Source organism: Giraffa tippelskirchi, chromosome 2 (genome assembly GCF_054371585.1).
Source record: "Giraffa tippelskirchi isolate mGirTip1 chromosome 2, T2T-mGirTip1v1.2.pri, whole genome shotgun sequence".
Taxonomy (NCBI): Eukaryota; Metazoa; Chordata; class Mammalia; order Artiodactyla; family Giraffidae; genus Giraffa; species Giraffa tippelskirchi.
The window spans coordinates 156,066,877-156,970,591 of record NC_137276.1 but is presented as its reverse complement, the minus strand read 5'-3'; the positions used below and the strand labels follow the sequence as shown (position 1 = coordinate 156,970,591).

General features: G+C 40.6%; 1 protein-coding gene, 9 long non-coding RNA genes and 1 pseudogene across 31 annotated transcripts; 6 read left to right on the top strand and 5 right to left on the bottom strand.

Annotated features, from left to right (window-relative positions):
• Positions 1–63,914: 63,914 nt before the first annotated feature.
• LPP (LIM domain containing preferred translocation partner in lipoma) lies at positions 63,915–792,213 on the bottom strand. 22 transcript variants are annotated; one of them, XM_081536682.1, is made up of 14 exons: positions 792,056–792,213; positions 735,281–735,533; positions 723,943–724,059; positions 678,480–678,613; positions 616,230–616,293; positions 557,572–557,772; positions 488,301–488,413; positions 444,248–444,370; positions 349,506–350,195; positions 256,825–256,951; positions 195,371–195,540; positions 88,165–88,343; positions 82,042–82,166; positions 63,915–79,436 (listed from the first exon to the last, which is right to left on the bottom strand). In XM_081536682.1, coding segments are annotated over exons 6-14 (1,722 nt in total). In that variant the 5' UTR covers positions 557,765–557,772; positions 616,230–616,293; positions 678,480–678,613; positions 723,943–724,059; positions 735,281–735,533; positions 792,056–792,213; the 3' UTR covers positions 63,915–79,434. The 22 variants fall into 22 exon arrangements, 21 of the variants coding, with proteins under 21 accessions (XP_081392808.1, XP_081392721.1, XP_081392739.1 ...); XM_081536595.1 differs by having other exon boundaries at positions 82,046–82,166; XM_081536613.1 differs by lacking the exon at positions 792,056–792,213 and adding an exon at positions 735,647–736,949 and having other exon boundaries at positions 82,046–82,166.
• On the bottom strand, positions 155,691–183,006 carry LOC145524458 (uncharacterized). The gene is made up of 2 exons (XR_014067549.1): positions 181,967–183,006; positions 155,691–180,488 (listed from the first exon to the last, which is right to left on the bottom strand). It is a non-coding gene; the product is annotated as an uncharacterized LOC145524458 (long non-coding RNA).
• On the top strand, positions 211,615–237,078 carry LOC145524457 (uncharacterized). The gene is made up of 2 exons (XR_014067548.1): positions 211,615–225,172; positions 230,436–237,078. It is a non-coding gene; the product is annotated as an uncharacterized LOC145524457 (long non-coding RNA).
• Positions 309,337–310,832, bottom strand: LOC145524467 (uncharacterized). The gene is made up of 2 exons (XR_014067554.1): positions 310,769–310,832; positions 309,337–310,503 (listed from the first exon to the last, which is right to left on the bottom strand). It is a non-coding gene; the product is annotated as an uncharacterized LOC145524467 (long non-coding RNA).
• Positions 395,670–401,915, bottom strand: LOC145524471 (uncharacterized). The gene is made up of 2 exons (XR_014067560.1): positions 399,290–401,915; positions 395,670–397,588 (listed from the first exon to the last, which is right to left on the bottom strand). It is a non-coding gene; the product is annotated as an uncharacterized LOC145524471 (long non-coding RNA).
• LOC145524482 (uncharacterized) lies at positions 401,983–415,406 on the top strand. The gene is made up of 2 exons (XR_014067568.1): positions 401,983–407,303; positions 408,082–415,406. It is a non-coding gene; the product is annotated as an uncharacterized LOC145524482 (long non-coding RNA).
• LOC145524476 (uncharacterized) lies at positions 421,754–444,207 on the bottom strand. Its single transcript, XR_014067564.1, has 2 exons — positions 429,361–444,207; positions 421,754–426,681 (listed from the first exon to the last, which is right to left on the bottom strand). It is a non-coding gene; the product is annotated as an uncharacterized LOC145524476 (long non-coding RNA).
• LOC145524477 (uncharacterized) lies at positions 600,042–614,617 on the top strand. Its single transcript, XR_014067567.1, has 2 exons — positions 600,042–607,795; positions 608,988–614,617. It is a non-coding gene; the product is annotated as an uncharacterized LOC145524477 (long non-coding RNA).
• LOC145524463 (uncharacterized) lies at positions 668,121–678,873 on the top strand. The gene is made up of 2 exons (XR_014067552.1): positions 668,121–672,485; positions 674,667–678,873. It is a non-coding gene; the product is annotated as an uncharacterized LOC145524463 (long non-coding RNA).
• On the top strand, positions 783,822–784,306 carry LOC145539609 (large ribosomal subunit protein eL28 pseudogene; annotated as a pseudogene).
• On the top strand, positions 791,741–793,187 carry LOC145524461 (uncharacterized). The gene is made up of 2 exons (XR_014067550.1): positions 791,741–792,801; positions 792,871–793,187. It is a non-coding gene; the product is annotated as an uncharacterized LOC145524461 (long non-coding RNA).
• The last annotated feature ends 110,528 nt before the right edge of the window (positions 793,188–903,715 follow it).

The window sequence follows — 903,715 nt, the reverse complement described above, 5'->3', positions numbered from 1 at the left end:
CATTGGAAGGACTGATGTTGAAGCTAAAACTACAATACTTTGGCCACCTCATGTGAAGAGTTGACTCATTGGAAAAGACCCTAATGCTGGGAAGGATTGAGGGCAGGAGGATAAGGGGACGACAGAGGATGAGATGGCTGGATGGCATCACTGACTCGATGGACATGGGTTTGGGTAAACTCTGGGAGTTGGTGATGGACAGGGAGACCTGGCGTGCTGCAATTCATGGGATCACAAAGAGTCGGACACGACTGAGAGACTGAACTAAACTGAGTAGAGTGTCAGCACCCAGTAGTAATAATAATTATTGTTATATCCTCATTTATAATGTGAGACTGATGGCTCCTCTTACACAGGGTTGTTTTGTGAATTAACTTAGATAATATATATGAACACTCTTTGTGAAACTATAGGACTGTTCATATGCCTTATTATTAACTTTATTATTGGGGCACTGATTCAACCCTTATATTGTGTTAACTGCACCTCGTATTTGAGATTCTGAGGTAAATTCTATCCATGTGTTCAAAATGCAGATAAGTAGGTAAGGCCAAGAGTGGGTATAACTAATGTAACTATCTCACAGCAGGCAGGAGGTGATGAGCACTCTGATTAGCACTATAAAGCAAATGCCATGAGGCATCAGGGAAGCCGGCAGCAGGTAAGCAGATACCTTGAGGCAGAAAAAGGAGTTTAGGAATGGCTGCAGCAAGGATATAGTAGCATAAGAACCTGGATGAATAGTGAGGATAGTGAGAGAAAGACATTTCTGGTAAAGGGATCAGAAAGAGCAAAGGCCCCAAAGCAGGAAGAGAAGGGGGTAAGTGGAGAACTGCAACCACATCAGTGTTCAGAGAACACAGTCTGACAGAATATGGCTGGGGAGGTGACCTAGGAGGCCAGGCAGCAGAGTCCCAGGCAGCCCAAGAGGACCCTGAGCTCTTCACTGATGACATGGAGGGACGATGTGCTGGGGACAGTCTAGGGATGATGATTCGTGGTCAAACTGAAGAATCTCATGTAGCAGAAGTGCAGACAGAGTAGAGGAATTCTTTTCTAAGGCCAAAGCTGAAACAGCAGGAACTGGGGTGGTTTCATAGTTCCTTCGTAGAACCTCTCAGATTTCACAATTGTATATTGACTTTTGTGTTTTGTTCTTTACTCTGACATATAAGGCTCCCTGAGAGATGAGAATAAAGAGTCTTTCTTATTTATCCCCAGTGTCTGCCACAGTGACTGACACATATTAGAAGCTCAATAAAGACTCACTGAGCAAATTAATGCTCCCTTGATTCCAAGGTCAAAAGGACCTCTCAAGTATTTCAAAAGTGGTCAAAGGATTCTCCAAGCTTTACCTTTTGCTTCAGCAAACAGGTGTCCCCCGGGTGAAAGAGAAGAGTTAAAAATTCACTGGACAGGAGAGCAGGACTTTATGATGATCCTTCTGATAATGTCTATTTTCAGAAAATAAAATCAAAAAGAACTGAAAAAAGGAACAAGGATAAACCGGGAACTGGATCTGGAATAAAATTTCTTCTTCCTTTCTTACTTAGTTGCCTTAATTAGCCATCTTCTATTTTTAGTCCACAATCTCTAAAAACATAAAAAAAGACGAGAAGGAAGGGGAGGAAGAAAGAGAGAAGAAAAGAAATTACCCAAAAATGTGATGTATGAGCAACGGGTTTTGTTGTTTTCTAAAACCCTCTGTGACCTGGATCCCTTCCCAGCTCAAGTTAGAAGCAGAAAAGAAATCCAACTGGTTTTATTTGCTAAGGATTTGGGACAAGCATCTGGCTGATAGAAGCTTTGCCTACTCTCTCATCTTAGTCTTCTTTTAAATATCAACGTCAGTACCTTTCTTCCTCTCTCTTGGGATGGCAATTTGGTGCTATGATTCCTAATCAGGGGCTATAGAAGGCCAGAGGTGGAACAAACAGAACCTAGAGTTTATTTGGTTCAACTCCTTTATGTTATAAATGAGAAAACTAATAAAAAGATTGAGGCAATGAATTGTCCAAGGTCATCCAACTCATTTGTGATGGAGAGCAAGACCCAAGAATTCTGATTTCAAGTTGAGTACTCTTTCCAAACTCCATGACACCCCCTTTAATGAAGTAGCATTCGCATAATAACATATAACATTCACACTTCTCTGAAAAATGAAAAAAAAATAACATTGGAAAAGTAGATCTGGGTTTGAATACCAGCATATAGTAGAATTGGGAACAAGTTCTACTATACACTAGCTGTATAACCTTAGGCAAGAAGCCGGATATTCTATAATAACAATAGCCATCATTGCTAAGCATCTATTAATATATTGTGTCAAACTCAGAAAAGTTAAGAAATTGGCCAAAGGCAGTATGAGTTTGAATCCAACTTAGTCTGTCTTATTCTAAATCCCATAATTTTTTCCACTGTAGTTTTCACTGCTTCTCTATGCTTCAGATTTCTCATCTGTAAAATATGAGATATTTTAAATAATAAATGAGATTAAAAGTGCCTAGTACAGTACTTGATGTAGGTGCTCTGTAAACAGCACCTATTGTTTTGACAACACATCTTTAACACTTGTTACACCTGAGGTGTTACCATTTTGATTATAGTATGTTACTCAAGAATGTTAGCTATTATCAATCATCATCACCATATTCGCCAGCCTCTACCCTCCCAGTCTCAGCTTTCCCCTGATGTGTTCTCTCAAAGGGTTGGGTTCCAAACATGGAAGATCTAAGCAGAACAGGTAAGGCAGGGTGGGACCTGAACCCGCCTACTGGTGCTGGAATGCTGAGCAGACAGGTCAGGTCTGGCAAGAGAGCTACATTTATTCACAGACCAGGCAACCGAGTATCGAAGCACAGATGTTCTGGGGGCCAGAGTACAAGGATTTGAGATGGTCAAAGCCAAAGGCAAATGGACCACTGTTTCAGAAAGGCCAAACCAAGGATAAAGGTCCACGTTACCATTTCTGTCAAAAGCCAGACAAGACATTAGCTAGTAGGAAATAGCTGGGTAGGAAGATCGCCAGAAAAAGAGCATAAAAATCAGGCTTAAAGCAAAATCCAGTTGGAAAAAATAAAGATTAAAATGGACCTGAAGCTTCTGAACATGACAGATGAGTCTTTTTTATCCCTCTGATTATCAGTCAGTTCAGTAGCTCGGTCATGTCTGACTCTTTGCGACCCCATGAATCATAGCACGCCAGGCCTCCCTGTCCATCACCAACTCCCGAAGTTTACCCAAACTCATGTCCTTCGAGTTGGTGATGCCATCCAGCCATCTCATCCTCTCTTGTCCCCTTCTCCTCCTGCCCTCAATCCTTCCAGGCATCAGGGTCTTTTCCAATGAGTCAATTCTTCAAATGAGGTGGCCAAAGTATCGAGTTTCACTTTCAACATCAGTCCTTCCAATGAACACCCAGGACTGGTCTCCTTTAGAATGGACTGGTTGGATCTCCTTGCAGTCCAAGGGACTCTCAAGAGTCTTCTCCAACACCACAGTTCAAAAGCATCAATTCTTCGGCACTCAGCTTTCTTCACCGTCCAACTCTCACATCCATACATGACCACTGGAAAAACCATAGCCTTGACTAGATGGACCTTTGCTGACAAAGTAATGTCTCTGCTTTTTAATATACTCTCGGTTGGTCATAACGTTCCTTCCAAGGAGTAAGCGTCTTTTAATTTCATGGCTGCAATCACCATCTGCAGTGATTTTGGAGCCCCCAAAAATAAAATCTGACACTGTTTCCACTGTTTCCCCATCTATTTCCCATGAAGTGATGGGACCAGATGCCATGATCTTAGTTTTCTGAATGTTGAGCTTTAAGCCAACTTTTTCACTCTCCTCTCTCACTTTCATCAAGAGGCTTTTTAGTTCCTCTTCACTTTCTGCCATGAGGATGGTGTCATCTGCATATCTGAGGTTATTGATAGTTCTCCTGGCAATCGTGATTCCAGCTTGGGCTTCCATCCCAGCGTTTCTCATGATGTACTCTGCATATACGTTAAATGAACAGGGTGACAATATACAGCCTTGACGTACTCCTTTTCCTATTTGGAACCAGTCTGTTGTTCCATGTCCAGTTCTAATTGTTGCTTCCTAACCTACATACCAGTTTCTCAAGAGACAAGACAGGTGGTCTGGTATTCCCATCTCTTTAAGAATTTTCCACAGTTTATTGGGATCCACACAGTCAACGGCTTTGGCATAGTCAATAAAGCAGAAATAGATGTTTTTCTGGAACTCTCTTGCTTCTTCAAAGATGCAGCGGATGTTAGCAATTTGATCTCTGGTTCCTCTGCCTTTTCTAAAACCAGCTTCAACATCTGGAAGTTCACGGTTCATGCATTGCTGAAGCCTGGCTTGGAGAAGTTTGAGCATTACTTTACTAGCGTGTGAGATGAGTGCAATTGTGCGGTAGTTTGAGCATTCTTTGGCATTGCCTTTCTTTGGGATTGGAACGAAAACTGACCTTTTCCAGTCCTGTGGCCACTGCTGAGTTTTCCAGATTTGCTGGCATATTGAGTGCAGCACTTTCACACCATCATCTTTGAGGATTTGAAATAGCTCAACTGGAATTCCATCACCTCCACTAGCTTTGTTCATAGTGATGCTTTCGAAGGCCCACTTGACTTCACATTCCAGGATGTCTGGCTCTAGGTGAGTGATCACACCATCGTGATTATCTGGGTCATGAAGATCTTTTTTGCACAGCTCTTCTGTGTATTCTTGCCACCTCTTCTTAATATCTTCTGCTTCTGTTAGGTCCATACCATTTCTGTCCTTTATTGAGCCCATATTTGCATGAAATGTTCCCTTGGTATCTCTAATTTTCTTGAAGAGATCTCTAGTCTTTCCCATTCTGTTGTTTTCCTCTATTTCTTTGCATTAATCACTGAGGAAGGCTTTCTTGTCTCTCCTTGCTATTCTTCGGAACTCTGCATTCACATAGGAATATCTTTCCTTTTCTCCTTGCTTTTCACTTCTCTTCTTTTCCCAGCTATTTGTAAGGCCTCCTCAGACAGCCATTTTGCTTTTTTGCATTTCTTTTCCATGGGAATGGTCATGATTCCTGTCTCCCGTACAATGTCATGAACCTCTGTCCATAGTTCATCAGGCACTCTGTCTATCTGATCTAGCCCCTTAAATCTATTTCTCACTTCCACTGTATTATCATAAGGGATTTAATTTAGGTCATACCTGAATGGTCTAGTGATTTTCCCTACTTTCTTCAGTTAAAGTCTGAATTTGGCAATTAGGAGTTCATGATCTGAGCCACAGTCAGCTCTTGGTCTTGTTTTTGCTGACTGTATAGAGCTTCTCCATCTTTGGCTGCAAAGAATATAAACTAGTAAATAAGCATGAAAGTATCTTGGTTATATAAATAACTATGATATTATTTGTGGATACATTCTCTTGTAGTGAAAGTACTAAAACATTCATGGGAATGATACCTACCAAATTCAGATGGTATTTTCCTTGATAGAGAGTAGGTGGGAAAGAAGGAGGGAGGAAAAGGAAATAGAAGGTGGGGGCTTTAACTATGTGTATTACATTTAATGTCTTTTAAGAAAAAAGAGATTTGAAGCAAATATGGCAAAATGTTAGCAGCTGTTAATTCTGATGGTGAGTACATGACATCTGTTGTATCTTTTTGGTATAGTTATGTATTTCATAAATTAACATAAAAATATAAAACAATAAATATATTTAAAAGCTAATAAATTGTATTAATATTAGCATGTAATCATTGTAGAAAATCTGGAGATTTTATGAAATAATAACACAGGTAGATAATGTGTTCTAAAAGTTATGATGTTGGCCAGGTGATATGATATTTCTCAGGTAAGACAATAGGTCTTAATCCAATGCGATTCATAGAAATTCATAGAAGTTTAGGTTTGTACCTTGACAGTCCATATGTGTTTGTTAAGAGGAAGATTTTAGAATTCTCCAAATCATACTATCTGGCCAATCATTCCAAAAATGCCCAACTGTTGATCCCTAACCTGACTGGACAGAAAGTCCCATTTTATCATAAGAACCAAGGTCTTACACTCTCATATAGAAAGAAAATCTACAAAGACTTCTGGATGATCAAAGCTAAGGTTACAAACTTCACAAATTAGAATTCATGGGTGGAAACCCAGTAAGTATGAAGACAAGAACAACCCCATCAAGTACTAGATATGATTGACATTTATATAGAGCACTCTGCCAAACGAGAGCAGAATACACCTTCTTTTCAAGAGCATTTGGAACATTCACCAAGATGGACTACCTCTGGGTCAACCTTCTAGATGTCTCCCATAAAGCAAGGACCTTCAGACCCTCACTCAGAAGCGAGTCTCATTTTACAAACAATTGATAGGCCATCTGGAGTCTCTCTGACCACAACATGACAGAAGATGAACCATAATTGCTTCCCAATGGGCAATATTCATCAGTAATAGCTGGCTGCCAAGCCATTTGGGAGGAGACAAAAGAGCTATAAAATACAGACACAAGGGCCCAGAACATAGCAGTCTAGGGCCATCTAGTTCAGGGGCAAAGCATAACAGGCCCAGAAATCCATCAGGCACTCCTGCATTGGTACATTCAGTAGTTTAGTAGAAAGAGCATGGGAGTCAGCTGAAGAGGGTTTGGGCCTGGCTCCACCACGAACCCACAAGAGGCAGTGAGCTGGTCCCTCTCACTTCTCCTTTCTGGGAACTGGCTTCCTCTTGGGCAAAATGGAGTCACTAGAATCTAGTGGCTAGGTCTCCAAGATGATTTCTACTTCTACCACTCTGTGATGATTTTTGTGTTCATTCAAATACCCTCTGGGTCTTCAAATACATGATGAATAATTACTGGTGATGTTTGGATTCGAAGACAGGGGGCCGTGTGAGACCTCAGAAGGCCTGTTTGCTTTTGTGTGCTGGCTTGTTCCCCTCCACAGTCATGGGTATGCTCAGAAGTGTCCTAAAGGGTCCCACAAGGACATATTTACAAACAGCTTCCCCAAAGCAGTAAAATGGCAAAAACAAGCCTTGCAAGAGAAATTCTGTATACCAGACAATTTAATTCTGAACAATGGACCACATGAGGATGTATAAATAACTAATTACGCTGGACAACATGAACAGCTTTAGGGGATGATTGCAAAATTGGAGAGGAAGGAAATGTGATGGGTATTTATATATTTGGGCTTCAGTCAAGGATTTCATATTCACTCTTAAGCAATTTGACTTGCAAAATTAGCTCAGACCAGAACACAGTCAAACGACTTGAAACTGGCAACAAGTCTGCTTGTCCAAGGGGGATGTTTATTCCAAAGCCTCCAGGAGACTGGAGTAGAAGGCTGGGTCCATACCCCTGCTGTATCTGCAGAATGTTCCATGAGAGATGCTTTGGTCTCCACAGTGACCCTGAGGTGAAAAGACTGTTACAGGCATTTGTATTAAATAGTTTCAATGGGAAGTCATGCTCATCTTGTTGTAACACAAGCACATATTCCTGGATACTCAGTTCCACATTTTTCCTGAATTTGTACTGTGTGACCAGTACTCTGCCAAGTCCTGGAGTTACAGAGACTGGATTTCTGCATCTAGAATGCCTCATTCACCACTGTATGTCTGGTGTCTACCTCTGCCTCTGGTACTCATATCCCAGGCATGCATAAATAAGTTGGGCAACCAGTGAATTATTGAATGAAATAAGTAACACACAGTCCTTACCCAAACAGAATCCTCAGTCTGATGGATAACATAAAATTGGGTGGTAGTAGTAGTGGTGGTGAAAGTTGCTCAGTTGTGTCTGACTCTTGGATTGTATGGACTGTGCATAAACTGTAGCATGACTGTAGCATTCCATGTAGCATGGAACCCTTCAGAACACTTCTGAGCATACCCACAACTGTGAAGGGGAACAAGCCAATGCATGACCCCATGGACTGTAGCCTGCCAGGCTCCTCTGACCATGGAATTCTCCAGGCAAGAATGCTGGAGTGGATAGCTGTTCCCTTCTCCAAGGGATCTTCCTGGCCCAAGGATTGAACCCAGGTCTCCTGCATTGCAGGCAGATTCTTTACCATGTGAGCCAACAAGCCTTATTGGTTCTCTCTAATATACAGTGGGTGTCAATACGTACGATTACCAAGGTGCTAATGCTCTGTGAACACAGAGGAGACAGAGCAATCAATTCCAACCTTAGGGCTTGGCAGGGCTCTTTCCTTCCTGTTGCAGGGTCCTCACACAACCATTTCCCCATTGATACTCTCTGCTAAGTCCTGTTCATTGTCATAATATCACTTCCAGATTTGAGCAGAACCTTGAAAAAGATTCTAACAAAGAGGGATTTAGGAGAAAAATACTCCAGGAGGATAGAGCAGCATGACCAGAAGCAAGGACAGGGAAAAATGCAGATAAGAGGAACTGAAATGGTCCCCAGGAGCAGACCAGTGTTCCCCACAAATGACACATTGAGGAACCATTAACAATTTTTGAAAAGAAAGAAAGGTACTAGAGCTGGAACTTCAAAAAGAGGCTCAAGAAGCTTTCTGAAGGATTGATTGTTGGAAAGAGAAAACTGGAGAGAAAAAGATAATTAGAAGGCAGTTCAAGTGATCTGTGGGAAAAGGGATGGATGGGGGTCTGACCAGGGCGGCTCTAGTAGGAATGAAAAAATCAAAGACAAGGATACAGAATGATTGAAAGGAATTATGTGAGACAGGAGAAGGAGAACACCGCAAGAACTCTCAAGTTTCCACCTGGGAGACTGGCTGTAGGGAGAGGAGCTGTGAGCAGAAATCACAAAGGCAGCAAAAGGTTGAGAAGTTTGGGAATGCAGTAAGAAAGTTCAACAGGGACATCTGGTGTTGAAGGTCCTGAGGAGCCATGAATGGTTCACCTCCAGACAGAGGAGGTCAGGACTAAGGTGTGGATTTAGGCAGCACCTGCCCAGAGTGGGTTTGGGTTCTCTTGTGGCTTAGATGGTAAAGATTCTGCTTGCAATGAGGAGACCTGGCTTCAGTCCCTTGGTTAGGAAGATCCCAAAGAGAAGGAAATGGCAATCCACTCCAGTATTCTTGCATGGAGAATTCCATGGACAGAGGAGCCTGATGGGCTATAGTTAATGGGATTGCAAAGAGTTGGACACAACTGAGCAACTAACACTGCCCAGAGTGGGTACCAGAGTTGATGACTTAGATGAGAATCTCTTGGGACATACCCCCTCCATTTTCCCAGCAAACAGCTCAGTCTGAGCCTTAGAGGGTGACCCCAATCCACCTGGATTCTATAATCCTCTTTCTGTCTCGTTTGCTGGCAAGAGCAGAGGCACATCCTGCTCATCATTCGGTTGTTGGCACAAATGTAAGTTCTGTTCATGGTTCCTGGAAAATCACCTCTCTGACTTGAAGAACTTTTTGACAGTCTCTCCTTCCAACCAGTGCATATAACCTGGGCTCTCCCATGCCACATTTCTAGTAGATAGGATGGGGGCAGGGCACAACCAGTAAAAGAATGACACAACCACTAATAACAGGATATGACATAAACTGGTTACAGCCAACGAGGTCCAAGATGGCAGAAGATTCAACTTCCAGTGGACCTTCAGCCTCATTATTCACTCATTGTAATACATGCTAAATGACACATTCACAGGCACTATGACAGTTCCAAGGCTGACTTTAAAAAGCCAAAAAATAGGTGATTCCCCAATTCCCAGAAATTCTTGCCCATTCCCCAAGGTTGTTAGAAATTTTCTCCCACTTCTTAGCCTATTAAATTACCCAGCCTGCAAAAATCAACCATTCCGTATTCTGGGCCCGCCTCTTGTCTTCTGTGATGGCCCATTCTCTGCCTGTGGAATATGTATCTCTCTGAATAAACCTGCTTTCATTTTACCATGGCTCACTCTTGAATTTTTTCTTGCACAAAGACAAGGACCCTCTCTTGGCAGCCTGTCTCAAGGACTCACCCCAGACCTGGGACATGACCATCTTCTCACTCCCTAACTTTTCTGCAACACAAGTAGCCAAAGCTAAATTCCCCCTCATCACATTGATCCCTGTGTCCTGATCAAGGAAGAGATGGACTTGGGAGAAAAAAAAAACACAAGCAAAATCCCCAAACAGCGCTAGAAAAGATTATCTCCCAAGTAGAAACTTCAGCTCTGATTGAGGAAAGATTATACTCCTTAGTGATTCCAAACCTAAATAAAGAGAAAACGCAGCCGATGTGCTCGATAGGTGTAAAGGAATTGCCCAAGGTGAGGGGCACAACAGAGAGAACACTTTATCACCAGTCATGCAGGATCAGGCACGGGGGGCTGGGGGGACGGACTGATGCAGACACACTCAGCTCTCAAGGAGTTTTTCCTTGAAAGAGAACAACAAAGGCAGGATGAGAACTCCCCAAGCTGCTTCCTCCTGGAGACCTGCTGTGGCAAAAGTCACCCCTCACAGATCTGCCAAGAAGGAAGCTTTGAAATTACTGACAAGGACACAGGGTCAGAAGTTCCTAGAATTACTTCCTACATGAATCAAAGAAGCACAGGGAGTGGAGAGGGTCCTCCATCAGATGTGAGTGATCTTGAACCTGAGCACAGACTCCGATCTCCTTCATTCCCTCCTTCCCTCTGGAGTGAAGGGGGAATCCTGCCTTGTGGCTGACAATTGACCCAAGTCATTTGCTTCTTTTAAGGCCCTGAAGCATTTAGTTTGAAACTTCTTGTGGCAACAAGGACATTCCTGCCCTAGAGTAAGACCGCAGCACCCTCCTCCTGCTCCCAAGGGATACCCATTATTTTTGTCTTAATTTCAAAAGTATTTCTCTTGTCTTTGATGTTGGTATTTGCCTTACCATGGGAGGCAGCAAATTTGGGTTTGGAAAAGGGCCGAGATTAAAGTCTGCTCTGCCCTTGGACGACCTCTGGGTCTCCCTGCTGAGCATTCTCAGATTGAGGTTCTGAGGAAGAGACTATGCACGCACATGGGAGAGGACTTCGTGCGCTGACGCTCTCCACACATCAGAGATCTTAATCCCGCACTAGCTAAACCTGTTGGGTGGATTTTTTTCTCCCTCAGTCACTGTTCCGTTTCCCTTGAGGATCATGCAGCATGGTAAGAGGCCATCCATCACCTGCCTTCTTGGGCAGCTTTCTCTCTGCCTCTGTCTCCAGTGGAACTGACAGATCTATGGAGCATGAGGCTACTCAGCATCTCCAGTCTGTGAGAGCTGTTTACATGGCTGACGTTAGATCAAATAAGACAGGAAAAGAAAGCAGACTGATTCCCACCATTAATGTAATCCATGACAAAGCACAGACACCTAAGCAGAGAATCCTGGATCAACCAACCTGTCCTAGAACATTCTCAGATAAAGGAGTTCATTCTGATGGATGGGGACTTGGAACCCAGTCGTCCTCAGACGACTTGGTGGTTCTGGCTTGGTGGTTCTGACCAGGGTACCTGACTTCTCACAATGTCCTTGTTGATATATTGTGGTTCTTCTCTGGTAGCCCAGACAGTAAACAATCTGTCTGCAATGTGGGAGACCTGGGTTCACCCCCTGGGTTGGGAAGATCCCCTGGTGAAGGAAATGGCAACCCACTTCCAGTATTCTTGCCTGGAGAAACCCATGGACAGAGGAGCCTGTTGGACTACAATCCATAGGGTCCCAAAGAGTCAGACGCAACTAAGTAACTGAGCACATGGTTCTAGGAGCCTTATTTGTGTGGAGTTAGTCTTCACAACTGTTTCCATCCTCATATGATGAATGGGTAAACTCAATGAGATTAAGCATATATTTGAGGCCAAGTAGCTCACGGGGCAGAATCAGGCTTTGCTGCAGGCAGCCTGGTACTCAAGCAGCATGCTCCGCATCAGGCTCTATTGCTCCCCTTGACTATGGATCGTAACGCCCAAGACCCTTTCTGCTTTGTTCTGAGATTTGATACAGAGGCTTTTTCCTTCTCCTTAATATGGAAAGGCTTTCTAGAAAATACATATTCTAATTAGCTTTTTAATATTGCAAATGCGTTTTCCTGTCATGTATAATGACTCAGCTTCTGACAAGCTTGTTAATTGAATGTTATTTTTCCCCCCACCTAAACCTCCTTGGCAAAGTTCACATGCATCGTGCAGTTATTTATGGTTCAAGGAAGAACAGCCTATATGTAAACTCAAGTATGTTTATTAAAGTTAGAATTAACAGTGATTGATTTGATTTCACTGATTAGGTGATTGGGGAAATGAACAGGTAATTTGGTATTTACAGAAGAAGGTCAGGTGTGGTTTCTGGGAGAGGCCAACAGATCCCTTCTAGAAGCCACTGTTCAGCCTTATCTTCCCCCAAAAACCACCCCACTGGAGAGCAGGAGTGGAAAGACTATCTCTACATTTGCTTCTGGGTCATTCACTTTTGTCACTGTGATGGGATCTACTCTGTCACCTCCAAAGGCGCTGTTGTCTGCAGAATAAAACCAAACCTCAGATGGGCCTCAAGTGTCCTCCATACTTGTCCACTATTCCAGACTCCTTCTCCAAAACTCTCTTCTCCCACACTTCAGACCCTGTTCTTCCCCTGTCACTCACTGAGCCCTCCTTCCCCTGGGCCTTTGCACAGGCAGGTCCTGCGAACTTCCACCCTGCCAAAAGGTCTCGTACAATTTCAACACTGTTTATTCTATGCTTTCCCCAAATGTATGTCCCAGATAACTGCAAATCAAAATTAGTTTTTCTTGTTTGAGTTTTCCACTGCATAAAACTTTGCTACCATTTTAGAATTGGTCATCTTGAATTAAATTTGTGTGTGTGTGTGTGTGTCTGCTCCTTCCACTAGTGTGAATCCCTAACTGGCAGGATGAAGATCACATTCATCTCTAATCACCCTCACAGTCCTTCATCAACACAATTCTTAGTGAAAGGAAGCTTTCAATAAATTTGAGTTTACCTGGGTTGAGTTTCTCACCCAGTAGAGTGAAACCACTTCATGCCCATGCTTGAGCTGAGAGCCCAGCCCCAGAGGCTAAACCAGCCAAGGAACTTTTTCCACAGTCTCACAGTCACATCAATCTCGCAGAGCCAGAAACAAAACTCTTCTTCAAGCATCTGGAGATTTATTTAACTAAAGGAATCATTCCACCAGAATGTATGATTGTGATTTCTCTTATTATCCAGAGTATTAATGAGTCATTATCATGATAAATTAGTGGCAGGAGTCATTGATTTATAAAAAGGAAAATTAATAATGCACCATGAAATTGTATTTATAGAATCTTATTCAGGCATTCTTTGTACTTACTCTCTAAAGATAAGAATTCACTTTATATTACTTTACATCAATGTATGATTGTACAATTGGTACATTAGTGTATGATTTCATCCACATACCAAACCAGAGAACCTGGAGGCCGTATCAATTTACAGATAAGCAAATCAAAGTCCAGGCAGACAAAGAGACTAAGAATTATTTAGTGCTAGAATTGGGCCTCAAACTCAGGACCTGTGACTACATACTGGGTTCCCTTCTGGGCATTGTGCTGTAGATGGAATGGGCTTGCTCCCCCTACAAAATTTGTATGTTGAAATCTAATCCCCAATGTGATGGGAGGTGGGGCTTTGGGGAGGTGATTGGGTAATGAGAGTGGAACCCTTATGAATGGGATGAGTGCCCTTATAAAAGGGACCCCAGAGAAACCCCCTTACCTCTTCTTCCAGGGAGAAGACAGCCACCTACAAACCAAGAAGCGCCCCTCACTGGACACTAAATCTGCCATTGCCTTGTTCTTGGACTTCTAGCCCCCAAAACTGAGACATAAATGTCTTGCTGATAAGCCAGCCAGTCCACGGTTTGTTTGTTAAAGCAGCCTAAACAGACTAAGTCACAGTGCCAAGGGTCCCAGGTACCTCCCAAAGGTACATTTGTCAGGTGAGCAGCTTCCTCTCCAGACATGGAGGTCCTTATCCAAGGCCTGTATGTCTTATATCATTTGTGTCACCCCAACCACACTCGGACAAGTGCCCTAGGAGTCTTGATGCTGTGAGATTGCTCACCCTGGGGTGTTTCACTATCTATGGTTCTCCAGGCTTCTGATAACATCTCAGGGACTTACTTTCCAGTTTTGTATCCAAATCCCCTACGTTGAAATAACATTATGACTTTACTCTCTAAACCGTAACTTTTCCCTATCACCTTCACCCCTCACAATAAACTGCCTTCTTCTTTCAAATATCTTCTTTCCAAATGAAATTGGAACATAACTGTACCCAGAGGAGGGGCTGTTCTAAGTGAGCTAAATCCACATCTAATTTGATAGAACATTAGTTCACAATATAAGCTCTCCAGTTACCTAGGCGAGAACTTGGCACAGAGAAAGCCCTTGGTACATATCACTGCTGAAGAAAGTTAAACAAACAAGAAATAATAATATTAATAAGCATGTTATTTAGATTTGTGGAGGTAATCCAATCAAAATTGAAGCCAAGATTGTGAACAGTCCTCGATTTTGCGTTAAATGGCTCATGGTGGGAAGGACATAAATCAGGAGCTTACTGCCTTTATTATGTGCCTGCCAGAGTATTTAACTTCTGGGAGGAGTCAGCGTAATCCCCACAGAAGTCTTTTCTTTGGGCTTTCTACCTGTTAACTGCACCTTCCCCACCTGAAAATTGAAAACTCCCCACTGGGAACCCGATGTCTGCACCTGTTTTAACCATGTGTGGTTCTATCAACTTGAACAAAAATTCAAGCGTTCAATCTATGTTACAAATCAGTCCATTTATATGCTTTGTGTTTGTGGTTTCTACATTGCATAAACAAAAGAACAAAAAGAAATCATCCCCCCTCCAACCCTCAACCAGTCCTGGGCAACCCTTACCCTGCACAGGGCACAGTGAGGGTCCCTCCAGGGTGGTCTCACAGAAGGAGCTCAGGACACATGCATGGGACTTCTGATATAGCCTGATGTTGAGGTTCCATGAGGATGGCATGCCATATTGGGAATGACACAATCTAAGAAAAAGCCCCAGATAAATATTTAAGTTTGAAATTAAACAAGAGAGACAAAGAGCAGTGGGTAGAAGGAAGTTGTATGTTCTGGGCCTGCCTCTGCTGCTCAGTGGCTGTGGGTCTCTGAACAAGACACTTCTCTGGACCTCAGGCAGCTACTCCTCACTAAATGAGGACGAAACCTTGCCTTGCCAGTCTCATAGAGTAGCTGTGATCCTCAGAGAAGATCCAGGGTGTTTAAAAGTTTGGGGAGCTATACAAGCATGCGTGCTAAGTCGTGTCCGACTCTGTGACCCTATAGACTGTAGCCCGCCAGGCTCCTCTGTCCATAGGATTCTGCAGGCAAGAATACCAGAGTGCATTGCCATGTCCTCCTCCAGGGGATCTTCCTGATCCAGGGATTGAACCTTCGTCTCTTATGTCTCCTGCATTGGCAGGCAGGTTCTTTACCACTAGTGCCACCTGGGAAACCCCCTTTGAGGAGCTATAAGTTTCTGGTATATTTTGAAAGCTTTCTGTTATCATACATTGGGCTGGAAAGAGAAGAAATTATTTTACTTTTCCCTGGTCTAAAAAGCTTCGGATCACAAAGCAGCTAACCTAAGCAGCTTTGGGGCATATCTAGGGGAGGAATTCTGGCCTCCTGCCTCCTGTCCTAGTTGCTAAAATCCAGCAAATTGCTTGAGAACAGAATATATCATATAGACATCAGCTTTAAAAGCAAACTCAGAGGGGCCAAGGGCTGCTCTCCAGGCCTCCCCACAGGACCCCAGAGAACAGTCACACTCTCTGAAACCCGTGCTTTCTCCCCAGGCTTAACCTTTCAGAGCCAGGTTCAGAAAATTGGCATTGAGGGCCTCCTGTTCTGGGGAAGGTTCATGGCATTTAGCTGAATCCCAACAACCATGTGAGGCAGGTGCAATTATCACCCGCTTTTCAAGATGAGGGCTGAGGTTGAAAAAAGATGAAGTGAGTTACTCAAGCCTGGAATTCCAGGCCCAGATCTCCTTCACCTGAGCTCCTGGGCTTTATGGTGTTTGGACATGGGGCCAGGAAACCACGTATGTGTATCAGAACCCAGCTATAGGCTAGGCTGGGCCAGAGTGAAGCGCTCACTCTTGAGATGTTCTAGAGGCTTCTGGGAGGAGCTTCTCTAGCCAGACAATAATAGTGCTGCCATCCTGGTGGAGACGTCAAGAGGACCTGTCCATTCCTGGTTTCTCCGCTCGAGGGGGTCCCTGCAAAGGGAAGGTTACACTTGGGACAAATCTCCAGGGTCTCTGTCTGGCAGAGGACCCTCTCTGGTGACCCACTCACATAGCACACTCAGGTTCAGCAGGCATGCCCTGCTCTGGTTCCCAGCCAACCATAGCCTTGTTTGAGAACATCCCTGTTCTGTGTAAGTGTGTTCATTTGCTCAGTCATGTCCAACTCTTTGTGACCCCATGGACTGTAGCCCACCAGGCTCCTCTGTCCTTAGGATTCTTCAGTATAATACTGGAGTACGTTGCCATTTCCTACTCCAGGGGAATCTTACTGACCCGGGGATTGTACCCACGTCTCTTGCATCTCCTGCACTGGCAGATGGATTCTTTCACACTGTACCACCCATTTCTCTGTGTATTAACCTGGGACAATTACAGTAGGTTCTGGGAGGGGTCCCTTGATCTCTAGCCAAGACAGGACTCAAGAGAGAGGTCTGTAACCCTGAAGGTGAAGCAATCATTATATTCTCTAAAGATCTCTGGAAGCCATACAATTTTTGTTTCAGGGTTTATTCTGTCCAGCTCAGGCTTAGGGATATGTTCCAGCTCAGGATGAGGGATAGTGATTCCAGGATATCCTTAAGCTAAGAATTTCTTTAAATGGGGACAAGAATTGAGCAGAGATTCAAGTAGTGATGTGGGTTGGAGGAACCTGGAAGCAGATACATGTTCCCACACATGAGCCAGATTTGTGGGGCAGGGGGGCAGGCCAGGTCCTGCTAGGATGGGAAATGGGAAAAGTCAAGGATATCTGCCAGATGGTAGGATTCCATTAAAGAGTTTACAAAGGCAGGGTCTCATACTGAGGAGGAGCAAGATGGGCCCCGGGAACTAAATATAGGCAGAGGAATCACAGCACCAGGGCCAAGGTGTGGACTCACCATGCTGACCTGGTACTTATTTCCTGGAGTTACTGAGCCAGGGCTTCTTCAATTCTAATTGATTTTTCCCTTAATGAAAATAAGATTTATGACAACACTGTAAAGTGATTATCTTCCAATTAAAAATTAAAAAAATAGAAATATAAAAAATTTTATTTATTTATTTTTATTTTTTTAAATAAATTTATTTATTTTAGTTGGGGGCTAATTACTTTACAATATTGTAATAGTTTTTGCCATACATTGACATGAATCAAAAGATCCCACATGTCACAACTAAGACCTGGTATGGTCAGATATCTAAATATTAAAAAACAATATTTATGCACTAGGGAACCTAGGGCCAGGCTATGCCTTTACAGGGTCTACATGAAATCTGATACAAGTTACGGGAAAGAGGCTGGAGAGCTCAAATTCATCACTAAATCTTGGACCTTTCATAAACCCCATCACCTCCTTAGGCCTTAGTGACTTGCAGTGTAAAATGCGGGTGTTGGACCACAACAGAGGTTTCCACACTGTTGTCTGTAAAGCCCAGCGATTTGGGGTCAGATAAGAGGGAAGCTAGAAAGGGAGGCCAGATGCCCCATAACCTCAATTGCCTAGAGCACATCCATTTTTAAGTTTAATATGCTAGATTTCTGTTTAAGATTTTTTTTTTTAATGTGGACCATTTTTATAATCCTTATTGAATTTGTTACAATACTGTTTCTGTCTTATGTTTTCTTTTTTGTTTTCCTTTTTTGGCCACAAGGCATGTGGCATCTTAGCTCCCAGACCAGTGATCCAACTGGCACCCTCTGCCTTGGAAGGCAAAGTGCTAACCACTGGACAACCAGGGAAGTCCCTGTTGGGAGTTCCAAACTGATCATTCTTATTTTTGCCTTGTGCTACAAGCAGACAGATAGCCTGGGTTAGAATTCATGGAATTGCTGCATTGCATTATGCAATCTGGATGGTGCCTGATGGATAATCTCTAAATAGAACAACTGTTACAGTTTGCTGGTTGAAAGGAATTTGAAAAGAAGGGCACAGATAAATGATGGGTACTCCATTAACCAAAAATCAGCCACAGAGGCAGAGGACTATGATTCCAGCCAGTCTACCACCTTTTGGGTAGTTGGAATTTCTCTTCACAAATTGTTTTAGCTGTTGTCATTCAGGTTTCTACCACACAGTTTACTTATCCTATATTAAACTGTAAAGTTCCCAAGGACAGAGGGTTGTTTTTATATTTTGTAACCTTGAAGAAACTACTAAAAAAATTCCACACACAATAAAATCATGAGATAGAAACAAACAAAAAAAAAAAGATTTTACGTAGACACCACAACAAGAAAAGGAATGAAAGGGAAAGGAAGGGGACAATTACAGACTAGCAAAAGAAACAAAGGAGGAGAGACAAGAGTTCTCAGCTGGGTGATCTCCACTCTCTTTCCATCTTCTCCTTCTCTGACTCACCATCATGCTCTCCTGCTCACAGTTTCAAGAACCACTTCTGTTCCTTTCCGCCATCCTCTCAGAGAAGCATCCATTCATAAGCCCAGAAAAAGTCACTGGTGAGATCTCGTTTCCCAGCTCAGAGGAGTGCTGGCCCGCAGAGGAGGAAATTGGGGGGTTTATGTGGGCGGGGAGTGAGGAGATTTGAGGCCCTGAGCTTTAAATCAGGCTCAGAGGTTTGGATTCCCCACAGCGTGACCTTCAGATGCCCCCTCCACTCCAGAAACTGGCCCGCTAACACCCAGGCCAAGGGAAGCGTGCCCAGCTCCCGGGCTGCCCCTGGAATCTGGGCCCACTCTCAGGAGTTGTTTTGATTTTTCAGGAAAAACTACTCCAAGCCAAATCTTCCCTCCCAAGAACAACACAGGCATGGATTTTCGACGTGCTCTGGAGATGAAGGCTTTGGGTGGCTCTAAACCATCGCCCAGCCAGTGAGACCCACAGACAACATCCTCACCTGAGTCAGTACGTACGGCTCCTAATTGCTATCTCTTTTTATTCCAAACACCTCCTGCCCCTACTGAGTCTCGGGATGTCCTATTTTAAATACCTTTGCTCTCCCATTTGCCAACCTGACTGTGTGGTTGCACATCCCTCAATACCCAGCCCACAAGCCCAGGAATGCCACAGCTGACTGGAGATGTGGCAAGTCCCTCTTGAACAGGGGACCTCCTTTGTGTACTCACAAGCCACCAAGTCAGGGAACTCTGCTGCCCTCTCACACAAGAAGAGGGTTTGTTGAAACTATCTGAATGTATAGGGTGGTGGGATAAGATACAGGAATCAAGAGAAAAATTCTCTGGAGCCATCACAGCTAGACCCTCTCTCTGTGTGAGCTCTAGTGGGTCACCTCCCCTTTCCAGCCCTGTTCCTTCCTCTGTGAAATGAGGGGGACCCCTCACTCACTCAGTCAATACTTACCACCTGCCTGCTTTCCAGTGAAGTGGGTCTACTTGACCAAGGTCAGAGCCCAGGGAAAGGCATGGAAGCCACATAGGTCAAGTTAACTCTGCAGTTCAGGAGGGTATCTGATGTTAGGGCAGTTCTGCTTCTGTAAAAGAAATGAATTAGATGTATTCTTATCCCTGGGAAAGCTCACAGTGTAAGGAAGGAGAGTGTGACATCAAAGGATAATCACCTAACAGGGCAGTAAATGCTCTGAGAGGCTGGTACCTACAGTGTGTCCCAGGCAACATGACGACTAAGTTGAATTTTAAAGGCTGAGCAACAAGCTGGGGAAAGGAGATGAGGAGAAGAATAGGGAAAGAAAGAGGCGAGTTTTGAGAATTTCAAGTAATTAACCAAGGACGAGCCCTTGTGGAGTGAAAAGGCAGAGGATGTAAGAGATGGCGTCAACCATATCCCCAGGGGCCTGTCTCCATCAGGCTTTGTATATTTCAGGTTATTGGTGTTTCCTGAAGGCAGTGGGGAAACACTAAAATGCAGGGGAATGAGATAATCAATTTGTAGTTTAGAAATCTCACTCTAGTTCTTTTGTAGGACATGGTTTGGAGAGGAGGAGAAAATGGAAGGCAAGGAGATCATCAGAAAGCAAGAGCAGGAGGCAATGGCCTCACAACCCATGTCAGGCAGGGTGGGAGTAAAGAAGGAAGCAAAATCTAAGACGAGAGTAAGGACTGTGACTAGATGTGCATCCTCCATTTCTGACTTTCTAGGACTCGACAGCTAAAGAAATCTCTCGACACACATTCCACCTCCCATTTTTATCCTTCCCTGCTCCCACCACCCACACACCCTGAAGTCTGGCCGGACCCTCCCACTCCCGGGCTTAGATAATAGGCGTGGCACTGGGCCCAGGAGTTCCCGCCATCCCCTCCACCAGCATGTTCCGCTGCCTGAGCAGTTGGCTGCTGCCATGAGTGTTAATTGGAGAGACATCTGAAGTGACCAGACTGGTGACGCCGCCGCCATGATAGACGTACTCCATCTGCTGCAACAAGGCGCGTCTCCTGCACACAGGAGGCCGCCCCACTCTTTGCCCGGGACTCGTTAGAAGTGAGACTCATGTTAGATTCACTGGCTTTTAAACTGAAAACTGCCTCTGAGAACATTGAATCCCAGCCCCTTGGTTGATGAAGAGGAAACTAAGGCTCAGAGTCATCCAGGGTTAGTCTCTGAGCTCAGGCCCAGGGGGTCTGCTGCCCTTCCTTCCTAGGTGGATAAAGTAGGAAGCCAGGGACTGAGCTTCTAAAATCACAAACTGATCAGTATGGTTCCCTCCACAGATCTGCTCAAACTATTCATAAACTGCTAAGTGTTATGACGTGACTTAAAGGTGAAATTTTCATTGCACCTATCAATTTCTTGGAAAATTTTTTACTAAAGCTTATTCTATGATCTGACTGGAAGGGCTTTAGAAATAATCCAATCCAGTGGTTTTCGTACTGGTGTTCATGTATTTGGACTTTGTTCTCTTTTGTCTTAGTAGTAGAGCCTTTTTCAGATAACGAAACTGAGGCTCAGAAAAGACAGCACTTGGGCAAAATGACATAAGTATAAGTGAAGAAGTTATAAAATGTGGCTGGAACCAAGCTCTTGGAGCCCCAAGCACATGGTTCACATCCATTTCCTTATTTGGTCTTCACAACTCCCACTGCTGCCCACTCCCAGTTCCACCACTGATGGGGACAGAGAGGAGGAAAGTTTCATGATGAATAAGTGTCTGTCTTATTTTAAGCATGAAAATCTTCCAGAACAGACTATTTTAGTATTACCTGATTGTCATATGGCATTTTCTAATTAAATATTCACATCCACATATATAACCCCATGTTCACTGTGAAGACTGTTGTGTATGCCCATTTTACAGAAGGCACAGAAAATAGACGAATGAATTACCACATAGTCAATAAGAGGAAGGGCCAGGATGCTGCTGTCTCAGTGTTCGGGCCCCCATGCAGTGATCCCCATACTCAGGAGTTACCGTCATCCTGAGAGTACCCACGCCCTCCACAGTTGTCTTTTGTGGATTGAACTCCAGGGTGTAGGAAGAGAACTGCTGTTGCTAAGATTCAGCATTACAAATAACACTGCAACATCCTTGATCATGGTTCATCTACAGGGAGATAGAAGTCATTAAAGAGACCAGTCTGGGATCTATAATTAACTAGGAGCCAAAGTGTCTTGAGGAACCAGCAGCGACTGGAGGTCTCAGTAAAGAGAAGAAGGATGTTTCTTTCTGAGGGTCAGGCAACACCAGGAAGCCCAAGCTCAGCCTCCACTGCTGTCCAGGTGCTGAGGGGATAACTATGCTGGCCCACCAGAAGGACAAAAGCGAAGCTGGGTGGCAGGCCCTCACATCCGCAAGATGGGCAGTGCAGATAAGATTGTGTGCCAGGGGACCAAGAAGGTGATCCTAGGAGATCCTACTCATCTATTGGCCCAAGGCATATCCTCCATCTGGGTGGGGGACCAAAGACCGTGCCTAAGAGAGAGGGTCAGGACTAGGTCATCCCCTCTCCACAGACATTTTCAGAGTAGGTTAAATCTGTCTATGGTGACCCTGAGAGGGAGAGAAATGCAGTAGAAAATGCAGCTCTAAGCAGGGCCATGGTTTTTTATGGAAGGGGGGCTTCAAAGACATTCTAATTTCGCCTATTTTTGGTCATGCAGTGATTGAGTCACTTGGCAATGACAGCTGCCTGATTCTTGGAAGCAGCTAACAACTCTTCCACGACGATAATAGTGATAAAAATAACAAGAATAGCAGTGGTAATTATTAGTATAAATATATATTAAAATAACTACTATTACTTTAAGGACAGTTAACAGGACATAAACAGTTTTTAGTCCTCAATAGTCTTTACTGTTCATTATTACATTTGCTTTTCACAAAACCCACAGGTGGTAGGCAAGTCAGGAATGGTAACCACACCCATTTTGCAGAGGAAGAAACTGAGGCCCAGTGACTAGGAGTGGGTTGCTGAAATCACACAGTAAACTAGTGGCAGAGCTGCCAGGATTTGGAAGTGGGAGAAGAGAGGGGAAAGTTTGACTAATCTGCGCCTGCTAAGTCTCAGTGAAGAGGATGCAGGTTTCCCTTTGGAAGGGATGCAGAGTTTTCATCATCCTCGGCACAGTGGCCTTGGGAGGATACACTGTTGAATGGGAAGACAAGACTCCCAGAGATCCAGCTGTGTGTGTGGAATGTGTTTTCAGAGGAAGACTTGAAAAGGGGAGATTCCCAGAACTCCCCTGGTGGTCCAGTGGTTAAGACTCTGTGCTTACACTGCAGGGAGCACAGGTTCGATCCCTGGTCGGGGACCTAAGATCCCGCATACCACGCAGCACAGCTAATAAATAAATAAAAGAGATTCCCATCTCAAGGCCTTGAGCACAGATTGCACAACACTCACAGTTATCTGACTTCACTTACATGACAGATGCCACAGAACAATGGAATAGAATGAATAAGCTGCATATACACACCTCCGGCATTGCTCTTAAAGATCTTGCTTACTCCCTGCCCTGTCTTTCAGCTCCTGATACTCTGATGTGAGGAGCTTCAAAAAGTCCAAGACTTTTTTCTTCTTTGTCCTCGGAGCCTATTATATTGCCAGGCACATAGCTGTGATCAGTACGTGTTGAATTCACATGTGTGTAGAGGAATAGATGGATACATCAAAAGGCAACTGACTTGGGAGCTGCGGAGACATGAAAGGCAACTCTTAACTGAGATAACCTGCTTCTTGGGACCAAGAATTTGGTTTCTGTGTGTCTTCCCCTCTGAGACCACTAATATTTACTCTCTTGAAAAGTTCAATGAGAACAAAAACAACGTGGAATCTGAAAAGACAAAAGGTTAAATAGTGGCAGAAACCCCAAAGCATCACTGACAGGCTCTGCTTAATAAATACCACACAGATGCACCCACCACCACATTAGGCCTGGCATCATTTCTAATCTGATGAAAACCCAACCACCTGAAATGATGCCTGTGTAGCAGTTCCAGCCCACCTGGCTTTTCATGTACAAATTTTAATCTAGTTCTGGGACTTCACCCAAAAGACTACTTGATTTAAATTCAATTCTCCGAAGAGGGCATTTGATTTAAATTCACAGACAGAGTAGGTATCTACATGTGCAGAGATCTGTGTTAGGTACCCAAGGGATAAGACCATTAATCTGATTGGTCCTTGCTCTCAAGGATTTTACAATATTATGAAGGACAAGATAGACAAAGCAAATAATACATAAATGCTAAGTACAGAATATTAGTTTCTTCTTGCAGCTTTAAAAAAAAGCACCACATAATTACCACACTTAATGGCTTCAAATAATACAAGTTCATTATCATATGGTTCTGGATGTCAGAAATTTGAAATGGGTTCACTGGGCTTTATTCCTTCTGGATGCTCCAGGAGAGAATCTCTCTCCTTACCTTTTCTAGCCTAGAGAGGCCACCTGCATCCCTTGGCTCCTGGCCTACTTCCTCTATCTTCAAAGCCAGGAAGGTAGTAGCTTCTCCCCTTGCTGACCTCCTTCTGCCCTTGTGTAAGGACTATTGTGATTACACTGGATAATCTAGGATAATTTTCCCATATCAAGATCTTAACTGTGTCTGCAAATTTCCTTTTGCCATATGAAGTGACATGGTCACAGTTTCTGGGAATTAGGACATGGGCATTCTAGGAGGTCATAATTTCGTTGAGCATATAAAGGAACAGTTAGGAGCTTTGGGGTTACAAGGAAAGCCAGGGTGAATTCCAACAAGAAGCTTGGGGATCAGAAGGGTGTCATGACGGAGGTGACTTTTGAACTGGTCTTGAAGAATAGGTAAGATTTTACAGGGAGAGAGGACAGAAGAAACCATGATGCATAATCTGGTGAGAGTGGAATAGAATATCTATGGGAGGGAAGCATCAGGAGAAGAGGCTGACGGTATTGTTTACACCAAACTGAGGAGCACCGCCAGTGCCATAGGAAACCATTTGTGTTCTGTATGCAGGAAGACCTCAAACATATTTTATGTCCTGTCCTTCTGAAAGATCATTCTAGCAACAGCATGGAGGACATACAAGAGAGGGAGAATATACGAGAGAGGGTAAGGTGACCAGTGTGAAGCTGTTGTAGTAGCCAAAGCAATAAATGATGACCTTGGCAGTGGTCTGAAAAGAGGGGAAGATGTAGAGACACTGAAGAAGTAAATCTGTGAGGACTTGGTGATTAAGTGTACGTAGACGGTGAGGAATCTGGAAGAGATAGAGCTATAAATGCAATAACTTGAACTGATACCCTTGTATTGATTGTTAATTAGATGAACCATTAGCTGAAATATATATGGGAAAAGAAGCAGGTTTGGGGAAGGAAAGGGATGGGTTCAAGTTTAGGACACACTGCCGAATCCAAAGTGCCTGTGGGGCTTCTAGGTGGAGATGCCGACAGGTCAGTGGAGTTTCAGAACTAGACAGTGACTGAGAGATCAAGACCCCTAACATCTGGCTGCCACCTATTTGTCCGGTGCAAGGGTCATAGCTAACATAAGTTTTTGAAGTGAATTGTTGAGAGCTGTCATCACATGGCAGAAATTCCAGCTCTCAAGATTGAAGGAAGCATGACAAGAAGATCCACCACCCTTCCCAGGCTAGTTATTCTCAGACATGAGATTTCCATAAGTCGCCATGAGGGAGCAACTGTGGGTACTGTCCTCAGAGAAACAGGAACAGAGCCTCTGTGTACCCATGATCAAAGCCAGCCTGGGTGGGGGGCGGCGGAGGCGCACAGTCAGGCTATGAGCAGAGGCAGAGAAGAGTAGTGGGTGAGAAGACGGAGCTCTCTACAGTGGCTTACTCTCCTCCGTTTATATGTGTTCCGCTCAACTCTCCTTCTACTTTCCTGTCTCCATGATTTCTCACGTCTGTTTCCGCTTAGAGCTGCTTTTTCACCTTCCCATCAAGGTTCAGCTCAAATACCACTTCCTCTGGGAAGCCTTCCATGGTATACCTCCAAGGACATAATACTTTTCCCTACCATGGGTTGTATATTTTTTATGATTTTTCTGCTTATAGTGTCTATTACAGTCATCTATATTATAAGCATTACAATTATTATAATAATCTGTAGATTTAAGGCTTTCTTCCTCACCCAACTCAGAATTTCCTGAGAGTGCAGATTTTGCCTGATCTATTTTTGTGAGCATGCTAGCACCTTACATAATGCCCTGTATACTGCCAGTGCTCCATAAATGCAGGATAAATAGGCAAAAATTGTTTGGGGGCATTTATGTTATTCCCTCCTCTCTCTCTCCCACTCTTTGATAAATAGATTTTGAGTGACATCATTATGGGCAAGGGTCAGTTTTTACTCAACTCCCAAAGCATCTCTTATGGATACCTTTCAAATGACTGGAAATCCATCAAACATTGTTGAACTCAGTTATGTTGATGACTTATTGCTTTAGCAAAGAGACATAGAATAATGAGGCCTGGGAAACACTTATTGAAAGAATATGCCATGAGACATATTTAGGGCAGGAACTCTGCCTGTCTGATTCTTATCACTAGCCTCATATTTTGTGTTTGTTGTATTCTAGGTATTCAATATTTGTTGAGTGTTAGACTACCTATGAAATGGAAAAAGGTTGGGGAGTAAGAAGAGATGATTTCTAAGAAAATTCTGTCTCTCCAACGTGTACAATTGTACATTTCATTCTGTATACCTCTGGTATTCTTATAAATTCTGCAGTGAAATATAAATTGATGTCTCCATAATTATTCCAATGACATGCCCTTTGGCATATAGTTGGTGGTCCAATTCTTTTTCAAGCCTCTGGAAAATTCTACCAATAACATCCTTCATTTTTGTTGAGGACTGTAATTTAAAGTGCATTTTCTCACTTGATCCTACAACCACCTATGAGGAAAAGTATTATTATCCTCTTTTACAAGTGAGAAAACTCCGAGCTCAGCAGGGTGAAGTGATTAGCCCAGGGTCACACAGCTTGGCTGTTGCTGAGGCTCCCAAATTCTATGTTTGATTTCTAGTTCTCTGGTCTCTTGATCCCAGGTTCTATGCTTTCTTCCTAGACCTCACTGCATTTTAGCCATCAATAAGGTAAAGCTCTATACTGTGTGAAAAACAGTATACATAAGATAAATTCTCCAGTTTGCAGTTGCTCCCTCTCCTGTGATGGCATAATCAGGTAGGTTCACTGGGCTATTTAATTCTTCTCTCTTTCAATGAAAGATCAGTCCAACAGTGTCAATATTCTGGGCTGTGAGGCCTAGACACTAATTACAGAAGTAGAGAATGTTATGGTGAAAAATAGAACAGTACCTAGATATCACCAACCTTTACCTTTTTGCAAAGAAGTGGAGAAACTGAAGCACAATGGAGAAGTGACATCCAAGTTCTCCTGAGTCCAGATCTTTAAGTCATTATACCGTAACTTCTCAGTGTCTCATGAAGACACAGGGCAATCAAAACTGGATTTTCTGCTTTAGGAAAAAAGTGAGCCTGGCCCGCGTTTGCTCAGACCTGGTGGGGAAAGCCTGAATTAATGAGGTGACAAGGAATAAGAGCCCCTTCTTTCCAGGAATAAAGGAGAGTGCAACCTTAGTTCCTTCAGAGCAAATCTCACAGCTAAGATGCTCTGAGGAGCTTGGGGGACTGGAACCCCTGTCCCTTGAGGAATGTGACAATCTGAGAGTCTCGGCTCCAAGCTACAAGCTGTTACTGCCTGTGAGGTGGGCTGGAAATGGTCCACCTGAGTGGTGCCCCCAGGAGAGGACTTGCCTCAAGAACCCTAGATCTAGATGGTCTCCAGGGGACACAAGATACAGGACTTGATTTGCCCCTAAACTCGCTGAGAAAGACAAGCTCATTTCCTCCATTTTCTCCTCTGCAGAGCATGGCAAAACAGCCAAGGGAATTCAAAGTGATTTACTCATTGACAGATCCTAGCCTATTGGAACATTATTGTTTTATCTTTATTTCTAAAAACAACAGACCACTCAACCAACAAACAAGGCAAGAGAAAGGTGTTTTCTGATTTGGGGCATTCCACAGGATTTTCTCCATCAGTGCTTAAAGTACTCTGTACACAGTTGAAGTGAAAGTGACAGTCGCTTAGTTATGTCCAACTCTTTGCAACCCCATGGACTATACAGTCCATAGAATTCTCCAGGCCAAATACTGAAGTGGGTAGCCTATTCCTTCTCCAGGGGATCTTCCCGACCCAGGAATTGAATCAGGGTCTCCTGCATTGCAGGCGGATTATTTACCAACTGAGCTATGGCTTGTTGTAATTTATTAAATGTTTTCCTATTCATTATGTCACTCCACCCTGCTTTATCACTCCACTTCCTCTGTGGGGGAGACAAATAGGTACTCACTCATTCACTGGGGAGTTAGCAGGTAATGATAAGACTTTGTGTCAGCAGCTGTGTTTGATGCTGGAAACATTGTGCATAAAAGGTGACAGGGGGGGAAACCAAGGCTCAGGAAGATGATGTGATATTTCTTAGGAGTACAGAGTTACCCTGAGGGGAACTTGATCCCAGAGCCAGCTTTGCCATGTGGCTTTTTCCTTGTCTACACACACCTCACCGCCCGTTTCTGCACACAGAAATTCAAAAGGATGATATCTCTCCTGCTTCCTTTCTTCTCCTAATTTACATATTGCTAAATGATGAAATTATACAGTACATAATTCCACAGCAACTCTGCTGCTTAAAAAAAATTGGGAATGGAGTAATTAGGCAGAAAGGATTCTCAATTAGGCAGTGGATTCTGTTTCTAAAGCAGTAAATGGGGAAGAGATATTTTTTAACTGTCTCTTGCATATATTGCCTCAGAATGATTGCTGCCTCAGAGAACAGCAATGCGGCTCTGAAATGGAGCCCTCTGGTCTGGCCTCCAAGCCGTATTTTGTATCTGAGTTCCCTGCCTAGCTCCAGATCCTAAGATTTCAAAGGTAAAAACACTTTAGGATCTTCGGCACCAAGACAGACAGCCAAGACCATCACCCAATTCTAGGTGTCGTCTCTAGTTTTCCTTGTTTGAGATAAGAAATGTGAGAAGTCCAGAGGTTTTGTCAGGATCCTTTGTGCTGGGAAATAGCAGAAAATGATAGAAAATCTCTGGGTTTTCCAGGGCTGGTCCTGACTTCCTAAACTAGGACCTGCTTGAAGGTTCTGACAACCTTCAAGTTGGATGGAATTGTAGAATTCTACCTCTCTGAACTTTAGCTCTCTAGACTAATGAGCACTGGGTAATTCCAACCCCATAATAATAGTGAGGATGATGTGTGCTTGTGTGTTAAGTCACTGCAGTTGTGTCCCACTCTTTGCGACCACATGGACTGTAGCTCACCAGGTTCCTCTGTCCTTGGGATTCTCCAGGCAAGAATATTGGAGTGGACTGCCATTCCCTCCTCCAGGGGATCTTCCTGATGGAGGGAAGAGATGTAAACTGCATCTCGTACATCTCCTGCATTGGTAGGTGGGTTCTTTACCACTAGCTCCACCTGGGAAGCCCCTTGGGAGGTAACAATAGGAACAGGCATATGGTAGGAGTTAAATGAAAGGTTCATTCCCCTCCCCAAGAGGGAATGTTCACTATGTTCAAATCAAGAAAGGGTTGATCCTGGGAGAAAAAGGCAGGTTTGTTGAATTGACTTATTGTCCATGGCATCAGAGAATGTAACTAGAATCAGTGACTACAAACTCAAGTGACTTGTATATATAGCTCACCATTAAAAAAAAATGGCTTTTTTTTTTTTAATAAATTTATTTATTTTAGTTGGGGGCTAATTACTTTACAATATTGTAATAGTTTTTGCCATACATTGACATGAATCAGCCATGGGTTTACATGTGTTCCCCTTCCTGGACCCCCCACCCACCTCCCTCCCCATCCCATCCCTCTGGGTCATCCCATTGCCCCGGCCCTGAGCCCTTGTCTCATGTATCGAACATGGAATGGTGTTCTGTTTCACATATGATAATATACATGTTTCAATGCTATTCTCCCAGAACGTCCCACCCAAACCTTCTCCCTCAGAGTCCATAAAATTGTTCTATGCATCTGTGTCTCTTATTCTGTCTCGCATATAGGGTTATCGTTACCATCTTTCAAATTCCATATATATGCATTAGTATACTGTATTGATGTTTTTCTTTCTGGCTTACTTCACTCTGTATAATGGGCTCCAGTTTCATCCATCTCAGTAGAACCGATTCAAATGTATTTTTTTAATGGCTGAGTAATATTCCATTGTGTATATGTACCACAGCTTCCTTATCCATTCGTCTGCTGATGGACATCTAGGTTGCTTCCATGTCCTGGCTATTGTAAACAGTGCTGCGATGAACACTGGGGTACACGCGTCTCTTTCAATTCTGGTTTCCTCGGTGTGTATGCCCAGCAGTGGGATTGCTGGGTCATATGGCAGTTCTATTCCCAGTTTTTTAAGGAATCTCCACACTGTTCTCCATAGTGGCTGTACTAGTTTGCATTCCCACCAACAGTTTAAGAGGGTTCCCTTTTCTCCACACCCTCTCCAGCATTTATTGCTTGTAGACTTTTGGATAGCAGCCATTCTGACTGGTGTGAAATGATACCTCATTGTGGTTTTGATTTGCATTTCTCTAATAATGAGTGATGTTGAGCATCTTTTCATGTGTTTGTTAGCCATCTGTATGTCTTCTTTGGAGAAATGTCTGTTTAGTTCTTTGGCCCATTAAAAAAATGGCTTTTTGTAGAACTGTTCAAAGTAGAGTTCAACAGAGACTGAGTTTTCCATCACTGGAGATAATCAAGCTATGGCTCAACAACAATTTGGAAGAGATGCTTCAGAAAGGATTCCAGCTGCCAGTAACAGCTGAACAATTTGACCATTTAGGGCGTTTCCCAAGCTGAAGTTCCATCATTCTGACTGTGGTCATTTGTGGCATAAGGGAAAGACCAACACCTATTTTATTTGCAAGGGATTGTCTCTTCCCCAAGGAGAATGAGTCCAGATATACTGACTTTTAGGATCCTGGCCTTCCTCCTTCAGCATTACTGCTATGCATTGGATTAATACAAACAGTATCTCATTCTGTCTATAGGTTATGATTTCCAGGAGAATCATAGAACAAGTTTAGACTAAAGGCAAGGGAGAAAGTCTCTTGGTTTCCTGTGGTTTTTTTTCATGCAAATTAAAATGTGAAAGATCCCCATAGTTATTCACAGTGGGATACTGCTTTTCTGACATTTTATTTACTTGGTTGTTCCCTGGAAGATAAATCATTTCTTGGGTATGAACACCAATAAGGAGACCACTGTTCTTTGTTCCAAATTCCGCATGCTCTGGGAAGGACTACATTTTTGCCACAGCGGCAAGTAGAATCTGCCAAGTGTCTTTAATGGATTAGCCTCACAAAGCTAAATGGATTTGATGCCAGACTTTGAGTGAACTAGAAAAAGTAACTAACCCTCTGAGGTTGACACATCTTCATATCTGCAGGGAAATCATAGCTTTTTCCTATGAGTTTCTTGGCAAGGTTCAGTTAGACTGAAATTCATTCTAAGTACATGATGGGAGAAACATTACAAGAATAATCCTTCATATGGGTACTTACACAGACATCGCTTCAAAACTTGTTTAATTAAAAATGTATGTATATCCCCATTTTATTGCTGATTACATGACTTTCCCAGGAAGGGATTATATAATCCAAATATAAGAACCCAAATTATCAGAGATCAGTTATGGTTTACAAAGAGATCTAGTAAAAATGTGTGCTTAGTAGCTCACTTGTGTCCGACTGTTTGCAACCCCATGGATTGTAGACCACCAGGCTCCTCTGTCCATGGGTATTCTCCAGGCAAGAATACTGGAGTGGATTGCCATGCCCTCCTCCAGGGGATCTTTCTAACCCAGGGATTGAACCCAGGTTTCCCACATTGTGAGTGGATTCTTTACCATCTGAGCCGCCAGGGAAGCCCAAGAATGCTGGAGTGGGTAGCCTATCCTTTCTCCAGGGGATCTTCCCGACCCAGGAATAGAACCAGGGTCTCCTGGCAGATTCTTTACCAAATGGTTTAGTGTAATTAGCAATGCACCTTTTTGTGTGTGTGAAGCTTGATATCAAGTCAACCCCATATAAAAAGAGGTAAATGTGGGGCTGCTTTGGTGTCTATAGGTGGAAGGTCAGAAATTTTTAGTTGAGGAAGCTGAGGCATCCAATCCCAAATGACTCATTTGGGATTATATAACGACATGACCCGGAGAAGGCAATGGCACTCCACTCCAGTACTCTTGCCTGGAAAATCCCATGGACGGAGGAGCCTGGTAGGCTGTAGTCCATGGGGTCGCTGAGAGTCAGACACGACTGAGCGACTTCACTTTCACTTTTCACTTTCATGCATTGGAGAAGGAAATGGCAACCCACTCCAGTGTTCTTGCCTGGAGAATCCCAGGGACGGGGGAGCCTAGTGGGCTTCCGTCTATGGGGTCACACAGAGTCGGCCACGACTGAAGCGGCTTAGCAGCAGCAGCAGCAGCAACGGCATGAAAGAATTGAGACCTCTACCCACTTGGATAAACATAAAGGAACTGAAAAAAGTGAAAAATAAGAAGGAAGCCCAATCCTCAAATTCTTGGGCTCTCCAACCCTGAGAATGTATCACACACTTCAAAATTCTGGACCCTAGGCATTTCTCTGATAGTCCAGCGGTTAACAAGCCGCTTTACAGTGTAGGAGATGGAGGTTTCATCCTTGGTCAGGGTACTAAGATCCCACAGGCCACAGAGCAACTAACCCCACTTGTAGCAACTAGAGAGTCTGTGAGCCACAATGAAAGATCCCATGTGATGCAATGAAGCTCCCGTGTGCCACAACTAAGACCTGACACAGCCAAGTAAATAATGAATAAATATTTTCAGAAATTCTGTACCGCAGCTTTTGAACATCCACTGGAGCGCAAGGAAGGGAACCTCAGTCATCAGATTTTAAATGTTGACCTGGTCAGGCTGAGGAGAAGAACTAGACCACCAGGGAAGAACATGTCCCATAGCAAAAGAGGCAGCCAAGCCCCATAATACCAGACAATCCACAAGTGTTCTTGAAGCTCTTTCTCTAAACAGTAGTAATGATGTGTTACAGTCTCATTAATCTGTAGTTTTCAAAGGACTTGAACATTCACTATTTAGTTTGATCTTCCCACCAATCCTGTAAAGCAGTAAGGGCTGGTATCATTATCCTCATTTTACAGGAGAAGAAACTGAAGCTTGGAGAAGCCAAGTGATATGGCTGTGGCCACAGTTAGTAAATGTGGTTGGATGATAACTTGACCCTGAATCTCATGTGGTTCTCTTTTTACACCATGGTCTCATGTTGCTTTGGGTGATATAGGCAAGCATGAAGGAAGATGTTAGAAATCTTTCTAAACAGGTGCAGGGGAGAGCTCTGATGTACTGGGAAGTTTTACAACCCTGCGTCATTCTTGCAAAGCAGAGGAAGATGCTGGTTAAGATACTTTCAACTGGTGACAAATCACATGGCTTCCATGAAAACCAAGGCTCTCTTGCCTTTTTCCCCTCAATGTTATTACAGGAAAAATGATGGAAGAAAGTCAAACAGAGGCATATGGGAGCTGGACTTCCATGAAGCTCATCACTTTTTTTTTTTTTTTTTGGTTTGTATTGTGGTCTGAATGTTGGTGTTCCCCGCTAAAGCCATGTGTTGAAATCCTAACACACAAAGATGATGATATTAGGTGATAACATCTTTGGGAGGTGCTGAAGTCATCACAGTGGAGCCCTCATCATGCTGCTACTGCTGCTAAGTCGCTTCAGTCGTGCTCATCACTTTTTAAAGTTTATGAACTTTGGTTACATTCTTCCAAACAGGAATACAAAACTCTATCATCCTAACAGAACATTTGAAGGAACTGAGATTCTTACTCTAGTTGAAGGATACACAACAGGCAATTAACTGTCACACTGAATGAAGTAAGTCAGAAAGAGAAAAACAAATATTGTATATTAATGTATATACATGGAATCTAAAAAAATGGTACAGATGAACCTATTTGCAGGGTAGGAATAGAGACACAGATGTAGAGAAAGGACATGCAGACACAGAAGGGGAAGGGGAGGGTGGGATGAATTGGGAGATTAGGATTGACATATATACACTACCACATGTAAAATAAATAGCTAGTGGGAAGTTGCTGAATAGGCACAGGGATTTCGGCTCAGTGCTCTGTGGTGAGCTAGAGGGGTGGGATGGGGAGTAGGGTGTGATGAGGCATGGGGTGGGAGGGAAGGCAAAGCGGGAGGGGATATATATATATACAGCTGATTCATTTTGTTGTACAACAGAGACTAACACAAAATTGTAAAGCTTTTATATGCCAATAAAAAAAACAATTGCAGACTATCTATACGATATGTATATGAATAAAAATATATATGTGAAAATTTTATATGCAGGTAAGGTAAATAGTTCCCATGTGAAGATTACATATTGCACTGGACAAAGTAATCAATTCACACTGATTATGTGTCAGTATTAGATATTTTATGATATTATATAATATTTATTGACTTATATGGCAGGCACTATACTGAAGGTTTTTCATATTTAATAATATTAATAATAATAATGAGAAATTCCATATTTTCTTTAACCACTAGCCTTGTAGTAAGTATGAGGATGAGATTTTATTCCCAAACTGTCCTTTCCTGGTGTTATCCTCACCTGAACATCTACGATTTCCTGTAAAGTTCTCTCGAATTATTTCTGGGTGGCCTGAGGGAGTGTCTCACAAGCTCTCGTGTGTGCTATGGCACGTTAGTCGTGTCCAACTCTTTGCAACTCCATGGACTGTAGCCCTCCAGGCTCCTTTCTCCATGGGATTCTCTAGGCAAGAATACTGGAGTGAGTTGCCATTTTTTCCTCCAGGGGATCTTCCCCAGCCAGGGATTGAAACTATGTCTCTTATCTCTCTTGCATTGGCAGGCAGTTTCTTTACCATTAGTGCCACCTGGGAAGGGCCATGCTTTCACACACAGCCCCATTTGGAGAATGTCATTTTGCCTCTTCAAGATCCTTCTTTTGACTCTAGCAGTGAACTGAGGCAGAACCTCCAAGCTGCCATCCCAAATTGAAGTTCACGTAACTGTGAAAGGTGCAGACACCACTTGTAATTGTACCTCAGAGCACCAGAGCTACCTTGTGCTGCCTCCTTCTCTGTTTTATAGGATGATGTTTCATGGGTCCCATATTGGAGCTGCCTGGTGTTCCTAATTTTTACAGCCTTTAAGGAAACCTTCCATCAGATTAATTTAAGTGGCCATTCTCCTGACTTCTGACACGAATTGAGGCAGCAGGCAGACCTGAGGTGAATGGATATGATACTCTGGGAATTGTCTTTCTCCTTTCCCAAGAGTCATTCTCTCTGGTTCTTTGTTAGAGGCCTCCACACTCCCTCATCTCTTAGAAGCCTTCCCTCTCAACAGGTTTCTTGGTCACCACTGCAAGCAGTCACCTGCTGACCTACGCCATAGACCTTCAGTCCTCTTCAGACAGACCTGCATCTAGGCTAGGATGAACTCAACCTAGCTGCTTGTCAACATTTCCACACAGCGGATGTCCACACTACATACAGACACATGTACATATACATACACACAAACGAATACATGTACAGTAAGTCTCCTACACACAAACCTTTAAGTTGCAAATTTTCAAAGATGTGAACACGAGTTCTCACTTCCTATCCCATAAGGTAGTTCACATGTCTGGTGTACATTGTCACACACGTGCATCCTCTACAAACAGCTGTGCTTTTGTAAAGACTGTACAGCACTGTCTAGATTACGGTAGCACAGTATCTTTATTTCAAGCTCAGGATGTCTGGAAGCCAGTGTAAATGCAGTGGCATTGTAGCTAGTATCTCCTGTTACTGATGATGCTTCATCTCTATCGTCTCCCTTCTTTCCTCCTCCAGTTCACTGGATGTCCACTTCTGGATGCCAGCTGTTGTACTGTACTACTTTTCTTTTCAAGGTACTGTGTGTGAGATTTAAAAATGCTTTTTAAAAATTTTTCATTTGTTTGTTTTTTTATGTATTCTTTGTGTGAAAGCATTATAATCCTATTACAGTACAGTACTATATAGCTGATTGTGTTAGCTGGGTATGTAGGCTAATTTCATTGGACTTATAAACAAACTGGACTTAGAAATGTGCTCTTGGAACAGAAATTGTTTATATATAGGGAACTTACTGGGCTTCCCTGGTAGGTCAGCAGTAAGGAATCTGCTGCAATGCAAGAGCCACAGGAGAGGCAGGTTCGAAACCTGGGCTGGGAAGATCCCCCGGAGGAGGGCACAGCAACCCACTCCAGTATTCTTGCCTGGGCAGTCCCATGGACAGAGGAACCTGGAGGGCTACCATCCATAGGATCGCAGAGCCAGACATGACTGAAGAGACTTAGCAGGCTCGCAGGGAACTTACTGTGTAAAATCCACAGATTATAAATTGTTAAACTGTGCTGTACTGGCAACTGGAGGATACAATGTAGTTGACTACAAGTAACTATGAGATAGATTTTTAGACTGTCAGGCTAAAGTTGCTTTCTCTCTGACCTTGAAACGTGCAAGAAGCCTAGGCTATTCCAGGGACACAAAATGGACCCGAGCTGTACTGTACTCTTCCACATAGGAATGCCACCATGTGAAATCATTTCCGTAATGCAAATGCTCAAGCTAAAGGCTGATGCAGCAGCCTGAACCTCAGCAGCACAGGGACCTTTCTGAGGTGGGTCCTCTCGTTTGCAGAAGCACTCAGACATTGCTTACCAGACCAATGGCCGTCAGCCAAGCCATGCTTAGCAAAGTCTGCAGTGTCCTGCTTGGAGATTTTGCTCTTAGAAGGTGACGTAGCAACTCCTTAAATGAAGAGAACCAAAGACAACAGATCACTTCCTATGTCCATTTCACAGAGGAAGATAATATTTCAAGGAAGCGGATGTTTTACATCTACACAGTTTTCCACTTAGCTTCTGACCTCTTCTACTGCTGCTGTAAATCTGAGGACTGCCCAGCTGTCAGCCTTCCAGATGGCATTTCTCTCCAATGCTTCTTTAGGAGAAAAAAAAGTGCAACAGAGGAGAGAGAGAGACTGTCTCAGGCAAGGACTGTGAACAAAGCCCATGGTTGTAGCATGAAATTAATGAGAAGCTGAAGGCTTCTTTCTAATGAGAAGAAAGGGAGTGTGAGTGTGGAGGCACACATGCAGATCTGCCTGCACCTCAAAGTTCTTCTTTTTTTTTTTTTAATATGAACCATTTTTAAAGTCTTTATTAAATTTGTTACAATTTGTTGCTTCTGTTTTATGTTTTGATTGTTTGGCCACAAGGCGTGTGGGATCTTAGCTCCCTGACCAGGGATTGAACCTGCTCCTCCTACAGTGAAAGGTGAAGTCTTAACCACTGGGCCACCAGGGAAGTCCCCTGGAAGCTGGGTATTTCTAGTGATCTTTTCCTCTTGTACCTCAATTTGAGTTGGAATTGTTGCTTAGGAATACGATCTGAGGTTATATTAATGGAACAATTTTGTTTTCAAACACTTTATGATTTCATAATTGGATTGCCATCTTTTCTCTACCACTAACAAAGTGACCTTAAACATTTTATTTAACCCCTCGAGTCTCATTTTTTTCTCTTTTTTCCATAACTGAGAAAACATATATTTATCCCACAAGCACATATGGGGCACCCATTCTGTACCAGGCTCTCTGGTAATTGTGTGTGGAGGGTAGAAAGGGGGAGAAAGAAAATAAGCCACATGGTCCTTTCTACCAAGTTCTTACTGGACTGGTTAATTCTTTTCTGTTTGCTTTTTGTGTTTCATTTTTCATTTTTTCATTGGAGTATAGTTGCTTTATAATGTATTAGTTTCTGCTGTATAGCAAAGTGAATCAACTGTATGTTTACATAAATCCCCTCTTTCTTGGATTTCCTTCCCATTTGAAATCACCACAGAGCATTGAGTAGAGTTCCCTGTACTATACAGTAGGTTCTCATTATTTTATCATCAGTCAGTTCAGTTGCTCAGTCGTGTCCAACTCTTTGCGACCCCATGAACCGCAGCACATTAGGCTTCCCTGTCCATCACCAACTCCCAAAGTCTACCCAAACCCATGTCCATTGAGTCGGTGATGCCATCCAAGCATCTCATCCTCTGTCGTCCCCTTTTCCTCCTGCCGTCAATCTTTCCCAGCATCAGGGTCTTTGCCAATGAGTCAGCTCTTCGCATCAGGTGGCCAAAGTATTGGAGTTTCAGCTTCAACATCAGTCCTTCCAATGAACACCCAGGACTGATCTCCTTTAGAATGGACTGGTTGGATCTCCTTGCAGTCCAAGGGTCTCTCAAGAGTCTTCTCCAACACTACAGTTCAAAAGCATCAATTCTTCTGTGCTCAGCTTTCTTTATAGTCCAACTCTCACATCCATACATGACTATAGGAAAAACCATAACCTTGATTAGACGGACCTTATTTTATACATAGTATTAATGCTTAGTTCTTTTTTTTTTTTTTTTAATTTATAAATTTATTTATTTTAGTTGGGGGCCAATCACTTCACAACATTGCAATAGTTTTTGCCATACATTGACATGAATCAGCCATGGGTTTACATGTGTTCCCCCTCCTGGACCCCCCACCCACCTCCCTCCCCATCCCATCCTTCTGGATCATCCCATTGCCCCGGCCCTGAGCCCTTGTCTCATGCATCGAACATGGAATGGTATTCTGTTTCACATATGATAATATACATGTTTCAATGCTATTCTCCCAGAACGTCCCACCCTCACCTTCTCCCTCAGAGTCCATAAAATTGTTCCATGCATCTGTGTCTCTTATTCTGTCTCGCATATAGGGTTATCGTTACCATCTTTCAAATTCCATATATATGCATTAGTATACTGTATTGTTGTTTTTCTTTCTGGCTTACTTCACTCTGTATAATGGGCTCCAGTTTCATCCATCTCAGTAGAACCGATTCAAATGTATTTTTTTTAATGGCTGAGTAATATTCCATTGTGTATATGTACCACAGCTTCCTTATCCATTCGTCTGCTGATGGACATCTAGGTTGCTTCCATGTCCTGGCTATTGTAAACAGTGCTGCGATGAACATTGGGGTACACGCGTCTCTTTCAATTCTGGTTTCCTCGGTGTATATGCCCAGCAGTGGGATTGCTGGGTCATATGGCAGTTCTATTCCCAGTCTTTTAAGGAATCTCCACACTGTTCTCCATAGTGGCTGTACTAGTTTGCATTCCCACCAACAGTGTAAGAGGGTTCCCTTTTCTCCACACCCTCTCCAGCATTTATTGCTTGTAGACTTTTGGATAGCAGCCATTCTGACTGGTGTGAAATGATACCTCATTGTGGTTTTGATTTGCATTTCTCTAATAATGAGTGATGTTGAGCATCTTTTCATGTGTTTGTTAGCCATCTGTATGTCTTCTTTGGAGAAATGTCTGTTTAGTTCTTTGGCCCATTTTTTGATTGGGTCGTTTATTTTTCGGGAATTCAGCTGCAGAAGTTGCTTGTATATTTTTGAGATTAATTGTTTGTCTGTTGCTTCATTTGCTATTATTTTCTCCCATTCTGAAGGCTGTCTTTTCACCTTGTTTATAGTTTCCTTTGTTGTGCAAAAGCTTTTAATTTTAATTAGGTCCCATTTGTTTATTTTTGCTTTTATTTCCAATATTCTAGGAGGTGGGTCATGGAGGATCCTGCTGTGATTTATGTCGGAGAGTGTTTTGCCTATGTTTTCCTCTAGGAGTTTTATTGTTTCTGGTCTTACATTTAGATCTTTAATCCATTTTGAGTTTATTTTTGTGTACGGTGTTAGGAAATGTTCTAGTTTCATTCTTTTACAAGTGGTTGACCAGTTTTCCCAGCACCACTTGTTAAAGAGATTGTCTTTTCTCCATTGAATATTCTTGCCTCCTTTGTCGAAGATAAGGTGTCCATAGGTGCGTGGGTTTATCTCTGGGCTTTCTATTTTGTTCCATTGATCTATATTTCTATCTTTGTGCCAGTACCATACTGTCTTGATGACTGGGGCTTTGTAGTAGAGCCTGAAGTCAGGCAGGTTGATTCCTCCAGTTCCATTCTTCTTCCTCAAGATTGCTTTGGCTATTCGAGGTTTCTTATATTTCCATACAAATTGTGAGATGATTTGTTCTAGTTCTGTGAAAAATACCATTGGTAGCTTGATAGGGATTGCATTGAATCTATAGATTGCTTTGGGTAGTATACTCATTTTCACTATATTAATTCTTCCAATCCATGAACACGGTATATTTCTCCATCTGTTTGTGTCCTCTTTGATTTCTTTCATCAGTGTTTTATAGTTTTCTATATATAAGTCTTTTGTTTCTTTAGGTAGATATATTCCTAAGTATTTTATTCTTTTTGATGCAATGGTGAATGGTATTGTTTCCTTAATTTCTCTTTCTGTTTTCTCATTATTGGAGTATAGGAATGCAAGGGATTTCTGTGTGTTAATTTTATATCCTGCAACTTTACTATATTCATTGATCAACTCTAGTAATTTTCTAGTAGAGTCTTTAGGGTTTTCTATGTAGAGAATCATGTCGTCTGCAAACAGTGAGAGTTTTACTTCTTCTTTTCCTATCTGTATTCCTTTTATTTCTTTTTCAGCTCTGATTGCTGTGGCCAAAACTTCCAAAACTATGTTGAATAGTAGTGGTGAAAGTGGGCATCCTTGCCTTGTTCCTGACTTTAGGGGAAATGCTTTCGATTTTTCACCATTGAGGATAATGTTTGCTGTGGGTTTGTCATATATAGCTTTTATTATGTTGAGATATGTTCCTTCTATTCCTGCTTTCTGGAGGGTTTTAATCATAAATGGATGCTGAATTTTGTCAAAGGCTTTTTCTGCATCTATTGAGATAACCATATGGTTTTTTTCTTTCAATTTGTTAATGTGGTATATTACATTGATTGATTTGCAGATGTTAAAAAAACCTTGCATTCCTGGGATAAAGCCCACTTGGTCATGATGTATGATCTTTTTAATATGATGTTGGATTCTGTTTGCTAGAATTTTATTAAGGATTTTTGCATCTATGTTCATCAGTGATATTGGCCTGTAGTTTTCCTTTTTTGTGACATCTTTGTCTGGTTTTGGAATTAGGGTGATGGTGGCCTCATAGAATGAGTTTGGAAGTTTACCATCTTCTGCAATTTTCTGGAAGAGTTTGAGTAGGATAGGTGTTAGCTCTTCTCTAAATTTTTGGTAGAATTCCACTGTGAAGCCGTCTGGTCCTGGGCTTTTGTTTGCTGGAAGATTTCTGATTACAGTTTCAATTTCCGTGCTTGTGATGGGTCTGTTAAGATCTTCTATTTCTTCATGGTTCAGTTTTGGAAAGTTATACTTTTCTAAGAATTTGTCCATTTCTTCCAAGTTGTCCATTTTATTGGCATATAGCTGTTGGTAGTAGTCTCTTATGATCCTTTGTATTTCTGTGGAGTCTGTTGTGATCTCTCCATTTTCATTTCTAATTTTGTTGATCTGATTCTTCTCCCTTTGTTTCTTGATGAGTCTGGCTAATGGCTTATCAATTTTGTTTATCTTCTCGAAAAACCAGCTTTTAGTTTTGTTGATTTTTGCTATGGTCTCTTTTGTTTCTTTTGCATTTATTTCTGCCCTAATTTTTAAGATTTCTTTCCTTCTACTGACCCTGGGGTTTTTCATTTCTTCCTTCTCTAGTTGCTTTAGGTGTAGAGTTAGTTGATTTATTTGATTTTTTTCTTGTTTCTTGAGGTACGCCTGTATTGCTATGAACCTTCCCCTTAGTATTGCTTTTACCGTGTCCCATAGGTTTTGGGTTGTTGTGTTTTCATTTTCATTCGTTTCCATGCATAATTTTATTTCTTTTTTGATTTCTTCTGTGATTTGTTGGTTATTCAGAAGCGTGTTGTTTAGCCTCCATATGTTGGAACTTTTAATAGTTTTTTTCCTGTAATTGAGGTCTAATCTTACTGCATTGTGGTCAGAGAAGATGGCTGGGATGATTTCAATTTTTTTGAATTTACCAAGGCTAGATTTATGGCCCAGGATGTGATCTATCCTGGAGAAAGTTCCATGTGCACTTGAGAAAAAGGTAAAATTGATTGTTTTGGGGTGGAAACTCCTGTAAATATCAATTAAATCTAATTTGTCTATTGTATCATTTAAAGTTTGTGTTTCCTTGTTAATTTTCTGTTTAGTTGATCTATCCATATGCGTGAGTGGAGTATTAAAGTCTCCCACTATTATTGTGTTATTGTTAATTTCCCCTTTCATACTTGTTAGTATTTGCCTTATATATTGTGGTGCTCCTATGTTGGGTGCATATATATTTATGATTGATCCTTTGATCTTTATGTAGTGTCCTTCTTTGTCCCTTTTCACATCCTTTATTTTAAAGTCTATTTTATCTGAAATGAGTATTGCGACTCCTGCTTTCTTTTGGTCTCCGTTTGCATGGAATATGTTTTTCCATCCTTTCACTTTCAGCCTGTGTGTGTCTCTAGTTTTGAGGTGGGTCTCTTGTAGACAGCATATATAGGGGTCTTGTTTTTGTATCCATTCAGCAACCCTTTGTCTTTTGGTTGGGGCATTCAACCCATTTACATTTAAGGTAATTATTGATAAGTATGATCCCGTTGCCATTTACTTTGTTGTTTTGAGTTCGTGTTGAAACATCCTTTCTGTGTTTCCTGTTTAGAGAAGATCCTTTAGCATTTGCTGGAGAGCTGGTTTGGTGGTGCTGAATTCCCTCAGCTCTTGCTTGTCTGTAAAGCTTTTGAATTCTCCTTCATATCTGAATGAGATCCTTGCTGGGTACAGTAATCTGGGTTGTAGATTATTCTCTTTCATTACTTTAAGTATGTCCTGCCATTCCCTTCTAGCCTGAAGGGTTTCTATTGAAAGATCAGCTGTTATCCTTATGGGGATCCCCTTGTGTGTTATTTGTTGTTTTTCCCTTGCTGCTTTTAATATTTGTTCTTTGTGTTTGATCTTTGTTAATTTGATTAATATGTGTCTTGGGGTGTTTCGCCTTGGGTTTATCCTGTTTGGAACTCTCTGGGTTTCTTGGACTTCTGTGACTATTTCTTTCCTCAGTTTAGGGAAATTCTCAACTATTATCTCCTCGAGTATTTTTTCATGGCCTTTCCTTTTATCTTCTTCTTCTGGGACTCCTATGATTCGAATGTTGGGGCGTTTCATATTGTCCCAGAGGTCCCGGAGGTTTTCCTCATTTCTTTTGATTCTTTTTTCTTTTTTCCTCTCTGCTTCGTTTATTTCCATCATTCTATCTTCTACCTCACTTATCCTATCTTCTGCCTCCGTTATTCTACTGTTGGTTCCCTCCAAAGTGTCTTTTATCTCCTTTATTTCATTATTCATTCTATATTGATTCCTTTTTATTTCTTCTAAGTCCTTGATAAACATTTCTTGCATCTTCTCAATCTTTGTCTCCAGGCTATTTATCTGTAACTCCATTTTGCTTTCAAGATTTTGGATCATTTTTATTATCCTTATTCTAAATTCTTTTTCAGATAGATTCCCTATCTCCTCCTCTTTTGTTTGGCTTTGTGGGCATTTCTCATTGTCCTTTACTTGCTGAGTATTTCTCTGTCTTTTCATCTTGTTTAGATTGCTGTGTTAGGCGTGGCCCTTCTGTATTCTGGTAGTATGAAGTTCCTCTTTGTTGTGGAGGTTCCTCACTGCGGTTGGGGTTGGACAGGTGGCTTGTCAAGGCTTCCTGGTTGGGGGAGCTTGTGTCGGTGTTCTGGTGGGTGGAGCTGGATTTCTGCTCTCTAGAGTGTAATGGAGTGACCAGTATTAATTTTTGAGATGTCTATGGATTTGGTGTGCCTCTGGGCAGCCTGTATATTGATGCTCAGGTCTATGTTCCTGCGTTGCTGGAGAATTTGCGTGGTATGTCTTGCTCTGGAACTTATTGTCTCTTGGGTGGAGCTTGGTTTCAGTGAATTTATGGAGGCTATTGGATGGTCTCTTATTAATTAATGTTTCCCCTGGCTTTCAGTCTTATTCTTGCAGTAGCCTCAAGACTTCTCCTTCCATACAGCCTCAATAATAAAACTTTTAGGTTAATGGTGAAAAGATTCTCCACAGTGAGGGATACCCAGAAAGGTTCACTGAGTTACATGGAGAGATGAGGTGGGGGGGGGTGGGTTGAGGTGACCAGGAGGGGAAGAGGGGAATTCAAATGTGGAGAGAGCAATCTAGCCAGTAAGCACTTCCCTCTGTGCTTTCCACAGTTTGGATCCCTCAGAGTGATTCACAGAGATACATAGAGAGGGGGGAGGAAGGTAACAGAGGTGAGCATGAGTAGAAAGGGAGGAATTAAGAGGGGAGAGAGAAATCTGGGCAGTATCCTGTTCCTGAAGTGTTCTCCGGTACCCAGAACACCCTCAGAGATTCACAGAATTGGGTTGAGAAGAGAAGGAGGAGGGTGGGAGATAGAGGTTCCCTGAGGGAGAAGAAAGAGCATCAATAGGTGGAGAGAGTGATCAGGCCAGTGATCACACTCCTGAGTAAAAGTGGGTCCTAAAGATTGGGTTCTTAAATGTACAAAGTTGATATCAAATATGTAAAACAAAGATTAAAAATCTAGAGTAGAGGTTAGACTCTTATAAAACTTACAATCTAAAAAAAAAAAAAAAAAAGAAAAAAGGAAACAGTGTAAAAAGAAAAAAAAAACACAGTAAAACAGTAAAAAAAGAAACAGTAAAAAAATGTAGAACAGGAAAAAAACATTAAAAAAAGAAAACACAAAAGGTATAAGATATATATATGTAGTTTGCTTCAAAAATAGGGTTTTTTTTTTTTTTTGCAAGTTAATAGTGGGTTATGAAAATGAAAGTTAAAGGTGTAATAGAGGACTTGAAGAAAAAGGAAAGAAGAGAAAAAAAAATTTTTTTTTTTAATTAAAAAAAAAAAATAGTAAAAAAAAAAAAATAGTAAAAAAAATATATATCCCGGACTTTCTCTGGAGCTGTTGTGAGCAGTGTGGGATCTGCTCAGTTTTAGATAGATCCTTATTCCTGCTTATACTTTTCAAGATCTATAGGTCCTTTTCAATGCAGTCGGTATTAACTACAGGGATCTTAATCTGTTGGCCTGTCCCTTCCAAAGCGCTTCCCTCTGTTTATTTGGCTTCTGTTTGGAGATCTCTTCAGTATCTAATTTCCGCCCTGCAACAAAGCGGTGGAGGTGATCTCTTTAGGTTCGCTTGTTCAATCGTGCTGTGGGGAGGAAGGAACACTGCAATTCTGGCGTGCGTGTGGTAAGCTCGCAGTGTCTCGGCCGCACTGGGTTCGCCCCCGCTCACGGCGTGTGTGCTTTCCCCGTCTACCCTGCTCAGGCTTCAGGTTACTCGGCCGGGGAGCGGGCCCTGAGCTGCGTGCACTTCCCAGGTCTAAGCCGCTCAGGTTCAGGCTCCCGGTTACTCCACAAAGGCGCAGACTCGGTTTCGCCCGCGGCTTGTGCCGTTCCCGGTCGGAGCTGCCCAGGCGGCCAGGAGTTTGGCGAGGGCGCTCTTCCCTGTTGGGGCGGTGCGGCTTATCACCTCCCTGGTCCCCGCCTCGGTTTACGGGCGCGCCCGGCTCCGGTGTGCTTTGTGTCGGTTCTGGGGAGCTGGTCTCTGGCTGCGACCCTCCCGGCGGCTGTCGACCCTCCGGGATCTCAGGCAGTCTTTGCTTAGAAACTGGGAGCCTGTTTGCAGTTTGGTAGGGGGTGCCCTCTCTGGAGCCGAGTTTGCCCCTTTCCGGCTCTGGCGGGCCCCGCCTGCCCGCTGTGTCCGGCGGGGGATGGGGCGGTCCGCAGCCGGCTAGCTCTCCTCTGGTATCGCTCAGTCCTTTGTTCTGTGAGCGGGCCGGCAGTGCCTTAGAGTTGGGCTTTTCGCGGGATAGTTCTTTCTCTCTAGCTGTCCCACAGTTTAGGTTACTATCTCACGTTAGCTCCCTCAGATTGCCCTCGGGGCACTCGGGCCCGGTCCTTACCCTAGGCAATGCCGCCCGCTCCTCTCCGTTCAGCCCCCACTTGCTGGTGGCGGATGATGCGAGCGTCTGGGGTTCTTTGCTGGGAGTTGCTTTAGGCACGTAATCTGTGGATTTTATTTATTTTTTCCTCCCAGTTACGTTGCCCTCCGAGATAAAAAATCCTCCCCCACACCCGCCGGTGAGAGGGTTTCCTGGTGCTTGGAAATTCCTCCTCTTTTACGACTCCCTCCCCGGGACGGGTCTCCGTCCCTAACTCTTTTGTCTCTCTTTTTATCTTTTATAATTTCTCCTACCTCTTTTGAAGATAATGCGCAGTTTTTGTGGAAGCCTGAAGTCCTCAGCCAGCCTTCAGAAGTAGTTTTGTGAAGTTTGGTCAGCGTTTAGATGTTCTTTCGATACATTTGTGGAGGAGAGAGTGGTCTCCCCGTCCTATTCCTCCGCCATCTTATCCCCGCCCCCTAATGCTTAGTTCTTAACAGTCTCCTCTCTTGGCTTGCATGATGGCCACTGTCTTTCTCTGTGATCAGACTCTGTCTGGCCCCACTTCCATCTCATCTTTCCCTGCACAAGCATCTTCCATGTACACACCTATAGACTCTCTCTACCTCATACTACCTTCCGTATTCTTGCTTTCCTGAACTAGGAGGTGTGTGTGCTATTTAGATTGCCCAACATTTTTCTGTAGATATATTCCCAAAGAGCCATTTCTTTCACCTTCATAGGATTAGCAGTTATCATTTCACCTTCATCTTTATTCTTTAATTAATGGCTATCTCACCCATTTGACTGCAACTTTCATGTTAGACAAGACTGACAGCTGCTCTTCTTCACCATTCTATCTGCAGAGTCTAGCATGTCCCCTGATGCTGAGCAGGCACTGAATATTTGTTAGAGGAATGAAGTAATGAACATTTGGTTTCTACTCTGCTTTTCCATAGATTCTCCTCTGGGCTTATTTGGCCCAATTGCCTCATTTTACAGATGAGAAACCCAGATTCCTGGGAGGAAGAAGCTTGCTCAGCATCACACAGTGCCTTAAAGGCTGCCACAGAACTACACACCAGATTTTCTGGCTCCAGGAAAAGAAGACAGGGCTCTTTCCAGGCTGTTCTTCTTTTTCTTTCAGAGCATAATTAAAATGCTTCAGGACTTACCAGTCTGGGACTATCAAAAAACAAAGAAGGGGGGGCACTTATTTTTACTGACAGTATGCTAATACAAACTACTTGCCTGATCGCCAGAAAGTAGTTTCCATTAAGGAATCTGCCATCTGTACTTGGGAGTCCCCAAAGAAGAGGGTCACAGAGAACCACAAAGCAGAGTGTCAGCAACAGCCACCACTCAGCTGCCCAGGTCTTTGCCTCTCGCTTCACTTGCCTACGACTGATTACTGCAGAATGAATTGTAGAAGTCTCCTAGTTTTCATCCTCCATGGCAAGAGCATCAGTTTTGCCATCAAGGATTCTATCTCCAGTGTTTCTGGTCTGCAGGATACAAAAACGTCCCTTGTTTCCCGCAGAAAGAAGGACTGCATCTCTTCCTCCTGCATGCCTTACGGACTGTTGTCTGAGCTCAGTCTCACTAAGGTTTGTGTAAATCCTCCAGATCCTATCAGTGTCACACCCTTCTCTCTATAGGAGCCACAAATCAGCCCGAGAACCAGTAAGGGATGGTAGGTACCACTGATAACCCTGGCTCACGCTCGCCTGCACAAGTCCCGCACCAAGTCTCTGAAGGGACCTTGATGGGGACTGGGGAAATGTGATGTGATGTCTATACTACCTCAGTCTGAGCTTGGCAGTAGAAATGTAAATTTCCATCAATACCTTGGCAGAGCAGCACAGAAACTCAGATGCATAGACAGCAAAACTGATGACCTTGCTTCTCCTTTGTAACAAAGGCATTTTGTTTTTTCTTTTACTGAATTCAAAGCATCACAAGTAAAACTATCTATTATCTGTCAGGGGCTTCCTTTATATCGTATTATGTCTCTCACTGAATGCAGCCCGCTGTGCTTATTGTGGAAGCCCCCATAATACATGTGCTGTATGTTTATATCACATCCTGCAGGCTCTCTCAATTGTTTTGATGCCGCAGATTTTGTCAAAATGAACACTTGGCTAAAAATCATATGCCAGGTCGAAGGAGAGTGAAATGGAACAAAGTTCTCCTTGGTCTCTTCTAGCAAGATCCTAGAGGGAGATGGCATTTCTCTGCTCTTTCCTTCACCCTTTCATTTATTCATTCATTAAAAATTATTGAGCTGGGATCTGCGGCTACCAACATAGACCCAGGTCTTGGCCTCAAGGTGCGTTTGATGTCCAATGTATTGGACACATGAACATGGAAACGATCCAGATTGCAGCGTGGTACGTGCTGAAAAACTGCTGGCCATGGGGGTGTCTGGGGAAGAAATGGCTGGAATTCAAATTTCAGGGGCATGCATGGGTGTTCATTCGCTCAGTCATGTCTGACTCTTTGCAACCCCGTGGACAGTGGCCTGCCAGGCTCCTCCATCCATGGAATTTTCCAGGCAAGAATACTGGAGTGGGTAGCCATTTCTTTCTCCCAGGGGATCTTCCCAACCCCGGGATGGAACTCGTGTCTCTTGAGCCTCCTGAATCGGCAGGCAGATTCTTTTACTACCATGCCACCTGGAAAACCCAATATCAGACGATATCAGAAGAACACAAGTTAATTCCAGAAAGATCTGAAATAAAGAGGAAAATGCCAAAAGAGGAAATTGGCTATAATATGGACAAATAAAGACCAGGAAACTGAGTGAGGTAGCAGATGGCTAAACAGGTCCAGACATTAGGTAAGATCACTAAATGATGTGTATTTGGGCAGCAACCACATCAAGCCAGGAGGAAAGAGAGCACACACAGGGTCAAGGCATCTCCTGTCCAGGCAGGCTCCTGGGGAACCCAGGCTGACATAGCCCTGAAAACTGAGGGGCAGCTTAAACTGTCTACTGAGCCTCAGAGACCTTTTAGGACCCTCTGCTGACTGGAATTAGATGTGACCCCAGCTTTACGACGTTCCAGTTTAGGGAGGCAACTCTCAGTCACTTGACCAAGGTCATAGCAAAGAGGATTTAAGGCTAAAAACAGGGCCCCCAGACTCCACAAATTCCCCTAGCTGTCTGAGGACTCGCAGTTTTGCAGAATTCAAGGCCCAGAGCTCCCCTCAGAACTACGGATGTGGTGGGGAAGTGGAAACCGAGCCGACATTTGGTGTGTTTGTAGCGTTCCCAGCTCTGGTTTAACACAAGTGATGTGTTTCGCTCACAAACTGGCACTGAGAGCTCATTTACATTTAAATAAGAGGCTTGTTAATGCCAGCAGGAGGATGCTGTCAATGCCAAGCCTGGCTCAGGATTCCTGCCAAGGAGTTTCTAAGAGCATTGCTCTAGGAAACTCCCCCAGAAGAGAAGCAAGCGTGCCTTCTCATTAAGACAACTCCACCACAGTGACATTTGCCTCAGAGCGGCAAGCCTTTGGCTGGGCTGGAAGCAAGTTGAGTCTTAGAAAGTTACCTGTTGCCAAGACAGTCTTTTAGTTCAGCTTGGCTCCATACATACTCCGAGACCACCTGGCACATGTCTGGTGACCCGGTCAGGAGGGCGGCAAGTTTGATCCTGACTGCTGACCTCTCCAGTCACGTGGGGAGTTACTGAGAAACACGTGCAGATAATTTGAGATGTAAAGAGAGGACCTACGCCATTGTTGGACAGCTCTTAACATTGGAAGTTCCTTCCTGGCACTGGCAGAAGAAATGCTGGTCTCTTGTAAGGATGATGCTCTCAAATGCCTGAAGATGCCCAGCAGGGAACACAGAGGATGAGGCGTGCTGTTTATGAAACCGTCCAAAATGGTTGGGAGCTTTGCTGTCTAGTCTGAAGGTGAATGAGCTACTCAGCGAGAACTGATTCAGGTTTTGTAAACATGAATCTTGTTCTCTGTGGCTTAACGACTATTGGGGAAGTCAGGTAATTAGACAAGAATCACAACACAATTAATGGCTACTATCTTGGGGAAGTAAAAAGTGCAGGCAGAAGCACATAGAAGTGATAGAGGTACACAACGCAGAATTTAAAGGTCATAAAGGGATTGAGGTTTTAAGTTCAGTCTGAAGAATGAACAGAAGTTACCCAGGCATAGATGTGTTGGGAGAGAGGGAGGAGCAGGTACCAAGGTCCTGAGGCTCTAGCGAGAACAAAGTACCTTAGAGAACATAAAGAAATTTTGCATGAGAGGAGTTTAAAATTAAAGGGGAGGGAACGGATGAAGAGGTAACTAGGGACTAGATTGTGCAGAGATTTCCAGCCCCTGAAAGAGTTTAGGCTTTAACCTAAGAGCAATGAGGTTAAGCAGAGGAGTATCAGGATCAGGGTTGATGCTGGCTGAGTCTTCTAAGGGCAAAACACCCCCAGTTCTGGTAAAAAGGGGTTGCACAGTGGATGGAGAAGAGCTCAGAACTTGGAGTCAGAAAGCTGTGGGTTATAGGTCTAATTCCATCACTTTGTAAACATGGACAACCTCACATATCTCTTCTGTAAAATGGGAAGAACATATACCATTGCTGTTGAAATAACGGGGCAGGGAACTGTTGCACTCTGTGTGTGATATGGTAAAGTCATAAATTATTGTCAAAATCTTGTCAGGACTGTTTGACAGCATGTATCAGAAGAATTAAGAATATGCATTCTCTCTAGAAAAATGGTACTCATGAACCTATTTGCAGGATAGAAATAAAGATGCAGACATAGAGAATGGACTTGAGGACACAGAGGGGGAAGGAGAGAGTGGGACAAATTGAGAGAGTAGCATTGACATATATACACTACTATGTGTAAAATGGATAGCACATGGGAAGCTGCTGTACAAGGAATTCAGTCCTTTGCTCTTTGATGACCTAGAGGGGTGGGATGAGGAGGGAGGTAGGAGGAGGATCAGGAGAGAGGAGGTATACACTTAAATACTTATATATGTGCCTATGTACTTATGGCTAATTCAAGTTGTACAGAAGAAACTAACTTAACATTGTAAAGCAATTATTCTCCAATTTAAAAATGTATAAAAAAATCTAGTGAATTTGTCTGAACTCAAAAATAAAACTTTTTTAAAAGGCAAAAGAAAAAATAATATGCATCCTCTTGGATCTAATAATTCCACCTCTAATATTTAGCCTAAAGAAAAAGTTAAGTATTGTTTGGAAATATTTAACAACAATGGTATTCTATGTAGAGTTGGTAAGAATTACAAAAAATGTAAGTGTCTGCTGACTGGATATTCCTTAAAAGTCCTTTATCCTGCTGAAGTCATTTTGGCGATTAATATTTAAGCAAAATTGGCTCAGGGACTCATGTCATATGCGTGGAAAACCTTGTAACCCTGATCTGGCTCTCTTTTTCTGAGTTGACTCTGCCTCCAAAATCTGTTTGATTCTCCATCTGCACTGTGTACTTTACACTTGCCCCAACTGTCCTTTTTCTGCAAAGTACCCTTCTGTGTAATGCAATTCACCCCAAATACCTTTCATTCCCCCATGCACTTTGGCGAGGAATACACTGCAAGGAGTGTGATTAAGCTTTACTAAGCGTTGGGGTAGTGAATGGTTTGATGTTCAGCAGACAACCACCTGCCTCAGTACCACCTCCCCCCGTTCTAAGCTTTGTCCACCTGCTGTCCTCTTTGTCAGGGTCCAGCATTCTTGGACTCTTTTTCAGATACCCACTCCAGGCCATCTCCCTTCCGTTAAACTTCTCAAACTCATCTGACTCTCTCCTCCTCATTCCCTACCCCACTAAGCAGAGACTCATGAATGCAGTCTCTTATCCATTAACAGCGCAGAGGAGTCTTAAAATATTCTCCCCAATGGTGTCTATGAGTGAAAAGACATAGTAGAAAGATTTATGTCCTCATTCATATGCATTATTCCAACCTCTTCCCATATTAGAAAGCAAAAGAGGCACAAAGAAATGGCTTTTGTTTTCATAGTCTTACTACCTTGGAAAAGAATCTCCATGTCCTCAGATCAGGGATGAAATCAATAATGTTATAACTGTGCAATGGAGCAAAATGGGAAAGTTAAGACAATATTGTAAAATAGACATCAACATAGGGAAATGTTCAGGAACTTCAGTTAAGTGAAAAAAAAATGAAAATAAAAACATATGAATTACACCGCTATTTAAAAATATGGATCACTTGTTTGTATACAAGAAAAAAGACTGGAAAATGACATTATTATCTCTAGAGTTTTAATTTTTGTTGGGAATAATTTTGTTGATAGGGGGCATAAGACAATATCTTGTGACCTGTTTGTTGTTCCAATTTAAGGTGGAGGAGAGTGTGCTACTGGCATCTAATGGGTAGGAGATAGCAGGATGTTGCTAAACATACTACCACGTGCAGGCAGCCCTCACAGCAGAGGATTACACAGCTCTCTTATGTCAGTAGTGCTGAGGCTAAGAAACCCTCCTCTACATGATGGGCTTGTAGAATACTACAACTTTCTTACTTGCTTGTTTTTATTTTCTACAGTGAGCATGCAGCTCATGTGTAGTTTTTGTTTTTCTAAAATGCATTGAGAGAATGCTTCTGAAGAAGATCTGGAGCAAACATCTATATTTTGGCTATAAGATAATTCACGTGTAAGTACTTGGCACTGTTCCTCAGGTCTCCTCACCACCATGGTGCCATTCTCTAAACTCGTTCCTTTAAATTGGGGCCAAGGGGCAGGGGACCCAGAAGTAGCAGACGACTTTCCCCAGATGTGATTCTGGTCATTCCCCATCCATGGCCCAAGCCTTTGGGCAGTGTCATAGCACAGCTGACCCAGTGAACTTGCTATTCCCAAGTGTATCACAAGTGGTCCTCAAAGGTATCTCAACAGAACTAGAGGTGGAGCAGGGCTCTGACAGAGGAGACAGGGTACCTTGCACATCCAGAGTTCCTGGCTACCCATTCTCCATTCACGAGGCCACGTCTTGAGGATGCTGTTACCTGGGAGAACCTTTGCCAGCGAATGGTTCTTGTGGTAATCAAAGTGTGCTTTCTTCGCAGTTTAATCACTAGAAGAAGTGGTTTATTGCCCCCACAGACTCCTCTGCTGTGAACATTAGTCCTAATTAGTAGCTGAAATAGTGATGATCTAGCAGAGCCTCTCTATATGATGGCTGTGGTTTCTGGGCCACCGATCACAGTTGAAAAGAAAACAGCAGTCATCTCTGCCTTGTAATCTCCTTCATCCTAATTCCCAGGGAGCTGAAAGGCCCTGTGGGGATTGGCTTTTCCTTTGACCCTAAACTTAGTAGAAGCTCAGAGGTTGAAGAAATGACTCACACCCTGATAAAAGTGAATCCAGCAGCTAGGAGGGGCTTTGGGGAAGTTTTGGAGGGGTGCTGGCCTCCCTGTGAATGCATCCAGCGTCTTGCAGAGAAAGGAGCAAAATCTAAGAGAGGGGAGATTTTCCTCCTTGCCCAAGGATCACAGGCTTTCTCTGAATATATAGCATGGATAGTCAATCCCCTCTGCCACCAGACTGGCTAGGAGAGAGGAGAAACTGAGTGGAAACTAGTAGGGTTAGCAACCTGGGGAAGACGGGTGAGGCTTCTGATGTTTTGGAAGGTGAGAATCAGTGGAGGAAATATTGGAACTGAAAAGCTTGGGTTAGATGATTTCAGCTCTCCATAATCTGCCATGATGAGGGAGGAGGGACTCTTCTGATCTTCCAAAGGCACATTTGATGGATGTCCTTCCTCTCTGTTTCCACTCTTTGAAGACATTTCCAGAGCTGTGGTTCCACTCACATCTCCATTTTCCCTCTGACAGAAGTCATTACCTACCTGTCTAGTCATCTAGCCCACGTGGAACAGGCTTAGAATATTTTTACTCTCTGCAAACACTGCTCTGCACAAAGAAAACGTGCCAGAAGGGAAAACTAAAAGAAATAGTCTATAGGGAGATGGAAGGAACTGCTGGCAGCCTGAAGGTGTGAGGATTTGTTTTGGAAAACACAGAACTCTGGAACAAAGAAAAAGAGTGTTTGCATGTCACCTGATGGGGGGTGGGGACTGTCTTGGTGTCCCAGGGAACCTCAGATCTCACATGGGCAAGGAGACTGTTGACTCCTCACTAGATGACCTGGGAAAGGTCCTTTCCAATTAGGATTTGGATATTCTTTGCTGTGGGCTTCCCTGGTGACTCAGTGGTAAAGAATCTGCCTGCAATTCAGGAGTCACATTTCGATCCCTGGGTCAGGAAGATCCCCTGGAGGAGGGCATGGCAACCCACTCCAGTATTCTTGCCTGGAGAATCCCGTGGACAGAGGAACATGTGGGCTACAGTCCATGGGGTCACAAAGAGTCAGACATGACTGAAGTGACTTTGCATGCACGTGTTCTTTGTTGTTTCTGTGAATAACACAGGACAACAGAAACAATGAAATCTAAGAACAAAAAGCCATTGCTAAACTTAAAGGAATCCCTGGGAGGTTTTAAAAAATTTTGTTCCCTCCTCCACTTTCCCCCACTTTCTCAATTGGTTATGATGAGCAGGAAATCATTCTGTCCAGACAGCAACAGAGAACAACAGCCTGGAACACTTCCATTCTACTGATTCAAAAAAAAAAAAAAATTGCCAGAGGAAGTAATTTTAGTCAGTACTTAGTCACACTTGAAAACAATGGAATCGTTTAGGTTGGCTTCACATCACACATTTGCGCCTGGTTACGGCCAAGATGAAGCCCTTTCGGTGGGCATATTTTGTTCCATGTTTGAAGGGATTCCTCTCTGCCCCTGGATTATGGTGAAGTATACAAAATGGTTCTTAACAGCTCCTGAAAGAAAAAGGTTTGCATACAAGCTCAGAAAAGACTTGGGAAGGAAAAAAAAAAATGGAGTGGAAATTCTCAGTGGCAAGAAAGGGCAAGTCTGTACCAGTTCATCTTCCTCTCCTCCTGGAGAAGTGTAATTACTCTCCTCCTGCTCTACAGCCATACCTCAGTCTCCATTTCCTTTAGGGACAACTCTAGAAAGAGGGCATATCTTAACCCTCACCACCCTGTAAAGAAACACTCATTCGTTCATTCATCCAACCTCCTCCTCATACATCTGTATTCCAGGCCTGTTAGATACGTGGCTCAAGGCATGCAGGGATGAGTAAAACATGATCTTCAACTTTCAGGGTTTTAGTCCAAATGAAAATATAACTAGAAGACAAGAAAGAAAAATTTGCTTTAGTACAATAACTATCCTACTGTATGTCTGTTTGAAGTTGTGTGGGCTTATGTACGTAAGAGTCAAATATCACAGTGGAGGTCAAGGAAAGGAAAATTCTTGGAGATGGTAACATGGGGCCTGGGTCTTGGAGTGTGAGTTGTGTCAGAGGTAAATAAATCAGACATTAGTTAAAGTGGAGGAAATGGATTTTATTCTGTCACTAGTGATAGGAGGGCAAAGAGCTTCCTGTTTGCAGTGTTGACTGGGCATTTTATAGGGAGGATGAGGTAATACGGAGGGGAGTGGACAGGAGCTCAACTAGCCCTGGGGACATGGAAAATTACAAAAAGCAAGTAAGAGGTTTAGTCAGTAAAATGTGATCAAGCCAGCTATGTCTGCTGCCAGGCAACCATTAGAGTTAGGAGTTTATTCTCCTACAGAGACTGAGAGACACAGATCCTTTACTTCCTGACAATTACATTTCAAAGGAATGGCTTTCACGTCCTGAAGAAAGACTCTTGGGTTGTAGGATATATATGGCTTCCCAGGTGGCACTAGTGGTAAAGAATCCGCCGCCAAGGAGGAGACATGAGAGATGCGGGTTTGATCCCTAGGTCAGGAAGATCCCGTGGAGGAGGAAATGGCAACCACTCCGATATTCTTGCCTGGAAAATTCCATAGACAGAGGAGCATGGCAGACCACGGTCCATGGGGTTGCAAAGAGTCTAACATGACTGAGCAACTGAGCACATAGGCACATGTGTGTGTGCGTGCATCCACACACACAAACACACACACATAAAATATCAAAAGGACAGAGGAAGAATTTACAGTTGTCAGCTTTTTAAAGTAAATTCTCTAAGAAAGAGGTTAGAGGACTATTGTCAGGTGTTGGCAAGAACAAACAGTAAATTCTTTTCACAGCCTTGAGCTTTTGCAGACAGAATCTCAAAAGGGAGTTGGGTTGTCCCAGGAATGTGCCCTCAGGCTCCCAGCATTCGTGCTGGAGTTGATCAAGTCTCTTAGTGTGGGGATTTGGATGGGGTTCTGTGCCAAAGGTCTTTTGTAGTTCTCATTGGGTGCCACTGGCAGGAGAGGAAGGGGCAGTTTAAACACAAGAAGTGAACATAAAGGCATGGAGAAGGGAGAAGTCATGTTCTCTTTGGGAATGGTGCAGTTTACTGGTTGGTATGTTGGGCGAGGCTAGGAGTAGATAAGTGTAGGAAGATAACCCAGAAAAATTGTCAACTAATGGTCTTAATAAAATTTAGACCCTCAAACAAGAAACAAACAAACAGATAACCTAGGATCTTCAGGGTCATGCCAAGGAATTTGGATTGAATCCTGAAGGCAATGGAAGGACAGTAAAGACTGGGATCAGAGGAGCAGGGAGGTCCTATTTGTGCTTTGGAAATAGGCTGGCCCCAGTGGAGGATGGTTTAGAGGTGGTGGTGACGAGTTAACAAAGACTGAGATAGGGAGGGAAGTGTTGACTGGTGATTTCCCAATGGAATAAAAGCCTGGAATGAAAGTAAGGAAGACAAAGTGAAGGAGATCCAATTGTCAAAAGGGAAGGCCCAGCATAGGAAAGCCACAGGATGAGGAAATAAGATGGAGGAATTTGGGACAAAATTGAGGTCTGAACCCTGAGCGACCCTAAGGACATGGCAGCTTTTGGTGACATGGCCATCCTGTGTTTGTTTCTCCTTTTTTCCTGTTTACCTGGCCCATTTCCTTCATAAAAGAGTTGGGAGGGAGGAAGCTCTCTGACTTGAATTTAGGAATCTTGTCTGTGATACTTCATGCAGAATTCTCTACATTGTTAGTTTTATAACCCCATAGGGAAGTAATGAGTATTTTATTTACTTCCTGACTGTAATAGCCAAGGCAGAAAACAGTGAAATGCTCTGCTTTGAACATGAATCTGGGGTGAAATTGAAAGAGGATCAACTTAATTCCACTGGATAATAATTTATTTAGGTTCTGTAATGTGCCAGCCTGTGTTACTTTGTTGTTGCTGTTGTTGAGCTGCTCAGTAGTGTCTGACTCTTCCCTAGAACCCATGGACTCTAGCCCCCCAGGCTCCTCTGCCCATAGGATTTCCCAGGCAAAAATACTGGAGTGAATTTCCATTTCCTTCTCCAGGGGATCTTCCCAACCCAGGGATTGAACCCATGTTTCCTATATCTCCTGCATTGCAGGCAGATTCTTTACTGCTGAGCCACCAGGAAACCCCAAAAGATACTTTAGTAGCAACTAAATTAACAAGATCATTTCCTTCCCAGAAAAAATTATGAAAATTGTTTGCGTATGGAGGTATTTACATAACTGAGGAATGGTGGTATGCTAATTTGCACTGGAATGGGAATTTAGAAGAAGGACTTAGTCACTTTCAATAAAGAAAGCAGTAAAGGCTTCACGGAAGAAAAGTCTTCATGGAAGATGCCAGGGGTGGAGAAGTGTGGGAAGAGAGAGAGGAAGTGTCTTGTAATTGCGTGGCCCACACTGTGAGCTTTGCTCTCCATTTTCCATTCATTGACATCCACATTTTCTAAAGTTACTTCTAGTATTTTATGTAAGAAGTGCTGAAACATGCTTTGCCCTCTTCTAAAGCAGCCTTAAGGTCATTAAGGATGTACTGAGCACTTGACTCTGCACCAGAGTGGAAAGAGAGTTATCAGAAACCTTGTCTTCTAGAATTCCCTGGATATCCAGTGGTTAGGACTCTGTGCTTTCATGGCTGAGTGCCTGGATTCCATCCCTGATCAGGGAAATAAGATCCCATAAGCTGTGCAGCATGGTCAAAAAAAAAAGCAAAAAAAAAACCTAAAAAAAGAAAATTATTATACCATGAAACATATGATAGATATGCAACACATAGTATAATGTATAATGATAAAATGAATCCCTATGACTTCAATCTAACTAAAGAAAACTAATACTGTAATAGTAGCCCTGAAGATCCCCTGTGCTATGTTTTTTACCAGTCACATTTTCCTCTTTTATTCTAACTCCACAGCATAATGTTTTTCTTGTTTTAAAATTTTGTATTGTTACGTAGTTAGAATAAGAAAAAGGAGCCCAGAATGGTGGTGGTTAAAAGATAAGGAAGGGAAAAGCCCATGAAAATAGAACAAAGGAAGATCTGAGGACCAGAGCGAGGACCTCAGGTAGAACAAACAGTACTCCTGTCTAGCCCAATTTACATTAGGCAGGCCCAGGGGGAGGAGGAAAACAACAACAACAACAACATATAAAAAGAGGAGCCAAAGGGCCAGACACTCTCTCTCTCTCTTCTCTTCACGTCTTTTGGGTAGTCATGCCCTCACACCTCGAGGATGTATTTTCCTTTATTTTCTAAATAAAACTGAGCTGTAACACAGAGCTGTGACACTGATCTGTCTGAGGGCTGTAACACTGGTCTGTTGCTTCAAATTGTTTTGTTGTGATGAGACAGAACCAAGGAAATTACACACTCCCCTGACACAATGTTAATTATTATTTTATACCAATCAGATCAGTAAAAATCTAAAAGGCTGTTGATGTCAAGTATAAGAGATAACATGGTGAAATGAGTATTTATTTACAGTATTTTGGGAGTATAAATTTCTAAAATCACTTTGGAAAATAATTTAGCATTATCTAATAAAGATAAAAATGTGGAAATCCCATGACTGACAATCCTGCTCTTGCCCATGTAACCCAAAGATATGTACAAAGACATATAGAACAGTACTGTTTGTAATGACAGAAAGCTGAAGATAACAAATATCCATCCAAGGAGAATTGTTAAGTAAAAGTACTATATTTCTACAACAGAAAACTCTATAACAGTAAAAATCAATGTTGTTGAATAAATCAGTATAGTCAATTCTCAGAAATAAAGTTAGAGAAAAGAGCACAAAAAGACAGCAAAAGCACAAAGCATAAAAGAATAGATATACCCATACCACATCATCTATACTGTCGGGAGAGTGAGTAATTTCCTCAGTTCCGTCTCATCACAACAAAAATTTGAAGCAACGGACCAGAGTTATAGCCCTCCTATGGGTCAGCGTTACAGCTCCCGGACAGCCCAGTGTCACAGCTCTTGGACAGACCAGGTTTACAGCTCCATGTTACAGCTCAGTTTTATTTAGAAAATAAGGGAAAATACATCCTCGAGGCCTGAGGGCATGACAATCCAAAAGATGCAAAGAGAAGGGGGGGGGCATGTGCGAGAGACACCTTGGCCCTTTGGCTTCTCTTTTTATATATTTTTTTCCTCCCCCTGGGCCTGCCCTAGGTAAACTGGGCTAGCCAGGAGTACTGTTTGTTCTGCCTGAGGTCCTCATTCCAGTCCTCCTTTGTTCTATTTTCACAGGCTTTTCCCTTCCTTATCTTTTAACCATCGCCATTCTGGACTCCTTTTCCCTATTCTAACTACCTATCAATTAGTTTTCAAGGTGGCTCAGTGGTAAAGAATGGCCTGCCAATTCAGGAGACACGGGTTCGATCCCTGGGTCAGCAAGATACCCTGGAGGAGGAAATGGCAACCCACTCCAGTATTCCTGCCTGGAAAATACCATGGACAGAGCAGCCTGGCAGGTTACAGTCCATGGGGTCTCAAAGAGTTGGACAGGACTTAGTGACTAAACAACAACAACAAATGACTAACATAAATGTGCTTCCATGTGTCAATTGCCTATTTATATTTCCTTTTCTGTGAAATGCCTATTATTGTGCCTATTTTTCTATTGAATTTTCTTTGTCTTAAGAATTCTTTGCATATTCTAGAAAGTAGTCTTTTTATTATTTTTATGTGTAGCAAATAGATTTTTCCAGCTTGAAGTTATTATGTGTCTTCTGATTAACTACATTTCTTAATCTTAATGGGGTTTAAATTATTAATTCTTTTATTTACCACTTTAATGTTTTTTGTTTAATAAATCTTTTTGTAACGCAAAGGTTTTTTAGTGGGCCTTAACATTTTGTCTGCATGAGGTAGGCATTGGATGTTATTTTTTTCCACATGAGAAACCAATTATCTCAGCGTCTACCCTTGCCACAGTGATCTGCCATATTATTCATGTCATAGATTAAGTTACCATAAATGGGTGGCTTTGTTTTAGGATTTTCAACTGTGGTCCATTTAAGCTAAATATGTCCTTTTCTTATACAAATAATACATTGCTTTAGCCACTATCACTTAGAAAATTTTATCTGCTAAAGAAAATTATCTTTCCTTGTTCTTTAAAAATTTCTTGGGTATTTGGCATTGGTTTTCTGAGTAAATTTTAGAATCAGCTTGCCAAAGTCCATAAAAATTCTGCTGGGACTTGGATTAGCATCCCATTAAATCTGTGAATCAATTTACATTTTTATGATATTATTTTCCTATCTTTGAAGATGGTATATCTTTCTACTTATTTAGATCTACTTTAATATCTTTCAGTAAAGTTTTATGATTTTCTTCATTTAGGCATTTTATATCTTAAAAAAGATATTCTAGGGTACATTTTTTTGGTCACTATGATATATGATTTATTAAAAAATGCATGTGCATGCTCAGTCACATCAGTCGTGTCCAACTCTTGGTGACTCCATGACTGTAAGCTGCCAGGCTCCTCTGTCCATGGGATTCTCCAGGCAAGAATACTGGAGTGGGTTGCCATCCCCTCCTCCAGGGTATCTTCCCAACCCAGGGGTGGAAGCTGGGTCTCCTGCCTTGCAGGTGGATTCTTTACTGCTGACCCACTGGGAAAAGTATATTATCAAAAATACATTATCTGACTTCTTGTGGCTATTGCACTGAAATAAAATGCAGTTTGGGTATATTAATGTTATATCTAGCAAAGTGTTATGTGATACTGATTTGACAACCAAATATATTAAGAAATAATCACCAAATAAGTCTGGTAACCATCTGCACCATACAAAATTATTAGTTACATGGACTATATTCTTTATGTTGTACCTTACATTCCCATGACTTATTTATTTTATAATTGGAAGTCTGTACCTTTTAATCTCCTTCATCTATTTCACCTAACACCCACCAGTTTCAGTCACCAGTTTGCTCTGTCTATAAGTCTGTTTAATGTTAATTATTTGTATATTATTTTGTAAATCTATAGTTTTCTGTAGTTATATCATCTATGAGTAATGACACTTTGGCTTCTTACATGCTATTTCTTTATAACTCTTACGCATGTTTTTATTATAACAGTACAAGTTAGAATTTTCAGTGTAAATTTGAGATGTGTTGATAGTGAGCATACTTTTTATAGTTTAAAATAACTACTTTTAATTTTTCAATATTTGTGGTGATTTTTGCATAGATAGACTTTACTTAAGGAAGCTTCTTCTTATTTCTAGTTTGCTAAGGGGTTGTTCTTTATTATGAAAGCTTTATTGTGTTATGCTCCTTTCCTGCATCTATTGAGATACTATGATCATAACACTTTTCTATTTTGTTCAGTGAAAGTGGTGTATTACATTAAGGCATTTCTAATGTTCAACTACTCCTGTATTATTGGGATAAACTCAGGTTATTTGAGATTGAACTATATGATTGCCATTCTCTTTGTTCAACATTCTTTATGTGTCACTGATATTCCTTCCTGGTTTATTTTGCTTATGAAATAAGTCTTTTAGAATTTTTTGTTATATTCTCTGTGTGTGTGTGTGTGTGTGTGTGTGTGTGTGTGTGTGTGTGTGTGTATGTTAGTTGCTCAGTCATGTCCAAATCTTCGTGACCCCATGGATTGTAGCCCACCAGGCTCTTCTGTCCATGGAATTCTTCAGGCAAGAATACTGGAGTGGGCAGCCATTCCCTTCTCCAGAGGATCTTCCTGACCCAGGGAGCGAACTCAGTTCTCCTGCATTGCAGGCAAACTCTTTACCTTCTGATCCACCAGGGAAGCCCTGAACATTTTATTTTCTTAGGCTCCAAAATCACTGGACAGTGACTGCAGCCATATTACAAGATGCTTGCTCCTTGGAAGGAAAGCTCTGATAAACCTAGGCAGTGTATTAAAAAGCACAGATATCACTTTGCCAAAAAGGTCCATGTAGTCAAAGCTATGGTTTTTCCAGTAGTCATGTATGAACGTGAGAGTTGGACCATAAAGAAGGCTGAATGCCGAAGAATTGATGCTTTCAAATTGTGGTTCTGGAGGAGTCCTGAGAGTCCCTTGGATTGCAAGGAGACCAAACCAGTCAATCCTAAAGGAAATCAACCCTGAATAGTCACTGGAAGGACTGTTGCTGAAGTACCAATACGTTGGCCAGCTGATGTGAAGAACTGACTCACTGGAAAAAACCCTGATGCTGGGAAAGACTGAAGGCAAAAGGAGAAGGAGGTAGTAGAGGATAAGATGGTTAGATAGCACCACCAACTCAATGAACATGAATTTGAGCAAATACTGGGAGATACTGGAGGACAGAAAGGTCTGGCATGCTGTAGTCCATGGTGTAGTAAAAAGAAAAGACTTAACAACTGAATAAAAATGGCAACAAACAGTCATCAAGACCTTTTAGCTTTTGGTCATTTTTAAATTGTCTTTTTCCTAGAAATGGAAATTACAGATAGAACTCTTTTTCTACTCCCTTCACATTATTAAAGTTGTTAGTATGATAGCACAGGACTGAGGGTCATGTCAGGACACAAGATCCAGCTTTGCAATTAAATTGCATTGTGACCTTAGGTAAATTCTTTCCTATCTCTGGGACCTAGTATTCCCTTGAAAAATCAGAAAACATGCTCTCTAAGGGCCCTCCCAACTCCCACACAATGAATAGGGACAAATAATATTTGTGCAGTGTTAAAATACAAAGCAGAAGGGGGCTGACATAAAGTGAGCAATTTGAGAAAAATAGGGAAAGAAATGCCAATGTTACATGTTATATGCCCTTCTTTTTTTTTTTTGCCCTTCTTTGTTTACAACTTTCTGGCAAGAAGTTATGAACTCCCTGTGCCCCAGTTCTATATCCATCATTTGTTAATTCAGAAACACACCTTGTGTCCAGCATCTTTGAAAATGGTGGCCTCTTGTTGGACTCTCAGCATTAGTAAGCTGGAACATGAGGCCGAAAAGATAAAACCAAAAGCCTAATTGGGAAGGAGAAGGGATATCCTTTTCTGAATTTCATAGGAGTTTCATGTACCCTCTAGTTCTACTCACTCTTAAGTTTTAGACTGGACTAGGGATCAGGGTACTGGGTTAATTTGAAGGTTTGTTTAAAAAATGAAAAACAACTGTTCAGTGAATGGTGATCTTGGATTGTTACCTTTGTTTCTCATATTCTTAGCATTTTCACATAGAAAATGAAGGTAGAATCATTGTGGACCACAGATTATTAAAAATGATATGATGAACTGTGAAAAGTTTTGAAAATCTTGAGTCATACTCTCCCAAGTGTCTGATTCTTTCCGTCTTCTTACCATAGTTATTTGTACCAGAATCCATCAGCTTTAGCTTTACTAGATCATAGACTTCTTCAAAGCAGGAACTATGACTGATTTATATCTGTATCCCTCAAGGAGCCTAGAGCAAAGCAGATTCTCAATGTTGGAAAAATATGCACAGAACAGATGGAATAAAAGTGTGAAAAGTCAGCCAGCCATTAGTGATGTGAGTGGAGAACTCCCCATCCACCACCACCATCCCCCTCTCCCACCACACCCACCCACAACTCAGGAACTGATTTGCTTGGATCCAACTTTAAAAGGGGGAAGTTCTTTACTTGAAAGTTTAAGACAAAGTGGTCAAGTAATTCTAGAACATATCTAACCTTAAGATGTTCTGTGCTAACAGTGGAAAAGAGTGGGTGCCTTCATATTCTTGTCGGCATCATATTTCTTTTGAGAGACATTCCCTTTCTCAGAAGACCATATGGAAAGTAAATGATGTAAAAAATGAATCACAGTAAAAGAGGTTAGGAGAAAAGAGACAGGGATTATCAAGCTCAAAAAGAATTCCACACATAGGCAAGTAAATGTAATAACTTTATTGGATTTCTAAATATAATAACATAGTTGCAATTTTTTAACAGAAAAAAGGAATATGATTTTCATATTTATTCTTATAGAGCATTGGAAAAACATAATTGATAGAAAAAACTGATAGACGGTAAATAGAAACATGATTTAATAGAGGTGGTAATGTATAAATACAGAAGAAAATAACCCAAATCACTTGCTTATAACAGATTTTATTCTCTTACTTTTATAAGGAACCACGAGGGCTATGTTGGATTTGTCAGTGATGGTTCATGATGTAGAGGAGAGATGTAATTTGCTAAGAATAAAAAAGAGAAGTCTGCATTTTGGGAATACCATGGCTCTGTCAGTATTATATATATGAAAAAAGGCATATTCTCTACATGTTTTTTGTGTCGCTTTCCCTAAGTCAGAGAATGCTGTTCAGATTTGTAGCGATCATGGTGGGGCTATGATTGTACTTAGTAGGAAGTTCTTGTTCTTTGACACATTTAGCATAGAGAAAACCTGGCTTATCCCCTCCTTTCCTTGATCTATCTTTTTGTAAATACCACTCAACGTTGACATAAAACTCTCTCATAGTCATGATCAGACTGAAACCTGGAGCAAAACCATGCTGTCTCTTGTTTCCAAGGAGGAAAAACTCTGTGGTGTTCCAGTGCCCCTTTTGATATCATGGAGATTTCTGAACTCTTATCTAGCACATTTTTCTCTAAAAAAATAGAAAATGACTAGTGTTAAACTGAATAAAGTAAAAACATAACAAGAACATGAACAGGAAGAGTAGACAGTTTTAGAGAAGAGCATCCCTTTCTTCAAGGAGACAAGTCATACCCTAAAATGAAGACAACTAAGGAAAGGTGGTCCACACTCTATTAGTGATAAAACCACGATCCATTCTGCCCTCCTCCCTAGTTTAAGTAGTGGAGCCCCTTAGATGGAAAGCAGAATGGTGACTGATGTCGATGACATGGGGGGCATCTTGCATTGCTTGTCTCCCTTTACTTCCTGTTGGTGAAACTGGGAGGGATAGGAGACAACTTTGCGACCAAGAGGACGGCAAGAGCTTCCTTGGGGAAAGGCTTTACTGGAGGTACCTTGCTTTTCCAAAGCAGAGACAGAATCAAGCAAACATGGAGCTAACTGACTTCTAAGGGAAGAGAGCGACTTGGCAAGTGCAATCTGCCAGCTGGTTGAGTCAGACGACACATTGAGAAAGATCTTTTTTGGAAGCACGTCCTCCCTTCAACCCTTTTCCTAAAATCATACATAGTCTACTTTGCCCTATTGGTCTGGACCCTCTCCTATTGCCACAGCTGAGTAAGAATCCAACTTTATAGGCTGAGCTGCTGCTCCATTGACAATATCTACAGTTGTTAAATCAGTGACAGAACCATGGAAACAAAAGCCAATAAATAACATGTGCTACTATTTTTAGGAGTCAAAGTAAAGATGCTCTAAGGATCTGGCAAGGGCATTTGGCCCCCTGAGCCTCCAATTGTCAGAGCCAAGACTTTTCTTTAGTTTTCACTGATGTGAGCCTGAGAGATAAAAGGAGAAGCAATGTGCTGACATTCTAAGCTCACCAATGCTTAGTTTATAAAACACACATATGACACATACCCTAATAGAGACCCTGGCTCATTGATTCTCTTAAATAACTTTTTTTTCCTGACTAAATGTTCCAATTCCATGAAGCATAATCTAGTCCCTTGAAGTAGAGTACAGGAAACCTCAGCAATATGCCACCATCCAGTAGGATAAAAATATAAAGTGGCTGTATCAGCAAGGAATGCTCAGGAAATGTGCTTGCAGCCTGTTTCATGGTGCCACTCGGGAGGGGATATTGGAAATGAGTGACTTTCTTCATTTGGCAAGGTTTCCTTATCTTAGCACCTACTCCTTTCGATGGTGTGTTTTTGAAGGCTGCACGGTATGACTCTGGGTACCGTGTGTACATACATATGTAGGAAGAACGTCTATGTTTCTCAGAATAGGCACTTTTTGAAGGCAGTAAATCTAAAAGTAAAGTTAATAGAGCCTATATTTAGTGCTCATCTTCTCACTTTGCTGATGTGTATGCTGAACAGAAGATCACAGATTTGAGTCAGTCTCGCAAAGAGGCCGGAGTCGGCAAATGGCTATATTCAGAGCTGGGGAAGTCTTGCCAACTCAACTGTAGCTGTTAAAAGGCAGACTTGGAGAAGGTGCAATCGTTTTTCTCAAAGGTGACAGCACAGAAGGAGAAAAGCCTGTGACAAAGCCATGAAATAAAAGCTGGTGTGTACAGCTCAGAGAAAATTACTATCCTCCCGCTTTGCATCTTTGTGTCACGTCTACTTCATGGCACAGATTTGTTACCAGAAAGTTCATTCTTTTTCCTTTCTTTTTTTGTGGGGGGGTGCATCTCATAACTGCACATGCTCCCAGTAGAGAAGGAGGCAGCCCTAAGTCTGTTTAACAAATGATAAAGATGAAGTTTAAAAGACAAAATAAAAAGCAAAGTAATTAATTGCATAGATAACATGGTAAAAGTTCAAAAAATCCTGCTGTGAAAGTTTTACATTTTGCTTAAGGCACATTAAATCGCAAAATTTTATTTGTGTTAAATAATCAGACAATCAATGCAGTCTCTAATTCTATTTGTTTTTTCTTATGTTTCTTAAAAATTAATGAGGACAAACTGAGATTTTTATGGGGGGGATATTCTATTTAATACGAATTAATTCTTGGATAATTTGCTCATCAGCTTTCCCAAGAGAATAAAAGGGTACCAAAAAGAAGAAAGTTATTTAAAAATGATTTTTCAAAGACTTCATTATAAACTACCCTTGGTTCATTTCAACCATTTCAACCCTTGGTTCAGACATTTCAGTTAAGTAAGAAGGCTGGCATGGTTTACCCCAGTTTCAACTTGCTATCTAGTGAGGCAGGTCTAAGGCACTTAACACTTTTTGGCAATTTCATCCTGATATGTTATTGTAATGGCATTCATCTAAAAACTAAGCAGAAGGCACAGAGAGTTAGTGAAATGCAAACACTGCCCAAATATCAACTCACCTTTTACTGTGACAAAGTTAAAACATGAGGCCATTCCCATTATTTGCATTTAAATGATAAAATCCCTTTTCCTCTCAAAGTCTGAATTTGAAGGAATGAAACATGTTGGCAGATACATCATAACCTGGCTATGCTATTCTACTTCTAGTTTATAATTACTAAGTGATCATCAACTGTCACCCAAAGAGAAAGAGAGATGAAAAGGAACTGGATTTTTTTCCCTTTATATTTGTCTCCTGAGAAAGAAGAAAAAAAGAAGAAATGTATCCAAGAAAAGCTAGCTCTCCCTCTTTTGTACTTTCTAAACTAGTTCAGAAATGGGGTGAAATGATTTGGTGAGGGAAGACATTCAGGCTTAATATTTACTCCCTCTTGATGGAGGAAAAGGAGTTAAAAAAGCAACTCTTATTCTTACACAACAGTAGGAAGGAAAGCAGGCACTGGACAAAGGGGCAACACAATGTATCAATAATAATCACCCAAGAATTGTTCTTACCGGACTCCCAGCAGATAGATACAGAGACTCCAGCTGCATAGATAAATACCTTAGTTTCCACCCCCACCTCAAATTGCTCTGGCATACTCTAAGAGATAAATGGATCTGTACAAAATTTAAATAGCTTTTTCTTTTCTTTTTTGGCAGTCATTAAATTGGGTCAGGTCTAGGAATTATTAGTTTCTTGGCTTGAAAAATCCAAGTGTTTTAAAATAAGATTTCCTTTTTGAAGCATCAGCTTTCTTGGAAGATGTGTGTGTGTGTGTATGAGATAGTGTGTGTGAGTGTGTGAACATGTGTGCATGCAGGTGCACGGGTGAGTGTTCTGAAGACAACACAATTGTATTTTTCCTAGTTATGAGGAGTAACATTGTGTACAATGAAGGAAGAAAAACATGCGTTCACAGTTTCCTTTACATTATGTAAAGATAAATGAGTTTATGGCCGTCTTTATTTTTTTTTAAAGAGCTGCTTTTTCATATTCACAGCCTCACTGTCCTTTTATTCCTTGTCTAAGACATCACAGGTTCCACCCAAGTGAGTCTCAGCTCAGGCATACCTACCTAGAAAATTCTGAAGAGTTCTCAAAATGCTTCCTCTGCTAACCCACTCCCGTGTGTGTGTGTGTGTGGGGGGGGGGGGGTACATCATTGATTTTACAAGAATCATTTTCCACTCCATCAATCATAACATTAATCAAACCTCACTGGAAAATGAGGCTCCTTCCCGGTGTCTGAATGTCATCTCAGCCAAAGCCACTCAACTGCTGCCCCCCCTGGCACCACCTGCATTTCCCAGGTGGGCAGATTGGAAAGGGGTGAGAAACCACTTGTTATTTAACTTGGCCCTCATTAATCCCAGGGAATTTAGCAGAAGGATAATGAGACCGATTTGATGGATGGAAGCCTCCTGGGAAAGAAGATGCCTAGAAAGCATATTAGGTAAGCTCATTTAAAGGTTCCCTACAGTAGATTTAACTCAGATGAAGAAGGAATATTTTTCAGTTAACAGATTTTAACTTCAAGTCAAACAACTACAATGAGAAATGAGAGGAACTGAAAACCCAAGAGGGCACATCAAAAGGCACTGCTTCCAGACAGATGCTGCTCAAGAGGAGGCATACCCAGTTGTTGAACTGCCAGATTTCATGTTCTAGAACATACAGGCTGGCTTCCAAGAAAGCATTCTGGAAACAACAGTACCAACCCCCCCCCGATAAGCCCACAGGAAACACAAAATGACAACAGGAGGGGAAGCCCAGGCTCTCAAACCGCAAAAAGCAAGTGGCAGAATCACGATCCATCCCACAGAATTTTTTCTTGGACATTTCAAGGTCAAGGTTGCTTGGTTGGCTTGGAAATGCCTGATGCTAAGACATATACTTGGTGGGGCCTTGATAAATGTGAGCTGAGAGAGAGGACAACATGCATTGTTTATCTGCAGGAGTTCCGGCCTCTGTGGGGCATAAATCGTAGCCCACATAAGAGAAAAATGTCTTAAGGATCAAGTCACTTCTGTGTGCCACTGAATTCTAAATGTGTGGCCTCCGTTGATATTCAGAGCCTCACAGTTCCAGAGAGTTTTTCAGTTAATGTAAAGTAAACCAGAGTCTCTGGGGAAATTTGTTGCAGTGTACTGGAGTACCAGTGTTTGCTCTTTGTGGTGCCCTTCCTCACCAGCTCCGTCACACTGCCAATCAAACAGACTGCCTAGCAGTTTCCCACAAGAGGACACAGAAAATGCATGCATGCTTTGAATGGTATCAAACCCCACAGCACCCATATGCCTCTGCCACCTGATAGCTGGGTGATCTATGTGAATTTCTTGGATGCCTTCAAATAGGGGCCCCAGGGGTCTGTGAGAAGCATCCAGCATGCTCTGAGGTATTTGGTGCCCTGAAAGCAGCCACTGGAGAGTACGCTGGACTTGCCAGACCTGAGTACGTCCCCAGGTCTGCCACTTACCAGCTCTTATTGCTTTTGGCAAGTCACTTAACGATTCTGAGCCTCTGCTTTCTCTTTCAGGATAGGGCTGTTAATAACCTTCCTCCCAGGGCTGTTTCATGTGTGAAAGCAGTTTGTAAACTATCTTAGAAATTATTATTTTAGAGCTTGGAAAGACATCCCCCACCCCAGGCCTGCCCATGAGACTGATGACAGGTTCTGCCAATAGGGCTCTTGGATTCAAGGCTGGGGTGGAAGAAGCTGCCAAGTCTTATCCTCCCAGAGACCACTAATATACGGCAAGTGCCTGGTATAGTGTTCTGGCTGTCTTTCTACTTCCCATCTATCTTCGGTTACAAATGCCTTCGGGACAAGCATACTGTATGGGTTTAGCCAGCATCTTCTAAATAACTTTTGAAGTTTTGAATTTAGGATTTTGAGACATGTGGCATAAACTTTAATTAACGCCATGCTTCACCTGTACTGAACTTGTGTATACATTTCGATATAAAACTGCAACATAATGTAACCTACTTCATTTCACACAGAACAACTGGCTAGAGGTAATGCTTTTCAACAGAACCAGCATCTTCTGCTTTTGACGTTTTCCTTTTTAGAAGTGGAAATCACACGCAGACATTTCCCAACATTTTAAGGTCATTATCAACAGCCTGGATAATAGGAGAGTGCTTCACGGATTAGTTAGTGGGGGAAGGCGTGAAGCTGTGTAACAACTGTCAGGATAGTTTGTCTTTTGAATAAGAAAGTAAGAACTGCAACCCAAAACTCATACTCTTAACCCTGACCTTCAGAAAACCCTTCAGACTATTTTTAAGGATATATAAAGCTTTTTTCAAAATAATCTTCAGCTAAAAAAAAAAAACCCCCAAAACACAGTTTATTTTTTAAAGAAATGTGTTGCCAAAAGCAAAATAGGTTGGGAAGGAAAACAGGGAGGAAGCAATGTTTTATTATGTACTAAGATTAATTTTGTGTGGCACCAAGGAGCACCTAAGCCCCAAAGACTGGTTCTGGGAGCTTGGAACAAAGTACAACGGAGGGAATGGAAGAGCTTAAGAAATAAGAGCTCCCTGATGCAGGTGATGCTCAAGCAGAGCATGGATTTTCACTTATCAGTACATCCATGAGGGAATTTTAACAGCAAGTGGAATAGATAAATGTGGAGTCCTTTACAATCATGGACCTAGAAGCAACAGGAAAATAGAGGTGTCCTGCTTGTCATACTGTAGAGGCTCAAAAGATAGGGGTGCTTGGTGCAAGAGTAGATTACGTAGCTAAGAACTAATGAAAATGTACATTTTGCACATTACCAAAAAAGATTCCTGCTCATACTGTCTGTGCTGGATTATATTTTGACAAATTTTCCTATCTTAAAATTACACAGAGATGAAAAAGCAAACTGAATCAATCTTGCTGTATGTCTTTCCCTTCTCACTGACCCTGAATATCTGGAAACCTTTTCTCTTGTGAAGGACATTCTAGAATGTGTTATACTTAGAGTAGAGGATCTTCTCTGAACATAACCTATGCTTTCCTTTTGTTTCTGGTGCTTTACACACTCTTCTCTAAACTTCTAAATCAAGCCAATCAATCAAGATTTCTTAAGTTCATTGTTCCATGAAGACTTAACTGATGTCACTGGGAAGAATTACTTTTCCTGAAGCTATATCACTTCCTATGGAGTGCAGACTGAACCTATCTGATTTTATTGCAGTTGACTTCAATCAAAGTTACTTAGGAGATGATTCTCTTAAAGCGATTATTAAACAGAGGGTATGAGCAAGAGATGAATTTGTTAGAAAGACAAAAGTATAGAGAAAACATGGACTCCTCAGGGTAGGTTTTAAATGATTGAGCGGTGAAGTTGCTCACTTCATCAAGAGTATAACAATTCTAGCTACTAACACTTGAGCTGAGAAGAATGCAAGCAAATCTCAAAAACCAAACTAGCCAGAAATATTTATGTGGAACCTATCAAGAGTCCAGAACTCTTTTTGCATATTCAGTATAGGAACATGGACAAGAAATGTTTCATTCTTGAGAAGACAAGGACAAAGAGAAAGGGTTGAAGAGTATTTATGAACATGGACCAAGAGGTGGGAATCTAATGGATGCCATATGTAAATACCAGCTCACTCCCTATGCTGACTTTGGTAACATCAAAAACAGTGAAGTGCACAGAGTAAGAGGACGGTTTTACACACAAGGGAGATCTAACCTCATCCAGTTTTCCCTCTCCTGGTCTGAGTCCTTGGGGGAAATTTCCACATTGAATATCAGTTTCCTTTCAATGATTCCAATTCCATTTACTTTCAACCCTGAAGAGGGTGTTTTTACCTAGCCTGACCCAAAGAGCTGGCTACATTTCACTTAGTAGACTGAAATAAAATTAGAAAATATTGTTGGGTCTAACTGTTCAAAGGAGAAGCAAGTGGATGATTGAACTTGATACTATGTTGATAAATGAGGAAAAGTTGAAAGAGTGATATCTGACCTAGAGGCAAAGATATAGACCTTAGACTTCCTGCGCATTGCTCCAGAGCCTGAATTTTAACATGAGGAAGAACTTTGGTCAAAAAAAGCTGCCCCAATAGTAGAAGGGCTGCCATGTATAGTACTACAAACTAGCGAGTTCTAAAAAGATGTGGAATGGTGACTTGTTGGGAAAATAATAGGAGATTCAGATTCTTAAAAGACCCATGAGCCTATGTTTTTCTAGCAACAGCGCTGAGGCTTGGGGTCGGCCATAGCCCTCTATACTGATGTAGGACAGAAGATGACGTAGTGAAATCTGTGTCAATCTTGGTAGATCATTCTACTCTTGGGGCTGAAAACTAAATTTAGAAGCTACAGTTTTGTGTAGCATGTGTGTGTCATTTAATAAGACTTCTGTTTGGGTCTATTAGGTCAATGTCTAGCAAAGGTAGGTGAATGATGTTTTCACTTGCCCATCAGTGAATGACTTTATTGGAAAAAGTAGCAAGCACACAGTGGGTAAGGATTAATGCAGCCATCTTAAAGTATTACAAAGGACTCAGTTACGGGTTTCCCTCTTCTTTTTAGTATATCTAACTTTTGCTTATAGAATGTTACAAAACTTGTGTTTATAACAAGGGTTAGAATGAGAGATATTTATTAGGGTGGTTAGAAACTGTTGTAAATTATGCAACAGTCAGAAATAAAGAAAAAAGATTTTAGCAATTTCTTTTTTGTAACTTCATGGGAGAAAAGTCAATGAGTTTAATAAAATGTATCTTCCACACAACTTTCCACAAAATAAGCCACATGTATGTTGGATAACAAAAATAGTGTCTATAACTTTTTTGCACAGGGGCCAGGAAAGTAAAATAGAGAAAGGAATAAGGGTCCTTCCTTTTCTATATTGATAGGAAAATATGCCATCTTATATTTATTCTTCTTTGAACTTAGTAATCTAACGTTAGTTTTCTGAGCTTGCAACTAAAGAGGAGAAAAGGTACAAATCAATTCCAGTATAGCTGTTTAAGCAGGGCATTATAGAAAGCGCCTGATTGGATTTGAACAAGAGACCCACAGACCAAGGCAACTCCTGTTTACTATGCTCACCAGGTACCTACATTGGAAAGGATGAGATACTCGGTGTGTGAAAACAGAAACCTCTAACCTTCAGAGATGCTTAGGGTGTCGTGCAGCTTGCCGAAGACTATGTAAGAATAGGCATCGCCATCTGTCACGGGAGAGTGAGCTATGGCCCTCTTGCAAAGGGACGAAGTGACATATATTATAGAATCTTGTGTGGTTATGGCCATGCCACAGGGCTGAGAAACAGCTCTCCTTTTAATTCTCTTCTGACAAGGGAAAAATACTGTGTAAGCCATAGTGATTTTTAAACACCTCATAAACTTAGAAATATATTTTACTTGTTTAAAAAGCTACAATTGCCAATCCTTAAAACCTCTGTGAAAATTCTGAGTTACACTCTGTAAGAATCCTCATGTCAGTGTTTGTCACAGTGTTAATTGTGACCTTCCCCTTCTCTCAAATTCTTCCTTCCCTCTGCATTCCTCTCTTCTTGGAGACAAGTTAGAAAACAAAACAAACAAACAAGCAAAAAAACCTTCTGTCTATTTATCAAAACAATATATTCACTGTAACTATTATTATTAAAACTGGGCAAGTTCATTCGTGTATTGAGTTATGTATGTATTAGATATGCTTTCACTTTTCTCATATGTGACCCTCCCAAAAAGAAAAATCAAGGTCAACTCGTAGACAACGTTAAGGACAGAAATCAAAAATGGAAATCCGTTCCTAGAATTATAAGCTTTTTCCAAACAAATTTATAAAAAACAGACACAGAGGGCATGTTTTTGATCAGTATTAGCCAGAGTTCAAAAGAATCTCAGACTCAAATTTTAAGAAAATGCGTTACTGAGAAATCCAGATTGTTCTTTTCAGGTTGATTTTTATAAACAGACTACAGGTCTGTAACTAGTGCTTCAGGCAAAACTGTTGCTGACCTACTCCCTGTAAAATACTGTGACTCAGGTATTAGGGTTTAATATGATTGTCATGGGAAAAAATGCTGATATGTGTAAAAATTCCAGAAGGATAATAAGGAAAATTCTCAAGTTTCATTGATCTAAAATAACATGCCATCACTTAAGAACACGATTGTCTTATTGGTCAAAATGCTTTGGATTAAAAAAAAAATCCTTAAGCTAGTCTTAGAAAGATCACTGCCTATAGCTGAGAAAAGTAGGCCAGTCATAAATGAATTTGCCAAGAACTCTGTGATCTGAATCCCTGATGAATACTCATTAAAATAAAACCAAAAGACTCTATTATCTCACCTCACTTTATGAATAAACACAGTCTGGAAAAATATGCCTTTCTAAAGAAAGGATTTATGGATGCTGCATATATTTTGTGGTACAGTTCTTCTCCTAATATGATCATAATTCCATAAGGATTGTAATGTACTGATTTAATTTATTTATGAAAAATCCAATCAGGGTAACATTAATGAGTATAAATGTTAAGGAATAAGGAGACAAGGAGGGAGAGGGAGAGGGAGAGGGAGAGAGAACTCTCACCAGGCCACACAGCTTTAATCAGATCACTTTTTAAAGGCTGAAATAATAAGTGAACTAAACAACAGCCAGGCTTCCCAGGTGGCACAGTGGTGAAGAATCACCTGCCAATGCAGGAGAGGCATGAGAGACATCGGTTCGATCCCGGGGTCAGGAAGGAGGAGGAGGAAATGGCAATCCATTTTAGTATTCTTGCCTGGAAAATTCCATGGACAGAGGAGCCTAGAGGACTACAGTCCATGGGGGCACAAAGAGTTGGACACGACTGAGCAACTGAACACAGCACAGCACACAGCCAACAACAGCCTCATGAGAAAAGTTACCTGTCAAGGAAATAACTTGACCTGATATATTCATGATTGCAGCATAATAATGACTCAGAACCAAGATCCTCAACTGGTTCTGTATACTATTAAATTAAAAAAACAAATATCCAAAAGACTGTGGCAATTAAAGCGGTATGCTGAATAGATATTAAAGGCTCAAGTGGAAGTATGTCTTTATTAGCTGACTAAAACTAGAGTAAGACCACTAAATAAGACCATTTACTCACTAACAACACCTAAGACATCACCTTGTGGCATAAGAATGCTTAAAAATGTTTTCCTAATTTAGGAATCCATAAGGTACTTCCAAGAGATGGTGAGAACAGAAATACTGCTAGACTACATTAAGATGAAGAGTTCAGACTTCTTTGGATTTTGAGTTTTCAATGAGTACATCTTTGAGATTTGGGAGGGTTACTTATGTGAAGACTCTTCAGAGGAGCATTCATAGTAGTGTAAAGTTTTCTTTAAAAATAAGGCACAAATACATGCTGCTCTCTGATTGTCTCCCCGTGAAAGTGCACCAAAAGAGCGATCTTAGGAAATGAACTTGAGGCACATTTTGCAGAGGTATATCTTTTCCAGCCTCCTGGTTTCCTACAGATGGCTAAAGCAGGGTATGGAACATGCTGTCATATTTCATTCATAACACACATGTACTGAAGCTCTAGGCAACAGATGGACAATCGCTTGTTTAAACTACAAATGTGAAATACTAAGGTAGCATAGCAATATTTCTAGAAATGTATATGGAAAAAAAGCCTTTCCAAGCCAAGAGAAATGGTGAGAGGCTGTGAGGTTACATCAGTGTTTCCCTGATCTTCCTAGCAGCTGCCATAGTTTCCCCAACACCCTTCAAAACTTGATAATGGAGGGATCAAGGGGCAGCCCCAATGCAGATTTGACAAGAGAAGCCTAAACCATATCAAATAGAAATAACACTGTTATTCCTGGCTGGTTCACATTAATAGGATTTTTATTAACTAGGAAAACTGTTGGGAGTTGTGTTTTCAGAGTCCTGTCTATATTCCATAAACCCTCTTATGACAGCCCCATGGTAAAATGCTCTCTTCCTTCCCCTGAACCCAAATACAAAGTACTTGTTTAAATGCAATTAGAATTTTATATACTTGAAACATCATCACAAACATCTCTGCAGAATCTAAGATGGTGAGGAAACAGTTATAGTGTTGATATCTCCACTGTATTCATCAGCATACACACAATGAAGTCATTTTGATCAGAGAAGTTGCTCCGGTAAAAACAATTTTTTAATGAAAGGAAAAAGAACCCACATTGTTGAGCTGCAGAGATGTCCAGGATCTCAAAGCTTTGATGCATTTTGCTGAAACACATGACTTATTTTGAGTTTTAAAGGCCAATCTGTTCACAGATGAGACTCCACACTGAGTCAGTATGAGCTGGGGATCCAGGCGATGGAGAAACCTAACCATGAAACAATCTGCAGAGCCCAGGACATAGTGGGTTTTTTCTCCTTTTCCACGTCTCTCATGTTACACGGAACTACCAAATATTTCTGTGACAATTTTTTTTAAACCAGTATATTTTTTAGTATATTTTTACAAACGTTTTCTTATAGACTCTATGATTTTTTCTATTATCTATGTATTTAAATGATAACAATCAAGACAATATATCATAAGACAGTAGAATTATAATCCTTAAGGCACTAGATCTTTATATCTGTTATAGGCATCATTTCATGTAGCTAAAACAGTCAAGAGTGATTTGGCATTGCTGATACCAAATGATTAATAGAAGACAAGAAGGCAATATAAATCATATAATTAAGAAATCCTGAAATAAAATATTTTAGGATCCTTTCCTTATTATACCTTGTGAAAGAAAAAAATCTAAATCTAAATATTCTGTATATGTAGGTGTGCACATTCATTATTATAAAAGTATGATAAGTCTATATTAAAAAGAGATTTACTTTAAAAATCTTTGGTAAAGATACTCTGAGGTTACATGATAAAACACACTATAAAGATTGTAAGCAAGCACTATTCTGGCAGTGTCACAGTGAGGGGCCTGTAACAGCCTTTTCTTATAACTCTCTTTTTTCTTGGCATGTAAACATTCAGTTACATAAGAACTTAAATGTAACCAACAAGTAGAATGTTACTGCATTTTTATAGTATAAATATTTCATAAATCCTCCCTCTTTTGGCAAAATTCATAAGACTGCATTTCAAGAGATAAACTCCACCCCTCAATAAATTGGGCTCTTTCCTTTTGACCAAAAGCTGATTTTTCCCCAAGTATTTCATAGAAAACAAATTGCCGAAGCAACTCAAGCTGATTATAGATAGATAGTCTGATAGTCTAACCGTCCAATTGTCTAATAGTCAGTACTCTGAGGGCATTGGCATGGTCTCCCTGTTCATTGTGAAAAGTCAGTGATACAGTTGCCACTGTATCCTAAAATCCACATGCTGCCCAAAGTAGATCTCTTGTATTTCACATTATGAGAAATGTGAGGTCAAGGACAAGGGAAACAAGGTAAGGAAAGCACAGTGGTCAAAGGACCCTTTGAAAAGCTCTAACTGTGGTGGTTCTAAAACAAAACTGCTTGGTAACCAAAGCAAATGAGCCACAGAATGACTTAGAAAAGCCATAGGCTTAAGAATATCTTATTGGAAAAAAAAAATGAACCACCTTTATGATTATTCCCACTAAAGTAAAATAAATTTAATTGGGATGCTTGAGGTCTGGATTGCAATGCAAAACATTCACAAATAATTTTTCATTTCTGAGTGTTACAATTAAAAACAAAAGTCAGACTAGAAAAGTTTATCACTTTCTAATCATGAAGAAGATCTTTGTGGAATCAGGGAAGTGTCTACAGGGGAATGTAGCTATATTTGTTATATTTGATTTCTTAAACTGGGTATCACAGAGATCCATTATATTATTATCTATATTTTTGTTATATTTAAAATACTTTGTAATTTAAAAGTATATACTTGCAGAAAGTTTTTAAAAAGGTTGACTTAATCTTAAAAAAGATTTGAACAAATCTTAATCCAAAATACCAATTTACAAGATGGTAACCTGCCACTAAGAGAAGGGTCCTTCCTTAAAAGAAACATGTTAGAACATAAAAAAAAAATCTATGTGGTTCTGCAGTTAGCAGGAAAGCATTTCACTGCCCCAAAAGAATCTGACTAAAGATTCCAGGCTCTGCATATTTTTAGTTCAAAAAGGCAATTTCTTTTCAGTGATTGTCTATGAAAGTGTGGTGTAAATGTCACATCAATGATATGAAAATGTCTCCTACAATATGTATTTTGAGTTGCAGAAGAATTATAAGAATAATGAAACTGTGGTTTCACAATCTTTTCAAGTTTCCTGTCTTTTTAAGGTAAACTAAACAAAACTAAGACAATTTTATGTGCCCTGATTTGCAATTGTCAGGTAAAATGGACCTGGGCCTGGAAAAAAAAAAAAATTTAACAGTTCTTTATAGATATCTTCCGCTAGAGGAATACAACTACACAATTTTGGTAGTTGTGTTTGGATGTCCTTCCTACCAAAACAAAAAAACAAACAAAATGTTGCAATATATCTGATATGAAAAGTGGAACAGTATTGGAAGTTATATTCTAGAGAAAACCAAGTTTGTCCATATTATTACATCCAGGTAGCATGGAAAAAGAAAATTTTAATATTTGAGGCATAATAATGCCTTTTCAAATATAACCCCAAAATGCTTTATCCAGCATACCCCATCTGTAATTTCTGCAGAAAAAACATTGAAGTTTGGTTCTCTCTCACCAATATCTATTTTCAAATGAGCCCCACCACTGGTCATTATAGATTTTGAATTTGGATGGTTACAAATTCAGCTTCTTTCAATCTATGTAATTTACAGTTTAAATCCTTTATAACCTGATGTATAATTGTGCATTTTTTTCCCAAGGGACATGACTAGTTTAGAGCAATAAAAGACTATTCTTTTCAATACACAGAAAATGAATGACTATCTTTTATGATCGCTGGCAGTGTGGAAGTGATAGAATGGAGCCCTCAAGCCGAAAAGCACCTGGGAAGTTGGCAGACTTCCCCAGGAAAAACTGTGTGACAGCAAATACCACACTAAAAAAAGCCATTCAACCAGATGAAAAGTGAGACAAACATAGGGATTAAAAGTTAAAGGAATGCAGAAGTGAATGGGATGGAGCATAATCTGTGCAAAAATGTGCAAGTCCTTGGGAACAAAGGCCTATCAAGGTTCTACATGATTAACTGTGAAATGTGTATTATAAGAACTTAAAAAATCTCATATTCTAGGTGTTTCTAAAGAAAGGTTAATAGTGGATGAAATAGAGACCATCCCATAGCTTGATTGCCTTTCCTCTCTTTTCCTATTTCTCTTCTCATATTTTTCTTGCGTTTCGTCCTTCTCGGAGCCATCAACTAACCGCTAAACAGGCGACTGGATTTAAAGGTCAGTGCTGGCCTTGGCGGTCAACACCCTGATGCGGGCAGAGTTGCAGGTCTTGCAGAGGATGTGTCCATCTAGCGGGTAGCAGCCTTGGTTATCTCCTTCAGACAGGAGACCACCACAATCCTGGAGAAAGGAAGGCAGAGGGAAAGGATGTCAGTGAAAACGGAAACAAACTCCTCTTTTCATTCAAAGCTTCCATAAAAAGGCCAATTACTACCTCTTCTCTTCCCCAGGACATCATATGATATGTCCTGCATTAAGCTGAAGCAGAGGCTGGGGACATAAATAAGAACAGGGTAAAATGACCTTCCTGAAGTCACGCAATAGGAAATACAGGTACAGAAGGAGAAGAACCTGAAGGTCTAGGCTCCCAAGTAGTTTGCTCCCTTCACCCAAACAATAAGAACAGGGGAGACTAGATCTTTATTATTGATTTAAAGATTTTTCAAAAGTAATCTACAAGCGCAAGGACAGAATCTCTTGGTAATTCCAGGTCAGAGGCTAAGTTGCAGAGTGACTCCTGCTAAGCAGCGGGCCACCAACAGGCTCCGCATACTCACTCCAACTTTAGAAAGAAAATAAAATCCTAAGGTCTGGGGTGGGTGGGGGGAGTGGGGAATGATCCATTGTCCTTTCTAAAGGATACAGTAGAGGAACGAGTGCAGGATGGGGGGACAGCGCCCTTGGGTACCACCATTAGTTCTGCTCCTGCCTCTGTCACTGCAGGCAAGGCCAACAGCCACTCTAAAAATTATTCCCACAATTCCTACCTCACTGAGCTGTTAGGAGGATCAAAGAGGAAAACGGATATGATTATACTTTGAAAAAAATGCCAAGAGCTACATAACTGTAAAGAATTATACTACTGTTAATAGTACCTGAGCATCCGTTTTGAAAACTGTTATATGACAGTTAAACGCTGACCTTCACCTTTAGAGGAAACAGAAATTTCTTCGGAAAAGAAAAATATAGTATTTCATTTTGTGGTGTGTGCCCTTGCTAACTGTTGTAGAAACTCTTTTAGAAGGTCACAACTGCTGTGTGCCTCACCTCTGCTGTCTTCTATGACAGCAAGGGGGGGGTGGTCACTGAGGTTCATATCTGAATTTGACAAATAATGAAATTTAAGTTCAAAAAGGGTGTCACCCAGAACACAACAGCAAGAGCAGCAGCAGCAGCAGCGATGGCACCTATAGTTATTCTTCCCAAGAAGGCCAGCTTTATGAATGAACAAGCAGATATTCTGGAGATCTAGAGACATTTGGGGAAACTGAGTGACGGAATTAAACAGAATCTTTTGATCATAATAAAAAGAAAGAAATTACATAAATGACATGGTTTTAAGCGTTTAATGACCTAACATTAAGAGTTACCTGGGTACCCTAAAGACCCCAGAGTCGACTGCCGTGTTGAAACTCAACTATTAGCACCTTGAATCTTAGAGCCAAAGGAGCCAATACTGGGGCATCCAGAACAAGCCTGTTTTACAGATGGGGAAGTGAGCTGTGGAGAGGGAAGTGATTTGTCCAGGGTGATGGAGGTCTGCCTCCTTTTAATTCAGGGTTCCTCCCATTCTATAAGGCTTCCCTGGTGGCTCAGAGGTTAAGCGTCTGCTTCTGACACAGGAGACCCGGGTTCAATCCCTGGGTTGGGAAGATTCCCTGGAGAAGGAAATGGCAACCCACTCCAGTATTCTTGTCTGGAGAATCCCATGGACGGAGGAGCCTGGTAGGCTACAGTCCATGGGGTCGCAAAGAGTCGGACACGACTGAGTGACTTCACTTTCACTTTCCCATTCTATAGTCTTGATTCTAAGACACATGTGCAGTACAAATTTATTTTGTACTGCTATCATGTCATCCGGGAAGAGAAAAGGTACATCTCATACCATTCTTAGAACAAACAAAAAAACCATGAAAAGTCAAAGCCTGTTGGCACATAGAGCAGGTGTGTCTAGAAACACTGGGAAGCCTGCCTCCACTGAACCTCAGTTTCTCCAACTGCAAAATGAACTCTAGGTTTTCCACACTTACAATTCAGGTCAATTCTAAGGCTAGACATTTTTATTGCTCTTTAGTCATAACACCCAGTGTAAAAGCTGGAAGTTTTTTCTATTCTCTTTGCTCACATTAAGGCCAGAGAGAGGCATGCAACTGGGGCTGTAGGACTGAACAAAGCACCCTGCATAAACCAGGTGGTCAGCTATAGCTCAGGCGGTAGATGGAATTACTGCAGTCCTAGAGACTAGGGGCAGCCCTGCCACCCCCACTCGCCCATGTCTTGGGAAAATCTCCTCGTGGGACTAGACGAGCCAATGTCATGAGGAGGTGGTAATAAGATAGTTCATATTATCTCTCGCAGATAGAAGGGGGAGCTGCTAACTGCTGCACTCAGAAGGTCTGCCAGAAAACAAGAAGGCTGCTTCAAAAGAGGGGCCCTGGGCAAGTCATAGGACTAGGATAACAAAATGCTTTGAAATCATTTTCTGAATGTGGTGTCCTTTTGATACCCAGATTAGAGGAGAAAGACTCACTGCCGTTTGCTATATACATGATGACATGGCCTTCGGGCAAGAAATCTCTTGTCACTTCTAACTGGGGTCACAGGTCTCTTGTAAAACCCAAGTTGAATGAACATAGGCACTAAGGGCTCTCCTAGATTTAATAATTGTGATATTTATAAAAATCTGGGTCTGATGGGCCTGGCAGGGGGTGGGGGCGCTGACCACAGACCTCACACCGGTAGCAGTGAACATGGAAATCACGATCCAGAGCCACAATCCGGACAGTCTCCTCCTGGCCAGGGGCAGGCATGATAGGCTCCTTGCACACAGAACAGCGGGGAGCAAATTTCCTGAAAGAGGAGAGACGGTTCTGGTTAGATATTGAACTTAGACACTAGCAAAAGGTGAAGACAAGAGAAAAGAAAAGGTGCAAACCAAGAGCCAGGAAATCTGGCCTACCACCTTGTGTGACCTTGAGCAAGTCACCTTCCTTCCCTGGGTCTCCTTCCTTAGCTAAAATAGGGGATTTATACTCAATGACTGTTGAGGTTCTTCTAGCTCATAAACATTATGATATTTGGGGAAGTGGAAGATAAGTGTGTGAACTGCATCTGTACCTAGGAGCCACGGGCCACTCAGTGTGTGGCGTGGCATTCACCTGTGGAAAGATTACAAATACAAATCCTGGGCTGGATCAATCAAAGGGAAGAATGAAGGCCTTGGCAGCCCCTACTTGCTTCTGACTTTTGCTTCTAGACTTTGTATGTGCTTACTGGGCTCTACCCAAATTTCCTGATGTTGGTAAGTTTGCCTCACTCCCAATTATTAGAGCGTCTTTCTTAGAAATGTGTATGTATATATATATATATATATATCTCAATATATATACACATACATATGTATGTATGTGTATATATAAGTGTGTGAAAGTGAAAGTCACTCAGTTGTTTTCAACTCTTTACAACTCTGTGGACTATACAGTCCATGGAATTCTTCAGGCCAGAATACTGGAGTGGGTAGCCTACCTTTCCCTTCTCCAGGGGATCTTCACAACCCAGGGATCGAACCCAGGTCTCCCACATTGCAGGCAGATTCTTTACGAGCTGAGCCACCAGGGAAGCCCCATATATGTATGTCTGTGTATATATATTGATATATATACACATGTTTTTGAGGTCAACTATTGGTGAGAAATTTTAATATTTCCTAACTCTTAATATTCCTTACTATGACTAATGGCCGTAACATTTTTTTTTTTTCTTATAACAGATCAATAGGCTGCAAATACAGGCCATGCATCCATCTGTATCTTCTAGAAATTAGGTGTGCCATTTATGAATGTGTGAAATGAGATATGATTTGCAATGGACACAGATAAGAACTGAAAAGATTGAAAAAGAAAGAAAGACTGTGCAACTCAGTTTTTTCATGGTAACGCTTTTAAGATTAATGATGTTAAATTTTATCTATTTGTAGAGAGACTTAAAAAGAAATAATGATAGTAATCTAACACTTTGCAGAGTACTTTATGGTTGTCAAAGCATTTTTACATACATTATACTCTATATGTACATATTAATTTTCCTGGCAGCGCCCAAAAGGCATCTGTATGGCTGCAATCTAAATAAATATGAATTAAGCAGCAGATCAATTGATTGCTATGAAAGAAAAATTAAAAAGGATCATGGTACAACTGCAGCAGTAATCAGAGTTGTTATAATTGGCATTTTATGCAAGAAGTTTATACTCAGTGGCAAAAAAACTGCTTTGGACTACCTGATTATTTTTGAATCTGGGTCATCATAGTGAAATAAGCAGGCTTCTGGAATCAGCTGCAAAATCTCCTTTCCCCAAATCTACTGGGACCATAAACTTTGTGAGGTCAGAGAGTGTCTAGCCTATCACTTTATCTGTGAGCCTTCCCCAATGTCCTCAAGTAGGATTACTTACTCCTTGAGGATAAAATATCTTTCATTGAGTTTGCCTATTTTAGTAGTAATTATTTTCATATCTTTGGAGACCTCAAAACTGTGAGCTTCCAAAGGACAGGATTTGCTTTATTTCTGAGTTTCTAGAAATAACTATTGTGACTGGTGCTGAAGATAAAAATTCAGACAATATCTAATGGAATGAAGTATTTGCTATATTCTGCATAAAAAGATGTTGCTTAGGCCTTTATGTTCAACCTCAAGGTCTTTCCTCTTTGGAAAGGTATGAACAGTATTCTTGCTGAGTAATGATTCTTTCTTACCAACTGGCCTCATTAGATGGGAAAAGGTAAAGGGTAGAGACTGGAATGGCTTCCACAGTCCCCGTGGTATTCCCTGGCCAGCATTTTAAGGACTCTGAAAACTCCCAGGTGGTCTATTTAAAGACTTGGCTCACTAAGCAGATAATAATAATAAAATTAATTCAATAAAAAACACTTCTGATGGTTAAAATACCTACCATTTATTGTGTGCTTATTGTATGCCAAGTCTTGTTAAGAACTCTATATACTTGACCTTATTTTTTTACTGATAGCAAACATTTTGAAGAAATACTTTTTATCATTTCTGCTATATAGCCACTGGAGCCAAAGCTCAGAGAAGGATAGTCTTATTCATTGGGTCCTGGAACATTTCTAGCAATCCACAAATGGATGCTGATTAAACAAATAGATGGATGCATGTAACATCCCTGATAAGAAAGATCAGACGGTGGAATAAAGGCTCAACACAATGAAAGGATGATTTAAATAAATCTGCTTTTCTGAGTCCACTGTCTTGGAACTAGGAATACAGAAATAAACTAAGACTCCAGCAGTCAGACTGGTGAGGGACCTCTATATATTTCTGTATTTGTTCAGTTAACATATATGCATATCCTATCATACTGCAAAAATGATTTAAGGGGGTTACTGTAAAATTGTGTATGTGCATTTTTTTTTATCACTAATCAGGCTATGTTAAGTGCTATCTATAGTGGATTTACAAAACTATAAAACATAGAGAAAGAGATCTAAATTCAAACATGGGGCTAGGGAGAGTTTGAGATCAGAGGAAGCTTCTTTGTGTGTACTGTGCTCAGCTGCGTCTGACTCTTTGCAACCGCATGAACTGTAGCCTACTAGGCTTCTCTGTCCATGGAATTTTCACTAGATGATAATTGGGCTGGGCCTTGAAAGATGGCCATTTAGGTGAAATGGGAAAGTAAGTCTGTGTGTGTTTGTGTGTGTGTGTGGTGTGTATGGGTGTGTGTTGGGGGTGAGGGTGGGATATAGGCAGTCTGCCAGGAAACTTAGTTTGAGCAGTCATCTGAAATGACACATGGGAAAGAGTTTCTGCTTAACAGGATGGGGGATTTGGGCCAACCCTGACTGAAGGTGGTTATGGAGGGGATGGCCCATTAGCAAGGCTTTAAAAATAGCATTTCAGAAGCTTGTTACTCAGAGTGCAGTCCAAGACCACCTCGCAGCTGGTCAGAAATGCAGAATCTTAGGCCCCCACTCCAGATCTCCTGAACTAAACTTTGCAGTTTAATAAGATCTGTGACTGTAAGCACACTCAAGTTTGGGAAGCACCAGTTTAAAGGATAGGATTCTAAGCAGGGGAGATAGATCCCTTCTCATGGGCCTCCTGCATCTCACCATAGCTTCTATTCCCAGGCTGCTCTAGCTACAGCCAAGCAGAACTTCCTTGAATGCAGAGAAGCCATTCTTCACTCTGTGCCCTTCTTTAATGCCTGAGTCGTTCCTTCTGTCAGTAATCTCCATTTCCCATTTAAAACACTCTGCTTCCAGAAACCTACTCAGTTCAGTTCAGTTCAGTTCAGTCGCTCAGTCGTGTCCGACTCTTTGCAACCCCATGAACCGCAGCATGCTAGGCCTCCCTGTCCATCACCAACTCCTGGAGTCCACCCAAACCCATGTCCATTGAGTCGGTGATGCCATCCAACCATCTCATCCTCTGCCATCCCCTTCTCTTCCTGCCCTCAATCTTTCCCAGCATCAGGGTCTTTTCAAATGAGCCAGCTCTTCGCATCAGGTGGCCAAAGTATTGGAGTTTCAGCTTCAACATCAGTCCTTCCAATGAACACCCAGGACTGATCTCCTTTAGGATGGACTGGTTGGATCTCCTTGCAGTCCAAGGGACTCTCAAGGTCCCAGTAATCTCTTCTGGCCCTGACAGCTCAAACCCTTGCCTGTGCCTCACCATGTCACCTTCATAGTCTTTTTTGCCTGATCTCACACATAACCTGCACTTCTTCTCTTCCTTCCTCCTGTCAAACTCCTTGCTGATCGGGGCTTCTCTCTACGAATTTCTACTTATGCAATTTCTTTCCTTTACCACTTAGCACAGTAATAGGCACAGAGAGGGCTCTTCATAGATGTGGTTGAATTGAATGGAAAGGCATTTCCTAGAAGCTCACAAATGTGAGATCTGTTCAGAATGACCAAGTATCTGCAGAAGGCAACTGCGTCTCCTCTCTGTAACCCACTTTCTTTAGCCATGCAATGTCTACCCTGGGTTGGACTTACAGCTGCTTTCTGTTCCAGTCTTTCAAGACCCAGAAACAGAGTTCTTTAAAATATATCTTTTATTTTTCTTTTTGGAAATGGGGAAAAGAGCAAAAAGCTTCTCCCCCTGCATAGCTGCCAATCATGCAGATAACATTATTTTGAATAGTTTGCATTTTAACTTCCCATTGAATTAGCAATGGTGGGGACCGTAGGGGGTTTTGGATTCTTTTTCCCTTTTAATTGCTCAAGTGTGCCTTCCTGGAGTGTTCAGACCCACACACATGTCACCAGTCACAAGTCTCTAATTATGCTCCCCACTCCTCAAAATGAAAGATAAATGGCATAGATATAAACTTACATTTGTCAGAATTGATTTCCTGTTTTAATTGAGGGGTGTAACATATCAGTCTTTTCCAGCAACAGAAACATGTGTGCTCTGATTATATCTATCAGTCTTTCTTGGATTAGAGTAAGTCTAAGAAAGGAGAGAAACAGTGACAGAAATACACTCCCCATTGGTATCTTTTCACTTCCCTTAAATAGATGCAAGTTTTTTTTTCATGTGTAATTAGAAGCTAAAAATATCAATAACGTGAAGTACAATTTATGCTGTGACTGCCCTTTCAAAGTGAGCCAGCCCTTCCTTGTCTAATACAGGTTGAGAATTCATGCCTCTGGATTTTTTTTTTTTTTTAATTCATTCAGCCTTTTCACTGAAGGCTGAGGTTTTCACTTTCTCTGCGATTTGGAAAGTGGTCAGGAAATCCTTTTTTTAAAATATGAATTTTAGGTACCCAAGCTGCTTGTAGCAAGTACCTCCCAGTTGTTGACAATAGAGCAATGAAAATTAACCCAAAAGACTGTATATCTGGAGGGCAATAGAACCCAAACTGGTGAGCCATACAAGTTCATATCTTTGCAAGCCTCAGATGATTCTTGTGTTTGCTGGGCAAAACTTCCCTGTCTGCCATTTATAAACCACACCTAGAGCTGTCATATCGTTCCTGGGAATATGCAACAAATGTGATCAACCAACAAACTGGGTAAATAAGACTAAGCAAAATGCAAAACTATACAATTTTCATGATCACTCCAGCTATAATAAAAGAGAACTTTACAAAGGAGAGAAGTGAGGAAGTGGGGATATATTTTTCCAGGCCCATCAGTTAAGTGGTCTTGATCTTGAGGTTCTACTTTCTAATTGTCCTTAAAAGATTAGAAAACATCCTGAGGAAGAGAAGACCCGGGGGAAGAGCTTAGGGGAGGGTATATATATGTTGATAATGGCATAAAACCACCTCCAAATATGCAAGAGGCTTGCTTTAGCAAGAGGGGCTGAATTGTTCTCTAAACAAGTCAAATTTCTCCCCCTATAACTTCCTATGTGCAGAGTGGAAAAGACATGGCTCTAGAGAGAACCCTAGGCTGTTCTGGATGGGAAACTGGTCTGGTCTAATGAACAAACTGAAGAGCTCAGAGAAAACTGGGCAATTTGTCCACTGGCACACAGCTTGTTCACGTTTAGGCCAGGGAGAGCTACCCTGTGATCCTGTCCCTTTCCAGTAATATGTTCTGTGGCTGACTCAACTTTCTCACAGTTAAGGTGACACAAACACGTGATGGATAAGCCCAAGGGAAGCTTTGAAGCAGAGGCCACGCTGGAGGACCACACGGATTACCTGATATCACTTCCTGCATTGGAGGAGGGAATAAATAACTTCTTTCTAAGGTCCCACCAAATCTTGAGATTCTATAGCTTGGAGAGAGAAGAGTAGCCCATATGCCAGGCAGTAAGACCAGACCCCAAGAGGACCAACGGGCGGCGGAAGGGAGAGTAGATCACCTACTTGTGGAAGTCCTCAATGCAGTGGATGAGGCCACCAGCGTCCACGGTGAATGGGATACCATCCAGGCTGCGGTGGCACATCACACAGGTAAAGCAGTGAGGATGATAAGCCTTCCCTGTGGCTCGGAGAATCCGCTCCATGATGGGCTTGGAGCAAACACTGCATTGCTCCAGGGTATTCTAGAGAGGAAAAGAAAAAATGCCAATGTTAGGCTGGGATGTAAGGAGCTCCGCTTGCATAGTAACTTACAGCATGACAAGCAATGTTCCAGAACATATGGGCTCATATGCTTTCACATAGTATTTGACAGAAGGTAGAGTGTTTATTACAGAGAGAGAATGAAATAGATGGATCAAGTGGCTCTTCTAAGGCCATGCAGATGTGTTTTGTGTTTTAGTCACTAAACTCTGTCCAACTCATTAAGATCCTATGGACTGTAGCTCTCCAAGTTCCTCTGTCCATGGGATTTCCCAGGCAAGAACACTGGTGTGGGTTGCCACACCCTCCTCCATGGGATCTTCCTGGCTCGAGGATCGACCTGTGTCTCCTGGACTGGCAGAAGGATTCTATACCACTGAGCCACAAGGGAAGCCCTCTGGCTTTGTACAGCAACTCAATTTTGCTGTTGTGGCAGGAAGGCAGCCACAGACAATGTGTAAGTAAATGATCATGACTGTGTTCTAATAAAACTTTATTTACAAGAGCAAGCTGGATTTGGCCATGGCTATAGTTGTGCTTCCCAAGTGGTGCTAGTAGTAAAGAACTCGACCGCCAATGAAAGAGACCTAAGAGGAGCAGGTTCAATCTTTGGATTGGGGAGATCCCCTGGAGGAGGGCACGGCAACCCACTCCAGTATTCTCACCTGGAGAATCCCATGGACAGAGGAGCCTGGCCCTCTGCAGTTCATAGGGTTGCAAACAGTCAGACACAACTGAAGTGACTTAGCACATAGATGGTTAACCTCTGAACTACACAATCTGGGTTCTCTACTGGAAGAATACTTCTCTATTACTTATAAAACTTGATTAATCATCAAAATCTTACCAGGATCACTCAGAACCTTAACGTTTTAGAATGGTCTCTCTGATGACCCAGACTCGCAGAGAGCATGCTGGTTATAGAACCCAATGAGACATCAGTATAATCAATGATGTTTTGATCATTTAAAACCTTGATTCAAACACCATCTCCACATTTAGTGTTGTGAACTCTTGATGGAAATGTTGAACCTAGAAGATTTTGAGTCTAGAGGGTTTGTTGAACCTAGAGGGTTTCACTTTTGAGAAATAAAATAAGAAAGTTAAATTTATTTGGCTTTAAAAATACATTCAGCTTTAAAAATAAATCCTCCTCCCGCCTTTAAAATGGATATCATTTATTGAGTCAGGACTTAGAAAGATTGATAAAATTAGTTGTTAACTTTCCATCCTTGCCTAGAATTGTATGCTCTCTTACCAGACGACAGAGTTTCACATGTAATATGCAATATTCTAACTGAGATGTTTGGTCTGACTCCATGAGTTTACAATCTAGAATAAACCTGGGATAGGGATCTGATTAGAAAACTGCAGAACTGGAAGGGATGTGGAAATGGGAAGAAATATTTTCCTCTTACCACTGGAACTTTTAAATGGGCCTGAGGCAAGGCATGTTTGTTGGTAGATAACCAGTGTGCTGGTGACAACTAGAGCAACAGTGCCTGACCGGCTTCTTGTTTCCATCTCTCCTCCTGTAACACCGGCCCATCCTCACACTGACTTTCAGTTTCCTTTCTAAAATACAAATGTGATTAAGTAGCTTTCCTGCCTTTTTTTTCTATGGCTCCTCAATGTGAAAAGAGCTAGCTCCTCACCTGACATGCAATCTCCTATTTTAGGCTCAGATTTCCCTAATGTTTCAGACTGCTACTTTTGCTGAAACCAATGAGAAACTTCCATACTTCTGTGCATTGTCATGCCTAGAAGGAATCACAGTTTGCTGTTTTGATCTCTCAAGGTATGGACCAGAAGGCATCTCCCCAGGCAAGCCTTCTTCAGTAACTTCAGTTGGAATAAACTGTTTTTTTCTTTCCCTTTCCTAAGCACTTAATTCATGTTGCTTATAGCACTTATAGTAGTCACTGTATTACAATTATTTGCACATATAGCTATTTCCTATCAGTTCAGTTCAGTTCAGTCGCTCAGTCGTGTCCGACTCTCTGCGACCCCATGAATTGCAGCACGCCAGGCCTCTCTGTCCATCACCAACTCCCGGAGTCTACCCAAACCCATGTTCATCGAGTCGGTGATGCCATCCAACCATCTCATCCTCTGTCGTCCCCTTCTCCTCCCGCCCCCAATCCTACCCAGCATTAGGGTCTTTTCCAATGAGTCAACTCTTCACATGAGGTGGCCAAAGTATTGGAGCTTCAGCTTCAACATCAGACCTTCCAATGAACACCCAGGATTGATCTCTTTTAGGATGGATTGATTGGATCTCCTTGCAGTCCAAGGGACTCTCAAGAGTCTTCTCCAACACCACAGTTCAAAAGCATCAATTCTGCGGCGCTCAGCTTTCTTCACCGTCCAACTCTCACATCCATACATGACCACTGGAAAAACCATAGCCTTGACTAGACGGACTTTTGTTGGCAAAGTAATGTCTCTGCTTTTAAACATGCTATCTAGGTTGGCCATAACCTTCCTTCCAAGGAGTAAGCGTCTTTTAATTTCATGGCTGCAGTCACCATCAGCAGTGATTCTGGAGCCCAAAAAAGTAAAGTCTGACACTGTTTCCACTGTTTCCCCATCTATTTCCCATGGAGTGATGGGACCAGATGCCATGATCTTAGTTTTCTGAACGTTGAGCTTTAAGCCAACTTTTTCACTCTCCTCCTTCACCTTCATCAAGAGGCTCTTTAGTTCTTCTTCACTTTCTGCCATAAGGGTGGTGTCATCCGCATATCTGAGGTTATTGATATTTCTCCTGGCAATCTTGATTCCAGCTTGTGTTTCTTCCAGCCCAGCGTTTCTCAGGATGTACTTTGCATATAAGTTAAATAAGCAGGGTGACAATATACAGCCTTGACGTACTCCTTTTCCTATTTGGAACCAGTCTGTTGTTCTATTTCCTATACTATACTGCAATTCTTTAAGGGCAGGGATTATGTCTTAAGAATGTTTCTTTGTCCCATGCTTTTCCCCTGGTGGCCCAGATGGTAAAAAATCTGCCTTCAATGCAGGAGACTCAGGTTCAATCCCTGGGTCAGGAAGATCCCTTGGAGAAGGAAATGGCAACCCACTCCAGTATTCTTGCCTGGAGAATCTCATGGACAGAGAAGCCTGGTGGGCTACAGTCCATGGGATCACAAAGAGTCAGGCATGACTGAGCGACCAACACTTTCACATACTACCTGGAATAAAAAGAATCCTAGGGTGAACATATGCAAAAAGAATGAAGGAAAGAATATTGTTTACATCCCACTCTGGCATCACAGTGCTGGCCCGAGTCCTCTAACTCTGGAATCCAGAGGACGGTAAATCCATCACCATTCTCTCCTCCAAGCTGTGGTTGTTGGAGATTCTGAAATTGCTTAGTATGCCTCTGGTCACAGTCTAAACTCATGGAAACTATTAACCTATTTTCCCCCCATTTTGAAGTGGTGAAATTAAAATAGCAGAAGAACATAAGATGAGAGTCTGGAGATGATGATGGTCTGGACAATGAAGGCCCTGGTTCTTTTCTACCCTGGTGATCTGAGCTAATGTGGCTGGAAACTGTCTTCCCAGGGTTTGTGTTTTGCTCTTCTGTGGGTTTTAACTTTTTCTTTTTTAAAGCCAACCCTGTAATGGAGTTGAACAAACCAGAAAATGCTTGACCAGAAAATGTTTTTGTTTGCATTGAGGCTTGGCTGCAAGATTCAGCCCATTTACTCAAAACCAGCAGCAACATATAAAGTTGAGTCAGTTTCTAAGGAAAGACTTTATGGCCCATGTTTAAAGGGCAGGTAATTGGAACATTTCTGCTACAAAAGAAAGTGTAAAATATTCCTAAAGTGAGACTGCAGCAAAATGCCCCCAAATCAGAAAATAAAAGCTCCAAGAATGCATCTGACTAGAAGCTTGGATTAGCGAATGGTTGAGGACATATGAACCTTCTTGAGCCAGTTTCCTTTACTGTATTCGTCTCTCAGTCCCCAACTGGTCCACTAGGACCTTTAGACATATCTTCTCTTAGAGAAAGGATAAAGACTCTATAAATGTCTGGGAGGAGGATTCTGGGAGTTCCTCTAGTCCAGGCCTCTGATTTCACAGGTGAGAAAACAGGCCTGGAAGACTGACACAGCTGGGACCTGAGTCATGGAAATGATTAGGAGTAGAGGATGGGCTGGTACCCCAGGTTCCTGACTCCCAATAATTCAGATAGGGATCTGATGAGTTAATTCTGTAGTCACAGAAAAAACAAGTTGCGGGATGAAGAAGATGAATTGTCCCTCTGGATTTGTCAACATCTACTGTATAACCTCAGGTAAATGATTTTTCCTCCCTAGACCTTGGTTTTCTCATCTGCAAAACAGTGACTAATTTCAGCTCTGCAGTTTTATTAGTCTGTGATACATCAGTGTAGTCATTCAGTCATGTCCGATTCTTGGCGACCCCATGGACTGTAGCCCACCAGGCTCCTCTGTCCATGGTGATTCTCCAGGCAAGAATACTGGAATGGGTTGCCATGCCCTCCTCCAGGGGATCTCTCCAACCCAGGAATCAAATCCAGACCTCTCGCATTGCAGGCAGATTCTTTACCATCTGAGCCACCAGAGAAGCCCCAATATATCAGTATTAACAAATGCAGGTATAGGTCAATATTTCCATTACTAGAGATATACTAACAACAACTGAATGACCCTTCATCCGAGCCTTGAAACGAGGGTTCGTGTGTCAGAAACCTGGACTCTCTAACCTTTACTTTACTTTATCACTTGGAATTCCAGAAGTTACTAAAGGCAGAATTTTAAGCATGGTAGAAGAAGATCTTTGTGTCTTCTTATAGAGGTTATTTTAAAGTCAGACTAAAAGATACACATTTTATAGAAATATGAAGTTTTTCTAAATTAGGTTAAAATGAAATGTTTGTTGGTCAGTCATGCCCGACTCTTTGTGACCTGATGGACTGTAGCCCGCCAGGCTCCTCTGTCCATAGAATTTTCCGGGCAAGAATACTGGAGTGGGTATTCATTCTCTTTTTCAGGGTATCTTCCCAACCCAGGGATCAAACCTGGGGTCTCCTGCATTGCCAGCCAATTATCATCTGAACCACTAGGGAAGCCCATAAAATGAAATGGTTAATAAATAAAATTGTATTTAATAAAAGAGAAAAAGAAATAACAAGTCTTCAAGCAAACAAGCAGAAGATGGGTGTCTCAGTATCTACTCAAATTGCATCTTGTCTGTGAAGTAGGGGCACCAAGTTTGACAGATAGGCGTTAGGAAGGAAGAGAACACTCCAGCCTAATGCCCTTAAAAATGAGTAGAGGGCTTCATGGCCTGACTCTGGACCCATCTGTACTGCTCTTTCCCCTGGGCCCCACCTGCTAGCTGCCACACTGAGCTTTCTGCCACATCTTTAATAGCTGTGTTCTTTTACAAGCCCAGACGACTCACATTCTTCCTTCTCTAGAGAATACTTACTCATTCTCCAAAGCTAAGCTCCAACGTTACCTCTTCTGCAAAACCTTTCCTAATTCTCCCTTTGTTATACTCCAAGAAAAAGAAGTCACTTCTACTCCTATTGGATTGTATTATGCTTCTTCAATGACACTGAATAATAATGTCCTTGATTTAAAGGTTTATGTCAACCTCTATGACCAAACAGTGGCCACCCTGCTCTCCTGGTAGGGAGCCATAGTCATAGACTGAGTTTCCTAGGAAACACTTTCTGAAACAGAGATTTACACAAAAGAAGTTATTGAAGAGTGTCTTTGAGCTCATACCTGTGGGAGAGAACAGGCAGGCTCTGGAGAGAGGGAGGAATTGAACTACAGTGCAGTTATAATAAAGGTTTCTGATGATTTCATGGAGAACTCTGGAGTTAGGACAACTGTGCAAAATTGTCTTTCCCTGAAGCTAGAGGGTAGGACATTTATACTCTTACATCTGCCATCTAATGGATACAGGCTGCTTGCAAGGGGGAAGAATGATGTTGGGATGAGGATGTTCCCTTCACTTCAGGTTAAATAGGGGGTCTGGGCAGTGCACTACAGTATCCATAATAGTAAACATCTTTGCCCAGAGCCTGCATGGTCCATGATACACATTAGGCAAGAGGGAACCAGGTGTAAAAGGAGGCTTCCCAGGTGGCTCAGTGGTAAAGAATTTGCCTGTCAATGCAGGAGACATGGGTCCGATCCCTGACCTGAGAAGATCCCACATGCCTTGGAGCAACAAACCCGTGAGCCACAACTAATGGGCCTGTGCTCTAGAGCCCATGCTGTGCAACAACAGAAGCCACCACAATGAGAAGCCCGGGCACGACAGCTAGAGGGTAGCTCCAGGTCTCCCCAACTAGAGAAAAGCCAGTGCAGCAATGAAGACCAGCATAGCCAAAAAAGAATCCTAGGCTTGTTTGAAGATTTTTAAGGAATTTTTGAAAATACTTTAAGCAGGTACTCAAATGAAAGTATCATTAATGAGAGAAGATGTTAGAGTAGCAGAAAAAAAATAAGAAATTATTTAACTGCTAAAAGGCACAGCTTATAAACTTTTCTGAAGTGATGGCAATACAATTGAGATTAAAAGCAAAAAGTGAAAATAAAAATAAAATTGTCAACAAATCTTGTACACAAAACTCCAAAATGCAACTGTTTTTAAATGAGAGAGACAATCTGGTTGTATCTTTTCTATCCTTGGATAATGTATAAATAACTTCTCTAATTCACAGGCAGAAGAGCCGGAAGAATCATCTGAATATAAATGAAGGATACAGGTAACACAAGCATTGACTATTAGTTAAATGATGAAGAAAAGAATATTTCTAAAATTTATGTATTCCTTAGGTGTATGTGTGTTCCCTGTTGCAGATTAAATCAAGAGACATAAGTATTTGAAGATTTGGAAGACTATAAAGTACTGCCATTTAGAAATGTTAAAATTTTCATTTCATAAAATTAAAATGTGATCTTATATTCAGTCTTTATTGTTTTTTTTTTTTTTTCTTTTTAGGTACCAAAGCAATACTGGAACAGAAAAGACTCTTGGAAAGAGAAGGGTGACATCTCATGTTCTAGATACAGTTTTGGTGTTGCTGAGCTAAGAATAAAAAGAAAGAAATGAGGAGAGCTAGAAAATATGAGACTTTTACAAGTCTTTAGAGATTATTGTGGTCTTGGAGTTTTCAACTCCCCACTTCCCCTCAACTTGTCCCCTCTTCCCCAATTCTTTGTTCAGGGAAGCAATTTATCAAGGAAGCACATCCAAAAGAGTCCAAAATCACTTCTGCATGGAGAGAGGAGAGGATGAAGCCTGTTGGGAGGTGGTACTTACAATACAGTTTAAAACCCATCCATCTGGTCCCAACTACCAGATTCAGAAGACTAAAGGGCAGCAAGGGAAAACAACCAGTGGAAGATATGTAATTAGAGGATAGGTTTAATTCTCCATCCAGTGGATAACCCCACTGCTACATCACAGTGTACCTATTCGATATTTCAGTTGACATACTCCACATTACAAATAAAAGGCTGATGACCTGCAAGCTACATGCATATAAAACAAAGAGAGGAAACATGTTGAGATCTTAAGACAGTTCGTCTACTGTCAATTTCATTGGCTCCCACAGGGTAAGAGATAAAACTCATTGTTGGATCCCTAGCATCTACAACAGTATCCTTGCCTAAAACTAATGCTCCATAAATATTAGTTTCATCATGAATAAGCAAACTCTGGATATTTGACATAAAATGAAATGCAATCTATTTAATCATGCAAAACAAGTCTCTAGTCCAAAGCTTCTCAACTGGCTTGCTAATACAGAGTGCCTCAAATGGGGCCCAGGTGTCCCACGTTTGGAAGGGTCAGAAGGGGCCAGAGGTTCTATAGTCCCTGAAGAGTAGTTACCTTGGGCCAGGAGAAGCCTAATCTACTCACTCCAGTGTGCTAACGAAGGCTATCACTTTTCACATGAATCATGATGTAAAAAAGACTGGAAAGCATAACCTAAGTGTAGGCATTCCCAACAGAATAGCAATGTAGTACAGTAAGAAGAGAACATGGCTATGACTCAGCAAGCGTCACTGAAATGCCACTGCCATTATTTAAATTCAAATAATTGTATTATCTACCTTAATTTGGGAATAAAGACTTATTCTTGATTCTGACAATCAAGGCTTCCCAAATAATGACAGTACTTTTCGGTTTCCTTCACAGATGAAGACATCATTTTTTCTTGTTAGCTTTTCAGATAAGCCCACAGTATATAACCATCAAACAGCTCTGCCTCCCAGGAAGGCATGTATCACTCATTGAAAGTTCTCTTGCATTTTCCAAGTGTCCTTCACCTATATCTGTATCTTAACCTAAATCTCTACTGTGTTTATATCTAATATGTGTTTCAAAAAGACTGAGAATAACAATGGTTACCCTATGACTGTGATTTTTCAATTAGAATAAAAATTCCTACTTGATAGATGAGAATTCTAATTTTTTCAAAACAGGAAAAATTTTGAGTCAATTTAGCAAATGGCATCAATTCCTTAAGATGTATTTTCTGTTGATGTCATTACCTCCACACACAAAATGACAGCTATGAAACATGTCACTGGAAATTCAGTTAAAGAACTTCAGAATTCTTATTTTTGTCACTTTGGTTCATCGTTTTGAGCATAACTCTTTGCATCCCGTGCCTATATTACCTGCACTTTCTTATAAATCCCTTTTAAAGAAACTTTTCACATGATTTTCTGATGAGCAGAGCTGTCTGCTCCCTTAATCTAGCATTACAGAAAGCCTCAAGAGTAGGACAAAACATTCAACATTCTGGCAGGTACAGCTGAAGAGAGAACAGACAAAGAGACCATCTTTACCCTCAGAAGTTCCCACTGTGGGGGGTGAGGGAGACACTTCTATAAATAACTGACTGGAGGCAAAGGGCACAACAAATTGCTATTTCAGAGGAATGAGTAATATGTGATGGGAACACAGAAGAGAGTAGTTACTTATGAATGGTGAGGGAGCAGGCAATGGGTGGTGATGTATGATTCTGGGAATCTATTGTAGGTGGGACTTGAGTTGGCTCTTGGAAAAAAAACACATCAGAACAGTTTTTGGAATTAATCTTGTGCTAAAACAAAAGTCTTCATTATGTAAGTCCCAGATATGCCTACTCTGAGACAAAATTCATTCCACAAGTATTGTAACAAAATGAGCATATTGGGCAGCATTGGTAAAGGGAACTCGACATTGCTAGAGATGAGTGTCTATGTGTTAAACTAACACAAACAAAACATGTGAATATTAACAGCATTTAGAGGAAACAATTTTTATAAGATTTTCTGTTTTTATTTAGACTAAATAAATTGGATTTAAAACTAAGAAGTGTGTCTTAAAACCACAAGGGAAAAAGCCAACAGAAAGTACAAAAACAGACAATTAGATCATTTTATTCAATTTTACCATAAGCCACAAATCACATTCTTCACAAAGTAAATAAATGGTGTGGTGTTTATTCTGAAGCACTGGGGTTAGGATTACAATCTGAGCTTTAGTGAATTAAAAAAAGACACTCCATTGGAGGGCATTTAGCTTGTCTCTACCTTCAGGCTCAGAGAGGTACTATTTCACCTTAAAATGTATAGCCTTTATGGAACACAGTTCTTTCAAAACAAAAACACTTATCTTGAACATCTCCTAAGCCTTGAGAAATATGATGGGGGAGCTGGGACTCATGAGCATCTTAGATCTTTATGCCAGGAGCAAAATTAAAAGATCACAGCACTCCATTGAGAGTATTGTGAGAGGAGGAAAGAGTGGAATTCCTTTCTTTCTAAGCTAAGTCAGATAGATGATAGAATTGCCTTTACAACATCATCAAGGTACAGTCTGTTGGGACTTGTTAACTTTGGAATCAGAGAAGAGTCTGCTTATATGGGGTAAAAGAACTATTGGTAGCTTCGAGAAACCTGGGTTTCTTGAATTTTCTATGCAAGTTTCTTGACGTCTCTGGTCGTCTGTTTCCTCATCTGCTATACAAGGATGAAAACATTTACACTGCAGTTCTGTAAGAACTAAATGAGCTCATATATACGAAAATAAGACACAGAGCCTGGCTGTATAATAAATGCTAGTTTTGTGTAATTCTTATCAATTTTAGGGGACTAGAACATACATTTAATTAATTTGACATTCTTCGAGTATTTAATTAAACTATTATATTTAAGTACGACATTTCTAATTTTTGCTTCACCATCAATATCGTATATTTTATATCTTTACTAAAAGAAATGGATTATTGAAGGAATTCTGTGTATGATACTCTAGGAAAACTGGATAACATAGTAATATAAAATGGGCTCTTGGATTTCTAAGATTCCTTGCTACATCCACAAGAATTTTGTGGAAGAGCTGTTTTCACTTTTATGTACAATTTTTATATCCCAAACCTGGAAATACCTTAGTTCTTCATAAAAGTAATTTGTATCATTTTATACTCTCAAAATAAAAACTGACATCTTGCTTTGGTAGAGTTTTTAATGTTTAGTAACTACACAACCAGGGCCTCATTTGATCTCTGCAAAAATCTATCAGAGTCAGTAGAATGGTAGAATTCTTTTCCCTGGTATATGTCACCTGACTATACACGTGGTCAGATTTGAACCTCTATCTTTAAAGTCGAAAGACAAAGTTGTTCATTCTGCTACTTTACACTGTCCTCCAGTTAACAGATTTTTCCTATATATTGTTATTAATATGTAGTTCCACATAAAGGCAATTACATTGAATGCAGATATCAATCTTTAGCAAACTGATATGCTACAGCCTTTCACAAATACAGTTTGCTTGAGCCTGAAAAACTTATTAAAATCGTCTTGTCCAACTTGCTCCCCTTATATACTAGGACACTGCATTCAGGGAAGTTGGTTGCCTAATGAAAACTAGTTAAAGAGCTAAGGTCAGGACCCAATTGCCTTGATTTCTCTACAGTATTCTTTCCAAACCCCATACTAGGTGACTTTTGGAGCACCAAACCCTCTCTTTGGTATTCTGGCCCTTGTTAACAATAAGAATATGACAACTCTTGTTGATTAATTGTTGACGATTATTTATATTACCAATGGAAAATCATTAGGTTGAGTCTGTTGCAACTGTCAAAACTAGATTGTCTCACACTTGGTTTGTAATAGAGGTTCTCTGGCCAATAACTCAGAGGAGCTAATCCTAAACTCAGCAACATGGCATGATGTCTTGCATATGCATGCATGCTCAGTTGTGTCCAGCTCTTTGTGACCCCATGGACTGTAGCCTGCCAGGCTTCCCTGTCCACAGGATTTTTCCAGGCAAAAACACTGGAGTGAGTTGCTATTTCCTCCTCCAGGGGATCTTCTTAACCCAGGAATTGAACCTGTGTCTCCTGTCTTGGCAGGTGGATTCTTTATCACTGAGCCACCTGGGGAGCCATGGTGTCTTTGGTCCAGCTTTTATAATGCCTGGCATTTGCAACTTGTAATCAGAGGTTATTAATAGACACTCAGACCGGTTTTACTGAGGCAGATGCTTTTCAGAGTAGCTAGAATTTCACAGTATCTTGGACAAAATTCCATAATCTGAGTATCAATTTTTTCATCTATAGAAAGAGATATAATTACTTGTCCTGTCTACCTCTCAGAATTGTGATAATTAAGTGAGATAAGAAACGTAAGATGCACTTTTAAGAATGTAAACAGATGTAAAAATATTATTATAAAGTTCTTTTCTCTGGGCAAAATTACTGTTCCACATGAGGAAAGACTTTAATTATTAGTTCTTTTTAGTCAGCTGAGAGGCTGATATATATTACTCTTATTACTGAAGAGAAGAAAATATGATCTGCATACACAGACATCCACAATCCTATGCATACTGGCATACTGAGTTTGAGAAAATGCAATATGTTTTTTTCTCTCATTCTTGTTTTTTTTCAACAGATATTTTTATTATTATATTTTTATATACCTGGAACACCTAATATGTGATGGACCAATTATCTGGTATTTAGGGTATACAGAGAAACTTCATGGAACATGTAGCTTATCACAGATACACCTGTCAGGGTCTCCAACAAAGCCCTTGATACTTGTGCCTATGAGGTACCCTCTTAACCATTCTCAATCCTATGATCTTCAATTTAGAGTAGACAGGAGGCCCTGATGGGGAAAATAGCTATCTTTGGACCCCAATGCTAAGGCCAGCATTATTTGAAACTAGAATTGTTAAAATAGATGTTTATGGAAATCCTGCATGGTACAGTAACAGAGAGAAATAACCCAAAGCCAAGGGCGTGCTCTAGTCCCACAAAGCTGAGCCACTGGCAGGACGCATGTGCAAAGCATTTGTTTCTCTGGGCCTAAACTCCTTCACCCATACAATAAGAGAAGGTGAAAGTCACTCAGCCCATCTGACCGTTTACATCCCATGGACTGTAGCCTGCCAGGCTCCTCTGTCCATGGGATTCTCCAGGCAGTCATACTGGAGTGGGTAGCCATTCCCTTCTCCAGGGGATCTTCCTGACCCAGAGATGGAACCCAGGTCTCCTGAACTTGCAGGAGGATTCTTCACTGTCTGAGCCACCAGGGAAGCCCCATAAAATAAGAAACTTGAGTTAATAGACTTCTTGGTCCCTTGAAATTCTGTGATTGTTTAGAGGGCTGAGCAAAATTTTTAATAAGGCAGGGCTCATTGTCTTGTCCACTGTTTCATTCCCAGTTCACTGAAAAATGACTGGCACATAGAAGAAATATAAATATTTTATTAAATCAATAAATTAATGATTGGGAATGAATATTCCAAAGAGTCATCCTATTCTCATAGCCAGACTTGAAATTCTACCATGATCCTCAGATGGCCTTTCATCACCACCGTATGTAAGCACCCCCCTCTCCAAAGCCAGACTCTAGCTCATGATTCTGCTACTTTCTTCATACTCCTTATCTCTACCTGGTGTCACCTCCTGCATTCAGTTGCTGACGTAGTGCTTATCTCCCCACCAGTCTGTTTGATACACAGCTGCATTCACAGCCTTTGGAGCAGTGCTTAACACATAACAGACACTTAAGTATTTGTTGAATGAAAAAAAGTAACTGACATTCAACTACCTAGCATCTAAGGTCTCTTCCAACTCTTGGGTTCCTTGGTTCTGTCTCAGCAAGAGCATGCCACTCAGAAAAATCAGTGCTACAAATTTCTCCAAGAATATAAATGATCTGAGGTTAATTACACAATATGGTAGGTAGGACAACACTCTTTTTACTATAGTATCTGTCTTCTATGGGTAACTGACCCACCCAGGGGTAAACTCTAAAACTGGGTTATAAGTGATGATGTTTTTAGCTCCAAGTATACACAGCCATGACTGCCCGCCTGTGCATTTCAGATCAGAGTTAAATCCATTGTGAATCATCCATTAGAATCAAGAACTGCAAGCAGAGACTAGAAATGTTCCCAATACCATTCTGCTCACGTGTCAGTTCCCTTCAGAGCTGCCTGAAACTCAGCTCTGCCAAGATGTTTATTTTCTACCTGGCTTCATGAATTGCAATTACTTCCTAAATTACAACAAGCCACAAGTGGTCTGAGCCAAACAACCAGGGTCACAGAAGGTCTCTCCTTGTACTTCTGGGGATGACAGAAAAACTTGTTTGAACCAAAATTACTCCTCTTTCAAAAGAAAGAAAACTTTAAGCCTTTAACTCTTGGGAGTGGCAAAGGGAACAGCCAGAACACCATGAGCTAACTTCATTTCTCTAGAGATCTGTTGAATAGATTTGGCAATGATTTGGCTTCTGTTGAAAACAAGCCCTTCTAATTGTACTTCTGCCAGTGGAAGACAAAAGACAGCACCGAAGCTTAGAAAGGCCATGATGACATGCCAAGATCATGACTGTGATCATGCAGTGTCCTTCTGAGTAGAGCACTGTGGATGTGTGTGTATCTAACACTGGGCTCTGGCACCCGTGGACAAGAACATGACCTTCTGAAGAGTACGAAGGGGAGCCAGTGAAGTGACGTGCTTCCCTTCAACTTGATCTTGGCTGTAATATTTTCTGACAGTAGAAATGAAATAATTCCACATTTTGGTTCCTCTTTCGACCCCCACCGTGCCAAAAGTGGTTTACATTAAGTAGGTAAGGATGGCAGAAATAACGAGTACAGGGTTTTCCATTCTGTACTGTGAAAGACAGAAAGGACAGAGAATACAGATGTTTTTGCTGCTGCAAAACGGTGGTGGACTAACTCTTTCAGTGTCTCTGGAATGCAAATTTTCTCTTCACAGTTTAGCAGTCTTTTTTGGATTTCAGCACAGTGAACTAACACTTTCCTGGATTCCAAGACCTCCAGAGAACCAGATGGATGAGAGGAATTGGAGAAAAAAGAACCCACGCTACTTGAAAAAGGTATGAATTTCTCACTCTGCATCTAGCCAAAAGCTCTGAAAATTAGAAGAGTGAAATCACTTTGAGTTTGTTCAAATGCATGCCATCCTAGAGTTGTTTGTGGTGGGAAAAAAAAAATCTAAAATGATTTGATGGTTTAGAGTCTGTGTTCAGTTTAATCTAGGAAGCAAACTTTAACAGAGATGATATGTTTACTATCAAAGGCAGGAAAGAATGTGGATGGAAGACATTACACAAGAGCATCATTCAATAAGTTTGTGCTCTAAAACCAGTCACTGCTCCCCAGTGCCAAACTTTTTAACTTGACACTCAAGGCCCTTCAGGATATTGTCTTTCCTCCCCTTTCCGGCAAGTACCCTACTATTCCCCCAACAGAGTCCTGATCCTGTCAACCCAAACTGTTTAACACCTCACATGCCTTGCTCTTGCATGCTTTTACATCCATTGCTGCTTCTGCCTGGAGCATTTCTTAACAAATGTGATGGCTCACCTTTTAAGGCCTAGGGCATATGAATATACCCTGCCTTATTGATCATCTCTCTACACTTCTGTTCTTTAACAGCATTGTTCATATTTTCATTCTAGCAGGGACTCTGTGTAGAGTGTGATCTGTTTATGTGCTACGGGAAATGCTATGACAAAGCATACTTTCCAAAGGTGAAGACATAAACACATGTCACATCCCATATACTTTTCTTCTAATGTGGTCCTAACCGTTCATCAGGGGAACAAGGATGCCTGGGAGGACATTTGTAACTTCCCGGACAATGGAATGTGGTAGAAATGATGCTGTATGACACCCAGTGCTACTCATAAAATAAGATACGGTTTTCTTTTGAGACACATACTTTTGAAGCCCCGAGTTGCCAAGTTAGAAACTTGCTGAAGAGATTATATGTAGATAGAGGGAGATGCCTGAAGAATCCCAGTTGTTCCAGAACAACTATTCAAGTATTCCCAGGCTGGGTACCAGATATACAGGTGAGGAAGTCTGTGGAAGAACTCAGACTCAGGAATCTTGTGAGGGACTCCTAGCCAGAATCACTTAGTTGAGAGGCTATCAAATGCTTGATCCACTAAACTGTGAGAGATAATAAATGATGATTGTTCTTTTTAACAATAAGTTTTCGAGTGGTTAGGTGTGTAGTCACAGTAACTGAAACATAAGCACAGATTCCATATTTTGAGTTCTTCAAATACAACGGTTAAAACTATGTTTCTAGTGCTAAAGTGGGTGAATGAAATATGGAAAAGACTTTATTGAATAAGTACTTGAATGAATTGAATATTAACTTTCAGACCATGGCCACATAAATTAATGTCCTATAACTTTATGAGGCCAGTTAGGTTTATTCAGCTAGTGCATTCTAAGTAACAATAATGCTCAAACCATATGAAAGCAAAATAAACCCTCTTTCATATAAGGTATAATATGTTTTTCAAATTTGGCAAACTATTGTTATTCCCAGTGACAGCATAAGAATAAATTGGTACAGGAATATGTATAGAATTCTTTTTCTTCAAAAGCTTCTAGTACTATTCTTAACATCTCTACATTTGAAAAGACAGCAGCTTTCTCTTAGTGCTGGCATCAATTAGTAAAGACATATTATCTATTTAATTGTACTATCAAAAAAATTAAGGGATTAGAATTTCACACACAACATGGAGTAACATTAAAGTGAGAATGACCTTAGGGACCATCTGTCCCAGTCAATCTGATACATAAATTCCCTCTGTAACATCCTCAGTCAATCAACATTTGTCCAGCCCCTGGGATTGCTTGTGTCATGTCTGGTCACAGCAGACTGTCTTAGAAAGTTTCTATTTGACCAGTAGGTATGATTGTCAGAATATTCTTTACTATTTCAATTTAAATACCTGCTACCTCATTAATCCTACTTCCGCCCTCTCAGGACAAGTCTATTGCCTTTTCTATGTAACAGCCCTAGAGTACTGAACAAGTTGTCCCTCCCCTTATTTTCCTCTTTATTGTGATAAACACCTGGATTCCTTCAACAATTACTTATGGGACATGATTTCTGTCATCTTACCTTCCTGACCACCCTCCTCTGCACAAGTTCCCTTCAATGTGTGGAGCTCAAGAATGAACACACCACTCTGGGAACTACTGTCTCCCCTCTTCTGCAAACTCCTTTTTATATAAGTGCTGCCAAAGAGTGCATTTACTTTGCTATGGTCCTATTTATTATTATTGATCTTGGGTCAACTTGTCTCCCTTATAAGTCTTTTTGTTTTTTACATGAAGATCTGTCAAATTAAATGATTCTCATATGTACTCACAGAGTCAATTTTTAAAGCTAAGAATAAGATTTGACTTTTGTCCCTCTTATATTTTCTCTTGTTGGATTTCAGTTATTGTTCTAGATAACAAAAATTTTTAGTAGTATTAATGATCATGTTTTACATATTTTCCTCTCATCCTTTACCTCAAACTAGTAAGTTCAAGTTAGATAAATTTCAAGAGCTACAGTTTTGCTACTATTAAAAGATATTTGACAGCAAAATCAGGATAAACGTTCCTCTTCCTACATCCCATCAGGCACCAAGTTCTATTACTTTCCCCACTAAATATTTATATTACATCCATTATTCTCTCTCTCTTTTTTTTTTTACCTTATTATTCCATCATTTCTCATCTAGGTAACCACTAACTGGCCTCTCAGTCTCCCCATTTCTCTCTAGTCCAATCTACTACCATACTGATCTGTCTACAACACAACAGCACAGACTCATCCCTGAGTTGGAAAGATCCCCTGGAGAAGGGAATGGCAACCTACTCCTGTATTCTTGCCGGGAGAATTCCACAGACAGAGGAGCCTGGAGGGCCTCAGTCCACGGGACTGCAAAGAGTCAGACACGATTGAGCAACTAACATTTCACATCGAAAGCTTTAAAAACTAAAGATTCCCAGGCCACTCCCAGACCTATTTCATCATTATCTCTGGGGCCGAGGCTGAGGCATCCATAACTTTTAAAAAGTTCTATGACATTGCCAGATCTTTCTGATCTTTCAAGATTGTCTGAAAAGTGCAAAAAAGAACTGACAATGCATCTAAACAAATCTATTGTGAGTATCTGGAGAAAAGTTTTGTTAAGGATTTAGATTCCTTGTGAAGACTTCCTAGGAGATTGAGGTGGTCTCAGAGGAAACCTGAGGACGGTAGGAGAAACGAGATGGGAACTAACATCACAGCCCTAGATACATATTCCTTACTCGGCACTGGGCTAGGTCTTCTTATGGATATTATCCCATTTAATTCTTAAAATAATGCTAGTAATAAAATAGTGTCACTATTTTAGAGAAGAAAAAAACTGAAGTTTGTATTTTTAACCCATATGCACTCAAAGTCATAAACTGGCACACAAGAATTAAACACGGGTCTGCCTGACTCCTATCTTCAAAACCTAAGGATTAATAAACACAAAAATGTCTTAGGCAAAAGAGAACACTGCATATTGTATGGACACATACAATGATGAATTTGTATCTTCAGAGTGGTCTATTGGCTTTAATTAAAGATCGCACCTCTATGAGAAAATTCTAGAGTAGGAAACAGAATACTAGTCCTGAAAGTGTCCCTAGCTTGTGGTGGTCTGCCTTGATAGTTATTGTCCTAGAACTGCTCTTCCCATCTTTCTTTAGAACTTCCCAATTTTAGCTAGGTACACAGCTGCTCAGAATAAACAGTACATGTTTCAGCTCTCTGTGCAGGTAAGTTTGGTTGAAGACTTGAAGGTAGAATGGAAGTGTCCTCAGAGGGAAGTAGTCTAGCTTCAGTGCACTGAGATGCAGGAGCCCCCATCTGGCTCCCCCAATAGAAGCTACAAACTGAATGTGGTCAAGGAGCCCATCAGGAGACTAGGTCCTCGCCTACCACTGTTCTGGGGCTCCTACTTCCCTCCACAGAGAGAAAAGAACATTGTCTTCTTGCATCACTGCTTCCTGTCACTCCAGCTGAACCTAATTCTAATACGGTTGCTTTGTGATTCTGTTGTTATCCATGTTCTTTGTGCTTTGGTTTTCTTATGTATGTAGGAAGAGGTTGGATGACACCTAAGGTCTATACCACTTTCTCTATGACTGAATGAGATGCTGTATAGAAAAGATTCTAAATTGAAATCAGGATCTCAAAAAGCCAGCTGCACTTCCATGTCCACTATAGCACTATTCACAATAGGTCATATATGGAAACAATCCAAGTGTCCCCTGACAAATGAATGGATAAGGAAAAAAAAATAATATACGTACATATAAATGGAATAAATGTGGAAAAATACACACACACACACACACACACACACACACACACATACACTATACAATGGAACATTCAGTTCAGTTCAGTCGCTCAGTCATGTCCGACTCTTTGTGACCCCATGAATCGCAGCACGCCAGGCCTCCCTGTCCATCACCAACTCCCGGAGTTTACCCAAACACATGTCCAGTGTGTCGGTGATGCCATCAAACCACCTCACCCTCTGTCATCCCCTTCTCCTCCTGCCCCCAATCCTTCCCAGCATTAGGGTCTTTTCCAACGAGTCAAATCTTCACATGAGGTGGCCAAAGTATTGGAGTTTCAGCTTCAACATCAGTCCTTCCAATGAACACCCAGGACTGATCTCCTTTAGGATGGATTGGTTGGATCTCCTTGCAGTCCAAGGGACTCTCCAGAGTCTTCTCCAACACCACAGTTCAAAAATTTCAATTCTTCGGTGCTCAGCTTCTTCATCGTCCAACTCTCACATCCATACATGACCACTGGAAAAACCATAGCCTTGACTAGACGGACCTTTGTTGGCAAAGTAATGTCTCTGCTTTTAAATATGCTATCTAGGTTGGTCATAACCTTCCTTCCAAGGAGTAAGCGTCTTTTAATTTCATGGCTGCAATCACCATCTGCAGTGATTTTGAAGCCCCCCCAAAATAAAGTCTGACATTGTTTCCACTGTTTCCCCATCTATTTCCCATGAAGTGATGGGACCAGATGCCATGATCTTAGTTTTCTGAACGTTGAGTTTTAAGCCAACTTTTTCACTCTCCTCTTTCACTTTAATCAAGAGGCTCTTTAGTTCTTCACTTTCTGCCATAAGGGTGGTGTCATCTGCATATCTGAGGTTATTGATATTTCTCCCGGCAATCTTGATTCCAGCTTGTGTTTCTTCCAGCCTGACATTTTGCAAGATGTACTCTGCATATAAGTTAAATAAGCAGGGTGACAATATACAGCCTTGACGTACTCCTTGTCCTATTTGGAACCAGTCTGTTGTTCCACGTCCAGTTCTAAGTGTTGCTTCCTGACCGGCATACACGTTTCTCAAGAGAAAGGTCAGATGGGCTGGTATTCCCATGTCTTTCAGAATTTTCTACAGTTTAGTGTGATCCACACAGTCAGAGGCTTTGGCATAGTCAATAAAGCAGAAATAGATGTTTTTCTGGAACTCTCTTGCTTTTTCGATGATCCAATGGATGTCGGCAATTTGATCTCTGGTTCCTCTGCCTTTTCTAAAACCAGCTTGAGCATCTGGAAGTTCATGGTTCACGTATTGCTGAAGCCTGGCTTGGAGAATTTTGAGCATTACTTTACTAGTGTGTGAGATGAGTGCAATTGTGCGGTAGTTTGAGCATTCTTTGGCATTGCCTTTCTTTGGGATTGGAACGAAAACTGGCCTTTTCCAGTCCTGTGGCCACTGCTGAGTTTTCCAGATTTGCTGGCATATTGAGTGCAGCACTTTCACAGCATCATCTTTGAGGATTTGGAAAGGCTCAACTGGAATTCCATCACCTCCACTAGCTTTGTGATGCTTTCTAAGGCCCACTTGACTTCACATTCCAGGATGTCTGGCTCTAGGTGAGTGATCACACCATCGTGATTATCTGGGTCATGAAGATCCTTTTTGTACAGTTCTTCTGTGTATTCTTGCCACCTCTTCTTAATATCTTCTGCTTCTGTTAGGTCCATACCATTTCTGTCCTTTATCGAGCCTATCTTTGCATGAAATGCTCCCTTGGTATCTCTAATTTTCTTGAAGAGATCTCTAGTCTTTCCCATTCTGTTGTTTTCCTCTATTTCTTTGCATTGATCACTGAGAAAGGCTTTCTTATCTCTCCTTGCTATTCTTTGGAACTCTGCATTCAGATGGGAATATCTTTCCTTTTCTCCTTTGCTTTTCACTTCTCTTCTTTTCCCAGCTATTTGTAAGGCCTCCTCAGACAGCCATTTTGCTTTTTTGCATTTCTTTTCCATGGGGATGGTCTCGATCCCTGTCTCCTGTACAATGTCATGAACCTCTGTCCATAGTTCATCAGGCACTCTGTCTATCAGATCTAGTCCCTTAAATCTATTTGTCACTTCCACTGTATAATTGTAAGGGATTTGATTTAGGTCATAACTGAATGGTCTAGTGGTTTTCCCTACTTTTTTCAATTTAAATCTGGTGATGTCCATGTGTAGAGTCTTCTCTTGTGTTGTTGGAAGAGGGTGTTTGCTATGACCAGTGTGTTCTCATGGCAAAACTCTATTAGCCTTTGCCCTGCTTCATTCTGTACTCCAAGGCCAAATTTGCCTGTTATGCCAGGTGTTTCCTGACTTCCTACTTTTGCATTCCAGTCCCCTATAATGAAAAGGACATATTTTTTGGGTGTTAGTTCTATAAGGTCTTGTAGGTCTTCATAGAACCGTTCAAGTTCAGCTTCTTCAGCATTACTGGTTGGGGTATAGACTTGGATTACCGTGATATTGAATGGTTTACCTTGGAAACGAACAGAGATCATTCTGTCGTTTTTGAGATTGCATCCAAGTACTGCATTTTGGACTCTTTTGTTGACCACGATGGCTACTCCATTTCTTCTAAGGGATTCCTGCCCACATTAGTAGATACCTTCTATTCACACCAATATGCATAAACTTGGAGGAGATCATGCTAAGTGAAATTAATCAGTCATAGAAGGATCAATACTCATGATTAATACTCACTTACATAAAATATCTAAAATAGTCAAATCTCAGAAGCGGAGAATACAGTAGTGGTTGCCAGGAGCAGGGAAGAGAGGGAAATGGGAAGTGGTTATTCAAAGAGTATCAAGTTTCAGTTATTCTAGTAGAGTGGTTTTTAGAGATCAGCTCTACAACATAGATGCCTGTAGTTTAACATGGTACTACTACTTAGAAATTTGTTGCTGCTACTGCTACTGCTAAGTCGCTTCAGTCGTGTCTGACTCTGTGCGACCCCATAGATGACAGCCCACCAGGCTCCCCCGTCCCTTGGATTCACAAAAACACTGGAGTGGGTTGCCATTTCCTTCTCCAGTGCATGAAAGTGAAAAGTGAAAGTGAAGTCGCTCAGTCGTTTCCAACTCTTCGCGACCCCATGGACTGCAGCCTAGCAGGCTCTTCCATCCATGGGATTTTCCAGGCAAGAGTACTGGAGTGGGGTGCCATTGCCTTCTCCGTTGAAATCTGTTAAGAGAGCAGATATCATATTAAATGTTCTCACCACAAAAAAACAAAGCAAGGCAAGGCAAAAAAAAAAAAAGACAAAAAAAAAAAAGGCATGAGGAAACTGAGACTCGTTGGATGTATCTATTACATTGATTGTGATGATAGTATCATGGGTATTTTCATATGTCCAAACAACAAATTTTACATGTTAAATATGTGCAGTTCTTTGTATACCAATTTTTCTTCAATAAAGCTATTAAAGGAAATAAATAATCCAGTCCTAATGTTTCAAACAAATTCTTTCCTCTAGCACCCTGACATCCTGACCTAGTGACTGACTCTTCAAAATTTGTAAGAAGGCTCCATCATCATCAGTGGAAGCTATTGGAAGACAGGAATCCATCTGGTGCAGAATGCCAGTATATACAGTTATCAAGCAAGTGCCTATCGCTGAATATTCTACTGATATTCCAGTTTCAGCCCCACCTGGAAACTCATGAGACAAGACTTAAGGCTTTAATAGTGCCCATAGGTCTAAACCTAGAGTTTGTATCACTCCTCGGTGGAGACATACATGAAACTTAGACAAGATTATTAATCGCAAATGATTAATTGCAATCAATGTCCATGAACTCTCATGGAATGGAGAATAACATTTTATGATTTATGATGATAAATATTTATGATGTTTATTTTCAAAATCTCCCTATCAGGGCCATAAGATGAAGGAAGTGAGGCAAAGAAGGAGCAGAACTTAAGGAGGTACCCATATTTAGGATCCTGAGTCTGAGAATCTCCTTCACTTTGCTTCCCCAGAAGCCTCACTTCTCTTAGCCTCTCCAGGCCCTGCCTCATGTCTTGTATGAACATTTTTTTTTTTTTTTTTGCCCTAAGAAATCCTACCTAATGTCTGTAACCCATTTTCAATCTGCATTTTTACATGACCCGTTTCTTAGGCATTTGGTACATCCTCATTTCCTTACTTGTTCTCTTGATTTCAAGGACAGATATTTGCCTGACAACTTGTTAGAGTTGAAGATAGAGTGTATAAGACAGACAATGAAAAGAAATTTACATGCCTGCTTGGGGCATAATGATAAGCTATCCTCTTTCAGCACAGTACCAGTGAGGCTACCTACCTATCAGTTTATGTCCAACAGAATTAGCAATATTTCCCAAAGCCTTGAACTGCAAAGGGTCGCACTGAATACACTGCCATCATTCCAAAGCCTTCTATTCCACCTGTGTTTCTGATTTTATGGGAATCCTAACTCATGTATCATCTAAGATAAAAACTGGAGAGTCTTCTTTGATCTCATTGTCTCTCTCATCCCTTAGACTTCTAAGCAATCAGTCAGTCCATCCTTGTCCTCCTCTCCACCCCACTGCCCGCACATGATTCAGGTTCTCATCATTCCTGGCAGTCCAACTATAATATCATCCATCAAGGATCTTTCTGACACCAGGTTTGGATTACTCCAGAAGTCTCATATTCAAATACAAGACCCAGAAAGACACCATTGGTGAGTAACATGCTTTGGGTGTAAGAAATAAACTGGAGTGTACTCTGGTAGATCACTGAATGCATGTCCCAGCCCCTGATGAAGATACTTCTAAGCTCTAGCTGATTGTTGCTGGACAGAAATTGGAAATTCTGATTTTTAGGAGAAGTAGGAGAAGTTTGAAATTGGGTAAAACTTAAAAAAAAATCTTTTGTATATCAAATAAAATGCATCTTCTAGAATGTGATGTGAAAGCAGCCAGCACGTGACCTCTGCCCTACTTAATATGATCACCTGTGTTACCTGTCAGAATGGATTTCTAAAGCACAGACAGCATCCCATCTCTGCCTTATCTAGAAACAACAAAAAGACCCCCCCCACCCCATGCGAACACGAGAAATACAACCTCTTGCAGCATCAGAAGAGCCTTTGCAACTCTGAATGGCTGGACACAGCCATTCTTCCTCTGTAATCTACATTCCAGCCAAATCAGATGCTTCTTGTCTTCTGAACATGCCCTATACATCCCCCTTGGTGTCTCTTTATATGGATCATCCCACTTTATCTCAACCTGGACAACATCAGACTCCAGCCAGATGTGCCCCTCTTCTCTGTAGCCTTCCCTGAGTTAGTCCTTCTCAGGCAGAATTGGCTGCCACCTCTTTCTTCATCCATAAAATATCTACAAGTGTACTCTTGTGGCATTTTTACACTGCATGCTTGTTTTGTGTATGTTCATCTCTTTCACCCTATTTTGAACTTCTTGAGAAGGGACCAAGTCTTACACATCTTTTGCATCTCCAGCACAGTGCCTGATACAAAACAACAGGGATACAATAAGAGTGATTTTGCTAATTAAAGCTCAAATGCAAAAAAAAGTTTTAAGTTGATTTTGTTGAGGTTAACAATGTGAACCCTCCTCTGGTTTAGTAAAGACTAAAATTCATAGAGAAAAGTTGGGTTTAGAAGACAAAAGGAATAACCTGGAAGTGTGGGCAGCAATTGTAACCATTTTCCTTATCTGAGGCAAGCACAGTAATAAACACTTTGTAGTTATGTAGCATCTTTCTGGGATGAGCTCTCAACTCATCCTGGCAGACGTGATCTTCTTCACCTTGTGTTTGAATCAACTTGCTCCAAGGTCACTGAGTCAGTCTTTGACAAAAACAACAAATGTGAGAGTTCTTGGTTCCCCTGTCACTACTCTGAATTCCACAGCACACTGTCTCCTTTAACAGTGTTCTTGTCAAGGATATGTGGCATATATACCCGGGGAAATTTATGAAAGAAACTGGCTCTAAGACCTGCTTAGATATGCTTCTCACTCACTCATGTTCCATCAAGGAAAACAAATCACAGGCACTCCAAACAGTAACCCGAAGAGAGAACCATTTCAAAATTCTAGATAAATGATGTGTCTTTTGCACGTGAAAATTTACTTTATAGTATGGATTTTGTTGTGTTGTTGTTAATTCACTAATCCTCCCTCAAGCTTATTGAAAGTTTTAATCTCTCTCAAGCTTTTTACCATCCTCCCCCACATTTTCTAGTGACATGACAATGATTTCTAGATTCTGGGCTGTCTGTCTAAACATCAGCAGCACCATCAGGAGACCTTAGCCATAAGGTCTCTCTGCAATGCACACAGAGTGTGGTCGCTTAGATTTAATCAGAATGGTCCCAGTCTTCCACTGGAAAAGGGCGTGCATGAGGCCTTTAAGATATGATTTTCTGGATCTAATCACAGCTTGGTAAGATATAAGGCAATAACTAAAAGGTCTCAGACTCTGTGAGTATGCACAGGAAATTTATACTTCATTTTGGAAGTTCAAAAGTTAGAGATGAAAACTTTGGGCTTTAATTTTGATATTATAATGAGAAGCAGCAGAAATGACAACTCCAAAGTAATTGCATTACCACCTTTATTGGGTTCATGCCTCAGGTGCCATGAATTTTATAAGTATTATCTAAGAACCTCAAAACAACCTTGAAAAATAGAGACTATTATTCCCAATTTACAGATAAAAATACCAAAACTTAAAGAGGTTAAGTGATTTTCCAAAATTGTTCAACTGGAACATAGCTGGGCCAAGATCAGAAAATTAGCCTTTCTGACTCTGCAAGTCCATGTTCTTTCTCGTCTGATATATTGCAAAGAATACACCCAAGGAGATGGCTAATAAAAATGATAGATACTTCCCAAATCCATTTTTGCTTAGAGATGGAATTTTGAATTTTCCACTATATATGGGTAAATATATTAACCTCTAAACTCCCTTGGTATCCAAAATAATTATATTACTTTGACTTGAGAGAAGCTGGAAAAATATCCTCCTTCTCTGTTCAATTCCCTCTGGTTTATTTCAATCTAAAGATAGATATTATTTCTTAAAGTGAAGCAAAGTTTGCCTTTGAAATAAAAAATTCATAGAAAGCATTTCCCATAGAGAGGATGACTGTGTTTCAAAGACCCCCCTTTTTTCTATGAATTGTGAAGAGAAGAAGAAAAGGTCTTAATAAGCTGTGTTCTGAAGTAAAACAGACACTGTGAAGTGAATAACATAAGCCCAGAACTAGTTGAAATGTAGGTAGGCCAGCACTTTGACTATCTGGTACCTAAACTCAGAGGATACAGCTATTACTACAAACAGGAGGAAAAAAACTAAAGTCAAGAAGTCACCACCAAGAACAATGGTTCTTTCTCTGGGAGCAAGACAGAAAGGACAAATCCACAATGTAGTCCTGAAGTAAGATATAAAATACAACAAAGTATGATGTCGCTGATTAGCCTTACAAATTAATAATATTTGAGTCAATCCTAAAGGAAATCAGTCCTGAATATTCATTGGAAGGACTGATGCCAAAGCTGAAACTCCAATATTTTGGCCATCTGATGTGAAAAACTGACTCATTGGAAGAGACCCTGATCCTGGGAAAGATTGGAGGCAGGAGGAGAAGGGGAGGACAGAGGATGAGATGGTTGGATGGCATCACTGACTCGATGGACGTGAGTCTCAGCAAGCTCCGAGAGTTGGTGAAGGACAGGGAAGCCTGGTGTGCTGCAGTCCATGGGGTTGCAAAGATTTGGACACAACTGAGTGACTGAACTAAACTGACTGAAAACTTGACAAATAGGTAAAACTTCAAGACCCAACACTTTTTAGGGAAATCTTTCTTGTAGCAAGGCTGCAGACAACATTTCTTCTCTGTGCTCCAAATCTAGAAAAGGTACATGTGGGGCGTGGAAGAGGAAAAGGGACCAGAGATATTTCTCGAATGTTGATGCTCTGGATACTTCACCACAGAGGTGCAAAAGAGTGAAATCCCAGGACTGACTGAGGATGAGCCATCTAGAGCCCAGGGAAAAGATTTGCAAAGAACCATGGGATCACTAAAATGAAAGAGCTGAAGGATTATCCAGTCCAACCAGATCACTTTACTGATGGAGAAATTGAATTTTGGAGATAAAGTGGCTAGTTCCATTCCTGAGGAGGGGCAGAGCAGCTGTCTGAACACAGGTCTCTGGACTCTCAGGACAATTTGAACTCCTGTCTGTCAAACTCAGCAGCTCTACTTCAGGTACAAGATGTAATTTAAGTAGACACTTAGAGACAGCCTTCTTCCACTTATATGCTTGAAGATTTGTCATTTCTTTTTCTATTTTCTTAAGTATTATTTTATTTATTAACCATTTCACTGATCTAATTTAGAAAATCCTCATGTTTATATAAAGTGTGTATCTTTGAGTCTGGCTTTAAAATAACTTCCTATAAGAAGACACAAAGATCTTCCACTATAGTGTTTAAAATTCTACAATTAGCAATTTCTGGAATTCCAAGTGGTAATGTAAAGTGCAGGTTTGAGAGTCCACACTAGTGGGAACAATGAAGACATAAACTGTTACCACGAGAAGCAGAGCTGTATGCCTGTTGGTTTGGGTTGGTGTCAGGTGACAAACGCCTGAAGCTCTTGGGCCTGAATAGAAGATGGATTTGACCCAATGATTCAATACTTATATCTCCATCTTTTCTACTTACATAAATTCATGACCAAACCAAAAAAGAGGAGAATGGATAAAAGAATTCATAAAAGTATAAAAGTATATTTATAATATATGATAAAAGTATATTCATACAACAGAATATGCTTAGTAGGGAAAAGGAATAGATTGATGTTGCAACAGCATGGATGAATGGATGAATCTCAAAAATCTACATGTCTCATGAAGAAGCCAGATACAAAAATAAACATGGTATGATTATATTTATCTGAATTTTTTATGGTGACAGAAGTTGGAAGGTAGTTAGTTGCCTCTGAGGGTGGCAGGTGGATATTGTTTGAAGAGAGTCATAAGAAAACTTTCTGGGGTGATATGTACAATTGTCAAATCTCATCAATAGTTTAGAGGCCCCCAACAGAGACACTCATGATCTGAGTATTTTTCTTGCATGTAAATTATGCCTTTAAAAAATGAGGAAAAAGCACAAAGAAAGCAAGTAATAATAACAAGTGACATTATAAATAAATGTTATACAAATATACAAAATATAAAAAGACAAATAAAATGAGAAAAACATTAATTTTTATAGCCCACTTACCATAATGACTGTCCTAACCAGGCAAGGGTCTAACTCTCAGCAAAGAAAGAAACTAAAATGGTGCTTTCTCTTTTTTTTTTTAAGGATGGACATTATTAGAAAGGGATGCTCTATTTCTTTGCTGCCTTAAATAGCTCCTATTCATAACTTAACCTTTTTTTTTCATAATGAGATCTGCAGCTCTTTCAATCAATTCCTTACTTAGAAAAGTTAAAGAACAATTTCAGACAAGGAAGGGATGTTTGAAAATATCTGGTTCAAACACACAACTGGGAAATTGAGAAAACAGATGCAAAAAGGGCAGGTGATTTCACCAGAAGAGGCAGGAGGCTAGAAGTTAGGTTGCTAAGTTTTCAGGATAAGCTCTTTTCACTGTACTGCACTAGCTCATGGCCTTGAGAGAGGCCTTTAAGTCAGCCTGCATTCAGAAATTCAGCTTTCTAAAGCCCTGTCCCCAAGAATATTAAACACATACAAGTACAAATTATAGAGACTGCTTTTCTAATGTGTCTTCCATGTGTGTGTGAGTGTGTTCAGTCGCTCAGTCATGGACTGTAGCCAGCCAGCCTCCTCTGCGTGTGGAATTCTCTAGGCAAGAATACTGGAGTGGGTTACCATTTCCTTCTCCAAGGGATCTTCCAGATTTAGGGATTGAACTTGAGTCTCTTGCATCTCCTGCATAGGAGGGAGGGTTCTTTACCATTAGCACCATCTGGGAAGCCCAATGTGGACTGCCAAAAAGAATCCACAAAGATTGTGACTCACAAGCACACGTTATCACTAGACACATCCTAATGAAGAACCCGTAGTATAACCACATCTCTGGTGCTCTCCTGTTTCTCCGGATGGTCAGGGTCAGTCTGAAGACTCCACGGCCCACAACAACCCATGTACTGGGACCTGAGAAGAAGACAAGCACGTCCAAAAGACAGCACCCTATTCCCATGGTATCTGGATGCTGCCACAACAGACTGCTTCACCTTTAGTACAAACAGCCTGAGCTTCATCTAGGGGCCTGAGGGAACCAGAAACAAGGCTGGAGATGGATATGTTAATGATTTCTGGAACAAGCCAGGATACTATTACTGGCTCATGTAATTTCATATCATGGGCAAGTTACTTCACTGCAGTTTCCTTATCTCTAAAATGAGGATAATAGTGAATCTTTGTGGGACATAATACAAGTCAAATTTGCCTTCTATAAATGTGAAGATTCACTGTTATAAGCAGTGGCATGACATCTTTCCCTTGCCTGGGGAATAGCAATGTGACCTTCTTTCCCATACCAACATCCGGTCCTCTCGGTTTGAGAGGAAGACATGGTTGTGTGCAGGTAAAACACAGCCTGAAACACAGTTGCACACTCTTGAATTCACACATTCTGGCTCCCAAATAGATAAGGGATGCAACAAAGACCTGAACATATCAATCCCCACCTCCATCAACAGCTGGAAAAAGGAAGGGATTCTTGAGTTTCTTAGAATATAAAGAATAGGAAAACATATGGTGGGGGAAATGCTACCTCCTTCTAGAGAAAGATCTTTATGCCTTTGAGTATTCTAGGAACCAGGACTGGAATAATACTGATTATATTAAATTAACTTGATGGGTGCATTTTTCTCACATCAGACTTGTAAAGCAGACACTTATAATTTACTCTTTGTGGATAGTAAAACTAAAGTTCAGAAAAGTTAAGTACCTATCTTGGATGGCCTGTACAACAGTTAAGTGTTGAGGCTGTGTTTCATACTCAGGCCTGTCTGATTCAATCCTATGGCTTCTTCCCCCGTCTCTTGCTATTGGCTCAAATAAATAACCCTTTGAGCAGATATCTGGGCCTAATCTTGACAATGACTGATGCATTTACTGCTAGTCCTAGAAGTGTTGTGCAGAATGTTTGCTGCAGGCTTGGGGGCTCTAAGTACAGAATAAACTTCAGTTATCCTTGTTGGCCTCGTAAGGGAGCTGTGGGCCTTGAAATCTAACCTAGGGTAACAGCTGACACTTGCCGACAACTTCTAGATATTTAGATAAGACTCTATTAAAAGCACCAATAAAAACTTTTCCCTGTTTATACAACAGACCGGCCACTAGCTTCAGAGTTTAAAAGAGGCTTTGTGTAGCCCAAATGCCTTTCCTTACTTGTAGGGGCAGTCATGTTTCTCTCTCCTAAAGAATTTTAGGTAAATGAGGACATCCTCTTTGGTGATTCTTATCAAGTTGTGAGCAGACAGAGGTGTGGGAGACACCACTGTAAATTGTGATCCCATCCCCCAGCTTTAACTTCCAAGTTTTATAAGAAATCGCATTTCACATTTTTTAAATGTGAAATGAAAACCACTCACATAAAATGTAACTTCTTCCAACCTAAGGCTATATGTTTTCAAGGAACAAAGTTCCTTCTAGAATATATTGTGAGAAAGAGGAGACAGAGAGAGGTGAGGGGGTGGATAAGCCAAGGCTTTCTGACTCTGATCATGTCAAATGTTCAGAACCTTCATAGTCTTAGAAAGAACATGGGTTTAGGAGTCTGAAAGTATGAGTTTGAATCTCGTCCATTATTCAGAAGCAAACTTGTGTCATAAAGTCCTTTATTTTCCTACAAACTCTCTTTTTTATCTGTAAATATAGACTATGATACATTACACATTCTACTACATTCTGTTATTGAATACATTCTAGATTTATATACTATATATCTAATCAATATACTATATATCTATATCAACATATTTTATACATATCTATATTAATATACTCTATTATTCAGTAATAGAATACTAACGTAAAAGAATATTTATTTTAATACCAGAATAACACTAAGTAATATTAGCAATAATATAATGATAAAATAATAAACTACTTTGTAATTCATAAAGTGTTAAATAAATATTGGCCATCATTTGAGATGTTACTCATGAGAAGCTATCTGACCAAACAAGATTCTGAATAGGAACCACTGCAGACAGTGGTTTTTAATAATATGTGCTCGCATAAGTTAATCCCTGGTACAAAGTTGTTGTTCCACACTTTCCTACACGAATTAGATAGGGAGACAAAATCTCCAGAGTTCCTGATGTTCCTAAACTCACAGAAGGATTCAGACCGGTATCTTACAGAACCAAGCTATGCTCTCCTAATTTCATAGCCATTCTGCCTCTTTTTTTTTTTTTAACTCCAGCAATATCCCTTCATATTTCCTAACTTATTATTTTTTTTATTTTTTTCCAGGTAATGACAATATTTAGAAAGACCTCAATGGTGAAAAAGATTTTAGAAAGCAGAGCTTCAGGCACAGCAAAAGCAAGTGATGGCTTTAACAGTTACTGGTGATCAAACTTGAAATAAAGGCAATTTTAAGATTTGTCAGAAAATATGAACATGGTCAGCAGAACAGACCGAATTTCTCAGTTGGTTATGAAAATGACTATTGTTTTCTTTTTCTCTGACCAAAAGCAACCTCAGGATGTACGTCTTGCCTGACAGTGAGAACAGAATCACTGGAAGTGAAGCAGGCAGCCCAGGTTACTTCTTAGCTCTTCTCTACCTCAAGAACCAATCAGTCTAGGAACAGTCACAAAATAGACATACTACATTTGTATTGAGAAACATATTGTGAATATACACAGAGTATCTTGATTGAGGAGAATGCAAACTCCTACTTCATTCCCTAACAGTAAAGAATGCAAACATGTTAGCTTCCGTCATCTGTAAATGATACAAATTTAGATAGGATCTCTAAAAGCCAGTGCAACTCTGAAAGTTTAGGAATTTAGGCCACATGAACACAAAGTTAGCCAACCAAGCTGGCCATGAAATCCAGGAATCGAGTGATATTTTGTGGGAATACATTGAAAAGCTTAATACTGTCATTGGAAATATTTTAATTCCATTTGGGCTCTAATGAAAGTAACACAAACCATTGATTTAGGCATTAAAAAGCAGTAAGAAAAATGTACCAGCTAAGTGTTGTGAAAACTTAGGTGGTGCATCTAATAGAATTAAACGGCTCTTGGAATCAAACTGAAAATTCACCCATGCATTCATTCACACATTGAGCCACTATTGTGGTGTGCAAAGCATAATTATCAATATAAGGCCCACGGTGATAGAGTGAGGAATTAAATCATGGATGCCACCCTTGTCAAGTTGTTCACACAGAAACAATAAGAAGGAAATACATAAGCCTAGAAAGTTGACAAAACTGAAAAGTCATGGAACACCAAATGCTCACTGTATAAGTCTAGGGCAAATATGAAAGCCCTAAGACTGGCATCAAGTTTTGCTACAGAACTATGAACACACAGAAATGTTTAGTGTTTGCCCACCTCCGAGGCTGTAGACTAAAGAGAATAATCTTTCATTTTATGCTTAAAGGGACAACATCAAAGAGTTTCAGGCTCAAGATGTGGGGAAGCCAAAGCTCACACAAAGAGAAATCAAAACAGTAGTTTGGCAGTAGAAGCTTTTGATACATTTTTCTTTATTCTTCCCCTTCTTTAAAGAAAATTAAAATAAACATTTCCTGGAGTTTCAAAAAACTAACATGACCCTACAGTTCTAGACAGAAGTAATGTATGAAATTCACCTGAAATAAAAGGCAAAATTGCCTGAAACCATTTGTGCTAAATCCTGGCAGACAGGTGTTCATAAGATAGGTAACAAAGTCCCTGTTAACTTCATCAAAATTGCAAAGATGTACACAGGAACAAGATGCACATGGGAGATGATTATAACAGTTTGCCTGAAACATAAACTATTGTCCTTGCCTATGAAGACTGGGTAGAGGCTTGTCCTTGATTTAAGAACTGCTACTTTACTTCTTCCGTTAGGTAGGAATGGGCACAGCCACCTGCCCACACATACTCCACTGATATCACAATGGATGGAGCTTTTCCTCACAGTAGCAGATGTCCTTTCTTGTAGACACCACTGATGCTGCTGGACTCTTTCTTGTTTGCCTTATTTCCTATTCTCTAGTGGGGCCAGGACTCATGAATTATTATTTTATGTAACACTGGATTAAATAAGTTTCCTTGTGGGCTAAGGGATGCAACTAACTGGTTTATGTGTCTGTAATAAAATGAGGACAGATAATAATGAAAATCCACAGAACCAGGCAGGAATTAGTTCTACCACAAACTCTTCCCAGGACTTTTGGTGAGATAAAGCCCTTTTTCAGAGTTGAGTTGCCTCGTCTCTCAAAAGGGAAGGCTGCAATGAATTCAGTCAAGGACTATGTTGTTTTTTCTTTTTATCATGACATTTTTATACAATGGAATAGTACACAGAAATCCAAAAGAAGAAGCTATTTCTACACTCAACAACACAGACAATTCTCATACACATAATGCTGAGCAAAAAAGTCAGACAAAAAAAATTCATACTCCATTATTCCACAGTCAAGGTCTATGAATTGGAATACTCATTCCTCCCTGAACAACTGGAACATAATCCATCTGTAATTTGGCTACTTCCCACACAGATTGTCACTGGTCATTTAAATCCTTTCACTTGGGGTCCCAGATGCTATGGCAAAATTTAAGACTACATTGCTGGTCCATGAGAAAAATGTAATAGGAATAGCCATCCACTTATGAAATAAACAGTTTTGAAACACTGGCTTTCTGCATGGCTTTGTGCTAGACACTGAGGCTGTAATGAACCAGACAAGGAGGTTCTCTGTACTGCTGCAAGAGCTTACTACCTAGTGGGGGAAACTGAGGAATTAAGAGATAAATTAAAATTTCAGCAGAGGGATTTATGGTAGATTGGTAAAAAGTTCTCTAGGATCAAAGATGAGAAAGCAAGTAAATTCCCTGGTGAGGAAGGCTGGCAGAAGACATCTGAACAACTAAGATAATCAGCCAGAGGAGCCTCAAGACACCAGGCTCAAATATTTCATTCTAGCATTCAACTTAGCACTGGATTTTAAGCTTAGATTGGAAAACAAAAACAAACATAACAAAACAAAAATCACAAACCCAAAACAAACAGAGAAAACAAAAAATTAAAAATAAAATAAAAAGTTTGATAAAGGGTGAAGACACACAAAGTAGAACTGATAGCACATTTGCACCTGTTCCTGCCACTAGCTACCATGACACATATGCATTATTAAGCTGACAAGAGAACAGGATGTGTACACAGGCAGGTCAAATTCAGACCAAATGTAGGACATTTACGTGGGACCAAATATAAAATGCTATACAGATTTGGCTGACTAAATATTTCTTAATCTAAGTTTTTAGAAGGAAGGGTTTGTGGAGGATTTTGGCTTTAATAATGAGATCTTGGTTTTATTCTTCCTAAAGTGGGCAAAACAATAAAATATCACTACAACAAAATAGTAATACTTTTAATAAGTACAGTATAAACATGGATATCAAATAGACCCTGAAAAATACAAGTATAAACATATTTTTCTCTTCCAAATGAAAAGAATCACAATATACATAAATAGTTAGTACAAAAAGAATTAGCAGTGCTTTGCTATGATATCCTTGAATGGACAGATTAAACAGCTTCATAATTTCTTGGGCTCTTGGGGATTAATTTACTTCATTGTGGCTCATAATTGTAGGAATAACTCTAAAGAAAATAAATGAGTTTAGGACTGGCTGAGAGTGTAAAGTGGCCGGACTTGTAAGTGAAGACATTTTGCTTAGTGAAATTTCTCATCAGATAGACTGCCAAGACTCCAACAGACCTTCAAGAACAGACAAACATGTTCAAACCAGTTTTGCCCACAGACAGAACACTAATTGCTTTACCCAAATTCTCTTGACCCTGCCTGCATGCAGAAGCATTCAAATAGTTAAGCTGTATACACTGCCTCTAGGATCCAACTCTCCACCTGTGGAAAGGAATTCAAGTTTCAACTCTATCTCACTGCCACAGGTTTTCTTTGGAGCCTAATTACCAACTAAGTTTGATGACAACGTAACTGGCTCCAGGGCCTTCTTGTTCCTTCCAAACAAAACAAAAAACAATTTCTTGAAGCAAGACCTGAAATGCACCGCTGGGAATCCAGGATCAGTGATGAAATTCCAAACAGGGGGCTGGTCTCCCCTTTATCTTTGCATCGGTAGCTTCCATGGAGAGCCTGTCTTCATCAGTGTGGGCCAGCTTTGACAAATATTTACTGACAAATGACTATTATTTTGATAATAATAATTTGCAATCATTTGCTGATGTACAGCCAACAACATTTTCATAGACACTATCTCACTTGATGACCATAATTCTATAAGGAAAAGATGCAGAGCAGGGCTTACTAACTTATTTAACTGGATGAAACTTTATACTATTACAGAGCAGTGGGAGCAAGAGTTCCAGTGTTATCTACTGGTCACATGCATTCTCCTTCAGTAACTTCTTCCATGAAAATATATGGCTCTGGACTGATAGCCACTTGGGAGAGTTCAGACCCAAGAGAACCAGTAACCCCTCATCAGCCTACCTGAACCCACGGCATGTCCTAAGCCATGTCTGCAGAGTGTAATACCTTCACAAGAGCTGAACTTGATAAAATGCTAACCTGTTTAACTCTGATACAGGCTTCCCTATGAGATGGTAGCTCCGTGCCACTGAAGATGTTTAAGCAGAACCTTGGTGACCACAGAGCTTGACAATAGTAGAGGGGACTCCTTCATTGGGTGAAGCTTTTCTAAATAGTATCTGTTTCGAATTGGCTTCCCTTGTGGCTCAGTGGGTAAAGAATCTGCCTGCCAGTGCAGGAGACACAGGTTCAACCCTTGTGCTGGGAAGATCCACTGGAGGAAGAAATGGCAACCAACTCCAGTATTGTTGCCTCAAAATTCCATAGACAGTGGAGCCTGGTGGGCTACAATCCACAGGGTTGCAAAGAGTTGGACATGACTGACGTGAACATGCATGTATCTGTTTAGAAGACTATAAAGAGTAGTGCACTAGCTTTCAATTGCTAACTACCATTCTTAGTGGCTTAAAACAGCATCATTTATTATCTCATGGCTTTTGAGGGTCCATGTATAGTTTTTCTGGGTCCTCTATGAACTCTTATAACCTATAACTGAGATGTTGGCTGGGATGCATTCTCATCTGGAGGCTTGACTCAGAAAGAATCTTTTTGTAAAGGATAGTTGATTTGTGATGCAACAGAAATAACCCAAAATAATCACAGAATTTGAATAGGTTTCTGGACTCTTTAATGAACTTGGCCCATAATGCTGAGCCTCTTACTAGAACAAGACAAGTCAGGCTTCCCTGTAGGTCAGTGGTTAAGAATTAGCCTGCCAATGAAGTTATACGTTTGATCCCTGGTTCAGGAAAATCCCACACGCAGTGGGCAAGTAAGTCTGTGCTTTGCAACAAAAGAGGCCTGTGAGAAGCCTGTGAACAGCAACGAAGAAAAGCCCCTGCTTGCTGCAACTAGAGAAAGCTTGTGACCAGGAACGAAGACGCAACAAGCCAAAAATAATTAATTAATTTTAAAAAAGACAAGTCAACATGCCACTTAACATCACTGAATTGTACAGATAGATATAGAGAATTCTAGGGTTTGTCCAGAAACAATCTTTTTCTCAACCACAGGTGTTCACTGGGAGAGGGGCTATTTTAAATGATATTTAAACTCTGGAAGTGAGAGCTATACATATACTATTTTTTTGGCCTACAGGTTTTAAAAACACTTTCATAAATTCTATATTCTTTCATTAGTGTCAAATACTAGATATGCCTGAAAATCTGAAGGGCTTCTGTTTTTGTGGTGTGTGTGGAAATTACAAAAGTGTCCATTTCTTTCCTTCATGTATATCAGTCATTATATTTTCACAGAGTTGATTCATACCCCCTGACATTTATTCATGGCAACTTACATTTTCTGAAATTTCTTAACATGAGTTTTAGTCTTCAAAATACTCCTGTGAGTCAGGGAGGGCAAGAGTTACTTTTATTTTACAGAAGTGAAAACTGAGACTTTACAACATTTTCCAGGGTCATAGGGTGAGTAAATGGCAAAACTGGGGTGAGAATTTAGGTCATCTGAGTGCCAGACATAAAACTTTTTCAAACTTAGTATTATTGCTTCAGAGAGCAAGAATTCCGGTGTTAACTCGGCCATTTTTAGCCATGCACACTTGGATTCTTCACTTCACTCCTCTGAGCTTGTTTCCTTATTAGAAACACGCAGCTGATAATATCTGAAATCTGTACCTCACACAGTTGTTCTAAAGATCAAATGAGAAAAAGTGTGAAATTGGTCTTTTACTTTTAACTAGGAAATGTTAAACAGCTGTAGAAGAGTATGATTACTAGAGGTATAGGCATGCATATGGGTCTTGATAATGGAGTGGCTGACTCCCAAAAGAGAGAAATGCTTAAGACTGTGTGAAGGTGGAATGAGGAACTGGCTGGATCCACAGTAAAATGATCTTCCAAAAGCTTCTGTGAAGGAGTGGAGGGGTGTGTGAGTCAGGGAGACAAGGACCGTAAGTTTGGCCTCCTGTAAGACGTGGGAAGGAATGGTGATTAGAAGGTAGCGAGGGGAGGAGGAGAGGATGCGGCTCATGTTTAGATGTGATATGAGAATGGGGAGAATGAGAGCAGGATTCTAAGAACTGGCTTCCAGGAAAGATTACTGTGTCGAGGAAAGGGATATCCTATTTGCTTCTAATTTAACAAGCAAACAGACCCCTCGATGTGTCAGGAACTAAGAAAGACACAGAGATCAGCAAGAGGTGGGTGTCGTCTTCAAAAGTTAAGTACGGTGGGAGAAAGAGACACAGACAAAAATATGGGTATTTTGAGAAAAATGGAAAATTACAGGCGTGAAGTCAGATAAGAATATTATACACACAACACACACACATATACACTATGTACATAATATTTATATCTTATACAACATATAACATCACACTAATAATGATACAAACAATTATTAAGTATTTATAGGGGTTCAGCCTCTGTGTTGAACACTTAACAAGCATCATCTGAAGTAATTACCACAACAACCTAAGAAGATACCCTAGGAAGATTTCTCTTATGATCCCTGATACAAAGATCAGGACACTGAAGCCCAGTGCAGTCTGTTAACCTGTAGGCCTGGGATGGATGGAGCTGGCATTCCATCGCCAACACACCTTGACTCTGTGCTGGAACTTTGGGTCCCTGTTCCTCTAGAATTCCCTCTTCCCTCCCAGTTTATTTTTCTTCAACACTTCTTATCTTCCCAATATTCTATGTAACGTCCAACTATTTCATTTATATTTTGTTCTCTGTTTGAATGGGAGCTCCACAAGGGGAGGAATTTTTGTGTCTTTTGCTCCCTGTTGTATCCTCAACAACTAGAAAGGTACCTGGGACCCATGTCTTGTTGAGCAGATACATGAATACATGTTAAAAGATCATATCTTACTGTGGGTCTCAGAGCTAGGGAAAAAGGTGACCAGATGGAAACATTTGGAAGAAGAATGAAATGGACCATGAAAAGGTAGATGGATAGGAAAGTAAGAGCATGGAAAAAGTTATGTAGATAAAGAAACACTAAAAGCAGGTGGTGGTGAAGCAGATGGGAGGAACTGGGGTTGTTTGCAGGTCAGTGAGGAAAAGGACGATGAAAGAGATTTACAGTCCACATTCCAGCAAGCGCTCAGCTCAGAACACACTCAAAGCCCTGAATTCCCTCACGTAATACTGTTATATGGTTGGAGAAAGGAATCTCGCCCCCCTTCCTGCCCCACTATTTGGCTCCCACCCTCATCTCCTCCTACTGCTGAAGTGCAGAACTCCCAGTATTTTCTTCCTGTCTACTCCTTGCCCCATTGTGGGAATGTCAGCCAGCTCAATTACCACTTCCTTTCTTGCTGTCAATGACCTGACTGCCTGAACTTCACTCATTAAGTCATTTACCAAGTACAAAATTGAGTAAGACTTGTCTTATCCCCATACCCAGGGTTTCTGATTCAGCTGCACAGACCCATCATATGATGGAAGTAGTCATGTTTCCCTCTTAAGTTGCTGCTATTTGGTTTGTACTAGTTATATCAGCAAGGAAATAAATGTAGGGGGTGATGTGCTGTGGGATGGGAAATTATCTTCCCACAATCATGTGTCCTGGTCCTGGCCACAGTATGTTTATGTCACTATTATTCTAGCATTGTTTCAAAAGAACAACTTGAGTGGTGGCCAGATCTGAGTTACAATCTTAGCTTTATTATTTCCTTATTGTGTGATCTGTACCTGTCATATATAAATTTTAGCTTCCTCAGTTGAAAGTGAAGATTAGTATGGTAGGGAAGGTGGTAGGTTAGACTTTGAAGTTCCAGACAACTCTAATATTCCATCCCATTATGAATAAAGTTTCTCAAATCTCCTATACCATCTCTTTTTAATAGTCCTAGTCAATGGAACAACTCACTCCAGCATTCTGCAGATGGGTGAGGAACTAAGCCTCCCCTAAATCTAATTAGGAAGGGGACAGGAAGAGATAAGATGGGGACCCTACCAGCATATCAAGGCATTTCATATCCACTGGAGAGATAATGTGTATTCCACTAAGAAACAAATGAGATAAAATGTGGCTGAAGATATCTTGGGAAGTACAGAGATGATAGTTGAAGTTCAGGATAGGACTGTCACTTTCAGCCAGGACAATTAGGGCAATACTTTTTCAGAGGAGGAGGTATTTGAGTTGGCTGTTAAAAGATAGGATACATATCAGTGGTGGTGATGGTGATGGTAGGGATGGTGGTGCTGGCAGTGGTGGTGTTGGTAGTAGTGGTGAGGGTGGTGAAGGAATTCCAGACAGAGACAGCAATACAAGCAAAGACACAGTGGTGAGAAAACCTACGGCTAATGTGAGAGGAGTAAGAAGGGACTGAGGAGACACCGAGTGAGCAGTCAGACCATGGAGGACCCATAATCCCAATCCAAAATATCTACATAGTATTTAATAGATGTTATTTAGGGTTTCCCTGGTGTCTCAGATGGTAAAGAATTTGCCTGCGGTGTGGGAGGCCTGGGTCTGATTCCTGGGTCGGGAAGATCCCCTGGAGAAGGGAATGGCAACCCACTCCAGTATTCTTGCCTGGAGAATCCCAGGGACAGAGGAGCCTGGTGGGCTATCATCCATGGGATCACAAAGAGCTGGACACAACTGAGTGACTAACACACACAACAGATATTATTTGCCATGGTGCATTAAGCCACAATCCTGTCTGCATGTAGTCTTCTACCTATAAAAATGTCTATCCTAATACACACTACTCAAGTAGGACTAATAAGGCAGAACTTGCCAGATGAGACCTTGAATTACTACTGAAAGTTAATAGGGCAAGAATGAACACTGAGGATAGCAAGATGTCCCCAGTAAGTAAATATACAGAAACCATAGAGTATTTTGTTAGTGTCCCTACCCAAACCAAGCATACGTTGGATGCATCCAAAAATGGTAAAAACCCCTCAGTCTACAAGATCGCCTGAGTCACTCTCTCAAGAGGTAAACTGTCCATTGGAGAGTCTGGAAGTGTTTGCAAGTGTACTGTTTTCTTCAGTTAGTCTTCTGGCAGCTGCTTCTGAACCAAAATAAGAGACAGGCTACAGAGAACGAGCTGTCCTCCCCACAGAGTGGCACATAAAGACCCAGGGGAGGAGAGGGTGAGAGGAGACTCGAGGGGGTGGAGAAAAGCAAGAAAGGCTAGGTAGGATTATGTTAGCAGGTAGCCTAGGTAACCAGAAAACATCTTGTATTCTGCTTGAGAGGTCAGCAGCATGTGGAAGAAAAACGTGCCCTACTTCTGTCAACATCAACAGCATGGGAACAGGACATCTCTGGGCCTCAGTCAAGGTGAGAGCAGAGATTTCCAAGGTCCTTCAGTCTTAAGCATCTGGTGGAAAAAACAAAACAAAACAAAACAACCAAACACACAGAGTTGAAGTATGTGTGTGTATGTTTTGGGGGCTGGTATTGGCGGGTGGTGGTAAAGAAAGCTCTCAGAATGAGAGGGAAGTATTTTGAAGTCACTGACTATGGAGGTTACCTAGTTCTGAAGGCAGTGTCCTATTGACTCAAGGGTTGAGTGGATTTCCTCCAAGGGAAGGGCTCAGCCCAACTCTCCAGAGGACAGGACATGGGGACACCTTGCTGTGATCCTTAGTTTGGCAGACCACAGGTTTCTGGGTGAGAGAGACTTTGTAGGTTCATTAATGATCATATGAGTGTCCTAATAATTATGGCTAATTCATAGCTAATACTTAATAGGGGCTTCCCTTGTGGCTTAGCTGGTAAAGAATTCACCTGCAATGCGGGAGACCTGGGTTTGATCCCTCAGTTGGGAAGATTCCCTGGAGAAGGGAACAGCTACCTACTCTAGTATTTTGGCCTGGAAAATTCCATGGACTGCATAGTCCACGGGGTCTCCAAGAATCGGACACAACTGAGCGGGAGAAGGGAACGACAGAGGATGAGATGGTTGGATGGCATCACTGACTCGATAGACATGAGTTTGAGTAAGCTTCAGGAGTTGGTGATGGACAGGGAAGCCTGGTGTGCTGCGGTCCATGGGGTCGCAAAGAGTCAGACACAACTGAGCGACTGAACTGAACTGAACTGAACTGAATACCTCATAGCACTTATAATGTGCCAGGAACTGTACTGAGATATATGTATGTAAATATACAGATACATACACAAGCATATATGCAAATAAATATATATGTATGAATATACAGGCAGCCCTCAATATCCGAAGGTTCTGCATTCACAGATTCATCAAAACATTCAGAAAAAAATTCCAGAAAGTTCCAAAAAGCAAAACTTGAATTTGGTGCATGCTAGCAACTATTTACATAGCATTTACATTGTATTTACAACTACTTATATAGCATTTACGTTGTATTAGGTATGTATTAGGTATGATTAATCTAGAGATGATTTAAAGTGTATAAGAAGAGATGAATAGGTTATATACAAATACTATGCCATTTTCTATAAGGGACTGAGCATCTGTGGAGTTTGGTATCTGTGGGGGGTCTTGGAACCAATCCTCACACATATATTTGTAGACACATTCTCAGTTAATCCTCATACAAATCCTGTTATAGAAACTCTTACTACTGTCACCGTAGATACAAAAACTATCAGTAAAACACAAAGAAGGTATGTAACTTTGCCAAGACCACCTAACAAGTCTGTGGTGAAACTGGGAATTGAACAGACAGTCAGTTCATGGTCCATGCTGGGGGAAGAAAAAAGGTGAAAATGCCATGCATAAAGAAAAAATGTACTTTCACACATATGTGAGCTCTAGTGTGTGTGTGTGTGTGTGTGTGTGTGTGCACGCACACACATTCAGAGAACTCAGGCATCACTGCACCTATAGTGAAATGAACTTCTGATTGTAAAGGTAGCATAGATGATCATCACTCTATGACTTTATCATAATGTTTTTAAAATATTTGATGATATTAATAATCAATCTTGACTTGGGTATATGGTTTTATAGATCATAAGAATTTTCAAAATTCTATGTTTGCATAGAATGTAAATGGTGGCAAACCATAAGCAGAGGGGGCATATATTTTCTGCTTATCATGCAGCTGCTTCTGGTTACTTAAGATGAATTTCTACCAAGTAACAGGATTCTCAGTTGTCCCCTCTCTTCTCATTCCCAAAACCATTATTGTGTTTTACTGCAGGTTTCTAAAGCCCAGTACATCATCCTCACCTTGCCCTTGGATGACTAAATTCATGAAGGAGACTGTGAGGTTTCATTTTGGAACTCAAATGAAGCCACAGAAATGTGCCAAAGATGACACCAGATATATGGTACTTAAAAATGATTCTAACAGAATTCAGAATAAGCATGCCCACTGATTTCACATCTGTGGTGATGCAGCTGACATGCCATTCAGCACCAAGAAACCACTCCCTTGTACATGGCAAGTTCACAGTCTTGCATGCAGTTCAAGAAGGGATAGAGTTCTTTGACGCTGGACTATTCCCAGTAGCTCACAGGGCAACTCAGATCGATACCACCCACACTCAAACAGCAATTCCCAACACTCTGAAGAGGTTGTCATTCTAGATCAGTGCCATCCAACAGAACACTCTGTAGTGATGAACTCTCTGCATTTTCAGTATGGTAGCTACTAGTTTATGTGACTCCTGAGCATTTGAAATGTGGCCAATGGGCTGAATTTTTAATTTTAATTAATTTACATTTAAATAAGCCACATGAAGCTGCTGCTGCTGCTAAGTCACTTCAGTCATGTCCGACTCTGTGCGACCCCATGGACAGCAGCTCACCAGGCTCCGCCGTCCCTAGGATTCTCCAGGCAAGAATACTGGAGTGGGTTGCCATTTCCTTCTCCAGTGCATGAAAGGGAAAAGTGAAAGTGAAGTTGCTCAGTTGTGTCCGACTCGTAGCGACCCCATGGACTGTAGCCTACCAGGCTCCTCCATCCATGGGATTTTCTAGGCAAGAGTACTGGAGTGGGGTGCCATTGCCTTCTCCGAGCACATGAAGCTAGTAGCTACCATATTGGACAATGCAGTTCTGGTTCACCTAGACCAATATATTCATTTTACTTCTTCTGTGAGTCATCTCCTTTAGACCTGACATCACCCAAATGAGTGAATGCACTCTTCAGAAGACAACACTTAGGCTACAAAGGATAAATGACTTTCTTGAAATTGCACAGGCATTCTACAGTAGATCCAGGATTATAAAATAAACCTCCTGATTACTGTGATTCTTATTCCATTTAACCACATATTTCTGACATGAAATTATGATACAAAGAAATAGATTAGTATGAGTCAAATCATGATCATCAACCTCTTGTCTTCTCTTTAACATTAGACTTTGGTGCAAAATATCCTTAAGATCTAATGGTTTTAAGAAATATCAACAGCAAAATAAAAGAAAAAAAGGTCCGCCACAAAGATTGAGTAGACATACCAAGGGCAGAATGTAAAAGTTTATGACTAAAAAATGACAAAACTAGTGATTTAAAGATAAAATTTGAAAATCCTAAATTAAACATTATTATTAATAGCATTAACTTTTCGGACCAATAAAAAAGTGCTAAAAACCCCCATTAGAATCTTTGCCAGCTGATCACTATAGCCCCACAACTTACCCCTGCTGTTTGCTAACTTTGTTTACCTTCATTTTTCCTTTGTCATTCTATACTAAAGCGGATATGGATTGTCATAAAATCCGAAAGTATTCTGGAGTCATGGGAATGCAAAAAAGCCTCTTCAAAACAAAACATTTGAATTTGTTTTACTTGTTCTTTTTTTATTAACATTTACAACATAGAAACTGTGTTTGTTTTTCCTCCCCCCACCAAAATCTGTACCCAATAAAAAATGTTTCCAAACTGGGATGCCAAGTTTCCATTCAAATCCCATTTTATTTTATATCCCTGGGTGAACCCTCCTTAAAACAAAGCTTTACACCGAAGCTTGGATGAACTTAAAGTTGAAATAGTGAGATCAACCGTCCTGTAGCCATCTGAGTCCTCTTGAGCCTTGATGGCACTTGGGGAGGAGCCTTCCAAGGAGAAAGGCCAGGGTCAGCAACATCAGGGATGCTTTCTCTTTGTCTAGGACGGAAATAACCCTGAAGCTATTTATTCTTGCTCATCTTTTTTAGAAAGGCTGAGAAACCTCACACCTCTTTACCACAGTATCTTGATGATTATCTTGGCTTGCTCTCTGGGCTCACAGATTGGCTGGAATTCTGAACAGGACACACAGAAGGAAGCATGTAACTGAACTATAAAATGTCCAAGTAAGACCTTTACAAAAAGAGACAGGCCATCTAACCTGCACTCAAGACTTTGTGCAGGACTGTTCCCCTCTCCAGAAAGCTACTGTAATGTGAGGCTAACAGTTTCCTGTATATATGTGAATGTGTGTGTATACACACACACACATGTGTATATGTGTATGTATATCATATGTATATGTGTATGTATATATATATATATATATATATATACATACACATATACACACAAACTATGAAGGGGGATTTTATTTTGGAGGGATTTCACATTGACATAAGAAAGAATTTCCTGTACATATGGTCCCCAATTTTAGATACAATGCATTCCTGGAAATTGTATCATAAAGCAGATCACCATAAGGGAAAGCTGTGATTGTGCCTGCTTCTTTCATTCAACAAACATCTACTGAATGCCCACTATGTCCCAGGCACAATGATGATCTCTGTCCCATTAACATGGTTTTAAAAATGATGCATGCATCAGATTAGGTAAGACAGTAAGAAGAGAAACAAGTGTTTACGGAGGCTGTCTCAAACGAAAGAGCAGCAGAGTGCTCAAGAGTAGGGACTTTCAGGACACTCTTTGGACTGCTGAGCTCGGAACCTAGTCTTGTAACACCTGAAACCACGACTTTTCACGCAGACTGACAGCATCCTGTGAATGACTGCCATGTCAAACTTAGGTGACCCAAGGAACCATGGAATTTCAGTGCTCTCATCAACCTGCTGCTTCCCCTATTACTCTTGACTCATTTCTCTCAGAATTTAACTCAGCCCTTCCTGATGCCTCAAGCCTGCAAACTCAGGCTCACTTTTCCAAGTCTAAGTAGATGGCCTCAACTTATTATTGGCTTGGCCAAAAAGTTTGTTCAGGATTTTGGTAACATCTCACAGAAAAACCCAAATGAACTTTTTGGCCTACCCTATATGTCAGAGAAGATAAAGTTCAGATGCCACATGTTCCCCAATATTTTTCCACTTCACCTCAAAGAGTCCTTATTGTCATTTCATGACCTGTATTTCCTTTCTCAGAGGAAAGAGTGTAGCCAATCACTTCCCAGATAACACTGTCAGTTAGCAGGGACTCTTTCATGGCTAAGGCTCAATGCTTCTAAAACCCAGGGCATTAAGTTCTAAGTCTTTAGGAAGAGCAGAAAATAACCATTCTTTTAAATGCCAGAAAGAAATGGGGTACCAAGGAGATTTCAGGGAGCTACGATTCTCCTTCCTGTGGGAAAGCATCTCACATAGAAAGGCATCAATAGATCACTTAATGTATTCCCAAGGTAAAGATTAGATTAATGCCCACAAGTTGTTTAAGGATCTGTCGTGTAATCTTAAGGTATAAGAATACGAGAATAAGCAAATATACTACATGGTATAAGCAAATATACTACCTGGTATAATCATGTAGTAGAGGGCATGACAACCCACTCCAGTTTTCTTGCCTGTAGAATCCCATGGACAGAAGAGCCTGGAGGGCTATAGTCCATGGGATCACAGAGTCAGACACAACTGAGTGACTAACACAACAACCATAAATGTTACACAAATGTTAAGAACTAGGTTCTTGGAGAATAGTTTTGGGAATATATGAGAAAATGTGCCTGGAAATAAAAGAGATATGAAATAAAGCCACACACATATAATGAACTTACACCTAAATATGTAAATGGATATCTGATTGTAAGCATAAATTTTATATAATATGTAAGCATAAGATCACATTACATATGATTGCAATTTTGTTTAAAAAAGACACAAAGAAAAAAATTAGTAGGGAAGCTATTACAAATGTTTATAGTAGTTAAATAGTGAATTATGGAATTACAGGTGATTTGAAATTTTCTTGTCTTTTTAAAAACATGTTTCTGTAAAATAAATGTTGAACATCATAATAAAAAAGATTTAAGCCAATAATTCCTCACACTGCTGCTGCTGCTAAGTCGCTTCAGTCGTGTCCGACTCTGTGCGACCCCATAGACGGAAGCCCACCAGGCTCCCCCGTCCCTAGGATTCTCCAGGCAAGAACACTGGAGTGGGTTGCCATTTCCTTCTCCAGTGCATGAAAGGGAAAAGTGAAAGTGAAGTCACTCAGTCGTGTCCGACTCTTAATGACCCAATGGACTGAAGCCTAGCAGGCTCCTCCGTCCATGGGATTTTCCAGGCAAGAGTACTAGAGTGGGTTGCCATTGCCTTCTCCGAATTCCTCACCCTGGAATCACCTAAAGAGCTTTAAAAATTACTGATGTCTAGAATCCACCTTCTGTAAGTGGTCTGGGATGCAACCTGGGTATCAGAACTTGAAAAGCACATAGGCACATCTAATGTTCAGCTGAAACTAAGAATCAGTTTTTTAAAATGTGCTTCTTTTCAATCATATGTTTTACTTATCTTAAATATACATGTTCAAGAAAGAATCTGACTTGAATTACAAGCAAAAGTCACATTCATTAAGGTTGTTGCAAGGAAAAAAAATCAGAGACTACAGAGAAGGGAGGAGAGAACTGTATCAGAAATATAAAAAAGTTAAGTTTCTTACACTAACTTCTTACAAAAGCCAAAGGTAAAAGTAAAAGCAAAATATAAAGTGCTAAATATTAATTTTGTGAAACATTTCAGTGGTGGACTGAGCTAAATGGTCCAGGCTTACTGTAGCTGACAATGTGTGTGTGTGTGTGTGTGTGTGTGTGTGTGTGTGTGTGTGTTAGTCGCTTAGCTGTGTCCAACTCTTTGCCACCCTATGGACTGTAGCCCGCCAGGGTCCTCTGTCCATGGGACTCTCCAGGGAAGAATACTGCAGTGGGTTGCCATGCCTTTCTTCAGCTGATGTTTTCATTTACAATAAAAAGGATTATTCAAGAACACTGAAAACTAAAATGTGTATCTTTTTCATTGAACTTCTATATATCTATAACACAGAAGATAATTTCTTAGTTTAGCCCTTTCTGATCTGCAAATTGACCAGATATTGGAAATTTAATTTGGGGCTATGTTGGGGAGTGGGGTATCTTGGGGAGATATAAATACAAAGAATAAAATAATTCAAATCAGCAAATATGAAAGTAGGTTTTGAGGGAATAATATTTGATGTGAACTTTCAAGAACTGTTTCCCACCTTTTATACCAATTAGCACACACAGACTCAGCTATAAACAAAAAAGATGTGCATACTTTTGTATTTTGGTAATAACTTTCAAAATATATTTATAAACATTTGACTCAAAATAACTTGAGAATGTCACCTTGAGTCTCCTCTGATCTTTACTCAACCGTGTGTGCATACACACAAGTTTATAGGAGAGCACAGTAGTACAAACTAGAGAGTACAGCAAAAAAATTCTACAGGGGAAAATTTTTGACCTTTAACACAGAAGCTGTGATTTATTGCTAACAGTACTTAATGTGAGGGCTTTAGAAATATGCTTACCACACTTTCTTGGGAGAATCTGCTAAAAACAAAACTGACTCTATTACACAACAGTGAAAATAATTCAAGTCTTGTGGGCTCCACATGTGTAGCTGAAGCCACAGACACTATGTAACCTTTAGAAATCTCTAGTCTGCTTCAAGTTAGGGCACAAAGCTTCCTTTTCTGATATGATGGACAAAATTTATACATATTATATATATATATAAATATATATAAATGATATGTGAAAGTTGAAGTGTTAGTTGCTCAGTCATGTCCAACTCTTTGTGACCCCATGGACCATAGCCTGCCAGGCTCCTCTGTTCATGGACTTCTCCAGGCAAGAATACTGGAGTGGGTAGCCATTCTCTTCTCCAGGGGATCTTCCCAGTCCAGAGACTGAACTCAGGTCTCCTGCATTGCTAGTGGACTCTTTACCATTTGAGCCACCAGGGAAGCCCCATAAATATATATATATATATATATATATATATACACACACACCCATATATATAAACTACAATTTAATATAAATTATACATATTAAATTATATATTTTATTGATATATATTATGAATAAATTATTAATATATTAACATAATACAATTTAGTATAATATATACAATTTAATCTCTTTAGGTTTCAAATTGATGGCTGGCAGGGTTAACTGCTTAAAATCTGGTTTTGTTACACATTCCGCTGCTCACATACCTTCCTGTTGACCCCCAGAAATGAGTACACCATTCAGGACTCTCCATGAACCAGCCCTAAAAGATTCTTCTACCTTCATTTCCTACTTCTGTGCTTTTATGTTCCTGCCCCACTGGCTGGAAGATCAATACCCATGTACTGACCTTTTTCCACTTCTGATCCTTAGCCCAGGCTCTATGATCTTTCTTTTCCTTTCCATCCAACATTATCTGCAGAAGACTACTGGGTATATGCTGCAACACCCAGTTATTACCTATTCTAGAGATTATTCCCTGATCACCTAGCTACAATAAATCCTTTCTCACCAAATTTCATATTTCTATTACAACACTTTTCAAATTTAACTTTTATTTTTTTTGTAAACAACTTAAGCTTTTTCTCTTCCTTTTACAAACTCCCAGAAGGCAGACCTTCTTGTGTAGGTCTTTATAGCCCCTTGGGTGAGGTGTACATAGGTATTCATTGCAGATTTTCAACAATACAGTTGAGCTTTTAAAACCTAGAGACTAATCAAATAGAGCCTAGAGGAATAACAGAGATGGCAAAATTTCATAAATTATACACATATAGAAATAACATGTGTTGCAACTCTTTAGAGATGAAGGAAAACAAATTCTTAAATTAGCTCCAACTGAATTCTCATGACAATTATCAGACAATTATCTTCATGGCAAATTATCTTTTCTTCCTACAATCCAAGCTGGGTTGAAAACAAGGCTGGGAAGGAAGCTGGTATGTATTATGTGTTTACAAGGAGTCAGGTACTTCACATATGTAATCCAATGGAAACACTGCAAGGAAAAAACTTATCATCTCTATTTTTTTATTTGAAGAAACTGAGACTAAGAAAGGCAAAAAAAAAAAAAAAAAAAAAAAAGCCCAAGGCCACACTGCTACAAAACAGGATAAACCCTGGGCTGTAAAATTACAAAATTTATATTCTTTAACTCCACCAAGCTGCCTTTCACATATATTAATATATAGTAAAGAATTTAGCTGAAGATGAAAAAAAGAATGATTCTCATAGTACCTTACAAAATTTTTGCACGGGCAGCAACACCTGTCCATGGATGTGGAACTACAAAACTCTGGCATTTGCCTAGAGACGTAGAGAAGACATAGCTCAAGAGAGAAAATAATAAATAGAAACTTTTATAGCACTCGGGAGAACTCGAAAATTATTTAAATGAGGATGTGTACTTTATCGACCATCAAATAGTTCTATTAGATTACACACATTGTATGTTATCATTCACACACACACAAAAACATATATAGATGTACTGGAAAAACAAGTAGAGCATTGATTAGGATTCATGAAATATGTCTCAGTACAGAAACCATGGACTTGCCAGCTGTATCTGGTGTGAGTCTTTACCTTAGGTGGTTTGTTGTTGTGGTCTATTTGCTCAGTAAAGGAGTTGATGACATGAATTCCAATGACCTCTTTGGTTCTGACATCCTGTGAGCCTGAGCCTGCTAACTGATATACCTACAAGATACCACTAACAATGAAGACAGACTCTGCTCACGCCCGCTCTCTGAACATTATTTGATGTGCACTGAATTAGGATCCACACAACTTTCCTAAGGGTGATAACTCATTGTTGATGCTAAGTTAAGAATTTGAGGGAAGAGCAAAAATGTGAATGCCTAAAACAGGGGCCTGACGGTGATTTCCTCACTGTTTTTCTCTGAATGGAGGCCAGACACCTCACTGTACTGTAGCATCTGCTTCTTCACTTCAGGTTAGGACTTGGAATTTGTTTGGAGACAAACACAGGATCTGGTTTTCCATTTTTGTTCTATATACAAAGCAGAGTTATAACCATTTCGAATTCAAGCAGAACTCCTCTCCATCCCACAAGCCCACAAGAATTCTAACAGGGCTGGGCTTTATTTTGAGGTAGGGAATGGCAGGAGCCACAAAAATACTAGTAAAATGGAAGAAGGTGTGATACATTGCAGAAATGAGATGAGCTGCCAGGAGAAGCGAGGATGGAAAAATTTGGCATCTTAACTGAAACAGCTGTGGAAGAGGCATCTAGTTTGTTCTGTTCATTTTATGTATCTCTACAGTACAGACCTAAGTGCTTGAACAGCTCTTTTGGAATCTGAAAATGGGTTTTCCATTCATTCAGAGTTCTACATTGCCTCAAACCAGCTCTTGTTCAGAAAGGTCATCTGGAAGGTCATGGTCCATTGTGTACCAGAGTCTGCATCAAACTTTGACAAAGTTCTAGGAAAACAAGGTAATTGCTGCTGGGAGAATCTATAGAGCTGTAACAACCTCTGCTCCCCACCAGACCATGCTGCTAGCCAGTGCCCATCATACAGGACATTCTCACAAACAATTACAATAATGGAGAGATGACAGGAAATTGATTTATTGGCTCTAAAGACATTGTGTAGGTTTTTGTGTTAGTTCATTTCAAACTTACTTGGAAACAGTCCTGTCTTTTCAAGGAGCCACATTTTCCCCTCCCCATTATTTGCAAATGCCTGTTTCCATGCAACAATCAAAGAGGCAAAGGAATGGCTACTTCTCTCTGTTTAGTTCTAAGGGAGAAAAAAAAGGAGATTGAGAGTGGCTTTTCTTTTTCTATTAATGCAGGAGTTGCTATCAATGTTTAATTGCAATATTTTTTGTACCCCTACTGAGTTCTTAGCATTATGCTAAGTATTGGGGACTGTATATGAATTTTACAGTATTTAGGAACACAAGATTAGCTATTTTACATACTGATCTTGGCTTCCCAAGTACATTCAAGCTCTGTTCACTTTCCACTGAGTAAATAAAAAGCATAGATTTATTTGACACTGAGTCCAAATGGTACAAGGTTTTAGAAAAGGGCAGTCTCAGGAAAGGTTTGATTAACACTGATTTCAATATATATGAAAGGGGGTATAATCTCTGCCTGATTTTAGGAGGTGGGACTGGGAGAGTAAATTAGAAAAGCTTCCCAGTAGATGAGGAGACACTTGACATTTGATTGACATCTAGCTTAGATAGAGAATAGAAGCAATGACTGTGAGGTACCAAATATCTATGGAGCATTTTGTATTTTATCAATCATAGTTTCTGATTTCATATCATATCTGATTTGATTTCATTAGAAGACAAGGTCAAAAGTGGGCAGAAACTTTACTCATTTGAAAAACAAAACCCTGCAAAACTAAAATATAATATGGGTAGGATATAGGTTAACTAAGTTTTCCTATGAGATTTACTTTTGGATTCTCTCTGAACACAATAGACATACGTGATGAGTGGTTGATACAAAGACCTTAATAATGAAATATGCTTCCCTGTGGCCTGTAGGAGCCTGCCTGCAGTCTACCATTGACTTGAGGCAGAGAACATGGCTAGTCTACCCTGAACAGTTGCCAAGGGAACAGCCAGCAATTTATGACATCATGGTCTGATTAGGGTGAAATAGAAGGACCCCGTAACAATGCCAGGAGATGACAAGCTTCTTGGAAAATCACAATGCTTATCCAAAGTCATCTTTCAAAACACATATGCAGCAACAGAAAATCCAAACCAACACATACAACCATGAAAACAATTACTTTTTTCAATAAATCCATGGTGGAGTCCTGGCCTAAACATATAAGTCAAATACTGTTTTGTTTTTTTTTTTAAGCAGTTAAAGTTCACTGTTATCTAACAGAAAAACCTGTAATCACTTTTTAAAATCCAGATGCATATCAGAATTATATTGAAATTTTTTGAAAAATAAAAACAAAACAAAACAAAACAAAAAAAATTCACTGTTATTTTTGTCTCATTCAGAGATATAATCTTAAGTCCAGACTAGATTATTTCAACTGACAACAGCCCCAAAGGAAATGAGTTCATGTTGAAGTATTTTAATAGCAAACCTATACCTGGCTCTATAGTCCTTGAACATCTTGGTTTTTCCTTATAAAATACTCACAAGAATAGATGCAAAGCCTATATCATATCAGTGTATTTAGAGAAAAGCTAGAAAAGCTATCCAGGTGGTCTAGTAGTTACCTTGAGTTCAAGGGATAGGGTTAAGTTTGGAAGAAAACCCAAACGGCATGAGGAAGCTTGTTATAAATACGGAAGCAATCAGAGTGAAGCGCTAGGGGCACTAAATTCTAGCTCATCGAATACGTATCTATTATGAAGTGCCTGGATCTTCAAAGGTGTTTAATATATGTTGGCTGAGGTTAATTCTTGGAGTAGGTTGCCATTTCCTTCTCCAGGGGATCTTCCTGACCTAGTGATTGAACCTGGGTCTCCTGTATGTTGTGCATTACAGGTGGATATTTTACCCACTTAGCCATCCAAGAAGCCCTAATAATAACTAGTGTTCATTAAGTCTTATTGTGTGTGAGGCACTGATTGGCATGTATTTTTTCCTTTAATCCTCACAATCAACTAAAGGGAGGAAGACGTATTATCATTGTCCCCATTTACGGATATGAGCATGGAGTCTTGGGGACGGGTAATTGGCTTAATGCATCACAGCTCAAACGCAGGGACACCTGTCTCCTGAGCCCTGCCTTTAACCACTCTGCTATCTTGCCTCTCAGCTGAGAGACTGAGCAGTGCAAGGCCCAACTTCCCACAGTGGGTGACAGATGAATCATATAGTGTTTCTATCTTCTAAGAGCTTACTAAGTAGTCTGTGTTTTAGTGTCTGTGTCTCTGAATGTGTGATGGTGGTTTACTCGCTAAGTCATGTCTGATTCTTGTGACCCCATGGACTGTAGTCTGCTAGGCTCCTCTGTCCATGGGATTCTCCAGGCAAGAATACTGGAGTGGGTTGCCACTTCCTACTCCAGTCTCTGAATGTGTATTACAGTAAAAGAGGGGTGGATAATAAGCTGCAGAACCAAATATGGAGTCAGGGACAACATGGAGACAGTCAACATGGGTGCAAAAAGAAAAATTCACCTGGCAGGAGTTTATAGCTCTTCTCAGAAATTGGCAAAGGACACCAGCCAATCCCCAAATGCCAAGTTGGTTCAAGCCATTTCTGGACATCTTTGTACCCCTGACTCTGCTTCTCTGATCCCAGTAAGAAAGAAAACCACTACATAGAGAAAAAACTTGTGGACATGGTGGAAGGAGAGTGGGACAAATTGATAGAGTAGCACTGAAACATATACATTACTATATGCAAAATAGATAGCCAGTGGGAATTTGATGTATGACACAGGGAGCTCAATCTAGTGCTATGTGACAACCTAGAGGGGTGGAGTGGGATGGAGGGTGGGAGGGAGGTTCAAGAAGGTGGCGATATGTGTATATCTGTGGCTGATTCATGCTAATGTATGGCAGAAACCAGTACAATATTGTAAAGTAATTATCCTCTAATTAAAAATTTAAAAAAATAATAAAGAAAGAAGACCACTAGGCAACCTGTCAGCTGAAAAAGCCCAATAACTTCCCTATTTGTCCCATACAAATCCCTTAGCCTGTGAATAACTGGGAACTCATCAGTTCTGTAGCCTTGAGTTTCCCCAGCTTATAAGTCAAAAGCTTTGTAATAAACTCATGTCCCCGCTTTGTTTTATTCAATACGCAGAGTTTGGGTTTTGACAACATACATGTGCAGACAAATCTCATCAAAGCCAGAACAAATGTGCTACAAGAGAGGAAAGAAGAATTTGAGGAACAAAAAAAGAGGAATTTTAATCCCTTTTGACCTGGGAGAAGCCATGTAGATTATTTGAAAGGGAATATAGGAAATACAGGTGAGGGGGCAGTTGAGTGAAATTTCAATGAAAAGTAAATAAAAAAGTCAATAGAAAAGCTTAATCTTTTAACCCAGAGCCATTTCCCTGAGAGTGGACTGTAATACCATGAGGGTATAATAAAGAAAAGGAGAGGGGAGATTTTAATATTACTCCTTTGGTACTAATTATCTTTACCTCTATTTCTAAACTGAGTCAGTGTCATATAATGATACTAGTAAAGTGAGGTTGTAAAATTGCTCCAAAGTTAACTCTTTATTGTGGTTTGTCTTCTCAGTTACTATCTCAGTGTATAGTTTTGGGCATCTTCTCATCTACTCCTTGAGAGAGCTTGACTAGAAGATCTCCCAAGTCAAGTCCCTTTAGCATCTCCTAAGGTGATATTGGGATGCACTGCTCATTACAGATAGTGAATGAGCACTTTGTTAACCAACTTCAAATGGGGAACTAGCTCCTTTGAGATAAGCTAGATTTTGCTCAAGTGGATCCCTGAACTCTGCAAGAGTATTAACCTTGTGAAGCCTGTTAGTTCCAAGGGCTGGGCTGTTGTAACCTTTGGATATCTAGTGTTATTTGGCTGAGAGATTATAAATGCAGTGAGAAGAGGGCCTAAAACTCTGTCTGATACATCAAATTAATGAATGAATACTGATTTAGAATTCTCTACCACTAACCTTTTAACTTATCAGTGACCTACTTTTCTCATTGGATATCAAGTAACTAATCATAATAACGGTACTGGTTTAAAAGATCATCGATACGGTTAAATAAGATCTAGCATGCAAAATGCTCAGCACGAAATCTAGCACAGAATAACACAGGCAGTAGGTGAAATTATTGAAGAACTCAGAGGGACATGCATGATTGAATAAACAGGTGTTAGTGTTGTTGCAATTAAATAGTTAAGTTTGTTAATCTCACTGGAGGTTAATAAATTCATGCATGCAACTATATGTAGTATATAATTTCCATTATTCAAAGACCATTTTTAAAGTTAATTCATGAATTCTGAATATATTGGTGTGGCACAAGTCTTTCAGCTTTCAGTGCTCATCTGTGACTAGGACTGGTTCAGAAGCTATTTTGTCATAATCACCAATCAATTCCTCTATTTGTCTAGGTTTGTTCTCCTCTTCTCCCCCTGCTTTCACTGATTGATACTTTAACTTAAAGAGAAAACATAAAAAAAGAGAGAGAAAATATAAAGGACCCTAAGAGAAGTGCAAAGTTTTCTCTTGAGTCAAATCTGTACCTAGAACAGCAGGCAACTGGAGTAAAATTTATTAGGCATAATATGCAAAAACAATAAAATATAATTGGGTCCTGGGGTGGAGAAAATTTTAAAAATTACCTGCAAATAAGCAAAAAAAAGTCACTCTGGGGTTAGTCCTTTGAATTACTTAATAATCACATCTACAAAGCACACATGCATCTACTCTATCCGTGAACACTCGGGAACTCTTTGGTTGGTTTTTAGAATATAATCTTAAAAAATCCTCAATATGCACAAGAGAAATGAGAAAAATAAACACGGATGTGAAAGAAACAAACTGAATTGTGCTTTTTTGGATCCTACTAGTCATCTTTGCAAATTCCTTCAAAATATGCATTTAGATCTTTTTCTGTTCTGATTACACTCACCATTAAAACATTGGGTAAAGTCCACCATTGCTACCGTTGTGGAATTGGAGGTTTATGCTAACTACAAGAAATAAGCTTTCAGAATTATCTGGTTGCATGAAGAATGCTGTTTGCCCACTGGCACTACAAGTACCAATTAAAGGAATTGGAAAGAATCAAAATGAAAAATTTTTTACCTGAGATACACAGAGGGTAGAGAGAGTAATCAGGAGTCTCCAGGTTTTACTTAATCCTCTTTTGCCTAGATTACCATCTGTATAAACTACATTTGGTTTCAAACAGAAAATCATATTCACAAAATATATACAAACTTGCTCACTCTTGCCCTTGAACAGGCCAGAAGGAATGTAAGGGAATGCGAATTCTTTTCTACAACCACCAAGTTCACTACACAAGTTTTCCTGAAGAATAAAAAGATGAGTAAGACAATGGTTCCACCACTCAGAACTTTGAGTATAGCTGAGAGATTTCAACAAGCACATATCTCAACAGACTGCAACCTGGGAAAGTTCCTTCCTCTCCGTGGGCATCAGTTTTCTCATCTGTCCGTGAGAGTTGTAGACCCAGTGATGCCTAAGATTCTGCCATTTCTTAGTGAACAGTTCTAAGATTAGTTCATCCAGGGGCAAAAGATCCAGATATCCTCGATATTTCCTATAAAACAAGGTCATATGTTCCATTCCTGACATAATGACTCTAAATTTTATGAACTCTCTGAAGAAGATGACTGTAGGATGATGCTGATAATGATGATGGCAGTAACATTTCTTGAGCACCTAAGATGTGCATGATGGTGCATCATTTAACTTCCATTGCTATTATGATTATTCACATTTTACAGAAAGAAGAGTGAGTTTTACCCAGCTAGGATGTGCAGAACTAGGATTCAAGTCCAAATCTCCAGATTCCAGTTCTTAGCTGATATTTATACTACTATAGTTGAAGGTCCAAGTCAAATGATATTCTCCAATATGCTTTTCCTGATTTTCCCAGTCATGATTTCTCTCTCCCTCCTCCATTTTTTTTTTTATTTGTACAAAACTTGATCACATCTTATCTTTTAAGCTCCTTGATGGCAATGACTTCTTCAACTTTCATTTCCTAAGTGTTTATTATGTTAACGCTTTCTCAGTTAATGTTTGAGCATGTGAATATCTACAGATCTATCATATTACATTTTAAAAGATGGCCTATGATCATTTAAGATGAATGTACTTTTCCATAAGTTATACTTCATAGAAAATTTTTATAAGGGTAATTTATAAAATTATACTTAAATATCTTGTTGTTCAGTTGCTGAATTGTCCCTGACTCTTTGTGACTCCATGGACTGCAGCACACCAGTCTTCCCTGTCCTTCACCATCTCCTGGAGTTTGCACAAACTCATGTCAATTGAGTCAGTGATACCATCCAATCATCTCATCCTTTGTCACCCCCTAGCATATATGTGTGTATATGTACTCTAACTCATCAATTCTACTCTTATGTCTCTATCTCATAAAAATATTTATATATGTGTGCCAAAACACATGTGATCACAGAAGCATTATTTGAAGTATTGGACTCAACTCTAAATGTCTCTCAATGATAGAATAAAAAAATATTTTTTCATTCACTGGAAAGCTATACCTACAAGAAAATGAATACACTGAGATGGATGGCCTCTGAATAGGATGAAAAAAAATTGGAAAGACCAAGGCTTCCATCCTTTCAATAATAACAAAAGCCACTCCAGACAGTCTGCAAATCCACATATTTGGAAGCTACTAGAGAATTGAGGCTATAGGGGAACCAACTAACCTGAAATTTATGGAAAGAAAGATACCTCCAAAGAGAGACAGGATACCTGAGACAAATGCCTCTGAAAGCCACACACTCTGGTAGGAATTCATCTAAAATTATTAACACATTGTTAAAGGCTGATTGTGGACTAGTATAAAAACATGGAACTCTTGGGCAGTGCAGCTACAAGGGAAATTTGATTCATGCCCCTCAGAAGCCCTTTGTAGGATCTTCTCCACATGTCTCATCAGACTCTCATAAGAACTGCCTGAGTTAGGGTGAAAGTCCTGATAAAGTGTTTGTCCTGTTGTAAGCCTAAGGAGGGGAATAGCAGCAGCCTTGCAAAAGGCTTAAAGCCCTGCCTAGATCCTTCTCCCATATTTCCCTTCAGAACAAAAGCCTTAAGCCCTTGGGTAAAGGGCAGTGAATCCTGTTGCCCTTAGAGCACCCATGAAGACCCACTGGCTGGAGAAGGAAACAAAATGAGACTAGTCCTGGGGAAGATGCAGGATCATCAAGACTGGCTCCTAAGACCCAGAGACAGTGTTGCCTTAAAACTGAGATTGAAATCCATGCACCTATGGACACCTTATCTTTGACAAAGGAGGCAAGAATATAAAATGGAGAAAAGACAATCTCTTTAACAAGTGGTACTGGGAAAACTGGTCAACCACTTGTAAAAGAATGAAACTAGGACACTTTCTAACACCATACACAAAAATAAACTCAAAATGGATTAAAGATCTAAACGTAAGACCAGAAACTATAAAACTCCTAGAGGAAAACATAGGCAAAACACTCTCCGACATAAACCACAGCAGGATCATCTATGACCCACCTCCCAGAATATTGGAAATAAAAGCAAAAATAAACAAATGGGACCTAATTAAAATTAAAAGCTTTTGCACAACAAAGGAAACTATAAGCAAGGTGAAAAGACAGCCTTCAGAATGGGAGAAAATAATAGCAAATGAAGCAACAGACAAACAATTAATCTCAAAAATATTCAAGCAGCTCAATTCCAGAAAAATAAACGACCCAATCAAAAAGTCGGCCAAAGAACTAAACAGACACTTCTCCAAAGAAGACATACAGATGGCTAACAAGCACATGAAAAGATGCTCAACGTCACTCATTATCAGAGAAATGCTAATCAAAACCACAATGAGGTACCATTTCACGCCCATCAGAATGGCTGCTATCCAAAAGTCTACAAGCAATAAATGCTGGAGAGAGTGTGGAGAAAAGGGAGCCCTCTTACACTGTTGGTGGGAATGCAAACTAGTACGGCCACTATGGAGAACAGTGTGGCGATTCCTCAAAAAACTGGAAATAGAACTTCCATATGACCCAGCAATCCCACTGCTGGGCATACGCACTGAGGAAACCAGAATTGAAAGAGACATGTGTATCCCAATGTTCATCCAGCACTGTTTATAATAGCCAGGACATGGAAACAGCCTAGATGCCCATTAGCAGACGAATGGATAAGGAAGCTGGGGTACATATACACACACAATGGAATATTACTCAGCCATTAAAAAGAATACATCCGAATCAGTTCTAATGAGGTGGACGAAACTGGAGCCTATAATACAGAGTGAAGTAAGCCAGAAAGAAAAACACCAATACAGTATACTAATACATATATATGGTATTTAGTTAATCGGTAAAGATAACCCTGTATGCAAGACATCAAAAGAGGTACAGATAAATAGAACAGTATTATGGACTCTATGGGAGAGGGCGAGGGCAGGATGATATGGGAGAACGGCACTGAAGCATGTAAATTATCATATGTGAAACGAATCGCCAGTCCAGGTTCGATGCATGATACAGCTCAGGGCTGGTGCACTGGGATGACCCAGAGGGATGGGATGGGGAGGGAAATGGGAGGGGGCTTCTGGAAGAGGAACACATGTACACCCATGGTGGATTCATGTCAATGTATGGCAAAACAAATACAATATTGTAAGTTAAAAAATAGATGAATAAACTAATTTAAAAAAAAAGAAAAAAAAAAACAACAACAAACTGAGATTGAAACAGAATGGAGAGTACCCCTGGCTTAATGAACATCAAGCAAGACATCACAGCAACGTCATTGGTAGAGAGACAGGAAAAGACTTCTCTAAGGTATAGGCACAAAGACCTGAATCTTAGGGTGGGGCAGATTCTGAGAAAAATCCCTTTGGCAAACTATTCCCCACTGCAGAGACAACATTAGAAGGCATGTGAAACCTATAGTGCACTGAGGGTAACCAGAAAAAAAGATCAAAAGCACCCCAAGCTAAGGGCAACTCATGACTAGACTGACTCAAACACCCTACACTAAAGGCCTGACAGAAGAAGACATGTCTATTCTGAGGCACAATATATATTGGCCTAAGTCTCTACTATCCTATACCAGATGACTTTCAAGAAAAATTACAATGCATCAAAAAATAAAACTAACATTACATCTTATAATGCATATATATGTGGTGTAAATATATATATGTGTTATATAACTCATCAATTACACTCCTATGTCTATACTTATAAAAATATATTTATATGTGTGTGTACCAAAAGACATCTGATCATAGAAACATTATTGTATTAATAGACTCAACTTTAAACAATATAAATTTCTCTCAGTAATAGAATAGAAACAATTATATTATTTTTTATACAACAGAAAGCTATACCTACAAGAAAATGAATAACTGAGATGGACGGCTTATGAATTGGATGAAGAAAGCTGGAAAGACCACTGCTACCATTCTTACAACAAGCAAAAAAAAAAAAAAAAAAGCCAGACAGTCAAAAGACAAAGCAAACTGCGAAAACAGACTCAAAATACTGACATCAGGTCTGTTAGGGAATTTAGAACAATTTATTAATATTAAAGGGTTTAGTGGAAAAGGCAGAAAACATACATGATCAACTGAGACACAGAGACTATGTCCTATGAGACTATGTCTTGTCTCTTATGAGAATACACTGAAAATGCTGGAAATGAGAGACACAGAAAAAGAAAAATGCTTACAACAGACTCATGTGTACTCTCAACAACTGGGGGAAGAATCATCAAAAGTGAAGATAGGTCAATAGAAATTATGCAAATAGAAGAAAAGGGTGTAAAAGAACAGTGCACCAAAGAGCTAGAGGACAATATAAAACAGACATGTAGTTAGAATCCCAGAAGGAGAAGAAAGAGGGAATGAAGCAACAAACAAAACTTGAAGAGGTAATGGCTGAGTATGTCCCAAATTAAGGACAAACAGCAAAGTGCAAGTCTGAGATCCAAGAAATTAAGGGACCACCAGGTAGGATACATATAATAACAAAAATTGAAACTAAAAATAGGAAATGAAAAAATCCTATAAACACATCTTCAAACTGTTGAAAAACAATGAAAAAATCCTGAAACTGAAGGAAAAAAATATATACTGCACAGAAAGGGAGGATGAAAAATTTTACAGAGACTTCTTGTCAGACACTATGCAAGTGAGAGAATGATGGAATGACATCTTCAAAGTGATGAAAGGAAAAAGCTGTCAATGTAATTCTCTACATAAAACTATTTGTAAAATTGGAGGAGAATTAAAAACAAAAATTAACAGGGAATTGATTTCTCACAGATCTACACTGTAAGAAATGTTAGAGGAAGTTATTCAGGCAGAAGGAATATGACACCAGACAGAAACCTCATTTATATACACACAAAAGGAAGAGTGCTAGAAAAGCCTAAATAAAGTTTTTCTTATTTTTAATTGCTCTAAAAACTGTCTAAAGCAAAATTAGCATCAAAGTGCCATGTGTTCATAGCATATCCACAAATAAAAAGAAAGACAAGAGCTAAAGAATGGCAAGGAGAATGGGAATATACTATGAGAACGTCCTGACACTGTACAAATAGTGACATAATATTACTTGAAGGTGGACTCTGATTAATTAAGATGTTGCAAATCAAAGAACAACACTTAACATAAAAATCAAGAGTATAAATAATTGAGAAAGAGTAAAACTAACAGCTATGAAAAACACAACACAAAATAGAAAATTAAAAAAAGAATCCAAATATTTAGAAATGAAGTTATATTAATTACCCATGGGCCGGGTTTCCCAGGTGCTGCTAGTGGTAAAGAACCCACCTGCCAGGGCAGGAGAATAAGTGAGGCAGGTTCGATCCCTGGGTCGGGAAGATCCCCTGGAGGAAGGCATGGCAACCCACTCCACTATTCTTACCTGGAGAATCCCATGGACAGAGGAGGCTGGCAGGCTACAGTCTAGAGGGTTGCAAAGAGTCAGACACAACTGAAGTGACCTAGCATGCACCCATGGGTCAAACCAAAATAACAGAGACATTAGAAAATATCTTGAATGAAAATCAAAGCACAGTGTATCAAAATTTATAGGATGAAGTTAAAGCAGGCTTTGTTAATTAAATTTTATATTAGAAAATACAAAGGACCTCAAAGCAATGATTGAAGATTTAACTTTAAGGAAATAGAGAAGAAGAAATTAAAACCAAGGCAAGAAAGAGAAAAAATAATAAAGCAGAAATTAATAAAAGAGAGAGCACAAAAACAACAGAGAAAATACTGATGATACCCAAATCTGATTCTTCAGAAAAAATAAAAATCAAAATTGCTATACTCTCTCCAGACTGATCAAAGGAAAACAATTAGATAAGACATAAATTTAAGCATCATGAATAAGAGAGAAAATGAGTAAGTATCACTGTACCTACAGACACTAAAATAATAACGGACTGTGGTTTTTCCAGTAGTCATGTATGGATGTGAGAGTTGGACGGTGAAGAAAGCTGAGCGCCGCAGAGTTGATGCTTTTGAACTGTGGTGTTGGAGAAGACTCTTGAGAGTCCCTTGGACTGCAAGGAGATCCAACCAGTCCATCCTAAAGGAGATCAGTCCTGGGTGTTCATTGGAAGGACTGATGTTGAAGCTGAAATTCCAATACTTTGGCCACCTCATGCGAAGAGCTGACTCATTGGAAAAGACCCTAATGTTGGGAAGGATTGGGGGCAGGAGGAGAAGGGGACAACAGAGGATGAGATGGTTGGATGGCACCACTGACTCGATGGACATGGGTTTGGGTAAATTCTGGGAGTTGGTGATGGACAGGGAGGCCTGGTGTTGCGATTTATGGGGTCGCAAAGAGTTGGACACAACTGAGCGACTGAACTGAACTGAACTGTAAAACATCATTGTACCTATAAATGCAGTCACTTAGAATAAATAGACCAATTCCTTGAGAGACAAACTATAAAAGTTCACTTAGAATAAGCCAAATTTGTAGATAAAGCTTTCTAACAAAGAAAATTCCAGGTCCAGATGGTTTAACCAGCATATTCTGCTGAATGTTTAAGGAATAATGTCAATTTCCACAAATTCTTCTAGAATTTGAGAATGGAACACCTGTCATTATGCTTAATGATAACAAATCCGGACAAAGACATTACAAAAATAACAGCAGAAACAACAATAAACTATACACCAGTACCCCTCATGAAGACAGATGCAAAAATCCTTAACTACTAGCAAATTACATCTAACAGTTCATAAAATGTTTAGCACAACAATACCAAGGTGGTTTTATCTTGGGACAGTAAGGTTGATACTACATTAAAAAAACTCATCAGTGCCACCCATCATATTAGTAGGCTAGAGAAGAAGAACATTGTCACGCCAAATGATGGTACCATGAACTACTAAGGATCTGTCTCCTCTTCAGTGATAATTCAGCCAACTATATGTTTATGATTTACAAATTATCTGCATGTATTTCATATAACAGTAACACTTTTATTATCTTTGTGACTCAGTTCTTCTATTTGAAGAACTAGACCATCTTGGCTCCTTTCTTTGAACAAGGTGATAGCTTGATGAATATTTTTCTTAGGTTAAATTTAGTTGGTTTTATATCTTATATTGATACTTGGGATTGATGGAATAAATAATCTGCATTTCTCTCATTGATTCTGTAATTTGTGATGAAGAATCAAACCTCACATAGTATAAATAATATGCTCATTAAATGGATCCTTAAAATGCCTCCAAGGTTCTAAATGATCAGTGCTCTTTTCCCCAAGTTATCTCTATGACATCTGTTACTCCCCAACTCACTCACTTCTCTATGGATACTCCGGATGCTGATGTTCCTCTAGCACTGAAGGCACGCTCCTAGCCCAGGGTCCCCGCCTCGCCATTTCAACTCACTATTCAAAGACCATCTTCTCAAGTCTGACCCTGACCACCCAATTAAACATTGCAACCTCCACCTGTACTTCACTTTTGATTCCCATCACCTTGCTTTTTTCTGTTTTCATTGAATATATCATTTTCAAATATGCTACATAATTTACTTTTGTGTTAGGTTTATCATTTATTGTATATCTTCTCCTGATAAAATGTAAGAACAAGGAAAGCAGAGATTTATGGTATTTTGTTCTCTGATGCCTCCAAAGACCCTAGAATATTTGCTGAAAGAACTGAATGAATAATTGTGGATTAACTCCAGATACTGTATACTTTTAAAGGGATAAAGAAGATTTCTGAGTAGGCAAGAATAAATTATCTTGTAATACAAATATCTACCCCTTTCCCATTTAAAAAAAAAACTATTTTGAATGTCTTTGGATTAAGCCATTATACTAAGTCTTATTTAATGAATAAACTGGTATAAAAGAGTCCTGTAGATGACTGCAGAAATTAGTCCCTTCTTAAAAGAACCAACAGAAGGAGGCATTCAATAGAATGCCCTCAAGCTACTACCTGGACCATTTAGAGTCATTACTCCACCCTTATTTCAGAGAGAATGAAAGAATGAGAGTCATAACTACATCTTTTTATTTTTTCCGTTCAAGTCTAAAAACCTGAAAGTTGGAAAAATCAAGTCCATTTCAGAGGAGATGAGTGCTAAAATATCAACGCTAGTCTACATGCTATGCTGCTAAGCTGCTGCTAAGTTGCTTCAGTCGTGTCCGACTCTGTGTGACTCCATAGACGGCAGCCCACCAGGCTCCTTCGTCTCTGGGATTCTCCAGGCAAGAATATTCGAGTGGGTTGCCATTTCCTTCTCCAGTGCATGAAAGTGAAAAGTGAAAGTGAAGTCGCTCAGTCGTGTCTGACTCTTCGCGACCCCATGGGCTGCAGCCTACCAGGCTCCTCTGTCCATGGGGTTTCCCAGGCAAGAGTACTGGAGTGGGGTGCCATTGCCTTCTCCGACATGCTATGGGGATATGTTAAAAAACAAAACATTTAATTACTGCAGTTCCTGTTCAAACTAGCAGTCTGTCTTTCAACACCATAAGAAAGGGTAATAGATACTTGGATTATGCCTCACGTTATTGTAAGGTACTATGCTACACTCAAAAGCTAAGAACATTTATCATGCCTCACAGTACCCTAGTCAGGATGACAATGCATGCATTAGTACTGTCAATGTAAGAGAGAAAAAAATAACTGAAGTTTGGAGATGTTAAGAAGATCTACCCAATATTAACCAGTAAAGAATCATAAAGTAGGTAAAAATGCACTGCAGTAGGGTCAGGACTCTAATGATCTGGGTGCTGCTCTGGTATTAACTGGCTGAGGGGCCGCAAAGATTATCTCTTCATTTACAGAACTGAAAACTTAGCCCAAATCAGCTACTCACAACTGTGGGCAGCAAATTTCTGCTGGGCCTGGAGTCAGCCAAGCCCTTGGATGAATGTACCATCTATGGACTACACAAAGTAATAAGTGATAAAGAAATCATCAAAATAATAAGTCCTGAACATTGTCCGTAGTCATACGCATATTTTTAGTTTCAGGTATATGTTGATGCTATCATGAAAAATAAAATACTTAGCAGTATAAGGTATTAAGGAATTCATGAAGGCTATCTCAGCATCTTATGTATGCGTGCATGCTAAGTCGATTCAGTCTTATCTGACTCTTCGTGACCCTTTGGTCTGTAGCCCAGCAGGCTCCTCTGACTATGGATTCTCCAGGCAAGAATAATGGAGTTAGTTGCCATAACCTCCTCCAGGGGATCTTCCTGACCCAGGGATCAAACCCAAGTATCTTATGTTTCTTTCATTGGCAGGTGGGTTCTTTATCACTAGCACCACGTGGGAAGCCCATTTTATGTATAACAACATATATTAATAGCATAATTTACATGCTTGATTTAGGTGTTTATGATGCAATTGGAACTGAACATTTACTCTCTAAGGGCTCTTCCAGTTTGAAAATGCTAAGTTGTAGAGCCTGAGACAGACACTTGATGACAAATCTAGGGCTCTTCCTCCCATTGCAATGATTTTTTTTTTAAACATCTTTTTAGCCCCAGGAGCCTTTTTAAACTCTTGAGCCCAAAGCTCAACATGAACTGCAGGTAAAGACTGGGCTACTCTGTTTGATCAGTGTCTCTGTGTGGTTGGAGAAAGAAGGAGGAGGTAGTACTCTAGAGCCAGCCAGGCCACTTCTTCCTACTCAGGGTCTTCTCCAAGGAATTCACAGGGCTCTGTAGAACAGCTTTCAAATAACCACCAACAAAAGGTTAAAACTCATATAACTTCTGATATGTCCACAAGAAAAACATGAATAACTCAACCAAAAAAACAGACAAAAGGCGTGACTAGGCAAATGGCTAGCTACTAAGCATATGAAATGATGCTAAACCTGATAAAAATTACAAAAACGGAAAAGAACCTCATTTTGAGGGGAAGAAATTTAAAAGATGAACATGCACAAGGTCAGGAGGGTATATGGAATCATGTATTCTTATACAACATTGAGAAGAATGAACCAGGACCACCTTTTGGGAGGACTATTTCAGTAGGTATCAAAATGGAAATGTACATAGACTTTTGACTCAGCAAGCTCATTCTAGAAATCTATTCCACAGAAAGTCTCACATTTCCATAAATATGATGGCACAAGGATATCTGTTCTTAATGGCAAAAAATGGAAACAATGTAAATATCCACTCTAGAGATATGACTAAATTATGATCCATGCATCCTATAGAATACTATGGCACCATTACAAAGTCAAAGGTAGACCCATATACACTATCATTTTCAGAAAGATATTAATCATATATTGGGGAAAAACAAAAGTGAGATGTAGGATATTATGTATGCTGTGTCTGTCTGTGTGAATACGTATGTACACATACGTGATTATAGAGTATAACAAATTCTGGATTCTGGACGTAGAAACACAGAACTGTTAACAATGGTTTCTTCTACAGGGAAGCATTGGGAAGAATTTCATTTTTTATTTAAAATCTTTTTATTTTTTACTAGATCAATTACTTTTACAATTAAAAAAAGAACTCTACTGTATAGCATGCTGCTTCTCTACATAAATATGGCTTGAATGAGGAAACATAAGCCTTAATTACACATGAAGTGCAAGAGACAATTCTGAACTTCACTCCCATACCTTTTTTTTGATGAAGCCCATAAAAAGATGGTGACAGACACACTTCATGGGAATTTTAGTTCTTTATACATTCATTAAGTACTTCTAATGATGGAAAGAAAAAGATTTCAACAGCAAGAAACAAATGATTTAGTTGCATTAATAAAGACCTTTGTTAAAACAGCAAGCCACGGGACTTTCCTGGTGGCCCAATGGCTAAGACTCTGTGCTTCTAATGCAGGGGGCCTGGGTTGATCTCTGGTCAGGGAACTAGTTCCCACATGCCTCAACTAAAGATCCAGCATGTTATAACTGGAAAAGATCCCACGTGTCGCAACTGAGACCCTGTGCAGCCTAATTAAAACACAAAACAAAAACAACAAATAGCCCCAGCAAGTCACTATTAAAATAATCAGTCAGGCGAAGAGGATGTGGAAATGGAAGGCAGTGAAGAGTGGAGCCCAGAAGTTTGCAATGACCCCCATGTCATGTTTCCACAACTCTTGCAAGACATACCTCTGAGAAAAATGGGAACAACATACAAACCCATAAAAAGAGAGGTTTAAATCTTAAGTGGTTTTGCATCTGTTGTGAATACAAAGATTAAATGGGTATTAAAAGAGCTGTAATTCTTTTTTTTTAATCCAAAGATAGAGGAAAATGTTCAAAATGAAGTAGAGACTTTATTAACAGTTGCCGGAGATGCTATGAGAGTTTAAAAAAACCTCACTCCTGAGTGGCAGGGGAGGGTGGGGGGTGGGAGGGCACTTCTTTTTTATTTTATTTTTTCAGCTAAAGGTGAGGTTGTAAAATTGGAACCTTCTTGCTGCACCAGACTGAAGGAAAACCTGTGAAAAAGCAAGCAGTTGACTAATTCTGGATTATTTTTTATTATTGAGAAGACTTGGCTTACATTGCAGGAGAAAGAAGCAAAACAACTACACACATGTAGCTGAACTGGCAATTAAATAATTATTCATCACAAATGGTTAATCACCCTTCTAAGTGGAGAGGGTGGAACCCAACTGCAGCTGTATTTTTATACACTGAGCAATAACATTCACCAGCAAGTGACAGAGTTCATGAAGCCTAAACCTGGAGAGGCTTCATCGAGGGTGAAATCTCCCTTCTCTTAAGCATCCTTCCCTCATTTCAATCGAGTATCTTCCCAGCATGGGCCACCCAAGGGATGAGTGAGGGCTTGGCCCAAGCCAACAAGTGGCTACTTCGCCTTCTCACTAAAGTGAGTTCTTTGACAAAGCTCTTTGACACCTGAAGTTATGTCTTCTATTTCTACCACCACTCTGAGCAGCATTTCAAAGCAGCTATACCTTATATTTTAAGGGACACATAAAAGAACTGGAGCCTGTCCAGGGCAGAGACCAAGATGAACACAGGGAGAGAGCAGAAAATCTGACCTGTGAAGAAAGACAGGAGGGACTTGGGCTGTTTACCTTGCAGAGCACACAGTGGACGGGGGCGGGGGTGCCAAGATTTATCATCAAATGTTTTAGGGCAGTGAACAGACTTTATTATGTCCCTGGGCAGGGCTGGATTTATGAGTTTCATTGTCTATTTAACTGATAATTCAGCTTGGAGAAAGTATCAAGAAGGCGGTGTCAAGAGCACAGGTTCTGGAGTCTGACTGCCTGAGTTTAAGTTCCAGTACCTCTAACATCTGTGCCAAGTTTGGATAAATGACTAAGCTTCTCTAAATCTCAGTTTTCTATTTTATAAAATGGGATGGATCAGTGTACCAATCTCAGTGGGTGAAATGCACCACATAAATAGTTACTAAATATTAAAATCATTATTTATTGATAAGGTACTTTGTATTTTGTATAAACATAACACACCCACTACAGACATATCACTGTCATGCAGGATATAAAGCAGTCTCTTTAAATACCTAACATAACTAAGTCCCATTCCAGGAGTTCTCCTATGAGTCTTCTTGTTTATTCCTTACCAATGAAATTCTGCTAGTGAGGAATTCAGGAGGTTTAGATAGGTTAAGAAACCTGTCCAAGGTCACAAATAAATGTTTTAGTCATAGAGCTTTATTTCTGAACTAAATTCTTACTGACCTCAAATCACTTTTTCCCACTAGAAGGAGCTCTAGGAAACACAAATACCAAGAAAAGTTATACACCCTTCTCGCAAAAGCTGCTCTTATAGTGAATATGACATATGCATATAAAGGCATAAGCATATAAATAAAAATGATCTATGTCATAAAGTGAGCAGGAGAGAAAGTGTTCACTTTTGAATCATGAGACAAAAGGAAGCTTCAAGGATGAGGCAACATTGAAGTTGGCCACGTAGGATTTTAACATAAAGATGAAGGGAATGGCATTTCAATGCAGGGCACAGAATGAACCAAAGCAGAAGGTCAGAAAAGGGTGAGAGATTTTGAGGAATACAAAGCATGTCAGGACAGCTAAATGTAGGATGTATGAGATGAAATGAAATTATCTGCGTTTTGATAATTCAGGTCATTTGCAAGACTTTGATCTCTCCAACTCTTCTCTATCTAGAAGTCTAGAAGAATTCATGATTCTAATCTTTAGGCAACACTGAATCTGTAGGAATGAGCATTTATCAGGGAACATGGATAGGATGGACGGGATTAACTGTAAAATGCCCTACTACCATTCTAATCACCCATGAACCCCAGCCCTATTGCACAGGAAGTAGTACTATGCCTGGATCGTAAAACATGGGATGTATCAGCTCATGAATTAACAAACTGAGGAAGAATGCTCAATAATAGCTTGATCATGGTTTTCCAGCAAATCCAGGACAAATATAGACAGTTTTTCTGAGTCCTGTCAGTTTCTGTCTTCTGCTTCATTAAATCACCAAATTCCACTTTACCCACTCCAGAGCCCAGAGTTATGTTTTCAAGAAAAATAGCTGAAGAGAATTCCCTCAAGGAGGTTTTCTATTCAATGGGTGCTAGTTGCTCAGTTGTGACTGACAGTTAGGATCCATGGAATGTAACCCACCAGGCTCCTCTGTCCATGGAATTCTCTAGGCAAGAATGCTTGAGTGGATAACCATTGCCTTTTCCAAGACATCTTCCTGACTCAGGGATTGGGCCTGAATCTTCTGCACTGCAGGCAGATTCTTTACCACCTAATCCACCAGGGAAGTCCATTCAGTGGGAGGAGAATAAAATCAATGTATTTGTCCTCTCGGCAGATTTTGTGGAGATGAGAGTCTTGAGTTCCAATTTTAGAGTTAGTTCCAGTTTTAGAAGGAAAGGAAAGGTCATCTCAGTGGTGAGAAAAGGGGATAAAGAGTAAGTGACCTGGTTCAATCAGAAGGAATGTTTTAAATATTATGGAGAAAGAAGACTTATAATTGGATCTGTGTGGAAAAGTGGAAAGTATACTGGACTAGGAATCTGAAGGCTGTAATCTAGACCCATTTCTGAAAATAGTTGCTGATAAAATGGCACTGGCTGGCAGAGCAAAGGTCTGGAAATATGACTTCAAATTCATTATATCTCTTTACTGAATCATGTAGTAGAATATGCAGACAGGGATCACATTTGGAAGAGGAAAACCTCTTCACTTCTCAAGTTGGTTTCCTAACTAAGCCATGTTTCCTTCAAGTTTGTCTTACTCTTAGCTCTAGGAAACAATGAGGAGAATCAGAGAAATGGAGAATGCATGGCATGTGGCTAAAAACCACAGCACTTAGGAGAAGGCTCCGCCATTCACTTACTCATGGTGTTGCTTCCACATCTCCAGTATTGCCAAAGACCTTTCAGGAAAAGCTGTGATGGATGAGTGGTGTAAGAAGTAATGAAATGGTGGTGCTTCCTTTTATTTTTGGGAGAATGGCCAAAATCCTTTAGCAAGGCCTAAGGTCCCTCAGGGTCTACCCCTGAAAACTTGCCTTACATCATGCTTCTCCTTCAGCCTCTGAGCTCTGACCACACTGGCCTTCTTTCAGTTCCTCAAGTCAGTATGCTTCACCATCTGAGATGGCCAAACCCCACTCACTCTTCCTGCCTCAGTGAAGCAGCACTGCCTCAGGAATGCTCTCCTGACTCCTTTGTCTAGGTCAGCTTTCTCGTTTTTAATTCTTGTAAGACAGTTCCTTTTTCTTTTAAAACACTTTGTCCAGCTCCCTTCAAGGAACACAAGCTTCCTGGGAGCAGGCTGCTTGTCTTGTTTTTGGTCACCATTGAATATCCAGCTGCTAACACGTGGTAGGCTCTCAATATTTGTTGAATAACTAAATAAACATTTTCTTCCTCAAAAAATAAGGTACATCCCTCAACTGTGGACATAAAAGAGGTTAAATTATCTAGTTGGCACCCATGGAATCTATTTGTTAGTCATTATTTTAAATCAGACCAAGACAGAAAACACATACAGGAATAAAGATAAATTATATTATGGAAACGTATCTTTTATATATTTTGTTAAGCTTAGTAACCCACAAAGTTTGATTTGTAAAATTCCGGGAAAGTATACTGGTGATGATGGTGATGATGACAACTAAAGCATGTCTAGATATACCCCAAACCACTTCCTCTTCTTTGGGCTACATTTCCAGGCATTCTTTGCAACTGTAGCCAAATGACTGACGCCCAGCCAATGGACTATGAGTAGAATGGAACATTACACCACACTGCCCAGTCTAACCCATGACAATCCTTACCACCACCTCAGGAGATCCTCAATGCTCTCTCTTCCCTCATCTGCCAGATGGTAGAGAACCTAGCATAAGACCTGCAAACTCTAGGAAATGGTGGAGCCAGTGGATGGAATGAGGTAGAGCCCTTGACTCCCCAGATGGAAAGCACCTGCCACATATCTGATTTTATTACAAAGAAATAAATCACTGTGTTAAATCACTGAGATTTGGGAGTTTATTTGTACAGTAGTCAGCATTATTTGCCCAGACTAATAACATAAGACTTGGCATTAAGAAAATTATATGTTTAAGTTATCTTTCTCTGTAATATTTGATGTGGGAGCATAAGGCTAACCTACTTTCTGCCCAATTCTACCACTCTATTTATTCAGCTTGTTGTAGATTCCTAGGGCTGGACAAGATCCCAGGGTCCTTTTGGCCAGCTACTAGCCAACGCAAAAAGAAATCTTTGTCATCAGAGCTCATCAACAACCCCAGCCAAGACTTTCATAATAGAGAAGGCAGGAGGACCCTTGAGTTGTATTGCTACAAAATCCTTTCTCATGCTAAATCCCAAATCTCCTCTATGGCTTTTTCCAATGAATTCTTCTTTTAACACTTCAAGAAAGAGGTTTAGAAAGCCATGTGCTCCTCCTTGCCTTCCAATATAAATCCAGTTAGATATAAATTGGGAGCAAGACAGAGCAGTAGGGGGACAACCACAGTCACTTAAACTACAGTTGTAGAATACTCCAGAAAGTTTGAGAAAAGAAATCTTAATTCATCTGTTCTGCTGGAGGCACTTGGGAATTGAGGAATTATTTTTTTAATACAGACAAGCTGTTAAAAGTCAGACTTTTATGGGATATTTGACTATTAATGACATATATTACCAATGCCTAGGCCTTACTTTTTCTGAACGTTGAGCTTTAAGCCAACCTTTTCACTCTCCTCTTTCACCTTCATCAAGAGGCTCTCTAGTTCTTCTTCACTTTCTGCCATAAGGGTGGTGTCATCCGCATATCTGAGGTTATTGATATTTCTCCCGGCAATCTTGATTCCAGCTTGTGTTTCTTCCAGCCCAGTGTTTCTCATGATGTACTCTGCATGTAAGTTAAATAAGCAGGGTGACAATATACAGCCTTGACATACTCCTTTTCCTATTTGGAACCAGTCTGTTGTTCCATGTCCAGTTCTAACTGTTGCTTCCTGACCTGCATACAGGTTTCTCAAGAGACAGGTCAGATGGTCTGGTATTCCCACCTCTTTCAGAATTTTCCATAGTTTATTGTGATCCACACAAAGGCTTTGGCATAGTCAATAAAGCAGAAATAGATGTTTTTCTGGAACTCTCTTGCTTTTTCGATGATCCAGCGGATATTGGCAATTTGATCTCTGGTTCCTCTGCCTTTTCTAAAACCAGCTTGAACATCTGGAAGTTCACGGTTCATGTATTGCTGAAGCCTGGCTTGGAGAATTTTGAGCATTACTTTACTAGCATGTGAGATGAGTGCAATTGTGCGGTAGTTTGAGCATTCTTTGGCATTGCCTTTCTTTGGGATTGGAACGAAAACTAACCTTTTCCAGTCCTGTGGCCACTGCTGAGTTTTCCAGATTTGCTGGCATATTGAGTGCAGCACTTTCACAGCATCACCTTTGAGGATTTGAAATAGTTCAATTGGAATTCCATCACCTCCACTAGCTTTGTTCGTAGTGATGCTTTCTAAGGCCCACTTGACTTCACATTCCAGGATGTCTGGCTCTAGGTGAGTGATCACACCATCGTGATTATCTGGGTTGTAAAGATCTTTTTTGTACAGTTCTTCTGTGTCCCAGATGGCATCTGGTTCCATCACTTCATGGGAAATAGATGGGGAAACAGTGGAAACAGTGTCAGACTTTATTTTTTTGGGCTCCAAAATCACTGCTGATGGTGATTGCAGCCAAGAAATTAAAAGACGCTTACTCCTTGGAAGGAAGGTTATGGCCAACCTAGATAGCATATTTAAAAGCAGAGACATTACTTTGCCAACATAAGTCCATCTAGTCAAGTCTATGGTTTTTCCAGTGGTCATGTATGGATGTGAGAGTTGGATGGTGAAGAAAGCTGAGCACTGCAGAATTGATGCTTTTGAACTGTGGTGTTGGAGAAGACTCTTGAGAGTCCCTTGGACTGCAAGGAGATCCAATCAATCCATCCTAAAGGAGATCAATCCTGGGTGTTCATTGGAAGGACTGATGTTGAAGCTGAAACTCCAATACTTTGGCCACCTCATGCAAAGAGTTGACTTACTGGAAAAGACCCTAATGCTTGGTAGGATTGGGGGCAGGAGGAGAAGGGGACGACAGAGGATAAGATGGTTGGATGGCATCACCGACTCGACGGACGTACGTTTGGGTAGGCTCCGGGAGTTGGTGATGGACAGAGGCCTGGCGTGCTGCAATTCATGGGGTCGCAAAGAGTCGGACACGACTGAGTGACTGAACTGAACTGAGGCCTTACTTTTAAATATTCTGTTTCACTGTTCTGGAGTGGGGACTTAACAACAGAGTTTAAAGGAATTATCTAATTTTTAGGTGATTCTAATGCATAGCCCAGGTGGCACTAGTGGTAAAGAATCTGCGTGCCAATGCAGAAAATGCAAAAGACAAGGGCTGGATCCCTGGGTGGGGAAGATCCCCTAGACGAAGAAAATAGCAACCTACTCTAGTATGCTTGCCTTAAAAATTCCATGGACAAGAAGAGCTTGGAGGCAAAAGTCCATGGGGTTGCAAAGAGTTGGATACAACTGAGCACCTGAGCACACACACACACACACACACAATGCACAACCAGAGTTGAGAAATAGATACACTTCTATCAACTATCAATATAAATTATCCATATAGGAACACTGCAGGGAATAAAGTGTAAGACTGCTTTCAAAGATTCTTATCTAAAATAACCCCCCAAATCAGGCTGGATTCATCACCTGAAGAAAAGAAAAGCATCTTTTCCTGTCATGATTTTTCCTCATTATCCAAGCCCCTTGGGGCTCACTGGTGGCACAGTGGTAAAGAACCCACCTTCCAATGTAGGAGAGATGCAGATTCAGTCCATGGGTCAGGAAGATCCCCTGGAGAAGCAAATGGCAACCACTCCAGTATTCTTGCCTGGGAAAGCCTATGGACAGAGGAGCCTAGCAGGCTACAGTCCATGGCATTGGAAAAGTACTGAAACTGAGCAACTGAGCAGCAACAATTGAAGCCCCCTAAATCGGAGGATGATGATAAGTCTTGATGAGAAAGGCCTGGCTGGAGGTCAACTAAGACAAGGATTTATGTCCTGTAAAGTACCTCCAAAAGAAATTATGCTAGTCTGTCACTATTTATTACACAGGAGAAGCCCAAAGCTCCTTCCAGACATGGGACTGTGAATTCCAGGAGGGCAGGGACCAGTATATCTTGCTCCTAGTTCTAATCCAACATCCACTGCACTGGCTCCCAAGCACCTAAGGGTGTGAATTCTTTTTATAGGTTCTTTGAATGATACTGAACCCAGCTGAATAAGAAACAAGATGTCCACTCATTCACAGGAAGAAGAGAATAGTTTCCAAGCGACCTGGATACCCTTTTGCTAACCAGTGAAGCTCATACACCCCGGATGAGCAGGCTTCATTTAAACAGCGGGCTGGTAGTCATTGTAGCTTCGGAGCATCAGTGAAATAATCACTGATCAGTTATATCTCCCCTCTGGGCCTCAACTTCGCTATCAGTACAATGGGAAAGGGAAATTTGAGTCCTTTATCTTGACAATCTCTTCCTTCCGGAATTCTCAATAACAAAAGAGTCTCTGTGCCTCTGACTGCTGTGCGCCAGCCCCTCTGAAGCTAACAGACACTACAGCTGGGCTCGCTGTGATGTGGATCAGTGCCCACCAGAGGGACTAAAGAGACATTCACTCGCAGTCCACAGCCCTGACTTCTTCCCCTCTTCAGAAATTTCAAGATGTTGTGGCTTCTACTCTTTATAAAAATCTTCCCTCACACGAGACGGTGAGGAAGTTTGAAAGTAAATGTAGCATCGTCTTTATCTCTCACTGTCCCTACAGCTGATACTTGAATGCAGGGCCTCATGCATTCCAGAGGTTTTATTAGCAGGGTAGGGTGACTGAGCAGAGGAATCACTTGGATTTTACCTGATGTCTGATTGCAACAGGCACTATGAGTGAGCAGGGAGGAGGAAGAACAGATTCATCTAAACCATTCTTGGTTGCTTTTTGCTGTTTTTCCTCTGCCTCAGAGTCAGCTAGGTAGGTTTGTTTTCTCCTAGAAGAAATCTGAACTTTTAGATGGTTTCTGCTGTGCTGTGTCAGAGAAGCTGGTCTAGCCAGAGGAACAGGAGCCCTTCAGAAGAAGAGGGAACATGCAATTCTAAAATTCTGCCAGTGCAAATCTGAATTCTTGTCTTAAGACTTTTAGTGGGAGGTTGGCTGAAACTCTAAAGAAAAAGGTAGGATTCACAGCCCCACTTATCACCAGTGGCAAAACCAGTAACACCCAGCACAGAGGTGGAGGCAGTGAGCTAACGTTAAGTGGGAGGAAAAAGGGGTATTACGGCACCATTCTCCAAAACTGTAAATATTGACTGACACATGCTAAATCCTCTGACTGGAGCTGAAACTAGGAAAGACAGAAAACAATTCTCAAAGTGAGAATGATTCCAAGTATTCTATTGCTTCCTAATTAAACAGAATCTTGAAGAACTTTAAACTGTCAACTCCTTGTTGTTGATTAGTCGCTAAGTCGTGTCCATCTCTTTTGTGACCCCATGGACTATAGCCCGCCAGGCTCCTCGGTCCATGGGATTTTCCAGGCAGGAATACTGGAATGGGTTGCCATTTCCTTCTCCAGGGGATCTTCCCAATCCAGGCTTTCCTGTCCTAAAAACTCCGAGGATACACAATAACTCTGGGCACAGTGTTCGGGCTGTGGGAACAGAACACTGGGAAGACGGTGGGAAGAGAGCTTGGCATAGGAGCAAACGCAGGGTGCTCAGGCTCAGAATACCTGAGGTCTGGCAGAGCTAAAGCTTATATGTGTATTATGTGTCAGGCACCAGGTGATGAGAAGGAATATAATAGTGCCTTCAAAACAACTGGAGGACAGAAACTCCCTGTCCTTCAAGAGTGGGATGCAGACAAGCAAAGCCCAAATCCAGACTAAAAAGTAATAGGTGCTATGAAGGGAGACCCAGAGTGCTATAAACTGCACACATCAGCCAGACAAAGCTGTCTTGAGATGCCACAGAGGCTCCATGGAGAAAGTGAAAAGTCAACTGAGATCTGAAGGATGGGAGAGAATATTCTAGACATGGAAAGATGGTGCACCAAGGGCTGTGGGTGGACCAACCATGGTGTAGCTGGGAAACTGAAAGTAACCCAGTGTGATCAGAGTGGAGAGTGAAGGGATGAGGTTGGAGAGATACAAAAAAGTCTGCCTTATCTCAGGCACCTCTCTGGGCAGCTGACTCATTCAACACATGTGTCACCAGCTCCAGACCAGTGAGCAAAGGTCCCGTAAACAAGGGCATGTTAAAATACATTAAGAAGCTTTGTGTTTATGTACAGAATAACTAGCGACCAGGAGCACTGGGAAAAGGAACCTACTGAAGGGTTTGAAATAAAGGAGCAGCATGATGTGGTTTGGATTTCAGAAAGATCTTTCATTCTTCCATGAAGAAGATATTATGGTGTAGGGGGCAAGGGCATGGATCCACAGGACAAAGTGGCCAAAGGGAGCAAAGAGGGATGGACACTCATTTGTCTTGGATGCAGGGCCTTGATATGCAGAAGGCTATTGTGGCGAGGTGATGGGTGGCCTCTCGGGTCCTCCCACTCTGAGGCCTATACTCTGTGACAGCTGACAAATCACAAGGTGTAGGAAAGGCCACAGATTAATTACCTGCTTGCTATTACAATTTGGGGTGAAGGTGGGAATTCTGACTCGCTGAGTGGGATTGTTGATGTTTTTTTCTTTACAACTCACATAAATCTAAAGCTTCTGAAGTGGTTTTTTTTTTTTTTTTGTCTTTAAGGTTTTTCTATTTGGGTCAATTAAATTTGGGAAATCAATGAAAACCACCACAGCTTGCGAAAGTGAGAACTATCTAAGCCGAATGCTAACTTTTCAAATTTTTATCTGTAAATGGATGTATATTTATGTAAAATTTGAATTGGCACAGAAGGATAAAAAGTGAAAAATAAAACTCCATCCTAGAGGTAACCACCCAAAACTTGATGATTCCTACAATTTTTCTATGCTTCTACATAAATGGGCACACACACACACACACACATATACATTCACACATAAACACTCTTTTAAAATGTTTTTTTAAACACAAATGAGATCATTTATGTACTGTTCTGCCCACTGTTTTTTCTTCATCTAGCTTTTCTTGGGTGCATTTTATAGTACATACAGATTTATCTTATTCTATTAGTCTTCATGTTATTGTATGAATTTGCCATATCTTATTTTGTAATTTTATTTAACTAGTCTCTACAACATTATAAACAATGCCACAAGGTATATTTTTGAACAGGTACTGCTGTGCCCTTGTGGAAATCAAACAGCATACTGTTTTAAATTATAGTGTCAAAATATGGGTATAATTAAAAATTTGAAAGATGGTGCCAAGTTTTATTTCCAAAAGATTGTATCAATTTTGTTCTAATCAAAAACACACGACTACCTGTTCCCCACACCCTTACCAAAGGCAGGTATTAAACTTATAAACCGCGGCCATTCATATAAGTGGAAAATAGTATTTTAAACTGCATTTCTTTAAGTAAAATAAGGCTGAATGTCTTTTCATAGGTTTAGCTGTTATTTTTATTGCTGCTTCTGTGAATTGCCTGCTGAAGGCCTCACTCTTTGTCTAATGGATGATGCTTTTCAAATCAATTTTCATTTGATCTTTATATACAATCAAAATTGTTGGTTCTGCTGCATTATTTTTGTTCACATGAATAAGTCACCAAACCTCAGTTTCTAAGTGCATGAGGATTAAATAAGATAATGGATATTAAGGCATATTGAGAAGTGTAAAGCACTACCAACACGTAATTCTTATATTTTACAAGATTTCTTCACTGGAGTGTTTCAAATCATTGCACACATATAATCTAGCTATACAATGGGACATGATGAGATAAGTCTTTACTGCCATAAAATAAACACACCCTTTAAAGGGATGGGCACCTCAGATGCTCCAGGGCGGCCCCCTGGAGGATCCAGCTTCCCTGATTTCCAGTTTAATATACTTTCCACTAAGACAGACATGTTATGATAACTGTTAAAAACAACAATCCTCCCCTCCCCACGAATCACTATGGATGAGGTAACATATAAGGTGAAATAACCACGCAGGCTGGCGGGACCACATACTGGGGGGATCAGCTATGCCCTACTGCAATGGGCCAGTCGGCAGAGGAGCAGCCACTAAAACTGAGAAGGCGCACCAGAGACTCATGATGTCACACTTACAGTCAGCACTGGTTAGACCCTGAGTCATTCTGGCCTTATACAGTATGAGAACTTGCAAAAACAATTGAAAAGAGGGCTGGCAAGATTCACAGGAAATGACTAAAAGTTTTGGAAATCAGGGGCTGGCTGTGCAGTGGGGAATCATTCATCCAGCATGGGCTCATTGACCCCTAAGCTGCACCTACAGTATGGCTTTGTCTTTAGTGATCTCATCTTTGTCCAGTTCAGTACAACCCAGCAGGCAAGAGGCATGTGAGGACTCGCTATAGGATGCAATGAGGAACAAGATATCCCTGCCCTTGGGGAGAGTTTATAGTGGATGGGGTACATGAGAAATACCTGGGTCCTTTAAATACAGTCTACTATGTGGTAGGGTAGGGGGAAGCAGAAGATGCTGTCAAGTCCACTGGGGAGGACAGGAACGAGGACCACACTTTCAGTGATGTCCAAATCGAGGCCTTATGGAAGGTAATTCTTGGCTGGGTAAGTAGTTGAACATGAGAAAGTCACACACTCCAAGAAGGGAAAGTATTTCTCTTACCTTAGCCTCAGAGGTAAAAGAAAACCTCCCTGTTTTGGAAGTGTGTGTGTGTGTGTGTGTGTGTGTATGTGTGTGTATGCACATGCACGGGCATGCATATGTGGATGCAGTCTTTTTATATGCCAGTCTGAGCAGCATGAATTTATCATGAAGGCAGTGAAAAGTCACTAAAGGATTTTGAAGGTAAACATAAAGGAAGCTGAAGTGTTATATCAGAACTTGGTGAGTGAGTGGCTAAGAGGAGAAGGTGAAACAAGGGGCAGGATTAGGACAGTTTGTGCCTGTACCTTCCATCAGGGCAAACAAATGGCGCCACTCACCAAAGAGGAACAGAGGGAAGAGGGGGTTTAAAGGGGAAAACTGTGGGTCCTATTTTGAAAGTGTTGGGTTTGTGGGCCTATGAGCCAATTGATGAAGACTGGTAAGTGGATAGATACTTAGGCTGGAGCTCAGAGAGAAATCTCAACTGCAGATCTTGGCCAGAGAATTTTCAACACACAGATGTAGTCACGAGAGCAGATGAAGTCATTTAGGAGAGCGTGGAGTGAGACCGGAAGGAGGATTAGGGCAGAACTCAGAAAAACATCGAATTAAGGAATGAAGAAAGGAAATCTGTTTAAAAAAAGAAAAAAAAAGGAGTGGGGAGTTGTGAGTAGAGAGGTAAAAGAAAAACCCAGAGTGGATGGTGTCACAGAAGCTAAATGAAGAACACATTTTGAGGAGATAGTGTCAACACCTTTAAATGGTGCATAGGGCTCAAGAGAGATAAGGAAAGAACAATCCCCAGCACATTTGGCGTCAGAGAGGCCACTGGTGATGCTGAGGAATGAGGTGTAAGCAGAGAGGTTGGGACAGAAGCTGGATTGCAGGGGGTGAGTAGTGAGCAGGAAGTGACAGAGCAGAGAGAACAAAGCTTAGATGTGTTTATGTGTGCCTGCACATGCTTCTAGGCAATTTTATTACATGTACATATGTAATACGTGCACCACCACGGCCAAGATACAGGACAGCTTCTTCACCACAATGACCCCTTCTGTTGCCCTTTTATAACCACACCCACTTCCACCCATCCTTAACCCTTGACTCTTCTCCTCAACTGTAACTCTTGACAGCCACTCATTTGTTCACTATATCTACCACTCTTTCAAGAATGTTATATAAGTGGAATATACAATGTGCAACCTTCTGTGAATAGGCTTTTACACAGAGCATAATTCTCTTGAGGTTATGGTGTGTATCAGTAATTCATTCCTTTTTTATTGCTGAATAGTATTCCTGGGGAAGAACAGACCACCTGCTGAAGGACATCTGGATTATTTCCAGTTTAGGGCTGTCATAGATATAGCTGCTATGAACAGATTTTTGAGTAAACATGTCTTTATTTTTTTTTATTGGAATAAAGGTCCATTAGTCAACTGCTAGCTTATCAGTAGTTGTATGTTTCTTTGATTTTTAAAGAGACTCCCAAATTGTTTTCCAGCATGAGTATACCATTTTACATTCCCACCAGCAAACTATGAGTGATCCCAGTTTATTCACATTCTTTCCAGCATTCCACCACCACTGGCCATGGGGGAAATGCCAATTAAAACTATAATGAAATATCACTATCCACTTATTAGAATAGCTAAAATGAAAAAGAGTAACAACACAATCAAGGTACCTATTTTAAACATGACAGCATATTGACAGTACTTAGATGCTTGGGAGAAAATGAGAGTGACTACAGTGAGAACCGGGGAGAAAAGTAGCCAAGAGAAGGTAGACAATTTATGGGACATGGAAGAAGGAGCAAGACAGCAAAAAAAAAAAAAAAAAAAAAATCTGAGAAGTAGATAAATAGAAAAATCAGAAAGCTCAAAATGCCAAAGAGGCTAGGAGGATAGTTTTTTAAAGACGAAATGTCCATTCCCCACTGCTGAGATACCATGTCAGATGAACCCTGACATTGACCTATGGTTTTGGAAATGTGGAAGTAACAAGTCACAGATGTCCTCAGCCAAGGCAGTGGAGGTAGGAGTGCTGGGGAGAAAAGTCAGGCAGGAGGAAAGACAGAACATGAGATAAGGAAAAGGAGGCAGCATGTGTAATGAAAATTTTTCTAGTCTGGCTTTGATAATGCAACCCGGTGGCTCAGTGGTAAAGAATCTGCCTGCACTGCAGGAGATGCAGATTCAATCCCTGAGTTAGGAAGATCCCCTGAAGAAAGACATGGCAACCCACTCCAGTATTCTTGCCTGGGAAATCCCATGGACAGAGGAGCCTGGAGGGCTACAGTCTGTGGGGTTGCAAAGAGTTGGACGTGACTTAGGGACTAAACAACAACAACACTGCCATATCTAGGGAGAGTTGTGTACTCAGGGGGGGATCTATGCCATGCAAGAACACAACTCGATGCTGATGAGAAGAATCCAATCAAGAAGGACAGGTAGAGGGTCCAGGAGGAAGAAGAGATGACCTAGGGAGAGAAGATCCTCTCTGGATGGGGGAAATGAGATCAGGCTAATGGGCCTCGGATCATTTGGTGGGCTCTTCTGATATTGTAACAGAAGAAACAGAGAGGACAGGGACAAATTTGACAGAAGAAGATGAGGGAGGGTCACCTGGTCTGGTGGCTTTCATTGTCACTCTGGAGAATGTGGAGGAGGGAGTGGGGATGGGGGGCAGTGAGAAATTGGAGTAGAGAATGTATGTAATAGCTGAGAGCAGCGTGTAAGAAAGCAAGCTGTGAGTGGGGTCAAAGTGGGTCACAGTTCAGTTCAGTTCATTCGCATAGTTGTGTCCGACTCTTTGTGAACCCATGGACTGCAGCACGCTAGGCTTTCCTGTCCATCATCAATTCCCAGAGTTTGCTCAAACTCATGTCCATCAAGTTGGTGATGCCATCCAACCATCTCATCCTCTGTCGTCCCCTTCTCCTCCTGCCTTCAATCTTTCCCAGCTTCAGGGTCTTTTCCAATGAATCAGTTCTTTGCATCAGGTGGCCAAAGTATTAGAGTTTCAGCTTCAGCATCAGTCCTTCCAATGTATGTTCAGGACTGATCTCCTTTAGGATGGACTGACTGGATCTCCTTGCAGTCCAAGGGACTCTCAAGAGTCTTCTCCAACACCACAGTTCAAAAGCATCAATTCTTCAGTGCTCAGCTTCCTTTACAGTTCAGCTCTCACATCCATACATGACTACTGGAAAAACCATAGCCTTGACTAGACAGACCTTTGTTGGCAAAGTAATGTCTCTGCTTTTCAATATGGTGTCTAGGTTGGTCATAGCTTTTCTTCCAAGGAGCAAGCATCTTTTAATTTCATGGCTGCAGTCACCATCTGCAGTGATTTTGGAGCCTAAGAAGATAAACTCTGTCATTGTTTCCACTGTTTCCCCATCTATTTGCCATGCAGTAATGGGACCAGGTGCCATGATCTTTGTTTTTTGAATGTTGGGTTTTAAGCCAACTTTTTCACTCTCCTCTTTCACTTTCATCAAGAGGCTCTTTAGTTCTTCTTCACTTTCTGCCATAAAGTTGGTGTCATCTGCATGCATATCTGAGGTTATTGATATTTCTCCCAGTAATCTTGATTCCAGTTTGTGCTTCATCTAGCCCGGCATTTCGCATGATGTACTCTGCACAGAAGTAAAATAAGCAGGGTGATAATATACAGCCTTGACATACTCTTTTCCCAATTTGGAAACAGTCTGTTGTTCTACATCTGGTTCTAACTGTTGCTTCTTGATCTGCATACAGATTTCTCAGGAGGCAGGTAAGGTGGTCTGGTATTCCCATTTCTTTAAGAATTTTCCAGTTGTGGTCCACACAGTCAAAGGCTTTCGAGTAGTCAATAAAGCAGGAGGAGATGTTTTTCTGGAACTCTCTTTCCTTTTCTATGATCCAATGGATGTTGGCAATTTGATCTCTAGTTCCTCTGCCTTTTCTAAATCCGAGCAGACGATAAAAGTGGGTCACAGTTTATCATGATATCAATAGGTCTGGATGTGTACTTTTCTGCAGCAACACTCAGCTGCTTCAGTGAGCAAAAGACAAGTGGTTCAGTTCATCCAGATTACAGTATTGCCAGAAAAGAGTGATACAGAAAAGCAAAGGATTGAAGGCAATGTAAATTTCTATGGCATAATCTATTTTCCAGTGGAGGTATGGTATGGACAGGGAAGCTGGCATGCTACAGTCCATGGGGTCGCAAAAGTTGGACTCAACTGAGCGACTGAACAACAACAAAATGGTGTGATAAATGTCTTCGGGATGAATCTCAGCAACAACAGCTAGTATTATTAAACACTTGTTGGGAAGCAGGCACTGTGCTTGGCACTTATATGGAATCATTTAATCTTCCCAGTAGCCCAAAACAGTAAATGCTATCAACCTCCTTTTACAGACCAGCTTTAGAGAACAAATAACCTTGACTTGTCACAAAGTACAGAGTAATAGAGCCTGGGTTCAAACTGATTTCTCTTTGATTCAGTGTCTGAGTTTTGTGCCCTGCTTTGCAGCCTTCAGTTCAGGTACATGGAAACTGAACCAAGTGACAAGAATGGTCCTGAATGTCACGAGAAACTGAGTTTGCAGTTTTCATCTTGATATTTCCTGATGTGACTCTTCGGTTGCGGGTGAAGGTAAGTACCCTTTAACTGCAAAAGGCGTTCACTGGTATTGCTGTATTATTTCTATCCAGGGCACATGGATAACTCCACTCGCTACTCTTTCAAGAAGATAGGTATAACATGTGGGTTTGGGGTGCAGGCATGGCAGGGGGGTTATGGACAAACAATGTCCTTTTTCCTGTGTTTACTTTCATGTTAGAAAGACTGGTATAGGTCATTTTCTCCACTCCCCCTTCCTTGACAAGAGTCATCTCTGATGAGTGGTCATCTAGAACCTGACCTTTTCCTTTCAGTGGCAGGATGCTCCTGTTTGACATAGTGTGTTCATTCTCTTTGGAGATCTTGCAAGTGTCTGCTTTCCTTTTTTAGCATTCTTTTTTTTTTTTTAATTGGGGTATAGCTGCTTACAATGTTGTGTTAGTTTTTTCTGTACAACAAAGTGAATCAGCTATAAGTATACATATATCCCTTCCCTCTTGAGCCTCCCTTTCACCCTCTATCCCACCCTCTAGGTCCCACTAGTTATCTGTTTTACACATGGTACTATAGATATATTAATCCCAGTCACCCAATTTGCCTCACCCTCCCCTTTCCTCTGGTGTCCACCCGTCTGTTCTCTATTCCTGCCCTGCAAATAGGTTCATCTGCATCAAAACAATACTTACCTGTCTTTCTTTTAAGGCAGTTCAGATTGCTGACAGTTGAACATGACCCACAAATGGCAGTAGCCACTGTGCCAAAAAGTTCTATTTGATATTCACAAAACCCTGATGAATATTGTTATTCAGATTTTACATGAAGAAGAATGCGAAAACCCCATTTACCTCTCCCAGTGAGTTCTACCCAGTGAACTGTCAGGATCAGTATAATAACCTTTTTACCCAAAATCTCCCCAGTGCTGTCATAGTTAGGGCCCAGATGCCTTTCGGCATCCAGAAGCATGCTTTAAACACAACTTGAAAATGAGATTGCTCAAACTCCTTTGAAAGGGTGGCCATTGCTTAATAGTTGGAAGTGTCTCCTCCATTACTGGAATTGGCTGCCCAGTACTGGGATTACTGGAAAGGGCTTTATGGCTGGGACACTTAATCAAACATGGAAATTTTCAGGAGCATTCTGAAAGAAACCATGGGCACCTTTTGATAAAGATATGGATCCAGACACAGAATGGTGTGATGAGAAGGCTCCCTGGGCAATTCTGAGGTGGGATGGATGTGGACTGATAGTGGTGAGGCCAGGGAGGCAGTGAGGATGGTTTTCTCACTAGGAGGGAGAAACAAATAGAAGCACTGGATTTCTTACTATAAGTCCAGATGAAGCATCAGCCTGGGCTTCTAGAGGACTGTGTCCAAGTGGCTGGAGAAATTGGCTGGAGCCTAGGAGCCCAAGTTTGAGTACTTTCCCTGACCTCATAGCTGATTTATTTCTAATCATCACTCTCTTCACTGAAGCATCATTTCTCCCACTTGTGCTTCAGAATTTGGATACAAAATGAGTCTGTTGCTGGGGACCTTTAAAGAGGTTCCATTTGCTGTCTCAGTTCTAGTCCTCACAGATCACTCATTCCCACAAGACACTGCAGACTCATTCTGGATGCTCTAAAGAAAAGCTGCTTTGATGCAGCTCCTAGAAATCCAAAAGATTTCTTTCAAATTCACCGAAAGCTTTTGAATTTGAATAACACCTCTAATAAGGGTATAGAAATCAAAGTTCTCTCTCTCCTAAAGCATTTAAAAACACATTCTACCCAGGCAAAAACCAAGGGATGGTACTAACAAATTCTCTGGTTTAAATGACAAAGTTTTAGAGCCACAGTGTCTTTTAGTCATATCCTCTGACCAGCTCTGCGTTCTTAAGACCCTTAAGCTTTCTGAGCCTTGATTTCCCCACATAAAAACAACAACAGCAACAACACAGGCACAGACAAGAACCAAAACCTGTACGTCAAACTCAAATTTAGATTGCAAATGTTTTATAAACTGCAAAGCCCTTGGAATTATTACTAATGCTCCTTAAGTCTAAACACTTAATGCACATCACCTATACCAAGGCAGTGCTGACTGCTAACGGTGCAAAGAAATGAGTAAGTTACTCCTAGATGAAGATGAAACACATACTTCAATCTAAGTAAGAAAGTGATAAATGTTGTAAATCTCATTTTACTTCTGCTTAAAATAGGTTGAAGGGAACCAGATCTAATATATAACCTTACTTTATTTCACTAGAGTTGGGAAATGGGTTATAAAATTTTCCTTCAACTTTAAGAAAGTGTTGTAACTCAGAATCTTTCTGTTTTTGTGTTGTTTTATATATTTATCATTTAAATCAAGTTCTACATATCCCAATACATTAATTTGTTTATTTAAGGTAATGGAATTTTTAAGTACTGCACTGGAAGAATAATATTGACATGCTGGATGAATCTAGAAGACAATGGTCAGCATGGTAAGAGGCCTTGATATCAGTACAGATAAACATGGATGGAGAATTTAGCCAGAAGAAGAGAAGATTTCAGATGGACTTGAGAACTTTCTTCAAATACCTAAAAGGCTTTCAAATGAAAGATGTATTTATTAGCTGTCTTCTTTGTGGACAGATGAATAGATGTTGTAAGGAAAGAGACTTCCATCCAAAACAAGAAGTAACTTTATAACCTTTAGAGAGTTCAACAAATGAACAAGCTGTCTTGAAAGCTAGTGAATTTCCCATCACTGGAACTATGCTTATTTTAAAGAATATAACGGTAAATCCATTGCAAAACAGCTTTCCAAAATCTATGGCAGAAAGACTTCTTTTGAAAAGTGAGTAAGCACGCCTCTGTTTGTTTCTTTCATAAATTGTTCACTTTGTTAACAGGCACAAAATGAAAGCAGACCTCCACAGGCCAAGACCCACCCAGAGAAAGAGAATCAAATGGCATACTTGATGAATTTGAAGGGGACTTTTAGGCACTACTCAACAGAGCCTCTGCCATCATGGGATCCCTGTGCTCCAACTTACCTACGTTGATTCACAACCGTTTCTGATCTTCTGCTGTCAACTGGACTAAACGAAATAATCCACTGTCTGTGAAGTGTGCTTTACAACCTGATTTTACTCACCAAGGGAATCTGCCTGCAATATGCACTTTCTCCAACATCCCTATCTCTTGACAACATTATCAGGTACTTTTCCAGAAGGGGAGGTGGCAAATTACTTCAAACTGCACGAATTTCTATAAGTGCAATAACATTCCTCAGTTTTTAAAGGGCATCTTTTTTTTTTTTCTTTTAAAGTTGTCATTTGAATTCAAACTCTTTGGAAAACATGCATAATAATCTTAATGATCCCATTGAGCAGTTTAAATTCAAATTGTGGAGCATTTGAAATACCATGCTGGCAGCACTTTCCATAAATTACTTTCAAATTCAATACACACACACACACACACACACACACACACATTTATCCAGTACTGCACTCAAAAATATTTAAATTATACTTTCTCTTTTCTAGTCCTATTTAAATTGTTATTTGGAAAAAAAATATTTGGTTGATAAATTAGTGCTGTAGTACCTGCTTATAAATTTCCCAATTATTTTTCAAGAAAATAAATTTGTGGTAGGCATAAATTTTTATTTCCCCCCAGGGTAAATGGAACTTTGTTTTATAGTAGGGTTCCTGGGCTTCCCTTGTGGCTCAGCTGGTAAAGAATCTGCCTGCAATGCTGGAGACCTGGTTTTGATCCCTGGGTTGGGAAGATCCCCTCGAGAAGGGAAAGGCTACTCTGTGTTTGGTAAATCAAGTCCAGTTTACTCATTTACCTTGCAATTCATTCTGTACACTATCATTTTTAGGAAATGCTGGGAGACAATCAAAAAGGTTACTCCTGCTAGAGAGGCTGCCCAACCTAGAATCTTTATAACGAGCTCCTATCTACAGTAGGATTGGACAAATTACATCTTGGGAATTAAATGATTAAAAGTAATTCTTAGATATATGAGGAAAACCTCATTTTGCTTTATTTCTAGTATCTTTGAAATTAATATTTGTTCACAAAGCTTGCCAGTTAAGATTTCAGAAACCAGGAAATATATATAAATGAGCCGGGAAATAATTCTGTTTGTAATATATGGTCAAAATAAAGCAATACAAAATGTTGGCATTGCGCAGCAGAATTCCAAGCTTGTGCAATTGACACATTTAATCACAACTTGGCTATGAGGGAAAAACTTCCCCATAATTTTGAAAATATGGGTGTTCTTTGGAACTGAATAGCACTGCAATCCATCCCCTTCCAGTGCGAAACAGTTGCAATGTTTGATACTACCGAAAATATCAATGAAGCAGTAATGATTAGATACTCGGGAATAATTAGAATTTTAAAGACTGATTAAAGGCTTTTTTGAAAGCCTAATGAAACTTACAATTCACTGACAGAAGAAAAGAACAGTCATATAAGTACAACACTCTAAATTGCAAATGTTGTGCAAAGGCTGGTTAAAACAGAATCATTACTATAGTTGAGTATGTTAGTATTATATTAATATTTAGCAGCCATCTCATAAAGTTGTTTATTTTTCTTAAAAGTGATTTTTAAAAGGCTAACTCAAAATTGTAAATTAAACTCTGTTACACCTAAGAGCCAGCAGGAAACCTCTCCAGGGTTGTGAAAATCAGAGGGAAAAATCATCAGCAGCATCATCAATAGATATTGACTCAATATTAGCAGAGTATGAGGCCTATTCATGGAGTCTCAGGGAAGATAGAGGCACATGACATAGTAAGACACTCACAGTCTAGCTGGAGAAACAGGACTGTGCCATGCTTAGATAAACAGCTACAAAACTATTCCCTCAATCTTATGTGTCCCCTCTTCCCTCAAACACCCAGTATGCATTTAACATGCTACATATTTGTTTGTCTGGATGGCTATCTCTTTCAAATGGGGAGTCACTCAAGGACTCAGGGTTGTATCCTCTTAAACTCTGTAACTCTAATGCCTACTACAATATTTGAAATATAGAAAGTGCTTATAAATACTCAGTGGATGGATTAATGACTGAAGACCATTTAGTCAGGCAACTGAGATGCTGAGGTAAGAAAACCAGACTCCTAGCCAGAGGATGGAAGTCAGAACATTTTTCAGTTTTTTAGCTATTGGGGCTACCTTATCTGAGCCTCAGTTTTCTCATGTTTAATCTAGGAATAACACCTGCCTTGTGGAATTGTGAGCATCAAATGAAAAACAACGATAAAAGTACTTTGGGCACATGCATTTAAGTGTAAGGTCTTATTAGGCTAAGCAATTGGTACAGGTGGTAAATGCTAAAAGATACATAATTATCATAGCTGGAAAACAGATTATTAAGGGAAGTTGCCTAATACCATCCAGTAGTAACTCAGGGAATTGGGAGTCAAGTTATTCTTTCCTAAAAGCCTAATCATTCTCTTCCATGTGAAGGTAACATAAATATCTAATAACAGACCACTGTTATAGGATTCAGGAAGTTTACTTGGCTCTGTTTTCCCTGGAAAAACTGCATTCTAATTTGTCTTCAGTTTGTTAATGTGCAAAATATGGGGCTTGTGTTAGAGTCTTCAAGGTCCTTTCAGGTTTCAATGGCATCAATATTGACTTCCACTCAATGCAATGAGCAAAATGGACTTAAACTGTCTAAAGATACATTAGCATTTTTCATAGCTTTTATGTGCTCAATCACTTAGTTGTGTCCATCTCTGTGACCCTATGACCTGTATGTAACCCGCTAGGCTCCTCTGTCCATGGGATTTTCCAGGCAAGAATACTGGAGTGGGCTATTTCCTAATCCAGAGGAGCTTCTTGACCCAGGGATTGAATCCATGCCTCAAGCATCTCCTGCATTGGCAGGAGGATTCATAACTATTAAGTGTCCACTTTTTCAGAAAAGGAAGAACAGTACCAACATGGCCTTCCCATTGGCTGCTATTTCTGGTGGTCTCAGGACAAAGGAATTTGGCCTCTGTAATAAATCTGATTAAGACCCATCAGAGGAAGGTAATGAGTCCAAGACTATCTTATTGCATATGCAGGAAAATCCATGAACCAGAAGATATTCTTTACCTCCCCTGCTCCCACTTTTTCTACACATTAAATGAATTCCCAACAGATTCTAATATATCAGCAGGCTGGTTTCTTTTTTTTTTAATCCTAGAGGTTTTCACCATGGAAAACAAATGTTTAGAAACTGGAATTGTTTTTGTGCATTCTTTCCCCCATCATCTCTGACTTTATTTTCAAAGTCTAGCTCAAGTGCTGCATCGTCTGGGAGGTCTTTCTTGGTGTTGGCCCCCTCCACATCCACCCTTTTCAGAGCTCTCATCACTGCCTGAGTCTCCCTCTCAGACAGATTCTGCCTTAATACTGGCTATGTGTCTGGTGCTTCTCCTTCATCTAAAGGCTCCAAGAGAGCAAGGATTGAGTTTCAAGGAGCTCATATCCCCCAGAGCACCGAACTCAGCCCTCTGTACACAGGAGGTGTTCATTCAACGGCTCTCACAATCAGCAAATAGTTTATTCTTCAGTTAAAAATATTCAAGATACATATATTTAAATGCTTACTTTTCCCAAGACTTGGAGACAGAAATCACCTCCATCTCCTGGATTCTGTTCTATAAAAACTCAGAAACACTCTTGAGCAAAGTCTGACAGCACAATTTCACAAAAGCAACCTTCTTCATTTTATTTTACTTTGAACTTAATTAATAGGAATGCTTAACCTGTCACCTCTTAATTACATTGGCAAGCTGGTGAGGCTTATTGATCTGTGCATGAGGAGTTAATTCCAAAAGAGACTTTGACATAAAGCACTTTATTGGAGAACACATCGTTATTCCGGCAGCTTTTCTGGAATGACCTGAAGACACTGCCTGGCCAGACATAGGCCAGTTTGGCTTCCTGCCACTTGTGCCAATTTCCAAATGATCTAATAAGAATGCACAATAAATTTCCAAAAAAACCAAGTCTTTCTCTTTTCTCTGACCTAAAAAATGAGGTAAAATCTAGTGGGTGAAAGTGCAACCTAAAAGGAAAATGCAGTGGGGCTATATAATGCTTTATTAATATGGTCCTACTGAAGGTCCACCCGAATTCTTTAAAGGCAAGAGGATACTCAAATACCTGTTAAATATCTCAGTATATAGCTTCTATATCTAGAAATACAGGATATTCTAATCATCACTCCATCAACCAGTACCAATAATGCATTTAGACCTATAGCCAAAATGTGGAACTCATTGCTATGGACTGAACTATTGTTGTTTAGTTGCTAAGTTGTGTCTGACTCTTTTGTGACCCCATGGAGTGTCACCTTCCAGGCTCTTCTGTCCATGGAATTTTCCGTGCAAGAATATTGTTGTGGGTAGCCATCCCCTTCTCCTGGGGTTCTTCCCAACCCAGGGATTGAACCCTCATCTCCTGCACTGGCAGGTGGATTCTTTACCACCAAGCCACCATGAACTACATCCTCCCAAAATTCATGCTGAAGCCCAAACTCACAATGTAATGGTATTTGCAGATGGCGCCCTTGGGAGACAATTGGTTTTAGATGACTTAAGAGGCTGGGGTCCTCGCTGTGAGATTAGTGTCTTTATAAAAGCAGACACCACAGAGCTTGTACACACACAATCTCTCTCTCCCTGCCATGCGAGGGCACAATAAAAAGGTGACCCTCTGCAAGCCAGGAAAAGAGCTGGTACCAGAAACCCACCATGCTGGCACCCTGATCTACCCACCATGCTGGTACCCTGATCTACCCACCATGTTGGTACCCTGATCTTTGATTTTCAGTCTGTAGCACTGTGAGAAATTTCTGTCGCTTAAGCCACACAGTCTATGGTATTTTGTTATGACCTGAGCAGATTAAGACATTTGTTTAAAAAAAAAAAATACTAGATACCCCCAGGGTGAGTGGTGTTGCTTTGGGCATTAATTTGGAATGTGGAGTAAGGTTTGAGCATGAAGAGGGGAAGGAGACGCAAAGAAGAACAGAAAAAATGAGCTCTCCTCTTATGAATCTCACATTTGCTATACATGTGGGTGAGATGATTTGCCAATATAAGGTTAAAACAAAGTGAATGATTAAAACAAAAGTACAGATGAAAACTCTGGGAAGACAGAGGAGGAAGTGCATATCTTCAGCTGGAAGGACATAGGGAAGGATTCACAAAAGAGTGGTAACCAAACTGAGACCAGAGGGCTGCAAAAAAAAAAAAAAAAAAAAAAAGCCATACTGATTAAAAAAAAAAAAGACCTATCTGATGACAGGCCATCTGTTAGTTTGAATTTATTTAAGAGACAGGTAGAGGCTAAGATTTAGAGTGCAGGAGCTCAGAGTTCTGCTCTAATCCTATGATAATTCCTTCTTTTCCAAAGCCCTGGTTTTTTAAGCCTTGATTTTGTTAATTTGTAGAAAGGAATAGCAACACTTCTCACTCACCTGTCAGAGTAGAAAAAGAATGACTATATGATATTAGGAGAAACTAAAATGTACACTATGACTCATGTGTTCTGGCCTTTTCCTCCATGAAGATGTTCTTTTTTAATTCCTCCTTTTTCCTCCAAATGTCTCTATTCTCTTTCCTGAGTTCTTTCCTCTGACATCCCAGCACATTCAGTAAGATCTATTGTGTGGAGAAACTATTTGTCTACTTGTTATGCCTTTATAATAGAATTTACTTAAGAGTTTTTCCTAAACTAGAGTAAAAAGATAAATGTTCATTTTTTGTGTTGTTGTTTAGTTGCTAAGTTCTGTCCAACTCTTTCGCAACCTCATGGACTGTAGTCCACCAGGCTCCTCTGCCCACGAGATTTCCCAGGCATGGGAAATACTGGAGTGGGTTGCCATTTCCTCCTCCAGGGCATCTTCTTGATTCAAGGATCGAACCCACATCTCCTGTGTCTCCTGCTTTGGCAGGCAGATCCTTTACCACTGAGCCACCATGGAAGCCCTTTATTGATGTTAATTGCTTCAAATATCTTTTAGCATTATTAAAGAGCCCATAAAGTAAAAATAACTTTTGTGGAACATGTATATCATCCAAAATAATTTTTGTCATTTAAAAACTCATCATAGATGTTTCTTTGCGATTTTCAGGTTTTTTAGTGTTCTCAGTGCATTCCTGACATCCTGAGCAACTCTTTCCCCCTCTCCTGGCATCTGATTTTACCATATTATAAGTGTAGGAGACTGAATTGTTAAATAACCTTCAAGTTAAAAAAAATACTTTTGAAGACGTAGCAGGTGTGCCAGGCCCTTATCATTATGAAGCCCTCAGAAAGAGTACTTGCCTTGATATAAGGAGTGACGCCAACCTCACCTGGCATCCCCTGACGCTGCAGGGAGGTGAGCAAAAAGGGAGATCCCAAAAGCAGGGTTTTTCTTTAAAGTAAGCCTGGCTGTGGGAGGGAATTACAGTGCCCCATTCAAAGTCATCAGAACATCAGAGAACGTCCACTCTAACTCCCTGGCAATTTTCATCCGCAAGTCGGGCTTGTGTATTTGACCTTGAGCGCGGCAGCTCTTCTGATGATTCTACAGCTGGAAGCGAGACAGCTGGCTTCATTCTCACATCCTTCCTTTCAATCTTTTGCATTTACATTTCAGCAATGACTGCTCACAGGCTTCCCGAGCCAAGTTCTCTTCTTTGCTTCTTATACACAGACTCCCCATTCCAAGGTATAGCAAAGAGCAAGGAGTCAGATTCTTAGGAGACACTGGGATCTAGAGGGGAAACCCAGTCCCTTTCCAGCCCCTTGCCCCAAATAAATATCAAAGTAGCCACAGACTCACATGTTGGGATAAGAACTAAGAAAAAGAAAAAAAATGAATAAAATGTGATAACCCCCAACCCCATCACACACACACACTCTAAGGGTTTCAAATCGGTAAGGAAATGTGCCCGAGTCTCAAATGACTATAGAGAGGGTTAAATCCTATAAGGGGCTGCCTGGTGGCTCAGATGGTTAAGAACCTGCCTGCAATGTGGGAGACCTGGGTTTGATTCCTGGGTTGGGAAGATACTCTGGAGAAAGGAATGGCTATCCACTCCAGTAGTATTCTTGCCTGAAGAATTCTATGGACAGAGGAGCCTGGTGGGCTACAGTCCATGGGGTCGCAAAGAGTCGGACACGACTGGGCGACTAAACCACCAAATCCTATAAGAGAAGGAGAAACAAAGACGTGCATATTCAGGAAAGGCCACATCAATTTGGGGAAGTTCCAAAAAAGCTTTTTAAGGTTGGATGACACAGATTTTCAAGTGATGGAGATGGGGAAAGGTACAAGACAGCAATCCAGTCTGGGCATGGAGAGAGAGAAGGCTAAGGCTAAGATAGCAATGGCTAGGGGAAGTGTCCAGTTTGGTCATGTGTTGTAAGGGAATGTGTAGGAGAGAGACAGGGGTAAAAGTGAAGTATTTGGGGACTACTTTTTACAGAGCAGGGGCTGGTGGTACAGGTACATGGATCTCAAACCTGGGCATACCTAAGAATCTGCCCCAAGAGCCTTATAAAATGTGCTAATTTCCTGGCTGTTTGTGCAGAAATTCTGGGGAGTGGTCCAGAATTTTACTTTTAATGAGGACTTCAGGGTGATCCCCTGGAGGAGGAAATGGCAATCCACTACAGTGTTCTTGCTTGGAGAATCCTATGGACAGAAGAGCTGGGTAGGCTACAAACCATGGGGTTGCAAAAGAGCTGGGCATGACTGTGCCACTAAACAACAACAACATGGTGATATCAAAGCAGGTGACCTGACACCTTTTGGGGAAACCAAGTTTCCAGAGTTTCATGGCTGGCCACTGCCCCTCAGACTCAGAATTCTCAAACCAACAATCTGTGGTAACATTCCAGGAACGGAAATGGTGATGAATAACTGACCTTTAGTGATTCAAGTTAGGCAAACTTCTCCTTTGCAGGTTTGGTAGGTATGTCCCTGAAGCTTGGTCTGTGCAGTTATTTACCGCTCAAAGCCTGCATACATTTCTACTAAGCCCTGTCAACTTCTCTGTACCCTCACTTAGGGGTTCAGACTTAAGAAATACCACTTTCATTCTACTTGTGATGAAATTTAAGCCAAACGAAATGAGGTAGATATAGCATGGTAGCTGGCCAAGCTGGGTGTGAATGAGGTCTGACTTTAAATTCCATATTCTTTCTCTAACATTATTTGCTGCCACATATCAGGTCCCTTAAATGAAGACTAGATATCTTATTTAGGGCTCTTGAACTTATTTTCAGGCTTATTTTTAAGACCAATTTGAAAGCATAAACACACACTCACACATACACACTCACTCTCTCTCTCTCCTCTGTCCAAACCCTTTTTCTTTTAATTGAAATGTATTTCATTTTTTCTCTTCTGAGGGTACAGAGCAGTTCAGAAGACCCTACTAACGCAGACTCCACGCTGTAGATGGGTAATTACCATTCCTTTATCCTTTAAGAGATACAAGATAAATATTAAAGAAAATGAGGAACAGACGCCTTCCCTATTTTCTTTCCACCCTTTTATCTCTAAAGTAGGAAGTTTACTGAATCACTGCCAACAATTCACTCAGCCTAATGAAGTGTATAAGTAATAGGATTAAATAATCTTAAGCCATTATTACAGTGGCCTGATGCTGACATTCATCCAAACTCTGGCAAACACCGAGTGGTGAGTTCATGCTTGATTTAAAAATAAACAAACTAGGGCAGTGGGAAGGTTCTAGCATAAAGTTTCAGAGGCATTTAACCTGGAAATCTGAGACTCTCCACCTTGGTTGGGGCTGAAGCAAATGCTGTCCTATTTCTAACCTCTCCAACCAGAATTTATGCAACCCAACATTTTCAAGGGATGTTTCTCTGGGGCCTCTAGCCGCATATGGTTAAACCTCTTCATGTCAGTCCCAAAGAAAGCAGGTAGTTCTTTGAAGGCATCAGCAAGGCTCATGGTTTCTATTCCTGCCTCTGACATTAATAAACTATATAACCTCAGGCAAATCAGTCAGCTTTCTTGGGCTTTAGGTTTTCTCAGCTATAAAAATGACTTTATTGAATTTCTGAGGCTCCTCCTGGCCCTTAAACAGCGTTCAAATCTATGACAACAGATCAGGATGGGAACTGGAGGAGAGGTTCTGTTCAGTTAGGTCTCTTTGTTGTTCCAGGCAGTCTACTTACATATATGAGCTTTACTACCCTTACCAGGGTAGGACTACCTTAGAGCTTTCAGGGATATCCGTGGTGGGCAGTAATCAAAATCAGCAAAGTGATGGGGTCTATCTGGGGGAAAAGGCTAAATAAAAACCATTAGCAAAGGACATTGCAGTAACTATTCCTCTTCCACTAAAAGCTGTGCTGTTGTATAATTACAGGGTGCTGATATAAATGCCTGTTAAAGTAAGAGGTGCTTTCCAAAGCATATTCAATCCCAGAATCATTTCACTCATGAGTTAATTATACCTGTAAAATTTTATAGCATTCTTCATTTAGATCATGTGTGCCTTTAAATGTTTGTCTAGGTGCTTTATATTTTTGTTATTTCTGTATAAGGATTTTTTTCCTGTTATATTTTCTAAACATAAATTCCTAATTTTAATGTTGGTAGGTGACTGAACTTTTGTTATTCTAATACTCTAGGTTTCTTCAGATTTTCTGCAACAATAATCATATCATCTGTAAATATTTATACATTCTAGTCTTATAATTTTGAGTAAAGAAGTCTCAGAAATATAGGCATGATACAATGGCATTCATTTAAAATTAAGAAACAATATATGCAAACAACACAATTATATGTACATGCATCCATTCTGGTCTTCCCTGGTGGCTCAGTGGTAAAGAATCTGCCTGCAATGCAGGAGAGACAAGAGACACAGCCTCGATCCCTGGATCAGGAAGATCCTCTGGAGAAGGAAATGACAACCCAGTCCAGTATTCTTGCTTGGGAAATCCCATGGACAGAGGCGTCCGTGGGGGTGCCAAGAGTCAGACACGACTTAGCAACTAAACACCACCACCACCAATACATATATATTAGACATATGTAGTAGAACTACAAATAAATGCATGGGTATAATAAAAAACAAACTTAGTATAGTAGCTACCTCTATACAGGAATCTTGAGAATGTGATTAGGAATAAGAACCTAAGAGATTTCAACTGAATTTCAGGTGTTTTATTCTTAAACTGGATAATGTATACATAGAATTTCATTTTATCTTATTTTTTTTATTTCTGTGATGGAAATATTATGTAATTGGCATATATATATATAAAACAAAGACAAGGTCATACATACATGTAAATATATATACATATATACACACATAGACTTTGTTTCTAAATTTCCATTACAAAGACCAGAATGTTAAGAATAATATTACTATAATAGCAGGAGTCCTACGAAGATCTAGGAAAATCTAGGAAGAAGGCTCACCATTAGTTTATCACATTTGTACATCTTCTTTTTTCTTCTATTTTACTTGTCATTTTTTTATTTTTATTTTTTTGAGTTATCGCAATTGTGTTTATTTTTAAACAAGAACGTGTGACAAATTTCATTAAGTGCCCTTTTGGCATCTATGAAGATGATTATCTACTTTTTTAAAAAATTTGATATAACAATACATTGACATCTTAAAAGATTCCCGACACTATTCTACCATTGGAATCATGGAGTAACCTGAGTTGTTTCATTATGTGGCATTCAATTTGCTAACATTTCATTTAGAATTTCTGCATTTATGAAAGTTTGATCAGCATAGAGTGCTCTTTTAGGAGCAACCTAGGTTAAGTATTATTAATCAGGCTCAGGCTGGCTTTTCAAGATGATATGGGAAGCTTATCTTCTCTTGCTGAGCTCTGAAAGTTGAAATAGCATAGGAATCAGTTGTTCTTCAAAGATCTGAAAAATTTTGTTAGCGAAATTTCTTGGTTCTTTCTCAGGTGGTAGCTCTGCATTTCATCCACACTTATGAGGTTAAGTTTCCTTCCCCTATATTTAACTTTGCACAGAAAATAGCCTCTTTTATATAAAATTTTAATTGCAATAATATTGAATGTCTCTAGACCTATCCTGAAAGCTTCTTTTTCATTCCTAATTTTCTTTAATTTTTATTCTTCCCTTTTTTCTTGATTATCTCCACTGGATGTTTCTTTTGTTGTGTTTTCCAAAGAAACATCTCCTGGACCTAAACATTCTAATATTTTTCAGTGTATAGATAACCGCCTTTATTTTAAGTAATCCTTTCTCCCTTTGGATTGATTTTGTTGTCCACTTCTAGTTTTTTAGGTTCATATATTTGCACTCTTTCTTGTTGCAATGAAAGATTCTAACTTTAAGTGAAATTCAACTTTGGCTGCATTGCATTCTCCTTTATCATTCAGGGTTATCATTATCACTACTTTCTAGAATTTTTTAATTCAAGTGTGTGTTTATCCTTTTATAGATTCCTTATCTTACTATACTACTGTGTACAACTCTGCCAGCCAAAATATGAACTATTTCCATTTTCCTTTTAGACTATAATATGATGCTTTTCTAAGTCTTCCATGAAGATTTGGAAAGAAGATATAACCTCTTTGAGTGTATGGATTGGCTCAATCATATTATTCAGCTTCCATAATTGTTTTGTCAGAGACTACAAGAAATGTGTTAAAAGTTTTATAAAGACTATGGTTTTCTCCTTGGAAGGAAGGTTATGGCCAACCTAGATAGCATATTTAAAAGCAGAGACATTACTTTGCCAACAAAAGTCCGTCTAGTCAAGGCTATGGTTTTTCCAGTGGTCACGTATGGATGTGAGAGTTGGACGGTGAAGAAAGCTGAGTGCCGCAGAACTGATGCTTTTGAACTGTGGTGTTGGAGAAGACTCTTGAGAGTCCCTTGGACTGCAAGGAGATCCAATCAATCCATCCAAAAGGAGATCAATCCTGGGTGTTCACTGGAAGGACTGATGTTGAAGCTGAAACTCCAATACTTTGGCCACCTCATGCGAAGAGTTGACTCATTGGAAAAGACCCTAATGCTGGGTAGGATTGGGGGCAGGCGGAGAAGGGGCGACAGAGGATGAGATGGTTGGATGGCATCACTGACTCGATGGACATGGGTTTGGGTAGACTCCAGGAGTTGGTGATGGACAGAGAGGCCTGGCGTGCTGCAATTCATGGGGTTGCAAAGAGTTGGAGACGACTGAGCGACTGAACTGAACTGAACTGATGGTTTTACCATTTTCAGGCCATATTTCATCAATATTTTTATATCATTTATTTCAATGTAATGCTATTTACTGAGTAAAGGCTCAGAGTTGTTCTTTGGGAACTCTGACTTAACATAATGTTTTTTGGCTTGTTTGATGGTTTTGTCCTAAAACTGCACTTTGTTATTAATATTGTAGTTAGTAGGTAATTAATGTTATTTTCCTTTGGTCTGAATTTGCCATTACATCTTTTATAATCTCTTTATTTTTAACTATTAGTTTTATTGGTTCATGGCTTATCACCATTTTATTTGCTGTAGATTTCCCACACATGTTTTGATTAATTTATTTGTCTGCTGGAATATTTCTTTGAGTCACTTTTTCAGCAAAGGGCATGTACATAAATACTCTTTTTGAGTGTTCATGGAATATTTAAAAGAAGCTATTTCTAATGAAGACAAAGTTTGATATACTATTAAGTAATAAAAGCAAGTTATGAATTAGTATGACCTCATTGTGTTTGTGTGTATGTGTAAACATTTGTATATTGGGTTGGCCAAAAGGTTCATACTGATATTTTCTGTAAGTTGTTACAGAAAACCCCAAATAAGCTTTTTGGCCAACCCAATAGCTGTGTGATTACATTTGCAAAGAAAAGAAATATGTGGTAAAATGTAAACTGTTAAAACATTTAGACAGGAGAACTATATACCTTTTAAAATATTTTCCAATTTTTCTCTAATAAGCAAATAATACTTAAAAACTGAGGTTTCACTGCTTTGATTTTTTTTTTTAGAGAATTACTACCATAAGAAAAAACAGTCTGAGCTCAATGTGGTAATAAAGAAAAATTAATAAGGAAAAAGGAAATATAGTAATAATAAATAAGATTTACAATTATTTGTTGGATATGTGGAAAGAACTGGATTTGAGAATCAAAAGCCAGAGTCAAGTCCTTGCCTTGCTCTATGGAACTGAGCAAACTAAGGTTTTCTAAAACTCAATTTATTACTACTGGGAATGAATACAATAATAATTGTATCTACTCTCTAAGATCATGAGAGAATGTACATGAGATACAAGTGCTTGAAAAAGTTAAAGCACCACACCAACACCAGTTATTTGTATATTGTTTTTAACCATAAGAAGACTTTTGCCTTAAGATTCAAGGCATTTCAAAGGCAGCAAAAAGTAAATGCTCAAGAAAAGTGAGGGGCAGCATTTTTACGTCAGTAGAAGTTTAGACTTTCAGGTTCTGTAGTACTGGAAGACATGATTCATGTGGTCATCAATAAAAATTGTGGAGATTTTAAGTCTATCATCCCAGGGGGCTGTCAGTAGCTATACATTTTTAGAAAGCTGAACACTCTTTTCAGGGTGGCAGTATGGATCCAGCAATAAAATGCAAGTTAGATCTGTTCTCCAGTCTTCACTTTGGCTATTACTTTGAAAACATCAAAACCACTGTAAACAGGACAAAGGATCTCCCCCTTGTCTGTTTCACAAGGTTCTAATAGGTATAGTAAGGTACAGTTACAGAGCTTAGGAGCATTATAAAATGCAAGGGCCTGTGCAAATGGAAGCGATAACTATTCATAGTAGTTAACATAGTTAAATCTCTCAAGAGTATACTTGACAAATTCTCCTCTTGCTTGAACCATCTTTCTCCTTCCTGGGACAGTGTCTGTGGGATGATGTAACATTAAGAAGAAAGTGTGAGTGTGTGTGTGTGTGTGTGTGTGTGTGTGTGTGTGTGTGTGTGGTGTGTGTATGAGAGAGAGAGGGAGAGACGGAGAGGAAGATGAGAGAGCAGAGATGGGTAATTAAGAAAAAAGAAGGGAAGTTCATGTGAATTTTTCAAGTTTAGTCTAAACTCTCAGGTCCTTTCCTAATACCCACATAAAGCACAGGCCGTAACTGCTTCTAAAACCTTTTATTAGGAGGAGTTGAGCATATAAAAGGAAAACTTCCCTGTGGAGGTACAAAACCTGCCTCTTAATGTAGCTTGAAAAGTTAGAATGTTTTGGCCATAGCCATTTAGTGACAGAGAGAGCAAAAGGCTACAAGTGTGTTGGCCACTAATGCGTCAAATTCAGGAACCTTCAAGTGTTTAGTCTCCTGTGGAGTTGGCCTCCGATTTCCTGAGGTCTTTTAATCACTTAGATTGTAACTGTAATAAAAATGTCTGTACTAACTTCCACTGCTGGAGAGTTAAGAGTTGGATTCCATCCACTCTGAGTAAGAGCCCTGGTTTAGGGAGAGATCCTTGGCTGCCATTTCATAAACAGACTTGCTGAGAATCTCTGATGCACTAGGTCTCTAGGTCCAGACTCTTTGGCGATGCTAAGAACACAGCAACTCTTTTATAAACCTGTACTTAGGAGTAAACCTGCCTCATTAAGGGCAGAAGGCCACATAAGTGGGAGGCACAGTTGCTGCCTATGCCAACACAAAAATCTTCTTAAGCAAAACATGAACTTCTTCTTCTCATATCTGTCCTCATGCTCTTTCTATGACATCTGTTTATTTCAGTATTTCCGTAGCAACTGCAGCTATAAAATTATCCCAAACTTAGAGGATTTCTAAATTCTATCAAATTAAGCTAAGGGAAAAAGCAACAATAATAATATTATTAATCAGATCAAGCCCTTATATTAGTAAACCACTTCTTCATGATGTACAAAATATTACACTTACTCACTCTTTCCTTTTGAAGAGAGGGAAGAAGTTATTACCTCCCTTTAATAAATCAGATACTGATGCTCAGAAATTAAATTACTTCTCTGACATCACACTAGGAGAGCAAGGACTAGAACCATGAATACCTATTTATATTACTTTTCTTCCCCAGGAAGCTTAGTGCTCTTAATTTTAATCTGTTCATTTATATAAATCCACAAGAATAAACCAAAACTAAGCTTTAAGAGATCTATCATCAAAGTAGAAAAGAACCTCATTGATTTTGCTAATTATAAAAACTCAAAAACCATTACATAAGTACCTATTAAATTGGTTCAAAACAAATATAAACAAACCTCTTCAATAGCAGATAGAGGTTATAGTTTAACATTTGGTCTCATTATTGCTCCTGGTTCTGAAAATTGGAAAAAATCTTCTTAAAGAAATCTAGTAAAAGTTCTCCAAATTGCTGTAAACTTGGTAACATAAATCAAAGGATTTATGTTTAGAAAGTAATTCAAAATAAAATAACATAAAACATTTTACTCAGTTATTTATAGGCATGTTATATACAATACTAAAAGACTGGAAAATACCCAATATCTTTCTAGTAGCAAATGTTTTTAAAATGTTGTATGTAAACATAATTTAAAACTAAACAAATAAAAAGCTAAAAATGGAAATGATTACAATGGAAAGCTATATATTTATATTAAATCAATCAATAGAAAATACAAAAGAAAGCATGTATAAAATTAGTAAAGAGGATTACAGTGCCTTAATGAATCAAATTTGTTTAATTACAGCTATATACATGTAAGAATTAAGGATTTAAGAAATCACTGGAAATTATAAATAACCATTGAATCAAACATAAAGCCATAACTGGTGTATTTTTACCTAAATTATGTAAATATTTGATAACTAATTTGGGCAAGAATAAATTAAATTATTTTAGACTGGTCTCCTTCCTGAACTCAGAACATCAAACCGGGTGGTCCTTACACAGGAATAATTATCTAACTAAACCGCTGTCTTCCCTATTCTGACTCCATCAATAACAACAACAAAAGGCACAGACTGAGGTCCAGCGATAGGCTTTCTCGGTTCTGTGCAGGACATTTTTCAGACCTCTCCTTTCCACTAATGGATCAAGAGGCAATTGAATGAATGACATTGCTGGTGCTTCCTGTTCTAAGGGCTTGGGCTCCAAGAGAGATACACACAGCCCTATGGTCCTCCTTTATACAAATTCCATCTTCAAAACAAACATTTCATTTTATCCTCCCAGCTCCCCCACCATCCTGCTGATGAGAACTCTTTACATTTTTAGTGTGGCAGCTTACTGGTCTTATGAAAGTTCAGAAGAAATTAAAATGCTAAAACATCCATCTGAGGGCTTGAGTGCTGTGCTGAACTCTGAAATCAATATCGAACAAGGGTCTTTGAGTACAGCTTAACTGAATTCTGATAAAAATTAAATTACATTTAGAGTCACTATGGATAGATCTCATTAAAGAAAAATCCTGATTAAAGTTTCTTTAGAGGGAATGAAGTCAAAAAGGATGGTAAGAATTTCCATTATTTGAATTCATTCACTTTTTCCAAGGATGTGATTAAATATCACCCAGTGTTCACTGTCATGAGCATACAGGCAACCAAGGCTGAAGGAAACACATCCTCAAGAATCACTCAGCTGCTATGCCTGAAATGGAGGCGGAAACCTTAGTCTACCAGAGCAAAAGCCCATATTAGCCAGCTTAGACTTTCTTCAGTTTTACTACACACTCAGGAGAGTAAGCAAAGCATTTAAAAATGGGAGGGGTGTGTCTGAGATTTCCCAGGCGTGATGCAGCTTGCTGCACGTTAGGTGCTCATTTTCAAAAGCGCTAAATAGGCCAGAAATTTTATCAAAATTAATCTCAAAGCAATATTCATCCCACTACTGTTCCCTGAGCCAGCAAAGTGTGCTTTACAAGAATTGCCACATTTCACATTCGTAAGTCTTGGGAAAAATCCTGCAATCGTCACCATTATATATGAGAAAACAGGCTTAGAAAGATCAAGTAACTCTCCCGAGGAGACAAAGTTTTAAGTGAGGTAACCAAATTCAAACCCATGTTCTTCATACTGTGTTACACTGTTTCCCAATATTGTCCATGTGATTCCTAGTTAGGAAGAGATCCGAGGAGACAAAGTTTTAAGTGATGTAACCAAATTCAAACCCATGTTCTTCATACTGTGTTACACTGTTTCCCAATATTGTCCATGTGATTCCTAGTTAGGAAGAGATCCGAGGAGACAAAGTTTTAAGTGATGTAACCAAATTCAAACCCATGTTCTTCATACTGTGTTATACTGTTTCCCAATATTGTCCATGTGATTTCTAGTTAGGGAGAGATGAAAACTGAAGGAGGCAGCCCCGGGGGCATCAGCCAAGTAGTGAGAATCAACAGTGCACTCCAAAAAAAGGGTGAAAAACAGACAAAAGAACTACAAAAATCAGTATTCTGTGGCCACTTAGTGTATGGACAAACAGCCATAGGTGCTTCTGGAAGCTCTGCTGACATTGCCACAGAGCCCACTGCAATAAATAATTTCACTGTGGTCCTAGATCATTGTGAATGACAATCCATACTACTTATTTACAAGGGATTTTGAGATTTTCTCTTTCAACAGAGATTTTTAAGAGTGATATTTTAAACATTCTTATTTCTTAAAGATGTAGATCTTTGTTCACTAGACTTTTTCTGATATGTAATTGTTTCTTCCAAATCAATGGGACATCACTGTGTTTGTGATATTCTGTATTCTGGATAAACTAAAGCCTTATTGTGTCTGCACTGAATACGAGACTAGTGTGAACCACTGAAGTTAATCTCGGCTCTGACACTAATAAAATGACATGTCATTTTCTTCCTCTCTGTATTCTCACTTCTAAAGAGAGGAGTTAGACAAATGATCTAAAGTTTTTTTCCAGCGCTGACATTGTGTGGCACTATAATGATGCTATATGTGACTAAGTTGCCTTTAGGGAGGAAAATGAGATAAAATTGAACTAGAGAGATGCAAAACAATATTTCGTCTTGCAAGATCTTAATCTCAAAGAGATTTCAGATCTGTGCTGCAGATTCCAGGGCTGCAGTGAGTTAGAGCTGTCAGATTATGGGAAAATCCCAATGAGGCCAGAAACTTCTGCAATAAACTTGAACCTCGGGGCTCCGCCAAGCTATGTATAGCTTCCAAAACCTTGCACCCGAGGTTTCTCTTATGTTGAAATGCTGTGGGGGCTGAGGGCCAAATCATGCCTCTTGTGTGGGTTTGCAAAAAAGCACTACTTTTTCCACTGATAAGCGTTCAACAGAGAGATAAAATCATGTAGAAGGATGGCAAGGAAATTTACTTTAGATTAAAAAAGTTTATGTTCATTTACCAAACTGCTCTATCAGAAGACAGCTTAATGTGTAGATTTAAGTAGCCTGGCAAACAGCTAAGATAATGTGACAAATATTTTATAGTCACTCAACTATGTTATTAAAATATAATTGTGAATTAAAAAAAAGGAAACAGCACAACTGTTTTCCTTTAAGGTACTCTAAAATATCAATAGTTTATCTAATTGCATCATTGAAAATTTGCTAGGTATGATAGGTAAAGGGCTTCCCTGGTGGCTCAGTGTTAAAGAATCCACCTGCTAATGCAGGAGACATGGATTTGATTCCTGGGTTGGGAAGATCCCCTGGAGAAGGAAATGAGGAAATGGCAACCCAATCTAGTATCTTGCCTGGGAAAACCCATGGACAGAGGAGCCTGGTGGGGCTTCAGTCCATGGGGTCCCAAAAGAGTCAGATACAACTTAACGACTAAATAACCACGACAGCTAAGAGAATTCTAGGTAGAAAGAAGGTGATTCAAGCGACCCAGGAGTTTGAAAGAGTACTTACAATTCCCAAGGCCCTGCCACATGTTTCTCTACAAATATGACATCAAATATAGAGTGAGGCTTAATAATAAGAGGTGTGACTCTGCTACTTGGGAAACCTGATGCTTCAAGGGGGAACATGTTAGCTTGTACATACATGCTTGTAAGCCCCAGGGCGCTGATCTTCCTGGCAGACCACTAACTGAATGGTAGCCCCAGCCAATGCACCTTTTGACCTCAGATGAACAAGTGGCATAGGGATAAAAATTAAGATATGCCAATCTGTACACTAGCACCATTTGAAATCTAATCAGAAGCAAAGACCTGAGGGCTACATTTGATCTGGAGTGATTGATATTTTGCCATAGAAGTCATTCTAGTAAATTAGCCGAGGACCGAATCTGAACTTACGATGTAGCAGGGCTCGCAGTAGGCTTTCTTCTCCACTGCGTAGAAGGGCTGCCCTCGGAGCTTGTTGTTACAGATGATGCAGGTAAAACAATCCACGTGGAAGACCTGATCCATGGCAGTGCATCCTGTCCCTTCCCCAACTACATTTTCCCCGCAGCGAGCACAGCGGCCTGAAAGAAAAAAGGGATTGACTGTAAAGAACACCTTTAGTTCTTTTAAGGAGAATAGCATGGGTGACACAGTACACTTGTCAAGTCAACAGCAGCAACAGGGTCACCACCACTGCCATCATCATCAAGATCACAGTGACCGTGGCAGCCATCATGAGGCCAGCACCATGGGGATTTTACGAATCAGCTAAGGAGCTGACTCTCACAGACAAGGTCCCATGGGAAGTGACCAAGCAGAACTCAGGTCTTCTGATGTGGAGGCCAGTTCTCTGCCTCTGATCTCACACAGAAACATAAGAGGAACTCGACTCAGGATGGTGGGAGTGGAAAGCACAGAATTCCTTCTCTTTGGAGCTACCATGAGGAGCTACCAGTTAGACTGTGAGGAAACTGGGTCCAAACTCAAACTTCAGCTTCTTCTACAAAAGCCTGGGTTGCAAAACCTCTGCATCCAGCCCTTAGTGACAGGCAGATTAAAAAAAAAAAAGTAGTTTTTTTAATTTCCAGACAGCACTGATTGCTTTTTCTCATATTGAGCTGGAATGCTTCCTCACTGTTACCCAATAGTCCCAGTTCTGTCTTTTAAGGCCTCAAGAAATACGTCTCATTTCTTACACTTGACACCCTTTAAGATATTACAACTCAGCATTGCCTCTAAATCTGTTTACAGTTTGAATATACCTTAATCATGCAACAGTTCCACAGACTGTAGGGTTCTGAGTCCCTCATGGTTTTGATTGTCATTGTCCAGCCCAGTGTTCTGTAAATTTTCAGCATTATTACATTGATTCCTGGGGCTCCTGACTACATACGGACATTGTGTTTAGCTTGAAAAAAAACTGCATTAAGTTTTTAATGAGAACATTAAAATGTAATTTAAAAAAATTATGTCATTGAGAGGCATTGTGCTGGCTACAGTCTGTATCCATAACTGGCTTCATTTTGGGAATCTTAAGCCAGAAGCCACAGTCACATTTATTTTCCTCTTCTTATTCTTTATTTCTATGAAGGCAAAAATTCTTAACAGATTATTACAAGTTCACTGGAAATGTCAGCAAGAATTGACAGACTTTTACAAATAAGCTTTAGCAAACCTAGTGCTTTTCTTGGTGCTTTACATATATTAACTTATTTCATATTCACAATAACTTATATGGCAAGTACTATTGCTATTCTTATCTTACAGATGAGGAAACTGGGTTACAGAAGTGGTTAACTACCTTCTAACCTAAGCCATCTAACTTCAGTGTTGATGGTCCTAACCACTCTGCTGTCTGGCCTCTGCTTAGTTCTGTGCATCAGGATTGCACACAGAGCTGACACTATGGAGAAATCTCTTAGTAGAGCCTGCTTTCCGTGCTCGATCACACTGGACTGACTACCATTAACACCTAAAATGGATGCTGGTTAAATATTTCAACTCAGGAGAAAAGAGGCAAAGGTGTTTCTAATTCCCTCTGGTTGCATTGGTCCTGGGAAGTATTTCTTAATATATTTTGCTGCAGAATTTGAATGCCTCTTTAAAGTATAGCCCAAACTAAAGAACACTTTCCCCCTAAACAATAGACCCAACTATAGAACATTTTCCTCCTAAAGAATAAGAAATGTTAAATGCTGAAAAAAATGTCAAACTCTTCAGCACTTGATTTTTTTTTTTGATGTCTTAATATCATATTCTTGACATTTGATAAACTTTAATAAACTGTGTGGCTTGATTTACAAATTTATATCCAAGAGTGAACTTGTATCTGTTTTTATTATAAGATGTATAACCTTAGAAAAGTACTTTAAAATTTTAGACTGTCATTCCCTTCAGTAACAAAGCTAGGACTACCATATGGCACCACTGTTGCGATCATTCAGAAAAAAAGAAAAAAACTCAACTGGTTTACTAGAAAGTTCACTATACTATGTTTAAAAAGGATGCTAAAAGTCTTGAGATTTTATGCCACTATCTGATAATATTTCATTACAAAGAACATACTGGAAATTGCAGGTGAATGGATCATCAATCCATAAAATATAATTTAAAAACTTACATCATAATCAAAGCTTTCAAAATTTTTTTTCTCAACTGCTTGTGCAAAGTAATCACATTCATTCCAGTGTACATAGATTCATTTTCAGTATTTATACTGGCATTGTGTTCACTAACACATTTTTAATATTTATCTGAAGTGATCTTTATGGTATTATCTTTATGACTATTTTTTCCACTTTAAAAGAATCATTCAAATCACTGATCTAGTCTGGAAAAGTGAACAAATAGTGTAATGAAATAATAATAATCCTTTTAAAATGTAGGTTTAGCAGCAGCAGAAAAACAATACTAATAATATGAAAATACTGTGAGATGAATGGCACTGTTAGTGAACATCAGTTAAACACCACCAATCCACACAGGTTTTGTGGTATATATGCAATCATTAACAATGTGATGATTCATTAAAAGCATATTGGATTCCTGTGAATATTATAATTTTACATTTTATATTCATTAAATGCAAGTCAACAAAATAATTATTTACTACTCTTTCCTTTTCTAGACACCAAACTGGACTTCTTGAGACTCTATCAGGGACTACCAGTGATCTGTAGACCACACTTTGGTAAAAAATTTGTTCTGGCCAAATGTTATTGACTATTGGTCATGGTGGGCGACGAGGCAGGTAGAGGTAGTAATTATGATTCCAGGGCATGGTTGCCCAAAGTGTCAAGTCTGGAATCTAAAGGCCTGAGCTTACACGGTTTATGGAGAGATTGAGAGCTACCCATGAGGATCTAGGGGAAAATTTCAATCACTGATTAACAGGAAAGGTCAGAGCAGAGCCCTGAAGGTCAGGATGAAGGTCAGCTAAGCTTTGGAATTCTCACTGTATTTAATAGGCATTCCTTAGCTATTCTCTTTTTGTCCAGTTCTATGATCTTTATGCTGTAGAAGGAAATGACAATCCACTCCAGTATTCTTGCCTGGAGAATCCCATGGATAGAGGAACCTGGCAGGATACAGTTCACAGGGTCGCAAAGAGTTGGACATGAGTGAAGCGATTTAGCACACAGCACAAAATCTGTAGGATACCTGGAAAGGAATTAGACCACGTCACTGCCTTTCACATTAATTGTGAGACTATATACGTCCTACAATCACATGACAAAATGTGGTGTCATCTGAGAAAGTGCTTTGGAGATGTGGAAGGAACACTACACCCGAGAGGGCTCAGGAAAGGTTTTGTGGAGAAAGAGGCATTTAAGTGCAACCTTAAAGGATGGAATTGTGACAGGTAGGGATAGAAGAGAGAAAAACATTCTAGTTTTTCCACAAGAGGGGATGAGTGGCTAGGCTTCCTGGATCCAAAACCTCTGCAGTGGCTGGGTGGCAGGACAACGAGGTTTTGTCCTCTCAGCTATGAAAGCAGATGGACTGTGTTCACAAGGAACAGTCTTCTTCTTTATATTTTGGAGAATATTCTTCCAGAGTGGGTCAGGCTAATATGCTAGACCCAGACATGACCAGCACTGCTGCTTCCTGTACTTTTCCTATTCTTGGGAGAAATCGGGGACACCAGGCTCGGGGGCAGTCAGTCTGGCACCTTTAAAATCACAGGCACAGAAAAAGAGCGAAGAACAAAAATTAAAAATAGCCCTTCACATCAGCAGGACAGAAAAGGTGCCCGAATGTTCTCTTTTTGTATTAACAAAAATTTACAAACTATGCCTTTTATGGAGGCATTCACAATGGAAAGAAAGTCACTCTAGCATAGTTCATCCTTGCTCCTAGAGGATGCTACACATCATTAAAAGCATCCCATGATCTTGCTACCCATCTTAGAGAGAAGTATCTCAGTGCTTTTAAAGGAGAAAAACCAGGGGAATGGTACCAGACTTGGAGGCATCAGAGCATGAAGGAAACATAATTGATTAGGGGCCAGTGGGAAGTTAAGGGTCAAGATCAGACCCAAGGCTGGTTGAGAGGAGCTTATTGGCAAAGCTGAGCATAGTAACCTAATGGCAGAGGGTTAGACAGCCTAGGGAGAATTTTGTCAGTGAATTGAGATGCCTGAACTAATAAAAACGTGTCCTGTATTTTTGTTTGTTGTACGTATGATTTTATATCGACCATGGAGTCAGTCGGGGATTCTTCTCACTGCTCCCCCTCCATCTCCCTTACCCCAGCAACTATCACAATCTCTGCAAAACCTCTTAAATGCTTCTTTCCCCTCACATGTCTGCTGACCACATTGGGCTTATTATCTTTCATGGGCCATTGCAATGAATTCTTGATTGTTCTACTCTCTCTGATTTACTCCCTCTTACAAATGTAAAGAGGGCTTCCCTGGTGGCTCAGTAGCAAAGAATCTGCCTGCAAATCTAAGTTAGATCCCTGGACCAGGAAGATCCCCTGAAGAAGGAAATGGCAACACACTCCAGTATTCTTGCCTGGGAAATCCCATGGATAGGGGAGCCTGGTGGGCTATAGCCCATGGGATCGCTAAAGAGTTGGACACGACTTAGCAACTAAACAACAACAGCGAATGGAAAGGCTTTATGGTAGTCTTACTACTTGAGCTAAGTCTAGAAGTTTAGTTTTTGAAAAAGTCACTTTAGGAATGGCATAGGTATAAATTGACATTACAGGCAAATCTAGTTAAACTAGGGAGGTAAACTAGTGAGATCTGGGTTTTCTTTTCAATGTTTCAGCTTTCTCTTCTCGTCATGTGAATTTATTTTCTGCACAATATGAAAATACAATTTCATTTAAAAATGATGTCCTTGTGACAAGTACAGAATTAATACAGTAGATCATAGACCACCTTCTGTAAACCCTGCTTGTTTCCGAGGTGAGACCGAAAATATCCACAGTCCTTTTGAGAATTGGTGCCATGGCAAAGGAAGTTAACATACTCCCAAACTGAAGCCTATTCAACATCAAAGGTAAACTAGTACAGGGGCTTCCATGGCGATCCAGTGGTTAAGACTCCACTTCTACTTCACGGGGTGAGGTTTTGATCCCAGGCCTGGAAACTGTTAATAAGATACTGCATGCCATGTGGCACTCCCAAAAAGAATAAATAAAAAATTAAAAAAGAAAAAAGTAAACTAGTATATTTATGCAGACATGAAGCCAGGTCACATTTGTCTTAATATCATCCTTGCTAACTGACTTAGAAATTTCAGGCATAAGCAAAATTAATATTCTATCTTTAAACATTATAATGAAACTCTATATGCCAATTGTGTGATGTATATGTATCAGCTTTCTTACTAAGTACCTTCTAAAATATATTCTGAACAAAGTCCTGTTCCAAAAGTTCAATCAATAAGGTTATACCAGGGTAATGAAATGATAGCAAGTTATTCCTAGAAAAAAGCTTGCTCCATTTTACCCTCTGTGCACCCACTGGAGTTATCTTGCTAAAGTACAGCTTCTGTTAAACCTATTCAGAAATTATCTTCCACTGAACGTACAAAAAGATCATAGAACAAGTTTGTACTCTTCATGTGACAGGTCCATATCCCATTCACCGGAAGTTCTAGGATGATGGCACTTGCTATTCACCACAGCTTTTACTTTATGGAACCACGTAGTATTAATGCATGTAATAATAGACAACCTGTTTTTGTAAACAGCTTAAGTCCTAGGACAGTGATTCTCAACCTTGCTAGTATGTTGAAATCATCTGGAGAATTAAAAACAAAACAAAACACTGATCTCTGGGTCCCAGCTCCAGAGGTTCTGATTTGTGGTCTGTGTTGGGATGTCTTAGGATTGGACTTTTTAAAAGCTCTCCAGGTGATTACAGTGTTCAGCCAAGTCATGCTACTGTTCCAAGAGTGCATGTTTTTATATTGCTCGTCAGGATAACAGCTGATAGCTATCACCCAAACAATTCATCTGCATGCAAGACAGTTAGGGGACAGACTGTTAACCATGAGTTGGCTGAAAAAAAAAAAAAAGAAATTTCTGCGGCATCATAATATATCTTACTTTTCATGAACAACAGTAATTTCCCTAATGCTGTCTCTTTATGTCTTAGACTGAAGAGTTTTCAGTGGCTTTCCATCCATTGATAACATACATGAAGAGAATCAGTTAAGTTACCATAAAATAATTTGACAGCATTAAGCCAGAGAAAGCAGTTCACATATATTAAATACAAGCCTGCCTATAGAACAGGCTTCTTTTGTGCTGTAAATAAACTTAACATATGGCACTGCTATATGGCCTTAGAAAATACAAAACACACAAAGAATGTCCACCAATAGCCATTTAAGGTGTGATATCACATTCCATACATCATACATCAAATTGAGATTTACTATTTTTTTGGACTCTACCTTTAAATAATGTACCAATATTCAGTCTCCCATTGTTAGTGCTTTTTAGCTCTGTGAATCCTGAAATTCTTATCATATATTAAAAGCTGGACTGAGCACACATCTAGCTTTGTCATTGCTTGTGTGTAAATAATTATATTATACTACACTTCACTGTTATTGCTTAAATGGTCCTTGCAGAGACAGCTTGCAGACTTGATGGGCACATGGATGGGAAGGAGAAGGAGAGGGCTGATGGCTATTCTCTCTTTCTCTTCCCTGTTCTGTCTCTCTCTCATACACACACATGCACAGACAACAGGAAAAGGAGCAATGACTATAATAGCACTAGAACCTGTGTTAAATGTATAAAGCTTTTGGAAGGAGACACAATAAAAAGCATTTTAGTACAAAATAAGAAATTAAGCTAAGTAACAAGAAAACAAAATAGGTTCTCCAAATTCATCAGAAAGAATGGTTCAGGAATGGGTGAACAAAGGCCTAGGTAACAAATCTGATGAGATGGAGAACCTGGTGACTTACTGGTGAAAGTCATTACAAAGTCTAACCATGAGGTTATTTGTTTACAGATACCTATTTGCTTGGGCTTCCCTGGTAGCTCAGATGGTAAAGAATCCACCTGCAATGCAGGAGACCCCGGTTCGATTCCTGGATTGGGAAGATCCGCTGGAGAAGGGATGGGCTACCCACTTCAGTATTCCTGAGCTTCCCTGGTGGCTCAGCTGGTAAAAAATCTGCCTGTGATGTGGGAGACCTGGGTTCGATCCCTGGGTTGGGAAGATCCCCTGGAGAAAGGAACAGCTACCCACTCCAGTATTCTGGCCTGGAGAATTCCATGCACTGTATAGTCCACGTGGTCCCTAAAGTCAGACACGACTGAGAAACTTTCACTTCACATATTTGCTTAGGTTGGACCTTCAGGTAAGGAGGTAAATTGGGAGGGGGAGTCCCATATAGGGCTGCAAAAACAAGCATGTTTCACTAAAATCAATATACTGCATCACAAAGAAGCATAAGAAAGACATAAAAGAAAATTACTGTATTTTGTCCCATGGGGAAGACACTGCCTTACGTATTCTATACGCATTATCTCATTTAGTGCCATCAACCCTTCTTTAGTCTTATTTTATAGATGAGAAACCTGGGATTAAGTCACTTGGTCAAGGTCTCAAAGGCAGAAATGAGGTGAGACTGGGATGGGAATCAGATCAGACTTCTAAAGCCCATTTTTTTAATCAGCACAGGGTTTCTAGGAATACACTTCATTATTCAATCATAACTGTGATGTTTTCAGCATTGCTGAGGGACAGGATCTACTCCCACTCTTGGGGAAAAAAGAGCCAGTAAAGCATCATTTTTCCACTCCCTCAAGCCTCAGGAGAGCTTAGTGTCAGGATTGGCTACACATGCAAAAATCAGTACAGGTAAGGATCCTTCAGAGAAAAGCCTGAAATGTTGAACCTCAAACTCTGGCTTCCCACCAGAAACATTTTTAAAATAATGCAGATAGTCATACTCCACTGAGACACATTCTGATTCATTTGGTTTGGAGTGGGGACTGAAATAATGATGCTAATGTGCAGAGGGGATGGGGACCTTTGTCCTAAAGGAAACCACATGTTCATGTGTTTCACAAAGTGGAATTTATCCTAGAGTATGCTTAGAAAGTGGTGATGTTTGGGACCAAAGACCTGGCCCTCAGGAGCTACATCCTAGGAAATTGCAGAGGGAGTGAGTTAGCCACCAGGCACCCTGGTTCTAACCTTCACTAAGCTAGTATGCATAGGCACAGTGGTAAGGACAATCACTTTCTGACAACAACTTCCAGTCTCAGAAGGAGCAGCACAAACATAAATGAAAACCAGACAACACAACAAAAGCAAAACAAAAAAATAACACTGCTTTGCAATTTGGGATACAATACACGGTGCCCTTTGAACAAAATTGGGTATCCCATGGTAGAAAGGCAATCAGACAGAACTGCAAGTCTTGCCTTGTTACTCACTAGCTATGGGAGCCTAAACAAGTTTCCTAAATACTCTGAGCCTGAAGTCCCTTGTTTTTAAAATAAGTAGTTGTGTCATCTATCCAGTTATTCTTTCAACCCCTCAACAGATACACTTACTGAATTTCTATTGTGTTCTAAGTCCTGTGACAGTGGTAACCTTTACTCAGCCTCTATAAAAATGAATGGATAAACAACAAAGTCCTACTGTATAGCACAGAGAACAGTACTCAGCATCCTATGATAAGCCATGATGGGAAAGAATGTAATATATACATAAATATGCTATAAATATGTGTGTGTGTATACATATAAATATATATATATAGAGAGAGAGAGAAAGAGAGATAACCAAATCATTGTTGTATAGCAGAAATTAACACAACATTGTAAATCAAGTATACTTCAATTAAACAGATTTTTAAAAAGGCCATGACAAAGACTGCCTTGACTATCTGGTCACCAAGTTCAATGACAGGAGCAGCTACAAAGTGCCAAGTAGAGGCTTTGCTTCTTTTTCCTTCCAACTACAGGAGGCAGAGAACAACTTAAAATGAAGAGGACCAGAGGTGGATGCTCTGAATCCTCCTCTGAAGACAGTGGTCCATGTGGGGGTAAGAGGCAGCTTCATCTCTGAGGCAGTTATAAGATATTTACCAATATGGTACTAGTATAATTTAGTGCTAGAAATTCAATCCCAAACTTGAAAAAATTTGTGGACCCCAGAATGATGATAATCGTCAAGATTTATTCAGCACTTATTTGACAAGCACTGTTTTAAGGATTTAAATATTTTATCTCAAGTAATCCTTTCAACACCCTCATGATACAGGTCCTTTCATTATGTTCATTAGAGTATAAGAGATGGTTGCCTAGGGAGATTAGGTAACTTGCCCAAAGCCACAGAGCTAATTATTGAATCTAGAACTGGGACCCAGTCAGTCTGGACTTAAAATGCACTAAACCCCTCCTCTAACCTGGCTTTGGGCTTTAGAATTTGAAAATTCTGGCCTGGCAGATGTAAGCTTGCATAAGCCTTACAAAATTCCTAATAGTAATATTAGTATTTATTTTGGCTAAAGCATTATTTCAAGTTAATTTTTAAACACAGGCGTTTTCATATTCCGATTCTTAATTTTAATCTATTGTCCTATATTTAAAATTCATTTCATGATTGATCTGTTAACAAGAAAAAAATCAATGTTTACTAGTACAGTTAAAAAACTGTGACTGCAATGATTATTTTTGACTTATGATTAAAATGTGCTCTATGGTATCTATCATGAGATTTGCATTTCCCTCAGGCTCTACTCAAAGCTAAAAAACCTTTAAGCGTGCCATGTTACCTTGTAGTTTTATAGGTGGAAAATCTCCACATGTATTTTTGGTTATTTAAGAGCAAATCAACCACTGAGTGTTCCTGAAGCTATTGTATTTCAATGTCTAACAACAGCCATAATATTCTCTTTACAATATTATTAAATAACAAGCACTCCTTATATTTATATATGGGTTTATAATTGTAAATGTACTTTCTCACTCAGTGCTACCGAAAAGAGCAAAATGAACCCTAAAATTAAGGCTACTTCTTTTAGATTTCCAGTATATGAAGACTGAAAGAGATCCTGCAAGCTCACATAAAACTTCATCATTTCCATGTTCTTTTTTGAATCTTGTAATAACTAAAGGCCAGAGAAGACAATTATCTTCTTTTAACAAGTTAACCTAGGAATAATGCTGTGCATGACTTGACAGGTAGATAACAGAGCTGGAATTTAACCCTACTTCATCTAACCCCAAGTCTTAGTGATCTTGCTGGACCACACAACCTGCAAGCCTGGTGACGGGCCTAGAGATGGGTGATATTTTCACCTGACACTATGTCCCAGGGGAGCCATTCAGTCTTACTTGGGGGTTTTGGATTTTCTACTTAGTGCTGAAATGCTCATTATACATTGTTAAAGGATTTTAAAAATCCTAAAATGTAATAGTACGTGAAAACTTAGAAACCATTCAGTCCAACCTCATTTACAGATGAAAAAGCAAAGGCTCAGACAGAGGGAGTGCCTTGATGAAGATCCTACAGCAAATCAACAGCAAAGGTGAGACCTGAATCCAGGCCTTCAGGCTCTCAGCATAGTGCACTTGTTGTTTATTGTTGTTTAGTCGCTAAGTCTTGTCCATTCTTTGTGACCCCACGGACTGTAGCCTCTGAACCAGCACAACCATTCCACTTCTGTCTGAAACACCTGTTATACTTTGGATTTGTACATCTGAATGCTCTGAAAACGGAAAAAAAAGCAGCAGCAGGATGTGGGGTGCTGGGTTCTGCAGAGGTATCATTTGATAAAAGAAGGTCAGTTTCTGGTTCCTGTTTGAACAAAGCTGGTCTGAATCCATCTGTCTACTGGAGTTAATTATTCAATATTCATTTGATTGGCTTCCACTTTTATTTTATTTGTTAATATTAGGCCAAAAACTATTTGAGTGAAATAAGTGGCAGGTTTGTGGTCAGAAGAACTGAGTTCTAGTCCTGGTTCTACTACATATATATATATATATATATATATATATATATATATATATATCTGTGACTTTGGGCAAGCAACTCGGTGACTCAAAGTGTTACTGGGAGGAACATATATATATATATAAAGCTGTAAGTGCAAACAAAATGTAAGGAATTCCTTCAAACTATATCACTATAAAAGAAATTTTGTTATAAATATTAATGCAAATCACATGCACAATATAGCATAAAATATTTATATATCTGGGGCTTGTATCCGAGGATCATATTTTGAGGAATCCTATGCAAAATACAAGATGGAATGCAGTATTGGATGTGAGTAGATAGATTTGGAGGAGCTAAGCTTCTTGGAAATGCTGGCTGTGCTATTTATCTTCCCAGTGGAGCGGGCAAAGGGATGCCATGAATATTTGACACATGATGCTACATCAGAGCTCAAAGGCAGACCAACGCACTGCCTTAGACCTTTAGGCCATTTTTGCCCTTGCATGTCTGTAAAATCCTCGTTGCTAAACTGCAGTAGGCATGGATTCCATCTCTAGCACTTGCAGAGCAACACTGAGCTCTCTGGGCACTGAAGTGACGTCTTGGGAACAGATACTAATACATGTATGCATGCACACAGTATGTGAAAACATGCAAGATTGAAAGTGATTAGTGCATTACTCTTAGGTAATACTTCCCACCGAGATTATGCTCCTGGAAAAATTCCTCTGTTTCAAAAAGCTTGCACAATTGTCTGCTATCACTTGCCCAAAATGTTTGGGATAAAAATGGTGTTAAATTTAAGGAAACACACTTCTCAACTTTCTTTGTTAACATCTGAATAAAACATGAGAAGGTTCCTACTTTACCCCTCTCCTCTTTCATTCAGAGAAAAAGTCCCTTCACAACCTTGCTTTGTGTGAGAGAGGAAATAGTCACCCTTCTTTGCCACCTTCAAAATGGTACAATCACTGAGTTTAAAGGTAGAAAAGCTTAAATTCCATTCTAATAAATCCCACTGGCTATCATCATTTCTGAGGTGCAGCGCAATATTTTATAAAAAGAACAAAGCAAGAAATCACATATCTATCTGGTAGAGGCTTATGGTCCTGTGAGATCATGGAAGAGCAGCACAAGAAAGGCACAGAAAGTTCTACAGGAAGGATTTTGTTGGGACTGAAAGAATACGTTTATATGAGAGTCTGAGCAATAATGGAACATTTCCTTAATGCACCTGGGCTGAGGCATATATTGAACACTTTCTATCTCTTGCTGTAAAAGGAATACACTGAATCAAGTGATCTGAAGTGCTTTTCTAAGCACATCCTAGTCTTCAGTTTCTCATTCTAAGATAAAATTTATAAGGTGAATATGCAAATTGAAGTTAGATTAAGTCTGCCTGAGGGTAAGGAGAAGAAGTTCAATGATAATATTTGGACAGCTTTTCAAGACCCCAAATTTGTTGAAAAACTATAAAAGCTATAAACAAAACAAAACATAAGAAAACCAGACAATAGGCATGTTCTGTTTATGTCAGCAGAGAATTTCTGGGTGATTCCTCTTGTAATAATGTAGTTTCCACTTTTAGATTATCATATTCAGTAAACACTTAAGTTTTATGGAATAACTAATACCCAAGCATCTAATATCCAGTGAGATAAGTTAAGGGCTCTCCCTTAGCAAGGCGAGTATAAGGAGATCCCAGACAACAAGTAAATCCACAGAAACTGCACAAAACCAGATAAGCTCAGTAGTGGGTTCTTGCATCAGCTCCTGTTTATGTACTTTTATTTGTAGTTTTATCTTGGGCAAGAGACACCACACAAGGGGAGTGCAAAGTTGAAGGTCTTTAGCAAAAATTTGGACTGTAAACACAGCTTGGCATTATCAGCGTTCTGTTAAGTTCAAAGAAGAGAGAGTTAAAACAAATACAGCTTGCTTTATTTCTGAAACAAAACTGTGCACAGATTTGTGGCCACAATACTAATTAACCTGTAGATTGCTCCTTTCATCTATTCAATGTGTTTTTCTTCCCCCTGTTACAACATGTTGGGGTTATTTTTTTCCCATCTGGAATATTCTCAAACTGTTCTCTTAGAGGCATTAGAGAGAAGAACAGAATATGAAAATACTAGAGAGACTGACTTGTACAATAAGATTAGAGAAGCTATATATGTACATATAACGAGGCTAAAGGATGACTAAGGAGTGCCATGATGATGGTCTATAAATATTTGAAAGGTGTAAATGCTGAGGAATAATTTAGCTTGGTCCAGGTGGTACAAATGGAAGCGATGGTATATCTTGAAGAAAAGGGAAGACCTCTATTAAAGAAAAATGTTAAAATAAGTTGTTGTCCACGGGATACAGCAAAACTCAAACAGAATAGCAGTTGAAAAACATTAGCATAAAAGTCATCTGAGTTAAATTCGCCCATTCCAGTCCATTTCAGTTCATGGACTCCTAAAATGCCAATGTTCACTTTTGCCATCTCCTGTTTGACCACTTCCAATTTACCTTGATTCATGGACCTAACATTCCAGGTTCCTACGCTATATTGCTCTTCACAGCATCGGACTTAACTTCCCTCACCAGTCACATCCACAACTGGGCGTTGTTTTGCTTTGGCTCTGTCTCTTCATTCTTTTTGGAGTTATTTCTCCACTCTTCTGGAACAAGTGAATTTAACTCAGATGACCATTATATCTACTACTGTGGGCAAGAATTCGTTAGAAGAAACGGAGTAGCCCTCATAGTCAACAAAAGAGTCTGAAATGCAGTTCTTGAGTGCCATCTCAAAAACAACAAAATGATCTCTGATTGTTTCCAAGGCAAACCATTCAATATCACAGTAATCCAAGTCTATACCCTGACCAGTAATGCTGAAGAAGCTGAAGATGAATGGTTCTATGAAGACCTTACAAGACCTTATAGAAGTAATATCCGCAAAAGATGTCCTTTTCATTTTAGAGGACTGGAATGCAAACTAGGAAGTCAAAAGATATCTGGAATAACAGGCAAATTTGGCCTTGGAGTACAAAATGAAGCAGGGCAAAGGCTAATAGATTTTTGCCAAGAGAACGCACTGGTCATAGCAAACACCCTCTTCCAACAACACAAGAGAAGACTCTCCACATGGACATCACCAGATGGTCAACACCGAAATCAGACTGATTATATTCTCTGCAGACAAAGATGGAGAAGCTCTATACAGTCAGCAAAAATAAGATTGGGAGCAGACTGTGGCTCAGATTATGAAATCCTTATTGGCAAATTCAGACTTAAATTGAAGAAAGTAGGGAAAACCACTAGACCATTCAGGTATGACCTAAATTAAATCCCTTATGGTTATACAATGGAAGTGATAAATAGATTCAAGGGATTAGATCTGATAGAGTGCCTGAAGAGCTATGGACGGAGGTTTGTGACATTGTACAGGAGGCAGTGATCAAGACCATTCCCAGGAAAAAAGAAATGCAAAAAGGCAAAAGAGGCCTTAGGAAGAGGCCTTAGGAATAGCTGAGAAAAGAAGAGAAGTGAAAGGAAAAGGAGAAAAGGAAAGATATAACTATATGAATGCAGAGTTCCAAAGAATAGCATGGAGAGATAAGAAAGCCTTCCTCAGTGATCAATACAAAGAAATAGAGGAAAACAATAGAATGGGAAAGACTAGAGATCTCTTCAAGAAAATTAGAGATACCAAGGGAACATTTCATGCAAAGATGGGTTCAATAAGGACAGAAATGGTATGGACCTAACAGAAGCAGAAGATATTAAAAAGAGGTGGCCAGAATACACAGAAGAACTACACAAAAAAGATCTTCATGACCCAGATAACTATTATGATGGGATCACTCACCTAGAGCCAGACATCCTGGAATTCAAAGTCAAGTGGGCCTTAGGAAGCATCACTATGAACAAAGCTAGTGGAGGTGATGGAATTCCAGTTGAGCTTTTTCAAATCCTAAAAGATGATGCTGTGAAAATGCTGCACTCAATATGCCAGCAAAAATGGAAACTCAGCAGTGGCCATAGGACTGGAAAAGGTCAGTTTTCATTCCAATCCCAAAGAAAGGCAATGCCAAAGAATGTTCAAACTACCACACAATTGCACTCATCTCAGATGCTATCAAAATAATGCTCAAAATTCTCCAAGCCAAGATTCAACAATACATGAACCACGAACTTCCAAATGTTCAAGCTGGATTTAGAAAAGGCAGAGGAACCAGAGAACAAATTGCCAACATCCACTGAATCATCAAAAAAGCAAGAGAGTTCCAGAAAAACATCTCTTTCTGCGTTATTGACTTCGCCAATGCCTTTGACTGTGTGGATCACAACAAACTGTGGAAAATTCTTAAAGAGATGGAATACCAGACCACCTTACCTGCCTCCTGAGAAATCTGTATGCAGGTCAGGAAGCAACAGTTAGAACCAGATGTGGAACAACAGACTGGTTCCAAATTGAGAAAGGAGTATGTCAAAACTGTATATTGTCAGCTTGCTTATTTAACTTATATGCAGAGTACATCATGCAAAATGCCATGCTAGATGAAGCACAAACTGGAATCAAGATTGCTGGGAGAAATATTAACCTCAGACATGCAGATGACTCCATCCTTATGGCAGAAAGCAAAGAAGAACTAAAGAGCCTCTTGATGAAAGTGAAAGAGGAGAGTGAAAAAGTTGGCTTAAAACTCAGCATTCAGAAAACTAAGATCATGGCATCAAGTCCCATCACTTCAAGGCAAACAGATGGGGAAAGAGTGGAAACAGTGGCAGACTTTATTTTCTTGGGCTCCAAAATCACTGTGGATTGTGACTGCAGCCATGAAATTAAGTGATGCATGCTCCCTGGAAGAAAAGCTATGACCAACCTAGATAGCATATTAAAAAGCAGAGACATTAATTTGCCAACAAAGCTCTGTCTAGTCAAAGCTATGGTTTTTCTAGTAGTCAGGTATGGATGCGAGCGTTGGTCCGTAAAGAAAACTGAGTGACCTACTCAGCCATTAAAAAGAATATATTTGAATCCGTTCTAATGAGGTGGATGAAACTGGAGCCTATTATACAGAGTGAAGTAAGCCAGAAACAAAAACACCAATACAGTATACTAACACATATATATGGAATTTAGAAAGTTGGTAAAGATAACCCTGTATGTGAGACAGCAAAAGAGACACAGATGTATACAACAGTCTTTTGGACTCTATGGGAGAGGGCGAGGGTGGGATGGTATGGGAGAATGGCATTGAAGCATGTAAATTATCGTATGTGAAATGAATTCCCAGTCCAGGTTTTATGCATGATACAGGGTGCTCGGGGCTGGTGCACCGGGATGACCCAGAGGGATGGGATGGGGAGGGAGGTGGGAGGGGGGTTCTGGAAGGGGAACACATGTACACACATGGTGGATTCATGTCAATGTATGGCAAAAACCACTACAATATTGTAAAGTAAAAAGATAAATTAAAAAAAAAAAAGAATTGATGCTTTTAAACTGTGGTGTTGGAGAAGATTTTTGAGTCCCTTGGACTGCAAGGAGATGCAACCAGTCAATCCTAAAAGAAATCAGTCCTGAATTTCTTTGGAAGGACTGATGTTAAAGCTGAAACTCCAATACTTTGGCCAGCTGATGTGAAGAATTGACTCATGTGAAAAGACCCTGATGCTGGGAAAGATTGAAGGCAGGAGGAGAAGGGGACGACAGAGTATGATATGGTTGGATGGCATCACCGACTCGATGGACATGAGTTTGAGCAAGCTTCGGGAGTTGGTGATGAACAGGGAAGCCTTGTGTGCTGCAGTCCATGGGGTCGCAAAGAGTCAGACATGACTGAGTGACTGAACTGAACTGAACTGACTGAGCATAAAAGTCAGAAGACATGCGCTTATGGGTTGGCTTTACCATACATACACAGCTATGTGACCTTAGGTCATTTAAACTCCATGGGCCTCACCACATTTACCTGTTTCGAAAATTAAAGTATGAACCAGAATTAGAGATATTTGAAGTGTGCTCCAAAGAACCTTTAGGGTTCTGAGGATTCAGCTATGTGGGATCATTAGAACAGGAAGAAGAGTGGAAGGGAGAGATGATGACCTGAGCCCCTTTATCAGTGTCATCTCTAGGTAATCAACTTCCTCAGAAGAATTTTTCTGGAATTTCGTAAGTTAAAAACAAAAAGTTTGCACGAGAAGTTTGCCAACTTATGAAGTTTGAGAAAAGTACTAGACCAGTTTGAGACCCATTCCTGTCTAAAAGTCTCCTTAGAAGGCAGAAGACTCAATAAAATTATGCTTTCACAAAATGATTATTGAGCACCTACTGTGGGCCAACACCGCTGGTTAAACAGGCAGATCTGCCCTTGTGGAAGTCAAATTCATAGATGAATAGAGGTTTAACTCATTTAATTCCGTGTAAGACTGAAAATAATTCAACATTCATTGAGCACTTACTATCAAATCCTTAAGACTTATGATAGATAATACAGAAGGTAAACATTCAAATTCAGCCGCTATTGAGCACATACTGTATGTCAGGCACTGTGTGACAAACTAGCAATCTTCAGTTTCCATCCCAGGGGCTTCTCAGTTGCATGCCTTGTGCATAACCAATGAACACTGTCATGAGCACAGCCTGACTCCTGCTCCAACCTGCTACCATAGTCAGCTGGATTTGATCTTAAATCTACTCATACCTTTTGAACTTGTTATTGTCATTAAATTATCTAATTAAATATTATGTAGGTTAGCAAAAAAGTGAAAATGTTTTAATTTTTAAAAATAACATCTAAATAGAATGTTTTGAAAAAGTTCCATAGAGACATTTCACTTAGGGAAATAAAAATGTTTAGTATGGTATGGATAAACAACTTTAAAATATTAGGGAAAAAAGCTTAAAAACTGTAAAGCATTCTGCATTCACATAATTTCACAAGTTTCTTTAAATTCTTGCTCTCCTTTAAAGAAGTCCAAATTGGAAATTGTAAAGGACCCATGATGACATTTGTAAGGCCTCCTCAAACAGCCATTTTGCTTTTTTGCATTTCTTTTTCTTGGGGATGGTCTTGATCCCTGTCTCCTGTACAATGTCATGAACCTCCGTCCATAGTTCATCAGGCACTCTTGTCTATCAGATCTAGTCCCTTAAACCTATTTCTTACTTCCACTGTATAATCATAAGGGATTTGATTTAGGTCATACCTGAATGGTTTTCCCTACTTTCTTCAATTTAAGTCTGAATTTGGCAATAAGGAGTTCATGATCTGAGCCACAGTCAGCTCCCAGTGTTGTTTTTGCTGACTGTATAGAGCCTTCTCCATCTTTGGCTGCAAAGAATATAATCAGATTTCGGTATTGGTCATCTGGTGATGTTCATGTGTAGAGCCTTCTCTTGTGTTGTTGGAAGAGGGTGTTTGCTATGACCAATGCATTCTCTTGGCAGAACTCTATTAGCCTTTGCCTTGCTTCATTCTGTGGCTCACTGAAAAAGCAAGAGAATTCCGTAAAAACATCTATTTCTGCTTTATGGACTATGCCAAAGCCTTGGACTATGTGGATCACAATAAACTGCGGAGAATTCTGAAAGAGGTGGGCATACCAGACCACCTGACCTGCCTCTTGAGAAACCTGTATGCAGGTCAGGAAGCAACAGTTAGAACTGGACATGGAACAACAGACTGGTTCCAAACAAGAAAAGGAGTACAGTAAAAGGCTGTATATTGTCACCCTGCTTATTTAACTTATATGCAGAGTACATCATGAGAAACGCTGGGCTGGAAGAAACACAAGCTGGAATCAAGATTGCCGGGAGAAATATCAATAACCTCAGACATGCAGATGACACCACCCTTATGGCAGAAAGTGAAGAAGAATTAAAGAGCCTCTTGATGAAAGTGAAAGAGGAGAGTGAAAAAGTTGGCTTAAAGCTCAACATTCAGAAAACTAAGATCATGGTATCTGGTCCCATCACTTCATGGCAAATAGTGAAACAGTGAAAACAGTGGCTGACTTTATTTTTTGGGGCTCCAAAATCACTGCAGATGGTGACTGCAGCCATGAAATTAAAAGATGCTTACTCCTTGGAAGGAAAGTTATGACCAACCTAGATAGCATATTAAAAACAGAGACATTACTTTGCCAACAAAGGTTTGTCTCGTCAAGTCTATGGTTTTTTCAGTAGTCATGTATGGATGTGAGAGTTGGACTATAAAGAAAGCTGAGTACCAAAGAACTGATGCATTTGAACTGTGGTGTTGGAGAAGACTCTTGAGAGTCCCTTGGACTGCAAGGAGATCCAACCAGTCCATCTTAAAGAGATGAGTCCTGAGTGTTCATTGGAAGGACTGATGTCGAGGCTGTAACTCCAGTACTTTGGCCACCTGATGCAAAGAGCTGACTCATTTTGAAAAGACCCTGATGCTGGGAAAGATCGAAGGCAGAAGGAGAAGGGGACGACAGAGGATAAGATGGTTGGGTGACATCACCGACTCAATGGAGATGAGTTTGAACAAACTCCGGGAGTTCGTGATGGACAGGGAGGCCTGGCGTGCTGTGGTCCACGGGGTCGCGAAGAGTTGGACACGACTGAGAGACTGAACTGACTGAACTGAACATAATGACATTATGAACAAGGACCTATCAGACACAAAGCCAACATGCCTCATTCAAATATGTCTTGTTTGTATTTTAAAAAAGGTGAAAGATGTGTTTTGTTACTTATTAAAATAAACTTTATTGAGGTATAATTTACATGTAATAAATGAACCCATTTTAAATGTGCATTTTGAAAAATTTTAGGAAATTCATAGGGCTGTAACTATCACTGTAATCAAGTCTTAAAATATTTCCATTACCCCCCAAATTTCCCTTGTGTTCCATAAGAGTTAATCCTCTCCCTTAAGTTCAGAAAACCATTCACTGTTCTCCATAGATTAAACTTGCCTTTTCTATGATTTCATAGAAACTGAATTATATAGTAGACACTTTTGGGGTGCAGTGAGAGGTCTGGCTTATTTCACTCAGCAAAGTTTGTGAAATTTAGCCATGTTGTTGTACTTATTGCTGGTTCATTTCCTTATTACTGATGGGTAGCATTCCATTCTATCTATAGCACAATTTGTCCTTGGATCTGATGGGTATTGCAGTTGTTTCTAGATTTTAGCTATTGCAAATAAAGCTGCTATGAATTTTTGTGTACATTTTTTTGTTTCCTTTGGGTCAATATACAGGAGGAAAAATGCTTGGTTATATGGTAAATATATGTTTAACTTCTTAAGACACTACTAAAGTGTTTTCCAAAGTAGCTGTACCATTTTATATCCTCAGCAGAAATGTAAGAGCATTCAAGTTGTTCCTTCTATTAGTTAACACTCTGCAATGTCATTCCTTCAAATCTTAGCCATTCTAATCAATTTGTAGAGGTACCTCACATTTCAATATGTACTTCTCTGAAGACTAAAGATTTAGAACAGTTTGTATTTGCTTATTGGTTCTATACATTTTATTTCAATAAGTATGTTCAAATATTTTGCCAATTTTTTATTGAATTATTTGCCTTCAAGTAATAAGAGTTCTTTCTTACTACTACTTTGGACACAAGCACTTTGTCAGATACAGATATATCTCATTTACTTTCTCCCAGTATATGGCATGTCATTTCATTAAAAATTTACTGAGTTAATACTAGTTTATAAAATTATATAAGTTTCATGTGTAGAACATTATATTTGTACATTTGTATACCATAGAGAATGCTCACCACCAAAAATTTACTGATGGTCACAAGAGGGGTAAAATCATACAGTATTTGTCTTTCTCTGTTTGACTTATTTCACTCGGCATAACACCATTTAGGTCCATCCATACCGCTGCAAATGGCAAGATTTTACTTTTTTTATGGCTGAGTAATATTCCATTCTTTTTTTAATCCATTTATCAATCAATGCATCTAGGTTGCTTACATACCTTGGCTCTTATGAATAATACTTCAATGAACATTGGAGTGTATATTTCTTTTTGACTTAGTGTGTTTGTTTTCTATGGTTAAACACGCAAATGGAATTGCTGGATTGTATGGGAGTTCTATTTTTAATTTTTTGAGGAAACTCCATAGTGTTTCCCGTAAGTGGCTGTTCCAATTTACAGTCTCCCCAACAGTGTCCTGGGGTTCCCTCTCCTCCACATCCTTGCCACCATTTATTATTCCTTGTCTTTTTGATAATAGCCATTCTGAGATGTGTGAGGTGACATCTCTCATTGTGGTTTTGATTTGCATTCTCCTGTTGATTAGTGATGCTGAACATATTTTCATGTGCCCTTTAGCCATCTGTATTTCTTCTTTGGAAAAATGTTATTCAGATCTTCTGCCCATTTTTCAATCAGAATTTTTTTTTTATGTTGAATGGTGTGAGTTTTCCATATGTCTTGGAAATTCATTCCTTAGAAGAATACCATTTACAGATATGTTCTCCAACTCATTAAGTGACTTTTCACTTTGTTAGTGGTTTCTTTCATTGTGCAAACACTTTTTTTTTTAATTGATGAAGCATCATTTGTTTATTTTTGCTTTTGTTGTCCTTGACTGAGGAAACAGATCCCCCTAAAACACTGCTAAGATCAATGTCAAAGAGTGTAGTGCCTATGCTTATTTTTGTACATGGTGTTTGAAAGTAGTGGCCCAGGTTCTCCGAAAACATTTCTTTAAGAGGCTGTTATATTGTTATATTCTTGTCTCTTTTCCATACATTAATTGACCAGGTAAGTGTCAGTTTATCGATAGGCTCTTTGTTTTGTTCCAGTGTGTTGATTATCTTTGCTTTGTAGTAGAGTTTGAAACCAGGGAGTGTGAGAACACCAACTTCTTTCTCAAAATTTCTTTGACTATTTGGGGTCTTTTGTGGTTCCATACAAAGTTTAGGATTATTAGTTATAGTTCTGTGAAAAATGCCATGGGTATTTTGATAAGGATTGTCCTGAATCTGTGGATTGCTTTGGTAGTACGGACATTTTAACAATGTTAATTCTTCCAATCCATAAGCCAGGTATATCTTTCCATTTATCTGTGTCATATTCTTCTATGATCACTGCTTTTACCAACATCTTATAGTTTTCAGAGAACAGGCTTTTCACCTCCTTGGTTAAATTTATTCCTAGGTATTTTATTCTTTTGAATGAAATTATAAATGGAATAATTTTCCTCATTTCTCTGTCTGATAGTTGGTTATTAGTGAAAAGAAATGCAATGAAGTTCTGTATGTTGAATTTGTATCTTGCAGATTTACTGAATTTATTAGTTCTAATAGTCTTTTGGTGGTGTCTTTAGGTTTTTTTATATACTGTGTCATGTCTGTGCTTGGTCACTCAGTTGTGTCTGACTCTGCGATCTCACGGACTATAGCCCACCAGGCTCCTCTGTCCATGGAATTTTCCAGGCAAGAATACTGGAGTGGGTTGCTATTTCTTTCTCTGGGGGATCTTACCAGCGTCATGCCATCTGCAAAGAGTGACAGTTTTGTTTCCTCTCCTCCGATTTGGATGTGTTTGATTTCTTTTTCCTGTCTTACTGTCATGGCTAAGACTTCCAATATTATGTTGAGTAAAAGTGGTAAGAGTGGGCATCTTTGGGACTGCTTTACATGCAAGTGTAGATTTAGTGTGTCTGTGGGAGAAGGTAAGTTCAGGGTCTTCGTACACTGCCATCCTCTGGCTGGAACTTCATTTCCTTTTTAAAATGGAATTTTTTGAAAAGTCATAGTTTTATCATTTTTATAAACTCCAATTTGTCATTAAAATTTTTTTGACTTTTTTTTTTCGATATCTTCTCTAGGAAATCTTTGCTTCTCCCAGCATCATAAAGATTTTCTAAGTTTTCTTGTAAAATTTTTATAATTTAGCTTTGACATTTAGGTCTATGACCCAAAATATGTGCAAGACATTTATAATGAGAAGCATAAAACATTACTGAGAAAACTTGAAGAAGATCTACATAAGGAGATAAATATGCCATGTTCATGTATTGGAAGACAATATTGTTAAGGTTTCATTTCTCCTCAATTTGATTTATTAAATATAAATCCTATCAGATACTATCAGTACAAATTGGCAAACAGATTGTGAATTTTACATGGAAATGCAAAGAATGAATAATGGTCCAAACAGTTCTTAAAAGGACAAAGGTGGAGGACTCATGTTATCTGATATCAAGATTTGATCTAAAACTATAGTAGTTATGACAGAGGAATACTGGTATAAGGATAGCTATAAAGGTAAAAAATATTAAAAGTAAATTATATAATCTCTTTCTTAACTGGGATATCTCGAATTCCAAATGCACTTTGATTAGCTTAGTGGACCCAAATGCATTGAAGAAGGTTCTACTATATTTATTTTCCATAAAATTTCAGGGTTTTTTTTTTTTGCTTGTTTGCTTGTTTAAATAATGTTTAGGAAAACATTATGTTTCCTTTACTAATTTTCTCTATAAAGATACTAAAAATTAGTATTTTGATTTTTAAGGTTCATATCAATGAAACATAATAATGTCTTTTTATTTTCTCCTCTAGAAGAACTTTTGTATATATCTTATCAAATAAACTACAATTTTCCCTTAGATTTATTTGCTAAAAAATTGTATGGTCACGGAAACTGAGACGAGGCATATGATCAGTAGAGAGATTTTACATTTTGTCAAGAGATTATAATTAATACCTCATTTTGATGCTAAACAAACAAATAAAATACACATTTTTTTCTTTGTGGGAAGGATGATAATCATTTTGCAACTCACAAGAATCAAATTTAAAGGTGTTTCATTACTATGGAGCTATTTCTTATGGATCACTATATAAAGATATGAATTTTACAACCTGCTGAGCACATCAAATAAGTTTAACTGTATAATCAAAATCTGAAGACAAAAGACTTCTAAATGGTCCTTACTCTATGAATTCAGGCCTATTTTTCACTTCTTACCATTTATCGTGCCTGAAATATTTAAAGTAAGTTATGAGGGCCTGAAATATAAAGCACTCCTTATAAAGGAATATTCTTCCTTAATAAGTGAATTCAATTTTTCTAACTCTGTGGAATAAAATATTCATAATGGATTAATGTGAAAGGATAAAGACACAATTAAATGTAATTTCTCCTTATTAAAATTGATGTCAGATATTGGGTTTAGATAGGTATGTTTTAATAGAAAATGTGAATGTAGCAGAGCATAAAACATATTACTATATATTTTTTTCTTGCAGTCCTAAAATGCAAGAGTATCCTCTGAAGTCTGCAGGTAGTTTCATTAACTCATGGTTATATTTGTGAGCAAATTAAGGCCCAGAGCCCATTAGATATCATAGTCCCTACTGAAAAAGCAACCTTTAGTAAACAGAGTTAATTGGTTTGATGATGCCTGTGTTAATATCCATGTTAGCTCTCTTATTGACAACCTGGAGGAAATCTCCTTCTAGAGTCTGTTAGTACATAAGGAAATACATTCTAGCCCTGGATGGACAGAGATGACACACTTGCAGAGTTCTGTAGACTTTCAGCCTGAGAAGCAAAAGGCAACATTCTTACTACATTTTAGTATAAACAAACTGAAAACAATGATGGCCACTGAATGATAATCACTGATCACTGGCCTTCAAGAAGTGTGAGATACATATGAAGACCTCAGAAGCAACTTTCAGAGATTATTATAAAAAGGTTCTGTTGTCAATCTGTTTATCATCAAGCAAGAGTGAGATTACTCCCATTCCAGCCTTTAGCAGGAGCTAAAGATAGGATGATAGCAACTCAAAAGGGCTTTTAGAAATTCTGGTCTTGCACTTCCCTGGTGGTCGCGTTGTTAAGACTCCATGCTTCCACTGCAGGGGGCACAGGTTCGATCCTGATCAGGGAAGTTCTAAGTGCTGCAGGGTGCAGCCAGGAAAAAAAAAAGGTATGAAAAAAATTTCTGGTAATTAGTAGGCTTATAGATAACACTGTTACATCCATGCAGAGCTGGTTAATCAGGAATATTTGTGATCCTCAAGTAACTAACTCACATCTTCAGTTATAAGCTGCTTCAATCCGATGGGAACAGATTTTCAGGAACTTCTAGATTTATCTTATCACCCCTTCCTCAGTTCCTCAGCATCCATCTCCCACGGAATTATGCAGTGACACACCATTAGAAATGAAAATCCTTCCCCTATAGTACTATAGAAAGTCATCCTTATACATCTCCTAAAAAACAGCATAGATCCTTCAACATTATAGGGAATTACATGAATTTCTCTCCTGACTTCTGTTTCCCAATTGTTTCCTGTTTTCCAACCTCTGTGCCTTTGTTGAAGTTACTTTTTCCTTCTCCATGCCTTGCATTTCCTTTTCTACAATCACAAAACAAATAATCGTCCAAAGCCTGTCTCAAATGCTGCCTTCTGACAGAAGCCAGAGAAAACCCAGTTCTTTCCTTCTCTCTTTCTAATAAATACTGAAATATCTACCCTTCTGTGAATTACCTGTTTAAAATTTTGACAGATTTTTTTCTGTCTGGTCATTCAGGAAACCTTGTTTTTATACTCCCAAAGTTCTCTCTTCTTCAAATTATTGTAGAAATTTTGACTCTTTTCAGGCAATCATATTAATTCAGTTTGTGTGACAGGGATTTACATAATTGACTGATCCCCATGATCGTGAGGAACCTTTACAGCAAAAACATTTATGTACTCCTAATCGATACCAGCCAATGTCTGATAATCAGGAAGATTTCAAGTAAGTACATACAGTGGTAAGTTATCATTTTTAAGAGAAGTTTTTAAACAATCAGGACAGCAAACCTTTGTAAGAAAGATGCTTGATATTTATGCCAGTTACCGTCCGCATGGTGAGGGCTGAAAAGTACGTTGTTCCTGTGTGTGCCGTGTTCAGTCACTCAGTCATGTTCTACTCTTTGCTACCCCACGGGCTGTAACCTGCCAGGCTCCTCTGTCCATGGGATTTTTTAGGCAAGAATATGGGAGCAGATTGCCATTTTCTACTCCAGGGGATCTTCCCCGACCCAGGGATCGAACCTGCATCTCTTTCATTTCCTGGGACGGCAGGCAGATTCTTCACCACTCCGCCACCTTGATTTCTAAGAATTATGTCTTGACAGCACCAAAGGAAGGAATACAATGGAGGTAACTTTCACAACAAAAGTAAAATAGACAAAGCACCAGGAATCCAATTAAATGTACAAAGTTAAGAATTAGAGGACACCAGAAAGCTTAGCTTAGCAACTAAGAAACTAGTTACATTTGTGATTAAAAGTGGCCCACATTCTATCAAGTGACTATGCTTGGGAATGGGATCCCTTGTACCTATAGAAATGACCACAGTAAAATAAAGAGCTTAAACTCATCACCAGGATAGACTAAAATCCTCCAGACAGTCTCGGTCACATTACTATATTTAGAAAGGAACACTTAGGAGCAAGGTTTCTGAAGTCAGATTATCCGCCTTTAAGATCTGGCTTTGTCATTTCACTGCTGTGTGTCCTTGGGCAAATCACCTAAGCTATCTGAGCATAAATTTCCTCCCCTGGTGAAGAATATACAATGTTTTATTATATAATAATGATATTATTACTAAGTATATCTTAAACAGATATAATCATACCTTGTAAAGCAGAGTTGCTGTGGGAATTACGCAAGTCAATGCATGAAGAGAGTGTTGCATAGCACCTAGCACAACTATAAATACAACTTTACTGCTATTGTTATTGCCAAAGAGTCTGTGGATTCCCTACATGGCTGATCCTTATCATTTGGAAATAACACTGCTGAGGACTTCTTTGTTATAAAATTTAATTTCCTTATAATAACAAGATCAAGATGCTGGACTAAGAACTAAGAAAAAAATGCATCCCCTGACTCTACTGAAATGAAAGCATACAGGTACCAAAAGTAATAAAAGTAAAAAGTAGGGGAGGCAGGAAAGGGAATAAAAAGAGAATTATGTTGGGGAGAAAGGTTATAACAGACAAGATATTTCTATTTATTTCTGGAATTTAAAAAAAAAGCAACTGAGAACAGGTTGATTGAGTGGAACAGGTCACGTCTTAGAATAAGGTAGGCTGGAGCTGAGAAAGAGGTAAAATGAAGGCTGAACTCCAGACCATTCTAAACTAAGGAGTTCTGGGACCTGATGACTACAATTTCAATCTGAATTGCAGGGTTGGAAAAAGTGGATTTAAGCTTCTTCAGTCCCATACTACAAGGCATCTTGATGAATGTGAAAGAGGAGAGTGAAAAAGCTGGCTTAAAACTCAACATTCAGAAAACTAAGATTATGGCATCCAGCCATTTCCCCATCAATTCATGGCAAATAGATGGGGAAACAATGGAAACAGCGAGAGACTTTACTTTTGGGGGCTCCAAAATTACTGCAGATAGTGACTACAGCCATGAAATTAAAAGATGCTTGCTCCTTGGAAGAAAAGTTATAACCAACCTAGACAACATATTAAAAAGCAGAGACATTATTTTACCAACAAAGGTCCATCTAATCAAAACTATGGTTTTCCCAGTAGTCATGTTTGGATGTGAGTGTTGGACTATAAACAAAGCTGAGCACCGAAGAATTGATGCTTTAGAACTGTGATGTTGGAGAAGAGTTTTGAGAGTCCCTTGGACTGCAAGATCAAACTAGTCAATCTTAAAAGAAAATCAGTCCTGAATATTCATTGGAAACACTGATGCTGAAGCTGAAACTCCAATACTTTGGCCACCTGATGCAAAGAACTCACTCATTGGAAAAGACCCTGATGCTGGGAAAGATTGAGGGTAGGAGGAGAAGGAGACGACAGAGGATGAAATGGTTGTATTGCATCACTGACTCAATGGACATGAGTTTGAGCAAGCTCCAGGAGATGGCGAAGGACAGGGGAGCCTGGCATGCTGCAATCCATGGGGACGCAAAGAGTCGGACACGACTGAGCGACTGAACCAAACTGAACTGATACTACGAGGGTGCTGCCACATTTCCTAAGGCTATTAAACATTTGAAAAATATATATAGGTATATTCAGCAATAAACCATAGCCAACACCAGTCAAAAACAATCACTCTGATGCTGAAATGGTATGTGGGTCTACAACTACCTAAGACCACAGATATTATTGAAAATGTACTCTGCTCCTCCCATCTCATAGCTGAAGTCAAGTGGGAAGAGGACAACTGGCATCAGTAATTTCTTACTTCCCTTTTGGGGGAGTGAAAAAGGATAATCAATGGGAAGGAGTTGGAAAGTTCATCCACGCAGGAGATTTAGTCTGGGCTACCTACTTTCTATCAGGGTTGGCAGGCCCACCAGTACACATGGAAGGGGCTCTTGGATAAAACTCTGGCCTACAGAATCTTTGAGCCTGAAGTGACCATTTCAAAAAAATCTCTCTGGATTCTAGAATCCAGGTCCCCCACTCCGAATCTAGGGCTCTTTCACTATCCCACTTCTAGCTTCCCTTCTTGTTCTTTCATTCTTATTTTGCTAGTTGGTTCTAGTTCTCATTTTTAAACATATTTTTTATTACAAAAATAACACATATTCACTGTAGATAATTTGAAAATTAAGAAACATTATGAAGAAAATAATAATCAGTCTAATTACTGAGAAATAACTAGACTGTTTACATTTTAATGTGTCTTCTTAAAGACCTTCTATACATATTTTTAACTTAACTTTGATCATACTAAATACACAAGTTTAAACCATTTCCCCTACAGCAGAGTTTTTTTCTAAATGTATTAAATTCTTCAAATACAGTATCTTAATATCTCACCATTTGGGATCTATAATATTTTATAAAACAAGTTCCCTACTTTGGGTCATTTATTTCTCATTATAAATTGTTCCTCAGTGAAAATTTTTGCAAACAGGTTTTGTTCAAATTTCTATGTCCTTAGGATAGATAGATGACATAACTGTTTATATGTACATCCATCTCCCTATGTGCACGTCCACCATCTATCTGCATTGAGAGATATGAAACAATTAAAGTTCTTAAAGAATATTACCAACTAATTTTCTAGAAATACTGGATTAATTTACTCTTAGCAACTGCAAATGAGAAGAGCTTTTTCCTAAATCTTTGCTAATTTCATACAGAAAGCTAGACTTAAATTGTTTTAATTTTCATTTCATTTTAGTGACAATAAAATTTTAAGTTAATCATCCACTGAATTCATCCTGTTAAGAATTGTTTACATCCTTTGTGTTTCCTTACTGGGATTTCTTCAATTTTAAAAAAAGTTTTCATATTATATATATTGCAAATATTTATCATATTTATCACAAATACGATTTTCATTTGTTTCTTAATTTTAATTTCTGACATTTATAAACACTTTAATTTTTTTCTCAAACCTATTGCTAATTTTTATTGCCATTATTGCTTCATAGGCATAAAATATAAAAAATATCCTTTCTCAAAACTAGATCAGATTAATTCAGATCTGATTATATTTCATTCAGATCACACTTCACCACAGGTTATTTTAAAATTGTTGTTAGTTTTTAAACATTGACTTCTTTAATTGATTCTGTATTGAGACTACAGTATGAGTTAAGGAACTTTTTTTTCCCTAAAAGCACTATTCTTTGGATAAGCCCTAACTCTTATTTTGCTGTTGTTGTTGTCCATTCGCTCAGTTGTGTCCAACTCTCTGAGACCCCATGGACTGCAGCACACCAGGCTTCTCTGTCCTTCACCATTTCCCAGAGCTTTGCTCAAACTCATGTCCATTGAGTTGGTGATGCCATCCAACCATCTTGTCCTCTGTCACCCCCTTCTCCTCCTGCCTTCAATCTTTCCCAGCATCAGGGTCTTTTCTAATGAGTAGGCTCTTAGCAACAGGTGGTCAAAGTATTGGAGTTTCAGCTTCAGCATCAGTCCTTTAAATGAATATTCAGAGTTGATCTCCTTTAGGATTGACTGCTTTGATGTCCTTGAAGTCCAAAGGACTCTCAAAAGTCTTCTTCAACACCACAGTTCAAAAGCATCAATTCTTTGGTGCTCAGCCTTCTTTACAGTCCAACTCTCACATCCATACATGACTACTGGAAAAACCATAGCTTTGATGAGATTGTCCTCTGTCAGCAAAGTATGTTTCTGCTTTTTAATATGCTGCCTAGGTTTGTCAAAGGCTTTTCTTCCAAGGAGCAAGCGTCTTTTAGTTTCATAGCTGCAGTCACCATCTGCATGGAACAATGGACTGTTTCCAAATTGGGAAAGGAGTACGTCAAGGCTGCTTATTAAACTTATATGCAGAGTATAACATGTGAAATGCCAGGCAGGATGAAGCACAAGCTAGAATAAAGATTGTGGGGAGAAATATCAATAATCTCAGATATGCAGATGATACCACCCTTATGGCAGAAAGGAAAGAGGAGCTAAAGAGCCTCTTGATGAAAGTGAAAGAGGAGAGTGAAAAGTTGGTTTAAAACTCAACATTCAAAAACTGTAGATCATGGCATCTGGTACCATCAATTCATGCCAAATAGATGGGGAAACAATGGAAACAGTGACAGATCTGCTGAAGAATTAGTCAGGCTATTTAGTTGCTTAAAACAAACACATGATAACCTCTGAGGAACAAGGTTAGAAAAGTTAAGGTTAGTGGCTTAACAAGAATCAGGCTCAACAGTACATTTAAATTTATACAAATGGATGAGTTGGACTAATTGCTTAAAAAAAAAACCCAAAGAATTCTGCTTGTAATTAAAGATTTGAACTACTCTAATTTGAACTTCATATGCATATAACTTTCAAGGGTGGAATAACTGAGTGCTGGGTTCACTTGCAGAGGATGACATTCTTGAATTCAGGGCAAAGGGTGACACTGGGTGGCTCCAATTTCAAGAAGGGCTGAATACCCTCAGGCTCTTGACCATATGCTCCCCAAACCTATCAGTATTTGTCCTGGACTCTTTTCAAATTCAGCAAATGCATCCTTTCCACTGAAGTCATTGGAATGGATGACAATCTTCACAGGTCATCTAATCCATGCACCTGCCTTTAGGCAGGCCTGCTCTTAAAACCACCCAAGACAGATGGTTCTTTGCCGTTCTCAAAATTCCCCAGGGAAGGAGGTTCTGCAGGCTGCCACAATAATCCAATCCCATGTCTCTCAGTCACCCGTAGGACACTGAATCCTAAGTATTTAGTTAATAGCAGGTGGCAATGAGACAACTCTTTGTCTCTCTTTGAGGAATTGGAAACTGGCCAAATTAGCCATAGGGCAATTGCCAAAGTGAACAGAAACCCCAATGCTACTCTGAGCTTTACAAATAGCAAGTTAAGTGGGGGTATTTAGTGTTCCCAGCTGACAAAATACCAAATCCAGCAATGAGTTGGGTACATTTTTATATTGCTCAGTCTGGAATTTATATGTCAGTAATAAATTTCAAGGCTTAATTTTGTTTGATTTAAAAAAACTAGAAAAATAAAAAGATGAAAATCACTTGGGGATAAATTTATAGCTAATTCTTAGAGGGAAGAAAAAGTGAATTACAAAACATTTGTAATAAATCTAAAAAGATATATCAAAAACTCATGGGATGCAGATGAAGTAAGGGGAGTATTTATAAAATTAAATGCTTTCATTATGAAACAAAAGAGATAGATGATAAGTGAAACAACATTTAGGTTAAGATGCTACATGATGAATAAATAAATGAATTAAAACAAAGTAGGAAGTAGAAATTAATAAAGCTACAGACCAAAAGTAATGAGCTAGAAAAAGAAAAAGAAAAACTCCTCATACACATACACCTACACATAAGAAAACTCTTAGAAGAGCTTAGCTAAAGGCAAAACACAAAAATTAGACAAAATTTTAAAAGAGAGAGATAAATATAGACAAAGATATTTTAAAAATTATAAGTGAGTAATATGCCTACATCATGCTAATGCAGTTAAAAATGTTGATGAAGTGGATGATTTTTATAGCGTTAGACATAAACTACCAAATGAATTCCAAGAGGAGTCCAAACACTTCAGCAGCCCAATGGTCACTGAAGAAATTTAAGTTTGTTAAAGATTTGCCAATAAAAAAAGATGACCAAAAAAAGAAGATCAAGTAATCCTAATGTTTAAGGAGGATATCATTTCTATATGAATCAGATGATTCTAGACCATATTAAAAAATAGGATGTCTTCAAACTGATTTTAGGAGATTGTTGTTCAGTCGCTAAGTCATGTCTGACTCTTTTGAAACCCCATTGCCTGTAGCCTGCCAGGCTCCTCTGTCCATGGAATTTCCCAGCAAGAATACTGGAGTGGGTTGCAATTTCCTTCTCCAGGGGGGATCTTCCGACCCAGGGATCAAATCCACTTCTCCTGCATTGGCAGGCAGAATATTTTTTATCCCTGAGCCATCTGGGAAGCCTTTTTAGAAGGTTCAGTTCAGTTCAGTCGCTCAGTCGTGTCCGACTCCCTGCGACCCCATGAATCGCAGCATGCCAGGCCTCCCTGTCCATTACCAACTCCCAGATTTTACCCAAACTCATGTCCATCTAGTCGGTGATGCCATTCAGCCATCTCATCCTCTGTCATCCCCTTCTCCTTCTGCCCCCAATCCTTCCCAGCATCAGGGTCTTTTCCAATGAGTCAGCTCATTGCATGAGGTGGCCAAAGTACTGGAGTTTCAGCTTCAACATCAGTCCTTCCAGTGAACACCCAGGACTGATCTCCTTTAGGATGGACTGGTTGGATCTCCTTGCAGTCCAAGGGACTCTCAACAGTCTTCTCCAATACCACAGTTCAAAAGCATCAATTCTCTGGTGCTCAGCTTTCTTCACTGTCCAAATCTCACATCCATACATGACTATTGGAAAAACCATAGCCTTGACTAGACAGACCTTTGTTGGCAAAGTAATATCTCTGCTTTTTAATATGCTATCTAGGTTGGTCATAACCTTCCTTCCAAGGAGTAAGCATCTTTTAATTTCATGGCTGCAATCACCATCTGCAGAGTGATTTTAGAAGGTTAGTCTATGCTTAATACCAAAATATAATATTGTTCAAAGAGAAAAGTATAGGTCAATCTGTGAAAGTGAAAATGAAAGTGAAAGTCGCTCAGTCGTGTCTGATTCTTTGCAACCATCCATGCAATTCTATACAGCCCATGGAATTCTCCAGGCCAGAATACTGGAGTGGGTAGCCTTTTCCTTCTCCAGGGTATATCCCCAACACAGGGATCAAACCCAAGTCTCCCGCATTGCAGGTGGATTCTTTACCAGCTGAGCCACAAGGGAAGCCCAAGAATACTGGGGTGGGTAGCCTATCCCTTCTCCCGGGGATCATCCCGCTCCAGGAATCGAACCAGAGTCTCTTGCATTGCAGGTGGATTCTTTACCAGCTGAGCTATGAGGGACCAGGATTCTAAATGAATTATATTAACAACTTGAAGCTATCAGTTTATTGTTGTTGTGTGCTGTGCTCAGTCATGTCTGACTCTTTTACTACCCCAAGGACTGGAGCCCAATCAGGCTCCTCTGTTCACGAGATTTTACAAGCAAGAACACTGGAGTGGATTGCCATTTCCTCCTCCAGGGAATCTTCCTGACCCAGACATGGCTGGAATACGTGTTTTCTGTGTCTCCTGCATTGTAGGCAGATTCTCTACCCACTGAGCCATTGGGGAAGCCATCAGTTTATTAAATAGTAAAAAGTATAAGGTAAAATTTAAACCAATAATGTAAGATGGATATACTTTAGGGATTCAACTAACATAATTCATGTACATGAATAAATAAAAGAAAAAAGTATAAATAATGTTGAGTAAACCAAAAACTTTAATAAAATTTAATGACCATTTCTAGTTGAAAAAAGTCCAAGTAATGGAGAAATAGAATGAAATATCCTATAATAAAAAAGTATTTGACTGAAGCTATGGAAACCATTATAGCAAAATAGGAAATGCTAAAGTCATACTGAAAAAAGTAAAAGGAAGAGATGTCCAGGTCCCAAGATGGCAGAGGAACAGGATGGGAAGACCACTTTCTCCCTGACAAATACATTCAATAATATTTCAAAAAACTATAGTGAAACCATAAGACAAAAAAAAAAATGACATAAGTGATATATTAATAAACACTGGAAAAGAGGAGACAAAATTGGATAACACCATATCCTTAAAAGAACCCGAGTAATCCCAACAAAAGAATTAGAGAACAACATAATTCAGTAATGCGTTTGGATAGGTAAGGAAACAAATAAGCAATTACCATTGAGAAATGGGAACAAATGAACAAAAAAAAATCTCACAATAGCAACGAAAGTTGCTTTATTTTATAGGAAAGGTACACAAATTAGATGGAGAAAATTATTTTTAAAAATGTACTGAAGGGCATGAAACAGAATTTACACAGAAGGGAAAATATCATGAGGAAGCCTAATTTAAAAAAAGTGATTCTAGTATAGCATTATGGGGCAACATGCAAATAGTAAATGACTTTTCAGAAGCACTATAGAATTGTTTAGTTTTTAATAGAGTTTTTTTTTCTTCTGTCTTTATGCATATTAACATGGACATATATATACATATATATATATACACACACACAGACACATACCTCCATGCACACATCTTTCATGAGGGAAAACAACATTCCTAAGATAGGATGATGATACTTTACTACAGATATAGGCAATCTGTGGCACAAAATATGGGCTCCCCTACTGGCCCAGCAGTAAAGAATACACCGACAAAGCAGGAGATGTAGGTTTGATCCCTGGGTTGGGAAGACCCCCTGAAGAAGGAAATGGAAACACATTCCAGTATTCTTGTCTGGGAAACCCTATGTAGAGAGGACCCTGGCGGGCTATAGTCCATGGAGTTTCAACTTTGCAAATGAAATACCACACCAGAAAATATAGGAATGTTCCCTTTGTTGTTGTTCAGTTACTCAGTCACGTCTGACTCTTTGTGATCCCATGGACTGCAGCACACCAGGCTCTCCTGTTCTTTGCAGTCTCCCAGAGCTTGTTTAAACTCATGTCCATTGAGTCAGTAATGCCATCCAACCATCTTGTCCTCTGTCATTTCCTTCCCTACTGCCTTCAACCTTTCCCATCATCAGGGTCTTTTCCTTTGCATCAGGTGGCCAAAGTATTGGAGCTTCAGCTTCAGCATCTGTCCTTCCAATGAATATTCAAGGTTGATTTCCTTTAGGATTGACTGGTTTGATCTCCGTGGAGTTCAAGGGATTTGAAAAAGTCTTCTCCAACATCACAGTTTGAAAGCATTAATTCTTTGGCACTGAGCTTTTTTATGGTCCAGTGCTCACATCCAGACATGACTACGGGAAAAACTATAGCTTTGACTGTATGGACCTTTGTTGGCAAAGCAATGTCTCTGCTTTCTAATATGCTGTCTAGGTTGGCCATAGCTTTTTTTCCAAGGGGCAAACGTCTTTTAATTTCATGGCTGCAGTCACCGTCCACAGTGTTTTTGAAGCCCAAGTAAATAAAGTCTGTCACTGTTTCCATTGTTTCCCTGTCTACATGTCATGAAGTGATGGGGCCAAATGCCAGGATCTTAGTTTTTTGTATGTTGAGTTTTAAGCCAGCCTTTTCACTCTCCTCTTTCACTTTCAAGAGGCTCTTTAATCCCTCTTCACTTTCTGCCATAAGGGCATTTGCATCTGAATATCTGCATATATACAATTGTGCAGTAGTTTGAACATTCTTTGGCCATGCCATTCTTTGGGATTGGAGTGAAAACTGACCTTTTCCAGTCCTGTGGCCGCTGTTGAGTTTTCATATTTGCTGGTGTATTGAGTGCAGCACTTCAACAGCATCATCTTTTAGAATTTGAAATAGTTCAGCTGGAATTCTATCACCTACACTAGCTTTGTTCATAGTGATGCTTCCTAAGGCCCATTTGCCTTCACACTCCAGGATATCTGGCTCTAGGTGAGTGATCACACCGTCATGGTTATCTGGGTCATTAAGATCTTTTGTGTATAGTTCTTCTGTGTATTTGTGCCACCTCTTTTTAATATCTTCTTCTTCTGTTAGGTCCATACCGTTTTTGTCCTTTATTGTGCCCATCTTTGCAAGAAATGTTCCCTTGGTATCTCTAATTTTCTTGAAGAGATCTCTAGTCTTTCCCATTCTATTATTTTCCTCTATTTCTTTGCATTGATTACTGAGGAAGGCTTTCTTATCTCTCCTTGCTATTCTTTGGAACTCTGCATTCAGATGGGTTTATCTTTCCTTTTCTCCTTTGCCTTTTGCTTCTTTTCTTTTCTCAACTATTTGTAAAGCCTCCTCAGACAGACATTTTGCCTTTTTGCATTTTTCTTGGGGTTAGTTTTGATCACTGCCATCTGTACAATGTTATGAACCTCTATCCATAGTTCTTCAGGCACTCTACTAAATCTAGTCCCTTGAATCTATTTGTCACTTCCACTGTGTAATCATAAGGGATTTGATTTGAACAGCCTAGTGGACTTTCCTACTTTCTTCAATTTAGGTCTGAATTTTTCAATAAGGAGTTCATGGTCTGAGCCATAATCAGCTCCCAGTCTTGTTTTTGCTGACTGTATAGAGTTTCTCCATCTTTGACCACAAAGAATATAATCTATCTGATTGCAGTATTGACCATCTGGTGATGTCCATGTTTAGAGTCCTCTCTTGTGTTGTTGGAAGAGGGTGTTTGCTATGACCAATGCGTCCTCTTGGCAAAACTCTGCTCTCCTGAGTCCTGCTTCATTTTGTACAAGGCCAAACTTGCCTGTTCCAGGTACCTCTTGGCTTCCTACTTTTGCATTCTAGTCCTCTGAGATGAAAAAGACATTTTTTTTTTTTTTGCGGGGGTGGGGGGCGGTGTTAATTCTAGAAGATCTTGTAGGTCTCTTCATAGAATTGTTCATCTTCAGATTCTTCAGTATTACTTGTTGGGGCATCTACTTGGATTACTGTGATAGTGAATGGTTTGCCTTGGAACGGAATTGAGGTCATTCTGTTGTTTTTAAGATTGCACCCAAGCACTGCATTTTGGACTCTTTTATTGACTATGAGGGCTACTCCATTTCTTCTAAGGGATTCTTGCCCACAGTATTAGATATAATGGTCATCTGAGTTAAATTCACCCATTCCCGTCCATTTTAGTTCACTGATTCCTAAAATGTCGATGTTCACTCTTGCCATCTCCTGTTTGACCACTTGCAATTTACCTTGATTCATGGACCTAACATTATAGGTTCCTATGCAACACTGTTCTTTATAGCATCAGACTGTAAATAACTGTAAATGCTCCCTTTAGGCTGTGCCTATTAACAGTAATAATGAGATTTGGGTTAGAATTTAGTTCTGCTGTAAAGGTAATCATCCCTAAAGCAACAAAGTTCAAACCCTCTGTGCACACAACTATTGCAGTAGGAGCTCAAAGATACCCAGTGCTGGCACTTTTTCACTAAGTCTGATTTCCACTTGATATTCTTCTACTTTGATACCAATGGCTAAAGTAGGGCTAGTCCAACTTTTCTCTGTGGCTCAAGTAAGAGAAAATAAATGATCTCTAACGTGAAACAATAGAATAAAGAGGAGCGGAAAGAAGTAAATTTACAACTCTAATAGTTTAAAGAACATTTTCACTGATAGTATTTAGTTTGATCTAAATCTGAATACTGTAGGAGACACATTTAATTGTTATTTTATGAAGAAGAAATATGAATCAGACACCTTAAAAATTGTGTCTTTTTTCAGTAGGATATGCTTTTATGATCAATATTGGTTTGTCTAATTGTCATAGCTAGCATTAATATAGCAATTTACAGTGCATTGGTTCCTGGAAGAGGGAATTTTGGATGTAAATGCAAGTGGATCTTGAGGACTATTACAACACATTTCCTTATTTCTCCTCCTACCCAGGTCTCAGACTATCTTTACTCATTCTGAGTTGTGTCTAACCTGATTCTTATGGTGGTATACATACATTTTCACTTGAGAGCCATGTTTGTTTTCTAATTCAGAAAGAACTTTTGCTTTGATAAACATATCCTTTCCCATCATATCAGGCATAAGATTCCTTATTTACTTTTAGTGGCTTCCATAGGGCTACTACTCAGTTGTGTAACTCCTGGCTTAACTGTTTCCAGGAAACACAGCAGTTTTATAGGATTACCTAAGATTGACATAGTGTTGAGGATAGAGATTCTTTCCCTCTCTCTTATTCTCTTTACCCAGATACTCTTTAACACATTTATTTCCCTCTCATATTTCTTCCTATAATCTTCTCCTTCCTTTCTTCCTTCTTTACTTCTCTGTAAATTAAAAGAAGGAAAGAAAGAAAGATAGGGAGGGATGGAGGAAGGAAAGAACCTAGATACAGTAAGAGAAGGGTTGGAAAAAAGTGATCAGTGTTGAGATAAACTATAGCTGGGTTTCTATTAATCTATAAGCTTAAACGTTCCATCAAAAGGATCAAGCTTACTGGGGAATCAGAAAATTGGTTTTAGATACTTCAGGACCTTTATATGGTTGTTTATGTCAGAATGACCTTTCTTTTCACTGCCACCCACCGCCCCCCAAGAGGGGAGATATCAGCACTTTAAAATTTGTAGGCAAATCTCAAGTTTTCCTTTACTCCAAAGCTAGAATCCAAAGGAAGAATTGGGCCCTTAAACAGATGAGCTTTGGGGGGCACTTCCATGAATGTCCTAAGGATGAGCCCAGCATTGTAATCTCTAGAAGACCATTATAAATTTACCAGAAGGGAATTTTGGTAGAAAGCATAATGGTTTCCATATCGTAAACCCTAGAACCTATGAATATTTAATAACAAAATATAACGTAGGACAAAAGGGAACTTAAAGACATGTTTAAGGATTCCGAAATAAAGACACTATCTGAGATTATCTAGGTAGGTCCAATCTAATCTCAGAGGTCTTAAAAGCACAGAACTATTCCCAGTTGTGGTCAGAGAGAGATCTGACTATGGAGAAAAGATCAGTGATGCTATGCTGCAGGATTTGAAGACAGAAAAAGAAAGCCACAAGGTAAGGAATGTGAGCACCCTCTAGAAGCTGGAAAAGGCAAAGAGGTTCTCTCCTGGAATCTCCAGAAGAGATTGGAGCCTTTGCTAACATACTGATTTTAGCCCTTTGAGACTTGTGCAACTTCTGACCTACAGAATTTTAAGATGGTAAGTGTGTATTGTTTTAAGCTCTTACATTTTTGGTACTTTGTTACAGCAGCAATAGAAAACTAATGTAGGCCTCATAAACTAATACTGACACAAACCCTTATAGTTGACAAAATACCCTCTCATGTCATATCAAATCAATTTGAGAACAAAGAGGGGCGGAGATGGCTTCATGTTCTCTCTTCCCATGCCCTGCCTCCTTCCCCTTGTGAAAGGTGATTTGAACTAAGGCTGCTATGGTAAAACATACTTCCTTAACAAATTCCTCAAATATTCTTACTGTTTCTACATTTACAAAGAGTACCAAGATATATTACCTTAGATAATTTACTCAATCCATAACTACCAAATACTTTGCAAATAAATGATACAAAAATGAGATTTCCATTTTTATAACAGATTTATCATAATGGAAAGAATCAAGTTTTAATCTGGCCATGGCTACTTGGTGGCTGTGGCTTAGACTACTGCTTCTCACTGGATATCATTTTTTTTTTAATCAAAAACAATGACAGAATTAGGAGATGACTTCAAGGTATTTTCTACACTAAACATGCATCTATTCTTGAAATGTTTTCTACTTGCATAAACAATAGACATGCACACACACAAACATATACATACAATGACTTTCTGTAGATCTGTGTATTTTTTGCAAGTTAAGAGTCACCTTTAAATCTGTAGGTTCATATGATGCACTTTTAAAACCTGATGGTCCTCCATCAATTGAATCTGGTGAAGCAGTCACACAGCAGTATTCAGCAACAGTATTGCTGATGTGCAAAAAGCTAAATACACACAAAACACACCAAAAACATCATTGACTTGACTTGCATTTTTGCATACCTAGGCACTTCCTGTTTTGAACTATAAGTAAAAAGAAAGCCATATCTTTTTTCTTACCCCACAAGTCACTTAAATCTATTCTCATGAAATTTCCAGCTCCATTATCCCTTGCGAACTGCCTCTATAAAATTATCTAGGCCGCTAGTAGTGTTACATGGAAATAAAAGTGGCTCTTTCCTCAATTTTTTATAAATCACTAAATCTGATAATGTCCTCCACTTAACAATAGTCAACAATTGCCCATTTTTCCACAGAAAAAGATACAAAAGATCCTTTCTATGAAAAACTACAGCAGATATTTCAGCAGGGACCTCTGGTTGTCTCTCCTTCATGCCCAAGACTTCTCACGCAACTGAACTCAGCTTTAGTCCCAGAGAACTTCTGATAGGAAGTCTATGACACTTACTGTTCCCAGTACACCCTGCTTTTTTATCTCTACTCTTTTAAATACGTTATTTCTTCTCTAACATCATCATCCCCCTCCTTTTCTACCTGGAAAAATTCTGTGCTGCCTTGAAGATGTGGATCCTGTAATCTCCCTAGTCACCCAAAGACTCCCAGACATTCTCATAGCCACATACAGAAAGCTCCTTTGTAACATTTATCACATTGTAAAAGGATAGGACACACAGGTTTGATCCCTGCATCAGGAAGATCCCCTAGAGAAGGAAATGGCAACCCACTCCAGTATTCTTGCCTGGGAAATCCCATGGACAAAGGAGCCTGGCAGGCTTTGATCCATGGGGATGCAGAAAGTCAGACATGATTGAGGGACTGGGCACAATAACAACAAAAAGAATCATTACATATTTTTGACTCTTCAGCCTATAGTAGTCTACAAATTTATTGGGAGCAAAGATCTCTGAATTTAATTCTTTACAGTACATTTTTTTCCCAGAAAGGATTTACAACAATTCGTAATTCAACCCACCTAGGTCAGTGATGGACATATAATAGGCTCTCAAAAATATCTAATTAACAAATAAACCAAATAACCTTATGATCTCCTGGGTCATTACTAGACATACTGATTCAATAGAGAAGAAAGATCACAGAAAATCTAGGAGATAGTTCTCCTGAGTTTTGTCATCTCTGATATTTGTTCTGTTATCAAAGGAATAGAAATTGAAAACATACACACAAAAAAAGCTATGTAACCCACAAACCTACTATTATGAAAATGTGCATTCCACATTGGCGCGCTGTTATTTAACTAGAACCAAGTGAATAGGTGGAGAACAGCATAATATAACAAACTTATCCTCTCGTGACCAACTGATTTGTTAACTCTGACAAATTAATCACTCCTTTTGTTTTGCCTTATATTCCTCTAGAACCATCAAGGAGGACATAGAGCATTCCACAAAGGCAGTTTTGAGGAATAAACAAGAAAATTGTGTAGTCCTGAAAAATCAGGGGGCCCAGGTTCTAACGGCCAATGTGACATAAATGAGCTGTTATCTCAGCTCATTGTTATTGGCATTCTCTGATTTTCAATTTTGTTATTGAGAGTTATTATCATTCTCTGATTCTCAGTGTTCACTGCATGAAAATTTATCAGTGATTCTCAAACCCTCTCCCCCTCCTTTTTTTCCTTTCCACCTCCTGGGGAACATGGCACACTTCATCAGCTAAATTTTCTCACAGTAATAGCATTTTCTCAGTAGAGGTGGCCCTAAGGTTATGTCAGAATCACAATGTATGTACAAGGTGGGTGTGTGTGGGTGTGTAATATAGTTCCCTCAGGTGATTCTTAGTCTTGAATTGAGAACCAGGAAACTCCCTCCAGATCCCGCCAGCAAAAACAACCTATGATTTTATAATTTTATGAATGAATAGTATGAATGACCTATAAAGAACAGTAGTATAAGATGCAGACTGCCTGCAGCATAAGTAACTACTTTATGAAAAAGTATCATCATCAAAAAGTCATGTGCTGAGCAAACAAGAACAGAGGCTGGTTTATGAAAATTTAGTCTGTGCTTCTTACTGTCTCATTTGCATGACCTTGGACAAGGTACTGAACTGCCTTTGGACTGAATTTTCTCATCTGTAAAATCCACATACACATGCCTCCCTGTAGGTGGATTAAGTATGATCAACTGTGTAAAGCAGTCAAGCATAGTGCTTGGAACATAGTCAGTACTTATTAAATGGCTGTCAATGGTTATGAGGCTAATCTATGCTAGATGCACATAAGTGGATCAGACGTTTTCCTGTTTTTAAAGGTTAGGGTGCCATTTCAGGTTTAGAATCTCATATAACTCAGCTCTAGAATGAATTATCTAGAACCAATGTGAGTGAAATGAATATCAAAGTTATTTTCATGTGTTCCATATTTACTCAGTGATCCAAAGGAACTTGTTAATATTTTACTATCTTAACTGGAAATTCCAGAAGAGCGTATGTGTGGCCATCATCAGAGATTGGCTTTAAGTTTATAACCAAACACACAAAGCCTAAATAACCTAATCTAATCCCGTTCTAATACCCTTAGTATTGTAATCATACAGTGACTATTTTTCTGAACACCAACTGTGTGTCAGGCAGTGCTGAGAATAATTTACATGAACTAATAGTAACTTATTTAATCCTAAAAAATGCTATCATAAATACCATTATAATCATCCCTATTTTGCAAATGAGGAAACTGGTGCAGAGAGGTAAAAATTGCTTACGACCACAGTGAAAAGTAGAAATTTAAAGCCAGCAAGCCAGATCCCATCCCAGATCCCAAACTTTGGGCCTGTTTGGTATGGTGGTTAATGGAAGGAATTCTAAATGAACTGTTAGGAAACCTAAATTCTAGACCTACCTGGGTGTCCTCAAGTAAGTCATTTTCTTTCTCCATCTAAATGAAAAGATTTGGATTAAATCCAAGATTCTTCAGCATTAAAAGTCAGAATTATTATCCCAGTTCAAATATTATCTCCTTTCTTTCTATGAATGTCTAATTCATACTATCCAGCATTTTGAATGACAAGAATTAGTGTCTGAGGGAGCCTCCATTTTTTTTTTAACTTTAAAAAAATTACTTTTTTGGCTGCTGTTTTCTTTTGTTGTTCCTGGCATGTGTTATGTTGGCAACACAAACCATTGTGTCTACATTTCTGTGTTTATAAATGTTTATGTTGCTATTGCTGTTTATTTCCTTTATTTAGGAGAAATAATAATTTATAAAACACAAATGGAAAGGAAACAAAATTAGGCAGACCAGATTTCACCAGCAAGAGGAACCTCGCAATTACATTTGTCACGTTATCTACTGTGTTACTTCCACCCCCACCATCACTGATGGATTCACTCTCCCCGTTCTTCCTCTTAGTTTTCCTCTATAGGATATATCACCATCTGATATACAATGTGTTTGACTTCTTTGTGTGTTGTCTTCCCTTACTAAAATGGAAGCCTATAATAGAGGTGCTATGTCTGTTCTGTCTTCTGCTTTCGTGTCAATGCCTACAACAGTAGGTGCTCACATAGCAGGTGCCCAAGGTAGGTGCTCAATAAGCACTGATAAATAGAACTACACTGCTTCCGGATAAGGAGGATCTTGGGGACTGGAAGCATGTCACTATCACTTACTGTCATTATCCACGAAGACAGCTCAGGAATAAGCTTTCACACAACCCTCTCACTCGCCCCTGAATCCTCACTGCATGACTATCTTGGATCTGGCTGCTTATCATCCTCTTAAACAAATGCAAATGACCTTCAGTCGCCCAAATCACCTCTTGTTTAGTGCCCACCCCCCCCCAAAAGAATCCAGCATGAGCTTTAATTAATGTCTATCAGATCATGTTGTTCCCTTGTTTAAATCCTTCATGGATTCTCAGGGACTTTAGCACAGACTTTAAGTCTCTTTAGTAGGAAACAAAGACTTTTAGTCCCATTTCTCCACTCCAATACCCTAGTCATTCTGCACATTTTTTAATTCTCTGTTGGTCTCTTTGTACTGAGATCATTGAATCGTTCATCTGAAATACCCTTAAATTTATGGCTTACCTGGAAAATTATACCATATTCAGCCCCAACATTATCTAAGGTGGAAAACTTCTCCCCACTTTTCCAATCACAGCAAGCCATTCTAACTTTGTTCCTCTTGTAAGACTTTTCACCTAATTCTAGTAATACATTGATCATATTGTAATTCATTTTTTTTTTTTTCAATTCTGTTTCTACTTTGTAGACCAATGTTTAATGGAAATGCCTAGCACAGTGCCTGGCACATAGTAGGCCTTCAATAACTATTGAATAAACAAATGAACAAGCAAACAAATACCATAAATGTCCTATTTAGAAATCCTTATTCTTCTTCTCATTTAAAGCATGTTTACAAATAAGTCAAATTCCAAATCCCTACCAACAAGACAAAGTTTACAATTTGCCTAGTCTTACCTAAACACATCTTGTGGCCTGTCTAGGGTATCTCTTGACCTTGACAGTAACCACAGTGCTGAGGCCATTTCTTCCATAGGTATCTTCTTACATGATTTCCAAATGAAAATACACCTTGATCCTAATGTATTTGTGAGAATGCTGCTATGACAGACACAACATGGAAGGCAACCGGATGCACACACCTGAGTTGTATTTCCTTGGTCAGCCAGAGAAGATCCGGAAGCAGTTGCATCCCTATACCACCTGTGACCAGAGATGTAGCTCAGGGGAGATTCCAGGATAGTAGGATGTGGGGTAGACTGTTCCCAGGATTGCTTGAGAAGCACAAGAGAAGTTTTCTTTAGCATCTGGGTGTCACAACAGCTGCCTGAAGACACCACCCATCCAAAATTAGGAGTGGGAATAAGTCGAAGAATCAGTTAATCAGTGTCTGGCTTCCTGAACCACCTTAATGAAATAAAATGCCAAAATTCACAGATACATTGACACTCCTTCTGACAGCCTAAAATAGCATCAGCTTCCGACTGAGTGAGCCAATCGCTAGCTATTGCATTGAACTCTTCTACCTGATGATATGTCAATAGGATGACCTTATTTTCAAGATAAGTTCCCTTCTCCTTTGCTCTCTCTCATTTCTACTTTGACAGTGAGACTGAACATGGCTTTTTCTAAGGCTCACTGGATTAGAAGATGCCCTTGTGAATGGATTGTTGAAAGTTACAAGTAACTATTTCCATGTGTGAAAGAAACTTCATCGATTGGGATGAAATGTTGGGAGAAGGGAGTTTCTGCATTTAGACAATGCTAAAATCACAAGAACCAGGTTTCAAATTTAAGAGGGAACAGAGGAATAGAAATATATTCTTCAAGTGCTGTTAACAGAAATAGTTTTTCATTTAGCATTTGCCTTATATTGTCTCAAGTAAGTGGCCCATGTGGGCACTATTATCCTTGTAGGGGAGCCAAGACGGTGCCACTGCAGACATCTGGTAGAGTGCCAACAGAAGGCTGGTCTGCAGGGATTTTGACCCGCTGCCTGGCCAGTGGAGGGACTCTTCAACTAGAGAAAATCAAATCATACTAAAAAAGTCCCCCAAAAGAAGCAGAGGGAGAAATAGAAAGGGATTTAGTAGAAAAGCCATATGATAAGCACAGGCTTTGTGGCCCAATCTTCTGCCAGGCTTAGTTAGCTGACCTTTTGCAAGCTATAGTCATTGACAAAGTATATACAGTGGTTAGGAGGAAGACTCTGGGTTCGAATTACAGCTCCAACAGTTACTAGATCCTGGACAAATTACTTAGCTTCTTTTTGGTTCAATTTTCTCATCTGTAAGAAAAATGAGTGCCTACACCTCACTGTGTTATAGTCATGAAATATGTATAATACATGTAAAACCTGTATACATGTAGTATATAATAAGTGCTCAGTGTATAGTAGTTTTATTGTAAACAGAACCATTAATGGGGATATTTAGAATCAAGTCAGACTAGAGAACCTCTGCTCCCAAGCAAAAGTCTCGATGAGTGGCAGAGAGAGATTTTAAGGATTCATCTAGCTCCATCTCTTTGTGTTACTCTTCAGGGAAGATGTGGTCTTTCTTCACAATGATCTTACAGTAAAGTAGAAGGTATAAACATATATTATGTATATTATATAGTATATACAACATATATACATATGTGTGTGCTTATATAGATGAGAAAAAAGGACAAAAAGTTATGAATAAAATACAACAGTAACAAACATTTATATGAAGTTACTGCTGACTTTGGAATTGGAGACTATGTCCTAAGGTAGGTTATAGTACTTTTCTATTTGTACAAAACCATTTTGGAAAAAAGCTTCTTTTGCAAATAAGGTAGATTATATATCTGGATCCTGGACTCCAGCAGGACAAAAATCTTCATTTTTCTTTAATCATTCACATCATAACCCAAGTAAGTTAAATTCAAGGAAGCAGCAATTCTACACTCTCCAGGTATTTGCTATTTTGCTGTCTGCCTGTTGCCTATTGAACTGACAAAGGAAACCGGGATCAGATGTGGTCCAACCTTGCACCAGCTCTGACTGGCCTCTAATTATTCAATAGAGATCACAGGTACATTTCTGAATGGTTTGGACAACAACTTCTGATGAGTCCCAAACTCTCCTGATTATAATGCTTTAACCAAAGGAAGAAAAAAAATCAGCAGACAAAGAAAAAAAAATTAACCATGTTTTCTACTATCTGCAATTCTTAGCCTAGAAGTAATATACTCTTTGTTCTGCTGAAAAACATTCTATATTGATTATGCTGACACTGACAGTAAAGCTGTGTGGTGGCTGGCTTTATTTTAATTTTTTCTCTTCACATCTCAGATGAGAAAGTGGGTTATGATTCATCCTGCACAATCTGAGTCAAAATTCATTTTTGTCTCTTTTCAATTAGTTCTTCTGCATTCCACATTAAAAAGCAAGAGTAGTTTGCTCAGCAAATGAGAATATTGTGGTATGCTTTGTGTGTTGCTTTCTCACACAATGACTGAAAAACATTTTTTTATAATGATATTCCAATAACAAGAGGACATCATAAGAAAACACAAAGTGTTAATTCAAATAGGGACAAACACTGACATTAAAAATTCAGAGCAGCTGATCATTACACACTAATCATAAGCGGCATAAATCAAGTTAGATGCTGCATTAGGAAGTAGTACCGACATCTCTTAAATTTTAAAGTTGTTATGGTTTAGCAGACATTTTCACATCTATTTCTTTAACTTACTTGTCACAACAATTATATAAAGTAGATAGGGATAATGTTTATTATTAGATGAAACAAGTGAAACTCAAAAAGGTTAAGAGGTTATATAAAGTTGCTTAAAGTACACATAATTTAATCCAAGGAGATCCAACCAGTCCATCCTAAAGCAGATCAGTCCTGGGTGTTCATTGGAAGGACTGATGTTGAAGCTGAAACTCCAATACTTTGGCCACGTCATGTGAAGAGCTGACTCATTTGAAAAGACCTTGATGCTGGGAAAGATTGAGGGCAGGAGGAGAAGGGGACGAGAGAGAATGAGATGGTTGGATGGCATTACCGACTCAATGGACATGGGTTTGGGTAGACTCTGGCAGTTGATGATGGACAGGGAGGCCTGCCGTGCTGTGGTTCATGGGGTCTCAAAGAGTCGGACATGACTGAGCGACTGAACTGAACTGAATTTAATCCAGAAAATGTACGATAAGAATTTGGCTCATGGACTTCCATGAAGGCACAGTGATTAAGACTCTGCACTTCCAGTGCAGGGGGCATGGGTTTGATCCCTGGCTGCGGAACTAAGATCCCACACGATGCACAGCACAGCCAAAAAAAAGATTCCATCTCTTAACCAGTCCTTTGATAAGCTGATTTCTCTGGCAAAATGATAACTCTAGTCTTAAAACTTATGAAAGAATGTTTTTAAACAATGCATGTGTTCTAAAGCACAATGCAAATGCCAAAAGTCTCCAGTGTCACACAGAGATACAGGACTTACACTTGGGTTTCTTGACTCCAAGTCCAGTTCTGGTTTCACTATGCCATGTGACAAAAGATGAATTATTTATTTTAATAACAGTGCTATATTATACACTGAAGACCATTATCACATTAATGGTTACAAATATTAATATTATTTATGTACTCAAAGTATAATTAGTGAACAACATATTAAACCCAGAATATTCTTAAACAGTGATGCCTGAATATTCAACTCAGTACATAGTGTTCCTTATATTCTACAATTTTATTTTATGTTTATTAACTGACAATGTGATGTGAACCTTCTCATAAACCTTGGGAAATGAGGAACAGTACTGAGCAGAGTGCAAAATAGTCTAGGAAATATAATTATCGAGTTTCTTTGGCAATTCTTCTGAGGCAACTAATGTTGTAATCTTACACAAGGCAGCTATTTTCCTACCTGCCTATGTTTTAACAGTGTATAGACAACAATATACGAAAAGTATTTGAGGTTAAGTAAAGAAAAAGGCCAAAGGATCCCAAGAGATCATGAAGTCTATGAGAGATGAGGTACATGAAAAAGGGACTGGCCTAAGATGTCACAAGATTATGGGACAGACACCAGCCCAGAATCTTTTCTCTGATTACTTGATGCCTGACTCTTTATACAACTACCTACACTGCCTCTCATGATAATATGATGATGCTGGGTGTAAAAATTAAAAAAATAATAAAACATAACTCAATTGATAACCTTGAGGACATCATTTCACCATGATGTTCCATCAGTTTATCTTCTGGTTGAGTTATACCCACATTTCTCAATATTTCGAACATTAGAGGGTTCATGGATGAACATTCTAAATTTAATTATGGTGTTTAGTTTCATGTCTTTTATGGGGAAAGCAACAAGTACTTAATCCTTAAAATCAAATCATGGATATTACTGACATGAAGATAAAATAGGTTAAAAAATAAATGAACTGATTTAAACCAAAATGATAGGCAAATAATAGATATAGATATATTGGGTGTGTGTGTGTGTTAGTTGCTTAGTCGTGTCCGACTCTTTGCAACCCTATAGACTGTAGCCCACCAGGCCTTTCTGTCCATGGGATTCTCCAGGCAAGAACACTGGAGTGGGTTGCCATTTCCTTCTCCAAAAGGAACTATAGAAAGAAAGAAAGTGAAGTCGCTCAGTCATGTCCGACTCTTTGCGACCCCATGGACCACAGCCCACCAGGCTCCCCCATCCATGGAATTTTCCAGGCAAGAGTACTGGAGTGGGTTGCCATTGCCTTTTCCAATATATTGCATATTTGGTGAAAATTATGATGGTGGCTTCCAATGACCAAGAAATGGGAAGCTTTCAAGTTGGGAGATTAGTGACTGGCTCTTTAACTGTGCCATGATCCTAGGGTTGAATGATGTGTCTATGTGTGTGGAGAGAGATTGACGGTGTAGCAGTTAATAATCATTTTCAGTTGCCTCCTGCCTACTGCAGCATCTTAATCTCCTTCAGCAAGTCACTCCTGTACAGTGTTTGTGTCCTTTCTTGTTGAATTTTAACAAGTGATGTTTACCTCCAGGTAGGAGTGAAGCCAGGTCCAGGACTTAGATAAATTGGAGTTTTGATAGAGAACCAAATGGGGACTGAGATCAGAACTGTGCAGTGCTGTAATGAAACTGGGAAAATTTAATGTAACATGACTGGCATCAGAATCAAAATTAGGAAGAAAATCAGGATACGGTCATTAATTTGGACTTGCTTCTTGAACTTCTCAGTTTACTGGCCTTGGATATTTTCTGCTTACTTTCCTCTTAAAGCATTCAACTGTCTTTGCTGAGAACTCTATCCACAAATAGCGCATCACCAATAGATCTCTTTCTTCCCCAGCAATAGGTGGACTCTTCTGGCATTTAATCTGGCACAGGTCAGGTGGCAATAGTGGTAAAAACCCCTGAATCTGGGTGAAAAAGTATGTATTTTCCACTGCCAGTCATGTAATTTGTTTCCTATCAAGGCTCTTTGTGCTAAAGGATTGAACAAATGCTTTCTCTCCTTGGCCATTATGTTACCTTATTTCTTTTGTCTCCCATAGCACACACTTCTATGATTGGTATATAGTAAGCACTCGATCAATCTTTGTAGATGAGTGAATCTGTTTAATTGAAAGTACAACAGATGTCTACCAAGTAGAACTCTGCAGATGTTCAAACAATGGGTTTGCTGACAGTCAATTAATTATGCCTTCTGACAATTCTAATGTCACTTCAAAGTCTGGAAGGAGATGATTATCTGTGTGCTTTAGAGAAAGTTGTGGGGAAAGTTCAGGTTGGGGAAAGGAGGGTGGTTTGGAGGGGAAAGGGAGTTGAGTTCACAGTTATCTGTATTGGTATGTTTAAGATCAGAAAATGCATAATAAGCACTTGTAGGTCTGGGTATCAGCTTTGCCATGTCTCAATAAACAACCACAATCTACGAATTGAAACTTTCTTTTGCCATATGCAATGTGTACCCCACCAGCTCTTTCTCTCTCAAGATATCAAGCTTATTTCCATGTGATTAGACAAAGGATGATTGATTATAAAGCAAAAATTTCTTTTTTACTTCTCATTCTTTGATAAACAGAATGGTAATCCCAATGCAACAAAATGAGTAGGTATCTATTATAAGTATGAAACACGGATCCTGGGTGATGCTTCCCGGTCTTGAACAGGTGAAATGTGAGAGAACCACCTTTCACAACTGTTTGCTATGGAAAACAAAAGTAAACATGAAGAAAGGATGTTTTTCCAATGTGATTCCCTGCTCATCTGACCCATTTGGATTAGGACAGAAGAAAATTGAGGAGGTAAGAGATTGTCTTGGGTTCCAGGGACCACAAAGGAACCCCAGAGTGAAAGAAATGTAACTTAGAACTTAGAACAGAAAATCCTAACTATGTAACCTATCCATTGGCCAATTTCCATCTTTAATTTTCACAAAAAATACATGCAAAATAGATGAATCAAGTTCAAGGGTATGAATCTAACTTTGACTGAAGTTCAATGATTGTAGCAACCATGTGCTGCTCTCCTTAAAACATTCTCTAGGGACTTCAAGTGATTTAAAAAGGAATTAGAAAGCTTGAGTTATAATCCATGGCTCTGTCACCAATTAGTTTGAAACTAAAAAACTCTTTTATTTTTGTAATCTCTAAAAGTGAGAGGATTTTCTTAGATAGGCTCTATGATTCCCTCTAGCTGTAACAATTTATGATTCCATAAGGTGCTAAATAAACATAGGTTAAATAAATGAAGTGTTTTTTTTTTTTTTTGTAGTTTATACCATGTCCTGACCCAGGGGATATGGAATGTCTGCTCACAATTTTTTTTATGGGTTAATTAATTAATTAAACATGAAACATCTCCTATGTATCAGGAATTGATCCAGGACCAAAGATAGAGATACAGTGGTATACTAACCAAAAACTACCTTCAATCAGACTTACATCTTAATGAGGTAAACAATAAATGCTACAAGTAAGTAACTTGATGAGTATGAGAAAAAGATATTGGCAATCTCTTTGGTTCATTTATATTTGAAAATCAAGTATACACAAATAGGTTCTAACAAGTTATTATCATTTTGTCATTTTTATGGGCAGTGGATTCTTTTTTTTTAATTGGAAGATATTTGCTTTACAATGTTGTGCGGGTTTCTGCCATACAACTACTCAAATCAACAATGATTATACATATATCACCTCCCTCCACTCCCCACTGGGCAATGTATTTTTAACCAAAGTTTGAATAAGGTGTAACCCAGTCTGGGTTCACAAAAATAGCAGGCCCAATCTACTTCTTCACCTTTGTGAACAGCCTTGCCATTCCTTTACTCACTAGCAGAGACTAATTTCTATCCTTTGTTCAGAAAGGGGATTTTGGCCATAGAGTTCAAAACAGTCTCAGCTTTACAACCTTGAACAAGTCATTTAGGCTTTAGTTTTCGGGAAAATGAAAGGTTGTCCTAGATAGTTTCTATGATTAAATGATTCTTTATGATACTACAAGACTAGGTTTCCAAATCAATGCTTAAAAATACACCATGTAGCCAAATTAATTAAAAATTAACGTGTACTAAGATAAAACACATAAAATGCTTAGGATTATTATTTATTTAGTGCTGTAATCATATATTGCCCCGAGCAAACGTTTTACCAGAAATTACTACCACAAAAGGAAATATATCTAATATGTCTCATTAACAGAAGACATTCTGTTCCCACGACCCATAGAGACCTTAAATGAAAAGATGGAGAGAAACGAAATCAAGAAATCCATTTTTCCCCAAATCAATACCACCTTTTCTCTAAACCACTTATTTTCTAGTTATTCTTCCATTGTGACTTTGGGGTTTTTAATTAATTAGGTCATTTTTCTGCGAAAATAAGGTCCTTAAGGCCCCAGGTTCCATCTGTACTAAAAGAGGCTCCCACTCGGAATCACTTTCTAGTTTGTAATTGACAGGAGCACTTTGGAAACCATTTTCTTGACACAAAATAATAATGATTAAAAAAAAAAAAACAGTGACACAAATTATTTAGAACCTGCCAGTTGAGACCCTCTAAAAACTTTTCAAAGTAATCATGTTTCTCCTTGTACTGATGAAGAAGCTAAAAAGAGAGTATATTCACTGATTTATCTCATAGTCGATGACCAATCCAGTAATATGGTGCTGAGAAAAGGTAATGGGTTGAAGAGAGAGCAGAATCTGGAATCAGTAGGCTTGCTGCTTATGGGAGCTATGAGTAGTAGGGGTGGTGGAGTGGGGAGTCCCTTAATCATTCAGGTTCTCTATTTCTTCATATACCAAATGGAAGCAAACACATTGTTTTGCAGGGCTGCTTCTTCCTTAAGGCTTCACTGGTGGCTCAGATGGTAAATAATCTGCCTGCAATGTAGGAGACCTGGATTCAGTCCGGGTTGGGAAGATCTCCTGGAGAAGGGAATGGCAACCCACTCCAGTATTCTTAACTGGAGAATTCTATGGACAGAGGAGCCTGGTGGGCTACAGTCCATGGGATTGCAAAGAGTTGAACACGACTGAGGAGCTGTCTCTTTCTTTGTCTAGCTTAAATGATATAACAAATACAATATAAAAGTGCTTTACAAAGCATTATATAAATGTTAGTTGTAATCACGTAGCAATAATGATAAATTGGGTAGCACTGGAAATTAGATGCAAGAGCTTGATTCCCAGGCAAGCTGAGATGCCTAAGTCACAGAATGTCAGAGTTGGATAATATTTCTGAAATCTAATCTCACAGTCCAGTGAATGCTTGAATACCTATCACCACTTCCCCAACAAGGGATTATTGGGCTTTGTCCTAGGCTCATCCAAAAATTTCCTTTGTCACTTAAACATGTTAATTCATTATACGGAATGAAAATTTTCCAGCTTCCCCTCACTTGCTTTTGTTGCTAACTTTGGAATAATACATATTAAGTCTAATTTCTTTGTGACATGGCAGTTCTCCAATAGGTTTCAAGGCTCCAGGTTTTCTTTTCTTCACTCCTTCAAATGTAGCTCAAATAGTGGTTTTCAGTTTCCTAAGCCTCTTAGTCTAAGTCCTCTAGACATGCTCATTTATCCTTTGCTCTTACTAGTATAGAAAAGAAATAGACCATCTTCTCATTGTTTGGGGCATTTTGCTTCTACTCACGCACATCCATGGGACCTCCATCTTGCTCTCAATTGAGGAGATACATAGTACCAAATATGGTGATGTGGTTTTATCAATAAAGTAATCATAGCAATGCCTATCTGAGTCTTTCTTCTCTTATGGCTTGATTCATGCCAGGTCCCCACTGCCTCACATATTTCACTCTTGTCCAACTGTCCTTTGAAGCAATAAAAGCTACTTCCCCTAGAACCAATTTCTGGCTTTATGAAAAATCTCAATATGTCTCACTAACAATATTCAAGAGATAAGCAAAAACAAAACTTAGATAAATGCCAAGTTTTATGAAGAGAATTTACCTAGTACTGTCTAAAGGCATAGGGATTCTTCAAATAGCTCACTAAACAATTCTAAGGCTCACACACTTCAGTCTTTTTTTTTTTTTTGAAGAAAGACTAAGACAACACCATGTAAACACTGCCAAGATAATTACAGCTTCATGCTTCAAAATAAGCGGGTAGATATTTTCAGTCCATCCTCAGATAGATTACATTATTCATTTCCAGATATTCTGTATTCCAAGACTACTGCCTTCTGCCTTAGGGTCTGTGCAGCCAGAACATCATTATTTTTGAGAGAGTCATGCTGTAGTCACAGGCTGAGACATGGAACCTCTCACCTACAACACTTTTTCTCTTTCAAAATGAATGAAAGCACAAAACTTAGAGGCTCTGGGTATACCAACCAACATGGAGAACACCTGGATAAATCCACTGACATGGCTGAAGGATATCTAGAGACAATCTCAACTGTCCTTTACATTTCCCCCTCAAAAATACCAGCAAAATATAAGCTCCAATTAGGGCTTCCCAGGTGCCACTGGTGGTAAAGAACCCACCTGCTGATACAGGCAATGTAAGAATTGCAGGTTCAATCGCTGGGTCGGGAAGATCCCCTGGAGGGGGATATGGCAACCCACTCCAGTATTCTTGCCTGGGAAGTCCCATGGACAGAGGAGCCTGGCGGGCTCTGGTCCATAGGGTTGCAAAGAGTTGGACAGGATTGAAGCGACTTAGCACACACGTATAAGCTCCAATGCTGGCCACTAGCCCTGTTAAGTTCCACAATTTTCTAGCAATAAATTTCTCCCCCATTAATTTCAATATCTGTTTTAAAAATACTCCCTCTATTTTAAGTTCTGAATTTCACCTTAAATTATAATTTATAGTTCACTACCCTTTGTTCTTTCTGTGTATCTACCCTGGCACTGAGAGTCTCTTCTAGCATAAACACGGTCTTCTAGTTGCCCAGAGAAACAGGTTGCTCCAAGATGCAAGCACTTGAACCAAGGCCTGTAGCCTTGCAAATGATTTGAGCTAAGGATCTGTTGTGTGGTTAACTGAATTAAAAGAGAACTTCTCCTATCTTCACCTTTCTTCTATATTTCCTCTCTCTCCCCTATAAAATAGTGATCAAGGCCTATTCAAATACACCCCTGCTAATAGAAAGACACTTGGGAATCTGATACAGCCAAAATTCAAGTCCAGTAGATGCAAAATGTTCAGAACATGAGAGGCTATCTTCCCTTCAAAGATCTGTACTGATCATACTGCTCTCTTATGATTCATCTTTGGTAGCATTTAGCTAATACTGTAATGTAGCAGTTACAATTTTTGATGAAGATGGCAAAGGAGGGACAATGGAACACTAAAACTAGCACCTTTTTGGATGAAATCATTATAAAAAAATCAGCTGAGATCAGTTGAAGGTTCTAGCTTGTAATATTTTATCAAGAAATGGTTTGAGAAAACAAGATGAGTTGTAGCTATCAGTAATTTGCTTCCTCTGAGGCCAACAGTCAACTCATGTGGTTGATAGAGCGGTATTAGGTGGGCTATCTCTCCAGAGTATGTATCTTAACAATGGCAAAAAGTCTATGCTTAGAGTCACACCAGTTAATTCAGGAGTTAAAGACAGTCAAAGTATATTGCCAGTGACAATGAAGTCAGAGCTACATAAGCCCTGGGAAAGAATGATAAGAGACAGGAGTAGTTAACTACAGGGACAGCTTACATCTTTTTGCAATGGTAACGCATCAGAATGAACTTAAGATGAGACAAGTAAGTCCAAATCCTAAAAGTTATGCTGTGTAACTTGAACTCATTGAGTCTCTCTCAATCTTGGTTTCTTCATCAGAAAAATAAAAACATCATTTTTATTGTAGTTGTTCAGTTGCTCAGTCATGTCCGACTCTTTGCAACCCCATGGACTGCAGCACATTAGGCTTCCCTGTCCTTCACTATCTCCCAGAGTTTGCTCAAACTCATATCAATTGAGTCGGTGATGCAATCCCACCATCTCATCCTCTGTCGCCCTTCCTCCTACCCTCAATCCTTCCCAGCATCAAGATTTTTTCCAACAAGTTGGCTCTTTGCATCAGGTCATGACCAGGTCTATCAGTCAGACCATGACTGTGAATAGCCTTTTTAAGCTTGGATAGCTTTAGGTAAACATCAGCTTTGGTCATCACCACCACAATGCTTATCATCTCACCAACAATAGAAAGGGTATGTGTCTAGTAGAAAATAATAGATATATAAGAAAGAGGAATTTTCAAACAGTCAAATTTAGAAGATACAGGAATGACTCTCTATTCCTCCTGCCCAAGGAAGGACTGTTAAGATAATTCATTTATGGCAATTCCCTAGTGGTCCCATAGTTAGGACTCTATTGCTTCCATACCAGGGAGCACAGATTTGATCCTTGGTTGGGGAACAAAGATCCTACATGCCACACGGCATGTATATAAAAAGATAATTCATCTGTGACAGGCTTCAATACTTTTGGGGAGACAAGGGGTGTACTGTGCAGTTATATTATCTCTAGTTGTTATAATCTGAAATGAGTCTGCCTTCCTCACAATATCTTTACATCTATCTACCTTGTTTCAAAATAATTTGCTGATATAATGACAGTTCACTCTAAATACTTCAACATTTGCTCCTGACAACAAGGATACTGTCTTATATACCAATGCCATTACAATAGCCACAAAATTGACACTGATGTATTATTATCTAATATATAATTCATATTTAAATTTCTATTTAACTTATATGCAGAGTACATCATGAGAAACGCTGGGCTGGAGGAAACACAAGCTGGAATCAAGATTGCCGGGAGAAATATCAATAACCTCAGATATGCAGATGACACCACCCTTATGGCAGAAAGTGAAGAAGAACTAAAGAGCCTCTTGATGAAAGTGAAAGAGGAGAGTGAAAAAGTTGGCTTAAAGCTCAACATTCAGCAAACTAAGATCATGGCATCCGGTCCCATCACTTCATGGCAAATAGATGGGGAAACAGTGGAAACTGTGGCTGACTTTATTTTTCTGGGCTCAAAATCACTGCAGATGGTGATTGCAGCCATGAAATTAAAAGATGCTTGCTCCTTGGAAGGAAAGTTATGACCAACCTAGACAGCAGATTAAAAAACAGAGACATTACTTTGCCAACAAAGGTCCGTCTAGTCAAGGCTATGGTTTTTCCAGTGGTCATGTATGGATGGATGTGAGAGCTGGACTATAAAGAAAGCTGAGCGCCAAAGAACTGATGCTTTTGAACTGTGGTGTTGGAGAAGACTCTTGAGAGTCCCTTGGACTGCAAGGAGATCCAACCAGTCCATCCTAAAGGAGATCAATCCTGGGTGTTCATTGGAAGGACTGATGTTGAAGCTGAAACTCCAATACTTTGGCCCCCTGATGCGAAGAGCTGACTCAGTGGAAAAGACCCTGATGCTGGGAAAGATTGAGGGCAGGAGGAGACGGGGACAACAGAGGATGAGATGGTTGAATGGCATCACTGACTCAATGGACATGGGTTTGGGTGGACTCTGGGAGCTGGTGATGGACAGGGAGGCCTGGCGTGCTGCGATTCATGGGGTTGCAAAGAGTCAGACACAATTGAGCGACTGAACTGAACTGAACTGAACCTTTCCCCAAATGCCCTGTTTTTTGATCCAGATCCAATCAAGATGTGTGCCCTGCATTTGAATGACATGTATTTTTCATCTTCTTTAATCTTAAATAGTCTCTTATAACACTGACATTTTTAAAGAATTCAAGACAATTGTCTTTAAGAATGCTGCTGCTGCTGCTAAGTTGCTTCAGTCGTGTCTGACTCTGTGCGACCCCATAGATGGCAGCCCACCAGGCTCTGCCATCTCTGGGATTCTCCAGGCGAGAACACTGGAGTGGGTTGCCATTTCCTCCTCCAATGCGTGAAAGTGAAAAGTGAAAGTGAAGTCACTTAGTTGTGTCTGACTCTTCGCGACCGCATGATTGCAGCCTACCAGGCTCCTCCATCCATGGGATTTTCCAGCCAAGAGTACTGGAGTGGCTTCAAGAATGGCATATCATCTAAATTTATCTATTTCCTAATGGTTAGATTCAGTTACATATTTCAGCAAGACTATTACATAGACAATGTTGTATACTTTCTACGACATCATATCAGCTGGCACATGTCAGTTTGTCCCAGTATTGGTGATGCTAAGTTTCATCACTTGGATTAAGAAAGTTTCCAAACTCTATTTATGAAGGTATCTTTTCTCCTTTGTACTCAAGTCATCCGTGAGGTGACCTTTTGCTATCCCTCCCCTACTCTGAACATACCATAGTTATAGTTCTTTAAATAAAGAAAACATGCTAAGACTGATGGGAAACTCCATAATGAAAAACCAAACAAAACAAAAAACCAAATATATTCATAAATTATTCCACTTAAGGAAAAAGAAACTAGGAGTTGCACAGAGAAAAACCAACATGACCACAGGGGAACGTTTTTCCATTGATGCCATTTATTTACATTTTTTTCCCTCTCACTCACTGGTATAGCTCATAGGAGATCTTTGACATGAAAGCTCTTAATGACCTTCAGCAAATCAGCTATAGTGTCAATGAAAATTTCAGCATTAAATAGGCAAAGTGATAGAAAAAGTGAGCAGTTGAGGTAAGGCTGGCAATGCTAATGCAAGAGTGAGAAATTCTTTTAGGGTAGTGATTAACAATGCTATTTCCAGCCCAGAATGGAACTAAGGTAAAATTCTGATAGAGAACAAGAGATGACTCTTATTCATCTCTCTTGGGTCAGGCCCTTCTGTTGCAAACACATGATACATAGCCTTCCTCCCCTCATCTTCAGACAGACTTAATTCTGTCTTGCATGCTCACATAGTGTCTCTGGCAGACCCAACCCAGTGCTGCACCCCTTGCCGCACTGATATCCCTAACATTCTTGGCTCTCTCCCATCCTTTCCCAGGAACTTGTGGGTCCCCTGAGGGCAGAGATCTTGCATCTGGTTGTCCCTAGCACCCAGCACAGAGGCAAGTGTGGAGAATGTGCTCAGGAAATATTTAATGTTTAAAGTGTAGAAGAGTAAACCACAGTCCTGTTAACTTGTCCTTTGCTTCCTGCTTTTACCAAGGTAGAAAAGGCATTCTGGCTTTGGAAACCATAGTCTTAACCACATTTCATGAAATAGTTCTCACAACCTTTTATCTCAACGTGTGGGACTCATTACATAAGATAAAATACTTGGTCTCTAGGCTATTGGTTCCAGCCTACCTCTCCAACCTTATTTCCCAATATCTTGTTCCTTCCCACATGGATGCTTCACTCCAGTGATTTTATTCCCTTTTATGTTAAAATTCTACTCAACAGAAATGACATCACTTCTCTACTATCACTGCACTTTCAAGTCTCTATTACCATAATTTAAAAAACAACTGAAAGTTTATCTACTCCATAAACACTTTCCATTCCTGCCTCATAATTTGCTCTCTCTTTCTTCTGTACTCTCAAAGGAATCTGGCTGAACTTTGAATAAGTTACTTGTCACTTTCTGCCTTGCCTTATAATTAAATGCCACAACACTGTACACATCCTCTATTAGACAATAAGCTTCTTTAAATACAAGACCCATGTCTATCTTGTTTCAGGTACATTTAACACCTACCCAGCAGAGTAGCCTGCACATAATAGGTTGTTCATTGGTGGATATTTTCCATATAAAGTAATTTTCCTTAAGTCATCCTGGCCTCAATTTATACTTTGTTCATCTATCTACTTGGTGGTGCTAGTGGTAAAGAACCTGCCTGCAAGTACAGGAGAAACAAGTTTGATCTCTGGGTCAAGAAGAACCCCTGGAGGAGGAAATGGCAACCCACAACAGTATTCTTGCCTGGAGAATCCCATGGACAGAGGAGCCTGGAGGGCTACAGTCCATGGGGTCACAAAGAGTCGGACACGACTGAAGCGACTTAACACGAACATAGAAGAGAATACCTTCCTCTTATTTTCCATTTGTCCAAAGCTAATCTCCTCCATAAAACCTTTCCTAAATATCCAGACTAAACTTTGGAAGGGATGGATATGTTTATTATCTGAATTGCTGTGATGGCAAAACACGTGTATCCATATATCCAAATCCACCAAATTATATACATTAATTATGTGAAGTTCTTTGTGTACTTCAATAAAGCTGTGGGAAAAGCTTTTAGAAGAAAAAAAAATGTATAGACTTGGATTTTGTATTCTAATCCACTCCTGCAACTTATTAGCTGTTGATATTGGGCAGATTACTTAACATTTCTGAGCCTTGGTTTTCTAATCTGGAAATAATAATACCATTTACTTCACAGGATTATCGCTTTTTCTGTAAGGATGACATGAATAAATTCTTATAAAGTACATGGTATATAATAGTCCTGCCATATTGTAAGCACTCAATAAAACTTAATCATTATTCCACATTCCCTTTCGTGGTTTGTAACATTCATTTGGCAATGATTATCAATTGGTGACATATGTTCTAGTTTTGCTTGGAACTTAATTTTAAATCAAGCATTATTAATGGATTTTTAATGGGCATATTTTGTTTTCTTAAGTAAAGCATGGGATAACTTTGATTACTGAGCATATTTCTACATGCCAAGAACTTGACTAAAAGTGTTTTCTATAAATATTTCATTCAATACTCACAGTAACAGCATAAAACAGCCATTATTTCCATGTTATAAACACAGCAAAACAAAATGATATAGAGAGTAAACAATTTGTTTGCATTGTCTAAGCTAGAAAGTAGTAGAACTGGGACAGTTCTTGAAGACAAAGATAATATTTAATTATATGTTTCCCAGAGTATTTAATATATATTCATTAATACAGTCACAACCTATGGTTAATGTTGCTTATTTCTATTTATTTTGTTGCTATGATAATTGAAGCATACATATTTGGCATGTTAGCTTTTTTTTAATGTATCTTTAATACCTCATAATTGGCATATAAGTTATAAATTGACATTACACTAATGGACTAGATGGATTAACCATTGATAATTATTCACAGGTTTTGAGGAGAAGTAAAAACAAAACAAAACAAAAACAAGATAAACTCTTCCTAAATAGGGAAAAAAAATTAAGGGCAAAGAGTTCAGATACCACCCAATTCCCCATCTTGTAAATGAAGATCTTCCATTTCCCTGAACCCACACAGAAACTCTATCTCTGCCTAATGAGAAGCTAATAAATTGCTAAATATTAGCTTTTAAAATAAGATTTGAATTCAAGAAACTCTGCATAACTCCTGAAATTTTAGTCCAAGCTAAACAGATATCACCTTTAGAGCAGTTTCACAAAGCTGTTTCCAGAACACTCAGGTGTGTGCATGTGTGTGCCTCAAGATCAAAGCCTCTACCAGTGGAGCTGATACTATTCCTAATTACTGATTAAGGAAAACAGAACAGAACAGAACCTTTACTTTGGAAGTCAGTCCTAGACCCCACTCACCAAAGTATTCATCGGCGGGTGGATTTTCCATGTCATATAGCATCTTCTTGGTCAGGTGCTCAAGCTCATCTTCAGGGCGGAATGAGGAGGGTGCAGCTGGAGGTCCCATGGGCCCTGTTTGTCCACCCTGAAAAGCAGAAAACAGAGTTCTTTAAGGGCAATCTAGACACAACCAAGGCAGCCAGGTAGTGTTTGCACTGGACAGGGCTATTAGAAGGCCTGGGTTTAGGATTGATTGGTTTTATCAGCTACTCAGGGTCTGACCTTGGAGGTACCACTTTATTCACTTGCCTTATCTAGATAAGCCATCTATCAGGCTTTAGAAATTCATGTTTACAAAGAATAGAGCTGTATTTCATTCAACAATTGCGAGCAGTCAATATGTGCCAGTTGTATGTTTGTAAAAAGAAAAGAAGAAAGGATGAATATATTCAGTCTCTTCCCTTACGCAGCTTACAGTCAAGTGAGAGATATAGGCACCCTAATAATAACGATAAAGCAGTTGTAGAAAGTGCACAACTGGGGCACAAAGGGGACTCTGGCATGAGAGGAAGAATTCCAGAGAAGAGGTGTCAACACAGATTAGGACTCATTCAGCTGAAGGAGAGGAAACGTACGGGTTGAAGTATCTTACATTCAGGTGAGGAAAAAACCAGGTGGCTTAAGGAGCTCCTGGCAGTTGTATATTTTGAGACCATGTGTAAAGCTTGAGATAAGAAAGAAGATGAATATTATTGGATACATGGGGTCCAGAATGTGAAGGAACTTGTGTTCCAGTTAAGGAGGTTAAGTGCCTCCCCCCTGCCTCCACCCCACTAGACCACTCCTGCACTGCAAACAAACATATCAGATGAGAAAGTAAATCACCAGCATTAAACACTGGATTGGTGTTCAATAGATGGATGCACCTGAATGAAAGCAATGTGAGGGAATCGAAGGTCAGGTGAAAGAACACTTGAGGTGATCAGCCAAGAACCTACCAGACAGAAAATAGCTTGCACTATGTAAATAAGAGGGAATTTCTTATATTTTCCTTTGCCTAAATTCTAACTTTGACCATTTCCGATAGCATACCCCAGTATCTTCAATCAAAGTATTAAAAACAGAAAGACTGTTATAAGTTTAGAAATAATGGTGATGATGTTCCCTGTGGCTAAGGGGAAGAACTGAGATAGGGAATGCAGTTCCTTGATGTTTATCCAGTCTTAAAATTGTTGACCAAGTTTCTCCTTTCATGAATAGTTTACAAGAATCAGTTCAACAAAATTTGAAGCTGCATATTCATTCACTCATTGTCTTCACTATACCAAATGAGTACTTGGATGTGAAAATTCCTCGAAGTACATATCTCCATACAAAAGTTTCATTATTATAATATTACCAGAATTTATTTCAACAACCAAGAGGGCTATTAATTATTTGTGTTATGTCTAAGGCATGAAATGCCTTCTAAACTAAATATATGTGAAATTGTTGATTGGTACGTATTTGGCCTTTTACTCTATAATTATCTTTCATCTGGCACCTGCAGAATCATTACTTCACTACTCATTGTGAGGTAAAGAAATTGATGCCCCAAAAGATCAGGGCAGGGCTAATTAAGGTAAAGCCAGGACAAGAGCCCATCTTAGATTTACTCATTTATCCTAGAAACATTAAATATTATTCTCAGGGCCTCCTCTAAACTGCAAGCAATGCCTGTCCTATAGAGTTAGTGTGAGGTTAAAGCAGCTCTTGACTCATTCACATTTCTTTTGATTATTAGTTTATCCACACATTCTTACAGGGTCTTTTTGTGTACCCTCCACAAGCATCAGAGAGGGACATAAAGATATGTTAGACACAGTCTTTGCCTTGAGAGGACTTGAGTCCAGTAAGGGTGAGAAACACACACAAATGTTTCTTTACAAAAAGCACACTATATTGGTGGGAATATATGCACAATACGAACATTGGAGCGATTTGCTAGTATTATTAAATTTCAAATTGCTCATATATGCTCCCAACTTTTAGGAAAATTTTACAGAAATATTCATATAAGAACATAAAATTACTGTGGCCAATGACAGTGAAGGAATATATGGCATAGCAGTGGCATTATGGTTGGAGATAGAGCCTTAACAAAGTGAGCCTGTGAACTTTTCTGAACTTCAGATATTCTTCTGTAAAATGGGCTTGGGAATGCTACCTAACAGACTTTGTGAGAATTAAGATAACTTGATTTTTGGGTTTACCTGGTGGCTCAGTGGTAAAGAATCTGTCTGCAATGCAGGAGACACAGGAGATGTGGGTTCGATCCCTGGATCAGGAAGATCTCCTGGTGGAGGGAATGGCAACCCACTCCAGTATTCTTGCCGGGAAAATCCCATAGACAGAGGAGCCTTGTGGGCTACAGTCCATGGGTTCACAGAGAGTTGGACACAACTAAGGTGACTGAGGATTCATGCAGGCAACTTGATTTTCATGCTAAATAGAGCTTAACTACTACTTTCAAGTCATGGTAACAAAGGGACTCTGGATCCTCAACCTGCCTCAGAGGGAGAGGACTATCCCCCCCACCCCCCCGTACAGGTGACAACAATGAAGATGAGATAGGAAAATTATCTATATTCTTTTTTTTTGCAGGTCTGCAATTAAGAAAGAACTTACACACCAAATTTGGTATCACCTGGCTCTAAAACTCTATGCATTTTTTTAAACCAAACATCACTTTCCATAGAGAAAAATGGTAGAGAAGTATGAAATATTAATGGTGGTGGCTGTTTTAATTTAAATCAACAACTAGTAAAGAAAAACTAATAATTCCTGTTCCCAGCCCAACCCTCAGAGAATGGACACAATTTATCATTGTTTGGCCCTAATATCTGCTTGCTTTCCTTTTCATATAAACAAAGAAAGAAAACCAAGTTTGTCCTCTGTAAATCTAAGCTAGCAGTTCAGATTCTACCTTTAAGAACATACATTTCAAGCAGAGGTCTAATTTCAAAGTACTTACCATGTCAGTGTTTCACTGATTTTGAGGGGGGAAAAATGTGTCTATTATTTCTTTTATTCTACAAATACTCCTTCCTATTTGTTTTTGATATTGTTTCTGAAGTAACACATTTGGAAAGGTTCTTTTCTTTTAGATTCTAATCTCATATAATGACTATCCTGGAATCCTAGCATTTCTTGTGAACAAAGTATTTTCCCACATAGCTCAGTTGGTAAAGAATCTGCCTGCAATGCGGGAGACCTGGGTTCGATTCCTGGGTTGGGAAGATCCCCTGGAGAAGGAAATGGCAACCCTCTCCAGTATTCTTGCCTGGAGAATCCCATGGACAGCGGAGCTTGACAGTCTACAGTCCACGGGGTCATAAGAGTTAGACACGACTTAAGACTATCTTTCTTTCTTCTTATGACTAAAGACCTCAAGAGATCATCTCTTTCAGTGTTTCTGGGCCTTACTTGGCTATAGAGCTCTCCACATGTGCTGTCTCCAGTGGGTAATGCTCAAAATCTGTGGAAACATACTGGTAAAACCTCATGTTCTTCCTAGTTGTCTCTCATAGCCAGAAAAATACAGCTCAGGACTTTCTTCAGGGTTCAAGTCTCAAAGTAGTAGTTTACAGTACTTTTCTCATTGGGATGAAGAGACCCCTTTCAATTTCTGTCTTGCTTAGAACTCAACACATTCTAGGAAAAATTAATAACTGTCTGATTCTTTTTTTTTTTTTAAATAACCAGCTTCTAAAATTGTGTCTGGGCAAGAGACCACAATTGAAAATTTTTAAGTAGAGGTGGGGGAGGGCTGGCAAGGTATGTGATGCATTTTTTGTTTTTTATGTCTTCAAATGTAGAAATGTGAATAGTATCAGCAGTATACTCATTGTGACATAATAATTCCTTGTATCTATATGACCTTTCTCAAAGTGCCTGCTTCCACATATATGTAATCTCAAATGTTTACACAACAGGCTTGTGTGATATATGATCCCTTTTTATGGATGAGGAAACTGAGGCTCAGAGAAGGTAACTGAGCAACCTTGTGTGAAATACCAGCTCTGAAAGATAGCAGAGCCCTGTCTGAGACCAGGTGTGTTTCAGCTCTACTTCATAACCTCTCTGGGCTTCGACATTGTTGTCTCCAAGCACTTCTAGCTCTATTATTCTATAGTCATTTGGATTTTAATCTACTGATTGTATTATTTAATAAGCAAACATGTTTTTCAGAGTGGAGGCTTACTGCTAAATAGTGAAACAGAAGCACTGCAAAACAAGTATAAACACACTCTTAAGCCTTTTCTAGGGAAAAGACATTCTTATAAGTATCAATATTAATCACTAACATGTGTTCTTTGAAATGCCTGGACCTCCTAGTAAAGGTGAAAAAAAATTACATGATCCACAGATGAGTTATTGAGAAGTAAACTTCAGAGAACTCCTTCAAAATTCTCTTAACATACCTTTCCTAAGGAAATGCCAAGTGCTAAGCACTATCATTATAAAGTCAAATTATTCAGGATTCATGCCTCTGACAACTTAGTTTAGGAAGAAAGAGACATGAAAATAGGCAATTACAGTAAAGTGTAAGTATGAAAAAACAGGTACGAATTCAGTGTTCTGACATAGCAGAACACTGCCAGAAAGGAGGTGACTATTTAGTTTGAGATTAAACTGGATTTCACCGGGTGAAAAAAAAGGAACAAATGAGAGAGGGAGAGGGGAGAGAGAAAGAAAAGAAGAAAGAAAAGAGAGAGAAAGAAAAAAAGGAAAAAGGAGGAAAAAAAGTAAAGATATCGCAAGAACAATATGTACAAAAGACCATGAATATTAGCAAAAATGTTAAGAAATAGAGGAAGAACAGAGCTAGGATGAGGCTAGAAAAATGGACTGTGGTCAAACTCAAGACTGTTTCAGGCAATAGACAACCATTAGGAGATGGTTGGATGGCATCACCGACTCAATGGACATGAGTTTGAGCAAGCTCTGGGAGTTGGTGATGGTTAGGGAAGCCTGGTGTGCTGTAGTCTATGAAGTCACAAAGAGTCAGACACGACAGAGCGACTGAACTGAACTGAGGGGATTTAAAATGGTCTCTCTTTTTTTTTGGTCTTTTATATTTTGTCCTACCTCCTTTCAAAGAGAATGGGCTGCCTTTCTGGGAGCCTGGTGTCCTCTGCCAGTGTTCAGAAGTTGTTTTGTGGAAGTTGCTCTCAGCATTCAAATGATCTTTTGATGAATTTGTAGGGGAGAAAGTGGTCTCCCCATCCTGTTCCTCTGGTATGCAGGTCAAGAAGCAACAGTTAGAACTGGACATGGAACAACAGACTGGTTCCAAATAGGGAATGGAGTATGTCAAGGCTGTATATTGTCACTCTGCTTATTTAACTTATATGCAGAGCACATCATGTGAAACGCTGGGCTGGGTGAAGCACAAGCTGGAATCAAGATTGCCAGGAGAAATATCAATAACCTCAGATACGCAAATGACACCATCCTTATGGCAGAAAGCCAAGAAGAACTAAAGAGCCTCTTGATGAAAGTGAAAGAGGAGAGTGAAAAAGTTGGCTTAAAACTCAACATTCAGAAAACTAAGATCATGGCATCGGGTCCCATCACTTCACGGCAAACAGATGGGGAAACGATGTAAACAGTGAGAGACTATTTTTCTGGGCTCCAGAATCACTGCAGATGGTGACTGCAGCCATGAAATTAAAAGATGCTTGCTTGCTCCTTGGAAGAAGAGCTATGACCAATCTAGACAGTTTGTTAAAAAGCAGAGACATTACTTTACCAACAAAAGTTTGTCTAGTCATGTATGGATGTGAGAGTTGGACTATAAGGAAAGCTGAACGCCGAAGAATTGATGCTTTTGAACTGTGGTGTTGGAGAAGACTCTTGAGAGTCTCTTAGACTACAAGGAGATCAAACCAGTCAATTCTGAAGGAAATCAACTAGGAATATTCATTGCAAAGACGGATGCTGAAGCTGAAACTCCAATACTCTGGCCACCTGATGCGAAGAACCAACTTATTGGAAAAGACCCTGATGCTGGCAAAGATTGAGGGTGGGAGGAGAAGGGGACAAGAGGGGATGAGATGGTTGGATGGCATCACCGACATGATGGACGTGAGTTTGACGAGGCTCTGGGAGTTGGTGATGTACAGGGAAGTCTGGCGTGCTGCAGTCCATGGGGTTACAAAGAGTCAGACACGACTGAGTGATTGAACGGAACTGAAAATGGTGGGCTGACTTTACTAAAGTCATGCTTCTGAAGTATCTTTGGTGAACACCTCAAACACCAACGCCAATGATTCCTTAAAAATTGCAACCAGACATCATGCTATTTCTGAGCAATTTAATGGTTAATATGCCTTAAAAGAACTATTATTTACTAAGTAAATTTGCCAACTTCTCACCAAAATGTGTTTTCCCTTCCTTCCGAGCTCATAGCTAGACTATTTTCCACTCTCCCTTGAAGTTAGATATGACCATATGAAATATAGGAAGGAGGGGAGCTCACTCCTGGAGGAGACTCATCCACTGACTAGGCTTGCCTGCCTCTAAGTTACAGAAGGGAGACTGGAAAGATATACACTCAGAGGTTAATGGTTAAAAAGTGATGGGCCAGTGGTTCACAGTCTTTTTATTTATATTTTTCATTTGTCTACAATGAAAATTTTTTCTTTAAATGTGAAAAAAAGTTTTTTTTTTCCCTGACACAAACATGTCAGGAAACAGAAAATGTCCAAGTATCTATATCAGGCTCTTCTCTGCCACGGTTCTTGTCTTGCTAGGAGCCCAACTACTTATCATTTCAGGGAAGGCTTAATATGAATATGGCAGCCAAATTTGGATCTAGGCCCCTGGTAAAAGGTTATGGATGACACTGTGAAAAAACAGGGACAGTTTCTGCAAACAAAATGCACATGGACAGAATCTGCTTGGTGAGCAAAAAAAACCTCTGCCACATTAAGAACAATACAATGATAGTATCTATCATATTTGTATAGCTCTTCATCATATTTGAAATGTTTTATATTTTCTTATATCAAAACCTATTAAGTACAAAAGACCTATTTATTTCTCTAATCTTAGTTCCACCTTTAACTTGTCCAGTCATTTTGATCAAATCATTTCTATTCCCTGAACCTCGGTATCTTTATGTGTAAAACGGTGTTTTCAAAGATTCCTTTGAGTCTAACTCTATCACACTTTTGCGCCCATAATATGAAAGGCACATATCATTACAGATACTTATAGTGAAATCACAGATATTCATATTTATGGATACTTTGTAGTTTATAAAAACAGACACACACTGAGTAAGTGGAAACCTCATTATTACAGAGATTTCCACTTACAGGAGGACTTAAACTACTTGTCAGCATCTCCTGAAACAATCTAGAACTTCATTCAGCATTCTGAATCTGACTAAGCAGCTGGCAGGTCACAGGGTTTGTGCAGCCTACAGAACTTTCACTACACATGGGGCATGAAATCAAGAACATACAAAGGTTAACCACCCTTTCCTACCACTACTCCTCCTTGGGTAGAGAAAGCAGAATTCTGTCCCTCCTAAAGAGAAAAGGAAGCATAGTAAACAGCATGCACTAAGGTGCAAACAACAGAGAGCTCTAGGAGAATACTTGCCTCCTTGAATCTTTGTTATCACCAGTTTAATTATTTCAAAACATGTGCTAAGGATCCATGTTACAAAATGGCTACCTAGTTAGTCATCATATCAGAGTCTGAGTTACTCTGATATGGACCTCAGCATGGGCCATTTTTCTTCCATGAGTCCTTCCCTGATGTTGATTTCCTAGTCACAGTGTGCTGGGTAACTTGAACCTTACCAGAGAAGCACCGCCCAGGCAGATATGACAACAGGAAAAGGCAGCCAAGATATTCAGAGAGACTACATGATAATGAATACTCTATCACTCTGGGTACCAGAGCTGTTCACTTTTCTTGTCCATTTGCAATGATGTACAAGAGGTTCCTTCTCTCAGAGGGAAAATAACTTCAATTATGTGTTCTTGAAAAAAGAAACATTGAAATTATCTTCTTTCAAAAGGTAGAATTAGCCCCGTTTTGGAGCTGAAAGCCTGCCAGAAAAAATATATTTCTGATATTTTTGCTCTTTTTTCTCCCCCTATTTAACTATGTCAAGTTTGCAGTTTGTAATTTCCTGAGGCTGCTTCTACTTTCTGACTCTCACTGAATTATCACACTCTATGCTCAACATCTCACTGCTTAGTCAAAGGAGCACCCCCCCTTCAGGCCAAGGGCAGAAGATGGGCTGAACACCCACCCTGCTTCACATTTAAAGCAATGGATGGGTCACAGAGAAGGAAGGGGCAGGAGAAGAACTACCTATTAACAATTAGAAACTCACAAGTGAAACATTCCTTACAGCTTCATGGGAGCAGAAAGGCATGCTCTTAGCTTTTCTATTCCTAAGGCCCATTTTCTTGGAGAATGAATGGTTAAATGCACAAAGAAGACCACTAGAAAATCTGACTTTAAACTTTTGATTCTAGCTTGGAAATCCATGCCAGTTAGTTCTCAACTTTCAAAAACTTGGTTTTCTTATAACCTCTTTTTCATGCTCCTTTTCTCATGCCATGTATTGATTCCCCTAAATCACTCTCCTTAGGCCAAATTTGGAGACATAGGCAAGGACTGATGATCCTGAATGATAGCAAGGTGAAGTTACTGGATGTCATTGAATCCTGGGGAAAGTGCTGAGTGTCCACTAAGGGCCCATTCTGTTTGCAAACCAGGGCATTATGGTGATGTAGCCTGAGCTGAAAGTGGCTTCCCTCCACACCCATCCCTCCCAGTCCCCATGTGTCAGGGTGACCTCAAGAATGCCCGACTTTGAGCATCTTTATTGCTGGGCCTGAAGTCTCGGGCACCATTTCAATTCCCCACAGATTTGTTTCTCTATTAGACTTTTTCATCTATAAACTGGATGATAATAACATCTAAATCATATGAAGAAGCTTTATGAAATATTAAACATAATATTGTGTTTAAATGACAGTTACAATTACCAGGAGGGACAACTTACAAACCACTAACTAAGATGATTTTCTTCTTGGAAGTGGAATGCTTGTAGAGTAATAGTAACTCTTCAGTCTCTTATTTGTTGATAAATTACTCCAGTCTGATCTAGTCTATTTGAATTTCACTTTAATTATTGTAGCGAGAGATGTAATTCCTCCGTCTTTTAAACTATAAACCTTGAAATACATGACATTTGGTGAAGGTATGCTATGCTGGCTCTCCAAATTGTTAAACTGTTGACATCTTAGCCTTTGGCATCAAAGATAAACGGTAAAGCAGAGCTCATGTTTGGTTATTCAGAAGGAAGTAGCCTCCTTATGTTTTCCTGCCTAGATGAGCTCCAAGCAAAAACAGCATGTCCATGGATGCTCTCCCACTTGGTAGGCTGGTATGAAAAGTGAAAAGCAGGAGCCCTAGATACTCAGGGTCAGGAAGAAGGTAAAACAAAGATCTCTTGCCAACCGGTTTCATAGTTCTCATTTCACTGCTCTTTCTCTTCAGACTCCCATATTCTCCATACTTTTATCCTTTAAGAAGGCAGCCCTTCCTTAAAGGAGAAAGCCAGTGGCCTCTGTGGCAAGTGATAACATCCCTAGCAACCTGATTCCTACACGAGGCTAACGGAAATTATTTCCACAGCACTAGAGCTAAAACCTACCTGCATTTCTTTGCTCCATTAATTAGGCTTTTTGTGTGTTATGCAGAAGGGACTTGACATAACAAAGGCAAGGCAATGACAAGACGTTATTTCCATTGGTAAGTTTCACCTCAGTGGGACTCAACGAATAGAAGTTTGATGAATGGGATGAACTATAATTCAAGGTTGTGTTTTCAAACAAAACCAGGTCTTGGTCTTTGCTGTGCTTCACTAGTACCCGGCAGTGACTTTGGCTGTAAAGATGTTTCATCTTTATTTGGTTGCCTGGAACAATGCAAAGGGCTAGTTGCTCCAACATCAGGAAGGAGAGAGTTATGACAATGCACTGCTTTCCATGCACTGTCCACAGAAAAGCCATCCTCAACCAGACATCTTAGTGTTTTTCTTACCAGGGCTCCGGCCTTGACCAGGGTTCTAATTCACTAGGGCCTTATCAATTTATTATTGTTACATATTTAGATTGTTTCACAATTCTAGTCATTATCACATTAAAAAAAAGAGGGACATTAAAATAGAAATCTTCCCTTGTGGCTCAACGGTAAAGAATCTGCCTGTAAGGCACGATACATAGATTTGATCCCTGGGTTGGGAAGATACCCTGGAGGAGGGCATGGCAACCCACTCCAGTATTCCTGCCTGGAGAACCCTATGGACAGAGGAGACTGGTAGGCTACCGTCCATAGGATTGCAAAGAGTTGGACATGACTGAAGAGACTGAACATGTACTCTGATGATAACAAATGTATATAAACATATACATAAGAGTGCCAGTGTGTTTGTCTCTGTAAGTATTTAAAAAAAAGAGATACTGGAAAGAAACAAATATGAAAATGTTAACAGCTTATGTTAGGATGATGGGATTATTGAGTCAATATTTTTCTTTAATATTTTAAAATTAAATAGAATATAGTAAAAAATGAATGGCCCCTAAAAAATTAACAACTATACAAGACGTGAGATTTCAGTCTTATCTTTAGCATTTTCAGATACAAAGCCAGAAGAGAAAGAACGTGAAGTGGGGACAATTTGCTTAAAAAAAAAAAAAAAGCGGCACCTAGATTTTCAGTCAGATATGCACAGAAACACTTTCCTACTATACAAGCTGTTTCTATCTAAGTGGGCTTGACAGATGCCTGAACGTGACACAAGACACTGAAATAACATGCAAATCAGTTTTCGGTTTTAATATGCAATTATGACGCTTGGCACATCACTTTCCATGCCTGAGGTAAATTTCTGTTTTTGAGATTTTCGTGGGAAATGCACGCCGGCAAACAAATGGTTAACTCCCCATATTTCACCTAACACAAGGTGGTTTTCATTTGAGTCAGAAAGGTTCTCGCTCAGCGATCCAAGGCACTTTGGATGCAAAGGAAGGGCATGTGTTTTGTTTGGTAACAATGTCACTGGCAGCAAACAAGCTCATACCCTGACAGATGCACTGATCACAATGGATTTCTGGGCCTCGGTGGGGCAGGCACCGTGTCTTTGGGAGAATAAAGAGAACAGGGTTTTTACTTGACCTTTGAAAACCAAATCAAAGCAGCTCAACATGGTGGAAGATTAGCTTCTGGAGACAAAGGGGAAGGAGTCAAAAGTCCTTGCTTCCAGGGTACTGAAGCAGTGTCAAAAACTGTAGCCTCATGAAATCTACATTAAATTATCCACAAATACTAGTAATTAGGCATTATGGCAATCATCAAGATAATTGAGGTATACTCAATACCTCAATTACTGGAATTGAAATTCCAGTTTAAGGAATTTTTAATTCAGTCAAGAAATCAAGGCACATGAGGGAAAAATAATGAATGAAGCAAAACACTCTTGATGCTAACCAGTACGGTTTAGATACTTCAGAGTCTAGACTCCAGGAGTTGGCTACCTGCTGGGGTTCAAATTCCACATCCTCTACTTGACTCTTGGGTGACTCAGGGCAAGATGCTTCATGTTACTAAATATCAGTTGCCTAAACGGTATCATGGAGTCAAATAGCATTTATCCCCTGAGTTAAATGAGATGGCCCATGGAACTCATTCACTACCAGCACTGACTAAGAGTTTATTCTTATCCTTAAAGACACGCTATACCATAACACAGCCATTCCCAAACTTTTACTGGTTTCATGGAAGACAATTTTTCCATGGACTGGGAGGATGTTAGCGATGGGGAGCGGCTGTAAATATAGATGAAGCTTTGCTTGCTCACCCAAAACTTAATTCCTTCTGTGCAGCTTGGTTCCTAACAGGGAACCCCTGTAGGTTGGGAGCCCCTACTGTAATAGATACCATTGTGAATATAACAACGGATGATATGGATTTAGAGGAAAGAGTTTATGGAGGACTGGGGCATACCAAAAACACACCAGGGAGGATAAGCTGGCTTTAGGATTCAAAACAAAGGAAGAAAAGCCTTTGCATTTCCATGATCCTTTACAGGAAACAAGGAACTCCAGGGCAATACTCACACATGCTACATTTCATTTAATACTTTTTAAGGCAGGAATGTGTGTTTTTTGTACAAAGAAACAATCATGTTAGTGACTTAGCCAAAATCACACCCATAGTAAGTGGCAGAACCAGGAGTTAAACATGAGTCTTTTGATCCAAGCTCAGTGTTTTTCCACTAATTTACAGCTGCCTCTATATATTCATTTAGAAATATGAAACTTACATGATCTGTCATAAAGGTTAATCAAGACAGTCAACCTCACTGATTAAAGCATGATGCTAATTATACCAGAGGTTGGAGACCAATGTGGCCCCGTTTACTTTCAGAAACATTGATTGTGGTGTAATGGAGAAAGTGTGGGCTTCAGCAGCAGAAAAAGCTGGTTCAAACACCAAGTTATATTCCTTATTTTGCATAACATTTCACAAGTTTTAAAAAATTTCTCTTGGTGTAAGCACCTTCATCTGTAAATGGGGTTAAGGGGCAGGCAGGGAAGAGGGAATGTTTCCATTTCAGGGCCACTGTGAGTAGTAATACCTAAGGTGATACATGGCATGTGCTAATATTTAATAGGGGCTCATGACTTATGTTAAATGCTCACAAACAGTCTGTCAAATGTGAGCTATGGCTGCCTTTCAAATGTGGCAGGAAGGTGGATGAGGGACTGTGAATGACTCAGTGCCATTCATCAGCACCGCAGCAGAGGGAGAAAAAGAGCATGCCCTGACAATGAATCTAAAGGCCAGCAACACTGAATATTTCTAACCGGTCAGCAACTTTGATTCAGATAATAGCAATTCTATTGAAGAAATATCCCCTTTCCATAAACTCTGAAAGGCAGAAATATATACGTACTTAATGTATGTATTTATTGATTTATAATTGATGAGACTGAAAATAATTAAGGTATCTTGAGTAGTTTAGCATGCACTAGACAATGTTCAAAATATGTTAACTCATTTAATCACTACAGCAGCCCCATCAGATTGGAGATCCGATTTTACAAATGAGGAAACTGAAGCACAGAGATCACCTTGATGGTACCTGGGAACTTGGAATCTGAACGCTGTCATCAATCCAGAAAGTACACGTTTAAACATCACCCAACTGCTCAGACTCTCAACCCATCTACACGTTGTTTCAGAGGGATTTTATGACCTATCTACTATGTTTAAGAGGATTTAATCTTCTATTATGTCTTAAACTATCAAGGGAAAGTTCCTTAGTGACAAAAATTAACAATTTTATAATTTACAATGTTGTGTTAGTTTCTGGTGTACAGCAAAATGACTGAGTTATTTATATACATATATGTGTGTGTACGTGTGTGTAAATATTCATATTCTTTTTCATTATTGTTTCATATTCTTTTCCATGATAGTTTATTCCAAGATACTGAATATAGCTCCCTATGCTATACAGGAGGTCCTTATTGTGTATCTCTTTTATATGCAGTAGTTTGTATCTGCTAATCCCAAACTCCTATTTTATCCCTCCCCGCTTTCCCCATTGGTAACCATCAGTTTGTTTTCTATGCCTGTGAATCTGTTTCTATTTTATATAGTATGCACATGTATAGTATTTCCTCTGTGTAAAAGATGGCAACCTAGAAAATAACAAGTGTCCTGGGTCATTCTGATGTAGATGGAATGAGAGACTTAGAGAGATAGTGCTGGTTTTGGTGTTTTCACTCATGATTCAGCAAGGAAAGTAGAACTTCCCCTCAAAAGATTACTTCCTTTATCAGTCTCTGATACCAGCTGGAGAGGTACTGCTAATTCTTCAGACAGAAAAAAGAAATGATAACTAGCACTGTACTGGAGGTGGACAAGGGGAAAAATCATGTAAAGGGTCATTGATACTCTAATACAAAAGACTAGGTGTTAATACCATTCCCAAGTGACTACAGAAATATTTTTTTTTTCCTGTTGGGTTATAGTACAAGCATGAATAAAATACTATGAAATATTCTATTCTATAAGAACTCAGGCCTCACCAAAATGTGCCACCCTGTAGTCTATTTGGGAAGTAACTGTAGATCCTCTGCACTCTCTGAGCATTCCAGAAACAGAAGACACGTTAGAGAGGTCATTCGGTGGGAGGTGAATCCCCACATTTATCATGAGAACACTGAGAGTCAAAGAGGGAAACTGAGTTGTCCCAGGTCACCTAAACAAGTGAGTGGTAGACTCCAGAAGGGCTCGAATCAGGAAAGCAGGGCTATTTTGAAACTAGTTCTTTTTTTCGCCACCATGAAAGATGCACTCAGCAGAGTGATGCATTCTCAGTGCCCTGTGAAGTATGGTCCTTCTTGGCACAACGTTGGGAGCCCTCATCTCCATTTATACAGCATTCTGAACTCCCAAGATGGAAGCTTCTGTAAAGTGAAAATCAGTGTGTTATTCTCGGCCAGCCTACACAGACTGACAGCAGCTGGCACACACAGATGTTGTCCGCAGTGGAGTCTTCAGGCTGTGCTGCTGCCATTCCCCTGCCAGTCTCCCCTTCCTCGACGTAACAAAGGGTGGTTCTCTTCACACTGTGCAGCATCCGTGAGCCACTTTCTGTCACAGGTGAGTCCAGAGCCCTAGGGAAGTTGGCCTCAATCTCTCCCCTCTTTTTTCGTCTGATCCACTGTTTTCTAATAGACTTGGCTGCTATTAATATACCGTGTGTGGTACCAGGAGTGTTGCATTGTGGGTGTTCATTTTCTCTTCTCTGTTTTCTAAACTTTTGGTGGTGTCATTATGTTGCTCTTATAACTGGAAATTAATATTTGTTAATCCAAATTGTATTTACTGAGCAGGCACAAGGTGGCAGACCCTGCATCAGGCATCACTTTGATTAGAAAGGTGAGGATAAAATTAGAAATGCGAACTACCCCATGACACAGTAGCATAAACTGACATTAAATGTAGCTGATACTATTTCTTTATGGAAAAGACGTGGATTGAAGTATCCTAAAGGGTAAGAAGGGGCTTCTCCAGTGGCTCAATGCTAAAGATCCATCTGCCAATGCAGGAGACACAGGTTTGATCCCTGGGTTGGGAAGATCTCCTGGAGCAGAAAATGGTAACCCACTAAACTATTCTTGCCTGGAAAGTTCCATGGACAGAGGAGCCTGGTGGGCTATAATCCATGGGGTCACAAAACAGCTGGACATTGACTGAGCAACTGAGCATGCATGCAAACAGTAAGAAAAGGGGTCTTGGATGAAGATAAATAGAGTGGTAAGTGGCAACCATATATACCAACTAAAAATGTGCAGGAATTGTACTCAATCAATTTTTTACACATTATATGAAATGGCATTAGATCTCTTTCTCCAAATGAGGAAAGCAGAGGCCCAGGAAAGTTAGGGAGACTGTCTGCAGTCTTGCAGGTAGTTCAGGAAGAGCCAAGATTCAAATCCTGGTCTCTCTGGTTCTCATGGTTGCATTCTTAATCATGAAGCTACCTCTAGGAGAAGAAGAAGGGTGTGGAAGGAGAGCAGAATGTTGTGACTATTCTCTTATCCTACCTGGTTCTGACTATAGGGATTTCAGTGAGTATTTATAGAACCCATCTATATTTCACGCTGCTATTTATCAGCCTTCAAAATGTGCTATTGCTTCTGCTTGAAGGGAACATAAAAATTAGGACAGCCTCTCACTTCCAACTTGTAGATTCAAGAAACCTAGAACATTTTTGAGGACATTAAAAAAATTATAAGTAAAACTGGGGAACAAATGAAAACTTATCTTTAAACAAGTGGAGCGGTCCCTTTAATAAAATAATAAAGACAATAATAAAGAAGGCTGAGTACTGAATAATTGATGCTTTTGAACTGTGGTGCTGGAAAGACTCTTGAGAGTCCCTTCGACTGCAAGGAGATCAAACCAGTCAATCCTAAAGGAAATCAACCACGAACATTCATTGGAAGGACTGATGCTGAAGTTGAAACACCAGTACTCTGGCCACCTGATGCAAAGAGCCTACTCATTGGAAAAGACCCTGATGTTGGGAAAGATTGAGGGCCGGAGGAGAAGGGAATGACAGAGGATAAGATGGTTGGCTGGCATCACCAACTCGATGGATATGAGTTTGAGCAAGCTCCAGGAGATGGTGAAGGATAGGAAAGCCTGGTGTGCTACAGTCCATGGGGTTCCAAAGAGTAGGACACGACTAAGTGACTGAACAACAACAAAGTCCCTTTAAAGCCACAGATTTATCAGTTTGAAAGGTACATCATACCTGCATTACTGTGGCAAACTTTAAGGCTTATAAGTTTAGGTTTACCAAATTCTAACTTCCAAACGGAAAGCCTAACCCATGGCAAACAACAGGCAGGCCAGATGGAGGCTGAGATGTCGAGCACAGACACTGTATACAGAGGCCACAGGACTTAGGATTTCAGCCTATAACTACCCTTGGAAGTATGATATAAATCTTTAAGAGTTTGGTAAATGTAAATATTGACAATATATTGAATAGAAGACATGATCTATGACAGAATAGGTTTACCTTGGGATCAGTCAGGAAAGAGACACAGTGATTTCAACAGGTCAGAGAAACATATCAATCTTAAGAATCCCAACCAGAAGTTCCTAAGCTCACTCAGCTAAAGAATGAATTCAGATCTCCTGATATACCACCATGTGTTAACTAGATCAAAAAATGCTTCTTTCTCACAGTTTCTCTGATGTCACAACAAACATCTTACAAACACATAGCACAAGGAGCTTTATGACTTCGGATAAGTCAGTTTACTTCTGTGGGTCTCAATCTCCCTGGTGACTGAATGGATAGAAGTATTCAAACCCCTACCCTGTGGACCTCAGAGAGATTTTATTAGGAATGAGTGAGATCATGAATTGAGAAAATGTCCTGAAAACAACAAAAATGTCAAACAGAGGCCAGGGACAGCCAACATCACTTTTTTAAGCCACTGTGAGAAGGACTCACTTGCAAATACAATTATAAGCACAGACAACTCAACTTCTCCTGCCAAGAAGATTTGTTGCCCTTGATGAAGTGATAGCATTTTGGCCAGAGAGAAAATTTTGTCACTTTCCTTTGACTTTGGTTCTGACTTTTGCAAGATACATGCCTGGGATTCAGGGACTGAGGATCCAGAAAGCAACACAGGTCCTGACTAGTTCAGAGTCTGAGTAAGAAACTTGATCACTGAGCAAGCAGAGAAGGGATCTGCCAGTTACAGATCCCAGGCTGAAATCTCCCCAACCCTCAGGTACCAGAGTACACAAGCCTTCCAACCAGCCAGACAGCAGAAGTCTACTTCCTGAATTCCTACCACGTGCCAGGCACTGTGATACAGAAAGAAACAGATTACAAAGCTCCTGCCATGTCAAATGCATCCTATCATCTCTTTTAATCTCTCCACATCCTCAGTGAGGCAGGCACTAAGAGCCCTGATTTACATATCAGTGAACTGAGGTGCATACAGTAAAAATAATGGAGCTGCAATCCAGGTTTAATCTGAAACTTGCACTTTTTTTTTTCCAGTTGAACAAAAGTGCCTGCCCTCCAGGAGCTCTCAATCTAGTGGGAAAGTCAGAAAGGCAACTCAATAGACTGTGAGCTCCTTGAGGGCAAGGACCATTTTTTATCTTTCTTGTATCTTCAGAGCCAAGCGTGGTATCTGCCAGGCAGAAGGTGCTTAATTAGTGTCTGCTGAATGGCTAAACCATAATCAGATGTTTTCTCTCTTAAGATACAAATCTATCTATACTATTTCTCTGTTCTCACACACCTCTGCTGGCTGCTCTCTGTCAACCCCTGAGAATTACTTTACGAAGTTCTTTGCAGTCCTGTCTTCATAGCCTCAGCTTCCATGATTCATTCCCTTGCACATGCCCTGTGCATCATTTTCCTAACCTCCAACCACCTGAGCACATAGGTGGCATTCAAAAATGTTTACTGAATGAACACCCAAATAAGAGAAGGGGAGGATCAGTGCTATCTATGTATGAGCGTTGAGTACAATAATGTTTTGTGAACACTATGGTGAGATTTATCTATGAGGATACTTCAAAGAAGACAGTTGATTTGGGACATCTAACTCTAAAATCTCAAAGGCTAGATGACATTGCATAGGAAAAATTCAGTCTTTTTTTTTTTTTTTTTTTTTACTATTAATTAGACAAGTGACATCAGAACAAGACATTTTTCTTTAAATCAGAATATGAGCTGAGCCAAATTCTATCTTCTCTTAAAGGATATGGGTGCAGGCCAAAAGCCCATCATATACATTATTGTTTTTCTTCTCTTAAGTACTTAGGGAAAATTAAGTCTCATTTGGCATGCAGAGGCTTTCAGCAAGGTCATGGTTCTTCTGCAGTGATGCTTGGGGCAGTTAAGGTGAGAACTACGTTTTCAAAAAGAAGAAACGTCAATCATGTTTGAAAATAAGAAACTTGGTTAGCCAGGATGGCAAAAGAATATTCCAGGCTTTGGTCAAGAAGACAGAAAGAGTCAGTAAGAAAGCTGGAGACACTTGTAAGTTAGCCCTTCCATCCTTGAACTCTCTATTGAGTAGATGATCATGGTGCACTGCCCAAGAGACAAGAGCTGTGCTCCCACAGGATTGCAGGATGTCAGACACCACTCAAGCTTGCTCATCTCTAAAATGTGGCAGCTGGAACCAAACGAGATGACTTCCCGTAATTTGGAAACTAGAAATGAGAAAAGATGGAGAAAAGAGATAAGCTGCAACCAAGCATATAAATCCAAAGACTGATAAGAAAGCCACAGAATTCCTTTATTATTTTGACAGCAAGCAAAGCTAAGAAAACTGTCCTTTCAGAGAGCCTGACGCTGAGGCACTCACATTAGTACATGTATTTCACCTCTGTATGCACATACCAGGGGCCTTCGCTGGTCCCCAAGCTAGAGTCTTAAAGCCCCTGCCTAATGCCTATTTGAAGATTAGAAGCAACTTTCACATCCTTGATGTTGGCATCCCCCTACCCCCACTGTTTCTGTACTGCCCGAACATGTGGCCTTGAGATAAGAGATGCAGCAAAAGCAAAGCGCTTGGTGAGCCTTTCTCTCCCTGATTCTTCCTGTGCTTGCCTTCAGAGCATTTTATCTCCTCCGTCGGCTCCCCCATCCTCTTAGTTATGGGTTCTGAATCCCGGCTGCCCATCAGAATCACTAGGGGAGCTTAAAAAAACCGTAACACCCACTCCCCACCCGAGAACAATGAAATCAGTATCTTGGTGTGGTTTAAAGGCTCCTCAGATAATTCTGACCAGCACATGGGAATGAGAATGTTAAACATTGGACGTCAAACACAAAGTTTAACTTCTCTTTTCTGCTTTCTGGCATTTCTCATGGGAATTGTCTATCCCTCTGGCATTCATGTGGCGCTAGCTTCCCAGGTGGCGCTAGTGGTAAAGAATCCACCTGCCAATGTAGGAGACTCAGGAGATGTGGGTTCGATGCCTGGGTCAGGAAGATCCCCTAGTGGAGGAAATGGCAACCCACTCCCGTATTCTTGCCTGGAGAATCCCATGACAAAGGAGCCTGGTGGGCTACAGTCCATGGGGTTGCAAAGAGTCGGACATAACTGAAGCGACTTAGCATGCATGCATGCATCAGAGCCATTGATCAGGGTAAGAGTTGCAAAAATGGCTATGGGGAAAAGATGTGGAGTCATCTTAGTTTAAAGGAGCCTAGAACTTTCTATACCTTCTCCTTATCATCACTGTCTTTGGTATAGGTTGATGGCTACATAAAATAAAAACATCCAGAGAAGAGCTGGTACTTTGACTGGTATGACTCATCCTCAAAGCTTCATGTTGTTATTTACTGGACACATAGAGTGCACAGGAACTGGGCTAAGTATTTTATATAGATTAATGCATTTAATCCAAAACCTTCTGTGAGGTAAGTACAGTTAATATTTACAGATATGGAAACTGAGGCTCAGTGAGGTGAACAAAGCATGACACACTCTGGCCCAGGGCTGCCTTCCTTCGAAGCCTGTAATTATATAAGTTAGGCTGTGGTGATACTCTGACTTTATCACTGTCTTCACAAAGATGGAGGGAAAATGAAGCTTTCAGTGTGGGAATGTTTGACTCCAAGTGTAAGAAGTCATCCTTTGGATCCGACTCTGTGCCTAATAATGCCCCTGACACTGGCCTAAATAGTAGCCAAACTGAGTGAAGAAAAGGAAGGTGGTGGTTGGTAGAGGAAAGAGAATCTTTAGAGGAAAATCAGTTGGTAAATTAAAGAATTTAAGCATAGGTGATAAACTCAGCATGGCAGCTACACGCAGTGCAGGCTGTGATATCAAATGTTTTTCCAAGATTTTAAGCAGCATCTGGAAAAGTGAGCTGTCCAAATCCCAGGCAGCAGGTTCGTCTTGCTAGCTGATCAAACCAGCACTGTGGAGAAGGAAGAGGAGCTGCAACTGTGTGAGAGCCACGGGAACTGATGCCCAGGAGGGCAAATATGCTTTCCTAGGCACTTGGCCCTGTCACAGGGCGCCCCCTTCAGGGTGCTCTTTACTCCTGTCTATCCTTCTCTTGGTGGAAATTAACCCTACCCAGGAAGAGGTGTGTGTGTGCATGCTCAGTTGTGTCCAACTCTTGGCTCCAACGGGCCATGGGTTGAACTAAAACAAGTGGGTTGAATTTGTGATGCTTCCTTCACCAGTAGAGAGGTGAATACCTCTTAGAGAAGTGGTCCAGGTTACTTAATCGGGTTTCTGCATCCAAGGGTTCCCCGTCTCAGGATGGCAGGAGTGAGCAGTTAGCTTCTTGACCTCAAGCAAAGCGTGGAAGTAGACACAGGCATGGTCTGGTTGCCATGCTGGTCTTATACCTATAATTGCTGAATGGCCCCACACAGACAAATGAAGCTACTTTTCTTTCAGCAAGACCACAGAGGCCATTTTCCTCTTCAAGTCCACCACCCATATTTATGTCCACTGCTGTGAATGCCAAGAGCCAGACCTTCCCAAACATTCTCTGAAGGGTCAGTGCCACTAGTCTAACACTTCAGATGTCTCATTCCTTGATCTTGAGCCCAAAGCAATTTCTTCTTCCTCTCAGATCTCAGAGCAGAGCACAGTGTTTATGAGCACACAACTGGAGTCCACTGCCTGGACCCACTGCTCCTGGCTGTGTGACTTTCAGCAGGTGACTTACCCTCTCTGTGCATCAATGCAAAATGGAGATAATCACAGCACTCATATTTTTCACAGGGCTATTTTGAGGATGACATGAGTTAATAAAGTACACAGAACAGTGCTTGACATACCGTAAGTACAATGTAAGTACTTGGTAAGTGAATAAGTATCCTTTCTGGAGCACCAATTATTATCTAGCCAGTTGGATAGTTATATGCTTTTAGCACATTATGGGAACTCTTAAGTGTTTGTTTCATTAATAGTGTCCATCCTTGCTAGCATGGACCCAACACCTGACTCAGAGAAGGCAGACAGCAAATGTTCACCAAATTGAATTGTGTTGAACTACTGAATATCAAGGCCACATTCCTATGATTCTGCAAACTGAACAGGAATAAAAAAAAATGAGGCTTTGGCTGAGTTTGGGCACCTCTGTTAGCCTATAGCATGTTCTTGACAGCACATAGAGGAAATCAGTAAAAAGGAAATTTTGTTTTCCTTTCAGTGTTGTATAATTTTGGTCTCATATTAACATGCCTCAGGGAATAAAATATGTATTTACATAAAATTTCTGGTAATGGCATCTTGAGAAGTAATTACATGAAACAACAGATTCTATGTGCTGAGGGCTCTGTTTCTAACATGAGGTGGGTGACGATGTTCTGGAATATGACCTGGTCAGCTGCTCCCCACAGTCTGTCCTTGAACCATGAAGGAGAATTCAGCTCATCTATGACTTCAGGAACCCAGAACCATCTTAGGAATATGCAAGACCTTGGTGGGTGTTAGGACCACTGACATAACTCCCCGGGCAAGGTGAACATAGGTGTTCCATAAATATGAAGTCACGCTTTCTTCTCCTTCCCTGCCACCTTTAGCTCCCCAAAGAATTCGGAGAGAATTTAATCTAAGAACCTGGAGGAGGTTTTAGAAATTGTCTAGGTTACTGGTTTTCAACCTGTTGCCGTTAAAAGCCTGGTGTGCCCATGAAACCTGTATCATGTTGATTTCATGATACACTTTGACTTTAGATTTTCAAAAACCTAAAGCATACAAGCATGTACCTGGGGTTATACTGTTTATTGATAGATTGTCAACTCAGTGCAGTGACATTGGTTAGGTCACTCTACCCAGTCCTGGCTGGTCAATGTATATGTGCAACTGGCAAAGAATGCATATTTCCTTAATAAATGCAATTGTTTGGCAGAATCTTCAGCACAAGGGGGTCCTAAATCCTTAAGTAAAATGAGGTTCATGCGGTAATGAAAGGGGGGTTTTAGTGGCTCAGATAGTAAAGAATCTGCCTGCAATGCAGAAGACCAGGGTCTGATCCCTGGGTCGGGAAGATCCTCTACAAAAGGGAATGGAAACCTACACCAGTATTCTTGTCTAGAGAACCGCATGAACGAAGGAGTCTGGCGGGCTATAGTCCATGGGGTCACAGAGAGTCGGAGTGCTGGGCTACAGTCCACGGGGTCACAAAGAGTGGCAATGAAAAGATCCAGCCTGAGATTAAAATCACACAAAAACTTAGGTTTCCTGACTTAAAGTCTAGTGTTTCTTTAACTACAACATAGCTGACACTTTTGACTGGACGGATGGCCCTTGCAGGGATGTTACTGTGTCTATATCCATATTTTATGTGTAATGTCTTTGCACCTATAAAATAAGATTTCTTGACCCTCTTACCGTTCACTTACACTGGCTTCCTTATTATCGTAGTCTATAAACACACAGACAACTAGAAACACAGAAACACAAACTGCCCTCCCATAACCATGATTTCCTAACTGACCATTCATTTTCCTAAAACTTATTTTAAAGAAATTTCAAGGGGTTTTCCCTCATTTTGGGCTTTGCGACTTTCCTGTCATGTTGGGTAATAATTAGAGTGCACAATCAAACCCAAGCGGGCAAGGTAGATGGACAAAAACCAGCAGTTTGACAAGCTGTTTCCCTAGGAAACCAGGCAAAAAAGCAGGATTTTGACCAAATATAGAATCGACAGTCAAAATGTGGAAATAGAAACTTCAAGTTGTGGACGGGTGGGAAACCCCGACAACCCATCTCTGCAAACCACATACAGGAGGCGAAATCAAAGGAGAGGCGGGTTTCACTGGGTGAATCCAGTAAGCTTAGAGGACATGCACTTCCACAGTGATAATTCCAGGAAGAGAAGCTCACATGGGTTTCCAGTGAGTCTCCTGAGTCATTGATGAGAAAAGGGAAAGAAATGAGTCCTACACTACACTGAGCACCCCAAGTTCATGGACAACAGCCTGACTCATGGTCTAATGGAGAATCAAAGTAGTGAATGTGTAGGCATCCCTCTCACCCCATGATAATCTGTCTGAGTAAAGAAGAAAAGAGGCCTTGAGGAGTTCATGGCCTGCTCACTGCCACTGCCACAGCGTCCGTGACTTCAGATTTCCTTTGTACGGTTTTTTACTGACTCATCTCTCCCCTCGTGGGCTTCGGATATAAGCAAATGCTTGTTTTCTCTTGCACTTTAATGTAGGAGCCTGTATCACTGTCTGCCTTATTCCCCTTTGTAGTCATCCTGTTGTAAGATAAAAGCAAAGCAGAGTGGCGCCTGAGAATAGAAAGTGACTGTTGCTACACCTCAATTTGCTGCTGAGTGTCTCTAAGTCCTTCCACGCATTAGGGCTTTAAGGGACGTCCTCTCCTGATTGATATGTAGGTTTCCAATCTGCTGCAGGGGGAGACAGCATGGGATACTTGGCTTCTGTTTCAGCAAAAAATGGTATTTCGTTTGGATTTCATGGTGATTATTGACATCCCTGGACACTTAGTACAATTCAGTAATCTGCATGGATGTTTACTATAGCTTCCCTCATGGCTCAGCGGTAAAGAATCCATCTGCCAATTCAGGAGACACAGGTTCAATCCCTGGGTTGGAAAGATCCCTTGGAGAAGGAAGTGGCAACCCATGCCAGTAATCTTGCCAGGGAAATCTCATGGACAGAGGACCCTTGAGGGCTACAGGATCATGGGACTGTAAAAAGAGATGGACACAACTTAGCGACTAAACAACAAAAGAAAATTACTGTGTTTGCCAAAGTGAGCTACAATTAGGGTGAATATAAACTTCTGACAACAACAGCCCAGCCTAGTCCTACTCCTGAAATGCCTGCTGTTCTGCTTCCTTCAAGCCCTTTGGACTGGCCAAAGGGGCCATGACAAACCCTGCTGCCTGACACTTGACCTTGACCTCACCAAGTCATAGCCTTGACAGGTACTGGGGATGGTCAAGGCAGGGAAGGCCTGCAAGAGGAATTAACAAGGGACTGGAAAAGTACAAGCTGAGAGCTACTGTGTGTGTGTGTGTGTGCCTGCACACTGACACATATGCTAATAAAGGAAAGAGGATGGAAAAGAAAGACTTTTCCTCCTAAAAAAATCACACAATCTGTGTTATCATTGGATTGAAAAGTCAGTAATTTCTTGTGTACGCATCATGCATTTAAATTTGGAAACAATTTTTCCTTGTGTGACTTTTCTTGCTTTGCTACTAATATAGCAAATTCCCAGAAGACAGACAGAAAAGGAAATGGAAACAGAAAATCTGAGTTCAAGTCTTGGTTTTTCCCGTGACGAGCTGTATGACCTTGTGTGTACTCAAGGCCTTAGTTTTGGTATCTGCAAAAACACGAAGACAAGCATGATGTAGCATTTACCTCACAAGGTTACGATGACCAAAGAGGTAATATTTGCATTCATTCATCTAACAAATATTTAATGAGCTTCCCCTCCTTGTCAGGTACTGTTCAAGGAGCTGGGGGTATAGTCATGAAGTCAAGAATGCCCTTGCCCTCAGCAGGCTTTTGTTTTCATGTGCACACAATGCACATTTGTGTGTGTGTGTATGTGTCTGTAAGAGAGAGTGAGGGAGGAGCAATATACATACACATTAAAAAGACACACATGCAGATAGACACTAGACACCATGCACACAATATCAGGACAGTGATGAATGCTAGGGAAATACATGTGCAAAACTGTACATGCTAAAATGGCATACAAATCAAAGGTATTATTCATCATATTATAATACATCCCTGGAAAAGACCCTGATGCTGGGGGAAATTGAAGGCAGGAGCACAAAGGGAACGACAGAGGATGAGATGGTTGGATGGCATCACCGACTTGATGGACATGAGTTTGAGCAAGCTCCGGGAGTAGGTGATGGACAGGGAAGCCTGGCGTGCTGCAGTCCATGGGTCACAGAGTTGGACATAACTGAGCGAGTGAACTGAACTGACTGAATATGACCCTAGATATAAATTTTCTGTAGTTGCTCCTTTCATCTTTCCCACCTTCACTTCTTCTCTCCCCTCTTTCCACAAATATTGGTGAAAAGCATATTCTGAGAACTGCATTGAGGTGCAGGTTCCTAAGGGAAGCAGATAAATTAGAAGCAGCACCTGCCCACGGCAGGGCTTCTCTGGTGGCTCAGATGGTAAAGAATCTGCCTGCAATGAGGGAGACCTGAGTTCAACCCCTGGGCTGGGAAGACACCCTGGAGAAGCGCATGGCAACCCACTCCAGTATTCTTGTCTGGAGAATCCCCATGGGCAGAGGAGCCTGGCAGGCTACAGTCCATGGGGTCACAAAGAGTTGGACGCCACTGGGCAACTAAGCACACACTTGCCCACGGGAAGCTTGCAGATGTCATAAAGATAAGGCATTAGAGAAATTACTTTCATCCTAGATACATCATGATCAAAGTCATCTCAGAGAAGAGTAGGTCTAAGCCCACAGAGATTTCCCACAGAGAGATTATTTCCACTCGGAAGGCAAATAGCTCAGGAAGCACCTCTTGGAGGTGAGCAGGAGGCAGAGTTTGGGGTAAGGAGGGGTGTCCCAGGCAGAAAGGAAGGAGGGAGCAATTGGAGTGTGTCCTAAACATGAACTTGTGACACTGGCTGGCTCCCAGGACCTAAAAGGGAAATGAACCTGGGAAGATGCAGTGGGGATCCATTAGCCCCCCACTGTGGAGAGTTAGCCTACTTTATATTCTTAGCTCTATTTTCTCTGTAACAGGAAGTCCTGACTTCTGCTGGGAAACTGAGTTCTCCAGACTCCAAGTTCTGGTCTTTACCAGAGTGAAACAAGATCTGTGTTTCACAATGAGATTTTCCCTAATTTCATAGTCTGGGTAACTATTACACAGGCTCCTTTTCAGTAACAATGACACAATGATCCTTTCAGAGATGACTTCTAAATAAAATGATAAGTACAGACCCTCTATTGGGTCTGTATCTCTACTTAACTTCCTAAAGATAGATTTTCAGGAAAGCTGAGGCCTTTCCTATAAATTGAAGCAAATGATTCCTTTTTTTCTTGTTGCTGTTTGAGTTTGAATGTGTCACCATCATTTTCTCCTGCTCAATTGGGGATAAGGCTGGGTAGTCAGGAAGCATTCTTCCATTACTGCAAGCATCTGTAATATGAAGTTAGAGAACTAAGTTATGTTTTTCTGGCTTGATTTCAAATACCCTTCTTATTATGAAGGGTGTGAACTGGAAATAAAGATGTCTTCTTTCATTTGAAAGACTGAGCATTCCTGCTTGATAGTCCAAATAAATGGATGAAAGCTGCCAACAGTATGAGGCTTCAAATCAGTTTGTTCTTAAAGCCACACGAGGAAACTGAGATAATCAGCTGTGATCCAATTTAGAAACACTCCTCTAATTGTTGTGATTGAAGAACAAAATCCAAGCAGAGGGGAAGGAAGCACACAGTCAGAGTTTCCCATTTCACTGGAAGATGGAAAAGAAAAAGATAATGATGATGATGAAGGAGGGGAGGAAAGAACAGCCTCAGCTCTGTGTTAGTAAAATAGTGATTTAAAAAGATGCCAGGATAGAATGATGGATGCTCCTCTGGGAACAATAAGCATTCAGTGCTTATTGGCTGATATTCACCAACAATTCTAATGACCATTTTGCTGCTGCTTCCTCACACCAGAAGAGATTAGAACCAATAAGCACTAGAAGCTGGTGGGAAAGGCTCTGAGAGGCAGTGCAGTGACAGCAGAAATGGCAGCTGACAGCCTGGGGGGACAGGAGAGACAGATTCCTGCATTCCAGCAGAATGCAATAATAGACGGTCACAACGATGACCTTGAGTCATCAAGAGGTTTCAAATGCTTAGAAGGGCCTCTATGGAAGGAGAGAAATATGAAATGTTTTTGAATAAGGTTTTCAAAATAAGCCATTTCAATTGTTCACCATTATTATTATTATTAATTTTGTTTCTGTTAGAAGAAGAAGTCAAGTGTAAAGTACAAAGTGGTAACACAGAGCACAAGCACACAGAAATTCACCAATTCCTCATTGAGGCCAAATATTTCTCTCTCTCTCACACACACACACAACACTATTCAAAATCTTGATAAACTAAAGCAAGATTATCACAAAGACTAAAATGCACATTTTTTCTTGGCTACAGTGGACACCATAATAGCCATGAATTTAAAAACAGGTGAAAGGACATAATCTTAAAGAAAGTGGCTGCTAATGTATTCCTGATAGTAAAAAGACAAAAAAAAAGATCTTTCCCATAGATTTTCATGATTTACAACCAGCCTGTGCTGTTATCCGCAGGTTTTCTAACCATCCTGTGAGGTGCGTCTTCCAAAGATCTCCACTTTACATCTAAGGAGCCACAGGTATCTCAGGAGTTAGTAGTCAACCCGGGGTCACAAGCCAGTCACAGGGTGACTGGAGTTCAGGTCAGCGAGCCCTCTTTCCACATGTCTTCCCTCTGCCCAGCAAGACTCCTCCCTCAGTCAGGGGCCTCTCTACCAAATGTACCCCAAAGCTCAGGTTGCTACTCCTGCTATGGGTTGTCTGTTCAATGCCAGCCACGCCCCACGTTTTCTCATTCAATCTTTTCAATCTCCCTGACCAATCTGTAAAGCAGATTACTAATCCCCATTCTTCACATGAGGAAGCAATGCTCAGAAAGGTCAAGTTATCTACCAACATCAGCAGATTTATAATCTAACTGCACTCACTTGAGCCTGGACTTCTTTTGCACATCTTTTTCTTCCCTTCCACAAAACCCAAAATTTCACTTCCTTAATTATCTTTTTTCCTTACAAAGGCAAGTTCTGGGCCATATTTATCTGTATTCCTTCATCATATCTAACATGGTACATGAGACATAGCAGATGCACAGAACATATTAGCTGAATATATGCCTGTGCATAAAGGAAACAATATAAAGTTTGGAATCACGATGACTAGGATTTTTATCTCTTCCCTGCTATTTCTGAGCTTTGTGTCCTTGGGAAAGTCTTCATAAGCCTCAGGAGTTTTCTGCTAACTAGTTATGCAGAACTCTATGACATATTCTGAACCCAGAAGATAATCAATATTTTCTTGGTTAAGTTACAATCAATTGATTTCCCATATTCTTTTGGGTTACCCATTCAGAATGTTTTAGAAATAGTTCAATAAAATGCTTAACCCATAAAATAAATCTGAGCTATATGTAGCTACACCAAATGTAATATCCCTCAAGGGAAGAAGAGAGTGGTTTGTCTTTTATTAACATTAAACATCCTTATCTGTTCATTCATATTCTTTTTCACTCATTCATTCAAAATGAGGTGGACTTCCCTGGTGGTCCAGTGATTAAGAGCTGGGTTCAATTCCTGGTTGGGGAACTAAGATTCCCACATGCCGCATAGTGTGGCCATAAATAAATAAATAAATAATAAATGATTTAAACATGCTATAAGGCAGCACTATGATGGAAATGGAGACTCCAAGGAAGAGGAGTTAAAAATCATAAGTGGAATAGTGGAACAGAAACTAGAATGATGTGACGAGTGTTATAAAGAAAGAAGTATGAAGTACTGTTTCTAGGAACTTTCCAAAGAGCTCTTCATCTTCCATTTGGTTGGTCAAGAAATGTTAGAGAGCCTATTTGAGGGCTTGGTAATTTCCCATGTAAGTCAGAAGAGGCGTGACCATACTGGGGCTACTTCAGGGCTACTGCTTATTTCAGAGTATTAGGATCCTCTGTCATTTCCAAACTGCCAAGTTCCTGTCTTCCAGCAAACTATAACCAGGGGCCACTTGAGCCCTGACGCCTGAGGGAGGTCAAAGAGGTGACACTGATACAGACACATTCTTCTTTTGGCCAGTCTGGGTGCCGGCCTCATGTCCCTAACATTCTTCAGGCTCAAGAATTACCATGTAAAATAGTGGCTTCATTCTAAGGCTTCTATTCTCATGATTTTTTTTTCTTTCTTTTTTTTTTAATTAGTTTATTTTCTATTTTTTAACTTTACAATATTGTATTTGTTTTGCCTAACTGAATTTCACTAGAATGCAGATGACAGAGAAGCTCAAGGAATGGTTTCCACACCCCATTTCCCGGCAGGAGAAGTTCTGATATACCACCTATGGCATAGCCACAGAAAGATTTAAAAAGCCACTCTCTGAGAAACTCACCATCATATAATTCAACTGGATTCAGCAAGGATATATTGATGATTTTTAACCTTATCCAACTTCCTTACAACACAAACTCAGAGGCCATCTCCTTTGAAGAGATACCTGAAACTGAGGAACACATTTAAGACCAATACAAAGCCACAGATAAGTCAACTCTTAAATAAAACAACCCTAACGAATATGAAGATGGAGCTACAAGCTACTTTCACTTAGTAACTATTCTGAAGAGACTGAAAGATGAAGAAAATGGTGGATTCTAAAAATAACATGACTGTTTCAACTATTACTGTATAACAATAAAAACGTAGTGACGTGAAACAACATACATTTATTACCTCAGTTTCTGTGGGTTCTGAGTACCATCATGGCTTAGCTGGGTCCTCTGCCTCAAGGTCTCAAAGGCCTCAAGCAAAGTGTCCCTCAGGGTTGCGGTCTTACTGTTAGGTTGAACTGGGGAAGGATCTGCTTTCAGGTTTACATGGTTGTCAGCCACGCTTAGTTCCTAAAGGCTGCTGGACTGAAGGCTTCAGTTTCTTTTAGCTACTGGCTGCCCTGAACTCCTTGCACGTGACCCTCTCCCTATGGCAGCTTACAACATGGAGGATAGTTTCTTCAAAACCACCAAGAGAGTCTCCTTGTAGGACAGATATTACAATCCTATGAAGCATAACCCTGTATAAGTAATCTTGTACATGCCATCACCTTTGCTTTATTCCACTGGTTAGAAACAAGTCAGGGCCTGATCACTCTCAAGGGCAGTGCCAAACACAAAGGCATGAACACCAGTAGGTGGGGATAATTGGGAGCTACCTTATCTGCCTGCATGACATTTCCTGCCTTCTGCATAAATATCTGTCTTGGAGGCTGCAATCATCTTAAATACAAGAGTGGGGTTTACATTTTCTAACTGAGAAGGAACTGTAGGTGTTGAAGATTTTGCCCTGTCTTGATTTGTCTGTTACAGAACATGCATTTTTTTTCCTCTGTTAAGCAAAAAGATGTGATAAAAGATGGAGAAAACATTTTTGTTGTTGTTTTAAATCCTTTACAGTATAACTTCTGGACAGAGTTAGAAAACGCAAGGGTTTCTCTAAGACACATTAATTCTGTTTTGAAGTCCAGCCCTGGACTCAATTTCAGTGCTAATGGTCTGTCCTATACCCACTTCAAGTTACCTAAGAGGTGTGGAAACACAGAGTAGATGAGTGAAAACATTTAATTGAGAGTTGGTACAACCTGCCCTTGGGATAAAATGTACCTGTTGCAACAATTTAGTGTATTTTCTCAAAAAGTATAAGGCAGGATGTTATCTAGACTATCTCACGAGTAGACAAGGGTTGAAATCCACTAACATATGTAGTGACTGCTACCTACCCTTTCTCTAACATGTTCCTGTTTCTAATGCTTTCCTCTCAAAATATTACCTTTTTATCTAGTCTATCTCAAATTCTGAATTAGAGATGAGTAATCTTTCACCCCTAGTAATCTTTCTCTTTAATAGGGGGATTTCACTCACCAAAACTTAAAACTGGCTTCCAGTGTAAGAGGGAAGAACACACAAAACTTAAAACTAGTGTTTACTGTAAGAAAGCAAAACTGGTGTTTACTGTTTTCTTTATTGTCAGAAAGAGTAAAGCAACAGACACATTAAAGTACAAAAAGGAAAACCCAAACTTAAGAATTTTGAAAGCATGATTCCAGAATTTTTTTCTAATAACACAGTCAGCCTTTAACATCTTTGAGTAGAAAGAACACATCTCTTTTGATACATACTAAATAGCTAATAGTTAATGGGCAGTTAAAGCACACTAAAAATTGTAAAATCAGTAAATGCTGGAGTTGAATTAGAACTTAATGATCATTCAGCCTAACCCCTGCAATTCCAGAAGGATACTGCGTAGCTGAGAGATTATATGACTTACCTAAGGCTACACAATAATTCGATGGTAGAACTAGAACTAAAATTGGTATACTTGACTCCTAAACTTAACAGATTTAACCACCACCACTTTGTGATATGTTGTCCTTCATACACAAACATCCATACACAATCCAGGAAATACCAATTTGAAGATATTTCCCATATTTGCTGGAGCTACTCACAGTCACCCTCTTTCTCACACTCTCTTTTCCACTCTCCTTCTCTTCCTTTTACCTGGTTTTTTTTTTTTTTTTTTGGTCAACTTTTTAAACAAGTAAGGAAGTTATATGATGGAAATGGAGATCCAGGCTACCCATTCAGATCTTATTATCCCTCAAAACTGGTTAACACTGACACCCTCCTTCTGCAAGGCTCTCATTATACGTCAGCAAAGTGACTTGACACACTGTCTCATCTCTCTAAGTGAACCTAATCAGTGACGGTTACTTGTTTCAATTCTCTCATCTTTTTATCTGCCATTCAGAAGGAATATTTTTCTCCTTTTATACTATACAAATAACTGAGTCTAATGCCAGGCATGTAGAAATGGCTTAAAATATTTTGATTATTCTGATGTCTACATAATCATAATTATTTTAAATAGGATCAGAATGGCATCAAAGGTCATTTTGTCAATGACTTACACAACAGAATACCAATATTTCATTTATACATCTCTAGTTGTTAAGGTCGGACATGACTGAGTGACTTCACTTTCACTTTTCACTTTCATGCATTGGAGAAGGAAATGGCAACCCACTCCAGTGTTCCTGCCTGGAGAATCCCAGGGACAGCGGAGCCTGGTGGGCTGCCGTCTATGAGGTCGCACAGAGTCGGACACGACTGAAGCGACTTAGCAGCAGCAGCAGCAGCAGTTGTTAAGGTAGGATGCATGCTCTGGGATTATAAACTTTGAAATAATAAATATGTCAAAACCTCTGAAGGCTCTATCTTGATTTTCTGTATGGTTTTCTATGAGGTAGAAACAGTGTGGACTCTGAAGTCAGAGATGGCGGACTGATAGCTCACCTTAGCCACCTACCCTTGGGTAAAATAATTAATATCCCTGGGCTTCAGATTCCACATTGTAAAGCAGAATTGTAACCCACAATTAGCAGGGCTACCATGAAGATTAAATGAGAAATTGTATAAGAAGAAGCGTAGCCCAATGTCTGTGGCAAATTAGGTATCACGCAATGGCACCCCACTCCAGTACTCTTGCCTGGAAAATCCCATGGACGGAGGAGCCTGGTAGGCTACGGTCCATGGGGTCACTAAGAGTCAGACACGACTGAGCGACTTCACTTTCACTTTTCCCTTTCATGCACTGGAGAAGGAAATGGCAACCCACTCCAGTATTCTTGCCTGGAGAATCCCAGGGACGGCGGAGCCTGGTGGGCTGCCATCTATGGGGTCGCACAGAGTCGGACACGACTGAAGCGACTTAGCAGCAGCAGTGTATGTTAGTTTTCCTTCTTTATCTTCACTGAGTATATATTATTGAGCTAACTCATAACTTGGGCACAGCACTGTCAACAAAACCAAGTGGGGTTTACAACGGAAAAGTTTCCTAATCTAAATCATACTGTGGTGTGCTAAAAAATTTAAGAGCATTACTGTGTATCCAAGACAGGATGGAAAAGAGAGTGGAAAGCCAAGCCATTTCTGCAATGAATGAAAGTGAGAAGAAAGAAGAGAAAGAAATCAAGCATAAAATAGTAAAAATTTACCCGAAGTGCTCATAGAAGAGAGGCTGGGAAACAATGAAATGAAGAGAAGTAGGAAGAAAGATTATTAGGAACTTAAAAGCTGGGAACCCCTTTGTGCCAAAATTAAGAGTTACAGAGTTTCCAACCGCATTTTTGTAAACCTAGTGTCCCTGAATGTACTGAGTGAACACAGCCAAATATGATTGGCTCAGAATGGGGCAATTCAATAGGGAGGGCTGTAAGACTAATTCATCAAACCAAGAGCTAAATAATATATTCCAGAAAGTGGTGGTGTTTGTTATGACATGCTCGTGGTTATAATGGGTGGGGAATGTTCTTCCTTACACTCTACAGGAATGAGATGCAAATAACCCAAGGGGTATATTTCATCAGTCATCTCCTGGAGAGACTGACTCTTACTCAATCTTCTTTGATGGCAAAACAAAGAAGAGAAAAATAATTATTTGAAAAAAGAGAGAGAGAAAAAAGAAGAGGCGCTAATTTTCCTCAAGAGTTTGGGTGTTGGTCTTAACCATATTCCAATTTACCTCCTTTCAGTCACTCCACCAATATACTGCTCCCACTCAGTTTCAGTAAGGCATGCTAAGTTTTCATTTCCTGTCCTCAATACAGAGAAGCAGCAATGTGGTCCATTTCTTCAATGTCAGGAGGGGCAGGAAAGTGCAGATTCCAGAATTATAGCTTCAAGGAGAGCTAGGTTAGTCAAGATCAGCTGGTTAAATTAAACAATCAACCCTTAGCTGATAAATGAATTCTGCCAAATGATCTCTCCCCTTTGTTGTTGTTCAGTTGCTCAGCTGTGTCCGACTCTTTGCGACCACACGGACTGCAGCACGCCAGGCTTCCCTGTCCTTCACCATCTCCTGGAGCTTGCTCAAACTCATGTCTTTGAGTCGTGATGCCACCCAACCATCTTGCCTTCTGTCGTCCTTTTCTTCTCCTGCCTTCAATCTTTCCCAGCATCAGGGCCTTTTCTAATGAGTCGGCTCTTCACCTTTGGGAGAGCTAGTATAGTCAAGATCAGCAGGTTAAATTAACCCTTAGCTGATAAATGAATTCTGCCAAATGATCTCTCCTCTATGATGTCTTAAAAGCCCCAGAGAGAGAAAACATGAATCTAGTTATCATTGATATTACAGATCCTAATTTAAAATGGAGAAATGTCAGAGAGAAAGTGCCTTGTCTATTAATTATAGACTATGGTATCAACTCATTTTATAAATATTCAATATTTCTATAAATGTTGATAAAGGTGAACACATTTTTCTATTTCTTTGACACTATTCTATACTTGTTTGTCTTCACATGCAGGGCCCTCATTCATTCAAGAGACGATGTAAACTGATCAAGCTCACTGGGGCCCTCATGATGAAAAGAAGAGAAGAGGGCCTTCTTTATCATGAATTTGCTCAGCTAAAGTTGAACTTTTCCTGACTAGTAAAAGGTTTTCACTTGGACCTCCACAGCTTGTTTTCTGTATACCTCCCTAAGTATCCTCATTATTTGTAGAACAGTTATTTACATGATATTTCATTTCCTAGGAGGTATAAGATAGAGGCAAGGGTGTATTGTACAACACAGGGCATATAGTCAATGTTTGAAATAACTGTAAATGAAAGTAGCCTTTTAAAATGTATAAAAATTAAAACTAAAAAAATAAGAGCCTAGATGACAAGGTACCAAACTCAACACGGTAAGACCCATGGGATGAAGGAGGCTATGGGTGCTTTCCACTTTTCCTTTCATATATTTTTGCATTGGTGATTTAAAAAATAACATCTTTTACAACAATTTAAAGACTAGTGACAAAAAACTCACCCTAAACAACATTTGGAAAATAGACCACCTTTTATGAAGTACCATGAAAGATTATAATAAACCTGAGTCCTGCCTTCCAGGAATGCAAATAGCTTCCTCATTTCTTCTCCTCCCAGTTCTTAAATTTTCATACAGTCAGTTCAGACTCATTTGGTCCCTTGATACTGACAGTGTGAGCAGGAAAGCATTCAAAATGCAAAAATGAAGATTAATGGAGGCTTTTCAAGCACTTCTATTTAAACAACGTTTTGCACAGAGTGCGTTCTTGCTCAGTGCTGCTAGAGACCACTGAAGAATACTTACCTTTTTTCATAATTAGATGTCCCACAAATGTAGTAAATGATGCAAAAAGAGCACAATGTTCAGAAACTGTCATTTATAGTTAAATAATTAGTTGACATTACATTCAAATGCTACCTCTGGTATTACAGCTTGAAGGGTTCTGTATTTCATTGAATGCAGGGACCTTTTCCAGTAATTTGTCTAAAATAGACTCCATGCTATCCAGAGAGAATGGGTCAATCCCTCTACACCAGCTAGATTTCAAAATGCAAATAAAAAACAGCAGAGAATTAAGTAGAATCCCCCCCCATAACATATGCAACTGTCTCTCAATGGCTTTTCATTAAAAGCCATTATTTTCATTATTTCTTTTATTTAACCCCCCCCACATGAACATGTATGCACACACATGAGTATGCACACGTATGCTCAGTGAAAGTGTTAATTAGCTTATCCTCACCTCAGAAGCAAAATCAGGTTATGGGACAGATTGGGGCTTCCCAGGTGGTGCTAGTGGTACAGAACCCACCTCCCAATCCAGGAGACCTAAGAGACGCAGGTTAGATCCCTGGGTCGGGAAGATCCCCTGGAGGAAGGCATGGCAATCCACTCCAGTATTCTTGCCCGGAGAATCCCAGGGACAGAGGAGGTTGCAAAGAGTTGGACACGACAAAAGCAACTTAGCACGCATGCACGCACACGGGATAGATCACCAGGCAACTCTTTTGAAAAATAGATGAATATGGATATTCAAATTAATTCACTCTTTCATGAGATATTTATTGCATCTCTACACGCAGAATAGCTTGTGCCATATCCACATGGGAAATCAAAAGATACAAGTGACACCAGTCTGTGCAGAAATATACAAGTACAGGGACGAGACAGTAATACAAGGTTTAACACAGACAGTCTATGTGCTATAGCTATGTTTTAGTCCCAGGATCTTTCCAAAACTCAGTTGTTACTGGTAATACTAGATGTAAAATTGTAGGTAATCTTAAATATCTATGAAAATGCTACAGAAGCTCAGAATAAGAAGGTACTCTGCTAGTCACACAGAAAATGGTGACATCTTTGATTCCTGTCTCTCCCATCACACACCCAATCCAATAGCAAATCATGTCAACTCTACCTTTGAAATATACTCACAGGAATCTTAACACCTCAGCTATGACCTTGTTCCAAAACACCATTAGCTCTTGACCAATCTCTTAACTGCTCCCTTGCTTCTGGACTTTACCCCTACAGTTTATTTTCTGCAGGACAAAGTCATTTGTTTAAAAATTGATCAGCTTTTGCCACACTTCAGCTCAAAACATACTATGCCTTCTCAGCTCATTCAGCATAAAATCCAAGTCCTTAGCATGGCTGATAAGACTCTACAGCATCGGGTTCTTGGCTGCCTTACTGATCTCATGTTCTACATCCCTTCCCCATGATTGCACTTCTGGCACTTGGCTTTTCTTGTTCCTGCAGATTTCAAACACAGAAATCTCAGAACCTTGGGCCTCAGAACCTTGCATTTCTGTTCCCTCTGCCTGGCATGCTCTTCCCAAGATCTTTCACACATCCTACATGTCATTCAAATCTCAATTCAAATGCATCTAATCTAAACAGTGCTTCTATGATTTACCCCTACTGAATCTGCACTACATTTTCTTATTCTTTTTCTTCCTAGTATTTAATATCATTGAACTCAGTGTGTGTGCGTGTGTGTGTGTGTGTGAATTGCTTTTTTCTATCCTCTAGAATTTAAGTTCCATGAGATCAGGAGCTTTAATTTGTTCATTGCCAGGGTCAACACTTCAGCACCCAGGACAATGCCAACCATAAACTCAAATTATGGAGAAGGTCTTTAAAGGGTACAAGGATCTAGACATGATGAGGATGGAAGCCATATTTAAATTATTCAACCACAAACATAAATCAAGATCCAGTGCTTTGAGGACACTCATTCATTCAAGCTATATTGAAGGGAAACTTTTTGTGAGGTAGTGTGGCACTCTATGCATAAAAAAAGACAAAATGGAGAGGCTGGGAGATGTAAGATACCTCTTGAGGTCTACAATGTTAGTTATCACCTAAAAGGAGAAGGCTAAGATCACTTGATTTATTGAGAGTGATATCAGTCCAATCAATAAGCTCACTATCCTTCCCACCTTACAAAGACAGAGCTCCACAGACCCTCAGTGACCCTCTTGACCAACCTTCACTTTAGGTGGTATGAAAGTTATATTTTCAGAACATATCACTTTCATTCTATTGCCTAATCAAGTAGATCTGATGGAGAAGCTATGAAATTTAACACTGATCAGAGCTGCCCTGAGTCGAGTTTCATTCCAGCACCACACAAGTTTGAGGAGTGAGCTGAGCTAGATTCTTATAAATCATGAATTTATGAATAACGGGGGCAATGGGACAAGCTATTAATATTCAAAAAGATGTTTCTCCTTTTATCTTCCTATTGCTATTTTGAAGGAAAAGGGGAGGGGAGGGTTAGTCAATTGGATCTGTGCTTTTTGTTGAGAAAATAGCCAATTTTTATTTTTCAATTTCAATGAAGTAAATATTGAAACATGATAAACTTAAGAAAATGCTGACAGATTTTCCAGCACTTCTTATGGCAACTTTTCTAGTTTTTAACCTGATTGCGAAGAAAGTCATGGAAAATTTTAGGGATAAGGGATATTATGCCAAAATAATTTATTCCCCCTATATTTATTAAGTGAAAAAGAGGCAATGTTAGGTTCAGCGGAGATAGTAACTATGAATACAAACTATTTTGCTTTTCAAGATTTCAATAGCTAGTGTCAGTATAATAACTATAATCCAAGGTAGACTTTAATAAATGCCGTAACAGAAGCAGAATCATTTTAGCCTGGGTGGTGCTTGATTTGAAAGTTAGAAGCTGGAAGGATTTTTAAAAGGTAAAAACAGCATCCCAGGAAGAGCTAAACTGCATGAAAAAAGGTGTCAAGAAAAGGCAACTGATGTGGAGTATGTGTGGGGAGGTACTGAAAGTGGTCCATTAGCTTAGAAACATATAACTGACAAGTAGCAGTGACAGAAGTCAAGGCCAAAAAGGTAATAAAAGACAATTATAGAAGGCTTAGGATGGCAACGGGGCCAACAGTAATAATGGTACAGACTGATGAGATGTGACAGTTCAGAACCCCTTGACTGCATTTTGTTCCCTCCTACTCCCATTCCTATCCAGCAGGGAGGCAAACGAAGCTGCATCCAAAAATAAGTATCATCTTCAAATATGTCTGTGGTAAAGGTCTTAGCTCTAACCACATGTGTTAAATCCAATAGCAAAATTATAAAGGGGAAAAGGAAGTAATATGTGTGCCAACATGGAGGTGAATTTAGTTCAACAGGAGATCCCTGTCTCAAAAATGCCCTCATCTGGACTTGGTTCAAACCCCCAAGGCTGGCCTGAAGTAGCCTTGGCTAACAGTGGACACAAATATGAAACTAAAAGGGTGGAGACTATTGGCTTGACTAAAGTCAACCTAGGTTCTCATCTTGTGTTTTCTATTAAATAGATTATTCCAATGGTCCTATGTGAGCACTGGAAATCCCTTCTTCACCCAGACTCTTGCTTTTCTCATCTGTGGACAAGGAGCTTTGACTAGACAGAGCAGGCATCTTTTAACTCTAACGATCTGATTTCATATGCTGAAAGGTATAGCACAGAGTCTACATAGGTAAGACTCTACAACCACCCCAAGGTGGACATGGAATTAAAATGGCCTTTTCTTTATCATGATCCCATTGCCGCTGTTCAGTATTAAAAGGCTCCCTACTTCCCTTTGTAGTTTTCCTAAAATTATACCTTTAACTGTTCCTTCTCTCCCAGTCTATATATCACTGAAGTATCCTGCTGAACTTATGTTTTAATCTGATAGAGCTTCTAGTCCAGTATCTTACAAGTAATGTCCATTTAATAAATATTTGTGGAGTGGAAGAATGAATGAAATGTCAGAGTTTTTGAGTAACATAGCAGATTATATTTCCGGAAAAATCTTGGATGAAGTATTAACAATAAATATCAAGGAAAATTACACAGTGTTGCTCTGATTATTATTATTTTTTACTTCTTGATATACCTTAGGCAACTGACCCCAAAAGAAGTAACTGTCCCATGGAAAAATCAGAAAATCACTCAGCAATAATGCATGTCTGTGCCAGATTGTGATTCCTAGCTAAAGTCTTTATCCACGCATCAAAGAAGGGTGAACCCTGAGGATCTACCTTCTAGGCTTGCTTTTTACACTCACAAACCTATTAAAGAGGCCGATTACATCTCATCTGTCTCAGTGCCACTGGTGATTCTGGAATTAAGAGTCATTCAGCACTGAAAATTACTTGTTGGTGAGTAATTACACACACTGCACTTCCTAAGTCCTCTAACAACTATTTAATACTTGGAAAGTTACATAGTTCACAGAAAAACCGCACCACTGAGTTAGGTGTTTGCAATAAACACCTTCCAACACCCATCCCACATAACACAAGGTGGACGTAAACTAAATGACTTCCTATTGTACACTGTTCATGTCACGAGCATAAAATTTTAAGAGTTTCCATCTTCAGAATTAAAAAAAAAGGAAACAGGAAAAAAAAAGCCCCTAATTTAACACATCATCTTTAAGAATAAATGAGGTTACAAATCTACATTTGGAAGAACAGAATCCAGTCCATATGTACCAGATACCATTTTTTTTCAAACTCAAACTCCGGATTTCAAAATGTATACTCTCTCTGTATACTGAGGTAACAGCTTGTCAGAAAAATGTGGCAAGCAACAGCAGGACTAGCACAGCAGATGGGTAGTATTTTTATACTGGCTTTTAAGTGATAATGTGAGTTTACATAGGGTCATCCTAAATATTGTTTAAGTGCATGGAATGACTTGAGTCACTGTCTAACCTTGAGTAGGCTGTTTTGCTTTCAGTTTTTGTCTAAATTTGCTGCCGTCAAGGCTTCATCGAGAGAAGTCTATCTTTTCTTCGGAATAAGAGCTACACAAATGTCTCAGAAACCCTCTTTTCCGATTCTCGTATATGTTTTAAATTGACATTAGGAACACAAGGAAGAAAACAGTTATGATAACTTCTCTAGTTATCAGGGGACTAATTTAGTCTCTGCTCATCGGTCACAAATGACATATGTCCTGGGAAGAAAAACATAAAGCGCTGGATGGTGGCTGGGGACCCTGACGTTTCATATCCTCTCTCCCCTATGAACTGGCTTCACAGCATCTCTGAGCCTCAGTATCTATATCTGGAAGCTACGCTTGTCAATAACTATTGCAGAGTTGCTGGGGTGAGAGGTGTCAAAAACCAAAGAAGCATCCACCAAGGCTTTCAAGGTTCACATCCTTCCTTTGTGCCGGAATCTAGCTCACTTTATGAAAAAATGGAGGGAATGGTCTTACTGACCTTCAAATTCAATTTCAAAAGACTTTATGGATTTTTAAACAATCTTATGTAGTCAGAACAAAAATATCACATGGTTCATTCACAAGTAATGTACATCAATCTTAAGAAAGCCTTAGGATGATAACTTTTATCAGTACCATTTCTGTGTGGCAAACCCGAGGGACAATAGCTAGAAACAGTGGCTTCCTTTAAAGTGAGACTTGTCAAATAAGGATGCGTAGAGTGGAAGAGAGTAGAGTGGAGGTTGTAGGACTTTGGCAAGGTATTAGCTACTAGTTCCTTTGACACTAGTTCCTTTGAACTGGGACCCCCAATATAATACCATCAGGATGTAAGTACCCAGTAAGCAGGTATTTTTATTATTGTGTTCAATACTGTATTTCCAGTGCCTCAAAAATATGTATTAAATTCAACAGATAAAAAGCCCATTCAAGCATATTCTGTTCCTTCTTCCCTGCTGAAAAATCATTATCCTAAATAGATCTGTGAGGTATGCTCTTTTTCCCAAATAAGAAAATATTTGTTCAGAATTAAGCGTCTTATCCGAGTTTACACATCCAGAGAGTGTCTGAAGCAGGATGTCACCCTGACTTACAGTTTCCTATTCTTTCTCTTAAGCCAGGCTGCCTTGATGAATCTTCTAAGTTGAAAGGCATAGGTCAAATCATTTGACCAAAGATGAGGCTGTGAATCATTTTGATCTCCAAGTCCCATCTCTGTAAGGATGGGTTAATAATGTAATACACTTCAGAGAGTCACTGGCTCAAAAGACATCAAATTGTAAGTGAGCAAATGGTGAAATATGAATGTGTTCTCATGTCTCTTGGGTACAAACAGGAATATGTGACATTGCTTTGGAAGTTTTAAAACACTAGAGAAATATTAATAATTGCTGACTTTAGGAGTCTCGGTTTATAAGCTTCTTTAGTTAGGGCACTTACTCAGATATTCGTGAATGAACTGGCCAACACTTGATAAATAGTGCCTGGCAAAGTTGGCATTCTGAGATTGAATGACTGGATAAATGAATAAGAATGATAAGATCTTAGCGGAATTAATGTAAATGATTGCATTTCTGATAAAACATTAACTGTGGAATTATAGGATGGGTCAGATATTTCCAAATAAGACAGAGGTTAAGATAAAATTATACACGGATGCAAAATTGGTAGGTTTCCACTTACTTCTTCAACAAAACTGATCCTTGTTGCAAAGGAAAAGACATGCTGGCCTCAAGACATGTATTTTTAAAATTTTATTTAGGAACAAAATAATATGCTAGCTATATTTAGAAAGGAAATTACAATTTTCTAATAAAACAGTAACTACTCAAACATGAATTGTAGGAACTATGATGAAATAAAGTGTTTTACCAGAACCTTTCTTTATTTTGTCCTAAAATTTGTCCCTTCAGATTATCTGGAAATTTTACATTTTCTAGAACTTAACAATATTCAGCACAGACAAAGGACATGTAATATTTACAATAGTATTCGACACACTCAATTCCATTAAAATGATAGTTTGATAGGCCAAACCAGGCACACAGTAACAAAATCTGAATTTGAGAGGAACCAGAAAAAAGAAAAACCCTGCACAATTCTCAGGCAACCCTTTATCACAATCAGTCTTAGAGCTCCACAAATCCAGACAGTGGTTCTCCAAAGACATAGGAGTAGGAAGATAGATTCCTCCAGCGGGCTTAATGCACTGGGGGTGGTTTTAGTGGTCACAGTGGCACTCTTCTCACACGCTAGTAAAGTAATGTTTAAAATTCTCGAAGCCGGGCTTCAGCAATACGTGAACCGTGAACTTCCAGATGTTCAAGCTGGTTTTAGAAAAGGCAGAGGAACCAGAGATCAAATTGTCAACATCCGATGGATCATCGAAAAAACAAGAGAGTACCAGAAAAACGTCTATTTCTGCTTTATTGACTATGTCAAAGCCTTTGACTGTGTAGATCACCAGAAACTGGAAAATTCTGAAAAAGATGGGAATACCAGACCACCTGACCTGCCTCTTGAGAAACCTGTATGCAGATCAGGAAGCAACAGTTAGAACTGGACATGGAACAACAGACTGGTTCCAAATAGGAAAAGGAGTATGTCAAGGCTGTATATTGTCACCCTGCTTATTTAACTTATATGCAGAGTACATTATGAGAAACGCTGGGCTGGAAGAAACACAAGCTGGAATCAAGACAGCTGGGAGAAATATCAATAACCTCAAATATGCAGATGACACCACCCGTATGGCAGAAAGTGAAGAATAACTAGAGAGCCTCTTGATGAAAGTGAAAGAGGAGAGTGAAAAAGTTGGCTTATAGCTCAACATTCAGAAAACTAAGATCATGGTATCCGGTCCCATCATTTCATGGCAAATAGATGAGGAAACAGTGGAAACAGTGGCTGACTTTATTTTTCTGGGCTCCAAGATCACTGCAGATGGTGACTGCAGCCATGAAGTTAAAAGACGCTTACTCCTTGGAAGGAAAGTTATGACCAACCTGGACAGCATATTAAAAAGCAGAGATATTACTTTGCAAACAAAGGTCCGTCTAGTCAAGGCTATGGTTTTTCCAGTGGTCATGTATGGATGTGACAGTTGGACTATAAAGAAAGCCGAGCACTGAAGAATTGAGGCTTTTGAATTGTGGTGTTGGAGAAGACTCTTGAGAGTCCCTTGGACTGCAAGGAGATCCAACCAGTCCATCCTAAAGGAGATCAGTCCTGGGTGTTCATTGGAAGGACTGATGTTCAAGCTGAAACTCCAATACTTTGGTCACCTGATGTGAAGAGCTGACTCATGGGAAAAGACCCTGATACTGGGAAAGATTGAGGGCAGGAGGAGAAGGGGATGACAGAGGATGAGATGGCTGGATGGCATCACCGACTCAATGGACATGGGTTTGGGTGGACTCAGGGAGTTGGTGATGGACAGGGAGGCCTGGCGTGCTGCAGTTCATGGGGTCGCAAAGAGTCGGACACGACTGAGTGACTGAACTGAACTGAACTGCATGTGTGTGTGGCGAGGTGCTACTGGGTGAGACCAAGCATGTCATTGTGCTGCCATGCACTAGACATTTTCAAACACTGAGGAACTCTCTTGCCCTAAGTGTGAATAACATCACCTGAAAAGTACTAGCTGCTGCTAAGTCGCTTCAGTCGTGTCCGACTCTGTGCGACCCCACAGACGGCAGCCCACCAGGCTCCGCCGTCCCTGGGATTCTCCAGGCAAGAATACTGGAGTGGGGTGCCATTTTCTTCTCCAGTGCATGAAAGGGAAAAGTGAAAGTGAAGTTGCTCAGTCGTGTTTGACTCTTAGCGACCCCATGGACTGTAGCCCACCAGGCTCCTCCGTCCATGGGATTTTCCAGGCAAGAGTACTGGAGTGGGGTGCCATTGCCTTCTCCGGAAAAGTACTAGACTATGCCCTAATTCACTCCTCAGCCTTCCGTAAGTTTCATCTTTGGTATCATTTCTGTGGCTATTCTGATGGTTCATTTGATGTGTCAACTTGACTGGGCTAAGGGATGCCCAAGTAGCTGCTAAAATATTATTTCTGGGTTTTTCTATGAACGTGTCTCTGGATCCAATTAGCATTTGAATCAGTAGACCAGAAGATTGTCCCTCACCTGTGTGGGTGGACCTCGTCCAGTCCACTGAGGACCTGAGTAGGTTAAAAGGTGGAGAAAGGGCACATTTTCTCTCTGCTGGAGCTGGGACATCCATTTCCTTGGCCCTCTAGTATCAGTGCTCCGGGGTTCTCGGGCTTTTGGACTCAGACCAGGACTTAAGCCATCAGTTGCCTCCCCACCCCCAACCCCACCCCCCTCCATTCTGGATTCTGACTTAATTATACCAACACCTTTCCTGGTTCTCTAGCTTTCAGACTGCAGACTGTGGGACTTCTCAGCCTCCATAACTGCTTGAGCCAATTCCTATAAAACTATATGGACAGCCTGTTGGATCTGTTTCTCTGGAAAATCCTAATATACCTTTCACTTGAAAAAAATTAATCATTGGCCAAAAAGAACACTAACATAACAGACAAAACAGAAGATATTAACAGGCTCAAAATTAGAGATTTTATTTTTTTCATAAACTAGAGGACATAGCCAGTAGGTCAATGGATCTCTCTCACACACATACCATTTCCCTTTCTCTTTCTCAAATGAAAAAGGTAAGTTAAATTTTAAAAAAAATTGTTCTGATAAGGCCACTGAGTATATTAAAGTGTTAGAATACACAGGCCTTGAACTTCAGTTTTAATAATGGACATCTTGATAAATCAAAGAAATAGGTCAGCTTGAAACATGTTGTGTGATTTTCTTTGTTCATTCATTCAAATAAGGTTATGGAACGCCTTCTAGGTTTTATGCATTTAGCAGTATATCAACATGAGTCACTAAAAAGCTCATTTTCATGGAGCCTGACATCTAAGAAGGGTGCTAAGACATGCAGATGACTAAAAGAAGCAGGAGATGAAAACTTACATTACAGGTGTATGATCAAGGGTAAGAGGAATTCAGAGTGGGGCATTCACTCGTAGCTCAAGATCTGAAAAGGCTCACAGGGCAGGTGACACCTGAAAACAAAACGTTCCTCTTCTACTCACCCTGTCACTCTGAGTATGGCATGTGGTAGTGATGCACAGCTTATAATGGAATGAGTGTGCAAACCAGGTATCATTTGATGGTATAAATGCTGCAGTCAATGTTATTATAGTACCTTGCAAAAGCACTATCCCCAATTACAGAATTCAAAAAAATCATCCTGAAGACACAAATGACAATAGTTGCCTTTTTCCCACTTATGATAGTTTTTTACATTGAATTAGAAAACAAGGTCATGGCATGGTGTTCTGAAAATGCCTGTAATATTTATCATGTGTACATATACCACATGTAATAGCCATGTTACTTGTAGCTTTAAGCACTAACATGTGTGATACTTAATGTGACAAAGTAAGGTGGAGAAGAGAATAACAAAAACTTCTTTGAAAGAACTTATCTTTAATTTATTAGGAGCAAAGGGATTTAGAAGGCAAAAAAAAAAAAGTGTCTCCTGTGGAAACACTTCATTTACTCAACAGCTTGAAATCTTTACTGAGGATAATCTTTAATGTGAAGTTCCCCAGCCTCTTTTTGGAGTCTGTATACTACAATTAAAGGAAATATGAAGCCTACCAGCCAGGGACACCAGGGCCTTTTAACCATCCAGACCTGAGAGGCCTGAATTTAAAACAAGAGTGGGACATTCACATACAGGTTCATGCTCAGATAGAGACAATTTCCACTAATTTTCATCCCACTCCCAACACTTGTCCTAGGTTCTTTCTTCTATCTTGCTTCTGCTTTCCCTATGTTCCCCCCGCCCGCAACCCCCAGGGGACTTATACTGGCTTCTGTTCCATTTGACAACACCTTGTCAATTAGATGCATTCCATTCAGTTCAGAAGTTCATTAAATTCAGATAACACACCATTCTTGCAAGCTGACTGATGTTTATTAATGTAACATGCGAAATGAGTAATTCACCAGAGAATGTGAGCCTTTCTTTGCATTGCTCAGACACCTAGAACAATGCAGTCTGTCTGGAATTCTTCAGGGACTTAATATTATTTACATATTTAAAGAATCTTGGAAAGTCCCATGCCTTTGAAAAATTCAGGAATGTGTGCATGTGCAAAGATAAATTAGATAGAGACAACATGATGACTCACAGCCCTAAATAGCTTTAACTTTTGTGTCTATGTTGTGAGGGGTGGAGAAGGAAAGGGAACAGGCAAGAGGCAATAAGAAGTTCTTAACGTAATTAAATGTTGGGGTTTTCAAATAATGTTTGAGATTATTAACAGCTACAAAACTAAATTTAATACTAACTGCAATTTTCAGAGTTATTTTTGCTTATGTGTTTTGTCATTAACCTGGCGTTTTCTATTATGCTTTTCAGAAGAATAGATAAATAAACATAAATGAAACAAATTTTAATCGATCTGTCAGTCCTCAATCACATAACCTTGCCAGCAGGAAAGATTTCCAAGTTACATGGAACTGAAAGAACTGGAACTCAGGGTAGGGCATATATTCGCCACTCAAATCTTTATAATGTGATGATGAGCGGAAGCCCAGTGATGGCATATCACTTCAGAACAAGTAAAGCTAAGCAGTTTTACCTCAAGGAAAATTGTTTAAATGCCTACCACCCACTGGGTACTCTTAGACTCTGAGATAAATCCCTTTCTCTTTGGGAATTTACAGTTTAGGAAGAAACCAACAAGTATCATGTGTGTGTAACTGAGAGCCATTATTTAAATATTGCTAATGTTCCATATATAATCAGAAGATTGAGCTGCTGGTGCTCTTCCTTTCTCTCCGCTCTCTCTCTTTGATGACACTAACGGCAGGTGTTGAAATATCATCGTGTGTACAAGTTTGATTACTGCAGCAATGGTCAATAACTTTACTATAGAGTTAAGACAGAAATCAAGCACCGAATTCAGAAATCACTGAATTTCTCTCTTAAAGAAAGTAGGGAAAACCACTAGACCATTCAGGTATGACCTACATCAAATCCCTTATGATTATACAGTAGAAGTGAGAAATAGATTCAAGGGATTAGACAGAGTGCCTGATGAACTATGGACAGAGGTTTGTGACATTGTACAGGAGACAGGGATCAAGACCATCCCCAAGAAAAAGAAATGCGGAAAAGCAAAATGGCTGTCTGAGGAGGTCTTACAAATAGCTGAGAAACAAAGAGAAGCAAAAAGCAAAGGAGAAAACGAAAGATATTCCAATTTGAATGCAGAGTTCCAAAGAATAGCAAGGAGAGATAAGAAAGCCTTTCTCAGCAATCAATGCAAAGAAATAGAGGAAAACAACAGAATGGGAAAGACCAGAGTAGAGATCTCTTCAAGAAAATTAGAGATACCAAGGTAACATTTCATGCAAAGATGGGCTCAACAAAGGACAGAAATTGTATGGACCTAACAGAAGCAGAAGGTAATAAGAAGAGGTGGCAAGAATACACAGAAGAACTGTACAAAAAAGATCTTCATGACCCAGATAATCACGATGGTATCATCACTCACCTAGAGCCAGACATCGTGGAATGTGAAGTCAAGTGGGCTTTAGGAAGCATCACTATGAACAAAGCTAGTGGAGGTGGTGGAATTTCAGTTGAGCTATTTCAAATCCTGAAAGATGATGCTGTGAAAGTGCTGCACTCAATATGCCAGCAAATTTGGGAAACTCAGCAGTGGCCACAGGACTGGAAAAGGTCAGTTTTCACTCCAATCCCAAAGAAAGGCAATGCCAAAGAATGCTCAAACTACCGTGCAATTGCATTCATCTCATGTGCTAGCAAAGTAATGCTCAAAATTCTTCAATAGTATGTGAACCGTGCACTTCCAGATGTTCAAGCTGGTTTTAGAAAAGGCAGAGGAACCAGAGATCAAATTGCCAACATTCGCTGGATCATCGAAAAAGCAAGAGAGTTCCAAAAGAACATCTACTTCTGCTTTATTGATTATGCCAAAGCCTTTGACTGTGTGGATCACCAGAAACTGTGGAAATTTCTGAAAGAGATGGGAATACCAGATCACCTGACCTGCCTCTTCAGAAATCTGTATGCAGGTCAGGAAGCAACAGTTAAAACTGGACATGGAACAACAGACTGGTTCCAAATAGGAAAAGGCGTACGTCAAGGCTCTATATTGTCACCTGCTTATTTAACTTATACACAAGGTACATCATGAGAAATGCTGGGCTGAATGAAGCACAAGCTGAAATCAGCATTGCCGGGAGAAATATCAATAACTTCAGATCTGCAGATGACACCACCCTTATGGCGGAAAGTGAAGAAGAACTAAAGAGCCTCTTGATGAAAGTGAAAGTGGAGAGTGAAAAAGTTGGCTTAAAGCTCAACTTTCAGAAAACTAAGATCACGGCATCTGGTCCCATCACTTCATGGGAAATAGATGGGGAAACAGTGGAAACAGTGTCAGACTTTATTTTTTTGGGCTCCAAAATCACTGCAGATGTTGACTGCAGCCATGAAATTAAAAGATGCTTGCTCCTTGGAAGAAAAGCTATGACCAACCTAGACAGCTTATTAAAAAGCAGAGACATTACTTTGCCAACAAAGGTGTGTCTATGCAAGGCTATGGTTTTTCCAGTAGTCATGTATGGATGGAGAGTTGGACTATAAAGAAACCTGAGCACCAAAGAATTGATGCTTTTGAACTGTGGTGTTGAAGAAGACTCTTGAGAGTCCCTTGGACTGCAAGGAGATCCAACCAGTCTATCCTAAAGGAGATTAGTTCTGAGTGTTCATTGGAAGGACTGATGTTGAAGCTGAAACTTCAATACTTTGGCCACCTGATGTGAAGAGCTGACTCATCTGAAAAGACCCTGATGCTGGGAAAGATCGAAGGTGGGAGGAGAAGGGGACGGCAGAGGATGAGATGGCTGGATGGCATCACCGACTCAATGGACATGAGTTTGGGTGGACTCAGGGAGTTGGTGATGGACAGGGAGGCCTGGCGTGCTGCAGTCCATGGGGTTGCAAAGAGTCGGACATGGCTGAGCAAATGAACTGAACTGAACTGAACAGTTATTAAATACCTAGATTACATTTGCTAACAAAGACGTATATATGCTGCCAGCTCTGTGGTCATAAGAGCACCTTGTATTTCTTGTAAGACCATTAAAAATTTTCAAGTCATTCTATCATTTCTCTTGCAACTTTCAAGGCTAAGTGTTGTGTGGAAATACGGCCCTAAAGGATCATCAAGTAACTCTTTTGACTCAAAGGCAAACATAATCAGCCTAAAACACCAGGTCAGCAGTGAAGTCAGCAGCAAGCAAGGACTTCATTGTCACAGTTTTCTGATTTTGGAAGGAGAACAGCTAAAGTTCCCCAAAGTAAGAGATGCTGAAACATCAAACACACATATAGATGGCACACTCATATCTTTTGTATTGTTAGTCCACAGAAAATCTCTGAACTTCATAAATCCTCAGATAGAAAGCATGCCTTAAAAAAAAAAACAACACATGGAGCAGTACAAATGCCAGGGAGAAGCAGCTAAACGTTATTTGCAGAGTAGGACTGGAAGATTGGAGAAGGGTGGAGCATAAAAAGGATATTGTTTGTTTTACACCTATTAGTCCTACCAGACTTGTTGAACTAGAAAATGTATTATTTAAATTTTTTTAAAAAGAGAAAAAGCTTGAGAAATATGGAGCATCTAAATGACAAGATTGCACAGCAAAGGAAACCATAAACAAAACAAAGTGACAGCTGATGGAATGGGCAAAAATAATTACAAATGATGTGATGGACAAGGGAATAATTTCCTAAATATAGAGTTCATACAGCTCAATATAAAAAATTAAAATAAAAAATTTGGCAGAAGTCTTAAATAGACATTTTTCCAAAGACATATAGATGGCCAACATGAAAAAATTCTAAACATCACTAGAGAAATGCAAATCAAGACTACTCACATGGGTCAGGATGGTCACTGTTAAAAAGTCTACAAATAATAAATGCTAGAGAGGGTGTAGAGAAAAGGAGAATCCTACAATGTCAGTTGGAACATAAATTAGTTCAGCCATTATGGAAAAGAGTATGGAGGTTCTTTTAAAAACTAAAAATAAATTAAAACTACCATGTGATTGAGCTATCCCACTCCTGTGTATACATCTGGAAAAGATGAAAACTTTAATTTGAAAATATACACGCACTGAAATGTTCATAGCAGCACTATTCACAATAGCCAAGGCATGAAAGCCACCTATTAATACATGTCCACTAACAGAGGAATGGATGAAGAATATGGGATACACACAATGGAATATTACTCAGCCATTAAAATGAATGAAACAATGCCATTTGCAGCAACATGGATGGACCTACAGATTATCATACCAAGTGAAGAATATAAGACAGAGTAAGACAAATATCAACATGATATCACATATGTAGAATCTAAGAAAATGACACAAATGAACTCATTTATAAAACAGAAATCTACTCACAGCCATAGGAAACAAATTATAGTTACCAAAGGGTAAGGGGGAGAGGGATAAATTAGGAGTATGGTATTAACAGATACATACTACTATACATAAAATAGATAAACAAGGACCCACTGCATAGCATGAGGAACTATACCCAGTATTTTGTAATAACTTAAAATGGAAAAGAATCTGAAAATTATATATATATATACACATATACAAACAAATATATAACTGAATCACCTTGCTGTTTACCTGAAACTAACACAACATTGTCAGTCAACTGTAATTCAACAACAACAAAAAAATTAAGATAAACATCACTTACTTATTTATCATCAGTCACTGTGCTGATTAATAAATATATAAAGTGCGAAAGTGCTAGTCATTTGGTCACGTCTGACTCTTTGCCACCCCATGGACTGTAGCCCGCCAGGCTCCTCTGTCCATGGAATTTCCCAGGCAAGAATACTAGAGTGGGTTGCCATTCCCTTCTCCAGGGAATCTTCTTGACTGAGGGATCGAACCCAGATCTCCTGCATTGCAAGCAGGTTCTTTACTGTTGGAGCCATATAAGATAACCCCAAGGAGGTCAAGGAGATCAAAGTTCAGTAGGAATATTAAGACATCCTCCTGTCAGGTGCACCATTACATGTTTTTATATGTCACTGTTTAGTTTACAGAGCTATTCTCACAGGGCTCTAAGAGAGGTTCCGTAACATGCTGCGGGCATACAGAGGGAGAAATTATTTCCATCTGGAGGAATCTGTGAAGGTGTCACAGAGGTGGTATTTTTGAGCTTGGCTAACCTAGATTTTTTTTTTTTTTTAAGAGTATTCTTCACAGAGAAACAATTTGATTAAAGCAGAGAAATGGATGATATAGGTTAGTATGCATAAGGACCAGCTCTTAGAGCATTGGGTAAACTGTGGGGATTGCGAAGAAAAAACTGGAAAAGATAACAGAGAGATAACAACAAAAAGCCCATGGACATTAGGCTCTGGCAGTCAGGCTTCTTTCCATTGTTGTGGGAAGCTGTTCAAAGTGAAATTAATGAGTAGCAAAGTAACTAAGCAAAATGAAAAAGCATATAAAAGATAAAGTTAGTAGCAGTAAGGCTAAATTTATCTCAGCCTGTGATCAGTGACTGAGGAAGGCCAAGTGTTGCAACTAACGTCAGGGCAAACATTTTTGAAGTTATAGTTATAATAGCAGTCACCAAATTCTTTGACATTTTATACTGTGTTTTTTACCCAGATCAAAGTAAAACCACTGTAAATAAGTATCTTATGCACTTTGTTTTTGGGTGTACATGCTTTGACAGCTCTGGGAAACTAATATATCACTAGAGAATGAAGGAGAATGTGCAGACAGGAGGGGAAAGAGCAGAAAATAACTGAATTCAGATATGATATCCTGGGACAACTTAAAGCCCGCAAACAACTAGGCAACTAATAAAATATCCAAAAACTTGCAAAACATCCCATGGAAATGGGCCAACTCAGACTCTATTTGGAAAGTCCTGTGAGAAAGTAGGAATCTGGCATTCTCTTCAAAGGAAGTAACAGAATCTCCTTTTGAACAGCTCTTGAATGTGTGGTTAGCTCGAAGCAGGATCATGTAGTAGAAAGAATAGGTGCTGTGATATCGGAAAGCCTGGGCTTGACTTTCTCACTTTATATTTTACTGGTTCTGGGATCTTGAGAAAGTCTCTTCCCCAGTCTCCTCACCCCTTTCCTCAGAACTACTGTGAACCTCCAAGGTCAATGTTAGGCATTTGTCACTAATATTCCCTCCAGCGGAGAGTTTGCTTGGAACCTCCATTCCAAATGGAGAAAATGAGCTTGATTTGCTCGATCTCAAGCCTAAGAAGAAGGGCTCCAAAACCCGTCCAGATTTAACTACTAGAAATGGCTCACTGGCCAGTACACGTGGTCTGATGTCATGGGCTGTAATTTGGGAAAAAACAGAAGCTTAGCCACGAGGCCTTGGCAGGTGAGCAAAAAGGTTGTCGCTGTGCTTTCCCACCACACTTTGTTTTTAAATGTAATTGTTTGTTTGCTTTTCTTGAGTCTGCACAATCTGTTCTCTGATTTGCGATCTCAAACAGTTTGCTACTGCTTCACGGCTTTGAAGATCAGCTTCAAGAAACGACACCAACGAGCTGTCACAGACAGTGAGCATTAAAGCTGCCAGTATCTGCAAGCACCACCAAAGGAAGGAGTCCTCAAGTGTGTCTTCAGGACGCTCACGTAGAGGCCTGGTAGCACCTGGATATTCCTCGGCATGGGGCTTCTTACATCAAAGTGTTTTCTAAGTGTGAGAGTTTTACTGCTTGTTATTTGGGCGAAGAAACATCAACATCACAGGTTGATGTTTTCTGAAGTCACGGTTAAAAGGCGCACAGAGTAAATTTTGCCTGAAAAGTTCAGACCAATGTCAGGATTATCTAAGATAAATAAATTTGTAGTTGAGCCAACTCTCTCTAACTGCTGGTAGATATCTTTCTCAATTCTTTGAGAAGAACTCATTTCATCTACTAGAAGCCTAAGGCTGGAAACAACCTCCATGGTGCTCTATTCAAGCCACAATCTCTGCTTCCTTTGATGAATTCCCATGGCAATCTTCCAGTTTCTCCAGAGATGGAAATCTCATTCCTTTCAAAAGTAATGGAGCCTTCTTTCAGATGGCCATGTATTGGTCTTCCTGTCATTGAGCTAATCTATGTGTCTTCCATGTACCTTTCACTTATCACTATTACATAGTGATGCTTATTAAGTAATCTCCCCAATTCTCTCTGCCAGTTTTGCCTTATTCATTTTGTAAAACCTATCTTAAACTTCATTTCTTCTAGAAGCTCAGCAAGACTATTCGACCCTTTTTGGATATCCCTTCCCTCATCTCAAACCTGATAATGCTTACCAAGCTCTGGGCTCTTTCCCCCAGGCTAGTAGGAACTAGATCTTCTTTTCTGGACATTCTTACCCTGAAGAGAGGAACATGGGGCATATTTTAGACCCACACAGATATTAACATGACTGGATCATGCAGATGTGTCAGTGAAAGGGATAGTACAACAAACCCTTCAATGAAGAACAAAACATAAGCCTACGAACACTTCATTTTGCATCTTCTGTTCATAGTTTACTTCCCAAAGATATTCATGCCTTCACCCAATGAATAACTTCCACCATTTTATTTTACACACACACACACACACACACACACACATATATTTTTTTCAGATAAACTATGTCTCCTCCTACCCAACCCCAGGGCTAATGTCCCCTTCTACAGGAGGCCATCCCAACACTCTGAAATCCCTGGACTGTCCTCCCCACTGACTGATTAAAGGGACAGCAGGCGGACATGGTCTAAAGCTCCTCTGTGAAGGGATCTTGGTACTTGTAGATGTAGATTCTCCCATCCTCAGCCACCAATCCAGGCAGGGGCTGGCTAAGCTTTTGGAGACCATGAAGAAACCCAGCAGGACTGAGAAATATTGATGGATTTCATCATTTTGCTGAGTGCAGCGCTTAAGCATGTAGTTATTTGCAGAAAATTGCAGAAAATTGCTCCATTTGGTATTGTCATTGATTTGTGGAAACATGTGGAGTTTGTGTGTGTGTGTGTGTGTGTGTGTGTGTGTACAGACAAATCAGAGAGAGAGAGAGAGTTTGACTGTCTGCATTTTGAGGGTTTGCTGATTTTCACCCTAGAGTCTGTGGGAATCTTGAAGTAAAACATGGCTACATTCATAAGAAGTGCCATTTTTAAGCCATACTAACAAACATAGGTAGATTTAATCTGCAGAATTCCCTACCTCCCTAAGTGCACATAGCATTGCTGACATAATGGAGATGAATATGAGTAAACTCCAGGAGACAGTGGAGGACAGAGGAGCCTGGCATGCTGCAGTCCATGTGGTTACAAAGAATCCAATAAGACTTAGTGACTGAACAATAGCTAAGTGTACTCATACTAATTCCTCTATCAGGAATGCCACTCTCCTAAAACTCCCTGTCATGAGGTCACTAATTGCCCAAGTTCAGTGGGTAAGACCCTATCAATACCACTTTCCTCTGGAACCTCCTTTCAACTTCCAAAGGACATTGCTCCTCTTCATGGACCTTAATATACTCTGGTTTCTAATCCATTTGTATATTGATACAAATTGATTGGATTTATCTTTTGAATAAACCACAATATTCTTGCTAGGTCTAGGCACAGTATGAGGTCTTCAGAAAACCTAGCATAACTTTTATTTGTAAAGTATAAAATAGGGGCCATGGACATTTAATAAAGCAAGCAATGAAATACCTTCTTGAGTCTAAGCTCACAGAGGACAGGGGCTGCTGGTTGGTATGGTAACCTCACACTCCTTTCCAGCACCAGGCAATGGCAATAGTGGCAAATCACTATCTGAGCTCAGTTTATAAGCCTGAGGACAGATATAATAGGACAATCAACTAAAGACATATCAGTTCAGTTCAGTCGCTCAGTTGTGTCCGACTCTTCGTGATCCCATGAATCGCAGCACGCCAGGCCTCCCTGTCTATCACCAACTCCCGGAGTCCACCCAAACCCATGTCCATCGAGTCGGTGATGCCATCCAACCATCTCATCCTCCGTCGTCCCCTTCTCCTCCTGCCCTCAATCTTTCCCAGCATCAGGGTCTTTTCCAATGAGTCAGCTCTTTGCATCAGGTGGCCAAAGTATTGGAGTTTCAGCTTGAACATCAGTTCTTCCAATGAACACCCAGGACTGATCTCCTTTAGGATGGACTGGTTGGATCTCCTTGCAGTCCAAGGGACTCTCAGGAGTCTTCTGCAACACCACAGTTCAAAAGCATCAATTCCTTGGCGCTCAGCTTTCTTTATAGTCCAACTCTCACATCCATACATGACCACTGGAAAAACGATAGCCTTGACTAGACAGACCTTTGTTGGCAAAGTAATGTCTCTGCTTTTTAATATGCTGTCTAGGTTTATAACTAAAATCCATGAGCAGATGCTATCCAACTACTGACTGTCATTTCTTAATTAGTGAGAAAATAGGCAAGGTTAAAATATATATAAAACAAAAACCAACAAAGAAAATACATTTATTTCATAAACCAAATGATTGGGGACTGTATACATGACCGTGATTGGTTGCACTGGGGTAGGTGCTTTAGAAATGTCTATCTTTTTTTTCTTGCGGATGCACTGGGTCTTCCTTGCTGCACATGGGCTTTCTCTAGTTGTGGCCAGTGGGGGCTACTCTCTAGTTACTGTGGTATGTGGGCTTCTCATTGCAGTGGCTTCTCTTGTTGCAAGGCAAGGGCTCCAGGATGCGTGGGCTTCAGTAGCTGCACTCAGTAGTTGTGATGCATTGGCTTATTTGTCCTCTGGCATGTGGGATCTTAGTTCCCAAACCAGGAATCAAACTCATGTCCCCTGCATTGCAAGATGGATAGGGAAGTCTCTAGAAACGTCTATCTTTGCAGACTCTGTTATCTTTCACCATCATGTTCCTTCTTCAAGTTAGACCATCTCTTATGAACAAGTGACTTTAGTCTAAGAGTTTCTCTGTAACTCATTTTCCAGAAATCAGGAATTCATGCTTTCATAAAAAGTGAGCTAATTGGAGGTTAGACTCCAAGGCTAGTCCAAAAATTCTATTAAACTGATGATCATGAGAATCGTATTTTCTGAACCCAAAATAGAGAGATGGTATGAAAAGTTCAAGGAGAAGAGAAAAATAATGATAATAACAACAATAACTAAACCTTGCACAGTCAAGGACTGTCCTGAGAACCTATCATGCTCTCACTTAATCCTGATAACAGCCCCCTCAGGAGAGCCCTAGCCCAGAGAAGTTGTGAGAGGTGCTTAAGGTCCAGGCTAGGAAGTTAAGCAGCGAGGTTGGAATCCTTACAGGCTCATTCCAGAACCCATCTCTTAACCTCTATGTTTTATGACTTCTGATTAAGAAAAAATGGACTGAAAGCTCCACTTATTTTTCCCAAGACTATACTTGTTAGGGTAAGAATTTGCAGTATAGTCTGTTCCTTTAGCTGTGAAGGATCATAGGGAAAAGAGAAATTTCTAACATATATTTATAATACAGTGTTAGAGGTTTCCATGACCCAAATTGGACCACTAAAGAGAAAGAGAGGTTTGGGGGGTGCAGAGCTTGAACATTTGAAGCTGGAGATCTATAGAGATGACTGAGCACATAAATGTAAAAGGAGCCTCTGGAATAGGATCTGGTAAGGGGAGTGGACACAAGGATGGAGGCCCATGATGACCAGACTGTGAATAACAGAACTTGGTGAATGGTGGGATTTGAGGCTCCTTTCTCTTCTCTCACATTCCAGGAGGTGTTGGCATTTCACCAGATTCCCCACTCTCTGTCCAAAGCTCCCTTAGTTGAAGGAGGGAAATGTGACATGAGAGGGTGCACCTGGTATAGAGGGTCTATGAGCTGGTATCAGCAACAAAGAAAGGAAAAAGGAGAACAGACAGTAGAGAAAACTCCAAGTGAACAGAGAATAAGAGAAGTCAGTGACAATCTAATGAGATCAGCCATACTTATACAAGAGGAATGCATAGAGAGTCCCAAACATGGGTACTTCAACCAGCAGCATGTACAATAATGCTGGGTGCAACAACATTTCCTGTCAATGTCTGAAATAAAGCAGGTTACTCTAGGGCAGGCAAAGTCAAAGGCCCTTTTCTCTCATCTTTCAGACCAATTACAAGTTCCAGGGAATATTTGTAGACTTAAGTCAGGGAAGTTTGACTCAGGGGGGACAGTCTTGTGGCTTTCGAACCAGAAAAAGTCGAGTCAGGTCTGTTTTACTGTTTACAAGTAATGGAAATTTGAACAAGTAACTTATCTGTCCTGATCAGCCCTCAGTTCTTAATAACATGTAGAAAATTATTATAATCAACTTCTGTTGTAAAGACAAACAAATTATGGATGAATAATATGTCATAAACTGTGATGCAGTTACTAGCATACCAAATTATTTCAAGGTAGAATTGAAGCTACTAGAAATAAAATCTTTGTTTCTACCACTGATCAACTATCAAGGCCCATTCTTCAGACACAAGTGAAATTTTAACAAGCCTGTGATATCTTTCCCAGAATTCCAAGAAGGCAGGGCGCCCCTAGTCTATGCCTCCTCTCTGCCTCTCTATTTTATCTCCCATACAGCATCCATCACTGGGAGAAGCATTTGCTGATTTGCATGTCCCTCTCTGCTAACAGACTGGGAGCTCAGATTGTGTTGTATTTGCCTGAATATCCAGCATCTGGCAGAAATTCCTGAAACATGCAATATCCTTAGAACAAATTGGTAGGAGATGAGGAATTACACTCTATAGATTTCTTATCCATCATTTCTTAGATTAGACTTTTTAATCTTTTTTTTTTTTCTTCTTAATCATTCTGAGTTTTATTCACAGAGTCAGGACCACAGGTTGCATAAATGGAAAAGTATGATTAGGGACATTATAGTTTTGTCCTCTGCTTTCCTTTAGAGATTCATAAGTTTCCCTAGATTGGCAAACTTCTTCTGTAAAGAGCCAGATAGTAAATATTGTAGGGTTTGTGGGCCATTTGGTCTCTGTCGTAACTACACAACTCTTCTGTGCAGAGAGAAATCAGCTCCAGACAGCACAAACAAACGGGTATGACTGAGTTCTGATAAATATTTACAAACACAAGTAGTGGACCAGATTTGGCCCACGAGCCACAGTCTGACCCTTGTCCTAGATACATAACTCAAATCTTTTTTCCTACTATTTCCAGCAGTTCCAAGTCACTCAGATAATGTGAAACACTATGTATCAAATGTCCTATTGCTCCAACAACCAATCCTAAGTTACAACCAAGTGTGTAACACTTGTGAAAATGCTTGTGTCTTGATTTTCAGTCTTTAATCTGACAGCACCTGATATATGTCCACTGAAACTCATCCACAAGGATGGAAGATAACAGAAAAGACAAACAGTGCAACCAATGTGCACATCTCTTGGCTAAGATGAGCAGAAATAAAGATGCAATCACAATGGCGAGAGCCCAGGATTAGAAACAATGTCTCAGTAATAGCAGAAGAATGTATGTCCCCACTTTACCCTAATACAGTGTCCAACATGGAATGAATACATGGTAAACACCCAAAAGATAGATGATGGGGAACCGTGATTCTGGCCCACAGGCATTATTCTCAATAGGAACAGCTAGATTTTATAACGATATCAACTTTAAGAAGTTCTATATGTCTTTTTCTTTAACTCTTTCATGGATCCATAACACTTACTCAGTTGTTTTTGTCTCCATTACCAAATAACAAGTTACTTTCTAGCCAAATTCCCTATCTCTATAAGCATATAGCAAAACATCTGTCATATTGAGGGCATTAACTTTTGCAGAATGAATGAATGGATGGGTAGATTGATAGATGGATAAATGGATAGATGGTTTCAGAGCACCAGTCAGACTATCAAGTGAGGAATTTTTCTGAATATGAAACATATTAGGTGGTAAATTGATAGATAGATAGATAGATAGATAGATAAGTTACAAATAGTAAATGACCACACAGATAAAGAAAAAGGACAAGGCAAAAGTGAAATTCATAATTATTACCTATGGCTGAGGCAAATTCCTTCGGGAAGAATTCATCAAAGTCTCCTTTGTGCTTCCTCGGTATCCTGTTCATTACACCTAGTTCACAAATTTGGAAATAGCAATTTACACATCTGTCTCCATTCCTCGATGATGAGCTCTCTGTGGATAGGAATCATAGATGACTCAGGAATTGATTCCTCTTCTATCTCTGTCTCAGATGCTGCTTCATTTCTTCTGTGGCCCACTGATCTAGGAAAAACCTCCATAGTTCTCTGAAGACTAAATGCTTTTGGATCCCTGACAGGGAATGTAGGGGTTTTGCTGTCACCTCAGTACTAAAACGATGGTCTTTATGTAGGTTGCAATTTCACCTGTGGTTATCACCTCTCACAGAGGGGTGGGTTTCACTGCAGGAGCTCTGAGTTCTCACAGGGTCAAGTCCAGTCTGGGACTTCACAGGTGGCTCAGTGGTAAAGAAACCGCCTGCAATGCAGGAGATGCAGGAGCTGTGGGTTTGATCCCTGGGTCGGGAAGATCCTCTGGAGAAGAGAATGGCAACCCACTCCAGTATTCTTGCCTGGAGAATCCCATGGACAGAGGAGACTGGCAGGTTACAGTCCATGGGATCTCAAAGAGTTGGACGTGACTGAGCACGCACACATTCAAGCCCAGTCTCCTTTGGAGTGGTTAAGAGGAGGGCTGGTTTGGTTATAAATGTTGAAACTAGAAAAGCATTAAGTCAAAGTGCCTCAACTGTTATCTAAACCTGGAGGCCACTCTGGCAGATAGCCCCGTCCCCACTTCCTTCAAGGATGCTCTTTTTTTTTTGGCTTGAGTAGTGACAAAGTAACAATAGTCTGGATGAAGCATCATCGTTCGCCTGTAAATGGTACTGTCTCAGCTAGATTCATTGGAAGTTTAAAGCTATTTTAACTTTAGGGTTTGGGAAACTCTAATTAACTTTTCATTGTCATTTTCTAATGTAAAATTTCCTTTGTTGAATTTACTTAAAATATGGAATATCCTTGATACAAAGAGAACATTCCTGCTATTAAGCTGGACATGACAATGAAATAGCACTTTGACAAGGTAACAGGATGATAACATTTTGTAGCAAACACTTCATATGCCAGAATTAGAATCAAGCAAACACTCCTTTCCTATCCTGAAGCACAGAAAAGAGGGAAGATGTTTTCAGAGAGAGAGAAAACATATTTTTTTTGACACGTGCATCTTAGCTTGGTTACAAGAGCTAAGAAACTGACATAAGCTAGCAACGTGCTGGCCTGAACTGGCTAATAATAAAATAGAAAAGCGAAAATATAAACCCCCAGTGCCAGACCCACCTCGGGTGGAAATTTTCTTGGTACTTGACCATTAAAGTCTACAGTTAACTCTGGAGAAATCTGCCAGCCTCAGGAATACTGAAAACAAATAACTAATGAGGGTATCATTTATGTAAAATAACGGTACCATGCGGAAAATGGTTCTAGAAGCATGGGGGCTAGAGAGAGCAATGGAAGGAAAGGGGGGAAAAAAAAGAGTAGGACAAGAAGACAAAGTTTTCACTGCAGTGGGTCAAAGCTGATATCTTGATGAAAGCTGAGTCAGGCCTACGGTTATCTCATGGTTCCCTCCCCATCCATATTCCTTCTTGAATATCCATTATCTGAAAAGAAGGACGCCACAAGCCAGTCATGAGCACTCACCAGGATCTATCTTCCCATCCTGATTTGGCATTAGGTGAAGCCCTGCTGGCTCAGTGCATTCTCAGGGGCCTGTGTTCATCACCTATACAGTAGAAATAAGGCACTGCCCTTTGGGAGATCATGCTGGTGTTAGAAATAAGTCAACGTCCTTCGTCTAGCTTGCATAGCCTCTATAGAAATAAACACGTAGGCCATTTTCTCCAAGTAATTCTTAGGGAAAGATTAATCTGAAGTCGATGACATCATGTGCTAAGATCAACGCAGAGTGCCAATTTATTAATGGAACGTGAGAGAAGTCCAATACAAATTTTCCTACTTCTGTAGTACTCTATTGTCTATGAAGCACTTTCTCACTGAGTCTCACATTTAAACCTCACCATAGCAGAATGAAACAGGAAAAATAGAAGTACCCTGGATTTCCAAATCAAAACACTGAGATCCAATGAGACCAAATAACTAGAGTCCTATCTTCTGACCGTAGGCCCTGTGTTCTGGCCACAGACTGTGTGGCTCCATTCACCAGTGTTGCTCATCCTTAATTATGAAAGAGTAACACTTTTCGAGAAGTGAATAATATGCTAGAGTAGCCAAGGCAGAGCAGAAAAGGATCAGTCAGGACGACGGTGACACATTCGGGAAATGACCGGCAGTGACCCTTTTCTTGAAAGAATGTGCTTGAGAGAAATTTGGGTGCTCAGATGGTCTCTATTAAATCCTTGTAGCCAGAGTGGAGGCAAAATACTTGCTCTGAGGACTCAAGTGAACGCACACTCTGTCTCATGCCCACATGCCTTTTATTATCTCCTACGGATGTCCAAAGGGGGATGGGGGACGGCAGAGAAAGGCTTCTCTTAGCCTTGGAAGAGCCTCAGTAGCAGCTGTGTCCTGTGGTGTAAACACACTAAATTAAACAAAAACTAAAAGAGGGCAAGAGAAAAGGAGCAAGTGAATCGAGTCTTCTCTTCTGTTTACACTCCTTCCTGACAAATATTTTGTCACTAATGAAAGATCCATTCATGAAGCCCTATCTTCTAATTAGATGCTTCCAACCAGATCCTGCAGCAGAAGCCCCTTAGTCAGATCAGGCCAGGTCCCCTGATATGAAGCACTGGATGAAGATCACAGTTAGGGTCCCGAGGAGGCAGTGGCCTCCACAGGACAGACACAGAGCTGTCATGGCAGGGCTGGGGGTGGGAAGGGCATTGTGCTCATCTCCAAGTGGGGATACACAGGGAAATCCAAAACTGAATAGCCCGAAATAGCAGTCCTAACTGCATAAGAGGAGGGATGAGGGAATGGAAGGAAGTTTTAGCGGAGCATCCATTACAGGCTAAGCACTAAGCCAGGCACTGATATGGTATCTCAATTAATAAAGGCCAGCACCCTGCTTGGCACGGATTATTTACACTAAGGTTCAGGAAGGGGAAGCAACCTAGCTCTACAGAAATATCCAGGAAGTGGCACTGAGATTTGTATTGAGGTCACAATGATTCCAAAGACTGCCTTTGGTCCTTTTCCAGTTGCCTGAGGATTTCCTGGGTTTATGTTTCTAACTCGCAGCACAATGTAATATACAGAAGACATGGGCTTTGTTTCCACCCCAGGAACAATTTAGCCGCCTTCTACCAAGTGAGGGCATCAGACGATATGATTTCTAAGGAAAATTTCAGATTTGATAAGGTAAAAATTCTAGGGAACTCTAGGGGCTTTCTGCACCTAAATGTGGCAAGCTACCAGTGGTTTTGAGGTCACGCTTCACATGCCAGCTAGCCGTGGGTGGGTCTACTTCACATCCTTACCTTTATAAGCTAAAAGCTACCTGACTTCTATGGGCTTCAACTGCCTCATCAGTAACACAGAGACAATAACAACCCTGCTTAACTAACTCAAATTTGCAGGGAGGATCAAGTGAGTTTACAGTACTTTATACACAGAGTCACTTTGTAAATATTATCAGCACTCCTGCTCATCCAAGAGTTAGCTTATAGGATTCCAGAATTGCCTCAGTATGTAAGATGCTGGGCAAGGTTTTAAGACATTGCTGCTCCAGATGATGGACTGAGCTTCTAATGGCCCTTGTTGGCCACTCCCCTGGGTAAATTCTACAGGAACATGGAGGGCAGATAGATATTAGGATCCTAAAGTGAATGACTGAAGCTATATAGTATAGTTCCTCCTCATAATGCCTTATCATAGCAGCAATATCATTCTTTCCTGACAAAAATTCTCTATTTTAAGGAAAGAATATTTTCTCAGCAGGTGAGGGGACAAATATAATGTCAAAATCCGAAGGCATATCAGAAATTATTTAGTTTTACTTCTTTGTTTAAATTTAGGGAATCTGAAAACCAAGTTTTGGGAGATATGAACAAAGGTGTAAGATATAAAGATGTTTGGTACTTAACATTTACCTAATGGCTAGATATTTCTGTTTTCTGCCAATTTTGCTTAGAACTGCATTCATTCTTTTGATCTAAATTACTTAAAGATTTTTTTTGGTGGGGGGGATGGGATTCCTTTCCTTTTTTGTTGTTCAAGGAAAGATATTCGACATTGGTAAAGGAAGCACACAAAACATTTATTCTGAATGTACTGTCCTTTAGGAGACATTTTCTTACGACCAAGGAAGGAAGAGCTCAGTAGGTTTCTCTGAAGCTACACTCAATTACAAGGGACCACACAGCAAAACTGATTGAGAAAGAATGGATCCAGTTTTCTACAAAACAGCTATTAATGGGCACCCACCACCTATAAGAAGAAAGTGACACTGCGCCCCATCTGTGAGCTCACGCCTCAAGGATAGCATCTATTTTGAGTTAGGGATGAGGGCAATATCCTGAATACATATGTGGTCCTCAAAATCATATTAATATAGAATCATTTAACAATAGGCAATGGTCACCCAGATGGAGAGACACTGAAGGCACATGTGAGTATTGTCTTCAATATACTCAAAAAAAGCCAGGTAGACAGGTATGCTTTTCCTTCCTTCTGCCAATATCAGAGAAAATGTTCAAGGGCTTAGAAGCAGGGACCAGAACTTAGAGATTTGTCAGCTTAATAAAAGCAGAAGAGATCTATTCAAAGATGGGATGAACTGTTTTGGAAGGTAATAAGCATCTTATCACTGAGAACAATTGAGTTTATGGTAACTAAAACAACTATACAGTATGTGTCAAACTGGGCTAACTGTTGACATGTATTTTCTCATTTATTCTTTACCACAATCCTATAGGCATATGGTATTAATATCATTTTTGCAAGCAAGAAAGATAAAGTTTAACATCACACAGTGAATAGAAGGGAAAGAAAAATTTTGAGCCAAGTTCTGCCTGATTTCAAAATATACACTAACCTCTTCCTGTTCCTTTCCTTCTCTGCTCCCTATACCAGGCCACAACCACCTAGGAATGAATCTTTCCAATAAAAATAAGATTTAGAAGAACTGATTTTCCTTTTGTTGAGGTAGTTGAATCTCAGTTGGTTTTATGCCATCCATCACTCATAATGCATGGCGATTCCTCCCAACTGTTGAGTCCCTGAGTGAACGACACCATCATGCCATATGGCAAAACTTCACAGATGAAGCCAACATAGCCCAGATCCTTAACATAAAACGTTAACCTCCTAAAGGGAGACCTTACCAAACACTGCATGAGGGCATTTATTCCATTTCTTAGTCAGGCACTGTGTGTGGCTGAAGGAAAGTTGTTGACTACTAAATGCTAACCAAACATCTTATTTTTAGAAGAATAATTTAGCTCCATCTTTATAGTGTCTGGACTTGTAACTACCCATTTCTCTAACATTAAGCTGAGCCACACAAGAAAATTGCTACAGTGATAGTATTTCCAGGGCACACTGAGTCACTGTCCGATGTCTAAAATGGGAAATAAATAATTTGTGAAGATTTGTTGGTACAATGAGGAGGAGGATACTCTACGGTTGGTGTTCTGTAGTAAACCTCAGGGTTTAATGTAGGGGAAATGATCTATTCTCCCCAAAGAGGGTGCTAACTTTAAAAAGAAAAAAATAGTTCAGGCTTAGGAATAAGAAATTAAGAGTGGGCAAAGGCTAGTATCACCAATAATGATCAAGCTTAACTGCTGTAAAAGCAAAGATGTGGTTTGCTCCTGACAGTAACAGGCCTTTTGGGGAGAATGAATGATCAGGGTCACCCTACCCAGCAGCGAGCCAAGAGCAAGGCCAAGGTTCAAAGCCTTCCAACATTCAGATCTCAGGCCACACAGAAAGAAAAGAGTTCTATCAGAACAGGACAAATGTACCCTCAGTTTACATATCCTGGTGGATACATATGCAGAAAATTTATCCCAAATGAGGTCAGGTCATGGTGAGCTCTGACTAGCTATCAGAAAGGTTTAGATTTGATCTGAATTTGGGCTGGGGAATCATATGATCCTGGGCAGATGAGTGATCCCATAAAATTTGTGTTCAAATTGTGGGAGGTTGCCCTATCCCCATGTGAATTAACAGAAGCCTTGTGTCTGTACTCCATCCATCCGAAACCTTCCTTTGCTGCCAACTTTACGTCAAAAGGAAAAAAAAAGAAGAAGAGAAACAAAACAAGCCCAACTGATTATACAGGCAATGGTAATGTACCTGTCTTCACTGCGGCCAACACTATTTTGATCAAGCCTAAGCTTCTTTTAAGATCATTCTCCAACAAATAATTCTCTTCAATTTTCCTCTTTTCATAGGTGAAGAGAAAGGAAAGGATAAAAGAAACAAACAAAACTCAAAATACTATTTACTCTCCCAGCAGAGCAGCATGGTGTAAACAGAAATAATAGTTACGCTCCTGGTTTCTGAACCCTCACAGGGTTGCTGTAGAAAATAATTTTAATGGAGAGCCAGAGAGTCTTGCAAAACATATAACAAAGCCATAATAAAATGGGATACTTATCCTGCTGCTCCGATTAGACCACTTCCATTCAATGGTTGTAACTAATGGCTTGTTTTTCCTCTGATATTAGGAGCCCTATTACTGTGCTGAACACAACATACCTCATTTTGTTTTCCTAGCCATGCTTGTCTCTTTCACTGATGACTGCAATTTGATATTTATGAAATCACATGAAAATAATGTATAATCTTCCCTATTACTCCCTCCCAAATTGTATAAAATTATTCAGAGGACAATAGATTAATGTACACTCCAATGCATGTGCCCTTTTTTTTTCTAACCACTTCTAACTGACAGTCTCTCTCCCTTGCTCACTCTCTCTCTCTCTGGCTGGAGAACACACTGTACTTTGGAGATAATTGACTGTGGAATATGATGATGTTTATTCAAAAACAGGTCACACAGACTGCAATTTGAGAGTCTTCCTTTATCCTCCTTACTTATTCTCATCCAAGGGAAACGCATAATACTGTTTCCTGCAAATCAGAAATATGGAGTCTTAATTACTTCTTTAGATTTAACCTACTGAGAAAGAAACCACTGCAAATGTACCACCTCCTTGGAGACCGGCAAGGTTTAGAAAACACTTCCGATTACTCATGCAGAGCAAACTGGGATGAGATAGACGGTGCACTTGTATCATTTTAATAGTCTGTTCTACTGTTTCTAAACCAGCACATTATGGCATTTAGACTTTGTTTTCTCAGGAATTTCACAAATGGACAGTAACAGCTGGGTGGGAAGGTGTTGCGTGGTGGGGGAATTTCGAGCTATCAATAACCTGGGGCCATGGCATGGACATGAAGACCGGTCTTTGACTTGACGGTAGAACTTTTCCTCCTGTCTACTGCCAGCATATTCTGACTAATTCAAGTAAAAATATAGAGTTGTCCAAAAGGCAATGGGAATTCTGTCTCTGAGAGTGTACTTGTGTAAATCACTGATTCTGTACAAAGAAGCAATCATGTTGAATTGGTTGAATTTCACCCTAAGGTGACTTTCATGGGGATCCGGTTCTCTATCTGTAATACATTCAAATTTCACGTCAAAGATGTAGACCAGACACGGGGTAGAGCAGGTGACTAGTTGCATATTGTGTCCTCTACCCCCCACACCCACTGCCCACAAGAGTCTATTACTTCCCTGCCACATCTCTATGGAATCCAATACAGGCCTGTGTTTAGGAAATGGGTGCGTGCTCAGTCGTGTCCGACTCTTTGTGACTCCATGGACTGTAGCCTGCAGACTCTTCTGTCCATGGGATTTTCCCAGTAAGAATACTGAAGTGGGTTGCCATTTCTCCCTCCAGAGGATCTTTCTGACCTATGGATTGAACCTGCAGATTCCTTACAACTGAACCACCAGGGTAGCCCTTAGGAAATGGGGGCAGCTCACAATCACAGTGATTTCATTCACTGAAGTCATTTAATAAATGTTTATCATGTCCCAGGTGCACAGAAATACACTAAATCTAGAAACATAAACCTGGAGTTCAGTTGAATGAAGTTAAGAGCTATGGCTTAATTTGTCATTTGACACATCATTATTGATATGTCCTTGGTATCTACTTAGAAAAATTATCAATGAATTTGTGAGCTAAATATTAAGCATCTTGCTTCACAGGCTCTTCAGGAATTTGTAAAGCGAAAGGAGTCCAATCTCCTTGTTTTGTAAAAGTGAGAAAAAGAGAGATAAATGACTCATCTAAAATGACTTATGGATTATTAACTGGAGCTACCACATAGGATTTCTGATGCAGGAAAGTTTGCATTCCTATACCCCACATTACTTCATTTTTTAAAACCAGCTTAGTCACTTAGATATGGTATTGACTTAACAAATGTTTACTGAGTGTTTACTGTGCCATCTGAGATCTTCTAAGTTGAGGAATAAATGTTCATTATTTCAAGGGAAGTACACATCGTTTTATCCCGAGGCCGCCTCTCATTTCCCATGGCATCGGATTCCAAAACAGAGAAATTCTGGATTCCAATATATGAGCAAAGGCACATGGGATGTTGGTGTACTGAGGCCATTTCCAGTCCCTGCATACTCGGAGGGGAGCACCCCAGGGACTCTAGCAGTGGTGTCTGTATTTCCCTGGAACGCACATGTTCAGCCTGCACGTGGTTCAGAACGCCCTCTCTGAGCATGTCAAAACAGTCTGACAAAGCCTGCTCTCACCATATTGGTGGGGGGCTAGAACCAAACGTGCTGGGAACCTTTTGAGAACAAGTTGTCTTATGAGACGCACACTCCACAATTCAAATGAAAGCACTAGAGAAACACATCCAGACTCTGTTTGGGTAGATGCAATGCAGGCTTTCTAAACTGTCACTACTGATGGCCAAGAAGCACAGTTAAAACAGAGAACCTTTCTAACAACCCAGAATATGAGATTACAGATTTCTGAAAGCTCAGAATATGAAGAAATCTATCCTTTCTTTTTCCAGATGTCTATGAATTATTGGGGCTTTGCTGGAGGCTCAATGGTAAAGAATCTGCCTGCGATGCAGGAGACACAGGTTCAGTCCTTGGATCGGGAAGATCCCCTGGAGAAGGAAATGGCAACCCACTCCAGTATTCGTGCCATGGAGAAACCCATGGACAGAGAAGCCTGGCAAGCTAGTCCATGGGGTCACAAGAGTCAGACATGGCTTAGCAACTAAATTACCATCACTATGGAATCAATGCTGAACACCGACCTTCATAGTTTAAGCATAAAATTTTAACACAGAGCCTGTGAAACTTGCAACCAGGAACAAGAATAATTTCAATCCAGCTGCAGATTCTCCGTGATGTCCCAGGTTAGGAGGATAGAGTGGTCATGGAAAACCAGAACTAAGTGGTAGGCTGGGAGACCTCGAGCTAGTCTCCATTCTATCTTCTATGCCTACAAGGCATTGAGCACAGGGCTCTAAGCATTAGTTTCCTTGTCTATTTCCTACCCAACTGACATCTTCAGGAGCAGGGACTGTATCTTCTCTATCTTGGAATAGGCAGCCCCTAGCACAGGTTTGGAGAAGGCAATGGCACCCCACTCCAGTACTCTTGCCTGGAAAATCCCATGGACGGAGGAGCCTGGTAGGCTGCAGTCCATGGGGTTGCTAAGAGTCGGGACACGACTGAGCAACTTCACTTTCACTTTTCACTTTCATGCATTGGAGAAGGAAATGGCAATCCACTCCAGTGTTCTTGCCTGGAGAATCCCAGGGATGGAGGAGCCTGGTGGGCTGCCGTCTATGGGATTGCACAGAGTCGGACACGACTGACGCGACTTAGCAGTAGCAGCACAGGTTTGGCACATGGTAAGTGTGCACTTACTCTGCACACTCAAAGTGTGCAGAAACAAAGGCTTGAACTTGATGTTATGTAAACCCTTCTCTAGCACTCGTTTAGTTCACCCAAGAAAACATAAGGGTGGTTGCTTGAACGTCTGAGAAAAAGGATGATATAAGGAAGAAAGCTTTGATTCCAGAATCTGAGGCACTGAGTGCTTCTGGGTACTTGCTTTTTATTAAGGTTTATGGAATTACACTTTGTATGTAACATTTTCATTCAGCCTCTTCTACAGATCCCCTTAAAATATATCTTGTGCTGAACCGCCAGACTGACTGAAACAGGTAGTACAGTTCTGGCCTAATCAAGCTACGAAGTTTATCTGATAGTTCCATGGCAGACAGAATGTCTGGAACAGAGCAAAAAATGAGATCACAAAGTAAAAAGGCTTCAAATTAATTCTCATGACCAAAAGCAAAAGAGAGAAAAAGAAGAATGCAGTATCACATTATATAATACTTCGATGAAGCATCAGTCTAAGACAGACCTGTGATAGTTTCAAGAATTACTGTATGAGAGATATACAGATATAGTTTTCAATTATATCCCTGCCATTTTACTTGTAAATATTGTGACTGCATTACTTGCCATTTGTCAGAAGACTGATTGATTCTTTTTATTGGCATATTCCTCTCACCCCACACAATTTTATTTTAATATACTCACACCATTAGAATAAGTTATCTGGGAAAAAAATCAGCACACAGAGCAAAATTATGTGATATCTAAATGTGTTCAAGACAAGTGTATTCATTCACTAGAAATGGAAGAGTAGTCTTTGTATGCATGCACGTGTGCTCAGTCGCTTCAGTCATGTCTGATTCTTTGCAACCCCATGGACAGGCTCCTCTGTCCATGAGATTCTCCCAATAAGAATACTGGAGTGGATTGCCACGCCCTCCTCCAGGGGATCTTCTAGACTCTGGGATCAAACCAGCATCTCCCGAGTCTCCTGCGTTGTATGTGGATTCTTTACTGCTGAGCCACTGGGGAAGCCCAGTCTTTCTATAATCTTTTCTATTATTATACCTAAAAACTCAGTACACAGATAGTCATTCCCACTGGAGAGTAATATTAATAGTGCTCACAAGACTTCTGTCTGTCATCAGGAACCCTTACAATACCAGGCATCTTAGCAGCAGATTCATCATTACCTTTACTCCTGAAATTACAGTAAGAAGGGTTGTGGAAGCCATGACAAAATCAATACAGCATTTACTGAACGTGCGTTCTGTGCAAAGAACCGTGTTTCTGCAGTGAAGTGGGATGCAACTTTCTATGGGTTCTATTTAGATGGATTGATGCTACCAGCCACCAAGATATTGTGTACTTTACTACAGGGATGATAGGGAAGAAACGGGATGTCCCTTACTCTCAAGAGATTCACAATCTAGTATGTTGATAGCAAAATGCTTTTTCTCACAAAGATTAAAAGAATCAACAGATCTATATGACTTAACAGAATCATGAAAAGATGACTGAACGTTCAAATATCCCTACTGGTTTCTACTGGTTCTGTCCCGAGGTCACACTGGGTGATTCTGGGCCAACTACTTGCCTCAGATAGTGTGAATGAGACACTTTTCTAGACTTTTCTCCCTCTGGGTCATGAAAAATTCAGAAAGAAGGCCATGCCTAGACTGTCTTCTACGGGAGTGAGAAAAGCCACTGGAATAACCAAAGCAAAGGAACAAATGGGCGTGGGGGGGGGTAGACAATACAAGCAAATCCTAAATATTGGAGAGAGCTTTAAACTAGCGAGAGAAACAAATAGCCAGACAAACATGGAGCATCAACGTTGCCACCAAATATCACTGGAGAATGACTTGGGTTTGACCCACGGGTCGGGAAGATCCCATCACTGGAGAATAGACTCTATCTGTCCCTGAGTGCTAGAATTGAAACATGGGGTCTTTGTGAAAGGGCTGTTTGAAGTCTATTTCTGGTGAAGTGGACAAAGCTATTAGCTTAATTCCTTCAGATGCTGTCACAGAAATGACTTAAGGGATCCCACAACAAAGATGTGATCAGACGTTCTGAACCTTGAACCTTGAACATGGCATCAAACTTTGAAGGGCATTTCACAAAAGCATGGAGATTGGCCACCATGTCAGGGATTGCCCCTTATTTCATTTGTCTTGACCATGTAGCCAAATAAAACTTTAAATGTTACAGACACAGAAAATGTCCTGTAAAGGTGCAGCTATATATAGCTTCAGTTGTCTGGAAGGTCCTTTTGTATCACCAATACAAATCCCAGCCATCCTTTAGGCCAGATCAAATGTTGCTTCCTGATCACCCAGTCTTAATGTGACCCTAAATCATTTGATACCAGTAGATTTTATCTTTAAAAGCTCTGGTTGTGTGCATGCATGTTAAGATGCTTCAGTGGTGACCCTATGGACTGTAGCCTGCCAGGCTCTTCTCTCCATGAGATTCTCCAGGCAAGAATACTGTAGTGGGTTGCCATGATATTCTCCAGGAGGGCTTCCCGACCCAGGGATTGAACCCTGTCTCTTACGTTTACTGCATTGGCAGGTGGATTTTTACCACTAGTGCCACCTGGGAAGCCCATTAGCTTTGGTTATCCATCACTTTATACCTATGCTGTAGACATCATCATATATGTCTTACCCCTCCCAACATGGGGTCTGGAATATGGTATACACAGAATAAATATGGAAGGAGGGAAGGAGGGAGGAAAGGAAGGAATAATTCTTCCCAAGCAAATACCTAGAGTAGAAGATATAGTTTTAAACAAACATGGATTGACAAGAAAAAAAGTTTCAGCCCTCTCACTTCTTTTGGCTCCTTCTAAGATCCTGGGGGACCCAAGCAGTATGCTCCCTGCTGCCTCTTCCCACTCTGACTGACTTGTTACATATTCACGTGGGACACTGTTGGAATGGTGTCAGGAAATTGGGAGTTTGGTGAGGGGAGGATGAGTTTTGACTACATTTAGTTCAGTGAAGTGGGATACATTTACATGGTTTGCTGCCACTACAATGTGTGCATAAGGTATCGCCAATTATCATGGTTAGGAACGACTAGCTGGCATACTTTCAATGCCCCTGGGCCCACTACTTGCCTAGCTTTGGGACTCAGGGGTTTGGAGCCAGAAACCCTGTGACAAGAATGTGTCCTACAACATCTAGCATGTGGATGATGCAGGCAGAAAAGAGAAACAGGGTGTGAAATGTATGGAGCATAAAACTAAATCAGCTGAAAGATCTACCAATTGTCAGATGTATAAAAGTATACACAAAAGGAAGACTACTCAGCACTCAGTGATGCAAAAAGAGATGCTTTCTCTTATAAGGACTGTGCTCATGATGTATTAGAAGCAATTTTTAATGCACCACTGACTTCATTCTCTTTTTCAATGTGGATTTCACAAAATAGAATTTATCAGTGTATGAACTTATAGCAATAGTACAAGTATTTTTGTAACAGCTTTCAAATAAAAGAAACTCTATATCAGTTTCCCCAAATTTGACAACCATCTGAAGTTTTAGGACATTACCAATGAAAGTTACACAGATTAAAGGAAGTTTTCCAAACTTTTCATCATAATAATAAAATAAATTTCTATCAACCATTTAAGAGGAAAGAGTAAAATTATTTTTCTATTCTCCCAGTAGGGAAAAAAAAAGTATGGTTAGGTTGCATGGAGAGGTGACCAGAGAGCATGCAGCCAAAAAATGAAAGAAAAAGTCACCAGACATTTAATTAATTAGTTAAAATGATATCTTCCTGGATTTTGTGATTTTTGTTAGATTTCACAGATTTTTAAAAATCAATTTATGTTTTATTAGCTTTTCTCATTTGAAATAAATATTCATTTTTTTGCATAATTGTTTTGGGATGAGTTACATCCATCCCAAATTCAGACGTTGAAGTGCCCTAGTACTACAGAATGTGATTATATTTGGAAACAGGACTTTCAAAGAGAAACTGAAGTTAAAATGGGATTGTTAGGTTGGCTTAGGGGCTTCCCACGTGGCGCTAGTGGTACAGAATCCATCTGCCATCACAGGAGACATAACAGACACAGGTTCAGTCCCTAGATCTGGAAGATACTCTGGAGAAGGGAGGGCAACCCACTCCAGTATTCTTGCCTGGAGAATCCGATGGACAGAGGAGCCTGGTGGGCTACAGTCCATGGGATGGTAAAGAGTCAGACATGACTTAGCATGCATGTACAGGTTGGCCTAACCCACTGATATTCCTGTAGGAAGAGGAGATCAGGACCCAGATACACACAGAGGAAAGACTAAGTGAAGACACAAGGAGATGTCCATCTATAAACCAAGGAGAGAGGTCTCAGAAGAAGCCAACCCTGTTAGCACTCTGACCTCACAATTCCAGCCTCCTGAAACAGGAGAAAATACATTCCTGCTGATTAAGCCACCCAGCCCTATCAAACTCATGCAATAATTTTCTGGTCAAAATTTTGTACTTTTTACAAAAGTCTCCGCAAAATGATATACCTCAAAGCTTTATGCCCCACAGAATCTGAATATATCTCAACACACACACACACACACACACACACACACACACACACACACTGTAATTGCACTCTTCACTGTTGGGTGTATTAACTACAGAGTGAAAGGCAAGGCAATGTTTTGTTGGAAATCCTTACTTTTTGTACATACTTCTTTATAAAAACTTTTCATCTTAAACAGCTGTTTATATTGTAACTACCAAGTGGTGAATACGATTCAATCATTTAATCAAAAGGTTTATTCGGCTTCTGAGATTTGTCCAATCGGCCCATTATCTACAGACCCTTCTCAGAGGGAGTACTGAAGAACACCTAGATATCACTAGATATCAGTCCACATCTTTTATTCCTGTCCTGTTTAGTGAATTTCCTATTTTTCGATCGCAATGTTAAATGACTGCAGGGGGCATTCTATAAACAGAAAAGCTAGGAATTGAAATTCCTTTTAGGTTCATGTTATATGATTTGGATTTTATAGACAAGGGACAAGGATTTTATGATTTATATAGCGTGCAAAACTGGGGAAGTGACTTCTTTAAAATCGTGTCATCATCTGTAAAAGAGGATAATAGTCCATTCTTTGTCCATCTCGACAAGTTTTGTTTTGTTTTCAGGAACAAATGAGACAATGGATATGAGAATGTATTACATTAAAAAGTTCACTGTTACTTTATCAGAGGAGATTATAAAGGACCTATCAATGTACATGTAGGGTTGATCTTGATCTACCAAATCTAGAGATTTAAGGATTGTTTTTAGATCCTACCTGTGAAACCTTGGACAGTCATTCTCTGGGTCTTAATTTCTTATAAAAAGACAAGATGACTTCTTGGGAAAGCAAAGGAATACATTTCATTTCTGACAGCCTAAAAATCTTAAGAACTCCCAATCACTGAGAACATTTCTACAGTGATTATTATGTTCCAGAAGACTACTGGAAAAGCTCATTTTCATTTCTAGGACTTCTTTTTGACACTTAATTGATTAAGACTTGAAAGAAAACCAGACTTCTGTTTTTAATAGAGAATGCTAACATTTAGCATGGATATAAGCATGGAACCAGAGGATATAAATGGAAAACAATGACTCACCTAAAAAAAATTAAATTAAAAAAAAAAAACCTCCTGCTAAAGGAAAGGGTCCTTTATGAACATGATCAATGCAGTTTAAAAAAAAAGGAAAGCAAGCAGCAGCACAAACTTGTGCTTGCCTCCCTATTAATAGCCTGGTACTAGAACTCGTAGAACTGCCACAGAAGGCCAAACAGTCCTGAGCGTCGCACGTGATCAAGTTCACACTTCCATGGTTCACTAAATAAGGCTTTCAAAACAAACTTGGCCTAGGCTCACTCATTTGGCATTTCTCCCACAGGAATGCAACTCAGTATTCTACCCAAGGATTTCAAGAATGACAGTTCAGGATTTTTATTGAATGATTTAATCCTCTCTCAGGATGGACTCATTTGGAATCAATAGCAAATGTCACGAGTCAATGGGACATTCACTTTGCCTGACTTTCTACTTTGGATATAAATGGGCTGAGTTTTACAGATTATTTTAACTTTTTCTTCCCCTTTACCCTTTACTGATTAGCTCTCCAATGACAATGTCAATTACTTGTGTCAATGTACAAAACAATGTTACTCCTGGCATTTTGCAAGCAGGTCACATGTTTGGGGGACATTATATCACACTTGGGAGAAGGCAATGGCACCCCACTCCAGTACTCTTGCCTGGAAAATCCCATGGACGGAGGAGCCTGGTAGGCTACAGTCCATGGGGTCGCTAAGAGTCGGACACGACTGAGCGACTTCACTTTCACTTTTCCCTTTCATGCACTGGAGAAGGAAATGGCAACCCACTCCAGTATTCTTGCCTGGAGAATCCTAGGGATGGCAGAGCCTGGTGAGCTGCCGTCTATGGGGTCGCACAGAGTCGGACACGACTGAAGCGACTTAGCATAGCATAGCATAGCATATCACACTTGAAAAGCTGGCATTCTTGGTTTTGTTTCAAGTCCTTCCTTCTCACGTGGACACATTGTGCTGATGTCACACATTGACTCTGAGGAGGCCTTCATCTTCATGCATCTTCATGTGATTTGTCCCGCATCTCTTGTAGCTCAGTAGTACTTTCCTCACTGAAGTTCAAGGCTATTGGCTAGATTCTTGACTATGATATTCCACTTAGCTCCATTCTGTAGCCCACTCATCACACCCCTAACACTGATGCTTCATAAGTGCCTGGCAGGACAGACTGGTAGATGAGAAATGAAGAGATGAACTTATGTCATCTGTTAGAAAAATTATTACAAACCTTTCCTAGCAGGTAACATCCTAATAAACTCGACGCTAAGAAAAGGTATCCTCAGCAGATTAACATATGGGTTCTACACAAGATCCGAAGAGAACTTGATTTAAGATTTAAGGTGGGGCTGCTGCATACCAGGGAGGATTTCTGTTTACATCCTTTTATAAAGAATTTGCGTAGTATCATGGCTAAGAGCTTGTCATGTGGTCTTGGGCAAGGAATCCAATCCCTCTCTATCTTAATTTCCCACTTAGTAAAAAATCAGGGTATTAACACTATTTTCTTTTATACTTGCTGCCAGGACTAAATGAGCCAATGCACATGAAAGGATCATAAAGAGAGATAATAACTCATCTTGGGTGATATCTGGCACTCATACTTGAAAGCAGGTTTTAAAACTTCAGAACACATAGACATTTTGCCACACTAGATTTTTAAGCATGTGCTTGCTAAGGGGTCATGAGTTCCTAATAGGTAAAAATCACTATTGTTAATATACATCATGTATTAGTTATTACTTACCAACTAACTTTGACAAGAAACAAAAGGTTATGTTACAGACTTCACGATGCATGCTTGTCTTTTGTTGCTGTTAATTTTTTTAAGAAAATTATTGAAATGTGGTTGATTTACAATATTGTCTTAGTTTCAGGTGTATAACAAAGTGGTCAGTTATACAGATTTTATATATATATATATATATGTATGTAAACATATATTATCTTTCTACATTTTATCTTCCATTATAGGTTATTATTGATACCAATGAGTATAGTTCACTGCACTATCTATACAGCACATGCTTGTCTTTAAGCTATCACATGTAAAGATACAGGTTGTGAGCCAGCCTTTAAATTGATCTTATGTTTAGAGGTAAATGGCTAGAAAAATGAAGAATCAGAATGGCAGTTAATTGATACTGAAATAAATCTAAATTAAGAAAGAACTTTTGATTCTACAGCCATTAGAGGCTCCGGACGATTATACAATCTAATCTTGCCTATTTTCCAACCCTTCATTCCTACTGATTCAGAACTAATAGAGATCACATCCTACCTGAAGCCTTGCAAAACTTAAGACAGCTACCTCTTCTGAAGATCACTAGAACTTTCTCAAGGCCTTTCTTTTAGCATTTACAATTCCTGTGAACTATTTATCCTTAAGTATCTGATTGTAGGGGAAAATGTTCTATTCTCTAAACAAATGGGGATGTTAGCTCTTTTTGTGTGTGTGTATAATACTTAATGGGGCTTCCCTGGTGGCACAGTGGTCAAGAATCCACCTGCCAATGCAGGAGACGTGGGTTTGATCCTTGGGTAGGGAAGATCCCCTGGAGGAGGAAATGGTAACCCACTCCAGTATTCTTGCCTGGGAAATCCCATGGACAGAGGAGCCTGGCAGGCTATAGTCCATGGGGTCACAAAGAGTTGGACATGACTCACAGTCTAAACAACAACATAGTACTTCACACTGATCAATAAGAAGGTAGCAGTGGTCAGAGGCTCCTCAAGTGCCATTTAAAGAAAAAAAAATATATATATATATATATATTTAGCAGTGTCATACTATATCTTTATGGGGAAGTAATTAAAACCAGAAGGTTTTGAAAAACAGTCAACTCTAGTTCATCTCCCAAATGTCCTGAACTACCATGGTTTCCATTACTGCTTGTCTGGGGAAAACTTGCCCTGCCACTTGTGAGAGAGTAAGTGGTGTGTCTTTGATATTTCTACTTCTCATTCAACAACCATATTCTTCTAACTGCCCTTAGAGCTAGAGCCTGTGAGTCTGTTTAAATATACAACTGTAAGAATCTGGAGCTATAAACTCCATGCTCATAAAGTGGCCCATACCTTCACAATTCTTGACATAAAGCTCTTCTATTTGCAAATAAGAAAGTTTATAAGCCCATCTTTTCAATAGTTTTAAGGGAAACCACAGAAGCAGCAGAATAGAACAAATCTTCCTACATCTACTTTGATCTTACACAGTGGCTGGGGTTTTCTTAAAACAAAACCCGACCTATTGCACCCTTGCTGAAATGCTCCACTGGACTTCCATTTCTCTTAGAATCAGGACAAACTTCTTAGCATGGTCCATAAGATCTGGACCTTATTCACCTTTCTCATCTCATTTTATTCATTCTCTTTGACTAGCTTGCCTGGCTTTCTTTCTATTCCTGTAAATGCCAAGCTGAGAGGGTTCATCTTTGTTGTCGTCTGCTTGGAATTTTCCTCACACAGATCATAGAAGAGCTGGCTCCTGTGCATTTTTCAGGTTTAGGCTCAAAGGTCATTTCTTCAACATCTTTCCTGAGTTGGCTACCTAAACTAGCCACTCTTTATCCCACTGTTAAAATATTTTGTCCAGAGCAAGTTGTTGTTGCTGTTATTTAGTCACTAAGTTGTGTCTGACTCTTTGTGACCCATGGACTGTAGCCTACCAGGCTCCTCTGTTGAAGGGATTTCCCAGGCAAGAATACTGGAGTGGGTTGCCATTTCCTACTCCAGGGGATCTTCCTGACCCAGAGATTGAACCCGTGTCTCCTGCATTGGAAGCTAGATTCTTTACCACTGTGCCACCTGGGAAGTGGATATTCAAGCACCTATCACTGTCTAAAATTATGTCTTACTGCTTCTCTTTTGAAAACATTACTAGAATGTAAGCTTTAAGAGGAATGAAACTATTTTCCTCTTTCTGACTCTAACCCAGCACTAAAAATGAGGTTGAGTAATTTTTTAATGAGTAAATGTACAAATGAAGCCATGTGTTTTGTCATCCAATAAAGACGACCTCATTGGCTTTAACTCTTAACTTTGTTTATATTAATGAAAATTTATAAAAGAAAGGGCTTCTGGATTAAGAAAACTACTTGATGTCTCCATTCAGTCTTTGTCTGCAAAATGAAAATAATAACACTATCTACCAGAAAGTGTTACTGAGAAGATGGCATGAGCTAATCCATGGAAAGTGCTTCGCACAGAACCTGATAGAAATATTTTATCAATATTAGCAGCTATTGATCCATATGGCTTTAAAATATTTAACAGCCGCATCTATCACTTAAGATTTCTAACTACCCTCCTTTATTCTAAGTCTTTCCAAATATAACAATAACATTTCAAATAGGTGTGGTACTTACAATCAAAGAGTACTTGCCCATCTGTCATCACATAGGACATTCCTTGTAGTTTGGAACTCAAACCTCAGACTTGATGTCCAATATTAGGATCTATCTACAATGTCAACACTATCATGGAGCTAAAAACAGGGCCGGGGAGCTTAGGTAATAGAAGGCAAGTGGGATGGGCAAAATACATTAATCATACATTAATGGGGAAATCATACATTAGTGAGTGCCATATATTTGAACACAGTATGTTCAATGGTAATAAATATTACAGAGAAAATGAAGTCAAGGTAGAAAGGGACACCTAGAGCCAGGGGAGGGATTTTAGGGTGGTCAGGGAAGACTTCCCTAGCAAAGTAAGCTTAGAGTGGAGTTTCTCGGGAGGTGAGAGAACAGGCCAAGTGGATACCTGGGGAAAGGCATTTCAGGCAGAAGGCACAAGCAAGGGAGTGTGGCTGAATTTCAAACAACACATTATTTACAAAACCAGGTGGCAAGTGAGATTGGCCCATGGGCTGCAGTTGGCTGGGCCCTCATCCATGTTCCCCAGCTGCCTTCTTTAACTCTTCTCTGGTTCTCCACTGGTCACTAGCAATTTCCCTGTCGCTACAGATATTATAGCCTCAGTTATCTCATAGAGACTGCTCAATACTTTGTGTCCTTTGGATGGGATGAGTAGCAAGATTAAAAATAAGGTTTCTTCTGGTAGATTATTGTTGTTTTTAGCTGCTAAGTGGTGTCTGACTCTTTTGCCACCCCATGGACTGTAGCCCGGGGGCTTCCCTGGCGGCTCAGATGGTAAAGCGTGTGCCTACAATGCTGGAGACCTGGGTTCGATTCCTGGGTTGGGAAGATCCCCTGGAGAAGGAAATGGCAACCCACTCTAGTACTCTTGCCTGGAAAATTCCAAGGACGGAGGAGCCTGGTAGGCTACAGTTCATGGGGTCGCAAAGAGTCAGACATGACTGTAGCCCAGCAACTCCTTTGTTCATGAGATTTCCCAGACAAGAATACTGGAGTGGGTTTCCATTTCCTTCTCCAGGAGATGTTCTCGACCCACGGATTGAAACCATGTCTCCTGCTTGGCAGGCAGATTCTTTACCACTGAGCCACATGGTAAAGATTATAAATATCGTCTTTATAGTAATTCTGTCCAAATTCATGTTAAAGATTGCATGCATGCACCATGAAATATATATTTAGCTAACAAATACATGAAGAATACAAAGCACATCTCTACTCTCTTATCGCTTTTCATAATAGTCCCTAAAGATACACCCTAAATAAGCAAGGGGTCTATGTTTGAGCAATCAATGTACCAAACATTTATAAAGACAATAAAAGGTGTTTGTTATCTGGAACTTATATTTAGTATATAGTTTCACCTCGTGGACTCTTAATATAATGTTGACTGAACCCTGGGTTTCAAATGTTAAATAAGCTATTAATATGTCCCAGAAATACAAATCTAAAGTTTTAATCCCTAAACTGTTGGGCCCAAGGAATATTTGATGTTTGGATTTGTACAGTGAGCTAACACAGGTAAACACAGACAGCAATGAATGGAGACAAGTGTCATGTAGTGGAAAGAACACTCTGGGGCTGGCAGTCAGTGACCTAAGAGCTCATCCTTCCTTTGACACTGGGTGTTGGTATGATATGAGGGTGTTGGTATACTTACTAGGTAAGTTGCCTCCAGATCTGTTACATAGTTTTCCCCACATATGAAAGTGCTTGGTAAATTGTGTAAGGGGTTATAAAAATGCTAGATGTGGTTGATCTTTCTAGTCCTGAATTCTCCATTTCTTTATTCCTCAATAAGGGAAAAGCAATGACTTCCTTTTAATTAGCAATTTACCCTCCTTTAAGGTCCCCACAGGGACAACCCTGCAGTACAACCACCCTTGGCCAAAACCATGGATCCAGAGCCTGGATGGATAAACCCAACTCATGCCCCAGTGAGTGAAGGTTGCTCAGTCGTGTCCGACTCCTCGCAACCCCATGGATTATACACTCCATGGAATTCTCCAGGCCAGAATACTGGAGTGGGTAGCCTTTCCCTTCTCCAGGGGAATATTTCCAACCCAGGGATTGAACCCAGGTCTCCTGCATTGCAGGCAGATTCTTTACCAGCTGAGCCACAAGGGAAGCCCCAGGAAGGGGTCATATAATGCTCTGATCCCAATCTGTGTTAACAAAAAATGCTACACATTATTATTATATAAGTTGTTATATTTAAGTAAGTAAACTTCTGAAATAAACTATATTACATTTTCTAAAGAACATTCATAGAATTCCAAGGATGAAATACAGCAAACATCATATTATTTGCTAAGAGTGTATCTGAAAGTTGTTTTCTACATTCCAGAAAATCAAAGAGCTAACAGAACATGTAAATATTTCTAAGGCAGTAGCATTTTGGGGAAGTCAACTATTTGACTTTCACTTTGGGATACTTCCCAATACTCTGTGTGTAAAATCTGTTAAAATTTTTATGCTCACCACTAATTATTATACATTGATACTGGTCAAGACTCTTTGCTTGCTGGGGAAGGGAACAACTATATGCTGTCCTTTGAAATAGGACAGAGTGAGTGTTTGCAGCTGGCCAAGAAGGAAAGGAGATTTCTAGAGGGACAAATCAGTGATTCCATATGCAATATGAAGTGAATTCTCTTGCCCTTAAATACAAAATATCACATAGTACTAAAGATATTTATTAAAACTATCTGATTTTCCAAAAAGATTAGGGACCTGGGATATCTTCAAACATCTGAATCTATGAAAAAAGATTAGACAAGTGTAATGAATAAACAATGTTCACAGACATGTCTTGGTATACCAGAACATCCATCCTCATGGTAACTTAAAATTGGGGGTCAGTCTGTCATAGAGAATGAAGTAAGTCAAAAAGAGAAAAACAAATATCATATATTAATGCATATGTGTGAAATCTAGGAAAATGGTACAGATGAACCTATTTCCAGGGCAGGAATAGACACACAGATGTAGAGAATAGACATGTAGACACGGTATGGGAAGGGGAGGGTAGGTGAAATAGGAGATTGGGATTGACATGTATACACTACCATGTGTAAAATAGATGGCTAGTGGGAACCTGCTATAAAGAACAGGAAGCTCAGCTCGGTGCTCTGTGATGACCTAGATGGGTGGGATGAGTGTGGGGCAGTCCATGAGGGAGAGGATATATGTATATACATATAGCTGATTCACTTCATTGTACAGCAGAGGCTAACACAACATTGTGAAACAATTATACTCAAATAAAATCAGGAGAAAGAAAGATGATGGGCTGAGTCAAAAGGATATAGACCTTAAGAACTAGTTATCTCAAAGGAACATCTGTGAGCCTGAACTAGGAAGACCAGATGGATGCCATTTTCTACTATGAAGGAGGCCTAGAGAGTAGTATGGAGGCCTAAGGCTGGGAGAACAGCTGTTTTTAACAGGGGTTATTATACCTTTTAACTGTCCTTTATACTTCCGATCTCACTGGTCTTAGAACAATGAAGGGAGAAACTGCAACTAAAAAAAAAAAGTGCTAGTTTCTACTCAAATGTGCCACTTATCACTTGGATAACTGATGCTTCAAGTCACTGTAACTCTTCACGTCTCAGTTTTTTCCTCTATAATTTTAAGGAAGTATAACCTAGTGATACTGAAGAAAACTTCTCTAAGAGTTTAAACAGGCTGGTGTAGAGACAGAGGAAACAGAGACCAAATTGCCAACATTTGTTGGATCATGGAGAAAGCAAGGGACTTCCAGAAAAAACATGTACTTCTGCTTCACTGACTGTGCTAAAGCCTTTCACTGCGTGGATCACAACAAACTATGGAAAATTCTTAAAAAGATGGGACTACCAGACCACCTTACTTGTCTCCTGGGAAACTTGTATGTGGGTCAAGAAGTGACAGTTAGAACCAGATATGGAATGGACTGGTTCAAAATTGGGAAAGGAGTACAACAAGGCTTTATATTGTCACACTGCTTATTTAACTTAGATGGAGTACATTGTGTGAAATGCTGGGCTGGATGAATCACAAGATAGAATCAAGATTGCTGAAAAAAATATCAACAATCTCAGATATGCAGATGATACCACTCTAATGGCAGAAATTGAAGAACTAAAGTCTCTTGACAAAAGTGAAAGAGGAGAGTGAAAAAGCTGGCTTAAAACTCAACATTCAAACAACTAAGATCATGGCATCCAGTCTCATCATTTCACTACAAATAGAAGGAGTAAAAGTGGAAGTAGTGACAGATTTTATCTTCTTGGTCTCCAAAATCACTGTGGACGGTGACTGCAGCCATGAAATTCAAAGACGCTCCTTGGAAGGAAAGCTATGAGAAACTTAGAATATTAAAAAGTAGAGATGTCACTTTGCTGACAAGGGTCCATATAGGCAAAGCTATGACTTTATCAGTAGTCATATACTGTGAACTGGACCATAAAGAAGGCTGAGTGCTATAGAATTGATCCTTTCAAACTGTGGTGCTGGAGAAGCCTCTTGAGAGTTCTCTGGAGTGCAAGGAGATCAAACTAGTCAATCCTAAAGGAAATCAACCCAGAATATTCTTTGGAAGGGCTGATGTTGAAGCAGAAGCTCCAATACTTTGGCCACCTGATGAGAAGAGTCAACTCACTGGAAAAGACCCTGATTCTGGGACAGATGGAAGGGAGCAAAAAGAGAAGGGAGCAACAGAGGGTGAGATAGTTGGATAGTATCACCGACTTAATGGACATGAATTTGAGCAAACTCCAGGAGACTGTGGAGGACAGAGGAGCCTGGTGTGCTGCAATCCATGAGGTTGCAGAGTCAGACATGACTTAGCAACTGAACAATAGCAACAACAACAGCAACAGCACTGCATAGCACAGGGAACTCTATTCAATAGTCTGTAATGACCTATATGGGAAGAGTCTAAAAAAGAATGGATATATGAATACATACAACTGATTGACTTTGGTGTACAGCAGAAACTTACACAATATTGTAAATCAACTATACTCCAATAAAAATGAATCTAAAAAAATTAAAAAAACCATTTATGATAGCATCCAGAATAAGAAATAATTTAACAAAATATGAGTAAAACAATAATACATTGTTGAGAAAAATTAATAAAAGCATAAATGAGAGATATACCATGCTCATAGTTCGGACTCAGTATTAACTGAGTCTTCTCAAACAGATCTATAGATTCAACAAGATCTCAATTGAAATCACAGCGAGCAATTTTGTGGAAATTGACAAGCTGAAGCTAAAATTTATACAGAGATGGAAAAGACTTAGAATAGTCAAAACACTTTTGAAAGAGAATAAAGATGGAAAGCTTATATTGCCACATTTCAAAATATTTTATAAAAGAGATGAAGACTGTGTGGCATTGGCTTAAGGATAGATATATAAGTTTATAGGACAGAACAAAGCCCAGATGGACTCACACATTTGTGATCAATTGATTTCTGTCAAAAGTGTCAAGGTATTTCAACAGAAGAAAGAGTCTTTTCAACAACTCATACAGGAAAAAGTGTATATACCAATGGGGGCGTGACCTTTGACCCCTATCTCACACAGTACACAAAAATCAACTTTGAAGTGAATTGTAGCCCTGAATTTACCTGAAAAAAAAAAAATCTAAAAAAAACAAAGGCATAGAAAAAAACTGACTGTGACCATGAGGAGGCAAAAATATCTAAAGACACAAAAAGCATACACTGTAGAAAATAAAAGTGATAAACTGATTTTCATCAAAATTAAATACTTCTGCTCCTAGGAAACAACATTAAGAAAATTAAAAGTAAAGTTACAGACTGGGATATTGGCAATGCACATATCTAAGGATTCTTATTCACAATATAAAATGTTCTCTTGCAATAAAAAGACACAAAGCAATTAAAATGTAGGCAAAATTTTTTGATAACACTTCACAAAAGAAGATATACAAATGGCCAACAAGTGCATGAATAACAAGTGTTTCACATCATTAATCAAAAGTAAAATGTAAATATAAACCTCAATCAGATATATCTATAGAGCATGAAAAATATCTAAAATTAAAAAGGCTGATAATACCAAGTGTTTCTAGGGTTAGGAAGCAACTGGCCCTCTCATACATCGTTAGTGAGACTGTAAAATGGTACATTCAGGAAAATAGTTTGGCATTCTCTTACCAAGTTAAACAGTTTCCACATGAGCCAGCAATAACTCTGCTAGGTATTTATCCAAGAGAAAATTATGTTCATATAAAGGCTTGTGCATGAATGCTCATAGCAGCTGTTTTCATAATTCAAAGTGGAAAAAAAAATGCCTCCAAACAAGTGAATGGGTAAACAAAATATAGCATATCCATACAATGGATGCATAGACAAATAAAGCTCAAAAAATTATGAGTAAAACCAGTCTAGATGCAAGACTGTATACTATTAATATATGATTTTATTTATATGGAATTCTAGAAAAGGTAAAAATAACCCATGTTAGAAAGCATAAAGGTTGCCTGGGGCTAAAGGTAGAGGGGACTGACTGCAGGTAGGCCTGAGAAACCTCCATGGTGAAGGAGAAATGTTCTCTATCTTGATTGTGATAGTGGTTACTCAGGTGCATGCATTTTATTGCATATAATTTGAACCCAAAAGAGATAACTGAAGAATCCAAATCAACAAAGTCTATGGACATTTGGCAAATGTAGAAAGTAAAACACACTATGCACATGAAAGCATAAACATAAACACATGTATTCCAGAAGGAGGGTAAAATATTAGCACAAATGTGAACATGAGAAATTGCATAGCTACTTTAGATATTAAGCTGCTGATGTGACAACGTGTGTGTTACCGAGTTTGCCTAAGCTGATTTGGTGGTGTAGGTTTGGTTTTTGGCATTTTGATGACCAATCTGCCATGTTTTAAAGCAGGGCTTACTCCTTATTTCACTAGGACATAGGATGCTTCTTCAAGCATCTTCATTAAACAAGAATGTATTATGTACTGTCTTAGTTATTCAGTAGGAAACAGTGTTCAGATACCATCTGATTTTTATCCTCTAAATCTTAGGTAGGTGGGGCTTCCCAGATGACTCTAGTGGTAAACAACCCAGTTAACAATGTAGGAGACATGAGAGTCACAGGTTTGATCCCTGGGTTGGGAAGATCCCCTAGAGAAGGGCATGGCAACCCACTCCAGTACTCTTGCCTGGAGAAACTCACTGAAAGAGGAGCCTGGCTGGCTACAGTCCATGGGGTCACAAAGGATCGGACATGATTGAAGCACGCATGCATAGGCTGGTGGAAGACAGGTACATAAATGATTCTAGTACAATAAAAGTGTGGAACTTTCCACGAGAGAGCAAAAACCACACAGCTTAATTTTAGAAAGACAAAACTTCACAAGAGAGATGACCACTTTAGCTCAGTCTTAATGGGTCACATTGAATATGCAAATATTTAATTTGCAGGATGGTCTGGGAAGGCATTCAAGAAAGAAGGTGCTCCATGACAAAAGCTACCAAGATGAGAAATATCTAGGCAGGTAATTTCTTAGCTGGAAGCTGGGATGCTTAAAGGGGGAGATAAAACTGGAATCTAAGCTGTAGTTTCAATTCATCCCATAACTGGCTTGGAACTTCTGACGATTTTTTAAAAAAGGCAGTTAGTGACAAGCGCAGAGCTGTAGAGTAGAAATATTAATCTGGTAATATGTACAGAATGAATGAATGTGGAGAGAGACTAGAGGTAGTGTATGCAGGCATGCACGCTCAGTAGCTCAGCTGTGTCTGACTCTTTTGCAAGCCCATGGGTGGTAGCCCGCCAGGCTCCTCTGTCCATGGGATTTCCCAGGCAAGAATACTGGAGTGGGTTGCCATTCCCTTCTCCAGGGAATCTTCCTGATCCAGGGATTGAACCGTGTCTCTGACTAGAGATAGAGGCACCCATTAAGAGGCCATTTCAACGGCTCAGGTGGGACAACCGAACCAGGACAGTAGCAAGGGGGATCTCAATAAGAAAGGAGAATTGAGATATTGTGAAGGTAGAAACACTGGGATACATTGTACATGGGTGATGAGGAAGAGGAAGCATAGTCCCACAATGCCAAGGCTGTGTGCCCATCAGGGGTTCAACTGGTGCTTCCCCCTCCAGCTGTTAATCTCATGACACAGCACCACGACCGTCAGAGCCCACTGATGTGTCTGCCTGTCAGGAGGGCCATAGCAGAGCCACATACAGTGGCTGGTGATGCTGATGTGGCACTCATTGCACCCAAACACCAAAACAACATCCACAGTTTACCAGGTGGAGAAAACAAGAGGACAGCCTTCCAAAAACCTTATTTGGAACTGTGGCTCACCCATGAATTTGGTATATGAACTTAGGGGAGTGACTGTCATTACTGAGCTTTTGAATCGCCATCAGTAAAAGAGAGACAAACACCTCTGTCTGTGCTTATCACTCAAGTCTTTCTGTGAGATCCACAAAGCATTTTGGAAACAGAAAAGCCCTGTGCAAAGAGGAATTACTAATATTACAGTCACTGTCCTTTACAAGCAATCTCCTCCATCCTGAGCTTTATATAGATCCAAGTATGACTAGCATCTGACCCGAAACCTGTATCTGTATCCATCTCTCTCCATATCTTAACTATCTCTTCTTTGTTTCTCTGATCCTAGAACTGTGTAATATTTAGTAAGAGGATTACCCTAAAGCTTTCTCCCAAATGCCACCAATTCTCTGCCACACACCTGATCTATACCACCTTCTCTTTTCCATAATGAAAGGAAATTTAAATATTTTGATATTATTTGGATATTTGAAATGCTACTATATCAACATTCTCAGATATTTTCTTAATCTCAACAATTCCCAGGTCTTGGGAGCCTGTCAACACTGATCCCAGCAGTTTGTTACCTTCACTCTCCTCTCTGAAATGTTAAATATCCTCCAGTTTCAAACACTAAATAAACAGCAGTGATCTGTTCTGACTGTGAATAAACCAACACAAAACTTTGTGTTGGATTTATTGAAAGGTGGTTTGTTGATCTCCAAGTTCTCCCCATCCTGAAAGATCTTCTAAGGAAATTTTACCAGATGATTTTAGAATGTAACCTAACCCCCACACTAGGTGGGCCTCCACAGCTTTCCTGAGATGCATAGTACCAGCACTCTTCATATTATGGAGCAAATGCTGAGTGCCAACGAATTGATGTTTTCAAACTATGGTGCTAGAGAAGACTCTTGAAAGTTCCTTGGACAGCAAGAAGACCAAACCAGTCAATCCTAAAGGAAATCAACTCTGAATATTCTCTGGAAGGAGTGATGCTAAAGCTGAAGCTCCAATACTTGGGCCACCTGATGCAAAGAGCTGACTCATTGGAAAAGACTCTGATGCTGGGAAAGATTGAGGGCAAGAGAAGAAGGGGGTGGCAGAGGATGAGATGGCTGGATGGCATCATCAACTCAATGGATATGAGTTGAGCAAACCCTGGGAAATAGTGAAGGACAGGGAAGCCTGCCTGCTGCAGTTCATGGGGTTGCAAAGAGTTGGGACACGACTGAGCAACTCAACAACAATAACAATCTGTCTCTTCACCAGAGCCAAGGATGTCATAGATTAGGTTTATGACAAGGAAGTGGAACCTTGAGGTCCTAGCTCTGGGGCTTTCAAGCTGACTCATCTCACATGAAAATTAGAGAAAATATGCATCCCGTCTCACAAGAATGTGAAGCTAACACACAGGACAAAAGTTCTGTGAACAACACAGCAACTCACAGATATAAGCTTTTATAAAAGGGCAAATAGAAGAGATTCCACTGTGACTTTAAGAGGATTTCCAGTGAGAAGGGAACGTCTCTCTTTAAAAAAAAAAAAAAAAAAAACTTGCTTATAACAATATTTTTCAAGGAACTCCGCTCAGATGGTCCAGGAAACACATTATGGTCTACCGTAGCATGCAAATTCATTGCTCAGCACATTATGGAAACACAAATATAATCACGATCCCCTAAGCCTTGCAGGTTCTGATTTGGGCTTCTCCTTCCTTTCTTCATTCTTTTTTTCCTTTCTTTTTCTTTTCCTTTTCTTTCCTATTTTCTCCTTCCTTTCTTCTACCTCCTCTTTTATATTATACCACGGCATGGAGAAATTAAAGCAGCTTTCCTCAAACATAAAGGAGATTCATTTCTTTCATTTTTAAAAACCTTTTTCCTTAATGGGTTAAATGCCAAATCCCTAAGAACTTCTCGAGGTAACAAAAGATAATTGTTTTAAGGCACAGAGGTATATTTTCCATCAGTGCCTAAAAAAATTGGAAATAAATGAAAGCCAGTGTAAAAGCTGAACCCAAGTCCTCACTTGGCAATTATTCAGCCCTTGGAAATTTCCAGGCCCTTTGCAATCATTAATTAATTAGTGAAGATGACATTCCACTTTACCGAGGCTGAGAGCGTGACATAAAAAGGTCTAGAGGCTTTCCTCAAGCTGAAAGAAGAATGTCAAGGGAGGAACTGGGATTAGAATTAGGAGCTCGTTTCTCAAGCCAAGAGTCACATTGCTTAGCCAAGCCAAGTCACTCTCTGAGACAACAGGGTCCTCTGTGCACAGGTGCAGTTGAATACGGTAGTGTTTTGCTCAAAGATCAACTGTGAAAGAGACCACCCCTTCATCCATCAATGCCCCCCAACACACACAGACAATATCTGTAGCTTCATCAGCCTCTTTCTCATTTCCCCAAACAAAGACAGATGGCTAAATATCAACCTCTAACCACTCTCCTTAATAATCACTGCAAAAAGTACATGATTTGATTTTCATTTTTTAAATGTACAGTATGATGTTAAAACACATGACACTGTTGAAATACAAATATTTCAGAATTTTTTTTTTTAATGACATGAAATCTACTGATATCCAGGATCTTCAATAATGGAATAGATCACCCTGAATAATTATCTTATTCCAATAAGGAAAATAAAGTTTCAAGCTTTCTGGAGAGTGGTTAATAGAAATTCATTCTGTCATCTCAAGTAAGTTGATGAAGACAGGACCAAATACTAGTGATGTGTCTGGACCTAATAGTTTAGATCCAGGTCTTGCAGTGGGCGCTGATTCTTTTTCCTACTTCACTGGATTGGTTCCAGATTGCCCAGAGACATGGTGGGAAAACAGGAAACTTGAATTTGGGTTCAGTACTCCTCACCAGGTCATTCTCTCCACCTAGACATACTTTTGCTCTGTCTCATGTCTGTTTCCCCAGGTTGGGTAATAGGATCATTAAACAACTCAGGCCTGAGTCCCCTGCCCTTAGGATGATCACCCAGTAATCCTATTACAGTCAGGCTGCTTCAGACAGGGCAAAACTGCATAGCTATTTGAACTTAAACAGGGAAGGCCATTGTCTCAACCTAAACTTTCAATCTTCTATAGGAGAATTTGTTGTGGTTGTCCCAAAGTGAGGTAAAGTTGAATAACCCCATTTTTTTCTAAACAGGTCGCTTCAGGGCCAGGAGGGATGAAAACAAATATACTGCAATGTTAACAAAGGGCAAGGCTGTCCAAGTTGGCTATTTTGAGCAATATTTTTTTAAAAAATAAAACAGAAAACCCTTAATAACATTTCTTTTCATAAAGAGATTTTTCAAAAGAAAGCCTGTCCAGGAGTAATGTCTCAAAAACACTTAACACTTTTGTCTGGAGTCTTTATGTTGGAAAATAATCATGGCTGGTCTACTTCCATGTAATGGGCATTCGTAAGATAGATGGATATCTCTAGCTATCCTCAGGCCCCACCTGCCAGGAAGGGCTCCTTACCCCTAAGAAACCTAAAATCCATCTGCACCAGAGCTGATGCTTTCATGTGAGAACAGTGATTGAATAAACTCCCTGGAAGAGTAAGGACCTCACTAATTTTGTTATAATGTTGAAAATGCAAATGGATATGTCTCGAAATCGACAATCTCAAATATGTAAAGGGTTAAATATATATGATACAAACTTTTATCCACCCAGGTTACCAATGAACTTCTATTTAATCCAGGCGTCTCCAATTTCTGATTTCTCACGGTTCTAACTAAAGGGAAGGGAAGGCTTGGTTTTAACACAATGGCTGGAAACTAGATTTGTTTCTCCATCTCACTCCTTCCAAGTAACTCTCCTTGATTCCTCTTTTCATGGTGGGAGGAAACATCATGTTGGTTCCAGCAGTCAAAAAAATCCAAGCTGTAGGTGAGTAGGTGTGCACAGTATTGTATATTGCCTATTCATAAGAAGTTCATAACTAAACATGTTGACTTAAAACTCATACTTGCTTGAAATTAAATCAAACAATAAACAAGAAAACTTTCATAAAGAAATTTCTTAAGTTGCCTAATAGAATTAAAGTTTGGAGAGTAATATTTTTCCTGGAGGATCACTGATGTAGATAAACAAGGGCCACTATACTGCAGCCCCCTCCCAAAGAAAATTAGACAAGGTATCTGTATTACCTTAGCCTCAGCTGTCTCCTGGGCTCTTATCCATTTGTTCTTCCCTAGCAGTCACTGTGGCACCAACTTTGCCTGGAGTGTGACCACCTTCACAAGAGCCCAATCTGACAGCAGTTCATCTTGTGTTGCCCTGAGCACCTCTCATCTCCACACCTAGGGATTCCCTATCCCTGCTAAGACATCAGGTGCTTCAGATCTATTTAGTGACCAAGTAAATGCAACATCTAAGTGTGAGGAAGTCTCTAACCCATGGTAGAAGGCTTTGATCAACAGGAAACAAGAGCTGGAAAATAAATGATTTTTCCTTCTTTCCCATGGAAGAGATTATCCCAAGCTGCTATGGTTCATATGGTCTTTAGGAAGCTGGTCCTTCAAAACTGAACAATTAGTTGTACTTGATACTTAACAGAATTCATATTGGTAACACTCTCCCATATCCCCAAATAGGATCTCCCCATTTCCCTGCCTCTATCCAAGCACTTCCTTCAGACTGTACTTTTTAATGAAATAAAAGTAGCACATATATTAATACTTTTGCCTTAGGCTCTGCTTTCTGGGAAAGGCAGGCCAAGATAGGAACCCTTTTATTCCCACCATTGTGTTCATAAGTTTCCTACCTTTGGTTGCAGTGGTGGTGCACAGGGGGCTGGAACAGGATCTGTGATATAGGTCTTCTTGGGACCAGCAACTGGATACATCCCAGCAGGGTTCTGGTTCCCAGGGCCAGAAGGAGTATACCCTTGTTCCCGCTTCCAGGTATTTGGATGGCCTTGTTGACCATAGGAAGGATCAGAGTCATTTTTGCCCCCATAGCCAGGCCCCACTGGGCAATAGGGTTCATAATAGCGTCCTTGGTTAGGGGCATACCCATACCCAGGCTCAGGCTGAAGTCCTGGTGGTGGAACATATGCATAATCCATGCCTCCCCTTGTAGAAGGAGGTGGACCCTGCCCAGAGATAGGAACTGGTTGAGTGTTATAACCTTGGGCCCCTGGCCCTGAACCATAGAACTGTCCTGGTGAAGGAGCAGCCATGTAATGAGAGCTGGGCTGGGCTGACTTCACCTGCACATTGAAGGTAGGTCTTGAAGGGGTGGATGCTGTAGTGTAAGATGCTGGTACAGGCTGAGGCTGGGGTTTTAGTGTTCCAATTGGAGCCACAGGGATTGGTCCAGCCTGGGGTGCAGGCTGTGGCTTCAATGTAGACTTCTTAGTTGCTGTCAGAGGGGGTTGGTTTGGTATGACCATTCTCTTATGTCCTGTGACAGGGGTGGAGACTGGAGGAGAAGCTGTTGAACTAGTAGTACCCTAAAGCAAGAGAGAGAAAAGGAAAAAAAAAAAGACAAAGATTACTGCCAATGAAAAATAATATACATAAATAAATATTAATAAATGTTATTATATTTTTGTATTAACTCTGCAAAACATAAAGAAGGCATGGCTCCTGCTATCTAAGAATTCACAGACTAACACAAAAATCAGTTGTGCTTCTGTGCAATGAACAATCCAGAAAAGAAACTAAGGAAACAATTCCACTTATAATAACATCAGAAAGAAAGAAAGAAAAAAACTTAGGAAAAAAGAAACAACAGCTTAACCAAAGAGGTGAAAGAACTACACACTGAAAAGTACAAAACACTGCAGATAAATTAAAGAAGACACAACTAAATGGAAAGACATACAATCTTCATGGACTGAAAGACAATATTGTAAATACGTTAATGAAATCCATAGTAATTTACAGATTTAATGTAATCCCTGTCAAAATTCCAACTGAACTTTTCTGAAAAATGGAATCTCAAGAGACTGACTAGCCAAAACAACCTTAAAAGAAGACTGAAGTTTCCACATGAAACTTCAAAATTTATTACAAAATTATGATAAGCAAACAATGTTCTACTGGCATAAAGACAAACATAGACCAATGAAATAGAACAAAGAACCCAGAAATGAACCCTTGCATACATGGTCACTTGATTTTTGTCATGGGTGCCAAGATCAATTGATGGGGAAAGGATAGTTTTTACAATAAGTGGTGCTGGGAATACTGGACATCTGCATGCAAAAGAATGAGGCTGGACCCTTACTTTACACCACATACAAAGAATAACCCCAAATCAACATGTAAGAGATAAAGCTCTTTTTTAAAAAATAGAGGAAAAAAAATTATGACAGTGGACTTGGTAATGACTTTTTAAAATACATACCGAAATAACAGAGCCAAGAGAAAATAAATTGAACAATATCATCTCAAACAAACTGCCCAAAGACTTGATCACCATAAAGTACGATACTAGAAAAAGAGAGAGGAAGGGCTAAACAGAGGGAACAAAAATAAAAATGAGGAGCATTGAGAGGAATAAACATATACCCCTGGCACAATCAAAGAAATACTAAATTTAGGATCAAAGATTCCTGTTAAGAGTGATTTACTAAAGATAACACAAAAGCAGCCTTCTCCTTCCTTTATATCTTCTATTTCTGTTGCATTCATTTGTTCAATTCAAAAATACTTGCTGAATATCCTAAAAATGACCTAAGAGCACAAAGATTAAGAGACCTTTTGCTTAACCGTGAGAGGTCTTGGTTAGTCTGGGAATAAGTAAAAGCTTGGAGAAGGTCTGAAAATTCAAACATTCATCCTGAGGCACTGATCTATTAGAGATCTGTAAACATGCCAGTAACAGGATGTTTTAATTTTGCTCTTCCCTACTATGATTAGATTTGTTAGTACAAGAAATGAATAACTACACCCTATTTTGGTTGTTCATTAATTTCCAAAATTCCAATACGTATAAGAAGAAACAATACAAGACTTTGTATTATTCTAGTGTCATTTACCCACACCAAGCCATTAGACAGATATACATGGCAAGGGGGCAGATGCTGCTAACTGCTTTCTCATACACACTCTCCTTCTTCATTATTCAAAAGATTTCAGTTTTATTAAGAGCAGCAATATGCTCACACTTCCCTAGATTACTTTGCATGCAGGAGTTGCCATGTGATGCAGCTCTGGTCAATGAGATGTATGCAAAGCATTTCTGGAAAAACTAGAGCTCTCCTGACATATCATCATCCCTTCCTAGTTTTCCCCTTTCCTCCTTCCCTCTTGGGATGTGGCTGTGGGGCTGGAGATGGTACAGCTATCCTATTCTCGCCATAATACCCAAGTAGATCTATTTAGATATATGGCTTTCTGAGGATAGCTTTATGGTGATCTCATCCAGAGATAAAGATTAAAACAATCCCAGGGACATTTGATTAACATATAGTGGTTCTCAGCTGGAGAAGGAATCACCTAGTGACCAGGGAGACATTAGAAATGTGTGGCAATGCTTTTCATTGTCACAGTGATTAGAGGATGCTATTTTCATTGAGCAGGTAGAAGGTGAAAACACATCAGTGTTAAACCAAAGAGGACAACAGTGTCCCTGTCGAGAGATACTAAAAAACTCTTGAGTCACATTTCTTGCAGCAACCTAATTGTGATGTCCCCAGCTATCAGCCAAGGAGAGTCACTGATCCTTTCTAGGATCTTTCTTCTACAACACTCTCTTCTCCTATTCACAGTTAACTGCTCCCCCACCCCTTGGTCCTCTTGAATGTACAGGATGACAGTTCTGACTCTGCTAGCCCCAGACTATCATTTCGTCCCTAATGGCTTCTCTATACCCAAACGGGCCTATATACACAGACATTTATAAATCAGCTCCTTGGAAGGGACTGGTTTCTGTGTGCTATCATTTTTATTGGGTTCTGACTGTGACAGCTATCTTTTCCTATCATTTGTGATTTGTCTCAGCTGAGTTTCCCAGAGATTTTGTAATTTTAGATTTAGTTTTCTGTTAAGTTACAAGAAACTGTTGAATAGAGTTATCTTTTTTCCCCCCTTTTTTGATAGCCTCTCAGGGGGCCAACTTGTCATGTCTTTTTGTAATTTAAGTAACGTGAAAATTCTTGTCTTGGTGGAGTAGCATTTCCCTCTCTAGGAAGGTGGTCCCAATAGTACCCAAAAGATGTTATTTCCACATTAAGCAATTTGTTAAAATACATATCATGAAAAAACTTCAAAATAAATACTCAGTAAGGTCCTGATATTCTGAAGAAGAGAGTACAGAAGATTCAGGTTGAACCTAAAAACATATAAGGTTAGGTTTTTCTAGTCAACCACGTCAATCTTAAAAAATGTCTGCATGGATGGAATTGACTATAAGAACGAATAAAGCTTTTCTTTTCTTTGATGACTCAAGATCAGCAGAAACCCAGAGTTCCTATTTTAAACACTTTACAAACCCAACTATAAATGGAGACAGTGACGGAGCAACTGGGTTAATGGCAGGCATACTCTGGACCGCAGCTGGAAAGGAGTCTGCCCCCAAAACAGACACTTAACAGTAACATTCTTTGAAGATGAAAACCAGTCATATTTATAAAGTAAACAACAAAGAATTAATCCTAATCCTTAGAAGCAACTTTTTTCAACCAATTTCTCTTCTTCTTTCTTGGTGAACATGCACACATGTGCATACACATACACTGCTTAAAGACTCCTAAAGTCTTTGAAGGAAGGCATCAGGGCACAATTTCAGGAGCCATTGCTTTCTTCTAGGAAATAGCTCACTAGATAAGAAGGTTTCTCACAACTTTATTATAAATTCTGCTGTGTATGTGCCGGCATGTTTCTGAGTGTTTTCTATCTCATAGTTACGTGTGTGAAAATAGCACATTTAGCTATATATTTTTTTTTCATTTGCAATTTAAAATTCTTTACCTCATTGGAGGTGGAAGGGGGTAAAGAACAGGAATCATTTTAAAGCATATTTATTTATGTTCTTCATGGTAAAAGAGAGCTATGGCAACACTTTCCTGGCCCACATATTCAATTAAATACATAGCGAATCTTTTCTACTTACTGGATTAGAGATGCTTCCAAATATTTATTTTTGGCATTTCATTTCTTTTTCTTTTTTTGCAGGAATTCTTGAAGTTTTATCATGATTTAACATTTTAATTTTGAAAATCATGCACATTTTAGATATCACACACACACACACACACACACATACACATATATACATATTTTTTTCCCTGAGACTCGAATCTCTGTAGCAGAGATTAATTGATGGTTATTTGTCCATCAATCATTTTCTAGGCTTCTTCAACATGGAAAGCTTGGCAAGGTTAATGGGAGGAGAATAGTATCCCAGGATGAAGAGGGCATGTCTACCTGCCCCCCAGGAGTTTGTAGTCTGGAGGAAGGACTGATAAATAATCAATAACTGTTGAAAGAATATCTCCACTACCAGAAAGAACTGGCTGTGGCCAAGAGACAAAAACAGACAAGGGGCTATATGAGCACATCTCGTGCCCACCTTTGGGAGCAAGCCCTCAAATTCCTTTATGCCCAAAGTGGAATAACAACTTACATTCCTCTACCCTTCTCACCCGTGACCCACCCATTCCCTAAACAGCCCCCCACATGTGTACATGTGCACACATGCTTCTAATCTAATCTACTACCATGTCTTCTACATAAGCCCGAAATATCTCTGGCATCCCTGTACTTTACCCTAGTCTCACTTTCTCTCTCCGAGATCTGGCTTTCATCATCACTTTTCAGAGCTCTTTATGATCATGATCTAACCTTATTTCTCTCCCATATCTCCTCAATACTGTCATAGTGATATTACCTCTAATGTGAATACTTGATCCTGACTCTCTACTCATCTACATTTGCAAATGATTGCCTTGTGTTGAACTCTTTTTATTATTCTCTCTCCCTTTTTTAAATACACTGTATAAGGACTCTCCAATCCAGCCCTTGCCTTTCTGTCCAGCCACCTCCTTATTTCCGCTATCACTCACAGTATACATCCAATATTAGGCTTATGTAGAGATAAGAATAGACCATACACTCATGTGTCTACTCAGATCTGTTAGCCAGGACCTCCTTTTACAGTCTATGACTTGTTCTTTATAACTTTCCACTATGTTTTTCCTTTGTTGCTCAGACACAGCCATCTTCTGCTTGGCAGTTGCTACTAACCCTGCAAGTCTCAGATCAAGTGGTGCCTCTTCTGTAATGTCTTTCCAGAGGTCTAGAGACCTTCATTCAATAGTTACTATGTATTCAGCCCGTACCAGATTATAAGCTGCTGGGGAACAGGGAGACATCCTAAGATACTATCCTCTTCCCAATAGCTTACAGAGATTTACATGTTGATGATATTCACAAAATGCTTAATAGAAAAATAAAAATGTGAGAAGACATAAAAATCACCTGGAAGGACTTCTACAGTACTTTAGTTATAGCCACAATGGTCTTTGTAAAGACCTCCATTAAAGCAATTATCTTACAGTGTTTTAATAACTGACTTGTTTTTTTTATAAGTTGGGAAGAAGTCAAACTGCAAGCTGAAAGTGAAAGTGTTAGTCGCTCAGTAGGGTCTGGCTTTTTGTTACCCCATAGACTATAGCCTGCCAGGCTCCTCTGTCCATGTAAGAATACTGGAGTGGGTTGCCATTCTCTTCTTCAGGGGATCTTCCTGACTCAGGGATTGAACCCGGGTCTCTCACATTCAGGCAGATTCTTTACCATCTGAGCCAACAGGGAAAATCAAATCATCATGGTCATAGATAGAAATTTGTCTTCTGTAATAGAAAGGGCAGTCAAGAACCACCATGTCTATTCAACAGTGACAGCAAGCACCCAGCCTCTTTATAGCTTTCTGCCAAAAGTACTTTTCCAATATTTCTATAAAAGTGCTACTGACAACTTGAGTCAACATGTTGTCCAATGGCCCCTGAATAATGATCCTTTTTATCTGACACAGCACCTCCTCTCCTTTCTCTCTATTAAATCTCTCTAGAACAATGCCCACAACTTGAAATACCTTCTCTGTATGAACACTCTCCTGAATTTCTATCTGCAGAACCCATCTATACTTGAAATGCCAGGTCCAAATATTCAACTGTCTATTTCTTGTGTTCACTTGGATGTCGCATAATGCTCTTCAGCCTAAAGATGTTAAAAACTGTTTCAGCATCTTCCTTGAATCTGCTTTTCATGCCTTTCATTTGGTTTTCTTGTCCATTCTGGTGTTTTTCAAATGAGAACACTAGGAGTCATTCTTGAGCCTCTCCCCCTCACATCCCATTCAAGCATCAAATCCTGGTGATCCTATTCCCTAAATAGGCCACATCTACATTTCACCATTTCCTCTATGGTAAGCCAACTCCAAGACACTAGCACCTCTCACCAGGACTTATCCAACAGCACCAACTCTGGTCCCCCGGTGTCTATGCTTGTTCCCCTTTAGTGAATCCTTCATTCTGTAGGAAGAGTTAAGTAAGAATGGTGGGGTGTGCATGCTCTCTTGTGTTTGTGTGACTCCATGGACTATGGCCCCCATAGTGCTGGAATGTGCTGGAATTGTCCAGGCAAGAATACTGGAGTGGGTTGCCATTTCCTACTCCAGAGGATCTTCCTGACTCAGGGATCAGACTCTCATTTCTGGCATCTCCTGCATTGGCAGGCAGATTCTTTACCACTAGCATCACCTGTAAGAGGGTATAGGAAGAGTGATTTCTCCCAAATGCAGATCTAATCACATTACTTCCCTGCTGAAAAGTCTTCAGTGCTTTAGGGGAGTGATTTGGACCCAGTCTATCTCTTCTGCCTCTCCTTGAGAGCTCAATGTCATGTCACTCTCTGACACTGACTTCCTTTCATAGTTGACGTGCCAGACTCTCGGCCATCTCATGGATTATACCTCTGTGCTTCCCCACCTCTCTCTGGATTCTATATTGAGCTAATTTCTAAGAACCCTTGAAGTCTCAGCCTGAGTGTCAGTTCCCTCAGTGAACCATTGTCCAAATCCTCTGGCACAGTGAACACTCTCTCTCTCCTCTTCTACACGTATCACGCTTGTGTATGTCTCTTTTCATAGGGTTAGAGACAGTCCCTTTTTACTGCTGCTTTTCACTGTCTTTTTCATATCATAGCACATAATAGGCATTTAACAAATATTTGAATAAATGAATAATGGCCTCCCAAGAAAAATGCATTTCGCTTGTCAGATTGCAAAAAAAAAAAAGCAAAATGTAAGTTATCTCATTTCTCTTTATTACTTGACAATCAAGGAACTCTCATATGTTTAATGCATGCTTAATCACAGTAACCTCATTAGTCTCTTCCTCCCTCTAAATAATTTAAGGACTTTACTATTGGAATTTATTAATTACTACTATCTTTCAAAGAAGCATCTGAAGTGCTTATTTTCATTTTAATGGTCAGATTATATATGTAAGTTTTATTTGACACTCACTCAAATCCCCTACATAAACAGCCAAGTGGCAAATTTTAAATAACTGTACCAGTGACAAATAGATTTAAGGGACTAGATCTGATAGACAGAGTGCCTGATGAACTATGGATAGAGGTTCGTGACATTGTACAGGAGACAGGGATCAAGAAAATCCCCATGGAAAAGAAATGCAAAAAAAGCAAAATGGCTGTCTGAGGAGGCCTTACAGAGAGCTGGGAAGAGAAGAGAAGCGAAAAGGAAAGGAGAAAAGGAAAGATATTCCCATCTCAATGCAGAGCTCCAAAGAATAGCAAGGAGAGATAAGAAAGCCTTCCTCAGCGATCAGTGCAAAGAAATAGAGGAAAACAACAGATTGGGAAAGACTAGAGATCTCTTCAAGAAAATTAGAGATACCAAAGGAACATTTCATGCAAAGATAGGCTCGATAAAGGACAGAAATGGTATGGACCTAACAGAAGCAGAAGATATTAAGAAGAGGTGGCAAGAATACACAGAAGAACTGTACAAAAAAGATCTTCATGACCCAGATAATCACGATGGTGTGATCACTCACCTAGAGCCAGACATCCTGGAATGTGAAGTCAAGTGGGCCTTAGAAAGCATCACTACGAACAAAGCTAGTGGAGGTGATGGAATTCCACTTGAGCTATTTCAAATCCTCAAAGGTGATGCTGTGAAAGTGCTGCACTTGAATGCCAGCAAATCTGGAAAACTCCGCAGTGGCCACAGGACTGGAAGAGGTCAGTCTTCGTTCCAATCCCAAAGAAAGGCAATGCCAAAGAATGCACAAACTACCGCACAATTGCACTCATCTCACATGCTAGTAAAGTAATGCTCAAAATTCTCCAAGCCAGGCTTCAGCAATACGGGAACCGTGAACTTCCAGATGTTCAAGCTGGTTTTAGAAAAGGCAGAGGAACCAGAGATCAAATTGCCAATATCCACTGGATCATCAAAAAAGCAAGAGAGTTCCAGAAAAACATCTATTTCTGCTTTATTGACTATGGCAAAGCCTTTGACTGTGTGGATCACAATAAACTATGGAAAATTCTGAAAAAGATGGGAATACCAGACCATCTGACCTGTCTCTTGAGAAACCTGTATGCAGGTCAGGAAGCAACAGTTAGAACTGGACATGGAACAACAGACTGGTTCCAAATAGGAAAAGGAGTACGTCAAGGCTGTATAGTGTCACCCTGCTTATTTAACTTCTATGCAGAGTACATCATGAGAAACGCTGGGCTGGAAGAAACACAAGCTGGAATCAAGATTGCCGGGAGAAATATCAATAACCTCAGATATGCGGATGACACCACCCTTATGGCAGAAAGTGAAGAAGAACTAAAGAGCCTCTTGATGAAGGTGAAGGAGGAGAATGAAAAAGTTGGCTTAAAGCTCAGCATTCAGAAAACGAAGATCATGGCATCTGGTCCCATCACTTCATGGGAAATAGATGGGGAAACAGTGGAAACTGTGTCAGACTTTATTTTTTTGGGCTCCAAAATCACTGCTGATGATGATTGCAGCCATGAAATTAAAAGACGCTTACTCCTTGGAAGGAAGGTTATGGCCAACCTAGATAGCATATTGAAAAGCAGAGACATTACTTTGCCAACAAAAGTCCGTCTGGTCAAGGCTATGGTTTTTCCAGTGGTCATGTACGGATGTGAGAGTTGGATGGTGAAGAAAGCTGAGTGCTGAAGAATTGATGCTTTTGAACTGTGGTGTTGGAGAAGCCTCTTGAGAGTCCCTTGGACTGCAAGGAGATCCAATCAATCCATCCTAAAAGAGATCAATCCTGAGTGTTCACTGGAAGGTCTGATGTTGAAGCTGAAACTCCAATACTTTGGGCACCTCATGTGAAGGGTTGACTCATTGGAAGAGACCCTAATGCTGGGTAGGATTGGGGGCGGAAGGAGAAGGGGACGACAGAGGATGAGATGGTTGGATGGCATAACCGACTCGATGGACATGGGTTTGGGTGGACTCTGGGAGTTGGTGATGGACAGAGAGGCCTGGCGTGCTGCAATTCATGTGGTCACAAAGAGTCGGACATGACTGAGCGACTGAACTGAACTGAAAAGAAAGAAACTAAAACATTTAAAAATAATCTCTAACACGTATTGAAAGGAACCAATTTTGAATTAACTATCAAATAACTATAATACCCCAATCCCATAAAATTTAAATAATCCAAAGTATCTATTCAACAAAAATTTACTGAAATTCTGCTATGTGTTAGGCACTGAGCTAGTTGCCAAAGCCACAAGAAGACAAAGGAAGTCAAAGCTGCTGCACTAAATAATTCTTCATTCAAATTTTTGACAAAAATGTTTGTAGTGAGCAAAAATGACTTCTATTTGGAACGAAAACTTTCTAAGGTAGCAGAAAGGGAAAATATATAAAAGCTAAAGTCTGACATATACACAGCAACATAAAACTCAAATCCCCTTCCTTAAATTTGGTTCTAGGTATTATAAACACATGAAAATATGCTTAAGATGTTAAATGAAAATGTAAATATTAAATGAAAAACACAGAATGTGAAATCAATGATATGTACAATACAACTGAGGCTACACAGAATGGTATTTCCATATGGGCAAGGACTAGACAAACTATGGAAAGAGTGATGGTTGATTTGTTAGAAGATAGGGTTACAAATATTTCAGCTTCAATTTTCTTTTCATGACAGTTGTGTAAAGTTATTTGAACAAAACCTAATGGCCACTTGTCACTTGGTGTTATCTATTTCGTCTGTGTATCTTTGTGGCAGGAAAAACAAACTAAAATACCAGCTGGTATTTTTTAAAAGATATAATAATAGTAAACACTTATAAAGCATTTACTTTGCGTAAACATTTTGTATCCAATGCAGTTTATACTTACTCCTCACAGGTACCCCTGAGACAGAATCTATTACTTATCCTTAGTTTTCAGATGAAGATACTGAAGCACATGTATCTTTAACATGTATTTATGCAAGGTTACACAGCTAGCAAGTGGCAGGCCTAGGATTCAACCCAGGCAGCCTAGTTCTGTTCTGTAGTTTGGAGTTTTAAAAACCATTCTACCTCTTTTCCCTGATGGCTCATGGGGTAAAGAATCCACCTGCCATGCAGAAGACATAGGAGATGTGGATTCAGTCCCTGGGTCAGGAAGATCCCCTGCAGAAGGAAACGGCAACCGACTCTAGTATTCTTGCCTGGAAAATCCTACGGACAGAGAAGACTGGTGGCCTACAGCTCAAAGGGTTGTGAAGAGTTGGACACGACTGAACAACTAAACACTATTATCATTCTTGGGTAAAGAAAAAGTAAAATAAACCACATATGAGAAACTCACGAAAACAAACACAGAGGCCTTCTCAATTTATGTGGGTACAGAAAAATATTTCTGTCGTAGAAGAAAACTAATGGACTAAATGGTACAACAGACAGCAAGTGATACTTAGCATTGTTATCTGGGAAACAACAGAGTGACATGAACTGTATAAAATAAGAGTCTGTGGTGTGAGGCAGCTGCTGTACTGTGCTCTACCGTGTTGATTATTGCTGTGTGGAAAATGGATCAGAGGTTCCTCTTCTGACTTTAAAGCTATGCTCTTTTTTTTTTTTTTGCAAACATGAGGAAGCCAAATGAAGGATTTTTACAGGCCAATTGTACTGCAAGAGGTGCATTTTCCAACTTCCATTCTCAGTTAAGGATATTGGCAGATAGAAATATTGCCCTAGAGGATGATCAGTTAAGTTGAAGGGTCATGCAGGAAAATTCAGGGTCAAAAAATCCCAGCTTTGCCACTATTTAGAGCTGAGTGACACTGGAAAATTCACACTTCAGATTGACTCTAGCTGAACAACAAACAAGATCTAGTAATACTGTCATTTCATCCTCCTTTTTAAATGAGTAGTCTATCTTATTCTTCAAATAAAAGTCGTTCTATAGCAATCCCCAAAAAAGGAGCTTCACTGCTCAAGACACAGACTTGAGGGGAGTATGCTCATGTCTCTTTTCCTTCTAATACTATCCTTATACAAAAGAAGTCATAAGGACATTCAAAACCCAGTGTTTCCAAGAGTAAATTCTGAATATTTGCAATGAGTTTTACTGGCCAAAAGAAGCTTGATTTTATCACTAAAATTCCACACCAAGTAGGTACGTAATAAACCATGACAGGATAAATGAATGGACAGACCTGGTGTCTGAGTTTACATAGTGCAAAAAAAAAAACAGAACCCCAGCTTACATGCCATGCATCCATTTTTTATTTTTTCGCTACTTGTTTTTTTGCTCAAGAAAAATTACTTACTACTTTCTCCAAGCCCTTAATGTAGAAAATGACTTAATTTTGCTTTCTTGAGTCCCCTCACTGATTGTCTTCCATTATTCAGGGTTTAATATCCATGGCTGCATTCCTTGCTCATCCCAGTCACACACTTTTCATTTGACAGATGACCCCATGAGATAGAAAACAATCCAACAGACTAAGAGTACAATGTATGAATACGCTTCTACATATCCAGAAGTGCTTTTCAAGTCTGACTGCACAACAGAATCACTGAGTGCTCTATAAACACAAAGTGTCTTTCACTTAAAGCTTTTTAGATACAAATTATCTTAGACCTATTACTTGGGGAGTGAAATCTGGAAATTAAAAAGGGCAGGAATAAATGATTTTCTGTTGAAACCAGAGTTGAGAACCACCTATTTAGGTTAAAGCAGAATAAGAAATTATACCTTGGAGTTGGGGGCTATGTGTGATGGGAGGGCGTTATCCCAACTGTCTTCAAAGGGAGATGTTCATATAATTCAGACTTACTTAGGGACCAAGGTAATATTTGTTTCTATAAACTTCTTATGGGTAATTTGAGGGCTAATTTGGTGATATGTGTCAGAAGTCCTAACAAAAGCCATACCTTTCATTTTTAAGAATTTAACCCAAAGAAATAATCATAGATGTAAACCTTCAGTTTCAAGATATGTTCTTGGCAATGTAATTTATAAAAATAACAGATTATGTGCAACTTAAATAATCACTACTTGGGGACTGGTTAAATAAATGATGGTACATTCCTTTAATGAAATATTGTATTATTAAAATGTTTTAAAACATATAAACAATCCAGCAACTCCACTTCTGGATATCTACCCCAAAGAACTCACAACAGGGAAGAACTCTTAACAAGTATCTGTATACTCATGTTCATAGCAGAATTATTCATAATATCCAAAAAATGTAAGAGCAACCAAAGTGTCCACTGACAGATGAATGAGTAAACAAAATGCAGTATAAACATACAATGCTGTAATATTCAGCCTAAACCAAGAAAGAAACTCTGAAACATGCTGAAACAGGAATGAACCATGAAAACATTAGGCTACGATGAAATAAGTCAGTTAAAGAGGATATATACAGTTGAATCCAATGATATATGATATCTAAAGTAGTGAAATTCATGAGGACAAAGCAAAATATGGTTAACAAGGAGGTGGGGGGGGCATGTTGAGTAATTATTTAACCGATGTGTATTTTCAGTCTGGGAAAGTAGAAAAGTTCTAAAGGTGGATTATGATTGCACAACTACGTGACTATACTTAGTGCCACCTAAACGAATCTTTACAATGATGAAGGTGGTGAATTTTGTTATGTATCTATTACTACCGCAGGAAAACAAAAAAATCATGGGAAAGAGGCAGGGAAAAGAAAGGAAAGAAAAAGAAAGTTATACATTTAAAAAACAGATTAGGGAACACTGTCTTATCAATATATGCATCTATCTACACCTCTCATATACACATACACACATAGCTAGAAGGATCTATTCCCAAAATGATTCTTTTGGGAAATAATGGTTATTTAAGTGGTTGTTTTAAGGGGATGATTTTAGAGTATATACTTTTCTAACACAATCATATACTGTGAAAGATATAGATCTTCCTCTGATGTGTGTATATATTCACACATACATATACATAAAAATATAATTTTGAATAATACATATGAAATAAATAAATTATTTTAAAATTTTATACACACCAAAAATATTGTAGTATCCCAACTTCTGTGTGTGTGTTTGCACAGTTAAAAAGGAAGGGACATAGCAAAAATTTTTAAATGATTTTAAAATACTTTTAAAAGGTTAAAATGGCATCAGCTGATGCAATTAACAGAAGTTTTTATTTTCATCTTCAAAAGTTTCTGTATTTTCTACATTAAAGAAAAAATTACCTCATGTGTGGTAACTGAAAACTGGTGAATGGTTAAAATGATCTCAAGGATTACTTTTGAAATTAAAATCACAGGATTTTAATCAGGTTCACTGAGTTCAAAACAGTGCTACCAATACAGGGACACTACTAATATGATAATTTTCATTCATTGATGGACTTCTAAACCACACACACACACACACACACACACACACACACACACACACTGCCTGACAAGTCCTCCAAAGAGTTCTTGTCAGAGAGACATAAAGATGTCTTCCTTTCATCATTGTATCAGCCCTTGTTCGTTTCACAGTTTAGTGCTCTGGCTTTGAGAACGTGTATTGACAGCTAGCGAGGGGCTATTCTTCATACCTTCAGGAGGCTGAAATCGCAAAAACAGCACAGTCTGGTGTTGTACTCCAGATCAGCTTTTGTCTTTGAAACTTCTCCACTTACTTAATTCTCACAGAATTCTGAATGGGTATAAGATACTTTGAAGACAAACTGCTCCCTGGACGTTGAAGACATGGATGCCAGTATGTCAACTTCTTTTCCCAGAAATAAAATTAAGGCAATTGGGAGCACCAAGATTCTGCCTGAAGTCTTCCTTTCTTAACCCCTAATTATTCAACAGAGAAGCAATGACCCAGGGGAGGCCCTGCACTTATTCACTCATAAAACTAGCATATCATCATATGAACACCTAGAAAGCCAGTATTTTAGGGAGTTTTTTTCCCCCAATAACCATCAAATGAGATGGTATGTCATTAATATTGGAGAGTCTCCGAGGCTTCAATTTATACAAATACCCATACAATACAGAACACTTAGTCCCTAGGATGTATGTGACTAGTGCTGGAAAAAACGGCATTGTGGTGAAGGTTAATTCAATCTGAGTGTGTTCTGTAATCTAGGGATGTAACAAGAGGAGAGTCTACTTAAAAGCGACCTCATAACACCGAGTCATCGCCTCAAGGGCCTATGTGCTTTTCTTCAGTCAGGCCAGGAGTTTACCATAAAGTGCCTGGTGTTGAACTAACAGGTCAAGAAATAATAAAACACAATCTCTGTGAGAATATGCTAGTGAGGGTGCATAATTATATGACTGGTAAAACTGGAAGTTGAAACAATTTCTCTGGTGGGTAAACTGGCAATGAAGAGCTATCAAAATGCCTGTAACTTACACTGATTGTATATTTAAAAATAAATTATTAGGAGATGGTTGAGAAAATCATGGTGCATTGTTCTGATGGAATGTTATGCAGCTGGTAAGCAAGGGAATAGGTATTCAAAATAATGGTCTAACAAAAAAGTAAAATAAGGACGCATGTGTATACTGGTAAAATTTTGTAAAATAGTAAATTTTAAGGTTAAAAGTATTTCAAAGGATATAGGTATTTTAAAATGATGTCTTACTGATCACTAATACACTTTCTACGTTGCAATCAGAATATTCCTAAAATCTAAATTAATTGCCTTCCTTTACTAAATCTCCCAAAGGGTCTCACTGCTCTTAGGATGAAGTTTTTTTTTTTTTCCTGATAGAGTAATCACTTTGCTTCTTAATCTTCTCTCTCCATTCCCTCCCCCCGAAACTTGATGCTCCAGCCATTCTCAAGTTACCTGACTTGAATGTTTTCCAATCTGCCCCACCGCCCAACTCCTAACCAGTATTCATCCTTGAGGTTTCAAATGAATGACACTCTAGAAAGCCAGACCTGAGTATCCATGTCTTAATAAGGTGTCCAACAGTGGTGTCCTTTTAAAACACCGTAATTTGCTTAATGATAGCACTTGTTCACTGTTTTGTCATTCCTTCTTTTTTATTTTTGAATTAATTAATTTTGGGGTGTGTACCCTGCAATGGGAGCACAGAGTCTTAACCACTGGATACCAGAGAAGTCCCTCAATTACGTCTTTAATACTCTCTTCTCCTCTAAGCTTCACACAGGCAAGGACTTTTTCTTGTTCAACATGATATGCTTCAGTTCAGTTCAGTTCAGTCGCTCAGCTGTGTCCGACTCTTTGTGAGCCCATGGACTGCAGCACACCAGGCCTCCCTGTCCATCATCAACTCCTGGAGTTTACTCAAATTCATGTCCATTGAGTCGGTGATGCCATCCAACCATCTCATCCTCTGTCGTCCCCTTCTCCTCCCGCCTTCAATCTTTCCCATCATCAGGGTCTTATCAAATGACTCAGTTCTTCACATCAGGTGGCCAAAATATTGGAGTTTCAGCTTCAACATTAGTCCTTCCAATGAATATTCAAGACTGATTTCCTTTAGGATAGACTGGTTGGATCCTTGCTGTCCAAGACACTCTTGAGAGTCTTCAACAACATCACAGTTCAAAAGCATCAGTTCTTCGGAGCTCAGCTTTCTTTATAGTCCAACTCTAACATTCATACATGACTACTGAAAAAATCATAGCTTTGACTAGATGGGCCTTTGGTGGCAAAGCAATGTCTCTGCTTTTTAATGTGCTGCCTAGGTTGGTCATAAATTTTCTTCCAAGGAGCAAGTGTCTTTTAATTTCATGGCTACAGTCACCATCTGCAGTGATTTTAGGGCCCCCAAAAATAAAGTCTGTCACTGTTTCCACTGTTTCCCCATCTATTTGCCATGAAGTGATGGGACCAGATGCCATGATCTTAGTTTTCTGAATGCTGAGCTTTAAGCCAACTTTTTCACTCTCCTCTTTCACTTTCATCAAGAGGCTCTTTAGTTCTACATCGCTTTCTGCCATAAGGGATATGCTTAGAGTCCAGCAAACACACTCCATATATACTTATTCAGTGAATGAAATCATTTTAAGAAAGCATTATTGACAAAATCTACAAAGAGATATTCAATGAAATAAAACAAGAATAGCAGTAGTTGGCTAAATGACCACCCCTCCACACTATTTTACTTTCCCCATCAGCTTTGTGAAGCCAAACCTGTAATTATTTATCCAAGAAGTATTTAAGCATGATAGAGGGTTGTATAATTCAATCTAATGTTTAAAAAGTATTCTGAGTTACTTTATGAATTTTAGGTTTCTTAGCTGTAGTTAACAGGAAATATGGTGAGCTTGGTTCAACAGCTCTTGTTTATAACCAACTACTACAATAGAACCAACCATTCCAGTCTATTATTGCTACTCAGAAGCCATCAAAGGACAAAAAATGTAAAAGAATGCAATCCCTTCTCTCAAGTCCTACAGGGGTTTCTCATTGCTGAAATTTGCCTGTCGGGGTGAAGTTAAAATGTGGCCAACTTTGAAAGGCAGTCTAAAGAGAGTTATCTGGTGTAGATACAGACATGAAGGAAATTTTGAGACAGAAAAAATAAAGTTGACTTATTTGTATATCACTAAATATTGTTTACAGAATCACAGACTATTAGAGCTGAAAGGAATTTGTAGGTCATAAATTTCTACCTTCTCCTCAAGGACACTAGGCTTAGGAAGGATTCATCCAAAGTGATAAAGCCTTGAGAGATCAGAAGTAGAATCCAGATTTTCTAAGATCACTGTTGGGACTCCAGTACCAGCATTCCTGCCATTATACCAGAACGCCCAGACTTAGTAACAAGCCTACCAAAAGGCAACAAAACCCAGTTTTGTTTTTTATCAAAAAGTGAACCTCAGTACATAGACACTGGGCAGCATTGCGTGGAAATCACCCACAAGGCTCAATGGGGACAGGTTGGGTTGCTGTGTTTTCATACAGGAGTTTCCAAAATAGTAGTGGAATTCACTGAGGGAAGCCACCAGTGTGAGCAAGTGACTATATTTGCTTCAGCGGAAACAAACAGACCTTCGTTCACATATGTCCAAGGTAGTTTGGGTGACCGAAAGCAAAGTAAAAAAAAAAAAAAAAGAATAGGTGGTGCGTTACAATCCTCAGACAATACAGTGAGCAAAAATCTGCCAAGTCCTATCAAATATTTCAAATAAAATGCTGCAAGGACACTATATTTACAGCACATTAGGCTCATAGCACAGTCACTAGATGTTTGCTCAGTATTTTTTCCCCCTTTTGCAGAAAACATGCTTTTTTAAAATGATCATTATATTCTTATTATTTGAATCTGCATCATCTGCATTATCTATTATATGAGAAAATGAAGTTTCTCTTCCCCTAACATATTTGTTCCCAGAAATGGAGGCTATTTGTCCACTTACTGTAGATGGATAAAAGGGCTGAATCACAGAAGGGTATAATTTCGAAGGAGAGAGCACTTTTGCCACATAGTAGGAGAAAGGGTGGAAAATGTTTTTATAAAAGGCGACTACTAGAGACAAATAAGAGCTCTATTCACCAAACCTGTACATATCCCTTTATCCTTGTAAAACAAGCTATGAAAGCGCATAATGACTAACTGCAGCAAAATTACTCACATTCTAACTTTGCATAATCGCTAAAATGGTTCTGGTTTTTTAACCCTCCCCCCTCAACAATTCTGCACTCTTAAAAAAATTTTTTTTTCAACCACAGCACAAATGGTTATAGCAAACGAGTGTACCAGGCACATCTGCTGTTTCAGAAAGAATTCACTCTCCCGTGCCAAACCCATGTCTATCGGAAGAAATAAAAATAAATTGTGAGCAGGTTCAGCAAATGCCCAGATAAATCCTGCAATGACCACATGGGGTAGATTCATTTCTGCTCGTTGGTATGACCAAAAAAGGAGGAGGCGATGGAGGAGCCGATCTGGAAGCAAAGGTTTGTCTCACGCCTGTCTGTGTCACTCAGTCACTGAACAGGAGTTAAGGTAGCTCCCTTCTTGCTTTCTCTGGACAACTATTTAGGTAATAGGATTGAGTTTTACAACCTTAGAAGGGAAATTGGCACAATGTTTTGCAATATATGGATAGTCTCCTTAAACACACCAATGGCAAGAACAATAGTCTTAGTGTGAATGGGCCCCCAAACCACCCTTTGCTATTTTGTCCATTCGTATTTTTTAAAACTTGACAGATAGAGTTCATTTGATATTTTAGATCATGTAGTGTAGTAAATGTGCTAGATTGTGAAGTAGTAAAGAACCCATTCTTTCTTCTAGACAGACACTGTCAGTTGGAAATCTGAAGATGGCTTATGGGAGGGACCACCATTATTCTGGCCATGGCACGTGGTGACCAAGCTCTCCTGATGAGCAAAGGAACGGTGTCTGGGCAAGGTCAGAGTATGGGCACCACTTCTGGAACCTTTCAATAGCTGAAATCCTACAAATGGCTGACAGAGGTCAATCATCTGGGGGCTCACTTCAGTGGAACTTCCTTCTGAAAGTGAAATGAAGAGTTATGTCATCCTTCTTTTCTTTTTGGGTTGAAACAAATTTACTTCTGCTGTTCTCTGAGTCTCAATTTTCTCCTTATAAGATAAGAGGATTTGCATAGAAGAATTCAAAACTCTCTGGTTGCATAGAGCATCTCAGGAAAGCCTTTGATTCCATAAACTATGATACCTGAGGTCCTCCGGAATGGTGAATAAACTGAGACATTTCTCATGCTGGTGCTGTTTTCAACATTTGCTTTGATAAAGCTCAAGACCTATATATATTACAGTATGCTAACTCTCTTATCTGGAGAAGGAAATGACAACCCACTCCAGTACTCTTGCCTGGAAAATCCCATGGACGGAGGAGCCTGGTAAGCTACAGTCCACGGGGTCACAAAGAGTCGGACACGACTGAGCAACTTCACTCACTCAGTCCTATGTTATGATGTTACAAGAAAATAAAAGAATGTAACGTAAACTTGCATATATAGCATGATTTAATTCGAATATCTGATTAAGAAAAAACACTTTGTGACTATTATTTTAAAAAATAGGCATTTTGTCCTTTCTCCTCTTTCATTTTAGTTTACAAAATGAACATGGGTACTTATATTTAAGATATAATAGCTTTATTTACAGAGAAAAAGAATCGTAGATTCAAATATCTTTTCCTTTCAGAAAAAAACAGTGTATCTTCCTAAGCCATCCAATAGCAAAGAAATACATTAGTTGCCTCTAAATATATGACTTTAGAATTTTTTTTAAATGGTGTCATTCATACAGTCATCAACCATTAACTGACCACCTTGTAAATACCAGGAATTTTGCCAACTGCTGGGTAACAAGTTATGGTTTCTAGCCTCAGTGAATTCAGTGATAGGGGAAACAGGCAGAAAACCAGTGGAAACTTTTCAGATTTCCAAAATTCTGACAAACTCTACTTGGAAGACACTACTCTACTGCAACCCACTCATTTCTTAAACATAGAGCTGAGTTCTAGCCAGCCAAATAGCACTGTCTTAAGAGGCCAAGGACCAAGGTCCTTCATTCTACTCTGTAACCATTGAAGATGTTAGGCAAGTTGCTATCTTCTCTGTTTCTCAGTTCCTTTTCCCTTAAGGTGCTGGCTAAACATGTTTCTTTTCTGAACATCACACAAGCAGCTGAATTCAAATATCTTCCTGTTTAAACATCTAGCCTATTCTTTCTCTGTATGTCAGATAAATATCATCTAGGTAATTCTCATGCACTCTCAAGATTGAGAACTGTGGTGCTAAATAAGTTGAGAGTAGGGACTGCATTCTAATATTCATCTATCCATCCTTTCATAACACTTAGAACATTGTAGCATAAAGATTAAGACACAGTAGGCTATCAAAACATTACCAAGGAACAAATGCATTAATAAATACTTTCAAGTATGAAGTAAGTATGAACTTGTCCCCCATTTTCTTAATTCTGTGGTTTTGTTTGTGTGTGTGTGATGTTTGTGTGTGTAAACCTTGTGAGTGCTAGGTATCATCTTTATCACTATTTGGTGATTAAAAAAAAGTAAAGTTGTATAAATAAAAAAGGAAAAATTATCACAAATGATCCCAGGCATCAGAGATGTAGTCTATAGAGCTTCTCATTTTATTGCTAGATTTCTTTACTCAATATCCCAGTCATTTAAAAATACAAAACATACAATTTCCCAGAAATACTGTTCATAGATGGCAGGCAGTGGCACTATTTAAGATTTTCCTTTACTATTATAAAAAGATAATTTAACTTTGACTATTCTTGTGTCACTCCATCATTTTTTCAAAGATGTTTGAACAAAACGATGCCATTCACTCTGCTTGGACTTGTGAATGAGTGTGCTACATGAATCTTCAGGTAAGTTGCAGTTTCTTCATCAAAGCAGTAATACTCATTGTAGAAAATATGGGGAATATTAAAAAAATTAATAAAGGAAATGAAAAACCTTAGTGACAGTAAACTTCTGGTTAATTGCCAAGCTTTATTTTCCCTATGCATTTACATGTATATTTGTGTATTATGTTTGCATGTATATTTCAGTAGGTTTGTGTGTGTGTGTGCACATGTATGCGGCTAGTATAGATGTTGGTGTTTAAATGTGAACCCTGTTTATTACACAGTTTTATATCTTTCATTTTATTTTAGCATATCATAAATGACAAATTTAAAAATTCTTCAGAAAAACTGTTTACATGTGGTAACCAAGTAGTCAATCTGCTTTAACAGATATGAACACTCAGACACAGTCGTCTCCTACTTAGCATACATGTTTAATTGTGAAACCAAGAGCAGGAGGATGGAAAGCATTAAGATTTTCCCACTGTCCTGAATTATGCTATATTTTCTTGACAACGCAGTTTGTTTCTGATAACAAAGGTTTGAGGAGATGCAATGGTTTATCAAAACACTAAGCATGCACTTCTAGCAAAACGTCAACTCCCCACCCACTCACTTCTCATGTATATCAGATGATCTTTCAATCAGCCACACTATACACATGTAATTCAGATCCACAACAAATACCTCAATGTTAAACCCTCTGATATTGAATTACAAAACCCTGTTGTCTCAAGACATTTGATATTTGGCATGGAGCATTTAAGAGCATTCACTAATTATTATTTTATTACCATTATTATCATGATCATTACATTCCTTTTATCTGTATAACAAGTGGGCTTCCCTGGTAGCTCAGCTGGTAAAGAATCTGCTTGCAATGCAGGAGACCCCAGTTTGATTCTTGGGTGGGAAGTTCCCCTGGAGAAGGGATAGGCTATCCACTTCAGTACTCTTGGGCTTCCCAGGTGGCACAGGCAGTAAAGAATCTTTCTACAAGGCAGGAGACCTGGGTTTAATCCCTGGGTTGGGAAGATCCGCTAGAGGAGGGTATGGCAACCCACTCCAGTATTCTTGCCTGGAGAATCCCCATGGACAGAGGAGCCTGGCAGGCTATAATAATCCATGGGGTCACAAAGAGTTGAACATGACTGAGCGACTAAGCACAGCACATCTGTATAACAGGTAGATTGTTATGAAGCTACATGTAGACTGACATGACCAAGCCTGTGTTGAAGAAATATTAATCTAGAAGCCATATGTTTATGAAGGACATAAAGGAAGACAGAGGAGAAGCTATGACTATGTTCCAGGCAAGAAATGAGAGGCCCAAATGAGGGACAAAGTTTGAAAGTACTAACTAGAGAGCTCATAGCGGTCCAAATTCTGTCCCGGCAGATCTTTTTCCAGCATCTTTTATTTTGTACAATGTTGCTTCCAAATATGAGTAGGTATGGAGAAAATGGGACCCACTGGTGTGGCAGATTTGATGGAAACCAAGAAAATATAATTCAAATGATCATTGTTCAGACACCTAGGGTGTCAGAACAGAGAGAAACAGGATAATGGAATAAGGTTGCTAAAACTGAAGGTCTGAAGTCTGGTAGTCAAAATAGGTGATATTATTCACATTAAGTAGTTTATGATTCCTTTAAGAGAGCGGGTGATTTGTTTATTTTGGGAAATACAAGTATTACAGTAGTCATGTATTTATCTTAACAGATGGTTAGACAATTTTGTGGGGCAGCACAACATATATGTCCAAATGTCCTAAATGATTTGTGCTCAGTTGCTCAGTAGTGTCCAATTCTTTGCGACCCCAAGGACTGTAGCCCTCCAGGCCTCTCTGTCCATGGGATTTTCTGGCAAGAATACCAGAGTGGGTTGCCATTTCCTCCTCCAGGGGAATCTTCCCTATCCAGGGACCAAACCTGCATCTCCTTGGTCTCCTGCCTTGGCAGGCCAATTTTTTTTTTTTTTTTTTTTTTTACCATTGAGCCACCTTGGGAAGCCCCTAAATAATCTGACTGCAGCCAAAATCCAAAGATCCAATCTTGCCTCTGATTTGGAATGTTATCTGTTTGTAAAGATTCCTATATACTATAAAACTTCACAGGGGAGGAGGAAAAAACAAATTCAGTTCAGTTCAGTTGCTCAGTTGTGTCCGAATCTGTGCGACCCTGTGGACTGTAGCACACCTCCCTGTCCATCACCAACTCCCGGAGTTTACTCAAACTCATGTCCATTGAGTCAGTGATGCCATCCAACTATCTCATCCTCTGTCATCCCCTTGACTGTATTTATTTCAAAACTTCTTAGACTTTGTCTAAATAGTTCAACCAAATTGGGACTTGGCATTAGAAAAGCATGATCAAATTGTTTTTTTTAACTAAAGCACCGAACCCATCCTTCTCCAGTGGTGTCAAATCTCACAGATAAAGTCTTAGGAGCACAGGCCATTTATGTAGAACTTGGTCCCAGGGAGCTGTAAACACTGAGCCTGCATTGCTACATGCAACATGGCTTACAGATGCCACGCTCCTCATCATTCCCTAAGTATTTCCCAATCAGAGACTAGGTGTCAATTAACCATTTATCTTCTGTGGTTTGGCAGCACTGGTGGCAAAGAACCCGCCTGCCAATGTAGGAGACATTAGAGACAGGGGTTCGATCCCTGGGTCAGGAAGATCCCTTGGAGGAAGGCATGGAAACTCACTGCAGTATTCTTACTTGGAGAATCTCATGGAAGGAGGAGCCTGGCAGGCTATGGGGTCCATAGGGTCGCAAAGAGTTGGACACAACTGAAGTGACTTAGCATGCACAAGTACAAAGGATAAAGTGAATTACCTCTTATGTAATAACCTGTCTATTTAAAAAATGGGAAAACTATTTGCTTTAAGAAATATGGAAGATATGTAAATTGCTCTTAGGTATGCTCTCTGTAAATGAGAAATATCTAAAGAGAAAATCTAACCTAAAATGTCATTATGAAACCAACCATACTTTTTGGTCTGCTTTGATCACTTACCTGAATCTATGATATGGAGATTACCACCCTAGAACAAATGAATTATCATTCAGCACTGAGGGAACATAGAGGTTGTTTAGATACATGTACAAGAGTGAGGTGCAATGCAACATAAGCAAGAAGCAAATACGGAAACACTGTTGCAAAATCAAAAAATCAAGGACAATAGAAAACAAAAGTAAAATCAAGCAAAAACTGCTGCAGATAGTAAAACCTTTGTATTCTCAAGCAAGCTATACAAGCTATGTATTTCACGTCTTTAATTCAGAATTTGTTATTTTTTAATAAAGTCTATAGTCTTTGGGACTTCCCAGGTGGTCCAGAGGTTAAAACTCTGCCTTCCAATACAGAGGTTGTGGGTTTGATCCTTAGTCAGGGAATTAAGGTCCCACAATGCTGCAGGGTCCAGCCAAAAATTTTTTAAAAAAACAAATAAATAAAAGTGGCTGTACCATTTAAAAGTGTTTAAAAAGCCTACAGTCTTTAAAAAGTCCAATAATAAAATATTTCCCAATAGAATTTGCAAAATTGTTTTATGATTTGTTTTAAAATACAATCAAATAATTTAAATGTATAAAGATTAAACTATTTTAAGCTTCACAATTTTCTAGCAGTAAAGAAATAACACAGTGTAGTTTCATCATGGAATATAGAGCGTTAAAATATTATTTCAGAGTATAATATTTTTAAAGACATAATGGCATTATAATTTCCAGAATGTAAGTGTTGGTTTATAACCCACATGAACATCACACACAAAAAATATACAGGCCCAGGGAGTTTCTTACAGTTTTCATAAATAGAGTATACACGTGCATTAATGATATATACTTAAATATTCTAATTATCCATTGATAAAGAATGTCATTCATATAATAGAAGTAACAGATCTGCTTTCATTTTCCTTTAATAAGGAATCTGTCATTCTTTTGCAAAACTATTAAGAGCCAAATGCAGGAAGGAAACACAAGAGGAACTCACATATTGCTTAAATGGGCTAAATGTATTTATTTTTGTTCCTCCTAATTTTCTGGCTTTTGCCAATGCCCAGAAGTGATAGACTTAATGCAAAAATGCATAATACATCATGTACACTGGGAAGTATTTCAAATAAGATATAAAGAAAAGCACTCTTAGATAAATAATGATCACAGGTCACAAAGGAAATAGACTCTTTAGAGCAGGGAAAAATTCATCACAAGATTTCCCTGGATTCCAGGAGTTCACATACCAGCAAAACAAAATTACACTACCATATACTTGTAACAGTTCAGCATACTAAGACACACAATAGAAAGTTTCAGATGGATTAGCCCCAAACTGGCAGACAGAGAGGGGCTCTCAGAGCTGTTCTGTGGGGTTTACAAAATTAGAACACGAGGATGGCTTCAAGTTGTATGCTTGTATGTGCCTGCCTTGCAAGAGGAGGGTAGATTCTGCTTCAAGCAGAAAATGTGAGCAGAGACACAGACAAAAGTACAGGAAGGAACAATTAGGTTGTTTGGCAGGACCTTAATATTAAACAGCTGAGATTATCCTTTGTGTCTGTCCTTATCTAAGTGCTTTACATACAACAGAGGAAGGGCCTGTTATTCCCATTTTACCGATGAGGAAACTGAGGTCTAGTGAGCTTAAGTTATTTGCCCAAGGTCACAGAATAATATAATATTGGTATCTGAATCTACACTTTGTGATTCCAAAGTTGTTCTGTTAGCTATTTCGACGCTAAAAGAAAGTACCTAAAACAAGTCTGCAAAATTAGATCAGGACAGACTGTGAAGGGTAACAGCTGCCTTTAATTTTAGTTGACAACTAACCTGATAGAATTAAAGGACAAGTATTAGGGCAAAAGAAGGGCAGGAGAGGGACTCTCAGTGCTGAGAGAAAAATACATTGCAAGGAGAACAATTACTTTTTGAAGAGAGACTGCTGTTTCATTAACAGTAAGAACAGACACACACACACACACACACACACCCCTCTGATGCAAATTACCTCTGTTTAGCTGAGAGTGACATTTTCAAACAGTCTTGAAAAAAGCAGCTTACAAAATATTTTTTTTATTAAAATCCTATTTGCACAGCTAGATACACGATTCTGTATCCACATACAATCTTAGTTTAAAAGATAATATTTTTAAATACCAAAGATTTTCCTCTACATGCGGTGCCATTTCAAACTCCTTCCTCACAGGACACTGGAGGAATTTAATTATCATGTTAACACATTGTGAAAATTAAAACAATATCAATGATGGCCACAGAACCAGAAGCATGACTTTCCATTTACTAGGAATCATCACAGTGTAATGTACAGTAAACTACTTGAAATTAACATTGTTTGGTATTGCTTAGAGTTTTTAGAAAGAGTTAAAGGGAGGGAGGGAGCATAAAGCCAATAAAATGAATTATCCTCTAAATATCTTGAATAGTGAGCCCATTGAAAAGCAAGAAACCTCTTTTATTCTAAAAGAAGAAAAATCACAGAGGATCCCTTATTAATGTAAAGTCCTGAGTACATTGCAGGAGATAATACTGGCCATCAATCTCTTCATTTAATTCAAAATTCAACAGATACAAAGCACATAACCACTTCAGGAATGGCTGTTTCAAAACACACTGCCTTTTTATTACCTTATTATACAAAAATTATGGTAATTTCTTAATAAAGTTATGAAAACAGGTCACATTATTAATTGCATTGCAAATATAATATTTAATTAAAGATACATTATGTTGATAGAATTTAGCATCTGGCACTCAGGCTTTGCAGACCATGTAGAGTAACAACATGAAAATAATCACTATCAATGCCCTCTTGTGTTTCAGTCCTCAGTAGAGTCAACCTTCTTTAGAACAACTGTTAAGGTTTATTATATTTTGTGGAAAATATCTAGGACTGAGGGAGATACTCGCAGGGTTCCCAGGTGGCGCTAGTGGTAAAGAACCCACCAGCCAATTCAGGAGAACTAAGAGATGTGGGTTTGATCCCTGGGTTGGAAGATCTCGTGGAGGAACATGGCAAACCCACTCTAGCATTCTTGCCTGGAGAATCCCATGGACAGAAGAGTCGCAGAGTTGAACGCAACTGAAGCAACTTGGCACACATGCACACAGGGAGGGATTCACTTACAGTGGTCACATATTACATCACCCAGTGCTCCACGGGTACATTTCTCTTCAGAGATACAAACAGCTTTTCTTCAAGCACATGTTAGTGACATGGGGGCCACTGTGTGGACACTCATGCACAATCATTTTTTAAACAGATACTCTATAAAGATTTATATTAGTGTAATGTCAAGCTTTCTGGTATATACTTCCCAAGTTTTCCAGAATCTTCCTAATGTCAAATATACATAGTCAATGGTGGACTAATGAGACCTATTTAGTAGCAATTCATCATTTACTGCATTTGTGCTGTTCCCTACAGGGCTGTATTTCTCCCACTAAGCCACAATCATATCTCATTACTGTTGCTTCATGACTACTTTCTGGTCTAAATTTTGTCACTGGCATTTGGTTAAGAAAAAGACTTTTCCATAAAATCTAAAGAAGTTTTTCCATTTAAAAATGTCAAGTCAAAGTGTTCCTAACTTAAAAATACTACAGTCAAATTAAGACAATCTCAACAACAACAATAAAAACAACAACAAAAGAGGCCTTTATTTCTCCTTCTAGCTTGAAAGTTATTCCACATTGTCATGAAAACATGGACAAATCTGCACACAGCCACTTACGCAAGTAGCAGTGACCTTGATCTGCTTAATAGCAGAATGTAAAAGCTCTCCACACTTCATCCTGCCCCAAGGAGGCCCCCTCCAAAAAACTGTAATCTTTTATTACAAGATGCAGTATGTGATAGCATTTGGAGACGGATTAAGAAACTGTAAGAGTGTTATCTAATAATGCTGCTCTTTATGTAGATTTATATATGTATATAAATATACAGATATGTGTTTATGTGTGTGTTTGCATATATTTCACACACATTTAATGAAGGAACAGAAATAATCTTGGCAGTTCAGATATAAAACAAGTACATTTACAAGTTCTCTGTTTTTTTTTCCTCATGAAATACTGATATAAATATACAGTAATAGCAGGTTTTCAGTGGTAAGTCATTTGGACATTTTCAACTTCAGAATTTTAAAACCTGGATTTGTAGCCCAGGGACAAAAGCCATATGCACATCCACACTTTAGGAATGAAAGAAGAATGCAAAGTCTCCTAGACTGGTCCATCTGGGTTACAGAAGGGACCATTTCTCTGTCTCATGGGAGGCCATGCATCAAGAGTTGTGAGAGAGCTCTCTCTACTCCCAGGAATCCATTCAGCTGCCAAGGGAATGGCTCAAGCGCAGAAGTCAGTCTTCAAAAGATAAGGAGAGGAAGAAGAAAAAGAGAATAAGCTGACATATCCTAACACAAAATGGTGAACCTTCAAAGAACTAAAATGCATAACAAAACACAGAAGTTCAAGCCCATGCATTTTAACAACCAATATGAACTTGTTATATATTTTTAAAAAACAGGCATTAAAATATGCAGCAAATTTAATAAATTTCTCACGTGTTATTCTACCTTCTTGAGGACTTTCAACCCTCTAAATAAGTCACTAGTTCTCCACGGAATTATAAAAAAGTTGACTTATGCAATGTGATTGATTTGTTTGTTCCTTTAGGTTGCCAGCTGAAATGTGGGGTCCCTAGAGAAAGGTTCAAATGACATGTATATTTGCCAGAACTCAATGGAAAAGCTTTACATCTCAAGTAAATAAAACATAAAAACATATTTTCAAAACTCTTAAGGCAATGATGTCTCATCGCAGTTGTATCAAACAACTTTTGTACAAGTTTTTTAAACTTTTGCAAAAATGTTACATGGATGAAATTTTTCAGAGAGGGAGAAATTTATATCACAGAAAGAATGCAGACCATCTTTACCAGTTTTATGTTAAAAGAAGTTGGTAGGAGAAATCTGGGTTTGAGACATAAGATGATGTGTATGTAGAGTATTAAAAAGTAAGACCCAGATATAGAAATATGAAAGAAAAAAATGTTGAGGGAACAGGATGTAAAAATGAATAATTTAGATATAAAACATAAGGCATGAACCATGCCAATAAATAGCATAATTTAAATAGAAAATGTCCTGTGATTGTTTTAAGCCATGACCAAATTCACACAGACGCAAAAAGACCAAAAGTAAAAAACAACACCAAAACCTATTTTTTCCTAGTCTAAAACTGGAAATAGGAGCTTACTTTATAAAGAAAAAAAAAAAAAAATCCCTCATTTAATTCTTGTTCTTATCAGAGAATCTTCTTTGTCAGTTTTAACAGCAGATTAATCACTTTCACAACCTACAGAAAAAGTTTTCTGGAAAGCATAACAGCCTGCAAGTGTAAATGACAGTATTACTTTTCCTACAGCTCAGCCGCCTACAAATTCTCTCTCATCCATGACTCAGCATGAGGTAAAAGGAGCTAATGAAAAGGGCCACATTTCCTTTCAAAATTTGTGAACTTTCTTTCAGCATGCAGAACTGTTAAAAAAAAAAAAAAAATCTCCACAGAAAAGTAAAGCAGCTCTCCATGAATGCTTGTCAGTTATATACCTAGAAACTTCCTTCCAAGTAATGCCAATATTGAGTTTGGTGCTTGATGTTCCCCCCACTCATCCAAGGGTGCACCTTATAATCTATTGGGGATTTAGTATAAACATATTTCTGTATTACAATGCTAGGATTATAGGTGGAGGATAAAAATGTTGCTTTGCTGAAACCGAGATTTCGAAAGGAAAGTAGAAAACATAGAACTCTGTGGTCAAGACAAGGGAGTTATCCTGGGGCTTTCCCTCCTAGCAAAATACCATTTGATTTCATTGTGTAAACAGCTCTCTAGACAGTCAGGTTCCTAGGGAGCCATCAGAGGCAGGGGGATTATACGTTATGGTATGCTTTCTCCCAAAGAAGAAACAGTGAGATCACTTTGTTGGAAACATAAGTGAATTAGTGAGACCATCTCATAAACATTCATTGAATATTGAACAAGTGCCCAATCTCTGCAAGACTCGGTGCTAAGCTCTGGGCAGCAGGAACAGGAAGCTTAACAACATGATCAGGGTCAGTAGCCAACGTCTGCATGGCACTTACAGTGGGTGGACAGTGGATGATCAAGTGGAAGGAGGAGGCAGTGAGTAAATAAGCATTTACAGAACAGGGTAGAAAGTATGGTGATTAGGAAGTTCAAGGAAAAAGATATAGGGGCACATAGCAAGGGCACCCAAACTACATGGGTGTGGAGGAGGTTGTTGAACGATTTCCCAAGGGAAATGACACCTGTGTTGAGATAAGGCAACAGAGGGCTTGGGGGCTTGGATGATGTTCCAGGTAGAGAAAATAGCATCTGACTGTCTAGTGGGCAGCTCAGTGCCTTTGGGGATATGAGAGAAGTCTAGTGTGCTTCATGGAACACAAGAGGGACAGAAGTAAAAGAAGTCAAAGGGTCAAAGGGCATAAAACACCTTAAAGAAACAAGGGGGAGAGGAGAGAAAAGAAAATAACTGCTATCACTATTCCTATTTTATATATGGAAACAAACCAAAAATTGTTACTTGTCCAAGATTACATACCATGAAAGTGAGATTCAAACACGTTTCCATTTGATTTCAGGGTCTGTTTTCTTAGTCAGTTATATTACCAGGCTAAAAATATAAGACCTTAGACAGGGGATTTCTGCAATGAGATTTGCATTTTAGGAACAGACTGGGAGGCAGGCAAGGGGCTACAAGGAAACCAGTTAGGAGTATATGACCAGTGCCATACAAATGTGGTACACCTGAGATCCTTCCGAGGCCATGCAGATGGGGAGAAATAAAAAGGTTTGTGAAATTTTTAGAAGCTAAAATTGACAATATGGAAAAGAGAGGAATGTAAAGGAGCACTCAGATTCCTAGCTTAGGAAAATGGCTAGATGGCAACACCATTAAATTTAACAACACAAGAGGAGAAAGAATTCCAGAGATAAGTTGATAAATTTATTTTAGACATGTTCAGACTAAGTTTTCTGTGATATATACAAATGCAACTGGCCAATAAGCACTGAGAAAGGTCTGGATCTGAAGTGCAAGAAAGCTTGCTGAAACACATCTATAAACAAACTTTACAGCACAGGTACTTGAGGCCATGGAAATAAGAGTCTCCAAACCAAGTGTGGGAAGTAGAATAATAACAGACTTGAGGAAAGATACCCCCACCCCTGGCCCACTTTACCGCCACCACCAAAGAAAACCAACACCTAAGAGAAAGCAAAAGAAGAACAGCTAAGGAGATCCCTAGAAGTGGAACTGTTCAGAAAAGAAGGCAGAAAACCAAGACAGCATGATACGTAAAAACCTAGAAAAGTTGGCAAGATGGCCTAAGCATGCTGTGGGTTGAAACAGGGTAGGTATACAAAGTGAAACTCTGGGAAAAAAGTTCACTGAAAGAAAGTCAACAGTGGAAAGAATGGGCTGAAGTATTGAACAAGAGAATCTAAAATGAGTAAGAAGAAATACAGTCAGGGGCTGACGCGGAAATAGAAATAAAGACAATGGAAAGCAAAGATACTGAAGAGGAGTCGAGTAGGGGGTGTCTAAGAGCTGGAACAATCCAGGGCTGGGGTTTTGTTTGTTTTGATTGTTTGATTAATGAACCAATCAATGCCAAGATCCAGGCTATAATCTTGGGACAGGTGGCTACAGTTGAGTGGAGAGAAGAGTCACAGGAGATAAGAGATCAAAGGACTAAGAAGCCAGCAAGTTGAGGCCTGAAATCTTCCAACAAGACTGAGAGCCTGGACCCAGAGAACAAATAGTGAGCCATTTGCCAAGGGTCAGTAAGTGACCACCAGGACCAGGAGGTAAGGGGATGATAGCAGTGTAAAGGAAAAGGCATTTTAGCAAACGCTTTCGATACTGAAGAAGCATACGAATAGGTTACTAAATTTTAACTCAGTAAAGAATGAAAAAGAACTACCATCAACTCTGCTGTTTGGAACTTAGAACCAACAGGAACTATTTGACAAGCAACAGTGCTATTCCCAGAGCACGAAGGCAAAGCCTTTTCAGGTCTCAACAAGCATGAGGTAGAACCCTCGTCTGTCCACATTTACTGTCCCCTACATCTACCATCATTCCCAGCCCCAATCTTGATGATGAATCTGGGATTCTTGAGGCTCCTCCTCCATCATTCCTGCTTTCCCTGTTTCTGACCTCTCAGTGCGTACATTTTGTCTACCATAGATTTATCTATTGTAGAAAATAGCTGGCCTTCTGTGATAATCAGTTTTCTATGTCAGTTTTGCTACACTATAGTCTCCACAGTTATTCAAACACTAACCTAGGTATGGCTGTGAAGGCATTTTGCGTAAGTGATTAAAAGTCCATAAATCACTGACTTTAAGTAAGGGAGATTATCCCAGATGATGTGGGTTGGCCTGATTGAAGGCTGAAAGGCCTTGAGATCAAAGCTGAGACTCCTTTAAAGGAGAAAATTCTACCTGTGGACAGTAGTGTCAACTCCTGTAGCAAAGTTCCAGCCTGCCCCTCCTAACAGCCAACACTACAGATGTTGGATTGCTCAGCCAGCCCACTCAATCATGAAAGCTAATTCCTTGCAATGAATTTCTTATATGTATCTCCTACCAGCTCTGGTAAAACACTGACTAATGTACCTTCTATAGGCATCACCAGTCACATTGGATGATCTTTGACTTTTGGTAAAAAACAAACCATTCGTAAGGTCTGCCAAAATTGCTGCAAGACTACACGTAGACCATTCTTGCTACATTCTGATTCGACCCTAAACAAAACTGTAAGGTTGCTTCTGAAAAGAGATGCCTTCCTACTATAAGCCAAGAACACTAGCAATATATCTCCCCAGGGGTTGTTCATGATGGGGACTTCCTGGAACCCTTGGAAAGTTTCAGCTGTCCCACCAGAAGAGGGGCAGCGACTACAAGACAAAGAAAGCTAACACAAATTCTTCATACTCTACAATAAACGGAAGTAATTAAAATCAGGGAGAGAGTAGAAATGGATAGCAATAACAATGGAGAAAAACATACAATTGAAGAGAGAGAGGTTTTAGGCATTACTGATACTTCAATTCTTTATAGGTTTTGTCTGCTTATAATTATTCAATTCAGTTCAGTTCCGTCGTTCAGTCGTGTCCGACTCTTTGCAACCCCATGAACTGCAGCATGTCAGGCCTCCCTGTCCATCACCAACTCCCAGAGTCCGCCCAAACCCATGTGCATTGAGTCGGTGATGCCATCCAACCATCTCATCCTCTGTCATTCCCTTCTCCTCCTGCCCTCAATCTTTCCCAGCATCAGGGGCTTTTCAAATGAGTCAGCTCTTCACATGAGGTGGCCAAAGTATTGGAGTTTCAGCTTCAGCATCAGTCCTTCCAATGAACACCTAGGACTGATCTCCTTTAGGATGGACTGGTTGGACCTCCTTGCAGTCCAAGGGCTTATAATTATAAATAAACATTAAATGTTTTGGGCCTTATTTTTTAATTGGGAAAGGAGGATTCTATTGAGAAAAACAATACTACAACAGTTGTACTATTACTCTCATAAGAAATATGAGAGGAATTTTGGTAAAATAGCTCTTGGTGCCTTGTCAGTCGCAATGCACATAGTACTATTGTTTGCATAAGCCAAGCGCTTGAACTTGAGTTCTTAATTGGACAAGGTCTTTAAAAAATATTAGATTCAGAATTGTTGTACGTTGACTAACTAAAAATACTGTATATATACTTATTTTTCATTTTTTAAAAATGAGACTGCTTTTGTTCCTGTTGTTTCATTTATTTTAGTTTAGTTAACTCGGTGACATAATTAACATGCATGGCCTTTCTGTTACGGAATAATCTAAAGCACAGGATATCAATGATGAAAGAAAGATCTTAGTCTGACATCCTCATTTTACACATGATAAATAAAATGCCTAGGAAGGTAGGTAACTTTTCCAGTACGATGGCGATTACATGATTCCAGGTCTAGAATGCAGGCTTCCCTGGTGGCTCAGATGGTAAAGAATCTGCCTACAGTGTGAGGGACCTGGGTTTGATCCCTGGGTTGGGAAGATCCCCTGGAGGAGGGCATGGCAACCCACTCCAGTATTCTTGCCTGGAGAATCCCATGGACACAGGAGCCTGGCGGGCTACAGTCCATGGTGTCGCAAAGAGTCAGACACAACTGAGTGACCAAGCACAGCACACAGCACAGGTCTAGAATGCAGGTTTTCCAGTTTTCAGCCAGTGTTCTTTTCACCATGCACTGCCAGTAAGAAAATTTTAAAACATATTCACATACACACCTTCATATCCCTCACTTTCCCTAACCTAAAAAGTATCCCAAGGGAAGCTTTTGGCAGGATTCAGAGATTACTTTGGCAACTCTAACCACATTCCTGGAATCCATTTGCAAATGCTGGTCAGCAGAGCCTGCTTCATTCCCTTTTTGGTATTACTCACTCAGTAAAGGTTAAGCATATGTGAATTATCATAAGTTTATTTTTATTCTCCCCCCCCCTTTTTTTGGTAAGTGATCACTGACTACCAGGCACAGGAAATACATTTCACTGAATGATTTTCTAAAATCAAAACTCCATCTGGGTTGGAACTGAGACAGACTTAGAGACAATCATTTATAACATTAATACCAGTTACAAGCAACTATTCAATGATCAGAGTAAGGAAAGGCTCTTCACCTTTTCCTGAAAGTCCTTCCTAAGCTGAACCTTGAACACCCCATGGTTTAGTGTGCCATGTGCAAGAGTGCACAGGCAGCTGCTAATCGCATTGTGACTCAGTGCACCTTTGGGAGAGGGGCCACAGGAGGACTCACTCAAAATGGTAGAAGGTAAGTATCAACTAGCAAGTACTAAATGTGATCTCCTTAGTTGGACAGTTCAAATTGAAAAAAGAAAAAAGTGAGAGGATGGACTGTGAAAGCCAGTTTCCTCAAGTGAGAAATAATATTCCCCTTTAAAAAATTCAGAGACACATACAAGTACTTGCTTCCTTCACTGGATTAAATTCATATCTTAATAACTAAAATGAACAGCATTACATGAATTGACAAGGGAAACACTATATAAAAAAGCATAAATAGAACAAGGTGGTTCCATAGCAGACACCTGGAGAGGAAGGGAAGAAAAAAGAAAAAGTGTATAAGGTTCAGTTACTCGGACCCAAACTCCTGGCTGCTACAAAAATAACCAACCAGGATCTTACAAACTTGAAAAGGAATAGAAATCATCATGGCCACTGAGAACCATAAAAGGCACTCAACTTTGTCAAGTGCTATCAGAACTACCAGACTTGTGTTTAAGTGTTCTGTTCTCTCTCATCAGGGTGGTTGGGAAAGGAAAGTCTATTCACTAAAGATTGAAATTAGTGTTAAAAATCATAGTTCTACTTCTGTTTTGAGACAGGTTCAAGTATCACAATGATATGTGGATACAAGGACAAGATATCTCCTTTCAAAAAACACATTCAATTTTTCTAACACGTTATGTTTAAAAGCAAGATTATTTTCAGTTTCTATTCTAAAAGGTGCTAAAAAGGTAAAAGGTGCTGGGCAGAGACAAAAGAAAGAAGAAAGTAGTGGAGGGAAGGTTAGATGATAAATTAATAGGCTGATGGAAAAAAGAGGAAGAGAAGAGGGGGAGAAGGGAAAAGGGAGGAAAAATTTAATAGTTTAAAAATTTACCCCCCGTACATGTTAATTGGGTTTATTGGGTTTTATTTGGGAGGGTGGTGGGTAGTTGTTTGATTTGGCTTTTTATTGGCTGTTCTTTATCTTTGTGGCGGCCTATGGGTCTTCTCTAGTTGTGGTGTGCATGAACTTAATTGCCCCTAGACATGTAGGATCTTAGATCCCCTACCATTGCAGGTAGATTCTTTACCATCTGAGCCACAAGGGAAGCCCTACTGTATGTGTGTGTGTATTTATATATACATGCATATATTTATACAAAGTTATGAAATATTTATATACATCTACCAAAACATTTATATAAATTACACTATACATGCAAAACAAAATAAAGTAGATTAATTATAAAAATTTTAAAAACATGTATAACTATAAGAAACAAGTCTTTTTCCTGTGACCCCAAAAATTACTGTTAGTGTATCTGTAACTTTAAATCTTGTAAAATATGCACATATACTAGTATATTTATGAAAATATATGTCACAATTCAAATAATATATAGATTCATATCTAATTAAAAGAAAATATAACAGAGGTTTCAAAGGCATTATTTCTCCTTTCACATGGGGTAATTAGAGAAGAATTTGCTGTCAGAGTAATAACACCAAGAATTAGTATTTTAAAATGAAAGTTGCTACAGTTACATATAAGGAATATCAAAGATACTCTCAGATTAAGTTTTAAACAATCAGACAATATTGGGGTAGAGAGGTGGATTGCTGGGTAATCACAAGAGGAACACTACTACCTTCCATGAGATTACCTTTCTTGCATCTGAGAACATAATTATTACTCATTTCTTTGCAACCCAATATACTTATCCAATATTATTAGTGTTCCATTTTTCTCACAGGGAAATAAGGACTGAAGGCACCAACCATACTAGTTGAGGTAACCAGGCCAGTAAATGGGGAAGCCAGAACTTCAGTGAATGTCTTTAATTACTGACAGGTGAAAAAGCTAACACAGACTGTAGAATGCTTTATAAAGATGCATAATTCTCTTCATCATTTTGAATTTGTGATTCAGGAGACCTGCTCCCTGGTAACAGAGAGAGTCATGGGAATATCCCTTCTCCAGAGTACATAGTAATATGCAGTCCACTCTCCTCCCTGGTTACCATCCTTCTAGACAGGATATGCCCACACTCTTTTCAAGACAAAACCAGTTCTGGCATTAGAACTTTAAAAATTCAGATTCAGAGAAGATCGACCTTGACACACTATGGTATAAAGAAAAACACTGGACTGCAAGCTAGGAACTGGTGCTCAGAACTCACCATCATAACCTCAGAACCCTGCAAATAAGCAGGCCATTTGTTCTAACTTTTCCTTTACCTCCTTTATAAAAGAGAGCTAATAATAGAGCTGATGAAATTCACCAAGGTAATAGGTAGTATGCGCCTGGCGCAGTACATGATAGGTGGAAGAAAGTAACACAGCATTTTGCCAGCCTACCAGTTACCATCTCAGGAGCTGACAGCCCACCTGCATAAAGAGCATCATTTCCTCCAAGCTGGTGTCACTGGGCTAAGCACTGACTATATTCAACACTATTTAAATTCGATGTGCTTAAAGGAAGTTCATCAATAGAATCAGTGTCCATCAAAGCAAATTCTTGGTCCATCAGAAGTCTGTAAAGGGCCAAAGAATATCAAAGAGCTGCACATTTTCCTGAATCAAGTCTGGATATAACCAACAGGCTAAGAACCACAGAAAAAGATGACCATGAGCCTCCGCCACTCATATCAGAGTCCTAAATCAACAGACTGTGGTGGAGTGGGAGTGGCTACTCAAAGGGCAGGCAGAATCTAATTAGGCTTCTTTCCATGCACTTCCCTACATCTTCATCCACCTCTGAAAGCCCATGGTCAAAAAAACAATCCCAATTTATCTCTCAAATTCAATCCATCACCCAAAGGAGGATTTTTTGTCTGTTGGTTTGGTGGAGTGGAATAATGACCCCAAAGGGTCCTAAGACGTAAGGACAACTGGTGAGAACCCACTTCTGAGCATCCTTCCATCAAGAAGTCCACGTCATCAGCAATGCTAATTTAATAAAACCGGAGCAGTGGTGCTATAATTGGATTGCCATTCTAGCTAGTGGGTTTCCAGGGTAACCGTGTTCTTGCCACAGATAAAATGCACCTAGTAACACAAAGATTAAGGGTTTGGGGAGAGTCCGCATCAAACAAGAGGTCAAGAATTGAGGCTTAAGAGAGCTAGCTATACCAAAAGCAAATTATAGAAAGTGGTCTGGATTCAAAATCCTGGACTTGCCATGTCTAAGTTGCACGAATTTAGGAAAAAATAAAAATAAAAAAATAACTTCTCTAAGCCTTGTTTCCTCATCTGTAAAATGAGCATAATTATGGCATCACTCTCCTGGGTATGTTGTAAGGATAAAACAGAGAACTTAAACCAGTACATTTAAACTCTAATGTTTAAAAAAGGGGGGGGGGGATATGACAGATGTCTCTAAACTAGATATTCAGAAGCCTAAAAAACTAGAACAGTAAGTTTTGTTTTCTTTTCAGTTTAGTGCTTTGGAGGGAAAGTCCCTGAAAGTTTCCCAAAGGATCCTGGAATGGCTTAAATCCACATTGTCTAATGGTTGTGCTCATGTTATTCCTGCCTCTGTAGCCCTGACTTCTGGGAATATGCTGCCATGTCAGAGTCAATCCAGCAAGTCTTAAATGAAGAGGGACAACAGCTTTGCAGGCCACAAATTAAGGATCGGGAAATTGCCCTTGCTTAGTGGGTAGCAGCTAACTGGAATGGTTCGTGGTCATAAATACAACAGCTGACTTAGCCTGTTTCCCCTCAGGGAAGAGACTCTGCTGCTGCAGAAGTAAGTTATGAAGAAAAAGGGGGAAAGGGAAATTTTCCATTTGAAAGAAAAAGTCAATTTCAGGAGCCAGGGATACCTTCCATTGTGTCTGTTTCAGTTAGAACAGGTACCTAGAATTAAGCTCAGCTACAAATCTCCTTATGCTGGGTCCCCACCCCCACCACCCTCACCACAAACACAATGGGAAGTTAAGCTGGAAAATGAAAAAGAAAACCACTAATAAACTCCTGTGTTCATGCTCACAAACTTCCAGGCAACCAACAGCAAAACGGCGAGAAAGATGAAGTTTGAGAGCAAGAACATGTACGCACAAAAAAAGTTTCTGTTGTCCTCAGCTTAAATGCTGAGGCAGGAAGAGATACTATTCTTGAATCAAGTGAGAAAAGATGGTAAAGTGTGATATTAAAATGCAGCACACTGGAATAAGTTTGTCTCTATAAAAACTGTTATGTTCTGTATGTGATTTAAATTAATGCCTATATTTGTTGGAGATAAAATTAAAATGAAGATAAACGGTGCCAACATATAACGTGTTTGCTGGAGCAATAAATAAGGCAGTGAAAGGTACTTTACATTTCAGTCACATCTATCCAAGTGGGGAGCTCACAGCATTTGAGGAACATTTGTTAATTGAATGTTATAAGAGGTTTGTAAGGCCCCCGAATGGTTAGTATGTGCGTCTTTTGAAGGGACAGAGAGGTTGAATGATCCAGGGCCCTCTGGATATTGCTGGTTTGGAAGCCCAGGGCAGTCAAACAGTGTACTTTCTCGTTCAGAGGATTCTCTGACAGTAGGGCCCAGAACACAGAGCTCCCCTGCACTGCCCCATAACAGACATCACCTGCCACTCTCTCCGTTTATTAACTAGCTCAGTGGTGAATAAGACTACAGTTTTAGCTGGGGAGAAAGGCAATCATTTTGACACACTTTAACAACAAATCTCTCCTTTCCCCATTTACCTTGCAAGAGTATCTTATGAATGATTAAATACTGTCACATCATTTATCCTCAGCTTGAAAACTTGTCTAAAGTATTGATTAGTGATGCCCTCTCTTCAAATCAATCTCTTCAATCACATCCTCCCCATGTCCTCACTAAGCCTACTCATCACAAAGCTGCCAACTGGTCACTGGCTTTCTGTTTTGGAAGTCCTGTTCTCTGAGCCCCACAAACTCAAGGAACTTGGTCTGTGTTCAAACGTCTACTTGACAGATGGCCAGATTAACTTAAGAAGCTAAATCATGCAAGACTGGGTGGGCATTGATAACTGTATAAGGATAACTGATCATTTGGAACACTGGGTTCACTATAATCTTCTACTTACACATATGTTTGACATTCTCAAATAGAAAGTTCAAATAAGTCAAAAGGGGAACATTCCCAGAAACACTGGCAGCTCATTTACTGGGAGAATGCTCCTCTCCTGAGCTAACAGAGAAGTGTGCTGGTCAGGAGAGGGCCCATGGCTTCTGAAGATGATGCTGCAAAAGAAATAGGGAAGTCACCTTTCCTGCAGGTCATTTAAGGATTCAGGTGAAATTTTAGGATGCCTTAAGGAGCACATAGTCCACTCTCTCATTTTTCAGAAAATCTCAACTATATCTTCCTTTTACAATTTAAAAAAATACATTCAATTTCATTATAGTTTGATATACATATCAATGCCACAGATCCCATAAAAGCCCTGCTCTTCCTCTTCTGCAGAGGTTAATCTATCACTTTTCTGCCCACTTGTACAATGGGGATCATGAACATACCTACTTCACGAGCGCTAAAGAACTCCACACCTGAAAAGCATTAAAAACAGTTCCTGGTATATAGGAGCCGCAATTATTATTATTATTATTATTACAAACTTTGTGGTAGCCATCAATGCTGCTTTCTAAGTATTTCCAGCTCTGCTTTCTGGCAGCCTTATGGCTAGATGGAGCCATATGAATAGTTTTGGCTGAAGTGCTGTAAGTACAAGTCTGCATGTGTTACTTACAGGCCAGAGTATGCAACTGCCAGGTCAAAACCCTCAGAGGTCTTTTACTATGGGATGCGGGACAGCAATGTTTGAGATGGTGGCTATTCCATCAGTCTGCAAAGAAGTTCTGATCCAGAGTGAACAAATAACAGAAGCAAAGAAATAGCTTTTGTTTGAAGAACTGAGATTTGGAGAATAATTGTCAGCATAGCACTGCCTGACCTATCCTGATATTTCTTAACTTTGGTTTACAGAATGCTTTCACTTCTATTATTCAATTTAACCTTCATAATCAAGAGAAAGGGGAAGTGTGTAGGTATTTAGAAGATGTGAATTTCAGCTTAAGTTAGCACAATATCCAAGTCTTACTGATATATCTGTATATTTGTGGCAAACACAAAATATTCTTTCAACACACTTGACTCCGAAATTAAATGCCTTAAGACCATTACCTTTAACAATGTACACACATTAACCTCAACCCAAATACTAATTAGAACTGTTAATGTTTTCTGGGTGCTTGCAGTGTCGCATCAAAAAAGATGTCACTGATTATAAAATGTACCGTTATCGCACCAGTAGAAACAAAAAATATTGTTACTTAAATTATAACAGTGTTTTGTTATTAGATAAGTTATTATATGTTATTGAAAGAAACATTCTTAAATTATTTAGACAGTCTTTTAAAAAATGTCACTCCATTGCACATATGCATATGTGTGTGTATATGTGTGTGAAACAAACTGAAGCATTCTAAAAGCTTCTTCACACGTAGAGTTCCACTGATTGAATCACCTTTCAATGAAAAATCATGAAAGTTCTATGAATTTTGCCATAATACTCTTCACTGAGTCATCAAGAGCAATGACAAAAGAGGGTTCCACTATTACCCTCGGGATTTTCTTCCAGCCATTTGAAATCAGGAACTGAGGCATGGAGAGATTACACTGCCTCCTGAAGGTCACACAGCTAGTAAGTGGAGAATTCAGAGTTTTCCATCTAAGGTAGCTGCCTACTTTTGAGTAATTGCTCTTAGCCACTATATAGTACAGATTCTCATTACAGCAATAAGATCAGTACTTTTTTTGGGGGGTGGGCAGTAGAAGTTCAAGAATTACAAACTCAAAGAAAGTGCTCACACTTAAGCCTCTTAAAATTTACACCTGTCTGTCTTGTTTAAAGCAAACCAACACTTATCACTGCCAACACTTTAATACATTAAATGGACAATTTAGCAGAAGTCTCAACCTCGTTTTGATTATCTTCAAAGAATTATTGAAAAAAATCTGCATGTAGCCCTATCTTTTTAAAATTTTGGGATGTAAGATCAGTGAACACAGGTATATAACATCTATACTTACACAGACATACTCTTAAAACATATTTTAATTGCATTTAGTTCTACTAATGTCTATGTTTCTACATGGATATTATCTTTGGAAAGCCAAAGAAATCACCACTAGTAAACATTTGAGGACCAAATGTGTGCTTGATCCTTGCAGAGCATGAAATTAGATTTAATCTATGCCCAGAGGGGGAAACCTTACTGAACAAGTATAACAGCTGATTTTTTTTTTTTAGCAGTTCTTTATCTCCTCTCCTTTATAAAGGACAGTTAGCACAACTGAACAATTACTTAGGAGGTATGATACAAAGCTTTGAGTCTAGCTCTTTATATACTGATCAAATGAGTATTATAATTTGCTATAATTCTCCCTCTTGATTATATACAGTAGCTATTTCATTCTCTAAATAATATCTTATACCTTTTTTTAGAAGTTGGTTAAATTGCTTAGGAGGAGAATATTAGGCTCAGTTTCTTTGAAGGGTAATATAGTGGGAGTGACTGTATAATTATCTCTACCGGGCTCTCACCCACTATACAATGTCGTCTACTCTATCTATTGCTTTCCTGTTGAGAACTCCAGTTAATCCTAACTAACTAGCATACAAGAAAATGAGGCAGGAGGATTTTATTTTTAACTTGGGACTGAGAAAATAAGAAAAAGAAATGCTAAGATTGATCAAATCTGGTGCATTTGCAATTTTTATTTTAAGCCATTTTAGATATACGTGCTACCAAATAGGTACAGTAATTCAGGGCTTACAGTTACTTGTACAGCCACATCCTATCTAGTACTCTCTGCCTGAGACCAACTGTCCTTTAAGTCACTGCACAGCTGGGCTATTTCATGTCTGGCAATCACTACTCTATTCTGGATGGGGAGTTTTATTTTTTCTTAACATCAGTGTGGATTTTATCCTCAAAATGCCAAGCAGTCCAAATGCTTCATACAATCTAGATTTTTATAAACAAATCAATGGCTTCCAGCAGAAAGAAGTTTAACACAAGTCCTTCAACAAATATGTCAAGATTTCTCAACGCAGTCCATTCTCCAATGTTGTTCAATTATGTGTCTATTTCTGTGTCAGCATCTCCAAAAGACATATGAACTCAAGTGTGGGGCCTGGCGCAGTCTTACTCATGTGCATATGACCAATGACTGACACGGGGCTGGCACTTTTACACTTCTTTGCCTAAATTAAGAACAGAGAACATTGCTCACATGCAGATGTTAGAAATTATAAGTTCAAACTATGCTACCCTCCTGAGTTACTGAGTAAGGCTACCAGATTGCTACTATTCAAAGTAGACTGTCACTAAAGTGAAATCACATTCACTTAAAGACTGACCGCCACTAAGGCAGATACAAGGTTACAAAGAATTGGAGGTGAGAATAGAGAGTGACTCCAAATGGGTATGAAATTTCTTTTTGAGATGGAAGAAAATTGCTAAGATTAGATCGGGGTAATGGTTGCAAAAATCACTGAATCACTGAGTCGTAAAAAACAAACAAAAAAAACTGCACCCAAATTCCTCATCAACATCATTACTGTTAGTAGTTTTGATTATGCATTCATCTGTCAATTCTTATAATTAGGCCTAGGATCTAGACTGTTGTGGCTCAAACACCAGCTCTGCCACTTAGAAATTTCAGGTTTCACCTCTCTAGACCACTATCTCATCTGTAAAATGGGGGCGAAATGACAGGCTTCCTCATTGAGTTGTTCTGAGGACCAACAGAATTAATACATGGAAGTGATATAGTATGTTTTCAATGAATGTTGGCTATCATTTCCATATCTTTTAATTATAATTTCCTAATATTAGAAACAGTTGACCATTGCTGCAAAGGGAAACTGACAGGTAGAATTTATATAAAATGTGAACTAGATAAACACTACACTAAACAATAGAGATGGCTTACTCCTACTTTCATTCACAACCCAGGGCTCCTCCGATTAGAGTATAGCCAGAGTTATCTTTCGGAAGCATACTTCCAATTTCTTTTCTGATTTCTTCAATATTCCAGTCTTTTCTTGAACTTCAGCCCCTACTCCCCCAGCTGCCTACAGGATGAAGAGCACAATGTACAAATTCACTGCGTTGCACAGAATTCATTCATAAGCTACCCTTCAACCCTCACCAATGTAATATTTTGGCTCTATTCTCTCTCTGTTTCACTTACCTCATCTTCCAAGTCCTTCGAATTCCTTACCCAGTGAAAACACCATTCTTTTATTTCTACAATTGCAGTTCCTTATGCCTGGACTAACTGTAGACTGCCTCAAAACCCTCCTAGACATCCTTTGTGACTCAACTCAAATATCACATCCTCTCACTGACCTCATCCTCCTTTGTGACCTCAAAGTAAGACACATACATTTCTATGAAGGCACACACTGACAGACTCTCAGACCTTCAGACTCAACACAAACTGTCCTCATACCATCCCCTCTGCTCTAACCCTACTGAACTGCTGTGGGTTACCTATGTCACACCTCTTTGTGTGGGCAGGTTTCTTTCCTCTTCCCAGAACATTTTCCCCTCTCTTTGGTCCCCTCTCATCAACCTAGGAAACTCTCAATAGACTTCTCAGATTCTGTTTAGAAATAACAGCCTCTCAGAAACCTCCCAAGGTCTCCCCAGAGTGTGTTTTCTTTGTCCCTCTGTTGTGACCCCAGCGTACACTTGCATGCATGCCCTCTAAGTCACTTCATTCATGTCTGACTCTTTGCAACCCTATGGACAGTAGCCCACCAGGCTCCTCTGTCTAGGGATTTTCCAGACAAGAGTACTGGAGTGGGATGCCATGGCCTTCTCTAGGGGATTTTTCTGATGCGGGGATTGAACTCAAGTCTCTTGTGTCTCCTGCACTGGCAGGCAAATTCTTTACCACTAGCACACCTGAGAAGCCCAGAGTACCCTTTGTTGACACCAAATGTTGGACGTCAACACTATATAAAAAGTCTGTTAATAGACCCACAGATATAGAAAACAAACCTACCTATATATAAAATAGGTAACCGACAAGGAACTACTCTATAGAGGGAACTATACTCAATATTCTGTAATAACCTTTAAGGGAAAAGAATCTGAAAAAATAGATAAGTATGTACACAAAACTGAATTACTTTGCTTCACACCTGACACTAATGAACACTGTAGATGAACTATACTTCAATGAAAACAAATAAAATATTCTGTTGATGGACATATTATGAGAAGCTAGGTTTTGTAGAACTACTGTCAGTCTCTCTAATCCCAACATCTAAACAGTTTTCCTCACACACAGTAAGTATGTTCATAAAATACTTGTTGAGTAAATGTAGTAGTCATCTCCTTTAAAAATCATCTGAATCAGTGAATTGTATGGTAAGTGAATTATATAACAAAAAAAAATCTGTTATAAAAAGTCTGAGTTAAAAATCTATGATTTTCACTGTAATTTAACCTCTCAGTTGCTAGGACAGAGGTCGTATATGCTTTCATCCCTATTGTGAAGCCTAGTACCTATAAGATGTTCAGTTATATTTAACAAAATGATTTAATAAAAATGAAAATGTTAGCCAAATTCTAAACCACTGAGCCACTTACTATAAAAGCCTGCTTTATATGAAGTTTCTCGGTAGGTGAATTAATAGTGGTATTAAAAATCCACATTTATAAAATGTGGATATTTCAACATCCACATTTTATAAGTGAAGAATCAGGCAAAATAAAAGAAGCAAATTACTCAAGATTGTGTGGATAGGTCCTAAAAGAATGCTTCTTCCCAAATCAACATTATTAATGGTGTCTGAAAGATGCATGTCATTGCTGAAATCATATGAAGAGTAATGAGCATGGGCTATGTAAGGACAAAATGTTGTTGTTAAAGCTATGTTTGGGAATAAATATATCACCAGTTTTTTTTTTTCTTTTATATGATCAGATTAAACAGGTGTTGGTAATCTTGAAAAGAGAAATAAATAAACTCTTGGCTTGACATGAGTCATTATTTGATGGGGTATTTCAAGACAGAATTGATATTTCTAAACAGCTGATACCAAGGGAGATAATACCTAAGAACAACAGGAGCAGCGGTAAAAAAAATCACTAATGATTTCTTTCATAGAAAAATTCCATACAGTGTGAAAATCAATCTTTATGGATTTCTAGTATTGGAAACTTCCACTTGGGAGAGAGTGTAGGCTTTTAAAACACTCAAAAATTTTATGCGAGACATCAAAAGAGACACAGATAAACAGAACAGTATTATGGACTCTATGGGAGAGGGCAAGGGCGGGGTGATATGGGAGAATGGCATGGAAGCATGTAAATTATCATATGTGAAATGAATCAGCAGTCCAGGTTCAATGCATGATACAGGGTGCTCGGGGCTGGTGCACCGGGATGACCCAGAGGGATGGGATGGGGAGGGAGGTGGGAGGGGGGTTCTGGAAGGGGAACACATGTACACCCATGGTGGATTCATGTCAATGCATGGCAAAACAAATACAATATTGTAAAGTTAAAAAATAGAAAATAAACTAATTAAAAAAAAAAACTGACAAAAATATATTTTAAAGAACAAAAAAAAACACACCTAAAAACAAAAAAAACACGTCAAAAATTGACATCTAGGCATATGTATGTGAGGCAACTAGATATCACTTACTTTACAACGTTAGAAAACTAACTAGGGAAAATCATTTCATAGCTTGTTCTTCAGTGTACTCATCTCGAAAACAGGATAACGCAATCCATGTTCTCACATCCCTCTCTACACTATAAGAACTTCCCTAAAGCACCAAAAAACTGTAAGCTTATAAGGTATGGTAAAAGATGTCCAAATCCTTTGCTCCTGAGAGTCAAAACTCAGCATCTGTTACTGAAGCTTAAATCACAACTACCTTAGGACTGTAAGCATCTGCACCCCTGGTCCACCTCAGCAAATTCTAGCTTCCTAAATCATCCAAGTTCATTTCTGTCTCAGGTAAATGCACTGTTCTGCAAGTGCAAGTTCTCAACTTGACATGGAGCTGTCACTTAAGAAGTTAATCCTTCAGAGAAACATTGCTTGACCTTCTCAGCAAACATCCTGCCAGACACTCCTATCTGCACCTTTTATCTTGTTTCATCATGTAGATTTGTTTACCAACTCCTTTATGTTTTACATTCCCCTCACCACGCTTCAGCATTTAAGGTCAGGGGTAAAAAAAAACCAAAAACCGCATCTGCCAAAGTTACCTCTCATCCCCAGTACCCGAGTTCATACAGTGCTATTGCTGTTCAGTCACTAAGTCGTGTCTGACTCTTTGCGACCCCATGGACTGTAGCACACGAGCCTTTCCTGTTCTTCACTATCTCCTGGAGTTTGCTCAGACTCATTGAGTCAGTGATGCAATCCAACCATCTCATTCTCTGTTGCCTCCTGCCCTCAATCTTTCCCAGCATCAGGGTCTTTTCCAATGAGTTGGCTCTTAGCATCAGGTGGCCAAGGTATTGGAACTTCATCTTCAGCATCAGACCCTCCAATGATATTCAGGGTTGATCTCCTTTAGGATGGACTGGTTGGATCTCCTTGCTGTCCATGGTACTCTCAAGAGTCTTCTCCAACATCACAGTTGGAAAGCATCAATTCTTTGACATTCAGCCTTTTTTATGGTCCAACTCTCATATCCGTACATGATTACTGGAAAAGCCATAGCTTTGTCTATACGGATCTTTGCTCTTTGTCATACAATGTGGGAGGACTCGATAAAGGTGAGACAAATATAGTATAAATAAAAGAAACCTCAGTTCATGGCCTAGGTTTTTCACTTAACAACTGTGAGATCTCTGGCAAATATTCCAGGCTCTATTGACTCAAGTAAACATCAGGAATCACAAGTATATCTGCCTCATAGTGTAGAAGTCAATGAGATGAGGTACACATGTCTTACAAACCACAAATATGGTCTTTAGACCATGATAACAGTATCACTCTGTAAGACCTATCTGACCAAAGGCCAGTGAAAAAGTGCAAGTGTTAGTCGCTCAGTTGTGCCTGACTCTTTGCAACCCCGTGTACTGCAGCCTGCCAGGCTCTCTGTCCATGGAATTCTCCAGGCAAGAATACTGGAGAGGGTAGCCATTCCCTTCTTCAGGGGATCTTCTTGACCCAGGGATTGAACCCAGGTCTCTTGTATTGCAGGCAGATTCTTTAAGGACTGAGCCACCAGGGAAGCCCCGAGGGTCAGACTCTGTTCTAAAAGCACTTTATACATACAATACGATGCCTTTGATAGTAAAATGCATTGTTATTTTTTTACCACTAAGGAAGAAAGAACTCCTGCCTGTAAATCTGTAACACAATTAAATCTTATGAAATCAACTACAGTATACATATCAATCTCAAAGAAATTGAACCATGAGGGAGAAAGGTGCTTCCTAAAGTGGAAGAAATATAATTTTATACATTGAATGCTCCTAACAATCCTATGAGGTAGGCCCTATTATCATTACATTTTCCAGATATGAAAACTGAGGCACAGAAAGGTTAAGTAGCTTGTTTAAGGTTACCTAATGAGTTTTAATTAAGACCAGATTAACAAGGACTCATGAAACTCTATGGTTTTAGCTAGCCATAAAATAAAAAGAATTAGGTTTGCTTTTTCTAAATGGCACAAATGAACCTTGGCATTTTGCTCACCAAAGTGTATGGTGTACAAAATTCTAACAATTCTCATGGCACAGTATTATGAAAATAAAAGTAGAAAGATACCAGTTTTAAATACTGAACTTCAAGCTTTCTTAATTTGCATCCTCTTTGCATTTATATAACTCAATTCTTACCAAGATCAATTTGTGCTCATTTAGACTTTGCTCTTAATCCTTTCATTTATCTGTTTTCTGCTTTCATAAAGATATAGGCAGCTACCCTGGAGATGATAGTTTATGTTTAGATCTACTTACTTTGTGCCTTTCACCATTCTCCATGCTTTTTGCTCTGAGCTTAGTAGGCATTAAATAAATATTGCTGACTAATTATTATAAAAGGAAAAAAGATCTGATTTGGCATCATATCTTACAGCACGGTATTAAAAAAAAAAAAAGCTCAAGCAAGCTTTCCAAATATGATTAGTAGCAATGAAGAGAAATAATGGCTCTTTGAACTAAACCGAAAAATCCAGGAGTATGGTATGTAAGGTGAGAGGAAGGGCTTCAAAACCAACACATACAACACTTCCAGAGATGTAACTATTACAGTTACATTACATTATCAACCTTTGACCATTGTTCTTAGGCTGAATGTAGTTGAGATAAACAAAAAAAAAATTCTGAGTTATCTGGTGAGGTTTTAAGAAATATCTAATGAAGGTAACATATGAAATACGACAGAGATTAAAAAGAGCATGGTCCCCATCAATGCTCATTTTCAAAACAATGTTCTTTTTATATATAGAAATCCCTTAAAGTACAGAAAAGTTATTTGCAGAGTCCTGCTCCCACATAAGAAAGTCAAGACATGATATTCAAAGTCACCTGTGAAATTCTATTGCATATTAGGGAAAGCAACCAATGTGTAATCCCTTTTGTACTGTCTCATAACCACATAAGTGATGACTGAAAAGAAACACAACTATTTACTTGCTCAACTGTTATTCATCAAGGATCTTCCATCGTTGAAAAGTTACTGAGAATACAAAATTAAACCTTACTAACCCATTTTTCTTGGAGAAGGAAATGACAACATACTCCACTATTCTTGCCTGGAGAATTCCATGGACAGAGGAGCCTGGCAGGTTACAGTCCATGGGGTCGCAAGAGTTGGACACGACTTAGTGACTAAACCACCACCACCAACCACAACCCATTTTTCTATCATAAGAAAAGTTCTATTAACTATATTCTATTAACTACATTAAATATATTAAACCTCATACAAAGGTTTAAGAACTAGAGGCTGTTCCAAAATCATTTGTCTCTAAATCCTAAATGATCGTATACAATCCCCCACACACATCATTTCTTAGTGGCAGATAGAGAAAATCTGTATATTCTGGTAAATAGCTCTATCTACATTTGCAACAATTTAAGAGTCGGTGAGTAAAAGGAATTTCCATACATTTTCTAACAATACATGTTACTAAAAATAAACTTGAGGTATACTAAAAGTATTTTTTGAGTCATCAAATATTGAATGCTTTCAATTTATTTTAGTATCAACTATGTTTTATTATCCCTGGAGTAGGATATGGCAACCCACTCCAGTATTCTTGCCTGAAAAATCCCACACGCAGAACAGCCCGGTGGTTACAGTCCATGGGGTCGCAGAGAGCAGCACACGACTGAGTGGCTGAACACAACATGTTTTATTCTAACTGATTCTTTAATTCTTTTCCCACAATTCATAAGACACAATATGTGCCTGGCAACATATTTATAAAGAAATTAAAGTTGCATCCAGCATCCCAAAAAAAAATTACTAGAAATTTTAGCTTTTAATGGACAGAAAAAAGATGAAATCTTTTGGAACTCGAGATGCAATCTCACAATTGTTTTTTAATGCGCTCATTGCTGTGCTTATTCTCCTTATCAGAAATCTGTAAACTGCCTCTGTATGGATTGCTAATTCATCTGTTTTAAAGCATATTGGCATTCTGAAGAAATGTTTTGTTGGACAGGAACTTGCTTGTCTGATCCTCACAGGTGCATACTCATAGGTGTGTTTGTATCTGAAGAGGCATCTGTGAGGAAGATGGAATTAACAGTATGAAAGTGTCAAGGGAGCCAGTTTCTCCTGCGAGGATTTTACTGTTTGAGTTTTGACTAGACCTCTTTGGCTCTTAGCTTTACATTCTGTACAAAGGCAAACACAAAAAAGTTGTTCTTGTATAACTTAAAGAGTCAGTAAGGTGTGAACATTACTTGAAATACAAATCTTCAGTAATGACAGTAATTTCCTTTATTAATCTTGCTCTTATGGTAAAATTTCCATTTTAGATGCTATGTAAATTTCACTGAGACTGCACATCAGAAACCCAAGAATTCTTTTTAATGTCTGGATCAACCAGAAGGATTATTTTACAAATCCACTTGAAAACCTCTGACATAAGTGATGTCACCGATAAGTGAACAAGGCGCTGATGGGATACTGCCATTAGAGGCACGCCCACATGAGCTTTTGTATAAATTAGAACATTAGGAAAAACCATACGGTCTACACTGCCTTTCAGCAGACATAAAATTGGTGACTGTGCCACCCAATAGTTATGAAAACTGAGTACATGGAAGATGGACTTGGAGCCTAAGGAAGAGGCAGGAGGAAAATGAGAGAAACTGATCTCTAAGTTACAAAACTTGTTCACTTGCAAGCTCAGGGGAGAAAGCCCACTTCAGGTAGTCTTATAATTCCTTCCTCTTTCTTACCTTGCCAGCCACTCTCGTCCACTCAGCAGTACCCACCACCCAGCTACATTCCAGACCTCACCTCCACCGCTCATCACCACACTGTCTCCAGAACAGTTGGTCCTTTCCATCATCTCTGTCTGAGCCATCTCGAGTCTCTTTGCCTTTACGTCAAACCACTCTGCTTTAACCAGTTGCTTGACACCCCATTTAGAACTACTATCACTAAATGAAGGGAGGAAGTACATTTCCCACTCTTTGAGTTTTCCATGTGGAGGGACCTTCCATGGAGAAATAGTCCTATCATCTGTCTATGCCCCACTCAACCTCCTGAGAAGGAATGGTGACTTAACTGACTGGTGACTTTGAGGAAAGAAACAGGGCAGGTATAGTTCAGCTCCTTTCCGAGTTCCACTTAGAATCGGCTGCTGGCAAGATGATGCTTTTCTCTACTTTTTCAGACTCTGAATTCTTTAGGGGAAGCTTGTGTGGAAGACAGCTTCACTTCAGGAGAAGCCTGCAGGTGACCATCACTGACTATTATCAAAGGGCCATCTGTCATTTTAGTGGTAAAACAGTAGTAATTTCCTTGCACCTAAAGCACATGCCAGTCATCCATGGTACTTCTATCTGTCATAATACTAACATTTTAGTCTCTATCTGTCCGATTCCTGCATCTTTCAATAACTGCAGAACATGGGTAGAGATGTGGTGGTGGTTTAGTCTCTAAGTTGTGTCTGACTCTTGCCACCTCATGGACTGTAGACCACCAGGCTCCTCTGTCCATGGGATTTTCCACGCAAGAATACTGGAGTGGGTTGCCATTTCCTTCTCCAGGGGATCTTCCAGACCCAGGAATCGAACCCGGGTCTCCTGCATCACAAGCAGATTTCTGCATTGCAGATGGATTCTTTACCAACTGAGCTGTGTGGCTCTCCTGGGTAGAGAGGAGGGTACTATTTATTGTGCTCCCTGAAGTCACAATAATTAATACTCAATTAGCCATGTTCCTTTCTTTTCACCCAAAGTCTCTGCTAACCTTAACTCATGGTAAGCGGCTAGTGTCTCCTCCTTTCCTTCATTTCATTTCATTTCATTTCATTTGGTAGTTCTGGGATAGCACAGATTCTTGAGAAAGGCAAGAAATAGTGCAGACATAATCATTAGTGTTTCAAATGACCTTCAGTGCTACACCATGACCTTCTCATGTATCTCTTCATTAAATATCTCCCAAAGGGTCCACACACTTCCATGCCCTCTTTGCACACATAACTTCCCTCTTTATTTTAGAAAAGAGTGAGGCTATGTAGCATAAGTGTTCACCCCTAGTCACTCACTTCTTATCAACCTATCTTTGTTTCCATAGATGTACTTATCTCTCTCTATAGGAACAGAGGAAAAAATACCCAATCTTTGTGCTAAGCTAATCTTTCCAGTCATGCTCTTGATCCCAGCCACTGCTGCCGGGTCCCTCATGCCCTCCCTTCTCCACACCCATCAGTATCTTCCATGGCTCCCACTCCATGGGTGCATTTGCAAGGGAAAACAGGTCTTACTTTCACTTGGGGGCCGAGGATAGCAGGCACTTAGATTTAGTCCTACTCTTCTCTTAAGGTAGATTTTTCCTTTTTTTTACAGTCAAACTGCTTGAAAAGATGGATAAACTGAAGTTTAGCAATGAGAGCTAAATTCCAAGAAGTTCCACTTCTGGGTAGAATAACGTGAGAACCATAATCTTAAGTCTTCCAAATGCTTCTGGAGCATGTGGACTTGAATGTTGCATCATCAAAACCTTCCATTCGGCTGAGTTAAAACCTCTCTCTGACAGAAGAGGGCATAAAATGTTGAGTCTCTACCATATCCACAGCTCTGTGTAAGGTGAGAGCCTCAAAAAGGTTTATTTTTAATAAATCTACCACCACAGCTTGGTAAACAGGTAATTCTGAATTTAGTCCACAACTAATTGGATCAGATGTTGCACCAAAACCAGCTACATGAGATGTGTCCTTCCCAATTTGTACTGGATAGGAACCAACTAAAATAATGGATCCTATTGCTCTGAGTGTAAGGCATACGGAGAAAGGATGGTTGGTAGCAGAAATAGAATGGGGCAAAAGCAAGAGTTAAACAGAGTGTATGAAGAAGCCCTAAGTCAGGAGAGGGCAACACAGAGTGAGCATCATGGGGTTCAGAAGACTAAACAGTCATTAAGAGCAGCAGTAGGGAATGGAAAGAAAGAAGCTAGGTCATAGGAATGGAGACCCACCGGATAAGGAAGCACCGGGTGTTTACTTGGAAGGAATGACAAAATCAGCTACTGTTGTGCCCTTAGTGATCTTCCAAGTTTCCATGAGGCTTGGTTGTCTAGCTGCTGACACAATTCCAGGACTTCTTTCTTTCTCTTTGAATCCTTACCACAAATTCCTACCATCTCATGTCATCTGAGGTAGCTTTAAGCATATCTTGGTTTCCTGCAACTGAAAAGGACCTAAGGACAACAAACTTGAGAAACAATTTCTTTATTTTAAAAGAACTTAGGTAAACAGGATTCCAACTTATACTGGTATATTTATGGTTTTAAAAATAACTAAAGCCTTTTAACAATGGAAAAGAAAATAGAAGGATGGAGGGAAAGGGAGTTATTTTTTGTCTCTTCTTGTAACACATTATCTGTGATTTGGGAAACATCTGTGAGAAGGCTCATCTGCAATCTATAATAACGTACAAGAGCTTTCTTCTCTTTCCATATCCACATTTTCAGAATTCAGTCCCTATTAATTACCTCTAGAAATAAGAAGTGAGAAAGGTGGAAAGAGACAGGATGGCTTGGGAGGTAGAATTGATTCTCTGGACCCTTATATCATATAATTGGTGCAGAAAGTTGAATTGTACTTTTTCTTAAGGCTGATTATGTGAAGGATTTCTTAATAAAGAATAAACTTATGGTAGTTTTAAGCACATGGCACCACTTGCATTTTTAATTCTAATAGATATTTTTATAGCATTAAGTACCTTCTTCTAGCTGAAAGAAGAATGTGGCTGTTTAAAGTACACAAAATCATCACAAGAATACCCCACTCTTCTTCCATGGTGAGTGCTCCCTGTATCCAAACCACAGAGCCATGGAAAATAACCTCCCCGACATTCACTCTCCTGGCCACAAGCATCTGTTTAGAGAAGTGTCTAGTTGGTCTGAAAAACACATCCTTGACCAACTCAGTGGAAGCTCAAGTCTATAACATGGGCTAATATACAGATTCTAACATCTGAAATGCTGGTTGAAACTGACTTTTGACAAACCTCGAAAAACCAAGCAATTACACTTCTGGACATTTAATTCTAGATTTACACAAAAACAAAGATTTTGATGCAAGGAAGCTCATCTTAGTATGACTTATACTAAAAAAGAGCTGAAGTTCATTCTGAATGCCTACCAGTGCAGATGAGGTACGAGATGGTACATTTCAAAATATGGAGCACTGAATGCAAATCCCATTTACTGAAATGAACAGATATAAAGGAAAGAATGAATTAGAGACAAGAGGTAATATCATTTGTATGATCATTATGTATGATATGCATGTGTACATGCATGCTCAGTCACTTTAGTCATGTCCAACTCTTTGTGACCCCATGGACTGTAGTCTGCCAGGCTCCTTTTTCCATGAGATTCTCCAGGAAAGAATACTGGAGTGGGTTGCCATGCCCTCCTCCAGAGATCTTCCCAACTCAGGGATTGAACCTGCGTCTCCTGAGGCTCCTGCATTAGAGTCAGATTCCTTATTGCTGAGCTACCAGGGAAACCCCATTTTAAAATAAATGTTACTTACACAGCTATTGCTATATATATTGGTAAAACATTGGGAAGGTATACAAACAGACTACAGTGATTACTTTATGAAGAAAGTATAGAGTTGGTGTGGGCAGAGAAGAAATAAAGTGGCTAGTGAGGTATGACTCTGAAGGTCTATTATACATACTTCCAATAGTTAGGATATTGTGATGAGAGTTTATCCATATACTCCATCATGCATGTGTTTCAATAAAGTTAAGGAACAGAATGTCTTCTATGTACTGCACACATACTTGATTGGTGGGTCAGCATAGAAAACTGGAGGAATCACTGGATTCCAAATTAAAATCAACAGGATCACTTTATAACCAGGGGTTTGGGGCAATTTATTCAACCTTATGTGTAATAAGAGAACAATAGTCTCTGGCCAGGTAAACTCACAGACTTGACGTCAGGACAGGATGAGATACGAAGACAAAGTCACACTACAAGTGCTCTATAAATCACAATTACTGCTCATAGTGTTTGTATTACTTGACCTCTCAAATTTCCCTGGAGAGAAATTGACCACATTGTGATACTAGATAATTTATTTTAAACTCCTTTGCTTGAATCACATCATTTTATCTCTCCTGTCTCCTTTCACTAAGGTCTGAAATGAAAACAAACATCAAATGAGGCTGTAGGATTTTATTTTATCTGTCACATACTGCTGTCATTAAACACACTTGAGATGAGTGGGTTTGGTTCACATAAAACTGCTTCTTTCCCAAGCTCAACAAACACAAAGTGGGGAGAAAAGGAAGCTTGCACTTGAATCGTGCTCAGAAGCGCCACACGCTATACTTCAAGGAGATCCAGCTGGCAGGCTGACACCGTAATAAGTTCTTTTAATTGTCAGGTCAGGCAGATTACAGATCCAGGCTGTCAATTCTTTCACTGCAGTTTTATTTTGTTATTGGTAGCTCATTAAATTTTTTTTTTCCTCCTGTGATTCAATATAAGAAAAACCACCTACCTTCTTTCCTTCCCTCCTAGGAATTTAGGCAGCAGCAATCCAGTACAAGCATATCCTACTGAGTACCAACTATGGTTGAACCATGCTCGGTGCTGGAAATTCAAGAAAGAATATATACAAAATTTTGTCCCACAGGATATTACCATTAAAAGGGAAGATAAACTCTTAGAATCCCAAATGACAATCATGTGACTCAGAGATGCTGGTAAACCTGACTTTCTCCATCATTTTAAAGGAGTTACTTCTTTAATGTACACATCTACTTAATGTTGGCAGTTTATCTGTTTCCTGAAGTAAAAAGAGCCACAGTTAGGAGAACCTGAAAAGAGTTGTGTGTGTGTGTGTGTGTGTGTTTGAGAGAGAGAGAGAGAGAGGGAGAGAGCATGCCTGCAGTACACTCTGTGGAGATCCCCCAAACTCACGCCAAACTGCCATTCCTTACAACCTTATCCCTAACTGCTCACCTCCATATATAATAGATCCTCAGTGATGCCCCATTCTCAATAGAACCTGCACTTTCAAACCGTCCCATCATTACTCAAAATTTCCTCTTCTGGATGTCTCCCTCCTCCAAACTTCTATTACACTTTAATTATATTTCACCTAGTCTGTACTCAATTAATAGCCATACAGCCTCTTAATTTTACATGCAGCAAGCATTTCCTTGGAAAATGCAAACAATGAAGGGTAGCATTCCAATAAATTAGGAAGCAGAAAGCTGGCTGAATTTACCAATCCTTAGAGTTGAAAAGAACCTTAGAAAAGATCTAGTTCATGCCTTATAAAAAATAAACAAGATGTTCAGATAAGTGAAGTAATTTTTCAAAGTCAAATAACTTATGGGAGAGGAGGGTTTAGAATCTGCCTTTCTGACTTTTAGCACAGTGCTCTTTCCATAGCATATTGTTTCTTTACATTTTTGAGTAATGACAGGGATGTGTACTGACAAGCCCAGTGGGTTATTAAGTATGAGACAGCATTCCACTAAAGAGATTGGAGGAAAGTCAAGAGTACTTATTAAAACAAGCGTGCTTTCTTTTACAGCACCGCCTCTCAAGTCAATACCCAAGGCAAGGTACATTCAGCTACTGAGAGCACCCCTCTTGCCCATTACAATGAAGAAATAATGCTTTACTAAGAATTCTGCAGAAGACAATGGCAACAGTGAATTTCTACACTGAGTAAAATGTCCCTGGAGCTTAACAGAAATTTAGAACTAGGAATCTATTGGAAAAGGAAGGCTATGTAGACCCTATAAGCTTTCAGAAAATAAAAGCTTCAGTTTATACTCATGTAAGAAAAAACATTTTTGCTCAGGGACTAATAAGCACACAGGCTTCTCTGGTAGCTCAGCTGGTAAAGAGTCCACCTGCAATGCAGGAGACCCTAGTTCGATTCCTGGGTTGGGAAGATAACCTGGAGAAAGGATAGGCTACCCACTCCCGTATTCTTGGGCTTCCCTGGTGGCTCAGACAGTAAAGAATCCACCTGCAGTGCGGGAGACCTGGGTTCGATCTCTGGGTTGGGAAGAGCCCCTGGAGGAGAGCATGGCACCCCACTCTAGTATTCTTGCCTGGAGAATTCCATGGACAGAGGAGCCTGGTGGGCTACAGCCCACAGAGTTGTAAAGAGTCAGACACAAGTGAGCGACTAAGCACAATGCACAGCATAATAAGCACAAAGACATCCTAACCCAGGTTGGCAGTTACATTTACATTCAGAATAAAGGGCAGGACACTGGTCTGGGAGAAGAAGGGTGCTGCCTGAAATCTAGGCTATGCAGCACTTCTATAGGACTCCTGTGTAAATCATTTTGTCTGTTCCCTCATATCTAAAACATGGATAAGGATTACCATTTTCAAGAGTTACTGTGAGACTTCAAAAAAAAAATTACTTTATACGCTCTAGGATATCAGAAGAAAGCACTGAATTTATCATTATCAGGAAGGAAGACTAGCCCTTGAAGGGCCCATAGACCAGCCAGACTGAGAAATGCTATGGAGTGACTATTCCAGGCCTAACAGAGGGTACATATAAACTTTGAATCCTAGGAAAGAATGGGAACACAGGAGAGGATGGCCCTCAATACTTCACTACCGAATAAACACAAGCATAAAGAACCTATGTATGCAGTTCTGGGGAGACCTTAAGGAATAGGTTGTTGTTGTTTAGTCGCTCAGTTGTGTCCAACGCTTTAGTAACCCCATGGACGGTAGTCTGCCAGGCTCCTCTGTCCATGAGGTTTCCCAGGCAAGAATACTGGAGTGGGTTGCCATTTCCTACTCCAGGGATCTTTCCGACCAAGGGATCAAACCTGTGTCTACTGCATTGGCAGGCAGGTTCTTTACCCCTGAGTCACCGGGGAAGTCCAAGGGGATAGGAGTTATTTAAATATGTAGAAAGAAATGAGTTGGCAGAAGTCAAAGAGTTGGTGAACCTGAGAGTGAGGACTGGAGTCCAGGTCTGGTGGATCCCACATTATATTATGGAGACTTTGAAATAACAGAAGCCTACAAGACACACGGAAACTGACATGCCAGTGCTGCAGAGATTGCTGGGTAGTGATCTGTGCTGTGCTTCACTTAATTGCTCAGAAGTGTCTGACTCTAGTGGTCCCATGGACTGTAGACCACCTAGTTCCTCTATCCATAGGATTCTCCAGACAGTAACACTGGAATGAGTTGCCATTTCCTACTCCAGGGGATCTTCTCAACCCAGGGATCGAAACCACATCTCTCGCATCTCCTGCATTAGAAGGCAGATACTTTACTACTAGCACCACCTCTGAGGCTTCACTAAATTGGATGGAATCCTGAGTGGTGGTTGCATGCCATATTTCCTATCTTATCAAAGCAATGGAAGACCCCTTGCAAATGGCACAGCAGAGAGAACAATCAGGTGAAGATACAAAGACCACTGGTCACCTGGCGGCGGGGAGGCAAAGCTGCACATACTATGGGTTATGGGATGCATGCTTTGCATGTGTTCTTTCTCATAATTCTGGCCACGTCAAAAAGTAAATGTAAGCATTACTCTCTTATCGATGAGCACATTCAGATCTAGAGAAGTTCAATACTCTACCAGCACCCACAGAGTTGCTGAGTGGCAGAACAAGAATCCAGGTTCCAGATACCAGAGTGAGATCAGGAGCTCTTTGTGCTTCGCCAGATGGACGACCCCAGCCCCGCCCCAGGCCAGCAGGCAGAAGATTCTGAGATGCTGGAAGGAGGAGGCAGGAGGGCTGCTGTGTTGACAACCGGCATTCAAAAGAGAAAGTGGTTTAGGGAACAGTGTCACATTCATATTTTCTGAAGTGAGTTTATGTGAGGTAGTGTTTTTATTTTCTCTGATGAGAAACTGGGTGATTCTGGGTACCTTTTTCAAAGGGAAAATATTTCTCTTTTTGGCATGGCTGCAATAGAAGATTAATAAAATATGCAAAACTATAAATATAACTAGCATGAGTCAGGAGCCAGCATGACTTGGACAGAGGGGCTGGCAAGAAGCTTTGTTTTCCAGATTTGAGTGAAATAGTTGATTCTCTGAACATGGACATTCAGGAATGAAAACAACGCATGCTCACTGGTTTTCCTTACTAGAGACAGTACTATATATGTCAACTTCAGGCTTCCTATAACTGAAGCTCTTAATATACTATCATCCTTAACTCATAAAAATCAAATTGATTACTCCCTTATAATGTTCTAAGCCTTTTTCACTTTGTGCATATTTCACTTATCATTTTACACTCTACAGAGATCCTGAATTGGTTACATTACATATACATCTGATAGAATATTTCGGACTCAATTTTCACCATCATTGAACAGCTCTGTGCAATTCATATTTTTTAAAAATGTGTGAATAATCAAGTACTTGTGATCATGACAGTGAGCCAATTAAGAGCTGAAGGTTGGGCCATATGTCATCAGAGGAATTATTCCTCAATCCCAAACCTAGAATTCCAGGCTGGAGGAAGCACTGGAAATTAACTACTTCATCTCCCTTATGTGACATCTGGGGAGACTAAGGCCCAAAAGGAGCAGAGACACGTTAAGATCACAGAACCAGACAAGGGAGCAGCAGAATATACACTGGAAATCAGATAGTTTGTTTCCTAGTCTCTATGGAGATTTGTGTTTCCCATTGGAGACAAAACGTCAAGCTCTTTGTTGAAACAATAACTCTTCTTTTTCCCCATGAATTCAGAGTAGAACAAAGGCATTGCTACACTGAAAAAAGCAGAGTCTTATGCCCATCCCTAGACAGAAAGTTAAGCAGACTTCATCAGTGTGGTCCATTGTCCTTTAAATTCATCACACGCATTTCTGACCTTTGGGGAACCTGTGGTTTTACTTTGTTTGTATTTAGAATGGCACGGGGGAGGTAAAAATGGCAAAAATAACTATGGCTTGGCAGTCCTAGAAACTCTATTTGCTGAGTTGTTTTAAAATGCGTTGAAGGTTCGGGACTTCCCTGGTGGCCGAGCAGTTAAGAATGCACCTTTCAATGCTAGGGGTGCAGGACAAATCCCAGGTCGGGGAGCTAGGATCCCATATGCCTTGAGGCCAAAAATCTAAAATATAAAACAGAAGCACTGTAACAAATTAAGTGAAGGCTTTAAAAATGGTTCATATCAAAAAATCTTAAAAAAAAGTCTATTAAAAAGAAAGTGTTGAAGGTTTTATTCCACCCCTCTTCCCACCCTTTGTCTTTATTGGTTCAGCAAACATCCACTGACAGCCTAACTCATACCAAGAATTTTTGTTAAATTTACTCTTAATTTTACTTTTGTTTCATTTCATTCCTGGGTCATTTACTGTGTGACAGATACTGTGCCAGGTGTTTATCTCACTCAATACTCCCAATAACACTATGGGGTGGATAATATCACTTCCTCCCTTTAAAAAAAGGCATAGAGGAAGGTCAAATAAGTTTTCCATCCTTAAACAACTAGTAAATATGGAATGAGGCTTGGACTCCAAGCAGTATAATTCCAGAGTCCTTGTATTTAACAGTTATTTAGTGTGGGTTCCGCCTGGACAAAGAAAAAGTAAAACACGTATGAACCAATGACTCAGAAGAATGGTGAAAATTGTTTGTCTTAAGGTAACATCCACCAAAGATTTAAATCCAGTAGTCCATGTTTTAATTCTCATGGCATTTAATCTAACAGTGCAGAAAAATTGCTCATTCACTCACTCATTCCTGAAGCACTGTTTCATTACATTTTTAGATGGTTCTATCTCTAGATTCTCTTCCAACCTCAATATCCTTGTTCATGACATCTCTAATGGTTCCTCTATGTCTCCAAGAAACATCAAAATCTTGGCCCCAGAGCTTAATCTATCATTTTAGATAGTGTCACTCAGTATCACGATTTTCAATTTATATCTACTGATACAAATCTGTATCTATCTTCCTAAATCTATATCAAGTCAACACTTTGCCCTTGAACCCCAGGCTCAAATATATAACTGTCTACTCAACCGTTACTTCTAAGGCTAACAGTTGGCTCAAATTTAGCATATTGAAAATCAAATTCCTGAACACCTTTTCTTCTCAAAGAAACAAAAATCAAAACACACTACTAATTATCTTACTGTCCTCCTGACATCTCACTAAATGGAATATTCACCCTTCTCACTGCCCAGGCTAAAAACCTAGCAGTCATTCTTGACTCTTCTTTTGCTCTCATACTCTAGATCACATCTGTGCAATAAACTTGTGGATGATACCATCAAAATATATCCAGAACCTCACTATTTGTTAGCATCTGCCCCTTACCTACCAACCATCATTTCTAGCCCACATTCTCTTCTCCACAAAGGGGCCAGAGTGATGCTTAATGTAAGTCTAATCACATGACTCCAAATGTTCCCCATCTCACTCGGAGTAAGTCATCAGAGCAGCCTACACGACCCTATGCAACAGTCCCTGTCTCCTCCCTGCCCTTATCCTTTCTCATTCCCCTTAGGATCACTCAGCTCCAGCTTCTTTTGGCTCCTCTGCTGCTGCTGCTGCTGCTAAGTCGCTTCAGTTGTGTCCAACTCTGTGCGACCCCATAGACGGCAGCCCACCGGGCTTCCCCGTTCCTGGGATTCTCCAGGCAAGAATACTGGAGTGGGCTGCCATTTCCTTCTCCAATGCATGAAAGTGAAAAGTGAAAGTGAAGCCGCTCAGTCGTGTCCGACCCCTACCGCCTCTACTCTTTCTCAAACCAGACATCTGCCAGCTAGGCTCCTTCCCCAGTGCTTTTCTGTCTGGAACATGCTTCCTTCTGTCCCAGATACTTCCATGCCTCGCTCCCTCACCTACCTCCCTTCTCTGAGCCTCTCCAACTGCCTTACATAAAACAACCAAGACAGGAGACATGAGCTTGATCCCTGGGTTGGGAAGATGCCCTGGAGAAGAATATGGCAATCCACTCCATTATTCTTGCCTGGGAAATCCCATGGACAGAGGAGCCTGGCGGACTACAGTCCAGGGGCTCACAAAAGAGTCGGACATGACTAAACGACTAAATAACAACAAACCAAGGCACTTTCTCTCCCCTTTTAGTCTTGCTTTATTTTTCTCTACGTAGCACTTAACTCCATTAGACTTAAATGTTTATTTGCTTATATACTTATGGTACCTCTCCCCAGAGGAAAATGCACTGTTTGAGGAAATACACTTTGTTTTATTCATAGCTGTGCCTTCACTCTCTCAAAGAGACTTGCCACCCAACAAGTGTTCAATACATCTTTCAAACAATCATGAATAAATGGCTCCTCTTGTTACTCTTATAGGAATTCTAGAAATGAGACTCAATGTGAAGAATCCAATAGTGTAAAAAGGAAGGCAGCAGTGTAAGCACTTCTAAAAGTGGCTTGTTGATTTAGAATCAAAGTAACATATTATATGTCATCATAGATTTGGACTGTGAGTCATAGACTATTAAACTTGGGAGGCAGCTGTGCTGGACTAGAAAGAAAGTTAACTAGGAGTCAGGTGATGATGGCTCCAGTGTTGGCAGTGCCACTGACCTACCGCATAACCCCAGACAAACAGGTTTAGGCCCATGGGCTCTCCTCGTTCATCCAAATAAAGAACAATTCACCTCAAATCTCTAAGGTTTTGTAGCTTGATATGAAATTCAACTAGTACTTGTTCAAAAGATACTCTTTCAGAATTCATGTACAGAAGATCGTTCACTGTTGTCAACTCTACTTGTAAGTTAAGAAAGAAGTCACATCTGAAATTGCATTCCTTTTCTGAAAAAAAAAAAGTGTTACATAATTAACATCAAAAGCAGGAGATAGAGGCTTCTTCCTCTCCATGCATCACTGTGGATGTTGGATACCATCAACTACAGCATAGAAGGAACAAGTGTTCAGGATGCTAAATTCGTCCAGAAACATACACACACACGTACACATATATGCACACATGCGAAATTCACACATGGAAAATAACTTTCAATTTTCCTTCAAATATGCTCATTTCCCATTCTTGATATGAAGTCTCATATAAGCATAAATAATAGAGATGACCTTTAAAAATACAACCCACTATTCCCCAGCCTGCAATTACACAAAGATCAAAGCCAGTTTACTCCACTGCATTAACATTTCTGTGATCAGATATAATGTGGGCACCCTGATTCTCTGTGTCAAGGGATTGTCTCACAAGTGACTCGCAAGGTAGAAGCTCAGGCATTGAACCCGGCTCTGACACTGTCTCCTTTGAGGCTGATTCCACCTTGGTGGTGTCACAAGCCAACGTACTCTTTAGCTGCTTTCCTCCGCAACACAACAGGGTAATTGCACCTGACTGAACAATAAATCTCAATTTCCCTGTTACATCAGTTGAATCTCTCAATTTCCTAGGATCCTTCTATTCACCAACTCCCCCTCAGCATTACACAGCGTTCCTGAATAAGTACACAAGTTAAATACCCGCTTCTACATTAAAGTCACAGGGAAGCCATGGCAGTTCTTTAATTTGACTTCCTAGATCTGTTCCCTGGGGACACAAGAGAAAGCTGGGTGTTGTTCATGGACTGAATATATGAAGAGGCCATCCTTCCCTTCACTCAGGCTGTCAGTTCCAGGAAGCATGAGTTCAGTGTACCAAGGAACAGGCATCTCTTTGTCCTCCCGAATACCTGTGCTGCTACCACCTTCCACTTTCCAAAATCTGAGACATCTTTGCCCAGTGAAAGGCATCATGAACTTTTCACCCAAAAAAGTCATAGACCATGAATGGCATTCCTTTGTGCTCCAGAAAAATTAAGTAGAGGAAGAGGGCAGAAAAGAATATGGTAAAAAGAAATGGGGGACACAACATTATGCCAACGACATGAAATATGCCCCAGGACATTAAGTCAGAAACTAGACTTAATTTTCCCATAGAAATAAAAGCAAAGGATTGTTGGATAGCATCAAGCTACTTGCTGCAATAGTTTAACTTCATTATAAATCAAATGCCTTCATGCTAAAAGCATTGTCTAGCTCCTTGTTGCCATCAGGATGCTTTGGAACTCTACATAAAGCACAGAACACACCTCATGATATGTCTACTTCAGCTCTTCTCAGTTACATCCTCCCTTTCTATACATTATTAACAATCTAAAATTATTTACATCTCCATAAAAAGACAGAGGTTTATAGAATCATGGTTTCCCTGAAGATGTCCACATTGTGATTCCTGGCACCTCTGAAAGCATTATTTAGGCAAAAGAGACTTTGCTCATATGATTAAGATTAAAGATCCTGAAATGGAGAGGTTATCCTGGATTACCCAGGTCAGTTCATTTCAGTCGCTCAGTCGTGTCTGACTCTTTGTGACCCCATGAACTGCATGCAGCACGCCAGACCTCCCTGTCCATCACCAACTCCCAGAGTCTATCCAAACCCATATCCATTGAGTTGGTGATGCCATCTAACCATCTCATCCTCTGTCGTCCCCTTCTCCTCCTGCCCTCAATCTTGATCAGCATCAGGGTCTTTTCAAATGAGTCAGCTCTTCACATCAGGTGGTGAAAGTACTGGAATTTCAGCTTCAGCATAAATCCTTCCAATGAACAGCCAGGACTGATCTCCTTTAGGATGGACTTGTTGGATCTCCTTGCAGTCCAAGGGACTCTCAAGAGGCTTCTCCAACACCACAGTTCAAAAGCATCAATTCTTTGGTGCTCAGCTTTCTTTATAGTCCAACTCTCACATCCATACATGACCACTGGAAAAACTATAGCCTTGACTAGATGGACCTTTGTTGGCAAAGTAATGTCTCTGCTTTTTAATATGCTATCTAGGTTGGTCATAATTTTCCTTCCAAGGAGTAAGCGTCTTTTAATTTCATGGCTGCAATCACCATCTGCAGTGATTTTGGAGCCCAGAAAAAGAAAGTCAGCCACTGTTTCCACTGTTTCCCCATCTATCTGCCATGAAGTGATGGGACCGGATGCCATGATCTTCGTTTTCTGAATGTTGAGCATTAAGCCAACTTTTTCACTCTCCTCTTTCACTTTCATCAAGAAGCTCTTTAGTTCTTCTTCACTTTCTGCCATAAGGGTGGTATCATCTGCATATCTGAGGTTATTGGTATTTCTCCCAGCAATCTTGATTCCAGCTTGTGCTTCATCCAGCCCAGTGTTTCTCATGATGTACTCTGCATATAAGTTAAATAAGCAGGGTGACAATATACAGCCTTGATGTACTCCTTTTCCTATTTGGAACCAGTCTGTTGTTCCATGTCCAGTTTTAACTGCTACTTCCTGATCTGCATACAGGTTTCTCAAGAGGCAGGTCAGGTGGTCTGGTATTCCCATCTCTTTCAGAATTTTCCACAGTTTATTGTGATCCACACAGTCAAAGGCTTTGGCATAGTCAATAAAGCAGAAATAGATGTTTTTCTGGAACTCTCTTGCTTTTTCGATGATCCATCAGATGTTGACAATTTGATCTCTGGTTCCTCTGCCTTTTCTAAACCCAGCTTGAACATCTGGAAGTTCACAGTTCACGTATTGTTGAAGCCTGGCTTGGAGAATTTTGAGCATTACTTTATTATCCAGGTGGCCCTAATCTAATCACAGGACTTCTTAACAGCAGAGAATCCTTCTGAGCTGTAGTCAGAGGGAAACACAACTACAGAACAGTGGTCAAAGTGGAGCAATGTTGCTGGCTTTGAAAGGAACCAGAAATTCCCTTTGAGATAAGTAGCCTAGGTTTATTTGCCTTATTTTTCAAAAAATGTCGCAATGCTAGATTTGCTTTATTTGATTTCTTATTATGCTCTATCTTGAATTATGATGTTGTTCTGCAGTCTCCAAGTCATGTCTGACTCTTTGAGACCCTATGGACTACAGCACTTCACCAGTTACAACACAGGGGGTTTCTTTAATTTAAGAATTGTGGAGGGTGTCAAATGGGGAGAGGGAGTTCTGTTAAGATTCTGATAAAGTAAGATTGCCTCTGAAGTACCTTGGTCACATTAACACCAAAATAACATCCCTTTTCTTTCACCATAGAAATACCTTGTCAATATAACTACATCATCGGAGATCTACATGAAGTTCAGGAAAGCCTCATGATCAAAGTGATGATGTAAATGCAGCAACAGAAGTCACAAATATCACAAATATTATGTTTTGCAAAAGAAGCAATGGAAATTTAGCACCGATGTTTTAATCTACACCCACCTTGAGCCTCCATGTGTTTCATCAACTTCCAAGGTAGGAATGATAAGCTAATGAAAAGACAACTTGACAGGTAATTATAAGTCTTAGTTTTTAAATTCTTGATCTTCTAAATATTAACTCTGTAACCTGAAGTCAGTCATATGACAGTGTTCTTAGTTATAGTAAGTGCAACATACGTGAGGCAGTGCTTTGGAAAAGAATGCCCAACAAGCCTGTGATACTGGTCCTTGCAGGGAGCAGAATTGTTCACACTAGCTAAGAGCTGTGTCTTGGCTTGAGTATCCTTGCAATGAGATAAGAGTGAAGCCAATCCAAGTGTTTGCCAGAATAAACGCGACCACTGACAAGATGTGGCATGGCTTCCCCTCTAGAGGCAAACAACTAGATGACAAGGTCAACAGAAGATGGTATGAGAGGTAAAGGAACTAGACTGGCCATACCTCAAATGCAGATAATTTTTGCATGTTTTCCAACAGAACTCTTTTAGCACCATCTCAATAGATGTTTAATTATATCTCTATGAGGATATAATAAATTGAATTATTTTCCCATTAATGTATCTGCCCAAAATCACCAGAAAGAGACAGAGAAAATGATAAGGACTTCGGTGTTCTGATTTCTAGTCCAGATCTATTCCTACCATAAAAGGCCAGCTCCTTGTCTGGAAAAGTTATTTGATATAAATTTCAATGTGCAAATAATTCTGATTTATTTTTAAAGTCTTTCTTTTAAGAGGTCAAATCTTGTCTCAGTACTATCTCAGAGTTCTATTGTGCTGGAGATAGGAGTAAGGGCTTTGGAACCATGCAGCCCACCTGTAATTACCACTTACACAGTTATGGACTGTGTGAATTTGGGAAACTTATTTAACCATCCTCAGGCCTCAAGATTCTCCTCTGTTCAACTGAGATACTACTAGTTCCACCTCTTCAGTATAAACACAAAACAAGATAATGTACACAAAACATTTAGCAGGGATCCTGGCAAATAATAGGAATTTAGGCAACACAGACTACGACCATTACGTCTTCAGACAGTAAAGATCTCAACTCCACAGAGTGCTCAGAATGAATGGGTGTTTGGTGTACATATCTGTTATATGTATAAGGTGTGTGCATATGTATAAAACTGTAGGGATGTGTGCTGCACATGTGTATGTTTTGTTTATGTACTTATATATGTGCATGTATGTTGCATAAGTGTAGGTGTGCATATGATGCATTTGTATAAATGTGTGAGCATGGGGGTATAAGCGGTATAAGTGAATATGTGTATGCTTCTGTGCATGAGAGGTTGGGGAAGTTATGAAAGTGATAAAGGAAAAACTAGAGAACTCAGAGTCAGGCAGATGGGAAGAAACTAGTTCACAAATAAAAATATAAAGGCCTTGATAGATAACACCTTACATCCTGTGTTTGTTTAAAAAAAAAAAAAAGACGAGTGCTTAGATATCTTATAGCACAATAGTGATACATCTTTAGATTAAGTTTCCAAATCTATCCTCGCATTCTAAGGTCTTCCCTTCTCAGAAGTTGCTGAACAGGGAACCAGCATAGCTGTGTAAGCCTGTGCTCATATTTCCTACCCACGTCAGGAAAGGCTGTGAAGTGGTCATAATTTTTAATGAAGAACCTCATTCCCACAGAGAGAAAAGGAAATGGGTGGTGGTGGAGGCTTTTGTGCTCCTCAGTCTCAAGTAAACTGACTTTATCTGTATTGGGCTTATCAGTCTTTTGTGCATCTCACATGCTGTACTTGGAGATGATGAGATAAAGCACAATGCTACAGCCTTCAGCATTAAGCCAGGCCACTGATCTTAAGCAGAATTGTCTGGTAATCAGGCTCTGAGCTACCAAAGATACATAAACTACACAAAATTACTTTTAAAAACCATTGTTTGCAGGTCTCTGAGCTACCAGTCAAGTCAACATCCTCTAATCTCTTCAGGTGGTGTTTATGGCATCAGAAAAAAAAAAAAAAAAGATTTGGATGGTAGAAACACCACAGTGAGGTCCCATCAATTTATTTCTTGGATTTTCAAAAAATAATATGGAGCTTTAATATGTGAGGAGAGGCAGTGTATTTTAGTACTGCTGTATCACATGTTCCAAGTTTAAAAAAAATGGAATCAATAATGAATAAAACAAAACAAAGACTTCACTTGAACTATCTACCAACATCCAGCTTAAATGGGACACTGTATTGGAACACCTCATAAATATTTTCATAGATTTAAAGCCTCTAGATGCATTAAGTATATTCCAGGAATGATGGTGGTGCCGGTTTTTATCAGAATATTAAGTTTATGGCTTTCTTTTCCTGCCATTCCTGTGGAAGTCTTAGTTTTTTCTCAGTTAGGTCTCACCCCTAGCACCAAGCACCTGTTAGTGACTATTTAGATGGACCCACAGTACTGGGAAGGATTGGGGGCAGGAGGAGAAGGGGACGACAGAGGATGAGATGGCTGGATGGCATCACCAACTCGATGGACATGGGTTTGGGTAGACTCCGGAAGTTGGTGATGGACAGGGAGGCTTGGCATGCTGCGATTCATGGGGTCGCAAAGAGTCGGACACGACTGAGCGACTGAACTGAACTGAACAGTACTGGGGCATCTTAGGACCAGCTGGCCCCTGCAGGCACCACTTCCTAATGGAGGTCATTCTCTATAAACTAACCTGTGAAAGGACTGTGCAGCAGCATTATGAACGGGCACAATTGTCTCCAGTCCAAGACTTTCTGTCCTCCTCTTAAAGACCAAGAGACTTCATCCAGAAGACTCTTCCAAGAATCTATCCAACACTGTAGTGCTAGAGAGAGGAAAGGTGAAATGCACAGCCCTTCACAAAGGGTTCCGCTGTCAACAACATCTATGCCCCTCCTGGGGTCTACCTTCACCTTCTTCCTACTTTTTAGATCCAAATCAAATCTGTCTTGATAGTTTTAGGACAAGAGACACAGTGGCTGGCAGTTTCTATATTCATAACCCTTCTCTTTTCTGCCTTTGCCCTCCCTCGTCTTCACCCCAAGAATTTCCTCACTGATTATCCCCTCATTTGAGGCAGCAATATAAGGCAGGAATCTAATGAAATGTTTGAACCCAGTTTACCAACATATGGACAAAAAGTACATGCATGTGTACTAAGTTGTTTCAGTCGTGTCTGACTCTTTGTGACACTCTGAACTGTAGTTCGCCAGGCTGCTCTGTCCATGGGATTCTCCTGGCAAGAATATTGGAGTGGGTTCCATGCCCTCCTCCAGGAGGGGATCTTCCTGACCGAGGGATTGAATCTGTGTCTCTCAGGTCTCCTGCACTGGTAGTCAGGTTCTTTACCACTCTAACCACCTGGGAAGTCTGGACAAAGAGTGAGTAAACACTTAATTCCTATATGGTGATAACTTATCCAATTCACCAGGTCAAGCTCCCTGTACCCATAAAACAAGACACTTCAAAACATCTACCAAAGGAGGTCAAGAAAGAGAGTAGAGAACATTAGAATTCATCCTTTTGTGATCGGAGGTACAATAAATTATGTGTCTTCCTCAAGGAGTGAAGGACCCATGGAATAATTTCTAATAGAACCTGAGGGGACCTGGAGTTCAAATCCTGTGTTTGTAAACTGAAATGCTAGCATAAGAAAATGGAAGCAGCTTGTTTGCAAAAAAAAGTCTTACAGCAAGTCAGGGTGAAAATTAAGATGAGAATCTGCATGTTCTACCCATGGCACCACACTGCCTTCATCATCTGGTTTTTGTATTTTTTCATGGGCTTGGCTTTGAGCCATATAAACTTACAATAGGATCGGTGGGAGAATGATGTGACTGACCCCAAATGGGCAGTGGATTGGTTCCCTCATTAATCCCACCCTGGGAAGCAAAATGATCATTAGGTCTTTCCTGAGGGCTCCAAGGACATGAAGAATTATCCCAATGCAATGGGACTGGTTTTCATATTAGATATGGAGATGCCTCAGGGCAGCATCTGGAGAAAGAGGATGATGCTCAGCAAAGATCCAAGTCCCAACTTCATGTTTTAACCAGAGCTGTTTTACTTTAGCCATTTTATATACCAAGTTCAAACTTCAGAGTTCATTTGAACAGAGATCACACTATGGAGGACCACTGACTGACCATGGATTAAAGCAGTGAGTTTAGTTTCCTTTTCATGAGAATTAAGGCAAGACATTTCACATTTTTGGACCTCAATTTCATCTTTTATTAGATGGATTAATAACCCACATGTGCTAAGTTGTCAAAAAGCCACTGTATGGTAAATGTGATTTTTGCGCAATGAAGCACTTCCAAATCATGAATGTAACCACATGACACTGCTACAGAGAGGCCCAGCAGTTTTATAAAGAAGGGATATGAGAAAAAAGGCAGACCCTAGCGGTTCTAGTGACTTACGATTGGTGTAATTTTACCCCGATGGGACACAGAACTTTCTAGGCCCCATCCTGACAGTTTTTAGATGAGTCACTGGCAATGAGGTATCTGCACTGAGGACAGACAGACAGAGGGATCACAGAGAAATGTAACACTGTGCATGTTTGTCTGCTGTTGCCTGAGATTCCTGGTCTGAGTCAATACTATGTCTATAAGGCAGACAGGAAGACAGAAGGAAAGAATGCATTTGCAGAAACATTTACCTGCCTTTCTTTCCAAGTTTATGTCATGTCATTTGCCCTACACACCCTCAGTTCCAACCGAGCTAAACTGTTTCCAGTTCCATAGTAAATCTACCTAAGGCATCTCTGGAAAGCCTCCTCTGATTTCTCAAGGAGGGAACCAGAGCACCTTCCTCTACGAATCCATAAAGTGTTGGTCATTACATTTGTCATCTGTCCCTGCCGTCTGTTTACAAATCTGTTTCCTACATTAGAAGGCCTTTGTGGGATGGGGAGCACTAGGAACTGTGGTCCCTTTGATTTTTTAAACTGCAGCATCCTGTATTCAGTAAGGACTTACTATGTGTTGGTTGAAAAAAGAGATGAGAATGATTCGATAAATGAACAAGTTTTTAAAACGGATACAAGCTAATACATAATTAGCTGTAGTTTTCTCAATTTCGGGGTTAGACTTTGGTAAAAATTCCAAGGTAGGAACCAATTCTAATATACGATTTTGTTTACTGGATAGGTCACCAGGCAGAACACCAAGTAGCTGAACTTTTGTGGGACAAGAATAGATGTCCCTCAGTTTCTTTAGTTTTCAATTAATATCACCTGTTTTCCATTTTCTATTCTGATCTGTCTCTTCTTACTCAGCTATTCTTCCTAGCTTACCCCAGACTTCCATATATCTCATTAAATTAAAGGCAAAATCATCATGACCACTACACACTCTGGATGGAACCAGTGGAATGCTGTTTCTTTTTTTTGGGGGGGGGGGGCGCGGGGGTGGTTTCCTAACATTGGCAACTGGAGTACCTAGGGACAGGCTCAGACCTATTACTTTCAAAGGCAATATCCGCCTGCTTGTGATTCCTCTGTATCAATATTGATTCTTCATTCTTTTTAAGGTAGACAGAGGGTGATGGAGATGGGAAAGGTGTAAGAGGATGGTGTAGGCAAGGTTTGGAGATATAGATAAAACATGGACATAATCAGGTTAGAGTGGTTAAAGTATGGATTCCAAAACTAGATGACCTTGATCTCAATATGAATTCTGCCATTTATGAGCTGGTTTGACCTTGGGCAACTTAGTTAACATCTCTGTGCCTTGGTTTTCTGATTTGTCAGAATGAAAATAATGACTATATCATGAAGTTGTTGTATAAATTAAATGAACTTTAAGAGAACTACAGAACTTACAACATGTCTGGCACTTAGTAAGTACTCAACAACGGAACTCAATAAAAGATAACATAGGTCATTATGATAGGATAAACTATGACATGATACAGTACAACAAAATACAATACAGTGCTATACTGTACAATACAATGATAGATTATATTTTCCAAAGATGGCCACAACAATATCGCTTGCACATATGTAATTGTCGAACCTTCCATAACCCCATTGAAAAGTGGAGTCTGCGTCCCTTGCCCTTGAACTGGGTGAGTCTTTGTGACTATCTCAGCCAACAGTGTACAATGGAAGTGACATTATACGTAATTTCTAAAACTAGGTCTTAAAAATGCATGTATTTCCATCTTGTTCTCTTGGGCTATTCACTCTTGCAAATCAGCTGCCATATTATAAGGAAGCCCAAGTAATATGTGGAGGTATGCACATTGGGAGAAGCCACGATCCCAAGGCATAGCACTAGCCAAGCTCTCAGCACCAACCTGCCAACCAACAATCACATATCTCGAAAATGAATGCTCAACATTCAAGTCAAGCCACCGGGCAAGTTTCATAAAATAGAGATAAGCCATTCTCATGAAACAGTACCCAAAGTGTAGATTCATGAGCAAAATAAGCAACAGTGTGTTTGGGAGTAGTTTAGCATGTACCAATAGATGTCTGGCACAGATCTAGAAATAGATAAAATTACCTGTATTTGTATGAACTGACAGTCATCCTTTTTGACAAAAAGGAATGCTTGTTTTGCTTCAAACTATACATCATTATTTTCAATAAAAACATAATTTTTTTAATAAAATGCTGTTGTAAGTTGTAAAAATTTCCACAAACAAGTGTCAATGTGTTTATCATGTGTGCTAAGTCACTTCAGTCATGTCTGACTCTCTGTAACCCTATGGACTGTGGCCTGCCAGTCTCATCTGTCCATGAGGATTCTCCAGGGAAGAATACTGGAGTGGGTTGTCATGCCCTCCTCCAGGGGATCTTCCCGACCCAGGGATCAAACGCACGTCTCTTATGTCTCCTGCAGTGGCAGGTGGGTTCTTTGCCATTAGTGCCACCTGGGAAGCTCCAATGTGTTTATCAGACATAAATAAACATACAAGATAAACAAAAGCTCCATGTTACCAACTGAATAACCATCTTAAGAAAGTAAATCAATCAAGGTAACACAGCTACTCAGAGGCAAATTGAAAGTCACAAAGTCAAATCTTTTTATGCCAAATCCAGAGCTGTTTCAAAGGGGTTTGAGGACTTTGCTCCAACTGATTCAGCTACAATCTCTGTGGCCTGAGCAAGGCCCTCTGTGAACCATGGAGTCCTTGAGAGAATGAGGTGTTTAGATCAAAAGACCTCTAAAACCCCACCCAGCTTTAACTTCTCAGACAGAAGAATTCCTCCTCCAACTGTTAGAGCCTTTCATTATTGTGTATTCCTTCCAGACTGGATTCTCTTGGTATTCCACTTGCCTCCTTTGTCCTTGACCCACACATCCACCAGATTCCACAAGCAAATTCATGTTTGTATTAAATTCCTTATTTAAGTATAAGATGTCTTATTTCATCCCCTTCTATGGTAGGTAGGTTTCTTAGATAGCCCTCTGTGATCCCTGCCTCCTGTATTCACAGCCTTGTGTAAACTCCTCACCCTGAGTGTAGTCTGATCCTAGTCACTTAATTCTAACTAACAGAATGTGGTATATGTGATGGGATGTCACCTCCACCATTAGGTCTCACATGATTAAGACTGACATCTGTTGAGCAGACTCTATCTCTTGCCTTCTCAGCTTCCATGGTTTGATATACTGAGCTACCAGGCTACAGAGCTGCACAAGAGCTGAAGCCAGTCCCCTGCTAACAGTCATCTAGAAACTAAGACCCTCAGTTCAACAAGCCAGGTGACATTGAACTGTTGACAACAACCACACAGGCTTGGAAGCTGATCATTCCCCAGTTGAGCCTTCAGGTGAGACTGTAGACTCAGCTGATATTCAGATTGCAGATTTGTGAGAGACTGTGAACAGATAGTTCAACTAAGCTGTGGCTAGATTCTTGACCCACAAAAATATGTAAGAAGGTGTGTTATTTTTAATTAATTACCTTATGTTATTTTTATTTTTTTGGTTGCACTGGGTCATCGTTGCAGCAGGCAGGCTTCTCTTCTTGCAGAGCATGGGCCCTAGAGTGCACAGCCTCTTGAGTTTTGGAGCACACATTTTAGCTGCCCCTCAGCATGTGGGATCTTAGTTCCCTGACCAGGGATCAAACTCAAGCCCCCTTCATTGGAAGGTATATTCTTAACCACTGGACCACCAGGAAAGTCCCATGTGTGGTGTTTTCAAGCTGCTAGGTTTTTAAGTAATCGATTACACAGCAATAGAGAACTAATACTTTTTACTATGCATTAATAATATGGAAGATCCTCTAAATATCACTGAAGGGAAAAACTCATTAAAAACATGACAGCCTTGTCTCCATCCCCACCACCCAACATCTCTGTCTCAGGGGATCCAAAACAGGACACAGTCTCGTTACATTTTCAACCATAGCAACAGAATGACAGCCCCAAGAAACCCAGTCATATCCTGAAGGAAAGGTATGGGGGAGTTATACTGCATTGGATACAAACAGCACTTGGGCCTGAGATAGGAAAAGGAAAATATCTTATTAGAATAGATCCAGGTCAATGTGGATACTCTGTTCAGAGTTTCTCAAGGAGGTGAAGAACATGATTTAAAAGATGCCTTATAATTTTAATACCATAGACACTGTGAGTGGAAGGAATGAGTAAGATCTGTCCTCATTTACAAATGGGGACCTGAGGCTCAGAAAGAGAAACAGACTTACACAACTTGTTAATTGCAGAACTGGGAAAAAAATCCATTTCTGCTTGCTCAACTCAGTTCTGCTTCCAATGCAAATGCAAAAAAAAAAAAAAAAAATCATTTCAAGAAAAATAGTAATTTACTTGTTTCATAATTTACTTATTTCATTCTTAATAAATGTGACTTATAGCATATGTTACACAAAAGGATACTAGGGGAAAAATTCTTAGATCATGCATATGAGTGTGACCACATCTCAAAATATGTATAAGTATTCAGATGTATAAGCAGCTAAATGGCAGTTCTAATTGCATATTCTTTAGAAGTATATTAGCAGAGAGATCAACGTAGGAAGGAAATGAAAAAATTCTATGCAAAAGGTGACAGGTTTATAAAGTACTACTTCCTCCCCAAATAAGTTAGAAAAGTCAATATTTGCCCTAGATAAGTGGGAGAATGAGGTTCCTATCATAAAATATATTATGTTCAACATGATGTTGCATCTGATAACTGGGATGAGTGGAAAATATTTGTATAGCACTTCATAATTTACAGAGTACTTTAATGCATAGTACGTCATTTACTTCTCACAAAACCATATATGGTAAGCAGTGGAGGTATTCATATCAAGGATGAAGCAAATGAGGTTCAGAGAGATAAAGCAACTAAAATTCATACTTCCTAATATGGAAGAGCTGGAATTGTATGCTCATTTTCTAAATCTACATGCTTAGTCTAAGAATTAGAGATGCAAATCATTCTCAATGAAAAACAAAAATCTTTCAGATTCTGTCAATTTACTGTGTAACCAGGGGGAAATATTTCTCTGACTTTGGGTTTCCTCCCCTAGAAAATGACAACATTAGACTGGTGCCTACTGTTGACATTAAAACAAGTCTTCGGAGAATACAACTGTACAGGTAAGACAAAGGAGGGAAAGAATCCTGCTCATAAAACATCTGATTGACAAGCAGCTGTAAAGATTTCTCAAAGTGGGGCCCCAACATCAGTAACATCTGGGAACTTTTTAGAAATACAAATTCTTGGGCCTTACTGCAGACTTCCTGTAACAGAAATTCAGAGAGTAGAAACCAGCATTCTTCCCAACAAATCTGCCAGGACAGCTGGAAGAAAAGTAACTTAACTAGAGTTGTTTCCGCTTTAGTGAGAATAAATTATACCAATAGTTCAATCCTAGGCTTATTAAATTGTGACAAGTTCATAATCTATGAGTCATGATTTTTGTTTTTAGAGTGAACTTTATTCAGTTATCAGAGGAATTACCCTGTGATCCACAGAAATAGATGTCAATGATTCATGCATATGTCAGACAAAAGGTTATTGCTCTAGTTTTGGCCTTAGAATCCATGCATTAGAAGACGTTAAAATAACCAAAGGAACTGGACAAAGGCTCAGGAATAGCTAGACCCACACTGTGGCATATTATAAGAATGATGACCAATTTATGTGAGATAGATGATCTGTTCAAATAGTTGTATGGTGGTCACAGACCAAATTTATGAATCAATCTTTTTTTTTTTTCCATAAAAGCAACAACTTGGACAGTTTTAAAATAAGCATTAGCATTTAATCCCCAATAATGAGATCTGCTGCTGCGCTGTGTGCTGTGTGCTGTGCTTAGTCGCTCAGTCATGTCCGCCTCTTCAACCCAATAGATCATAGCCTGTCAGCAGGCTCCTTTGTCCATGGGGATTCCCCAGGCAAGAATACTGGTGTTGGATTGCCAAGCCTCCCTCCAGGGATCTTCCCAACACAGGAATCGAACCTAGGTCTCCCACATTGCAGGTGGATTCTTTACCGTCTGAGCAAACGGTGCTAACTATACACTGAACAGTTTTATATGCTTACACATGGCAATTCATTTATTTCTCATTACAATCCTAAGAGGTAGATACTCTATCTCCATTACAGAGATGAAACACTGGCAAAAAACCTTAAGTGATCTATCCCAGGTCACAACAAAAGTGGTAGAGTTAGGATTTGAACTCAAGGCAGTCTAGTCCCAGAATCTATTATTTTAATCACCGCCAATAGAGTGCATTCTAAATAATCTTAAATGCTACCAGGTTGTTTCCAAAGCATCCTGAACACCATGAACCTAAGTTCACATTATCCTGAAAAACATGAACTTGGTCCTTCGATTTGCAGACACTTTCCTCTGGTTGCACATAATGACTCTTAGCAACTCCAAATGAGTAGTACAGGAAAAACTTCTACAGTGAAATAATTAAAGGACAGAAAGAAAAATAAATATATATATATATATTTTTTTTTTCTTCTTTTACACAGGGCAAAAGCCATACCAATTCAAGCTAACAATACCAGAAGAGATTATCTCATTTCTCAAGTCCAGTTTATAAATATTGAAACAGACACAGAAAGAGGTAGAGTACCCACTGGACACCTTGGCTGATCATGGAAATTATGGACCTCTTGCTGTTGTTGTTCGGTTGCTAAGTCGTGTCTGACTCTATGAGAACTCATGGAGTGCAGCACACCAGGCTCCTCTATCCTCCACTATTTCCTGGAGTTTGCTCAAACTCATGTCCTTTGAGTTGATGATGCTATCCAACCATCCCATCCTCTGTTTGCTCCCTTCTCCTCCTGCCCTCAATCTTTCCCAGTATCAGGTACCTCTCAAGACATCTTAAATAATTATTTTTAAATGTCCAACTAAGTTGTTCTACTTGCTTGTTTTTAAGAGATGACATATTTTTGCAAGGTTAAGAAGTAGTCTCTTTCTACCCTCACTCTGTTCACCTGTAGCTCTTATCAGTGTTCACCAGAGTTCTGTTGATATTTTAAATACAATCTCCCAAGGTCATTAAAGTTCCTTTTTAAATCTGTTTTATTTTAATTTAATTAATTTTTTTTTAAGCTATGGGCTTTCATACATGCAATGGCTTCTCGCCAGTCATGATGCACAGGCTTAGTTGCCGTGTGGCATGTGAAATCTTAGCTTCCCAACCAGGGATCAAACTTGTGTCCCCTGCTTTGGAAGGCAGATTCTTAACCACTGGGCCATCCAGGAAGTCCCCATCAAAAATTCTTCTCGGCAACAGTTCTAAAAAATGACATATCTCTACTAGTTATTATAGCAAGCAGCACAAAACCTTTATTGAGGCTGAGTAGTTTGCCTTAGGCGGAGAAGGCAATGGAAGCCCACTCCAGTCCTCTTGCCTGGAAAATCCCATGGATGGCAGAGCCTGGTAGGCTACAGTCCATGGGGTTGCTACAAGTCAGACATGACTGAGCGACTTCACTTTCACTTTCCCTTTCATGCATTGGAAAAGGAAATGGCAACCCGCTCCAGTGTTCTTGCCTGGAGAATCCCAAGGACGGGGGAGCCTGGTGGGCTGCCATCTATGGGATCACACAGAGTCGGACACCATTGAAGTGACTTAGCAGCAGCAGCAGCAGTTTGCCTTAGGCACAGAAATAGTCAATATGGGGGCCTGGGATAGGACCAAAGTCTGTCTTTACTTCCAAGTTTTATATCAAGGAACAGAAAACTCCAAGCCCTGTGACCAAGAATGAGAAAAACCACAAAATCCTAGCATCTTTCAAATCAATTCTCCCATCTGTTGCCTGACTTTCCCAGTGTTATTGCCAAAACTCACTTGATGATGATGGTGGTGGTGGTGACAGCAACAGCAATAACAGTGTTATTATGTGCAAGACAGTGTATTCACATATTGCACACACACCCAGTATTTCGTGTGGTCCTCATGTAAACTCTGAGATGTATTATTAACGCAGGTTAATAACAGAGGTTTTAGAGAATTTAAAAATTCATTCAGTAAATGCCAGAGAATCATTTCAACTGGCTCCAATGAAGGCAAACATGCAATCTTCTGAGGAAGCCTATATTGAACCTCAACTGTCCTTACTATTAGAAAGGTACTGACTTCAAAATATTAGTTTTTGTTATGCTCCCTGAATCTACATGGAAGTCTGGTCCTATCTGCAGAGAATCCTATTCAAGTAAGGATAGGAGTCACAGGCAGCTTCCACGACATCCATGCTGAGTTATATCTCTTCCGGCAGCATCCTATACATGCTTCTTCGTTAGGATGTATACTCTGTGCCTTAACTGCCAGTGTGCAGTCTCCCAATAGACTATGAGCTTCTTCAAAGTACGGACCGTGGATAATTTTATCTCTGTATTAAAGGCACATTGTTCAATATAGAGCTTCATTTTTTTTTAAGTGAGATATAATTCACATACCACTAAGTCCACTTTTCAAAAATGTACAGTGGTCACTGGTATGTTCAAGAAATTGTGAAATGTTGTTGTTCATTTGCTCAGTCATGTCCTACTCTTTGCAAAACCATGGACTACCGTATGCCCGCCAGGCTTCTCTGTCCTTCACCATCTACCAGAGCTTGCTCAAATTCATGTCCATTGAGTCAGTGATGCCTTCCAACCATCTCACCCTCTGTCATCCCCTTCTCCTCCTGCCTTTAAGCTTTCCCTACCTCAGGTTCTTTTCTTATGAGTCAGCTCTTCCCATCAGGTGGCCAAAGTATTGGAGCTTCAGCTTCAGCATCAGTCCTTCTAATGAATATTCAGAACTTATTTCCTTTAGGATTGATTGGTTGGATCTCCTTGCTGTTCAAGGGACTCTCAAGAGTCTTTTCCAACACCACAATTCAAAAGCATCAATTCTTTGGCGCTCAGCTTTCTTTATAGTCCAACTCTCACATCCATATATGACTACTGGAAAACCCATAGCTTTGATGAGATGAACCTTTGTTGGGAAAGTAATGTCTCTGCTTTTTAATATGCTATCTAGGTTGGTCATAGCTTTTCTTCCAAGGAGCTAATATCTTTTAGTTTCATGGCTACAATCACCATCTACAGTAATTTAGGAGCCCAAGAAAACAAAGTCTGTCATTGTTTCCATTTCTTCCCCATCTATTTACCATGAAGTGATGGAACCGGATGCCATGATCTTCATTTTTTGAATGTTGAGCTTTAAGCCAGCGTTTTCACTCTCCTCTTTCACTTTCATCAAGAGGCTCTTTAGTTCCTCTTTACTTTCTGCCATAAGGGTGGTGCCATCTATGAGGCTATTGATATTTCTCATGGCAATCTTAATTTCAGCTTGTACTTCATCCAGCCGGGCATTTCTCATGACGCATATAAGTTAAATTGGCAGGCTAACAAAATACAGCCTTGACGTACTCCTTTCCCAAGTTTGAACCAGTCTGTTGGTCATTAGTATGTTTAAGGAATTGTGAAATGAATATCACTAATTGCTGACTATTTGATCATTCCCAAAATAATTAGACTGTCCCCACAGGAGGTGGTGATTTCGTCGCAAAGTCATTTCTGACTCTTGCAACTCCGTGGACTATAGTCCACCAGGCTCCACTGCCCATTGGATTTCCCAATCTGGAAAGCAGAGTGGGCTGCAGTAGTTTGCGATTTCCCTCTCCAGGGTATCTTCCTTACTCAGGGATTGAACCTATGGCTCCTGTACTGCAAGAGGCCTCCTGCAAATTGTAAAATGAATATCGCTTTCTAATTGCAGACAATTTTGATCATTCCTCAAAGACCTGCTGCTGCTGCTGCTAAGTCGCTTCAGTCATGTCCAACTCTGTGCGACCCCATAGACGGCAACCCACCAGACTCCCCCGTCCCTGGGATTCTCCAGGCAAGAACACTGGAGTGGGTTGCCATTTCCATCTCCAATGCATGAAAGTGAAAAGTGAAAGTGAAGTCGCTCAGTCGTGTCCGACTCTCAGCGACCCCATAGACTGTAGCCTACCAGGCTCCGCCATCCATGGGATTTTCCAGGCAAGAGTACTGGAGTGGGGTGCCATTGCCTTCTCCACTCTCAGTCACTGGAGACCACCAATCTTTCTAAATCTATAGATCAGCCTAGTCATATAAATGGAATCATGTTACACCAAGTTTTTTGTGACCGGTTTCTTCATATAGCATAATTTTCAAGATTTATATGTGTTTTGGCATGTATCAGTAGTTCATTCTAATTTATGATTAAATAATATTCAACTGTATGGATGGATATACTACACTTGTTTATTCATTCTTCAATTGATTGATGTTTAAATTGTTTCCACTTTCTGGCTATTGTGAATAATGCTGCTATGCACATTCATTGATAGGTTTTTGTGTGGATAAATGTTTTAATTCTCTTGGATATATACTTAGGAACAAAGTTGTTGATCATATGATAACTCTAAGTCTAATCTTTTGAGGAACTGCTAGGTTTTTTTCAAAGTGGCTGTACCACTTTACAACTAGCCAGCAATGTATGACAACTCCAATTTCACTACATTTTTTTTTTCATATGTTTCTGTCTTTTGTATTATAACCATCTCAGTGTGGGTGATGTGGTGTCTCATTGTAGTTTTGATTTGATTATTTCCTGGATGACTAATAATGTCAAGCATCTTTTCCTATGATATTAGCTTCCAGTATATCTTTGGAGAAATATCTATCAAGATCATTTGTCCATTTTTAAATTAGATTAGTTGTCTTCTTACTGATGTGTAAGAGTCTTCATACAGTCTAGACACAAATCTATCAGATATATGATATGCAAGTGAATTCTCCCAGTCCATGGGTTGCTATTCACTTCCATGGTAGTGTCATTTTAAGCACAAAAGTATTAAATTTTTAAAAGTCTAAGGTATAAGGTTTTTTTGTTTTGTTGTTTTGTTTTTTAAGCTATTAATACTTTTGGTCTGGGCTTCCCCAGTGGCTCAGTGGTAAAGAATGCACCTATAGTACAGGAGATGCAGGTTCAATCCCTGGGTCAAAAAGATCCCTTGGTGAAGGAAATGGCAATCTACTCCAGTACTGTTGCCTGGGAAATCCCATGGACAGAGGAGCCTGGTGAGCTACAGTCCATAGCATTGCAAAGAGTAGCACACACCTGTGCAACTGAGCACACATGTATACTTTTGGAATGAGTGACTAATCCACAGTCATGAAGATTGCTCCTATGTTTTCTTCTAAGAGTTTTATAGTTTTATTTCTTATATTTATGCTATTTATCCACCTCAAGTTAATTTTTGTGTATGATATGAGGTAGGTGTCCAACTTCACCCTTTATCATGTGGATATCCAGTTGTCCTAGTATTCTCTTTTGAAAAAAACTATTCCTTCTCCGTTGATATCTTGGTACTCCTGTTGGAAATCAATTGGTATAAATGTTTCTGGTCATTCAATTCCATTTCATCATATTATATGTATACTTTATGATAGTACCACACTGCTTGATTCCTATAGCAATTTAGTAGTTTTGAAATAGGGAACTGTAAACCTGTGCATTTTTCTTCCTTCAAAATTGTTTTGACTATTTTGGGTCCCTTGAATTTCCATATGCATTTTGTAATTCACATGTAAACTTATACAAAGAAGAAAATTGGAATTCTGACAGAAATTAAATCTGCAGAAAACTTCAGTGTATATGCCAGCTTAATAATATTGTATCTTCCAAGCAATGAACCTGGTATATCTTTCCACCTATTTGGGCCTTCTTTAATGTCATTCAACAATTTCACAGAGATTTTATTTTCAGTTATAATCATAAATAGAACGAAAAAATAAATAAATAAATGAACAAACCAATCAATGAATAAGAGAGAGCTCTTTAAAAAATACACACAGTGGTTCTCTTCCCTTTTCAAGAAGCCTCCCTTCCAAGTAGCAGTTTTCAAGACACAGTTCAACCTTCTCCTCACATTTTTGTTCTTCATTTTGTTTTTAATAAATTAAAGGCACATATGCTCTCTAAGCAACTTGAGGCAGAGACGATAGCACATGCATGGCAAGTTTCTGTGAAGATTTTCTTTTGTTTTTCCTTTTTTTAAAGAATGGATCTTTATTTTATTTATTTATTGGCCACCTTGCTGCATGTAGGATCTTAGTTCCTCAACCAGGAATCGAACCTGTGCCCTCCATAGTGGAAGCACACAGTCCTAACCACTGTACCACCAGGGAATTCTCATATTTGTCATAAATTTCTTTCTTTCTCTTTTGTTCATGGACATGATGCAGTGTGGTGGAGAGGTGATGGCTGAATGATGCATCTCCATTCACACCTTTCCTTCAGAAAAGACCCTAGGAAATTTGTTTTAACAGAGCTGCAAGCAGACCACCCTGAACCTCCCTCTTTCTTTCTCCATATGCTGCTTGTGAGGTCTCATCTACAAGCAGACTTCCCTATAAGCAAAGTTAAGTATCATAACTTTGAGCCATGCTAGGCTGTCTCACAGGAAAAGGAGCTCTACAGTCAGGATTATATACAGTATTAAGTTATCCAGGATGCTATTTGTGAAATCTCTTCCCTGGCTTTGACTGCTTTGTTAAGGATCAACTTAACGCTGGTCATTTAGAAAATAAAACATCACTCTCTGTTGGTTGGGTGGTAGAGGGAGCCAAGAGGATTTCTTATTGCACTTCTAGCAGTATCTGAGAAATAACATTTTCCAATATTTTCATATAAGTAGTATAATATCAAGATGATGCAATCTCGAAACAGTCAAGACACTTATTAAAATAACTTGAGTAATGGGCTTACTTTGAGTAATGGGCTTACATGTCTGACGACTAGTACTTGAAGCTTTCTGAAACACATTTCTTAAAAGAAACAAATATTCATCTCTTTAACTCTCTTTAATTCTTATAGTTTACTTATACCAGCAGAATGTTACTGTTATGGATCCATTGTTTATCATCGATATAAGCAAAGTATCTATTTAGAATTAAATGATCTCTTTAAAATGTCTTAGGTTTACTTATTTTTAAGGATGTTCATAGGCACATATAGATAGAAAGCTAGTTTCCATTTAAAAAGTACAAGTTAGTTAGGGTAAGACAATCAGTTTTAAAAATGGCTTACAATTGGCACACACATAATATTTCAAATATCAGGGCAGGAGGTATCAGAAATAATGTGGTAAAGGAAGGAGGAGATGAATCATTGAAGCTCAAACAAAAGAGTCATATGATAATTCTGCAGAATTTTTGCTTTTTTTTTTTTTTCTGAAAAAAAGGAAGCATACATCAGCTCATCAGTCAGGTAACTTTTTGTCTTCTATCATTGAATCTGAAGAACTTATCACACTGATCTTTGTATTAAGAAACACTGAGTAACATAATGGTCCTCTCTTTTTAGCAGTTTCTTAGAGGATACAGAAAAGAACTTGATGTTTATTTTTATATCATCACAATAAGAAGAAAAGAGTTATAGTATTGAATTATAATCCCAGAAAACATCATCTTTTCAACCAAGTGCATTGCCTTCAAGTGATACAAGGCAGTGAAGAGATAAAGCGAGAAGTTTTAGCTGAATCAGTAACTGCCATTAACTTGTCCATATATACCTCACTTGCCTCAGTTGTACTATTTTTTACCGATACAAATACCTGCTGTTACTTACGGAAAAATAAGAAAGCAGTTATAACTATGCCATGCACTAACTCAATGCCAATTCCAAAGTGGGTTTTCTAGCAGACTTCTAGAATGTGAATTCTTACATCCTTACTGGATTCGATGACAATATTTACTTATTTACTCAGCAAATAGGAATTCATATGGCTCTTGTTTGCAGGAAACAAGAAGATAATCTTGCCTCAAGGGCTACATAGTCAAGTATTTAACACAATTATGTATCAGCTGCTCAAGCTTCAGGCATTGTATGTACACTTTTAGACCATCTATAAGGTTTACTCTGTGAAGTAAAATTATTGGAATTTTTACTTTACATTTGAGCAATTTGTGATTCAGAGCAGCAAAACATAATCCAATTCTCTTCTGAGGTCTTGAACCCCAATATGATAGCACAGCAAGTTTGGACTCAGGACCTCAGGGAGGTCAAATTCCCAGAGACAAATTCCAAAATTCACAAGTGGCCTCATGTGCACGTACACATGAAAAGTATACCTACTGGCTCAACAGCAGTTAAGTACCCAACTGGTATCTTTCAATAAATGTCCAGTTCACAGTTTTATGTAAACTGGAAATATCTATGTTCAAATAACAAAATATACCAAATTAAACTTTCATATCTGTAGTTAATGTATTCACTGAAAGATGACATATGACTTTCCTGGTAATTCTTCCACAGTATGAAAGGAAACTTAACAGTTATCTTCCAACACAGTATTTTTGTGGAGAGGACAGACCAGTTACTCACCATGACAAATGGTGATACGTAGGATTAGTATTAACCGCCTTCAATCTTCTGTTCAAAGAGACCACCTTTATCATCATTACGCTTTAGTTTAGCTATAAGGCATACAAAGGAAATGGGTGTTGAAACGCACAAAAATGTGACAATACCTTATCTGAGAGTCGGCTCTTGCTCTTAAAACACAATATTCCCATGCATTTGCCATGGGAAAACCTAATCATCTTGAGTAAAAACATAGACAGATTTGTATTTTGTTGTTTATTTGCTTTTAAATTAAAAAAAAAAAAATAAGGGAATAAAGGGAACCATGGGATCTGAGACCAAGGCTACCACCAAAATAGATATTTAAACAGTGGGAGAGAAGGAACGAAATAAGGAAAGCAGTCCTGACAAGAAAGCTCTTTAATTTTGCAAAAGTGATGTGTGCTTCTGCATGGACATAGAGCTAATTATTTCCACTAAGATCGTGTTATAAAATGGAGAAGCTCAACAGGCAGCTTTGTGAGCTTCTTTTTGAACCAGTGTCTAGATGGAGTGACTCCGTGTAATGTAACACAATCATCTCTGAGCCAAGGTCTTGCAAACAAATCACAGCTAAAGTCTACCCCAGGGACCGTGGCCAGGACACCAGAGAAAGCTTCCTCTTCCCTCCCTAGGCTCCAGTAGAGCTGGCTTCTCCTGGATACTGCACAGCACAGCTGCCTTGCTTCCCTTCCTCCTATTTCACTGCTGGGACCTAACCCACATCACACACTCAGAGCACACTCTTACACTGGGGCAAGTTAAATGGGCATTTGGGGGCAGAAGTTTTGGAGAGGTGCAACCCAAGGGAGATCTTCAACATAAAGTTCCACGTGAAAATGTTACATTTTCTTGGCACTCAAAACAAAATTGAAAAGCTAACTTTATTATGCTTGTCACATAAGACACGAACACAAACATCAGCTTCGTTAAAAGGAGGAGGTATAAATGTTATTGAGATGCAATTTATACAATCTAAAAATTAATTGCCCGTCATCAAAATCATGGCATGCAACTCTGAGTCAGCTAACCACTCCTCCACCTCCACCTCATTGTTACTTAACTGTTGAGGTTTCCTGGCAGGTACAGACTAACTCAAAATACCCCAGATCTACTAAATATGAGCACCGCAAAGAATTAGATCCTCTTTTCTTTCAAAATGGTATTTTTGTCCCTATTACTTTACTGGACTCCATCTGGCATCTTACATAGGAGGTTTCTACTATATTTCAACTTTGACCATACCTTTCAAAGAAAGCTATTAGTAAGCAGACATTACAGATACATGGACAAATCAGGTTTTTTTGTTGTTGTTTGTTTGTTTTAAGCAAATTTTGTTCTTATTGTTTAGTTGCTAGGTCCTGTCTGACTCTGAGATGCCATGGACTGTAGCCTACCAGGCTCCTCTGTGCATGGGATTTCTCAGGCAAGAATACTGGTGTGGGTTGCCATTTCCTTCTAGAGGGGCTCTTCCCCACCCAGTGATCAAACCCATGTCTCCTGCTTGGCAGGTTGATTTTTTACCACTGAGCCACCTGGGAAGCCCAATCAAATCATGCTATGCATCTAATGTTTTTCCCAAAGGAATACAGGAAGAGGAAAATGACATGATCCATACCTCTTCTCTTTTTCAACAGTATAAGACCCAGTTCCTATCTCCATTTCCAAGAAGCCAAACAAAGCAACATCCAAGTCTTATTCTGCAGGAATATTCTCCATCTTAGCACACAGTATCAGCATGTCACAGCTCTCATCTCCTAGTAGTCTACATGTTTGGGTTGCAACAAATAGTATGGAATATTAAAAATTTAATTATTAATTTCCCCTGCAGCTGCTCGTGGCTTTTGCAAGCTAGAACAAGGAGCACAAGAGAATAGAAGATCCATAGCATATAAGACTCCACCCTGATTACTGTGCAAGCAAGCCCTCAGGCCACATGAATTACAAATAAAAAGCCTTCCATGCAATACAGACACACCTGAAATAATTTCACAGGGTGCCTCATAAATTATTGCTCTATGAAAGGAATGCAGTGTGGGAGCCCTGGGATTGCAACTCAAGATATGTTCATGTGACCAAACAGCAAGTATGTACTCAGTTTCCAAACAGACTAAGAAACTGTAATAATTTTAAAACATTTTAAATGAGAAAGATAAATATATCATTGATAGAGTAGCAGCATTCAGAAGAGACAAACCCCAAACCTTCAAAGACTTGAAGTTACAAGCAAGCTCCCAACACAAGCTAACCATCTGAAAACAAAACAGGAAGGATTGGCACTTCCCTGGCAGCCCAGTAGTTCAGTTCAATAAGTTCAGTCGCTCAGTTGTGCCTGACTCTCTGCGACCCCATGGACTGCAGCATGCCAGGCTTGTTCATCACCAATTCCCAGAGCTTGCTCAAACTCATGTCCATTGACTTGGTGATGCCATCCAACCATCTCATCCTCTGTCGTTCCCTTCTCCTCCTGCCCTCAATCTTTCCCAGCGTTAGGGTCTTTTCCAATGAGTCACATCTTCACATCAGGTGGTCAAAGTATTGGAGCTTCAGCATCAGTCCTTCCAATGAATATTCAGGACTGATTTCCTTTAGGACTTACTGGTTTGATCTCCTTCCAAGCCAAGGGACTCTCAAAAGTCTTCTCCAACATCCTAGTTCAAAAGCATCAATTCCTTAGTGCTCAGCTTTCTTTATTGTCCAACTCTCACATTCATACATGACTACTGGAAAAACCATAGCTTTGACAACAGATCTTTGTCAGCAAAGTAATGTCTCTGCTTTTTAATATGCTGTCTAGGTTGGTCATAGCTTTTCTTCCAAGGAAAAAGTTCCTTTTGATTTCATGGCTACAGTCACCATCTGGACTGATTTTGGAGCCCAAGAAAATAAAGTCTGTCACTGTTTCCATTGTTTTTCCATCTATTTGCCATGGAGTGATGGGATCAGATGCCATGATCTTTGTTTTCTGAATGTTGAGTTTTAAGCCAGCTTTTTCACTCTCCTCTTTCATTTTCATCAAGAGGCTCTTTTGTTTCTCTTTACTTTCTGCCATAAGAGTGGTGTCATCTGTGTATCTGAGGCTATTGATATTTCTCCTGGCAATCTTGAGTCCAGCTTGTGCTTCATCCAGCCCAGTGTTTCGCATGATGTACTCTGCATATAAATGAGCAGGGAGACAATATACAGCCTTGACATACTCCTCTCCCAGTTTGGAACCAGTCTGTTGTTCCATGTCTAGTTCTAACTGTTGCTTCTTGACCTGCATACAGATTTCTCAGGAGGCAGGTAAGGTGGTCTGGTATTCTCATCTCTTGAAGAATTTTCCACAGTTTGCTGTGATCGACAGTAGTGGTCCAGTAGTTAAGACTTTGCCTTCCAATGCACGGGCTACATGTTTGACCCCTGGTCCAGTAGGTAAGACTCTATATACCTCGGGCCAAAAACTCAAAATATAAAACAGAAGCAACACTGTAATAAATTCAATACACTTTAAAAATGGTCCACATCCAACTAAGAAAAAAAATAAAAAATGGGAAAGAGTGAGTGGACCATTACTCAGAGTCAACATCTTATTTCTTGGGACTACAACAATATGGTTTCTCTGCAAAAGAGGAAAACTGTAGTTACCATGCCCATATTAGAAATATAGAAAAGGAAGCTCAGACTGGTGATGCGGACAATTCACACAACTGGAGCTCTTTTTACAGAGGCGATCACAGGGAATTGAGAAGACAGTACTCTTCTTATTGGCAAGCTTGGGAATCTAGGTTTCAAACTAGGTCCAATCCTATCCTTATCCCTGGAATTGTTCCAAGTTTTTTCATACTATCCTAAATGAAGACAGAGAAATTGTATTTGACCAATTCCAAAGAAACTTGATTCAAAAATACTAAATCTTTAGTTACAATTAATATAAAATATCTGAAAGTTCCTCCAAGTTACCTAGGTACCAGTCCCTGCCCTACCAAACTCAGTGCAGGGAAGAAAAGTCAGCTTTGTTCCAGGAATTAGAAAGCCAGCGCTCTAGGCATGGTTTTGCCAAGAGAAGGGAAAGGAAATCATAAGTCCATGGATTTATCCTGTGTATTCTAAGAAATCAAGAGAATTTCAAGATGACCCTATGTACACTTCCCAGGAGTCTAATCTGGGCTTTTCCTAACAGCAGAATGCCAGATGAGTGGAGTCTAGATTCATACTAATTCAAAAAAAATATACTGTCATAAATATTAAATTTATCTTTCAGTTTTGTCTTATTTTGTTTACTCCTTCATGTTTCCAAGCCATGTTTTAGAGGAAGTGCCACAGAAGGGAGCCATTTTAGGATAGACTCACAGAAACACTAACAGGAACCAGTGTGTCCCTTGGTTGCTCTTAGTATCCACAGGTAACCATTACCTCTTGGTTCAGGAAAAAGAAAAAAAAAAAAAAATCATTGATTCTACCTCTAATGAGCCTCACTGAGCAATATCCTTTCTCTCTCTAGACGAAACCCAGATTTTGGCTAACTGACCTCTAAACTGTGATACTCTAAGACCATCCTGAGTCTGCAGTTCAACCCACAACCATCTCAGAACTTCTCACTCACATCTGTTTTCTAAAACTACTTCCTAACACACACATTTTATCATGATTAGAAATTCAGTACTAAACACTATGGTAGTTTAATCACGTTACTCTGTGCAATGGCTGGCATAGATGTGTTAATATATTTTTATATCTTCTGTAAAAGTTCAAAAGGTGTTACCCCCTAAACCTACTCTAACCAGAAATATTGTTGCTACCCACCCACCCCCAAATTTCTCCTTTTACTGTAAGAGTCCTTGGGTATCTAGAAGGCTACTTAGGTATTAATTAGAGCATGGGATTCCATCTGCTGTTTCCTTTGTACTTCACATACCCCATGTTATAAAAGAACTACTTTAGTCTTCCAAAAAGGCATTCATTCTCTTTCAACATCCCATGACTTACACATTTCTGTTATTCTCTCATTTGAATTCCATGCCCTTCCCAAATATGCAGCAAAAGGAACTCAAATTCTACCTGCTCAGGGTAGTCCTCCCTGACATTTCCCTAAAAAAGTATAAAATATAAAGTTGATATTCCTATTTTTGATTTCCCAACAATTTCAACATCCAGTGAGTCACACAATAACTTCACGTAGCACATCCAACAAGCCCTTCTTTTGTGCCCCTCTGGACGGAGGAGCCTGGTGGGCTGCAGTCCATGGGGTCACGAAGAGTCGGACAGGACTGATGCGACTTCACTTTCACTTTTCACTTTCATGAACTGGAGGAGGAAATGGCAACCCACTCCAGTGTTCTTGCCTGGAGAATCCCAGGGACGGAGGAGCCTGTGGGCTGCTGTCTATGGGGTCGCACAGAGTCGGACACGACTGATGCGACTTAGCAGCAGCAGAACTGTTTATGCATTTTTCTCTTCTGTAAGACCAGGAATTCCTCTAGAGCAAGAAAATGTGGATTCTAACCTCTATATTTCCAAAGCCTAACCCACAATGGGATCTCAATAAATGTTAGCTGAATGAATGAAAATGTGGAATGAAGCATATTTCCCAAATAAAAATATGGATAAAAAAGTGAATAGAAATAAAGTTGAGAAATATGACAGTAGAAATCGCTCCTTTCGTAAGAAGAAGAAAATGCCCCCATAAAATCTATTTTCAGATATTTTCAGAGTTGTTAAGTAAATAGAGCAACTTTGGACCTCTTACTGTACAAACATTCTACCTATATGATCATTTTATCCCCTATCCATGAGTCAATGCAGCCTTGCCAAGTGATTCAGGAAAGGTGGGTTCAGTAAATCACAAAACACATGATTGAATAATGAAAAATCACAGACCTACTAGCCTACTTTAAATTGTCGTGATTTAACAGGTTTTGCAATTAGCTTTGGATCAAAAATGGAAACATCAAAGTTGGTCATTAACAGTCTACATTTTGAGGACTGTTCAAGTACCTTTTAATTACAACACAACACAGTCTACTGCAGACATCATCTTCTCCTGGCACATATTTTTAATATTTTAAGTGTGTGATTATTGTTCTCACAGTATATAATTATGTTAACCAATAAATAATAATGTACCTAATTCAGTTCCACCAGAGTAAAGATAATTCAGAAGAATGAGCTGTTTTTCCCACTTAACTTTTGCTTTCCTAAATTAGAATAATGAAGTTAGAATGGATTGCTCTTTAACTTCTGAATGGAACAGACACATGAAAAGTGGAATTCTCAATCTGTTCTACTTGAGTTATCATTAATAATTTTTTTTTAATTTTTAACTTTCATACAGTTTTTAAAGGTAACTTCCCATTTACAGTTATTACAAAATGTTAGCTATATTTCCTGTGTTCTACAGCATATCCTTGAGCCTATCTTATAACCAATAGCTTGTACCTCTCACTCTAGAAAGATGCAAGAGGATGGGCCCAGGTCTCAGAAATGTTCTCCAGCTAGCCTTGCTTACTCCTGAGTTTCTAAATGTTGTTTGATGTTAAGCATGTTTTCAATTCCACCCAAGCAAATACCTCAAGCCCACTTTACACAATGGCAAGGCCACTGACTTTGCCACTGGATTCATCCATTTTGTGCATAAATACATATATATGCCTTATCTCCTTTGTTAAATAGGATTTTTGCTTAATCTTGTTTTTTCCTCCTAAATTCTCAAACCATAATATATACTGGGAAGATTCAGATTAGAGGTTTTTCTTAACATAGCCTACATTCTTTAAGATTGTCTACACATGCCTCCAATTCACCTCCACATTTTAATGGGTTTATTCAGCAGCCACATTTTTGTTTGTGCAATCTCACTGTGCACACAAACTCATAATCACTGATATCTGAACAGTGCTTTACTCATTATAAAGCACTTTCACATCTCTTCACACTAGAGTGAAACATAGATATCTCAACTCTGAGATATAGATGTTGTGCTTATTTTGTGGATGAGGAAACTAAGACTTAGTATGTAAGTGACTTGTCTGAGGACACTTGACTACAATGTGAGCACAGCTGGACCTTGAAATTAGACCTGTGTTTGATTTTCAAGTTCTAGATCATATTGAGATTTTTCTCTGAATGTTTTTCTATTTACAAAAAAGCCATACTCAAGGGACCCTGATCAATCACATGAGAAACAGTGTCTTATTTCCTACGTTCTTTCTCCAGGATGAACTGTAGATTTTCTCTGCTTGGAAACCTTCAACTATCCCTCATTATTTATAAGACAAACCAAAATCTTCATCTGGCACTCAAACGTGTCCATGGGCTGTGAGCAGGAGACCTTCCAGGCTTGTGGTCTGCTTGAAGCTTTCAATGGCCTCATCTGCAACCACTAGGCAGCTTGCAGTTCTCTGAATGCAGCCTGGACCTTCCTTCCTTGTGGCTCAGGTTGCTCTCCCCTCCCGCCTCCAACATCACCACCTCTCCATCCCTCAGGAGAATATGCGAGTCTTTGGAATATCCTTTGCAGATGTTGCCACCTTTAAAAGAATATCTCAGTCTTTTCCTTGCTCTTCTGTATATCTGCCACTGTTGAACTTATTATGGGTTCCTGAAAGAGGACCACTTGGTCCTAGTTTTCTTCCTTTTAACGAACCTCTTTCCTTCTTCTAACAGTCCCCCCCAAAGATCACAGCAGGTGCCACCTGTCTGCAGCTCAGCGTGTGTTTATAGAAACAAAGTGCATTTTCACCAGTGACAAGCCAAGTAGAGCCAAGAGTGATGACAGCTGAGGAAGATCTAAGCACTAGTGTGTATTGCCTTGTGCCCCCACATAACTGACAGTCCCATTATATGTCTAGAAAAGGCAGTTGGAGCATATCTAAAGAGGAAAGCACATTACTCAGCACTGTATTGAAATGACTGACAGCAGAGAAGCAGGACTGGTTTTTCATTTGTGAAAGGAATCACTGTGAATATTGGAGCTGCTGTTGGAGAACTGGAGTGTTGAAGGTCAAGCAAACATCACACAGAGACAAGCAACACAGTGACAACAGTTCCGGTCCAAGGTCTGCATGAAGAGTACTGCTGGCTGTCTTATGAGGGCTCAGAAGCCCTGAAATTGATTTACCATTACTTTCTCGAGATTGGAGGGAGGCAAGGAATGACCACTAGCAGTGCAAGGTCAGCTTCCGAAATGCAGATAATAAATAAAGGTGAAGAAAAATAGCCACACTCCAAAGGAAGCCAGAGGATGCAAAGAAGAACTAATAACAGGACACCACTTGCATTAGAAAAAAAAAAATTGGAGGTTCAAGAGGGAGGGGACATATGTATACCTATGGTTGATTCATGTTGATGCTTGACAGAAAACAACAAAATTCTGTAAAGCAACTATCCTTCAGTTAAAAAAAAATAGATTAAAAAGAAAAATACATTAATTGCTGTCACCAAATGCTAGTACAACTGGGGAGAAATTGATATATTCAAACTGTTGGTGCTAATATAAGCTATTCAGTATCCATGGAAAGAAAAGCAGCAGTTATAATCCCCAATGTAGAAATCCAACTCTAAAAATTCCGAGTTAGGTAAATAGCTCCAAAGAAAATATACATGAACATGTTCTATGCAGCATTACTTACAACAACTGAAAAAGGAAGGTGTCTCAATGCATTTGATGTAAGGAATTTCTTAGAAAAGATGTAGTTCTCACCCTGACTTTAACACAGCCATGCTAAACCATATCTCTGAAGATTCTACCGACATATAACAAAATATCCACCGAGTCAAAGCCAGAAAAGGAGCAGGACAATGGCACAAGAAGATTTAACTTATAAATGGGTAGGATGCTGTGGTGTTATTTTAGAGAAAATACTAATCAAATCAGTTAAAGAAATTTCTGTTGACTGACACATGTTGATATTAAAAAGATAACTTAGACCATTGACTCTGAGAAAATCAAAAAAGAAAGAAGGGCTATAAGAAGCAGCTTGTTCTTTCAGGTAATTGCAGATTATCTGTGGCTAATATTCACAGCTAGCTCTTACCTGCGGGGGCCGAGGCTTGTAGGGGGAGCTGCACTCCAGGTCAGCCAAGATGCTAGTCAGTGAGTCAATCTCAGCGTCCAGGCTGGAGCGTCTCTCCTCAAGGGTCTTGCCTCCAGGATTTCCCTGCGAGAAGTAATGTATTTACATTAAAAGTGGAAATTTCCTGTTTCTATCCATTTCAGTCTGGGTTTAAATTTCTCAAGTACAATGTGACTTTGTCCAAGCTTTTTACCACTTCATATATTTAGCTTTTATAAAATTTTTGAGGTAGGCTGGAGTATTATCCCTCTTTGACAAATAAGACAACTGGAATATATGAGAAGATTTTCCCAAAGTCATACTCTTATTTAGAGGATATTTTCTTTGATGCATATGCAAGTTAAAGGAAGTAACTGTCTCCATATCTGCAGTCAAGGAGTAGATCCAGCCAGAGAGGTGATACAAATTCTGTGTTCAGAAACCACAGTATAGCACTTCCCTCGTGGTGCAGTGGTTAAGAATCCACCTGCCAATGCAGGGGACACAGGTTCAACCCCTGATCCAGGAAGATCCCACATGCCACAGGACAACTAAGCCCATGGCCCACAAGCTTGCATGCCCTAGAGCCCATGATCCGCAACAAGAGAAGCCACTGTGGTGAGAAGCCTGAGTACCACCAAAACAGTGAAGAGCCCCAGCTTGCCACAACTGGAGAGTAGCCCCTGCTCACCTCAACAAGAGAAAGCCCACTGGCAGCAACAAAGACCCAACTCAGCCAAAAATCTTTAAAAGAGAAAAGAAAAAAAGTCACTGTATAAAAGGATGGGATTTTAGTTGAAGCAGGAAAAGGCAAGGAGATACTTCGAGTCTAGGAAGGGGAATCAGTAAGGGATCAGTGGGTTAGGTGTGTCTGTGTCAGAGAGAGATGGCAAGCCTGAAGAGATATCCCTAAATGATGAACTAGAGTAAGACTGCCCAGGGTCTAGCCAAGGGGCTGGAGAAGAAGCATGTGGCAGTGACCCGTGATTATGAAGCACGGGACCTATGAATTCCATGTCAGTGCTCCATGTTAGCAGGAGCACTGACTGCTGCTTGTGTTCAGAATCCACATGAAGTGAGCAGAGGGCAGTAACACCACAATAAGGGCCTGCATAGGAAGTGGGAACAGGCTTGGGAAAAACAAGAAGTTTGCCTAGAGTTTAAGCAAGGAAATAAAGAGTGAAATACACAGGAAATAAAAGCCCTAGAATTTGAAAACAGGGTAAGCTGAAATAATCTTTTAAGATAACAATGTAATAATGATCATAGACATGTGATGGGAATGTCTCTTAAGACTCCATTAAGAAATCAAAGTGAATGTGCAGTAAGGCCCATTAGGAATGAAATAATGAAAAGTTAGTGTAACTGAATCAACTCTACAGAACTTGTCTAAGGAAGTTAAATATCATTATAGTGTCTTGAAGTGTCTAGAAGAAAAAGTCAAGAAACCAGAGTATCCTCAGCAACAACAAACATTAGGGTGCTCTGACAAGCTGGTGTTTAAATCTTATAATTATCTAAGTAAATTTATCTTTATGAATCCGATATAATGACTGTATAATGGTATTTCCTATTAAGACCACTAGTTTCTTTTCTCCTAGTAGCTTGCTCCCCAAACCACCTTCCCTGAGTCCTTAAACTTAATTAATTCTCTGCATAAAACAGCTCAAATGAGATCTAGTGTATTAGTCAGTTTCTTGTGAATTTAGCCAGCAAGAGTTAATCCTTCAGGACCTGATCTTTCTGTTTAGATCAGATCTATCTCCATCTGTTTATGTTGTCTTTGATTTCATTCATTAGTGTCTTATAATTTTCTGTGTACAGTTCTTTTGTATCCTTGGTTAAGTTTATTCCTAGATATTTTATTCTTTTTGTTGCAATGGTGAATGGCATTGATTCCTTAATTTCTCTTTCTGATTTTTCACTGTTAGTATATAGAAATGCAAGTGAATTCTGTGTATTGATTTTGTATTCTGCAAATTTGCTAAATTCACTCATTAGCTCTAGTAATTCTCTGACATTATCTTTAGGGTTTTCTATGTACAGTATCATGTCATCTGCAAACAGTGAGAGCTTCACTTCTTCTTTCTTGATCTGGATTCCTTTTACTTCTTTTTCTTCTCTGATGGATGTAGCTAGGACTTCCAGAACTATGTTGAATAATAGTGGTGAAAGTGGACACCCTTGTCTTATTCCTGATCTTAGGGGGAACGCTTTCAGTTTTTCACCATTGAGAATAATGTTAGATGTAGGCTTATTATGGCCTTTACTATGTTGAGGTAGGTTCCTTCTGTGCCCATTTTCTTAAAAGTTTCAATCATAAATGGGTGCTGAATTTTGTCAAAGCCTTTTTCTGCATCTAATGAGATTATCATATGGTTTTTATCTTTCAATTTGTTAATCTGGTGTATCACATTGATTGATTTCTGTATATTGAAGAATCCTTGCATCCATGGAATAAACCCAACTTGATCATGGTGTATGAGTTTTTTGATGTTTTGCTGAATTCTGTTTGCTAAGATTTTGTTGAGGATTTTTGCATCTATGTTCATCAGTGATACTGGCCTGTAGTTTTCTTTTTTTGTGTTGTCTTTGGTTTTGGTATCAGGGTGATGGTGGCCTCATAGAATGAGTTTGGAAGTGTTCCTTCCTCTGCAACTTTATGAAAGAGTTTTAGAAGGATAGGCATTAGCTCTTCTCTAAATGTTTGATAGAATTCTCCTGGGAAGCCATCTGGTCCTGGGCTTTTGTTTTTTGGAGGATTTTTGATGACAACTTCAATTTCAGTGCTTCTAGTTGTTCATAATTTCTAATTCCTCCTGGTTCAGTTTTGGAAGGTTGAACTTTTCTAAGAATCTGTCCATTTCTTTCAGGTTATCCATTTTATTGCCATATAGTTGTTCATAATAGTCTCTTATAATCCTTTGTATTTCTGCATTGTCTGTTGTAAACTCTCCTTCTTCATTTCTGATTTTGATTTGATTCTTCTCTCTTTTTTTCTTGATGAGTCTGGCTAAAGGTTTGTCAATTTTGTTTATCTTCTCAAAGAACCAGCTTTTAGTTTTTACTATCTTAGTTGTTTACTATTGTTTCTTTCATTTTTTTAAATTTATTTCTGCTCGAATCTTTATGATTTCTTTCCTTCTACTAATTTTGGGGGGTTTTTGTTCTTCTTTTTACAGTTGTTTTAGGTGTAAAGTTAGGTTGTCTATTCAATGTTTTTCTTGTTTCTTGAGGTAGGACTGTAACTTTCCTCTTAGAACTGCTTTTGCTACATCCCATAGGTTTTGAGCAGAGAAGGCAATGGCACCCCACTCCAGTACTCTTGCCTGGAAAATCCCATGGATGGCAGAGCTTGGTAGGCTGCAGTCCATGGGGTCGCTGAGAGTCGGACACGACTGAGCGACTTCACTTTCAATTTTCACTTTCATGCATTGGAGAAGAAAATGGCAACCCACTCCAGTGTTCTTGACTGGAGAATCCCAGGGACGGGGGAGCCTGGTGGGCTACCATCTATGGGGTTGCACAGAGTCGGACATGACTGAAGTGACTTAGCAGCAGCAGCAGCAGCATAAGTTTTGAGTTGTCGTGTTTTCATTGTCATTTGTTTCTAGAAATTTCTTGATTTCCCTTTTGGTTTCTTCAGTAACCTGTTGATTATTTGGAAATGTATTGTTTAATCTCCATTTGTTTATGTTTCTTACAGTTTTTTTCTTGTAATTAATATCTAGTCTCATAGGTTTGTGGTTGGAGAAGATGCTTGATATGATTTCAATTTTCTTAAGTTTACTGAGATTTGATTTGTGACCCAAGATGTGGTCTATCCTGGAGAATATTCCTTGTGCACTTGAGAAGAGGGTGTATTCTTCTGCATTTGGATGGAATGTCCTGAAGATATCAATGACATTCATCTCATCCAATGTATCATTTAAGACCTGTGTTTCCTTATTAATTTTCAGTTTTGATGATCTGTCCATTGGTGTGAATGGGGTGTTAAAGTCTCCTACTATTATTGTATCACTGTAAATTTCTCCTTTTATGTCTGTTAGTGTTTATCTTATGTATTGAGGTGCTCTGATGTAGGGTGCAAAGATATTTACAATCGTTACGTCCTCCTCTTGGATTGATCCCTTGATCATTATGCAGTGTCCTTCCTTATCTCTTATAATCTTCCTTATTTTAAGGTCTATTTTGTCTGATATGAGGATGGCTACTCCAGTTTTCTTTTGCTTCACATTTGAATGGAATATATTTCTCCATCCTCTCACTTTCAGTCTATATGTGTCTTTAGGTCTGAAGTGTGTTTCTTATAGACAGCATATATATGGGTCTTGTTTGCCAGTCTGTGTCTTTTGGTTGGAGCATTTAATCCATTTATATTTAAAGTAATTATTGATATATACGTTCCTATTGCCATTTTCTTAATCATTTGGGGTTGATTTTGTAGATCTTTTTCTTCTTTTGTATTTCTTGACTACATAAGTCCCTTTCAGACATGACTGAGTGACTTACAACAACAACATTTGTGTAAAGCTGGTTTGGTGGTACTGAATTCTCTTAACTTTTGTTTTCCTGAAAAGCTTTTTACTTCTCCATCAATTTTGAATGAGATCCTTGCTGGGTACAGTAATATAGGTTGTAGATTTTTTCCCTCTCAGAATTTTAAATGTATCCTGCCATTCCCTTATGGGCTGCAGAGTTTCTGCTGAAAGATCAGCTGTCAAATGTACGGGATTTCCCTTGTATGTTCCCGGTTGCTTTTCCCTTGCTGCTTTTAATATTCTGTCTTTGTGTTTAGTCTTTGTTAGTTTGATCAGTATGTGTCTGGGCATGTTTCTCCTTGGGTTTATCCTGGATGGGACTCTTTGCACCTCTTGGACTTGATTGACTATTTTCTTTTCCATGATGGGGAAATTTTCAACTATAATCTCTTCAAAAATTTTCTCATACTAACTATGGGTACTTTTTAATCAGATAATCTAAAACAACCTTTAAATCATCTTCTCATTCTGGATATATTTGTATAATCCCTCTGAAAGTAGTGTTAGTTGCTCAGTTATGAACAACTCACTGTGATCCCATGGACTAAAACCACTGTCCATGGAATTCTTCAGACAAGAATTCTGGAGTGGGTAGCCATTCCCTTCTCCAGGGGATCTTCCAAACCCAGGGCTCGAACCAGGGTCTCCTGCATTACAGGTAGATTCTTTACCATCTGAGCCACCAGTGAAGCCCCATGACTCCTCTATGGCACTCTATCCCTTCAATCTGTTTTGCTTACATTTCTCGTAGTATCTATCATGATCTAACATTAACTTTTATGCATGTTTGTCTTGTGCTTTCCCAGATAGCTCAATGGATAACAAATTTGCTTGTAATGCAAGAGACACAGGAGATGTGGGTTTGATCCCTGGGTCAGGGAAATTCCCTGGGAAAGGAAATGGCAACACACTTCAGTATTCTTGCCTGAAAGCTCCCATGGGCAGAGGGACCTGATGGGTTACAGTCCAAAGGGTCACAAAGAGTCTATTGTCAGTCTCCCCAGGAGAATGTACAATTAATGAGGGCAAGGAATTTGTCTGTTTGCCTCCTCGTCACTTCTCCAGAATCTTGCTCAGGGTCTGATCCATGTACGTGTTCAATAAATAAATGGAGTAAATCAATGAATAAGTAATGGCAGACTCTGCCGAAGGTCCAGCCAGTAACCTTTCCTATATCAGCATTTTTGAGTCAAATCAGCTAGAAGCACAGCAGGCTCAATGAATATGAAAGGAAGCAAAAGGTTCAGGATGACTGTGTGTGCATACCGGTGTATTTGTGTTTTTCACATCTTATGACCCAGACTGGAAGGTCCTCCTTGTAAAAATTGAGAGAATTTCCTTAGCCCCCTTGCTATAGCCATAAATGGGCAAACACTGTAATGACAGGCTGTTTATGTTTTCTAAGTGTCTGAATCTCCAGTGTGACCAAACTCTCTAAAGCCAGTGCATCTCTGTCCTAGGACCAGATGTTTTCAAGGAGTGAATCCCTCTGTCAGAGGTGATCTCATCTTCACCTCATTGGGTAAGTATGACATACTGTAGCATTATTAAGACACAAGTGTCTTGAAATTAAAAATTCATGTGAACATCCTGGCAATGGATTCTGGTACACGGAAAGGTAGGCCGTTACTGTTATGGAAGGCAAATGAGAACTGTGTGAACCTGATTCTCTTATATGCAGCTAAAAAACAATATTATTAACATGAAATTAGACCACTGCATTTCCATAAACTCATGGACAGCACAAAATATTGATATGGGTGGTGGGTTGGAGTCTACTTAAATTCTCCCTTGGGCCACAGTATCCTCATCTATAAAACTAGGAGAAGATCACCTTCCTGACCTAAGCCAGAGGGACGTTACAAGACTCAGATAAGAAAATGGATGGGAAAAACACTCTTTAAATTGTTAAGTGCTATAATTATAATGATTTTTCATAAATAGCAATAATTAGAGCAACCAGTAACCATAAATTAATATGAATAATATAGTTATTGCTAATTATTCTTCTTCTTAAAGGGAGCATCATTCATTAAGCATTCCCTTGGGGTATCCGCAAAGAGACAGGATTTAATCAGGTCTTCAGCATCTGTACTTTACTGTAGCAGACGGCATGGCAACTGCCCACATGTTAAGTACTGGATACCATGGAGTCTCAAAAGTTATAGAATTATTCTGAGCCATGCAATGAAATGAGTAATTACAGTGTCCAACCAGCCTGAGCAAGTAAGCTTCATTCTCTCTTCCCTCTGAATTGGAACTACTCCCCATTGTCAGTTTCTCATTTTTCATGAGGCCACAGAACACTATCCGGACTAAAGCTGTGAGATTATTCACCTAAGACTCCCCTTGCTACCCTACCTGGCCTTCTGATAAGAACTCTGTTCCTATATTTCAATCCCCACTACAGACTAGGATAGGCTTCTTTCTCATTGCCGACTCTCTAATTAATGTCTTAGTTCAAATAACTGAAGCCCTTCACAAGTCCCACCACCAGTCCTTCTCTTGGTGCTTCATCTACCACCACAGCACCTTTAGACCTAGAAACTACTTCATTACTCTCAACATTTAACACTACACACTAAGACACTGTTCTATAACCAGCTAATGGAATACTACTCACTTACCTACATGTCTTCTCCTTAACTCCCTGTCACTGTAGCCTTACCAGTCACCTGATGGTTGAATGACCTGCCCAAGGCCAAGTAACAATAAAGAAGAGTCTCCTGCCTCTTTGCCTAATGCTTTTTCTAGATATCACAAGGTCACCTATAAAGAGGTCACAATAATAATAACGATTCTTACATTCTTCAACAAAGAGAGATTTCATTCTCTTAGGTCAGTTTCCTCCAAAAACAAAGCTTGAGACAAAAGCTGGGTGAGGGCATTGGTATTGGGAATCAATCACCCCCTCCAAAAAAACAGTCCTGAATGACTGAATAAGTTAAGAAAGAAAGGAGGAAAAGCCATTTCAAAGGTACATAATTGAACTGGTCACCAATATGGACAACTAGCAATCATGGTCAACAAAACAGTCTGAAATGCAGTACTTGGATGCAATCTCAAAAGCAACTAATGATCTCTGTTCGTTTCCAAGGTAAACCATTCAATATCATAGGAATCCAAGACTATGCCCCGACCAGTAATGCTGAAGAAGCTGAACATGAACGGTTCTATGAAGACCTACAAGACCTTTTAGAACTAACACCCAAAAAAGATGTCCTTTTCATTATAGGGGACTGGAATGCAAAAGTAGGAAGTCAGGAAACACCTGGTGTAACAGGCAAATTTGGCCTTGGAGTACAGAAGGAAGCAGGGCAAAGGGTAATAGAGCTTTGCCAAGAGAACGCACTGTTCATAGCAAACACCCTCTTCCAACAACACAAGAGAAGACTCTACACGTGGACATCACAAGATGGTCAACACCGAAATCAGATTGATTATATTCTTTGCAGCCAAAGATGGAGAAGCTCTATACAATCAGAAAAACAAGACTGGGAGCAGACTGTGGCTCAGATCATGAACTGCTTATTGCCAAATTCAGACTTAAATTGAAGAAAGTAGGGAAAACCACTAGACCATTCAGGTATTACCTAAATCAAATCCCTGGGCTGCCGTCCGTGGTGTCGCACAGAGTCAGACATGACTGAAGCGACTTAGCTGCAGCAGCAGCAGCAAATCAAATCCCTTATGATTATACAGTGGAAGTGACAAACAGATTTAAGAAACTAGATCTGATAGACAGAGTGCCTGATGAACTATGGACAGAGGTTCCTGACATTGTACAGGAGACAGGGATCAAGACCATCCCCATGGAAAAGAAATGCAAAAAAGCAAAATGGCTGTCTGAGGAGGCCTTACAAATAGCTGGGGAAAGAAGAGAAGCAAAAAGCAAAGGAGAAAAGGAAAGATATTACCATCTGAATGCAGAGTTCCAAAGAATAGCAAGGAGAGATGAGAAAGCCTTCCTCAGCGATCAACACAAAGAAATAGAGAAAAACAATAGATTGGGAAAGAATAGAGATCTCTTCAAGAAAATTAGAGATACCAAGGGAACATTTAATGCAAAGATGGGCTCAATAAAAGACAGAAATGGTATGGACCTAACAGAAGCAGAAGATATTAAGAAGAGGTGGCAAGAATACACAGAAGAACTGTATAAAAAAGATCTTCACGACCCAGATAATCACAATGGTGTGACCACTCACCTAGAGCCAGACATCCTGGAATGTGAAGTCAAGTAGGCCTTAGGAAGCATCAGTACGAACAAAGCTAGTGGAGGTGATGGAATTCCAGTTGAGCTATTTCAAATCCTGAAAGATGATGCTGTGAAAGTGCTGCATTCAATAAGCCAGCAAATCTGGAGAACTCAGCAGTGGCCACAGGACTGGAAAAGGTCAGTTTTCATTCCAATCCTTAAGAAAGGCAATGCCAAAGAATACTCGAGCTACCACACAAAGGCACTCATCTCACACACTAGTAAAGTAATGCTCAAAATTCTCCAAGCCAGGCTTCAGCAATACGTGAACCGTGAACTTCCAGATGTTCAAGCTGGTTTAGAAAAGGCAGAGGAACCAGAGATCAAATTGTCAACATCCGATGGATCATTGAAAAAGCAGGAGAGTTTCTGCTTTATTGACTATGCCAAAGCCTTTGACTGTGTGGATCACAATAAACTGTGGAGAATTCTGAAAGAGATGGGAATACCAGACCACCTGATCTGTCTCTTGAGAAACGTGTATGCAGGTCAGGATGAAACAGTTAGAACTGGACATGGAACAACAGACTGGTTCCAAATAAGAAAAGGAGTACGTCAAGGCTGTATATTGTCACCCTGCTTATTTAACTTCTATGCAGAGTACATCATGAGAAACACTGGGCTGGAAGAAGCACGAGCTGGAATCAAGATTGCTGGGAGAAATATCAATAACCTCAGATATGCAGATGATGCCACCCTTATGGCAGAAAGTGAAGAAGAACTAAAGAGCCTCTTGATGAAAGTGAAAGAGGAGAGTGAAGAAGTTGACTTAAAGCTCAACATTCAGAAAACTAAGATCATGGCATCTGGTCCATCACTTCATGGGAAATAGATGGGGAAACAGTGGAAACAGTGTCAGACTTTATTTTGGGGGGCTCCAAAATCACTGCTGATGGTGATTGCAGCCATGAAATTAAAAGACGCTTACTCCTTGGAAGGAAGGTTATGGCCAACCTAGATAGCATATTTAAAAGCAGAGACATTACTTTGCCAACAAAGGTCCGTCTAGTCAAAGCTATGGTTTTTCCAGTGGTCATGTACAGATGTGAGAGTTGGATGGTGAAGAAAGCTGAGCCCCAAAGAATTGATGCTTTCGAACTGTGGTGTTGGAGAAGACTTTTGAGAGTCCCTTGGACGGCAAGGAGATCCAACCAGTCCATCCTAAAGGAGATCAGTCCTGGGTGTTCATTAGAAGGACTGATGTTGAAGCTGAAACTCCAATACTTTGGCCTCCTCATGCCAAGCGTTGACTCATTGGAAAAGACCCTAATGCTGGGAAGGATTAGGGGCAGGAGGAGAAGGGGATGACAGAGGATGAGATGGTTGGATGGCATCACTGACTCGATGGACATGGGTTTGAGTAAACTCCAGGAGTTGGTGATGGACAGGGAGGCCTGGAGTGCTGTGATTCATGGGGTCGCAAGGAGTCGGACATGACTGAGAGACTGAAATGAACTGAACTGAGGGTTCAAATCTCCTGGGAGCACTCTAAGGAGGTCCATGAAATAAGCCTCAGATTTTACCTCCTAGAAAATGAGAGAATATTTACCCTCTGACTCCAGTTCTTCATTGGGTTAGAATCACCTAAAGGGTTACAAACTCCCTCCTACCTGTCCAAAGAAGTACACTGATATGAGGAAAGTCCCAGGACAAAAAGTGAGAGAAAGTTTTTGCAGCTGAGGCAAGCGACTGCCAGGTTATACATATGAAGAGGTGGTGGTTGGCCTCCGAAGATAAGATGAGAGATAGGGTACAATGACTATGACTTTTTATTAACAGCTATAAAACTCACAAGAACAAGCCATTTATTGGATATTATTATTTTCTGTAAGCCACTTAACTTCATTAATTCAACAAATATGTATATGATATTAATAAAAGCTCACCAAGTCACAACAGGGGTTTATTATAATTGAGAAAATCATAATTCTTAGTTCCAAGTAGAACTACAGGGTGATGACTCTCTCACTATAAGTAGAAAGAAATATGTTTTAAAATAGAGTCCAGAACCAAAATGCATGGCATGTGAAGCCATATGGATCACTACACTATAGGTGATAGATAAAGAAGCACCAGCAGTTGAGTCATGAAACAGCTTTCATTTATATTTATTTATATACTTACTCTTTATATCCAATTGTTTTTATTTAAAAAAATTAACTCATAGAAAATTTGAACAAGTAGTAACATGAACTCCATACACACACCCTTTACCCATATATCCAAATTCAAAAGTTGCCAATATTTTGCCTTTTTCTTTCCAATGACAAATATAGCTGCTTGCTTGTTATTGTAGTTTAACTGTTTGAAAGAAGTTGCAGAAACTTCTCTTCCATTTACTTCAGCTTAACATGTCCAAAGAACTAATTTTTCAATACCATTCTCAGACGCACATTTCATCAGAATACTCACATTTCATCAGAAGTCCCACTAATGTCCTTTTAGATTGTTTTTCACTGCCAACCAGAATCTAATCAAAGATCATACATTCAAGTGATGTGTCTTTTTATTCTCTTTTAATTTAGAACAGGTTCCAGCTTATGTTTGTCTTTCATTAAATTGATTTTCCGTAAAGAATTCCGGCCAGGTGACTTATAAAAAATTGAATAATCTGGCTTTGTCTGATGATCAGATTCAGATTACACAAGTTTGTCTGGAATATTCTTTTTGTCAGGTTATATTCTATACCCTTCCATTGCATTACATCAGGAAGTTCATGATGCCATTTGGCCATTGAGTGAGGACAAGTTTGTTGACTTGGTTAAGGTAGTGTCCACCAGATTTCTTCACTGCAAAAGTGCCTTCTTCCCTTTTAAATCAATATAGATCCATGAAGTGACATTTTGAGACTCTGGTAATATTCTGCTCATCACAAGCCTTTTATCCAATGATTTTACCATCCACAGAGGATCCTTGCCTGAATGGATTACTGCATTTGTAGCTGCACGGTGGTGAAAGTATCCATTATAGGTGAATGAAAATAAATGGATCCTGATTAGCATAATCGGAGAAGGCAATGGCACCCCACTCCAGTACTCTTGCCTGGAAAATCCCATGGACGGAGGAGCCTGGTAGGCTACAGTCCATGGGGTCGCTACGAGTCGGACACGACTAAGCGACTTCACTTTCACTTTTCCCTTTCATGCACTGGAGAAGGAAATGGCAACCCACTCCAGTATTCTTGCCTGGAGAATCCCAGGGACGGCAGAGCCTGATGGGCTGCCGTCTATGGGGTCGCACAGAGTCGGACACACTGAAGCGACTTAGCAGCAGCAGCAGCAGATTAGCATAATAACAATTTATTTCATAAGTATTCATCTCCTTTTTGACATAGGGAGCAGGACTAACTACAAGGACCCCTGCTATTAAAAAAAAAAAAAAAAAAACTTCAGGAACCTAATGATCAAATCAACATTATTAAAGAGAGAGTTCTCTTTCAGGCTGTTAAGAAGAACAAAGGATTAGGGAATAGTCTAGTTGATTAAGAACTGCTCTCCACCCAAGGAAGCTTTAGAATTAGAATCAATACACAGTGTCACACTCAAACATGCATGAGCTGATCTAATCCTCAACAACCTCTAGAATCTCTGAGGTAGCCAAACAATCACACTGACACATCACAGAAAGGGGATCTGAGGAGTCAAGAGCTGCATATAACTGCTCAAAATAATCAGAGAGAAAACTTGATGCTGGAGGCACTAAACCTGTGTTATTTACATTGTGAAGCTCATGGAACTCATTGGGGCAGACCCCATGTGTAACACCAAGGGACTCCCAACCCCTATCCATTCCTGGACTTCCCCTTGTGATTCATTAGGGGGAAAAAAAACTCTCCCGGATAGCTTAGGAATATAAAACCATGTCATTCTAGGGAACTTTAGGAGGCAAGTAGCATAAAATAATATATTGCATTTAAATACAATTTTGATTTTCTTTTCAGTGGTATTGAGTATTAATAATACAATGGGAATTTCACTTAATTTTGTTTTCTTTTATGGCAAGTTAAGTTCATTACCCATTTATTTCTAACATTAATGTTAGAAAGATAATGGTTGGTGACAACAAGAGGGGTGCAAGAAAAGTTGTATTATCCCTAAGCAACAAAACTGAGCATCTATCATTTACCCATCATCCTTCTATCTTTGAGGAAGCTAAGAATAAAATCAGTGAATTCCTTGTGACCATTTTTATTAAATTTTACCCCCAAAGCATGCTTAATAAGAAACAAAAGTAGTGATAAAGGCTCTGGAGTCAGAATGGAGGGGTCAGAAACCTAGAACTGCCAATTACCAGTTTTGTGACATTAAGCAATTTCCCTGAGTTCTCTTGGGTCTCAATTTGTCATGGAGTTGTTGCAAGGATTAAATGAGTTCATACATGTCAAATATTGTTCACATCTTAAGTATTCAACAAACAACAGCTATTCAAGTACTACCTTGATCACGGTCTCATTGGCTGACATGGTGAATCAACTGAGTTTTTAACTTTTAAAAGCATTTTGATTAAAAATAAAAATCAGCTGCTAGGGACATCAAAGAGATGGGGCACCTATGCTTCTTAACATGTAATGCTGCTAGAAATTAACTGTGAACAACGTAATTCTGGATCAGTGGTTCTCAAACGTTAGCCTATATAAAACAACCCAGAGAGCTTCTTAAAACACAGATGACTGAATCCCACTCGAGAGTTCCTGATTTCTGTATATCTTGGGTAAGGCACAAGAACATACATTTCTAACAAGTTTTTCCCAAGTGACACTGAAGGTGCTGATCTGAGGGCTGCATTTTGTAAACCACTGCTCTAAGCATATTTCCAACACAATAAACATTTGAAAGAGCAAAGAGTGTGTATTTTATATGGCTAATGCTGCGATGAAAATGCCAATAGCCAATCCAAATTATGAGAAAGAGAAATCTGGATGAAAATAAAATGGAAACAGGAGGATAGCTTCTTAATATAATTCTACATCAGATCAGTTGAGTTGCTCAATCATGTCCGACTCTTTGCAACCCCATGAACTACAGCACACCAGGCCTCAAGTCCATCACCAACTCCCAGAGTTTACCCAAACTCATGTCCACTGAGTTGGTGATGCCATCCGACCATCATAACCTTTGTCATCCCCTTCTCCTCCCGCCTTCAATCTTTCCCAGCATCAGGGTCTTTTCAAATGACTCAGTTTTTTGCATCAGGTAGCCAAAGTATTGGAGTTTCACCTTCAACATCAGTCCTTCCAATGAACACTCAGGACTGATCTCATTTAGGATGGACTGGCTGGATCTCCTTGCAGTCCAAGGGGCTCTCAAAAGTCTTCTCCAACACCACAATTCAAAAGCATCAATTTTTGGTGCTCAGCTTTTTTTATACTCCAATTCTCACGACCATACATGACTACTGGAAAAACAACAGCCTTGACTTGATGGACATTTCTTGGCAAAGTAATGTCTCTGCTTTTTAATATGCTGTCTAGGTTGGTCATAAATTTCCTTCCAAGGAGTAAGCCTGTTTTAATATCATTGCTACATTCATCATCTGTAGTGATTTGGGAGCCCCCGCCGTCCTCTCAAAAAAATTCTGCCACTGTTTCCACGGTTTCCCCATCTATTTCCCATGAAGTGATGGGACCAGATGCCATGATCTTAGTTTTCTAAACGTTGAGCTTTAAGTCAACTTTTTCACTCTCCTCCTTCACTTTCACCAAGAGGCACTTTAATTCTTCACTTTTGGCCGTAAGGGTGGTGTCATCTGCATATCTGAGGTTATTGATATTTCTCCTGGGAATCTTGATCCCAGTTTGTGCTTCATCCAGCCTAGCGTTTCTCATGATGTACTCTGCATATAAGTTAAATAAACAGGGTGACAATATACAGCCTTGATGTACTCCTTTCCCTATTTGAAACAAGTCTGTTGTTCCATGTCCAGTTCTAACTGTTGCTTCCTGACCTGCATACAGATTTCTAAAGAGGCAGGTCAGGTGGTCTGGTATTCCCATCTCTTTCAGAATTTTCCACAGTTTCTGGTGATGCACACGGTCAAAGATTTGGTATAGTCAGTAAACCAGAAATAGTTTTTCTGGAACTCTCTTGCTTTTTCAATGATTCAGTGGATGTTGAGGATTTTATCTCTGGTTACTCTGCCTTTTCTAAATCCAGCTGAAACATCTGGAAGTTCACGGTTCACATACTGTTGAAGCCTGGCTTGGAGAATTTTGAGTATTTCTTTACTAGCATGTGAGGTGAGTGCAATTGTGCGGTAGTTTGAGCATTCATTGGCATTGTCTTTCTTAGGGATTGGAATGAAAACTGACCTTTTCCAGTCCTGTGGCCACTGCTGAGTTCTCCAAATTTGCTGGCATATTGAATGCAGCACTTTCACAGCATCATCTTTGAGGATTTGAAATAGCTCAACTGGAATTTCATCACCTCCCTTAACTTTGCTCATAGTTATGCTTCCTAAGGCCCACTTGACTTCACATTCCAGGATGTCTGGCTCTAGGTGAGTGATCACACCATCATGATTATCTGGGTCATGAAGATCTTTTTTGTACAGTTCTTCTGTGTATTCTTGACACCTCTTCTTAATATCTTCTGCTTCTGTTAGGTCCATACCATTTCTGTCCTTTATTGAGCCCATCTTTGGAAGGAATGTTCCCTTGGTATCTCCAATTTTCTTGAAGAGATCTCTAGTCTCCCCCATTCTATTGTTTTCCTCTATTTCTTTGCACTGATCACTGAGGAAGGCTTTCTTATCTCTCCTTGCTATTCTTTGGAACTCTGCATTCAAATGGGTATATCTTTCCTTTTCACCTTAGCTTTTTGCTTCTCTTCTTTTATCAGCTGTATGTAAGGCCTCGTCAGACAGCCATTTTGCTTTTCTGCATTTCTTTTCCTTGGGGATGGTCTTGATCCCTATCTCCTGAACAATGTCATGAACCTCAGTCCACAGTTCGTCAGGCACTCTATCAGATCTAGTTCTTTAAATCTATTTCTCACCTCCACTGTATAATTGTTAGCAATTTTATTTAGGTCATACCTGAATGGTCTAGTGGTTTTCCCTACTTTCTTCAATGTAAGTCTGAATTTGGCAACAAGGAATTCATGATTTGAGCCATGGTCAGCTCCTGGTGTTGTTTTTGCTGACTGTATAGAGCTTCTCCATCTTTGACTGCAAAGAATATAATCAATCTGATTTCAGTGTTGACCATGTGTAGAGTCTTCTCTTGTGTTGTTGGAAGAGGGTGTTTGCTATGACCAGTGTGTTCTCTTAGCAAAACTCTATTAGCCTTTGCCCTGCTTCAATTTGCACTCCAAGACCAAATTTGCCTATTACTCCAGGTGTTTCTTGAATTCCTACTTTTTCATTCCAGTCCCCTATAATGAAAAGGACATCTTTTTTGAGTGTTAGTTCTAAAAAGGTCTTGTAGGTCTTCAAAGAACCGTTCGACTTCAGCTTCTTCAGTACTACTGGTCAGGGCATAAACTTAGATTCCTGTGACATTGAATGGTTTGCCTTGGAAACAAACAGAGATCATTCTGTCATTTTTGAGATTGTTTCGTAGTACTGTATTTCAGACTCTTTTGTTGACTATGATGGCTATTCCATTTCTTCAAAGGGATTCTTGCCCACAGTAGTAGGTATAATGGTGATTTGAGTTAAATTCACCATTCCAGTCCATTTTAGTTCACTGATTCCTAAAATATCGATATTCACTCTTGCCATCTCCTGTTTGACCACTTCCAATTTGCTTCAATTCATGGACCTAACGTTCCAGTTTCCTATGGAATATTGCTCTTTACAGCATTGGACTTTGCTTCCATCAACAGTCACATCCACAACTGGGTGTTGTTTTTGCTTTGGCTCCGTCTCTTCATTCTTTATGGAGTTATTTCTCCACTGATCTCCAGTAGCATATTGGGCACCTACCGACCTTGGAAGTTCATCTTTCAGTGTCCTATCTTTTTCCTTTTCATACTGTCAATGGGGTTCTTAAGGCAAGAATACTGAGTGGCTTGCCATTCCCTTCTCCAGGGGACCACATTTTGTCAATACAATCCCACATAATCCCACATGCTATATAATAATATAAGCACCCTCAACACACTGGTTCTAGTAATGTGTCTAGTTGACACAGGCAGCATTCCGTAGAAAATATGACCTATTTTATCTAATAGGAATGTCACATTATTGAATTTGACAGAAAATGTTGAGAGAGAAAGAAATGCTTTAGCTCGTGATTGTGCATTCTTCTTCCCATTCAGTAAGTTGAAGAAGTTACCTTTCCAAAAGCCCATCTATCTTCTTGTATATACTCTCTTTCAGCTTCTATGATACCTGACTCATCTCTGTCTAATCCTCTCTGATAGCAGTGTTCACAGGGCAAGTCATTGCTGGTTTATGTGACTGTCTCTTCTCCTGCACTGCTCTATGAGATCACTGTACTAAGCAGCAAGCAGTCTAAGAAAGGCATGGTCCCCAACCTCAAGAAGGTTACAGTCTACCAGAAAATATGACTTTCATATCTGCCTAGTGATATCAAATATACCATGTTCTCTAGGACTCTGTAAAACCACATGGAAAAGACAGAGATTTAAACAGCAACAACAAAAACCTTCCCTAAGAAACTTATTATCCAAAGACTGATAAAAATACAATCCAACTTTTCTAATGTGCAAAACTAGGGTAAAACTTGAGTCTCATTATTATGTAAGAAGAGTCATCTACCCTACAGATTGAGGGCAGTGGGGAAAAGGTGTCATAAAAAGCCATTTTTTGGTGTAAACACTTAGCATTTGAAACAGAGACAACCTCTTCACAATTCAAAGAAGAATAATGGCTTGGCAACTGAGAGTATGGCAATGAATAGACAGAAAGTAAGGTAACAACAGGGAACAAAGAGGTTTTCATGGTTCTAGTATACTTGCAGCAAAAAACATCAAGATAAAACCTCAGCACTAGGGTTGACACCTGCTTCAATTTTTTCCTCTCTATTCCCTTTCATCTCATCTTCTTCAGAGCTAGAACACTCACTCAACATTGAAAATGTCTGGTCAACCCACATCTCTTTAAAGGAAACACTGTTGACCTTACCCGCTATTGCCAAAGAGCCATGTTCTGGACCATGAGACTCTACCTCCCAACATTGTGACCCGCGGAAGCAAGGCTGGACAGCCTGTTCACATGCAGGCTGGCGATCTAACCTTTGGCCTGTGACACAAAGGTAAGCAAGTCAACAAACCTCCTTCTAACCAAGCAACATGTAACAAAACTGCCATGAGGATGAACTGTAGTTATTATAAACACAAAGGATCATGTTTGTGGCTAATAATCAGAACATATAAGAAGCTTAGATGTAATTATCAGAGAGAGGGGATGAATGGGCCTGCAAATAATAAAAACATGGAGGATCAGAGGGAGAATGGAAGGGAAGAAGAAAAGGAGAGAGATATGGCCCTAAGCCTGAGCCTTCCAGTGCCAGATTTCATCCACCTGCAACCTAATGATGAACTCTTTATATGGAAATACTCCAGTGGCCTCAGTCCCACCGTCAGCCTTACTGAAGCAGCCACCACAAGCTCATTCACAGGGATGACAGAAAGGGGTCAGGTCTACCTGTGACAACAGTAGGCAGTCACGTTTCCTTTCTGAAACTCAACTTTCACTTCTATAAAATGAAGGGTATGAATCTTCCAGGTCCTCTTTTATTTTTTTGTAAGCTCTCACATTGCATGAGTCTAAAATGACATTTCATAGTTTGCGTGCTACTATCTTCACTGACTACTTCCAGTCAGACCCAAACTCACCAGAGTTAGGCTCACTCACAGTGTAAGTCAACTCGGATGTCAGAAAGGACAGGGACATGGTTAAAGTGTTCTGCGGTTGAATACGGCCCCTTTGTTCACTACTCTCTTCAGATAAGAAGGCAAAACATACACACACACAAAAACAGGCAAGCAAATAAACAACAGCAACAACATCAACAAAAATCTTGTCATTTTATTATCTACTCATGGAATTATTTCTACTGAATTCTAATCTTTATAAAATAAAGGTAATATTGAGAATGTACTCTTTCATCAGTCCCTTAAAATTAAAATAAAGGTCAATACGTATGACAATAGCTATATAAGAACATAGAAAACTACTTACAGTACCTACTCATTGATAAAGTAGAAATCATAAAAACAGTGACAATAAGATTAATTATTTGGCAGTAAAAGAGACATTTGGCAGGCCTTTTATAAGCAGCAGAACCCTATGGCAAAAAATGAAATCACACACCAAACCCCATTATTTAAAACAGATTAAAAACAGAGCTGTTCTGGTTCAAGTACAAGCAGAGAAGTGCAGCGCTCCACCCACAGGGTTTTTCCCATCGCCTCCAGTGATGTCTCCTGAAGCAGTTCTACAAAAGTTGGAAAATCACCACCGCAGATTTTCTGAGAAAACTATAGAGAAAGAAGTGGCATCCTCGGAGGAGCCACCTTGCCAGTTAGTCCACACATATAGTTTAATGAACATTATACCAAGCTGCCTTCTCGGTACTTTGTGTGTACACACACATGTGTGTGCATGTGTAAAAAGGAGATACATCCACTTGAAACAACTATAAAGATATCATCATATAGTATCATGGAAACTTTCCCAGGAATGCTTTGCCTAATAAAATTAACACAAAATAATACAAGTAGGAAAAGTTTTAAAAGGTAGAGAAAAAACAAGTTTGATTCGCCATTGCGGGCATGCTAAGTTGCTGCTTCAGTCATGTCTGACTCTTTGAGACCTTATGGACTATAACCTGCTAGGCTCCTCTGCCCATGGGATTCTCCAAGAAAGAATACAAGAGTGGGTTGCCATGTCTTTCTCCAGGACATCTTCTTGAATGAGGGATCAAACCTTCATAGCTTAACTCTCTTTTATTGTCAGGAGGGTTCTTTACCACGAGTGCCACCTGGGATTTGCCATTAAGGAAACAATATTTGAGGGTGGAGGGGAAAGAAGAACAATTATTATTGCAACTTATGAAACAAATATGTGTGTGCTCAGTAGCTCAATAGTATCCAACTCTTTGTGACCCCAGGGACTATAGCCCACCAGCTTCCTTTCTCCAGGGAATTCTTCCAGGCAAGAATAGTGGACTGGGTTGCCATTCCTACTCCAATGAAATAAATAGACAGATGAAATATTTTTGGTCCCTGTTGCAGCATGCAGTAGATAAAAGATTATGCCAGATATTTATATTAATTTTGTTTTAAAATCTCATGGAAGATACTTTTGCATTTGGATACAATGCAAATGCATTGGAACAATGAGTTAAGGCATGACAAATTCCAGAAAGCACGTTCTCCCATTCCCCAACAATGCAACAGAAATAACCAGAAGTAAATATCACACCCTCTTCCAACAACACAAGAGAAGACTCTACACATGGACATCACCATATGGTCAACACTGAAATCAGATTGATTATATTCTTTGCAGTCAAAGATGGAGAAGCTCTATACAGTCAGCAAAAACAACACTGGGAGCTGCCTGTGGCTCAGATCATGAACTCCTTATTGCCACATTCAGACTTAAATTGAAGAAAGAAGGGAAAACCACTAGACCATTCAGGTATGACCTAAATCAAATCCCTAACAATTATACAATGGAAGTGAGAAATAGATTTAAGGGATGAGATATGATAGACAGAGTGCCTGATGAACTATGGATGGAGGTTCATGACATTGTTCAGGAGACAGGGATCAAGACCATCCCCAAGAAAAAGAAATGCAGAAAAGCAAAATGGGTATCTGAAGAGGCCTTACATATAACTGTGAAAAGAGCAAAACGCAAAGGAGAAAAGGAAAGATATACCCATTTGAATGCAGAGTTCCAAAGAAAAGCAAGGAGAGATAAGAAAGCCTTCCCCAGTGATCAGTGCAAAGAAATAGAGGAAAACAATAGAATGGGAAAGACTAGAGATCTCTTCAAGAAAATTGGAGATACCAAGGGAACATTTCTTGCAAAGGACAGAAATGGTATGGTCCTAACAGAAGCAGAAGATATTAAGATGTGGCAAGAATACACAGAAGAACTATTCAAAAAAGATCCTCATGACCCAGACAATCATGATGGTGTGATCATTCACCTAGAGCCAGACATCCTGGAATGTGAAGTCAAGTGGGCCTTAGGAAGCATCACTACAAACAAAGCTACTGGAGGTTATGGAATTCCAGTTGAGCTATTTCAAATCCTAAAAGATGATGCTGTGAGAATACTGCACTGAATATGCCAGCAAATTTGGAGAACACAGCAGTGGCCACAGGACTGGAAAAGGTCAGTTGTCATTCCAATCCTTAAGAAAGACAATGCCAAAGAATGCTCAGGCTACCGCACAACTGCACTCACCTCACACGGTGGTAAAGAAATATTTAAAATTCTCCAAGCCAAGCTTCAACAATATGCGAACCGTGAACTTCCACATGTTTCAGCTGGGTTTAGAAAAGGTAGACGAACCAGAGATCAAATTGCTAACATCCAATGGATCACTGAAAAAGCAAGAGAGTTCCAGAAAAACATCTATCTTTGCTTTATTGAGTAAGCCAAAGCCTTGGACTGTGTGGATCACAATAAACTGTGGAAAATTCTGAAAGAGGTGGAAATACCAGACCACCTGACCAGCCTCCTGAGAAATCTGTATGCAGGTCAGGAAGCAACAGTTAGAACTGGACATGGAACAACAGACTGGTTCCACGTAGGAAAGGGAGTACGTCAAGGCTGCATAATGTCACCCTACTTATTTAACTTCTATGCCGAGTATGTTATGTAAAATGCCAGGCTGGATGAAGCAAAAGCTGGAATCAAGATTCCCAGGAGAAATATCAATAACCTCAGATACACAAATGACCCCACCCTTATGGCAGAAAGTGAAGAAGAACTAAAGAGCTTCTTGATGAAAATGAAAGAGGAGAGTGAAAAAGTTGGCTTAAAACTCAACATTCAGAAAACTGAGATCATGGCATCCAGTCCCATCACTTCATGGCAAATAGATGGGCAAACAGTGGAAACAGTGACAGACTCTATTTTGGGGGGGGCTCCAAAATCACTGCAGATGATGACTGCAGCCATGAAATTAAAAGATGCTTACTCCTTGGAACGAAAGTTATGACCAACCTAGACAGCATATTAAAAAGCAGAGACATTGCTTTGCCACCAAAGGCCCATTTAGTCAAGGCTTTTTTTTCCCAGTAGTCATGTATGGATGTGAGAGTTGGACTATAAAGAAAGCTGAGCACTGAAGAATTGATGCATTTGAATGGTGGTGTTGGAGAAGACTCTTGAGAGTCCCTTGGACTGCAATGAAATCCAACCAGTCCACCCTAAAGGAAATAAGTCCTGAATATTCATTGGAAAGACTGATGTTGAAGCTGAAACTCCAATACTTTGGCCACCTGATGAGAAGAACTGACTCATTTGAAAAGACCCTGATGCTGGGAAAAACTGAAGGCGGGAGGATAAGGGGACAACAGAGGATGATATGGTTGGATGGCATCACCAACTCAATGGACATGGGTTTGAGTAAACTCCGGGAGTTTGTGATGGACAGGGAGGCCTGGCATTCTGCAGTCCATGGGGTTGCAAAGAGTTGGACACAACTGAGTGACTGAACTGAACTGAACTATATAAATACTTAGAAATGTGATGTTACTTTTATATATTGGTTCATCATCCTCACAACTTTTGTTTTTCTTTTTTTTTTCTTTTTTTTTTTACACACCGCCACCCACGGAGAGGCAGAGCCCGCGGGGGGAAAGAGCGAGGGTGGTGCGGCACGGACCCCCCACCACCACCCGGCCCGCCGGCGGTGGGAGCGAGACAAACCCTTGTGTCGAGGGCTGACTTTCAATTATCCTCACAACTTTTATCCTTGAATTCTTTCAAGACTCCTCAAAACGTTGCCAAAACTGAAAACCAAGGAAAGTGTTCAGTTCCATGTCAAGTAGCCAAAGCTATAAAGCCAAGGGGCTTGTCGTCGAAGCAGATAAGGGGCGTGAGAAATTCCTTTAAACTTTCCTGAATCTCAATCTATGTGCTAAACACCATAAGTCAGGTCTTACAGATAAAGGACCTTTGGGAAAGTGTGAATAGATTATAGATGATTAGCATAGAAAAAGTAACTCAGGCTCATGTAATATTAGAATTCAAAGGAGAATTTAAGCAGTTATTCCAACATTTTCACTTAAAGACAATAAAATGCCCCCAAAGAAATGATTTAGATGTTGGGGATAGTACTCCAGTGAAGGGACTGAAATTAATCTAAAACCTGAGTACCTTATACTATGAAACATCTTTTCTGAAGAAAATATTTTTATGCATTGTTTCAAGTGTTCCTCTTAGGAACCTATGAAACAGGCAGAAAGTTACTGCAGTTCCATCTTCCAGATGAGGCAACTCTTGGGACGGGAGGAGCACAGGCACTGTCCAAGGACTTCCAGTGTCACTGGTGGGACAGGATCAATAAAATTAAGCAAAGAGAGGAGTCCATCCTCCAACCACTTGAGAATGCAATATGAACACACAGATGCCTACCAGTGCTACAGAAATTCCTAGAAGAGGCGCATCAGAATGGATGGAGACACTTAGATTCATAGACACTGGAGACAGGAAGAACCTCAGCTAGGACCTATTAGGATACCATAATCAAACCAAAAAGGAAACAAAGAACCAGAAAGCACAAGTGATTTTCTACTAGTCAAACAACCAAGTGATAAGGATGGTGCAGGGAGATCTGAATCAATGCTTCCTTGTCCCAGTCCTCCCACTCAGAACTCACTGTCAAGTTAATGAAGACAGTATCGCAAGTTTCTCCGAAGAAACTTTTAAGTGACCTGATGTCAGAAGCTGATTGAATATTGAGAAATGTTGACCCAGAAAAGTGGCCCATTATTCACCCAGTGCAACCACAGAACTCCCTTTAGTGAATCAGGAGGTACATGTGTAGACAAAGAGAGCAGAGAAACAACCAACCAGACACTTTGTCCCAGTTCTGTCTTAATTCAGTAGGGTGACCCTGGGCAAATCACCTCCCTTTTCTAAGCTTGTGTTTTCTCAACAGCAAAATGATGGGTTTAGATTTGATCTTTATGTTCTCTTTTATTCAGAAGTTCTGTTATTGTAACACATTCATATAAATACAACCTCCCTAACATTATAAGTAGTTTAAAGGTTTTCATTGTTGTTGGTTTTTTCCCTTAGAGCGACTTACTGGAACCAAATTACTCTGTTTCTATTTAGTGTAAATGCACTTCAATAGCTTAAAATACAGAAGATATAGGGCAGATACTAACAAGATACAATTTAAAACACTCGTTTCAAAATTAGGGTTACTGATAACAGCTTCAGAAAGAAAGCTGCATTCAGCTGTACTGTTGTCAGAGTCACTAGTTGACTAATGGAAATGGAAAAGGACAGGTGAGAATGACAACTCCTTAGCAAGCAGGCAGAAGGGAAAAAGATGAAACACACATCGTGTCTTATCTCAGAGGCTTAGAATGGAAAAGTTATGGGGGAAATTACCTAAAATGGCAGGAATCGTGTTTTCTAACAATCAAAGATACATCAATGCTCTAATGATTATTCAGGATCTGTTCATCACTTTCTCTCAGTCAAACTCCCTGTTCCAAGAGGAACCAGCAGCATTGTTGGCCAGTTACCCAGTCCACTGTACACAGTCTGGGACGTAGTTACCACTGGGAACACGTGCAAAGCAAATCACAGCTCTCTCTACACTGCCATTATCAACAGAGAACTGCCTCAGTTTAGAAAAGCACTTTCATAAATATTATCTCATTCGATCCTCCCAGCAATCCTAAAGATGAGCAGAGAGTATTCCTACTTTATAAAAAATAAAAAAGGATACTGAAGGTCAGAGAAAAACAGTTTTCCGAGTCACTCAGGCAGGAAAAAAAAAAACAAGAATTAGGAACCCAAACATTTAGCCCCAGAACTCTAACTCTTACACTTTCCATGACACCAGGCTGGAAATGTTAAAGGGGAACGGCCATCCCTTCAAACATGAAACGGAGACTCTAGGGGCCTATTAGGTTACCATGAATAAGGTCACAGCTGCAGCTACAGGGAAAAACCAAGCTCCAGTCCTCTCTCTCGCTTTCTGTCTCCACATTTAGCACAGTTTTCATGCAGTTTTCAATAAATATTTACCAAACATTCAATACACACTGATATGAATGACGGGACTAAAAAACAAAAAAGGAAAATCATTGGTTCTCTGCCTTCCAAATGCTTATAGCTGCATTAAGGAGTTAGCATGTCCACAAATCACCATATTATAGAGCAAACTACAGGCAGGTAAGTATTAAACTATGTGAAACACAAGATGCTAGAGCAAACAACAGAAATCAGAGAGTGCAGTGAGAACTGAGCAGATCTTAGATGCAGAAAAACTGTCTAAGATATTTACCATGCGAGTATAAATATATATAAAAGGAACACTGCAAAGCAATGTGTACCAGCACTTGGCAAATACAAGTGTTCTTCAAGGTAAAAATAGAGGAGGGTCAGACTCAGAGGGTCAGCTGTGGTCAGATTATGCAGGTGTGCAAACCAAGGCATAGAAGAAGCTTGGCTGGTGTCCAGGGTACAGCTATCCAAAGAATAAACACAGTCCTCATGACGGAAGGAGAGAGTGGGCAGGGTAATTGTATCTTGGGACTTAGTGCTGATGTGGGAGCAAACACATGGTATGAATCACATATATTTTAGGCTGTGCACAGACAATTTACATTAATGCTGGTCCCAAGAGGAATTCTTATTTTCATGAAAAGGTTGCCATTGATAAAAAGTGAGTATGGGACCACAGAAGAAAGTTGAATTCACTTTAATCAGGAATGAATGTGAGTCCACAAGACAACAAATATTTCTGTCTTCTACCTCGAGAATACAAATAACAAGTGCTATGAAAAGCTGGTTATTACCCCCAGATAGAAGCTAAAAAATTCAAAGGAGGCAAAGATGATTCTATCTGAAGCCTTGCAGTTCTCATCTCCACTAACAAAGCCTTCCTCCTTGCTACAACTCAGCTCATATCTCTTTTCAGGCTTTCCTGAGAAATGTTTCCTTTTCATAGAATATTCAGAGTCAAACAATCATCAAATGGCTACTATTTGCTTAGCAATGGTTCAATGGTTAGTCTATGTTAAAGAACCATGACAAATAACAGAAATAATGAAAAACTGAGTTTGTCATTTCTACCATTCCTGCCCTCCTCTTGCCTGTTGCACTGTGAACCTTTTTCCTTCTGATACATTCCATTTAAAACAGTTGCCAAGGATCTGACCCCAACTGTGGTTGAAAGTGGAATCCGGGCCCCAATCTGCATTTCGATCAAATGGGTTTAAAGTACTGAGATAGCTCACCAACTCACAACCCCTCTTGGTTTTCAGTTCCCACCTGTGAAATAGAAGAAGACTATGAATCCCACAGGCATACTTTGAATACCAGGTGGGCTAAGGTCTCGGGAGCCACTTTTGCTGTAGGTTGCCAGGGGTACAGTGGGTCTTCCATCAGGGTAGCTCATAGCATCTTTGGAAATATGTGGATTGCAGGATTTTACTAAGCAAGTGGTAAGAGACTCTACAGATACTAAATCACAAGTCTTGGTCTCAGGAAGAGGCTAGATTTTGGTGGCAAAAGACAGAAACTACAAGAAGAAAAAGGCTGAGGTTCTGAAGGGACACTGAACCTCCTGAGGACAGAAGCACCTCAGATGCCCATTACAAAGGAAAACCTTTAGGGCCCCTCGCAGATTTACCAAATCTGAGCCTTTGGGAGCAGGGCCTCTTGATCTGCATTTAACAAAGAATTTTGCAACCCCGACCCCTAAGTTGGAAATCTGTTGGCTTGGAATCTGGTCATCAGGTGCAAATGCAAGTGTTAACAATAACTAGAATAATTTAATTAAAATCCCACAACTTGGAACACACTGATGGGAGAACTCTTTACTAATGTATTCTAACCAAGTTCCCGGGCACAGGCAAACAACTTCTCTCACCTTTGATAGCTCCTATTTTCACCAACAGTGCCAAAGGAGCAAATACAACCCACTTCACTTGTCCTCCTCTGTGGAAATGGCATTGGCACTTACCACCTCAAAGGGGTTCTGTGAGCTTCCATTTACTAGTGTTTATAAAAGTCTTCTGAATGTCCTGATAAATCAATTAACAGTTCAGTACAGTTCAGTTCAGTCACTCACTCGAGACCGACTCTGTGACCCCATGGACTATAGCACGCCAGGCCTCCCTGTCCATCACAAACTCCCAGAGTTTACTCAAACTTCTGTCCATTTAGTTGGTGATGCCATCCAACCATCTCATCCTCTATCATCCTCTTCTCCTCTCACCATCAATCTTTCCAAGCATCGGGGTCTTTTCAAATGAGTCAGTTCTTCTCATCAGGTGGCCAAAGTATTGGAGTTTCAGCTTTAGCATCAGTCCTTTCAATGAACATTCAGGACTGATTTCCTTTTGGATGGACTAGACGGATCTCATTGCTGTCCAAGAGACTCTAAGGGTCTTCTCCAACTCCACAGTTTAAAAGCATCAAATCTTTAGCACTCAACTTTCTTTAAAGTCCAACTCTCACATCCATACATGACAACTGGAAAAACCACAGCCTTGACTAGATGGGCCTTTTGTGGCAAAACTAATGTCTCTGCTTTTTAATATGATGTCTAAGTCCATCCTAAAGGAGATCAGTCCTGGGTGTTCATTGGAAGGACTGATGTTGAAGCTGAAACTCCAATACTTTGGCCACCTGATGTGAAGAGCTGACTCATTTGAAAAGACCCTGATGCTGGGAAAGATTGAGGGCAGGAGGAGAAGGGGACAACAGAGGATGAGATGGTTAGATAGCATCACCGACTCGATGGACATGGGTTTGGGTGGACTCCAGGGGTTGGTGATGGACAGGGAGGCCTGGTGTGCTGCGGTTCATGGGGTCGCAAAGAGTCGGACACGACTGAGTGACTGAAGTGAACTGAACTGAAGTTGGTCATAACTTTTCTTCCAAGGAGTAAGCATCTTTTAATTTCATGGCTACAGTCACCATCTGTAGTGATTTTGGAGCCCCCCAAAATAAAGTCTGCCACTGTTTCCACATCTGTTTGCCATGAAGTGATGGGACCAGATGCCATGATCTTAGTTTTCTGAATGTTGAGCTTTAAGCCAACTTTTTCATTCTCCTGTTTCACATCATCAGGAGGCTCTTTAGATCTTCTTCTCTTTCTGCCATCAGGGTGGTGTCATCTGCATATTTGAGGTTATTGATATTTCTCCTGGCAATCTTGATTTCAGCTTGTGTTTCATCCAGTCTAGCATTTCTCATGATGTACTCTGCATATAAGTTAAATAAGCAGGGTGACCATATACAGCCTTGACGTACTTCTTTCCCAATTTGGAACCAATCTGTTGTTCAATGTCCAGTTCTATCTGTTGCTTCTTGACCTGCATACAGATTTCTCAGGAGGCAGGTAAAGCAGTCTAGTATTCCCATCTTGAAGAATTTTCCACAATTTACTGTGATCCACACAGTCAAAGGCTTTGGCATAGTCAATAAAGCAGAACTAGACGTTTTTCTGGAACTCTTGCTGTTTTCAATGATCCAACAGATGTTAGCAATTTGATCTCTGGTTCCTCTGACTTTTCTAAATCCAGCTTGAACATCTCGAAGTTCACGGTTCATGTATTGCTGAAGTCTGGCTTGGAGAATTTTGAGCATTACTTTGCTAGTGTGTGAGATGAGTGCAATTGTGCAGTAGTTTGAGCATTCATTGGCATTGCCTTTCTTAGGGATTGGAATGAAAACTGACCTTTTCCAGTCCTGTGGCCACTTCTGAGTTTTCCAAAGTTGCTAGTATATTGAGTGCAGCACTTTCACAGCATCATCTTTAAGGTTTTGAAGTAGCTCAACTGCACTTCCATCACCTTCACTAGTTTTGTTCATAGTGATGCTTTCTAAGGCCCACTTGACTTCACATTCCAGGATATCTGCCTCTAGGTGAGTGATCACACCATCGTGATTATCTGGGTCGTGAAGATCTTTTTTGTATAGTTCTTCTGTGTACTCTTGCCACCTCTTCTTAATATCTTCTGTTTCTCTCAGGTCCATCCATACCATTTCTGTCCTTTATTGTACTTATCTTTGCCTGAAAAGTTCCCTTGGTATCTCTAATTTTCTTGAAGGGATCTCTAGTCTTTCCCATGCTATTGTTTTCCTCTATTTCTTTGCATTGATCACGGAGGAAGGCATTCTTATCTCTCCTTGCTATTCCTTGGAACTCTGCATTCAAATCAACTACAAGTTGGCATTATTCATACCACCCTGTTGGAGCTTGATACATATTCGATTAAAAAACAATAACAACAATATTGCAGTATCCACAAATTAGCATTCATTATAGTGATGCATTATTCTTACCCTACTGTCACAATTTTATCTGAGCAGAGCTGCTTCTGTCTGGAGACTGTAGAGTCTCTCTTGTTAATGAGGGGTAGTATTTGCTCAGTGGTATCCACATTTCCTCTAGTAAAGTTCACATTACACTTGCCTCAGAGTTCTGATTTTTTAAAGGAATTTCCTATTTGGCAAACATTAGGATAGGAAGGAAATCTCTTTCCTGAAGAAAATCAGGATCGCGCAAATATCTTGGACCCTTCCATTTCCTCTCTTTTCAAATGGCTGTGGACTCTAGCCCCTCTTCACTATGGTCATGACCATCATCCCAATTCAGGCTCTGGTCTGCTTCTCTAGACTCTTGCAGTCAGCTCCAAGCCATCCAGCTATGGCCACTTCTGACTCGTCAAGGCTTGCTATATTATAGAAATCCATCTAATAGAGACCAGGTAATTTTATTCTCTTTCATAAAGTTCTTTATCATTCCCTAATGGTACCTAGTATTGCCTCAGATTAGGAAAATCCCCAAACTGCCACAAAAACAACTAAAAATAGGTAATTCACTTACTAGAATTTGGTGAGTGGCTGTCAGGCACACAGGAAAAGAAGATGGAGAGACGCTCAGGCAGAAGGAACTGCTTAAGCAAAGGGCTGTAAAACTAGGTGACTCGTTCTCTACGTAGTTCGGAGTTCAGCTATCTCCAGGGTAGCAGACCAAGACTCCAGTGATGGAAGGGGGTCTCTCTCCCCTCCCCCGCCTTCTCTCCACTGGCTCTCAAGCACCCAGGCATATTTTGCCTGCCTTGATTTTGCTGACTCCACTCTCCTCTTCTACACGAGCCTTTGACATGCACAGTTGAGGTTGAGGAATCTGTGCCTAGTGGGTTTGAGGTTTCATCAAGAGAAAAAGAAGGAACTAATGTGATTGCACCGAGGAACTATTTTCACTACAAAAAATTCCCATAGATTTTTTTTTTCCTTTTTTGAAATGGCACTAAGGAAACACAAGCCAGACTACCATGAACAGGGCTGTACTTTCCAAACAGTAGCAAGGACCAAAAATAGAAAAGCTTGATTTGCTCAAGATGTATATAACTTCCTCTCCCATTTCCTTCCCCTACCACACTGAGCCAGTGCACAGAAGCATACTTACTGGACTCTCTGAGTGTTCGCAACAGCATCAAAATGGTGATAAGCCCATGTGTAATACATACTCCATAGAGGTTTCCAGAAAATCCTTATTGCCAAGTCAAAGAATGATTCAATCAATCCACAAATATCAAGCAAATGTTCCTCAGTGAGATAAAGACTACAAGTGACATGGGGATATGAGCAGAGATCCAGACTTCAGACAGTTTCTAAAAGGGAAATAAACAAGAGGATAATAGATAGCTTTCAAATCTGTGAGTCCAGAAACCCCCATTTGGGATGGGGGTCGAGGCCACCTCTCCTGTGTCACCTTGGACATCGATCTAAGAAAGCTGGGTGCCCCTTTCCTCATCACAGTGAAGATTATGGATTTTGATCTTTTCAAACATGAGGCTCTACAAATTATGGTGTTGAGTGATTTCTACAGGTCTCTCCCATGTCATACTTTGATTCTGGCTCTATGATACAGAGTTTGGAGGCACATGATAAAATTATATCAGTCTACAAACAGGCCATATATTCAGTGGCAGGAAAATGAAACATAATTAACTGATTTATCCATTAACTGATTCATTGTAGCCTTTACTGTGAACTACATAATACTAGAGACTCTATATTCTTTATCCTAGTCAGTCCTCAAAATATCTGTGATCATTCCCATTTTGCATGTGAAGGTAACTGATAACAGAACTGATAACCAATAGAGCAGAGCTTCCTGGCATTAAACCCTAGGTTAACATGACTACACTACACCACCCAGTCAATAGAGTCATGATGCAAAGAAGGGACAGACTGTGATGAGCTGGCAGTATCAGAAAGTATGAATTGGGCTTTTAAAAAATAGGGAGAATGTCTGATCAGCTGAATGATGAGGTTGCCTCAAGTCATAAGAAAGACACAAGAAAAATTAGCATGGGGAACTGACACTAAGACCACCAGCATCACAAAAGCAAAGACAGAAAGAGCACAGAGATAAGGTATACTTTAAAGAATAAAGTAGGTCTTGGAGTATCCTACAGGATATCAGTCCTGAGTGTTCATTGGAAGGACTGATGCTGAAGCTGAAACTCCAATACTTTGGCCACCTCATGCAAAGAGCTGACTCATTTGAAAAGACCCTGATGCTGGGAAAGATTGAAGGTGGGAGGAGAAGGGGACGACAGAAGATGAGATGGTTGGATGGCATCACTGACTCAATGGACATGAGTTTGGGTAAACTCCAGAAGTTGGTGATGGACAGGGAGGCCTGGCGTGCTGCAGTCCATGGGGTCACAAAGAGTCGGACACGACTGAGCGACTGAACTGAACTGGAGTACTCCAAAAGTCAACCAAGAGAGGAAATTTCATGGGGCAGTCAAAAAAAAAAAAAAAAAAAAAAAGCCATAAGAGGAAAATAACATTTTTCAAAGACTAATTGGTTAGAGAAATGTAGCTAGAAGGGAAAAGAAATACAGAACAATGAGTCCATTGTGATATGGAGAAGGGATGAGCTAGGACAAGGAAAATAAAGAGATAGAGCAAGCCTGAGAGTCATTTTGAACCAAATATATATATATATATATATATATATATATATATATCTCAGCTATTGGTGACAAATATATTTAAAAAGCAAGACATTTCAACAATGACCACAAAGTTTAGAGTTTGGAAAACAAAATATGTTGGTACTTCCAACAAGATGGAGGTTTGGGGGGAAGACGTAAGTGGAATTTTTGGACCCATTGAATGTATAAGCATTCCCTTTGGAAAGATTTTCTATGGATAAATGGCACAAGAGTTGTCAAAGGAAGACATAGTGCCAAGAGTCACAACCAGTCCGAGTCCCTCAAAGTTCACACTGTGAGAGATGTGACTGAAGACAAGTCCAAAGGGAAAACACTGAGTGGGCACCTAAACAATTTGGGGCAGAGAAAAAGAAAAGGGGAGTTCTAAAAGAGAAAAGGAATAATTGCAGATCTATCAAAGGAACCAAGGAGATTCTTTTTAATGAAAATTGAAGGAGGAAGCAAGGAGGTTCAAATCTTCAAGAGTGTTCCTTGCCTGGCAGAAGTAAAAGAACTCAGAAAATTAATAATCATTAGGGATTTTGGAGGGAGGTGGGTGGAGGGTGGCAGATGGATATAAGAGACATTTCAATAGAGTTGACATGACTTAAGTTCATGGTAGGACTGTAACTTAAATCTTGGAGAGACACATGGCAGAGGTGAGGGGAGAGAGCCTCATTTGTTAAACCCATAAGTGTGGAAATACTTCTCTGCAGTAGTTGCCATGTCCCTAAACTTGCTATTCCTACCGGGGTAACAGAAAAGAAATACTAACATGACACTGTATGGCTTTTAATGAGCTAAAAGGAAATGAAAACAACCCAACAGGCACATTTCAATGTGCTTGATGTAAAATGATAATAAAAATTACAAAGTTCCCTGCATGTGTGTTCCCTGAATGAAGAGTGAAATACTCTTCCAGTTGCTGTATCTTTTATTTAATTGCTTGATCATCTCTCAATAGAATATCTGAGTCCAAGCCAGTCAGGTCCCCTATTCTGTTCTGACACAAACCTTCTCAGGTGCACATTTTGGTGCAGTAAACTATGGCTTAGATCCTTACATCTCTGTTCTGGGGACAGTGTGCCGTTCTCTTTTCAATATATATCATACATCAAATATATCATTGAAGGACATTCTACTAGCCATTGCTCTAGATGTATAATTTCTAACAGAGTTAAAGCTCAAGGATGTTAAAATAATGTTAGGAAAAATAGATATTTTTAATTACTTACTGATTTAGAAAGTATTATCAAATGAGTTGTTTTCATGTGACTTTCAAAAAAAAACAGAATATGAGAGACAGAGAATTATTATTACTAGTACTGTGAATGAAAAAAAATTGAGATTTGGCTCTTAGAGATGATCTGCCCCAAATCCCAAATCATACATCATCTGGATCTGTCATCTACAGGTCAAAACAGTAGGTAGTTTTAGGATAGGCAGAGATTCCTTTAAGCACTACAGGGAATGAAACAACTATTGAGAAAGGAAGGGGTGTTTGAGCTCTTGCTCCATCTCTTTAATATATTTAAAATATATATTTTATTTTATTTTTGGCAGATGATGCTGGGGGTGGAGTCTTATAAACCAAATCCTTTACCTCCAGTAAAGTTTTTGTTATTGTTAAGTCACTGAGTCATGTCCAACTCATTCAGACCCCATGGACTGTAGCCCACCAGGCTCTTCCATCCATGGGATTTCCCAGGCCAGAATACTGGAGTAGGTTGCCATTTCCTTCTCCAGGGGATCTTCCTGACCCAGGGATCAAACCATGTTTCCTGCATTAGCAGGCAGATTCTTTACCATTGGACCACCTGGGAAGTCCTTAGATTTCTTACAAAGTGAAACCTCTCTTTCTCACGTCACCCTCACCACTTATTTTTTTAAAAAACTACCACAGAAACATTGTTTACCCCAGGTACCGCCAATTTTACTTTTTCTACAGTAATACAAATTGACATCTTTCCTGAAGCTTATTGGCAAAATAAATATAAGAACAATCAAAAAATTTGGAAAGGATTCCATTTTAAAGGTCTACAAGCAGATTTCCCATATTTTAATATCAAAGTATGATCTTCAATCTGTAAAGATACAGTTTTAAGAAGGCTGAAGACAATGCTGCAAGAGAAGATTCTACCAATGAACTCAAAAGAACATGGGCTAACAATTAATGAAGTCACTCTGAGAGGAACATGACAATTTGTGTTCTGTGTCCTTCATTGAAAAACAATATAAAGGAAGAGTAACAATAAAGCAGTGATGCCAAAAGAGAAAGAAATGGACTGGCATGATTCAGAAGAATGTAGGGTCTCATCCCTGCCCAAGACACTTAATACCTTGGAAACCTGAAATATTACTTAATTCTCTGAGCCTCAGTCCCTTCCCTGGCACAAGACAGACAATCATCCCTACCCTTCCCCTTTGTAAGTTATTTAAAGGTTCAAGTTAGATAAATTATATGAAAGTCCTTCATTAAAAACAAAACTCAATGTCAATTTTGGAATTTATCAAATTTACAGAGTAGGAGCCTTGGACAGGTCAAACTCACAGAAGTCAATGAAAAAATAATGATAATTATAACCCAACCCCCTAAGGATTCATGTAAGTATTTCATGCAATACCAAATTTTTAGTTTTAAATAGCTGACTTTTGAATCTCCAAATCAGCTATGCACAGAAACTCTCCCTGAAACATCAGCACTTCAAAAACAAAATATGAGTTAATGCCCTTGGTTTTTGGTTTTGGCATCCTCTAGTCCCACTTTTACCCCTTCTTTCAGATCAAGTTATTTTGTGCTCATGTTGAGTGGATTATGTAAATTACAAAGGAACTAAAGGATTTGTGAGCCCAATAGGGCTTCCTTACCAAATCCATGGATAAGAAGTACATGGTACAATTGGTGAGGGGATTGTAAGGCAATATGCTAGGATGGAAGATGTACTTATTTCCACTAAAGAATTACAGTGAAAGCTATCTTGGTGGCCCCTGGCCAGTGGCCATGAACACATACTGTTGGTGACTTTGGCTGCTTTTTGAGAATTTAAAATGATCTGCCTTCTCTCATTTGCTGGGAACTGATACTAAGCCAAGAGGCTTAAGAGTTCCCAAAATGCATTTTGTTTTTGTTTTTATCCATTTAAAAATAAATCATTGCTTCCATGACACTTGTCATGAAATCTAAACAAGCTGCCTCAATTCTTTGAGCCTTAATGTTTTTGTATTTGTTAAATATATGTGTGCTATTCTTACTTGTAAAGATCAAATTCAATAATATAAAGTATTTTGCAGTTTGTAAATAACTATGAAGTTATAAAGAGCTAATATTTTCTTACTAAGGGGATGAATTTTAGAGTTATAAGAGATCTAAGGTTATTTAACACAATCATTCATTTTGAAGAAAGAGCTTGGAGGGGCATTTAGTAAAATGCCTTAAAATCCCCAAACACTTAAGAGCAAGTGATGGAATCATTAGTGAACCTTAGGGAGGTGTGGTCCAAACCAAAGGTCAGCAATAACTATGCCAGAATTCAGCACAGAGGCCAGTTAGCCCAGAACAGTATAACAGTAACAGCATCAATGGTAAACACTTACTAAGCCCTATGATATGTCAGGCTCCTACGATATTCTCTACGCAACTTCACAACAAGCCAAAGAGGTAAGCACAACAATAAATTCCATTTTACAGATAAGCAAACAATGGCAAAAAAAGGTTAAAGAGCATGATCATAGTCACATAGCTAGCAAGTAGGGAGTTAATTCAGGTACTCTGGATCAGCACTCACAGTGTTCACCATCATACTATGTTTTCCCTGAAGCTTTACTTCGTCCAGATGATGCAGTCAGGGAGGGTTTTCCTGGCATCCTCAAGGGCAGCAGGGTGAGTGTGAGACAAATAGCAAAAGGTAGCAATATCTGATCTGACTTCAAACTGCCATGATAAAAAGGGGTGAGGGTGTGGGGGAGCCTCTTGGGAAAGGAAGTTTGGGGTACATGATGAAAGCTAGACAAAACAGCAGTGGAATCACTTAATGAGTTCATTCTTTCTAATAAAAGGTACTTTGCCACAACCCCTGACACTTCTGGTGACATAGTCATTGAAAGTCATGAACGGGGAAACAGTGAGGAAGGAAACTGAGAACTCAAGCAGAGACCACCCCACAGCAGGGCTATCCACAGCCTGTTGCTGCCCATATTGGATATATATGTACAACACATAAAACAGGGGCTTGGCTACCTCCCACTGGACCTTTAAAACTAATAAACAGCCTTGATGCTTGCTGTTCTCTCTTGGCATGTGCTCTAAGGGAAACCCACTCCCTGTCCTGCCTCCCCAAATTACACACACTCAGTGACAACTGGTACGCAAACCCTATGGCTGCCCTGACATTTAAAGGACTATATGCTTCCAGTCTAGATAAAAGATAAAGTTTGAGTGGAAGCTAGCTAGGTCTACCAGAACAGGAGATTCAGAGCCACTCCCAAGCACATTTTCTCCCTAAATTCAGGTGCAAGTAGCATTTATAATTTGAGAATACATCATTATGACAAAAATTAAAAATAAAGAAAGGATGCAAGCAATAAAGATCCTTCCATATGGTAGAACTATTGAAAAAGAATACCGATATGGAGAACAGAAAAAAATCCAAAACTATAAAACAGGAGTTCCATAAGGAAGAAAAAGACAAATGAAAAAATTAAAACTCATTTTCCCAATGTCACAAGAAAATCTCCCTTAGCTAAATAAAAACTTGACTCCTCAGATCAGATTCAATGAATACTAAGTAGAAATACTAGGGTGAGGGTGAGGGAAGCTTTACCTAGAAATACTGAAGTAAAATTGTTGAATCCCACAAATACAACTTACAGATCAAACAATAAAAAGTTACTAAACTGGAAAAAGAAACAGACTTACATCAGATTTCTCATCTGCAACAATAAAGACTAAATGACACAAAGCAATAATATAGAAATCTTTGTTGAACATTGAGGTAAAGGAACTTGCAGCCTAGAACTCTACCTGAAGCCAAACATTTACTTAACTATGAAACTGAAAGAAAAACGGCTTCAGAAAATTTATCGCCCATGCAGCTTTTCAAAAAACAAAATTGATCAAGTACAAGAAGAAGAAATTAAAAAAGAAAAAGGAACAAAAAGAAAAAGGATGATGAATTCAAGAAAAAGGAAAAAAAGAAACAATGCAAATAACAAAAGCAATAGTCTATTAATAACACGGTGGTACAATTTAATATGAGAAATGATTCTCTTAAAAGAGGTGCTATAAAGTTTAAAATTTGCAACACATTCTCCAAACATCTAATAATAATTTAAATGAGACAGTGCTCAAACTTCTCACAGCCCCTATGTTGGGGGTGGAGCATATATGCATATCATAATTTTTCCTTGATAGAGAAACATGTTTGAAAACATTTAATCCATGTTAATGTTATTTGATTTATTTACATTACTAGAAGAAAAAAACATGTTCTACTTTTTAGACGTAGAAAACACAAATACATTTCAGCTTTGAAGGAATCACTAAGATCCTTGATGGGAAAGACAACATGGGTTAAAAATCTCTACTGACTCAGAAAGAACCAACTGAAGTTTCACTTAATTTGGGCAAAGGAAACTTTCTGAAATATGCAAACATTGTAAATTACTCTCTATAAAGGCACTGAGGAGCTAAAGTAAATCTAACCTCACTGGTTATCTCAACACACAACAGAACTGACCGCAACCAGTTTCCCCGTAAAATTTTTCTTCTCCATTGATCAGCCAACCTCTCACTGCTGAATGCACACATGTGTCCTAGATTATTTCAAGGGAGCAGCAGCGGTGGAAATGGGGTTGCTAGGGGTAAATGAGTGTGTGTGTACACATACTCCACTGTTGATCCCAGCGAAAGCGTTTACCTTTTTAAATAGATTCTTCAAAAAAACAACAAAGAGAAACTATGGCATTCCATGAAAAGGGTCAAATTACTCGAGTGAAACACTGGAATACTCCCCATCGACTCTCATCTGCTACTTTCAAAGAAGCTTTTATAAGTCTAGACACCAAAAATATCTCTCTTTTCTCATCTGAATACCCAATCAGAGGATGATTCAGAGCGAAAGAAAAACAGAAAAACCTCTGACATTTGCTTCTAGAAAGTCACACCGACCTGAGCCTTGTAGCATACCTCAAGAACCCACCAGCCCTGCTAAACATCCACTGACCTACATGTGTGGACCTTAAAAGGAGGAGGTACTCCCAAATCAAGCTGCTGCTGCTGTTGCCAGGGTCACAAACAATCCTACAAATCAACTAGGGCCCCTTGCGAACCCAATGCCCAAAGGAACAAGACAAAGGGCCAGGAAAAAATAAGCATCTTAGTCACTCCTCTGGTATCTTTCCATGGATCAAGATATCTTATATCCTCACTACACAGGAAGGATAAGCACCTCAGAGTGGATTAAAGCTTTTACTGACCATTTTGGTTTTGCTCGGGCAATACTGCATCTCTATTCTTAATTTTTATAGGTGGGATCTCCTTTTGCACCCAGACTCTTCCTTCCTCACCCAACTTCCAAGCAGCAGAAGGGATGCCCTCTGTGGTAAAGTATGTCCAAATCATATAAAGCAAGTAAGGCCTGCTGCCTATTTCTGTGAACTCATGAATGAATGTGCCCCCAGCTGGGGGCCTGAGTTTTCTATGTCTACAAGTAAAATTCTGTCATTCCATACGTATAATCATGACAGTACTAGTCTAAGGGTCACAAGACACCCAGTTAGTGTGTGTGTGTGTGTGTGTGTGTGTGTGTGTGTGTGCACGCGCGCTCAGTCATGCTCAACTCTTTGCAGTTCCAGTGGACTGTAGCCCATCAGGCTCCCCTGTCCATGGAATTTTCTCGGCCAGGAATACTGGAGCAGGTTTCCACTTGCTCCTCCAGGGGATCTTTCTGATCCAGGGATCGAACTCGAGTCTCCTGAACTGGCGGATGGATTCCTTATCACTGTGCCACCTGGAAAGCCCTCAGTGCCAGTTTATTTTGTGATAAATGAAACATATAAAATTGGTAAGTAGATAAATGACTACAATCCACTGCTTACCCTATATATTATGAGCTTTGAAATTGTTTTCACAAGAGTTGGAATGAGTTGGCATACAAACTTTTGGACACTGACTTTAAGATAAGACTATAAAGCATTTCAGAAATTTCTTCAGAAACAGACTTACAGACAAAGAGCACAGACCTAGGGTTGCCAAGGAAGGTGGGAGGAGGGTGGGGAAGGAGGTATTTGGAGTTTATCATTAGCAGATGCAAACTATTATATACAGAATGGATAAATAAAGTATTACTGTATAGCACAGGGAACTATATTCAATATTCTGTAATAATCCATAATGGAAAATAATATGAAAAAGAATGTCTACATATACACACACATACATATAAATAACTGAATCACTTTGCTGTACAGAAGAAATTAACACAACATTATAGATCAACTATACTTCAATAAAATTATTTTTTTTTAATTAAAATTATTAAAAAAAAAAAAGAAGTTTCTCTTCTTCCTTCTCTTTTCAACAAACTCTGGGCATTTCCGCCAAGTTCAGTGAACATCTCACATGACAATGTTTTCACTCTCTCCTCAGACTAGTGATCCTTTCAGGAGTTTTATGGATCACCCTCTTGAGGCAGACACCACTTATTTCTCTCCTGGTCTGACAGTTCCTTTGAATGCGCCTCATTTTCTAAGAGGGTAGGAAGAAAATTGGTGTGAGGAAATCATAAAGGAAGAAATTTCAGTTCAGTAACAGAAGACACTTTCAATACTTGGAGTAACAAGCAACGGACAAAACAGTCTGTTTTCTGAGCCAGAGGGGCTGGATTTACCCTAGCAAAGGTAGCCATCTTGACTGAATGAATGGAAAAGGAGATGGGAACTGGAAGGGTAAAAACCCCAGATAACAGACACATAAAAGCAAGCCACGGTCTAGGTCACACAGAGAGAGAGAGAGACAGGGTGAGGAGGTGTCAGCTGTCATGAAGAAAAGCCAAGTAAAGATGTCATAAAAAGAGGAAGTTAAATATCAGGTATGCATATGTGCTTAGTCATGTCCGACTCTTTGCAACCCCATGGACTATAGCCTGCCACACTCATCTGTCCATGGAATTTTCCAGGCAAGAATACTGCAGTTGGTTGCCATTTCCTCCTCTAGGGGATATTCTAGACCCAGGGATTAAGACCACATCTCTTGTGTCTCTTGAATTGGCAGGTGGCTTCTTTACCAACTATACCAGCTGCCAAGCCCCAGAAATGTCAGGCACCTGAACTCAAAGCCATCAGGTATCAGCAGGTAAGGCCCTGAGGAGCTAAAGGAAGTCTACCAGACAACTCAGCTATTTGCATAGAGCTTCCCACAAGGGCAATACGTTTTGTCTGATGGTATGCTAAAAGCACCACTTGGCATCCAGCAACAGACCTGGTAATGTCAACCTTATATTTAAAATAATAACAAACACCTGCAATGATTTCAGAATATTCTTCAAAATACTCTGAATTCTTATTCTTGTTACTTTATTACCTAAAAATCCATCCCGCCATCTGAAAATTAAGATGCTAATTAACCATCAAAGTTCAGTTAAACTGAAATTGTTTCCAAGAATCCTTCCTGCATGTCTCTAGTCATAGTTAATTTATTTCCCCCATCCTGTACCACAACATAAGACTTAGATTGTTCTTCTGATCAAAGCATGATGACTAAGTAATAATTTACCATGAAACATCTTAATTTAGAAGTTGGATATATATGCATCTCCCAAGTTTGAATCAGAGGTTGTAACTCATCAATCCCTTAGCCATCAAAATTGCCTCAGCCGTAACAGTTACCTACAAACATTGTGTTACATTGAAAAAAAAAAAATTAGGAGATTCAAACAACAGAAAGGCACTCAAGTTACGATCTCTAATTCCCTTGCGAGTCTGAAATTCTATCACATATTCTCTTTTTGAAACTACTCTAAACAACACTCTACACCTGCCCATTGGATAACTAAAATAGGAAGCAATTATCAACTGTGGCATCAAAGCAAACAAAGCTAACAGTCCCAAGATTGAGACTCAGGGCATTAGACCAGTGATGCCAAGCCCTATGCCCTTGTGCATATGTCTGACATATAGAAGGTATTCAATTTATCATGAATGAATGAAAAACAAACAAATGAAGGAAGTGACTGCTAAATGGTCATACAAGCCTTACAGGCACTGAGCTCCAAATGATTCTTACATAAAAAAAGAAAATCTCTCACTGACTTTCCAAGATTCATCTTTTCCCATAAAATGAGAACTCTTAAAACAAGAATTCTTGACACTAAATATCCACCTTTTGCAAAGGAAAAAAAAAAAAAAAATTACAGCTTTATATCAGAAATCCGGAGAGAAGAAAAATGCCAATACCATCTCATCTTTCCAAACAAAAGCATGTTACCCGTTCTTCTGAACCTCAGATCCTTGAGAGGCCCAAAGCAAAATCATGTGCTCAGTCAGTGGAAGGGCAGATCAGGAGACAAGATTTCTCAAAAGAGATCTGCCAGAAACTACAGGAACCACATCTTCTTGGATCTCAGTTTCCCTGTTTGCAAAGAGAGGGAAGTAATTCATTCAGCAAGTACTTGAAAAGGCTGTAACCAGATGCCTGGCGCCAGGGTTGGCCTCAATGATCTCTTAGGTACCTTTTAGCTCTGAAAATCTTATAATTCTTATAGTCACTCTTAGTAGAGGTACTTTTGGCTCTGACCTGAAAATCTGGCTGGAAACATAAACAGACTTCTACATAAAAACACACATTTACCAGCTATAATTTTGACTTGGCAACAGGAGTTTTCACCATTGGCTGAGAGAAAAAAGTGCAAAATTTTCTCTAGTGATTACATTACTCTAAGCTCAACTGTAGCTCGAGTATGAAGTTGGGGCAAATATGGCCAGAGTGGGGCCAAGCCTTTATCACATCACACACCACCACACAAGGAAAGGACACGCCTGCCTTCTTTTTAGTTTGCCGACAATCTTCCACATATTCAAGAACAACGTGCCTCTCTCACCAGATCTGCCCTTTTCCACTTGACAAACTCTGTTTTATTTTTTATCCTTCTTCCTTCTGTCTTATAGAGAATATAAGCCAACATGGCAACAGGCTCTTTGTTTATTTCTTTCTTTTTCAAAAACAAAGTCACAGCTTGGATACAGTTAGCAGGACAAGATCCATATAGAAAAAGGCTTTTGTAATTTATGAAAGCCCCATGTTCAATTTTTTCTTAATGAAACCTTTTGACAAACCTTATTATTATTCCTGCCTTTGTTATTTTTATATTGTGATCATTATAACATCAAAATATCTATACAATCATTATAATTTAGTACTTTCTAATCCATCTGTGTTTCATTCAATTATTAGAGACAGATATACAGTTATCTTATTTTTAATTAAGAGGAAAAGGGCCTTAGGGTGACCCACTCAAGATCATGAGACAAGAATAAGCTGCCCAACTAGTATTATATACAAGTCTTCTGTCACAAAGTCAAGCAAACTTCAGAACTCAAGATTTTAAATGCTTACAAAATAGTTACATAATTATTCAAGAGAGAATATAAACTAAATAAAGTGCTAAAGTGTTTAACTGTATAAATAAAACAATATGCAAAGAATAGCCCTTAGTAACATGTAAATTTCATAAGGGTAGAACCCTGTCTGTCATTTTTTGCTATAGAATCCCTAGTGTTATAAAGGTATGCACACAGCACGCAGAAATTTTTGTTGAATGAGTGAATCACATCTACCTTTGTCTCCCCCAGAATGAAATTTAGGAAAGTCATATAATGAACTGAACTAGTTAAGCAGTTACTTTCTATGGCTTTTCCTCTTTACAATTTATTGTGAGAAACCTTAAACATATACAAAGACAGAACAAATAATGAATTAAATCTCCCTGCACCCAACAATTATGAATTCATAACTAATATTTTCTCACCTGTATTCAAACTCAGTAGCTCCCTATTCTTATGATTTGTCTTTTTTTTATTGGAGTACAGTTGATCTACACTGTTGTGTTAGTTTCAGCTATACAGCAAAGTGCATCAGTATACATATATATATCTAGCATCCCAACAGTATTGTACGGAATATGGCTAGCCATACACATATACATATACATATTCAGTACACGACTGAAGCGACTTAGCAGCAGCAGCAGCAGCATACATATACATATACAGTATACATATACATATATTTTTAAAGTCTTTTGATTTTAAAGTAAATGCCAGGCACTATTCCATATCACTCACCAATCTTGCTGACATTTCCCTAAAAAATAAGGAATTTTTTCTTTCATATATCTGCAGTAACATCACCATCCCTAAAAATATGACATAAATACTATATGACATTATTATTTAGTTTTCCTTCCTGAGATAACTGGCATTTAACTGCTTAAACAGTGGCAGTTGGTCACCAGTAGCCCTATGTGATCACCGGCTGAGAACTTTTATTGTTGCTTCTGACTCCAAACCTGGGTCCCTACGCAGTGCTGGAGCATAATATTTCCAAACAGTCAATTCACACTATATGCATTCCTGACCTCATTCTGAAGAGAAAACTCTAAGAATTGTTGTTGTTGCTTTTGCTAGAAAGATGTTGTGGACCAATTAGTACCCACAGTGACCAACAGAACCTTAAAATACCAGTCTTACTCATTTAGAAAGCAAATGTCAGTGGATACAGAACAAAGGCAATAAAAAAGCATGGTTGTGTGTCCCCAGGATAACAAGAAAAAGTGAAATTCTCAGATGGCGTTCCTAAAGAATGGCTTTTACTTTCGAAATAAAATGAGTAGGTAAAAGGATTTCCAGGGCTTCAGTGTACAAGCCAGCAGAACTCTGAGGAGCTCGAGCTGGGCAGCTGGCATTAACGTGCCTTAGTGCTTTGTGAGATATCAAGCTTTCTGTAGGCTCTGGATGAATATTTATTTGCCACAGAAACAACCTCAGGATTCACGATTCCTAGTATTACTTACAAACATGACTTCAACCACAGATCTTACCTGTGCCCTAAAAGCACCATCATCAAGGGGTGGAGGAGGAGGGAAGTTTCCGGAGCCTGACGGGAGAGCACTGGAATCATCAAGAGGTGGAGGTGGGGGTGGAAGAAAGTCACCTACAGAAAGGAAAAACACATGAAGTTAACATGGGTGCAAATTTACAGAGCTCTTTTTACAAAATACTGACAGTCCTCAACTTATGATGGTTCCACCTTTATAAGTACCTGATTTTGCCATGGTTCAAAAGCAACAGGCATTCAATAGAATATGTAGTTCGAATTTTGGTCTATTTCGGGCTAGGCATATGCAGTACAGTACTGTTGGGATGCTAGGCAGGGCAGCAAACAGCTCCCAGTCAGCCGAGTGATGGCCAGGGTGAACGACCAATACACTTACAGCCATTCTGTACCCTCATAACCATTGTGTTTTTCACTTTCAGTACAGTGTCCAGTAAATGACCTAACATACTCAACATTTTATTATAAAATAGGCTTTGTGTTAAATGATTTTGTCCAATCATAGGCTAAATGTAAATGTTCTGGGCATGCTGAACGTAGGTGAGGCTAAGCTATGATGTTTGGTAGGTTAGGTGCATTAAATGCATGTTCCACTTAACAATATTTTCAATTTACAGTGGGCTTTTCAAGATGTAATCCCATCATAATTGAGGAAGATTTGTATTAGCTGGTATCTAATACAATTGGATTAAAGAGCCTCTTGATGAAGGTGAAGGAGGAGAGTGAAAAAGTTGGCTTAAAGCTCAACATTCAGAAAACTAAGATCATGGCATCTGGACCCATCACTCCATGGGAAATAGATGGGGAAACAGTGGAAACAGTGTCAGACTTTATTTTTGGGGGCTCCAGAATCACTGCTGATGGTGACTGCAGCCATGAAATTAAAAGACGCTTACTCCTTGAAAGGAAGGTTATGGCCAACCTAGATAGCATATTTAAAAGCAGAGACATTACTTTGCCAACAAAAATACGTCTAGTCAAGGCTATGGTTTTTCCGGTGGTCATGTATGGATGTGAGAGTTGGACGGTGAAGAAAGCTGAGTGCCGCAGAATTGATGCTTTTGAACTGTGGTGTTGGAGAAGACTCTTGAGAGTCCCTTGGACTGCAAGGAGATCCAATCAGTCCATCCTAAAAGAGATCAATCCTGGGTGTTCATTGGAAAGTCTGATGTTGAAGCTGAAACTCCAATACTTTGGCCACCTGATGCGAAAGGTTGACTCATTGGAAAAGACCCTAATGCTGGGTAGGATTGGGGGCGGGAGGAGAAGGGGACGACAGAGGATGAGATGGTTGGATAGCATCACCGACTCGATGGACATGGGTTTGGGTGGACTCCGGGAGTTGGTGATGGACAGAGAGGCCTGGCGTGCTGCGATTCATGGGGTCGCAAAGAGTCGGACACGACTGAGCGACTGAACTGAACTGAATACAATTGCTTTGTAATTGGCTTTGAGACATAATTTTTTGTCCTACATAGCAATTATTCCCTATCTTACTTCTCCTCAGTTTAATCAGCAGCCTGAACTGTCGGAAGAATGACGACCAGATGTAACACACAGAAGTGATGTAAAGCTAGAGTGGAAGGACCAAGGACATTCAGCCAGGATAGGCAAGGTGCTTGGGGTGGTGGATTACTGAAGTCTATGAGATGTGTTGTTTGTTCTCAATATATTTTCAGTCAATTAGAGAAGGAAAAAAATGTATAAATAGGTAAGAAAATACAAGATGCAATTTATTAAGAATCTACAGGCAAACTCTTCTGGAATTTAAGACAAAGGAAAGTCCAGTTGGAAGAACAAGGAAGCTATACTGGCCAGATGGCTCAGTGGTAAAGAATCCACCTGCCAGTGCAGGAGATGAAGGAGACATGGGTTCAATCCCTGGGTTGGGAATATCCCCTGGAGCAGGAAATGGCAACCCACTTCAGTATTTTTGCCTGGAAAATCCCATGGCCAGAGGAGTCTGGCGGGCTATAATCCATGGGAACACAAAAGAATCAGTCACGCCTGAGTGCTTGCACACACATGCACACACAGAACGGACTTCCCTGGCAGTCCAATGATTAAGACTCTGCACTTCCAATGCAGGAAGCACAAGTACAAGTCCTGGTCCTAGAACTAAGATCTCACATGCCACAGGGCACAAAAAATATAAATAAATAAATAAATAGTCAATGAACATTATGATGTACAGCATAAGTTCATACTAGGCAGAAAGAAAGGAAAATAAAAATATAAAGGTTAGAAAAAATTAGGGCCTAGAAAATAAAGAGCAAATGACAGCATAACGATAGAAACGTAAATAAAATTGTGCTGTGCTGCACTTAGGCGCTCAGTTGTGTCCACCTCTTTGTTATCCCGTGGACTGTAACTCATCAAGCTCCTCTGTCCATGGGGATTCTCCAGGAAAAATACTGGAGTGGGCTGCTCTCCTCCGGGGGATCTTCCCAACCCAGGGATCAAACCCAGGTCTCCTGCTTTGTAGGCAGATCCTTTTACCATCTGAGCCACCAAGGAAGTCCAAGAATATTGGAGTGGGTAGCCTATCCCTTCTCCATGGGATCTTCCAGACCTAGGAATTGCATCGCAGGTGGATTCTTTACCAGCTAAGCCATCAGGGAAGCCTGCAAATAACAGTAGTAGGTCACAAAAATTGGAGCAGTAAGAAAATAAGCTTTTAAGTGTGTTCCACATCTGACTAAGAGTTTGAATTTTATCATGCATGCAATAAGGATCCATCAAGGATTTCTGAGAAGGAAACACTTCTAAGAATGTGATTTACTAAAGACTAATCTTAAAGTGTGTGCAGGACAGATTGGGAGAAACTGTAATAAGAAACATCCAATTTGGAGATCTATATACTATCCAGGCTTTAGGATACTGGGAAATTCAGCATCGCCATGGGGTAATGGTATAGAATCTTTTTAAATATGTTTTGCAAGAAATTATATTAAAAAAAGGAAACTTTCATTTTCTAAAAAAAAAAAAAAATATTTATATGTCCTTTTCCTTATAAAAATGAACTTTTTGAATGTTGGGGAATTGTCTCTCCTCAATGAATAACCAGCTTTTCCTTGCATTTCAGCTGTTCAACACTCAGAGATAGATGATAGTCCCTACCACTCAATGAGTCACTGCTGGATCATACCAAAACAGCACAACTTAGGTCTTTAGAAAAAGAAGAATCTAAATCTCACAGTGGAAGGATGGTGACATGGACTGGTTGTCCTGATACACCTTTGAGAGTGTTCACTTGAGCTCCATCTGCCTTACAAATAATAGTCTTACATAGAAAACAGATTTGCAGTTGCCAAGAGAGAGGGGGAGGTGAGAGAGAGAGGGGTTGGGAGTTTAGGACTGGCAGATACAAACTATTATATATGTAATGGATAGTAATCAAGGTCCTACTGTATAGCACAAGGAACTATATACAATAACCTGTGATAAACCACAATAGAAAAGAATGTGAAAAAGGCACATATACATATAACTGAATCACTGTGCTATACTGCAGAAATGAACACATTGTAAATCAACTATACTTCAATGAAATAATTTTTTAAAAAGTAACAGTTAGAGTTGGAAGAGTAGCTAACAGCTGTCAAGTCTATCTACCCCCATATTCAGGCAACCAAGATGTCAAACACACTATCTTTAGAGTACTCAGATTTGGGGGCTCTCACTATGCACCAGGCACTGTGCTCAGATTTTCCTAAGCGATGTCTTATTTCCAAAACAACTCTCTAGGTTGATGACTTTGAGACTTTAGAGCTCACTAGTATCTCTGGAAGGTCTGGTTAAAACCCAGATTGCTAAGTCCCACCCCTGGAAACTCTGACTCAGTAGATCTGGGCCAGGGTCTGATAATTTGCATTCTTAATAAATCCCCAGGTGATGCTAGTGTTACTAGTCCTGGGACCACACTTGGAGAACTACTGCATTAAACAAAGTGTCGAATTATTTCTACTTTAGACCCTACAGAATTGAGTTCAATGGCATGTCTTATAGAAGCATCTGTACTTCTCTTACCTGCCTGAGTGTACACATCTGGAGATATAATTTGTCTATATCCTTATTAAAATTATATGTCTCAAAAACCTTTATTAACCCCATCCAATAGTTCTATATTTGGCTAGGTACTAGAATCACCTAGGAATCTTACCTAAAAACGCGGATGCCCAAACTCTATCTCATACCAGTGCACTCAGGATCTTGGGGATGGGGAATGAAAATAGGAAGGAGAGGTCAGATACCCACATTCCTTTAAAACCCAGATAATTCTAATATGTAGTCAGAACTAAGAAAGAAACTCTTTGGCCTTCATGTGGCCAGACAGTGCCCTAAAAGAAATATTTAACACTGTCAAGTAAAAAGAATTGTCACCAAGATACTTTCCACCATTAAAAAACATCACATATGAGACTAAAACTCACAATAAAGTTTTGAGTGATCAGTAAAGAAGTCCAAGTTGATGGAGACTTGACGACCAAATTCTATTTCACAGCTTAATTTTCAGATTCAGTGTTTTCTCTGGACCTATATCTTCTTCATATTCAATTTAAAAGAGGATTTCTGAGCACCTTATTTCTGTCAGGGGAATTAAATACAGTGAGACACAGGTTGATGAGATTCTGGGAGAGTGAAAAGGAACCAAAAAAGAAAATAGAATTTGTTTGTGTAAAGAATTATCTTGTAAACAACACAAATCCAGACCATGTATTCCAGGCAAGATTAGGCAGACTGTTAAAGCCATAGAGATAACCTCATAATAATTTTCTGCTTATTTTGATGAGTTATTAAGTTAGACCAAAATTTTCCATTTATCAAGCTCAATTATCGGAGCTTCCCATTATGTTCTTTAAAGTGGAGCTCGTAGTTTAAAAGGATGTGTTTGTCAGTGTTTTGTTGCTAAGTTGTATCCGATTGTTTTGCAGTCCCATGGACTGTAGACTGCCAGGCTCCTCTGTCCAAAGAATAGTGGATTGGGTTGCCATTTCCTCCTCCAGGGGATCTTCCAGACCTAGGGATCAAATCTGCATCTCCCGTGGTTCCTACATCAGCAGATTCTTTGCCACTAAGCCACCAAAAGGATGTGGAGGAATGGGGAAATGTCTAGAAAATAGATATACACATGACAAAGGGCTAGAAAAGGGATTCTTTGAAGAGAAGCATAACTAGTTATGCTTAACTAGTTAAGATAGCTGGAATGCAAAACTCCTAGTAACTATTTTAAAAGAGACTTAGAACTCATGAGTATTCTGACTTAAGGTTTACTCACCATTTTAACAGGTAAGTCAACAGAAAACTCCTCTAAATTGCAGTAAGAATAATTTAGGCTTAAGAGAAAAGACACAATATCCATGTATAAGGAAGATGGCAAATGAAAAGAAACAGATATGTGTATACAAATGTAGGGGGATCCTTTCCTTGCCAGTAGATTTCTTCAAACAATGAAAGAGCATTTGGCTGACATGCTTGGGGCCAGAGGTGGTAGAGGTGGTGGTGATCCTCTTAGAGAAAAGCAGCTGGACAGAACCAGCTGCAAGCACCTTCCAACCAGCAATACTAAGCTGTCGACCTTCACATCAGTGCATCCCCTGTCCTCTGGGCTTGCTGGGGAAATTCAAGTGTATCCTCAGGCCCTGTGAGTTACAGGGGCATTGAATAACTCAAACAGGCAAGTCAAAAAGGAAAAAAAGGACACACATTAGGCAAATGGGAAATGCATGGTACATAAAACCTAAGAAAGAAACATGTGGTTTTATAAGAAGCAGAGTAGTCATAGACACATGTCTATAAACCCTGGTCCCTTCCTTACCCTTTTCCTCACCATCCAAAGCCTACCCAGCCTGCAAAATACATCATCCCTCAATTACCAGATAAAATGGTTTAGTGAAATACACAGCTGGAAATGGATCCTCAGAATTCCTTGGAGAGAAGCAAGGAAAGATCTAGTGTAAAATGCTCCACGTCATCCTAACTCATTCAGCTAATATTCAAAAGGTTTTTACTTTGTGCTAGATGCAGCACCATGAGACAGTTAAAGGGTGACTGTGGTACACAAAGTATTGTATCCCCGATTCCCAAACAGTACTTTATGCCAGTTTACATCAGAGAACAGCCTGTTGTGAATACCATTAACTTGAAAAGAGTGAGGAAAAACTCCCAGGAAGCCAGCTCTGTTTATTTTCTCAAGCTACCCTTTCTAGTCGAGGGGTAAAAATGGCAGTGGCACTGAGAACCAGATGTGGCCCCTTCGTAGTAGCTGAGTTTCACCCACTGTAGTTACTCTAGTAACATGGCTCAGGCATGTGTAAACAAAATTTGCTTAGCCCTTGGTAATACAAAGTCCCCCATTAGGGGAGAAACTAACAAGAATTTACCAACAAAGAAGATAGTACATTACTGGTTATATGTGACTGTAGTGCAAAAACACAAGGGAGTTAATTAAACTCAGATCGTCAATAAAGTCTCAATTAATTTACTATGGTTAACAACAACAACAACAACAACAAAAGCAAGCATCATTCTCTTTCTTCTTGATCCAAATATCCATGTAAACCTACATATACACACACACATACAGGTTCAGATAACAGCCCCTTTTGTGCCTCTTACACATTCTGTCAAAATATCTGTAATACTTGATTGCATTTGTGTTTATGGCCATTCTCTCCTAGTTAGAACTGAAACTTCTTAAAAAACAAAGCCCTCTCATAATGTATCTTTATATCCTCACCACCTGGAGTAAGTTTAGGGCCATATTATCGATCAGTAAACATAGGTTGAAAAACTAAATAAATAAAAAGTCATTTTAATCACTCAATTGATCTTTAAAAACAAAATGACCTGATATCTTAGATGCTTTTCAAACATCAATGTTCACATCACAAAAAAGATCTAGTTAAAATGTAGGCTTTGACTCAGCAGGTCTGTGGTGAGGCTTGGGATTCTGCATTTCTAACATGCTCCCAAGAGAAGCTGATGGAGATTCATGGACCACACATGGAGGAACATGGCTCTAGGGTTCTTCCAGCTGGCAGATGTTGGCTCCCTAACTTTCTTAAATGGAGACTTTTTGGTTGTTTAAGGAAAACCTAAGTTTAAGGGAAGTAAAACTACTTAGAAGCTCCTCAAATTAAGAATTTAAATTATGAGTACATAAGAGATTGGGCTGGAACACGCACACACAGAATAAAAATAACTATGATGACCAAATCATAAGCTTCAAGAAAAGACAGTTATTCTTTTCCATTAATAGTAACTAATAGAGAAAGGAAATACGTTCCAAAGAAAATAGCAAAGCTTAAAATGCACCCCCCAGTGCTAACCTTTACTTTGGAAAAGGTAATACTACCATCTCAGGTTCAGTTTTCCTCACCTCTTAAGTGAAGAAAACATTTAATAACAGCTACTTCACAGTGTCACTCTACAGATCAAATCAGTTAAAACTGAGACTCTGAACTATTTTTGACTACAACCCAGAATAAAGAAATAACCTTTGATGTGATGATGCAAAACTCCTATCTGGAGATATATAAATAAGTACATATATATCTGAAACAATGATTTCATGAGATCATACCTATTGCATGTAAGGCACATCGACATTTTCTATTTATTTATTTCAAAGGTGTGGAGAAGGAAATGGCAACCCACTCGAGTATTCTTGCCTGGAGAATCCCAGGGACAGAGGAGCCTGGTGGGCTGACGTCTATGGGGTCGCACAGAGTCGGACACGACTGAAGCAATTTAGCAGCAGCAGCAAAGTGACTGTGACCCATGAAAGGGTCTCAACTCACAGTTTGGACATTGCTGAGCTAAACTGCACGTAAGTGACATGTACAATGTGTATGTGATAGTGGTGACTTGTACATTTACACACAACAGATGACACTTTCGTTTTCTTTTTACTTATACACAAAAGAGCAGCTGAGTCTAAACTTGTCCACTCACTAGAGGAGACCAAGTCTGAAAAGATAAAGCTTTCTGAGCAAGGTTGAGTAAAGAGAAGAAGAGAGAAGATAAAATAAATGTGACAGGAGTGAAAAATCTCCGTGAGGTGATTGAGTTATGTCACAGTTGTTAACATTATCCTCATAAATAAGAGCCAATTTATTATGAAACCAAGCAGTTGAAGAATTCACTTACAATTTTACCCTCAAATACATCTTCAATTTGCATTTAAACATGTACCACCAAGAAAACTCTACCAGAAAGCACACTGAATAAAATATTTTAAAAATCAAGTATTAAAGTCTAGGACAGCAAACCTTTATTGTGTGGTAATATATATAATATATATACAGATTTGCCTATTTTATCATGGAGAATCTTTTAAGTAGATTCCCAAGAAATTGTTAGCAGCAAGTTGTCTCTAAGACGCTCAACTTTGTAACTTGGGAACAAGTGTGCAAGAAAAACTCATTTTTCATTATACAAATTTTTAACCGTTGCTCTATCCACTTATTTTAAAATAACACATACACACAATTCAGAAAAGAACTGTCAGTACCTGGAAATGTGCCACCTGCAAATGTGGAGCTACATAAGTTTTTAAAAACCACCAGGAAATACTGGGCTATGTACGGCAGAGATCAAGAAACCGCTGAGGGTCCCATTTAATGCATCACTTCTCAGTCTTCCCAATCTATTCACTACCCATTGGATCTAACTGAAAATATGAAAGGAACAGCCCTGATTTACTCAGTGTGTGGTTCCTATTACAGACAGGTTAAATCTTTGGCTTATTCCCAGAGCCATAGCCTAAGTACCATCTCAGTGTGAGCACGGATCCCTGGCCTGGATTCATGGAGCATTCATAGAGCTACTAATAAAGGAGTTCCTGAATTTCCATTTCGTTCTTCTTCCTTAAGTGTGCAGCCCCTTTGTGAACTCACTGGCAGAAGTGATAATTATCAGGGCAAGGCTGGGCATCCCTAGTCCCCTGTCCTCATTGTCATCAAAATAGCAACAACACTGCCCCCTTAAATGACACATCTTCATCTGTAAATGAGATGATAATGTGACTTCAACCAAGTAGCTTCAGTTCTCTAGTTTTCAAATCAAACATTTTCGGAGTTTAGGCTTTTATTATATATAATTATACATTAGGAGAGTACCCTTTCTACTTTTCCTCTATTTTTACTATCTGCTCCTTAACTAAAAAAGCAAATTGTTGATTCCGGTAGTACTTAATTTTCTAAGTCATATAATTTAAATGAAAGGACTAAGATTAAAAAGAGCAATGAAACACAATATTGGTATAAGAGAGTATATGAAATTCAGCACTCCTGTATGCTACTTATATATAAATAAGAGCATTAGAGATAAAACTTTCTCAAGAAAATTTGGCAACAGGTATCAAAAAGCCTTAAAAATATTCATACACCTTGATGTAATAATACCAATTGTAATAAATTATCCTACTAAAGAAATGACTTAAGTGTATACAGGGAAGCATGTTAAAGAAACTTAACCAAAATGAAATATGATGGAAATGATCAGACTATTCATCGATAAAGTATGGGTTAAAAATGTCAACTGCAATCACACACTGGAAAATGGTGTGGCCATCAAAAATAATGATGTTGATCTAGATCTAACATTTATTTAGTCACTGATGGGTGCCTTCTATGTGCCAGACATTACTTTAGTCACCAGAAGGAAATCTCAAACAAACAAATAAGTAAAACAAACACAAAGAGCCGCACTCGTGGAATTTATACGCTATCAGACTGCTACTGCTGCTAAGTCGCTTCAGTCGTGTCCGACTCTGTGCGACCCCGTAGACGGCAGCCCACCAGGCTCCGCCGTCCCTGGGATTCTCCAGGCAAGAACACTGGAGTAGGTTGCCATTTCCTTCTCCAATGCATGAAAGTGAAAAGTGACAGTGAAGCCGTGTCCGACTCCTAGCGACCCCATGGACTGCAGCCTACGAGGCTCCTCCGTCCATGGGATTTTCCAGGCAAGAGTACTGGAGTGGGTTGCCATTGCCGTCTCCGATACGCTATCAGAAGACCTCTTAAAAATACATTACGTAAAACATACTTAGTATCAAATCTTGATAAGTACTTTATAGATATATAGGGCAAGCAAGGGGAAAGGGAATGCTAGAGTGATGATGGGAAGTCACAGTTTTAAAGAGAATAATTGGAAAATGCTTCATGGAGGTGATATTTGAACAATGACTTAAATCTAGTGAACGTGTGAGTCATGGAGTATCTAGAAAAGAACATGAATACGTGTTTCTGATATATTACCTTGTGAGGAAAAAAGTGGGCTACTGAATAGGGTTTATAATATGGCATTATTTTTGTATAAACAATTTGTATATGCTAACAATTGTCTATGACTCATGGGATGACAAGTGTTATTTTTTAATGCCTTTTCCTTTTGGTTTGTTATACAATAAATGTGAATTATAGGCATGCATTTTTAAAAAATCAAAAGGAAGATACTTTGAGATGAATTGCAGAATCTACTTAAGCCAGTGTTTAATTTTAATGCATCACTATATTTACCCAAGCCAAAATGTAATGTCTCCGTCATCCTTCTAAATAACTTAGCTTGAAATGCTCTTTGAGATTCTCAAATTAAAAGCAGGAAGAATCATTATCCTAAAGTAGATGAAGTCTCCCTGATTTTCAGATGGACAGTTTTACTCTACATCTAGCTAATACAGAATCCCTAGGTCTTCACTGAGTTCAATAGGCCCCATGCTTGACCACAAATAAATACTCTGCAAAAAGGTGAAACTCCTTAGTGCATCATATCAAGTATGCTGCATTTCTCTATCACATAGTGGTTTCCAATTGTTGAAAAACAAATTCACTTTCTTAGTCAAAAAACACGGAATGATTTTCAAATAATATGAAATTAGAAGGACACTCTGGTTCTGCAAATGGACTAAAACCAAACAGAACTTTTGAATCCACCAAGTGTCAATTGTCTTTCAAAAAGACAGTAATTTCCACCAAAACAACAGACCACACCATATACTTTTGGTTTCCAAAGATGGGCACTCAAAATAAACAGGGCAATGATTTAAGCTTAGGCATCAATTTTCTACCAACTACTGAGGTCCCTGCAGCCCCCTATAACAAAAAGTGACATTCTTTCAGATAAAAGTGAAATAAAAATTAAAAATTCATGTTGTGGGCACAGAATGAGGCAACAGTCAAGAGAAGAAAAAATCTTAACCACTGAAAAAAGAAGCTGGCAAACAAATATCAATGTGCTGAGAGACTATTCCAAAAATACCCCTTATCCTTAGAGATGGGACATGGCCCTGTGGTGGCCATTGAGGCCAAATACTTACCTTTTTGCCAAAGATGGTGATGGAGTTGGAAGGAGTACGGTTTCAAATAAAAACGCTTTAAATAGCTCATTTAAACGTACTTCGCCACTGCTATATCTGGGTAGACTGACACATCCTTACTCCTAATGACAACATACTGCTTCTTCCTGATTCAGCCCTTTTGCAGCACATACCCTGCTCTCCATTATTTAACTGCATACCTACTGGTTTCTCCTACAAGACTAAAAGCACCTTCATGGCAGGCTCTCTGTTTTAGAGAACATATAGAGAACATAAGGAGATCAAACCCATCAATCCTAAAGGAAATCAACCCTGAATATTCATTGAAAGGACTGGTGCTAAAGCTGAAGCTCCAATCCTTTGGCCACCTGATGTGAAGAGTCAACTCACTGGAAAAGACACTGATGCTGGGAAAAATTGAGGGCAAGAGAAGGGGACAACAGAGGATGAGATGGGTTGGATGGCATCATTGACTCAACGGACATGAGTCTGAGCAAACTCCAGGAGATAGTGAAGGACAAGGAAGCCTGGCATGCTGCAGTTCAGGGAGTAGCCAAGAGTCGGACACCACTTAGTGACTGAACAAAAACAACAACAGTGCACACAACAGATGCCTGATAAATAATAGTATTACTATTATAAATAATAACTATTATAAATCTATATTATATTAAACTGAACTAAACTCTGAAAGAATGAACATAGGTATTTCTACCATATACCATTTTGTCCCTTTCCAGTTACTGACGTAAGGGCAATGCACTATAATATTGTTGGTTCTGCATGATGCTCATAGCTTGACAGTTAATAACATCAGTCTTAAAGTAGCCACCCAGTTTTATATTGTTGTCATTGTTTTTACGCATTAACTTACTCAGAGCATGTCATCAAAATACAGACCCTGAGTCCCTCATCCCTAAGTAACCACATGGTTATGGGAACACCCACGCCTCAAGAAACATTGCAGCGAAGTGTACTGTACTTGATCTTTCGTCTGTAATAAAACTCCTGGAGATAGGTCTTAACAGTATTTACATCTCATAAGGTACCTAGAAATTCCTTCAAACCCTCCAGGAATGTTGGAGGATCAGGTTTCTGCCCATAAAGGGGGAACAGGGAAATGAAGAACTAGAAGAAGCGAGGTCGTATGGATAGAAACTCAAAAGGGTAGCGCCTGAGGTATTGAAACAGCTCTGATTTTAAGGAAAATGTGCAACAGTATCTCACGGAGCACTTTCTTTTACTACGTATAGTGAGGTCCCACTTTACAATTCTTAGATCAGCATCTTTGGGGTTGGAAGCCAGACCAAGTATCTTGGCACTCTCCCCACATGATTGTGACATGCAGCCCTGGTTAAGAGTCATTGACCTTCATGAAAAACAACGTAAGACTGAGAAGCTATCCTGAAAGACAAGGCAACTAAATGCAACTTGTGGTTCTAGAAGGGATCCTAAACCAGAAAAGGAATCTTAAGAAGACAACTGATGAAATCTGAATAAAGTCTGTATATTAGGAAGAAATATTGTCTCAGTGTGTTAATTACCTGATTTTGGTAATGTGCAGTACGATTATGTAAGATATCAACATTTGGGGAAACTGGAAAAAGGCAAAGTGAGAATCCTTTTATGCTATTTTTCAACATTTGTGTAAAGTCTGCTATCATTTCAAAGAAAAAAGGAAAAATTTATTTTACAATTTAAGAAAAAAAAATATAAGAAAAATGACTTTCTAAGAAAAAAATAAATTTATAGATGGAGAAATTCCAACCTTTATGGTAAAGGGAATCATGTATAGTGTAAAACCATAACAAGAAACCCACTGTGACCCCACATCTCCTAACTTCTGACTGAGGCCCCATTTACCACAACAGGTGGCAAATTTAGTGTGAGAAACTGAAGCTGTTTAAGAATGAGGAGGAACCCTGCCCAGCCCCTACAAATCCAGAAGACTATGAAAAAGAGGAGAGATTCTTCCTATTTAGGAGACATGGATCAGATGATCAGAAATAAGTGAAATATCTTCAATAACATCCAGGCTAAAGGAAGCATGGATGGGCTGGGAATCCTAGTTCGAGGATCCGCATCAATGAAATCCCATCATGCTTCCGGCGCCCCACTGTGCAAGCCCATTCCCCTGCCTCAGGAGACTCCCTGAGGATAAGCAGGGCTGTCTGAGACCAGGGGCCTTCTGGGATTTCTACTGTCTTCATCTTTTCTGCACAAATGACTTCAAATTCTTCTCACTGAGAAATTCTTGTTACTATTTATATAAAATGATGCCAACCATTACTCACTCTCCTTCAACCCTGCCATTTCATTGAGACTGAGGCTTAGCAAATGCATAAATGCTTTAAAAATAATCAAATAAAGACACTCATTTCATTTCAAGGTGGCTGTTTTTTGGCATGTATTTTTTTTTTTTTCCAAAAGAATACTGAAGCTGACAGGTACTTGCTCTAAAAATTTACTTCGCCACCTGCTAGCTGAAATATTGCTTTCATGGATTTATATTGTATTAAAAGGTCACTGGCTGTTTAAGTCTTAAACAGTTTTAATCATTCTAAAAGTCTCTTAACAGTAAGAAAAGGAAACTCAGAACAAACAGCAGCAGGGACTCTAATTAAAAGGGCCAATTCATCTAATTTTATTTGGGGTTAATTATTCAGGATTCATTCTTTGATGTGTAAGGAATAGCAATTAGTAATTTTAGTGATTTGAGAATCATTGGAGGTGTAATCAGTTAAAATGAGTGAGTGTTTACAACACAAGATGGTGAATTAGTCTCTCTCAGCTGGAGAACAGGAACATTAGGCTTCAAGAGATCAAGGCTAAGAACTGCAGACCCTGGTAATAATAGTCACTTCAAAATAAAACACATGTCAACAGCATCCAGTGTTCTCTTTCCTCTGAGCAAAGGCAATGCACAGAAGCTTCATGAAATTACCTTTACCAGATCTCCATCTTTGCTTCTCTCGTCAGCCATGTCCCTTCATTTGGCTCTTGACACCATGGTAACAGTGAATGCATCACATTAAAAAAATACTTCTAAATGAACATACCATTTATAAGCAACCTAAGACCTACAATAACCATGCCACTCATTTAGTCCACATCAGTATCTATAACTGATGGTGGGGCATCCACATCTGAACCTCTAGCTCAGTGCTCAAAATTGAATTCAGATACCCTAACCCACAGACATGCTCAGCTCCCCTCGTGTACTCTATTTTTCTATTTATTTCAGTACAATTATCCCTATCACAAAGGTCAGGAGAAATCCTATTTTTCTTTTTATTATCTCATTCATTCACACTGACTATAAAAAACCATATTAAATGATTTCAAATTTTTCAAATTCATTTACTGCTCTCTAATTCTACTGCCACCAAAATACTTAATGACTAGTTACCTCATATCTAAACTTATGAAACAGTTGAAATGGTTTCCATTCTTCCCAATCTATTCCTTTCCAACTAATCACATACACTCCTGCCAGATTGGCCCCATCTTCCATTGGCCCCCAAATAACCAAATCAATCTTTGAGGGGAGGAAGGACAAAGGTAGAGATTCTCCCTTGCTGGATTCAAAACTCACCACAAAGTTACAGTAACCAAAACAGTATGAAACAGGCATAAGGACAGACATAAAGACCAAAGAAATAGAATAGAGAGCCTAGAAATGAACCCTCACATACACGACTAACTGAGTCAATGGCAACTTTGCTAGGTTTTAGAGGATGGTTTAGGAATTCTAGAGGCTTAGTAAGACCCCTGCTCCAGGCTTCCCAAGATCGGACAGGATGTCATATTGCACAGGCAGAATCCTTAAACAAGACAGGCCTCATAGGAGGAAATGGAAAGCAACTTGACAAGTTAGTTCCACCTTATACCTTCTTGGAGTGCTCTGGTAAGTATGAATCATATGCATTCTTTGAGATCACCGCTGCTAACAGAAGCTATGCAAATCCTGTACTTCAGACCACTGACTTTCACTCAGCTACACACCCAGTCCAGGAATACGTGAAAGCTGTATATTCTAACCCTGCTTATTTAACTTACAGGCAGACTACATCATGAGAAACGCTGGGCTAGAGGAAGCACAAGCTGGAATCAAGATTGCCAGGAGAAATATCAATAACCTCAGATATGCAGATGACACCACCCTATGGCAGACAGTGAAGAAGAACTAAAGAGACTCTTGATGAAAGTGAAAGAGGAGAGTGAAAAAGTTGGCTTAAAGCTCAACATTCAGAAAACGGAGATCATGTCATCCGGTCCCATCACTTCATGGCAAATAGATGGGGAAACAGTGGAAACAGTGGCTGACATTTTGGGGGGCTCCAAAATCACTGCAGATAGTGATTGCAGCCATGAAATTAAAAGACGCTTACTCCTTGGAAGGAAAGTTATGACCAACCTAGATAGCATATTAAAAAGCAGAGACATTACTTTGTCAACAAAGGTCCATCTAGTCAAGGCTATGGTTTTTCCAGTGGTCATGTATGGATGTGAGAGTTGGACTATAAAGAAAGCTGAGCGCCGCAGAATTGATGCTTTTGAACTGTGGTGTTGGAGAAGACTCGAGAGTCCCTTGGACTGCAAGGAGATCCAACCAGTCCATCCTAAAGGAGATCAGCCCTGGGTGTTCATTGGAAGGACTGATGTTGAAGCTGAAACTCCAATACTTTGGCCACCTGATGCGAAGAGCTGACTCATTGGAAAACACCCTGATGTTGGGAAGGATTGAGGGCGGGAGGAGAAGGGGACAACAGAGGGTGAGATGGTTAGATGTCATCACCGACTCAATGGATATGAGTTTAGGCAAACTCTGGGAGTTGGTGATGGACAGGGAGGCCTGGCGTGCTGCGGTTCATGGGGTCGCAAAGAGTCAGACACGACTGAGCGACTGAACTGAACACACCCAGTCATCCATCCAACTACCTTCCTTGACTCATGCCTTTGCTCATGCCTTTGTACCCACCAAGACCTCCCTCTTCATTTTGAAGCCCAAGCTATTCTTGGAGGCCTAGTTCACCTTCCAAGTGGTGACCTTAGCTAACCCCAATAGCTAGATCCCTTGGCTACCCCCAATAAAGGCACCTCCCTAACTCTCACGCTATGGAGCCCTTCAACAGCACGTTCATGATGCATCTTGTTGAGACTACAAGGACCATCTGCCTGCACCGTGTGTTCCTTGAGGGCATACATCACGTACGATTCATCACTTGAGCCCAAAAGTACCTCTTCCCACGCTTCAGAGAGTTGAGATAGAGAAGAGTTAAGAAAATATTTGCTGAGTGGGTATATGCATAAATTCTCAACAACCACAGGTTGAATCCCAGCCAAATTAAATTATCCTTTGAAGGAAGAATCTGAGTAGTTATCAATCTCAAAATAAGTGTATATATGTGTAAGGGAGAGAGAAAGAGTGGGAGAGAGGCATCGGAGTGTAACTAAAACAATAGCAAAATGAAGCCCTAGCAGCCAAATAAACAAATACTGGGTTCTCTCTGGAATGCTTAGAAATCTTGGAAAGGAACCACATAAAGAGCTCTGAGGTGGCACTAACTTGGCACATCAAGTGCTTCTGCGACTGATTAACCCGACATTTCCTTGGGTTTGGGAGTATTACTAGGTCACTTTTATTATGGACAAACTGTTCTTGAACTATTTGTAAGACAGAAAGAAGCTATTGTGATGAATCAATCAAACAGGTCAGTTTTGTCCTGAAAACCCTGTGTGATAGCTAAGGCAAAACAACAGCCACCACTCCAACCAGGCAGTCAGACCAACAAGAACATCCCCAGACCCCAGTGCCTTTTGCTTAGTTTTAGATGAGTTCTTTTTGTCCCACATTGACCTATAAACCCCCACACTTACATGGGCAAGTCTTGCATCATGAGCAAACTTCAAAAGGCCTCCAAAGCCTATTAGATTCTGTAAAATCTATTAGATCCATGAACTTACTTTTTTTTTTTTTAATTAGAATAGAGAATTCAAAAAGTAATCTCCTGAAAAGTCAAGTTTGTCTCTAGGGAGGCACTCCAAGAAAAACCTCATTCTTTGTATTTCATTCACTCTGCTTTCTTCACTTCCTCAGATTAGGAAGTCATGTGAGAGGAGACAGTCCCAATGCAAAGTTTGGTGACGTGTTCTGGGCAGGAGTTCAGGTAACTTGTTATTTTAGCAGACCTGGCCTGGCTGCCCAAAAACGTAATTTAGCTAAGTGCGGATCTTGCCCCTCTTCCTGCTTCATTTGGCCAGCTGCCTTGGAAGGTCTTTCATTCCAGAGGACAATGGATTTATGGCTCTCTTTTAGTTCTCCAACAGTAGTTCCACTTCTTTGAGTTTCAAGTTCAGTGAGCTCAGTCTTGGCATTCAAGGTTCACCTTACGTCTCATCCTTAAGAGTGCTTGCCCTGTGTCTGTTTGCCAAGGACAGGGTGGCAGTTCCCTTCCTGGCACTCAAATCAGCAATATCATGCTGCTTCTTATAAAAAGACTCATCCCATTACTCAAGTTACTTCTCTAAGTTCTACTGGCACTTTCATGGCTTAACTGGTACTAATGGCACAACTTTATAAACTCACAAAATCATCACATTAGAAAGGAATTAGAAGGAGGTTCTGCTAGTCTATGGGTCAGCAAACAATGGCCAAATCCAAACTGTCTCCTATTTTGTAAGTAAAGTTTTATTGGAATATAGCTACAGTCATGAATTCATTTTTCATCTACGGCTGCTTTTGTGTTCTGCTGGTAGAACTGAGTAGCTGAAACAAAGACCTTACAGCCAGTGAAACCTAAAATATTTCCATCTTAACTTCCAGAAAAAATCTGGCAATGCTGATCTAGCCCCTGAACTCATGTTATGGATGAGATTAAGAATCAGGAAGGTTAAAACAATGTTCCTAAGGAGTAAGCAAATTTTTCAAAGCACAATATTTAGAGCAGTGCTGGGCATATGGCATATACACATTCAGTAAATACTAGATCTCTCCAGTTTGACAGGAAATTTCATTCCTTTAATGTATGAAAGTGTTAAGTTTTTGTTTTTTTTTTTTAATTACAACATTGTAGCCTTTGAGAAATTCACTGTCTGGAGGACTGAACAAACTTATAAACAGATAATATCAACATAACATTGTATCAGTTTTCTATTGGTGCTGCAAAAATCTACCACAAACAGTCCTTTAAATATAACACAAACGGATTACCATAGAATTCTATAAAAAAAAGAAGGCTGTCATGAGTCTCACTGGGCTAAAATCAAGCTTCAGCTGTGTCGCTTTCCTGGTTGGAGTCTCCAGGGAATCCATTTCCTTGCTTTCCTAGCATTTAGAGACCGCCATCACTCCTTGGCTGATGGTTCCCTTCCTCCATGTTCAAAGCCAGAAAAGAGTATTGAAATCTTTCTCAAATTACATCATTCCAAAGACTTCTTCTGTCTCTTATCATTCATTTCTACAGATCTCCGTGATTAACTCCATCTGCAACTTTTATTCTCCTCTGCCATGCAATTGGACATATTCACAGGCTCCAGAGATTAGGACATGGACATCTTTGGAGCCAGTATTGTGTTAACCACATTTATCATAAAGAAGGGAAGCATAGACACAGTGCTATAAACCTCAAAGAACAGTTTGTCAGCATAGGGACACAAGGGTAGGCAAGGGTTAAAACTCTTTTATGGTACAAATTTTCTGGAGTTTCCCAAAATTTTCTGAAAATATCATCCTATTTCACCATATTTTAAATTTAAAATATATTTTTTTTAAATTGCTTGATTTTGTTTCATACACACAGTTCTTTTCTTTTGGCAACCATCATCTTGATATTACAATTTAAGAAAAGAAATGCTATTAGATATTAGTTTGAAGACCTTTAAGAAGTAAGTTTGGGTTAGAATTGCATACTCTCCTTGTTGGATTGCTTTTCTAAGGTCAATTTCGCAGATAAGAAAACTCAGACAGACAAGGAACCTGCCCACACAGACTCCATCTAAAGTATAGAGAAAGTTCCTTCATCTCTCTGACTCATATAAATGGAATAAAAAATGTTAGAGGAGTGTTTTTATGATGATTTACATGGCAATGCTTTAAAAACAGTGGGGGGAGTGATAAAATCTAGTACTTTGAGAAAAATAAATGTAATGATTTAGCAAATGATGGAGCTATACATTTTACTTTACATTTTAGTTCTTTAGACAAAAGTGTAACTGAGACTAAAAGACATAAAAATACATGCCTTTACTGTTATTAAGACTTAGAAAAAGTTATGTTTGCCTAGAAAAAATTTAAGAATGTCACCGAAACATTAATAAAGGTCTATCAATACTGTGTAACTATATTTTCAAATCCTAAGGCATAGCAATGAAGACTGAAGAGAAATTCCCTGATGTGTGACAAGTAACTGGAAGTGTTCAAGTAGAGGCAAGGAGACTACTTGATGTGAACATTATAAAGGCGATCTAAGCTTTATAAACCCACGAGACCCAGTATGTGACCTTTAAAGTTTCCTGACTTAAAGCACAAGAGTCAATTAACAGCAATAACAGACTTAGCTTTTTCTGTTTTCTTTTAATGTATATAGTCAGAAAACGTACTGTGGGACTTCCCAGGTGGTGCTAGTGGTAAAGAACCCACCTGCCAATGCAGGAGAAGTAAGAGATGTGGGTTCAATCCCTGGGTTGGGAAAATCCCCTGGAGAAGGGAATAGCAACCCACTCCAGTATTCTTGCCTGGAGAATTCCATAGACAGAGGAGCCTGACAGATTATGGTCCATGGGGTTGCAAAAAATCAGACATGACTAAAGAGATCTAGCAGGCCACAATACAACAATTATCCCAAACACAAGTAGGTGCTTACGAAGTACATGACATGAAATAATTCTCTAAGCAAGATCAAGGGAAAAGCAACTTGTGATGTAGAGATAATCTCTGATCTGACCCTGACTCCCATGTCTTGCTGTCTCACTGAAAATGAAGCTGTTTGTATTCAGAATTTCCCAAAAAGTTATATTTTACTCACTATAAGGTCATAATTTGCCAAAGGACAAATGAGTGGTCACCTAAGCAACGTGAAGGGGAGTAGCTAGGCTGTCAATTCTTGCAAATTGAGCCCACAAGAATCCATAAACTTGCTTCATGGAAATAGTTTATTCCCTTTGACTCAATACGTGCATAAAAATCTGGTAGCGAAACTTAGAAACATGTGAGAACTTCCTGGCCTGGCCCTTGTTAACTAAAAGGGAGGTTATGCAACGATATTTCTTAAATTAAGGTGCACATATTTCCACCCTTTACAATAAAATCAAGTAAAATACCAAATTACCAAGACGGAAAATTCCCACCATAAACAACCGGAGCTACCGAGAAGAGAAAAACAGGACATTCAGTCACAGGAGCTCAATGCCCTCCTGTTAAGAGAAAATATACACACATTCCCACGCAGAACCTTTTCCTTGTGAATAGAGCTCAAGGTGCAGGAAATAGTTTGATAGAGACATTATATTACTTAGACAAAACTCAACTAGATTATCTGTTGGTTTATTAGATTAAGGCTTTAGGCACATTGTTCTTCTCTAAGAGCTCTTGACATGAGCCAACACACACATTCTTTGGAATGAAGGCTTTTGTGAGAGTATTTTATGGTACTTAAGCTCTTGAAAAGACTTGTGAAAGCCTTCACACTAGAGGATTAAACCCAGTCTTTGGGGCTACCACATTAGGATGGTCCAGTTCACTTCACACAGCCTTAACTAGGACATGTGAGCCTTCTTGGACATAACGCCCAAGAGTTCCGACTCATTTATTGTGAGATTTCTCATGTGAACCCCCATCCCCTCATCTTAGTCACAATCTAAACACCAGATCCTGAGCGCTGGTGGATGAAACTGAAAGCAAAGTACTCTAGAAATAGAATTCTACTAGGTTTCATTTCTACCTGTCCTAAAGGGGAATATACTCTTGGTTTTATTCTTATTTAAATTTCAGTCAGGGACATTCTTAAAATAATAAATAAATTCCCAGAACATATTGCATCACATATTCTAACTCCATATTTGACTGTAAATAAAAGCTCATGGATTAAAGAGCATCGCATCCACTTGGGTTCTAGTTTGATTTCATTGGTTTGTTTTCAATAGTAGGGCTTTTTCAGCCTCAAATTGAGTCTAAAATTAGACCAATTTGTGGAATTAAAAGAGTATCATTTTAAGCTTCCTTAATCTTTAAAGGTGGAATTCCTTGGTGGCTCAGACGGTAAAGAATACACTTGCCAATGCAGGAGACACGAATTCAGTCCCTAGGTTCAGGAAGATCCCCTGGAGTAGGAAATGCAACCTACTCCAGTATTCTTGCCTGGGAACTCCACAGATAGAGGAGCCTGGCAGGCTACAGTCCATGAGGTCGCAAAGAGTCAGATATGACTGAGCGACTAACACTTTCACTTTTTTCAGTTTCAACATTTAACAGACTCAGAATGACTGTTCATCCCAAACCATCAGAGTTATAAATGTAAGAAGAAGACATATTTCTAGAAGCAGAAAGACCTCAACATTTCATTCAAACATCTGCAGACTTCACTTCTCTAGTATTTAAGGTGTTGGATTGTGGAGTGCCTCTTAATCCTCTCAGTTATAAATCAAGTATAGTAAGTATTTATTTATCCTTGTAGTCAATGATTTCTGTATCTTGCTGATTACAGTCTATGAAATAATTTGAAATTATGACATCTCACTGTTTCATCGATCATTAAAGAAAAGGCTCTTTTGACTAAAACTTACAGAAACCCACAAGGTAGACCTTGGTACTTGTTCTTTCTTTACCTTAAGCGTTTTATCTACAGAACCATGTATATCAACACAGTGCAACAGAAATTTCTGCAGTTTCATAAATGTTCTACATTAGGTCAATACTCACCAAGTGTGGCTCTTGAGCACTTGAAATGTGACTAGTGACTGAGAGACAAAATTTTTTAAGTTTTAAGTTTAATTAATTTACATTCAAATGCAGATCTGCAGCTTCTACATTGGACCACACAGATCTCGTCATATTTTACTTATAATTTTACTCCCTGCCCCAACTCTAAATTTCTTCAAGAAAAGCAATAAATCCAAGATTTTAATAGCAAATAACTTAAACAATATAAAGATTTTAGATTAAGAGCTGGAAACATAAACATGCACCTGCATTTCCATTTATTTAAATAGGGCAATAACTTTGGGAAGATGAATTATGTCTTACTTTGTCTCAAAAGTCCAAACCCAACACTGTGTCAAACATGATTACAAATGAAAAACTGTCAATGGGAAGAGTCTTCTCAGTACCCACTGGTATCAAAAGAAAAAAGCAGCACAGGAGCCAGTGCTGGCTCTGTCATGGGCTTGCTTGAAGATAGAAGGCAGGAGGAGAAGGGGACAACAGAGGATGAGATGGTTGTATGGCATCACCAACTCGATGGACGTGAGTTTGAGTAAGCTCCAGGAGTTGGTGATGGACAGGGAAGCCTGGCGTGCTGCAGTCCATTGGGCCGCAAAGAGTCAGACACAACTGAGTGACTGAATTGAACTGAACCTGTTGTCTCTCCCAATCACTTAAGATTTTAAACCATCATCCAATAATGTCCCTATGCTGTGCCCCTAAAGCTAAGCTGTCCTCAAGAAAGTAGAGATATAGGCAAAACAAAAGACTGTCTTTTCTAATCTCCTTCTCCATAAAACAGTAGCCACTCATATACTCATACCACAGCCACAAGATCAATAAATACTTTTCAAAAGAGACTTCCAAACATGTTCTTCATGGCTGAGATAAATCTTTTAGACACAACTACTAACAATGAAAATTTACAGCAGCAATTAAATTATATGCTATCTGGGACTAGCTTCGAAATAATCTTAGGTGAAGAAAGAAATGGGTATATAGATGAAACAAGACTGGCCTAAGCCAAATCATTGGCAAAGACAGAGAATATATTCATGAAGGTTTATTGCAATATTCTTGCTACTTTTGTATATGTTTGAATTTTTCCACAGGAAAATGTTTTTAAAAATGAAAAATACATATTTTTAGATGTTATAATAGCAACCTCCACTCTCCTAAAAGTTAAGAAAGGTAATGAAGCATAACTGTGCTCACCTCATTTTTTAGTTAAATGTGCTGCCCTCATCTTTTTTTTACATAATAAAGTAGACAACTCTTCAGGATCAAGAAAAAGCCCATCTTCAAGCTAGTCTCAGCCAGTATGTTTCATGTTTCATGCAACATGCAAGTACCTCAAATCCTTGCTGAATCTTTCATAGACATACCCAATTTACCCCATATCTAGTTCCCCTTCAGTTTTCTCTTCAGATGCTAAAAAAGGTGCCTAGTGGATGGAAAACTAACGGTACCACTTGGTTCATACTGGAAACTGTTTGCACTGGAACTCTAACTTGTGAATGCCTGAGGTAACTGTGCAAGCACAGTAGTTGCATTTGCCTAAGGAAATGAACTAAAAATATAATATCTACTGCTCCATATATCAGCTCATAGTTTAATTCCAACAGGTCACAAATTATATCAATAATACCATCATTATGTGTATAGCATCAATTCAGTGATCTCAGAGGATGAAGGGAACACTACCAGATTTAAAATCTCAAATCATCCCCTTAAGGACTGCAAGCATTGGGAGAAATGGCACTTAAACAACTTGATTCCACATATGGGAGCATTTCAAGTGTTTGGATCCATCACAGTAAAGAGCTAGTATTTAGGTGACAATGGGAACCTCTATCTAGGTAAATTCTAGCATTTTAATGGCTTTTCCTCTCTTTAAAAAACAAGCAAGAACTGAAATTAAATTGGCATCCAAATGTTCTCAGGATTCCTGTCCATTTTTCCTGTGCACTAGGAACTTTTGAAAATTACATCATTTAAGTGCACAGCAACATGGATGAGCGGGTGGGTTACAGATCAGGAAAAGCTCTGAACGCCACAGCACCTACCTCTTACCTTACTGAAATATCTCTTCTCCCAGCTCATCCAGGAATAGTACTGTCTGAACTCAAAGACTTTAGCACCCTCTAAGGAACACTGCCCCATTTTTTAACAGGACTAAATACTGGGGAAGATTCACTCCACAATGACAATTCATATGTATGTTCCCAGGGAAAACTGAACGCTTCTTCCTGATGGTTCTCAAATGATTCACTTCCAGGTGTGGAATTCTGTGACTCCTGAGTACACTTCTGATTTGGATACCAAAAGGCAGTGCTAGAGCTTCCAGAGTAAATGTGAATACTAGAGCTGCTTAATTTTCTGCAAGGAGCATGGCCAGCTCTGGCTAGTTACCTCCTGTCCTTTCCTCAAAGGATTCAGGGACAAGTGATTGCAGCATCCTCTACATAAGCAACCTGCAAAGTAATTAGAGACCATTATCATGTCACTTCATGTACTTTCTTCCTTGGACTTAGCTCTTTTTCTCATAAATCATAGACATTTCCCAAGCCACACATCTGTTGGTTTAGCTTACTTATTTCCTCAAGGCACTCACTTTCTTCTTAATCTCAGAAGCTAACTTTAGCTCTGCCATCAGTGGCCAAAAGAAATGCCATGCTTCTTTGAAATATCATGAAATATTTCCATGTCTTTAACCGTATCAACCAATCCCCACCCTGACTTCCATATACCAAACTTCATTCAGAATTAACCAACTGTTCAAGTCCAGCACAAATGTCATATGCTCCAGTAAGTTTTTGCTGATTTCTTCATTCAAATTTGTTTCTGTTTTCAGTGCATGCTCATAGTAGATGAAGGTGTAATTCTTATAGCAGTATCACTTTCTACCTTATAATTGCATCCATAGTTACTTGTAAGCTCCTTGCTGATGGAAACCATGATTGATTTATATGACCCTCCCCATAGCAGTTTCTCAGATACGCTTGACCATCATTCAGAAAAAGAAATGCACTTTACAGAGATCCAGCACAACCTAAGTATGATACATGTGCATGCGGGCACACACACCACCACCAAACACACACAACTGAAACAAAAATTTTCCCAAACAACACTTACCCTCACTACATGTGAACTGTCCATTATTGCTGGTGATATCACAGCCCACTAATCTGATGCATGACCTACTGATTGGTTGTGGCCCACTTTGGTAACACAGTATGTAGTATAGGGTTTCTTACACAGTGTCAAAAAATGCCAAATGAATGCACAGTCTGCTAACAAAAACAGATTAATTTTTTTCACCACCGTATTTGTCAACTATAGTTTTCTTTGTTCCTTAACAAAAAGAATGCCTGCAAAATGTTGGACAAAACCAACGATTATCAGAAATGTGTAAAACCTAGGCTTCTGTTTCAAGGAAATCATAGTCTCCCGAGTGTGTATAGATTTCATGTTATACAAACTACACAAAAGAACTTTACTAAGAATAGGAAGCTGACAATATCAGGTCATTTTTTTCCCTTCTCCCTCCTTGTCTATGGCATCTTAGTAGCACTTTGCTCAACATCATATGTTATTATTAATAACGGTCTTCAGATTTCATGAGGCTCTCACCTAAAAAGCTTATCTATATAAACCACCCTAAAATCAATCAGCTTAATGAAGTAACACCTATATTATCTAGTAAACCATCTTCCACTCTGTCTTGCCCTAGAACTATGATTCTATTCTACCTCAGCTCTTGCAAAGACAAACATAAAAACAGGGTATTAACAATCTGTGTTATCTCCCTTGTATAACAGATACTTTTCCACCTGTTCACTGGTAAGAAAAGTTGTTTTTCCAATAGCGTACTATGAATAACTTCTAGAAAATAAGACAGCTCATTCTTGTATATAATAACTAAAAAATGACTGTTGTTTTCAAATAATACAAATAAAGATTTTTATGGCTGAATTAATTGCAGGTGGGAAACGTTTATTCATCTAAAATTTCATCATCCCACAACTGAGAAATCTTTGAAAATATTAAAGTCTTGAAGCACAAATCAATGAGACATGTTAGTTTTCCATTGGGAAATGTTACTGAGAAATATCATAACCCATAATTCTCAAACATTATTAACTGAGAATGCCAGTGGCCTTAGGCCTCTGTTTTGAGCCCCTGATCACCTGCAGCTTTGCAGAGCAGTGAGGAGCATAGGCTGCAATATGGAGCCAGACTCCTGGGTTGGTATTATGACTTTAACATGCTGGCTACATAACCTTGGACAAGTTACTCAACGTCTCTCTCCCTCACTTCCTTATATGTAAAATACATATGAGAGGACAGTGACATGATTTGCCTTAAAGAATTTCTATGATAACTAAATTAAATAAACATCAAAATATGGAACACAGTTGCTGGAAGACACTAGGCATGCAAATAAAGGTAGACGTTACTCCAGGACCCTGCCCTCAACTACATTTCAAAAGGCAGGACTACATGAAGAGGAAGAACTGGGCACAGTGGAAAGAAGTCTTCATTAACATGTGAATTAGAAACCCCACAGTTCTACCTGCTCTATTTGTGAATTGGAGTTATATAAACTGAGTCCGGACTCCTCATCTGTAGTATGCTAAGAAACAGAACAGAAGTATCCATAAAATTTAACAGAAACTCCAAAGAAATGACAATAGCTTTCAGCTAAGGAATCAGAGGAGGCTTCATAGAGAAGCTACTACTTGATATAGATTGTGGAATAGATATGTGAAAGCATAAATACTGAAAAGTGTATTCCAGACAAACGGAACTGTTTGCATGAAGACATGAGGCAGGAAAGCACGACATGTTTTCAGAGACCAGCATGTGGTCCAATCGGGCCAGCACCAAAAACATAAAGGGAAGCAGTTGGAGCTGAGGTTCAGCAAGCAGATCCCATCAGCAAGGGACCATAGAATCCTGGCTGGGTTGGAACTTACTCCCATAGGTATGTGGATACAATAAGGGTTGTAATAGGCCATTAACAGGGTCAGGTCAATAACGTAGAAGCAAGGGTTCAATGTGCAGAGCGATCAGAGGCTCAGGCTCTGGAGATAAGTAGTTCCAGAATCCATAAAGCAACTGCCAAAGAATGGAGGTGTGTGATGCCATCGAAGGGCAGAGATGATGGGGATGTAGAAAAAGTGGATCTCAATACCTGAAGATGAATCAAGTGTCAAAGAGAAACGACATCGTGGTGCAATGTCACACCGAGATGTCCGCAGAGGAGCAGAATTAAAGAACCCACAAAGGGTAGTCCACCTAAGGAGGCATCTTAAACAACCAACTACAGTCTCCTTCCTGCAGGCTACTGAACACAAATGAGAACCTTATTCATGTACAGTATGTGAGCGAACTTAATGTTAGAGGTGAGTTTGAACCTGAAGATTCTAGGATCAAGAAAAGAATTGGGGCTGAGGGGGTACTTGGAGAAAAGAGATGCAGGAGCTATAAAGAATGAATAAGATGTGACAAAACAAGGGTTTTTTCATAGGACATAAATTTACACCATCAAATAGACAGGACAAAGCAAAACTAGGGTATGGCCTCTCCCGCGTGAAATGGAGCATTTACAGTACATATTATGTCTACTTCATCCCTTAGCAAATGAAGCAAAGGCCAATAACAAAATCTCCCCTCATCATCAGCCATATTTCAATCGAAACAGTGATGGTAGAGGGAAAAGTGGTAGGTGTAAAACATTAAACTATACGATTGGGAAGACAGGGGTGAAAAATTGTTCAAAAAAAATGTTTTGTTGTTGCTTTCCATTTACATCACATGTCAGTTAAAGGAAAAAGAGACTCCATCACTCCTGGACAAAAATAAATAAATAAATAAACTCAAAGAACCATTAAGGGTTTTTCATGACTACATTAACTCCTGGGCAGACAGGAGCCTGACTTTGTCCTGTAGTAAGTGTGGTCTTCCTGGAGACAAGAAGAAACAAGAGGTGTGGAGCTTGGATTAACTCAACAATAGGATCCGAGCCCAAAGGCTATTTGTTTTTTTAGCAACTCTACACAAACAGACTATGTGTCCTTGAACAATACACGATACACAGCTGGGCTTATGGCAAAAGAAGAAAAGTTAGAAATGATAGTTGCTGATAATAGCAAGAAAACTAATATTAAGAATACATCTCCTCATGATAGTAAGATTTCACATTTTATAGGTCCCTGATGAAGAGAGTCTCAGACAAACTGTCCTATCTTCTGACAAAGCTAAAAGAGGTTAAGAGAGATCTGAAACCAAAGCATTAAAATACAAGCAAAAGATGATTTGAACATGGACTGTTTGGATTAGAGAAAAATCAAGGGAGATGAGTACAGGATAGAACCATTGGCCTGCCTTTCCAAGTTCATCTCATTCACCCAACTGTGCTGTATTCACTGCCATATTCTGGACTACAGTAAGCACTCAACAAAAACGTGTTAAATAAATGAATAAAAGCCTTCAAAACAACACTTGCTTTTCCCTTCACTGAAGATACCAGATTCCTTCTTGCCTCTGGGTCCCTGCACAGATTATTCTTTCTGAATATTCTTCCTCAGCCCTTTACCTTATCCTATAACTTTCCTTACACACAGCACCCCTATAACTTGCATTGAATAAGCATAAGTACATTAGCCACCCCGTTATATACCAGAACTACTTCTGCTTCCTCTTCATAACACTGGCCATGGTTCACTTTGGCATGAGTGCTTGATTAACAGCTATGCCCCCAACTAAACTACAGGCTCCAAGAAACCACAGGTTACGTCGATTTTGCTCACAATTACAAATACCTGAAAAAGTTACCAACAGGTGGTTGTCACTCAATAAATTTTGGAAGAATGAAGGAATAAAATAAGGACACCTCAGTAACATCAGCAGCATGGTCTGCCTCGATAATGCCAACTTCCTCAGAGAATCTGTTCCCACCCACGAACCCTGCTGTCAATGTGGCTCTCATGACCACAGTCCTAGAGCTCTCTCTGACCAGAAATGGACACTTCACCATTGTGAAACAAACTTGACACACCAGTAATTTTGAGAGGATGAGTCAACTTATCATATATAGAACAGAAGCAGAAGCTGGAAGTTACCACTCTACACCCATCATATTAGTACAAAGTATAAAGTCACTTGATACTATGTATTGGAGAAAACAAGAATCCTAATGTTTTACTGGGGGAATTGAACCCCGGTGCAGCCTAGAAATAAAAAAATTTGGCCTAACCTAGTGAAACTTAGTATGAAAATGTACAAGCAAGCTACTCCTAGCCGCAAACTGAGCAAAGTTCTGCCAATCCTTGAGAACACTTATACAGAGATGTTAATCGCAGGTCACAGGTTTGTGGGTGCAGGGAGTTAGAGGTAACCTTGAGGTATATGGACGGAAAATATTTGAGGAAAATGAATCCATGAAATACAGTAGAAACACTCTCTGGAATGCCCTACAGTGTCAGAAGCAATAAACCTCCTCGAGGGGCAGCAGTGGAAATATATCTTTAAAAGAAAATGCTGAGATTTCTCTGGGGGACCAGAGGTTAAGAATCTGCCTTCCAATGCAAGGGACATGGGATCGATCCCTGGTCAGGGAAGTAAGATCTCATACGCCTTGAAACAACTAAGCCTGCATGCCACAACTAGAGAAGGCAGGGCGTCACAACTAAGAGTCCATGTGCTACAATGAAGACTCAGCTGAAAAACAAACAAATAAACAAAACAAAACAAAAAAGACAAAAAAAAAAAGAAAGAAAAAATAAACAATAAAAAAAGACAAGGGTGATCTTACAGATAAATGCAAATTAATATAATTGTTTAATCCATTAGTAACAGTGGAGCAGTAGTGCCAATTTTGGGGGCAAGAGTGAACATCAGAGATACTGCAAGGCTCCTAACCATTATATGCCAATTGAGTGTTATTTATGTATACAATTAATTATACCTCACACACACTTGTCCAGTTTTGAAATATAGACATTTTTTTCTCATCTCAAGCTAAAAAAATTAATGCCAATATTTTAGAGGTATTTAAACTAAACAGTCTAATCCATAAGAATAATGTCTGATAAAACCTAAATCCTTTACAAATCTTATCCATCTATCAATATTATGAATACAATTAATAAAAATACTACTTTTAATTTTGGGAGCAAAAACAGACTATGCTAAGCCACAATGACAGCAAAGAAGATAAGAAATAGGACCAGGTCTACCGCAGAGTATCACAGTCTCTGGGCATAACAGCAAACTATCTAGAGGCAGATAGGCAGAGTCAGACTACGTAGGGTTTGAATCCTGGCTCTGCTACTAACTTGCTGTCTATGTGCCCTTGGGAAAGGTACCTTCCTTGTGCTCAACTTTCTAATCTATAAAACAGGCAAGATAATGATAGTCTCTGCATCACAAAGCTTATTGCAAGAATTACTGGAGTTAACACATGTAAAGGACTTGGAACAGAGTTAGCAAGTGGGAAATATATGATAAACATTAGGCATTATTACTAGGTAAATTAAAATATTAGGCGCTTCTAAACATTCAGGCTTATATAAGGACTATTTCAAACACATTAAAGCAGGAATCTATGGGGTACAAGGGAAATGGGAATGAGGATGAAGGATGAGGCAGAAGAAAAAAAAAGACAAAAATAAGAAAGAGTTCTTCAAGGACAAAGAGCAAAAATTTACCATCCTTCGAGTCATATAGTTAGCTCAGTCTCCAGGAGGAAAGAGCAGAGATGTACACGGATTCATGAGATGGAGGTGCAATAGAGTGAAAGTACTGAAATTCTAGTTTCCAAGGACCCCAGAGCACCTATGGTTCCCACCTTCATGGCTTTTGACTTCTCTTGAATTTTCCAACATACAGCTAACTAGCCTTCACTTGGCTAACATGAGTTAGTTTCTATCTCTTGCTACTTTACAGTATTTGACTGAAAAAGGCCCTCCAGTGGAAAAGGGATCAGACTTGCTCTGTGTCAACTCAGAAGGCAAAAGGCTTAAGAAGGCAGAATCCAATATAAGAGAGATATTTTCAGCATATGATTCACCCAACAAATAAATAGCCTCCTGGGAGTCATGAAACACTTATCACCTTGGCTGTATGAGCATTAACCCAGGGTTCAAGTTAAGGATGGGAGGCTAAACTAGTTAACTTCCAAGGTTTTTCAGGAGTGCATGATTCTAGGACTCACTAAGATCTTTATGAACAGAAAAAGCCTCAGGTGTACTAAGAAATGAGGAGGGGATGGCAACCCACTCCAGTATTCTTGCCTGGGAAATCCCATGGACAGAGGAGCCTAGCGGGCTACAGTCCATAGAGTCACAAAAGAGTCAGACATAATTGAAGCAACTGAGCACCAGCACAAGCACCATACTAAGGAACAGTGTAAACTGCATTCATGATACAAATGTTGGAGTCAAGTCTGTTGCCTTACAGGCTGAAGTGCTTCCTCCCACATGCCATGCATGTTTTACATGTAAGATTTGTCCATGGTCTGTCACCTAAGTCTCAGTGACCATCCTATACAAAACTGACAGAAATCGCCCTTGTGATTTGGCCACACATTTAGTCGTATCTCATTTTCTGCAGTGAATGTTAAGCCTGTCTCACTTCCAAATCAAATAATACTTATTAAGTATCTATCCAGTATCAGTTTTCACATATGTCCAGGAAATTGCCTAAAACCCAGGAAGAAGGGAATGCTATCATCACTATAAAGACAGGAGAAAAGAAAGCTCAAAGGAAACCAAATTTGTCCAAGTTCCTGACCTAATAAAACTAGAATCAGAACTTGAACCCAAGATATTTATCAACAAATATGATAGCTTCACAATATGCCACAAATATATCTTATGAACACATTTCACATTTTGAAGTATCAAACCATAAAGTTAAATCTCATGCTCCCTCTCCTTGGGAATCTAGACACACTCAGTTATCCAGATTCCCCTTACTTACTGAGTCAATCACCTACAACCTCTCCCTGTTGATGACACTGATAAGTTGGAGCACTGTACACTGTCCTGTCTACTCTCCTGTGTGGAGACTTGGAATTCTTCCCATCACCCAGGCACGGAGGAGACAACCTGACTCACCAATGACATTCAATGGCAATAAATGCAGCAGAAGCATTGCCAACTGTAAATCAGGAGACAGATGGTCTTACTACTCCACAGTCATACTGCTGTGGGAACCTGGACAAGTCACATTTCTCTGTGTACAATCAGATGAACTCAAGAGTCTTTCAAACTTGGCTTCTCAGAATCATATGAGAAATTTTCATAAAGTACTAAGGCACAGGCCCACTGCATACCAATTAAATCAGAAGCTCTGGAGGGGGAAGTTCTGGCACCTGTAGTTAATGAAAGCCCTGGTCCTGACTCTAAGGTATAGCCAGGGTTGACAGCCCAGATGATCTAGGTTTTTCTCTAAGCTTCCGAAGGTTCCTGACCCCAAAGGATTAGTTAGACTACTCAGGCCACACCACCACTTCAGGCTTTCTGAAGTTTCCATAACTCCACACCTCAGAAAGCCTCTTTCTGGCCAAAACAAAGAAGAGACACCACCTTGTCTTCAATGGTCAGCAGCATCTGCAGTTTAGAAAAGAACTGTCAAAACAGCAGTTCAGCAATTCTATGGTAAGTAGGACATGTTTAAAAAGCTTACAAATGAGAATTAGAGCTAAAAGGGGCATGGAGGAAATGGGAAAATGAGAAATATAAATTGTCCAGTCCTATTCTGGAGTACCTCAAGGCTGTATATTGTCATCCTGTTTATTTAACTTATATGCAGTGAACATTATACAAAATGCCAGGCTGGATGAAGCACAAGCTGGAATCAAGACTGCTGGAATATCAATAACCTCAGATACACAGATTACACCACACTTATGGCAGAAAGCAAAGAACTAAAGAGCCTCTTGATGAAAGTGAGAGAGGAGAGTGAAAAAGTTGGCTTAAAACACAACATTCAAGAACTAAGATCTTGGCATCCAGCCCCATCACTTCATGACAAACAGATGGGGAAACAATGGAAACAGTGACAAGACTATTTTCTTGGGCTCCAAAATCACTGTAGATGGTGACTGCAGCCATGACATTAAAAGATGCTTACTCCCTGGAAGAAAAGCCATGACCAACCTAGACAGCATATTAAAAAGCAGAGACATTACTTTGCTGACAAAGGTCCATCTCGTCAAAGCTATGGTTTTTCCAGCAGTCATGTATGGATGTGAGAGTTGGACTGTAAAGAATGCTGAACTCCAAAGAATTGATGCTTCTGAACTGTGATGCTGGATAAGACTCTTGAGAGTCCCTTGGACTGCAAGGAGATCAAACCAGTCTATCCTAAAGGAAATCAACCCTGACCATTGGAAGGACTGATGCTGCGGCTGAAATTCCAATACTTTGGCTACCTGATGCAAAGAACTGACTCATTGGAAAAGACCCTGATGGTGAGAAAGATTGAAGGCAGGAGGAGAAGGGGATAACAGAGGATGAGATGGTTGGATGGCATCATCAACTCGATAGACATGAGTTTGAGTAAGCTCCAGGAGTTTGTGAGGGACAGGTAAGTCTGGTGTGCTGCAGTCCGTGGGGTTGCAAACAGTCAGACACGACTGAATGACTGAACTGAACTGATTCTGAAGCACTCCTACCTCATTGCCATTTTGAAAATATATGTTTTAGCAAGCAAATAATTTTTTTATATAGATTTATTTGGCTTTGTTGGGTCTTAGTTATGGTACATGGAATCTTTGATCTTGATCGCAGCCTACGGGATCTTCACTTGCAGCATGTGAACTCTTTAGCTGTGGTTTCTGGGAGCTCAGTTCCCCAACCAGGGATCAAACCTGGGCCCCTTGCATTAGGAATGGGGAGTCTTTGCCACTGGCCCACGAGGAAAGTCCCAGCAAAGGATTTTTTCTGTGAAGAAGGAGAAGGTGAGCTGGACTTGCACACTGCAAGAAATACAAGGTACCAAGCAAGGCTCACAAGCTTCAGGATAAGCTTAGTATTTTCATCAGTCAGTAAAAAAATTAAGAAAACTCAGGAAAAATGATGATAGAAAAGTAGAATGAGTCTAGATTATTAAAGAAACAAATAAGGGACAATAAAAACCTAAAGAACAAGAGAACCCACAAAAGCTTTCATATGTGCACTGTAAAAGCAGTCATTTGGAGTGAAAGACAGAGAAGTTCAATGTCATCCACAGTAACCAACAGGTCACAAAGAAGTTTTTACAAAGAAAGAGCTGAAATGATCTATGGTGCATTTCATGAAGCGTTGACCCTGATAGCCCACTGGCACAGAGTGTGGAGAGTGGCAGAAAGAGACACATTTCAGGAAAACTATAAGCCAAACACCACCTGCTACTTTCACTGGTTCAAAAAGGCCAGGTGAGATTTGAGTAGCAGAAGGAAGCCAAACCTGTAGGCTCACTTCAAATGATGAGATGATCCCAGTCTACTTACTAAAGAAAGCTGATTCTAGTCATTTCAGTGGTGTCCCACAAGTCTTTTTAAGGTAAGTATTGTGGACAGGACTCTCCTGAGATTATTAATCACAAAACACACGTGCAAGCCCACTACCTTCCTGCAGAGTATGAGAAAGTTGTTTTTACTGAAAACTGAAAGTATTTTTTTTTCGGGGGGGGGGGCGCTCCAAAATCATTGCAGATAGTGACTGTAGCCATGAAATTAAAAGACATTTTTCTCCTTGGAAGAAAAGTTATGACCAATCTAGACAGCATATTAAAAAGCAGAGACATTACTTTGCAAACAAAGGTCCGTCTAGTCAAAGCTATAGTTTTTCCAGTAGTCATGTATGGATGTGAAAGTTGGACTATAAAGAAAGCTGAGCACCAAAGAACTGATGCTTTTGAACTGTAGTGTTGGAGGAGACTCTTGAGAGTCCCTTGGACTGCAAGGAGATCTATCCAGTCAATCCCAAAGGAAATCAGTCTTGAATATTCATTGGAAGGACTGATACTGAAGCTGAAACTCCAATACTTTGGCCACCTGATGCCAAAAACTTACTCATTTGAAAAGACTTCGATGCTGGGAAAGAGTGAAAGAGGGAGGAGAAGGGGACGACAGAGGATGAGATGGTTGGATGGCATCACCCACACAATGGACATGAGTTTGAGTAAACTCCAGGAGTTGGTGATGGACAGGGAGGCCTGGCGTTTTGCAGTCCTTAGGATGGCAAAGAGTTGGACACAACTGAACGACTGAACTGAACTGAACTGAACTGAAAGCATTAGGTACAAAAGTGGCAGGCAACTCCACTCTCCACTAGATGGGACATGTGCTTTTTGCATGCTAAGCTGCTTCAGTCACATCCAACTATGTGCAACCCTATGGACTGTGGCTCACCAGGCTCCTCTGTCCATGGGATTCTCCAGGCAAGAATACTGGAGTGGATTGCCATTTCCTTCTCCAGGAATCTTCCTGACCCATGGATCATATCTGTGTCTCTTCTGTCTCCTGCATTGGCAGGTGGCTTCTTTATCACTAGCATCACATGGAAAGCCCTAGATGGGACATAGAAGGATTAAATGAAACCATTCAATAGAAAAAGAGAGCCCTTTAAAGGTGATGATGTGCATGCGTGCTCAGTTGTGTCCAACTCTTCACAATCCCACGGACTGTAGCCCTCCAGGCTCCTCTGTCCATGGAATTTTCCAAGCAAGAATACTGGAGTGGGTTGCCATTTCCTCCTCCATGGGATCTTCCTGACCCAGAGATAGAACCTGCGTGTCCTGTGGCATCTGCACTGCAGGAAGATTCTTTACCACTGAGCCACTGAGGAAGCCTTAGGGATGATGTGACTGGTGGCAAATTATGACATCTATTCTATATCACAAATGACTAGGGAATTCTTTACCTTCTCACACTGATATGTAACACACTGATGTGAATGTGTGTGAGAGAGATTGTTACCACTTGAGCCATTATACATTTATTTCTTTATAATCTATTCTCCTCCTTTTTATAGAGTAAAATCCAGGAAGGAGAGGACTTTGCTCATTGCTTAGTCCCAGTCCTAAAGCAGCATTGGATCATAAGTTTTCTTATCATGTTTGAAAGATGACTAAATGTTTGACTAAATGTATAAATTGACAAATTAGTATCTTTTGTCTTCTCTATCATGAATTTATGCTTGGATCTTTTCTTTCACAAAGCCCTAAGAACAATCTTGTTCAGGTAAAACATATGCTTTCCTAGTTAACACGTAATCAGAGAAAATAGACACAACTTTTTTGATTTCAAGTTGAGGATTGAGATGCATAGCTAAAGTTATAAGATGATTTCATCCGTAATGGTACCTTAATGTCTCAAAATGTGCCTCTATTCCACTTGGTTTTCAAAATATTCATGCAGAGCTACAAACTCAAACACATTTAGATACAATGGATTATTTGTATTAATTTGAAAAAGCAAACAGCCCAATCATATCAATGCTGTACAGGCCGAAAATGTCTCATCCTGGTAGTCTAAAATATTGAAATCTTTTAGTTGGTCTCTTCGAAAGAAGTGAAAAACATCTGAATTTCCAAAGATGAAATTTCCATGTTGGAACATTTTAATGAAGAAAGGAAAAACACAGATTCTTAACAGGTCTGAGACAGATTTAAAGGTGCATTTGAAAACTATACGCTGTATTTGCACAGGGAAGAATCTCTGCTTCAAGTACTTTCTTTATACACATGCTGACAAAATTAAGGGCACACCATCCTTTGCTGAATGAGAGCTTATTAGAAATGCTGGTGTGAGCCATTTCCTTTTGTTCCCTGGAGTAAAAGCTAAGCCTTGGGGGAAAAAAAAATAATAATACTTTGTTAATGAATCATCTTAAGCTGGCAAACTTAAAGCTGAAGTCAGTAAGATTGATAAATTAAGGTTCTGATGGCAACACGACTCTTTCCTGTCATGCACATGGTAGTGCTATAACAGGAACACTTGTTTCCATCTTAAGGATCAGGGAAGATTGATACAACGGTGAGATTCAGCATTGCTAATTAGGAATGTCAGCAAAAGAAGTTCTGACGCTCTCTGTGCTGCTGAAGTCAAAATAGCAGGAAAGGTACGTAAGACTCATGTTCCCATTTTCTCCTTAGCCAGGGGGTGAAAAAATAACAGTCCTTCATACTCATTCAGCTCTTGCAATTTACAATTCACTTCTGCACACAGCTACCATTTGAACTATATTGAACATCTGAAACATACTGTTTACACCCATTTAATAAATCAGGAAACTGGGTTCAGTAGGATAAGTGACCTCTCCCATATCACAGAGACTCCAAGTGATAAAGCCAGGTTTTAAAGGCAGGCCAGTACTTCATTTATATACACAAGGCTGCACTGAACGACAGCACCAGCAAGAAGCTGCCTTCTACTCTTTCACTTTGCTTACCTTAATTTTAAAAATCAAACAAGGGTTGCCATTTCTGTTGTTGCTGCTACTGCTGCTGCTGCTGCTGCTGCTAAGTCGCCTCAGTCATGTCCGACTCTGTGCGACCCCATAGACAGCAGCCCACCAGGCTCTCCCATCCCTGGGATTCTCCAGGCAAGAACACTGGAGTGGGTTGCCATTTCCTTCTCCAATGCACGAAAGTGAAAAGTGAAAGTGAAGTAGCTCAGTCGTGTCCGACTCTTTGCGACCCCTTGGACTGAAGCCTGCCAGGCTCCTCCGTCCATGGGATTTTCCAGGCAAGAGTACTGAAGTGGGGTGCCACTGCACTTTCTGTTGTTGGGATAGTGGTAAATGAATGAACTCGTGAGTGGAGCCCCAGTATGGAAATGGCTTCTACTTTTAGCAAGTATAATGTGTTCCTTTGTGTATAAGTGTGTTGGTCATAAAAGCACGGATAAGTTCATGGGTCATAGAAGTGTAGAAAGTCAAGTTCAAGCAGTGAAAGTCCTGAGAGGACATATTATAAACATGCTCTCATGACTTGTCCAGCAGCCACTATGCTGCTTTAAAACAGAAAGGAAGACAAAATGTGTCTTTCTTAGAATGCATTTTGCCATCCCCCAAATGATTTACAAATAGACACATAAACCCCTACAGTATGTTCTTAAGCGAGGAGGCCTTGGAGCCAAGAGAGCTCCTCTGGGTTATCCAGTACTCTGAGTTTTCTAAGACCAGATGACATCCTCAGGAAAAAACGTCTCAGTCTGACATACAACAGGGATAAACACGAGGCATCCTGGCAGAGCAGTCTGCATATAAAGGGGGCAAAAAAAAAAAAAAAAATATATATATATATATATATATATATATATAGTGCTGGGCTTAGTCCCTCAGTCCTGTCTGACTCTTTGTGACTCCATGGACTATATAGCCTTCTAGGCTTCTCTGTATATGCTGACTGTCCAGGCAAAAATACTGGAGTGGGTTGTCATGCCTTCCTCTAGGGGATCTTCCCAACCCAGGGATAGAACCCAGGTCTCCCTCATTGCAGGCAGATTCTTTACCATCTGAGCCACCAGGGAAGCCTAAGAACACTGGAGTGGGCAGCCTATCCCTTCTCCAAGGGATCTTCCCAAGCCGGGAACCAAACAGGGGTCTCTTGCATTGCAGGGGGATTCTTTACCAGCTGAGCTACCAGAGAAGTCCATATGTGTATGTGTGCATGTGCATGTTTTTATATATATATATATATAATATATGTATGTATGTATATATAATGAATGTATTCACAGAACTTGATTCTTAAGTTTGGGAAACTCTCCACAGTGAAAGTGTGTACTGAAGCAATAGCCACAAAACAGTCTAAGCAAGAAAAGCCAAAGAAACCGACTTCAGGAAGCACCTCCCTTTGCTTCATGCTACAAGTTATAGAAAGTGTATGATTTCCCAGGCTGCCCATCCGTTTCACACTAATATATGAACAATCTAAGTGTCAGGTTCTGGCAAGAATGACAAAAGGAAAGAAGAGTAAGGGAGAATGGTGCCATGGATCATTAAGAGAGGGGTTAAAGCAACACAGTAATTGGTGGAAAAAGAGAAAGGATAATGAACACATTTAACATTGCAGAGTCACTCTGAGCCCTGACATCAGTTCTCACAATTCCCACATTCCTCCATTATGACCTGGTGATTCATCCCCATGATCCATTCACTAAATAGACGGTTCCTTCCTAACATTGTTCTCATTCATGAAAACAATCTACTTTCCAAGATCCAGATGAAATACATCTCCAGGAAGCCTTGCCCAATGTCCTGATCAAAAGTAACATCTTATTTCTCTCTTTGGTTCCCAACAGGCTTTGGCCAGAGCCCTGCTAGAATTCATTTCACATATTTTAAATGCCCTCCCACCAATCAATTATTCATTTTTGAGGTTGGAAATCATGTCTTGTCTCTCAGTATAAACTGCTAAGCATCTGTGTCAGTGGTTGAACAGAGGTTTTTAGTAATATTTTATTTTATTAAGTAGAATTCAAATACTTAAAAGGCTCACTGCAGCACTAATGTTCTGGACTTAAGAAGCATATATTCTCTCACTTTATCATTTATCAATTCATTCATTAAACAGTTACTTACTATGCCCCTATTGCCTGTCACCCATTGTGTTCAGATCCCTAAGATACAATGATACCCCCTTGGAGTTTACAGTTGAGTCTGGGCAGTGATCAAATAATTATGAAATTAGAACTGTGGTGAGTACTGCAATGGAAACATTAGGAGGATTTGAAAACATCCATTCAACTCTAACAGTGACACTTCCAGGGGTCAGTTATCAAAACACAGACAGAGGCAACTGTGATGAAAATAAGAAAAGGACTATGAAGGCCCCTAAATGATGACAAATGCAGCTTCACTGCAGTTTTATTAGGAACTTAAGAAATATTACAAAAGAACAAGTAAATGTTCAGCTTCAACCTGTATCCATATGCTGATATATTCTGATACACAACATGGTGGAAGATTATACCTGCCTCAGGGCTTTGAAAATCTGGGTTCAGCCTTGCTCCAGAACACACTAGGTGCAGACTCTGAACTTCTCCATCTGTAAAATGGAGACCATAATCTCCACTGTCATAACTACACAGTGTTGATGTGTAAGGATTCAATGAGAGTGGAGTATAAACACATTTTGTAAAGTGCATATTGTGTGTACACAGAAATATGTCAACCCAAAAGTCTGATATATAAAGCCATATGAAATATATACATATATTCATATATATATACACATAAATTCATATATATATTATGTATATAGTTGGGTTTTGAATTATGTTACACATTTTTTTCAACACAGCAATCTTTCAGTCACTCTGTTGTTCTTTACAATACACTTTCTCTGCCAGCAGGGGTGGGAGAGGGAGGTAAGAGGATATCAAAATCTCTGCCTGACTCCTCTGTTCACAGCCAGAATAAACAAAGGACAAAGGACCAAGGACCTGAGTCAAACCCCAGAGGTCAAGCTGCACTCCTGGATGATGGTACCAATTAACATACTCTGTTGTTAAACTGTTGTCAGCAATAAGTATCTGGAAAAATTCAGAGATCTTAACGAATACCATGAATTGACATCAAGGGAAAACAGTAACATATTTTACCTAATGTTTTGTCACCAATCATACAAAAATATGAGATGTATACCATTGAAACAGCATATTTATATCTAGTTTCCTATATAAAGAAGGCTGACATAAAACCCTAGATGGCAAGTCTCTTCTCCATCAATAATAAAGAACTGCAAGAAAATCCTAGAAGGAAATGCTAGCACTTCATAAGCAGCAGTAAAATCATTTACTAATGATAATATTTAGTAAAAGGTTACCAAATGTCAGACACTATTAAAAGAACTTTCAGTACAATACCCAACTCTCACAACAACTCAGGAAGTAGGGATATTGGTAAATATACTCTTTTTTACAGAGAGAACAATGAGACTCAGAGAAATTCACTCATTTGCCTAAAGATCACACAGCCAGCATTGACCAAACATACTGAACACCACCATTTATCTGGCATTGTTCCAAGAGACCAGGAGACGTAGGGGAGGACAAAGGTCAAAAGGCAGACATCCTTGATTCAGAAATGAGTCACACACTGCTTCTACCTAAAGAATCTACAGCAAAGCTAGGACATGAACATAAATTACTATAATCCAAGGTAGAAAATTCTAAGTACCACAAGAAATGCACAGTTGAGCTCCATCTCGCTGTTTATAGGTATGTACTCTCGGCGGAAGTAGGGGGTACATATGCAGTAGATGGGGATGAATTCAGGCCAAAAAAATTACAGAATCAATGTAACTAAATTTATTCTTCACAACATTACAAGTGTCTAGGGTTCGATTCCTTTAGAATAAGTCTACAGGCTTCCAAGGTGGCACAGTGGAAAAGATTGTGCCTGCCAATGCAGGAGACACGGGTTCAATCCCTTGGTCAGGAGGATCCCCTGGAGGAGGAAACAGTAACCCACTCCAACATTCTTGCCTGAAAAATTCCATGGACAAAGGAGCCTGGTGGGCTACAGTCCATGGGGTCAAAAAGAGCATGACACGAATGAGCAACTGGGCACACATGCACGCGTGGGCTATGTATTCTCTGAGTTTGCCTCCTGGGGTAATTCAGTAACATAGCTCACAGTAAGTAGATTGGAAGCTTCCTGAGAACAGGTGCTGCCTGTACTGTATCCTCATGCCCAGGATGGTGCTGAGTACACAGTGGTGCTCAAGAAATATGGACCTAGGTGTCAAATGAATTAATGTGTTATTAATAATTAGTTAAAAAGCAAATTAATGAATACAGAAACACAAAGTCAGGTGTACACTGTTAAGAAATACAGACCACACTGGAGTTCATGAACTCAAGTTCTCTGAGTGCTAATGCCCCCGTCCCCAGGTGTAACTTTGCAAACACGAATGTCAAGGGACTTTTGCTAGACAGCAGGTGGGAGTTTTCTTAACCAAGAGACCACACTGGTGACCTACCTGGTCAGTGATTTGAAGAATACCAAGAAGCAAAATGAATTCTTATTTTATTCCCCATCAGGGCAGGAAGCACAGAGTGAACCGCAAAAGCTGTATTATCTAGAACTTTCTTGAGAGCTATAAAGTAACTCATTTGCAGAAGTCGTTGATTTTGTACACAGGGACTGTTTGGTGAGATTGAGGAAGCGAATGATGGTTGACTTCCTGGAGTGAGTCATGGCTGTAACCCCCTCTGACAGTATTAATAGAACGGGGGGAAAATTTCCAGGAAACATCAATTACCACAACCACCAAAATAGAAAAGATGGCTGGTGACTTAATCACTAAACTTTTGGGGAGACTACTCCCTTTCTTTATCAGAAAAAGATAACAATAAATCAAACTAACACATTTTGAAACTTGTTAACATCATCTTTTTGTCGTTTGCAGAGTTATCTTTTAATCCTACGCTAAGATTCTGCTTTAGCAAAATGACCGTGCCTACTCTGGGCTGATTACAGTTAAACGAAGGTTCTCAAGTCAAGATTTAGACCTCAGAGAAATAGACAAATGCACTGGATGATTCATTCATCCATTCATTCCTTCCTTCGAACCTTAAATTAATAGGTATTTAATGGGCATCTACTATTATGTTCCACACTCATACTCCCTAAGATACAAAGAACTAAATAAAAGAGATAATAACTATAATAAATGTCTTGATCTCTGCTCACTATATTGGCTAAATCTCCTCACATTGTTTGTAGGCTGTATCAGGATTAGTGTTAAGAGGTTAGTTCCGTTTTGTAGCCTCAGAAAGTGCTGAGAATCTCAGGTCAGTCTAATAGGTTTCAGAACCTAAGCATTTTAGTCCCATTCTAAAGGCATGACATATCTTCCTTCATAGCTTTATTACTTCATAACTTGTATGAAGTAAAACATAGTATTACTATATACTATGTATATATAGTATAGTACCTCTGTATATAAACTCTGGAACCCTAATGTCTTGAGTTCAAAGCCTAGTTCTGTTACTTAATAACTATATGACTTAAAGCAAGTTAGTCCATGTCTCTGTGCTTCAGTTTTCATATCTAACAAATGTAAATAAACAGCAGCACTGTTTTATAAATTATGGGGATTAAATGAGCATATACACATATATAATTAGGAGCATGTGTGTGTGTGTGTGTGTGTATATTTGGAATGGAATCTGGAACGTAACACGTCAGAAAATTTTACTATAATTGTCATTATTATTATGACCCCCACTTAGTACAAGAGAGGGGTTTTTCATTACTCTTCACAGGAAGAAAATCAGTTGCACAGCTCTAACTCGTGTCATATATGCAGACTGATCTCTGTCGACTCACTCACTTACAATCCATCACTATGCTTTGTCATCCTACTATAGTGAAACCATGCACTCCAGTCCAAAAAAAATATTCTGCCAAAGCAATCCAGTTGGGCCACCTCTCCCTCAACTGTGGTTGATCTGCTTCCATTGCCTATTTAAATACAGTAAGTGTGACTAAGGAAATAGACTGCCCATCTCATCCTCATCCACCTCAAACACATAAAAATCTTCTCAACTAACCAGTTCCAAGCATCTGTTCTGCCCCCCAAGTATTTCACCACAGCTGTTATACAATGCTTCCTGCAGAATGGAATTTAATTAAAAGGATATTTTGGCAAGAACCAGTATTAAGCTGGTCATAAACATGTTCCCAATTAATTCAACATACTATCTCCTTAAAAAGTTGTAGCCATGAATATCTTCATTGTATTCTCTAACAGAAAACACTGGAAATAACACATGTGATTGGCAACGTGGCAATATTTGAATAAATTCTAGTGTATCACCTTCAAGGACTATAATGTGTGTGTATGTGTGTGTGTGTGTTTAGTCACTAAGCTGTGTCTGATTCTTTGTATGCCATGGACTGTAGCCCTCCAGGTTCCTCTGTCCATGGAATTCTCCAGGCAAGAAGACTGGAAGAGGTTGCCATTTCTTTCTCCAGGGGATCTTCCCAACCCAGGGATCAAACCTGTGTCTCTTGCACTGCAGATGGATTCTTTACCACTTGAGCCACCATTGAGGCCCAAGGACTGTAATACCACTACAAAATATGGTAAGGAAAATTCTTATTTTATAACATTAAATGAAAAAATAATGAAAAAATTATGTCTCTCCTGATTACACATTATAAAAACCATAGAACCCTATCACTGGAGACAAAATCAGTACACAGAAAATGGGGTTGATGTGTTAGGGTGGCAGGATTGTGGATGCGGATTTTTTAATGATTTTATTTTCTTATTGTTACAAAAAGCACTTGCTCACATTTTAAAATTTCTATCAATAATCTTCAAATTTACCTAAAAGTCCACAAAGAAAAAAATATCTTAAGAAGGATTTATATGATTGAAATACATTAGGAAACTTCAAGTACATAACAAACCATCCTTATAGCAGGAACTTCTCCTTCTGAAGGATACACAAGTACTTCTAAATTTAAATCCAGGCAGTACTTAGCACGTCTCTCAAACGCAGGCGCTTTGGGAGGGAAGCTCTCATAACCCCCCAGATCCACCCAGGCCTGAAGCCCACAGAGGCAGCAACGTGCCCAAGTCTCATTCATCAGCTGCCTCAAGTGCCATTTAGGAAGGGTGCTCACAACCAAGAGCACCATCTTAATTTCAAATTATTACCACGTGAGTGGCTGTGTAAATGGCTGCATGAGACTTCCTACATCCTTAGCTCACACTATTGTTCTAGGCTCCAGGCTGGAAGGCTGCCAGAGTATTCGCCTTTCCCTCCCTTGGATCACTCCTTCTACACCCAGGAGACCAGACCTTCCCACTGGCCTTAGTGTCTCATACTCCATCATAGTCATGCATCTCTACTCCTGCTGACCACCCCACTGCACCCCCACTCTGCCTGCCCACCCCCACCACCCCACTCCCCATCCCTCACCCTGCAACCAATCTGTAACTATCCAACAAACAGAACCCATTTACTTTTGACTATAAACATACACTAAAAACATACACTCTTTCTCAAAAACAGGACTAAAAACATATATTCTTTCTCAAAATTCCTACTGAACTTAAAGTCTGGATTATTTTCCTAACTGGCTCATTATTTTTTTTTATTTTTTTAAATCTCACTGAAAGCATTTTTGGGCTTTTCAAATATAAATCCCAGGTCTTAAGTTTTTGTCTTTTTTTCCCCCCCAAGGCAGTTAATACTCCTGGACAAATATTGAAGGCCTAAGTAAATAAGTGCTTAAAGAATATTAATTACACATAGAAGAAACTGCCAATAAAGAAGAGTTATTTGTGAAATGCACACCTACTTCTCAAGTAATATGAGCACTGTACAATGAATGCTATGGTCAGAATAGGAGATCTGGAGAGGAACAAATCTGTGAAGTCCTATGTTAAACACCTCAGATAGGGAACTGAAGACCTGTCTCTGTGCACTGACCTCTGAAACACTAGGAACTCCAATTCTCTCAGCCTCAGTTTCCTCATCTAAAATTAAAAGTGTTCAAGAAAATCATCTGAATTGTACATCAGCAGTGACCTTCCATGATCCATCTAACCTCCCTCTGCCAAGGAGTCAGGAGCCCTATTATTCTGTCTTGGTACCACGACTTTTTAGGTGAGTGATACTAGACGACGTCACCTCTAGATACTTCAGCTTAGGCATCTACCAAACGGGAAGAATATCCCGTCATTTACCTAGAAAAGAAGAGTTCTGAAGATCACATACAATAGCAGCTGTGAATGTGTGCTTGGAATGTGAAACACCACATAATAATATTAAGGAATTTTACTTAGTCCCGTTGTTAATATTAGATTTGCACCAGAGGAAGTAAAATCCATGGGATTGTTCTTCTAGAAGAGGCCTATGGAGAGAAGGCAGGTCAGTAAATGAACTTCAAGAAAGCAATATGACTTTCTGTCTCATTACACCAATAAGAAAACATTAGAGAATTAGATGATTGAGTAAGATATGTGAGTGTGCGGGGCTTCCTCAAGGAAAAGCACAAAATGGAAGCAAAATTATGAAGTCCTCAAATTCATTCTGGTTTTTGTATTTAATTTCTTCACTGACTTATGGACTTCACTCGTGGCTTAGTCAGTAAAGAATTCGCCTGCCAACGCAGGAGACTCAGGTTTGATCTCTGTGCTGGGAAGATCCCCTGGAAAAGGAAATGGCAACCCACTCTAGTATTCTTGCTTGGGAAATCCCATGGACCAAGGAGCCTGGAGGGCTACAGTCCGTGGGGTCCCAAGAGTCTGACACAACTTAGCAACTAAACCACTATCACTGACTTAACCAAACCAGACTTGTTCAGAAAGTGACATCACTGAGAACATTATTTTCAATATTCCCAATAGTGCAGGGTATTTCCATGGTTTATAAACTACTAAAAGACCAGCTTAAACTAGATAAGATTCTCCCTGAAAGGAAAAATTTAAAAAAATAAGATAAAGAAAAATATTCAAGCATTATTTGTTCTTAAAAAATCATAGGTATTAATTTCTATTTCCTTATTTACTTTCCTCTCTCCCAGGGGAGAAAAACACCTTGTATTTATATAAGCATGTGTCTCTTAGCAGTAGGGAGTGCCATACAGATATTATTCAATCAAACTTCACCTTATCACTATGCAGAGGGCAATGGGTCATTATTAAGGGGTGATGGTAAATGGAAAGAACAAATGTCATAAAATATAGAAAATCTCACAGTGAGGTTGAGGGGTGGGAACCTGCCCACAATACTGGGTTCATGACACTTAGTTTAGAGAGGTCAAAAAACCTAACTCAGAGGAGGCAAGTAAGATGCCATTCTTCCATTATTCACAACCTTAAGCCTACCTGGATGTCTTGCTATCACCAGTCTCCCCATGTCTGAATCTCCCCCTGACCAAAGTCCAGCCCAAAAGCTTCCTTTCCTATACTAATGTAGCCTTCAACCTTTACCTTCCCAGTCAGATTAACTTATCCTTTCTTGGGAAAATTTATGTTTTAATTCTACCCTAATTGTAGTGCTTAATAACTTGTTTCTTTTTCCTTTTTTCCTGCATCACACGGTTTGTGGGATGTCAGTCTCTCCCCCAGGAATCAAACTGAGGCCATGGCAATGAAAGTCCAAGGTCCTATCACTAGGCCACTAGGCCACCAGGGAACTCCTGTGTCTTTTTTCAAACTTAATTGTGTCCATGTCTTACTCCTATACTGTACTGAGATATCTGAAGTGAAAAACTATGATTCAGTCTCTTGTGTACATCACTTCCTAACACAGAGCTTTAAATTTAGGAAGAATGGAGTCTGTCGTTGTTTTTCTCGAACTGAACCTTAGAGATAGACTGATTCAACTGGATGATTTCTGGGGTCCCTTCCAGCTGGAATTCAAAGATGTTACAGTCAAAAGGAATTTATGACATTATCTAATGCAACCCTATCACTAAACAAGGAGCCCCAAGTGAGAAAAGAATGTGTCCAATGGAACCAAGGAGTCCAGTCCAGTGCTTCCTGGACACACTATGGCACCCTTTCTAAACTGTTGACAGGCCAAGAGGAATCACCTCAGGTTCATTTCCCTAAATTTCAAGCCAAGATCTTACGATGCATCTACATGACAGATGACAAAAAAAAATATTTAGCTTAAACAACCATCACTCAGAACATCACAATGCTGGCCAAGGACTCTTCCCATGGCTGAACTTGCTGTTTGGCATCATTTTAGATTCAATTAAAACAGAAGGCAAATGCTGACCCTAGACTAGTGTTTTGCAAACTGTACAAACCAACTCATTAATGGATCATATCAATTTACTAGATCCCCAAAAGTATTTTGAAAACTGAAATAGAATAGAAAACATCAATGTGTAAAAGTGACAGCATGTAGTGTGGAGTGAAATTTTCTTTCACATCTTTATATATATCTGTATGTGTATAATTAGCAATGCAAAATTTATTTATAACTGCCATTTTTGTCAGAAGAAAAGTTTGGAAGCCACTACCTTGAACCAAAGTCTGTAGTGATAGATATTAATAGCTACAGAGCTGACATACATAGTCAAAGTTATGATTTTTCCAGCAGTCATGTATGGATGTGAGAGTCGGACAGTAAAGAAGGCTGACTGCTGAAGAACTAATGCTTTCTTTCAAACTGTGGTGCTGGAGAAGACTCTTGAGAGTCCCTTGGACAGCAAGGAGATCAAACCAATCAATCCTAAAGGAAATCAATCCTGAATATTCATTGGAAGGACTGATGCTGAAACTGAAGCTCCAGTACTTTGGCCACCTGCTGTAAAGAGCCCACTCACTTGAAAAGACCCTGATTCTGGAAAACATTGAGGGCAGGAGGAGAAAGGGACAACTGAGGACGAGACGGTTGGATGGCATCACCAACTCAATGAACATGAGTTTGAGCAAACTCTGGGAGCTGGAAAGGAGAGAGAAGCCTGGCGTCCACGGAAGCTGCAGACCACGGGATGGCAAAGAGTCAGACACCACTCAGCGACTGAACAACAGCAGAGCCGACTGCTACACGGTTAACAAGCAGGACAGGCAAAAGCAGGTCTTAGAAAACTAGTAATACCACCTCTAGTCTCTGCATTCCTATTCCTTGGGGAGTATTCTAGCATTCCCAATTTCAACTGGAAAAACCAAGGACAATGAAATGATACCACCCTTCTCCCCCAGCGTCCTCTCACACTTGGGACTGCCCAGTTCCTGTTTTAGGAGAAGAAGATTCTTGGGTCCCTGCCACTCTTTGCCCCTTTCTCCCTCTTTCTGAGATAAGTTTCAAAAAACAAATTACCACAAGAGAGAGGAAGGAAGACAAAGAAAGAAAAGTTTCTGTTTCAGATATGTGTTTCTTTATTTATTTCTTACTTTCTTTTTTCTAAAAAAATAAAAAAAAAGAGAGAGACCCAAGACAGCCTATAGGAGCTGCCATGTAGGAATCATGTTCCTGGGCACTTTCAGCAGCCTTTCAGACTATTTTTCTACTTCCCTGGCTAGATGGCTGGGTTTCAGTAATTTTCTCTTTCTCCTGGGGTTGGTTGCTAAGAGACACTCTATTACTTCTCTTTCTCTTATGACCCGATTACTGTGATCAGCAAAGACGGCATGCAGACAACATCCTGACATGGCTTATACAAGATGGCTGGGTCTGGTTACAAAACGATGGACTCTCTTTAACCTTCTCATAACCACTGGACCAAGATTTTCAAAGTCCTTTTTCACAAAAGTCTAAGGATCTTCCCATCTTCCTTTAAATGGTAGTCATGATGGATCAACTGTATCCATCATTACAGTACCCAATATTGACTTATATTTCCACGACACTTCCTTTTTTAATATACTTTTTTTTTTTTCACAAGTAAATAAATAGACCAAAAAATTCTCTGGGTTCATTTCCAGCCTGGAAAAAAGACAAAGCTGAAAGGAAACTCTTAAACAGCTTCTTAGCCAAAGTCCTCCAGTCCACCCTTCTTTTTTTGGAATACACAGCCAAAGTAAAGTTCACACCTTGTTTATCTCTAATTCTACACAGCTTTTGGGACACCTTAAACATCCTAGGTGCTTTTATTTCAGTAAAAGGAAAACAAAATGGTTACAGGTTGTTTTCTAATGGCTCTTGATGCCCTCAAAACAGACTAGGATTTTTTTTTTTTTTAAAGTAACAAAAGTTCTAAATCTATCCAACATATCTTCTCTAGTTTATGTTTCCTTTATACGACCTTGAAGAATCAGGTTGCCAGCCATTCATTCATTCTCTCCTCCTCACTCTGAAATTAACTTAGAAGAACTTTTAACACTCTTCTTGCCACAAGGCCAAATTCATCTCTTGTATATCTCCATAGACATCATGGCTCCCAGATCCTCTCTTTATATATCTCCTCAGCTAAACCTTTATCTTAGAACTTCATGCCTTCAGTTTAAGGCTCCAGTTTCTATTAAAGGTAAAAATCCTTCTGGCAAGATTTCACTTTGGCATACTCTCAAAGATGTAGATCTCTTTCTTTTTGATAGCTAGTTAGCTAGCTGGATATGAATATATAGATACAGGTAGATATGGATATATATCTGTATCTCAATGTGAGTACATTTAATAAATATTTCTTTTACAGATTTTGGGAGTTAGCATACATGAAATTTGGATTTAGAGACGGCTGGATTCAAATCAAAGATTCATTATTCATTAGCCACAAGACATCAGGCAACTTATCCACTATCTCTTTAAGCCTCAATTTCAGTATTTGAACACTGAAATCTTAGTACCAAATTTCAAATAATACTATAAAACTTACATATCAGAGACTTGCCATACAGCAGATACAAATAAAATGTTAGCTTCCTCATGAACTATACGTAAAGAACATGAATTTATATCTTGCTCTGGGGTATGAAGAAGAATGCTGGAGGATATTAGCCTAGAATGGAAGAGTCAAGAGGGCATGGGGGTAGCAGAGGAACATGCTGGGGGCATACAGAAAGGAGAGCCTATGGCCCATTTCATAATGGGCCTTACTAAATTCACGATTTTCCATGGGAAAAATTTTACTCCGTGCCTTTCAGGAGTAAACAATTTTACACAATTTCTGCAGCTGAATCACACTTTCATACAATTTGAGAGCAGGAAGTGAAGAGATAATATTGTTCAATCTCATTGTTTTATGATTGGGAAGATCAGCCCCACGTGGTTTGGTGATGTGCACAGGCCACAAGTGCACAGCTAAGAAGGGTCCTTTCAACTGGACCACACTTTTCTCCAGGTAGCTCTTGTCATGTACAGTGGTTACCTTCTTGATTGGCTGGTACTTCCTTTCTGGTGTAGCTAAAATAAAATGTCCTTCATTCTAGCAAATTATTTGTTTTCTCCTTTCAATTGAGTATCCATACACAACTCTGTGGTTGTGTTCAGAACAAACTCAAACTTTGCAGTAAATCTTAGCTCTTAACTAGGATTCATACTACGTTATTCATTCAAACTTTATACTCTGGGAAAGAAATAACAGGTGCTAGTAGGGCTGAGTTTATTTCTGAAAACAGGATGTTTGAAGGGCACTTCATGAATAGTGCCTACATTCGAACTACCAGCCTGGTATTCCCTGGCATTCTTGCTCTGACTCCAGCTTTGCCCTTCCTCTACTTCTAGCAAATGCCAACTAAGGCCCTGATCTATTGCCAACAAGTGTCCTGGCAGCTGTTGGAGAGAAGGAAAGTTCATTGAAAATACCCAAAATGAGCACAGATCCTAAGATCACTCCTTCTTCAACACTGGGTTGAGACGTTTTCCAGCTAAAAGGCAGCAATACTCAGTGACAATTTCAGTCTAGAATGGGCATTATTTTCATACAGGTTAATTTTTATCAGGAATATATACAATGCAGAGCAAACTGCATGAGAGAAACTGCTAGGAATGCTATAGATTCACCATTTGCAAAATATGATGCCTTACCTGGATGGGAGGGGAGTTTGGGGGAGAATGGATACATAGACATGTATGGCTAAGTCCTTTCACTGTTCACCTGGAGCTATCACAACATTGTTAATGAGCTATACTCCCATATAAAATAAAAAGTTTTTTTTTTTTTAAATGATGCCTCAAAAAACCCTGTCTGAAAGGGAACCATGGCTGAAGCTCTCTGAAATAGTAACAATATTTCAAATCCAAAATTCCTGAGAGAAAAAAATAAAAAGAAGAATTATGTCACAGTTTAATGAACTGAAAGGAGAATACTGGAACAAATAAAATCTGTGTATCCCCCAAAATATCCAAATTGAGGTAAAGGCAGGTAGAGGGCTCAATGTCATCAGTGATGGCATGAAAGTGTTTTCAGTTTTATCAAACTTGGCCTCATCTATGTGGCTTTGAGTTCAAAGCCTGTGCCTGCACCTCTGGCTTCTCAGGCTGCCACAGGACGATCTTAGACGTTTTGGGAGATGATCCTGCCAGTATCTCCTCTCCAGATGTCTCTGGGTGTTGAGTCATCCTGTCTCTATTACTCCATGAGTTCTTTACATTCTAAACAAATATATGGGATAAGAAATCACAAAGGTAAGTATAACTGTGGGATGGCTGCTGCCACTTCATCACCTAACTTATAAGTTAAGTTTTAAGAGTTTTGATGTTTACAATTCACCAGTGCTGTAGGCAAGCTACATCCAGGTAAGGGTAGCATGTGTAACTGCAACACACACATAACAAATCAGGAGCAAAGACAGAGAGAAAGTAGCAGGTTATCCTTCGTCCTTAAGAAAAATTGAATAAAAATTGAAAAACTATAAAACAATTTGAGCCCGTGAACAAGACAAACCAGGGAAAGCTATTGAAAAAAATAATTTCATGAGAAATGTTGATAATCTTGTTAATAATCTCAGTTTTGCCTTTACTATTACTCATTCTGATCCAACTTTTCCAGTTTGTTTCCTCAAAATTTAGACTTACTTGAGTCCCATGAACTCCAACTTATTTATAGAACAATAAATCCAACTTTTCCTAATCTAGCTATTTAATCTAGTCACAGGAAAGTTCTAAATTCATTTGTTGACCTTACTACTCACCAGACCTTGCATTCTTTTCCATTTATAGTGAAGGGGAAAAGAGTATACACAAAAATATACACATGAATTTTTTAAAAGTCAGTTAATAATACTGCATAGATTAGTCCTTTAAGCAAGCCAAAAAACTGCGCTGAAATTGTAAAGGCAATTCTTGGTACTTGCACCTTTGTTTAGGAAAAAGAATTCTCTTAGAGAATTTTGCCATTCTCCATCTGTGCTCAATAGCATTAAGTTCAATTCTGGGTCCTGACAAACGAGGCTTTCCATGTTAGGCTGAATAAAACACTTAAAAGCTTTAAAATCCCTACAATGGAACTGTTCAGCATTAAGTAGGGGAAGAAAGATGGAGTGAGGGACAAATCACTATAAGGCTCCAAGGACTCACATAGGGAAGAGACTTTTCTTTGCAATTCACTTGGATATAGGAAAATATTTTCTAATGCAAACGAAACACAAGTAACTATAAATATGTTCCTACCTCTGCCACATATTAAAGCCAAAGCACACTTAAGAGTTCCCAACAGGAGGCTTCCATGGTGATCTAGTGGTTAAGAATCCACCTTGCAATGTGAGGGGCACCAGTCCGATCCCGGGTCCGGGAAGATGCCACAAGACAATTGAGCTGGTGCGCCACAACTACTGCGCCTGCGCTCTAGAGCCCTGCTTCACAACAGAAAGAAGTCACTGCAATGAGAAGCCCTTGTACTACTAGAGAAAGCCTGTGTGTAGCAATAAAGACCCAGCACAGTCAAAAATAAGTAAATATTAAGAAAAAACAAAAGATTTCCTAAAAGGACAGATCTACAACAGGGGAACTGCCGCTGAGCATTATGCCATTCCAGAAAGCTTGAGTGATAGTTTTTTTCTTGCTATGTAGCTGAAGTTCCACATCTCCCATTAAATTTGTGCCTAGGCCTTTCAAGCTTTATTCCCTCTGCAAAAGGGACATTCTCCCACTATATTTTCTAAACTATTGTTACATTTAAAACTATCAGTTTTGTATATTTAATTTGAGCCACCTTAATAAGCTGCATAGATATTATTTATTAGGTAAGTATTCACTGAATGCACCTCAATCGTTGTTAGGCACCATTAATTTTATGATGACCAGCTGAGAGTTCCTATTTTTAAGGCCAAATCGGCTGCTTCGAAAGGTAACTCTGAAGACGGCTCACTAGAATAAGTGTTTGTTTAATTTGTTTGTCTGTTTATTCTTCACTGTTCCTTTCCCAGAGATTTGTAACTCAAAAATGGTTAAGGGAGAGATTTCATTTAATGAGAACTGAATCACAATTAGGGCAATGTGGTTAGACTGTTATAGAATTTTTTTCCCCCTGAGGGTACAAGATTACAACATTAAGTACTAAGGAAACTCCATGACAAGAGATTATAAATTTGTAAGACTAAGAGATATGTCCACTGAATTTATGAACAGATTTCAAATCAAAACAAAGATGAACTTTCCAAAAACTCAGAACTGTCCAAAGAGAGAAAGGCCAGTTTGTTTCCTGCACTAGAAATATTCAAGAAAATCTGAAAAACACTTTGTTAAAGCTGGTAGAAATGCTATCAGAGGAGAGATTGGCAAGGAGAAAAGCACGAGGCAACAAGATTGGCTGTAATAAATGAGTCTAAGTTCTAAGACGGTTTCATGAAAGAGAAAGGCCAGAACTATCAGTGATACACTGGACGCAGACAAAAGGAGACACACACATTTTGCAATTCCAGAGACCATTACTCTCTCAGGCTCTGCATGGAAAAGCTGTACCGAGTAAGACATGCACTTTGGGTTATTAGGAGTTCCTGCTCCTTTTCTTTCCATTATTTATTTATTTTTTAAACCGGAAACCTAGTCACCTCTTCCAAAGCTGCCGTTAGCTTAATGAGATGTTTGTAACATTCACTGGGATTGGGGGAAGACAGGCAGGAGAAACAGCTTAGCAAAATTATTATATTTTGCTAAGGGTAAATGTCTGGCTTTGGGTATTGAACACAGCTCTACCAAAGGCATAAAAGTTGATGTAAAAAGAGCTCAAGGCCCCCACTGAATGTCTATGACTTCCAAGTACCATAATACGCTAACACTATAACACTAGAAAACAGCCTATTTTTAGTACTTGAGTTTGTTTTTGAAAATCACCATGCCATTGAGACTTTTTTTTTCTCATACTACATCTTTTCCATCCCTTCACAATCACTAATGATTATTGACCAAGATACCCTACAGCCAAAAGCAACAGTGGTAATAAGGTTGGTAGAACCCGAGAAAAGAAAAATCCACCTTTCCTCTTCAGTGGCTCTGAGGAAGAGAAAGGTAAATGGGGAATAGAAAGGTAAGTGCCTTGGTCAAGGCCAGAGTGAAAGCTGGCACTGGCCCCAAGAGAAAAATGCAGAAGTTCTCCCTCTCTGCCCTTATTTCAAACCACCAGCCATTCTCACTTCCCCTGCCAACAGAGCTGACTTTTGCCAAGGAGGGAAGAACTAGTTTCACAAGCAATTATCACAATAAGAAACAAGGGTGGGGTATGAAGGAATCATAACCATGGTGGATTGTTTTTTGACTCTGCGATCACTGCCAGGCTTTGAAAAGAAATTGATTTGTTCCTTCAACATTTTACTAGACCAGTTTATAATAAAAGTAATTGTCATTTGCCATGAGGTAGTTGAACTTTCTGTCTCAGAGTACAAAAAACTCCAGAGGATGGAGACAGGCAAACTTGACCCAAATAGTTAACTTTCAAAATATAAATCTGCCGTAAGGGCCACCACAAATGAACCAGGGCAGGAAAGCAGAAGGGGATTTTCTACAGCCATTAATGGCCATATTACCATTATTATCATTATATAACACAGTAGCATATGGGGAGTATTAAATGGTGTACTTTCCAAAAAGACTCTGGCCAACTGGGTTAGGCAATGGCCTCCTTGAATCAAAACCTATCGCTCCTTGAGGCTTGCATAGCTGCCTTGATTAAACACAGCAGCAGGCTCCAGTTGAAGGGACGATTCCTTTTTTTTTTTTTTTTTGAAGGGAGGTAGAATAGAGTAATTGCCAGATGTTTGTAATTTTAGCTATAAAAAGATGGCTGCTTTCCATTCCTGAGTATGTTGAATCTTTTTTTTTCTCTCTCTACCCAAGCTATTGTGGTTCACTAAAATAGGCCACTGCACTGATGAATCATCATTCAAAACTGCAATAATGGAAGCAGAACAAATATGACATTTTAAATTCACATATAAGAGAAATAAGTAAAAATGTATGGGTAACAGTTATATGCAAGGCAACAGAAAGCATATTGCAGTATAAAGAACTCAAGAATCGCCTCTTGATTACTTTCAACCTATGAAACCTCGTATAGCGAGTTTCATCACAGAATCTCCATCTCCTCAATTATCAAATGGGAATGAATAGTCCTGTGTGGCCTCCCTCTCAGAGGAAGGAACCTGGGCCTTATCCATCTCCATACCTCGCCTTACATATGCACTTCCCAGAGAAGATGTGAAAATAAATATGAACGTGTATCAAAACCACATATCATGACATAATTGTGTATGCACATTGTCTTTTATATTGTACATTCACTGTATTTTCTAATATAATTACTAGAACCGCCACCACCATCACCACCAAATGTTCAGTTCTCTCTTCAGACAATACCTCTTACATTTGGCTTTTATTTAAGCAGCATTAATATAACTAGCTTTGGAGACTGGTGACCTCTTATGCAGGGGATGTTATCTTTCTTAACGAGTGAGTTAAGCATCTCTTTGAGGATCTGATGACATATGGACCCTTTCCCTGAAAAAGACATACACATGGACCAAGTTTAAATACAATATCAGAAGACTGGCTAAACTCCAATTATGAATCCCAGAGATGAATAGGACCCAAGATAAAATTCCCAAGTAAATTAATTAATTATTTTTCTGTGATGATATAATTAACAACATCTCTAAAATCTCTCTGCCTCATTAAAGAATTTGGAAAACAAAAGATTTTTAAAACTAATAAAAATCACTGATTTACTTTATACAGTTTGCTTTTTATAAAGTTTACTTACATTATTATCTGTAATACTCGTTCAATAAGAATGCTCTTTCTTAAAGGGATACCATAAATATGAATCTTTTTTTTTCTCCAATAGTGACATGGTTCAAGTAAATCCTCTCTCTAAGAAAGGTGTCTTGCAAATTCCAAAAAGGACGTATCAACACATCATAATTCTACCAGGAATAAGATAAGCTTATTCTAAAATGTCAAATAGCAAACAATTACCATAGGGGAAAAAAAAAAGATAAAACCATGGTTATTTTCAAAAATGGCCAGCAAGAGTTATATTTAGACAATTATGATTAAAAGTCTAAGGATGAACAAACTATGAATTATCACTCCTAGTGTTAATGGTCATGCTTTAATTTTAATAATAACAGCAACAATAATGCTGGCAGCTTCCAACAACTTAACCATTATTTTTGTGCCAGATATTATGCTAATTTATACACTTAATTTTGAAAATAACTCTTTGGGATATGTGTATCTCTATTTTAATGTAAGAACATACTGAAAGAGCTTAAGTAGCTACCTAACCAGTTAGCTCAAGTTCCTAGAGAAGTAAGGACTAATAAAAAACTTGAACCCAGATCTGATGTGAGAGTCTGTGTGCCTAGCCACTGCCTCCTGAGTCTCCCTTCTTTTATCCTTCCAATCCTATTCTGGCCCCAAGTAAACTCTTCTTTCTGAACCCTCTGAGAAGTTAGCCAGAAAGTCACTTCACAAACAGAATTTATAGCTTTATAATGTGAGTTACTTGATTATTTTCATATGTCAGGTTTCTAATGAAAATATAAACTGCTTAAGGGCTAGCATGTGTTTTTACTCTTCCCCTATCTATTAGAGAGTTCTATTCAATAAAAACGGCATAAGATGCATCTGAATTGGGCTGAGGAGGGAAACTGAAGACAAACGCTGAGGGTGAGATATGAAGATGCAAATTCAGTCTACTGACAACCAAACTGGGTGGGTATGTGCTGCGATGTGCAGTGCTTAGTCACTTAGTCATGTCTGACTCTTTGCGACCCCCCAGGACTGTAGCCTGCCAGGCTCCTCTGTTCATGGTGATTCTCCAGGCAAGAATACTGGAGTGGGTAGCCTATCCCTTCTCCAGGGGATCTTCTCGACCCAGGAATTGAACCGGGGTCTCCTGCATTGCGGGCTGATTCGTTACCAGCTGAGCTACCAGGGAATCCCTGGGTGGGTATGTATAACACCTCAAATAGTGATGTTTACAGATATACATCATCTAACTTGAAGATTTCTTTTCCAGTAAATAATTTTTACAAAGGAAGCACTTAATAAACCACAAGTCATTATTATTATAGGAACAAATCAATAACAAAATATCAGCAAGTTTAAATGTCATTTTAATTTCATTTTAATGTCAATAAAACTACCAACGACATCTAAGTCTAAGCAAGATGACATAATTCACTGAAATTAATGGCTATTTCAAATAGTTACCAAAGGCTCTCTGAAATACTGTCTTTTTGATGATGATTTACAGAGATTACCTTGGCTGTATTATACTTTCATACACCATCTCATGCACAGGTGATTCTAAGTAATTTTCACATGTTATTTGGACAAATTCTACTTCAAACATCTCTGGTAAAGATTAGGAAAAATAAGTGTGAGAGTTTTCTTTTAAAAACTATTCATAACATTAACACAAGATGCAAAGTAGTGCAGAGGAAAAGCTCTGGACTTGGAATTAGGAAACAAGGATTCAAATCCCACCTTTGCCCTATGCTGGTTGTTTCACTTTGTCTAATAGTCTCTGTATACTGAGGGTGATGATACTCATCTTTTATAGGGCAACAGAAAAGATCAGGTTAACAATGAAGCTGAGTGGCCTTCGGGAGAAATAGACTAGGTAAGTCCACTAAAATGTTTCCCATATTCTTACAACAAAATTCTCCCGGAGAAATTGTATCAGTAATAGCAATAGTCAACAATGATTATGCAGTGATTATTCTATATTACCAATGCTTTACTGAAGGGAAAACACTCAAATTTGATCAAATGTGGCTTTCCCATTTATAAGCTTCATCCTGAATCCTCTGAATCTCAGATTTTTCATTTGTCTCTAAGAACCTTAATAATAAAGGCACCATAATAATGTTACAGAATACAGCGGTAATTAAGTGAGATATTACGTGGGAAAGTGCTTCAGAAACAATTCACACACACACACACACACACGTCTTTAAAGTTGCAAGTTGTAATGAATATTTCATAATAAAGTCCCTCTTGCTGCTTCCCATTTTCTCAGGATCACCCAAAAAGGAGATAAACCAGAACAACAACAACAACAAAGTTATAGTTGGCTCACATCTCACGTTCTTAAGGGTGAGTATTTGACTGGGTAAACAGACTGCTTTAACTTAGTTGGGGGAGAATTAAAAGGCAGACTTGGTTTTTGCCTCTGCGTTAGAGATGTAGAGATACGTTAAAGATGTAGACACGTAGAGATGGTCTTAGCATCGCTACATATAGCAACATTTCATTCTCAAGCATGATAGACTCTTGGAGAGAAATGGCTGGACAATTCTGGCCAGGACCACTCTGGCCAGGACCACCAGAATAGTAGCTCTTGCCCAGAGTGTAATAAGACTGATATACTTCTGCTTCTTGGTATTTCCTCCCTGTAGCTACCCACCCTTCTGGAGCTATTCCTAGACATATGTGTCAAAGCACATGAGATGTTGAGTCTACTCAGAGTGAAGTTGCTTTGCTCGTATTGCAAAGCTACCAGGAGCCTCGATGCACTACCTAAGGACGTCAGCAAAGAGCTACTAAAATTACAAGGGTCAGAAGGGGTACCTTGCTCTGCGTTCATATGCCATTCCCTTTGCTTGGCATGCCATGCTGTCCGCCGCCCTTTCCTGTGTGGCTAACAACTAGTTCACTCTCCAAGAGTCAGCTCAGATGTCCCCTTCCCTCTGAAGCTTTCCCCAATCCCTCCAACACCACATCTTTCATGTCCTTTAATTCATTTAAGTTACAGATTGCAACATCTGCTATTACATGTTTATGTTGACTAGCAGACAATCTATTCTGCCTGAAAGCAGCAAGACACAGGAAAACATACAGAATGGATAATAAGAGATGCTGGAAGGTCAAAGCACACAGCAGGCTCAGGGTGCCACAGCTCAGGGTCCTGCCCTCCTCTGTCCCTGGTGCTATTCCTAGCCATCCAGTCTCTGGATACTGCAAATCTAAGGAAGGAGGATAAAAATATAATACCACGATTTTTTTTCCTTTTACAGCTCCTAGGGTCAATCATTGTTTCAGGGTATGATTTCTTTATATGGTATATTTGCCCAAAGGCTTAGGTGTCAGGTTTATTTTTATAATATTCATAATGAATCTATTTATAGATGATTTACATAGGCCTGTCATGACCCCAAATCAGCTGAGATTTCAGGCATTGCTACCTGAAATCATGCAAGAGCAGTGTTCTATTATGAAGAAGTTTGGGCATTGCTGAGGCATTCTAGAAGAATCTTTCTTTTTTCTTTACATCTTGTTTAGTTTTTAGACATCAGTTAAAACTCCTTGGGACAACATATGCAGGAAATTGGTATTTATGATGAAAGCACAAGGGGAAAAGCATAGTATCGTGAAGAAGGATCTGAGTCCCTGAATCTCTACATTGTTCACACAAGAAAAGAAGCATAAGACTTCCACAGCTACTGTCATTAAAGAGAGGATCTGTACCCACAGGACCTGGAGAAGGTTCAAGAGCATTAGAGGACTGACCCCCAAAGTTACTGAAATAAACAAATAGTTCCCAAATTTTGGCTGAGAATCAATCAGAATTACCTGACAAGTTTTATTTTGTTTTAAGGTAGACTCTTTGGACCCAGGCTCTGAGATTCTGATTCTGTAGGACTGATGTGAGTCCCAAAGATGTTCTTTTTTTTTCTTTTTTTGTTTTTTTTTTTAATGTTCCCCAAGTCAGTCTGATGACTGGCCTGCTTTAAAAGACCATTATAACAATGATCTTCAAATGGTGCATAAAAGATGGTACCCTGAAAAGGAGAAAAAAACACTAAGAAATCTACATGTATTTATTTACATATGGTTGTTATACTTTTTATTTTAAAATATAGATGCACAGAAAGTTGTAAAAATAATATAGAGTCCCAAGAACCACTCATTCACCTTCTCTCAATGGTAACATCTATAAAGATAAAATATAATATTAAAGCCAGGAACACTGACTTTGTTTCATTACTGTTAACTAGTCTTTATTCAGTTTTTACCATATTTTAACCTGTATTCCTTTGTGTATATTAGAGATACGCTATTTTAACCCATGTACAGGTTAATATAACCACCACTACAAGAGAGATACATAACTCTTCCACCACCAACTCCCCATTGCTTTTTCTTAATGTGAACACCCATTCTCTGCACCAGTCCACCCCTCATCCTGTCCCCCAACAACCGTTACTAAATGGCTCTCCATCTCTCGAGTTTCATCATCTCAAGAATCTCTTACAAATGGAATCATATGGTATATGTAATCCTTCCAGAGTGATTTTTCTTTTTTCATTAAGCATAATGTCCTTGAGGTGAATCCAGTTGCTGCATGTATCAGCAAATCATTCCTTCTTATTAATAAATAGATTGGATGGATGGATCAGAGTCTGTTTAAACATTTACTGACTGAAGGACATTTAAGATGTTTCCAATATCTTGCCATGATAAAATAAGTTATGACATTCATGGATAAGAGTTTTTGTGAACATAACTTGTCATGTCTCTGGATTAAACGCCCCTAGAGCACAACAACTAAACCATATGGCTAGTATACATTTGTTGTTGTTGCTGTTTAGTTGCTAAGTCATATCCTACTCTTTGTGACCCTATTGGACTATAGCACGCCAAGCTCCTCTGTCTGTGGGATTCTCCAGGCAAGAATACTGGAGTGGGTTGACATTTCCTCCTCCAGGGGATCTTCTTGATCAAGTGATCAAACTCACGCCTCCTGCATTGGTAGGTGGACTCTTTACCACTGAGCCACCAGGGAAGCCCCCTTAGTAGACATTTACTTTGATTTAAAAAGAAACAAAAAAAGCTGCAAAAAGAGTTTTCCAGACTAGTTATACCATTTTACATACAACTTCCAGCAATGTATGAGAGATTCAGCTTCTCCACACCCTCACCAGCAAATGATGTGATTTTTCTTTTTAGCTGGTTTAATGGGTGCGTTGTTTAGTCACTAAGTCATGTCTGTCTTTTTGCGACCCCATGGACTATAGCCCACCGGGCTCCTCTGTCCATGGAATTCTTCAGGCAAGAATACTGGAGTGAGTTGCCATTTCCTTCTGTAGATGTTTATTTATTTTTATTCTCAAACAAGAAATTCAACTTTCTTCATATTTAACATATGGAGTGAAAATTGTACTTCACATTTATATAATTTAAAAATGAAGAAGATTAAAGAGCACCTCACCACACAATATTGCATTATTCACAGTTTTTGGAGTCAGACTTGGATGAGAAATCTACCACCTTATTAAGGCATTCATTTCAGCAGTTAATTAAGTGGCAAGTTATAAGATAAGAGATTTTTGTCAACAATTCATCAATTCCTTTTTGTCCTAAAACATTTAATCCATTCTGTGCACATACATTAATTCTATCACTGTAGATCATAAGCAAGTCACCCCCCACCCTTCAGTGACATAGAACTACAACAATCACGGAAGGATTCACCAGATCCAGACTCAGCTTCACCACTTACTATTCTGTGATACTGAACAAACACCTGACCTTGCTGAGGTTTCACAATTGAGGTAGTAACCCTTGCTTGTATTCAACAATATTGATTTGCTATTTACAGCATTCCTAGAGCAAAGGCCCTATACCTCCTAGAAATGTATTATGGAAGTAAACTACCCTTATCTGAGAAACGAACGTGTATTCAATAATTTTTAAGATTTATCCTGGTTCAATAATTTTATAGCAATATAATATTGAGGCACTAAGATCCCTATCACTAATATTAGAAGTTTATACTGTTTATCAGTATTTATGAATATTATTAATAACTGTATTTATACTGCTATACATTTATTAATCTTATATTACTGGTATTACTAGTTAATTATTAGTAATGGTCTGTATAAAATTATGAAATGCATTTATTAAATACTATTTAATAATTTTATCAATATTACTTAATATTAATAAAAGCAACTAGTTATTTTTATTATAGCAAGGAAAACACTCTACAAGGGCAGAGATCAGTCTCCATTTGGCTCATTACTTCAGCTCCTAGAAGGGTGTCTGTCTGGTGCAAATTCTGCTTTAAGTAAATGACTGTTAAATGAGAATGAAAAAGTAATTCCTAGAGGGGTAAAAGTAATTCCTAGAGTTGTAAGTAAAGTATTTTATGGTTTATGAAACATTTTTACACTCATTATATCTGATCCTCAAAACCACCTCATAAAATAATTAATATTACCAACTAGTTTTATAAAGTAAGAAAACATGAAACAGAAAATTGACATGTCCAAGGTGAAGGAGTGAAACTGAGGCTTGAATGTAAATGCCCTGACCACCAAGTCAGCACTGAATCTTGGCTATTTTGAGTGTCAATAAGTCCTATGAATATTTAGTAAAATCTGATTTCATGATTTCATACAAAGAATTACAAGTTCTGTTCTCTTCAGGAAGATGCAATGTAAAGATCAAACTAATATAATTAATATCTGACCCTTTAATGAATACACAGCTTATCCTTTTCCCCCCATCTCTGAAAATTTAAACTCATTTACTGTACTCAACAATGAGAGATGAGGCTCAAGATGCTTGCTCTGAACCAGAAAATGGACACACCAGTCAAACTTGAGCATTTTCAGTGAACTTGTGACTGTCCTGTTGACAGACCACAGTTGCAACAAACAGTCTGAGAAGTTGTAAGTGTTCTTCTGTGATGGCTGGTGATTTAACAGGACTGTTAGAACTATACAAAGACGATGTTTCCCATTTGTACCTCCAAAGTCACAGGCCAGATTCACCTTTCACATCAGGGAAGACAGACTAGAGGACTCCAGAGACAGAAGAGTGCAGTTCAAGTATAAATATTTAGATACGACTTGCTCAGAGTTCACCATCAGTCCTTACACATTTTCTACTACCAATTATTTCAGGAATAAAAAGTAAAAGCTTTTACTAACTGCAAGAGGAGTTCAGTTCAGTTCAGTCTCTCAGTCATGTCCAACTCTTTGCGACCCCATGGACCGCAGCACGCCAGGCCTCCTTGCTCCTCACTAACTCCTGGAGTTTACTCAAACCCACGTCTATCTAGTCAGTGATGTCATCCAACCATCTCATCCTCTGTCATCCCCTTCTCCTTCCGCCTTCAATCTGTCCCAGCTTCAGGGTCTTTTCAAATGAGTCAGCTCTTTGCATCAGGTGGCCAAAGTATTGGAGCTTCAGCTTCAACATCAGTCCTTCCAATGAATATTCAGGGCTGATTTCCTTTAGGGTGGACAGGCTGGATCTCCTAGCAGTCCAAGGGACTCTCAAGAGTCAAAGCAGCAGCAAATTGGCTCATATGAACAAGATTAAAAACTGCAGGAATAATGCATTCCAAATTACTTTTTCAAATACATTGCCATAAGTGGCCATCAATTTCACTCACATTTTTGCTATCTGTTGAAAAAACAAATACGTCCTGCCTGACCAGGTTACATGACTTCATATCACTAAGGGCCAGTTCAACACCAAATAGCAATAATCAAAGACTCAGCAATTCCTAGGAACCAAGCACCAATTTTGTCTCTTCCAATCTAAGACAGTGGAGACCTAATGGAAAGAACACATTTAAGACCTGAGTTCTGGAGCCAGTTCAGCCCCAAACTCCTGGGTAACCTTGGGAAGATATTCTTTCCCCTCTCAGACTGAGTTTTCACATCTGACAAGTGAAAGAACTGCCCTAGAAAACCTTCAAACTCTTTTCTAGTTCTGCTGCTCAAAGACTTTGTGATTAAAACATGAAGAAAGGCTTGGGCAGGAAAGTGGAAAGGAAACAAGTTTGGTTGCCATTTCCATCATGGGAGACCAGTTGTTAAAGATGGCATTTTGTTCTCAGTACTATGTTTACCCTGGGTTAGCAACAGGAAATAACTACTCCCTCTCCACAGAATGGATTGGGAACCTCAGGCAGAATAAAACACAGAGAGATCTAGTAAAAATTTCCAGGCTTAGGATCCTCAATGAATAGAATTTATCTCACCTATTCTGATTTGACTTTACAAGTCTAGGTGAAGCAATGTAGGCAAAGCTTGAAAACAGAGGCTTTGTTTATATTATACAGAAGCATATAAGGTAATATACATAGGAAAAGTTAATTTAAGATAAAAAAAGCAACCATTTTGAAATTAATTTCAAAGAAAAATCATGAAATAATAAAATAATGAATTCAAAATAGATGGGGCTATCTAGCCCAATCTCTAATAAGTAGAACCTTCTAAAATCAACAAGAGCCCTAGATATAAAAAATAGAGCCTAGCTCTACAATTTTATTAACTATGTGATTACTGAATAAGTTCCTTCACTTTGGGTAGTTTACCTCTCAGTATAATTGCAGTACCATCTGTTCTAACTCAGAGAGCTACAATAAGAATACTCTTTTGAGAATTAAATAATAACAAATACACAAGTGCTAGAAAAATTCTAATGGATTGTACAAACAAAAGGAATTCTACTAAAATGATCATGTGGAATTTGTACCCTATGGATTCACTTTTTTAAAACTCTTACATAAAAAATATTTTTAAAAGAAATTTCAGAAATTGGAGAAAGTCAACTCCAGGTCACAAGATAACTCCAACTTTACAAACCTACAAACTTTACAAATCCTTCTGTATTATAATCTATTGTAATAAGGAACACAAAATATTATCACAGTTCAGACAGCCAAATTATTGAGAGAATGAATTTCCAACTGCCAGAGTTAAAATAGTAGGAAAATTTCAAAATCATTTCATAAAACAATGTATTAATAAAAGAAAAAAAAAGATCATTTTCTTTGGTATCTACCAAGAACAGAAAAGGCAAGATTTACAGCCTGTTCTGCCATCAAAGTCTAAGGCTTTGGGAAATTTTTGCAAACTGGAAGCAGAGAGAAGGCCCAGATTACAAGATAAAGAACACTACTACTAGTACTTTAAAGACCAAAAGAAAAATCATGTCACCTTATTCCCTCACCAGTCTAGAAGAGACAGTAAAGAGAGAAAACCACATTACACATACCAAAATCATTCCATAAAAAAATACATAGACACTTAACATGGTAAAATTTGCAAGAAGACAAAACAATAAAAAATACACATGGGCTCATAAGTATATAGTATAGGACACAGAAAGGCATTTGGAAATGCAGGGGCATTCCAAGATACACAAGTTGTTGAAAAAAAAACAAAACAATGAAAAATGAGAACAATGGTAGCAAAATAACAAAACCCTAAGGCCTGAAGAGCTACTAACTGGAAAAAAAGTACACCCCACTTTTAAATGTGTCAAAGCCCTTCAGAGAAAGTTATTAGTGGAATACCTTATAAAAGAAAATTATAACATATGGTATCACATAAATATAAGTTGATGTGGAAAACGTGGGTACTTTTTCAACTTTCACAGTCAGAATTTAAAAATGAGAAAGCAAACCCCAGAGATTACAGACATAAGACCAGGGTGAGAAATGTAATCAGTAACTTCAAGGTAGCAGTGGTTAAGCAAATCCTAGGCTACCAAGCTCAAGGAAAGGGGAGAGGAGGTAAAAATAACCCATACAGAACCATAAACCCTGAAAAGTATTTGAGAAGCCTGAATATGAACCTGGATAAGCAGGTTCACAGTGCTGTAGCTTGATTATCACTGCGAACATCACTGAGCACCTAGTCAGGTGTCCTTCTGGATGCTGTTGGGAGTAAAGGCATGAGTCAGGCAGCCCCACCTCCAAAAGGTCTGAATCTACCAAAGGAGACAGGCCCACATACAAATAAATCTATTAGAAGGCCAGGTGTGCAAAGGATTGTATGAGATGCATAGAGATTACAGTGCGGGGAAAGAGTCCTCGCTAGAATATAATACAAGGTCCTGATAACTCTGGACTCAGACAAAGGGGACCTGAGGTCTAGCACCAAATTGATGACAAGTAGGTCATCCATCTTCAAACAAATCACTTACACTCTCTGCACTGCAGTTTTTCACCTTGACACCAGCAAAAGGTGGGCTATAATTTCTGTTAGTTTTACACTCTGTCTTCATGGCTGAGGTTCTTGGAAGTCAGACTCTGAATTAAGCTATGACTGCTAAGGCTTTATGGGCTAAAAATTGAGGGTGAGTATATATAGAGGCAAAGGATAGCGTGAGCTGAGCTAACAAGACCTTGGCATCATCAACTCACCCTATAAATGAAAACTGTGTTAACTACTACCTGGGGATTTCACTAATGGTACAGAACATTCTAAATGGATCAAAAAAGAAAAAGAAAATGCATATAAACTTTAGAAAATGGATTAAAAATTAAACAAAAGTAACATAAATTATAAAAATGTTGAAGGCAACAGAAGATGCACTAACATTTAAATTAAATATAAAGGAAAGTAAATCTTACACTTCTAACAAATATCGTGTCATAAGATACAGCAGATGAAGAGACGGAGCTACATTTTAAAAAGTCTGAATATCCATGAACCTTTATCCATGTTTGCCTTTAAAATGCATATATGCTAGAGAAATCTCTTCCTTCATGTATTCAAAAAAGGTTATATTAAAAGGAAAGAGAGACTGGCAGAATTGCAAGAAAGACTCAAGACTTCAGAAATTCAATGAGACTGAGTTGCTTCGAGAGAGGATGCCATGTTCCAAACTGTTTATTGCAAGAGAATTACTGAGCAGTGCATTCACCCATCCAGCCATCCGCCATCCATCCAAATATATATACACATAAGAAGATACAGACATACATTTGACCACACACAACCATTCCCACTAAAAACACAGTAGCATAATAAGAGCCAAGAGGAACATAAGGATGAGTGAGAAACCATATCTTGTTGCTTAAATGGGGAAACAAAGCTTACATTCTTATAAGGAAGTGAGGAGGTATCACCATCATATGGGGCCGGAGTGCCACATATGCCAGGAAAAGGAGGACCAGCAGCACAGCAGGCTGGGTGAAGACAATAGCCTCACTTCAAAACCACAGAGAGTGTCACCTCTTGTCTCTAAGTTTCCATTTTTTGATGTGAAAAAGCACTGGGTTCATAGAGTTATAGGATAGGGCAACAGAACGACAACAAAAAAGCAGAGTGCCTCACATAGACCATCTGGTCAACAGTGGCAGATTAAGGATAGCAGGAGGAGCAACAAAAGAAGTAGGAATTTGACAGTCAGAATAAGATGCATATGGAAACCCAGGGAAGAGATTACTTCCGATTACTTCCAATCCAGGCCATGCCCAGACACTGGAGAAGGTAACACAAGTAGGGTTGTGACAGGGACAAGAGGGTGGTGAGGTGGCATGGTAAGAAAGAACAGAGCTGAGCAAAGAGCTGCAGAGGATAAGAGATGAAGCCAGTGTCCCTAGAGAACCAGCTGGGCAGTGAGAGGACCTCACAAAGTACGGTGACCAGGATGGGGCATCTCAACACAGAAAGACTCGGCCGAGGGTCCAACTCACTAGAATTCACAGCACTCCGAGTGAAGACGTCTGAAGAACGACCATCACCTGCTTTTCCCCTCCCTCTCACACATGCTAACACGATACAGAACCTGCCCCATCCTGATCCTCAAACGTGCACTGACTGTCCTAACTACTAAGCCCTCCTCACACCTCTGCCTCATTCTCGGTAAGAGGGACTGTCTTTATTCTCTTCATATTAGAGGGAAATTCATCTTACCTCTCCCGCAAAATGAAGAGACAAAATAACTAGAGAAGGGAAAAAAAGTCTAAGTGCCTTATTAGGGTCACTTCAAATGGACACACCATCAGACCACTGCTTGGTAGCACATGGGACACTTGTCCGATGGCAAGAGGGAGGGGAAACTGGGTGGTAGGCACGTTTCTACAAGACAATGGGATGGGTGTGGAGGATACTGCAATAGAAGGACACTGAGCTATGAATGAAGAGATGAGGGTTCTAGTTTTAGCTCTGGCCAAAACCACAGTCAGATAACCCCTAACAGATTTCAATCTGTATGCCCAAAAGAAGAGTTTCCTAGGTGGTTACAAGGTGTTCTTCAGCGTTTGACAATCTATGTACTATAATAACCATACTACAGAATTCTTTTCCCAATGCAACACTGCACTACAAATCACTTTTATTATATTGAACTCTCCTGTTTTAGGCACCCACCTCTGCAATGCCCACACTCACCTTCACCACCAGGTTGCTTGTACGGGTTGTACTTGGGCTTTGGAGCAACAACTGGGGCAAATTTCTTGGGTGGTTGCTGTGTGGACACTGAAATGCTGGGGGTCCCAAAGGAATGGGTGGTCTCCATCCGTGCAGACACATGGCCAAGAGGCTCAGCAGTGCTTTTTGGTGGCAGCCAAGATGGGTGAGACATTGTTGAATCTAGAAGTAAAAAGAAACAAACAATTGCTTTTAAAGACACACAAAAATGAAAGCAGTATACTTCACTTCATTATTGTTTCTTCTTAATCCATACCTAATGAAAGTTTGAAAACAGACTCTGAGATGATGAAAGAAGGGAGGAAGGAGGAGGAGGAGGTGGAGAGTCATGAAAAAAAATACCTTAACGGAAGGAGGAGAAAAATTGAACACTCCCCTCAACCCATCTTGAATACCTCTCTTCCAACAGTTATCTATTTTAGTGTCTAGCATTCTTCAGGAAGTAGATATGAGTAAGAAATGGTTCCCAGCCTTAAGAAGTTTCTATGGTACGAGAATCTTACATCAGTAAGGTTGAGAAAAAAGCTTCAATTTCATTAACAATCTATTAAAGTGATTACCACATCAATTAAATGATGATATTATCTAAGTGAAGCTTTCCTGGTGGCTCAGACAGTAAACAATCTGCCCTCAATGTGAGAGACCCAGATTCAATCCCTGGGTCAGGAAGATCCCATGGAGAAGGGAATGGCTACCCATTCCACTATTCTTTCCTGGAGAATCTCATGGATAGAAGAGCCTGGGCTACAGTCCATGGGATCACAAAGAATCAGACACGACTGAGCAATCAACACATACATACATACATACATATATACATTATCTAAGTGAGGTGAAAAATAAAGTGTTACTGGAATGCAGAAAAAGGCAAAATCACTTCTTGCAAGGAACAGAACTAAGACCTCATTAATGAGATGACCTTCAGATTGAGCTCTGAATGCTGAGTAGAGGTCAGGCCTGAATAAGACAGGCAACTACGCACAGGTAGGAAAAGTACACAGTACTTCAATTTAGTGTGGCTGGAGGGGGGAAATGGAAAAGTAGCTAACAAAGTAACTAAAAATGTGGGATGGAACCAAAGCACTGAAAGCTTTGTGTGCAAACTTGAGGACTTTGAATTTATTCTGCAGCCTTTAAGGAATCATCCAAGGTTTATTCTTGAAACAAGGGAATGACTAGTGCATGGCAGGACACTTTAAGATGATGCCTCTGGCAGAAGCAGTACTGCTGCTCACCAAGGGGTACTTGGAAATTGGGGAGAAGGGCAGTGTTTGCCACAATGCCTGAGAAAGGTACTGCTGCATAACGACCAGTGGCTAAAATATTCAACCCCTATAAGCACAGGGCAGCCCCCCATGACACCCATCAGGAGCTCTGCCCATCAGTGAGCTCAAACCATACTGGATCTTTAGGAAAAATTCAATTAGGAAGGGGATACGACAGCCACCCCAGGGACGGCCCTACTCAGACTAAAATATGCTCTGTGAGGAAGGAAAAACTTTGTCTTGGTGTCAGGATAAACCAACCACCCCTCCAGGGAGCATGCAGGCTGGGGCTGAGCCTCACATTCTCTCCCTAAGGAGGGCTCTCCAAGTCTGATTGCAAGAGCTCTCCAGCAAGGGGAGGCCCGGAAGCTTTCCTCACTCTCTCCAGCCCCAAATCCACCCTGTAATTTATTAATGGGGCTGAATTAATTGAGAGGGCTCCATGATTACCTCCAGATGTCTGTAACAACAAAGAACACTGGTGTGTGTGTGTGTGTGTGTGTGTGTGTGTGTAGGTGTGTGTGTGCACGTTCGCAGTTGCTCAGTCGTGTCCAACTCTTTACGACCCCATGGACTGTAGCCCGCCAGGCTTCTCTGTTCATGGGATTTTTCAGGCAAGAATACTGACTGGAGTGGGCTGCCATTTCCTCCTCTGGGGGATCTTCCCAACCCAGGAATTGAACCCTCGTTTCCTGTCTCTTCTGCATTGACAGGCGGTTTCCTTAGCACTGAGCCACTAGGGAAGCAAAGAACACTGGAAACTCAGGAGAAAATGCAGGGTCAGCACGTGATATGGCCATGGAGAGATGAGGGTGATGGGGGGAAGATGTGGCCCAGTGTGACCTGGGTAGCATTAGACTACGCCAGGAGGGGTGACATGACCTTGAGAAGCTCTGCTTCCCTCATCTGGTGTCCCAGGTACCCTTGCTCCTTGCTCTCCCAGAGTTTCATGAAAACCAGTGAGATAACAGTGTTCAAGTGTTTTATATACTGTTAAAGGCTATGCAAAGTGAAGGGAGGAAAATTGTTGGAGATGTAGCTCTCTGATAAAGAGAATGACATGAGTCAATGAGGAAGCCTCGAACATAGGAATCAGAAGTCTGCTGTTATTTAAGCCTATGGCGGTGACACTGGCTTTCCACTCTGGTTGCAGGGCCTTCTTTTCCCCTTCCTCCCCTGCACCCCATGCATATGCTTTGTACACAGTTAAGTTCCTCAGAAGAGTGGGGACCATATTTTATATACCCTGAAACCACCATTAAAGCCCAGCACAAAACCAATACAGAAAAACAACTATGAATTTGGTTTATTCACGGTTCTTAAAACTGGCTGCACATTTTAAAGTCTATGAGATTTTGTATTTTTTTTAATGCCAAAACCAAGCTCATGACTCGGGGTTGAGAAACATTAATTTTGGCTTTATTTGTTTAACTGAGCCTCAGTCTTTTACTAAAAGGGGTTAAAGTGTCTGTTCTACTTTCAATCAGACTAAAATGAATACAAGTGGGGAATGAGTAGGATAAAATAAAGATTTGAAGATTTTAATGCACCAACCACACACACTTGTAATATAAATGTTATTTGTAGATTTTTTTTAAATGGCTTAATATTATCCTTGCAAATTTTCTATAAATCTCAAGCTATTCCAAAATAGGAACTTTAAAAATGGGTTAATATAGGATACAGTGATTTCTAAAGCAAAGAGGCACATTTCCAAAGCAATTGCACATTGCCAATTGACTGAAGAATCCTGGCCTTTTCAGAAATTCTGTAGATATAAAGGAATAGGCAACTTCTGGGAGACTATGAAAAATGAAAATGTAAGCATCCATATGCAAACTATGCACCCCACCATATTTTCTGTTATCCCCAGCACCATATATTACCCTAACACTGTACTCCCCATGGAGGCAACCCCAGGGACCTCAAAGGAGGGTCAGGGTCTGGCTAAGTATCTGTCTGCATAAGACCTTAACAGTATCTTCCCAAACCATTCTTCTGTATGTTAATAATGGCCCAGTAACACCATTCTCAGGATTTATAATGAAATTTAATGACCTTGAAGACTTGCTCATGCTATGTACACCATCTACAATGCTATATAACTCCCATTATTGAGAGAGTTAATTCTTAGGTAGGTTGATAAGAAGTCTGGGGTCTGTGAGGAGGAGAAAGGGATCTGGGGCTCTTGAGGAGGAGAAAAGTACAAATTTTTTTTTTTCTACACTCCTGCATCTTAGTCACATAAAACGTTTTTGTTTTTTTTTTTTTTTCTTTAAGCCCAGAGCTAATGATTATACAACAAAACAACTCATCTTGCTTTTCCTTAAACTCTGTACCAATGATTATATAACAACAATATATCTTGCTTGAGGACATGTTTCTTTTTCTTAACAGGAAACTTCTGACTAATCTTATCTTAAGACTTATGTTGTAGGAGTGGGTCTGGTAAGATCTTTCTATTGTTAGTTCTAATCTTGTTAATTTAAGATGTATGTTGTGAGAGTGGGTCTGGTAAAAGTATATATGGCCTTGATAAAACTCAGTGGGGCACTCTCCGTCCCCCTTCTGATGTCTATGTCAGAAGCTTTCTCTGTCCTTTTTATACTTTAATAAAACTCTGCTACTCAAAAGCTCTCGAGTGGTCAAGACCGGTTTCTGGTCCCGAAGCGAAATCGTCTTCTTCTTCGGAGATCACAAATCCAACATCGATCGCCATAAGCTATTATTACTTTCTACCAAATCTTCCACCAACCTTTTTGTTTGTTTGTTTGTTTCACCTTGACCCAGCTCAATCGTCTCTGATGCTGTGAACATTTCCCTAACTCCATCCAAAAAGAACAGCTTAATTCCTGGGCTCTTCTGGTATTTGTTTCATGCTTATAACAGTCACATATATGCTACTTTATCACCTGCCTATTTGCCCCAACAATGCCTGGCCAGGAAGCCCTTAGAAAAATATGCTATGCATGAATGGGTGAATGAATAAATGTTGATCTCCTTGGTTACTCATCCCTTTCTAGGATCTCTGCATCTCCCTTCTTAGCATCCACTGATGTGATCATCTCTTTTTCCCCTTCCTTAACTTATATATGTAATTAATTGTGTTGATAGATGTTTTAGATTTCCAGATTTGCTGTCCTAGGAAAAAATCCTACTCAGTCTCAGTCATGATGTTTTGGTATACTGATGAATTAAATATGGTATTTTACAAAGAATTTTTGTACATAAAATCATAAATATCATTCTCTAATGTTTTTCCTCTACTTGTTTTACTTACCATTATTTGGTTTAGATGTGGGAGTTCTGTATCCTCTCTACTGCCTGGATTAGTTTAATGGTAAGATTAAGACTATCTGATCTTTAAAGGTTTATCAGAATTCAGTGTAAATTCATCTAGATATGATACTTTCTTTAATAATAAAGTATTCCCTGGTGGCTCAGATGGTAAAGCGTCTGCCTACAATGCGGGAGACCCGGGTTCGATTCCTGGGTTGGGAAGATCCTCTGGAGAAGGAAATGGCAACCCACTCCAGTACTCTTGCCTGGAAAATCCCATGGATGGAGGAGCCTGGTAGGCTACAAGTCTATGGGGTCACAAAAAGTTGGACATGACTGAGCGACTTCACTTTCTTTCTTTCCTTCTTTAATAATAAAGCTTACTCATCTTTCCAAGAACTTCTATAATAATTGTAAAAAATTTGTACTTCTTTGAGGTCATTTTTCAGTATTTATATTCTGCTAGAAATTCATCAATTTCTTCTAGGTTTTATCTTTGTTCCCTTTCATCTAAGATACCTCTCGATTAAAAGTGATAACTCAACTACTATGTATCATTTAGATTCTGAGCATCACTTCCTACTAGTCTTTTAAGACATAGTTCACATTCTCCAACCTCCAGTTCAAGCTATGTCCCCTTTCACAACACTTCCACAGCAACTGGAATACTGTCATCATCACACACATCACTTGTCACTGCCTCTCTGCTTGCCTGTATCACAAACTAAACTCTTAAATCTTTGAGAGCAGAAGTAATTATCATTCTCTAATCTCAGGGCCTAAAACATGATAGGCACTCAATAAAAATGCCTGTTAATTTAATGAATGAATAAATGTAATTGCCTAGCGCTGGAGCTCCAGATAAAACAAAGTCTCATCCTGTACTCATATGATTCAGATTATCATCCTATTTTCAAGGAGTTTAAAGACTACCTGAGGAAGATATATATTTTATATGTGAAAACAGAAAAAGAGCAACATCAAGATACACAAAAAGAAACAAAACAAACAAACAAACAAACAAAAACTGGCATATGTCACAAGATCAAGCACAGAAGTAGCCATGAGCAAGGACTTTGAAAGCTAGGTGGCTCCAAAAGATAAATGAAACAAGCCAAAGGACAATGCCAGAAAATTCTGTGAACTGGAGGAAGAAGTAAGGCATTCCTGTAGGAAGGGAGCAGACCAGCTGAACTGAAATGAGGGACTTAGAAGATGTGGGGAAAAGATTGGCAAGGTTAAATGAGCTTTGCTTTTCAAAGGTCTTAAACAGAGAAAGAAAAGGCTAGAACATTTATCTTTGAACAGGAATCTGACAGGAGTGAAAACCTGATATATAAAAAAAAAAAGCACTAATCCATGCAGAATGGATCCAAGGAAGGAGAAAAATACAATAGTATAGACAAAGAATCCCTATGACCCTAGTTCTAGTCTCAGCTTTGCCAGTGTGACCTTTAACGAGAGAGGATGCTCATTTGCAGAATGAATGTCTGTAAAGTCCCAATTAGCTCTAATATTCTAGAGTGCTTTCCTTCTCTGAAATCTTAATTACAGCCCTTCATTTTGATAAATGGGTTTGAGAAAACCTCACAAGTTTAGTGAACGGGCAAACTAGAACATTTCCCTGGGGTTTCTCAGCTTCTCAGAAAGAGACCCATGGTAAACACAAAGATAAGCACTGGTGAGAGCTGGTTTTGCTGGACCAAAACTTACCATGCTCTTACTTCCTCTGGTTCTAGATTGGTTTCACTCTAAGCATATAATCATCATGAAAGCAAGAAGTGAAAAGGAAGATCTACACAGAGGCCCTGAAAATACACAAACACCATCAGAAAAGAGGCAAACAACAGAAGTGGCCCTCAACTAAGCAAGATGCCTCTGCTGATGGGAGTTAAAGAGCTGGGGCTCCCTAAGCACTAGACTTTCAGGAACTGTCATCAAATGCAAAGCAATTAAGAAGAACCTAGATAGTTTCGCTTATTGCCACTCTGTTGCTCTTCTTTTTACTCCTCCTAAATGTTCAGAGATTATAAGAAAGCTACAGACGCAATAAATAGCAAGCGTTTATTTAGGATATGCTTGTGCTCAGTCACTATGTTGTGTCCAACTCATTGTGACCCCACGGACAGTAGCCCACCAGGCTCATCTGTCCATGGAATTTTCCAGGCAAGAATATTGGAGTGGGTTGCCATTTCCTTCTCCAGGGCATCTTTTGGACCCAGGGATCAAACCTGCATCTCCTGAGTCTCCTGCACTGGCAGACAGATTCTTTACCACTGTGCCACCAAAGAAGACCCTCACTGAGGATGTACTATATGCCAATTTTCTACTTGCAACATATTCATCCTGACGATTATATGTGGTGGGGTTACTATTCTCCATATTTAGCAGATCAAGAAAGTAAGGCTTTAAGAGTTAAATAACTTGCTCAAGGATACACAGCTAACAAATAGACAAGCTGAAGCCTGGACACAAGTCTTGGACCCAAAATCTATGATCTTCACCATGGTACTTACTACCTGTCTGTTTGGAGGGAAAAGAAATCCAAAGGAAGTCATCACTTAGAAACAGGAGATTTTGCTTTATATCCATTCCTAGTTCCTGCATCCTACTTGCCAAAATGTCTTCTCCATTCTGTTCTGCCAAACCTAACTTATATGAGCCACAGGATTACAAACTGAAAGTTTGGCCAAACTGATTAGACACAATGAAACATTAAACATGAACAACTGCAAAAGGCCACGTGATGACCAAGACCCTTCTTCTACAGGTGGGAACACTTAGGGCTACAGGTAAAGTGGCATTCGATACTAAAAAAGTTACTAAGCCTCTCTAAAGATAGAATGTGAATGACAACTCATGGTCATCCACAAAAATAGAACGAACTAGTGTTTGCTCAAGTTTTGCTTCTTTTCTAAAATCAATAGTATACTCTTCTTCAAATATTTACATAGCTCACCAAAATTTAAAAAACAACCAGCCACTTGTTGCATAGTATTATCTAATATCAAATGCTACAAGCTTAAAGAAGTGGTTTTCAAAACTGCACACTAGACTCATATGGGAATCTTTATGTATGTATTCTGATTCAAGGGTTGGAAACAATTGACCTAGAGCATTTATACTAATCTTTAAATCATGTTGCATTAGTCACTAAATCTCCCTTGGCAATTAACCCAAGGCCTGGCTCTTGGTCAATGTTTGCTGAATAAATGAATGACACTGAAGGAAGAGACAGGTGTGAACATCACTATTTTATAGGTGGAAGAATTGAGAGACTGAAGTGCTTTGTGACTTAAACATCAGAAGCAGTTGAGGGCTGACTAAAGTTTAGGATTCTGGACCTTAGCAACATTTTCTCCACTTAAGTGATTAAGATTTAAATAACACTTTGCTATACCTCTGGAGATTTTTAACAATCTTCCTTCTTTGTATAAAAGTCAGTGCCTTCCTAGAATTTCAAAACTGCTTTCTTTTTTAACTTTTTATTTTGTATTGAGGTATAGCCAATTAACAATGTTGTGAGAGTTTCAAGTGAACAAGGAAGGGACTCAGGCATACATATACATGTATCCATTCTCCCTCAAACTCCCCTCCCAGCCAGGCTGCCACACTGAGCAGAGTTCTGGAACTATTAAAGTGGTACACTGTGCATCCTTCCCTAGACTACAGATAAATATCCTTTTCTACACCTTAGTCCTCAGCTGGAAGATACCTGATCTTCTGAATTCAGACCCAGCTCCCAGTCTCAGCTATGACACAAGCTCATAGCGCAACCTTTGCTTTCTGTGGGATCACAGTGGCTGCCTCTAAAAATGATTTGATTGGACTATTTTGTGCTGTTGTCATTTACTCACCAAGTCAGGTCCAACTCTTTGCGACTCGACTGAGCCCACCAGACTCCTCTGTCCATAGGATTTCCAAGGCAAGAATACTGGAGTAGGTTGCATTTCTCCTCCAGGGGATCCTCCCTACCCAGGGATCAAACCCAAATCTGCATTGCAAGCAAATTCTTTACCCACTGAGCCAGAGAGGAGGCCCAATTGGACTGGATTATTAGATGAATGCAAATGACAACTCTACTTACAAACTCAAGTCTGGGGAAGATCCTGACTGCAGAACTAGCCAGAAACAAGTGAAAAATCAGCCATGGAGGTTCCTAATCATCCATAATTCTCCTCTTAGCTCATCAAGGAGGAATCACAGCCCTCTTTTGTTTTTCCTTCTTTCTTTTGTCACCCATTTCCTAACTCTTCAATCCTCTCCATTGTGGGAGGGAACCTTAGATTGATCTCAGAGATTACCAAGGTATCAATCAAGATTTATTATGCACAAGCAAATAAGTACTTTAGGCAAACCTTTTCCAAACGGTGTAGGTAAATCCCTACCAGTGTAATTACTAAGCAGATATGCCATGGCATGTGATAGAAGCGTGGGAAGACAACGTTAAAGAACAAGGCAGGCTGAAAATTGCACACAATTGTTAGTTGAACAGCAAATGTAATCACTCTTCTTCTGATGAGAGCTGGAAGGGCAAACAGGATCTGCCATGGGCTGAAAATGTCAATGCATTCACTCCCCTTCTCTTTACAGGCAGCTCTGGCCCTGCACTGGCTAAGCGCCCCACTCTCTGCATGGACAGCTGGCATTACTCGGAAGGGGTGACAAGAGAACATCTCTACAGAAATGCCAAACCTTTATATAGACTATCTGAGAGACAGTTGGAAATACAGGAAAAAACATGGGACTGAGATGCAGAGGACTTGGGTGGAATTTCTAGCTCAGCCACTAACTGGCTCTGTGACTTTAGTAACTTGACCTCTTTGAACCTCAGTGTGTCTCCTTATCTTTAAACTGAAGATGAGGTGCCTGCCAACATTCCTTCTAACCCTGATGGTCTATGACTCCTCCTAGCAAGTCTGCCAGTTGAGCGAGCTGAGGTTTCTTACAAAACCAGCTTCTCTCCTGTGAGTCCTCGTAAGTGGGGTTGGTGGAGTGAATGGAGGGAGACTAGGAATCAACAGGTTAAGTGCCAACCTGCCTGGCACAGAGTTAGTATGAATACAAATCAGTGCTAAAGGTACAATCCCTATGGCTGGCAATACAGATGATGGCAAGGAAAATCCATCTATGAATACCTTTGCAGATGCCAGTAAACTAAGAGGCAGGAAGATGGAGAAGCATCAATCCATTCAAGTAAACATCTGTCTCTGATAAAGAAGTGAGGCAGAATAGAACATACCCCACCTCGCACTGTCACTCCAGATTCAGAATGTCACACAAAAAGGGAACAATCCACCCTGACCGGGAAACAATAGCGCTGGAAGACCAGGCCTCGCAGGAAAAGATAAAGGAGAGAATGGAACCAAACCAATTGCTAGCTCCTCGGTTTTTATTTGCCACAACCAGGTGACAACAGCCAAGACAGGCTATTCAATGGCTAAGAGGTCATAGCAAGTCCCGGCTGGGAGATATCTTACGGACCAATCTGTTCCTTCTAATTTGATAACCAAGATTTTAAAAAGCTGAGATGGCTCATGCAATGTACCACAGCAGTTAGTGCATATCAAAGATTGGATACACACCCAGTCACTCTGCTTCCAGAAAGGTTTGTAGTGGAAAAGTTTCATTAAACAATTGAGAAACTCTATTGTCTACTGGATAGTAACTAGAAAGAGTGAGTAAAAGGGAAAGAAATAGACACAGGAGCAAAGAATTTCTCTTCCAAAAGAGCACCCACACCACTGGAAATTAGCACTGAACTCATGACCCCAACATTGCACTTCAGATCACATTTAGTGACAATGGTTATACTTGGCTAAGTGAACAAGAAAATACGTACCCTGTCTGGATCTCAAATTCTCCAGCTCTAAAATAATAAGCATTAAGAAGATGATCTCCAAAATTCCCTCTTTCAAATCCAGAAAGATGATGCCAAAGAATATATTTGCAGGGCAGCCAACAGAGAAACAGACATAGAGAACAGACTTATGGACATGGGGAGAGGGGAGGAGAGGGTGAGATGTATGGAGAGAGTAACATGGAAACTTACGTTACGATATGTAAAATAGACAGCCAATGGGAATTTGCTGTATGTTTCAGGGAACTCAAATAGGGGCTTTGTATCCACCTAATGGGTGGGATGGGGAGGGAGATGGGAGGGAGGCTTAAGAGGGAGTGAACATATGTATACCTATGGCTGATTTATGTTGAGATTTGACAGAAAACAACAAAATTCTATAAAGCAATTATCCTTCAATCAAAAAAATAAATACTGTTTTTTTAAAAATTCCCTCTTTCAACAACATGCAATGTTCTATCATGGTACGGCTAGTCTGTAGAGTGGGCTGTGCTTATTTTTAAAATGTGCTCTTAAGGAGATTTAAGTCTCATTCTAACAGATTTTTTCTGTACAAGGCCAAGAAAAGGGGACAACAAATACCTTGAGCTCTGTGAGTTCAGTAAGTCTATTCCTAAAAGTGGAAATCTGGCTTTACAAAGATGAGATTCTCATTGCCTGATTCATAAGCATTTAAAATCCTGATATATATCTCGTACCTTCACCAGGATGAAAAAGTAACCAAGGGAAAAATCACCAACTGCATCTCTAACGAGGCCTAGCAATCCCCTTGGTGGTTATCTGGCTGGAATCCTCTTATCCTAAACCCACTGCCAAGTGGGTAGGTCCATAAGTTAATTGCTGCTCATTGTCTGCATTCCCCTGATACCTTGTTCAAACTTGTATTAAAACACACGAACACCACATTTTAGCTATCTGTTTACAGGTCTGTTGTACCCATTAGACAGGTCAGAGACTATTATTAGCCTTTGAGGGATGTTTTCACTGATTTTGATTTTTTTAAATAATTTTGTGTTCTTCTTTATTATAAATTCACATTGATATCCCCCAAAAAAGTATATTAAGCAAGAGAGAGAAAACTCTATTTAGATATAATTTAAAAAGCAGAAACGGTTCACTTTGTTCTCAATGAATATAAACCCTCTACTGACAAATCTCAGGCCATGTTCACATGACACTATTCTTTGTGACTCTGAAGCAATGTTTGCTCAGACCACATAACCTGCCAAGAGTAAGCATAGCAACAAGACACAGAGTTAACTGTTATCCTCCAGCCTTCTTAACATTATATTGTTCACAAAGCTGTCACCTGTCAACTATACTGTTTGCATTCTACTATCACATTACTGGTTGTAAACTAGTTCAGAGCTTTTGCATAGAGTTTGAAGGCTATAATTTGAATTAGCATTATTGAATTTAGATAATATTATTACAAATTAAAGTTTCCAAGTTAATCTTTGTTTATCTGATAATTAATTTCCATCTTAAATTTCTATTAAACCCAAGATCTACTTCATCTTAGGGTTAAAATACAAGGACATTGCTAAATTCAGTTAAATTTCTCAGTCATTGGAAAAATAAAGGGAGAAAGAAGAGGTACAACTTTTCCTCTTCAAGGACCATAAAATACAGTTTTTAAAAACAAAGAAACTCAATGCATTATAGCTCTGAAATTATAGTTTCTGGTTAACACCAATCCAAGAGCCTGGAGAAGTTTCTCAGTATTTAAAATGGCATAAAAAACAGACAGGCTTCTCATTAGAATGTGTTATAAATTCAAGTTATGTAAGAGAGGCTAGTTTTGCAATTTCACATTTAATAGCAAAACAATTGAAACCATTTTCAACCAGTGACCTTTTTCTTAAGTCATGTTGGAAGTTGTTCCACTTTTATTTCAAGATTTTGAAACAGAGACAAAATCTGTAGAAGCATCGACCAATAGCCGCTGAGTAAAAACGAGCCAGGCTGTTTCGGATCAGTTTCAGAATGACGGGTGGATGTTATTCCTTTTCAAATTTCTCTCGATGAGAGTGCTGGTGTTGCGCCTTCTGCATGTTTATCAATTACTGACTACCCCGCAAAAAAAGACAATGCCGTGTGTCAAGAATGTTCTAAGTTGACTAATATTCTGGGGAAATAAAACACAACACACACACACACACACACTTTAAACATACATAAGGCAGTAGCTAACAGCTTAATACAGAAGTTTAATATCCAAGAAGCATGAAATTGTTAATGAACTTATTTCTTCTAATGCAGAGCTGAAGCTGAAACTGAACCACCCTCTGTGAGTCTGCTTATCCACACCAATGGCAAGGAACTTATTACTTCACAAGGCAGCCCCTTTCATGGCAGAAAAGTTGTAACTACTAGAAAGTTATATAAGGCTGAAACCGGTATTCCCCTAAGAACCACCGATCAGCCCTGCCTTTGCCTTGGAATCATAAGCCTTCTTCTACAGGGCAGCCCTCCAGATACTTAAAATATCTTTTTAGTTTCCTATTTATTTTTTTCTGTGTCCCAACTTCAGGTAGTCCGATTCTTCTTTTTTTCTTCAACTAGACTTACAGCTTGAGAATAATAACATAGAATTTGAAATCTCAAACCAGCAGTTTTCAAACTTATCGTTAAGAAAAACGGATTTCTTCACACCAAATCTTTAAGAAACCCCAAAAATAAAATAGACAAATTGATAAAATGATTTCTCAGATTAATTTAAATCTTTGTCTTTTGACAGAATACACTTCAGTTGTGTGTTGGGGGTGGTGGGTGGAGCGGGGGGGGGGGGAAGTATAAACCTAGTTACCTCCAGAGAGAACTCTGCACTGAGCCAGGTTGACAACCCTCTGCTTTAGAATATTACAGTGATTGCAGCAAATAAAGAACACAGATGGTGTCTTCTTTTATTTTCCTAGTGCCTAATACAGAACCTTTCCCATCATCAGGGCTCAGCACGTGATTACTATATAAAAGAGAAGGGAAAGATCTGGGAAGATGAAGAGTTAAATTCTGGTTCTGAATCATGTGTCAGTTCACATTTCAAACATTGTTCTCCACAATTTTTTATAATTAGTGTGACCATGCATGCAATTTATGCTGTTGTTTCAGTGTAATTATTAACAGTGCCCCTTTTCACTCTCGGAAGAGTCCCAGTTTAGACAATCCCTTATATATAGTCACTTTACTTATAATATAGTAATAATGAGAGTCAGTGAGTCCAAGAGAATTCTCAACATGTTAGGATCCTCTCGCAAAGGCTCCCTCTGGCCAAAGACCTCCCATGCTTTGAGCTTGGAGCTTATTACTGCAATTGTTAAGAGGGCAGAGCAATCAGCAGTGAGGAGAGGAGATCCTGCGGGCTACCCTGCTCCAGAAGCACGTGCTGTCCAGTAACGAGGGAAGAAGGTACCAGAATGATCATGCAGGAGTAGAAAAATACAAGCTATAGCAGAAATCTACAAGAAGCGAGCGACTACCCCACTCACTCAGCTTCTTTCTCCTGAAGCAAACAACATCACCTTTTCCAAGAAAATCAGATTATTGACTTTCATTAAATCTTTACTACCTGTCCACTCCTGTCACCACAACCATCAGTATTGTAAGAGGTTTTATGTCTACTTCGTTTCAAATAGGACAGCAGGTTTGACTAACTCTGAAATCGGAACAGGAAAAATCAGGGAGTGGGCAAGAAACAGGAATAAAATGTGTCCAAATGTATTCACTAGCACACAAGAGTAAAGATGAAGGGATTATTTATCAATGTTTTAACATTTTTAAAGAGAGGTTACACAAAAGTTAACGGAAATGAAGTCAAAAGAATTCAGTGCCAGCCCATAGGTTATATGTCTAGTTAATTTACTTTAAATAAACTATTTTATACTGATTTCCCTTGGAAATTTGAAATGTATATTCCACAGGAGCGGGGGAGGAGGCAAAGCCTTCAAGACAGAGGGCTGACAACACTTGCCAGAGATGGAACTCCCCCCAGACACGGTGAGCATTCTTATAAAATCGCATGTCTCCTTGTCGTACTTTCCAAGATGTTTGAAACCAAAACAGTTTAGAACACTGTCCCAGCTCAGACTCTTCCCTCCTTATGGCATTTTTTCTGATAAATAGGAATTCCCCTTAGGGACTCCCTAAAATAAAACTCTTGCCTTCCCTTCTGTTATATAATTAATTACACTGACAAATAGAGATATAATGGAACATAATTGTGAATCCATCCTCAGTTTAGTATCAACTACACACAAAGCCTTGTGGAAGACATGCCCAAAATGTGACACCAATAACCCTGACTGTTGGAAATGCTGGAAAGGCACTCAACCTTGCCATAGTGCAGAGGCTGATTCTCAGGCAAGGGTATGATTGCAAAAGAGATTCCTGCAAATCATATGTACTGGCCTGAGACTTTGGAGACAAAAGTAAAATGATAGCCACGCTCTGCCACTTTGGTGGACTTTCTGCTGGAAGCACGGTCATGGAGACAGGGAGTTTTCTGTATTCACATTCCCACATTCAGTCTTCAGCCTTGTGGTTATCAAGAAGCAACTATGGCAGAGGGAGCAGCTGGACTCCAAGTTTAGGGTCTAGTTACTACTTTCCGATCGTGGCTTTTTAATCTCTGGTTCACAAGCAGTGTGCTGTATCCTTGACCACAACAGGTCCATGGTAGCCTCATGAATCTCTACTGTCTTACACATAGTAATTTTGTGTGGCTCTGAGATTTATATTGGAAGCTCAGCCAACAGATTGCTCTATATAATTCTCCCAGTGATTCTGAAGCACCTACCACCCTGCATTAAAACTTTTCTGCTTAAGATATCTAGAGTGGTTTGTCTCCCAGAAGAAACTCTGACTAACTTCTCTCACCCCACCTCCATATCCTTAAAATTCTATTTGCCATTAGACAGTAATGACGTACCTATCAGAATTTATCAACAAGTGTGCATGTGGGCACGCTCAGTCAAGTCCGACTCTTTGTAACCCCATGGACTATACCCCACCAAGCTCCTCTGTCCATGGGATTTTCCAGGCAAGAATACTGCAATGGATTGCCATTTCCTTCTCTAGGGGATCCTCCTGATCCAGGGATCGAATCCACATCTGCTGAATTGGCAGGCAAATTCTTTACCACTGAGCCCCCTGGAAAGCCCTCATCAACAAGAGACAGGTTCAAATCAGTCACTGTGCGAAGTGTGCGCAAGCCCTCTGATCTTCACTAGGGAGCCAGCCATCTCAGAGCTCAGAGACTGGTGGGAAGAGGCTCAACACAGCAGGGGAACTATGAAGTGACACGGAACGAGGCAGCAGGGAGTCTAATCTAACCCCAGCAACCTAGCTCCATTTTATCACTAACTGGCCACCTTTTCAAATCAAGGGGGCGAGATGGATGAAAGTCCCTTGAACTCTAACATTCCACAATTCTATGAGTCTTTGTACTTGTAAGGGAATTTACTTGGATTCAAGTCCTAACAAAACTTCCTAAATTTTCAGTTCCCTAAATCTTAAGGTTAGAACACAAAGGTCACACAACACACAAACCTCAGAGAGTTAAAATAGGAACAGGAATCAGTGACCCCCAAATACAAAGCATTGTGGCAGCCTAAATCTAGAAAACCTCAGGGAAAAATATCTAAACTCACGGTTGCAGTGGTTGTTAAGAATACCAGAGAACAAACATACTTTCTTCAGGGTCTCTGTCTTCTCTGAAAATGTATGCCTCACTGTCTGGAGAGAAAGGTGCGGAGGAGGTGGGAATATTTACATGTAACTGTCTTCTCTGAAAGTACTCAGACAAATAGTAAAGTGAAAGAAATATCAGGCAAATGAATAATGCTTAGACCTCTCAAGAAAAGTTACCAATTTCTTTGTGTCATGGACAAGAAAATCCCTGAGACCCATATAAGAAAAGCAGTTCTGTGGACAGGAAAAAAAAAATGTCAGCAGAGTCAAGGTCATGCATTTAAGGCAGTTTTGCTGTCAGTTCCAAGGGCGTCCTCAGGCCAGGGCTTTCCAGAACTGGGCCTTAGTTTCCTCACCTGTAAAACAGAAACAACAATCTCTGCCCTGCTGACCTCATAGGTGTTGGTGAGGATTAAGTGAAACACTGGACACAAAGAGTATTGCATAAATAGCAGACAATACAAATATATGAGGAAAGATTATTAGAAAGGAATTTCAAAGGAAAGCTGTGAATGGTAGTTTGCAAGTTCAGGCAGCAAAAGGAAATATAAATATAGCTGAGATTTTACAATTTTATAATCTGGAGGAAGAAATGGTGATCAGAAATGTGACAAACAATGACGTCCAAAAGAGAACAGAAACCAGCTCGGCTCTGTCATAATGGTCTCAGTTCCTGTACCTCACACAGCAGTGGAAAGAATGCAGGGAGGGGCAGGGGCAGCCTTTGTGAGGGCAGCTCACCCACGACATGGAGACCTGGACCAAGAAAAGGACGCCTCCACCTCAATCATTATCATAATCTCATGGTGTGTGTTCTCTAAGAATTTCTGTGCGGCTCCTTGCAAGTGACTTTACCACTCTCAGTCATATCTCTTGGAAAATAGAAACAACTTACCGTCACTCAAGAGTGAAACATAATTCTGATCATTCTTTAAAGTACAATCAGAAGGACTCTCCTGGTGGTCCTGTGGTTAAAACTCTACTCTACCAATACAGGGGGCATGGGTTTAATCCCTGGTCGGGAACTAAGGTCCTGCATGCTATGCCACGCAGCACAATCAAAAAAATAAATAAAGCACAACTGGAGGGAATGAGGCTCAAGCTCTAGGGTTTCTCAACTAGGATGAACAGAAATGCAAAGGAAGATCTTGCCCACAATTGGATTTCAAGGCCCAAAGGGCATAGGTGGATTCAGGTAACATACAGACAACAACTAACTCTACAGGAGCTGAAGGCAGTAAAGCGCCCCTCAGGATGGGGAGACAAGCGGTCCTCCAAGCCTCAGTCTACTGGCAAGCAGCCAGCCTAGCATATAGGTAAGATATCAACTGACAATCAATTCGCAGGGTCTTGAACAAAAGTTAGAGGAAGAGTTATAATTCATGAAAGCAAAATGGCGCCCTGTTGGCCTGCATTGGTCTGAGATATCACAGGTCTCCAGGGCATTGGGACATTGGGTAACAAGAAGATGAATTAAGTGACATAAATTAACTCTGCTTGTAAGTCACTGAAGAGGAAACTCAATGGAAAACAAACATAGAAAAGAAGAAGAAAAATACACACAGACACAGCTTCAATAGTAGAGAAACGCAAATTAAAACAGCAAGGAGATACTACTTTTCACACATAGCTTGGCAAAAAAATTAAAAGACATAAAATTCACTTTGGGAACAGATGTGTGAGGAAACTGACACAATATGATGTTTCTTCTTACAAACAGATGTATTCTCTATTTCTTTATTAAATGTGTGACTTATCTTATGGCTCCTTTGGTGCCACAGTGGCAGACTTGAGTAGTTGTGACAGAGACACTCTGGCCTCAAAGCCTAAAATATTTGCTATCTGGTCACTTACAGAAAAATTTGGCAAACCTCAGATCTAAACTAAAAAAAGTTATTGTTTCCAATTACTAAAGATATAATCAATCTGTTCTTTCATCAACGTTTTTTGCTAGTTGTCTTTTTTTATTTTTAACATGGCCTTTAATTCATAACAAGATGTATTTTGATACAACTCTTTTTCATTGTTACTGCTTACTCAGTTGTGTCTGACTCTTTGTGACCCCATGAACCGCAGCATGCCAGGCTAATGCCTACCAATTATCCCAGGCTTCCCAGGTAGTGCAGTGGCAAAGAATCCACCTGCCAATGCAGGAGATGCAGGAGACTGGGGTTCTGTCCCTGGGTTGAGAAGATCCCCTGGAAGAGGAAATGGCAACCCACTCTGGTATTCATAGATGATATAACCACTCAATGAAATATTAAAGAGTTATTAAAATTATAATCTTTTAAGAATATGCAGCAATACAGAAAATGCTTACCATATGATGCCATATAGGTATATGATACATAGCACTATGGTAATTTTTTGCTAATAGCTAAAGACTGGAAAGGAACGTACAAAAATGATAAGTTGTATTAATACCTTTATCAAAGTGGCAGAATTATGGGCGACATTTTTCCTCCTAAATGATCTCAGTTTGATGCAGTGTTGCAACATTATTTACAAAATTTTTTAAAAGACGGGACCAACTTTAGATGCCTTCTCGATCAAAAGTTTGCAATTCCTTTGATATTTAAGGTGGACACATGAGACTGAGGCATCTGATCTGACTCTTCTAAGGCCTACAGATTCAGTCACAGGCAGAATTAGGACTAAAACCCAGGTCTTCAGACTCAAGAGGCAGTATTCTTTCCCACAAAGCATTCTGTGTTGTCACTTTTCTCAAACCAACTCTGAGGTCATTTTAAAATTTTTATATATTACAAATAAATAAATGAAAATAACGATGTTCAATTACCTGTCTAAGATAATAACTGCTTTTTAAAATCTTACAAAATGCTTTGACGAACTAGAGACTGAATCAAACTTGTTTTCTAAACATGGCTATTTAGTGCAGTAGAGGGTATCAAAGTATGTCTTTTCTACAAAAGCTTGCCTAGTAGAAATAGTCATTTCCTCACAAAGTCACAGAGCAATTTCAGTGCTGAGTTAAGCATTAACTTGATAAAAAGGTAAATTTTGTCTTTGGATACTTCTTTTAGAACCCACAAAGTCTAAACTTGAAATATTATTACTTCAGGGGAAAAAATTCCTTCAAAATTCAAAAGCTAATGAGAACTAGTTCCTTAACTTTTCTCACTGCAGCCTGACAACAAATTTGGCAGAAGAGGTATTTATATACCTGTATACACAATGGATAACCATAATTAGTTTCTAATACTCCATAATGCCCAAAGATAACATTTGGAGCCCACATGTATTCTAATGTTCTGTAAATTTTGAGAGGTTCTAATTAGGTCTCAGTGGAGCTAATATTTGGAAAGGAACAAGGTAAAAGAAATCATCAAACAAAAGAAAGTCAAGAATAAATGGCTAGTGAGGCAGAGAGACTGGTGTGTGCATGCTTGTGTGTGTGCACATATTATGATTTAAGGATCATCTATCGAAGGCACACTTTTCAAGAAGCTGAGCAACCACCTCCAGCAACTGGTGAGATGGCTTTCTATTTCCTGATGTGCTACAGATCTCTCTCCCTAATTTCTATGGTTTTCTAAACATTGAGATACACATCAATCATCCTCATATCTTTTTCTGTTCATCTTCTAAAATTAAAAAAAAAGGCATAAATCTTTCATTCTACTTTTATTATTCAAATCATAATAAAATTAAAAGATTGAATGTTGGAATGAGGCAAAAGCCAGGTAAAATTCCAGGTAAAATTCTGTATAATACATAAAGAACATATGTGTCTATGTGTATAGTATTACTTTTAAACTTCATTTTAAAATTTTATATAAAAGGAGAATCACCTCAGCAAGAGGAATGTGAGGGTTAAATACACAATAAAAAATGAGCATACTGGCAACTTCCTGAGAATCCCCACTCAAGTTTAATCTTTCCTTCTCACAAACTCCAATACAGTTTTGCACCTTAAATGTTGAAAGTATCCTAGCACAGCTAGTACTGGAAACTTCCTGTTAACATGTTTGTCTCTTCCACCGGATACAGAGCTCCTTGCGGGCAGGAACTACACCTTAACCATGGTCTCAAGTCCTAGAGCATCTTACACAATGACTGGTTAAAAACAAAAAAAAAATTAAGTGGCAAACCATGCTAAGGAGATGAGGAGAAAGTATAGAAAACTGTGAATAATACTTACCCAAAAATCAATTTAAATGGATTATATGGATCCATACTGTCAACATGCAACATGATAAAACACACACAGTAAATTTTCCACTAATACATGGAAAAACGTCTTCTGTACCTGGTGTCATTCCTGATTATGTCTAGGAACAAATGCACTACAAAGAGCGAAAAGGAGAGTGCACTTCGAAGTAGAATAGGATGAAAGTGAGCTCAAAAATAGAATCCTAATGAAATTTTAATGTGATAAAAGTCAGTAATTTCATCTTAAAAGCTAAAAAAAAAGAAAAGAAAGAAATTAAAAGGCAAGAAGATAAACAAACAGCAGTAAACCTGAGTGGAAAGTACAAAATTGGCACCAATCCAAAACCAGGACCCACACTGACCTGAACCAAATATACATGGACCTTCTCTGGGCCTCAGTTCTCTATGAAGCAGTTGGATGCTATCTCCCTATAGGATTTAAGTGATGCTACTGGCATCATTTCTGGGGCAGAGTAAGAACATCCAGATATCAAGAGAGACGGGCCTGATGGCATGACGACGGCATACCAACAGAAGGTAAGACATAAGGGAGGGGACCAATAAAGTCAAAGAATAAATTTTTTATGGGGAAGTTAACATCTCACTAACACAGCAGTCCCCAACATTTTTGGTAAGAAGGATCAGTTTTATGGAAGACAATTTTTCCATGGACCTGGGGAGAGGAGGTGGGGGGTGGTTTAAGGAGGATTCAAGCATATTACATTGACTGTGCTCTTATGAGAACCTGATGCCACTGCTGATCTGACAGGAAGTGGCGCTCAGGTGGTAATGAGAGTGATGAGGAGCGACTGTAAATACAGATGAAGCTTCACTGACTTGTGAAGTTTCACAGCTCACCTGTTGCTGTGTGGCCTGGTTCCTAACAGGACAGGGACCAACAGCAGTCTAAGGCCAGGGGCTTGGGGACCCCTGTACTAACATGTAGGGAAAACTTCTTCATAATAAATGCTACATAAAAAAGAAAGTAGAAGAAAAGAAATAAGACTAATCATCATTGTGCAATGAACACCCAACACATATAGGTAATAATGAAGCTAAAAAGGAAGAAATTTTATATAAAAAGGAAAAGTATATATAAATGCAGAGGAGCTTAAGAGTTTACCTGGATAGTGAAAACAAAATGAACAAAAAAATCGTAATTACTGTATTATAAATGTGGGTAAAAGTGATTTCTTAAAGATTCCTTTCAAAGACCTTTCATATCCATCACCACAGTCAATAAGTGAATACCAACTGTGTGGCACAGATCGGGTAAGTTATTGTTAACCTCATTTTATAGACTTGGAATTTGATGCTGAGAGAAAATCAATCAATCAGTCACACAAACAAAGAATAACAAAGCCTGGACTCAACAGCTCTGCTGATTTCTAAATCGAGTTCCACTGCATTGTGCCACCTCCGTTCTAGTTTTAGTAAATATACAAGTGACTTGGATGAACACATGTTTAAATCACAAAAGGAAATTTACAGATCAGGGTCTGGTAGACAATGGCCAAATTAGTAACAAAAGGGTTATCTAGGCCAATGGGGCTTGAGATAGATGTCACCCTTTAGAATGAAATGAGAAAGAGGACTTTTTTCTCTCTCTAAAAACTCCATGACCCATCGCATCTGCTCCTCTGTGTTCACTGTATCCTGACAGTTCCCAACTTTAGCCCTGACATTTCTTCAAAGTATTAGTCTTGAAGATACCATAATTCATTTGCCACACTTTCAAATTGGAAAAGCTAAAAAAACAAAAATAATAAAAAAAACCCTCCCATTCTGCCCTATACCCACACAACAAGGGAGCTCCCTTGAGTATGCCTATTTCAATGACTGGCACCATCCAGTCTCCAAAATCAGAAATCAGGGGGTCTCCTCTGTAGGAGGGTAAGGCATTGGCTTCAGGAACTCTGCTTTCCCTCAACACTGTTTCCTGTGTGGCAGCTCCACCAAGGACCTGCTGGGATGGCAAGGTGTTGACCACAGAGGACCAGGAAAGCTCCCAGGAACCCTAACATAAAACCATCCTAGGAACATTAAAACATTCAGTCACTAATGATTCCATCTCAGAGCAATGAGGTCAGTGTGCAATAATACTTAAAGGAAGAAAGGAAGGGGAGAGACGGAAGGAGAGGGAAGAAGAAAAGGAGTCAAGAAGGGGTGCGGGCAAGAAGATGAGGATCAGAAGCAGAACCAACGGTCAAAAGGTAGCATTTTGAATTTAATTTTAAAACCTGTGTTCAAGTCTCATGGTGTGATTTTGGGTTTATTTGTATCACTGTCACACACTGACAGCTATACGTTTTTATTCACAGCACCATACTGAACGTGTTTCACTTCTCTCTGGGCTTCTTCTACACATTTATCAAAGGAGGGTCAATCAACTCCAGAATCTAAACAAGGTTAAAAGAGAGGAACACAAAGGACATGCAGGGTGACAGTGCATAAGAGTGAGGAGCATGGGCTCTGGGTCAGACACTGCAGGGTCTGTCACCAACCAGCTCTCTGTGACCTTGGGCAAGTTGATGATTGCTGTATGATTCAGTTCAAAAATCCATGAGAATGAATTGTAAAAATTTAATGGTGTAAGTAGAGGAGCTCAATATCTTAGTACACATAAGAGATTTTTCCTCTCTGGAGGGACACAAACCTTTTGAGAATCTTACAGACATTGGGGGAATAGGGATATGCCCCCACATAAATTTAGAGAATTATGCAAACAATTTCAAGATGCTCATGGACCACTAACCCTTAGGTTAATAGTCCATGAACCACATGCTCTGTCAGCTCAGAAACATGTGATGAGTGACTTCTATTGGGCTTTAAGACAACAAAACATTTGCCAACTATACTTGGGATACTTTAACTTTCATTTGAGTGGAAGGAATCTATCAAATGAATACGGGGAATATAGCCAAGGCCACAAATCCAAAGGAAATCAAAACAAAGTAGGACTCTACTATGGGTTGAATAGTGTTCACTACAAATAAATATATATTGAAGCTCAAACATCCAATATGATGATATTTGAAGATAGGGACTTTGGGAAGTAATTGGGTTTTGATGATGGTGGGGGCCATGATTATGAAATTAGTGCCCTTATAAGAAAAGACAGCAAGGAACTTGCTCTCCCTCTCCTCTCCATGTGGGGACACAGTGAGAAGCTAGTCTTCTACAAACCAGGAAAATACACCGCACCAGAACATGACCATACCGGTACCCTTATTTCAGACTTCTACCATCCAGAAACATAATAATAATAAATTTCTGTTGTTTAAGCGACCCCCACCCTGTCTATGGTATTTTGTTATGGCAGCCCAAACTGACTAATAAAGACTTTGTATCTGAAACAGCACATGACAACCATAGAGACAAACAAATGGGCCAGCAGAGAGCGTTTCCTCATGATGTGATAAGTACCTGGCAGGCTCTACCATGAAAATATCACCTTATCCCAAATGTCCAAGGAACAGTATTTTTAATTATGACCTATACAGTTCAGTTCAGTCACTCACTTGTGTCTGACTCTTTGTGACCCCATGGACTGCAGCACGCCAGGCCTCCCTGTCTATCACCAACTCCCAGAATTTACTCAAACCCATGTTCATTGAGTAGCTGATTCCATCCAACCATCTCATCCTCTGTCGTCCCCTTCGCCTCACGCCTTCAATCTTTCCCAGCATCAGGGTCTTTTCAAATGAGTCAGTTCTTTGCATCAGGTGGCCAAAGCATTGGAGGTTCAGCTTCAACATCAGTCCTTCCAATGAATATTCACGACTGATCTCCTTTAGGATGGACTGGTTGGATCTCCTTGCAGTCCAAGAGACTCTCAAGAGTCTTCTCCAACACCACAGTTTAAAAGCATCAGTTCTTCGGTGTTCAGCTCTCTTTATAGTCCAACTCTCACATCCATACATGACTACTGGAAAAACCATAGCCTTGACTACATGGACCTTTGTCGGCAAAGTAATGTCTCTGTTTTTCAATACACTGTCTAGGTTGGTCATAACTTTTCTTCCAAGGAGTAAGCATCTTCTAATTTCATGGCAGCAGTCACCATATGCAGTGATTTTGGAGCCCGAAAAAATAAAGTCAGCCACTGTTTCCACTGTTTCCCCATCTATTTCCCATGAAGTGATGGGACCAGATGTCATGATCTTAGTTTTCTGAATGTTGAGCTTTAAGCCAACTTTTTCACTCTCCTCTTTCACTTTCATTAGGAGGCTCTTTAGTTCTTCTTCACTTTCTGCCATAAAGGTGGTATTATCTACCTATCTGAGGTTACTGATATTTCTCCCGGCAATCTTGATTCCCTCTTGTGCTTCATCCAGCCCAGCATTTCTCATGATGTACTCTGCATATAAGTTAAATAAGCAGGGTGACAATATACAGCCTTGACGTACTCCTTTTCCTATTTGGAACCAGTCTGTTGTTCCATGTCCAGTTCTAACTGTTGCTTCTTGACCTGCATACAGGTGTCTCAAGAGACAGGTCAGGTGGTCTGGTATTCCCATCTCTTTCAGAATTTTCCACAGTTTACTGTGATCCACACAGGCAAAGGCTTTGGCATAGTCAATAAAACAGAAATAGATGTTTTTCCGGAGCTTTCTTGCTTTTTCGGTAATCTAACGGATGTTGGCAATTTGATCTCTGGTTCCTCTGCCTTTTCTAAAACCAGCTTGAACATCTGGAAGGTCATGGTTCACATACTGTTGAAGCCTTGTTTGAAGAATTTTGAGCATTACTTTACTGGTGTGTGAGATAAGTGCAGTTGTGCGGTAGTTTGAACATTCCTTGGCATTGCCCTTCTTTGGGACTGGAATGAAAACTCTCTTCCTTTTCCAGTCCTGTGGCCACTGCTGAGTTTTCCAAATTTGCTGGCATATTGAGTGCAGCACTTTCACAGCATCATCTTTGGGGATTTGAAATAGCTCAACTGGAATTCCATCACCTCCACTAGCTTTGTTCGTAGTGACGCTTCCTAAAGCCCACTTGACTTTGCCTTCCAGGATGTCTGGCTCTAGGTGAGTGACCATACCATCGTGATTATCTGGGTCGTGAAGATATTTTTTGTACAGTTCTTCTGTGTATTCGTGCCACCTCTCCTTAGTATCTCCTGCTTCTGTTAGGTCCATACCATTTCTGTCCTTTATTGAGCCCATCTTTGAATAAAATGTTCCCTTGGAATCTTTAATTTTCTTGAAGAGATCTCTAGTCTTTCCCATTCTATGGTGGTGGTTTAGTCAGTAAGTCATGTCTGACTCTTGTGACCCCATGGACTGTAGCCTGCCAGGCTCCTCTGCCCATGGGATTCTCTAGGCAGGAATACTGGAGGGGGTTGCATTTCCTTCTCCGTCCCATTCTATTGTTTTCCTCTACTTCTTTGCATTGATCACTGAGGAAGGCTTTCTTATCTCTCCTTGCTATTCTTTGGAACTCTGCATTCAAATGGGTATATCTTTCCTTTTCTCCTTTGCCTTTCTCTTCTCTTCTTTTCACAGCTATTTGTAAGGCCTTCTCAGACAGCCATTTTGCTTTTTTGCATTTCTTTTTCTTGGGGATGATCTTGATCACTGCCTCCTGTACAATGTCACGATCCTCCGTCCATAGTTCATAAGGTATTCTGTCTATCAGATTCAATCCCTTGAATCTATCTCTCACTTCCACTGTATAATCATAAGGGATTTGATTTAGGTCATACCTGAATGGTCTAGTGGTTTTCCCTACTTTCTTCAATTTAAGTCTGAATTTGGCAATACGGAGTTCATGATCTGAGCCACCGTCAGCTCCCAGTGTTGTTTTTGCTGACTGTATAGAGCTTCTCCATCTTTGGCTGCAAAGAATATAATCAATCTGATTTCAGTATTGACCATTTGGTGATGTCCAGGTGTAGAGTCTTCTCTTGTGTTGTTGGAAGAGGGTGTTTGCTATGGCCAGTGCGTTCTCTTGGCAAAACTCTACACAGGTTTAATTTTTTTTTTTTTACATGCTTCTAATAGTATTTGGGGCAGGAAGAGAAGGGGACGACAGAGGATGAGATGGCTGGATGGCATCACCGAGTCGATGGACATGAGTTTGGGTAAACTCCAGGAGTTGGTGATGGACAGGGAGGCCTGGCGTGCTGTGATTCTTGCGGTCACAAAGAGTCAGACACGACTGAGTGACTGAACTGAACTGAATAGCTTTAAAAAATAGTTATAACAGAGAAAGTTACCTGTGCTTTTTTTTTTACTCACTTCAGCTAACAAACATAAATATTAAGAGGCAATGAAATATGAGAAAAAATTACTTGGGAGTTAACTGTTATTGATTTCACACCTGGCTTTCTACAACCAACCTGAGTGAACGTATAGTCTTAAATATCATTCGTCTTCATCTTATATCTATTGAGTCATGATATATCTGCATCCTAAAAGAAATTCAAGCTTACTCCTAATTTTCACAATCTACTCCAAGTTATATTTTCAGCTATATTTACCATAATATCTCTGACAGCAGGCCCTACTCTGCAGACACAATATTCTACTTCAAACCTCTCAAATACAGCCCAAACTGTCTGAAGAAGGTCTTTCTCTTACCTCATCCTAAAGCATCATTTTGGGGTGAACTTCCTTCCATTCACCAGCAATCAAAAACCTACTTATCATGCCACAGCATGGATGAAACTGAAAATTATTATGGCAAGTGAAAGAAACCAGTCACAAGACAGCCCATATTGTGTGACTGCACTTATATGAAATGCTCAGACTCGGCAACTCTATAGAGCAGGAAAGGGATGACTGTCAAAAGGTACAGGGTTTCTTCTGGAAATGATGAAAATGTTCCAAATTGATTTTGGTGATGGTTGTGCAACCCTGTGAATGTAATAAACACCATTGAATTGTATACTTTAAAAGAGTTAATTGTATGGTATACAAATTAGATCTCAATAAAGCTACTATTTGAAAGAAAAAAGAAGAAAAAACTTGTCCATCCAACTTGGCTTTTCAATTGCTGTATAAATTTACTCTCCACACCCTGTAAGAATTAAAATCCTTCAATTAAAGCCCCTCGACATGTCATCTGTATCTCTGGTTAGCGTATTTCATTTTGGCTGGCAATATAATTATGATCAGTCATTCCCATGCCTGCTTCCCCCACTAAGCTATAAGGGCTTTCAGAGAAAGACAACCTGTGTCAGACCTTTCCATACCCAGGCCTCTGCTAACCATTAGGTTATTTTGCTCACATCAGAAAATTGCATGCAATCTCGGCTTGACCAATAGAGGAGGCGGCAGGATTTGAGTCCCACTTGCCTCCTGCCCTGAAGCAGGACAGAATTCAAACGGTAGAATGAGCAGCTCTGCCTCTCCCCTTCTGCTTCTCACTTCCAACAGTCCATCAAAATACGTAACCCAAGGAAGGCACTCTGAATAGATAAATACGTGCAGAAAGAAAATGATACATCTGAAATCATTTCTTAAGATAAGACACTCCCAGATCCCAGCAAAAATCTCAAGGCATTGGTATTTCAGTTTTTTCTCTACCTGTTATTTATTTTTGTGTTACTTACAATGACATGAAAAGTGTTTTTCTTACTAATTGGATTCAAAGATCTTGGGTGTACATATGAAATACAGTGAATTATTTTAACACATCTAGAAAGTAGTAAGGAAAACAGAGAAGTTTTTTTTTTCTTAAGTCAGTTTACAGCTACTAAACCAGGTCATGATACACAAAAGCCCACCATTTATAGAGTGAAAAGCAAGAAAATACCCTGAAAGGAGTTTTATCATCAACCTAGTTTTTAAGACGTTCTTGCTTATCTCAATTTCCACAGCACTCGAGCTGAGCGCTAACCATTTTCTACCTTGTATGAGATGTGTCTGCCCAACCCCACTCCCCTGTTCTCATCTTTCCCTAATTCCAACTCTTTGGGGAAATATACTTCACCAACAAACTAGGCCAAGAAAAAAACAGCTGTTCAATATTACCGTCACACCCTGCACCTTTGCTCCGTGGCACCTATCATAGCCATAATTATATAATTATCTGAGAAACTATGAATGTGGTGGTTGTCACTCCTGGACCAAAAGTCCTATGTTGAGAGGGCTTGAATCAGCTGGTATCCACTATTCTAGTACTTGGTCATGGTGGGCACTCAAGAACTAACTGTTGATTGACAAAGTGAATCCTCCCTCTCCAAAGAAATAAAAGAAAATGAAAGTGTTAGTCACTTAGTTGTGTCTGACTCTTTTACGACCCCATAGACTGTAGCCTGCCAGGCTCCTCTGTCCATGGGATTTCCCAAGAAAGAATACTGGAGTGGGTCGCCATTCCCTTCTCCAGGGGATCTTCCTGACCCAGGGATAGAACCCAGGTCTCCTGGATTGCAGGCGGATTCTTTACCATCTGAGCCTCGAGGAAATTAGGTCTTTATAAACAAGGATTGTGCCAAACTCATTTTGGTATCACTGTTGTGTCTGACAGGTAGGAAATATCGCATAATTCATATATAGATGAAGGCATAAGTGAACGCCAGAGTGAGTCACTTATGGAAACTGAAAAGGTGTGTGAATGGTAAAATAAGCACACTGCATGAATTAGGAGTTAAAGGCAACCCTCCAAGAAAGCTGGTCCCAGTAAAAGGTCTTGGAACAGCATCACACAAAGAAGAAAGGCAGCATCAGAGATGGAAGACATCTGCCATCTACAATTTATGTCAATTTCCTTGGGGTCTAAGAGTCAGTTTTCTCCCAATTTCAATGGGTGTGACTCTTTCTCAGATGCAACTGGGCTACGAATCTTGGGTTACATCCAAGCAGAATCCAAGAAAATCAGGTCTTAAGAAAAATAAAACAACAGCAAAGCAAAAACAGGCTGAAGCAGCTGGGAGACTCTGGTGGAAAGTCTTCCACCAGAACTCACTCTGGTAAAGTTAAGCAGCCATGAGAAAATCGGAGTGCACAAGCCATGCGGGCTGCAACTTGTCTTGTCTCCCCTGTGGAGACTTGTCCAGAGTCACACCACAGCAACCTCAACTGGCTTTTGATGTGAAGAGGCCATCCCGTCAAACACACTTTGGGGAGAGGCCAATGGCAGGCCTCCCTAAGGGGTTCAAAGAATCTAAGGTTGGCCAGAAAACAAACGGCGCACATACCAGGGGACACTACCATGTGTCAAACCCTGCTTTGGAACTGGAAATATACTTTCCAGCACCAAAAACCTGTAATCAAGATGCTGAGAATCTAATTGTGGAGTTAAAACCTAAACCACTACCAAAAACCTAAAGAGCTAAATGATCTGGAGCTGATTAGATGAGGAGTCTGACAACATGACACATTTGGGATCTCTGGAGAGTTCTTCAAATTCATCTAGCTGCAGTCATTCTGGGGCACCAGAGCAGAGTTTGAATCCCAGCTCCACCACTCACTGGCTGTGCAGCCTTGGGAAAGTTACTTGAGCTCTCTGTGCTTATGTGTGTCCTCATTTGTAAAATGAAAATGATGATGGCCCTAAGTTTAAATGTGAGCTCTGATTACTGACCAGTGACTGAATTGGCAAGGCTGCAAAAACAAACAAACAAAAAAAACTGCCAAGCAGAACAGAAGCACCCTTACATTCAATCAGAGTCCAAGCATTTTGTTTACAAAGAATACATCTCAGGCTCAAAGAACAAAAAAACGTGCCCACTACCACTGAGTAAACCACCAGCCAATCCAGGTTAGCAGCCAGGCCTGGTGATTTATAATCCCGGGGGCTATTCACCAACACACAGGTCTATGGTCAGAACTGTGAACTAATAGATATACAAGGTATAAAATGGTACTGGATGCAAAATCAGCAGCATGGATGTGCCTGCATTATTATCATTTACTTGACTGCTATAAACAGCTTTACACTATTTACAGTTTACAAGGCCTTTTCATATCCATTACCTCTTTTGATCCACACAGCTCCAGGAATCATGATTCCCAGAGCCCTGATGAAAAGATGGGATCAAATGAAGCTCAGAGAGGTTTTTTAGTCTCTCCAAGATCCCACAGCTAGTTAACAGAGAAGTGCAGCCCAGAACCTATATTTTCCACTATTGAGTTTAACGCCCTTGCCTTCTTCATACACCACCGTTATGGCAAGCACCAGACTACAGATATCGCAGTAGCGTTTTAATAGGGAAGCCCTTCTTAAGATCGCTAACCACCAAATCTTTCTACCTAAAGGAGAAAACTCAAAGGCATGAGGATTTGATTTTGCTTTTGTTACAGTTGGGCAAAGCCTTGCAGAAAGAACGTCTCCTTTGGATTGGAGGCTTCTTTTCTGTCTTTGAAGCGAGATAGCCCTCTGGCTAAAGACACAGGAGGTGGAGAAAGGAGGGGGTGCAACTGGGAGAAGTGGGGAGCAGGAAGGAGGAAAGAAGGAGCTACAGGATGATGTAGAAGCAGGGAGTGGGGAGGAGGAAAGAAAGAACCCCAGGACGATGTATAACTAAGCCATAGCCCTCAAGCACTTGGTGATGAGCCAGTTCTTCTCCTTTTGTCGAAAACTTTAAACACCACCTTGCTGTAGTGAATATCTCAGCCTGAAACAAGGGAGATTAAAATGTGCAGCAGGACCCTGTTTTTCACACATATCTCTTCCATTGAAGTAATTGAATTCCTCAAGTAAGCAGTATCAAAGAACTAGCCTGAGGTGGGTGAAGTTCTTTTTATTAAAAAAAAAAAAAAAAGGAGACAACCTAGGGACTATGGAGGGTCTTCTTACCTTGAGGGTAAAAGAGTTTCTAACTATGAGCCTTTATCCATAATTGAGGGTTTCCCATGTGGCTCAGTGGTAAAGAGTTCACCTCCAGTGCAGGAGACATGGGTTCAATCCTTGGGTTGGGAAGATCCCCTAGAGAAGGAAATGGCTACCCACTCCAATATTCTTGCCTGGGAAATTCCGTGGACAGAGTGGCCTGGCTGGCTACAATCCATGGGGTCACATAGAATTGGACATGACTTAGTGACTAAACAACACAACAATCCGTCATTGATGTGTGTATAATACATATATATCTACTATCTAATCAAGATAAGCAATTAACTCTTTTCTTTTTAACAGCTGTTGTTCAGTTGCTATGTCCATTTGCAACCCAATGGACTGTAGCAGAGTGTACAATAAACAAAAAGGTACTAAACTTAATCCAGTAAGTGAGAGTTCTTGATTTTAGTTCTTGTTTTGTCACTAATTACTAAAGACACTTAGAAAGGTCACCGAAGCCTTCTGGGCCTCTGTTTCCTCATCTGTCAAGTGCAGGCTTGGACAAGATCAACAAGGAGCCTTCTAACATTAAAAAAAAAAAAAGCTAATATCCTAAATAAGCAGGAAAAAAATGTCATGATGGTCAAGCCAACTATTTCAGAAAGTTAAAGAGAGTGTTGTTTCCTCCACAAGCCCTGGTTTTGAATGCAAGAAACATGTCAGTTTAAAAGCAGCCATATTCATGCCTTTGATGGTGAGAAAGGCCCCCACCAAAAGCCATAAAGTTTTGCTTAAAAACAAGCTATTTTCAGGAACAACTCTCCAAGTTAAAGCCCTAATTCACAAAATTGGGTTTGGCTGGTATAACACTGTCTTCTTTCTGCAATTATTAGTCTCTAAAAGGTTTTTTTTTTTCCTCCTAACAACATTTCATTTGAAAAGTGTTTGATCCTGAAATAAACCTGTAATTTCTCCTATGGAGAAGGTAGGGCAAGTGGAGGTCTATAGTTTAGCCCAAATGACTTTATATTTCACACAAGATTATTACAAGACAACAGATGTGAACCTTAAGAATTTTAACAATAAAATCATGCTATCCAAAGAATGTTCCATAAAACACTAGTTTGGAAAATCATCCACAAAATGGTTCCATGATAAAAGAAATTTGACAAAACTTGAATTTCACAAAACAGAAAGGAACAGTGTGGTTATTTTTTATCTGTAGGTGTTCTCAGAGTTAATCTTGCTTAAGGTCCATGAAGAATCTACAAAATGGAGATTGCTACTGATTCCTGGGACTTCCCTGGTGGCCCAGTGGTTAAGATTCCACATTCCCAATGCAAGGGGCCCAGATTCCAACACTGGTTAGGGAACTAGATTCCACATGTTACAACTGAGACCTAGCACAGTTAAATAATTTATTTAATTTTAAGAAAGCAACTGATTCCCACTTGATTTGCACATTTGGAGCTAGTATTCCACGGAGGACGTTTTAGGAAATGTTGCCAACAGGCTATGACAAGGATATAGCTTTATCCCTGACAGGATCCCTACCCCTGAAAGGTAAGGTTTACAATTCAACCAGGAACTTGTGTGTTTAACTCTATCTATCTACACCTGATTTTATAATAGATGTAACTCTAAGCAACTGAAAATTTTGACAAAGTGATTTCTATTTCTTGAGACTTTCTTAAAAATATATGAGCCTCATCCTAGGAGGGCTGGGTTTTCCCTACACTACATATACATTCTGTGATGCCAGGCAAGACTAGGGGAACTTTTTACCCTCTTTTCGTCTTTACTTTCTTTCTAATTATTCACAGATTTAACACAATCAATTTTCCTTAAGGCAGAGAAACAATGAGAAAATAACAGGCAGAGAGAGCTAACAAAGTAATTCAGAACTGATGTTTCCTCGTCTAGGAAAAAAAGCCCACTGCACACATCAGTTTTTCTCTCAGAGCCTCAGTTTTCTCACGCTCAGAATGAGTTAAGTGGATTTCACGGTCTCCATCTCATGGTTCTATGGTTTTTAGGGTCACTCATCATTATCTCAGAAGGCGATCCCAAGGATACTCTGAGCTGAGCAGTGGAAGCAACCTAGAGACCAAGTGCTCCCTGTGCTGGAACGGCACCCCCATAAGAAGCACTGCTTAGATGTCTCTACTACCTGCATCTACATGTTCCAGGGTATTGGCTAAAACACCAGTCTCGTTATTTTGCAACCATGCCATGTTATGTTTGGCCAGCGCACATGATGGTGCCTCATCAGGTCACTTGCTAAAAGTGACAGTAAGTTTAAAACCACTTTTACATGGCAGAGAGCTGATGGAGAGCAGCCACAGTGCTGAAACACACTCACCAACCACCAGAGAGCTGCTGGCAGCATCCCGACATATAATGACTTTCTTCTACAGGAAAGGCATTTAACTACCCACATCTATTGCCCAGCATATAATGTATTCCAGGAAATACTCTTGTTTAACCCCCACCCAGATTTATTTTTAAGGGCAAAGGATTGAGTGGTTTTAATATTGGCTCCTACTAAAAAAAGAAACAAGGAGGAAAAAAGGGACACTGACACATATATGTATATATAAGTATAGTTGTTGTTGTTGCTGTTGTTGTTCAGTCCCTAATTCAGGTCCAACTCTTTGCAACCTCACTGACTGCAGCATGCCAGGCTCCTCTGTCCTCTACTATCTCCTGCTGCTAAGTCGCTTCAGTCGTGTCCGACTCTGTGCGACCCCACAGACGGCAGCCCACCAGGCTCCCCCATCCCTGGGATTCTCCAGGCAAGAATACTGGAGTGGGTTGCCATTTCCTTCTCCAGTGCATGAAAAGGAAAAGTGAAAGTGAAGTTGCTCAGTTGTGTCCGACTTCTAGTGACCCCATGGACTGTAGCCTACCAGGCTCCTCTGTCCTTGGGATCTTCCAGGCAAGAGTACTGGAGTGGGGTGCCATTGCCTTCTCCGACTATCTCCTGGAGTTTGCTCAATTTCATGTCCACTGAGTCAGTGATGTTATCTAACGATCTCATCCTCTGCCACCTGCTTCTCCTTTTGCCTTCAATCTTTCCCAGCATCAGGTTTTTTTCCAATGAGTCGGCTCTTCACATCAGGTAGCCAAAGTATTGGAGCTTTGGAAATACATGCAAAAGCATCCTTATCTCCCCTAAATATGATCTAAGAAAAGATAAAGAACAATCAATTGTCTTGATTATAATCCCTCTACAAATATCCAACATTTCCTGTGTCTCTCCCATTTTTCCTCTCTCATATTCCCTTTAAAAGACATTGCACCAGGGGGCTGTTTCCTTCATCCATTTTTTATACATGACCTGGGGACTATGATAGCCTCACTCACACACTCTCTGGCTTTCTAACTGAGGTCCCACCTGCAATAACAGTTGTCCAAAGGGCCTGGATAGTGGCAAATGTGGAAAACCTAAGTGTAGTTCACACTCTTCACTTAGTCTGGGAAGTCTTTACCTCTTTTTGGTCAAATTCTACCCAGTTTTCAGGTCCCAGATCAAATCCCTCCTCTTCCAGGAAGACTTGCAACATCTGCATTCAATCCGAACCAAAGTTAATGTCTCTCTCCTCTAAGGACCACAGATTCCTTAACTAGACTTCTGAATATTTAGGTATACTATTCAAATACCTTAACTCTGGAGTTAAGATTGGAATTATCTCTAGTCTATCTCCAATAAGAGTCATCTGCATTAACTTTCATCAATCCCAATCTCCTCTTCAAAATATCCTTAAGGGTAGAGACTGGGTCTTGCTGAATTCATCAAAATGAAAGATATCAATAAAATCTGTCTAAAGAAAGAATTAAGACAAGAATAGAATAATTATCTTACAGGAATGATCCTATGAAAGACAAAGCAGCAGGGATAGAGGAAGTATCCCAGGCTAGAAGTGAAGCAAGTCCTTGTGGATGTGTACTAACAAAGACCTTCACACACAGGACAGTACACTGTCTTACAAAAATGCAGGCAGCCAACATTAACTGAGCACCGGCTATGAGTCAGGTAGAGCCTTAAACATTTTCCAGGTATTAACACTCATAATCTTCAAAGCAACCTTGGAGGTAGGTACTACCTTTTACCTCCATTCAATAAGGAGATGAGGTAAAGGCACAGCAAAGAGCGAACACCACTTGCCCAAGCAAATAGATGAGCTGGCTTCACACTCCAGCAAAGAGACTCTGGCTAACGTGTTTGACCACCATGCTCTCCTGCTTCTGCAGAAGACTGAGCACATCCTGCAAAAAGGAAGAGGAAGGTGGTACTTTCTAGAACTTGGTAAAAAGAGGGACTTTTGCAAAAGGACCCAAGAAACAACAGCATACCGCTAAAGGAAACTTTAAGGATCAACAGCACATTCTATAAGTCACACTCACAGAAAGGTGACACTCTTGGGGTTTGAAAGGAGAAAACTAAAGCCACTTTAAAGCTGTAGCTCTAATTTACCTGACTTCCTCAAACTGGAACTTACTCATTCTTTGCTAAGAGCAGCGAGGCTGAACTTCTTTTTCCTTGCATTGTTATTTTATGAGTGAAAGAAATGGGGCTTTTACCTTGACTGCCAAAGTTAGAGATGCATTGTGATAACCTGGCCAGTATTTTCCTTCCAGAAAAGGCAAAAGGCCCTTTACTTTTAGCAAATGACTGCATGTGAGAAATCCAACTTAAATGATGAAGGAGAGCATCGTATGGCCAATTGTAATGATACTTAATTCTCAGACGAGGAATTATGTAGTAAACAACCTCTTGACTCTGTACAAAACATTTTTAATTTCATGCCCTGCTAATCACACAGCTGTTAAATTTCCCTTCCCATCAGTTGTAAAAAAATATAAATAGATAATAAAATAGATAATAATTGTAATAATAATTTAAGAAACAGTTGGGCCTCAAACAAAATTTGAGCCCTAATGAATTTTCTCATCTGGAATTAATAATGTAGTGGATGGTGAAATTGCCTGGATTCAGTTCATATAAACTTATATTACATGATTATAAGTATCAAAAATGTAAGGTTCTGAACATCACAACCTTCTAACGTGCAGAACACAGACTGTAAAGTCAATCTACATTGTATTCCTAGACAGGTCCAGCACCTGATGTCTCATTCCAACATATTTTAACAATATGTTTCCCTTCACTGTGACCTTATCTTCTCTCAGCCACAACCAGCACTATACGTCTTTAAGTACCACCTAGACTTAGTGTTACGAGCTTGGCGATCCAGAGCCTGGAGAGGAGAGAGAAATAAATCAATGTCTTCATGCTACAAAAGGGTCAATCTAATTGATACAGGGACATTTTTTAAAGGCTATTGTACTGTTGCAAACCAAAACAAGAGTGAGGATGGAAGGGGGTGTTACAATAGTTGGAGATCAAGGAAAAGAGGTTATCCAAAGGAGTATGATAATATGGTAGCGAGTGAGCCAACTTTGCAGGTGAGAGAGGTCAGTGACCAGGCAAAAAAATGCCAGCAGGAAGTGGCAAAAACGAATATCCTGTAAAGAAAGAAGGGACAGATATACTAACGGAAATAAAATAAGCACAGTCAAATGGACCAGAATACCAGTGGCGGATCTTCAGAATGGAAGATTTGTTTCTGTGCATCAATACTTTTCCCATAACCTTGGCTATAAAATACTATGGGAAAAGCCTAAGTACTAACATATTGTCTCTTTCTCTGGCTTGCTCCGATCTAAAGTCAGTTTGCTTAAATCCTTTCAGTTCTTCAAGGCGTGCTTAAAAACCACCTCCTTCAGGAGCCCCTCCCCAACTCACGCCCACTGAAACCCTGCTCTGGGTTCCCACAGCTGTACCTCTCCTTTGTCACCTAGTTTGTTTTGCTTTGTGAAACAGCTAGTTGTGCATGTGTCTGGGTTTCCCACTGGATTGGAAACTCCGTGAAAAAAGAAATTACACATCTAACCATATTTTTATTCTTCAATGTCTGATTTAGGCTTTGTATTGTAGACATGTAAGGGACACATATGCTATCTTAAGAAAACCTAGAAGAGGACACTTCCATTTTAGGTACTCTTGTTGTAGAAAACAGAAAGGTAAGGATTTATAAACTTACTCACTAGCAATCACTCTACAAACCCCTGTCAATGACAACCACTATGAATATTTCATCTCTTCTCAAGTTTACAATGAGAAGTTCAGAAAATGAACACAATTTTCATAATCACTATCATGGTCTACCTGAAGAAAAAGTTCAATATAAATGCACATTGCTTTTCCTGACCTGAGCACAAGCTTATAATTGTCAGTGTGAGAATCATTTCCAGGAACTGAAAAGAGCTTTCCTGAAATCTCAGCATCACTTAAGCCCCACCCTCCACTCCACATCTCATTAAAAACCAACAGCATTTCCTTCATGCCTCATCATTAATGATAAAGTGAATGAGTCAACTTTACAAAACAAACAAAACACCAACAATAATTTACTGTGAACACTGTTGCATTTTTTCTGCATTTTAAATATCCAGACTCTCAATTGATGTTTTCCATGAGTTTCTGCAGCAGGAAGAAATGGGATAATTATTTTAGAGATAAGAAAACTCAACTCTACAAAATGCGATTTGACCCTAAACACACAGCTTATAAGACGCAATAAGAAGATGTGAATTCGGGATTTGAGAGTCTCCATCAGGATTTGTGTTCATTTATACAATTTATACAATTGTCTTTCTTATCTAAAGTGTTTAAACAGACACAAGAAGTTGATAATGGAGCCCCAGAGACTTACATAAATGAGAAGTTACCTAATTCAGATAGGGTCTCTGATGGGTCCCCTTAGAATATGAGAGAAGGAAAGAAAAAGAGAAAGGAAGAAAGAAACCACTTTGGGTAAAGACAGTCAGTTAAATTTCCTGGAAAACAAGGGTCTTGAACTATACTTTAAAGGCACATTAATCAAAGTGAGCCCACAAACTGACAGTTTCAGAATCATCTAGGAGCTTATTAGAAATACAAATTCTCCCACACTGTGTTCTCAAACCTCCAGTATTATAACTCCTGAGGGTGAGATGCTTCAGGTGATTCCAAAGAGTGACAACTTTCAAAAGTGGTGCTTGAAAGTTAAGGTCAGACCAGAGAAAAGAAAAAAAAGGTAACAGGTACGTTCTGAAAAGAAATGCCTAAGTACTAACATACTATCTCTTCCCTTAAGTGAGGTAGTTTTACACAACTCCGAATACGGTATCCAATAGGAGTGGACACTCTACATTCCACTGCCTTTCTTTGTCTTTCAGACCAATGCAACATGTGAGAGTGAGCTAGGTACCTGGCCCTCTCCAGGGCTGGCTCACTGACTTGAAGGGTGGTTTCTTATAAAATGTTCACAAGGCAGCCTGCTAGGGGAGGTCCCATGGTTGCAAACCATCGCCCTCAGCCACATTCCATTTCAAGAACTAGAGCTCCTTCACTTCCTGCTTCTCACTCTTACTTTTTCAAAGGGGTTGCAGGTTCTCAAGGTTATCTTGAGCACAGCTTTCTTTCTAAATGACACATAACCTTTACTACAGGCCAGAGTGCTCTGTGCAACTTCTCCTTTCAGAATGGGACTTCAGGCTGCCCTGAGAGTGGATCTCCTTCTCCTCTCCGATGCATCTTGGACTGTGGACACAGATCAGCCCAGCTGGTGGGCTGGTGGTCTCTGAGAGTCTGTCTACTCACTGATGTTAACTAGGGATGCTCAAAGGGAGAAACCAAGTTCCAGAGTCAACTGCAAGCCAGCCGCTGTCCCACAGGGCTTCCTGAAAGATTTAACAAGCTAATGTACATTGTCAATGCCTAAGAGGGCGCCAGAGTATGCCACATTCTCCAGGCTTGTGGGGACCAATCTTTTCAGAGGGGTATCTCCTTGGACTAGTACTTATGGACCACACACAAGAAAGCAATGAGTCAAAGCATGATCTAGGTAAAGCAGTGTCATCTATTTGCCTAGAATCGACTTCCAGAGAGATGAAGATGGCAGTTACTGGTTATGGTTTTTCACCTTCCCATTCATTACCTTACTCTCCACGTCCTCCTCTTCCTCCACAAGCCCCTTCCCTTCCCTGTTCCTTAATGCACACTGTTTTGAAAAGAATCTGCTAAAACTAAACTCATCATGATGCAGTGAACTGATGCCTTCTTTTTCACCACCTTGCACATCGGTACTCTATTCCATTGTCCATTCTATTTGCTTAGAAAGCACCCCCCTTTATCAAAATCTCATTCATTCAAGGCCAACCCCAAGAATCCCTTAATCTCTTCCCCTTCACCCCAGTTAGAGGTGATCATTCTTTTTCTGCTCTGAATTTTCTCAGCAAGTTTCTACTTTCTATTTAAATTAAAGCTATTTTGTGCTGTCTCACATTCAGTAGTGGGTTCACCTTTCCCTAAAACTTTCAACCTACGTATCATCTTGTTTCAGCCTCCTAACATGCTGAGAAGAACAGGCCAGTATAATTGCATCAGTAGTACAGAGACAACATAGCTTAGTGATTAAGACAGCTGAAGTCAGACTACCTGAGTTCAAGTCCTGAGTTTTACCTTTCATGAACTATGACCTTGGGTATGTTGTGTAACATCTCTGGTTCTCAATTTTTCATTTGTGAAATGGTGGTAATAACAATACCTTTCTCAGAGGGTGGTTGTGAGGATTAAGTGAGTTAACAACGCAAAGTGCTCAGAATAATGCCTAACTCAGTAAGTATTTAGTAAAACTCCCAGAGAGTTTAGAAGTAGCCAGATCAGAATTTTCCAGATTAATATCATGATTGTTCCTCAATAAGGGCTATCTTTCAGTATTGCTCATTCATTCAGTAAATATTTACTGAGTTCATGGATGAGTCAGGAGTGACTCTAGGCAACTGGAAATTAGAGAAGAAGCATGACAAGGCTCTCAACTCTCGCTTTTTATGGTCCGGCAAGGAGACAAAGAAGAGAGGTGGAGGTAGCCCATGGAAAAGTAAAGGAAACAAATAAACAAGAGAGCCAATGTGCTGTTATTTTGCCTTGCCCTCATGTCATCCTCTCCATCCCATGAATATGTATTTTTATATTAGTCTATTTTAACCAAGACTACACACAAAACGGGGCTTCCTTGGTGGTTCAGCAGTAAAGAATCTGCCTGAAATACAAGAGACCTGGGTTCAGTCCCTGGGTTGGGACGATCCCCTAGAAGAGGACATGGCAACCCACTCCAGTACCCTTGCCTAGAGAATCCCACAGACAGAGGAGCCTGGCAGGCTGCAGTCCATACAGTCACACAGAGTCGGACACAACTGAAGTGACTCAGCAGCAGCAGCAACAACACACAAAATACTTCCTGTTCCATTGAAAACTGTATTTCTAGAGTTCAACATTGGTTTAGAGCAGTTTGCCTCATCTCACCAGATCCTTCAAGGAACAAGTCAGGAATCACTCCTGGGTTTTTTCTAATTATTCTAAACACTTATTTTGGGTCATCCCTTCCGCTAGCCCAATAAACCCAGGTGCATCCCCAGTGGCCGATATGTGACTTAATAAAAGAACATTCTGTCTTGGCACTCGCACTGTTTTTATGAATTCTGTTACCAAAGGGGCATGTCACCATAAGAAAGTATCATGATAGAACTGTAGATCTGACTATCCTCTTCCTTCACAATTTCAGATATTAGTAGAATTAAAACAATCCCACAATTTGATCCCTGAGGAAATTTGAAAACGATGCTTCTGAATGTCTAACAAAATAGACATTCACCCTTCTTCCCATTTTTAGGATGCTTTTATATCTATGAGATATATTTTTTCCAACTTGATTTTATTATGTTCACAGTTAAAGGCTTTTCTAAAGTCTTAGCCAAGTCCCTTGACCATTTGTCATTCTTTACAGTCTCTTCCTTGATTTGTAATGCACAACTTTTTACTTCCCTGCCACATCATTCTGGGGAATATACATATGCATATGCCCTGCACAGTGGATCAAGATGGTGGTGGTTGCAAGTGTATGGGGTGGAGGGAGGGAGGATAAACAATGAACTAAAATCTCAAGTTGTGGATGCCCACCCTCCTCCCCAAACTAGCTGAAATGTTCCAGTTTAAGGCATAACATTCACATCCTTGACCAGAAGCAGACAAAATACTTGCCAAAACTTCTTTATCTTCTTTTGTCTGTACTTGCTCTAAATAATAATTTTTGCTGACGTAAAAATCTGCTCAATTGGAAAGTAAGTTTACTAAGACCAAAATGATGCAAGATTAAAATCAGACCTCAGTTAGTGGCTCTTCCCTCAAATCTCACAATGGAGAAGGCTTTGCCATTGTAAGGACTTCCATGGAGGCTGCGTGGATGCATAGGCAGAACCTAAGGCCAGATGAGTCAAGATCTGCTGGTGCGACTGCCGTGTGATCTCTCAGGAAATGGGCCGCAGAACCAGAGAATGCCTACTCTAGATCACCTAGTAGAATGGCTGCCAACAGGTGGGCAGGTTGGTTTTTTAAGCAGCAGAACGTTTTATTTAGATGAAATAGTGCATGCTCAGTCACTCAGTCATGTCCGACTCTTTGTAACCTGATGGATTGCAGCCCATCAGGCTCCTCTGTCCAAGGGATTCTCCAGGCAAGAATACTGGAGTGGGTTGCCATTTCCTCTTCCAAAATGAAATATTATGTACAACCAAAAACAGATGTAAGATTGGGTTGCTCAGGTAGAAGGGCCCAGAGTCCTTACCACTTTCCCCGTACCCCATCATCTGAGGTCAAACACCCACCCAGAGCTCTGGACTCCTTGAAGGCGTGCATTTAAAAATTCACTGCTACTGCTAAGTCGCTTCAGTCGTGTCCGACTCTGTGCGACCCCATAGACGGCAGCCCACCAGGCTCCACTGTCCCTGGGATTCTCCAGGCAAGAATACTGGAGTGGGTTGCCATTTCCTTCTCCAGTGAATGAAAGGGAAAAGGAAAAGTGAAGTCGCTCAGCCGGGTCCGACTCTTAGCGACCCCATGGACTGTAGCGACCCCAGGGACTGTAGCCTACCAGGCTCCTCCGTCCATGGGATTTTCCAGGCAAGAGTACTTCACTAATCTAATCTAATTTCAATCTTAACAATTCTTCAGAGGAAGTTGAGACCCAAAGATTGAGTGTGATCCATGTATCTAGAACTAGTAAGAAGCATAGCCACACTTCAGAGAGAAACCATGCTGCCTCTTCCCAAATATATGGTATTTATGTTCTAGGATTCTGTTTTTTTATTAGGATGAAGAAGTTAGTATAATCAATGTGCCAAGCAAAATTCAAAAATGTACCCAAGGTCAAAGAGTAAGGACATCTAAATTATACCTTGCAAAACCCAACTTGGAGAAAAACAAAACAGCTATTCTATCAAGGTTTCATGTGATGGTTTTGCAGTGAAAACAACAAAATTACAGTAGGGGAATTTTTTTTTTTTTCTTCTAGCTTCTATACATAAATGTGTCAGGCACAAAATCAAGCTACTCTGAAATGATGTTAAATCCATTCAGCTGTAAGTAGAGGAAAACATAGCAGCATTTGTGTGAGGTGTGGGAGACACGTAACCCAAATGTGTTCCCTGGGTTAGTAACTTGAACTTGGAATTCACTGAAAAAGTGCGAGGAGCCTACAAGAAAGAGCACCAAGCAAAAAACATTGTGAGACACGTTTGATATAATAGTCATATGATTAACAAACTGTCACATCAAACTTTCCCGTAACGTGGGAACACTTTGACACTTCATATTTTTAAAACTGACATTTTGATTCATTACTGTAAATAGCACGTTGGGTTAAATATTGTGACAAGGAACAGATCATATATATATATGATTGTATATATATGTATATATATATAGTCACTCTATATATTATGTGTGTATATTTTTCCTAGCTGTGTAACATTTTAGAATATATGCAACCTTTTCTTACAGTGACAGTTTGGGCCAGTATGTAAACAGGCTATTGCACTACTTAACTATCCATTTTTCTTGCAAGTAGGCAGATGGATTTCAAAAGTAATTCCTCAGAAAGTCTATGAAGCAGAGGGATTTCTAAAGTAATAGAATGACTTCTACAGAAACTATGAATAACTCTACTGACTCCAGGCAAAAGATGTTACCAAAGTTGTTTTGATTTACTGCACTTGAGTTCACAAAATCATTATCACAAACATGTACAAAACATTTCTCTTATTGTCAAGGTGCTCCCAATCTACTTAAACAAAAAGACACACACATATGCAGTTCTAAAGCAAGGCAGATTGCTTCACATATGCAAGTGCTGCTTCTTTTTCTCCTTTCCTTTATTTACATAGTGTATATGCGCATTGCTTAAAATAAATAACATGTTTTCTAAGCCATTGTTCAGTGTAAACTGATTCAATCAAATTAAGCAAAGTATGGGCATCAGTGGGGGCTGAAGTAATTTGGAAAGTTTGAAAGAATACTCAGATTCCCAAGCCAAGCTTTCTTCACAAAGAAAATATACAGATACTATTTGGTTTCCATCTAACACCAAACCATACACTCTTCTGACTTTTCACTTTACCTACAGTTCTAAAACAAAAGATGAGTTATCCATCCCCCTAATCATCCACATTTTGATTTCAATTTTCTCTGGTAATTCCGAAGTTACTACGCATTTTCAAGTATAGACAACTTTATAAAAAGACTGAGCTAATCTCACACATACACACTACAGAAATAGATTCCAAGCATACTTGTTTTATGTATTCAACTTTCTCTCTGGACATTATATCATTATTATTCAACTCATTCTCCTCCTTAAACACCTGGAACATTAGACACAAAAGGAAACATGTGATCTATATATATCAAGATATTATGCTCACTACTGATAAGCTTTGTCTCTGTACTGCAATTTAAATTACACAACTGTGGTCTTCCGAAGCACATACGTAAAAAAGGAAGACGACTCCGCATTTATGCTTTTTTTCAGAAAGGATGCAGGGTGTTATCAGCCAAATGCATTCAAATCTGATGAGAGTTAGGAAAGCATTAAGTATACCATCTTATGAATATGGCAAATATTGAAAAATACCTGCAAAACATCGATACCAACCAAAACCTAGACTTCAGCTACAGCATCAAAAAATTCTTGCATCCTTCATTTGTAACCAAAAACAAGGTCTAATTTTGTTCACAGCTCAATTAGTCAATTCATTTAGGGCAGAAGGCCTTTTTCCTTCATATTCTGGATGTATCCAAATGTATTAAAAGTTCAAAGAGTATTACATACCATTTCAAAGTTTATTTCAAACTAAGCAAATTAAAGAATACAAAAATGTGTTATTTTTCCCTTGGCTTACAGGGAAAAAATTTTTAAAAAATCAGCCTGAGGTGGTCTAAAGCATAATAAGTCACTGTTTCAAATCCAAGAATTCATATTTACTTTTCTAAACTCTAAAGAGGTAGGTTATAGCCTTAAAAGGCTGGAATTCCTCAATGGAAGGGTGAACCACTGTCTATGGAACAATCACTCCTCCGTAAATACTGGGGAAGAGTAGAAGTAACATAACATTTTTGTTTTAATAAATTTATTTATTTTAGTTGGGGGCTAATTACTTTACAGTACTGTAGTGGTTTTTGCCATACATTGACATGAATCAGCCATGGGTTTACATGCGTTCCCCATCCTGAACCCCCCTCCCACCTCCCTTCCCATCCCATCCCTCTGGGTCATCCCAGTGCACCAGCCCTGAGCATTTGTCTCATGCATCAAACCTGGAATGGTGTGCTGTTTCACATATGATAATATACATGTTAAAATGCTATTCTCTCAGAACGTCCCACCCTCACCTTCTCCCTCAGAGTCCATAAGACTGTTCTATGCATCTGTGTCTCTTATTCTGTCTCGCATGTAGGGTTATCGTTACCATCTTTCAAATTCCATATATATGCATTAGTATACTGTATTGGTGTTTTTCTTTCTGGCTTACTTCACTCTGTGTAATGGGCTCCAGTTTCATCCATCTCAATAGAACTGATTCAAATGTATTCTTTTTAATGGCTGAGTAATATTCCATTGTGTATATGTACCACAGCTTCCTTATCCATTCGTCTGCTGATGGACATCTAGGTTGCTTCCATGTCCTGGCTATTATAAACATAACATTTTAAGATAGACAATCTAGAGGCAAATCAAATTTCACCATTTACTCTTTTAGTTGGAGCAGGTCACCTGTATTTTATTTCTTCACTGTTAAACGAGAATAATACTTGACAGTATACTGAATTTCATGAAGGTTAACTAATAAATCTCACTGACTCTAAACTGATGAGATGATTATTCCCCCAAATCTTTATTTGGCAATGTCTACCATCTGTTGGGCTTCCTGGTGGCTCAGACGGTAAAAAATTCACCTGTAATGCAGGAGACCCGGGTTCGATTCCTGGGTTAGGAAGGTCCCCTGGAGAAGGGAATGGCTACCCACTCCATCAATTAATAAAAATGTTGAGGCCATCTAAATTCAACTAAGTTCAACTCAACAAAAACTTACTGGATCCTCATCATATGTGATTTAGGTCTCTGCCAGGTGTCATGACTGGAGGGAGGGAGGCTTGGAGGGTAGAGGAGAAGGGAGAAGGGAGGAGGGTCCATCTGACTCACAGTTTCTGTCTCCTGAGATCCTGCTATCATGTGAAGAAAACAGCATTTCACATATGAACTCTCTAAAGAATACTCAACACTGTATAATAAAGTATCCCAAAGAGGGTGGTGCTGACAATGGCTTTTAATGGTAGTGTTTTGTGAAGTCTAATATGAGGTTAGGAAAGGGTTTGGAGCAACAGAGAACATGACCTTGTTATTCCCCTGCTTCTGTAAGCATCTATTTCTCAGTGGACCAACCTGTGGAACCTAATAGAAAAGAGTCTCTTCGAATGGGCTGAGGGGTACCTAGGGCATTTACTCTGGCCTCTGTCACCCCCACACTATTTGTAACCCTCTCTTTTCCTCAGTCCCCCCTCTGCACTGAGCTTCCCCCTCTCTCTTCACTCCCTCTGCCCATTCCTAGGGACATCGATGTCCCCAGGCCTGTCCCCTCTCCACCCACAGCCATCAGGGCTGAAAAGGGCCCTCAGGCAGGGGAAAAAGTGGCACAATTGGAACATTACAGAATCTGGAGACCCAAGTTCCTGTCTCAGCCTTGTCCCTACTTCACTCTGCGACCTTGAACGTGTCCCTTTCACTCAATGGGCTCAGTATCCTCCTCATCAAAGGACACTAGAGGACATTTAACAGCCTTTCTTGTTCCTAACCGTTCAAAGTCTGTGTCCTGACCTACAGCTTCCAACAGTTTCCAAGTCACAACTGGGGGCCCACCAGCTCCAGGGCTCCTGGAGGGGCTCTGACATGACCACATCAACGGTTTCTATTGTGGGGAAGGTCAGGGACTCCTTCAGAAAATAGCTGATCTAAACAGAGCCCAGGGAGTGTCATGGCAACACTGCTCACAAGCTGCCAGAGGTAGGGAGGAAAAGCAGCCAAGATGCATGTGCAGCTGCCACATTTCAGAGCAGCACTCAAACCTCGTTAATATCATCTTGCCTAATACCGAGCTGCATAGATCAGAAGCTATTTTTACTGTGTATTTAACAGATTTGTGTCCTGTCTTCCCCGCCAGCATTTTACAGTCCAGTCCAGGGGAGTCTGCCATTGGAGAGCCTTTGGGACGTGAGGCCACCCAGGGTTAATTCAGGAGATGGAGGGAGCAGGGTGAAAAAGAATGAATAGGAGTGATAGAAAAACAGACTCAGTGGGGCTGGAGGCCAAGGGAGAGGCAGGAGTAAGATGTAACCAGAACAAGTACAATCCAACACTACCAACCCCCAAGTGAGAGGTAGGCAAGTCTCATCCCTCCAAAGACTCGGGGATGCGTGTGTAGAGGAGAGGAGAGAGAGCTGAATCCTCTCTTATATTCCAGGGAACACAGGTCTTCCCACCACAATTCTGATCGTTGTCCCCCATCAGTTACCCTTAGAACAGCTGAGAGTGAGAAAAGCCCTCTGCCCATCAGGCAAAACTCTATCCACTACCATGCACTCTTTGGTGTTTACAGCAAAGGGCTTTGGTTAAATGTCCTGTTTACAACCTGTCTCCCACATGCAGGGGGTGGGGGAAGTCTAGCTTATGATGACTGACTAAACCAAACGATGTGAAAGCACCCGCCATGGGCCTGTCATGTAGTACATCACAGGAGACAACGGTTAAGCGTCTGCTCGCTTCCATCTGGTTCATACGGCAGCAGACTCATGTGTACCACCTTTACTCCCAAAGTTTTCCATAGAAAGAAGGAACCTGGCCAACACTTGAAGGGTGAGCAGGAGCTCAGGCCCCAACCACCCCTCTCCTGCTTTATCAGACGAGCGTACCACTCTCAGACCCACCACTCACTGGGCAGGTACAGCAGGCGAAGCCATTTCTTCCCTGGGGCAGAGCTCAACTAGACAGTGAATTTTTAAATTCCTCTCCCATTCTGAAATTTTATAAATCTCTAAGTGTCATATCCATCTCAAAAACAAGCACCAAGCAGAGGGGAAAACAGTTGAAGAACACAGTTGTGTGTTTCTTTATCAAGAATGATATGGGCAGTGCTGTGCCAGAAGTGAAAGGGAATTCAGAGAAGCAGAACATAGTCCTTAGATTCAGAATCCTCATAATACATGTATAGGGGGTGGGAGATAAGAGGAAACATTAAAAGGTGGCAGTACAAAATAAAACAAAGTCCAACACTAACTGAGCCAAAGGGTGGAGAGAGAAGGTTCCCCTAGGAGGAGGAATGTGTGCTGGTTGTTCAGGCAGGAAAGCAAAGCCCACACAGGCAAAATGGAAGAAGGGAGCATTTTATAAGAGTGGATGGTCTCCAGTGGAAGGGTCAAAAGGTATGTAAAATGGTGAAATACCTTATTTGTTTTATTTGCAGATTATTTTAAAATTCTGTGTTTCACACATTAAAGGCTAGAATAATAATGGTCATCCCAACTACTCATCATTTTAATGCCCTGTGGGGTCACAGAAAGAGTAATGAAGTCAGAAACAAGACACATGGGTTCTGGGCCCTGCTCCATCACCACTATGAGTGACCAGGCTTTAGCTAAATGTTTATCTGGCTTTAGGATGGGAGATGCGGTAGAATTCCAATTGCAAGTCTTGAGGCTTCTTGAAAACCAAATTGTCCAAAGGGTATGCTCTGCAGATGAGGAGACAGAGGTTTACCAGAAAAGAAGTGCTTTCTCTCAGCTACACATTTCTGTCACCTGTGCCCAGTTCTCTGGGCAGAGATGGTATTCACCTGCTTCTGGGGACTTGCCTCAAGCTGCTTCTTGCCTGCCAGAGCATCCCTCTGAAGCCCCTGTAATATCCCATCAAAGTCCACTCGATCATCCTTCAAAGCCAATTCCAGCCCCTGGTTTTATAAGAAACCTCCTGTAGAAAGAACTCCCATATTCTCTCACTCACAAAGTCTCATCACTGAGACCACACATCACACTGAGTCCTGGCTGGTCCTGCATCAAGTTCATCTCCACACACCTGCCACTTCCCTCCTTCCATGTCTTAGTGAGCCACCTTTCTCCATAGGTGGTAAGTAAATGCTGCCTAAGTCAGGTTGATCTGCACCTCGGTTTTCTGACTCTCAGCCAAGTACTTTCTCAAACATAGCATGCTGCCTCTAACTGTCACAAGCCTGGATCACCAGAGTGGTCAAAAAGAGTTTCAACCACCTCCCAATCCATCAAGCCATTTACCAGATCCACAAACACACAGCAAGAGAGAAGAGCCATAAAGAAAACGAGAGGAGGAGCAAAGGGTACAGACTACGATGATAAACAGCCCTGAGCGGACCTGCACTTGAATCACCATTCTGGTTTTACAAGGAGAAATCTGCAGTGCAGATACTCAGTAGGGGGCCCAGAGGTCTCACAGATGGTCCTCAGTGGAGCAAGGAGGTCCAAAGATGCTATGGTAAACCATCGGGTGAACAAAGTCTCTATACCCAACCATCAGCTGGGCAGGTGCTTTCGGGCCACTGTAGAGAAAGAGAAACATCTGGAAAGGAGGAGCATGGCAGCCCCCTGATGGTAAAGGTTTTATACTGAATGACACTCCACCAGTAATATCAGAGTGAAAACACGGCAGAAAGATTTATGAGGCTGAGCTGTGTAACTCCAGAGGCAACCCAAGGCACACATCAGATGGGAATTTTAAATAATCCCTCCAAACACACAAGGACTCAGATGCCAGCGCACGCAGGGATGGCCCCAGCCAGACAGCAAAGGCATACTGGCACCGCCAGAATTCGTCCATTCACCAATATGCTTCCCGAAAAACACCCATATGCTTTCTTTTAGCTTCCATATGCTTTTTTAGCAAGGAAACTAAAATATTTCATTAGTTTTGAGTAATTAATAATTACTTATTTCACAATAGTCTCCCTCATTAAAAAATGAAAATAACTGATTAAGCTGCAGGATCCTGGCTTTCAACTCAAGCTTTTTTCTTTTTTCTTTTTGTTAAATTCCTCCCCTCTAGGAATTGAGTAATAGAGTAAAACAGCCAGTGTGGAAATACTGGCACTATGGGGAATGGAGAGTTATGGTCCACACAGCCCGGCATTCCTCTTGACTGAGGCATGGTGGTGTAATGAAAAGAACACAGACTTTAGGAGTCCAAAGCCTGGGATCCAATCCCAGTTTGACCCCTGGTGAATAGTACTTCTGGGGAAATGAAGGGCGTTGAAAAGATAAAGCCTGCTGGATTCCTGCAACCCGGCCTTCCACTACTCCCAGGGAGCTGCTTGACAAGGGCTCCCTCCTGTCTCTCCAGGCGTGGGGAAGGCATGCCTCGGAATACTGGTTCCAACCCTGTCAATGTCAGCAGAGGCCTGTGGCCAACAGACTCAGAATTGGTCTCCAGTGGAAAAAATGCTTCGCAAACTCTAATGAGCCTAGAACAACCTGGGAAATCTTTTTAAAATGCAGATTCTGATCAGGAGGTCTGGAATGAGACCTGAGGTCTGCATTTCTAAGGAGCTCCCAGGTGATGCTGACATTCCTGGTCTTCAGACCAAATTCTGAGAAGCAACGATCTGAAAAGTATCAAAACAAGTTGGGAAGTAGAATCTGTAGAAGAAGAATAGGATACATGTACCTGTCCCCACCCCAGTATTCTTGCCTGGAGAATCCCATGGACAGAGGAGCCTGATGGGCTACAGTCCACAGGGTCAAACGGAGTCGACATGACTGAAGTGACTTAGCACACATGCGCGCCTATCTCCTTGGCTGTGATAAGGACTGTTAAGCACATGTGAGATAACACCTCAGTGTGGTGTACAGCACAATGGTATTTCACTTATCCCCACAACAGTTCTGCCAATAGGGTGTGATTTTCATTTTACAGACAACAAAACTGAGACCCAAAGAAATCAAGTTATGCTTCCAAGGCTATGTAGTTAATAACACTGAATTCCCAATCCAGTGTCAAGTGGGGGCATGAGCCAATGGAAGACAGGAAATTTAAGGCGCTATTACTGGAGAGCGCTGGTATGAAGTCTGGTTCTCGCTCTGCTATCAACCCGCTGCTGCCCCTCCTCCGGGCCTCATCTTCCCACCCGAAGGTGTTGCCTCTGACAATCTCCAAGGCCTCTTCCATGTTTAACACCAGCCTTCATTCTCAGGGCTCCCACACAGACTCACAGTGGGTCACCAGGCACTGAGATTAGCTTCACACATGTGGCAGTCATTACATCTTGGCACGATTCAAATTCTCGCTGCTCACATCTGCATTTGTGCTGATCTGTGCATGGCCAGAAGTCTATCTCTGGTAAAAATCCCACGCTCAATATAACAGGGAGAAAACAACAAACGGATTCCCCAAAGCATTGAAATTCCAATTCAGTTGATAATGTGCAGTGCGATCAGGGCTCTATGACTCTATAATCACCACCTCCTCCTGCACTCACTTACAAAACTGGTGACTCTCAGACCACTAGCCTGATCGAAGTATGCAAGAAAAGAGAAAACATGAGTTATTTATAATGCAATTTAGACAACTGCCCAACTTTTCTTATCCTGCCTTAGGATACCAGAAGAGCATTTAATTAATGAATTATCATATAAAAGATTCAGGATATATGAGCTTGTCCCTCTTTAAACTCCCAGAGCACACATTCACTTTACTCCTCAGGGGCCCACTGACTACTTTTTACTAGGAATTTCTATAGTTTATAGAATAGTTTCATTGTCCCTATTCACATTCATTGTTATCTCTTGTGTGTGTGCATGCTAAGTCACTTCAGTCACGTCCAACTCTTTGCGACCCTGTGAACCCTAGCCTGCTAGGCTTCTCTGTCCATAGGATTCTCCAGGCAAGAATACTGAGTAGGTTGCCATGCCCTTCTCCAGGGGATCTTCCCAACCCAGGGATGGAACCCACATCTCTTATGTCTCCTGCAGTGGCAGGCAGGTTCCTCACCACTAGTGCCACCTGGGAAGCCTGTTATCTCTAGATGCAGTCACATATTTTCAACCAGATCTAGATTTGATTCCAGACTTTGCATTCATTTGCTATATGACATTAGGCAAATTACTCAGCCTCTCTGGGCTCAGTTTCCACATATTAAAAGTGGGGAAAATATTTTTTTATTTTATGAGATTCAGTGAAATGATGTATTAAAATTGATAGCAATTAGCAGATTCTGGGTTAAACGTACATTTGAGTGATAGAGTGACTAAATGAATAAAGCAAGCAGAGTAAGAGTTTGAATATTAAAACATCACTCAACAGTTTGAAACATATAAATGCCCAGAGTCACACTCATAAATGAGTCTGACACTCAGAGCAAAACAATAGGTGAACTGTGGGAGACATCCAACAGCAAAGGAAATGTGTGTTATCAAAATGTCACCTCAGACTTCCCACACTGAAAAACATCTTTTGTTTAACCTAGAACCTAGGTATGGCCTTTAGAGAGTTTACAAACCTCATGAAATTGTAGACGACATTCTATACAGATGTGTATTTTCTAACTATTTCATAGATTCCAGATATTTCATGATCCTCTCCCTTACCACTAAACACACACACACAAATTAACAATGACTGCCTTAGGCAAGTCCCTTGACAGAGGGATCTGCCAATGGAGAGAGAAAAAGTTTACTTAATAAAACAAGGCTGAAAGATACGAGCATGAGGTTTAGAAAGTATGGGCGGTAGAAGTATTCATCATGAGCACTCCAAACCAGAGAAAGGAGCTCTTAATCTAAGACTGAGCTTGGCTAAAATCTTGCTACAGGACCTTAGGCAAGTCAGAGACTCAGGATCAAGATTCTGGGAACCTTTGACATACTCTATTTCATCCTCCTCCTCCTCTTTCCATCTCATAGATGGAGAAACTGAGGTGCAGAGGAAGGAAGGGCATGCCTTCACCAAAGTCACAGCAAATAAGGTAAAGCCAGGATTTGAACCTCAGATCCAGTAAAATGATTTCCACGCTCTGTACATCAGTATTATGAAGTACAAGGTAAGTGTTTAGACCCAGTTGCCTCTAAGTTATCTTCCAGCTGATGGATAATTATTGCTCTCTTCTCTGGACCTGGAAATCTCATGAAAACATTAGTTTGGTTTTGGCAAAGATCATTCCAGCTGCTCCTCAGTCCCAGCCCAGTCCCACAAGAACAAGGCAGAAAGAAGGTCTGAAAGGATGAGAGATGCTGCTATTAATCTTATGTAGCACAGCAACTGGGAACCACAGGCCTTGAACTAGATTTCACTGTGTTGGCTATTACTCTCCTGTCCTCCTGCATATTAATCCTGCATCTGTCTTCTCTTTATTAATGTTCCCAGCTATGCACAGTACACATCCAGTTAGGAACTCATCCTTAGCTTCCTACAAATCATTGGATTAGAAAAGGACAGGAGGAAACAGTGGTGATGTCAGGGTCAAGAAGAACTGCAAGGGGACCACAGACTCCTAACAAACACAGAGAGCAGAGGCAGCCAGAATCCTCTATGCCATGCTTCACGGAATGAACAAAAAAGTATGCCATCCACATATTTGAAGGGCATCTCACATCCCTGAGTTGGCAATGCAATTGGTTTTGCCTGAAAGATAATGTCCTTTTAAATGTTGGGAAGAGAAAGGACATTTCACAAATCTCTTTCCTCTCCTAAAACAGCAACTAAGGAGTCAGAAGAAAGGATTATAGCCCAGAACCTGCCACTAATACCTTAGACAAATCAGATTCCCTCCCTGAGCCCAAAATCGCCATCTCTGAAATGAAAGCATTTGGCTAAATTGGTTCTTTTTGTATTTTTATTATTGGAGTATAGTTGCTTTACAATGTTGTGTTACTTTCTATTGTACAGCAAAGCAAATCAGTTCCACATATACATACAGCCCCTCTTTTTTAGATATCCTTCTCACTTAGAGCAATGAGTAGAGCTGTTATGCTGAACAGTAGGTTCTCATTAGAAATCTATTCTACACATAGTACTGTATATATGTCAATCCTAACCTCCCAATTCATCCCACCCCATCTCCCCCACTTGGTATCTGCATGTCTGTTCTCGACATCTGTGTCTCTATTTCTTCTTCGCAAATAAATTCATCTGTAAAATTTTATCTAGAATGGTTCTCACTGCCCCCTCTGTCTTTGATATTCTGACCTCTCCTTACAGGTTACTAACTCAATCCCAGAAAAGTGAAACAACAGAAGAGGAACCGCTTTATAGGGCTAGTTGAGAAGTTTACTAGAGCCTCTAAAACTGAGACCGAGATTATGGAGCAGAAAAACATAGAGGAAAATGGACTTTTTTGATTTCTAACTAGAAAATGAATGTTGCTAGGGTCAGTTCAGTTCAGTCGCTCAGTCGTGTCCGACTCTTTGCGACCCCATGAACCGCAGCACGCCAGGCCTCCCTGTCCATCACCAACTCCCTAGGTCCACCCAAACCCATGTCCGTCGAGTCGGTGATGCCATCCAGCCATCTCACCCTCTGTCGTCCCCTTCTTCTCCTGCCCTCAATCTTTCCCAGCATCAGGGTCTTTTCCAATAAGTGAGCTCTTCGCATCAGGTGGCCAAAGTATTGGAGTTTCAGCTTCAACATCAGTCCTTCCAATGAACACCCAGGACTGATCTCCTTTAGGATGGACTGCTTGGATCTCCTTGCAGTCCAAGGGACTCTCAAGAGTCTTCTCCAACACCACAGTTCAAAAGCATCAATTCTGCGGCATTTAGCTTTCTTCACCGTCCAACTCTCACATCCATACATGACCACTGGAAAAACCATAGCCTTGACTAGACAGACCTTTGTTGACAAAGTAATGTCTCTGCTTTTGAATATGCTATCTAGGTTGGTCATAACTTTCCTTCCAAGGAGTAAGCGTCTTTCAATTTCATGGCTGCAGTCACCATCTGCAGTGATTTTGGAGCCCAGAAAAATAAAGTCAGCCACTGTTTCCACTGTTTCCCCATCTATCTACCATGAAGTGATGGAACCGGATGCCATGATCTGAGTTTTCTGAATGTTGAGCTTTAAGCCAACTTTTTCACTCTCCACTCTCACTTTCATCAAGAGGCTCTTTAGTTCTTCTTCACCTTCTGCCATAAGGGTGGTGTCATCTGCATATCTGAGGTTATTGATATTTCCCCTGGCAATCTTGATTCCAGCTTGTGCTTCATCCAGCCCAGCATTTCTCATGATGTACTCTGCATATAAGTTAAATAAGCAAAGTGACAATATACAGCCTTGTCGTACTCCTTTTCCTATTTGGAACCAGTCTGTTGTTTCATGTCCAGTTCTAACTGTTGCTTCCTGATCTGCATACAGGTTTCTCAAGAGACAGGTCAGGTGGTCTGGTATTCCCATCTCTTTCAGAATTTTCCACAGTTTACTGTGATCCACACAATCAAAGGCTTTGGCATAGTCAAGCAGAAATAGATCTTTTTCTGGAACTCTCTTGCTTTTTCGATGATCCAGTGGATGTTGGCAATTTGATCTCTGGTTCCTCTGCCTTTTCTAAAACCAGCTTGAACGTCTGGAAGTTCACAGTTCACATATTGCTGAAGCCTGGCTTGGAGAATTTTAAGCATTACTTTACTAGCGTGTGAGATGAGTGCAATTGTGTGGTAGTTTGAACATTCTTTGGCAGTGCCTTGCTTTGAGATTGGAATGAAAACTGACCTTTTCCAATCCTGTGGCCACTGCTGAGTCTTCCAGATTTGCTGGCATATTGAGTGCAGCACTTTCACAGCCTCATCTTTTAGTATTTGAAATAGCTCAACTGGAATTCCATCACCTCCACTAGCTTTGTTCGTAGAGATGCTTCCTAAGGCCCACTTGACTTCATATTCCAGGATGTCTGGCTCTGGGTGAGTGATCACACCATTGTGACTATCTGGGTCGTGAAGATCTTTTTTGTACAGTTTTTTGTGTATTCTTGCCACCTCTTCTTAATATCTTCTTCTTCTGTTAGGTTCATACCATTTCTGTCCTTTATTGAGCCCATCTTTGCATGAAATGTTCCCTTGGTATCTCTAATTTTCTTGAAGAGATCTCTAGTCTTTCCCATTCTATTGTTTTCCTCTATTTCTCTGCAGTTGCTAGGGTAGACACAACCAATGCATAAATGTTCAATCATAGCCCAATCTAAACTTCAAATCATTAACTGCCTTTCAGGTATGTAGAAGAATTAAAAGCTAAAAAAACAACAATTTTCACACTAGATTCTCTATGACTTTGGAAAAGTAGCAGCAGGAGGAAGAAAGAACTGACCAAGAAATAAAATGATAGCAATTAATATTAGGACATTTGACTAGAAATGAGACCATGACCAACTGGTCTAACTCTATCTATTGTCAGATGCTGAAATAGACCCCACAGACGGAAAATGACTTTCCCAAGGCGACACAGTCAGAGCTGGGAGTAGAAATAGATTCTCATGACTCCTGGTTCACAGAACATAACCCATAATGCATTACTTCACTCCTGCAAACAATGAGATTCTATTCAGGTAACTAAGAACATAATTTCACTTATAACTACTGTCTCTAACTCCACCTGAAATAACAATAACTGATTTATTTGATTTAAGGCAGACTAGAGCTCTTTCCATCAAATTATAATAACCAATTCACTCTAGCAATAGAGGCAAGTCTGTGAGAATTAATTGGGCATTATTCATCCTCGCTAATGAATCACCCCATGGAAAACAAGGATAATCAACAGTCTACTAAAGGCCAGAAGCTTGTTCTTACTCAAGTAAGACCTTCCCTGTTAAAGAACATTGGGTATCAGCTCTAAATAGTAAACAGGGTATACAGTTTCAGATTCCATGAAGTACAGCTCTAAATAGATTTGGTTTGGAAGTGGGACAGGGAACACACCACAGTTAGTGGATCAACATTGAAAGCCGAGAAAAACAATGATTACACTCATTAAGTGGGTACCTGTTGACACAGCTACCGTCAAGCCTAATTATTTATTTAAACTGTTATTCTTTCTTCATTACTGACACTGACATCAATTATTACCATAAGATTATTTTAAATTTCTGTAGTATGCTCTCAGAATATTTACTTCTCTATCATCCAAAGGCTATTTGAGAAGTTTTTATCCTTTCCTCACCAAATCCACTTAAATAATTTAAAAATATAGATGAATAGATAGATAGATAATAGATGACTGATAATAGATAGATGATAGATAATACATAGATGATAGATAGATATATAGGAAATTCCTTTCTCAAGAGCAATTTTTCATAACCTTCCAGCCTTGCTTAAACTCTTCTTTGTACATTAAAATGTGTTTCAGTGGGGAAGCAGGGGCATAGTTAACCAGTTTTCAAAAAGTATTTTATTAATATTTAACAATTTGCATTTGGAGAAAAGTTAATATAAAAACTGTAGCTTCTAAATGAACAAACAGATCTCTGCCTAACAGAGTTACCAAAAATTATGCTATCACCTGTCTACAGTACATTCTTTTCTGATGTGTTATCCCAGAAAATACATGAAGTACATAAGAAAGGATTTTTTTGCAGGGGCATTTTATGGGCTAGAGAGGAACAAAAAGATGGGCATGAGCCATTCCTATATTTTTAGGTACCATCTTTTTTTTTCTTTTTTTAGTAACTCTTCTTGTAGAAACGAGTATAAAATCTAAACACCACAAATAGCGTATAGGTCTGAGCTGCTCGTAGAAGAGTTTCACAGTCTATATGTTCCCTCACTGGCCTTGCTCATACATGATCTCTTCTTATTCAATGTATATGATGAGTGTTAGCTTTGAAAACAATATAAATATGACACCAAAATTTTCACTCATTTCTAAATTGCAACTCCTGCAAATATGAGGCAGTACCAACAAACCTCAATTTGCTCAAAGGCCTGTGTAATTAAAATTATGTTTAAATTACTATATATATAAAATAGATAACTAATAAGGACCTACTGTATAGCACAGGGAATTCTACTCAGCACTCTGCAATGGCCTATATAGTAAGAGAATCTAAAAAAGAACAGATATATGTGTATGTATAATTTATTCACTTGGGTGTACACTTGAAACGAACAGAACATTGTAAATCAACTAGACTCCAACAAACTCAAAAAAAATACATTCAAGATCATGTAAAGAAAATACCAAAGAGATAATAAAAATATTCATCAGAAGAAATGTTTACAGAACTTTAAATACTGATATCAAATCTTCCACAAAGGTTCTATCCTATAGGGCCTGCAGTTAGGAACACCATAGCGATTACTTCGCCTCTTTTTGGCTAAGACTTCCAGAAGATTACAGAGAACACAGAGGAGTTAGCTGGGAAGTACAGATATCAACTGGTTATCTACAGAAGAAAACACACACCTTGCAAATTTTAAAACTTTTTATGCTTTGTTAAACACATAAAACAAATTTTATGCTTTCTTATTTTTATTTTAAACTGGTCTCCATTTTCTTGACAAACTTAAGAAGAATGAAATCTTCTGGAAAAGTTCTAATTCATTTACACTGGTTCCCCAAGAGAGTGGAATGCAGGTACTACAGGTCCTGGGTTTCAAGAGACTAACTCATTTCCTGTATTTTTAAGGGTTTTGTTGTTGTGATAGCCTTGGATTATGTCCTTTAGAGATGTTTCAGGAGCAGGTAAGAGGCAGTGACAGACCCGACTAGTAGTTTGACTCCTTCAGAGCCAGGTAACAGTGGCATCATAGTGTAGTGAAAAATGCACCCCCCCATCAGTGACCAGGAGACTGGAGAAAGCCCTCCTGCTACATATTAGCTGGGGATATAAGAAAGCACTAGATAAGAACATCCTTGGACATGGCATATTATAGACACTTTAATACTTCCATGTTACCAAAATACTTCTGTGCTTCAGGTATTAAGCTTTAAAAAGCTGGAATTAAAAAGGAAATCAAATCAAGGAAACATAAAAGGGGAAGCAGTTCACTGCCTTGGCCATTTTTCAGGTTTTGGTGGTCATGAAATACCTTCGTATTTCTTCTGTTGGGAGTGAAATCTACCTTAAACACTATTGGTTAAGATGCCTATTAGCATTTCATAAATGTGATGACACCAAGCCTCTCTTACCTTGGACAGCTCGTTCTTGGAATGATCAGTGGACACAAGAGTTAGCAAACTGCAATGCTAGTGTCTGTAAGCAAAACAGGGAAAAGTTACTCTTAGTTTGCAAGCTCTATTTATTCATTAATAATCATAAACTCTTCTATCTATACAGCAGTTTCTGGTTTCACAAAACACTTTCACATTCATTATCTCATTTCAGTCCATGCCAACCTGGTAAAGAAGCAGGAAGAGATTATTCTACCACTTTATAGGTGAGGAAACAAAAGCTCACAGAGGATAAGGAGGATGAGAAAGGAACTAACATCTCTCTCATGGTTAAATTCACAAATGTGAATGGGTATAATTTTCCTCATTTTACAGATGTGAAAACTGAAGTTCAAAATAGACAGGTAACTTGCCCAAGACTGCACAGTACAAACATGGCAGGATGAGAGTTTGTACCCTCTGAGCTCTGCCTATTCATCCAGTGGGCTTTCCTTTACATCCAGAATATTAGGTTGGAAAAACATGAGGACAGACAACTCACTGACTTGATCCACCAGACTTAGTGAAGGAGGAAATAATGAGATAAAACCAGTTATTTGACTGACATGAGGAAATGGGGAAAACACATGGGATTTAGAGCCCGTCAGACCTGTCTGCCTCTTATCAATGGCCTTAGGCAAGTTACTTAAACCCCCAAGTGTCAATTTCCTTATATGTAAATGAGACATATAATACCTACTTCATAGCCAAAGATGAGTTAAACTTTTGGGGGGAAGATTTTCCTCCATTATTTCATATCTATAAGCATTGATGGGCTGGTAAACAAAATGGTATACAAAAATTTCTTCCTATGAGTACATACTTACATGATCGAAGAATAATGTTCTAAGCACACAAGGATAGAGGGTATGTATCTCTGGGTTGGGTATTTCCTTGATTCATGTCTCTAGTTTTAAAATACCACAGTATTTATCTGTGTCAATCTACATGGCTTCACCTACCAGCATCACAAAGAACTTTTTTCCACGTGACAAAGCCTCAAAATTGAAGAATCATGTATCCCCTCAACCCAAAAAGCAAAAGAAACTGCTTTAGGGGAAAGCCTGCAGATTTATCACAGTCAATCTAAAGCCTGTGTCTGTAAATGCTTTAGGTTCAGAGAGATGGCGCTTCCAATAGGACTGCAAGAACAAGTGATCAGTTTTAACACAGGGATAGATTTGTTGAGAAGTAAAGATCTTTCAGAAGTTGTATTAATATATCCCATTTTCATAGAGGGGCTTAAATCAGATGATTATGAATACAGCATGGTTGATAAGATATTCTGTACAAAATTCTTGTCACATGCCACCAAAATCAAAATATTAATCATCTGTAATAATATAGTTTATAGTTTGAAAAATATTTCATGATCATGTTATCTCAAATCATCCTTGACATAACCCCAATGAAACCGTATTACCCCAATTTTACTGATCAGAAAGCCAAACTTCAAACATCACATGGTTAATATGAAAGCTTAAAAGTTTAACCTTGTATCTTGATCCCCAAACGAGTAAGGACCCTTCTCCTACACGATGCAGCCTCCCATTTGGAAGCACTCTATTTGGAAGGAAAGGTAAAATGAGCATATAACCTGTAAAAGTCTGTTGTCAAGGGGCCAAAGCACATTTAGTACTGAGTCCTGCTTCACTAGCAAGTGAAAGGAGAGAGACTTCACATCTGTGGTCTAACCAGAAGGTGACACATTACTAAGCTGAGGCATAGGAGTGTTCGATGCAGGGTTACCATCAACACTTTCTCAGCTCTCCCTGGTGAAGTTTCAGAGATGTGACATCCTTGGGCAAGCTATCGAAACACAAGCCACAGAAACAATACAAGGCTGCACCACTGAATTTTTGTAAAGGGGTCTGCATCAGTAAGTTTCATCTCACACTGTAGAAGAGCTGAAACCTTCTAGCTAAGAAGTTTACCATCCTCTTCCCACACGGTTTGAGTGGCACGTGTCCTCAGTAACTCGAGTATTTTCTGATGCAGTGGAGTTCTCCTCTAGACCCATAAAGACATGTGGGACAAGTGACAAATCCAATTCTAGCATCTTAGTAGCGAAGTCAGTTATCCTTGGCTGCCTCCGTGGATTTTATGACTGCTGACCCAAAACCTGGCGGGTTTGCATCCTTTGCCAAATCACCCATCCCATCACTCTCAAGAAAACCCTTCTCATTTCCAGAAACAATTTCAACCAAAACAAAACAAAAACAAAAAACGTATGATCAACCTCTAACTTAAAAAACGTTAACACATTAATTAGGATCAAAGCAAAACAAGAATCAACAAACCTAGAGCTGAGACTAGTGTAAAATAATTGATCATTTCTACTGTATTTGGGGGAGAAACTGGAGAGAACAATGGAGCCAAAGGGGGGGAAAAGAAAAAGTGAATGGAAAGAAAAATGATGAAGAATAAGGAAAAAAGAAGAAAGGAATGGGGGGGGTCAGGAGAAATGAAGAGAGAAGGGACATAGACAGGTTTTTCCAACAACCATGGTAGCCTCTGGATCGACTCCTCCACCCCTGAACAATTTTAGACAACATAATTCTAGGTGGTGATCTTGACATTATGAAGAAAAATTCCAATCAACTGGCATGAGAGTTACTAAGACCAATGTATAGATGCCCCTTAATATTTGATATTTTACAAGTGCTGTAGTACAAATGAGCAGTCGACAGAGCCTTGTAAAAACGCTCTAAGAGAATAAACTGAATAAGTCTTCAGTCCTGTAATGGCAGACGTTTATTCTGAACAAGGGGTGCTATCTTAAAAAGAACAGTAGACTGGGGATTGAGGACCTTGGTTCTGGTTTTAGTGCTACAATTCTCAAATCTTTTCAATTAGAAGTTGTATGAGATATACATTTTTCTGTTTCTCTTTCCATGAATCTTGACCATGGCTATCCCTAAACCACTGTGAAAAGGCCAAACATTATTTTGTCTAGACTTTGTGCATTTTGGTAAGTTTTATGAATTGATAAAAGTGGTGGTGAGACGATAACTTATAAATTAAACAACATCATAATCTTAAACATGATTATTAGGAAGTCTGACCCCAAAAGTAATCAAAATGTGAGATCAGGCCAAAGGTATTAAATGACAAACATGGAATGTCCTACACTCCCAACATCATATCCCACATGAAGAACATTTTTAAATGATACCCTAAGACACTTATCAATAATACAACGTACTCCGTGGCTTATGAACGATTTGGTTGTCTCATTAAAGTAATGTTTGCCAGTATTTAATTGCTTCCCTCCCTGATTTTAATTTCCTCAGCTGTCAGCATCTATCAAAGACACTGAGATCTTCTGACATCCTGGCTGATTGTGTTGAAATTAATCAGATTCTTAAAAAGTAAATCGCTTTGGCCTAAAGGTAATGCTCATCTTCTTCATGTGATATTTATAAGGGGTTCTATCAACGGAACTTATAATCTAGAAATTAAATCAGAGGCTTTAGGAATCCAAAGCAAAAATATAAGTAGCTCACAAATTTCCAGCACTGGACTTCAGAAGACCAGCACTTCAAAAAATCCAGTCAACAAGTGTTTATTGAACACACAGCACTCGGCAGCAGTCACTACTGGGTGAACGGATGGAAGGAAGACATGTAGCTTAGAGGAGGAAACGGCAACCCACTCCAGTATTCTTGCCAGGATAATCCCATGGACAGAGGAGCCTGGCGGGCTACAGCCCATGGGGTGGCAAACAGTCGGACAAGATTAAACAACTGAGCATGCAAGACATGCAGCTGCCTCAGAAAGTTTAAGAAACAAGTGAAAATTAACTACTTAAGCTGAATTGACCTTGACAAAGTAGTTGACAATCTGGTCACTCAAAAAGTATATTTATTGTGTTTTCAGTTGTGATCAGATATATACATTATTCTTTCACATGAACTAATGGTTTTATTCTTCACCTAATCCAATGAGGTGAAATAGTAATAGTTGCAGTATCTCCATTTGGCAAGTGACAAAGCTGAGCCTCAGAGTGGAAAAGAGACTCTTGCCTAGATACCTGGTAATGGGCAAAGCTGGTTTGTGATCTAAATAAAATCAGACAATACAGCATGATCACTTTGAAATAAAGAGAGAAAAAATTCTTTGCAAATCCTCCAGATATAATTACTCAGTGCTAATTCTTGTCTAATATCTATCAGTAGCAGCATTTAAGATACTCGCTGAGGAAACCTGCAAGCCGTTCTTTAAGAAGTAAATGAAATGATGGATAGAGAAAGACTTTGTCAAGTGTCCTACCGTCATGAGATTATTTTTTCTGTATTTATGTCATTATTCCTACTTTGGAATATAGAAATATGCATTCATGCAGTAATTAGGTCCCAAACACTGGTTCTAAGGCCCCTAAACAGGGGGAAAAAAAAAAAGGCAAATATTGCATGTATGCAATTCTGGGAAGCAGGGGTGGAGAAGCCAATGATAACACACAGAACTTACAGGCTGGCTTTATAATCAAATATAATGAAACCCTAATATGGGTCTTATATTTCCAGTGGACTCTAAGCTCTTACCAAGCCTTTAAATGTCTCTCTTGCTATAAAGCTTTTTCTGACCCAAAAGCGTTTGATGAAGCAGCCTTTGTAAAGACAACCATAATGCCTAGTTTCATATCTAGATCACTAAAATTGACACCGGGGCTTCCCAGGTGGCTCAGCAGTAAAAAATCCGCCTGCCAAGCAGGAGATGCAGGTTCGATCTTTGGGTTGGGGAGATCCCCTGGAGAAAAAAAAAAATGGCAACCAACTCCAGTATTCTTGCTGCGAAATCTCATGGACAGAGGAGCCTGGTGGGCTATAGTCCATGGAATCGCAAGAGTGGGACACGACTGAGCAACTAAACAACAACAAAATTACCACACTATTTTATAACTTTTCCTTGGTTGTGTGTCTTGAAGAAGAAACACTGTCTAACTCAGTTTCTTGAAACCAAACCCCAAATCCAGAATCTGATCCTTAGTAAGTACTCAAGAAAATGTTTACTGAATGACTGCATGATCAATTGATAAAAGTGTTTTACGTTACATAACTCCTATAGCATTAAGCTCAATACATGCCATATAACAAGAGGTTAGTAAGTGCTGGGTGAATTTAAATTAATTGAACAGTTAATGTAAAAAAAAAAAAGTATATTGTTCAACTAAATGATTCTAGAAGCTACTAAGTGAGTGGTTCAGTGAAGCGTTAAGTAACCTGCAATGGCCCCGCCATCATTAACCCAGTACAGGGGTGAAGAAATGTTTTTCACAGTAAGAATAAGAAAGGCTGAAGATATGAATAGAAATGCAGGCAGGAGCTGAGAAAATTAATGTAGAGAAAAACAATGATTGTCAAGAAAACCATCCTAAGTGATACCAAACTAAAAAAACAAAGGAGTAAACAAATCTAGAGATAATGGGACTACTTTTTAAGATTGTAAATATAAATAAAATCCAAACAGGGGAAAATGGAGAAAGAAAGAGGGGAAGGAGAGATTCTATTTTTTATTGTAATAGCATTTTTTTAATTATGAAAATATGATAACACATTTACAGGAGACTTGGAAAATACAGAACAAGGTTGCATATAGTACCACAATATATTATAATTATTTTTTAAGTAGATTAATTACGATTTCTAGTTGGAGTTTCATTATCAAACTCTCAAAAATTAATAGAATGAATATACTGAGAAGCAGATAAAGTAGATATATTGAGAAGGATATAGTAGACCTGAAAAGCAGTATGAACCAACTCAACATAATTAAGACTTATACAATAGTCACATGGCATTAGGATAGAAATTCTATTCAAGTTCTCACAGACTACAAAAGGAGACACTCTTGAAATAATGATTTCTAAAGAAGAAAAAAAGTCATATGTAGGGGAAAACAAAATCAAAGACAAAAAAGTTGAGATATACATATATATACTTACATACATATATATATAAATATATAAACACACATCTGAAACTAACACAATACTGTAAATCAACTCTAATTCAATAAAAAAAAAAAAGGAAGTGAAAGTTACTCAGTCATGCCCAACTCTTTGTAACTCCACAGACTATACAGTCCATGGAATTCTCCAGGCCAGAATACTGGAGTAGGTAGCCATTCCCTTCTCCAGGGGATCTTCTCAACCCATGGATCAAACCCAGGTCTCCCACATTGCAGGTGGACTCCTTACCAGCTGAGCCACAAGGGAAGCCCCCTCCTCCCAAAAAAGGAAAGATTTTTTAAAAGTTGATCAAGTTAAAAGAAATATCTATTAAACATGCTATGTTTGTATAACTAAGCTAAGCACTTCACATATCTTAATCCTTAAAAATATTCTTAGAAGTCATTATACATCCATTTTGCTTCGGAGTAAAAGAATGCTTAGAAGGAGTAAGTAACTGATGAAGTCCACACACAAAGTAAGTTATGGTACTAGAATTCATGTCCCAGCTTTTAGGGTCCCAAACTCACACTGTTCTCAGTATAATAACAAAGAAAAGAAGTGGGTTTAAAAAAGGCTCTTAGAATTGGACTGCATGATGGAAATCTAGAAAGTAATATGAAATAGAGAAGGCATAAAGAATTTGAGCATCCAAACCTTTTTAGAGACCAAGATATAAGCAGTAAGAAAAAGACTGAAGGAGGAACAAAGATGGATGGGGAATAAAAAGCGATCTTCGGGTATCTAAGGATGTGTCCTGTATAAATCATATGATACTTTTGAAAAATCCACAATGCTAGAACTATTTGGGTTGAAACTATGAAAATTCAGTTTCAGAACAATGCAAAGGAGATCGTTAAACATAAGCTGTCCAGTAGTAGAACCAATCGCCTCACAAAGAATTAGAAGTGTTCAAGTAGAGGCTAAGTGGCCATCTGCCAGGAAAGGCATGCATGACATCCTAATGAGAGGGAGTCAGCATTAGAAGACAGGCCAGTGCAGCTCTGGGTTTCAGAGACTTAACTGAGAGATAAACAACAGTTCAGATCACTAGATAAAAATCTGGAGAATGCCCTTTGAAGAAAAGATCTCTGGATAAAAATAACATCCATTCAATACATCCATGAAGCTCCTAAGATGCACTAAGCACAGGACAGACCCAAGCTCCAAAGGTTCCAAAAAGGAAGCAGAAAACATTGCAAAGAGTTAGAACTGTTGCTAGGCAATTTTTGAGCCTAATATATGGCTAGGAAAAACCATAACTAGAAGTTCTAAAAAAGAAACAGAAGACTCAATGGTTTTCAGGTAACTACAGACAGGAAACATGAGTTTTGCAGAAAGAAAAAAAGAGTTACCAAAGTCCTTGGTTTAGGGAAGAGCTGATAAACAGGTGTATGTATACTAAGTCCCTTCAGTCATGTCCAACTCTCTGTGACCCTATGGATTGTAGCCCTCCAGGTTCCTCTGTCCATGGGATTCTCCAGGAAAGAATACTAGAGTGGGTTGCCATGCCCTCCTCCAGCGGTATCTTCCCAACCCAGGGACAGAACCCAGGTCTCCCGCGTTGCAGGTGGATTCTTTACCACTAGCACCACCAGGGGTGACAAGAGGCCAAATTTGATCAGCCTTTAGGGTAATGAGAATTATGAGGGAAGAATCAGGTTGGAAAACAAAGTTTAGTTCACAGAGTTCACAGGTGAGGGAAAGTGATCAATTGTTGGATGAGAAATAGGAAAAAATGGCATATTGCAAAAGAACATCCAACTTATTTGAAGATGAGAGAACAATACATTTGAGAGTCTGCAAACCTCCTTTTACGGTTTGCCAAATTTATTCATTTTTATACACTGCAACTGCTTTCAACCCCCAGCATCCCTCAAAACTATTGTAAAACAGGAGAGGAAGGTATTAAAGAGAAAATTCAATATCTAGGTCTGGTTCTACTGCCTCTCTTAGCATCCTTCATGACGATTTCAAAATCTGACCAATTTTTATGGAAGAAAACAGATCACATAAAATATTAACATAAGCAAAAGCAAAATTAAGAGTAATTTTTTTGGACAACATCCCTCCTGCAGGGAGAGAGAGAAACTTTAATAGATAATTGAAGGTTGAGTTTGGTTGGCCAGAGAGATGATTTGTTGTGATATGAAAGATAATGGTTGTTTGTACAAGTTCCTTTCCTGTGACTTTTAACTAATAATCTAGGTGAAGAAAGAAATGGCTGCTTCAGCACAAACTCACTGATTCTATTCTTCTCATAAACTGGAATTCTAAACCAGGAAATGAATAAGCACCCAACTGCTCCCTCACCTCCTCTCATTTGGCAAAGACAAAGCATGTTCTGATTATAGAGGCAGTGGTGATGACTACTGAAATATTGAAAAGCAGAAGAGAGAGTGGTAAGTACAGAGTAGGGAAAATATGCAAAGAGTTTAATATGCAAAAAATAGAGAAATCTTCCTAAATATGTTCAATAATTATATATCTTGGTATCATTATATTCACAAAAGAACTTCACAAACGTCTACCTTGAAATTTCTGAAACTGAAAATAAGAAATCAAAAGAAAAAAGGAGGAATGTACTGAGTTCTTGTCCTTGTTCCATCACTGTCTTGGGCTGTCTTGGGTTGGTCTTTTCTAGCTCCTCTTTCTCATGAGATGCAAAGACTGGATTAGATCAGTGGCTCTCAGTGTGTGATCCATAAACTTAGGAGTTAAACTCCTAAATTAAAGGTCCTCCAGACCCTTCCAAGAGACTGAAAGTTCATGATTATGTTTTGAACCTTTTTCACTGTGTATACATTTATACCAATGGTACAAAAGCAATGCGTGGGTTAAAATGACTGGAGTTTTAACATGAATCAAGGAAGTGTCACCAAAAGGTACTGAAAGTTGTCGTACTTTTCATCACCAAGCACCCACAGTAAAGGGGGGCTTCAAGGGGCTTTCTTCACTCGATACTACCCTTAATGAATCAAAAATCCTTAATTTTATTAAATCTCAAACCTGAGGTTTTTATATCATCTTCGTAAGACCGACACATCTTTTTAATATTCTGTGTGAGATAGAGGAAGTATTCATGAAGCACTTCTGCTAAATCCAAAACTATAATGGTTGTCTCCAAGAAACTCACATGCTTGATTGTTTGAATTGAGAAATGAACTAATAGCTCCTTGTTTTGAAACACCATTTTTACTTGAAAGAATGGTCATTCAGACTTGGTCCCGTCATACATTTTCTCAAAACTAAACCAAAAAAACATCATTTCAAGAAAAATAACTAACAAGCTTTATTGTCAATGACGAAATTCAAATGTTAAAGTGAAAATCAGAATTTTGAAAACCTTGCATCTACTATTTATATTGTACATTTGAAAACTTCCTAATACTTAAAATACTCTCGCTGATGAAATCAGTGGTGATATTAATGAATGTGATTATTTTAAAGTGCTAAAGAACAAAACATTTCAATATTTGGAAGATATGCACACCTCCATGAAACAAGTAATCAATAAATAATGTTACACAATCATAGTGAAGATCAATTCAAAGTAAAAATAAGACCAATAGATTTTAATAAAATGGGTTGTTTTAAAAAAAGGTTTATTGATATGATTTCACATTTCACATTGCAATTACACTTTAAGAAACTACCACTCATCATATACTGGTGTAGTATCAAAGAAAAAAATCCATGATTACCTCTTTTTTACTCCCTTTCTGTAAAGTCTTTCAGGATTTTCCTCAAAAATTTTAATCAAAATACATACTGCAAAAAATTTAATGCAAAGACTCCAGTTGCCAATTTTTTCACTAATTTTTTGTTTATTTTGGAAAACAAACTTATTTTCATACAAATAATTTTTATTAAAATGTTGGCTTTAATTTCTATGTAATTAATTTAATTTCTATGATAATGAACAGCATTAGCTATGACTCCCATAAATAAAAACTCATTTTTAAGAGTGTAAATTGGTCCTGAGACTGAACCACTGGACTTGACGGGATTTATGTCTATTCCTCTACTGCTTCATACTAATCATCTTTGGTTCCAAGCCTTTAGGGGAGATTTGTGCAACAGGCTAAGTCACTTCAGTCATGTCCAACTCTATGCAACCCTATGGACTGCCAGACTCCTCTGTCCATGGGATTCTCCAGGCACAGAGTGGCTCAGTTCTACATTCAGATCCCGCTACCTGTTTACCTTTATTAGCTGCCACATTAGTATTTAGAAACAATGAAGTGAAAGTGAAAGTCGCTCAGTCATGCCCAACTCTTTTCGACCTGCGACCTAGTGGACTATACAGTCTATAGAATTCTCCAGGCCAGCATACTGGAGTGCGTAGCCTTACCCTTCTCCAGGGGATCTTTCCAACACAGGGATCAAACCCAGGTCTCCCACATTGCAGGCAGATTCTTTACCAGCTGAGCCACCAGAGAAGCCCAAGAATACTTGAATGGGTAGCCTATCCCTTCTCCAGTGGATCTTCCTGACCCAGGAATCAAAACAGGGTCTCCTGTACTGCAGGCAGATTCTTTACCAACTGAGCTATCAGAGAAGCCGCAGAAACACTGAAACATGGACATAAAACTTCATTGTGATTAGTGACTAATCCACTGATTAGTCAACAGATATTCACCGTGTGCCTTCCATGAGGGGGATGCCACGTAGATCAGAATCCAGACTCCATTACTACTCAAGGTATGCTCTCGGTCAAGATAGAAAATCTCTCAAAACCTGCTTCTTTAATGTAAAAAGAGAATGACAATAGGACTCACTCGAGATTACTGTGTCACTACAGTGACGGAGAAGGCAACGGCACCCCACTCCAGTACTCTTGCCTGGAAAATCCCATGGACAGAGGAGCCTGGTAGGCTACAGTCCATGGGGTCGCTAAGAGTCGGACACGACTGAGCGACTTCACTTTCACTTTTCCCTTTCATGCACTGGAGAAGGAAATGGAAATCCACTCCAGTATTCTTGCCTGGAGAATCCCAGGGAGGGCAGAGCCTGATGGGCTGCCGTCTATGGGGTTGCACAGAGTCGGACACGACTGAAGCGACTTAGCAGTAGCACAGTGAAATGATCCATTGAAGAACTTAGTATACATAGTGCCTGCATACAGTCAAGACTCAGCAAATCTTACCAACTGGTATTATAATCAGGGTGTCTCTTACCATAACAGAGTTTGCCATGAACATGAAAGAAGTAAAAACAGTTTAACATATATATTATCAAGGACTTAAAATCAACCCCAGTTACCAAAGCATTCGGCTCCATGGAAACACAGAAGCAGAAGTATCCAGAAGCAATTGTTTCTCACTTCAAGAGCAAGAATCTGGGGAGTTCCCTGGTTGCCTAGTGGTTAGGATTCCAGGCTTTCACTGTCGTGGCCCAGGTTCAATTCTTGTTCAGGGAACTGAGATCCTGTAAGCCTCAGTGTATAGTCAATAAATAAATAAACAAAATGTCATTCTGCTTTAGAAAAATAAAAAAGAACAAGAATCTGTCTTTGACCAGGAATGAAATCAGAGTTACAATAATGACCTAGCCACTGCATAATTCCCTAAACTATTTGTGGTCAAACGAGCAAGCAGCTCATAATCAGCATCATTCTTAGCACTGTGGTGACAAGACACGAGGGGAGTGAAGATTCAAACTAAGTTTCTGACCAGACAAAAGAGATTTTCACTTTTCCTTTGTTTGAGCAAGAGATCTCTTTACTCCATTTGAAACCCAAAAGGAGTGAGTTTGGGGAAAAATAAGGATGCTTGTCAATCTTAGGTCAGACCAAAAGTGAGAAAAGGTGTCCTAATATTGCTAAGGATGGATTACAAGTAGAAGAGAGGAGGTCCTTGATAAGTTTCTTTCTTTCTTTTTTTTTGGCTATGCCACATGGCATGCAGGATCTTCGTTTCCCAACCATGGATTGAACCCCTGCCCCGTGAGTGGAAGCGGGGAGTCTTAACCACTAGGCTGCCAGGGAAGTCCCTAATAAGCTTTTTAAATAAAAAATGTAATCTGGAAGAATAGACATATGCACATTTACCTACAAATTTTTATAAATGTATAAAGGAACAAAATCATTAAACTGGTTATACTGAAGAGGTCCAAATTTCATTTTTAACGTAAAAAAAGACAGATCTTTATTTCACTTTATTTCATCAACTCTAAGTATAACAACTTCTAGTGTCAATATCTTACTAGCCTGATAAGACTTTAACTGCTGACTTAATATAATGATGTAAGTTATGCTTCCAGAATAATGTATAGGAATGATCATGCCCCCTTAACAGCACTTGGATCTTCAATCAGGAAATTCAATTTTAGCTGCAAAACTATGTTTTGGCAAAAGTGCAATTGAACTCAGTGTACTTGTCACATTTCTAAATATACTCCGGTCACCATGACAACAAGGGAGACTGATGGATCGCTTAAAAGAGTACGGTATATTTAATTGTCAGCATTTTAAACTGACTCAGAAAAATGCTGTGTGATAGGTCTACTCACCATGGTTACTGCCGACTGAGTCCATAATAATAAAAGGTTCGCATACGTACATCGACAACGTGAGCACAAAGAATAGCAGTCAGAAGGCCCTGTATCTCCAAGCAGGCCAAGCACCAACATTAAGGCTTTAAAAGACTTGTTCTCATTAAGGCATCACTCAAGGATCTCTCTCCCAGGCAGGATCTGCATGTGCACCCAAGGCCACTAGAGCAAGTCCTAATCACATTCCAATGTTTGTTCCACCTCTTAGACTAAAGATAAAGACCCACATAAGGTTATTTTCTCTTGGAACATAGCTGGAATAGGAAGGAGACTCTTCTTTCCCTGAATGCAGGTCTTTTCTCAAATGATAATCCTCTGGGACCCATTCATTCCCTAAATAACCATTCCCCAAGTTCCTCTCTTATGTCAGGCAATCTTCCACAGGATGGGGATATAGTGGCAACAGACAAGGTCCCCACGTTTAGAGAGCTGACATCCTAAGACAAGAGGAAGATAAAGATATCAATAAATGATCCTTTAAGAGAATGAGATAATTCGATTGCCGTAGAGGAGATCAGTCCTGGGTATTCACTGGAAGGACTGATGCTGAAGCTGAAACTCCAATACTTTGGCCACCTGATACAAAGAGCTGACTCATTTGAAAAGACCCTGATGCTGGGAAAGATTGAGGGCAGGAGGAGAAGGGGACAACAGAGGATGAGATGGTTGGATGGCATCACTGACTCAATGGACATGAGTTTGGGTAAACTCCGGGAGTTGGTGATGGACAGGGAGACCTGGAGTGCTGCGATTCATGCAAAGAGTCGGACACGACTGAGCGACTGAACTGAACTGAACTGAATCCATTAGAGTATACTATAAGCACTGACTCATGTATAGAGTGTACTATAAGCAATGCCTCATGTATAGTAAGCACTCATCAAGTGTGGAGAAAGGTCACAAGGGGAAATCATAAAAGCATAAAGACCATTTCAGAGACTCTATCGCCACCGTCAAGGTTATGAATGGTGACTTGGATTGGGTCACTATTCTACTCATGCTTTTCCATGGTACATGCTCAGTCTCTTAACCATCTCATGCAAAAGAGGTGGTAAGAACCATCAGAATCAGGAAACATTTCAGAGGCAGAACAAACACACACTGGACAAGCATGCATGTATTCAGAGCAAAAGTGGTAGGTGGTATCAAGTGGGGTTGGACACAGGCCCTGCAACAGAATAGGGAGTGTGTCCCAGGAGTCAGCAGGTCTGGGTAGGGCTTAAGATGTCTCATGTCTAGCAAGCTGAGAGGCTTGATAGTGATATTGTTGCTCAGAGTACCACACTTTGAGAACCAGGGCTCTAGGAGAGTCTGGAGGCAGGAACTCCAGTCGAGAAGGAGGCAATGTGAACATGTCTTAGGGTAATAATAGGTAGAATAGAGAATAGGGAAAAATATCCCAGAGATGTAGCCAAAAAAAAAAGATAAGATCCAAGACTTAAAGCCAAACAATCCAAGAGTACAAATAAAAAGGAAGGTGGTGGAATGGATTTCATGCTTTCTTTAATGACTTTGTTCACTCTATAGGTAGTTTCCATCTTTCTAACACAAAGCACTTTCACAGCTAGTATTTCCTGTAGCCACAGTCTATCCCTGTAAGATAGGGTCAAGGAAAATTATTGTGGTGATAAATAATAAAAATAACAGTAGTAAACACAATGGAAGTGAAAGTATTAGTCACTCAGTCATGTCTGACTCTTTGCTACCTCATGGACTGTAGCCCGCCAGGCTCCACTGCCCATGGAACTCTCCAGGCAAGAACACTAGACTGAGCTGCCATTCCCTTCACCAGGGGATCTTTCCAACCCAGGGATCAAAACCAGGTTTCCTGCATTGCAGGCAGATTCCTTACTGTCTGAGCCACTAGGGAAGCCCTTGAGAGCTTACTCTGTGCCAGGCACCTTATACCATGTGCTATCTCCTGCACTGACAACAATCCTATTCTTGTTTCACAGAAGACAAAACTGAGACTCAGAGACATTATGTAGCTTGCCCAGAATCACTCCTGCATCACCTGAATTCAAACATGGGAATATACCCTATAATCCGTGACTGTCACCTCCATTCTGCCTACAAAGTTAAATCCATAGGAGAATTAGATTCCCATTTGGGGCATTCATCCTCAAAGTCAGGGTTATTTTCTAATCTAAGCTTCAAGATTCCAAGTAGCAAAGCTTGATCCAGGGACTCCAGCAGCATCAGAGCGAAGTGCCCAAGGTCAGGTGGCCAGTCTGGAGTAAGGTTGTGAATCATTTCATTCGCTCATGTTGCCTTCCAACATTTTCTGCCCAGAAAGCAACAGGTTTTCTACACACTGACGTATTTTGAGTGAGGATGTGAAAAAGAGGCCCCTGTTTGTGAAGATACATTGTGAACGGTAGTGGATATTGACAAAGCAGCAGCAGATAAGAAAGATGAGCATAGACAGTTCCCAGCCCAGGAAGTGGGTAAGAAATGAACCACAAGATCTTCCTTCTAGTCACCCACACTGTGCTTTCCCAGGATGATTCACAGGTATGGCTCCACGGACCTGACAAAGGGGACCGTCTTCAGGAAGATGAAAGGATGTTTTTATGCCTGCTCTCTCTCTTTTTTCATTTGTTCCTTCTTGAGTAATAACTATTAATTGTGTTATGCGGGCAGTACAGGGATGAGTCTACCGGGAAACTAGCACAAATCCATCAAGTGCTTTTAGTCCGAGCTTTTTAGAAGCAATTGCTTACCGCATGTTCCCTGCTCTTTTTCTCACAGCTAGAGTTAAAGTGGATTTTACCACATCATCACCCCAATGCCCTCCTCCCCCACCTCCAAAGGAAGACAGAAGCTGGTGAGTGGTCTATCACCAGGAAAATCACAAGACCTGTGTGCGAAAACCGACTCATTTAGTGTTTGTCAAGCCTAAGGACTGGTTCCGAAAATAAGTCCTGCACCTTTATTAACACATGACAACCCTGTGAAGTAGATAATGTCCAATTTGAACCGATGAGGAAATTTATGCTCAGAGATGATATGTTAGTTTCCTAGAGTCTAACAACTAGAAAATAGCAAGCTAGGAAGTAAACACGGGTCTTCTGACTCCAAAGTCCATACTTTTCCACTCATTTACCACCACCGTATACACACTTGCAAGAGAATCTGTTATCTTCCATTCTGTTCAGCAGAAGAATCAAAGCTTCAAATATTCTCAAGAAATAAGGCTGTATGTGACCAAAAAACCTCTTTCCGGAGGCCTTTATTAGAAATAGTGAGCAACAAAGCCATCGTAGATTCTATAAGTCTCGCCTCTGACCAAGGGGCTTCCCTGGTAGGTTAAACGATAAAGAATCTGCCTGCAAAGCAGGAGACCAGGTTCGATCCTTGGTCACGGAAGATGGCCTGGAGGCGGGCATGGCAACTCACTCCAGTATTCTTGCCTGAAGAATCCCATGGACAGAGAAGCCTAGTGGGCTACAGTCCATGGGGTCCCAAAGAGTCAGTCACAACTAAGCAACTAAGGCAACATGCTCTTAACTATGTCTGGATTCATGGATTAGGTGGAGTCTGAACCATGAATAATGTAAAATCAAAAACCAAGGAGGCGCCTCCTGAATTTCCCAGCACAGGGCTCAGTCCAAATAATAACATAGCACAAAGCCTGCTCTTTCACCCAGCTCCAGGGCGTCTACTGAAGGAGGAAGACTGAGGGAATGAATGTAATGGAAGAGTGAGGGCCTGTAAGTCATCTGTTCACAGAGGCTCTGGCTTAGCATGAAGTAGAATAAAAGCTAAAAACCAGATGAAGATTTAATATAGTCTAAGCCTAAACTCATTTTTCATTATTAATTCTAGATCCTCCATAGCATGAACAGTGATAAAAAAAGGATCAAACAAGAGGAAAAAAACAAGAATAATCCAGTCTTCAGGCCCTTAGATTTAATATCTGAACAAGGTGAGGATTAATTTGTGTAAGCAGCATCTTTTTCTGTCTCCCCCTCACCCAGGGGGATGGTGAGGTTAAGCATTTTGAAAAGATCCTTTATCATAAGCACAGCTGACAGCAACACCTGATGAGAATGGTAATTAAATCAAGAAGTAAAATAAACACTTGGATCAATGTTCTTTACTTTTGGTGGCTGACTTAAGAAAAAGGGGTGCCTTATAAAGGTGGGTATTTCTCTCTTCCAACCATAAATATAGGGTAGCTTCCTAAGGTTTTCTCTTCTTTGAAAGTTATTTTGCTGCTCACCAAATAGAAGGTTAACTACCTTCTGTGTGTTAGTTAGTATGTGGTTTGGAGGGACAGGATTGTAAAAGAGAAAGGACACCATCCCTATTTTCAAAGAGCTCAAAGTCTGGTACCTGAGGCCAAGCACAAAATGTTGTGATTTTTTTTTTTAAGTCAGCAAGTTATGTTCTCAATTATGAAAATACCAAATGTCAGATTCTTCTCCAGTCCAAGCAATCATGTAAAATGAGCCAATTCTTCTGAATCAGACTTTTTTTTAATGAAAATTATGACTCTTGAAGCTTTTCCCTTTAATGCCAACATTATTAGAACTCAGGGGAGAACACAAGGTCAATTCACTGTGCTTCATACTCTTCTCGGGTTTAACCACTGTCCAATCGAAATATGATGTGAGCCACATATGCAACTTAAAATTTTCTAGTCATCACATTTTAAAAGAATATTAAAAAGCAATTTATTTTACAAAAAGATACAAAATGTTATTCTTTCAACATGTGGCACCAGACACACTGCAAGTGTTCAATAGCCACATGTGACTAGTGGTTGGTCATATATGACCCACATCTCCCACTTCTCCTCAACCTTCACCTCCAAGGAAGTGAACAGAGTGAAACATTTGTGGGAGAAAGGTTTCAGGTTTTTACAATAGCTATTAAGATACCTGGACTCCCACTCACCAGACCCAACTCACCCAATATTGCAAAGTATTCCTCTCAACCTTATACCTCAAGACCAAGGATTATAGATCACTGTGATGGCAAAGTCAGAAAGAGAAAACACTCCATTTCATATGTGAGGATGAGGAAAACCAAATAGGACCCGGATTACTATCCACAAAATAGCAACTTAGCCACCTGACCCACTGGGATACTGATATCATCTCATAGAGGGCCTGAGATTTTACCCTAAAGTCTTCCGTGGCTTGAATCAAGATTTGTTTTCCAACTCGAGTCATCAGTACTTCTCTTTCCAAACCCACTGTGCATCCTCTGAGAATAAGACAGGGTAGATAAAAATTCAGTAAATGTGCAATGCATCATGGCAGGAAGGGACCAAAAAGAGAAGTAAGAAACTCTTCACCCCTTCATCACTGCTGGTTTGGGTCCCTGAGTATCAAAGATTCCATTGCCTTGTCAAATGCTGAAGAGCTCTCCCTCTGGCAGATTTCTGCCAAGATAGGACAAAGGTGGTAATGGCTGGCATCCATTAAGCCACATCAGTCAAGCAGAAGACTCATCTCCAGAAGACTAATGAAGTCCAAAACTCACTCTTTCCTGCCTTCCCTAGTGTTCTCCTTTCTGTTGGAGATTTGGTTTCTGAGGTTGGGTCCCAATCCCTGAATTATTTACTGGGTAAGAATGCAGAGAAGCAGGCAAGTCCCAGGGTAAGGACTGAAGAAATGTTGTAGCAAGCCCCAACATGGGCCTCATGTCTGAACCACAGGTTCTAGCTGAGCTATGGCAGGAGTTGTGGTCTTCCATTAAAATGAAGCTGGTAGTTTAAAGACTAGTCAATGATGGGCCAAGGTGTCAAAGAACTAACAGTCTCAGACAAATTATCTTTAGCTAAAACATAATAAAAACAAAACTGATCAACAGCAATATTAACATCCTAGTAATCATGTTAATATCATGTACTCCCAGATATGAAGCCACGAGAAAGACTTTTTTCCCAAACTATCTACAAACAGAGTCTAATTCTAAGAAAACATGAAAGGGACATTCTACAATGCAACAAGTACCCAACACAATGAATAAGTGCCAAGGCCATAAAAAGCTAGGAAAAGCTGAGAAACAATTACAGACAGGATACTAAGAAGACATGATGACCCAATTCAAAGGAGTATCCTAAATTGGACTGTGGAACAGACAAAAAGTATTAGTGGAAAAACTAGGGAAATCCAAATAAAAGGAGTAGATCAATTAATAATATGATCATACTTTCCTAGCCTTGAATAATACACTTTGGTTATGTGAGATATTAACATTAGCAGAAACTGGGTCAAGTGTATAAAGGAACATTCTACTCTTTTTGTAACACCCCAACAGCAACAGGTAAGCATTAATGGGGAATGAACACCTTCAGGCTGCTTCCACACGAACCAAAAGTCCATCAGGAAAAGAGCTGACAACACTGAACTATAAGACATTACATAAAGTGACTTCTTGCTCTTTGTTGTTCTTATAATAAATTAAAAAACATTCCAAAATATTTGATTAGTTAAAAGGTTCACTGGAAGCTAGAAATTAGCTGAATTAAAAAGTTTTTAATTATAAATAGATAAAGGAATAGAATGTGAAAGGCCAACTTTGCCAAAAAAGAACTTGATAATTGAAAAATTCACATATTTGCTAATTATTAAATTTTTTAATTTTATATTTGGACGGACATTACATAGAGAATCATCTTCCCACATCACGTTTGAAGGTTTCAAAGATTATATTGGCTCTGTTTTACTGAAAAAAAGAGTCTGTCTCCATCTGCGCTACAAAGAAAAATAGTTTAGCAAACACATTCACAGGGTGTTCAGATATTCGGTCCAGACTTTTCAGTTCCCCATCCCAAGAGTCTGTAAAACTGTATAACCTAGGCTGGAAAAAATTCTTTTCAATGAATCAGGACACTTTTTTCAAAAGTCAGTTTTTCTTCACCTCAGTTGATTTGGCTCACCAAACCAACCAAAGCCTAAAATATGAGAGAAACTAAATTCTACCATCTTCCATAGACAGGTAGGTAGCTAGGTTAGGTGGGTGGGTGGGTGGGTGGACAGAGGAAGGGAGGGAGGGAGGAAGAGAGAGGGAGAGGTGGAGAGAGAGAAAGAACAAGAATAAAAGCTAAGACTGTCTGAGTCTGGTAAGTAAGCTAAAGTCCTTTATTAAAGGAAAAGGACTTTTGGAAACATTTTACTCCTTCTCAAAGCCTCAGCACTTTAACAGAAATATCAACATATTCACTGAGAATTTTTTTTATCCCTAGTTTTAGAAAAATGTTTTCCCTTCAACAAAGATAGTGAGTGTTATAGAAACCGAGTCATGGAGCTCAACACATTTTGGATGAGGAAACAGTGAAGCTAAAAGAGAAATTGGGAATTACACAAATCAGCTCTTTCCTGTCAGAACCCCTCCTAAACATTCCTTTGTATATTTAACCTTGAATTAAAGCACAAGGTCCAAAACCATTTTTTTCCAAAGGCAAGTACTGTGAACAAAGTGCCATGCTAATGGCAGGATACAGAGTTTGTTCCCTGGTGATTTAGATGGTAAAGAATCTGCCCACAACGCAGGAGACCTGGGTTCATTCCCTCGGTTGGGAAGATCCCTTGGAGAAGGGAATGGCAACCCACTCTAGTATTCTCGCCTGGAGAATTCCAAGGACAGAGGGGCTTGGCGGGCTTCAGTCCATGGAGTCAAGAGTCAGACACCACTGAGCGCCTAAAACTTTCACTTCACTCAGAGACAAAGAGGACAAGGCCTTCCCTGGCCCTAAGGAGCTCTGGAATTCCTTCTGAACTCCTGGGGTAGGTGTGGGGGTGGGAGCATGTGGAGGGCCTTCTTGAGGATAGCTCTTCCTGAGGATGCTCTTTTCCTTGCAACCTCTCTGTTTGTGTCTACCTGTCCTCTCACACTCCAGCTACACAGAGGCCAAAAGCCAGTGCTGGCATTTCTCTAGTTGTCCCTCATCTGTAGGTCATCTCTTCACTATCACACATCCTGACTCAAGCCTCCAATTCTCCCACTTCTAATTTATACTTTCACTTTTCTATTGAGACTTCCAGTTCTTGGGATCATCGCTTTTCCCCCTGGGCACCATCTCCTCAAAGCAGCATTTCTTCCTTTCAAGGTAGAACCAATGTTGTATCCTACAACATTTCACATAGTATTTTGGCCCTTTATATGCCCTAACCATCCCCAATGTTTGATAAATACATCAACCTGCCTTCCCAACTCTCAAACTTAGTGTTTGATTGTATTACACTAAATATAACCTTAACAGACTAAACTGTCATCAGTGAAAAAGTAACTTCAACGACAACCCTCTCAATTTACAGTGTAGAGTGAGCAAAACATTTCCTCACTCATTAACCTCATTTGATCCCCACCATCTTGGTAAAGGGGGCTTCCCAAGTGGTTCACTGGTAAAGAATCTGCCTGCCAACACAGGAGCCACAGTAGATGTGGGTTCAATCCCTGGGTTGGGAAGATCCCCTGGAGTAGGAAATGGTAACCCACTCCAGTTTTCTTGCCTGGGAAATCTCATAGACAGAGAAGCCAGGTGGGCTACAGTCCATGGGGGTCACAAAAGAGTCAGACATGACTGAGCGACTAAACAACACCAAATGTTATCCTAGTAAAGAGGCATAAGAGAAATGGATGCCCATTTAACAGAGTAGAAGCATAACTGCAAAGATGAGAAGTAACCTCTACTAACGGCTCACAGGAAATTTTTGGCACTGCTAAAACTGGGACCCAAATCTCCTTATATGTGGCTCAGGGCGCTTTCTATCACCTCACACACTCAAGGTTCTAGGATTCCCTGAACAACAAATTACACACCAGGATGGTGAGGACAAATCCTAGCCTTCACCAGAATTAGACCAGCGTTTTTTGTTGATTTAGAAGTAGGGGGGAACCTCAAAGAAAAAAGTTCTCCAAATGATTCTGGTAGAGACGATTAGCAGAAATATCTTGCAAAGAACGTGGGTGTCCTGGAAGACTCATCATCATCATTATAATTTCTAATCATGCTGTGTGGGCAGGTGTCCGTGCAGCAAAAACACCATTGGCACCCAGATTAGAAGTTTCATCAGGAGACTAGAAACTAAGTCTGCAATTCTTAGAGCTTGGAGCCTGAATCACAGCTTTCCCCTCTGGGATCAGCAAAGAAACGGTCTATACCTAGCAAGAATTGTTGCGCCTGCTGAGGGAGGTCATCAAATATCAGGTCCATCAACAAGGACACACTGGTACGAAGTACAGAAGGCTTCCTGGGAGCCTGCAAATACCACTAAATGCAGAGACAGAAGGCAGGAGTTGTAGTCCCACGTTGTGCCTCTAATTCACTGAGCAACTTTGAATGAATCATTTGCCTTCTTTGCATTTTTGTTTTCATTCTCATCTGACAATTGAGTTTTTTAACTTAAACCATGGTTTTCAAATGAGACATGGGGGGAGGTCAGGAGGGAAGGCAGCCAACAGTAGGGTTTGGGGCTTCTCCTGGCTCTGTGCTCTCCCCCTACTACAGCAGGTCTGTTTTTATCATTTTACACTCTGGACTCGGGCCTGTCTGTAAGATTTAGCTTGAGCAAAGGGTCCAAGTCCACAAAAACCATGGGCATGATCTCTGATAGCTCATCAGCTCTCACATTTGGATTTTACTCAAACATATTTTCTCTGAGCTAATTTTTACAAAAATCTTTTTACTCAGGTTTATTTTATTCACGGAAAATTATATTGGTAAGGCCTTAAAAATAAATCTATTAATAATATTCTCTGAAAATGGAATGGGAAGCATGTCTAATACTTTCTTATGCCTCCACATTAGTCGACACCAAGAGAGAATCTCCAAAGATTACAGAGATGAACTATAGCAACAGGAGAGAACTGGCCATAAATTCCATAATTAATTCATAGGGTTATTTATACATTCAAAAATGTTTCTTAAGCATTTGTTATGTGCTAGGCATTATGGCAGGTTCGAAAAGAATAAACAACCTCCTATCCTCATGAGGTTTAAATTATAATTGGTTCTGGCATTATAGAAACCTGTAAACAGCAAAATAACTAAATCAAAATCCAAGGTAAATATGGGGGAAGGAATAGTTACGGAGTCTGGGATGGACATGTACACACTGCTATATTTAAAATGGGTAACCAACAAGGACCTACTGTATAGCACAGGGAACTCTGCTCAATGTTATGTGGCAGCCTGGGTGGGAGGAGCGTTGGGGAGAGAATACACACATGCATATGTGGCTGAGTTCCTTCGCTGTTTACCTGAACACAACATTGTGTAACCTAATCACAACAGTGTTTCCTAATCAGCTATAACTCAATTAAAAAAAAAAGTTTTAAAAAATATAAGAACAGTTTTTTGAATAAATTATAAGACTTTTGCTAAACTAATCAAAAAGAGGATAGCTGGCAGGAAACTGGAGGACAAAACCACAAAACTTTAAATAATAATGTGGAAATAACCATATGCAGAGAGGAAATGAAAATTATTACAAGAAATCATTTAACTCCATGCAAATCAATTAGGTGATTTTCCTAAAATACAATTAACAAAAGTGCCAAGTGAAAAGATATAAATGAAAATCAGTTCAGTTACTATAGAAGAAATAAAAAATTACTTAAAAGCAAAAAAAGAAATAAAAACCCTCCAAACAAGGCAACAGAACAAGGCAGTTTCACAGAGGAATTATTTCAAATCTTTAAGGAATATAACATTTAAACATTATTTAAACTAATTCAAAAAGGAACAAAGAAAAGCTTCCAAATTATTTTCATAATGACTTAATAATGTTCAAAATTCTCCAAGCCAGGCTTCAACAGTACGTGAACCGTGAACTTCCAGATGTTCAAGCTGGATTTAGAAAAGGGAGAGGAACCAGAGAACAAATTGCCAACATCCGTTGGATCACAGGAAAAAGCAAGAGGGTTCCAAAAAAACATCTACTTCTGCTTTATTGACTACACCAAAGTCTTTGACTGTGTGGATCACAACAAACTGTGGAAAATTCTTCAAGAGATGGGAATACCAGACCACCTTACTGCCTTCTGAGAAATCTGTATACACGTCAACAAGCAACAGTTAGAACCAGGCATGGAACAACAGACAGGTTTCAAATCAGGAAAGGAGTACGTCAAAGCTGTATATTGTCACACTACTTATTTAACTTATATTCAGAGTACATCATGTGAAATGCCAGGCTGGATGAAGCACAAGCTGGAATCAAGATTGCTGGGAGAAATATCAATAACTTCAGGTATGTAGATGACACCACTCTTATGGCAGAAAGCGAAGAAGAACTAAAGAGCCTCTTGATGAAAGTGAAAGAGGAGAGTGAAAAAGCTGGCTTAAAGCTCAACATTCAGAAAACTAAGGTCATGGCATCCGGTCCCATCACTTCATGGTAAATAGATTAGGGAAACAATGGAAACAGTGACAGACTTTATTTTCTTGGGCTCCAAAATCACTGCAGATGGTGACAGGAGCCATGAAATTAAAATACACTTGCTCCTTGGAAGAAAAGCTATGACCAACCTAGACATCATATTAAAATGCAGAGACATTACTTTGTCTTTTACAAAGGTCTGTCTAGTCAAGGCTATGGTTTTCCCAGTAGTCATATATGGATGTGAGAGTTGGACTATAAAAGAAAGCTGAGCACCAAAGAATTGATGTTTTTGAACTGTGGTGTTGAAGAAGACTCTTGAGAGTCCATTGGACTGCAAGGAGATACAACCAGTCCAACCTAAAGGAGATCAGTCTTGAATACTCATTGGAAGGACTGATGCTGAAGCTGAATCTCCAGTACTTTGGCCACCTGATGCAAAGAATGGATTCCTTGGAAAAGACCCTGATGCTGGGAAAGATTGAAGGCAGGAGGAGAAGGGGATGACAGAGGATGAGATGGTTGGATGGCATCGGCAACTCAATGGACATGAGTCTGAGCAAGCTCCAGGAGCTGGTGATGGACAGAGAAGCCTGTCGTGCTACAGTCCATGCGGTCGCCAATAGTCGGACACAACTGAGCAACTGAACTGAACTGAATTGAATATGCATAACACTAACAATAGAATCTCACTATGTAAATAGACACACATACACAAAAACATAATTTCAAATCATCTCACTTAGGAAAACTGAAAAAATTGTTAATAAATCGAGCTCCAGATTCTAAAAACACTAAAAAATGAAATAAATAGTACACAAACTATTAGCAAGTGGATATTACTCCAAAAACAGTAGCATGATTTCCTGTTTGAAAATGCATTTGTATATTCATAAAATTTATAGGATAAAAAAGATAAAATCTCTTTTCTTATAACAGAGAAAAGGAGACGATGTGTGGTTATTTCCATAGTTTCCAAAAAAGTATTAGATAAACATTTAACAACCAGCCTCAACTTAAAAAAATAAAAATAAGAAAACACTCTCAGAATAAAGATAGAAAAAAGCTATATGAGTTATAAAAATTAGAAAGAGGAAGGTAAATTACTGGCAGATGATATGATTACATAACTAGAAACTAGAAAAAATTCAATTTTTCAACTAATGAAAGAATTGAGTAAAGTGGCTGGGTAAAAAAAGTACTGAAATCAAGAGGCTACACACAACTAGCTAGGTGGTATAAGTAATAATTTCATTAACTAGAACAAACAGAAAATACCTAGGAAAACAAACCTAGAAGAAACATGCATGGTATACATGAAAAATTTAAATGCTCTTTGGGACAATAACCGACTTCAACAAATGGAAAGGCATAGTGTTCTAAGAACAAGAAATAACATCTTTATAATGCATAATGTATGATGTTAATGAATAAATTTAGGGCAATTCCCATGAAAATGTCAACAGGACATTATTTTTAGAACTGAACAAGTTCATTCTAAAGTTCATGGAAAAATAAACAAATGCCAAAAGACAAAAATTTGGGGAAAAAGCTCTAATGAGAGTGAAGTAGCACCATTAGAAAATAAAACATTATACAGTTACAGTAATTGAAAATGATGCATGAAGTGACATGAATGGAACAGAAGCCCCCCCCCCAAATGAGGCAAATTCCTAAGTATTAAATAGTTAAGCACTTAAGCATTAAAGAATTTGATATATAATAAAGGTGGCTTTTTAAATCAGTGTAGAAAAGATAGACCGGAGAAGGAAATGGCAACCCACTTCAGTACTCTTGCCTGGAAAATCCCAAGGATGGAGGAGCCTGGTGGGCTGCTGTCCATGGGGTCGCTGAGAGTCAGACACGACTGAGCGACTTCACTGTCACTTTTCACTTTCATGCATTGGAGAAGGAAATGGCAACCCACTCCAGTGTTCTTGCCTGGAGAATCCCAGGGACGGGGGAGCCTGGTGGGCTGCCGTCTATGGGGTCGCACAGAGTCGGCCACGACTGAAGCGACTTAGCAGCAGCAGAAAAGATGGACAATTCAATAAGTAGCTTTTGGACAGGTGGATCTGAAAAAAATATAAAAATGGATCCCTACCTCATATCTTTAATCAAAATGTAATTTCAATGAGTTGGTGATGAAAGACAGAGAGAGAAAGAGAGAGCAGATGAAACAACTAGAAGGAAAACTAGAAGATTTTTTAAAATAAGTAGAAAAGGCAGTTTGAAGTGTTACACAAAACCCAAAATCCATAAAACCAAAAGATAGAACTGACTATATACATAAATTTAAAATTCTGATCTGCAAGTTAAAAAGACAAATGCAAAACGGCAGGTTATTGCTCCTCTTATCACAGACTAAGGGTTCAAAATGAACACTTAACTATAATAAATCAATAGGCAAAAATCCAACAACCCAATAGAAAGTAAGGCAAAGGTAGCTCAAGAAAAGGAAATACAGTGGGGATGGCCTATGTGAAATGTCCCAAATTACTAAACAATAGAAATGTAAATTAAATCTACAAGAGACTGATACAGAAATGGTCATCTAGATATATGATTACATGAAAAAGCAAGGTGCCAAACAATCTGCGTAGTATGCTCTCTTTTGTGTAAATATTCTATATATACTGGGAAATAAAGCAATATAAATGCATATATATGTTTGTCTGTACCCAGTTTATTTCTAGACACAAGGAACTGATAACAGTGTTTGCCTCTTGATGGAGTCAAGAGATGAGACCTTAAGACAGCGATTTGCTTTTCATTATATGCATTTCTGTAACTTTTTAATTGTGCACTATATTGTTGCATTGATCACTCAAATTAATTTTTAGTTTCCTTTAAAGAAAGTCAGACTAACAATGCATCAATGAGAACTTCAAATGGAGGGGAAGGAAGCCTGCTAGATGACCCGCAACCTTCCAACTCTGCAACTGAACCTGACAGAGGCAAACGAGAACAATAGAGGTGTCAGGGTTTGAACCCTAAAGCAGCTACTTAATAGCTTTGACTTTGGGGAAGTTCTTTATTCTTGCAATACCTCAGTTTCTACAGCTGTGAAACAGAAAGCTAAAATTCACACCTCAACAGAGTTGTGGTGAAAATTAAATAAGACAACAAGTATAAAGGACTTAGCCCAAGGTCTAGCAAGGATTGTATGTTCAATAAATGCTAGCTCTCTGTACTACAAAGATTGTTTCTGAATTAATAATAACAATAAAAATAATAATCGTTCTAGTGCTGTTTTACTCACCCACATTCATTCAATCCAACACCCACCCCCATCCCCTGGTGTCAGCTTCTCTTCTCATGGCCACAACACCCCAACTCCCCATGAAGCAAGAGTTGAATAAATAATCACCAATTTTAAATACTAGTCAGGAGAATGACTGGAAAATATCCATTTCAAGATCCCCATTTCGTGAGAAATGAACAGAGGTCAGCTGTGGTTAAGTGGCAGCCCCAGGAGATGAACACTCAAGACTATTGACCTCCATTCTATGGATTTTCCACCACATGTGATGTGTAGGCAAGGAATGGGCCTCTTTCCCTCAACTCCACTGGTCTCTGAGTTTTAAAGGATACCTGTTTTATCTCCAAAGAGCTCCCTTTCTACTCTAAAGCACACCCCTCAATCCGGCATCCCTGGTCTCTCTTTCCTCGTGAACGTGAATAGTCCCAATACACACAAAGTCATCTGTGTCAAATGCCCATGCACATTAGAGGACAAAACTGCCCTACTTGCAGTGTTATAGAAGGCCAAATTGGCCAGTCTGCCAGAATCGGGAAAAAAAGAAAAAAAAAAAAGAAATGCAGTCCCCTTCCCCTAGAACATGATGACTTAACAATGGCTACTTAGAGACCATGCATCTTCAGCACACTGGTGTTTGTTAGTGGTGATGGTGGTGGTGAGGTTTTTGTTTATTTCGTTTTATTTTTCTTTCTGTGTTGGGTCTTTGAGAAAGATTCTATTATGGTTGCTATCAATTCTCATTTAGAGAAATAAGGACAATGGTATTAATAATGAAACAAAAGTACTCCTTTTTACTCTCTGTGGTCTACAAGGAGTTTCACATTCCACTCAGATCAGAACTCCATGTTTTACTGATGTGAAAGTGTGTGGTTTTTGCGATAGCCAAGTTCTAATATTCAACTTTCTGTTGTTTCTTACTTACAATTTACAGTAAACGAATCCCAATTTTTTCCCCTTTGTCAAAATCAGCCCATTTTCAAAACAACCAGGCCACCTAAGACATGGCACTTTTTTATGAATATCATAGCAGCCATGAGCCTATTCAAACCCAGTTTATTGCATTAAATAATCTTAAATATGAAACAGATTGATCGATTTGTATCTTTGGACTTCACAGAACATAACTCTTCTGGAGAAGCACAGAAGAAAGTCCAGGCTCACCTTTACTTTTCTTGGCTTTCCCCCAAAGTCCTCTCAGCCTTCACTTTTGACTACATTTGCACAGAGAAAGCAGGGGGGTATCGGTCTACAAGAGGAGAAAAACCACTGCTATCACCATTCCCTTCGTCATCATCCTTACCTTGGTTATACTGCTTTATCTTGCTAAGTTCGTTCACGTGCACTTAACCATCCAATTATGCCTGGGAAATAGGGGGCACCAAAATTACTCTCCCTCACTTCATATTGGGGCTTCTCTGGTGGCTCTGACAGTTAAGAATCTGCCTGCAACGGGTCAGGAAAATGCCCTGGAGAAGGGAATGGCAACCCATCCAGTATTCTTGCCTGGAGAATTCCAAGGACAGAGGAGTCTGGCGGGCTACAGTCCATGGAGTCGCAAAGAGTCTGACACAACTGAGAAACTAACACTTTTCCATCTTAAGACTCCTTTTCTAACTCAGCTCCACTTTTATTAGAAGAAACTTAGTCTAACACTTTTCCATCTTAAGACTCCTTTTCTAACTCAGCTCCACTTTTATTAGAAGAAACTTAGTCTCAGAAAGGGCAAATGAATTGCCCAGAAGCCCACAGCAAGAACTAGCAAAAGCAGGTACTCAAGCCAAGTTTTATCTTTGGGAAACAAGAGCTCTTCCACTCTCTCTTCCACTTCCTGTTAAGAGAAGCTCAGAATCTCCCTCAATCCCTTGCCCATTGCTGGCTCTAAGTTGCTTCATCTTCATCATGACAGGCCCTGACTCCATCAGCAAAGCTGTACTTGACAGAACAACTCTTTCTGTTGGGGTCGCTTTTGATGGTTGAGTGTCCAGGCCATTCCAGAAATGAAGTATTTTCACTACCACCAGGGTCCATCTGTTGTCGGATGTCACAAGCAATTTACTTGTCGTTGTTAAACCCTAAAGTTCCAAATAAATTGTTTTTATTTAGAAACTAGTGCTCTATCAAGGTAATCCCTATGATACTTTAAAGCACACTCCCATTGACTTTCTTAAGGCGAAGAACAAGACGCAAAGTTATAGTTGCTGCTGCTACTGCTGCTAAGTTGCTTCAGTCGTGTCCGACTCTGTGCGACCCCACAGACGGCAGCCCACCAGGCTCCCCCGTCCCTGGGATTCTCCAGGCAAGAATACTGAAGTGGGTTGCCATTTCCATCTCCAATGCATGAAAATGAAAAGTGAAAGTGAAATCGCTCAGTCGTCTCCAACTCTTAGCGACCCCATGGTCTACAGCCTACCAGGCTCCTCCATCCATGGGATTTGCTAGGCAAGAGTACTGGAGTGGGGTGCCATTGCCTTCTCCGAAAGTTATAGTTAGGTCTCTAGTTATTCCATGTAACCTCAGCCTGCCTTCCCTTGATCACAGCTCATGGTGTAATTATCACAGGAACATTATCTAGCATACGAGTCTGTGAGGAATAAAGGCTACTGCTACAGATGGTGGGGGCAGAGTTACCTAAAGAAGTTGGCTTTCCTAGAAAGAGAAGAGCATATGTGAATTCCCTGTAGACTAGGTAAACTTCTACTAACAATCATGAACCTGTTCTATGGACTGTTCTTTGGGTACCAAACTTTAGAATGCCCTGCCTGTAATCCCTAGCTATCTCACTAAAAAACTATACCCAAAAAGGGCAAAGTAAGAGTTACCTATGACTCAATTTACACTTACTTACATACACACACACACACACAACACAAAAGGGATCCAGTCCAACACACCACATGAGCAAAATGCCCCACAGTCTATTCACAATGTGTCAAGACAATTTATCCTAACAATGTCTAAGAGATAAACAACAGTATGCCAAGTTTTAATGAAGTCAGCATGGCCATCACTGTTATCAGCTTCTCTCATAGAACCAAGTATGTATTATCTGTTTTCTTCACTAGAATGTAAATACCCTGCAATGAAGGACCAATGATTCATTCAAATTAATATTTACTGAGTACCTACAATGTGTCAGACAGTAATCTAGATAGTGGGGATACAGCAAAAAACAAACAAAACCAAAAACCCAATTAAATTCATGAACTCATGGAGCTGACATCCCAATAGTAAAGGCAAAATATTCACAAACAGGTAAATGAACATATACTTTTCAGAGAGAAATTAATGCTCTAAAGAAAAATAAAATAGGGTACAGAATGCTTGATGTGGAGAAAGAAGCTGTTATCTATATTGCTTCTACCTCTATCACTGGTCTGGAGCTTACAAAAAAAAAAAAATACTCACCTCTTACATATGATCTGTGTGATCTTAGGAAAGATACTTAATCTCTCTGAGCCTCAGAGTTCTTAGCTATAAATTGGGATAATAATAGTAAGAGTGCTGAGTCACTCGGTCGTGTCCGACCTTTTGTGGCCCCAAGCAGTGTAGCCTACCAGGTTCCGCTGTCCATGGAATTTTCCAGACAACAATACTGGAATGGGTTGTCATTTCCTAGTCCAAGGAATCTTCCTGACACAGGGATCAAACCAGGGTCTCTTGCATCTCCTGCATTGGCAGGTGGATTCTTTACCACTGTGCCACCTGGCAAGCCCCAACAGTAAGAATACCTCTGGGTTATTGTAAGAATTAAATGATACATGTGAAGTTAATAGAAGAGCACCTAGAACATGGAAAGGACTCAGGAAGTGTTAGCCATTATTTACTATTACCTTTATTGGTTAAAAATACGCATAGAAGATGCAAACTGGAGGGCGGGAGGTCAAAGCTGGTCCTTAGATGGGTTCTGTTTGCCAGGTACAGTGTGGACTTTTCAAGCACTTTGCTGTTGTCATTGTTTTCAGCCAAAGTTGATGTTACAGAATGAAATCGTAAGTGACATTTTTCTCCTTCCATGAGGAAGTGTCTCTTGCGACATTTTAAAATATTTGAATCAGTTGCCAACATTTGAAAACCTAAACATTTCACGTTAAAAAAAATTTGATCATGCATTCCTATGTGCAATAACTGATCAGTCCAGACAGCTGCCACCTTCTCAGAGACATCCCCCTCAAGTTCTCCAAGTCCCCAAACACACTTTGCAGTTCTCTCCCCAAATATATGCTCAGATTGTGGCTAAAGGCCAGTGGCCAGTGGCACACTTGCATGGTTGTCTTCCCTACAATAAAAAGGAAAACAAAGTATGTCCAGTACCTAAGATTCTAAGGTGGGAAAAGGAAAACTAGATAAAAGGGCTTTGTGTTTCAAGCAAAGGGACTGGAAGCATTTCTTTCTGGAAGTCAAGGATCTCTGCCTCTGAACTCAAAGCAATGTGTCTGCGTGAAAAGTGTGAAAATTTAACATCATTGGCTCCCTCTTTTACATGATTCACCTGGCTCTGTAGGCGAGTGTCTTCTCATATTCTGGGCACTGAAATAAGAGCTTGGCAAACTTTAGCTCCTTTAATCCCACAACTCTGGAGTGTACTTTCCATTACGACCATTTTCAAGATGAGGAAACTGAACCTTGGAAAGGATAAGGAACAGCCTTGGGTCACATCAATAATGGATGGCCAAGTTAGGTATGGAATCAGAACCTTCTGACGTCAAAGCCGAAATTTCTTCCAACATGCGATGCTCCCATCACCTAGGGAACGATTTAGTGTAATTTAACTATTAGGAAGAATAAAAACTAGATGGAAAAATTCTTGGAAAGAATGCCATTAGAACAGGATAACCTCTCTCTGGCCAATGTGTTTACTGTCCATACCACTGATGACGAAGGATAGCTCTGTCTTTTGGACTTTGAGAAACCTGCAGGTTACACAATGAAACCTGCTCCTCTCTACCTTTTGTCCCATACAAAGGTAGTACTACTCTTAAATCTATAGCCAGATTGTAAAAAAAAAAAAAAGGAAACAAAAGAAAAACAACAACCATCACACTATGTGTATGTGACTGTGTTTGTATGTGTTATGTTGACAAAGATCAAAACCAGTGGTGGCTCACTGGGTAAAGAATCTGCCTGCAATGCAGGAGACACAGGTTCAATTCCTGGGTTGGAAAGATCCCCTGGAGGAGGGCACAGCAACCCACTCCAGTATTCTTGCCTGAAGAATCCCATGTACAGAGGAGCCTGGCGGGCTACAGTCCAAAGGGTCACAAAAAGAGTCGGACAGGATGGAAGCCACTGAGCACAAAATGCAAGAGCAAGACACATCCAGTTTCATCTCAAATACTTTCTCTTTACTAAAGCCTCCCTTGATTCACCCTGTCAGAATTAACCTGGCTGCAGATTCCAGTACAGGTTATTCATAGCAAAGATTTCTACATCATATTATATTTATGTGTTATATATCAACATTCCCATCAAACTAGAATTCCCTGAGAGAGAGAACTATCTTTTATTCACTTTTCTATGATCTCCCCAATCCATCCTTACCACCAATATTAAGCACAAAGCATGGCACAAAGTCAGATGCAAAATAAGAGTGAATTAAGTGAATGGGTGAAGATAAGACTGATAATTTTCTATCCATGTTTCTTTAAATAAATACATCTGGAGTACGAGCACCTACAGAGCCAGGCTTTGTGAAGATGCAGAGATTAATTTTGTTAAAGCTTTGATTCAAGATGCTCACCATCTACTGGGAGAGACAAATATACATATATAATCATAATGCAGAAGAAATAAAAATTAAGTCTCCTAAGATATACAAGCAAAAAAAGTTTTGGCAGTTGAGAGAAATGTGAAAGATACGAAATTTCTCAGGAGTTGGCTATAATCTTTTATTTTAAGTGGTCAATTAAAATATAGATACCCAAATAAATATGCAATTTCTTTCTCTGATAATTTACCGACATTTCTTGTTTGAAGCTGCTGACATTTAACTATCAAAAGAGCTGTTAAGAAAGGTCTCAGCTATAATAAGAAACTCAACTTTTTTTTTTTTTTTTAAGAAAATTTAAGAGAAAATATCTCTGTATTTTAGCAATTCTGGAAAAGTCTGACTTTCCTGACAATACAACAACACAGAAACTTGAATCAAAACATACAAGGAAGGAAAAGATGCTCAAGATATTTCAAGTCTACAATTACTTGCTGAATACATGCTAAAGTGCCAGGAAATATGTTAAGCTCTCCAGGGAAACAGAGCTCAGTCTTTATTTGGGGTAACAGTGAGATACGGGTTCAAGAGAAGATATTAGGAGATAACTTGATGATAAGCAGCACTGAACAGGTATAGGCAAAGGCTATGAGACTCAAGGGGAAGAGAAATTATGTAAATTAGGACTTTTATAGATAATGCGGCATGGCACTGTGACAAGAAAATTAAATTGAATAACTTGATATTTGCATTACACTCGTGGTTCTGCCAATAATTTGGTGACAGAACTTAAGCAAGAAATTGTCTATGTTTTAGTTGTTTTCCCCATCATTAAAGAGACATCCGGCCCTCCCAGTGGTCATAGTCTACAAAACTGGGCATTCAATTAAAACAGCCTTCTGAGTTGAAGTTACAGCAAGAGAAAGCAAGTTCTCTATTGTGTTGCTTGAATAAATTTACCCTCTCAGATGTCTGCCACTCAAGAATTCAAAAGCAACAAATCTAGTAGCTATGCAAAATTTGATAGTCTCACTATAATTTACATAACTGATTGAATTGCATGCCATTCCATTATAAAGGCTAGAACTCCTACAAGATCAATAGGGGACATATGAAGGTAGACACACAGGCATGGTGGATATCTACCAGAGGTCCCCCTCCATTCTATGGACAGAAAGTAGAGGATAATTCTAGATCCAGCTACCATTAGTCAATACTTGTTCTTCTGGAAAGAAAAATAAAAGTTTATTTCCCATCAGAAATGATCCCAGTATACCTTTCCCATGTCAACACCCAAAAAGCTACTTCCTGGCAAACCTCTATTCATAAACAAGTATTGGCCAAACTTGCCTTACACGGAACTTATATTATTAATAAGTTATTTTGATCAACGGGCAGGCCAGGGAAATCCTATTATAGAATACCTAATCTACTCAGTATTCATCACAAATGTCCTGTTTCTTGTCCATGCTGTATGTTTCTTCTTGCAGCATGCTTCTCACCGTCTCTGGCTGGTAACATGTATTTACCTATTCTTCAGGATCCAGTTAAAACACCACCTGATTCCACCACTCTTATACATATATTTCTTGACTCCTCTCTTGGGTTATGACCTCCTAGAGATGACAAAATGAGTCTCATTCATTCATTCATTCATTCACTCAATAAATATTTCTTGAGCATCAACCATATGCCAGGCACTGTTCCAGGCATTGGTGACATAGCAGTGAACAAGAAAAAGTTCACTATTTCATAGGCATTCTAGTACCAGAGTTGGCAAACTGTGGCCCATAGGCCAAATATGGCTCACTGCATGTTTCTATAAAACATTTTATTTCAAACTCAGCCACACTCAGTTGTTTACGTGCTGTCTATGGGAGAGTTGAGTGTTTTACACATTGACTGTGTAAATGAGAAGCTACAACAGAGACCACATGGACCACAGGGATACTTACCACCTGTTCTTTTACAGAAAAGTTTGCTGACCCCTGTTCTAGTATATCCTTCCCATATACCAGAGTGCCTGGTAGACAGTAGGCAACTAATAAATGCTGTGAGAATAAACTGAAGATGGAAAGAGAGAATAAGATCATATAAGGCAGGTCCTATGACAGAGCCTCTTTTACTCAGTTTCTATCTTCATTCCTAGTAATGTCAAAACATTACTAATTAATAATTTCCAGAATGTTATTAGCAATGTTACAGTTTAGCAAGGTAAAAAGAAAGGGGATAAGCTTTCAAATCTATGGAAAATTTAAGAACTGAAATAAATTTGCTGTGTCTTCAAAAGTCATGACTGTTTCAGGCCCACTTGTGATCATAACAGCTGGTCTGGCAAAATATATTATAATAACTGTGTTTTTCTGGCTTTCTAGAGCTTACAAAAGTTTGGTGAGAGTTGTTATTGTATTTCATTGGTTTGTCTGCCTTCATAAGATGCATCTTGTAGATGGGACCTTTGTGTCTTTTGAATCAAGCTGACTAAGAAGACTCAGGTTAAGTCAAACACAAACACACAGCTGCACATGAGGAAAACCCCATTCTGTCAAATACCAAAGTCAAGTTTATAGATTTAGCCTTATATCCATATCCTCAGAACTGCCTTCTTTATTATGTCTATATGCAAACCTGCTCATCTTTCAAGAAAAGAATTGAAAACTACAGAATTTCAGAGGATGAGTTACTATAACATTTAAAACAGAGAGCTGATATATAGCTAAGGCTTTACAAGTCTTTGGCACAGTGTCAGTACAGTTTACTGCAAAGAATAACAGTTTGAGTCAAACAAGTCTCAATTTCAAGAAAGCTCTGCCTATTTTCCACAAAATGGGAATAATACAACCTGCATCACTATCTGTAGAAGATAATTAAGTGCAAAGCAACCTTCTCAGAATCAGCAGAAAATAGGTTTTCAGTAACTGTAGGTGCCTTTCTTTCCATTTTATCAAATAACAAGTACAACATAGGTCTTCATATCTCAAAATACCCTTGTTTAGAATATCTAAACTCCCTAAAAATGTTACAACACGTTCATTAAGCCAATAAATTTGGAAAGAGGTCATTTGCACATCTTTGACATTTAGTCCAAACTCAAGAAAATTCTGTTCCCTCTGAATTTACTACTCAAAAGCTATAATATAGCTCTTGTTTAGTCTATCTCCTGTTGATTGATTTCTAGCAAAATATTAATTGAAACAATACTCCCCAAAATGTAATATACTAAGAAACACCTGATAAACATCATAGAATAAGTAATCACGTTAGTTTTGAACATCCCCTCTCATTTGAAGGTGATAAAAAAAAAAAATGATTGAGTTCTAGTCATTTTCACTTTCTGGTTCTTATGCCCTTGGTTCCTGTGATCCTCTTTGTAAAATGCAACAAAGAAAGGCCTATGTTTCCATCAGAATAGTCACCATTCACTTCACAGATGGATATGGATGATCGAATAGATGGACAAATATGACTGATGAAGACAGAGAGAGATAAATGAGAGGGGTAGGTAAGAACGGCCAGGTGATAGATGATTTGACAGATGATTGGATGGATAAGCGGGAGGGGCATAGACCAAGAGAGGCATGGAATTCAGGCAAACGTAGATGACAAGATGCTACACAGACACATGGAATGCATAGAGGCAAAGAGATAAATCCATGACAAAAAGATCAATCTCAGGGCTGAAATACTAGTAAAATTCTCTATCTAGTCCACTGCTCTTTAACTTTCGATTTTTAAAAGTATCCAAAGGTTTCTCTTCATCATCACATTCCGATATGTGATAACTGTGCGTGGGTGTTCAGTCACTTCAGCTGTGTCTGACTCTTTGTGACCCCATGGACTGTAGCCTGCCAGGCTCCCCTTTCCATGGGGATTCTCCACGCAAGAATACTGGAGTAGGTTGCCATGCCCTCCTCCAGGGGATCTTCCCAACCCAGGGATAGAACTTGTGTCTCTTGCGACTCCTGAATTACAGGTGGATTCTTTACTGTTAAGCCACCGGGAAAGACCTGTGGTAATGCAAATTTGGAAAACTCAGCAGTGGCCACAGGACTGGAAAAGGTCAGTTTTCGTTCCAATCTCAAAGAAAGGCAATGCCAAAGAATGCTCAAGCTACCGCACAATTGCACTCATCTCACACGGTAGTAAAGTGATGCTCAAAATTCTCCAAGCCAGGCTTCAGCAATACGTGAACCGTGAACTTCCAGACGTTCAAGCTGGTTTTAGAAAAGGCAGAGGAACCAGAGATCAACTTGCCAATATGCGCTGGATCATCGGAAAAGCAAGAGAGTTCCAGAAAAACATCTATTTCTGCTTTATTGACTATGCCAAAGCCTTTGACTGTGTGGATCACAATAAACTGTGGAAAATTCTGAAAGAGATGGGAATACCAGACCATCTGACCTGTCTCTTGAGAAACCTGTATGCAGGTCAGGAAGCAACAGTTAGAACTGGACATGGAACAACAGACTGGTTCCAAATAGGAAAAGGAGTACATCAAGGCTGTATATTGTCACCCTGCTTATTTAACTTATATGCAGAGTACATCATGAGAAACGCTGGGCTGGAAGAAACACAAGCTGGAATCAAGATTGCTGGGAGAAATATCAATAACTTCAGATATGCAGATGACACCACCCTTATGGCAGAAAGTGAAGAAGAACTAAAGAGCCTCTTGATGAAAGTGAAAGAGGAGAGTGAAAATGTTGGCTTAAAGCTCAACGTTTAGGAAACTAAGATCATGGCATCTGGTCCCATCACTTCATGGGAAATAGATGGGGAAACAGTGGAAACAGTGTCAGACTTTATTTTTTGGGGCTCCAAAATCACTGCTGATGGTGATTGCAGCCATGAAATTAAAAGACACTTACTCCTTGGAAGGAAGGTTATGACCAACCTAGATAGCACAGTTAAAAGCAGAGACATTACTTTGCCAACAAAAGTCCGTCTAGTCAAGGCTATGGTTTTTCCAGTGGTCATGTATGGATGTGAGAGTTGGACGGTGAAGAAAGTTGAGCACCGAAGAATTGATGCTTTTGAACTGTGGTGTTGGAGAAGACTCTTGAGAGTCCCTTCGACTGCAAGGAGATCCAGTCAATCCATCCTAAAAGAGATCAATCCTGTGTGTTCGTTGGAAGGACTGATGTTGAAGCTGAAACTCCAATACTTTGGCCACCTCATGCAAAGAGTTGACTCATTGGAAAAGACCCTAATGCTGGGTAGGATTGGGGGCAGGAGGAGAAGGGGACGACAGAGGATGAGATGGTTGGATGGCATCACCGATTCGATGGACATGGGTTTGGGTAGACTCCGGGAGTTGGTGATGGACAGAGAGGCCTGGCGTGCTGCAATTCACGGGGTCGCAAAGAGTCGGACACGACTGAGCGACTGAACTGAACTGAATATAGTATTATAAATATGCCCAGCAATGGAAAATGAATCCTTTGGGTAAAACAAATTGACCACATCCTCCTACTAAGAGAAAATAAAAATTTTAAAAGACATCAAACAACTTATCTAATGCAGTATATTCACCAGACTACCCATATTGTGTTTCAAAGTTTCTTTAATTAATATTAATTAAGAGAACTTGGCCCAACAGATTTATTACTGTGAGAATTTTCTCTAAATTAACTATTCCACAGGTGTAACTTTACCTTAAAACTGAGATCTTAACTAAAAGTACTACTAAACTCCAGCCCTATGCATATTAACATATGATGAAGTAAAATACGCCAAATTCCTTTACTATAAAAAACAGTGCCAAAGATCCCTGCCTTGTTTTTCAGCAAGTTTTCTTCTTGATAAACAGTCAGCACTTAATAATAGAAACAATGGTCAAATATATCACAATAAATGCAAACACAGCATTCACACAATGCACTAACAAGCAGTGATTAAAATGTGTACTTTTAAAGAATGATTAATGACACAGGAAAATGCACACATTATGTAACAGAAACATATACAACTAAACATGCTTACCATGACCATCCTTTAAAAACAGAAGAGTGGTTACGCGTGTAAAATAGGAAGATGGTTATCTCTGGATGATGGGTTATAGGGGTTTTAATTATCTTCCTCATATTTTTTTGTATTTTAAATTTCTAAAATAAGTGTCTACAACTTTTATAACTTAAAAAAAACGGATTATTTATTTTTGTTTTAGGGAAAAGTCCAACACCTGTGCTAAGTAACAAATAGGAAGGGTTTGTTTGATTTTCCTGTTTACATACCATTTTCATATGGATTAGTAATTCATCTGATCCATTCAACAACTCAGAGAAATGAGCTTGAGAACCCCCACCAAGAGCAAGAAGTCAAACTCATACAGCAAAATGGGACAGAGCAGACCCAATTCCAGGTGTCTCGGTACTCCATCACCTTCTTTACAAGATCCTTCATATATCTCAGGAAAACAGTATTGTTTGGAAGGGCGGCAGATTTTTTTTTTCCCCCAAAAGAGTTCTAATACTGTCCTGCTTGCCTCCTAACCTCAAAATGTCAACATTCTATCAAAAAAAAAAAAAAAAAAAACTTCACATACAAGCAACCTCATCCCAGAGTGAGAAGAGAAATCTGTTCAAGAACAACAAAACTTAAAAGCTTTTGCACAACGAAGGAAACTATAAGCAACGTGAAAAGACGCCTTCAGAATGGGAGAAAATAATAGCAAATGAAGCAACTGACAAAGAATTAATCTCAAAAATATACAAGCAGCTCATGCAGCTCAATTCCAGAAAAATAAGCAACCCAATCAAAAAATGGGCCAAAGAACTAAGCAGACATTTCTCTGAAGAAGACATACAGATGGCTAACAAACACATGAAAAGATGCTCAACATCACTCATTATCACAGAAATGCAAATCAAAACCACAATGAGGTACCATCTCACGCCGGGCAGAATGGCTGCTATCAAAAAGTCTACAAACAATAAATGCTGGAGAGGGTGTGGAGAAAAGGGAACCCTCTTACACTGTTGGTGGGAATGCAAACTTTCACAGCCACTGTGGAGAACAGTGTGGAGATTCTTTAAAAAACTGGAAATAGAACTGCCATACGACCCAGCAATCCCACTGCTGGGCATACACACCGAGGAAACCAAAATTGAAAGAGACACGTGTACCCCAATGTTCATCACAGCACTGTTTATAATAGCCAGGACATGGAAGCAACCTAGATGTCCATCAACAGATGAATGGATAAGGAAGCTCTGGTACATAGACACAATGGAGTATTACTCAGCTATTAAAAAGAATGCACTTGAATCAGTTCTAATGAGGTGGATGAAACTGGAGCCTATTATACAGAGTGAAGTAAGTCAGAAAGAAAAACACCAATACAGTATAATAACGCATATATTTGGAATTTAGAAAAATGGTAACAATGACCCTATATGCCAGACAGCAAAAGAGACACAGATGTAAAGAACAGACTTTTGGACTCTGTGGGAGAAGGTGAGGGTGGGATGATTTGAGAGAATAGCACTGAAACATGTATATTACCATATGTGAAACAGATCGCCAGTCCAGGTTCGATGCATGAGACAGGGCACTCAAGGCCGGTGCACTGGGACAACCCTGAGGGATGGGATGGGCAGGGAGGTGGTAGGGGGGTTCAGGATGGGGAACACATGTACACCCATGGCTGATTCATGTGAATGTATGGCAAAAACCACTACAATATTGTAAAGTAATTAGCCTCCAATTAAAATAAATAAATTAATTTACGAACAACAACAACAAAAAAGAACAACAAAATGCCCCACTGTTGCTATTTTCAAAGTGTATAAAGCCAATTATCCTAGCAGGGCCAGTCCAATCTATGAAGAACATGTCCAGACACAATTTTTAAAAAGACATGATCTGACCTAGATAAAGAAATCTGAGACAAGGATTCGAAAGCTGCTTAAGATGACAGAATGCTGAGGGAGGCTTCGAGTCAGCAATGGAGAATCACCAGAGCTCAAAAATCCTGCTGGTCTTGGAATGACTCACAGTGCTGCTGTGACGCCTTCCTGCCCATTCATCACACAAGTTTTTTCCATTAGAATTTACTGACGAGGTGCTCCCCAGTCAGGTGGTATGATCAACCCTGCAGTCAAAATATGGAAGATATGACTGAAAAGTCACTGATTCCACATACTACACTCACAAAGGCCCAAGGAGAGTAAAATGCTGGTTGAAGGAACACTGGTCTCCATTTCACCTCCACCAGTAAGCAAGCACACCACAGTCTGTCTGTTCTGAATATTTTACTAGAGAATTAACTGATTCTGACAAAACCTGATGTGTTACTAAAGACAGAGTAGTTAGATGGAGAATATATAAAGAAAAAGGCTGGCTCTCCTTAGGGCCTGGGGGCAGGAACAGAGGGTGAGTTTCTGTAGAAAGGCTGGAACCCATAGAGTAAGACAGAGTCTCATGATTGTACTCATTTTTAGTGGGGATGAGCTAAAAACTCCTGACCTCAGTCCCCCTGCCAAGGAAACTTCTAAAACAGAACCCATAGCACATACATGTGGAAACAACAAGAATGTTGTTGGCCAAAATAAATATAATGGGCAAAAGCCTGGGGAATAAAAGAAGTGGATGGTCAGGACACCGAGCTTCAGTTCCCTCGTAGCATCATCAGCTTCCTCTCCAACTTCCTTGACTCTCTTTTCATGTCCTGAGTCTGTCCTTCCTATCCTGGAATCCATGACTTAAAAGTCTTTTTAAAAGCTTCTATTTGAAGCACTCTACAACATAAGTAAACTGAAAACAGTACATCTCAGGATTTCTGAAAACTAGAATTACCCAAAAAGGTTTTCAAAGTGGAAATGCCCAGATCCACACCTGAAGATTTAGGAATGCAGACTGAATTCTGGTAAACTTCCCTAAGCGATGCTGATCCATAAATTCCGGTGCGAAACTACGGCTGTAGGGAGCAGTCACCAAACAGGAACTCAGGAGAACCAATGGGAAGGAATGCTACGGGGTACCTGGGCTAGTGTCCCCAGGAGGATCAAGCCCATAGGTAACTTGCATTCATAGTGGACCAAGGGAGAAAAACAAAGACCAGAGAGTGACCAGGGTAACAGGCAGATATCCCAAAGGAAGAGCAGTCTGTCCTGTCAAAGACCTCCAGAACAGAGGATCCACTTAGGAGATCTGGAGTGAGATAAACAGGGAAATGTGGACAGGATTCAGGTTTTGCGGAGTTGGGTTTGCAAAAGGCATTCACCTCAAGAAAGCTAATTATCAGTCTATATAATATATTTCATTTATTATCTTGAAAACAGACAAGAGATAAAAAATAGATGAGCATATCCTCTGCACATTTCTTTAAATATTGCTATAACAACAACAGGATCTGGATGAACCCTGAATGGGAAGGAATTTGTCATCGGCCCCCAAATCAAAGATGTATAATCTATAATCCATCATGGCCACTAAATTCCTATGACAAATCTCTTCAGCCAAAACAAGGTAGAGTTCATAGCTAATTACACCTCCCTGATGCCTTTGGATGTCAAAACCAAGTCCAACTCATTGGTCTTATGAGTCCCTATAAACAAATTCTATTGTTTCACTTCAATATGAACACCCGATACTAAACAAAGGATTGATCTGGCCCATGAAACCTAGTCCAAGTGTCCTAGGATATGATCTCCATATTTGTCTATCATTGTTTCATTTGTACAGAAGGAAAAACAGACTTCTCTCCACAGTATAAAAAAGAAATATACTAAGCAGTTGCCAAATAATGAAATGCCTAATTCCAATTGCTAAATTAATTAATGACTTGATGTATTTAAAATCTATTGTATATTTCCCTTGTTTTCAATAAGTAACATCTAGTTTCTAACTTGCGTCATCAACCTTAATTGCATGGATCCCTTCTGCTTTATCCAAAATTCCAAATATGCAAGTTATCTGTTTGATTCGATTCTCCCACCTCTGTTATCATCATAGAAGTTAGGTCTTTACTCTGTGAATTTCCTTATCCTATGACATTCTCTGGAAAGGAGTCTGTGCGGAAAGCAAAGAATCTGATATTCACATGTGAAGTTTGAGGTTTTACACTGAGGAGGTGGTTGCTCTTTCTGAGATGGGGGCTGATTCTGTGATGGACCTTGAGTTTGAGTTATCTAAGTGTGTCCTTCCATCAGTGTTTCCTGAATAAATAACCAGCCTGGCTGGCTGAATTATATCATTCTCAGCTCAGAGAACTGACCCTCACTTCACAATACATCTCAGTCCTTTCTTCCAACCTCCCACTATTGTCCCCCAAAAAAACTGTCCTGTAATTTGGGTTGAGGGGTGGAGGAGGTGGCAGAACATCTCTCTTTTACCTAGCTCCATGCCTCTTCATGGTGACCTCTCCCTACCCTGCCCTTGTCCACAGGGAAGAATGGGTGAGTTATCTAATTATTGGAGAAGAAACTGGGCATGGGCAACTCAGGCCCTTCCTCCCAGTCTTGGGATATATCTGACTGCAGAAAGAATACCCTCCCTACCGCTCAAGTACACTGAGCTAACAGGCTGAGAGCTCAATTCTCCAACTAGTCTTTACCTCCAGCTGCCTAATGTGGCATTATCTTCAACTGGTTTCTAGATGAAACACAAGAACAGGAGGCAGAAGAACAAATGGTGCTCGAGTTGATGCTTAAGGGCCAAGGGAGAGGCTAGATTCAGTCTCAATGAGCCCCCTCAAGCGCTTACCCATCACCCAGTCTAACCCACACGGACATACTTGAGCTTGCACATGGTACGTCAGGGCTTCTGCCTTCACAAACACTCTTCATTCATCCTCAAACTACCTTTCCAAATCCTTCCCTGGCCCAACTCTGACTCCCAGCCCAGGATCACCCAGCCTTCTCAGATGCTGCCAACCTCAGAGATCTCTCCATTCCCTGAATCCTCACTGCTCATTCTCTCTTGGTCTTTATCACCCTATAAACTTTTTTTTTTTTTTGCCATTTTTAAAAACTGTACTTACTTTTAGTTGGGGGATAATTGCTTTACAATGTTGTGTTGGTTTCTGCTATACATCAGCACAAATCAGCCATAAGTATACACATATCCCCTCCCTCTTGAACCTCCCTCCCATTTTCCACGCCATCCTACCCTTTTAGGTTGCCACAGAGCACTAGGCTGAGCTCCCTGCAATATACAGCAACTCCTCATTAGCTACCTATTTTACAGATGGTAATGTATGTATTCCAATGCTATTCTCTCAGTTCATCCAACATGCTCCTCCCCGCTGCTGTGTCCATAAATCTAATCTCAGACATTTTTATCTGTAAGTCAAATCCCTGGGATAGTCTTAGTTCCTTCACTGTCAAGTCCCAATCATCTCCTCCCCACCCATCCTCCCTTGGCACAAATTAACTAGCATTTAGTTAGTTAGTGAAAGTCGCCCAGTCATGTCTGACTCTTGTGACCCCATGGACTATACCCCATCAGGCCTCTCTGTCCCGGAATTCTCCAGCCAAGAATACTGGAGTGGGTACCCAAGTCCTTCTTCAGAGGATCTTCCCAACCCAAGGATCAAACCCAGGTCTCCCACATTGCAGACAGATTCTTAATCGTCTGAGCCACAGAGAACTTATTATGTATCAGGCTATCAGGCGTGAAACTAAGAGCGTTATGATCATTACCTTGTTTAATTGCCCCTAGGAAGTAGGTACAGTTATCATTCTCTAGAATAAACAGGATCTGTGCTCAAAAAGGCTCACCATGCCAAGCACATGTCACTGTGTCTGGTGTAACTATGGGAGGCTTAGAGACCTGAGGCAGAACAGCAGATGGGGTTGGGAAGTGAGACTCAGGCACTAAATTCAGTTCAAAACTGAGGTTCCACCTTCACTGCCTTGCCCTTCACCTACATTTGCCCCTGGGTTTAAGGAGAAAAAGAATTTTCAGTTTAAAAAAGAAAGATGGAGAAAATGAAAGTCCAAGTGGTCACTGCTCCATGAAAGGTCTAATCACTCAGTATGAAAAGGCTCCTCAACCCCAATCCTTGCTCTGAAAACAGAGGTCTGGATCACTGTGGTTTTGTCATGAGATGAATAACAAGCCCGGAGGATTACTCGAATTACAAGGCCCAGACCAAATCCACTCAAATATAGCTGGAAGCTTTCTAGTAACTCTAACCGTGCATGGGGAATGAGCTGCTCAGAGAAGTGACTCACTTACTGGAATCCATGCTGCCTGCATTACTCAGCTGATATTAATACACCCGCTTGTTCATTAAAGTTTAATTGGAGTTCATGTGAATTGGTTTCACTGGATACTTAATCAAAGAGAAGTATTTGTGTATGAAGTGTTCACATACAAAACTAGAAAGCACAGCTCTCCCCCAGCCTCTACACACTCTACTGGCTGCTCCTCTAATACTGTTGACACAGCAAGTTAGTCAGAGAAGGTGGTACAGTGATCTTCCAAGAGGGGGAAAGCTGTCCACACACAAAACACAAATAAATGATAAATCCTCTGTACGGCACTAGACACAGTTCCCCAGCTCATCAGCCACAGCCTGACATGGGCTAGGACTCAAATGGCCAGCTCCTCAATAAGAACTTGCTCCTTTCTGGAGTTCATTATCAAAGCTACAGGGCTCCTTTTCTCCCTGGGCACCTGTCTCCCAGCCGTACATCTTTATTTTTAAAATGGGTGGATAAGGAAATTAACCATCATTCAACATAATCACACATTTCTCTTGTACTGACAAGCAAACCATGAACGCAATCCCAAACGCCTATTTATACAATCAGGGCTGTCAGTACCCTGTTATTTCTTATTGGATATCTCACTAATCAACATTACTGGAAGTATAAGTTTTTAAGGCTCCTGAAAAGACTTGTGCATGAAGTTGGGGAGAAATAGATTTCTCTCAAGTCTGGTGGCTCTGGTTCTACGATCAATTTTTCATTAGGAATGGTCACCATGGTTAAGGACATAGGACTTCTGGGCCCAAAACAAATCAAGGTGAGTTAAAAACTTGGTACTCTAGATTGATTTGCTGAAAAAAACCTCAAAGATTGTAGACTGAAAGGCAATATACTGATTTTCTTATTTATTTACTTGGCTGCACGAGGTCTTGGTTGTGGCATGCGGGATCTCATTCCCTGACCAGAGACTGGACCCAGGCCCTACCTTTGGGAGAGCAGACTCTTAGCCACTGGGCCACCAGGGAAGTCGCGGCAATGTGCTGATTTTTTTAACAGCTTTATTGAGACATAATGCACACACCATACAATTCACTCATTTAAAATCTACAATTTGAGGACTTCCCTGATGGTCCAGTGGTTAAGACTCTGTGCTTCCAATGAGGGGGCACAGGTTCGATCCCTGGTCAGGGAACTAAGATCCCACGTGCCATCTGGCATGGCCAAAAGAATAAATAAATAAAGTCTACAGTTCAGTTTTTAATATAGTCACAGAGTTGTGCAACCATTGCCACATCTAATTTAAGAACATCTTCATTACCCTCAAAGGAAACCCACACTCATTAACAGTAACTCTCTATCTCCCACCCTATCCCTGCCAGCAATCACTAATCTACTTTCTACCTTTACAGACTTTACGAATTGTCCTATTGTGGACTTTTCATATAAATGGAATTATATAATGTGTGGCCTATTGTGACTAGGTTCTTTCACTTACTCTAATGTTTTCAAGATTTATTTGTTTTGTACCACTACTGCATTTCTTTCTATTGCTTAATAATACTATATTTTATAGCAAATTTCACTTATCTATTCGGCACTCCACCTTTTAAAAATAAAATAGAGCTATCAAAGAACAGCAAATTATGTATCAGCACTCAGCCTGGCAGATAATCTGCTAATCCTCTGAATGATCTAGTCACGATTACGCCATCAGACATGTAAAGTATGTGGGGTTGTGGTAGGGGCTTCACAAATGTGGGAGGAGTTGGCAGAGCCTAACCACCCAAGCCTTACTAAAGTTAAGGCTCATCAGGATGACCCATCTGCACACGGTTTCACAGTTTACAAAGAGCTCTCACTGACGTGATGTAGTTAGACGGTGCTTCCTTGAGGAAGGAGCTTCGGTGTCTGCATCTCTGATTTCCCCAAGACAACCAGCATCACTTGGAATGCACCGAACAAACAATACAAGCAACCACCTCTCCCTCTAGCAAAGCCACTTTTTCAGTTTCTTAAGATATGGCTAAGTACCTAGTAATAAGCACATATGATGTGCCAAGCACCAACATGTTGATTAATAAGATACAACACTTGCCCTACAAGGGTTTAAAATCTAGCAGAAGAGACCAAAGGAATACACACAGGGCAAGTTAGTGCCAGATGAACAGAATTAAGGCTGTGAGAGAAACCCAGAGAAAAAATCTCTAGCTTATTACATCTTACTTGCCATGCTAATAACTTCACTTCTAACCTTGTTTATCTAGTGGGAGCTATTTACAACATGACAATCATAGACGGTATGTAGACTTTTGTGGAGATAGAGAATTCATAGCTATGAGTATCTTGAAAAAGTACAAACTGATCTGTATCTGGGGTATAAATCAGAGTCAACTTTAGCACCTACATGAGTAACATCACCAGATGATGTAGACCAAAAAACCAACCATCAAAGATGAAGAGTCAAGGGGGTCATCTGTCCAAACCTAAAGACTTTCTGCCTCCTTCAAAGCAGGCATTTCAAAACACTGCCAGGAAGCAGGCAATCCACTTAGAAGGTGTCACCTAAGCAACCAGGTACCGTGAAGGAAGGAAAGAAACAGGCTTCCAAAACACGTGTAATCTAACCCATACCCTGAATATTCATTGGAAGGACTGATGTTGAAGCTGAAGCTCCAATACTTCGGCCACCTGATATGAATAGCCAACTCACTGGAAAAGACCCTGATGCTGGGAAAGACTGAAGGCAAGAGGAAAAGGGGACAACAGAGGATGAGATGGTTGGATGGCATTACCAACTCAATGGACATGCGTTTGAGCAAGCTCCAGGAGATGGAAGGACAGGGAAACCTGGCGTGCTGCAGTCCACGGGGTCACAGAGTTGGACACAGCTGAGCAACTGAAGAACAACAACTCATACCCTGGTACATGAGGTCAAATAACACACCACTGGGTGTATTTGGTGCCATGTGCTTAAGAGACTCAAAGATATTTGCCAAAGAGAACTCAGTCCCCCCCACCCTCTAAGCAAGCAGAGCTGACTCCTAGTCATTAAGAAGGTCAAGAGCATCTTCTATTCTTATGTCCTATATTCTGTGAACGCAGCTGAGCTCCCAGATAAAGGCACTATGCCATCAAACGAGAAATTCAACTCATGTTTTTGTTTCTTGGCGTGTAAGAATATATATCTTCCTTGGATTCAACTCATGGAACAGATTAGGTTTCCATGCAAACCAGAAACAATTGATACACCTAATCACTTACAATTTCCACCAGCATGAAACCCTCTTTAATATATTCATCCGATTTGTACATCAGTACAAGTGTTCCTTTTTAAATTCCTATAGCGAGTTCGTACCTCCTGTTTCCTAATTACCTCATGCAAAAAAGGGAATTTTACCTTCACCTCTCTTGTTCATTAAAGCAAGTTTCAGGAAGTACTTTGACATTTGATTTTTAAAAAACACATGCTGATTTAACAGAAAGTTTTAGAGATTCATTGCTGCTTATACTTGGGGAGAAACAAGTGAATATCAAATCATAGCTAACTTTTTAACCAATGGAAAAAAGAAAACTAAAGGGGAGCATTTTCAGGTTTATTGCAACTCTATATAATCTTGATAGCACTTGATAAGAATGACCTCACTACACTCGAATCAGGACGATGAAGCAGAAAGCAGCCCAGAGTTAAAGGCTCTGGGTTTGCATCCATCGCCACTTTAAGAAAACTCATCTCATCTCTCTGAACCTCAGTTACATCATTTCTAAAAGGGAAATGAATGACAAGCTCTGCCTTGCCTACCTCATGGGGATGCCATAGGGTACACATGAGAAAATGTGTATTTCAGTGCTTTGAAAACCACAAAGCCCAGTACACAATGTGAGGTATTCACAGTGTAAGGTATTATCTTAATGTCTTTTCCTATAAAGACATTTTTAAATGACATGAACAAACACTTTTGCCTTCCTGTTTCTATTTTGAATCAGCTAAGGAAACACCCCCAAAATCAGCACCACTAATTCCAGGAAGCTTCACTCTCTCTCTCTCTCACACACACACACACACACACACACACATACACACAAGCTTTGTAATGATAAGTTCTGTGTAAGACAATAAGCCCAAGAAAGTACCAGCTCCTGAAGAATCTTCCATCTCTGAGTTATCCTCATGAGAACAGCTTTAATATTAGTGTCTTTCAATGTATTCTTGTTTTTCAAAGGCATATGAAGTATATTAGAGTATATCACCTTTCAGAAAGCAATATGCCAAAATTCCCACCCACCTCCTTTGGGTGCAGAAGAGATGGTCCCAGGAGGAAGCGGCCCCAGCATATCAGTGTCTTCTGGAAAGGAGGGAAGTGGGAGCCAGTGCTGAAGACAGGATCCAGGGACGTGGAAGACTGAGGGAAGACAGACCCTGCCTGGGTGACACAGGAAAAATTCCACCCCACAGGCCAGCTTTGATCAGCAAACCGGTAGCCACATGGCGACACTCCAGGAAGCAGCTTATCAAGGATGTGGCTGTCTTTCACTCCCCACACAGGCTCTATCATCTGAAGTTTACTCTCTCAACTACCATCTACAGATAAGCAAAGATCAAGGACAGAGAAGCCAAAACTTTTCCAAGGTCACGACTGGCTGTGCAAATGCTTTCGATTCCTACTCCCCAGGCTAAACTGGCTCCAGCAGGTCAGGGTCCTAAAACAGCCACAAACCATTCACTTGGTACCTGTCTTTCATCATTGTAGCAGGACCAAATAATGAGAGCTATAACACAAAGCGCTTGCTGTGCCAGATACCATGAAATACACTTTACAAACGTTTTTAACTATTAAGTATTAAGTTAATTTTTTAACTCATCTTTTAGCTTATTTCACTCTCACAATGACCCTAGAACGTAAGTATAGTCTAAAGATGAGGAAATTGAGGTACCAGAGAGATGAAGTTGTTTGCCCACAGTTCTCTAATATCTCATAGTGGACAGTTTTAAACCCTGGTGGTTCTGGCTTTGATGGCTGTTCCTACCCGCACACACAACGCCTGGCCCTGGGTACTTCCCACACTGGATAAACATCCACCGGGAGCCGGGCACCATTGGAGGCTCTCACATATATTTTCTAATTTATTCTCACAGTGACATTGGGAGAGGGATACTATCATCCTGAATTTAAAGAAAGACACCAAGATTCTAAGAGGTCATTTAACCAAGGTTTTGACAAACACTAAGAAGCACCTAGTATTTGAACCCCTGTCCAATTTCAAATTTCTGAACTCTGTAAATACCCAGAGTCTGCCCCAGCTCTGACAGCAGCAAACTACACAGTCCTCTACTCATCATTAGCATTGTCTATCTAGCTATCTACTCACTCATTTTTTACCAAGCGGTGCAGCAGAAAGAACACATGTTTAGGAGACAGGAAGACCAGAGAGGTTCCATCACTTACTAGCTGTGTAACTTGGACAAGTTATTCAGATTCTCTGTGTCTCAATTTCTTCATCTAACCAATGAGAACAATGATAATAGTACCTAACACTGCCTTGAAGATTGTGATAAAAATTAAATAAGATGATGAATGTAAAACATTATGATAGGGACCAATACATAATAAGTGCTTATAAAATAAAAATAAAAATTCACTAATAATTGAGTCAGACGAAGATAAAATGGCACAATCTAACAACAATTTCTACCACGGTTCCAATAATATAATAGCTACTCAAAAATAAAATGATCTTCATTTTCTGTGAATTTCCTCTCTGATAGTCTTGAGTTTCACAGCCCTCTCTGATCTAGTCCCTAAACCCCACAGTGGCCAGCACATGCCTTGTACATTACAGATAATCAGAGTCAATGATCATATGATCTTTCTCTGAACTTACCAAGGAAAGAAAATCTAAGATGCTAAGGTAACTCCTCTGAAAGTTTGGAAGCTTCAGTGGTCCATTTGCACCCCAAATGTTACCTTCAGGGTGAAAATTATTACCCACAGTTGAAGCCTAAAACACACTGAAAAGCATCAATTGACTGTTCTTATTTATTTCTGACACATTTGTCAAGAAATAAAGGAGAAAAATGATTTCCCAACCTCCATAGTTTTAAATCTTATGTCTTTCTTCTCTACAAAGATCACCACATTACTTACTAAAATCATGTATTTTGCATGGGTCCTTTGCAGATGTTAATCACAGTGCTTTCCTAGGTCTGTCACTAATGTGCAAGAGAGAGAAGGCAGAAAGGGGAAGAAAGAGAAGTACACAGAGAGAGAGAGAGGTTGGAAGCACAAGAAATGGAGGATATTTGATATTAACAGAAAATTCATATAGCAGAACTGCTTCAACCAAGACACCAAAGGGAAAACAGCGATAAGAATACATCCTTAAATTGGGAAGAAAGAATAAAAATTGCATGTGTGTACGTGTGTGTGTGTGCCTGTGTATGTGTATATGGATGTGTGTGCATGCATGCATGAACATTTATGTAAAAGACCTAGGGCCAGACCACAGGGCAGGAGAAACAGTGCCCATACCAGGGCTTCTGGGCAACGTGTGAAGGGTCATGATGCTGCCAGGGCCCTGGGGGCTGGAGGACTGGATTTGTAGCCCAGCTCTGCCGTCCAACTGTCCCAGCTGGAACAAGCTGCCATTCCTCAGTCTCCCACACTCAGAATGGAGCCCTCAGCGGACTGGTTTGAGAGCTAAGTAACAAAAGAGATGTGAACATGTTGTGGAAACATCTGTACAAACGCAAATGGGCGTTACTACCCATTTATTCCAATGCCGAGGAGAGAGACTTTTCATCTGAGCCACTGTGCCTAAGTGGAATCTGTTCCCATCCCAGTCTGCTTTTAGCACAGAAAGAAGAGATGTAGACAGATTTCCAGAGAGGCAGTGCTTTTTAATTTCTCTATTATTTCCAAAACAAAAGAGCAAAAACCTTCCCCCTCTTTTGTTTTTCCAAATAAAAATAAATTATAACCCTAACTTGCTAATAAATGCAGGCTGGAGCTGTCCTTAAGTAAAAGCTTTTGATAACAAATTGCCTGCACTAACTGCTATTTTACTGCTGAATTTTTTATTGTTGCTTAAGCATAGCAATTATGCTAATAAGCCTGGGAGGATGGTACATCGAGTATTGAATCTGACAGATAAAATACTCAATAAAATGCTAATCTCACCTGAAAATTGGAATCAGACAGCCTTATTAGTATTTATGGATATGGCATCTTAAACATGTTTTGGTTTTTTTTTTTCAGATAAATATATATGAAATCAATGTTGTCGCCTAATACAGCCTGCCACTGCTAGGCCTCTGTGTCCTTTAAATTCGAGAAGACGGTTCCTCACTCCTTCAGTCTTGCTTCCTGATGGAGAAACAAGAGCTTATTGGTCATCTCTGCCACAGAAAGAATAGGGCAATAAAATGCGTTTCTTCCTGCACCTCCCTTTCTCTCCCCCCACCCATCTAATCCCCTCAAAAAGAAAAGGTAAGAACTGTCTTTCTGAGCAGAAAGAGAAGGCAGATTTGACAGTAACAAGAACCATTTGTCAAACCATCTGGCTTCTCTCTTCACCTGACAGGAGGGAAGAGTGATGTGTCAGAAAGAACATGGAATTGAGGATTCAAAGAGCTGGCTTTCTCGTCTTGAGTTTTGCCATTTCCTCCATGGGAGGCCCTAACAGGAATCAGTTTCCTACATAGGGACCTTCTGAGTCCAATGTTCAAGTCCTTATGAGAAGTGAGTCTCCACGGGGGACATAAAAAATGGGGGCCAAAGCCCCAGTGTATATGAAGAATGGAATATTATAAGCCAAGGTAGATACATCAGGGGAATGGGAGATTCTTGAACTTGTTACATTTACATGGTACCTCCTTATCATGTATCCTCAGGATATATTTAAACTGGTTCAGGCTTAAATTCAGAGATCTCAGACACCAAATACAAACAATAAACAAGATTGGATGGTCTATCAACTGTTCTCAGGAATTTTACTGGTTCTCTTCTTTAGAATCAATACATTAACTCTGGAAAGGAACAAAGAAAAGAAGTCAGCTTCCTATTTCAAGCAGCGTAAACTAATGCTGAATATTGCAATATTATTTATGAAAAAAATCCTTTTCTCCTTTATTTCCATAAAAACTACATAAGGCAGGAAAGAGAAAATCCTCTTCTCCAGAGGCTACCATAGATAAGAAAATTAAGAATCAGAGAGGATTTCCTCACCCAGCCAGACTACATGGGTTCTGGGGTCAGGACGAATAGTTTTGCCTTCTGACTAATTCCAGCCTGCCACTAAGCACACACAGGTGTTCTGGGTCTTGGGCCTGTTGACTCACCCCAAACTCAAATACCCAAGCTATGAGTCACTGCTGGACAGGAGAGGCAGTGAACAGGAACCTCAACACCCACAGCCGCCATGCCAGCACCTTCACCCACCACCTTCAAGGTTTCCAAAATCTGACACCCCTTCCAGAAGTCTCTATCTCCTTGCCTCTATCTCTATCTCTATCTCCTTGTTAGTTCATAGGCATGGACAAATCTGGCTTCATGGCATGCAAGAATGTGACAGGTTGTGACAAAACTGGGCACAGATTCCAGGACTCAAAAATTCACTCTGGGGCCTTACAGAATTACTGTCCTCTATAATCCCCCATTTCTTCCTTTGGGCGCCTTCATCTTTCCAAGACCAAAGAGGTCCCTTGGCCATTAGCAGAAAGGAGAAGGGAGAGAAAATGGACTCCAAAGAGTCAGAGCTGAATACAACTTAGAATCCTCACACCCTTTTCTTCAGCATGCAGACAAAGCTGTGGTGATTATTGTTATCCTCATTTTGCAGATGAAGAAATCAAGGACTAAAAGTTCATAGATTCCTCGCAGATAACACAAAAGCTCGGAGATCCTTGGCCCAGAGCTGGAGAAGTGCCAGTATAGATAGGTGGTCAGCCCAAGGCAAGGCAGCGCCACACAATCAGTTGAGTCTACAATCGTTAATCACAATGTTCCAAGACATACCACCTCCAAATAAGAGAAAATGCTGGTATTACTTTAATATTAGCGATCCACACCACCCAATGGAGCTGATCAACTCATTACTTCCCCTTCTGCTTCACACAGGTAGAAATAAAATCCAAGTCCAGACACCCCTTTATCTTTATGGTACCAGGACCAACACTGCAATTTTCCAAGCAACATCACAACAAATTCATCATGTAAGGATCACTATCCTTCAATTTCCAGAAGGAAAAAGCCAGCCACTAAGAAGTATATTCACTTGCCCAATTCTCAGAGGTCTCTGAAAGCAGGACCCGTACTCAGACCCATGCCCCCCTGTTCTTTCCACTTGATTAAGCCACCTCTGAATCGCCAGGGCTGCCACCTCTTTAGTAAACAACCTCGGCAGAAAGTCAGTTCTGAACTGAGACATCTCCCAACAGAGTAACGATTCGAGTCATACTTCGAGGAATAATTTCTGGGAAAGCAGAGGAGGTGATGCTATCAAACAGTGAAACTCAAAACTCCTACTCACTACCTACCTGGGAGGGAGCAGGAAATGGGGCTGAGGCCCCTTCCCTCCGTGCTCCCCCTGCCCATTTCTGTCACTTACAGTCATTACTAAACTTAGCACTTTAAGCAAATGAAAGATATTTCCTAGCTGCATAGCCTTGGGTAAGTCCCCAATCTCTTTGGTCCTATTACTGATAGACAGTCAAGCACATACGCACACACACAGGTGCACATAGACACACCTAAGACCATCCCTTTTTTCCCTTAGTGGGATGGTGACAACTGTTCTATTTACCCTGTGCAGCCCTGCAGCAACACCCTAATTGTTCATGCAGTGTCCCCAGCCTCTGCACCCAACACTCTGACCAGAACCTTCCACCACCTCCTTCCTTGGGCCTCCTGATTTCCAGCCTCCTTCTGCTAAGCCTGCTTCCCAATCCTCACCTGCCACTCTCCTCTGTTAGGTCTGGTCACTTCTACCCTGCACAAGCACTAACTTTTCTCCCCATCACCAACTACAACATTCCCCTCACACCCGAAATCCATCTTCCTCTAAATGAAATACTGCCAGCCCTTGAACAAATGAAAGCTCTTCAAACACCCTCCACCGGAATAGCTGCATTTCTCCACATGCTCTGATTTGTATCCTACTAAAATCAGCACCTCTATAACTAAGTCTATTCTATAAGTCTGGTGTCTAGAGAAAAAGGTTTTGTGCCCAGAATACAGGAACTACGAGGCACTACAAAGACCTTCAGTCAACCCCCAAGGCACACTGCCCCAAACTGCAGAAGCTACGGCAGTGAGGAGTCAGTCCCCAGGTCAGACACTAAGAAACACCACCATGCTAGGTCTTACACAAATGTTCTCTAATCTTTACAACTTAGCACGCAAGGTATAGTCAATCCCCAATCAGTTCAGTTCAGTCCCTCAGTCGTGTCCAACTCTTTGCAACCCCATGAACCGCAGCACGCCACGCCTCCCTGTCCATCACCAATTCCCAGAGTCTACCCAAACCCATGTCCATTGGGTTGGTGATGCCATCCAACCATCTCATCCTCTGTCTCCCCCTTCTCCTCCTGCCCTCAATCTCTCCCAGCATCAGGGTCTTTTCAAAGGAGTCAGTTCTTCGCATCAGGTGGCCAAAGTATTGGAGTTTCAGCTTCAACATCAGTCCCTCCAATGAACACCCAGGACTGATCTTCTTTAGGATGGACTGGTTGGATCTCCGTGCAGTCCAAGGGACTCTCAAGAGTCTTCTCCAACACCACAGTTCAAAAGCATCAATTCTGCGGCGCTCAGCTTTCTTCACCATCCAACTCTCACATCCATACATGACCACTGGAAAAACCATAGCCTTGACTAGACAGACCTTTGTTGACAAAGTAATGTCTCTGCTTTTTAATATGCTGTCTAGGTTGATCATACCTTTCCTTCCAAGGAGTAAGTGTCTTTTAATTTCATGGCTGCAATCACCATCTGCAGTGATTTTGGAGCCCCAAAAAATAAAGTCAGCCACTGTTTCCACTGTTTCCCCATCTATTTGTTCTCCTTCACTTTCTGCCATAAGGTGGTGTCCCCAATAAAACCCATTTAAACTGGGACTCAGAGAGGTTTAGTATTAATAACTCAGTCCCACTAAAGTTGTGTGTGTGTGTGTGTGTGTGTGTACCCTCTCAGTCATGTCCAACTCTTTGTGACCCTATCAACTGTAGCCCACCAGGTTCTTCTGTCCATGGAATTTTCCAGACAAGAATACTGGAGTGGGTTGCCATTTCCTTCTCCAGGGGATCTTTCTGACCCAGGAATTGAACCTGCATCTCCTGTGTCTTCTGCATTGCAGGTGAATTCTTTACCAACTGTGGCACATACCATCCTAATTCACAGGGCTACTGGAGCTCAGGTTTATAAACAAGTCTGGACAATTTCACTGAGATTCTCTGTTATTGACCAGGGTCTGGTGCTCTGCCAGATGCTTTGCGAAAATAATCTTGGGTAACATACATAACAACTCTGCCCAGTAATTCTTAGTGTCCCATTTTACAGATCTGGAAACAAGCCAAATACCAAACAACATGTGCCTGGCACATTTAGGACTAGAATCAGGGGTCTCGGACTTGCTCTTTTTCTCTTTCCTCTGCATCACACATCTTCTTTATACCTAAAGTCTCTGTCTGTGGTGTGTTATACATAATGGGTTTTTCTATGCATGAGTCACTAGAAGCAACCTTCAGCAGTCCATGCAGAATCTGCACTGCAAGTCAGGAAAAGGTGCTTCACAAGCAGCGATCTAGTTCAGATCCCAACAGGGATGGTAGAAGATGGATTTCTGGAGCATGCCATATGAGCACAGGCTGACCCTGGACTGTTCCTAAGGGTCAGAGCCACTCAGCTTCACAAATGCACACCTTGGCTTGCCCACTTCCCTTGTAGCAGGGGCAATTGCAGTGTATTGTTCAAGACGATTCATAATCAAACTAAGAAATCCACAGGTCATCATGTACACCTCCTCTTCAAAAGGAAATCTTTCCAATAGAAGGGAGGTTGACAGCCCCAAGAACTTGAGGGCTAGAAGAAGAGATCGTGCATCTTGACCTAATCTCACTGGAATGTCACCAGCATCTTAGGCAGATATCACCTTTTCCTCTGCCTCTGGGAAAGCAGGATTAAGAAGGAGCCAGAGAAAAGTTGATAGCTGCTCTTAAAAGATATACGCCCCTAAATCAGTTCCCAAGAGCCCTTCTAGTTCCTTGGGTTAACTGTAGATAACCTTCCAACCCCTCAGGACTCCTTAGTAAGTCAATTTAACACACATTTACAGAGTACATAAACATGCTAGCTACTGAGTTCTGCCCCAAAGGCTCAGAGATATCTGCCTTCTGTAGATCAGAGCTCAGAAACACATATCACCCATTAAAATACAAGATGGCTTGAGAAAGAGTTTCTGAAAATACAAACCATGGGATGGTGGATGTAGGAGGAAAGAGCCCGATAATGGGAAAGCTGATGTTTCTGAGAAGGTGGAATTTGAGCTCGGTATGGAAGGATGTTGGCTTCCCTAGTGGTTCATATGGTAAAGAATCTGCCTGCAATGCAGGAGTCACAAGACACACAGGTTCTATCCCTGGGTTGGGAAGATCCCCTGGAGGAGGGCATGGCAACCCACTCCAGTATTCTTGCCTAGAGAATCCCATGGACAGAGGAGCTTGGTGGGCTACGGCCCACAGGCTCGCAGACACAACTAAAGCAACTTAGTACACAAGCATGTATGCGTGAATCACTGAACTGAAACACTTTGCTATACGCCTGCAACACTGTAAGTCAATTATACTTCAATTAGAAAATATATAAATCAAACATGGCACTGCAGCTTCGAGTGACTGTTTCAATTATGAAAGTCTTGGCACTATTTTGAAAAAACAAGGAATGTAAACTTCATATGAATAATTTTTGAGTTTCTTCTTCGGAGAAAAAAAGGATGAGGGAGTAGGAAGGGGTTTGGTAAGTTGCGGAAAGTGTCTCAAACTCACTCACTCCCTGCATTCTCACTCTTGTAATACATTTCAAGCTCTTCTACCCTTGTTACTAAAAAGTGTGTATTCACTCATTGACCTATATATTAATCCACTGCCTATTTCATAATCCACTCTACGTGTCTCCATAATCCACCCTACGTGTCTCCATATATTTATCTATAAATATGTAAGACTTTTAAACATTTTATTAAATACAAATGTCTCCCTGCTAAGAGCAATGAGAGCAACATTTACTGAATGTGCAAGGTGTTCTTTTAGGACCTTCACATGCATTATTTCAGAGTCTTTCTCTGTTCTATCATTATATGTGTGTATGCGTGCTCAGTCATGTCTGACTCTTTGAAACCCCATGATCTGTAGCCCACCAGGCTCCTCTGTCCATGGGATTCTCCAGGCAAGAATACTGGAGTAGGTTGCCATTTCCTACTCCAGGGGATCTTCCCAACCCAAAGATGGAACCCACATCTCCTGCGTCTCCTGCATTGGCAGGCAGATTCTTTACCGCTGAACATGGGAAGCCTCATGTTCTATCATTATCCCCTACTTTATAGAAGAGGGAGCTGAGTTACAGAAAGTAAGCAACTTGCCTAAGGTCATGTGGCTACTAAGCAGAGGACTCTGGATTTAAACCCAAACAACCTGACTCCAAAGCCTGCCAGGCTACTACTACTGTGTGTATGATATCACTCGAATCCATCGTTTGATTAACTCAAAAAGGGAAATGGCGAGGGGACCCTGTTCTGGCTCCTGGTGCACATCGCTTCCTTTCAAAGACTCTAAATCACCTGTCAAAAAACCAGTCTAGAATTACACCAGGAATCAGGATAAAGTCAGCAGATCCTAGACTCTGGATACTAGTTGTCGGTTTTGTTTGTTGTGGGTTTGTTTTTTTTTTTTGATAACTGATTTCTATTTCCTCATCTCTCACTTCTGGCATGTCTGCTGATTTCCAGGTTTCCTCAGAATTATTGGCAGTTCTTCCATGGTCACCATCAGCCATTCTCCATATCCTGAGATGTAGCATGCATGGTCCATGAACTCTGAAATCATTTGGTAGAGCAGACTGCTCTCTTGCAACATCCTTTTCCACCGTGGACATCAATTTCTTCTTAATGACATCGATTCTACACTTCCAAGCTTACAGATCATCCCCCTTTCCTTGATAGAGATGACTGACAGAGGCAGAAACAGTCACGCAGCTTATTTTTCTCTCTGTCATCTGGGCCATTACATCACCCTCCCCAGGTTACAGAATGCCAGGTGTCCCCACGAAAAGACTCCCTCCCCTGGAGCCCATTCTAATCCCATCCCTGCCCAGAAAGGAACTGGAAATGAACGGCTGTGATTGGCTGCCAATTACATCATTGCTCTACAGGCCTGACTGAACTCTTAATTAATTGAATGCCACTTTACTTCCGTACCTGACTCCATGGACAAATAAATAACCACAAAGAGAACAACATAGGGTGAAAGCAGTAATAAACCATAGCCTCTGGCTCAGGTTAGAAAAAGGAACCATTTGCTGGTGTTAGCTGTCATTAAGAAAGATTTGGTCACCAGGTGAGGACACACAGTTTTCTATATTAAATTAGAGGAGTGATTCAAAGGGGACTGGTTTCAGCTGACAAGAGCAAAGAGAAAATCAATTTCAGGTTGCCAGGACAACTAGACTTTCCCTGCAAGAATAAATTTGAAAAAGCTCTAAAATCTGACAACTAAATGTTTCCTCACATTACATCATATCCCTAAAACGTGTGTTGAACCAGTGAGATAATCAAGCCTGCTAATTACTTTCTACAACATCCATAAGATACAGGGTTGATGGTCTTGGCTCCAGTCTGGCTTTCTTCTAGCAGTCCCACTCAGTACCTCAGCTTTATAGTGAATGAGGACTATGTGCTTCTCCAAATAAATCTGAAGGCTTATCATTGTCAGGTTGTCCTTGGATCCTAAAAAAGGGCAAGTGAGTACCTTTTGAGTGCACATCCCCTAACGACTGACAACCTGATCTTCAAGGACCTGCCTCAGCTCAGGGCACTTGTATTATTGTGCTTAGCATTTCTGTATTACTTTACACTTGCAGAGTGCCTTCCAGTGACTGAGATTGACACTCATGTTCCCTGTCGTATAATTCACCAACTACCCCTTCCAAAGAAGGGGTTCTATGTCATAGAATCATACTTAATACATTGTTGGATCTAAAGGGACTTGGGAGATAAATGCTGTTTTACCAAAGACTGAATCCAAGACACATATAGGCAAAGTGACAGCTCAAGGTCAACACAGATGGTCAACAGCCAAGTCAGGACTGGAATCCAGGTCTTTTGATAATGGCTTCTATGCAATTTCTTTAAATAGCTGCCATCATTCCACCTCTGCCTGAGAGACTCTGGGAGCTGAAGTTAAGTCCACTTGATCTCCTATTAATCCTCATGAGGCAATGACCCCAAATGGCCTTATCCCAGGAGTTCAAAGTTCTGACCCCAGATCCAATAATATCTGATGAGATGAGCCTTCTCTATGCATTTATGTTCTCAGAAGGCTGAATATCAACTTACCTCCAGGGGCTATTAAAAACAAGAACAGCTAATAAATCACTGGAAAGCACTTTGCAAATGTAAAGTAATACAGAAATGCTAAGCACCAATAATACAACTGCCCCGAACTGAGGCAGGTCCCTGGAGAGCACAATGATTGTGCTCACCACCATCCACCAGAGGATGCAAAAGCCATGACTCTCCAAACTTCATTCTCTTTCCTTAGAAAGAAAGAAAGTGAATGTGTTAGTTGCTCAGTCGTGTCCAACTCTTTGCGACCTCGTAGACTATAGCCCACCAGGCTCATCTGTCCATGGAATTCTCCAGGCAAGAATACTGGACTGGGTAGCCATTCTCTTCCCCAGGGCATTTTCCCAACCCAGGGATCAAACCCGGGTCCACTGCACTACAGGCAGATTCTTTACCATCTGAGACTGCTCCCTAATTCTCAAATATGTCTCTGGATGTTATTGTCTTGTGATAGATACACAAGAAAGCACTTTCTATCAATTCATACGGTCAGAAAGTTTTGCTAAGTTTGGCGAAACACCTACAGGAGATCAGAATCAAACAGATGGAAAAGTAAATGTCAAGCTGTCCCTCACTGGTGATAAACCAAGTAAACTATGAAAAACAATGAGCCCATTTGAAGGTGCTTGTCAGGGGGTTCAGCCTTAAGAGCCAATTTAGAATCTGGTGGGAGGTCAGAAGAATAAAGCACACCCTCAAGGGCTCTGGCTGCAGGTGCCAATGGGAGAAAGAAGTGAGGACAGAGCACTCCTTCCAATCAATACCCGGTCCTTGACTCTCGTTAGCAAGGTGAGCAGAAAAGAGTGGGAGAGGGAACCAGGGGTGAGTAGAGTAACTCAGACATCAAAAGCTGGTGTCTGAGAGACATGACTTCTAACTCTGATGCTGCTATCATATGCTTTGTGATGCTGGGCAAGTTACTTAAACCTCTCTAAGCCTCAGTTTCCTCATCTATTCAACATATATAATACTGCTACCTACTGCACAGGCTGGCTTTGAGGATTGTTCAGCAGCTCAGCTGTGTCCGATTCTTTGCAACCCTACGGACTGTAGCCCACCAGGTTCCTCTGTCCGTGGGATTTTCCCAGCAAGAATACTGGAGTGGGCTTCCATTTCCTCCTCCAGGGGCTGTGAGGATTAAATGAAAGGAAATATGGGAAAAAATTTACCCAGTACTTGACATTTAGCACATGTGCAATAAATGTGAGTCGCCATGCTAACCAGAGAGGCTGGAGGCTGGAATCTAGCACAGAAAAAAAGGCAAAAAAGTAAAACATGAAGTTAGAGGTAAAGATTATGGGAACAGAGAAAAGAAACTCAATCCTACCAGTTCTACTTTGTATCCACTAGGGAATTATCAGGGTCACATTCCTGAGTATTAAATTTAGCTGTGAATGACAATAATCTAGAAATGGTCAGGCATCTGAAAACCTCGGACTTAAGTGGAAATCCAGGAACACTTGAAAATTCAACCACCTGGTCAATGTAGAGGTCCGTTCTCGGCATTTGAGCCATTAAAATCCAGGACTGAGTAGTAAATGTGGCTCCAAGATTCTCATCCCAAAACAAGAAACGAATTTTAGTTTTTGTAAAATGCTTCCCCCCCCACCCCCAGTTCATGTAACATACTTTATAGCACACATGGACACAGTCCATACCTCCAAGAGAAGTAAGAAATAGGCATGAGAACCATGAAATTGGGACTTCCCTGGCAGACCAGCAGTTAAGATTCTGTTCTTCTGCTGTAGGGTGTGCAGATTCAATCCCTGATCCAGAATTAAGATCCCACATGCTGCAGTCAAAAAAAAAAAAAAAAAAAAAAAACAAGAACCATGAAATTAAAGAGTAGTCCCATTAAATGAAGCCCAGATAAAGAGACATGAGACTTTGAAGAAGCAAAAGAAACTAAATTTACTGAGCTCCTCTTCTGCCAAAGATGCATAAGAATCAAGAGAGGAGAGGATCAAGGAAGATTACCTGGAAGAAGTCCCTTTGAGCTGATCATCTGCTGGGGCACCTAGAATTTGGGGCCACATCCTTTTCTTCAGCGAGATCCTGACAATGCAGTGCCATTGGATGGGGAACCAAAAGCCCCAGAACCACTAGTCTTCCTTCCCTCCAGGTTACAATCTGCAACATGGGCAACTACCCACCACTCCACTAGGAGTAAGGCAGAAGCACAGGGAAGCTAGGGAGGGAGCTCGAAGTTGGAATCAAGCCAGCATCAAGGCTCATTGCACCCCCAAGTACAAAGCAAAGCAGACATAAAAAGGAAATGAAAAAAAGGGATGAGAAGAAAATATGGGCTTCCTGGTAAAACAGAGTGAGAGAATAAACGGTCAGGTTATGAAGAGAGAAAAAAAGAAATGAGAGACAAGAGAAAGAGTAGGAGGAAACGACCAAAGGAAAGAGCTGGTGTGTTGTTTGTTTGTAGTGTTTATTTCTTTAAGCATAATTCTGCCACATCATTTTTCAAAAAATCATACTTCGGTTAAATCCTTCAAATGTTAGCTTGAGAGAACTTTGTTTTATTCTCTGACCAGCATCGAGAAGAGTTCCTGGAATATAGTAGGTGCTGAATAAATATTTACTGATTGAATGAATAATGCTCAGCTACAGTGGGTCACTGTTGCTGAGAAGAAAGAGGCTTTGAAAGTCACCAAGAAAAATAGCAAGATTCTGTTTATACTTCAGTTCACTTGCTTTCATAGGTGGGAGGACACAGGTGAAAACAGAGTTAGTGCAGGGCTCCCAGGGGGCAGTCACCGTACGATCACCAAATTACAATCAGACTGACCCACACTTGAGGACAAAGGAAAGGTAGACCATTCCCTGGATGACATTCCTCTGAACTGGATGGTTCAAAGCCAGGAGGAGCCCTGGCCATTTCACTGTCTCCTTTGGAGAAAGGTGCCATTTCCCACTGCTTGAGAATATCAATGCTCTGGAAGTAAAATAGAGGTGACCACAGACTCCATAAAAGAAATGAGTGGAGAAAAAGGACAGGATCTAGAAAGGACTAGATTTAAGCACTGAATTGAAGCCTGCCTAGAAGACGTGCCTATCAATTTTCATGGTGTTCCTTCCATCATTCTCTTAACGATAATTGGAAGGCTAAATTCCCAACTAGTTCAGAAAGTAACTTTGCCCATAATAAGGAATATAACAGTGACTTGAAGATGGAAACATTAATTAAAAAATGATGAAAAGAGTTAATAGCAACCACTTCACTCTTCCACCATAAGCTGTATCTGAAGTTTCCATAGCCTGCAAGGTCGGCACTTCTTTCTATGGCTGTGCCAAATCTCAAGAGCCTGTTATTATTTATTACACATGAAGCACTTTCCATCTGCAGAGCGCTTTGGAGCCCTGTTTTATTAGTTACTCAGCAATCTTAAATCTAAACACAGCTAAAGCCCTACTGGAGGGGGGACAAGCCCCACGATTTACTTACTCATCACACTTAATGGGTCCACACAATTCCTCCCAATGACTGGACAAGTTAAGGAAGGGGCAAAGAAAACACTAAAACTGAGAAATCAAATCAATCCAGTTCTTTCTTCAAGGCTCCCTGGCAGGAGGCTAAAGTGCTGGGAGTTGTAACAGGAAAAGGTACAGAAATATATATGACACAGCTCTTGGCCTCAAGGAACTTATGGCCTAGAGCTATCTCACAGAATCTTTATGCTCCCTTCCAACTTGAAGAGTCTGGGTTTCTACAAAAATATAAATAGGTTTCAAATATCATGTGCAGAACATGTTCTGACATGATCCAAAATTTGAGTAATTAAACAAATACAATTCTGGCCCTGAAAATCAAATTAAAAGGAAAGAATATTTCTTTAAAAGGAAAGAAATAAGAAATACGGACTTATTTCTTCAATTTTCACCTTCCAGACTCAAGATAAGCAGCCCCGAATCATATAAGAGGAAATTTTAGAAGAAATGAGGGTTAATAATCTCTTTCAAGAGCAGACAGTCAACCCAAGGAACTTACTCTAAATAGAAAACATAAATTTAAGAGAGGGATTCCACTTTCATAAAGCCACTTAATAGATGCATAAATTAATATTGATGGAAGTTATAAGTAGTTTGGGTATTTCTCTAAACAGTAAAGATGAAAAGACCTTGATGCTGGGAAAGATCGAGGGCAAGAGGAGAACGGGACGACAGAGGATAAGATGGTTGGATGGCATCACTGACTCAATGGACCTGAGTTTGGGTAAACTCTGGGAGTTGGTGATGGACAGGGAGGCCTGGCGTGCTGCAGTTCATGGGGTCGCGAAGAGTCGGACACAACTGAGCGACTGAACTGAACTGAAAGATCAAATTGTTTGGAGGAACTATCTTCTACTATAAAAGACATGAAATAGTCAAGTATAGATGAACATATCACCTGCTAAGAATAACAGAAGATGGATGGATGGATGAGAGGGAAGATGGGGTATTCTCCACATGATTTAAAGTTTAAACCAAGTGGTTTACGATTCACTTCTAAGGATTAGCATCTAGTAGCAAACCTGGCACATATTAAATGTTCGCTAATTTTTAGTTCTTTGCTGTCTTAAGTGAAAATATGCAAACAAGAATGAACAGTCCCAAACAAGAATTCCTCAGTTGTGTTCTCTGTCAAGGTGCCCTAGTTGAGAATTCGGTTGTGAAAGTGAACTGACTGTCCCATCACCCTGCTCATTATCAAGACTGATTCACCAAATATCATGGCTCATGCAATTCACAACTAATTAAAAGCCATCCTCTACCATCCTTTGATGGGGCTTCCCTGATGGCTCAGTGGTAATGAATTGGCCTACAATGCAGGAGATGCAGGTTTCATCCCTGGGTCTGGAAGATCCCCTGGAGTAGGAAATGGCAACCCACTCTACTAGTCTTACCTGGGGAATCCATGAACAGAGGAGCCTGGCTACGTACAGTCCATGGGGTCACAAAGAGTTGGACACAACTTAGCAACTTGAGCACGGCATCATCCATTGATGGGGGAGGTAGGTGTGTATGTGTGTGTGTGTGTGTTTATCAATTTACTGGCTAGGCTGAAGCTTCATAAGTCAATATGTTTGAAGCTTCGCAAGAATGTCTAAAGCTTCATAAGAGCACTAGACCAATCTTTGCTATGCCATCTCTTTCCCACGTGATACTTCAAGTTTTGAGTATCAGTTTGCTCTTCAGTAAAGAAAGGATATATTCTTTAGCCTGCCACTTCACCTGTGAGGATCTGATGAGTACATAGGTATGGTAAGGGATTAGTCCACTAGAAAGCCCTATAGAAACCTACATCACATATCATACTCCCAAAAGAATTAGTCATAGCCAATAAATTATTACTGTTTATATGACTGCTCTTCCCTGTGGTTTTCTTATAATAGCACCAAGCATTTGAAGCCATTATCATGGATGATTCCAACTAAAGCAGAAGATACACTGTGCTCAGTTTCCTTAAATAGTCCCTAAATTATTGGTAGAGTCTTTCACGGAGCCCCAGGAGCCTGATTCATTCTTCTCAGTTCTACTCCAGCCCCAGTTATGCTTGCTGCCCTGCCATAATACGCTGTCTTCTTCTTTTATACACACACCTACTTCCATGGTACCAAAGGGATCAGAGCAAGCTCAAAGTCAAGATGAAGGCCACACATGTAAAGAAAGGCTGCTGAAGCCCTCATTTCCCAATCTAGAACAATCAGGTTGTGAAGGGAGGTGAATGTCCTACTAAAAAAATTTGGTCAACATATTGACTAGCATAATGAGTGGGAGCTCACAGAGGGGTCACCTTATCTTTGTTCTTTTAGGACGTTAAGGAGGCCTGGTCAGGACTCTGTGCAAGCTGATGAGCTCAGTATGACTGGGGATATGAAGTAGGAGGAATGAAGAGACAATTTGGAAATATATTCAATCCATGCTTTCAGAAGGTCCACTAGCATTTCATGATCCAGATGGAGAAATAAAGGCTTGGAGACCTGAAGCAAGCAAGTAAGCAAGACAGAGAGAGAGAGAAGGAGAGAGGAAGAAAGGAAAGAAGAGAGGAAAGAAAAAAGAAAGGAAGGAAGACAAGAAGGAAGAAATCATGCCTGGTCTCATAAAGTAGAAATGACTGGTCCGCTCTAGGCCAGAATTTTGCATTTTTATTTCTTCTTAAACTTCTTAACATCTGTGACAGGCAACTGACTCTTCCAATCACTAACTGGAAAGCCAACACCTCAATTTTACATCCCTAGTTCCATTTCCTACGATGTGAGGAAGTTTCCGGAATGGTCTCCTACCAGTCCCACTTCTCTCACAGAGAAGACAGAATCTATAAAAGAAGCAGACAACTAATAAGGCCATTACAAGGCTGCATTGGCCAAGTGCACACCTGTTCCTACAGCTTTGCATTGGACACACCCGAATTTCTTCTCCAACAAGGACAAGCAGAGGGGGAAGACCATGAGGGTGCACTAAATGCAATCCTCTCTACCCTCAGCAGGAGGCTGTCTGCCAAGTGAAGGCCAACAATGTGTCCAAGTTATATTTAAGGAAATCACAAAGAAAAATTCAAGACCAGGGTTTTTATTTAGTCTTTTTAAGTTCAAACCACAGAAAGTATTTGGGAGAATTAGAAACTTCTTTCTGTGGGGAATTCCACAGGAACTGGAAAATCTCAGGCAAAATTAGAACCAAAGACAACAGAAATAGTAGAGATCTCAGAGATCATCAAATTCAGCCCCGCCACTCTGACACTGAACAAAACAAGCCAAAGAGTTTCACAGCTGGATGGCGGTTGGATTGGGCTGAGGACCCACATCTGCTGACTCCAAGAATAATTTCTTAGTCCTCATTCCTTGCTAGCATTGACTTCAACACTAATTCCAAATTAAACCTACATGTGACCAAAAAGAAAAGGGAAAATAAACTATTCCCTGTGGCATATGCTTGGAACATTAGCTTCTTTCTGAAAACGTTACAGTTCATGTTCTGCAAAAGATGGAAACCAACGAGGGTCCTGTTTTGTTAGTTGCGAATGCACACTTCACAGGAATGCATTTTATGTCTGGTATTCTCCCGCCGCTCCCTCGCCCTGTTTCTCTTTTGGCCATATATGGAACTGAGCTCCAATGTCTGGGTCACAGAACTCAGGCCTGGGGTATGAAAGCAATCTGGTTTCTGTGCTGTTTGTCTTTACTGAAAATCCGATGAATCCATCTAGGAAACATTTACTAAAATGCAAAAGGCAGGGAGAATTGATTCACACCCTGAACTTGGAACACAGAAACAGATTTTTCTTTTGCTCACCCAAAGGTATGCTAACCAGATTCTGTGGAGAAAGTGACAAGTTTAACAAATATAAAAGAGTTTCTTGCTCAAGAGGTGTGTGCGTGTGTGTGTGTGTGTGTGTCTATATGTGTGCAATTCACATGTGTGTTCGGGAGGGGAGGATAGTTGTCCTAACACAGAGTTAGAAAGAAAAAATTGATGCAAAAAGCAAGACAGCACCATCAAACCAATAACAATACATACTAAGGATTCATCTTTCCTGATATGACTTAGTTATCTCTTTATGTGGTATCTGACTCTCAAACTTTTGCAAATAGCATTTCAGAAGCAGAAAATCTCTTTGAAAATGGGGATTACCTGCAATTATTATTTCAATTTAAAACAAGCATTTAGTAAGCATCTATAATTTCCAACAATATTCTTGAAAAGACTTGTGTGTGTGCTGTGCTCAGTCACTCAGTTGTGTCCAACTCTTTGTGACTTCATGGACTGTAGCCTCCCAGGCTCTTCTGTCTGTGGGATTTCCCAGGCAAGAATACTGGAGTGGGTTGTCATTTCCACCTCCAGGGGGTCTTCCCGACCCGGTGATCGAACCCGTGTCTCCTATGTCTCCTGCATTGCAGGCAGATTTTTTACCCGCTGAACCACTGGGGAAGCCATGGACTTATACAAAGAGAATTCAATAAGCACATTCCCCAGGCATGTTAACTTAGAAGGACAGAAATATGGGAGCAGGAAAAAAGAGCTATTTCAAGTGAGGGGGAAACCAAGGGCCCAGGAATAGAAATGACTCGCCCAATGGTGCATAGATCAGTAACTTCCATGTGGAGCACATAAAATCTAAAATGAAAGTAGAAGAGACTACATAAAGATTAGTTATGAGCTCCAAGAGCAGAGAGAGAAAATGGCTACCTGTTAACCCTTAACAGTACTCAGCACTCACTGCAACGTGTGGTCACCTACAAGCTAGCTTTGTCATTTTTCAGAGAGTACTTTTTGTCTCCTGGTGAGGACAAGGATGGGTAGAGATCACATTCTCTATTTGAAAGGCCTCTGGAGACAGGCAGTCCCGGTTATAAGATGAGGTCCATTGACTCTGTGAAGAGGAACCTTCAGCAAGTTACTTGTCCTCTCAATATCTCCAGTGATCCATCTACTAACTGGACATGATCATTTCTACTTTATAAAGCAGCTGAAGAGTTTAAATGACCTTTTTACAAAGTGTCTGCCTAGCAGTGTTTGACATATAAATAAGCACTTAATAAACAATAGCTGTTAACAGGATATTCATTCATAATTCTGGCTACCAGAAAAAGGAATAATTTGTTGCAATGGTATGAGTCAGGGAGCTTAAGGTTCATATCCCCAAAATTCTTCTCAACCTAACCTGAACTGTGAGCCTAACTCTGATTCTACATGTGTTACCTCGTTGAGTCTCCTTCTTGTCTACATTATGGTGAGGCTCAAGTGAGATCTTTGCTAGAAAAAAGCTCTTTAGAATTTGTCTTGCACAATCAACTTCCTGACATTCTTATGGAGTTGGGAGTATATAGGAAATTTTAATTTAATTTCTAAAAGTAAGGAAATGTTGTGGAAAAATTAATACCTACTAGAGCTCATAAGTGAATTGGTCAAACAAACCACAGTTTGAAAGCCACTTGTAAAATAAAGGTTTACAGAGCATAGGCAAAAAAAAATTGTCTCGCAATGTGAAAATGTAAAATATGGTGGTAAAAGTCAGAACCTTCTCTGGGAAACAGTAGAGTGCACACAACTGTAGGTACTACATAAGAATCAGAGGAGGAATGAGAGACGGCCCATTCTTTAATTTTCTCCTAGAACTTTACTTTTCTCTTCAGCACATTTTTTTAAAAAAGAGTTTCCTTGAAAACAGCTTGAATGCCACGTTACTCCTCTCATAATGTTTCTGAGACAGAGCCTGTGAGCCTAACAATGGTACCAAGAATTCACTGAGATGACTGCTCAGCGAAGCTCAGTGAACGATAATGAGGTGCTGGCCACGGAGAGGCATAGGTCCCAGCCCAGGTATGGAAGCCTCGGGGCAGAGTAGCCCAGCAAGAACAACAATCACTGGAGGGGAACCAGCCAAAAGGCCTTCATCACACAGAATTTCAAAGCCAGTGCGAGGAAACCAGCAGGGGTCATGTCTCCCTCCAGGCTCATCTTCCTCATCTGTACAGGTGCCACTTTCTCAACCTTGAGACATGTCCAGAGAGGCAGGAAACTTGAAGAAGCCAGAACCATGGTCACCGGGGCTGCCAGAAGTCCTGCAGTGCCTCCAATACAATGGTTTTCAAAGTAGGTTCCACAGAGGCATCGAGTTCTGGACGATAACTTGGCAATGAATGGAAGCCTATTTAACCATTTAACAACAGTCAATGACAGCATCACCATGTAGTTATGTTTCGGTTATTTTATATACAGGAATCTTCTGCTTTTCAATAATTTTCTTTACACCACTTTGCTTTTACGCAAGACCTACATCAGTACCAGTTTTCACTAAAGAAAGCTGAAGAAGATTTTCGCTTTACTCCATTTTGGCTCATGAACTATTTGATAGGAACACTGTATTTAGAGATAGCAGGGGAAACCTGTATTGGGATTTCCCATGAGGTTTCATGAGAGGTTTAAAAAGGAAAGGTTCTGAAAACACTAAGGCCCAATGAGTCCACTGTGCAAGGTCACATGGCCAGTTAATTTCCAGACCACACAGATGTTTCTTGGATGAAGACCTGGGGATGAGGGGCTAATGAAGAACAGTGAGAGGGGGTTAAAAGAGCTCCTGAGGGCACACACTAAAACTAGAGAAGTCAGCTCAGCCCCCACAAAAGGCTGGAAATGTCTAGAAAGATGTGAGAAGCAAGAGTGGAGGATCATGGGTGCCATAAGGACACTTATCCCAGGTGTGGAAGCTCCTTAATGTTTCCCCTCCAGACTCATCTCTGGGTTGTCACACCCAGGTGAGCCACCCTGGAAGAAAGCTCTTCCAGTCTGGCCATGGGGTCTTGAAGGAGAAGGGCGAAGCCAGGAAAGGAGCACACACACTTTGTACTGGCTCTTCAGACTGCACTCTGGATTCTCAGGCTAAAGTCCCTCCTGGGCGCCAATGGACTTCAGCTTCGCATTCCTCTGCCTTTCCATGGGCCAGATAGGAATAAGCGGATCCACGTCAGCCCAAGAGGAGTCTGGCGAAATCACAGGGAGGACTCTCCAATCTGCTTAGTAACGGCAACAGAAAGTGCTAAATAAGTGAGTCAAGAAATATTTCTGGAAGAGCTATTCAACTGGAATGCTTGGAGAGCCACCCGCATTGCAATAACTCGACCTGTCCTCATCTTTTAGAACACCCATGAGCCCGGGGTTTAAAAAAGGACTTCCCGGCTCCAGGGGCAGCCAAATAAATAAATAAACACATAGAAAGCACTCGGTGGCTGATTGAAGTTATTAGGGAGAAAGTTATGTTCTCAATAAGGCTGTGCTTTCTCCCTCTCCCTCTCCCTCTCATTTCACATCTTTTCCCCAACCACTTTTGGGAGTGAGCAGTTTGTCATGTTTCCAAGGGAAGCGACGCAGTCTCCTGCGCAGCAGATCCATCTAAAAACATATCATCTGTCTCTGCGGCAGAAAGCCCAGTTGGAAGAAGCAAGTTCTGTGCGTTCAACTAGAAAACACTTCTTGTTCTCGCTGTCAAAATAATTCTGTATTAAACTTCTGGGATATGTGACTAATGTGCTTGGAACCTTTTGGAGCGACTGGTTTATTTATTTTAGGGAGGGGAGGGCTGCCGCTGCTGCTGGGGGTGGGGAGGGGGGGAGGGAGGGGAGGAAGAAGAGAAACGGAGGAGGAAAAAGGATGGGAAACCTTGAAGAGTGCCCAGGGTCTGCTCAGAGACCTCAGGTCAGCTCACAGGAGCCAGCCTTGCCACACTTCATCATCACAAACCGGACAAGGCCCAAGGCCAGGCAGGAAGAGGAAAGAAAAGACACAGAAAGACAGCCAGTGCACACTTCCCAGAGCGAAGGTTGCCTCACAGTTCCTAAAAAGACTTGGAAAATTAAAAAGTAAAAGCAAAAGAAAACACACACATGCACCAGAGCAATCCTATCACAGCTTTTCCTAAAACTCATAACCACTCTCTACTGCTTACAGTGGGGAAAAAAAAAATAATAAAAGCTCCAAACATACAATGGGGCTGAGGAGTGGGGAGGCAGGGTATACCACTTCTATGACTTGACACAAATGCCTCACCTCCACAGCTTGCCGCTCCCCATTTTTCTAGGTCTTCGCAGGCCTCTGCCGTTCCCTTTGTCTTGAAGACGCACGTCTAGCTTCCTTGTTCATTGAAGTTCTATCCATATTTCAAGACTTTCAACACCACACCCGTCAGTGAAGCCTTCCCCAGCAGCAGCAAACAGAACTCTCTGCCCTTGCTTGCATCATTGATCAGTTTACAGCCAGCCTCCAGCTGATTATCAGTTGACAACACACCAATCTACCCATTCCCTGACCCACCCTCCATCCCCAGAAACCAGTCTCCCCATAGCCCACACACACACACACACCTGAGCCCTTGCAGTCAGAAGTCCAATTTTCCTATCTCAGCCTCCTTTTTGCAAGTAGTTTGATATGTGCATACAACAAGCATTCAGTCAATGCAGGCCCATCACTGAAACGCCGTGCCTTCCACAGCAAAGCATCTTTAGCAGCAAACTCCAGAGACGAAAAAAAAAAAAAAAACAGCTAAAAACCTTCAGAAAAAGGAATTTGCTCATGTTAAACCTCTAGAGTCAGCACTTGAAAACTGCCCTGCTGCCTTCTCAATCCTGTTGTGTGGTCAGAGTCTCCTCTCCAGCCTTCAGTCAGAAAGGGGTAGAAGTTGGGAAAATGAAATGAGGAGGGCGGTGGCAGGAGGGGAAGCCCGAAGTGGAAAATAGACCAGGTAAATAAATCTAAACTGCATCATTTTCATCACTGTATATTGAAATTGTCTGCTTCCTTTGTGTTTTGTTTCAATTTTCCCCCAGCTTCTCACCTGTAATATGTTTAAAAAAAGGAAGAAGGAAAGAAGATGTTTGGAAGTGAGGAACAGGGATGGGACAGTGGCCGGGACAACGACTAAAGAAAGAGCCAGCTGGTCTACTTGCTGCTGGTTGGCCTGGCCAGGCCCCCCCTCTAAACTTTCTCTCCAGGGAGCCGTTTGGGAAAGAGAGCCTCAGAAAAGAGTTTTCACTTTCCTTCTCCAAACTCCACCTCCCTCCACCACCTCATTTTAAAAGTCAGTTCCAACCTCCTAAAGAGGGAAAGGAAAAGGGAGACCCAATTAGCTTCACATTTCATACCACTTAAGGAAAACCATTTCTTGGAGCGACTGCTTTACAGTTCAAACAATAACCTATACTCTCTCATCCTGTTTCCCTTGCATTTGCAGCTTTACTCTCATTCCTGTTTCCAGCTTGGAGGTGGTTCTTTGCCCTCAAAACCAGCCTCAACCTTCTCATTCAAAGTATCTCTTCTCTCTCTCTGTCTCTCTCCCTCTCTCTCACACACACAGCATTGTTCCAATTTTCTTAACTTTATTAGAAGGTAATAAAAATATCCACAAAGAGTAAGTCTTTATTCATTATTTATTCAATTTAAACATAGCTTAATAAGCACCCTGAGGCTTCTGCGGTGACAGTGGTGGTAAAGAACCCACCTGCCAATGCAGGAGACATAAGAGATGCAGGCTCAATCCCTGGGTCGGGAAGATCCTCTGGAGGAGGGCATGGCAACCCACTCCAGTTATTCTTGCCTGGAGAAATCACCATGGACAAAGGAGCCTGGCAGACTACAGTCCATGGGATCTCAAAGAGTCAGACACGACTAAAGTGACTTAGCACGCACCCATGCAATAAGCACCCTGCTCTCAAAGAGCTAATATCCTGGTAGGGGAGATCAAACTAGCTCATCAGAAAATGAAAACCAATATCAATGGCCATATGTCACAGCAGTGGCAAATGTGATGAACTTCCCCCCACTTGAGGAACCATTTAAACCTTCCTAGAAAATGCACCTGGCACACAATAGACACTCGATAAAAAATTTTGCTAAAGGGATGAAGAATATGTGAATGAGTGAAGAAAGAAATGGCTAAAGATACATTTGAGCCTGGCCTTAAAAGGATGATTAAGATTTGGACAGGCAGAAATGAGAGGGCTAGTGTGTTGAAGGTGAGGGTCACAGTTGCACAGAGGCGGAAAAGTGAGGGCACCATCTCACGTATGACCAGAAGTCTAGTGCAAAAGGGAAATGCTATCAGTGGAGGAACTGGTAAGGTATCCATTTAATAAACAAAGAAAGCACTCTCCATGTCATGAATTAGGACCTAATCACCGGTTCACCTTTACAAATCCTAACTCATTTACTCACCAGAACTTACTCCCATTTACACATGAGGGAGGTGAAACATAGATTCAATAATGTGCTGAGGTAAGAATGCTAATTGATGGTGGAACAGCCTGGCTGCCAAGGCAGGCTCTTAACCACTACATTATTAAAGCTCCATAGTATATCAGTGTCAAGGATAGATCACACAGGTTCAATTCTTGGTCAGGGAACTAGAGTCCACATGCTGCAACTAAGATCCGGCGCAGCCCAATAATCAAATAAGTATTTCCCTATGGCTGATTCATGTTGATGTTTGATAGAAACCAACACAATTCTGTAAAGCAATTATCTTCCAATTTAAAATAAAAAAAAACAATGAAAAAGAAAAAAAAAGGATAGGTCACAGAGGCCCTTAAATGTCAAACAGGAGTCCATGCTTTGTTCTGTATGAAAAAGGAAACAACTAAATGATTGGGGAATTAGAATAACAGGTCACATTGAGAGAAAATGAATAATCTGCATTCATGTATAAGACTTACTGGAGCTCACGAGTGAGTTACAGACTAAAATGAACCCATCCCAACAGCAATCCCTGCCCCTGCCCCAGCCAGTCACACTCATTCATCTGTTTCATTGTTAGGTACACAGTTTAACAGGATGCGCAGTCAGTTTTTTCTGTGTACACTCAGACCTTGAAATTTGACTGAAAAAGTCTGTTCCCATCTGGTTTCTGAACCCAGGGTTCCGCAGAGCCTGCCATGGAGGCTGCAGTCGGCAGTGCATTCACTGCTCTGGCCCATTCACTGCACTGGACCCCTTGGTCCAGCCTGAACACTCCGAGAGGCGGCCTTGTACATGCTCTTGAATAGTCACAAAAATAGCTCCTCAAAAGGACTCAGGAAAAAATCTGCGCTCTTTAGAACTGATGTGTTTTTCCTTTTCTCTTTCTACCCCTGCTTCCATGACTTAGTAAGGAGGTATCATTGACAAGGAGAAAGAGCACTGGACAGGAATTCAGGAGATGTGGGCTAAAGTGCCAGTTGCTGCTTTTCTTGTTTAAATGATCTTGGACAAGTTTCAGGCCTCAGTTTTTCTATCTGTAAAATGAGAGGTTGGTTCTCAACAACAGTGACTGTTCCTCTTTTTGTGCATGTGTGTGTGCACGTACATACATACATATATGTATGCGGTTATCAGGTGAGCAGGTTAGCAGGTTAACAGATGAAAGTACATTTTGGTTGAAATACAGTATTCTTTTAATCACAAATGCTTTAAAAATGTTATATAGAGTGAGCTGAGAACTAGATTGTGGAGGGTGAGTTCAGGTCAAAAAAGCTGGAGTCACATAGTCAGACTTCCACAAATAAAATGTCACTGTTACCTGTGAAGTGTGCGATTATAGGTGGTTTTCATTTTCTTTTTATACTTTTACACTCTAAATTTGCAACATGAGCATATATTACTTTTACCAGAAGAACTACTATTTTAATATTAATTTTATTATTACTTTTAATAATAAGCAGAATTATAATAGCAGGGAATATCAGGAGAATCCAGAAGCTCACTAAGAAGTGAGTGCAGTCTTTTAATTTTCATAAATGAAGACCAGAACAGAGACTCTCATCACTGCCTCTGTGCCCCCTGCCCACTCACTGACCCACCGCAGCACATGGGGCTTCTGGGTGTGTGGGCTTCGGCCTGGCTAAGCCAGAAGTGCAGGAGCGGCATCTCCACCTCTTGTTAATCCCTGCAGACAGCTCAATGCCAGCCCCATTCTAAATGCTGTCATGTGATATCACTCTTATGTGGAATCTGATTTTTAAAAACACAAATAAACTTATTTACAAAACAGAAAGAGACTTACAGATATGGAAGACAAACCAAAGGGGAAACATGGTGGGGAGGGATAAACCAGAAACTTGGGATGAACATACATACACACACTGCTAATATAAGACAGATCATCGACAAAGGACCTGCTGTATCGCACAGGGAAGTCTACTCAATATTCTGTGTAACTTATGTAAGAAAAGAATCTAAGAAAGAATATATGTATTAGGTATAACTGAGTCATTTTGCTATACACCTGAAACTAATACAACATTGTAAATCAACTATATCAATAAATTTTATTGATTTGTAAATCAACTAAATTGTTGTTCAACATTGTAAATCAATTAAATCAATAAAATTTAAGAGCTTTAAATAAAAAAATACATGCTTTGTCAATAAGCCCTCAATTAACAAAGACCTTGCTTAGAACTACTACAGGAAGAAGACTGACAATATCCAATTATATCTAAAGAATTTTTTAAATCTTGGAGCCACTAAAAAGGGAGGAGGGTCATTTTAAAAGACATGTAAACAACTGCCACCATAATAAGCCGGGCTCTTCTTTCACCGAGTTTAAACATGAGCCTTCCTCACCAGTGAGCCTGCAGGGGATATTCTGTAACTAGGTCACCAGAATTCACTCTATCACGGTGGACCTCTCCAAATGTTCACCAAAGCTACCAACATCTCATGAGATTAATTTTGGACAATGGCTGAGCTGAACTAAAAGTAACACACTTATTCAAAAAACTTTCAGGGAATGCTTCCAATATTCTTGGCACGGCAGGAGACACCAAAATTAAAAGACTGCCCCACCCTCCAGAAGCTTTCAGAAGGGGAAGAACTATACACACACATAAATAACGATAGCTCAAGGTACAATGTAGTAAATTCTAAAAGTGTTCCCACTCAGAGCAGTGCAGGGTTCGAGGAAAGAAAAGGTTATTTCCAGCCACCGGGATGAGGGACAGAGCTAATGTTCCAGCAGGACAAAAAGGGAACAAAGGCAGCGATCAGGCAGATCCTGGTCCAGGGTACAGTTCACCTGGCTGGAGCCCAGGGACAGGGAAGAGTGGCCTTGATTCTAGAGTGAAAGACTGGAGTCAGATGATGGAGACAACCCTAAGTTCCACGCTGAGAGTCTGGCTGTACTTCCACTAGAGAGAGATGAGGTCCTCTGTGTGCACAGTTATCTTCTCCACTGAAACCATTTCTTTTCAGTGTAGCAGTAAATTCAATCAGTAAACAAAAAGTTTACTTTTCAAAGATGGAGAAGGACAGGGAAGTATGGCGTGCTACAGTCCATGGGGTACCAAACTGAGCGACTGAACAACAACAACAACAGGCAAAAAGTCAAGAAACTATAAACATATCCAAGCCAGTGTAAATAAGCCACGATAGGCTCAGAAGGAAAATCATTGGAAGGTGAATACCCCACAACTAAAAAACACAACTCCTTCAACACTGAAAATCTGGTGAGAGCATTGGGAAGACAATGGATGAGGAGGGAAGGTGGCAAAGGCATGGCTCTGTCTTTTGGTTGCTCTTTTTTTCCAGTAGTTATGTATGGATGTGAGAGTTGGACTATAAAAGAAAGCTGAGCGCCGAAGAATTGATGCTTTTGAACTGTGGGAGAAGGCAATGGCAACCCACTCCAGTACTCTTGCCTGGAAAATCCCATGGATGGAGAAGCCTGGTAGGCTGCAGTCCGTGGGGTCGCTAAGAGTCGGACACGACTGAGCGACTTCACTTTCACTTTTCACTTTCATGCACTGGAGAAGGAAATGGCAACCCACTCCAGTATTCTTGCCTGGAGAATCCCAGGGACGGCGGAGCCTAGTGGGCTGCCGTCTATGGGGTCGCACAGAGTCGGACACGACTGAAGCAACTTAGCAGCAGCAGCAGTTGGAGAAGACTCTTTAGAGTCCCTTGGACTGCAAGGAGGCCAAACCAGTCCATCCTAAAGGAGATCAGTCCTGGGTGTTCATCGGAAGAAATGATGTTGAAGCTGAAACTCCCAATACTTTGGCCACCTGATGCGAAGAGCTGACTCATTGGAAAAGACCCTGATGCTGGGAAGGATTGGGGGCAGGAGGAGAAGGGGACTACAGAGGATGAGATGGCTGGATGGCATCACCGACTCGATGGACATGGGTTTGGGTGGACTTAGGGAGTTAGTGATGGACAGGGAGGCCTGGCATGCTGTGGTTCATGGGGTTGCAAAGAGTCGGACAAGACTGAGCGACTGAACTGAACTGAACTGAGTGATCCAATCCAAAGTGACTCATTCCTACGCCCTATGGCTGTCAATTTCAGAATCTGTGTCCATTCCTGTAACATCCTCTTCGAAGTCTTAAACTCCTCAAAAAGGCATGAATGCTTTGGGTGAGTAGATTCAAGCTCTCAATGGAATGATAACATCTTAAGACTTAGGGTTCACTTAAGTCAGAAGAAAATACACCACATCAACAAAAGAGTGAAGAAAAAGTTTTTCTACCCTTAAAGCATTGATTTGGTTGGATATTAGAATCCTCCACAGTACTAATTTTTTTTTTTCAAATGCTGATAGCCAGGGCCCTACCCCAGGCCATTTAAATCAGAATGTCTAGAGGGGGTACTCAGCATGGTTAGAATTAAAACCCCAGGTGATTTTAATGTACAGTGAGGATTGAGAGTCCATGCTAGAAGTTTGGACAAAATGCTCAAAGGAAAGCAAGGCAGTAAATAAATGAAAAGAACTGACTGGCTGTTCAGCTCAACAGCACAGTAATTATCAAGGCCCCCTTCCTTTAGTTGGAGAGTCCAGAGTAAACTCTTTATGGTAAGGGCAGGGGGTCAGCTTCCCCTGGGCCTGTCAGCAGATGGCTTGGGAGGGTCATCAGTATCTTCTATTCAACAAAGGTGTACCCGCTACATCAGAATACAAGTCAAGGACACCTGGGCAGCAGGTGCCAGCACTGGCTCATGCACAGTCCTTCCCCCACTGTAATAGGACAGGAGGAAGCAGGAACCTGCAGATGTCAGTTTCCAGCCTTCAGTCCCAGGGCAGTGTAGAAGTGGAAGTAGGGTACAGGCTTTGCAATTAGGTAAATGCTGACTTTGCCGCTTTCTTTGTGAGCTTAAGCGAGTCCTTTCATCTCTTTGAGTCTATGTTTCCTTATCTGTAGAGTGGGAATTAGACTGTAAGTGTAAATGTCTTTTTTTCTTCTAAGGTTAAGAATAATGTACGTTTGCAGCAACATGGATGGACCTAGAGATTATCATACTGAGTGAAGTAAGCCAGACAGAGAAAGACAAATGTCATATAATATTGCTTATATGTGTAATCTTATTTTTAAAAAATGACACAAATGAACTTGTTTACAAAACAGAAATAGACTCACAGACACAGAAAACAAGCTTATAGTTACCCAAGAGGAAAGGGGTAGGGGGCTATATTAGAAGTTTGGGATGAACATTTATACAGTACTAGGTGGCTCAGACAGTAAAGAATCTGCCTGCAATGCAGGAGACCTGGGTTCAGTCCCTGAATCGGGAAGATCCCCTGGAGAAGGGAATGGCTACCCCTCCAGTATTCTTGCTTGGGGAATTCCATGGACAGAGGAACCTGGCAGGCTACAGTCTACAGGGTCCCAAAGAGTTGGACATGACTGAGCAACTAACACAACAACAATATATAAGATAAATAACCCACAAGGACCTATACATACCACAGAGAACTATACTCAACTTTCTGTAATAACATATAAGGTAAAAGAATATGAGAAACAACATATATATATGTATGTATGTAAACACACACACACATATATATGTATAGCTGAATCACTTTGCTGTACACCTGAAACTAACACAACATTGTAAATCAACTATACTCCAATAAAAAATAAAATAAAAATACAGACAAAAAAAGAATGATGTGTGTACATAGTCTGGTATTTACTAGATGCTCACTAAATGACAATGAATGTTATTATTATCATTACTGAGCAAATAAAGTGACCTGAAATTATCTCCAAAACTGCATTTCATGATCACACCATGAACTGAAGACAAAAACAAGAAATCTATGTGGCAGACAACCAATTTCATCTCATAAACCAGAAAGAAGTATTATTTACACTTCCAGTGTCAACTAAAAACCAGCCTGCTTAAACCTAGAGGTAATTTATTTCCCTCAGTCATGGTGGTGGTGGTGGTGGCTAAGTCGCTAAGTCATGTCCAACTCTTGCGAACCCATGGACTGTAGCTCATCAGGATCCTTTGTCCATGGGATTGTCTAGGCAACAATACTGGAGTGGTTTGCCATTTCCTTCTCCAGGGGATCTTCCCCAACCCAGGGATCGAACCCAGGTCTCCTGCACTGCAGGCAGATTCTTTACCAAATGAGCTTACCAGGGAAGCCTCCTCAGCCATATCTGTCAGCAAATACAAACTGGCTTGGATTCCGACAGTCATTATGATTCGTCTTTCCTCTGTTCAGCCCTTATCACACAACAGAAAGACAAAGCTGAAAGGTCTGGAGAAGACATGACCATCAGGCTCACGGGGACACAAAGTATGTAAGGAGCACGTCTGTCCTCGAGAAGATGGTCAATCTTCATTAAACCTAGAAGTCACTGATTTCAGAACAGAACTAGAAACACACTCTGATTAAGTTTACTAACACTTCTTATTAGACAGGCTGTATGGAAATTAAATGCCTTACTCTGTGTAAGGAGCTGTGCCAGGAACAGCTCCAAAACCAGGACTAAAAGACAGGTGTGGGAGATGCCAAGCACTGGGACAGAGATAAGGTCAAATGTTCAGGCTCTCCTACCACCTGGCATCCTCAGACAACACATGCCCTTCACTTCTCTAAGCCATGGCTTCCCTCTCTTTAATGAGGGACTGACTTCCTTAAGGATCACTGAGAGAATTAATAGATGTCAATCATTGAAATCATTTGTAAACAAATTAATGGTAGATAAATGTGAGGAATCTGTTCCAATCTGACCTACATGCTGTCTCCCAGGACAAAAGCATAAAAATCTACCAATAGAAGATTTGTATCCATTACACACTTGGGTCAAACGCTAAATTGCTGAGTGTTAAAATCAATATTAAGCCAAAGCCAAGATGGAAATCTATTACCATCATCATCTAGATTTCCTTGATACAAGAATAAATACAAAATTTCTCTGTGTTTAAGACAATTTATCAGGGATTTGTTACACGATTGTGGAGATTTTCTGATCATGAAATGTTGAAGGTACAAAGTTGGCAATCTACTTGTAATTTGTCTTTAAAAAAAAACTAAACAATTCTTTTAGGACTTTTCTAGAAAGATTCATGGCCTTAAGTAAAATTAAATACTGAAACTTAAAAGTGAAAGAAAGAGAGTGAAGTTGCTCAGTCGTGTCCAACTCTTTGCGACCCAAGGACTGTAGCCTACCAGGCTCCTCCATCCATGGAATTTTCCAGGCGAGAGTACTGGAGTGGGTTGCCATTTCCTTCTCAGAGAATCTTCCCAACCCAGGGATCGAACCTGGGTCTCCCACATTGCAGGCAGACACTTTACCATCTGAGCCACCTGGGAAGCACTTAAAAGCAGTTTCTTCAAAATAGTCACTCTTTTTAATTATGAATTCATTCACTAACCAATTCTATAATGATAAGAATTATAATATAATTTAATCTCATAATAAAGCCTCTTAAAATTTATATTTTTATAAACATTTATTAGCTAAGAAAAAATACAATGTTCTTCCCAAAGGTATCTAGCTAATGTACTCTATTAACAAAGATTTCACAAATCTAATACTAGCATTTACTATCAACTTATTTCCCTAATTGCTTAACTATTTAAAAGTTCTTAATAGTTTCCACAATCACAGTTAAATATTGTTGTATTTTGCTCTTATAATATATACTTTAATATTTCAGTGGATTTGTAGAATTTCAGGGTATAAAACACCTTTAAAAGACTTTTGACTACAAATTACATGTAAAAGATTCACCTACATTTGAAAGTAACAATCTAGAAATTAATTTTATAGATATTAAGTGGAAAGTAATATCTGTATATAAACAACAAAACTGAAATACATGTTTGTTCATATTACAAATGGTTTTATGCTGATATAATAGCAACAAATGTTATGTTAGTTATTCACAAACTCAGATGCCCATAATGTTAATAAAGTCAACAACTGGCTATCTTATCATTCCAAGGGCTGAAGCAGAGAGCTAAGCCAAAGAGCATCTTTACAACAAATATTAAAGCAAAAAGCAAAGTTAGTGCATCCTTTAAGGCAAATGAGTTGCCTACTTCTAAAAGGGCACTTCTAGATTTTTAGTATCCTAACACAGAAACAGGACATGGGGCAAAAAAATTAGAATTTTCAATACATATGTATCAAAAGACTGCCACGAATCAGATACTATACTAAGATATCTAGAAGAACTCACAGTTCAGCACAGGAGACAAACATGTATACAACAACCATCACTGTGTTCATAGAGGTCTGGCACAGAGTGTGTATGGTACGGGGTGGGTCGTTAGGTAAACTTTCACCAAATAGGACTTTCAAGCCCCAAATGGAGGCTGCATGCCTCAAATTTATGAACAAGCTCAGAGAAACAGTGATGCTCTAGAATTACATGTCGGTTGGCAGGTTGGACAAGAACAGTGACAAATTTCATGGTTTTTCAGACACGGTTTTGAGTTTCATTTCCATGATGTGGGAAAGTAACATAAAATATCTGAGCCTCAGTTTCCTTATCTGTAAAATGGGGTAACATTATTTTGAGTGGGTGCTGGAAAGACTTATGAGGTATCTACTGGAAGTACCTAACAGAGTCCCCAGCTGGGTACAGCATTCTGCACACTTTTTGCTCCCTCCCTTCCCAGTATCATTTCACACATTCAGTACATGAGCTCAGACAAATGGTTCTATGACATGGTTCTTAGCCTTGTTGCTGAAACAACCAAGATGTTTCCACAACTCCATCAAGGCACAGGGAACTTTCCCAAGAAGCCAATAGAATAACACTTAAGTCACTCAAATGTTTTATAACCTCCCTGGCATGGAATGGGAGTGAGTTGGGATGCAAGAATTTATCTGTGTTTATCTAGCACTACACAAAGAAGACGAGGCTTCCCAGGTGGCGCAGTGGTCAAGAATCTGCCTGCCAGTGCAGGAGATTCAGGAAACATGAGTTTGATCCCTGGGTCAGGAAGATCCCCTGCAGGAGGAAACGGAAACCCATTCCAGTATTCTTGCCTGGAAAATTCCAAGGACAGAGGAGCCTGGTGGGCTACAGTCCATAGGGTCGCAGAGTCAAATGCGACTGAGCAAGCACAAACACACACAGAAGAGATAGACACCACACTGTGACTCACGAGTATGGCTGAGAAAGACAAAGCCTCCAGGGATCTAAATATTTAGGCATCAAGTTCTGTTAGAAGTCCTATTGGGAGGTTACACTCCAGGAACTCAACCCATTAACAGCTGCCCTGGGTGATTTATAATCTTTCAGCTATATATGCCACATCTTCAATGGGAGGAGAGGCAGTGAGGGAATTCTATCCACTGCGTTTGGTGGGCACAAGCTTTTTGGGGCCCCAGAGAGGAAGATGCTTGTGGAGCAGCAAATATTCTCCTTTAGATCCTCCAAACAGTTTCCTCCTATTCTTCCTTCCCTACACAATGTCTCTGACAACCAATCCCATTCCTAAAGCATCTGAGGCAGAACACAGAAATTGGCAAGCCAATTAATGCAAAGCTCTTGCTCCCAGGCATGCATGGAAGTGAAACTGAGTTGATCCTGAGCTGCCTCGTGGATGTGATTAATGCAATTTCCTCTCCATCCTACTACTGAAACTCTGATTCACTATTTTAAAAAAGGGGGGTGGGAGGCTCCAGGCCTAAAATGATGAGGACCAGATACAAAGTGTGCTGACCACAAAATACACTGAAGCCCTGTCTCATAATTGGCAGACACTTTCAATTCACCAGAGATAACACCTACTAAACTGGTGCAGTCTTACTGTACTGTCTACAGTGAAAATTAATTACTTGTATATTCAAAACAAGCACCAACATAATGTTGAAAATAAAGAAAGCACGCTAATAGCTCAGAATTCTGTGCTCCCAAAGAGCTCCTGTATTAAACCTAATATTTGACACCTCAGCCCCTGACTCATAAGATGCATGTGTACATGTGTGCATGCATGTTCACACAGGTACCTAAGTATACATTAATGGTTGATAAACCAACCAACCCAAAATAACCAGGGATCCGTTGTATGATCCCTGGTGGAGATGAGAGGTGCAGGGAAGATTGGACAAACTCCAAGAGACAGGTGGTCATCTTCCAGAGCAGCTGAAACTGGAGTACATCAGAGTGGTCTCTGATCAGAAAAACTATTCAAACCTAGAATACATGAGACAGAGAAAACCAACAGTGGTTTCCAGGATGAGTCTCAAGCTGAAATCGCAGAAGTGCAGAGCTCCTGAGCCCAGACATTTCCTTCTTAACTAGCTGTTTCTAGTTAAGGTGTCTAATATCTAGATTTAATACAGGGGCTCTTTGGGAGCTCAGAATTCTGAGCTATTAGTGTGCTTTATTTTCAACATTATGTTGATGCTCGTTTTGAATATACAAGTAATTAATTTTCACTGTAGAAAATTTGGAAAACACAGGAAAGTACAAGGAACAATTCTATGTGCCTATTCCTGGGTGACAAGCAGGAATGATTAAATCATTTATGTAATAATGATTCATGAATAAGCTTTATACCTCTACAGAAGAAAGAAAGTTATACACAAAATTCTTTGCAAATATGTTTATCTGATTGCTAGGACTAAGAAGAAAGAAACTGCCTCTTAAAACATATACTGTTGGAAGGGGAACCAAACCAGAAACACTGTAGCAAGGTCAATGAGAGTGGACAAGTTCAAGCTCAGAAATATTAAATGAACACCTAAGATACTCCAGGCCACTGTAGGTGTCTGCACCACAGTAATGAATGATGCCTTCACAGAATTTAACTTCTTCTTAAGCTAAATTCTTCTAATTTAGCAGGAAGCAATAAAACCAAGAAGTCATGGGGAATCCTGGTACCATATGATATAATATTGCAGCCCTAATACACTTGACTGTGCACATCTAAGTATTAAGCTATTAATAGGAGTAAAGTATTGGAAGGAAGGGGGCAGATATTTGTTCCTAGTTTAAAGAAATTTGACAAATTCATACTAAGAGCTCTGAGAAGCTGTACTGCAAAGAAATGTGTCTATATCTGCATAAGCTGGCATTTCTCAAATGTTTGACCACAAAAATGCCCCGTTTCATGGAATACCTATCCACAGATCAAAGAAGGCTAACATTTAGCATAACTCAGTTTGCAAAATACACATTAATGGCTGTGCCATCAATATTAAATTCTCATCAGATGAGTTCTTTTAAAAAAGATGGGAGAGATTATTATGTGTTCTATAAAAATTAACAAAAAACTTTTACACCTGTTCTTGAAGGTATGAAATTTATTTATTTGGATTTTTTCCTTCTCTAAAATTGAGGAAAATGAGACTTTGGTATATTTCTCAGCTTGCTGGAGAATTATGGAACTGTAAAGCCAGCCCCTCAAAACCCCAGGAACTCTGGGGATCCCTTCTCACCCCCTGTGGCTATGGGCTACAAGCAGAGGTGTCACTGAAACACGAGCAGTTGGCAGCGGAGGGCACAGTGAGCAGTCAGCATGTGGCCAGTGCTACAGGCAATAGACACAGAGGCACAGGTGTTCACAAAAAAAGTGTGCAGCCAACTTCTCATAATCTATTTCTGGGAGGAGGAGTGGTTACAGATCACTGAGAAGGAGAGAGCATAGATAAAGCCTAAACCCTCTTTTGTTTTAAACATCATTTCTGTTAAATACATTAGTCAATTTGACAAGAAAAATGGATGAGAGAAGTTGACTTATAAAAAGTCAAGCATTCTGTATTGAAAGTGAGAAGATTTAGGTTCTAATCTTGTCTCAACCTTCAGCCAGAATCTCTAAATTTTCCTCTAATCATCCTCTTCGCCATCATTCCCTCTCTTTCATATCTAGTCCTGGTATAAGTTAAAAAGTAACCATCAATCTCAAATCATAGAGACAAAGAGTTTAATTAAACAGTACTGGACGTTAGATAGTCATTTGGATAAAGATAAAATTAGAGCCATTCATCACATCATATATAAGAATAAACTGCACATGAATCAGACATCTAAATGTGAAAAGAGAAACTATACAGGAACTAGAAGATAACACGAGTAAACATGGTGTCAGGAACACTTTCTAACTATGATCAATGAACAGAAGTAATTTTTACAAAAGATTGTTAAATTTGTCTATATAAATGTAAAAGTCTTTTTTCATGACAAAGAAGACAAACACTGTAAACAAAGTCAAATAACAAATTGGGAGAAAATATTTATAATATATTTCATAAATTAAGGGCTAATTTACAGAGATTTCTTGAGAAAAAGAAAGCCCAAAATTCAAATTTAAAAAATGGGCAAATGATATGAACAGATAATTCATAAAAAATGGAATTTATAAAATTAACAAATGTGGTCTTTAAACACATGAAAAGATGTTCAGCTTCACTCATAATAAGACATATGCAAATTTAAACTAAACTGAGATGTCATTTCTCACCCATCACATTGGCAGCAATTCAAAAGCTTGACAATACACTCTGTGGCTGAGGATGCTGGTGGGCCCCCCGCCCAGGGAGAGTAATACGACACTAGGTACATAACAAAACATCTGCCCTTGACCCAGCATTCCCACTTCTAAGAATGCAGCCTGAAGATAAGCCTCCAGTGTTATGAAAATAAATATGCATAATATTATTCACTGCAGGAAACTGCTCTACCACCCAAGCATAGACGATCAGTTGTATAAAAGATAGAGAGACAGAGAGAGAAATAAGGCAGGAAAGAAAGGCATAAAGATGGGTAAAACCAGGAAGGAAAGAGAGAGAAGGGAGAAAAGAGAGACAGAAGGGCAGACAGAAGAAAAGAAAGAAGTTCTAAAGAAAGGAGGGAGGAAGAGAGAAAGAAAGAAGAAAAAGATTTTTTAAAAGCAAAGTACCTAAGAGCATATGTGTGTGTGCGTATTACCTTTTGTGTAAAAAAGAAAAAGAAATACAAGAGACACAAGAAAGATACCAAGAAAACAATGAGGCTGGTTGGGTAAGAGAGTGGAAGAAATATTGGAGCATACTTTTTTGTTTAGTTTTGACAACTGAAGCATGTTAATATTTTACATATTCAAAAGATAAAATTAAATCAACAAGACAAGGGTGAGAAGGAAGGAAACTAAAACCCGAAGTCAATTGAAACAACTGAATCCAAACACATTTCAAATGAACAACTCGATGACACTGAGGGGTTGGGGGAAAGAATCATAAAGAGAAAAGAACTAATCCAGGTAACTCCTAAATATAGTATTTGACAGTGTATCCTCAGTCCTGGACAGGGTTAAAGTTAGGGCAGAGGATCGCAAACAAACTCTGAACTCTTTTTAGCAGGTTTGTGTTGTGTCATGATGATAATAAAAATAAAATCATTATTATTATTTGTATATACATATGTGGATAGACATCCATATAGCACAGGTATGTATATATTTAAATGCTTTATGTATAGACGCATGTGCCTATATGCTTTTATGTGTAATATTTCCCAGCTCTGGCTATTGAATGGGCTTAGGACCAAAAGCACGACAGTACCCATAAGAACATGCAACACTCAAATATTGGCCCCAACACCATTCTCCACTGAAAAGAACCAAGACATAGTGAAGAAATAGTTGATTTTAGAGCTCAGACAGAGAAGATACAAGATTAAACTAGAATATCCTTTTATCCTAGCAGGTGAATAAGTGCTAACAGCAAAGATGGGGACGTATCACAAGGACACAGGAGCCAGCTTACAGGGACAATTTAATCATCACAACAATTACACACTACTATGAATTACACAAGATTTAAACAGATATATGGAGTCCATACCTATACTTGAAACAGAGAGACAGAAAGAGAAGAGAAGGAGTTTTACTTAGAAGAGAATGCAGAATGTTGCCTAATAAACATGAAAGAATCACTAATGATGCAAAAGCTTCACTTGGCAAACATAATAGTAAAGACTGGTTTCAATGAGAATTTTGAGAAAATTTTTGATGAGGAACAAAGTATCTCCTCATGGATTGCTTAATAATTGCAAAGCAAAAATGGTAACTATATAGTGGAAAAACTGAACTGTTGTTCAGGTGCTCAAAAACACCAGGTGCTCAAAAACACCATCAGGAGCCTCCTGAGGAGGACAGAACATCAACTACACAGTCTTGTAGCGGCTAATGCATAACTGAATTTTAACACAAAGAAACAGAGGACAAACCTGACGTGAGGAATATTATATTTCTCAAAAGAAGTCACTGTATTCTTCAAAAATGTCAATGCCATAAAAGAAGAAAAGCTATTGAAATGTTCCAGATTAGAAGAGATTAAAGAAACATGACAACTAAGTAAATGCACTACCTGATTCTAGGCTGGATTCTCTACTAGAGGAGAAAAAAGCTATCAAGTATATAACTGGCAAATTGACAAAACAGGAAGACAAAACAGTAGATTAAAATATTACATCAGGGTTATGTGTACTGAAACGGATAAGTATACTGTGAATATGAAGAGATGATCCTTATTATTAGGAAATACACACTGTACTTAGTCATAGGAGGCCATGATGTATCATGACATATGCAACCTCCTCTCAAGCACTGTAGAAAAAATACTATAAAAAATATATATGTAAATGCATGTGTGTGTATATATGTGTGTGTGTGTGTGTGTGTGTGTTTATATATGTACACACACATAAGAAGATAGAGAGGGGGAAAATGCAAATAGCATGAAATGTTAACGATACATGAAACTGATAAAAGCATATAGGTATTGTACCATTTGACTCAACAATTCCACTCCTGGATATCTTACTGAAGAAAACAAAAACACCAGCTCAAAAAGTTACATGCACTCCAGTGTTCATAGTAGCATTATTTACAATAGGCAAGATATGGATATCATTCACCTAATGATGAATGGATAAAGAAGATGTGGTACATGTATACAATAGAATACTACTCAGTCATAAAAAAATAAATGAAATTTTGCCATTTGAAACAACATGGATGAACCTGGAGGGTATTATGCTTAGTGAAATGAATCAGAGAGAAAAAATGTACTGTATGACATCACTTATATGTGGAATCAAAAAATAAAACATACTAGTGAATATAACAAAACAGAAACAGACACAGATAGATATAGAGAACAAACTAACAGTTACCAGTGGAGAAGGAGAAGTGGAAAGGGCAAGATACAGGTAGGGGATTAAGAGGCACAAACTACTATGTCTAAAATAAATAAGCTACATGAATATACTGTACAGTACAGGGAATAGAGCCAATATTTTAAATAACTATAAATTAAGTATAATCTTTAAAAACTGTGGATCGCTATGTTGTACACTTGTAACTTACACAATATTGTACAACTATACCTCAATAAGAACTAATTTTTTAAAAATTTAAAAGCATATGGGTATTGTTTCGACTATTCATTTTATGTTTGAAATCATTTACAAGAAAAAATTAAATAAAAATAACCATGGAGAAAAACAAGGGGGGGAATGTAGCAATTAAGAAGTAGCTCTCTGTGCAACTTAGAGGGGTAGAATGGGGTGGGAGGTGGGGGAAAGGTTCAAGAGGGAGGGGACATATGTATACCCATGGCTGATTCATGTTGATAGATGGCAGAAACCAACACAATATTGTAAAGTAAATAATATTTTTTAAAGTCGCTCTATTTTCTAACAGGATTTGAAAATAATTAATAAATTAAGCCCAAACTACCTCATTCCATGTAATATTTATGTGTCCGTATGTTTCATAGATACATAAAGAATTCTGCATATTTTAATTTCTTAACACAGAAAATTATCCTATAATTTCTTCTTCTAAAACTCCTGGAGTAAACAATTGCTAACACGCACAAGGCCACAGTGTCTATGTAACCAGGGCTATAATTACAAGATTTGTAGGTCAATTCAAGCCTCTGAAATTCCAGTTCACCACATTTGCAATCTGAGTACTATTTCCCTTCTAGAAAGAGCAAGTTTAGAGTTGGAAGATGAGCTATATCTAACATGATAATAGCTAGCATCAATTTTTTTAAATCTATCAGCACTGGCCTTTGAGGTTAACTATCACCAAACGCACAGGCTTGGGGGTGGTGGGGGGCAAGAAGCACTCTTTTGGTCAAAATATAGATTAGCCTACACGTGCTATCTTCCACTACACACCTGAACTTCCCAGGAGGAGGAAAAAATAGTGAATCAGGCCTTGATTTCCTCCTTGGATAAGTTTGAGAGGGGAAAAAAAAAAAGATACAAAGGTTAGACATTATGAGGTCAAGAACCATCAAACAAATAAAACTTGATGTTGAAACAGAAACAGGTAAAATATCTGGGAAGGCAACAGAACTCTCAGCTCTTTGATTCCAAAACAGCCTCAGCAGACTGAAAAAAAAAAAGATACATATATGCATATATATATATAATTAAAATTATACTGCAGCTGAATACTAGGTATTGTTCCTTTCCAAAAGCATTAAAATATAAAGGTCAGTTAGCTTAAATGGTATTTTATTGCACACACTTTAAAAAGACCTTGAACAATTAAAGCAATGAAATATATTCCTTGCTATCATTTTAAACGTTCTCAGAAGCATAAAAGAAGGCACATACACAAAAAATGTTAACCCCTTCTCTCCCTTTATTTCAACGCCTCGCAGAACTTATGAGCCTTTTCAGTAGAGTTTCCAGTGGTTTTATGTAGTTTGGGTGAAACTCTTGGTTATCCAGCAGTTTCACTTGGGTGTCAGGGTCGTGACCGCCCAGAAATATGGCCCATGGAGAGGGGTTATTACCACGATACCACCAAAGACACAAGTCAAAGATCAAGACTACATCAATGGGTCTCCCAGGAGATCTAAAATAAGACCAAAGTTCATTCAGGTGAGCAACTTAGGGACAGGGCATTTTTTTTCTTAATTCCTCCAGAGATTTTAATAGGGCAGGTGAGCTTGCAAACTACTCGACTGGAAGACTGCAAACTCCTCTGCAGCTCCTAAGCTCTAGGAAAACCTTCAACCATCTCCTTCCTGCCTTATAGGATCCTCAGATGGACCCTGACCGCATTCTATTATTTCTCTCCCTTGTTCAGTTTAGGAGAAGGCAATGGCATCCCACTCCAGTACTCTTGCCTGGAAAATCCCACGGACAGAGGAGCCTGGTAGGCTGCAGACCATGGGGTCGCTAAGAGTCGGAAACGACTGAGCGACTTCACTTTCCCTTTTCACGTTCATACATTGGAGAAGGAAATGGCAACCCACTCCAGTGTTCTTGCCTGGAGAATCCCAGGGACGGGGGAGCCTGGTGAGCTGCCGTCTATGGGGTCGCACAGAGTCAGACACGACTGAAGCGATTTAGCAGTAGCCGGTTCAGTTTCCGTAAAAATAAAATGGTGAAAATGACAAGCCATTTCCACCAGGCTAGAGGGGGAAAAGGTGATCGATTTTAAGGTGTTTTGCATATATGAGTATTAGTTTTTATCGATTTCCTTACATAATATGTAAAAGAGTTCCTTAACTTTTCAAAGGCATTGCTCTCCCACGGAACAGTCTATAAACTCTCTAAGCCTCTAAAAATACCCTCCACTGTTTTGTCTTTTTCCCCCCTCAAATCCCTGGAAACTAGTACCTCAGGCAGTGTACGTGATCACAGGATCATAGATCAGGGTCTTTCTAGAAGTTCTCTGGAAAGCCCCCCACTTTCATGCAGAAAAGAGGTCATTACCCCATTTCACAGATAGGTCAAATGAGGCTCAGAAAGATCAAGTGGCTTGAGTTTAGTCACACTCAGGTCCCCACACTCCACACCGACATGCCTCTCTGATTTCTGAAGGTCAGAAAGTCAGGCCTTTACATATAGGATGACTATAGTTCCTATTCTAACTTATCCAGGTGACAAAACAACCAGAGTCCCCTCACCAGGCCTTGTCCACTAACCTCTAGCAAAGGAAGCTGAGACTCAAAACCTCTCATCTGAGATCATAAAATGAAAGAAAAGCCTCAGATGTCAATAAATTGTTGTTTGCTGTAACTTGATGGATGAGTCAGGCTTCCCAGGTGGCGCTAGTGGTAAAGAACCTGCTCATCAATGCAGGAGACCCAAGGGACTAGGGTTCAATCCCTGGGTTGCAAAGATGCCCTGGAGAAGGGCATGGCAACCCACTCCAGTATTCTTGCCTGGAGAATCCCATGGACAAAGGAGCCTAGCAGGCTGCAGTCCATGGGGTCACAAAGATTCAGACATGACTGAAGCAACTCAGCATGCATGCATGCAATGGATTAGTAACTTTGAGCAACATATTCAGTGCAAGAGGGAAAGAAGACCCCATAGTTACATTTCAGAATATGAGCATGGGATGTGAGGAAGGGCAGAGAATGTTAACCACAAACAAATTAGTGCAAGGAAATGCAGGGTGCAAGGAAATGCAGGGTGCAAGGAAATGCAGGGTGTTTGCTTCCTAGAGGCACCTGTAAGTTACTGAGGCTGATGATTACACGCATTTATGGGTCATCATTCCACTTAAAGGTCAGAAAAATGAATAGATGCCTAGAAATATCTGTTACCAAAACTCTCAAGTACCATGAATTTTATGTAAATGGGAAAAAAAAAGTCATGGAGATCTTCTGAATCTCATTTTAGAGATCAAGAAATGACAAGGGATAAGGAAACTTACTCAGATGACTAAACGATTAAGCAGCAGATACAACAACACGCAAGGGGCACTCTCAGTCATTTCTCCTTTAGAAAATTCTCACATCATGGCATAATATTCTATGGTATTGGCCAATAATTGGAAAATTATGAATATATATTTCTACAATTACAGTCAAGAAATGGAAATCTTTCTGTTTCCCTAACACACTATGATTTCACGGACAAAGGAGAACAGTAAGGGTAGCTGGATATATTTACCATGATTTGATTTTTTTTTTTTTACTAAGCAGGGTACACGCAAAAGCAGAGTTGTTTTGACCTACAAAAAATGTGAGGTTTGGGGAAGGAAACAAGCTTTACTATTTGATTATCAAATTTATTTTGCCATCTTCATTGTATGGGAGGCATTAGCACACAGGCTGCATCAAAGGCTTGGTGGCCCAAGACCTCATTCTCGTGGCCCACTTTTTTGTCAGCTCAAGAGTGACAGGAAACAAGAATGGAAGGATCATACCAAAAGGATACATCAATTAACTGTGCATTGCAAAGACAGATAATAAGAAATTCAGAGACGAAAGAAGAGAGAAAGAAACCATTTCACAACATTTTGTCCACAAGTTTCTCAAGAGCCTCTCCAGACCCTGCCTTCTGCAATCCCAACCCATGTCCTCTGAGGTTTAAACTGCCCCCAAGGCGCAGTTTTTCTAGCAGCCTTCAACAGCAAAGGTGGGAGAGGATTGCCAATTTCTTGTGAATCCTGAAGATTTCCTTTATGAGTCATGGGAAACTGAAATAACTCGGGGGGCGGGGATGACTTTTTTGAAAGAAACAGTTTTAAAGCAGTTCCTACTAATTTGTTCTGCTGTGTGGTAAAAGTCTTGAACACAGGAAAAATTAAGTTTCTAGAGTTGATTCAAAAATGGGAATTTTTGTTAGGTTCTGTCAATTGTCACCGTGGCATTTCTTATTCGGATTTTTCTTACTGTCATTTTTTTGTTAAATTAATTATAGTTTGATCAGTGTAGGAGCTATTTTGAATCCATGGGACTTTCCTCACCAGATTGTTTTGGCATTTTAAAGTCACTCACATTCAGGGCCTAAACAATATGGCAAGTATCTCTTTTTCTCTCTCCTTTATACTCAAATTCTAAACAAAGGAACCATCTGTTCTCTCTCTGAAAACATCAGCCCTTGTTTTCATTTTTCTGTTAATAATAATGCTTTAAACTTATAGCATGTCTTTTTCCAACTTGCTTATTAAAGCATTTTGTAGATATTGCCTCACTTGTCTTCAACATCACCTCACCCCTGATTAACTGGAGGATAAAGGAAAACGTTTGCCAATTTTTAGTCAGATAAGTGATTATTGGCCGTTTGATGAGTTCTATACAAATGACCACAGGTGAGTCTCAGCAAGAACGTGGCCATCACCTAGCTCAGCTCTGACTCTTCCACGTGTAAAAGGGAGACGCAGAAAGGAGAAGTCACTCAGTGATCTATTTGTGTACTTGGTCCTCTACCACCAGCCACCCCCCCGCCCCCCCGCCCCGACTGTAAGCAGCCAAGGTGAGAACCGTGTCTTACACATTTTTGTGTCTCAGGTACCTGATGTGTAAAACGTGCTCATTTGAATATTTCTTGAATAAATGAAAATTTTGAGGGTAGTGCCACAGGTGGTTGCGGCAGAGCCGAGGTCGGAGCTCAGCTCACCCATCCTCTTACTCAGTGTGCTGTTAAAAATACACACCAAATAGACCCAAACGCAAAACAAATCAGAGACAATACCAAAGCGGGTGCGCGGGGTACATAAGATGCAGGCCTGTGTCTAGACTCAAGAAGCTGGTTGAACGAAGTCAGTAAGCATCATAGAGTTTGGCCAGGGGCTGTGCTCAAACATAACCCACGTTAAGGCTGACTCCCCAAATGCTCTGCGTTCCTTCTGTGCTCCGAGCAGTTGGGGATGTGGATGTAGTGGAACTAGCCCTTAGACATGACCCGACTGGAAGAAATGATGTGTCTTAATGACAAAGGACGGCATGTCTCTGTAACACCCCTGAGCCCAATAAGAAAGCACCCTCCACCCTGAGATTTCCCCGCATCACTCAGTGTAACCCGAGAGTGCTCAGTCTGGGAATCACGAAAGCCACCAGCCCAGAGTTTTCCAACAAGCAGAGAGGTCACTGAAATCAAAACCTTTTTTCCGTGTGCCTCACTGGAAATCTGCGACTCATTTGGCACATTTTTCTTCTTTTCAGAACGCCCCATTCCCCACTGCTACTCCTTGAAGCTAAAGGGAAAATAAATTGTTTCTAGAAAAGCAAGTTAACTGTGGGATTCTGTCATCCAAATGCCTTCTACACTAGTAATTCTAACAAATTCAGCAACTCCCTGAAGAGTCTTCAAAAATAGATTGTCTGTGTAGACGAGAAAGCTAGACGTCCAAGGAGAGAAGGAAAAATACCTTCTTTAAGAAAAAACAAAAGAAATCATATAGCCAAAGAGAATTCAAGTATATTATAACGCGGTCTCACATTAAATGAATTCGTTTCAGAAATGAACAGGGAAAAAATCAGTGACAAAATGCAAACAAATCGGCATACAGGAGCCTTCAAACAATTAGGATTTCTTTGAGGGGGGAGGTGAGTGGGCACAGTGGTGCAGAGGGGAGAGAAAGACACAGGAATAAGGATGGAGTCACTTCAACCCCCAACACACTGTGTCTGACACGGACACAGAGGCTGCGGGCGGTGTCTGGGATCGTCCAGCACATGGTGGGAAGCATTTATATCAAGCCGTGCAGTACCAGCAGGGGAATAAGACAGTGAGTACTTCAGAGCAGACAGCTGCAGAGAGGGCCCCTGCACAGAGCAGACACAGCAGGCTGAAAGCATTCGTATACCAACAGTCCTTCCCTCACTCACCACACTCGGCTTCTGGACGCCTTTCAGGGTCAAGGCTGTCCCCAGAGCCATTTATCATTTCTGCAGCCACTACCCATGCACTCGCTGTCAATACATTCCTGACAAGTCTGCCCTTTTCATACATATGGACCTTTCTGCTCTTAGGCTACCTCCAAAAATATCACCTTGGACTTTGCATACATCCCCGGTAATCCAGCATCTTGACGTTTTAACATTCAAAAGTGAAAAGAATAAAGGATCCACCAAATGATATTTAACTAGCTTTCATCTCCAAACCTAAGTTTTTCAGGGGATCATTTGGAAGGTGGTCATTGGGGAGGTCAGTTAAGCGTTCATCTGGTGTCTGAATAGGTGTCTGTCATGTCGGCAAAAACAGAAAAGACCTGAGCATGCAGTTCTCACAGACCTTGACAATCATGTCCTGCCAAAATCATGTCTGAGAAAAGAACCCCCAAGACAGCAGATGCTTCCTCTCACATGAGCAGCACTCCTGGCTAACCAATAAATACAATTTGACAGTGGTGATCGGTACTTTTTCAAATAAAAGTGTCTCTTAGAGGATGTTACTGGTTTGATATTCTTAACTACTCAGTTCAAGTTGGATAATCAGGAGCAAGGCTCTCAGTCATGCTGGATATCAGTGTCTCTTTTCCTACAAAATAAAGCAGCCCAGTCCAGTAAGCTGCAGACTTCCTCTGTCTCACAAATCCTGTGCCTCAGTGCCTACTGCCAAGTGGTCTACCCTCTCCCTCTTAGTCTGTTCATCTCCTCTCTCTCTCTCACATACACATATGCTCACCCCAAGATCCCTCTTATCCAGTCCACAATCTTGTTATTTAGGCAAGCTACAAGCAGTTCCTCCACAATCCCCATCACTGCTTCTGTGCTTAAGATCTGACACCAAAAGGATTTCTTAGCTGGTTTATAAGAGACACAAACATGGGGCACATGAATCCCATTTACACACAGACCTCACCTTGAGATGAGATCCTCAGGGGGGCTCCAGCAGTCTCTTCATCCCCCCGCCACAGGAGCAGCCACCTGCCGGGACTCCAGCTGTTCAAGTCCGATCTCTACCCCTTACTCTCTGACACCTTGAACAAGTCATTTTACCACCCTGGGCCTCAGTTTCTCTAACTGTAAACTGAGGCATTTGGGATATAATGAATGCCAAAGTCTCTCAATTCTGACATCCTTCCCTAGAGCTCTGAAATTTCATTAGCCATCAAAGCAAACACCCTCCAAAGCCCTGTCTCTGGTATTGGTGTTGACCTGGGGCTCCCAGGTAAATGGAGATGACTCTTTGCATGATATTGCACAATAAGTAATAATAGCACATCAAAAGGAGCAAATACTTCTAATTTGTGTTTGTTTGTTTATTTCCAGGCTAAAGAAGTTGCAGGCACACCTGCCAATGACCTTTGGAGTCTCCATGATGTTTTTTAATTTTTTTTAACAATGGGTCAGAAGTTCAGAAACTAAAAAGGTGAATGTGGAAACCACACAGAAATAATATGGAGCCTGAGAAATTGAAAAAATGATTTAGGATAAATAATACCACATTCCTCTTTTTAAAAAAAATTAAACAATAATGAGAGTAAGCAGGGGCACTATAAAGTAAAAATAAAATTGAACACAGAAAAGACTGATTTGCCTAGGATTCCTCTCAGCCATGTAATCAGCACGAATAGCAAAGACCATATAATACCCATGTTTCTATTTGTTGCCCTCAACTGACATGGTTGGTCGTTTGTTTTGTTTTAAATAAAATGGGGAAGCAACAAATATATTAAATCCATCTGCAGAAAACCCATATTTGCATGTGGAAAACAAATAAGTGGGTGCCTGAATGGGTGATTAGGCATGCAATTGCCCATCTGCAACCGGGGCCCCAGCCTCCCTGCAGGTGCGCCTGACACAGGAGCAGAGACTCGGAAAGGCGGGTCCTCCACCATGGAGAGCGACAGACATGAGGAAAACCCTGCCCTCTGCAAATGGACTTGTTCTGAGCTGCTCCCCTTACCCTGGCCCCATACGGTCCCGGTTCTTCCGTCACTGTCCCTATATCTTAGAACTGAAAACCAGAAATAAGTTTAGTCATCCTTTGCTTAGATTTCTGTGGATTCTTTAAACCACAAAGGCAATCTTTTTTTCTGAGCATCTTCGATATGTTCTTAATAAATATTTGTTGTTGCATCTATCTTTATGAGAATGGGTGACCCTCTCTCCTGTACTCTTCACCTGGGTCATTCTACTCCAGTCACATTGACCTCACTTTTCGGCCTCAGGGCCTTGGCAACTGCTTTCTTTCAGCTTGAAACACTCTTCCCGCTCTGGTCTCCAGCTTACTAACTCGCAGCCTTCAGGTCTTGCTCCTGTGCACTCATATCAGTAAGACCTTCTTAGATCAATGAATTTAAATCTGTATCATGGCCACCCTCTGTGCCCATAACCTGCCTTATTTTCCTTCTGAAAACAGATCATAACCTAAATTTATCCATTTACTCATTGATGGTTGTCTGGTTCCATCAAACAGGTTTGTCTGATTTGGTTCACGGTTCTATTCCCTGCACCTGGAACGGTATAGCACATAGTAGGTGCTAAACACCCAGTTGTTATGTTAACGAGTCATCACAGTAATGTGCAAACCACTACACTGGGCACCATGGGTCCTCTTATGGAAAAAGACAAGATTTATGCTCTTAGGAAGCTTCTACAACCTAGTGGAGAAAGAAGACTGGAAATCTGTTTATATAGCAGAGCAAAGTGACATGAATGCTCCACTGGAGGTATAAACAAAGCACTCACATAGTACAGAAAAAGCAAGCCCTTGACACAGGAGGGGGGAGTGGGCGGCGGGGAACAGACTGAAGGAAGCCAACAGAACTGAATTCTCTGGAACTATCTGAAAAGGAAGCACAGAAATCATCCTCAAAAATACATTCAGCACAAACAAGTACTAAGACATCTTCAGTTAGCCTCCTTTCCTTCATCAATAATGCTAAGTGAAACAAAAGATTGCCCAAGATAAGTCAGCATTTCTGTGTGCCAAGACCATGGAGAAAAGAAGAACCACTTTCCTCCATAAAGCCTTCATTTTAAAATGGAAATTATTTAATTTGCACACAAGTGCACACAAAACACCTCTTCAGAAAATTCCAGGACGACCTTAAAGGGTATCCAGTCTAACAATATCTTATTTCCCCTGAGAGGACCCATTGGTATCAGCCTCTATCTAAATACCCTCAGAGATAGGGAACCCATAACCCCAGAAATGGCTCATGCCACCGCAGTCTGCTGTGAATACTAAAACACACTCCCTCACACTGTCTTTCTGTTACTTCCACCCAATGCTCCCAGAACTCCTTCTCGGGTCACAAAGAGGGAGTTTGTGTTCCCTTCTGGGGCAGAGTCCTCGCCTGCTCCCTCCTCCTCCACCCCTTTCTCTCTTCTCCACACTAAACATTTCCAGTTCTTTTTTTCATCCCTCAAAGGCTCTGATTTCTGTTGCCATCAGCCATCTTAAACTGCACCCTTCCATTCCCTCCATCTCTCACTGTTCCAGGACTTTTTTTTCTTTTTCTTTTTTTGGAGCTGACCTACTGCTCAAGCAATTTAGCATTCTTTGGAGAGCTGAGCATTTTGTCTGGGGATGAGTAGAAGAGCACAGGGGCTCCAAAAGAACATGGGTAAGTAACTCTGTGCGCCCTGACCCAGGAAGACCCTGGCAGAGTAACGTAACTTTCCCACCTTGACCCTGAAATGCTATCTTTGACATAAATTAGAAAGCTGAAGCATGTGACCTCACTCCACCCCAAGGACATTCAGAATTGGGGGAATCTTGTGCCTCATGGCCCCTCTAGTCCTGTTGGTCCCAGCTGGCCAGCCTGCATTAGAATAGGTAGTTTTTAGCCATCTCTACACCTGAGAACTGGATTGCTTGTGTGACCTTGGCAAGACACTTAAAGTCAACAAATCAAAGCATCTCAGAAGGTAAAGGAAAAAGAGAGCTCTAAATCATCCAGTCCAAAAATTTCCCAGTAATCTCTTGTGCACCTCCCCACACCCTTCCCCATCCACAGTCATGGCAGACATTGCTAAATGATCATGGTCAGATACAATTTCAGAATCCTTCTCCACACAGCACCTCAAACAGCCACGACAAATCCACCATGTGGCCACATAAAATCCAAGCTACTCATTCTTCAGATGAGGAAAACTGGAGCTCAAAGATAGGCTATGACCTCCCTGTGTCTCAGGGTCAGGAAAAGAACCAGAACTACAAAGGTCCCGTCCCTATATTCCTGAGTCCTTTGCCCTCCTCTAACTCTGATACTCTATCAGTGCTCCTTGGAGTGGGGATGGGGAGCTTGCTGTTGTATTAATACAGATAAAGAGTTTCCCGATAGGAGGCAGAAGCTTCAGAGAAGGCTTGGAGGAAGAGATGCATTTGAGCAGGCCCGTAAGAACTAGTACGCTCTATTTCCCTTTAGCCAAAAAAAATTCAGGATTGGAAAAGGATTTCCTGTAGCAAGCACAGCATAAGCAAAGGAATGGGGAGGACCATGGTGTGATGAGAGAAGGCTATGGGCTTCTGAGAGAGTTGGAGCCAAAACAGAGGCCACAAACAGCAGTGGGGGAGGAGAACAAAGATGAAGACCAGACAAGATTAGAAGAGTCAACCAGAGTCTTTGTGGAGTTTTCAATGCAGATTTTTTTTTTTAATTGACTTAAAGGCCTTAAGACTTGCAAATGGAAAAACAGAGAAAGGATTGGAGGAAAAGTAAAAGAATCCATCTCCATTCTCAATGGAAAAAAAAAAAGAAGCCTTGCCCTAAACTGTATTACAAGAACACTTTCATTATGTAAAAGCCTATTTTGTTTTCATGTCATTCTTAGATTACATCATAGAGTGGCTGCAGCCGTCTCGTACCGTATTATGAATAAATCACCAGTTTAATCATAGAATGAGCCAGAGCCCTAGATTTAAAAGGAAAATATTAGATCATTTTTAATAACTGATATAACTCAAGCCAGTCGCCATTGAAGCAGGGGGAGGTGATGTCATCCTAAAGAAGTCCAAAGAGGAACTAGAGAGGGTCAGCCCTGGGAAGGTCCCAGAGAAGCTTCCATTTACAAAGGGAGAGGTGGCTGGTGGCAGCCAAGTGGGATGCATTCTCTGGAGTGAACGATCTTTTCATGAAAACCAACACTGACTTCTCAATAGACCATCTTCATGAAACACGATGTACGAATAGCTTGTTCCCAGAATGACTATATTTCCAAAGACCAGAAAACATGAACATATTATGATGTCTGTATTTATGTCTTGGGAGCCATTGAACAAAATTATAAATGTTAAGGCTTTTAGTTATTCCAAAAAAGATGAAAGCTGGGGTGACATATGCGAATGCCACAGGTCTGACCCAAGCCAAGGGGACAATACAAAGTAAGGACACTGAGACGATGGCCTGATAGAGAAATGAACCAGAGTGTTTTCTAGCAGTCACAAACTATTAAGGAGATTGGAAATGAACATTTAATGTGCACCATCTATGCACTAAATATCATACACAATTGGCACTTTAAATACACATGCTGCTTTGTGAGCCCAGAAGAAATCTGAAAAGTAGGTGCTACTAGCACTGTTATTTTCAGATATGGAAAGCAGTTTGAAAATGATTAAATGATGTAAGTAAGATTATGCAACTAATACATGAGAGTCTCCTTACTCCAAATTCCACTTTATCTAATTGTCCCACTGTAAACTATTTCCTATTATGGACTTGCAATGAAAACTAAACAATCAATTTGAAAGCACCAAAAGTATTAAAAAAATATTGAAAGCCAAAAGGTATCATGGAGTGGGCAAAAGTATTGACACTCTGGCCAGTGACAGTCTCAATGACTGCAGATGGCCTTCCATATTTTGGCTGCAGGGCTACTAATGAGCTTGACCAACATTTTAAGTCTCCCACTTCTATTAATTTTTTAGGAATGCTAAGGTGGGCTCTAAGGGAACCTGTCAACTTCTATGAAATTTGCCACCAAGTTTGGCTTTATAAAAAGACTATTTTGGTGAGGGGAGGAGACAGATGCTCTGGAAAAGGGTTTTCTGCCAGACAGAAAGTATTGGCTGAGGTTTTCTGTCTGATCCTGTCAGTCTCACAGCAATGCTGTGTATCAGTTCACTGTTCTTAATATAAATGTTATTCATAACTGCAGAGACACTGTATTACTGTCTGAGCCAAGTAATACTGATTTATGCAACTTTTCAGGACATGGCGTGACTCAACAGGAGACGCAGACCCTGAAATTTACCTAAAGGGACAACAAGCCTCCAAATTTTGACCTATTTTCCCCAATTTCTTTCTGGAACAGAACAGAGGGTGCAAAAAGCAGAGAAAGCACACCTAAACATTATATGGACTGATTTGGAGCAGAGACTGTGTGGAGAGATGGAGGGCACGTACTGGGCCAGAGTCAGAGGTGCCTTAGATGTCCCTCCCATGGCTACCCGGGTCATGGCGCTGGAAGAGTTGTCCTGTCTCTAGGTCTTGGCATCTCATCGGCACAGCAAAGAGCTCAATCAAGAACTTGCAAACATTAGTAGCACCAACTGCTAAAGAGGGCAAAGATGCAGAGGTATAGGAGCAGAGCATTAATTAAAAACTCGTGTTCTTCCTCTGAAAAGTCATGCCAGTTTTGCATTCTGTGCAATTATATATCAATACTTATATTCAGACTTTAAATGGAGTTCTCCTCCAAAACAGTCTTCAAATAAAATTGATCTACAGAGGTGCACTGAGTATATGCACCTTAGCACATGCCATGTAAGCTTGGGTGTCTGTTACAGGCAGCCCCCCAGGAGACCCCCTGTAACTGCACCTCCTGCTCTTCAGACCCTTTTGTAGTCCCTCCTCTTGACCGTGGGCTGGATGTAGTGACTTGCTTCTAGTAAGGAGAACAAGGCAGAGGAAATGGTATGTCACTTCCAGGACTGGGTAACAAAACGGCTGTGGCTTGCTCGGAAGGATTCTGTCTTGCTCACCTGCTTTAAGGGAAGCCAGTTGCCATGTTGGGAACTGTCTATGGGAAGAGAAAGGAACTGAGGCTCCCAAGCCAACAACCCACAGGGAACTGGATCCTGCCAGTGATGTGACTGAGTGTGGTGGTGGGTCCTCCCCAGCAGAGCCTTCAGATGAGACTGCAACCTCAGGGCAGACCTGGAGGCATCCATCTAAGCTGTTCCCAGATTCCTGACTCACAGAAACTGTGAGATAATCAATGTTTCTTGTTTTAAAGTGCTAAATTTGGGGTAATTTGTTAAGTAGCAATAGATAAGCAAGATAGCACTCTAATCTGAGAGGTTCGGTTGTGGATTATTTTAAAACCTCTTACCAACGCCATCATTTTTCTTGAAGCTAGGCAACAGAGCAGAAGAGATTTGCTATCAGGAACTCTTGAAAGGAACCTTTGTCCCCTGGAATGTAGAGATGCTTGCTAGCTTGGCAACATACACCCGGCATGCTCTGATCACCCAAAGATGACCATGGAAATAATGTCAGTGCAGCTCAAAATCAACATGATGCATTTGACAGCAGTAGATTGGTGAAAAGTGAACCAGAGACTGAAGCACATGTGAAAGGTGACAGACTCCTACCTACCCAGCCATTCTCTGCTATCAGCCACACCACCCTCAGACCCTATCCAGACCCAGTGATCCAGATGACAACTCCATGGTTCACTGAGAAGTTCTGAAGTCAGATCTCCTTCTTCTGGAAACCTTCCCCAATGTTGCCAGTTCTTTCCATTCCCCCATCCTTTCATCGAAGCCCCTTGAAAGCTGAGTCTTTAACTTATTTACCTTGATTTCCCAAGCACCTAACATGAGACTGGAAACATATCTGGTGATCAATAAACGTGTGTTGTAAACAATATCTTTCTAATGTGTATTTCACTTGTATGTATGTCTTTCTCTCCAACTAGACTATGAGCTTCTCAAGGTTAGGGCTACAACTAATTTACTGTGATGTCCTAAAGACCCTGAGTTTCACTGATTTCCAGACAAGCACTGGGATCAGGGTACAGAGCAAACACACGCTCTGTGAACCAGGAGTAAATATTTGGCAGCAGTCTACCCAGGACTCATGGGGCTCTCCATCCATTGGCCATCAGACCCCTTCTACCACAGAGTAGCCCACTGAGAGAGAACATGAGAACCCCTGACATACTAGGGCTCTGCCCAAGATAGAGTAAAAGTGTATCCACTGTGCTCAGGTCAGGAAATAGAAGAATGTGGAATTAGGAGGAAGGAAGCAAGACAGAGAGAAAGCGCTACCTTCTACTTTCACAGACAGCATATACCTCTGACAACACATTCCTGGGTTACAGAAGAACCACAGAGCCTCAGGGGGCTGGACAAGTCCCTGCTCAGACTCAACAAACCCTTTTGTAACTTTTGAAGCAGTAACATGAAAGTTGGCTACGCAGATGTTCACACATGCCGGAAACCACTTCACCAACCAACTGGAGGGAGCCAAGACCTTCACCTCTGACGGAAGTGACCAATCCTTTGCTTCCGGCAGAGACTAATACCTGATTCTCCTGAGGACCAAAGAGGAAATATTAAAACTGAGTGCCCTTAGCTACGATCATCAACTGTATGCTAGTATCAACAGAGGGAAATAATTTCCTTCCTGACTCCCACTGGGTCAGTCACGCCTAGAGCAGAAGGTGTGATTATCTAATCAAACAAAGCAAGTCCCAAACGGGCAGACTGTAGTTTCTAGGGGATGTCTCAAAGCACTGAGACTTCCTCAGTCTTCAAATCTACCTTCTTGCACCTCCCACTGCCTAGAGAAAAAACAAATACAAAAAGTAATCATGATACACAACTTCATCTCAACTTCAACCATCATCAGTGAGCCAGGTTCCAGATCTAGCTGCTTTCCAAGATTGAGGACAAATTACTGCCCATCCAGTCCTGGGGATGCTGGGGTTGCAGAGCTGGAAGGAAGGACACACGTTGAGCATATATGTGATGCACCAGGAAGAGTATAGGGGACTGCACATTACATTGTGTTATGTTTCTTTATATTTAAGATCAATATTTTTCTTTACAGTCACTATCTTATTTTTCTTTATATTCTTTGCATTTAAACAAAAGAAGAAAGCAACTGTAATGACCCATCATGTAAGGATCACACTTTACAGTTTCCCAAACAGGTTGGCGTCTATCAACCCACATGCTCTAAACAAACATGAGGGGAGAGCAGGAAATTATTATTATTTCTAATTCTCCAATCAGGGAAATGAAGGTGGAGGGATATTGTTTTCTAGGGTTGCACATCTAATAACTGACAGGCCTTCTGATACCCCATCCCACCATACTCACTGTATTCACAGACTTCTTAAGCCATACTGGTCCCAAAAGCCTATTTCTGTCCAGTCATTTATTTCATTATCACAAAACCATGCAGTTCAGTCTCATCTGTGCTAGAATTCCTAAAGGTTTCCAACAGAGAACTAGCCAGTGCCTGAACACTCTCAGGAAAAGGGACAGTCATTACCTTTAGATTTAGTCTTTCTATCCATGAAAATGCACCATGCACCTACCATGTGCCAGAGATCCCACTAGACTCTGGGCTACACACATGGGCAGGAGATACTGTCCCTCTTCTGACCACGTTTTATGTTCTTAAAGGCCACTGTTATGTGTGCTCTGCATCCTGCCTTTTCTGGATCCATTCCAGTAAGGGTGGGACATCATTTCCGGTCCTCTCAGCAATGGCACCCCACTCCATTACTCTCGCCTGGAAAATCCCATGGATGGAGGAGCCTGGTAGGCTGCAGTCCATGGGGTCGCTAAGGGTCAGACACGACTGAGCGACTTCACTTTCACTTTTCCCTTTCATGCATTGGAGAAGGAAATGGCAACCAACTCCAGTATTCTTGCCTGGAGAATCCCAGGGACAGCAGAGACTAGTGGGCTGCCGTCTATAGGGTCGCACAGAATCGGACACGACTGAAGCGACTTAGCAGCAGCAGCAGCAGCACCATAGTGTGAAGAGGCCAGTTGGCTACTGTCCCTTTCAGAGGAGGAGGCAAGGACCAAACTCCACCAGCCTAGGAGAGTTCTGACAGGAGGGTAAAGTAAGGTCCGTGGTCACCTACAAACGTTGCCCTCTCTCTGCATCCTAACAGCACCCAGATAGTCTCTGGAGGGACCAGCTCCTCTCCACCATTTAGCTGCCATGAGTTTCCAGGTGACAGTGGGCAGCCAGTTCACAACCATGAGGGGAAACACCCTGTGGATGAAGCTGACACGCACACACCAGATGGCAGAGCAAGGAGCATGTCAGAGAAACAGAGCCCAGGGCCTGATCACACTGAACTTGAGGGCTGCCCGACCTCGGGACCTGTCGGCTTCCGACAGAGTCAGCCACCCACGTTGTCCTCTCTGAACCACCATCTGAGGCTGTATCAGTGTTTTGAAGGACAAAAACCACTGTTGGCTCATAATTAGCTTATGGACAACAGACCCTTCTGAGTTTCTTCCAACTCACTCCTGGTAACACACTCTCTCCCATTCTACCATGACACACTAGAACTTTTGTTTGAACCCAAGTACAAGGATTCATATTCATCACAACTGAATTTGAAGCACTGGGAAAACTCAGGCGCTGGAGCGGAGAACAAAGATTTACATCTGATGTTCAAAGTGTCTGCTTGGGGAGAAACATTCCAGACCATATTTGAAATGTTACAGACTGAAATGAATGTTGAAGAGTCCAAGCAGTGGTTTCCAGCCTTTTATCTTATGTAGATCCACAGGGGCAAAGAAAGCCAGTCGGGTGTTCTTTTAAGATACATTGATTAAGAAAAGAAAGAGTGACAAAATGTAACTATAAACTCAGCCTCACTTTTAAATGAAGTTAGGTTTTACTGATCACAACAGAATCCTCTCCCTTTTGAAAAACTAAGCCATAAACATGGCAAGACATACTATCTATTCAGTAAAAAGCCAGAGGAGAGGACTGGCCCTGGGAATGAGAGTACAGATTTAGAATTCTAAATAGAAGTCTTGCCCACAATCCCTCAGCTGTTTTCCTCAGATTCTTCTATAGCTCAGGATATCCCACATCATCGATTCTTTTCTAGAATATGTTCTACCTGCTATAAACACAGAGGAATTCCAAATCACAAGGGCAAGTTTACTTTACCTGCTCACCATTCCCCTTTCTGAGTGTATGCAACGGGATTAAAACTCAGATCCCCGTGTAGATGCTGCAAGCCCTTTAAGACAGTACACACCCTTGTCTAAGGAAATTTAGCCTTTCCCGCCACAAAGGGTTGATGTGAAAATACAAGATCACAGAAGAAGCACCCTGCACAGGGGTGAGCAACAGCCACTTAGAACTACTACTTCCTTTCCTCACAAACACCCATAACACTGTTCACTGACTCTTGCTGGTCGTTCAATTTCAAGAATGCTCCCATCCACACCAAAGGAGAAAGAAGGAAGCAATGTAGTTATTGGCAACCCAAAATAGTCATTACTCCAAATTTTCTTCCAATTTCTCTTCCTGCCACATTCCAAAGGCTGAGTCCTGCGTTAACTTTGCCATCCATTTTATTAGCATTATTATATCTTGCCATTCATTGTCCATCATCAATAAAATCAACTCAAGAAAAGAAAGAAGAATATTTTTGTTCTTAGTTCTTCCATCCTAGTTACTAGTGCCCATGCTTTAAATGGAAACTGATTTTTAAAATTCATTAAAATATGCATATTGATTATAAAAGGAAAAAGTTCTCTTTTTTGCACAGAACTCACCAGCTCAGGAACAATATCTTCCCTCCAACGAAGGCCCTGTAGAACAACGGCAAAAGCACTGAACTGGAATCAGGTGACTGGATTCCGTCCTCTGTTCTGTTTCCGCAATGATCTCACCTGTAGAAATGGGACAAGGAGGTTAATTATGAATCTCTAGGATCTTACTAGCTGTAGAACTTTCGCAAGCTTACGAGCTTGCTGGGTAAACCATACTGGAAATGACACCAGGCTTGAAACCCACAAATTTAGTGGCTGATCTCTGTACCTCCTAAGCCACCAGTCAGTTCCTGGCACTTCTGTTTCACTAATGTGTCTCAGAATGATGAAGAAAGACAATGCTGGTACCCCAATGTTCATACTTCAGCTTTGGGGGGAAGTGCGGGAATAGCTTCATCATAATATCAAAAGTGAAAGAGATAGATCAATTAGATACATTTTAGGTAAGAAAAAATTAACAGCAAAATCTGAACTACAGTAAATAAAAAGAGAAAAAAAATATGAGTTTGGAGACAAATTTCTAACTATGGGATCTAGTGGCTGCTGTGAACCTTAGTTTCATTGCCTAAAAAATGACAGTCAATGGGCAGTAGAGGGCCGGACAATCTTGACGCTTCCTGGTAAGTCCTCATTACTTTATTTCATTAAGAACTAGTACTGTTTTGTCAAGAATCCTGCAATATATATTCCAACAAACAAGTATTTCAGGGCAGCTGCTGCTGCTAAGTCGCTTCAGTCGTGCCCGACTCTGTGCGACCCCATAGACGGCAGCCCACCAGGCTCCGCCGTCCCTGGGATTCTCCAGGCAAGAATACTGGAGTGGGTTGCCATTTCCTTCTCCAATGCACAAAAGTGAAAAGTGAAAGTGAAGTCGCTCAGTCGTGTCCAACTCTTAGCGACCCCATGGACTGCAGCCTACCAGGCTCCTCCATCCATGGGATTTTCCAGGCAAGAGTACTGGAGTGGGGTGCCATTGCCTTCTCCGTTTAGGGTAGCAGATTGCTATAAAATGTAGATATAGGGGAAATCCACACACCAGAAAAATGACTACTCCCATTTTCACTGTTGTCATTTTAAACATTATTGACCCAATCACACAATCATTTTGTGAATATGATCTCGTTCAATCTTCAAATACCGATACAAGCTCAAAGTTGAGAGGGACCTTAAAAATGACCCACTTCAACCCTTCCAACTGACAGGAGGAGAAACTGGGGACCAGAGGCGGGAGGTGGGCACCCAAAAGCACAGGGAGAGGTAGGGAGCCCCAGGCTCCGCTTTGGGACCTGCTCCCCTGGACTGAGTTATGGCCACTTCAACAGAAGAAATGACTGGCATTTGCTGGCCAGAGAGACCTGCCCTCAGCCACACAATCAGCGTTGAAGGATGACCAGGACTTACACACTCAGACCTCAGAACACCTGTTTAAAGCTCTTACATACAGCCCAATAGCAAAAAAAAACTTAAGTTGAGAAAATGGAGTATCATCAAGGTAAGTTCAGCAAAGCAATGCATTTCCTGAGAACTAGTGGTCTTCATGGGCACTCGAATTGTCAAAGCCACTGAGGGATGGAGCACGAGGAGGCCAACACTGGCCCTGTGGACAGTGCAATCTCATAAAAACAAAAAGATCCCAACTTCAAGCCCCAGGAAGCCTAAGCCTCTCCTTGCAGAGGGACATATCAATCAGAACAATTTCTACAACAGCAGAAAAAAGGGCAGCTGACTTCCCCAGATTTTCAAACTTTGCTGAAAGGTAAATCTCTCCACCATGGCCCTGGGGCAATGTCTCAGGCACTGGCTATCTTCTCTCCAAGCACAAATGAATGTGGCCTCCCTTTTCCATAGTCAACTTCTCTTTCAATAATTTTTTTCTTCCTTTCCATAAAGAGAACAAGCAGTTTCGCAAAAGAACCGCTGTGAAATGATTGAAGTTCTCATGCAAACAAACCATTAGCAGAGTTCAAATGCAATTTAAATTACCAGTTGTTAAAGTGCTCCTCAATTTCTTCCTAAGTTTCCAAGGAGAATTACATACTATACACTATTTAATTGGTTGTTTTCTATTTTTTAACATCCATTTACCCCCCCCATTTTATATTTCAGAAGTGTCTATAAAAGCATCCCTTTAAAAAATTATACATTGTGGAATAGATTAAACCTAAAGATTGAAAAGTATCAGAGAAAACAGCTGCAGGATTACGCAGCTCAGCAGAAATTGATGGTTTTGACACCACAAGACATGCAGAGTTTCAAAATCGTAAGAATCACCTGATGGTGTCCTCGGTGTTTACAGATGAAGACACTGAACCCCAAAGGAAAGGAAGGCTTGGCCCAAGTTTTCTCACTGGTCAGTGACAGATTCCAGGTGAGAACTCTCTACTTCCCAGCCCAGTGCTGTCACTTCCCACCACCATATGTTGGAGGAGATGATGGGAAATGCTCAACAAATTTAATTCCCACCTGTAATTTTTTTCTTAAAGAAAATATGAAGTCATCTTCAAATACACTACTGACCTCAAAAGTGGAGCTGGCCCATGGCAAGTATCTTCCCAAAAGGGAGAAAGAGAAGTAAAGCCTGACGAATGACTCAAAGGAGCTTCAAGAGAGTAGATTCCTGGCAGGAAAAGTCAAGACCCTCTTCTAGATTCACTAAATAAGTTATGGGACACCAAGACTGCAAAATTCCAGAACTTGTGGAATGAGAGGATAAAGGTAGTTCTTGTCACATCAGTAAATGGAAAGGATTTTAGAGCCCATCACAAGGACAGGGTGAACTTCAAGGCTTTGATATTGGACATGTTTAAGGTATTCAGCCTCCCTGAGCTCAAGCTTTCCTGTCTGCAAAATGGGTCTAATACACCTATCCATCAAGGTGTATGCAACCATTTCTTGGGATTCTATACCCAGCATGCAAAGCACAGAGTGTGCACACAGTGGGCCTTAACCAGTTTACATCCTCATCTTCCAGAGTCTATCTACAACTTCTCAAAGCCTATGATTCTGTGGTTCTAATTTACTAGAACTACAACAGAGTCTTATAAGCCATGCATGCTTCCTAAGTCTGTTAGATGCTGTGTGTCCCCTGACTATAAATTCATTTATTTTGTCATCCAAAAATAAAACAAAATAAAACACATGCCTGAAAACATAAATATCTAAACGCTTTCCACCAAAAGCAAACTCTTTGGAACAGTTATCTAAGATGGCCTTCAAATTCAGCTGATGAGCCAGACAGTAGTAAAAACCTCAGTTTAATGCCCAAGACCTCATTTAAACTGTCCATCAGCCCTATAAGAAAGATTTCCTATTGTCCACTGAAGAAACTAAGTGTCAAGAAGGCAGGCAACTGTTCAAGATTTGAGGGCTAGTAAATGGTAAAGCTGGAATTTGACCTCAAGTCTTCAAAGTCAAGCTCCACGACCTGGGTTTTATTATTTTGCAGTTAAAACTATACTATGGACAGCTATTCTGCTAGAGGCAAAAACATATCTGGGAAAAATAATCTGCTATGTTCACATTTTAAGGAGCTTTGGGATAAAAAACAAAGTTTGAACTTTTAAACTGAAAAATGTTCACCTTAAAAGCAAGTAGATCTTCCTTGAATGCCACTTCGCTGTTATTATTTTTTTTAATTGAAGTAGAGTTGATTTACAATGTTGTGTTAATTTCTGCTGTACGGCAAAGTGATTTAGATATATACCTAACATATATATGTGTGTGTATTCTTTTTCATATTCTTTTCCAGTATAGTTTATCACAGGATATTAAATATAGTTCCCTATGCTATACAGTAGGACTTTCTTGCTTATCCATTCTCTGTACAATAGTTTGCATCTGCTAATTCCCAATTTCCAATCCATCCCTCCTCTACCTCCCCTCCCTCTTGGCAACCACAAGTCTGTTGTCTATGTCTCTGAGTCTGTTTCTGTTTTGTAGATAAGTTCATCTGTGTCATATTTTAGATTCCACATGCAAGTGATATCCTAAGATATCTGTCTTTCTCTTTCTGAGTTATTTCACTTAGTATAATAATCTTTAGGTCCATCCATGTTGCTGCAAATGGCATTATTTCATTCCTTTTCATGGCTGAGTAGTAGTCTATTGTACATATACATATCATCATCTTTATTCACTCATCTGTTCATGGACATTTAGATTGTTACTATGTCATGGCTATAGCAAATAGTGCCTCTATGAACACAGGGATGCATGTAATTTTTCGAATTATATTTTTGCCCAAACACACACCCACAAAATTATACTTTAGTCCAAACATATGATTTCTGGATCATATGGAGAAAAGGGAACCCTCCTACATTTTGGTGCAAATGTAAATTGGAAAGCCACTATGGAAAACAGTATGGAGGTTCCTCAGAAAATCAAAAACAGAGTTGCCATATGATCTTGCTGCTATGTTCTTACATGAAATAAAAAGTTCAGAGCCCTAAGTTCAGAGCACTAAGAAGACATCTGCCAGCTATGTGAGAAGCAAGCCAGAGAAAGGTTAAGAGTGAGCTGATACCAAAGTGACTCAAAAACAGAATTCAAATGTTTGAGCTCATGATGAAACAAATTGCAGGTAATCCTAGTATGAGCTACTGAACACACACCCCCACCCCACTCCCGGCACCACCGTGAACTGCCACGATGTCAGATGCCCTGCACTCAGAGGTGCACAATGCAGACATTCACTAGCACCTCCTGCCCTTGAGGCACTGTGTCTGGGCCCTGTAGAGATAGGCACTGAGCTGGACCTGCCTTGAGCTCTCAAAGGGGTTACAGAGGAAACACTCCCCCATGACAAGACAGTAGGAAAAGCGTGCAAAGTACCAGTACATGCGGGTGACCTTTGGAAAGTCAGGAAGAGCGCTGCTGCTGATGACTTCTAAACTGAGCCTGAACACCCAAGAGGATGTCCACGTATGAAAGAAAGAAAGAAAGTGAAGTCACTCAGTCGTGTCCGACTCTTTGCATCCCCATGGACTGTAGCCTACCAGGTTCCTCCGTCCATGGGATTTTCCAGGCAAGAGTACTGGAGTGGGTTGCCATTTCCTTCTCCAGGAGATCTTCCAGACCCAGGGATCGAACGCAGGTCTCCTGCATTGTAGGCAGATGCTTTACTGTCTGAGCCACCGGGAAATCAGCCCAGGGAACACGATGTGCTAAGGCCTTGAGGAGAGGAGCTCAGGGTGTTCTCGGAGAAAGTGACTAATCTGGTGAGGCCAGTGGCAGAAAACACAGAGGAAAGTGGTGGGACATGAGGCTGGAAAGGAATGTTGTGGCCAGAACATGGAAAACCTTGTATGTCAGGCTCTCGATGCTCATGGCTACTGCGTTTTGAAAAATGACACAAGAGAAAGTGAACTGGTAAAGCTATTGGAGCCAAATCCCCGCCTTGGTCAGCTTCCAGACATAGCACAGCTAGGAGGGTCTGAAGGAAAGCTTCCTGGGGCAGGACCGCTTCTCTGTGGCCCCACTCAGAGACATCAGAGGAGCGGGTGGCCCTTAGTGTTGCCCCAAACCCACACCTCCATCAACCCTTTCCTCTAGTCCAGAATGCTCACCCATGGAAAACCCAGAAAAGAAACCAAGTCTCATGCTCCAAACAGGATTTCCACTCTGCCTTCAGGGAAAATGACAATGCTATCCAATTTGATGAATCAGAAGAACATAGGCTAAATGCAAGCTCAAGCCTCTTTCCTGTCACTCAAGAAGCAGGAGCCAGAAGTCTATCCAGCACATACTGTGTGTGCTTGAAGCACTACATCACAAACCTCCTGGACAGTCCTGGCACCACATCATTGGGGCCTACATATGAGCCTGAACTGACACTATCTGTGATGTTACATGGAATCCTTTCCCTTAAAGGGAACTTTGCGGCAGGTCCCACATGGCAAAGGCACAGGCAAGGTGTAATTCCCTTCCTGCCCTTAAACAGTTCCCAGTCTAGAAAGAAAGATAAACCATAAACTACCTGATGGTGGGTGCCATAGCAGAAGCACAGATAACAATACAAATCCTCCAAACAACACTGTGGGTTGCCATGATTACTTATACAGACTTGACAGAAGAGGAAACTTATCAGCTTAACTGATCTAACAGATCACACAGCTAGGAAGCATCACAGCAAGATTCAAATCCAGATCCCATGCTTGTAAGGTATCACATGGTTATACTTTATTGCCTCAGAGCCCACTGTGTTGTGAGTCAGCAAAACAGAGAACAAAGAGACCAATTCTGGGGGAGTGTGGATGGAGGGAAGTGAGCAGTGATCAGAGGTTACTTCACTCAGAAGGTGAAGTATCCACTCAGAAGGTGGTATGTGTGCAGAAGTTTATAGGATGAGCAGGAGTCCTAGGGATGAAGATGGGAGAGATCATCTCAAGCAAAAGGAACAGCATGAGTTACGGCAGAAGGTGACAAAATGAGTGATTGGGAGACTCATGGGTGTTCACACTGAACAGGTACTGCTGTCGGATTATGGGTACCTGGGGTAGAAGTTTTCACTTAAATGCCAAAAATACTAGGAAAATGTTATGAATAACAAAATAAGTGAATTTAAAGTCGGGAAACATACAGCTGAGTATACAAGAAAAACAATAAATGTTTCAAAGCAGGACTGTGGTGTGGTCTCAGTTTTCCTTGGGATTCTGTGCTTCAGTGCTAAGGCCATGCATTACCCTTTCAAGACCTGAGCCAGGGTCGGGAATAATGGGCCTTCAGGTCCTTTCAGGTCAATGTATAGAAGGACACCAGACCCTCTGGAGGTTAGGACTTCTATACCTATCTCATGGATTCTGACCTTCTAGAGAAGAGCTTCTACAATCACTAATGAATTTCAGGCCCTCACTGGAACAAAGTACCTCCAGCCCCAGCCTCAATTGGTAAAAAGAGCATGCATAACAGGATAGAAGATACAGAATCAAAAAATCTTACACCTGATGTTTCGATTCTCCACTAATAACTGTGGAATCCTGAGCAAGTCACTTCCTTTTAACAACGGCACATTTCTCGTTCATAAAATGGAAATGACCATACTTATTAATACGTAGGTAATGAGCATCAACAAGGGATCTGTGAGATTAAATATAAGGACATGTGTCTCTACATGTGAGGTGACATGTTGAGAAGAGGTGCTCCCCTGAAAACCACCACATTGACAGGAATAGTACAAAAACTGCCCAATTCTCCTGGTGAAGTATCTAAATCTGGATTTGTCAACAATTCTCCCCATATAGAAAATTGAGCTGTATTCCCCAGGCAAGTCATTACATCTTTTTGTGCCAAATTGTTTTCATCTTTTAAATGACCCAGTAATCCCACTTTGGGCAATATACATAAGGGAATAATCCAAAAGGAAAAAAGAAGGCAATTTGTTCAGAAATGTTATTCATAGTGCTATTTCTAGCTCTTTATATATCCCTCTATTATAGCACTTATCTCACTGCGCTGTAATTATCCACTCCCAAACGCCTCCAAATTATCTCTGAATCCATCCCCAGCACCTAGCACAATGCCTGGCATACAGTAAGAACTCAATAAATGTTTGGTGACTAAATGAATGGGTAATATGAGAGAAATTTTCAAAGAAATTGAAGTGAACAAAAACAAAACATTGTTTCTAAGAGATGTTGTTAAAAAAAGTTTACCAAAAAAAAAAAAAAATTAAAAAGCCCTGATAACTATAGACTGCAAACTATTTGAAGAGGAGTTTGTGAAGCTTCAGGAATGAATTTCAGATGATTTTGTCTGTGATCTCTGAGCATCTCCAGGCTTAGGCAGAGTGCAGTGTAAGATCGCCATGAGACATGTACTAGGTCATTTTGGCCTAGTGGATTCCCTGTGTGACTCAGCCTCTACCTTACACTGACTACATCACCTAACTTCTCTGAGACCAGTTTCTCCACTGAAAACTGGAGTATTTACAGGAAAGCCCAGCCCATTAAAAGGAATTACAGAGAACAGGCAAGGGCCACCAAGTGTGAATTCAAATGTAAATAGATGAGAAGGGCTGGGGGTGCCCATGGCCCAGGGTCCCCAAGGCAAAGTGGGGCTTTGAAGCGCCAGGTCTTCCGGGCCACCACCAAGCCTTCTAAATCCATCTGACAGGGCGGCTGAAGGCGCCTCACCACAGAGTTTATAGGAGGCAGTAGTCTCTGCAAGAACAGAGCACACATCAAAGGAAAACACTATGTTAAATATGGCCCATAAAGTCAACATCACTGTGGATGTTCCCTATTCTTGGTGGGAAAGAATGCTTTATACAAATACCCAGAGAGAGCAAAGGAAGCAGCATGTTCTGCCGGGCTCACTGTGGAGCGTTCCCGAAACCCTCAGCCAGGAAGTCAGAGGCAGGAAGCCACTGTCCTCCAGTCCTTGGCCAGAAGCTCCAGGCTAGACACCAAAGCAGGGAGCACTCAGAACTTCCTAGTCCAAACCAGCTGCCAGGCTGTGAACCCCTACTGTGCCTCCGTGGGGTCTCTCAGATTCCTGCCACTTGAACCTGACATTTCTCTGGAGGAGACTGGTCTTGACATCCTGGAGACAATGCCTCGGAAGCATGTCCTGAGCAAATTCGCTCGCTTCTCTCTGGTCCCACTCAGACCGCCCTAATCACTGTGACCCTGGGCTGTTGCTTGCTTCTACTCCTGGCAATGCACTTCCCCTACGGCAGCTAGAGTGATGCTGGTAAATCTAACTCCAATGCCTTTCAGCACTCGACTCAGGTCCAAGCCCCTTCTCAGCTCACTGACACCTCCCAGCCCCTGCCTCGCCCTCATCTCATGCTTCCCCCTCTGCAGCCCATCCTCCTGGCACGCTGGGCTCCTCTGTTCCTCAAATACAAACTCATTCCCACTCCACGGACCTGGTATTGGCCCTGCCTCCTGCCTATAACGCTCTCCCCGCTTACTTGCCCATGGCTGGCTCCCCGGCATTCAGAGCTCAACTTAAACATCATCCCCTCCTCCACTCCCTCACAGGCAGAGCATCCTCCGTGAACCCTCCTCAGCGTTACTTATCATTCTCTGCTGTTTACATGTTCATCTATCATCTGACTCCTCCACATATCTCTCTAGAATGTAAGTTCCAAGGGATAGTTGTTTTGTATCTTTTTCTTCATTCAAACCCAGTACTGGATCCATGCCCAGAACAGTATGAGGCACATAAGTGGGAATCCTATAAAGATTTAATACAATTTGATGAAAGTAGATGAACGCATGCCACAGATGACAGAAACCTTAAAGGCTGCTCAAAGGCAGTAGTCCAGTACTGTGGCTAACATCCTGGATCACCGATGCCTGCACTTAGGAGATACAGTTTAGGTGAACTTTCCCACTTCTCTAGCCCTTATTTTTCTCAAGTAAAAAGGGCACACCAGCACCTGCCTTGTGGGAGTACTGGGAGAACAAAAGGAGATAAACCATGTGGAGTGCCTTGAGCGGAAGAAACCTTTGCTGTCATCAACTGCAGCCCCATCTTCCAGGAAGGAAAATTGAGATTCAGAAAGGTGCATGCATCTTCGCCCAAGTTAGACACTGAGTCAGCAGCACAGTCAGGTGAGAAGATCCCATCTTCAGTGTCTTTCCATAAAAATAACAAAAATACCTGATAGCATGTCACTCATTTATATATTCTGCCTCGTTCCAGAAAGAATCTGAACTATCTGACAAAAGATGTACATAGCTCATGATTTCTTTTTAAGTAAGAAAACTAGGAAGGGAGATGGAAAAATAAAGTGAAGGAAAAGGACAAGGGTTACAAAAGATAAGGGCCATACATCTCATACCATTTGCTAGAGGTAGGCTTTGCATGTGGCTCTGAGTTACCTAGAGGCCAATATAAACCAGAGGAAAATACCTGTGTACATGTGGTCCCTGGGAATACTTGGTTACTGAAATGTCACAGCGCTGTGTGAGAAGGTATCACCATCCAGGAGAAAATCAACCTGGTTTTTCATACTCTTGCCAGCTGAATTCTACTATCTGCTTCCTCCTGGTCACACACACTCTGAAGCCACACGACCTGGGTTCAAATCCCAGCTCCATTACTGACTGAGTGATGCTGGGCAACTTACATATTAAACCCTCGAAGTCTCAGGTTCTTCCACTATAAAACTGAGGTAAGAAATAACACCTACATGGATCAATGAAATGTGCTGTATATATAGAACTTATTACTATTCAGCCATAAAAAGGAAGGACATTATGACACCTGCTACAATATGAATGAATCCTGAAGACATTATGGTGAGTGAAATAAGCCAGCCACAAAAAGACAAATACTGTACGATTCCACTTCTGTAAAGATACCTAGAGAAGTCAAATCCATGGAGACAAAAAACAGAAGGATGGTTGTCAGGAGCTGGGGCAGGGGAGGATGAAAAGTAAATGTTTAATGGATACAAAGTTTCAGTCCACAAGATAAAAAGCATTCTGGAGACTGATTGACCAACATATGACTGTACTGAACACTACTGAGCTGTACACTTAAAAATGGTCAAAACAGTAAAAACGGTTATGTGTATTCTACCCAAATCAAAAGCAATTAAAAAATTAGTACCAACTCAATCACTTGGCTGTACAATAGAAATTAACACAACACTGTAAAACAACTATACTTCAATGAGATGAATTCTTTAAAAAATAAAGAAATACATACCAAAAAATAGTACCTACTCACAGGTAGCTATAGTGGAGAATCAGTGTAGGTCAGGTGCTCAGCCTGGTGCTCAGCACCCAGAGAGCAGTCAGTGCACATCAGTTCTCCCTGTTTGTAGGGATAGTATTCCCATTGGTACTATCAACCCTAACCTCTCAGCACCCATCGACAAAGGAAAAACATCCCAAGCCATCAGGCTTCAAGGTAGCTTCCTCCCACCTGGTGAACAGAGCCTACAAACCAGGCCCATGCACAAATGGGAAGGAGGAAACAGGGTGTCTGCATATTCCTGGAAGTCCCAGGCCAGTCCCCACCTTCCCAGTGCTTCAGAGAAGCTTAGAGAACTGCTTCCCCTCCCTTTCTCACTGACCACACAGACTCAGGTCTCTGAGTACTTTCTCCTCTCTATTATGATCTGCCACCTAATGCCACCGACATCAAAGTGCTTCTCCAAAGCACATCTCGAACATCTTTCCTGCATTAGAGGAGGGCCCCCAAGCTGATCAGAAACTAATCTGACTGCAAAGAGTTACTCTTTATGGCTGTGTAGTAGTACCTCGGGGACTGTAACAGGGTGGTGCCCTCTTGGTCTCTGTCAAATGCTGCTGTCACATCAAAGAAAGCTAAAGAAGTGTGTGTATGTGTGTGTGTCTAAAATCTATTGCGAGTCAGCACTCACCTGTGGTGGGGAATTACACTCCAGAATTCTTGCAGCTTCAAGAATACTGGTAGAGGCTAAAATGGAAAGCCCTGATCAGTTTCTTTCAAGGCTTGTGCAGAATTTCAGTGCCACAGATGAAACTGAAATAAAGGTGTTCGCTATTCAGTTCCTCCTCTTGGACAAGCTATCATCCTCTTTCAGGAAAGAGAGAGATGCAGGTAACAAAGCAGATCAGAAGGAAGCAGCTCACATTCAAACAATATTCACATGACTGAAAGCAGAGAAAGGTAAGAAGAAATCAAAGAAGGAAAAAAAAAGTGAACTTTTAAAAACCAACTAAGACGGGACTCTGAGTCTATGTAACATGATTAAAAGAGATCCAACCTGGGAGAACTTGGTTCCAGTTGTCATTTTCTCACAAATGAAATCAGTAAGTGCGGGCAGCTCTGGCATCTTGAGTTCTAATTTCCTCATCTGCAAAATGGGCATCTTCTCTGCCTCTGCCTAAGGGGCAGCTTCAGTGCAGTGGAATAAGAAAGAACTGAGAGTGAAAAGATCTGTATTCTAATCTCCCTAACCAGCCATGTACTTGTGAGGCAGGTGAGCTCCTGGGCCTCCCCTGCCCACCATCACCCTGTAAAATGAAACGGATCAACAGAATCGTGCCTAAGACTCCTTCCAGTTCTGACAGTCCATCACATTTACACGGTGTCCCGCACACCAGGCATCTACTGCAGACTGGATGTCATGCCAGTGCTCTACAGCAACCTTTTGCGTGCTCTTAAATCCAACCATAACTCTGCTTTTTCAAGATAAAATTAGCCCACCCCAAAGGTTCACAAACATCCCCTCTGGCCTGTTGCTCTAGTCCCAGCCGTCGAACAACAACAGCACTCACAAATTATCCTTCTCCCCAGCTTAACCTAGGCCTCAGGTAGAAGGTACAGCTGTCTAATTTTTAATAAAGAGTAGAATTTCTCCTCTGTCAGAGTGCATCTCTAGATCCCACTGTGAGAAGTATCCCCCTGAGGAAGCACCCATCCACACCCCAAATGAAAGCAGCCACGCTCCCAGCCGCGTCCCATCACCACCCAAGCCAGCCAGCCCTCGGACTCTGAGCCCCGGGTCTGCGGGCAGAGATGCCACTGGCTCTGGCAGCACTGGTGTACTCACGCACCGTCAGGCCCCACAGGCAGCCGGCCCTCCACTGGCACTCACTCTCTCTCACACACCCTGAGTCCCACTGCAAGGAGGTGGTCCCCAGGCCCGAGGGGAAGGCACTGAAACACTCTCTCCTTGGCTCCCAGAACAAGGGGCAAAGGAATGGAGGGGGAGGGGTGGGGGGGAGGGGGGCGACTTTGTTTCTGGAAGCAAGAATTCAAATCCTGCTTCTCCTAAACCCTGAGTCACCTCCTTCCCTTCCAATAGATCAGTGTGGTGGGTAAACATTTCCATATATGGAGAAGCAGCCTGGAGGATGTCAGAAAAATCACCCTTCTCGCCTCTGGCACTTGAAGAACATGCCCCACTAAAGACAGAATTCCTTACTGGGAGTGAATGATTAACCCCCAAAGAAGTAGTCTTAGCTGTTCCATAGGTTCTCCTGTTACAGGAAAAAGGCTCTCCTGCCAGGACAGGGAAGTGGCTGGGTTGAAAGGCTTTAAGTTCATCTCAGGAATGGGGCCACCTAGAATACAAGTACATTTATGAAGTTAATTAATTTATTAATTTATATATTTATTTAATTTATTTAAAGTTAATTTATTAATGTGTGAGGGGGAGTTGTTGGGGGGGTTTGCATCTGAAGAGATCATCAAAAACCCAGCTTGCAGCTCTTTTGATGGCAGGTGAGTCCCCAAACAACCCTTACACCCCAATTCCTGACTCCCTTGGGCTGAGAGTCCTCTTGGGAACTGAGTTTTGCATGAGTTCTTCATAGAACAAAGACATCAGGCAAGAAGACACAGGAAAAAAAAACTAGACTTCCAGGAGAACACTGGAGGAGAGGGACAGAAGGGTGACATGCCCAATTTAATTTGTAAGAGTAATTCCCTTGGTTTGTATGAGTAATTCCAATCCAAGGTCCTGAAAAGTATCTGATGACTAAATTGAGCCAGTGAAGTCAATGAGGGATGAATCTGATCTGAAATGACTCCAGACTGAATTAGGAGAAAGAAAGAGAGATGAGATGCTGGGGAAATGGCAGTATGGGGAAGTTGGGGTCTGCTCAGAGAAGGAATTCATGTCTTGGCTTCCCAGGGGTTCTACTCCTTAGCGTGATCTTGTCCTACTGTCGGCTGTAAAGACTCTGTAAGTCAGATGAGCCATTGCTCAGAATCATCACCCACTTACTGGCTTTTGCGCCTGCAGTATGAGGCTGCTTGTACTCACCTCCAGGCAATCGTCAAGCAATAAGCAGCACTAGCCAGGGAACGAGAGGACCCAAGCCCCACACCCAGAGATCAGTCACTCCTTCCCACTTCGCACAAATTCGTTCTCCTGCACTGTATATTCTCTCACCTACAAACTGAATAGACATCCCAAAATTGTCCAACTATGTCAGATCTGAAAGCAGCTTCTACTAGCCTATCGAAATAATCCTGATGTTTATTTTGATTCCTTGCGTTCCATTTTTGCAAGCATGCCCAAGTACCTGAAAAAATGGCAAATATTTCTTATTTATTGCATATTTAATGAATGAACACAAATATAAGTGATAAGTAGATGCGATAAGGCAACAGGATCGGAAAACCTGCCACATGTCAGAACCAGAACTTAGCATAGAATTCTTGCCACTGCAATACTCCCAGGAGGGCCCAGAAGTAGGCCTGAAGAGGATAAGGAGATGTCCCTCACTTGTAACTGAGACTACACCAACCATTAGACTTGGTGGTTCTGCAGAAAGACTGTCATCTTTTCAAGAGCTCAGGGTTCCTGCCAATATCCCAACAGGAACATTTCAGCAGAGGAAAGAGATATCCCATGGAAAATATTAATAGCTGCCCAGGAATGGCCTGAGAACTCTGAAAACCAGGGACCAAGGAGGCAGCCACCGGAATAGGAATGAAAACCAGAATGAAAGGTCTGTAGCTACCCTCCATTCTTCTAGTAGCATTTGGAGATGGGTTTCCATATTCACAAAGCAACCCTTCATTCTTTAATGCAGATGTGTCTTTCTTCCTCTTGACCCCTGAGAACAACTGGCTCTGGGATCTTAGGTGAAGAAAAGACCATAAAGGCCACTGAGCCCAGTGTCTCTCCTATCTTATCGACCCCTCCCAAGGCATCCCTGAGGTCTCCAGTGAGGTGGAGATCAGTATCTTCTGCAGCTGTAAATTCCATCTTTCCAGCAGAAAGTTCTTCTTTATATGGAAATAAACATGGTTCCCGGATCTTCAAACTCTGGCTCCTTATTCTGCCTCTTAGAATCATACAAACAACCTGTGTCCATGTCTGTCTCACAGGCTTGGAATTTTTGTAATTGAATATGGGCTTAGAAACAAAGCTATCCAAGATCTCATTCTTCAATCCCCCAGGCTGTCTCCTGACCATATCACACCACTAACTCCTAATGCATTTGTTGCCAACTTGAGAGCCATCTTTTCTGGGCTTTTCTATAAGTGTTAATGTGACACAGCCCATTCTGCATGAGAAAAGAGAGAAAACAGACTTTGAGGTCAGTTCCTCATCCACCTCAACACCATCCATCGGCCACAGCACATTTCCACCTTTTGTGGACAAAGCTCAGGAATGCAGATCCTGTCCCCAGCTCCCTGCTCCTGCTCTCCAGTCTGGCTGACCTAAAACTGTCTCCAGGATACAGGACTGTTCCAAGGAACACTGAGAGCAAGCTCTGTAAGAAAAGAGGACCTTGCCAACACGAGCGCTCTCAGGATAACAAAGCGGCCTGCAGGCAGGGCACCAGGGCCAATGTGCTGATCACAGGGCTGGGAGCTCGTGATTCCTGACAACTGCCAACACCATTCTAGACCTCAGTGTCCTTACAAAATAGGGGAAAAAATGTTCTTTTCTGCCATCGTTCTGACGTGGCACTCTTTGAATTCAAGGTACTTGTGATAATGATGCCTCACATTATCATATGCTTTACTGTTTAGTAAGTGCTTTTCCTGACAGTCTCATTTCATCATTATTGACAACTATCCCTGGAGGATTGTACCCATTGTAGTGAAACGAAAAGTGAGGCTAAGTAAGATGTAAGTATATTCCAAAGGTCACACCAACGGCAAGTAGTGAAAAGGATGTTGATTTGAATTAGACTATTTATAATTCCAGTTCTAAATTCTTCTACATACAAAATGTATGACTTCTGGCCAACTGCTTAACTTTTCTAAACCTCAGTTTCTACGGCTGAAAATTAGAGATGGAAATAGCCCCTGTGTCTACCACTCAGAGCAGTAATAAGGATCAAATGAGATAATGTGAGCAAAACCCTCTGGAAAACGCGTACACGTTACCAAAGTGTAGAGGATTACTGTGATTACTTGTCAATGACTGTGCATTCCACTATCAACACAAAAAGCAATGAGGTCATTCTCAAGACAAAGACACAGTAAGGCTCTGGGAATTGAAGGGAAATGATTTGATGTCCTTTCAGGGTTCTGTCTATACACTACTCACTCATGCAGTTGAAACTCAGCAGCAACTGTCAGATTTTCAACTGCCACATCACAAACATCTATAGGACAGCTCAAGACAAACTCGCCCCTTTTGGCTACAAGCAAATGCCAGGCCAAAAGGAGGTGATAGAAATGGGCACTGGGAAGACCCCGACCCCTATTCGGAGCCTCAGTTCCGAAAATGTGACCTGCGATGTTTTCCTTGGAGAAGTTGTTAGAAACACAGGCTCCAGTCTCTCCTCAACAAGACCATGGGGAAATAAACATATGGTATGGAGTTATTTACCAGACAGCACTAAGGAAGCTCCCAAGCATGAATTAAGAGTACAGGATATTTCAAGTTGCAGATTTCCATTCCAGAGGTCCCGCTGCAGGTCACCTGGGGCCAGAGGGCATGCAAGAGGCTCTGAGAGGACAGGTAGGGGTCTGGCTACCTTCAGGCCTTCCCCAAAGTCATCAGAATTCTATTCCATTCCTGCAAAGATCCAAGTCATGCACATCATTTATGGAGGGGCCAGATCGTCCCCAGAAATCCATTCCCAAGGCTGATGCACACACAGCTCAATAATTGTTTTCTGGATTTGCATTTTATCATCTGCTTCTTTGTGATTAATGTTGGAGGAAGGCATTCGGTTAATTTGTTGCATAGATGTGTGATTCCTACCATAAGCATGTGCCTGCATCCACAGGGATGCTACAGCAAGGGGCTCTGAGATGCAGAGAAGTTCAAGGAGCTCACAAGCAGGGAGGAGAAAGGCTAACCATAATACAAGACAGTAGCGTCCCCCTCGATGGGAGGGACAGATATCTGGGCCAGCTACTAAAAGTGGGTAGGACAGGAAAAGGGGGAACTCAGAGATGTACCTCCTTGATAAGCAGCTCTACATTTTTACCAGTGAGGCAGACAATACCTGGTATAGCAGGGAAGAAAGAGAGCTCAAATTAGAAAACCTTGAAGATAATCTATTTAGGATCTGTGTTCTCAGAAGCAAGGTATTTAAATTTTGCTAAGCCTCAGTTTTCTCAACTATAAAATAGGAAATAATATTTTTACACACCTAATAAGGTTTTTATGAGAATTAACTAACACATAAGTGGCTCAGCAGATTACAACAATAAATAGTATGTTATGATCACTACATCTATAAATATATCTATGTCAACAGATAAAAAACAAGTAGCACTGCATCCAGGGCAAAAAAGATGCTCAACAAATGGCAGAAGTCCATCTCTTTCCTTACTTGCTCTCATGAACATTTCAACCTACACAAACAATATGATGACAACAAAGGGCTAAAGGGAGGAACATATTTCTTGTCCCAAATTCCCTACACCTCATCTTTGAAAATATTACATCTTGTCTCTGGGAACTTTGAAACTCACGGCCTCCTCAGGCCTCCAAGGATGTCAACCAAGATATCCAGGTTGGAAAAGGTGAGTTTGGGAAACCACTGATCCAGATCATTGGCATAGGACAAAGTATCAGACTTGGCATCCTAGCACCTGGCTTCCACACTGACCAGCTGGGTGACCTGAGAAATCCCACCTACTCTCTAAGCCTCAATTTCCTTATTTGAAAAGTAAGAATGAGAACAATCCCGCCTTCTACCTCCTCATGATGCTATATAGAACCAGAGAGTTAATGCGTGTGAAAACTCTTGACAGGTTCACAGCTCTAAATTTATACTATTATCATTCTTATTATAACCTAAAGTAAAAAGCTGAGCCACTGCAAAAAAATAACTTAGAATGCCCCCCCAAACTTGGGAATCATCCCACCTTGAGGCTCCTGCTCCAACTACAAAATTCCCTATCTCTCACCTGAGTTTTGCCCCAGGTTCCCCTGAACATCCTGAAGGTGCTTCCAGATAAATCTCCAATTTCATCATGACTTTGCCAGGTGACCCCTCACCAGTGCTCTGAACTGCACAAAAAATAATGTCCAATTTCCCTCACGCCAGCACTCACGGCCTCCTGCATGGGCCCCCACCCCATCTTTCCAATCACATCTCCCATGATATTGCCATTGGGGATATCAGGTAAGAGTATGCCCCCAGTTCCTCCCAACTCCAAGATTTACCCATGCTTCCCCCTAGACCTGTGCCTGCAAATCTGAGTGCAAGCTCTCTTGACTGTAGCATGGGGAAGAGGAGCCCCGGGAGTGTTCTGTGATCAGGGTGTAGTCAGCAATGTCTTCACTGCCCCATCCTTTCTCTTAAAGATGGTCCCACCAATTACAGGCCCATAACATCCACATCACAGAAATATTTCTGTATTACTTTGCAGTCAACAAAGCTTTTCACATCCCGCACCTTTTTAAACACTTAATGTAAGATATGACCATGACACTCATTTTATAAATGAGGAACCTGAGAACCCAGAATATAGTCAGTAGCTAAGCTGATAACCAAGCACAGGTTAGCATCAGAGTCCATACACACTACACTCTCCCGCAGGAGCTGAGTGCAATTGAAACCCTGCTATAAAAAGTGCCGACTTCCCGGCCAGCTCACTGCATGGCCCTGGGCACATCGCTTTCCTTCTTGGAGCCACAAAATGAGGGCTCTGAGGTCATCCCGCATATCTGCACACCCTTTTCTCTCTCCCCTTCATCAGATTTCAGAAATGCAACCTTAGAGGGGAATTAACAAGAGTTACATCTTATGTCTTTGGTCAGTTCCATCCCAAGCTTTCCCTCCCAAACTCCCACGCCCATCCCACAAGAAGGAAGAGGGACTGACCCAAGTGTCAATAAGCCACCAGGACTCTACAGGATGGCTCAGAGAGCGCCATGTGGTAGCATCACCACACAGACAGCAAGCTGCTCCCGAAAACAACTGCAGTCATGGTCACAGAGCGTGAACCTTGTCAGCAGATTGCTGGCTTGATTGGCAATTTTTAATAAGCTCAAGATGCACAAGCATTAATGCGGACTGCACAGTATGCATCTTACATGGCCTGTGGGCTTCACGAGGGAGGGCAATGGAAGAATCCCTCTTTCCTTCAAGATGCTGAAGACTCTAGCTTCTCTCTTTAGCACAGGCAGCTACAACTGCTGCCTGACCACAGCACTCACGTCTAGCTCCACATCCAGACTTCTGGGTAGCATGCTGCCATCGCTGTGTGTTTTCCTAAAGCTCAAATGCTGACTGCCAGGCTCTCCCAGGACCACTGGATCCTAGATCTGGCAAAACTCAAGGAGCAACTGGTCCAACTGCTGTGCACAACTTGTACGGTACATTTGTTCATTCAAAAGCATCACTGGTATCTCTTTAATCCACAGCAATAAGATGAAGCTAGGTTTCTGCTCTTGAGAACCCTGCACCAATAGCTGCGATGGTTTCTCAATGGCCACAGAATAAGTCCAAGTGTCTTATCTAATATCTCAAGCTGCTCAATAACTCAGACTCAATCTTCTCTTTCCATAAACTCCCTCCTGATGCCACTCAGCACATATTCTTTGCCTTATTCAGACTGAATTCTTAGCTCCTGTTGCCTATGCTTCACCTGCTACCCTTTTCCATGCCAATATCAAATATAGATAACCTACACATCCTTCAAGGCCTACTGGTAGTTCTCAACTGGAACGAGATCAATCTTTGAAGAAAAGCAGCCATTTCCACAGTGTCTCATGTGTTACCTAACATCTCTGGCCCTGATCACTAAAGGACAATGGTGGTCTGGCCTCCAGCATTGACACAACAAAAAACACTGCACCACCTTCACAATGCCCCTAACGTGATGCACTGCCCCCGTCAGCCTGCAAGAAACCTCCCTTGCTTCTCAGTCCAGCCAGAAGTCTCTCTTCTCTGGCTGCTCAGCCTGCAATCTAGGACATGGACTGTGGCCTTCCTCGTACTGTTCTCACTATGCACTTGACAAATTATCTTTCCAGGGAGGGCTCCCAACGGGAGAATCTGTGACTTATCTCTGCCCACAGTGCCAAATCTAGCACAGCACCAGGCTCACAGTAAGTGTTTAATAAACATTTATGCACAAATTATGTAAACAAGACAACTGTCCAGGGCATGACTCTCAGGAGGAGATTAAACTGAGCTGGAAAATTACAAATCAACCACTGCTGTCAATACTAAGGAGAACTCATTTCAGACACTGGACAAATGACCTGTTTTGAGGTATATTAAGTATATCAGGTATATTAACGATATTCATTTTATTTAAATAAACAAAATACTAAGTAGAACACTCTATCAGTTATAGTACTAGAACTAGTTGTACATATTAAATATTCGGGGATAATAACCCTAGGTATTTTGAAATGACAGTCAGTGGTTAATATACTTTCTCAATTGGCTCCAAGTTCCCTTACCCCCTCTGAAGGGCCTTCCTGCGCCACAGAAAAAGATAGCTAAAAACTACATTTCCCATACTCCCTTGAAACTAGTAGATTAGATTCCAGGAATAAGATGTACTTATGTGAGACTTAGAAGGTGGAAGAGAGGCTAAATTCTCCCACTGCTACTTCTTCTGGCAAGCAACACCCTGGAATCATGAGCCAAAATGTCATTCCATTTGGTAATGGAGTACCGCCAATAAGCATGAGGATATTGAGAAAAGTAACAGAGGTCTCTGTAGGGGCTTCCTAATTCCATCTTCCTTCTCCCTGGATTGTGGCTATGGAATAAATTCTTAAATTCCATTGCTTCTGGCTCCCACTGTTCCAACCATTCCAACAATTCTGTTAGCATCTCCTTCCGTGAATTAATCCCTTTCCATTTAAAGTATGTGAAATGTCCTTCCTGCACTTAAGCCTGATACACGCAAGAAGGGGGAAAAAATAGATCAATTAATTGACCATCCATTTATTTATTTCTGATCTGCTAGAGAATCTGTGTCTGTCTATACCTAGTCCTTCTCCTTTGCCTCTGTGAAGGAGAAAAAAACACCTCGCTTCAGTGTGATGAGCTAAACAGACCAAAGGGACACAAGCAGCAGGTGTCATTAACTAGCTTAGGATCAACAGAAACTCTAATGATATAAAATGCAGCACGTTTATAGCACAATTACTATGACTCTTCCCCGAGAACTCTTTGGCTTGACCTCTTTGTTTTCCAGATCTGCTGCTGAATCCTTCAGTACCTCAAAGGCATACTGGCTACACACCTGGCCATCTGCTCTGGCAGCCCCAGAGAGGAGGCCTCCAGAAAGGTCCGTTCCTGTCCTTGCTTCCTTATTTGTCAAATGTGCGTGCATGCTCAGTAACTCAGTCGTGTCTGGCTTTTGTAATCCCATGGACTGTAGCCTGCCAGGCTCCTCTGTCCATGGGATTCTCTAGGCAAGAAAACTAGAGTGGTTTGCCATTTCCTTCTCCAGAGGATCTTCCTGACCCAGGGATGGAACCCTTGCCTCCTGCATTGACAGGTGGAGTCATTCACTGAACCACCTGGGTTCTCCAAGGATAGCAATAGTACCTTCCTCACAGTTTGTTTAAAGGATCGGTGGATCACTATGAATAAATGAGCTGCAAGAGTGACTGGCACACAATGACTGCTTACTAAGAATCACCCAGAGTGTAACCTAGGGGCAATCTTAGGGCACAGGTCTAAGTCCTGTTTTACGGACACACATTCTATAACTCTCCCAGGGTCAGATGGCTGATAAGCGAGGTGGGGGGGCAGAATCTGAACCCTGCTTCATGGCCTCCCACCGAATCCACAGTTCTGCACCTCAGCGTCTTGATTCCTAATATGCATACCTAACGGGCAAAGGTACTAAATGGGAAAAGGAAAAACAGTCCAGACATAACGGGGCTGTACCTTGGGAGCTCTCTGGGTATCATAGAATGATAAAGCCAATGTCATAAGCCCTGCCCTTCAGCACAGTCAGCTCCTGTGGGTAAAATTAGCTCAGCTCTGCTCCAGTGCTGCCTGGAGCCCCGAGGCAAAACTCACCCTAGGCACAGCACGACCTCACCTGACCCTCACTCCCAGGAAGAGCCCCTCAGGCACCTCATTAGGGCCTGGAATGACTCATTTTGCTGTTTCCAGCTCTGGCCGTTGAGGTCACCTCTCTGCTCTCCAGAAAGGCAGCTTCAAAGGAGAAGTAAAGATAAAATTTCAAGCAACCGTCCTGTATTCCTTTCCTCCTGGGCAGATCATGAGCAAAGATGGGGCGCTGGTTTGCCATGCTGGCCCTGCCCAGGGGGAAGGAGGTTCTGCTGAGTTCTAGAGTCCAGCTCAGGACCAAAGACAGACACTGGCCCAGATGGACTCCCGAGACTACACTCTTTAGTTTACTCTGGTGATGATGGTCCTGGTCGGGGACGGGGTCGGTCCATATCCCTGTGTGTGCTGGAGACAGAGCACAGTGATGATGACCACCACGGTGTCCTCTGCATCCTCCCAACCCGACGCCACCAGACTTGAAGGTGGAGCTCAAATGCCACTTCTCCTGGGGCCTTCTCTGCCCCCATCCCTACCTACCTCAAATTGTCATCCAACTTCCACAATGCCTTATCTCTACCCTTTTTTATCTGGTGTTTATTTGTTCAACAAATATCACTTGAACACTTATTTTGGAATTGATGATACAGAAACGAAAGGAAAATAACCTTTGCCCTCAAGGAAAGGCAGCCAACTGCAATAAATAGCAAAGATTGGGAAAGTGGGACTATTGGAGGTCAGAGGTACATTCCAAGCAGAGGTGATAGCAAAGCAAAGTCTTGAAAGGAAACTGTGAGCTATCCAGATAAGGTGGGAGAAGATATTCTGACAAGGAAACTGTGTTAAGTTGTGGAGGCTGGAGAGAATCCCCTGTATCTTCCAGGAGCACAGGATCGGTCTCTGAGATGAGTGAGATAAGGATGAAAAGAGGCTGGGACCCAATTCCCAGTGGTCTTCTATTCTTATGCAAAAGAGTTTTGGATTTTTACCCTCAATGAGAAATCCTTTAAAGGATTTTAAAACAGAGATTTGATATGAATGGATGTGTATGTTTTTCGAAAATCACTTTGGAAGAACAGGGAATGGAATGGAGTAGGGTGACAACAGAAAATGAAGGTAAGTTGAGTATTACTGAAACCCTGAAAAAGAGAGATGCTGAGAGTCTGAACTGAAGCAGGGCAGCAAAAGTGGAGTGGGCAGGCAGGGTATACTTACCTCCAGTAGGTAAATATAGGGTTTCCTTGATGGCGCAGTGGTAAAGAACCAGCCTGCTAGCACAGGAGATGCAGGTTCGATCCTTGGGCCAGGAAGATTCCCTGGAAGAGGAAATGGCAACACATTCCAGTATTCTTGCCTGGGAAATCCCAGGGATGGAGGTGCCTGGCAGGTTACAGTTCATGGGGTTGCAAAAGAGTCAGACACGACTGAGTGACTAAACAACAAGTGGGTGAGTATGAGGAGTTACCATGGTTGATGCAAGAAGGTCTGAGGATGAATAGATACATAGCTGAAGTAAGGGGAGGAAGCATCCAGAATGAGTCCCAATTTCCAGGCTTGACTGACTGAGTAGACAGACATTGCTATCATTCAGCAAGATAATAATGCTATCAATAAGAGACAAAGCTAACATTAAGATTTCCAATCAGAACATTCAAAAGGCATTGACATATATAAGTCTGGGACTCAGAAGGTCCAAACCCAATATAACCCCCTAGGGGTCATGAGCACACAAACACAGAAGGAACCTGAAGACAAAGCTCTGCATGTGAGTGGGGACAAGGGTCAGCAAAGAAATCTAGAGGACAGATGGAGATGCAGGGTAAGAATGAAGTAAGTCAAGAAGCAAGCATGGTCAAGAATACCACACCACAGAAGCCAGACCAGAGCAGTGCTAACAAGAAATGAACTTAGCCCCACAGACCTGGATGAGAGCTGCTTAGGTCAGACTGAAATGGGCTAAGACGCCAAAAGAAGGAGAGACAACTGTGAAGACAGAGAAGCAAAGAAGAGGCATGGCATGTTGTCAGAGAAGGGTAAATGAGTATATGTCTTACTTCTCCCACTAAGCAATAAGCTTGAGAATAGTGCTGCCCAGTAGATGTATAAGGAAAGCCACAAATGCGATTTGTTACTTTCCAGCAGCCACCTTTCTAAAAAGCCAAGAAGGAACAGGCAAAAATAATGTTAATAATATATTTTATTTAATCCAATATACCCATATTCATTTCATAAATAATGAACATAAGATTTATTAATAAGATGTGTGTGTGTGCTAAGTCACTTCAGTCATGTACGACTCTTTACAACCCCATGGACTGTAGCCCACCAAGCCCCTCTGTCCGTGGGATTTTCCAGACAAGAATACTAGAGTGGGTTGCCATGTCCTCCTTCAGGGGATCCTCCCGACCCAGGGGTCAAACCTGCATCTCTTATGTCTCCTGCACTGGCAGGCAGGTTTTTAAACACTAGTGCCACCTAAGAAGCCCATTAATAAGATGTTTTACTTTTTTTATATACTAAACCTTTGAAATCTGGTATTTTATACTTATATCACATCTCAATTTGAACTGGACCACATTTTAAATCCTCAATGGCATATGTCATTCTGCTTTAACCAATCAGAACTCAGTATGGAAGCTGACATGTTGTTATTTTTTAAATATGATAAAATGAATGGACAGGTGATGGATGGAAGGATGGATGGATGGACTGTCATACCATTGAGAAAACTTAGTGAAGTCTCCATGGTTCTTTGGCTTTATCAACAGCACTTTAAATTTCCAGTCTTGAAGCATATTATGACTGGGGCCTTGGGATAGCTTAATATTAATATAAACAGCATAACTTCCATTCCTTCTAAACTTCCTCTCTTCCTTGGAAATTCAAAAACACTGTCAGTCTCTCTAATTTTCTTAGAGCAAAACAACTCTGTCAAACACTGATCAATAGACCTCCCATGCACATATATCTCAAGCAGGTTATCTCACCTCTTTGAGCCTCTGTTTTCTACCCCATAAAAATACAACCCCAACTATGCATATCTCATACACTCATTGAAAACTCAAAATCGTGAAACATTAAAGTACTACACAGAAGCAAGGTATTCCAAGAAGTTTCCCTGTACTATAAATACATACCATACGCACTTACCAAATCATAAACTCCAATCATGCCTACATGCACACGAAAAAAAAACAATTAACTGTGTGGCTACATTAACATTGGTATTTTAACTTCCAACACCACTATTCTTCCCTTCTCCCTTCAAAAATCATAGAAGATGTGATCATCAGCCTTAAGTAGAGATTTAAAAGTGCAAGGGCAGGACTAGAATAAGCATGGGAAATGGTACAGTTGAGGGCTCCAAGACCTTTCTACAGACGGGACACAGAAAACATCTTGCATTAGACTGAGCACTTAAATTTAACAGTTAAAGTCTCCACCCAACTTCCAAGAGCAGAATGGTAGTAAGTATTTGGTTCCATTCAGCTTTTTGAGCATGAGACACAGAAATACTGGGGGAGATTTGAAAAGGTGTGAAGCAGAAATGAAGATTTCTTAGAGGCACAACTGCCAAATGGAGAGAAAAAAATTAAGATGATCAGTTTGCTTCTTTAGTTGACCAGGGTCACCATCCACAAACCTGAATTTAAAAAAAAAAACACAAACTTCCTTCAAAATTCTGCAGCTACCTGACCAAGAATGAGGGCCACTCACAGACTCCAGACATGAAGGAGCTCATCTGATCATCCAACACCTAATTTTAGTGGCAAAGAAACAATAATTACAAGAAGAGAAAGTGGAGGTCTCTTGATGGAGAAGAGGGAGTGGACAAAGGTGTGGAGAGAGGGTTACCAATGCGATCACAGTGTGTGAGTGACACAGGGGAGCGTTAAACTCTGTTGGTCAGAATCCAAAATTTTTGTTGTCTCCCTGACTTGTTCAAAAGCCAAATTAAAAATTACCCACTGACTGACCCAGCCAGATAAAACTACTGGCTCACAGGTTGCAGAGTATTATACCAGGAAAAATTTTTAAATACATAAACTTCGCTGTAAATGCCATCTAATCCAAACTCTGTTCTACTAGCAAAAGACAAATCTTTGTTCTATTTGGTATTTCTCAGCCACACATTTTCCACAGCCAGTAAAGTTATTCTGCAAACCAGCCATCACAGCCAGTCTCCACCCGACCACACATGTGAACCTTTCTGTGCTGACCACACAGCAGAAGTGCCCCCACCTGCCAGGGTTTAAAGAAAAACCAGAACACAGTAGTACATCCTGACCATAGAAGGCAGGGCCATTTATAAAATGGTGCTGTTGCTGTCAATTAACAAACACTTGTTACATACCAGGCAACTTTCCAAGCATGTTACCAGTGTGAACACATATAACCTTTCCAACAAGACCTGTGAAATAAGTACTGTTATCATTATTCCCATTTTACAGACAAGAAAACTGAGGCACAGGCAGACACAGAGGTACACAGTGGCAGAGCTGGGAACTGAATCTAGGCCATCTGGCTCAATGCCTGGGCTCTTCCCCTCCACCCTATGCTGCCCTCAGTTGGTTCTATTTGTCCTCCTTGCTTTATTGTTGGGGGAGCGGTCCCAGAAGACAAACACTGACAGAGAGGAAGAAATATGAAGGACACATGACCAACACATTCTCTCTCTAAAGTCAAGCAACAAGAGAGGCCAAATCTTAAGCAGGAACCAAGTTACTCATTTGCTCTGAGAAAGCCCTGTCACAAGACTGGGAATATGCAGTGTCCATGAAATTGTCACCTTCAGGAGGAGGTCTCAGGAGAGGGGAAGACAAGTCAGAGGTTCAGGGATGACAGAAAAGCTAGACTGAAGCCATCACCCCCGAGATGGTCAGGCTGAGGGGACTAGAAGGCACGAGCCAGGTTCCCTGTTTCCTGAGCTCTGCCAGTGCTTGGAGCAGGGACTCCGATCCCCATTCTGCTGATGAGAACACTGATGCCTCCAGTTTTGCTACAAGATACAAGAACACCACCTTTCCTCACAGATGTTGCTATAGTTCATGGGAGACAGCAGTTACACAGTGTAGGGGTGGACCACTCAGGCTCTGCAGTCAGACAAATTCGAGTTCAAATCCTGTTCCTCCCACTGTATGATGCTGTGCAAGTTACATGCTGAGTTCTGACTTCTTAACCCATGAAGTGGAGAAGGATAAAAATCCTTCCCTCCTGGGAGATTAGAGACAATGCTTGCAAAAGGCCTAACACCTGGCCCAAGCCAGTGACTACAGTCCTCCCTGCTTATCTGCTGTTTCAGTTACCCAAGGTCAATGTGGCTCAAAAAATTTTAAATGGAAAATCCCAGAAATAAACAATTCATAGGTTTTAAATTGAGGGTCATTCTGGGAAGTATGATGAAATCTCAGGCCACTTGGCTCAGTCATCCCTTGAAGAGTGAATCAACCCTTCGTCCAGCATATCCTGCTTCTTAGTCACTTAGTAGCTGGCTCAGTTATCAGATCTACTGTCTCAGTATCAGCATTTGTGTTCAAGTCATCCTTCTGTTAAATAATAATGACCCAAAGCGCAAAAGTAGTGATGCTTGCAATTCAGATCTACCAAAAAGAATCTGTAAAGTGAAAAGGTGCAATGTTCTCCACGTAACAAAAAATAATAATTGTATGCTGAGATCACTAAGATCTACAGGAAGAACAAATCTTCTATTCATGAAATTGTTAAGAAGGCAAATGAAACCCATGCTAGTTTAGCTGCCGGAACTCAAACTACAAAAGTTACCACTACAGTGCGTGAAAAGTTCTTAGTTAAGATGGAAAAGGCATTAAATTTATATGACAAAATATTTTGAGAGAAACCACATTCACATAACTTTTATTACAACATATTGTTATAACTGTCCTATTTTATTATTGTTGTTAATCTTTTATTGGCCTAATTTATAAATTAAACTTGATCGTAGATGAAGTTTATACATACAGATATAGATACATGTATATACAGGAAAAAACATAGCACTATCCATGGTTTCAGGCATCTACTGGGGTCTTGGAACACATTCCCTACAGTTAAGGAGGAACTACTACTCCTGAAATAAAAATAAAAACTACCTGACACACCCCCTCCCCCTGTATCTCTTCCCTCCTCTGTGGAAAGGATAAAATAGACCTGCTCCCCTCCCCCCTTTCTTCCCTGCTCTTTCAATGGCACTGCTATGCTCACAGTCATCTGGCACAAAATCTCTTAAGTCCCTCAACCATCCAGTCATGTCCCCTGCTGTTTTACACGTTAGTGTTCTTACCCATGTGCTCACGTTAGTGTTCTTACCCATGTCTTGCTTTTTTTCTAGAAAACTTTTTTGCCAAAATCCTATTCAAACAAAACCCAACTCACGCATCACCGACTCCGTGAAACCTTTCTAATCATTCCTTCCTCTGTGCTTCGTGTGTACATCAATTATTACACTGATGACAGTAAAAGATAACTGAATAACCACATGCAAAGCTGATATTCACCAGTACACAAAGATATGACAACACAGATTTCTAAAATATTTAAATATGTCATTTCTGTTTCCTGACCCCCAAATGTCTTCATCCCACCTCAGCTTTCCTAATCCCTCTTTTAGGACTGCTTCAATCTCATCGTGGTCCAGCAACAAAAAGGTTCCTCATGGCAAAGCTGGTGTTCCTTCAGTACACATACTTAATTATACACATATAAATTCAGTTCAGTTCAGTTCAGTCACTCAGTCGTGTCTGACTCTTTGTGACCCCATGGACTGCAGCACGCCAGGCTTCCCTGTCCATCACCAACTCCCGGAGTTTACTCAAACTCATGTCCATTGAGTCAGTGATGCCATTCAACCACCTCATCCTCTGTCGTCCCCTTATCCTCCCGCCTTCAATCTTTCCCAGCATCAGGGTCTTTTCCAATGAGTCAGCTCTTCACATCAGGTGGCCAAAGTATTGGAGTTTCAGCTTCAGCATCAGTCCTTCCAATGAACATACAGGACTGATCTCCTTTAGGATGGACTGGCTGTATCTCCTTGCAGTGCAAGGGACTCTCAAGAGTCTTCTCCAACACCACATAATACACATATAAATATCACCCCTACCTATAAGGATAACTTACTCCTGAACTAAATGCTGATTTACATAGTTTTTGAAACAAGACCTGTAAGGAAACCCCCTGAGGGTCAGAAGCACAGGATTCCCCAGCATCCACAACACTCCCCACAGGGCAAACTCCTCACAAATTTCGAAGTGATTCACAATGTCTCAACAGCCGTGCCTACTCAGCCAGGACTTTGCACATAGCAGATCTTCCATAAGTCCTGCAGCCCAACCACCCTGCTGAGTGCAGCTCTGGAATTAGACTCAGTTTTACTCTCACCTCCCCCAAGCTGCCCAATCCATCTCCCAACCCCAGCTGCTGGCCCTCAGTCCACCCCCGTCCCCCACAACATGACCTAGAGGCCAGCCCTCGGCTCCACTCCAACAATCCCTTGATTCTGACAAGTCCAATCCACACCCTCCTGACACTACACGAGGGTCCTCATTCTTGACCTGCATCTAGGAATGAAAAAAGGACCAAACGGCACACAATTCTTCAAAGTACACAAGGGCAGTTAATAAACAGAAGAACTTACCCCTTTAAAAGTTAATTGTTTAACTTTTAAAAAGTTAAAAGCTGTTACAAACAGTTCCTTACATTTTTATAACCTATTAGGGCTTTAAAACCTTTCACATCCAATTGATTCACTTCCTCCTCCCTCATCATACAGTGAAGCAGAACGAACAGGGATTATTTTCTCCGATATTAGCGATGGGAGGTGATTTTGCCACGTAACACAGCTGAGTCACAGGGGCCAAGACTGAATTCTAACCTCAAGCATCTCAATCCCCAGAGCCCTCTGGTTTCCCTGGGTAAGTGTGTCTCTTTAATGCATGCTTTTACGGACTAGGATATAAAAAACAACATACAACTCTGTCACTCACTGTATCCTAATGCTGCTGTATTCTCCTGCGTAGCACTTTTCACTTCCTGAAAGCATGGGTCTATTTTCTCGTCTGTTGTCTGTCCCAACCCCCTAGACTGCAAGCAAGATGAGGCCATGAACCTTGCCTCTCTCTTTTGTCACCATACCCCAGCACCTAGAACAGAGCAAAGCACATTTGACTGTGAAAAGAAAAGAGGATTTGGACTCAAACCCAATAATGACCCTCCCACTAATATTTGTGTGTGTGTTTTGGGGTGGGGGGACGACTCTCAGACTGATTCTTTGCGATCCTATGAACTGTAGCCTACAAGGCTCCTCTGTCCATGGAATTCTCCAGGCAAGAATTCTGGAGTGGGTTGCCATTCCCTTCTCTAGGGGATCTTCCCAACCCAGGGATGGAACCTGCGCCTATTGTGTCTCCTGCATTGGAAGGCGGACTCTTTACCACTAGCACCACCTCTCCAAGCCTCAGTCTCTTCACCCTTAAAATCCAAATAATGACACCTATTCCCCAGTGTGTTGAGGGGAGGAGTTTTTAAAAAAGAATAGTTGCCAGTGCTCCACACAAAATAAGCAGTCAATAAATGTTGGGTCTCCTTTCTCTACCAGTCACCAGCTGTGCTTCCTTCATCCCGCTCACCCTAAATGTCTCTTTCTCCTATCAATCACCCCCATCTCCTGCAGCCCTAGAGCCACAAACACGCCCTTCTCCACCTCTGAGCATCAGATCCTTCCTGTGGCCGGTGTCTACAAGGGGGACCCAGGCTGAGCTCACAGCTGCAAACGACCACATCTTCATGTCTGCCAAGTTTTGACCTACTTCCCAGCCAGACCAAAGCAGGTGTTGCTGCTAGTGATTCAGCAGGGACTTTTTTTCCCCCAAGTCATCTTGAACATAGAACATAACACAGAATCATGGACTCACAGAACTCAGAGTTGAAAGGCCTACAAAGCCCAGCCCATCAAATGCAACTCTCTTAATTGATAGATGTGGAATCTGTGTTCTAAAGAATGGAAATATCTTAGCCAAGAACAAAGCCCCCAAGTTCCCCAGAATCAGTTACAACAGCATGGTTCCAGTTATATCCTAAAAATGGACCTTGACTTGCCCACCACTTTCCTGCATCTCAGAAAAGATTCTTTGGGTCTCAGAGCTTAAGTTCTTGCTGATTTCATTCCAAGCAAATGTATTCTCCATTATTAAATATTCTGCATCTCTGTAGATGATGGAAAATTTCTCTAGCTTCCAGCCCCATGAACTACAGTTTACACACCTGGAAATAAAATTGAAAACATTTTAAATAAGGGAGGATATAAGAAAAGACCAACAGATTAGAAGTGAGGAAGTATAGAATACAAACTTGGTTCTGCCACTAACCACATGTACGACCTTGAGTGAGTCCATCTTCCCTCTGGGTCCCCTTTTTCTCATATTAAAATGGAATTGCTGGAGCAGATCCTCTCCAAGCTGTGATATTTCGAATCTATGTGTCTCATCATCACCTTCAATATAATATTATCACCCACTATCCAAAATAACTAGACTGTGACTCATTAAGCCCAGAATTTTTTCATAATGCAACTGAGTTATATGTCCCTTAGCATGTGATCAATATTGTAAATGAATTGTACAGCTTTTCAAAAACAAGGGTCCCATTTTTATGTAATTATGTAACACAGACTTAGTAAATACGTAAATTGCTGCCAAATGATGAAGTTTTGGAGTAATGCATGCTGTAGGCTGACAATAAAACAGTAAGACAGTTTCATCAATACATCAAAATTTAGGTTTCCTGTGACTGTGGATTTCTTCACAGTAGCTCCTTTATTCTAATAATCCTGCCATTCTTCAAATCCCTTCCTTATAAACTTTGTGAAGAAGTAGTTGTAGACCTTACAGGATATTCTCAATGGGAGCACCTCATTAATTGGGGGATGGATTCTGATTTTTTCCAACAGTTGCTGAGAGACAATTCCAATGAATAAGGGAAATGAGCAAGTTGCTGGTGATCAGGCTGAATAATACTTGCCCAGGAAAAATTATCACAGGAAGCTTTTGGGTGAGAAGAGCTTCTCGGGCACAAGTCATAGTGCCATAGCTGATCCCAGAAGACTCAAAGAGGGTGATATGATACTCAGCTGGTTTCTAGGCAGTATCACATTTGCAATATATTGCACTAACTCTTCTTAGAGCTGCCAAGAAAATTCAACGTGCCAATTCAGAGGTGGTGCTTCTCTCCTGCTTCCTATTGCTCTTTTCCCCCAAAAAAGAAAAATGAAGTTTCTTAATAAATTCCAGGTAGTCCCTATTAGAACCCAACACAATCACAGTTACTAGAATATCGCCTCAAAGACAATGACACAAGTTTCCCAGTTTTCTTTCCCTGCTAAGAACACACACACACACACACACACAACTAGTGAAAAAGGCCTTGTGCTTTAAAATGTTCATAACAGTGGTATTTAGAAGAATAGATAATTAACAATAATCCATGTCCAAAAACATTTAAATGACTAAATTTAAAAATAGTACTTCTACTCAATGGAATATAAGTGGCCATTAAAAATATAAGAATTATAAAATAACCTGAAAATGTTTATGAATATTCACTGGAGAAAAGAAAATAGCAAGCAAACTGCCTAGTAAGAGGAGGTATAAGAAAGTACTGGTAGATAATATTTTAATAATATACTTTCTTTTGAAAAATGATGATGATGAGTAACTGCTAATGGCATGACTCAGGACGTCTCCATGTCAGTCTGGAAATATCTGAAGCTATGATAAAGACATAGGGGTTTAAATAGAAGGCAATCAGAAACTCCAGAAAAAAAACAAAAGACTGCATGAGAAATCATGACACAAATTTGGAGAAACCAGTCCAAAAGAAAAGAAAAAGTTGATGGAACTTCAAGAAGAAATGTAGAAGAGACTCCAAGCAGCCAGGAAAATGGTTAGAAAGATGGAAGATATATAGGATATGGTAGAAAACACTTAATTACTTGATTTTCTTCTCCCAATCAAAAGAATACAACCACAAAATCCAAGAATATTAACAACAAAAAAAGCAAGAGGCTACATGTGGAAATAAAACAAACAAACTGGGATGATTTTCAACAAGTATTGAGGAATTAGAAGGATCTACTAGATTTTGATGCTAACTAAGGGAAAGTTCAGTCCCCTATGAGTGGCTTAAAGGTGGTGACCTCAGAAGCCTAGAAAAGGAAATGAAACCACAGTACATGACTTAGCCCTGTATTGAGCAATATTTACCTAGAAATCATAATGCAAATGCTGTTGATTGTTTTCAGCTTTTGAAATCGACCCACAGACAAAGCACAGAAGATTCAGTTATGGTTCAAAATTATAAAAGTGCATGTAGACATGTATGCATTTATAAAAGCTGGAGATGTAAAAGGTAACATAAAACCTAACAAGTTGTAAAAGTGGGAGAGGAAATGTACAGAGAAACCTCAACATCTTCATCTTACAAAACGGTGGGTGAAGCGATCCTGCCAAAAGTCGATATGGCAAGGAATGGAATGTGTGCACATCATATAAATTTATAAAGGAAACCAACCCAGAGAGAGCAAAAAAAAAGTGATCCAACTATCAAAACTTAGGAAGGGGGATAGGAAGTGCCAGTGTGTATATGAGCTAGTCCTTCCTATCATAAAAGCCAATAGGCACACCTAAAACAAACAACTTAAAAACTAAAGATATAAGCATACTATTTAAGGACATAAAAATAACCACTAGAAGAATTAAAAAGAAAAAATGATTACAGATGGAGAAGGGACTAAGGTTGATAGAGATAGAAGAAGAAATTCTTCTTCTTAGTTTTTTGGGTTTTTTTAAATAAATATTTCTAAGGTATTTTACTATATTTTTACTATGAACATTTATTTGAATATCTTTTAAAATTTAAAAATAAGAATACATGTATATGTACGGCTGAGTCCCTTTGCTGTCCACCTGAAATTATCACAACATTGTTAATCAGCTATACTCCAATATAAAATAAAGTATTTTTTAAATGGTTAAAAGCATATATATTTCAAAGGAAAAAGGAATTGCTCAGAGGTCCTAGAGGTCAAATGTGGAGGATATATCTTGGCAAAATCATTATGAAGGGACATTCCTGGGGAGATACTAAATACACAACCAGTCCCCTTTTTAGGTCCCTTTGTGCTAGGATGCCCAGCTGTGCCTGACTCTTTGCAACCCTTTGGACTGCAGCCTGCTAGACTTCTCTGTCTATGGGATTTTTCAGGCAAGAATTCTGGAGTAGGCTGCCATCTCCTCCTCCAGGGGATCTTCCCAATCCAGAGATCGAACCCAAGTCTCCTCTGTCTCTTGAATTGCAGGTGGACTCTTTACCCACTGATCCATCAGGGAAGGCCCTTTAAGTCACCATGCCCTCTTTTAAAAACCCTCTCTCCCCACTCTCCCCAAGCTCTCTCTCTCTTAACATCCTCTTATAAAATTTTAAACACTCTATGCCCCTCTTTCTTCACTGGCTTCAAAATAAAAAGCAGACCCCAGTGAAAACTTGAAAACATAAAGAATCCCTGAGGAAACCCCAAAATCAACAGACAGCTCAGGCTGCACAGTCCTGTGGCCTAGAAGCACACCAGGGCCTGGAGGCTGGAGCTATAATTAGCTGCTTCTGGGCAGACAACAAGAACTCCTGTTCCCTGGAAAGGAGGTAATTAAAGGAGGCAGATTTCAGCCCGAAGTGGTAAGTCTCAAGGAACTGTGGCTCCAGGCAATCCCAGCCTGCACCCTGAATGAGGAAAATAGGAACCCTCAGGCCTGACACTCCATTCCTAAACCATTTTTTCTTCTCTCCAGTTTCTAAGGCCAGGAGAGTGCCAGCCATCAGCCTGATCACTTCTGTTTTTTTGGTCACTTAAGACCCGTTTACTGGGCACCCCCTATGTACCAGGCATGTGCTCAATACTACAGCAAGGGCACAGATGAGTCAGACCTGAACCTTGACCTCAGGGAGCCAACAGGGCAGCTGGGCACAAACAGAACTCAGAGCACCCAGCACTCCTGACAGACTTTTTCTCCAATTTCTGCAACCACCCTGCAGAATAAAATGCTTTCCCCCTGCTTTACAGTTGAAGAATCTGGAGCTTGGGGAAAAGATACCACCTTGCCAAAGTCATAGAGCTGTAGAATAACTGGGCTTAGACTCAAAACCAGGCTTCTCTAGGTCTAAAACCCAAAACCTTTTCTCCCTGTGCCATCAAAAAAAAAAAAAAAAAATAGGAAAAGAAGGCATCTCTACAAACATGGCTAAGAAGATAAGCAAGGGACCATGTGCAAACCTTTCTCAGAGCTCAGCACAACACTCATGGATTTCCATTTTTAGGGATTTCCAAAACATTATACTACACCTGTGCTGGTGTTTAATGGCTCCCTGCCATCTATAGGGTCGCACAGAGTCGGACACGACTGAAGCGACTTAGCAGCAGCAGCAGCATACCGTCCAACACCTTAGCTATCACCACGTCAGTGTTTAGAGCTTTAGGAACGTGGGCCCTGGCTCAGCATTTCTCTCTCAAAGTTTTGCACTCCACAGGGTCCTTGCTTTCAGTAGGAAAGGATCACACAGCATGATCCACCAAAAACCCAGAAGTCTGAGCTCCGTCGCCATGAGCCTGAGGGAGTCAGCAGCTCTGGCTTACATCCTTGTCTTGCATCTCAACATCTGTCCACCTGAGACCCTCCAAATACAGCCAGGCTCCTCGGGAGAGTGGCCCAGGAGAGCAGATCTGCCTGGCACATGTCTGAGGTCTGCCTTCTGCAGTGCTGTGTCCATCTGCTAATTTGCCCTGCATATCCACCCAGAACTGTCCCCATAAACTTGACAAGGGTGATGTCAACTTTCCTCTGTTTGGGAAAGAGAAGAGGCACAGGAGAGGGGAGGTTTCACATAGGACTGAATCATGACCTTGTCATGAAACAAAGATTTAAGATCCAACTTCCCTACTGGATGCATCAGTTTCCCCATTGATTGTGGCAACTCCATGATTTGGGGATGCTGCTTTGCTATTCTGTACAAAAAAGAAATCTAGAGTTTGGTGTTCAACTAAAAAAAAAAAATGCAGCCTGAGGATTGTTCTCCCTACATCACATCTACTGACCAGCTCCTGTTACCCCGACCCTTCTTGGAGACACATGGTCATCCTGGCCCTTTATTTGGACATCCTGAAATCTGAACCAAGGTCAGTACTGAGATTAACTACTTAAATATAGGTGAGTCTTGCATGCTTTGGCCCATATTTGTAAGTTTGCAAGTGTCCACCTGGCCACCAGCTACCCAGATACTTCCATGAGAATTTTCCATGAATTCTTCAATACCTCCCTGCCTATGAATTTTAAGGGGACTTTCTTGGCATTCTCTCATTCATCCTTAATGGTCTTATACTGCAATGGGAGGTAAGATAACTTCCATTGGGCATAAGTATATAAAGGCAAATGAAGGAAGTCCCTCATTCATACCTCTAAAAAAAATGTACTGAGCAATTAATTCATGTAGTCTCTATGCTGTGATTGTGCCTGCATACAGAGTTGAAAACACATGGTGGCTGCCCTCAAAATATTCAGGCCTCATAGAAGGCCAAGGATAAGCAAATTATTAAACAAGTATTGGCACAACAGAACTCAAGCTATCCACTCCTGACTCCCAGCCTCCTCACGGGCAGCAATGCACCTCTTCCATGAGTCAGTATCCCTGGACCACTCTAACAGATGCTAAAACTTACACTTCAGTTCTCCCAGCTGGAAGTGGTGGGAGGAAGATAAAGCACCTGATAGGTTAGCAATACACAATGGAATCTATTTCATGCTGAAGAGAAGAGTAAAAAATAGAGAGGAAAAAGAACTTTTCCAAGAGCTGCTTCAGCTTTCAATTACTAGAAGGTACCAGACAGAGAGACCAAAGTACTGGGAACTTCCCAATTCTTTCTGGCTCCACACGCCAAGGCACTGAACCAGGTCAAGAGCAAGGAGAGCAAGGAATTGTAAGACCCTGACAACCGTCAAGATCACCCCTCATCCACACCTTTACCCACCCAGCTCCCTCTCCCTGACAGGTCCCTGCCCTACCTCTCCTTCCAGATTATCCCTGCTCATCCATAGAGGTGGGCTTTGCTTGCTCCAGCCACAGTGGTCACACATCAAATGCAATGAAATTAGATAAGGCACCCCTGCTGTTACTCCACTACTTGGCAAAATAATTGTTTAACAGATCCCTATAACTTTCAGAAGAAGCCCAAGAGACTCACTCTACAATTCCTTATCATCCAAGGCCCTCCACACCAGGGCCTGACCTGCCTTCCCATCACAAGGTCAGTGAGCTCCATCTGAAGGAGTCTAAGCATCCTAAAGAGCCCACTTCAGGTCCAATATCGTAGAAGCACAATTCCCTGATCATAGAACTCATCCCTTCTTCTGGGCCCACAAGGCATACTCTCGTCCACTTTCCCCACACTGCTCTTGGATAGTTTATCTTTTCATGGGAGCCAGTCCTCTCATCCCTACTGGATGGGGAGCTCCCTGTGGGCAGGTCCTTATACCCAGGACACCCCAGGACAGTCATGGTGCATCCAGGCACTGAGAAGTCACCCCAGCATAGCTCTCACAGCTGGAAGTAGGCCACACAAAATCAAAACTTCACTGCTTCTCAGTGCTCAATCTATACATTTTCACCTAATGTACTTTTTACTGTATTCCGACTGGATCCTCCAATTAGATGTACAACATCTTCGCCAGTCGAATTTCCAACTGACAGTCTCCCACCAAGAGGCACAGTATCTCTCCTTGAACACCTCCAAGGATCTCATTTGGGATATCTTTTACTGTGTGTTCTTAAATATTGAGTTCAACGTATCTCCATGGGCTTCTGGTTGAATCCCTAGGAGTGGCAGGTGAGAAGGGTGAGCACCGGACAAGCTGGGGAAGCAGAGTCACGTGACAACTAAAAGTATGCACTTTGAAATCAAGCAGAACTGGGTTCACCTCCCAGCCTGCCACTTGGGGGAAGGCATCAAACCCTAGGCCTCTCATGGCTGCTGAAGGAGAAATGGAAATATAATTCAGGCAGAGTGCCCGGCTCAGTGAGCACTCGATAAAGGGCAGCAATCATGGTAATTAGTTCTATTCCTATTTCCCATTCTGGCCTGCCGCATAATCAGAGTGCTAATCACACCCTTGACCTCTTGGTGATGCCTGTCCACCCTTCCATAGGAAATCTTTGCAAAGCCTCAGTCAGCATCCCATTCTGTTTGCTGGCTGGCAGGACTGGAAGCCAGGGCTGACCAGATTTCCCATTAAAACCTTGGTACTGGGAGGACAGTGAAGAGTCAGGGGGAGCATAGATTCTTGAGTTTCTGCCTTGAAGGGTGCTGTCCACCCCCCATTCTGAAGAATGAAGGTCATCAGATGCTGTAGCAGCTACCTAGGCCGCTTGGATCAGGGATCTTGGATACAGCTCCCTGATCACAGTCCCAAATGACAGCACCAGGAAGGAGGGCAAAGGTGGGGATGAAAGAGCAGCATGTGACCCTGTCTGTCATCCACATCCAGGCTGCTGACCCACTTGCCACCCTGGGACACATCTGCCTCAAGCACCGGGGACGAGGTGCCACCTCTTCATCAGGCTTACTTCCCACCCATCACTGCAGGTTGGCAGCAGCTCAGGGGCTGTGTCCTCAGGCAGAAGACACTGGATCCAGTCCTGGCTTCGGACTAAACTCTAGGTAACCCAGGAGTCTCGGTGATCTCTCTGAGACTCACTCTCCTCATCTGCACAACTGGATACTGACTTAGACTGTTGGTTTGTTAACCAGAGATGCCTGGCAAACACACTTAGGGAATTTTCTCTAAGTAATCAGGACCAGGCTAGCTCTTTGGAATTCTGATTGAGGACTGGGGTGAGAGCTGGGCACACATATGTTTTTAAAATTCTCTGCTGATTCTGAAGGTTAAGAATCACTGGCCTTAGTGGGAAGGGACAAACTAGGGGTATGGGGTGAACAGATTATTGTTATTGTTGCTGTTGTTTAGTTGCTCAGTCATGACCGACTCTTTGCTACCCCGTGGACTGTGGCCTGCCAGGCTCTTCAATGCATGGGATTTCCCAGACAAGAATACTGGAGTGAGTTGTCATTTTCTACTCCAGGGGATCTTCCCGACCCAGGGATTGAACCCATATCTCCTGCACTGGCAGGCAGCTTCCTTACCACTGCACCACCTGGGAAGCCCGGATTAACAGATGTAAACTACTATATATAAAATGGGCTTCCCTGGTAGCTCAGCTAGTAAAGAATCCACCTGCAATGCAAGAGACCTGGGCTCGATCCCTGGGTTGGGAAGATCCCCTGGAGAAGGAAAGGCTACTCACTCCAGTATTCTGGCCTGGAGAATTCCATGGACTGTATCCATGGAGTCACAAAGAGTCAGACACGATTTAGTGACTTTCACTTTCATATAAAATGGATAACAAGGATTTACTGTACAGGGAATTACACCCATTACCTTGTAATAAATGAAATATAATCTGCAAAAATACTGAATAACTATGCCAAACACATGAAACTAATATAATATTGTAAATCAACTACAATTCAATTTAAAAAAAAGGAATTCAAAGGGGAAAAAGAGAAGGCTCAACAACCTTAAAGATTCCTATGTCCTCTCTTGCTGAGATCATCATGCCTCACCCCTGGGAAAATATGTGTAAAGACCTTGGCACAGGGCCTGGCACACAACAGGCACTAATTAAAGGCTCACTCCTTCCACCAACACATCCTCTCCCAGCCAAGGCAAGATGGGAGCTATGAAACAAACTGTGTTGGCCAACCAAATCAGTCTGAATCAGCGCAGACACATGGTCCACCACTAGGAAGTTCCTACCAGTGGGAAGAATGGGGAAGGGGTACCTGTAAATAAACACAAGCCCTGAAGAGTGGAGGTGAGCACTAGAGTGATGCTTCCCCAACCTTACTGTGCACACACATCACTTAAGATGAACTTAACAAGTGGAACCTGTTAAGATACAGATTCTGGAGTGGGGTTGACAGTCTCCATCTTTAACAAGTCCCAGGTAATATTGATGTGACCGACCCAAGAAACAACTCTCGAATAGCAATGTTCTGAACACAGGTATTAGCCAGGGTAAACTGACACACAAACTTGCTGAGCATCAGTTAAGTACCACTCTGCACTGTGCTGGGGCTGGCAAGACAGAGATGAATAAGACGTGGAAAAGAGAAATCTCAGCAAGCATTCAGTTAAACATGCTTTAAATTCTACATCTGAGGCAAAGCCAGGGTATCATGGGCATTCCAGCAAGAAGTCATTAATATCTGGGCAGCATGAAACAGAAAACCATACGGAGAATGAGGAGGGACCTACCTTATGGAAGAGGACAATACAAAATATCAATAGGACATTCAGCAGAGAAAAAGAAGGAGGAGTGAGAGGAGAAGGAGGAGAAGATGTGACAGATCACATGAGGCTTGCAAAGCCTGAAATATTTCCTATCCAGCTCTTTACCAAAAAACGCTTGCCAATACCTGGGCTAGAAAGAGAGATGCCCAATACACAGATTGCACACTGGTTATTGCAAGTGGCTGCAGGTAGTTTTTTTATTTTGTTTTGTTTTTTCTTCTCTGTGCTTTTCCTTAGGTTCCTAACTTTCTTCAGTTACCATGAATTATTTTGAAATTAAGGGTGAAAAAAGTCCTTGCACTTTCCATGTGCAAGTAATATATCTTAGAAAATAATCAGAGGTGCAGGAAAAAAATTTAGTAAAGAGGGTGTTCATCACAGTGCTATTTACAATGATGAAAAATTGGACATCCAAATGTCAGCTACCTAAGAAAAGATTAAAAATTATGGTATATTCTTATGATGGAATAATATCCATCATAAGTCATCAAAAATTATGTGTATGAAGAATTCCCAGTGCCATGAGAAGGTGCTCATACTCCACTGTTGGTGAAATGGTAATATACAAAACTGTATATACCATAAAATGTCAAGTCAGTAAAATGCAACAAAAAGTAATGAAAAGAACTATTCAAGAATATTAAAAACAAAGAATGTTTGTATCTAAACTGTGGATTTATGAGTGAGTCTCATTTCCTCCTTTATTTGGTCCTATATATTTGAAATACATTATTATGACCATGTGCTGCTTAGAGCAATACTTAATAAAATCTGGTTTTGTTTTATTCTTTCACAATTCTTCCTGAGAGATTGAGAAGAGGTTCAAGAGATGGAGACATCTGTGCTACCTTTTGGGGGATGAGCAGGTGTTCACCGAATAGAAACAAAGGGCCCAGGGCCAAGAAGAAAGGACATGAAAAGTCACAGGCGTGCAAGAGAGTGCTCAGTAACACACTCGTGGTAGCGTCCATCCCCTTTGTCCTCCTGCAGCTGAGCCTGAGCAGGAGTCCAGGCAGAGTGGCAGAGACATTGCGCCCAGGCTGCCAGGAGCTATAGAATGTGACTAACAGGGGTTGGCCAGAGACACTTCTAGAACTGAGGTAAGGTCGGATGGATGGCAGGGTGGAGGTGTGCCCAGGAAAGGATTTTACCCACAGGCCAAGAGAGACAATAAGCAAGAAAGCAGAGGCCAGCTGGAAAACAAGAAGGGAGATGCCTGCTCTAAAAGAGGGGACGATCACGAAGAACAGGCAGAGCAGGAAGAGAACTGGCAGGTGAGAGTCTTCCACTCAGTGGCACTCAACACGATTCTCCTTCATTTCTAACACGGCTGTGCTGTGTGTGTCTCTGCACCTAGAAATAAAATTAGTTGGGAAATCAAACCAACATATTCTTATTGTCCCAGGCATTGCCAGAGGCCATTCTGACTTCCTCCTAAAAGCAGACCCAATGAACACTGTGGCTTCACAAGTTACTTCTGAGTAAGGCGTAGATGCCGGGCAAAGGAAAAGATGCTGTTCTGTCCAGCAGACCCAAGGCAGGAGGCTAAGTGGACAAGGATAAAGAGGAAGAAAGCCTCACGTGAGGGAACAAGGAAGATGAGGTAAGCAGGGCCAAGAAGAGCTGGTCCCCTCTTCAGCCAGAAGTTACGATCTTGGAGAAAGAGAAGAGGCCGCAGAGAGGCTGTGCTCAGGTCCTGCTCAAGGCTGGCTTCCCAGCAGCATGAGAAATGGGGTTCCAGGAAACGCGAAGGAACGGTGCTGGCAGGAGACACTCAGACCCACTCACAAGGGCTTTAAATGGAAACATGAGAGCAACGGAGGAATTTGGAAGTACAGAGCATGCACTGGGCAAACAAGTGTGTCCCAGCTATGGACACCACAGAAGGGCAAGCACTCAGGAATCACAGGGGAAGCCAGGGGAGATAGACCAGTCTGGCCAGCCCTCTGAGCCTCCAGGGGCCCTGGGATCCAGGCAGGAAGTGAGTTGCAAAGGTGGGATAGGAGCCTGGGAGGAGATTCACAGGGTCCCCCGGGGGGGCTGCCTGGAAGAGGTTCACAGATGAGCCAGATAGAGGTCATGCAAGAGGAGGCTGCTGTGGAAGAGTCTGCACAGGCTTCGAGGATGGCAAATTCAAAAGCCCTGGGGGTGAGCAAGCTGCTAAGATTAACAGGGAATGTGGAGGACTGTGGCTCTGTAGAGCCTCAATGCCCTCAATATCTTATTTTCCTTCCGGGGGGCCAAATATGTCCGCATGTCTGCAGGACCACTGATCTGCAGCCCTGATGAGCTCTCCATCACCCTGCTGCCAGGACACCTCCTCCATGTCTCGTACACACACCCTCACGGCGCTGCTCCACCCGCCGCCCCAATCTGGTTTGCATGTCTGTTTCCTGTGTTGACCACAACCTTGCAGATGGCTGAAAGGTACCTTATTCAACTTCTCTGCCCTGTCCTGGGAATGTCAGACAGTGGACACAGAGTTGACAAATGTCCCCTGCTCCACACACACACACACACACACACACACACACACACAAAATGTAAACTAAGTCTGCATGTGGTGTGCTTAGTCATTCAGTCACGTCCAACTCTTTGCAACCCCACGGACTGTAGCCTGCCACACTCCTGTTCATGAGATTTTTCAGGCAAGAATACTGGAGTGGGCTGCCATTTCCCTCTCCGGGATTGATTCCTGACCCAGGGATTGAATCCATGCCTCCTCTGTCTCCTGCATTGCAGGTGGATTCTTCACCCCCTGAGCCATCAAGGACCTGCTTCAAATTATAGCTCAGATAAGTCAAGTGACTTGCACAAGATCACACAGCTAGTAAGTGGCTGGGACTAGAACTCAGCCCTCCTAATTCTAAGTCACATGTTTGTTCCCCCAATTCCCACTGTCTCTCAATTGTAGCGCTCAGTAAGTCACCTATGCATGAGAGGGTGGGGGCCACGTCCTACCCAGTTTAACAATGATTGCAACAGGTCTACCGGTCAAGGAGTGAGGGCCAGGTACAATCTCGGCACTCTACCTGCTGTCCTAGGAGGTGTTACTATTCTCGTTTTCAGATGAGAACATGAAAAAGCCATTTACTCAAGGTCAAACTTCCTGAGACCCACGCTTTCAGACTACCATGCTATAATGCCACCTTGGGTTCAAGTGCAATTCCTAGTGCAGAGCTGTAGTCAAAAATGTGGATTAACTGAATAAGAAAATGTAGGATGGAGACAGCTATATGAAAGGCCCTCAAAAATAAATTTGTGACCAAATCAGGCAAAGCTGGTGAAGTCTGTCATCATCCTGTAGTAGAACTAAAAATAGTAATGTTCCCGGACCTAAAAATAATATTATTCTGGTGACAGTATGGAAATGACTTTGAGCCAGGATTCCTGGTTTTGACTCCAACTTCACTCCTGATATCTGTGTGACTCTAGACAAGTCCTTTCCACCTATCTCTGTGCGTCCTCTCCCCATCTATAAACACTCAACAGACCAGCCATGGGACTAGGTCAGGGGTTCTCATCAGCATTGGCACACCCATGAGCTTTTGGGAAGTACAAACTCACGATCAACTACATCAGAAGCTCTGGGATGGGGTCCAGCAAACCCTTCAGGCTGACTCTAGTGTCCCTTCAAGTCTGAGAACCACTAGATTAGATGACCTCTCTGATTCTTCCAGCCCTAACCACTCTGAGAACCTTAAGCATCCTCAGCTCAGCATCATCAAGGTCCTCCCAATTGTGCCATTCTAATTTGGATCCGACACGAACTTCAGTCAGCTGGCTCTGTCACCTGGCCGTGTCTGACACCTCCTCCTGTGATTAATACAGAGGGCCCCAAGAAACAGACAGTTCACTGCACTTCTTCCCATTTGCCACCTCAGCGGCATGCACTATATGAAGAAAATAAGAGTAGAGACATTACCAAGGAAGCCCAACCATGATCACCGTGGACTACTGGCACTACCTTTCAAAACACTGGGAAGAGGACTGATCCCTGAGGAAATCAGTAAGGGACTGCCATAGACCCTGGTGCCTTTCTCAGCCCAGCAATATCTCTTTACTACCAAGCCAGCTGAAGGAATTAGAGAGCATTTGCTTTGACACAGGCAGACGAAACAAAACATTTCTTGCTTGGTTCTTCTGTGTCAAAAGGAAAATCAATCCCAGATCAACCTTACAAGAATGAAAACATATTCCAAAGAATACTCTACTCTCTGTGCAGACTATCAACAAATGGACTATTCACCACTTCATTCCTGTAAGTAGTGCCTGAAAGTCTACTGTGGAATGAATGAACGAACAAATAGCAGGCACTTTCTCAGCTAATACTGAGGAGATATAGAGATTAGAGGGTTAAATTCCTACCCTAAAGGAATTAAGTTGGAGTAGTATGAATGATGTCAAACCCATCCATCCATGCATTCAACAGCAGTATGCCTGTCAGATTCTAGATAAGAATGAATGTCTAAAGAAGTTAGACTCCTAAATAAGATAGGGACACAGATAACTACAGTAGAAGGTGAAAAGTGCTCAGTGCCCTGCACTCAGTCCAGATAAAGGGCCATGGAGACCATAAGAGGAAGGGATTATTTCCTGCTTAGGACCAAGGGTGGAAATCAAGGCCTGTTTCATGGAGGAAGTGCTGGCCCTGAAGATAAATTTGGATTCAAATAGGCGATGATGGTAGAGAACAGCAACCCAGACTGAGAAAATGCTGTGACAAAGCAAGAATGAGGGAAGGCAATGGAGGTCAGTTTCTAAAAGTCAGTTGGTTACCATTCAACACAACCAAAAATGGCAAGATAAAAAGGATATATGTGGAGATGGGAAAAAGATCAGTGGCTGCCAGATTTGGGGGTGAGAGGCAGGTATGAATAGGCAGACAACAGGATTTTTAAAGCAGTAAAATACTCTGTGTGATATAACACTGGACACATGTCACTATGCTGCTGCTGCTGCTAAGTCGCTTCAGTCGTGTCCGACTCTTGTCTAAACCCACAGAATATACCACACTGAGAGTAAACCCTAATGTGAACTATGGACTCTGGGTGATACTGATATACCAATGTGGGTTCACTAACTGCAACAAATATACCACTCCGGTAGGAGATGTTGACAGTGGGGGAGGCTTTGCCTGTGTGGGGGACAGGGGACATGTGAGAAATCTCTGGACCTCCCTCTCAGCTTTTCTGTGAGTCTAAAACTACTCTTAACAACTCTAAAATTTTAAAAAATCTTTTAAGGCTATCAAAAGGTTGATTTCTCCAGGACTCTGCCACTGCCTTTACCCTCAGCTTTTCCACTGAGCGTCCCCGCTGGAGGTGGCCTCCCTCCATCTCTCCTGACACTGAGTACGATGCCGGACACCTCCTCCTCACCTTCTCCAGCTTCCTGCCTCCCAAGCCGTCTCAGCTACCACATCCTTGTCTTCCTCCTGGGTACCAGTGCCTGCCGCAGGCTTCACTGTACTTACTATGCCATGTAGTTACACTACTGTTTTCTGTAATTTATAAAACACATACTGCCCACGAGTTTGTATTTTTAATTCCTGTAAGAGGTTCTGGGATCCAATTTGTGTGAAAGTCAGACTGCAACATAATGTAGTATTGTATGATAAAAGCCTCCAAGAATAAAAACAGACAGTATATCCCGCTTATCAGAAACTCAAACACTGGTTCCATTTCTGAGTATCGCAGACTTCCTTATGAATGACTGGTTTTTGTTTCCATCAATTTGTCCCCGCCTTCTTGAAATTAGTTCTAAGGATAAAGTTTTCTAATTTTCAAGGCTTCTTTTTTTTTTTTGAAATATTTATTGAGAACCTACGATGTTTCAGGCTATGCTAAAAGTTAACATCTTCGCTTACTTAACTTTCATAAGGTAAATGGTGGTACTTTGTAAGTATCAAGTACTGTTTGAGGTATCGACCACTGAACCCACTTTACAGATAAGAACAATTGAGGCATATGGTGGAAGAGCCTGGATCCAAACCCAGATCTTCCAGAGTCCCTAACTGTTGCTCACTTATCCATTCAACAAAAGGGACAAAATTGGAGTATTTCCACAATCCTTTTTTTGACCCTCACTAGGCTTCCAGCTTCACCTAGGATCATCACTCCCCATTCTGGGGCCTCAGTTTCTTCCCTGGAAACAAACAGACTGTATTATGGTGATATTTAAGCCTTACTTTACCAGAGCCTATTCAAATAGAAAAAGTAGGGAAGGGCAAGAAAGTCGGTCCCATCCTGTACCATTTCAACCACAGCTGCTCCAGTTTATTGGTTCAGCATTACATGTTGTAATAGGCTTTTGTGCAAAGAATTCCTCCTTAGCTATTTAAAAAAAAGTTGTAAAGCCACTCTAGGGTAGCGAGATATCAACTAAGTGTAATATGGTACCCTGAGGTGTATCCTGCAAAAAAGAAAAAAGACATTAATGGAAAAACTGGTGAAATCTAAATAGAGTCCAGTTTCGTTAATAGTCATATACCAACGTCCGTTTCTTAGTTTTGACAAATGTACTAGGCTAATGTGGTAGCACAGTGATAAGAATCTGCTTGCCAATGCAGGAGACATAGGAAACATGGGTTCGATCCCTGGATGGGGAAGATCCCCTGGAGGAGAGCACGGCAACCCACTCCAGTATTCGTGCCTGGAGAATCCCATGGACAGAGGAGCCTGGCAGGCTAAAGTCCATAGGGTCTCAAAGAGTTGGACATGACTGAGCACACACACACTATGCTAATGTAAGATGTCAAAATGAGAGAAACTGAGAGAAGGATAGATGGAAATTCTCTGTACAATTTTTACAACTATTCTATAAAGCTAAAACTATTCCAAAATGAAGTTTATTTAAAAATACCAAAAAAAAAAAAAAAAACAGAAAACAAAAAACCTCATTCACCTGTAACATCTTCTCCAAATCACAATTTTCTGACTTTGTAACACATATAACAGCAGATAATATTTAATGGTTACTTGGCATGTGTCAGGCTCTGTTCTAAGGGTTTCACGTAGTTCATCTAATCCTTACAACTAGAAGACAGGTAATTTTCTTCTCCTCATTCTGAGGATGAGGTAACAAAAGTAAAAGGCTAAAGACACCGGGTAATAGGTCAAGTTAGTAACGGTGGAGCCAGGATGCAGCCTAGCTCCAAAACCCATGCTCTCAAATGTTACATAGATGAAAGCTTTTAAAATGCTTCTGCATTTTTCAGGTAGGCCTATATAACGGGGGAAATCCAAACCACTAATCACAAAGACCAAGAGATGAAAACTGTGTTTAATACAAAGAAGAAGTCAAAGGATTCACAAGGTAAATTCCTAACTTTGGAAAGTCTTTCCTGGAGCAGAACCAAACTTGACTGCCATTTCCAATGGCAACTTCACATGTTCAATGACATCACTGGGTCTATGCAGTGTCCTGTGTGCCCAGACACGTCAACCTTAATAGTATGCACCACCAGCCAATGTTATGGCCTCTGGTGTGCCACTTGCCAAGCTGCCTGCTGACATTTTCATCCCTAAAGTGTCTGTCCAGGTAGGTGGTGAAATGAAACATGCAGGCTGCCTTTTCAAGGTCTGCAAAACAAGCTTCAGCTTTCCAAGTGATTAGTTTTCCTAGATGCTTAAGAATTCATGCTGAGAACCTAACAGTGCACTCCCCAATTCTAGAAGGCAAAAATCCTTCCTCTGCAATGAATAATGTTCCTCACTGGCTGTGGTTTTCCCCAGGTGTCAAGAAGTCAAAAAGCTTCTCAGTGCCATTGTGGGCTCCCCCAGGGCAAGACTTGGTCTCATTCATTGAAGAATATTTATCCAATAAAGAAATGGTTCTGAAGAACAGTCTCCTGGAAGGATCTGCAGCTGGCCAGGATCGCCATTCGCCGATCTGCCCCACCATGGTAGCCATCTGTCTTTAGAAAGTTCCAGAGCAGACACCCTTCATGGGCAGAGCCAAAAGGGAAAAAGAAGACAGGGAGTTATCCGGCTGGGCAATAGGAGAGAAGCATTTACAGTAGGAAGTGTGTTGGCAAAGAATAGATAAGCCTGAATGGCAGAGGAGGAGGAAATATGACTAAAAAGTAACAGGCAATATAAGGAAAATGAGTCCAGTAGGAGGCTGCACGTAGGAGAACCACACCTCCCATGTGTGGACAGGGAACTCTGCCCACTGCCCATATCCTCACATCGCCAGGCTTGAAGATACATGTCTCATCTAACAGCCCAGACTGACTCCTGTGAATGTTGACTTACCAAATGCTAACACTCAGAATGTTTAGTTGAAAGGCCTGGAAGAAGAGACCTAGACTACCTGAGCATTTCACAGATGGGTAAACTGAGGCTCAGAATGGGGAAAACTCATGCCCAGAAACAGAACCCTGAGCTCCCATTCCTGTGTCTATGCTGCCTTCCATACAGACATGGTTAACAAGGTAGGTACTGAAGGAACCCAGCCTGGGGGCAAATCTCCCCTGTATGGAGGACCAGATCTGTAGATTACCCTCCATTCCATCCAGCAGGTTCCATCTGCTGGTTGCTCCTGAAGAGGAGAAAATTGGTAGCACTATATTCAGTGAAGAAAAGCACTTGTCAGGAAGAACATAAAGGGTACTTGCCTCAGAAGGAGAGGATGATACAGATGGATGAGAATGAGAAATGCAGACAAGGTGACTCATCAGAAGGGATGCTAAGGAGAAAGGAAAGGTGGAGAAAGTGGGATGCGATGAAGCAAATGGAAACTGGACCTGCCAGATGGAGGGGACCGAGACTCACTCTTCACAGGACAAAGGTTCTGCCCCAGACACGGCGTCAGGATGCCTCACAGAAGGGACCCCTCCTGCAGACGGGCAGTTGCTCAACTGAAACAAAGCCTAAAGCAGACCATTCTGCACCACAAAGGCTGCCGCCTCTTACCTCTCCAGATTTAGGTTATTTAACAAAACTGGTCTAAGTTGGATCCATGTGCTGGGATGTCGTGATCAAATCAGCTGTGTCAGAATTTCACGGTTCTGTTTCTGAAGACTCTTTGGCAATCCTCTGGGCTTCTCCGCTGATACTTGTGTCTCTCTCACAAGTCCAGCTCTCTACCAGGAAAAGTCTGCTCTGAATTTCACACCTTCAACCCCACTAAAAGTCTGAAATCACCCACTTTCCCTGTACATCTTTCTTACAAATTAGAACTTCCAACCCTGTATGGGTTACCAGGGTGTCTGCCTGCTCGGCTGAGACGTCAAGAGACAGGATCCAGGGGTCACAGTGGTTTTTCCCAAAGCACACTGAAAAACTAAGACCAAGAAACATTCTGAGAGGGCAAAAAAGGTTGGTGACACAGAGAGTCTAGGATCTAAAACTTTGAGAACCTCTTGGAAGGTTACAAATGCACATTAGTTTCCTAAAGACTCAGAAAAGTCCCACAGTAAAGATACCCATTTAATTTTGCTTAACTTGTCTGGACTTTTCCAAACTTTCTGAGCTACAGGATCCTTCCTCACAGAACACTAAGGGACCTCAGTGCTTCTACAGCAGCATCTTATCCAATATTTCCACCACCGCTCCTCTCAAACTAGACTACGCGTCTTCCTTAACAGCAAGGACCTTGTCCAAATCATTATGGTATCTCTGACACCCTGCAGAGTGGCTTACAAGCTGTAGGCCAAAAAATGTGTGCTAAATGAATGTACAAAATCCCATCATCTCATTTCTAAGATGAGAACATAAAACCAAATATGTCAACATGACCTCCTCCATATCTTCCCAAGTGTTCAAAAGAATGTCTTACACAGAGAATGTGCTCAACAATTCTTGAAGAATGGAATGGAACAGAAAAATTTCTCAGCTGTGCCCCCAAGCCAGAAATTCCCATAACACAATAGACTCCTACCTCTTTCCCTCCTCCTTCACCCAAGTTGGGTGTCAAGCAGGTGAAAATGAAGGTGACAAGTCAGAAGAAGGAAGCCATGGGAAAACCAAAGGCCCTTTGGGGTGAGAGCTAGGGAAATGGTGTTTGCAAACTGATGGGGATAAACAAGACCTGTCTGTATCTAATTTAGACTTAATAAGATAGTTTGCTGAATGTTAATTAAATACTCAGTGGTTGTTACCAACTGTGGTGATTAACTTAATTTTGAATTAAATAAGCAATAAATGCTTAACTGAAGTTCTATTAAATTTTACCAAGTGAGGAATATGAGGCTCTTAATTGACTTTGAACAAGATAGTTATGGCAAGTTAGTTGAGTTTTTATTACCTGATGATAACCGCCTTATTAAAACTAAAGTGACTATTCTATTCAATAGAGAAATAAGTCACCTCTTCTCATTTACCAGAAACATGTCCAGAAAGGTTCACAGTTGGTCTCAACAGCTTAGATGGGGTAAGTTTATCTTCTAGTCCTATTTTAAAAACAAGTTTATTCATTTAAGAGTGCATCTAAATATAAGGGGTAAAGAGCTGTAGGAAGGAGTTACATATGAGACTGAAGAACTGGGTGACCATATTTTCTCAACCAAAAACCAGGACTCTGCTTTCTCAATGTAGATACAGTTTGCAGGTGTTGTCTAAATATCACAATTCTGCAATTTCCAGGATGCTTCCACAGCTTAAAAGGCTACCAATACAAAACATATGAAATTACAATACTGTTCAAATAAATGGTTGGTTCTGCTATTGAACAAGCTGAATGACTTCAGTAATTTTTTTTCTAGATCTCAGCCACCACCTACATTACATGAGGAGGTTGGAGTGGAGGCTACTGACTTTATTCACTAATGTTTTTTCTCTGTGGTAGGCATAGCCCCTGGAAGAGTGCCTGTCAAATAGTAGGCGCTCAAGTTTAGGTAACTCAAGACACTAAACATTTTTAGCCCTTTCGTATGGAGCTTCTCCAGGCTAGATCATTTTTAAGTATTCAGTTCAGTTCAGTCACTCAGTTGTGTCTGACTCTTTGCAACCTCATGAATCGCTGCACGCCAGGCCTCCCTGTCCATCACCAACACCCGCAGTCTACCCAAACCCATGTCCATCGAGTCGGTGATGCCATCCAGCCATCTCATCCCTGTTGTCCCCTTCTCCTCCTGCCCCTAATCCTTCCCAGAATTAGGGTCTTTTCCAAAGAGTCAACTCTTCGCATGAGGTGGCCAAAGTATTGGAGTTTCAGCTTCAACATCAGTCCTTCCAATGAACACACAGGACTGATGTCCTTTAGGATGGACTGGTTGGATCTTCTTGCAATCCAAGGGACTCTCAAGAGTCTTCTCCAACACCACAGTTCAAAAGCATCAATTCTTCAGCACTCAGCTTTCTTCATCATCCAACTCTCACATCCATACATGACTAATGGAAAAACCATAGCCTTGACTAGACGGACTTTTGTTGGCAAAGTAATGTCTCTGCTTTTAAATATGCTATCTAGGTTGGTCATAACTTTCCTTCCAAGGAGTAAGCGTCTTTTAATTTCATGGCTGCAATCACCATCAGCAGTGATTTTGGAGCCCAAAAAAACAAAGTCTGACACTCTTTCCACTGTTTCCCCATCTATTTCCCATGAAGTGATGGGACCAGATGCCATGATCTTAGTTTTCTGAACATTGAGCTTTAAGCCAACATTTTCACTCTCCTCTTTCACTTTCATCAAGAGGCTCTTTAGTTCTTCTTCGCTTTCTGCCATAAGGGTGATGTCATCTGCATATCTGAGGTTATTGGTATTTCTCCCAGCAATCTTGATTCCAGCTTGTGTTTCCTTCAGCCCAGCGTTTCTCATGATGTACTCTGCATAGAAGTTAAATAAGCAGGGTGACAATATACAGCCTTGACATACTCCTTTTCCTATTTGGAACCAGTCTGTTGTTCCATGTCTAGTTCTAACTGTTGCTTCCTGATCTTCATACAGGCTTCTCAAGAGACAGGTCAGATGGTCTGGTATTCCCATCTCTTTCAGAATTTTCCACAGTTTATTGTGATCCACACAGTCAAAGGCTTTGGCATAGTCAATAAAGCAGAAACTCTCCTGCTTTTTCGATGATCCATCGGATGTTGACAATTTGATCTCTGGTTCCTCTGCCTTTTCTAAAACGAGCTTGAACATCTGGAAGTTCACGGTTCACGTATTGCTGAAGCCTGGCTTGGAGAATTTTGAGCATTACTTTACTAGCATGTGAGATGAGTGCAATTGTGCAGTAGTTCGAGCATTCTTTGGCATTGCCTTTCTTTGGGATTGGAATGAAAATTGAACTTTTCCAGTCCTGTGGCCACTGCTGAGTTTTCCAGATTTGCTGGCATATCAAGTGCAGCACTTTCACAGCCTCATCTTTTAGGATTTAAAATAGCTCAACTGGAATTCCATCACCTCCACTAGCTTTGTTCGTAGTGATGCTTTCTAAGGCCCACTTGACTTCACATTCCAGGATGTCTGGCTCTAGGTGAGTGATCACACCATCGTGATTATCTGGGTCATGAAGATCTTTTTTGCACAGCTCTTCTGTATATTCTTGCCACCTCTTCTTAATATCTTCTGCTTCTGTTAGGTCCATACCATTTCTGTCCTTTATTGAGCCCATCTTTGCATGAAATGTTCCCTTGGTATCTCTAATTTTCTTGAAGAGATCTCTAGTCTTTCCCAATCTGTTGTTTTCCTCTATTGCTTTGCATTGATAGCTGAGGAAGGCTTTCTTGTCTTTCCTTGCTATTCTTTGGAACTCTGCATTCAGATGGTAATATCTTTCCTTTTCTCCTTTGCTTTTCACTTCTCTTCTTTTCACAGCTATTTGTCAGGCCTCCTCAGACAGCCATTTTGCTTTTTTGCATTTCTTTTCCATGGGGATGGTCTTGATCCCTGTCTCCTGTACAATGTCACGAACCTCCGTCCACAGTTCATCAGGCAATCTGTCTATCAGATCTAGTCCCTTAAATCTATTTGTCACTTCCACTGTATAATCATAAGGGATTTGATTTAGGTCATACCTGAATGGTCTAGTGGTTTTCCCTACTTTCTTCAATTTAAGTCTGAATTTGGCAATAAGGAGTTCATGATCTGATTTGACAAGTCACACAAGAGGACATATAAACTCTAAACCACTTCTTGGGAAATTATTCTCAGTAACTGAAGGAATACAATCTGCAACAATAACAAAATATGATTTCTTATTAATTTAGCACACAAATGCAAGTTATAAAATTAAATTCTAGGGAAGACACTAAGAAACCAGTTGATTCATCCACTGCTAATGACTTTAAATTAGTTCAGTCTTTCTAGAGGTTGAATGGCAAGTTGTATGAAAAGTAATAAAATTATTCAGTAGTTGTGCCTATAATTCTTTTTTGAAAGAACTTAAAAGTTCTTTAGCCAGCTGATAAACATGTATTTAAGGTCTACTTGCTATGGGTCATACTCTATGGGGAAATAAAAGAGAAAGATCTTGGCTGTCTTATCATCTGGTGGGGAACAGAGAGCAGAGGACGGAGTGTTTTTCAGCAGACCACATGGCAGGTTTTAGTGCCTTCCGACACTGACCACAGAATCCCTTCCACAGTCACATTACATGGAAGGAACTATTATTCCCTTTCACAGATAAGCACTTGGAGGTTCAGAAAGGCTAAGTAACCAGTATAAGATTATATGACAAGAGGCAGTGCCATAATTTGAATCCAAACCTGTCTGACTCCCCAGCCACACTTGCATTTTCTCCTACATCCCTGAGGAGATAAGATACATAGTCACATAACCACATAATACAGGAGACAAGATAGTAACCAGTTTAAGGGAAAGTGGAAGTGCCAAAGAAATCACTGTCTTCAAGAAAAAATTTAGAAGCAAAAGTTATCCACTGATGTTTACACTGCATGTTTTAACTTACTGAATTGTATTATTTTAAAATTTGAAAACTATCCTGATGCCCACATATCACTTATATATCACTTACATACTGCTGTTTAGTTGCTAGGTTGTGTCCAATTCTTTTGCATCCCCACAGACTACAGCCCACCAGGCTCCTCTGTCCTGCATGGAATTCTCCAGGAAAGAATACTGCAGTAGCTTGTCATTTCCTTCTCCAGGGGATCTTCCCTACCCAGGGATCAAACCCACAGCTCCTGCATTGTAGATGGATTTTTTACTGCTGAGCCACCACGGTAGCCCAGTGCCCACACAGGTAATGTTAATTCGACAAATCTGGAGTTATATAAAAGATAAATACAAAGACCAGGCCAAAGGAAGGAAGAGCATTTCTTAGAATAATATTAAGTGGAAGGAAACATTGTACACATACAGAGAAGTAGACAGGCCCTTTCATGGGGTCAAGACCAGAGTTATAGGTCCCTAAGAGATCTGACAGAGGTATTCAGGTAAGAATTTGGTGAGGGGTTTTTTTGGTGCTTTTTTTTTTCCTTAATGAATTTGAATAAATGTGTTCTAAATGAGTTCTTTCTCACTGTCTTTTGATAACAAATTAATGTTTAGGGGAGCTCAATTAGATTTTTATTGCTACTAAAGATATTCTTAGAATTCAAGTTGTCATTTATTACTTCATTTATATTATTTATTCACATGTTCATTCAACAAACATTTATTAAATCCTTACCACATATCAGGATCCACAACAGATTTAAGGATATCAATAGGAATAAAAGCTAGCATCTGTCCCAGGGATCTGCACAGGCTGGGGACAGGAGGAATCTGAAATTGTGCAAACAGAAAACTAAAGCTGAAGTCAAGATTTAATATACAGCTAGTTTTGGTCCTGAGCAAGTCATTTAATTAAGAACTCTCACATTCTTGATCAGTAAAACTTGAACAATAATAGTAACTACTTACAGGACTATGGTAAGGATTTACCCGTAATTTGTAGGAAAACACATCATAACCTGTAAAGCACTCAGGTGGTTCAGTGGTAAAGTATTCGCCTGCCAATGCAAAAGACTCAAGTTCAATTCCTGGGTCAGGAAGATCCCTGGAGAAGGAAATGGCAACCCACTCTAGTATTCTTGCCTGGGAAATTTCATGGACAGAGGAGCCTGGTGGGCTACAGTCCATTGGGTCACAAAAGAGTTGGACATGACTTATTGACTCAACAACAGCAACTATAAAAATGATAACTGGCATCATTAACTGTATGGTGGATTTCATTTTGATCAAGATCATGCAGGCTGGCTTAGGCCACTTCCCCAGGCCTGGGGAGTATTAACCTACTGGCACCCAAATGGTTATTCCCTTGCGACTCTGCATGAACTATGGCCCACCATTCTTAGTGCCTAATCACCTTATTTTTTTTTTTAATGCTCACCGTAATATGTCTAGTTAATATATAGGATTACAATTTTTTTTCTTGTGGTAAGAACTTTTAAGATTTACTATCTTAGCACTTTTTATTCAATTAATTTATTTATTTAATTTGTGGTTGCACTGAGTCTTCACTGTTGCTCAAGACTTTCTCTAGTTGTGGCAAGAGGAGGTTACTCCTCTCTGCAGTGCACGGCTTCTCATTGCGGTGTCTTTTCTTGCTGCAGAGCACAGGCTTCAGGCACACAGGCTTCCATAGTTGTGGCTCACAGCCTTTATAGCTCGGGTTCGGTAGTTGCAGCGCACGGGCTTAGTTGCTCCGCGGCTTGTGAAAGCTTCCAGGACCGAGGATCAAATCCGCGTCCTCTGCATTTAGCAGGTGAATTCTTATCCTTTGTACCACCAGTGAAGTTCCTAATCATGCATTTTTAACTGTCTCTGCCTTTTGTCCAATTTGACTAAAATGATCCTGAGGAGACAAATGGACAGAGGTAAGTCAGGTAAGATTGTTAAGTATCTTTTACATGAAGGGAAGAAAGGAAAGGAGGGAAGCTGGGAAGAAGGAAGGGCTTCAAAAAGAGTCAGAGCTAACACATCTCAAAGGGACTTCCCTGGTGGCTCAGGCAGTAAAGAATTTGCCTGCAATGCGGGAGACCCATGTTTAAACTCTGGCAACCCACTCCAGTATTCTTACCTGGAAAATCCCATGGACAGAGGAGCCTGGAAGGCTACAGTCCATGGGGTCACAAAGAGTCGGACACAACTGAGTGACTAACACTAACTAACTAAAGATATTCTGCATCAAGTCTTCAACCAGTGCCTGATTTCCACTGTAACATCCCAATCAGTCACTGCTTGAGTATCACCAGTGATCAAAGAGTCAGTAACTCTAGAAGGAGCCAATTTCTTTCAAAATTAAGAGGTTCCAGGACTTCCCTGGTGGTCCAGTGGCAAAGGCTCCAAGCTCCCCAGTGCAGGGGGCCTAGATATGATCCCTGGTCAGGAAACTAGATCCCACATGCCACAATTAGGAGTTCACATACCACAACTAAGACTGGTTCAGCCAAATAAATAAACATTAAAAAAAAAAAGATTTCATAGAATTCTTAAAAGATAAAAAGTGACAGAGATTCTCCTCTTGACAAATGGTGATCTCAGCCGCTAAGCATATGTCACCCTTCTAAAGACACTGGGCAGGGGATGGATTACTTAGGGGGTTATGATGGAACCAGAGCTGTGGACTCTTTATGTGTTACCTGCTCAGGACCTGGGGTTCCTCTTGTTTAAGTGAGGAGATTGGGTGACCTCTATTTCCACCTGTGAACTGTCCCTCATATCCACTGTCTCAACTCCTTTTCAACTTGTATCTTGGGACTAGACCATGGCCACACATCTCATCATCTCCACTACCACCCCTTTTGAAAGTGAAAGTGAAAGTGTTAGTCACTCAGTCAAGTCTGACTCTTTGTGACCCCCTGGACTGTAGCCCACCAAGGCTTCTCTGTCCATGGGATTCTCCCAGCAAGAATACAGAGTGGGTTGCCATTTCCTCCTCTGGGGGTTATTCCTGACCAAGGGATCGAACCCGGGTCTTCTGCACTGCAGGCAGATTCTTTACCGTCTGAGCTACCAAGGAAGTCCCCTTTAACCATCCATAACCCATCACTTTCCTAAAACACAGACCTAATTACCTCCTTTCCCTAGGTGATGCTCCTTTCATAGCACAGTCTTAAGTCCTCAGTCAGCAATCAAGACCTTTCTCAACCTAAGCCCATCCCTGCACTCTCATCTCCATGGCCTTTCTACTCTGCAGTCCATCCCCAATGAATCTAATTTCCAAGGTGCCATGCGCTTTGGTTTCCCAGGTGGCACTAGTGGTAAAGAACCAGCCTGCCAATGCAGGAGACATAAGAGACGTGAGTTCAATCCTTGGGTCAGGAAGATCCCCAGGAGGAGGGCATGACAACCCACTTCAGTATTCTTGCCTGGAGAATCTCATGAACAGAGGAACCTGGTGGGCTACAGTCCATGGGGTCGCAGAGTCAGACACCACTGAAGCAACTTAGCACACAGTACAGCACATGCACTTTCTCACCTACTCATGTTATTTCTCTTGCTCAATGATCCTCTCCTCCTCTATCTAGACAAATCCCCATTCATCCTTGAAGGCTCCATCAAATAACACTCTTTTTATCTGTGAAGTTTCCCTGGAGTCCCTAGAGTTAGTCACCGCTCAATTAGAGCCACCAGATATTTTCTGCAGATACTTTTATGTCCTCTCTTGACTTCTGGAGACGGGGATGGCACAGCATTCATGTTCCCAGCCCCTAAACCCAGACTAGAGTTTCACACATTCATTCACAGGTACACCTGGCATCCGGTGCAGAATGAATGAACACACAAATGCATCAAAACAATGGACAGAGGGATCTTGAGGGTCCCATTCAGCTGTCATTACTGGCACCCTCCTAGTCTCCAAGGGAAATGACTGCAGCCAAGCAGAGAAATCCAGTTTGGAAACAACCAGAATACAGGAAAACTGACCTGACTTTCACCTCGTTCTAAGAAGAGCTCTCCCATCCTCCAGATCACTGCACAGTTTGCATTTCCCATGAGTCAGGGCACACCCTGCCCTTGGGGTAGCAACTCCCTCCTCCAGTTCCTGAAAATGACTGGTTTTCATACCAAACAAGACAGAAGCTCTAGGTGCCAACTGTTTTTCATGTTTTTGTTTTCTTCCCAGGAAATTAAACAAGAAGCATTTTCTCTGGAAATTCATTAGAAGAATAAGTATAGGTTACTTTGGTGACCTCTGGCACAGGACTTGGTACCGCACTAGGCTTTCACAGTTACAGCTACAGATCTTCATGAAGATAGGCTACTGGATGGAAAATAATAGATTAAAAAACCCAGCTAAAGTACATACATGGGGAATTCTCTGGAGATCCCATGGTTAGGACTTCAAGCTTCCACTGCAGGGCCTCTGGGTTCGATTCATGATCGGGGAACTAAGATCCTTGGAGTGGCATGGCCAAAAATAAACAATAAATAAAATACACACATGGACAGGGATTCCATCTTATTTCTTAACTATAAGTAGCCAGAGCAATTTTAGCTGCCCCATGGAATCTTGGACTAAGCCTTTCTGTCCCTTCATGTTTAATCCAAGGCCCAGCCCTTCCAACAAGCTGCTGCAGACCTTCCAGAGCCCTGCAATAGTCCTCCATTCATACCACTCTCCTGGCAGTGCCTGATATTCTAAACAGGTATTAACACATTTTTATCAACCTTAATAAACTCTAACTGCCTACAAGCTAGACTTTCCCTTCAAATATCCTCAAATTTAACCTTTATAAAACTAGTTCACTGAACAAACATTTCTTGAACACATAGCATCTCTTCTGACAAAAACATTTCCTGGCGTTTTACTTTAGGCCTACCCTTATACATACTACTTATACAACGCCACTCAGTACTAACAAGTAGGGTAACCTTCAATCAGAACACCTCTGAGAGTGAAATACTCTTACTACTACACCAGGATACAGGCATACCAGGGATGTCCTGGGAAAACCAGAAAGTATGGTCCCTCTACCTCTGAAGCAAGCACTGTTGCTACAGTCTTTTTTACAGACAGGAAACTGAGACTGACATAAAGGGCAGGATTCCCTTAGAGTTCAAAAAGTGGTCTCCTTGGTGGTCCAGTGGCTAAGAGTCACCATCCCCAATTCGGGGTACCTGGGTTAGATCCCTGGTCAGGGAACTAGATCCCGCATGCTGCAAGTAAGAGTTTGCATGTCAAAACTAAAGATTCCACATGCTGTGATGAAGATCAAAGATCCTACCTGCTGAAACTAAGAACCAGTGCAGCCAAATAAATATGTTAAAACAAACAAACAATAAAACAGCCTCCTAAAAATGCCAAGGAACTGGCAGTACACATGCCCACAACCATCTCCGAATGGGGCAGGTACCTCTCCCTCCTGGAGCTCTCTGCACCATGGCGACAGAGCTGCTGGTTGATGGCCTGAGTGACTAAGGAATGCTGACCGTGGGTATGTCTGGAAAACTGCCCACAGTGGGGATGGAAGGAGGCCAAAGCACACTTCTGGATTCAGGTGAACCTGAGTGAAACAACCCTGCCCTGTCGTGCCCCTCTTGCTTACCTGCCCCATGAGAGGTTCCCACACAAGTTTCTGAGGAGGGCCTGGCACGGCCCCTCAACACCAGCCTTCCCTGTGAACTACAGGGGTCTTTGATGAGAAGACGGACAAAAGCAATGACTGCAGGAGGGGCAGAGCACAAACACTGCGCAAACCAAACCCAAGAGAGGCCCGCCCCCGGCGGGGCCTCAGTCTCTGTCTCCGCAACAAGAAGAGCGGCCGCACATATGCAATGGCTGTCAGGAGGTTGGTCATGTTCCAGCTTCTCCCTCGAGAGGAACAAGTAGACGCACAGCGCCAAACCCAGGAACCTACAGGCCCGCAACTGCTACCGTGGTAACGGACTCTTTCACCAAAAGACTGTGGATGTGAAGCCGGCAGCAGACGGCCAAGGGGTCGCGGCGGTGATGAAGCAAGATGGGCCTGGGAAAGCAGGCCACCTATGTATGCAACACCATCCATAGGGTCATCCTCAGCAGCATCTGGGACGTGATCCGAAAGAACAAGTACCGCCCAGATTTGCAGAGAGACCGCCATCCCACGCTGCCAGAAGTCTGTGATGGTGAAGACAAAGTGGACCTGCCCCACTAAGAGCTCCTAAATGATCCCCTTTCACAAACCAACAGATATCAGCTCATGATACTCGTGCGTGCTCAGTTGTGGCTTTGTGATCCTTTGGACTGTAGCCCACCAGGCTCCTCTGTCCACGGGATTTCCCAAGCAAGAATACTGCAGCCGGTTGCCATTTCCTTCTCCAGGGGATCTTCCCGATCCAGGAATCCAACTGGAGTCTCCTGATCTCCTGCATTGCAGGAGGGTTCTTTACCTGATGAGCCATCAGGAAAGCCTCTGATTTTTCTCAAATTAAAAAAATTAAATAAAAACAAATTTAAAAACCGAGAGAGACTGAGATGGTCACAATGAAGAAGAAACACTGGACAACCATCACTGGTGACAAACCATCTCTCTGTGTAGCCTGGAAGTGCCTGTGAATGTCTGTGGCACTCACCCCACTTTGCAACCTGACATTTGTCAACAGTGGTACCCTGCTGACGAGATGTCTAAAAATGAGTAAGTCAGTACACCAAATCGCCTGTCACTTCCCCAGGGAGCACCCTCCATTAAGTAGCACAGCTAAGACTTGAACTTGCAGCCTCCCGAGTCTAAACCCCATAGTCTGCTCTAGGAGGACAAGGTGCCATTTCTGTGGGCTAGACACTTTACTGGGCACGAAAAATTAGCCACATGTATCAAGAATCCACCTACCAATGCAGGAGACAGAAGAGACTTGGGCTCGATCCCTGGGTTAGGAAGATCCCCTGGAGTATAAAATGGTAACCCACTCCAGAATTCTTGCCTGAAAAATTCCATGGACAGAGGAGCCTGGTACAGTCAAGGGGATCACAAAGAGTTGTACACGACTGAGTGACTGACCACGCACCCACTTCAGAGTCACATTACACATTAATGTAATGTGACTGTTTAGCATTGGGGTAGATCATATGATCTATAATGAAAGGTAACTGAGGCTCAGGGATGTTCTGGAACTTGCTGAAGATCACAGGGCTAATGGGTGGCTAAACACAGGTCTTGGTTTTCTTACTCCCAAAACCAAGTTGGTGATGGTACTGCTGAAATGATAGTATCTGAAGCCTAGACCCTCAGACCTCTCTGGGGCCTCCAACCGGATTCTCAGTTGCCTTCCAAAGGCAGCAACTGTTACTAATTAGCACATTATGAAATAATAACAGTTTCTCACCTGAGCATAGGGCTTGCTCAGGACTTTCACATCAATTATCTCCTGCTCACCAGCAAAAGTGAAGTAAGGAGCAGGACAAGAGCTGTAGCTGGGAATCTGATTCTCACACTACCACTTAAGCATCCCAGCAGAGGTTCTTCACCACTGAACTTTCGCCCACGCTCTGGGAGACAAGATTGATCCTGCCAACCCATCTCTTGGATGGCAATTGGGAGCCAAGTAATAAAAAGAACCATAAAACACATTCACCATATAAAAAGTGCTCCGAAGGCTGTGAAATGCTAATGGGTTCTATGAGATGGGTTGTGATGGGCAGATTTAAGACAGAAAGAAAAAAAGAGCAGGATCTACCTTGTAAGGGATCTAATACTGGCAGCCTGAAAACCTTCAGGCAAGCTAAAGTAAGTAGAAATAGAAAAGGAATGCGAGTGGGGACAGTCACAGACAAGGAAACTTGAAGTTATCATGGAGTCAGACGCTTGGTTCTTGCAAACAAGTGACAGGCATAAATGGCAGAAAAAGAAATAAATCCCCAAACCACAAGGACACTGAAACTGAACTCTGAGTCACTTTGTTTTCTAAGGGCAAAGAACAAAGTTCAAGCCCAGTAACAAGGATCTCCAAGTTATATTCCCTCCCAAATTCTCACAAGCAAAGCCCCTGGGGCTGGGAGCAGGGTGGGGGTGGAATGGAGAAGGAATGTGTCCAGCCAGGCTCAGCAAAAAGAGATTCAAAAACACCCTTGAAAGAAAGAAGACAGGAAAGAGAGTAAGGCCACGCCCAGCTCCAGCTCAGCTGACAAGGGTGTGACTGAGCACTTCCGTCCTTTCCCTGGGGCCTCAGTTTCCTCACTTGCAAAAGGAGGAATAGGGTCCCTCTGGCCATCAAGACCCCAGTCTTCACTTCTAAGGCATTAGCTGTGTGCCAACCTGCCACTTCTGCTGCCTACAAGCTTTGGTGTCCATAACACAGTTGTTTCAGTCAAGGCTGATAAGCTGGCAAATAATTAGAAGAATAAGAATAGGAACTAAGCTGCCTGATAAGAGTCTAACAGCAAACAACTTTTTCCCTCTCTGCTGACCTGATGCAGGCCCGGCATTTCCCGACCGGGAACATTTCAGCAGCCTCCTACCGGGAACATTTCAGCAGCCTCCTAAGTGGTGTCCCCATCTATGGCCCTGACCTGCTGTGACTCTGCCACCAGGGTTCTCTGAAACACAGATCTAACAACACCCTCCTTTGCTCAAAGAGTAACAAAAGCCCTCCTGATCCCCACCCACCACCACCACCACTAGCATCATCTTTAGCTCATCATTCTGGCCCTTTTACCCTCTACTCCTCCCTGGCTGGGGCAGCATCAGCACAGAAGTGAAAAGTCTGCTGGCCCAGGGAAACCCTCGATTATGATCCCACTGAGGCCCAGTTAAAGTGAGTACTGAGTGGAAATCTCAGGAAGAACCCTGACGGTGGTGATTTTGTGAAATAAAATTCGTATTTTATGGCGAGAGAAATGCAAACGTAGAAATTCTTCTCTGCCCTTTGGCCTTCCCTCTCCCCCAATGTGCACCGTGCTTCTGCATTGTGCCTCAACCAGACCTCCCCCATTGGCAGGAGTATCTGCTCAACCATAAAGAGCAACATTCTCCTAGCACCAAAAAGACAACTCCTTACAAGATAACATTCCTTCTTGATCTGGTACGGTTTCACATGACCCACCAGGATGATGCTTAGATCTGGATTAACTGTCGATAATACATCATGTGACGTACAGCCCTCTGTCTTAAAAAACTTAGAAGACTGAGCCTTGATTTCTAATTGGAGAAGGAAATGGCAAACCACTCCAATATTGTTGCCTGGAGAATTCCATAGACAGAGGATTTCTAAAGGGTGAATCAGTTCTCAGAACTTTCTGAGATGCTCTTTCAAGTTATAATCATCAAATTTGGCTCAAATAAAATTTTCCAATCCTTTCTTAGATCGACTGATTAATTTTTCAACCACAATTTGCACTTTTCCTTCTGTGGAAAAAGAAAAAAGTGGTGAAGAGGCTGTAGATCAGGCAAAGGTTCAAAACTCAGCCATTTCACTTAGTGGTTGTGTAACCTTACTTACGGCTTCTCTAGTGGCTCACTGGTAAAGAATCAGCCTGCTAATGCAAGAGACGCAAAAAAAAGCGAGTTCAATCCAGGGTTGAACTCTCCAGGTTGAACTTCTCCAGGGTTGGGAAGATCCCCTAGAGAAAGAAATGGCAACTCACTTCAGTATTCTTGCCTGGGAAATCCCATGGACAGAGGAGCCTGGTGGTCTACAGTCCATGGGGTCGCAAGAGTCAGACACAACTTAGCAACTAAACAACAAGTCTTATTTGACCACACTCATTTACTCATCTGCAAAATGAGATTGATAATCATAAAACCTACTTTGATGAATCGGTATGAGAATTATGTAAGTACACAGTAAGTAGGCAAAAATTTTAAATATTATTATTAAAAAAGAAAGATCAAAAAACACATGTTTTCTAGCCTCAATTCTGTGGTTTACCAGTTTCCAAGCATGAATCCCATTAACCCATGGCCGGCCACCTACCCTATTTGTAGAGTCAGGAGAGGTGACGTCCTCATCAATTTATCAGTGTCCTTTCCTATTCCTATGACTTGCCTTAAGAAGCCACCACCATTTTCCTCCACACATCTAAGCCATCTACAACAGACTCCCACATCACACTTCCGTTTCTTCTTCCCTTCTCCACCTCTACTTCACACACACCTTTAAGACCGTGAATTTCAACCCAGATAGGAGCTTTGTGCATGCACCACAACTTTGCCTTCCCTTTCCTCACCTCTTCCAACTCACTTCTTCCAGCTGGATGCAGCCTTCCAATGCTGAATTCCAAGAAAAGTCCCCACCCATTGATGCACAAGCTCAGCTAGGACTCCTAAATACTGCCCTGGTCAAAGTCTCAGCTCCACTCAGTGGTAGTAGTAAAAGTCGCTCAGTCGTGACTCTGTACGATCCCATGGACTGTAGCCTGCCAGGCTTCTCTGTCCACAGAATTCTCCAGGCAAGAATACTGGAGTGGTGTGCCATTCCCTTCTCCAGGGGATCTTCCTGACCCAAGGATTGAACCCGGGTCTCCTGCATTACAGGCAGATTCTTTACCATCTGAGCCACCAGGAAGCCCACCAACTCCACTCAACCAGTTACTAAATGTGTTACTCTTCTTCCTGTGGTTACCATCCCAATACCTAATCCTATAGATGCTTCCAGAGCCCTTACCTGGCCTTGTTTTCATGCGAATCTCTAGAGAACCCTTTAATGGCCCCTACCACCCACAAGATAAATTTATATCTGCTTACCAAAAAATGAAAGTCCTCCCATTTCTCCATTTCCCACCACTCCGTTCCTGCTGGCCACTCAAACTCAGGCCTTCTTCCCTACATCTGTTGACATACACCTAACAGGTTCATCTCTATCTGTCTTTTTTCCACTTAGGCAACTCCTATTTGGCCCTAAAGGCTCTCTTTAGGCACCACTCCTTCTGGTAGCTTCCCTGAGGTTGAACCACTTCAGTGCAACCGAAACATACCCCTAGAACAGCACCAAACACTCACTCACACACACACACACACAGGTGCTCCCCCAGAACAGGGACCATGTCCTCCTAATCTTTGTATTCCTATGGCCAGCCAGTTCCTGCTTCACAGCAGGTAGGCTCCAGAACCCATGTGCCTCAACCATTGCTCCTCTCCTTTCGGTGTAAAAATAGCAGCATGCTCCATCCTCTGTTTTTATTATGTTACTGGGCATCTTCTATCCCCCTGCCCATTTTCTATTTAATGCATTAAATCTCTAGGCTAACAGAGCCTCCCAGTCATTGTGAGTTACACTCTGCCCTTGGTCAAAACCCCCCAAAATAGTTCTGAAATTAAATTCAATCTGATTCTTCCTATTCCCAATTAACCCATGCTAGTTCCACCACAGGGTAGTCACATGTTAACACCCAGAGTCAAAGTTCTGGGCTGTTATTTTGAGTTCATTTCTAATTAACTGGATGACCTTAGGCAAGAGATAAAATTGAGATGACAGAGTCACCAGGCCCAATTCTCAGGGGATTTTTTGAGATTCAAATGGAATATTTGATGGGAAACTTTTATAAAGTGCAAAGCACTGTACATTCATAAAGGGTATGATTAACAAATGTTATCAGCTCTAAGCTATCAATGGTAAGATACACTGTTATCAACTTAGGACGAAGATCTGCTCAACTATGACACATCTGTGATTATAAGACAACCCAATGTCACTGATATAAAATGTGAAAAAGTGTACTTTTTCTGATGAAATACAAGTTACCTGTCTCAATAAAATAAAGAATCTGCCATAACATTTTCACATTTGCCAACGGCATGTAGTAATCAGTAATATATGTGGAGTAAATGAGCAAACACTCACTGATAATTCTTAGGCCAGATTATTGCCTCTCACTGGAATGGAAGGCAGAGGATTAACCAGTGCCAGGTCCTCCCCTCTTGCTCATGTCCCAGCCTGCTCAACACCCTCAGATGATGACTTCAAGTCATATCCATGCCTGGCATTTTTAAGGACCTCCATAATGAAGCCTCCTCTCCCATCAACCACTCTCTGGAACTGACTATTCACTGGAATATGTCCCTCCAAGAAGGGTCCTACTCTGTCAGTCCCAATCATAGTAACCAGCTCAACAGCAGTTTCTCCTGCCAATCCTCAAAGCCAGGTCCAGGCCCACCCACTGTGTAGGAGGAGCATGACCCTGCGTGGCTGCCTGACCGAAGGGCTCCAGGTTTGCACCCTCACTATTCAGACAGCTAACCGCAACTATTTATCTCTTACCTAGAATCTATACTCTAGGTTCTAAAGCCTGGGTGCTGAGGTTGGAAGACTGCCTTGCAACCTTTGGACTGACCCTGGTGCAGACAAAGACCCTGAAGGAAGAAGGCTGGTCATGGGATACAGAGAAACCTACTGAGAGTTCTGGCCTTCCACCAGCTACCAAAATTTACTGTAGACTTTGGAACTGGCACTCACCTTCTCTGGGCCTTTATTTATGTTTCCCTATCTGTAACAGCAAGGAGGGTGAGGAAGGAGGCGAGGGGAGTTGGAGGGAAGAGAGTGTTAGCTGCTTTTTCTCTTTCCACTTAAAGGTTTTCTTAAAATGCTCTTGTGTTCAAAGAGGTAGGCCATTAATTCAGTAACACCTTAGTGAGAATGAGGATTATTGGGAAGCAAGCAATTTAGAAAGGGGGGTAGGAGACAGAAAGATAGAGGGGCTTGGATACAAAGTGAAATGAGTCTGGTACTAGAAAAGAAGCTCAAAGGTGAACCTACATTTTTGCGTTTTGTGTTCAGGGTGAGCAGGCAGTGGATCACTGAGAAGGGAAGGGAAGCCAGAAACATCCTTTAGCTCCCCCAGCACCCTAAAGTCCCAAAGACACCCCTCTGTCCAAGTGCACTCAAGCACAGTTCCACTGATTATCCCATCTTATGTGCCCACGCTGCCCCACCCCGTGCCCCCAGCACAATAACAGTTACAGCTTCATCTCCACTCTCCACACTTGAGTCTTCTCTGCCACTGCAGTTCCCTCCGGCACATACCCTCGTTCCTTGTCCCTAGTCACTGACTTCAGAAACACACCCCCCCCCCCGCCCCCATCCTTCAAAAGACTCCGATCCCTCAAGAAGGACCAGGAGACCAAACTCCTGTCTCCGAGCCCCGCCCCGCGCCTTTTGCCCAGGACTTAGCACCTTCTGTCTGGGGTCAGTTTTGGTTCTTCCGTTGACTGAGCGCTTCCTGAGGGCAGAGTCTGGGCCCTAAACGCCTCTGGACCCAATAACCCAGCACAGGGCGGCACACAGTGAGTGCTGGAGAACTGCTTGGAGAAAAGGAACCAGGAATCGCGAGCCATTTATTTTAGTTACGGCTCTGCCTCTAGTGAGCGACTTTGGGGAGACTCGTGTCTCTAGGCCTCAGTTGCCCCAGCTGGGAAATGGGGGAACTTAATGCCTGGGTTCCTAGGCCCCTTCCCCAGTGACAACTGTGATTCCGCGAAAGCGCAGAGCTGCTGGGTGTGGCCCCGCCCCCTGGGAGTCCTGAAAAGCCCGGGCAGGGGGCGCCCAGGGAAGGCCTCCAAGCCCGCCCAGCCCCCGGTCGAGGCTTCCCAAAAAACTCGGGGTCCCCCTCCCCCACGCGTGCACCCCGTGATCGCGCCGCGGCCGGCACTTCCGCACCGCGGGCCCTGCGGCCCGGGCCGGGCGCGCTCTCGGTGCCCTGCGCCCGGCTCTCCTGCCACCCCGGAGGCGCTCGTGCCGGGGAGGGCTGGGGGTTCCCGAGGCACCCGCGGGCGGAGGGTGAGGGGAAGGAAGGAGGATTTGCAACAATACCTCGGGGAGGAGGCGGCCGGGGCAGCGGCGGCGGCGGCGGCGGCTGGAGGCGGAGGCAGCGGCGAAGGAGGAGGTGCCCGGGCACTCCCCCTCCCATTGTCCCCAGCCCCGGCCAGGCCCGGCCCCGCGCCCCGCACCGCGCCCCGCGCCCCGGGCCGCGCAGCCAGCCCTTACCTTGCAGCGACCGGCTCTCCCCCGCTCGCTAAAGCTACTTATCCCGGGAAAGCTCGCGCGGGGCCCGGGAGCGAACCCACAGACAAAAAGTGAAACTTCGGCAAGGCTGGAGCGGCTGCTGGTTGGTGCCTTTCCCCCTCCTTCCTCCCACCGTCCCCACCCCCTCCCCTTGGTCTCCCGTGCGGTGCCCTGAGAGCTGGAGGCTGACGTCAGGGGCCTGAATTCCTGACTTTGCCTGCACGCATTTGTCCATGTAAGGTATGGGAAGGCGGGTGCCCGCGGGGCCGCGGCGCTCGCCGCCGGGGGAGGGGGCGCCCACCTCGGGGCCGTGGCCCGGCCCCGAGGTGGGTGCACCAAGGGCGGTGGATTTCCTGGGAGGAAGAGAAGAAAACGCGGGGAATGCGGGGAGCTTGCAGAGGAGGAAGGGAAAGAGGGAGGTGTGGAGCCTTTGCCTGCCTTGAAGGAAGAGGAAGGAGACGTGGAAGGAGGAAGCGGCCGGGGCGAGGGGCTACTGAAGAAAATGAGGGAACCTGCGTCCACTGTTAGGGCGCCAGACTAGGGGGTTGAGTCTGGGTAGACGAGCCCTGCCGTGGAATCCTCCTGCGAGATCTTGTTCGTGAGCCCCGCCCCGGATTCCCAGCAAGGTTCAAACGTCCTGGATGTCGGAACTGGCCCCGACCAACTTCCAGCCCGTCCACTTCACACGGGAAATCTGAAGCTCTCGGAAGAGAAACGACTCGTACAAGGTCATGCCCGCCACAGATCCCGGCGCGGGAGCCGGATGCTCAGCCTCCCAGCTATGTTCCTGTCTGCAGGCAGGGGCCCGACTCCCTCCTTCCCGCGGACCAGCCAGCCGCCTGGATGTCACTGGGCAACGCGGACCACCCTGGGAAGAGATTCGGAGCTTCCCTCGGCCCCGTACGCGATCAGTTCCTGGAAGGTTCTGATTGCCAGTGAGCCCTCCGTAGCCATGCTGATCAGTTGCTTCAAGGCAACTCCCTCCATCCAGTGCTCAAATAAACGAACCCCTGGAATTTACCTCACAGCCCTGTCCGGAAACCCAGACCTTGTGCTTATAGCACAAATCTACGGACTGTGTGAATTAGTTTGAATAAAGGCAATACTGTTCTTTTTGCTCTGGTATTTGTAAATGTGAGCACCATGTACTACGTCAGGGGGCTATAATGTGCGTCAGCCATTGCCTGGAAGGCACGCCAGGGCTGGAGACTTGTTTCCTTGTACCTCTGTCCTGCTTCCTGTTGTCTAAACTAATGATTCCTCACCCCAGCACATCGTAAAAGCACTTTCTCCCAGGTTTATAAGATCTTCATAAAACAAATTGTAGTCCATCGTTGACATTTGAGGTAAAAATTCAGGCAAAATAACTTACCAACACAAAAACAGCAAGCAACTTGAACCCACCTCCGGGGTCTAGGTCACCTGACTGATCCCATGATTTTTCCACCCAAGGAGGAGGCCCTGATCTCTTAATTCCTATTATTAAATGTTGAGAGTACACCATGAGTTACTAATTCAAGAAACCTCCAAAACTTGGTTCTTTTGGGATTTGGTGTGACTTTTTTTTTTAACCAAGAATTAAACAAATGCAGACACATATATTTTTGCACTTAACCATTTATCAAGCATATTCTTTGTGCAAAGTCTTTGACTTCACACATTTCTGCTTCCAAATTAATCTCTCTTGCTCTCAATTTCTCATCTATTCATACAAAAATATGAAAATAGATAAGTTAAATAATGAAATATTTTTCTCTTTGCAACTGGTATAGTTTGAAATAGGAAATGTGAGCTCCTAAAGACATTTTGTTCTGGGGCTTAAAAAGATTATTCTCTTACACCACAATTCACTTAGTCTATCCTCAACATTTCAGTAAACCCACATTCTAAGTGGTACTGTTTAATATGAAAAACTACTGGTATCACACAAAGAATGGATTCACCCATTCCCCATCAGATATAACGGGACTTGACCAGCATTTCTTTTTTTTTTTCTTCCCCAGTAACCCACTTATAAAGAATAATAGGGTTCTAATGAGGATTAATAAGATTTAATAAGGTATAATTAGAGCCATTCATTTCCTTCATCATACACATTGTAAGAGTGCTGTGTTAGATCCAGAAATGCTCCTAATTATGTTGAAACTGTTGTATGAGTGTGTTGGGGAAGATCACTGTGTTACCCCTCCTGAAATATTTATGAAATGCTCAGGTGGGCCTGGTGTTAGCACAAGTATTATATAAAGTTAATCACAAAAGATAATTTCTACTCAGGAGGCACTCACCAGGAGTGTAAGAGGCAAAGTCATAAATTGGATGCTCAGCAAACCACGTGCAGTCTTGTCATCAGTGCACACTCAAATCAAAAGCCTCATTTTCGTGTGCTGATCTGATTTCTTTTGTATTCACACTTCTCTCAACAACCCTATTAAAACCTGCTGCATGCAGGGACTTGGAAAAGAAGGGAAGGCTGTGTAAAACTACAGACTCAATGCTAGAGAAATACAGATTTACGAATTCAGAGACTAAAAGAAGCACAGAATTTCAGACGGGGCAGAAGGTATGTGACCAGAGGATTGCACACTGGTGGCCTGAAACCCTACAGATGCAGTCTCTTAGGTCCAGTGATGGCACAAAAGACTGAACAAGGCTAGTCTGTGGTGCCCCCATTTCCTTGCATCCAGGACTATCCCTTTCCCAGAGGCCATTGTGTAGCTCATGTCAGTCCTTTCTCTGACTTTACATATGCCCAGCAATATTCTAAGTATTTTTCATCCATATTTCACTTAACCCTCACAGAACCCTTCTGAGCTTGGCAGCAGTATTTTCTCTAGCCCAGGAAGGTGAAGAAGCCTGCTCTTAACACAGAGCTAGTACATGGTAAGCTGAAATGCCCCTCTGAGCCCAGGCAGTCTGACTTTTCACCCACCCACTGCTGAGTGACCATCTGGTCTCAGTTTGAACATTCCAATGTGCAGAACTCATAATCTGCCACAGCTGACCAAGAGGGTATGAGGAAGCTACTGGAGAAATGATAAGAACAGGGGCATTAAAGAAGGAAGATAAAAACCAACTTGGTGTGGCCTCTCCTTAGTTTAAAACCCATCAGGCCAAGCTCCTTCATGTGGTTTGCATAGCCCTTCAGCGTACGTCTGCTAGTCCTTTGCCCTCCAGCCAACTGGAGGTCTGGTGGTTTTTTAGACACTTTAACTGCCCCACTTATCTGCCTTCTACAGGTTTTTCTCTCTTCTTCTCCATACATGTGATCACCCTTACCTAGCTTCTTTGCTAAGTTGCTTCAGTCATGTCCGACTCTGTGCGACCCCATGGACGGCAACTCATCAGGCTCCGCCGTCCCTAGGATTCTCCAGGCAAGAGTACTGGAGTGGGGTGCCATTGCCTTCTCCTACCTAGCTTCTTTAGACTCCCCTTAAATATCACCTCTGAGACTCCTTTTTAAAAATACATTATTTATTTATTTATTTAGGCTATGCTGATCTTGACTGCCTGGAGGTGGGCATAGCAACCCACTCCAGAATTCTTGCCTGGAGAACCCCATGGACAGAGGAGCCTGGCAGGCTATGGTCCACATGGTCACAAAGAGTCAGACACCTCTGACGGGATTCAGCATGATCTTGGTTGCAGCACATTGGATCTTCATTCTTCCTTGCAGCATGCAGGGTCTTTAGTTGCAGCATGTGGAATCTAGTTCCCTGACCAGGGATCAAACCCAGACACCCTGCTTTGGGAGCACAGAGTCAGCCTCTGGACCACCAGGAAAGTCCCTCTGAGAGGTCATTTTGCCCCTCCCACCACCTCCAGTGGATGTGTTGCCCCTACAGAGTACATCTGTCACTCTGTGCTTAGTCCCTATAACTGCATAATGTCATTGGTCACCTTGTCTTTCTCTGCTATTGGACTGAGAGTCTTAATGTGTCACTGAGTCTTTAACAAACTGACCACCTTTGTCATTGCAGGTATTCAACTGCTTTGTTTTGTTTTTTCCCTTCTTCTTCTTGTTCTTGGTCAAAGGCAGAGGAAGATGCAGCAGGTGAAGGCCCTGGGCATTTAGATGAAAGCAGATAACTTCCTCAAGAGATGGAGACTGGATGTAAGCAGACCAGTGGGAAGAGAGAAGAAGAGTCAGAAGGGCCTGCCCGCCTGGAAATAGAAGCAGGATGGACAGGGAAGGTAAAAGAAAGGAAAGTTTGTAGTCCTTTCCTTGTCCTGAAACTGGCAAGGCACTTCCTCTTTGGTCTCAGTTTCTTTATCCACACACACAGTTAAATTCTCAGACTTTATGCTCTCCAACACACTCTTCAATCTGATGCTCCTTTCAGCCTGCTGACTGAAGTCAGCTTCCCAAAGCTTAACATGCCACATGATAATTTGAAATATACTTGGTATATCAAACACATTAAATTCATGCTCTTCAGCTGTCCCTCCCTGGTTCCATGATGAGCTTTTCCAACTATAGATCATACCTCCAGCCTTCCACCATTACCACACACACACACACACACACAGCTTCCTGCACTTCCTGCCTCTGGACTTTTTCTCATTTAGTTTCCTCTCCCGGAAATACTTTCCCAGGCCCACCCCAACAAATGCAGGTTTTTCCTGTCCTGCCAGCATCCTCTCAAGAAACCTCTTCCTTGTTGCTCATTTCCTCCAAATCCCCTTCAAGGGTATGAAAATACTTTCTCTGTCTTCTGAAAAATGTACACACTGGATTGTCCCATTGCATTGTAATTTTCCCAAGTGTTTGATCTGCTCCTGTTAGTACAACTCTTCACAGTGGGCTTCATGTCTTCATTTCTCCTCCTCAGCAGCCATGGCATCACCTAGGACTTATGACCAAATGTTATCCAGTGAGTGAGTTAATGAATACTTATACTTCATCTTGGCTAAAAAAGCAGTTGTTCAGTCGCTCAGTAGTGTCCAACTCTTTACGATCCCATGGACTGCAGCATGCCAGGCTTCCCTGATGTTCACCATCTCCTGGAGTTTGCTCAAACTCATGTCCATTGAGTCCGTGATGGCATCCAACCATCTCATCTTCTGTTGTCGCCTTCTCCTCCTGCCTTCAGTCTTTTACCAGCATCAGGGTCTTTTGCAGTGAGTCAGATCTTGGCATCAGATGGCCAAAGTACTGGAGCTTCAGCTTCAGCATCAGTCTTTCCAGTGAATATTCAGGGTTCATTTCCTTTAAGGTTACTGGTTTAATCTCCTTGCAGTCCAAGGAACTCTCAAGAGTCTTCTCCAACACCACAATTCAAAAGCATCAATTCTTCAGTGCTCAGCCTTCTTTATGGTCCAACTCTCACATCCATACATGACTACTGGAAAAACCATAGTTTTAACTATAGGGACCTTTGTCGGCAAAATAATGTCTCTGTTTTTTAATATGCTGTCTAGGTTTGTCATAGCTTTTGTTCCAAAGAGCAAGTGTCTTTTAATTTCATGGCCACAGTCACTGTCCACAGTGATTTTGGAGCCCAAGAAAATAAAGTCTGTCACTCTTCCCATTGTTTCCCCATCTATTTGCCATGAAGTGATGGGACCAGATGCCATGGTCTTAGTTTTTTGAATGTTGAGTTTTAAGCCAGCATTTTCACTCTCCTCCTTCACTTTCATCAAGAGGCTCTTTAGTTCCCCTCTGCTTTGTGCCATAAGGAGTAATCTGCATATCTGAGGTTATTGTTATTTCTCCCAGCAATCTTGATTCCAGCTTGTGCTTCATCCAGCCCAGCATTTCGCATGTACTCTGCATATAAGTTAAATAAGTAGTTAAATAAAGCTGATAATATACAGCCTTGATGTACTCCTTTCCCAGTTTTGAACCAGTCCGTTGTTCTATGTCCGGTTCTAAATGTTGCTTCTTGACTCAAATACAGGTTTCTCAGGAGGCAGGTAAACTGGTCTGGTATTCCCATCTCTTTAAGAATTTTTCACAGTTTGTTGTGATCCACACAGTCAAAGGCTTTACAATTAATGTTATCTTTCTGGAAGACTGGCCATGTAATCTTAGAGCATGACTCTGGGCAGGTACAAGGAGGGGTGAGGGAAGGGAGAGTCTTTGTCATTTGTTACATTGTTTCCTGTGTGCACTGTTCTAGGCTTTCTCAACATTTAACATCAATTTTATAAATTATCTAAGGATATAGTTCTGCTCTAGGAGTACTCAGTTGTGTCCAACTCTTTTCAACCCCATGGACTATAACCCTCCAGGTTCCTCTGTCCATGGCATTTATCAGGCAAGAATACTAGAGTGGGTTGCCATTTCCTACTCTAGGGGATCATCTTGATCCAGGGATCAAGCTTGTGTCTCTTGCATCTCCTGCATTGGCAGACAGATTCTTTCACCACTGTGCCACCTTAAAGCAATGGTTGCTTTGCAACTTCATATCAAATAAATTCTTGAAAAAAAATGCTAAAGGTCATATTTTTCCAGGAAGAACCAAGCACAAGTGACAGTTTAAATATTTGATGTGTCCTGATCAACCAGGTCAGATAAGCATCAGCCTTCTATAAAGAGATGAAAACTTGATATGGTAAACAGTTGTGGTAGGCTTTTAATAAGTGCAGCATTAAGGATAATGAAGGCATACTACAAAAGGTCTGTTTACTCTCAATTCTTCATACCTCATTGTACAGTGGGGGAAAAAATGATCTCCATGTAAAAAAAAAGGAATAGATTATCCGACTTCCTAAATGAATACGTACTCCCTATTTTGTGAGAAAACCCTTGGTCTTTTCTTGAAAGAAAAATGGTGTCACAGCTCTTTCTTTATTGATTTTGAGGAATCAAACCAATGTAGACAAATGATAGTTTATATCTGCCCATGAATTTCTGCACTATTTTACCTAGCTTTGTAGTCCAGTTTTCAAGCTAGAGGCTATCGTCATTGTTTGCATTTTTATCAGATTGCAGGATCAGATTATCTGAATGCATTCTGGCCTATCCCAACTCAGCCCCTTACACAACTCAGCTGACTTTTGACCTCAGTAAGCCCAGAACATAGGAGAGCTGTGACCACACTTGGAAACCAATAACACTTCAGAAGTCAGGCAGTCCAGTCAGACAGCGGGCCAGTCTGTAGTGGTAGAAACACTGATGGATGGAGCTTTAATCTCTGTTGGGTCCACTACCAATGCAAAGTTTCATAGAGCCTCAAACACAAAGGGAGGCAGTTTATGCCATATTTTTGTCTTAGCAAGTATATAGTATACACTTTGCTAACTCTACTAGACCTAGAAATAATGTTGAGAAAAATAGACATGGTGCTAGTTCTACATATTAAAAGATAGGAGTGTGTGTGTGTTAGATGCTCAATCATGTCCAACCCTTTGTGAGCCATGGACTGTAGTCTGCCAGGCTCCTCTGTCCATGGGATTTTCCAGGCAAGAATACTGGAGTGGGTTGTCATTTCCTCCTCCAGGGGATCTTCCCAACCCAGGGATCAAACCCACGTCTCCTGTGTCTCATGCATTGCAAGCAGATTCTTTACCCTCTGAGCCATGGGGGAAGCCACAAAGATGAAAAAAGATAGCAACTCCAAGCGATGGAGTGGGTGAGATAGCTCGGCTAAGATTTCCCAATAGACCACTGGATGGACTGGACCTGTTACTTCAGCCAGGAGTCTCTTTTGATAGTGATGGAGTGATGGAGCAGGCAAAAATGAGCCGGGAGATATACCCCAGGACCTGCTGGAGGAACACAAACATGGAGCACACATTTTTGTCTTCATAATACAGCAAGAGGTAAAGGATGGTGTCCAAGGGTTTGCTGTCTTCAGCCTTGATCTTGGTGGCCTCTCTGCTTCCTTTAGGAAGCTGTGTAGAGCTGTGAGACATCGGAAGAGGGTCTGCTAGTTCTTGATGATATGCGTTTCTGGGGATATGCTTTAGGATGTAGTTTGTCTCATTTGTGGCTGCGATACACAGCCTCACCTACTCTTAGAGAATCACAGCAGATATCAAGTCTGGAGATAGCATTTGGGCCCAACAATAGGGATTTGATTTCGATTTCGATTTCCAACTGCAGTTTTAGGTGAATGAAAAGAGGTCCATGATACATATATATATACACAGCTATACCATAAAATTTACTCGTTTTAAGCATACAAGTGATTTTACATAACGTTATGGAACTGTATAAACATTAGTACACTCTAATATTAGAACAGTTTCATCATCCCCAAAAGAAACCTTGTACCCCTTTATGGTCATTCCCCACTTTTGCCTGTAGCCTCAAGCAACTACTTACCTACTTTCTGTCTCTATAATTTGCATATTCTGGACATTTCGGTAAATGGAATCATACAATGTGTAGCTTTGCATTTGGCTTCTTTCGCTTAGCACAATATTTTCAAGGTTCATTTATGTTCTAGCATGTATTAATGGGTTTTGTGGCTTATTAATATTTTTTATGGCTTAATAGTAGTCTATTGGATGGATATACCACATTCTGTTTATCCATTATCAGTTATTGAATATTTGGATTATTTCAACTTTGGGGCTATTATGAATGTATCATGTAAAATTCTCTGTATGGTCGTATATTTTCATTTATCTTGAATACATGATGTTTTAAAGTGGAAAAGAAAAGGATAGATAAACAAAATGGAATCTGAAAGGATATGAACCATGGTTTTCAAAGTGATTACCATTAGGTGGTAAGAAGATTTCTTCTTCTTACTTATCTAAATTTTCTTTCAATAAGCTTGTATTATTTTAACTTTTCCTGTGTGTCTGTAATAAGATAAAGCCAACAAAGCTCTTCTTTTTTAAAGCAAAAAAATCAACAAATATTTGGAAAGCTTCAATCCCTCTTTTGACGACTGAATCTTCTTGAGAATCCATACCAGATGGTTTGCAGTGAGATATTATTTTAAAATACTTGAGTTTTCTCACCCATATTTCTAACCATTAGCCCTTCACTCAACTTGTTTGCTTAAGACATTTTGTGTTAGTACATTCCCAGAGAAAGGGTAGACCTCAAATTAAAGGAGACTAGGTTTCTCCTACTTTGATGAATAAATTTAATTTTAATTAAAAGTTTCCAATTATAGATAATTTTCAAATTTTTATTTCTCACCTTTAAGTTGTGGACTTTTGAGTTTTATTTCTCTCCTTTGAGTTGTAAGTTTAGTATCTTATCCAATCTTTCTTTGAGAATCCTCAGACTCAACATGGCTCTAGATTTAACTTCCTTAGTCCTTCTTACACCATACCTCGCTGCTTCTAACCACCGCAGTCACAACCCTGAATCGTTCCTAACCTCTCTCTCCCCCTAACTCCTGTCTTCAATGTGTTGTCAAGTCTGACCAATTCTGCCCCCCGAAATTTTCTCCTACTTGTCCCCTTCTGTGAGGTCAGGTCCTCATTGTGGGGTAGCCCCATCATTGATGTCTGTAGCATCCACAAATTCAGCCTGAAAGCAGAGCCAGGCAAGAGATAACCATAGAAATTCTGCTGTTGTTCCTCTCCACCAGGGCTCTTGTGAGCAATAGGTGTGAGATGTGAACGTGTTTTCTCCACTAAGTCTCCAGCCTTTTTCTGCCTTTCATTGTCAGCTCTCCCACATCTATGATTTTGTTGTTCAATGATAGCCGTTTTTATCCAGCATGATCCTTAGTTAAAAGCCAGCCACTGCTTCTGGGGCTGAACCAACAAAGAACAATTAATCCTGAAACTGGAGATAAAATAGCCTGGGTTGGGCTGCAACATGGCATCTTCCTAAGTATTTTTCAAAGATAAATTTAAGCAAAAATTTTCACTACATGCTTTCCTTTCAATCAAGAACACTGACATTAGATGGGGTTCCACTGTGTGGTCACTAGGAAAATTCAAAGCCCCTGTGAGTACACAATATTATCACAATCCTACCAAAAAAACCAAAAAGAATAAAAATAGATATCCATAGAGAACAGTATATCAGCAATTCATGTTTACATCTTAAAATGGTTTTTTTAACCAAGGAAGCTTGGTGTTTTCACCTTCCGTGAACCTTTCAAATTTCTAGTCTGACACACAGTATTATTTCATTTGTCAGATTGACTTATGGATTACCACACTACATTAATATCTCACCTTTAGATCCTGATCCTTCTACTTCCAGATCACTCAGGTGGCTGCAGCTGTGTAACTTGAGGCTCAGACACTGAGAAAGCTCTGGCTATAAGATCTAGCTTCCTTTCAGCAGGTATTGTTGTTGTTATTTATTTATTTATCTATGTTTTTGGCTACGCTGTTTCTTCGTTACTGTGTGTGGGCAATCTCTAGTTGCAGTGAGCGGAAGCTACTCTTTGTTGTAGTACGTGGACTTCTCATTGTGGTAGCTTCTTTTGTTGCAGAGCACAGGCTCTAGGCACAGGGGCTCAGTAGTTGTGGCTCACAGGCTTAGTTGCCCCATGGAATGTGGAATCTTCCTAGACTGCGGATCAAACTCATGTCCTCTGCTTTGGAGTGTGGATTCTTAACCACTGGACCACCAGGGAAGTCCTCAGCAGGCTTTTTTTTTTTTTTAATATATATATATATAAGTTTTCTCTGTGCTCACAACATACGTTTTAATAAACAGACAGGGAAAGAATCAGAACCCTTCAGGTTTTCCTTAGCAGAAAGGTAAGCAGTGTGAATGTTTTCTGGTGGCACTTGCAAATTCTGAGTAGGACAGGTCACAGTTTTTAGGTCTCCTGTACTGTGCATTGATGAAGCACTCAACCATATAACTGATGGTAGGGAGGATGTCCAGGAGAAGAGTGAGGAGACTTAGATTCCAATCCCAACTCTGTTAATGGTAAATAATGAATGTGAAAACACACTACAAACTATAAACACCATGCAAATGTATGAAACAACTAGAATTGGTTTCCATGATTCCTAGAACTACTTTTCTTGTCTCCACTGAACCTTTTCAACACTGTTCTCAAAATTAGCCTCCAGTGTTCTCTCATGGTCTAGTGAAAGTGAAAGTCGTTCAGTCGTGTCCATCTCTTTGCAACCCCATGGACTATATAGTCCATGGAATTCTCTGGGCCAGAATACTGCATGGGTAGCCTTTCCCTTCTCCAGGGGATCTTCCGAACCCAGGCATCGAACCCAGGTATCCTGCATTGCAGGAGGATTCTTTACCAACTGAGCTATGGGGGAAGCCCAATGTGATTCTTAATTTGTCAACCTATTGATAACAATAGATCTACTAAACCACAATCTGACCCAAATGCAGTATATATTGAGCCTTGATTTCCCCAAATAGAATATAGATAAGAAGACTTTCTAGGGGATGAAGCTCTTAAATGGAGGGTGACTGAGTTCAGTTCTGTTGTTCAGTCGTGTCCGACTCTTTGCCACTCCATGGACTGCAGCGTGCCAGGCTTCCCTGTCCATTACCAACTACCAGAGCTTGCCCAAACTCATGTCCATTGAGTCTGTGATGCCATCCAACCATCTCATCCTCTATCATCCCCTTCTCTTACCTTCAATCTTTCCCAGCATCAGGGTCTTTTCTAATGAGTCAGTTCTTCCCATCAGGTGGTCAAAGTATTGGAACTTCAACTTCAGCATCAGTCCTTATAATTAATATTCAGGGTTGATTTCCCTTACAATTGACTGGTTTGATCTCCTTGCAGTCCAAGGAACTCTCAAGAGTCTTCTCCAACACCACAGTTCAAAAGCATTAGTTCTTCAGTGCTCAGCTTTCTTTATGGTCCAGCTCTCACATCCATACATGACTACTGGAAAAACCCTAGCTTTGACTAGACGAACCTTTGTTGGTAATGTCTCTGCTTTTTAATATGCTTTCTCGGTTGGTCATAGCTTTTCTTTCAAAGAGCAAGTGTCTTTTAATTTCATGGCTGCAGTCACCATCTGCAGTGATATTGCAGCCCAAGAAAATAAAATCTGTCACTGTTCCCATTGTTCCCCCATCTATGCCTTGAAGTGATGGAGGGTGACTAGAGGGTGACTGAACTGATGTCTAAATGTTCTAAGTGCTTTTCTTAAAGAAAAAAAAATGGTTGTTGCAATGGGATGATGGCAAGTCACCAAATAAATTCTTTAAAACACATGGTTTTGAGATTTTATTCTTACCTCTGATTACAATGAGAGAATTATGCTTGATCACCAAGACAGAGGTAGAAAAACAGATCTGTTTCCTTCTGTTTTATAAAGACTAATTATTACAGCTCAAAAAGTGTCAGAATTGCAATGTTTCCCATTGCATGTTCCACACTTAATCCAAAGGGAAAAATAAAGAGAATCAGGAATCCTGGATAGTTTCTCTGACCCTGTTGCTAACCCCCTGCTTATAGTTTGATTATGAGATGATACCCTTTCATACTCAATTTGTTCTTCCAGAGAATGAGTGTAATGCCAGAAGTTCTCCCTGACCGAGCACCTTCTGGCTTAAATCAAAGTCTATAAAACCACAGTTAATGATCTGGCAAAAGGGTGTTGCTAGCTAAATAAGGTGATCATGTGTCCTACTAGCCCCAGACAATCCCAACACAATACCTCTTGTCTCCGGGTAATTACTAATACCACTGCCTTTCTCTCTCAAAACTGGCCCAATTTGGACAGCTGATAATCCAGTCATGAATTTCATCCTAATAAGCTGTATGTAAGTACTTTACAGAAAGAAGAGAATCATTGTATTTTAAAGTGCTATGCATGTTCAGAGTTGGGGAGGAATTACTTCTAATTATTCTTATATTCTTTTACAAATATTTTCAGGTAACTCTTACAAGACAGGCACTTGACTAAATAAATATTAGGGATACAACAGAGAATGACATACCCAAGGGGTTTGCTGGAGTTTAGTTGGGGTTGTAAATAGACTGCTGCTGCTGCTAAGTCGCTTTAGTCGTGTCTGACTCTGTGCGACCCCATAGACGGCAGCTCACCAGGCTCCTTCGTCCCTGGGATTCTCCAGGCAAGAATATTGGAATGGGTTAGACACACATATACAGTTACTAGAGAGAGTGATTTGTGTTAAGATGAGGGTGTCAGAGTGTCCTGAGAGCCTATGGGAGGGGCACCTGGGTCTTGGGGAGAGAGGGAGGGCAGAGATTTGTTGAAAGACACAATTGATAAGATGATACACAAGAGAAGAGCAGGCGTTAGTTAGCTGAAGGAATGCAAGACAAGGAGAAGTGCTCCAGGCAACGGATATAGCACAAATGAAGATTGTGAAATCACGGTAGATCAAGGAGTTAAAAACAGTTCATTATAGATTGAGCATAGAATGTGGGGAGAATAAGAAAAGAAGAGCTTGTGAGGGAGAAGGCAGTAAAGCTAGAAAAATCTGGACCAAGATGGAGAGGGGATGCAATTCAGAGAAAGGAACAGGGAGAGGCATTATAGCATGGTAGAACAGCCAGCAATCTATCCTGGTTGATGACTTCATCCAAAGTTCATGGAGAAGTTTTGAGCAAGAGATGGGCTGCCCAGGGCTATGCTCAGATCAGTGGTTCTGAGCAAAAGGACTGAGAGTATGTGAGCTTGGCTTCTGTTTCTCATTCCTCTTAGCCCGACTCATCACTCGTGGGTCAACTTGCATGTATATACAGGTACATAGCCATTAGAAATCACTGAATCCCATCCTCTTCTGCTTTAATAGATAAGGAAACTGTTCCTATGGGAAGATCTGTACCTGATAGTGTCCTAGGTAGCTACCTCTTTCCCCATCAGACCTCTATTTCTACTTTCTCAGAGCTATGAAACCCCAGCCCCAACCAACAGGCCTATACAGAATGAAAACCTGAAGACACCAGAAACTGGGCCAGAAATAGAGTATGACATGGCTCTCTCTGAAAATGGGTTCGACCTGGACCCAAGTGGATAGAGAGGAGTCAAGGGTTTACTGTGTTATAAAGCGGATGACCACTCATTTAAGAAATGGAAACCAGGGGACATCCCTGGTGTCCAGTGGTTAAGAATCCACCCTGCAATGCAGGGCACGCACGTACCATCCCTGGTTGGAGAACTAAGATCCCACATGCCATGGAGCAGCTAAGCCCACAGTCTGGCAACTACTGAGCCTGGGTACTCTGGAGTGCGTGCTCTCTGAGAAGCACCGTCAGGATCACTCATTACCAAACAGATGAGTCGAAGCATCTGCAAAAATAGAAAAAGTTTGGTGCCCTCTTGTAGCAGTGTCTGGGTCAAAGTTCCGTTTTATCCCTTTCATTGTGGCATTTTATCTTTTTGAGACTAATGTTGTCATTGAACACAAATTTCTCTTCCAGGACCCATCACTCAAGTAAGGCTTAACATTATTGAGAAAAACAGTTAAGTGCGATTAACTCCTTCTCCAGGGGATCTTCCCAACCCAGGAAATGAACTCAGGTCTTCTGCATTGCAGGCAGGTTCTTTACCGATTGAGCCACCAGGGAAGCCCAAAACAATGTTAAAAGGAATCAGAACACTTTTGTTTGTTAAAAAAAAAAATACTGGAAGGAAATAAAGCAAATTATTAAATAATAAAATTTATTTCTTTCTAAATCTCTGTAGTTTTTAAGTTTTCTTGAATGAACTAATTGTCATAGATTATAAAAATGCATTTAAAAATAAGTATTTCCTGACATCATGAAAAGACCTAACCCAGGAAGCAAATCATAGCTTATATAGGAAATTTTCCTTATGCCTTCCTTTCCAGCATTTTCTCTCACTGTCCCCTTCCTGCTCTCTGTTCTAACAAACCTACCTCATACTTTGTCACCTTAGAGTCTTTGCTAACTGGGAAACCCACGTCTCCTTGTCTACCAAAAGTGTCTGTGGGGACAAGTCCTACGGTCCTGCAAAGCCAGTTTAGATGACACCTTGTCTATGAAAACCTCCATGATAATTAGAACCATTGGTATTCTAACTGCCTTCAACTCCTTGTATATCTCCTCAGGCCTTTCATGCTTTATATCTCATGTTATTAAAAGTAATAGTATTAGCAGTAATAATGTAATGCCTTTGCTATACTATGAACTCTTCAAGGCCTTTGGGAATTTTGAAAATACCTTGATTACAGTAAACAGAGGTGATTGGTAAATGAGTGAATTTGTCCTAGGATTTGAGTCAGATCTAAAAGACTGGAAAATCGTGCCATGTCTTCTTTTTTTTTTCCCTTTTTCCGGCTGTGTAGCATTGCTTAGAATTTGGTTAGTATAGCAACTAAGTGGTTTTAGTAACAGTCGCTTTTTAGGCTTGACAAATAGAAAAACACAAGAAAATGCTTGTGTTTCTTTTTCAAAAATGCCAAAAGAACATGTTGTATCTTTCTTTATTTAGAACAACTTACTATCCTGCCTTGGGCAGCTAGCTTCCTGGGTTCCAGAGGAACTGTTGGCTCTAAAATTACAAGAAATGAGTTTCGATTAAGAGCTCTCTCAGGCCCCTTCCAAATCTAGCCTTCTATGATTCTAAAAATGATGATAAAGCCAAGTCTGACTTTTAGAGACTTCGATTGTTGTGTTCTAAATATTATGTCAAAGTACCATAACTATTAATAATGTTTAGCATTTACAATAATGTGCAGCCTGATTCTTTCTTGATTCTCTATGATCTAGCCTCTGCTTTAGTATTTTTTTTTCTTTCTAGAAGAACCTAAAGTCAAAGTCTTCCTCTGTTTGCCTTCTCAAGTGCAGACACGCCTTCTGCAGCCACAGCCGTCCCCAATTAACCTGTCTCCCTGCCACAAGTGCATGAGCCCCCATGACTCAGCAATCCCAGCCTCTGGAAGAGTCCATCATCATGACAAACCATCAACCATTAGCTTTCATGCACAGTAGTTCTGAGTGAGGCAAGTACAACTTTGTTCTCAATATAAATCTCTAGATCCAATTAAGTGGCCAACTTTTAATTCATCCCATGGGAATTTTATTGATAATCTATTAAGTACATAGTTACACCTTATGAACTGTGGAAGATATGTAACACATAATCTACCATAACACAAATAAGTAACATTTATTTCCAATTTTCCACTTATAGGTGGTTTCCACATGTATGTGTGCCATATTGTCTCTTAGAATTCATATCAACGATTGTTGGGTTGATTTTCAAATGTGTTGTCATTAAGAAGTACCAAGAGGGGCCTATTCCCCAAACTTTGTTATGGTCAACACAGAGTGTATGGTCAACACAATCATCAAAACTTCCATGGCAACAGAGATGGGGATGTTCTATTTTGTTCATTCAATCTGAGATGATCACTCAGTATATACATATATCAACGGCCCAAGTTCAAATCAAAATTTTATTTCTCCTAAATCTTCCTAGATTTCCTAGATTTCCACCTCTCCTCCCAGAAGTATCTCATCCCTTTTCTGAATACCCATAGCACTTTTCCTATATCTCATCAATCATATTTTTATTATTTAAAAACAATTATGACACTTTCCCTCCTTGTTCATATTTTATTTCCTCTACTACTCTAGACCCATTGAACCAGAGTCTAAGGGGCATCTGTAATTATAAAAAGCCTCATGGTCCATATGTGGCGCCAGGGCCACCTGTGTGAAAGGCAGGAATCCTATATGTAAGTCACGTGTCCCTTGAGGGACAGTAGACACAACGGTGAAGAAACCAGGTGCTGGGGTGCCAGGTCACCCGGATTCACAGCCCAGCTCTGACACTTACAAGTTAGGCCTTGGACAAGTCACTTAACCAATGTGAACTTAATGTGTGAATGAGGAGATATTAATAATAGAACATATTCTCCCCCTAGATATTAATAATAGAAAATATTGTCCCCTTATGGCAGCCTGTGCCCAGGAGCTGCTTTCTAATTAAATATTTAAAAAATATACATATTGGGACTTCCCTTGTGGTCCAGTGGCTAAGACTCTGTGCTCCCAGTACCAGGGATCTGGCTTTGATCTCTAGTCAGGGAAATAGATCCCACATGCCCCAACTACAGATCCTACCTGCTGCAACTGAGACCTGGTTCAGCCAAATAAATAAGTTAAATAAATAAAAATAAATGTTAAAAAGAAATCATAGACATACAATTCCATTACTGTGAAGCACAAACGCATGCATAGACTTGTATCACTTTTTTCTCAAGGGATTTAGAGGACTAATTGATTTAGATTCATAAACCGGAGCCCTCTGTGACCCTTACAAAGCCTATATACTAATGTTGCTTAGTCCCTAAGTTGTTACGTCCAACTTTTAGCAATCCATGCACTGCAGCATGCCAGGCCTCCCTGTCTCTCACCATCTCCTGGAGTTTGCCCAAGTTCATGTCCATTGCATCAGCGATGTCATCCAACCATATCATCCTCTGACAACCTCTTCTGTGACCCTTACAAAGTCTATATAGTAATGTTGTTTTCGTTTAGTCCCTAAATTATCATGTCTGACTCTTTTGAGACCCCATGGATTGTAGCCCGCTAGGCTCCTCTGTGCATGGAATTTCCCAGGCAAGAATACTGGATGGAGTACATGCATTATTTTATTTTTATGTTTTTACAATAATTGACCACTTTTTCCTCTCTGTGGGAAAGTTCATTCAAGGACATGTAATTGTTGTCAGTAAGCAGCAAGCACTGGGCATTTCTAAAGACTTCACTGACTCAATCACATTGTGGGTTGAGAGTCCCTGAGCAGAGGAACTTTCACGGTTTATTTATCAGTGATGTGTGACAAACTGGAGCCTTAACAGAAGCCTCAGGTGACTGAGACCAGAGGGTGCACAGACCAGACCTGAGGATGCCATGGGCAGGAGATTAGGCTTTACACTAACACAGATGGGTGAAGGATTCAGATTTATTTTTACTTTTCCTACAGCTTGTATATTTTGGTCACCAAACTGGGTTTTTCATATGCTACACCTTGTTTAATTATCAGGGAGTAAGACAACCAAGGGTAGTATCTTTAAGCAAAAATCACGTTAGCTAGGGCAATAGCTCTTTGCAAAGATGGCCACAGTAATCTCTTTGCTATGTGACTCTGCTATTTCTCCCACAAAGAGGTGGAGTCTAGTTATCCATCCTTTGAATCTAGGCTGGCCTGGTGACTTGGCCTTATAAAAGAATACAGCGGCAGTAATATTTTTCAGCTTCTGAGCCTGGACTTCAACAAGCCTTATAGCTTCAGCTCTTACCCTCTCTGTGGTGTGTACAACTTCACACCGCATGGGACTAAGCCTGAACTGGCTTGCTAGATGCTGTAGGCACACAACCTAGCTAAAAGCACACACCATTGTGGACAATTATACTTCAGTAAACATTTTAAAAATATAAATAAAATTCCCAAATTTAAAAATAAGAACAGATTCAGCAACTACAAATGTGTGTAAAGACACATATAGCTCAAACAGCTCATTCACAGACAGAAAGGAATGTGAGTTCTTAAACTGAGATTTCCAGACATCTTTTCCATGGACCCTACTCCTTTCTTATCTCCATCTTCTACAAGGGAGAGACTGGGTTTCAGAAACTTGCTTGAGATCATTTAGACTGAGGAAGGCTCTAACCAGAGGTTTACTGAATCTAAATCCAGATCTTTCACCCTTGCCAGTGATGTTTGGGAACTAGTAACTCTGTTGAGTTAAAGCTCAACCCCTGGAAAATTACACACTACAGGTATGTCATTGCCCATTTATGGTCACCATAAAGTAAGATTCATGATTAATTTTTAACAAGTGAAATCACCTATGTTTCAATGTTCTTTTAGAAACACTTACACTCAAATGTTAGAAAAACAATGGCTTTCTTTCTTCAGCAACCCCCAGAAAAGGAATGAATTTGCCCTTGTGGTTCCAGAGGTACAGAAGTTAGACTCAAAAGTTGGACATGGCAGGAGGTAGATGGTAGCTTATACATTTTTAATGTTTTTGGTGTTGTTGTTGTTAATCTAATTTCTGTCATAAAATTGGCACCTCCTGTCCTAAGGTGTCCAGAATCTCACAGATGGGACTCCAGGACTGGTCAAGAGGCTGCGGTTTAAAAAAAAAAAGAGGCTGTGTCAGCTGACATCCCAGATTTCTATAAGGAGGTTTATAAAAGCTGAGGTCCTTGGACTTAAGTGAGGATTACTGCTTTTATTGACTCTGAAAAATCTTGTCCCGAAAGAGAAGACCTGTTGTATTTGTTCCCCAAACACTGAGGACTCCTTTAAAACCCTTTAGAACATAAAGAACACTTATTTTGACTAGGTAATCTGGCAACTGCAATCACCAGCCCTTCATATGTGCACATTACAGTGCCAAAGATACTGTGGTAGGGTCTTTAGGGGTCTCGAATATCCTTGGCCAAATGTCTTCAGTGTTGGGGAGACAGGCTTCTACAAGAGCAAAAGCCTCCTGTGGGTTTTGTCCATTTCAGTTTTCTCACTTATGTCAAAGTAAGAAGAAGTAAGGTGGGGGAGGGTGGGAAAGAAAGGAAGAGGTACTGGCCCTTGTGGGTATGCCAGGCACTGAGCTAAGCACTTTGCCAAAGTTAATCTTCAGTCTTCCAGACAACCAAAGCTAGTTCTATGCTCCTTACTTTGCCGACAGGTACACAGAAGCTCTGAGAGGTTAAGCTGCCTGGGTCCCATTGCTAAAAGGGGTTAGCTGGCTCTAAAGCCCCCACTTCCCTCTCCCTCCACCAGCCCCCCCCCCCCCCCAGAAGGCTTTGGTGAAAGTAGCTCAGTCTCTCTCCCGGAGTCCAAAAGACTTATATATCAGTATTCTTAAGCCATGTAGTCTGTGTCATACACACATACCCTAGCCACCTCAGGAGGCCCCTGAGGAAGGGAAAACAGTGCTCTAATTCAGCAGAAAGCCCACTGGGCTGACCAAATGCCCTTCTCTGCTCTGAATTCCAGTTTGCCCACTTGTAAATACAGGGCGTTGGACTAGTTGCTTTCTTAGGCCTTATTTCTAGCTCTTAAAGATGCCCACAGATAGAGAACAGACTTGTGTTTGTCATGGGGAAGGAGGAGAGGGAAAGACTGTGGGAGTTTGTGATTAGCAGATGTAAACTATTATATATGGGCTTCCCCAATGGCTCAGTGGTAAAGAATCTGCCTGCAGTGTAGGAGACACAAGAGATGCAGGTTTGATCCCTGGGTTGGGAAGATCCCCTGGAAACTATTATATATAGGATGGTTAAATAAGGTTCTCCTGTATAGCACAGGAAACTATACTCAATATCCTGTGATAAATCATAATGGAAAAAAATATGAAAAAAGAATGTCTATATGTATGTCTAAAGTATGAGTCATTTTGCTGTAGACTGACACAACATTGTAAATCAACTATATTTCAATAGAAAAATTAAATTAAAAAATGTGCATGGAATCATTCATAGAAATGATCACCTGAGTAGTGTGTTAAGGAGTTTCTTTCAATAGCAGAGAATTCCTACCTCTGTGAGTTTTATTTTCAATTTTTTTTTTCATGTGCATATTTGGTAGGAGTAGAAGGTGTGAGAGTGAGGACCTTTATTTATTCCCAGGGTGTCTTTGGCATAAACAGGAACTGAGTGAGAGCTTCCCCAACACAGGAGCATCACAGATGCCTCCCCCCCGAGGGTGTGAGCAGAGCCGTGCTTAGCCTTTGCTGAGAAGATAGCAGCCTGCCAGGCGGGGCGGGAAGTGACAGGAAATGTGGTGGGAGACAGCTAGAAGAGCAGTGTCACAAGATGCTGGTTAGTGTGGACCCCAACTTCAGAGTGTGATGGTGGGTAAGACGCGGCTCTTCCAGCTTCTAATTTCTTAGCTCTGAAAGGAGGCATTTGGGCAGACAGATGACCAGGGAACCTAATAAGATGGCGTGTGCATGATCATATAATTGACTCATTGGTCATGGACTTCAGTTGTTTATGGCTGGATTTAAAAGTATGCCCTTTGGACATTCTTTCAGCCTCATAAATCATCTTGGGCTATTCTAGTTCATCTTGTAAACTATGTGTCTGTGAGTAAACTATCTTATGGATTATCCAATCCAAGATGCCAGTCCCACGGTTTCCAACCCCAGGGAAGAATAGATTTTTTTGAGCAGAAGGGTGTTACTTGGGAAGGTGCAGAGAGCCTACTGAAAAATTCCTTGAATTAGACAAAAATAGCTTTGTGGAAATTATCTGCTTGTTACTGAGAATAGGGTCCACTACCCCTCACAGACAATCAAGTTAACTGGTCTAGATTTAAGAACCCAGTCTCAAGAAGGCCAGATAAAGATATTAAGTTCAGCTCTTCCCACAGTGCTCAGCCCAAGTTCCAAGTCTTCTAGCCTGAGAACCTTTAGTGAGTCACAGCCAGCTGAGAGGCATAGCTTGAAACGGACCATAGGTCTTTAGCACTTGGAAAGCATTTTCATTAAACCTGTTAACTAGATGCTAGTCCATGCTCCTGACAAATCCAAGAATCCTTTCCAGAGCATCCCTGACCAATGGTTGTTCTTTGTTTCAACCTTTACAGCAAACAGAAATACACTGCTTTGATGTGACAGACCATTTTTGTACAGCAATTAGTTCCAAAGTTATACCATGATAGCATCTCTCTATAACCGAGTAAAGGATGTCTTTCTATCATTCACTTGTATCAAGCTTTCTAAGGGAGGAATCGTCTCCCTTAGTCTATCAGGATTGTTGGCTGCAAGAAACAGAAACAGACTCTGGTTGTATCATGTAAAAAGGCACTATACTGAAGAGATACTAGGGCTCACAAACCAAGAGGGAGACTGAAGGAATGAGGCTGGGCAACAGGCAAGATTTGCAGTCAAGATCGTATTTCAGTAAAAGTCTGGTTCTTGTTTAGGTTCTCTGACTGCCTGACCTGCAAGTGTTTCTTCGATCTATACTCATTCACTAAAGATTCCAAGCCCTAGGAGCAAGTGTGTGACTGGTTAAAGCTCAAGGCATGTGGTTTAGACTTGGAGAACGTACAAAGGAGTGACCATAAAGCCTTAATCATTGAGCTCTCCAAGTATATCCACATGGCTTACTTCTTTGTACCCTAATTATGTCCTGTACAGACTAAATGTCCACTGCCTGTCTCTGGTAGAGAAACACAGTACTCCTTCAGGAGGGTATTTTAGAAATGGAAAGAAATGAATTTGTCATCAAATCCAGTTGTACCTTTCAGCTTGTTAATGCCAAGTATAACTTTGCACTTCTATACCTGCACTAAAACACACCAGTATCACTTAATGAACTTTTTAATTGGCTCTTTAAAATAGTAGTGCAATCAGGCTCCTCATTTGATTCATGCACAGAAATCTGCAGACAGGCTGAAAGGAAAAATGTGAATCACAGTTTAAATAGATGCTTTTCAACTACTCTGTAAGACAAACAGATGTATTAATTAGCACATACTTTAGGGCATGTTTTATACTTGAAAGGAGAAAGGAGAACAGGGTATCATCTCACCAGAGGCAATAAGAAAGATTTGCGCTGTGATCCCAGAAACAAAATGGCATCTTGTTTTCAGAAATGCCTGTTTCTGAGAACAATGAATTCAGGGGCTTAGAGTAGGGCTCTGGGGGCCTGAACAGACCAGAGAAGTGATCTCTGGATTTACGGAACAAGGAGGCTCTTGTCTAAGAGGTATAGAAGAAGCAGACCACAGCCTTAGTAATGTGGGGAAAAGCCTTTTAACACAGATACAGATGAAGAAATCCAGTAGTCACAGAGCTAAGTAACACAATTGTGCTCTTATATGCCCAGAACTTATGTATAGGAAGATTTGGCTGAGGATAGAGGCAAAATTCTGGGTGGACATGATATTATGCTAAGTGTTATTGAGATGATAGAGACAACGGAATCTCTACCTTGCAAGAGATTTGAAGGGGTCACAGGGACATAGACATGAACTTAGTGTAGCATGTTTTCTTATTGTGGTAAATTCATGTTTTTTTTTAACTGAAAGTTGAGACCAACACTTTTTCTTAAAATGATTATCTTGTGATTCTTCGTTGCTTTGAGTTTCTTTGGCATCCATCTCCACCCACCTTAGGTCATTGTTAAAGGCTCCTTGGAGTTCAGGAAGAACGCTTGGCATATAAGAGTTCTAGTTTGGGAAGGATTTGGAGGCCACATCTAGGGGCTTAGAAAGAGGATTGTGATTGATTAGCCATGTCTGGCATAGGCATTGGAGCAGCAAGTGGTTGCACGTGTCATCCCTCAGCCAGAAGATGCCTGCATCTAGGACCTTTAACTGTTACTCAAAGTGAGAGCTTCAGTGGGAAAATGAAATGGAGATGGACTGGGACTTCCCTGGTGGTCCAGTAGTTAAGAATCTGCCTGCCAGTGAATAGGACACAGATTCGATTCCTGGTCCGGGAAGATTCCACATGCCATGGGGCAACTAAGACTGAGCATGACAACTGCTTAGCCTGCCTGCTCTAAAGCCTGGGCAACAAGGGAAGCCGCAATAATGAGAAAGGGGGGTCCTGCATCTAGAGAGCAGCCTCCACTCGCCTCAACTAGAGAAAGCCCAGGTGCAGCAATGAAGATCTAGTGCAGCCAAAATTAAATAAATAAATTAAAAACAATTGAAAAAAAAAAAAGAAAAGAAAACATAGAGATAGACCAAGGAGATGGTCAGCTTCTCTGGGCATACTTCTGGTATGGGCTGGCAGAATGCTGCTTGATGGAAAAGAAACAGGACATTCTGAAGCTTTTGTGCATCTGCTCATCCATATGTCCTGCTCGCATCTAGGCTGTTGTATCTACATTGTTTTATAGCACGAGGAAGTAAATGGTTTGTAAAAGATCATTGCGTGCGTCCGTGCTCAGTCATTTCAGTCGTGTCCAACTCTTTGTGACTCCACGGACCGTAGCCCCCCAGGCTCCTCTGTCCATTGGATTTTTTCAGGCAAGAATACTGGAGTGGGTTGCCATACCCTCCTCCAGGGGATTTTCCTGACCCAGGGATCAAACCCACATCTCCTGTGTCTCCTGCATTGCAGGCAGATACTTGACTTCGGAGCCATCAGGGAAGCTCAAACAAATATTAAGAGAATGCAAAAGGTATAGGAGAGTCATTGCCTGCCCTTCCATGTAGATAGCTTCTTACCCTCTAGGCAGTTCCCTAGAAAAATCATGGTTATCATGTTTGAAAAATCATGTTTATCTCTCATTCTGAGTAACAGTTAAAGGTCCTAGAAGCAGATATCTCCTGGCTGAGAGGCGGCACATGCAGCAAGTGAAACTGAGCAGACGAGGCTGTGATATGCCCTGGACTTCCGAATGCAGGCTGATGGAGTCCGGTGCACTGACTGATGACCGTGTAAGATCCTTGTTTTGGGTATAGCTTCCTGGGTCCTTCCTTAGAACAAGTGAATCAAAATCTTGAGAATAGCGTTTAGGAAGAATAATTAGGCTTGAAAAATTTCCACAATGATTCTGTTGTGAAGTGAGGATTGGTTGTGATATGCCCTGGACTTCCGAATGCAGGCTGATGGAGCCCGGTGCATTGGCTGATGACCACGTAAGATCCTTGTTTTGAGTATAGCTTCCTGGGTCCTTCCTTAGAACAAGTGAATCAAAATTTTGAGAATAGCGTTTAGGAGGAATAATTAGGCTTGAAAAATGTCCACAATGATTCTGTGGTGAAGTGAGGATTGGAAAGCCCAGTTTCTGATGGCTAAATCATAGTCCAACAGTGTCTGAAAAAGGTGAACAAACAAGATAAAATGTCAGAGACAAACATTAATTCCTCGATTTTACAGTAATAAGAGCTGGAGAAACCTAGACTGACAACCGCATGTGTCATAAATCTGCCGTATTTCATTTTCCGTGAACTCAGGATGAAAAAGTTCTGAGATTCAGCCTCCCAAATAGCTGTGGTGGTGTTAGGCTAAATGCATATGCATGTCATGTCTAGAGCAGGGAAGGGGCTCTCCCTTTCCTAGTCTGTACTCTTAGAACACGACTGGATTATATTTTTGATTTAATAGTAGTAATTGTTATTTTCAGTAGTAATATCCAGCAGCAGTAATGACTTTTTTCATGAAGCACTTTATCATTTACAAGCTTTCTGTGTCCAACACTCATTTTACCCCTAAAAACTTCAGTTCAACTGTGTGGATGGAATACAGCCCACTGATGGATGTACAATTCAAACAGTTTGTGGAAATTTACAGACCAGAGGGGGCTTCCCAGGGGGCTCATTGGTAAAAAAAAAATCCACCTGCCAGTGCAGGAGACACAGGAGACTCGGGTTCAAACCCTAAGTCAAGAAGATCCCCTCAAGTAGGAAATGGCAACCAACTCTAATATTCTTGCCTGGAAAGTCTCATGGACAGAGGAGCGTGACAGGCTATAGTCCATGGGATTGCAAACAGTCAGACATGACTGAGCAACCAAGCACATATGCACAGACCAGAGAAATAATATAGCTGACAACCATGCCATCAGAAGAACTAGAGTTTCTTATCTTGGAGAAGATGTAATAAGGCCTTGTGTATTGTCTCCCATGGTCTGGTGGGTTTCCATGGGGAGAGAGGATAGATTGCCATGGAGATCTCAGAAGACAGATCTGATCAATGGCAGAAATTACAGGGAAGCAGATATTGACCCATGCCTTGACCCAAGACATTTTTCTATGGTCAAAGCTCTTTAAAAATGGAACCAATTGCCTCCAGGCAAAGGCTGGAAAACAGTTTACTAGGAATGCACAAGGAAGAAATTTGGGATTGTTGAGCTCTCAGCAATCAGAGACCTAGAGACCTCTCAGAGGTCCTAGAAAGAACTCTGGGTTGTGAAACCCAGGCTCAGCCAATCTTCTGATGGTCAAGGCTGCTGAAACAGCAGGTTTGGAGGCAACGGTTGTGGCGGAGAATGGTGACCTTAGATGTGGGATGCGCTCACTCTTTGCCCAAGTGCTCTCACTCTTGCCCTCTGACCTCTTGCTGGAGAATCTTATACCTTAAGCTGAGCTAGAGCATTGGGAGCATCCATATATCCCTTATGATTCTCTCCTTTTCAGTTTAGTGAGCCCTGGTTTAGTCATAGAACCACAGATTCCCAGGGCTAGAGGTCATTGGGTTCAACCTGGCCACATTAAAAGCAAGAAAACAGACAGTGAAATATGTGAATCACCAACACCATTACATCTTGGAAGAGAATCTTAGGACCCTCTGGCCAGCCCCTTCATCTCCCTGTGACCTGAGAAGGGGAGTGCTTGCCCATCCTCACAGGCTGAGTGATAGTGAGGCTGAGACTGCAGCCCAGCCTCTCAGCACAGTGTCCTCGTTCGTAGGATGGACAGAGGCTGGAGCTGAGCTCACAGAGTACCTGCCCCATCACACCCAGCGCCATCTTCACTGCAAGCCAAGCCTCGGGAAGATGTACAACCCCACCAGGGCTCCAAGCAGGGTTCTTCAAGCATGAAGTAAAATATCAGTTTTATAACCTATAACTCACATCACAGAGGTTTAAAAACAAAACAAAACAGACTAAACATTCTTCTGGGTAATTCTACTTATTAATCTGTCCTCAGGTTAGTTTTATGTGTGTGTGTGTGTGTGTGTGTGTGTGTGTGTGTGTTGGAGACTAGAGTTAGTATTTTGAGTGGAAAATAGAATTTAGTGTAGAATAGAATTTATCATTATAATAGTTGAGGATTTTTTTAATGGACTGAGGAGAGAAACAGCATTTGGCTATTTTTTTTTCTCCTTCCCTCCCTTCCTTCCTTCCTTTCCTCCTGAATTTTCCAACTCAGGGCTGCAGATGCTCGTCAGTTGAACGAGTATCCTCGCTTTGAAGAGCTGGTACATACAGCTCTAATTTAAGGATGCTTTATTCTGCCTTTCAGCTTCTTGGCCTGTCTAAGAGCACAACTCTAAAGAACTGGGCCATCAGACACTCTTCTTTGTGAAAGTCTATACCCAAAGCCAGTGCAAAATCCCTCTTAAGTCTGACTAACACACTCATTTGTTCTGAAGTTATTATCTCTGCAAGGTCTAGCATTTGCAGTCACAAATACCAGAGGTTACCAAATGCCTGGCCTGTTTCAAAATTTTTATTTGTGATTGCTCACTGCTCTTTGAGAAATTTTCCTTTCTCCACTCTACCCTAAAGGTGAATTTTTCTGGTGAGGAAATGTGACTATCCCATTTACAGTATTTTCTCTTTTTAAGTCATGGCTGCACTTGCCATTTTCAGCAGGAAAAAATTTCCAAAATCAGAAAACCAGCCTCTCCCACATCTAATTCCCCTAGGAAGTGACTCCTTCGGATAAGAATCAGTTTCCCCTAAGGTACTCAAGAAAGAAGAGTTTGGAAATTGGTGATGTTACCTCCTGAGAAAATGGGATGAATGTGAGAGAGCAGGAGCTTCATTGGGATGGAAAACCTGAGCTCATCTCCTGTTTTGTCCTCTCTTTATAATCTAGACTGCTGGCTCTACTGTGTATAAGGAATGTGACCTTGAGCTTAAGTGACTTAACCTCTCTGTACTTCATGTGGGGATAAGGGTGCTCCAAACCTCATAGGATAGTTATGAGGAATAAATGAGTATCTAGATCTGAAGTGTGGTGAGAGGGCTTCCTTGGTAACAGAAGAGCTAAAGCAGAGAATGGAGACTAGCATGAGTTGCCTGTGTGAGAGACAGGACAATGAGGAGAAAAGCCGTCTCATCCGGGCGCGGCTACAGCGAAGGCAGTGGGGCCACAGGCAGCCAGGTATTTTTAGGCCACACCTGCTCACTGATGACCTTGTAAATATTAGGTCAACCAAGGGTGCGTCTGAAAGCTGAGATTCTCTCTTCTCAAATGAAGAGACAGAATTCACAGCTGGGAATAGAGATAGGGATCAATTATTGTTTTAGCAATTAGACCAGGTAACAAATTACCAGATTTGCAAGGAGCATTGGCCTGGAGGACAGGAGACCTCAACTGTCTCAGCATGCTGGAAACCTGCTATTTGACTATGACAAGTAAGTGGGCAAGTAACTCGCTCTTTCCAACGTTCACTTTCCCCCGTGTTTCCGAATAAAACAAGTGGGGCTAGATTACTAGATTTTTCTCCTCTGGTTCTGATATTCTGTGATTCTAATTTGTGAGCATTCTCTTTAGGGCTTAACAAGGAGAGAAAAGATTATGCTGAATTGCAGTCTAAAAAAAAAAAAAGAAAGAAAAAGGAAACCCTTAAGATCTAATAAAACCAATGTGCTGTGCACCATTTCTAGCAATCCCTTGGCAAGTGTTTCATAACAGTAGCAGCTTGCTTACCCCTTATGGAATATTTGTAGAAAGAGAGGTACAGATTGTGAGCAGGAAGACACTTGAGATGTTGAATATCTTTGAATGTCTGATAAGAAAAGGGAAAGGAGGAAATGGCATTTGATGGTAATTTTATTCATTCAATAAGCATATGTCAAGTGCACACTGTGAGCCTGTGCAGCCGGTCCACGTGAATCCCACTTGGTTTGGGTCCTCAAGAAGTCACAGTTCAGTGTAGGAGACAGGCATACAATAAAAAATCAACTCTATAGACTTAGTGAAAAAAGAGCTGGAGAAAGAAGGGATTCATCCCAACTGGGGGAACTAGGAAAGACTTCACACAGGGTGATGTTGAGTTGGCCTATAAATGATGAGTAAGGTTTTGATAGCTGGAGAGTGAGGAAAGGGGGCATTCCAGGCTGAGATAATGGCATGAATAAAGGATTGCAAGTGGGAAAGTCTGGGTATTTTTAGGGCACCGAGGTAGGCCACATTGCTGAAACAGCACCATTGGGAGATCTCAGAGAAATGGCTAGAAAAGAAGGGATGTTCTTTGTTGCTTATTTTTTAGTTGCTTTAAATGAAATTAACTTACTTATGGTTCTTAATAGAGAATTCTACACAATATTCATTTGAGGGACAGAGAATCACTGATTAAATGCGTGGGAATATAATATCCATATTTAACAATCCAGCCAAGGTGTGAACAGAAGCCTATGGAAATCACTGATATTCTCAGGAAATGGAGATTGGTTTTCTTTCTTTGGCTTTCTATCAAGAGCAAGAAATCGATTGCGCTCAGAGGGGCCATTTAGGACTCAGTGATTATGGTGAGGGGACTTGGACATGTCAGTTTGTATCTCTGGGTCTCTCTACATGAATGACCTGCAATGAGTTCAGGGTGATTTTCAAAAAATAAAGATCATGGGGCCACATATTCAAAGCTCATTTGACCCTGTCACAAACGAACTCTGTGACCTTAGGCCCATTCAACTGACCTTTCGTTGTCTTAGCTTCTTCCTCAGAAAGCGGTGACAAAGCTATGGTTCTCTGAGTCACCGGGGAGACTGGGGGTGGGGGTGTGAGGAACCCTAGAGTGGAAGCCAGGAGCCTAGTCTTCGAAGGTGGCCCCATGCAGACCTTAGTCTCCTGTAGCCCTGAATATAGGCAGCTTTTCTTGTTCTAAGAGTAGCGATAGCACTGCTATCTACCTCATAGGCTTGCCTGAAAATAAAACAAGATTATGGATGAGTAATAAAACCATAATGAAACTATAAAAATTTAAGTGATGATACATGATGATTTTAAAGTTAGCTAATTTATATAACACACAATTTTTTAAAATAGTTAAAAGACAGACTTGGAGTACATTTCACCAGAATGCAAGTTTACCAGCCAAATCACATATATTTAGTACAAAATTCACCTTTAATGCAACAATGAGAAAAATTTTAGGGCAGAAGATTGGAATATAAGATTTTTTTGAAGAAATGTTATTATTATTATTGTGAAAAAAAAAGTAAGATGCAAAAGCACCTATTTAGGTCTAGTTTAAGACCTGGGTTGGATGGTGCCTTGGAAATGGTCCCTTTGACTCATTGGAAAAGACCCTGATGCTGGGAAGGATTGAAGGTGGGAGGAAAAGGGGATGTCAGAGGATGAGATGGTTGGATGGCATCATCGACTCCATGGACATGAGTTTGAGCAAGCTCCAGGAGTTGGTGATGGGCAGGGAGGCCTGGCGTGCTGCAGTCCATGGGGTCACAAAGAGTCAGACTGAGTGACTGAACTGAACTGACTTAGAGATAGAGCATCATTTGCACAGAGGAGGCCAGTCCTTCAGGGAGATCCAGTCTCCCTGCGGACAGTTCTCAAATTTGAAATATTCTTTCTTGTGCAGAGGTTTCAGAATTTAGAAATTCAGAAAGGAAATTGCCCCTGGAATTCATTTAAGCCCAGTCCCCAGAGAACACAGAAATACCTTCTACAACCCAGCTCCAGGGGCTTGGATGGGTTTCTCAGCCTTCCAAGGAGAAAGCCATGGCATTACTGAGCAGGTTAGAAAAGATGTGCTTCTTTCTTGGCCTAGGTTCTCTGAGACCACTGTTGACTGTGTGGTCTTAGGCCCAATTAATGTTGATATTTGAAATTTTAACTTTGCAATGCAAGGCTTATTTGCCTTCGATTTGATTACCCTTCAGATACATGGAAACCCAGAATTATCTGAATTTTTTTTTAAAACAATTTTTAATTGGAATATAATTGCTTTACAATACTGTATTTGTTTCTGCTGTACAACAGCATGAATCAGCTATGTGTATACACATATCCCTTCTCTCTTGAGCCTCTCTCCACCGCCCCCCATCCCCGTCCTCTAGGTGATCACATAGAACCGAGCTGAGCTCCCTGTGCTATTCAGCAGCTTCCCACCAGCTATCTATTTTACACATGGTAGTGTACATATTGGAGAAGGCAATGGCACCCCACTCCCAAATCCCATGGATGGAGGAGACTGGTAGGCTACAGTCCATGGGGTCAGTAAGAGTCGGACACGGCTGAGCAACTTCACTTTCACTTTTCCCTTTCATGCACTGGAGAAGGAAATGGCAACCCACTCCAGTATTCTTGCCTGGAGAATCCCAGGGACGGGGGAGCCTGGTGTGCTGCCGTCTATGGGATCGCACAGAGTCGGACACGACTGAAGTGACTTAGCAGTGTACATATGTCATTGCTACCCTCTCAATTCGTCCCACTTTCTCCTTCCACCCCCATATACAAGTCCATTCTTTACATCTACATCTCTATTTTTGAGGGGTTTTTTTTTCTTTTCAGCTAATCATTCCCACTTCCTTCAGGGGTTCCTTATTGCACCCTTTCCCCAATCCTTTCCTCACTTTGGGTCCTATCTCTTAACTTCTGGCTTAACTGTCTCTCCCTTGATCTCTTCCTTCATGAGTCCTCCCACTTGTGGAAGCCTTTTCTTCAAGGCACTTTCTCTGATCCCCCCTTAGAAACAATGGCTCCTTCACTCAGAACCTGGTCATACTCTACTGTCTACCCATCTTCATTTTCTGCCTTGTCTACATATATGTGGATATATAATGAAAGGAAAGGTCACAATTTCTTGTTACTGACCTACATTTTGGGGAGTGTTAAAAGTTATCATTTACCTTCAGTTTGAAGAGTGTATGACCTTCTCTATTCATCAGCCTTGACTAATTAAATTACTGTTTACATCCATGAGGGGATGTTGGAAAAGAGGCATCGTTCCCTGACTTACTGGTAGAAGCAAATTATATGGAGCGGCTGCCATTATGTGAGTGGTCCTATGCTGTCACAAGCACAAACTAGAAGACATAGGTCTCAGCAGATGGACTATCTTGGGTCTGCCGCTTAACCTTCTTGTACTTCATTTTATTTCACCTCTAGGATGTGAATAATAATATCCTCAAGACAGGGCTGTCTTGAGAATCAAATGAGGTGCTATGTGACAGTGCCTGGCTTACAGGAGCTGCTCCATAATGTGAGATGAAGCCAAGTAGAGTAGAATTGCAATTCAATGTGACCCATTAAATTAGAGAAGTTGACATGAATGTGCAGGATTATGCCTAATTGAGGGAAAGTGAGCTTTCTGACAGAAGACGAGTAAACAAACTATTACATGAGAAGGGGGGATGACTGCTTAAGCTCCAAATAAATATCAGAGTGCTATACAAATATCAGGAGGTATTATGCAAAGAATGCAAAAATTGGAAATTAGCGCAAGTTAATATTAATTAGCAACACGTTATTATCAAAACTCTTTAGACCTTGTTTACAGTCCTTTGTTTCAACACTATAACTGAGTAACCTTAAGTAAAACCATATATATTGGAGCTGCAGTTTTCTCATGTGCAAATTCTAGATGTTTGGAAGAAGTGATCTCTAAGATCTCATCAGCTCTAAAATCCTTAGACTCTAGCATTTTTAACTCAGTGCAAAAATTCTTAGATTAAAAGAAAAATATATATATATAACCACTGCATTTATGTGCAACGAGCATTGGGAAATCCTACGCAAGAGCTATCTCAATACCAGCCATCAGGCATCAGAAAGGATATTACTGTAAGGCTGGAGGTATGGGGGTGTGTATGACAAGCTTTCTTCCATTCCCATTGAAGGCAGAGCCAAAGCAAACTCACTTCAGTTGCATAAGGGAAGTCTTTCCAACTATCTGGGATGTGTAACCCAGAAACAGTTACCAAAGAGATCTTGGGAAATTTGACCATTAACAAGAGCAGAGCAAAGGGCTTCAGCAAATGGCTTTCTGAAAGTCTTCCTAGCCCACTGGCGCTCAGACACATACATCTCTGTGTTTGGTTGGCTGTGAGGCATCTTGCAACTATACATCCTGGCTTGGTTCAAGTTCTCACTTTCAATCAATGTTACTAGGGAATGTGACTCAGAGCCAGATGGGGTGAGCTGGATTCCTAATTGCTCAACATTTTTTTAATAAGCAGTTAGATGACACTGTGTGTGTGGTGCTAACGTGCTTCACAGTGAGTTTCATTGGCTGCTCCTTGTAATTATTTTGAAGAGTGTTTGCTGTTTCCCCATTTTTAAAGATGGAAATACTGACAACCAGTGATATGAGGGCAAAATCAAAGATGGCACTGGAATGCATAACTTCCCAAGCCTGAACCCTTAACTTGGTCTTTGACTATCCATGCTACTTTCCTAAGAGGACTATCTTTAAGGAAGTCCTCTTAAATCCTAATAGGTATACCCATTTAACAAATAGGGAAAATGGATCATGAGCAAAAATGAATAATCTATATACCAGAGACCTTTAGTATGCTTATCCCAAATCTAGAAAGAGAATGTAGAAAATCCAGCCTAATGCTGTAAACATTTGATGTCACTAGAATCACTGGATAGAGGTAAACATGGTCTTTGACCTCTTCCAAAAGTTGGACCTGGATGCACAGGACCATGGACCTGTGGGAGTATGTCCAACATGTCCTTCCTCAAAATCCCCAGGAAAAGAATCTGTTGTGGGGTGGTATTCAGAGACCTAGATTCTAGTCCTGGCAATGCCATGAACTTCTATGGGAACCTGGGCATATTCCTTCTGACTCTGAGCTTCAGTTTCTTTCTCTGTGCTGAGACAAGTCTGTGGATGTTGAGGGGTAGGAGTTTTGTTCAGTTTATGGGTTAACTGCCTCTTTCTGCTCTGGTGGCATCACTGTGGACGTATGAATGCTTCTGGGGCCACGTGTTGTTGCAAGATGGATCTCACAGCCTCTGGAGGACCACGAATACCAGGGTCATCCAGGATTATCAGACATGGCCAGCATCTCCATGCCACATACAGAATGGGTATTCAGCAAGTGTCTATTATGGGAAAGCATTGGGCCCAGCTGTGGACAACAAAGGCCTGAGAAACTGGTTTGGACAAGATAGAAATATATCTCTCTGCATCTGTATGATAGGCCTCACAAAGATGTCCATGTCCTAATCTCCACAACCTGCGGATATCTTAGGTCATGTGTCCACAACCTGTGAATATCTTAGGTTATGTGGCCTGGGGGAATTAGGAAGGTAACTAGAAGTAAGTTTTCTAATAAACTGACCTTAAGATATGGAGATTATCCTAGATTATCTAGGTGGGCCCAATGTAATCCCAAGGATCTGTAATAGCAGGAGAGAAAATTGGAAGAGAGAATCAGAGTAAGGGCAGCAGGATAAGGACTGGCCATGACCCAAGGAACGTGGGCAAAATTTCCCTTAAGCTTCCGGAAAGGAGTACACCCTGCTGACACTTTGATCTTGCCCAGTGAGATCCCTGTCAAGACTTTTGATCCACAGAACTGTATGGGGAAAAATAGATTGTGTTGTTTTAAGTCAATAAATTTGGAGCAAGTTGTCAGAGCAGCAATCAGGAACTAATACAGTCCCACGAGTCAGGGAGCCCGACTCCCTCTCTCTGGTTGCACTAATGTGTGACTTTCATTCTCAAGGCCACCTCAGGGACAAAGAAGGCTGCTGGAGTTCCAACAATTATATCTGCAGTCTGACGAGAAGAAAGATGAAGAGGAGAAAAAGTCTAAAAGGAGAGTTTCTGGAAGTCACACATACATCTTGCTGACTAGGACTTGGTCACTTGGGCACATTAGGTGACAGGACAGTCTGGGAAGTCCAGCTGACTGATTCCATGGCCGGTCGAAAACCAGGGCAACTTACTGAAAAGGAGTCACTAGATGTTTGGAAGCAACTAACAAATTCTGGTATGATAAAAACAGTCCTGTTTGCTCTCTCAAAAACTGATTTTTAAGGAAACAAGTTCTACTCTCGAAACTCACAGGCTCTCAGTGCATCACTTACTTGTCCTCTAACCCTTTCGTTTTGGCCTAATACACGGTCTCCGTCTTCCTCTCCACTAAACTGCCTTTCAGAGCTTATCACTTTCTGCCCCATCTTTATTCAGGAAGAGACTTGTGCTCTCTTGTCTGGATTCTTTCTGAAGTATTTGGCACTCTGTTGAGGTAGACAGAGTAGATATAATTACCCCCAAAACTCCCCCTACCTGAGGAAAGTGAAGTGCTAGGAGGTGAAGTGACTTGCCCAGGATCCCAGCTGGTGGATGGCAGGGGAGTAGTGTTGAAAGGTTCTTGGCTGGGTGTTGGCTGCCTAATTGCACCCGAGTCCTTTTTCATTGCTAACCAGACCTCTGGGTGAGAAATACATTTACTGATTATTTTTCTGGGGCAAGTTTTTTAACTTATCCAAAATTGTGGCAATGTATAATCTATTATCTGTCATATCGAGCTCCAAGCAGAGTAGAAATGAGAGAAGAAGAGATGGAAAACAAGGATGGGGTTAGCTGTAAGGCGGGCTTCTTCATTCTCAGAAGATGTGTTGACATGCTAGTGTTCCCCCAGTGGGACTTCTCCATAAATTGCTGCCCCATGCCCACCCATATCGCCAAAGTCTCTGTGTTTCCAGGCTAGAAACATTGGGATTATATCTTACTCCTCCCTCTCTTACCAGCTCCTTTACCTGCCCCCTCATTATCTAGTTATTGCCAAGTCCTCTGGATTATAAGTCAGCAGGCTTCTTTGATCCATGTCTTTCTTGTCATTCTCACTGCTACTATTCCTTCTGTTCCACGTTTCTGTGATACCCCAAGGGTCTACCTCTCTCCTCTCTGTCCCTTCTTTTTTCCTGCGACGCTGTCAAACTAACATTTTAAAATGTAGCAGTTGGTTCCACCACTCAGAAAACTTCAGTGCTTTTCCCATTACTCCAGAATATAGTCCAAACCCTGCCCTTTCCTGCTTTGCCAGCCCATGTTCACACTATGCCCTTTAAATGGAGTCCTCTATCCTTACCAACATTCAGTAGCCAAATCTTACACAGATCTTCAAAACTGGTACAAGAGTCACTTTCTCTATGAGACCTTCTTTAGTATCTGTCCCCATATATTCACTGAGGGAGTGATTCCTTCTCCTCATGATCTTCAAAAAAATTTTTTTCTCTTTGTAATTGTACGTTTATTTGTATAATTATTTAGCTAAAATCTACTCCCTCCATTCCTTGTATAAGTTCTATGAGGACATGTCCACCAGGCAAGGATGTGGAGAAAAGGAACCCCTAGTACACTAGCACATTGGTGGAATATAAATTGGTACATCCACCATGGAAAACATTATGGAGTTTCCTCAGAAAACTAAAAATAGAACTACTGAGAGATCCAGCAATTCCACTCCTGGACATTTACTTGAAGAAAACGAAAACATTAATTTGAAAAGATATATATATCCACTGTTTATATGTCCATAGCAGCATTACTTACAATTGACAAGATGTGGCAGCAAACTAAATGTTCTTCAATAGATGAATGGAAAAAGAAAATGTGGTATGTATACACACACACACACACACACACACACACATTCAGGAATATTACTCAGCCAGAAAAAGAATAAAATCTTGCAGCTTGCAACAGTATGGATGGACTTAGCAGGTACTAAACTTAGTGAAATAAGTCAGACAGAGAAAGACAAATATGGTATGCTATCATTTATATGTGGAATCTAAAAAATAAAACAAATGAATTAACGAAACAGAAATTGACTCAAATATGCAGAGAATATACTAGTGGTTACCAATGGGGAGAGGGAAAGAGGAAGGGGCAAGAAATAGGTAGGGGATTAAGAGGCACCAACTACTATGTATAAAATAAATAAGCTACAAGGATATATTGTATTTCACAGGGAATATAGCCAGTATTTTACAATACCTTTAAATGAAGTATAATCTATAAAAATATTGAATCACTTTAAGAAAAAAAGACAAGCTCTCCATTGTATGATCAGAGCACAATGCCTCCAAATTATAGGTACTCCAGAAATCTTTTATGAATGAATGAGTGCATCAGTTAGGTTAGTTCCCATGGTTCCTGGTTATATCTGTATGTCTAGAATATTTATATAAATAAACGTATATACTATACACATATATAAAGATTTCTATCTACCTCTATAGATACAGGGATATCTTAACATACCACAAACACACACAAGTATATATACAGAGAGAGACAGACTGAGGTTCTGCACATCCTACCTACCCATCAACTAACAAAATAACCAACAAAGTAATAATCAAAATCATTCTTAACCAGAAACGTAAGTGGGGAGCAATTCAATATGTTTATTTTATTTTATTTCACTGAGCCGAGAGGCTTGTGGGATCTTAGTTCCCTGACCAGGGATCGAACCCAGGTCCTGGCAGTGAAACAGGCAAGTCCTAACCACTGGACTGCCAGGGAAGTCCCAAATTTAACATATTTTTGAATAGGAATGCTTTCTCAGCCCCCTCTCCCCACCTCTTCTGTGCCTGCCCCGATGAGGGCTACCACATTCACTTTCTATCTTGGTATCAGGTTATCTGCAGCCATGCCTTTAACTGTCCAACCAGACCAAACTCTTAAAAAACTGGATAGCATCTAACTCATCTCTGTATCTCTATCCTTCAGCTTCCACGCACCATACATTAAGTAAGTGAATGACAAACCAACTAGATACACTGGAGGACTGCGTGTTGCAAATTGGGAAACCTTGTTTTCTTCTCTTGCCCAGAGCAAAGGAATATTTAGAAAGCCCAACCTCTAGCCTCCCCTGGAGAGAGCCCTTTTGATAAAGAGAATGCTTGGTTATACAAAAAAAAAAAGTTTCAAAGCAAGGGTCAAACATTTCAAAAGGCGAGCAGATGGCCCTGCAGGTAGTATTCACTGACTAACTGGGAAGCTTTCAACTGCCTGAGCTAAAACTGGTGCTAGAGGCTAATGTCTTGCTTGTCTTGCCTCATTAGAAAGTCTTTCTCTTTCTAAGATGTGTTTCAAGAAAAGAAGAAAGAGAAATGAAGGGGAGAAAAAAGACAGCTGCCAGATTGCCACTGGAGGGGAACAGAGTCTAAAGATGAAGTGTGTAGTTGAAGAACGAACTGATCCGGCTCACCTTTCATCTCTTTTTATTACTACTTCACACTCCCGTGTCAAGCTTCATTTCCTATTAGGATCCTTCCAGACAAAGGCACTTGCCTTTTGTTTTTTTGCCTCCCCTAAGCTTTCCAAAAGCATTTCTGATCTCTTTGGCCAGAACTAGCTGAGCGGGGCCATGACCTCTCTCCTGCCACTCTGAGGAAGAACGTGGAAAGCAGAGATGAGGGCAGGTGACCTTCCTTGCAGTGGGAGTAGGGCGAGCACTGCCCAAATTAGCATCATAGAGAGAGACTGAGGTTCCGCTTCCCCATGCTGGTTTCAGAGTCTGGTTCACAGAGGCAGTCTGAAGCGGATGCTGTAGGGGTGCAGGAAAGATAGGTAGAAATAGTATTGTAGTTAATTTCCCATTCTGCACACACACATGGAGGACAGAGGGAGGGGGAACAAAGCCACTACAAGTGACAACAAAGAGTGGGTAACCCCAATTCCACATCCACACACATCTGCTGAAGCAGGGCGTGGAGCTGGCTTGGGGTCTAGAAGAAACTAGCTTGGGAAGAAATGTTCATTATCGATTTTTCACAGAATGGATGAGTGAGAACTGACCCACTTGTTCAGACAAAATGCAATTGTAAAGTCGTGATATTCTTCTTTATACTTGCAACTACTGAACAAATGCTTAATTCAGGGTTGCTTGGCTATTGGTGTGTTGATGTTAAACTCACTTTTCTCCCCTCAGGGAATAACGTTGGGTTAAAAGGCAGTTCAACGCTTGCTGGAGGAATTGTGATAATCGGCTCAGGAGTGCTGGTCTCACCTTGAATTATCAGGCTCACTGGACCTCTGTTTTTTGAGTCATTGATGAGTAGAGGAGGCAATTATTTTCAATCGTGGCTTGGACTCTGGCTAGCGAAAACACGTAGACTGTGTCAGATTACCGATAGGTTCCTCTCTTCATGGGGAGATGGGAGCGGGAGTGGTGGCAGAAGCAGGAGTTTCCTTCTCAACACACCAGGGTGCCCACCTTAAGAGAACAGACTCAACAGCAGACCCAACTGGGCCAGGGAGGTGTACACGCATCCACAGACACATCACCCCTCCAGTGAAGGTCCTAGAGAAGATCTCTGATGAAAGCCGGGACCATCAGAAGAACCCAGGCAACCTCTATCCTGTCTTTGGCCATAGACCTGGCCTGAAATGATTTCCTCTTGTTTGAAGATAAGGGAAAAGAAAGAGCCCCAGTGGAAGCTCTTTTTAAAAATTCTATCATGTGAAAGAAGGGATATCTTGCATTCAAGATATAGAGAGAGGATGCACATTTGGAAAGATGTACTGTTGGGTCAGCCTGATGTGCAGCTTTCTTGCATAAGGCTGTGACACCTGCAGCCAGCCCCTGAAGAGAAGCAGATGATATATGAGTTGGCGTGCAAACTACTTTCACTGGGCAAGAGGCCCTCCTGTCCTTGGAGACCCTTTATCTTCAGTCGTGCCTCTGTGCCATACCTATAGCACAGACCTTATATTTGTGGTCCATGATAGTGGCTAGAGTTCTAACCATCACATTAACATTCCAGGCGGCAGGACGGCAGAAGAAATAGAACACACTTGTTATCTTTCAAGCAAGGTTACCAGGAACTGCAACACTCCCGCTTACATTCTATTGGTCATATTTTATCATATGGCCACCCTCATTTGGAAGAGATTCATTCTACTGATATATTCATTTAATGATCCTTATATTATTTAAACAAATGAGATCACTCTGGTAGGTAATTTGCATTCTTGCTCAAATTACCTTGCATATGAAGGTGAACTTAGTTGTTTTTAATAGTTGAATGGTATGTGTCATTGTATTTATTGAATTAATCATCTAATATTTAAATAATCTTCTACCTCTTCTTTCCCCCAAAATACAATAATTCCTGCAGTAAATATCCTTGATTGTCTTTCTGTTGTACTTTGTGAGCACTTTTTTTTTTTTTTTGCAGTTTTCTGTCTTAGCCTGAGTTCTGCAAAAGTCAGAACTGAAGTAGAATTATGTTATTCTCCTTTCTTAAGGAATCTCAAGCAACATAAATGAAAAGAGAGCAAAGCAGGGAAGAAGGGAGGGTCAATGTAAAAATAATTAATGATTATTGAGCTTGTTATTACTTTGTAATACTGAATGCTCAATAAATGTGATGGTACCCCAAGCAGCCTTAGAAACTGTATCTATGAACTGCCCATTAATAGGGGGAGAAGAGAGGGCTTTATCTCCTGGCTTCTGTCTCCCGTGGGTCAAAGGTTTACTCCACAAAGCATTAAATCTCCTATACTTCTAACTAGAACATGAAGACCAAAATTTGTAAAACTATAGGTTGGTTTATGTGATTACCCACACAAAGATTGTTTCATATTGCTTATACAATAAGGTTTAAAGTCTTTAGCTGCAAACTTAAGGCTCTTGTTCATTAATCTAACTCCTACTGGAGTCTCCAGCATTATCTCCTCCTTTATATCTCCTCTAACTTCATGTGTTCTAATTCCAGATAACCACTCTTGATTCTATGCTTTCCTGTTGTCACACTTTTTCTCATGATGTTCCTGTGCATATCCAAACCCTACTTATCTTTGGAGGTCCAACACAATGAAGAACCTTAGTAAACTAGGGGGCAAGGCCTACAGTCAATGGGAAAGGAAGAGAAGGGGTCAGGGGCATCCCAAAGACATAGGGAGCTTAGTCAATAGCAAGTTTAGGGACTCCTTGCCCTATCAGACCACTTGACCTGCCTCCTGAGAAATCTGAATGCAGGTCAAGAAGCAACAGAACTGGACATGGAACAACAGACTGGTTCCAAATCAGGAAAGGAGTACGTCAAGATTGTATATTGTCACCCTGCTTATTTAACTTATATGCAGAGTACATCATGAGAAATGCTGGGCTGGATGAAGCACAAGAGGGAATCAAGATTGCAAGGAGAAATATCAATAACCTCAGATATGCAGATGATACCACCCTTATGGCAGAAAGCGAAGAAGAACTAAAGAGCCTCTTTGATGAAAATGAAAGAGGAAAGTGAAAAAGTTGGCTTAAAACTCAACATTCAGAAACTTAAGATCATGGTATCTGGTCCCATTATTTCATGGCAAATAGACAGGGAAACAGTGGAAACAGTGACAGACTATTTTCTTGGGCTCCAAAATCACTGCAGATGGTGACTGCAGCCATGAAATTAAAAGACACTTGCTGCTTGGAAGAAAAGTTATGACCAACCTAGACAGCTTACTAAAAAGCAGAGACATTACTTTGCCAACAAAGGTGTGTCTAGTCAAAGCCATAGTTTTTCCAGTAGTCATGTGTGGATGTGAGAGCTGGACCATAAAGAAGGCTGAGCGCCGAAGAATTGATGCCTTTGAACTGTGGTATTGGAGAAGACTCTTGAGAGTCCCTTGGACTGCAAGGAGATCAAACTAGTCCATCTTAAAGGAAATCAGTCCTGAATATTCACTGGAAGGACTGATGCTGAAGCTGAAACCCCAATACTTTGGCCACCTGATGTGAAGAACTGACTTATTTGAAAAGACCCTGATGCTGGGAAAGATTGAAGGCGGGAGGAGAAAGGGACGACAGAGGATGAGATGGTTGGATGGCATCACCAACTCAATGCACATGAGTTTGAGTAAACTCCGGGAGTTGGTGATGGATAGGGAGGCCTGGCGTGCTGCAGTCCATGGGGTCGCAAAGAGTCGGACACGACTGAGCTACTGAACTGAACTGAACTGCCCTATCACTGGGTGCCTTAATCTCCCTAACACCCTAGCTATAGTGTTCTTTTATGAAGTTTTGTTTTTAACACTTCCTTGGTTTTAATGCACCACTCCTTGTTCAGATCAAAGACTTCAGAACCAGGAACAGATTTAATGCTGAAAATTAATATGCAATACTTTAAAGAAAATAAAAATAATTTCTGTGAATTCTTTGATTTACAAGGGAAACCACATGAATATATTCTCATGCTTAATTGACTATGTCACTTAAACAACTCTGGTTCTTTTTTTTTTTCTTTTTAGATAGACCAATTCAAAAGAGAGATTTAAAAGGCTTTACAGATATGTGTGTGCTGAGCAGTCACTTTTATTTTCTGGAACTTTTTTTGAGAACACATTCAACAAATATAGCAACAATTATTTATAGATTAACTAGTATATTCTAGGCACTGCACTAGTGGTGAATAAGACACACACTTTGCCACTAAGGGGCCTACATGCTAGTTAATAAAATAGACAAGGGAGTAGAAAATTAAATATGGAAAGAAAAAAGATTTTATGGGGCATTGGAGAGCTAGCAAGGGAATGGGAATGTTTGACACCTGGGTAGGAGATCAGAAAAATTAACAGGTGAACTGAATCAGTTTAGGAGGGGATCTCTGTCAAACATTCATTCATTTGTTTCTTTAGTCATTATTCAGTCATTCACTTTTGTTCCTTCATACATAAGACCTTTACTGGGAGCTCTGGCAGACACTCTTGGTTGATTAAACTCATTCCTAATCAAGTTCCAAGCAAGAACAGCCATTTGACCCATTTGACCCATATAGCCAATAAGGTAAGAGAGTAAAATTGCTGCAGGAGTGCTATACATATTTTGATTCCCTGACATAAATACCACCATTTTCCTTTCCTCTTTATTTTTGCTGGATTATATGTATGATGGTTGTAGCTGCTGCAGTCAGAATGTAACTATGAGGGAAAAGGGCAGAAAATTTCAACTTAATAGAATTGTGATGACTTTATTGAGCCTCTCAACTAGCACCAGCAATCATCTTGTTGTGCATATTTCATGTGAGAGAAAGAAACTTCCATTTGTTTAAGTTGGCAGTAGTTGAGCCTTCTGTAATTTGCAATTGAAAGCATTCTCAACAAAGTTGGGCATGTACTTTGGGTCAGGCCTTTTGTTTGGTGATCTTTTAATAAAGTTATCTGTTGCAAACAACTTGAAAAGATGAGAGCGCACTACAAAGGATCAGGTGATAACGTCTCTTCAGTTGTGCCTCTCCAGTGAATGAAGCCCTGAGATTTATAACTGGGAGATGGGGAAAAGAGTTATAAGTGTCTGGCCCCCTGTCTCAGCACCATCATATATTTCTTTAATGAAGTGTGAGACCAGAACTCCATAAATTCACATAGTAGCAGAAGCGGGCAGCAGCTCGTCAGCCGAGCTATTCAGGGAGCCCAGCATCACTTTTTGCGTATTAGAGAAGTTCATAGCTGGTTAAAAATAGGCTTGGAGAGAAGTCACTTTTAGACCACAGCTCATTTTGGATTTCTCTGGAGCCCCATTCTGGGCCACAGTGTATTTCCTTTTTCCTTTTCTTTGAGTAAGAGCACCGAGGCGGTTCAGAGACAATAGATGTATGGTTATCTTTAGGTCTGCAGTGCACTGAAAGCAGCACTAGAGAGAAACAACAGTAACCCTTTGGGCACAGGGAGAGTTACAGCTTTTTAATAAACGCCCACAATGATTGAGCTTTCACTCCGATGGAGGCTTTAAATCTCCAAAAGAACCGGATGGGGAAAATACTATAAATAGCCTCTTTAATGAGGTTCAGAGCATATAAACAACTTATTTAAGGTCACACAGCTAGTAAGTAGAAAGACCAGGATTTGCATCACTTGGTGCCTGTGCTCTGAGCCTCCACGCAGGCTGGTCACTCGGCATCCCGTCATTTTGATCCTCAGAGCAGCCTTGTGAATTAGGCAGGGCAGGGAGATGATCCCAGTTTACAGAGGAGAAAACTGAGGACCAGAGAAGTGAAATGAGTTGCAGAGGTCAACCCACCCATGCACAGTAAACCCAGGAGTTGATTTTAAGTCCTGTGAGCACAGTATAAGCTTCTCAATTCTGAAAGAAAAACATTCTGAATTTTGGGAAGTTTACTTCTGAAGTTCCACAGCAGGCCCTGTATCAAGGAACGAAATAGCCCGAGCTTCACCTGATTTCTTCAGAGTCTATGGTAAATGAGTTCCTACTTTGTACCTCTGTTGAAAGATATTTGGTACTGACATTTAAAACTCCCAACATAATATTGTTTCACTCTTAATTTAACAGTCCTTCAAATAATGGGAGGGGAATGAGCTGGAAGGGAAAGACGTCTTGAATCAGGGACTGCCAATTTAGCTGATAAAGCTAGTATAATATCTCTTTGAACATTTAAATTATCCTGTGACAAGGAAGCTGAGAATTAACTTGTGAGGGGGCTAGGGTAGGTATTGTATATGTGAATATTTTTTTAAACACCTGAGTTTTAAAAAATAAAAGTGGTCTGCCCACATTTTCAAGCACAGTGGTAATCAAAAGAGAACTCAGTGGAGGTAATAATACCTTGTATTTAAATACTGCTTGTCTCGGAAGAGCTCAAAGCATGCTATAATCATTTCCTTATGATGATTCTCAAAACTTCCTGGGTCAAAAAGTTACAAAGTTTATACCTTAGCCATCTGGCCTCAGTTTCCTCTTGGGGAATTTGAGGTGAAAAAGCAGGCTGGGCTCTCAGAACTCCATCAGGGCCCAAACCTTCTGCACTCTGGCCCCACCTCCCCTTACTGTCTCTGCAGACCCCTGTCCTTATCATCCTACCACCCTATTTGGGTTAGGTTTTTTCTTTTTTCTAGAGCTGACTAGTTACTCTTATGACCTTGAACTATACAAATAATTACAAGAGGCTCACTCCAGTGAGCTAAGGCTGAACCTTCTTCCCAGGTGAGGATGGGGGAGGGTCTCTACAGACAGAGGTTCCACTTTTATCTGCTTTTAGATAGCACTGGAGCCCTGCAGGGGATTTCATCTTTACAGAGGATTTTCGCTGTTAAAAAACTGAAATATGCCAGTCCAATCTAGCTCCTGCTTTTTACTGATGGAAAAACTGAGGCCCCATGCAAGGGAGTAACTTGTTCAAGGTTCCAGTCCTGCTGTTGGATGGCCTATCTGTCCTTGAACCCTGGTCTCTGGGTGTCAGTCTGGGGCTCCTCACAAGTCATCAGACTGCTTCTCCCCCAGCTTCACTTTCAGTGACACGACCCCAGGCCCAGAAGGTAGACCTGTGGCTGTGGGCTCACACCTGGGGAAGGCTTGAATGCTCTTGACAGAGCAATGTCTACTTCCTTTTTTTAGAGTTAAAGGGATTCATTTTACCTAGGAAGGTTAGACTAGACCACACAGGGAAAAGCAGGGAGAATCAGCACGTGCCATTTTCACCTAGTCCCAAAATGCTTCTCCACTTCAACTAGGTCAGGAAGAAAAAAAATGAAAGTACAAACATACACATATATTTATACAACTCCTTGCCTCCCAGTGAACTCGAAGCATATATAAACACACACACATACACACACATACACATTAGTTCTGCTAGGGGAGAGGAAGGATAGTTATTGCCAGCCTCTTTTGTAGTGAGAAAATCAAGGCATAGAGGAAACGCATCTTGACTCAAATCATGGCCTGAATTGGTGGTGTTGGCATAAGAATGTCTATACATTTATTGTAGCCTATTGGGCTCTAGGAGCAAAGACTGGGAAGTTGAAGACCCAAGCTGTAGACCTGTGTTGAGCTGTGACCTTGGGCAAGTCACTACTTGAGCCTCGGTTTCCCCATGTGGTAAATGGATAGAGAAGATATGTTGGCCATTTGCTCTTTATGGCTCCTTTCTTTGTACTACAAGTTGTGTGTGCAGAGGTTGAAAGAAGCAAGGGTGAGACCAGAGCAGCCTACCTGCCTGGGCCATGGCTGCCCCTTACTTCCCTATCCCTGGTATTCTCATTTTTGTAGGGTGTGCAGCTTGCATTCCACGAGCTAGTTTTGTTTGGGCCCTAGACCAAACCACACACCAAGGGTTGAGGCTGCCCCACAGAGGGAATCTAAGTCCCAGTGACTGTTACGTGTTATCCTTGGGCTGAAAATGAAAATAGGATGTGTTTATGTGCATGAAGGGAGGGGAGGATGGTTCAGTGGGTAATGAGTAGCAAGTAGTGTAGTGGGTCCAAACTCCAAGGCATGGAGATGCCTGAGTGGTTCTGTTGGTGTGGGGCTTGCCTGAGGAAGCCTCAAAGAGGAAGGCCAGGGGCAAAATGGGGGACTGGCTCTGTTAGAGACCCCAGAAGTACCCTGGGAGTAGTAGTAATTTTAAGCTATTCTTAGCTTTTCTTTCCTTTCATTATCCCTAGAATGGTAGTTATCTTACTGAAAGTCATCCCTGACACAGCTCCAAAGAAGATATATAAATAGCCAATAAGCACATGAGAAGATGCTCAATATTATTAGTCACTAGGGAAATGCAAATCAAAACCACAATGTGATACCACTTCCCACCCACTAGAATGATTATAATGAAAAAAAAAAAAAACAAACAGAAAACAAAACAACCAAACGGAAAATAACAAGTGTTGGCGAGATTGTATAGAGATGGAACACTTATATAATGCTGGTGGAAATATAAAATGGTTCAGCTACTGCAGATAACTGTTTGGAGGTTCCACAACAAGTTAAACACAAAATTACCATATGATTCAGCAATTCCATTTCTAGGTATATTACCTCAAACAGTTGAAAACAGGGACCTCAGACAGGTACTTGTACACCCATGTCCATAGCTGCATTATTGACAATAGTCAAAAGGTGGAAACAGGGACTTCTCTGGTGGTCCAGTGGGTAATACACCATGCTCCCAATGCAGGGAACCTGGGTTCCATCCCTGATCAGGGAATTAGATCCCACGGGCTGCAAAGACGACGCGGCACAGCCAAATAAATTAATAAATATAAATTTTTTTTAAAAGGTGGAAATAACCAATGTCCATCAATGACTGAATGGATGCACATCATGTGGTTTAAACCCACAACAGAATAGTTTTCAGCCATGAAGAGGAAAGAAGTATTGTAGCTTCGAAATCATCCACTAGATTACATTAGCTCAGATTAAGACTAGAAATGAGGAAGAGTGAGAAACACTACTCCAAAGCATTTGTCAAGTCCAAGGCAAGTATACAAAATGAAGGTCCTGACTTGCTGTCCACCTCCTCCTTTCCTCACCCCTGCTTGCTAATGCATGGTGAGTGCCTGACATGTGCTTACGATGCAAGGGTTCAGCCTCATGACAAAGATCCACCCACAATCCAATCCCCACCCCAGCACATCTGCAGCATTCTGCACACAGTTGCCCCTCGGCCTAGGAGTACACATGCTAGCATCATGCTTTGTCCTCTACAGGAGAGACGTGGCAAAGCAAGGTCCTAGCAATAGGTTCAAGACAATGTGGGCAGGGAATTCTGGAGTCCTGGGTTCTTGGAGGGTGGTCTAGAAGCTGACCATGACTCTTAGGTGCCTGTGAACTCCTCACCTGGTGGAGAGGAGAGCACGTGGAGATGGGCTGGCCTGGGGCCTCAGCAGTGCAAGGTCCCGCTGGACTAACCGGGTACAGGGCTCAGGGAGCTCTAGTCTAAAGCAAGGCTACAAAGAACTAAGATGTATTGAGCCAGGCCAGGGTGTGGCACAATGTCATTGATCATTATCACAATCTCAGAAACTATTACTTGCCCCATATTACAGGTGAGACTCATGAAAGTGACTTATTGAGGGCCACATGGTGAATAAGATGCAGTGATTCTAAAGACTGTGTTCTTTTCTAGGACTGTGTTTTTCCATGGGACAACTGGAGAAGGAATTAGAACATTTTAAGGCTGCTTTCTAGACAGAAGTGGTGTATTTTGCATCAGAAGTCATACTGTGCAGCATTAGAAGTCTAACTGTGCAGTTAGAGAGGGTTTTCCCCTCATGTTTGCTTAGGGATAAGGGAGAAGGAAATGGTGACCCACTCCAGTATTCTTGCCTGGAGAATCCCATGGACAAAGGAGCCTGGCAGGCTACAGTCCACGGGGTCGCAAAGAGTCAGACACGACTGAGTGACTAACACTACACTACTACTACTACTAAGGGTTGGTCTTTTGCAGGCTTCCCCCACTGCTCTGCTCAGGGCACCCAGGGCAGATCCTGTGGCATTCTTGGCAGCTCAGGTTGACAGTCTGACAGTGAGCCGTGATACAACCACATCTGTCCGGGACCACACAGCTGCCAGTCTAAACACTTCCACCAGCACAGCTGTGCGAAAGGTACCCTTGAGTTCCCCGGTAAACAAGGCGGGGAGGTTGCCTTGGTGTCTTTCCATTCCTCTCAGTCTCATAGGAGATTATCCACATCACCGTCCAGAAGCCAAGAAGCCTCTGAACAGCACAATGATATAAATTAAACCAGAACTTTCCTTTGCTGCTTTCCTTCCTACTTAAGAAAATGTTTCCTAATCTTAACTTTGTTTGGAAACAAGGCATGTGGGCACTCGCTTCAAATGGTGAAACGGTTAAAGTGGGCTCCGATTGTTGCTTTTTAAATAGAGCCGGTCACGTTTGGAAGGGTAAACAGGCTACCTGGGAGGTAGTGAGTTCCCTCACACTGTAAATTTTTAAACAGATGACAAAAGACTTGGCAGTGACGTGTGGAAGATTTAAGAATTAGGTGCTCTTGGAATTCCCTGGTGGTCCCCAGGTTAAGAATCTGGATGCCAAAGCAGGGTAAATGGGTTCAATCACTGGTCCAGGATGATTCCACATGCTGGGGGTAAACTAAGCCCATGTGCCGCAACTACTGAGCCCACGTGCTGCAACTACCAAAGCCTGTGTGCCTGGAGACCATGCTCTGCATCCAGGGAAGCCGCTACAGTGAGAAGCCTGCTCACTCCAACCAGAGAAAGCTGTGAGCAGCAGGGCAGCCATAAATAAATAAATGAATAAAAATTAAAAGAAAAAGAATTAGGTGCTCTCTTAAGTCTCTTTTAGCCTTATGACTGAATTATAACTATTCTCTATAATAGAAGAAACACTGTGTTATGTACCATTAAGAGGCACAGATTGGGCCCTTATAAAGATAGTACATAAAGAAGGAGTTGATTCTGGCTGGGAGAGTTGTAGGAGGCTTCATAGAAGGAATGTCATTTGAATCTGGCCTGGAGAAATGGCTAGAATTTGATGGGAGGAACAGCAGGAGCAAAGGCATGGAACCTGGGGCAACAAGCCATGAGGCCCATCCGTAAAGCTAAATATAAGTAGCTTATTATCTGTGCAATGTGATGTAAAAAGTGGGATATATTGCTGGCTTAGTACTTTGTTAGATGAGAAGATGGAAGATCTTGAAACCTAAGACATTTTGCATTTATTCTGAACACCATAGGGAGCTATCAGCTTATTTTTTGCTTGCTTGCTCTTTAAGCAAGAGTAATGAAATTTTGGGGGCTTACCCAGTGACTCAGTGGTAAAGAATCCGCCTGTAATGTAGGAGACACAAGAGACTCGGATTCGATCCCTGGGTCAGGAAGATCCTCTGGAGGACGGCATAGCAATGCACACCAGTATTCTTGCCTGGAGAATCCCATGGACGAGGAGCCTGGAGGGCTACAGTCCGTAGGGTTGCAAAGAGTTGGACACAACTGAATTAACTGAGCACGCATGCACACACACACAATGAAAGTCATTAATGCTGTTCACTGAATATTTCTGGGTCCACACCTTCTAGATACATGGTAGAATTGTACTTCCTGGTCAGTTGTAGATGGGGCCATGAGATCAGTTCTACGCAGTGAGCTATGAGAGGAGATGGCTTTTGCCACCTCCATGCAGACGTGGATCTATCAATGTGCAACCCTCTGGAGCTCTCTCTTCTCTCTTCCACAGCCTCTGCAGTGTTTTACATGGTGACTGGTTCATCGACCTGGGTCTCAAAGTGGGGACAATAATGACATAGAGCTGAATCCTCAGCTGCCAGAGATGGGTCTGCAGTGAGAGTGAGAAATAAGCCTTCATCATTTCAAGTCACTGTAATGCTGTGTTTGTCTGTTACTGTGGCATAGCCTAACTTATCCTGACTGATGCAGGTAACAAGGTCAAGGCTGTACTTCAGGGCTTTTCTATATGCAAGATAAATTGTCTTTAGGGGAGACTGGGAAGAGGAAGAAGATTTAGGAGAGAGTATAGTAGGCCAATCATGAGATGATGAACCTATGAAGAAGGGCAGTGGGCAGGAAGATGGAATGGAAGTTATAGACACAATGACTTTCAAAGGTGACTCTGAAAATGGAATGGGCACTGGACCTGGCAAACAATTAGATTGATCTGCAGTCAGGTTTTTGACTATGTTCAGCATCCCACTCTGGTCCAACTAACAGGATTCCTTAAAAATATACCTGGGAGCTCATTGTTTTGCCTGGACAATTAATTCATTGGGACCAGAGGCTCCCCCTCTCCCAGCAGGAGGAGCGGCACCCAAAGTCAGCTTCCAATCAGATCTGGAAGGTTTCTTCTTCTGGATAGGAGGTGCTGCCTCTTAACCCAGTTTCCTATGATCCCCAAGATTTGCAGGTGCTACACAGTTAACTTTCTTAGGAAACTCATGTAAACACTGAAACTCACTGGCATATAAAAGCCAGACAACCTGGCATCCATACAGTCCACAGTTACCCTACCTGCCCCCAAGTATGCTCTCAAGCATCATCTTTAAAAGGGACTGTGCAGCCATGGCAAATCTAGCTGGGTATCCTGGCTCTGGTATGCCTCTCCATAGAAAAATAAGAGACTGGTCCACATGCCTTCCACTGCTGACCTTTGCTTTGTAAGTTTTCCTAATAATCTCTGTTGTTGTGTAACCCATATCCTGCTAAGAGCCCTGTTGGATGCTGCAAAATAGGTGTGCCAACAAAGGGACTTAGCACAGCCATCACAGATACTGATTTCCTGTGTCACTCTTGATGAGAGTGATGGAAGAGCAGGTGTGCTGATGGCTCTTCCAGTGTATCCTCATGGTCTGGAAGTCTTTCAAGCAGAAAGATCGAGAACACTCCAGATCAGAGTGAAACACAGAGCCTAACATGAAATAACAGTCCTCCAAGATGTATATATATTTCCTTCCACCCTGGTAAAAATTATTTGATCAAATTCAGTAAATCACCTCTTTTTTTTTTTTTTAAAGAGAGTCCATATTGTTCAAAATGATTAGCCTGCACATTTCCATGTTTCAATTCCATCACAGAGCTCCTTGAGGAATCCTACAAGGATCACGAGGCATGGACAGCTTCCCCATGACTTGCTTCCTTGGGGCCCAGAGCATGCTTCCTGGATGATGCTTCAGTGGTAAGTAGAGCCCCAGCCCACCTCCCTACAGTCTCTGGGCCCCATCATATAACTGAAGCATGACATGTTTGTGTTAAAAATAGTAAAACCCACTCTAGTAACTTAAAATCTAGGGTGGTATGTTTGTTTGAGTTTTTAGGTGGCTCATTGGTACAGGAGGAAAACAGAGGGTAAGGGTAGTGGCAGGACTTGTGTAGAATCACTAAAGTAATTTCTAGGCATTTCCAAGGACTTTAAGAGGCTGGTGAAAAAGGTTTCTTGTAATGCTCATTGCCCTACAAAATGCGAGGCTCCCTTTGCCTTTCACTCAGGGTGTCATCAGTCCTGTGCTGAGGTCTGTCAGTCTGAGAGAGTGGTTTAGGGCTCAGGCCTGAGTTGATGAAGAGGAAAGAGGGCAGAAGAGAGATTTTCCAGTGGTGAACAGGAGAGAGCTGGAGAAGAGATAGAAGGAGAAAGCCAGGGAGGTGACGTTTGCACAAGTCAAAGAGAAATGGCTGGGGGGGTGGGGGTGGGTGTTACCTCAGCAGGAGGTGGTAAATGCGGGGGAAGAGGGGCTGTATGGTACCTGCAAGATTCCCTGAGAAAGAAGAGCTTGGTGGGAAATCCAGCTTCCGTGCCAGCCAGTGTGGTTTCTGCCAGTGGATGGGATGAACCAGAAGCCTTGTGTGTGGGATACGCCCCAGGTAGCACACGTGTGGGAGGTTTTACCAAATGGAGTGTGTTTCTTCATGACCACAGTGGCAGCATGGCACAAGAGGCCCCAAATCAGGACCCTTCAGTTCTTACTGTGACTTTTACTTTAACTCACTGCACGAAAAATGGGCGCCTTTGAGGTGTCCGGCCAGGTGATGGGTATGGAGGGTCAAGGGTGATCCTGAGGAACTTGGGTCTGATGAGGAAGTGACTGCTGCACCTGCTGTGGCCCGTGGTTATCTCACTCATCCTCTTGGGAGAGTGTGGTTTATGTCTCTGGGTGAATGGACTTTCTGATACTGAATTCAGGGTTGTATTGATTTATCCATCTTGCCACCAGCGGTGCTGGACAAGAGTGGCCTCCTACAAGTCCAAGGCTTTGGTTTCCATGTTTACACTGGGGAAGAGCAATGGAGAACATATACTCTGAGGGCAGACTGGAAAGAGAGAGAATTGGAAAAATGCACAGGCCATGACCCCACTTCCAATGGTCCATCTGAGAAGTCACTCTACTCCCCCAGGGAGGGGTGCTGGGGGTCAGGGTATCCCACCTTTGTAGCTCCCTTCCTAACCCTGAAGGAGCTATCAGAATGGAGAGGAGGGAAAAGGTTTCCCCTTTTGACAGACACATGGTAGGGAAATTAATTCTAGCTTACAACTGTCTTTTTAATTCCCATGGGGAAAATAGTCCTCTAAACTGGAGAGGAAGTGAGAGGAAAATGGTACCCAAAACATATATGGTGACATATACACCTCCATCTCAACACCTTCTAGTAGGAAAGAAATAATGAAACGTTCATCAAAAGACTGCTGAAATTTATACCTGGTTTCTAATTATTAGAAAAATATATAAATGACATTTACTAATTTCATTTTAAATGTAATAGCTTATCTTATTTGCATTTCCAGTGGTTTTTTTCTTTTCTTTTTTTGCATATTATAAAGCTGAGCCACAAAGTTCCTCTAAACTCAAGTAGGTTGGAGCCTTGACATGATCAATAAAAAAAACTTGGCCACAAAGTGTCCTCAAGCTACTGGAGCATAAACCTGAACGGGTATTGTGTCGGTTGCAATTTGCTCTCATTTATCCATCAGCATCCTCTCCAACTAAATATAAGTGAGTATGAAGAGCAGTTGCAGATATAGACAGGCATCAGTGTCTCTAGAATTATTAAGAATCACTGACCTGTGACATATTAGTATTCAAAAGTTCTGATTTCTCCCGTGAGGTACTTTTCATATCTTATTTTGATAGCTGAATGCAAACGAGCCTTAGTAAACCCTTCTTCACCTGGGTTCTTTGCATGATGGTGCAACTGTGTCTGTTTATTACAGACAATTAACAAATATATATCCCAGATTAGATTTATACAAATCAACTATTAAGTGAGTTACCAAAAAATATATTTGAAGGTGAAAACAAGCCTATCTTTAATTATAGCTCTGTTGATTCTTGGCTTTCTATAATTATTATGATTTGCAACAGTGCATGGGTCTGTTCACTGCTAACAACTCCAAACCAAAACTGGAGAGTTTGAGTCCAGGCTCTACCAGTTACTTAGTCTTGGATCTGGGGCAGTCACGTCCTCTGTCCCATCTTGGTAAAATAGGAATAAGCATCCTTTTGGCGCCTATCTTACGGGCTTGCTCAGCGGCTTAGACAACAGGATAGATGTGATAGCTCGCGATGAGATTATCCAAACATGGAAGGAGGAGCATGACTCTGCTTAGAAGAGCCCCAACAAACCAGGGACACATCTGCTTGTGTCCTAGGAGATGCACAGACACAGAGAGCTCTTCGGAAAAATGACTTTCGCTGTTGTTGCTTTCGTCATTTTCATCGTTTAGCAGCCATGACCCGATGTGACAGTAATCCCACCTCTCCCTCTTAGGTGCCTCATACATCTTGCGTAGATTGAATTTGATAAGCACTGATGAAGAGCCTACTGTGTACCAGGGACTGTTGCAGGGGATGCAGAGTGGGGTAGGAAACCATTCCTATCGCACCCAGTGATTCTAATGGAAGGCAGAAGTGTGGACAGGCTTTTGTGGCAGCACAAACTCTCTGTTGAAGGGAGTTTCATTCCGGTGGGTGTGGGTTGGAGGAGTGCTCATCAGAAAAGTGGGATTTCAGCAGGTCCTTCAAGGGCCTGATACAAGCGTCTGCTGGATAACTTCCTGAAGAATGGACCAAAAAAAAATCACTTTTAGCAGTCAGGCTGGTTGATTCCATTCCTGTGTGACAGACTTGTTGTGGTCTTCTTTCCTCTTCTTCATGGCTGAATGGCCAGGGTAGGCAGAGGACCAGGGCAGAGTGAGCACTCAGCAAATGTCACGGAGGGAATTACTGAGCAAAGTCATGCTGGGTTTTTGGAATGCAGTTGCCTGTTTCCTATGCTAAAGGGAGGGAGTGTACCTTGCTCCAAGACCTTGACCACCAGGTCACTTTCCTTCTTCTCTCATCAGGACACTGGAGAGGCATATCTGATCTGTGTTACAGGTTGCTGAACTGTTTGCTGCTTGGGAGGTCTCTGAAATCAACTGCTAAGTAGCAAGAATAAAGGCACTTTCTGGAAGCATGCTGTGGATGATAATGACTATCATATGAGATTTAGGATGGGGAGTGTGTCATGTGGAGCAGCCGTCACTGTTCTATACAAGAGGACCAGCCTGAACACTTTTACCAGAATAAAAGAAAAAGGTGATTAATGAAGGTAATTGTCTATTGTGTTGAGGAAATCTTCCTAGGGCACGTCTCTTTAAGAAGGTTAATTATCTTCATAGATAGCTAGAATATTAGGGTTATTGGTGGGGAGGAAATGACTGATGTTTAATCTGTGATTATTGGTGGGATGCTATGGAGAAAAACAAAGCTGATTGGCCCAAATGCTTAGCACAGAAAGCTCATTGGGGAATAGAAGAGGAGGTGCTGGCCAACCTTCGAGTTATTGCCATGCAGTTATCAAGTTGTCAGTGTTCCCTCTTTTAGCAGAGATCATGTCTGAGAAGCAGGCAGGGGCTTGCTGACACAATGATCGTACTTTGGGGAGAGTCTCTGAAAGGTGCTTCCCTAGTAGCTCAGATGATAAAGCATCCTCCTGCCAATGCAGGAGACTCCAATTCGATCCCTGGGTCGGGAAGATCCCCTGGAGAAGGGAATGGCTACCCACTCCAGTATTCTTGTCTGGAGAATACCATGGACAGAAGAGCCTGGCAGGCTACAGTTCATGGGATCACAGAGAGTCAGACACGACTAAGAGGCTAACACGTTTCACTTCTGAAAGATGCAGACAGCACAGCCAAGAGTAGCCTGTGCCTATGTCCTCGCCCACCTGTGGGACTAATTTTGTCTGTTTTGGCTGTTAGTGGCATCTTCCAGCTGCAAGTCTCCCTTGCATAACGTGTGATGTTTTGTAAGCATGTAAAACACTTTCGCATATTTGGATTTGTTTTGTTCCGTTCTGCTGTTGACCTCAGGTCATGGGAGTTCAAAGTAGTGGGGAAACAGAGAGTAAAGCATCTATTTGGCTGTGAGGCTGGGCTTCAGGCTATGAGGAAAGGTTCACTGCCATTCTGGAAACAGCTGTCATGCCTGGCGGCCATCTCTCTTGTGTGTGGAGGCCCCTCAAGTCACCCTAGCATCCACATGCCTCAGCTAGTCCTCCGTCCTAGCACTGCTTCTTGCTGTGGCCACTGACCTCTTTTCTCTATGTTTCTCTTATCTCATGGCTTCTCCTGTCTGATCTCACTCCAAGGTCTCTGAGAGTTTCCATTTCTGCACCCACTTGTCCCCACTTGTGGTCATACCACTGTTAGGAGAGAAACTATGCAACTCAGAGGATCTCTGTTGACAGGACTGGCTTCACGGGGGCGCAGGCTCTGAATTTCCACAGCGCCCTACACTCTGAGGACACCAGCACTGGGTTTAGTTTTTCAGACTCTCAGCAGTGTGACGCCTCCACTTTATGTTGTACTGTCTTTATCTGCTTGTGTGTCTGTCTTGTCTCATAACCCCTTAGCTCCTTGAGAGCCAAAGGAGCTTTATTTTTTCATTTCTGTGTACCTGGCATCTATCTAAGTATTCAGCATCTACTAGCTGCTCATTACATATCTTTGGAATAAAAACAAGGGTTCATAGTTGGTGGGCGGCACAGGGATAATAACCAAAGTCCCCCATCTCTCTACCTCGGGCTTAGACAACTGCACCAAATAGGCAAATGGATTTTCAGTTGATGGCTGTTATGGAGACGTTCTTTTTTTTTTTTTGTCTTTTGTGAGGTGGGTTCCTAAGACAGCAAAATTCCACCACTCTTCCCTGAAAGGCAGATTGTGTTCAGCTGAGCTCCGTATTTCCCACTGCACAGACACTGCTAACAGGGAGACTCAGGCTCAGAAGTTCCCAAAGTGGTTTAGCATGGACCCTGCTTGGCATAGTAGCAAGCAACAGATGTGGGCAAAGAAGAAAGCACAAAGAACATTGCTGTTCGGGAAGCTGAAAGGAAAAGGAAGTTTGTGGAATGCAGAAGGCTCTCCTTGTTTTCTCTCTCCAGTTTTCTTGGTTTCTGCCCCAGTTCTGTTATTCAATACTTGTGTGACCTAGAGCAGGTCACTTAACCTTGATGAAATTCATCAGTAAATTTTGCTACTTCATGAACTATACAGTCCATGGAATTCTCCAGGCCAGAATACTGGAGTGGGTAGCCTTTCCATTCTCCAGGGGATCTTCCCAACCCAGGGATCGAACCCAGGTCTCCTGCATTGCAGGCAGATTCTTTACAAGCTGAGCCACCAGGGAAGCCCAAGAATACTGGAGTGGGTAGCCTATCCCTTCTCCAGTGGATCGTCACATCCCAGGAATTAAGGTGGGGTCTCCTGCAATGCAGGTGGATTCTTTATCAACTGAGCTATCAGGGAAGCCCATAAATAAGATAGTGACATCTCAATTGCATACCTTATGATGTCTTAATAAGCTCAAATGCAAGTGCTTATAAAAATGCTTCATAAAATTTATAAAGCATGTTGCTCATATCATACTCCTATTCCATGTAATAACATGTCTGTTATTCGCAGACATACTTACTGTACATGTGGCTTTCTATGAAGCTCCTTCACTGAATTTTGACTAGGTTTTATGATTCTAACTGAACATTTGTTTCTAAGGTGAAAATGGAGATTTGTGAAAATCCAGAAGTGCCTTTATTCACATGAAATATAAATGAGAGGCAGGCTTGTTGTTGCTGTTTCTGGGGAGGGCAAATGTTATCAACTTTGGTCCTTACACCTTGCAGAAGTTGTCTGCTGCTCTGACTTTCCCCCCATCAATCCCACTTCAAATAAAGTCAAAATGTATTTACCTATGACCTTGTAGTATGTACCAGCATAAGGGATAATGTAAGATGTCCTGTCTGAAGTCTTAAGAGAAAAACCAGAAGACGACAAGAATAATTATAACCCAAGGTAGACAATAAAAGAGGTAACCTAAATGGTCTTTGACAGCTTTGAAGAGAAGAAATGACATCCCACTGGAAGGCTGAGGAATGATTCATGGAGTCTATCTCTGAATCTTGTGGTTCTTGGACCCAGTTCCTTTGATAAAGAAAAACCCTCCAAGGTTCTTACAGAGCTTGCAGACCTGTAGAGAGAAGACATCTGCAGGAATCTTTGTTTCTCTGAGTCTGGGAATAGCACTGTCACACTGTCTCACTCTCTCCCTGTGAGGCCCAGAGCTCTGCAGAGCTGAAGTTTGAAATGCTTGGCCTCCTAGAATCTTGATTGGGTTGCCTCTAGGCAAGCTCCTTGGCCTCTCAGTTTTCTCATCTGGAAAATGGATATAATAACACTTAACTTCAGAGCAATGTTGCAACACTTAATTAATGTTTGCAAAACTTTCTGAGGTCTACAGATGAAAGACCTTGGAGAAGAACACAGCATGATTATTATATGGGAATTAATCCCTTCACCAGCCTTTGGGAGTTCTCTGTTTGTTCAATCTGTACCTTCTTTGGGGGTCACTGGCCTGCATTTCCAGGTGCGAAACATTCTTACAAGAAGAAACAAGTGGTTCTTGATTTCCTGGTCACCCCTGGGACTTTCTCAGCTCAACATCATCCCTAGACTATCACCTTCTCTCTTCTTTCTTCCTACTCTTGAGGCAAAGGCCTTACTCTTTCACACCTAGGCAGCGGTCAGCCTGGTTTCACCCTTAAGCATGGTGTGGGTGAGAAGAAGCTGATCCATTAATAAGTTTGTTAACTTCAAAGACTCGGTATTTTCTGCTTTTTGAGCTACAGAGAAAATGTTATGCCCAATCTTAGAATCAACGAGAGCTTCTTAGCCCACTGAAAAACATACCTCTCTTATACAGAATCTGATATTTTTCATCTCTTCATCTTGAAACTGAGATGAATGTTCTTGGCCTATGACTCCATAGTGGGAAGAATGAGCTCCCACATGAAGTCTGGTGATTTCCTTTGATTTTATCATTGATTTGCTTTTCTCAGCCTTTCCTTTCTTTAGATTTCTCAACATAAAGTGAATGTAATAATTCTTCTTAAAAATTTGCCCTGAGGGGTTAATGAGATCATGTAATTGAAAGCACTTTGTAAAACTCTAAAGGATGTGTAGACAAACACAAGTGAAATAGAGTATTAACTGATTTGTAATGCAGAAATCAATGGATACAGTCAACACTTACAGAAGTGGATCTGGCATAAAACATAAAGTCATTAAAATCATCCCACTCTTCCTAAGTTTGCTGAAAGAATCTCCTCTACAAACTGTCTGTTGTACATCTGACCTCTGAACACCTCCAATAATGCAGAGCTTGCTTCCTATCAGGGCAGTCTATTTCATACTTGGAAACTTCTCACTGGTAGAAAGTTTCTCTTTGGCTAGGATGATATCAGTCTCTCTGTCACTTCCAGCTGCTTTGTAGTTCTGGTTCCTGACTCCACACCAAAAAAAAAAAAAAAAAGAATTAAAAATCAAACCCTTCCTTGTGATCATCCTTCAGATTTGTGAAATCAAAGATTCTGTCTCTCCTGGGCTCTCTCATCACCAACTCAAGCTCCCCAGTTCCTTTGTTTTTTTCTCATGGTGCTCTTTCCAGGCCTTTCACCATTCCAAGAGGTAGAATCTATGCTTTTCCCAAGAGATGGGGGGAAGTTGAGTCTCTAGGACAAGCAGTAGGGCAGGGTGGGAACAGCTAGATCCCTGTGTACCCAAGGTTACAAGGAACAGCATGGAAAGGCCATTTTTATCACACTGACTAGAGCCAACCAGCTTAGCCCTGAGCACTGTCAGTACCTTGCACACAGTTCGAGCTGAGGGAACAAATACTGTGAATGAATAAAGGCAGTGAAGCTTTGTTGTCTGTAAAAGAAATATATTTTCATTCCTCCAGATCATTGTGATTCTGGAGTGTCTTTCAATAATTTTTCAGCTGCTCTGCCACTGTGGAGGAACAGAACAGTTTTTAGTTTCTTCTTCAGCACTGAAGTATATCAGATTCCTCCAAAGTTCTCATACTTTACAGGTGCACATGACAAAATGGAGCATGGGGGCAAACTGGAGAGTGGTTCGGTTAGGGTGCCTCCTTAAGATCTTTTCTACTGCTATTTCTAGCTGGTTCCCATACCCAGTCTGAGAGTGACAAAACTTTTGGCCTGGAACAGAAATGAGGTCCCAAAGTATTAAAAAGAAGGTGGGGCCTGAGTCACAAATCTAAGAAGAGGAGATATTGGATGTCAGCCAGTCCAGACCAGCTCCTATGACTGATCTCCTTTCTAAAGCCAGATTCTATTTAGTTAATTTCCTGGAGAAGGAAATGGCAACCCACTCCAGTATTCTTGCCTGGAGAATCCCGTGGACAGAGGAGATTGCCAGGCTACAGTATAGGGGGTCACAAGAGTTGGACACAAGTGAGTGACTAAGCACAGCACATTTAGTTAATAGTTACTGAGCAGCTCTGATACACCAGGCACTCTGCTAGATGCTTTTACACAGTCTCTTACCTAACCCTCCCTTCCATGGGATGAGAAAGGTGTCACAGTCTCCCAGAGTCAAGAGAGATTTGTCATCAACAACACTGCCCTGCAATTAGTGGTCTCCTATCTTCCAAAGAAGCATGTTTCAGTCATTAATCAAGAAATGTCTACAGAGCCCTCAGCAATGGTTCCCAGACTCTGGATTCTTTTAAGCCTATGGACTTATTGCAAGAAAATCTCTGAATCCATATGTGTGCCCAAGGTTGTCTAGAGGCTGCAAAACACAGGCATATTTTACTCATATGTACTTGTATTTCTCAAGTGTATGTGGGTGCTGTTGTGATTAATCAAATATAATTTGTAAAACCAGGCTATGAAAACCATAGTGTTTTTGTCATCATATATTTTATTAATCATTAGAATTTTAAAATTAATATACATTATTTTTGGAGCAGTTTTAGTTTTACAGAATAGTCGAGCGGAAAGTACAGCGAGTTCCCATACACCCCTTTGCCCTTCCGCCAAGTTTCCCCTATTATTAACTTCTTGCATTAATGTGGTATATTTGTTATAGTTAATGAGCCAATACTGATACATTATTATTAGCTGAAGTCCATAATTTACATTAGGGTTTACTCTTGGTGTTGTGCATTCTGTTGGTTTTGACAAGCGTATAATGACACGTATCCACCATTACAGCATCATACAGTGTAGTTTCACTGCCCTAAAAATCCCCTGTGCTCCACCAATTCATCTCTCCTTTCCTCTCTCTCAACCACTGATTTTTTTTTTTTACTGTATCTACAGTCTTGCCTTTTCCAGAAAGTCATATAGCTGGAATCATACAGTATGTAGCCTTTTCAGGTTGCCTTCTCTCACTTAAGGTTCCTCTTTGTCTCTGAATGGCTTAATAGCTCATTTTTTTTATTACTGAAACATATTTCATTGCATGGATGTGCCATAATTTGTTTATCTATTCTCCTATTGATGGGCATCTTGGTTGCTTCCAAGTTTTAGCAACTATTAAAAAAGTTGCTGTAAATATTCATGTATAGATTTTTAAGTGGACATGTATTTTCAACTCATCTGAGAAAATATCAAGGAATGTGATTGCTGACTTGTGTGGTAAAAGTATGCTTATGTCTGTAAGTCATTGCCAAGCTGTCTTCTAAAGTGGCTGTACCAACTTTTGCATTCCCACCAAGGAATGAGAATTCCTGTTGCTCTACAATCTCATCAGCGTTTGATGTGTACTCAATGTTCTAGATTTTGGCCATTTTGATAGATGTATAGTGTTCTAGATTCTGGCCATTTTGATAGATGTATAGTGTATCACACTATAGTGTATAGTGTATATAGTGTATAGAGTTGGTGATGGACAGCGAAGCCTGCAGTGCTGCATGGGGTTGCAAAGAGTTGGACATGGCTGAGCGACTGAACTGAACTGAACTGGTAGTGTATCTTGTACTAATTTGAAATTCCCTGTTGACATGTGTTGTTGAGCATATTTTTGTATGCTTATTTGCTATATGTATTTTTTGTTTGGTGAGATGTTTGTTCAGATCTTTTGCCCTTTTAAAAACTGAATTATTTGCTTTGTAATTGTTGAGTTTTAAGAGTTCTTCATGTATTCTGAATCCCATTTCTTTTTCAGATATGTCTTTTGCAAATATTTTCTCCCAGTCCACGGTTTATCATTTTCATTCTCTTGACAGTGTATTTGACAAAGCAGAAGTTTTTAATTTTAATGAAGTCCAGTTTATCAATATTTTCTTTCATGAATTGTGCTTTTGGTGTTGTTTCTAAATAGTCGTTGCCAAACCCAAAGTCATCAAGATTTTCTCCTATCTTGTCTTCCTGGTGTTGTATAGTTTTGAGTTATATTTGGGTTTGTGATCTGTTTTGAGTTAATTTTTGGAAAAATGTAACATCTATAGCTACATTCACTATTTTTTTTCTTTTTGCATGTGGATGGTCAGTTATTCCAGCTCCATTTGTTGAAAAGACTAACTTTTCTCCATGGAATTGCCTTTTTGTTCCTTTTTCAAAGATCAGTTGACCGTATTTGTGTGAATCTATTTCTGGGCTCTCTCTTCTGTCCTAATGTCTTTTCCATTCTTTGGTCAGTGCCACACTGTCTTGATTACTGTAGCTTTGTAATAAACCTTGCAGTTGGGTAGTGTCAGTCCTCCAACTTTGTTCTTTTTAAATATTGTGTTGATTATTCTGGATCCTTTTTTTTTTTTTGCCTTTCTGTATAAACTTTAGAATCATTTTGTTGGCATCACAAAGTAATTTGCTGGAATTAATAATCCCTTGATTGAGATTTCTTTGACTTTATGGATCAAGTTGGGAAGAACTAATACCTTGACAAAATTGAGTTTTCTAATACACTCATGTAGTATGTTTCCATTTATTTAAATCTTCTTTAATTTCTTTTCATCAGGATTCTGTGATTTTCCCCATATAGATCTTTTACATATATTGTTGAATTTATATATAAATATTTCAGTTTTAGGGGTATTAATGTAAATGATATTATACTATTAAAATTTGAAAGTATAACTGCTATCAAGTGGGAAGTCTATGATATTTTTCAGGTTAAAATGTGGTCTGTATAATCCCAAAGATGAGAAAGTGCTGGCTGGCATGATGTTGGACATGAAGTAATAGAGAGTAGGGCTCTGAGCTCCTGTTGCCAGTAGGGTGTCTAGTGGTGTTACAGCGGCAATGTCACGGTACACTGGAAGGAGAAATCTCATTTGCAGCTCAGACTCTAAAAATGAAATAACTTTTCTATCCAAAAGAGTTTAAAACTCTTCTTCCTTGTCACAGATCCCAGAGAGAGAAGAGGGCCCCCAAAGAGCCTGTGCAGAGGGTTCAAGTTAGAAGAATGAAGAACTGTGGCAACAGCCCACCATTTTGTTTGTTTGTTTGTTTTTTTCACTAGCAGAGTAGATAACTTCCAATGCTCATGGGATAAAGGTAAAAGTTCTTACTATTGCTTAAAAGACTGGGATGTTTTCACCCCTGGTGGTGTATTCAGCTGCTAAGTCATGTCTGACTCTTGAGACCCCATGGGCTGTTGTCTGCCAGGCTCCTTTGTCCATGGGATTTCTACTACCAGTCTCTTAAACCATATACTCCCTCCTCTGCTTAGCCCTCTGGCCTTGCATATCCTTTTCTTTGCCTCACTTATTTCTGGAGGACTTTTCGTATGTTGTTTCTTTCCCTCTTTAGCCAGCTCAGGTATCACTTCCCTGATCCTCCTCAACCAGACCTCTGAAAGCACAGCTTACTTCTGAGAGTAGATCATATTGTGATTTTACATTTACTTATGTGATTGGCTGATTACAAGACTGTAAGTTCCTTGAAGGAAGGCACTGTCTGTATTGCTCACCCTTGTGATTCCAGCATCATAATTGTTGAGCAAATGGATGATCAATGGGATATACGCAGAATCACAAACTGTGTGTATTTCTCATTTTAGAGTATGGGGACCACTCAATGAATCATTTTATTGTCCTAAAGGGCTCCTATAGGTATTATGGTACATACAAGTAGTCATGTATGGATGTGAGAGTTGGACTATAAAGAAAGCTGAGCACCAAAGAATTGATGCTATTGAACTGTGGTGTTGGAGAAGACTCTTGAGAGTCCCTTGGACTGCAAGGAGATCCAACCAGTCCATCCTAAAGGAAATCAGTCCTGGGTGTTCACTGGAAGGACTGATGTTGAAACTGAAACTCCAATACTTTGGCAACCTGATGTGAAGTGCTGACTCATTTGAAAAGACCCTGATGTTGGGAAAGATTGAAGGCAGGAGGAGAAGGGGATGACAGAAAATGAGATAGTTGGATGGCATCGCCGACTCAATGGGCATGAGTTTGGGTAAACTCCGGGATTTGGTGATGGACAGGGAGGCCTGGCATACTGTGATCCATGGGGTCGCAAAGAGTCAGACAAGACTGAGTGACTGAACTGAACTGAACACTTACCTGATATGGTTGGTTCCCCTCCCAAATACTATAATCAGTGTTCTGGTTTCTGCAATAGTGAAAACTTAGTCAATAATTTCCTTTGCATAGTGTTGGTTAACTGAGGTTTATAGTGGTTTGGGTAACTATTAATTCAATTCTTTTAAAGTTTATTTAGCAGATGTGTATAAAATGGCCATGGTCTACTGCACATTGTATTAAATGAGAACCACACATGGAACCCTGCAAACAGGTCTCTGCCTGGGAAGACTGCTGTGATCATAGGGGAAGGGTGTTCATCAATCCAAGAAAACTGAACTGTCAAGGGCGGAGTTATAGCATGGCTATAAACTGTTGGCCCTGGGGCCCAGGCTGCATGGTTTTTTTGGCTATACAACCTTTCTGAAGCTTTTGAGCTTCAGTGTCTTAGGCGGATCCTGCATATTTTGTTCCGTCAATCAGCTACCACTCCCTACTGTCTCAGACCTGGCTTGGGACTTCTTGTGTTTCCATTGCTTTCCTGGTCGCTAAGCACAATCAGTTTGTGACCTTTGCTTGAGTCCAGTCCTCCACTGGGGTCAGTGGCCTGACAGACAGAAGGACTGCTTTTCACATTCCTATTTTGTATAGGAACTGGGCGGGGGGCCACACAGCTGGATCACACAGGCTCTGCTGAAGAACTCACAGTCCGGTCAAAGAAGTCACATGAACATAAATGGCCAGAACACTCTGTTTCTGAGTGTTTACAAAGGAAGCTGTGAGAAGGGCAGTGACTGGAACACATGCTTTTGACTTGCATGTTTGAGGGTCTTGTTCACGGAATGGTGAAAAGGTGGGCCAAGACGAGGCCAAAGCAACCTTAAGACCTTGGTCTCATCTGTCTTCCATCAGTGAAACAAACTGTGAGTCTTGCTGTGGGTCCTTGGGTGAGTTACTTCATCTTTACTTCCTTGAGCCTCAGTTTCTATAACTATGAACTGGAGGTGATGTGAGAGGCAAGAGGGTTGTTGTGAAGTTTATAGAAAGACTGCATATGAGAACACTTAGCATGATGCTTCATACAGAAGAGACAAGCAACAATTGTTGAATTTGAATCCTGCTTTATGGGAAACTTTATTAAAAAAAAGGGCTTCCCTGATAGCTCAGTTGGCAAAGAATCTGCCTGCAATGCAGGGGACCCTGGTTCAATTTCTGGGTTGGGTAGATCTGCTGGAGAAGGGATAGGCCACCCACTCCAGTGTTCTTGGGCTTCCCTTGTGGCTCAGCTGGTAAAGAAACTGCCTGCAATGCGGGATACCTGATTTCAATCCCTGAGTTGGAAAAATCCCCTGGAGAAGGAAAAGGCTACTCACTCAAGTATCCTGGCCTAGAGAATTCTATGGACTGTAGAGTCTATGGAGTTGCAAAGAGTTGGACACGACTGAGCGACTTTCATTTTCACTTTCACTTTCTTCTTTATAGAGACTGGTGCAGAGTATACTATTGCAACACTTGGGCCTGTCTTCCATAGGACACCTCAGTAGGGGGCTGGGCAGTCTTCTTCCTCACCCGCCATTGGCTGCGTAGAAATCCGTTTCCAGCAGCAGGCCCGGCCATGTGACCTTTTCTCCCTGGCTGTTCCCACTGGCAAGCCATGAATAGCCAGAGAGATGCCCTCCATCATGCCAAGAACTTTTCCCAAGGAGCCCAGAGTGAGGAATGTTCTGTGTTTTTGCAAAGCCTGACCCTCTTCTGGAGCCAATTCTGGTGGAGATAGAGGAATCTAATTGCTTACTGTTCTTCAGGTTCCCTCCATTGGGGCCACTTAAGCGCTTCTTTAACACAATGAATGGAATTCTTCAAAGAGTCAGTATCTGACAATCTCAGCTTCCAGTGGTCACAAGAGCACCAGGAGTTTCAGGTTTATAGATTTGGACAGTGTCAGAGCAGGAAGATGTCCCAAACTTATTTGTCCAACTCTCTCACATTACAGTGAAGTAAGCTGATGCCCAAAGAGACAAAGCCAGTGACAGACCTAGACCTCCTGCCTTCCAGGTCTGGGCTTCTGCCATGACACCACGCTGCCTTCCTTGTATAGACAGAAACATTGAGCATGAATATGCGTGCATGATTCCACTAGTGTCAGTCGTCACAAACGACCGAACAGCACATTTCCCCCCTAAAAGAGTGTGCTTATGGGGGGGTTTATTTGGCAATATTCTTGAGATCCATTTTTTCTCTCTCTATCTCTTAGGTTCTCTTCTCTTTTCCTTTAAGAAGGCCACCAGAAGTTTCCAGGCCAAAATTCTTTCAGGATCAAATCATATGTCATGGGAAAATATGAAAGTTCTCTGTGCCTGCTTTGCCAGCAAAAATCCCAAGGTTCACCTTGATTGGAATTCTTGGACCATGTACTCTGCTGTCAGCCAATCACTGGGGCTGCAGACTGCAATGTGCCAACTGATGTGGGTCTGGGCCACGTGCTCCACCCCAGGGCTGAAGGTTGGACCCACTCAGATCCTATGGATTGAAAGTGGGGTGCTGCCAGGGAGGGGAAATGGGGCTCCGTGACCAAAAAATGAAAAATGTCCACTATGCCACCATAGTGCTTTCATGTGTGAAAATAATTATGTGATTATGTCTTAGGTACATCAAATCTTCCATCTCCTCGAGTTAGGGAGTGTTTTGCTCTCTAGCAAATAGTGCAGTTGTGACAGTAGAAATTAATGCAGAAAAGACTGCTGCATTTCGCTGGGTGAAGTGAAATTCTGGGTTTTAGGTAGTATTACATCCTACAGTTGATCAGCTAACCCATGCCTTACTCTACATGTGCTTCTATTAAATTAAAAAAAAAAAATGAGACAAGCAAACAGAAAGAAATCAAAATCAACCAGTAAATATGTAAACGAAACTCAAGACCTAATCTTTCAGCTTGCTAAGAAAGTCTGATTAAACATATTTCAACATAGGATTAGGGCTATTATAGCTATATAAGGGGCTTTCTCGGCACATAGAAATGTGCAACCCACCTCACGGAGCATCAATTTATTCCCCTTATAAAAGTCAGATAATGCCTAACATCTGCACAGAGCTAACCATTAATACATCCCTGTCATGAAAATTATTTCACAACCCGGACATATTGGAAGGTGAGGCCCAGAGAGATTAAGCAACTTCCCAGGGTCACCCAGCTTGTCAGAGGTAGATTTGGAAGCCAACCCCAAGCCCTTTAACCCCAGAGACCTTTATCTTTTGATACATCATGTTTTCTCTGGAAAAGGTTAAGACATTTTAAGTATTAACTTTTTTTTTTTTTGCTACTTCTCATTTTAAAAGAAGATATACTTGAGATGCAAATTAACATCAACTATGCATATATATGTATATTTTTACTATCAAATTGCCCAAAAAACTAAGATGATTGATGATAACCAATCTTTAGTGAAGGCTGTAAGAAAATAGATCCTCTCATATAGCCCATCTATGGCAGCCAACAAGACTAAAGCTCCACTATGTGTTAAATTTAAAAAAAATGTAGAATAATGCACACACCGTTAGATCATTTACATGAGAAACAATGTGCAAGACATATTGAGGTATTTCAACAGGCACATGTAGTTAGTTGCATAGAGTGAAGGGTTAAATGACACTGATAAGTACTAACAGTAGGAGAGAGGCTGGGGGACAAGGAGGACAAGGGTGGGGATTTAGCAGGAAATAGGGATGGGAATCAGGAGGGGCAGTCAAAGGACATCGGCTTTTAGATATTTGAACTTTTGCAGTAAAAATAGATTCATGTTCTAGTTGTGTAATTTAAAATATTGAGATACAAAATAACCCAAGGTTCTTACTAAAACATATTGTCATTAGAATTAAGAAATGTTTTATTGGTAGCTGAGTTTAGAGGGAAAAGATGCTGATCCTTTTCCCAGTTTTCTGAGCATTACAAATGCTTATCCAAAATCTTCATCTCCTCAGTTCCAGGGAGCCTTGAACCCTTGATGAATGTGTAGATCTATAGAACTTGAAGGCCGAAAGGAACTTAGGTATCGCTGCTGTTCACCCGTAGGAAGGCAGGCCCCTGGGGACTCGAGTCCAGTTACCTTCCTGGTTCTTTTCCAGATGACTCATTTGAGAGCGAGGTCAGGACTATACTCCTGGGACTCCATCTCTAGAGAGGACAGCTAATCATCATGTTCCTTCCCTGCTCTCGTGTAAGGATTAAATCAACCAGTGATTATAAAATTATTAGGGAGCTGTCAAACATGATAAAAATATTAAAAACTGATGCCATTGCTCGTGTTTCCATTTTTCTGAAAGGTTGAAATGATTTGCCCAAGGACGCGTGGCTACAGGACAACTTTGGTATCACAGTCCTGGTGGCGCTTTTACAATAATGCTCACATCACATTGTCCAGAAATTGTGAACGTACTTGCATTTTCTTCTCGGTGAGTAAGCCTGTGAAGCCGAAGACGAGATCCCAGTCATCTTCTTAGCAAGCATCCGTCTAACATCTCCCAGGCCTTCTGGGAATGTTATGTGTGAAACATTCCGGACTCCACTTCTCCGTCTCTAAATAAAGACTGGGATCTAAATGGCTAATACCCTTTTCAGCTGCAAAGGTCTGAGATTTAAAGATAAAGGTCTTCATTTCAACAATACTCATCTTTATCCAGATGGTTGATTGAACCTAAATCCTCCAAAACCTTGGACATTTCATCTGAATGAGAAACTGAAGGATCAGCCGGTCCTTTCAGGTTGAGGGAGAGAGGAGGTTTCTGCTCGGACCTGAACGGTGATGTCCTGTGATGTACATGGACTTGGAGGTAATAACAACTTGTGTTTATGGGGCCTCTTTTCCTGAGGAGCTCAAAGGGCTTCTCAGACATTATCTCACTCTTTCTCGTGATCATTCCCTGGCACACCCGGCACCAACGGGTTAAGTGGTTTCCCCATAATCCTCTAGTGGCAGAGTCAGGACTATGACTCAGGTCGCCAGACCTCTCATTGCATCATGCAACTTCAAGATTGAGGCCCTCATGGAGAAAGAAGACTCTACCATCAGTGTTGTAACTGTTTGAGACATCTGCTGGAGAGCCTGGGCGGGGAGGCGCGGGGGGCGGGGGGAGGGCAGTGGAAAGGGCTCTTCTCTCCTCTCCTGCTCCAGCCTCATGCAGTTGATAATGTATGAACTGATTGTAACTTGAGCATGGGTGATGCATCCTCTGGAAGAATCTGGCAATGAATCAGAGACATCTATGGATGCCAGTGTGCATTATGGGGGGACACTGGAAGCCTGGGTGGCCTCCAAGGCTCAGTGGGTGCTGTGCTTCAGTAGTAGGACATCAGAAACCTTAATGGGACCATCCATTTCACTCCTTGATTGTTTCCTACCTGACTTTGTGGAAGCTGGGAAAAAGGACTGGACTTACAGCCAGGAGATCTGAGTTTCTTTCAAGTATATATTTTGGTGCCATGTGCTACTGAGAAAAGTATTTAATCTCTCTGTTCTTCAATTCCCCCATTGATGAAAATGGATGATACCTACCTCATCAGTTTGTTGTAAAGAACAAATAAGAGACAATGTAAGTTAGTCATGGTTTTCCAAACATTTGGGAGATTTGATAGTGCCAGGGGTTACTCTTGGATAAAACAAAGATTTAGGGAAAATTAATTTTATATTAAAATAAGGACACATTTTTAATAAAGTAGCAAGTCAAAATTGAATGCTTTTTATTTTTAAAATTTTATTTATTTATTTATTTGAGCCACACTGCATGGCTTCCCAGGTGGCGCTAGTGGTAAAGAACCCACCTGCCAAAGCAGGAGATGTAAAAGACACGGGTTTGATCTCTGGGTTGGGAAGATCCCCTGGAGAAGGAAATGGCAACCCATTCCAGTATTCTTGCTTGGAGAATCCCACGGACAGAGGAGCCTGGAGGGCTACTGTCCATAGGGTCGCAAAGAGTTGGATACGACTGAAGCAACTTAGTATGTATATGCATGGCATGTGGGATCTTGTTTACCCAACCAGGAATTGAACACATGACCACTGCATTGGAAGCATGGAACCCAAAGCACTGGGTACCAGGGAAGTCCTAAAATTGAATACATTTTAAAGATAAATTTTACTTTGCTCCCGAGATGGAAGAGGGCATGATTGATCCTCTATCTCCCCACTCTACTGGGAGGGTGGAATTCCACTGTTGCTATTAGGGATACTGGGTGGAGAAGTTTGAGACGTGTTTGTTGAATGATTCATCCCCTTGATTTTCCTGAGTTATTTTCTTGTATCTATTTTGGTTACTTAGATGATATTAGATCATGTTCTTGTAGCAATGACTTCACAACTTTTTAAAAATATCATGTCCTCAGATTTTTATCAAGTGTCAGTATAATAAATGGTCATGTGGAGAAAGAGTCTGCATCATCTGCAAAACCACTGTTGAAGATTCAGTCTCTTCTGTTACTTAGCACCTCCTATATACGGATGCAGACGATGAAACTTCCTCAAGTTTTATAGCCAATAGAAGTTTTTTTAAAAAATTTCTTTTTAATTGGAGGATAATTGCTTTACAATGTTGTATTGGTTTCTGCCATACATCAACATGAATCAGCCATAGATATACACACGTCCCCTCCCTCTTGAACCTCTCTCCCACCCCAATAGAATTTTATTTTGAAGAATGAGCATTTGTGCTTTTGATCACAGCACTTTTCTAGTATTAATTTAGCAGTCAGGAAGCTCAAAGCTGTTTTATCCTTATATTTAGTACAAGTTGAATCCGAGGTTCCTGACATGACTATTTCCTTTCTTTCATACAGTGGCAAATCTGTGTATTTAGCTATCTGGTGTTTTTGCTATAAACCTTCTCTAGGTTTTTGTTTTTTAGAAATAGATAGGGTATCAAAGTTAAGGAAACCAGTTCTGAGATAGCTTTATTCCAGAGAAAGGGGAAGAAGAGCTAAGACCTTTAAAATACAAAATTGAAGGAAAGGCAGGCTTGGGAAGGAGGCTGGGTTCGTCTGTGGGCCTTTGGAGGTGACAGAATGGACAGCTCCAGCTAGGGAAGAGCATCATCACTCATCGGCCCACTTTTCTTCCCAGTACCTTCTCACATGGATCTTTTACAGTCCACTGTTCTGTGGCAGCCAGTCCCCAACTCCTGCACTGGCAAGCCAGGTACCAGTACAAGTGAAGTTTGCTGGTCACTCCCCCAGTCCCTACCTCCTCCTCACGCTATTGCAACTCTGACTGCTACTCACTGGCACTGTTGGGCATTGACACCCCAAAGACAGATGCTTTGCAAATGTTTCCACCCGAGTATTCCTGAGGGCAGGGAAGAGTAGGGTGTGGAGATGGAGCATAAATCATACTATCCATCCTTGGACCACGCCCAGCCCTAGGAGTGTGCATCCTGGGGCTGTTATCTGTTCTGGGGACGAGGGACCAGGGGAGACATCAGGTACAGCCTGGAAGCAAACCTTGGGCCATTTGCACTGGCTACTTCAGGGTCCCAGGTACCCAGAGTTTGCTCTGGAAGGAGGATGTGGGCTTCAGGTACACATGTTCATGACTCCATCGACTTTTGCCCTATAAAGGCCAGAGTTGGGCCCCCTTACAGCATGGGGCCCAGGGCAAGGGTGGTGATAGCCTCATTCTACTGTTCCCTGACAGCACTCCTGCTTACAAAGACTACTGTTGTTATTGGCTTCCCTCATAGATCAGTTGGTAAAGAATCTGCCTGCGATGCAGGAGACCCTGGTTCGATTCCTGGGTTGGGAAGATGACAGTTGTCATCATAACTGACCTGCTCTATGTCCCCTTCAGTCACACTATCTTCAAATACTGAAGCTGGAAGCAATTATGGAGACCAAGTGTCTAGCTCCTTATTTTAAAAAGGTGGCAATCTTGAGGACTAGAGAGGCAACTAACTGGCTCAAGTACGTTATTTATTTTTTCTAATATTTATTAAATAAATATTAAATAAATAAATTTGGCTGAATCAGGTCTTTTGCAGCATACAAACTCTTAGTTGTAGCATGTGGGGTCTAGTTCCCTGACCAGGAATCAAACCCAGGCCCCCTGCATTGGGAATACACAGTCTTATCCACTGGGCCACCAGGGAGGTCCCGGCTCAAACCCTTTCAATTGTGTTCCAAATACTTCTACCAAGTCCTCTAAGGATGGGTAAACAGAGAGGTTTATAACATTATTTAAGGGTGACAGCATAGCCAGATCCATGTCTGTTTAATACATCCAAGATTAAAAATTCCTTAGAGGCTCGTGAATGAACAAGGTGTGAGAAATGAAAGGCGGGAAGAGAAAAAAATCTTATCCAACTTCCACCGTCAGAAAAAGTGTTTTTTCCCCCTTGGATATATTGTATTCACTCAGATGTGCTATTGCGTGGCAGAGATAAAAATTAATAGCTTTGTTTCCTGTGATCTCTTTATCAGCCAGAGTACAGGACTGTGGTTCTCAGTAATTTTAATGGAAAAACTGAGGTCGTACTATTAGGTGATAAGGCTGTGTCAGGCGTTATTTTATATTCTCTTATCTCTCTTGTTCAAGGTGAGGTGTTCTAGCCCTGATGGATGAGCTGGGCTACTGTGACTGTGATGTTTCTTGTTCCTTGATTCATGCCACCTTTTAAGATAACCATGCAGGTGAGAGAGGACTCAGGGGCCAGTTGATTCTGAGCATGAATCCCAGGGAAGGCTGTGATGGCTGGGGTCCTTGTCATTGGAGGCTGGGACAGGTAGCTTGAGAGCCCTGCAGACTCTGTTCCTTGGCCCAGGTCACCTACATGGCAGAAGTGTTCAAAACTGCTCCAGGAGAATTTATTCAGCCTGCAATAACTGGTGATCTCGGATGTTCCCAGCGTGATGTCTGATAGGAAGGGAAAGATGAGTCATGCTGGTTCCTGCAACCCTAGGGAAGCTCCTGCCAACAGAAGGTTGCAAGTTTTGTCACATGGGAAGGAGGTTTAGTCACATCCTTCAGTTTTGGGCTTCTAGATCCCATCTACCTAGCTGCACTCCAGCATGTGTCACAGTGTATGGGCATTTATTTGTCTGTGTGTCTGTTTCTTCTCCTGCTAGAATTCCTCTGGGGCAGAGACCAGAGCTTAGACATTGCCTCTGGTCTGTCTTTAACGCCAGCTGAAATATGATCAATGTTTGTGTACTAAATTAACGTGAGAGCCACTTCATTAATTCACCTGTTCATTCATTCATTCATTCATCATCCAATGTCCAGTTGCTGATTTCCGTTATATAACACTACCTCTAATCAGGCTTTGTTGGATTTTGAAAAGATGTAGCTTTGCTCTGAGTGTCAGGTGTGGTTCACAGAGGAGAACAAAGAAAACTTCGGCCCCACCTCCTTTGTCACATCCACAAAGGTCCTGGACTCTCATCCTTTGTCAGTTTGAGCAGTGATTCAGAACTGGCTGTGGACAAAATTCCTGAGGTGCTGCAAAATGAGTGCTGGCCACCTGTGGGACAGGCTGGGTTCTGACTGCCCCAGGTCTGCCACTTCTCAGACAGGTGAGAGAGGACAGGTGGCTTCTCCTCTCCCGATCTTAGTTACTTCCCCTGGGAAATGGGGAAAACATAATTTGGTCTTGCCTTCTTTATAAGGCTTTTGAAAGAGTCATGGCTGTGACTGGTAAAACTGTACTAGACAAAGCAAAGATTACTACAAAAGAAGGCAGTTCTCTCTTAACCCTAACCTAGGACCCTTCACGTGCTATGGATAAAAGACCTTCCTTTTTGTAGAATAATTATTTCTTCCCTTTATTATGTTCTTGAGAGTCTGGAAGAGTGGCTTAGTAAGCAATGGAACCAGTCCCCAAATTGTCATCCCCTGATGGCACCCACATTTCACCAGAAGTGCACGTGGAGCTCAACAAGACTGCATCCTCAGCAGGGGCTTTCTAGTGGGGATTTTATGATTATTGGCTACAAAGCCAATGAAATAATGGTCATTGGCTAAAGACCCAATGAAAGTCCTCCAGGCCTTCATGACTCAGTCCCAGGAGAGGCTCATTACATGTTAAAATCAAGGGACGTACTGAAGCAAGACTAGCCACAGAAAACTATCTGAGATAAAAGACAACATCTGTCAAAATACAATTGCAGGCTCCTCACTCCTGCTGGGATGGAAATGAAATAATAACAGTGTCTCCTTTGAACTGGTCAGAGTCATGGAGCCCTGGGTCCTGGGAGTGACTTCGCAGGAGTGATCTTGGACAAGACCTTGGACAAGTCCTTGACCTGTCCCGTTTTCCAGGCCCTTACCTGTCATATAAAGAGGCTGATTAATTCCCGAGGTCCTTACTAGCTCTGGCATCTAATGATTCCATGCTATCCAATTGTTTCATGACTCTCAGATACTTTGAGGTGATTGACAGGCTAGTAGCCCTTCTTTTGGGCTTCCCATGTGTCTTAGTGGCAAAGAATCCACCTGCCAGGTAGGAGACACAGGAGATTCAGGTTCTATCCCTGGGTCTGGAAGATTCCCCTGGAGAAGGAAATGGTAACCAACCCAGTATTCTTGCCTGGTAAATCCCATGGACAGAGGAGCCTGGTGCGGTACAGTCCATGGGGTCTCAAAAGAATCAGATACGACTCAGCGACTAAACCACCACCACTAGCCCTCGTCTTATGATTCTCTCTTCTGGGTGGCCTGAGCCCCTGTGTCTACACGAGGCCCCACATAGCCATTAGCAAGGCTTGGGGAACCAAAAGCAGCAGCCTTTCTCCTCTAGGACCCAACCCTGAATTAGCACTCACCCCTGTTGGGTTAAAAGTGAATATTAGATCAGGAGGCAGAACACAGGCTCTAGTCTAGGTCAACTGTAACTCAATCCCTTAATGCCCATCTCCGTTGAACTCTTTTTTATGAAACTTTCCCAGATTTCCACCCAGAAGATTTGTTCCTCCCCTGATCTTCTCTCAGTTCTCTTACCAGTCTGTGTGGGTGGTTGGGCCTGGCGGAGTCATCTAGCTTCCCACAGGTCCCAGGAGAAGTTTGTACCTGGGAGGAGCGCAATAAACATGAATCAGCAAATTTGAGATTCAGATTTGACTTACATACAGATCTAGATCAACAGATACAACAAACACATTTCTATGATCTCCTTGGTGCTTGGTTAATGATTCCCAACCAGGGATCCCTGGAACCCAGAGATCTGTATAATAATGAGAGTAAGAAGGGAGCAGATAAAATTATCTGGTTATAAGCGATAAACACCCAACTTATATTAGCTAAAGCGAAAAAAAAAAAAAAAATAGGGGCTTCTTGAGGGCAGAACTGGCTTCTGGTTTGACAATCAAGGCCCTTGAGCTGTCATCAGCTTCTGCTCTCTGACTCTTGCCTTTGCTTCCTTCTCGTGGTATCAGTATAGTTGATAGCACCCCCAGGGAAAATGAAAACTCATTTCTTCCCTAACTTTTCCAAAAGAGTGCTGGGTTTATCTCTCAGAGTTGATTGTTGGTTAACAGTCCTTGTAGCCAAAGAGGAAGTGGACTTGGATTGATTTTGGTCCAAGTCCATCCTTGGAGCTGGGGGTAGTCTAGGAATTGATGTGGCAAAGGGTAGGGTGGGGAAAAGGGGGTGGTCCTATAACCAGAAGAAGGGGAACTGGTGCTTATAGCAAAACCAATAAAGTATCTTTAAAATATCTTCAGTGATTCAAAAAGCCTAATAGAAACAGTCAATTTACTAATGTTAAAGTCATAGATGTTATGACGTTATGAAATGTCAGTTTAATGAAAATGTCATATTGTGGGGGTTTTTTTGCGTTTGTCTGAAATTATATCATCTCAGTTTGAAAACATTGGAAGTCTCTTATAGACCAGAAGCTCTTTGCTTCATGAAGAATGGAAAGGAAAGTTGATTTCTGTCATACCCCGTTTAATAACACAGACTCATTTCAACCATAATTACTATGATTTTTTTTCCTTGAGGTGTGTGTCATTCATATCATATCATAAATATATCTACCTGGGATTGGAGAGTTAGAATATGCTCTCAGGAAGTAAGCAATGAATAAACTCGATAGTGCTCTTTCAGCCAATAATCATTACTGCCCTAACCTACAAGTGGCTCTCAGTCAATGGGCGCTTCAATTCCACTGTGAGAATTAAGAGTCTTTGGCAACTTGTGTTTTCTCCCCCTGGCATCTTCTCTTTCTCCCGTATATGTTGGGCTCTGGTCGATGCTTTGCCATGGGAGTATGAGTATTGGAAGAAGATGAAGAAGCAAAGTTGAGTAACTTAGCATGGGAGCTTAAAATGAAAGATTCAGGAGGTTTTCAAAGAAAGTGTTCAAAGTCAAGATGTAGAAGGAATTAGGCAACTGTGGAAATCTTTTGACCTTAGGAAGGGCCTGGTGAGCATATCTAAGCACAGGAGGTAAAACCTTGTAATTGTAGTAGGGGAAGCCATGGCCAGGGCAAGTCATAACTTCAGGGCATTGGAAAGAACCAATGGCTAGGAGAGCCAAAGGCTGAAAACAAGCTTTTTTTCCTGGCCAAGCTATAATAGTTGACTCTCTAATTTTGAGGATTTACGAATGCTAAAGAAAAATTTTGTAACTTCTTTAGGTAATCAATAATATATCTTAAGGAGAGAAAAAAGAAAATCTTTGCCTAGCATCTCTTATCTTTAACGAACTCACTCTCTGTTTAGATTTTGTTTTCTCTGAATAGTTCGAGTTGATTAACCTGGAGCATCATCCTGGTTAGTAAACTCTAAATCTGAAGCAGGACTAGGGGTCTAGAGAACCAGGTGCTTCCTGGATATTCTTGCCTGAGGACAGTGGAATGTGGAGGTGCCATCTGAGGACCTGCAGCGGTGAAAAGGAGAACAAGTCAGAGAGCATGCTGTGGATGGCTTGCAGCGGGGAGGAACTGGCAGGGAACTCCTGAACCTCTCCATGGTTCGCACTGAGCTCTGTGTTAGAAAGTGCCTGTGTTTGAGTTAAATGCTCCTATAAGCACATGGCCCAACTGGGCTATGGAGCTAGTCCAGGGCAAGGTAGGGACCCAACCTTCTCATTCAAGAGTCAAAGATCTCAATTGCCTGAATCAGGAAGTGATCTTAGAGATGATCCTTGTCCAGTGTCCTCATTCCACATATGGGAAATTGAGACTCAGAGAAAAGGGAATAACTTGGCTACAGCTGATGGATGTTAGTATGTTCTACCATTTAGTTGTGTCAGCATCAACTAAGAGTGCTGGTTGAAATGCTGTTTCTTGGGGACCAAGTCAGACTCTTACGAAGTTAGATGCCCTGTATGTGGGCCCAGGAATCTACATTTTAGCAAATACCCCAGGTGATTCCTAGACACCTCAAGTCTGAGAAGCACTGGTCTGGGGTTCCAAAACTGGTTCCCTATTGTCTCTGTAGAAAGACTCTTAATTCCATATTGACCACTCTGTCTGATACCAGAGCTGGTGACCCTGGGGAAAGACAGATACAGGAGAGTGAATTGGGCAGCTATTTCTAATTCTTTCTGCACTTTGAGAGGTACTGGTTGCCTTTTTCAGACTAGATATAAAGAAATTAGCCAAATGATTCCTATTTGCCTATCAGGCACTATGTTTGAATAAATATGTCTTGAAATACTGTTACTCCCAAACTGCTCTGAACATTTGACATATTCAAAAGCTCACAAAAACTCCTATCTTTTTTTCAGTTAATATCTCCTCTGTATTCTCCAATACTGCATGTGTAACAGTTTAACAGATTGGCATGCATCCTTCTACTGCATTCATATCTCAAACAAATTGCTGAAAACTGCAAGGGATGATCTCCAAATCTTAACTACAAGGATTAAAATGAAAAGAATTAGTTCTTTTTGTTGCTTTTACAGTGACATAGTTTTTTACTGATGGTTAAAGTAACATCTACCTCTTGCTATAAAGTGCTATGGACTGTCTTACGTGTTAATATGTGAAGACTTCTTTAGTTATTTTAAGCCAGATTCCTTTGGGATGTCCTAGAACCCTAGTAAGACTAGAGGTTAGTTGCTAAAATTTTAATTTTCAATTAGAAAAAGTCAGTAAATAGCTCATCAAGTTGCTAACAAAGATTAGACAAAAGAGTGCTTTTATTTTTTTCTTTAAAAACTCAACTTGTGGGACTTCCCTGGTGGTCTAGTGGTTAAAATTCTGCAATTTCAATGCATGGAGCATGGGATCTATTCCTGGTTGGGGAACTAAGATCCCACATGCTGTGTAGCCAAAAAGTTAAATAAATAAAACAAAACACTGGGTCTTTAAAAAAAATTAAGAGGAAAGAACACTCAGCTTGTATGTGTATGTTTCTTTAGGACATTTGACTGGGATAGGACAAGAATCCAAAGCTGGCTCCTCTCCAAATATGCTATGTAAACTTGGATAAGTCACTGCCCTTCTCTGGTCCTCAGTTTCCCCTTCTGGAGAGCAAGAGGGTCAGACAGGTGATTTCAGAAGACCTCTTCAGGATTGAAAGTTTCAGGGTAAGGTACTAAGGGGTTATGACATGTCCCACAGTGTGGGAGGGAGCAAATATGTCATGATTTCTTTCCGGTTTAATTTGTTTCACATTTAGTGTAGTCCAACCTGAAGTAGGTCCTCCGTGGAACATAGATGACTCACTTCCTGTCCTAAGTGGGTCTTCTCTGAGGTGTGGAACAGATCCTGTCTTCAAACATCAAGCCAGCTAAGGGGGTCAAATCTATGGGCCTCTGGGCAAATTCAGCAAATTATTTATGTCAGTTTAAACCTGGTAATCAGCACACACACATACATGGATATTTAAGGATATGGATGTTTAGAAGCTAAAGGTTCCTGAAAAGTGTGCACTTCAAGTTTTTATAATCACTATCACAATTGAAATGAAGATTAAGGTAAAATTTCTATAAGGTGACAGATGTCTTCTGTGTAAGTAATTCTGAAGACTGAAAAAGCCCAGTATATTCACTACTTCCTCCAGGGAGTCGCCCCTGACTACAGCTGGCTGCTGGTTTCTTCATTTGTCTGTCTTCCCACTGAATTCAGCTTTACTTTGAGAGCTGGACCCACATCAGAAGGAACAGAATTATGCTGTTAAAGCCACAGACTTCTAACATGTTAGGGCCAAAAGGGAATTCTGAAATATCAAATCTCACTTCACCTCTATCCTTCATTCATTTATCCATTCATTCACTAACCAAGGATTTATATAATGACTACCCTGTATTAAGCACTGTGCTAGGCAGAAGACATAGAGCAAAATCAAGGCATAAATGCTTCCTACCCTCGTGGAATTGACATGTTGTGTGTATGGGAAGGAGCAAGTCATAGGCAAGTGAACAAAGTATGTGATAATGCATGTGCTCAGTTGCTCAGTCGTGTTTGACTCTTTGTAACCCCATGGGCTGTAGCCTGCCAGGCTCCTCTGTCCATGGGATTTTCCAGGCAAGAATACTGGAGTGGGTTGCCATTTCCTCCTCCAGGGGATCAAACTTGCGTCTCCTGAAGGTCTCCTGCATTAGCAAGCAGGGTCTTTTACCATTGAGCCACCTGAGATAACTAATAGGTTGATGGAATGGGAAATTACCGGTCAGGTAGGGAGAGCTACATTAGATAGAATAGGCAGAGAAGATGGCTGTAAGGAGGTGACATTCAAACAGATATCTGAAGAATGAGAAGGAGCTGATCATGGCAAACACTTAGGGAGGGAGAGAAAAAATAACTGGTGAAGGTCGATGCTGAGGAACAGCCAAGAGTTTAGAGACCTGGACCAAAGAGAGGCATCAGAAAAGGGACTAGGATTGCTCTGGTGGGATGCAAGGCGGTGGATGGTTTAAAATAAATTTTGGAGGTAGATACATGAGACTAGTTTCTAGGCTGGACAAGGAGGTTGAGAAAGAGGAAGGAATCAAGGATGATCCCTTATCTTTTAGCTTGAGAACTAGGAAGAAGTCAACTTTTTGAGATAGAAGTTTGGGAGAATACAATACAACTTTGGCAGGAAGTCCAGGAAAACTATTTTGGATATAGTGAGTTTGATATTCTTATTAGACATTCCAGCAAAAGTGTTGGAAGGACTACTGACTCTGCTCAAAAGGCCCTCTAATTATTTCAAAGGTGTTTGTTTTATCTCCTGAACTGGACCAAAATTCCCCCAAAGACAGGTATGTCTTAGACAACTCTATGTCCCTCCATAGAGTTCTAAGTGAGAGGAAAGTAATACAGTTTTGATATTCCCATGTTCTGGAGTTAGATAGAGCTGGTATGCTGAGTCTGCCTGTACTGACTCACAAGAATCAACTGCTAACATTTGAGAAATATTGAATCAATTGTTAAGTCATCCTTGCACTTGGTTAGGGTGGGAGTACTTACCTTTGGAGTCTGGCAAACTGTACGGATCAAGACTTTTTTTCTTCAGAGAGCCAGGTTACCAGTACACCCCAGTAAGACCCAAGGTTACCAACTCAGATGCCCTTTGAGGAAGGGAAGTAGCATGTGTAAATGATTAGTTCAGATCTAGAAACATTTCTCTCTGTGAAATATCAAAGCATGCTGGCCCCTTGGTAGACTGAAATTAATACCTAAGGAAACCCAGAAACTTAAAGTATAAAGTATATGTTTATATAAATGTAAATATATGAAATATAAATAAAACTATGTAATTATGTTTATATTTATTAATATACTTATATTAATAACATATTCAGGTTATCACAATACATTCAGCTCCCATACTACTCTCCTCCATAAATATTTTTAAACTCACATGATAGGCCTGATGTACATTTTCCCTGAATTCATACAGTCTGTTTCAAGATGAAGTCAAACTTTCATCTCTGACTAGAGAGAGACGCAGCACCTCTATAAGAGAAGCTGCTAAGATGTCAGTTGCCACTGTAGAGATTCCAGCCCAGTGTCACTAGACCTTTTGCTTTTTCAATAGAAGCCAGAAATCTGGGTTTTAATGAGAAACTTCCCAGCTGCTAAAAGTTGACTTAAAATTTTTTAAAAAGTACTGCAGGCCAAGCAAAACACTTTTTACAGGCTTCATCAGGCCCCAGGGCTGCCAGTGTGCAAGTCTATTTGAAAGTTATTGTACATCGTCATCCATCTGGGGGAGGAGAGAGCCCCTCCCCCACCCCCAACATGCCAGAAATCAACTTTCCCATGAACCCTGGCATATGGCATGTAGACATCAAATTTATTTCACCAAGAAACATTGTTTAAATGACATATGTTGTCCTCCAGCATCCTGAAGCAAGTCACATCAGTTATGCTTATTCTTCCCTCTTATCTACGGGCTCCTCCAGGTAAGCCCCTGGACTGCCTCTTTGTCTCCTCCAAGCTGGTCATACCAAGGACAGCAAATGGGAGCTTGCTGCCGAAGGAGCCTTCAGACACTTTGCCCAGTGTCCTGAAGAAACCGGCCCCCAAAGAGATGGAGTCATTTGCCTTGGGTCTAAAGAGTGAATTAGGAAAGAACAAGAATCAACCCAGGTCTCTAAATGGTAGCTCCCAGGGCTAGAAAGGATCTATGGTTCTCAGGAAATAGCTGCTGAATTAATGAGCATGTGAAATAATGAAAGAATCGGTGAATGTATGAACTAGTGAACATAATCTGAAATGACCAACTAGTTTATGGAATATAGTTTATAGTAAGGATCAGGTGAGGCGGGACTTGGTCTCAGTTCTTCCACTCACTGTCTTGTCTTAGACATCTGGTCCTTGACTTTCCTATCTATACGCTGTCTTATCTCTCAGTGTTGTTTCAAAAATCGTAAACTAATAGCAATAGTCAAAATTACTGGGTGCTGTATGCCAGCCACTGGGCTAAATGTACCACAAGGATTTTGTCAATGCTTCTGATAGTTCTATGAAGTGGACACTGTTTCTTTCCATCACCTCCATTTCATAGATGAAGAAATGGACACGCAATATTATTACTAACCTGTCCAAGTTCACACAATTTGTAAATAAATGGTAGATGGGATTTGAAGCAAGACATTTTATTCTGGAATTATAAGAGCAATAAAAATGTTATGAGAAAAGAAAGGGTGACACAAATGTATGATCAGAATATTTCAGGAATGTGGTGTGTCTCAGCTCTTATAAAGCATGAAGCTCAGAGTTAAAGAGGCATTTTTTTTCTGTGTTTTACACTGTGGAGTTTGCATTAGAATCAAATCAAGTATTGGAATAAGTGACCTCTGGGGAAACTTTTAGAGTAATGAAAAGATCTGGCTCCTAGTCCTAGAACTTCTTTGGATACCTCTAAGCAGATCCTCTCAGTTTCTCTATATATTCACAGTAGACTTGAACACATTAGAAGTTATTTCAGCTCTGATAGTCAGAGTTCCCATGGAGTATCTAATAAGAAGATAACATTAGTCAAGAGTTCTTTGGTTACAAATAATAGAAACCTAACTGAAATAGCCCATACCAAAGAGTATATTTATGAACTCAGTAATAGAAAAGCCCAAGAGTGACTTGCTTCAGGCTTGGCTGTATCCAGAGGCTCAGATACCATCACCAGGTTTTCTTCTTTCCAGCTCTCTCCATATATGGGCAGGATAATCATCTGTAAGACTCACATTCTATCAACTGAATAAACTCAAGGGGGAAAAAAATAATCATCTTCCTTAAAAGCCATGGTGAGGAATTGGATTGACTTGCTTTGGTCTCACATTCACCCTCATCTTCATATGGTGACCCAGCGCAGGACATACATTTGCCTCTTTGTCTGTATGGGAAGAGTCTGTCTCCATATATAGTACACGGGATGGATTTTCCACTGAATAAGAACTTTCTGTATGAGAAGAAAGAGAAAGGGTGCTGGGCAAGAGACACAGAAGTTGACTCTAAGCAGCTTTCCCTCCCACTCAAGAGGAAGACTGACAGGAGAGGTATTATGGGTCTGAAATTCCAGCGCAGAATCCCAAGCCGTGCTGATGGTCTGCAGTGCTAGAAACAAGTCATTGCTATGTATGTCTTCTGGAAAATTTTCCTCCATCTTCAGGGAGGTTGGAGTCAGTGACATCAATGAATGTCATGGAGTCATTATATGCCCTATAGTTACAGTTCCTTGGAGAAATATCTACAGCAATGATCTCAGCACAGGTAATAAATCAGGAAATAAATGATCAAACTTTGAGCAAAGTTTTTCAGAGCTGTATTCATTTATGAGGAATCAGTCAAAGAGGCAACATGACTAATGCCTCTGATTTAACTCACCACCCCCTGGTTTGTACTAGAGAGAGTGACCAGCCCCCTTTGCCTCTTTCAGCTGGTACAAGGAGTTACTTGTGCTAATCAGCAGTAGAAAAAAGGAGTATAGGGCAAAGGGACAGAACATATCCATCAGCAAGATGCAATGGGTGACAAAACCTCTCCTGGACACTGACTTCTATGACACTAATGGATTGAAAAGAATTGGATCAGTCTCCTACTTGAAAACACTTACAGTCTGGATATAGCTTATTAGAGATGGAAAAATGTTTAAATCTTACCTAATACCATGCTTTCATTTTACAGATGAAGAAACTGAGGCCCAGAGAGGGCAAATAACTCAGTCAAGGGAGTGCTGCTAAGGAATAGCTGAAACAGAACTTCGACCCAAGGCTCCTTATTCATTTTCCAAGAGCTCATCACCGCACGGCAAGCTCCTTTTGGTTTTGCCCTCAGGACTCCAGTAAACATTTTGAATTATGGAAGCTTTGCCCAGGAGGAAACTTCATTTAATTTGATCCTCACTGGAAGTGCAGGGAAGAGAAATAAGAAGTGTCTGTTGAATGCCTTCAACTTAAATATGCTCAACTAGCTCCTGAGAGCTCAAAGAAGGAAGTAATAGCTTGAGGCTCTTCAGCATTAGAAAATCAAAAGGTAATTCATGAATCTTTGAAAGGCGCGGAAGGGGTATAAGTTATGTTTACTTTCCTAAGTCTGTTTGTGTTTACTTAATATTAAAAAGAGTGCTAGAGGAGGCATTTGGGACCTAAATTCTTCTTGGATGTGGGTCTTGATGGGTAATCTTGGCCACCTCATGCTCTCTGGGTTTTGGTTTCCTCGTCTATAAATTTAGCTGATTCTCAAGAAGACCCTGGTCAACCTCAAGCTTCAGGGATCTAAAAAAATGTCTGTGCTTTGCTTATCATTGTTATGGGTAGAGAAGGGACTTTCTGGATAAAAAGTAGCCAGCCTAAAGCCAATCTGCCTTTACAAGTTAAATGCTCTCTTTACTAACTTGGCGCAACAGAGCAAGCACAGAGTCAAGAGCCTTGGACATGACTGTGCTTCTCTTTGCTCCATGACCTTGGTAGTGGTGGTGGTTTACTTGCTTAGTCGTGTCCAACTGTTTGTGACCCCTGGACTATAGCCTGCGAGGCTCCTCTGTCCATGGGATTTCCCAGACAAGAATATTGGAGTGGGTTGCTATTTCCTTCTCTGGAGGATCTTCCCAGACCCAAGGATGGAACCTGGGTCTCCTGTGTTATAGGTGGTCTCTTGTATTGCAAGTGGATTCTTTAATGACATGACTTTGGGCAAGCCCTTAACTTTCTCTAGGCCATTAAAAGAAAATCTCTAAAATGGGATTACTGCCTTCCTAGGCTTGCCTCACAGGATTGTTTGCCTGGAGCTAAAGGATGTAGAAATGCTTTATGGTATTCAGTCTCTTTTATATGTGTGACTTAATAGTGAGTTTGCCTTTGGTTCACTGAGAACAAGTGAAAACAACCTGTAGGTTTAGTCAAAGTTTCTATATGGCCAAGACCATACTGAGGGAACTGAAATATTTTTTCCTCAAGTTCATTTCGTTTTCTTGTTTTTCCAGTAATAGTGCAAGTTGAAACAGGGTTTAATAAAATGTCCATACATCCAGTTTGCCTGGTACAGTTCTATTTGCTACTGTCATCCTGGTATATTGCTGTTGTGTTTTAGTCGCTGAGTCGTGTCCGACTCTCGCGACACTATAAACTATAGCCTTTCAGGCTCCTTTGTCCTTGGGATTTCCCAGGCCAGAATATTGGAGTCATTTACTTCTCCAGGGGAATCTTCCCAACCCAGGGACTGAACCTGCATCTCTTGTGTCTCCTGCATCGGGAGTCAGATTCTTTACCACTGAGCCACCAGGGAAGCCCCATCCTGGTATAATTATTAATAATTTTTCATATTCAGAAGTGTCTCTATTCTGGCAAAAAGTTACACCGTTACCCTTAGACTTAGATATCACTCTGTTCAACCACTTAATTTCATATTTTGGAAAATAGAGGCTCAAAGAAGAGAAATGACTTTCTCAATCCACCCGGAGTTTGCCCAGAACCTGGTTTTGGCACACTCTTTCTCTTTGTACCCGGGAAGAAACTGAAGGGGAAAGCAGGGTGAGAGGATTCTCCTTTTGTCTGTCCTCCTGTTTCCTGAAGCAAGAGCAGCCCCACCTCGCTCCTGATTTCCTGGAAAGTGATCAGCAATCCTGTGGCTGCCAGTAGCCAGGAGGGAACTGGGGGATGGAGAAAGCATTTCAGAATGCTGGAAAAGGGATTTTTCTCTTCTATATTCAGAAGAACAACCCCAAGGGAGAACCACTGCCTATTAATAACTAGCCCTTATTTAGGTACATACAATAATTTTTGAATTATTATTGTTCATAAAGTACATTTATGACTATAATCTTAATTAGTCTAGTTCTTACCGCTTTTGAAAATTATACTGAAGGCATCATTATTTTCATTTTGTAGTTGAAAAGCTGAAGACCTGCAAAGACAGTTGATTTGCTTTAGATTTCACAGTCAGTGTCAGAGACAGGAACAGGGTTTCATTTCCTAACTCCTGACCCAAAGTTCTTTCCATTTCTCCTTGTTTCCTGTGTTGCTACTTTAGGCATCTCCTGGGAGAAACTTCACTATAATAAAGTATTTCGGTGTTTGAGTAACTAAATCCCTTAGATGCAGCCCAAGGCAGACCCACCTTGTACTCTGAATTTGTCCTGTGGCAAATAGGAATGTTAGAACATGGCTCATGATTAACCATGATCTTCATTCTGTCAACATCATGTCTGAGAAAATGAGTATGTGAACGGGGAAAAGGATATTGCATCCCGGAATAAGATTTTTGTCTTTCCAATTGTTGCTAGGATCATGGGGAATAGATTCTCATCTGTCTCATAATCTGAAGGTCCTGAGTTTGAACCTCAGAGAGGGCAGGCCCTCACTTTTGGGCTTCCTTTGTACCTCAGTCAGTATAGAATCTGCCTGCAATGCAGGAGACCCGGGTTCGATTCCTGGGTCAGGAAGATCCCCTAGAGAAGGAAATGGCAACCCACTCTAATATTCTTGCCTGGGAAATCCCATGGATAGAGGAGCCTGGTGAGCTAAAGTTTATGGGGTCATAAGAGTGGAACACGACTTAGTGATTAAACCACCACTCACAGTACCTAACTGTGGTGTGCTTACAAATCACTGACCTGATAATTTGCAGAATTTCCATTTCAGAGAGATTTGTTCTAGCAGAGACTGAAATTCTTTATTTGGAACTTGACAAATTCCAGACCCACGAGAACTCAGCTTCACAAGCTATGCAGCTACATCCTTCCATCATTACTCAGCCCTAAGCTGGCAACAATGCTGGGCTAGTCTTCAGTATGCGAGTCAGGGACCCCAGATCCATCGTGATTCATGTGTGACTCCTGAAATTTTAGGAAAGTCACTTTTCTGTTAGGAAGTTCAATTGCTTCAGTTGTCACGTGTTGAGATTGGATTAATCAATGTGCTTCTAACCTTTATAGCCAGTGGATTCTTTTTTTTCTGAGAATGCTGTGGGATCCTAGGATGTTGAAATGGTAAAACAGGTAGGGCTGAGAACTTGGAACCCCTTCATTTAATCCACGTGTTGCCACATGACATCTGCATGGAAGATGTCAGTGTGGAAATGATGGGATAATTCCCCAAACCTCTTTTAGTCCCCAACACTGGCATTCTAAGGACCAATAATATCTTTGATACATGTTAAACATGTGAGATGGGTTTCCCTGGTGGCTTAGTGGTAAAGAATCTGCCTGCTAATGCAAGAGATGTGGGTTTGATCCCTGATTCAGGAAGATCCCCTGGAGGAGGAAATAGCAACCCACTCCAGTATTCTTGCCTGGGAAATCCCATGGACAGAGGAGCCTGGAGGGCTACGTTCATAGAGTTGCAAAAGAGAAGCAAAAGACACAACTTAGCAACTAAACAACAACAAACACCCAAGGGCTTCAGTGAACACAGAATTCAGGATACAGAACTGGGCAGATGGGTAAGGTTATAATGGCATCACAAAGAGTAGAATTTGAAGTGAAAAGCAGCATGGTACAGTTGTTACCCTTCACAGGTGCACAGCCCTTCATAGTTCACATAATATTTGCACATCAGTTGTCTCTTGAGGGCTTGCTCAGCACTGTGCATTTCGATATTTACACAATGACCTTTCATGAAGCGACATTAGTGTGCTTGGTACAGTGGTTGAGCTCCGGAATATGAAGAGGATCCATTTGAGCCTCAAGAAGCTCATCCCCTGGTGAAGGAAAAGGCAGGTAAACATATCAGAGCAATTGCAAAATGGGAAGCCTCTTAGAGAGGTACATGCAAATGTTGAGGAGAGAAGAAACGATTCACTTTTCCGGGGGTGGGGAGGAAGTGGCATTGTTAGAGTGGGGCTCTGTAGGTGGAGTTCCCTGGGCCTTTAATCCAGGTCTTTCTACCTGCTAGGCTCCATCCAGGCTACTAGAGAAAGCCAGTGGGGGAGAGGGGAGGAGTTTGGGGAACCTGGCCCGGGGGAGCAAGCAGAGGTGAAGCTATGAAGGTAGATTCACTGGGAAGGACTGTGAATGCAATGCAAAGAATCTGGACCCTGTGGCAATGAGATCTTCATTTTCCAGATGAGAAGCCAGGCTCACAGGAGTCCAGAGCTGCCCTGAAGCCACAGGCACCAGGAAGGGATCTGCAGGGTCGGCCCAACCCGGCACCCTGCCGTTCTTTCTGCTACCCTGTGCTGCCTCCAGCAGGCCTAAGCCGAACAGTCCCATGCGTGGGAGAGGCCTCTGGGCTGTTTATCCGGCTAGGCTCGGTGGGGCTGGCCCTGGCAGGGAATGGAAGTGGGTGGGGTGGGGGCCGGGGAGGAGAGGAGGGGCCTGACAACAAGGGCGACATTCAAGGCCTGCGCTGGAGCCGGGTGAGGAGAATGGAAAGCTACAGTCTGTCGGAGCGTCCAGCCTTGGCAGGGCGGTCGGGGCCTTATAAGGAAATGTTGTTCTCTCTCAGCCAGTGGGGCTGGGACGGAGCCCTGTGCCCACAGGACAGAGCTGCCCTTGTGGGGGGGAGCAGGGGTGCCACCCGCCCCTGGGCCATGAGCGGCTGTGAGCCACGGCTCTCAATGGGCCACTTCTGCATGCTCAGCATTCCCTCTCAGCCCCAGTCGGCCAGCAGCCCCCACCCCCTGAATGCCCTCCCCCTCCCGGGTGCCCCAGGCTGATTGGAGGAAAGGAAAAAAACAAAACAAAACAAAGACTTGGCCAGATTTCAGGCCTCGACGGTGTTTGACGCCGAATTACCCTGAAAACAGGCTCAAGTCAAATTCCCTCTTGTCTCTGCAGGGGAAGGGATGTCTCTGTGCCCTATGTCCAGGCCCTGCCCCCGGCCTCCTCCTGGTGACCACAGGACTCCCAGAGCTGGGCCCTGTCCTGGGCGCAGAAACACAGGAGGAGGAAGGCTGGAGCTGGTGCGAGGGAGGCCAGAGCCACCGGCGCGCTCCTAGGAGCAGGACAACTCTTCAGGGTCCTTCCCAGTGGGCTTGGGATACTCAGGAGGGTGCAGAGGAAAAACACGGCCACCCACAAGCAAAGGAGAGGGCTCCTCAGGAGAGAGAGGTCAGCATCCATCACTGCTCCACGGCGGTGCAGTGAGGGGTGATTTAAAGAACTGATCCCTAAAGGGAACTCCCTGGACCTGGGACCGAAGCAGAAGAGATGCTTGTCTGGTCTTTTGCTTTGTCTATTCATAGACTCACAGGTGTATGAAACCCTGGAGCCACCAGGAAAGAGGTCAGCCAGTCAGCTCTCCACCTAAAGCTAACTTGGCAGACCTGCAGGGGGCCTGTGCTCTAGGTGACCCTTTGTGCCAGCCATCGTGGGCCACCCTGAGGGCCGAGTCATGAGAGGGACCCAGGGAACAAAATGTGAAGGAGAAAATTACGAACCCTGAGAAAAATACAGAGAAAAGGCTCTTAGAGTTGAGAGAGGGAAATTCCTCTTGAATAGGTGATCAGAGCAGTGGACAGGAAAGTTCAGGGCGAAGAGAAGACCTTTGGGGCGCAGAAAGGCTCAGAGTTCAAAAGTGACATTCTGAAAGCTTGGAGAGTGGGGGAGATTGTTTCCAGGGGAGAGGCTGGTGTGGGCGGGCAGGAAGGATGGGGAGTCTTGAGGCTGGCTGGGTACCTGGATGGGCATGCTGGTGTGCGCAGCTGGCACTAGGGTTGGCACCAGACTTTGGAGGTCCTGAGTGTCAGAAGGAAGAAGAGACTCAAGTGACAGACAGCTGGGAGCTGCAGAAGGGTTTTGAGAGTCAGAGAGGCTGGGCATTAGGCAGTGTGATCAGGTAGCACAAGCAGAAAGAAGCATCGTTCTCTCTACTTCAGTCAAGTCAGGACAGCGCTCCTTCCACAGGCAGAGGTTGGGGTGGGCCATATTCCCCTTCCCAGGGTCTGGAGGCTTGGTTCTCCACCTGGGCCACCCAGACTCCAGGATTTCAAGGGCTGCTGGATTTCAGAGGTGCCTTTTGAACAAGCAGCTACCCTTCCCCTGGGAGAAGACTAAGATGGGCTGCTTTGGGTCAGTTCTCTTTCCAAAGTGAAGCTTTTGTACATAAGTCTGTTCAGATGGGGTTGAGAAACCTCATCTTCAGTCCTTTTTGTAAAGAGCTTATTAACAAGCTCCCGGGTTGAAAGGCAAAGACACGGCGCTGACATCTCATCTCAGAGAGCCTGTCCTTTGCTGGGCAGCCCCTATTCACACACCTGTGCTTATCTCGCTGCTGATGGCAGACCAGTGGCCCCTCTGTTTTGCTCCTGTTGCTTCCTTCCCTTCCTTTCAAGGCCTGTCCCCACTGTGGCACCACCACATGGAAGAGACAGGACCCCTTTGTAAAAGAGAGTGGGACTGACTCCTTGCTCATGGGGAACACCAGAGGATCTTGGGCAGAGCAGTGAGCTTGCTTGGTGTTTGGCCCTGGGTTCTGTGGTCCACTGCTTGGAAAGAACTTTAACTTGACCCTCAGACCTGGTTCCTGCTTCATGGCCATGATAACAGAACCTGAGGAGCTGATGTTGTGACTCTCCATAGCAAACCTTGCTTCCCACCAAATTTTTCTTCCCTCTCAATGCAGACAGTGACCCTTGGGGGTCACAGAGTTATAGTTCCAGTCATTGAGTAACTGGCTTGCTCCCTAGCCTCTCCAGTGGGTAGGGGTCATTTTGGATTTGTATTAGATGAAGATGAATTTATTCATGTTTTTTTCCCTTTTAAGGGCAAATGTGAGCATTTTATGGTGAGATATCGTCTTAACCCTTAAGAGTGAATTTCAAATAATAAGCTCAGACGATGGCTAAGGTGCTATTATATGACATCTTCTTGGAATCCCTTAATTTTTATCACCACCACTTAAATTGTCTGTTAGTCTCCAGTGCAGGGAAATGTCATTGGCAAATCTCTGCAGATTTTCATTTTGTTTAATTTTACCTAACTGTTCATTCGTTATTCACCCATTTATTTGAGATGGTAATGAGTAGTTAAAAAAAAAAAAGCATAAACGGAATGCAATAAAAAAAGTCTCCCTCTTACCCTTTCTCCAATTTCCTCTTGTCCTCCCCCAAAGCAGCCTGTGTTACCATCTGCTTGTGTATCCTTCTCCTCGATGATGTTTTTATGGAAATCATTATCAAGGACATTTCTCATCCAGGAGAGATAGGTTCAGATTCAGAAAGATGCAAGCTTGTTCAAGCAAAATTTTCTAGGGGCAATTGTTCTCTCAGGTTTTCTGCCCCGGATATTGAGCCCTAATTCTGGCTGTTGGAGAGCTCTCACCTGGGCCAGGTGCCTATGGAGCGATCCCCGATGTCTTAAAGGACTTTATCATGAAGTGCTGAGGATGCCTGAGCACAGTCTCTGGAATGAGATTTAAACACCATCCCCTGCTTGATTTTATAGAAAATAAATGGCACAGAGACTATGCAATGAGTTCTGGGGCCAAATTAGCAAGTATCTGGGGAGGATCTGGGGTCCAGCTGGCTAAGGCTGAAGGAAGAGTCCCTGTGGGGTTAGCATCCTCTTCTCTGGGCCAGAATTCTCTGGTTTTTCGTGGACTGATCTGGAATGAAATGTCCAGCACTTGCTCTAGACCTTTACTTACCGATCACAGAGAAATCTCAGTCTGTATCTGCTCGCCCTGGGACTGGCAGCTCCGCTAACACTGCAGTTGCTCACAGATCACACAGGAGTACCACCTTGCTCACAGATTACATGGGAGCATCACTTGGCTCAACAAACGCATGGGAACACCACTGGCTCATAGCACTATTGTTCATGGATGGTGCTGGAGATGCATTTCTTCAGTGAGGATCAGGACATATCAGTCCTGGCAGTTCTGGTCTGTGTGCTGATTGCTGGGAAGGGTTTTAAAGCCTCTCTGGTGGGAAGACTTTCTTTCTGAGCAGAGTCCAAACTGAAAGTGGATCCTCCATTTATAAGACAGTGACGCTTCCAGTGTGGTATCATCAAACATCTCCCAAGCAACACCGGCCTGGAACATTATTTATTGTTTAACCACTTCTTGCCCAACATTGTGTGGGTTTCACTTGCTGAAGGATCTACACTGTGAGATAGGAGCAAGTCAACACAGACAGAACTATAAATATCTTGATAGAGACAGATGTATGAAATCGAACTGGGTGGGCAAAACAGATGTAGATAAACAGCTGGATAAGAACACAGGCTTGAACTTTCTGAAATACTAAGATGGTATAAAAGATAATATTGAAGAAAAAGTCACCTATGGTTCTTTTATCTTTTGAAACACTTTTTATTTTCCACCGTTCCTTTTATCTTCTTGTCCATGTACCATGCACATTTTTATGTAGTTGCAATCCTATCACACATACTAGCCACTGTCTGTGTTTTCCCTTAATATTATAAGCACTTGCCATATTGCTCCAATCTTTATTTTATAGCTGTAGAAATGCCATTGTGGTGATTCACAATACATTTCTTGCTTTTACCTATTCTTGCAATTTTGTATCTCCAGCTGCTTAGTGTTATGGGTAATTGGTAAAGAACATCTAAGGATATTAAGCTTTGTGCTTTTGTTGATTTCCTTCAGAGCAATTTAAAGGAAGGAGATGATTTGGCCAAAGTGTATGGATCTCCCTTACGAGGAGCAGCATTCCCTCTAGCTAACTGTGTCGGGCAGATTTTTGAGCCTCAATACCGATCTCACTGGCTTAGTGCTCCGAGCCAGTAAATAGCATGTCACCTGGCAACTGAGAGAACAGCAGAGGTTTACTAGGCCTTGAGGGAGACCTGTTACTGCACAGGTTCTCTACTTTTGACACAGAATATACATGGGTACCATTCCAGGGGTCTGCTTTATTTGCAAAGGTTGTTCATTTGTGGTTACCATATAAGGGCTTCTGAGCCAACCATGGTTTGCGAGCAAAAGCAAACCAGTACTGAGATCCCTTGTACAGTGCACAGATCCTTGTACTGTGGCTGCAGGGGGTGCAAAGATGCGAATCACTGTATTCTGAGTGTAAGGACACTGTGGCCCTCATCAGTGGCACTGCCCAGGGGCACAGCCCTGGGGGTAGAGGTCAAGTGACATCCTTGGAGATTCTTTTAAACTTGACCCTGAATTCCAATACCAAGCCTGGTGAGAGCCTCAAATCCACACCCGACTTCCATGAGTCCCGACAGTGTATGTCATCACACTTAGCTCAGCCTCCATGATCTTTTGTCAGTGTGTGCTACCCAGTTCTGCCCCACAGTCAATCAAGGAGCAAAGTCTAATGCCTTCCCTGGGCTTCACAAAACTCCACTTGCACCCAAGCCTTTGTGTTTGGTAACGTCACTACAGATGGAGAGTTATGGGGAGGAGTCTCATCATAGACCGGCAGCCTTTTGCTTTCCTTTTACCTGATTCCATCTCTCTTTGTCAACCTCAGGATCCCTGGCAACATGCAGCTGATTTCCCCCCATCTTCCTAAGAGCAGTTCCTCCACATCCAGGCCATCCAGGGAAATACATGCCAACCCCTGCAAGCGATTCTGCTGGATAAGATTTCTCTGTCCATTGTTAGTACCACGCCCTTACAGAAAGCTAGCAAGTGGGGAGCTTCATCTGGTTTTTCTTTGTTGTTGTTTTAAATGAGATAAAACTTCACACCATGAAGAGCTGTTTGCAGGATACTTTAAAGATATCATTTCATTCAGGTCTCCCAGCTACCCTGACATGTGATCAATTGGACAGGCATTCTTATCCTGCCTTAGATGTGAGGAATCCATGGCGAGGAGAGGGGAAAGACCTGTCTTAGGCCACCCAGTTGACTATCTGATAAGCTGAAACTGGAAACCAGATCTCTCCTGGACTCAGTGAGCGGTCCTTTTTGCCATCACAGTGGCTGACTCTCTGTTTGCGTGCCTCATGGAGCTATAACTATGACACACATTGATCAATGTCCATTGACTATGCCTTCCTCTTTGTGCCTGTCTTCAAAGAGTGCAGAGTGAAGGACACGTGAATAAGTTGATGGACTCCAGTACCAACTTTTAGTTAAAACCAGATGTGATAGACCAAATACAGTATATATGTACAAAAATATTACTCAGCCACCAAAAGGAATGTTGTGTTGATGTGTGCTACAACATGGCTACATGTCAAAAACATGATACTGAGTGAAAGAAGCAAGACACAAAAGGCCATATATCCTAAGATTCCATTTCCATGAGATGTCCAGAAAAACCATATCCACAGAGACAGGAAACTGGTGATTGCCAGTCTGGCGGGAGGAAGAAATTGACTGCTGAATGGGTAAGAGGTTTTCTTTGGGGGTGGTGAGGATATCTTGGAACTAGATGGGAGTGATGGTTGTACCACTCTGTGAATCTACTAAATGCCACTCAGTTGTAGACTTTGAAATGGTTCATCTGATGTTATGTGACTTTTACTTCCATTTTCAAAACGAACAAACAAAAAAAAAGCCAGTAGACAAAAGCCAGGTGTGAATTTCACCTCCCTGCCTCCTGCTCTATATGTCTTTGCCTGATGCCATGTTGTGATGTCATCTCCCTGGACAAGGAACGAAAATGCAGACTCAACTCTCAATACTGTTACTTATCAGCTATGTGGTCTTGGGTAGTTCATGCCTCTCTCTGGATCTCAGCCTCCTCATCGGAAAGATAAGGACACTGACTGACTCAGATTTTACCCAAAGACCCTCCCAGGTCAGCTGCTGGGATCTGGAGGGCAGAAATGGGGATGACATTTACTGAGCGGAGGGAGGCACTCTCTGAGTTTCTTTTGAACCTTTCTCTCCTCTGCTAGTGGAGAGCAGTGACTTTTAATTTCCTCTGTCCTCAGGCACCAGGGAAAGAGTCACAGAGATAACAGCCTTGGCCCCTGATCTGGTTGGCACCGCCTGGGCTCCTGCCATGCTTCACTGAGCAATGCGAGCCCCTCGGTAATCCTGTTAAGCCGCTGGGGCAGTGAGTCATTTCCATACCACCCAAACGCCGTCCTGTCCCGACAAGGAGAGACACTCTAGCCAGAACGTTAAGACTAGACCTGCAGCAACATTCTAAGCATAAATTGGAGCTTTTAATTGGGTTGTGACTTAGAGACCCATCATGCCCAAATTAGTGTTCAGAACAACTCAAACCATGCTGGTTTGTTTACTTATGACCTCCTTTCTGAGCCCCTGTGACATCTCCAGGCCTGGGCTAAGCATTGGGAAGGCTTAGCTATGTCTGAGCCTCTGTCTTCAAGGAATTCAAGGACCCCTGGGAGAGACAAAATTGTAAACAGGAGGGAAATGTAGCAGTTCAAGGGCAGGAGAGAAAAACAGAGTAAAACAGGACAGGAAGCGGACCAGAGGAGAGACGCATTGCCTCTGGGAGTGGAGGGAGGCTGGGGTAGAAGGTCAGGGCAGGTCTTTATGAATAGCTAGTGGGAAACTGCTGTATAGCATAGGGAGCTCAGCTCTATGATGATCTAGAGGAGCGGGATATGGAGTGGGTGGGAGAGAGGTGCAAAAGGGAGGGGAATATATATATACTCATAGGTGATTCACATTGTTGTGCAGCAGAAATTAACACAACATTATAAAACAATTATACCTCAATTAAAAAATAAATTAAAAAAAGAGATTTCTAAAAAAGGGAGGTCTTTGCAGATGTTCAGACCCCTAAGCTGGGTTTCGAGGGATGAGGTGGGCTACTGTGCTCCAATGGTGCTCCAAGAGAGTGTGACGTTTTGAGCGGTACCTGAATGGGGAGAAGTGTTTTGTCACTGTCCATGTTTAGCATCACCAGTGCAATAAAAAGAAGGCTAGATTTAAGTTGGTTTTATTACTGATCTTAAATTTCTACAAACAATGTACCCCTTGATTGCCTAGTCTGGGTCAGATTGCTCTTCCCCCTACTACTACCAGGCATACAAGGGTGGGAAGTAGCTATTCAAAACAGTGGGAACAGAATGTACCCAAAGCCCAGAAGTATGAAGCTTGAGAATGTATTAATGGAATGACAAGCAATTCAGTAGGATGAGACATGGACTATTCGGAGAAGGAGAGCTGGAGAAGGACAGAGAATGAAGCCTCTTTCCTTGAGGACCCAAGTTACTGTGTTATGATGTCTGGGTTTTATCCTAGAAGGCATCAGGGAGCCATAGAGGGTTGTAAGCAGGAGCACTATGTACTTGCCTCTGTGTTTTTTTTTTTTAATTTAATCACATCTGTTGTTGATGCAGCAGATTGACAGCCGATAGGATAGGATGGAAATGTGGATGGAAGAAGGAGACTGGTTGGGAAGCCCTTGCTGTCATCTGGAAGAGAAGACGGGCTTTATATCAAAGCTGGGTCGTGTGGGGAAAAGCAGAAGATGAGCTCAAGGTATAGGTAGAAATGCAACTCCAGAGGCCTAAAGTCTGATTGGAAGTGTGGATGGGAGAATGAGGTCTAAATGATGACTCTGACTTCTCTTGCCATGCAAATGCCAGAGTTGGAGGGAAGTTCAGGACCACCTGCTCCACTGTTGTGGGTCAAGGAAGGCAAAGGTACTTACACTCAAGCTCTTGAGTTGGTGACCAAGTCAGTGGGATCCCTGTTTCTCAAGTCCTAGCCCACAGGACTATCTCCCATCGTGGCTGTCTCCTGCTGCCTTGACCCTGCCCTCCACAGTCCTCCACTGGCTGAGTAGTGCACCGGACAAACCTATTTCCCACTGAGACACTGTCCTTAAGACAGAGTGACATGCAGGAAGACCCTCCCTTCTTTGAATCTGTCATCTCACCCCCGAAAAAGGCCTGCAAATGTGCCGTCTCCATTTTTCACTCTTGCTTTCTGGTTTTTGACTTTTTATTTTGCTATAGCTCATGGCCCATTCCTCTTGCTTTACGTGAAGCTCATTTCACTCATTTATACTACCTGCCTGGACCTGAGGGCATCTGTGCGGCTCCTTGGATTCTCTGCCCCTAGAGCAAAGTCACCAGAGGCAGGGGTATGGATCTGTCACTGTGTCTGCTGAGCCCAGGCCTGGCTCTGACCAAGCTCGTTCAGGAGGAAACAAACTTTGGGGCCTGTGATCTATGAAGACAGGGTCCTCGGTGTGGACCAGTCCACCAGGCCTGTTCTCTTGGGGCATAGCAGTCTCCCGGGTCAGCTGCCTTAGAGGCAGATCTCAAGGAGAGAAAGTGGCTCAGGTAGGCTTCTTCATGTAACCCTCTTTCTCCTCCTTCCTGCCCTTCCCTTCTCGAGTGGCAGGAGTCAGAATGCAAGGGAAGGTTAGATAGGGTTTCCCAGAGGCCCTGGGGCCACCGTTTCAGCCAATGCGGAGTCACTCCTTTGGCTTTCCTATCCTTTAGTCCCTTGGCCTCACTTGAACACTTCATACACATCATGTGTGACTATCTGGGGCATCTTGTCCTGTCCTAGTTTAGGACTGTCTTCCAGATGATGAAACTGCCTTCTAGTAACTCCCAAGGATTGGTCCTCTTAGAACGTACCAGATCTCTCTCTGACAAGACAGTCTTTGGAGTGTATGAAAAAAAAAAGATTTTATATTCTACTCCCATCTGACTCTTTTCTCTTCTGAAGGTTATCACATCTCTTACATCATGTAGTTGATACTCTTAGGATATGGTGCTTCCTTAAGCAAAGATTCCAGATATGGGTTAACCAACTTTTGAAACAAACAAACCAGAGATGCCAGTGGCCTAACTGGCACTTGTCATATGTAACCAGTCCTGGTTAGGGGCTGGTCTTCTTCCCCATGGTGATTCAGGGTCCCAAGTCCCTGCTAACCTGGATCTCCATCATTCCCTCCCTGTTGCTGGGGACAGAGGGAGAGGGTGAAGAGGGCACTCATGCCGTCGGTGAGAACCATTCGTGTGGTCTTACCTTACATTCGCATGAACTGGGAACCACGGTGCCTGTGATCTGCTGCCCATTGGAGACAACTTAACTGGGGGGATGGGAGGGTGGGGGATGCCTGGAGGGCAGCAGGCCACCTTGGCTACACCTGAGTCACTCTCCTGCCTCTCACTTCTGAGCAGCCAGCATTGGGGACATGTTCAAGGCTGAGAATGGGGCCCCCTCTTGTTATTAAGTGGTAAGCAGTGACTTCAGTTTGGCAGACACCACTCTGGAGATTTTGGCTGTATATGCACAGCACCTGTACTATAATTGACATTGAGTTCTCTTTAAATCAGTTCACTTTTTAATTTAGTTTCACCTGAATAATATACCTAGGAAATCATGGTTTAGATGTGCTAATTATACTTTTCCTAATATACTCTGAAAAAAGTTTATAGTTACTCCAATAAAAATATTTGCACATATACCACCCCCAATATTTGCACACACACTGGTAGTGTGCATTGCACACTTGGGGACATGCAGTGATTGAGTCTGTATAAAGTTCTCCATGATCTAGCCCTGGCCTTTCTCTCTGACTTCATGTTCTGCCCCTTCCCACAACTCTCTACATTCATGGGTCTTCTAGTTCCTCAAACCTGCCAAGCTTATTCTTACCTCAGGGCTTTTGGACTGGCTGCTCTTCACCAAGAGCATGCCTCCCCCATATCTGCACATGTCTGGCTCTTTCTAGGCATTAAGTGTTCTCTCAGATGGCTCTTCCACAGGGAACCACCTGGTCTAGCTCTCTCATACCCTAGTCCACTACACCCTTCAGTGTAACTCCTCGTTTTAGGCCTTTCAAAGCACTTTTCAAGATCTAACATCCACTGTTTATTTATTTCTGATTTATTTACTGTTTCTCTGTGCCCAGTAACATGTAAACTCTGTAAGTGCAGGGATTTTTTTTCTATTCTGCTCACTCCACTTTCCCAGCACTTAGCACTGGGCCTGACACATAATGTGTGTGTGTGTGTGTGTGTGTGTGTGTGTGTGTGTGTGTGTGTACGCGCGTGCTCAGTCCTGTCCGACCCTTTGCAACTCTATGGACTGTAGCCTGCCACGTACATTTGTCCATGGATTTCCCAGACAAGAATACTGGAATATGTTGCCATTTCCTACTCCAAGGGATCTTCCCCACCCAGGGATTGAACCTGCGTCTCTTGAATCTCCTGCATTGGTAGGCAGATTCTTCACCACTGGTGCCACCCAGAAAGCCCTTGACATATAATACATGCTACATAAATATTTGTTATATGACTAAAAACTGTAGAAAATAGACACATAGGTCATTAGTCAAATGAGACTGAAATACATTTTTATCAACTGCTTGGTATCCCTGATATGCATCTCATCAACTGCTGGAGAAGGCAGCTTGAAGGGGAGGCCACCATGGGGTCTCCAACTACATCTCTGCAATTCCCAGGTGCACTGGTCACCTGACTTGCTCACCCAGCCACAGAGAGAGAAGCCGGACACGGGAGAGCTAGAGGGCCAGACCCACCCCTACAAGACACTTGCAGCGAGGAGGCAAGAGGTGAAGAGAGAACAGGCCAGAGATTAACCATCTCTGCTTGGGACCCACAGGCCCTAGAGCGTGGGCTCAGTAGTTGTGGTGCAGAGGCTCTGAGCTGTCTCATGACACATGGAATCTTCCTGGACCACGGATCCAACCTGTGTCCCCTGCATTGGCAGGCAGATTCTTAACCACTGGACCACCAGGGAAGCAGCAATTGACATGTTTCAAATTTCCTTCATATGAAGAATGGGACCCTGTTTATGTGCTGCCCCATGTGCCCCAGATGAAGACATGGCATTTACTCATTTGATTGATTTTCACAAAAAGTCATTCTATGGGGTAGGAATTATTACTGCCATTTTTCAATTGAGTAAACTAGAATGAAAATGAGCTACTCGAGACCAGAGCTACACAGTAAGTGGCAAATCAGGACAGAGCCTACCTGTTTTGTCTGCACATTTTCTTGCACTTGAATGTAAGTTTCCATCGAGAGTTACAAGAACAAGTTAACTATTTCTTTTCCTATAAAGATGGTGTTTAGGAGGAGGAGGTGGGGTAGTTATTACTCGAAAGTGGATTATTAAAGAGTCTCCTGAGAAGAGGCAGATGAGCTGAGGTGAGAGGCCCATAGACTCTGGCTAGCTTTCACTTTCCACACATTCAAGGTCAAATGTGTACCGTTAGGGCTGATGAAAGTACAGAGAACAGTGTTACCAGGTGTATTAATTCCCCAGGGCTCCCTTAACAAATCACCACAATCTGGGTGACTTAAATCAGAAATGTATTCATTCACAGTCTGGAGGTCAGACGTCTTGAATCAAGGTATCAGCGGACCCTGATTCTTCTGGAAACTTTAGGGGCGAACCTCTCCCCTGCTTCTCACAGCTCCTGGTGTTGTCAGTAGTCCCTCACTTGTTGGTTTCATCTCTCTCTGCTCAGTCTTCATATGGCCTTTCTCCTATGTGTCTGCATTATTTTCCTTTGCCTTTCTCTTATAAGGACATGTGTGGTGGCATGTAGGGCCATCACAGATAATCCGGGGTAATTTCTTCTCAGTATGCTTAATTTAATTACATCTGCAAAGACTCTTATTCCAAAAGTTAACATTTTTAAATTCCAGGCATCAGGACTTGGTATTTGTGTGGTCATTATTCCACCTACTACACACTATGTAAGAGGCCACTTAGCCTGGAGACACTGGTGTGTCCTTAAATGTGTTGAAAGACAGTTCTGAGTGTTCCTTTACATGACACTATTTATCTTATCAGCTGGAGCAATGGAGGAGTAGTCTGGGCAACAAAGGTGGCCGAAGGCAATTTTCTGCATGTTCAGCAGTGAGCTAGAAGGGGCACCAGAGGGGAATTTGTCCTGCCCCGCCCTCCCAGCCTTAGGTACAGGAGGTGGTCTCTTCTGTCCTGAAATAGTGACATTATTCCCCTATTGCTAGGATCATGGAGGACCCTGGGCTGCTTTGCCTGTGTTTGAATTTTCAGTTGCCATCAATCACCCTGAGCCAATGTTTATATTTTGTAGGACTATCTCATGGCAAATTGTGGAGGAAAAAAATCCTCCCAATCACAAATATTTACAGTACTTGACCTCATTGCACTTTGGCCAGTGATGTTGAAAATGGGTCACGTGCTGCCCTGAGGGACCCTACAGACATGCGTATTGGGAAAATTTACCAGCCGTGTGTATTCTTAGGCTGCTGGTGGAGAGCACAGAGGTGCTGAAAGGAAAAGAACATTCTGTGCCTGACCAAGGGCCCGATGCCATGCAGAGAAAGTCTTCACAAATCCCAGCTTCCTTCTTTTGTTTATTCTTAGGTAGCTTCCTCTTAAATGTCCTCAGGGGCTTCAACTAATTTTATTATCATCTTTTTCTTCAAGTTCCCTACCTGGTTCTCAAGTCTTTGCTTCAGAAGTCAATATCACTTCCAGTTTCTAGAAAATTGAGGCACCTCAATTCCTCCCACCTGCTTCCCCTCGACACTTGCAAACCTACCTTCATACCCACTCTTTCCTCCTTCTCTCAGTCTTAGAGCCATTCAAAACTAGGTCCCCCACTAATGTGGAGATTCAGCCTTTCTCATGTCCTCCAGGTCTTTCTTCCATCAGTTAGTACCCTCCTTTTATAAACAGCTGTGCATGGGTACTCATTTGCTTCAGCTGTGTCTGATTCTCTGTGACCCCATGGGCCAAAGCCCACCAGGCTCCTCTGTCCATGAGATTCTCCAGGCAGTCCCACTGGAGTGGGTTGCCATGCCCTCCTCCAGGAGATCTTCCCGACCCAGGATTGAACCTGCATCTCCTGCATTGCAGGAGAGCCACCCGGGAAGCCCAATAACAACCTTATTAAGATATAATTCACATACATAAACTCCCTTTTTAAAGTATAAAATTCAGGGCCTTCTAGTTTCCTGATAGAGTTTTCTGTTAATCCCCACTATCTCATTTTAAAACATTTTCATCATCACATAAAGAAACCCTTCACACACTAGTAGTCTATCTTCATTCCCATTCCCATTATTTCTGTTTCTCAACTTTATTCTGTGGATCTCGATGTCTAGTTTAGTAGTGCCCACTATCTTCATTACTGTAGCTTTGTAGTAGGTTTTGAAATCGAGACCTGTGAATTCTCCAACTTTGCTATTGTTCAAAATCATTTGGTTATTCTGAGTTTTTTACATTTCCATATGATTATTAGGATCAATGGCCAATGTTTAGCAAAAACAGAGCTGGGATTTTGCACTCTTTCTATAGTTTGGGGAGTGTTGCCGCTTCAAAATTCAATATTTGATCCATGAACATGGGATATTTTAAAACAAATCTTCTTTAATTCTTTTTAAATGATGTGTCTTAGTTTTTACTGAAGAAACAAGTCTTATACTTCTTTTGAAAATTTATTCCTAAGGGTTTTATTCTTTTAATATTATTGTAAATGGAATTGTTTTCTTAATCTCACTCTTAAATTTTTCATTACTGGAGTATAAAACATAATTGATTTTTATATATTGATTTTATTTCCTGCAACTTTACTGAACTTGTTATTAGTTCTGAAAATATTTTTGTAGATTACTTAGGATTTTCTATATACAAGATCGAGTCATTTATGACTAGAGATCATTTTACTTCTTCCTTTTCAGTCTGGGAGTGTATTACTTCTTTTTCTTGCCAATTGCTGTGGCTAAACCTCTAATGCAATACTGACTACAAGTGGTGAGTGGATGTTCCTTATCACAGGGAGATAGCTTTCAGTCTTGGTCGGTAAACATAATGTTAGTGATGAGTTTTTACAGATGCCCTTTATCAGATTGAGAATGTTTCCTTCTATTCGTAGCTCATTGAGTGGTGTTTTTTTTGTCTTTTTTTAAAATCAGGAAATGGTGTTGGATTTTGTTCAATACTTATCCTGTGTGTGTTGAAGTGATAAATCTTTTTGTTCTTTATTTTGTTAATATGATGCATTGATTTTAGTATGTTGAACCAACTCATGGTATATAATCCTTTTTATGCATTGCTCGGTTCTCTCTCTTGTATCTTCCATATTTTTTCCCACTGACTTCTTTCCTTCAGCTGTTAAACTTGCTCACATTTCTTTCATAATAACAGAGAACAAAACAAACTTACCTCATGGTCTCTATACCCTCAAGCTGCTGCCTTCTCATTCTTTCATTTTTATTCAAATTTTGGAAAAGGTTGTCCTCTCTCTGATTAAATATAGGTTTATAACTAATCATAATGGAAACTGCTTTCATTAAGATCAAGAAGGACTTTCTAACTACCAAAGTCCTTCTTACACCAGACTTACATATCATTCTCCAATGTCCTACTTCCTTCCTCTTTGAAACTTTCAAATCGCTGGTTTTCTCTACATCTTTTTTATTATAGCATCTTGCTCTTTGGGGGCACTTTCCCTCCTGCTTATAAAATAATGACATTTCTTAAGGTTCTGTTTTTAGTTCTCATCTCACTTTATACTTGTCTGGGAAAGCTTAAAGATATTCATCACTTTTACTATCATTTGCATGGGAATGAGCACTGACTTGTTACCTTCTCTCAGACCCAGCCAGATATATTCATACACCTCCTGGACATCACCACTTGAAAGTCCAACAGTATTGTCAAATATAAAAGGTCTAAATAAAACTTTGAAACCTTATCCTGCCTAACCTGTTCTTCTTCCAGCCTGAGGCAAATCTCTGGAACCAGATGAGGTGAGAATTGCTTTAGTTTACCAAGCAGTCCTGTTTTTTCATGGGTGTAAGATGCTGGGTAGCAGAAGGGGAGAGTTCAGCATTTTAGCTTGCCTTCAGACAGCTTTTAGTCTTAAGTAAGAAACAGGAACAGACCCAGCTGATTGAATTCCAAGGTAGGTGAAGAAGAGTTTGAGAGCAACAGAAATGAATAATAATAGATCAAAAGAGAATGAGTTTGATTCTGCCTGGGAAGGTAGCAGGTGGGAGTGGGGAGACGTCCCAGACAGAGATGATGATGTCTGGACTGAGACAGGAAGGTGAGTGGGATTTAGATGTGGCAGGAGGGTAAAGAATTGGCTGAGCTGTCATGAGGGATAAAGCCAGCCTGTTCAGGGAGGAGCACATGGTTTGATGTGTCCAGTGGAGATTGAAAAAAGTAGCAGGTGTCCCAGCGAGGGCCAAAACTTGAAGTGTCTTGAATGTCCCCATGGAGAACTTGAGATTCTATTCTATAGACAGGAGATACTCACTGAAGCTGTTAAGCTGAGTAGTGTCAGGAACAATCAAAGGGTCCTACACACCTAGAGTTCCCATGCATTTAAAAAATTATTCCTGGGCACCTCAGAGTCAGAGACCTAGAAGAGGTCCTGAGGGGTCACCTGTCCTTGTTATTGCTCTGAAAGGTGTCGTTCTTATATTTAAAAATAAGAAGATAATGAAGCAGCATCAGCTTATGAAAGATTGGCTGTCTCTGCCTAGGGGCTCTTCCTGTCCGCATGCATCTGGCACTGTGTCCTGAAATATCACAGAAATGTGTGTCACTGTGTCCTGAAGGCTGTAGGAAAATACACCTGAAATAAACAGGAACAAAAGAGACCCCAAGAAAAACCCACCAACAACTATGCATGGCAGGTGTACAGACTCCTCCTTTCAACAGCCCTCCCCTATCCTCCCATCCTGTATGGTTGCTGAGGTAGACATGCTGCTGCTGCTAAGTCACTTCAGTCATGTCCGACTCTGTGCGACCCTATAGATAGCAGCCCACCAGGCTCCCCCGTCCCTGGGATTCTCCAGGCAAGAGTACTGGAGTGGGTTGCCATTGCCTTCTCCGAGGTAGACATAGAACATGAGCAAAGAGGGGACTTCCTTAGTGCATAGAACACAAAGCTCTTCTTGTGCTTCATGGCCTGCTCCAGGGCACCCTCTGCCCTAAAGACTCTCAGCTCTTCTCCAATAGGAAGAGTCCTCTCCCTCCTCTGCTTTCACAAGACACTCTGGTATTTGTGAAGTTCTTGTGGTATTTGTTCCCAGGCTGCTTGTGAATCCAAGGGCAGGACTGTATTACCCATCCTTGTGTTCGCCATGGCATTCAGGCTTCTTAGAGCAGTGATTCGCAAATTTGCGCAGCCAGCGGGGATGTGAAGAACAATCTTTGGAGAGTGAGAACGAAGTATTAGAACTTCATTTATGCTTAGTTCTAATCCAAAGATAAGCAAGAAATCAAGTTTTATTATTCTTTAATATGTAGATTGATAGGTGTGTGTAATGTAAAATATAAATAAATAATATGTGAGGAGTGCTCAATTTTTTTATTACTGAGACTCAAAATAGGACCACACTCTAAGTACTGAATTAATGATTATTGCATGAAGTAACTCTATTTGACGTTGAACAGGTAACATCATTGTCAAAGAAGCTGGGTCATTAATTTGCTCATTTATTCTTGCCAACAAACAAATATAAATATAACATAGCTCCTCTTCTGTCCCAGGCAATGTGCTAACTCTGTGGGTTGTGCTGTTGTTCAAAGCTGAATGCAATATATACGCAAGTAGTTTGAAGAAGTTTTGACTCCACATAGTATAATAGAATGGGAGTGAGTTTGCAGGGAAGCATATGGGGAAATGGGAACCTTCATTGGCTTCTCAAAGATCTTTGAAAACTTCATACATAGACTCAGCAAGTCCACTTGTAAAAATGTATCTAAAGTATCATTAAGGATTTGTGCAAATACTTAGCTACAAGAATGGTCATCACAGCATCAGTTCTAATACTGAAGAATCAGAGACAGCCCAAACTCCCAACAACATGGGATTGCTTATATAATAAGTGTTATGTCCATTCAGTGGAACACAGCTCAACCATTGAAATTGATATGTAGATACACATTTTATTACACTGAAAGCTATTTACAACATTTTAAAATCAAAATGGGTTATACAGTATTATCTAATACAGAATGATTCTGTTAATATATATGCCTGTAGGAAAAGATTCAGGTGGAGTGTGCTAAGACATATTTAAAAATATATATATATTTATTTATTGACTGCACCAGGTTTTTTTTGCAGCATGTGGGATCTTTGATTTTCCTTATGGCTCATGTAATCTTTAGTTGCATGTGGGATCTATCTCCCTGATCAGGGATCGAACCTGGGCCCCCTGCATTGGGACCATGGAGTCTTAGCCACTGGACCACCAGGGAATACCCTTATTGTTCAGTGGCTAAGTTGTGTCCAACTCTTTGCGACTCCATAAACCACAGATGCCAGACTTCCCTGTCCTTCACCATCCCCCAGAAATTGCTCAAACTCATGTCCGTTGAGTCAATGATGCCATCCGACCATCTTATCCTCTGTTGCCCTCTTCTCTTCCTACCTTCAATTTTTCCCAGCATCAGGGTCTTTTCCAACGAGTCGGCTCTTTGCGTCAGGTGACCAAAGTATTGGAGCTACAGCATCAGCATCAGTCCTTCCAATGAATATTCAGGGTTGATTTCCTTTAAGATTGACTGGTTTGATCTCCTTGCTGTCCAAGGGTCTTCTCCAGGACCACAATTCGGAAACATCATTTCTTCAGTGCTTTAGGAAGTCCCAAAGACTTTAATTTTAGTTTTTTAATCGACATACTGTAAAGTACAGTTTTATGAGTTTTAATTATGTATGAATTTGTGTAACCACCGCAATAATCAGGACAGCCAAATCTATCACTTAAACAAACAAACAAACAAACAAAAAACCCTTGTGCTGCCCTTTGGAGTTAACTGCAAATCTCTGGTGACCGCTAATGTGTTCTCTGTTGCTATAGTTTGGCCTTTTCCAGAATGTCGTATAAATGGGGTCACGCAGTGTATAATTTAAAAACAGACTTCTTTCACTCAGTGTAATGCCTTTGCGATATGGCACTAATAGTTCCTTTCTTTTTATTGTGAGCATATTTTATTGTATGGCTGTACCACAGTTGCTCATTCATCTGTTAAAAAACATTGATTTCTTTAAAATAATACCTTGGGGTACTATGTAAGGAGCTTCTATGAACATTTGTGTACATTTTTTGCCTTCTAAAAATCTACCAAACTGTTTACAGATGATTTTACGTTTATGCCTTCTCACCAGCAATGTATGAGAATACCAGTTGCTCTGCATTCTTCCCATCATTTGTCGTTGTCAGGTGTTTTTTTTTTTTTTTCTTTTATCACTTTTAGTCATTCTAAGTTGTGCAGTGGTCTCTCATCATGGTTTTTATTTTCATTTTGTAATGGCTGATGATGTTGAACATCTCCTTATATGTTTATTTGCCATCTGTAGATCCCCTGTGATAAAGTGTCTATTCAAATCTCATGCCTATTTGAAAAATCAGACTGTGTGTTTTCTTTTGATTGCATTTCGACAGTTTTTTTTTATCTAGTTTTGATATAAGTCCTTTGTCAGATGTATGATTTGCAACTATATTCTCCCAACATTTCCTTGTCTTTTCATTTTCTTAATACCATTTTTCATAGAGACAAAGTTTGTAATTTTTATGAAGTCTGATCAGTTTATTATTTTTCTTTTATCTATTATGTCTTTGTGTTATAACTAAGAAATTTTTGCCTAATCTTAGATCATGAAGATTTTTTTCTGATTTCACTTCTAAAAGTCATAGTTTTATGTTTTATCTTTGTATCTGAGATTCATTTTAAGTTAATATTTTCTAGAATGTGTGAGGATTAGATTGAAATGGTTCATATATTTGCATATGGATCTTCAATGATCCCGACATGATTTTGTTAGTAAATTAAATTGCCTTTGTGTTTGTATAAAATATCAACTAGCTGTTTTCGTGTGAGTCTATTTACAAACTCTGTATTCTGTTTTAGTGGTCTCTGTGACTCTTCTTTTGCTAAAACCACACTGTCTGATTACTTTATCATAAGTCTTGAAATCAAGATAGGATACGAAGAATTCTCTAATACTCTTCTTTTTTCAATTGTGTTTTTATTATTCTAGTTCTTTTGCCTTTCTATATAAGCTTTAGAATCAACTCCTTTGTATCTACCAAAAAAAAACTTTCAACGATGTTGATTGGAATTTAATTCTATATATCAGTTCATAGAGAATCAACATCTTAACTATACTGAGTCTTCCAAGCCATGAACATAGTATATATTCCTATTTGCACTTATTGGCTTACTTTGATAGTGTCTTACTTTCAATAGTTATTGTCGTTTCTAACTTTAAAATTAAAAGGGCTTTCTGTAGGCAATGAACAAGGCAGATCAGAAGAGTAGAACTGGAGATTAGAGATGTCCATCATCAAAAGCTGGGAGCAGACTCAGATGCCAGTGGGGTGAGGGATTCTAGTAGAGAGATATGGCTTCTGGGGAGTATGGTGTGGAGTAGCTGTTGTTCAGAGTTAGACAGTACCAGGGAGAGGTGGAGGTTCCAGCAGAAAGTCTGATTTTGATGAGACAATGTCACATGCCAGTTCGGGGTCTGGGCATTTTGAGAGGTTAAGAAGCTGGATCCTATCAGTCTCTTATCATAGCAGAGATGGTTAGCATGGGCCTAGGATAGTAGCAAGTATTACCAGATACTAAAACTGGAGTGAACACAGGGGGCTACAGAGAGGAACAAGGCAGTACTCCAAATATGGACTTGCCATCACTGTGGAAGGATTGGCCAGGCCACTAAATTCCAAGTTTCTTGGGGATCTAAACTAAGGCTCCTGAAATTATACTTGACTAAGTCCTAAACTGGTCCTAGATATTGTGCAATGCTGAGCCTGAAGGTGGAATTCAAACAGGCCCATTTGTGACAAGAGAAGAATGTTGGGGTAGAAAGCCAGGTGGAGCATTCCTCATTTGTTCACTTATTCACTCAGTATTTAATACATGAAAGGCATTCTTACCTTTATCGCTACAGTCCACAGCAATGCTGTCTACCTGTGGAATGAGCAGATAGTATGCCTACACACGCTTGAACACACCCCCTCATTCACATAAGCATGTGCTCATGCACACATGCATGGGTGGTTGCACAGGAGGAATGGCAAGCACTGGCCAAATGCCAGCTGGGAAACCCACAGTGATACTGACCCTGAGGCACTGGGAGCCCCATGGATCAGTTCACTAGGTAGCTGCTAACATCAAAGAGCACTGGGAATGTCCCAGAACTGGGACAAAGGTGGCTCTAACTCTGAGGTCTTGTGATGCCAGAGAATAAGTTGATACATTTCCTTTGGATTGAAAAAAATTCTAGGTGGCATTTGAACAGCTGAGCCTAAGGTCACAATGAATTGGCCAAAGAAAGGAAGAGGACATATTAATAATAGAGTAAGTAGTTCTTGATTTAGGTAGCAACATGAGTGGGCTTCCCCACTCCCTCCAACAGGAAAGAGGATTAGCAGCTTCTTTTCAACATCTAAAAGCAAGAAGACAGTCAGTCTCTTGAACTTGAACTTGCTTATTATAAGCCCTTATCATAAACCATTTTCTCTGTGTATTGATTTCTAGCCAACGATTAACCAGATGTGACCTTAGAGCCTTGATAATAGCTAGAGAATTCACTCAACAGAGGGAAGCCTGCTAATTTATGAACAAAGCAGGTATTTACAGACCCCTTCAGCCTCAGGTGAGTACTTTTCCATCCAGGTGACCTAAGAAGTCACAAACACAGAGCTCTGATGGGCCCCTGAGCATGAGCTTCTGCTATCAGGAAAGATGCGGCAATCTAGACCTGACTGGAAATGACTCAATGCCAAAATCGTGAGACCAGCCACCTGCTATGTAGGGTTGAAAGTCAACGCCGACATTTCCATACAATAAGATCACTGATAAAAATGCCATTCATTTTTGTGTACATTACACTTTACCAATGTTTTTGCATCCTTTATCATGACAATATTTTTTCTGTATGATTCTATTTATATAAAGTTCAAAAATAAACTCAAGTGAACTATAACATTCAGAGATGCATGCTTAGGTAGTAAAACTACACAGCAGATTAAAGAAATGATCTGAATAACGTCAGAAGAGCAGCGATTCTAAGGGAGAGTGCAGGTGTGATTGGGGGTACATGCAAGCCTTCTAGGGTACTGGTGTGTCCTATTTCTTCACTTGGGTGGAGTTTACACAGGGATTTACTTTGAAATAATTCATTAAGCTGTACATTTATGATCTATGCAGTTTGTGCATGAGTTTATGCCTTACTTTATACACAACAAATGAAAAGATGAGAAAGAAAAGAAAATCAGTTTCTTTCCTTTGCATCATTCCAGCCGTGATTGGTTGTTAGTTATTGAGATCCTAGGCGATGGCTAAAGCAAACGCAGTATCTAACATGCCTTGGTGGTATTTTGGATATATTGATCTTTCACATCCCTTAATTAAAAAATCTCTATCTCTCTATATAGTCCCAGTCTGAGAGTCCCATGAAAGGATTAGAGACTTGTTAACAGTCACCAACTAATGTCCGAGTTAGAACTTGATCCCAGGTGTTCTGATTCTACATCTAATGTTCTTGAATGATGATACTAATATTTTATCCCCAGATTAAAAAATTCCACATATTTCTTCATTTCAAATGAAACTGAGTTGGGTACCTTGACAAATGTCCTTTGGTTTTCAAACTTGTTTTAAAGAGTAGAGAACGTTTGGCTGTATACTAATTAGAAATGCCAAAGAAAGTTTCACTTAGTACTGAGAATTAATTGAGTAGGAAAGATGTGACTGGTTTCCTAGTGACCACAGCATCTTGAAAAATTAGAATTTTTTACATGTAAGATTTAATCTCATTATAATATTTTTATACACCAATATACTGGGAATATATTATGTGTTCATTGTACATATTTAGAAAAATTCAGGAGAGATAAATAAGGAAATAAAAAGTACCCACAACCCCAACCTTCATAGATAAGCATTGTTAAATTTTGATGTTTTGAATCTATGTTTGTTTAAAAAGTGTTTGCAAAACTGATATCCTAAAAATAGTTCTGAAACTTTTTTATCTTAGAGGTATGAATATTTTTTCTTTTTTTTCTTATTATTAAGTCTCAGACAGAAGCCAGGTATGTCTCCCTTTGCCTGGCAAACCAATAAATCTATCCTTTTTTGCTTCACCAAAAACTCTGTCTCTGGGATTTGATTCGTTTTGGCTCCAGTATACAAAGGGGACTTCTCAGGTGTCTCAGTGGTAAAGTAATCTGCCTGCCAATGCAGGAGACGCAGGAGATGTGGGTTTGAACCCTGGGTCAGGAATATAACCTTGAATAGAAAATGGCAACCCGCTCCAATATTCTTGCTTGAAAAATCCCATGGACAGTGGAGCCTGGAGGGCTACAGTCCATAGGGTTGCAAAGAGTCGGACATGACTGAGCATATATGCACAACACATTTTTAAGGCCTACATAATGTAACGTTGCATAAATGGATATATCATGTTTTTCAAAAAGCCAATTTCTTTTTGTTGGCTATTTGATTTTTTCCAATTATTTTGATTGTGAAAATCATGGTAAGCATTTTTGTAAATGAATCTATGCACATAACAATTATTATTTCCTTACAGTATTTTCCTAGAAGTGAAAGAAGTGTGTCTGGGTCAAAGGATACACACATTTTAAAGACTTCTGATATATTTGCCAAATTGCCTTTCAGAAAGATTGTCCCAATTTATGCTCCTATAAGGAAGCCGAAGTTGAATGATTCTATGAAGACCTACAAGACCTCCTAGACCACCAAAAAAGATGTCCTTTTCATTATAGGGGACTGGAATGCAAAAGTAGGAAGTCAAGAGATATCTGGAGTAACAGGCAAGTTTGGGCTCGGAATACATGAAGCAGGGCAAAGGCTAACAGAGTTTTGCTAAGAGAACGCACTGGTCATAGCAAGCATTACTACGAACAAAGCTAATGGAGGTGATGGAATTCCAGTTGAGCTATTTCTAATCCTAACAGATGATGCTGTTAAAGTGCTGTACTCAATATACCAGCAAGTTTGGAGAACTCAGTAGTGGCCACAGGACTGGAAAAGGTCAATTTTCATTCCAGTCCCAAAGAAAGGCAATGCTAAGGAATGTTCAAACTACCGCACAATTGTGCTCATTTCACATTCTAACAAGGTAATGCTCAACGTCCTTCAGGCTAGACTTCAACACCATATAAAAGTGTTTCCCCCAGCCATGCCAACACTAGATATTCTAATCTGAAATGTAAAAAAAAATTGTTTACTAGTAAGTTTCCATTTTCTCATGTGGTTTTTTAGCATTCATGTTGATTTAATTTCTTTGGTCCTTTAAGAAAAAAATGTATATTGTCTCTGCTATAAAGCTCAACATTCAGAAAACTAAAATCATGGCATCTGGTCCCATCACTTCATGGGAAATAGATGGGAAAACAGTGGAACAAGTGTCAGACTTCATTTTTTTGGGCTCCAAAATCACTGCAGATGGTGATTGCAGCCATGAAATTAAAAGACGCTTACTCCTTGGAA

What these genes read in the sequence shown, in the direction of transcription:
- LPP (XM_081536595.1), bottom strand. Translation starts at nt 557,764, where the DNA reads ATGTCTCACCCATCTTGGCTGCCACCAAAAAGCACTGCTGAGCCTCTT. An exon ending in ACAAGCCTCGGCCCCCGCAG is followed by an intron (nt 350,196 to 444,247) that starts GTAAGAGCTAGC and finishes CTCTTGCTTTAG; the next exon opens with GGTACTACTAGTTCAACAGC. An exon ending in TGCATTGAGGACTTCCACAA is followed by an intron (nt 82,167 to 88,164) that starts GTAGGTGATCTA and finishes CTCCTCTTTCAG; the next exon opens with GAAATTTGCTCCCCGCTGTT.